The sequence below is a fragment of the Ambystoma mexicanum genome, chromosome 12 (genome assembly GCF_040938575.1).
Source record: "Ambystoma mexicanum isolate Mex_15411 chromosome 12, UKY_AmexF1_1, whole genome shotgun sequence".
NCBI lineage: Eukaryota > Metazoa > Chordata > Amphibia > Caudata > Ambystomatidae > Ambystoma > Ambystoma mexicanum.
This window is the reverse complement of record NC_090936.1, coordinates 277,000,063-278,153,495: the sequence shown is the minus strand read 5'-3', so window position 1 is coordinate 278,153,495 and position 1,153,433 is coordinate 277,000,063. Positions and strand designations below refer to the sequence as shown.

The following is a 1,153,433-nucleotide window of genomic DNA, read 5'->3' as shown; positions in this document are numbered from 1 at the left end:
GCCAGCATAAAAAGCACTCTGGCAGCGCAAGTGGCGCAAAGGTATTGCATGAAAAATGCGTTGCCGGCACGCCATTAGACGGTGAGACGATGGGTGACACAGAGCAAGGAAAATTTGTTTGTACAAAGGAAAAGGACTCTAAAGGTGCTGTGAGCATTCTGGGTGAGACCAGTTTTCTGGAACCAGGAGGTGTTAAATGTCTCTAGCTTATCTTGTCCAGCTCCTTTCCCACGGGGAAGATTAATAAGATCTTCGAAACGATCTATCTTATCCATCGGAAATTCTAACAATGAAATTACAATTATTTCCAACGGTCTGAATTCACCTTTCGCAGTTGGTGGCCCCACCAGGGAATGCGTGCTCAAGCTTTAACATCGATGAGCACCTCACTGCCTCCATGGATTGTTGCGGCACCAAACTGATGCAACTAGTGGTGGCAAACGTTGCTGAGGTACCTGAGCGCAATGAGCAGGAGCTTACTTTGCCTGAGCTTGCCATTGTTTCGGGTAATGTTGATCCAACTGACTCTGTGTCTACTTATAGTAGGTTACAAAGTTACCCTGACATATCTTCCACAACAGCAGTTATTTACACTTAATTTGAAGTCAAAGCTTGCCAACATTAACAGACATGTTTCTTTCCAATGAGCAAGCTCTCAGTGAGCAACTTAGTGAATGCAAGAATACTAATGCTCAGAAAAATTGGGAAATTTCTGCTGTTCTTGGAAGCCAGTGGCGAAAAAGCAAAAAAGCAAAAGACGGAAAAATTAACTTGGGAACCATGGGGAAAGGGATGAGTTCACAAACAAAGTTGATCCCTAATGACCTTGGCTTTTACGAGATTTTGCATCATGGGGTGCATAGAAAGAAGAGAACAAAAAGAGATCTACGGCTAATCCAAAAGATAAGTGACATACAGCAGGTTTGCGAAATGAATATTCCTTAACACCTCCAAGTTACATTAGATCATATCTTCTCGAATACTCTTATGCAAAATATGAATAACCAGAATCGTCCATACTCTCTCTGTGTTTCTGATGCACTACCCAATGATTGTGTAGGCTTGGAAGGGTTAGAAAGTCTTTTTTGTCTGAAAGATCGCACTATCAAGAACGCTGAGGACTGACTACCACCTGTTAATCTTCTGATGGAGCCTGTGATCCTGCGTTATCAGCCTAACACTCCAAGGGTTGGGGCTAATAATTGCACTAAACCTGATGCACACCAGTATATTCCACCAGTAAGATTGGCTGTCCTCAGCAAAGTGTAATTGCTCTCAAGAAAGCCCTAATAATTCAGAGCCTTTTTTGCTATAGCCCTGAAAGTGTCTTAAATCACTCAGCCACATTGTTTTTTCCTTAAAATGTTACCATTATGCACCATTACCTCGTCTGACATTGATATTGTTGAACTTCTCGGGGGTTGACGCTATGCTTGTTCTAGTATCTATTTTCTCTCTGATGACATGTATTTTGTACTCACTTATGAAGCGGATTTTGTGTGTTTTGGTTATGATTGTTATCTTGAATAAGTAGTAGGAACACGTGCTTGACCAATGGCACACCTGGGTCCAAACTTCAATCCTGTCCCTAAAAATAACCAATTCTCAACAGAAAATGCAATGTCTGAGGTGGGGGGTGAAAGGGAAAGGGAGATGCCAAAAATGGGTAGCCGTGCCAATGAAAAGATCACTACTAATAGTTTGGGCACTAAATATGTACAAGTTAAGGATCCCATGGAAGACCTTGAAATATCGGACCAACGCAGCTGGGGTGGCTATCGTCTTTTCTCCCGGTTAATCTACAGTCCCTAACAAGTTTGTTTTCCATCATCTGTCAATACTTGGGGGACTTCTCATCTATTTACCCAGCATGGTTTGTTCTCTATGATGGACAAGTTTAATCCTATAGTATTACAAGAAACCTGGTTAACTGAAGACCTAATGCTTAAAGCAAGATGGACGATACAAAACGTGGCTAACACGGGCCCTACAGCCGTCCGAAAGAGGTCTTATTAATCAGCTCTAAACTTGCCTTAAATTCGAATCTTCGGAACTGGTATTGGCTGTCACATCTGAGTGTGAATTTGTTGATGCTATTTGTGACGCTGTTATAATTATTAATATATATGATGCCCTTCCGTAAAGTCAACACCTCACTTATGGCGTAAGTCAAACCGTTATTGGAAAGTTATTACTCAAGTCATTTTGTTTTGTTAATGGGTGAGTTTAATGCTAAATTACCATTTGATCCTCCATTATATGATGATATTCGCCCTTCTTGTCTAAAACAACACATATATGATGTATGGGGTCCTGCTTGGGTGAAGTTATTAGGTACTTTTGGTTTGATTTTGTTCAATGTAGGTGCCATGGTGAAAGCCCTGGAAGCTATACAAGGGTTTGCACAAATAGTGCTGCTACTATAGATTGCTTTTCCTATTCCCTGTTTAAACTTGTTTCTGACCTGATTATCTGGTAGAGAGAAGTAAGCAACCATTATCCCTTGCTGGCCTCTCTATCTTTACGTCTCGGAAGCAGGAGTTCGACAACTTGGGTTGTCTAAACACAAACTCAGGCTTAAATAAACTAAGCTAAAACACATCAAATTTAAACAAAGCAAATACTTATTTACCCCAAATGGCTGTATTATTAAATAGTTGCCGGAGTTGGCGATTGTTTAATGGATTGGCTGAACTTAGTGAGGGTGATTGTCATAGTCTCCAACCCTGAGCTCTAGATATTGGTGCTGTTGGAAATGTTAGCGAGTTATGACTCTCATGTTACTTCTTGTCAAACACACCCTTGAAAGCAGCTATATTCTAATAGCTCAACAAAGCCTAATTGGTAAATGGATTCATAAGTATGAGTTTGATAGGAATATAAGGGGTGTCCAGTCAACTGGTCGACAACAAACTGGTCGACTGCAATTTGGTCGACACCATTTGGTCGAATGCCAAATGGTCGAATTTTTTTTATTTTTTATATATATGTGTTTTGTGGGTTTTCGTGTAGGGAAAAAAAAGAAAAAAGAAAAAAAAGGGGGTTGGGGGGGGACCCCCCCAAAAAAACCCCAAAAATGGGTAAAAAAAAAAAAAAAAAAAAAATTCGACCATTTGGCATTCGACCAAATGGTGTCGACCAAATTGTCTGTCGACCAAATGTTTTCGACCATTTGACTGGTAACCAATATAAGGCATGCCAATCACTCACTCAGGTGGGTATTATGCACTCTCGATACCCTATTGCCTTTTCAATTAGATCTTTGCACAGAATTCAAAGCACAGAAATTGTCTTATCATAAATGGCTGAGGTCTTATCATAAAAATAACACTTTGGACCAATGGCGGGTCCTAATAAAGATCATTCACAGCCATGATTCGAAGGGCTTCTGGAAGCTGGGCACATTGCTTACCGCCTCGCAGGCACATGTGGGTGGAGCAACGCGAAGCGAATGGGAAAAATTCATAGGTGACCCTATTGATAGAGTAAGCATTGTTTTAATGGATGCTCAAGCTACTCAGGACAGATGGCATTATAGTAGCAGGATTGCTAATATTGATGAGATTATAAAATCTTTAAAACATTCACAGGCTTCTGGCCCGGGTGGAGTCTGCAACGTATATTACATTTTGTGTTCCAGACTACAAGTACGAGCAGCACTTTACTGTGCCCTTGGCAAAAAAGCATAACTGTTCCCATGTACAAAAAAGGGCCCGGGTGATCCAAGAAATTATCGCATTCTTGCAATGTTAGATATTCCATCCAAGATCTTTGCTTGCATATTATTGAATGAATTAAATGACTGGATTACTGAAAACCACATAGTTCCTGTTAATCAAACAAGCTTTCGTAGGGGCATGAGCATTACAGCCAATCTTTTGAAACTTACCACTATAGTGGAATTTACCTGTAGCATATTCAACCTCAACATTTATGCATCCTTTATTGACTTCAGCTCAGTGTTCGATACTGTAATATGTGAAGTTCTCTGGATATGATCAAATTGCTGCATAGTGATACATGCAGGTCAGGTTTTCTTATCATGGTGATACCACCACTGCCTATCTACCTTTGTGGGATTGAAACATGGATGTATATTGGCCCCCACCCTTTTAAACCTGTATCATGCAGACTCTTCTCAAGAGCTAGCAGCAGAAAACATGTTTGCCCCATGACTTGGAACAAGGTGAATTCAGTGACATGGTTATGCCAGTGATTTGTTGCTTATGGATTATAATGGAAGGGGCTCCAACACCAATTGAATAGTCTTGATGGGTTAGCCAAGAAACGTGGCTTAATAATTGACTCTAATAAATCCAGAATTATGATCATAGGAGCATAGGTGAGCAAAATTTAGAGATGTGTTCTTCTTACGAGTATTTGAGGATTACCATTGATAATATGTTATCCTGGAAACCTCAAATGAACAAGATCGAGATGAAGGTAGGGCAGCAAATGGGTGTAATTGAAGGGGCCCCTGAGGGACCCTCGAATGTGGAAACAAGGCACAATCACCACACAGGAACTGATACGCCAGACACGAGGTTGTATTCCCAAAATCTAGGGTTTATTGCAAAGTAAATAGTCGCAGTTGGTCAAATGGTCCCACGTCCCGCGACGTGTGTCTAACAGACCTCGGGGCACGCAAGAGAGCGAGAATCGTACATCAGTTACATATATACAAAATGAGCATTTTACAATCAGTAATGACACATTCGATGCCGCCCCTAATTCATTCCCTTTGAATTGGAGGCGATGATTGACCATAGTGACGAATATGACACCTTAGACCATTATATTTAGCAACAGTGTATAATCTCGGACCTACAGACACAAGTCTTTATTTTAAAGAACACAACGCTTCTGTTTTCGTGGACAAGCTGTGCGTAGGGGTATAGCACATTCCAGGCCTTGCTATCTCCTGGTTTCTATTCACGCTCTAGAGGTCAGCTTACTCTCTGGGGACTCACAGTGCTCAAGAAGGGGGGCCGCAAAGAAGAACATAATTTAAACCTTTTAATATTAGCTTTGTACATTGCTATTCTTCTAGGGAGACACGCTGGCATCTGTCTACTGATCAGAATGCCTTGCTCTTTGCCTCCAAGGATACGTGAGGGAGGGAACCGGGCATTTCTGTCTGGTTTACGGTGTTATGTTTCAACATGCCTTTTAAAAATCTTGGACAATTGAAGCAGAGTAATATCTCAGCAAAGCAGTTTTACATGAGGCAAAGAGGCAGCGTTAGAGAAAACGAAGAGAAAACAAAATGGCGATTTTGGTCATCTTAAAATGGCTCCACTCTAGTTAAGCTAATGACTATATAATGACTAATAACTATATATTCTTAACACTGAAAATGAGGCAGTTGGTCTTCAGCCAACCAAGTATCCTATATTGCCTTCCGTTCGAGGGGCATCTAATTTTTCTAGACTGACAAACCCTCCTCTTGGCCGTATGCCAAACGCCTCATCCATGCATTCCATCTTCCTTCGACCAAGTGTCTGAATCTAATTCTGATTCTGATTCTGAATCCTGCACACTCGTCGTCTCCCCATCATTATCATCAATATCGATTGCCATGAATTCTTTGATTGTTTTGGATTCATCACCACTGTGTGTGTTTGCTTTAGTAGTGTTTTTTTTTCTCCATCATCTGTACACAATTTTCACTAATCTCTGTGCATACTATAGGGAGACAATGTATGCAACAACAACATGTCATTAATGTTCCTAGAATTGCTACTAAGATTGCAAATAGCTTCCATCCCCAGGATCGTAGCACCTCCCAAAACCAGGAGCTTATGTTCAATCCCCATCCTCCCTCAGGGGGGTGAAGATCAGAGCTCAAAACATGTAAGTTTCTTATCGCCTCAAAAATCATGGGGGAGGAGTCGCTTACAAATACGCAACATGCTGATCCCAAGATTTTGCAAACACCGCCGCGATCAACTAAGCTTATATCAAGGGCCATTCTATTTTGCAGTGACATTAATCTAATTCATTTTTCTTCAATGGTCATATTATATAATATGTCGGTTGTTCCATTTATTGTCTCCTCTAATATTCTGGACAGTCGTCTTATATTATAAGAGTTTATTGCTTGGCCCCAAAATGGTATAAATGATTTTGCTATGTCCTCTACAATCAACCCGTCTTCAATATTCCGGCGAGGTTGTGACCTGGTCAATTTGGCTATGTCTGCTGTTTTTGAAAGGAACACCCCAGGGAACAGGAAACCTAAATAACATGTACCTGGCCAGTTTCTAGGTAACCAAGGATATGCTTTTTCTCCACATATAAAGTACACAGGGTCTCCCACATATATTGGCTCTACTGTCATGATCTCTGCTTCCAAAAGGTCAGGGTTTTCCCAACTCCCTTGGAAGCAGATCCATAACCCAGGTTCCGAGTGCCAACCAGTCCCAATTGGGACCTTTTGGACCCAGTCCTGGCGCCAGTGGCACCAGGCTCAAAAATATGCCCAGTCCCAGCGCTGGAAGCGCCGGGCTCATAATGCTTTGGTGGATTTACCTGCAGCAGACCATGCTGCTTACTTGCCTGCCAGTTGAGCCTCTGATCCTCTTCTGTTTGGAACTACTTTTCCTGTTGGGTGGGGCAGGAGCCACTCCCTAGATTCAGAACACTGGAACTCTTCTGGAAAGCAGGAACTCTTTTCTTACCTAGGCGTGGCTGTGGAAGGAGACACCTAAGCACTACAGGAGGCTATTTAAACCACACCCGATGGATGAATCTTGCTTTGCGTTATTCTGCATCCTCTGCAGCAGAACGCTCATCGTGTCTTCTGCATCTGATCCTGGGCCTAAGGAAAAAGGCTTACCATCCTGAATCCAGTCTTCAGCAACACCTATAAAGACAAGAAAGAACAGGTTAGCATTACGGTCTTCAGTGACAGCTCTTCACTTACCTGGTCCATCGGCTGTCACCAACGCCTCGCGCGGCATTCCGGCATCTGAAAGACAAAGGCTTACCTACTCTTCGTGCGCTCCGGAGGTCTTCACACTGCATTCCGGCATCTGAAAGACAAAAGCTTACCAACTCTTCGCACACTCCGGAGGCCTTCGGCGCTGCATCCCGCATCTGAAAGACAAAACAAGGTGCGTTTAAAGACATTGGGGAACTTTAATACTCACATGCCATTACTCCTTTCCACATCTAACCCAGTGGGTATTCCGGCACCCTGCAGCCGCTCCGAACTTGTACCTGCAAAATAAAAAGACAGTTAGAGCGCATCGTGAAGCAGGCAACAAGCGCTTACTTACGTGCTTCCAGGCGCTTCTATTCATCACACGGCCTCCATCTTCAACTCACTTCAGCCCGTCATCCGCCATCGCCGGAACCCTGCAAAACAAGAGACATCATTACTAAAGACTTTAAAGATATTAGAATTACTCGAAACTTACCGTTCGTGCAGTAAACGACGGACAGCAGTCCTCTGAAGTCAAGAGGCCTGCTCCCCTTATCCAGTGAAGAAACTGGTTACAGCACCCTGCCCCGAGGCAGATGGAGAGCACAGCGTTCACTTACCTAAGGTGAGAGCGTTAACCTTTGGGGTTCTACAGGAGAAGAGAAAGGGAAGAAGAGAGAGACATTCAATAACCCAGTTCCTTAATCCCATATTTTCTATCTGCAGACATCTTACCCTTCGAGTCAGACATACAGTGCACAGAGGTCCAGCCCAAAGAGCCAGCCGTGTGTTACACATCACCTTTGAAGATACGGTATACGCCCAGTCAAGACCGGCGCCTCTACGGGAATCAGGTGAGCGTTACATCTACTTCTTTATCAAGGAATGCTATGTTCTTGCATCTAGTGAATGTCCCCACCTGAAAAAAACCTTTTTTCCTTAAACAAAAGGGGACAGAATGTGGATTATAATTTACTGTATAGGAAGGGGGTTCCACATCCTTATTTCCTTCTGTGTTCATATGAAACGTGATCACAGATGATTTATAAGGCACAGACAATCTATCCTGTGGCATTATCGCTGGTGTAATCAATTGTGCTTTATGGAATATGGAACAACCCATGGGTTTCATAATCACTTTCTCAAACTCATTCATGTTCGCCTTGTCTAACTGACCAGTTTCACCCTCGTTCCATTTCCCATAATACAAGGCACTCAGAGAGGCATATCATGCAGAGGTCAATTGCAGGGGCTGCACACACCATCTGATTCCCTTACCACCATGCTGTGGCAAGTGGGCACACACCCAACAATTGTTTTTTCTTAGTATTGAGTGTGTCATGTTCATTATTAATAGTAATGTGTTGTTCCCATACCCTCCCCTATGTCTCTCTTCCATTGCGACAAGGTATAGGAAATCACATGAACTGGGCTTTCCTTCTTGGAAATGTTCATAACAGGCAAAAGTACTTCTAGTGGGTGCATTTCCTCCAAGTACCATAATACTGATATGGTCAATATTGGGGCCAGTATACTCATTATACACATTATTATTGTTAAACCCAACATACAATTCTTCGGACTATTCCCTTTTTGTAACCTTCTACGTGTTGGATTTAACTCATTATCAGCATTGGTGCAGGAGGGGGCGAAAGGTGATTCCGGCATCTTTTCTCACTGTTCTTCTTCTTCCACTGTGTTCGTCGTGAATATCTCCTGTCGATGCACTCGTTGGAATGTCAGAAAGTTCGATAAATGTCTACAGTCTTTCTATGCCAGTTTTTATTAGCCTGGATTGCTCACTCGTTTGGCAAGATTTCCGTGCATCTGCACATCGCTATAAAGTTTCAGAACAGGTGCCTTTGTACCATGTGCGCCCCGCTTGTCCGCTCGTGTTCAGGACACATGGATTTAGCACTGAGGAGCTGCGTTTGTTGGGCTGTCTGATTCGCACAACCCTCACGCCACTCTCCCGAGGCCTCCGGTTCCTACTTCATCCAAGAATAGGAAACAGAGGCAACAAAATCAAAAAAAGATGAAGGGCTTGCTCTCTCCTTTTTTCCAATTCGCAGGTTATACCGATTTGCTCCCGGTATCGTGTGATCGACAAATAGTGCGGGTGCACTTCCGGACTCAAGCTTGGAGTCAGACCCAATCCAAAAACTAATTTATTTGTTTTATCACAACTGTACAACAATAAGGGGCATCTGTTTTCCTTATGACCAACTAGCAAAAAACACAGTTTATCATTAACACAACTGTTTTTTCAACTTTATACTTTCATTTGTTCAGATTTCATTTGTTATCCAAAAGTGACGAAGAACAAATTTATGTTAATGTTTCCCATTAAGTGTTCTCACTCTGTTAATGAATCTATACCAAATAATTTGTATTTACCATTCATATTACTGATTTCATATGTTTTTACATGTTAGACCTCACCATGTATGTTATTTTTTATTTTGTTTTTCTCGACATAAAACTTTTACTTCGCACTTTCAAGAATGTTTATGTCTCATTTGTGAAGGAATGACTTTGACTTCTAACCGCATGTAATATGTACAAATGACACTAGCTATTTAGGGTTTGGACCACATAAATAATTTTAATTCATTTATACCTTATATAGGCCAACCCTTTGATGCACCAGGACCTTGTTTTGTTGTAACATCAAGCTTGGAGTCAGCCTGGGACGCAATGACAGATGATGATGGGCGCCCAGGCGACGATGCAGGCTGTGGTGCAACAGAGGATGGTGGGCGCCACATAGGTATACGCTTGGTGTCGGCCAGCAGTGATGCAGAATCTGATGGACAACGTTGGGGCATTCTTTGCCCTTCCTCATTAATGGCAGTCTCATCAGGCTTTGTTTCAGGATCAGGCAGTTTCTGTGGCAAAGAACTGGCAATTGTTTCTTTCGTTTCTGGAACCGCTGTTTCTTTCTGTTCGTCGTCGTGATCAGTCAAAGTGTCAAGTGACGGCGGGACTTTCTTGGCATGCGTGGCATATATCCACGCCTTTCTCCCATCCACTCGTATTGCCTTCTGCATAGTCAGAAGGATCTGGTAGGGCCTACGCCACCTGGGTGCTAATGATGTTTTTCGCTCAAAGTTTTTTATTACCACCTAGTTTCCTGGCTCCAATGCGTGTCCTGGGCTGGTGTATCTTATGGGCAACGCCTCCCGCACCTGCTGGTGAATCAAACACAATTTTTGCATTAACAGATTACAATAAACGCTGAGTACAGGGTGTGCCACTTCCCTCAACCTTTTCGGCTGAGGTGCACACCAAACATTTGCCGGTCTTCCCATGATGATTTCATATGGGGAGAGCCCAGTTCTCGCCTGCACAGATGTTCGCATACACAGTAGCGCTATTGGCAATGCATCCACCCAACTTAGCTTGCTGCCTGCACAGATCATACTTATTTTGGATTTCAAGATGCCGTTGTGACGTACAATAAGTCCTGCACTCATGGGGTGTCTGGAGCAATGGAATCGCTTATCGATTTGGAGGCCTGCACAAATCTGCAGTATTACTGCACCTACAAAATCCAGACCATTGTCCGACTATATGACACGGGGCAGACCAAAGCGGGAAAAATACTCCTTCAACATTACTTTTGCCATACTTATGGCAGTGCAGTCTTTTAATGGATACGCTTCCACCCACTTGCTAAGTGCACATACAACCACTAGAACATACTTCAAGTTTTGGCATCTCTCCATTTTTATGAAATCAAAATGGATCACCTCAAATGGCATAGAGGGAGGGCCAAAACTGCCTGTTGGAGTCACTGTTCCCTTCCCCACATTGTGTTGTAGGCATGTGATACAATTCTGTACCAGCCTCTCGGCATTCTTTTTTATGAGTGGATTTTCTCAAACTGTGGCTAGATGTTGAATTATTTTCTTTGCACAAATATGAGTGGGGCTGTGAGCCATTGTGACCATTGCATTTACATAGGCATTTGGCAACATCCAATTCCCGCTCTTCTTGTCCAGCCAACAACCCTCCAGATCTAATTCTGCAGAGCCGTCAGCCCACCCTTGGATTTCATCAACAGTGACTTCCGCCTGCATCTCTTTGACAGTGACAGTTCCATCCTCTATCATACAGGGCACTTCCTCCGACTGTACTGTTAACATTTTTTTATGCAAATCAGTGGAGGTTTGTTTCCCAATTCTGTCTGCAAATGCGTTCCCCTCTCCCACCTTGCATGTCACCTTTTTATGCGCTTCACATTTCACTATTGCCAACTGCTTTGGACACGTAAGTGCAGACAGCAATCGTACAATCAAAGGGCCATGTTGGATTCTAGCCCCGTGTGATGTTAAAATCCCTCTATCGGCCCACAGTCGGCCAAAGTTATGAACCCCTCCAAAGGCGTATTGGCTGTCAGTATATATATTTACGCTCAGGTTTTCAGAAATTTCACAGGCTCTCATTAAATCAATTATCTCCGCTGCTTATGCGGAGTTGTAAGGAATTCTTTTACTCTCTACAATGCTCTTTAAAGTGGTGATGGCAGTTGAAGTGCCGTCAGGTAATTTAAAGCAGGAACCGTCACAAAATAGTTCTCCATCTGGTTCTTTTAGTGGGGTATCACTTAAATCAATTCTCCCTTTTGTTTCTTCCTCAGTAACCATTAAGCAATCATGAGGGGGTGATTCATTTCCAACAACTTTTTCCCCAGGCATTGGCATTAATTCTGCTGGATTCAAAGCGCTACACCTCATAATTTGGATGTGGGGTGCAAACAACACAATTTCATATCTAGTCAATCTAGCAGAGGTGAGGTTTTGCATCTACGTTCTATTGAGAAGGACTTCTATGGCAAGTGGCACCATTAAAATTAAGGTGTGCCCCAATACCATCCCTTCTGTTTGTTCACTGACGCAGCAGCCGCTGCAACAGCTCGCAAACATCATGGTAGTGCGCACGCTACAGGGTCCAGCGCGGGAGAAAAATAACTGCACGGCCTATTTCTTCCACCTTGTTCCTGTGTTAAAACAGATAACGTGCAGCCTTCACTCGCATGCACAAGAAACCTAAACACGTTTTCATAATTTGGCGTGCCCAGTACTGGAGCAGAACATAGTACAGTTTTGAGCAAATCAAATGCTTTCTGACATTCTTCATCCCACTGTAAAGGCATCACAACATCCTTTTTTGTCAACTCCACCATTGGTTTTACAATTAAATCAAAATTCACAATCCACTGATGGCAATAAGAAGCCATGCCTATTATAGCTCTGACTCCTTTCTGTGTCTTTGGAATAGGCATACCAGAAATGCTCTCTATTCTCTCCAGCGTTAGTCTTCTCCCTTCTTTTGAAAGTAGGTAACCCAAATAAGCTACTTCTTTCTGGCAGTACTGGAATTTCTTTAAGCTTGCTTTATGGCCATGTGCAGCTAGATGAGTCAATAACAGGAAAATACTTTTTTTTGCAAATCTCTTCAGTGTCAGCAGTGATTAATAGGTCGTCAATATACTGTAGCAATACACAGCCCGCCGGTAGTTCTAGCATATCTAGCTGTTCTTTTAATGCTCTACTGTATATATTCAGACTTTCTGTGTAGCCTTGTGGAATGCATGTGAATGTGAATGATCGTCCTCCTAACGTGAAGGCGAACAGATATCTGCTCTCCTTGTGTACTGGAATACTGAAAAAAGCATTCTTCAAATCAATAACACTAAAATATTCTGCAGATGCAGGAATCATTGTCAAAATCATGGTGACATCTGGGACCAATGGAAATTGAGGATCTACTACCTTGTTTAGTGCACTTCAGATCAATTTTGAAACGGTACGGTACTTCATTACCTCCTTTCTTATACACTGGAAGAATGGGGCTGTTACATGTACTGCCTGTAATCTCTTCAATCACTCCAAATTTCACCAAGTCAGAAACAATACTTTTCAATCCTTTCTCTCCCTCTGCTGAAATTTTATACTACGGAATACGCGGTAGTTTTACCCCTTCTTTTAAAACAATTTTCACTGGCTCTATTTTCAGACATCCCACATCATTGTCATTCATAGCCCAAATGCAAGTTGGCACCTCACTCAATTCCCCTGTTAATGATTTAGACACACATTCAGATATTGGCACATTCGGTGGAGAAATAGTCAAGAACACCCCATCTGGTGTACAGTGGATAACTGCGCTTAGTTTTTTCAATAGCTTCAATCCCAGGAGATTTTCCCCACAATTCTCTGTTAAAAGAAATGGACAATGTTCAGTAAAAGGGCCTATTGTTACTGCTACTGGTGTGGACTCGGGATTTATTACTGGGGTACCTGTGAACCCTACTGAAATAGGTATATCTGGAACTAAGTGATGGTCTATTGAGCACTTTTGAGCCCCCGTATCTACGAGGAATCTATGCTCTTCATTCCCGACTTTCATTTCTACGTAGGGTCATTTCTGATTCACGGGAATAGATACTTGTTCCGACCCCTGTCTTGGGCTGTCCTATTGGGGTAACAAAACATCATCTGAATTGTAGTCACTGCTATTATTGTAGTATGCACCCGTTTGAGTATCAAAAATGTTCCCGCCTCTTCCTCTATTTCCACATTGCATACCCTGATGATTTTGATTCTGGGTAAAAATAGTTTGATTCAGAGACTGGTCTTGATTCTGTGCTCCATTCCCTTGACTATTCTGGTGCTGCTGCATATGGTTTCTGTTGTGGCCATTTGTTCCTGGGTGCCCTCGGTGCTGTCTTCTCTGACCGTACCCACCTCTATTTTGTAAGTGTGGACATTGCGCTCGCCAGTGTCCTTCCTCTCTGCAATACGCACATTGATTTAATCCCAAGGGCCCTCCATGCATGTTCAAATTACTCCTGCCATGTGCATTTCCCCTTCCACTGTTGTGTCCTGATACTTGCTGGAGTAACACTCTTGTTTTCAAATTTGTTCTTTCCTTCGCTTCCTTCTCTTTCTCTGTATTCACTCGATTTTCATAATATTGGGCCATGTGTAATACTTCTCCTAACGTTTTCGCTTGCCATGCACTTTCTGATGTCATTATTAAGTTTTGAATCAGGAGTATTAATCCTCTCACATATTTATCAACAAACAACCTTTTCCCGCTTCCGTGCTTACATCCTGCCCACTGAAGTCTGTAAATACTTCCTCAAATCTATTAAAATAATCTGTAGCCAACTCGTCCTTACCTTGAACGCACACAGTCAATTTGTCCCATTGAATTCTTTTCTCTGGGACAAATTCTTTCAATTTTTGTACTGTTCGTGCCGGCAACGCCATCATATTAGGCCCCGGTTTCGGGACTACTTCTTTATTTCAACCCTCCTGCATTAGATTTGCCCAAGTGGCGCCGTAGGCCGTCTCATCATCTACCTTCCTTATTCGTTTCCATATGTCCGCTGGCAGGATTACTGGGAATATTAGATCTATATCACTCATAGTGAACACTGATGATTGCAATAAAGACTCTACTTCTTTATAGAAGCCCGCTGAGTTTTTTCGTATATCAGGGATCGTTTGTTTTATGTTATTCCCTTCCTGTCTAGGGGCGTGCACATATTGGGCTGTGTAATGTGCTGGAGTTACCTGAGCTGGAGTGGTGCCTACCGCAGGAATCTCTATCTTTGGTACAAAGGTAGGGGGCACTTCCCTCATAGGAAATACCGCGCTCACTGTTCCTCCCCCTTCTCTCATATGCAATAATATTCCAAGATCGAGGGATAAGGCTGTTTCTCCCGTCCCTCGTTGCAATGCCCTTTTATATACTGCCATTGTCTCGGGGGGGCTGGCTTTCTTCTCACTTATATCTCTGTCTATCAGATATTCAACCATTATCTGTAGTGCTTTCCTTTTCATCTGCAACGAATATTCATCAAATATTCCATGTATTTCCATTGCGGGAATACTAGGATCTGAAATCCATTTTAACGCTTCTCGTATACATATTTTTAGCCTAGCACCAGTCTGCCCTGGTGGCGGCAAGAATCGCTGCTGTCTAGTGGGTACTGCTTTTTTTCTACCCGTCTTAATATCCTTCCTCCTATACCCCGGTGTGGCAAGTATTTCAGAATATTCTTCATCGAGTTAATTCTTAAGTTAAAAAAGTCGGTCCACATGCTCTTTTATTTCTACATCTCTCTCTCTACAACGGGCTATTGCATTCAAATCCAACAATCGTTGTGGCGGTATCCTCCCAAATAACTTTTTCCATTGTGCCGACAGATATTCCCCCATGCATTCCAACAATACCTGTCTTTCATTGCTCCTCCTGAAATCATACATCGACGCTAATGTGGCCGCCTCATTATTCTCATCTATATACATTTCCGCCTGCTCTTGTAGCTCTCGCTTTCTCTCCTTGCTGATCGTACTGCGGGTCACTCTCACACATTCACTTTGTTCCAGTTCGCTTATTGGGGGAGCAGTCGGCACAGAGACACCCTCTTGAGCAGAAGGTCCGGAGGGGGCAGTGAGAGCGGGAGATGTCTGTTGGCACTGTGGTAATTGCAAAACACTTGGGGCGGGCTGACTAGTGGGCAGCGCGGTTACTGATGCAGTCTGTGGCTGTGCTGGGGTTGGGAGGGGCTGAGCGGCAGCTACTGACGTAGTCTTTTTAGTTTCTACTCTCGGGCCTTGTTTTGTTTCAGTTAATATTTTATTTATCAACTCGTCTGATGAATGCAATTCTCGTTGTGGATATATTTTTTCAATATTCAACTGGTCACGTCTATTTGCCTTCCTCAAACTATTACTCCACTCCTCCTCCTCCTCTGCTTTCTCCGCTTTTGACTTATGCCTGCGTGCATGTTTCTCTCTACTTCTAAATCAGAGCATTGCTTCCCTTCTACAGTCCCTAAGGATATCAAGTGCCGCAGGGCGTGTTTTCTTACTTAGCAAAACCTCTTCCAGTTTATCTATTCAGTCCATCTCAAAACTCCCATTCCTCAGCCACTGAAGATCTTCCTGCTTTCTGGTTTGCTTATGCCAAATTTCACAAAACATTATCGCTCCCACACCATACTTCACATATCATAAGCCGGCGTTCCCCCCAGAGGTGCGACCTGGCCAGTTTCCAAAAAGATTGTCCGCCGCAGCGCAAAAACCCCGCTAGGGTGGACAATACTCCAGGCATGTTTTAACCTTACCCTTGACTAATGAAACTTACTCTGGGTGTTCGATTTTGCAAATTCAACTCTCAACCAATATCAGGATTACTTACGAATCGGGGCACGACTCACCTTATTAGTCAATTTGTCTTTCCAAGACACAATTCGTCCGTATACTGACGCAAACAATGACGTTGTGTCTGCGTATCTTGGCTCTGCCTCGTTTCGGGACCCTCACCTCCTTGTTCACTGGCCGGGCACGTCGATCAGGGATCAGCTGTGTGCAGATCTGCAGAAAGGAGTCTCATTGCTTACACAGGGGCACCCCGAACACCTCTTGATCCCGGCTCGATCGCTCCCGTCCTCGTTGTTCTTACCACCTTCCTTATTTTGCAATGGACACGATGGAACAAGTTGGGGAGGGTGCCTATTCGGGCGCCGGCTGGAAGGGGCCCCTGAGGGACCCTCGAATGTGGAAACAAGGCACAATCACCCCACATGAACTGATACACCAGACACGAGGTTGTATTCCCAAAATCTAGGGTTTATTGCAAAGAAAATAGTCCCAGTTGGCCAAATGGTCCCACGTCCCGCGACGTGTGTCTAACAGACCTCGGGGGACGCAAGAGAGCGAGAATCGTACATCAGTTACATATATACAAAATGAGCATTTTACAATCAGTAATGACGCATTCAATGCCGCCCCTAATTCATTCCCTTTGAATTGGAGGCGATGATTGACCATAGTGACGAATATGACACCTTAGACCATTATATTTAGCAACAGTTTATAATCTCGGACCTACAGACATAAGTCTTTATTTCTGTTTTTGTGGACAAGCTGTGCGTAGGGGGATGGCACATTCCAGGCCTTGCTATCTCCTGGTTTCTATTCACGCTCTAGAGGTCAGCTTACTCTCTGGGGCCTCACAGTGCTCAAGAAGGGGGGCCGCAAAGAAGAACATAATTTAAACCTTTTAATATTAGTTTTGTACATTGCTATTCTTCTAGGGAGACTCGCAGGCATCCGTGTACTGATTAGAATGCCTTGCTCCTCGCCTCCAAGGATACGTGAGGGAGGGAACCGGGCATTTCTGTCTGGCTTATGGCGTTATGTTTCAACATGCCTTTTAACAACCTTGGACCATTGAAGCAGAATAATATCTCAGCAAAGCAGTTTTACATGAGGCAAAGAGGCAGCGTTAGAGATAGCGAAGAGAAAACAAAATGCCGATTTTGGTCATCTTAAAATGGCTCCACTCTAGTTAAGCTAATGACTATATAATGACTAATAACTATATATTCTTAACACTGAAAATGAGGCGGTTGGTCTTCGGCCAACCAAGTATCCTACGTTGCCTTCCGTTCGAGGGGCATCTAATTTTTCTAGACTGACATAATCAAGTAACTTGCCTATCACCATGGGGGCTAGTCCTTGGACTCTATTATCAAAGTATATCAAGGCAAGACCCCTCCCCTCATATTGTATGGAGCAGAAATCTGGGGACTCAAATATACTAAGTTGCTTAGGAAGCTGGAAGGGCAGTGTCTGAAAATGCTTACAAAAAACCCAGCCTGTCTCACTGGAGAATATCTTTACCTGGAGCTGGAAAATTTTAATATTAATTGTAAGCTAAATAAAGTGTTGACTAATTAATAATGGACATTGGTTAATAGTCCAGCTACCTCCTTGTTTCACATTATCCATGAAACTATTAATCACATAAGAAATCTTGTCTTATGTCTTAGGTAGCTACAGCAAAATCTTGGTGTTGCTAGAGCTGGTTTAGATGTGGTTTGTTATGTCCTTGCCATGTTTCAAAACTATCTTTATAAGAGAATTAGGGAATGTTGATCGTGAACAACTTATCATCCTTGAGCTGTGAATACAATCTACTAATTGGGTTAAACGTCCTCTTTGCCTGCCGCAATATCCTCTCATTTCAATACTACAGGAATATTTATGTTTTAATTGTAATCTAGTTCCCACCTTGGAGGCTCATGGTAGCAGATTGGATTGAGCAAAAAAGGATAAATCATGTAGATTGTGTGGAAACGTTCTAGTTACAAATTCAAAACATCACATGATTGAATGTGAAAGTCTAACTGCTGTACGTAGACGGGTTCAATTAGCTTGTGGCAGAACTGTGCCTGCTGTTTGCCGTTATGATGGTTTTGGGAAAGATTTTTTGAGGATCATGATATTGTGGTTATCTATCATATGATAAAGATGTGGGACTTGATAACATCTATCTTGTCCATTCTGTCTAATGAATTATGAAAATATGGCTATGGAACTAGATAGTAATTATATCAATTGTGTGCTCTTTGTCTTGCTTGAGGTCTTCTGTATTTGTTTTAGAATTTTGTAATTGGATGTTCTTATTTAGAATTGTTTTATGGTTGTATAAATTGCCATTTATTTAAATGTACTATACTAAATACATTTTTTTTTAATTAATCTTGCAGCAGTATTTATAAGGGCTCTACTGTCAATCGCCACTTCCTGGTGGGGAAATATTGCATCACTGTGAAAGTTCTTTCATAACGTCATTCATTTTGTAGAAGCTAACAAAACTGTATGGGACAGAATTGTTTATATTGCTTTTAAGATATGTTATTTTTATGCTATTTGGTAGGGAACCAGTAGGCCCTTGAAAATGAGGTAGCACTTTTATGGATGGATGGGGATGCAGATCTTACTCTCGCACCAATAATCAGACCGACTCAGAAAGTTGGCAAAGGAAGACTGTTTTAATTGCAATTATCTAAAACAGAGAGTACAACAAGCATCATCGGACACCGCACAATCATAAGTCTCAATGATTCATATGAAAAAATACATATTTATAGCAAAAACTTGTCATCATCGACATCGTACTATGTGGCAAAATAAGGAAACCTACTAGGGGATGTGATGGGTTTAAGGGGAACATCGAAGTATACTTTCTATGGGGGACTGGACTGTGATTGGGTCTCTAAGGTCACGTGGACAGCTATGCCCACCCCTAGTGCAAGTCATCTTCCATGTCATACTAATACACAACATTTCATTGGCTTTCAAACTATAGGCTCTTTGCTACTTGGGCCTCTACAATTGGTTGGCATGCTTGTACCCTTCTGGAATATTCCACTTGCTAGCAGCATGCAAGCTAGTACCCCAGGTCCTGGAGGGTTGACTTGGTCATGCCTCCCCACCCAACTAGCCCAACATCCATCATCACTCCTACTTTCTGCAATTCAATTAGTGCTTTGAACTCAGCCTTGCATAGGATCACTGTGCCTGAGAATAAAATGGAGTGTGAGCATGGCCTTATCTTCTGGTCTCGGTGTAGCCTGCCCAAAGTCTATTTTCATCTGACCATGTGACAGGAGACCACATTTAAGCTCCTTTGTTGTATTTATACTATTAAATGAATAAAACCTGGCACTTCTAGTGTTTTTCCATGGTTCCTAGTGATACCATCGACAGCCACACCATCGACAACCATACCATTGACACAAAAAGCATCGGGAAAAAAACATTGAATGCATTTTTATTCTTTTTCTTTTTTATGGGGAGGTTCCCCCAACCCACCTTTTGTAACCTTAAAAAAACATTTTTACTAAACTAAACCCTTTACCATTTAAAAAAATGCATTTGATTGTTTTTTTATTCATTTTTTTCAATGGTATGCTGTGTCGATGTTTTGGATTCGATGGAATGACTGGATACCTTTTTCCATTACACCTCAACAGGAGCCCGTCTTGCTTCTCACGTTCATTGTATCACCTCAAATAGATAACCAGTTTCTTGGCTGCCCTAACTCTTGACACTGGGTGGGACAAGCCTTCTCGAATCTTCCTTCACCATCACCTGTTTTCTTCATTTTCTTCAAATACGCCACACTTTCAACCTTTCCATTCATGGGGTCCAAGTTTGCTAAAATGCATTGTGGAACATCCAGATTCTATACACACACATATATATATATATATATATATATATATATATATATATATATATATATATATATATATATATATATATATATATATATATATATATGTATATATATATATATATATATATATATATATATATATATATATATATATATATATATATATATATATTGGCGGCACCGCCTGCAATCTATTCACTACGTATAGCCAGCCTTATGATAACTTACTCTGCTTGCGTTACTGCATCTGTACAATTATAAAACGGCTTCGCATTTTCTTCAGTGCTCTCTGCACGTGCAATCTTCATTTTGCTCATGAAATGTTGCTCAATTCTTTACTTCGCCATCAGGTTCTATAAGGTCTATTGACCTTCTTCATTGGCATCACTTCTGCGTGAGTCATTTCTGCTTCATGTGATTTCACCAGTCTTCTCTTTCACTCATCTTCACACTTCTTCCGGAATTTCCTTCAGAAGACTGTTGTTTCTTCAGGGGTACATCATATAGGGTTTTCTCAATGGATACCTTGTTTCAAGGACTCTTTGCGGTATAGGTACCATTATTGACTTTGTGCATGTCGCAATTTCCAGCTGCCAACATGTAGGCAAAATGGGGGAGGGACTTCCGGTAGAGGCACTTTGCTCCTCCTCTACACTCCCCCCTCTGGTTGGTTCATTGACCACTCTCCCACCAGTCTTCACATCTAGACATCCTCATCTGAAAAAGTGCTTCTTTGGACTCCATATCTTCATTACTCCTTTTAGAGATCCTGCTGACATGCTCATCAATACTCCAGGTCATGAGACTACACTGTCCATTCGGGCTGCAGTAGATCCAGCTTCCCACAAACTTCTTGTGGTTTCTTGGATACAGGAACTTCAATCCCTCAGGTGCATGAATGCTGGCTTCTATATACGTTTTGATTTCTTCATCTGTCAGCTCTTTGGGACCAAACCCTGACTCGACATTGATCATGATCTTCATTCCTGTTGCTTTCTCTGCTGTCTTCTTGCACTCTGTGGTTATTATTCTGATCACACAGAATCCAAACATGATCATCACCAACAAGGCTCACAGGAACTTGAAGATATGAAGATATTTGCCATCCATTGTGGAACCGATGAGCAGATTGAGGCAAACCAGCGTTCATCTACAATATCTTCTACTTTATCTTCCATCTTGACATGTAAGTTCACTAGCATCGTTTTGGCCTCTGTCAAGGACCCATTTTCTTCATTGTGAGAAAGTATGAACGTGCAACATGATTCTCCGTTTTTGGCACAAACGCCTCCATCCATAGCTGTCATCATGTCCAGGACATATCTATTCTGAAGTCATCAGTCTTATGGCTCTCATTTCTTCCTTGATAGCATTGAATCCCTTTATAGTAGTGTTGATCGTCTGCAGGAGCTCACATCTGGTAATCTGTAACCATTTCACATTCACCATTGTTTGGATCCCTGTCATGAAGATTGTCGTGAATACTGCAGCAGTCTGACTGAACAACTTGTGTTTATACAGAATATAATTAAAGCTTCTATAGATTTAGCTGAAAAGTAGTTCTCCCTCTTAGTTTTATTGAGGAATTCAACTGATCACCTCTTTCTCAGATGAGCATAAGCTTTCGGAAACTCTCCAGTGTTCAGGTCACTCTTCGGAATCACCAATGCTGGAACATGGACAAGTAATATAGAGCACAGCCCTCCCCAGTCCTTGGGCAGCTTCTTGTATACTCTGGTTCCAAAGGCACAGTAGTGTTCCATTATCACTACTTGTCCATTCTTCATTCCTGGTACATCAAAGATTTGACCGCATTGCTGATTCTCTCCAACTTTTCTTGTGCCATTTTTTCTGAAGCATAGCTCTGCACTAGCCAGAGGCACTATCTGCAACGTGCCTCTTTTGTCCTCAACCCATGTCAGCAATTTAGCAAGCTTCGACCAGAGTGGTATGCATCCCTTTTCCAGACATTCTATAACTGGTTTGTGATGTCCTGTCACTGCCACCACTCTGCATACAACTATGCCTTCTTCCCATCCATCTGGACAAAGTACTGTTCCCCAGATTTGCATCTGGCCTCTCTACTTGCATCTTAGTATTTCTTCATCAGTCTTACCTTGACAATTGAGCTTTTTATTTATTTCCCATCTGATTCCTGCTCCCTTCATCCCATGCTTTTTGTATCTTATCACATGATCTATGGTGTGTGCTCTTGCTCTTGTCTTCAAATATTGCACATAATCATCTTTTGCTGGAGCTGACCATTCAGTCACCCATACCAATGATGCTGTTTGACCCTGGAACTGACCTCTTGTATGGCAGAGTACAAGGTGAGTCGGACAATGAGCTGTCTGGACTTCTATTTTTTATAGCTCTGAATATTCTGGATTTCCTCATAGCATAAGGAAGGAAAGCACAAACTTAGCAACTCTCCTCAGAGGTTCCTTTTCCCACCTCTTTCATGTGCTGATATCACATGTTATTCCCCAACTGTGCTGCACTGTCTAGCTAATTATTTAACTCACAATAATCTTCCCTTGTGTCTCACTCTTGCAAGGTGAATTTGCGCATAATGATCAAGGAGTATATCAAACATGGGCCTTCTTACAGGGTGAATCATAGGAACACTTGTCAGAGAAATGAGTGTCATTACATGTGTCACTGGTGTAGGGATAATCACATATGGCCTTGGTCTCTTTGCAAAAGTTTATTCTGCATAAGTCACTGGAGTGGGAAGAATCAAGGGGACTACTACCTTTTTGGGACCAATGAAGTAGAGAGTATGGATCAGCTAAATCAGAAAAACAATAATGAATGGTGAACACACACATACTGTGCACCAATACATGAGTCCCCACCACTTTCGATTCTCCACATGTCACTGAGGTTGCTCATTTTCTGGAACTGCATTATTCTCAATAGTCCACATGGTGCCTGTGTACTACTTTTAAGGAAGGAAAAAACATTTTAATCAGGCAACCTTGTTAGATGCTCAAGAAGCTGCAGGATCTGTTCAATTATCAACAAAAGTAACCTTCCAATCGCAGGGCTATTTTTAGGATCTTGCAGGAACACACAAATATTAGTACTACGCCAAACAAGAGCAGGATAGGCTTGGAGTATGTATATAAAGACAGTGAGAAGTCATCTATGGACATCGACATCTGATAGAACCATGAGGTTTAACCACAGAGTAACTCAGTGAGGAATGAATCGGGAAACTGCTCCCTTTTTCCAGTCATCGAACTCAAAGTCTAGATCTGGCATTTTTAGCACATCAACACTTTCTAAAGTCCAATTCAAAGATTCTTGCAGCTCTAGAATGTTTGCTTTTGCACTTATGCTAAAATATCTGTAAAGAGTGTCCAGGGTGAGCCAGAGTCCAAATGCACACTTGGATTTATTTAATCCGCAATCTTAGCATCCTTCTTCCTCATCATCAGTCGAGTCTTCAAATACTGAACTACTTCTTCTTGTCTTGCTTCTGAAACAGGTGGTGGTGCATCGGTCTCACCAGCATACAGCTTCACGTCATCCAGGTGTATCCAGGTGCACCTTTCTTGGACTTTTACTCCTGAAGGGGTAATGTTCTCGACAATAAATGGTCCACTAAAGCGGGGCTTGTGCCACTTCCTTGTTAAGTTACGCAATAGGACTGGGTCGCCAATAAATAATTTAGGTACAGATAGTAATTCTTTAGGTCCTTTGCTGAATGGTCTTCATCTGTGTCCTGAGAGCGACACCCCTTGCGCTTGAGTTGATCTGAAATTACAGAGATACTAGCAGTCAAATACGTACGTAACTCATTTCCTTACAATTCTGCAGTTGTCTGGGCATCACTTCTGTTCCTCGATGGAGGAGACAAGGGCGTTCTCATTCATCTCCCTGTCACTAACTCATGGGGTATGAGGTGGTGGTCCGATCTGGGCTGATTAATTAATGAACATAATGCAAGGGGCATGCAATACAGTCATCCCTTCTTAAATGTCAATTTTTACTTGGCAATTCTCTCTTTGGGAAGATCGCTGAGTCTGTCACATGACTCGTTTGCTTGCGGGTGATAAGCAGAAGAAAACATATGTTTTATGCTAAGCAACTAGCTAATCTGTTCAAATACTTCATTTACAAAATGGGGCCCATTGTCGGATCTCAGCACCTCACATACTCCCCATCTAGGAAAGACTTCTCAAACTAAAAACCTTGCAGCGCAAGTGGCATCAGGGTGTGTACATGGACCTGCTTCAATCCATTTTGAAAAGGGGCACATCACCACTATCATATACCTGTATCCACTACATACTTGCAGCATATCAACATAGTCAATATGTAAATGCTGAAAAGGACCATTCAGTCAAGGAATCACTCTTCTGATTGTTTGCAGTGTGTGCCTATTGGTAAACGTTTGACATACGATGCAATTTACTACATAAATGTGACATGTTCTAACAGGTTCACTACAAATCAGTTATCCACAATAGCTGCTGCAAGGGTTTCCCGCTACCCTTAATAAAGCTACAGGCATCAATGGCTTTCCAGTGCTGTCCTGTCACCATAATGCTTCAGAGGGGGATAAGGAATGCCCCCTTTGTTTCCACAATTCTTGCTCTTCTGGTGGAGCACTGCCTTGAACCTCCATCAACTGTGTTCTTGACAAATGATTAAACCCTTAATTTACAATCATAATTGTGACTACTTTCTCTTTTACATTCGGAGTGTAAAAACTTGAAACATCCGGTGAATATGCAACCCTTTTGGCCTTGTCTGTGGCTTCGTTCCTGCGTGAGATAAAATCAGTTCTCTTAGTATGTGCTGCTCATTTAACTATCGCAATGGCTACTGGGAGTTGTAGTGCCTTAATAAGCCTATCCAATAATGCTGCGTGTTGCACTGGAGTGCTGTCCCCTCTGAGGTAGCCTCTCCTTTTCCAACGTGGTAGCCCTGCACGCACGATTAATGTCACATAGGCAGAGTCACTGTACACCATCACTTCCTGCCCTGCTTGTTTCTCAAGCGTGACAATAAGCACCACTAATTCTGCTGCTTGCGCCGAAAAGTGAGATGGTAGTTTTGCACTTGCTACCACTTCAAATTCCCGATTAGCTCTGTGCCTTACCACAGCTGAACCTGAATACCTTTCCCCATCAGTTTGACCCATCTTTGAAGACCCATCAATAAAGAGAACATCCCCCCTCTGCTAGCTCATTCTCCTTTACTCTTGGGATATCATCATAGAACCCTTTGTGGTTAGAGCAATCATGCACATGCTCACCCACAACCTCATATGCGGAAGCCCTCTGAGATGTCAATGCACCCTTAGGATTTTCCAAAACGGCAAACAATGCATGCTCAACAAATACCATCATAGTACAGACCATCACAATGCTGGTAGACTTCTCAATGGTGAACGCAGCTGCTGCCAGCGATTGTTTGCAAGGAAAAGTGTCCTCTCATAACTAGATCTAAAATCCCACTGTAATATGCCAGAGGTTTGTACCCAAGTGTAGTCCTGTGTGTAAGCACCGCTGTCATAACTGTCCCATTCGTGTGCGAAAATAAAAAGAACTCCTCAGAATAGTTAGGAATTCCTAAAACTGGAGGTGTAGAAATTGCTTTCTTCAATTCTTTAAACCCTCCCTCCATTTCCTCAGTCCATTCTATTTTTTCCTTGCTCACTTGTGCTTTCTTCAGAGCCTGCAAAAGGGGTCTTATATACGAACTATAACAAAATACCCATGCTCTAACATAGTTGCACAATCCCAAAAACTGCTGCATCTGTTTTATCGTGCGCGGTTTTGCTGTTTTCATAATTGCCTCAGCTCTTTCAGGTGTAACTTTCTTCCCCTCATGTGAGATTAACTGACCTATGTACAACACCTCTTCTTGACAATATTGCAATTTCTCCTTACCCACTTTATATCCCTTATCTGCTAGAATAATCATTAGCTGAATTGAATCTTGCCTGCATTCATCTTCTGCCGTGCTACATCTACGTACTGCTGCACAACACTTTGCAAATCAATATTGCTTAAGGCTATCTGCAGGACCCTATTAAAGATCGATGGAGATTTACAGTCCCTTTGGGGCAAACGAGTGCTCTTGAGCTTAGTTTGATGAAACATAAATGATGTAATGTCTTGAGAGTCCTTATGCAATGGGATTGAGAAAAAACTAATTTTTCAAGTCAATCACCGTGAAATATCATGCCTCTGTGGGGACATTACATAGTATAATTACCAGATTCGGGACTAAAAGAAACTCTGCTTCTACAATCTGGTTAATTGGTCTCATGTCCTGAATTAGTCTCCACAACCTCCCTTTTGATTTTTTCACAGGGTACACCGCAGTGTTACACAGTGACTCTGATGTCACTAAAATACCCTGTTCTATTAGTACTGAAATAGTCCTAAAAATACCCTCATCTGCCTCTTGAGACATGGGGTACTGCCTTGCTCGAGGTAACATTGCTCCTGGCTTCAGCTTAATCTTAACCTCCCCTACCCCCTTCAATAGGCCTACGGCATAGGGGCCTGTAGTCCATTAAGAGGTTGGCACTTTTTCCAAAACCTCGTAAAAAAGTGCTGGGTGCTAACGTACTATCACCATTCGCTGTGGGACCTCTCTTTTCTATATTCTGATCCAATATGTAATACTCATCTTGAATATTACTTCATCATCTGACGGATCATCTCTAAACATATCCTCGTCTGTGACGTCAGTCAATGTATACCCTTCCCAACGGCAATCACTGCTCTCCATGGTTCGCCCTCATCATCGATTCCTTCTCCTTCGAACATGGCCAATTCCCCTTGCACTATAGCTGCAATTAACCACAGGGGAATAGTCTGTCCCCCCTCTTCATCCACTGGTATCTGTGGCGTAAACAAAAAATCATCAGGTATTCTCATAATCTTTCCCACTAGGCCGGGTAGCCATAGCAACAAAATGCGTACCCCATAAAGAAAGACTTCTGGCTCTAATGGCATTCCTCGCAGAGCCATTTGCACTGTAAACACCAATATAAATTTGCCCTCATTTAGATAATGTATCCCTGGAGTGGAACACACTGTGCATTCCTCAGTGAAAGAAATTGTCATGTTTAGCTTGGTCATTAAATCCCGGCCCAGAATATTAACCGGTGTCTGCCTTGAGTACAGTAATGGAACAGACAGGTCACATTCTCCTATAGAGACTGGTAATTCATCAGTAAAAGGAAATCTACTTGTAGCTCCAGGGAAACCTTGCGCATTCATCCCGTACCTGTAAAAGGACTTCCTCCCACCATAGTCACTCCCCTTACTCTGGGTGTCAATAACTGTCCCGTGTTTGCATTCTGCAGTATCTGCATGGCTGTTTGCTGTGACTGCCCTTGTGGTGTATTCAATGGTGCTTGTTGCATTTGTGGCTCTTGTGCTTGATATACTTTCTGATGTTGGGTAAACTCACCCATATTCTGTGAGCTATATGCTGGAGGATAAGCTGTCCCCTCTCTTGGGAATTGCCCATTCTGTACATACACTTGGCTTCCACATGTTCGTGCAATGTGCCCTAGCATTCCAAATGTCCAACATACAGGAGGACCTCTTCTGACTAGCCTCCCTTGGTTCAATCCTCCTTGCACATTTTGATTATCATTCTGCATATTCTGAAACCCGCCTTGGTTATTTTGAAAACCACCCTGATTATTCTGAAAACCACCCCTTCCTCTGTAGCCCATTCCTCAGCCTCTCAACATAAGCCCATTCCCTCCTTTGTCCATCTGGCGTGGATTATTTGCCTGCGAAGCACCTGCTGATTGCTGCATTCCCAGCCTCTCTCCGCTTGTCAGTACCGTTCCTTGTATGGCGTACTTTGACAACTTCCTCTGAACTAAATGGGCTTCCTCAAGTTTTCTAGCATCTTCCTTCTTATTTTTGTCTTGTAACAGCTGACAATGACTTGCTATAGTCAACTGTATCTCTCCGCATGGCTTCGCTTCCATTGCCACAAATTTCTTGAGCTGTCTCTGTACCTACCTGTTCTGGCAATCCCTGACACAAAATGTGGTAAAATACTGGAACTGATTTCCCCAATGGCTCCCTCTTTTCCAAAGTCCACCGTTCCTGAATACTTTGAATGTAAGAAAGCGGATCTTCATCATCTTTCATCTTATGTGCCATAATTGCACCCATATCTGACGTATCAGGATACTGTACCTTGAGTGCCCTTCAGACGTCTGCTCTACAATTATTAAATGTAGCTGTGTCATGACCTGTGTTCTGTGCCGTGACACTTAAATAACCTGCTCTCGTTCAAATGTCATCAGCCCTTTCACCAAAAATGGTTGCTAAGAGGTCCTTAATGTACCTGATTGCTAAAGTATTTCCTCCTATCATCTTCTCTAGCTCATAAATCCATTTCCTCACCCAGCCGTTAAACTGGGGAGTTTGCACCTTAAATTATCCTTATCCATTTGTGTCCAGGCAATATACTGCGGTCTGGCCCCTCCTTTCTCTAATAAAGGGAATTGCGTGAACCCAAATCCGCAATCTGCTCCCATCGTCTGTAACAATGGTTCCTGATTGCCTTCTTCATGGCAATGACCTTAGCCTGGTGATGTCCCTCCCTCCTCACTATGCAATCGTCCTTTCGGTCGTGCTGGGTACACCATGGGATCTGATGTCAAGTCCTTAGGCTGCTCTATATCAGACCATCTCACTTCCTTGTCTGTCTGCAGACATCCCTCGGGACCGTATGCACTTTCGCCCTCCTCCCCATGGAAGTTTTCTCTCTCTTTGTCTGACATATCTAATCCCCAACTAGTATGACTCTCGTTTCTTTCATCCCCATTTGAGGTCAGCCTGTCTAAGGACAAGGATCTATGCTCGAGACTGAACAGACTTCCTTCTTCGCTTTGTGATTGGGCGACTATTGATTGATCTCCTTTTCCCCTGCTTCCCGATTCACCTCTTGCCCTCATATCTTGATAGGCATTATCGCTCCTATCTCCAATGCTCCCTATATTGAAGTTCTCATCGAATGTAACTTTAGATAGCTCTGATGTTGCTCCCTGCGATGGGAGGAACTCCTCTAGAGTTATCCTAAATGGTCCTTCTATTACTCCCTGTGATGGGAGGAACTTCTCTATATGACTCCATGATATTACTGGACTCTGCTCTTTTCTCTTCCTTTCTTTCATTTGCTCTATGCTCTTCTTCTATCCTTCATCTTTGCATTCTTTTATCCTTTAATTTCCATGCTTTCTCCTCTTTTTCTTCTTTTCCTGCCTATCTCGTTCTTTAATTGTTCTCTGCCTGTTGTCATACTTCCTTTGCTACTCTGCCCTTTCTTCCTTCTTTTGCTGTATTTCCTGATGTATCTGTTCTCGCCTCTGTCTATTCTTTCTCTTATCTTCATCCTCCTTCAGTTGTTCCTCTCATTCCCTGTCTTTTCTATGCTGTGTGTCTTGATCTTCCCTTTGCCTAACTTCCTCAATGCTTTTCCCATCGAGCTTGAGCAATATCTATCCAGCCATCCATTCATTTTGTACAAGCGTTACCTCGTCAGATTTATCCTTTTCTCCTTTCCATCTCTTAATCTCTCGTTCTATATCTATGGTCACATTTGGACGTTCACTTCTCTTTGTCCTGTAAGACCTTAAAGATCTCCTCTTTTATCAAATTTTTCTCTGGACTGTCGTCACTGCTATAAGCAGGTGGTTCATGTATCGGATTACTATATCCTGTTGCTGCTTTCAATTCCCTTAACGGATATAATTCTGCATCTCCTGTACTATCGCCATTTACTTTGGGTGAGGAGTTGAGGGGCAGAGGGGCAGAAGGCTCAGCACCTTCCTCCCTACATTGATTAAGCATTCAGTCCTCAGGAGGCGAGTCTTCCTGTTCCTCCTGGTACATCTTCCAGAGCTCTAAAATAGCTAACCTCTTTTCCAATTTTTTCCCGGAGTGCGCAGCATGCAGGTATGTGGTCATGTGTTGAAAAACCGCCTTTGACAGCGATCCCCCTTGTGGCTATGGCATGAACATCTTGTCTGCTGTTCCATTTACCCATTACGCACTATACTGTTTGAGCTTTGGTGCGTGTTTTGGCAGTGTCTTGCACAGTTGTATCAGTGGAGTAACATCCCCCATTATGACAAGTCTCAATTGACTGTCGATACTTACCATTTATTTACAAAGAATATGTTTAGGAAAAATAACAAATATGACCGCGCACCACCCTCGCCACTCAAAGCCTCTACTTCCCAATTATCTCAACCACTCTGTTCAGCCGGCACCAACAATGACTAAAAGATAGATAACAATGTTTTATCTCTTCTTTAACTTCACAATTTTACTTTTGTTGCTTTTCAACACCTTTTTTTAAGTACAAAATACACAAACAGACAAACTAGTCGACATTACAGATATCTCATCATGATACGCATTTTCTCTTAGCCCCTAAAATACCCTGATTGAAGTTTGAGTCATTCCCTCTCATAAACCTGTTTATGTGCCGCCTAAGTACCCACTTGGGTTTTGAAAGGACTCCTTCTATAGCTCCTTGATCTAGGAAACTGGGCTTTACAGAACGCTCCTTGTTCAAACACTTCTCATCATATACTAAACAAACCCCATGTTAATTTTCTACATTGCCACAATCCCCATTCCCTTATTTTACCAGTCCCCTCAATCTACTCACCATTTGCTTTTCAGCTCAAGACCTTTGGGATCGCCCCCTCCTCCAAACGGCCAGCGGAAACCTCACGATCCTCTGGCTAAATGGTGGAGGGTGTCCGATTTTTCCAAAAACGCTAAAAACCTACTAACTGACGGACCTGAACTATCCTCTTTCTGCTATCAAGTGAACCCGTAGGCCCTTTAAGATGAGATATCGCTATCTGGGATGGCTGGGGATGCAGATCTTACTCTTGCGCCAATAATCAGACCGACTCAGGAAGTTGGCAAAACAACAACTGTTTTAATTGCAATTGTCTAAAACAGGGAGTACAACGGGCATCAACCGACACCGCACAATCATAAGTCTCAATGATTCATATGAAAAAGCAAATTTTTTTAACAAAAAACTTGTCATCATTGAAAACCTACTAGGGGATGTGATAGGCTTGAGGGGAACATCTAAGTATACTTTCTACGGGGGACTGGACTGTGATTGGGTCTCTAAGGTCGGGTGGACAGCTATGCCCACCCCTAGTGCAAGCCATCTTCCATGTCATAATAATATACAACGTTTCATTGGCTTTCAAACTATAGGGCTCTTTGCTACATGGCCCTCTACAATTGGTTGCCACTCTTGTACCCTTCTGGAATATTCCACTTGCTAGCAGCATGCAAGCTGGTACCCCAGGTGCTGGAGGGTTTGCTTGGTCATGCCTCCCCACCCAATTAGCCCAACATCCATCATCACTCCTACTGTCTGCCATTCAATTAGTCCTTTGAACTCGGCCTTGCAAAGGATCACTCTGCCTGAGATTAAAAGGGAGTGTGAGCATGGCCTTATCTTCTGGTCTCAGTGTAGCTTGCCCAAAGTCTATTTTCATCTGACCATGTGACAGGAGACCACGTTTTGAGCTAGTTCTTGCATTTAATACTATTACATTAATAAAACCTGACACTTCTAGTGTTTTTCCATTACACCTCAACAGGAGCCCGTCTTGCTTCTCACGTTCATTGTATCGCCTCGAATAGATAACCAGTTTCTTGGCTGCCCCAACCCTTGGCACTGAGCCAGACAAGCCTTCTTGACTCTTCCTTCACCGTCAGCTGTTTTCTTCAACTGCGCCACACTTTCAACCCTTGTATTCATGGGGTCCAAATTTGCTAAAATGCGTTGTTGAACATCCAGAGTCTGTACTCACATATATGTATATATGTATATATATATATATATATATATATATATATATATATATATATACAAATATATATATATATATATATTGGCGACACCGCCTGCAGTCTATTCACTACGTATAGCCAGCCTTATGATTACTTAGTCTACTTACGTTACTGCATCTGTACAATTATAAAACAGCTTTGCATTTTCTTCAGTGCTCTCCGCACGCGCAATCTTCATTTTGCTCATGAAATGTTGCTCAATTCTTTACTTCGCCATCAGGTTCTATAAGGTCTATTGACCTTCTTCATTGGCATCACTTCTGGGTGCGTCATTTCTGCTTCATGTGATTTCAGCAGTGTTCTCTTTCACTCATCTTCACACTTCTTCCGGAATTTCCTTCAGAAGACTGTTGTTTCTTTGCGGGTACATCATATAGGTACATCATATAGGGTTTTCTCAATGGATACCTTGTCTGAAGGGCTCTTTGTGGAATAGGTACCATTATTAGCTTTGTGCATGTCGCAATTTCCAGGTGCCAACATATAGGCAAAATGGGCGTGGGACCTCTGGTAGAGGCACTTGGCTCTTCCTCTACAGTATATTGAAGTTATTTAAACCTTTGTCCTGCATTGTTGTCATGAAATGTACCCTTTATTTATCTATTGCTGCAGGTATTAATATGGTCACAGAATATAACATCAAAGTTCCAAATTGATAACAACAAGCTGCTTCATTATGTGGGATGTGCCTTTCAAGTGCTAATTTAAATCCTAATAAAACTGTATTTTCATAAGCCCCCCCCCTTGGAATTGTTGGATACACCTGAGAATATGAAAGTTTATTTGGGTGCTTTAGCTCCATGATATTGTTTCAATTCAAATTGTTTTTCCGTGTGTGACAACTTAATGCAACATGTTCACTCTGTGTGTTTATCTTGTATGTGACAACATTGAGCTGTATCATATCACATGAATTATTGTCACTGAATATCTGCATAAAGCTATTGGGAGACATTTTTGCTAGGGGACTTATCTCTTTGTATGATAGATCTTCCTTTGCAAACTTGCGGTGTGCAACTTTGTGGAGACAATTGCAGTGTCATCAACCTACCCCTTAGCATGGACGTCATTTAGGGGTTGCCAGGGGTTTAAATTTGAAGTTGAGGCTCATGGGCTGTGGTCAGCAGCATGTGGCTCTTTGTTTCTGGAGTGGCTCATTTTCTGATAGCTATATCCGGTAAAATAAGGTAAGATAGCTCAGTGGGTTGGTTTGAGCGCTGGCTGCTGCAATATGTGTGTGATATGCAGGTTGCCGGTTCGACTCCCAGCAAGGTCAACTCAGCCATGTATATTTGTTCTAAATGAAGCGCTTAAGCGTAAGTGCTATATAATAAAACATCATTATGGTTTGGCCTTGGACATCTGCTTGCATTCACAGTGATTTGGTAATATGGGTCTTTACACACTGATATTAACGATACATATGGTGATCCATTCTTGTATGAAATGCATATCACTTTACAGTGATATCTTAACCATATTTATCGTAGTGTACTTAGAAACAATGCTTTGTGATGCCACTTCCTGTTTTGTCGAGGGGTGAAAGGTCGTGTTTCATCACTTTCCGTGATGTCACTCTGTTGTGGCGTCAAATTACATCACTTCCTGTGATGTCATCAGAGGTCAAGGGTTGTGTGATGTCACTACCGTTACCCCTGGCATTTTGTGAAATGACTTCCCTGCCCCTTAGCATCTTTTTGAATCACTTTTATTAATAGACTCATCATAGTTCTTCTCAGTATGTTGTACTGAACAAGCTTTTTCAGAGTAGAATGAATTGTGTCAACCAACACGACTGCCCATTGACTGTAATCTCTCTGCTCATATTTTCTGACAGGATAGCTTATGGGTCTGTTCAATACTTCTCGCCATGTCTATGGCTGACTCTAGTGATGCATCTTTTGATAACAGCCTCTCTTGTATCTTCACATTATTCGTGCATCGGACCAATTGGTCCCTTATCAGAGAGTCTGCAAGCGGTCCAAACTCACAAGTATGACTAAGCGACCTCAGTGCTGCAATAAAATTCTCCACAGGTTCTTGTGTACCTTGTACCCTCTGGAAGAATTTATGCCTCTCAAACGTTATGTTCTTCTTAGCCTCAAAATGTACTTCCAACTTCTTCTCTGCCATAGTGTATTGATCCATCTCTCCTTGGCCGAGCTGCTGAATGTCAGGCAGTCCATCATAGACACTCCTCCCCTCAGTTCCTAAATTATGGAGCAAAATTGCTTCTTTCCTTGCACTTGCAAATTTATCACCCCCTATGTCAATCAGGTAAGTATCAAACAGCTTTTTCCATCTGTCCCATCTTATTGGCGGGGTACCTGGTTCTGACAGGAACGGCGGTGGCGGTGACATACTTGCTGCAGCCATCTTTTTTTTTTTTCTTTTTTTTCTGGATGAAGTTACTCCCTAATGCTGCTCACTCTCACAGACTGGAGCTTCTTATTTTATCCTCTATATTTGCCAATCTCTAGCTGGCTCTTCCATCCACACCCTCCTTTCACAATGTCTCTGCTTCTTTGTATGCTGTAGTTACAGTTCAATATTCTTTCCAACTGCTTGAATCCAAGTTGTCCACTAGATGGCACTGTTCTATCTTCCAGGTTGTCAGGGACAACTTCTTTTTCTTGAATGTCCCCCTCTTGTTGATTTTCCAGCCCAGCCCAGTCCCCACTCCCCCTCTGCTCCTCACCTTAACATCCAAGGAGAGTTGGGGTGGGCGGCACCAATCCAGGACAGCTGTACAGGCTCAACTCTGTTTAGTGAGCCGAGGCAGGGATAGTGAAGTGCGCCACACTACTCGCCCGCCACGGAGACTGTCCTCCTGCAGCACCTCGCTGTCAACAGCTGCGGAGACAGTCCCCCTGCGGCCCCACACCTCTCCGTAATGCGCGACCGTTCTTCTCCGACTGCTCGCCTCAACCCGCCGGCTCCGTGGCTCTGTGGCGAGCTCCGTTTCCTCGTCGCCAAATGTAGGAAGCACGCTGACTCGTTATAGTAATGTACAAGTCCACTTTATTACAGAGCTCCCCAGAGCCACGTCCACCGCACATTCAAACCTTAACCGTCTCCCTTCCGGTCGCGTGGCTCTCGCTCACCAGCCTACCAGAAAGCGCACGGGACCATCAAGAGACGCAACATTCCAATCACATAGGTCTCTACAATGATGTTTAGGAAAAAAAAACAGCCATCTAATTCAAACAATAGGGCTTTCTGTGAGTGTGCAAAAGTGACCTGGTCGATTTCTTGATCAAGCACGTCATTCGCTGGTCAGAGTGATTGAAACACAAATAAGTCTGCATCAAACAGGCTGCTTTGCATCTGACAGACATAATGAAGAGGCAGCAAGCACGTCGACTTTCCTCAATGTCAAATCTACAATACCAAACATTGGCTAAGTCAATTGTCTTGGCTTTCCATATCTATAAGCTGACACTTTTTCTTTTATCATGTGGGACTTAGTAAGTCTCTGACGAGGCTATCATTATTTTGTTGGCTTTGACACTGCTTTTTTGTTTTGACTCTGTTGGCAATGACACTGGCAGTATTACTATGTTGCAGACGGCGCCCTACAATAAAATGTGGGCGAATAATATCACTCAGTCAGATATGAATTCTCAGCCGAGCCCTACTGCTACCTTGGCACTATTTTGTATTATTTAACGGGGGTCAATCATGTCTAAATCCCTTTCTCTATTATGTAGAATACACTCAATGTGAGGCTGATGCAAAACCATATCAGGTTGCATCAGTCACCTCAGAGTTTCATGATATCACACAGAACTCAGTTTATGGCTCTTTCCTCTATGAACTGACTGGACTCCTCGGTAGCTTGCTACAGCCTGAGGCTTTACATTTAATTGTAGTTTTCCCTATTTGTATACCCATAAAGCAATGATAAATGTTTGTCCTGGTCGCGCTCTGAAAGACTTGTGTATGAGCGCGATACAAATAAAATATCATACCATATCATATCAATCCATGACCTTAATTTCCTTATTACAGACTATTTTGGTTGTCAGCTCTAGCCTTATATAAGTTATTACAGGGGGATTCTGCATCATCAGTGGTAGCTTGTTTGACACCCGAGTTCCGTATCCCACAGTCTACTGTGGACAGTGATTGATTAAAGATTTCACATTTGTTTTACAGTGTTGAGCTAGAAACACATTATTCATAGAGTCGTCACTTTTTGATGGCAGGACCAAGACTCTTTTGCATATGGCCGGTCCTGTAATGCACAGACGGGTCTAAAATATGATGCTATTCACTGATGCTTAGAACAATTACCGTGTTAATGATTGATTTAAGCCTTGAGTCACACATTATAATTTACCACACACTCTTTTTGCAGAATCGTACTTCCTATCTTATAACCTTACAAGTGAAAATACAGGATAGATGTTTTGAATCTAATTTGTAAGGCCAGCATTAGGCTGATGCACCTTGTGCAAAGGCCTGCATGTAAGCTCCAGGTAACTTGCATGATGTTGGCAAAGCATTCTATCCTTCTGCGTATGATGTAAGCATCACCATTAACTTGGCTCTTGCCCTCTTGTTTGGGGTTGACGAGTCTCAAACAGAGATACGAGCAATCTAAAGCTTAAGTTGTTAGGGAGAATAAAAAGGCAAATAGAGCATGTCTCAAATTTAAAATGGAGAGGCCAGTGGTCGAAATAAACGAAAAGAAGTGGTGGAACCATGTTCCGTGCTGGCCTGCCCCCCGTTCCCCCAAACTGCATCTCCACGCCCCCTCTCACGCTTAATCCAAACCCCCAAACAATCACACCTGCTGTTTAAGGGAATGTTCAATGCAGAACATTAAATTGCAATTTCAACTTCTTCCTACACTTTTATTTTAAAACTAAACCATCCCGGAACGGTTTCTTTTTAAAATAAAAGTATAGGAACAATACAACTTTTAAAAAGAAAAAGTAGAGGAGCACCACTCACAACCGCTCCCACCCACTTCGACCACTGGAAGAGGCCCAGAATAATGCCTTGCTTCTTTCCTGACTTGCACTAGTCATAAGCGATCATGGCAAGGGGGCACTTAAGGGATACAAGTAATTAACTGCCTCCTTAAGAGACAACACCCCAAAAATGGTATAGAGTTTCACACATAGCAAGAGAACACTTTTGAAATAACCCAAAGACTGGTTTTGAACAGTTTTGAATTGAAAGTAGGAAATGCGGAAAGCGCCAGTGTAAAATGTACGGAGAACGGTGCTTGCCGCACTGAAACAATGCGATTGACTTCAATATGCAAAGTAGAAGTATTAGTGAGATACAGAGAGGCATTACATTTGAATAGATGCTACTTAATTCCCTATAAATCATGGAACTGTGCATTTAAAAATATCAATGCCCATATTGTCAGAAATGTTATGTAGCAAGCAAATGGATACAGTCTATGTTACAGAAATATTCATGTTAAAGTGAAAAAAGTAATATGAATAATTTTATAATTTTGTAGGGTATTGCTATGTTTTTAATTGGGCACTTATGCAGTGTGATAAATCCTATGATGTCATCCCTTCTCCCTGAGGGGGCAGACCGTTTCCATGAGGTCAGGCAGGTGAGGCTGCTACCCGATAGTCCACCTGGGCGTAGTACTTAGCGGTTGGATCTCATGGGGAGGGATTCACCCTCTGGGATACAGGGAGGACATCATGGGATAACGCAGTATAATAAATCCTCACCCACCCTTCTTCACTCACATTCTTTTCCTTCCTCTGGTCATATAAGTTCCCCCCTGTATTTGTGCTATAGCAATAGTACTGTTAGTACTGGGACGAGGAAGATCAGGACTTGCTGCACTGAACTGTCCATTCAATATACTGAGACGAGGGAGAGGTTCTGTGTGATCATTTCGAATATTATAGGCCACACGCAAACATGACATTTTTTTTCCAGCAGATTTGGTGCAGCCTTTTAATATTTAAAATACATCGCTGTTCAGCACCCCCACTACCCTGAAAACCAATCTCCTGCTTAAAATCATGGGGTTTAGCCCCCAAATCCAGCTTTAATACCATACCCCTTCCCCACCATAGCTATCCTTGCCCACCCCCTTCACAGACAGTTAGACGCACACTGTCAAACACACAACACACTCAGACCGTACGGTGCATGGTTAGTACTCCAAATTTACCCATGTACTGAAGCAAAACTTTAATCTTTGATTTCATTATTTATTCATGCTAAGACTATTGGATTTTGTCATATGTAAGTTGTTCATAAATGCTTTCTTTCTCTTTTTTGAATGGTTCTAATTTTAATACAAATCACGTTTATTCACAATCATTGTTGTATGTGAGTTTCCTTGTTCAACCCTATTTTTCTTTCTGGACAATCCCATGGGTCACAAACTCAGAGATCTCACCTATTAGTACCTACAACACCGGGATTCCCAATATCATGATACAGTTGTTTCATTTACTGACAAATATTGGGGACAAACCTGGTCAGTAGCAGCTCTACCTCTCTTTGGTTTTAGTTACACGCACACTGTCAAACACACAACACACTCAGACACACACACAGACACTAACCTCCGCCGACTTCTGTCCTTTTCCAGCCATCCCCACCATGCCTGTAAGCCCCTGCGTGTACTCGTGTGCAGCAGGGGCGTGAATGTTGGATTTAGAAGGACCGCTCTGAGAGGTCTCAGAGCGGTCTTTTTAATTGTCGTGAAAATTAAATAGATCATTTCACTTTGTACTGAGGCAGAAGCACTGGACCACAAATAACTCACAGGATCATTTCATTGAGCAATCTAGCTTTTGTGTTCCATGGAGCTTAAAAAGGGAAGAAGGACTAACAGCATTGTCAGTCCCTCCCCGTAAGCACTGCGAGCAAAGCAAGCACCACACAGATGGAACAGCTGAACCTGGAACAACTGATTAGGACGTGGCAGAAGGAGAGACGCTGTCCCTACCTGCTTGGAGGAAGACTGAAGGCTGGAAGAGGCTGAGGGTCCCACGCGAAAGAGTGCTGAGGAAGACAATCTGTACATTCAGCTCAGCTCCCAGGAAGTTAAGTAAGCCGCGTATGTTAATGTGCAATCAGGAAACAATGCAACAGGACTGTCAGAAGACGCAAGGAGGCCTGAGACCAAGGTGAGAGACTGCACCCATACAGAACGTACAGGAACGGCCCGGGGACCTCTAGGGCACTCAAGAAACCAGTGTGAAGCGATCTGGGACCAGAGAAGCCAATGTAAAGGGCTCTTGAACCTGAGAAAGAGAAACACGGATACAGGGGTCTGGGATCCAGGAAGCCAATACAAAGGGGTCTGGGAGCCGAGAAAGAGAAATACAGAAACAGGGCTCTGGGACCCCAGAAGCCAGTGTGAAGGGGTCGAGGAGCTAAGAAAGAGAATCCCATATGAAGGGATCTGGGACCCAAGGATAATAAAGCGTTACAACAGGGTCAAGAACCCTCTGCAGGAGAGACAGTATTCCTGGCAGGGGAGTGTACCAGGGATACTGTGAAGAACCAGACAAGTATATGTGGAAAGATAGTATTCCTGGCAGGGGAGTGTACCAGCGATACTGTGAATAATCAGTCAAGAATACCCAGGGGTCAAGGACCCAATCATGCATGAGGACAAGGTTCTTCAACAAGCCCTCTTCTTCATTGCAGTACCTGGTAAGGTTGACTACCAGGCCTTTCCAAGTGAGTCACTGGAGAGGCTCATCAGGGGCATAATAAAGGCCAGATGAAGGGTGATATGCCCTCTATTTTGTGGAACTGTAAATACAAGCCCAAGAAAGGCCAGGGGAAGGGAGACATTTCCGCTAGATGTGAACTGTGTTCTTCCAGAAGAAGGGAGTCATTTTTCTGGACTCAGAAGAGACTGATCCAGTTTAGTTCATTTATAAGTGTAAGGGGTAGAAGTAGGATTTGAACACAGGACGGTGGACTTTTTAGTTATGGAAATTTTGACAGTTCCTTAGTTTTTGTTGAGGCAGGGAAACACATCTTAGAGTTAGGAATAGCTAGGTTTCCTTCTTTCTCTTGGCATGAATAAAAGTGTTTGCCCGAAAGCATGCCACCTGTGTGTCAGTCTCCTCCTTCCACACCTTTACAGCAGTTTCCCTAATATACTATAAGAGAATCTAGATGACCCATAACTTTATATAAAATCCTTCTATAATGTGACAATGCATTTTATGTGAATAAGGTGAAACCGACAAATGAAAACAGTGTATTGTTCCAACAACTGTCGGACTATTGTACGAAGTTAATAGCACTGTGCTGTACTTTAAATTTGAAAAAATACTGTTAGATGTAGATATCAATCATTTTTCAATGCAGCTGTGGCAATGTTATATTCTTTGTGCATATTCAAGTTAACAGAACGACAGGTTTTAACTTTCCACAACCCCTGTTTGTGCAATTAAACCTTGCTGTTTTCTGACATTCTCTCGCTGTGAGGGAAGGCCGAATCACATCAGAAAAAAACATTAAATTCCCAGAAGATAAGGCCCTGTGAACAAGCCTTTGAGTTAATGTACAGCCCTCGCTGTTGTGAGTCCATCAAAGTAGAAGATATTTCTATATATATATAAGCTAAATTAACAGAAGAAGTGGAAATCTGGTGTGCTCCCAGATAACCATTAGGTATGTTCTCCTACACACCTTTGATGCTTGTCTCTTCACAACCTAATGCAAAGTAGAGGCCTTTGCCAGAAGTGCCATGTTATTTATTGACGGAAAGATCTGCTGGTATCATGGGTTCCATTATCCACAGAAATAAAATTAAGGTCGGAACTCTTGTTAGGAAACCATGGGCTATTTAAATTAACATTACGCGCTATTAAAAATGGTTTGATTTTGCTCTAGTTTCGCTATGATACCATGTAGAAACAAGAGAAAAAGTGTATAGTGATCAGGAAATAATTCTCTATCTAATCAGTATAAATTTGAAACTTCTGTGGTTACTACAAATTTATACAATTACTAATAATGATAATTTCATGAAAATTAACCCCACAAATGAATGTTACATATTCAGATGTCCGTCTAGACAGGAGGATTATAGAAGTATGTGTTCCATGCATGTGGCATCTTGCGATGAGCAGTTATAAAATAAAAACAGCTTTATAATTCAATATTACTCCAAGCAAGTCTCCCCTCACCTTTTTCATAGTAAGACTTGAACATCTAAAGGAGATTTAGGGCTGTGTTAAGGTGGCAGGTTTCATTGATCAATGAAACAATGGAAGAACTTAACCAGTCAAAAACTATGATATAATCATAGCAAAGCATGGGAATATGAGTGTTGATAAAAGCTGGAACACAAAGGGAATAGGAAGCTCACTCAGGAATCAAAGCTGCAGGAAAGAAGAACCCTTGTCCCGCTGAATGAGCACAATATGCATACTAGCGGAAGAATTGGGCGATATCCATAAGGGAATAGGGACTAATTTAACCTGAGCTAGACCAGTTTTCTTGACTAATGGAGAAAGGAACCAGGAGAGTCCTGGCTGGGAATTCCCTGGGCACAGCTGCAAGTCAAAGTGAGCATAAAAATCCCCCAATTATTATTAGATAGGACCCCTGGAATTATTGCCCTGATCAGTCTATGGAGTGCAAGGAAATTGGACGGTGGTTTCACTAGGGAACGCTCTTTCAAAATTGAATACCTTACTATTATAGTGGATAAACAAACTGTGCTTTTCACTGTCTTTAAGGGTAAGTGAAATATTTGACTCCATGTAGACGATATAGAATTATCTGCCCACAGAGCCCTTTTGGTTGACAAATCATTATTAACAGAATGGGAATAGGATATTGTAGTTTGCTAGTGTGACATTGGTCCAGTTTGTCCTGTGTAAAATAGGGAACGCTTGTTTATTTATAGTACTTATAAAGCATCTTGGTGCTGAGTGATACTGGGGGTTGGGGGGAGCCACCATGTGAGAGGAATCAGAATAAGAATGTTTTCAACTCTGCCTCAAGGACAGATAGTCCTTGTTTTTTTTTTTTTGCAATGACAAGGGGAACAAATACCACAATTTATCTGCCTCTTTAGAAAAGGTACAACCGCCTCGGCGAATTAAATAACCACAAGAGACAACCACCAGGTAGGCGTGGGTAAAGCGCAAGGCCCGGGTCGGGATGTAAGGATGAAATGTTTGCTGGTGGTAGATAAATGGACTTTAAAAAAATCCACTTGGCAACTGGAAGCCAATGCAAACAGCAGAAAATGGGGGTAGCATGGGTATAGCGGGGGTCAGAATGGGTATTGCTGGGGTCAGAATGGTTGCCCTGGCTGCAGAGTTCTGAAGAACCTGTAGCCGGTGAATTAGGTAAGAAGGCTGACCTAGGTAGAGTGCATTACAATACTCAAAGGCAGATAAAACCGAAGAGACAACCACAGGAGCTCTAAATTGAGGAAGCAAGAAAGGAGGAACCTTTCTGGGGATTTTGCCCTAACCCGAGGTTCCGGAGACAGAGTGGCAGTGATCTTGACACCAAGGTCCTATACCACTGAAACAAGTAGGGTAGGAAAGGGACCAACGGAAAGGGGGCCAGAACTGAGGGGTCCTCAAAGCAGCCACTGCAGGAGGACCTACGACCAGCACCTCCGTTTTGTCCCTGGTCATCATCAGCCAGTTACTCCTCATCCATTCCCCCACGGCTGACAGACAAGCTCTGAATCTGGACGCAGTGTTGAGTGAGGAAAGGTCCAGACGCACAGTGATTTGAGTATCATCAGCATATAGCTTCCCTGAACTGACAGTGTAGCATTTTGTAAGTGATAGTTACATTGTAGCCAATGCATTTTCACAGATGTTGTCATTATTGGGCTGTGTATTGAAGCTGCCCCACACGATAGCCTTCTAAAGAGTTGCTTTTGTGATCTCTGAAAGAGATAGATACTTAAAAAGAATTTGGAAGTGAGTGGAGCGTATTTGACTAATTTCCACTCCCATACAGAATGCTGTTCATTTACATTTCATTCACCACTCATTGTGAACTTGCACAGTGTGATCCAGTTTGTGAAGTGAAAGAGGAGGGTTTACTCACCCCTGTACGGGAATACATAAGACCATTTTCCTATATTGGGGGTGAACCAAGATCCAGTGTGTTCTAATTTGATAGCACTGTTTTTCTAAACCAAACCTGTAAAAGTAGATGAAACCTACATTTTTTAAATTGCATGAAGACGGTAGAAACCTACAAGCCCACACTCACTCTTAGGGTGAGGAGGGGGTGAAGAAGTGAAGTAAATACATATACCGAAATGTAATTTTTCAACGCAGCTTTTCTCTGGTACCAATACTTGTGTTTGCTATTGGAGAAAATCAGATGTCATTTGGCTTGCTAATCATTGACTGAAGTTGGTTATGTGTAAATGTTAATCATAAGATTGCAACCTGTTGCTTGCAAGCGCCTAAGAAACAATAATGTTTTGTAACCCACAATGAGTTTAAGCAGAATTTGTTTATTCTTAAGTGAAAAAAATGCAAGTACATTTCGGATTTGACCCTTTTTCTCATTGTGACTTAATGAACCCTTGGTACATCCTTGTGTCTTGTTTTTGTCCTTTATAAGTGTCCTCTTATGATCTTTTGATGTCATATGATCCTTTTTTGATCTTGTGTTGTCCTGTATAATCCAGATTGATCTGGTCCTCTCTTTTTTTGTGTCCTTTTGTCCTCTAATCCTTGTGTCCTTTGTTTCTGTAATTGTCTACACGTGTTTCAGTAATTGGATGTGGGTCTTTAGGAGAAATACATCTTTTGATTTTTCATTTGATATGTGTAAGGTCTGGTATTTATCAACAGTAAGATGACTGGGTTTAAATAGAAATTCACCCACCTGGATCACGAGCAGAAGTTTGGAAGCATGGAGAATCCACCTGGTCACCATGTTCTTACCCTACCCCGCAATATCAGGAAGGAACAGGATTTCCAGGGAAACCCCCTGGGGCAGAGAACCCTGTTGTCGGTTCTTGCTTGTTTGTCCCCTTCAGACTGGAGGCTCTGATGAAGGACTGCTAGGTTGGAACTATGGTTGGATCTCCAGTAGTGTTGATTGGATTGTGCTTGTCTACTGGATCTGTAGATATAATGTGTCGGGTTAGTTGTAGCACTATGTCTAAGGTCAGGTGTTAGCTGATACGAATCACGCTTACCATTCGCGCGCGATTCAAAGAATGTGTAGGAGAAGAGAAAAGAATGTGGGCACCTCCGTGATAACACTGGAGGCTTCGTATCAGTACTATCGTATGAAGAGGAAAGTATACGTTACATCAGGTAGTAGCATAGTGTACCCAAGCCAGAATTAGTGATTAGGAAAGCAGATTGATTCCCTACCCTAAGAGTGTGCAGACTTGCAGGTATGTGGAATGCTACACCAGTTGCCATGGTAACCGCGTAGTGGTTACCGATCTATGCTGCATGTACAAAGGCAAAGGGTTTTAGGCAGCATACAACAAAAGAATTAAATGAAAGTTCAGAAGCCGCACTGGATAAATGATACCGCTTGTAACGTACCTTCACATGAAACGTATTTGCCAAGAGAGAGAGAGAGTGACTTGGTGTGATCGTAAGGTGCTAGGTTGCAGCGAAGAGCGGAGTGACTCACTGAAAGGAAAGCGAGAGAGGGATAGATTAGATCAGAAAAAGATCACAGAGTAGAATGTTTCTCTGGGGATTGCTAGGACCCAAACTTACGTAGTGTAGCTAGGAGGAGAGTAGCAACACAACGTTGCTTGTCTTCCAGTGTCTGATATCTCCTTTTTGACAACAGAGGCAGAGTCAGCAATTGCAAAGTGATGTGAGAGACTGGAACACAGCACATTCTCAGGAGTGCCATCTTGGGTGAGCCATAGCTAACCAATCCAATCCTTTTCCAACGGTGCCCCAGGGACCATCTGCGCCCACAGGACATGACAGTATATCCCCTCCAATGGGCGGCAGTGCCAGGCTTTCCCGGGTGGAGCGAGTGGAAATGATTGACCAACCTGGGCGCATGGACAGCCAAGGCAGGTTCCCAAGTGCGATCAGTGAGAGAGTTCCCCTTATAATCCACTAGATACTGCAAGACACCCCGCCGATAACGGGAATCACAAATGCCGGAGACTTCAAATTCAGGACCCAAGGGTATAGTCACCAGGGGGCTTGGCCACAGACCACGGTTGAAGCGGTCTGGAACATCCTTCATAAATTGAGACACGTGGAAAACTGGATGAATCCTCGCCCACGAAGGTGGAAAACCCAAGTGGAGCCAACACAGTGAAAGGGCCAAAGTAGCGAGGAGAGAACTTGGAGGGGATGAGATGCCGTGGAAGAAAAGAGGATGCCAGCCACACTTTATCCCTGACTGAGATGCAGTCCGGTGACGGTCTGCAAATTCATTGACCCATTAATGGGCTTCAAGCAACACAGACCTAGCAGACTCATGGCCTCGTTGAATGTTTCAAAGCAATCCATCTATGTCAGGGAAAGCAGTAGCCGAAGGCGTCACCGTCAGAAAACAGTGAGGTCGAAATCCAAATGTGCGGAAAAAAGGACTAGCCCCCAGGGAGGCATGCAAAGCATTATTGTAGGCAAACTCTCCCAAGGACAGGAGATCCGCCCAGTTATCCTGTGCTCCAGAGATATACCACCTAAGGTATCCTTCCAGAGTTTGGTTCCGATGCTCCTTCTGACCATTCATTTTAGGGTGAAATCCAGAGCTCAGAGCGCGATAAATATGTAGAATGGCACATACTTGTTTCCAATATCCAGAGGTATACTGTGAGCATCAGTCCCAGATGATAGTGTTGCAGGAACACCAGGTAAGTGCACAAAAGGAGCCACCTTGGGACGGTGGTAAATCCATAATAAAATCAGTGGAGATTATTTGCAATCGTCTACATGGGATGGCCATCCTAGTCCGACTTCCCAAAGGGGGAGAATGCCAGCTCTTGGATTGGAGACATACAGTACAGGATGCCACATAGTCCTGCACATCTGATAACAATGTGGGCCACCAAAAATACCTCTGGATGTTCTCTGCAGTATTACGGGTACCCCTGTGTCCGGAAGTGACGGAATCATGGCACATGAGTAAAACTTCCTTCTGGAGGGAGACCGTAGGAAGAAATACCTTTTGGTTTCTGAAGAGGCATCCATTCTCCTTGATAAGACTGAATTGGGAAAGAATAAGAGGGCACTCAGACTGGAGATTCTCAGATTCTCTCTTGATCTGCTGAAGGAAGTCTGAGATCACATTAATGAACAGCGCCTTCGGGAATAGGGGTTCAGAATGAAAATGCGAAAACAAAACATGCTCTTTCCGGGATAAGGCGTCTGCACGAAAGTGAACCCTACCAGGTATGAAAGTGAAGAGAATGTTGTATGCTGAAAAGAAGTGGGCCCAACAAGCCTGTCTGCTGTTCCTCGTCTGGACATATTGTTAAGCTCGTTGGTTATGATGGTCGGTCCGCACCTCTATGGGATGTTGGGCTCCCAGCAGCAGATGTTTCCATTCCTAGAAAGAGCATGTATAGCCAACAGCTCCTTTTCCAGAACCGTGTAGTTTATTTCTGAGGGGGAAAGTGTTTTCGAGAGATACGCTACTGGGCATTCCACTCCTTGATCCTTTTCATGTAGAAGAACTGCCCCTAGGGCTTGATTGGAAGCCTCAGATTCAAGAATACATTTTTTGTTCTATCTGAAAGATAAAAGAATATTGAGGCTTAATACCAGATAATAGAAATACGCGAGTCATGAGTACTAAGGTACAAGTACACTTTATTTTAGCAGAACAGCTGTCTGGCTCTCAACACCCCGAAATGTGTGCAAGCAGACACAGTGAGATGAGAGAGTACTGGACATTTCAAAAACATGAGTATTTATACATTTTTCTCACAATCCCTGACACATCGTCCAGCCCCTCTTTGTGTACCACATTTACCTAGGGTACATAGCCTTTCCACATAACTAATACATGTTAAAACATTCTTGAATAGCTGGTTGTTTTCTGTTAAACACTTCATATGTTTTTCAAACATTGGACACAAAAAGGTAACAGTCCTTATGTCTTTTACTTATATGTGTCTACCAATTGTTCTTAAGTTTAAAGTCAGTTTAGTTTCAAGGAGCGAAAACAAAGATTTCTGCAAAAGCTCATGTTCACCTATTTATCATACTGTTTCGCTATTTGAATGGGGAAGACACTGTTGGTACAGATGGCACCTACATTACTGATTAGCACGGCTCTTGTTTAATGCCAGGGTTTCCATAGTGCAGGACAAACAATCCACCTTAGCAGCTTCAGCATGTTTATCTATGTTGACACCGTACAAAGTTCATTTTGCTCTGCTGGAGCCGAAAACACAAATTCTAACATGGGACAGAAAGCAGGAGTTAATCAAAATGGCGGATAACTTAAAATGGCGGTACAGTCAGCCTATTTCAGGTTCATTCAAATGAGATTTACAGTGAGATGCGGATGTGCTTAGGCCAATGTTTACTATGAGATATTATTCATACAAAATATGCTTTTACAAACCCTCCTCTTGGCCTACGCCAAGAGCATTACTCAAATATTAGCATCATCCAAAAACCATTGTCTGAACATCCTGAATCGCTATGCTCAAAAACATTGATCGCCATTAACTCTTTTATAGCGATGTCCTGCATTACCAAGGCATTAGTAATCTTTCTGGGCATATGTGTCGTAGGTTCTAGTTTACCAACCGCTTGTGCACAACTTCCCCCTATCATAGAACAAATGACAGGAAGACACTATATGCAACAGCAACAAAACAGTACATTGCCAAGGATCACCATTAGAACTGCAAAGATTTTTCAGCCCCAAGATCGTAACAAGTCCCAGAACCATGTGCCAATATCCCAGTTTCCCTCTGGAACGTGTACTTCAGTACTTAAGGTGTGCAATTTCTTAATTGCCTTAAATATGGTGGGGGAGGAATCGGGTACAAAAGCACAACACGCAGATCCCACCATTTTGCACACCCTACCACGCTCAGCTAGAATGATGTCTAGCACCATCCTATTTTGAACAGCCACTAATCTAATAGCCTTTTGCTCCAGTGTCATGTTTTATAGGATGTCAGTGGTTTCATTGATGGTTTTCTCTAAAACCCTTGCCAATTTTCTAATATCTTGGGAGTTTATTAGCTGTCCCCAAAATGGCAAAAAGGATTTAGCAATGTCACCCAGAATCTTTGAGGGAGTGTCACCATCCTTGTCCTGCCCTGGACGAGTTCTATAAACTTTAGCAGTGGTGGCAACATATACGCCTCGTAATAGTATACCTAAATAACAAGTACCCTCCCACTCTCTTGGCAACCAAGGATATGCCTCATTACCACAAACAAAGTAAACGGGATCTCCTACATATAGAGGTCTATTTTCACTAGTTAGCACAGTAACATTCGTACACCCCTCAAATGTACCCATTGGTTGGGAACCCTCTCTCCGTATGCAAAATGGAACAGAATTTGGACTACGGTTAACAGTATAGGAAGGAGGCATGACATCCCTATTACCTATGGGAGCCATTTTAAAGGTAATAATTGATTGGAAAGGTCTGGAAAGTCTATCAGAAGGCCTAATAGAAGCAACATTTAGCTTGCTCCTACTCGCAAACAGAGAACATCCTAAATGTGCTAAAACTCATTTTTCAAACTCATTGAGATTAGTCCCATCAAAATTCCCAGTGACACTATCGTTCCATCGGCCAAAGAATAATGCCCTAAGCACAGCATAACATGCAGTAGTTAGAGGGATAGGATGTATATACCAACCCAATCCCTTTTCCCCATGTTGTGGCAGATGTGAACATATCCAACAATTAGTCTTATTCAGATTGGCATGGGTTGCGTTCATGATCATCAAGAGGGTGCTGTTATGATAACCCCCTCTATGTTGGAGGTCTTGAGGACAAAGAGTGTGCAAATGCACATAATGTAGAGACACAGTGGAGACACTTGCAATTGACAATAAAACATCAAATGGATGTACACTCTCCAGATACCAAAACCCGAATGTCAATGTAATTACAAAACAAGCTGTTATTGTGATCAGTATCCATTTGGTCCTCGGGGACCATGACCCTAGATGGGCAGACTCATTATCAGCAAAATGATCACGATCCTTTTCAGTACGAATGGCCTCTAAAATAGGCATAGTTTCTCAGCATCTGTTAAGAAGCCTCACTGTTAGGCTCTTTTAGTTCATCCGTGGGTGGCACCTGACCATGTGGCCTATCTTGTTTGAAGGTAACTTTGCTGGCCCCTGCCTCTTATTGTATGCAGAAGAGGAATGACGAGGGACTGGCTGAACGGTGGTTTCTTGTGGGTTTCCTGTGGGCACAGAATCCTAGCTGTACTTTCCTATTCTATTACATTAATGTAATGTCAGCAGGCCCTAAATCTATATCCTTTTCCATGATCGCAGATTCTACCTTACAACTCCAGCTATTGAATGATTGGTAAACAAAGCGTCGTCGTTTCCTGAAGAAGATGAAGAAGCAAAAACAAGAATGATCGACGGTGAAGACAAAAATGAAGAAGCATCAATCTCCCCAGGCCCCACAGGCTCAGGAAGGACTTTCGAAGAAGAAGCAACAATCTCCCCAGGCCCCACAGGCTCAGGAAGGACTTTCATGACACCCTTGGTGTCGATCAAAGCAGGCTTGTTGTGAGCATCGGGTTAATTAATTCCCTTCTTCTCCTCTTCGTCATGGGGCAGAGGAAAAGGAATCCTCTTCAGAAAGTGTTTCTTTCTGGTCACTCGTACTGCAGTTTGCGTAGTCAAAAGGATATGGTGTGGTCCTTTCCAACGAGGTACAAGGAAGGTGCCCCTCTCGAAATTCTTTACCAGGATCTTCTGACCAGGTCGGAGTCGATGAACTGGACCCTCGTATTTTACAGAGAGGCTGCCCGGTGGTGAATCAAACGCAAGTTTTGAGTCAACTGATCACAATAGTTAGACAAAAGTGAGTACTCAATATCTTTCAACTGCTTGGGCCTAGGTGCATTCCATACATTGGCTGGTCTACCCATGAAAATTTCATAGGGGGAGAGCCCTGTCTTTGATTTTGCGGTCTTCCACATTGATAGTAAGGCTATTGGCAAAGTGTCAGGCCATTTCAGATTGCTATGCACACTGTGCACACACACCTTGGCAATTTTGTTCTTTAGAATTCTGTTATAGTGTTCCACAGGCAGGCACTCTGAGTATGTCTGGCCGAGTGGAACCGTTCATCAATCTGTAATCCTGCACATACTTGTAGGATGACATCAGCAATAAAATGTGGACCGCTATCGGACCAAATTACTCTCGGCAAGCCAAACCCAGGAAAATATTCCTTAAGCATGGTCTTTGCCGTTGACATTGATTTGGCATATTTCAGTGGGAAAGCCTCAACCCATTTGCTAAAGGCACAGATCACAACTAGGACATATTTATAGTTTTGGCAATGTTCCATCTCAATAAAGTCAAAATGGATCACCGCAAAAGGCATGGAGGGGGGACCAAAACTGCCCTTCAGCTTTGGTGTTCCCTTCCCAATATTATGTTGTAAGCATATCATGCAACTCGGGACCAAACGTTCAGCAGTTTTCTGGATATTAGTGTTATACCAGACAGGATCTAACTGTTGGTCAATCTTTTTGGCACATATGTGTGTTGGGCCATGAGCCATGATGACCATAGCATTGACATAGGCATTGGGTAGCATCCATCTTTGCTTCTCATTATCTACCCAACAACCCTCATCATCTAGACCCGCTGGACCCTCAGCCCACTGTTTCATTTCGTCTGGGGTAGCTTCAGCCTGAATTTCTTTTATACAGCTAATCCCTTCATCCATCATGCAAGTATCATCTTGTTGGATCGAGCACGTACATTTTTTAGTGCAAATGAATAGCAGTCTGTTTGGCTTTTCTGTCAGCAAAAGCGGTCCCTTTTTCTACATCGTCCATTACTTTCTGGTGTGCAGAAAACTTCATTATTGCTAGTTGTGTAGGAAGCGCAAGTGCTGACAGCAACCGGACTATCAGAGTGCCATGTTGAATTTTTGTTCCATGTGAGGTCAAGAATACTCTCTCAGCCCACAGTCGACCAAAATTATGAACCACCCCAAATGCGTACTGACTATCTGTATAAATATTTACACTAAGCCCTTCAGAAATTTCTCAAGCTCTGGTAAGCGCAATAATCTCTGTGGCCTGCACAGAATTATGTGGAATTTGTTTAGTCTCCACAATAGTTCTTAACTTGGTGATTGCATAAGCAGCGGTGGATGTACCATCCGGAAGTTTAAAACAGGAGTCATCACAGAATAGCTCCCCTTGCAGATTCTTTAAGGGTGTATCAATTAAATCAATTCTGCCCTTAGTTTCTTGTTCTGTCATACAGAGGCAATCATGTGACATTTCATCACTGCAATCCTTCTCTTGTGGAGAAGGCAATAATTCAGCCGGATTCAATGAACAACATCTCTTAATTTGGATATGCGGTGCAAATAACCTCATTAAACAAGTCAACTCGACCGCTTCTGCCACTGCCTATACAGGAAAACTAATTAGAGCCTGTAGACCATTTCTTTCCTCTAACAGTTGCCTCACGCTAGCCAGAGCTCTTATACAATCTAAGTTAGACTACTGCAATAGCCTCTACTTAGGTGCCAACCAAGTGATAATTAGTAAACTCCAAGTCCTTCAAAATAATGCGCTACGGGCAGCGCTAAACATTCCCAGGCATGAGCACATCTCTGCCACTAGAACTACATGCAAATGGCTCACCATCCAACATAAAATCAATCTAAAAACCCTCTGCCTTACTTACAAAGCGCTCAACCATCTAGCCCCCCCACCTTACTAACACATTCACTATGAAATCTTCCATCAGAACCACAAGATCTTTTAATACCTTATGTTTTACAGTACCTAGATTTACCTCTAAAAGAGCCGGAGGCTCGGGCTTCACTGTCCTCGCCTCCCAACTCTGGAACACCCTGCCTCTGAATATTAAGTCTTCCAAATCCTTCCAGTCGTTCAGGAAACTTGCCATTGGGTGGCTTCTAACAAAAAGTCAACCTTTAAGTTAGACCAAGCTATAAACTGTACATATTGCACATGTCTCATTTTGTCATTATTGGTTGCTATCACCTCTATTGTCTGTATATTCTGTATATATCTGCTGCTCTACTTTTACTGCTTATTACCATGTACTGTGCCTTGTAACTTGTACTAAGCGCCCTTATACTCCCGGGTCCGGAGCGCTATAGAAATAAAATAAACAAACAAACAAATAGAATCAGCTCGTATCTTGTTAATCGGGCTAATGTGAGATGTTGGGTCTGCGTTCTGTTTAATAGAACGTCTACGGAGTGGGGTACCATCACGGTTAAAGAATGTCCTAAAACCATACCCTCACTTTGTTTTACGGATGCAGAAGCAGCAGCTACATCTCCCAAACATCTTGGCAAAGCGCATGCAACTGGGTCAAACGTGGCGGAAAAATAGCTGAATGGTCTATTCTCGCCCCCATGTTCCTGTGTCAAAACAGCCAAAGCACATCCATCATGTTCATTCACATACAAAACAAAGCCTTTTCGTAATTTGGTGTGCCCAAAGCTGGTGCTGAACACAGCGCAGCCTTAAGCAGGTCAAAAGCATTCTGGCAATGACAATCCTTGTTCCACGGTAAAGGCAAACAAATGTCCTTCTTTGTCAGTGCCAACATAGGTTTTATCAACAAAGCAAAATTTGGGATCCACTGTCTACAATATGAGTCCACGCATATTAAAGCTCTGACCTCTTTCTGTGTATTTGGAACAGACATATCAGAGATGCTTTGTATCCATTCAGGTGTCAGTCTCCTTCCCTCCTTTGATAGGAGATAGCCCAAATAGGCGACCTCCTGTCGACTATACTGAAACTTCTTCAATGAAGCCTTATTTATTTATTTGCATTTGTATAGCGCACATGCAGCCCAAAGGCATTGTGGCGCTGTTACATGAAAGTGTAGCAAACATTTTGCTTTAGGATGGTTACATGTGACCGTGGGGTCTCTTAGTTGCAGGTACATAAGTCAATCATACATACACAGATTCAGGCGGACATAAGATATCATTCAGTTGGTATTCATATGAAGAGTTTGGTTTTGATTGCTTTGCGGAAGGCTTGGTGAGACTCAATTGTTCTTAGGTGGGGTGGAAGAGCGTTCCATTGTGTGGCGGCTATCGTGTGAAAGCTTGATCCACCTGCGCCTATACCCATGCTCTGTTAAATGAATAAGCAGAAATACAGTGCCCTCTTTGCAAGCAAATTCAGAATCAGCAGCTAGATGTAGATCATCAACATATTGTAGCAATGTGCAAGTGGAAGGTAACTCAAGCATATGAAGCTGTTCTTTCAACGCTCTACTATAGATGCTTGGACTCTCAGTGTACCCTTGCGGCACACAAGTGAATGTGAACGAGCGTCCCCCTAGGGTGAATGCGATCAAATATCTGCTATCAACATGCACAGGGATACTAAAGAAAGCGTTTTTGAAATCCACAACACTAAAATGTGTTGTTGTGGCTGAAATCATAGTCAGAATTGTGGTAATAGTCAGGCACAATCGGAAACTGTGGAGCAACAACCTTATTAATTAAGTGGAAATCAATAATAATAAAACGAAAAGGAATCGCATTATCCCCTTTCTTGTAAACTGGTAAAATGAGACTATTACACACATTCCGTGCAATTTCCTCAATTACACCTCGGTGTATGAAATCAGAAATAACACTCTTCAAAGCCTGTTCACCTTCAATCGAAATCTTATACTGCAGAATACGCTGCAATTTAACTCCTGGTTTCAACACAATTTTAACAGGTTCCATTTGTAAAATTCCAACATTATTATCATTAACTGCCCATAAACAGGTCTGAACCTTATTCAATTTAATTGGTAAAGGTTTAGACAAAAATTGTGGAACGGAAGTTTGTTGGGGTGAAATGGTTAAGTACATCTGGAGAACAGTAAATCACAGCATTCAATTCCTTTAATAAATTCAATCCCAACAAATTCACCACAATTTGTCGTCAATAGAAATGGACAAGAATCAGTGAATGGTCCCAGTGAAATTGGTACCGGCAGAGAAACAGCACAAGAGAACCCTACAGAAATGTTGTTCTGCCCTGACAGTGGAATATCTGGAACTTGTGAATGATCAATAGAACACTTTTTTGCTCCTGTATCTATTGAAAAGAGATCATCCCTATTCCCCACCTTCATTTCAACGTAGGGCCCTTTCTGATCGACAGCAATAGGTATCGGTTCCAGACCATGCTTTGGGCTGTCCTAACGAACAGTATATCGTCAGATCCAAAATCCTCAGAAAAATAGACATTCGAAGGATTATCAAAAATACTCCCACTAGTGACACTCTGTTGCTGATTATCTTGTGATGGTGTCTGTTGATTCTGGGCAGACTGACTTCCACCATGACCCCCTATCCCGGGACGGCCTCTGGATCGTTTACCCATGGCACCATATGTGCTGTTTGATCTCTGCTGAAGGATCAGACATTGTGCTCGCCAATGACCCTCCTGTCTCCAATAGGTACACTGGTTCATAGTACAGGACCCAATTGTGCGCCAACCTGCGATGTATAAATGGACCTCTGAACTGTGTATTCCCACCTCTGGCTCCTCTAGCTATTTGCTGCAATAACACTCTAGTTGTCATGTGTCCCTTCTTCTTTTCCACCTTCTCCTTCTCTGTATTAACCCGATTTTAATAGTACTGAGCTATGTGTAACACTTCAGATTGTGATTTCGCTTGCCATGCACTCTCAGAAGTCATGATCTGTGACTGGATTTCAGGCAATAATTCACACACAAACTTATCAACAAACAGCCTCTTTCCTGGCTCTGTACTTAAATCTGCTCAAATCTATTAAAATACTCAGTTGCACCCTCTGACTTCAATTGCATCCAAGCCGTAAGCTTATCCCAAATGATTCTTTTTTCAGGAACCAGAGTTTTCAATTTAGTCACTATTCTATCTGGCAACATCAATATCACCTGTGGTGGTTTCTCACTGACATCCTTTTCCCCATATATTCGTACATTCCCCGCCTGATCGTCTACAGTTCTAATCTGCTTCCACAAATCAGCAGGAAAGATCACTGGAAAAATCAAATCTATATCACTCAGTGTGAAAACTGATGAATGCAAAACAGATTCAATTTCTTTATAAAATCCTGTTGGATTCTTACTAATATCTGAATTGATTGTCTAATGGTATTGACGTCCTGTCTAGAAAATGGAACATGGACAAACTGTGAGATATAATGTGCTTCAATATTAGTGGCAGGTGTTCCTGCTGCAACATTAGCTGGAATCTTTACTTTTGGACCAAATGTCGGAGGAACCTCCCTCATTAGCAATTGTAAAGTAGGCAAATCTGAACGTCTATTAAGCAACAAGGCTAAATCAAGTGGTAAAGTAGTCAAAGCAGTATCGGGTGAAAATGCTCTTTTATAAATAACCATCAAATCTGCAGGACAACATTCCTTTGTCTTCATAAATTCATCTTGTAGATACTCTACCATCACCTGTAACACTTTCCTTTGCATTGTCGGAGCATACTGACTAAATGTGTCATGCACTTCAATGGGAGAAATTGAAACATCTGAAATCTATCTAAGAGCGTCTCTTGTGCAAATGCGCATTTCTTCACTCATTGCTTTCACTGGAGGAAGAAATCGCTTCTGCACATATGAAGCTTACCGTTCATTACCATCCATTTCATATTCCTGTAATCGATCTTGGTCCCTTTTAAACTCCAATACCTTCTCTACATGCTCATATACGTTCTCCACAGTGTCCCTTGAGTGGGCAAAGACATAAAATACCTCAACCCCTGTGGGACATTCATGTCCATTAAATCACTAAATACGTTCCCATCCGTTCTATCAAAATATTCTGTTCAGGAATACCCCCTTGGTCAGGAATAGCAACTAAAACAGGTGATTCATTACCCTCTTCTATGCACTTCTTAGTCCACCTATACAATTCTCTCTTTGTTCCGTTAGATACTGTGCCACGAGTCACTATTCTTGGATCAGCTCCCGTCCCTTCAACCACTACAGGTGGAGCAGAACCACTTGGCAAAAAGTCAATAGATAGCGGAGGCAATCCCGCTGGCGGTGAAGACGGAGCTATGGGGACGACAACTGTTGGCAAGGGTGGAGGTGCAGGAGGGGGAACAAAATGGGGCGAAGAGGAACAACAATGGGAAGAGGAGAAACAACAACGGGAGGAGGCACATAAGGAGGTGGTGCAGTTGAAACAGTTCTACGTTCATTCAATAATTTATTAAGTAACTCAACTGATGTATAAAAATCCTGAGAGGGATATATCTTTTGCACATCTAGTTGAAAAGCCCTATCCATACTTCCAATGGATTCTGACTGTACCCGCTGATCATGCAACAATGCTTTCTCTACATTCGTCATGTGTCTACGTGCATGCTTTCCTCTACTTCTGAGTTGCTGGATAGCTTCCTTCCTCCATTCTCTAACTGCATCAAATACTGCATGCCCAGCCTTTTTTCTCAACAGTACACATTCTAAATGCTCTAGGCGGGCATTTCAAAACTACCATAGACTGGCCACTGAAGTTCGGAAACATGTCTGGTCTGTCTGTGTAAAATTTCATTAAATACTATAGTTCCTAGGCCATACTTACAATACATAAAATAAGCTGGTGACCCATCAGGTGGCACTTGTTGGCCTTGTTTCAAAGATTGTCTCTCTCTGCGGAATAATACCCTGAAAAAGGATGACAAGTTCCCAGGCATATCAAATCACTGTCTTTACCTAGCGTCATTTGTATTTGCAAAAACAAAATTGCAACCAATATCAGTACTTTTAAGAATCGGGGCATGACTCACCTGATTTCAAATGTCAAAGGGTTCCGATCAGATTACAAATCGTTGTTGCTAACGTTCTTGCAAAACAGGCCTCGATACGGGGCACCTTGTCCTGATGTCCTACTAAACGCTGCTCACCGTCCAGGGATTGGGCGTGCAGTACTGAGGAGGAATCGCGTCTCACTTTGCAGGGGCCCCCGTCAGTCTCCGATCCAGGTCTGGCAGCCTCGTCTTCGTCTAGCGATGTGACATCAATCCTGAGGGTCCCTATTCAGGCGCCCTCTGAAATATTAAAAGAATATCGAGGCTTAATACCACATAATAGAAATATGCCAGTCACGAGTACTAAGGTACAAGTACACTTTACTTTAGCAAAACAGCTGTCTGGCTCTCGACACCCCGCAATGTGTGCAAGCAGACACCGTGAGATGAGAGAGTGCTGGACATTTCAAAAACATGAGTATTTATAAATTTTTCTCACAATCCCGGACACATCGTCCAGCCCCTCTTTGTGTACCACATTTACCTAGGATACATAGCCTTTCCACATAACTAATGCATGTTAAAACATTCTTGAATCGCTGGTTGTTTTCTGTTAAACACTTCATATCTTTTTCAAACATTGGACACAAACCTAACAGTTGTTATTTCATTTACTTATATATGTCTACCATTTGTTCTTAAGTTTAAAGTCAGCTTAGTTTCAAGGAGCGAAAACAAAGATTTATGCAAAAGCAACATGTTCACCTATTCATCATTCTGTTTCGCTATTTGAACAGGCAAGACATTCTTGGTACAGATGGCATCTAAATTACTGATTCGCACGGCTCTTGTTTAACTCCAAGGTTTCCTTAGTGCAGGACAAACAATCCACCTAAGCAGCTTCAGCTTGTTTATCTACTTTGACAGAGTACAAAGTTCATTTTGTTCTGCTGGAGCCGAAAACACGAATTCTAACATGAGACAGAAACCAGGAGCTAATCAAAATGGCAGATAACTTAAAATGGCGTAGTAGTCAGCATATTTAATGGTTCATTCAAATGAGATTTACAGTGCGATGTGAATGTGCTTAGGCCAATGTTAACTCTCAGATGGTATTCATGCAAAATATAACAGATTGGGAGATATAAGGACAGGGGCGCGTGGTTAACCTGTCCTTCAAATTGTCAAAGGCTTGTTGAGCTGCACTGGACTAATCAAAAGGAACCCCTTTCTTGAGAAGAGTAGTCAAGGGAAGGATAACATATGAAAAACAAACTGGGAACAGACCTTCTGTAAAAATGTGCAAAACCTAAAAAGCATTGGACGTATTTGATTGAAGTCGGTGACGGCCACTCCAGCACTACAGTCATTTTTGATGGATCCTTCGCAACGCCTCCGGAGGACAGAATATACCCGAGGATGGAGACTTGACCTTGGTTGAACTCACACTTCTCGAGCTTGCAATACAAATGGCTGCATTGGAGTCAGCTTAAGACTTCCTGTACATGTCACATGTGTTCGTCTTTGGATTTAGAGAATACCAAGGTGTCATCCAAATAGACTATCACGTAATGCAATAATATATCGGCGAAAAGATGATCCATAAATCGTTGGAAGACGGCAGGGGTGTTGGATAAACCGAAGGGCATCACTCGATGTTCAATGTGTCCAAACGGATTACGGAAGGCAGTCTTCCATTCGTCGCTGGGTTTGATTCTGATCAAGTGGTAAGCGCCACGTAGATCAAACTTAGTATAAATGCAGGATCCCTTAACTGCTTCCAGAATATCTGGAATAAGTGGCATAGGCTATCGGTCAGGGATGGTAATTTTGTTAAAACTGCGAAAGTTGATACAAGGGCGTAACTCTGTGGTATTTTTTCTTCTGTATGAAGAAGAGGGATGCACCAGCAGGATAGGAGGATTCAGTGATCAGGCCATTACGAAGGTTGGTTTGGAGATACTCCTTCAATACCTCCTTCTCTTTGGCAGATAAAATGTACACTCGTCCAAACGGAATTGGCTGATCCGGAACCAGATTGATAGAATAATCATCTGTGCAATGGGGTGGTAATGCTGAATATTTTGAGGTCAAAAATACATCCCGGTGCAGGAGGTAAGGCTCAGGAATCTCCTGTATCTGGTTGAGAATTGTGATGTCTGAACTCCTAGTACTAAAGGGTGAAGGAGTGCGAAGTCCCATGGCTACATGGACGAGGCAATATGTGTCACTCAATAGTCAGATCCCAGAATTTTTTTTCCAGCGGTCCAGTTCATGTAGGGGTTGTGAACCCTAAACCAGGGGAGACCCAGGATGACTGGGTAGTGGGCCGCCTTTATGATGCCCAATACGATCTCCTCTTGGTGAGACAAGATCTTCCTCTGTATCGAAAGGGTTTTTTCGATAATAGGGCCAAAAATAAGGGGACTTCCATCTACTGATTCTATAGGAACTGATAAGGATTTTGCGGATCGAGGGATGCCATTTGTACTTGCCCATTTGTCGTCAAAAAAGTTCCCTACTGCTCCGCTGTCTATCAAAGCCGGAACATTGGTGACCTGTTTGTTATTCCAGATAAAGGAAACCAAAAGGACCACCTTGGGAAATTCTGGGGTTTCAGTACTGTGTGAGGATAGTTGTAAGTGTGGGAAACCATTAGAAGAGTCCTGAGTCATGGTTCCCCCTATGACCGGGCGTTGGCGTTTCCCTGATGCCTTGGTGGAGCAATAGGGCAGTTTTGGACTAGATGCTCTTTAGGCGTGCAATACATGCACAAGCGAAGAGACCTCCATCGTGCTCTTTCCTCGGTTGACAAGGGGCCTCGAGCAACCCCTAACTTCATGGGTTCTTCGGTGGAAGGATTCTTATTTGGTTGAGGCAAAAACTCAAGCTGCATTACTAACGCAACCATTTCCGCTAGATTCCCTGGTCGGGGCACCCGGACACCTCATCCTTGAGTTCTTCTGTGAGTTTTCTGCGGAATAAGGTGATGAGGGCATTGTCCGGCCATGCGGTATCGGCTGCCATCTGTTTAAATCACGTACTGTATGTCAGTAGGTCTTGAGACCCTTGTCAAACATCTAAGAGATGTTCTTGGGCAGAAACTGTGATTTCTTGTCTACCAAACATAGTTCTCAGACTATTGGCAAAGACAGGATAAGAATCTAGGATCGGGTTATTGTTTGTCACTAGTGGAGTAGACCAGGCAAGAGCCGCCTTTGTAAAATGAGAGATGATATGCCCTAGTTTGTCCCCATCCGTAAGGAAGAAGGCTGCATTAAAGGTGAACATTGTAGTACAAGCTTCGAAGAATTCTTTCAACTTATGTGGATTGCTATCGAATCTTCCCCGTGGTAACGGACCCGGAGGTAAATCTGAAGAACAGGGAGATCTCACCATTTGCTGTCTTAAAGCAGTATTTTCTTGCTTTAGCAGTTGTACCTCGGCGGTTAGGGACTGGACTGCGGCTACCAATTGCTGCATCTGATCCATGCTGGTATTTCATAATTGGGCGTTGCTAACTGTAAGGTCTGGTATTTTTCAACAGTAAGATGACTGGGTTCAAATAGAAATTCACCCACCTTGATCAGGAGCAGCAGTTTGGAAGAGTGGACAATCCACCTGGTCACCCTGTTCCCACCTGACCCCGAAATATCACGAAGGGACATGATTTCCAGGGAAACCCTCTGGGGCAGAAAATCCTGTTGTCGGTTCTTGCTTGTTTGTCCCCTTCTGACCGAAAGTTCTCATGAAGGACTGCTAGGTTGGAACTGCGGTTGGATCTCCAGTAGTGTTGATTGGACTGTTATTGTCTACTGGATCTGTAGATATAATGCATCTGGTTAGTGGTAGCACTATGTCTAAGGTTGTGCGTGATTCAAAGGATGCATAGGAGAAGAGAAAAGAACGTGGGCATCTCTGTGATAACACTGAAGGCTTTGTTTCAGTACTATCGTATGAAGACGAAAGTATATGTTAGATCAGGTAGTAGTATAGTGTACTCAAGCCAGAATTAGTGATTAGGAAAGCCGATTGATTTCCTACCAGTATCCGCTGTGAAGGCGTGTTCTCGAAGTGCAGCCGTTGTGGTAGAGACTGAGAGTGTGCAGACTTTCGGGTCTGTGGAACGCAAGACCGGTGCCGTGGTAACCACGTAGCGTTTACCAATCTATGCTGCACGTACAAAGGCAAAGGGTTTTAGACAGCGGACGACAAAAGAATGAAATTAAAGTTTAGAAGCCGCACTGGATAAATGATATGGATTGTAACGTAACTTTGCATGAAACGTTTGCTGAGAGAGACTCAGTGTGATCATAAGGTGCTAGGTTGCAGCGAAGAGCTGAGTGACTCGCTAAAAGGAAAGAGAGAGAGATTAGATTAGATCAGAAAAAGATCACAGAGTAAAATGTACTAAGGCTAACCAGCATGGGTCCACCAAGGGTCTGGCAATCTCAGCCACATTCCAGAAAAGCACATTTGTGCCTCCACACTCAGCCGGGGTTACATTTGGGGGAGGTGAAGGATTTCAATCCACCTCGTCCAGACCTTCGCCCCTTTCAGGAGGGATACAATCAAGATTGGCTATTGTTGGCCCCAGAGGGTGACTGCCCTTTGTTGGGAGCGAATGGTCTCAGGGAAATTGATTAACCCTGGTTGGGGGTTAGGTTCTTGCTCTACTGCCAATAATCCCTCCACCAACCTTGGATTCCTCAGATCCAGTCTAATGTAATCACCCAGCTCAGGGGCCATGTTCACTTGACCAGCCGGGATAATATCCTTTCTGACAACAGAGGTGCAACCCCTCACATGACAAATCCAATGAATGCTCTAATTTATGAGGGTGTCCTCATTTTCATATGCACCCAATCTTAGTTTGGGAACATTGCACATGAAGATTGGGTGACCATTCTGTGCTCTGGAGAGCTTTTGGGTAATTATGGATGTGTTTCTTCCCTGGGAGTCTGGTTGGTGGCATTCCGATGGTAGCTCTTTGTTCGGGGTGGGTGGGACACTGCATGCCTGTTGATGATATTGATTATGGGTTTAACCCACTGGGGGTCCCTTGTGGCTTGTACCTTTAGAGTTGGCAGAGGGACCCCTCGTTCCCTGAAACTACCACCCCATCATGATGCTGATGATCCAGGGCACCTTGGCCACCATTCGTATGTGCATATGTACTAGGGTAAGTCTGTGGATTACGTAGGTTGGACTTGCTGGAGCTGGTTCCCCTGTTCGGTGACAGTTTTTGTTAAACTAGCCACCAGTTCTCTAAGATTAACAAGCTCCACCGGTAATCCACTGAGGATGCTTTTGCAATCGCATTTTCACTCTGTGCCAGGGGGTTAAGTCGTGGGAATATATTCCTTGGTGTAACTCTACTCTTCACAGGCAATGCACTACTTAAGTTGGCTCCAATGGCATAACAGTTGCTGGCACTAAGAGAGTTTGAGGGGAAGCAGCGTCAGGGGCAAGAGTTAAGGAGATGGGAAGTTCTGTAGCCAAGCAGCCCTCGTTTGGGCTTGGGTTGGATACTTCTGCCACCTCTGAGGCACCAGTCAAGGCAACTAAAACCTGCTCATGATTCTGGTCAGTGTTATCCAATGATTTAACTGAGCTGCAAGATGGAGCAGTAATAGAGTGCACTTCAGTTATGCTACTTGCTTGGCGGCCCATACATCTCGATGGATTGGGACAGACGACTGGGAGGAAATCATTTTTCCCACCATCCTTATTAGTGGCATTGTCAACCATAAACTTATTTGTATTTATTTTATTTATATAGCGCACCAGGCCCGAGGGCAACCGGGCGCATCACTTAGTTACAGGCATAGTACAGATAAAGGAAGGATAAGACAGGCATAGTACAAATAATGCATTAAGATAGAATATGCAAAAATATACAAAATTATACAGGAAATATACAGTGCATAGGTAGTAACAGTGACGCTGTTAATGTGATGCAAGGGACACGGTTAGGAGTCACTGCACGTCTAGGGCAGAAAGCCAAGCTGAGGCATTGCGCTTGAAAGCTAGGAAGGAGGATTCAGCTCTGAGCGGGATAGGTAGCGAATTCCAAAGCTTTGCTGTGAGGACTGAGAAGCTGTGTCCGCCAGATCTCTGCAGGTTGAAGCGCGGGATAGAGATGCAGTTGGTTTCTGAGTGGCCTCGTAGTGGTGTGTAATGAGAATCTGCTGGCTAGATAGCTAGGGTCTTTGTTGGCCAGGCTTTTGTTCGTGAGCACGAGTGCTTTGAGGGAGACTCTTTGGGAGACTGAGAGCCAGTGAAGACTTCGTCTAGAGTCGGAAATGTGGAGGTTCCTGGGAATGTTAAGCGCCGCTCTAATGGCGTTGTTTTGAATGATTTGAAGTTTTTTAATGTTGCATTGGTTAGTACCTAAGTATAGGGCATTACAATAATCAATTTTGGATAGGACCAAGGTCCTGGCAAGTGTAGTGCAGTTGGCTGGTGAGAGTAAAGGGTGACATGCAGTGATAAGCTTGCAGGTGTATGCTGCTGCCGAGGATACTGCCAAGGATGATGAGCTCTGTCTTTTCATCATTAAAGCATAAATCATGCTGAGCCATCCAGGCCTGGATGACTTGATGAATGGCGTTGATGGCTAGAGAGTCGGTTTTGTGGTTGCCTGAGATGGGGATAAGTATCTGAGTGTCATCGGCGTAGTTGGTATACGTAACTCCCAGACGGTCCAAGATATCAAAAAGGGGTTTTGTAAGCACATTGTAGAGTGTCGGGGATACACATGATCCTTGAGGGACTCCACAAGTGACTGGTGAGGGTTCAGCAGTGGCAGTGTGGGAGAACACCCTCATCGATCTGTTTTCCAAGAAAGAGGTGATCCAGGATGTAGCTTTGTCCGAGAAGTGGGCAGCAGTTTTAAGGTGGCGGCAAAGGATTTGGTGATTTATTAAATTGAAGGCCGCAGAGAGATCTAAGAGAAGTAGGAGGGCCAGTTTGCCCTTATCTTTTAGGTCTTCAATATGTGTCTTAAGGTCTAGGAGGGCCGTTTCAGTGCCATAGCGCGGGGGCGGAATCCGGATTGCCTTAGTCCCGGGAGATTATTGCTTTCCAGGTAATCTTGGATTTGTAGGTATGCAGCACGATCCAGAATTTGTAAGAGGAAAGGGACCGTAGTGATCGGTCAGTAGTTAGTGGGTATGTTGGCATCCAAGGCGGGTTTTTTCAGGAGGGGGATAACCCAAGCATCCTTGAGGTTGTCAGGTACAATCCCAGTGCTAAAAGAGGAGTTTATGAGTGTGGTGACGAAAGGGGCTAGATTGTGTGCAGCCTCCTTGATAATAGTAGCAGGGCATGAGTCCCCCTGACAGTTAGAGGGTTTGGGGTTATTGATAATGTGTTTGACTCCGATGATGGAGAGGGGTGAGAAGCTGAAAGGTTTTAGGGATTCAGTATTGGAATTGGTATTAACCTGGGGGGTTAGTCTATTTTTTTTCCATTAATTTTGGTTTGGCGGGTGACGATTTTTCCAAGGAGGGCCTTTCGGATATTTGGGACAGGTGTCAGGGGGGGTTGCAGGGGATTACAATTCCTTTAATATTCTAAATAACTCCTTGGTGTTAGATTGGGCAAGTTCTATGCGTTTATTGTAAGTCTCTTTTTTGGCCAAGAGTATGGCTTCTTTGTAATTTAGGGTAGCTAAGGCAATACTAGCTTTGTTAGCTTCCGTTGGATTGCTTTTCCAACGTGCTTCAAGAGTCCTTTTTTCTTTACGTAGGGTTCTCAATTGAGGTGTGAACCAGGAATTGAGGTGGGCCCGGGGTTTATGTTTTCTTAGTTTGGAGGGCGCAATGAGATCAAGCACTTTCCGCATAGTGTGATTGTATGTGTCTACCAAGACTGTGGGGTCAGAGCAAGAGGATGCGAGATCATTGAGGGTAGGGAGGATGAGAGAGGAGAGAGGAGAGAGAGGGGAACTTAGCTAGTAGATCCTCTTTGGCTTGTTTCCTTAGGCCACTGGGTGCTTGTAGCTTGGATTTGTTTTTCGCACATGCAGCCTCGCTCTCATCCCACAGTTTTATAACACCTGCACGGTTACAATCCTCATCTTGGATTACACAGTTGGAGTTGACCTTCGGTTGGGCCGGCACATCAGCCACCCCTACTTCCAAGTCAAACCAAAACCCCTTGATTTCAAAATTAAAACATTGACTTCCTGGATGGGTTCAAAGAATTTGTAAACCCTTTTTGATCCTACCCCCTGAGAAATGCCAAGTAATGACAAAAGTTAATGGGCCAATGGGAATATATAAGTGGAAAGGTCGAAGGCCAAAGCCTGGGGTGAGGATACTCACAACACTAGTTGTAAATAAATATTCAGATTTCTAGTTAGCGGTTCTATAAACTAATAATACAGTATGCAAATTTTTGTGCAAGTTACAAATGCAAGAGAGCATAAGTGTGCAAATAATGCCGAATAGTGCAAAGGTGTGCAAATAGTGCCGAATAAAAGCAAACCAACACGTTTTTAAAATGGAATACAAGAAGATTTTGTCAATTAAAAATAAAAATTTAAAAATGCAAAAATAATTCCAACATTTTTAAAAACATTCAATGTTCAGAAGAATAAAAATGATGGCTGTCCCTGTTATAAGGGCAAAAATGGCAAATCTCACCCAAGTGTGCCCTCTGGGCTTTAGGGACTATTGGTGCCGGGATTCATGCTGTTTTCCAGGGTAAAAATCTCAGTCAACAGTTGCTTGTACCCTTACCCAGCAGCAAAATATGCGTGCAAAGAGGAGGCAACTGGTGGGCAGGGAATGCCTGACAGCTGAAGGAGCTGCCAGAGTCCAACTCTCCCTCCCGACCCACGTTTGAAACCAGCGACTTTAGACCTGGTGTATGGTGATCTGGCTGGTTGTCCCTCACCAGTCCTAGACTGGGCCTTTCGATGGCAGTGAATGGTGATCCATACCTCCGAGGCGCCATAGCCTGTCCTTAGTGCATCCAAAACTGGCAAGCTTGGGGAAGCCTGCGAGGATCGGTGCAGCTGATACAATTCGAGTCCACCTAAGGGTTAAACATTGATAATAGGCCCCTGCACCGACTCCCCTACTCCTGGGGCTGCCAAAACAGATCACTCACCGGAGAGCTACACGGACTGGTCCACCACCAACACACAGCATGCCACCAAGACTTCCCTAGCCACTCCTCCTCTCCCCCTCCCTGTGCGAATAGGCAGGGTGGGTAGGAGGGGGCGGGAAGCTCCTCCAATCTAGGTGATGTTTGGTGGAGGGTCAATAGTCAACAAGACCAGTTTGAGAGGTTCATACAGTTGCCCACAATTGCCTACAATGACACACAAAGCATAGGGGTTTGGGGCAAAAATAATTAGGGTCTTGGGAGGATAGCTCAGGGGCAACGTGCTCGACTTGGAAGCAAGACGACACGGAACAATACAGGTTCAATCCCCGGGTCCGCGCTTGGAAACCTCTGGGTACTAAGCGCCTTATAAAGAACCTATCATATGATATAATATTGTGCCCACCTTCAGAACATGCCAGTCACTTGCACGCCGCCAGGCAAGGCAAATATTGGCGGGAGCAATACAGCAAGTCATCCCCGGATCCAAGGGCAGTGCTTTAGGTCCCAAGTCAAATGAATCCAAAGTGACAGAATTGTACAACAAGCAATTAATACAGAATGCTGCTCTGATCGGAGAAGAGGCCGTTGTTATGGAGGGAAGGGCTTGGAAGTACTCACACAAGCATTAGCAGTTGACGGTGCGCGCAAATCTATGCAGACTTTGAGCAGGGCTCCAGGGGCACTTCACCCCACCTCCAGACACCGGACAGCACCAGACCGCAGCGTCCTTCACCACGGCAGGCTTACACCGCAAGGGTGGCCTGCTGGAGTATTTGTACCCTCCCCCTCCACTTCCTTTGTGCTGGAGGGGGCGGTGCCAAATGCCACTGCAATTCACAGGGCTGGGGCAGCAGACAGCACCAGACAGCGGCACCCTTCACCACAGCAGGCTTTGCAAGAAAAAGAACTAGTTATGAAACTAGTTATGGAAACTAAAATAGCATCATTATGGTGCCGGTCTAGTTACTGGTGGTGTGTGTCTTTCATCATACCAATATTTTTTATAGCAACAACAGCATTACAAGATACATGATAGCTACTACATTTCTCATTGTCACCCATCTACTGGATTACACAAAATGTACAATTGGAAGGGATGTTGGCGTTTCTCAAAGCCCCCTTATATTTGTCCCCTTCATCTCTTCTTTACTTTAATTTGTGCATTCTTTGAGACTTATCTTTCATATTATGGGTCCCCTTTGATCAATGTCCTGTTTTGCCCTGGCTTTTATAATACATAACCTGATGCAGGTAATTCCCTCTTCAAAAGGGCAATCTGCCAACCAGATATCCCTTTTCGTCAACACAATGTCAAAATCAAAGTGTACTTGCGTTGTGCTGTATCAGTAGCCTAATCCGCAGCACCTGCTCTGTTTGTGGCATAGAGCAGTTTCAGAAGATGCCCACTCAACAGCGACAGTCAAGTTTCTGTCATGCAGCAGCGGCATTTAAGATATACCCCTGTACCAAAACTACGATGATCATGAGTAACTCATGCTGGTGGCAGGTGTGAGGAATCTGAGGATGTCCTCATTTCTTCCCCCAATATATCCTCCTTCCAGGTGGCCAGGGAAAGGTTGTTGCTTTCGGATCCTGACCCTGGGGGTGGATATTCGAGGTAGGATCACCTGGGTGGAGGAGACTTGGGGAGCGGGGATAAGGCACCCGTGGGTATCCCCATTTCCCTTTTCTAATGAGTACAGTATCCACCAGGCCTTTTTAGGTTATTACAGTCCCTTCCCAATCTTTCCAGTAAATCATCACCCAGTAAACACCAGTTAGGTACTCGGATGAGGAAGAGACATACCAGAGCCATAAATCCTCTCTTTATTGACTCTTACACACACAGACATCACTTTGGTACTGCGACGAGGAAGAGGCATCAAACACTGAAGAAATACTGTTTGTTTGACAAAAAATGGTCTAGTCTTTCTAAAACCTTAATTGATGCCGGGAACTTTAAATTGGAGACGCGATGGCAAGAAGACGACTTCTTCCTCTTTGGAAGACAGCAGGGCATGGGACGAGATTAAAAGACCAGGAGCAGCTTCACCAGGTCGAGACTCAGGAGTGAGCCGGGTGAAGCTGAACCAGCGTAGTGGAATGCTGCAGAGAAGCTAGAAGCAGAGGGGATCTCCCCGGGTGTTTGCAGCTGCAGACCAGTGAGGACAGTGCTTACCGGTGCTCCAATGAAGGCAGCGGGGCAAAGTGAAGTCCTTCGGAAGGGAACCCAAGGCCGTGGAAAGATGGCTCGAAGCAGCGCAAACCGAAGGAGGTTTTCCAGCGTTGTCCCGGAGCCAACAGACACGTCACTGGAAATGGATGAGTCTGCTCAGAGGGCAGAGGGACCCCGAGGTGTGTCGATTGCACACAGGAAGCTAAGAAAACTTAAATAGATGAAAGGTCAGAGAAAAGGGCACAGAGAACTGTTAAAGAGGCACATATAAAGAAACCATTAAATTGAATGAAGAAAGGGCTGAATAAGCACTGTCTAGAGATAAATGCAATTTTCAAGAGGCAAGCATTGCCATGAGTCAAGCAAACATTGCCAAGAGTCAAGCAAGCTTTGCCAAAAGTCAAGCAGATATTATTAAGTATTACTGAGAGAAATTAATGGTTATAAAAAGGAAACCTGTATGCAAAAGTAAAGTACAATAAAACCTGGAAAAGGATGCCAGACGCTTTGGTCAAGAGAATTGAAACAGTGAATAGGTTTCCTAGCAGGAGATTGTACTAGGAAGCTTATGATGGCTTGTGCAATGGAACTGTAACAGTGAATGATTTTTCTAGCAGGAGAGTGTACTGGGAAGCTTATGTTAGTATTTGCAAGCAAAAGCTACTAAACAAGTGAATGGTGGCAAAACAGGCAGTGATAAAGCATCAAGAGGTCTTGAAAAGAGAATAGGTCAAGCATCACTGTGAAGTTGAGACCTTGGCAAGGTGCCAATGAGGCATACCCAAGCAAGACGTGTCAGTTGCGTGACCTGTAATGGATGGACTGTGTGGTCCAACAACTGCGACTAGACCGAGTGCACCCATCTAAGGAAAATCCACTTCATGATGCCTTCTGTTACGCTCACCTGGTATCTGCGGGGATGTTGGGGCACGGTTGCAGCCCTCCCTGGAACTGGCTCCCCTGGGTCAGGCTTCTTCCCCTGCTCCTGCGTTGTGGATTGCGCTGGTTGCTGATACTGCCCCAGCGAGAATACGAGAGGCCGTGAGAATGCTGTGATATGGCTGTGGTTTCCCTCAAACCCTTCTTCCCAGAATGTGGTGAGCATGCGCCTACCCATATAGTCTCACCTGTTTATTTAAGAGGGTGAGCTCTCTGACCTGCTTCTCAAGTGCAGGGGTGCCTTAGATAGGCCTAGTTTCTTCACTGGTCCATGTGCGTGGCAGTCCAGAACGGCTGTGGCTGACCCATTTCAAAGGTAAGTGTTCTTCAACAATGATCACTGTCTGTATTTTTTGCAATGGGCCTCATGGGCCAACCGGCTGATTCTGAGTCCTGCAGGCGGGAGGTGTCACTCCTGCCAGGTCTGACCTGGTGGGTTTAACACCACCCGCCTGCAGGCAGAAATGGAAACACCCGCTGCGTCATAGACGGAACCAGTGTTCCCATTATCCCCATCCCCATGGAGTCCTCTTGGACTCCATGGGAATGGGGACTTACACAATTCCGCCTGCGTAATTCCTGGGTCACCGGGGTCGTAATGCCCCGGTAATTCTGGGAATCACGGAGGCGGAATGGTAATACGAGTCTGGCGGTAACCTGCCGGTTTTTCCGGCTCAGTTACCGCTGGACTCGTAATTAGGCCCAATGTCTTTTTTCCGTGATTATTGTCCGTATCCCTTGTAATGTCTTTCCTTCTCCCCAATAGGTGATGAGAGGCCCAGAGGAGTCACAATGCTGGAAGCGACCCCTAATGGAGGCCTGAGGAGTTTACGATGTCCCAAATAGATGGTAAGTTTGGTTCTAAGGTCAAGTGCGAGGATTGTGATGCATGCGACCTTAGCGTAATGTCTTTATGTTGTTTCTAACCTTATTTGTCCTTTTCTCCTGCAGGGATGACCTGGCGAAGTCAGACGGGGAGTAGCTATCAGAAGACCTGCTGGCGGGTGATGGATGGCTGGATCTGCGAGTATGCTGGCTGAGATGAGCTCCCGAGTAAGTGTTGGAAGCCGGAAAAGGTAAGGATGCGCTCCGACTGGCGAGACTTCTGGGACCAGGTAAGATGCGCTGCACGTGAGGATTATTGCTGGAATTAGGTAAGACGTGCATCAGGCGATGGTATTGCTGGAGTCAGTTAAGATGCCCTTTAGGCGATGGTATTGCTGGAATCAGGTAAGATGCGCTTCAGGCGATGATATTGCTGGAATCAGGTAAGATGCGCTTCAGGCGATGGTATTGGTGGAATCAGGTAAGAAGCGCTTCAGGCGGCGGTGAGTGTTACGGTCCTATAAGCAGACTAACGCAAAGCGCTTGCCTGCGGGCAGGCTGAAATAGCCTGGTCCGAGCCACGCCCCTTTGCTCTGCCTTGTGGCCCCACCATGCCACTCCCAGAAGATGCTGCACGTGCAGCCCAATGTATTCCTATGGCCACGCCTGACCTGGACGCATGTGGAGGCCCTGCAAGGGAGGAAATAACACGTGCACCAGAATAAAAGTGTGCAGAGCATACTTTCTCACGAGCCTGGCGCCAAGGGCGCCAGGACTGGGTCCAATTGTACCCTTTATGTGGTGGAGCTTGTGGTCCTTGCTCTGTGGCCATGACACCTTCACACAGTACATAAAGCTATTCCTGAGTTTAGGCATGGTACATGGTACTACTTATGATCATGACCACCACATCCCAATTGATATTGCATGTGTGCCAGCTCCTGTGAGTCAGCTCTGCTGTGAAAGGTGATGTGTATTCTGGGCATCCGGGTGGAGACTGCCAAATGGCAGGTGTTAGGGGTCAGAAATGCAAGACAGATCCAAAGGTATAGTTTTGTTACAAGTTGGCATTTCATTAAATATAAAGGGTTGAGATAAATGCCTATATTTCTCTAACCTAACAAGGATGTCCCTGTCTAACAAACTAAGGCTAAATTAAAAATGACATTATGTCCAAAATGTATCTGACCCTCACACTAATATACACACCAACAAAATTATAATTATACAAGGTTGTTTGGCTGTCTTACATTTCACAAAATAACATATTGATTCAAACTCAAAGGGCCTGATTCATAGAAGTGTTTCATAATGGTTAAATCCCATAGGAAAATGTTCCATGAATCAGGCCCAAAGCCTTTGAAGAGTAATCCCTGTGACCAGGGTGTAAAGTATTGAGGCCGGGGACGTGTTGCCTTAAAGAAAAAGGTCCTTTATTTAGGTTACGGTTAGAAAGGTGCTCGGTTATGGCAAAGCGTAACAATTTGAGTTGTTCACTGAAGTTTGAACTGGATGTCTGGAGTATGGATGCCGTCTTTTCACCTTCAGCAAGGGCACCTTAGTATGCCCAGTGGAATCCTTTGTCTTACTCTCCCCAACACATGGCGTTCCTCCCAGTCTGAGGTTTCATAGAAAAAAAGAACAAAAACAAACATCAACGGCCACGTAATGAGCCAGACTCATTCCGACCACCATCCAATCAGTGGGCTTCTGGATGCTGCGGTATTTACGGTGTTCTAGCTGACTCTGTCCCTCCGCTTATGGCCATATCTTCCAGCGGGCCGCAAAACACCATCCAAGCCTAGCTCCAACCCGGAGCGACACCCGACCTGAACAGGGTCAAGGACACCCGTATTGGCGATTGGGGAAGCATACAGGACCAGGATCGACCCTCCCCACCAAACCGTGAGTATGGACTAGCCATAGCATGAGAGCCGTGTGTGTCTTCTCGACCAATGCCAGAGGGGAACAGGGAAGCTTGGCCTTTGTGGGGTAAGATGCACCATAGGAAACATAGTGGGGGGGTCGGACCTGGCGAATAGACGATGCAACCACCCACAGGGTTGATTCCCTTCCCCTGGATCAATTCAGGAATATCTCGAACAAAAACCAAGTTTAAGAAAGTTCTGCACAATGATAATGGCCTCATTACACGTTAGGTGGTAGGGGGTTAACAGGGCCGGTAGAGCTGCCGGCCCCGTTAACCCCCTACTGTTATACTAGGATCCAAACTTTCCATCCAGAAGTTGAAAGACACACAGAAATGCCCTATCTGTGGCTTGAATGGTGTCCTCAGCAGGTCTGGCTGCCTTTCTATCCGTCTTTGCGGAAAATGGAATTTACCTAAGCCTCCCCCTGAGTCCCGCCCAAGGCTCAGACCCAGGGAAAGTCCCAGGGAAACCCCGAAGGGAAAAAACCCTGTGGAGAGCTGCTGGGGTTCGTAGAATCCTGAAAGCAGTCTTCTCTGGATCAGGACTGAGGAGTAGTCTGATATGGATGATGTCTTCCTTCTTTCTAGCCGATAACGGGCCCAAGGTCTTGTGGAAAACTGAGCGAGAGAGAAAGGATAGGGCCGTGATAGTTGATGTTTCCTGTCAGGACTTCAGGAACCCCTAAGGCTCAGGGAGGCACCTGGACTAAGAAACTGGCTGCCTGGCGCCAAAACAGGCCTTTGTATGCATTTGGCCCCTTCCAAGATGGCCCCCAGCTTGAACCAGACAGTGTTATCCAACATGGCCCCTAGAGGGCCGCAATGTGTATTTCCATGGTGGTCTAGTGGATCTGGGTGGGCCCAGGGCTATATAAACCCCGCCCTGGGCCACACCCAGTGCTTAGCGTTTTCTTTGGCTCCCGGCGTGACGCTTGCCTTTCATAGCCCGTTTCGTTCTGCACGTCGGATCAAGTTTGGAACCCCTGTTCTTCACGATGAGTCTTCACGACGTGGGTCGAGACCTGCTACTTACTGGAGCGCTGCAACTTTTCTGACTTCTGCAATTCCCGATCTGCAACGCCCGCTGGATTCCATCTGTGCCGCGAAGTCAGCGTCTTCTGCATCTGAAAAGAAAGACATTAGGTGAGTGGTGGTCCAATCAAACAACCCCACCCGCCACCTGCGCATTGCCTTACCTGAACTGTATTCCAGCGAGAGTGCCCGTCTTCTTCCATGTCGACCTCTTCCATCAGCATCCCAAGCCTGGGGATAAAATAGAGAACAGAGTTAAAACAGCGCAACAAGAGGCACACAGACATAAAACCCACTGGCTAGTGGGAGGGTGCCTTTACATAACGGAATCCGGCTAGGGGGTTCACAGCTGGCCTAGGCTCCCAAATAACTAGTGGAGTAACTGGTAAACCGCCATGCCTCAGTGAAGGAACTCGAGGCGAATATACTGGGGAAAAGCTAAAACACAGCAACAGAACTGCGCAGGACTGGTACAAGTCCAGTGAGGAAACTGGGCAGAAGCATCAATATAAGCAAGGGACCAATAGTGACTTTGGTGCAATACGCCTCGTAGGCGCAACTGATCCAGATCCTGATCACTCCTGCCCCTCTAACCGCTGGGTGAGTTCACCTGCAGCGAGCAGAGCGGAGGGAGAGGTTTGGGCATCATCAGAAGGCGTTTACAGACAGGACATGAACTCGTCGACAGACCGGACCAGGCACTCCTGCAGGGCCCCAGAGGTAAGCATTACATTTCCAGACCCCTCTGACAGAAATCTATACCCCCTTTACTCCTCCCCTTACCCCTGTGATGCTGCTGCTGGACTGTTAGGTCCAAACTTGGAGAGAGAACGAAGAGAAGATCTGAATAGAAGAGAAGGAGGGATAGAGAAAAATAGGTAAATACGGATCCGGTAGGAAGAATCCGACTAACCCTTTCAGAATATGCTAAGAGTTCCTACTGGGGATTAAGATCCCTTCCTCGACCCGAAAAACACGTGACTCCAGTCACGCATGAATCCTGCTGGGATTTACCAAGGAGTGATTGTGGTTTGATCCTGCAAGAAGTAAAAGAATGAGGATTGACCTGGAAACTGAAGAATTCTAGTAAGACGCTAGGTCGGGGATGAAGTGGGAGGAGCCTGAGCTTACCGCAGCATCTGTGGACGGCTTGCAGAGAGTGACGATCGCCAAGGAATGGAGGTAAGGTTTGCTCTGCAATGATGACTGCAATTCTGAAAGGGACGGAATGGAAAGGGAAAGCGTTAGCAAAGGGGAACAAAGAATCAATGATAATCTGTATAAGGTAAATCCCTAGACGAACTCACGTAGCATAGCTGAATTCCTACGACAGTAGCAACGCATCGTGCACAGAGTCTGTTTCCCGGATATACTGTCCAAGCGGATGTAGGCGGAGTCTCTACCCGAACTTCTGTAACAGGAAACGCTAGACCTCCGCTTACGATCTTGGGAGGCACTTTTCGAAGTCTGCTCATTGTCGAGCCGCTACATGGTTTAGAACGAAAATAATTGTCACACCTACCGCCTCCTTACGAGGTCTCCTCGCGGGACCCAGTAAGGATGCCTGGTAAAATCAGGCATCCTTACCGGGTCGCGCCAGCAGACCGGGATGCAAGCAACAGGCCCGTTATCCTCCTCATTCCCATTGAGCCTTATGGGAGCTCGAATGGGAATGGGGATGTACCGGGTCCGGGTTCCCTGAATGGGGTAATACCAGGCCCTCCAAGGTCGGAATGGCCCGGTATTTCCCGATTCAATGGATCCCGGACCCGGTACCCAGAATGGGGGTAGCCATGCCGCAGATAGCGGCATGGCTACCTCCAATGTCGTAATGAGACCCAATGTCTCATTCAGTGTAATATACAAAGTCTCTTCCATTCAATATATCCTTTCACTTGACAAATTGAATGTCTCTCTTCCAGAGGCTTAATCATACATCAGAGCAAATTTTAATCTCTGCTTGGCAAAACAAAAGTATTTTCCTCCAAAACACAAATTCATAAATCAATACAAATGTTCTTTTTTCAAATGGCCAAGCAATTGTTAGCACATCATACTTCTTCTTCAAAAGAAAGACTTTAATCAGGATGACTCAATAATCACATCCTGCAATTACTTCTTCTTCAAAAGAAAGACTTTAATCAAGATGGCTCACAAGATGGCTCAATGATCACTTTCTGAAATGTAATAGTTTTTCAAGACAACATGATGGAATTACCACTTCTTCTTCCACCACAACTTTTTTACCGCAACCAGAGTACTTTACATCATCTTCTTCTTTCCTGGTATACTTGCCTGCCAGGACTAACTACAATTGGTCCCTTTCCTGGTGTACTCGCCTGCCAGGATAAAACCCCTACCTCTATAAGTGTACTCTGTGGTATTGCTTGTTACAAACCTCTACACATCAGAATAATAAATGAGGTGATTTGAACCAACAACTGCTTCTCTTAATAGTCTCCTGTCTCTTAACAGTTTGGGTTACAATTCTTCCCAAATTAATATTCCATGAAAGAATAATGGTTCTCCTGTTTTTGTTTTATCTGTAGGCAATGCAGGTTACACCTCTCTCCCCCTTGGTCTCTCATCCAAGGAGGGCTTTGCTCCTGCAGTCTTTGGTTTCTGGATATGCAACCTGTTCTCTGCTGGCAGTGCAGGTTAAAATGTTCTCCCAATTGGCAACCCCTTTTGGGGGTTTGCACCCTGTTTGCCCTTGTATCACTCTTCTGCTGAGTTGGCAGTCTGGGTTACAATTATCTCCTAATTGGTATCCCTGGTTCAGAGAGTTGCAGCCAGTTTGCCTGAAGATAAATCTTCTCCAGCTTTGGCAATGTTGGTTACAATTATCCCCTAATTGATATCCCTGTTTAGGAAAGTTGCACCTAGTTTGCCTTGATCTCTTTCTTCTATGGCTTTGGCAATGCGGGTTACAATGATCTCCTAATTGGTGTCCCTGGTTACGAGAATTGAGCCCAGTTTGCCTTCGTTCATTCGTTCGGTATTCAAAATAATTACTTTCACCTAGCGGTCTCTTTCGGAGCGCCCCGAGTCACCTGTTCAGGCCAACTCACCTGTATGCCTTTGCGTCTCCTTCTGACTCGCTGTTGTTGCTGCAGGTCTCTTCGCGGCTTATACCTTCTTCGGTTTGACTGCTGCCGCGCACATAGCCCTTCACTGGAGCTCAGGTAGCTCTGTGTGATGTCCGGTGTGACCTTGATACCTGAGCAGTTTACAGTGTGTTGGGAGCTCCTCTCCCATACGGCATGGCTTGCTTCAGCACTGCTTCCCGCTGTGAATCCTCTGCATGTCCCTGTTTCCCAAGCATCTACTGCATCTCCTACAAAGTATCATGCTGTCTCCACGACTACACCAACAGTTTCTCTCAGCCTATGCACCTGAAGCCCATTTATATTTTTAAAGTCTTGCTCAGGTGCCATCTCTCCCAACAACTAGACCTCTGATTACATCTCATCAACTCTGAGTCCCTCTTCCTCATCCCAGTACTATGGGCATTATGGAACTTGGAGTCCATAATGTTCTTGTTTGTTTTAGCATCAGTTACCTTAATCTGATTGGTTAACTGAGAGTGTTCAAACATATGGGACGTTTGTGGTTTACCCTTGGGTTACGATGTTGATATGACGCAGAATCAAAACAATGAAAACTTGTGAGATTAACTTCCTGAACTCCCAATGTACCACTTTCATGCTGGTCACAAGAACTTTCATGTTCTGTACTTTGGATAGTTCTGTGATGCTGTCAAACATGCATTGACAGCATGCCATTAGTTATTCAGGTATTAGGCGAATTTCAGCCTCAAAACAGGATGAATACCACTTCTCTCCTACTGGAGTCACCACTTCCCCCCTGACAGCGTTTTCCTCCCATGTGATACTCCATCATGTTACCACCCTAAGGGTTAGGATCAGGTAGCAGCTGCCTTCCCCACCTGGGAGGAGAATTTAGGATGGGGGTTAGTGATGGCTCCGTAGGATTCATCACATAGGACCGAGTCTCTTCTTTGATTTTTTTGTGAGGGCGGGTAACACCTTCGGCCAGAGGCAGCTGTCCTTGGCCCTGGCATCAAAGAGCACACCCATTCAAAAGGAGTAGCCTCACACCAGGGTGCTACATCTCTAAGGCCTTTTTTCTTAGTGGGAAGGGAAGGAGGTGGGATTAGAGTAGGCAGGATACCCTTATCAATGGAAGGAGACTTCCACCATCTTGTTTATCTCTGTCTCTATTTCTCTTTTCTGTCACCTCCACCTCCTCTGTAGTACAGAACTTTGGATATGACATCAGAAGGGCAAAGTCCACTCTACTCAAGAACAGGGATTTGAACACTAAGTCAGGCGAGCTTCAGTCAAATAACCTGGAGACTTTTGACTTTAAAAGAAGGTGCCTCCCACCCGTTCTTTAGATTCTCTCAGATCCTCTCTGATCCTCTCAAGACAGAATGATTCACCTGAGAAGAACTCCTTTGGGAAAGTTGTGCTTTCCAGAGCCCTCAGCCTGAGGCGAAGAAGGAGACGTCCAAGGTGGAAGGAAGGTATGCCCCCCACCCATTCCGAGGGCACATCAGGAGTGACCTTTGTGGTGGACCACAACCTGCCACACTTGTGCCTCAATCTCCTGAAGCTGGGAGAGCAGACCCTGAATGGACCCATCCTGTCCTCGAGTCCCCCTGACTGGGCTTCACAGCAGCAGGAGGTCCACACCAGCCAAAACTCTCTGTTCTACCGAACCAGTCGTCCTTTGTTTATTGCACCATGAATGAGAGGGAAGCTGCTGGTGCTGGCATTTGCACTCCTCCAAATTGAACTATTCTTTGCACTTCGAAGCAGCTTCATCTGCTAGGCCTGAATCGACCGCTCAACGCCAGGGCCAGTTCAATATCACTGGTGAGTCAAACACACTGACTCTTACCAGGGGTTACAACAATGGCTTAGCCCAGCTAGCCCTTGAACAGCCACCTCATTGACCTACACATCAATGCCCCTAAAGTCATCACTTCGACACCGGTTTCCCTCTGGCTCGAACCTCTGGGTTGTCACTCTTCGACCCATCCGAGTGGCTAAAGCCCAACTTGGTCTGGCTCAACTGTGAAGCAACCCTGGCACCACTCTGACCTGCATCATTGAGAGCAGCCCTTCTGCTGTACAGAGCAACCACATTCACCCCCACTAAGCGCCCACCAAGAACTGAATCTACTTGGGTGGCAGAGAACGGTTAGGCCACGATTGTAGCTGTTTTTAACATCAAAATATCATTTTTGTGTATAGTAATTCTCCTAACACCATTGGAGCCACATTCAGAGTCCTAGTTTCTTCTTACATATTCTCTGTTCTGCCTTCTGGGTGTGTTTTTGTACAGTATTTTCTATTTGTTCTATTACAGGTGGTTTGTTTAATTAAAGTATATATATTTTTATAGAACCTGATTGGACATTCCCTTTTTTTGTACTGTGATCCTGTGTTGTTTGAGTCACTACTGGTTCACCTTCACAGCACTCTTAAGAGCATAGCCTTCCCTAAGCCCACATTAACACTAAATGGCAGAGCAGGTATATCTCTTAACTGTCCCTCTTTTACCTTATGATTGAAGCCTGTTTAAATTGTTTGACTCTGTTAAGCATTGAGTGTGGAAGAGTTCAAGACATAGCATTCTCTGACACAATTAATGATATTGCAATATGCAGATCTAGATGGAAATATTTCGTTTAATCTTGCCAGTGTTTCAGGCACATCAGCCTTAGGCAGTAGAAAACATATAATCACTGGCTGCTTCTCATTTCATTATTTCTATGATTACTTGAATGTGTCTGCTGTTTGGGTATGAACTGAAATGCTAAATAAATGTTGATATGTGTTACATGCCTTTTTGTTTTTGCTACTGCCTGGTCATGTAATGTTTTTCCAAGGGCATGTACTTTGGACAAATCCATACAGATAATAATGGTCAGGTTGAACTATTAGAGAATCATTTGATTAAATAAATACTTGCTTAAAAAATAATGTTCCTTTATCTTCTTTCAAAATTAATATATTATTCAATAAAACAAAGTGAAAAGGTCTTCAGTATAGCATGCTATTGGGTAAACAGTGTGAGCTACATTGACCCACTGAACAGAATGTCGGCAGAACCAAGCTGCATTTGCACAGAAACAGCTAAATGGTTGTGCTGGGTCCTGTGAGCACCAGGGCCTTTAAACTGCGTTTTGCAGCAACAAAAAGAAGGCTGCACCGTCTTGCCAAGCACACATTAGGCAGGATGGAACAAGGGGACACACTGAGGGAGCGTGCCAGTGTGTTCTTACCTGTACAAAAGAAATAAAGTGAAAAAGCAGCGTTGCTTTTCTGCAAGCCCAAAATCCCCATTAAAAAAGAAACTTTTTTACCTTTATAAAAATGCTGCTATGAAGCTATTTCTATTTGTTATTCCTTAAACCACTGTGATTAATAAGGCCCTGCCATGCTCAGTATATCTCATTGTGCTTCAGCAAAACCAGGCATGATGTCTGAATGACAGGTCCTGTCAAAGCAGCTCTGAGAAAAATCAAAAGTAACTACACTTTTACCCGTATGGGAAAACACGTTTATTTTCTTCACAATGTATCAAAGATCAGTAGTTCAAAAGAAACTCCAGTTATCTGAGCCATGTCAATTTCAAGGCATCTCTGCTTCAAACAAAACTCCTGCATACAAGAAATAACTATAGCTGAAAGACAGTGTGGGAATCCAGAGGGAGATGCAAAACCGAATTTAAAAAGAAAGGCCAGCTTTTCACCACACATGTCAAAAGGGCTTTGTAAAACGCAAGGAGAAAAATGCCAGTTTAAAAAAAAGTAAACTGTTGAATGAAAGCATGCCATTATCTAGCAATGTGAAGGGGTTTGTTGCTGGGGAAAATACACACATGGGTTATTTTATACAATTGGCTTGTTCAGGATCAAATATAAGAAAGTAAAACTGTTAAACTATATTGGCTGGATTTTGCAAGTTTCAAAAGGAAAATAGGTTTCTGCTTGGGGGATGCTACCGACAGAAGGGCCTCTCTCAGCAGATACTAACACTCCAGTGATATTCATTAGGATGGATAGAATCTAGTCTAGGCTGAACACACTGACAATGGAATATCCAGGACAAGGAAGTGAGAACTTTTTAAAAAGAAGCTGAAAACATTGCTCTTCGTCTAGAGCCTTGCTAGTTGCGATAACAGATTTCATAACATAAAATAACATAAGTGGGGAGGAGGCAATAAACCTTCAACTTGCTCTGGAGGAAATGACAGTTGGTGACAGACGAAGAAAGAAAAAAATGGTGCAGTGACAGACAAAGGACTGCCATTTGCTTCCAAAGGCTATTTATGAATAAAAATGTAAGGACTTTTATCTCTGCAGCAATACTTTGTAAAAATATAAACATTTCACAGTTTAAAATGCTTTTATGGGCTTTCATTGAAGACATGGTAGAATTCACTGACCCCGTGGGGCTAGAAACAGCAAAGAATCACGGATTACAAGGAAAGTATCCATGATGCCAATGCATATTTTTATACTTACATCCTTTATGTTAATCCACACATGTGTATAAAGTTATGGAATTTTAGGCCGAATTCTTCATACTCAAAATTACCAACAAATATTAAAAGGGTGAAACAATGTCTCACAGATTGCAGAGTTGGAGTGCTATTCTCTACATAAAATATGCAACCTGTGTATATAATTTGCTAAGAGATTTCAATTGTATAAATATACCGTTTGTGGCAAAATAGGATTTTGGCTAAAGAAAACTGTGGGAGGTTTTGGACATTGTAAAACTTATATCATAAATCTGACATCATTCCCTTGAAATCCAACCAGCTTAGAGCGAGGTGGCAACTAGCACCCCTGACCAATCCAGTAGTTTAGAGGTGTGTTTAGCTAAACCTGCCGAGCCATATACTTTGGTGATGTTACTATACATTATAAATAAGAGTCCCTGACAAGACTCTACACAGACACTCTTCCTAAAGTTCCTGTGCTGCGTTGTTCCTGACCTGCTCCATCCAGATTCCAGACCCCACTGCAAAAACCAGGCATAGCTGATTCCTACTACAGCAAGATTATTGATCCAGAAAAATTCACTAAAATCCCAAATAACCAAAGGGGAAAGCTGTGGTACCTTTTGCATCCTGAAATCAGACTGGCTTGCTGCCCACTAACTGCATGCCCGCTGCAATCCTGCCATCCAGCTGACCTTTAGTATCCAGTGACCAGAATTGCCATTCCGCTGTCCTTGCCATCCGGTGACCAGAATGGCCCAGCTGTTTTCTTTTGCCAGGCGTGCAGCTGTGTGGTGACCAGAGCCTGTTGATGGTCCAAAAATCCCAAAACTAAAAGTGGACTGTGAGTATAATCCCTACCCCATAGAAACCCATAACCTGTCATGTCTTGCCTTTGTCCCTAACCCACTCGCTAAGCCATCCTATCCTTATCCTGATAACTTGTTAAAAACTGTAAGAATTATCTGTGCACTCTGACCATGACTTTCAAAAGTGCTAGCGCCATTTCTTTTCCATTTTGTCTTGTGTAATCCTAAATCATTAGTCCTATTTCGAGTGATCGGACTGGTTTCCGCCAGGGTTGGGCGCTGGGGTGACAGGGTTGAATTCACGAATCATCCTTGGACCGCACTCCAAATCAGAGGATTTCACCCATTTTTATCAAAAACCGTTTGGGTAATTTAAAACAGGAATTAAGAAAATGCAACTTTTACACGTGACATTTGGCTGCAACATGTTTTAAACTTTCCATTCATTTTCGAATTGTATGCTCTTGGTAATCCATTGCTGGCGATTATTAGTGTCTATGTATTGTTGCTTTAGTGAGAAATTGTATTTAACTCAGAGTTTTAACCGTACATTAATTATTTATGTGTCCATTTCCGAGTGTCATTTCATAACATTGCAAGGGGTTTAAAATCCGATTTCCACTCTTATTTGGTGAGGGAAGGTCAGATTTTGATTCAGTTTTCTGCCTCTTATTCCTGATTACCTGCTGTGTCTTTCTATCCATGTAGAATGTATTATTTGTGGGTTGAGGGAACATTGCAAAGGGAAATCCTAACTTGGGTGCTATCTTTCCTAAATCAAAAGTGTTCCTATTCCCTGGTGCTTTGTATATGTTCCACTAGAAGGTTAAACAAAGTGCATTGCTTACATCCTCATTGTAATTATCACCCCATTGGTGTTTTCCGCCCCATATTAAAAATTGTATGATTTATTTAATAATATTGCATTTCACCAACCATCCTGAATCATGGTCCATTGTGAACCGGGGGATTTGAAAAGTGAGTGTGATACGAGTTGTGTACCATCTCAAATTGAATCTGCATAAGATAAGGAGAAAAGCATCTCAGTTGTGCGCTACATACTAGGCCGAGACCAAGGCGCGTGTCACCTGATTGAAATCCTTTACAAATTTGGGGGCTCGTCCGGGATTAAGTGTGGTTATCACCCGTGCAGTCTAGCACAGCAAACTAACCTGCAGGGTAGTGATACTTTGTGAGATTGGAATACTGTATTACACTGTTCAAGCGCCTCCCAAAAACAAAATACTCTAAGCACCAGGCTTGTGTCTAAAAGTAAAACTAAAATCAACCCCAAAATGGACATAAAAGCAATAGAATACAGGTTACCATGACATAAATAAATTAATTAATAAAGAAAGAACATGTCCAAAATGACTGTAGTAGAAATCAATATGGCTGGAGCACCTTCTGCACAAGCTATTTGTCAGAGGTAAGTGGCCAGAACAGGATGAAAAAGTCTGGCTACAAGAAATAACACAACAGGTCACCGCCATGAACCTGCACACGTGGCAGGACGGTGGCCTATTACACCAAGCTTTGGGTGAGCTATATATGACCCTAAAAATTCAAGAGGACCAAATCAAAATTGTTGGAATCGCGACCTGCATGGATCTCCATGTGGGAGTGATGCGGGAAAGGCATGAGGAAAACACAACTCTTGCGCAGAATCAAGTTGAACTATTAAATAACATCCAAACTGATCTAAATTTAGCAGAACAAAAATTACAAAAGCCAAGAGTTGGAGGTAGAATTGGAGGTAGAATCTAGAAATTATGTCATAAAATTAAAAGAGGATTTGGCTCTCCAGCAGCGGAATAATGCAGATCATTAGAGGCATTGAAAGAGGAGTGTAAGGAAAAGGTTGACTCTCTGCAAGAGAGTCAACAGAAGTTAAATCAACAAATACATTATAATAGAGCCTGCACAGAGCAGATAGTTACCCTACAAGATCAGATAGAGAAATTGAAAGAGGAAAATAATAAATTAATTATGAAAGACCTCCACTCTCAAGCAGTATTTGACCAAGAGCACCAGAAATTCAATACCGTCAAGAAACGATGACCTAGCTGAACAGAGGGGCACCCTAAATCAGGAGAAAGATGCCCTAGGCCAGGAAATAAGCAAGTTAAAAACAGAGTTACAAGGAAGTGAGTTAGCCCTCCAGAAACTAAATGAACTCAAAACAGAGTATGGGAATATACTGAAGCAGGCCAGATAGGTAGAAGGTGCTCTGGAAGAGAACACCCAAACCAAAGAGACACAAACACAGGAGGTGAGTCTCCTGCAACAGAAGTTGTCTCATTATTTTCAAACCATACAGGAAGCACAGAGAGACAATGAGGCCCTCTGTGAAAAGAATGATGAGCTCCACAAGCAAGTGGCAGTGCAAGAGCAGGGCATAGAGGCTAGTACAGCCTTGATAGCTGAGGAAAAGACTAAGATCTTTGCTTATTATCAAGAATTGGGGGCTGAGAAGGAGAAAATAGCAGGTTTGTAGAAAGAGGGTGCTAGATTTAATCCTAACTGAAGGGACCCTGAACAGGTAGAGAGGGACAGGGCAACCCCTGATCATAGTACAAGGACCTCTGTACTAAGGGACTCAAACCCATTTAACACTTTGTGCACTGCTGACTTCATGGATGCGGTTCACATGAGCCGGAAGCCATGAGGCCATCAGAATTTAATAGGCCAAGCATGATGGAACTGACAGATCAGCACCCCCCAGAAAGTGATGGACGGGCGTCCCTATATAGATACCCAAACATTAAGGCTGATGTCGCTGACAAGGAAGTCTCCTATGAGGGGAGAGTCAGGGAATTAGATTCATAGAAATACTACTTTCCAAGGGACCAGTTGGTTAAATTTGATGAAAAACCAAATGAAATCAGGCCCAAAAAGAGCATCCTGAAGACCTCTATCCAATTAGGGCAATGGGGGATACTCTGCCAACCATGGGAGCAGGGAAGAGTCAGAAGACTACTCTCCTGAGCACCACAGGCATAGAGAAACTAGTCCCTTCCAGTCTGCAAGCCCCTCTCAAGCTCACAGAATCAGGGAGTTCCTAGATGATCATGAGGGGACCTTAGGTAGTATCACCTCTGAGTCTGAGCATGAGTAGACTCGGGGGACTAAGCCAAAGAAGGCAAACAAACTCATGAAAGTTATGACAAAATACCCCATTAGGCAGATTAAGGTCATTAGGAGTTTCATAACCCCATAGCATAAAAATGCAAAATATTCTGTTTGGAAACACTTGGAACTCTATGAGCAGATGATGGACACTTTTCATCTGAAAGACAACCAGAGCTCCATAGAGTATCTACAATGGACCTTCTCCCTGAGTTCTCCAGCTTCTTTGGCGGACTGGAGGACCAGAAGCATTCAAGATGGTCCACCTACAGGGTGGCCATCTTGAAACACTTTTCCGCCCACAGAAACCCCCAAGAGGCTCACAAAGCGGTCTACAATCTGCAGTGCAGGGAAAATCAGGCCCCATGACAATTTGTGCAGGAGCACAAATGCGCCTTTGCACAAACCACTAGGAGGTTGCGCATGGATAGCTGGGAGTTTGTAACCACCTTCTTTCATGCACTCCCCAAGTATATCATGACCCAGCTGGTGAGGGATTAACATGACAAAAGATCTCTGGACTGGGTCATAGAGCAGGCGACCCGCATTTATGAGGTCCAAAAACCTGCAGAAAATAAAAATGTGGCCAAGAACCCCAAACCAGCTAACACCCCTGCTGCTGCTAAGGTGGTGGAGGTGAAGGTTGCCCCCATTTTAGACCTAGAGATGGGGGAGCCTAAAAATGTATCTACACAAAATCAGCAAAATCAGAGACCCAGAAGGCCTTCACGCCAGTCACAAACAGGTGGCAGTCAGGGAGGTAATCCCACTAATGGGACCCCTAACTCCCCTGATTATATCAGTCCACGATACAAGGGCACCAGACCCATTTTGAGATATGTATGGACTCCCCCAGCTCCAGGGGGGGGATCCAATCAGGTAAGTACCGCCCCAGGAAACTCCCCTCCTAACTTTCCCCAGGAGGGCAGAAATCCCCAAAATGCTGGGTTAAGTTTATTTCCCCGATACTTACAAAACCCCGACCTGCAGGACAACCCTCCTTTCATTCCTCGATTTCAGGAACCCAGACAACCTAATCCGGGAGAGGGGAGGCCAAGGGTGGAGGGTTACCAAAATTCACCATATCCAGGGTACTACGGGAGAAGGGATAGTTACCCTTCCCGTGATCCACCTAGAGTTGACCAAAGACCCCCGTACCAGCCGGAACGGGTGTCCCAACTGGAGCGCCAGGTCTATAACCTTACTCAGGATCTTGATCGCATGTTGAGGGCTCAACATAGCCCTCAGATAAACATTGCAGCTCAGACCCCACAAACCAAGAGTCTGGTACCCCAGAACAATGATGGGGAGAGCACCCTGACAACTCACCGGTTCCTAGAGGAGGAGGCACAGGAAGGGGTGTGTAAAGTCCTTGGGGAAGCTTCCTTCCTCACTCATGAAAAGCCCCTGGACACCCAGGAACCGTAACAAAAATCTCCTGCCCCCGAAAATCTGCAACCCAAGGAACAGAGGGTGGGTAGGAGAAATAAACAACTCAAAAAGGCCCATTTTGTGGAGGAAGTTAGTGTCCTCCAATTTGAAGGGGAAGAATCCTTAGTGGATTCTGGGAAAAAGATCTTCTCCTTCAGGGATGGGGCAATCATCCCAAAGGAAAATGGGTCCCAAAAGATTTAAATGAAGACTGGGTGGATGTGGGGACTGAGTCAGAATCGCCCATCCTTGAACCACAGAATGAGCATCCAGGAAACCCAATAGTAACAGAGGGATTCTAAGCCTCACAAACCAATTCTGTTTACTGCCTCCAAAAAGGGGGGGAGCAGCCCAGAATCAGAAAAGGGGGAGCCCGAAACTCCCCAAATAGCAAAATGTAAACATTTTCTTTCAGGTCCCCAAACTCCAACACAGAATTATACTCAAACTACCCCTGTGTTGGAGTCAAAAATATGGAAATTGACCACCCAGCTTGCCCAAAATGCACATTACCTTTGCCCGTTGGAGGAGAAGGAGGGTAGATTTTATGCCCCGGTCCAAGTGCAAGTGCAATGTACATTTTCAGCGCTGTTGGACACTGGATCCCAAGCCACTCTTCTGTCCAAAAGGGCCTTTGAGCAGCTAATTTCAGGAAGGGGGGGAGGGAGGGATACCATATCCCTCTCACCCCTCTTCCTGGACAACTCCAGAACTTCGATGGCAATGAAATTCCTGTCAAGGGGAATGCAGATTTGGAAATAAAATGTTTGCGACATAAGGTGAAACACCTGGTCATAGTCGTGACACCAGAGGGCACACCCTGTCTGCTAGGGAATGACATCCTGTGCAGGCGGTCCCCCCTGATAGACTGTGTGAATAAGGTCCTCTGGACTCAGACTAACAGGCCAATCAAATTGAAACAGAGTGTCAACCATGATAGTTTAAATGGCACATGCCACATGGTTGAACAAAAACCTGATCGTATTGAGTTTAATTTCCAGAACAATATAATACCTGACATGAGAGTAATTGCTGAAGGGCAACAAACTGGTGATGAGAACTCCTCTCCATTCCTAAAAATAAACCTTCCTTCCAGTTTCAAGTGGCATTCCACACTGGTAGGAAATACTTTGAAATTTTATACCAATTCACAATCTGAAAATCTCAATTCCATAGCCAAAAGTGATGAGAAACCAGCTCAAAGTTTAGCTGACATTCTGAAAATTAGAGAACAGTTGTTCATCCCTATTGAGTTAAATGAGGGGAAGTAATCTGTTCTCCTTGAGTGTGTGAACAACGGTAAGAGCTTCATCAGCGAAGCCATGTTCTGAAAGCTCCCAAAAGATCCAGCCATTCCTACATTTCAATTGATCAATAAGTGGGAAATGGGCCTGGAAACTCCCAATTCGAAACATCTCCTGTCTAGCAGGTGTATGCTCAAAATCTCTATAGGAAACAAAAGCATAGTACATAATTGTAGGGTCGTGCCTGATGTCCCTGCTGCATTCTATTTAGGCAGTGACATTCTCAATCATTTTGCCATTAACTTGGACCTGATAAATTACAAAGCCTGGTCCCGACTAGGGAGTAATCCCCTGGACTTCGATGATTCAGAAAAAGCATTTCGGTCAGCCCATTTGCTGCCGTATGCAGTTGAAGTTCAAATTGGAGAGGAGGTCACCATCCCAGGACGGACACGACTATTCCCACTTGAATACAAAATTAAAAGAGGACAGAAACTAACTGCAAAATCCTGACACATATGTACACCTCAATGCCCATCTCCAACAGCAGGGGTTGGGGTTAAACCCAACACCATTGGTCAATGTAGAACACAACACCATTCCAATATTGATGGATAACAGCGACCCTAGGACTATCACTCTGGGCGCAGGCACCATTATTGGAATGGCGGTGGATGACCGACATTTTTCCATGGATCTAGGTAATGAACTGATAGGACCAATCCCCAATGAGTGTTTTGACAGTGACAATGATTTACCACCAGGCAGGATCTTCAACCGGCAAGGGGGGAATTTCCTGGTGTACTCTTCCTGCCCTTATGGTGAGAAAGAGGTGACCTGTGACATTAAGCAGGATGAGGTGATCTTCCAGGTCCACAATGACAGCCTCTCCTACCGGAAACCCTCTGTTCAGGTCAATACTCTAACCAGGGACCTCTCCACCCAGCTATAGGAGGCTGCTGAGATAGCAAAACTGGAAGTCTTTCAAGGCAAATGGTTGAAGAGCGGGTCAACATATCTGATGCCTGTGAGACTCCGGAGCAAAAGCAAAAGTTGAAGCAGGTGTTCTTCGATTTTCAAGATCTCTTTGCGGTGGAATCGTATGACTGTGGTCGCACCGCAATCCGTACAACAATTCCCACAGACCCTGGAATGACTCCAGTGTTTATGGAGCAATACCGTTTGCCTCTCGCATTCATGGAGAACCTGACCGAAATCATCAAAAACCTTGAGTCCCGTGGGATAATTCTTCCAGTCCACAGCACCTTTAATAATCCATTGCTGGGGATTTTAAAACCGAACGGCAAGTGGAGACTCTGTGATGACCTGAGGCAGCTGAATAAATGGGTCCACATGTCCTGATGGCCTTTCCCCTACATTGACCAGCGGCTGGCCCAGATCCAGGGGTCAAAGGTATACACTGCCATTGACCTGACCAATGGGTACTGGACCATGCCTGTCAGTAGGGAGGACCAATACAAGCTGGCCTTTACCTTCGGGGGGCATCAGTACACATGGACCCAGACTCCCTTCGGATACATCATCTCCGGCAACTAATTCAATATCTTCCTACATAAGGCCATGCCCGACTTGAGTGAAAGGGGTAACCCGGCCTATGTGGATGATGTCCTGCTAAAAAGCTCAACTGTGAAGGAACACATAGCGGAAAACCGTTATGTTCTGACACAGTTGAGGGTTGCCAGAGCAAAACTGTCCTTTCAAAAGGTGCAATGGTGCAGAACCCGTGTCAACTTCTTGGGGCATGAAATAACTCATGAGGGTCTCTGTCCCCAGGAGAAGAAAGTGGAAGCACTCCTAAAACTTAAAGACCCCACAACTCTGCGGGAGCTAAGAAGCCTCCTGGGACTGACTAATTACAGTAGGGAGTTCTTTGAGGATTACGCAGAGATCACAAGACCCTTGATCCATCTATTGAAGGGGGGGTCAAGTGGGAGTAGTGTCCAGAACAAGCCGAGCAGTAAAGCAACTTAAAAGAAGCCTCCCACAAGCGCCTTGTATAGCTTACCCTGTCAGAAACAAGGCGTTCTTCTTGGAGACAGGGTTCTCGAATACATGCTTGACAGCAGTATTATATCAAAAGCATGACAAGGTCAATAAAGAAACTCCTATGCAAGCAAAGACTTTATCCTCTCTGAAGGGAAAATTCAACGATTGTGAGAAGGCACTCCTGGCAACGGTGTGGGCATTGAAAAATTACCACCCATTTATCCAGGGGGAACACATCATAGTGGAGACTCCACATCAGCCTTTGCAATACCTTCAAAGGGACAGAATCATGGGCGGAAATGTGAGTAATTCCAGAATGACTTCCTGGATTCTGTCAATGCAAGGCTTTCCTGTGGAGGTCCGATATGCCAAAAAAAAGAAGAGTCCCCTCGCGCAAGGTCTGGCTGACTTGCATGATTGTGCCAGAGAAAACTGTCTTGAGGACGAAAGTCTTAAAACCCAGGACAAAATGGAGGCCTGAATTCCCTGCACAAAGTTTATGAAGAGGACAAGTGCGAGGGAATGCCCACAGTTTATGTAGATTGGTGCTCCTACCATGTTGATAAAAACGGGGAAAGGAACTGGTCGCCGGAGTTGGGTATGCCTGGGTAAATGATGCCCCGCAGCACTCCACTAGATACAAAATCGGTCTCTTCAGTAGTCAGATGGCAGAGCTGATGGCAGTCCATCAGGCCATCCTCACTAACGTCCAACACCAACTTCACAAACTGGTCATAATCACCCATTATGTCCAGAACGGATTCGTGGAGCACCTGCTTAATTGTAAAACCAGAGGCATGCTATGTACTAACAACAAACCGCTTAAACATGGAAAGCTAACCCAAAATATAGATGATCTGGTCACCTCTAGTGGGGTGTCCATCTGTTGGAAGAAGATCAAGGGTCATTTCATAATAGAGGGACCAGACAAAACTGGAAAAACCTAGCTGATCAGCTGGCCAAAACCAGAGCCATACAGGGGGATCTCCTCGAGATCGAATCCCTGTTGGCGGAAATCCAGGTCACTACTATCACTAGGTCCCAGACAAATGCCCACAATGAACTCTCAACTGCCCAGTGCAGTAAGGAGACCCCAGATGCTGATTTAATCACGGCACAAAAAGGGGATCCAATTATTGGTAAATGTTATCAACACATTGAGGACCTTGAGAACTTTCCCCTGACGGATATTGAGTACATTGAGAAAGAGGACCTCAGGGTGTTGATGAAATGTCCAAAGATTTTCCGAATCCAAGACGGTTTGTTGGTAAGGAGATTCATATCTGGCTGTGACCAGTGGGTGGTCCCTACCTCATTCCGAAGCCTGATGCTAAGTAACACCCATGATGCAGCCACAACCGCTCATCCGGGGTTTCACACTACTTTAGAAATCTTGTGAGAGGTTGCATACTGGCCACAAATGGGGCAGGACCTCAACCAATACTTGAAGGGGTGTCTTGTGTGTGCACAATTTCAGCCAACATGACTCACACACCGAGCTCCCCTCCAGAAGAGGGGGATGAGACTGCCTTGGTCATATTTACAAGTAGATTTCATCGGGCCTGTGATTCATTCCTCTAGGGGTAACAAGTACATGTTAACAGTAAAATGCTTGTTTACCAAATGGGTGGAATGTCTCCCGGTCACAATTTCCAAGGCAGAAACAGCAGCTGCCCTGATGATCAATCACATCTTCTCGAGTTTTGTCCTACCCCAAAGGATTGAGTCAGACCGAGGTAGTCACTTCACCAGCTAAGTGATGACAAAGATGTGGGAGATACTTGGGGTAAAAAGGAAACTTCACATTGCATACCGCAGTCCTCTAGTGGTGGAGTTGAGAGGTACAATAAAACCATTGTGAGCATTCTAAAAAAGTTTGTGGCAGACTCTGGGCCAAGTTGGGACATCCGATTACCGCTTGTCCTGATGGCTATCAGATCTACACCTTCTCCTGCAACCAATATGTCTCCATTTGAGCTGATGACTAGACAAAGGATAGTGTTACCTCAGCATTTGCTCTATAGAACAGAGCAGACACTGATAAACGCCTCCACAACTCATGAGTATGTTGAGAATTTAAGAAAACACCTTCAATATGCTTTTGTGTACGCTCAGCGGAATCTGGAAAGATCTGCAGAGGGTATGAGGACTCAATATGATCTAAAAACAACCAAAAAGGAATACCAAGTAGGAGACAGGATCTACTTGTACAATTGCCGAAGGAACCAGACCAAAGAGCGTAAATGTTTACCTAGCTGCGGAGGACCTTTTGAAATTGTAGATAAAATTTCACCTGTTGCCTACAGAATCTGCATCCCCAAAGGCGAATTGACAGAAGAGACATGGGTCCATATTAATCAGCTAGAGAGTGGTCACCCTGGGCACACTTTGCAGCAAATTGAGGATCCAAGAGAGAATCAAATAGAGGAGACATCTGGAGCATGAGAATAAGAAAAAGAAGAATCAGAAGGGAATGAGGGATTTATAAATATAATTATGTAATAGGTTATATTTGTCTTCACTATCCATTGTCAGTATTGAATATATGCATGTCCCACTGCTGTCAACCCATTGGAAGGCAGTTAGTGTGAAAATGAAGTAAGCAGTTCTGATTTATTTAATAGATTTTAGATTTGTACTGGTTGCACCTATTCAAAGAGCAAGGAGGACCTCCCCGGTGACTTGGAAGGGAGAAATCAAAGGAGTGTCACTCAACACCATAAAGGAAGATCCAAGAAAAATCTGGGGGTGTCGTTCCACGTTCCAGTGAGAGACAGCGAGAGGATCGGGGTGTTCTGCTCTCTGATGGAAGAAGGATTCCTGACTGATGAAGCCCACCTTGCCCTACTCTCCCTCGACAAGGATCTCAGAAGAATCAGGGGGGGAATCTTTGGGCTACATTGACCCACTAAACAAAATGTCGCCAGAACCAATCTACATTTGCGCATAAACAGCAAAATGGTTGCATTGGCTCCTGTGAGCACCATGGCCTTAAAACTGCGTTTTGCAGCAACAAAAAGAAGGCTGTACCATTTTACCAAGCATCCGTTGGACGGGATGGAACAAGGGGACACACTGAGGGAGCGTGCCAGTGTGTTCTTACCTGTACAAAAGAAATAAAGTGAAAAAGCAGCGTTGCTTTGCTGCAAGCCCAAAATCCCCATTAAAAAGGAAACTTTTTCACCTTTACAAAAATGCTGCTATGACGCTATTTCCATTTGTTCTTCCTTAAACTACTGTGATTAATAAGACCCTGCCATGCACAGTATATCTCACTGTGCTTCAGCAAAACCAGGCATGATGTCTGAATGACAGGCCCTGTCAAAGCAACTCTGAGAAAAATCAACAAGGAACTCAACTTTTACTTGCACAGGAAAACACGTTTATTTTCTTCACAATGTATCAAAGATCAGCAGTTCAAAAGAAACTCCAGCTATCTGAGCCATGTCAATTTCAAGGCATCTCTGCTTCAAACAAAACTCCTGCATACAAGAAATAACTATAGCTGCAAGACAGTGTGGGAATCCAGAGGGAGATGAAAAACTGAATTTAAAATTAAAGGCCAGCTTTTCACCACACATGTAAAATGGGCTTGGCAAAACTCAAGGAGAAAAATGGCAGTTTAAAAAAAAGTAAACTGTTGAATGAAAGCCTGCCATTATCTAGCAATGTGAAGGGGTTTGTTGCTGGGGAAAATACATACATGGGTTATTTTATTCAACTGGCTAGTTTAATTCAGGACCAAATATAAGAAAGTAACACTGTTACACTATATTGGCTGGATTTTGCAAGTTTCAAAAGGAAAATAGGTTTCTGCTTGGGGGGGATGCTACCAACAGAAGAGCCTCTCTCAGCAGATACTAACACTCCAGTGATAATCATTAGGTTGGATAGAATCTAGTCTAGGCTGAACCCACTGACAATGGAATTTCCAGGACAAGGAAGTGATAAGTTGGGAGGGGACAATAAACCTTCAATCAAGCTGAAAACCCCCACTTTGCTCTGGACGAAATGACAATTGGTGGCAGCTGAAGAAAGACAAAAATGGTCCAGTGACAGACAAATGACTGCCATTTGCTTCCAAATACTATTTATGAATAAAAATGTAAAGACTTTTATCTCTGCAGCAAGATTTTGTAAAGATGTAAACATTTCGCAGTTTAAAATGATTTTGTGGGCTTTCATTGAAGACATGGAAGAATTCACTGACCCCGTGGGGATAGAAATGGCAAAGAATCAGGGATTACAAGAAAACTATCCATGATGCCAATGCAAATTTTTATACTTACATCCCTTATGTTAAACCACACATGCGTATAAAGTTATGGAATTTTAGGCTGAATCGTTCATACTCAAAATTACCAAAAAGTATTAAAAGGGCGAAACAATGTCTAACGGATTGCATCGTTGGAGTGCTAAGCTCTTGTAACGCTCACCTGACTCCCACGGAGACGCTGACCAGGTCTGGACTGCTGCGGCCTCTTCTAAGGTGATGCGCAGAACTCGGAAGACCGACTGGACAGGACCCCCAAATCTCGCTTGTCTGACTCGCAGGAGAATCCTTCTGCAGATGGAGAAAGGGGATGGAGTCGGCCTCCCACTTCCCTCTTTCACTCTCCTCAGACCACCTCCGAAATTCCCTTTTAACTCTCACCTTAAGGTTTGAAAGGACGAGCTCTCCATCCTGCTTCTGGTGCAGGGGTGCGATTATATCCAGTTACTTCACTGGTGTTCGGATTGGTGAGGATCCAAGCTTACTTGACTTTCCTGGCAAGGTGCCGTAATATACTGTTGTAAAAGTTCAAGAGTTGGCCTCCTTTTCTATTTCCCTTTATATTCAGTAGTCCGTCTCTTATCCTTTTTATCACAGGTGCTGAGTGAAGATTTCGCGTAGAGGAAACAATTCGCCGAAGGTAAACTCAGGTGAGTTTATGATGGGTGGTTCCTTTAATGTCCTTATATTCACCCACTAATGCGTGTGTCTTTTTTCCCCATAGGGGCCGGGGTACGGTACTGCCGAAGAAGCGGCCCCGACCCGAGATGAGGAAAGATTCTCCCAACAATAATCAGGTAAGTCTTATGGCGAAAATTTGGCTTTCCTCAATATGTTCCTTTTGCTCACCTTTTCTTCTTCTCTTCCCCCTTAGGCGCAGGTATGCAGCGGATCATGCAGATGGTCGCTAAGGAGCACGGAGATGCCCCATGAGCAGGTGAGTGGAACGCGGCTCTGCAGCGAGAAACGCGATGCGCCTTTAAAATAAATGTCTTCCCTTAGGATCGCCGGCGTGATGACTCCGGACTCCGGGTAGAAGCAGGTAATGTTCTTCTGTTCACCTTTTCCCTTCTTTTCTTTCCTTTCAGGTGTTCCAGGATGGAGGCGGGCGTGGCTGGAGTCAGGATGCAGGAGCAGACACGGTGAGCGTCCAGCTGCTAGGTGCAGAACAACGCGAAGCGTGAGCTGCTGTCTGGGCGTGGCTTAAATAGCCCCCAAAGTAGTTCCAGGTACGTATTCTTCCCCGGCCACGCCTGAGTGGCAAAATAGTCCCACAGGTAAAATAGTCCCTTTCAGGCCTCAAAGAGGTCTGGATCTGGCAGCACGGTCTGCATCAGGTAAGTTCACATAAACACTCCCTTTATGAGCCTGGCGCCTATGGCGCCAGGACTGAGGTCCAAAATGAGCCTGGCGCCAAAGGCACCAGGACAGTGTCCAAAGGGCCCCTACTAGGGGTTGCTGGCCTTTTCCCCGGGAACATGATGTCTGCTTCCGGGGACGCTGGTCCTGGACTGGTTCTCCGGGAGTAGGCATCATGACAGCTCTACATAAAATATGTAACCTATGTATATAATTTTCTAAGAGATTTCAATTGTATAAATGTACCGTTTGTGGCAAAATTGGATTTTGGGTAAAATAACTGTGGGAGGTTTTGAACATTGTAAAACTTACATCATAAAGCTGACATCATTCCCTTGAAATCCAACCATCTTAGAGCGAGGCGGGAACTAGCACCCCTGACCAATCCAGTAGTTTAGAGGCATGCTTAGCTAAACCTGCCCAGCCATATACTTTGGTGATGTCACTATGCATTATAAATAAGAGTCCCTGACAAGACTCTACACAGACACTCTTCCTGAAGTTCCTGTGCTGCGTTCCTGACCTGCTCCATCCAGATTCCAGACCCCAATGTAAAACCCAAGCATAGCTGATTCCTACTCCGGCAAGATTATTGATCCAGAAAAATTCACTAAAATCCCAAATAACCAAATGGGAAAGCTGTGGTACCTTTTGCATCCTGAAATCAGACTGGCTTGCTGCCCACTAACTGCATGCCCGCTGCAATCCAGCCCTCCAGCTGACCTTTAGTATCCAGTGACCAGAATTGCCATTGCGCTGTCCTTGCCATCCGATGACCAGAACGGCCCAGCTGTTTTCTTTTGCCAGGTGCGTAGCCGTGTGGTGACCAGAACCTGTTGACGGTACAAAAATCCCAAAACTAAAAGTGGACTGTGAGTTTAATCCCTACCCCATAGAAACCCATAACTTATCTTGTCTTGCCTTTGTCCTTATCCCACTCTCTAAGCTATCCTATCCTTAACCTGATAACGTGTTAAAAACTGTTAGAATTATCTGTGCACCCTGCTTGCGACTTTCTAAAGTGCTAGCGCCATTTCTTTTCAATTTTGTCTTGTGTAATCCTAAACCATTAGTCCTATTTCGAGTGATCGGACTGGTTTACGCCCGCGTTGGGCGCTGAGGTGACAGGGTTGAATTCCCAGATCAACCTTGGATCTTACTGTGTCCATCTTTGGTGGTATACTCTGAATACTCTAGTTTAAAGTAAAACTGTTCTTGTCACAACTGATTTCCTTTCCTATTTCACGGCTTCATTTTGCTCAAAGCGCACCTTTTTATATCTTGCATAACATCCAGTTTCACAGCTAGATACCTATTTTCAACACTCGAGTGTCCCTGTGATATATATCTATCCCAGGGACATATCTAGCCCAAAAACCGCTAAGAGTATTTCACCCGTTTTTATTAAAACCTTAATTTAAAACGGGAATTAAGAAATTGCAACTTTTATACGTGTCATTTGGCTGCAACATGTTGTAAACTTTCCATTCATTTTTTAATTGTATGCTCTTGGTAATCCATTGCTGGCGATTGTTAGTGTCTATGCATTGTTGCTTTAGTGAGAAATTGTATTTACCTTAGAGTTTTAACAGCACATTAATTATTTATTTGTCCATTTCCGAGTGTCATTTCATAACATTGCAAGGGGTTTAAAATACGTTTTCCACTCTTATTTGGTGAGGGAAGGTCGGATTTTGATTCCGTTTTCTGCCTCTTATTTCTGATTACCTGCTGTGTCGTTCTGTCCATTCAAAATGTATTATTTGTGGGGAACAATGCAGTAGGAAATCCTAACTTGGGTGCTATCTTTCCTAAATCAAAAAGTGCTCCTATTCCCTGGTGTTTTGTATATGATCCACTAGAAGATTAAAACAAGTGTATTGCTTACATTCCCATTGTAATTATCACCCCATTGGTGATTGCTGCCCCATACTAAAAATTGTATGATTTATTTTGAATTTTAAAATAAATTAATAAATATTGCATTTCACCAACCAGCCTGGTTCATGGCCCATTGTGACCCGGGGTATTTGAAAAGGGGGGGGTGATACGAGTTGTGTACCATCTCAAATTGAATCTGCATGAGATAAGGAGAAAAGCATCTCAGTTGTGCGCTACATACTAGGCCGAGACCAAGGTGTGTGTCGCCTGATTGAGATCCTTAACAACAGGTCTCAGAGATGTGTGAGGTTTCTATTTTATTTACACCTAGATAATCCATTTAAAACCTATTCATTTTCCAGATTTGGAGGGGGGCATGGGTTTTGGGACGGGGGCATGGGTTTCAGAGGGGGGGGCCCAAGGCTGTCTGTGCCCCAGCCCCCAGAATGTGTTAAGATGGCACTGCAGGGGGCTCTTTACTTTGAGGTGTAAATGGCCCCCATCCTACTAATGGCAGTCCTATTTTTCCATGTTGTGTCTGTTGGCTGAAGAAAATTACTGCTTGGAACAAAAAACAGAAATGCTGAAAAAAGGCTGCTCAGGAGAGTTGCTCAGAGGGTTGCCCCTGCCATGTTAATGTTGGCTCTCAGTTTGCCAAACTGGAGGGGGCTCAACACCCCAGTTTGATGGATTTTTCAGGGGGTACCTCTAGCCTACATGGTGTCAGTGCCATGACCCATTCCTGTATATGGCCACAAAACTCCTTTTGAAATGCCGTTCCTTTGAGCATTTCAAATGAGCCAGTTCATCCATTATATCAGTCTAGATGCAATACTTAGGGCCTAATTCATGGAATTCATGGAAACCTTTTATAATGGTAAAAACCCATTGGAAAACATTCTGTGTATAAGGGCCCTAATCTATTGCTTCTCACAATAGCTGGAGAAAGCATGACTGGGTGCTCTACGTTGCACTTCACAAAACATCCAAATGAAGCAGCAGCCTATACTATGAGACCACAAAATGAGCAATTGAAATACCATTATGTACGGCAATAGAGATAGATTGCACGCAGTAGTCTACGTAATCGCAGCAGCCATGGAGTGCCTTATAAATAGACCAAATGTCAGTAGCAGTTACTCTGTCAGTCAATAGATAAGTTGTCTTTACAATTTGGGAATTGCGAACACTGAAAAGATGCATAACAAAAAGTGCCTGTATGAGTCAGTGGAACACAGGAGCAGGGCGATTGTCAGCCGAGTTATATTGGAACAGAGAAGGATGTGAAGCACTGTGGCATGAACACATCAGGGAAGAATGCTGGTGGAAATCAGAGGGCTCAGAGAGATTGCGAGAGTGCTGGACTGAGTATGCTGGTAATTATAAGAACATAGGGGCCCAGAATATTTTTTGGAGCAAGTGATGAGATGCGAGGTGCAGGCCCAATCTGCAAAGCCCCTCTGAATGTCAGCATCTTAGATGCATATATTTAGATGCCCTTTTGCACCCCTTTGTGCATTTGTGCAAATAAGGTGGCGTTTCAGTGCGCATCCCAAATCATCAAATGGGGTAAGTTCTGCAATGCGCAGAAAATAATCACATCCTTACCAGTGCAGAGGGATGCGCAAGTCGCGACAGGGTACTTTTTGACCTTGTAATGAATTTTTTCTTAAGTGCAAGAGCAGCAGCTTGAACTAGTGCCGCCAAACTTGCATTTCTATCACTCAAACAGGGATAGAAACATTTTGTATATGTTTACATTTCACTGTGAGAGTCCGTTCGTGACCCCGTCACTGTGAAATATGCTCTCATCAACCACAGGTGCTGGGAGTCTGTCATTTATTATTTTTGAGAGAATTTTCCCAATACTATTGAATGCAACGGGGCTGGGCAGCACATCTTTAGAACTCCTGTGCCACTGAGTCTCACAGAAATGCACAGGTCACTTTTGAGAATGAGGTGATCTGCTCGTTTCTCAAACAAGCTCACCCAAAAAGTTACATCCTCTGCCCAAGTTTTATTTGTGCTTGTTGACCAGAATCTGGCCCATGGTATAAATATCTCCCATTTTTAAAATATAGCGAATTATGATTTGTGACCACATGGGATATTTACCTACTTTCTTGGAGTGAACTGAATGGTTATTGTTAAAACATTATCCTTCAAAAATAATTCGCTTTTTAAGATTGTAGCTCACTAGAATGATAGTATATGTTTGTTATGTTTGTTAGAGGTTTTCTAGAGACACAAAGACATTTAGATTATAACGTGGCTTGCAAGGAGATCAGCCCGTGTGATTAAGCATTTATGACATTGGATATGAGAGATATTTAACATGGCAGCACACATTGTGAGTCAGCTCATATACATAACCATAAACCTGCAAGAGGAAAAGGAGCAACAACTTACAAAGGCTAAAGGTTTGGGTGTGTTGTTTTTCACGTGGAGACTCTTATTCCATACTGCGTTGATCACATGCCATGTACAGCATCACGTGTCTTGCAACAACCACTGGATGCAAGATATAGCCTTAAATGAGCAGGCACTTGCATAAAATGGAATGTATAGCTGTAAGCATCCAGGCACTGCCATCATCTGTCTTGCTGGCCCAGGCACTAACCCAAACCATGCTGAACGCAAATTGCGAGGGAGCCCGCCCTCTAACCTCTGATTAGTATTTGAGCATACTGTAACCAATGCAAAAGTTCAGCATAACTACCATCCAATCAGTGCCCAGAACACAGCATTAAAAGCTTCCTTTGTGCTCACAGAAGACAAAGATCATTGTTTTGAATCTGAGCATGACCCTTTCGAAGACGTAGGGAAATGAGGGAGGATATCATGAAAGACATAATGATGGGTATTCTTGGCAAAAGAAGCCATTAACATGTTTTACTTGCCTAGAAATCTGTCTCTTTTTGACATTTTACACTGACTTTTTCTAATGATAACCTCCAGTAAATATTGTAGTCATAGTAAGAACGTTTAACCTGTCTTTCTGAACAAAGAACATTATCAAAAAATACAGTAGCTATACATATTAGTTTGTGATATTAGGTTATCATTCCAAGATGGACAGTCTGGCACACCCCTATTGTACTTTTTTGAAATACCATTATGAGAAAAGGGAAAGGGATAAGTAGCACCAATTGGGGTTACTGTCTGCATTGTTTTGACGACATAAGAACGACAACAGATCTTTTTACTTGGCAAATATGTCAGTGATAAAATGTACACAGTGTTTGGTGCTTACCTCATTTTTCACAACACTCACCTAACATTAAAGTGTTTGAACGCATGAACCATATATACACATTTGGACAGCCTCAGGATTTGGGTATCAGGATAACATGGCTGTAATCTGTGGAAAGACCCTCTCTGGCCACAATAGAGTGGCATAGGAATTGCATCCCCTCCCATATAGGGTGACTCAGGCTTAGTTTGTGCCACTCCAGAAGTATGGATGTCTGTATGCATCAGGATGTATTAATACCCAATCACCAATGCACAGACATCCTGAATGTAGGACTCTACAAAGATATTAACAACTACTCAGCTCTCCTTGTTAAAGTGCACTTTGATATTTTCTTTTTGGCAAAGTTCATTGTGATATTGACACTCCATGTTTGCTGCCTGCTATTCACTTTGTGATATTTGCTGCTAGCGTAGTTCTGTATATCCCTCTGTAAAGTGACCTGTCTTATATGTTCCCTGCTAGCCTACAAACCATTTGAGTTTCTCCTCACATCATACCTCACCACTTAACACTCTGCACCAAAATGGAACAAAGAGAAGTGTAGCAGAGTAGAGATCCCACAGGCACAAAGTGATGTAACAACAAAAATAGATGCTTCATTCAGACACTAATCTACTGACCAACCCACACGACATATTCACCTTGTGTTTTGGGGTCATACATCTAGAGTTGTCTCATATTCAGTAAACACTAGGGGCATAGCTTTCTCTTGCAGGACCGTGGGGTCTGTTTTGACATATACACAATGGGATCTTTTTTGTATAAATCGCTAAAATGGCTGTACCATTCTTCTGGGGGTGGCTATTACCAGTTTGTCTTGGTCACCTTCTGTTGGCTTCATAGCAACAACATTATAAAAGGTTAACTAGTCACTCTATGCCAGTTTTGATTTTTTTGTTATAAATCTACTGTTACCAATTTGAAACCTTTAATCTTGTTTTAGACTTTTTAAAACCTTAACAAGCTTCTTTTTTTTACATTTCTGCATTTTTACTGTATCAGCTATCTAACTTCCTTACCTGGGCTCTTATGGTCTCACATTCTACAGTCCCATATGGAGTGATAGCATTTATAAGTCACTACCAAACAAATGTCAACCCACCTCCCCTTGAAATGCTTTTCAAGCCACATGACTTATGTGTATAGTAAATTCTGTATTGTAGTCATTCTGTGGTTATGTCTGGCATGCGGGCTTACATTTCCTGTCTTACTTTTCCGATCTATCTTGGATCATGAAATGACTGAGGCACAGAAACTGAATTATTATCCTGTTGCTGTGAAACCCTGTCTATATAGATCCAGCCTGGTGTGTGGGTTTTTTAGTAGCGAGGTAGCTAGACTCTTTCTGGTCCTGATATAGCAGCCACCAGAGAGAAATGTAATAAAGTCTGTTCACAGCAGGATCTGTCCTAGTCTGTAGAAAAATGGATGATAATATCTTGAGTCAAGGTAAAAATATGAATGTAGCACAACATGTAGGGGCACATTATGGAGTGTGATAGAGGCAGAAATGTCCCAGTACCATCCATAGCCAAGTGTAGAGTGACAAACTAAAATCCCCAGGGAACAGATCACAGATAAGAAAGGGAATAGTTGGCATTCACGTAATCAACAACTGACACAGATAGATGATCCAGACAGATGAGAATTGTCAATTTGTTCTTCAAAGGGACTCTTTTGTTTTGTTTTATTTCCAATTATTCATTCAAATCCCCCTCAGTTTTTATTTTTTGCTTTTATTTTTCTTATTGAGGGGATTCGTCAAGAAAGAACAAAGGAGATTTGATACAACCAGTCATCCTGATCATCAAGTCACCAAGTGAAATCAAACCTACACAAGTCAGTGACTTACAATTGAGATTCTCATTCAGACATAATTAAAATGCAATCCAACAGATGTGGTTATGCATTTGGAATACTTATTTTTAGTCATCAAAACTCAAAAGAATCACACGTCATTGAAAACATTTTCATTATTATATCAAAATAAACAAATGTATCCAAGCAGACATGAACACAGAACTGCAAGCACATGAAAACAAACAATACCCTTTTCTCTAAGACAGCCTTCATTGAAATCAAAACAAACATTCGTCATCTCTAGTCCACTACATTTTGTAAATTATAATTTGTAATAACAGCACGTCATGAACCCTTATTTTAAAAGAAATAACAAAGATTCCCCTAGTTATGCAATCACCAATCTCACCTAATGGTACTCAGAATTTGCATTATTTCTTAAAACATAGGCAAGCATTCATTTTCATGTGAACCTCTACGTAAATGTACTTACAAATGTACGTATCTTGTTTTCTTCGGCTTCAACAAGATACTAGCTGCCTCAGATATTGTCCTGAAGGCCCACCTCAAGTGCGGCAGCTAGAAGTGCATCTGCTGATATCAGCCCCAGCCTGGCTGTTTTCGCTGACTCCCCTTGGCTGTGCAATAGAAGCCACCAGCTGGATTGTAAGGCACACTTCAAATGTGAAGTACAGCGGGATGGCATCAGAAATGCAGCTTTATAGACTGCAAGACACATGTATCTCTTCCAAGCCAGGAACACGCCAGCCGTCCAAACAAGGCACAGAGAGAGAAAAAGCCAAAATGTATCCTCACTCCTCTGCACTTGACTGTGTATACCCCCTTTTACATGTATAAGGAAGGCATGGCAGACGCAGTAAGACAGACACAAGTGACTACAGTTCAAGGGGGTTTATGAAACTTCAAAAAGGGTATGATAAACACCTATATAAACCTAAATCTACAGATGGCAGCAAGCTACGACCATCAAATAACAATAACGCAGTCCTAGTGGTGTCTTGTCAAAATAAAAGGGTCTATACTAAAAAACCATTTGCCAATCCTTACCTCTAAATACAAATAGTGTGGGGAATAATGTTATGAAAAAAGAAAAAAAGTGTTCAAAATGATATGTCAAATTTTCAGGCCATTGGCCTCCCTTCCCCACGTCTTCAGCATGGGATAAGGAGGTTCACTTGAGCATAGCACAGTCTCTGGCTTCTTGAGCACGAGGTAACAGTTCACTAATCGCATCAGGGCCTTCAGAGCATAAGTCTCCTTGCTTCTCAAAGTCTCTTCACTCAAAGGGCCTGATGCAATCAAATAAACAACAAGTTATTTTCCTCTTCAGATTTTCACAATTATTCACATCGGATCCCCCTCAGCTGGGCTCAGATCCTTTTAGCATAAAGTTCTACACAGACGTCCCTCTGCCGGGCTCGAGCATGTCTTTCACTTTTCACTTTATCACACAATGTTCATAGGTTATTCTTTTTTGGATGACTCATGGTTCACCTTGGATCCCCCTCACCCGGGCTCAGATCCCTTCAACACAATTAGTGTCCCTCAGCCAGGCTCGTATTAATGTCAATTTTACATCAAGTATCTAAGACTTTCGAATGTGCACAGGGTTTGGCTTGACCCATTGCAGGACCACTTCGATTTCACAATTCTCTTTCTTTCAATGTTCGCACCTTTTCGGTTGAATACCTAACAGAGACTTTTGAATGAGCACCCACGTGATGCCGGACCACTCTGTCTACGGTATCGTACCTTAGCTTCAAAGTGCATTCACTCATCTGCTGTTTTAATAATCTTCTTCATACAATGTTGCCGTCTCCAACCTTGGTTTCCACACAGACTCGTCTGGTATCAGTCTCCCCAACTCACCAGCTGTGTTGACTTCACTGGTGCTGCTTTGTTGTAGGAGCCAAGAACAGAACTACAGTGGCAAACACCTTTCCTGCTCCGTCTTTTATTGTGTGAGGAAGTGTGATGGAAGTCAGGTGTAATTTCCAGTAATTGTCTTACCCTTCCTGACCATTGTATTGGGACATGTCAGGTATATGGATTGCTCACAATGTTTGTGTCATGCCCGTGCCGCTGGCGCACGCATTGGCAACCATCATGGACTACTTGGTACTCATTTATCCTTCTAATACTCCTTGAACAACTCCTTTTCATGGCTTGGTCTTTTATTTCCATTTGCTCAACTTTGGTTCTTTCTTATTTTATTCAATTAACTACATTTACCATAATGCACCTGGCTGCAGTCATCAATTCCTGGCTATTCTCATTCATCAATATTGGGACCACAATCCCCAGAAGCCCTAGCGGCCAGTGCTGCTTCCACCTGCTCAGGACCAGAGAGGGAGGAGGCAGATTGTCTTCAGGTGTGCTGCTACAGGTGCTGTCAATTAGCCTGCCTCACTCTAGGTGCCTACTGTTCTTGTCCTCTGGACTCCCTGCCCTGCAGCCTACCTCACTCCGGCTGCCTACAGTCCTAGTCGTCTGCTGCCCGCCTTGCAGCCTGCCTCACTCCGGCTGCCTACAATCCTTGTCCTCTGGGCTCCCTGCCCTGCAGCCTGCCTCACTCCGGCTGCCTACAGTCCTTGTCCTCTGGGCTCCCTGCCCTGCAGCCTACCTCACTCCTGCTGCCTACAGTACTAGTCCTCTGCTGCCCGCCTTTCAGCCTGCCTCACTCCGGCTGCCTACAATCCTTGTCCTCTGGGCTTCCTGCCCTGCAGCCTGCCTCACTCCGGCTGCCTACCGTCCTTGTCCTCTGGGCTCCCTGCCCTGCAATCTGCCTCACTCCGGCTGCCTACAGCCCTTGTCCTCTGGGCTCCCTACCGTGCAGCGTGCAACCTTCTGCTGTCTCCAAGCCCTTGTTTCCTGGGCTCCCTACCTTGCAGCCTGCACCTCTTCGCTGCCTACATCCCTGCTCCTCTGGTCTCCCTACCTAGCGGCCCTATTCTTTTGGGCTCTCTGTCTGTCGCCTACTACTAATCTCTCTCTGTCCTGTTCTTCTGGACTCCCTGCCTTTCAGCCTACTGCAGTCCTCCGCAGTCCAATACAGTTTGCTTGCACCTAGTGCCACTCTTGACTGCAGACCTGCTTCCTACTTTGCAGCCCTTCTGTTTTCCTGACTGCTGCTCCTTGTTCTCTTCCTTGAGTCCTCTGTACTCCACCTTAGGTTATCTACTTCAGTCTATCTGCCTTTCCTTCATTTCCTTCTGCTAGATTGCTCATTGACTTCCTTTTCACTGGATATTTCTGTTCTTGTCTTCTCATGTGTCTTAGGTAATCCCTTTGTACAGAGCTTGCCTGTTGGTTTCCGACAGGCAACCTCTGCCCCTTCCTTTGTCGCGTTTTCAGTGTTACAGACACCCACTGCTGTTGTTCCCAGCCATGAGCATACAGCGTGGGCCTCTGTTATAGCAATCTGTGCAGAAGGCTGGAGTTTCCTAAGGTTCGTGGAACACTCGTTCCCATTTCAGCATACACCCAAGAGGGAATCCAGTTTGTTTGTACCTTTGTATCTTTTGCCCCTTTTGGCTCACAGCTACTGTTTCCTACTCTTCTTTCTTGTTGAACTTCCTGCTGTGTGTGCTTATCTGCTACCTTACCTCAGCACAGCCACCCAAACCCTACTTGGATACCCTGTGCCACTCTTGACAGAGTGCCATTCCTGACAGAATGCAAGACCAAAAAGATTCTTGTTCCATAGGCAGGAAGGTCACACACAGACCAAAGATGATTTCTTTTCGGTTCAAGAAACCTCTGCAAAAATCTAAAGTTTTCTTAAGGACTGCAAACAAAAACCATAGTTTAAAAGACAGACTCGCCCTACTAAACAAAGGTTTACAAGCACAGTACTACACTCACTGGCTCGTTGACCCTTCCATGTGTAACTACTATGACATTTGAAACTATGATCCGCAGTCTCTATCTATAGAAGAGCTACAGCAAGAAAATTAATTCCTGCAGATTTTGTTAGCCCTACCAGTGGAAAACACTCATGCGGTTTCTGGCATTTCTTCTGACACTACATTCGACATTCAGCCGGTACACGAACCTTGTATTCCTTTATCCCAGGCTACCTTGTCTCAGGACCAATGTCGTAACACTGCTACAGCCAAGGATATTGCACTCATTGTGGCAGACTCTCAACCAGAGTACGCTGTTGCCAAAGTGATATGCTCAAGATCAGCTTGGCAAGCTACACAACCTCCCCTGACTGCTGTAAACACTCATTTAACTGGACAAGGCATTCAGTATCCTGAGGTTAGTGCAGCTCGTCCTGGGTACAAAAGACCAATACTGACCATCGGTTGTCTTAATGCTTCCCCAGTAACTACTAACCATGATAACTCTAAGGTCAGTCTTCCTATTGCAACACCCGAATTTTCTGCTGCACCAGATTCTGAAGCTGTAGAACAGGCAAATGGAACATACCTGTTACAAGAACAACTCTTAAGCCTTAAAAGACAAACCAAAGACCTCTATGATGAATTTGTCTATCTGCATTTTAAGAATCTAGCTAAGGGACACAATTTACCAGACCATCTGACACTATGTCCAACAACCGACATTCTGTCTTTAGAGTTTAACAGATTAAGGCCTGTACTGGTAACACAGAAGAGGATACAGACTTATACGGAGCAGTTGGAAGACCTGAACTTGGCATATACATACCAGTTAAAGCTTGACATCGCTCATTCACTTACTAGCCACAGTAACACAGGCTGTCATTCAGATAGTGAAGAATGGACTCCTCCAGTGGGCCAGATCGCTTACACGGACATTACACCAAAGATCAAGTGTAATCATCTGACTGGACAGTCCGCTGAGTCAAAGGATTGTTCCATTCTTGCCCTTGATGTCAGTCCTTTACTCCCACTTACAGCCTCTACTGAAGTGACCAGATCTGAGATGTATTCTGCTTCTATGAACATTGGCACTCCTGACCTGGAGTCAGATCCTGAAACATACCCAGCACCTGTCTGGAATCTAACTTTGCCTACTGTCAATACCCCAGATCCATGTATCAACTTGGGCACACAAGACTTTGCAGGCCAGCCTTCGGAAGGCTTACCCTTTCCTGGTCCTACATCCACCATGCTACTTGTTACAAGATCTGCTAGCCCTATCTCTGCTGCTCCCCCTGCTAGTACTCCTGAATCTGCTACTGATGCCTCATCTCAGATCACTCCTACTGCAGTCGAAGCACCCCCTTCCTCTCTGCCTGCAAGGACAGTACCTGTTCAAAGCCAGTTAAAAGTTCTCCTATTAAGGCTACAGCTCCGGTAGATCCTGTTGGTGCCTCTGCAGCACCTATACTACCAGTCACGACACCATCAGTCTCAGTTGCGTCCCTGTCGGCTGGTGCTCCTGTGACACCTATACTTCCAGCTGTTACAGCATCTGAACTTCCTACTGCCATTCCTGATCTTCCTGCAACTCATGGTGTTCCTGCAACATTTGTTACTCCTGAATTCTCTGTCGCAAATCTTCATGTTGCCATTGCTGCTTCCGACTATTTGGACGACCGTCCTAGAGCAACCAATTCAGCTGAATCTCTGGTTCAACCTTTCAGCACTGTACCATTGCCAGCCCTAGGAAAACCACTTCTTTCAAAGCAATATATGCCATGGAGTCTGCAGCACATCTCCACAGTTCCTCAGTTCATGAACTCACTGTTGGGTTTTTGGTCCCTAAGAAGTTGTCTTTTCTGAATTATACCTCAAAGGTTCGAAACATTGGTAATGTCTCCTCCCTTCAAGACTCTCACCTTGCAGCATTAAACAGTTTTTGGTGCTTCATGAGTCTCTTTCTGGTATAAGACTCACTCGTGGTGTGACAGGCCTTGGACGTGCTCTTCTTGTTGGTCAGTCTTCAGGGGGCCTGGAGAGGGGCATGGAGAGGGGCATACTGTCATGCCCGCGCCGCTGGTGCACGCATTGGCAACCATCATGGACTACTTGGTAGTCATTTATCCTCCTAATACTCCTTGAGCAACTCCTTTTCACGCCTTGGTCTTTTATTTTCATTTGCTCAACTTTGGTTCTTTCTTATTTTATTCAATTAACTACATTACCATAATGCACCTGGCTGCAGTCCTCAATTCCTGGCTATTCTCATTCATCGTTATTGGGACCACAATCCCCAGAAGCCCTAGCGGCCAGTGCTGCTTCCACCTGCTCAGGACCAGAGAGGGAGGAGGCAGATTGTCTTCAGGTGTGCTGCTACAGGTGCTGTCAATTAGCTTGCCTCAGAACAGGGCAGTGCTGTATATAAGCAGCTGCCTGCAGGAGCACAGTGTCTTGCATCTTGAGTTCTCCCCGCTCCTGTTTGCCTTGACCCTTTACTTTGTATGCTGTTCCTGTTGCTGCATTATCCTATTTTGTTCCAGTGCCCTTTCCGGGCTCCCTGCCTTGCAGCCGATCACGCTCCGCTGCCTTCTACCTACAGCCCTTGTCCTCTGGGCTTCCTGCCTTGCAGTCTATTACAGTCCTCTGCAGCCCTCTAAAGTCAGCGGCCCTGCTCCTCTGGGCTCACTCCTTGCTGCCCTGCTCCTCTGGGCTCCTTGCCCTGCAGCCTGCCTCACTCCGGCTGCCTACAGTCCTTGTCCTCTGGGCTCCCTGCCCTGCATCCTACCTCACTCCGGCTGCCTACAGTCCTAGTCCTCTGCTGCCCGCCTTGCAACCTGCCTCACTCCGGCTGCCTACAATTCTTGTCCTCTGGGCTCCCTGCCCTGCAGCCTGCCTCACTCCGGCTGCCTACAGCCCTTGTCCTCTGGGCTCCCTACCGTGCAGCTTGCAACCTTCTGCTGTCTCCAAGCCATTGTTTCCTGGGCTCCCTACCTTGCAGCCTGCACCTCTTCTCTGCCTACAGCCCTGCTCCTCTGGGCTCCCTACCTAGCGGCCCTATTCTTTTGGGCTCTCTGTCTGTCGCCTACTACTAATTTCTCTCTGTCCTGTTCTTCTGGACTCCCTGCCTTTCAGCCTACTACAGTCCTCCGCAGTCCAATACAGTTTGCCTGCACCTAGTGCCACTCTTGACTGCAGACCTGCTTCCTACTTTGCAGCCTTCTGTTTTCCTGACTGCTGCTCCTTGTTCTCTTCCTTGAGTCCTCTGTACTCCACCTTAGATTATCTATTTCAGTTTAACTGCCTTTCCTTCATTTCCTTCTGCTAGATTGCTCATTGACTTCCTTTTTGCTGGATATTTCTGTTCTTGTCTTCTCATGTGTCTTAGGTAATCCCTTTGTACAGAGCTTGCCTGTTGGTTTCCGGCAGGCAACCTCTGCCCCTTCCCTTGTCGCGTTTTCAGTGTTACAGACACCCACTGCTGTTGTTCCCAGCCATGAGCATACAGCGTGGGCCTCTGTTATAGCAATCTGTGCAGAAGGCTGGAGTTTCCTAAGGTTCGTGGAACACTCTTTCCCATTTCAGCATACACCCCAAGAGGGAATCCAGTTTGTTTGTACCTTTGTATCTTTTGCCCCTTTTGGCTCACAGCTACTGTTTCCTACTCTTCCTTATTGTTGAACTTCCTGCTGTGTGTGCTTATCTGCTACCTTACTTCAGCACAGCCACCCAAACCCTACCTGGGTACCCTGTGCCACTCTTGACAGAGTGCCATTCCTGACAGTTTGTGTCGGAAAAGGGGGGCGGTTGAGTCCCTATGTATCCTACCTAGTAGGATGGGGTAAAAATGTTACAGGGAAGGGGATACTGCGTCTCGCCATCCGGTATCCCACTTTCACTCCCCAAAGACCACTTATGCAGGTGATCCTCCCACACAAGTCCACCCCCAGGAACTGGATCCAAAAGTGATGGCCGTATCCTGGCCACCTGGATGACAGATTCCCTGTGGACTTTCAGGTTTCTCACACATGGCAAACATTGCCACATCATTTTCAGATATTCATCCACTCTGAGCTTATTTTCCTTCTGGATGCAAATGCAATTCTTACATGAAGTTCTAACCTCCCATTCCCCAGGATTCATCAGTCATGCAATACAGTGTGATACATGTTCCATTCTCAAAACAATGGGCCCTCTAGAATTGAGCAGAAGCACTATGGCCTGATTTACAAAACGTTTTTACAATGCAATTGCGCCATTGTAAAATGCTTTTGTAAATCAGGCCCTGTGTTTCAAAAATGTACATCTTCCTTTCTACAATAGACCTTTGTAGCTCAAAACAGACCCCTTTGTTAATCGCATTATCCCCACTATGTAAATGTAGTTGCAACATATACAGTCCTTAAACAAAAGGGACTCTTCAACAGTGGACATGTACAATTATTATTTTTACCTCAACAGATATTGAAATCCTGCTTTGTTCCACAGCTAATTTGGCAGTTTTATTTACAATTGACCCCCTACAGCTCCATAGGAGCACCATTCAGCAGGTTCAAAATGTGAAACTTTGATTTTCACAGTATTTAGAAAAATGCACTAAGCAAGTTAAAAAATGTTCCCAGCATAGCAAATGTGAGCAGGTGTTAGTAAATGTACTATGTTGTTAATGACATCAAATGCTTTTTCAAATATTTGTTTGTATTTACAAATCAGAGTGTTCAAAATTCTAATTGCCGCACATTCAATAAACATGTGACTACGCTCCTTTACATTACTTGTCCGTGTCACAGCACTTCCTTCATATTTTACCTTTTATCCTGAAATGATGAGCTAAGTATTACTACAAATTATCATCAGACAAATGTAGCAGAGGAATTCAAAAAGCCAGGTTAGGAGCGGGTGAAGTGATGGAGTCAGGGATACAAATGTGAGAGGAAAACATTAGATCCAACATGAAGGCCAAGGACAGCAACAGGTAACCCTTGACGTCCACATCTGCCACTTCATACCAGAGTGATAAACATGTGGCTACATCTGGTGTATGCACGTGACCACAAATCACAGCCTGCTGGAAAGTATAGTGCAGGGGATCCGGGCACACTTCTAAATGCTATGGAAGATGGCAACACTACAGAAATGAAGGGTTTTTCCAGGGGAATGTGGCTGTGCCCGCCACTGCCAAGGCCCATGGTTCACCAGGACGATCCAGGTAAGAGCAATGAAATTCAGTAACAAATTGAGTAGCATGAACATTTTAACAAGTTTACTGAAGTCCTCTGGTTCTTAGTCCTTCCAGTCAACTAGGTATTGCAACCGCCCCCTCCCCCCATTACCTCAAGAATTAAAGATATGATGGACCACCTGGACCCTTGAACAGTTCACTGAGATAGATGCGGGGAAGCCTGTTGGTGGGGGTGTGGTCTCAGCAGTGAGGCATGCCAAATTGGGTATACCTGCCAAGACCTAGACAGCGCTAGTTGAAAAGCAGCACAATTGTTTACCTTTGCTATTTCAAATGGGCCTACATAATAGGGTAATAACTTCCAACATCCTGGAATACAAAGGTACATGGTGGATAAACTGACATTATTCACAGCACAATAGTTGGGATGGAGACACCTCTGGGTATCTGCATACCTGTGCATACCTGCATGCTCTACCTTGGGGTGTCCATAAGTATTGAGCAGTCAAAGTCTGGATATTTCAAATGTGTTGCAAACAGGCAGCAGCAGCCGCTGGTACCGTTGATGGAATGAGTAGGTATATGCAACAGTCAAGGATATAGTCCATAGATAGCAAAGATCAGAGACATCCTATTAAATGTGTGTGTGAGAGGTTATTGTAGGAACATTCGATTGCATCAAACAACGAAAGCCAAGTATTCTGATTCTGAAGGCAAAACAATGTAACTACTGTTTGAGAGAATGGCACAACATTTTCACTCTGTCCATTTGTTTGGGGATGATCGCACACCTTACATGAACTTCCACAATAACCTTATATGATGGTTCAAAGACTCTGATAATTAAAGCCCGTTCATGACATAATTAATTGATCTTCTCTTCTGCTACCTTGTAAATAACTGTATATAAATAGTCATCGACCTGTTATTCTATATGTATTTTCGACTAGCCATTGCATATAATCAATATTCTAATTATGGTATGTTGTTCTGCAGGCGCTTCTGCATTGTGTATAGGCGCTATATAAATAAACTATCATATCATATCAGGCTAGCTTGAGGTTATTATAACTACAACCCTCCGCATTGACGTTGCTGTTGCTCTATATTTGAGCTCAATGGATGTACAACTATACCTTTCTTTCTTGACATACCTTGTGTGCCCCACTTGTGCATTCCCTTATGTTGTTTGTAAACCACATGCCCTGTATCATAGTGTACTGTATTATCTCTTTGTGTAACTAAGCTGTAAATTGTTTTATGCTCTGCGCCTGATACCCATGGGTCTGGTGCGCAATATAAATATTGAAAACAAACAAACAAACAAAAACGAGAGCTGTGCATCAATACCAAGAGGATCCAGTAATGCCCACCAAAAAAGAGAGTGTATATGGTGTCAGTACCTGAATCACTGGAATCCCGTTATTGGTTGTTGCAGGGTTCAGTGCAAGATGCCAAACCTATGGATTAGTACAGAGACCACACACCCGGGCCTCGTAAGGTTCACTATCAGGTATGTCAACTCTCCCCCGGTCCACAGCTGAATAGCTTCAAAATGTTCGGAAGCATGAATGGGATGCCCATTGGAATGTTCACTCTAGAGGAACGATAAAAAATAAATAGCTGTCACTAAAGGCAATAAGATATCGCTGACTCAATCTTAATATCCAGATGTCTGTAATACTCACAGAAGTCAGCAAGTACAGGGCAATCAATAGATTTCCTTGAGATAATTCACTCTTTCGTGAATCAGGATGAACCTGATTGGAACGTAAATCCGAACTGTGGTGAATGTTGTGGCTCTGAGTGTTCTTGGGAATAAATGTCTCTATGACAGGCCTTCATAGAAAAGAGTTTGGTTCAGGAAAACCCCTTAATATGTAGCATGGCATATGTAAGTAAAGCTATGATACAAAAAAGGGGGGAATACTTCTACTTAAGATTAGTAAGGAATCTCCTTACTGGCCCTTACTAAAAGATAACACTTACTTGGGTAGGACAGGGAAAGGCCTTCTTGGAGCATGATACAGCAATAACAATGTCTGAATGCATCTGTTGATAAGCGGAAGCGATTTGTTCGGCTTTCAGGTTGTCGCACTGTTTTTCCGAGCCTGATGCCGTCCCCTAAAATGCCATCTTAGGTACAGGCACTAGTCTTCAGAAGAGCACAGCTCCGGGAACAAGGTTGCTGCTCATGGAGGCTCAGTATGAGCTCTTGCCTCACTCTTGATTGGATAGGTACATTCCTAACATCTGGTCCCCTCCTAAGTCCTCCTGGGACACAGGTTTGTATGGATATGCTTCATTAAATGAACGAAGTAATGTGTGTGTAGATGACTTCTAGGTTCCCATGTCCTATCCTTTGGATCAGACCCTTCCCATTCTCGCAAATAATATAACTTCTTTCCCTGCCATCGGGAATCCATGATTTTAGAAACCACACATTCTTCTTCAACTTTAATAACACAGGAGATGGTCTGGGGTATATGTGATAGCTGATTTTGGACGTTCGATCCAATTGTAGTAAGGAGATGTGAAAGACAGGATATACTTTCATGGAGAAGGGTAGATTTAGTTTCACCATTACAGGATTGATTATTTTATTGATGGCATAGCGTCTGATGTAGCAAGGCTTACATTTCTTAGATGTTCTGGGAATCTTTATGCACTTGGTGGACAACCAGACCCTTTGTCTGACTTTGTATAAAGGTTCTGTGTGTCGATGAAGATCTGCATATTTTTTAGCTTGTGCTTGGCTTTGGAGAAGATTAGTATTGATACAATGTTGTTCTTTTTGTATGGTCCGGATCCATTTGTCTGCTGTGGGAACATTGATAGGTTTCAAAGGTTTTACTGGAAGGATCCTGGGATTCCAAGCTGTATATCCATAAAAGGGTGTAACTCCTGTAGCAGTATGGAAGGTGTTATTATATGTGAATTCTGCTAAAGGTAAGAACAAGGCCCATTCATGTTCTCTTAGGCGACAGTAACATCAGAAATACTGCTCAAGATATCGATATACCCTCACCATTTGACGGTCAGTTTGTGGCTGATATCCCATGGATAGATGCACATCTACCCCCAAAAGCTGTTGTAAAGGTCTTCCAGAATTTGGACACGAGCTGTGAAACGATAATCTAGGGAAGTCCATGGTATCAAAAGATTCTTTGTAAGAAGAGTTGCACTAACGCAGCAGCAGTGGGAACTTGCTGCATAGGTTCAAAATGTGCCATTTTGGTGACAAAATTAACTACTGTCCAGATGGTATAATTCCCTTGGGATACTGGAAGATCGGTTACAAAATCCATACTGATGGAATGCTACTGGTGAGATGGTATTAGTAGAGGTTGTAAAAGACCACCAGGTTTTTGTCGCACACCTTTTGCTCTGGTACATGTTTCACATTGTATTATGTATTCTTTGACATCTTGAACCACTCTAGACCACCAAGCGTACCGTTGTACTAGATCTACAGTTTTCCTTTGGGTTTAATGTGCAGCTAGTGAGCTATTGTGACACCATTTGATGATTTGTTCGTGCACTTTTCCATTTGGAATCCATAATTGGGATTCTCGGTACAATAATCCATTGATTTCCGAATGTTGGGCATCTTGTGAGAATCAAATCTTCTCCTCAATTCAATAGGAAGCTTTTACTGCATCAAATAATATAGATGCAGATGTACACACGTAAAGATCACATTCTCAGGGAGTACAAATGGGAGTCCAAGTTCTTCTTTTATATCTGGAAGAAAGTAACTACGAGGTAGCACATCAGCGTTAGTGTTTTGAACTCTTGATTTTTCTGTGATAGTAAAATCAAACTGTCTGAAGAAGTGTATCCATCTGGAATACCTTTGATTAGTGTGACAGGCAGTCTTAAGAAACCCTAAGTTATGGTAGTCTGTGAGTATGGTTATTGGAAATCGAGCTCCTTCCAAGTAATCTCTGCTAGTGAGGAATGTGTCCTTGATGGATAGCTTCCTAGATGGAAATGCCACAGGATGTAGTTCTATGGTGGTTTCGTTTGTTTGAGACAGGATGGCTCCTACGGCTTGTTTGGAAGCATTGATTTTGACTATAAAGGGAAGGTTGGTTTTTAGTATGACTAGAACGGGTACTGAGGAAAAGGCGTCCTTGATATTTATTAATGCAGCATAGGCTTGAGAGTCCCACACGTACTTGACTTTCTTTTTAAGGAGTTTGGTCAATGGAAACGCTAATCTTGAGCATTGTGAGATACATTTCCTGTAATAATTTGCAAACCATAAGTGCCTTTGTAGTTCTTTCACTGTTTGTGGTTTAGCCCAATTGAGAACTGCACATACTTTTTCTTGACCGATACCCACTACTTTTGGTGATAACACATGCTCTAAAAAGGTTACTGTATCTTAATGAAATGCACACTTAGTAAGTTTTATGTGTGGTCGTGGTTGCCGGAGTCTTCATAGCATTTCACATACATGCGACACATGTTACGAGTAGCTTTCTGAATCAATAAAAATGTCATCTAAGTAAATCACTACAATGTGATCAAGGATACATAATTAAGGAAATATTGAACGTCTGCTGCGGCGTTACACAGCCAAAAAGGCATAACCAAATATTCGAAGTGTCCTTCTCGGGTTCGGAAAGCAGTTTTCCATTCATCACTGCAAAGGATGCGCACTACGTTATATGCCCCTCTCTGGTCTAGTTTAGCATAGAAAGTAGCTCCTTGGACCTGGTCAATGAGGACTGGAATAAGGGGTAAGGGATACCTATTCTTGATCATGATTTCATTAATTTGTCTGTAGTCTATGCAAGCCCTTAACTCTGTACAATTGTCTTTGGTATAAAAAAGTTTGGATTGCCTGCTGGCATGGAAGAGGGTCTAATGAATCCTTTAGATTTCAGTGACATATTCCTTCAAGACTAAATTCTATTTTGGAGTCAGAGCATATGTCTTTCCATACGGTATCATAGCAGCCAGAGTCAACTCGATTTTGCAGTCACATGGTCTATGAAGGGGTAACATTTTGGCTTCTTTAGGATCAAATACACCTCAGTAATTTTGGTATACACTAGGTAGGTTTGCTAAAAGTGCTACCGCATGCAGATGGGTTTTGTAGCAGTGATTTGCAGCAGTTATTTCAATGGGCATAATCATGGACTCCAGGTGGCAATAATCTACACAATGGGAGAACTTAAACTTAACAACTCCTTGGGCCTCATTAGGACCCAGGCGTTAAGGGGTTAACGGTGCCGTAAAAGGCTGCGGCGCAGTTAACCCCTTAACGCCTTACTACGAGGTCCCTTTGTGGCTCCCGAGCTGAACGGCTGGTCTGGACCAGCCGTTAAAGTAGGGACAAGCAAAGGGACCTTGATGGCAATTACGGTACCGCAATTTGCGGTACCGTAATTGCCGCCTTCCCCATTCCCATTGAGCCCTATGGGGCAAAAATGGGAATGGGGAAGGGCCATGGAGAAAGGGGGAATTACCGCCCGCCAACCTTGGAATGGGGTGGTAATTCCCCCTTTCTCCATGGCGGACTCCGGCATGGACCATGGTGCTGATAGCACCATGTTTTAGCGCCGGAGTCCTAATGAGGGCCCTTTACTCCAGTCAAGGAAGCGTTTGTATTTAACCAAACAAGGCATTCCTATGATGATCTGAAAGTAAGGGGCATCTATTTTCTCAAAGACGATATACTCATGATGATAAACCTCACATTTGATATGCAGCATAGTTGTTTGCAGTGTATGGGCCTGAGATGAGAGTCGATGCGACTATGGAATTTCATGGGTTCTGCACTGACCTCATAATATTGGGTTAATCCTTGTTGTTGTGCAAATTAGTATCGATAACATTTTCAGTTGTCCCATAGACCAGCAGAGCTCCCGTCACTATGGTTTTTACCCAATCTTGTATCAGAGCAATCCCAATAAAAAATGTGGCTTACTACTGGCATGGGAGGCATGTGTGGATTATTGTGATTTTTAATGGGCCCTCCATTCCTCCCTGATTTAATATGGTCTCTCTTAATTTGCCAGCTTTTTGGGGCAATCACAAACAGCATGGCCTGTGAGTCTGCATTAGAAACAAATGTTTAGTTTATTTCTTCATTCTCTTTCCTCAGGACTCACTGGACTACATACTTCCCTTACTTGCATGGGTTCCAGTATAGCCCCTAGTTGTTCTGCAGAGGCTCTTGATATGATGTTTCATTTAAGTCCAAATCTTTTCTTTTCTCCTTTTCTTTCCCCTTGCATTTGTTCTATCTGTAATGCAAGGTCTATTAGCTCTTCCACAGTAGAAGGGGGTGGAATGATCTGAACTATGTTGTCTTTGATGTCTTCTTTTAGGGATGTATGTTAAAAGAACGTATCCCAAAATATCGAATTACAAAATTACAGAGCCCACTTGTCCGCATTCTGTAATTTGACCTTTTGGGATTTTGCCCATTGGTCCCCTGCACTGCCTTTAATGTATGCAGGGGACACCCCCACAGCCCATAATACTGAATTGATGGAGGCGGGGGTCACCCACGCAACCCCTGCTCCCCTGTTCGGTATTATGGGCTTCGATCTAATCTACTGTGCCGGCATTTTAGATTCAATCTTTTCATCATGTTCTTCTTTTAGTCCTCTGTAAAATATAGTAGTCAGGGCATCTTTGTCCATGCCAATTCAGCAGCTAGACATTTAAAATGAGCTATATAAGACATCACATCTTAATTCCCTTGCTTAATATACAAGAGTTTATGCCTCAAGGATCTTTGGCACATTTTTCTGTCAAACATTTTATGGAAGGCTAAAAATAAATTCCTCATAATCTTCTAAGATTGACCCACATAAGAGTCATCCGATTCAAATTCATTATGATAAAAGCAACTTTAGCATTGTCTGACGTGTAGATTTGGAGACGGTTCATAAAACGTGACAAACATTGGGTAGTGAAACGTGGAAACTCTTTTGGATTTCCCGTATATTTTCCTGGCATAGGGGGAGAAGCGATTTGTGCTCTAGCTCCTCCCTCATGGTAAGGGAGATCCCTTTCATGGGTTTTTGTTAGTTCAACTTCGGAATCATAAGAAAATTGGAAGGATGCTGGTTTTAGGGTTTTTCCAGTGGATTCTCCCAGGCCAGATCCTTCTGTGACTTGACTGGTTGTGATGCCCTCTTATAGGTATTGTACCATTTTCTGCAGCCAAAACACCGATCTTCTAAAGCAAGGGGGTTGTCTTGGCGAAATGCTGCCATATCAGCCTGCATGGCTTACGTGGCTGTGTCCATATCAATGATGGCTTTTTTCATGGCACCCTAGAGTGAATGGCGGGTCTGATCAATCTGCCAGTACCTGTATTACTGGAACCGGTTAGTGGTTGTCACAGGGTTTACTGCAAGATGCCCAACCTATGGATTAGGAAAGAGACAACATGCCCAAGCCTTTGCGAGGGGCTCTATCGGGTATATGAACTCATCCTGGTCCACAGCTGAATAGCTTCATTGCGTTTGGAAGAATGAAGGGGAAGGCCAATGCAATATTCACACTAGAAGAATGATACAAATAAATAGGTGTCGCCAAAGGCAATAATATATAGCTGACTCCTTCTTATTACCCAGATGTTTGTAATACACACAGAAGTCAGTAAGGGCAGAACAATCAATAGATTTCCTTGAGTTAATTCACTCTTTTGAAAATCAGATGAAACCCGATTGGAACGTAAATTCAAACTGGGGGGGAATGCTGTGGCCCTGAGCGTTCTAGGGAATGAATGTGTCTATGACAGGCCTTCATAGAAAAGAGTTTGGTTCAGGCTTTATCATGATAAACCAGAAGCGATTTGTCCTTCTTCCAAGTTGCCGTGCCGTATCTCTAAACCTGATGCCGTTCCAAAGATGCCAACTTAGGTACAGGCGCCAGTCTTCGGGACGAGCACGGCTCCGGGGAAAAGGTTGCGGCTGCATGGATGCTCGGTGATGACCTCTTGCTCCAATCGTGATTGAGACAGGTACATTCCTGACACATTTGAGCACCTGCTAGTGAACAGCAAGACAGGAAGCTCATGAGCTCTTAAGAAGGGTTGGCAGAATAAACATGCTAGGCACATCAAAGATTGAACAGAAGGACGTGGGACAAAGTGACAAAAAGACGTATCTTTGCAAATGAGCCTGTGACAACCCATATAGTTTGCATTATATTCCTTTATTTAGAAATTATTTCCAGATAATGTAAAACAAATACTTGAAATCAGATTAAAACAAATGGTCATAGTAATATTGCTTAAAAACAGCCTCATATCTTCTCATGTCAATTTACACAATGTTACATTAATACACGATAAAATCCAAGTATCAAAAGGAGACATCAAAAGGAGACAAAATGTACCACACACAGTCAAAATTAGCAGCAGCTAATGTAGCATCAAAAGAAATTGCCGTTTTAAACAGCACCAGTGCATCCAGGGGTGTTGTTAGGTCTGGAAAAGACCATGGGCTAAGCTAATGGCGGGACTGGCTGGACTCTGGGCTAGCTATAGTCTTTTGGTTGTAGCCCCTGAGCTTCTATCCAGGGCTACAACCAAATGACCCGGGGCTATAGCCCCTCCAGCCCCCCCTCTAGCAACGCTTCTGAGTGCATCGCTTTTATTTCAAATGTATTGGCAATCTGGGTGGACATATTAATTTATTTCTGGCCTTTATGTATAATGAGCAGATAAACATAAAGTACAATTCACATTCTGTTAAATTCATACAGAACGAACATTTATCTGAGTTATTTGTATTCCATTTTGCCTGAAAAGTTGCTAATGGTAGAATATTAAGCCCTGATTCACAGAGGGTTTTCCTATGGGATTGTGCCATTATAAAACACTTCTGTGAATCAGGGCCTTAGCCTGAAGTTTGTAAGCACTCTTTTTCTTCAGTAGGATGGCCAAGTTAGATATTTCTCCCCCCCTCACGCCTCCCCCCAACACATTCGTGAATGGTAAATAATGCATATTAGGACCCCATGCCACTTTTCGTTTAGGAGATGGTGTAGTCACTATTCTCCAACTTGTCTGATACAGTATCGTAGGAGTACCTGCAGCTAATTGCGCCTTTAGGGCAAAATCTCATCCGAGCCAGCTCTTTTAGAGCAGACTTAATGAACACAAGCCACTTATACATTGGACGCTGTGTAGTTTCGACTTCTTCCTAAAACACGTTTCTATAGAGAGTCAGATCAGACACAGCATTTAGGTGCCAAAATGGACGGGTTTTAGGCACACCTCATAGGCAAGTGGTCGAAGGCCTAGTTCAAGATACAAGCGCAAACATTTTCTTCATAAACCATTTTTCGCCTGATTGTAACTAGTTCATTGATGTATGCCCTCGTAGCTCTGCCCCCATACAAAATGATGTTACCCACTTGCACTTTGTAGAGTTCAAGTGTTGCGAGAATTGATGTGTCAGCAAAGTTTAGGCAGGGAGAAGGAACACTTACTTTAAGCCATTTGTTCCACTCAGGCTCCACTTGCCATCAACCTCAATACAAATTAGTCAAAATTAGTACCTTGCTTAATATGCTCATCATTGAACTTAAGAGAGACTTTGGTTGAATGCCTGGGTGACAAGCCTTAAAAACTGTTCTGGACATATTGACAGGCTGTGATCCTCACAAAATCTAGATAGAATATCAAGCTACTTGGTTATACCCAACAAAGATTGCAAAATCAGCACCACATCGTCCGCATAAAGCAATATGCCTATTCTGGTGCCGGCGATCAATTGGGCATCACAATTTGCTTCTTGGACCTGGAGGGTTAACTCATTAATGTACAATAAAAACATCAGCGGTACCAAAATACATCCCTGCCGTACACCCATTGCTATGCTGAAAACTTTGGTACATTCTCCCCCGGCACTATTTCTCACCCTGCTGTATTATTCATGTGGAGTAGTTGGATGATATTAAGGAGAGCAGATGGAATTGCTCACTCCTTTAGTTGCCACAGCCTTGTCCTATTTAATTCGTCAAAGGCCTTTTTAAAGTGTATAAAGACTAAATAAATGAATATTTTACTTTGGATGGCACCTTTCTGCATTAAAGTGCTCAACAAGAAACAATGTTCTATTGTGCCAGATATGTTTGTACCCTTCAACTGCTGGAAATCCCACTATAAGATCCATGGTGACCATGTATCATGGTTTGCATGGGTTAGGCATTGCTTGTAACAACCTTTCCGATTTGGGATTTACATTGAATGCAGATAGTGCAATTCTGAACATACAGTGGGCACAATAAAACACATGACCTGGGGTGTAGTATGGTGCAGATCTCTTGGAGTAAGATAGCACTATCCATACAATAGGTACTTAGATTTGATATAGATCTGGACTTTAAAACACTAATTCTAGGAGAGAATAATTCATAAGGAGACCAAACTTACCTGCAGAAGTGTTGGTTTTTAGGGCTGCATTTGCTGCCTGTTAGGCAAAGTTTGTATGCAGTGCCCTTTGGGACCACTACACACAACTAGGTCTACAGGTGTAAGCAAAACCAACCTTTGGTTGGTTAGTCTTTACTACACAGTTTTGGTAGTGTTGCTGAGCAGCCAGGCGTATCTCAAGAGGGGAATGTGAGCTGTAATGATATTACACAGAGGTCTATAATTACAAGTATTCAAACAAACTCTTACACTCAAGGTTTCTTGGTAAAAAACGTATTTATTTATTTCACAGTCAGTTATAAAACATTCTCTAGAAAAGGCAATCTATATCACACACAACTATACTTCATTCCTTCACACTATCAGGTTCTGAGGCATTTAAATGACTTTGAAGGAGGATCAAAATGGCATTCAGAGCATTTGGAGTAGGAGCAAAAAGGCATAAGTTAATAAAAAGAAGATGACAGTTACTCTCAAACAGTGCAAATAGTTTGAGTTCACCAGAGGAGTAAATTCAATGCAATAGGTTAGGCCAAAGTCAATGGGCTAAAGTCTTGTATAGGATAAAGTAGTTCTGCTAGTTTATCGAAAAAGTATTTGCCAAAGTTCTCAGAAGTAGTTCGTAAAAGAAAGATTCATGTGTTGGGTCACAAGCTGACTAGGCCTGCAAGTTGCCAAAGTTTTGAGCACTTTCACAGTGAGAGGTAAGTTCGCTCAGTCAGTTTTCACTCTACCTTACAATGAAGAAAAAGATGCAGCTGAAGACTTCTGTTCCTGGCAGTTCCTGCAGATCTCGCTGTTCCTGAGCCTCAGTCGTGGGGACAAGAGGGAGGATGTCGGGGGACTCCTGCACTGCACTGGGACTGTTTGAAAAGCTGGCAAATGGCAAATCTTCAATTCTGGCAGCTGTAGCCAAGCACACAAACTGGTGTCTTTCTTCCTAGTTATTTGGTTTCCTGCAGCACTCTGTAGAAAATACAACCAGCTCCGAGTATGGTATCAAGGTGGCTTAGTGTCGAGTTGATTGGTCCCACCAACTCAAAGGGAGAAGTTGTCCTTGCAGGGCTTCTCTGTCGAGGTGAACTTGGCGATTCGGACCTGCAGCAGGGCTTCACCCAGCAAACCAATGGTCCAGGAGTTGCAGCAGCCCTCCTCTTCAAGCTCATCTTCGGTTCTTTCGTTCCAGTGGTCGACTCTGCCTTCCAAGCCAAGAGACTAGCCTTTTATCCAGTTTCCTCCCATTCATTCCAGCCTAGCTGCCACTCACCCAGCAGGGTGGTTGTCCTTGCCAGACAGTCAGCCATCCAATCACGCCAGAGTGCATTTGGGTCTCCTAGGAGAGTAAGCACAGGGAGTTTCAGGCACCTCCCTCACTTCCTGCCCACCTTAGACACTCGGGCGCCAGAGGCAGTCGTCAGTCCTGAAGCACGCCAAAGGCATAGGAACAAAGGGACCAAACCTGGTTTGGCACACAGAGACAAACTCTAGAAGGACCTTTCCAAAAAGAAACAGCGAAAAAAAGAAGACAGGGAGCTGTTTTCACTGAGGGGGCTCAGACGCATCTTGTAAAACATGTCTACTGCGATTTAACGCTACTATTGTTCGCGGTCAGGAAAAATCATAGTAGTTCATTGTAAAACCACTGCCACCAGCCATTTCAAGAGGAAAGGGAAGCATTTGACTGCTACATGAGTTTCTAGACACAGGGGATACTAGGTAACCCCTCCAGCACTCTATTGTAAGGTAGAGTGTGCAGGGTCTGGGAATTTGGAAAGACTAGTAAAGTCAATTTCACTTTACATTCTCTGGGAAATAGTAGTTTATGCCAGAGAAGGCATTTAAACCTTGGGGCAGCCTATACGGCTTCCCTTTGCCACTGCACTGAGGGTGCTGTGTGACACAAATGAAAAGATGATGCCTATGGAGTTGTCTAAAACTCCATAGTTAAAGAACACAAGAGTAAAACACACACCAAAATACATGAAAGAGTGGGAAAAAAGGCTCACACTCTCTCCAGGTAAAGAAAATCAAGTCCTCAAAATCCAGCAAAGTTGCTGGGGGTCTCTAAGGTGAAGGGAATGAGCATATTTATGATAATTCTCCGTAACACTGCCCATGAAGTGATACTGAGCGAATTGAAAGGTGATACATATCCATCTGCTTTGGTTTGGTCTGATGAACTTCAAAGAATGTCTTTACTCAAAAGGGTCCTATTTAATCGGCAACAAGAAATGCACATTTTTTGAAGAAATTTGGGGTAGATTTCTGGATGTGAAGTAATGGAATTAACAAGCATTGTAGTTGGAGAAGGGGCGGGTGGAACATGCCTAACGTTATTCATGTACTTTTCATGTCTGCTTTTGATATACCTATTAAAAAACGTAAATGCAAAACAAAATGATGTCTTGTTGATGTTGGTGGGCTCAGATGAATAGAGATGTTAAGGCCAGTGGCTTCTGCTGCTATGTAGGTGACTGGCCTCGTTTGTGGCGTAGCCCAGGAGTAAGGCTTGTTGCTATGAATGACCCCTTGGTAAATACAGGCAGTCTTGTACGAAAGACAATCCCTTCTAAAGAATTACATTCATCCTCTGAGGCATTGAATTGGTGGCTATAGAGAAGAGGTGGACGTTTCGTACACGTGTGAGGGATGGAGTACAAATGCACACTACCTGTTGTGGTGGTAGAATAGTGTTGACGGGCATCGGTGTGCTTCTCTTTGAATCTGAAATTCGGGAGAAGGCATCTACCTTGAGTTTATAGGTGTTATGGGAATTGAAAGGTAAGAAGAACAAGTACGACTAAGCTTGTCTGGCACGTGTACATGTAATAGTACTGAGCTATTACATATTGCAGTTGTCTGCATAGCCAAGTTAACTAAGTTTTATTTGGAAAAACATTTTCTTTTATAGAATCGATACAAACCAAACAAAAGTAAAACACTAGGAAATAGTTTAAAGGCAGCTGTACATCACAATTAAAATGTACAAAATGAGGACAAAAGTGTGAAGTTGATCATCAAATTCATCCGTTGTTGTCAGTACCACGGTTTGCCCTTATTTTAAAAATGTGCACCACATTTTTTTCAACGGACCCGCAAACATGCTACAAACTGAATGGCAGGGCTGGACAGTCTAATGTGTATCATACAGAGTAATGGGAAACGAGTCCTGCTTTGAGGAATCGTGTATCTCTGGCAGCAAAGCACACAACATATAAAATCTTCTAGCGTCTAGCCCGTAGGTACATTTACCATCAACAGGTACAACTTTCCACTTACTGGTAAGAGCTTTTAATGGGAGCAGGCTAAATCTGAATTTTGTAATCAATGAGCAAGAGTATAGGTTCCTAATTCATGTTAATTAAGAGTCAGCAAAAGTTGCTGATTCTATTGGTAGATGAATGCGGACCATATGCTTCCTCAACTGGCGGTATTCTCTTGGCAGGCTTTGCAGGGCAAAATAAAGTTTCCGTAAAAGAGACTTTCAGTTTGTCCTATGATAGTAGAATCAGACAACCATGAGCCCATATCTATGTTGGTTAACTCACCCCTCATATACGTTAGTCATTTTGCTCTCATCTCCACATCACTGTTGAATGAATCAGTAAACAGCCCACGCGCCAGGTCATCTGAAGCATTTGTCGGCACGGAGCATCACAACATTAAGGGCATGCTTCTGATATAATCCAAGAGATAAAGGACTCCGAGTTCAACATGTAAAGTACAGCGGGTGCACTGAGGTACCCTTTCCACACCCAACACAGGCTAGGCATTGCTGTAACCCCAAACCTCTACACCATGTGTAACTAGCTGTACAGACTTTGACTTAGCTTATATGTCAACAGGATAGCATTAATCAGCATACTCCAGTGTTCTGAGCAATGCAGAGAAGTGCGCCATTGAACGGACTCATCCGTACCGCGTGATCTTGCATGGGATTATCCCAACCGAGGGAATAAGGAAAAGAAATTCCTAAAAACCGGTAACCGGGGACCCAAACCATTTTCTGTTTCTCATAGACTATTCTAAAGATCTGCATCTTCTTAAATCCAATTCTAACAACTAGGATTTTAATATATGTGTTGATAGATCGTTTGCATCCATAAACAAAGTATAAATATTGACTATTGATTGTAATGCTTTTTGGTTGCGGGCAAGGGGCACAGCATTATCTGTGTAGAGTAAAATGGGGGTACTGATGGCCAGAGAGAATAGGAACGCAGCTCAATTCACTCTCAAGATCATTAATATGGATATTGAATAGGAGGGGTGCTAGTATGCATCCCTCATGCACCCCTCTCTCAGACTCAAAAGGCAAGGATGGCTCTCCTACTAAATCTTATGCCTATCTCTAGGTCCTTGAAAAAGCTAAGTATGATCTGGAGCAGAACCTTGTCTGATAGTTGTGCCATAGTAGATCCCTATTTAAACAGCTGAAGGCACTAGACAGATCCATAAAAGCCAAAATCACTGGAGCCCAATAACCTGATGTGTATTTGCTAGTTTTCAGCAGCATATTTAAGACCTGTTATGTAGTGCTTACACCTCTGTGAAACCCAAACATGGATGGCAGATAGCCAATAAAAAATGTCAGACCATATCAGAATTCTAGGGTGTAATAATTTCCCATACAGTTTGGAAACTGCATTCAGCCGGGAAATAGGACGATAACAAGACGGGTTGCACCGATCACCCTTCTTGAAAATATGGACCAAGATCAAACATTTTCAGTCAGCAGGAATGAGCAAATGCCTGCCAACAGCACTGAACACACAGAAATTCAGAAACAAAGGTCAGACCTGCATACATCCAACAAGCAAAGATCGGGAGCTGAACTCTTAAGACTTGTGGCCCCCCTCAGGATGGCTATAATCTAGCATTGATTGAATTTTAATTAAGGATATGGATATCATCTGTTAAAATCATATAAGCTTGTCTAATTCCATTTCTAGAATTTTTAACCTCTTCCTCACAATACAAGGCAGATAGATAATTGGTCCAGACTTGCTCCTGAATATCACAATTCAGACCCCCTTACCGCAGTAGGGTCTGTTACACCATTCCCCACTAGTCTAATGTAAAAATGTGGGATAATTCCAGGAATGAGTGCCTGGTTCATGCTCTCACAAGCCTAATCCATAAGGTGGTGCCTCCACAACGCAATATCCTTTTCAATTTCCTGCCTGCTCAATGCAATATCAGCAGAGATTCTAGTATGCGTCTTAAAAGAATTTAGGAGCTCCTTCTTGGCAGCCCTGCAATCACAACCAAACCAATGAAGTTTGCTCAGATCACAGCCTGGACATCGGGGTATGTACTCAGTTGAAGTCAGGTATCTTACCTGAGGAAGAATGATGTCAAAACTGTGGATAGTACTGAGTGGGCCTGTTGGATGGAGAATTGCTTTTGTAATACTTTAGATCTTCTTGCTAATAGTACGCCAGCAGAGTCCTTATTGCGAATTGTCCCATTTCAGTTTACATCTGTCATTGCTAACTCTCCCTAACTGTGGTATATTACATCAGAGGTTTGATATTAGTCTCCAGCAAATATGTAACACAAGAGTTATGGTCACTCTCTTCATATTCAATTACCTACTTTTCTATCACATTAAACCACTCATCAACTCTAACCATGAGGTAAGCAATAGACCTGATTATACATTTCCCCCCCCTGTATGTTATTTACCAGGGGTGTCCAATGAGGTTTTTCCATTAAGTGATCTGAGGACCTGCTTGTAAATGTGTGTCAAAACCCATAAGTCACGTTGGCCGTATATGCAATCAATCATAGCCGGTGGCAGTATTCCACAGGCAGACCGTTTGTCTAACTCAAGGAGATCAAAATCCTGTGTATAACCTAGTTTAAAATTGAAGTCCCGTCCAATAATAACCTTGCATTTTTATATAGATTGTCCTAGAGATCATTTAGATAATGGAGTAAATCCTTCAAAGAGTGTTTTATTAGAGGAGTTCTGATTTGCATTATACAAATTAACCACAACTAAATTACTCCTCTGGTTCGGAACCAGTGCGACTGCAAGCATTGTATTTGTTAGAGTGAGCATCACCAGTGTTGTTACATTTAACTTAAAGGACACCCAGATTAAGAAGCCAACCTTGTTTCTCCCTGTTTACAGAAGGCAACTCCTTGCAGAAAAAACACAAAAACCCATCAATTTCTGGTATATATCCAGCCAAGGCTCTTCGAGCATTATAATGTCCAGACTACTAAATAAACACTGAGGTACATTGCTCACTAAATGAGCTGTGTGTCCAGCAATGTTCAGCTCCCAATTCAGATGTTTAAAGTGCTGGACATCATAGTAGGAATGTTCGAGGCGTCCTTCTGGACTTGCTGGACTTGTTTGTGTAAGACAGTCTCCCGAAAGTACTCGATATATCAAAGTGATTGGAGATGAACAAAGATTATAAACTGGGTGATTTAAGTATCAACCCTATTGAGCCAATCAAAGAGCGGGAGCGCTTGTCTTGTCTTTATTTATTGATTGCGGAGGACAGAAATATCCAGAAGGAACAGCTGTAATGTCAAATTGTTGTACACACTTGCTACTTTCCAGTGTCCTTAACATTTGGTTAACCACAGGAGGTTTTTTGAAAGATAAAATTACCCTATCACCACTGAGTTTTTTGTGTTCTCTGCCTACCCAGGCAGCTCTCCTGACCACCAGAAGCTCACTTCCACACAGCTTTCCCTTATACCATTAGTATTAAGGCAGTGCAAGTATTTATTAATTAAACTGTGCATATATTCTCTGTGTGGGTTCAATATCTAAGAAACCTGTATCAGATTATGTGTGTGATGTGAACTGGGAAGGAAAATGAAGTGTGTTGTGGGAGCCCAAAAGCCATGGACCATAATCTGCTGATATTGAATGAGCCCCTGTGGCCTGTTACAAAGGGTTATATGGTCGCGAGGCTTGTTGTTTGGTAAATCCAGAATTGAGGTCCCATGTCAGGTTAGCATTAGGTTTATCTGCCCAGTTGGGTCATTTGTATCCCTAGAAGCTGGAAGATGGTATAAGCCCCCAACCTACTACTGGGCTGGCAGAATTAGTACTCTTGGATGTCTGAACAGAATGTGCCTAGTGTGACGATTTGGTGTAGCGATAGACCCACTGAGGAATTGGAAGTTAAAGATTCAGATATCATATCAAGGCAAGTTTATTCGATTATAATTACAATAATCATGAACACAAAACACAGCAAGTCACAACTACATAGTAGGTGATATATTCTCCCCTTCTATATAATAACATTCTGAAGTGAGACAACACAGCATTACCTAAGACAATCGTATTATACCTTACAATTCAATAAATCACCATTATGTAAAATGTAATCATAAATCAGATAAATAAATACCTACTAAGACTATACGAATATATATAGTTAAAAGGTTATATATGGGAGTATTCATGTTATGGCCGACAGAGATCCTTCATAAGGCCTTTCCTGAGACACAGTGCCCCTTTAGTGTACTGATCCAATGACCATCCATGTTATAGTGTGATCTTAAAACAAGAGAAAGTAACACAGGTCTGGTCTGAAATGTGAGAACCTCTTTGTTTCAACACAGGTATTTTGGTTTTCTTACTGATTAATTTATATGCAGGACAGGAAAAGGAAAAGTGAACAAGAGATACAAGCTCTGTTGGGCAAAGAGGACAGAAGCCACTCTCAAAACCCTGACACCTTCCTGCTACAAGCAACAGTATTTAGTTTATTAAGATTACATTTATTTGGACCAAATTATTGCACTGTCTGAATCGTAGGCACCATTGCAGTTAAGGTTCCAATCTTCTTGGAGATTACTTTCTACAATGTACCTATCATAGCTAAAGCCTTTTACATTCTGGCCACGCTCTCAGGCATGTTCACTATAATTTTCTCTAGAACGTGTATAGTTTTAAACAGAGCATTATCTAGCTGCACCCTGTAAGGAAAGTGTTCACACATCAGCTCTTCCCGTCAGCCTGATCTCTGTTAGGTGGAAATAGACAGAACCGCAGGTTCTAAGAAAGGGAAACTGGAGTCTTTGAAGAAGATTGATCAAAATGTTTAGAGTGGCAAACTTTTCCTGGCTTTTGGGGGGTTTTCCACAGGCTTTATGGGCTTGGTGCATGTGGTTTTTCTGTTTTTCCTGGTCATTTTCTCCTCAGTTTGATATATGACAATTTCCCAGACCCATCGGGCAAAGAAGTCAGGTTGTGCCCTGAACAATCAGGTTACGCAGGGATGGCTCAGGAATTGACTCAGGGATTAAAGACTCCTGTGTAGAAGTTTATGTGAGATCAACCAATGTGAAATGTGTACCGCCCTCCAGATTGCCCGGCCATGTGTTCTCCAGCTGGGAAATCTCTGTTTCCAGGGCAACCACTGCTTTCTCTCCCCCTCTCCCCTGCTAATACTACTGAAAAGGGTCAGCCGCTTCTCCAAACAACGAGTTGGGGGCAGATCTCTTTCCACTGCAGGGGCCTCCCTCTGGAACAGCCTTCCTACCTCCCTGAAACTTGAGGAGAACCACCTCCGGTTCCGGAAGCACCTCAAAACCTTCCTCTTTGCCTCCGCTTTCTCTCCCCCTCTCCCCTGCTAATACTACTGAAACTGCACTGAATCTGCAACTGGGCCATTCACCGTTCTCGGCCCAGCCACTCGCCCCTGCACTGCCTCCACGGCAACCCCTGCACTACGGGACGGTGTCTGTATCCATACAGCCCCCCTTCCCAGCACTTGTCTGCACTTAGCTCGCACTTGCCACCAGCTGGCCCTTGTTATTTATCCTGTATGCTGTATGCTAATAACCCTGTACTGCACTTTCCCCTCTCCCTTTCCCCCATGCACTTTTCCCTTCCCCTCTACCCTTGCACTTGCGCGATCTGAATGACACCTGGCCTAGTAAGATCGTTGTCTGTCTCCCCTTGTTCCCCCCCTGCCTCGTCGTGCCTTGAAACACTTGTGTATAGGCGCGTTACAAATGCCTTATCATATCATATCATATAATTTCTGTAACAAGGAATTGAGGATTATAGTTTCTTATTGGCATTAGTAGGCATGCTCAATGCTGAATCCACCATGCGGTTACATAGAGATTTAATCAGTATCAGCACGAGCAGCTACAATCAAAGCCCCCACCTTTACTTACTGCTCCTCAAAGTGAACTAATCTGCTAATGGCTTGAGGGACACCCTCAATCCGACTCCCACCAAATTTGTCAAACTCAAATCCAAAGGGTGAAGCTAAGCAGAGCAATGAAGCTTGCGGGCAGCTAAATAAAATCAGATAAAATAAGGAAGTATAGACAATGAAGTTGACTCTATATGAAGGCAGTATGCAGAAAAAAAGAAATAAGCTAAATGCCCAGACAAAGTGTCAAACAACAGGCACCAAAGATGGGAAGATAACTAACTAGAAATAATTAAATATGATGAAAGACAGTCTGGCTCACATTGGCATATCAACACATAACGTATTAAAAAGACAGCAACAGGAAGGAGGTAAAGAGTGGCCAAGTTGACACATCAGCCACCAAGGAAGGGTCGGATGGTCTAGGGGCTCCAAATGGTAAACCTAGGCCTCAATTTGTGCCTTGGAATAGAGGAGCACATACTAGCATGCATAAATGCCCAAAAAGGAGCCATTAGAAGCATTGTCCTAAATCAATGCACAGTAACCCCTGCCCCCCCCCTCTCCACTCCCTAACCCAGGCTGCTCAGACAGCTTGGACTGCTCTGACTATCTTTCCTTTGTCGGGCTAGGAAGCATATTTGTAAAGTTAGTCCTTCACAGGTGAGCAGGCGAACAGAAAGATGGGAGAGCAGCCTTTCACCCAGCTCACGGACTGCTCTCACTGCCTCACTCCCGCCTCAGCCTTGCCGCTGCAGAGTGCCACCTGAAAATGATGATGTCGCTCTTCAAAGGCTGATTTGGTGCCAGCAACTCTTTCTGAGAAACTGTCATTTTGCTCTTTTTGTGTACACTTCCTAGAATAGTGCAGCTCCTTTCGCCCTTGGTAGAATATTGTATCTTCACGAGGAAGGCTTGATTAAGAGCATGAAAGCCATGAACTTTAAAGGAGACAGATACCATATTCTACCAAGGGCGAAAAACAAAGTGATAGAGATGTTCAACAACTCATCACTGTCCTCCTGTGTTGCACTATTCTAGGAAGTGTACACAAATGGAGCAAAAGGACAGTTTCTCAGAAAGAGTTGCTGGCACCAGATCAGCCTTTGAAGAGCGGCATCATCATTTGCCTCTGCAGGCTACCTTCACAGAGCATGGTTCTTAAGGAAAAGGGCTATCGGTGTGGACTAGATTGATGGGCAGTACTCAATTGTGTCCCTGTGAAGGCCACCACCCACCTTATGATCTAGTAACTGTCTTTGAGCGCGGCTGTGCGAAGGCCCTCTTCGACAATTGTTTTGCATTTTTGCTTTATTGTGCAATTCTTTTTTACCTTTCTATAAAATGTTGTTCAGCTTTTATTGATGTGAAACTTGCCACCGCCTTTTTAACATCTTTTGCTTTTTTGGTATTGTAGTGAAAGACATTTCTTAAATGTTTTTTTAATTTTTCTGTGCTTGAAGGTTGCATGCCGAATAAAAGTTGTTTGGCGATGAAAGGCTGTCTGAGCTTCCTCATTTCTCCAGAATGAAATTTGTGGTTGAGTACCTTTGGTCACTAGAGAGGCTATGGTAGGAGGCATATGAATACACCTTGAGTGCAAAGGGGTAAACCCTTTAAAGGCCTAAGCATTCAAGGGATCTGTCAGGGTCAGTCTAACATGGCTCGTATCTTGAATGCACCAATCGGAATCCCTTCAAGTCTCAAGACAAATCACAGGAATTCAATTTCTTGGACATGAAAAAGACTTGTTTCTGCTGTAGCAAAATGAGCATTCTTTCTTACATTTTTGTAATACAGTTCTCACATATTATCTATGATGTTGAAGATAACAGACCAACATATTGTCACTTTAGACAATAATATTATATAAACTACATATTCTGCAATTTAATTGATAGCAAAAGTGGTGGAATGTTGCTGTGGCATTACGTAACCCAAATGGCATCACACAGTACTCTTATAATCCCCATTTCATTCCGAAGGCTGATTTCCACTTGTCCCCTCATCTTATTGAAATAAGCTCCAAGAAGGAGGGACATGGTATAGATGATGGCAGACTGAAACTGGGCCAGAATTAAGATCAGTCGAACGGGCTATCTATTCTCATTGAGACTGGGTGTACATTAACCCTGGCCATAAGGTGCGATCCCTGGATTCAGCCTCTGCTGCTGCAAAACGAAGGCACATTCAAGTCATCTCATGCAAAGAAGGATGGTGGCAAAGTGAGGCCCTCTTCGTGCCCCTCCTTGTGCTTCAGGAGGAACTCCTGGGCCTTCCTTGATCCATCACTGGGCTTAGCGCCTCTTCCTTACCCACGCAGTGCTGGCTAATCTCCTAACTCCTCGGTACTGGCTCTCGTTCTTCAGACACCTTCAATACTGCCTCTCCTCCTGACCACCACAGTACTGGCTGTGCCACCAGCTTACGGCTCCTCCCTGTATGACCACCGTTCCCCCCTCCCCCATCACTCTCTATAGCCTCCTCATCATCACCACTAATCCCACCAACATCTTCCGCAGGGGCATCATCTGCTGAAGGAGGTAGATTGGTTGTGTGCCTCGCCCCAACAATGCTGAGCAACTGTGCCTTTTCCTCTTCAGATTCCAAGGTGGGTGATAAGATATCCAGGTACACTCAATCAAGATAACAGTACACCTCTTGCACAGACAGCACCACAACAGATTCCTTCCTGTGCACCCTCAAAATTGTTCCGAACAAAAAAGAGGTTCTCAAAAATATTAAAAAACAGATTATTTTTTTAAAAGAAAAAAAAGGGTTTCTCAACTAAAGTATCAAAGATTTCCTTAACACAAAAGAAAAAAGATTTCATCCCTAAAAAACTAGCTTTAAAAGTAAGACAAAATAAAGGTTTTCCCTAATTAAATAACAAAGTTTTCAAATTTAAATTACAACAAAAAAGGAAATGATTCCCTAACAAACAAAAAAGGGCTTCCCATTTTCCCAAACACATGCCTCGCTCACAAAGTTAGAAAACAAAAATAAAGGGTTTCCATCTAAAAGAAAAACGTTTTCATAGCACAAATAGTCCACACAGACAACAAAGAAAAAATGAATCTTGTCACACCCCTCCAAATTGTCTCTCTTCCTCCCACTCCTGGTGTGAATCGTCATTGCCTTGCCTTCCTGCAGCCAAACTAAACCCACAAAAGACACAGGGATTTGCTGCTTCTTTTTATAGGCTTTCAAACTCGTTTTCTTTCTATGAACTTACCCAAATACCCGACCCTGACGTCACTATGTAGCTCTTAGCCAGATCCTTGTGCTGTGCCTTCTGCGCCCACGGGCGTCCTGATCATATCCGAAGTCGGCTGAGAAATTTAGCTCTCACAATTCCTTGCCAGGCTCCCGGGGATTCACCCAAATCCAGTGATTGAGTCTTCAGGAATTCATGGCCCAGACGGAGACTTAACCCTCACCTTTAATTATGGAAGGCGTAGGTTTACACACCCAGAGAGGTGGTAGGGAGGGTACATAAAATCAAAGACAATCAGGGATAGAAAAGCCCAGGAACAAGCAGGGTGGCAGTCAATGGAATTCATTGTTGGCCTAACCATCTTGTTATCCACAATAGTAAATGGGGGCTGGCTTTGTGGGAAGGGTGGAGCGAGAGAGAAGAGAGAGAGAGAAAACGTTCACTTTACGGCGAAAACGCTAAGCCAGAACTTCGACTTCACCCTCAAATATGTTATATACTTTCTCTTTTCTCTGTGTGTCATTTGCAGCAAGAAACGTTGACTTCATTTGCAAACATTCAATGGTTCTCCAAACATTCCTATCCATCACTTTTCCAACACATGTTAGGATATTCCCTCCTATTTACAGCCTGCTATTCTTCTCCTTAGAATCATTTCTTCAATAGGCTGTAGGAACAGGTTCTCCAATTCCCAGAATGCAGCGGTTCTCCATTCAATCATTTTATGAATGTGCTCTCGGACCTTTTCCTCCAAATTCCAGTATGCAGCACTTCTAATTTCATGCACTTTCTCAATGGCACCAGGACCTTTCCCCCATGTAGTTTCAGAATGCAGTGTCTCTACTTTCAGTCACTGCTACAGTTCTCGAGCAGACTTTACCTTGGTGGTCTCCGCTCCATTCAGTAATTACCTTCTTAGCTCTCCTTCTTCACGCAGGCAGCCCTCCAGGGACCTCTCTCCATATGTGGATCTGCAGGCGCTTCCTTTCTTTCCCCCAGTCTGGTCTCTTAGGCACACTTCCCTCCAGGAAATCCTGTGGCAGCTCCAGGTTCCGCAGCAACAGGTGTCCTTTCTCAAGGTTTCACTCCCCTCTGCTGCCACCTAGGGCGGAGCAATTCTCGTCTTAGGTGCTGTTTACGGGTTCCACTGAATCCGCAGAGACTTTGCCATTCGGCTTGGGCTCCCTTCTGCCTCTCCACATACACCAACAGTGCAGCTCTATACCCAGTACCCTCTCTCTGTTTTCTATGGTCTTTTCTGGCCTCACCATGCCATGGGCCTCATCACTCAATAAAGGCTAGTAGAAAATGGACTATTTATTCTGTATTCTGCTCAATGTCGTGGGTGGCCCATCACCACACCCTGCTCCAATATATCTTAGTAGCAGTATAAGCAAACAGACACACACAGTAAAAAGCATAGCTACAAGGCCTGCACTTACTATGCCTTAATGATGAGCTTGTGGAGCAATAGACAAAGCAGAGCATATTTGCTTTTTTTGGAAACATGGTCATCACCCAACCAATCATGCTCATCAACCATATTCTATTGCTGTCCATGTATCGGTATAGAAGATGTGACTGTGTCCAGAGTACAAGGTGTTGGGACTATTACTAGCATATATGGTGATCAGGGCGTTCCTTGTGGTGTAAAGATATCCACATGAGACATCAATAAAGTGTAGTGGCATAGGCCCAGCTCTCCTAAAGAAATCTGAGCCTCGGGAGCATAGCTCAGCGGCAACGTGCGTGCCTTATTCCCCGGGTCCACGCTTAGAAACCTCTGGGTATTAAGTGCGTTATAAATAACCTATCACATCATATCAAATATCAGCACCAATCTCTTTCTGCAGAGGGAGTGACAAGTAGCACTGATTTGCTATGAACAACATGCCTGCCTGGGCCTTCATGAGGTTAGGGTAGTGCCAAATACATTGGCCAAATAGTTGCCTATTTGTGGTTTTGGTTCCTGGGTGACACTTCAACAAGGCAACATTATTAGTTTAGTGTTTGCACCCTTGGGATTATGATGAAATGGTCGAAAAGAAATGATCACATTATTTTTGGTCAAACTTTTTTTGAATAGTGCGGTGTGGGGCGAACCACGTCCCGCACCCCTCCGCCCCCCGCTTCCCACTACCATCACCTATTCCTTATCCCACTCCCATATATATATATTAATACAAATGTACAAAAATCTGTAACAAATTCGATAAAATAAATTCAGTCATTTCAAATTAGGTAAAGTTGCATTCAGTTATTTCTACGGATATCGTATGGTGACGCATATTGTTGTTGATGCAGATATAATTTTGCTGTTTCATTTTGACTCTTGGTGGCTGTTTAGCACCAGCTAGTACAGCTGCATACTCTGCAACAGTTCTGTCTCACAGTTTGTTATTTTAAACGACGATTTGTTGTGGCCCGCAGCTGGCTCACATTAGTCACTCAAGTGTCACCAGCGAAGCTGCATAGTGTTGGCTCATAGGTGGCACTTTAAAGCCACTATTATTTTGTACACCTATTTTTTGCAAAAGGTGAGCCAAATAGTTTGTACTGGATGTGGCATACAATAGACCAGGGATCTGCAACCTTTGGCTCTCTAGGTGTTTTGGACTACAATTTCCATGATCGATGGCCATTTTCTGTGACTGCTATGGATGATGGGAGCTTTATTGGAGAGACAGAGGTTGCAGACCCCTGCAATAGACCCTCCTTCTTCCTGCATGCCGGTTTCTTAAGCTTTTGTATTGTAATGTGGAGTCTTCCATCCTAAACACTGAATGTTCCAAGTCCATCTTGTCTTACAGCTTAGCATTTGCAATTCCTATGCTACCTGCCTTCCACAGCAGCTCCAATATGACCCTATCAGGATCCTCCTCTCTGAACCTTTCACATCTCCCTAAACGGCAAGTACATCAGCTGGTGCCTCCCCTTATATTCATTGTTTGGTGAGAAATATAAGCACCACTTACAAGGACATTGTACAAATATGAAGCAGGAAAATGGTTCACGTTAAGAATTTTGCGGCAATGAATTTGCCCCTCTCGCCAGGACCACTCGACTGAGAATGATTACAACAATGTCATCTAAAATGGTAGACATCGCCTAATTATGAGTATGCAGCTAGCGGCACCGTTTTTACCAGACCGGCATATTCCGAGGTCTGCGTGCGGGTGCCTTTCAGCCTGCCATGTCTGTCCTGGCGGGCGGAAAGGCACCTGCTTGCAGACATTGACGGATGCACGGCACTGTTGCATCCGCCCTCCCCATTCCCATTGAGTCCTATGGGACTCGAATGGGGAGTTACTTTTCTGACGCCTGGCGTTGGGGAATAACCGGGACCGCCGAGGCTGTAATGCCCCGATAATTCCCCAAAGCGAGTCGCCAGAAAAAAACACGACTATGGCGGCAACCGTGCCGTTTTTACCGTCACGGCTCCTGCCGGGGTCGTAATGAGGCCCGAACTTTTTTTAAACTTGGAAGCCTATACTGTGGTCCCTAGACTGGCGTCTCTCAACGTCCCATTCTGAACAAGATGGTTGCTGTCTAGATGCTGTGCGGGTTACATATGGCTTTTCTTAATAACTGTGTTTTCCTCTCTTTTTAAATGATTTCACTTACAAGGAAGATTGTCACTCTTTCGGCTACATTTTCAGAATAATAATCTCGCTTTATCTTCAAATTCCTGCCACTGTAGTGTTCCGGAGTTGCTGTCTTGACAGGTGCGCTATTAATGGTGACACTTTCCTTGCACGTTAAAAGGGTAGTTGTGCTAAATCTCAGGTTCAGTCACGTCATGAACCATCTCCTCTAGGAATAAATGCAATGCACAGGTTTATGTAGGTGGATTTTGTAATTACAATGAAGTATAAATGAACGTATGCATGGCGTATGTCCATAGGAAGCATGCCACTCTCTTTTTATATATGCTTCCAAAGTAAGTGGCATTACGTAATTGAAAGGAACAGGAACTCTAATTGCTGAGCGCAGTCGAAACTGTGTCTAACATTTTTTTTCAAAAGTCAAGCAAGGAAACATTAAACTATCTAGTTCAGTGCATTGCCTTAAACAAGAAAATATGCTACAACAGTTTAAGGAAGCCCAAGCAAAGCCAGTAGGTTTTGCTTTGCAAATGTAGAAAGTATTCTTTTAAAGCCCCCAAAGGACAAACAAGCGTAGCCTTTACATTTGCAAGGCCAGACCTATTGGCTTTGGCAGTGCTTACTATTGTAGATTTGCCAGTGAAGAACATTCCCATTGCTTCTGTTCGGAAAGATTTCTCTTTTGGCAACTTTTCCTTCTTATTCTGTATTCTCTGCACCCCCACACTTTTTGCTTTTGTGTTTGAACCTGTCCTGGCTTTTTAAAGGGAAGCCTTCACCCCCTGGCATTTCGCTCATTTTGCTATTGGGAAACGGATCAGTCCTCCAGACTATCAGTACAGGGAATCTGTACCCTGTTTTTTTTTTTTTTTTAACATTTTTGGTACCTTTTAACAGCGCAAAAAGCATAAGCATCTTACAATGCAGTGCAGTGGGGATAACTTTGCATCACCCTAGTCTTTACACTTGGGATTTTTGGTTACTTTTTTGGTTTAGTTTTTTTGTTTTTTGTTTTTTACTGTGCTATTGTTTTAAAAAAAGAAACCTTTCACATTTCAACATATTACAGTACAATCAAGTCAGCATTGAACAAAAAAGGAAACAAAAAGAAATACATTAAAACAAAATAATGCATACATTCTATGATTCGTAATTCAAAAGTTAATATCTCTACATATCCTAAGCGATTTCGTCTATTTCCCTGAATGTCTCCACTAAAAAAACATATAGGGCAATTATAAGTGATACACTATCACCCCACATCAAACAAGCCCAAAAGTTTCCCCCAGGTCCCTTAGTTGGGTGGGCACTACTGAACTATCAGCCTCTAGTATCTTTTAACCGAGTGCAATCTAGAACCAGATGCTTCAAGGTTTCACAAGCAGACATAGAATCACACAATCTACTTTGTGGCATAGTCCTTGCCTGTGTTTTTCAGGAGGCCACTCACTCTAATGTGGGGAGTTGATTGAGGCGCAAGCGTATATATAATGCTCGTATTTTTTTACTAGGAGACAAGTACACAGATTTGGGAAGGCCCTCCCTTTTTCTGGATAACCTGGCATATTCACTATCAGACTTAAAATGGGATAAATCATCGATTCTAAGTGATGCGGGCGCGGTTGAATTTGCCGCGGCCGGAATGTTCGCAGGAGAAAGGTGTGAACTACCAAAAGTTTGCACCTTTCTCATGCAAACACACTTACATACAACAGGGGCTGCAGAGGTGTCCCCCTCAGCCCCGCTCACTATGCCACACACCTGCAATGCTACCACCAAAGGTTCGAACATTTGGTGTTCGAACCTTTGGTGGTAGCATTTTTCAGTCGTTTTGTACGGTCTGACTTTTTTTTTGGTCTGATCGTACAAAACCAAATCATCAACTGTCATGCACCAGTCCATTGTGAATTTCTTTTTATGTAGCAGGAGGCCTTAATGGCAATTTCTCTACCGAGGAGTTAATGTCCTCCGAAACATTGGTCTTCGTTTGAGGTAGTTAACACACTCAAGAGCGACCACGCCAAACTGGTTGTGTCATTTGTACAAGTCTTCACATCGTCTGATTCTAGAAAGCCTCAATACCAGGATTTGATATTCAACACAGCAGGAAACAGACTCTCACAGTTTGCAAAAAAATCACACAATAATCAATATGAGAGTGGCAGACTGGTGGAGCAAATACGACGAAGATAGTAATAACCTTGCATGTAAACCAAGTGAGTTCAATAAAACGCTGGAGACCTGGAAAGATCTCATCAAAGTATCATCACTTTCGGAGAACAAGAATCTGCTTGAGGCAAAGCCTTATCTCTTCAATCAGGAAATAAGTCTAAAGAAACGGGATTTGAGAAAAGCCATTAGATTGTGTAAAAAAATGAAAGAATCCCACCCGCAAAAGACCAACACTATGGCCATTCGCAAAAATGGCTTTAGGGGATGGATGAGAAATAACAGGCTTTTAAAATATATTAAGACTAATCAGGATTCAATAAAAGATATCTTGAACTGTGATTCACTGTCTTTACGGTGGAAATTGAATGCCAGAGGCGAGACTCAAGCTGTGTGTCTGAAGAAGACTGGATTAAACACCTTTCCACAGTCATCTGGAAGCACTCTCCAAGTGAACAACATAAAGAGAATTGGAAAGACAGGGGGTGCCCTCTTCATTGGAATATTACTCTTGTCAGGGAGGACATATCTAATTCCATAATTAAATTGAGCAACTCTAGAGCCCGTGGCCCCGGCGGTGTTGTGAATTCTCTCCTTAAAGACAATACTCCTCCCTGGTCGGATATTTTATGTTGCCTCTTTAGTCAGGTGGTCGGTAGTGGTGAAGTTCCTTTGACCTGGCGACAAGCAATAATTATTCAGATCCACAAGAAAGGTCAGTGAGACGCACCAACTTCCTACAGACCAATTTCTCTTCTCGCTATATCTTCCAAAATATTAGCTAATTTCGTTTTAAAAGTGCTGGCCGCCTGGGCAGAAACTACAGGGAGTCTCAATCTGCTCCAGATGGGCTATAGGAAAAGGATGAGCACTACAATCTGTGGCCTTACTCTACTAGCCAAGCAGGCCCTGGAACTGATAGAACTCTATATTTAGCAGTTCTAGATCTTTCAGCCACTTTTGACAATGTAAATAGGACCCTACTATGAGCCAAACTGTCCAAATGGTGTATGCCTGATGGACTGTTAAGAATGCTGCAACTGCTGTATGAAAACAACAGTATGAATGTTAGGCTGGAATCTACAGGCGACATTTCCATGGAAATGAAGGTGAACAAAGGGGTGAGACAGGGGTGTGTTGCCGCCCCAATTTTATTAACTTATGTATGTCGGACCTCTGGCAAAATAAAGAACCAAGCAGCGGTTACCCTCCCAAAATAGGTCATGCAAGGGGGAGCTGCATTGGGTTTGCGGACAACTTAATCTTATTGGATTTTATGCCTGCGGGTCTGCCGCAAGTGCTGGAGTCTGGAACGTTCTAAATGACAATGGCCTCACTCTCAATTCAGCCAAATCTAAGACCATCATATTTACCTACAAAAGGAAGACCAAGAGCTATTCGTGGACTATTTCTGACCTAAAAGTACCTCCGTTTGATGCATTTATCTTTCTAGGCTTCCTTTTCAGCAATCAAAAAATGCATCTGCACTTGAACCTCAGAATGCATGATAAAGTAAGAAAGTGCATAGCAATGTTGAAAAGCGTGAGATCAAGATTTTGTGAATTCTCACTGGCACCGCTCCTTCAATTCTACAGGCTGAAGGTGACTCCTATCATCCAGTATGGAGTCGAACTCTGGGACTTCACAGGCAAAGGGTTTTTAGACTCTCTAGAAGGCTGTATTCTGAGAGAGGTTTTGGGCATACCCAGGTTTGTTTCCATTAGTATTTTGCACCTAGAATTGGATCTACAATTCTGGTGGTCCATGTACTAATATAAATGCAGAAGATTAGTCAATATTATCACAGATGAAGAACAAACTTCAATATCACCTCACTTTAAGAAGCCGTTTCTATACAATTTAAACAATGCAATCGTAAATTTGAGTAGTGGATGCAGGTTGTACATGGACAAAATGGACTTGACAAACATAGGTAATCTGTAAGTGTTAAAGTCCATTGTGAAGACATGAGACAGGATTTGGGACATCTGAGATTTACAGAGACTAATTAAGTATCAGACCTGGGCCCACTTTTACTCACCTCAAAAGTTTCTATCGGCAAAGTACTGATAATGGTACCTTAAATTTTGGCTAAATTGCTAACCCATAATGGAGATATTAGGACCTCAAGTAAACATTCTATCTGAGCTTCGGGATGGTCACTTATGCACCTTTCAGGTTCCAGAAATGTTACACCATCTGGTCATGGACTGTACTCACCATGTGAATGTCAGAATAGAGACTTTTGAGCCCTACATTCACTGCATGACAGCAGTGATAACAGAATAGTTCTGTACCAGGTTGATGACTGGAAGACACATCTCTCTCCTGTTGGCACTGGTCAAGTTTTTTTATAGTAATATTTACACATCTGGACAGAATACCTGCAGAGGGAAACCTGCTTCTGAAGTCATGCACCTAAAATCACAGTTTAGCTGACATTCAACTTTGCTCTTAATCTTATAGCATAACACCTTGGTATAGATGTTTTGGGGTAAATAAACATTCCTTAGCAAACTAACCTCTCCATGATAGGTGCCTCCTCCTTAGTAGGGGACTCTAGGGCAAAGATAAATGCTGGGTCGTTTGTGATATAATGTGACTGTCTAGCCCTGCATGAAATAGATTGTCTGTTCAGGTAATTTTTTGGGACTATATGGTCATGTAAGACATTTTCTATGTATTGATATTTTAAGGTTTGCAAAATATTTGTGTATACATTTCATATTGAATTTGTTGTATAAGGTGTCTTGCATCCTAAAAATGCAACAATAAAAAAATAAAAATAAAATAATGTCCTCCGAAATGTCTATGCAATTTGCTTTAAGCACATTTAGAGATAGTACGGATTGGTTTAACAGTTTGCCCAGATCCTTGTATAGAGAGTTATTAGTAGGAGAGAAAATTTGTAGGTAGTTTGCCAGTTGCCTCCATTGGGTCATCACCTGAGAGAAATCAAACCCAACTCATGTCTGATTATTCAGTTGGGTATGGAGTTGGGAAGGCCTAAAGTCTCTTTCTGTATGACCCCCTGGCTGGTGTTTAGATATGGCCCAAGATAAAGGTTTGTCAGATCTAACCCGTGCAAAATGGATGGCTCTTCTTTTGCCAGATAGTACTTAATGGCAGGAAGGAGGGAGAATTTGCAGAGACTAGACATCAGTCTTTTCATCCTGACAGATTAAAGGCATACATTGTGATCTATGGCGGATCTGACTTGCTGCCAGTGAACGAGTGTTCATAAGGTCATAGCCCAGACTTATTATTGAAGCTACCCTCTTCAAAATCTGTTCTCCCACCTTCCATATTGTTTTTGGTTTTACTTTGTAGATCTTAGATTTCGAAGGGATTGCTCCGACGTATTCCTCATCTTAGATATCTCATTCCAGCTCTGCTGGCCTCGGAAAAATTTTTCTCTAGAGGGCGCTGCGCGTCGATGTCCTCCGAGTCGATGTCCCTCGACAGCCGCCGTATCGACGTCGACGTCATCCTGCCTATAAAGGCCGCGCGCAGCGTCCGTTGTTCAGTTCCGTTTTTCCGCGCTTACTCAGTGCCTCGGAATACCGTTGCTCAGTTTTGTCAGTTTAAACCTATTTACCTCGAGTTATTCGATCCGTACTCGATGGCTTCTTCGTCGGAACTGACAACTCCTCGATCCGGCTTCAAAAAATGCCGAGATTGTGGAAAAAAGATGTCGTTGACTGACCCTCACAGAGTTTGTCTGTGGTGTTTGGGAGCTGAACACCATTGTTCGGAGTGCGAGGACTGTATGTCCATGACAGCTAAGGCCCTGAAGGAGCGTAGGGGGAAGCTGGAGAAAGGTAAGACTTTTAAAGCTTCTTCTTCATCGACGAAGTCGAGACATTCGTCTCCTCGTCACCATTCGCGCTCCAGGTCTCGGAGTGGGTCCCATCACTCCCCGAGATCAAAGCACTCGAAGAGGAGACATCGAAGATCCCCTTCTCTCTCTTCCTCTTCCTCTGTTTCGCCAAAGAGAATCCCTTTCCCCACGAAACATAGTTCCCGGGCTGAATGGGAGGAATTCCGCAAAAATATGATGAGCGTCTTCGAGAAAGCGGCCTCGACCCCCTCGAAGACTGCCGAGAGCGATGCTCTGGTCGAAAGACCCGAAGGTCAAAAACGCCGCGAGTCGCAGTACCCGGCGAAGGAAACCTCTCGAGCGCGTTTCGAACCCTCGAGTAGGAATATGACCTCCAAACCTTCTTCGAAGGTTCTGTCGACGCCGTCGACGAAGGTTCCGTCGACGCCGAGGTCGGTGTCTTCGACGCCGTTGTCGAAGGGTCCTTCGACACACGGGTCTGTCGACTCGACGCCAGCTTCGACACCGGCGTCGACGCCAAGAAAGGTCACGGTCACAACACACCCAGTGACTATCCCCAGGTCCTCGATGACGATGGCTTCGAGATTGTCGAGCAGAATGCCAATTCTGTCGAGGTCATCGAGGCCTCCGCCTTTGTTTTCGACACCACGCTCGAAGCCTTCGAAGTCGGGGTCGACGACATCGACGTTTTCGAGGCCGATTATGACAAGTTCGGCACCTTCTGCCTTGGAAATGGGATTTACACAATTTATGAGTTCAGAACAATTGAGAACTATGTCGTCAATTATGGAAGAGGGTGAATTGTCTGAACAGGAAGACACATTTGAGTTGCAGGGACCTGTAACCCCAATTAGAGAGGAATTTCCCTCTGAAGAACGCAGGTTAAAGGATCTTCATGATTCCTTACATGAGGCAAGTGGGTTAGACACTTCCCCTGAGGTGGAGTTTGCTAGGCCATACCCGGGGGAGCATGCTGAAACCCCCTATAGAGCCTTAATGGCCAGGATCACAGAGTTTATGGGGTGGTGTGCACCTTCACAATCTTTCCAACAAGATGACCTCACGGATATTCTTGACAAAGGCCCACAGGAGGATCCTGTGGTGCCTTTTCATAAAGCTCTTCAGAGGAAGATTATGACGAACTGGGAAACCCCAGATGTCGTCCCGGCAGTAAATAAAAAACTGTCTACAAAATACAGGGTATCCTCTACAGACCCGGAGGTTTTGTCAAAGCACCCATCCCCAGAAAGTCTGGTGGTACAGGCGGCATCTTCTACCAATGCCAAGACGGCTTATCCTACCGTCCCACAGGACAGGGACGATAAAAAATATGATGCTATGGCAAAGAAAGTTTTTTTGGCATGTAGCATGGCGTTAAAATATGTTAATGCTACTTGCACCCTTGCTAGATTCAGCCATACACTTTGGGAGTGTGCTTCTACAGCGGCTGACTGCATCCCGGAGGGAGAAGAAAGGGAGGCGTTCCTGAATATCATACAGGACGGTAAAGACGCTATGTGCGAATCCCTCCAGACGGACATTGATTCGGCTAACAGTATCAGCAGAGCAATGGCGGCAAGTACAACAACCAGGAGATTCGCTTGGTTGAGAAAGTCTGGTTTTGCCCCAGATGTGCAAGCCAGGCTCTTGAACATGCCATTCGATGGCTCTTCTTTGTTCGGGAAAAAGGCGGATGACAGTTTAGAGAAACTGCAAACTTCAAAAGCAGCAGCAAAATCCCTAGGCGCTGCAATCCGTCAGACACCTTTTCGTCCCACAGGAACCTCTGCGAGGGGCAAGTCCTTTCGCTTCTACTCCGCATTCGGAAGAGGTAGAGGACAACCGGCTCAAAGGGGACAAAGAAGAACTACCCGAGGTGAATGGGGTAGATATTCAAAAGCCGCAGCAACAGCAGGTGCCTGATTACCATCGGCATCTGCATCAGCCGCCCCAAAACCACTCTGAGGACTTCCCTCACAGGACACCTGTAGGAGGCAGGTTGACTCAACATCTGGCGGTATGGCAGGCTATCACGTCAGATGCTTGGGCATTGGAAACAGTTGCCCAAGGTTACTGCCTGCCTTTCCTACGTATACCTCAGAGTCATCCACCGGGGATCAGCTCTCAGAAAGCTCCAGATACGGTCCTCTTGCAGGAAATTTTGGACCTGCTAGAGAAAGGTGACATAGAACTGGTACCTGTAGCGGAGAGGAACAAGGGCTGGTACTCCCCTTATTTTCTCATTCCAAAGAAAGACGGAGGACTGAGACCCATCTTGGACTTGCGAGAATTGAACAAATTCCTCAGGAAAGACAAATTCAAGATGGTCACTCTTTCTCAGATCCTCCAGGCCCTTCAGTTCCAGGACTGGTTGGTATCTCTGGACCTTCAGGATGCTTATTTCCATGTGCCTATCCATCTCAAACACAGGAAATACTCTCACTATCAATTTTGAGTGCTGCCATTTGGGCTGACCTCCGCCCCGAGGGTCTTCACCAAGTTAATGTCGGTAGTGGCGGCAAGTCTAAGGAGGGAAGGGATTCACGTCTACCCCTACCTGGACGATTGGTTGATCAGGGCTCTCTCTTCGGAACAAGCTCAGATCCAGCTAAATCACGTGTGTCACTCCCTTCACAAACTGGACTTCTCCCTCAATTTAAAGAAGTCACAAACGATACCATCGCAGAGACTCCAGTTCATAGGAGCGATCCTGGACACTTCCCTGGGAAAAGCCTCGCCACCAGAGGTGAGGGCTCAAGATATTCTGCAGATGGTTACCAAGTTCCAAGATGCCCAACGTCTCCCAGCCTTTGACTTTTTGAGTTTGCTAGGCCTCATGGCATCCTGCATTTTCGTAGTGCCAGAGGCTCGCCTGAGAATGAGATCCCTCCATTGGGCACTGAGGACTCAGTGGTCACAATTCTCAGGGAGAATGATAGATCATCTTCAGGTTCCCGACAGGGTGGCTCGAGACCTTCAGTGGTGGGCCTGTCAGGAGAACATTCTGAAAGGAGAACATTTTTGGCAACCCTGGCCAGAGATAACAGTAGTCATGGATGCCTCAATCACGGGGTGGGGAGCCCACGCCAACGACTTGACCATCAGCGGTCGTTGGTCTCCATCGGAGTCCAGACTACATATCAACCTGTTAGAGCTGAGAGCCATCAGACTTGCGCTGAAGGCGTTCCTGCCAGCTGTACAAGGGAAAAACGTCCTGATAATGACGGACAACACAGTGGCCATGCATTACCTCAACAAAAGAGGAGGCGTAGGATCACTACCCCTGTGCAGAGAGGTGATGCAGCTCTGGTTTTGGGCAATCCAAGAAGGAATCTCTCTATCGGCAGTTCACCTGGCCGGAGAGAAGAACTTGACAGCGGACGCTCTGAGCAGGCAGAGCACAGTCTCCCACGAGTGGGAACTAGCTCAGGAAGTCCTTCAAGAGATCTTCGCCCTTTGGGGAACCCCTCAGGTGGATCTGTTTGCCACCAGCATCAACAGGAAATGCGATCTGTGCTGCTCAAGGGAATTTCCCCCGAGAGGAGCTCTGGGAGACACGTTCATAGTGGACTGGGAGTTTCTGCTTCTGTACGCGTTCCCACCGGTCCCTGTCATTCCTCAAATGATCAGGAGGTTGAGAAGATTCCGGAGAACCATGATCCTAATTGCCCCGGATTGGGCCAGGAGAACGTAGTACCCGGACCTTCTAGACTTGTCCATCTGCCCTCCAATTCGACTTCCACTCAGAGAGAACCTACTCTCACAGAAGGGAGGTCAGGTTCTCCATCCAGACATGAAAACCCTCAACCTTCACGCTTGGCTTCTGAAAGGTTGAGGTACAAGGATTGGGACCTCCCTGATGATGTTATGGAGGTGTTGCTTTCGGCAAGGAGGCCAGCAACAAAGTCTTTATACCGCTGCCGTTGGAACATAATTTGCAGCTGGTGTAGAGAACAGAATATCGACCCTTTTTCATGTGGTACACCAATGGTTTTGTCCTTCCTTCTATATTTGGCGAATTCAGGCCTTCAAGTTGGCACCATTAAGGGCTATCTCGCAGCGCTATCCATCTTTAAGCGCACTGCGGAAGAACCATCCTATTGCAAGTTACCCTTGGTAATACAGTTTCTAAAGGGGTTAACCAATGTTTATCCCCCAAGACCATTCCAAGTGCCCTATGGGATTTAAACTTAGTACTAACTTTCCTGATGGGCACACCTTTCGAACCACTCCATTCTTGTTCGTTAAGATTCCTTACCCTTAAAACTTTTTTATTAATAGCACTTACATCTGCTAGAAGGGTGAGCGAATTACAAGCTCTTTCTTGTAAACCCCCTCACACAATATTTCACAAAGACAAAGTTGTCCTGCAAGTGAAGCCTAATTTCCTCCCAAAGGTGGTTTCTGAATTCCATATCACTCAGAAGATTACCCTACCATCTTTCTATCCTCATCCGGGGAAAGAGGAAGAGAAGTTAAACAGGCTAGACCCTAGAAGGGCTTTAAGTTTTTACATCAGTAGACTAGCCAGGATAAGACAGGCAGACCAGCTGTTTGTAGGTTACACAGGTCACCAGCTGGGGTTACCAATAACTAAGCAGACCATTTCCAGAGGGATCATTCTAGCCATTCTGGAATGTTATAAACTGGCAGGAAAAGAGCCCCCTCAAAACCTTAGGGCTCATTCGACCAGAGGTATTGCAGCTTCATCGGCCCTCAAAAGAGGTGTGCCGGTTAAAGACATCTGTGCGGCCGCTACATGGTCGTCTGTCCATACTTTTACACGATTTTACAATTTGGATTCCTCCTCCAGTCAAGAGACTAGATTTGGAAGGGCTGTACTGCATTCTATTCATCAATAGAAGACAGCGTGAAGTCAGTACTCCCTCCTCCAATAATAGAATACTGCTATGGGAGCCTATCTAAGATGAGGAATACGTCGGAGGACAAAATCCCTTCGAAGAACAAGTTACTTCTTACCTTGTAACGTTCTTTCAACGGGATGTTCCTCCGACGTATTCCTCATCGACCCTCCCATCCATCCCTGCAGTTCTACTTCCCTTGTTGTTGCAGCTTACGCTCCTTCAGGGTGATTAGTCTAGTCCAGAAAGTATTATTGTGGGCTACAAAACGGAACTGAGCAACGAACGCTGCGCGCGGCCTTTATAGGCAGGATGACGTCGATACGGCGGCTGTCGAGGGACATCGACTCCCAGGACATCAACGCGCTGCGCCCTCTAGAGAAACATTTTTCCGAGGCCAGCAGAGCTGGAAGGAGATATCTAAGATGAGGAATACGCCGGAGGAACATCCCGTCGAAAGAACGTTACAAGGTAAGAAGTAACTTGTTCTTCTCTCCATTAATCCTGAGATTATTCTTGATGGAATAGGAGAAGAATGCTTTCAATTTTGTATGGAGTCCTATGGGGGTTTTATAAAAAGAAATGAAGTCATCACCAAATATTAAGCTGTTTAACTTCACATTCCCCAGATTGACTCGGAATGTGACTGCCTCTGATCAGAGGCTTTCTAAATCACTGATGTAAACATTAAAGAGGGTGGGTGCCAAAACACTGCATTGTCCTAAACCCATAAATGTCGATACTGGACCAGACACCACACCCTCTTTTGTCAGCCTGTTCCTGACAGACGTGTTCCTATGAAGACTAGCCATTAATTGTACAAGTTTCAGAGGAACGGACCTTCTCAGACGTTTGTTACACAAAAGAGATCTATTTACTCTGTTGAATGCTTAACTCATAGCAAGGGAGTTCATCTAGTTGGTACCCAGGGACCCCTTTTTCACCGATTTCAACAAGTGTCCCAAGGCGGTAGCATTATGGATAGTTTCCATTCCTGGTCTAAAGCCCACCTGGCAATGATGTAATACCCGCAGATGCGCCAGCGAACAATTGAGATCTCATTAAAGAAGAGAAGAGAATATCTTGCTGGCTGCATCGAGGTGTGCAAGAGGCCTGTAGTTATTGGGGTCATTGGCCTGACTCTTTTTGAAAATGGGTATAATGATTGATTCGTGCCAGGAAGATGGATAAACATGGTTGGCATATATGGAGGAAAATAATGCACCTAAGAGACCCACCCAAGCCTGTGGGTCACTTTTGAGTAAGACAGGAGCCAAACTGTCATGCCCAGGTGCCCTAGAGACTTTGGCCTTCTATATCGCCCATAATATATCCCTCCCCCAAGGATAAGCTACCGGTTTCCAAAAGACCTGTCAATTGCGGGTCCTTCAGGACGAGGCCTTTTGATGCATTAAACCTGGCTGAATAATAGTTGGACCAGGTGGATTCTCTAATCAGACATGTCAGTGTAGATTTAACTGGGGCCACCCTGGATTCAACAGTGTTACAGTGTGTTACCTGTTCAAGAATATTTTGATTGTCTTTAATATACATTTGAGCTTTGATTTAACAGCATTCTTGTAACTGTAATATTTACTGCTTGCCCATCAAATAGGCTTACGTCATAATATGGTTTATTTGGAGGTTTCTAAAAATGTTCTCTTAAGTTTTTGTTGCCTGTACTAGGCTATTGTTATACACATGAGTATGTATTTTGGACTGCTGAAACTATCCTTTAGCTGACAGGGTTGTTAGGGTCTGTATTGTAGTCATGTTAAAGTTGATGTTCATAAATGGGTTCCAGCTATTGCCGCCACTTAGATCTTCTGCATCAAACTTCTTTGATGAATGAGTAAATAAACACAGCTCCAACTACCATTGTGCTTTACAGTTAGTCCTCCCCTGTCAATGGAAAGTGGGACCAAAGGTTGGGAGGTCAAGTTTATTCTCACCTCCACATGTACCCCTAGAAGAAGGACTTAATGGTCCTCTAGTACCAGGAAATCACACTTGGAGTGTAAATAGTTGGTAAGATATATGTGATCAATCCAAGAAGACGATGAGCCTCTCCTCCAAGATGTCATGTCCCCTAAATCAGACACATTCACGAGTAAAGCCTGCTGAAGGCTCCATTGTTGCATAAAACGATTCCATTGTTGACATCGTGTCACCGGGCCATCAAGATACCCAACCAGAGCCATTTGTTTGCCGTTTAACCTGGCCCCCTCTCTGCATTTGGCGTTAAAATTGCCACCCACAATGACATTAAAAGGGTGGCCGTGGTTGCAGTTATTTTGTAAACAGACCCACCAGCCCCTCTTGAATGATGTTAAGTGCTGTCTTTGCACTTAACATCATGATTTCAATGATTTCAGTAGTGACTAACAATCAGTGCAGCCATTTTGGGATGTTATGATGTAAAAGCTATTGCTAGTAGGCCATTAGAACTTGTTTCAATTAACTCGTAGTTTGCTTTTAGGCCGATATCAATGGCGATTGCAAGGCCTCCAGATGGGTGACCTGTGGTACCTCAAGTGGCTGACTTTGTGAAGGTGAAAAACCTGCATTGTTCAAAGTAAGACTCGGATATGGTTTCCTGCAGAAGTATAATTTGTTTATCCAAAAGAACTCATGTCAAGTATGAAGCCTTGTCCAGGTTATTATAGCCGTAGATGTTCCAGAAAATTAATGTTGGCAGCGTTAAAGCTGCTGTGGAGCCTGTCTCGAGTTTGTGAACATCTTTAGGGCCGCCTCCAACCATGACCAATCTTGGTTTGGGCCTGTTGGAGCATCTTGAATTAAATTACTAGTTTGAGTCACTGGTTGGACACTTATATATTGTTATAAGGCGTTATTTATTGGAGCAGCCTTAGCTATAGATGTCGCTAAAAATGAACTTGCCCCTGCTGCGTTGTTAATTCTAAGGATCTTAATGTAGCTTGCTCTTCAAACACCAGTTTTGCAAACAAGTTTGACTAGAAGTGACATATTAAACAATTGCTGGTTAGATCTGAAAACTCAACGTTATCTATGTCACCAGAGCACAGCAGTCGCAAAGCCAGAATCACTTGGCATTGATCAAGAACTTTGTTTCTGTTAATGGTTATCTCCTTGTTGATGTGGGTTATGTCAGCCCATTTCATGGATTTTTAGGTGAATTTGTTAAATACCCTTGGATCTTGATTTAATGAATGGTGATTTATTGTTTGTCGCAGTGCATCAGGTGATGATTTAATTCCGTTATGACCCAATGTGGCCACCTGCACTGTTGTCCTTAGAAAATGTTCTGCATTTGTTGTTTGTGTCTTCCAAGAAGATAGGGCTATAAGCAATACTAAAGCCTCCGGTGGAGGAGCCAGAGAAGATGGTATTTTTAGCTGGTTTGTTTTTTTCACCTTCACAGGAATCGATGAATGCTCTTCTTGGTTGGTAGGTGCCACAATTGGCAAGAGCTGTAAAGCTTCAATTTCCTCAATAAATATGTTAGCGAATTCCTCTAACATCGACAGCGACCTCAAGAACTTTAATGAAGATTTTATTCTGCTGTTTTTAGTTGGATGATTCTTAGTTTTCTTCTTTTGTTGCTGTCGTTGTCTTTTGTTTTTGATCTGGTCGTCCTGGGTTTGTCCATGTGAACGAGGGAAGTTGGACTATCCATGACAGCTATAACACTGTGTTCCTCGTTCATGGTGTCAATGGACCCGTCAATTAATGGGAAGGACTGTTTGAGGTCGCACTCCTTAATTCCAGGTTTTGGAAAGTATCAGAGGCAGTCATCAAAACCAGACTTTCATTGTTTAACTCAGTGCTTTTGGGGTGTATAAGTTTAGAACTTTTCTTTTTCTTGTTCGTAATATCAATAATTAGCACTTTCTGTGTCTTATTGTCAGTATTTAAGACTTGCAGATGATTTTGCTGAACTTTCTCCTTGATGTTAAAGTAGAGCCAAAGTAACGAATCCAGCACCAAGTGGAGTGCTGAGATTGAAGCTAGACCCAGAGCATCCAGATTGGGCAGAATATTTGAATCTCATCTATTTTGAATGTTCTGCAGAGTAAAAAAATTAGTAGACTTAAATCCGTTATAGATAGACAGCCTTTGTGTTGGACTTAGATTGCTGTCAACCTTCTGTGGTTGATGTTGCTTCCATGCCACGTGTTTAGTTGGTGAACTCTCCAGTCCACTTGTATCTTTCTCATTCAGGTCACCCATGTCCCTACACATGAGTAAAAAGGATTCATCTAGAATGATAGAATCCTCAGAAACATTGTTTGTGGTGTTTAGAACATACGGAGCAATAACTGATCCAGGGTCATCCCTGTGCATATCGTCCACCTGGTAAATCGTAGCTGTAGTAGAGAAAGTGGCACAAGGTAAGTGTAAAGTCAGATTTTGATTCTCTGTCCCTTGCTGACCATCCTTGGTTAAGTCAGTAGATTTCGTAGAGTCAGTTCCACTAAGGTTAGATGGCACTGGATCCAGTTGTTTTGATGTCTTTGTGGTTGACAAAGCACACGTCTCCCCGTCTCTTGCATGTTTTGTGTCATACTTTGTGTCCGTTTAACTGCAAACATGATTTTAGATTGTTTCGTGTTTTGTGCGTGATGGGTTTTTCTTAGTAATAGATTGCCATTGGGCAGGAGTTAAACCAGCATCAACTTGCTCACCTTTGTCCATCACAGCTCTTTTTATTATAGGATCATGCAAGCTACTTAAATCCAAGCTACTTAATTGTTTGCTTCTTAAGACAGCTGCCATTGGTGAGCTTTCGAAATCGTTTAGTCGTATTATCGTATAGTCGCCTGGAATTATAGACACTCCTGAAATTCCAATGTTGATAAGGTTTCCAGTGAATATTCCAGTGGATATTATAACTAGAAAATAGAAGGATTTGATTTAAATTGTATTTTTGAATTTCGTTATGCTATGTTTGCCGTTTTGTGGCAACACAGCAGTTAAAGTAATGCATGGTTAGACTGACTCAGAATGTATTTTTCCTCAATTTCTTTTCGTTTGTTATGAATTTTTAAATGTTTTGACTTGTACTGCAAACATTTTCATAATTCTTTAGGATACCTCTCTAATTTGCTTTTGCTTTTCTTGCCTCTGACAGATAGAGCAAACCGGTCGTGTAAAGCATCTGATAGACTAAACAGAAACCACTGGGGCCGCTAATGAAATTATCAATTTAACGCGGCTAGTACAGTAATGTATGCCGACCGCGTTAGAGTTATAGAATGTTGCAAGCGGTAACCATAACCGATGAAATACAAATGCTGTACAGTCATAGTCTGTCTCTACAGTGGAAAAGTGGTAAACAATGTTACACAGTAAGTCAATGAGGTCAGGTCAATATAGCCAATAAGGTCTGCAAGGTTGATCCACAAGTGCTAAACAATTACTTGGCTCTTTGGTTTCAGCGGCAACCGTCTGCCTTCTTCTCCATCAAGGCCTGAGATTTTTCAGCAAGGAGTGAATAGGTGTGGACAGTCAAACAGATTGAACAAGTAGCCCACACCCAGACCCGTGCAGAATATAAAGACTATTTGCTGTAGCATAGGAGACACTGCCCTCTGTTTCCCTCTGTGCCTCCGAGTCGCTGGAACACTGAAATGCTTCTGCCACACTCTGCTACACTCCACTATGTGGGGAGTTTTTATAACTTAAGTCTGCCTCCAGTCGCAATGGTAAAAAACAGTTCTGCTCTGCTTCAAGTCAGTATCAGTAGTGCTTTCACTGAAACACTCCTGCCACACTCTGCCTGGTTACTTTTATATGTGCCTAAAGATAAGCTGGTGGCAGCAATTTCATTTTTACCATATATGCATTATTTTTAGTGTGCAAATTCGTGTTTACAGAGGATTGCTACCAACCATGCCTAGTGCCCTTAAATGGCTGTGCCACAAGATCTACACATATTCTTTGGCCATTATGTTGTTTGTCCTTTTCCCTGTCTTCTCAGATCAGGAAATACCATATAAGGTCATGCACTGGCCAAGGAAATATGCTGCTTTTGTGCGTTAGTGATACCTTTGTGTGTGGTTGGCCCTGAAAGGGGTGGGACTATGTGGTCCCACTCCACATTCATGGTGCCTGACAGTCTGGTTGTGTGGCATGAGTGAAACCCACAGTGGTCCCTGATTGAACCACTGCTGGCTGCCTGAATGTTACAGATCCTTACCATTGGTAGGTGTGGACTTGCTTCCAGCCAGAATTTAGGATAAGAAGAGGATTCTTGCAGCCATTTCTTGAGATCAGAATTTGGGCCAAGTATCCTGTGTAGACAAGCAGCCAACTGAAAATCTGTGGACAGCTAAAAAAGAGGACCGTCATCCTTTCCTGTGTTTCTTCCAGTGAAGCCCTGCTAGAGGATCTGATCTGTGAGGGTTATGAGCGGTGTGTCAACCCTTGGATTGGTGGGACCAACCAGACTCAATGCATTCCAGAGGATTCCATCGGAAGTGTCCCTGGACCACCCGGTGGACTGACCAGCTCTCCAGTGTGCTACCTCAGTAGAATCATCACTATTCTGTGTTATTATCTGGACCTTAGGTGGTTGCCAGCTCATGGTATAAGTCACCTTCCTGCCAAATGTTAGCCTCCTAGCTTCCAGGGATCTTGCTCTCAAACGTCTTCTTCAACCTTGACAGAAAGGGTGCCTGCTGTCGCCTGTGTTTGGGTAGCTGTATATGGAACCTACTTTCCCCATCTGGTGAAGTATCCTGATTAGGTCTGCATTGGTGCCTTCTGCATTTCTTCTTCTCAAAGGGTTTCACTCTGTTCCTGGAACCGACCTGAAGAAGTCTTCCACCTGCCGCTTCTGGGCACCTCTCACTGGAACCAACAGTGGGAAAACCTACCTCCAACAGTTCCCAGTGGACCCACCTAATCATCTGTGAAAATCGCAGTCAGGGGGATAAGTAATTGCAATGCATTCACTTCCCCCTGTTCTCCTTAGAATAAACCTCAGATTAACTTTGGTTATTCCATTCGTTTGCTTTTTGATCCTTGGATCTAAAAGCTAGTATCTGAAAGATAGGAATAATTTTACCCACCTGTAACTTTGTTGAATATCTTCTGCAACATTTCACCACAACAACAACTCTTCCTACATCAGGCTTTTTCCTAAGAAGAAGCTTTGGAACTTTTGGGTACAAAGCCCCATACAACATAGGGATTGGATTTATAAAGTAAGGGTATCATTCTTGTGCTTTGGTTTCATTCTATTGCATCACTACTTACCTTCTTTTTGTTATCTAAGTTGTTGAATGAATTTCGAAGCACATAAAGGTGACTGTATATATGTTTCATAATTGAGTGGTATTTAATTTTATCACCGGCTTCTTTCATTTCCTGTTTTCTGTTTTGGACCTAGAATAAATATAGTATTTTTGTGCTTACCTGTCTAAATTGAATTATTGTGTGCTTCACTGTTTGGACACATTGTGGACCACTGATCAAACGCACACTCTCCTGAGAATAGCCTTGACCATTCTCCACGCTTACCTTAATTGGGTTTGGCAAACCTCTCAGAGTTCCCCTGTACACTACAACTAGGGTGGCCTCCTAAAATCTGTCCACCATGCCAGATTCTAGTTATCCATTTTAACAGCTTCCACTTTAGTAGTTTTAGGGGGTGCCTTTCATGTCAATGTTAAATTTGACAGGTGGCTCGCCCCCATTTCTGGTCTTCGTCCCACCCCTATTCCTTAGGCCCACCCCTTTGATATGAATTGTATTCACATTTTATATAAATTTGATGAGAATCTCAATAGTTTTTATATCAATTTCATTGACCCCCCCTATTTTTTATATTCATTTTAGATACATTTGATAAGAACCCAGATCATTTTAATATACATTTTTATATAGTTTTGCTATACATTTGGGAGAACTATATATAGGTCTGGGGCAGTTCGGGTCCACCACATCACTGCGACTCGGCGAACGCCTTGCACGAGACTCCATGAGGAGGGTGGGCCGAGCCTGTGCAGCCACCTTAAGAGGGGGCGCAACACATGGAATGAGGCCATTACAAGGGGCGTTCCACCGTCGGACAATCGTACCACCCATACGTGCGGAAAACAAAATATTCAGTGACTTGAACGTGTAATGCTGCTTCGTGAAAAACCATACGCATATCCCAAAACACCTACGCCACACGATAGCAGGTGTGAACATCAATGCGCACTCTAACAAATGCTTAGAAATAATGCACCCACAAGAAATGCACAGATACAACCACAATGAATGCACCGTTTGTTGCAGCAATCATCCAGGTCCATCGCAGGAGGAGGAGGATGGCCAGGGCCTGAATCTTCCACCTTTTTGGGATGCCTGGTGACCAGGTCTATGGCAGGTATAGGTTCCCCACATATCATCCTAGACCTGGTCAAGGAGTGGGACGATGACCTCACATCACCCACCATGTGCTCTAAAGCACTGAGCCCCTTGCATGAGGTGCTCACTGCACTGCATTTTTTGACCACTGGGTCATTCCAGTGGACCACAGCCATAGTAGGTGGCATCTCCCAGGCCACGCAGTCTCGTTGCTTACACCAGGTGTTGTCAATCATGACACCCGGATTAATTAAATGTTTTCCATCATTCAGGCATGGATGGCCATACACGGCCTCTGCCTGAATGATGAGAAAACTGAGCTTCTCGTTGTCGGTTCACCCAATAACTTGTCGAAGCTCAGCCCTAACTACATTAGTGTCATCATCGATGGTAACACTATTCCCATTGTTAAAAGTGTGAAAACCCTCGGCTTTTACTTTGATGCCAACTCTGCCCTATCCAAACAAATTAACATGGCTGCCTCAGCCACTGCCTACACTGGTAAACTGATTAGGGCCTGCAGACATTTCCTGTCCTCTAATAGCTGCCTCACGCTGGCCAGGGCTTTCATAAAATCCAATCTGGACTATTGTAACCGTCTATACCTAGGCGCAAACCAATCCATAATTAATAAACTACAGGTACTCCAAAATAACGAACTACAAGCTGCTTTAAACATCCCCAGCCGAGAGCACATCTCTACAACCAGAATATCGTGCAAATGGCTCTCCATACAACAGAAAATCTACCTTAAAACTATCTGCCTTACATACTGTTGGGTATTTTGTGGATATTTGGGGCTTTGCTGTATTTTCTTACCGCCAAAATACCTTTAGCAATAATCAGTCTCTGTATTCATATTGGGTCACACATAACAATAATACATTGCATTATTTCAGAATTCAGACCTATTTAGATAATGTGCGCGATAATTTGCGTGGTTGGTTGGTATAGTGGTTGGTTTATTTGTGGCCCCAATATCCAACATCCCTTATTTTTTATCTAGATTGTTCTTGATCACTAGAGAGACCTCAGGCCTACATTTTAGGGATACCACATTTTCAGTGTTAGTGTTGTGTGCCACCATGGGCTATTGTGGTATTTTTGTGGTAATTTCCACTACCTTATATACGGTATGGAACTATGTCCAGAGAGTCTCTCTTCCCGTTGGCTCATGTACCTCCAACAAGCTATGCTACAAACAGTCACTCACAACTGTCCATACTGAATATAATCATGCACACATCTGTTTTAAAATGACAATTGCACTGTTTAAAAATCTACCCACGTTTAAACCTTTTCCCATGCAAAATGAAAGAGAGAAATAATACACACTAGCTATCTGTTTTCAGATATTTTTGTATTATAGAAATTTCCTTTAAACACAGTTTAACCTTTTTTTTACAGAAATAAATGAAATGGTACAACATTATTTGTGATAAAATGAACAGAGAGCTGCGAGAATATATTCAATTGGTAACATTAAATATGCTGATAAGGGACTGGGACTCTCTCGAATACACTGACTGAACAGTTTCGCACACTTTTGCACATGTCCCACACACTTCTGTAATTACCTTATCTGTTCAGGCTGAGTTTTCTCCGGCTATTCTCTTTCTGAATTTGGCTCCCTTGAAGATTAACCCCAGTGAAAACAAGCGTCTGCCGTTCTCAAACAAGCAAGAATCCTCAGCCAGGAAACAGGTCCTTCTCCCAGCTCTGCAAGATCTCGATCGATCTCCCCCTCTCCTCAAGCTTCCCCAGCAAAACTCTAATCACAGCCTCTAGCATGATACTTGTTATGATGCTGCTCCAATCAGAATCAATCATGTCAGCTCCTCCCTCACTACACAATGGCTCATTTCTACAGTAAAAATTGTAACAAACTGATTTCCTGTTCCTTCGAGCTCTTTGCTTCCTGTAGTTATGTGGACAGAGCAGCAGAGAAAAAAAAATGAATGTGCGTTTAAAAGTTCACTTTCAGAGTAGGCCTAATTCTGCAGTGGAGACACATTTTTATTAGTTGGTTATGTTAAATGAAGTTTTATTAGTCAGGTTAGTTATTAATAAGGTTAGTTATTAATTTTCAAATGTGTCTCTTGCAACATAGGTGAAAAATAGTGTGCATTTTGAATGTGCACATGTGTGCTTTTAACTGTAAAAATAGATTTGCATCTTATATGTAAAAATCGTTTTTGACTGAATAGCCTGTCTTTACTTATATGTCCATGTTACTTTGGCAACACATATAGCAATGCACCACACCCATGTGGTGCTGCTGCATAAAAAAATGCTACCTGTGCAGTAGTGCTGTACTCTGTGCTGTAACACGCCAAATATCCTTACATACCCTCCTTTTGTTTTTAGAACTTGGCTACGATCAAAGCCAATTCCTAAAAACAACTTGTTCTTTTTGTTCTTTTCAAAATATAGCAATCCAACAAAATGAATATTCATGTGCATCAATGAAACAGTTGCAATCAACACAGTATTCATCTGAGTTCATTATTTTACAAAATGTTCTACATTTGCCTTCTCAGTGGAAGTGGCATTACTCTAAGTTTCGATTTTACAAGTCAATTAAAAACAATAAAATAAAACAACTAACTAAAACAAATAATTAATATAACAAATTAAAATAAATAATTAAAATAATAAATACGTGGAACTCCATATGTCAGGACTCTTGTCTGCCTCTGATATGTCCCGACCACCGATGTTATTTGGTTCATTCGAGTACACTTTCATCTTGGCAATCTTGGATCCATAGGAGTCATCTTTTTTGGCATTCTGGTTATCTTGTCTTCACCTCCACCTGGAGGCAGGCATCTTTTGGTCTTCATCCAGGGGACTCCAGGACTCCATCGTCTCCCGTGGCCTCTGATCCCGGAACCTCTGACCAAATAATGTTAATTTTCTAAATCAAATAGAAAAGAAACAAATTAAGTACATAGCACAATACTAACTTCACCCTTTTGCCAAAAATAAAACATGCTTGGTAAAAACATTTCGTTTTTTTTTCTTCTGAAATTAAACACAAGTAAAAATAAAACAAGCATATATAAAACAGCATTCAATATTTAATACATTTTCTCTCTGCACACCAACCATGAGCTTCCATTATATATATCTTTATTTATTTACATATTTTATATTATATATTTTTACATATATTACAGTGTTTATGTGCCATTATAACAATCAACTTTTTAACTTCTCTGTCATTGCCTCCTGATTGTACCCATTTATTTTCTCTTTTTGTGTTCAAGGGACTTTATCCGTTTCTACATGCTCAAGCTGCCTGATCTCATGTCTGGGATGGCATGGTATGATTTGATTTACATGGACACACTGCTCTATTGCCGTTTCACCTTCATTTTTCAAAATTTTATAAACTACAGGAGAGACTTTGCACTGTCAGCAGCTCTTTCCAGATTTCTCTGCACAAAAGCAAATGCATGTTGCAAATGCCTCCTCAGTTCATCAATATATTCATGAACTGTGGATGCACTCACAAGTGTTTGCTCATGTGTTCTGTATAGTAGGTGTTGTGGTAACAACATTTCCCTACCTGTCAAGACCTCATGGGGGCTAACACCTGTTGCTTTGGCAGGAGTTGATCTGATTGCCATCAAAACCAACGGTAAACGTAAATCCCAGCTGGAACCTGCTTCTGCCACGAATTTCTTTAAAATATCCACAACAGACCTATTGCTCCTTTCAACTGTACCTGAAGACGCTGCCCGATATGCGATATGTAGTTTCCTTTTCACACCTAGTATTTGCCATACCTTACTCATTAGAGAACTTGTGAAATGACTTCCTCTGTCTGACTCAATTCTTTGTGGCAACCCAAACCTTGAGAACACATGGTTCACCAGCAATGTGGCTGCTGTTTGCGCACTACAATCTGGTGCAGGAATGCATTCTATCCACTTCGACATCAAACATACCACACTTAAAATATAACGGTTTCCCCTGCTCGACCTTTTTAAAGGACCTACATAGTCTATTTGCAAATCTGACCATGGGAGAGTTAGGCCCCTTTTCATCAATGGTGCTCTATGCATTGGTGAAGCAGGTTTACATTGGGCGCATACTAGACATCCTCTAGTATATAATTCCACATCTTGGGAGATATGTGGCCAGTAAGCATAATCTTTTAGTATTTCTAATGTTTTTTGTGAACCTCTATGGCCTGCAGTTATGGCATCATGTGCATGGTGCAGCATTAGCCCTCTGAATGAAAGGGGTACCACCCACTGTATTTGTCCTGTTATGGACTCTCTAATCATGAGTCCATCCTGTAATCTAATTCGTGTTTTGTTCTTTAATAGCACCCTCAACTCTTCTTTTCCCATACAATCATTTTCTGTTAATGGATTTTGTTCAGGAACTATCAAATGATTATAATAGATTCCCAAAATTCAATCATTCTTTTGTGCCTCAATCAAATCTTGGTCTGGCGTGTCATGACTCCACTGTACCACTGGTTGATCTACCTCCTTTGGTGCTTTATAACGTGTTACTGCATCAATTTGTATTTCACCCATTAAATAATCAATAGGTAGCAATTCTCCCATCACAGCCCCAATCTTAGCCAGGTGGTCTGCCTTATCATTTCCCTCCTTATCCTCCCCTGGTGTTTTTAAATGCCCACAAATTTTTCTCCAGTATATTGTTAAATTATTCTCTGACACCAATTTGTCTATGGCTTGTATCATTTTTCCATGTTTAAGTGGCTTTTTGTTGTATGTAACCATGCCTCTTGCTTTCCAACCAGGCAAATACTCCACAAAGCTATTCCCTGCATAGTCAGAATCAGTCACCAGGACAATTTCCCTGAACTTTTTATCAACTGCAGTAGCAATTGCTTTATAAATGGCTGCCAATTCCGCCACCTGACTGCTCCTAGCTCCAATCCTCATCCCTATACTGGGGACGCCTTCACATTTCAACCAGACATTTCCTATTCCTGCCACTAATTGTTTATTACTGTCATTTTCAATGTGAAAAGCGCAACCATCCACATATACAGTTGGCAAATCCTTGCATGTTTTTTCATCAAAAGCTTTGTGTGGTGATTGTTCAAATTCCTGCAAACTAGTTTCCACTTCCATTTCATTTGGTATTTGTTCAGCTGCGCAGTCATGTAAGTCAGCTAACTCTTGAGCAATTGGGTTCTTTTTATTTTGTCCATATCTCACTTCTACAGGAAAACCTTGTAATGCCAGCGTCCATGAAGTGATTCTGGACTGCGCTAGATTACCTGATCTAATTCTTTTACTCTCTAAAAATTGCAAAGGTTGATGATTTGTTTCAATAATCACCTTTTCTCCCTGAACAATGGGGCGGAAATGTTGTAGCGCCCACACAGTGGTTAATAGGGCCTTTTCACATTCATTAAATTTCATTTCAACTTGGGAAAATGCCTTACTTGCATAGGCAATGGTTTTGTGATTCAAATCGTGTTTTTGTGATAACACTGCTGACATACAATGTTCAGAAAAACCTATTTCTATAAAGAAATCCCTGTCCTTTATGGGGTAGGCTAAACATGGTGCCTTTACAAGACATTCCTTTAATTTAGCCACTGCATCAGACTGCTCTTTTTCCCATTTCCAGGGAGTATTCAGTTTAAGCAGTTTAGTCAATGGTTGAGTGATTTCTGCATAATTTTCAATGAACTTTCTGTTATAGCCCATCATCCCTAATAAACTTTTTACTCCTTTCACATTTTTAGGATCTTTTAATCTTTGTATGGCCTCTATTTTCTTCTTTTGTGGATTTAGCCCATGTTCAGTCACTTCATGCCCTAGAAAGTTCACTTTTTCTTGCACCATTGTGCTTTTTGCAAAGATATTTTGGCGCCTGCTTTCTGCAATTGGCCAAATACATGTCTTATTTCATCAAAATGGCTTTTCAGGCTTTCATTTTTTATCAGGACATCGTCCACGTAAACTATTGTTCCTCTTTCCGCTGCATCCGGCATGGCCTTTCTCAAAAATATGCCAAATTCACTCCCACTATTGATGTACCCGAACGGAGCTCTAAGCCAGGCGTATTGCGTCCTGTCAAATGTAAAGGAAAATAAATTCTGTATCTCCTCTGCCAATGGGACGCACCAATATCCAGAGGTGAGATCTAATGTGGTAAATACATGTGAACCATGTACCTGAGCTAGGCCCTGATCAATGAATGGCAGTGGCCATCTAGATACTGGTACTCTTTTATTTAACTCTCTCAAGTCTGCACATAGCCGCCATTGACCATTTGGCTTTAACACACCTAAAATAGGTGTATTGGATGTGCTATGAATGGGCCTGATGATTCCCTGCGATTCCAAATTTTTAATAATCTCTGCCAATGATTCTAAACATGCCAGCGGTAGTCTATACTGGCGTACAAACACTGGATTTCTGCTAGACCCTTCTGGTAGTGTGGCCACATGTAAATCAGTTAAACCACAATCATAAGCATCTTTTGCAAATACATCCTTAAACTCCATAAATATCTCCCTCAGATTGTCCCTATCGTCATTGCTTTCACACGCATCTGCTAAGGAGATCTGCTCTTCTACCATTTTGGAAAATTCTGGAAAATCTTCTGGTAAGGGAATCTCGGCGCTTTCCTCTAACTGTGTGGCTGTGTCTTTAAAGCTGCCACTTTTAAATATTTTGGCATATCAGCTTCCACTTCAATGGGCTGATTTTCTGTTTCATTTTCATTTAAATTAAATATTATGCAATCCTCTTGATGGCAGCACACTGTCTCATTTGAATCATAAGGATACACAGAATGAATTTTAAATATTCCTTTGGGCTGAGAGTCCAGGTGTTCTGGCAACTCACCCTTGGCATCTACCTACTTTTCAGGGATATTTCCAATCACCATGTTATTTAAATCTGCCGTATAATGTGATTTTTGTATGGCCATTCCTAATGGGGAGTTTTCCTCTAAATGAATATCCTGACAACCTTTATTATTTACCATAATTTTTACAGATCCTTTACCAATGTCTACCAATGGAATGTATTCATAATACAGGCCTTGCTGTTTTATGGATTCATTCAGGCATACAAATGCATCAGAGCCTTTCATCTGCTGTCCATTTTTGCATTTCAGTGTTATTGCAAACTGTTTTGTAAATGCAGGAATAATAGTATCTTTCCTCATTTGTAATTCGATTGCATAAGGAACCAGTTGTGCACAATGATAAGCCCTTCTTTTGTCTTCAAATTCAGGTGCCGGACCACCCAGGCGTGACCATATTTTTTGCTTAAGGAAATCTAACACCATACACATTCTGTGCACGATGTCATTGCCCATGTAAAATTCATTTTGTGCTCCACTCACTATCCATACATTATGGTAAATTGTTTTCTGCCCAATGCTAATTTTAAGCATGCATCTGCCTGCAATTCGGTTTTCAAAGTCTGGACTGTCCAACCCAGAAACATATTGGTTTTTAATCCTAAATTTCGGGATTTCTTCCCTCTCCATTATTTTTTGCAACAATTTCTCATTAATGAAACTCCTTTCATGTCCAAGCGCTAAAGTGGCTTTTATTGTTTTAAAATAATCATTTATACCAACATGAACCCATGGTTGCTCATCTTCCATGTGTATTTCTGCCAGAGTGGTAATGTGTTTTTCTGAATCTGTTTTAGGAGCAATATTCTGCTTGCATGTTTTCTCTTTTAAATAAAAACGTAATGTGTGCTCATCTATGGCAGTCTGCCAATTTTTCCTTGGGTCCAAGTATATTTGTACAGGCAGTTTTTCATTGTCGCTCTGCATTTTGTCTTGACACATTAATATAACAGTGACACTAGGTATGCAGCTATTCTGGAGATATACCTCCACAGCATCATTTGTTTTGGCAACGGTGTGACATTCATTTATATTGCTGTTTTGTGATTTTAGTTTCTTAGGCCTCAATGGTTTTTTGGTTAAGGACAACAGCACTCCATTCACCCCATCTATGAGAGGAGACAATCTTTTCAGGCAATCTGTCCCCATCAGAAATGGAATTTCACAAATAGATGTGATCAATACCTCTTGTTTCATTCTGTGCTTTCCTATTTTTATGTCAACCTCAGTTGCACCTATGATGGGCACCTCCTCCCCATTAAAGTTATGCACTGGACCTTGATTTTCCTTCATTGTGATCTTACTCTGTGGGGGTCTCCCTTAATTGATACTCTTTACCAGCTCCTTGGACATAATTGTGGCCTGTGCGCCAGTGTCAATCATAGCAAAGGTGTGGCATTTTTCTTCTACAGTGATTGGTGCATAATATCTGTCCTCAACTTCCTCTAATACACATAAGAAGTGTGAATTCTTACTGATTTCAGGGCTCACCTTTCTCAGGTCTTTTTCACTTTTGGCTAAGCACATTGGTAAATGGAAAGACATTTTTCCCTCCTTTTTACCCATTTCTGCGTGAGAGACTTTATTCATTTCTCCACGATCAGAGGTTTGTTGGAGTGTGGCCACTGTTCGCCCACCCATCTGGGTAACATTAGAGACCACATTACAACCTTCCAACTGAACATGTGTAACAACATCATTCAGCAATTTGTCATTTTTTAATTCTGTGCATTTGTGATCATTTAGTGTGATACCAGCCCTTTCAGCCTCTTCAAAAATATGTGGCTCAAAGAATTCTTCAGGTGATTGACTTGTACCCTCCTTTTGAGTATTTCCTTTTTCTGCCTGTGTTTGGTAGCATCCCCACTTACTCCCTGTTCACTGGTATTCCCCATGCATGAGTCATTTTTCTTAAATCTGTCCCTTTGTTCTTTTGGAATTCCTAATGTTTCTTTTTCATTTGTGCAAATCTTTACTGTTTTATTTAGCTCTAGGTTAAACCGTACCTCTTTTTTAGAAGTATTTGCACTTTCTGTCACAAGTTCATTTACTGGCACTTTCATTTTTAATCCATTAGGCATCTCAGAGTCGTTATGCAAAATTATATCAGAGCAATCTGTCATTTTGGCACTGCAGTTATCATGAGTACTTAGTCACTTTTCGGAAGCCCCCCGGTCATTGCTATGGCCATCAGCCCCCTCTTTGGAAGGTTGTTTTTGCGCTGTATAGAGCTTTCCTATTTGCTCAGCTAACATTTTCACTTGGGCCTCAAGGCACTGGAACCTTTCCATCTCTCTAGAATCCTCTTTCTGTGGCCTAGGTCGATATTGGTTGTTTTCCCCCTGATTGGATCTATTCTGATACCTCTCAGGTGATTGATGTCGGTTGGGATGGTTTCTGAACTTTTAATTCATTTGTAGAGGGGAGCGGGTTGCACCCATCCTTTGATTATAGTCCCCTGGTGGGGAATCATTGTACTGACGTGGATTGTAGTTCACGTTTTGTCTCATGTCCTGTCTCTCAGATTGTGGGTACTGGCCCCTATGTTGATTTCCATTATCAGTAAATCGATCCACATATCGGGGTCTATCCTGATTACCATATATCATGGTGTTGGGATCAAATCTGCTCTGTGTCCCCAATGACTGGTAGGGACCATCATTTCTTTGATCTTGATTTTGTCTCTGGTTATTGTTCATACCTGCCATATCAGGCCGATATCCTACCCGGGGTCTGTCCCCTAAATACCTAGGGCTGATGTAGCTCTCTCTATTACTAGGATCATGTGATTGGAAGATTGGTACAGGAAATGGCGATCTTTGTTGATTACCCCTTTGTTCTGGTGTCACATTATTTTACCTTGGCTTTGAGCAGACTCAAGGGACATTTTGGCTGACCTGATTTCCATTACTGTGGCTGAGGGTTCTTTAGATTTTGCTCTAGTATCTTTCATTTTATCACTTTCTCTACCCTGACAATAGAGTACCTCATATAGTTTTGTGCTTTGATGTACAATCCATTCAAGGGACTTGTCAAGGTCAAATTCACTGACCAATTGGGATATGATGTCTTTCTGTAGCCCATTGAAGGATGCAGTTTTAAACTCATTGGAATTTGGGTCAAAAGATACATCAAAGCGAGAAAATGCTCTTTTTAAGTCTTGTAAAAATTGGCGAGGGGATGTATTAGGTCCAGCAGTAATTGTGTAAGCGACTTTCTTTGCCTTCTGCAATGACCGAAAAGGAGAAAAATGACGCCTAATTTCTTTTTCAAACTCCAACCAGGTCATATTCTGCTGTTCATTTAATCCCCTTATGATGCTGGCCGTCGGGGCATCTAAAGTTAAATGAAAATATTGTCTGTACTGTTCCTTAGGTATCTGGAGTGCTTTAAAAATGTCATGCACCGCTTCTAAGTGATCCTCAATGCAGCATTCACCTCCCTTTTTAAATGGTTTGATCAGGGCTTTAATGGATTTCATTATTTTTATGGGGCTACTTGTTGCAATGCATGGAATTGCACTATTTTGTGATTCAATCCTGTTTTCAGGTGTATGAGATTGGTGCCTGCCCCCAATGGGAGTATCAAATCCCCCAAGGACGCTGCAACCAAGTTCAGTCACCGGCCCAGTCACTGGAGCACTAGCTCTTTGGGCAGAGCTAGAATTCACCTCCACTCCATTGAATGTGGTACCCTGCCGCCTCTCCTGGGACCTGGGAATTCACATTTGCTGTTCTAAGTCCTTACACTTTTTAAGGAGTCTGTTTGCTTCATTTTGCAAATAGTTGTTTTCATCACTCATCTTATTAATCACCTCCTGCATGTCGCACATTTGCATTTGGCATTCATTGAACTCTTTATTTCTCTTGTCTCTTTCTTGAATCATTTTAATCATTTCTTGTTCTGCACTCTGGAGATCACATTCTTTTTCACAATGTTCTTTTTTTAAAATCTGCATTTCTGAAACAACCTCATCTTTATCCTGTCTAATGTGTTCCACTAAGGCTTTTAAGTGTACCAATTCTTGCTCACTATCCGCAAATTGTTTCTTGCTTTTGGATAACTGAGCATCAAAGTCTCTGCATTTTAATTGCATGTCTTTTTGGCATACATCCAATTCTGCTCTTAACATTTCCTGATTTTTACTTGCCCCATCTAATTCAGTCTTTAACCTGTTAATTAGCTGGGTATCATTCTCCTGCATTCGCAGGGACTTATTCAAAATAAACCATATTTTGCCGCATAGCCGTATTAAACAGTCTTTCTCTGCACTTTCATCGGCTGCATTCAATAATCTTGTAAAGCAGACCTGAATTATGATGCCTTCTGCAAAAATATTGTCTAGTTTTTCTTTCTGCACCTCACCCTGAATGCGGTCACGCCATTCTAAGGTGCTGTTCGACGACCACGTCCCATGTGCAAACAACTTTGCCTCTAAATATTGCACTAGGTCTGAAAATGTGGTTTCCCTTTGTGACATTCTGAAATTCGTTTTTAGTGGCACACTGCTATTGTAAAATGGGTTCCCTTTAATGTGCAAATGGCAGTGTGAGACACACTTGCCACGCCCAGTAGGTACTCTATGATCACTTTCCCAGCCTGCAACGCACCATAAATATGTTGGGTATTTTGTGGATATTTGGGGCTTTGCAGTATTTTCTTACCGCCAAAATACCTTTAGCAATAATCACTCTCTGTATTCATATTGGGTCACACATAACAATAATACATTGCATTATTTCAGAATTCAGACCTATTTAGATAATGTGCGCGATAATTTGCGTGGTTGGTTGGTATAGTGGTTGGTTTCTTTGTGGCCCCAATATCCAACATCCCTTATTTTTTATCTAGATTGTTCTTGATCACTAGAGAGACCTCAGGCCCACATTTTAGGGATACCACATTTTCAGTGTTAGTGTTGTGTGCCACCATGGGCTATTGTGGTATTTTTGTGGTAATTTCCACTACCTTATATACGGTATGGAACTATATCCAGAGAGTCTCTTTTCCCGTTGGCTCATGTACCTCCAACAAGCTATGCTACAAACAGTCACTCACAACTGTCCATACTGAATAGAATCATGCACACATCTGCCTTAACATGACAATTGCACTGTTTAAAAATCTACCCACGTTTAAACATTTTCCCATGCAAAATGAAAGAGAGAAATAATACACACTAGCTATCTGTTTTCAGATATTTTTGTATTATAGAAATTTCCTTTAAACACAGTTTAACCTTTTTTTACAGAAATAAATGAAATGGTACAACATTATTTGTGATAAAATGAACAGAGAGCTGCGAGAATATATTCAATTGGTAACATTAAATATGCTGATAAGGGACTGGGACTCCCTCGAATACACTGACTGAACAGTTTCGCACACTTTTGCACAGCTCCCACACACTTCTGTAATTACCTTATCTGTTCAGCATGAGTTTTCTCCGGCTATTCTCTTTCTGAATTTGGCTCCCTTGAAGATTAACCCCAGTGAAAACAAGCGTCTGCCATTCTCAAACCGGGGTTATTGCCTGAAATTCTCAGCTTTTGCAGCAGGAATCCTCAGCCAGGAAACAGGTCCTTCTCCCAGCTCTGCAAGATCTCGATCGATCTCCCCCTCTCCTCAAGCTTCCCCAGCAAAACTCTAATCACAGCCTCTAGCATGATACTTGCTATGACGCTGCTCCAATCAGAATCAATCATGTCATCACCTCCCTCACTACACAATGGCTCATTTCTACAGTAAAAATTGTAACAAACTGATTTCCTGTTCCTTCGACCTCTTTGCTTCCTGTAGTTATGTGGACAGAGCAGCAGAGAAAAAAAAAATGAATGTGCGTTTAAAAGTTCACTTTCAGAGTAGGCCTAATTCTGCAGTGGAGACACATTTTTATTAGTGGGTTATGTTAAATGAAGTTTTATTAGTCAGGTTAGTTATTAATAAGGTTAGTTATTAATTTTCAAATGTGTCTCTTGCAACATAGGCATTTCAGGTGAAAAATAGTGTGCATTTTGAATGTGCACATGTGTGCTTTTGACTGTAAAAATAGATTTGCATCTTATATGTAAAAATCGTTTTTGACTGAATAGCCTGTCTTTACTTATATGTCCATGTTACTCCGGCAACACATATAGCAATGCACCACACCCATGTGGTGGTGCTGCATCAAAAAAAATTGCTACCTGTGCAGTAGTGCTGTACTCTGTAACACGCCAAATATCCTTAAAATACAAAGCCTTAAAACATCTAGCCCCCCCTATCTCACCAACAAATTCACCATGAAACCCGCCACCAGAATTACTAGATCCTCCAATACCTTATGCCTAACAGTGCCCAGATTCACCTTAAAAAGAGCCGGAGGATCCAGCTTCATGGTCCTTGCCTCCCAACTTTGGAACACCCTACCACTCAACATCAAATATATTGAGTCCTTTCAACCCTTCAGGAAACAGGTTATTAGATGGTTACTGGATAAATACTAGTATTATCCTTCTGCTCTCTCCCATGTCTGACGATACTGCCCACACTTAATTGTGCGTTTTTACCTGTAAACTGTATATATGGATAAATGTATAAATGTACACTGCATATTTTGTACCATGTAATCGTTTCCCGAAGTGCCCTTTTACCCCTGGGTCTGGAGCGCTATATAAATAAATAAAACAAACAAACAAACAAACACACAAACTGCATGTCCTTCTGTCCGCCGGCATGTCTATATACCAAGAACACTGGCAGAAAGGCAAGCAGTGGTTCAGGAATTTTATAGGGTGGCATACTTTCCAAAAGTGCTAGATGCTATTGATTGCACCCATGTTACTCCATGTCCACCTAGAGCAACGGAGCACATCTACCACACTCCATCAATGTTCAGGTTGTGTATGCTGACTATCCTGGTAGCACACATGATAGTCACATCTGCAGGATATCCCCGCTACACCAGGCTCTGGAAGCTGGGAAGCATGGCAGCACATGGCTCATTGGTGAGTATGAATGGCTATGTACATGCATGCATGCATGTTGCTCACAGACCAATAGACACTATCAACAAATGACAATGACAACCATTTTCACATCTACAGGGGACATTGCCTACCCTCTGAGCACATGCATGATGACGCCCATATGCACTCCCAACACACCTGCCGAGGTAAGGTACAACACTGCCCATATTGCGACTCGGGGCATAGTGGAGCACACATTCGGAGTGCTCAAGTCACGTTCCTTCTCCCTTGATCGCTCTGGTGGTGTGTTGCTATATGCACCACCAGTAGTCTGCAGGATCATTTTGCCAGCATGTGTCCTGCACAATGTTGCACCATATGTTATGTCATGTTACTTTGCATTTATATAGCGCCTTATGTACCAATGGTATGGTCTGAAGGCGCTGGTAGGGACCCGAAGTTCAAGTCATTAGAGAGAGTAGAGAGAGTCAAAGGTGCGTGTGAGCACCGGATACGTGTGCAGCTGGTGTGGCATTCGTGAAATAGCTGCTTCTTAGCGGTAGGTGTGGTGGTTGAGAGGTCAATAGTATGTGTTTGTTCTGGCAGGATTTATCCAGACCGATTGTGGCTGCGTTGGGCCTGAGGAGAACGCCTGGCTGGGGGGTGTGTAACCAGCAGTGTTTAGTTAGAGTGATCGGGGGTTTGAGGCAGATGTTGGTATGAGAACAGCTATACTGAATGGTGTCATAGTATTGCTGTGTTCTATTTGAGTGGTGATGTAAAGAGGAGAGTAAGCATGGAGATGTGAATATGGTAGTTTACTGTAGGTGCTTGAGATCGCGCCCACTCCAATAGTTCCATGAACTTCATCCGTTCCATGTACTCCCACTGTTCCGTGCATTACGACCGTTTCAAGCACTCAGACTGTTCCTTTCAAAGCTCTTTCAGACATTCCATTTCCTCCAAACCATTCCATGTATGTCACGCCATTCTGTGCACTCCAACCCATTCTATGTACTCGCATCCGTTCCATGCACTCCAACCCATTCCATGCACTCTCGTCCGTTCCATGCACTCGCATCCATTCCATGCACTCCCATCCATTCCATGCACTCCCATCCTTTTCATGCACTCCCATCCGTTCCATGCACTCCCATCCGTTCCATGTCCTACAACCATTTTATGCACTCCACCATTTTATGTACTACTCCTTTCATTTGTTCTACCCATGTTATCCTTTCTCCATGCATCATCCATACACATACGTCATCTTCACACTGCTCATTTCATTTGTTCTACCCATGTTATCCTTACTCCAAGCCTCATCCATCCACATATGTCGCCTTCACATGTTCCATTCACTTAACTAATTGCACCCATTTCACTCGTTCCAAGCACTTCATTAGTTCCGCCCACTTCGCCGGTTCCAAGCACATCACCCGTTCATTCACTTACTTCATACGTTCTACCATTTCACTCGTTCCACCCACTTAACCCATTCTACACCAGTTCATCCGTTCCATCCTCATACTTCACCCGTTCCAATCACATGCTTCCCCGTTCCATCCACATACTTCATACATTCCGTCCACACTCTTCACCCGTTCCATCCACATACTTCACCCGTTCCATCCAAATACTTCACCCTTTCCGTCCATATACTTCACCCTTTCCGTCCACATACTTCACCCATTCCATCCACATACTTCACGCATTCCATCCACATACTTCACCCGATATAGGGCATCCACTTCACCCGCTCACTCGATATTGGGCAGACTTTCTAGACTTTGGCACAGTGAACGTTATTGAGGACAATGTCAAATCCTGCTATGCCAGAGTGGTGTTGTTATAACACTTCTAGAATCAACTTTGTACCGAGAGGATATTAGGCACACTTTTAAAATCAGCCAAGGCACGCTAAAAGGCACACTTCTAAGTACAACCAGGGCACACTATCAGGCACACTTCTAAATTCAACTTTGCACAAAGAGGATAATAGGCACACTTATATATTCAGCTTTGCAGAAAGAGGATAATAGACAACCAAAACAACTTTGCAATGGGGATGATGATAGGCAACCAAATTTAAATTTGCACAGTGAGGATATTCAACTAATGGGCACACTTCTAAGGTAAACCAAGGGCACGCTATCAGGCACACTTCTAAATTCAACCAGGGCACGCCATTAGGCACCCTTCTAAAATTCAGCTTTGCACAGAAAGGATATTAGGCGCACTTCTAAATTCAACCAAGGGGACGCTAATAGGTACACTCCTAAATTCAACTTTGCACAGAGAGGATAATAGGCACACTTCTAGATTCAACTTTGCACAGAGAGGGTATTAGGCACACTTCGAAATTCAACGAGGGCACGCTATTAGGCACACTTCTAAAGTCTACCAGGGCATGTTAATAGGCACATTTCTAGAGTCCAACGGCATGTTAATAAGCACACTTCTAAATTCCACTTTGCACAGAGAAGATATTGGGCGCACTTCTAAATTCAACCAAGCCACGCTAATAGGCACATTTCTAGATTCAACTTTGCACAGAGAGGATAATAGGCACACTTCTAAAGTCAACCGGGGCACGCTATTAGGTACACTTCTAAAGACAACCAGGGCACATTAATAGGCACATTTCTAAAGTCAACCGGAAACGCTATTAGACATACTTCTAAAGTCAACCAGGGCACGTTAATAGGCACACTACTAACGTCAACCAGGGCATGTTAATAGGCACACTTCTAAATTCCACTTTGCACAGATAGGATATTGGGCGCACTTCTAAATTAAACCAAGGCACGCTATTAGGCACACTTCTAAAGTCAACCAGGGCATGTTAATAGGCATATTTCTATCCAGATGTGGTGCAAGTTAAAGTTCAGTTTCCTACACGTGTGGCACTAGCTAAATTGGCAAGTAAGTTAATATGCATCACAAGGCAACATTTACAATCCATTTATAGTGGTCACAAGTCTTCCTAAGTATGTATTGTTTAAGTCTATGGCAGCCTATGTTATGGAAGGTAAGGTAGAGTGACAGGGGCTTTCTGGAGTAGAGTAATTGCTCTACACCCCACCCCTGCCACACTCACAATTTTGTTGATGTCTGTTGGCTTCCTTGGTTTCCCCTGCTGACACCTGCAGACACATCTTGGAGCCGCCAATGTCGGAGCCGCCCTTGGCCTTGGGGCCCTTAGCCGCAGGGGCTGCCAGGCAGAGGGCTGCCTTGGTCGGTTCATTTAAGACCAGACAGTCAGTCAATTACTGGGTGGAGGGGGGTCCGGGAGGCGGGCGGAGGGAGGGGAAGGGGGAAGCAAAGGAGACGCCTACCGGTGGACATGGTGGTGGCACACCATTCACACCCACAGGAACACTGTTTGCGTATGGCTGGGCAAAGGGCATTTGGAGAGGCTGCATGTACCCAGCTTGTGCAATCTTTTTCACCTAAAATCCCACGATCCCGCAAAATCCCAGGTGCCATTCAGTGATGGGCCAATCCACTGTGCTGGCAAAACCACCCTGAGCCAGTGCCCTTGGAAGTGCAAATTTGTGTGCATCCCTTAGAATTAAAAAGACATTCCATTTTGTGTTTCCAAAAGAAGCACATTGAAGAGGGAGGACACCACTACCACGATGCCAAACCTTTAAGGAAATCACCCCTATGGCACCAAAACCATCCCATATGACTAACATACCTGTCAAATGTGTCAGCAACGATAATTCCAGAAAGAATTCAAACATCATACATGGCCTCCAAAAGTAACATGTTCAAAAAATACAAGAAGCACAATGGCATATTGATGTCCAAGAATGTGCATGATGCGCACACACATGTCCCTTTTGTGTGGTGTTGAAAAGCAGTAACAATCCACATGTGACATAATCTGGCAACATGAACAAAATAAACCCCATCCCAAAATAACAAATGACAAAGAGGTAATTGACAATTGTGACAAAGAGGGTGACACACCAGAATGGTCACATCCAGACATGCAGCAACTAATGCAGCCACTGCATAAGGATCAACATAAATGCACATTTTACCTGTCCACTGGGCATGCATTCGACAGTCAAAATTCATCCAAGGAAATAGCCATCATTCCCTGATGGAAGGATCTGCAGACAATGAAAAAATGAAAGAGGGCTGCCAACACATCCATGCATCCAAAAACTCAAGACCCATGTGCCCCCGTCAGTGACATACAACACATGTAAACAACAACTCACAAGACAACCATCAACATTTGTCGCAGCACACATGCAGCAACACCTGCACACTGCATGCAATTCAAACACGCAAACACACACACTGAGAAACAACAACAACCCCCACACTGCCTGAGCCCCTAAATGGCATGCAGAAAAGGTGCATGTCACATATCCCCATTCCAAAGCTGATGGCACATACACAATACACTCCTCAGTCAACATGCTGCATGAAAATGAGAAGACATCCGATATGCAGATAATTGAGCCCGCAAAAAAGCAGACAAACCCCTCAAAGACAAGCAATGACATGACAAGTCATGCCACCACCAGCGTAGTATTGGGATAGTGCAGTGAACACAGTCATGGGAGCCCATGTTGCAAAGCACAAGAAGGCCACTACAAAAATACTCACCTCTTGCACTCCAGCAGGATGATGCTTGAGGCACCATTTCACAGAGGCCAATGTCAGACTGGAAGGCTGGGCACAGAGGTAACTGCCATGGAAGACATAAGCAACCTGACAAAGCAATGTGATGCTGCAAGCAAGATAAATACATGCAAAATGTAGGATGCAATGGAAAAGTGCAAGGTCAATGCAGACTTCATTGTGACAGCATACAATTGGTCCAATTGTGTATTCATTTCAATGCATCTGTACCATGCACCCAGCTGCAGTCAACTTGAAGCTGCAAACACCATGGTGCAGCATGCACGGGACATGCATGTTAAAACACCAACACCACACAACGTAGTGTGCCGCTTCATAATATAGCATCCCAAAAAAGGGCATCAATGGTTCCATGGTTGTGGCTTATAACTGGGGCTGCACACCATAATTGGGGAAACCTGACCAAGAGATACCAAATGTGTCATTGAACCATTACCCCACAAATATTGCATGGGATGTCACTCAGTGCACATGTGCAAAGTGCAATGAGGCACACACTAGCACAGCAATCAACACTTGTCACAGGCCACAATCAGCTGGCCCTGTCACACATTCCCAAGCACCCAAGAAAGGCCCACACAGTTGGAACTCCCACAATTAGGAATCTGAAACCTTGGCACCACCAGTCCATAGAAACAACACCATGCCCAGACCCATGACCAGAACCACACCATGTGACACATGCACCCCATGTGACACATGCACCCATGAAGTAGTACCGGTGCCCCACAAGACAAATCAATTCCAAGCGATCACATACAGTGCAAGACTCCCAGCAAACATGACACAGGTGTCTGCAAATACACTTCACTTACCTGCACAGGGTACCCACCTGCCTTGCATACGATGCAACCCACTGGGAGACACATGCCCTAAATCCAGTGACATGCATAGTAACAACAGAAAGGACATGCACATATATGACAACACATGCATGGAGCATGAAAATATGCTGAGACCAGCCACTGCAGAAGGACCACAGGGTGCAAGAGGGTAACAGGACATAGATTGTGATCTGCCCATGAGTCCAGCGTAGCACAACCGAGAGAGAGTGACAGTGAGAGGGAAGGCCAAGTGAAAAACACAGCAATGACATGCACAATACCACACTAGGTGCAAGCATAGCTGCGTTGATCGAGGGAGGAAGATAGTGACATGAGTACCACTTAAAAAACCATTCTGTCATGCTAGCATGCAAACCACATATATAGGAGACTTCCACCTGCAGTAAACACGGGGAACAATGACGCATGCTGAACATGCAAGACAATGCTCATGTTTACCCGCTGACTTAGCCGTCATGGTGTGAATCCTGCATCACCTTCACCCAGAACTGTGCCTCCGAATGAGTAACAGGAGGGCCAGTGCCCGGCGGAGGGCATGTCGAGCATGGACGTCAAAGGGTGCAGGGTGTCTCCCCTGGGGCAGCAGTCATTACCTCATTACGGATTACTGAAACAACAAGGGACAAGACATTACAACAGGCATAGTTAAGTACCATTCACGCAGCACACATGTGTGATGATACACTGAACCCATAGTTACCTGCACATCCCATCCTGAGCACCACCATGCAAACATGCAAGTTTACCTCATTCTTCATGCCTGCATGTCCACCACTTCAAACTTCATGGCCTTGAGAGGGCAACTGCACAACTCCAGCAAAAAATTCAATTACAAAGAAATACAAATAAACCTGGAAAGGGCAACTCAAAAATAACATGCCAACATCTGGGCCTCGGGTCTACAAAAGGGGCACACACAAAACAATAAAACATTTCCATCATGGACAGGGGCCGGGGTTGGGGCATCCAGGATGGGGAGGGGCAGGGTGCATGTCCCTGGGCTCATGGACCACACGGCTATGGTGGACTGGGAGGCATGTCTCTTCTGGCACCCCCATCCTGCCTTCAATCTGCAGGTGGGAGCTGGAGGCTCACCACACAGTGGCCTGGTCCTCAGTGGCAACCGCCATGCGTGACACTGATGAATGCACCAGCAGACTGAAGGCTTGGAGGTGTAAGGATATTTGGCGTGTTACAGCACAGAGTACAGCACTACTGCACAGGTAGCAATTTTTTTATGCAGCACCACCACATGGGTGCGGTGCATTGCTATATGTGTTACCAGATTAACATGACATATAAGTAAAGCCAGGCTATTCAGTCAAAAACGATTTTAACATATAAGATGCAAATCTATTTTTACAGTTAAAAGCACACGTGCACATTCAAAAATGCACACTATTTTTCACCTGAAATGCCTATGGTGCAAGAGACACATTTGAAAATTAATAACTAACATTATTAATAACTAACCTGACTAATAAAACTGCATTTAACATAACCCACTAATAAAAATGTGTCTCCACTGCAGAAATAGGCCTACTCTGAAAGTGAACTTTTAAACGCACATTCATTTTTTTTTCTTTTTCTCTGCTGCTCTGTCCACATAACTCAGGAAGCCAAGGGCTCGAAGGTACAGGAAATCAGTTGGTTACAAATGGTTACTGTAAAAAGGAGCCATTGTGTAGAGAGGGAGGATGTGGCATGATTAATTTCTGATTGGAGCAGCGTCATAGCAAGTATCATGCTAGAGGCAGTGATGAGAGTTTTTGCTGGGGGGAGTTTGAAGAGAGGGGGAGGACAGTCGGGATTTGGAGAGCTGGGAGAAGGACCTGTTTTCCTGGTTGGAGCATTTCTGCTGAAAAAGCTGAGAGTTCCAGGCAATAACCCCGGTTTGAGAACGAAAGACGCTTGTTTTCACCGGGGTTAATCTTCAAGGGAGCCACATTCAGAAAGAGAACAGCTGAAGAAAACTCAGGCTGAACAGATAAGGTAATTACAGAAGTGTGGAGGCTGAGTGTGTGCGAGAATATTCAGTCAGTGTAGGAAAGGAGATTCCTGTGCTTTAATCACGTTAATGTTGCAAATTGAGTTCTCGTCTCTGCCATGCTCTTTTCAGTGTATCACAGACAATGCTGTTACTGTGCTATTTTATTTATTTCTGTAAAGAGTGAGATCGTGTTTAAATGCAACTTTTATAATACACAAAAATATTTGAAAGCAGACGGGTGGTGTGTTTTATATTTACCAAAGCAGTGCTGATGATGTGGGGAGATGTTTAGACAGTGCAATTGTCATTTTCAAGGTAGCTAAACATCAAATTCGGTTGCAGCCATGTGCACAATGTAATTTAGTATGAGCAGTTATAACTAAATGTGTGTGTTGTAGTTTGTCGGAGGTCTATGAGTCGACAAAAAGGGAGGCCCGGGACATAGATCACTACCGTAGATAAGACAGAGAGAAATTGCCCATGGTGGCACACTAAAAATGAAAATGTGGTGTTCCAGAAATGCAAGCCTGAGGTCTCTCTAGTGATTACACGAAAATTCTAAGCAAAAATAAGGGATTCTGGATATTGGGGCCACAAATAAAACAAGGGAATTATGCTCACCAAAATACCACCAACCACGCATACCAACCACGCATACCAACCACGCATACCAAATACGCATGTCTGGGTGATGAAATAATGCATGTCCACTGTATTATTGTTGTACATGGCCCAATCTGAATACAAGGAGTGATTGTTGCTAAGTTATTTTTCGGCGGTAAGAAAATACCGTCAGGCCCCAAATCTCCACAAAATACCCTACAGAGGTCACTATGCACAACCTGACAGGTTGCACGGAGTTCCTCTGAGATTGTCTGCCTCAATGCTAGCACCTCCTTGTCAGAACAGTCTTCTGCTGGCTCCATGTTCCTCACGGATTGCAGCCCTGTGGGCCAACAACTCATGCCTCAGGGCATCCCTGTGTGACCGACCCTCTGCAAGCAGAATACCTGCAGACACTGCAGATCTGCCCATCGGCCCCTGATGTTGGCCTCGATGCACAGCCTGTGGGAGCGGCATGTGGACCACATGACCTGCAGCTGTTGCGCCACCTTTGTTGCTGGTGGGATCATGGAAGTGGCCACCCTATCCATAACTTCAACCAAACTCTCAAAGGCAGCACCCTGTTGGAGTGCGGAATTCAACACCTGCTGCTCCCACTTGTCTGCCCAGCATGTACACATCCCCCACATGTGCCGGGCCCATGCCTGCCTGATGCAAGGAAGCATGGCCCTTGCTCTGATGCCCCTGCCTTTGCCTACAGGACTGCAACACTCCCTTGGACATCTATCCCAGGATCAGAAACCAATACATGGGGGATTGACCTTGCAGCCGTAACCACCACAGATGGGCGTGCCACCACAGAATGGCACCTGACCCCCTGCAGGCTCACAGGCTCCAACTGCTCCACCCATTGGTGCACTCACCTCTGCCAGCATTGAGGACTGCACATCCGGTTCAGGATCAGAGCCAGTTGAGGCCAAAGAGTCAGAAGTGTCGGCAGCATGGCTCAGTGGGTTCTCACGGCCTGCCACGCCACATCCTCCACTGGTGGTCTGAAGCACCACAGACTCTTCTTCATCTTCCTCCTCTGCATCTGGTGCATCCTCACCTGCACATGGACAGAAAAAGACAGTGGAGTCATGTTGCAACATGTCTGGAGTAAACATGTGTATCACATTGCTGTCATGCAACAAAATGCAGGGCATGTCGCCATAAGAAATACATCATCCACACACTATGGACAACAAGCTATCTGTGCATGTCATATGCAGACAGGCAACAAAATTCCCTGCTCAGTTCCATGCTTCCAGTGGACACATTGCCAACCAACAAGGTCATTAAGAAGCATATTATTGCCCATGGTAACGCAAACTATTGACTAATACCAGTGAAATGGGCATGGACATGTGCCTCCATGATGTGCAATTACATCACATGCCAACAGGCAGACACACATATCCACATCCAAGTCTGCATCCATCACATGCCACACCTGTGTTGTCTTGGTACAGGGACTGTACACAATGGGAACATGCTGTAAGTCTGGGAAAAAGGAAACAGTCCCAGGTGGTGTATGGTTGTAAGGATACCACCTAGGCAAGGTCTGTGAAGTGGAGAGAGTAAGTCAATGGAGTTGTAGATAGGAACAAGGCACAGGTATTCACAAGAGGGAGCGGGGCATGGACCCATGAAGTGTGGGCTGAGTGTGGGAGACTAACAGGGAGCCGACCTCGCAATGATTTGCCTCAGGAGTCATTGCCATTTGGGCAGCGGGGATGTGCACAGTCTGTACATATGCACACTCACTCAGGGCATGCCATAAGGCATGTTGGGTGTCATCTTGGATATTCTATGTGGCATGGCAGCACCTACGTACATGTTTGAAAATAGATTCAATAATCTGCATGGCATGAAGTGTAACTAGGATTTCGGACATATGCATATGTCTATCAGAAGAGAGTCACTCACATCAAGGATGCATCAAACAACTGTGCACATTGTGGTATCATGTTGCAGATGTTTGTGGGTATGCTAGTCATGAGTACTGTCACACAGACATGTTCAATCGATGTAAGACACATGGTTTGTATCCACTCTTGTGCATACTGCACAGGAGGCAGTACACCACATGACATGGTTGAGCCGGGGCAGTCATTACAATGCAGCCAGATGTGCACCACAATTATACATCTTGGTGATGCATTACTTCACGTACTCAGGATGCACAATGCTGGTCGTTCACTGGATGTGTCCTTGTAGTTTTCCAGGCATCCTATGCCTTGCACCTGCTCCAGTACAATGAATTGGCTCATAGCCTCCTCATGCTCGGTCAGCTCATCCTCATCTGGGGATCCCCCTCCAGTTAGCAGAGGCCAGGTTGGCACTCAGCTTGGACTTGCTGCAACGGGTGAGATCATTCCAGCGCTTCACTACCTGTGCAGCATTGTGCTTCGCTTCTTGAAGGCATTGAACTTATCCGTGACATGCTGACAATGAACCATACGCTAAGCAATTGTATGTGTGTTCTCCGGTGGGTGGCACATGTCATGGTGGTGAATGGTCACATAGTCCATGAGGATCTGGAGCTCATCATCATGGAATTTCTCCTTCCTCAACGTGCCAGTGTCCTGTGCCGTGTCATAGGGTTGAGCCTGTTCCTGCTGTGCAGGCTTTGCCTTCTTTCCACAAGATGTTGGTGCGAATCCTGTGTGGCTGGGACCAATTTGGGGTCCAGATGCCAGACCACAAGTGGCCTGGGGCACGGCATTACCCTGTGGGGCTGGGACAGCTGATTCAACAACACGTCCCTTACCTTTCGGGCTGGGACAGCTGCTTCCACACCACATCCTGGATTCCTTGGAGCTGGGACAGCTGCTTCCACAGCACATCCTGGAACCCTTGGGGCTGGGACAGCTGTTTGCACAGCACATCCTGGAACCCCTGGGGCTGGGACAGCTGCTTCCAGAGCACGTTCCTGACCTGGCCCCATCTGCCCTCTTTCCCTCTTGGGGCCTTTCCACTCATGTTCCAAGTGTAACAGAAATATGCAAGGCACACCAACTCATTGTCCCGGGAAATATGAGTGAGGGGGCAGTCTACGTGATGGAAGACGTAGTTCTATGGTCCAGCTAGGCTCAAATGTACCCCATGTGTAGATATTACAGTATGCGTAATGCACAGGCACCCCAATTTTTTTTTAAAATGTGTACGCGTTACCAGGATAGCTTCTCAAATAAGAAGAATCGGTGTGTGATACGCAGTGGCACCTAGCAACACTAAAATTGCATACGCGAACCCCGGAAAGCTACCAGAAAGGTATGAATTGTGGTATGCAATCCACAGGGGAAGCCAGAGTTGAAATAATTGCGGACGTGACTCACCGTTAGCCTCGCGAAAATCGAAAGTAGATGCGCATATGCGCTGAGTCAAATCCCCCACCAAAATAAGAAGTTTGTATGGATTGAACAGATTGCGTGACACCCTAAAATACGCAATACTCCACTCGTCCATCTCCTCCCTTTCACGCGCACGTTCAGAGTTGCTTCTACATGTACTTATGCAGCCCCAAATATGGTGTGCTAAACGCCTGCGCGCAGCGCGTTTCATGTGAATTTCGCGCTGAGGGCTTTTCCTCTGATTTCACGTGTCCACACTTTCTCATTTTTTACACGCAAAGTCCCTTCACTTTGTTCACCGCTGCCATCATCGCGATACAGGGAAGACCCGCGCTCCTGCCTCTGTGCCATTTTACCTGCTTCCACCTGCCCTGCGCTGCCTCCAACTTTGCCATTTGCTGCTGCCTGTACAGTGTGTGTGCCTGCTGCCCACCTGCACTGTGGTTGGTGTGCCTGCTATCCAACCATTGCCTATGCACCTGTATCCGGCCCTGTGACCACCTCAGCTACTTCGTTGGACTCCCACCGTGCCATTCCACCACCACCGCTCCACAGCCCAGCTCCAAGACCACCTTGCCGACCCACATCTGCCTCAGGGGTTGCCATGTCAGCACCATCATTCTCAAACCAGAGCAGCAACCCCATGGCAGTGAGGCAGAGGGCTGTCAACTTTAGTGGGAAGTTGACATCTTAGTGGTGAAGGCCCTGGAGCATTATGCTGCCTTCTTCAACCTTGTGATGCAACGTGGCAAGGAAGGACGTCGGCAGATCTGGGACAGGATCATGGATGCCATCAACACAGAGGGGGTGGCAGTCCACTCCTTCAAGACCATGCACAAGCGCTGGGAGGATGTGAAATCCAGGACCCACAGCAAGGCCATACGATTCATCCAAGCCGGTGCTACCGTGGAGGGGCACCGTGTGCACAGGTCCCGGATGTCAACATGCGGGTCCTGTAGACACCGAGATCTGTGAATTACGCCAACATCTGGAGTCGACTAGTGAGTAGCCATGTGGTGCATTGCTCTATTGTACATGTTTGTTGTGCATGTACCAGCATGTTGGCAGTGAACCCCTTAGGCTTGCAGCAAGTATGCTTCTGAGACGAATGTCTGCATGCATTCCTCAGACATTGCTTTCCATGTGTGCATTGAGACATCTTTTGATTTAAAAATATGCTCTTACTTGCATTGCATTGTAGTGCTTTCTTGCAGACCATGCACATGCAATGTTACTTGTGTCTACGACTTTCCAGAATGGCAAGTGTTCCAGTTGAAGTAGTGTTGCCCACGTCATGTGCATACATGATGCTCTATCACTCACGCCTGGAGGCAACATGTGCATTTGCATCTCTGGCTTTGTCACATTGAGGCATTGCAGTTCACAGAACTCAGATGGGATTGGTCATGGCACTGCTTGGGCCCTCTGAGTTGATGTGTATGCATGACATGAGTATGTGCTTGTTGCTAGGGCATGCTCACGTGTGCATGTGCAATTGATGCATGTGTGTATAGCATGCACAATAGATTGGTTGTGACAGTGGCATGTAGTTTGATGTGATTGTGTGCAGTGATGGCCAGACAGGTGTCTGCATGGATGTGGATTGCATGTCCATGTGTGTGGAGGTTTATGGTTGTTCCCTTGACAAGTCATGTTCCTGTGAATATTGGTGATGTCACGCTGACTTTGATGCAGTACACTGATGTTCCTGTTCTGTGTCTCCTTTTCCACAGTTGCATCTGATGAAGAGGGCGGAAGCAGTGCTGTGGAGCAGGGAAGCAGTGATTCCTCCACCAGGCAGAGACTGCTCATCTTTGGGGAGGGATGTGGCTGGGGCAGGACCAGTGACATTGTGCATGACTGCTGGGGGGAAGTCCAAGAAGGTGAAGGTGACTCCTCAGTAGTGTTGGGGCTAGGTGAGGCCACACAGGGGCCATTCATGGTGGAATACGCCATGGAGTCATTCAGGTTGAAGGAGGTGGAGGTGGAGGAGGTGGCCATTGCAGCCCAGCCCATGGGGTCAGGCAGGGGTGTTAAGGTGGCCCTGCTTGGAGCAGTTCGGTCCCAGGGGAATGAGGCTGTGCAGGCCACTGTGGAGGTGTCTGGGGCATCGAATGCAGCAGTGCGCAATTGCCAGACCGACACCCCCTTGCCATCCGGTGTGTCCATCTGGGATTATGTGCTGCCCCTGCTGGCCGGGTTAATGAGGCTGACAGGTGTCTTTCATGATTATGTGCAGGCTACTCGTAGACTGCATGCCCATCATCACAGTGAGATTTACCACCTTGTGTCCTTACTTGCAGCATGCATGTTCCATGGTATACTCCATGGGATGTTCACTGCTGCAGCTTCCTCCTCGTCTTCCTCCTCTGTGCACCAATCATCCTCCAGGGTGTCTTCCCGACCCAGATACCAGCAGGGCCCCCTTTGCACCAGTCCCACCCACAATGCTGCATTTGGTGGATCTCACATCCCTGCCTATGTTGGGAGTCCAAGGCACATCAGCTGATGTGGCCTCGTGCCTACCCAGGCACTGGCAGGGGTACAGGCAATGGAGGGACAGCAGGCGCCTATGAGAAGTGCAAGTGCCGTACGCCCCCCCAGGGATTGTCATCAGATCAGAGGGCATACCAATCTAGCAGACACTGGGCAGTGGGCCAGCAGGTGGCAATGAGGAGATTTTAGGCAGGGCAGACCACCCAAAGGAGGCAGGTGGAAGAGTGAGGCAGGGGGCACACGTGGACGTGAGGCACAGATTGCCTTCTGTCTTCGAGCGTTATGAAAGGCAGATTGTGGCAGAGAGGCAGTGGGAACAGGAAGTAGGAGTAGTTATGGCCAGGGCTGGGGATGCACTGCGTCGTGCAAGGAGGTGGGCTGCCATTCTGGAGGCCACTCGCAGGCAAGCGCAAGTGATAGAGACACGGATGCTGGATGACCTGCAAGCCCTCCAGGCAACAACGGAGGCCCGCCTGAGGGGAGGGCTTGTCATTGGACCCAGCCCTGGTGGAAAGGCTGACTGAGATCTGAGAGAAGGACTAGCCTGCTACCTTTGTACATAGTTATTTAGGTGTAGGTTTCCTTCCTCGTTTTTCATGTACATAGTTATTTAGGCATATGGTTTTTAATTTCATTTCATATTTTCATATTTTCCCCAAGAGTGGTTTGACCTTCATTCCCCGTTTTAATTGTACATATTTATTTTCAATACATCTTTCATTTTGTTTCATTCCAGGCTTCATGCAGTTCATTTGTGTGTCGGCAACTTTGATAGTTCTCTTTTCTGTAAGTGCATCTCTCCATTGCAAGTCATGTGTCTTGCGGCATGCATGCATATGTTTTGTTGTTGCTGTGATGGTTGCGGCTGGAAGGATTCACATGTGCCTGACATGTGGGGGTGGGTCCATCAGACGACTGGGTCTGCACTGTATGTTTTCATTTCCATTTAGCTCTGCAGCATCATTTTGTGTTTGCCATCAGTTTGGTTGGGGTGAAGGGAGGTTGGCTCACTGTGGAGGTGTTCCTTGGTCCTGTTAATGAAATTTTTGTCATTGCTGTTTTAAACACATGTCATGTAGACATACCCACCATAATGTGCTGTCGCACACTGCCTTCTCTCATGTGTTACTCCAACATGCAGTAGTGAGCCATGTTTGCTCTTTCGGATTGGCAGCACAATTCTCTGGTCTCTGTCACTCATGCACTCTCTGACTGCCCTCCCACCACCCTTGCTTGGCCCTATCATGTTATTGTTCCCTGACAGGTAATTTGCCACCCCTTCCACCCAGTCACTGATGCTCAGGCAGTGACGTGCATGGCCATTGTTTGGGGATATTTCATATTTATTTGTAGGTTTACATCTGTTGTGGGCACACATTCAGTTAGTGTGCTTTGCTGCCTTGGCAATGTGCCATGGCCAAGATGCACATGCCACTTGTCATTGCATTCACTTCTCACAGGGGTGTGGGGTGGGCTAGTTAAGGTCTTGAAGGGTGTGTCAGCAGATGCTCCAGGCCTGGATGGATCTCCAGTTCTTCCTGTTGATCGTGTTTGCAGTGGACATATTGGTGTTCCACCCAATGGTGTTGGCAGGGCACAGAGGTTCAGGTAAGCTGCAGACATGCATTGCACTGATATTGTGGGAGACTGTCAGGGGGATGGTGTCCAGACTAGAGGGGGTTGGGGATGGTGTCCAGTCTGGAGGGGGCTGCCTGGGGGGTGTCACAGGTGATGGGGCTGGGGGGTGTCCAACCTGGAGGAGTCTGCCTGGGGGGGTTTCACAGGTGAGGGGATGTGGGGGGTGATGTCCAGTCTGGAGGGGGCTGCCTGGGGGGTGTTACAGGTGAGGGGGTTTGGGGGCGTCCAGACTGAAGGAGGCTGGGGGGTGATGTCCAGTCTGGAGGGGGCTGCCTGGAGGGGGTGTCACAGGTGAAGCGGGTTGGGGTGGTGTCCAGCATGGAGGGGCATGGAGGTGTTGCCCAGTCTGGAAGGGGCTACCTGTGGAGAGGTCACAGGTGAGGGAGGCTGGGGGTCCAGTCTGGAGGGGGCTGCCTGGGTAGGGTCACAGGTGAGGGAGGCTGGGGGGATCCAGTCTGAAGGGGTCTGCCTGGGGGGGTGTCACAGGTGAGGGGGGCTGGTGGGTTGTGTCCAGGCTGGAGGGGGATGGGTGGTGGTGTCCATTCTGGATGGGGTTGCCTGGGGGATGTGTCACTTGTGAGGGGGGCTCAGGGGTGGTTTCCAGAGTGGAGGAAGCTGGGGGGTGGTGAGGGCTGGGGGGTTGGTGTCCAGACTGTCACATGTGAGGGGTGCTGCCTGGGTAGGGCCACAGGTGAGGGAGGCTGGGGGGATCCAGTCTGGAGGGGCCTGCCTGGGGGGTGTCACAGGTGAGGGGGCTGAGGTGTGGTATCCAGACTGGAGGGGCTGGGGTCCAGCCTGGAGGGGGCTGCCTGGGGGTGTCACAGGTGAGGGGATCTAGGGGGATATCCAGTCTGGAGCGGGCTGCCTCGGGGTGTCACAGGTGAGGGGACCTGAGTGGTTGTGTCCAGTCAGGAGGGGGCTGCCTGGGGGGGGGTGTCACAGGTGAGGGGGTTGGGGGGCTGGTGTCCAGACTGGAGGGGGCTGGGATGATGTCCAGTCTGGATTGGGCTGCCAGGGGGATGTCTTGTGTGGTGAGGCCTGCAATTTTGCTGGGGCACAGTCTGGCTTTGCGAGGGAGAGCCCGCATTTTCACAGGGGTGAAGCCTGGGCTTGCGAGGCGAAGGCCTGTGTTTTCACTGGGGTGCAGCCTGTGCTTGCAATGTGAGGCCCATGATTTCACTGGGGTGCAGACCGGCTTTGCAGTGGAGGGCCTGTGTTTTCATAGGGGTGCAGCCTGGGCTTGCAAGGGGGGGCCTGTGTTTTCGCTGGGGTGTATTCTGGGATTGCAAGGTGAGGCGTGCAATTTTACTGGGATGCAGTCTGGCTTTGCAAGGGAGATCCCACATTTTTTCAGGGGTGTAACCTGGGCTTGTGAGGGTGGGCCTGCATTTTTCACTGGGGTGCAGCCTTGGCTAGTGAGGTGAGCTGTGCGATTTTGCTGGGGTGCAGTCTGGCTTTGCGAGGGAGGACCTGTGTTTTTGCAGGGGTGCAGCCTGGGCTTGCGGGGGAGGGCATGCCCTCTCACAGGGGTACTGTATAGTGTTTCAGGGGTGGACACAGAGGCTTGTGCCTAATTTGGCCTTTAGCTTGCTTTTTGGTGTGCGTGGGGCGTGCTGGGGCGTTGCTCGGGTCCTTCTCAGCGTGCGGCCCTAGCACCATTTCTGCACCCGATTCCATGAATCAGGCCCTATGAATCTATGGTTTTGCAGGAGGATGTGGTTATGACATTATAGAGTGACCCTGGCCCCCTGGGACTTAAGGAAAAACAGGGGCCCGTGCATGGGAGTGAGGAGAGCCAATCTGTAGCAGAGACTATCAATATTTACCATGTTTGCTGTTCAAACCAATTTGAAAACCCAGGGGATTGTGCTAATAGCCTATATAAGGACTGTATTCCGATAATGGAGACCGATAGCGTGATAGACAATGTCATTATTTATTGTGTTTGCTGTTCAAATCAAATTGAAAACCTGAGGGATTGTGATAACAGTCTGTGTAAGGAATGTTTCTAGCTAATGGATATGGATATGGCGGCTCGCCCCTGGCTGATATCATTGCTATCCAGGGTTTGACAGTCATAGTGGCAGGAGCCTGTTGAAAACACCACTTTGATAGATGGTACTACGGGCATGAAATTGAGGAACCCGACTGGATGTTCACGAATGCTTAGAAAAACCATACACAGTAATTTGTTACGCAAAATATGTTACATACTGAGCCCTAAACGCCTTGTAGAAATTATACGGTTGATACAGCTGCTAACGCAGCTAAAGGTTGGGAAAGGGACTGAACAATGTGTGTCTAAAACATTGTGAGCAATCTAATCGGCGGATAACCCCCTTTTAAAAATGAAGCAGTTTAGACGGCGGTGGCCTCTGTGTGCCAGAAGCAGCATTGAAAAAGCAGTTTGTGAGTGGCCGGGAATGAAGTATAGCTATTTCAGTATAGAGAAAACCTACCGAGGAAGATTGTGAATTTAGATGTTTTTATATGTCTTTACGCTTACTTGCAGGAAATAAAAAAGTATCGCCTAGTGGAATGTCAAAATGTTGGCTTATCGACGCAGTGAAATGAAGTAATTGTGTGTACTACGGAATTTGTAGCCCGACTGATCGACATACAGCATCTGACAACCCTACGTGTGTTGCAAATAACAATGTGAATCAAAATTGCTGTTTTAAATGTGAATACAAATCTGCTGTTGATAAAACCTAGTTGGGTTTCTACGTTCAGCGTTTATGGGGCGAACATGTCCAGGTGTGAAACTGTCAAAAATATAGTATTATGCAGGGAGTGTTGGTAATAATGGAGGGGTTAAAGCTTGTATCGTAAACTGTGAACTGATGGTGAGAATGTGTCAAGAGGCGCTGTTGAGATGTGGCTTGTGGGGCAGGGGCCAATGCGCTGCACAGGCGGGCCCAAATTCATTTTAAACGGCAAATGACCATGACATTGATCAACCATGGAAGGTAGATATTTTGGATATGAGCCAGTTCAAGGGGGACAGTGATGATTTTCACTATATTCTAGTGTCATCAAATTCCAATCTTAATACGCTAATACGCTATGTTGAGGCTTTAAAAAACAAGACGGGTTCCGGAGTAGTGATGGCTTTTAAACTCATAGTGAACACTTTTAAAATATGACTCTTGCATTTCATCACGGCTGAAAACACCCTTCGACATGTGGAGGCATTCCCAGCATTTATAAATGTGTATACAACACGCATAATAGATCTATTACATCCACCCTTGTGGCTTTAACACCCCAAAATTCCTTGGAGGTCTAGAAAAAACTGCACAGTGAAAGACTTTTTAAGTAGGAGACACAAATGCCCCTTAAAAAGGGGGATCACGTCTGGATCTCAAAAAACAAGGTTGCCTTTACAAAGGGGTATGAGCAGAATTACAGCAACAATATCATTATCATAGATGGAGTGACTCGGTGGAAGGGTCTTTAAATATACAGACTAATAGATTATTTGGAGGAGGCTGCTCAAGATGTTTTCACCAGATGTTTTCACCAGGGAGCAGATCCAGAAAGTCAGTAACGACCAACAATGAGTCTTTAGAATAGAAAAGGTCATAAAGAGTAAAGTTCATGGAGCTATGAAGCAGTATCTAGTCAAATGGCTGGGGTGGCCTGACAAATTCAACAGTTTGTTGGACACCGGATCTTTTGAGGCCATGGGTGTATAACGGGAGCCGCATTGGAGTCTACACCTTTTTACATTATGCTACCCAGAAACGCTTCAGTTGAGATATTCCCAGGGAACAAAATATCCAACTTCACCATGAAGCTAGCCAAGCCCATACATTTTTCGAGCCAGTGGTTTGTGGTGCTCACTGAAGTTCAGTACATCCGCTTTTGGGATACCTTAGGTGAAGGGGAAGCCACATTTATCATAAAACAAACAAACCCTCCAAGGCTCTCAGCAGGCCAGTTCACAGAATGGTAGTACCCGTATATACAGGAACTTTTCAGAGTCATCAACAAAGCTTTATCAATCATACCAGAGTATGGGGATACGATGTTACAGCTAGACTTGCACCAGTGGAATGTTTTTCTGTAGGGCTCGGATGCGTCTGCCAAGTTTTCATCAATGGGGAGACTTTGTAATATACTGAGAACCAAGTAACACATTAGAAGTTAAAATGAACTGTGGGACAATACCCGCACCAATATTAACAGTTTTTATGCAGCTTACTGCTTTACAGCGATATCATGCAGTATCAAAGGGTGGGGGATAGCTACACCCTGCTACTTAGAACTGTGGAGGTTAGAGGAAAAACCAACGATATTGTGAACATTGAATAAAATAAACCTGACTACGTCCCTGTGTGTAAAAAACAGTTTGACACCGTCAACATACAGATAAGTGATGATCAAGGCCAGTTTGTATAGTTTAAATATGTAAAAATCCGTCTGCCGCTGCACTTCAGATCGCTCCGGCTGAAGCACTAGTAAAACAGTGTTAAAAGGGCTGTGGTGAAGAACTATAGAGACCACAGAGCCTATACGGAATATTACATGAACCGGGCCAGATACAGCTATCAGCTGTATTTTAGCAGGAACTCCGTATTGTATGGAGCGGGGCTCCGCAGTAATTTAAGAAGTCTCTTCGGACACGTAATGCCTTTCTACGGTGTGGCTTCCAATTAAAAAACGGCGGTCATCAATATTGCAAAAGACGTAATGGGGAGTATTTGAAGAATTCTATGGATCCCTCACTGAAACCCTGCTTAAAGTCTCCTCCAAAGTGGCCAGGTAAAGGCAGAAGCTTCCCGATCCTAACCCTGGGGGTGGCGTACTGTGGGAAGAACACATGGGAGGAGACAAGGCCCAGGTTGGTGAGGAGATTCAGTGGGATGAGGCACAGTATTTTTCTTCTAAAAGGAAGAACCCTCTTAAGGTACCAAAATAGGTAATGGCTTATTGTCATTTTAATGCCCCTAACCCTCATATTATATCCAGGGTTGGGAACCCAAATATTGTAAAGTCTGAACAAACTTTACCAAAGCAAAGATTTTTTTGGGTAACCCAAATCAAACACCCTCCTTACTCCCAATGATATTATGTAGAGGAATCTAGAAATGTTGTCTTTATTAAAATACCTTCCTCTGTAACAGCTCATTCTAGCAGTCCATATTTTAATGAGTTAAAGGGGAATAAGTCTACCCTTAACAATAAGTCAGTAAATGAAATAACTAAGTTTACTGAAGGGGACTAAATTTCCCCGAATTTCAGAAGTAATGGGGCGAGGAAGAGGGCTGAAGAGGCATGCAGTTGCAGCAGTCAGGCTATTAAGCCTAGTAGCAGTTGCATTAGTCAGGCCATTGAGCTTAACAGCCCACGCCTGAAGGAACCTGGGAGGCATAAAAGGCACCCTCAGGTGCAGGAAGAAGGAAGGAGTGGAAAGAGCTGGAATGTGGCTGGAGTGCACGCTGTAGCAGTAGAAGCAGAAAGGCACAAGGCTTGCAAACCGCGCACAAGTGGGAGAACAAGGGGGATGCCGGAACATGGAAACAGCAAATTCCACCTGCGTGCTCTGATAGAGTCATGGTCCCCCAAACTCTAAAGTGCATAGGCTGCACAGCTGAAGACGTGCAGGAGGAATGGTTTTCCCCATGTGAGCCTGATTGGTGTGGTCGCTGAGCGGCAGACATGCAGTAGAATGAGGCAAGAAGTAATTGTCAAGCTAAGGGTTTCAGGAGTAAAACGCACTCCCAAAACGTGTGGCCTGACCAGAGACATGTGTTCAGGAGAACGGTGTGGGTCCCCAGGGAGCCAGAAGCAGTAGAAGTTGTGGTGGAAGTCAGAAAGCAGTACAACCTGCAAAACAAGTGTCTAAGAACCCGGTGAGTGAAGCACAGCATTCTAACACGACTATTGCCAATAACAGTATCCAGCTCCTTATTAACTTGCGTATGGATTTATGCGAGTAGAAGTTGCTTGTTGCATCCAAAATATTGTTAACAATGGAAATGTAGCACTCACTGATACTGTGAAAGATCTATTACTCGTATGAGAAGCTACTATTACTGAAATCCATTGTTCCATTGTTAAAAGACTGTTGCTGTCTAACGGAGTGGTTGCGGGTCCCTAATTAAGGAGAGGGAACTCTGTTAAATTACTGAATACCTAACCTTGACAATACAAAAATTCTAATCTGTAAAGTGTGGCAACTACATCGTAGGATGTAGTTGTCCCGGGAGGATAGCTCAGCAGCAACGTGCTCGCCTCGGAAACAAGATGACATGAAGTAACACAGGTTCGATCCCCAGGTCCACGCTTAGAATTCTCTTGGTATTAAGCGCGTTATAAATATGCAACTAAGACATATTCAAGTAACAGCACCTCATTGCCCCCGGGCTGTGTGAGCTCTTTAAAAATGCAAATAAATAAATAAAAAAAGAGAGGTTATGCGTGCATAATTGTGATTCCCAAAGGAGGCCTGAACTCTATCCTTTGTTTTTACATGGGAATACAATTTTATATCCATTTTTAAAGCTTGAAATCTACTTTAAAGAGAGTTTGTGTGTGCTTAATTGTGTTTTCCACTGAAAGATTTAAAAGTTATACTGTATCTAGAAGTGACACACCTTTCATTCCTTAGAAGTAAAGAGTATACACTGCTGAAGAGAAGAACAGGCATTACCCAAGCAAAGAGGCACCCCATTTTAATAGTGAAACCAACATTTCTAAGAGTTAAAAAGAGCCATCCAGCTGCACTGTGAAGTTATTAACAATCAAATGGCCTAAGATACTCATGTGCCTGAAGCCAAGAGAGTGGCGCCACGACTTCTGGATAATTACTTGGACTGATAGCTGGCAGAAAGGTGCATGTAAAGTTGGGGAGGGGACACTGGCTGCTTGTAAGGAATATTCTGAAGTAGACACAACCTGTAGTGCCAAAGACTGAGGAAGCCAGAGAGAAGTCAGCCTTAAACACAATAACAGATTGTTATTGTGGCAGGCAGACAAGAGAGGCAAAGAGGCTGCCCTTTTGAAGAAAGCTATTCAAAGGAAGAGTGCATTGCCTTTCTGAAGAGGCTGCAGTGTTTTCTATCTTGTCGAAGCCTGTCTAACATTTCAAAGTACTAAAGCTGTGGTAGTAGTCTAAAGTACTGAATCTGTGGTGGTATATCTTGTCAGTAGATGCAACATTGCAGTAGTCTGGGGCAAGTGAACTACTCTGGTACAAAGGTGACTGTTCTCATGGTAAAAACAGTAGTAGTGTGGTTGTTGAAGTGGAAGAAGCAGCAGCACTATGAAGTCATCATGACAAATACACCAATATGAATACCAAAAGAAGTCCTAATCGTTGATCAAGAACTGTTTATTATTAAGAGTGTGGATATTTTGAACTGTGATAAACCTTCTAAAAGAAGTGACAAAACATTGTGACCAGTTGCACCATTGGTGCTATTAATTTTCTGAAAGTAGAAAGGGAACCTTTCATCCAGGAACCAATACTTGTTACCAGTGGAACTTTGGTTTATGAACTTTTACTTTGACTTTGAAACATCAAGAACTGATTCAAACCATGTCTTTCTTTTGTTGAACATTCTTGGAGTTGACTTTGAATCCTTGGGAAGGGACATTAACCAGGACAGGAGAAGGTCATTCAGGAACTGTAAACATTTCTTATGTCATATTGTATTGCCATATACTTTCTTTGTGTATTTGTTGCTTAGTGTGAGGGCCAGTTATCCTATATTATTAGAGGGTGTTCCCTTAGCTTTGGTTAGGCAAGGAATTCCTCTGCAAGGAAGGCATAGTGAGGCATATTTTTTAACAGATTTTCTTTAATGAAATGGCATACTTTGATAAATCAACAAGCAGTTTTCCAGCTCACATTACTGACGCCTCACAATTGTGATAACAGTAGATGCTGAGTGTTTCGCCAAACAGAAAAAGCAGGGCCAGGACAGAGCAGGCTTCATTTATAGACCACGTAGGATCGTTAAGATGAAGAGGTCAGCATCTGATCTGCGTGGCCTCCCTGAAACCCACCAAGAAAAGCAGATCGAGGACCTGACACAGACAGCCGAGTAAGAAGAAGAAGAAGCGAGTTATCCCTGAAAGGCACAAGGGCAGCACTATCTTTTAAAAAACAATGGTCTTCTTACACAGAGCCTCAGGGGAGTGTGTGAAATCGGAGCTCGATCTCTACACCATACCCACAATCAAGACAAGCATTGATAAAAAAATGTTCATAGAGGTCTCACTGCTGGTGGTTCTATCGCCACTAGCTCCCATAGAATTCTTTATATCAGGCTCAACAGACATGTATCTGGATTTGAATGATGCGCTGCTGCACCTTGGATGCTCTCATCTCAGCGGACATTCCCATTTCCAACCCTTTCACTACACCTCTGTCCTGGTCTGAACATGCTCTCCTGTCCTCTTACATGTATCTCTTAGGTTCACAGCTAAGCCTCTTCCTGCGCTGCCAGTCTCCTTCTCCGTCATTCGACTGATGAGAGTGTCAGTTGCTGATTTTGCCCCCACTTTCATTGCCCCTCCCACTCCTGCCTGGGACTCCCACACTGACTCTGCCCATGATTATCTTCACCTCTCTATCACCATCACCCTGGACATCCTTGCCCCTGTCATTAGGATCCACATGAAGCCTGCCTCCAAGTTCCAACACCTGGTACGACCCCAACCTGGCCTCTCTGAAACCCAAGCACAGAGTTGCTGAGCAGAAGTTGCAGGCTTCAGGCACATCCTCTGACAGGCTGGCCTGCCGCCTGCTCCAAAGGCAATACAAACTCTCCATCCACTCTAGGAAGAGGGCCCATATCTAAGCCTGCATCTCTGGGGTCACTAGCAACATGGGCACATTTTTTAAAATCTGAAAAGAACTCGCTAATCATACTGCAGTCTCCACTTCTCCCCTGCCATCCCTGATGCTCTGTACTTCACTGGCCTCATACTTCTTAACCAAAACTCAGGACACCCTGTCCTCACTCTCTTCTACATCCGTCCTTCCACCTCGCCCATCTCTCAGGACTCCCTTGGCCCACTCTCCCCGTCCCTCCTACTCTCTTCTTTCTCGCCCATAGCACAGAATGAGGTCTCTAGACAAGTCCTCTCTATGAAAGTCTCCTCCAAACAGGTGCTCCACTGCTTCGCCAGAACTATCAAGGACAACATAGCCTCCCTTTCATCAGCCTTGGCAGTTTCTGTTATCATTCATTTGCCACTGGCTCCTTCCCCCTACCACTCAAGAACTCCCTTGTGCATCCGCTCCTCAAAAAGCCCTTTGCTGACCCCTCCCACCTGGCTAACTACCGTCCTATCTCCATTACCCCCCTTCCTGGGCAAACTCCTGGAGAAGCTGGTCCTCGCACAACTGATCCAACACACTGAATCTGTTGGTTTTCTCCATGACCACCTGTCTGGCTTCAGATCAGCCAGAGGAATGGAAACTGCTATCCTGAATACCCGTGATGAATTACAATCTAATCTCGATTCCAGCTCTCCTTCCATTCTTATCCTTCTCGATATTTCCTCTGCCTTCAACCCGGCCAATCATGCCACCCTGACAAATCGGCTCTAAGACAACCGTGTCATCACGGGCCTAGCACTGGACTGGTTGACCTCATTCCTCCCCGACCAACCTTCCCAGGTTCAATTGGGCCCTTTTCTCTCCCGTATCACACGCTCCACCTGCGGCATCCCTCAAGTCTCTAAATCTCTCACCGTGGCTCTTCAACATCTACCTTTCCCTTTTGACCCACCTGATCTCCTCCTTCTCTCCTCACTTCCAATGATATGCAGACGACACGCATCTCTCCTTCAAGCTTACCTCCACTGCCTCCTCTTCTTCCTCTCTTATCCCTGATTGCCTGACTGCTATTCAGGCATGGAGTTCTGCCAATAATCTCTGCCTTTGTGCCAGTAATACGGAGATCCTTCTCACTGGGACCCCCGCTGCTTCCTTCCCTCTTATCCTCTGGCCGCCCCTTATTGCCCTCCCCTTCAACCTCTTGTGGGGCAAAAAACCTTGGTGTCATCATTGACTCTTCTCCATCCTTCTCTCCTCACAGACCTTGCCAAGAAGGCCCACTATCATCTGCAGCTCCCCAGAGGCTTTCTCCCTTTCCTCACCTTCCCCCAGAAACTCAATGTCTCCAGAGCTCTGGTCCTCTCTAAGCTGGACTACTGCAAAAGCCCCTTCCTCAATCTTTGTTTATCCTCCCTTCGCACCATTCAACTAATCCAGAATAGGACAGCAAGACTTATCTTTGGACTGAAGCCCAGGGACAGCATTCCTTCAGCCCTAAAATATCTCAATTGTCTCCCGGTTGATGCTAGCATCAAGTTCAAGACCTTATGCATCATCCACAAGGCTTTCTGGGGCATGGAACCTCACTACATCCAACTCCCTTGCCCTAAAAACCTCCCTGCTAGAGTCCTTGAGTCTTCTAGCTCCAACTCTCTGCTGATCAGACGCTTCTCTAAGCAGAGACTGTGGTAGATCTCTCTCCTCTGCAGGAGCCTCCCTCTGGAATGGTCCCCTGCCCCTCTCAGGCTTCAGCCAGATCCCCTTAAGTTTCCGGAAACGCCTCAAGACCCTCCCTTTCTCTTCTTGCTTCCCTCTCCCCCTCCCCTGCTAACAAACCCTGGCTGCTGCAGTGACTGGCTGCCTGGTTTCCCTCTGAGCTCTACTGGGAACCAGGCCCCCTGAGCCAGTCTACCCCCTTCCCTGCACATAGCATGTGGACCCTCAACCCCTGCACCCCAGGCAATCGCTGGCATGTGCCCCCCTGACCTCCTTTAGCATTTGCCTAGCCCTTGTAGCCCTCGTCTGCCCTGTGGCCCTTTCACTTGCACTCTCTCCTCTTGCTCTTCACTCCCCTTCCCATCCTAGGACTTCGCATTAGTGTATACTAGCATCCTGCCTCGCACTTCTTCTTAGTGCACGTGCACGATCCGAATGTCACAATGACTACTAGGACCATTTTTAAATTTGTTTCCCTTTCTCCCTTTTGTTGTGTGGCACCTTGGCACACCATTTGTTGTATTGGTGCCTTTCAAATATGTGATAAATAAAATAAATAAATAAATCACATTAATGCATCTAACCTGTAAAATAACAAAGGTGGACAAGACCGACATCATGGCTACCGCACGTGTGGCCATGATCGCATATCCCATAGCCACCATGTTCAACCAGGTGGATTTGACATTGGGCGATCGAATGATAACTCAGAGTGATAATATGAATGCCTGCAGGGCCTCTATAGAGAGCCTATTAAATTATGACCACGATACCCTGGATAGGCAGCTCTCGGTAGGCCTCTTTTACCATGACAAGGCAGGGCATTTTGACAACACCGCTCTGGATGGCGAAAAACACAGTGTTCACGAAGAACGCCATCACACCAGGACCAGTAGAGTATTCAATTTACTAGGCTGTTTACATGCTTACCATTTCTTCCAGGATAAACTATTGATCAGCAGGGTCAACCTTAAAGTGAAACTATCCAGAAACATGGACACTTTCTGCCTCATGAGCGTGGAAGCCGAGCAATACAATCTAGTCGTCATATCACTGTGTTTATTAGTTAAATGTGTGAGCGTCTCTCCGACCATTAGACTGGTTCATGCAGGGGCTTTGCAAATATCTAATGTAAAGTACCCAGTGGAGACGGTCGCCCTTAAAGTCTTCAGCATTCCTACCGGCAGCCGGGGGTACCAGTCAAGACAACCTGTTCTTGGGACAGGTCCCTAAAATAATCATGTTATGTTATGTTATTTTGCATTTATATAGCGCCTTATATACCATTGGTATGGTCTGAAGGCGCTGGTAGGTTGAACGCCCTTGGGAACCGAAGTTTAGATCAGTAGAAAGAGTAGGGAGGGTCAAAAGGTGCGTGTGAGCAACGGGTATGTGTGCAGCTGGTGGATATTTGTGTAATAGCTGCTTCTTAGCGGTAGGTGTGGTGGTTGAGAGATCAGGAGTATGTGTTCGTTCTGGCAGGATTTATCCAGACCGAGTGTGAATGCGTTAGGCCTGAGGAGAACGCCTGGCTGGTGGGTGTGTAACCAGCAGTGTTTACTTAGAATGATGTGGAGTGAGCGGCGGATGTTGCTATGAGAACAGTTATACCGAATGGTGTCATAGTATCTCTGTGTTCTAGTTGAGTGGTGATGTAAAGGAGAGAGTAAGCATGGTGGTATGATATGATGGGTTATATGCTCTTTCAAATGTTCTCTGCATTCCAAGCCATACTATATACGTCACGCAATTATATGTGCTCCAGTCCATTCCGGGCACTCCTATACTCTCCGTGCACCCCAGTCTGCTCCACACACTCCGGTCCTCTCCACGCACTCATGCATTCCAGCCCGTCACACGTGCTCCAGTCCGTCCCGAACGCTCCTGTCTGCCCCAGGCATGCGCTCTTGTCTGCCCCACGCATGCGCTCTTGTCTGCCCCACGCATGTGCACTTGTCTGCCCCACGCATGCACTCTTGTCTGCCCCACGCATGCACTCTTGTCTGCCCCACGCATGCACTCCTGTTTGCCCCATGGTCTACACATTCAGTAGCTCTACATACTCATCCATTCTACGCACTCGTCAGTACTGGATGCAATCTGTGCTCGTTCGTTCTACGTACTCGTCTATTCTACGCAACACGTCCATTCACTCTAGGCACTCGTTCGCTCCAGGCACGCGTTCATTCCGGGCACTCGTCCGCTTTATGCCCTCACACGTACTATGCATTCACTTGTTTTACGCACTCACCCCCTCTACGCACTAACCCCATTCACCTGTTTTATGCACTCACCCCCTCTACGCACTTACCCCATTCACCTGTTTTACGCAATCACCCCCTCTACGCACTCACCCCATTCACCTGTTTTACGCACTCAACCCCTCTACGCACTCAACCCCTCTACGCACTCAACCACTCTACGTACCCCTTTTTTCATAAGCACTTATTCGCTCATATGCACCCGTCTGTTCTATATATTTGCCGGCCCTACCCACTAGTCTGTTCTATGTAGTCTTCCACTCTACACATTCTTCCGCTCAGCTCATTCATCTCGCTCCGGTCGTTCATCCGTTCCCTGCACTCTGCATGCATTCCCCATTCATCAGTTGTACATGCTTATCGGTTCTACGCACTCACCCGGTCTGTGTAACTCATCCGCTCTAGGCATTTGTCCGCTTTATCCCCTTGCATGCACTACACCTTCATCTGCTCTACGCAATCACCAACCCTGCGCAATCGCCTGCTCCCCGCATTCACCCGCTCCCTAAACTCAACAGTTCCCCACGCGTATTCGCTCTCCACACTCATCCGCTCTCCACACCCTTCCGCTCTTCGCACCCATCCGCTCTCCGCACCCATCGCTCTCCGCACACATCCGCTCTATGCACTCGTGCTTTTCACGCATTCAACAGCAATATCCTGTTCCATATATTCATCTCTATACTCATCTGTTTTATACCATCATCTGCTCTGTACACTCATCCTCTCTGTACACTCACCCGCTCTATCCACTCACCCACTCTATCCACTCACCCGCTCTATACACTCATCCGCTCTATACACTCACCCTCTCTATACACTCATCCGCTCTATACACTCATCCGCTCTATACATTCAACCAGGTCTGTACATTCATCTGCTCCAGCGATCTACACACTCTCCGCACTTCCGTACTCATCCGCTATCTACACTCATGCGCTCTACATACTCATCCGCTCTACATACTCATCTGTTCTACACACGCATCCGGTTTACGCTCATCCGTTCTACACATTCATCTGTTTTATGCACTCCTGCGTTCTACTCGCTTCTCTGTATTTACGCATTCATCCACGCTACACGCTCGTAAGCTCTACAACCAGCCGCTCTACACACTCATCTGCTCAACATGTTGATCCATTCTAAACACTCATCTGATCTACATACACCTTTGATTTCCACACTCATTCGAACTATATAGTCATCTGTTCATCCACTCATGCATTCGTCCACTCAGCGCATTCATCTGTTCCACCTGCTTCATCCATTCTAACTATTTCCTCCACGCCATTCACTTCGTTCACTCCTCATGCATTATGTCCATTTCAGGAGTTTAAATCTTTTTACCGTATCCGTATGATTTACTCTTGTTAACCATTTCATTGCTTTGATCTACTTTGTTTGTTTGATTCTGTTTGTACTTCTAATTTATATTAGGGGTTGTTAGCTATCAATTTCTTGCATCAGGTAGTTTGTTGGATCGGTGTCATTGAGATGCTGTTAGTCTGTTTGGGTTAGTTTCGTACGGGTTGGTTTTAGGGGAAGAGCCAGGTTTTCAGCAGTTTGCGGAAATACGTTAAATCCTCAGTTAGGCGGATGTGGGGTGGGAGTGAGTTCCATAGTGTGGGGGACAAGGCTGAGAATGATGATCTGCCTAACCTGACTGAGTTTGTCTTTGGTATGACTAGGAGGCCGGCTGAGCTTGATCTTAGGGTGCGTGGGGGGTGATAGGGTTTTAGCTTGTCTTGAAGATATTGAGGTCCGGTTTTATGCAGTGCTCGATGGGAGAAGCATAAGGTTTTGAAAGTCACTCTTCGGGCTACTTGAAGCCAGTGCAGCATTTTAAGAGCTGGGGAGATGTGGTCTCTTGGGCCGAGCGCAAGTAGCAATTTGGCTGCCGTGTTTTGTGCTCTTTGGAGTTTATTCAGTTGGTACCCATGGACTCCGAGGTATAAGGGGTTTGCGTAGTCCAGTCTTGATAAAACGATTGATTGGACCGCGGAGAGTCTGTTGGGAAAGGAGAGGTATGGAAAAATGTGCCTAAGGGTTTTAAGGTGGTAGTGGCAGGACTATGAGACATTGTTGATTTGGCGCGAGAGTGTTAGGTCAGAGTTAAGGGGGCATCCAAGATTTTTCACTGAGTTGGAGGGGGTCGGTGAGTTGCCCATGGCGGATGGCCATGTTAGTGGGTGCGGAAGAATTTATGAGTTGCCACATACCATGATTTCCGTTTTGGAGGGGTTTAACAAGAGGTGGCTTTGGGTCATCCAGAGTTCTATGTCAAGGAGGCAGGAGGCCAGGTCAGGCCGGGAGTTGGGTTTTGAGTTCAGGAGTTTTAGAATTAGATGAGTGTCGTCGGCGTAGTTGTAACACAGGAAGTTGTGTGAACGAATTGTTTGTGGGAGGGTGATCAAGTAGAGATTGAACAGGAGAGCAGATAGGCATGCTCCTTGTGGGACTCCCGTGTCTACTGGTCGTGCTTGGGAGGTATAGGTGGAGAGTATCATTATTTGGTACCTATCTTTGAGGAATGAAGCTATCCATTTAAGAGCGGTTCCACGAATTCCTAGGGAGTGGAGGCGGTCTAGGAGGATTGAGTGGTTGATTGTGTCGAATGCGGCGGATAGGTTAAGAAGGATTAGTGTGGCGCATCCCACGGAGTCTGCTGTCATTTTGAGGTCATCCCAGATTGAGGTTAGGGTGGTTTCAGTTCACTACAGATGGCACTACACTGCATCACCCTACACTCCCAAAGACACATCATATTTGCCTCAATTCCAACACCAGCCCCTTAAACCACCGCCAAATCGTCATGGCCACTCACTGTTGCCAGAACCAACCTAAACTTTACAAATTTCCACCCCCACAACACACTTCAGGTGCGCAGTGCAGCAAATTGGACTGTCTATTCCTCTACGCATACGCACCCCTCAAGTCTTCGACTTTGCAAAAAGCACCCTTTTCAACCATCATAGATCCTGCTCCACCTATGCTCACCATGCTGGATACCACTCTTTGAGCAAAATAAGCAATTTTACATTCCAACTACTGGTCTAAAAATCCAATCCCAACACCACATCTCTTCTACCACTTAGTTCTGCATTCCAGTGGAAAGCACACCCTGCTCCCAGCCATCACCTGTTCAGCACAACTCCCAGCTTAGCTTAAACTCCAACTAGTGACAAAAAGAGCCCCCAAAACACTGCCCCCGCATGTAACCTAAATGTTGGCCCACCTCAGCTGGATTCTGTACTCTGGACCACTATATAAAAGATATGTCCGCCCATCGCTGCTGGGACTGCTCATACAATGCCATGTTATGGTTGTATCCAGTATTCGCCAAACCATTTTGTACCAAATGTTTGCCATGAAAACGAAAGGGGGGTTTGGGTGTGGCAATGTGATATTGGGGCGAGAGGGTTTTGCCACATAGAACAAATAAGGCACCTTTGCCTACCTTGAAAGTATTTTATTTGAAATGCCAAGTTTCTCAAGAAGTACTAAAAATACAATTCAAGGGTCCCTTTCATTGACTGGCAATTGACTGGTACAGAGGGGGTGGAATGATATAAAAGTTACATACCAATGGTACATAAGGCGCTATATAAATGCAAAATAACATAATGAACACACCAAAAAAAAAAAAAAAAATTAAATCACAGGAAGCGCATGGAACCTCAACAGACTGGGATTAGTGGTGGTGGATGATGCAGAATGCAACTGCCAAGTGAAACCCAGATGTTAGCTTTCCAAGGTGGCTCCTTCATGACACTGCACAAAAAGCGTCACCATGGTGCAGGCATTAGCATTTGGGTCGTTGCAAGCACGTGTAGCACACTGTCCAATACAAGGATAACCCAAGAGCCCATCGATTTAACTTAATGAATAGTTACCTGGAACGGCTGCGGCTTCTGGAGTATGAGTGCTGACGTCTATTGGGTATTGTTTAAAACAGTCTCGATCACCGGTGCATACGATCCGAATCCTTTTTGACTTCAAACACTGTAAAATGAACTATGCAGCGCTGCATAAGGACAGTGTCCTGATCCCTGCCAAAGCATACACACCTAGCTTTGGAGTTCCAAACATAATCAGGGAATACATGTATCACAAGGCTATCACGGGGAAGCACATTCATGATGTGCCGGTTTCAATCAGACGCAAAACAAGTATGCCCTCAGCTATACCCTACTGGCATGCGATATAGGTCCCAACAACGTATCAGTGGGTCATTTCAACCTCTTGAGGAGTGGGAACCTTCACACTGAGATAAAGTTTGAAAGAAACCTAACCGCTACGCACTTGCTGTCAGTGTGGAGTGTTTTCAATGGCGTTCTTGAGTTCAACTCACAGAGGAACATACTCTTTGATATTTAATGGATATTCTACAGATAAAAGAATTTCTGTGTAATCATAGACACACTCAGAAAACATTTCAAGGTGTGCATGCCAGTGATACATGCTCTAAGCGCCTATCGAGGAATCACCCAGTTAGCCTGGTGTTGAACACTGATCTGCAGGCCCGTAGTGGAACCTGTAGTGGATAGCTTTGTGGTTGACGGGGGACATACTAACAGTGTTTGACAGCTTGGCATACTTTCCGCAACACCCCATATATGCCAGAGTTTTAACGGATTATGTGAAAAGCATTGCAAAGTATTTACGTTACTCGACCGTTCCGGTTCAAGACTCCAAAGCAATTACCTGAGGCTAGCACTGTATATTCTTTATCAGTCAAATGTCGAAATGTAGATCTCTGTCGGTTGTTTTGAAAATGTATTCGAACAATTGCAAGCAAAATGATGAAATGGTGATCAGATTAGTTAACAAAAGAGTACCTAAGGTATATAGATCACGCAAAATGTTTAAAGTGTGTCAAAAATGTAGATGTGGTTTGTCTATTTAGTGGTTCATGTATCAATAAAATAACCTTTTAAAAATCAACTTGCGGCATGCGTTATTATACATTTCAAATATGGCAAATAATAAAGAACTAGGCCTATTTATGAATTGAAAAGAACATTTATTTATACAAAAATATCCAAAACAGAAAGGAAAAAGGTTATTCATGAACAAGCAATTGAATACAGGAAGTAAAAAAGTTATATGTGTAAAAGCAACTCAATGAAACAAGAAAACACATACACTGACAGCGGATGACTCAAACTAATCAGCAAGCCAGCTCTCAGACAACCAATGAGAAGGGCTGCATCTCTGACACGGCTAGCTGGTTCAGAGTTATAGGCGCCGGGGGCATCATATAATTGAGAGGGGGTGGGTAAAGATTCCTCAAAACACAGGGTATTCCACCCAGCAGCGGGCCTGGGTGAATAGGATCTGTTTATAGGGGTGATTGTTCCTGGTGTATCTAGAGGCTGTGTTGTTGTTGCGGGTAGCCGGGACGCCTATTTTAGTTGTTTCTGAAGGCAGCTTTGGGTGACGTTACCCACAGTGGATGTTGGGATATTTAATTCAGAGACCGCTGGCACAAACTCATTCAAGCCGCTGGGGGCATTTATTATAGAAGTCGGCTGTTGACTCATAATACCACGTACAAGGTTGTTTAGGTTTCAGCTCCCTACAGCCCTGCCTCTGTACATAAACCCCCCATTATCGGTTCACGTGGTGTCATGATTCCTGCCCCTCATGTCCCCAGCCCTCCAAGATGTGAGGCTGGAGCCAGGCCACGATCACCTACATGGCCCTCAAGGGCCTCTCCATCCCTCCAAAGACCCACTTGGAGTCAGACTTGGCACTTGTGGCACCAGACTCACTCACTCCCATAGGATAACATTGGGGATTTGACTTGTAGTGCATTGATGGGGACAAGATGGATGCCCCCACATATTTCGGTTCCCAGAACTGCATGTGCAGTCTAGTCTTTTGGGTGTGGTTAAGCCCAGAGGCACCTGGGATACCCAGAGACTATTTAAGCCACACCCAGGCTGAGAAACATGCTTTGCGTTTTCTTCACCTGCAGTGTGACACTCACCATGTTCGGATCGGTCTCCAGTAGGCCTGCATCTTTCTTCTGCGCTCGGCTCCTGCAAGAACAAGAACACCGTTAGGAACAGCCTTACCTTGCGGCGCTTCTGCCCATCAGTCATCGCTCCTTGTGTTCTGTGAGCATTTTCGGCGGTGTCATTCCCATCCCGGCACGCCGCTTCCTAAGGAAAAGGAAAAAGAACAGAAAAAAGGCATTAGTAAGCATTCTACAAATCTTCGCTTATTTTTAAATACTGTACGAGCTTCAAATGCTTACCTAAATCCCAGCCTCTCTGAGGGAACTCTGTCTCCAGAACTTCTCATCCATCTGCAAGAGGGAAAATTCACTCCAGGTTAGCGCGGAAACATCTAGAGGCGCCGCCTACCGCGCTTACCCACTGCATTTGTTCTTATAACCGGTATCCACGCTGAAAACGTCGCGGCGCCTAAAAGACACAGCAAAAGAACTCAGTTCAATGCAAATACGAAAGGGGTGCATCGCGCATCGCACTCTCACTCACCTTCAGCGTTACTCATCTCAGCAGCACAACGCCATCCCCAGACGCCAGCCATCATCTAAGGAAGGAAAGGAACGAAGTTAGAGAACTGTTCAAAAGACTCCTTATACTTACCTGTCAGACTCTTGCCAGTGAAGTAACTAGGCAGCAACAAACCTGCATCAATCAACATGCCCCTTATGAAGGCAGGACAGAGAGCACACTATCCAAGAAAACAAGGTGAGCTGTGGATCAAAGGGAAGGGTTGGACCCCGGGGAAGAAGGGGTTCAAGCACACAGAGACAATAGGGAGTTAAGCTCTACCAATCCTGTGTTTCAGGCTCAGTTTCCAGTTGAATAGCCTCCAGGGAAGGGTTCGAGGTCATAAGAGGTCAGAACAGGCTGAGTGACGTCCCCGTGGATACCAGGTGAGCGTTACAGAACGCAAAGCCTCACATCAAAATCCACCTGGGCGTCATGGAAATGTCAGAAACCGACCAGTTAGCCCACATGTTGGGGCAGCTACGTTCCGAAGTACATGCAGCCAGGCAGGAGACCAGCACCCTGAGGAGAGAGCTGATAGTAGCCAAAGAATGCACTGATGATTTAAGCCGGCAACCTCTCCAGTCAGAAGCAGGGCATGCACCATTGCCGGGAAGCGTTCCCTTGATGCCAGTGCCATCAGCCAATCCTGTTCAGATAACCCTTCCTGGGGCAGTTCCCTTGGCCCCGCCCGAACGATTTACGGGGATCCCAAGAGGTTTGCAATGTTCATGAACCAGTGCCACCTGCACTTCGTTTGTAGGCCAGGGGCCTTTCCGAATGACCAATCATGGGTCGCTCTTGTGCTATCCTACCTGAGTGGTAGCACCGCAGACTGGTCTGTACCCTTTGTGGCCCAAGACGATCCTTTGCTGCATGACTTCAGGGGCTTTCAGCAGGAGATGGAAAAGCTGTTCGCCCGTCGTACTCATGGGCAGGCATTAGACAATGAACTTCTGTCCCTACGCCAAGGGAATCAAGACCTATTAACATACATAGCCACGTTCAATAGACTTGTAGCTGAAGCAGAATGGCCAGTGGAGAAGAGAACCACGTTATTTCATCGGGGATTGCAGGGGGAGCTCAAGGATGTTCTCGCACAAGTAGTGAACCCGCCGAAAGACTGCTCAGAATTCATTGACCTTGTTGTTCAACTGGATCATAGGTGGCAGGACCGAAGAGCAGATCGAAGCAGACTGGACCCTCGCCCTATGTATGTGTGGGAAGGGTTGGATCCCGGGGAAGAAGGGGTTCAAGCACACAGAGACAAAAGGCAGTTAAACTCTACCAATCCTGTGTTTCAGGCCCAGTCTCCAGTCGAATAGCCTCCAGGGAAGGGTTCGAGGTCGTAAGAGGTCAGAACCGGCTGAGTGACGTCCCCGTGGATACCAGGTGAGCGTTACACGTGGCCACATCCATTTCAAGTCCCAATTTATGTAGCAATGAATTGAAAAGAAATAAAAAATATCCAAAACAGAAAGCCTTAGGTTTATAGTGTTGGCTAGGTGCATTCAGCACAACTGCCACAACTGGGCTGACCACGGCCTGAGCCTTCAGACCAGTAGATTCCTTAGGCAGCATGTATAAGGTTAATTCGTTTTTTTCTGAATCGCTGTGCTTGGTGTGATTTAAGTATGTATGCATGTATAAGGTCGCTTTATCACGTGAAGTTAAATCAGGTCTGTTTAAAAGATCCTTAATTTCTGAGTTGAGATGCATGGTGGAAACATTCAGTATATCCCAATCCGCTGGGGGCGTGGGGGCCACCAGACTTTCTAACTGGTGCTTGTCCACCAAATACATTCCGTGAGAATGCTCAATCACGGGCTATGCCTATGTAAGATCCTATGAATCCACCGGCCTGCAAGACCACTTTTCTCTTAGTCCATAGTGGTATCTGCTTATTGACTAGTTTCTTGATGACACCTTTTTTTATTTTTCAACACACTTACTTAATGGTGTGTTAGGGGGACATGTCCCTTTTAAGTGTTCTGGGCAATCTCCAAAACCAGGTTATCAGTGGCAATGGCGTGAATGGCCTTGCATTGTTGAGCGGATTCGTATACAAGCATTTTGAGATGCACAATGTTGCTCCGTATGCTTGTTGACATGGTGAAGACACACCCGGCTACTGATGCTATGTTGCGGTTAAGGGTGTTTTTTAGATGTCTTCTTAGGAGTGTGAACAGTGGGTAGCCCCAGAGGGAATATGTCGGTGCACAATCTATAATCCTCTAGAGTGGTTGTTTTTAAATATACCAACAGATATCAGTAGGGTTTATTGGTCGCATCTTTAAAAGCCTCCATGAAGAAACGTATTTTAGATGGATTCATCTGTCGAACTATCACAGCTAACTGTTGTTTATCGCAGGGATTTAAATAACTCTATGTAGCTAGCATTTAGCATTATAGACCTGTTGTGGTTACCGTTGTTGAACAGGTTCTGCATGACATAAAAAATGCATAGATGGCGGTGATGGGAATATTGAATAAAGGCTTTTTCTAGTATGGCACTCTGGCCTCCCTCGGTCATCAAATGGTCCACGATGATCATATTCATCATGCCCGGGGCTAGTAAACGATTGTCGTTGAGAATGTTCACCATAACTTCTAGAAAACAAAGATGTTGTTAAATGGTTCTATAAGAGGCTGGCAACAGCTATACAACCAAACAACATTATTGGGGATGTGGTTCATCGTGATGTTGGTGTTTTCTAAATTTTTTCTGACAAAATAACTCTTGTCGGAGCGGCAAAGTCCTGCCAGCACACACGCAAATGGATGTTGTAGCCTGGTATCCATAATGCCCATGGGCGAACTTCACGGCGGGTTTTAACTTAATGAGGACTCAGGCTTTCAGCCTTCTGGGGCAGCTAAAGAAAATGTTGCTGTGCCAGTGCTTTTTTATTCTGCATTTAAGCGCTATGTGGAAACCTATAATTAAAATGCATGGTCTCCTCGATCTTACGTAGAATTGATTAATAATTTGCTTCAACAATATGCCTTTAAAGGCTGTATAAAACCCCCATCCGTTGCGTATAATACATGACATACCTTTAAATGCTGTAATGACCAGAATATGGCGGTCCCAGACCCGGACCCCACAAAACAATGTTCTACATTTAAACAGATGTAGTGTCCACCATCACAATCTGTACTGGCATCATTCCAGGCTTGGCGCCTTGATAACAGCGGTGCCCCCAGATGCATGACCCTTGCTATCATGCATTATTTCACTTCTAGCTCACAGTTAACTGATAAAGAGTGGTGTGCGTTAGCACTAAGCACCATCTTCCACGTGTACAACACTCTGAGCTTGTCTTGCATGCAGAAAATAGTCCCAAAAAAAGTGGAATAAGCTTTTTACTGCTTTGCTCAAACCGAGCAAATAATGTAAATTGTAATGCATACTTGAAGATACAAAATAAGTCCAACAGACCACATTAGACACTAGCTAAAACATTCAGAGAACCAACTAGAATGTTATACACAGAACTTTAGACGGCATCAAAATACAGATCTAGCAGAAATCTTTAGTAATTGGAATTAAAAGAAGACAACTTTTACAGAGTGCCAAGCACCTCTTGAAATATTCAAATACAATTTTCCATCCACAGCAATACACGACATATTGCGAAGTAAGCATCAATGCAACACCCCAACACTGGGCCCTGTGATAATGTATTAGGCCTGATTCACAAAGCGTTTTAAGTGGTAATAAGCCTACCAGAGGTCACATTTATCCTTCAGAGTTTCTTCACTAAATCTGGCTGCCCAACAATTGCTCCCACGTTAAATATTTGCAGATTAAGCATATTTTACAGTAATTAGCACCATGAGAGTTAGAAGAAGCATGGAGGGAAAACGGAGTGTGGCATTATGTTGTGTGTGTCTGTGTGTGTGTGTAAACATAGGTTTGTGTGTGTGTGTGTGTTTGTGTGCTTGCGTGAATGTGTGTGTGTATGTGCAATACAGGATCTTGCTCCTTGATTTGGGGAGGATTTGGACCCTTGCAGAGATTACATTTTGCTCTAAACATGTAAATACATGCCTCCCTATAACTAATGGGAGTGCAAGGTTATAGGCTTGAAAGGCATGCATTGTGCAAAAAAAAAGGTTCACACTATCTGACGTAAGAACCCCATTTTGTAATGCTTAAATCAGACCAGTATCATACACTGTGGGTACACTGTGCCATCTGGATTATAATTCCGCTGCAAATTTGACCTCATACTTTCCAAGTTTTAATATCTACGTTTTGGATTTCAAGGCCCACAATAATACTGACAAAACACAAAAAATAGTGTAGCAAAACCACATCACATGTAAAACCATGTAGCAAAATTAAAACTGTGGTTTTAATTTTCACATCCTGAATGTTAAACTATAAGCCCCTGAATGCACGAGCATGCAAACCTGACAAACCTATTTACCCTCGGCTGTACCTTTAATGCATAAGACACGCCATAAAAGAAGTTGTGTAAGACCCCAATAGATATGGAGAATCTTTGTTGCAACCACCCCAGCTCTTTACTATTCATGTTAGCTCATCTTTTTAATCTTTGCCTGCAATGTTTGCAGTTGTTAATCCGGTCAGTAATCACAGCGATGACTTGCAATCAGCGGTCCCCAGGAGGCAGTCCTCGGCATGGTGTCTGAGTGTTGAGCCCCCACCAGGGATCCAATTAACTCCAAAGGATTTCCCCACAGGCCTGCAAACAACTTCAATGAGTCACCCAGCAGGAGACTCCAAATGCCACAGTCATCCACGGTTGTAATGGTCAGAAATGCAGCTCTATGCTCAAGGTAGAGAATCCACATGGGTCAAAGGCAGCCCCACCACTTATAAGGGGTAAAGACTGGCACCCCCACAGATATTATCGAAGGGGTCCAGATGTCTTGGTCTATGGATGGGCCACCAGGAAGCATGAGGCTTGTACAATTATCAGCAGACCCCAGGCACCCTTCTGCTTACCCTGCAAACATGCACACGTGGCAACATAGATTATAAAATAACTGGCTTTTTTACGTCACTGTATCAGAAGCTTAAAAGAGCAGGACATACCGACAGCACCCTCAGATATTATCTATGGGTTCCAGATGTCTCGGTTTGTGGCTGAGCACCCAGGAAAAGCACACCCTGAACATCCATAGGCCCCACTTGACATTGACTGACTTTTATTTTAATACAGTCCCTTCTTATCAGCAAACCCCAGGCATCCTGCTGCTGATGCAGTGAAATGCACATTATATCACAGAATATGAAATATCTGGCTTCCTGAGTCACTGTATTGCGTCAAAGGCCACACATAGCCAGCTAAAGATAGATTACATGTGTCTTTTCCTGCTCTGGTGCTTACAAAGCTGACGCTGACCATTGCAGAGCAAGGAAGGCTTTGCCCAAATTGCCCTCACTACAGTCTCCCCCGCAGTCCCATGCTTCTGAGATCTTCACCGCAAAAGCAAACACTACGTGCTTGTTAGCAACAGCTGAGATTCATCTCTGGGAGCCTTGTTTTGACCATGTCACAGGGGATCCGAGAGGGCAGACTTTTTACAAATTTTAGGACATGCCTGTTTTCAGAGGTATTCATTGTATCTGTCTGCTGAAAGGCCATAGGCCTTGAGTGGCGCTGGTCCCAGGAAAACAACATGGGGTGCATATATACCCTGGGCTTAATGTTGTGCCTTGGGGTCAATTACAGCCTGCGTTTTGGCCCGCTGTGTTTTTAAAGAGGGCAGAATGGTGATTCCCTGGAGATAAGGGACTTTTGCATAAGATCACACTGTATGTTTAAGTGCAGAAGCTGAGAAGTCGGGAACCACATTCCGCTCTGATGATTGCCTGGTCCTGACTTGGGAGGCTTTTGGGGGTAAACCGTGAGAGCACTATTCCATTTTAAAGTGAAGGTGTTGAGGCAGGGGTGGGGATGTGAACTGTGTGGGCCAGTCCTTAAGGAACAAGCATTGCCAAAGCTGACGGTTTGGGCCTTTGTGTAGGCATGTGCATGGCAAAGCCTCATGGCGCAGGCTGTATTAATTAACGTTGTTGAAGTGACTGGGTGTTCCTGCAAGGACAAGCCTTAGCAAAGCCAGCAGCTCGGGCTTTTGTATACCAATGGGAAACACACTTTGCGTATAATGCTCCCTGAAATAGGGTTATTGTAATGTATGGGCGGGCCTCACATCATTTATTTATACTAAATGTAAAATGTATGTAAAATATATATAAAAGGTATATACAATTTATATTGACATTTGTATAAATGTAAAACTAAATGTATATTCAAATGTATATTACAATGTATGTCAAATTTGTATCAAATGGATATCAACATTTGTAAAAAAAATTATGATAAAAGTAGATGAAATGTATATTCAAAATAAATGAAATGCATAAAAAATATATACAACGTATATCAAAATTACCTGGGTCAATCAAATTGATTTAAAAAATATTAGGGTTCTTAATAAATGTATATAACATGTATATAAAATGTATACGAAATTGATATCAAAAGGATGGGGAAAGGGAAAGGGGCAGGCAAAGACCAGTAATGGAGGTGGAGCCACCTGTCAAATTTAACATTGACATAAAAGGTACCACCTACAACTACTCACTTTGTATCTTTTGCGGGACCGCTAACTGGACTGTGTACACTGAAGCCTTTTTCTTGTTTTAACTTCTCTTTCCCACCATCTATAACATGTGCACCATAAATCAGTCAGGTTTCATTTGCATATCGATGAAGACCTACTGTTTGGAATAGAAACTGCTGTTTTCTCCCTGACAAAAAATATCGCAAGGGACTCAACAAAAGTGAAACACATGCAAATAGCTGCAACCACACCCAGTCACGTTTTGCAAAATGTACACTATCTTGCTACACACACTAACATATAAGTGAAAAGGCCCCCCTATAAAATAATGCAGATTCACTCACAGTAATGTATATTTACATTACTCACTCAGTCTCCTGCCCTCTCTCTCTGCATACTAATACTGTCAGGCGTATAATATCATATTAATTAATGTGCAGGTGGCCCTAAAAGGCACTCTCTGCATCACAGAGCAGCTAACTTGTATGTATTGGGAGCTTAATTGCCAAATGTTGCACTAAAAGCGCCAGCCATAGACAAATATAAGCGCAGTTCTAAAAACACGTATTAACAAAAACATCAACGTAATGACCAGCATAAAAAAACAATATTGGGCAAAATAATCTAAAGCAGAACAAAAGTGGAAAAAAGATCACCCTCTCATCCATTTGCCTTATCACAGTTCATACGCACATGACGCCCACTCTCGCAAAACATACTGGCCCTCATTAAGACCCTGGCGGAGGTCCATGGTGCAATTTGCACCATGGACCATGGCGCAGAGCTGCCAACTCCGCCATGGGGGTTGGCGGACTTACCGCCTTGGCGGGGCGGTAAGTCCCCAATCCCCATTTACCCTTGCCCATTCCCATTTTTGCCCCATAGGGTGTAATGGGAGTGGGGAAGGCGTTAATTACGCCACCGTAGAATACGGTGGCGTCATTAACGAGGGGACCCGTAGCGCCATGGATTTTTCCGCCCGGAAAATCCGGGCGTAAAAATCGCCATGGCGCTACGGAAAGTCCTAATCTGGCGGAGAGGTACGCCATGCATTACGCTGGCGTAAACCCCTCTCCGCCAGGGTCGTAATAAGGTCCACTCTCCCTTCTACCCTTACTAGTAACTGCAGAGGAAGCTGGGCTACCTAATTGCTTCCTCTATATTTCCTACGGTCACCTGACCTATAAATTAAATCTACCCCATCACACTTCCTGTTTTGTTAATGTCCCCCAGCGTGTATGTTCTTCAACCTTTACAGAATTACAGATGCTCAGATAAGAATTGATTACATTAATAAAAATAAAGACAGGGGCCCTGATACATGGATTATTTGCACCAAAAAAACAGGATTTGTGCGCCATTCTGCCCGCAAATCCCTGTTTAACAAATGGGGATTATTTGCGCAAAAAAAAACAGATTTGTGCACCATTCTGCCCGCAAATCCCTGTTTAACAAATGGGGATTTGCGGGCAGAATGGCGCAAAATCCTGTTTTTTTCAGCGCAAATAATCCATGAATCAGGGCCAAGAAGTCATGCGTAATGCAGAGCGCCTCCTTTTACAAGATATGTTAACTTGCTTTCTTTTCATCTTAGTTCTGTAGTGAGGAGCAGCCCGGCCTCCCCTATATGTTAACTTGCTTTCTTTTCATCTTAGTTCTGTAGTGAGGAGCAGCCCGCCCCCCGCTGTGGAGCACTCTTTGGGCATGTGCTTCTCCCCGTTCATGGCAAGTATCAGGATGGCAGTTTAACCACAACCATGTTGCCACCGACGTTAAACACAGTGGGCCTCATTACGACCCTGGCGGTAAGGGGTTAGCGCCATCGTTAGCTGCGCCGACCCCTTACCGCCAATCACGAGTTCCCTTTCCGCCATGGCGGATTTTACACCTGCTTCTAGCGGGTGTAAAAAACCATGGCGGAAAGGGACCTTGATGTTAATTACGCCACCGTAATTTACGGTGGCGTAATTAACGCCTTCCCCACTCCCATTATGCCCTATGGGGCAAAAATGGGAATGGGGAAGGGTAAATGGGGATTGGGGACTTACCGCCCCGCCGACCTCGGAATGGGGCGGTAAGTCCGCCAACCACCATGGCGTAAACGTAGTTTACGCCATGGTGGTAAAGTCACGGCCCAGGCGGTAACTTACCGCCTGGGTCGTAATGAGGCCCAGTGATATGTTATTGGCATGCTGGGCCAAGGTTTCTTGCTATACAGTTCACCCACAGAGGTGGGTATAATTGGGGGGCATGGAAGCATGCTGATGCTTACGGCTCACTTGCTAATGAGCCAACATGATGGGGGAATCAGGATGCTCACTAAAGTGCACATCACATAGAATAGTGCGCACACACATTCCATACGGGCTGATCTATGATCTTGTGGGAACATAGCAAGACATATTGTTAGCTTGAAGCACAGCAATTGAGCAGGCAGCAGTCCCAAAAGATTGCACTGAAAAGCACAAACACTTGAAGATAGTGTAAAGGCATAAAACCAGGCCAAAAGAGTTATGCTAAGTATTTATTGTAGGTTGGTAAGACTGGGTAGTAGAGACCCCCAACCATCTTCACAGCATACATCAACTGAATAATCTCAGATCATAACAATCTAAGGTAGAATTCCATAGATACAATTCATGACATCACTATCACAATTCTACTTAGCTCTTCATTGGCTGAGATCTTAAGACATCACCATAACACCCCCCATCCCCCTTATCCAAATGACAAAACTATTTACATTCAAAACTATATAATATGATAACGCTGGCTGGAACTCAATACGGTCCCAATGACTGGACTACTTACACACAAGACTAACATATTGTATCATGAGGCTGGCTAGACACAGCATAGTAGCCTACACCTCCTCATACATTTCACCTCCTCACCCTCGCACCTCTTGACAGATTCCACACCTGTCCACTCTCCAGTTTCACTGCACCCTCAAAAACCTGCGCAACCTTAACTGGATCCGAATATAACGGATCTCCTTTCTTTGCAATGACGGCTTTCCTTATTCTCACCATATCACCCACTTCGACTACCGTCCTTTTCCTTGGAAATTTCTCATTGACTTTCTTGACCCACTTCCTCTTACGCACATCCATTCTTCTTTTCACTTCATCCGTTTCTCTCGACCTATCCAAGCTGGAGACATCAAAGTGCCACTCCTCCTTCCTCTCATCAACTCAAATGGACTAACTCCTGTCTCCACACGTAGTGTAGAAAGCCTTTCTTCCAAGGCCCCCATTTAATTTTTGGAGGGCCTGGCGCAGACAGAAACATTTGGAGGCCCGGAATTCCAGACAAGGCCATGGCTGCTAAATAAATGTGAAGAACTCTTATGTATGCACAACTGCCCAGTCCTGGTCTCTGCCATACTCCCGCAGCCCTGGACAGACCACTACTTGATCTCGTTCACCCTAGAGGCAACCCCAGCACAAGCTAACAGCATAGCTCCAGCTGTCCAATCCCGAAATAAAAAAAACATCACCCCCGGAAATCTGATCCCGCTAATCACACCAACCTTGAATGTCATCCCGGATCACACAGATCCATTCACGATGGTGGACACCTATAATAAAATCATGCTCTCATCCCTTGACGCCATAGCCCCTTTGAAGCTAAAAAAGAGCAAGCCCCGGAAACACATCAACTCCTGGTTTTCGCCTCATCTTAAAGCCCCCACACAGGAAAAGCGATGCTGTGAAAAAATCTGGCGAGCTTCCCCCTCAGAAAATAACAAAAAAACTTGAGTAGTCTAGCCTCCCAATATAAAAAAGAAATTATACCGGCCAAACAAACGTCATATAGCATGCGAATCTCACAAGCTAAATATAACACTAGAGAGCTTTTCACAATACTTAAAGAGGTTGAATCCCCAATCCAAGTGCCCGACTCGTGTATCAAAGATAAAAACTGGTGCACGGGCAATCAAAATTCCCTAGCGAACAAAATCTCCTCCCTTAAAACTAAGATAAGCATTAAAAAAGAATCTCTGCTCCCCTCCACCAAGCAGAGTACCGTCTCCCATAAAAAGGTTCACCTGACTCAATCCTCCCCCCAGCGCACAACCCCTCCTTTAATTTCCACAAAGTATCCACCAAAGAGGTAGAAAATACCATTCTCACCCTCAAACCCTCAAATTGCCACAGGGACCTATGCCCCGCTCAACTGATTAACGATGCTGCCCGTGATCTCGCACCATTTGTTACCAAACTAATAAATGCGTCTTTCACATCAGGGACCGTACCTAATAATTTAAAACAGTCCTGGGTCCTCCCTCTGCTTAAAAAACCGAATTTAGACCCATCCACCCCAACTAACTATCGCCCTATTACCACAGTACCGATCCTTCTTAAAATCATCGACAAAATAGCATACCAACAGATCCAACACTACTTTGAGCACTTCCATCTCCTAGGCGTCCGACAATCGGGCTTCAGGCCACAGCACGGAACCGAAACCGCACTCATAGATCTCAAGGCACAGATAGACGAGCTGAGAGACCAGGGGAAGACAGCACTATTGCTTCTCCTTGATCTCTTTGATCTCTCTGTGGCCTTCGATCTGGTCGACCATGAGATCTTGTGCAACCACCTACAAAAAGCTGCCCACTTCTCTCAAGAAGCAACCAACTGGATCCAATCCTTCCTTAATAACCGTACAATGAGAGTCTTCTCATTGTCAGCAGCAGCCGACCCTACCCCTATCACTTGCGGCGTGCCTCAAGGATCTTGCGTCTCCCCTACACTTTATAACATTTTCACAAAGCCCCTTTTTGATGATCTAGACGATCTAGGTATCACCTACACTAATTACGCCGATGATACCCAGATCCTCATCCCGTTGTCGGGGGATTAGGACAAGGATTTGGCCTTTGTTAATAAAGTGTACCTCATCATCCAGGCATGGATGGCCTCACACGGTCTATGCCTGAATGATGACAAGACGGAACTCCTCATTCTAGGCTCTACACACTACCTCAACAAACTGGGCCACAAATACTCATCGTTCATAATTGACGATAACAAAATCAAGGTAGCTAAGGAGGTTAAAACCCTCAGCTTCTATCTAGATTCCACCCTTACCTTCAACAAACAAGTGAATGCAATGACCTCCGCCACTTCCTACACTTTCAAACTCATCAGGGCAGCCAAACCCTTTCTCTCCCCCACCAACTGTACCACCTTGGCCATAGCGCTGATCCTGTCTAAGTTGGACTATTGCAATGCCTTATATGTAGGCTGCAACAAATATATCTCAAACAAAATCCAAATCCTCCAAAATAATGCCCTTAGAGCAGCCCTCAGTATCCCGAAGAAAGCCCATATCTCAGATTCCAGAAGATCTGTCAATTGGCTATCCACCAAGGACAAGATATTCCTTAAATCGGTGTCTCTGATTCATAAATGCCTCCACCAAGCAGCCCCCCAATACCTCATCGCCAGATTTACTAGACCCACCCTCTCCCGCCCCTCGAGAACGGCCAATTCCAACCTTCTTCTGGTGTCCAGGTTAAAACGTACTACATCTGGAGGCAACAGCTTTCCAGTAAAAGCAGCGCAATTCTGGAACTCCCTCCCTCCTACTTGCACGGAGGACCTACCCTACCACCAGTTCAGAGCCAGGACTATCCACTGGCTCAAATCTCTCGACTCATAACGACTTTCAGATACCCAGATGCGCCACTAACATGTGGCTCCTCATTGAATGTAAATATGTTTATAGTATTGCCTTTAGTGTACATGTTCTACCCTTCCTATTGGCGTGATACGTCCGGCACTGTAACCCTAGCTGGACCTCACCCCACTGTATGTAACTAAGCTTTGCAACCCTCTTGCTGCCTTTGCGCCTGGCTACCCTTGAGTTAGGTGCGCATTACAAATAAATGAATACTAAAATACTAAATGCGTATCCAGGAACTTCACAAGAGAAACAGTGTTTAAAACACTCACACCTGTGATGCTTTCTTTGTCAATTATGATTAATTTCACAGTACAAGTGGCAAACACTCAATACAAGGTCTCCCTCGTTGCCGCCTTCCACAAGTGGCCTGAGGCGGATAAAATGATCAAATGCGATCCCCTCAGATGAACTGTATCTATCACACTCTCACCTGTGATATTTTTCTTATCCGATGCAATTGCTAGTTGCAAGCGCAGGGTCTCCCTCGTTGCCGCCTTCCACAAGTGGCCTAGGCGGATGCAGCGTTCCGACATGATCCCCACTGCCGCTCCTTTAAGCACAATCGATGCGGCGTGTAGCCCATACAGACGCTTGCCCACGCAACAGGAATCTTAGGAAGGCTGCGCCCGCTTCCATGTCACGTGGCACGACACGGGTGCTTTACTCAAGCACGGCAGCTCTCGGGTTCCGTTGGCGCTCGGGCTCTTCACCAGCTTCCTCACACGTGACACGTTATGAGGTGCGGGTGCCTTACTCGAGTACGGCAGCGCTCAAGCGCCTTTCGCGCGCGCCAACTCTTGATCTCCTTTGGCGCTTGCGCTTTCAAGCGCGGTATTCACACCCTCCTTCCCCAAAAACAGACTCTCTCCAGGCTGAGACCGTCACTCACCCTCCTTACACGCGGATTGCGTGTGGTGGCCGCCGCAGGGCAGGAAAGCAAAATGGCTTGGCTTCTCCAATCGATCTCACCAGCACACCTCCGGGGAAGAAGACACGAAGGCAGAGGGTACTCCTGCCGCTTATCACCAGGTATGCACAGATGAGTGCAAGCGATCCGGGTGATTCGGATGGCACCAGCGCAGGATGTGTGTGGTGCTCAAGGCTTGCTTCGGGGTCGGGGGTCTCAACGAACTTCTACACCAGTTGCTGCTCCACTGCAGCAGTAGCATCCCATCCTCGTCACCATTTGGAAAGGCATAAAACCAGGCCAAAAGAGTTATGCTATGTATTTATTGTAGGTTGGTAAGACTGGGTAGTAGAGACCCCCAACCATCTTCACAGCATACATCAACTGAATAATCTCAGATCATAACAATCTAAGGTAGAATTCCATAGATTCAATTCATGACATCACTATCACAATTCTACTTAGCTCTTCATTGGCTGAGATCTTAAGACATTACCATAACACATAGGAAGTGAGGCTGCTTCATGCCATGCACAGGCGGTGGAGGAGGATGCTCTTTCTCCACCTACCTCCACCTCCCTTTCCTCCTCTGCCACCAATTATAAAAATGCAAAAAAGGTAGCAGGAACACCTCTCTAGAAAAAACATGGCGCATGATAACCTGTTCTGTGTTTTTTGTTCACACTCTGAGAGTCTGCAACAATCGCTTTTTGCTCACTTTGCATTTCAGAGAGGAGGAATACCCATTTGCATATCAGTCTTTGTCCCGCCTACAATGGCTGTCCAGCACCAAAATGCCTGGCAAACCTCCTTTGAACAAAAGTGCCAACAGCAAACCCAGGCACGTGTTTCGGCCCAGTCAGGCCTCATCAGTGAGGTGGAGCTGTGTCTCTCTGACACAAGGGGTCCACATCTGGGTTCCCCCAGGTAACTTAGGGTGACTAATCTCAAGTTCCTTGCCAGAGGGGAACAGACAGTGGCCTCTGGTCCACAATATATCAAGTGGTGGCTGTGTTGCTGGGCCTGAAGATGTTCAGCCTTAATCTGGATGATACCACACCAGGGAAGCCTCAGCGATTCTTGCTTGCAGGAAGCAGTGTGTCAGTTAAATCAGCACCAACACTGCAATCAATCGGGGAGGAGAAGTGAACTGAGAGACCCTAGAACACAGCAGCCTTCTGTAGAGGGTTCAGGAGCTGAGAAGGTGGGCACACCCGGACTTCGTCTGCCAAGCAGGAGGCATATCTAATATATCACAATGCCCACCGAGCGGAATTCTGTGTACGAATAGACTACAGGTTGGATTTCCAGTTGCGTTGAGACACTCCAGTGGCATAAATAATGGTCTGAGCGATCAACACATACTGGTCGCCTTGGAGTGAGATCTGTATTCTTAGGGGGCTGGCAGATTTTCTGGCTGCCTGGTGATTCCAATGGGTGCAGGGAGGATGCCCTCAATTAAAGCTTCTATTGTTTCCTCAAGCAAATTTACAGAACAACCATGCTCCTTTTTGAGGGCCCCCAACCTGGGCAGCAAGGTGAAAATGCTTGACATGTCCCCCACAGAAAATGGAGATGGTCAGCCTAAGAGTGCAGTTACTGGTAATGTGAAGACCTTTATCTCCAGCCATGCCTCTCTGCCAGTGTTAATCTACTTTTTCAGGAACTCCGAGCAGATGTAAAGCACTGTCCACACAGACCAACAGACTAACCAAAGGAGACTGCACCAGTGTCCCTCGTCTCATTAAATAACAGAAATCCACACCAAGAAGCCACATCCCATCACGGATTTGACCAGCGTGCGCTGACATAAAAAAACCGACAGAGCTGCAGTGCTATCACATTAACCCACTGCAGAGATCTGCCAGCACTGCTACCCACAAGAGGGAGATAGACGCCGAGGCAGAGTAAATCCCCCATACGGGGGAGTGTAAAAGGACTCACAGTCATGAACGCAATCCAACTAAACCAACAGGGACATATTCAAACCCGTACCAACAGCATCAAAGAGACAGTAGCACAAACATTGAATGGTTGCCACAAGTATGGTATGCTGCAATGGACAATATGCAGAGAAGCTGCGTGGATCTAGGGGCATGAAGGCCTCGCTGTGTATTGTCCATTGCAGTACACCATGTTATCAATCACAGCTTATGTGCATGGTCGCTGCACTATAACAGGGCCACACATTTCAAGCTGTTGGGAAATTATCTGAAGGCAGAACAGAAATGTATGTAGCGTGGGTAACTCTTTACACATTCTACCTCATGAACCATCCTATTACAGAGGGTGTTGGAACATCTGGTTCAAGTAGCTTGTTAGTATTTTGAGACAAAGCCTGGGGGATCTGTGACCTTAGTGCTTCTGGATTCTTTTAGGGCAGAATCTGTTGCTGGAGCAGTGGAGTGTTGAGCAGATAACTGGGCAACCAGATTCCCCACATCTGTTGAAAGGACTGAGACTGATATTATATGGGCCATGTTGAGAATGCCTAAGAATACTTCATATATTGCTGTATGGGCAGAGCTCTGATGCAGGAAAATAAGAGATATCTTTCTGAGCATACCTGTAAGGAACTCATGATGGCAACAGTAAAGACATACACAAGTGATCACAGTTCAAGGGTATTTATTAAACTGTAAATGCAGGGTAAACAAAAGCCTAACCTAAGCTTAAATCTAAGATGGGAGCAAGCTTCGACCATCAAATGAAAAATAAGGCAGTCCATGTGGTGTCTTTTCAAAGTAAAAGGCCTATACTGAAAAAACATATTTCCAAATCCTTACATCTAATTACAGAAAGAGTGTGAGATAGGGTTTTCAATAAAGAAAGAAGTGTTCACAAATAATTGTCAAGATGTGATTGCCAGGGGTCTCTCTTACCGACGTTTTGAGCACAGGGCATGGTGGATCTCCTGAGACCAGCACACACCCGAGCTTTCCGAGCACCAGCCGACAGTTCCGTACCAGCTATCAGGTTCTTTGTTGGTTAAGTCTATTTCAACAAAAGTCTCTTGCCTTTGAGGGCCTGATGTTTTCAACAACAAACAAAAAACAAACAAACAAACAAACAAACAAACAAACAGTTCTGTTTCACATATATGTTGGGTGAGGCTTCATCCTTGGGTTCCCCTCTTATGGGTGGAGACATCAGCCTCCTTCCTTCAGGTTCACTATTGCTTTTCTTGTATTCACAAATATTAATGTCTTTTTAAACAGTTCTTCAAGCTTTTCCACTTTCTGCCGGGTTCACTCTTTTGCAACTTTTGCTAAACAGTTCACTGTGGGCATCCCTTGATCGGGTTCACTCTTGTCAACAAACTGTTCTTAGGGACTACAAGCTTCACCCCTTTTTGTCAGCCTCCCTCTTGAATGTTAGCCTTCCTCAGCCGGGTTCTCTATCGCCTGTATTTCAAAAGCAATCTTCTCTGTCACGTTAGAACAATTCTTAATGTCTTTTCAACAATTCAATGTGAAACTCTCCTCCACGGGTTCACTTTTGTCAACACAAAATATTCCTTGAGGCGTCAGGATTTGCCCCTTCTTGTCGGCATCCCTCCTTTGGGTTCACTCTTGTCACATTTTTCTCTCGCCACGCAGGATTCATTACCCTAAGCTTTTCATTACTTGTCGGTCAAAGACTTTCGACTGTACAGCCGATTTTACTAGACCTCTGTATGACCACTTTAAACTTCTCACGGCCTTTGCACGGCCTTCTGGAATTGGTAGGTTCATCAAAGAAGGGGGACCAAACCAGAGTCCCTTACCGAATAACCACGTGGTGTCGGAGTCCTTTCAGCTGGGTTTCCCCTCTCAAACTTCACAGTTCTTTGAACCTTTTTCAGTTTGCAACTTTGCGACTTTTATTCAACACAGTTCAGTTTCTTTATCGGTTTGTCGAACGGGAAAACATATTATACCATCTTAATTGTATATATTGGCCTAAGCCCAGTCGCTCTACGAAGAAATCCGTGCTTCAAGGTTCTGACCTTAGATCGATCAAACCGCCATTTTAGGTTCATCCGCCATTTTGGTTCTCACTCCAAAGTCACTGTGTGTTCTAAAATGGTGGACAGTGTTCTTCTGTCAAGTAGCATGGTCGTCTTGATCTCTGCATGCATGTTAATGCTTAAACTGCCCATAGGCCAAATGCTAGGGTCATGTACTGAGACCTTGTCCTTCGTTGACCTGTGGATAAAGGATTACCTGTACCAACGATACTAATCCACGAACATATATTAAGCACAATGTTGTGTAAATACTAAACGTGAAAACTTGTTGAACTGCAGTGTATTAAAATATGTACTAAGTCTAATGTTAGATCCGAGAAAATACTGTTGCTATTGAGATATGTTGAACATGTAAACTGAAGGTAATCCATATGCATATAGCTGGGCGAGTCAGAGGTGAACTCGGCACGAACCCTAGATTGGGAATTATTAACGTACAGAGGGGATGAACATCGTGTTACAAAACTGTATAAAAAGAGCGAATATTCTGATGTACAGCCCCACTCACTGCACACACCGAACAGGGCTGGTATTCGCTGTGTTGTACTGAGGGCCTGATAGCTATCTGTTGCTTTGTCATTTGAAACTGTTCAGTTGTAGACCAAAGATCTGTGTATCTTTTGAACCCGCGTTTGGTGTATTTCCTTTTGGGGTACTCAGCCTCGATATTTTCTTTTTGCTTTCACAGATGGCACCCAAATATGGACCCTCAAGATTGATTCCAGCTCGTTGAAGGTTGACACGGTTATCGGACCGGAATCGGACAGTGTAAAGGGGGCCCCTTTCCTGAATGAGAAGCGAAACCTCAGCAGCACTGCATGGCCCGATCCCTGGACGGTGAGCACGCGGTCCGAGTCAGCATCTTGACCAGGGTCCACATATCGAAGCGGGCAGATATGCCGAAATCACCAAACACGAGGTAAACTTTGTTAGAAAACTTTGAAATCCGAGCGGACCTTGGATTTGATCAGGTGAGTCGTGACACAATTCTTAAGTGTCCTGATAATATGTTTTGGTGTATTGCACTCGCGAGTTCAATAACTGACCAGATAGCACCAGTATTCTGATATGCCTGGGAAATTGTCTGCCTGCTTCAGGGCGTTATTCCGCAGTGACAGGCAATCTTTGGAAAATGTGGCCGACCGGCGCCAATGGAGGGGTCACCGGCATGTACTATGTACTGTAAGCACAGCATTGGTAGTATAATATATATAGTTATATAATATATGATAGTTAATGATATTTGGCACAGACAAACTAGACATGCTTCCGAACTTCAGTGGCCAATCAATGGTAGTTTTGAAATCCCTCGTATTGAGTATTTAGAATCTATATTATTAAAGAAAAAGGCTAGACCTGCAGCATTTGGCGTATTACAGAATTGGAAAAAAGAAGCTTTGCAGCAGCTTAAGAGCAGAGAAAAGCATGCGCGCCATCATAAGACGAATGCCGAAAAAGCGTTGTGATATGACCAAGATAAACAGTCTGAGTCAGCTAGGAGTATGGATAGGGCTTTCTCACTTGGTATCCACAAGATCTATCCCTCTAAAGACTTTCATGTTTCTGATGAACTTATCGATAAATTGTTGAATGAACGAAGGTCTGATGCCACTGCGCCACCTCTGTATGTTCCTCTTCCTGCTGCTTTGCCTCCTCCTGTTGCTCCTCCTATTGTTCCTCTTCCTCTAGTTGTTGGTCCTCCTTTTGTCGCTGCTCCCCTACCTGCTCCTTTGCTTTTACCTGCTGTACCTGACATTCAAAATGTGCCTACTCACCCTCTTCCGAGTGGTTCTATACCGCTTGTAGTAGAGCGGGGAGCGAGATCGAGGGTTGTCACTCACAATACTGTCACCAGAGAAAAAGCGTGAATTAACTGCGTGGGTTGAGCATTGTAAGGAGAAGGGTGATCAGGCTTATGCCTTTGCCACACTCTCTAATATAGACAATTTTCCTGAGAAAAACATTTTTTATTGAGGGATTAGGGATTCATTTATGTGTAATGTGGGACAGACTAAATGATACAGATCTTCCACAAGGATTGAGGGATCTAAATATTTTGGCGTTTTCTAGAGCCACTGCGGAGAAAGTGCAAGAGCATGTTGAGAGGGTACTTGAGTACAGAAGGGAGTTGGAAAGGTTACAGAATGAAGATGAAGATGGAAGTGCTTTTGGTACTATATTTGTACAAAAACGGTTCCTTCCTTGTCGTAAATCGACAACTGAGGAAGCACGGATTTGCACGAAAGACACGATTAGATGGATTTCAGACACATCGATAACTCCTGTTGAAGTATATGACACGTATGGTCAGTATACGCCAGATATGCAGAGGAAACGGATTCAGGTAATGGTAGAATACCTACAGGATGCGTGTGTAAAAAGAAAGATTTGTTGTCCCGCAGAGTTATTGAGTATTTACAAGAGAGCTTTTTCGTTTGACACTTCTTCGCTGCTTTAGCGCTCGATTTGGCTCTGTTGCTTAGTAAGCGTTCGGAGTTGCTTACTTCTCAGTTGCCTATGAGAGGGGTTAGTCCGACATTTGTCCCGAAAGTGGAGATTCCTGCTGATTTTGTAGCAGGTACAGTTGCTCGAGACATTCCTGCACACTATGTGTCACAGCTCGTTCACGTCCCGTTCTCGAGACAGGAAGTGAACACCATCAAACAGTTCATTTCCGACATTAGGAACAATCCGACAGGGTTCTACAAAGAAATAGAGTTTTTTTTTGCAATCATTGGTATTCACCTTAAGTGATATCGACTTGTTATTTCCTGTGCTTCTGCCTGTTGACTTGTGGAAACAGATTAGAACTATAGACGATGTAGCAGGGCTAGGAGACACATGGACTAACATAATTAGACTCGATGGAGAAAGGCCAGCTGGCGAAAGACCACCTCAGGTGATACTAACGTTACCTGATAGAATAGTTGCGAAATTGAAAACTATAATTCCCGAAAAGAGAATTATTTGGGACAAGCTTACTGCCTGTGTCCAAGGGAAGTTTGAGGGTGCTACCGAGTTCTTTAATCGGTTCAAACAGGTATTTTCAGATTTCAGCGGACAAGACTTAGGCACAGAGTCTGGGAAAAGATTATTTGTAGACACATTTGTGCGTGGATTGCTGCCTGACATCCAGTCGCAAATTATGTCTTCTGAGAGTTCTTTGGCAAGCGAAGTCTCAATCAGAAGTACTGCATATGGCTCAGTATTATGGGAATCGTGTCAATAATGAAAAGAAAGGGTCGAGAAGAGAAAAGGAGATTTAAAGACAAAAGTATTATTGCAGCAAATTGTTAGAGGCCCTAGAGGGGGTAGTTCACATTTTAAAGGTCAGTATGTTCCACAAGGTAATGCGCCCTTGGGTCCTGTAAACATTAATCAGTGTGCCTATTGTAGGCAAGAGGGTCATTGGCGTGCACAATGCCCGATCTTCCGACAGAGGTCAAATAACACATTTGGGAATATGGGCAGACGATCCAGAGGTGGCATGGGTGTAGTGGGCCCTGGTAGAGGTCAGTTTTCACAAGACTCACAGCAACCTTTTTCACAGGACAATCAGGCACCAAGTGTGGATACTAGAACATTTTTTGATCATCCTTATACAGCTTACCTCTCTGAAGAACTTTCTTTTGACGACATTCTGTTTCGCTAGGATTGCCCGAAGCAGGGTTTGGAACCAACGCCTATTCCCGTTAATCAGAAAGGTCCCTACGTTGAAATGATAGTTGGAAATAGGAAACATCTATTCTTGATAGATACAGGGGCACAGAAGTGTTCCATTGATCATTCTCGGGTTCCAAACATTCCACTGTCAGGGCAAAACAATGTTTCTGAAGGGTTTTCTGGCACACCAGTAGTTTGTCTGGTTTCTTCGCCGGTACCTATTTCTTTGGGTCCCTTTGCAGACCATTGTCCATTCCTTTTGACTTCGAATTGTGGAGAGAATTTGCTGGGGTTGAATCTGCTGAAGGAATTAAATGCGGTAATTCATTGCTCTTCTGATGGAGTGCGTTGACGTTTTCACCACAGCAATTTTCTGTCTCTCAATTCTTGAGTAGACCTTTGCCGCTGAAAATTTAGTGATTTTCTGGAGTGTTTGTGGGCAATTGATGACAATGATGTCGGTGTTTTGCAAATTGAGCCTGTTAAAATTGTCTTGAAACAAGGAGTAAAGCTGCCATGTATTCCACAGTATAAAATTTCAGTCGATGGTGAGCAGGCTCTGAAATGCATTGTCTCCGATTTTGTGCATCGAGGGGTGATTGAGGAAATTGCAGGTAGTTTGTGCAATAGTCCGATTTTACCTGTGTACAAAAAAGGCGATAATGCAATTACTTTTAGTTTCATAATTGATCTGCGTGCCATCAATAAGATCGTCGCTCCACAATTTCCAATTGTGCCTGATGTGACGACTATATTGACTATGATCCCGGCTTCAGCTACTTACTTTAGTGTTGTGGATCTAAAAAACGCTTTCTTTAGTATTCCTATACATAAGGACAGTAGATACCTGTTCGCGTTCATCTTAGGGGGACGCTCGTTCACATTCACCCGTGCACCGTAAGGTTACACGGAAAGTCCAAGCATCTACAGTAGGGCTTTGAAAGAACAGCTCGATGCCCTTGAGTTGCCCTCTACTTGTACACTGCTTCAATATGTTGATGACTTGATTTTAGCTGCTGACTCAGAGAGCGCTTGTAAGGAGGGCACTGTGATGTTGCTTATTCACCTGGCTAAACATGGACATAAAGCTCTGCTTAAAAAATGTCAATATTGTTGTCAGGAGGTCGCCTATTTAGGCTATCTCCTGTCAAAGGAGGGAAGAAGGTTGACGCCTGAACATATAAAACTAATTTCTAGCATGTCTGTCCCAAATACACAGAAAGAAGTTAGAGCCTTGATAGGAATGGCTTCTTACTGTAGGCAGTGGATCCCCAACTTTTCACTAGTGATTAAGCCGATGTTGGCTCTGACGAAGAAGGGCATTTCTTCGCCATTGCCGTGGAACATGGAGCACCAGCGTGCATTTGATTTGCTCAAGACTGCTTTGTGCTTGGCATCGGTTTTGGGCGAAATCAAATTATGAAAAGGCCTTTGTGTTGTTTGTGCATGAATGTGATGGATGTGCTTTGGCGGTATTAACGCAGGAACATGGAGGGAAGAATAGGCCGTGTGCCTACTTTTCTTCCGCCCTTGATCTTGTAGCATGCGCTTTGCCAAAATGTTTGCGTGCTGTCACTGCTGCTGCTGCGTCTGTAAAACAGAGTGATGGAATGGTCCTAGGCCATGCTTTAAACCTGATGGTACCTCACTCTGTGGATGTTCTACTGAACAGAACTGAAACGCAATACCTCACTTCCGCACGGTTGACAAGATATGAATTGATCTTGTTTGCACCACACATACAAATTAAGAGGTGTTGTGTTCTTAATCCGGCTGAACTCTTACCTTTCCCTCAAGGTACTGCTTGCAGTGACAAAGAGTCACATGATTGCCTTTACACTACCGAACAAGAGACAAAGGGTAGAATTGATCTGAAAGATACTCCTCTGAACAATCCACAAGTGGAGCTGTTTTGCGATGGCTCCTGCTTCAAACTTCTGGATGGTACATCCACAGCTGCTTATGCAATCACTACATTGAGCACGGTCGTGGAAACCAAGAGAATCACACATAACTCCACACAGGCCGCAGAGATTATAGCATTGACCCGAGCTTGTGAACTTTCGGAAGGGCTCACTGTGAATATATACACTGACAGTCAGTATGCCTTTGGGGTAGTTCACAACTTTGGGAGACTTTGTTCAGAAAGAGGGTTCTTGACTTCACAAGGTACAAAAATCCAGCATGGCTCCTTAAGAGTACGGCTACTCTCAGCGCTTGCACTCCCTACTCAGCTAGCTATCGTAAAATGCGCAGCGCATCAGAAGATTGTAGATGATGTGGGAAAAGGGAACGCTTTCGCTGATCAAATAGCCAAACAGACTCCTACTGATCTCTCTTCAGACATGTATACTTCAAGGGAGGCCACAAATGCCTGTACTATGGATGAGGGCATTGATTTCGTAAGGGCTATCCAAGCTGATGCCACATCAGAAGAGTCTAAGAAATGGGCTGAGGGCTTGGGGAAACTTGATGATGATGGGTGTTGGGTGGACAGAGTTGAAGGGAAGTGGCTACTTCCCGATGCTTACATTATGATGATGGTTATTATGGCTCATGGTCCCACACACATATGTGCTCATAAAATCACAAAAATGTTGGAAAAAGTATGGGTAAATGATAAAATCTCTAAAGTAGCTGAACGCTTTGTTCAGGAATGTATGATCTGTTTGCAGCATAATGTGGGAAAGGGCACATCAACTCCTAGGGGTAGTTTTGGTCCACCTTCTGTCCCCTTCGAGGTTATCCACTTTGATGTTATTGAGATGGAGCATTGTAATAATCTAAAGTACGTTTTAGTTGTCATCTGAGCTTTCAGCAAATGGGTCGCGGCTTTTCCTGTTAAAGACGCTAAGGCCTGACTACTGCAAAGGCTATGTTAAAAGAGTACTTCCCGAGATTCGGGCTACCAAGAGTCATCTGGTCGGACAATGGTCCACATTTTATCGCTGCTGTAATTCTGCAGATATGTGCAGGATTGCAAATCGATAAACGGTTCCATACGGCCAGACATGCTCAGAGTGCGTGATTAATGGAAAGACACAATGGCATCATCAAAAACAAGCTTGCTAAAACGTGTGCCGGCACCAAACTAAAATGGCCGGATGCCTTACTGATCGTGTTATTATCGATGCGGTCAACCCCTCAAGCTAAGACTGGGCTCTATCCCATTGAGGTGGTTATGGGGAGGCCTGCTAATATCTGGAATGTTCCGAAAAGTTGTTCTTTGCGAAATGTTGAAAATGTACTTCTTTCAGATTACTGTAGCCAGTTGACTAAGAACTTGTATTTGATTTATCACCAGGTGCAAGAGGCTTTACCCGTACGATACGAGGGTCCCGGTCACAGCATAAGACCTGGGGATTGGATCCTCGTAAAAGCCTTCGAGCGATCTTCTTGCCTCGCACCTTGTTGGCGGTGCCCCCTGCAAGTACTGCTGGTCACACAGACTGCGGTGTGGGTGGCAGGCCGGAAAAATTGGATCCATGCGATGCACACCAAGAAGATTCCACACCCAGTGCCACACGATACAGAAGAAACAGAACTCCTCACCAATGCTGCAACCGACGATCCCAAAACAGTAAACGGCATCGAAAGTGTGTTGGGGATTATCCCTGACCCTGTGAGGTCTAGGGAAACAGCTATTTCATCCCCACACTCTCTGACCATTTTGTTTCCGGAGGCGATTCCCAGTTGTGCCTCTGACCTTACTTCCGCTCATTCACCGCTTCCAGTGGGAAGTGACGACACGTTGTTCATGGATCAATCAGTATCAGGGATCACAAGGTACGATCTGCGTCCAAGGAAATAGACTTACGGCACGGTTTGGCTGTGCGCTCAGAGAAGAAAGTCATCAAGGCCTTGCCTTTCTGGCTTATTAATTGTTTGAAAAGAGGATTCTGTTGGCTAGGTTTGTGGGAAGGATTAAGAAGATGCTCGGCCTGGAGGTCGCCAGCTAAGAACACTGGTGTTTTTGTTTGAAGATTACAATGCCTGCTACCGCTACCACTCGTACAGGACTGATAAGTGAACATGTGACCAGCTGTGAAAATGGACAAACTGTTACGTGGGCCCCGAAAACGTACTGCTGTTTTGTGATAATGTTAATTGGTTTTAGAATAGTCATTGTTTTAGGCTTCTGGTATCTAGAAGAAGTGCATACGCTTGAGAATTTGTTGCCAACTAAAAATGTACCTACTGTTTCTACTCCTTTCGTGCATCTGCATACTCTATCTCCTAGAGACTCTCAGCACAGACATAATAATACACTATTACTCATCATGAATGCTACACATGCCGTCTTTAACAAATCTAATTGTTTGGTCTGTTCACATTTACCGCAGCACGGGAATAAGGAGCTAGGTTGATATATTCATCCTCTACCTTTGACATCTGCATGCTATGCTTCTCTTAGAGCACTATTCTTTGGTCGCTGGAACGATAGCATCTTAGGGAACTTTGATGGGACTAATTTAAACCAGTTTGAAAGACGTGTTTTGACTCCCTTGGGATGCTCGCTCTTCGCAAATAGGAGTAAGCCTAATGTTGCTTCTATTAGGCCTTCTGATAGACTGTCACGTCCATTTCAATCCTTGATTTCTTTTAAAATGGTTCCTATAGGCAATAAGGATGCCACACCTCCTTCCTACACTGTTAATCATAGCCTCGATTCAGTTTCTTTCTGCATACAGAGCAATGAGTGATTTTAAAGGTTGCGCCAACGTTGCGAATTTGACTACTGAAGACAGACCTTTGTATGTAGGCGAACCTGTCTACTTTGTTTGCAGTAATGCAACATTTCCATGGTTACCCAGGGATTGGCAGGGAACTTGTTATTTAGGGATCCTGTTGCCCGGGATATTCATAGCCAGTACCATAGACATTTCAAAGGCTCGTCCACGGCGGGACGAGAATGGTGACACTTCAGCACAGGTTCTGGGTGATGTAGCGAAATCCTTTGTGCCATTTTGGGGGCAAATAATGAACTCTGAAGATATCAGGAGACTAGCGAGTATGCTGGAGAGGACCATCAACCGGACCACTGACATACTCTATAATATGACTCTAGAACAGAAAGCAATAAGGTTAGTAGCACTTCAGAACCAGATGGCATAAGATGTCATCCTGGCTGAACGTGGTGGGGTATGCAGATTAGTGGAGTCTGCTTGCTGTGTTTTTGTGCCAGATTCCTCCCCAACTATCTTCAAGGCAATACAGAATCTGCATGTCTTAAATTCAGAAATGCATGTTCCCGAAGGAAACTGGGATCTTAGCTCTTGGTTCTGGAATTTCTTGTGATCTTGGGGTTGGAAGCTACTTTCGGTCTTGCTGATCATTTTAGGAGTTGTGTTGTTTCTTTGTTGTTGTATACAATGTCTTCCTGGTATATGTTTGATGCTAGGGGGATTTTGCGTACAGGCAATGGGTACATTACGACGCAAGGTATATGCCCCAGACAAGAACTCCAATGAATATGTGTTGAAAGAAATCTTAGTAACTGATTTTATGGCAATTGACATCTCCGATAGTGATTCAGGATGTATGGACGTTGAGACGTGGAGTTACTCGTAAAGTGACTAGAACTAGTTCTGCGCTTGGCTTAGGTCAAAAGGAGGGTTTGTCGAATGGGAAAACATATTATTCCCTCTTAATTGTATATATTGGCCTAAGCCCATTCGCTCTACGAAGAAATATGTGCTTCAAGGTTCTGACCTTAGATCGATCAAACCGCCATTTTAGATTCATCTGCCATTTTGATTCTCACTCCAAAGTCACCCTGTGTTCAAAGATGTTGGACAGTGTTCTTCTGTTAAGTAACATGGTCGCCTTGACCTCTGCCTGCATGTTAATGCTTAAACTGCCCGTAGGCCAAATGTTAGGGTCATGTACTGAGACCGGTCCTTCGTTGACCTGTGGATAAAGGATTACCTGTGCCAATGATACTAATCCGCGAACATATATTAAGCACAATGTTGTGTGACTACTAAACGTGATCACTTGTTGAACTGCAGTGTATTAAAATATGTACTAAGGCTTATGTCAGATCCGAGAAAATACTGTTGCTATTGTGATATGTTGAACATGTAAACTGAAGGTAATCCATATGCATATAGCTGGGCGAGTCAGAGGTGAACTCGGCACGAACCCTAGATTGGGAATTATTAACGTACAGAGGGGCTGAACATCGTGTTACAAAACTGTATAAAAAGAGTGAATATTATTTTGTACAGTCCCACTCACTGCACAGACTGAAAAGGGCTGGTATTTGCTGTGTTGTACTGAGGGCCTGATAGCTATCTGTTGCTTTGTTCTTTGAAACTGTTCAGTTGTAGAATAAAGATCTGTGTATCTTTTGAACCCGCGTCTGGTGTATTTCCTTTTGGGGTACTCAGCTTCAATATTTTCTTTTTACTTTTAAAGGTTCTCCCTTGACTCATCGGCTGTGTTGAACCGCTTGGCTTTCTTCGCGTCGGGAGTCAAGGTCGGTACCATGGTAGCAGGCGTCTCCCTCAGTCCTGTTTATCAGTGTAGGCATGCACCGTGTATCGTTGACATCTGCTGCAACACAATTGGGCTATTGTTCGCAGTCTTCTTTGGCGGTTTCACAGGCCTGGTTTGGAAAGGGCATAGTTGCTTCTCTCCTTGTTGCCCTTTCGGTTCGCACCGTCTTTCTCCTCCTCTTGAACAGCCATGCTGAGTTAGCTCTCTCGTTGTGCATTCTGCCTCGCTTGTCCTGTGCTCTTGTGCTCCATCTTCTATCCCTGTGGGGAAGGGAAATGGCCATCAGGTGTGTGTGATTCTGGTCAATTGCCTGACTTTTCCTGACCCTTGTATTGGGACGTGTCAAGTAAATGGCTCTGGTGTTAGTCCGTTGTCTTTCGTGTTGTGCAAAAGTGTTTGTGTCGGAAAAGGGGCAGAGGGCACTGTTTTGAAATATCCTACGTGGTAGGATGAGGAAAGGTGTTGAAAGAAGGGGGCTACTGCGTCTCACACGTTGGTGACCCACTCCCACTCCCCAAGGACCCCCCAACCAGGTGATCCTCCCTCAATGGTCCACCCCCAGGAACTGGATCCAATAGTGATGGCCGGGTTCTGGCCACCTGATTGACAGATCCCCGGGGAGTAGCCAGGGAGACACCTTCAGGTTTCTCACATACCTTTAGCCTTCTGTACATGGCACTGGACTAATTCTGATAATAATAATAATAATAATAATAATAATAATAATAATAATAATAGTAAAAATAATCATAATAATAATAATAATAATAATAATAATAATAATAATAATAATAATAATAATAATAATTACTTTATTAACGATTAAAGCCGTACAAATTGTGCACAATCATTCAATTCATGTGTAGATAAACACATTCTTACAATACAAACAGGCTTGTCATACTTATGAACAAGGCAATAGTAAAAAGAGATATTTACATATTATGTGCAATCACAGGTGCACTTCACAGTTTCAGCAACACGTTTTTCTTATGTTAATTGGCATGATCCAGGTTGCCTACAGTCTGCACGTAGTTATTGCGGATTCACTGTGCTACTTCTACGTTTTTCAATATTCTTCCTAGATCGTTCTCATCAGAGTTGTTGCACACAGCCCTTCTCTAGTTCTCCGAACATTATGGCTGTTAAGCTGTGGCTTTAAGTAGTGTTTCCTTGTGATGACATCCAAGGGGCATTGGAATTAAAAAGTACTTCTTCCTAGATTTCATAATGAATGCAATAGTTTGCAGGGCCCTCCTTCCACTGAGCTTTAAAGCCTGCCAAAGATAGCATGCCTATTGTTATTTTGCTAATTAGAATCTTTGTATTTTTATTACAAGGGCTACCCTAGTATTTCTTTAAGGTAGTACTATGCATGGTTTCCTGATATTGAGTTATTAACTTTTGTTGATACTGTTTGTTCACAAATCTTTTATGAACCCAGCCTCACATTTATGCTTCAATTAATTTGTATAATTAGGCCCAGAAGTTCTTGGATTGTCCCACAGTTTGGGTATTTCAATTTTCTGGGACACGTCCCTTATATACATCAGCCATGGTGTCTTCTTAGCTACCTACTGATTTAGCATATTGACTAGGCTATCTATCTATATATATATAGTCCATTTCCAATTTTACTACCACGTTGGGTGCACTAGTTGGCAATCCCAACAGTCATTTTTAGATCCTATTCTCCTGCATCACCAAGGGGACAGTATCAGCAAGAACGCAAAGTTCTGCTCCAAAAATGGCTGCTGAGACAGCCTGCATCTAATATACCTCCATCGGTTGGGAAAGATCCCTTTCCCCCTCCTAGCCAGAGTTGTGGCACTCTTCTCTACTTGGTCATACCATTTAGTTGTTTTTTGTATACAGATGCCCAAATAATCATAGGTTAGTACCTCAACTATTACTGGCTTGCCTATCACAAATGTTGGTTTACCATGCTTGGTTGAATTTTTATGGGGTACAAATCATAATTTTAGTTATATTCACCTTGACCTCCTTCTCAATGCATTCTGTGGCAAATGTATCTAATTGACGCTGAGGTCCTCTGGGAGTTTTCAATATAAGTACTACATAAGAACTGAATGCCTGCTTTTGAAACCACAGAAGACAATGGTTTCTCCCAGGGATTTCAAAAGGTTCAGTCCCCTGTCCATGTGTAATTTTGCCCATATTCTCATATACCAACAATGTGTGTCCATGTGAATATTTATTTTTATCATTGCCAATCTGGCCCACTGGTCGCTTCTCTTAAAGCGGCAAGGGATGTCAGCAAATACTGAAACAATATACGACTCACGTAGGGTTTAATAGCGGGGTTTGAAGTGTTTTTTTTTCCTTTCTCAATTGGTTGCTATAAACTTGTACGGGTCTTCATTTATTGTACATCCCTCCTGCATGTGATAGATTTCACGATGTGCAATGCCAGTTTTGGAAAAAAAATATATTGCCGTGCACGGATATTTCCTTCCAGGCAGTGGACGAAGTGTACTAAAAGAAGTCTTGGAACTATGTTCCCAGATGGCCTGTCCCCGCAACCACATTGCCACGCCCCCTCCCACACACCTTACAAGGCTCAGAAGGATAGCTCAGGGGCAACGTGCTTGCCTTGGAAGCAAGATGGCATGCAGCAATACAGGCTCGATCCCCGGGTCCTTGCTTAGAAACCACTGGGTATTAAGTGCGTTATTAATAACCAATAACGATTACAAAACCCTAAACAATTGTGCCTGCTGTTCAAGGGAATGGTTGTGCAGTGCACTGAAGTGTACGTTTGCACTTCTTCCTAGACTCATTTTAAAACAAAACCATTCCGGAATGGTTTCTTTTTACAATAAAGGTAGAGGAACAGTAAGAGTTAAGTAAAGGAAAAGTAGAGAGGCACTGCCCCCAACCACTCCCACCAGTGTTTCCATGTCCTGTTTGATCAGAAAGGGCAGGGGTGACTTATGTTTCAGTGCATTAGCGGTTCATTGTCTGTGGCATGCAGGCTGCTAGTTACATCTCATAAAATGTCCCTCTTCCTCTTCAGCTAAACACCAGGAGCCATTTGCAAGAATGAGGCTCTGCCCGTGAGTACCATACAGCAAGCATACTGGTTTCAGAGGCCAGAGCTAAGGAAAAAACTCAACTTTACCGAATGGAAAAATGTGCCGTGGCTTTTTTTCCTCATTTCAACAATGCACCAGTCTTAGTAAAGGTCTACTAGTGTGCATTATTATAAAAAAAAAACTTAATGAAATATAAACATATTACATGACATTAAACTACCCCCATTGTAGCTTCTAAAGATATTTAAAGTCATCGAGGAGTTCTGCAACCAAACAGAGGAAGGAGGCCAAAGGCCAAGGACGAGTATGCTCGTCCTTTATGTCTAGACTTGCATAATAGCCTTCCAGTTAAGGGGTTAATGAGGTCTGAAACTCTGCGGTGGCTTGCAATATCATGTTTACCTTCAGTAGAGTGTACTTTATTCCTTATAGTACATGTTAAAATTCCATCATCTTTTTTAATAGTGTGTCTCTTGCGCAAACTGAGGCACGAGATATCCTGATTGCAGCTATGTGCGATATATGTAAATATTCTCTATACTTTTGATCCAAAATGCAACTTGCACTACTTTACATACAATTATTATAAGCAGCCTATTGCAAAGTCTATTGCAGCGGCGACAGCACCTTCCTCTCCGTGCAGAACGGCCGCTATGTAAAGGGGAGAGGAACTCCGTACGGAGTCCCGCCATCCCTTTCTATGACGGCCATGTTGGTAAAGGATTTTCCTATGCATAACAGCACGCTGCACCAGCACCGTTGTAGGAAGGAAAATCCTTTTGTTTTTTAGCACCCCGGGTTGCCGCTTTGGTAACATGGGGTAGTAGTGGCTTAAACACCCTCACTGGCCCGCCGTATCGGGTGTTATCGCCACAGTTGGAATTTTCCAAACAGAGCTGTCTTTTGCACTCTGTGTTATCTGACATAAGGCATTTTGATGTCCCAATTCCATTGTAATACGTTTTGAAATGTAAGCGGTGAGGTAATTTCCTCATTGCAATCAAGTGGTGTGGTAACAACTAGATTGTAACAAGAAAGGTATTTACATGATTTGATAGAGCTATTGCAGGTGTCCCTATAGAATACGAGCAACAACAGAGATATACTCCACCAAAGGTTTCTGAGAGACGTCTCATGGATACGAAGATCAAAGCTCGAGCTGCCTATGATGTCACGTGGGACTCCGTGGTGATATTGAGCCCCTTTTTTGGCAGTGATACATCTCCAATATTATGGTGTTATCCATTAGGCATAACATGGATATAAATAAAGATAGAAACATGCAAAGATCGTTATTGCCAAGATACACATCAATTTCTGTTGGGCTGAATCAAGTATTTGTGTTGCCTTTTCACACACACTGTTCACTAGGTTGATATTTAACTGTGCATTGATTATGTTTACTACAGAGTGACCTTTCTTAGACGTTTACTCTTTTCTTCCTCATGCTCACCCCTGAACATCGACGCTTGATCCTATCCCCTCATCTCCTATTCCTTTAATACATCCTTCCTTGATACTGGCCCTAACCTCACTCATCAATCTCTTCCTCTCCACTTCTTCTTTTACCAGTCTCTTCACACATGCTGTGATTATTCCTATCCTAAAGAAGCCCTGCCTTCAGGGACGTCATTGAGGGGTCGCCAGAGGTCGCAAATGCGACCTCTGAGGTCTCCCTTGCGACCTCTGTGGTCACCCTTGCGACCTCTATGGAAAAAAAAGAAAACACGTTTTTTTTGTTTTTTTTGTAATGCATGTTCATGGGCTGTGGCCAGCACCATGTGGCTCTTTAGTTCTGGAGTGGCTGGCTATCTTGTTAAAGCCCCTTAAAAAAAAGAAGAAACAGAAGAAAAGGAGTAACACAAGTCTAACACTTTCAGCACTGACCCTAAATAAGAAAGATTAGGAATACCAAATAATGTGTCTTTCTGGAATTCCATACAATAATTGCTAGACTGACTCATTAAAGGTTCATTTCTGGCACACTTCAGGGGGTGAGTCACTGATTTAGTCTGTTCTTAAACACCTCAACTCAGCCTTTCATCCTTCTGAGGTCGATAAATGAGTACCAACACAGGTCGGGTGATATTGGGTGTATATTTTTTCTATATAATGCGCTTAAGCATAAGTGATATATAATAACACATCATTATCATTTGGTCATGGAAATCTGCTTGCATTCACAGTAATTTGGTAATCTGGGCCTATACACACTGATCTTAATGATACATATGGCGATCCATTTTTATATGAAATGTACATCACATTATAGCGATATCGTAACCATATTTTTTGTAGTGTACAATATGTGATAGCACTTCCTGTTTTGTCAAGGGGTGAAAGGTCGCGTTCCATCGCTTCCCAGGATATCACTTTGGGGTGGGGTCAAATTACATCACTTTCTGTGATGTCACCAGGGGGTCAAGGGTTGAGTGATGTCACTTCCGCATTTTGGTGAAATGACGTCCCTGCCTGCCTTTACCCTTCCTCCCCTTCTATTTTCCCACCTGATTTCGCTAGTGCCTAACTCTCCAGACTACTAGAAATAGTGTCTATTCTCAAATGCCCTTCCATCTCTACTCTCTCCTGTCTACTACATAATGTGGGTTTCCTCCTGCAAAATCTACAGAAACTGCTCTTCTCCCTGTCAACAAATAATTAATTTCAGCCCAACATAACATAACCGCTCCCTTTCTTATTCTTTTGGATCTTCTTGAAGCTTTCAATACTGTTGACCCCCGCATCCTATTTACTGCCCTCTCGTCCCTTGGCTTCACTAGTTCTTTTCTTCCTCAATGGCTCCAATCTGAACTCTCTACACACTTACTCAGTCTCTGGGCCAACCAGACCTCCTTTGCTCTCTCTCCTCTCCCTCTCCTCCATGGTGTTCCACAAGGTTCCTTTTCCGGGCCCTTGCTTTTGTCTATCTTTATTATCCCTCTTGCCTCAGTTATTAAATCTTTTAACCTTTCATGTCACTTTTGTGCAAATGATTCCCACATTTTCTTTTCTTTTTCCTCCTTTTCTAAATCTCTCCCCTTCTCTGTTTCCATCTGTATCTCTTCTGTCCAAACTTGAATGTCCTCTCATTTCCTTCATCTTTATCTAAGACAGAGGCCCTTTTTTCCCAGCACTTTCCCCCTCTCAGTCCAACCTTCCTTTCCTCCCTCCTCCCTTCCTTTCTCACCTACAGCTTGAAACTTTAGCATCAAATCCTTGTTCCCATCATATCTCCACCACTTCACAAATCGTCACCAGTATCTTTTCAACATCCATCGGATCCACCCTCTTCTGTCTTTTCATGCAGCTAAACTTCTTATCTTATCGCCCTTCTTTTCTTGCCTTGATTAATGTTCAACCCCTTTAGTCGGCCTTCCCTTCCCTCACACCTACGCTCTGTCTTCAATTCTGTGAATCACCTTATTTTTCAGGTGCCCCCCGGTACTCTCTATCCTTTTTCCTCTCTCCGTCTACCTTCTTCCCTTTGATTCTTGTCTCTTGTTTCACTTTCTTTGTATTGTCTTTAAGTCTTCTCATGGTCTTCCTTCCTTCTTCATCTCCTCTCCGATTTCATCCTAGACCCTCTACCAATCCGTTTGCTCTCAATATCTGCATCTCCTTGCCGTTTCCAAACCCCTAGTCCCTCTTTTCGCTTTCGCCCTTTCTGCTTTCTGGCCCCTAAACTATGGAATTCCCTGTCACCAGACTCATGTCCTTCTCTTTACATCTTACATTCTCGAATCAAAGCTCACTTTCTTCCTCTTAACCATCAGCGATAACATATTTCATTTACTTGCATTCTTTGTGCACCATTTTTTAATAATGTGTTGTATAACGCTTTGGCCAATGCGCCTTATAAATCCAACAAATAAAATTGAAGATTAAATGAGTTATTACGAGTTTGCTTTTATCCTGGCGATGATACCGCCATCATACCGGCAAACGGTAATAGCCTTACTGGCGCCTAGCATGAGCAGTAATAACGGCATATCAAGAGGTCAGCCACCAGCGGTAAATCCCCATTCAATGGCATCCCATAGTACTCCATTGGGGGATTTTTTCGGTACTACCGGCAACGGTAATACACTGCCGGTAATACCAGTCGCGTTTGCCAGGAGGAAAAAAGTGCTAGAAAACGTTATTACCAGCACTTTATTACCGGACAGGCAAACTTGTAATGACCCCATAGGTCTTTTACTCATAGGCCAGATGGACTGATTAGAATGTTCATCCACACCACTTTCATTAGCGGTTGAGACTTTTGTTCAGAGGCATTTAGTTTCTTGAGACCGCCCATCATTTCTGACTTCTTCTCATGGTGGAGGTAGGTGTGGGCAGTTTGCTTGTTGCTCATCTTCTTTTGGGTGGTCTCCCTAAAACCATCAAGGACCACATTGACACCCTCGCTCTGATTTTTGCAACCACTCCCTTGCCTCTGGATCCTTCCCCTCCCCTCTGAAGCACTCCTTTTTGCATCCTCTTCTCAAGAAACCCACAGCTGATCCTTCTTGTCCAGCTAACTATCCCCCAATTTCCATTACTCCCAGTTGGCCACCTCTCAGTTTAACCTTCATTCCAATTCTGTTGGCTGTCTCCATGACCACCAGTCTGGCTTCAGAGCTGCCAGAAGCAAGGAAACTGCTCTCCTAAACATCCATGAAGATCTGCTCACCAACCTTGACTCTAACATTCCCTCTGTCCTCATCCTCCTCGATCTCTCTTCTGCCTTCGACACGGTCAACCTTACCATCCTGCTCAACCGTCTCCGTGAAAACTTGGGTATCACTGATCAGGCTCTGGCCTGGCTGACCTCTTTCCTCTCAGATCGACCCTCCCAGGTCCAACTTGGGTCCTTCCTTTCATCTATCTTCCTCTCTACCTGTGGTGTTCCCCAGGGGTCTAACCTCTTGCCCTGGCTTTTCAACCAATACTTGGCAACTCTCGCCCACTGCATTGCCATTTTCTGCTCAAATTTCCAGTGCTACGCTGACGACACTCAACTCATTTTCAGGCTGCACTCTGCCACCTCCTCTCCCTCTCTCATCTCTGATTGCCTAACTGCCATTCAAGATTGGTGTGCCGCCAGTGATCTTTGTCTGAATGCCAGCAAGACGGAGATCCTCCTCATCGGCACACCTTCACCATCCTTTCCCCTCACTCTCTGGCTGGCGTCCCTCGGCCCTCCTCCTACCCCCACCTGCGAGGCTAAGAACCTCGGGGTCATCTTTGACTCCACCCTTTCCTACTCCGCCCACATCTCTGAGGTCTCTAAAAAGTCAAATTTCCGACTGCACCTCCTCAGAGGTACTCTGCCTTTCCTCTCCTTCCCCCAGAAGCTCATGGTATCTCAAGCTCTGGTTCTCTCTAGCTTGGACTATTGTAACAGCCTCTTTCTAAATCTACCTGCCTCTACTCTCCGCCCTCTGCAACTAATCCAGAACAGGACTGCGAGACTTGTCCTTGGCCTCAAGCCCTGGGATCGTATCTCTCCAGCTCGGAAATCTCTTCACTGGCTCCCAATGGATGCAAGGATTAAATTCAAAAACCCTCTGCATTGTCCACAAGGCTTTCTGGGGCCTGGCTCCAAAATACCTTCAGCTATCCCTCCGCAAATACCTCCCCTCTTGAGCTCTTCGCTCCTCTACCTCCAACTCACTCACGGTCAGTTGTTTTTCTAAGAAACGAGCTGGTTGTAGATCTCTGTCTTCGGCTGGGGCCTCCCTCTGGAACAGCCTCCCTGCCACTCTAAAACTTGAGGAGAACCATCTCCGGTTCCGGAAGCACCTCAAGACCTTCCTCTTTTCTTCTGCCTTTGCTCCCCCTTTCCCCTGCTGATCTGTTCTCTCTTGGCACTGTGCACCTGGCCACCCTCTGTCTTTTGGGCCCAGGTACCTGCTCATCCTTTCACCCTCCCGCACTGCCTCCGGGCCACCCTTTGCACTGGGGTCTGTATCTGTACCCATACAGCCCCCCCTTTTTCTTCCTGCACTTATCGGACCTACCCTGTCTGCTGCCTTAAACCTAGCACTTGCAAATTGCTGGCTGCATTACCACTGTTTGTTGCCTTTATTATTTATTTATTGTTATTTATCTGTTTCTCCTCTGCTTCGCACTTTCCACCTCTCCCCCCCCTTCCATGCACTTTTCCCCTCCCCCCTCTCCCATGCACTTGCGCGTTCTCAATGTCACTGGGCCTAGTAAGATCGCTGTTTTGTTCTCCCCTGTTCCCCTCCCTTGCCTTGTCGCGCTCTGAAACACTTGTGTACGAGCGCGATAGTAATAAAATATCAATCTATCAATCAATCAATCCCTCTCTGTGTGGTGTGTGACAGTCCTAGCTGTGAGGCGCTGGGCACTTTTAATGATGCTGGGAGCACTGGCTAATGAAGAGATGGACAGGGGCTGTTGTGAGGAGGGTCTGCATGGAAGCCTTGGCATCAGTGTTTTGTTCCGGCCATTGGCACCCTTAGTGAGAATGCAAATGTCACATCCCACAGTGGTAGCTCAAGTAATTTGCTCGGGGCCCGTGAAGTGGGGGACCGCGCTAGTATTGCCACCCGAGCACAGATTTCGTGGCGTTTGCGTAGGGTTTTGCGCGCTGATGTTCATACAGAAGCTGCCTTTAGTTGGCTACATTAATAATACGCATTCCATTGCATTGACCTTGAGGGGATTAGCACTCTGCTCTGGCGGTACATTGATGCTCAGCCTACCCTCTCCGCTTGCAGATCGCACCATCACGACCAGCACCCACGTGACCTGCTCTGTTTCTCAGTCAAGAATACCAGGCTGGCACCATGTGTAACGTGTCACTGGCATGCCTATGTCCTGGGTAGAGACTCATTTCACAGCTGCACATCCTTGTGGGCCTTTCCGTTTTGCCAACCAGTCCCTTTCCAGTGGTTCTACTGAAGCATATTGTTAAAGATGGCTCCGCTGCTGCTCTGCGCATTACTCCTCACCGCCGGTGCCTATGAGAGGGATATGAAATACTGTCAGTTTCACCAGGTCTCCCGTTTGCGCTTCTATGCACAAGCTACACATCCTTTCTCAACAATCCAGGCCTCACATGGACCTTTACATTTTGTATCTCCCTATACAGTATTATTCTAAACATAGAAGTATTTTGTGTTAATATGTCATTAACATGTATATTGTTTCCATGCAAGCTAAAAGAAGAGACTGGGGAAATTAAGAATATTATGCAGATCAGATTGTCATAATCATTTTCCTCACTAACTGTAATTACTACACCATTTCTCAACGTAGGTAACATGTTCTCATTATGAACTTGCAGTGAATTAATAAGGTTCTTTTAGCGACAGCGACAGCAAAGAAGGAAAGCAGCCACAGTGGCAATAATCACTGCAATAAGCATTGACCATATATTTGTGTCTGCCAGTTTGAAAATCTGGGTTACATGACACACGTTTCTTTCTGAACCTTGGCGGCATCCTGGCGGTAAATCTGCCGCGATAACGCCAACACAAATTGGCCCTCATTACGACCCTGGCGGAAATCGACTGACCGGAGCGCCACAGCGTAAATAGCGTTTCCGCCATTGCACGAAGGAGCAAAGTGCGGCCCATTCCGACCCATCGGGCACGAGCACCACGGCATGGCGGAAGTGCAAAGTCCGCGATGGCGGAAATGACCCCAAAACGGCCCACACCGCCGCCGTACGGCGCCCTAGGTGCAATACCGCCACCCCTCTTAGCGGTCACCGCAGTGTGCGTCTACCGGAAAGTACGGTGGCCGGAAATATACGGAAACGGAAGTTAAAACATGGGCCCGGAACGGGAAACATCCCGGCGTACACCTATAAATACACTAAAACCACACAACCACTAAAATCACTACCCTGAAACACACCCCAACCCGTCAACCACCCTAGCGAAACCAAGAAAAATGGGAAAAGTAGCGAAGAAAGCGTGCGACCGCAAGCGGCAGGTCCACTTCTCCCGTGAGGAACTCACCGTGCTAACAGAGACCCTCCAGGAGAATGCTGCCGACGTCTTCTCCACGCAAATGACCAGAACGGCACTTGCAAACAAGAAGGCCATATGGGCTCTGGTGGCACAGCGGGTAAGTGCGGTGGGGACCGCACCCCGCACCCCACAGCAATGCCGCAAGCGATGGGACGACCTGCGGATACGCGTCCGCAGCATACTCTCTGCCAACCGCAACATTGCCACAGCCACCGGGGGAGGTCCTGAATCACCCATCAAGTTGACCCCCTGGGAAGAAATCTGTGCCTCCACCATCGGAATGGAGAGCATAGAGGGAGTCGGAGGGATGGAGAAAGGAGTGCAGATATCCGAAGATTCAGGTAGGTGGGCCAGATAAAACAATGCCAAATCCACACAGTCCATCCATGTGAAGTACCATGCGTCCACATAGTGCAACAGAAACACATGTCCAGAAGAACGTCCACACACATCGGCCTGCAAGCGCACGTTAAAACCCACAATAAATACATAAATAATTAAAAACCCCTAATACACGCACTACACGTGCAGCAGGCACACCCTAACTGCAGGCTGCCAGACAACTGCACCCTCACTCCACACACAAATCAAAGCACCTCCAAGGCCCCGACCCAAATCACCCTCAGGTACCACCACAATGCATGTGATACAATGCCATTCCAATTCCCACAGACCCATCAATAACCCTCGCCCTCCTTTACTCCACCACAGGGTCCGATCCAAACGACGAGCTACAGGACACCCCTACCAGCACACCTGCAAAGAGGGCCAAGACCAACGGCCAGAGACCCTCCACCTCAGCTGCACGCATCAAGACACGGCAGCAGCACAAATCAGGTGGCAGCACAGAGGAGGGAACATCAACAGGAACCCCAGCAGCCAGCATGCCCACAACACCACCACCACAGGTCCCCCCAATGGATGCCACAGAAGGCACTGCCTCTGGTGGCAGCAGCACCATAGGTGACACCCCATTGATGGCAGCATGCTCGGACACAGAAAACGGGGATGCCGAAGTCAGATCCATCCATGACCTGTCCCAATCCCCCTGTCTGTTCCATCCCGTACAACATGAGGATACCACGCAGGGGCACCCACCAGACGACGACTGGCCATCCCCCACAAGCCCTGTGGCAAGGCAACATGAGGACAACAGCCCCTCTGTGACACCCCCGCAAATGGCCATGGCCCAGCAGAGGCAACAGTCCCTCGACCAGTTGATCGAACAACAGCAGCAACTGGCCACACTCCTCAAGGACCATGCCGATGAATGTGGGGGCACTAAGGCAGACATAGAAACATCAACTGAGACACTTAGTGCAGAAATGGAGAGAGGTACAGAGACGCTAAGGGCACAAATTGAGAGAAGCACCGAGAGCCTGAGGGGGGAACTGCATGCGACGTCCAAAGACGTATGTGCCGAACTTGCCGCAGTGCGCCGTGTGCTCACTGAGCTCTCGCAAACCCTTAGGGACATGCATGGACGTGAGCAGGCAGACACATCATCCGTTGCAAGTTCCGTCCAGGGCAGCCCCCAACGTAGATCTGGGAGGAACCTGCGCTCCACAGGCAGGGGTGCCCCTGATACCCGCAGAGGGGGCATGCAATAGCGACAGCCCACTTACAATGAGCATCTTTGGACACTGGTGTTCGGGGGGGAGGTAGGAGGGTGGAGGGGGTGTGTTGGGCTCACTTGGGTGGCGGGTCGATAGGGTGTTCAACATGATATCACATATGCCATAAAAAGTGCACGATCAACCAATGAGAAGTGTGGACATTGATCTTCGTGTACTAGGCCATCATAGGCGTACAGTCCATATTGTGCATGTCCCAGACACACGCAGTGCCACGAGTCCCGTGTCCATGTATCAGCCACCAGGCGTGAGTGCTAGAAGCATACATCAATGAGATGCTGACGAATGTCACGGGCCTCCGGTGCCTCGCAGACTCCATGAGGTGCTGCCACATCCCCACCCTCATCATGACCATCATCAGGTGCTTGCAGTTCTGCGTCAGGGGGCATGGGCACATTTCTACGTACGCACATGTTGTGGAGCATGACACATGCCATGACCATCTTTGCAACCTTCTCATGGCGGTACAGGAGTGCCCCGCCAGACCTGCTGAGGCAGCGGAAACGGGTCTTCAGTAGGCCGAATGCCTGTTCAATGACTACACGGGTACGTGAGTGGGCATGGTTGTAGTCCTCCTCATGCTGGTCCCGTGGGTTCCGGACTGGTGAGAGGAGCCATCTCTTCAGTGGATATCCAGCATCACCTGTATGTGGACGAGAAACGTATGATGTGGAATGCCATTGATACGTACGCACCCACCCCCCCCCTTCCTGGCAGGTCAATGCCAATTCACATACCCCACATCATCATGCATGTAATGAGATTCACCGAGTAGCCAGGATCTGTTCCCTGCGTGTCGCTCCATGTAGCGTGGTATTGTAGAGTTCCTCAAGACCATCGAATCATGGGTTGATCCAGGGAATCGGGCACAACAATGTGTAATGATCCTGTTGGAGTCACACACCATCTGTACATTCAGGGAATGAAATTGTTTTCGGTTGCGGTACTGGGCCTCCATGGCATGTGGGACGACCAATTCAACATGGGTGCAGTCGATGGCACCAATGCAACCCGGTATGCCGGCAAGTGCATGGAATCCCACTTTTGTGTTGGTTATTTCCGGCTCCGAGCGTGGTAGAGAGATGTAGTCGTCTGCGTGCTTCAGGAGGGCATCGAGCACTTGCAATAGTGTCCGTGAGAACAGTGGCTGAGAAATGCCATGCAACTGTCCGACTGTGTGCTGGTAGGTGCCTGTGGCCAGGAAGTGTAGTACAGACACCACCTTCAGTAGGGGTGGGATGGCGGTTGGGCTATCTATCATGCTGACAAGGTCAGCCTGTGTCATGTCCACAATGGCGGTTATGGTGTCCCGGTCCAGACGGTAGAGGGTGTGGATCTGCTCATCAGTGAGGTTGAACGGATGTGCTCGGAGGCGTGGGATTGCGGGCTGCCTGCGTGGTGGTAGTGGCTGTGCTGGCAGCCCTTGCTGGCCCTGCCTTGGCCTCCTCCTCCTCCTGCGTCTCCTCCGTGCGGCTGGTTGTAGTTGGTGTTCGTCTTCTTCTTGGAGTCGGAGCGCTTGCAGTGCTATCAGGTCCCCCAGGGCCAACATCGCGAGTCCTGCCGGTAGCATTTCGGTGTGGTTGTGGGAGGAGACTGGCTGTGCAATTTATGTGTTTTCAGGCTGTATGGCCTCCACCTGTGGTGATTGATTCCCCCTGTGCAAACTGCTCTCCCCTTTGGCCGAGCACGTCCCGCGCACAACGCTGCAATTCGGGGAATTGTATCTTGCTATTGCAATCATGTATTTGTACCCGATGGCCGTGTAAGATTGGTTGATATGTTCATTCTGCTGTGGTCCCATTGTTTCACATACTATCTGTGCAGTCGCGAACTGACTTGTGAGGGGTCAGTGGAACGTAGTACTCGAGTAACGGTGGACCCTCATGCATCACTGCACCGAGGTTCAACGGCGGGCGGGGCGTCCCATTCGTGGGTGAAGGCAGTTGCCATTTTCACACACAGCCGCACTCGATGGAATAATTAGTGATTTCAAACGGCCACAGATGCCTTTTCGACGTGATGTTGCAAATGAGGAATTCGAGGGGCGGCGCTTTCGGTTTCCAGCTAGCGGCGAGGAGATGCCCACAGGTCTGACTGCAAATGTAACGTTCTATTGTTCAATGTCCTTGAGACAGGGCCCATGGCGAGGGAGCAATGATTGATATGAATAGTTTGGGATGCGCAATAGCTACGTGGGCGATGAGGCCGTCCGTTCCCAAAAACATGTTACTTCACAACACTGGAATTACGGGCTGGGGCACTGTGGATTTAGCAGGCTGCATAACGCACGGAATCAATGGATGTTTCTAATGTTATGTGAGTAATTATTCAGGCATTTTGATCCCGGGATGAGGGAATGATGGATGGATGCATGGGCAGGTGATTTGATACAGAGTTTGCCATGTACAGGGCTTCTTGGGATCTATCCGCCTCCCCTACGCTATGTGATGCAGGGCTGCCATTGTGGGACCATCGTCCATCTGGCCTTGTTGAGCCCTCCCTGTCTCGAGGCGCCCTCAGACACTTGTGTCCATGCACGTTAACATTCCCATCTGATGGAATCTGTTTTGACAGACGCATGCACAGGTACACTCGTTTGTGATGGTGTTTGCACCTCGATATAGATGGTTATGAGTCGCAAGTGGTTTTGGGGTGGTGATGATCCTTTTGGTTGGGCTAGCATGCATATGGCTGTGGATTTCGTGTGATCATTGAAGTGAGTAGTTGGAATGTAGTTCTGATGGCCATTCTGTTCTTTTTCTTTTCTTTTGGTTGACAGGTATCTCCTCCCCTTTTGCCACTGCCATCTGTATGCCACTCCTGCAGATGGATTTTACTCCCGACACCTGCTGCTTCGTGTTAATCAGTGGAGCAGCATTATGATCTTATGGGACGATCGCCAATGGGCCACATGCCCTTACGCAGTACTTGTGGCTCGGAGCAACATTTCGGCCTTTCAGCTGGACTAGTGCCTCCCCATTGGGACGGGCCTGCGGTTCTGTGCGCTTCCATGTTGCCTTTTCGTACGTGATTGTGGCTCTGTGTACCATGGGGGAACAGGGCGACACACAGGTGGTGGCTGGTCATTTCTTGCGGAAGCAGCCCACAATGGTGATTGGTGTTTTGGAGTTCATGGCCTGATGGCTGTATGGGCTTGGTGATTTTGATGTGCATTAAATTTCTATTCGGATTTGGCCCGTGTAGCGTTTTTCTTTGCAAGTGATGTGGCATATGCCAATTTGGGGGGCGATGTATTGTGAGGAGATCTGCATCGGGTTCCGGCTTCGGGGTTTAGTTGCGTGGTACTGTACTGGCCGCGTTTGCCTACGAAGCCCAGTGAGGTCAGGGATGGGGGCTGCCAATATGACAGTTTGAATGTTGTCATGCTCAGGGGCGGGGGATTGGGTTTTGTGTAACAGATGCCGGTCAGCCAGGTGGACTGGTGGAATGATGTGATTTTCGGAATATTGCTGGTCACAGGTGCCTGTGTTTGCGTGCGTTTCTTGGTGGGGGACTGTGGTCATGTCCATTGGGATGGCTTCTGTATTCGTGCCATCTGTGCCCTGCAGCTCCCATTGGCCCCTGTTGTGTTTCTTTTGTTCGCTGGCATGCATGGGTGACTTGTACATTTCAATGGTTGCATTGTGGCTTCATTGCACCTACGGGGAGTTGTACTTTGTGGGCAGGGAGCGGTGTACAGGCACTCAGTGGGGCCGTTTACGGTTGATTCGCGATGCCGTACTTCTCGCCATGGCGGAATGGTACATTACGCCATGCCTGATGGCGTTAGGTGCATGTCCGCTAGGGTCGGAATTGGCGTACCGTTGCACCATGGTGGTGTTTGCGGTTTGGCATGGCGCGCGCGCGCGTGCTTGGTGCAGTTAGCGTTGGCGTTCACTACGGTGTCGCTAATGGCTTCGTACTTTGCGGTGACGGGTCATAGTCGCACCGAGCGCTATTCGATGGCGGTATTGCATTTCCGCCATCGTTTTTCGATTTCCGCCAGGGTCGTAATGAGGGCCATTGTGTTGCTACAACTCGGTTTGCCGCTATTTGCACTGGATCCTGAATTGCAGGGGTGAGAGGGGGCGGTAAGTCCCCATTCCATTCTGAGCGCTGTTATAGCACCGCAGTAATAGCACCGCAAATGGGTGGAAAGTGCCAAGATTTACCTCCAGTAAGAAACTTCAGGCAAATCTCCCACTTTCCACCCAAACTCAGGATTGGGTAGAGCAGTAATGCGGCAGTAGTAGCGTTACAACCTCATTTTTGCAGCTCCACCCCACCCATGATGACCCCCATAGATAGTGTGGTCTCCGATGTCCAAAGAGCAAATGTTCAATAAGCTACCCAAAAGGAGTTCCCCCCAACCCCCCCACCCTCACTTATTTTTTGCTATTGCCCACCCGCCCAAACCCTTATCTGCCCCTTCCCACCCCCCCCTAAAAAATTCGATGTGCACATCCGATGGAATGTGCACGTTTAAAAGTCTGGGGATGAAAAATCCGACGTTGAAAGGATGTCGTACCGGATCTGTGATGTTCAAGTTCCTGCAATTTCTGATGGTAGTCACCAGAGCCTGAATATGCAAGTAACAGATGTCCTGGAGTTGTAATAAGTCACTGAAAGCCAGAAACCAGATGTCCTTCCAAAGTACCTTCACCAAACGAGTATCCAGATGCAGTCTGTAAGTCCAAATGCCAAAATTGGAGAAAAACTGTGAAGACAGGTAGCTGAAGCGTCAGGTCCAAGGGATAAAGCAAGACGAGGTCAGTAAGAAGACCCACTTTCAACACTTGCTTCTCAAAGGAATTCTCCCTATTCTCCATATTCCTCAGAATGTTTCCTGAGCCCTGGTTCTCTCTAGGCTTCACTGTTACAATAGCCTCCTCCTCAATCTTCCTTCTTCCACACTGTGATCCCTTCAGCTAATCCAAAATAGAGCAGCGAGACTTATCTTAGCCCTTAAACCCGGGGACCGTATCTCTCCTGTCCTAAAAACTCTCCATTGGCTCACAGTGGCTGCACAGATCAAATTCAAAGCCCTCTGCATCATCCACGAGGCTGTCTGGGGATGGGGACCACTCTATCTGCAACTCTCTCTGACAGAATACTCTCCTTCTAGACCCCTACATTCTTCTGGCACCAACTCCCTGTGTGTAAAGCGTTTCCCAAAAACAGAGAGCAGGAGGTTTTTTGCTTTCCTCAGCTGGATCCCTCCTATGGAATAGTCCCCCCTCCCTCAGTGTCTTAAGCAGGACCGTCTTAAGTTCCAAAAGCACCTTAAGACTTTCCTCTTTTCCTCCTCCTTCCCTTCTTCCCTCCTCTGCTAATCTCACAGCTTATGTAATTGGTGCCTTGGACTCTGATGCATTGTGGGCCCCTGACCACTCACACCCAATCTTTCCAGTTTCTGTCTACCCTCAGCACTTGCCTCTGCAAACCCTGCACCGTGGAGACTCATACTTTTCCACCCAACGTGCCTCCAGGTCATATAGCACTTTTGATACCTTGCACTTCATCTGTGGCTCACCTGCAAGCACGGACACCCCAGAACCTACCCCACTGCCCTCTTCCTTGCTGCACTTGCACGTTCTGAATACTCATAAGGCATAGTAGTTGTGTCTATTCCTGCCCTCTATGTATTTATATTTGTGTATTTTGAAGGTACTTCAATCCCATGTCCCTCCCTGTTGCCCTGAGGGCACTTTGAAACAGAAAGTATTTGCTGTGTAAGCGCCTAACAAGCAAACAATAAATAAATAAATAAATAAATAAATAAATACACTTCCTGGACACCACCATTTCTATTGGAAAGAACAGCCACCTAGAAACAGTTGTATGCAGGAAATCAACATACAGGAACAAATACATTCTAGATGCTGGAAATGCCTTATGGAGGGACAGGGCCTCCTGTTCTTGTGCTACCACTTCTCTGTGTGTGTTTTCCTTATGTTTTCTGCCACTGAGGTCCGGCCTGGTCCTCTGTCAGTGCAGCCCTTCATTTTATCTTATAGTGAACAACACCCATGTGATACCCTTATGGCATTCATGGGTGGGAATACACCCATGTAAGCCTTATGTGTGTTTTTGACATCTGTGTGTTGCCCACAGAGCAGGGTATGGGCTGGTGGCAGCTACAGGCTGATTTGACAGTGGCCCTGAGTAGCCTACATTTTGGGATACCCATGTCCTGCCATAGGAATCAATGGATTCCTACACAAGGGCTGCAGCAACGAAGAACCGAAAGTCGGAAAACTGCTATATTCCTAAACCCGACATCAAAAGTGACCTATGTACCTGTCCCTGCCAGAAGTCATCGAAGGGTCCCAGGGGTCTTACTTTCATCTGCCAAGCCTTTAAGGAGCCCACAGCAATTTCCATCTTCACAGGAATTCCACAGTTGGATAAATAGTGAACCAAAAGCGAGCAAATCGAAGGGTCAAACTGCTGCGCCTCAGAAAGAACTTGGTTCCTTTTTATTCCAGTGGCTGCTTCGTCCAAAAGGGGCCCATCCTTGGAAGGAATCATTGAGTAAAGCCAAGAATCTCTGCCACTTCAAATGCCAAAGCACCAAAGGTACTGTGACGAGGAAGACCATCTTCTAGCCTTAGGAGTCGTTCCAGGGGTCCCAGATTCGTCTTGGAACCGGTTCTACTGTGGCCTCCCAAGTACATTGGGGTGGTAGAACCTTTTGAAGGCAAGTATAAGGTTATTGAAAATTTTGGACTGGGATGTAAAATACAACATAAGTTACTCCCTAACTCCCTACCTTTTCCCTTACAGGTTGCCCAGGTGGGGGGAATCCTCACTCAGAATTACTTGTCTAGTCTAAAGAAAGCATTCTGCCACTGTTCATACCTTACCAGCCTTTATTTCCTATTCTATGCTGTTAATCATAACTTAAGAATCCACCTGCCTATTCAAAACTGTCTGCAGTTAGTGCACCTATTACTGGATTTAAGTCATGTGCGGTACCACATAGAATGTATATTTTTACCATTCTTTGAATAAGTATTCCAAGTACAAATTATCTTATTATGTTATATATTATCTATATGTGTATATATTTCTGAACCCTTATTTTATATAAAGAAGCTGTGTCGTCACCTAACATAGTGCGCGGACCTTCCTTTGTAGGGGCTTTGGGGAAACACTACCTTTAAGAACCAGCCTGCATCACCTCCTGAAAGCTTAAGCCTGACTGCTCATCAATTGCTACCAAATTGAGAGCCTTGCTGGGGTGTTGTGTGCCTTTACCCTACCATATAGAGGGCAGAAGTACAGATTCCCCCACCAGTCTTTACATCTTCACAGGCCAAGCCTCCATCAAAGCCATACCAAATTATATATTATCTACAGCCAAGTCATCTGTTTCCAATCTATATGCTCCAACAGGAAGACAAGGGCAACCAACTTCACACACTTTGTAAACATTCTTGCAAAAGGGCCACTTAGCCAGACACATTGGTTGGGAATTTGATCAGGCATTGAGAATACCCGGAAATAACCTACTTCAATACAGAGATAGTGAAGCCATGGTAAGAGTACCCTTGGCCATCACGTATCATCCAGCACCAGCACAAATTAATACAATTGTTAAGAACCTTCAAATCATTTAGAACAGAGATGAAGGGCTTTGGGACATTTGCAAGGAAACCTCTTTAATCGAATACAAGCAACCAAAAAATAGAACACAGTCCCTCACCAGAAGCACATTTCTACCAGATCAAGAGCTCAAGAACAAATAAGTCAGGTAACTTCTCCATGCAATATTAGGAGATGCATTAATGGACTCTCGAGATCTGTACCCTTTGCCATCAACACTGGGCCAGGGTGCAATTCCAGTGCTAACTTGGGAGAGAGAGGGGCAAAGTGCAGTCATAGATTACATTTTTGTGTCTAGAGAACTCCTCTCGCTCATCACATTCTTTGGAATAATAAGAACAAAACACAGCGATCATAACTTACTGACTACGTCATGGTAAACGTCGAGGGTACACAGAAGCAGAATGGCAGCGCAAGTCGAAGTTTGCAATGGTGGCATCCATCTTAGACTAACTGGCAACTCTATAAAGTACTTAACAACTGAATATATAGCAGGCCAGGCACCAGGAAATGACAGGAAAGCCTGCTTACTGCCTATCATTTGAAAAAAAAAAAGAATCAAAGACCATTTCAAAACCAAGTTTCCACGTGTACGACACACTTTTGGTGGAAAAAAGGAGAGAATTGATGAGGGCAAAGAACCTTGCACTTAAGTTTAATTCCCAAGAAAACAAAGAAAAAGCTATCCTTGCCAAAAAGGTATATAAAAGTTGGTTAAAAGGAAACTGACTTAAAATGTACTAAGCAGATGCAGAGAAAATGCTTTGAGTGATCTGCAGCAGGAAATGTAAAATATTCTGGTCACTACTGAAAGTAACTAACCACTTAACCAACAACTCCTTACAGAACAACATAGGAGAAAAAACTTGGATAGACAACTTTTCAGCGCTTTTTTAAAATCCATCGAAACTCCAGGATATCCCAAGAGGAAAATCACCAACAACCTGGGACATTCCGTTTGACGTGGAATCAATATTGGGGAAGATCGCCCAGCTAAACACCTCAAGGGTGCCAGGCCCCGACGGGATTACCAACGGCGACCTCAAAGAACATCCAAATTAATCTGCCTATTTTATCCACAAGGTGTTCAAAAAATGTGCATATTCAAGAGCAATTCTGGACTCTTGGAGAATGTCAATGGTGGTCCCGATTCTCAAGAAGGGGAAAAAAGATAATCCAATGAACTATCGTCCGATTTCCTTACTGGACATAATTGGCAAGGTCTTTGGCTCACTGGCTGTGGAACATACATTTTCAATCATGGGTAAGAATGGCCAGCTGTATAGACTCTTTTCAGACAGACTTTGTAAGGGGAAGGTCATGGAAGGTAAACTTAGAATTTTCGTAGCCTTCACCAACCTTGTCCAAGCTTTTGACCAGGTCAATTATGAAATCCTATGGCAAAAACTGACTGACCGGAAATGCCCTATAAAGATACTATAGCCCATACAAGCACTCCATACTAATACATCAATGAGAGTATGGTTAAACCGCTCAGGAATTCAAACATTTAGAGGAATGAAGCAGGGCTTTCCGCTCGCTCCCAGCCTATTTAACTTATACTTGGGTGACTTTCAGCATTCTGAGAAGGGAATTATATATTTTCCTCCAACAATAGAAGGCGCTAAAGAAACACGCCTCCTATATGCAGATAACTTGATCCTGTTGGACCGGACAACAGTTGGTCTCCAGCGACAGCTAGATAACCTGGCGAAATACATCAAGGATAACAATCTAGAGATCATAAAGAAAAAACTAAAGTAATGTCTATTCAAAGATCAACAAGGAAAACTGAAAAGTTACAATGGTACTTGGAAGGCTCACAGATAGAACAAGTGAAGCAATTCATGTATCTTTGTGTAACATTGAACAACAGCACAGTGGAATCTCCGATGCAAGCTGTACTTTTCGAGAAGATCAAAAAACTGGCAACACAAACAAGGGCTGTCGACAAAGAATTTGTCTGATTCTCCATCATACCGACCCTGAAGTTTTATAAGAGAAAGGTCATCCCCTCTCTGATGTATGGAGCTGAGACAATGCCGAACATTCCAAGGTTAGAAGGTTACTTCTGGCGACGAGTTCTGGGTCTTCCTACAAAGACGCCAATGGCATCTATACATCACAAATTGAACTTGCTTTCACTTCAAGCAACGGTCGACCGAAACTGCTTGATGCTATATAGGAAGATACTCTTATCAACTAGACCAGAAATCTTCAATATAATAAACAAGGACCTTATGAGTGGAAACAACAGACTATTGACAAACTGGTCAAATAAAAACAAGTAGAAACTGGAACAGATCGGCTGCACTGAAGAGGACCTTAGACAAAATCCAACAAAAGTCAGGAAAAAAATGGAAGAATGGGACTGGATGTGTACCACCAACATTGCACCTGCAAACAAACTAACAACCAGCCTACCGATGAACTCAAAAAGGCTAAAACAGCTCCCGGAGTACATAAACAAATTTCCAAGCAGAGCATACAGAAATACTTTTTTGATGGCGCGCCTTAATTTACTTTTAACAAACGAAATTATGGCAATCAGAGGGAATTCAACTTCAAATAAATGGCGATACTGTGGGAAAATGGATAAGGTGGAAACATTGAGTCATTTACTGCTATCTTGCGTGGGTCTTAACGAAAGGAGAAATACCCACTTGGGACATCGCTTTTCTGAACTCCGAGTTTATGATGAGGACGTTTGGTGGACCCGCTTAATGAGTGGAGATAAAACATTACTATTGAGTGAAGTGGTATCATTTTTCCAAAACACCTCCCTTGGAATGAAACAAGAGAACTAAAACTAAAACATGGAGCAAAGGAGTCAAGTAAATGAGATTGAGGATGATAAAAAAGACATGAGTAAATGGACTAGGACTAGGAATTTCACAGAAGTTCTTGAAAGTGACGTTTCTGTCGTGTGTACAAATTGTAAATCAATTGAATCAAGTGAAAAAAATAAAAAAAAGAATCAGGAGATGCAAAGCCTGCTAACACATCTGCACCAAATGAGCTGTAACAACTCCACAGAACCAAACAATACAAATACAAAGAACACACAATTGGAAATCATTCAATGTGCTATACCTCAACCAATGCAAGTAGTGTCAACAAGGAGAGTATGTTCATGAAACTTGTAAGGAACTATGTTAAAGAATGCACCTGCATAGATACACCATCTTTGCCTGATGAACAGAACTACTGTTACCACCTCTCTGAGATCTGAAAAGGCCAAAAAAGCATATTACAATAAAAGAATCCTGAGCTGCTGCAGTAGCAGTAAAGAGTTCCACAGGATCATCATGGAATTTGTGAAGCCCTCCTGCACCACTGCCCCAATCACGTCTATGCAAATGCATAGCAACTCCCTCTCTTAACACCTCCACAACACACCACTGGACCGGACATCGACCCTTAATGCCAAACTTTCCAACCCAACACCCCGCCGAACACCCACTCCTCCAAATTCCAACCCCCCGTAACGTCTTCTTTCACCTCTTTCAACCCTATCTTGAGCAAGGAGTTCCTCAAACTACTTTCCAACAGCAGACCTTCTGGGTCCCCCATTGTCCCTTATCCCACCTCTCTCCTCAAAGAAATCTATGCCTCCACCTGTGCAGGAGAACGGGCGAGGTCCATACTCAATGACTCCCTCACCACTGGAAACTTCCTAGACAATCGATTAGTGACACATCTCCAACACCCAATGTTTGGTGAAACTAATCGACCTCTCTGCATACTCTCAGCTCACCCTTTCTGTGGAATCTAACAACCTCCTAGACCCTGCACAATCTGGCTCTAGACCCCGCACAATCAGGCTCACGGCCGTGCCATGGAACATACACCACACTGATCTCAATCTGGGATGACCTCAAAGTCTCAGCACACTCTGAAGGATGCGAAGCAGTTGTCCTCCTTGATATCTCTACAGCTTTTGACACCATTAAGCACTCCATCCTCCTTGACTGACTCCACTCCCCAGGAATCCAAGATTTGGCACTCAACTGGATGGCCTCTTTCCTCAGCAACAGAAAAAAAATCACTGTCCTACCCCTTTTCTCTCCACCACATACCCAGTAAACACTGGAGTGCCTCGAGGTGCCTGTCTTGCCCCTCTTCTCTTCAACCTTTACATGACCCCTTTGCCAGGGATCATCCGCTCGCACAACCACACCTGCTATAACCACGCTGACGACACCCAAATTATCCTGAGAATTCCCAAATCGAGCTCTGATCCACAACCCGACCTAGCAGCATGTCTCGGAGGTATAGACTTATGGGTGACAAGTAACCACCTCCTTCTGAACCCAGGGAAAACAGAGATCATACTGTGAATCAATACAGCTCTACTTCCGCAGCCAATCCCATGGCCCCCGTCCCTCAGCATTCTCTCAGAGGATACCTCAGGGGCAACAGGCTCATCTTGGAAGAAAAACAACATGGAGCAACACAGTTTTGATCCCCAGGACCCTGCTAAGAAACCTCTGGGTATTAAGCATGTTATATATTACCAATTATAATTATAACCCCCCCCCTTACTGATAGGAAAGATTTCCATTCATGTGTAATTTCCCCTCCAGTTGTGAACTCCCCAACTTTTTGCTGTTGTCTGACCATCTTAGCCTGACTTTTGCCAGTGGAGCCCAGCCTTCTGCTGTACTCCGCTGGGTTTTCGCTCACTTTGTTATGGGGAAACTGACATGCCCTTAAATACAGTCAATACTGTGAGATTTTGTTTCCCTTAGACGTTCACTTTGTTGCTAGTTTTTAGCAACATGTAAACAGTGCATAAAGTACTTTACAGTACAGTGAGCCAGGGTCTTCCTTTCATTTTTAAGGCCTAAGACAACCTCAAAGGTTTTTTCGATAGAAGTACAAATGTGCCTTGGACAGAGCTGGTGGTAGCTGTTATTTTTCATAGATTTTTAAACCTTTCTTGTGGTCCATATCGCCTTTTCCACGTTTGGCCCATTACAGTGCCATGGCCCCAAAATGCCCATTCAACAAAGTCCTGTGTTCTATCCTGTGGCCATCTTGTCCTTTTGCCGTCTCCAGTTCAAGCAGACCCAGGAAAACCCTTATTCGGTCATACAGATCCACGCGCAATCCAAAGCTTTGTGGGCTTCTGTATGCCTTGTGTGTGTGCCTCCAGGATGTGGGCTGGACTGTCTAGTTCCAATACAAATCCTAGGTAACAGGATGTCTGGTTTGCTGGGAATGACTGAGACCACCATGGTCCGTGATTGGTCCACGTCTGGGATGGCTGTATGTGATCAGATCTCTCATGGGGTCCTCTTCATTTTGGCGTGAAGGAGATTCTGGATAAGAGAGGGCCCCTTACAGCCATACCAGTTCAATTTCTCTTGAGTTCTCACCAAACTTAGGATAGGAGCCAAGTATCTAACTTTTCTCGGCACCTCCACCTTAACCTGTAAGCAAGCCTTTAAGTTTTCCTGGACCAACCAGTGAACTAACCAGCTTGCATGGGACCTTTGCCCTCTTTGACACTTGAGCATTTGGAGACTGTAAACTCTTGGTATAAGGCACTCTCATGCCGATTTCAGGCACCTAGCATTCCTAAATCTGGAATTAGGAGAGTACGCCTGAACCTGAGCGTACGCCATACGCTGTCAACTTGTCGGTCAGCTGTGGTGATGAACTTTGTGGGTGCCTTGCTGCTGTGCCCCCTGTGCCCTCAGTCTGGCTTCAGTGGAATTGGCCTGATCCCTTCATCAGGAGTAGAGAAATCACCACTGTTCTGCCACAGAGTCATCCGTTGAATGCATCCCCTAAAAGCCGCAGAACAGCACAACTGCAGATTCAAACCCGCAACAAAGTGGACTTGACTGCCGACGTTTGCTGCGGAGTGCGCAGAGGGTCCGTGAATACTTGCAACCCTTACCGGTGGCCCCTGGCACATCCATCCATTTTTACGCATGAGTGTACCCTGAGGACCACTCTCCTTTATCGAGGTAGCTTGTGCTACCAAGCTATTCCCAACTCTTGGATCCTGTTCTTCCCTTTTGGGGAGACACTCATTGAATAGTGGGAACTTATTCTTCACTGCCTCACCCACCTTCCTGAGCTAGCACAGCCCCTGCAAGAGACCCTATTTATGCCCAAACACACAATCGCGTGCATCCGCATTGAAAGTACTTTTGAGCATAAGGCTACACTCATCGTAGGAACTAGGCTGCCTCTTAGGGTTTGATGACTAAAGGACTGCCTAAACATTATTTGCACTATACGCTCCGTTTCTACACAGGTTGTGGACCCTTACTGTGCACTATTCCTTTAGGCTATTGGTTACTGTATATATGTTTAATAGTATAGTTGTGTTGGTTTAGTTATTGCTGATAATTGCTTTGTGTTTGATTTAAAAGGCCTTTAATAAATGTATATGTATTTTTGATATATACACCTGACTGAGAGTAGTTTGTAGTGTTGTTTACTGTGTGTGCTCATTGTGGGCTTTTGATCACTCTAACCCCTCCTGAGACCTAGTCTTGAATGCCGCCAATGCTACCTTGATTGGTCTGGCTTGTCCAGAAGGTTACCCTGTTCCAAGAAACTAGGCTGTTATGGGTCCCATCAACCACTGTTTTGTCATTATTATTGTGCTGTCTCTTTGGAAGAATGAGGACACTATTTCCGATCGTATTGATGGTGGTTTGCGAAATGTTATTTTGGTTCTCTCACATGTGGGGAAAAATCCAAATCATTTTTTTCGAATCCTCCAGTGGGTTTCCAAGATCTTCCTCATTTTTGTTGCTTGCACATGATATGTCATGATGAATCTCATTTTGTTAAATGCATCGTCCCCTGGTTTTTTGTGTTGTAAGAGATCTTCCCTTCTCTTTATTTTAGCTTTGTTAAATGCCCATTCTAGTGTCGTTTTTTGATAATCTCTTTTTTCAAACCTTCTTGCTATTGATTTTGCATGTTTCTGGAACTCTGGTTCCGTGGAGCAATTTCTAAGTGCCCTGATCATTTCACCATATGGTATGCTGCTGATGAGTTTTTTCGGATGACAGCTACGTGCATGTAATACTAATTGGTGCTTGTTGCTTTTCTATACATTGTACTTTACAGTCGTCCATTCTCCACATATATTGACACATCTAGATAGATGATTTGCATTTTGTTGTGATGTTTTGTGAACTGTAGATTCTGACAATTCTGATTAGTTTCTCCATCAAAGTCTACCTATTCTACCATACTGCCATTCCGGATTATGAATAAATCATCTATGTAATGATTCCAGGAGATTATTTTGTTGCTCTATTTCTCATATTAGTCACTGTGCAGTATTTCTTGTTCCCACAGTCCCATTGTTAAATTTGCATAATGAGGAGCAAATTATGTGCCCATGACCGTATCGCAGTTTTGCAATTTTTTTTTCCATCAAACAGGAATGCGTTATGTTCAAGGCAGAATCTCAGCATTTCTAGTAACATCTTGGAGTGGTCTCTGTAACTTGCAGATTTAGTTGATAAGTATGATTGAGTTGCCTGGATTCCTGTCTTCTGTTCTATGCTAGTGTATAGCACATCAACATCCAGAATGGTTAGTAGGAAAGCTGCTTCCTTTTGGTCTTCTGACAGCTTTACGTAAAAAGTCTGTCATATCTTGTACATACGATGGTAGGGTCTGCAGAAATGGCAAAAGAAATGTGTGAAGTCTTTTCCAAATGTGATCCTATGGCTGCCATGATCAGTCTGCATGGGCGTTTGTTGAGTCGTGTGTGTACCTTTTTGCACGAAATATATAATTGGTGTGACAGGATATTTGACTGTGGGATATTATCTGTCCTCCATTCCTGAAAACCTGCTTTGTGCCATCCTTTCAGTATTTAAACAAACTGGTCTTTATATTGTCTTGTGGGATCTTCTGTTAATTTCAAGTAGTGTGTGGTTTCAGTTAGTTGGTGCCTTGCCTCTTGTGTGTAGTCATCCAAGTCCATGCATTCGGACCCATGAGGATATGGAATCCTACAAGTCCTGTTGTCCATCGAAGATGCACCTTGACCTGCTGCCTCAACTTCTGCCTGCCTGCCTTTCATTACACCTAGCTCTGATGTGGTAGGAGCACTTAAGATAAAAAAGTGATTAATCTTTTTTGAAGAAATAAAAAGAAATTGAAAAATTTCAATTTATTTAAATGAAAAGAACGTGAATGTGCTTTTATTTATCTTGATGCCCTATATGCACGCTGATCACCACGTTGCATTGGGGCAGTGGCATTGAGGCTGGGGCCTATCTATAACACCTAGGTGCCTTCTTTTCATGGCACCATACAACAACTCAAAGATGGCTGCTGCCTTCTTCATGCAGTAGAAGGCCCATGAGTCCCTCATCTCTGCCTCCACTCCTCTCTGTAGGCTGCCATGCACTCATCTGGCTTATCAGAGAACTGGCAGGCTTTAGCTGGCCCCCTCTACAAAGGCCCACTTTCTAGGCCCGACAACTTCGTCAGTTGTTTGTTTCCTGCATTTGGAGCAACGAGGATGTGGATTTCTACCAGTTCATCGAAGCTGCACCTCGCCCTGATGCCTCAACTTCTGCCTGCCTGCCTTTTATTACACCCAGATCAGATGGGGTAGGAGCGCTTAGGATAAAAAAGCAATGTATCTTTTTTGAAAAGAAATTATAATTTCAATTTATTTAAATGCAAAGAATGTGAATGTGCTTTCATTTATCTTGATGCCCTTTATACATGTTGATCACAGCGTTGCATTGGGGAAGTGGCATTGAGGCTAGGGCATATCCATAACACCGAAGTGCCTTCTTTTCATGGCCCCACGCGGCAACTCGAAGATGGCTGCCACCTTCTTCATGCAGTAGAAGGCCCAGGAGTCCCTCATCTCTGCCGCTACTCCTCTCTGATAGGCTGTCCTGCATTCATCTGGCCTAACAGCAAACCGGCAGGCTTTAGCCACCCCCCTCTAAAAAGGCCAACTTTCTAGCCCCTGTCTGTTCCTGTCAGTGCCTGGCCGTGCTCAGGGCCCCATTCCCTGATATCCTCAGTCAACATCGTCCGAAGATCATATTTACACCTAACGCTCTGCCTGACTGCTTCTTCCTGACACGCGCTGTGAGCACAGTGGCTGCCTCAGCCTCTTTGAATCTCCTCTTCTCTGCCTTCCAAGTCTTCAACCTTGCAATTGCACATGCTCTACAGTAACCCATCTTCGGCCTTCACTCATTGTGACTCACTTACCATCTACTGTACTGTCGTGCTGCAATCCCTGTGCCTCTCAGAATCTCTATGTGCCTGAAAATCGTTTTTAGCTGTAACCCACTTCAGACATTGAAAGTGCCTATTGTGAAAATATATTCAGTTTAATGTCCTATAAGTTATGCATATTGGCCTGAGCACATTCCCATCACACCACAATTCGATTGCCACAATAACAATGGCCACGTTGCCATTTTGTTTTATCCTCCATCTTGACTGCATTAATGAATTTCTTGTCCATTCTGCATTTTTCGCTCTTAAACGCGGTAAAAAGGAATGCACATTCTGCTGAGCAGGTTGTTTGTCTTATACTGTAGAACCTTGAAGTCCTTGCAGAAGCATAGCTAATCTACAAGTTAGGTGCCCTCCTGTCTCGATCATGTTTTCTCCAGTTTGCTGTTAACTATAATAAATGTGCATCTGAAATGTGCTCCTTTAGAGCAACCCTATTCCCAAACTTTGGAGCAGACTGACCTCAGGCATAGATAAGCTGCACAGAGAATGTTACCTTGTACCGGAGAAAACAATATGCCCCATGCAGTGCTTTGCCCTGCTCCCAGACAGTAAATTGTCTGCGGGACGACAGGAAAAAAAACAAGTTTGCTCTCACGGTAATACCTTCTACTTGGAAAGGTCACAAACCATATGGTCCCTATCACATGAGGGGGCTGCACAATTGTATCATATGTTATTCCTAATTGTATATATGATCCTGTTTCTGGTGAGTCAGGGCTCCCTCCCGCCACAGTGTTTGTACGCATGCATCGTGAGGTACTGAGACCCACTCATATGACTGTAAAAAACGTTGTTCTTTGACCTTGTGACTGGCTGTTTCCATTTCTTTGTAGTAAGCCTCAATTATTGGTCTTTCAGATGGTGCCCGAACAGGGACCCTCCCACTGATGTTCCTTTGTTATTGGGCGTAGACGAGGCTGTCAGATTGAGATCAGTGGGTACAGGGAGCGCTTGCACAAGAGATGTTTTTCGTTTCAGTCTGCTACGCCTGATCCCCGGCTGATTGCAGCGCTTAGAGGCCATCACGGCGAGGGTTCTGGAATCAAGGCTTATTTTGTTTGAAGGAATCGCCAGCCACGACGATTGTCCGTTGGACTTTATTGGAAATCAGGTGAGTCTATTTCAGACAGGAAATGTCCTGATGATTTGATTGATAGTAGTATTTATGCGCACATATTTTGGCCGGGTAAGACTGTGAAAATAGTATGCCTGGTAAGTTGTCATCCTGTTGAGCAATGTTTTGTTGCCAAGGAAGACAATCTAGTAACTTGGAACATAGTCAACGCACGCCACCCGAGTGGTCAGCAGCGTATGACATGTATGTGGGGTACGGCCTAGGCGTTATTGTAGTCAATGATATCTGGCATTAACAAACCAGACATGCTCCAGACATTCAGTGGCCAGTTTTGGGAAGATTTGAGATAGCCAGAATAGAATATTTGGAAACTGTATTATTGCGTAAGAAAGCTAGACCAGCTGCATTTCACGCTATTAGAGATTGGAAGAAAGAAGCAAATAAGTGACTCAAAAGTAGAGGGAAGCATGCACGTAGACATATGACAAATGCCAAAATGGCCTTAGTACATGATTAGAAACAAGTAGAGGCCATTAGAAGCATGGATAGGGCTTTTCAATTAGATGTGCAGAAGATATACCCATCACAATATTTGCATGTATCAGATGAATTGTTGAATAAGTTACTGAATTAGCGGAGGTCTGATTCAGGAACTGATTCAACTGCAACACCACCGTATGTATCTCCTCCTGCATCTGCACCCATTTCGATTGTAGTGGTTGCTGCTGTACCAGTCATACCAACTGCACTAATATCGGTATTTCCTCCACCGCCTAGAGCGCATGATTTGTTTTTGCTTTCATTGCCGGCTACTTCTGCTCCACTTCCAGTGCATGATGTGATTGACACTGAATCGAGAATAGTGACACGTAGTACAGAACTGCAGAGAAAAAGAGGGAATTGTGTGAATGGGCTGAGACATATATGGAGGGAGGTGATGAAACAGCTGGTGTAAGTGCAATGTTAGACCATGGTGGCATTCCAGAGCAGAAGATATTGATAGAACAAATTGGGGTATATCTTGCTGAAATATGGAGTGATTTGATGGGTTCAGCAATTCCACAAGGATTGCAGGATCTGAATGTTATGTTTCGTTCAAGGGACACCGCGACAAAGGTACGCGAGCATGTTGCGAAATTGTTTCTATATAAGAGGGAACTTGATTGTTTACATATAGATGAATTAGATAGGGATAAGCAACACACATCGTACGTGCAAAAATGATGTTTGCCTCAGTTGAAACCCATTAGTGAAGAAATACGTATTTGCAAGAGAGACGTGCTTAGATGGATTTCAGATGTTTCGATTTCTCCTATTGAAGTATACACTGGCTATGCAGCGGAAGGTGTTACACGTGATGGTTGAGTATTTACAAGATGAATGTATGTAGAGAAACTTGTGTTGTGCTGTGGATATCATGGTGATTTATAAAAGGGCATTTTCACCCGACACTCCGTTAACTTCTTTGTCGCTCAATTTGTCTCTATTGCTTGATAAACGTTCAGAACGGCCTACTGTACAATTGCCTATGAGGGAGTTCGCTCCGACATTGGTCCCGAAAGGAGAGATTCCAGCTGTGGGTCGGACACCTGCCTTCACTATTCCAGTGCATTGTATTTCACATTTTGTTCACGTTCCATTTTCAAGGCAGAACGTGAATACTATTAAACAGTCTATTCCAGACATTAGGAAGAATCCTACTGGGTTCTACAAAGAGATAGAATCAGTTTTAAATTTGTCCGTTTTCATGTTAGGGGATATTGACCTATTGTTTCCTGTGATTCTACCTGCAGACTTATGGAAGCAGATTAGGACTGTGGACGATCAAGCAGGGTTGGGTGATAGTTGGGATGCCTTAGCACAAAGTGATGGGGCTAGAAAAGCAGGCGAGAAACCACCTCAGGCTAAATTGATGTTGCCATATCATATAATGACCAAACTAAAGACACTGGTACCTTAGAAAAGGATTATATGGGACAAACTGACAGCATGCATGCAAGGGAAGACCGAGGGTGAAACTGAGTTTTTCGACAGGTTTGAACAAGTATTTTCAGATTTTAGTGGGCAAGATTTGAGTACAGAGCTAGGGAAAAGATTATTTGTTGACAAATTTGTACGGGGATTGTTGCCTGACATTCAAACTCAGATCATGACATCTGAGAGTGCATGGCAAGAAAAATCACAATCCGAAGTGTTACCTATGGCCCAGTATTATGAGAACAGGGTGAATACTAAGAAAGAGAAAGTGGAGAAGAAGAAGGCTGATCTAAAGACTAGAGTCTTTTTGCAGCAGATAGCAAGAGGATTGAGGGGTGGGAATACGCAGTGAGAGGTCAGTTCGCGCCACAAATGGGAGCACAAATGGATCCTGTACACATGAACCAGTGTGTGTATTGTAGACAAGAGGGTAATTGGAGGGTACAGTGTCCATCTCTCCAACAGCGAACAAATGGTACATATGCTACGATGGGGAGGTGCTTGAGGGGTCACCTAGGTATTGCAGGTCCTGGTAGATACCAATTTGCGCATAATCAACAGATTCAACCACAAGATACAAATGTGAATAACCAGGGAGGACAGCAACAGTGTGCAAATAGTGGGAATGTTTTTGATAATCCTACTCATGCCTACTTCACTAAAGATTTTACATCTGACGACGTATTGTTTCACTAGTACAGCCCGAAGCATGTTCTGGAACCTATATCTATTCCCGTTGAACAGAAGGGGCCCTACGTTGAGATGAAGGTGGGGAATAGGGAGCATATCTTTTTAGTAGATACTGGAGCACAGAAGTGTTCCATTGACCCTCTGTGTGTTCAGGATATTCCACTGTCAGGGCAGAGTAATGTTTCCGTAGGGTTTTCTGGTACGCCAGTGGTTAGTCCTGTCTCTCGGCCGGTACCAATTATATAAGGGCCATTCACTGATTCATGTCCCTTTTTGTTGATGACAAATTGCGGCGAAAACTTGTTGGGATTAAATTTGTTGAAGAAACTGAATGCTGTGATTTATTGTTCTCCAGATGGAGTGTATTTGACGATCTCTCCCCAACAAAATTCTGCTTCGCAATTCTTGTCTATGCAATTGCCGAGTGAGTTGGGTAGGGTACCTGCACACTTGTGGGTGGAGAATGATAATGATGTTGGGATTCTTAACGTTGAACCAGTTTGGATAACTTTGAAGTCAGGTTTTACACTACCACGTAGTCCGCAGTATAAAATCTCAGTAGAGGGAGAACGTGCTTTGAAGAGTATTGTTTTGGATTTTATTCATCAAGGTATGATTGTGGAGATCTCTTGGAGTGTGTGTAGTAGTCTGATTTTGCCCATCTATAAGAAAGGAGGCAATGCTTTACCATACCGTTTTGTGATTGATTTGCGTGCAATTAAAAAGGTTGTTGCACCTCAGTTCCCGATTGTGCCCGATGTTACCACTCTTTTGACTATGATTCCAGCTACAGCCACACATTTTAGTGTTATTGATTTAAAGAATGCTTTCTTTAGCATTCCTGTACATGCTTATAGTAGATACTTGTTTGCGTATTCTTTGGGGGGACGCTCTTTCACATTTACACGTGTTCCTCAGGGTTATACAGAAAGTCCGAGCATATACAGTAGGGCATTGAAAGAACAACTTGATATGCTTGAATTGCCGTCCACTTATACATTGCTGCAGTACATTGATGATCTGCTTATTGCTGCAGATTCTGAGGACGCCTGCAAGGAGGGTACTGTGCTGCTGCTTATTCATTTGGGTACACATGGACACAAGGCTACGCTGAAGAAGTTTCAGTATTGTCGACAGGAGGTCGCCTATTTAGGCTATCTCCTGTCAAAGGAGGGTAGGCGTCTGACACCTGAATGTATACAAAGCATCTCTGACATGGCTGTTCCAAATACACAGAAGGAGGTCAGAGCTTTTAATGGCAAGGCTTCTTATTGTAGACAGTGGATTTCAAATTTTTCGCTTCTGATTAAACCTATCCTGGTACTGACAACAATGTTCCTTTGCCTTTGCCATGGGACATAGATTGCCAGAACGCTTTTGATCTGTGCAAAGCTGCGTTGTGCTCACCGCCAGTATTGGGCACAACAAATTATGAAAAGAATTTTGTTTTGTGTGTGCATGAGAGAGAAGGTTGCGCTTTGGCTGTATTGACACAGGAATGTGGGGGAAAGAGCAGACCATGCGGCTTCCATTCCTTCACATTAGACCCTGTTGCATGTGCTTTGCTGAAATGTTTAAGAGCCGTGGCTGCTGCTGCTGCATCAGTAAAACAAAGTGAAGGCATGGTTTTAGGTCACCCTTTAACCATAATGGTGCCTCACTCTGTTGATGTTCTACTAAATAGAACACAGACTCATCTTCGCAGTTCTGCACGACTAACTAGATATGAGTTGATTCTATTTGCATCGCACATCCAAATTAAGGGATGCTGTACTTTGAATCCGGCTGAAATTTTACCATCTACACAGGAGGCAGACAGGACTAATATTATGTCCCACGACGGCCTTTATGTCATGAAACAAGAGACAAAAGGCAGAATTGATTTGAATGATACACCTTTGAAGTCTCCAGACGGGGACCTATTTTGTGATGGTTCTTGTTTTACGCTACCTGATGGTACTTCCACTGCCGCCTATGTGGTCACCACATTAGACACTATTGTTGAGAGCAGAAAGATACTGCAGAATTCCGCTCAGACTGCAGAGATTGTTGCATTGACTAGAGCCTGTGAGATTTCTGAAGGGCTTAGCGTAAACATTTATACTGATAGCCAGTACGCGTTTGGTGTGCTTCACAATTTTGGACATTTATGGGCTGAGAGAGGATTCTTAAAATCACACGGCACTAAAATTCAACATGGTACTCTGATAGTACAATTGTTATCAGCACTAGCACTTCCTGCACAGCTAGCGATAATGAAATGCACGGCACACCATAGAGTGACTGATGACATAGGAAAAGGAAATACTTTTGCCGATAAAATTGTCCAACAGACTGCTATTGATCCACAGTCAAGAACTTATGTGTGAGATTCGGCTAGATGGGTTACTGACACCGATATGATGGAGAGAGGGGTCCATATTGTGAAAGAAATTCAGGTTGAAGCAACAGCAGAAGAGATTAAACAATGGAGTGAGGGTCCGGCTGGATTAGATGTTGTGGGTTGTTGTGTGGACAATGAGAAAAAAAGATGGATGCTGCCCAATGCTTATGTGACTTCTGTGGTTACTATGGCTCATGGTCCAGCACAAATATGTGCAAAGAAAATATGACAGCATTTAGATCACGTATGGCACAACGATAATATCCCGAAAATTTCTGAAAGTTTGGTTCAGAACTGCATGTTTACAACACAACATTGGGAAGGAAACGCCAACACCAAAGGGTACTTTTGAATCTCCCTCCATGCCATTTGAAGTGATTCATTTTGACTTTATCGATATGGAACGCTACCAAATTATAAGTATGTGTTAGTTGTGGTTTGTGCCTTTAGCAAAAGGGTTGAGGCTTTCCCACTAAAAGATAACACTGCTATGTCAACGGCCAAAGCCATGTTAAAGGAATATTTTCCTAGGTGTGGTCTGCTGAGAGTCATTTAGTCTGACAACGGATCGCACTTTATCGCTGATGTCATTCTGCAAATATGTGCGGGATTACAGATTGATAAACGTTTTCCCACAGCTACACATCCTCAGAGTGCCGGTTTGGTGGAATGCCACAAAGGTATTTTGAAGAATAAATTAGCCAAGGTGTGTGCACACAGTATTTTGAAATGGCCTGATGCTTTACCAATAGCTTACTTTCAAAGCGGACCTCCGCACAGTCAAAGACAGGACTTTCCCTATACGAAATTATCATGGGAAGGCCTGTAAATGTATGGAATGCACCACAACCTAAAAAGTTGGCCGAAATTGAGTATCCATTATTGTCAGACTATTGCAACCAGTTGGCTCAAAACTTGCATTTGATTCACCAACAGGTTCGAGCAGCCCTGCCAGACAAATACGAGGGTCCATGCCATCAAATTCGGCCTGGGGACTTTGTGTTGTTAAAGAACTTTGAGAGGAAGACGTGCCTTGCACCTCGCTGGAAGGAGCCTTACCAAGTGTTATTGGCCATGCAGATAGCGGTACGCATGACTGGAAAGCGACATTGGATCCACATTAGACACTATTGTTGAGAGCAGAAAGATACCGCAGAATTCCGCTCAGGCTGCAGAGATTGTTGCATTGACTAGAGCCTGTGAGATTTCTGAAGGGCTTAGCGTAAACATTTATACTGATAGCCAGTACGCGTTTGGTGTGCTTCACAATTTTGGACGATTATGGGCTGAGAGAGGATTCTTAACATCAGACAGCACTAAAATTCAACATAGTACTCTGATAGTACAATTGTTATCAGCACTAGCGCTTCCTGCACAGCTAGCGATAATGAAATGCACCGCACACCAGAGAGTGATTGATGACATAGGAAAAGGAAATACTTTTGCCGATAGAATTGTCAAACAGACTGCTACTGATCCAGAGTCAAGAACGTATGTCTGAGATTCGGCTAGATGTGTTACTGACACCGATATGATGGATGAAGGGGTCAATATTGTGAAAGAAATTCAGGCTGAAGCAACAGCAGAAGAGATCAAACAATGGAGTGAGGGTCCGGCTGGATTAGATGTTGCGGGTTGTTGTGTGGACAATGAGAAAAAAAGATGGATGCTGCCCAATGCTTATGTGACTGCTGTAGTTACTATGGCTCATGGTCCAGCACAAATATGTGCAAAGAAAATATGACAGCATTCAGATCACGTATGGCACAACAATAATGTCCCGAAAATTTCTGAAAGTTTGGTTCAGAACTGCATGTTTACAACACAACATTGTGAAGGGAACGCCAACACCAAAGGGTACTTTTGAATCTCCCTCCATGCCATTTGAAGTGATTCATTTTGACTTTATCGATATGGAACACTGCCAAAATTACAAGTATGTGTTAGTTGTGGTTTGTGTCTTTAGCAAAAGGGTTGAGGCTTTCCCACTAAAAGATAACACTGCTATGTCAACGGCCAAAGCCATGTTAAAGGAATATTTTCCTAGGTTTGGCCTGCTGAGAGTCATTTAGTCTGACAACAGATCGCACTTTATCGCTGATGTCATTCTGCAAATATGTGCGGGATAACAGATCGATAAATGTTTTACCTCAGCAAGACATCCTCAGAGTGGTGGAATGCCACAATGGTATTTTGAAGAATAAATTAGCCGAGGTGTGTGCACACAGTATTTTGAAATGGCCTGACGCTTTACCAATAGCCTTACTTTCAATGCGGACCACCGCACAGTCAAAGACAGGACTTTCCCTATACAAAATTGTCATGGGAAGGCCTGCAAATGTATCGAATGCACCACAACCTAAAAAGTTGGCAGAAATTGAGTATCCATTATTGTCAGACTATTGCAACCAGTTGACTCAAAACTTGCATTTGATTCACCAACAGGTTTGAGCAGCCCTGCCAGACAAATACGAGGGTCCATGCCATCAAATTCGGCCTGGGGAGTTTGTGTTGTTAAAGAACTTTGAGAGGAAGACGTGCCTTGCACCTCGCTGGAAGGAGCCTTACCAAGTGTTATTGGCCACGCAGATAGCGGTACGCGTGACTGGAAAGCGACATTGGATCCATGTGACGCACGTAAAATTAGTGCCAATGTCTTTGCCTCTCTAAAAATGTGAAAAGAAGGAAATTGATCATCATGTGCCTGTCCTGATTGACACCAAGAGTGATACAAAACCACTTCTTGAGTCCCTGGGGTTTGGGGAGACAGTTCTTTCTTCTTCCTCTTCATCGACTGACATTGTTTCTTCAGAGATCGACAATCCTTTGTTCATTGATCATTCTGTAACTGGAGCTTTGAGGTACAATCTTCGTCCACGAAATTGGATGTAGCTCAGGGATTAACATTACATTTTGTAATAGAATAGGAAAGTGTGGTAGGAATACTGCACCCACAAGAAACCAAGCTCCACCATTCCCTCGTCATTCCCCTACAGACAAAATAAGGGGCAGGGAGCGGCAAAGAAAACTTCAAGCAAGATTGGCCAAGTGTTCAGGTGCCACCTACGGATGAACTTATAGAGACTATCAGTGAGGCTTCTTAACGGATGCTGAAGGACTATGCCCGCATTTGGGACTGCTCATATATATGAGGACATGGCACATTTCTAGATTGGTGGGACTGTATACCAAGGGCCATGGTCCACAAGGACAAAAACGTTAATAATTCTAGTGATAACCTGCATTATGGTCTCATTGATACCTGTACTATGGTATTTGGTGTGTGCACATCCATTCGATACTCTATTGCCAACTATTAGTGCATCCACTATGTCTCCCCTACACGTGTACACACACACTCTTGGCCCACATGACCTCAGTCATAGAGTGGGCTATCGTAACAACACCCTCATGATGATAATGAATGCAACCCATGCTGTTCTGAATTAAACTAGTTGTTGGGTTTGTTCACATCTGCCTCATTAGGGGGATAAGGGGTTGGTATATTCACCCTCTCCCCCTGTCCACTGCGTGTTATGCTTCATTTATGGCACTGTTCTTTGGACGATGGAATGATAGTGCCACTGGTAACTTTGATTGAAGAAACGTTAGTGAATTCGATCGATTGGTTTTGTTGCCTCTAGGATGTTCGGTGTTTGCACACAAAAGCATGGTCAACACTGCCTCTGCTAAGCATTCTGACAAATATTCCAGACCATACCAATCAATGATCTCTTTTAAAATGACTCCAGTAGGGAATAAGAAGGTTGCTCCTCCATCGTATACCATTAATTATGACCTTGATTCTGTTCCATTCTGTTTAAGAAGGGAAGGTTCCCGACCTATGGGTTCATATGACAAATGTATGAACACAGCTGTTTTGGTGAATGAGGATAGGCCTCTGTATATAGGGGGTTCTATCTATTTTGTTTGTGAGAATGAAGGTTATCCTTGGTTACCTAAAGACTGGAAGTATACATGATATTTGGGAAAACTTTTCCCAGGGGTATATATTGAAAACTTGTCCTAGGAGAGATACAGAAGGTGACACTCCCCTTCAGGTACTGGGGGATATTGCTAACTCCATGGTTCCATTCTGGGGACAGATACTCCTCTCTCAAGATATTAGAAAATTGGCTAGAATTTAGGAGAAGACAATCAATGAAACTACTGGTATTTTGTTCAATATGACATTGGAACAAAAGGCTAGTCGATTAGTAGCCCTTCAGAATAGAATGCTTTTAGACATCATCCTGGCTGAGCGTGGTGGTATATGCAAAATGGTCGGGTCCGCGTGTTGCGTTTATGTACCTGACTCCGCCCCACCATTTTCCAAGCAATCAAACACTACACTTTCTGGGTTCAGAGGTACAAATTCCTCGAGAGGACTGGGATCTCAGTACATGGTTCAGGAGTTTACTACGAATTTGGGATTGGAAGGTATTTTCTTTTCGAGCTATTGTCCATAGTATAGTACTGTTTTGCTGCTGCTGCTGCATACAATACTTACCTTCCCTGGGTTCTATGTTAGGGTATTGTTGTGCACGTACAATGGTCAGATTGAAACCAAGCCCACACTTGCCTGTACATGTCACTAATGCACTGATCAAGCAGGACATTGCTATAAAAGAGTTTATGGCCGTCAGTGTCTATGATAGTGATGATTCGTGGTGTTCTAATGATGACAATGAATCCTGTTTGTCTGAGGATGCCATAATCATCTTAATGTCCGATGAGGTATGCACATTGGCCTAAGCACATTCGCATCACACCACGATTCGATTGCCGCAATAACAATGGCCACGTTGCCATTTTGTTTTATCCGCCATCTTGACTGCATTAATGAGTTTCTTGTCCATTTTGCATTTTTCTCTCTAAAACACAGTAAAAGACTGCTGCATGAACTTCCTGACACTTACGAGACAGGAATGCACAATCTGCTGAGCAGGTTGTTTGTCTTACACCGTAGAACCTTGAAGTCCTTGCAGAAGCATAGCTAAACTACAAGTCAGGTGCCCTCCTGTCTCGATCATGTTTTCTCCACTGTGCTTTTAACTATAATAAATGTGCATCTGAAATGTGCTCCTTTAGAGAAACCCTATTCCCAAGCTTTGGAGTAGACTGACCTCAGGCTCCAGGAGCAACATAGATAAGCTGCACAGAGAATGTTACGTTGTACCAGAGAACACAATATGCCCCCACGCAGTGCTTTGCCCTGCTGCCAGACAGTAAATTTTCTGCGGGACGACGGGGAAAAATACAAGTATGTTGTCATGGTAATACCATCCAAGTGGAAAGGTCATGAACCCTATTGTCCCTATCGCATGAGGGGGCTGGACAAGCGTATTGTATGTTATTCCTAATCGTATATATGATCCTGTTTCTAGTGACTCAGGGCTCTCCCCCGCCACTGTGTTTGTACGCATGCATCGTGGGGTGCTGAGACCCAGTCATATGACTGTAATAAATGTTGTTCTTTGACCTTGTTACTGGCTATTTCCATTTCTTTGTAGTAAGCCTCCATTTTTGGTCTTTCACTATATGCCTGCAAAATTGATTTTACCCATGCCCCCTTACAACATTGAAAGTGCCTGCTTGCCTGTAAAATCGTCTTTACTTGTGTCCCCTTCCAACATTGATAGTGCCTGTTTGCTTGCAAAATCGTTTTAGCTTTGCCCCTTCTGACATTGAACGTCTGTGATTGCCTGCAAAATCGTTTTACACTCTGCCCCCTTCGGACAGTGAATAGTGCCTGTTTGCCTGAAAAAGTGTTTCCAGCTGTCCCCCTTCTGACATGAAAGTCTGTGTTTGTCTGAAAAATCGTTTTTAGCTCTACCTGTTGGCTGCAGTAAAAGTCTGTGTTTGCATAAAAAGAGTCTTTATCTGTGCCTGTTTGCTGCATTGAAAGTCTGTGTTTGCTTGAAAAGCATGTTTTACAGTGTCCTCCACTTGCATTGAAAGTGCCTGTCTGTCACACCCTCTGCCCCTCCCTGCATTGAAAGAGCCTGTCTGTCACACCCTCTGTCCCCCACCAATTGTGTTTCCTCCCCAAACCCGACCCCCTTCATGTGCCTCAGTACATCAGCCTGGTAAGTGTCCTCTCACCATTGCAGCTAGCAATGTCACTATCTATCTTTCCTATCTTCTGTAACTGCTTCTCTATCTCCTGTTTGTCTCCTATCACCAAATCTGGCTGGAAGAAATTTAAGAAGAACGTACTGGGATCCAACCCAGGCCTTCCTATTGCAGACACCTATGTCACGGCTTCCGCCAGAGAGACTCTCACAGACATCCTCTTTGTCGTTAACTCACCCGACCTTTGGACACCCAACATGGTCGCCTTTCCCTCTCCTATCGTCTCCACTCCCATTATTTGTAGCACCCACTGGGAGGTCCTCCTTGACCTCTTCGCCATTTCCAGGGTCATCATTAATGTCTATCTGAATGCAACCATCATGGTTCAGGGTCCTTAACCCAAACTTCTGCTCTTTGACAGGCTCCTACCTTGCCTCTCAAACCTTACCTCCCCCCTGGACAGACTCCCTTGCCTGCTGTGCCTTCCTCCTCCTCTACACAGGCTCCCTTTCTTACTGCGCCTTCCTCCTCCTTTGCACAGGCTCACTTGACTGCAGTGCCTTGCTCCTCCTCTGCACAGGCACCCTTGCCCTGCCTCACTGTCCCGGCTCCCTTGTCAGCATTGGCCCCTCTGCCATCCTCCACTATCCAGCTGGCTCACTTGCCACCCTCGTGGGGTACCACCATCCCCTGCGCCCCCCCCACGGAAGACCTTCAAAGTTGGCAAGCTGCTCCATATTGCCATGCTTAACTCTTGCTCTACTGACAAACACTCATCTGAAATCTGCAATCTCCTTCAACGCATAGATATTGATGTGCTCGCCATCACAGAGACATGGTTCAAGGAAAGCTCTGTTGGGAGCTTTGAAACACTCCTCCCTAAAGATACAAGATCCTCTATGTGCCCAGGCCCAAGGGTTCTAGCGGGGGAGTTGATCTTCCCAGAATGATACCTGTGTCTATCATCCCCACTCAGGCCTACTCCTCCTTCGAATGCCTAGTCTGTAGGCTCTCAATCTCTCCTAAATCTTCTCTCCTTATGGCCACCTTCTATCGGCCACCAGGTCAGTCCACTCTCTTCCTCTCCGAATGGGGGACCTGGCCTCCTCTCTTCTCCCCTCCTCTTCTCAACTCCTCCTGCTGGGTGACTTCAACATCCATCTTGGCTCTCCTGACTCCTTAGACCTTTCTGCAACCTATGCGATTCTCTATCCCTCTCTATCTTACCTGCTGGCTCCACGCACACAGTGGGCCACACTTTGGATGCTCTCCTCTCTATGGACATCCCTGTCTCTATCCCTCTCTCTACCTCTCTCTCTTGGACTGACCACTCTCTTCTCACTTGAAGCTCTCCTCTCCCCTTGCATCAGCACACCTGGCGCGCCACTCGGTTTCAAAATCAAAAGACCCATGTAAAGAGTGACAGGGGCTGCCTTTGCCTCCACCTACTCTCCACCTCCTACTCCTGTGGCTGACTCCCACTCTGACACCGCCCTCGTTAACTTCATCTCTCTGTCTCAAATACCCTTGATACTCTTGCCCCTGTCATGAGAGTCTGACTGAAGCCTCCCAAAAAAGTGCAACTCTTGGTACAACTCTGATCTGGTTGCCCTTAAACACAAGTGTAGCGCAGCTGAGCAGAAATGGAATGCGTCAGGTGGACCCTCTAACAGACTGGCCTGCCGCCTCCTTCAAAGGCAATACAGACCATGCATCCACACCAAGAAAAGAGTCTTTATTCAAGCCTGCATCTTCGCAGCATCAAACAACACAGACTCATTTATAAAGTCTGCAAAGAACTGGCCAACCCTGCAGCAGCCTCCCATTTTATCACACCTCACCCAGGACCTTTGCTTGGCCCTGGCTGCACACTTCACTGCAGAAACCCAAGACATCCTTTCCTCTCTCCCTTCCACACCACATCATACACCAACACCTCGGGAGCCTCCCTTGGCCCCTCCACCACTTCTGCTCTCTTCTCTCACCCCCAATACACCAGATGAGGTCACCAGAAAAGTCCGGTCTATGAAGGCCTCATCCAAACAGGTTGACCCCTGCCCCTCCAAAACCATTAAGGACAACATTGACTCTCTCACTCTAGCCTTAGCTGATCTCTGCAATCTCTCTTTTGCCACTGGAGGTTTCCCTACTTCTCTTAAGCAGTCCCTTGTGCAACCTGTGCTCAAGAAAACATCTGCCGCAGTTCCGACCCCTCCATTCTGGCAAACTACCGATCCATCTCCATCACCCCTTTCCTGGGGAAACTCCTGGAGAAACTGGCTATATCTCAGCTCACACTCCACACTGAATCTGCTGGTTTCCTCGACGACCATCAATCTGGCTTCAGAGCATCCAGAGGCACGGAAACTGCTCTTCTGAACACCCGTGAAGACCTGCTCTCAAATCATGACACTAACACCCCCTCTGTCCTCATTCTTTTTGACCTCTACTCTGCCTTTGATATGGTAAACCACAACATCCTGATGTCTCTGTGACAGCATGGGAATCATAGGTCAGGCTCTGGCGTGGTTAACCTCCTTCCTTTCCGACCGCCCATCCCAGGTGGAACTTGGGCCTTTTTTCTCTACTATCACTCTCTCAACCTGCGCTGTTCCACATGGCTTCAACCTATCCCCCTGGTTCTTCAATGTCTACATGGCTGCCCTGGCACGTGTGATTGCCACTTTTATCTCTAACTTCCAGTGTTATGCGGATGACACGCAACTCTCCTTCAAGCTACCCTCCGCCACTTCCTCTACCTCGCTCATATCTGACTGTTTGTCTGCAATTCAGTCATGGTGTGCTGCAAACAACCTCTGCCTCAACGCCATTAAGACTGAGATCGTTCGCATTGGGACTCCTGCTCCCGATTTCCTACTCACACCCTGGCCAGCCTCCCTTGGCCCTGCCCCCGCACCGACCTACGGGGCAGAAACCTTGGGGTCATCTTTGACTCCACTCTATCCTTCTCCACTCACATTTCGGAGATCTCTAAAAAGTCCAACTACCAGCTGAATCTCCTCAGAGGTACTCTTCCTTTTCTCACCTTCCCCCAGCGGCTCACTGTCTCAAGAGCACTGGTTTTCTCTAGGCTGGACTATTGCAAAAGCCTCTTTCTCACCCTACCTGCCTTGCTTTGCACCCACTGCAACTCATCCCGAACAGAACCGCAAGAGTTATCCTTGGCCTCAAGTTCAGGGACTGCATCTCTTCGGCACTGAAATCCTTCCACTGGCTTCCCGTGGCTGCAAGGATCACGTTTAAGACCCTCTGTATTGTCCACAAGGCTTTCTGAGGCCTGGAACCCACCTATCTGCAACAATGCCTACCTAAATACTGTCGCTACCGATCCCTCCGCTCATCTACCACCAACCTTCTGCGGGCCAGTTCTCCAAGGAGAGATTTGGAGGGAGATATTTATTCTCAGCAGGGCCCTCCCTACGGAAAAGCCTCCCTGCCGCCCTACGTCTTGAGCCTGATCTCTTTAAGTTATGGAAACTCCTTAAGACATTCCTCTTCTCCTGTTCCTTCTCTCTCCCTCTACCCTGCTAACCTCTCTCTCTGCTCTATCCTTCTCTCCCTCCTTTTCAACACAGATTGCCGACTGGCCGCCGGGTGTAGCTCAGAGTCTTACAGGTCCCTGGCATCCTCGCTCGTCCTCTTACACTTGCCTCCGGGCCTGCACTTGCCGCATTTCTACTGCACTTGGTCAATGAGAATGCCATCTCTCAGCACTTACCCAGTTTCTGAGTAACTTGGCACACTTGATTCCCCCCACCATTCTGCACTTGCCCCCTCCACCCGTCTCCTGTACCATCTGTGCACTTACATGATCTGAACGTACCATGCCTTGAAGAACGTCTATCTATCTCCCCTGTCTCCACTCCTTGTATGGTGTTGCCTCAATGCACTTGGGAAATGTCAGAATCGTCATCAGACCTAGTTGCCGTTATCTACACTGTTAATGGTATTATATGCATTTACTCTGCCTGTGCAGACTTTTATCATTCAGAAATTCAAGGGCTCTGAATAATTGTTTTTATTTACCACTTGTTCCCTCCCTCCTTGAGCACTTTGAAACACTTGCCTTGTGTATAGGCGCTTTACAAATAAATATTACCATACAATAACATCACCACAATGTTACCTCCTTTGCCCAATGATTTTATTACAATGCTCAAATCATTACTTAGGTTGTGTAGAGTCAGATATTCTTCCATGTACCTTCTATTGTTTATCAGTTTTGGAGCCCGTTTTGCTAGTCGTTTTAAGTTGTCGACTACTAGGTCGTTAAAAAATGTCTATACTGGTGCTGTTGGGGTTATTGGGTTGAATTTGTACTGTGGTTTGAAACCACTGTTCTTTGAGAGGTATGTATTGATTCCACAGGATGTTAAATCAGTGTTGTCCCACATTTCTTCTGTGTCTATAACGTTAAGTTCTACTCTCTCAGTACTTGCTAAATCTAGTAGTGTTTTTAGTACCGGAATGTCTTTCATTAATAGCATTGTTGGTTTTTTCATTTCCTTTGCTCTTATCTGGACTTTTATTGTGGGTTGTGTGATATTTAATCAATCTCAATTTCCACACAAATATGTATAAATCAGTGCGGTTCTGTGCATAATTCAACTCTGACTTTGGGCAGTAGCTTAGGCCTTTTCACAAAAGTGCTTTTTCTTGGGCACTCAGGATTCTCTTGGATAGATTCATTATTTGTATTTCTTCTCCCATTAGTTCCGGTTTCCCTTCTTTTTATATATATTTTTAGGCATTTTTTGTTTTGCCCTTAAAGCCACGTATGACTAATCAAATTTTGAGCACACTGTTTTACACTAGAATGTGTCCCCAGTCATTACCTATATAGGGATCATATTGGTACCATTAAACAATTTTTTTATTACACAGGCAACTTCCTATTTTATGGTTTTAGTTATTTTAGATTTTTGGATTTATGGCAGATACTTTCTTTTTTAAGGATTGTATTATAGACATTGGTCCTCATTGTAAGCATTTGGTGGTCCGGGTACTATGGTACCGGTAAGCATGCCGGTACCGTAGTTCCCAGACCGCCATACTATGAGCTGTGCTCGCAGGTGCCTGTCAGCCCGCCGGGTCTGGCCTGGCGGGCAGTGCGGCACCCGTGAGCACAGCATGTCGGACGCACGTCGACGGTGCCGGTGCATCGGACGTCCCCATTCCCATTGGGAACTGCCATACTATGAGCTGTGCTCGCAGGTGCCTGTCAGCCCGCCGGGTCTGGCCTGGCGGGCAGTGCGGCACCTGCGAGCACAGTATGTCGGATGCACGGTGCCGGTGCATCCGATGTCCCCATTCCGGCAACCGGCAATGCAGGAATTACCGGGTCAGGCAACGTCGGAACTACCCGGTTATTCCTCATAGATGGGTGCCGGTAACTCTGTTTTACAGGCACAGCTACCGCCAGGGTTATAATGAGGGCCATTGTATTACTACACACCAGAGCACCCCTGATTTTTGAATCCCATTTTAAGCAGTATAAGTATTTCTATTAGTAATAGATGGGGCATTTTGAGTATTTGAGGCTGCGAGCATTGCCCCCTACTTCTTAGTGGATTGACACATGCTTCCTTTTTGTGTGGCTTTTATCATTATCTAACATTATCTAATTGTCTCCTTTGATTGAAGTACAGATGGTCTATATTGATGTTTATAAGATGTTTTAACTTTCAATTGTATTGTAGGCTTCCTGTTTAATTGATGACTGCGATAAATACTTGTTTTTTGTTAGGAATATTTTATCTTTATTTTAGTTTGTGGTGTTCTTAGTGTACCCTATTTTATCGGTTGTAAAATTGACTGAATGGAATGTAATATTTATTATTGCTTTTATGATCTTATGGTCGAAATAAAGCTTTACAGAAACCACAACATTTGTAAAAGACGCATAGGGCAATTACATAGATCAGAGAGAGAGGCAATGGAAAGAAACCATTTTTAAAGTTTAGGCACATTATTCAAAAGTAATTTGGAAAAGGAAAAGGTGCCTAATCCAATGGTTTTCCAATATATTGAGAGTGGACACAGGGAGGTGCCTTACACCCTTGTGATAATCAGCATTGAAATGATTGCAACAACTCAAAGGGCTCTAAGAAGTTTCAGTGCATGATCAAAAGGAAGAGCAGATGCACACAGTTTATTTTTATAGACTTTGTAACAATAAGATGGCAAGGTAGTATGTCAGCAGAAAGAAATAGGGAAGTGATTGAAGAAGGAGAGAAAGAGAAATAATGATGAGAAAGGGGACAGGCATGGGAAAAGCAAGCATGAGATAAAGATTGCAATGAAGGCACAGGAAAGTGCTACAATTAACCAGACAGTGAGAATATTAGTAACTAAGGACAAACCGAGGAGGGATGGGACAAGCACCACAATACAATACAGTGTAATAAGGATATTATGCAAACTCAAGCATATGCACCAAATCCACAGAAAATCGTCAATATCCAAGGGGGGACAGCATCTCCCTCACTCCACATCACAAAAGTATTGAAATATATATATATTCATTAACAGAAAACATTGTTAAAGGGACGTTATGGTTAAGTTGCGCAACTAAAAACCTATCACTTTTACTGAAAACACTAAGTTAAAGCAACACACCGGTTACAGTGCCCTACTAAAAACCTCTGAAATTGCTAGAATGTTGGCCAAGGTGACAGCAGCTTGAACCTGCAGCTCCTGGTCCCCTCCCTGAAGACATTTCAAGATTGATAATGAATTCAAAAAAGAAAATTCATGAACCAGAAAATCCTACTTCAAAGAAACAGAAACAACTGATGGAGATGGAAGATGAAAATCCTAGCAGTCAGGACATCTATAAACTTCTGAAGCAAGTGTCCCTGGATATGGTGGAAGTGAAGACCACCTTGGCAGAACTGAACTCTAAAGTGTGTCATCTGGATGGCAGAGTAGAGGAGCTAGAGAGAAAATCACATTCAATGACCTCGGAGATGGCAGGAAGCTACAGGGCCTATAACAATTTGAAGAAAGATCTTCACGATGAAAGAGACCGGAGATTGGAAATGGACTTTAAATTGAGGGAGAGAAATATCAGACTGGTTGGTGTAGAGGAGGACCCTGGTGTTGAGAATCCGATTTCAGTGGCTACTGGGATTTTTACAGATTGCTTTGGTTTGCAGTCAATTAAGGAGGACGATATAGATCATATCTATAGGATTGGTAAACAACCAGGGTCCAGACCTAGACACATAATGGTGGTTTTTGTTTTGGCCAGGAAGAAAGAAAGTCTGCTGCTTGCTGCTAGGTCTCAGGGATCTGCTAATTACAAAGGAAAATCTATTTTTGTGTTTCCGCATTACCCTAAAGAGGTCATGATGGCTAGGAAGAACTTTAAGGGTGTGAAAGACCTGGCAAAATCCCTGAAGGTAAAGTTCATTTTGAATAAATATAATTCATTGACTTTGGTGTTGCCAGATGGAGAGAGGATAACTTCTGACCCAAAGGAAGCTATGTCTTGGCTTCAGACACTTCGGGATAAATCTAGCACAATTGCTGATTGATTTTCACATTGATACATTCATAGACCTCCCCCTCGTTTTCTCGTGTGATGTGTCTTTTTTTTGTAAACATTTTTTTAAATTTTTTTTTTCATTGGATTTAATACAAGAAAATGGCGCCGGGTGTTGAATTCAGGTGCTGTTTGAATTCATCTGTGTTCGAGCCGTATTATGGATTGATGTTGCGTGGCTTCAATGAAGGAGGGAGTAAAGGACCTTCATTACTGACGCGTTTAGGTGCAGCGTTGCTCTCCACTACGCATTGCGTCACGTGTCAGTGTACAGCCGATGAAGGGTGGCGCTGCGTAAGGAGTGAGCAGTGCATCCCGGTTCACTCTCCCTCCTCCCTCGATGGTCTGGAGGTTGAAGTCGGCTGTCCTCGGCGCGATGGTCTGGAGATTGGAGTCGGCTTCTGAACTTTGAGGTATGTGATGGTGGAGGTCTGGGGTTTTGCAGGCGCAGGAGGCCATTTCCGGAAGTGAAACAGCGTGGAGCGACGGCAACGCCTGTACCTGTCAAATGGGGTAATACCCATACCACACACCTGGCCTCGCTGCTCCCTTCCCAAGACTCCTGTTTTTTTTTTTAATGTCTTCCTCTGAGATCGAGAAGTGTAATCAAACAAAACAAGGAGCTTGAGTTTGAAGTTCAAACAAAAAGATGGTACTCATTGAATAGTTGCCTGCCAAAGAACCCTAGCCAAGTCTACCATTATTTTTGCTGTTTTGGAACTCGTTTGGGCCTGAGGTGTTTCATAATGGTGCATTTCCATAGGGTGCCCTTCTCTGAGTCAGACCTTTTGTTTTGACATTGGCTATTCTGTTGTGTTACACCCCCCCCACCGTCCTAGCCAATTTACTTTCCACTCAGATGTATAACCCTTATGTGAGCCTCAGCATCTAAGGGACATGATTTAATGTGGTAGATTCTCCATATCAAAGGAGACACCATACAGGTACAGTTTAATCTACCACAGACTAACTGCTAGAGACCCTGCTTTTCACAAACCCGTGCTGAGAACAAATAAATATATATTTTTATTTTTTGAATGACTATGTTTTTGAGAGCGATCAGTGTGTGGTGGAGGCAGGGTGGAGGTGAGCAACCGTGGTGCCATCACGCGCATACTGGTTTTGATTTAATGTTAAAAACATGTTTGAAGTCAGAGTCTACACAGTTGTCTCTACCATTTTAAACGTGCTGAGAAGCGTATGCCGCTGGATGTTGGTCAAGGGAAGAATGAAGGCGAGAGGAGCACCTCTTTTCGTTTTCCCAATTGTTTTCATCATATTTTTAATAACAATGTACTATATCTGCGGATATGGGGCAAAAAGGCGGCATCTTGACTTTTTGTATTGATGTGATGTGGAGTCCTCATGATCTCATGCTGGTTTTTGGTTCTATGGTGCAGCCCCGTGTTGTAGTCACACCACACTGTTTTTGTGGTCTGATTGGATATATCCAAGACATTATTTAGATACTATGACTGGTGGCATACTATGTGCGCTGGAGCGATGGGATGGCTGTTTCACATGATTCATTTCCAATCGCCAATGCTTGTGACATTACAGCTGGATTTGCACCATGGTTGCCTGATATATATGTTATTGCATTGATATTTGCTTAATTATTTTACTATGTTGCTCTTTTTTTATTTTTTTGTTTTTCTTTCTTTTTACTTGGAGGGGGTAGGCTTTCCTCACGGATCAGTGATCTTGTGTTAGGAGGCCTGATGGGTGTATTTAGTTTCAGATTTATTTGTTGTTACATTACTTTTCACCTGTTGCTTCAATGATTGGGATGCTTTTGAAGTGGTACAAGTGACTCAGGTTATGTTGTGCTGTTAAGTTACTTGTAGCCTGTATGGGCTGTTTTAAAATTTGATGTTTTCTGGTTGGGGATATATGTATATGATTGGGAGGGGTATCGGGGGTGGCTTGGGGTGTGTCAGTTCTTGTTGACGTTGGATTCATACTTCTGCAGGTGGGGGTGGGGAAGGGTTTTTGAGTTTTACAAGTACAGAATTTTTGATTTGGTTTTTTGTTGTCTTTTTCTTTCCCTTATAATGCCATCTGGGAGGGGTGACCAATTGTCTGTTTCCTCATGGAATATAAATGGTCTAAACAATGCACTCAAGAGGCAGACGATTTTAAATTGTTTGAAGGATATGCACAGTGATGTTTATTTTCTTCAAGAGACCCATTTATTGCTGGATGAAGTTAATGTATTACGCAAAGGATGGATTGGGGAACTTTTTGTCTCATGCTATTCGTCCAGGAGTAGAGGAGTCGCTATTCTGATTCGGAAGGACTCACCAATTAAGGTTTTAAACTCTTGCTCTGATAAGGAGGGCAGGGTGATTGCACTCTTGGTGGAAATTCAGGGTGTTCAAACAATTCTTTGCAATGTTTACGCTCCCTCGGTGGATGATGGTTCATTCTTGGAAAAGTAGCTCAAATTTTACAGGATTTTGCTTGCCGGAATATTATTCTGGGGGGTGATTTTAATTTGGTTATTGATAATATCAAGGACCGTAGTGGATCCAGTGTTGCATGCAGGCGGGATCTGACATTTTGTTCTTTTAATTCACTTGTTTCTGAATTTGCCTTAGAAGACTGTTGGAGATTGCTTCATGCTGATTTGAGAGAATACACGTTTTATTCTAACTCTCATGGCTCGCATTCTCACATAGATATGTTTCTCACTGCTGGTTCTGCAACCTTGAATCTGACAAGTTGTGAGATTGGTTGTATTGCTGTCATTGATCATGCACCTGTGTTTATGAATATGGGTTTGCAGTTTGATGCTCCCGGATCTTTTTGTTGCAGAATGAACACCTCGATCCTTCAGGATGAAATGATTGTGGAAAAAATCATTTCTTAGGCTGTTCATTTTGTTGTGGAAAATAGGACAGAAGGAATTGGTGTTGGGACAGTCTGGGAGGCATTCAAATGTATGATGCGGGGCTTGATCTTGGGTTTGTCTAGTAGCAAGAGGAAATGTATAGAGAAGAAAAGTTTGGTTTTGGAACAAAATATTAAGCAGCTTTCAAAGGATTTGATAAATGACTCAGTTAATCTGGAGAAAAGAAGAAAACTGCAGAGGGAGCTGAATGAGACTTTGAAAACAAGGTCTGAAAAGGATTTGTTCAGATTGAAATGTTCTTATTTTGAATATGACAAAAAATGTGATTGCTGGCTTGCCTATGGATTAAGACAGCAACAGTCAGAAAGGTCTATCACTTCTATTAAAAGAGAGAATGGTCAGGTGACCTGTGATCCGAAATTGATTAATGAGACATTTAAGGAATATTACACAAAGCTGTATCAGAATGAGTTGGGTGCCAATGGATTAAATGAGTTGTGTTTGGAAGGATTGGAACTACCTAGAGTGAATGATTTGGAGAAAGCCATGCTGGGTGAAGCTATGACTGTGGATGAAATGAAGTCTGCGATTGGAAAATTGAACTCGGGCAAGTCTCCTGGTCCGGATGGCCTGCCTGCTGAATTTTATAAATTGTTGCCTGATTCGGCGGTGGAACTTCTGAGAGATGTGTTCCTAGAGTCCAGGGTGGGGGGTATGCTTCCTGCTTCTACTAGTCATGCCATTATATCTGTTTTTCTTAAAAAGGGTAAAGATGGTTGCTTAACTTCAAACTATCGTCCGATCAGTTTGAATAATACAGATAGTAAGATTCTAGCGAAATTATTGGCCCTGCGTTTACAGACCCTTCTTGTGAAGTTGGTACACACTGATCAGTCAGGTTTTGTTCACGACCGGAGGACATCTAGTTATATTAGGAACTTATTGTTATTGATGAAACATGCTCAGGATATGGAGGATGATGTTACAGTGTTTTCATTGGATGCGGAAAAAGCGTTTGATCGCGTTGATTGGAACTATCTTTTTTCTGTATTGCGTGCTATGAATTTGGGAGAGGAGTTTATTTCATGGATCACCTTGTAATATGCTTCTCTGACTGCCGCTGTCAGAACTAATGGGCTATTATTGTCAGACTTGTTTGTACTACAGAGGGGCACAAGACAGGGATGTCCTTTATCCCCCCTGATATTTGTTTTGGCCATGGAACCGCTGGCGATTGCCATGAGGTGTGACGTTGGGATACAGGGTCTGAATTTTCATGGTGCGTAACAGAAGTTGTGGTTATATGCGGATGATTTGTTATTGTTATTGCGGAATTTAACAGTTTCCCTTCCGGCATTACTGGATGTTTTGGATAGATTTTATGCGGTGGCTGGATTTAAGGTTAATTGGTCTAAATCTGAGGTGTTGCCGGTTTCAGGTTATTGTGACAAGAATCTGATTACTGAGATTGGGTTTCAGTGGTGTGAGAAGAAATTGAAATAGCTCGGTATATGGTTAACCCCAATGGTGGATGAGATGGTTGTGGTGAATATGAGCGAAGTGTGTAATGATTTGAAAACAAACATTTTGAGGTGGTCTTTGCTTCATTTGTCCCTGTGGGGCAAGGTGAATGCTATAAAAATGACAGCAGCTCCAAAGATTAATTACGTTCTAGGTATGCTTCCGATGAAAATTGGCCTACATTATTGGAAAAAATTGATGGCTTGTTACAGTCGTTTCTGTGGGATAATAAGCCGCCACAGCTAAAACTATGGAAACTTCAGTTGCCAGTGGAAAAAGGAGGGCTGGGGGTGCCGAATTTTAAGGCATATCATTTGGCTTTTTCAAGTCATTTTATTGTTCCCTTTCTGATGGATCAGCCTGATGCATGGGTAATTGCTGAGGCAAGTTTGTTGGGCCCGCTCCCTCCGAGGGCAATTCTCACGGCAACTAACAAGTTATGTAAGAAATCACCTTTGACTGTCTTTTTGAGAGAAACGTGGAGGCAGATACATGAACTGATGGGATCAGTTGCTTCAAAGACCATCCATGCATCCATTTGGTTGAATCCGCTGATTTCCGTCTGGAGTAAGCCTTTATTTTGGCCGGATTGGTTTCTAGGCGGAGTTCTCTGGATTGGTGATGTTTTGGTGGATGGGGAGTGGATTGGAGAGCGTGAGTTGCGAGCGAAATTTCACATTGATAATTTCAGATCTGATGACTACAGAAAATTGAAGAGGTGTATCGGTGATGTGACGGAGCAAAGACGTTCAATGGTAAATCTCTTTCTTAGAGAAAGGGATCCGGGTGGTTGTTCAATCGCTAGCAGGTTATACCATTGTTTGGTGTCTGCTTATAAGGAAAATTCTGTGTTGAGAGAGGAATGGGAGAGGAGATTGGGGTGTGAGGTTTCGCCCGAGATGTAGTTGGATATGTGTAGGAATATTAAACATTGTGCTATTGATTTGGTGGAACGATCGAGACAGATAAAGATCCTCAATAGGGTGTTTTGGAGTCCGGAAAGGATGTTTAAGAGGGGATTGATGGATTCGGATGATTGCTGGTGTTGTGGGAATGGACAGGGAAGTTTGGAACATCTACTGTGGGAATGTGTACGTGTAAAGGGATTCTGGCATGATGTTTGTTCTGCCTGTCTGCGTGTTTTGAATCTGGATGTGGATTTGGATTTGATGACCATGATTTTGGGAGGTGGGGCTTTGCTGGAGGATCTCTCTATGTCACGGAAGAAGTTTCTACTCCGTGGTGCTAGTATGGGCAAAACGCTGGTTTTGAGGGGCTGGAAATCACAGAATGCTCCAACTGTTGATGATTGGATTGAGGGACTGTCTGCCCTGGCATCCATGGAAAAATGGTTTTTAAGAGGCAAAAGAAATTGAGTGTATATGGGAAAATTTGGAATGACTTCCTGAGTTTCTACTAAATTTATTGCTAGTTATGAATATATAATGTTCTGCTGTTCTGTATATTTTTACTGTATTGTACTATTTGTTCTGACTGATTTTATCGTCTATCTACTTGTGAAACTGTATAAATAAATAAATAATAATTAAAAAAAAACCTATGAAATTCAGTACCAAAAAACATTGTTAAAGGGACGTTATGGTTAAGTTGCACTACTAAAATCCTATCCCAGTTACTGAAAAAACTATGCTAAAGGAAGGATCTGGTTACAGTGCCCTACTAAAAACCTATGAAATGCAGTGAGAAAACGTTGGTAAAGGGATGTTATGCTTCAGTTGCCCTAAGAACAACCTAGCAAATTCAGTGCAAATCTTTTGTTACAGGGGCGTTACAGTTACTTTGTACTAACAACAACGTATCCATACTATGGTTACAAGTAAAAACGAAAAACGCCAGAAATTGGCCAGTTATGGTAAGCTAAGCAACCATAACTCGCACCACCACTGTGCACTGCTAAGACTAACACCCATGACATCACAAATACCCCTTCCCTTTCCTAATAGTGCCGGTGTATGTTAGAAATTAAAGGTGTACATGTTAAGTGTTGGTGAGTGTGTGATTGGTTTTTCTTTTTGTGTTAACATTGCATGGTGAATCTGTGCCGCACATTACTGTCCGAGATAACTGCAGGTAGGCAATATGGAGGGTTCCGAGGGAGACTGCACCTGGCCGGCCTTTGTGCAATCACAATGCAGGTATCTGTAGGACTAAAGTACTGGCCGCATGGCCGCATCTTGTAATGCACTTTTAATTAGTTGTGGGAGCAGACTTCTATCCGTTGTACATCTATGCGCATGTGTCGGGCATCCTCTTTGTGCTGGTAACACTGCCCCTATTTCCAGCCCTACAGATTTATACGGTAGGCTACGCATTTCAAGTAGTCCTGGCAACTATGTGGGTTGCTGTGTAAACCTACCATTTTATGGCTGCAGCACACCTGGCTGTATGAGGCCCACTGGAAAACAAGGAACAGCAACCTCCAGTGTACGGTGGGCGTGTTAAATGTTGCATTCATTTGATTGATGTGCTGCTTGCTTTTCCATTACCCATGAAACAGACACACCTTCTTTGCACTGAGCACTGTGACGGAAAGTGTCAAGGGTTCGCCTCTGGGTCGTAGAGTTGGAGAAAACATTTAACTGCAGGTGTCACAATTTGTAGTGAGTCTGCAAATTGACAAAGCTGGTGCGGGTTGGTCACTCACATACTAGTGCATGTAAAGAAAAGTAAGCAAACAGCAGATTCTTTGGAGCACAAAGAATATCAGTGGTGGTTAGATAAGTACTGTAGCCGCATGGGTCTCGCTGAATAAGTATCTTCATGCTCCACGTAATGAAGCTGCCTTTTTCATTGTGGTAAGCATTCTTGTATTTCAGAATGTATTCATCTCCATGAATGCTAGTCGTACGGCTAAAGCCTACCATGAAGTGTTCGTACTGCATGTGACAAGAACTGAAATCGAAGCACAAGGGACCAGTGGGCACCGTATTGCCCTTCCAACAATGCAGTAGGTTAAATTCATGTACAGTATTCTCCACATCTGCTCCTGCCAAAAACAGGGACACTCCTGTAGGGCAGCTGAGCTTTAAAACATCCTTGCAGACCATATGCTGTGCTAAAGACCCTTACTTGGCAAAGGGCATTTTATTGTGCATGTACTGACACAGGCAACTCTACAGAGGGAAGCTACTTGGAAGTTCTTGGGAAGGGTCCGTCCGCAAGCATGACAATGACTGGTGCCTATTTAAGTGAGGGCCACCCAACTTTTCCCTCTCTCTGCACGTCCCCTATGTTATCCCTGTAGGTGCTGCCCCTTTCGTACTGGCACTTACCTTCCGTTCCTTCTGTGGCATGTGTTACAAGACCAAAATAAATAGAAATCAACTGGAAAAGTAAAAAAGTTAAATAAAGAAAGCTCCTTTCAGAGGTGAACAATGGAATTGCCAATGAACGGATGTAGGGCGGGGCACACCGTATATGCTTCACAGAATGTGCGCTAAATAAAGGGAGGCATGGCACTGTGGAAAACACTGTAGTGGAACCGGGTAGAAAGGGCTCGCTGTAGAAAGAGGTTTTTCTACGTGTTACAGTGCGTTTTGAAGAGTTTAAGTGTTAACACCTATTACAAAAATTCTTCCTGTACTTCCAAGAAGGGCAGCAAGGCATTTTGGATAGCGCATGCAGAAATTGGACTGGCAGGAATAGTAAGATGAACGCTATTTGTGGGAAAAACACTTTGTGCTGTGAAAAGTCATATTCCCATTTTTGAAGTACAACATTGGCACATGTCGCAAAAAGGCACAAATAGACTTCTTCACAATGTACCATACTTTCTCCATTTCCGGACCTTTTTTGAGACATACATTTCAGTTCTTTGCAACAAAAGTACTGGTCAGATTTCCACCAAACACGCAATAGCACACTTTTTGATCCAAGTCCCCGCTCCTGCAGCAGATTTGGTGAAAATCCATCCTGCCGTTCGCCCTGTACCCATGCGCAAAGTTTTTCCTCATTCAGTCTATGGAAAAAAAACATTTTGGAAACCCCTCTATAACTTTGCCCCCACTGCACGAAACCTCACCAAACTTCAGCGGACCATATACTTTTTTTGCAAAGTTTGGTGAGGATTCCTCTAGGGGGAGCGAAGTTATAAACCGCTGAAAAAGTGGTCTTCCTATGGATTTAGCAACTTAACCATAACTACACGACCCGCGGTAGTGGGTGTGTAGTTATGGTTAAGTTGCAGAACCCATATATATATGCCCAAGATCACATATGGTGCTAGGAATGCACAGAGAATAAAAATGTAATTATGAATGCAAATTACTTTACAAAGAAGGTTAATGTAATAACAAGTGATACCAGATAATGCGTGGCAAATATGTATAAGAGTACACCAGAATTAATAAGATTATAAGTACCTTTTTGCAGGAGAGCCATTAAATGTGCATGCAATTACACAAACATTTGTATTTAGAATGGGGAAGTAACAGTAATGAGAGGGGGCTCTCTCACTAGTAGCAAGACTGAAGTTATATGTATTATAGGATAGGTGAGTAGGATTTTCTTTAGAGCATTATTATATTTTTTGTAACATATTAACAGGCATAGAGAGGAGAGATTTGAGTAAATAACTAGGGGATAACATGCACTATGTTAGGGATTAATTATGAAGATATATAAGAAGTCACATTAGTATTGAAAGGCCTGGAAATACAAAGGAATGTGCCATTAGGTCTAAGAAGCATCTTTTATGGAGCATGCACCCTGATTAGTATGGTTTCCAACAATAAAGAGTAGATTATTAAGATCCCTTACAGGGTTTATTTAGATAAAGGATATTCATGGATGAAAAAAAAGGACCACTGAGTGGAAAAGGCTAGGAGTTGCACAAATGAGGGAATGAAACTGAAGAACAGTGATGGCTCTTGTTGAAGAACACAGATAGCTTAAATTGATAAACAGAGACTTGTTTAATGGAAGTTCATTTAGCAGTTATGGTTACAAGTACTGAGCATGTTTTGGATCGCTACTATGGATGATGATTGGCTTATTAGAAGGAGTGAACAGTTGTGGTATCTGGAGATATGAAAAGAGGAGGCATTATGCACGAGGTTTGGAAAAACATCGGGATAATTAGGCTAGAGTTTTGTCATGATATGTTTGTAAAGAGGGTGCGCGACATACACACGCACACACAGAACATGTATGTACCCCCCACAATAGTAGATAGTATCCTCAATGCAAGCATAACATTAATTTATAGTAACAGAAGCATGATGTCCTGCTAAAATGCAATATAAGATAACATAAAGTGCATATTATTGTTGTAATATATTTGGAGCATTTTCCAGAAAAAGGGAAGGAATTGTGGTTGTGTTATTTTGTATATAAATAAGATGTATAAAGAGTAACTGGATTTTTTGGGGATTATAAAAAAGGAAGAGAGACGGATACCTTGATTTCACAGGACCATGAGGGACAGAAAGGTTATGCGCTAGTAACTCCATATAGGAGTATTAAGGATTCCTAAAGGCAGAGCCAATTAGAAGAGTTTGTATCGAGCTCCCAGAGGGAATACTAAAAATAGATGACATACATTTACTAAGAAAAGTAAAGGAAGACATATGTGGGGGAACCAATTAAAAGTGCACATATGTATGCAGTTATAATGTGTTAGTATAAAAGTTTGTGTTGTGTCTAGACTAATAAATATAAAATAATAGTAAAAAAATCAAATTAAAACCGCTTATTAGAAGTTCCTAACCAAAGATTGATGTCAATCAGTGATGTAAAATCAAAAAGAAAATGAACAAATAAAGAAGCTTAAAATATAAATACTAAAATAACGGTATAATGAACAACATGATTTATGATAAAAGGTTTGGATAAAATATTCAAATTCTTGGATAATAAGTGGCGATGTATGATGCCTGCTCAAATTGATAAGTTGATAAGTGTGGTATATTTGATAAAATAAATAAAACATTAAAAGGTCCTGCAAGAATTGACAGTCAAGATCGACTTGTCATCATGAGAGAACTTCTGCCAGCTCACAAAACAACATATGAGAGAAAGTAGCAAGAACATTATTTTATGTACACATGTGGTTATGTAAACATGTTGATTACATTTTGCAGGTGGAAAAGTGTCATTTTTGGATCATAGGAGGAATGTCTATATGGCCTTAGTGGAGTGCAGTGGTACAATTGGAAGAAATATTATGAAAAAGATAAGTACTAGCGGATGATAACAGAGAGAGAAAATGTAGGTACCAGTGGACACAAAAAATGTGTGAATCTCCTCATTGAACATCATTAGGAGAAAGAGGGCCCAAGTGATTACAAGTGAAACGTAGTGAGCGATACAGTCGTTTAAAATTATAGCATTTTTTCCTAAGAAAAGGGTAGCAGGTGTAGGCAAAGAATAGTATAGATATTCAAGTATGGTCATATCTAGTGAAGAAAGTAAAGAAGACCTTTGGATGTAAGAAGGTGGAGAAATCAATTTTATGATTATGGATAATGTGGTGGCTATATGTCTGTTCAAGTAAAAAGAAAAGAAGAAAATGTTAAGTGATACAAATGTAGAGACAGGCAAAACATTGTATGCATATATTCCACACTTGCATGCACTTAATAGGACCCATGCTTATTCCCAGCGTAATGGATAGGTAGATTAGGTTGGAAGGGTGACAAAAATGTTAATTTGCGTCTCAACAGAAATCAGAAGAAGGACTACAAAAGTACAGAGAACAATTTCAGCATAGCAGAGAAAACTAAAAGCAGGCCTGCCACTGCACCATGCTCATAAAAGAAATAATAATTAATTTAAGTGCACCACCATTTCTACTTAAAAGAAAATGAGCTTGCATTCTACTTGGCCAGGGGTATAAAGAGATGAATTTTTGGCATGGGTGGAGTTTTGGCGGGACTCCCTCTCGCCTGTGCACCCTCTATTCGGTTGTTAACTGAGTTAGACATGCAGCCAGAGTCCTAGTTTGTCAAGGAACCAACTCCGAGGTTCCTACTGTCTAGAAGATTTGTGGGGTTTGACAAACTCTTGGACTGGAAAGGCGCTGGTTGGATTTGATAATCCAGTACTTGTTGGTAGGTAGTTTGCACAAAAAATAGATGAGTCAGGTTATTAGTGTGTCAAACATGAGGTTTTTAGGTTTATTCCTTGTTGTAGTCAGCACCAATGAAAGACATCATTGGATGTAAAGGTACTATTCATAACATGATGATAGGTTACACAGCCGACGCGCGTTTCAACCTAAGTCTTTTTCAAGGACATTTGGGTTTGAGGGTTGAGCTTTCAGGTGGGATGGGCTGGTCCTCCCAAGTAAGGGTGCCAGTGGGCTGGTTAGCCGTGCTTGGCCGGGTTCGGCAATGCTGGTGTGTGAAGTCGTGCCCACTGGCACCCATACTTGGGACGACCAGCCCATCCCACCTGGAAGCTCAACCCTCAAACCCAAATGGCCTTGAAAAAGACTTAGGTTGAAACGCGCGTCGGCTGTGTAACATATCATGTTATGAATATTACCTTTACATCCAATGATGTCTTTCATTGGTGCTGACTACAACAAGGAATAAACCTAAAAACCTCATGTTTGACACACTAATAACCTGACTCATCTATTTTTTGTGCAAACTACCTACCAGCAAGTACTGGATTATCAAATCCAACCAGCGCCTTTCCAGTCCAAGAGTTTGTCAAACCCCACAAATCTTGTATAAAGAGATGACCCCAGCATCATCATGTTAAAAAAAAAATTATAAGTGACAAGGCCTATTTTAGGGGAATACAGTTTTTAGTTAGCTTATCTTGAATTTACCTCTATTTGGTTTATGCAGGAAGCAAAGGACAATTGTATCCATGGATGCACCAAGAAGAAAGAAGAAGAGTGGCTGATGAGAAAAATCATTTTTGTAATGCTATTTTTGGATTTGTTATGTTTTCTGTTTTGTCTTTTATTTTATTTTATTATGAAGAGGGACATTTTAACCCCAGTTGTCTGAAGAATGAAAAACCATTTATAAAATGGTCTATCAAGAATAGAGGAAGACATGTTTCCTTTTTCAAATTAAAGGGGAGTTTAACGATGACGTTTGAGTTTTAGCACAGCACTAAGAAAGATGAAATGGGGTGTGAGACTATGGAAAGCTGGGGCAAGTGAGAATAGAACAACAGGTGTGTGTGCTTTTTGGTCCCACATCACAGGCACACACAGGTATAAGCATAGATAAACAAAGGTGACACTAAGGTATGCATGAAAGGGATAAAAGAAGCTGTTAAATTACATTTACAAAAACAAGGAAATGTATTAGCAAGTATTTTAGGAGATAGGAGCAACGTTTTATAGAAATAGGAGCATTGAAGTAGTAATGTTTAGATTTTAGGAGGATGTATTGATTATAAAATGCACTTATTTATCAAGAAACTCACCCATTTTTTTATAATTCAGATAAGCAGGGAGCACCTGCACTCCGAGTGACCTCAGCAACTGAGCCGACATGCAGGGAGAAAAGCCCTCATTGTCATTAAAAAGGGTTTAAGGGGTCCCAGCCAGATAACCATTTGCCATTTGATTTAAAAGAAAAAGGAAGAAGAAACAATTCTCTCTATGGATTCCACCATTCCTGTGTTTCCCAGAACATCACATGTCCCCTTGACAGACTATTTTATTAAAGAAGGTAATGCATCCTAAAGCATGGCCTGTGAACTAAGTGGCCCCTGAACTTGCTGCAAAGCAGCTTAAAGGAAAGCCGACTGGTTGTGTTCTGTGGCACTATTATTTGATTCTGCCTCTTGCCCGTGCTTGCTGTGCTTTTGAAAATCGCCATCTACACCTTTAAGACCCAGGCAGGGATGGGGACACTGTGTTGAGCAGGGGAGGAGCTCCAACCCCCCCTTTCAACTTCATATCCCCGTGAGAACGCTGAAGCGGCTGCGAAGTGGGAGACAAGTTGCAGTCTGCAGTCGTTTTGAGACACAACTGGTTGTGTTCTGTGACTATTATTTGATTCTGCCTCTTCTCTGTGTTTGCTGTGCTTTTGAAAACCACCATCTACACCTTTAGGACCCAGGCTGGGCTGGGGACGCTGTGTCGAGCAGAGGACCAGTCCCACCCCCATTTCAACTTCATATTCCTGTGGGAACTGCGAAGCAGCGCGAAGTGGGAGACAAGTGGAAGTCTGCAGTCCGCAGCCCGGCCGCTTGGCTTCGCTTGGGAACTAGTGTTTTTCTGCAATGCCATGAGTACTTTCCCCTCCTCTACATTTACGCCAGACCCAAGTAGCTCTAAGCATCCATGGTGGCCGTGGCCATTTGCATGCCTTGGGTGTGGCAGTGCCCATTTACACGGGCGGATCATCTGGCTCATGTAGAATTAATCTGCTTAGCTTCCGGAGAGCGGCTCAACTAAGCACATAGCAGCCGGAAAGCTTACAATCTACTTGATGGAGACTATGGGGGCTCCTCCCCTTTGATCTGTGTGGGCGAAAGGGAAACAGGGGGGTAAAAGAAACATAAGAAAATACAACCATTGGTCAGGAGTGAGAATGCAGTGGTTCTCAACTACACAGCTACAAAAAAAAATAGTGTATTGATTTATTTTTTATTATTTTAAGGCCAATGCCTTTCATTTTACTTTCTTTCTTTGATCTAATGAGACAGAGGCTGTAGCATCTAGAAAGAAGAATGACAGACTCCGTGACTACTGTTTTTAATGTGGCCACAAACCAGAAATTAAGTCTAGCACTGCAGGCCCCTTTTTCGGATGCGAGTGATTCCGAAATGGTGCATCTGGCTTGTCCTGATCAGGATGATGGCAGGGTAGTTAATCTAGACTACAATGAGGTGCTCCCATTAGGCCTGGAAACAAGGGAGGATTTGACATTGACATCCGAGTACAAATTGGGGCGAAAACAGTCTTAACCCGGACCCTCTACAAAGATCAGATGGCTGAGGACGAAAATCAGATGGTGGAGGATGCCACAGTCCAAGAAATATCCTCCATAGGAAAGGGTACAATATCCCTGATGGACACTGTGAAGACTCCAGTATTAGCGGTTGGGCCGCAGGTGGAGGCTTTGGAGGTAAATTTGCCCATTGAGTATTCAAGCATTGAGCCTTCTTCTGACCATGAGATTGAATTACCCCTTGCCCCGGTCTCAAATAGACCGGCTAATGAAGATCTAGCTATTAGTGTTTACAGATTTGGGAATTTAGATTTACACGATCATCAACCAAAAAAAACAAGCCCAACAGTCGTTGAAGACCTTTTGGAAGACGAGAGGGTTAGCAGTTGACAATACCCTGTCTAAACAATGCTTTTTCTACCTTAAGGCTGTGGACCCTGTTGAGGGCAGGGCAATGTTCTTTAGGGAGCAGGTCGATATGCCTGGAAATAAGCAGATCCTCCCCTACCCTCAAAGGAACGGTGGCAGGGCTAAAGATTTGTTCTGGCCTAACTCACCCATACCTAATATCTTAAATACCCAGCTGGGCAACCCCTCCATAGGTTTGATCGATGGATTTAGGGTTCCAGCTATGGACCTGGCTCATAAAAAAACAAAAAGACCAACAGATGACACAGTGCTGGGTGAACTCCCACCCCTCGAGAGAAAAAAGGCTAACCTGACTATGGATAAGGGTCAACAGTGCAGATGCTTAAAGGGCCTTGAGACCTACAGCCAAAAGCGATTACCATCTATACAAGGGGACAGGGATTATGTAATGAATACCAACCAGACCAATTCAAACACAAAGAACATGGAGGGGCTCCCCCCTTCCAATGAAGACCTTTTGTTGGACTTGGCTGCTGCTCAGGTGGAAGCTTTGACACAGAGGGACTTGGCTGCTGTACTAGTCGAAGGTGTGGCCCCGCAGAAGTCTACGATCGATGCAGGCATAATAGCGGCCCTCACGATTACTCTGGCCCAATTTATGAAACTGCACAAAAGTTTGAATGATCAGTTTAGGGACCATATTACGGTGATGGCCATTCTCCACTCAACACTTGTATTTGTGGAAGGTTTTGTAACTGGAATCCAGGGCAACTTGGACAAAAACAAAGAAGAGATCATCAATATTCTCCACAGTGTCATCAATCCTATTATCAAAGAAAAAAGGCAAAGAAGACTGGATCTGCAGAGCTAGGTCGATAGGTCCAAAAATGCTATGGATAATAGAGAACTATTGATCATCTCCCCGAATGTAGGGGCTAGTGGTAACGAGCTGCCATCACTGCAAAGGATAAGGCGAACGACTTCAGCGCAAGGCTCGAAGAAAACATCCCCCGATGAAATATGTAAGGCAACAGCACCGGTTGTAGAGCCCGGCCCTACTGAGTGTTTAGTTATGTAAAGTGATCTCCCTGGGTGGTCCCGGTTGCAAGGACATGCCAGTTATTAGAGGTTCGCCGGCAGCTTATAAGGACATCTAAAAGAAGAAGTATGAGTTCTTGGCTAAACTAACAGAAGGCCTTAAGGAAAGCAACCGTTGTATGAATTCACCGCAAAGCAAAAGAGAGGCTTTGAAACAAATAATCAAAGACAAAGGAAAGGGTCTATCGAAGCCTACGAAAGTTCCATGCCAAAGCGGGAAAAATACCAAGTTAAGAACAATCTCAAGAGGTTTTTAGATCATAAGAAATGTAATTCCTCCTAAATCTATTGCTCCCTCAATCTTAGAGGAGAGTGGAAAAACCAAGAGGTTTTTAGATCATAAGAAATGTAATTCCTCCTAAATCTATTGCTCCCTCAATCTTAGAGGAGAGTGGAAAAATTGATTTGACTTCGAAGGTGGATAAAATGCCTGGGGAGGCAAGAGAGAGGGAAAGCCCTTTGACAAAATAAATTGCCCCAGTTGAGGTTGAGTCAGATGATGAGTCCCAGCAGAATCTTCACAACCTCTCGAAATATTCTGACCAGGATGATGACGAGTCACAGTTGGTTGTTGATAAGGTGCTCTCGACTCATTGCTTTAGCAGATCTCCCCCTCGGAACGATTCAATAGATCTCTCTATCGCCAGTGCAGATGAGAGAGATGTGGAGGAGATACCTTATCTCAGATCAGTCCTAATTATGAATAAGTACACAGCGGAATTTTGCAGATGAGCCTCCAGGTTGCCCATGAGGAAGAAGGAGACCCGATGCGGGGGAGCACTGACTCTGAAGAAATTGACCAATTTAACTTCTATCAACCTACCAAGCAATATGTTCAGTTTGCTACGCATGGTAGATTTACAACACTAGAGCAGCAACAATCTGCCTGTCAGAGAACCTATGTTGAACCTAGTAAATCTGATCAGGCTGTTGCAACAAAGACTAAAATCCAACTGCAGGACCAGAAGTCCTTTAAACAACATACTCCCACCACATTGAAACAAGACAGGGAGAAAGGATTGCATGTGAGTCTGCAGGACACATTTAGACTGGCTCTTGACAGAGTCCTTGTTATTAAAGATGGCTTGACTCTAAATAGAGCCAACTTTTTAAGTTTAATTCACAGTATTCCAGCTCTAAGACAAATGTATTCCACTGAATTGCACTTGCTGGTGTTTCCGGAGGAAGTGCGTTTGGACAAAGTGATCCTGTATTTATCCTCAGAAAAGAAGAAAAATGCACTCATGGGACAGAAAAGGTGTTTGCTTTCTATGGGCTTTGTGGTTTAAGAATATGACAATATGAAGAGTCATCATCTTTAAGGTGTAACATGGATCGTAATGAGAACCGAACGGCTGGAGCTCGAACAATCAAACATTTGTCGGTGAACAAACAAGATCGCAGAAGCCCCAATTTAAAGGTAAGATCTGAATCAAAGATGGTGTCACCTTTGGGAAATTGACACATTTGCATTGTTGTTGGCAACTCCAATACAGTGGATAAGCAGGCAGAGGTTGCTGGAGTCCGACAGTGGGACTTGGAAGATGACAGTTGGGACTGGTTGGCGGGGTCCCTTACCGCAGGACGTCTGAGAGCATAGCTCCCGATGTGGATGAAGGGTAAACCGAAGGACCCCCCCCCATCAATGGGCCAACTTCTGCACCTGGAACATGAGAGGATTTGCACACCTATTTGGTGAGGGTCGCTTTAACTTTGATGATTTCTATTAGGTGTACCTACAAGAGACATGGCTTCGGTCCCCCCCCCCCCCTTCTGGATGGATTTACCATCTATTTCAATCCAGCAGTGAAAGGCCCTACTGGAAGACAGATGGCTGGTCTGTTGATAGCATTAAAAAACTGCAGGGGCTATAAAGTAATCTCCAAAAGTACTCTGTCACACTCATTCAGACCTTAACTTTAAAATTTGAAGCACAGATAAGTAGGCCTGAGAAGATAGCGCTGATATTAAACGTGTACTGGAATGAAGCTTCTCCAGTGGCAAAGTACTTTGTCGGTCAAATACTGGCTATCATCGTCTAGGCAATGGGAACCTGTCTATTCTTGAAATCATCTTGTGTGTTGACCTTAACATTCATTGTTTTGATGCAAACCTGAAACTGACTGAAGACCACACTACATCGGCTAGCCCCCAAGCTCTGAGAGGTCTTCAATGGCGGAATGTTCTTGCTAATAGGAAAATGTTCATGACCAATGGAGACATACCAGGGGATTGTCCACCAAAACTGACGTGGAAAAGGAGTCGGAAGTGAACTATTTTGGATTATATCTTCTTGTCTGATAACCTTCATGAGCATCTAGGCAACTCGGATGTAAGTCACCACAATATTGTCAAATTATCTATCAAGAAGGCGTGGAGTGGGGCCCAAGTCAAGAAATCATCAGCATCATTAATTGTGGAACCAGGTAGAAACAGGTTAAGGTTTCAGCCAGGTCTATCTGGTGTAGGCAAATCACTAGACAGAGTTTGCCCGGCTGAGGACCCCTCTCATCTAAATGTTTACGTGGCAGTGACAAACACCATCAATAAACCAAGCTTTTGCTCTCGTCATAAATATGACGCAGAAGTAGCAAAACATAAAAAGCCACTAAACAGAGCGCTGAGAGTGAACTGGTGCACAAACACGCAAGATTCAATTGAAAGTTGTAGGGTCATGACACACAAGTTTCAAAAGCTGGTTTAAAGGCTGGGCATAGTGTCCATCAAAAATACTGCAGAAATGTGGAATGTGATGACTTCCGTCTAGGGAGCCCCAGGCATCTTTAATATCTAATCCTGTACCATCTGAGGTTTGGGAACTTCACTTCAGAACCTTGTTTTAAACCTCCACTAGCCAAGTATTCTGCAAGAATGAGCCCACAAAAGGAGAGTGGACTCGAGGCAGAGGAGTGACATCCTAAACCTGATCCATAAGGCCAGTAACTCCAGGGCAGCAGGCCCAGACAGCATTTCTAACCTGATGCTGAAACAAGATCCTGAGTACTGGGCAGATAGGATGTGTCACTTGTTTGGAGTAATTAAAAAGGTCCAAGACAATTCCCGAATCCTGGAACAGTTCTATCATTGTTCCAATTTTCAAGAAAGGTGATAGGTCTAATCCAAACATCTATAGGCCTATCGCCTTGCTGGTTGCGACAGGGAAGATCTTTGGCGCACTGATTCTAGAAGCTCTAACATCTTGGATTAAAGCCACAAATCATTACAATCCCTGGCAATCGGGGTTTGTGAGGGATTTGGGGACATCCTGAATCTCTCTTTGATTAACATCCTTAAAGTTAGAGTGAAAAGAAGGAATAATCCCTAATATACTTGCATCAATTGATCTAGCCCAAGCCTTTGACACCATAGATAGCCAACTTCTATGGGCGAAGCTCAAGGCCTGGGACTGCCCGGGCAACATAAAGGAGGCACTGAGGCTGCTCCATGAAGACACTTCATTATGAGTACGTCTGGACCGGAAACGTAATTTGTCTAATACCATTCCTATATTCATTGGCCTCAAACAGGGATGTCGATTGGCGCTGGCCATATTCAATCTGTTAATCTCCGACATAAATAAGACCCTTGATCTAGTGCGATGTTTTCCACGTGACTTGCGGGTGTTGCGGTTAGCCAGCTTCTTTTTGACGATGATTTGATCCTTTTGTATCAAACCCAGGTGGGCCTTCAAAGGCATTTGGATGCATTGGACGGCTATGTTAATTCAAATGCTTAAGAATTAACGTGCAGAAGTCAAGAATTTGTGTCTTTAGTCGTAGAAAAAGAAAATACAAAGGTAAGACCAAAGCATGGCACCTTGAAGGAGAAAAGATCCTAGAAGTGACATTACTAACGTACCTGGGCATGTGCCTTAACGTCAGCGTGGCTGATGCCCAGAGGGAAGATCTGCTACGATCTAAGGCTAATAATCTAGCACCTCAGGCAAAGTTGATCAACACACGTTATTGTACATTTTCTTTGGTCCCAATAATTGAATTTTACCGGTTCAAAGTCTCACCCATCCTGACATACGGGGCAGAGGCATTGTTCACTCTGTCTGCTGCTGTATGGCTAAAACTGGAGGGCATCTTTTTTGTTCCTAGGCAACTTTTGAGGGTGGAATGGGGCTTAATCTCACTTTATGGCCAGACAGTATGGAAAACCTTGTCTTTTTACCAGAAATGTTGTATTAAGACCCACGAAGGAGGCTGGCAGCAAACAGAAAGGTGATGACTGACCCCACAGACGTCTCTTTATTGGCCTGGAGGGAAACGTGTGTTGCCATTTTGAACGAGCTGAACGAAACAGAACTAACCCTTGTAGGGAATCCAACAGAGGTGAAAAGAAAACTGTATGATTCAGATTGGATTGAGACATTGGATTATAGGCGAAACTCCAAACTATATGTATCTAACTTCCCAGACATAAGGGTTAGGGGCACGCTCCCTTCTTACCTGATCATATTTCCCTGTCGCTTCAGTCATAGTCAATTCATGCGCTTTCGCCTGAACTTAATTCCGACAAAGGCACTTTTGGAAGTGAGAAAGAAAGAAGAGCAGAGTGACTTCCAGTGCAGAATGTGCAATTGTAAAAGCGAAACCCTCCATCATTTGATCCTAACATGGCCAGGGCTGGTAGCCATGAGATCAAACTGGATCGTTGACAGATGAAGGCTGGTGGATTAAGCTGATGTTGGGCGTATGAATTACACTCTCTCTGGCTTTGTTGGCTTTCTTTTCCTAGAGGTTTAATGGGAGAAGAGGTCCCTAAAGTATTCCGGCTTCTGTGGTCTCTCAGTGCTGGCAATGGGTGAAAGCAAATTGTGAATTATGAATGGCACCTGTCCAAAATATGTTTGTCTTTGCTGCCTTTGATCTCTGTTGGTTATTCTTCAGCCTCTTTTTACACAATTGATTTTTGCATTTTTTATGTACATGCCTTTTTACTTTTTAAATATTATAAGGTTGAGTTATTTTCTTTTTTTTCCCTCCTTCTTCAGTCTTTCTTATTTTCTTTTTCTTGTTTTTCAGTCTATATTAATGGCAAAATGTTTGTATTTTAAACCAAATGCTAATACATTTTTTTTTAATGGACTAATGAAAGGTCTGTGGACTTGTGATAAAAGAAAAGAACAAATAATCAGGTGGAAGATGCACAGATGGAAGAAAAATAAGATGACGACCAGAGTATGAACTTTAAGCGGCTGGTGAATAAGACAGGGACAAAAGGAAGTGCTGTGTGGTGGGAGAAAAGAGAAAATATGTATCCATGAAACTGTTTATTGAAATTAAAAAAAAGAAGAAACAGAAGTGACAGTAAAAATATGGGCTGGTGGGTCCGCTCAAGAAATACAAATGTCATTTAACGATATGTCCTGATTCTCAAAGTGGCAGAAATCACTTGCTGTGCATGTAAAATAACATTGAATTGGGTAACAGGGGTGGGAGTAAAATGGAAGTAAACAATTACATTTTCTGGGTATACATACATATACAGAAATAATAGAAGAGGGCAGCATGTGCACACCTTTGACAAAAAAGGATACATATACAATAGATTAGCAGAATACAATATGGTTGGAGACACTATTGGTTCTTTGGAAGTGTCTTTCATGATACCTGCCATGCAGAGCATTGAGTTAAGGGGGTGTGACAGAATTAGGGATGCATAGGTACACTGCATGCGGGGGAGCGTAAACACTGCGTATGAGGTTAAGAAGTGGTTGAATATATCAACCCGAGGGGGGATTGCAGAGGAGTAGCCTCGCCCCCACTCTTGGTGAACAGACAGGTAACTATGCCATTTAGGACCGTGTCTCTCCCCCTTGTCCAATAGTGTAAATATGAGAAGAATTGTGTTTTCAGACAACTGCATTATTCATCCCCTAAGCAGAAATACTGAGAGTAAACATGGTGTGGACCAAGGATGACATACGTGTTGTCATTTCACTTATGACATCATATAGCTGCATGGGAGATAGGGTAAAATGCATTTATTATAGAATAGGACAGGCATTAGGCTGCACTGTATTTAAAAATGAAGGAGGCTATCCACATCCAATAGGCATTGGACACGGGCAATGTTCAAATATATACAGAAAGTAGTTCCCTGACAACAGAAATATGACCACAGTACACGTCCATTATTTTAAAAAATGGATTCCATAGTTTGCCTTGCAAATGAATAAAAGCCTACAAAATCTCATAAGTGTTCAATGAAATGGTGGGAAAATAGAAAATATAGTGCCATGTGCAAATTGGTCTGGACAGAAGCCAGGGTACAGTCAGATGGCAGAAATAAAATAAACAGAATATATAGTTTTCTGTGGTGTGATTCATGAAACAAAACTGGATTATAGTTAGGAAAGATAAAATACGGAAGATGACCGTTGACAGAATCTACTAGAAGTCTAAAGCAAATGTGGCACACTCAGAGTTGTTTTTCTGGTTTAAAATTGCAACACATATCGCATGGTCAGTGAAATTAGGGAAACAACCTAGTCTTGCTAATTTGCATAAGGAGTCTTGTCATCCAGAAAATGAGAAAAATAGTAAGTCATCCTAATCAAGAAGTTTTGTCCAATAGGGACACAAAGTGGTATGTTGACCTTTTAGTAAAATGACCATTACAAATATGGTAAAATGTAAGGTCCACCGGAGCATAAATTGTTGCACCATCTGTTACCAGTGTATAAAACCAATGGTGTATGTGTTACAGACTAGAGATGATCCTTTTCCAGCCGTAGAGCAATGATTAAATGAATTGACGCTCAGGCGGTTTAGTCTTTGTCTCTCTCTATGTCACACATAGAGTTCATGGATGGCTTTGTTGGTTATGGCTTAGAAAGTGCCCATCTCTTCAATGGTGTTGAGGAAATTCATTTGTATGTACCTTATTCTGAATGATCTAATTTATTGAGGATAGCAAATAATATGGAAATAGCATGGATGGTGAAAATTATTGAACCAAATAAATAGAGGCTGTAAGGTCTTTGAAGTACAGTTAAATGTGTCAATGAATATAAGTAAGAAAGGAATTTGAAAAACTGTGTAGATATTTATAAGACCATCAATACAGTGAATCAGATTGTTTCCATCCGTCTCTGGGTAAAATTAGATTAAACTACAAGGACAACTAAAACATGGTGTAAAACTATGCGACTTTAATGTGAGGGAGACAAGGTACATGATTTTGTGTTCGCTCTTTAGTGTACTGGTGAGAGGCATAGCAAGATTCACGGAGGAGGAGTGAATGTGCATTTGTGTATTCTTTGTAGTTTAGATATTTTTATTCTATGAAGATATGGATTTGAATTCTTTAATTTCCAATGGGTGTTAGAAAAATATTGTTTATATTACATTTTTCCATATGAGTATGTGGTTAATAACCTAAAAACCTTTTGAGGATTTCTCTAATAATGGAAATGTTTTAGTATTGTGCAAATGACAAACAGACTTAGAAAACAAAATGGCAGAAATTTGAATAAAAACACAATAGCTGGTTTTTGGATTGAACATGAAGTACCAAGGTTATCGATGCAATGTGCATGTGGAAAATGTCTTTGAAAATTAAAACATTTTTTGATGAAAAAAGTGTATGCATTTCTATTTCTTTTCTGACAGAATGCCTGAACCGTTTATCCTGGTGCTTAATTATAAAAGTGGTAGCAACTAGAAAATATACATCCAGCTTTCTCTCCCTAAATACCTCCCTGCTAGAGTTCTTCTGTCCTCTAGCTTCAACTCTCTGCAGGTCAGACGTTTCTCCAAGCAGTGTGTAGGAGGTAGATCCCTCGCCTGAGCAGGGTCTGGAATGGCCTCCCTGCCCCCCTAAAACTTGAGCCAGATCTTCTTGATTTCCAGAAGCATCTCTAGACTTTCATTTTCTCCTCCTCCTCCCTACCCCCTGCTAATGTCGCTCTGCCACTGAGACTTTTGCCTGGTCCCTTAAGAGTCTTATAGGGGCCAGACCCTCCTTTGACTAGTCTCCACCAGCATCCCTAACCAGCACTTGCCTTTGCGCTCCCTTCCCGGACTAGCCTAAATCTGGTCCTCCCCGGCCATTGCACTTGTTTTCCCTCTACCACTTATCCTCTGGCACTTGCCCTTCGTGACTCCCCTCCGCACTTGCTCAGCCCCGTGAGATTCCCACTCGTCTATATCACCCCCCTTCCCAGCCCCTACTTCTACCCACCCTGCACTTCTTTGTCTTTGTACTTGCACAGTAAGAATGTCACGAGGCCTACTACGACCGCTATTGTTGTTTATTTTTCGTAAGTACCCCCCCCCACCCCACTTTTGCCTTGTGGAGCCTGGAAACACAAATGTCCAATAAATAAAAAACAAATAAAAACAAAATGACGTACTAGGTTAGCTGGTTAGAACATTTGTTTTCACAAAACGTAAATGCAGGTGCAGGGTTTTTGCTTTTCAGTGTTCATATTTTGTTTTACTGGTGTTTTCCAATTATTATAAAAAGTGTAAAAATCTCTCGTTATCTTTGTTCATACATTTTGTGCAGCAAAGTAATTGTGGGCAATGTTACTTTTTCCAGCGAATACGAAACATGTTTTTATTTGTTCATGAATAATATTTTGTGAGGCAAAAATATCAGGAAAATATATAGGGACTGATTCGTGGACTTTTTGGCGTGGTGCAAAGTCACTTTGCATTGCCAACAAACACCCTGATTTACAGAACGGTGCAAAGCATATTTTTGTAGTGCAAAGTGCTGCAAAGAGTATTTTTGAAGTGCAAAGTCACTTTGCACTACAAAAATATGCTTTGCACCGCTCCATAAATTCCATGGATCAGGCCTTAGTGTGTGTCTCTAATCGCAAGAAAATACATTCTTGAGCAGCAGCTTACATTTAAAAAAATTCTAATTTGTTTACATTTAAATAAATCATGCCTTACTATTCAAGCAGATCTCTGCTCATCTTTGCCCTTTCTTTGCTTCCCATGAAAATCTTAAACTGTGAAAAAGACGTTTTGCATGTATGCACTGGACACTTGCAAGGACAAAAGACTTAAAACAGCACAGGATAACTCTGGCCATGGTTTGAGCTTGGCTAACTGGTGTTGTGTACCTCGAAATGTGGATTTTCAGGTACAGGCTTTGCAACATAGCCTTTAACTGGGTGTATATATTCTCCGAGTTATCAATTTTCAAATCGGTTAAAGATATTCTCATACTTTTCAAATTTAGTGACCGTTTTCTTTTGTGGTGCGCATGACACGGTCTTGATCTCCTACAAAAATTATTATGCTACTTGTAATCACATGGTTGTAGATGGCACACTTATAAACAATACTGCTTGCAATGTTTCGTGCATGTTAGAATTAAACGTAAGAAAATTACCTTCAACATCAAACAGTTTCCTCAGTAGCAGACATTTCCACAGTGCACATGTCACTGGGTAAACATCAGCCAGCTTCCTCGCCAGCAAAAGATTAAAATCTACAACTAGAACACCACGTTTTCCTGTGTACATCTAAGACTGCAGTGTATTTTTATTTTCATGAAAGGCTGCAAACGGTCTAGTGTGGCATTCGCTCACTCTGGTGCTGGGAATCTCCGTCTGAAGGATACTGATGGGATCCCCTTTTATTCATGCCATATAGAGTGCACAGCAAAAATAATCTAATTTCTCCCAGAGGTGAGATAGACCAGGAAGGATTCCGGATGCTGGGCTAGGTGTTAGAATCCTGTTGTTACGGAGTGGACCTCCGATACGTGTTTCCCCTTTAAGGGGATGTGTACCTTGTTACTGTGTTACCCTTTCAAGATGGGCCATGACTACGTCATGGCCCAAGATAATAAAAGAGAGCCTGCAGGCATGTGCGGGCAGGACGGCTGTGGTCACAAACTAATCTGTGTGTGTGTCCTTTATTGTGGCCTGCAGGCCCACCCTGAATATAAGGGGCCTGCAGGCCACGGCGTCATGGGGCATCCTGCACGGCCAGCCAGACGAGCCTGCCTGATTCAGCAAGGTCAGCCTTGCCACCTATTGAGGCACCGAAGCCTCCCAAGTGCTGGTGTCCCATAGCACTGCAGGATGGGGCTGGTACAATGTCCCATGGCCAGCCCCCACCCTTCCAAACTCTGAGGCCCTGGGCCTCCTGATGCTGGTGTCCCATAGCATCCGATGGGGGAGCTGGTACGATGTCCCATGGTCAGCTCCACCCCCTAACATTGGCGATGAGGAAGTCGTCTCTCTCTCTCAAGATGGAAATGGAGAGAGAGAAGACCATGGGCACACAAAGTGCAAGCAGTCTCTATGTTCCTTCAGTACAGCACCCGACCCTCACTGCAGCCCGGAAGGACCCACGCTCCACTGCACGTATTATGGTAATAGCCCGGGCCACCCTGCAGTGAGTTGCATCCTGCAGTGCCCGTCAAGAAGGAGGGAAAGTGGAGTGGCCACTGCTGCAAAGAAAGTGGCGGTTCCTGGGGGAGAAAGCGATACTTCTTTTCCCCTGCGGCACCCACCACAAGCTAAAAGGAGATGGGCTCCGGGCCCCACAGCATGAAGTGCAGCGTCGGCCGCACAGCAATGGAGGCCGCAAGTGTTTTCCCACCCCCCCCTCCAAGAACGGGAAAGAGTGCCCCGCGGCCCCGGCCGCAATTGTGAAGACACCCGCCGGCCGTGAGGTAGAGGCGGCACCCGCCACAACCAGGACAACCCCAGAAGAGGTGTGCGGCCCGCCCCCTCTCCACCCCACCGCCGAGCGGAGGAAGCTGGTCCTGCAACCACAACCAAGAGGAGTTGCCCTTCCCCAACCCGTAAGCCGCGCCAATTGTACCCAAGTGGCGTGCTCGCCATGAAGTTAAAGGAATAAGCGGACTCCGCTGATAGAAGGGGGAAGCTGCGCGACAACCACCGCACCAAAGCAGTGAGTTGCCCTTCCCCCACCTGCCGTGAAGGAGAAGCAGCGTCCGCCGCAACAAGGAAGAGCCCCGAGGAGGCATTGCTCGCCGGGAGAGAGGTGAGCTGCCTGCCCTCCACACCTCAGAGGGGAAGAAGCGTGTCCTGTGGCTGCGGTCGCAACGAAGAGTAGGTGCCCCTCCCCCACTCTACCCGAAGCGGCTACAACTGTGGCATCCGCCATGTGGAAAAGTGAGCTGCCCATCCCCCACATTCCTGCCATCACCACAGGCCAGGCCAGAAGGAAAGCGACACGAGCCACGTATAGAACGCTGCAGCTGTGCTGCGGCCATTCCGCCCGAGAAAAGAAATGCACTGCTCCGGTAGGAGCTATAAATAGAATCAAACAAAATGTGTGCTTTATGCTGGCGCTGCCCACATGTCCCCAGGACCTACCCTCAAATAATCCCAAGTCCCATCATCAAGGAACGGTAAGTGGGGAGGACTTAGCGCCGGCAAGACAGCCCTTGCTCTGAGGCCACTGGGGTGTGTGCGTCCCAGCATTCATCCCCAGGGGGCCCAGGGGGTGGGTGAAGAGCAGCCACAGAGCTCTAGTGGCTGCAGCACATCAAGAGGCACGGAAGCAGCCTTGACACCACAACCAGAGTCAACTTGCACCTCAGAGACTGGGGGCCTGCAGCACCAAGATCCTGCCAATGCGTACAAGCCCCAGGAGACATCACCCCGTGCATCCTGGGCCCATGTTGCGCCCTCTGATATAAAAGGATAAGAATGGAAAGGAAGGGTTGCAGCTCTCACGAGTGCTTGTGCGCCCTCCTGGGCATGTGTCTCCAACACCCTGCCATGGAAGCCACCCGGACTGCCTGCCCAAAAGGTTGCCCTGTCTGCCCCACAGATGGTTGTGACACCGAACCACCAAGGCTCCTGAACTGCCTGCCACCGGTGCCGCCCGCATGCCAGGCAGTCACAAAACTGAACCAACACCAAGAAGCAGCGCATCTGGCAGGCACTGGGTTGCAGCTCGGGACGAGTGCTTGTGCGCCCTCCTGTGCCATGGAAGGAAATAAACAAGGAAATGGAGCAGCCTGGATGCCAGGAGGTATGTGGATCGCTGCCCTGCCCACGTCAAGGGACTATGCCGATATGGCCCCTGGTACGGACCAGGCGCGGCTTTGCCGGCTGTGAACTGTACTGTCAACGGATCTGGACCCAGGAAGTGACTCCTGAACCGACGCTCATGAAGAACGAATTGGTCTCCTGCAGTCCCGCCTTAGCGTTAAGAGGACTCAGTAAACTGCATTGTGATGCTGTGAACCCGCATAGTATTTACATGTTTAAAGTGGTCTCAGTAAAGGACAGCAATGTGAAGCTGTGCTCCGGCATTCGGTATGAGTGTCCTCCAATAGTGGCAATTCCGTACCCGAGGTTAATAAAGGGTTCTGTAATTTGTGGTCCAACTGCCAACCATCCACCAGAGAGGGGCCCACTGCGACTGGCACCTGTGGGGGGAGGATGAGTTGACAGACGGTGACAGTTATGAAGTCAGTTATGCTTGTGGTTACACTGGTTAATCGTTATGTTGGAATCGCACATGTTTGTTCCCTATAAAAAAGGAGGGATGTTACGGAGTGGACCTCCGATATGTGTTTCCCCTTTAAGGGGGTGTGTACCTTGTTAATGTGTTACCCTTTTAAGATGGGCCATGACTACGTCATGGCCCAAGATAATAAAAGGGAGCCTGCAGGCACGTGCGGGCAGTACGGCTGTGGACACCATGACTAACTAATCTGTGTGTGTGTGTCCTTTATTGTGGCCTGCAGGCCCACCCTGAATATAAGGGGCCTGAAGGCCACAGCGTCATGGGGCATCCTGCACAGCCAGCCAGACAAGCCTGCCTGAATCAGAAAGGTCAGCCTTGCCACCTATTGAGGCACCAAAGCCTCCCAAGTGCTGGTGTCCCATAGCACAGCAGGGTGGGGCTGGTACGATGTACCATGGCCAGCCCCCACCCTTCCAACCTCCGAGGCCCTGGGCCTCCTGATGCTGGTGTCCCATAGCATCCGATGGGGGAGCTGGTACGATGTCCCATGGCCAGCTCCACGCCCTAACGCCTGTCTTGAAGATCTACCCTGATCTTCTAAATCCCTCTTACTCTCTCAGTGGACCCATGCTCATATGTTCCTACACCTCATCTCTGCCCCATTGATGTCGGCTGGCTAATCACCCTGCCAATCTGCAATACCTACTTCCCCCACCCACTTTCCTCAGACAGAGCGGTTACATCTGTTGTTGTACTATCTGGATGTGCCTGGCCCTTTGCTTCTGAAGCACGTCCCACTGCCAGCCTGCTCTTGTTCTGTTACCTCTATTCTTGATTCTCCTCTCCTTTGATCTCAGTACTTTCATCTGCTCTTTGATGCTCTCCTCCAACCTATGGACTACTCTCTATTCCTTCAAACTCTGTTCCCTCTCTGCCTCCTTTACAGTATTCTCTTCAAACCTCCTCTCACCTCCTGCAGTCTTGGCCTCCCCCACAACTACATCTCCTTCTCTTCAGTTAGCTCTCTCTGATATGTTTTCCTGAATGCACAGTTCACCCTATGCACTAATCCTTAAATAGTCTATCATCATTTTGGAGCTTGCCATCACGTGCATGCACAGCACTTGCGCTGGAGCAGGGCCGACAACTCTCCTCTACTCTACGCATGGGCTGCATCACCCACTGGAGCAGAAATATAGGTCGATCTTGAATTATTAATGCTGGATCTTTTTTGGTTTGTTTCTGACCACATGGGTCTGCACAACTGTGGGCTGCTGCAGTTTTCCTGGTATCATGTATTGGCAGATTTAAAGGGTTCAAAGATGAGTACCGTTGTGGTGAACCCCTGTGTCATGAATCGGCACTGGAGGTTGTGGAGACGTTGGCCGCCCTGCTAAGTTTTGTTACGTTTACTCCCTGTAAGTAAAACCAGCGGTCTAGTTTTTTGCCGCACGCATATATTGGCGTTCAGCCCGCTGGTCGGATCATTGCAACCCTCTTCATACTTTCGGGTAAGACGCTGCGGAGTTCGCTTGCCTTTTCTTGTAGCTTTGCTGCCGATTCTGTCCTACTGTGTTTGCCGGCATCCCTCGCTGTGCCCTGCTGTTGTCCCGCTCCCACTGTCTCTGTCTTCCCTTACCTCCCTTTCCACTCAGCTATCCCGTTGGTTTGCTGCAGCTGGCTCTGTCCAATCAGCCTTTAGCACTTTCATTCTCTTTTGCTGCTGCTCTCTCCATTTCTTATGCATTTCTACTGCTCCTGCATATTTCATCTCGACAGCTGCCTTCAATTCCACCCCCTGGCTCCTGTGCTTACCTTTGGTGTCTGCAATACCTTCCCTCTATTACAATCTCTACTACTGGATCGAGTAGGAGTGGACTGGCAATTGCTTGTCCTACTGTGGACTCTTTTCATCAGACCACGTCAGGATTAGATCTAAGGTTATCCACGTTTGAGGCGACATGAAGAACTTCAGGGTTTTTTCTGCTGTAAGGTTTTTTCCTGGGATGGGGGTTGGCTCCATAGAGTCCCCACTGCCTGGCTTGTTGCCCAATCAGTCAAAGTGACCTCCATAGGAGCTTGCCCTTATCTCTTCACAAATAAAGAGAAAAACCGCGAGCCAAGGTGGCGGAAGAAGAAGAAGAGTGAATCTCACGAAGAATCATTAGAAGACCCAGCTGAGGAGATTGAAGAGGGAATATCCTCAGATGCTGAGACACTACCCCATGCCCACAGTGTTGGGGGGATCCTCACAATAATGCTTCTCTCCCCCACACATCATCAGGGCTAAGTGAAGGTCATTGCCAAAATGGAGCACGCACCAAATGTGTGGGTCGTAAAACTTGAACAGAACAGCAAACTCTGGATGCCTGTACTTCTCTGGATTTTTATCAATGATAATTGAAATGTTTTATTTTTATTTTTAATTATGGCGTAAAACCAATGATCCAATTAATCGCCAGGCTGTAACTACAGCTCTCACTATCTACAAAAAGGTATTCTTTCTGCAAAATCTAATTCCTTTCAAAGCCACATTAATACTGCAATTAACAAGTCCAAAGAGTTCTTTGATGTTACAAAGAAACTATCTAATCCTCCATGTAAATCATCCACTCTGACTCCATCTCTTAAATTAGCAAATGAGTTTAAAAAGGTTCTTTCTGAATTCAATGCAATTCGATCGAATTTTAATGAACACATTCCTTACGCTCAAACATCTTTACCTGTCACTAATCTTGTAACTTTATTTCATACGCACACTTTTAACTTCACTCCAGTTAACGCTACGCACACTTTTAACTTCACTCCAGTTAACGCTTAGGAAACATCTACTCTAATGAAGACACTAAATTCCACGAATCATAATTACGACTATATACCTGCATGTCTGGCTAAACGCCATGCTTCTGAGTTAAGCAATTTTGTCAACCCTTTGTTAACTCTTCTTTATTCCAAGGTATGGGCCCTAACGTTTTTGACTAGACTATTAAACAAACCCTCACTGATTCATAATGTATTTCAGAACTATCACCCTATTGCTGGCTAACATTGCCTGCAGAAATTCTTGAAACGGTTGCCACCTCTCAATTCTAAAGGTTCCTGGAAGACCATTTTTTTCTCGACTTATTTAAATCAGGTTTCCGGCCTCATCATAGAATAGAGACCGCACTTATTGCTGTCTGGGACTTCATCCAGAAATCAGCTGATCTTGGCGACCTTAGCTTGTTGGTTATGCTTGACCTTTTGATGACATGCAACACGTCGATTTTAATCAAAGTCACCCAAGTGTCGGATGATTCCCTAAAATGGTTCTCCTCTTTTCTATCCGAGCAAACCCAACAGGTCAAAATGGGAGCCCACTAATGCAGCTCACTTCCTGTCCTCTGCTGTGTCCCACAAGACTCTTTATTGTCTCTGCGATTGAATATCTATATTTGACCATTTCTGAATATATTTTCTAAATTTGATTTACTTTATGACTCCTACGCTGGTGACACACAGATTTATGTATGGGTGAACAACTGTTTGAATTTAATAAATGGCTATCTTGTGCACAGATGCACAGAAATAAAAGGCTGGATGCTGTCAAATATGCTGCAACAGAATCCTTCTAAAACAGAGGTAATCCTCTTTGGTCCTAAACAACTTGTGACCGACTCATCACATCTACCTCGCTGCCCTGCTCTGTTCAATCTTCCCATCTCTTATACACACAAGGACAAACATCTTGGCTGTTTGTGGCAGTCAAATTGGATCATACTTATGTGACCCATTCTTCCCCTTATCTCGGAAAATGAATGACCAGCATTTATCAGGTCACTGCTAAATTCTAAGCTTGATTACTGTAATGCTATTCTTTTGGGCATTCCAGCAAACCTCATCTATCACCTACAAATGGCCCAAAACGCAGCTATTAGACTTCTTTTTCATCTGCCTAAATCTGCATCTATTTCTTCCTATCGCAGAACACTTCATTGGCTACCGGTGCAGCAGAGGATTGGGGTTGAATAAAGATTGGGTTGCAACACCTCTAGTGGGTGCAGTGTCATCATTAAGATAACAGAGTAGCCATCTGGTGCAAGGCACAGCGGACCTGACACTGGTGACGACTTGCAGCAGACCCCTGCTCCCATCCTGCGGCCTGTGGTTGTGACAGGGATCATAGCAAACCCAGTGAGCCACATACGTGCCACGGTGTGGGCACTCACGGTGCGGGTGCACCCACCAGTTCCTGGCAGCAAGGTGCTTTCCCTCTCTCGCTATCAAAAAGGGGACAACTGGTAGCACAGACAAGGAAGAGGTGCGGTCAGCACCATATACACTGTCTCAGTACTCTTCCCTTCCTCGTGGGAGTATGTATTCACCGGCTCAGGGCACAAGCCGTTCGCTCACGTGAGTTGAACAGAAGTCACACGCAGCCAGCAAAGTTGGTGGGAAAAGATCAAGCAAGCATAAATGAAAGCTGCTGTGATGCCGTTACACATGTTGTAGCCCCTCATTTTCATTTGGGTTGTAGGTGTGGCCAGGGACGAAGTGCCAGATCGTGGGGTTATGGAGGGTTCTGGGGGGGGGCGCGAGGGATTATGGGAAGTTCAGTTAGAGGTTAAATAATGATCGGGTTGCAACACCTCTAGTGTGTCCCGTGTTGTCATTAAGATAACGGGGTAGCCCTTCGGTGCAAGGCATGGCAGACCTAACATTGGCGAAAATGGGCAGCAGACTCGCACTCCCATCCTGTGCCCCTTGGTTTTTTGTGACAGGAGTCGCAGCAAACCCAGTGAGCTATATACGCACCATGGTGTGGGCACTCTCGGCACAGGTATACCCACCGGCCCCTGGCGGCAAGGTGCGTTCCCGCTATTAAAAAGGGGAGGACTGGTAGCACAGACAAGGAAGAGGTGCTGTCTGCACAATATACAGCACATCATTTCTCTTCCACCCCTCGTGGGAGTATTTTCTCACTTGCTCGTGGGACGAGCCATTCGTTCACATGATTGTGAGTTGATCAGAAGTCTCACGCGGCCAGCAGAGCCTGCGTGTTACATGCTGGGTGCTCCCAGCGTGCTGAGAAAGCGCAGCAAGGAAAGCTAATTGAAAAGAAAACTCAAGGGAAAGATCAAAGTGAGACTGAAACATAGCAAAAGAAGATAACAACATCACTAACAGAAGAAAACATAAAAGGAACAATGAAACACCACTGCAAACCTTTTGGCCACCCATGATCATTGCATCATGTCAGAAGGTGACATACCAGCAATGGTGCCCATGAGACCACCTGGCTCTTTCCAGCTGACTGTGAGTCTTGCACTATACACTTACCTCCAGAGTTCGATCTTCGTGACACCAGTAACCTCGGGGCCTAGGTGGGTGAAATGGCTAAGAGACTTCAAGTTGCACGTCAGAGCCTTGGGCATCACTGATGATGACAAAATTAAGACCATGCTATCACTGGCAGTAGGACCATCAATGAGAGACATAGCCGGCGAGCTGCTTGATACAGACACAGCATAGTTCAAAGACTTGCATGAAGCGTTGTCAGAGTATTTTGCCCCACACACCAATGTGGATTACGAAAGACACATATTCCAGACGACACACCAAGAAAAGGATGAGCCCCTCAACGACTTGGTCATGAGACCACACATTAAGATAAAACACTGTGAGTTTCACACATGCTCAAATGATGAAGCCATGAGCTTAGATGTCATAAAGGGTATGATCCCAAGCATTCCTCAAGAAACTGCTGCAAAACCAAAGGTCACTGAAGGAAATACTTGCATTGGCCTGCATGGAATCCGCCATTAACCAACAAATGGAGAGCATGAACAAAGTGTCCATACAACCACAACAGACAGCAGTGGAAAGTGTGAACAAGCTCGCCACATCCAATATCAAAACCACAAGACGGAATGATTGCACCTGTTTCCAGTGCGGCAATGAATACCCTCATGAAGGTACATGCCCTGCGATGGGACCAAAATGTGCAGCATGTGGGGGCAACAACCACTTTAGAGCTGTCTGCAAGAATTCACCCATGCCGAGATGGGGAAGGAGATCGACAACAGAGTGATGGAGAACCCTGAGACCCAGCGCAGAAGACATTGGCTCCTGTAATGAACCATGTAAATACAGGTCGGACGACCGGGAGAGCGCCAAATTCTACCCCCGCAGTGAAAGGTGAGTGACAGAAGGACACGGACATCAACGGTACAGAAGACACATCTAGTAAATTGAAGTATGCTCACCATCAAACAGGGACTCTGCATCATCTACCGATGATCAGAGGAAGAAGGGTTATGTGTAGGCACTCAACAAAGATGCAGCCATAGAGCACAGCCCAACACTAGTGATGCACGTCAACAACACCCCAGTAGAATTTCTCATAGAATCAGGAGCTACAATAAATATCCTAAGTGAGGAGACATACTCTAGTCTCCCACGTCATCCGCACAAATATATGGTTAAGGTTGAAGACATTGAAGATGCGCTCCTGATGCTATTTAAAGGACAGGGAAAACTTCAGAACAGCAAGATCCAACTTCACATAGACCCATGCATCAAGCCAATTGCCTAGCATGATAGGGGCATCCCAATTAATATACAGAAGTAGTTAGAGGAGGAAATCAAAAAATTGTTGGATCAGCAAGTCATCGAGCCAGCTATAGAGCCCACACCATGCGTGTCACCCATAGTGCCTGTCCCCAAAAAGATGGTGGAAGGATCCATACGAATATGTGTCGATATGAGATGGGTGAACGAAGCAATTCAAAGCGAAAGACACCAGGCTCCCAGAATTACAGATAAGATCCACCTACTTCAAGGGGCAACAGTTTTCTCAAAACTCATGAAAGGGTACCACCAACTTGAAATTGCCCTAGAATTACGATACATTACATTTGTGACACATCTCAGCCTCTTCTGTTATAAGCGGCTGAGCTTTGGAATATCATTGGCAGGTGAGATCTTCCAAGCGGAACTCCACAAGGTCACAAAGCACATCCCAAATTGTTTAAACTACTAAGATGATGTCCTGGTATTCGGGAAATCAATGGAAGAACACGATCCCGTACTTTATCGGGTATGTTCAGCGCTCAAAGCTGCAAACCTGATGCTAAATAAAACCAAGTGTGAATTCAGGCAAGACTCCCTAAGATTTTTTGGACACATCTTGTCTGAATGGGTCATGAAACTGGTCCCAGAGAAAAGGGCAGCACTAAATGACGCCATGGGACCACACAACATGTCGAAACTGTGCTCTTCTCTGGGACTGGCCAGCTATTGTTCAAGATACCTGCAAGACTATGCAACCATCACCTCCCTGCTCAGAGAGCTCACAAAATGAGACCAGCCATTTAAATGGATGACAGAATGCCAGGACGCTTTTGAGAGCATCTGCAACAACATTACACAAGCGGATGACATGGCTTGTTTCCACATGGACCGAACCACAGAAGTGGTTGTAGACACCAGCCAGGTGGGCCTGAGTGCAATACTAACACAATATGACCAGGCAGCCCCTCCCAACCGGTTCATTGCAGCATACGCCAGTCAAAGTCTCACACACATGGAACAGAAATATTCACAGGCTGAGAAGGAGAGCCTGGCTGTAGTATGGGCCTGTGAGTATTTCCACCTGTTTCTGTATGGGGAAGCATTTACAGTGGTCACAGACCATCAAGGCCTCCTGACTATTTTTGGAAACTCAAAAGCGGTGAGGCGCCCGAGGATAGCAAGGTGGGGTCTACGCCTGCAAGATTATAAGTTACCCATTGTCCACCATTGTGGGAAGGAAGCAAATCCTGCTGACTATCTGTCCCGACACCCGACAGGGCCCGCAAGGGCAGGACCGTCTTTCTCAGACGCATGTCTTAACTACGTGGTACACAACATACAACCATTCCCTGGTGACTCGGAAACTCTTCGAAAGGAGACTGAAAAAGATCCTGATTTACATATTATCACTAGCTGCCTGCAGAGAGGGAAGAATAAGTATGCAAAGTCGCTGGCAAGGAGTTAGGACACGAAGGTATAGGAAGATGTGCACAGCCTGAAACAGCTGTGTGATGAACTCACGGTAGTTCACATAATCTTGAAGGGCTGTACAGTCATAGGGCCTCATTACGAGGTGGACGGTAAGGGATTACCGGCACCGGTAAGGGCACCGGTGCCGGTAATCCCTTACTGCCCTACTATGACTTCCCTTTGCGGGTCCTTCCTTAGAGCCTGGTTTTACCTGGCGTTAAGGACGGGACCCGCAAAGGGATACCGGGGTCAATAACGGTACCGCAATTTGCGGTACCGTTATTGCCGCCTTCCCATTGAGCCCTATGGGGGCTCAAATGGGAATGGGGAATGACTCTGGTGAATGGGGAATTGCTGGTCCCGCCGACCTCAGAATGGACCAGTAATTGCTCCATCCACCAGACCAGAGTCGGAACGATTTTGGAGGCAGCCATGGTGCTAATAGTGCCATGGCTACCTCCAGCCGCGTAATGAGGCCCATAGTGCCCAGAATGCTACGGCAGCAGGGCATCAATCTTGCTCATGAAGTTCACCGAGGAGTTGTGTCCATAAAACGACTGCTAAGACAAAAGGTCTGGTTCCCCAAACTGCACGTCATGGTAGAGAATACGGTACAGAACTGTGCCACATGTCATGCTGTAACCCTGCCACCTCACCCCGACCCGTTAAACATGTCCCCGCTGCTGGAAGGAGTGTGGGAGGAACTGGCTGTGAACTTTTTTGGACCGTTACGGAATGGAACATATGTGCTTGTAATCATTGATGAACATTCCCTGTTCCTGGACACCCAGATGATCAAGTCCGCATCAGCCACCTGTGTCATACTGGTGCTAGATCGCATGTTGTCAACCTACGGTATTCCCCGGATCATCAAGTCTGACAATGGGTCCCCGTTCACAAGCCAGGATTTCGCAATCTTCTCAAAATACATGGGCTTTCAGCACAAAAGGATTACTCCATTGTGGCTTCAGGCCAACAGAATAGTAGAACGCTTCATGCAAACATCAAGAGGTCCCTCCAAGTGGCTACTGGCACTAACAGTCCATTTGAACGTGTTTTAAACCAACTGCTTAGGGAATATAGACACACAACACACAGCACCACAGGAGTGTGTCCCTCTGACCTCATGTTCAGGAGAGATATGCGAACCCGCCTGCCGGAAGGGCAGAATACACATCCTAAAAGCCCACTGGAACAGCAGGCCAGGGCCTGTGATTAGGAGGGAAAAGTTGAAGATGAAGGTCTGGAGGGATACTCCCCGTGGAGCCAAAGAAACTGACATTGAGGTAGGCGATCAAGTGGTAGTTCGCCAGCCTCAACATTGCAAGGAGATGCCCACGTTTGTTTTGGAGCTGTTGAAGATAACAGACAAGAAGGGAACAATGCTCACAGCACAAGGAGGCTCTCACCAGACAATGACGAGAAATGCATCACACTTTAAGAAATGCTCGAGTGACAGCACACACCAGTGGCATGGTATCCAAGCAGAGTGGAGTGACCTGGAATCGGAGTGTTCGTATCTAGGAGATGAGGAAGGCTTGCCAGCATGAACAATTGTCCCAGTGGGGCCGGAGAGATGCCCAATGAGGTCTTGTATAAAACTCGGCAGGCTGATTGAAGCGATGGGGTAACTGTTACATCGAGTTGTTTAAAAGAGGCGAAGAGGCATCCATGCCAAAATTCAGATGCACTTGGGAGGGAGATTTCCGTAGGAATGCATTTGGGCTACAGTTATTTTAGGCGGGGTTGGCATGTATGGGTGATGTTGTTACACATGTTGTAGCCCCTCGTTGTCGTTTGTGTTGTAGGTGTGGCCAGGGACGAAGTGGCCAGATCAGGATGTTGCGGGGGGTTAGGGAAGGTTCTGGGAGGGCGTGAGGGATTATGGGAAGTTCAGTTAGAGGTTGAACAATGATCGGGTTGCAACATCTCTAGTGTGACCAGGGTCGTTATCAAGATAACGGAATAGCCCTCCGATGTAAGGCACGACAGACCCGACAGGCGCGTGGTTAAAATTCAAAGCAGGAAAGAATAGCCCTCCCACCGCCATTTCCATTCTCAACTTTGATGTAAAGCCGAGTAATAACTAGAGGATTTTTTGAAACTCGACTAATGTTGCGTTGCTGCCATCTACTGGTAGTTGATACTTCGGCCACGTTAATGCCACCCAACAACCGTTATATATATGCTGGTCGTTTGTTAAGCGTGCAATGCAAATGGAACCTCTTCTAGTGCTGGGTGAATGCATTCTGTACAGTTGCACTTCATACCACTACATTTTTTTCAGGGCATAAAATGGACTACTCTGACTCTTGTGTACGTTATGTGGTAACATTGTCTAGAAGGTGGGCATGAGCAATACCCACTTTTCCACGCCTTCGATTGGCTCTAAAACCATTGCGTGGGTGGATTGAAACTAATCGCCGTTCAGTACAGCAAAACATGTTTTCAAAACTGCAGGAGAGTTTTTATCTCTACCTCTTGCGTGGACGTAAAGAATGGAGTAAAACTTTTGGCGCCCGATTCATTGAATTTTTTTCAAGGTGCAAACTCACTTTGCACTCCTGAAAAGTGACTTTGCGCTGCCGACACAAACTCTGATTCATGCACATGTGCAAAGGGTCTTTTTGCCGTGCAAAGTGACTTTCCACTGTTCCATGAATCGGGGTGTTTTGTTGGCAGTGCAAAGTCACTTTGCACCAGTGAAAAGTCACTTTGCACCGTGCAAAACATTCCATGAATCAGGCCCGGAGTGTGTGGCCTCCGTGGACGTCTGTTTTCCCTTTTAACCTCACGCTCGTGATGAGGGCTCTGGAATGCTGAAATCCTGGCGTCAGAGCTGTTTCCCAGGCCATCTTGTGAAAGGATCCTTTCATTTTTCCTATATGCGTCCTTTTCCATAAGTACCCGAGAGGAAGAAGCTGAGACATCACCATGTACCATGCTTCATTTCATTCCAGACTGTTACTGTAATACATATTAGGGGAGTATGGGGGAGGGGGACTGCTATGGATCTCCCCGCACATAAGTGTGTTGTAATGTGTGGAAACAAAAAAACCCGTATTTTCGGCTACGGATGATGGCGGGAGGCTAAAGACTGTATACATGTAGAATTGAGGCTGTCGCAATAAAGGCAAACGGTGTAGGACGTAATGGAATCTGTGACATGGGGGAGACATGTAATGACGCTGTAGTCACAGCACTTAGCCATATGCAAAATCTGAACTTTAAATATAAAAATAAATGCTGGGAAATGCATCGATTCCACTAACATCCAACTAAAGCATTAACCCCTGCACTAATATACACTGGGAGCGGGGGAGCTCGTTTAGAAGATACCGTTTTCTAAACACTGCGAAAGTCAGAATTACATAATGCTACAACTTCAAACCTAAGCAATGGTATTTCTACGGAGGCACAGAGGGTTACATTTGAACGAAAAGAAAAATGGATTGAGAAACTACATGGGGACTGAACAGTGCCTTGTTATCGGTTTCAGACTAATCACCCTCTCTCTGCGCTGTCTCTCTCGCTGCTCTGGCTCTCTCTCTCTCCCTCTCTCCCTCTCTCACCGCTCTTTCTCCCCCTCTCTCTTCATCTCTCCCACTCTCCCTCTTTCCCTCTTTCCCACTCTTCCTCCCTCCCTCCTCTCTCTCTCTCTCTCTCTCTCACTCTCTCTCTGCTGTCTCTCTGTTTTCACCTTTCTTCCTTATGCCCTTCCTCTCGCTCTCACCTCTTGCACCCGCATTCCATCTTCTCCAATTCTTGCCTTTGCTCACAGCCCTTTTTGTCTCATTCCTCCTTTCATCCCCTCCCTTTTTCTCTTACCCTCCCACTCTCACCCTTTCTTGTTCATGTTGCCCCTTCTCATCATTGAGGGCACACTCTCTGTACTCTCTCGCTCTCTCTGTGCTGCCTTTCTCACTGCGCTGCCTCTCTTTATTTATTTATTTATTGTGTTTCAGAACAAAACTTTACACATAATATCAGAAATATAGAAAAAAATGCAAACAATATCACGTCATATAGAATGTTCATAAAATGTCTTAAAATTATCTACAAGTCATACATAAAATCACAAGTAAATCACAAGTAAATATGCTAACAGGCATTGACCATTACTTATTTAATTAATTAGTGCGTTACCATTCGTTGCCCTTCTCGCCCACATAGTTAATTACTTCAAGCTTCACTAATATACTTCCTTCATACCTATGACACTGTATCATTTCCAATTCAGCCTCATGGCTTGATGCATCTAGCGACACCAGTACTCCATTTTCGTGCCCAGTACTTCATACTAATTGAGATGTGTTACAAGGCCACTGCCGGCTCCACCAGCGATTCATTGTCTATTAGCATGGAGGCAATCCACCCGTCTGTATAGATCAGTCTGCAGATTTTTATTTTGCGAATGACAGCATCTTCTCCAAAAATCATCCGTTGGAATGCTGCGTAGCTCAGGCACGTGCTCTACCAAGTACTATTGCTGGGCACTCGGTCAGCATATGTTTTTGTGTTTCTACGGCTAAATGATATTTACAGAGTTGGCAGGTACGTTGGTCCCTCGGAATATTCATAGATCTACCCAATATCTCCAGAACTGGTAACCTGTTTGGGCGCAGTAAAAGTAAGAACCTACAGAGGTGCTTTGAGGGACAGATAGTAAGATACCTTTGGGGTTGCCTATAGGAATACAAGCTCTCAGCAATTAAACCATAGGACCTCAGAGTAGATAAATGGGTAACATTCCTTCCCCAATCCCAAAGTTCGATTTTCCCATAAACCTCTTGGACTAGCTCGTACAAGCCCTTTCCCCAGTCAGGAGACCAACCAAGCAACTCAAATAGTTCCCGAATATATTGCTCAAAAACTTGGTCGTTCGTCACATCAGAGAGGGAATCGGATGTGACATAGGAAATGCGACTCCCACAGGTTTCAGTAAAAAGGTACAGCGCCACCCATTTCTTAAGTACCATGCATTACAGGGAGAGGAGGCCCATCTCCAGCCAAATGACCTCCATCGGGACGCACTGAGGGAGCCCCAGAATCTTCCTCCAGTATCTACCCTCCAAAGGCTTCCTAGCCCGTATACTAAAGATGGAGCCAGGCCCTGGACATGGAGACGTCTGGCTCCGTCCACTGTAAAACCCCCTGTACGGGCCACAAACCGGTGCATCAGGAGAATAAGTTGGGCTGCTCTCCTAATGCGTGCCTCTTTACACAATGTATAGCCATTTTTATCAGAGATCTCAACTCCAAGGTATTTGAACACCGAGACGTATTCAATCGCCTCACTATGGGTTCTAAGCTCAGGGCGGCAAACTTTGTTGGTGGTATATAACATCAACTAGGTCTTATTACTATTTATATGCAGGCCGTTTTCATCAGCATATTGCCATAATTTGCCCACTTTAAGCCAGCAAATGAATGCTCCAGCACAACAAGATCATCTGCGTATGCTAGGACTTGACAATGGACTTTACCCAGAAGAGGAGGAGTGCAGTTAGCAAGCAACAATTTATCAGGAATGTCAGAGAGATAGAAGCTAAAACACAGCCCTGTTTAACACCTCTACCTATTTTAACAGGCTTAGAGACCATAGCATCAGCATTCATCCTGAGGACTGACGTGGTTTGTAAGTGGAATAGCTTTACAAAATGAAGTGACCCGGGAGGATAGCTCTTCTTTTCCATTTTAGCCCAATGTAAATCCCTATCTACCAGATCTCTGCCTCTCTCTGTACTGCCTCTCTTTCTCTCTCTCTCTCTCTCTCTCTCTCTCTATGTACTATGCCTCTCTGTTGGTCTCTGTGCTGCCTATGTCTCTCTGTGCTCTGCCTCTCTCTGTATTCTACCTCTCTCTTTGCTGCCTCTCTCCACACTGCCTATCTGCGCTGCATCTCTCTGTGCTGCCTCTCTCTGCACTGCCTCTCTCTCTGCACTGCCTCTCTCTCTGCCTCTCTCTGTGCTGCCTCTCTCTCTCTGCGTTACTTTGCTCTGCCTTGCCCCTCTCTCTGTGCCACCTCTCTCTCTGTGCCGCCTCTCTCTCTCTGCTCTGCCTCTCCCTCTGCACTGTCTCTCTGTGTCTGAGCTGTCTCTCTCTCTGCCCTGCCTCTCTCTCTCTCTCTCTCTCTCTCTGTCTCTCTGTGCTGGGCCCTTCACTCTCTCTCTGCTGTCTCTCTCTCTCTCTCTCTCTCTCTCTCTCTCTCTCTCTCTCTGTTGTCCCTCCCTGCATTCTCACTATCTCTCTCTCTTGCGGTGCTGTCACTCTTATTCTCTGAGTTGTCACTCTCTCTTTTCACCTTTCCTCCTTATGTCCTTCCTCTACCTCCAACCCTGGCGCCCTTGAAAATCTCCTCTCTCACCTGTATTCTTTCTTTGGTCCTAGCCCTTTTTTCTCATCTTTGGTCTCACACCCTCTTTTTCTCTTAGCCTCCCACTCTCACCCTTTCTTGGCATGTTTCCTCCTTCTCATCATTGATGGCACCCTCTCTCATTGGCTTCTTCCTGTGCTATATTCCCATTCTCGTTATCTTAAGCACCTGCACCACTTCTTTCACGATTTCTTCCAATAATAGACCGCCCCTTCTTGTACCCTGAGGCCTATAAATGTAAAATGCAAAGGACAGCAGTACACACCAAGACTATTGGCTTTGCACCAGGGTGCAAGGAGCAGAGTGCAACATAATCTCAAAGGAGGATGCGATAAGTGGTGCAGGTGTGAAATAGAATGACAAGGGGAATAGAGCAAGGGAGGAAGGCTTCGATAATAGGCAAGAAAAAATATGAGCGAGAAAGGGTGAGACTGCGAGAGTACAAAAATATACAGAGAATATGTCAGGGAGGATGGGGAGAGAGGGTAAGGTGGGTGGGGGAATAGAGGGGATAGTGTGGGTGTTAGGGAGAATTCTCAGAAATGTGCTAATTCCTCTCTACCTTAGAGACCCCAGTAACTTTGCTGGGTTTGAAGACTTTTAATTTTTTACCTGGAGAGAGTCAGCCACTTTTTTTTCCCACTCTCTCATGTATTTTAATGTGATTTTGAATTTTGAGTTTCTTTTGGTTGTGGAGTGTGACAAACTCCATAAGCATCATCTTTTACATTGTGTCATAACAGCATCTTCAGTGCAATGGCACAGGGAAGTCTTTTAGATTTCCCCAAGGTTTAAATACCTTCTCTTGGATAAACTTCTGTTTCCAAGAGCAGTGCAGTGAAATTGACTTTACTTATACTTGTAATTTTCTAGACCCAGCGCACACTATCTTACAATAGAGTGCTGGAGGGGTTACTTAGTGTCCCCTCTGTCTAGCTTCTCATGTAACATTTGTATGTTACCCTTTCCTCGATGAATGGCTGGTGGCAGTGGTTTACTTTAACTACCCTTGTGTGCATTTACCGCAGGCTGCGTTCACAGCTGCAGTGAAGAACCCAAGGGTGCCATTTTTGCCAAAATGGCCGTCTTCTTTTTTTGCCATTTCTTTGTGGAAAGGTCCTTCTTGAGATTTACTCTGCATGCCAAACTAGATTTGGTCCCTTTGTTCATTTTGTCTTTGCCAGGATTCAGGGGTCAACCGCCTCTCTGGCTCCAGGGTGTCTGGCGGGGGCAGGACGCGAGGGAGGTGCCTGAAACTCCCTGTGCTTAGTCTCCTAGGAGACAGGAATGTATTCTTAGGTGATTGGCTGGCTAGCTGTTCGGTAAGAACAGCCACCCTGCTGGGTGACTGACAGCTAGGCTGCAATTAATGGGAGAAACCTGCATAAAAGGCAAGGCTTTTTGGCTTAGAAGGCAGAGTCGACCACTGCATGAAGGAATCCTAAAAACAACTTGACGAGGACGCCGGCTGCAACTCCTGGACCGTTGGTTTGCCCGGTGAAGCCCTGCTGCTGTGCTGAAACTCCAATTTCATTTCGACTAGAGAAGCCCTGCAACGACGACTTCTCACCTTGAGTTGGTGGAACCAATCAACTCCAAAGTAAGCCACCAGGACATCCTCTTGGAACTAGTTGAAATTCCACTGCAGTTGCTGCTGGAACCGAATAGCCAGGGAGAGGAACACCAGATAGTGTGCATTGCTTTTAAGCTGGCCAAGAGCTCCAGGAAAATCCTACAGACTCCCAGGAAGCAGGACTGACCGAGCCTGAGTGAGCCAAACAGAGTGCTGAACATCAGATCCAAGGAAAGTCCATCTCGCCAGCTAGGAACCGCGGTGTTGCTATTTGCAGTAGACGGGAGGAGCTGAAACACTGAAGTGCCACTTGTTTGAAGATTGCCGGTTATGGTCGGACCGTCACATTTCAGTGCAGGAATCCCCAGACTTGCTCCCTCTTGTCTCCACGACTGAGGCCCAGGAACAACAGGCTCTGCAGAGCTGCACAGGAACAGAAGCCATCACTTTTCTTCAACCTAAAGGTACTGTACAGTCTAAGACTTATTGTCGTGTAACCTCACTTGTCCTCGTTGGAGACCAGTCTTGGTTGCATCTGTGGCGTTGCTAACAACTTTTTTACCTCACAAGCCTAACCAGCTTGTGGCCATACTTTGATTTCTTCTTTTATACAAAGACTTCTGAAACATTGTGAAAGACTTTCTACTTACCTGCAAGAAGTGATTCAGTTCACCTTGACTTTTGCTAACTTAACATTGGATGGCTCCCTGAATGACTCTTCTCTCTTCTGCTTATGTGTTTTGTCTTCCATCCAGGAAAGGGGTAACTGACTTTGCATTGGGGGTTATTTTGAAAGTACTGACCTGCTTAATTGTGTGAATACTTGCCTTATTCTGAAACCTCTTTTCTTTGACAATGCTCTCAAATATTCTAAATGCAACAGTGCTATATTAATGTCCGCAGCACCCTAACTATTGAAGTCACCTGAGGGTGTAGGTAGTGTCTGTGTGCCATCCCAAAATGTTACTTACTGATTTAGAAAACTAAGAGTGTGTATTTTGAAGTATATATGTGTGTTGTTTTATATTGCTCCCTTCTGAAGAAGGCTTACTCTAACTGACTGTTAAATAAATTAATAATTGTTTATTTAAGAAACCTTGTGTGTAAGCGTTTATTTGAATACTAGTCAATGTGAATCTCTGTGTAACCCCCTATAGCTCACATTGACCCATCTTGAGATAAGCCTGGCTGCTCAACACGCTACCAACCTGTGTAGTACAGACTTATACCAAAGGTTGGGTTCGTATTGCCAGGAGGTCAGGGCTGTTGTAGTGCACCCAAAAGGTACTGCATACAATCTTGCCTAACACTTGTGGCAGGCGGTGAGGATATTGTAGAGTTGTTGCACTAAGAATTTTCTTTGCTTTTGTTCAACTAAAAACCGTCACAAGGCTAAGCTCCACTAGAAAGGCAATTGTAACATGCCAAATATGGATAACTTTAGTCAGGAACCCTTATCATTTGAACAGTAGAGCAACTGAAAGAAACGTGTAAAGTCAGGAGTCTCCCTGTTAAAGGAAAGAACAATGAAATAATTGCAAGATTTTTTAATCTTCAAAGTCTGGGTAGTAGGCCTGTCACACCTACTAACCCAAGAAATGTGGAAAATGATATTGAGGATGATAATGCAGAGTCCAACTTTAATCTCTTAGAAGAGTCAGAAGAGGGAGAGGAGTCTCAGAAAGAGAGACCCTCTTTGCCTCAACAGACCCTTTTGCCTCAACCTTTAGCCACTGGGACCCCAAAAGGTCCATCACTGAGTCCAGAATTTGTGTCTCTTGAAAATATTAGACCTGAGTTGGATTTCAAAAGATTACAGATCCAAGCTGAAACCAAACATCAGAACATCAAACTTATGCAGGAATGTCTTGAAATGAGGAAATCTCTTGAAAATGTTTCTATCCAAGAGTCACCTAGGTCTTCCAGTCCAAAGAGGCCTCGCAAGCCCAAAGCAACAGTGAGTATGTATTTGTATTCGTATTTGTATTTCATTATTTGTACAGCGCGCCGGGCCCAGAGGCATCTGGGCGCTTTGTTTTAGGTTGCAGGCATGTGATACAGTTAAGGTACAAGGGTATGATACATAAAGATAATAATAATTACAAAATATACAATGAGGTAAATGCGGCATGTGATACATTTTACAGTGCACACGTATAAAACAACATGCTATTGATAATTACAAAATATACAGTGTGGTAACTGAAGAGCATGAGGGATATGCATAACTGATTGTACAGGAAAGTACAGAGTATATACAGGAGCAGGTTGTCGTAGGTTTAGTGGCAAGCGGCGCAGACTGAACAGTCAGAGGGTTGACAGGAGCTGCTAGGCACGATTTGGTCTTGAATTTAAAGGAATCGAATGAGGGTTCAGATCTCAACTGGTTGGGCATGGTGTTCCAAAGTTTGGAAGCTAGTGTAGGGAAGCTGGTCCCACCCACATTTTTGTAGTTTGAAACTAGGCAAAACAAGGCAATGTATGATGTGAAACTTTATATTTTGGATTGTTGGGTGCTTTTGAATACAATTATGGGATTCAGGGTTTCACAGGGAAACAGTTGATTCCTTGGCTTTTGTCTAGGCTCCCCCAGGTTGCAACTGATGCTGTAATGAAGGTGGGGAACTTGAAAGATTGGAGTATGAAAATGTGAAGCTAGCTTTGATGGCTAGATTTGGGAAAATTCCTTCCCAGTACCTTAAGAGGTTTAGGACCCTCAAAAAGACTGATGGTACCCCTTGGGCTACCTGGGTGTGTTAATGCTTGAAAAACGTAGATGGTTGGGTTAAGGGTTACAGAGTGAAGGAATGAGACATCTATTTTTGTTGGAGTCTATTTTTGATGCCTGCTCTCCTCAGCTGAGACAGCACTTGGCTGACTCAAAAGAGATTGATCCCAAGAAGCTAGCAAAAGCTGCTGACTTGTGGGTTGCCAACAGGGCCACTTACAAGGATTCTGGGGCCACACACAAAAAGGATGAGAGGAAGCAGCATAATAAAGATGACAAATAGAATTCTAAAACCTCCCATCCAAAAGAGGGCCACAAACATAAGAATGGTAAGCCATTTGGGAAACCAGGTCAGTTCAGTGAAACCTCTGGTGCCAAATGAGAGGGAGGTCAGCAGAAACCCCCATTCCAAAAAATATTTGGTAAATGTTATGCTTGTGGGTCTGCTGACCATGTGAAGGGGGATCCCAGATGCAAGGGTAAACCTTCAGGGGCCCACACTGCCTCCTTAGCCTTTATCCCTGAGGGAGAAGTTCATATGGCAAGTGGACACTTTCATCTATTGACTGAAGACTCCATTGTAGTTTCAGCAAGTGTTATTTGAGTGTTCTTGGGTCTGTGGGAACAGCAGAATTTAGATGTGTATGACTCTATTCCAATAACACAAAATAATACTACAAGGACAGTGTACTTGTGAATGGTCAGGAAACCCCTGCCATTAGAGACACTGGGGTCAGCATCACAGTGGTGGATGAAACATTTTTCAAAGCTGTGGATGTTGCTAAGGCACCCAAAGGCCCCACTAAGCTTGCTGGAGGCACTATCCAGATGGTTCCAATACTACCAGCTCTCATCCAGTGCAATAAGATGACTGTAAGAATACCTATCAGTGTACAGAGTAAGGTGCCTGGGAGAGTCCTGCTGGGTAATGACTTAAAGACTCTTGGAGTTGTATCAAGCACCCCCAGGCCTCCCAGTAAAAGTAAGCAGGACCAGACTAAGAAGGCCAGAGAACTCACTTTAGATGACTCTCATTGGGATGTTACAGAGGAAACTATAACACCCAGTCCACAGGAAGAGCAAACTTCTACTTCCAGGAAAAAGGAGACAAAGGGGAAACCGAAGATCTCAGGAAACAAGAAAGGTAGTATTCCTGTGCACAGAACCAGGACATCTACGAGAGGACAGTCCCAGGTCACACCAATGACCCCTCCACCAGCTGAGGCTGAGTGTGAGGTTCAACCAGAAGATGGTGAATCAGCTATGTCATTCCTGGCTGATTGCACCCAGAACCTCTCCATGTCCCCTTTTCTCTCTACTCCTTGTCACATCAGTTGCAGAGTGCCACAAGGCTCCTCCTTATCTCCTATTTTGTTTAACATCTATATTTGGGCCCTTCTATGCCTCATCCGCTCCTTCGGCGTCAGATGCTACTCGTATGCAGATGACACTCAGATTCAGCTCCAATGAGACCTCGATCCAGTTGATGTGTCGTTGTGCCTGCAGGAGTGCCTGGTAGCCATCGGAGACTGGATGAACTGCAATTGGCTCAAGTTAAATGGAGATAAAACTGAGGTGATGGTGGTGGGTTAGCCGCCTGATCCTACGCCATGGGTGTCTCCCTTTTGGCCTTCATCTCTAGGTCCTCTTCTTATTCCGGTTAATGAAGTGAAAAATCTGGGGGTTGTGCTATCTGTATCTCTCTCTATGGACAAACAGGTCACTGCAGTGTGTTTGGCTGGTCATCTCCAGTTGAACATTCTGAAGATGGTGCTACTCTGGATCCCCACCCCTTTACCTCCCCAGGTAGTGGCAGCCATGGTTATGTCGCTGCTAGACTACTGTAACTCCTTGCACCTAGCTCAACCCAAGGGTTTGACCCAATGGCTGCAGTGGCTTCAGAACTTAGCCGCTCGAGTGGCAAATGGAACGCCCTTTGGTCCACACATTTCCCCCATGCTTCGGACTCTCCACTGGCTCCCTGTGGCCCAGCGGGTCGAATTTAAGGCACTTTGCATAGTGCATCGCACCCTTCACAATCAGGGCACGAATATCTTCAAGCCAAATTTTCCCGCTATTACCCTATTCGTAGTCTTCGCTCTTCCACAGCCGAGCAACTTCTTGTGCCAAGATACAAATGGTCTCGGGTTGGTGGCCGGGCCTTCTCTATTGCGGCAGCTATTCTTCGGAAATGATCTTCCGCTTGTCATAAAGAAAACTTCGATTTATCTAGACTTAGAAGGCTCGTCAAAACTATTTTAAAAATTCTAGGCTTGTTGATACTGACCTTCTCCTCTCCCAAAGCACCAAGATACTTTCGGGTCACCGTTGCGCTCTAGAAGTGATCATCACATAACATAACAACTGATGACACAGAGCTGGAAGAAGACCTTCCCCTGTTGGAGATCTGGATCCTAAAGACCACCTTGAGCTGCAAACCTTAATTGCAAAAGGTGGCCCCTGTAGGGCAGACTTCAGCAGAGGTCAAAGAGAGTGTCCTACTCATGAAGGACTTCACAAACAGGCAGCTTCTGAGCTGGAAGGGCAAGAGCCAGGGAAGCACAGGTTGTACAGGGAGGATGGCCTCCTGTACAGTGAACCTATTGAGTCTACCCCAGGAGACTACAGAACATGTGTAGTGCCTCAGGAGGTGACACTCCAATTTCTACAGTTAGCCCATGAGATTCCTTTAGCTGGTCACTTAAGTTTTAAGAAGACCAAGGAAATTATTTCTCTTTATTTCTACTGGCCCAGGATGAGGTCTGATGTAGATAAGTTCTGTAGAAACTGTCACACTTGTCAGACTTCTGGCAAGAGTGGAGCCAAGAATGTGGCACCTTTGGTGCCTCTCCCATTGGTGGGAGTCCCTTTTGAGAGTGTAGCAATCGACATTGTTGGTCCCTTAGACCTTCCCATATCTTCAGGTAACCGATTTATATTGGTTGTGGTAGACCATGCTACCAGGTATCCTGAAGCCATACCTATGAGGACTGTTACTGTTTAGGCAGTGGCTAAGGCCCTCCTTGGTATTTTTACCAGAAGGGTTTTCCTAAGGAGGTTATCTCAGACAGGGGGCCCAATTTTATGTCCCACTACATGCAAAGCATGTGGAAAAACTGTAGATTGACCTATAAGTTCTCCACAGCCTACCATCTCCAAACCAATATATTGGTGGAGAGGTTTAATAGAACTATGAAGAGCATGATAGGTGCTTTAGAAGAACCCCTTAGAAGAAAGTGGGACCTTCTACTGCCATGCCTTCTCTTTGCTTATAGAGAAGTCCGTCAGGAAGGGTTTAGTTTCAGTCCCTTTGAGCTCCTCTAAGGTCATCCGGTTAGAGGTCAATTAGCCCTAATCGAGGAGGGGTTGGAGACTGCTCCTTACCACAAGCCAGTAAGAGTCACTGACTATGGGGGTCATTCCGAGTTTGCAGGCAGCTATGGTGCTATTAGCACCATGGCTGCCTCCAAACCCAGGTCCGTTGTCTCTGAATGGGGACTTACCTGGTCATTCCAACCTTGGAGGACCCGGCAAGTCCCCATTCAGAAACCCATTCCCCATTCCCATTTGAGACTCCATAGGGCTAAATGGAAATGGGGAAGGAGCTAATAACGGGTCCGCAAATTGCAGGCCCGTTATTAGCTCCATGGTCCCTTAACGGGTCCCGCTAAGAACAGCTGGTCAGACCAGCCGTTCCTGGTGGGACCCGCTGAGGGACCTCGGAATGTGGCAGAAGGGGGTTAACGGCACCAGCATCCTTACCGGTGCTGTTAACCCCCTACCGCCATACTCGGAATGAGGCCCTATGTGTTAGGTCTCCGAAGGAGAATGACACACATGATGACAGAAGCTTCTGATAACTTGAAAGCGGGTCAGGCTCTGGTTAAACATTGGCATGACCAGAAGGCCCACATGGTGTAGTTTACTCAAAACCAGCTAGTTCTAGTTATGGTACCTACAATGCAGAGGGCCTTACAGGACAAATGGATTGGACCCTTCGAGGTTATGGGAAAACTTGGAGAGGTCAATTATTTGGCGGCAATCCTGAGGAGGCCCCCATGGCCTTTCACACCAACCGCCTAAAAGCTTATGAGCCTCATTACGACCCTGGCGCTTCCCGATTGAAGGGGGCTGGTACAGCACCGGCCCCCTTCAATCCGGGAGTGCCGATTACAAGCTTCCCATCGCGGGACCCGGATCACACACCTGGTAAAACCAGGTGTGCTTTCTGGGACCCGCGAGGGGAAGAGGGAGTCAATAATGGACCAGATGTAATCTGCCCCTTATTACCTCCCTCCCCATTCCCATTGAGCCCTATGGGGGTGGGTTCCTGCATGGAGGATTTACCGGGTCCTCCTATCTCGGAGTAACCTGGTAAGTCCCCATTGCAGGAACCCGGTAATGGAGCCCGGAACGGTGGCAACCATGGAACTATTAGTATTCTCGTAATGAGGCCCTAGATCAGATCTCTAGATCAGAACTAGGAGCTTTGCTTCTAGCCTCTGCACAGGAGGAGAAGAGTGAACCTCTACCTGACCTCCTCAGGGGGCAATCTTTAGATGGGAAGATAGGTGTTAATCTCTCTTCTGATCTGACACTGGAACAACAGGTGGAATGCAGAACTCTGTTAAATCAGTTTGCCCCTCTGTTTTCACTATCACCAGGATTGACCCCTTGAGGCCAGCATGAGATACTTACTGGTGACTTTCTATCCGTCAAAAACAGGGGTTACAGAATGTCACACCATCTAAGAACCCACGTAAATGAAGAGTTCAAGAAGATGCTTGATCTTGGGGTAATAGTGCCATCAACAAGTCCATGGGCTAGTCCAGTTGTACTTGTGCCAAGGGCAGGTTTCAAGGAGTTGAGATTCTGTGTGGACTATAGAGCTCTTAATGCAGTCACCATGACGGATGCCCATCCTTTACCTAGGACAGATGAGCTGGTGGACAAACTTGGTTCAGCCAAGTACCTCAGTACATTTGACCTAACTTCAAGCAATTGGCAAACAGCTATGACTGACCATGCCAAGGACAAAACTGTATTTTCAACCCCAGGAGGCCTCTACCAGTTTAAGTGTATGCCTTTTGGACAATGGAATGCACCTGCTGCATTCCAGAGGATGGTGAATCATGTTCTGAATGGGATGGGGGACCTCTGCATGGCATACGTGGAGTACATTGCAGTGTTCAGCCCTACTTAGAAGGAACATATTGACCATCTATGATATGTATTGCAGGCTCTTGAGCAGGCCAATCTGACCATAAAGGCAAGTAAATGTCAAATTGGTCAGAGTAAAGTGGTCTACCTTGGACATGAGGTAGGAGGACGGGAAATAAGGCCATTGCCTAGCAAAGTACAAGCTGTACAAGACTGGGCCACCCCTACTACTCAAACCCAAGTGAGAGCTTTTCTAGATCTCACATGTTACTATGGGAACTTCATTGAGAACTATGGACCATAGCTTCTTCCTTGAATGTGATCTCCTCACCCCAAATTCCCCAAGAAAATCAGGTGGAATGAGGAGTGCACTAAAGCATTTGAAGGACTTACGAAAGCCATTTGTCAAGCTACAGTGCTGAGAGCTCCGGACTACAACCAATCATTTATTGTACAAACTGATGCTTCCAATACAGGTATAGGTGCAGTTCTGAGTCAGCTGGGTGAGAAAGGCAGGGAATGCCCAATCTGCTTCATCAGTAGGAAACTGAAGGACCCTGAAACAAGGTGGGCAACCATAGAATGTGATTGTTTTGCCATTGTGTGGTCTGAAGAAGTTTAGACCTTACATGTATAGACCTACTTTTGTCTTTCAAAGAGACCACCAACCCTTGAGAAGGTTAATGCATATGAAGGGGGAAAATCCTAAATTGTTAAGATGGTTAATCAGCCTACAAGAGTTTGATTTTACCATAAACACAGGTCAGGGTGTAATCACCAAAATGCTGATGGTCTCTCCAGAAAGTATGACCAACTGGTGTAAGGAGATTCATCCAGGGGTGGATTAAATCCTCGTGTTCCTTAGTCTGGGTTGACGAGTGTTAGGGAGAATTCTCAGATATGTGGTAATTCCTTTCTACCTTAGAGACCCCCAGCAACTTTGCTGGATTTTAGGACTGTTTATTTTTAACCTGGAGAGAGTGAGACCCCTTTTTCCCACTCTCTCATGTATTTTAATGTGATTTTGAACTCTGTTTCTTTTGGTTGTGGAGTCTGACAAACTCCATAGGCATCTTCTTTTACATTGTTTCACCCATCGTCTTCAGTGCAGTGGCACTGGGAAGTCGTTTAGATTTCCCCAAGGTTTAAATACCTTCTCTTGGATAAACTACTGTTTCCAAGAGTACTGAAGTGATATTGGTCCTCATTACGAGGCCGGCGGTAAAGGGTTAATGGCACTGGTAAGGATGCCGGTGCCGTTAACCCCTTACCGCCACATTCCGAGGTCTCTTAGCGGGTCCCACTAAGGCCGGCTGGTTTTACCAGCCGCCCTTAGCGAGAGCTGCTAAGGGACCAGGGAGCTAATAACGACCCCGCTATTTGCGGGCCCGTTATTAGCTCCTTCCCCATACCCATTGGGCCCTATGGGGGCTCGAATGGGAATGGGGAATGGTTTTCAGAATGGGAACTTATCGGGTCCTCCAAGGCTGGAATGACCCGGTAAGTCCCCATTCTGAGAACCCGGACCCGGACACGACTTTGAAGGCAGCCATGGTGCTAATAGCACCATGGCTGCCTCCAAAGTAGTAATGGGGCCCATTGACTTTACTTATACTTGTAACTTTCTAGACCAAGCACACACTCTCTTACAATAGAGTGCTGGATGGGTTATTTAGTGTCCCCTTTGTCTAGCTTCACATGTAACATTTTTAAATTACCCTTTCCTCGATGAATGGTTGGTGGCAGTGGTTTACTTTTAACTACAGTTGTGTGCATTTACTGTGGGCTGCGTTGGTAGCTGCAGTAAAGCACCCAAGGGTGCCATTTTTGTAAAAATAGCCCCAGTCTTCTTTTTTCACCATTTCTTTGTGTAAAGGTCCTTCTTGAGATTTACTCTGCACGCCAAACCAGGTTTGTCCCTTTGGTCATTTTGTCTTCGGTGGGATTCACAAGTGAATCCCACCTCTAGCCTCAGGGTGTCTGATGGGGGCAGGAAGTGAGGGAGGTGCCCGAAACTCCCTGTGCTTAGTCTCCTAGGAGACAGGAATGCACTCTTAGGTGATTGGCGGGCTGGATGTCCGGCAAGGACAGCCACCCTGCTGGGTGACTGATAGCTGGGCTGGAATGAATAGGAGAAACCTGCATAAAAGGCAAGGCTTTTTGGCTTGGAAGGTTGAGTCGACCACTGGATGAAGTTTCCAAAGAAGAACTTGAAGAAGACACCTGCTGCAACTCCTGGACAGTTGGTTAGCCCGGTGAAGCCCTACTGCTGTGCCGAAACTCCAATTTTGTTACGACTAAAGAAGCCTTGCAAAGACGACTTCTCCCCTTGAGTTGGTGGGACCAATCAACTCCAAGGTAAGCTACCCGTACATCCTCTTGGAGCTGGTTGAAATTCCACTGCAGTTGTTGCTGGAACCGAATAACCAGGGAGAGGAACACCAGATCGTGTGTGTTGCTTTTACACTGTCCACGAGCTCCAGGAAGATCCTCCAGACTCCCAGGAAGCAGGCCTGCCCGAGCCTGAACCACCTCAACAGAGTGCTGGATCCCAGATGCAAGGAAAGTCCATCTCGACAACCAGGAACCGCAATGTTGCTATTTGTGGTAGACACAAGGAGCTGAAACACCAAAGTGCCACTTCTTTGAAGATTGCTGGTTGCGATTGGTGACCATCCTATTGCAGTGCAGAAGTCCCCAGACGTCCTCCCTCTTGTCCCCAGGACTGAGGCCCAGGAACTCCAGGATCTGCAAAGCTGCACAGGAACAGAAGCCATCTGCTGCACATTTCTTCAACCTAAGGGTACTGTACAGTCTAAGAGAACTTAACCTCTTATCATGTAACCTCACTTGTCCTCGTTGTAGACTAGTCTTGGTTGCATCTGTAGAGTTGCTAACAGCTTCTTTACCTCACAAGCCTAACCAGTTTATGGCCATACTTTGATTTCCTATTTCCTACAAAGACTTCTAAAACACTGTGAAATACTTTCTACTTACCTGCAAGAAGTGCTTCAGTTCACCTTGACTTTTGCTAACTTAACATTGGCTGGCCTGGCTCCCTGAATGACTCTTCTCTCTTCTGCTTATGTCTTTTGCCTTCCTTCCAGGAAAGGGTTAACTGACTTTGCATTGGGGGGTTATTTTGAAAGTACTTTCATGCTTAAGAATAATTGTGTGGATACTTGCCTTATTCTGATACCTTCTTTCTTTGACACTCCTCTCAAATATTCTAAATGCAACAGTGCTATATTAATGTCCCAAGCACTCTAACTATTGAAGTCACCTGAGGGTGTAGGTAGTGTCTGTGGGCCATCCCAAAAGGGTACGTACTGATTTAGAAAACTAAGAGTGTGTATTTTTAAGTATATGTGTGTGTTGTTTTATATTGCTCCCTTCTGAAGAAGGCTTACTCTAACTGACTGTTAAATAAATGAATAATTGTTTAATCAAGAAACCTTGTGTGTAAGAGTTAATTTGAATACTAATCACTGTGAATCTCTGTGTAACTCCCCTACAGCTCACATTGACCCCTCTAGAGATAAGCCTGGCTGCTCAACACGCTACCAACCTGTGTAGTACAGACTTATACCAAAGGTTGGGTTCCTATTGCCAGGAGCTCAGGGTTGTTGTAGTGCACCCAGAGGGTACTGCATACAATCTTGCCTAACAGTGGGTAGTGCAATTAAGCGTGTAGGTTGGGTGGGACTAGACAGAGGGTGTGTGGTGGGTTAACGAGAAAGGGGGTAGGGTTGAGTAGAGAATGAGGGGAAGGATGGGTGGTGTGATAGAGAGGGAGTTAGGGTGGGCGAGGATAGAGAGAGGGGGTAGGGTGGGTGCATGGGGGTAGACAGAGTGAGGGTAGAGAGTGAGAGAAGTGAGTGGTGGTAGGGTGGGTGGGCCTAGAGAGGGTGAGGGTATGGTGGATTGGTGTGGATAGAGAGAGTGGGTAAGGTGGGCGACGGTAGAGTGTTTGTAGGTTGGGAGGGTGTATAGAGAGTTGATAGGGTGGGTTGGTTTGGATAGAGAGAGTGAGGTTAGAGAGGGTGAGGGTAGGGGGGTTGGCTGCGGGTAGAGAAAGTTAGGTAAGGTGGGTGGTAGTAGAGAGAATGGAGGTAGGGTGGGTGGATACGCACATACCTGCATGCTTATAGTCTGTTAATTAGAAACATGTGCATTCCATATGTCAAGAATCTTTCCAATTAAAGGTGCACCACCACCCCTGACAGCAATTAATTTAGGTTTCTTGGGCTGGTGCATCATGTTATAGCCGTAATAGTCTGTATTTGTATTCTATGCATTTAATAATGGAGTAGGACTCTGCTGTTATTCGGAAATAAATAGGTGCCAAGCCATATGCATCCGAGAGACAATGGATCCCAGTAGACAAATCGATATTCTGGGCTTATCACCACTTAAGCAGAGTGCCACTACCACACATGGGAACATATCAGTTGACGTAACACCATCTAAAGATATTGGAAGATTTGGAAGAGCAGGATATCAACCTTTCATTCCATGATGTGGGGTAAGTTTACGATTGAGTTTTTCATGCAAAGTAACCTCATTAAGCACTTTTTTTTTAGCAAGGGTGCAAATGCTGCTGAACTAGCAACATTGCGCTAGAACCCCCACAGGAACATGAGCTGGTATATTAATAATAAATGAAGATTCATCTTTGTCCAGATATTGAGCAGGTTTCTGACATGACATCCTTACAATTGTATGTTCCAGGCAACACTGATATTTTATGTAGCATTTTGAGTGTTTTGCTGAGCACATGATAATTCTTTTCACCCTAAATGAGGCCCGATTCCTACTCGATTGCTGTAGTAACCTAATACTATTCTGCTTTTGTTTCAAAGAAAATAGCTGTTTGATGGTGACTGTTGCTCTGTATATATATATATATATATATATATATACATATATATATATATATCGAAAAGAAAAGAAAGGTGAAAGCTGGTTACAGCTTTCCAGGCAGCGCTCTCTTCATAAGTAAAAATAAACCAGATGCAAAGAAAGGATCCCCATCAAACGTCCTTTATTTTGCTAAACACGGTGGACAAGTATCTCAGGAGAGAACAAACAATTACGTGTTTCACCCTTCCGGGCTTCGTCAGAATGTAGACATAAAAGACAGCCTTCTCTTTTAAACATTTTACCAATGTCATTGTCCCTCTTCCCTTTTGCATTACCAGTGTACTTAAGGCCACTCCCCGTTTACACGGGTGCCATGTTTTAAAGGTTTTTTATCAACGATGTTATTCCTTTGTTTGCACATTACAGTTACATCAAAACGGTGGTCATGTTTTATTAGTAGTACTAAAGTGCTTAGTGCTTAAATAAAGTGCATAATGCATAGTACTCACAATTTAATCACAGTTCCAGAACATTTGTTTGCACTGAATTCTATTTAAATATAACTAGTTGAGCGTTTACCCCATATGGGGATCTTATTAATGTTATTAGCATACGTGATGCTTTAATAAAGTGCCTGGTGCTTGGAATTTACACACTCCACTAAATAGAATTTTTAATCCAAGTTTCACCGCGCTGTCCGCAGTCGTCCACGAAAGCAAGATGGAGGGCGCCACAGAAAATCTGACGCGCTTCACGCACCACGCCGTCCAATCAGCGAACACATCGGATGTCCGCGGACATCGCGCAAGCCGCTCGGCCAATCAGGGCACTGTCCACGGAGCGAACCAAGAAGTCCGTCCGCGAAGCGAACAGAGATATCACTAATTTTTTTGCCTTACATTTTGGTCATTTTAAAAAAAACTACTGGACGGATTCACACCAAATTTGCAAAAGCACGCTTTTGGGACCAAGCCCCCACACCTGCCGCAAATTCGGTGTAAATCCGTCCAGCGGTTTGGGCTGTAGGTGTGCGCAAAGTTTTTTCACATTATGTCTATGGGAAAAAACAAAAGTTTTGGGACCCCCCGCTATAACTTTGCCCCCCCTGGACCAAACCTCTCCAAACTTTGCAAAAAAATTCAGAGTGGGCCATATACTTTTTGGTTGGTGAGGATTCGTCCAGAGGGAGCGAAGTTATAAGCCGCCCAAAAAATGCTCTTCCTATGGAAACACCAACTTAACCATAACTACATGGACGCTACCGCGTCTCGTTGCATTGCGTAATCAACTGTCTCTGCAATCTCTTGTTCTAAGTTTTTGGTCGGATCACTGCAGAGAGTATAGTAGCCTTCTTGGTCTTCCAGTATGGTAAGTACCATTTGTTTATATTGGGTTGTTGTCATAATGACTATGCCCCCACCCTTGTCTGCGGGTTTGATTATGATGTTCTTGTTTTTTGGAGGTCTGTGAGGGCTTGTCGCTCCTTCCAGGTTAAATTGTGTTTGAATTTTGTTTTTTTGGTCTTTAGTTTTTCCAGATCCTGGAGGATGCACTTGTCGAATGTAATCAATTCTGATGGTATTTGGTTGTCCATAGGTGTAAAGGCGGATTTTGGGTGTGAGCCTGTGTCTTCCACTTCTTCCTGTGTGTCAAGCTCATGTTGTTTGAAGAAAGTGCGGAGTCTTACTTTACGTAGGAATGTTCTAGTTTCTATTTCCAGGTTGTACCAATCTGTTTGCCTGGTCGGTACAAATGTGAGCCCTTTATTCAGAAGACTTTTCTGTTCTGTAGTGAGTTCAATATTTGCCGGATTGCAGATCTCATCTTGGGATGTCAGTTCCTCGACCGCCTCCTGCGTTGCCTGGTCTGCCTCCTCTGGGGGGCGGTCCCCATTGCGGGGTCCCCATGGTTGGTTGCCAAAGGGGCCTCCTCCTAAAAAAGGGAAGCATTGTGGTGGTTGGTATGGATAGTTTGGTTCGAAAGGTGGGACTTGTTGTTTACGCTGATCATCAGATGATGACCCACTGCTGGATCCTCTCATGCTAACAGTTACTTTGCAATTTCTTTAACACAACATTCTCCTTGGTTCAGAAAACACTGGCTTTCTTTATCATCATTCTCTCTTTGTTTCAGAAAACAATACCTTTCTTTAACATTCCTGGAAGATTTACAAATTGCCTGATATACCCCCCTGCCACGTTTCTTTATACAAAATTAACTGCTTGGTGTACTCGCATCCGAGGTCTTCACTTTTGGTTTTTACTTGAATGGTATAATCCCCTGCCACAACTTCTTATGTGTTTCCATTGCCTGTTATCTTGCTTTGCCAGGACTTCTCATGTGGTTTCAGTTGCCTGGTATCTTGCTTTGTCATGGCTTCTCATGCATTTCCCAATTTCTCTATATCACCAACACTGTATGTATTGATCTTGGCTTGGTATGTATTGCTCTTGGCTTGATATATATGTTTGCAGTAAGGTCTGTTCAAGATTTTCCCCAAACTTGCATTTCATGCATTCATTGCTCATTGGGGTTGCACTTTGCCTTTTCTACATTCAAACAATCTTCTTGTAGTGTTAATAATGGTATTACATTCAAATTGCTGGTGGTTGGGTTGCTGGAATGCCCGAGGGTCCACACTGGCTTCGGGTAAACTCAGTGGTCTTATCCAGCATCTCCGGTTTGGTTCACACTTCTCTGGCGTGTCCCTTTCACCCATGTTCCAAACTGGAGTGTGCATATGTTCTTCTGGCATTCTTCATGGCTCCACGGTCACACGTTTGCTTCCCTTGAGGACTCAGAATGAAGAACGCTGCCTTCTCAAACTGCTGAGCGCCCAGGACCTCTCTTTAGCTCCCAGCATCTGCACGCCACTTCGGTCTACGGCACAGCGTCTCTCCATCTGATGTCGCAGCATTCCCTGCTCTGCCACACCGGTATGCAATCTCTGCATTTGTGAGCCTTGGGACAGGAGAACACGTCTTTTCCTGTACTGCCTCTCCCAATAGTGAGCTGTCCAATTTTTAAATGTCTCGCGCACAGGTTCTTTGGAAAAACAACTAGACTGCATGTTGTGTTTCAAGCTCTTGGTACCTTGTTCAAACTTCTTCATCCTCTTCATCTCAGTACTTGGGGAATTCTGGGCACATGGTATTTGAGCAGTTCTTCGAAGTGATTTTACATAAAGGTATTTCAGAAGTAAAAGGTGTTGGGCTTCATTCCGAGTTGGGCGCAAAGGGATACCGGACACTGTTAAGGACATCAGTGCCGGTAATCCCTTTGCGCCCTGCTACAAGGTCCCTTTGCGGGTCCCGCTAAGGCTGCCTGGTTTTACCAGGCAGCCTTAACGGGAGGCGCAAAGAGTCCAGGGAGCAAATACCGGTACCGCAAATTGCGGTACCGCTATTTGCACCTTCCCCATTCCCATTGAGCCCTATGGGGGCTCAAATGGGGAATGGTATTTTCAATGGGGATTTACCGATCCTGTAAAGGTCCGACTAGACCGGTAAGTCCCCATTGAATGAGGACAGACTCGGTACCTTTATTGGTGGCAGCCATGGCGCTTTAGCGCCATGTATACCTCCAATCTCGGAATGAGGCCCGTTGTGTTGGAGCGTTTTGTGTTTGTTTCACAATTGGGTGTTTGACCAGAAAAATCTGAAGAGGTTTCTTTGATTCTTCTACAAAGGTGAACAAGCAGTTGACCATATGCCAATAGGGTTTTGGGTATTAGAGAGTCTTCCTCATGGGAAAGGGGGAGTAACCGCGTCTCATCCAATGAAGTCATGACATCTGGCCAGTAATTGTCTCCTCCCATGTGATCCTCCCTCATAAAGTCGCCCCCAAGGCCAGGATCAGGTAGCAGCTGCGACATGGGAGGAGGTCACTGCTGTGGAATCCGTGATGAATCCATTGGATTTATCACAGTGGACTGCAACAGCCTCACACATACAGGTGCAGATTGCAATCTGCATGGATGTACGCATGTGCAGTCTGTAGCTGGTCCAATACAATGTGTTATGTTGTTACAGGTATCTTGCCTCATCCAATACCTGCAGTCCCTGAGAGGTCCACCCAGCACCCGTTTTCCAACCAAATCCTCATACCCTCTACGGGACACTGTCCCTCCATTCCCCAATAGAGAGGCTCAGTGTTATGTGGAGGTGGTGAGGGAATCCCAGCAGAACAGCCCTGCTTCCCTTCAGGTCCCAGAATGGAGAACACTGCCTACTCAACCTGCCAGGGGCCCAGGTCCTCAATTGCTGCTCTCAGCATCTCCATGGCACTTTGGTCTCCGGCACAGCGCCTCTCCTTCTGACGTGGAGGCCTTCTCTGTGCTGCCACACTGGTACATGATCGCTACCTTTTTCAGCCTTGCGGCAGGAGCCCACGTCTTCTCCTATACTGCCTCTCCCAATAGTGCGCTGGCCAAGTTGAAATTTGTCGCGCACAGGTGTTTTGGAAAAACAACTAGACTGCATGTTGTGTTTCAAGCTCTTGGTACCTGGTTCAAACTCCTTCATCCTCCTCGTCTGAGTACTTTGGGAATTCTGGTCCATAGGTGTCATTGAATACATGGTATTTGAACTGCTCTTCGCAGTGATTTTACATAAAGGTATTTCAGAAGGAAAAAGGTGTTGTGTTGGATCTTTGTGTGTTTGTGTCATAGTTGGGGTTTGACCAGAAAAATCTGAAGAAGAGGTTGCTTAGCTTCTTCTACTTGGGGGAACAAGCAGTGTGCCATATATCATTAGGGTTTTGGGTAATAACGGGCCTATCTCATGGGAAAGGGGGAGGAACCACGTCTCGTCCAATGAAGTCATGATATCTCACCGGTACTGTCTCCTCCAGTGTGATCCTCCCTCATAAAGCTGCCCCCAGGGTCAGGATCGGGTAGCGGCTACCGTTCCCTGGCCATATGGGAGGAGGTTACTGCCAGTGAATCTGTGATGACTCCATTGGGTTCATCACAGTGGACTGCATACAGGTGCAGACTGCAATCTACATTGATGTACAGATGTGCAGACTGTAGCTAGTCCAAGACAATGGGCCTCATCATGGGTCTGGCGGTAACCCTTAAATGCGGCAGTAGCACTATTACCGCCGCATTTAAGGGTCCGCCAGATCGTGGCCTTGGCGGATTTCTCCCCAGCTCAGAGCTGGTGGTAATAGTGCAAATTTTCCCCATTGGGCCCAATGGCGAATGAGGAATTCCTGAATGGGCCCAATGGGGAATGGGCACTAACCGTTCTGCCAAACCTGTGATCCAGCGCTAATAGTGCCGGGGGGTTTGGCGGTAGGGCTATTAGCGCCAGCGCTAATAGCACCGGCGTTACCGTCCAACTCGTGATGAGGTCCAATGTCCTATGTTGTTACAGTTATCTTGCCTCATCCAGTACCTGCAATCCCTGAGAGGTCCACCCAACACTATTTTTCCACCCTAGTCCTCATACACTCTGCCGGACACTGGCCCTCCATTCCTCAATGCAGAGGCACAGTGTTAGGTGGACATTGTGAGGGAATCACAGCAGAACAGCCCTGCCATCAGGTAAGGCTGTGCACTGTCAATCATGTTGGTGACATTTGCACCCCAATAGTGGCATGCAGTGGCACCCATAGGGTTTGCATGGATCATGTGATTTGGTGATGGTGACATTTGTTTAAAGATGTGAGTTGTCCCACATGTCTATGTGTGCGCATGTCCCCTTGATCATCCATGCATGTGCTTTGGGTTTCTGACTGCACTTACACAAAGGACAGCAGACTGTGATGCACTCATCCTCCTTGACCCATCAGCAGCCTTTGATTCTATCAATGATGGCATCCTCATTGACAGACTCCACTCTCTAGGCATCATGGACTATGCATTAAGATGGTTCACCTCTTAACCTGCTGACCATTCACAAATCTTCTTCCTACAACTCTTCTCCTCTCACTCACCCGCTCTGCCTCCAGCGGGGTCCTGCAGGGGGTCTCCCTAGCCAACATACTCTTCAACCTGTGCCTGAGCCACCTCACGATTATTATCCACTCACATGACCTGTCCTGCTACACCTACGCAGATGACACCCACATCCTTCCCTAAATCCAAATGACCTCAGCTACTGCCCAACGTGTCCTCACATCGGACTGCATAGATTTAAAACCACTGCCTGACAGCTAACCGCCTCCTCCTGAATCCTGCCAGGAGCAGAACCATGATTTTAGATAATACAGCACTCTTCCACAACCCACCCACTGGCTGTGATCCCGAGACACCACTCCCACTGCATCCAGCTCAGTTAAGAACATGGGATGCACCATGGATTCTGACAGAATACTCTCTCACAACAGATGCTGCTTGTAGATCCTGTCATCTAAACCTCCACACCCTTAGTTGCTCCTTCCCTTGCCTATCCTACTCTAAGCGAGTCATGGCAATGTTGGCTATCATCCTCTCCCACCTAGACTGCTCATTTATGTGGGCACCCCTGCCTATCAGCTCAGAAAGCTACAACAGATCCAGCACAGCATAGTCTGCCTCATCCTTGCACTGCCACTCAGGGAACACATGACTCCTTTACTCCGGGTGCTCCGTTGGCATCCCATTGTCAAACACATCACCTTAAGGGCCATTTGCATCACCAACTGTGCCCTCCACGAGATTTGCCTTGACTTCCTCTGACACTGACTCACAGGCTACTGTGAGAAACCTGAAGGTGTCTCCCTAGCTAGTCCCCGGGGATCTGTCATCCAGGTGGCCAGGACACAGCCATCGCTATTGGATCCAGTTCCTGGGGGTGGACCAGTGAGGGAGGATCACCTGGATGGAGGGACCTCAGGGAGTGGGACATCGACAGCTGAGACGTGGTATCCCCCTTCTTTCAACACCTTTTTCCCATCTTACCACGCAGGACATTCAAAATCACTAACCCCCGCCCCCTTTCCAACATGAACACTTTTGCATGAAACACCAGAGAACGGATTAACACCAGAGCTGTTTACCTGATATATCCCAATACAAGGGTCAGGCAAAGTCAGGCAACTGATCAGAATCACTCACACCTGATGGCCCTTCCCCTTCCCCACAGGAATAAAAGGTGGAGTGAGAGAGCACAGTATGAGCAAGGCAGATCGCACGATGATACAGATATCCAGACTCGGAAGTTCAAGAGAAGGAGAAAGGCGGAAATTATGAAGAGGATTACGAGGAGAGACACGACCTTGCCCTTTTCAACAAAACCCTGCAAACTCTCAGCTGAAGGAAACGTAAGACTGAGGACAATAGCCCAAGTGTGATGCAACAGATGTTGACGGTACACAGAGCGTATTGACGCCGATAAGCCAGAGCAAGGGAGACTCCTGCTTCTGTGATACCGGTCTTGACTTCAGTAAAGAGGAAATCCAAGCGGTTCATCACAGCGGTGAGTTGAGGGGCGAGCTGATAAGAACCGGGCTGTGTGAATGAAAGTCGTAAAGTGGCAAAGTGAGAAAAGTCTAAAGTACTTTAACATTGTGAAGTGGAGACCAGCTACAAAAGGGGATTGGTATCACATGGGTGCTGCTCTTAGAAACTCTGGTCGATCCCCATCTGAGAAAAACTACAACACCCAGAAGGCCATAGGAGAGCCATACAAGAAAAGTGAAAGTGGTCATACAGGCAAGCAAAATCCCCATACAGTCAAAGGTCTTTGATCTACGAACTATAAAAAAAGCAAGAAAAGTGAATCCCGCCACACGAGAAAGCAAGGTAAGTGAATCCCGTAAACATTGAAAGTGAATGTGAAGGTGAAGTTGGCAAATGTGAACTCAGAAGAGGAATGTTGACGAGAAGGGGACAAAGCCTAAAGTCCTAAGAAACAGTGTGTTGACAAAGGTGAACATGGCCGAGGGATGTCCACTGGAACAGTTTAAAAAGACATTAATATTTTCAAGTGAAGGAGCAGCCATAGTGAACCTAGAGCAGGGATGTTGAAGTCAAAGAGGGGTCAGTGCCCAGAAGAGAGAGTCCCAGGAGTGAAAACTCCTCACCTAAAGAAAAATCAGAAACAAACGTCAATTTGTTGAAGGAACTTGTGTTTTGTTTTTGAATACGTCAGACCCTCGAAGTCAAGAGACTTTCAAGAGAAACAAGGCTTGGCCATCGATGTTCCTCATAGCTGCAAGTGAAATTGTCGACTCATGCTGGGAAAGCTGGAGTGTGTACTGTGCTCCAAGATCCCATCTTAACCTGTTCTCAAAACATTGGGAAGGGAGATCCAAGCTAACGCATCCTGACATATTATTTGTGAACACTTTTTCTTTACTTGAAAATCATCCCACACCCTTTTTGTACTAGTTGTAAGGTTTGGCAATATCTTTCTTAGTATAGGCCCTTTTTATTTGACACTACGCCACAAGGAATGCCTTATTTTCATTTGATGGTCGACGTTTGCTCCCATCATAGATTTAGGTTTAGATTAGGTGTTTTTCCAACCTGCATGCAGTTTAATAAACACCCTTGAACTGTGATCACTTGTGTCTGTCTTTACTGTTGCCACCATGTGTACCTTACACTACTGACACAAAAGAAACCTCACATCAGGCTCTGCACTACTCCTTGTGTTTCCATCCCTCAATTCCACCCAAATTGTAGGTACCTCTTTATCCGTCATGGCTTCCATACTCTGTATCTCCCTTCCCCTCAACAGCTGCCAATTGCAGGACCAACCTTCCATCCGGATGGCACTCTTAAGTTGGCTCTTTCCTTCACCAACCCAGACAAAGATCACACCCATGCAATGTCCCAGCCCAGATTGCCCTGCTGGGGGTACCCTGCCGGCCCATGGCAATGTTGTACTGCATAACAAAAGAGTTGATGGCTGGAAGGTTTAGAATTAATCTTAACCTCTGGCATTGTCTAGGGCAACCCTCCAGACCATCGTTCTTTGCCTGCCAAGCCATTACAAAAGGGGAAATGCCATATTCAAATCAGTCTTGGTCACACACCAAAAGGGGCAGTCCAACCTGAACAGCTTGGTCAAATCTCTTCTGCATGAAAGCACGAGCATCCCCAGACAAGATTCGGCCTCGTTGAGCCTCATCAGTAAGGAGTAGCTTGGGTCTCTAGGCCCAGCAGGCACGGGACCCACATCTGGGCAGACAAGTCCCACTCGGGTAGACTAAACAAAACATAAGAGGTGATGGCTGGAAGGTTTAGAATTAATTTTAACCTCTGGCATTGTACGGGGCAACCCTCCAGACCATCGTTCTTCACCTGCCAAGCCGTTACAAAAGTGGAACAACCATATGCAAATCAGGCTTGGTCCCACCACAAAAGGGGGCAGTCCACCGCCAAATGCTTGGCCACATCCCTTCTGCACGAGACCACATGTATCCCAAGACATGTTTCGGTCTCATTGAGCCTCACCTAGTAAGGAGTCGCTTAGGTCTCAAGGCCCAGCATACCGGTCCCACTCGGGATGACTAAGCAAAACAATAGAGGTGATGGCTGGAAGGTTTAGAATTAATCATAACCTCTGGCATTGTTCTGGGTAACCCCCCTGACCATCATTCTTTGCCTTCCAAGCCATTACAAAGAGGATAGATAATTTTCAAATCATGATTGGTCCCACCCCAAAAGGGGCAATCCAGCCCGAACACCCTGGTCGCATGCCTTCTGCATTAGACCACAAGGTTACCAGTCAATTGGTCGAAACATTTGGTCGACAGGACAACTGGTCGACACCATTTGGTCGAATGCCAAATGGTCGAATTTTTTAAAAAACATTTTTTACCCTTTTTTTGTTTTTTTTTGGGGGGGTCCCCCGCCCAACCCCCTTTTTTTTCTTTTTTTTTTCCCCACACGAAAACCCACAAAACACATATATATATTTAAAAAAAAAAATTCGACCATTTGGCATTCGACCAAATGGTGTCGACCAAATTGCAGTCGACCAGTTTGCTGTCGACCAATTGACTGGACACCAGACCACAAGCATCCCCAGACAGGTTTCAGCCTTGTTGGGCCTCATCAGTGAGGAGTAGCTTGGGTCTCTACGTGCAGTAGGCACGGGACACCCCTCTGGGCATATCCATCCCACTCAGGGTGACTAAGTAAAACAAATAAGGTGATGACTGGAAGTTTTAGAATGAATCTTAATCTCTGGCATTGCTTAGGGCAATCCTGCACACCTTCACTCTTCACCTACCAAACAATTACAAAAGGGACAACACCATATCCAAATCAGGCTTGGTCCCACCCCAAAAGGGGCAGGCCAGCCCAAACAGCTTGGTCACATCCCTTCAGCAGGAGACCAGAATCATCCCGAGACATGTTTCGGCCTCTTTGCGCCTCATCGGTAAGGAGGAGCTAGGCCCAGCATACCCATACCAGTCAGGATGACTAAACAAAACAAAAGAGGTGATGGCTGAAAGGTTTAGAATAACTCTTAACCTCTGGCATTGCTCTGGGCAACCCTCCAGACCATCGTTCTTCACCTGCCAAGCCATTACAAAAGCTAAAGACCATTTGCAAATCAGGCTTGGTCACACCCCAAAAGGGGCAGTCCAGCCTGAACAGCTTGGGCAAATCCCTTCTGCATGAGAGCAGGAGCATCCCAGGACATGTTTTGGCCTTGTTGGTCCTCATCAGTGAGGAGTCGCTTGGGTCTCTAAGTCCAACAGGCACGGGCCCCACGTCTGGGCATACAAGTCCCACTCGGGTAGACTAAACAATACATAAGAGGTGATGGCTGGAAGGTTTAGAATTAATCTTAACCTCTGGCATTGCACGGGGCAACCCTCCAGACCATCCTTCTTCACCTGCCAAGCCATTACAAAAGGGGAACAACCATATGCAAATCAGGTTTGGTCCCACCTCAAAAGGGACAGTCCACCACCAAACGCTTGGCTACATCCCTTCTGCACGAAACTACAAGCATCCCCAGACATGTTTTGGTCTCTTTGAGCCTCACCCAGTAAGGAGTAGCTTGGGTCTCTAGGCCCAGCATAACTGTCCCACTCCGGATGACTAAGCTAAATAAAAAAGGTGATGGCTGGAAGGTTTAGAATTAATCGTAACCTCTGGCACTGCTCTGGGAAACCCTCCAGACCATCGTTCTTCACCTGCAAAGCCATTACAAAAGGTGACAGCCCATATGCAAATCAGGCCTGGTCTCATTCTAAAAGGGGCAGTCCAGCTCAAACCTCTTGGTCACATCCCTTTTGCACAAGACAACAAGTATCCCCAAGCAAGCTTCGGCCTCATTGGGCCTCATCAGAAAAGAGTAGCTTGTGTCTCCTGGCCCAGCATAACCATCCCACTCTGGATGACTAAGCAAAATAAAAGAAGGGATGGTTGGAAAGTTTAGAATTAATCTTAACCTCTGGCATAGCTCTGGGAAACCCTCCTGACCATCGTTCATTGCCTGTTTAGCGATTACAAAAGGGGAAAGATCATTTGCAAATCAGGCTTGGTCCCATGCTAAAAAGGGCAGTCCAGCCTGAACAGCTTGGTCACATCCCTTCTGCATGAGACCACAAACATACACAGACATGTTTCGGCCTTGTTGGGCCTCATCAGTGAGGAGCAGCTTGGGTCTCTAGGTACAGCAGGCACAGGACCCACATCTGGGCATACCCGTCCCACTCGGAGTGACTGAGCAAATTAAAAGAGGTGATGGCTGGAAGGTTTAGAATTAATCTTAACCGCTGGCATTGCTCTGGGTAATCCTCCATAATGTCATTGTTTGTCTGCCAAATCATTACTTCTCTCTGTAGCCTCTATTCCCAGTCCCTATTGCCCTCTTTACCCCTTCCCATCAGCGCCCCCATTTTTACTTTCCCTTCCCAGTCCTTCCCCTCCTTCCTTGGTCTCCCTTTCCCTACCTTGCATCCAACAGTACACCACAGGCCCCCGGGCAGCCTGACAGTGGGTGTGTCAGATGCGTATGCCTGCCATCAATGCGCCGCCTTGTGCCCACAGCCCATAAAAGACTAACCCCTGTGTCCTGAGTGCCTAATGCACTCTGGTGGCAATGTGTTTACTTCAATATCAGTGATTACTCTGTTCCTGAGTTCAGATTTTGGTGTATTCATTGGTGCTTACACTCTTTGATGTAACCTTCCTGTTGTTGCCAGAGGGGGGACCCAGTCAATCTATGCATTCAATGCACCCTCGTCATGTTGGTTGATCACCTGGTCCTTAACTGTGGCTCTGCCTGGGGGTACCCACACAGCCTTCGCCATTCTGGCGTGCCTCCCACATTCATGGTCTCAGTTTTAGGAAATGGATTCCAATCACCTTGGGACTGTGTCAAGCGTATTACCTCTTGGGTGTGCCCCCTAGCATGGGTGTGTTCCACCCTATAGGCATAGCAGAGACTTAGCATGCTGGAAGCTCACTGGTGGCCAGTTCAGAGTGGACAGGGTTGCGTGTTTTTCGCCCCAGTGCGGGCCTCTTAGCCATACTGTTCAGCCTTTGTCACAGAGCACATATGTGCAACTGTTCAGAATGAAAATTCTGTGGGGTGAAAACCCCCTTGTCACCACACTGGTGGTGTGTGGCATGACCCATCCCACTTTAAGTTGTGCCTTAGACCAGTCTCTGCCATTCCACCACCAACCCCTTGCAGACTGGCCTGCTGGCGCACGTGCAGTTGACCTGTCCACCCCCCCAAATGGTGGGGCTTTGCATCTCTTATGCTTCTGTCCCACTAAAGTCCCTGAGGGCATGCAGTTAAGCAAGCCACCCCCATGACTACACTCAGGCAAGTGCAGTTACTGTGAGGGTTCAGCCAGTGGCATATGCGTGTCTGAATGAGTGGGCCATACACATATTTGCACACATGGCTAGTAGGTGACAGTACAAATGGCTCATTGAGTTAGTGATATACCCTATGATGGCTGGCCCTGTTACCTTGATTTCTGTGGTGGATGTACAGCTAATACATGCCAGCAGATGCTGACCTCCTGGGGTGCGTACATTAAACAGACCTAGAACAATATGGCATATCATGGTTGCGTCAGTGACTGTAGCTACACTTGGTCAGTTTGCACATCCCCATGACGGCAAACATACATAGTGATGTATGGCCAGTCAACTTCCTGTGCTTACCATGGTGCTCAATGGCACAGGTGAATCATGTTTCAGTTCAAGTGAGTGAGCCTGACAAAAAGCCACCATGCTGCCATCCCTGGATGTGGTATCCAGGGACGGCAGCTGGCTTGCCAATTGGCCACTCCCAATTTGGGGAGGTAGTGACTTGAATCAATGTCACAGGACTCTTTTGATTACCTGTGAATTAAATGTGGTCAGTTCACATTCTTTGATGGGGAATCATTGGGGGGCAAGGTTGGTGGCAGCAGCCATGGTGAGTCAACGTCCACATGCGTATGTTACAGTTGCTGCACTTGTAATTGGCCCTATTTAGATCATGTGATTGGGCTGATGTTCTTGCACTAGGCACACATATGCCTGTCCCAGCCCTGGCCATTGTCAGCATGTGAAGGCCATCATGCTGCCACAGAGGACAGCAAGCAGACATAGAGGGCAGTGCACCAGGACAATCAGTCAATGCAACAGCATCTGCCACAGCTTATACCTGCAAACTAATTAACACTTGCAGACCCTTCCTGTCAACAGGAAGCTGCATGTCCTTGGCAAGGGAACTTATATTATTGAAATTAGATTATTGTAATGCCCTTTATCTTTGAAAAAACAAACAAAACCTAAAAAAGTTACAAATACTTCAAAATAACACGCTAATAACTGCGCTTAATATCCCGAGAACCCATCACATTTCAGCGACAAGACGTAATGCCCATTGGCTATAAGTCAAAAACAGAATTGCATCTAAAACCTAGCACCCACTCACAAATGTCTCTCTAACGCAGCTCCCAAATATCTAACCTGCAAATTCACAAGAAAATTGTCTATCAGACCTACTAGGCCGACACAATTACACTGCCTTAAGGTTCCCAGATTTAAGCTAGCAAAAGCAGGGGGTAGTAGCTTCCCTGTCCTGGCGGTGAAATCATGGAACTCCTTGCCGGTAGCCTTAAGAGCTGAACCGTCCTACGACTGTTTCAGGAGAAACGTCAAAGCTTGGCTCCTCTCTCAGGAGGCACTTTAAATGTCTCTTTCCCCTAGCTAGTTGTATGTATCTGTAAAGCATTTGTATATATCTGTAAAGCCTTTCATCTTCTTCTGTGCTGTATCTTATTCTGTCTGTCATGCAATTAAATGTGTAACCAGATGTAATGCGCCCAGATATCTCAGGGTTAGGTGTGCTATATAAATAAGTAAATGAATAAATAAATAAACACATTTGTTGTGTTGTCCACAGTAGTCTTGTTGGACTCCCAGGTGTGGATGCTGAAAAGGGCATGGGTCCATCTCACCATGTGGGCAGGACGGCTAATGCTGCCTCCCCCAGTCTTTCCTGCACCATCTGAATGGAAGAAAGTTGTCTGTGACTCTTGTTGGTGGATTAGTGAGTTCCTGCATCACTGAAGAATGCAGCTTGCTGCAATTTGGATGTGTGATTAGTAGGACACATTGATCATCATCACTTCAATCTCAACTTGCAGCTCTGGGTTCCCCATGAGGCTATACTTGTCTGAGGGTCACTTTCATGGCAATTGCCAAGGGACCCCCCTGTCTCCCTAAGCTCAGACCTGATCAGCACCCTCATTGGATCCATGGACCTGGTGTTGTTACTTATTTCCGGGGGCCTCCTGGCCTCCCAGTTTCACACATCGTGGGGTCAGGTGAGCCACACCCACAGCATGCACCTGGTGGTGGTGGTGGTGGTGGGCTGAACCCCCAATCCACTTTCCCCTACCTAAGGGAAGCTGGCTGTGCCACATGGTGCTCCACAGCTACGAGTATGGGACTGGTGTGGGGTGCATACCTCACAACCACGCCCATCAGGGAAGCAACCCCCAGGTGGTGTTTGTTGCAGATTAGGACACCACACACTTGACATCCATCCAACACAGGGCAAATTACCTCGGTTGTGGTGCACCGCAACTTGCTCCTAGTTGGCTGAGAAAGGCCCCCAATGCAGGTGGCTATCCACTCTGATGAAGGGTGTTACTGGACCCTGGCTCCAGCTTTAACATGTCCACGTGACCAAGGGTGATTGACCACCAGCATGCACTCCCTTGGCAACCATCCTAGCATCTTTCATAGGTCACCTCGGCAGAGACAGGGGAAAGAGGCCCAGATCCTAGTGTGGCTTTCAACTGGGGCGGACTGTCCTCAGTGTACCACAACCACATAGCACCACCAGGTGGGGAGGCCCACAAAGGGTGTCAGGAGTCTGCAGTAATATCAGTTGCCCACCCTATTCATCTTGTGAAACAGACCAATATGTACAATTCGGTGAGCCAAACCAAAGCCTGTAGCAGTGTGTAGTTGAGGGCCAGCGTACACCATCTGACATGTGATCCCATTGCACCATGCATGCCACCTGCACCTCTCATCCCCTCTTGGGGAGGTGTTGCATGAGTGTGTGTGACAGGACCCGAGACATGGAGCACTATGCCTCGCCAGGGTGATGGCAGAGGGTACTGTGGTGGTGGTAGTCCATAGCAGTCCTGACTTGATAATTGTTTGTTCGATGTGGGTATGTGGCCAGATGAATATTCAGACCATCTGGTGTCATATCCCCTCTGATGCTTCACTCAGGATAGCTTGCACTCTGATACTCCTTTATAAAGTGGTAAGGCAAATGGTTACAATTGTTGCATGGTACTCAGTGGTGGCACAAGCTAGTGGTGTTGTGGGCTGGGATGCTGTCATACTGTGGGGTGTTTTTCAGTGTGTTGGCCTGAGGTGAGCAGGTCCAGCTGCATGGGTACGAATTGAGACATGGAGATGGAAGGCTGGTGAGTCATTGCTTGCAGTTGTTACATGTCACTCAAGGGGACACAGGGTACAGTATCATTGGGTGCAGGGATCTATTACCTGCTCTGACCTTGTGTTTTCCTTTCTTCTTAGAAATTCTGCTAGGGGCATCAGTGGCTGCTATGCAAGGACACAGGGCTGTGGATGCCTGCACACCACACCTCGGCTGTTTAGACTGGTTTTGGCACCTACAGAGACGTGCAATGCTACATGACTGAGGAGAGCTGGAGCAGACACTCAAGGGAAAAGGCTGAGGTGAGATGGGCAGCTTCCTTGAACTGCACTTGCACATTTCTCCATTTGTATGACTATTTATATGTAGATGTGTTTTAGGAGCTGTATTGTTGGCAGGGAACGTAGTAGCCTCTCCACCTGTTTATTAGGGTGAAACACACCTAGGGTGGCCAGAGCAATCCTCACAAGTGTTTTCTCCTACTTGCATTACATACTGTGCCTTTCTACATGTGTTCTCCTGTGTGTTGTTGGGTGTCTGAGTGCACAATTGTTGGTGGTGAGCATGCAATTGAGGTAACAGATTTCATTGATTGTGTGGTATGCTTTTGTGTGAGCAACATGGATAAAGTTGTTTCCACTTGCTATGACTATGTCAGTGGTTTGTGCACTTGATTTGATGGGTATGGACACACACATTTTGCCTTTCCCAGACACACATTCTCGGGGTGTTGTTATGGGCAAGGTGGCTTAGCTCCAATTAATTATTGAAGGGCATCAGGGATGTGACTTAACTTTGTGTGCTCCAGAGGGGCTGTTATTCAGGAGACGTAGGTTTGCACAACCTGATTGTGTGCATCCTGTCCCTGTGGCCTTATGTCTGCCAAGGTGGGTGAGCAGCTCCTGTGACTGAAGGCAATGCCCCCCCTGCAACTCTACAGGTATTCTATGGAGTGTGACAACATTGGGTAGGACACAAGATGCCACAATGATCTTGCATACTACTGGTAGGGCATATAGCAATACACCACCAGAGTGGTCAAGGCAATGGAAGCATGACTTGAGCACCCCGAATATGCGCTCCACTATGCCACTAGTGGCTATGTGTGCTACATTATACCTTACCTCAGCTGGTGTGTCAGGATTTCTGAATGGCGTAAACTGGAATGGTGGGCGTGGGTAGGCACTGTCCCCTGAAAATGTGGAAATGGTTGTTGTTAGCATTGATTGTCCTGGGATGTTATGCTGAGTGTCATGTGAATGCTTGCATGTTCATAATAGTTGATACGGTGAGAAACCTGAAGGTGTCTCACCAGCTATTCCCCGGGGATCTGTCATCCAGCTGGCCAGGACACGGCCATTGCTATTGGACCAGTGCGGGAGGATCACCAGGATGGGGGGGGGGGTCTTTGGGGAGTGGAAGTGGGACACCGAAGGGTGAGACGCGGTATCCCCTTCCTTATGACATATTTTCCCCATCTGGCCCAGTAGGATATTTAGAAACTCTTCACCCCATTTTCCAACACACACACGTTCTCACACTGTGAGTGACAGCAAACTAAAACCATAGCCGTTTACTTGAAATGTCCCAAAACAAGGGTCAGACAGAGTCAGGCAATTGCCAACAACTACATACACCTGACGGCCATTTCTCTTCCTCACATGGCTGAAAGGCGGAGCACACGAGCACTCTCGGAGCAAGGCCAAGCGCACGAGGAAGCAGCTATTCCAGAATGTCAGTTCAAAAGGAGGAGAAAGGCGGTGAGACCTGAAAGAACATCAAGGAGGAGCTGCCCTTGCCCTTTTCAACCCAGACCCATGAAGCCTATGACAAAGGAAACATAAGACCGGGAATCGTAGCTGATGAATGGTGTGATGGATGTCAGAGGTACATGGAACCCTCCCGTGCTGATTGCGAGGGCGGGGGAGATACGGTTGCCATTGTGTTACCATCCTTGACTCCAGTGGCAAAAGAAATGCCAACGAGTTCAGCACAGCCGGTGAGTCGGAAGAACCTGATAGTGGATCGGACTGTGGTAGGCTCATGGTTGCAGTGGCAACTTTAAGAAGATTAATAGACAGAAGTCTTTTTGTGAAAGAACTTGGTACGAGAGGTAGAGTGGTCTGGCACCAGGTGGGCTCTAATTCGAAGGGCTCTAGCTGGTACCCCTCTCCTGAACAAAGAGAATATGGAATTACAAAAGTATTTAAACTACAAGTACCAAGAGGCCATGGGGAAGGCCGCAGTGAGGTGTCAAGGTGATCATACAAGGGTCAAGTCAAACCCCTTGTACAATCGAAAGACCTTGACACGTTGCAGAAGTTTTGATAATTGTGAAATTGTGAACCCGACTGAGGGAATTGTGAAACAGCGGTTTTCGCCCGGCTGAGGCGAGCACAATGTGAACTGTGATTTTGTGAAACCTGCACTTGCCGCAGACTAACAGAGTCTCTGTTTAAATTGGCAAGTGCTTTGGGAGGCTGACTATGAAAGAAGGATCAGAGCCCGCCTGAGGGTGATATTAGGGTGAAGAGTAATCACCCGATGTGAAGGTTAGCAGAAGGGACTTTTTTTTTTTGGCATATCAGACCCTCTGAAGCAAGAGACTTTACATGAGAAGAGACTTGGGGAAAGAAGGCCCTGGTATAGAGAAAAGGAACTGTAAACTTGTGCCAGAGAAGCCCAGGAGTGGGCTGTGGTCAAGAGTTCCGCCTTGTTCTGTGCTAAAAACATGGGGAAGGGAGACCCTGGCCATAACATCCTGACTTATCATTTTGTGTACACTTCTTTATTTTCTTGTGAACATTATCCCACACTATTTTGTAGCATAGCGGTAAGGATTGGAAATAGGTTTTTTAGTATAGGCCCTTTTTTTTAGTAGACTCCACTAGGACTGTATTATTGTTTGATGGTCGTAGCTTGCTCCCATCTTAGATTTAAGTTTAGATTAGGTGTTTATCTCACCCACATAACAGCTTTATAAACACCCTTGAACTGTGATCACTTGTGTCTTACTTTTATACTATGCCTTCCTTACAATACTCACGGATGAACCAGGTGTTGCCAAAGGTTCCCGATGCCAGGGTCTGGTATAGTGGTGAAATGCTGTAAATTAAGCTATCATGTGTGCTACTGGTAAACTTGCATTCACATGCATGATGACTCACTTTACATCGCAGATGACCTATGCATTGATTGAATGCCAATGCTTCCAGTTTCAGCACATGTGCTCACTCGCTCGGGGGGTGGGGGGATCTAGCGCAACATGCGTGAAATCAATGGCTCCCAGTACTTAAGGGAAATCTGGCATAAAACTCCTGGCACACATTCTGCCTTGCCTGTGGTGTGCGTGGCATGTATATGTGCCTAGGCACATGTGATGTAATGCAGCGCAATACCTGGTGTTGGCACCGGGATTGCTTGGCCTGCAATATGCCCCCAACAAAGGCTTAGGTGTGCTGGAATGAGCCTGTTGTCATGACTGTGCCACTGGAGCCATAATCCTTCCCGGATAATGCCTATTCATATTTTTGTCTTTACTTTCCATTTGCAAGACTTTGGTACTTCCTTATTTAACTTCACAAACTATGTATCCCATAATGCACCTTGTGGCAGTTCTCATTCCCTTGCTATTCCTATGCAGCAGTCTTAGAACTACAATCCCCAGAAGCTTTAACGATCAGTGCTGCTTTTACTTTACCAGGACCAGCGAGGGAGGAGGCCAATTACCTTCTGGTCTGCTGCTCCATGTGCTGCTAATGAGCTTGCTTCAGCGCATGGTGGATAAGTATTTTAACAGCTGTCTGCAAGAACACAGGTCTCTTGCATTGAGTTTATTCCCAGCCCTTTGTTGATCCTCGAAATTCTGCTGTTTCCTGTTGCTGCCAAAACCTGTTCCTGCTCCTGTTCCAGTGCTGTGTGCTCTCTGCCTGGCAGCGCAGCTACTCTGCCTACACTCCCCTTGCCATCTGCCCTGCACCTGTGTGCTTCCTGCACTACAGCCGTGCTCCCCTGCTTGCAGTCTCCTGTTCCCTGTCTGCAGTCCCATGCTCCCTAGTACCAATTCTCTGGTTCCATGCCTGCAGTTCCTTGCTCTGTGCTCATAGTCTGTGTTCACCAACTTAGCTTCCGATATTCCAGTCCTGCGCTTCCTTGTTCTGACTGCAGTTCTGCCCTTGTTATCCTAGCTCAGAGTTACTGTCCATTGTATTCCTGTTACATGCTACAGTCCAGTCCTTGTTATCCTAGATCAGAGTTTCAGTCCTGAGCTTTCCTTGTTCCTGGTCTACAGTTCATTCCTGGTTTCTAGTTTGCAGTTCCAGTCTCCTGCAGCATTGCACTTCGTTTCTACTTGCTTTTACCTCTTTTATTCCTGGTCTCTGTCCTGAACCTTGCTTACTTTGACTGCCTATGCTTCCCTAGATGTTTCTGTAACCATTCTTATCCTCACTCGTGCTTCTGTTATTTCTTTGTTCAGAGTTTGGCTGCTGCGTTCTCCAGCAGGCAATCTATGCCCCTTCCTTTGTCTTGTTTTACTTGTAGTTTATAGTGAATTTAATGTAAAAGTGTGGTGCGTTCTGCTCCCTCAGAGGGCATCCGCTGTATGTTCCGTCTTGTCTCGTGTAAATTCACTCCTTGTTTGTGCCTTAGAGTCCAGACACAGAAGCCACTCTTGCTGCAGCTCTTCCATGGGCTTGCAGGGTGCGGTGCCTGTAAAAGTAACTTAGACAGAGGCATTGAGCTCCCTTATATCTGTGGATAGTCTCTAGTTCAACCTGTGTATACACCCCTAGTGGTATTTCTCATTGTTTGTCCAGTGCATGATTCCCATCCCTTCTCGTTCAACGTTAAGGTCTGCCCTTTCTTCCTGTTCCGCTGTTCAGAATTACCTTGACTATTCTTCCTTCTTGTTTACCTGCCTGCTGCATGCGTTTGCCTGCCCCCTTACATCAGCACAGCAACCCCAAACCTACCTGGGTGTCCTGTGCAACTTCTGACACCTGTAGCCAACCACTGTAGGGCTGTCAGCACTTTCTTCAGGTGTGTGAGTGCATGGGAGCAGATGGTGGGTGATGCAGTGTGCAAAACCTTCTGTGACTCAGGCTCTTAATACTCTGCCTTCAACAATGTGATCAAGGATTCACCCATGTCATTAATACAAGATATATCTCTCACACCAGTCTAGCTTTTCCTTCTACTATTTCTAACTCTGAGGGGCAGAAATGCAAGGCAGACAAGTAGAAAGAGTTTTCTCACAAGTATTCATCTTTAATGAAATAATAAGGGTGACAAAAATTCCTCACTTTCCCTAACCTAACAAGGATTTCCCTACCTATTAAACTAAGACTAAAGGAAAACACTGTAAAAAGGTTTCTGTCTCTCACATTTACACACATAACAAAACATACAGGTATTAGATGGCTAATCAAAACTAAAAAAGTATCCCGGGAGGATAGCTCAGTGGAAACCTGCTTACCTTGGAAGCAAGACGCCACAAAGCAACACAGGTTCGATCCCCGGGTTGTATTTAAGCGTGTTATAAATATGCAACTAAGATAACAACAAAAAAGAATTCTGTAACAGATCCTTGATGCCCCCGGGCTGTGTGAGAGCTTTAAAAATGCAAATAAATAAATAAAATTATAATTATTTGCAAATACAGCTTTATAACCAAGCTTCCTTGTAATCTGGGTCAGTCGCCCCTTCCCCAGGAATAAAGCAGAATTCTTAGATCAAAGTTCCAGTCAAAAAAGTTATTTTCAATAGCCAAAGTCTGTTTGAAAGCCTAACACAAAGTTATCTTCATTTCACAAGCTTTCCAATTGGCACTTCAATCAAATGTAACAAAAAGTTCTCTTCCAAGGTGACTGTTCAAAGTTGTCACAATGTTCTCCTGTAACAAAACCAAAAAGAATTGTATCTTCCCATTCTTTTATTGTTCAATATCTTTCTCTTCATATACAACACGATTTTGTCAGGATGAGTTTTTTATCACAGTTCAAATAGCCACATTCTAGTGGCCTTGCCACTTTCCACCACAACCTTCATCCACAATGTAGTGCGTCAATGTCCTCTTCCTGGTTCACTTACCTGCCAAGAATAACCACTAAAAGTCCCTTTCCTGGTGTACTCGTCATCAGGATAACACTCCTACTACTACTATCAGTACTTCAACAACATTGAGATGTATAGTTTCAAATGGACATAACAATAATTAATGCTATTTGTTCCTCTGACTTGTTTGCCACATGTATTCATTTCCTCTCTCCCTTGATAATGAATAGAAGAGGGTTTATTTCCTGCCGCCTTTGGGTTTCTTCTGTTAGACCATTTAACTGCTGATAACATATCTGATTTGGTTGTCTTTCTCTAACAAAACATGTTTCACTTGTATTTCTTATTGCCTTCCTTTGGCTAAGGCAATACTGGTTTTCTTGCTGAAGTATTGCTTTCTCTTTACAATTAATATAATCTTTCGGTGTCACATTTCTCTTAATGTAAAAATGATTCCGAAAGTACTTTAATTAATTAGTTTGGCATTCGAAATGTCTATTCCCATACAGCGGTCTGTCACAGAGCACTGCGGGGTCACCTCATACAGGCAAACTCACTGGTTTTCTTCTATGCTTTCTTCTGATCCACTGCTGGTTGTGTTTCTGCTTCCTGCATTGGGATTTAAATGCCTGACCGCTCCAGTCACACCTCCAGTGCTCACGCACCACCAAAGCGCTGCACAGAAATGGGAGATCTCCTCTCTCCTGCAGTACAGTCAGCATCGACACCGCTCCCGCTGCACGATCTCTGCACCATAATGCCACAACTTTTAAGATTCTCTCAGGGCCGCAATGCTCCGGAAAAGAAGCAGCTGTCCCAGTGTCTTCCCTCTGCATCTGCTGTTCACATGGCTGATGAGTTCTGATGGCCTGCACCTCACAGGGCCTTTGGTAGTCAAATGGCCTGCTCAAGTGTGGGTCATTAGAGCCATTAGACGGTGCATCAGAGTTCCGAACCTCTGAGCTCCTCTTCCTTGTCCCAATACTTAAATCATTATGGGACTTGAATGACCTGAGTTATTTTCTCCTTTTTCAATTTATTCTATTTAAAGGTTTTATTAAAAGTACCTATAAGAGATACATTTAAAGGAACTACTGTTTGGTTCTTTGTTCTATATCTTATATCCAAAGGTGATCCATAACCATCAGAAATTATGGTAATGTTTCTTTGCTTGTTATACACATCATTCATATGCTGACCAAAAGGTTTTTCATCACTAACATTTTGGGTATCTTTGGAAAGGGGAGCCTTACTCTGAAACCCAGCCATTAGGCATTCTGGCATCATGGATATCTCACCCTCCAAAGGAGATGAGTACCACGTCTGTACTAGAAGAACCCTCCTATTCCCCTGGTACCCTTCTCCCAGGTGATCCACCCAGCTATTACCACCCTCAGGGTCAGGATCAGGGATCGACTGCCATCCCCTTCCCACCTCGGAGGTAGGGATTCCACTAGGACTCTGCAGGATTCATCACATAACATAAAACTACTGATACAAAGCCTGTGAGCTGACACCTGGAACTAGAATCTGGTGTAATAAAAATGTCGTAAGCAAGTGTGCCTTCAGCCACTTTCTTTATAAGCAGTATGTGTGTCCTTTACTGAAGTCCTGTTAAAATTGGTGAAGACAATATTTTTGGCTTGTTTGTAGGTATTCAATAGGCATTTCCCATATCTACCCAAAACTGTTGCTTTTTCAAACATGGAGACTGCTAACTTTCCCTGATGAGGAACATTTCAATTTCCATATGGACAGCTCTTAACTTAACAGGAGGATAAGTGCATAAGTGCCACGTTTTGGCCTCCTGGAGTATAAAATAACCAAGATGATAGTCATTGTAATGTATTAAGTAAATCCTGTTTTGTTCTTCTTTGCCATGACTCGGTTCTACAACCTCAACAAGTTAGGGAACCTGCTGCCAATTCTTGCACTTTTGAGCGAGGAAAACCATTACTGGTGGTGCTATTTACTTTTGCATACATGGGGCTCATTAGAGTGACTGACAGCCTCCAAGAAAGTAAGACTTTATTCGATTTTTCGTATGCTGCATATGCAGTTTTTTGTTTTCTGGGGCAAATCCTGGTCAACATGTTTTCACAGAAACAAACTTGTCGCCCGCAGATTAGAAAGTGGGTTTCATTGCTTAAGTGGAAGGACTGGATTGATCGCAGCCGGTCCACAGGCTTCACAGGCCCACCACCAATCCTGTTAGGTAGTCCACAGAAAGAGAAGGTTCGATTGATAAGTGTCACAGAATGTTACAATATATGTCAAACTAAATTGTTTTCGACTTGGGATTTTCTATGACAGGTCTAGTTCTTAGACAATTTCAATCCTAGTATTTCATATTCTGTATCACAACGCATGGGTTCTGATCCACTTTTTGGGTTATAGGAACACTTAGATTTGGAGGGGAGGAGAGAGAAGGGGTGGACACAGTACTTGAGGGTGTGGTGGTTGCCCCCATTTTTTAAATCAATCGGAAATGAAAAACACCTTTTTTTATTAAAAAAAAACAAATACATGTAGTTGCATAGAATTTGTTGTTTAAGAAAATATGTAAATCAATAATTCAAGTAAGTTTTGCTTTCATCATTTACAATATCTTTAATGTTATGGTTTTCTTTATTTTCAATGTAAAATGTGTTATTTCTACCTCTTCATTATTACAAACTCATACTTAGACATGGTTATTATTCCTGGGGATGTTATAATATGGAACCCAAAGTTAGTACAGACAAAAATAAAATATCGCTCAATAAATCAACACAATTTATGTTGGTGCAATTGAGCCATAAAATGAATACATCAATAAAATAGTTAATCTCTACATATATAATAATACAACCTAAAACCACTTTAACAACATGAGAGGTTGATTACAGGGTATATCTTCATAATTACTTAAAATACAATATTGTGCAAGATCCAAGATCCATGCACATCAGTAGTTTGAGGCAGGACGCCCACTGGCTCCCGGTTCGGGACAGAATCACCCTCCTCACGCTTGTCATCACCCACAAGTGTCTCTCAAACACAGCCTCCAAATACCTAGCAGATAAATTCAACATACGCCAGCCCTCCAGACCAATTAGGAGTATCTACTCGCACTGTTTAGCCGTGCTAAGATTCCTACTAAAAAGAGCAGTGGGAGCAAGCTTCCCAGTTCTAGCTGCCAAACAGTGGAATGCCCTTTACCTAAGCCTCAGAACGGAACCTGCATTCTGGACCATCAGAGCTAAAGTAAAGAGTTGGCTCTTCGGGAAACTCCAGCAGGACTGATTCTACCACACAACACCCCTGCCTGACACTGAATCTCTGCACTTATGCTGTATCCTGTCTTTGTTTATTCCGCCTTTAAAAACTGCCTATATTTCCTGTAAAATTGCCTCTTTTTCCTGTAAAATTATATGTATCTCGTGTAAAATTACTGTATTACTGCTGACCTTCGTGTCAAAATTCTGTAACCTCTGTATAAGCTTTAAGCGCCCAGTTACTTGAGGGTTCGGTCCACGGTACAAATAAAGTAAACTAAACTAAACTAAACAAAACATAAAATCAATAACAGTGAGTCAATAAAAATCTATTTGATTTAGACCAAGCTTTACCACTAAAATCAGACACAGCACTGATCATGTCCATAGTGAATGTATGTCTACACAGGGCTTCCACGGCAGTTAAGGTCTAAGGCCATGGTTGTTTAAGAAAGGCCTTAAATGTCTACTGCGAATGGAGCCACCGGTTGGGGCCGGGGCAAGGATGAAGAAGGTGTTGCAAAGCCTCAGGCACACTTACACAGAAGGGACAATGATCAGAAATAACCCTACCGCAATCTGGTTAGAAAGGTTGCATGTGGTAGTATGCTCAGCCTCATTTGGAAATAGCGAGATCTTCAAAACGGGCTGTCGATGAGTATCAGACATTTCTCCATTCCATGCTCTGGCTCTGATGTTAAAGACGCCAGACAGGTAGAAAGAGCCAGCCAATTGGTAATCATTTTAATTAAAGTCCACTCTGTGCATGCATCTATAGCAGGTTGTTTATGATCTGATGTTATACTAGGCAGAATGAGCCGCAGATCCTGGAGATTCGAAGTATAGAGGGTGTTCTTAATATAGCTGAGCCAATTTAATGAAGTTATACTATTGCAACCCAACAAGTCCTCTAGAGCTTCTCCATATTTGAGCAGGTAATTACTTCACGATAATCTTACCCAATAAAGCAAAGGTTTCAAAGCTTTCTTGCATTCAATTTCGGTAAAACCAAGCTCCAGGTACAATTGTATTTGGGTGCGCCCACTTCTCCTTCCCTTATCTCCCTCCTTTTGCTTCTTCCTTTATTTTTCTTTTTGAAGAACTTGTGGGGCTTATTTGCAAAGTTGCTCACGCAGGCGACTCCTTCCAATCCCTGTTGTTTACCACGTGTTGAAAAAGTAGGTTCACTGATTCATGTTTGGATGTCGCTGGTCACTGGATTTGGACGGATATTAAGCCCAGACCGTCCAAAAACATCAGAAAAACCACAAAAGATTCCAGGACTCAGCGCCAATGGTAAAGGTTGTTTAATAGCATGAACTGTATCAGTCATAGCTATATATACAGAAAGAAGCCCTCTAATTGATAACGCGTTTCGGCTCCCACAAGCCTTTGTCAAATCAGGGCTAATGTAATTCTGAAAAAATCCGTATGACTGTTGTCCCATATACAGTAATAGGGACAAATCCCAAAGACAGAAACTTCTATTCCTCCGGTTTCACTTGCGTCGGCTGCTGCCTTTACCATTGGCGCTGAGTCCTAGAATCTTTTGTGGTTTTCCTTTATTTTTCTGCCTATTTTTGGTGAATCCTTATTCGCAAGTTAATTCGGAGTGTTTATTTGTAAATCTACATTGATTGTTCAGAATTTCATGTTGTCATGTACCATTTGATGAGTCTCTTGTGACTTGCTTTTGATGTGCAAAATAAAACATTTTAACTGGTAAAAATATATTTTCAGTAATGGCCAATTTGTTGCTTTACAATGGCCCCAGATTTCTTCCCCGAACACGGACCCGGCAACCACCTGAGTTTACTAAACCTCCAGTGCAGTGGTGAGAACATTGTTCCCAAATGATTTAGAGAAACCCAATAGTCCCTTACCCACTTTGTCCAATGTCAAATTTGCTTTGGGTATTTGATCCCTTCACTTGCCATTCCAACTTATCCTAACACCCAGATAATCAAAAAATAAAACCTCCTCTATTTTGTCTTCATTAACCTGTAAACATAATTTTGTGCGGGACTTCGTGTTTTCCCCACATTGCATTAGCTTCGTTTTGTTACAGTTTATTGTTAGACCTTTAGTTGTCCATAATCCTTAAATTCTGATAGATCACTTGTGGTGCGCAATATCAGAACAATTTTTCCCACAAACAGTAAGACGCATATCTTTTCGCCCCGCAGAGTTGGTGCAACTGATCCCAGAGTGGTAGATAATATGATTGGGTGGGCCAATCCATGCATGACATCGCGATTTTTGGCCGTATGTTCTTGAACCCTGCCCTCAGCCAGTGTGCAATGTCCATACACAGGTATCTTGATTGATGGACAATCTACACACAATGGCCAAATAAAAAAGATGGCATAAGCCTGTTTTTCTCAAAAGGAAATGCTTCCAGAAAGGCCTATTTTTTTTGTGTGCTCAGTAGAAAGGACCTACTGGGATTCTAACCCATTGATCGTAAGGTCAAACACATAGCCCCCACATATCAACCTTCTTCCATCTAAGGTTGATAAAAGGGGTACTGTTGGAGTGGGTAAAAAAAAAAACAACTTCTGATATCTGTGCCAAGACACCTAACTGGGAACGTGCACTTTATGGATAAACCTGTTATGCGTTGTGACTGCGTATGTGAGGTTCAGAAATGAAAACTGCAATTAAACATGCTCCCGCTTAGCTTACTCGATTTAAAAATCTTCAGAGACTTCCGAACCTGGCAGCGGGAATCCTTTTCAAACTGCCAAGGAGAGCTTGTGTTACCTTAGTCCCACACCAACTGTTACGCTCACCTGGTCTCTGCAGGGACGTAGGGGCATGGTTGCAGCCCTCGCTGGAAATGAATCCCCCTTGTCAGGCTTCTTCCCCTGCTCATATGCTGTGGGCTGCGACAATCGTTGACAATGCTCCTGCATGGATATGAGAGATCGTGAGAATGCTGCTATGTGACTGCTGTCTCTCTCGAACCCTTCTTCCCAAAATGTGGGGAGCATGCGCTGACCCATATAGTCTCACCTGTTGGTTAATGATGACACGCTCTCTGTCCTGCTTCTCACTGCAGGGGCGCTTCTTGATGGACCGAGTTCCTTCACTGGCCCATTGTGCGTGGCAGCCCAGACCAGCTATGGCTTAACCACTCCTGAAGGTAAGTGTCTTACAGCTTTAAAATATTGTGATGTTGATTCCTGATTATTGTCTGTATCTTTTAATGATGTTTTTCCTCCGCTCCTCCCAAAAGATGAAATGCGGCCCATCGGTAGTTGCGGAGCATGGAGCGAGGCCAAATGGGAAGAGAAGGCAGTCCGCGATGCTCCGACAGAAGGTGAGTGTTGGTTTAAGGTTAAGCACAAGGATTTGTCAAAGCACAACCTTGAACGTAATGTCTTAGCGAATTCTGACCTTGTCTTTATCTTTTTCTTTTTCAGGCACTGTCTTCCGATGGATTACTCGTAGTGTCACAATGTCAGCCTGGAGCGCTGCTTTCTGGAGGTCTGGAGATGGATGATGAATGCCAGAGTCAGCCATGATGTCTGCCGAAAACAGATTCCAAGGTAAGTGCCGTGGCTGGTAGCTGGAAACAAGGTATGACGCGCTCAGTCTGGTAGCTGGAAACAATGTAAGGTGCGCTCAGGCTGGTAACTGGAAACAAGGTAAGATGCGCTTAGGCAGCGGTGAGCGTTACGCTGCCATCAGGAGAATAACACGAAGCGCTTGCATGCAGGCTGGGCGGGCTTATATAGTCTAGCCCTGGCCACGCCCATTAATCTTGGCTCACCGGCCCCACCCTGCCACTCCTAAAGGATGCTGCATGTGCAATCCAACCCTCTCAATAAGCCATGCCCGAACAAATGCACGTGGACGTCCCTGCAGGGAAAACAAGTACCTTGCACCAAATAAAAGTGTGCCAGTGCACACTTATTCATGAGCCTGGCACCAAAGGCACCAGGACTGAGTCCAGCCGGGCCCTCTATGCTGTATTGGCCCCAAGGGACAATACAAGGTTGTGTTACTCCTTGCTCTCGTCCCCTGATGGTGCGGGGTGTGTGGTTCCGGGCCAATGGCCATGACAGCACTCCCCCTCAAGGCCCCTCTCACCAGTGTTCTTTTTCCTGGTCCTGGCTTGATGGGGTTGTGGCGATGGAATTGTCTGATCAGTCGTGAAGCGTGGACAAATTCACTGGGTTCCAATGTACGGTCTTGAGGTCCATAACCCTTCCAGTCTATAAGGTAGTACAATTAAGATCACACTATTTTGGAATCCAGAATAGCCTTGACCTCATATTCCGGTTCTCCTTCTATGATGTTGGGCTTGGGTGGTGCTTCAATCCAAGTACCTGGTTTCATTGGTTTCAGAAGTGAAACATAGAATACCGGATGGATTCACATATTAGGTGGTAATTCCAGTTTCATGGCAGCAGGGTTTATACCGGCTTTGATGGGATAAGGTACCAGGTACCTGGGACGGAAGGCTTGTGGTCCTTTCAAGGGAATGTTTTTGGATGCTAACCAAACCTTGTCTCCGACCTGATAATGTGGGGCCTCACTTCGGTGTTGGTCTGCAAACTCTTTCTGCTTTTCTTTAGCTCTGGTCAGATGTTCGGCTGCTTCTTTAAGAATCTGAGTGATAGTTTTATGTAAGGTTGTCACTGCTGGAATTTCCAATTTGTCAAGTGAATCAAAAGTGGACGTTTGAGGATGTCGACCATGCACCATGAAGAATGGTGTCTGTCCGGTGGTAGTGTGGATGGAATTGTTGCAGGCAAATTCGGTCAACCAAAGTATGTCTTTACAGGATTCCTCAGTTTGTTGCAATATACACCTCAGATATTGCTCCAAAGTCTGGTTGGTCCATTCGGTTTGGCCATCGATTTGAGGATGATGACTATTTGATAACCGGAAATCAATTTTGGCTATTTTGCAGCACCTCCTCTAGAGTGCCTAAACAAACTGGGTTCCATAATCTGATATTAGTACTGATGGGAATCCGTGTAATCTGACAATCTGTTCCAAAACATGGTGGCGAGGGAGGAAGCAGTGGGGAGTCCTTTTAATGGGATAAAATGGGCCATTTTGGAGAATAAATCCACAACAACTAAGATGGTGTTATATCCATTGCAGGGAGGAAGATCTGTGATAAAGGGCATTAACAACATATGCCACGGTGCTGGTGGTATCGACAATGGATGCAGTAACCCGGCTGGATTTAACTTCTGAGATTTGTGTTGTGTGAAGACACTACAGGTTTCAATGAATTGGGCAATCTCTTTTCTCCAGGTTGGCTACCAATAGCTTTTTTGTATTTTAGCTTGAGTCTTGGCAATCTGTGGATGTTCTTTGTGGGATGTTCTGACCCACTAGTCTATGCCCAGCAACATCACTGTGTGCTGCTTTCATCAAAAACAACAGAATGGCCGCTGTAAAGCCTTATGCATGCTAAAAATCTGTGAGAAGTGCGCCGGAAAACCTGAAAAATAGGCTGCCAAATCTATTTTTGCCTATGTCAGTGGTAAAACAGGAGACCACACTGCCAAAACTTATCGTTGGGCTGCCCACAGAGTGGAATAGAACTGCTTGAAAAGGCAGTGCTACATCCCAAGGAAAACCCAGAAGTTCCTAAAATCTGTTTTTCCTTGGCTATTAAATTTGCAATATAATGATTCTCAAACAGCAGAGAAGATCCAACATCCTTGTGGGGTGTTCACCATCACTTTATTTGAGGAATCCCCATAAGCACAATGTCAGGAGAAACACCTTTCATCATAAAAAAATCCACATTCAAATGGTGCTTGCTTTGAAAAATATGTCATATAGGGGCACAGTACAGCCACTCGCCTGCGTCCTAGCTGTCATTACTTATACTGTCAGTTTAAAACTTGTGTCTCAAAATCAAATTGTAGAAAAGAAGAGACTTGCCATCAAAATCAATATGGGTTGCTACAATTCAATTTCTATGTTTTAAAAAGACTGGAATGAAGAGATTTGTGTGTATATTTGTAGAAAATGTAAATTGTATTTTAGAAAAGCCCATTTTTAAGAAGTGTTTACAGGTGAACTAAGGTCAGCCACACTGGACTTCAAAGACATTCCACAGCTGCTCCCAAACAAATGAATCTTTCTCCTGCTCTCTGCTCAGGAACTGGCATTGAGTTGTTAATGGAAGTGGGAGGAGATTTGGGCCTGTTGCTTTGAGTGGAGACAAAAGACTTCCTTGACTGAAAGGAAATGCAAATTCGGGCATCAACAGAAATCAACTGCTAAGGAAGAGAGGCTCAGGTAGCTCTTGGCCCAGCCAAACCTTGGAGGCGGAGCTAGACTGATATATGTATCTGAAACTCCAGGGAAATATCTTTTTGGGAAAAGACTCAAAGAAAGCTGTGAACAATTTGGAAAAATTTGTATTTTATAGGTTGTTAATATAAAAATTCTGCTCACAAATTGAAACTTCTCTGAACCCTGTGCGATATTCAGAGACCAAACTATCAAAATGTTGATATTGTAGCAATTGTGATCATGCTAGGAATATGAACGTTTACAGGATTATGCCCAGATGTCATGCGCATGTATGTGGAAAAATGTGTACAGATCTGACACTGGGTAACCAACCAAAAGTGCGAAAAACTGTCAGTTTGGAATCGAAGCTCTCAAGAAGATGGGACTCGGACGGATACATGCTTTATTAAATATGTGATGTGAATATGTATTATTAGCAAGTTGGTGATATTGTAGATATGCTTTCTATGAAAACTAGGTTTTCTGTGTAGAAACAAAGGGGAGGTTTTTCCCTGGATTGTAAATTGCAGCATCACTATGACACTAGGTTTCCTTCTCAAATCAGCAGAGGGTGAAGACTCTGACCAATCGGATTCCTAGAGGGTGGGCTTAGTATAAACAGCCTACCCACCCCTTTGGGAAACAGATAAATAGGGACTGTTTAGGACCTAGAGACACACACAGATTCACCCATCAACTGATTTACTGGCGAAGCGCTCTAGAGGAGAACCCAGATCCAAGACTCCAGAACTCTGAAAGCAGAAGGCCCAATTCCAAAGCTGAACCCTTCTCAGCTGCCCTTTAAAATCTTGCAACCTGATTTTACCCCCAGACTTCCAAGGGGCACATCACAAATTGAACAGCCTGGCTGCGCTGTTTTCTGCTTCTTGTCAAGAACTCTTGCTAGAACCCAGAGATCCAAACCAGTAGAGCAGAGCTGAAACCAGATAGCTGTAAACTCCAGAACCAACCCGTCAGATCCAGTCCAGAGTGCTGTGCAGAGATCAGAGTGCCGTGCTGAGTGCAGAACCGGGTGCCTGAATCCTGTCTGGTGGGCTAGTCGAATTCCAGTCCAAAACCTTTGACCGGATCCTGATGGGCCTATTCTAAAACCATAGTTGTGAGTATCTATAGCATAGAATTGCTTATAGCCAATCTCTTATCCTTAAGTAATCCTATCCAACCCATTCCAACATATCCAGAACTGCATTGTAGAATCTCTTTTGTTTTTCTTGAATCTTTCCCTCATCCATATAGTCCTTTGCTAATTGTAGTGATAAATGAATCTTTGCGCTAATATATTACTGAAGAAAGACAAGTGTCTTGGCGGGCAAAAGTCAGAGCTGAGGCGCCCTGTTCTGGTGGCTGTACCATTGGGTATCTTGCATCTTCATAGCCTCTTTAGTGCCAAGAAAATTATTGTTTGTAATATTCAAAATCGCATCTTTCATTTGAAAACCTTGACTCTTCTAAGAAAAATCGACCTCTACTAAAACCTTCATTACTTCTGAACCGTACATGCTAGAAACAAAATTTAAGTGTAGTTTTTCTGTAACCACGTTTTTCGCGCGGCTGAAAAGTTTGCCGCAAATCTGCATTTGGCTCAATTTCATCACATGTAAAATAGCTATTTCTTGCATTCAACCTCTGAACTCAGTTCCAACCCGCTAGTTATTCAAACATCATTGCTAGTGTTTTTCTGAAGCTATCCAAAGCGGCTCCCACTAATTTTAAATCCACTTTAGAGAATTAAATCAATTTTTAGCATTTTTCCCCTTCATTTAAAACCACATTCAAAAGCATTTGACCTGTTTTGAAATCATTCCTGTTTCTCTCTAAGATGGCTGGGGGGAATTGGGATTGAAACTGCATTTGAGAGTGTTTATTCCTGAAACCTGTTTTCTCTCCTTCCATCTCTATATTGCATATTAGAGGGGATTGAGTAGTATCAGGGGGAAAGAGTGATTAGATTGCATTTGATTGAACACACAAAAGTATTATTTCTGTGCTGCATTAAGTTCCTAGCATTGTATTTGATTGAACCCACACAAAGTGTTATTCTATGCTACATTATTCTTCTCATCCATACTCCTACTGATTAAAGAGATTGTTGATTGTAATATCACCCAACGCTGATCATTGTATAAATATTAATAGTGTGATATCTAGATATTGTTCAAATTCATAAAAGTGTGATATATATCTTGTTCAAATCCATAAAATAAATCTTTTAACTTTGAAAAACAACCTGATTCTTGGTTCAGTGAGACTGGGGGGATTCAAAGAGAGGGGTGTGATATAAGGGTACATCATTCAGAAATAAAAGAACTTTAGACATAAAAATATATAATTAAGGTTTCCAGCGGAGCATCACACACTAGGCATTGACTTAGGTGGAGTGCTGGGTTGAAACCGCTTACAGATTCCACTAGTGAATCATGATAGTTTGCTATTATTTGTTCTTGTAGTTCTTGTCCTGAATGTACAGTCTCCCTTGAAAGTATGGTAGATCATTTTCAATGGTGTATTGGTCTCCTCTAGATGGCCACTCCTATTGTGTTGCTTGTTTCATCTGAGATTGGAGATCGGTTTTCAAGTCATCCAGACAGGTGGTTACAGCGATTTGGTTCTGGATTCGTTCTTCAGGAATGATGGCCATGGGCTCAGATGTGGTAAAAGGTTCTTTGTTCTCACTCATGCGTGACAGAGCGTTTGCCTTCCCATGGCGTACTCCGGGTCTGTAGGTGATGATAAAATTGCATTCCGCAAAGAAGAAAGTCCAACAAAGTTGGCGTGAGGATTGGGCCTTGGCCGTCTTCAAGTATTGCAGATTGCTGTGATCCATGATGACAGTGACTGTATGTCTAGCCCCCAGAAGATAGTGTCTCCATGTTTTGAAGGCTCCCTTAATCGCTAGCAGTTCTTTGTCTGTGATCGCATAGTTCAAATCTAGTGCAGAAAATTTACGGGACCAGAATGCTATGGGATGTAATTGTTCTGTGTCGGGGTCCCTTTGTGATAATACCACCCCCCATGGCTACGTTGGAGGCATCTGTTTCAACGACATATGGCAGATCCGGTCGAGAGTGTCGAAGAACTGGTGCTGTGGTGAACGCAAGTTTCAGCTCCTGGAAGGCGTTCTCTGCTTCTGGAGACCAAAGGAATTTCTTGTTTTTTCACAGCAGGGAGGTAATTGGATGAACTATCTGCAAAAACCTAGGAATAAACCGACAATAAAAATTGGTGAATCCGAGCACACTTTGTACTCCTTTTGTGGATGTCGTTGATGGCCATTGAAGGATAGCTTTCACCTTGCGTGTGTCCATGTGTACTCCTTGTGGTGTGAGCATAAAGCCCAATAATTCAAATTCTGTTACATTTAAGAAACACTTTTCTGACTTGGCAAACAGCCGATGCTGTCAAAGATTTTCCAATACTACTCTTACATGATCGACGTGGTCTTCCTTGGAAGCCGAGTAAATGAGAATGTCATCTATGTAGACAAGTGCACAAACGTCCAATAATTCATGAAGCACATCCTTCATAAAAAATTGGAACGCCGCTGGGGCATTACATAACCCAAAAGGTATAACCTGGTATTCAAAAAGACCATACTTGTTACGGAATGCCGTCTTCCACTCGTCCCCCTTTTTAACTCTTACAAGGTGGTAGGCTCCTCGTAGATCCAGTTCTTGTAAATTTGAGCATTCTTTACCTGATCCAGAAGCTCCGGAATAAGTGGCAGTGGGTATCTGTTTTTTACTGTGATCTGGTTAAGCGCTCTATAGTCAATACAAGTTCTTGAGTTGCCCTCTTTTTTAGGTACAAAAAAGAGAGCCGAGGAGGCAGGGGACTTAGACGTGCGGATAAAGGAATTAGCTAGATACTGATCCAGGTAAGATTTTAGATGCTGGTTTTCCTGCTTCGTTAGGGCGTAAATTTGACTGCAGGGAATTTGAGCTCTGGGCACCAGATCGATTTGGCAATCGTAAGGCCTGTGTGGAGGCAGGGTGTTCACTTGCTCTGTCTGAAAAATATGCTGGTAATCCAGATATTCAGGTGGTAAGGAACCAGTGAGTCCCAGAATGGTTTTCGTCTTGGGTTTGAGGTTGCCTACATTTTTGTTGTAGCAGGCGATAGCACACTCTTGAGGAAAGGTCAGAATTCATTTTTGCCAGTCGATCCTAGGGTTGTGGCTTTCCAGCCAAGGCATTCCTTATATCATCTGGAACTGAGGAGCACCGATGCGATCAAAGGAGATGTCTTCTTGATGACCATCGTGACGCATAAACATGACTTTTTTGGTATGCAGCGTCACTGGCCCAGATGATAACTGAGAACCATCCACTGCTGTGATGTTTCCGATTTCAGCTTTTGTTGGAGAGGAAGGCCTATTTGTGCAGCTAGATCTTGATCAATATAATTTCCCACAGCTCCGCTATCAATATATGCCTCCAAGGTATGTATTTTTGACGGTTGTTTGTGGTTAACCAAAAGTACCAGGATGATCAGATGTGAGGTCTGTACGGATTCCTTCTTTTCGCTCGACAAGTGGACCCCTATGCTTGTCGGGCGTTGGAGTTTCCTGAATCTTGTTCCTTTTCCTCGTTGCCATTGTCCATTGCTCCAAATAATCTCTTCAGTGGTTTCACCAGACATTCTCGGAGGAAGTGTCCTGCTCTCCCGCAGTATAACCAGAGCTGTTGTTGCCTCCTTTTCTCCCTTTCAGCCTTGGTGATAGGACTCCGTAATCCACCGATTTATATTGGTTCAGTTTGTTCATGGGTTTTGGTTTGATTGTCCCGAGGTCGCATATAGACCAACCAATTCTGCAATCTGTGATCGAGCTGCGCAGTCAAGTTGATGTATTCTGTCACATCCCTCAGGGGGATTGACCACTTGGGCTAGAACATCCTTAAGTTACCCACGCAACCCTCGATAAAAGAGGGTAGTTCTCTTTTCTTCTGGCCAGTTTATCTGTGCTACGAGATGATTGAAGGTTGCGATGTAGGTCAACAGGTCTTGGTTTCCCTGTCTGAGTGACAATAATTTGTTGTCCAAAGCTTGTCCTTGAGTATGCCTTGCAAACAATTTTTCCATCTCCCGCTGAAATTCCCCAAAGTCTCGTAGTAGCAGATCATCCTGGTTTGCTAATGGTATCGACCAGTCTGCTGCGCTGCCTCCTAAATATGAGAGTACAAAGGCGACTCCGGCTTGATCGTTAGGAAAAGCCCCAGGCCTGCACACAAAATGGAGGTGACATTGGTTCATGAGTATAGCGTATTTGTTAGGGTCAACAGTAAAGCGTTCGGGCGGGGCCAGTGGCACTGCACCTGGAAGAACCACTTGAACTGGTGATGATGGCTGCAGCATGGGAGGTTGGGCCAGCCCAGGTAGTGGGACCTGACCAGCGTGGTTCTGAAGCATTTGTCTTGCCAAGTCGTCCGTTCGTTCTCGGGGTACAATAAGTACTGGTTTCCTGTCTGGAGAATATGGACTTCAGCCCGTAGTTCCCCCAGTAGCTGGGCCAACTGGTCTGTTTCCGAAGTTTCCATAAGGCCCAGGCAGAGATTCGTGGGGACTTCGCGTTCGGTTACACTCACCTGATCTCTGCGGGGACGTAGGGGCACGGTTTCAGCCCTCCCTGGAAGTGGATCCCCCTTGTCAGGGTTCTTCCCCTGCTCATATGCTGTGGGCTGTGTTAGGGATAATTTTCATTCTATGGCTAATTTCCCTCACCTAGTGAGTCCCCCAGCAGCTTTGCTGGATTTCTGGAGTTTATTTTTTCCACTTGGTAAGAGTGTGAGCCTTTTTCCCACTCTTACAGGTGTGCAGTGGCACAGGGTTGTCTTTTAGACTTCACACTGACTCAATTTTTCTGGGGCTGACTACTGTCCTCCAGAAACATGTAAAGTTGCCATTAACTTTATGTAGTCATTTAAAACTACAGACCCAGTCCACCCCATCTTACATGGACTACTGGAAAGGGTTAATTACTATCCCTTTTTGTCTGTTCCTCTCTGAGCTTTGTTTTGCTCTTTTAACATTTAGACTTGGCTGGTGGCAGTGGTCTCTACCTTAACTTTTCTGCCGCAATTATATTATATAAACAGGGTACTGTTCCAGGCTATTATATTAGCCTTGAACATAAACCCGCTTGACCAAGTACTCTTTCTTTTGGCTCCGGTCAGGTTAATTCGCCATTTTATTTGTTAAAGTCCTTCTTGTGTTTTACTTTGTGCGGCAAACCAGGTTAGCCTTCTTTGTTCACCGTCTTTTGACTGGCTTCTGCGAAGAAGCCCTCCTCTTGGCGCCTGGGTGTCTAGGTGGGCTGAATGTGAGGGAGGGGTGTAGTCACCCCCTGCACAGGGTATCCTTGGAAACCCAAGTCGCACTTTGTGTCCATTGGTTGGAGTGGTTGTCTGGGCTGGATAACCCTCCTGCTGTGTGATTGACAGCCAGGCTGTGTGAATGGGGGATTTTCGCATAAAAGGCAGGAATCTTGGGTTGGAAGTCAAAGTCGCCACTGGAACTGCAAGGAACCGAAGAGAAGCGGAGAAGAAGACGGCTGCTGCAACCCCGAGTCCTGGTGAAGCCCTGCTGCAGTCCTGAGCTATCTACCCTTCAACGTACAGAGAAGATCCAGCCCGGGGTCTTCTTCCCTTGTGCCTGGTGGGGTCAACCTGCTCATCTTCCAGAGCCAGAGGATCCTCTTCGTGGTCAAAATAGCTGTACACTGCTGTAGTGGTCCAGATAGCCACCTGAAGAGCCTCTCCTGTTTTAAAGGAGCTCACCGTTTATTCACCGCCGCTGCTGCTGGCCTCATCCCTGGGTAGTGCAGATCACTCCAGATGTCCTCCTTCTTGTCCCCACAACTGAAGCGCCAGGAACCGTGAGTCTGCAGGAAACTACCAGGAACAAATGCCGTGGCACCAGCTTCTTCAAAGAATAAGGTACTGTGTCCGACTTCGAGGAACTAGGGTGAACCCCTTTTCTCCTCACAAAAGGCTTGCCCTTTTCTTCCTTCCCTCTTATAACTTTTGCCTCCTCTTCTGACAATATCCAAGCCCTCCTGGCAACCTTGAATCGTGAACTGTCTGACTGTGTGATCCTCGACAACAGGAACCCTGTTCTGCTTGACACTGTCGCAGGCCTATTGACTTTTATATTCTTGTTAGAAAGTGTTCTCTGATCCTGTCTGCCTTGACAAAAGCATTGCCTATGATTTTTATCTATCCCCAACTCTCTTGTGTTAACTCAGGTGCTAAGTGTGGTTTAACTCTGGTAACATTTCTTCCCATGGGTACGCATATCTTTAGTAAGACCGAACTGTCATTACTGTCAAAAGGTGATCGCATATGTATTCCTGGTAACGTCTTTGTTTCATAACACCAGTCTGTCAAATCCTAAGGTACTTACCTTGAGTTGTTCTGCACAAGGGGAATTGGTTGGATGTAGTGTATGAGAAGTGTGGTTTGATTTAATAGAAGTGAAGTGTTTTACAAACAGATGGTTTAAAATAAATGTACTTTTACTTTTTAACCAAAAACCTTGAGTCAGTGTTTGCTTGGGTCATTATATTTGTAGTGCTTTCTGTAATCTCTACTACTGCTCATTTGCTCTTGAGGTAAGTCTGGCTGCTCCGCTACTGCTACCACTTTAACAGTGTAGTACAGACTTATACCAAAGGTGAACTTGTATTACCACTTGTAATCTTAATTGTGTGTAGTGGTCCCTAAGGGCACTGCATAGGATTCTGCCTAACCCTGGTGTACAGCGGTGAGGATTTTTAAGTATAGTGATTACACTTAGAGTGCTGCTATTACCTTGGGTCAACTAACCACAAGGCTAAACACCACTAATTATGTGAACTGAAAAATCATGTCAAGTATGGAAAACTACATTGAAGAGAGTCTCTTAAACTACACTGCTGAGGTTTTGAGAACATGTGTAGAGACAAGAACCTCTCTGCTAAAGGAAAGACATCTGAACTGGTTGCTAAGTTGATGAGAAAACAAAGTCTGGAGAGTGGGTCAGAAGGGCCTACCCCTCTAGCAAATATGGATAATGATGTTTCTGATTCTGAGAGTGTTGGACTAGAAGAAGTAGATGAGTCCTTGTTAGGAAACCCTACAACTCCCTTACCGGCTCAGAAAGCACAACCTCTGTATTAAGGGATCCTACACTTATTCCTGAGTTTATTGCACTTGAGAAAATGAGACGAATTAGAAGTGAAACGTACTGATGCACAAACTGCCATGAAACATCAAGAATTAAGGCTCTGGGAAATAGAGATGGCTCATGCTTTAGAGATGAAGAAATTGTCTTTGGAAAATGCTTCTCTACCAGAATCTACTAGGTCTTCCAGCCCTAAGAGACACTGTATGCCAAAAGAAATGATTGATATGTATGAGACTAAACTTGATGATATGGATTGGTTAGCAATATTTGAATACAATCACGGGATTCAGGGTATCTCAGGGAATCAGTTGATTCCTTGGCTTTTCTCCGGGCTTCCCCCTGTTGCAAGTGATGCGGTAATGGAGTTGGGGGAGGAGGATAAGCAGGATCATGAGTGTGTGAAGCTAGCTTTGATAGCTAGATTTGGGAAGACCCCTTCCAAGTACCTTAAGAGGTTTAGGACCCTCAAAAAGCATGATGGTACCCCTTGGGCAACCTGGGTGTGTGAATGTTTGAAGAACTTAGATGGTTGGGTTAAGGGTTTCAAAGTGAACACTTATGAAGGTTTGAGGAATCTTGTGATGTTGGAGTCCATCTATGATGCCTGCTCTCCTGAGCTTAGACAGCACTTGGCTGATTCAAAGGAGATACATCCTAAGAAGTTAGCTAAGGCTGCTGACTTGTGGGTTGCCAACAGGGCTACTCACAAGGATTCTGGGACAAGTCAGAAGAAGTATGAGGGAAAGCAGTCAAAGAAAGACACCAAAGAGCATTTCAATAATTCCAATCCAAAAGAGGGCCCCAAACATAACCAGGGTAAGCCACAAGGGAAACCAAATCAGGCTAGTGTACCATCTGGTCCCAAACCAGATGGAGGTCAGAACAAACCCCCATTCATTAAAGCATTTGGAAAATGTTTTGCTTGTGGGTCTACTGACCATGTGAAAGGGGATCCCAGATGTAAGGGTAAACCTTCAGGGATCCACACTGCATCCTTAGCCTTCTCCCAGGTGAATGAAGTACCTATAGCGAGTGGAAACTTTCAGTTACTAGCTGATGAGCCCATGAGAGTCTCAGCTAGTGTTTCTTTAGTGTCCTTGGGTCTTTGGGAACAACAGAACTTAGATTTGTATAGCTCAATCCCAGATAATACTAAAGAGTATTATAAAGATAGTGCTCTTGTGAATGGTCAGGAGACCCCTGCCATAAGAGACACTGGAGCCAGAATAACTGTGGTTGATGAATGTTTTTTCAAGGTAGAGGATGTTGCTAAGGCACCCAAACACCTAACCAAGTTAGCTGGAGGCCCTGTGCAAATGGTTCCCCATTTACCAGCTCTCAGCCAGTGCAATGACATGACTGTCAGAATACCTGTAAGTGTGCAAAGTGACGTACCTGGGAGAGTACTGTTGGGTAATGACCTTAAAACTCTTGGGGCCTCATTACGAGAATGGAGGTAATGAAAAAAGGAAGGCGGAATGGTAATAGCGGCATCGTTAACAGATCCTGGGCATTCCGACCCGACAACCTGCCAATACCGGCACCGCCAGTACCGTGCCCCCTCATACCGGCATGGGCGCGTACACGCGCCCCTTCGGGGAGTAAATACTGGCATGCCGGTAATAGGAGGACATCACAACCCACGCGGGCATGCAAATGCCGGCATCCCATAGCCGGTAATCAGGGACTGCACGATGGCGGCCATACAGGCATCGTGGACCACCCGTAAACAGCAATCAGCAATCAAGCCACAGGTGCACACAATCACCAAAGGTGCACTCAATGGAGTCTGGCCAAGTATAAAAGGAGTACACCCACACACCACACCCCTTCCTACACCAAAATGCTACCACTAGCTGTTGCAATCATGGTGCTGGAGGACATGCCTATACTGCTAAACTATAGCAACAACAGCAACTACAACAACAACTACAGCAGCAACAACAGGCAACACAGAGCAGACACAGGAGGAGAAGGAGGGTGAGACAGGCCCAGCAATTACCACCAGTGCAGCCAGTAGTACCTCGTAGGCAGCCACCAATCCCTCGCATCAGACCCAGCCCATTCAATCTAATCCCTGACCAGATCCACACCCTGTACCGGTTGGACCGGGACACCATCACCACCATAGTGGACATGATAGGCAACGACATTGCCAGCCTCACAGAAATACGCACTGCCATCCCCCCGCTACTAAAGGTGGTGTCTGTGCTCCAGTTCCTGGCCACAGGCACCTACCAGCACACAGTGGGCCAGCTGCATAGCATTTCACAACCACAACTTTCATGCATGCTGACCCAAGTACTGGATGCCCTCCTAAAGCACGCTAGCACCCACATATCCCTACCACGGACTGCCCAGGAGATTGCCGACACCAAAGTAGGCTTCCATGCACTGGCAGGCATGCCCAATTGTGTTGGTGCCCTGGACTGCACCCATGTAGAATTGGTAGTCCCCCATGCCGTATAGGCGGTGTACCGCAATCGCAAGCAATACCACTCCATCAATGTGCAGAAGGTATGTGACTCCAGCAAGATCATCACATATTGCTCCGCCCGATTTCTCGGATCAACACATGATGCCATGGTGCTGCATAACTCCATGCTAGCCCGTCACATGGAGTGACATGCTGGACCACGTGCCTGGCTGCTTGGTGAGTTGCCTGACTGGCCCATGGCAGTGCATAGGGGGAGTGATGTGTTGGGATGCATACTCCACCTGGGTGGGAATGGGGGGGTGCATACTCCACCTGGGTGGGAATGGGGGGGATGCATACTCCACCTGGGTGAGAATGGGGGGATAGATACTCTACCTGGGTGGGAATGGACGGTGAGTGGAGAATGCACGCAGAGCTAATGACTCTTGACCTGAAACACCAACCCCAACATGACACATCATTGGCACACATCTGACCATTAACGTATATAAATGACCACATGTAAAATGCACAACCAGCCCACCATGTGTATGTCAAGCAATGCATGACTAAACAGGATCGCAACTGTGCCAGTGTGGCTAGTGTGACCATGCACAGTGTAGTATACATGGCAAAAATGGGAGGTGAAACATTGTCGTACAACCACAGTACATCCGCCTCAGCATGCATTATTTCACCCTGCATCACCTATTCAATGACATACAGACTACCACACCTCATAGCAGTTAATAATGAATCTAGATAATATTTGTGCATACGTACAGGGACATGTGCATGTCCACACCAAATAGCTGCGGGCATGACTATGAATCCTGAAGGTGGCAGCTCAGAGTGACACACACCTATTTGTATTTGCCTGCAGGTGATGGAGGATATCCCTTGAATCTGTGGCTATTTACCCCTGTGCAGAACCCGCGGAACAGCCATGAAGAGGAGTACAATCGGGTTCACAACCGTACCCGTGTTGTGATTGAGCAGACCTTTGGCCTGTTGAAGGCGCGGTTCCGCTGCCTAAGCAGGTCTGGTGGAGCACTCCTTTATAGGCCTGAGAAGGTGGCAAATATCACCATGGCCTGTGTCATGCTGCACACCATGTGCGTCCAGAGAAATGTATCACTGCCACCTGACATTGACGTGCATGCACTGGGTGAGGAGGATGAGGATGGAGACGGAGGTGAAGCAGCACCCCTGCCAGTACGTGATGCACGGGATGGCCATGCAGTACACCAATCACTGATTCACGAATACTTCTGAACCACATGGACTTTGGTAGACATATCTCTTTTACACACTCGGGCCCATGTGGACATGCACACAGGGAATGTTGGGAGTTGGGCATTGAACACCGTCATACATTAAATGGATACACACGAAATGAACAATGTCCAGATATTGAATGTTTTTTCACACAACGGGTGTATTGATTCAAACTGCAAAAATGTGACAACCCCCCCAAACCCTCAGTGAACTCCCAAACCCCCCCAGTAAACTCCCAAAAACCCCCAGTGAACTCCCAAACTCTCCCACCTGGTGTCCTCACCATCCGCTATGTATTGGCGCAGGAAGTCCAACATCGACTCCTGTCTGGCCTCCACCCTCGCCAGCCATACCTCAAGGCTGTTGGTGGGTGCAGCAGTGGTCGAGGGTGCTGTCACGGGGCCTGAATTATCAGTGCTGTCCTTGTGGATGGGGCTCAGGTTGGAATCGTGCAGGCAGGGATCGGCACTGCTGTAGGTGGGTGAGGGCTGGGTTTGGGGCGGGGGGTGGAAACGGGGCTTGAGGAATGTGGATATCCCACATGCGTGACTCCTTCCTGGTCCACATACTCTGCCACATCATCTTCGGTGGTGGCCAGTGGTTGTAGGGCCTCGCCTTCCACTGGTGTAGGTGTGGGGAGCTGGGTGTCCACAGTGTCAGGCGCACTGGGTGTAGGTGTGGCCAGCTGGGTGTCCACAGTGTCAGGCACACTGGGTGTATCTGTGGGCTGCGAGACTGCCCAAGAGGTGGTGGTGTCGGTTGCCCTTTTCTGTGGACGGGACGTGGATGCCCTTGTGGTGGTATCCTGGCTGGCATCTTCTCCATTGGTGCCCGGGGGGGTAGAAGAGATGCAGGGCATCATTGATGGTGTTACATGCCGGATGCATTCTATGGTGCTGTGGAGTATCTCGTTAATCATGCATTCATGTCTTACAGGTGTGTCACACAGGGTAGTATGAGGGGGAATTTTGGCATTTACTGCATGGCAGGTGGCATGCTGTTGTATTGGGCTTTGTGTGATGTATTACATGGGCAATGTCTGTGTGTGTTGGCTGTATGTTGGTAATGGGATTGGCATTCAGCATGCATTTCAGTGTGGCAGGGTTTGCCCCTCCACCTGGAAAAGAAGATGTTCATGTGTGTGTTGGGACATGCATTGCCTTGCCTAGACTCTCTTCCACATAACTTGTGCTACGTCATGGTTTCCCCTACAGAGATCTGCAGGGTCACTCACCTCCATCTGCTGATGTTGCCGCACCCGTCTCCATCTCGCCAAATCCCTCGATGGACTCCAGATTGATGAAGGTGCTTGCCGTCTCCTCCCAGGTGGTCAGTTTGGCAGGAGAGTGGGGACCCCCGCCTGTAGCCATGGCCCCCCTCCTGTTGCTTGCAAGGATATTGTGGACCCTGAGGCGCAGGTCATCCCACCTCTTCTTGCAATACCTCACTGTCCGCGGGGTGGTTCCAACAGCAGAGACCTTGCATGCTACCTCCTGCCAGATCTCCTTCTTGCGCTGCTGCAGCTCATGCTTCAGGTTCTGGTCTTTTATCACATCAGCATGTGCGGCAAGGGTGTCTGCAAGCATGTTCAATTCTGCATCAGAAAAGCATTTTTTCCGCAGACGGGGGTAGTCTTCCGGGTTGCCTTCAACATGGTGTATGTATTGCCACTGGTCTCTCCTGTAAACAACTGTTGGTTTGGAAGGATTGCAATGGATTGTTTTTTTTAAAGATGGCCGCCAGCTCATTTCGCGTTCCGACGCGATGACGTTATTTCCGGATCCGAGATTTACGAGCCCGGTATTAGCATGTTGTTATTACCGGGTCGGTATTAAGGGGTTCCTCCAAGGTGGAGGCGGTATTGGCATGTCCCGTGAGGGCGCTGTCAGGGGGTTGGAGGGCCTTTAGCGGCATGCTGATATGGCCATTACCGGCATGGGGGTTCACGTGTGCTTGCGCACTCGTAATCACCCGCTATTAGCGGCGTCATACGAGCACGGACCCGCTCTTACCTCCATGCTGGTAATGACCCCGTTTTTACCGCGCTACTCATAATGAGGCCCCTGGAGTTGTGTCTAGTACCCCCAGGCCTCCCAGCAAAAGGAAGCAGGAGCTCGCAAGGTCTGCCAGGGAGAGAACCTTGAGAGGCTTTCCTGGGGACTTGATAGAAGAAGCTTTCACCCCAAGTCCACAGGACTTACTTACTGCTATTGCAGGACAGAAAGAGACAAAGGGGAAACCCAAGTATGCCAGCAAGAAACCAGCAAGCACCCCTGTGCCCAGAAGGACATCTCAAAGACTGTCCAAAGTCACACCTGTGACTCCTCCACCAGTTGAGGCTGAGTGTGAGGTTCAACCCTGTATGGTTCAACTAGATACTGCAGAATCAGATCTAGAAGAAGATCCTACTCTGGTTTGAGATCTTGACCCTGTTGAACATCCTGAGCTGCAGTCTTTACTGGCAGAAGGTGGACCCAACAAGGCAGACTTCAGCAGAGGACAAAGGGAGTGTCCTACTCTTGAAGGCCTTCGCCTACAGGCAGCTTCTCAGCTCAATAGGACAGAGCCTGGAAAGTATAGGTTGCACTGGGAAGATGGCCTCTTCTACAGAGAACTGAGTCAACCCCTGGAGACTGCAAAAGGCTTGTAGTACCTCTAGTGAACCAACTCCAGTTCCTACAGTTAGCCCACGAGATACCTTTGGCTGGTCACTTAAGTTTTAAGAAGACCAAGGAAAGGCTCTCTCTCTACTTCTACTGGCCTAGGATGGGTTCAGAAGTAGACAAATTCTGTAGGAGCTGTCACACTTGCCAAACCTCTGGCAAGAGTGGAGCAAAGAATGTGGCACTCTTGGTGCCTCTCCCAGTGGTGGGAGCTCCTTTTGAGAGGGTAGGGATTGACATTGTTGGTCCTCTTGATCCCCCACATCTTCAGGTAACAGGTTTATCCTGGTTGTAGTAGACCATGCTACTAGGTTTTCTGAAGCAATACCTATGAGAACTGTTATGGCTCAGGCTATGGCTAAGGCCCTACTTGGTATTTTTACCAGAGTAGGTTTCCCTAAGGAGGTGATATCTCACAGGGGATCCAATTTTATGTCCCACTACATGCAAGCCATGTGGAAAACCTGTGGAGTCACCTACAAGTTCTCTACTGCCTACCATCCGCAAACCAATGGATTGGTGGAGAGGTTTAACAGAACTATGAAGAGCATGACAGGTGCTTTAGAAGAACCCCTTAAAAGAAAGTGGGACCTTCTACTGCCATGCCTTCTCTTTGCATATAGAGAAGTCCCTCAGGAGGGAGTAGGTTACAGTCCCTTTGAACTTCTCTATGGCCATCCAGTCAGAGGTCCATTGGCCCTGATTAAGGAAAGGTTGGAGAGTGCTCCTTCCCCCAAGCCAGTCAGAGTGACTGACTATGTGATAGGTCTCCAGAGGAGAATGTCACACATGATGGCAGAGGCAAGTGATAACTTGAAAGCTGGTGGTCAAGCTCTGGTCAAGCATTGGCATGACAAGAAGGCTAACATGGTTGAGTTTACTCATGACCAGCTTGTTCTTATTATGGTACCTACAAGGCAGAGGGCCTTACATGACAAGTGTATAGGACCCTTCAAGGTTGTGGGTAAACTTGGAGAGTTAAACTATCTGGTGGTCTTAGGCAATCCTAAGGAGGCTCCTAGAGTCTTTCACACCAACCGTTTGAAGGCTTATGTCTCTAGACCTGAAATGGGAGCTTTGCTTCTAGCTTCAGCTCAGGAGGAGGAGGAGGAGGAGAGTGAACCTCTGCCTGACCTCCTCAGAGGCTTAACCTTTAGACGAGCAAGTGGAAGGAGTTAATTTCTCTTCCAGTCTAACATCTGACTAGCAGAATGAGTGCAAATTACTGTTAAATCAGTTTGCCTCCCTGTTCTCACTTTCACTAGGCTTGACCCCTTAGGGCCAGCATGATATCCTCACTGGTGATCTTGACCCTGTTGAACATCCTGAGCTGCAGTCTTTAATGGCAGAAGGTGGACCCAACAGGGCAGACTTCAGCAGAGGACAAGGGGAGTGTCCTGCTCTTGAAGGCCTTCACCTACAGGCAGCTTCTCAGCTCAATGGGACAGAGCCTGGAAAGTATAGGTTGCAGTGAGAAGATGGCCTCTTCTACAGTGAACCGACTGAGTCAACACCTGGAGACTGCAAAAGGCTTGTAGTACCTCTAGTGAACCAACTCCAGTTCCTACAGTTAGCCCACAAGATACCTTTGGCTGGTCACTTAAGTTTGAAGAAGACCAAGGAAAGGCTCTCTCTCTACTTCTACTGGCCTAAGATGGGTTCAGAAGTAGACAAATTCTGTAGGAGCTGTCACACTTGCCAAACCTCTGGCAAGAGTGGAGCCAAGAATGTGGCACCCTTGTTGCCTCTCCCAGTGGTGGGAGTTCCTTTTGAGAGGGTAGGGATTAACATTGTTGGTCCTCTTGATCCTCCCACATCTTCAGGTAACAGGTTTATCCTGGTTATAGTAGACCATGCTACTAGGTATCCCAAAGCAATACCTATGAGAACTGTTATGGCTCAGGCTGTGGCTAAGGCCCTACTTGGTATTTTTACCAGAGTAGGTTTTCCTAAGGTGGTGATATCTGACAGGGGATCCTATTTTATGCCCCACTACATGCAAGCCATGTGGAAAATCTATGGAGTCACCTACAAGTTCTCTACTGCCTACCATCCCCAAACCAATGGATTGGTGGAGAGGTTAAACAGAACTATGAAGAGCATGATAGGTGCTTTAGAAGAACCCCTTAAAAGAAAGTGGGACCTTCTACTGCCATGCCTTCTCTTTGCATATAGAGAGGTCCATCAGGAGGGAGTAGGTTACAGTCCCTTTGAACTTCTCTATGGCCATCCAGTCAGAGGTCCACTGGCCCTGATTAAGGAGGGGTTGGAGAGTGCTCCTTCCCCCAAGCCAGTCAGAGTGACTGACTATGTGATAGGTCTTCAGAGGAGAATGTCACACATGATGGCAGAGGCAAGTGATAACTTGAAAGCCGGTCAAGCTCTGTTCAAGCTTGACCAGAAGGCTAACATGGTTGAGTTTACTCAAGACCAGCTTGTTCTTGTTATGGTACCTACAAGACACAGGGGCTTACAGGACAAGTGGATAGGACCCTTCAAAGTTGTGGGTAAATTTGGAGAGGTAAACTATCTGGTGGACTTAGGCAATCCTAAGGAGGCTCCTAGAGTCTATCACACCAACCGTTTGAAGGCTTATGTCTCCAGCCCTTTAGATGAGCAAGTGGAACGAGTTAATCTCTCTTCCAGTCTACCATCTGACCAGCAGGATGAGTGCAAATTACTGTTAAATCAGTTTGCCTCCCTGTTCTCACTTTCACCAGGCTTGATCCCTTGGGGCCAACATGATATCCTCACTGGTGACCGTTGGCCTGTGAAAATCAGGGGGTACAGAATGTCAGACAATGTGAGAACCCATATAAGGAATGAGGTCAACAAGATGCTTGATCTCAGGGTTATAGAACCCTCTACTAGTCCATGGTCTAGCCCAGTTGTGCTTGTACCAAAGGCAGGATCCAAGGAGCTGAGATTCTGCGTGGACTATAGAGCTCAAAATGCAGTCACCAAGACTGATGCCCATCCTTTGCCTAGGACAAATGAGCTGGTGGACAAACTTGTTGCAGCCAAGTACCTCTGCAAATTTGACCTAATGTCAGGCTATTGGCAAATAGCCTTGCCAGACCATGCCAAGGAGAAAACTGCATTCTCGGCCCCAGCAGGCCTCTACCAATTTAAGGTAATGCCTTTTGGATTAACGAATGCACCTGCTACATTTCAGAGGATGGTCAACCAAGTTCTGAATGGGATGGAGGACCTCTGCATGGCATACTTGGATGACAGTTCAGTGTTCAGCCCTACATGGAAAGAACATATTGATCACCGAGGATATGTTTTGCATGCTCTTGAACAGGCCCATCTGACCATAAAGGCAAGTAAATGTCAAATCGGTCAGAGCACAGTGGTCTACCTTGGACATGAGGTAGGAGGAGGTGAAATAAGGCCATTGCCTGGCAAAGTACAAGCTGTACAAAACTGGGCCACCCCTACTACTCAAACTCAAGTGAGAGCCTTCTTAGGTTTCACTTGGTATTACAGGAACTTCATAGAAAACTATGGGACCATAGCTTCTCCCTTGAATGCCATCTCCTCTCCCAAATTTCCTAAAAAGGACAGGTGGAATGAGGAGTGCAATCAAGCCTTTGAAGGCCTCAAGAAAGCCCTTTGTCAAGCTCCAGTCCTAAGAGCTCCTGACGACCACCAACCCTTCATTGTACAAACTGATTCTTCTAATGTAGGTATAGGTGCTGTCCTTAGTCAGCAGGATGAGAAAGGTAGGGAACCTCCCATTTGTTTCATCAGCAGGAAGTTAAAGGATCCTGAGACAAGGTGGGCAACAATAGAATGTGAATGTTTTGCTATTGTGTCATCACTGAAGAGGTTTACACCATACTTGTATGGATATACCTTCATTATTCAGACTTACCACCAACCCTTGAAATGGCTGCTGCAAATGAAAGGGGAAAACACCAAACTACTCAGATGGTCAATCTGACTGCAAGGGTTTGATTTTAGCATTGAGCACAGAACAGGAAGTCACCACCAAAACGCTGATGGTCTCTCTAGGATGTTTATAACCGACTAGAGGTATGAGATCCATCCAGGAGTGGATTAAATCCTCATGTCCCTTAGTTTGGGTCGGGGGGCGAGTGTTAGGGAGAATTCTCATTCTATGACTAATTTCGCTCATTTTGTGAGTCCCCCAGCAGCTTTGCGCTGTCCAGTCAAATGGTTGAAAACATTTGATCGAATGACCATTTGATCGACAGTCAAATGGTCGGAAAAAAAAGGTCGAATTTTTTTATTTATTTATTTATATATATTTTTTTGTTTGGGTTGGTAAAAAATGTTTCTAATAAAGAAAACGGGGGTTAGGTGGAACCCCCCTATAAAAAAAATAAAATAAAAAAAAACAAAAAAACGAACCTTTTTTTCGACCATTTGACTGTCCATCAAAAGGCATTTGTTCCTTTTGTTTTCGACCAGATGACCTGCAACCCAGCTTTGCTGGATTTCTGGAGTTTATTTTCTCCACTTGGTAAGAGTGTCAGCCTTTTTCCCACTCTTAAATGTGTTTTGCCATGTGTATTTCTACTGTTTGTGTGATCTTGGGCTCTGGAGCACACCACTCCATGAGTCCCACTTTTTGTGTGTGTTAGACAGCACCTTCAGTGCAGTGATATAGGGTTGTCTTTTAGACTTCCCACTGACTCCATTTTTCTGGGGCTGACTACTGTCCCCCAGAAACATGTAAAGTTGCCATTAACTTTATGTAGTCATTTAAAACTACAGACGGAGTCCACCCCATCTTACATGGACTACTGGAAAGGGTTCATTACTATCCCTTTTTGTCTGTGCCTCTCTGAGCTTTGTTTTGCTCTTTTAAGATTTAGACTTGGCCTCGTGGCAGGGGTCTCTACCCTAACTTTTGTACCGCGATTATATCATATAAGTGTGGTACTGTTCCAGGCTATTATAATAGCCTCAAACATAAACCCGCTTGACAAAATACTCTTTCTTTTGGCTCTGGTCGGGTTTATTCGCCATTTCTTTTTGTTAAAGTCCTTCTTGTGTTTTACTTTGCGCGGCAAACCAGGTTTGCCTTCTTTGTTCACCGTCCTTTGGCGGGCTACTGTGAAGAAGCCCTCCTCTTGGCGCCTGGGTGTCTAGGTGGGCTGAATGTGAGGGAGGGGTGTAGTCACCCCCTGCACAGGGTATCCTGGGAAACCCAAGTCGCACTTTGTGTCCATTGGCTGGAGGGGTTGTCCGGGCTGGATAACTCCCCTGCTGTGTGATTGACAGCCAGGCTGTGTGAATGGGGGATTTTCGCATAAAAGGCAGTGCTCTTGGGTTGGAAGTCAGTCGGCACTGGAACTGCAAGGAACCGAAGAGAAGCGGAGAAGAAGACAGCTGCTGCAACCCCGAGTCCCGGTGAATTCCTGCTGCAGTCCTGAGATATCTACCCTTCAACGACCAGAGAAGATCCAGTCCGGAGTCTTCTTCCCTTGAGCCTGGTGGGGTCAACCAGCTCATCTTTCAGAGCCAGAGGATCCTCTTCGTGGTCGAAATCGCTGCACACTGCTGCAGTGGTCCGTATAGCCATCTGAAGAGCCTCTCCTTTTTTAAAGGAGCGCACCTTTTACTCACCGTCACTGCTGCTGGCCTCATCCCTGGGTAGTGCAGATCATTCCAGACGTCCTCCTTCTTGTCCCCACGACTTAAGCGCCAGGAACCGTGAGTCTGCAGGAAACTACCAGGAACAACTGCCGTGGCACCAGCTTCTTTTAAGAATAAGGTACTGTATCCTACTTCGAGGAACTACAGTGAACCCCTTTTCTCCTCACAAAAGGCTTGCCCCTTTTCTTCCTTCCCTCTTATAACTTTTGCCTCCTCTTCTGACAATATCCAAGTACTCCTGGCAACCTTGAATCATGAACTGTCTGACTGTGTGATCCTCAACAACAGGAACCCTGTTCCACTTGACACTGGCACAGGCCTATTGACTTTTATCTTCTTGTTAGATAGTGTTCTCTGATCCTGTCTGCCTTGACAAAAGTATTGCCTATGATGTTTATCCCCAACTCTGTTGTGTTAACTCAAGTGCTAGGTGTGGTTTAACTCCGGTAACATTTCTTCTTGCGGGTACGCGTATCTTTAGTAAGAGCGAACTGTCATTACTGTCAAAAAGTGATCGCATATGTATTCCCGGTAAAGTCTTTGTTTCATAACACCGGTATGTGAAATCCTAAGATACTTACCTTGAGTTGTTCTGCACAAGGGAAATGGTTGGGTGTAGTGTATTTGAAGTGTGGTTTGATTTAATAGAAGTGAAGTGTTTTACAAACAGATGGTTTAAAATAAATGTACTTTTACTTTTTAACTAAAAACCTTGAGTCAGTGTTTGCTTGGGTCACCATTCTGCTTCTCACTGTAGGGGCACTTCTTGATGGACCGAGTTCCTTCACTGGCCCATTGTGCGTGGAAGCCCAGACTAGCTGTGGCTTAACCACTCCTGAAGGTAAGTGTCTTATGGCTTTAAAATATTGTGATGTTGATTTCTGATTGTTGTCCGTATCTTTCAATGATGTCTTTCCTCCGCTTCTCCCAAAAGATAAAATGTGGCCCAGCGGTAGTTGCAGTGCATGGAGCCAGGCCAAATGGAAAGAGAAGGGAGTCTGCGATGCTCCGACAGAAGGTGAGCGCAAGGATTTGTCAAAGCACGACCTTGAACGTAATGTTTTAGCGAATTCTAGCCTTGTCTTTATCTTTTTCTCTTTCTGACACCGTCTTCCGATGGATTGCTCGTAGTGTCACGATTTCGGCCTGGAGCGCTGCTTTCTGGAGGTCTGGAGATGGATGATGAATGCCAGAGTCAACAATGATGTTTGCCAAAAACAGATTCCAAGGTAAGTGCCGCGGCTGGTAGCTGGAAACAAGGTAAGATGTGCTCAGGCTGATAGCTGGAAACAAGGTAACTTGCGCTCAGGCTGGTAGCTGGAAAGAAGGTAAGATGCGCTTAGGCGGCGGTGAACGTTACACTGCCATCAGTAGAATAACACAAATCCTGGCCACACCCATTAGTCTTGGTTCAATGGCCCCACCCTGCCACTCCTAAAGGATGCTGCACGTGCAATCCAACCCTCTCAATAAGCCACGACCGAACAAATTCATGTGGAGGCCCCTGCAGCGAAAATAAGTACCTAGCACCAAATAAAAGTGTGCCAGGGCACACTTATTCATGAGCCTGGCACCAAAGGCGCCAGGACTGAGTCCAGCTGGGCCCTCTATGCTGTATTGTCCCCAATGGACAATAAAAGGTTTTGTTACTCCTTGCTCTCATCCCCTGATCGTGCAGAGTCTGTGGTTCCGGGCCAATGGCCATGACACCAACTTCACCGGCCACCAGCCGGAGTCGAGAAAAGGATTGCGGGCGAATCAATTTTCTGCATGCACGGGGCTTTCTTTCCCACAGAACCATGTATCCTAAGGCACAGGTTCTTTCAAACCTATCAGAAATCTGCACTCACCTTCCTCTCATTTCTTCTGCCCCCCTTTGATCTGATTGTTTAGACCAGGAGGCCACTTCCTCTCCTTTCAGAACACACACCTAGGAAACAATCTCCCTGTCATTGAAAGAACAGAGGAGACACATTTATTTCATGCATTTATGCATTCATGTTGATGCTCTGTAAAAGAACAGGTCGGGTCACCTTAACAACAACGGTTACATCTGGCTGTTACCTGTTACCCTAGCTCATAGAGCGCGCCCCAGGCATGCACGCACACAGACTCTCTCATTCTCTTGCTTTAAGGGAATGTTATAGAATCACAAACCCGAATCTCAAATTACATTCAAACTTCAGAGCTCAGTTGCAGTTGAACAAGATGCCTGACCTGCGACATCTTGGCTGAATTCCCAGGGAGGCACACAGTTACCCGGAAATCACTTTTAAAGCGATTCTTGTCAGGCGGACTCTCCACTTTTGACAGCAGGGTTTTTTGTCCAAGCTAGTTTTCTCAAAGACATTTAGAAAAACCTATCGTTCATACATCATTATTCCACTTAGAATTCGCCAATTCACAAGTGAAACGTGCTACAATTATGTGAGATGAATGTTTATTAGGAACTTGTTGGAATAACATTTTGCCTATATCATCACATCAATTTACTTCAAAATCCAATTTTTAATAAAAGTCCACCCTTCTTTATGAAAAGATATGCATTTTTGATACACAATAGAGCACCATATTTAGTCATGACATTATTGATTGTTTGGAAAGGTAACTGGAGCACTGACGAATCATATGTTTCGAACAGTCCTATCTTGGAGATTAAACACATCTGTTTTCGTTTGTATGTGTCTTGCTTAGTCTTCAGGCACGCCCTTGAGTTCCTGCATCTCATCCAGGTTTGCAAGTTCCTTTGTGAGCCCTTTGGTTGCCGAGGGCTTCTCTTCATTTGTGTTAGCCGTTTTCCAATCACGACGGGACTGTTTCTTTAAAATATATAGAATAAACAAGCAGGGGATATAAGAAACTGCCCGTAAGAGTGCCGACAAGCCGAGGTAGATGTTTCTGCGGAAAGAACATAACATGGTTACAAGAGAAACATCATCCATGTCAATCATGCTGTGCAGACGCTGGTGGTGCATGAAATGGCAGCATTCACCACTGACCCTTGATGCTGCCACTCAGAATATCCTAGTACCAAGCATTGAGCAAAGAAAAAGCTCTGTGGCTTGGTTTCAGCTTTTCTCATTTGGCTTTTCGTGTTCACTGGGTTTATGGCTAGCAGGAGAGCAGAAGCATACCAGTTTCTCGGACACCAATGAAAAAGTGGCAATTCATTCCTTTTGTGACAGACCATTTGAATAGTACCCACGAAGGAGTTTATTCAGCTACAATGGACAAAACTACTAGTCGCATAGTGAAGTAACTCAGCAAACTGGCCCACATTGGCCAAAAAAGTGGCTGACATTGACCCAAAAAAACTTGCCCACACTAGCATTTTGTATTTTGTTTATAGGCCAGTCCGAGCCTGAGCAGAAGTGTTAGAAACTGACTTTGATGGGTGATAAACCTGTCTTTTAATTACTTTTCCACAGATTTCAGTCAGTGCTCAGCAACAGAAAAGTTGAATTTGTTAGCAGTCCATAAGAAGGGAATATATTAAAAAATAAAGTGTGAAACCTGTTAACTCTCTATTACTACACGGTGGGTGGCAGGGGGGTGGCCTCTCAGGCAATCAGGAGGCTCAAAACCGGGGCTTCACCACTACCCCTGATCTGAGCCTCCTCGAAAGCAGGAGGCCTCCATCTCCCCCTTTGGAAATCAGGTAAGTGCGAACCCCCCATGACCCTTTCCCCTACTTCCTCTACCCCCAACCCCAATTTCCATATCACCCACCCGCCCCACCCCCTCCCCACTTACCTTACGCTTTTTTGTCCTTCGCCAGTGCCGGGAACATTCAGTGTTCCTGGAGCAGCTCCATCCCAGCAATAAACGCCATGGAAAGGGAGAAAAAACTACATGTAGTTCCGTTGTCCCGGATCCATGGCAGTCACCTTGCATTGTAGCTTTTTTCAAGTTGAGAAACAGCAAACACCCCGTTTCTCAACTTGAAAAAAAAAAAACTATTAGCATCCTGGTAGAACGTTCCGGGATACTAATAGCAACAAACGAATGCCCCGGGGATAACGTCAAAGCCCTCGCTTCGGTCGGGCTTGTAACTTCCCTGGGTCCTTACTTGACCCGGTAAAGCCCCTAACAGTGTGGTTTATTGCTTAAATATGGAATACTACTAACATGTAATCTATTGTATTGATGAATATGCAATCAAAATAAATAAAGCTAATATCTGTCATGTTTAAGGTTTGCACATTCAAAAGGCTCCCAGGCAAGTAATGCCATAAATATGTAGTGTTCTACATGTTAAGAATGTGTTTTCCTTAGTAACCCTTCACTTCGATGCCTTATGAAATATGACAAATCAAATAAAACAAGTGTTCTTTAGGCAATAATAACGTACTTCCCCTGTGGGCACGTCAGGAGATGTCTATCACACAACACGATTAAATGATGTCATCTAGTAGAGCCATTCTACAGCTTGCCATGAAAGAATTGATTTGGCAGCAGTTACTCGCAGAAGAAAGGTTCTCAAACCAAAGAAAAAAAAACATGAAGACAGCACATTCTTTCAATTTCAAGATAATGTGCAGGATATTTGATGGACTTTTACTGGATCCAGTTGCTGGCATATGGAGTTTCATAGATCTGCTGAATTGCTATGAAGCCTGCACTGCCCAGCTACCGATGAATCCTCCTGAGCCACCCTTTCCCAGAGCCCACCACTGTGATAGAGCGGCATAGTGCTTGGTGAACTGATCAAGCCAATGGCATCACAGCTGTTACCGAGCACTGTAGAACCGGCTCTAAAACAGTGCAATGCTTTGGAGTCATATATAGGTGTTGTTCTAAGAGCCTGTTCCAGACAATCTAGGTCAGGGGTCTGCAACCTTTGGCTTTCCAGATTTTTTTTAATTTAACTCCCATCAGCCCTAGCCAGCACAGTGAATGATGACGGATTATGGAAGTTGTAGTACAAAACATCTGAGGAGCTGCAGGTTGCAAACCCCTGATCTAGCACCAAGGCTTTGCCATCTGCACTAGCAACTGGTTGAATCCCATTTCAGTTTCATGAACCAAAGGAAGTTTTCCGGAGGGACTGTTTTTGTGTTGTGTTCCCTTTTTCTAATAAATGCCCAATTTTTGCATTCCTCCTACATTGAAATTCCTTGCATGTATTCAGTTTGTCTATATTCAGCTTATCTCTTGCAGGAATGATTGCTAATATATTTATATATAAACCTGCTTAAACAATTCCTTTGTTCAGTATTGTACTGTGAGCGCTTGGACACTGGATTTACTGCCCTGCGTCCCTGGAGAGTACAGTCTGCCTTCCGCCATTGCTATTTAAGGCATAGGATGCATGGTACCCATTTTTGTCTGCTTAACCTCTTTGGTTGGGACACTTCTGACTACAGTGCCATACAAGTTTGCTAATTGCACATAGAAGACTTTGGGCCTCATGATGAGTATGGCAGTGCAGTCAAGATTTTGGTAAACTCCAGCATTATGGCTCAACCATACTGGTGGTTTGGAGGCAAAGTTGAGGATCTGCCTCCAGCATTTTGCTGGAGGTAGATCCTTCCTTTTATTCCCCAAATTCTCTGGATTTACATTAAGTGCGCAGAATTTATGTTCACATTAAATCCAATAAAACTCCCTCAGAGTCGTATGGACTTAAAAAATGCTGATTTACACTGCCATACCACCAATCGTAATTCCTTTTTAATGCCAGGGAATCAAGTGGCGGCAAGAGTAAATTAATTTGGCAGTAATTCCACAGAGTCCAGAATCCCTGACCCCCAATGCATTTGAACCTGATGCATATCCATTTGATGAATTTAGACAAACCACAGTTGACAACACGAGTAAAGCATGGGCCAATGGTTTGAATGAACTCGATGTAATTATGCTAAATGGAAGATGTACATATTTGTTTCTGGGTAAATACTCTCGAATTTCAGCTAAATCATTATTGACTGCATTTTTATTTCCTCTAATTTACTTTTGGGTGATGTCGATCTCTGTGTTGTACATCGTTATGAAAGTGATCACTATCCCTTACTAGTCTCAATGAACATTGACACAATGAGGGTATAGTTGGACGATGGACATCACGTGGAAATAAGCTCAGCTGCAAATCGTATCACCCAGAATGCCGTCAATTTAGAGAATGTCACCTTACGCATCTCTCAAAATCCTATTCTCAATTTAGTGTGTTTTGATTATGATCTGGCGAGTCCTTTGAGGCTTGAGGCTGATCTGCAGTTGGTTGGGTGGAATATCCTGAAATAGCGGCAGGTATTGCCAAATGTATTCCTAGACCTACCACAGGACCTCTTAGATCTAGCCTTACTAATAAACAGTTTGATAGGAAGGAATGGAACGTTAAAATAGACTCACACAGAGATCGGAGGCATATTGCATACATGGTAGTGACAAGGCAGATATTGCTACAATATCACATGCTCGTAAGCAAGTTTATCAGAGATGTCTCAAACAATATCAGAAATCACTACAGCACGAGAGACGGAGTACCCTAACCTCCCCTATATTAAATTGTAGTAATAAAAACTTTTTGAAGTTGGTGCGAGGTAGCAAGGCTAAGTTTTTGCAATTGTCAACGTGAATGCGGCCAATTGGAACACTTATTTGAGTACCAGTAATGGCAATCTTCCCTCTGAAAAGGTTAATGTTAATCTCTCAGTGGTCACTTGGAATATAATCTCATGGCACAAGATATTAGCAATATCACTGCCTCCTTGAAATTATATAGGGACCCAGGCCCAGGTGGCCTCACAAATGCTTTATTGCGAATGAATCTGGTAAGGTGGGGTTGCATATTGAATAGGTTATTCCGTGATATTTCCATTAGCAATGTACTCCTCTCTACCTGGCAACAGAATATCATAGTGCGAGTTCACATGTAGATCCCAAGGTGGGATCCAAGGGATCCAAAAAATGATTGCGATTAGCGATGTTAGATGGTCCCACAAACACTGTAGCCATGGTGCTTCTGCAGAACTGTCTTTATGGGCTACTGTTAATAGGTTAATAAGTTACTCCTAAAGTTTCAGACAGGGTTCCTTAAAGGCGCTGGCACTTTGACCAATTTGTCGATGTTCTACACTACTCTTGGATTGTACGCAAATGTTGTGTTTATACTGTATTGATTTTTCTGCAGCAATCGACACCGTTTCAAGACACCGTGTTATTAACAGGCCCGTTATTAGCTCCCTCCCCATTCCCATTGAGCCCTATGGGTGCTCAAATGGGAATGGGGATGGGTTTTTTGAATGAAGAATTACTGGGTCCTCCAAGGTTGGAATGGCCCGGAAATTCCTCATTCAAGGAACCCGGGCCTGGAACCCGGTATGGAGGCAGCCATTCCCTTAATAAGGGCATGGCTGCCTCCATACCTGTAATGAGGCCCATGGTACTGGTCAACCTTGCTACAAAGACCTCTGCTGCTGATTATGTTTCACACTATTTGTCAAACACAGGTAGTAACAAATACCTGGGGTCGAACCCTACAACCCTATTACAGCTGTATACCTATGGCTAGGCTCAGGAGGACAGCTCAGGGCAACATGCTTGCCTTGGAAGCAAGACGACATGGAGCAACGCGGGCCCCACTTATAAACCTCTGGGTATTAAGTGCGTTATAAATAACCAATTACAATGTATAAAATTGAATCTACGGAATGCTCTCTCTCTCATGCTTAGGACATGTATTCATCCATTTTGAGTTGTAGACTTTGGGTCTGATTCCCAGAGTGTTTTTCAGTGGGGTTTTGCCATTATAAAACGCTTCTGTGAATAAGGCCTTTTGTGGAGAAATGCAATTTGAAAGCATAAAACATTTACTGCTTGATTGTGAAGCCTTAGGACGAAACAAACGATACTTTGGTATAACATAACCTCATTGAGTGTGGATTCCGAAATCTCATGACAATCTTATATGAATTGTGATGATATTTGCTGTATATGCCACTCAACCAAATTTTGGGCTATGGTAACTGAAATTCTAATAATTTGCTGCTAGTTTTTGTGTTCTAACCAATTGAGAATTGTGTCGGCATATTGTTTTTTTATTTGTTTATTTACTGAGTGGTGATGTTTGGCTTTTAGTAATTTGTATAATTGGAACTTGTTCATGTAGATAAAGACTAACGGCTGCATTGTACGTTAAAATGAATAAAAGAAATTCCACAGATATACCGCTGGGTGACCACCAAACTCATAATGAGGCCCTTTGTCCAGCCTTTAAACTTTGTTTGGCCAGCTAGGCCTTTGTCACAATAGTGCACATATTCACAAACTAAAAGGTAAAAGCACATTGAGAAGAGGACACTCGTGTGACTCACAACGTTTACACAGATTGCATACATAGCTACACAGGCATTTGAAAGCTTGCAAATAGATAAGTAATCTCCATTACCAGGGCGTTAGAGGCTGCACATAGTATATGATGGCAGCATCTTCACGTGTGGGCTAAGCCTGACTTTATGGGGACTGAGCCATGCTCATGATGGCATTATTTGGGTGCTCGAGGCTGCATTTGACGTATGACATTGAAAACCTGTTGGCTTTGCAAATTCTTGCCTGTCTTATATTTGCCTCTCTGATTCAAAATAGCTCTCAACATTGCTTTATTTATCAAGGAGTCTGCCTATTGTATTAATACAAGTGTGGAGCCTGCACAGACTGCACTGTGTGGCTTTTATGTTGCACGCATGACACAGACGTATTGGAATGGAGTTTCAAAGGGTCATTATCTGATTTTTTAAGTCAGAGAATCCAAGCTTGCACTGATTGCCGGAGTAAGTACTGAGAACCCACCGCCAATGAGTGGCAGATATTTTGTGCTTCAACTTGGCGGGGAGGAAATGTCTGAAGGACACTTTGAAGAGACCGGCATAGGTTTCGTGCATATGGACTGACAGTCAGTGACTGCACCAAACCCCAGAGTGGGCCTTGACTTTTCCAAAGATCAGAGCAGGTGCTGGTTGTGTGCAGGCAGCATTTCCGCCATCACAAAGACACTCCCTCTGCCTATTTCAGCGCACTGGACCGCAAGCACTCTGGCATGGGCCTTAAATTTGGACCTTTTGCCTGAACCTGCTGGTCAAGCGTGCCATACCTAACCGCGGTTGCTATGCTACAGGCTGCCTATCTGTTTCATATATTGGTGTAGTAGTCACAAGGTGTGGTGTGACCGTTAAGTAACATCTCCAAGTGTGAACATTTAAAATGTGCTGTTTCAGTCAGCATTGGGAAACCCTGGAGATACGCAAATGTAAACACTATATACTTCTTTACTTGCATTAGTAGCACTCAAACCACCATCTATTATTGCCTCACTTCTTTCAAAGCTTCTCTGTTGGCGCTATATCTGTTCAGATGTCATTATAGTCACAATGATGAACTTCTTGGTACAAGCCAGCATTTCATTCTCTTTGTTTATTTATTTATTAAGGTTCCTTGAATCAAGTCTCTGAAAACAACTTCAGGTATTCACTTTGCAATAGGCGTGAAGCATTTGTAACACTGACATATTTATTTACCTGAAGGCATCCGAGTCATAAATCCGACATGCTCCTGGCGCACCACAGCTTGTGGTGCCCCATTTTAGACACGTGCTATCTATCACCGCTCCATAGAAAATGGGTGATGGAATTCCTCCTGTAACCAAGGAACATTATGTTGTCTTGTTATTATTTTATTAAGTCAATTTCTTACATGTGGTCCGGTTTCGTAAACAAACATAGCAAATTCAATCTTGTCATCCGAAAGAGTGGCATTGACACTCAAGCATATATTTAACATCAACATTGGAAGTCAAAATATTACCCCAGACATATTTACATATGTTGTATGTACATGTCCGCACAATGAATGACTTTTTAATGAATAATTCATAACCCCATCCATTGAATGTACAAGGTGCCATAAAATTACATAAGATGCAGACTTGGGGGGAAAAATAAGAGTTTAATTAACCCTGATCTTTACAAAGAAGGATGTGAAAAGACGGGATGCGCCGATTTCTTTTTTAAACAGGTGCAGAGAATATTAGCTGGAAATTCCACAAAGACAGCAAAGCCCTTTGAGCAACAGTACACTCGTCAGGTCGCGGCTTGAGCAACGGTACACTCATCAGGTCGCGGCTTGAGCAACGGTACACTCTCCAGGTCGCGGCTTGAGTAACGGTACACTCATCAGGTCACGGCTTGAGCAACGGTACACTCGCCAGGTCGCGGCTTCAGCAACGGTACACTCGTCAGGTCACGGCTTGACTAACGGTTTGCTCGTCAGGTCCGGACTCAAAACTGTCGAACCGGTATTGTTAAAATAGGTGAGGAGTGGCTACCGGCCGATTTTTGGTGGCAAACATTGTGCTTTTAGGAGATGTTGAGGTGGATCAGCTATGTCGAGAACAAACAACAGTGGTTCATGAATGTAGCCGTCTTTTAACACTCCTTCAGTTGCTATTGTTGGGGGACACTGCCTGTTACCTTCTCGGCACACTCAAACTCAATTCGTACACAGTTTTGGCTGACTTATATTTGATAGCCCTGGAAAAATCCACCAACAGGCAGTATAACTTTCTACAGTCACATTTACACGGTTGTTGACTTTTCACAACAACAGAGCTGTGTCTAGTAGAGCACACCTTCCAAAAACACAGTATTGATACAGGCGCCAGGGACAACACATCTGCCCACCCTTGTAGTTAAATTAAAAGCATCCTTATCTTTACCAGAGCCTAATCTGACATGTCATTGGGTGAATAAGTATGCACTTACCAGGGGTTGTGATGAAGCCCTCTGCCTGGCTCTATGGACCACCTAGGGTGTGACTCTTTGGGCTAGGTGCCCCCCAAACCACCAGAGAATGATGGGCTCAGAGAGGCATTAGGGGGATCCCCTGGCATCCACCCTTAGTCCCTGTTGCATAAACTCTTCCCCATAAAAAGTTAGCTTCTTTCACCTGACATAAATAACATTTTCAAGATTCCATGTGGTGGGTTGTAACATTAAAAGAACAGCCACTACAAACTCCCAACGAGGTGCTATGGAGACCTGTTCTTGGTACAATTTTACAAGTTCACAGTTTACCATTGAAGCCTCTCTTCCTCTAACCAAACCACTGTACCTCCTTCTCCCACTATCCCTTCTGTTTTCATTTCTAGCTTTGCCCCTGTCTCCAACATTGATGTACTACTCTTGTTAGCCAAAGCTCATCCCACTGCTACTCCTATCAATCCAATTCCATCTGCTCTTATTCCTGAAGGTTTACCCTCTTCTTATACCGTATATTGTGTCTTTCTTTAACACTGGTCTTTCTATCCCTGTCTTTCCTATGACCTTTAAACACACAAATATTATTCCTATTTTGAAAAAACCCACAGCTATTCCTCTCATTGTTTCTAATTTCCGTCCTATCTCTCTTCTACCTTATCTATCTAAACTAGTTTTTTCTGTTTCTTGGGCCGGTAAGACCTCTACGTCTTCCCCCCTTGATCACGGAGTACCCCAAGTGTCAGGTTTAGGTCCCTTCCCTTCTCATTGTATACCTCACAACTCGCTTCTATTATCTCCTCTTTTGGTCTTTCTAATCACTTCTATGCTGATGATACACAACTTTGTCTATCTTTTTCTTCCTTCACTTCTGAAATACACCACACCCTCAAATCTTGGATGGCATCTCACTTTCTCACCCTTACCACAGGGAAGACAGAGGTCATATTCTTCTGTGCTACTACTCTTCTTCCTCATCCTCCACCCCATTCCTATCTTTTCCTGCCTCTAATATCCTTACTTCTTCTACTTCTCATAATCTTGGCCTCTATTTTGATTCAAATCTTTCCTTTGCCCACCACATTTCTGTCATTTCTCGCTCCTGTCGCTTCCATCTTCATAATATTCATAAAGTTCGTACTTTCCTCATTTTCCAAGCTTCTAAACTTCTTATTTCCTCACTAATCTTTTCTCGACTTTTCTATTTTTCCACCACTCTGTTTGGTCTTCCAAGCTCTCGCCTTGTCCCTCTAAGATCAATATACAATTCTTCTATTCTTCAACTTTGTCTTCTTTCTTACCAAGACTCTCTTTCCTCTTCACTTGCCTCGCTTGGTTGGTTACCCTTTCACTCCCACATTAAATTTCATTTTCATTGTCTAGCCTTCAAATCCCTTTATGGACTCGCACCTGATTACCTTGCTGCACTTTTATCTTTCTACACTCCGTCTCGCTCTATCTGGTCTTCCAGACTTAACGTTCCCCCTCCTCCATGTGCCCAGTCCCGTTTCTGATCTTTCCACCTTCTTGCTCCCCTTCAATGGAATGCTCTTCCACTTTCTCTCTGCTCTATCACTGTTTACTCTCTTTTTGTGTCTCCTTGAAAACCCACCTTCTTCAATATCCCTGAATGTTTGCTACCAGGATTGATTGTTTACTGCTTGCCACTTTTTGTACCGTACTTTGCTTTTAAAGTGTACAGTGCTTTGGTTTAATGCGCTTTATAAAATAAAAATAAAATACAAATACAAATACCAACCGCAGGTTTAACTATGTGTGATACAATATTACAAGTTGGCGGCTTCCAACCCGCAAATCCTATCACTTGTCATACAAAGTTACAAATTAATTGTTGCCTGACAGAGTGTTCCATTGCTGAAGACAATTAAAGGCTATGGAAAGCTTACAACTTAGAGTGCCTATAGTTCATACGCTGAAGTAACCGTATTCGCAAGTCACGGCTGGAACTCCCCGACACGCCCCATGCAAAGCAAAAACAACCAGAACAGCTACCTTTACATGCTTCGCGGGCATAAATACTTGCACAGTTCAAACAGTGAGTGGGGTCCCCCCGCGAGCAGGCCTGCATCTTAGGAACCCTGTGCATGGTCCCCGGTAACTGTATCCAGCACCACGACAACATGCATGTTAAAAATCTTAACTCGGTTGAAATCTCATAAAATCTGCGTTCAAACCCCTGTAAACTGTTCCTGCACCCCGCTACACTGCGTACATGCCCACCTAAGTTGGATCAGTACCCGGTTGCATACATGCACCGCAAAATCCAACATGCAAACCCACCCTGTGCTGTGATTCCTATGCGCAAGTGTACTTACGCCTGCGTTCAGGTGGCGGATAGCATGAAGGACTTGCATGGCATTTCCACGCCGAGAGGTAGCATGATCAAATCCATTAATAAATCTCGTGCCGCGCAATTGTGGGCATGCGAGGCACTGCCTGCAGGCCGTCCCTCGGAACCCCCACTTTCTTAGCAAGTTCTTCCTCATTTTTCATGCTCCGCCCCCTTCACAGCCCTCTGCGCAAGCCATGGACACGCTATGCGTGGAGATTCGCACAAGGCCCTCCATGGCTCGCAGAGACGTGCCAAGCCTGCACAAAATCCATACAAGTCAGTAAAAATACAGCACATTAGATTCCATGAATCGACAAAAGCAGATTTGCATGCAGTTTGACGCACACGTACCCTATTTTCCACGCAAATAGTTCCATTAATCGAGCCCTAAGAGAGTTTTTAGGGGTTCAGAACCACCTGGAAACCTGCAAAGCCATTGGGGGGTGAGAAAGTATTACACCCAGTGTGGGAGACTTGACATTGGATTAATCATTGTTCTGTTGATTTTACTGCTATGTTTGAGCTTTGTGTAAGCTATCTCTGCGAACTACACTTTTTATGTCCATTCTTTTGCACATCCCTGGTGGGCCTCTTGACTGTTCCACGACCCTTTTCGTGGAATGTAATAATACTATTTCCTTCCCAGGATGTCGGTATGCACTGCATACTACAAACTCTCATGAACAAGGGACAGACAGCTATTGAGACACCAAGGTCCAAAGCACTTGCATATTTTAGTCCATTAACCGCAAGTATTACTTTGCAGCAGCATTATTAATAATCGGTTCGTCCAACGAATTTGGGGGCCTTGGCAGCAGGATATCAAAAACAATCTCACTTGACTGGGTTCTATGCAATGTGTAAATGTATGTGACCAGCCAGAGTCCTTTGCAGAAGGAGTGAGAGCCAATTTTATACTTCACAGGCAGCCTGCTATAATTCTCTAGATTTGCTTACAATCGTGTTAGGGTATTTTTTTGTTTTTACGAAGACATGTTGTAGCAATAATTAAACACTTAGAGATATGCATACTATGACCTTGGGAATCCAGCAAGTGGGTGCCTAACAGCAGAAGGTAATATATGCTCCTCTGTGTCTTCTTGCTTCAAAGGCGAGCACCTTGCCCCTGAGCTATCCTCACAAGCCTGGAAGTTGTTGGTTGTTCGGATGAGATCAGAGGAGGTAGAGTTGGACCAAAGGACCAGGTGGCAGAAGGATGATGCAAAATAGTGTGGAGGATTAAATAGGCTTTTTTAAAAGGCAAGAGAAAATGGTAATGGAAGTGAACGTGCATGTGTATGTGTGGAGTGGTACGACAAAATTAGGAGTGAATGATAAGGTGTGGGGGAGGTGGCAGGAGGGTGGATGGGAAAAGAGGTGGGATGAGAGTAACGCTGAGGAGAAGGGAGAGTAGTGGTGTGGTGAGGGGAGAATAGTGGTGTGGAGAAGGGAGAGTAATGGTATGGAAAAGAGAGAGCAGTGCTGTTCAAAGGTGAGAGTAGTTGTATAGAAAGGGAAGCATAATAGTAGTGTGGAAATGGGTGAGTAATAGTGGTGTGAAGAAGAGAGAGTGTTAGTAGTGACTAAGATCGGAGGGTGAAGGTAAGTAGTAAAAAGAGAGAAAGAGAGGGAACCATCATCCGGACAGCAGAGAGAGTGTGAAGAAGAGAGAAACGAGATGCTGTCTGGAGTAGATGGAACCACAGGGCATAGAAAGAACAGCAAGGGTAAAGCCCAGGGTGTCCAAAAGGCACACATCATTCCTGTGAGATAATCCATATGTTATGAACTCCATAGTTCGTCTCTGAGGATATTCAGTTAGAAGGAGCTTTAGCCTTTAGGCCATTATAAACAGTCGGATAACTCTTTAGATAGGAGAGGTTACCAATCTCTTGAGCCAGCTTGGGGTTTAAAGGATTCCTGTGTTAGGGTGGGATCACCTTTTCGTAGGTTAGAGAGAGAAGAATGGCCATTAGGCCCACTACTGAACAAATAAAAACCCATGTACTTTCTCTGCGAGTTGTTGCATTTTTAAGGCCATCTGTAACAATTCATATGATATAACGTAATGTAAGATATAAGAGGAATTGTATTGACAAAAAAAGGAAAGTGCCTGATGCAAAGAGATCTTCCATTTAAGCAGCCACGTATTTGAAAAACATTCATAGTTGTACACATTTTTTAATAGTTTGCAAGGAGAAGATCGAAATTATTATACGTTACATAGATTGACTTAAATCTGTTGATAAGGCCTTTATTAAATTGTCATTACCAGTAAGAATTACACAAAGCATATTGTTTTCCCTTTTACTTTTGTTTTAGATAATCTCTAGTTAAACCTAAAATGCATTTATCCAGGGGCTCTGCTCTCATACAAGGGGGGGTCATTATGAGGTTGGAGGTAATGAAAAAACGATGCCGGTAAAGGATTACCGGCATCACATACCGCTCCGGGCTATTCCGACCTAAGACCCCGGTATTAGAGGCACCGTTAAGTACGGTGCCTCTAATAGTGGCAAGGGCGCGGGCACGCCCCTAATGGGAGGACATCACAAGTCAGGCAGATATGCAAATACCGGCATCAAGAAGGCACTAATAGGGGATAATACCGGCATCGTGAACCAACCGTAAAATGCTATGTGCAGTGTTACCAACTGCCACAGGTGCACACAATCAGCACAGGTGGAGGCAATGGAGTCTGGGCCATCACAAAAGGAGCACACCGCACACCACAGCCCTTCCACACCAAAATGATTCCACTAGTAATAGCAATACTGGGGATGGAGGACATGCTTGCATTGCTAAACCAGGAACAACAACAACAGCAACAGCAGGCACCACAGAGGAGACGCAGGAGGAGAAGGAGGGTGAGACAGGCCCAGCATGCCCCACCAGTCGAGCCAGTGGTACCACACCGGCAGCCCCCAATCCCTCGCATCAGAGCCAGTCCATTCAACCTAACCCCTGAGCATATCCACACCCTGTACCGTCTGGACCGGGACACCATCACCACCATCGTGGACATGATACACAACGACATTGTCAGCCTCATTGAAATACGCACCGCCATCCCCCCTCTACTGAAGGTAGTGTCGGTGCTCCACTTCCTTGCCACAGGCACCTTCGAGCACACAGTGGGGCACATGCATGGCATATCACAACCCCTATTTTCTGACATTCTGAACCAAGTGCTAGATGCCCTGCTCAATCACACAAGGGACTTCATATCCCTACCACGGACTCCCCAGGAGATTTCTGATACAAAAGTTGGCTTCCATGCACTGGCAGGCATGCCAAATTGTATAGGTGCCCTCAACTGCACCCATGTGGAGTTGGTGGTCCCGCATTCCATGGAGGTGGTGTACCGCAACCGCAAGCAATACCACTCCATCAATGTGGAGATGGTATGTGACGCCAGCAAGATCATCACACATTGTTGTGCCCGATATCCCGGATCAACTCATGACTCAATGGTCCTGCGGAACTCCACACAACCACGCTACATGGAGCGACATGCAGGACGATGTGCCTGGCTGCTTGGTAAGTTGAATGACAGTCAGTGAAATGGGTGGAGAGATGCACACACCACCATGGTATCATTGTTGATGTGACAGCACGATGTGCACATCACTAAACACTGTGCCCCAAAGCATCCCAAACAGAACATGACAACTAAATCCCATAGGAATTATGTAAGGTGGATACCTATCACAACATGCCAAACAGTAAACCACCCACATCCCACAACACGTGCGCCACTCATCAGCGGACCTCACCCTCGGTAAAACCATCCAGCAACATGCAGTGAATATGCACTATGTTTCTGTCTCCAGCAAATCACCACACAGGATAAGCATCCATGGGAGTGCATTGAACAAAACCACCAAGGGAATCCACTGTCTGTCACAGGGCCGCCACAACCACAGGAGTGCAGTATGTCACCATGGGAAAAATCAGCGCTGAATGGCTAATATTGCAGAGCCTACTGTCAACGCTGTCAGTCAGAAAATCTTACAGAACACAACACATCACAAATTTGACACAAACACAGCTGTATGCGTCCACAATACATGAGCAACATCAAGGCAGTGCATACCGTGAATCATCTTGGAGATGTAACCCACACCATAAGTCCATGGCACAGGACACATTGAGGGCATCACAATGGCATGCATACAACCAGGGACATGTGCATGTGAGCAACAATAATCTGCAGGCATGTGTTACTAGTACAGCTGTCCATCATGAATCGACTGACATATACCTTTTATTGCCTCCCATGCAGGTGATAGTGGCTATCCCTTGAAGCCGTGGCTCCTCATCCCTGTCCGAAATCCACAAAACAGGCACGAGGAGGACTACAATCGTTCCCATACCCGTACCCGTGTGGTCATTGAGCAGACCTTTGGCCTGTAGAAGGCACGGTTTCGCTGCCTTAGCCTGTCCGGTGGGGCACTCCTCTACAGGCATGAGAAGGTGGCCAAGATCATCATGGCATGTGTTATGCTGCACAACATGTGTATCCGACAGAACGTGCCCCTGCCCCCTGACATTGAACTGCTACCACCGGGTGATGATAAAGGGGATGAAGTAGATGTGGCTGCACATCATCGCGGTGCTGATGCACAGGAGGGATGTGCTGTGCGTCAGTCAGTGATTGCACAATATTTCTAACACACATGGATGCAGAGGCTGATATGATAGTTGGACAGAGGGCATTGGGTGTGGGAGTACATGTATACTATGCACTGTATATGAATAAATGACACATGCACAATGAGGATTGTCCACTCAAGTTATTTTTTTCACACAACGGGTGTATTTAACTGTCCAATAAAGTTGAAAGTGCACTAACCCTACACCACACATACCCCTCCTCCTACCCCACAACTCCCCACACACCCTCACCACCCTCCCGTCTCCCCATAACTCCCCCACACACCCTCACCCCCCACCCCTCCCCACACAACTCCCCCACCCATGGTGTCCAAGCAATTGTCTATTGCCTTCATCACGATGGCCAGTCTATGCCCTGCCACTCCCTGCACCTGATGACGGCATGTACGGGCGGCACAGAGTGCGCGCCGACCTGCGTAGTGGGCTGGTTTGCATGGAGCTTGAGGAAGATGGGGTGGTCGCCTGCTCCATTCGGGGGGCCAGACGCTCAGCTTCCATTGAATCTGCAATGCAGCTGAGGACCTGACGCAGGGCAGACACCTCCTCTCACAATCTACCGGTGCTATACACGATGATCTTCCTCAGGGAGGCGGTGTTCTCGCGCCACTCCTGCCTTGCTTGGGCACTGTCTGTGACAAACTGTCTCACCAGGCCAGTTAGCTCCTCCTGCCGCTGCGAAGCGTGCCATGCCTGCTGCACCCCCGCCGGTACACCAGTGGAGGTGGAGGACGCTTGTGTGTCATGCTCAATTGCAATTGGGTCCTCTATGGGACTCATGCTCCTTTAGATGTACTCCCCCCCCCAGACTGCTCCGGGGTGATGCTGTGGTCGGAGTCTACCGATGTGAGCTGGGGGAATGGTGCCGGACTTGGTGTGGCAGGCAGGTCGGAGGAGTCGTCCTCCATGGGCACACACACCTGTCCCTGCATGTCGTCAATTTTCAGGGGTGCTGTAGCTGCCGCCTCCCAGACAGAGCTGTTCTCTGCAGAGAGTGCCCCTTCAACTGTGTCCTGTGCCGGTGTCACAGGAGTTGTGGGTACAGTGTTGATGGGCCTTGGTGGCATCAGTGCCATGGCATCCTGAGGTGGTTTGTTCTTCAGTGCCTGCAGTGGCTTGTGTGGAGTTTTGGAGGTGGAAGGCCTGTTGCCTTCATCTCTGGCCCTCTTCTGGGGTGTAGTCGGCTGTTGGGGTGAGTCCCGGGCCTCGCTGTCAGGATCTGAGCCTGTGGGGGCGAAGAGAGGGACGGCATGAGTGATGGTTGTGCTTATCTGCACAATAGAGTGGAATGGGCAGTGCAGTTTGGATGATCACGTTGCTTGCTATATAGATGGGTAATGCAGGCATCCGTCGGGGTCACTCATGTTGTGGCGGATGTATGCTATGTGACATGCATATCTGTTGTGGCCTGCATGCAGTGTCACTTATGCCATTAACATCTTAGTGTGGTGTGTGTCAGGTATGGCATTGCCTTGCTGCAGGCATCTGCGTGTGCCTGTGCTGCGGACGACAACTAGGCTGGGAATGTGTGTGTATTGGGGCATGGCTTGCCTCTTTAGACAGACATATTAGTGGACTATCATCAGACTTTGCATTACAGTGTTTTCTTAGGACACTCACCTCCTTCCACCGATGAGGTGGCACCATACTCCATGTCACCCACACCTTCGATGGCCTTTATGCCGATCGTGCTGGCACATAACTCCTCCCACCGGGTCAGCTTTATCAGTAAGCTTGCTCCTCCGCCAGTTGCCATGGCCTGGCTCCTGTTTGCGGACAGGATGTTCCTGACTCGCAGGCGCAGGTCATCCCACCTATTCCATACATCCTTAGTTGTGCGGGGGTGTTGCCAACCGCGCTGTCTCTTTGTGCAACTAGTGTCCAGATCTCCTTCTTCTTGATGACTGCCTCCCTCTTGAGGCTCTAAGCAAATACAACATCATCATTTTCAGCCAGGGTCTCTGCCAGCATGGTGAGCTCTTCTTCATTAAAGCGCTCCTTACGCTGGCGGGAGGCGCCTTTTTTCAATGCCTTGGGCATTATATAGTTGTTGTGGTTTGATTTAGGTACACAGCAATATACTCCAGGTCCTGGGTGCTGAGGATGGCAATGGATTGTGTTTTTAAAGATGGGCGCCATGCTCTTTCCCCGTTCCTGTGCGATGACGCTACTTCCGGTTCCGCTTATTTACAATTACTGTTATTAGAGTTCACCGCTGATGGCGGTGACCGTTAATGCCGTCTTAATTTATGCCGGTAGTGCTGTCTGCGCTTTACATGATACCGCTAAGGGACATTTTTAGGACTTTAAAGGCATGGCCGTAATGTCATTATCGGCACGGCACAAAGCTTGTGCACGTGAACTCGTAATAGCCCTCTGTTTATGTTTATGTTTATTATTTGATAATGCGCTCCAAACCCAGGGGTAGCCGGGCGCAGCAGGTACAAGATCACTTAAGCTTAGGTTACATACAGAGGACACAAATAGCTGATGCAATACAAGTCATGTTACCATATTTAAGTACTTATATATAAAAAAACACAAGATAGTGGTACCTCACAACCCACAAAGTGCAGTGAGATGGTCTGCAGTCCAGATTTCAGAAGTATCAAGACAGTTGTATGCGGTGATCCAGGGCCTAGTGCAAGGGTTCAGTTTGTTAGTTGTCGTTGGTCCAGATCCAACTTTTCACCTTACATCTAAATCTGGAGTAGGGTAGATTAGCTCTCAATGCAATAGGAAACGCATTCCAAGCTTGGGCAGCTCTAACAGGGAAGCTAGCTCCACCCGCTTTTGTTCGCCTAAACCTAAGAGTTTCTAGTAGGAAATGGTTAGAGGCTCTGGTGTGGTGACTGGAGGATTTTCTGGTCAGTCTGGCCGAGATATAAGGAGGTGCAGTATTGTTCAGTCCTTTATGGGTGAGAGATAGCGTCTTGAGAAGAATTCTGCACTGATTTTTATCCAATGATGGTCTTTCCTGATCTTAGATATGTGCGCTCTGCGGGGTATGTCCAAGGCTGCTCTAAGAGCATTATTTTGCAATATTTGCATTTTGTTTATGACAGTTTTATTGGCGCCCGCGTAGTGGGCGTTACAGTAGTCCAACTTAGACATTACTAATGTGTTAGCTAGTGTGATGCATTTGGTTTTGGAGAGGTAGGGTCTGCAGGTCCTGATTAATTTACAGGTGTACGCTGTAGAGGAAGCCAAGGTGGTAACTTGTTTTTTGAGAGATAAGGTGGAGTCGAGGTAGAAACCTAGTGTTTTTACCTCAGTTGCCACCTTAATTATATTGCCATCTATGTTGAAGGCGAGATAGTTGGGACTGAGTTTTTTAAGGTTAGAGTCGGAACCCACGATCAGTATCTCTGTTTTGTCGTCATTTAGGCAGAGGCCGTGGGAGGCCATCCATGCCTGAATGAGGAGGTAAATCTTGTTTACTGTAGCTGTGTCTTCGGCAAAGTTGCCAGATAGTGGTATGAGGATCTGCGTATCATCCGCGTAATTAGTATAAGTTACCCCCAGTCTGTCAAGTTAGTCTAAGAGTGGCTTAGTGAAGATATTGTACATTGTGGGGGAGACACATGAACCTTGTGGGACACCACAGGTGATATGTATTCGGTCCGCTGAAGCTAAGGGGGAGAACACTCTCATCGTACAGTTGGCTAGGAAGGATTGTACCCAGGCTATAGCTTCACTTGAGAAATGGGCGGCAGACGCTAGATGGTTCATAACACTGTGTGATCCACCAGGTCAAAAGCCGCCGATAGGTCAAGGAGGAGGAGCATAGCTGTTTTACCTTTATCCTTCAACTCGTCGATTTGTGTCTTGAGGTCAATTAAGGCTGTTTCAGTACCATGTAGTAGTCTGAATCCAGATTGTCTCGATCCTAGTAGTCAGTTTAACTCCAGATAGTTTGGAATCTGGAGGTAGGCTACTCTGTCGATGATTTTGAGGAGAAATGGGACCGTGGTAATAGGCCTATAATTAGTGGGGATGGCTGGGTCAAGGTTCTGTTTTTTGAGGAGAGGCAATCCCCAAGATTCTTTAAGGTTTGTGGGTACAGTACTAGAATTAAAGGAGGCGTTGATTAATTTAGAGATGAAGGGTGCTAAATCTCTAGCTGCGTCCTTAATAACTTGTGCAGGGCAGCTGTCGCCTTGGCAGTTCGATGGTTTCAGGGAGAATATAACCTTTTCAGTTTCCAGAATGGATATGTTGGTAAACCTGAATGTTTTGCAATTACTTTGTGTAGTTGTACTTTGTGTATCTGTCAGGAGGGTGGTCTGTGTTACAGTAGAGCTCATGGAGGCTTTTTTCTTTGCAATTTTGGATTGTGGGGTTGTGATTATATTTGCTAAGGCATTTTGGATGCTAGTGCACCATAGTTTGTCCTTAGGGACATTGTCTATGGGAGCAATTGGGTTTTCCATTTCTCGGAGAATGAAGACGAATTCTTTGGAATTGGAGTTAGCTTTACTGATTCTCTCATTAAAAGTGTCTTTTTTAGTTTGGATGATTTCCTTCTTGTATTTTTGGGAAAAGTTGGCAAGTAAGGTTTTATTCTCAGCTGAAGGTGTGTACCTCCCGATAGCTTGGAGTTTGCGTTTTTGGATACGTAGTTCTTTAAGGTGAGGGGTGAACCATGAGTTGAGATGAGACTCTCGTTTACTTTTACGAAGTTTGATATGGGCTATCATGTCCAAAGCTTTGGTCATAGAATTGTTGAATGTCTCAACTAGCATGTTTGGGTCAGAGTTAGTAATGCTGACGGTGAGGGCTGGAAGGAGTAGTGGTAGTAGTCTTTCAGCAGTGATATCTTTTTTACATGTCATAGGCATAGGAGATACTATTTCAGTGGTATTTAGTTTAGGAGGCTCTATGGTGGCTGAGAAGCATATGAGGTGGTGGTCAGTCCAGGTTTGTGGTAAAATATTAGAAATGGTAGTGTTGCAGTTACGGTTGGCTATCCAGTCTAAAGCACGTCCTTTTATATGTGTGGGGGCTAAGGCTTTTTGGGTAAGACCATGATCGACTAAGATTGATTGGATAGAATGGGCCTGTTTATCCTCAACATCATTAAAGTCACCTAGTAATAGGAGCTGGGTGGAATCTTTGATGTTATTAGTGAGGAGGCTGGATAAGTCTTCCTCAAAGTTACCTAGTGGGCCTGGTGGTCTGTACACTAGAAGAACGGTTAGTGTGCTATTATTAGAGATGAGTATTTTAGCAGAGCAAAGTTCGCACAATGTAATTGCTGGCGGTGGGGTGAGTCTTACAGCTAGCTTTGTTTTGGCAATGCTGGCCAGGCCGCCTCCTCTGGAGTTAGGCCGATCAACTCTTAGTATATTGTAGTTGTCTGGTATGGCAATCATGAGTGCGGGACCTGCGGCATCATGGAGCCATGCTTCAGTGACAGCAAGAAGATCTAAGTTAGCCATAGCGAGGATGTCAGCAATTTCCGTGTTGTGTGCTTTGAGGGACCTTGCATTGATAAGGGCTCCTGATAAGGTGGGATTTGTAGTTGTGTCTTGGAAGAGTCTAGGACTGGGGTGGTTTGGTTTCTTCTGTTTGTAGTGCAAGCTGATTTGTAATTTAGGACACTTTACAGCCGCTAAGTCAAGAGGGTTGGGGTTAGTGGCAGTTGGAGTGGATATAAGGCCTGATATACTAGTTCTTTTGTTTTTGAGGTCGTAGAGTCGAGGCAACCTTGCTCTAAGTCATGAGTTTCTCTCTTGCAAGTTGCAAGGTGTAGAGTTGGTGAGGGCCATTATTATGGTGATAGTTTGAATGATCAAGGCTAGGGACCAGGGTGTGTATAAAAGGCAAGTCTTAGTAGTGCGCATGTTGGGCGGAAATAGCACCTAGGTTTGACAAACCCAGTAGGGACTAAAATTCAAATATGCTACCGCAGTGGCACCTTGATTTGACAATCCTATTCAGGACTAGAATGCATACAGGCACTAATTCAAATGCATAAACAAGGACATCTAGAATCAGATTTAGCAGTGAGAGCCAGAAAGGCGCTAATTCAAATGCATGAACAAGGACATCTAGAATCAGATTTAGCAGTGAGAGTCAGAAAGGCGCTAATTCAAATGCATAAACAAGGACACCTAGAATCAGATTTAGCAGTGAGAGCCAGAAAGGCACTAATTAAAATGCATAAACAAGGACACCTAGATGCAGATTTAGCAGTGAGAGCCAGAAAGGCGCTAATTCAAATGCATAAACAAGGACACCTAGATGCAGATTTAGTAGTGAGAGCCAGACAGGCGCTAATTCATATGCATGGCAGTAGTACCAGAGTGTAAAGATATAGTTAGTAAGAGAATAGTAGGCTAAAGGACAGTAGTGAAGCAGTCAATTATACATTTTGGCTAGCCCAAGTGAGCATTTGACTCATTCAAAACTAGAAAAGATGATCTGGTTGATACACCATATAGGCTGTAATTATTTGTCAAATATAAAGTGCATACATGATGCAATGTGAGAGCCCAACAAGGTCAGACAACTGTGAAGCCAGGGAGCAGTGCACAAGTGCAAGAGTCCAACACACGGGCAGCAGAAAAGTGTCTTTTAAATAGTTCCATGCAGCAATGTGAACAACAATCTGACGGAATAAACAGCACAACAAAGGTTGCAATGAAGGTTTGACCATAAGCACTGGTGAGCTGCTGACCCTAATATATGAGCATGCATGAACAAAATGTTACAGGTGGGTCCCAGGTGGAGCAGGGGTCCTGGCACTCGGCACTTTCCGGCTCCTGACAGGCTCTCGACAGGGGGAAGCCTTGGGAGGTGTGCCTTAGGTGGTGGGCCGGTTTAGACGCCTGCCGGCTTGCTATTGGGCAATAAGCAGTACCTCCAGGCCAATCAGGGTTAGGAGCTGGCCAAGGAGTGTTTCCTCTTGTGGAAACTGCAAGAAAGATTATGGGTGGCCATTTTCAAGTGGTTAAGGCCTCGTGGTCTCCAATGGCTGCAAAACAGTTTCAAGATAATGCAGGCAAACGCTGTGGGGACGAGTGGCAAAAACCAGAAGCTGGTTAAGGTGGCGAACTATGGAAGGGCTCCGGAGTATTTAAAATATTTTTTTTATTTTGTTTTTTTTTGGGGTTTTTTCAGTCGGAGCTGCGGGCTTCAGGGAGCGGCAGCGTGAGGCAGATTGCCTACCTTTGGGAGGGGGCACGCATCCTGGTGGGGCACTGCTGCTGCAGTGGAAGAGGGGAGCTCCAGCTCCGGCTGTGTTAGGGCAGCAGATGAACCTCCAGGCTCTCGACAGGGGTAAGCCTTGGGAGGTTTGCCTTAGGTGGTGGGCCGTCTTAGACGCCTGCCGGCTTGCTATTGGACAATAAGCAGTACCTCCAGGCAAATCAGGGTTAGGAGCTGGACAAGGAGTGTTTCCTCTTGTGGAAACTGCAAGAAAGATTACGAGCGGCCATTTTCATGTGGTTAAGGCCTCGTGGTCTCCAATGCCTGCAAAACAGTTTCAAGATAATTCAGGCAAACGCTGTGGGGACGAGTGGCAAAAACCACAAGCTGGTTAAGGTGGCGAATTATGGAAGGGCTCCGGAGTATTTAAAAAAAAAAAAAGATATATATATTTTTTTCAGTCGGAGCCGCGGGCTTCAGGGAGCGGCAGCGTGAGGCAGATTGCCTACCTTTGGGTGGGGGCACGCATCCTGGTTGGGCACTGCTCCTGCAGTCGAAATGGCGACCTCCAGCTCCGGCTGTGTTAGGGCAGCAGATGAACCTCCAGGCTCTCGACAGGGGGAAGCCTTGGGAGGTGTGCCTTAGGTGGTGGGCCGGCTTAGACACCTATTAGCGGGCTCTTGACTATACGGACACAGTATTTGCTCCATGCCGTTAAGGACGGTTACTTACCTCCAAACTCGGAATGAGGCCCAAGGTATGCAAAGTTCAGCTTTCTGCAGAACACACCTAAGTGAAAATGTGAAAAGCCCAAGAATGGAGATGAATTGGCAAACATGGGTGCACGAAAGGCCTTGTTTTTAAATACCAAGAAAATTTAGCTTAATTCAAGCCAGACATTGGAATTAGCTCAAATCTGTTGCCCTTTAGATTTGATGGGGGAAGTATGGTCTGAGTTCAGGATGCATGGCCAGCTAGTATGGTCACCTCAGAGGAACAGATGAACCTTGATCTTACAGAGCAATATTGCCTCATACTCTTGTGTCTGCTTCAGGAAAAGCATCCTATAAAATATAACCTTTGTTTCCAGATTATCTGTTCAGAACATATTTTATGTTAAATATTAAAATTCCAACAAAACGTTGAAGGCATAGCTTTAAGAATCAAATGCATTTAAAATGACAAAATAATAAAACACATTACTGGCCCTAACATTTACACCCTTTGCTGGATTCAAAAACCAAGATTTGGGTTCAGAAAAGAAAACTAAACACACAAACATGTATTAAAATGTACACAATTCTGAGAATTAAATTACTCTGTAATGCCTGCGGCTACAGAAACCTGAGGGGTGTTTCTGAATTCAGAATTGTTTTGTGATTCTGAATATATAGACCTCACCAAAGGCATTGGTCCTTAAAATAAATTATAAGGGAAAGACATACTGCAGTCCAATTTGATCAGAATTCCAAAGTGGGGGCTAACCCACAGTCAAAAACATCCCCTTGTGATATGGCAAAATACATTTGGCCAATCCAAGCAAAGAGGAGGTTTCTTGTGGGTCTACGGGATGGTAACCTATCACTGGCTCCATGCAATCCACAATTACCATCTGAAATGATGCTCTATGTGTGGAGTTCATTGAGTATTTAAAGTTAAACACATAGGCCTTCTTTACAAGTTTGGTGGTGTCCCGCTGTTAAATCCAGCGGGATATCACCAAACAGTAATAATGTTCTCTCCACTTGGTCTGATGGTATTACCGGCAGATTACAATTAGTGGGAAGGCGCGTTAATCCCCATTCCATGGCGTACATGGGGGGGGGATTGTCGGTATTACCGGCACTGGTAATATCAGTTCCGGTAATATGGCTGTAGGTAAATCGGGTTGGGGTTAGAAGCCTGTGACGGAAATGTTGGAGGGAGAAGATATCAAAGGTTATCTTTGTGAAAATAACCCTTTGGTCTTTTCTCCCCTGAACATTTCTGACTTGGCCCCCACCCCCACCCACACCCCCACTCCCTTTTTACCTTGCAGTGGCACACTTCACTCTGTCCTGCCGAATCACTGTGTCCCTGAAGCCCCCGCAGCCCTTAGCGCCGAATGGGGGATTTGGTTGAACTTTTCGCCCGTTCGGAATTTTTGAATGGCCAAAATTCAGCAAATCTCCCATGCAGACTTTTTTTCTGGCTTTTTGGACGTTTCCGGTAAATCAGGCCCCCACCGGCAAATTCAGAGTATGCCAGTGCGGAAACGTGCCAGTAAATGGAATTACCAGCATGTTAGCTCTGAAGGGGCATACATGTAATGAGGCCCATAGTATTCTAGGAAAGCCTTTGGAAAGGCAGTATAGGACAAGAGCCTGTCTGTCAGGAGAAGAGTTGTTTGGGGTTCCACATTGATGCAGTTGTTAGAAATCCTCCATATGAAGGCCTTTTCCAGAGGGAGGTGTATGCAGCAACCCTTTTCAAAACAAAGCCAGATTGCATAAGAAGGAAATGGTTGTAGATGGACAGACCAAACGAAAAAGCTTTCCTCACAGATTTGTATGAATCTGTTTATGTTCCCAACTGTTCCAGGCCTTTACAGGACAAACCGAATGTGAGTACAATTACCCCAGTGTACTTAGATACATGTCTCAAGAATTATGTAAATCTCAGCTAGCAATTAAAAGTGTTTTGGGTGAACCCTGTTTATAAGATGTCACTAAATTGGGACTTGTTCTGTAAATTAATTTATGTGGAAGAAAAGTTAAAAATATAGTTCCCTAAAATCTATAATTGAGAAGGGCATATTAGTCTGAAAGTAACCAATTATTAATTAATTCAGAGTTTGCATAGGAGCACATTATATCTGGGTTTATTAGCATGGTATACAACGTGACTCACAGATTTTCAGAGTTTGATAAACTTCTTGATCTGTGAAAACCATAGTTTACATAAAGGGAAAATCCAAAATAGAGTGTTCTACCTGTCAGAATTTGCTCCCTTATCGCTCGTTCCCACCATTTGGCATGATGCTTTGCGGTGCATAACCTCCATTCTAAACCTTGTGACACATGATTTTGGTGATTCAGGCGCTCTAGATCATTATTTTCAATGTTACTTTCCTTCTGTATCCACTTTGGGTTCTTGCAAGAATGCCTTGTACACTGCTACATCTCCACCATAACAGGATATCGTTTGATGGAATATAAGGAACATTTCTGACTGGCAAGCTTTGCCAAATGTAACACCCTGTAGGGGACAGAGAATGAAAAAAAAGGAAAAAAGTTCCATGGCGCGAGAAGCCCAGCCGGGATCATTACAATTGAAAAGAACAGAAATGAAAGTAAAGGACCCCCACACGAAGAGTCCTTTGCTCTAAAATGAAAATAACATGTTACCCCAGGCACGGGTGGAACTCTGGTTTATCTTGAATCTCATCCCTCGGATAGGAGGGTTTAGCACTACTCTGCTCTTTGCCTCCCCCTGCATCTGCCCAGCCACTTATGATGGTTCTCCTCTGACAGGGAGGGGTGCGCCTGAAATCACTGCCACGTCCACGGGTCCATTCTTATCACTGCCACGGGCCCAGACTGATGCGATGTAATTGAAAAACAAGTGCTTGCGCCCTGGCAGACACACACGGACTACCTGGGCCGCTGATGGCAGACACAGACTGGGTTCAGTGAAGCTTTCAGGCCCCCACCACTGTATTCAGCACAGGGCAGCTCCTGCCATAGGCAACCAGGCCAAATAGTGCTGCACAGAAATTAAAAAAATGCAGTGGAAATCTCCCACTAGAAGTGTAATGGCATCACATATTATACATTCAAGTGAATGGCAGTCCAGGGATACAATTTGACATCATTTTGTATTTGTCAGAAACTCAAAATGTTAGAACTGTCAAGATCTTTTGTGCAGGCCCATCCCATTTTGTTTAAAGAGAACTAACCCATAACGCAAAAAGCATTCTATTATATTACTAAAATAAGGAAATTACTTTTTGTCTGTCCTTGATGTAAAAGAAAATGATTATAGAATATGTACAAATGCCACAATTTCAATATTTTAGTTGTACCACAATGCTTTTCCAAAAATTAAATATATGATCTTACCAAGAGCTCTTGATGTTAGTAAGTGAATACCTAACCCAAGGGATTTTTCTTCAGGTTTCAAACTCCTATGGAAGAAAAACATCAAGTAAATAAACTACTATTTCTTTCTTTTATCTCAAATTCACAGATAGGGCAGACATGGGTGAAAGTAAATATGCTGGAAGTGCTGGGTATGAATTGGGGTGTATTAAATTTGATTAAAAAAGCAATATGTGTGTTCTGGCCTAGTATGATATCTGCCTATGTATGCAGTCTGTGGGCCGGATATCCTGTGACACCAACAAAAGTGGTTGCACAGGAAAAGCTGCCCACGGAAGACCACCAAAAAGGAAGCAGACAGTGCAGCAGGGGCAACCAGGTCCACCTGAGTAGGTGGCTGCAGGAGGGGCGAGGAGGTAAGTTGGTCGGGGGGAGCGGTAGGACGAGTATGACAAGAAAGGGTTGGGGGATGAAAAATGGGTAACAAATGTTAATGTTAATGTTAATGTAAAGGATATTTGTACAGCACACTATCACCACCAGAGTAGTCCCCTGCAATGAATGAGGGTTTCGGTTGGTTAGGGGTACTCTTGGACAAGGAGACAAAGGTTCTGTCAGGGCGATGGAGTGGGTGTGGGTGCAATGTATGGAGTGTTCAGGGGTGAAAACCCTGAGGAGGAAAGAGATTCTATAGACATTGGTGGCCAATTTGAGGCCACATGGAGATAGCAAAAATAGCAGTGTCTTTTTTCAGAGCAACCACAAATGGCCAACAGATACACATAAAACCATCTGCCTAGTTTATTATTAGCAGAATATAACTGAATGGCAGGAAAAGCATAGGATAATATCGTACGGAACAAGGTGACTCTTTATTGCTTTGCATTCCTAGTCCAGGGAGTTTGGTTGACAACTACAGTGGCTCCTTTGCCTCCAATGAGGAGCCTGGTTCCAGTGCAAGGCCTTTGTCCATAGCAGTTCACCCTCACTGCTCCCTGGGGATGGTTAAGGGACAGAGTTGACTTGGATGCCTTCCTTCGTTAGCTCTAAAGCAGATAACTCTGTAATGGAATGCACTCCCAACAGATGTTCAAAAGTGTATTCTTCTTTTTATTTAGTATGGTTTTACGAAAAAGGATATAGTACGAATTCTAACTGCCTTTTCTGTCCAATAAGAGGTATCCTCTCTCCTTCATGAAGTAATGTTAGTGTGTTCAAATAATAGGATTTCCTGAGAACCGATGCCAAATGGTGGTACGACTGGCAAAACATCAGTCTTTTTAAGGGGATTCACAAATAGGCTAACATGCACATATCAATTTTCCTGTACAACATGACAAAAAGTGCCTCAACCTTTAGGTTTTGTACATCACCGTTTAGGAGGATTGTTATATGACCATTTTCAATTGATCGGATGAAATTGTTGTACAAAATCCATATAAAAAACATTCAAAGCCTAATGAAATTGGATTTGTTAATTGACCTTTTCGAGATGCATGTGCAGTACAAGTGATGTGGGAGCTCTCTATGCGCTGCCTAAGGAGACTCGTAAAATCATCTGTTTCCTTATGTCCACATACATTGTAACAACCACAACTGGGTAATGCATTCCCAGTGATCCATTCGTACACTAGAATTATATTCATGGGTTCAACCTTAACCATCCCAACCCATGTCCCCCAAACACATGAAGCATTGACCAGATAGGTACCAATTCACCATATAATTCAAACGAGGATGGCAGACGAATTGCTAATTTCAGTATGCATTTTTTGTTTACATATACATATATATATATTTTTCTACAATAATATATGGCGTTATACCTTATTAAGACCATGTATCCAGGCATAGCTCCAAAAGAATAGATGAGGCAGCAAATGAGTGATATTATCAAATAATAAAGGAGCATTGTGTCACAGGTTTCCTCTCTCTGACACTGGCCTGGAGATGCTGATGCATTAATATAAGGAAGGCCTGAAGCTTCAACACAGCTACAGTTGGTAAGTTCCTAACGGAATAGATCAAAGATAACAGAATATATCAAACATAATGTTTAACATTCCATTGTAACAGTCAAACATTATTTTAAACATTTTATACATTATCTTTTATTGGAATAGCATATATTTACTAAATGCGTAGGTAGAAAGGCAACAGAGAGACGTGGCTTGATTCCAGCAATCACATCTCTGTGAACAAGAAGCAGAAACAAAATTTAAGAGCAGTTGGATGGACCTAATGTATGATTGAACAACTACAGTAAGAAGGATGGATAAAGAAATGAAAGGTATTGTGGTAAAGAGAGATTTCAATGACAAGAAACCCAGGCAGGTTACAATACAAGTAGAAGAAATAGCAGTACACCTTTCATGGTTTTTATATAGAGCCTTAATCTCAATTATAACATATGATTCAATTTGATTTTACAGGTTGGTGTACAGCAAATGTACAAACTAACTGTGTCCATTAACCCTAACATAAAATATACAAGTGTAATAGAATAGCATAACAGACAGTTAATATCAGAGTGACATTTCATTATTACCTTAAGACAGTGGAAGAGTAAGTCAAAAAGTGTTCCTGTTTTTGTCAGCAGTTCATAAAATAATATCTACGATTGACTACTGTAACCTCAAGACTTGATACAGCTGAGACCCTTAGTCTTAGTATATATTGGGCGATCGCTAAAATGATTGATACTATTGTGCAGAGACACCTTTGAACCTATCAACATCATTCAAAGCAATTGGCCACATCGTGTTGACCGAATGCCTTTCAACATTTGCTGGAGTTTATTGGACTACCTTTCTTGGTCTAATTCATCCCGTCCATCCTTTCTACCAGTTGAGGGAAGTAATACAATTACCTGTGGCGTCCCACAATGATCAGCACTTTTACTGAACGTCTTCATCATGTAAAGGGTACTGCTCGCTCACATACTACACGAATGCCGTCTTCTGTCATACGGATGCACACAATACACAGATATCCCTCTGGCTGAGAGATGAACCAGTGGCACATCAGCTTATTGCAAGCTACTTATTTCAAATCCAAGTGGCTCTACCCCATTGATAAAAAACAGAGATCACATTCACATGCTCTTTTGGACCCAATCACTAACTTTCACTAGCCAATTCAAAGGGCGCCTGCCAATATAATATACTGGTACTACAAATATGAACATGGATTACTCTAGTCAACACTCACCTCTCATTCACAGCTCTTGAAAATGCAGTTACTAAAATGATGTTCTAACATCAACAATTACAAATCGTCCATAGAGTGCTCACATCCTTAATGGACAACTGCAATAGTATCTAGTCTGGGCTACTGACACGGGCATTATTAGAACTTCAGAGGGTGCAGAACCACACCAAAAAGCTCATGCTTGACCAAGCTATAACATCATTCATTTGGCTGGCCCATAATAAAGGAACAGGTTCCATCTCTCAGTGCCTTTTATTGTAGAACACCCACATAGATTGAAAATTAACTACTGCTTTACCAACCAACCAGAAACCTTCTATCCACTTTTTCATTAAGCAAAATATTATGAGGTGCAAAGCCACTGACATACAGGGCTATTAATGTTCTGTAGAGCCTTAAATGCACATCTCTTTTGCACCACTTATGGCCAAGACTAAGTGCCCTTGCAAGCTCACATCTTCAGATTTTCATACAGACCACACATGCTCATCTGAGTAGTTAGACACCTTATATTAATCCATTGTCACAAATCAGAGTGGGATCAAGCACACACACACTATTGATGCATTGTGTTTTCTCAATACTACATACATAGTATAAAGCTTTTCTGTTTAACACATAAACACTGGAGGTCTTGTCTGTACCTTCTTATAACTAAATGAAAAATATATAGGTGGAAACAAATGTTCTCCTGGTGTTCTGACCCATCAGAAAAATAAAACATTATAAACACAGCATAGCTTCTCGATGGCTTCACTATAGGAAGAGTCTCTATGCAATGAAAGTTCTCTGGCTGAAACAATTTTTAACTCTAGGGTTCCTTCCCTCAGATAACTTACTGACTCACAGTAGGTGGGGGTTTAAGAGACTGCACACTTCTTTCTTGTTTCTTGGTTTCTAGGTTACCTCTCAGCTTCTTCCCATTCTGGTTTTATACCTCTGCACAGAGCCTGCATGGGGTCTCAAGACTTACAATGGGCCTGGGCAATATATACCTAAACACTATGCATTAGGCAGGTCATTGTCGAGTCAGAAGCGGCTGTGACTGTCATTGCTTTCGTGACGCTCTGAAGTGTGGCTTGACTCGTTGTCTTCTGTGCCTTCAGTGTTCCTGTGTGGTGCTTTCCTCTAACGTGAACGAGGGCGGACGGAAACAAGGAACGCAAAACGAACACAGACTGTGGGCAGTGGTAGCTGAAGGGAGCGTGGGCAGGATTGGATTGGCAGCATGCTAGCATGGAGCTTAGAGCCTGAGGCTGCTTGATGCTTGGTGACACCTTTGGGAAAGCTCTGAAAATCCGAAATCCGAAAATCCAGATCACGCTGTCGTGAGGTTACGGGTGGAAAAAAAAGCTTGGAGATGAGCTGTGAGGGCTCTGTAGCTCGGTAGCTCTTGCTGTGGCGTTGCTGTTGCTCTTATCCTCATACCGCCTTACCCTCTTACCCTTTTACCCTATTTACCTTTGCTCTTGCACAATAGTACGCTCTAGTGCTAGTGTTGTGTTCGTGTGGTCTTGTGGTGTGTGTTTGGATCAAGCGGGACTGAAATATTTCCCAACTCTCTTACACCTTTTTACCCTTACTAACCCTGAGGAAAGAGTGTTAAGAGTGTGCAAAGCGAAAACAATGTGAATTTGCACCAGTACCCACCCAAAGTTGAGTCACTAGTTTGAGTGGCCTATAGCTTGGTGTGTAGCCCTGTCGGCCCTGCTTGCTCTGCTGGAGTAAAGGTGGAGTAAAGGTGGGTTCAGCAGGATGGAGTGTGGCGGCCCGGGGGAAAATGCCAAGCTCATCCAATCTCCTGGGCACACGGACCCGACTGCAGTCAAGGTTGGGAGGCAGTGGCTACAATGCCAATGAGGCTAATAAGGTTAATGAGGCTAAAAACCAGACGGAGGACATTTTAAATGACACGTCGTATATTGAGATGGAAACAGATAAAGTGGATGACTTGCAGATTGAGGTTGTAAGTGGGAAAAATGCAATACAGAAGTCACCAAAAATAGATGGAATAATAGGGAGAAGCCAGGATACACCGCAGCTGGTAGATATTACTGGAAGGGCAGCTGAGGATCTCAGATCATCTGAAGCAGTGAAAAGTGCAGATTTGGCAGCCCATTTGATAAAAGAACTCGCTGATCTTAGGAATAAAATAGCACATTAAAAACGCTTGAGTCTTAATAGCGTGATGGAACGGGTACGTATTCTGGACGAATCCCTAAAGCAAGCTGATTTGAGAGCAGAATTGGATGTGGAAGAAACCAATATCCACAGACTGAGGGAAAGAAAACTGAATGGCAGTGGGGAAATAAAGGAGGCTCCCCAGCAAGGAGAAGAAAAGAAAGAGACTAAGGAGTGCTTGTCAGGGAAAAGCTTGTCTCAGACCCCAGTAAAAGTATCAGAAACTGTATTTGTATTTGTATTTTATTTATTTGTATAGCACACCAGGCCCAGGGGCAACCGGGCACATCACTTAGTTACAACAGAATTTACAGGTATAATAATAGCAATGAGAGGACAAGCAGATTATATATACATGTACAAATTAAGCAGAGAACCCAGAGCTAACTGTCCTGGGCGGCCAGCCAGGTTTTAGTAAGGTGTTTGAATCTCAGGAATGAGGGTTCTGCTCTAAGCTCATTAGGAAGCGTGTTCCAGAGTTTAGCTGCCAAGATAGGGAAGCTAATTCCACCTGATCTTTGGAGATTGAAACGTGGAACCTCAAGGCAGTTTAAATGAGCCATTCTGCGGGGTCTAATGGAGTTGTGGTGGGCAAATCGGTTGGCCAGGTAGCAGGGAGCTTGGTTATGAAGGCATTTGTGGGTAAGAGCCAGGGTTTTCAGGGAGATACGGTGTGGGACTGAGAGCCAGCGAATGTTGCGTCTGGTGCCGGATATGTGTTGGCGCCTGGGAATGATGAGGGCAGCTCTAATCGCATTGTTTTGGACAATTTGCAACTTGTTTAGGTTCCAGCAATTGGTGCCTAGGTACAGTGCATTGCAGTAATCAATCTTGGATAATACAAGAGTTCTAGCCAGGGTGACACAATTGGTTGCAGAGAGGAAAGGGCGACAGGCTGTAATAAGCTTGCAGGTATATGCTGCTGCGGAAGAGACTGAGTTAGTTTGTCTGGTCAGGGATACGTTCGAGTCAATGTAGATCCCTAGGGTTTTTGTGTGCTTGGCGGTTGGGATAATATTCCCATCGATGATGAAGGACTTGAACGCAGGGTCGAGTTTGGTAAGCTTTTGTGGCGAACCAAGAATAAGGAGCTCAGTCTTTTCATCATTAAGACAGAGTCTGTGTTGAGCCATCCACGCCTGGATGACCTGGTAGATGACATTGATAGCGAGGGTGTCAGCCGTGTAGTCACCTGAGATAGGGATTAATTTCTGGGTGTCGTTGGCGTAAGTGACACCCAGATAGTCCAAGATATCGAAGAGAGGTTTGGTGAACACGTTATACAATGTGGGTGAAACACAAGATCCTTGTGGCACTCCACAGGAGACAGGTGCAGGTGGGGCGGCTGCTAGTGGAGAGAACACGCGCATAGATCTATTGTCTAAAAAGGAGCTAATCCAGGTTGTAGCTTTATCGGAGAAGTGTGCAGCTGATTTAATGTGGTGGCAGAGGATTTCATGATTGACGAGATCAAAGGCTGCCGAAAGGTCCAAGAGGAGTAAGAGAGCAAGTTTGCCTTTGTCTTTTAGATCTTCAATCTGTGTTTTTAAATCTATGAGGGCAGTTTCAGTGCCGTGACGTGGCCGGAACCCAGATTGCCTAAGTCCCAAGAGTTTGTTAGATTCAAGGTAATCTTGAATTGGAAAACTGAGTTGGATGAGGCGTTCTTACAGGAAATGGGACAGATTGGTAGTCCGGTGGGCTATCAAGAAGGTGAGTCATCCTTGGAGCAAAACAATACTTTATCATCACAAGGCTCCTCTACACCATGATCAAGAGTGTCCCATCAATGCTGTGAATGTGTACGGCAAAATCATAAGAGAAATCCTCCTTTGGGATCTGAGGATTGGGGCTGTCTCCAACAACTAATAATGGCCTCCCTAACAACTTCCCTTTTGCCATTTACTAAGCTCTATGAGGCTATAATAACTAATCTACAGGACCAATCTACTGTGATTATGGGAGTCTCAAATAAACTGCAGACCCGGGAGTCTTTTGCAATTAAGATGGAGGAGGGAATGGACAAAGAGGCTGACACATCAAATAACTTGCAAAACCGCCCTTGCGATCTAGCACGGAGGGAGACTACAGAAAGGTCTTCTATGGTGGAGGCTTTGTTGCTAGATGGTGAGTGGATGCGGGCTCAGATTAAGATGATGCAGAGGCAAAAAACTATGGACAATGTGTTCCAAACAATTAATATGGAGGGTTTGGATCAAAAAGCTTTGATATAGGCGGCATCCCATAAAGAAGGTTTGCCAAAGAGGGCAGAGGATCGAAATGTTTTCTCCATGTTTAATACCTCAAAGGAAATTGATAAAACCAGGCAATCTATGGTGACTACTATATATAAAAACCTAGGCAAAGCATGGAAAAAACTAAGAATATGCCATCAAATATGAAGAGGAAGTCCAACGGCTGAAGAGCATTTTTAAGAAACGTGCGCTCTCCTTCACCTAATGATAATAGACGGGAGCCAAAGAGAGCAAGGAAGGAACTGGTGAGCAAGGAAGGAACTGGTGAGTGTGGAAGATGATCAGGTGGAAAAAGCTAAGAAGTGGGGTGAAGAGGATGTGGATGATGAAATCATCAATTTAACAGGCGATGACCTTGATGACCTCATAGAAATAATTGAAAGAGAAGAGGATGAGGAAAGACGGGAAGACATTAGTAATTCTGAGTAATTCTGAGTGGGCAAAAATTGAAAACCAACTAGAAGAAATGTTAAAACCACTTCAAAAGAATAATATGAAATCTAAGGAAAATCAGAAATGTTTGTCGCCTTTGAAAGAGAAACCCCCCTTTAGAACAATGGAGGGTCTACATGCATATAGGCCAGAAGAGTTCTGCAGGGGACAGCATTGCCACTCGTCAGTAGCACTTTGTGGGAACCTGTCCAATTTTCACCCAGGCAGTACTTTCTTGTGAATTTCCTTATCAACAATCAGTATCCAGGTTCAAACGTGTGGCAAGGTGTGGTCAGACCTCTTGCCGAAAATTTCTGGACATGCTAATAAATACAGCAAATAGTTTTAATTAAATATATTACAATAATTAAACACTTGATCAACTGCTCTATGCCCCTATTCAAATGTACTGATGAAGTCTCCGGAACATATTGGCCTGTCAGTGAGTATTTCATATGTACTTAATCCTGTTATTCAATGGGCTGTCCCCCTCAAGCTCATTAAGTTCAGTGGTAGTGCCTCAAGCCACTTGAAACCTGTTTCCGCACATATCATGGCTATCTGATTGCCAACACTGCCGATTGTGAGTAGTGAGGGCAATGAAGCATCTGCTGGATATTTATTATTTTACAAAGGTCCTGTATCAACTTTCTTATGCAATGATTACCTCTATTGATATTGATACTCATTGGTATATATATATATAGGGATAAAACTGCATCTCAGTGCTTTCAAGGCTGACTGTGTGTCTGCCCTACAGGCGAGTTAAGTTCTGACCCTTTTACAGAAGATTTTTACTATAACGAGGACATACTCCATGCATACCTCTTTCAATATCTTCAATAAAGTCTCAGTGGAGTTGTGCACATAGGGTCCATACAGCAGGGTTTTCTCTTTGCTGTACGTTTTCTGTCTTTTCTAAATTTCGATGATGACATATTAAGCACTGGTGGATTAATGTGTCCTTAATTAGTGAAAAAACGAGTGCATACCATTATCTCTTCATTCTCGTTGTGGTTCCCCCCTTTTGACACACATGCTGGATTCATGGGAAATATACTTGTAGATCCTTGCAAAGTACCTGATGGCCTTCAGCCGATCGCCAGAGCTTATCGCTGTGAACGGAATATCCTACCTTGCTCCATTTTAATTTTCTGCAGCTTGTGCTTGTTCATGTAACTTTGACATTTGCTCAAGTATTATGTTGTTTGTTTCTGACTGCACTTGCCTCTGTGTCATTATCTGTTCTACTAAAGTGTCCAGGGAAATGGCAGTTATTTGGTCAGACAGCACATTCACTTTGCTGATAACATCTTGTGGGTGGAAGACCCTTTCATTCTGAGAGTGCATGTACATGTTCTGCATTTTTGATTGGGCTCCCTGCTGCAGTTAAATAAACCATTTCTTTCCACAATCTATCTTAGTCATGCCCCATCACAAAGGCATAGCAAGAATCTGTATAAATATTACTTTGTTCGTCTGCTGCTATGGTGCATTTTCCCTGTAACACAACTAAGGTTGCTGCCTAAAATGTATTCACTCCCTCTAGTTTTTTACTTTCTATTACTTCAAAGTTGGTACATGCTTTCAATCTTCACACAGCTCCCATCTATGTACAATTCTTCTTCTGGATTTTGTAATGGAGTTTCCTGCAAATCAGGCTATGGTTTAATGGGTACACTTGTAGTTAAAATACAGTTGTGTTCTTCTCCATCCTTGTGGCAGGGTAGTAAAGATGCAAGATTTAACACAGAACAACTTGTAAGTGTTGTGATTGTCGATTTCTGCAATATTAGCTCAAATTTGATCAGGTGTGATGTAGATAGTTGTTGCGTTTTGTTTTAAGAACTAGGGCTGACTCATTATGAGGCACTTCCACTCCAAGGATTGATCAGAGCACTATATTTCCTGAACTCTCTATGGCGGGTGCATCTGTCACCATTGTGGATCTAGTGCTGTACTATAATATGTTATAGGGCAGTGTTTATCTCTTGGCTTGTGCTTTAGCACCGCTTGTGCATAGCCTGCCTTCTCCATTCTCATTGCAATACAATAGAGATAGCAGTTATTTGAGCACAGGAAAGCATACGGTTCTCAGGCAGCAAAAGCCACCTTCATGGCACAGTATGTTGCATGCACCTGGGTGTACTTGGGACTCAGATAGTGGCTTACCTCATGCTTGTCTACTTTATGAGCACTAATGCACTTAGCAGCAAATCATCTTTTGCTCCTTGCAAATTCCCTTAGAACGGCTATGGCTACTGTGTCACTGCTCAATAATGGCTGTGGATTTGCTCTGGCCAAAGGTCATGTATGTCCACAGACCTAAAGTAAAATGCTATTAACTTGAACACATGGGTGCTCTGATAATGTCAGTTGGGACCTGAGCTGGTATGCCGAGGATGGCAGGTGGGTTTCCTCCTGATTACATTTAACCAGTAACTGGAACTTGTGACACATGAACAATACAGCTACCACTTTCTTACCTGATGGCTGCACTTGTCTTCCTGTTGCACCTCACCTGGGAGCACGCAGTATATAGTACAAATATTGGTATCTTGCCATTGCCAGCCTATCAAATTGCCAGCTGATGTTTCCCAAATGACACAGGCCGAAAACAATGTACACCCTTTTTATATGGTGGCAAGAAAGATTAAATTTGTGGCACCATTTTTGGGGGCTGGTGAAGGTGTGCATTTGGAAGCTGGTGTGAAATAAAGTCTGGCTCGTACTCTACCGTACTCTACCATAGGTCGATTCTAGTAATGATCTGCATTAGAAAATTCTACGCATTATGGCATTGGTTACTTGTGTGGTAAAAACTCAATTTAGCCAAGTCATAGTATAGTTCTAGGACTTAGTGCTTTGCAGATTCACATTATATCGAGCAATCCTTTGATAGCAAGTCGTTTTCCCTCCCTTGGATAATTTAACTTAAGGAAACTGAGTGGGCTCACTGTTCCCTTTTAAGGTAATAGTCTTTCTTCTATGTGTACACAAAAGACATACTTGATATGATATGATATGATATGGCATTTATAACGCACCTATACACAAGTGTTTCGTAAATTAACGATATTGTAAGGACACATCATACGATAGTCTTTCTATTCTGTTTATAGTGGGAGTTATAGTGTGAAGGGTTGAACAAATGGTTCACTCTACTGCAGAAGCCTGTAGTGTTTTAACACAATGGGCCTCATTACACGGATGGCGGTAAGGATTTACCGGTACCGGTAAAATACCGGTACCGGTAAATCCTTACCGCCTTACTACGAGGTCCCTTTGCGGGTTGGGGGATTTAACGCCTGCTTTTTGCAGGCGTTAAAATCCAACCCGCTAAGGGACCTCGGAGCTAATTACGGCACCGCAAAATTGCGGTGCCGTAATTAGCGCCTTCCCCATTCCCATAGAGCACTATGGGGCAGAAATGGGAATGGGGAAGGGCAATGGTGGAAGGGGGATTTACCGCCCCTCCAACCTTGGAATGGGGCGGTAAATCCCCTTTCCGCCAAGGCGGTGCCGGTATTTTACCGGCATGAGCCATGGCGCTAATAGGCCCAATGTATGAAACAGGTTGCCCTCCTCTGCCAGACCTGTGATTTCCTGCATGTCACAGTTTATCCACTGAGAGAGCCTCAAAGATTCACAGGTTACATTTTGGGAGCATCACTCAGACTTGGGGCATAATTCACATTCCTGCATGAATGCGATCCCGTCAGATATCCATGTGTCGAATGATCTTCTTTCACATGCTTGAAGCAATGAATCGTGTAGTAAATACAGTTGCACACACATTTAACAACTGTATGAGTCGATAGATGGTGCCAGTGCACAAATGCCAATTCTGCAATATATGCATGGGCCTCATTATACGTTTGCTGTTATCTACCAGGATACCAGCAAATGGTAACACCGCTATTGGCACTTAGTCCGGCAGTATTACTGCTGGATTACGCATGCCGGTAAGGGTTGTAAATCCCCATCTCATGAGTCCCATGGGATTCCATCGGAGGATTTGCCAGTATTACCGGCACTGGTAATACCAGTACCTGTAATACTGGCTATTTTTGACAGCAGTTTGGCAGAATTACCTCCAGCTATTAGCTGGAGTTAAGTCCTCCATTCCACCGGCAACTTCTACTTTGCTGGTGCGGAAATGTGCTGGAATACGGTCATAGGTGCATGTTAATTATGCACTGGCAAAGTTAAAATGAGCACCAGGGTCTTTAATACTACCATTATTACTAGTAATAATCATAATTTTTGTGCTTTTTTAGTGCTTCACACCGGACGCCTTTCTCTTCTAATTAGTGTATTACAAGCTTATGTCATTACCCAGTTTGATGATACACAATGTATTGACCTCGAAAAAAATGAAAGACAAACTTGCGAAGTGGGGGATGGCCCCATGTCAGAGGTGAGCACATATCTTGAGAGCTATCCACATGGCCATCTGCCTGTTTTGTGCATTTTAGACGTGCATAACAACACATTTTATTTTCACAAATTCACATAATTGAGAAACCTATTTCATGAAGTGTAAATGTTATGTACTCATGCTATGCATTTTGCCTACATGTGTAATCCTAAGTGGCAGTAGTTCTCAGAGATATTCAAGAATGTTGTGAAAGGCACATTTTTCTTACCTCTAGTGATGACATTATTTTGTGATCATTCTACACTCATTTCCACACTATTATTGTCGTAGTGGAAATCATTTAATTTGTGGTAGTATAACGAGTTAACATATAACATAGGCATTGTGTATATCATAACCCACCACTCAGAAACAGATGTCTGGCACTCAATAACATATATTTCCCTTACAGATAATAACAATACATTTTGCCTACTCAAATCAGTATGATTATAAAATAAACTCTCATAATGTTTACTTTACGTGCTAACAGTACAAATGCAGCCGGGTTGGTGGAAGCAAATCACTTATTTAACATGGAAAATTATCATTTTTATAATGAAACAGAAAATCACGTCAAATGTAGTAAGACCTTACTAAATGTTTTCCAGTGGTGATTGATGAGTCACAGCCAGCAAGGCAGGCAGAAACATACGTCACTCCATCGGCGCCACAAACGGGGTCCCATATGTTGGTGGGGCAACTACAGTCAACGTTGCACTCAGAGTATAATGTGTCCAGATAAGATACCGGTTGATTGCTAAAAGTCATGGACAGCTTTAAATCATTATCCAGTCAATTCCAAACACAGAAATATGTCAAAGCAAACATTTCTTACTGCTGTATAAAAGTATTTTGTAACATGTAAACACCAGAAGCACATTGCTATGTGGATATGCAAATCAAGGACAATCACATTGCTTTATGGGTGAGCTATGTGCGGTGATATGTTTAGCATGCACTGGGCCTCATTACAAGTAGGGCACAAAGGGATACCGGGGACCGGTAATGACACCGGTGCCGGTAATCCCTTTGCGCCCTAATACGAGTTCCGTTTGCGGGTCCTTCCTTAACGCCTGCTTTTAGGGACACCGGGGCCAATAACGGTACCGCAATTTGCGGTACCGTTATTGCCGCCTTCCCATTGAGCCCTATGGGGGCTCAAATGGGAATGGAGAATGGCCCTGGTGAATGGGGAATTACCGGTCCCGCCAACCTCGGAATGGACCGGTAATTACTCCATTCACCAGGCCGGAGTTGGAACTATTTTGGAGGCAGCCATGCTGCAAATAGCGACGTGGTTACCTGCAAACTCGGAATGAGGGCCACTGTCTTGATGTAGCCCATGCTATGAATATAGCAGACAGACTATTCTCTGCTATGCAAAAGCATGTCGTTAGCATTGGAGGTTCACATGCATTTGTTCAGGCATAGTCGAAGAAATAGTTTTTCACCTATTTCTAAAGGGACTTGCACTCTGTAGGGATTTAGATAATGCAACAGAACACAATGCTAGTCTGCAGTAACCAACTAGAGCCTTCCAATTTTTTTTAAAAAAGAAATTTGAATCATTTAAAAAAAAAATAACTTTATTTATGAGAGCGGGTAGGGCACAGGGCCCAAAACACATAATGAATAGAAGGAAAGCATAACCACAAGTCCAAGGAGCAACTACATTAACCAAAAGTAATGTATAAAGCAAAACAGCATGCAGCAACTCGGCTATTAATCTGCAGCGAGGGCTTAATTATTGTTGTAATCCCCCTGTAGGATTACCAGAGTCAGTAATCGTTAAATACCTCCTGAGCGGGCCCCAAATGTCCTTACTCTGGCTCCCAGATATCAGTTAGTACATAGTTCTCCTCTCAGTCATTAACCGTGAACAATGAACGTAGCCATTCGGCAAAACTAGGGCAAGTCTCGACTTTCAGTACTTCAATATGCTTCTTTTGGCAACTACACTAGGCACATTAAATAGACAACGAGAAGTTTCCAAGCATTTTCCTAATGTCTCCCAGAAGGTCAAGGGGATGGTGGAATATGCAACATAGTCTTGAGTATCCCCACAACACCACTCCAAAATTCTACAACTGGCACTAGTACTGAAGGAAAACCTAGCAAGTCTAGCTGGCGTGTAATGTAGATAACTTAACACTTAAAATTGTATCAGCCCGAAGCCAGCATTGAATGAAACAGATTTAGTCAGTCGACAACATTGTCACCATTGTTCATCCCCCATTTCAATACCCAAATCCCTTTCCCATAGCGCTGTCATTCCGTTATTTGAGCGTATGTGTGATTCTATTATGCAATATAATGTAGACACCACATGTCGGGTCACACCTGCTAACACTATTGTACTGATGCATTTGTGCGTCTCTAGTTCCACAGGGAAGGAAGGCCATCTTCGTCTAAATGCAGCCTGCATACGATAATATTGCACCATTCGTAGGGGGGCACCCCCCCAATCGTCGAGAGAAATACTCTAAAGACACAAATCTCCCCTCTAGGAACATATCCCAGTTGCCCAGCTCCATCCCAAGCTTTTTTTAAGTTCTTTGTCGAACGTGGGGGCAAAGCTCAAAAAGTCAGAGAGCTGGACCGCCTTATGATAAGGGATTGTAATCTGTAGTTTCTGAAAGATCCTCGACCAAGCATTGACCATGGTCCTAACATGGTCGTAAGTGCAAGAGTCTACATATCTGTCACAAAACAGTACTGACTGAAGGTCAGTGGGGGATGCTCCTTATCGCTCCAGCAGTAAATGTACCACTTCCGTGTCTGTGGTGTACTAGCATTTACCGCAGTGGGCCTGGGTCGCCAGGTAATGAAGTCCAAACTCAGGAGTCTCAAGGCCACCACGTTCATATGAGCTGACCATCTTATCTCAACTTATCCTGGTAGGCCCACCCCCCAGACAATTCTAGTAACCAGCATTCTCATTTTTGTGAAAAAAGCACTACCGGCTCAAAGAGAACATTGCAAAAATAAAAAAGTAATTTGGGGAGGACCACCAATTTGAGGCGGGAGACCCGCCCAAATAAGGACATTGGGAGACCAGCCCACAGCACCAACTTTCCCGTAAACTGTGGGGGGCACCGTTCATGATTTTCCATGTACACTGCTTGATGGTCTCTCGAGACCATGACCCCCAGCTACCTAAATTTCGGCGGGCCCAGGGAAACCCCCTAAGGTCTGCAGGTCGCTCAGTGGTCAGTGTTAAAGGGAAACGTTCGGACTTATTGTCATTTATCTTGTACACAGGGTATTGCGTGAATCTATGTACATCTTGCATAATGGGGTTCACATTTCGATCTGGGTTTCGGACTAACAAGAACAAGTCATCAGCATACAGCAAGATGACCTGGGGAGGCCCTGATATTCTTATCCCTGTATGCCGATCAACATCCTGTATCAGCGTCGCCAATGGCTCAATGGCAAATAGCAGGAGGGGAAGTGGCAACCCTGTCTAGTACCACGCCATGCGAAAGGGGCAGAAAGGGTACTGTTGGTGCGGACTTTAGCAAGTGGCTTGGAATATAACAGCAGGACACACTGCAAAAAATATGGTCCTACCCCAAAACGATGGAGAACCTGAAAGACATAGCGCCAGGAGACAGAATCAGAGGCTTTTTCTGCATCTAGTGACGCTGCAACCTCGATCTGTGGGGATAAAGCCAGACTGGTGTAGGTGTACCAGTTGTGGCATACATGTAAGTAGGCGGTAGCCAGAACTTTAGCAAAGACTATAGCGTCAGTGTTAATTAACAAGGGCCTATATGAGGACATGTCATGTAGGAGTCTGCAGGGCTTCAGGAAAATGGATATAACTGCTTCACGCATGGATCGGGGGAGCTTGCCCCTCACAAGAGATTCCTCCCACACTTTCAGTAACCTCAGGACCAATTCCAAAAGGAAGGTTTTGTAGAGCTCCATCCCTAAGACAGCAGCACTTTAACACCGGAAAGAGCCTTCACAGCTTCAATTATTTCTTCTGTCGTTATGGGCTTCTCCAACATCAAGGGAGCCTCCTCTGGCAACACTGGCAAGCGGATGCCGGCCAGGTATTGGGCGTTCTTGCCTTCAGACACAGTGTTACAATTATCATATAGAGTTGCATAAAAGTCAGAGAAAGCATCTTTACTGTTCGCTTCGTGTACTGGCATCTGTCCATTCCCCCCTGCACACTCCCTATGGGGCACCTAAAACTGTCCCCCCTTGCCAATCTTGCAAACCACCTATTGGATTTATCCCCCTCCCCATACCTCCTGGCTCTCACGGGAGCAGCAATATGCAGTAATTCGCGATCAGCAAGGGTATGAAACTTCATCAACAATTCCCAAGTCTTCCCCAACGTGATCCCGCACTGTGTTCCCCCATATGTATTTTCCAATGTCCTAGTCTGTTTTCAACCTCGTGTAATTCACGCCTGATAGTCCTAACTGACCTCAATGATGTTGACAGAAGCTTCACTCCCTCATCCAAACCTAAAAGGTCTTCCCTAACATGGAATGCAGCTGAACTGAACCCTCATTTAGGGCAACGAATGCAGCAATATCTCTGTGTAGTGTTTCAGTAGGTTATGTATCTTGCAACAAAGTTGGAGCCTTTCTCGAGCGAGGGTGTGGTCTTGGGATATCCTCAAATGGTACTGGCAATAGGAGTGGTCGAATAATGGATGGGGTACATAGTTCATGTCTTAACCATCAGCATCAAACCGGGGGAAAGCAACCACAAGTCTATATGCGACTTGAAATCGTGTACTGAAGAGTAATACGTATATTCCCTGTCCTGATGGTGCACATGCTGCCATTTATCCTCCAGCAGCAGATAGAGCATCATCTGGTGTATAGTCTACACAGCCTTAGTTAGAATCCTGGGACCATCTGATGTTTAATCCAGCGGGAATCCAAGATTGTGTTGAAACTCCCGCCCCAATAGTATCATTGCGCCTTCATTGTAAATCAGTTAATGGGACACCTGTTGATAGTCTTCGGGGTCATCTAGATTCGGTCCATAAGTATTAACAAGGACAATCAACTGCTCCGCTTATGTTCCCCAGACTATAACATATAGGCCCAGAGGGTCAGCCATGCTTCTTGCCACCTTGAATCCCAAAGAGTGGTGTATTAACGTTAGGACCTCTCTGGATTGTGAGGAGTAATCAGTATAGTACCACAAGGGGCCCCATCTACCGCAAATTCTTCATTAACGCTCCCCAACGCATGAGTTTCCTGTGACATCATTATTTTAGGACCATGCCGTTCAAAATATGAGAGAACCTTACAGGCTTTAACCAGGTAATTGATTCCCTCCATGCTCCATGTGATGAGTGACAGCGGGAGCCCATGCCCACCAGTCGTGCTATGAGCAATTTCCAAATGTTGAAATAAAAGTCCCCATGATCCACCATATAGCCCCGCATCCCACTGACCACAACATGACCGTCACACTTTTAAATGTTTAACCCTGGCCCCCAACCCAACCATCCCCACCCTCACCATCCACCCGAACTTAATAGTGTTACCCCAAATTACTCTGTTTGTGCTATCTCTGTGAGTGCACTGCAAACACCAGCCAAAACTGTAGATCGTAAAATGTTAAGCAAAGCATCCAATGCGGCACAGCTGAGGGCCAGTGCCAGAACAATACTTGTTGTAATACTCAGCAATGCGTCCAATGCAGCACACCAGTAGACCAGATTAGATACTGTATATATGTCAATCGCCTGATGCAGCCTGTGACTCGGCCGAGGCCCGGTCCTTCCGACCGGAGCTAGGACCGCAATCCACTAGAACTGGTATGGACCTCTCGATGTATCCTGTTGTTTCCTCCAAGTCTTCCAAAAAGTGTGCTCTGCCCCCATGCTGAATTCTTAGCTTGGCCGTATACATCATGGCTTATTGGACGGGTCTGTCACACAGCAGGCGCTTCATGTGGGCAAAAGATCTCTTTGCTGCTTGAACTCCAGCCGAGAAATCAGGGTAGATATGAATCCGCGCTGAATCGTATTGAAGGGCTCACATTTCACTCACCAGCCTAAGGACTTGATCACGATAGTTTAGTGATCTGGCAATGATTGTGCGTGGGGGTCCCCGGCTTTGGGGCCAGAGCCAGTGAGGGATGCACCCTCTCAACCAGGAACTGTGCCAAAAAAACTGCACCTTATCCATGATGGACTGCGGGATGTTTTCCACAAATATCTCTAGTGGACCCCAAACTGCCTTCTCAGGGACCCCCCAATAATCAGATGTTGTTTCAGAGGGAGCGAGACTCCAGATCCTCACACTTTGAGTGCACCGCCTTGAGCTCCTTCCTGAATGCCTGTAGGTCCTGGTTTATGCAACTCCACCGTATCTTCCTAATCCCCAACCCCCGTTTCAGCAGCAGTGATGCATTGGTTTTAAGAGATTGAAGAGTGGACACTATGTCATCGAGCTTAGTGTTAACAGACTCAAAGCCCACCTGCATTTCCGTCAAGTAGGGGTTCATATTGGATTTTTCTGGGGGGCCTTTGCAAGTGTCATCCATTGGAGCACCGCCTGGCACAATCTCCCTATGGGGAGTGCTTGTATAAGAATCCAAATGGCACTTTTTCCCTTTACCACTACCGCACCTCAACAGGTCAGGGGGCCAATGAAAAATCAGGATGAGCCATGGAGAATTGGGAGCAGGTAATTGCCTTTGCAGTACTAACCTTCAGTGTGCAGAACCTTCACCAATAAAATGGGGTTCAGATTTCAGTCCAGTAGCAATTCTCTCCAGGCCCAAAAACAAAGCCAATTCACAAAATATGTGATCAGTATAGGTGTAGCACCAGCCTAGTTCCTGCTATAACAATCAGTACCAGCAGAGAATGCAAGCAGACCACGAGGGCAGCACTCTCAAATACTCCCTGCGGTCTGTGTCATGCCAGAATCTAACGTGAGCAAAGTGCTCGGAGGTTCCCTTCATAGATGAGTGCTGCTGCGGAATGCAGCTGCGGGCCACATGGGCACTGCCAGTTCGGTCGCTGCAGTGGACCTTTAATGCGACTCCCAGCCGCATGCCTCTCCACACCAAATGCAATATGGTGGCCGCGCTCTCCTCACACGTGCCGCAGCAAATGCATGCCGGGCTTCAGTTCCTGCACCAGCTGATGCAAGGTCAGATGGAGCGAGCGAGCACCGCACGCAGCACGGCTCCTCCAACAGCAGTCCCCACCTTCATGCTGCTCCCGCTCATTGCTGCTGGGTTGTCACAGCGGGCCAGAGTGGGCTCGTACCGGCAAAATCTTCCAGCAGGGATTGCGGCCGAACCCAGGAGAATCTCATCACGAAAGTTGACAATATTGCTGCCCACTGCATGCCGAGCCAAACGGGTAAGCCACAGCTTTCCACCATGCCACTATTTTAGGATTTATGCTGAAACGATTAGATGAGACGCTGAGCTGTCTTCTTAGGCAGCTGTACTTGCTGCAGCTCAGCAGCACCCCCTTGAACCCAATTTTAGACAATGCATCCAACAGGTCTGCGATTCTGAATAAGGCAAATCAACCAGAACAAATTTGCCAACGATACGTCCTGGGCCTGGCTTAGCAAAGGATGCTCGCAATCACCCTACTCACATTAGACATAGATATAGCACTGTAATCTGGAACAAGGACCCCATGTAAACTTCTGATTATAGTGTCTGGAGGGTTCTCATTAATTGATGAAGCCGATGAGCAACATGTAATATAAAAACCTGGCGATGGAATAAAAGATTGATGTAGCATACAGCTGCAAACAAAGTACCAACATACTTGTTTTTCTCTCTTTTACTGATAGAATGTATTTCCATGACCTGAAAAGTTCCATACCCTGATGCTTAAACTTTATTTGGCCATCATGTTATTGTTTTGTCACTGCCTTGCCTTGCTGTTGCAGCACGTGTTTAATGGTATTCACTACCCTTTTTAAGGCAAGCCTTAATGAGAGTGTGATACATTCTAGCAAAAAGTACCAGTGATAACTGGGACAAAGTGGAGTAGGGTCTGAAGACCAGTGGTGCACAAAAAGGCAACACAATGACAACATTCCACAACTTGGGGATTCGTGCTTAATTGAAGTTATATGTTGTTGCATTCTTTAGTTTAGGCTGTTAGGGGACGCTGGTAGGCCTAAACTACTGCATTGGAGTACAGATAGGGAGAAATGGCACCGGACGAGGGACACAAAGCGTGTAAGTCTTGTTTGGTTATTTTCCCAACCATTGATTATTATGTATAAAAAGAAAAAAAACAGTGCACAGCCGAAATTAAATGTCGCTATTATGGACATTACTATAACAGTGAATGGTCGTTTTTTACTTCTCATTTGTCAGGGGAGTTAGAGACTACTTTTTTCAGACTTGAGGTACGATTGCCCCATTATAATATCATATTAACAGCATTTTCTTAATAATTTTACTTTTTATAATTAGGTTACTGTATTTTTTCACCAGCCTGATACAGTACATCCCCATTTGATAAGTGAACCTAATTTAGATATGTCACATTTAATTTTGTTTCACTATTTTTTACCTACACCACAGCTTGGTTTGAATTTATTGAAAGAGGGGCTCTACATTTCCTCTTTCACTTTGTAAATACATCCATTTTCTCCAGTCAGCATAGAGTTTCTTGATATCTCTAATATGTGTTCTACTTTGCACCTTAACCAATGACTTCACTGTCATTACACAAGGATAGTTATTATGTGGTTGTTTAAACATGCTACTTTGTTGAGTTGTGAACAACGAATTCAATTAATGTTTTCCTAACGAATCAATTAGTATGTGGTCATTTAAATATTCTATTTAACTAATTTGATTTTCGGAAATTAATTTGAATTGAAAGTTAATTATAATATATTATGTTGTGTCTATAGTATTGATCCTGAAGAAGGGGGTCACTCTAAAACACGCCGAGCAGCTGTTTCTTAATTAAAAGAAGCTTCAAACAACTTTTGCATTGTCCTTGATGAATCTATTAACTAACCCCCACAACATAATGTTCCCAAAACATTAATTTTTCTCAACATTGTTAATTGGAAAATCTATCTATATTTATGTAAACATTTGGCTGTCTTTTCAGCATTCAGTTGTGCAGGAGACTGGGGTGTCCTATCTTTTGGACATAAGTTCTGTGTCATGGCAATGCTAATCCCTATGGCCAGTGCCACCCAGTTAATACCCCTTCCTGGCCAAAACACCACCTCATCGGAACTCTTTGAGCTCACCTTAATCAAGCCTTGCCATCAAGCGTTGTACTAGGAGTGCCTGCCAATGTTTTTTCAAAACAGCCTTCTGAGAGTTAATGACTTAATTAGAGTTGTAAACCCACTACATGTGTAATAAAAATGTCTTAACAGGTTTCGCATGCCTACACAGAAGCCCAAACTGTTGGCATTGCCAATGCTTGTTTTCTTTCCCCTTTACTACATTAGCGGAAAACGAGTATTAATCAATCAAAACGCACTATATTCGGCTGTTAAGCCATGAAAGTTACAACAACAAAAATGACCATAAAATACAACATAAAACGGTTACATTTCGTCCAGTGCCATTTTGCCTTTTGGAGACAAGAAATATTAAAAGAACATATCCTAAAATGTTAGATAATCATTAATAAGTAAGCAGGGCCGAGATAAAAACAAACTTTCAAGTATTTAAAAGGCTGATTGGATGTGGTGATGGTATACATACAGTTATACGCGCACCAAAATCCTAGAGCTAAATGTAGCGAATGTGGGCGTGTTGTCTGCACAGACCAGAGTAAGGTGGTTATATAAAACTTGAGCTTATGCTATATATGGGCTATTACACATTATTTATGGGAAATATTTTTCAGATGCCTTCCCCTCCTCAGCCATGCCCTTTAGTGCACCATGATCAGATCATCTGTTCTTTGACTCTAGGCCAATGCCTCTCCTGTGGATTAGGAGCAGCTCTTAATGTCGGGCGAAGGTATTGAATTTTGAGATCCTTATATCCGGGGCAAGTTAGCAGGAAATGGGATGGAGATTCCGCTTGTGTTGCACAGATGTTGTCTCAAATGACCCAGGCATATTTCTTGGATAGCTGGCCAGCTTCAAGGTGCCAATCCAAAAATCAATGTGAAAACTACAAGCATAACCTGGCCTAATTAGGTCCAAGTACTCTTCGTACCAAAGGCAAGCTTTGTCCTCGGATATAATTGTCCGGTGCTGAGTTTGCAACGAGCTTCCTCCATGGAGCATCTTGTTGCCTCCATGCTGGCACTTCGAACCAGCTCTTTGGATTCTCTTGTCATGTAGTTTGTGAGTACCATAGGTTACCCAGATTATAATCCATCAATCTAGATTGTATGTGCTGCAGCTACGGGAGGGAGCTTGAGATAGTGTCTCCCTATATAAGTGAACGGAGGATAGCCCAGGGGCAACTGCTGGTCTTGGAAGCAAGACCACTCAGAGCAACAGAGGTTCGAATCCCGGTTCCGCGTTTAGAAACTGACCTCAGGGATGGTATATTAGGCGCATTATAAAAAAACAATTACATACATAAATATACTTTACCAGGCTCAGGAAAGTCCACATTCTTACCCAACAAAATAGGGGTTTCAAACTTATGGCACATTCGATAGGACAGGGATCACATTCCATATGTAAACCAGCATTGGGTGCGCCTTGCATGGACAAATTTGTTCTCGACAGTGGCAAGCAAACAGGACTTGGTGTGTCCCCAGATTTCGGCTTCCTACAGGGACGCATGATGGCAAGGGAACGGTCGATCAGGAGTGCAGGTCTCATTGCTCCTCCAATGTGGTTTGGGTACAATCTCCTGATCCCTGCACACTTTCATTGGCTTAGACTAATAAGCCCAACAATTTGTCATAGATATTCAATATGTCTTTGTGTAACAATCTATGAATCATATTTGGTTAATCTTGATCATAAGTAATAGTCATACAAGTTATACAATGATTTTCATTTTTAAAATACATTGTTCTTTTTTATATGGCCCAACGCGTTTCGAGAAGATTTCTCTTCTTCAGGGGCAATTGTGTACATTCACAAAATGTCTAGGAAAAAATTAAAGATGTATCATTATTAAAGTATTAATGCACAACTGCAAAGTCATATTCACCATTATTCAGAACACGCCACTTCCCCAATACATTGGTTGTGTCCGAGTTCTACAATATTTACATAGTAAACAAGCTCTGTTCAAGGCATAATTCATATATCTGATCAATTATCTGTGGTTGATTGTGATTCACAGAGTAGGAATACATCTGTTGAAATAGATGTCTAGGCTAGTTAGAGTCACTCTAAGAAACAGTACTAAAGGAATCTGATGAGCTAGGTACTGACCTTGGTAATTCATACATTTCATGACTACATAAACTTCTGTTTCTGTTGATGTGTAGGATCACTCAGTTTCTTTGTTCTATTCCTGAGGGGTATCAAATACCCTACCTAAGGGAGAGAGTATATATGTTGTGATGCCAATACAGTCTTTTTAATCTAGAAAGTAGCTTCTGTCTAAGTATATCAAATCAAAGAAATAATGGTCTTACCCAAACTGGGCAGCTGAAGATAATCAGTGTGGATAGTTCTGAAAAACCTGCGAGTAACTTCTTAGAGAGATTGACTCCAGTATTCAAAATAATTCCAACTTGGCGCTTAATCTACCTGCAAGTAAATTATTAGTTGTATGTTAGTAATCTAAATGCACTAGCTTAGAATGTTGCACTAAGATTAAAAAGACTGTATCGGCATCACAACATATATACTCTCTCCCTTAGGTAGGGTGTTTGATACCCCTCAGGAATAGACGGGAATTCCTTCACAAGGAACTTTTCTTTTGTTCTGTAGATTTACAACTCATATGCAAGTGTTGACAGTTTTCTCCCCTGCTCCTGAAGTCGGTTTTAAATACTAGTACTACTCAATACTAAGAATGGTATCATTTAAATGGTTGCCCTGGTGAATTTGGGAGTGCACAGTGAATTATCTGGTTTATTAAAATCTCCTGATCCCACAGCTATATTTACCCAGTATTGCAGTTTCTTTTGGTATTTTATGCAACCAAAGGCCGTTATCAGAAATCCTGGTGCTGAGGTAGTCGTAGGTAGAGACCTGTTCTAAGACAAGTATCTTGGACAGATGGTTCAGCTGTTGCTCAACACAATGGCCTTACAAAATACCTTCATGAAAACGGATGCACTGAGACCATGCTCGGACTGGCCTATAGAGCAACAGGTCAATGCCCGAGCCAACAATGCAAAATGTCGGTGTGGGCAAGTTTTTTGGGTCAACATGAGCCACTTTTTTGGCCAAAGTGGGCCAGTTTGATAAGTTACTTCTTCTGGTTCAGGCCTGGATTTCACCACCTTCTCTCCCTGTACAGGCCCTAACGACATTGCTGTCTTTCTGCTAAAAGCTGCAGATGTAACCGGAACATCCCTGACACTTTTCAACTAAGCCAATGGATGGCACATGTCCGTGTTTTCACAGATGGGTTTAGAAGAGCCTTATTACTACCCTTTCTTCAGTTCTCTTTTCTGCCCTTCTTGGCCACATCTCTACTCCACTGATCCAGCAACTCTGTGATGCTATACCACATGCTTGCTCATTCTCCGACAGTGGGCTTAACACCCTCTATTCAGGGCTTCACCCCTAACCCCTGCCTTGGGCAACACATGCTCTCTTGCTCTTTCCTGTGTGTTCTAGCTATCACCTCCTGATGCCTACCTTCCACCACCTTTTACTGTCTGTCTTCCTCCTGTCACCTCCTGATGCCTACCTTCCACCACCCTTTACTGTCTGCCTTCCTCCTGTCACCTCCTGATGCCTACCTTCCACCACCCTTTACTGTCTGTCTTCCTCCTGTCACCTCCTGATGCCTACCTTCCACCACCCTTTACTGTCTGTCTTCCTCCTGTCACCTCCTGATGCCTACCTTCCACCACCCTTTACTGTCTGTCTTCCTCCTGTCACCTCCTGATGCCTACCTTCCACCACCTTTTACTGTCTGTCTTACTCCTGTCTCCTCCTGATGCCTACCTTTCACAAGCTTGTGAATTCTTTCTCCACTCACTTCCTGATGCCACCCTCCTGCCACCTCCTGATGTCTCCTTCGTTCCCTCTCCTGACATCTGCCTCTTTATACCTGATGATGTCTCCCTCCTGCCACCTCTTGATGTCTCCTCCCTAACTCCTCCTGATATTTCTTCTCCCCCTTTGACACTAGACTCCCCCACTCCTGCCTGTCTCCCCAACCTCTTTCTATAGACTCCTTCTTGAAATGCCAACTCACACCAATCTCGTGACACCACTTACTTCTACTGCCAGCACCTCCCCTTCTTGGAACATCCTGTTTAAACGTTGGTGACGCCTCCACTGGGGTCTGTCCAGGTGGAAGTGTCAGCAGTTGTCTATTATTGTTGTTGCTGATGAGTGACTGGTTACTGTGTAGTTGCCTTTTCACCCTCGTGTGTTGTGGGGGTCCCTATGTGAGATTCATACTGAGGCTGCACCATGGCTTTAAAATGCCAGTTCACCATTGTGGATTATTTGCTTGTGTAAGTTTGTGCATGTATCCAGGGGCACATGGCACTCAGGGAGTCCACATCTATGGACTTCATTAGAGCGACCCACGTTGAGCACAGTAAGTGTCTCAGGGCTGTTATCATAACTCTGTTGAGGGCAGGTCTCTTGCTGAGCCTGCCTTGGGGGGCGGGGGGGGTTATATTTCAAACATGAGGGTGGCCAGTCTCAAGTTGATTGACGCTGAAGACAGCAGAGTGAGTTTAAACTAGCTTTATTTCAGTGACAGCTCCAGTTTCATCTTTTGAAGTACTTTAATAACAGGAAACACTCGCCAGCCGCCAGAGTCACGTCAGCTCAGCCCATAACAGACACACTTCAAATAACACTCACTCATGCCACCCATGCTGCCTTACAGCATTATCTGAGCTGGCAGGCGCTCATCATTCACCGACACTCTATCTCTCATTCACTATAGTCATCAAGCAAGGTAAATAGGACACAACAAGGAGAGCTTGACTTTTCCCGCATAAGAAGATGGGACAAAAACGATTAAAGGCCCAGGAACATGTTTAACCAGCATGTAACTGTACCCTCTACAGTGACATTGGCGATAGGAGGGGTCCTGAAGGACGCATCATCCAATACCGAAGGGGAGGCTCCTTCACCACTTATTCACCCACTATATGTTCCCAGATTAAGACAGGGAACACCATCACACTTCTGACACTCACAAATCACCCATTAAATCCTGAAGGTAACATGGCGTTGCGTCCAGAACCACTGATGTTGTGTAGAAGTGACTCGGGTTGGCTTCAGGGGTGAAAGAAAAAACATAGGGAAGAGGGTAGGAGACAAACCAGGGTTCCAGTTCTGTTGCATAGATTGAATAAAGAGGGTTTTGTGCAACAGCTTTTTGTGCATTTCTTATTTGAAAGACACACGACACTGGTGACAAGTGGAGTTCTGTCTTGTACCTGCTGTCACCATCCAAGGCCAGTGCTTGCCCCACGGCATGTGTTACTGCATAGATGGCTTCAGCTGCCACACCTGATTCACTCCTGCCAACTTTTGATAGTGACCTGGGGGCAAATCGGCCCTTCACCAGATATATGGATACTATGAGAGGCTCCTCCTCTTCCTCTGTGAGGCAGTGTTTCTTGTTACCTGGTGTCGTGTCTCACCCTGAGACCAATTACATGTGCCTTGTTACAATTCTGCTATGACACATTGGTCCCAGTGGTTTTTTGTTCCACACTTAAATGGTGAATTGATTCTTCAGGCACCCAAGTCATACCCATCATAGATCACTGTTCTTCACTTGACACATCTTTAAAAGGCCGTGTAGGAGTGATTATTGAGGTACGTGGGAGAACAGAGCACTGTTTCGATGTAATACACTCCATCTGTAATGTCCACATTACCTGCTACCTGCCTGTCACCATGTTCTCTGAAGAAGTATCATCCTTCAGTTCAACCAAGCCATCCTCTTTCTAATGCTCATGGCCCAACTATGGATGCACTATTCTGACAGATGCCCCGCCATTTTGTGACTGCTGATTTAAGTAATATGCGTCTTTGATGTGTTGTGGTTGCAATTGGTCTCAAGGACGACAAGCACATGATAGGCTTGTTAATGCATTAAGTACGTTTGTCCAGTTTTTTGCGACATTGTGATTAGCTACTAATATCTTTGTAGATATGAAAGCAAGTTTCTTCAGCCTCCTTCTGTTTGATACCGACTCGATGTCAGCTTGCAACTGCACCACCATGTCTGCCACATCTTCGAACTGTTAGGAACCCGTACACCAGCATACCTGGCGGATAAGCTCCACGTATCTGGTGGCACACGCTCCTCGCGCAGCAAAATAACCGACTGTCTTGAATCACGCACTGACCCGCTGGAACTCAATCCTGCTGTTGGCTTTGCATACCCCAACAATTCTGCAATTTCATAAATCTCTCAAAACATGCCGATGCACAGACCTCAACTCACAGTGGTGCGCTATTGTTAAAAGATGCCAGCCCAAATGCTGGCTACCCGCACTCTGCACAGCGCTCTGCTAGTCTTGTGCTGGGTCCTGTAGGGATATATGGCATTGATTCATTATAATTTCAAAAGAAGCCAACAAAATGGGTGCAAATGCAGATGGCAGTGTTTTCAATGGAAGCAGCCAACAAAATGGGTGCAGATGACAGTCATTTTAAAATGCAAGTGGGAGCAGCAGATTAGGGATACAGGTCAGCATTTTTAGTGGGATTAGTCTGAATGCAAAAAAGAGATGGGCAATTATATGAAGCAGGTGAAATGCCACATGCAGTCATTAAAGTTGTGAATTAGGCCTGCAATGGCAAAGCAGAGTGTTTGCAAAATGACAGTGGGTTCAATGTGTATTATACACAGAATTCCCATCTGTGTGAAGTTGCACTGGAAGGAATAACCAATAATAACTAATTAACTTCCTTATTAATAGTACCCAATAACTAATTAGCTATCCTGATTAACATTAAAATGCAATTTCAATAAACACGCATGGAAATCCTGTGATCTTCCTCTCTCTTTCACTTCATGGAAAGAGATGCACAATAAAAGAAATGAATGAATGAATTGTCTTTTATGCATTCCAAAGCTTCTTTGGTTTGTGCAGGAAATAAGTAGATACATACATGCTCTTGTGTGTGATTAGACAGTGGAATCAGGAGTCTAGGAGGTGTTCAGATATGTCAAGGGGGAGGCAGCTCTACTCTTGATTGACAGGCAAATTGATTAAATAGTGGGCTGAACCGAAAGGCTGGGTCTTCAGTTCTTTCCTGCGCTACTGCGGGGTGCTGAGGTTTTTGATGCCGGCTGGAGAGGGGCCGCAGTCCTATCTGCTTGGAAGCCCAAGGCCATCTCTCTGGAGTGCCAGGGATCGTGTGGCTTGGGAAGGCTTCAGCGCAGGCAGGAGCAAGGAGGGGTCATGTAGATAAGACACACCTACTTCAAGTCCTTATGTAAGTATTTGTGAAATTGAGGAGAGCTTTGAGTGACTGCCAATTATCTCTGTGACTGTTTAGACAAGAATAGGACATTAGTTTCAACTAGGTCATTGTGGTTTATTTTGCACACAGGGAACTAAAAAAAAAAGAAAAAGATTTTGCAATGCATTTATATTTAGTCTCTTAGAGAACCACAGCTGCCATGGTCTGTTGGCAAGGGATCATAACTATGTTATCATGAAATGTAATGTTTTGTTTCTTGTTTTATATATTGATGTATTTCAAAAATAATAATTGCAATAGCAGAAGCAAAGTTGGTGTCTATTGTTTTCTTTTTCCTCTCACATGTCTGATGGTCACTATTTCAGTGGGGGAAAGTAACCAGAAGGCGCTATAGTGTCTACAACAACATGGTAAAGTATTTACCGCCAGAGGTAAAAATAAGAGAACATATATGTACAAGCTAGAAAGCTGGTGTGTTGTATGAGTGTGTTCCACCATGCATGCTGAGGTGGGACAGAGCCCTCCAAGGGCATACGCTGGTGACGTAGATAAGTCATTGGGAATTCATATGTGATTTTTGACAAGCTGTGTTCTATTCTAATATTGCTAAGCCTAAGTACTTGCATCCAGTCAACCCAACGTATATTATAGATACAAAGGGTGAAGGTTGGTCTTATCATATGGGGCAGGGTTCTGAATTTGCTTGCTACTAATTTTACCACATAACAAAATAGTGGCAAAATACACCAAATTACCACAATACTAAATTACCACCAAAATAAGGTAATAGCCCCAAAGAGAAAACCTCTTACAGTCCGCACTTTAAACAATCGAATACATAAATAAATACAACACATTGAGGATGTACCAGATCCTTATAAGGGTCAGCCTCAACCTTTTTGGTTGTGAGGCGTGCGAGGAATTGTCACCTGCAAAGGGTGTAGAAACACTGACTTTCTTTTGATTTTTATTAAATAATAACATGATGCAGTTAATTCCATCCCTGAAAGGGAAACCTGCTGTTCAGATTCCTCGTTCATAAGTTCCATGCCATAATAATAATGTATATTTGTGCTCTGCTACATAATTATCCTGATTCGTAGCACCTGCTCTACCAGTGGCACAGCGCAGGTCCAGAGGTCACAGGTCACAGAGGTCAAAGGTACCCTCGTAACAGCGGCAGTGACAGCAAAGTCTCTGCCGGACTGGCACTGTAAACGGCAAATATAAGCCAGACCTTACTCAGCTAAATAAAATATAAAACAAAAAAAAAAGCCAGGCCTGAGTTTATGGTGGCCAGCATCTCTCATAGGTATCTCCGACACATTAAATTGATATCATGCATGTGAAAGCTTTGTGGGCCCAGTTCAGCTGTGGAAGAGTTATGTATAGTAATTCCAGACAAGACTCCCATGCCACCGGCAGGATTATAGCCGTGGGGGATTGCCTCGCTTTGTTAATTTGTAAGGGCAGGAAGCACTTTTTCCCCAGAGACAGGCACTCCACAGGAAGCTGAACAGGAATTTAAAGGTACACATATTCACCAAGGGCTAGGGCTCATCCCAGGGTGCTGCATTTCTAAAGGACTTTGATTCCATTGAGAAGGAAAGGGGACAGGCTTAGTGTATCTAGAGAGTGAACTGTACAGTTTTGGCAGGCTGCTGCCATCTAGATTCTCCCTGCCTCGCTTTCCTGTCACCACATCTTCCTGTAGCACAAATAACTTTGGGTGTGATGTCAGAGGGGCAAAGTCCATTCATTTCAAGAGCAAGGATTGGACCCCTAAATCAGTCTAGCTTTAGTCCAAACACCTGTGGACCTTTGCCTTTAAAAAAAATGGGTCTCACACCACTTCTTTGAATCACCGTTTTGGAATCTAATTCTGAAGGAAGATTTCATTGAACCCTGCTGGGAGAGCAGTCCTTTCCAGAGTCCTCCAGTTGTCAGGTGAAGGTAGGTGTTCCCTCTGTCCTATAGCCATCCCCAGGTACCATTGAGGCTGGCCTTTGTTGCTGGATCAAGACAGCCTCTCTGCCAGCCACCCTGTTGCCTGGGACGTCACCATATTGCAGGACACCTGAAGGTATGTGCCAGCCTCCCTGTGTTTGGGAGCCAGAGAAAGGTCTAACCTTAGCCCTTGTGACCCTGGGGTGAGACTCAAAGCACCTCGAAGCCAGAACAGTTGAGATTCCCATTGTCGATGATGACCAGCTGAGAGCTGTGACTCGAGCACGTTCAACACTAAGCCAACTATCAAGACCCTACGACGCTGCCTTTGGTGTTCATTACTCTTTGAACCACTTTTTGCCTGTTCGACTCCATTTACCGCCACACTGCTTCAGCTGGAGTGCGTCCTTGTCTCGGTTTGAACCAACAAAGTACTGTTGCCTTGCATTGATCGAGTCTATCAGCCTCATCAAGAGTTTGGCGGTATCCTGGTGAAATATCCGCTGCGCGCAATTTGCCGTGCACATGCACATGGAGTTGCATTAACGCAAATAGCGCCCGGCGGAAATATTGGCTGGGAACCCTAAAATCCAGCGCACATTGTGCCACCATCGTGCAAGCGCGCTATTAGCGTTGTTGGAAATGCGTGAACTCCGGAACGGGAAATAATGCGGTGGCCATTTTGGATATCACAATCTGCCAAAAATCACAGCCCCTGCAAGCCATCCACCACTGCTAACTGTGCAAAATGTCCCAGGAGCGCACCAGGGGCAAGTCTGCCTTGGAAAGGGTCAGGAAATCCAAGTTCTCTGACCAAGAACTGACAGTACTCGGGGAGGAAGTAATGGCCCACCAAAATTTGCTGTAAGGGCCACTGTGGCACATGACCAGTGCAAAGCGTATCACACAGATCTGGCGAGCAATCATCCAGAAGGTGACTGCGGTGGGTCCTGTGCCCAGGGATGGGGAGGACTACCGAAAGCGGGTCAACAACTTCACATCCTTCGGCTCTTGGCACAGCACAGGAGTGAGAGCATGGGGACTGGACGAGGGACATCACCACCGGAGCTCACACTGCAGGAGGAGTAGATGACAACCCTCATAGACATGGGGACAATTGAGGGAGTTGGAGGAGCGGAGGCAGGCACCGGCAGCCAGGAGGGTGCAGGTAAGAAGCCATTCCCCCTTACATAAAAGCATTATTGTTTGTGAACGGCCCTCCGGGATTGCCACTGCTTGCAATGCGTGTGGTACAATGCAGCCACCTATGATTGGTTCCTCTGACCACTGTACCGTAGCGCCCTCAGGTATACAGAGTAGGCAGAAGTTCCACCAATGTATCCTTCTAAGCTCCAAGAGACATATATCCATGACCAGGCCACAGCAACATGATGTGTGTGTGCATGTGAAGACCACCCCTCACGTACAAGGCCATGGGATCATTCACATCAGGCATCTGAAGTTGCTACACCAACATGTCTAAGCATTGTCCCTCCCCTGTAGCACGTACAAGCAATCCCAACGTATGAAAGGAAAGACGAAGATGTAAAGATAAGGCATGATACGAAATGTCCACAAGCCGTCTTGTAAGGAATGATATGCATGACACCAATTTAACTGATACCAGATCCTTTTCCTCCTACAGGCACTCAGCAAACATCACAAGCCAATGTTGCCAGTGAAGTTGCAGGCCCATCCACATGCACGCCAAGACGTGCATCGCCAAGCAACACCACCCAGAGAAAGGAGCGGCCTGAGAAACCCCAGCGAAGATTGCACCCCAGCTCACCCCACTGCAGCCCAGCCAGACCGGTTCAACTTCCACAGTATACCAGGGTTTCACATCCACCCATGCCCGAAACCACCAGGGGATTGCAGGATGTGGAGGTTGCAGCCAGTGGCAGTTCACAGATGGCGGCCACACATTGACAGATGGAGACCATGGTGCACCAGTCTTCTCACCTTGCCAAAGTGTTCATCAGGACATGCCCACATCCCGAGGTACCCCAGAGCAAGTGGCTGTCGACATACACCCCCCCGTACCTGCACATTGACAACGTGCCCACATACCATTGCCAGATGTCAACACGCCCTCATATGGGACACCTGAAGGTAGCCCCTCACCCCGCTGTAGCCCCACCAGCCTGACCTCCAGGTTCACCAACAGCACCCCTACCACCCTGCATAGACTACCACCCTGCATAGACCTGGCATGCCAATGGACGTAACACCAGACAGACCCATGGTCACATGAGCTGCCATGATGGGACGGCTGGGCGTTATCGAAGAGTGCCATAGGAAAACTGAGGCCATGGCAGGTGAGCACAGCCACCACATAAAGGCAATTAGTCGTGCTATCCGGGGGCCAGCCAAGACCATGGCGCGGGTCAAGGCTCGCACACGCAGAGTGTTGGAGGGGTGTACTGCGCCCCTCACTTGATTTGCCCAGAGAGTATGTGAGCTCTGCGAGATTCAATCTGCCCATGCAGAGCAGGTGTGGGAGTCAATCTCAGCAGCTAGATTTGGTGGGTTCATTACCATCAACCGCCACGACACCCACCGAGTGATCCCTGCAGGGTTCACCCAGGCAAAATTCCTTGTGGCATCCCCCTCGTCACTCACAAGAGGGAGCAGTATGTGGAAAGCATAGTCGTCCATCATAGGAGGACATTGCACTGTTGGGCTGAGGCCCATTTACATGAACACACATGCACTGTTTTGTGGTGTTACACGGGGAAGGGGGATGTGTGCTAGGGTGTTGTAAGGGGGAAGGGGGGAAGTGTGCTAGGGTCTTGCAAGGAGGAGGGGGGATGTGTGCTAGGGTGTTGTAAAGGGAGAGGGGGTATGTGTGCTAGGGTGTTGTAAGGGGGGGTGGATGTGTGCTAGGGTGTTGTAAGGGGGGATGTGTGTAGGGTGTTGTAAGGGGGAGTGGGGATGTGTGCTAGGGTGTATTAAGGGGGATGTGTGCTAGGGTGTTGTAATGAGGGATGGGGGGATTTGTGCTAGTGTACAAACAATAAATCATGTTCATTATGCATACAAAGCATGGACATTCATGATTGTGTTAAAGTGCTGTGCATTTTATAAGTGATATTTGTCCCCATGCACCACATACAAAATAATTGCCCATCAACGCATGTCTGGCCAACCCCCCTCCCTCACCTCATCCCTGTGTGCAAATGCCCCTGCTACTGGCACATGCTCATCGTCACTCCCATCCCCAGGTGGTTGGCCATCAGCATCGTGGGGGCAGTGGCACATGCCTGAGACAGCAGAAGTTATGCAGCATGGCACAGGGGAGTACGAGTTTGCCTACTTTCTCTGGTGCATACATCAATGCCCCTACCGTATACTCTAGGCACCGAAAATGAGCCTTCAGCAATCAAAATGACATTTACACACAGGTGCGTGTACGCCCATGGGCAATGTTATATGCCACCTCAGCTGTAGGCTGTGGATTACTCACAGGGGTCATGAGCCATGTTTACTGCGGGTATCCAGACTCACCTGCAGGGGAGAAAACGCGTAAAATGGTCCTAGTTAGGCTCATTGGATATAGAAGGCTCAGTCATTATTGACATGAGCACCAAAGTAATGTATGTGTGCAAAAGGTACATGCTACCTCAGTGCAATGTTGTCATACCTCCATCACCTTCTGGGACATGCATGGGCTGAGGTATACATGCAGCAGTATATCAATTGATATGTCTATGGTTATGTGTGTCTCAGTCATGCAAAACAGGTACGTTCAATTTGAGATTACTACTTTCATTATGGTGTGTGCTCTGCAAAGGGCAGCATTTCATTTATGATGTACTTACTGCATGCACCAACCCTGTGCCAAATCGCTACAGTGTTCCGTCCATTACTTCTGGATGTGGCTACCCTTATATCTGCCTGTTCACGTGATATGTTGTTAGGTGATGTGTTGTGCCAATGGATATGGTTGGTGTTGCATTCCCTACTTGCCACAATTACGTACATCTGGGCAGGCATGTGAATGGCCATTCATGGGTCACTATCTCAGGGATGTCAGGGTGATATCAACTACTTGTGTACAGTGGTCTTGTGGATGTGCCTACATTACGACTCAATTGCCATTACTGTGTGTAGGCCAGGGTGGGATATCTCTTGGGTGTCAGGGTGAGGAGCAGCACTGCGACACACACAAGATGTATTGTGGTAGTTGTGTTTCCATATGTAACTGTGTTTTCACAGGTGTGTGGCATTCAGTGTTATGCTGTGTGGAACGTGGGCAAGTGTTGCCATGAGATGCACATGCATGGAAATGGTGCAGTGCTGGCTGTGTCTCATGGTGGCATGCAGGGATTCCTGTGTGCATGCCCCCACCCACGTTCAGGTGGACATTGGCATGCATTTCATTCTGGCAACTTACTCACCCAACATCCATGTGTTTTGACCTCAGCCCCTCTCCATGTAGGCTGGCCGGGTAGTGTTGCGCAGTACCATGGAGTCGTGGGTGGATCCTGGGTTGCGGGGGGAGCAGTGGCTGAAAGTTAGGTCGGGGTTACAGGTCATCTGCACGTTTAGGGAATGGTAACTCTTACTCTTATGGTTCCTGTAGGCTGCCTCATGTTCCTGGGGTGATACTAGTGCAACGTGTTTGCAGTCTAGGGCAGCAATGACATTTCGGACTTGGACAATGGCATGGAACCGTGCCTTGAGCTGGTTGACCTGTGCCTGTGTGGCTGGCAATACAATGTGCTCATTGACATGGAACAGAGTTGCATCCAGCACCTGTCCCAGCACAGCACTGAAGGTGGACTGGGCCATACCATCTATCATGGCAACCGTTTCTTTGAAGCTGCCAGTCCCGAGGTACTGTAAAATGGACACAACCTTCACAAGTGGGGGAACTTATGGCTATATGGCTCCCTATGTCAGCCTGGATTGTGTCCAGCAACTGGGTGATGGTTGCCTTGTCCAGCCTGCACTCGGTCACAAAATGCCCATCAGTCACGGCCCAGGGTGCTGGTCTGACTCTGGGCATGGCTGGCCGCCTTGCTGGTGCTGGTCTCCTCCTCCTTCTCCTCATCCCCACCACCCCCTGTGCTCCTAGGGCCCTGTGCTGTTTGGCAGGCCTCTGTAGCTCCAGGCTCAGCAAGTACATGTCCACATCAAGGCTCCCGGCTTCTAATGGTGCAGTGGTGTTGGGGAGGGTGTTTTGTGCATCGGTGGGTCTTTTCTAGGCCTCTTGTGTGCATTTTTTCACCTGGGCCCTTGTTGCAGTCTCATGTGTTCTTTTACCTCCAGTATTTGGCCAGGGGTCTTTCTGGCAGTATTACCGCCGGTTTTCCGGTGCTAAGAGGGCCAACGCTGTACTTGTGATGGCTCTGTAATAGTGCAGTTGTTTGCAGGCGTTGTTACAGCCGGCAGTATTACAGCCGGCTGCATTACTGTTGGCTGTAATAGCGCTGCCAGGATTTGCAGGCGTGATCCGACAGAGAGGTATTGGCAGCGCTAATACCATTTCATCCGGATTTAAGGTTTACCGCCCAACTCGTGATGATGTTCTAAACCTGTTTGGGATGCATGTGGTCTCGTGCAGAAGGGATGTGACCAAGCAATTCGGGGTGGACTGCCACTTTTGGGGTGGGATCAAGTCTGATTTGCATATGGTCTTTCCCCTTTTGTAATGGGTGAAGAATGATGGTCTGCCCAGACGTTGGTCCCGTGCCTGCTGTACCTAGAGACCCAAGCTACTCCTGACTGATGAGGCCCAATGAGGCCAAAACATGTTTAGGGATGCTTTTGGTCTCCTGCAGATGGGCTGTGATGAAGCAGTTCAGGCTAGAAAGCCTCTTTTGGGGTGGGCCAAGCCTGTTTTGCATATGGTCTTTCCTCTTTTGTAATGGCTTGGCAGGTGAAGAACGATGGTCTGGGGTTAAGATTAATTCGAAACCTTTCACCCATCACCTCTTGTTTTGCTATTGTCGCACCAGCCTTGTTATCACTGTGCCCGTAAGTCGATCGACTCAACCCTTGTGTCTCCCGAACAGCGACCTCAACCTTCCTATAGAATTTATCCACCAAGCTCACTACCGTCCAACTTCGACAATCAACTGAACTTGGTAACCATCCGATCCGAACAGCGTGGGTGGACGATTTGAGACCACAGTCACCTTCTGTTCGATCCCTACTTAACGACAGCTTACCACTGGACCAACTTGCCTGCCACATTTTTTAACTGTAAAGAACCCACAATTGCCACTGAAAAGCCGGTTTCGATGCCGTTGAACCACCAAGACCTTTGCAAAGGTATTATTGGCTGGAATCTGCCCTTCCCCCATGTCCATATTTGGGCCCTCGAGACTGGATAGGTCAATCGAACCCATTTTGCAACCTCAAGAACAAATCCTTTGAACATTGTTCTCTTAATTGCTTGTTCTCGCTCTGTATCATTACCCAGAGTGTTGCATCTATTCTGTTTTTGCATGTTCTGTGTTCTCTCTACTGGGTTGCGATGATTTTACAGTGTTTTCTAGTGAGTTATTATTGTACATGGTGTGTTTGATTAAAGTATATATTTTAATAGAAACTTGATTGGACATTCCTTTATTTAGGACTGTTATGCTTTGCTATTTGCAGGTGTGGGCTAGGAAAGGTGGCAAGGCTGCAATTGCCCCTATCAGGCTGGCTGGGCTGTGGCTCCCTGGGCTAGAGCTGCAAAATGTAAATAAATAATTGAAAAAGACAGCATCTTTCAGAATATAGCCATCCTCATAGGAGCAGAGTGCTAGAAGGTTTGCTCAACTTCTTTGTAGATGGGGTGAGGCACTCGTCTTGCTTTCATTAATGCTGCTAATGTGCCTGGGTGGCCCCCACACATGAGCTACCACAGTGAGTGAAAATGATAAAAGCCTAGGATGCAGGTGCAGACTCATACTACCAGCAGTAATGTACGCAATTACATGACAGGTTCTGTAAACCTCAAATTTAATGTTAGCCCCTCTGCGCCCAATACACTATTACGCTGTTACAATCAAGATTCCTATTTGCCAAGGAAGTGAAGGTCCATATCTGATTACAGGTTGTCCTCAGTTTCCTTCTGTAAGAATTCCTTCCCTTTGATCTGTTGAATGTCTTGATCACTAGACTGATCACAACATTGTCAATCACAGCATCCTCCTCTCTCTCTCCTCATCGATAGCATCGGATTCCACAACACTATCCTTTATTGGTTTACCTCCTATCTCTTTGACAGACACCGGGCCATCCAGATCAACATGCTGCATTCTAACTCACTCACAATCTCCTGCAGAGTCCCCCAAGGATTATCCAATCACCAATCCCTCTTAACCTTCTACACACCTTCCTAAAAGATCCCTACAAAATTATCGACCAAAATACGGACTGCACTCAGTTATCCATGATAGTAAAAAGCCGAAAGGACCTCAGTCATCTCTATGATTACCTAGCCATCACCCAGACATGGTTGTCAACTGACTACCTCAAACTTAACCATTCCCACACCAAATTGATCTTCATTGTCCCCCCAATAAACAACATTTTCAACAATGTCTCAATGATATGCGCATAAAAGGATCTGATCAGCAGATCACAGATTTAGCGAAATCATCTGGCTTCCCCATCAACAGCAGCCTGGTCTTCCAGTAACACATTGCCAAGAAGCCCCAAATGGTAAATGGTAATGCTCCAGGCCAGTTGTAAGCCTGAGCAAAACAAGGGCTTTAACGTTAGCCAAGGGTATTACTTGCCCCGGTAATGTCCTCGGCGGGAGGGGTCTATTGCTGTTAGTATCTTGGCACATTGTATCATGATACTAGTAGCTTTTTTTGTTATTGAGTAACAACGTGTTTTCCATTTCTCAAATGTAAAAAAACCTCCATAACAAGATGGCCGCCATGGATCAGGGGGAAGGGAACTACACATAGGGCCTCATTACAAGGTCAGCGGTAACACGCTGGTTTGACTGGCGGTTTGCCGCTGAACCCACAAATCTGGTTCCACTGCCTGGCTTCCCGGTGCCACTGGGGCATTACAAGTCACGGAGGAGTGGAAAGTTAGACGGCAGATCTTTTAAGTCCCCATTTCCATGGAGTCCCATAGGGCTCCATGGGAATGGGGCCTCTGAAGCACTGGCACCGTCGCTGCCACAATCACAGGAGCCAAACAAAAACATAAATACACAGGCACACTCCACCTTTCTTGAAAAAACAAACATATATAATAGGTTCCTTTTGTTACCTCTTCATCACCAGATCTCAGGCAGGCACTCCTCATAGTTCTCTATGCTTCAATGAATTTAAATATTCATCCATCTTTCCAAGAAGTGTAAATTGGGAGCTGTGGAAGATCAGACATAGGAGACAGACAGGAAGACATGATTCAAGGGTCTTTATTAACAGAAATGAAACCTCAACTATACTGATATCTATGATGATGGATCCCTAAAACTAAGAAAATAACAAAACTGGTGCTCATCAGGATGACTTACATAAACTCTGTCCTCGGTCAAAATGTCTATTCTAACTTGTGCTTGCCCCACCATTAAAACTAAACAATACAACATGGCCTAAATTAGTTGCGAATCTCTATTCTTTGGCTTCGGGTGGCTGGTTTCTGACTCCCACCCACATTTGTTGTTAGTTCTCAGTCTCACTCGGGCCTTGGGCCTTGATGCTTTGCAAGGAGGGACTCTTTGAACTCATGGAAAAGGTTACTCAGAACCCCTGTGAAAATTATTTTAAAAGTTCAAAGCGTTCTTCTCCACCTCATAGCAATTGTTGCTTTGGACTCCGTTGTCCTAGAAAAAAACACAATAGGCTTCTGGGTTATCAGTGGCAAAGTCACTGATGTTTTTTTCTTCATAGCTTGGCTTCAGCTATCTGGCCTTTTAGGCCGTCTGTTGCTTGTTTTGTGTTCACCCCCTTCTCGGAAGTTCTTACTGACAACCCCCAGTCTGCCCATTGGCCTTCCCGGCCCTTCTGTTTCCAGGTTTACTTTCACCGCTTTTTGGGATATGTTCAGCTTTTACCCCTGAAGGTTTTTTTTGGTTTGGGTTCTCCCTCTCTTGGGATGCTATCGACTTCAGCCCTCTTTGGGTGGCTTAACTCGGTTTCCCCTTCTCTAGCAATATTCTTGCTTTCAGTCCTTGACGGCGTTATCTGGTACATTTTGTTTTCCCCTTCTCTAGGGATATCCATGCTCTGAGCCCTTTGTAGCTTTCCTAATTTGACTTCCCATTCTCTAGGGATATTCTTGTGTTCAGCACTTTGTGCCTCTGCCCTCCATCTGTTACTTCTTTCCAACCATGTATCTGTAATTCAGTGCCGGTGTGTGTCAGGGGAGGTGGCAATTTCCAGCTCTGAAGGTCCTCAGTTCCACCTTTCTTGTGGTCGAGTCTCCTTCCGCAGTTATTGCTGTCACCCCGGAACAGGACTCTGACATTGGGGTTATTCGGCACCGGTTTTGCTTCTGCGGCAGCATCTGCTGTTCATGTCGGGGAGACAGTCCCAGCTCTCTGCTTGCTTCGTGGACTCAGCAGCATTCTGCATGTTCTACACCCACCATACTTTGCATATGGTCCTGCCTCCTGGGTCTAGCAAAGGAGGCAGCTACTCTTTGACGCTCCAGCAAAGACAGTTGGCTTTTCACTGCTGGCTCACTCATTTTCTCTTCTCCCTGTTGACAAGCCTTTTCCGTTCCTTTCTGGATGGAGAACAGGGATTCCATTGTTTCTCGTCTACACGTGTGCGTGTCAACAACCAAGCAAAATCTGTTAAAAGTGCCCTGCACATCATACCATTGGTCAATTGCCATATTTCCTATAAAGGGTGGTGCATAGAAGGCTCACCTCTTTGGTCTCAATGGGGGTAGCTCCCCCTTGGGGAGAAGGGATGAGTTCTCTAGACTTTGAAACAGAGAACAATGAAAGCCCGGTCCCTTCAGCATTTTTCGCTCCCCATTGTCCAAGTGGAGACCCCATAGCCAATTACAAGCACAACCCTGACCACAACTTCCTGTAGTGTAAGGCAGTGGCTGACTGGCAAATCAAGGTGGTTTTCTGTCTACGTGTGAGCCAAGGCAATGGAAGGGGGTGAGTGACAAGGAATTGGTGACTGTGGGCAAGGGAAAGGGAAGGGGTGAAGCCATGGCAAGGGAAGGGGAAGGAGTTAAGGGTTAAAGGAGGAGCAAAAGGGAAACCGAGGTCTGAAAGTTAATTGCAAGGAAGGGGGTGAAGGGGCATCCGGGATGGGGTCCAAGGGGACAATACCAGAGAGTGATGGGTAAGGAAAGTAGAGTACATGAGACAGAGGCACAAATCTGGGAATGTAGGTCAGTAGGTTGATTGACTGTTGCTGGGAACTGACCTGACCTGCATCCCACAGCACCAAATTGTGGTACTGGCTCAGCCCTTTTCTTTTCTCTGACAAAATAATGCATACTTGCTTTATGAACACATGTTTCAATTAAGACTTCTCTTATAATTTTTCAGGTTGATTTATCATGTGACTGTGCTTTGAAAGCAGACTGTATAGACAAACAGCCTCATTACCAGTTTGGCAATATTCCAGCGGTAGTTCCACAGGTGGAATTGCTATTACTGCTGATGGGTGGTGCACACCCCCACCTAACCATGATTCAGCGAACATAACGCCACACATCATGGCCATAACACTAATTCTGCCAGCGGAATTACTGCCAAAAAACAACTCCAATGGTAACTCCACTCAAAATTGGCAGAATTACCGTTTCTGCGGTACAGATGGCATTAATTCCAGCGGCAACCATCTTTAAAAACTCAATCCATTCAAAATCTAGCACCTCTCTGAGGGTGAAACACTGTGCAACATGTCTGCAGAAAAGGGAAAGGGCAGAGTCCCAGAAATGTGCCTAAGAAAGCCTGAATTCACAGAGGCAATGTCGACAGAACTGGCGGAGGGGGTTGTGGCTTACTCCGAGGAGCTATATGGTGGCCACAGCAAGACCACAAACCAGAGGAAGGCAGCCTTCTGGAGTTCAGTGTAGCACTGTATATAGGTACATTGAAGATATTTGAAAATGACCTGAAGGCCAGGGTATGGTCACTGCTGGTGCAACACCACTGGGAGACAGCAGATACAGGTGGAAGCACTGTTGACGCCGCAACGCTCCACCCTTGGGAGGAGAAAGTGAACACAATTATAAATATGGAAGGCCTGGAGGGCGTTGATGGAGCTGAGGTTGGTGGTAGAATATCAGCAGACCATTGTAACTAAAAGTTCCACCTACTGATCAAAATATACCCCACTCACTATGGGAACACATATACTGTAGCACATCCACAATGTGTTCTACGGCTTGCCTAAGATACACAAGGACAGTGCTAATCCACCTGTCAGACCAATAGTAGCTAGTACAGACAGTGTATTCAACCCACTTGCCATCTACGTGGACCGTCTACTACAACAATTAATTCAGAGAATACTTACTTATCTCAAGGACGCCACAGACTTCTTGAACTGCCTGAAGGACATTACAGCCCTGAGCTCTGAATGTATCTTGTTCAGTATGGATGCCTGTTGCCTGTATATATATATTCCCCACATGGAAGGTATTGATGCAGTGAGTTAGCTACTGTAAAATCACCCAGAATCACCAGTTTGTCCTCGAAGTGTTGAAGTTGATACTATAAAACAACTATTTTCGTTTTCAAGGTAAATACTACACCCAAGCATCAGGAACACCGATGGGATCAGCGATGGGGGCTGTGTATGCTAACGTTTTTATGTACAAATTTGCACATCATAATGTACTGGACAATCCAACATGGTCGTCTAAAATTCTGATATGGAAGCGCTTCATAGATGACATCTTTGGGGTTTGGTGTGGCTCCAAGGAAGAACTAGAGCTGACTTCAGTCTACCGCAACACTACACATCACAAAATCAAATTCACAATGGAAATCGGAGACCCATCGCCACATTTTTTGGATGTCAGTCTTGAAATCAGAGATGGTAGAATTGCCACAACTGTATAACACAAACCCACCAATGCCAACAATCTCCTGCACTACACCAGCTTTCATCCAAGACCTATGCTGAAAAGTTTACCCTACAGTCAGATGCTGAGACTGAAGAGGATCATTTCTGATCCAACTGGCCTTGATTTAGAATGTTTGTTGCTAGTAGACAGATTTGAGACATGGGGATACCCAGGGGATGTACTAGAAAAAGCTAGAACAAGAACAAATGACATAACCAAAGAACAATTACTGATACCAAAGAAGAAGAATAGGGACACCCCACTCCTATACATCTGGATATTGTCACAGCAAAGTTTTCAAATTAGCAGGGCTATTAGAAAACAGTGGGGAATCCTACATAATGACCCCACCTTGCTCAAATTATTCCGTATAGCACCTATGATAGCATTCAAAAGAGGACGAAACCTACGAGATAGATTGGTGAGGGCTGAAAGACTGGCGAGAGAAAAACAACTCCTGTTGAAGACAAAGAAAAAAGGTAAATTTTCCTGTTCAAACTGCACACACTTCAATATTGTGATTGAAGGAGACACTATATCTCATCGTCAAACAGGGAGGAAGATTAAGATAAGAGACTTTGCCACCTGCCTGTCCTCGGGAGTCATCTACATTATCAAATGCCCATGCAGGAAACTTTATATAGGCCAAACTATTAGACCTGTCAAAGATAGGTGGTCTGAACATAAATCAACCATAAGGTGCAAAAGCACCAAATCACTTGTGGCCAGACATTTTACAGAACATCAGCATACCATTGCCCAGATCAAATTCCAAATCATTGAAGTTGTCAAACGTCCACAGAGGGACGGAGACTACCAGATCCTACTGTCCCGAAGAGAGAAGTATTGGATCCATATTTTGGACACTCTACAACCTAAGGGACTCAATGACGAATTCTCCTTAAACTGCTTTATATAGGGTTGTTAGTGACTCGACTGGATATGTACAAATGGTGCAACCCAGTGGTCACCCATCATTCACATAACACATGAGATGTGGAAAGCTTTACCTGAACCTGAATATATAAACACAAGTTAACACCTTTGGAATAAAGTTAGCTATAAGTTGAATGAGGATCAAGAACAATTTCTCTTTGAACAGAGACATGAGTGCTAATCCAACAATATGTTTACTTTACTCATATGTAATTAGACACCAGAGCTTGCCTCTGCACTCAGAACTAACCACAGTATATAGAATAGTAGACACTGGATGTTAATAATAGCCATGTTATTACTCAATTCACCTGTTTGACAAATCTGACCCAGTGAACCTTGAAGGCCTGTCTCAGTTGGTAACCCAATACCCGGGAGACATACAAACATTCCCTTATTAGGACAATGTGTTGTAGACAGAATGCCCCATATATTGGAAGCTCCTCCTGTCCATTTACAACCGGCATGTGAGTTTATTCTTTGGATATTGTAGGCATTACTATTTAATACCCGAGAAAATGATACAAGCCGATATTACGGTGGCTTAAAATACATCCCCATAACTGGAGTTTACCACAGAGACGACCGCTCAGGGCTCACTGAGTCAACATAAGACAAAGTTTTAATTTGATTGATGGATTTCCCTGCTTCATCGCAGTTCACTACTATGGCGACTAATGTGTAAATGCAGTAACAACACATGATGAGTGGCTAGAGAACAGATAAATGTAGATGTGAGAATCCGGCAATTACATATGGATCTCCCTGTAATAGCATGACTCGTGACTTTATTGACATACCTCCCCTACTGTGCGAGTTCTATTGCACACATAACGATCATCAGTGCAGCATCACTAACTTAGTTCCAAAACCAAGCCAGATATAAGCCTGTCACTACAGTTCCGTTATTTAGATCATTTGTCTCTAATCTAACCAGATGAGTTGTAACATCTGCGCGGGATACTTTCATATTTATTTATCCACGCTGCAGTACACTCCAAGATGGACGCCCCATTCTGCACAGATGGGTAAGGTCAGTTTTTTCTTTCTATACTGAAGGTATTTTCCAGAACTGACACAAGATGGTTCTACACTCTATAGTGTTCGCCTGGTTACGGACGGGCATGTGCATCGGAACTGCTGGAATGAGCACTTACTCCGCTCTCCAGTCATAGCGCATAACCTTCGCTGGTTCTTTGCGATCAAACTTTTTATTGTTCTATTGAAACCAGATTCCCCGATCCTGACCGAATACATGCCTCTAATATAGGAGACAAGGTTTGGTCATGTAATTCTGGATTGACATCACATTGAATCGCTGGGTAGCGCACACCAAGCTGTTTTGAACAGCATTGTATGCGCGTGTGACTAAAAGGGTGAGCAACACTCTATATAGATATGTCCTATCAATTAATTAATAACCACTGGATCTTGCTTACTACAGACTGACCAAATATTCATAATTCCCCGCAGCGCTACGGATTCGCTGCATGAGTTTATACCATATGGAGTGGCCTTACACGTGTGGTTTAAGGAATACCCTGTAGATGCAGATGCATGGAAAACGCTGTTCCGAGCGTTGAGTGGTCTACAGACCAGCTTTATATCTCTTATAGTTTTCTTCAGTTGTATTACCCAGACACATATAGGGATAGACCCCTCCACACACATTGAGAACATTGTCCCATATACAATGCCTTGTATACTATGAGTCTTTTTCCCCGATATAGTTTGACTTAACAGGATGGAAGTGGTTTGAATGACTGTCATATACACAATGCTTCGTATCTGATGATTCCTCTTTTAAGATTCAATGGTTAACAGTGTGTATTTAGTTGCACCTAGCTGCAGATTGTACCGAATTTATCTACAAGTGCAATGCATTATAGATCCCCGTGTAAACGCACTGTGTTCCTTTACATTTGGTCCTCCTCATGTTATTATGCACCCTATTATTTTTAGACCATTTGTGGCCTGCTAAGGTTAGAGCCAGTTATCTACTCATTTTACTCGTATTTCTTTTTCCATACACGTATGTATATGTCTATTGATTGATGACAACTCTCTCTACATAAGAACTATCTGTTAGTTTTCCATATTCTGGATACGCTTGTTCTGTATCTAATGATTTGACAGTTTAGACATGTGTGACAACACACTGATTTTGTTTTTTTCTTTGTGTCATATTCTCCCAACAATCTAATTAGGCTTTTGAAGAAGAGGAATACCCTCAAAACACGTTGGCTGATCATATTGGACTATTTGATACATTCTGCTTGCATATTCCCCACCATTAAATTGCCTACTTTGGCATCAAATGTGCACAAGTGTAGGTGTTGAGGATGAGACGCTACACGGCTTGACTTTCCTTTCATGAACGCAACGTTTTGTCTGAGGAACTCCTAAGGACAAGATGAAGTTCAAGCTTTCCCGTGTGGCGAAACGCTAAACTACGGACTTCTATAACCAAAATCCTATGCGAGCAAATGCCCCGCCCACAACCTCTCAGAAAGCAACATAACCCCTAGTGCACATGCATCTGCGTGCGCATTAAGTGTGTACAAGTGTACGTGTTGAGGTGACACGCTACACGGCTGGACTTTCCCTTCCTGAACGCATTGTTTTGTCTGCTGAACAAGAGGAAGTTCAAGCTTGCCAGTGCAGCGAAACGTTAAACAACGGACTTCTATAACCAAAGTAATTATTTGGACTTAGTCACCTAGAGCGTTTCCTTTTTTTTTTTTCTTCTCTTTGCATATGTGGGCTGGCTCTATTAGGTGGGCTGACCAGAGTATGTGGGCTGGCTCTAATTCAACTGTCTGACTCTCGTCACTACACTCACTTCATACGTCCTCAACACGTCCTAATTGTCATTTTTTTTTCTTAGATCCTATGCGAGCGAATGCCCCGCCCACAACCTCCCAAAAACCAATATAACCCCTAGTGTACGTGCATTGGGTGTGTACAAGTGTAGGTGTTGAGGTGTTTGGGTGTGTCGATGTGTGACTAGAGAAGTTACTCTCAAACCACTACTTATATATGGTATTCTATGGCTTTTCATGCATGTGTTGGTAATGAATATTTATTGTTAGATTTTTACTGCATATTTCAGTTTAATGGCAAGTGGGCTAAGAAGTGGGAAGGGCGTAGCCATAGAAGTTATGTCTAATGTAGCCTCTAGCTCTAGTCCCATGAATAAAGCGCACAATGATGACGTATCTGATGATAAGGAAGTAACTTTCCCAGCTGTTCAAGACAACAGTATGCCTGTATTCAATGAAATGTTACTCTCATCGGGTATTCACGTTGATATGGACCAGAGTATTGCATCTAGCCCGTCTTTTGACCATATTGGGGGTCAGAATGATAATAATGAGTCTATTTTGATCAGCACTACTAATTCCGACTCCATTTTAAATGGTGATTTCGGACTCAATCACATGGAGGAATTAAACAAGCGTGTTTGACAATCAATAGGTCTGCTGACCCCGTTGGTTCCTAGGAATAGTATTAATGCTATTTCTTCACAGGTCGATGCGACATTTACATGTAAGTATACCGACAAAGAGGAAGATGTGAATGTTGACATTTCTGGGTCCGTCTCTCCATTACCACATGCAAATGAAGTATGTAAAGAGCACTTTGGGGGGAATGGGGATAATATATGGCATATTAGCAATAGAAATCATACGTCTACTCCGGACAATCAGGATCTATATACTTTCCCTGTAATAATTAGGATACTAGACCTACTCGATAAAGGCTATGACATCACTCACTTAGAGCTACGTGACATCAAACATTCCATCATAGAAATCAGAACTAAATTGTTTAAATTGGAAGGTTTTACAATTGCTAGTGAATCATGTATGAAGTCTGGCTCTGTGCACCATGAACTAAAATCTATAATCCGGTATGAGCAGGCTGCACAGTGTAATGGCGACTTTAGTGACAACCCTTGTGGTGACGATAATGTAATTAATTTAAATACGAATGGCATTCTTATCGGTCTTATGAATGAGATAAGGTTAACTAATGTAGCAGTGCAGCATCTCAGTAATGATTTTATTACTGCTAAAGAATAAATCTCAACCAATTCAAACGCCATAATAGGTGAGCCACTTGATAGCCCCACTGTGTTGACTAATATTATTGAGAGGGATGCGCAAATGGAATCATCCGTTGAATTATTGTCTGACAAACCAGTGTTCTTGTCACGCTGATATCGTAAGCAACAGCAAAGATCTAAAAAACGTTTGGAAAAGAAGAGGCATTCCGCCAATGAAAAAAATAAAAAAATGAAAATTACTACTTCAGAACTACAAAATGTCAATTCTGTTGAACCCCATTCTAGTATATGTGTGGAAGATGACGACAACATAGACCTAAAGCAATTATCCAAAGAGAGTTAATTACATCTGAACCCTAATGTGAATAAAGCAAAAAATAGCGTTGCTACCTCTGATAAACAACCTCCTGTAGATAAAGATTTAGGTATGGTAAATTGTAAAGAGTTGCCTTTGAAGGATAGTGTTGAAATAACAGATTCCAAAATCTATATTAAATATATATTAATGAATGGTGATGCAAAATCTCAAAGAACTCTTGTAACCTATTTCCCTAGTGATGGTAGAAAATGCACTACTAACTCCACCCAGTCTTATATGACTAACGTTCCAAGTGGGAGCGATAATAAGTCAATTTTTCAACCAGGTATTGTTCCAAATCAAATAGAACATAAAGTGTTATACTCAGATATGTGTGCCAAAACTATAAAGATGTAAGTTGTGTAAATATTCCCTCTAATGACTTTGATGTGGTCTGAATTGGGGTTGGAAAATTCCAGGACATAAGTTTACCTTTGCAATCTGTTATAAACAAGGACAAATCTAATGATATGGGTTCCACCATGCAGAGTGTGAGTAATATATCGACCTCACTCATTGCAAATGACAATATACATTCTATTAGTTATGTTTTGGCTGATTTGGAGAAAGCTATGAAAAATGGTAATCTGTCATTAGAAGCTGTTTACAAACTGGTAAATCTTACACCAAGTAACTTGGATGCTGAAACCCTACAATTGTCTAATAGCGCGGGTAGTAGCCGTTTGGGATTGACAATTAATGGTACTAATATGGTTTTGAATTTAGCGCAAGTGATGTCTACTACTAGTGTTCACAAACAAACTGAAAAGACTTCTGATATGTTATCTCATTCGAATAATGATAACAACCATGATGCAAAAGGTGTTAATATGATGGGATTTGAGGGGAGAGCGGAAATAGTGGGAAAATCTAGAATGAATCGTACCTACCTTCATTGAGAATACTCACCTCGAATGACTTCGATAAGATTTCCCTTGCATCACATAATAACTACCGAATGACTTGTCATTTATATTCTGAGCAAGTTTTAAAACTTATATGGTCATTCAGGCAAGAATTATCCGAATTGGGATTCACCTTGCATACATTTAGAAATGTGAATATGGCGGAGGAATTTTTGTAATATTAAGCAGTGAAACAGAGGGCCGAGACGTGCCCAGGTGCAACTATAACCAGTGAACCACAAGATGAAAAATCATGCATCTCACAATTCCTTTCTATATCAAGAAGCAATAATGAGATGTCCTGGATTGAACCCTTTTTAAAAACTGTCTTTGCTTCAAAATCAGGATAATCTAATTCATAAACTTGTTCCTTATTCATGGAATTCCTGTGGTTATCGTAACATATTATGTTGGTTGTCCTCATTTACTTCTAATTCCTTACCAGATATTTTATTTATCCAAGAAACCATGAAACAGGATGGCTTAGATCTCCCAGATTATTGCACATTCTGCTCATATGCTGGACAAGGTATTGAAGGTCGTCCGTTTGGGGGCCTTACTATTGGAATTAAGAATTCCATTGATTATGTTGCTAAAATGGTCCATTTGTCCGATCACTTACTAGCTGTATTACTAACTTTAAATTCCAGTGATACTAAACCCTTATTGCTGATATGTTTATACTGGAATCCGCTTAAATATAATATTTCTGTAGTATTGGACGATATGGACATGTGCTTGGAAAACATTTATGTAAACTACTGTGATGTAGAAGTTATTATTGGAGGAGACTTTAATTCAATGTGTCACATAGGTTTTATTGATAGCAAGTACCCTCGCAACAAGGTGGTAAAAGGTCCTTGTAGCAGAAGTAAATTGTGGAATTTCTACTGTAAAGACTGGGATATGTCATTTGTAAATTATGAGGTAAATTCACTAGAATTCACTTGGAGACGTGGTGTATCGTGCTCTTTGATTGATTATTTCTGTGTTTCCAACTCTTTGTTATCCTTTATTGAACCAGTTACTATAGATCAAATTGATTATAGTGACCATGCGCCAATCCATATGTGTCTATCTGTTATGTGTAATACTTTAAAAATGGATGAGTTCTTATCAGTGCTTGAGACAAAACGGGATGTGTGTTCTCTTAGATGGAACTCCAGTTTATGTAAACACCTCACTGAAAGCGTTTCCTATGACTTAGCCTGTAAAGGCTATAATACCCTTAAGACATTTAGTCCCCCCCCATATGGACCAAATCATATCAACTTCGTTGCCAATGTTTTAGCATATTTTATGAAAGTTCAGAAACCTCATGTTTGTACAGGCAAGCATCTTTTCAATTATGAAATTAAAAAGCTGAAACAACAAAAAAATAAAGATACTCGTATTCTATACAATGCAAAAGTGTTGTCATCACAAAGGTTGTATCTTAAAAAAATAATTTTACAATGATGCACTTTAAAGTAAAAGGTATCCACCTATCTGGGTATTCCAGAATTAACTGCATTATGATTAGATCTATCTGCAGCCATAACACAAGAGATATCTGGTCTATTATTAAAAATGGTCAAACTGGGAGTGAACCTGTAGCAGCTAGTACCATCCAAGCAGAAACCGGAGATCGTTTATTAGCTCAAAATACCAATTACCTGCGAGATTTTCATATATTGGTTATAGGTGTCCGTCTAATGCATCTGAAAATCGATTTATTTGGTCTATCGCTGATATAGAATGGGCCATAAACAAACTCTCTAATTCTCATGCTCCCGGTCCTGATCAGATTCCTTTGTGTGTATATAAAGCAGATAGACGCTTTTGGGCAGGAATTTTAAAATTTTTATTTGATTCTATACAGAACTCAAGGACTCTTCCAGAGACATGGCTGACTTCGATTCTTATTCCAATTTTTAAGAAAGGCGGCCCTCCAAAACCGGAAAATTATAGACCTATTTCTCTAACAGAAGCTGCGGCCAAAATATTTTCCATTCTTGTTATTGCCGACCTCGAGGTATTCCTTGGTAAAAAACAAATCTATTCCAAATATTAAATTGGGATTCAGAAAATTCATGTCACCTACTCTTAACGCTACAATAATGGCTCACATACTATCCAGCACAAAGGCCAATTAACTCAGTACTATATATTTAGCATCTATAGACATGACCTCTGCTTTTGACACAGTGGTTCGAAATCTATTATGGACTAAAATGGTTCATTTGGGAATTCCAGACCATCTAATATAATGGATTGAGAAATTCCACTCTAACACATCCTATAGAATCAGAATTACAAAAGGGGGAGCAGTTACTGAACCTATCAATTCTTATTTGGGCCTCAAACAAGGATGACATTTTGCAGCAATATTATTTGATATTTATCTCTGTGATATGGATGAGATCTGGAAAAATACAAATATGTTTGCTGCAAGGCTGTGTTCATTAAGGCTTCAATGGATCGCATTCGCGGACGACATTATTTTGTTTGATCCCACTCCAACTGGCTTACAAATGAAATTGCAGTTGTTTTCGAAGTTTGCTTATAATGACAATCTAATGCCAAATTTAGCCAAAACGAATATTATGATATTTGATGCAGGGAAGAAGCCTAGAAAGTATGTGTGGAATATAGACGGCGAGATAATATCCCAAGTCCATGAATTGATATACTTTGGATATCATCTTAGTAATGTCTCCTCTATTAAATCTTGGATTGAGTTTATAAATGTAAAAGTTAGACCTTTGACTAGTCAGATGAAAATCATTTATTCCAAATATTGCACATTTTCTGTGTTACCCTTATTAGATTTTATGACTTTAAAGGTTGAACCTGTGATTTTATATTAACGTGATATTTGCATAATTAACTTGAATACTCAGCTTGATGTGACACAAGGGTGCCTGTTAAAATCTGCACTTAAATTAGCTCTCTCCATTCCGAACTGTAGCACATCCACAATGTGCCTCATCGATCCTGTGGCCGCAGCAATCACTGATGGAACAGGCAATGATCATGTACATTTCAGGCATGCAGTTGACAGTTGCCAGCATATGGCCCAAGTCGCCATTTGCTCAGGTCCCCCTGTACATGAAAAACAAACAGCAAACCCCAGATCATACCATAGCTAAAAGGCAAATGTGCATGTAGGGCAGGATGCGACTTTCGGTCACCACATGTGTAATAGCAACAAACAGGACCAAATGAATGACAAGCAGTATATGATGAGTCAAAATGCAGCTAATACATTACACAGTTACACATAAGTGGATTGACAGTATCTCATATCTCTCCTTCTAGGCACTTAAGGCAGGCAAGCAGGAGAAGAGGGCCCCTTCTTTAAACCACACCTCAAAGGATGCAAGGCAGGGATCTGCTCCTCGGAGGACAACATCAGAGTCAGCCAAAGCCACTACCTTGCCGTCGGGTGACATGGTACCCTCCACCGAATCTGTGTCCACCACAACCACCATCCCCCAGACATGAGTGACACACACAGGCACACCACAGGAACAGCCACGACTAGTACTGGCTAGCAAGAAGCTGTTGCTATCATCTCATCTGTGCCCACTACAATCATCACTTCGGTGCTGCCTGCACCTGGCATTTGCAACATCATAGGTGCTGCCGTCACTCCCCTTCCCCCTTGTCCCCAACCCCAAAACATATGCTCCCATATAAAGTAGTTGGCTCCATTGTGGCACCCTGAGGAGGAGTCCGACAGTGGGACCGATGGGGATGAGACTCCTGTGCATGTTTCAGGCCCATCAAGGAGGGAGAAGAGCAAGTCTGCAACCTCAGGTCACCCTACACATGATTTGGGTTAGGCTAAAAGGTTTAGAGGGCCAGCAGCAACAGTTGGATTGAGTTGCCAAGGAGCAACTAGCCCATTCACAGGACAGGAGGGACACCATCCAGGGTGCATCGAGGCGGATGGCTATATAAATTGAGAGGCAGAGCAGGTGCATTTGTGAAGGCAGAGCTGTTCTCACCCTGGTTGGGCAGAGGGTGCTTGAGTCAATGTCAGCCAGTAACGAGATTGTCATGAGGGCCATCACCCTCACCCTGGCCTGCTGCACATCAGGGGGATAGTTGCAGCTCTATTTCAGCCACGTCCATCACCAGCAATCCAGTATGGAGATAATAATAATAATAATAATAATAATAATAATAATAATAATAATAATAATAATAGATCTCAGAGATTATTGGCATGCTCCCCACCGTCTTCTTGTGGACCAGCAAGTGCAAGCACAAGTGATACTGGACATGAGATACTGTTTGTGGATGGTGTTGGTGGGAGATCATGAGTGCTGGGGAAGGGGCGGTTATTGGGAGGGTGTTCTGAGGAGGGTGCGTTGGGTAGGGGGAGGTTGTGATGGGGAGGAGGAGGTGGGTGGGGAGAGTGTCTTGGGGAGGGGAGATGGGTGGGTGTGTTGGGAATGTATTTTTTTTACAATTAAGTATTAAAAAGTAGTTAACTTGAACAATGCTAGGACATTCCTCATTGTGTAAATGTGATGTAAAAAACGTGGCTATTTACCAATGTGAGCAGCATGTGATTATTGATGTGTTCATGAACGTTTGGGAAATGGCTCTTGCTGTATCATATCAGACAACCATCCCTTTCCACCTCCTGCTCACTGTGTGGCAGCACTGCACCTGCAGGTGGGAACTCGTTGGCTTCTGGGGGTGGCAAGTCCAGGTACCAGGGGGCCATTTTGCCTGAGGAAGATGTTGTGCATGGCACAGGAAAGTTATATTCACCCTACCTTCTCTTGCCTGTAAATCAAGGACTCTCCTGTCCGGTATAAACATCGAAAAACAACCCTTCAGCAGACCAAAGGCCCACCCTATGCACAGCCTAGTCCTCACGTGTGCCTCACTGTAGGCGTCCTCCTCTGGTGTACATGGATTGTGAACAGGTTTCCTTAGCCATGGTAGCTGGGACTCTCCAGAGTCACCTTCAAGGGCAAAGGTCACGAATGTCAGTCACGGTGCATCGTGGATGTGCTTCCTTTTCTGCTGGCATGTAGATGGACACTCCTTGCATGCATTTGTCTAGTATTGCCATACAATATGATTTACCATTGCACTTATTGCATATAGAGTTGTTTTCTATGAGGGAATTTATTTGTATTTATTTATTTATAGTCCTTTACTATGGGGGAACATATGCATTGTTGTCTTACATTATGCACACAGCTCACGGCCGGCCCTCGTCACTTTCACAGGCTGTGATAGGCATGGCAGAATGCATGTTGCCTGTGTTGGGCCTGTGCATTGCTATCATACAGGTGCCCTGATAGGAGACTAGTTGTACTTGTGGCGTCTGTGTTCTTCCAATTATGGCTACAAATAAATGGTTCACAAAGTACATGGAAGTACTTACTGCCAGTGTTGCATTTTCTTTGTGCAGTGTTGAACTTTGCCATTCCATGTATAGGGATATATCCTACTGCATTGTGGTTCCTGTGGTTCTGTGTGTGTTTGTTTTGCCCTCCTGTTGGGGCAATATGCATTGGTGACTTACTGCTGCATTGTCAGGCATGTCCTAGTCCTTTGTGTTGTTGGCTGTTATGTGCAGGATGAGAGGTGTGGAGGCAGACAATTCCTAGTCCCAACCCTGTGGATGGTCTACTGTAGGAGGATCACCTGGAAGGAGACAGAACCCAGGGTGTTGAGGCGATTGCATTGGATGAGACATAGTATTTTTTCCTCTTCCCACGGTACCGAAAGAGGTAATATTGTATTGTCATTTTAATATCCCTAACTCTCATGTTAGATCTAGAGTTATGGACCTTAATGTTGGGAAAGGTGAGCAAACTTTACCAAAAGAAATATCCTTTTGGTTAACCCAAAATAAGCACCTTCCTCAAACACAAGGGTGCAATATACAGTAATATGGAAATATTGTCTTCAATAAAATATCTTCCTCTGTAAATGCTAAATTTCATAGCCCCTCTCTTTATAACTTTAAGGGAATTAAATCTACCCTTAAACGTCATTTAGATATGGCAAATGCTAACTTTGATAAAAGAGAAATACACGTCCCAGAATTCCAAAGGGATTAAGACGAGGAAGAAGACTGAAGAGGCATGCAGGTTCAGTAGTCAGGCAATTAAGCCTAACAGCCAGTGCAGTAGTCAGGCAATTAAGCCTAGCAGCAATTTCAGTAGTCAGGCAATTGAGCCCAACAGCCCACACCTGAAGGGACCAGGGAGGCATAAAAGGCCCCCTCCAGTAGAGAAAGAAGGAAGGAGTGGAAGGAGCTGGATCATTAGCTGGAGGCAGGATGCAGCAGTGGAAGCAGAAGGAAGGCACCAGGCTGGCAAACTAAACAACATTGGGAGAGCAAGAGGGACGTCGGAAGGTGGAGACAGCAGATTTCACCTCTGTGTTCTGAGAGAGTCCTGTCCTTCCAAATTATCATTATAATTGGTGTTTCATCGTGCATAATACCAACAAGGAGTTTCTAAGCTTAGGATGGGGATTCAAACCTTTGTTGCGCTGCGTTGTCTTGTTCCAAAACAAATACGTTGTCCCTGAGCTATCCTTCCTTCCGTAGCCGCTTGTGTAAGATTTCTAAGTGAGAAGAAGTGGATCAATGTATTAAAAGTCTTTGGAACAATGGAATTGTAACACACGCGTATAGAGTGAAGAGCATCTTACTCGCGTAGGAAGCTAACGCTTTTAAAACCCATTGCTCCACTAAGAATAGACTATTACTGTTCAGAGAGTGGTTGCTTGTCCCTAATTAAGGAAAGGGAACGCAGCGAAGACCATTGCAGAACATTTAACTGTGATGATATCGAATTTACATTCTTTACTGTGGGAAAATTATATTAACGAAAGGTTGCGTGTGCCTTATTGTGATTCCCCAATGAGGTCTGAATCCTACCATTTGATTCTACACGAATACAATTATATTCATCTAAGCTTGAAAACTACATCAAAGAGTGGTTGCGTGTGCCTAAAATGTTTCTACCGAAAGACTGTACCTTAAACCTTGCATAACAGCACCATTCCTTTCATTTACAAGAAGTTAAAAGACTATAAATTATTTAAAAGGACAAAGCATTGTCCCAAGCCAAGAGGCACCCAATACTATTTACTAAGCTGAACCTTTTCCAGAGTTTAGAGCAATCCAGCTGCATTGTGAAGTTACTAAGAAACAAAAGGCTTAATATACAAGTGCGCACATATTACCTGAAGCTGAAACAGTGGCACCAAGGCTTCTAGGTGATTTATTGGGATGATAGCTGGGAGAAAGGTGAAGGTAAAGCTCGGAAAGCAGAACTGAATGCTTGTACCAACTATTTTGAAGCAGACTTAATCTGTAAGGCCCAAGACTACCGAAGTCAGAGAGAATAGGTTCTTCAAGGCAAACCCAGTTTACTAGTGTGGCAGTTAAGACAAGAAAGGAAAAGGGGCTGCCCCTGCAAAGAAAGTTATTCAAAGGAAGAGTGCCTTGCCTTCCTGAGGAGGTTGAAGTACTTTAACAATCCATCTTGTTGAAGTCTGTCTAAAAATCAAAGAAGGTGTGGCAGTAGTCCTAGTATTGAAACTAAAGAGGTATATGTGGTTGTCACTAGATGCTATTTTGCAGTTGTCAAAACCAAGGTGAAATGCTGTAGGACAAAGGTGACTGTTCTCATAGTGAAGTATGGACAAGTATAATAGTAGAAGTGGAAGTATCAGTACTAAGAAGTCATCCTGGCAACTGTACTCTTTTGTCTGTTGAAATCATAATTCAAGAAGTCCTCACTTTTCACCAAGAACTGTGTAACATTAAGAGTTTGGCTATTGTATTTTTCTTTGAATTGTGGCAAATCTTCATGTGGGATTGACAAACGTATCGTGGCCAGGATTACGATTGTGGCTATTGCCTTAGAACTTAGAAGTGGATAACTTTACCCAAGGAAGATTTGTTCTCAGTGTAAACGTTTGCTGATGAAATGCTGCTTTGATTTAAAAAATCATCAAGAACTGAGACATTTTCTTTCTATGGTTGAACACTTTCATGGAGAGACTATAAATCCTGGGAAAGGGAAATCTCGCAGGATATTAGAAGGTCACTTAGGAAATGTAACTAATGGTCTTGTCATGTTGAATTGCCATACATTTTCTTTATGTGTTTATTGTTTAATGTGAGGGCCGGTTATCCTGTGTTAGGGTGTGTTTCCTTAACTTTAAGTCTAGGCAGGGAATTCCTTAGCAGAGTAGGGACAGTGAGGCATTTAGATACATTTTCTTTAAAAATGAAAATGGCATATTTTGAAAGATCCACAAGCAGTTGTATGCCTCAAATTACCGACCACTCACAGAGGGCAGGTCCTTCATTTACAGTGCCTTCACAGGGCATGCATTGTTCAGTTGTGGCTCACCTTGCATTGCGTCTCCTCCTCCTCCTCTCTGTGCCCTCTGCCGATGTTCCAGCCTCTGCAGCTCAATGCAGAGCAAGAGCAGCTGTATGTCCCAGTTTGCAACAAATAGTGGCAGCATGGTGTTGAGAAATGTGTTTGGACAAGGTGTGGGCCTTATTTACACCTCCTGAGTGGATTGGGAGCACCCGTGACTTGATGCCCATCACCTTTTCGGTGGAGGTAATTACCCTCTGTTTTTGGCAGAATTATCACAGATGTTTGGCCGTATTTCAGCAATATTTCCACTTGTAATACAGTGGAAACACAATTTTTGTGTCTGGGAGAAATTCAGCAGCCAAATTAGCCAGTTGTAAAAGTGATGGTAATTCAGTTACCTTCACTCTATCCATTTACAGTCGAAATCGTAATGAGGCCCAAAGACTATAATATATAGTGACCTTTTAGTATATTTATAATCTCAGTCTGTACCATTGTGTGTACTTTCAGATGTTTTCGCGCCTCATAATAGAGACAATTAAGAGGCTTCCTCTTGTAGATACATTGTTTTTTTAAAGCCAGATTTATTGAACAGTATACTAGTTTAACCCTTGAATAACAACTTCTCAGGAAGCATTTTGTTGGTTCGAATATACTGAAGATGAAAAAGGAGAAGATGACGTCTCCTCTGCTTTCTAAATTGGAAAATGTTAACTAGGAAGACAGGGTTCAACTTCCAACTTTCAACCTTCATACATTTTGCAATCCTGGGCAAATCACTTTTCACCAATGTGCCTTATGTTCCTTAACTATCTTTAGGGAAAGTCTCACTCATATGGGTTTATGATCTATAGTGGTAATTCATAAATAATTATAATTTTAACCATTTCTATAATGCGTAATGGTGGGGAGTCAGGTTGCCATGGGAGGGCCTTATTTTGTGGGGGTGGGTAGACTGGATACCAATATGGGTTTTGTGTTGTGGGTTGGGGGAGCAGGAATCCGGGAATGGGTCTTTTGTCATGACAGCTCATGTTTGGGACCTAGAGCACAGTCATGCCCTCCTGTTCAGCAATGGCTCATCCCTATCAATGAATTCTCTAGCTTCACCACCTCTTTACATTGATCCAAAATTAAATCCCAGCTTTCCCATTTTACCAATTGCATTATCCTGTGATATAATTTTACTATGTTTGATTTGTGGGAGAGTCTCCTGGGGTTTGGGCCTTCAGGAAACCACAAATATAACTGAAATATATGTTGCATAAAAGGAAAGTAACGTCAATAATGTCTATTATATATACTTGAGACTGTTTGGTCGTGGTAGAGGTTGGTATTGAGTTTGCTCTTTCTGGAATTTGGTTGGGACTGCTGCATTATGGACCTGGGCCAGAAGGTGATGCTTGCCCCTCAGGCCTAAAGTTGCCAGTCCTCCCCTGAATGTTTGGGTTGCTAATGAACCACATTCACACGCCTCTTTAGAGTTTAGCCTTCCCTCTGCCCATGTTACCACAAAAGGCAAAGAAGGTGTATCTCTTGGCTGTGCCTGCTTTACCTTTATGATTGTGATGGCTCTTGGTTTGTAGAAGTGTGAGGGCTGAGCGGGCTCCTTAGCCTCTACTCATCCTTGTACTCCTGCGGGGCAGAAGACAATTTATCATCACTGTTGCACTTAAAGGTTCTTCAATGACAGGGTGATTTCAGAAGACATTTATCAGATAATGATTATAATCCGGAAGGACCTGAGCAAGCCAATAAAGAAGTGACATGTTTTGAAATGAGTGAATCATAGAGAGTGATTAAGAGACCCAGAAGATGGGCTGAAGAGATGAAGTGACTGCATGCATTTTTCTAAAGTCTAGGGGATGTGTTTTGTCCTTAGCCACTCCATGTCATTTAGTGGAAGTAGCCCAGGATCGGATCTTCAGGGAAGACAGGAGATTGAATGAAAATCCTGGTCTACTGCTTAGGTTGAATACAAATGGTTCTTAGCAGCAGTGTTCCGTCCATGTCTTATTTCTAAAGACACATAACATGTGGACTGGGCATTTTTGAAAAGGCCACTTAGGAAACAGATCAAGAATATAGAGCTGTCATACAACTACAGCCCCCTCTTTGTTTAAGGCCAAATTACCATACAACCATATCTATTAAACTTGAAGTAAATGACACTTGAAATTACATCCTCAGGACAAGGAGCTATAATTGTGAATGTGTCAATGTTTCTATCAAATTTAAGACATTCTCTACATATTACAGGGCCCTAAAGAACTCTACCGTGAGGGGTCCCAAGGCACAAATGGTTTAGAGGGCACCACCTTATACAAGCAGGCAAAGGTGCATATCAAGGTGTTGCGACACTGTTGCAGTGTTTCCATGTGGGTTGTACCCGTGCAACCAGAGGAAGTACTCCATGGGACGCACTTTTCTTAGTTTAACCTGTGTCTCAGGGAGAGTCAAGAAAGCCAAACAGTACTACCGGAAATGGTAGCCCGTCAGGAACAATTAAAAAACCCAAATCTCAAGCTCCCGACCCACACAAAGGCGATAAAGCTACAAAAGAACCAGGGACATGATACTTGCAAGGAAAGGGTGGAGGTTTGTGACAAGCCCTGTTTCAAGACCTTGTCAGGGAAGGGAGGGTGCCCAACCCTCACAATCCCCCTAGGTGCCTGAGTGCGGGTATCCCCCTCCCTGCCCCTCCTTACCTGGTATGCTGGTGGCATCACCAAGTTGGTGCCCCCACAATCGGAAGGGCCATCACAGAATTCTGGGGACAGCCATATGCCGGAGGAGCCCATGGGGAACCGACAATACCAAGGTATTGGCGGGAGACCAACAAGGCTGGACCACACAAGCCGGCCTGGCGTATCAGCAGTCAGGAGGATGCCGGCATAGCGCGCATAATGGAGCGGTGCAGCTGCTGCTGGAGACCTGCAAACCTACACCCCATGATGCAGAGGGAGAAGGTCTACGGGAAGCTGACATGCCGAGAGGCCAACTTGTGAGGAACACACCTCCAGCTGGAAGTGCCACTAAATCACCATGGATGTTTTTATTAAAAACAGAAGGTATTTTTGAAGACCGTGTGAATCAAAATTACCCACTAGCTCACCAGGGATCTTTATTAACTACGAGAGGCCTCTATTGAGACTCTACTGACAATTCCACAAGCCTATCATGGATTGCAGCATTAGCAGGAAGCCATACTGGAAAGGGCACACAGTTCCCTACCAATTATCCCAGACGATGTACAAGAAGCAGGGCAAGCTGCATGTAGAAGACAGGGGTGGGGCAAACAAGCATTTAATAAACCCTCCCCATAAGCTCTCCCCCTGGCACACCCCTGAAAGGAAGTTAAGCTATTGGATAAGGTAAGTGGCAAATCCTGGGAGGGGATTGGGTATTTGAAGGGAAACCTGGTGAGTGTAGAGTGTGGGGTAGTTGGGTCAGGACTCAATGTGGATTCTCTTTCATACTCCAAAATGCCTCAAAACTTTGCCAGGTGATTTGCACAGTGTTTTTAAATCTTCACCTGGTCCTTTAGGGGGCTATAACAGTAGATACCATGTAGCCAGGACTCAAGCACCATTATGGTTCCATGCCTCCCACAATATATGGACAACAGCTGAGCCTCTGGCACCTTCACAGTGCAGAGCTAGTCCAGGCATATGTAGAGCTATTTATGTGTGGTACCGTCCCGATATGAGCAAACCCAGGGCCTGGTCACCTTACCTGTGAGCATTTTCTTGCAGATCGAGCACAAGCTGTACTGGCCGCAGCTGAGTGGAAGTGAATGAAGCATGCAATGCCAGAGGGAGTTCTCATATTAGCGCTCTACTCCACTTAGTGTAAACCACAATATTGAAATCCAAATGGGAGGACGTGGAAGATATCAGTGGCAACAGGGCAGCCAATTAAGTGAAGCTGGTGAATCCCAATGCCCAGTCGCCTAAAACACAGACCGTATAATATCACATAATGGTGTAATGTATTGAAGGAACAGCTGCACACAGCGTCTACACTTTACACGGTCAATGTGATTCTCGCTAAAATATGATCTGTGCAGTCCCTGTTTATATAGAAACAAATGTTAAAGTCACAAAACAAGCAGTTAAAAAGACTTGTTGACCCAAAATAAATTTCAAGAAAAACAAAGTGACAAGGGGGAAGGATTAAGGGAGGAGTCTGAGTCTATTTAAAAGTGCTGGGATTCCTTGCAGAGTGTGGGTGTTTGGAAATAGAAATGGTGCAGTTTTGGAAAGTGCTGGAGGTAGAAGTAAGAGGAGGCTGAACTGGAGCAGGAGGAAAAAGCCTGGATAAAAGTGAGACTTAGAGTGTAGGAGTTATAGGGCAGGGGAGGATGTTGGAAGCAGTGAGGGTCAAGGTGGAGGTGCAGAGAAAAGGGTGGAGAAGATTAATGAGGAGACGGAGAAAGAATAGATGGTGACAGTCAAGAAGGAGTGGGAGAATAAGGAGGTGATGAAGATTGTGGAGGTGGCCTAATGTAAAGTAGAGGTAAAGACCAAGAACGTAGTGAAAAGCAAGGAGGAGGTGGAGAGTAAGAGCATGGAGAAGAGAAATGGGGGAACGTAAAAATAACTGAAGCTGCTTGCGGAAGTGTGCTAAAAGGAACAGAGAATCAAGAACCATAGAGATGCTCAGAGATAATAATGAGAGGCAAAGGAGAGCCTAATCTGCAGATTGGAAATACCTCAATAGAGGAAAGGTGATACGTTTTAAGGATGAGCTTGGAGACAGAGAACAGAAAGAGAAGAAGCAAGACCACCAAGGAGAGTCTGAAAGAATTGAGTTGAGGGAGCAGGCATGATATCAACATTAAAGGAAGGAGTTAAGGAGGGGTGGAGGGATGACTATATGGTGGAGGACCTAGGCGGGGCAAGATGAACTGAGAGAAGTACAGAAGAGGGATGAGAATGAGAAGGTCCATCTCCTTAGGTATGATATTGTCCTAAATCATCGAAGAGATAGATGATGATGTGGTATTGGAGATCAGTGTGAGGAGTCCACGGGAGGAAGAAGGAGTGGATAGTCTGAATCAGCCTGTGGACAAACACAAGTGACTAGTATCTTGGTGGAAGCTCTGGGGCTCAGATTGATGTTATCCATTTTCAACTATTGCCAGATAGGTCTACTATGCTGGCACACATGGCGCCTTGAGGCCCAGAGAAAGGTGTTTCCAAAGAGTGCATGGTGATAAGCAGAGGGCAAAACCAATGCAACCATGAGCCAAGAAAGAAGCACAGGGCTCTCAAGTGCACAGCACTGGGCTAAAAAGTGAAAATGTCTGCTGCGAAGGGACCTCCAGGTTAAGGAGTAAAGACCAAGAAATTTTGTTTGATAGGATTACATGCCCAGAGACATTTGTAGTTAAATGAGAAGGCAAAGATAGCTGCCCATTAAATTATAATAGACCTGTTAGAGACAGTTCACCTTTGCTATCCCTGTTAGCGGCATAAGGAAGGTTCTTAGGGTTTTGCATTGTGGGTTGGAATACCTTTTTAGTCTTAGCATTATGCTTTTCCTGACTAAATCTTGATTTAATTCATCATTACCGTGTTTGTCTGATGTTGATCCTGCTCGTCTTTGTGAAACTACCTTGAATGAAACCAACATCTGACATGTGTTGTCAGAATGTGGAGAAGATCACCCAAGAAATGATACGGTGGTGGGAATGGAATTATATTCAGCGCTGTTGCTGAGTGCGCCATATTTTTGTGGCTGGAAAAATCATGGTTGCCCTATTTCAGTTCTTGACACTTCATTCACACATTTTGGGAAATTGTTATCCCTTATAATTTCTGATTGGGCTGTTTGTAATATTTTGGCACCCACAAAGGCTGCTTTTAGAGAACTGGTAGGCATGCAAGAACAAGCTGTCAACCTCTTTCTTTTAACCATTAAATAGCCAGGTCTGTGGCTCAGTGCACATATGCATCCACTGCAAGGGCTTGTGTTTGACCTCATGGTCAAAGGTTAAAATCCTGGCTGATCTACTCAGCTCTTCAACCTACAAAGGTTGATAAAACGAGTACCATTAAGTTGGGTAACAATATATATCTGTTATTTGACAATAGCACCAAGATGCCCCTGTGGGAGTGAACATGCACTCTTCAAATACACTTGTCAAGTTAAGATCACTATGCTGGTTACTCAATTTATCTGGCATTAATGGAGCTAACCTAGAACTTTAGCATGGTCAGTAGGATGAAGTTGTAAAACATCATAAAAGATTTCAGTGTTTCTTCCAATTTGCTAGAAAATGGCAAGGTATTACACAGTGGCTCTGATTTAAGTGCTTGTGTTGGGCTAAGAGGTGAGTGCTCTCAGAAATTACTAATACATAGAGATGTAGATCAGGGGTGATGGCGTTCTTCCTATTTAATACCTTTATCAAGGGTGTGTGATGGCATCCTTACTTTTTAATACCGTTAGCAACTCACTACAAAATGAGTTGGTGAAGATTGCTTTGCATGATCCATCAGTCAGTATGTAGGATGACATTAGTTGCTCTGGCAACATAGTTCTTATACTGCCTTATAATCCCTTCTTAAATGTTATGAATCTGCTTGCAATCTCCCATTTAGCAGCAAAAAATATTATGGTGGTATGGGTGAAGAGGAAATTATATCACAGATCTTATCCCACAAGAAGGACCCGTTAGAACGGGTGAAACGTGTATAACTATTTGATGGTCTAATTCACTAAAACGTTCCGAATTGTTTGTTCATTCAAACATTCAAAACATCTCTGTCATGAAACAGCCCTCAGTGATATTTTTCAGTTCATGAGTTTCCCAAACAAATAGTCCGTATCAATTATACTCTGTACCTAACAGGTGAAACCTGTGCCCTCTGCATTTTGTGGCTCTGAGGTGTGGCGCTTTGAGTGTCAGAGTATTATACAACTAGTCAAAGATACTTTTTTGAAGCACATTCTACCTCTTCTTGTTTCCTCTGCTAGTTTTGCCACACATTTAGAACTTGAGAAATATTAACTGTCAGATAAGCTCCATTGTAGGCCTATATTATGTTGGCATCTTTATGGAGGAATCATAAGGCCAAATTTAGTAGGAACTTTTAAAATTGATGTATGTCAGACACGTTATGCCTCGAATGTTCTGTGGCTTAATTATGTTAACGTTTCAATACGTTTGGTCAATTCTATAGATTGGGGTTTAAATCTAGTGCCATTTACCAAGTTGCAAAGGGAACAAGTTACAATGTTACTCATGAAGAAGTTCAAAGAGTATTAGGTAGAGTTGGAATGTTTAATGAAACTGAATGGGTCACCCTCGAATCTCCATTTGGATGTATAGAACCTTGTTTAACATGGTTCTTGGACGCCCCTTAGCAAGAAGGTGGCTCAGTTCTTTTGGATTTAACCTTTGGACATGTGAAATGATGTCCACTCAATGCGGTTATGAGGTTTATGTAGATTTATTTAAGTGTATTTGAATAAGCCCACCGGCTCTATCAACAGCACAAGAACAACTGCATAGCAAAACATTCTTCCTTAGCACCTTACCTCCAAAAATCTAGTTCCATGTTCCATTCTTCCCCCAGGTGGTTGAACATGTGAATCATGGTATAAGTAAATGGAGGAAAGAATACTACAACATGCCAATCTCTATGGTCATGTTCAGGGGAGGAAATGTGTGTGTGTTATTCATGACCTAAGCTAGAAGAAACTGCCATGCACTTCCTCTTTCTATGTTGTAAATATCAACATATTCATTGGCGCATGATTTTCCATTTCTTAAATCTTGGAAACTGACCATGAGGTAACTGGGACCGTATAGAATATTATTGGCAGAAGCATTGAGAACGAACGCAGTTTTCTTAGTTAGCTATTCAATGTTTCTTCAGTTTGTTATGCATCCACGTGCTACCTTTTTTATTTTGTTATATGTCTGCTATGCTTACATGGCCTTATCTAAAATCATTTTGAATTGAATTGAACTGAATTAGATAAATGGCCCATTCCTTTCTGGCAGCATTTGCATGCTGTCATTAAACATTGCAACTAAATACGAATATGCTTATAGAGGCTAAACAAAACATAGAGAAAATGAAGGTCAGTTGGTTCCTTTGAAAGGAATCCAAACCTTTGCAAGTACTCTGATTTTCACCAGGAGATTCCATGACTCGGATTGGCCTGCAAAACAGATCCCCACCCACTTAAAATGCTCAGGGACTATTTTTGGGCTGCTGGCGAGTCCTGCTGCATCTATCAGGATCACTGAATCCCATTTTTGGAATTCAGTTTGGGATGCAAGCAAGGCTCGACAGGGGGTTGATTAGCCATTTGCGAACAGCTGCCACATTAGGGCAAGGCAGTACCATTATATGCAAGGTATTGACATTGTTAGGCACGATCTAACTTTTAAAAAGTAGCTTTTTGGAAGATGTTCAAGAGGTTAAACTGCTTTGAAAACCTGTCCTCAAAACAGCATGAACAAAGTTTTATTACTCAAACCTTGAGGGAAGTTGGAGGCCGTTGTACAGAATCAGGATGGTTTGAAGTGCTAATATGGAAGCTGACAGCACATTACAGGACTAAGTACATGGGTAACAATGCAGACCTCTTGCCGATATCTGTGTGAAACCCCTACTCAACAGATTGCAATGAAGTCATAGAGGACTAAGTGTTTTAAACGTCTGAAGTGCAAGAAATAAGCACAATGATCTGAGCAATAACTCTTGTTGTTAAACCAAAAAACAATTCCACTAAGTGGCACAGCTCTTAAAAACCTCCATCTATTTAAAAAATAAAACACTACAATTATCGGTACATACATTATGGCTCAGCCTGCGATTAAGTTCTCTGTGACATGAAATAGCAAAGTGCATGAAAAATACAGATTTAATTACAAAATGTCTTTTGCTTGATATACATTGTGTACTTTACAGAATGTGACTGTCAGCAAAACACGTCTCAGCGATGCATTCAATTAAACAAGGCTATACAATTCAAAAGACAGCTTCAACAGTCACCCCTTTCATTACAAATAAGGGTAGTGTGCATTTTGTATTCAACTACACATCTATGATTCAAACACACAACAACTTGTGTGTTTGAATCATGATGAAATGAGGGCTTTTGAGACTGTATGCCATTTTCTCAGGAGAACATGTATTTAAAAAATAATACATTTCAATGATCATTCATCTTCCCCGAAGTTATTGTTTTCATGCATGACAGATGCATGAATTTTATCTTTATGAAATACATTGAGGCAGATGTCTGCCCATGACAGTCTTGGGCATCTCTGGTCCGGTGTTTTGTTCTCAGCTATCTGTTGTGTCTAGGTGTGATTCCACATAGGGACTGTGGGGGTTAAAAGGTAGTTGCTGCACACATCCTTAGGTGCCCGTGCAAGTTGAACACGTCTCTGTGAATTTAGAGCCAGGTCCTTGGACTCGTCTGACCCACCATCACTTCACATTTGCGCAATGTGAAAGAAGCTGACGGGCAGACATTGGCCACAGGCACCATTAGACATCACACCCAAAACATGGCAGTCCTACGAACTGTATAATCATTTTATTATTCTTGCATGTCCGTGAGGAAATGTCGACTCGTGGATAATGACAGAGAGACTGAAACTGAACCCAACCAAGAACCAAGTTTATTATTTGTGGCACATAAACCTCAAACCCCAGTCCATTCCCATCACCTGAAAAAACATGCATATAGTCAACTGCAATGGACACAAAACTCAGATCTTTGATGGACTGCGTCCTCACATTTATACCAAAGATAAAGGCCGTGCTAAAAAAAGATGCTTCTTTCACGTTTGTATAATTTGAACCCCTTGGTATTGCTGACCTTGCTTCCCCCAGGGACCAGAATCCATCACAAGGCATTTAAAAGTCAACAAGCCAACCGGAATGATCTGAACATGCAATGGGGCCTTAATAACCATGGCACGTTTCCATCACAAATGCCACAGAGAACTGTGCTTCCCCTCAACCGTGCTCTGAAACATTCTCTATAGACAAATGTAAAGATAGGAAAACCACCCAAGCTTCAGAAAATCCCAGAAAACTGCCTGACACCAGCCCAGCGCTTGTAAAAACTGGACCCAATAGTCCAGAGAAACAAACTCTCAAAGCATGATAAAACAGAGATGGGATCTCTGTTCACACTCATCGACATCCCACATGCGCCCGCACAACACCTCTGTGATTGGTTTAAGGAAATAATTCTCATTCGGGTCGGTCTCCGCACCTCTCATTGAATGGAACCAGAATGTTAAAAACTCTACAACATAATGGAAAATAATGGGACCAGGAGGATCTCTTTATCCTACATAGCAAGAGCTCAGCAAAACGTCCACTGCAGCTCATCTGCAGGCTGGAACTGAAAAGATAAACTCCAGCCTCAAAACTCCTGTGATGGGAGACCTTGTCCAACCCAATCCCCTCTACTGCCCCATTAACCTTCTTTCCTATGACCCTACACCACTCACACAATCAACCCTCACAGGCGGCACAGATCTGCCTTAAAAAATCCATGGTAACAGAGCACCATCACTGCTCACATGTATAGTTCTATCATACACAACCTAATGCCATCGACATACCTGGTATCACAGTGCGGATTTGAATTTTATTGAACTTGCGTCCTTTCCTCTGGATGAAGCATGCACTTAAGTGCCACAGTGCCTCATAACGAGTTGGGCGTGTCAGTCTAGAAATACGGATACCTCTAATTTGAGACCGCAAACGCATTTTGGTGGCCGTGGACCAACCGTCTCATGCACGATACGACAGAATATAGGTTTTCGAGTTTGCCAATGAACAGCCATTTTGATGTAACAAGAATCGCCATTTTGTTTTCTAACCATTGCTCATTGCTTTCTGTTCCTATTGCTTCGCAGTATATTTTCCGCTTAGACTGCTCGACTGTGGAACATTGTTGTCCGAATGTGAAAAGGACAAGGCCACAGGGCCGTGAGGATAACAAGAGTTCGCTGAAACACAAACGTAGGCAGCGCCAGGAAGAATGCCCGGCTCCCTCCTTAATGTAGCCTTGAAGCAGAGCTGCAGGGCATTTAATCATTTCAGAGCTGCCAGCCATTCTCGTTATATGGTAGAATATGTTAGAATAATACCGCTAAAGGCTTGAATTATGCTTTTCTAACGCCCCCCTTTGCTGAGCCCGCTAAGAGCATGTCGGCTCCCAGGACGCGAATAGCACCTGATAGATAGCAAGGTCCGGAATGCAACTCCCCCCGTATGTAGTTCGCTTCCAAGAACAGAAGCGCCGTGTTCTATTCAATAACCGAAAGATGCCTACGCACTCACAATTTGCAAATTGTTACTAGAATAGATGTTTGAAGGTGTCATAGTGGTCGGAGATGTCCATCATCACACCAAGTTCAAAGAAACCCAATAAAGAGGGGTGTTAAACATGTCATAGCTGATTGTTTGATATGCATTTTGTATATATGTAACTGATGTACGTAATTCACTCTCTTGCGTCCCTCGAGGTCTAGAGATACACGTCGCGGGGCGTGAGACCGAGTTGGCCAACTGAGACTTTTGCTTTGCAATAAAACCCTAGCTTTGGGAATACAACCACGTGTCTGGCGTCTCTATCGTGTGTGGTGACCCGCCTTGTTTCCATAGATGTCAGGGTCCCCTAGGGGCCCCTTTCAAGATGGCGCCCCAATAGGGACCCTCCCCCACTTGTTCCTTCGCGTAACGTTGTAATTGAGAAAGGCAGAGAACGGCGAGGACGGGACGATCAAGCCGGGATCAAGAGGTGTTCGGGGCGCCCTGAAAAAGTGATGAGAGACTCCTTTGCAGATCTGCACACATCTGATCCCTGATCGACGTGCCTGGCTAGAGAACAAGGAGGCGAGGGTCCCGAAACGAGGCGGAAGCCAAGAAACGCAGATACAACGTCCTTTGGTGCGTCAGTAGACAGACGACTTGATTTATCAGGTGAGTCATTCCCCGATTCAAAGTATTCTGATATTGGTTGAGAGTTGACTTTGCAAAATCAAACTCCCTAGGTAAGGTTGATTAACCACGGGGAAGGTTAAAACATGCTTGGGGTATTGTCCATTTAGCAGGGTTTTTCCGCTGTGGTAAACAATCTTTGGAAAATGGCCAAATTGTACCACCTGGGGGAACGCCAGCGTATGAGATGTATGTGAAGTATGGAGTGGGTGCAATAATATTCTGTGAGACTTGGCATAGGCAAACCAGAAAGCAACAAGACCATCAGTGGCCGATTAATGGTAGTTTTGAGATGGCAAGGATAGATAACTTGGAAAGGGTGTTGATAAGAAAGAAAGCGCGTCCTGCAGCATTTGAGACTATTAAAGACTGGAGAAAGGAAGCAACGGTCCAATTTAAAAGCAGAGCAAAGCATGCGCGCAGGCATAAATCAAAAGGTGAGGTAGCGGAAGAAAAAGAATAGGAGGAGTGGACTGAGAGTCTAAGAAGGGCAGGCAGGCGTGACCAGTTGAATATAGAAAAGATATACCCACAACGAGAATTACACATGGCAGATGAATTGATAGAAAATATATTGACCCATACGAAACAAGGCCCAAGATCAGAAGTAAGACCAGATACGTCAGTAGCTATTGCCCAGACCCCGCCCGTAGCCCAAGCTCCCCCTCCGGTAGCTCAAGCCCTCCCACAGCCACAGACCGCGCACGTAACACTTCCTACTAGCCAACCAGGCCCACAACAGGCAGTCGCTGTTCCCATTGTCCCATCCGCACCTCCCGCCTTAGACACAGACTCGGTACCGTCCGTTCCTCTCGGGGTTGAAGTTGAAACCATGGGGGCAAGAGGCGGGACTGACAAACGGGAGTGCACGAGGGTAACCCGCTGCGCAAACAGCAAAGAAAGGAAGGTGGAATTGCAGCAACAGGCAGAGATGTATATAGACGGGAATGATGTTACGGCAACATTGGCTTCGATATATGACTTTCGTAGAAGCAACGAAAGACAGGTAGTGTTGGAATGCATGGGTGAATATTTGGTGGAGAGATGGAAACAGCTAAATGGGAAATTACCACCGCAGCGATTGTTAGATTTGAATGCATTAGCACGCTGTAGGGAGAGGGATGAAGAAGTGAGAGAAAATGTGTATAGACTTTTTGAGCTTAAAGATGAATTAGATAATGACTATGCCGAAATGTTTACTACACCTGGGTACAGGAGTAGGGAAGTCGGGAGACCTGAGAAGGAGAAAAAGGGGTCGCATAATAAACGGCAGCAGTTACCATCGCCGGGGCAGAAGGAGATGGTGAACGAATTATCGTTGCTAAAACAGGTGGGAGCAGACTTGAAGGAATGCCTAATTAGAACACAGGTATTAATGCAGCAAGTAGTAGGACATAATAGAGGGCGAGGGAACACATAAGGAAGGAGTAGTTCGAATATGCATGGGAGAACAGTTGGGCCGAATCAGTATGCCTATTGTAAAGAGATAGGACATTTGCGAGCGCAATGCCCGCATCTACAGAATAGAAATGGGTCTAGTCAGAGGAGACAGCATAGAGGACACCCAGGAGCGAATGGACCAAATAGGAATAGTATGCAGCAGCATCATAATAATGGAGATAATCAAAACCAAGGCCAAAACCAAAATGCCCCAAACCAGAGTCAGGGACAGCAAAATCAACAATATGGAAATCAGAGTGGGGGAAATAGAGGGAAGAGTGGAAATGTTTTCGATACACAGCCAAACACGTATTACAGTAATAGTAATGATTACATATCGGACAATGTGTTATTTCCCCAATAGGACAGCCCAGGACAGGGGTCGGAACCAATGTCTATTCCCGTGAATCAGAGAGGACGGTACGTAGAAATGGAAGTCGGGAATGAGGAGCACCGCTTTCTTGTAGATACAGGAGCACAGAAGTGTTCAATAGACCATCACTTGGTTCCGAATATACCACTGTCAGGGCAAAAGAATATTTCCGTAGGGTTCGCAGGTACACCAGTCATAAACCCAGTGTCCAAACCAGTCCCAGTTACCATAGGACCATTTACCGAACATTGTCCTTTCCTACTAACAGAAAATTGTGGAGAAAATTTGTTGGGATTAAATTTGTTGAAAAAACTAGGTCTGTTATACATTGCACGGCAGGCGTAGTGTTTCTTACGATATGGCCGCACGATGCCCCTGTGTCAGAATTCATGTCTGAAGCATTACCAGGGGAACTAAGTAAAGTACCAACCTGTATATGGGCAATGCATGACAACGTTGTGGGATGTTTAAAGATAGAGCCAGTAAAGATTATTTTAAAAGAAGGTGTTACCCTACCGCAAATACCCCAATACAAAATTTCGGTTGAAGGTGAGAAAGAATTGAAGAGTATTGTTACAGATTTGGTGAAATTAGGGGTAATAGAGGAAATCACAGGTAGTACATGCAACAGCCCGATTCTTCCGGTTTATAAAAAAAGAGGTAATGAGGTACCATACCATTTCATAATTGATCTACGCGCATTGAATAAGGTAGTACATCCGCAATTTCCCCTAGTGCCAGACGTCACTACAATATTGACAATGATACCTGTTTCAGCAGAATATTTTAGTGTAATAGATTTGAAAAACACATTCTTTAGTATTCCAGTGGACAAGGACAGTAGATATTTGTTCGCGTTCACATTAGGAGGACGATCATTTACATTTACGCGGATTCCGCAAGGTTATACGGAAAGTCCAAGTATTTACAGTAGAGCATTAAAAGAACAGCTAGACATGCTGGAATTACCCGTGGGTTGTGTACTTTTGCAATACATAGACAATTTATTGCTAGCTGCAGACACAGAGGAGATTTGTAAAGAAAGCACTGTATTACTACTGTCACACCTAGCGGCACATGGCCATAAAGCTAGTTTGAAGAAATTTCAGTATAATCGAAAGGAGGTGGCTAATTTGGGCTACCTACTTTCGAAAGGAGGGAGAAGACTAACGCCAGAACACATAGAAAGTATTTCTTGTATGCCTATTCCAAAGACACAAAAAGGAGTCAGAGCCATAATAGGCATGGCTTCATATTGCCGACAATGGATTGGTAATTTTGCGTTCATTGTGAAACCATTAGTGAATTTGACTAGAAAAGATGCGGTTATGCCTATGCATCGGGATGAGGAATGTCAGAGAGCATTTGATGGATTGAAAACTGCATTATGCTCGGCTCCAGTTTTGGGTACGCCGAACTATAAGAACATTTTTAGACTATTTGTGTGTGAAAGTGAAGGATGTGCATTGGCGGTTTTGACACAGGAACAAGGTGGAAGAAATAAGCCGTGCGGCTATTTTTCTTCTGCGCTGGACCCTGTAGCACACGCACTACCACAATGTTTGCGATCTGTCGCGGCGGCTGCTGCGTCAGTGAAACAAACGGTAGGGATGGTATTGGGGCACACTTTAATTTTGATGGTGCCACATGCCATAGACGTTCTATTAAATAGGACACAGACGCAACACCTCACCTCTGCTAGATTGACAAGATATGAGATTATCTTGTTCGCGCCCCATATTCAAATTATGAGGTGTAGCGCTTTGAATCCTGCAGAATGAATGCCACAAACCATAAAAGAAATTGGGAAGAATGAATCACCCCCCCCACGATTGCTTAATGGTCATTGAGGAAGAAACCAAGGGGAGAGTTGATTTAAGTGATATTCCACAGAAAGAGCCGGATGGAGAGTTATTTTGTGACGGCTCATGTTTTAAGTTACCAGATGACACGACAACTGCCGCATACGCTATCACTACCCTAGAGAGTGTTGTAGGAAGTAAAAGAATCCCCTTTAATTCAGCGTAAGCCGCGGAAATAATAGCAGTAACCAGAGCCTGCGAGATTTCTGAAAATTTGAATGTGAAAATATATACTGATAGTCAGGACACGTTTGGAGTGGTTCATAACTTTGGTCGACTCTGGGCTGAGAGAGGGTTTCTGACATCACATGGTGCCAGAATTCAACATGGCCCTTTGATTGTACGATTGCTGTCTGCACTCACGTTTCCAAAGCGCCGAGCAATAGTGAAATGCGAGGCACATAAAAAAGTAACATGCAAAATAGGAGAGGGAAACGCGTTTGCAGACAGAATTGCGATACAAACTGCCACTGATTTGAATACCAAGATGATGACGGTTCAGACAGAGGAAGTACCCTGTATGATAGAAGATGGAGTTGCGACTGTCAAAGAAATGCAGGCCGAGGCTACGGCCGATGAAATACAGGGATGGGCAGAGGGATCTTCTGAGTTGGATTTGGAGGGTTGTTGGGTGGACAAGGGAACTAGAAACTGGATGTTGCCAAATTCATATGTGACTGCAATGGTCACAATGGCCCACAGCCCTACGCACATCTGTGCCAAGAAAATGATACAGCACCTTTCTACAGTATGGCAGAATGTAAACATAAAAAAGAATGCAGAGAGTTTGGTGCAGAACTGTATCACGTGTTTACAACACAATGTAGGAAAGGGAACAGTGACACCAACAGGCAGTTTTGGCCCGCCCTCCATGGCGTTTGAGGTAGTTCATTTTGATTTCATAGAGATGGAGAGGTGCCAAAACTTAAAATACGTCTTGGTGGTAATCTGTGCATTCAGTAAGTGGGTGGAGGCATATCCTTTAAAAGATTGCACAGCAATGACTACGGCAAAAGTAATGTTGAAGGAATATTTTTCCAGATTTGGTTTGCCCTGTGTCCTATGGTCCGATAATGCACCACATTTTGTGGGTGCAGTGGTATTACAGATATGTGCTGGTCTCCAGATTGATAAGAGATTCCATAGTTCAAGGCATCCGAGTTCTGCCGGTCTTGTGGAGAGGCACAACAGGATTCTTAAATCAAAGATTAGCAAGATTTGTGCGGGAAGCAAGTTGAGTTGGGTGGATGCATTACCAAGAGCACTATTATGCATGCGTACGTCTGTACAGGCTAAAACTGGGCTCTCCTCATACGAGATCGTAATGGGGAGGCCGGCAAATGTTTGGTGCGCACCTCAGCCAAAACGACTCAGTGAGATAGAACATCCTGTGCTTAGTACTTATTGTGGCCGTTTAATGCAGAAATTGTGTTTGATTCATCAGCAGGTGCAGGAGGCATTACCAGCACGGTATGCCGGTCCGGGGCACACGCTGGAGCCAGGAGACTGGGTGCTGCTAAAAAACTTTGAAAGAAAGTCATCATTAGCACCCAGGTGGCGCGGGCCCCATCAAGTACTTTTGGCGACGCAGACAGCAATACGGGTGGATGGAAGTAAGTCGTGGATCCATGCCACCCATGCAAAAAAGATTCCAACTCCACGGAAAGTCCTGCCTGACACTGCTGACCGGAAAGAGACAGCGGTCCCAGAAACGAAAGAAACTGTCGCCAGTGAGCAGCCACCTAATCTGCCAAAACAAGAAGTGAAACTCGAAACAAAGCCTGAGACGATTGCCAAAAAGGGGGAAGAGCAAACAGTGCCCCAACGTTGCCCAGCAGAATCGACATCACTGCTGACCGACGTGAAATCTGCCTTGCAGATACGAGCAAAACCAAATCGTGTACCCCTTTGGCGCCCACCAGCACTTGCCAGCACGTCAAAAAATGGATTTGCATCATTGGCGCGGCGCACACCAGCACCTGCACTAGCGCCACAGGCTGACTTCAAGCCTGAATCTGAAAGTGCACCGGCACTGTTCACAGATCATACGATACCAGGAGCAAGGCAATACAACCTGCGGCCGCGGAAGGCAAAGTGATCCGCATTCTTTTTTTGTTTGGTGTTTATGTCAACCTCTGGTTCAGCTCATGGACGGAGAAGGAACCAGGGGTGTAGAGGAGAGAAGCGTGAGAATTGTGCAAGTCGGACAATTCAAGACTCGCGGCTCTTTGGTGCGATCATAAAAAGTACATGTTTCCGGAACCAGAGGGGACAAGCTGGGCGCACATGATACTGAGGCGATAACTGATCAAAGGTCCTGTGAGCAGTATAAGAAGGGACAAGTGATCTCGCCTAAAAACGAATAATCGAATCCAGGCTAAAAAGGACAGGCAAAACTGAATTGTGAGAATTCCATTGAACTTATAGACATCAGAGCAAGCGCGACGAAGAGAGATATCCACAACGAACTGTGATAAGGAAGAAGAAGGACGACGAGAAACATGCCGGGACCGGTTCCAGCCTCCTCCTGCACTACAACCGCTGAGAATGAGTCAGTTATAAAGACTATAAGTTTAAGAAAAACGCATGGTAAAACAAATTGTATGCTGACACTAACGATAATAATATGCTTTATGAGCGTGGTAGCACCAATATCGACAGACCTAATATTATGGTGGGTAGAAACAATACACCCATTAGAAATGTTTTTACCAATAATTAATATATCCACTACTGAAAGCCCGGTTCAGGTGATCACTTATACCCTACCCCATATGGAAGAAAAACACAGGGAAGGTTTTGGAAATAACACCTTACTACTGATAATGAACATGACACATGCAATCCTGAAGAAAACAAACTGCTGGGTATGTGCCCATTTACCACAGCATGCCGGAAAAGGAATAGGGTGGTATGTGCAGCCATTACCATTAAGTTCTGCATGTAGTGCATCTTTAGGTGCAATGTTCTATGGGAAATGGAATGAGAGTAATACGGGTCAATCAGACAGAACCAACATGAATGAGTTTGAGGAGATAATAATGAAGACTGTGGGTTGTTCCATTTTCCATAAAGCACAAGTAATAGCCTCTGAGCCCACGAGGAAAAGTACACGGAAGATAACACGACAAAATAGGCGAGATAGATTGTCCCCGCCAGAAAAAACATCTGTAATGACGTTTCGTGTAAGAACAAAAGGGGACAAAGATGCAATTCCCCCATCTTACACGGTGAATTATAGCCCAAGAACTGTCCCTTTTTGTCTAAAAAAGAAAGGCTCTTTTTCAGTCGGAACATATACTGGTTGTATGAATACAGTGGTACTAAAATGGGAAATAGAACCAGTATACGTAGGTGATCCAGTTTATTTTATATGTGGAGAGAAAGCACACCCTTGGTTGCCCAGAAACTGGGGAGGTACATGTTACCTAGGGCTACTGTTCCCAGGAATATTCCTCTTAGAAACAGCAGCCATGGCCAGATTATCCAGAACTAGAGTCAAGAGGACTGACGAAGGTGTTTTAATAGCAACTGATGTAGCAAAATCATTCATTCCATTCTTAGGACAGATAGTGAACTCCTATAATATAAGGCAACTGTCCAGAATCCTAAAGAATACAATAAACACAACAACAGATATATTATGTAACATGACGTTGGAAGAAAGAGGAATAAGGTTAATGACGCTGCAAAATAGAATGGCTCTCGATGTAATCCTGGTTGATCGTGGGGGAATTTGCAAAATAGTGGGATCAGCATGTTGCGCTTATGTCGATGACTATTCCCCACGATCTTTGAAGCAATAAAGAAAATGCACGTTCTAAGCTCTGAACTCCCCACGGGAAAAAGGAGCTAGGGAATAGGATCTTGGTTTTGGGGAATACTACGATCTTGGGGATGGAAGTTAATCTCAATATTAGTAGTGGTGTTCGGAATATTCCTAACGTGCTGTTGTTGTATACATTGTTTAGCCATAGTTTGCGCAGAGGTAACTGAGGGATGTACAGAAGGATGCATGCATATGATAACAAAGAAAAAACAATCTCATGATCGAACTAGTCCAGACCCAAATGAGATGAGAGTAGTGAAAGAGTTGATGGCAATAGATATTGATGAAGACAATGATGTCCACGATAGCATGCGAGACTCAGACATCAGACATAAGTACTTCAGATTCATCATCACTAGAGGAGGTTTCAATAAATAGATGAGACGTTTGGCATACGGCCAAAGGAGGGTTTGTCAGTCTAGAAATACGGATACCTCTAATTTGAGACCGCAAACGCATTTTGGTGGCCGTGGACCAACCGTCTCATGCACGATACGACAGAATATAGGTTTTCGAGTTTGCCAATGAACGGCCATTTTGATGTAACAAGAATCGCCATTTTGTTTTCTAACCATTGCTCATTGCTTTCTGTTCCTATTGCTTTGCAGTATATTTTCCGCTTACACTGCTCGACTGTGGAACATTGTTGTCCGTATATGAAAAGGACAAGGCCACAGGGCCGTGAGGATAACAAGAGTTCGCTGAAACACAAACGTAGGCAGCGCCAGGAAGAATGCCCGGCTCCCTCCTTTATGTAGCCTTGAAGCAGAGCTGCAGGGCATTTAATCATTTCACAGCTGCCAGCCAGTCTCGTTATATGGTAGAAAATGTTAGAATAATACAGCTAAAGGCTTGAATTATGCTTTTCTAACGGCCCCCCTTTGCTGAGCCCGCTAAGAGCATGTCGGCTCCCAGGACGCAAATAGCACCTGATAGATAGCAAGGTCCGGAATGCAACTCCCCCCCATATGTAGTTCGCTTCCAAGAACAGAAGCGCTGTGTTCTATTCAATAACCGAAAGATGCCTACGCTCTCACAAATTGCAAATTGTTACTAGAATAGATGTTTGAAGGTGTCATAGTGGTCTGAGATGTCCATCATCACACCAAGTTCAAAGAAACCCAATAAAGAAGGGTGTTAAACATGTCATAGCTGATTGTTTGATATGCATTTTGTATATATGTAACTGATGTACGTAATTCACTCTCTTGCGTCCCTCGAGGTCTAGAGATACACGTCGCGGGGCGTGAGACCGAGTTGGCCAACTGAGACTTTTGCTTTGCAATAAAACCCTAGCTTTGGGAATACAACCTTGTGTCTGGCGTCTCTATCGTGTGTGGTGACCCGCCTTGTTTCCATAGACGTCAGGGTCCACTAGGGGCCCCTTTCAGGCGGTAGTCCTTAAATGCAGCGGTAACGATTTTACATCTGCAGTTAAGGGCTGGCCTTTTCAGGAGTTGGGCACTAAATTGGCTGTTTTACCTCCAGATTTTCTCTGGAGGTGAAAATCCCATTTAGTGCCCTCTATTACCGCCGGCAATATTAGCGTGCAGTTGTAGTGCTGACAATTCCCCAACAGACCCAATGGGGAATGGGGATTTACCGTTAACACACAACCCATGATCTAGGGTTAATACTGTCGGACTGGTGGGTGCTAACGCTACTACAGTTGGCCGGTATTGCAGCCAGGATACCGCCCAACTCACCATGAGGCCCACAGTCCCAAACCACAGAGAATTATTCTGGCACCCGGGAGTTGGGTACTTTTGCCTACAAGCATCAACACCTCTGGGTTCTCATCTGTATCCCCCCTCTTTTCTTCTGCAGCCAAGTGCAAAGAGGTCATCAAATTGGCAGAGGTGTATTAAACAATAACACTTTATATTACATCATATTCAGGACTAAAACAAATTGTGACTTTATTCATTTTCAGAACATAGCCATTTGTATAGTGAACATTTCAATTCTCTTGGCAGTGGTCGACTGTGAACTAATGGGTTCAACAAAGAATGTTTTCAGAAAGCTTTTGAAAAATGTCCAACTGTATTGTTGTGCAAAAAATCTATTATAAACCTGCTAAAGCAACAATAAAGGTACTGAACCAATATTGCCCTCCACGGAGTAGATTAACTAATAGCAACATAGCAGTAAGTTGTCACTTTCTTTTTCTAAGCCTATCTATAATATTGCTTCCTCTCTGCTCAATCACGTCACTAAGACTGTAGATATTTTTCCCCCTGATAATGAATACACATAGAATCAGTGCCTCATAAAACATAAGGTGCTCACAGGAACTATTAACCCAGTATACAGTGACTACTAACATGAAACAAAATATAGAAACCTTTCAACTCCATTGATAAAAAAGATGACAATGGTGAGAATATAAACCGAGAGTTCTAAAAGAGAAGAAAACAATTGTCACAGCTACGTTACACTGTGCCCCAAATTACAAGGCCTGCGGCATCGGCCATATACTTATGGTTAAGTTGCTAAACCCATACGAAGAGCACTTTTTGGGCAGCTTATAACTTTGCTCCCCTGGACGAATCCTCACCAAACTTTGCAAAAAACGTCTATGGCCCACTCTGTATTGCAAAGTTTGGTGAGGTTTGGTCAAGGGGGGCAAAGTTATAGGGGGTCCCAAAATTTCTTTTTTTCCCCTAGACATAGTGGGAAAAAACTTTGCTCGCGCCTACAGACCAAACCCTGGCCGGATTTTCACCAGATTTGCGGCAGGAGCGGTGGCTTGGTCCGGAAAGCATGCTTTTGTTATCTTGGTGTAAATCCGTCCAGTATTTTTTTTTTAAATGACCAAAATATAAGGCAAAAAAATGTGTGATATCTATGTCCAGTCTGTGGACTCACTTCCCTGTTTGGTCCGTGGACTGGCCGCTGACTGGGACAGAAAATGTGTAGACTTTAGCGTGGTCCGCGGACATCGGGATGCGGTCACCGATTGGGTGGTGAGAGAACGTGAAATGCGTCAGTTTCCGTGAAATGCCCACCATGTTGGATTTGCAGACTTTTTTGGGGTCCGCGGACAGCGTTGCAAAATCATATAAAAGAAAAGCAACATTGCACTTGTCAAACTCAACAAACAATCTCTGGGGAGGTGTGGGTGATGAGGATGGGATGGGATATGGCCATAAGAAACCAAAAAACAGGTTGTTTCACCCCTGACAGTCTGCGAACACTCCAGATGTCCTGGGGCAGTCCTGTGGTGTGCGCAGAGACTTCAGATGTCCTAGGACATCTGTACCTATTTCTGCATTACAGGGTTGGTGAAAAGCAGTTTTTAGATGGCTTATGACTTTAGCACCATTTTATTCTAGACCTATTCCTGAATGGTTTTTGTGGGATTCTGTCAAGAGGGGCAAAATTAGAGGGGGGCGCCAAAATATTGTAAAGCCATATAAATGTGGTGTCATTTGACAAATCTGCACAACATTTGGCAAAACTATTTTGGATCTAGTTATAAATGGTTTTCTAAAGTTTGACAGGATTTTCTGAAGAGGGGGCGAAATTAGAGGTGGTCTCAACATTTTTAGATGGCTTATAACTTTGTTGCTATTTGATGAATGTGGACAAAAGTTTTGAGAAAGGTTATGGACCCAACCTTCAATGTTTGTGTAAAGACTGAATGGATTTTGTCAAGTGGGGCTAAGTTATATGACATGTAAATACAGTTGAACACTGGAGAAATGGAGGCAAACAAGGAGTTCCTAATTATCTTGCTGGAATTTATTTCCAAGAACTCATAATTCAAATACAATAAACAACACTACCTACATATCCCGGAACATCTATGGGTGCCACTATGGCACCCACATATGCGAACACCTTCATATACAAATTAGAGATGGACCATATTTTAAACCACCCCACATGGAAATCACATTTACAAATCTTGATACTATACATCGATGATGTTTTTCGCATATGGACCGACAGCGAAGAAGGCTTGCAGAACTTTTTCAGGTATCTTAACACTATTGATGAAAGGATACAATTTACCCATGAGTACTCAAGGGAGAGCTTACATTTTCTGGATGTAGAAATTAAACCAGCAGAAGACGGGTACAAGACAAATATCTACAGCAAACCAACTGACCTTAATAATTTACTCCATATAATAAGCTTCCATCAACCAAGCCTCATAAGAAACCTTCCATACAGCCAAATGTTACGGGTCAAGCGAATAATTAGCGATCCTTCTACACAGCTGAATTAAAGAAGATGGGGGAGAAATTCACAAAAAGAGGATATAGAGGAGATTATGGAAGCAAAAACACAAGTAGAAGAGACTAAGAGGGACGACCTACTGAGCAAACCCAGAAAGGTAAAAACAGAACCACCACTCGTATTTGTATCAAGGTATTCTACGCAGAGCAGTCAAATTAAGTCAATTATCAAGAAACATTGGCAGGTGCTATCCTGCGACCAGAAAATTGAACACTTATTCAAAGATTTACCAACATTTGCATACCAGTGAAGCAAAAACTTCAGAGACTGCTTAGTACAAACACGCCCAGCACAAAAGAAACTGGAGACTAAACGCAAAGGAACATTCCCATGTCTACAATGCAGCAACTGTAGCTATGTACAGAAAGGACAGAGTATAAACCACCCACACACTGGTGAAAAAGTGGCATTAAAGGATTATGCGACATGTGAACCATCTAACATAATTTATGCAATCAAATGCCCATGTGGTTTGTACTACGTGGGTCAATCCAAAAGGAAAGCTAAACTACGCTGGAATGAGCACCGCTCATGTATACGCACCAAGCACACTAACTCATCAGTGGCCAAACATTGAATCGAAAAAGGACACAATTTGGCATAGATACGTTTTTTGATACTGGAGGTTATCCATAGGAATGAGCCGCATGAGAACTTACAGCGAAGATTAGACCGAAGAGAATGCTTTTGGATAGATCGATTGGGAACTCTTGCATCTAAAGGACTGAATGAAGAGATAAATTGGGCCGGTTAACTCTAAAAGCTCCATAAACTAGAAATATTCTGTATTTTCTGTGTATATATACTAACCTGTAAGCGATATATATGATTTCAGAGGCATTGCAAATTTTGGGTTATACCAAGATCAGCACCATTGCTACGCTACACCATTCTAAGGGTATAGTAATGAACACATCTATTTTGCATTTACAACATGATGTAATTATAATGTTCAAAATGATTTTTTATTGCAATCTGAGCAACATCTCTTTCCAGTGGATACATGTATTAGATGCCGACATTATGGAATGTGAATTGTCCCATAGGCTTGAGAAGAAATATACCTATTTATACTCAACACAAGAGTGAAACATTTAGTTCAGGTTCTTTCTTCTTTTTTCTGTAATTGTGACATTGTTTAATGCACAAATAAGTGTACTTGCTTCCTAATTAGATTAACATCTATTGCCATTTACCCAATTAAGGGTCATACTAAGGTTCCATCATACAGTTAAGCTAGTTCAGCTTACTGTTCATCCACAGTACATCACTATTCACGTAGTATATTTTAGTCCTACTACCGTTTTGCACTATACATACCATCTTAGTAGCATTTATGTGTAACATCTGTAACCCAATTAAGTGAGCTACGTGGGGCTCACTTTAGATGTGAGTTCCACGAAACATAGCAATGGGAGTATAGACTTGTACTGACTAAGGACAGTTGCACTTAGGTATCTTGAATCACTGTTGTAAAGAGTTCCCGATCATGCTTACATGATCCAGAGCTAAGTATCTGATAATATACAAAATGTAAGTAATAACACCTCTAACCTCGAAGGCGCTAATAATACAGCCTCCTATGTTGATCCTCAGTCCAGTTCCCCTGTCACCATGGGGATGCGGGGCATGAGGCACCGGCACGTCAGCACGCCTGCCAAAGCTCTGTGATGCCTTGCCTTGATCACCAGGGCAACAACAGAAAACAAGGAATTAGCCGACACGGTATCCGCGTGAACCGTAAGGCTCCATTAGTCTCCACACAACCGTGTGACATGGTAAGCAATACGCACATACTCACAACCTTTTATGTAAGTAGGAATAATATTTTAGGACTTACATGAACACTCACTCCCATTTTTTCAACATAGATTCCACAAGGAGTTTAAGGACTCCAACAGAACACCTGCGCACAAGGTAAAATTCTACCAGATTGCGAAAGCCACTAAAGTGTAATTTTCAGCGCAACCCTCTACACCAGTATATCTTTTATGGACTTTTTTCCTTTCCGTTAGATGTTAGACTGTTGACAATCAGGTATAGTTCACATTTTTTCATTTCATATAATTAACAAAATACATTGGGTAAATACAGGAATGTTTAAGCTTAAATAGGCATGAGACCTGGCAAAATGTTTATTTTTCTTGTTCCCTTTCTCCGCATTGTATCTATACTTTCATTGTGCCCATTGATATACATGGTATATATTTTTTTACTTCTATTTTTGATCAAATATTACATATTAACGGACTGTCATGAAAATATACTACAACTGTTGTCTGATTTTAATAGGTTACTGATTAAAGAGTGGTTTAGGCCCTGAGGAAGGAGCTAGACTCTGAAATGCATAGGCACAACAACCACAACCTCACGCAGTCTATTAAGGTGGTTCTAAGTATGTATGGGTTTACTCGCAACGCACACGAGTAAACGCAAGGAATAATACTGTATATACACCTAAAAATAAAATAAAACAAATTGTGAATGAACAATCTACAAGAGGGTTGAAGAATTATTATTGAAAGTAAAGAGGATGTACTACAACTAACATTTGAAAGTAAATAAGTTCAGTTTCTTCACCAACAGTGAGAGCATCAGTCTTGGCTGGGTTGCTTACCCAGCTTTTTTCTTTCTAACTAGGCGGTTTCAGGTCCTGGTGTCACAGGGACCTTTAAACAGACTGGTTGCTCCACAAAAAGTTAGTGCAATTTGACCTAAGAAAAAAACACATTATTAATTGCAGTAGTGCCCACCTTTCTCCGACTTCATGTTCATACATTTTGACACTTTTGAAAATATAAAACTTGGGCGGATTTCAAGCAAACTCGTGAGGAGCATTGGCAAGGACATTAAATCATGGTTTTGCAAATGTGCCTGTGTTTTATTTTTTGACAAGTGTCATAATGTTGGTACAAAAAATTGTCATATACCTTTGGTGACTGAGGTATAGCCTATGGCCGTGGACAGTAGCTAGATTGTCTGGGTCATGGAATAAGGGCATGACATGGACAATCTGGCTACTGGCCATGACCACGAGGGACGTAAAATTTTGTTAAAGGGGCCATGATCACCCGGGTCCGGCTGTGTGGTAAAGTTATTTGAAAGTAGGATAGGTTTCAAAGGGAAAAAAATGTGCTCATGGTAATATGGTCATAGGGTTCTGCAGGCTGCCATAGAAAGGGAAGAGGGGCTCTGTACGGAGCCCCGCCTTCTCTTTCCATGATGGCCATCTTGGAAAATCCTTTCTTCCTACTGTAGGAAGAGTAATGTATATTTTAGCACCCCGGCTTCCCGCTTTGGAACCAGGGTTGCTAATGGCCTTTATCCCCATGGGGCTGCAATGGAAGATAATGGTCTGGAGTCCTCGTTATTTATTCATTTATTTATTTATAACACGCTAAAGCCTGCAGACATCAGGGCACACACAGACACACTTCGCTTGGCCCGATAACTTGGGCTGCCGGGCTGTTATCCCCTGTTGCGGATGAAAAATGGTGTTAAAGTGGCCATGTCCACCTGGGACAGGCTATGTGGTAAAGTTATTCGAAAGTAGGATAGGTTTGAAAGAGAAAAGAAATGTGCTCGTGGTAATATGGTCATAGGGTTCTACAGGCTGCCATAGAAAGGGAAGAGGGGCTCTGTACGGAGCCCCACCTTCTCTTTCCATGGTGGTCATCTTGGAAAATCCTTTCTTCCTACTGTAGGAAGAGTAATCCTTTTTTTAGCACCCCAGCTTCCCGCTTTGGGAACCAGGGTTGCTAATGGCCTTTATCCCGCATTGCAGGGGCTGCAATAGAAGATAATGGTCTGGAGTCCTCGTTATTTATTCATTTATTTATTTATAACATGCTAAAGCCCACAGACATCAGGGCACACACAGGTCACACTTCGCCTGGCCCGATAACTTGGGCTGCCGGGCTGTTATCCCCTGTTGCGGATGAAAAATGGTGTTAAAGTGGCCATGTCCACCTGGGACCGGCTATGTGGTAAAGTTATTCGAAAGTAGGATAGGTTTGAAAGAGAAAAGAAATGTGCTCGTGGTAATATGGTCATAGGGTTCTGCAGGCTGCCATCAAAAGGGAAGAGAGGCTCTGTACGGAGCACCCCCTTCTCTATCCATGGTGGCAATCTTGGAAAAGGATTGTCCTTCCTACAGCGGGACGTCTGAAGCGTCCCGTTGTAGGAAGGAAAATCCTTCCTTCCCACAGCGGGATGCTGCAGGCCTCCCGCTGTAGGAAAAATTTATTTTAGCACCCCGGGTTCCCGCTTTGTGCATTTCACTTTGGTATCTTAAGCCTTTGGTACACTCCCGACAGTGATAAAGAACTGACACACCCATGATTCTCTCTGGGTGCTAGAGGAAGGTACGTCCTCTACCTCATCTTCTTGGTCCTCTTCATCGTCTTTGGAAGTACTGCGCTTTTTCTGTTCTGTTCAGCTGGTGTTGGCTCTTGGGGAGGAGGGAGGGCAATATCTGATGCCATCTTTAAGAGAAATAGCAGTTTTACTAATAGTCTTCAAGTATGTGCTTTGCACTAGATTGTTAATGGCTAATGAGTAAGTATAGGTGTAGGAGCTGTGCAAGGGTACATTTTGAGCTTGAAAGTTCCTAGATCAGCCGAAAAATGCAGTTCCAAAGAGTCTTCCCAGCATGCACCTGATTCCGAAGTGTGGACGCCTTCGCAGACACGTCATCATGCTGCGTGTGAGCTCATGGTCATGTGGCACTGTTCGGAAGGTCTGTGATGACATCAGATGTTTGCGGACGTCGACAGATGCAAAAACAGTGGAGAAAGTTGCAAAAAGTGTATAAAAGAGTTAGAAAGGATGATAGAAGGTGGGAAATGGCAGAGTTCTGAGGTGAAACATTGTAAATTGGACAGAAGTGTTGCTATAATGAGGTAAGTATGATATTAATAAGTTGTAAGAAAATAGCATGCACTGATAAAAACCTATGAAATTCAATGAAAAATCTTTGTTAAAGGGACGTTATGGTTAAGTTGCAGTAATAAAAACCTATGAAATTCAATGAAAAAACTTTGGTAAAGGGATTTACGGTTACAAGTAAAACCGAAAAACCTCAGAAATTTGCAAGTTATGGTAAGCTAAGCAACCATAACTGGCGCCACCAACGTGCTGTGCTAAAACTAACACCCAGGACATCAAAGATGACATCACAAATATCAAGACTTTGGGAGGTACAGCTGCTGATCCATGCCCAGGCTCATGCCCAGGGAAGGGGACATTGACCTATATCAGCTGGCTAGCCAGGTCAGTACTGTGGGTTGTTGGAGTAGGTTGTGGTTGGTTGTCAAGGGACTTGGGAGAGTGCTACAACGATGGTGAAAGATTGGAGGTTGGTGTAGATGAAAGGAAGAGAAGGAGCTGGGGATGGCCAGGGTTTGGAAGAAGAGTAAGTAACAACAAAGGTAGGTAGTAGTGACAGCTTGAAGGAACAGTTGACATCAGAAGAAGGTGGTGGTAAGAATTTGGAAGAGTAATAGGCTATTTCAGAAGGAAGTGGTAGTGGGAGTTTGGTGGAATAGGAGCTAACAACAGAAAATGCTAGTGAGAGCTGAACAAAGTAATAACAGGTGAAGCAGGTGAAACCGTGACTATGATCAGAAAGGTTTAGAAGGCCTGGCTTGGCAAAAGCTAATTGAAAGGTGGGAGGGGGCATGAGATCTACGCAGGGAGTTAGAGCAGTGAGAACAATATATGTCATAAGGTTTCCACATGCTACCTGGTATACAGAAGAGGGGCCAGTGAGTTAGTGGGCGAGGGCAGGAGACCCCATCTCGAATTCCAACCTCTCGAGAAACTCAGCTCTTACCTGAACTTAGGTACGGCTGTCTGAAGTACACTTTCAAATGGTGATTTTGTTGTTTTGTGTAAATTGAAAACAAAATACTGAAACTAGAAACACTTTATCTTGTTATTTATGTATCCCTGTTGGTATCTGTGTCAGGGTTTTGTGGGTAGCCTCCAGAATTATTTGCTTTGTGAAGAAAGTGTGAAATTGGGCTAATACATTTCTGGGGTTTTGTCTGTGTTCCCTTTCCAGCAACAAGTCACCAAAAAATTGACCACATGCCTCATAACTGTTTGTTATTGTAGGGCATGCCAATGCCCTATCTGGAACACTTCCAAAATCAATATCATGTGTTTCTACCAAACAGAGCACCCAGAAACCTCACCTCGCTCATCTCATACGGACACCACACTCACCTGATCCCGAGCCCTTGGAATTCACATCCAAAGCCATGCATGCTTCTTAACTTAATGCATATTACATCTTTGGAAGAGGATGTAAAATGATGTACCAGGCTCTTGTGGGGTACATTATAAGGCCCAGAGAAGAATCCCCCTACCATCAAAAACCAAATTTAAATAGGACCACAATGACGGCTGTGGTCTAATTGGTGCATATGTGGCAAGCTTCAAATACCGCCACCCAAAGAAAGGCTGCATTTGCCTTATTTCATTTCAATCATAAGAAAAGTCACCTGCATTCAGAACAGCTACATTTTACTGTTCTGTCGTGTGAAAACTAAAAGCTGCACCCAGCAGTCAAGACGGCATTACAATTTGTTATTTTTCCATTTTAAACATTCTAAAGTTATGCGGTCCACGGAAACACAGCCATCCTCATGTATTTAATCTAATTGCATAGAAGTAAGAAAATACATCTCCAGAAGGGCGTTATGTTAATGAAAAAATAGTTGAAGAGCAAAGAATTCTGTTTTGACACAAAGACGGATTTTGTTTTCCTTTGAAATAAATCATTGTACTCAAATCGCAATGAAGGAAAGAGGTACCGCGGCTCCCTATCTTTTCCTGTGTCAAGTTCAAAGAAATTCTTTACAGCATCCTGCCGTGTCAATGAACTCATAGTGCATGCAAAAGCACTACCAAAGATTAATGGGAAAACAGTCCTATGATTTATATTTATATTATAACACTTTTGTAACTAGAAAGAAAGAAACTGGCACACGTGTGAATTTGCTTTAGGAAATAAGGAAAACTGTTGTTTAAAGGTGAATGTCAAATAACAGCTGTGGCTCGCACAGAAAGATTATTGTATATGTGGGTGGAGGGGCTGCAAAGCCATGTACATTATGCTCTTTTCCTCCAACAATAATTCAATCAGCCTGGCTGAGGCCCATAAATTCCAGTCAAACTAGTTTGGCAGGAAGGCTTGCCTCCCACTTTTCGCACCTACCCGTGAACTGATGCTGCAAGGGCATGTGCTGGGATTGGCAGTGTGATAATTACTGGTTCTGCTAGACTGGCAGGCAGGACTGCCCAAAAAAGACAAAGTAAGGGAATGAAGCCTAGTGTTGACGTGGAGGTGCGATTTCCTTCAGCACCCATTTCCCAAGATGTCCTTTGTACAAGCTGATCCAGGAGGAAGACAATTTGGCTGTGGGGGTTTGCAGGACCGCCCACACTGTGACTAATCCAGCCCATTGACTTTAAAAACAGTTGTACATTAAGACATTTTCCCCAGCACCCTAAATAAGCAATAATTCGGTATTATGCTAGTATTTCATGGGATTTTTGGACAAGCATAAAGAGACCAAGGGCATGTTTCTGGCACTTTCTAAACTGTAATGGCAGGAAAAATGCATTTCTGGGTGAATTATAAATTGCACAGACATGAAACCTGGTGAAAAGATGAGAAATATTAGTGGACATGTGTGTAGCTATTTGCAGAATGTTGAATACTACGCTGTTCAAGAAAATTACAAAATTGTGCCCAAGGGCGATGCAACATCCCACAGAGTTGGTGATCAGACTCTCCATTTCCCTGTGGCATACAGAATCTGCATATCTATTTTTCATGATGGTGACTAGTATAGATTTGAAGTTTTGCTCCATAACTCAATTTGGTGAAAAGTAGCTTTGGGGAAACAAAGAAACTCATAAATGCACACACATAAAATGATGCCATTTCCCCTGAACCAATCAGCTTAGGGAAAGGAGGGGACACTGGGAGACTGTCCTATCCCAGCAGAGGGGTAAGTCCAGAGTACTTCCCCCAGGTTGTAAACCGATGATGTCATTCGGGGTAATTAAGGGGGAGACAGGGAAACACAAGGGATATTCAGACTCAAAAACCAGATCGAGAGGCCGCTGATTCAATCCAGGCAGAACCACCCATTCAGATCCAGATATACACAAGCATACAGGGAGAAAGGAGGAAGGGCAGCTGGTCCCATCTAGGAGAGCCTAGTGACCAAACCTTGCCCGGCTGACCCCATCCAGGAGAGCCAAGCTGTCCCAGTAACCAGATCTCTTGACCCTGCTGTCCCAGTGACCAGATGTCTTGGCCCTGCTGTCTAGAGACCTTGATGGCTGTTCAAAGTCCCAAACTCAAGCTTGCCTTGTAATTATGACATCACCCAGTACCCAAAAACTGCATATCCCTCTCTTTTCACTTTGCATCCCATAGAAAATTCCATTGAAAGTCCCATATTGCATACCCCTCTCTTTTGAATCCTGCATCTCTTAGAAAATCCTATTGAAAATCTCTAATTGCTAGTATCATCTGTTCACCTTTTCCATAGAAGAATATGTGTTAGTCTATGTCCGTTAGCCATTCCTTTGTTAATTCTTTCAGTTATCTGTGTAAGTCCCTAGTATCATTTGAAGTAAATCAATAAAAAAATCCCCATCGAAAATTCACATTCATTTTTGTTGCCCTTCGAAAGTAACAATTCCGTCAAGTGTTTTTACTAATCATAGCCATTAAAATATAGTCTCAACAGAAATAGTGTAGTGCAACAAAACCAAATTTACCTGTGCATTGTGCTTTTCTAGAAATTCCGATTTGCATTTCCCATAGAAAAAGCCACACTATCATCCCAGTAAGAGTTATCCCTTTGCCTCAGAATCCTATCTGTTATTTGCTTGTGCCTCCGATCCTAAAAAACAATTTCCCATGTTGACAGTTCAGTTCTTCTCTGGGGCTGCCTGTCATCGCAAGCTGTGTGTAGAAAAGAATTGCCATTCTGCACCATGTGTTTTTTTTGCATTCTGTCTTTTTCCCAAAATCGATTTTCTTACCCATGTTCACATTGCCTTGGTGCCCTGCTTAGTAGTCGGTAAGCTTCCTTATCATTTAAGTTTAGCCACACAAATATCTGTCCTAGCTATCCCACGGCAATTGTAAAGTGATGCAAAAATAATAAGTAAAATCTGAGTATGCCATTTTGCTCGTAAAAAAAGGTTTTCAATTTTGTTTCAGGCCTCCCATCTTGGGGTGGTGGGCTGGATTCCCATTTCGATTTTTCCCTCTTCCTACTGACTCCTTGCTACTAATACCATCCACAAAAAATTGAATTAGTAGGGTGTTGGGGGAGGTGTTGTAGGCGGAGTGCATAACCTTTGTGCGATCTGTTATTCTAAGAAAAGTGATTTTGCTTCTGTTTTCTATTAAAGGTTTTATGTAGATTATGTTAGGAATATTGAATTAACTGTGTTGCAAGATTGTTGCATTTGTATTGCCACAACAGTGGTGGCTGCTTCCCTATTATTTGATTTTGCTCTGATTTTTCCTTGAATTCTAAAATTAATAAATATCTCATTGTTACACACCGGCCTGGTTCATAGTGCATTGTGACATGGGGTATTTGTTAAGGTGGGTGTGAGACACAATGGTGGCCTTCTCAATAAAGAACCCAAGGTTAAAATAAAAATCAAAAGGTGTTTTTATTGTGCCCCACATTCATTGTAAGTGGAAGAAGTCCCTGGCTGGTGTGTGCTGTGTCATAAAACCGTTACACAGTGTGGGCTTGTGTTATGTTCTGTCCACGGTGTATATTTCCAGCATCACGATGACTCGACTCACACTTTAGTGTTTATATGAGTTTGTTTATAACGGAGAGTTCCCCTCCAGCATCACGGCTCCGGTGTCGTTATCTCTGCCCAGCTCTAGAACAGAGCTCGGCACACACACGTCACCTAGAACCCGAGCCAGTGAAGATTCTCATATAGTAACATCGTCACACAGGTTACATATCATAACATCTCCCCCCATTTATATTTAAACAAAGTGTGACCATACCTTCCTTTAAAATAAAACAACAGAACTTTAAAAGAAAATATTCAAAACGTATAGTTAAACCACCAAAAAGGATACATGTCGTTGTTGCTTCCCAAGCATAACTGATGAACCCTTTAAAATAAAGAGTATTAATAATACATGAAGTCCTTCTTGAGATATATGGCACTCTATTCCTGGGTTTCACCATAAAAGTATTGTCCTTCATCTCATCTGCAACATTGGTATGCTTGCTTGTTGACTTTTCTTCTGTTTTATTGACATCTCTCCACTCCACTCTTTTGGCAATGTCAAGAGTTCGCTCCACTTTCTCATCTGTCTTGATCACATCATCACATGACCACCGATTTCCATCCTCTAATACTACAGATTTACTGGAGCAACCCACTACCCTCTGCGGAGAGCGATATTTAGATTCTCCTTTTACAACTCTTCTGGGCTCTTTCACTCTAACCCAGACACCTTCCTTTATAGTGCTTTCCTTCACATGTTTCTGTCTGTCATAATATTTCTTATACTTTGCTTGTTTATCTTTTACTCTCTTTACAACAGCTTCCATGTCAACAACCCTATTGTTCCTTTCTGTTAACCAAGCTGGTCTCAGTCTGTTGGTAGCAACTCTTCCTCTCATCATTGTAAATGGTTCTACCTCTGTTGTGGAATGTGGCGTAACTTATATGTAATCAATGCCTCCTTAAGGGTCTCTCTCCAAGAAATGTTGTTTGCTACTGCTAATTGGATGGTGTCTTTGATAAATCGATTCATTCTCTCAACCAATCCATTTCCCATAGGATGAAATAAAGCAGTGGTTCTGTGTCTAATGGCTCTTTCTTTGAGGAATTATTGTACATCATTTGACATGAATTGTGCCCCATTATCTGATATCAACTCCTGAGGCTCTCCTTCCCTGTCAAATATTTCCTCCAGAAATTTCTTGACTTTTATTGCAGACATAGACTCCTCCACAATACCACATTCAATCCACTTAGAAGTATAGTCAACCAGTACTATGATGTAAATTTTGTGAGGCTCCAATATTTCAAATGGCCCCGAAATATCAATGGCTAACTTTGTCCACACAGATCCTGGTATCTCTATGGGTTGCAAAGGCGTGGCTCTGACAATCTTCCCTTTGTCACTCACTGCACATGCAGAGCACTCTTTCACCATGTTTTCGAACTCATTCCACATCTTCGGCCACCAATAAACCTCTCTTACTCTTCTTTTAGTGAGATTTCTCCCTATATGTCCTTCATGTGCTATTTGCATGATCTTCTCTCTTAAACCCATGGGCGGCACAATACGATCACCCCGATATATGCAGACTTCATTGCAAGACATTTCCTCTTTCTTGCCTTCCCATGACAACATCCCTTCATGAACATTCTTCCAGTCACTCTTTATTGCCAATATAAGTTGTTCTTGTTCCTAATCTGCTTTGACAGCTTCCATCCAATCTTCCGTAGTGAAACCAGGATGTATTTGTGCAATGACGCTGTCCATTTCTATTTCTTCTCTATTGTTACCCTCATCACCTGAGGAACATGGTAATCGAGACAAGCAATCTGCGACTACATTACTTTTACCTGGAGTATACTTGATAGAAAGATTGTACTGCATTATAACAAGAATCCATCTTCTAATGCGAGGAGATGTTAAATGCGGATTCCTTGGATTTAAAATATGGATCAATGGTTTGTGATCAGTTCTAACTTCAATGGGGATACCCCATATTAATCCTTTAAAATGTTCCAAAATCCACATCACAGCCAAGGCCTCTTTCTCTATTGTAGAATATTTTTTTTCAGCATCCCTCAGTGTTCTAGAAGCAAAAGCTATTGGAACAACTCTCTCATTTTGAACCTGTTCAAGTACACCTCCCAAACCTGAATTGCTTGCATCGACAGATATAACTGTTTTAGCACTACAATCAAACATTTTCAAAACTGGGGCATTTTTAATTAGCTCCTTGATTGTTTCTAATTCATTTTTACATTCTGTTGACCATCCAAACTTCACATTTTTTTTCATAAGATTTCTCATGTGTGTCGTTTTGTCAGTATAATGATCAATGAACTTCGCATAATATTCAGTTAAGCCCAACAAGCTCCTCAATTGATCTTTATTAGATGGTTCAGGAAGTTTCAATATAGTATTCACTAGAGCTTCCTTGGGCTTAATTCCATCAGCATCAATACAATGACCCAAATAAGTTACCTCACTCTTTTTCACTTTGCATTTTTCAATTTTCAAAGTAAGACCTTTTTGTTGTAATATCTGAAGAACCCCAAGGAGGTTGGCATCATGATCCTCTTCCGTCATAGCTGATATCAAAATGTCATCTTGGAAATAGTACACTCCAGGTAACCCCTCAAATAAATGTTGCATTAGTCTCTGAAAGACAGCAGCTGCCGACGCTAGGCCAAACGGCATCCTTTTAAAACGAAAGGCCCCCAACGGTGTTATAAATGATGTGAGATGTCTGGAGTTTTCCTCTAATTCAATCTGATGATATGCTGATGATAAATCAAGTGTGGTAAAATATTTGGCCGGCTCCATAGTGGTGAGCATTTCTCCTATATTTGGCAGGGGATGGCGATCTATCCATATGTTGTTATTCAAATCTCTTAAGTCAACACACATTCTAATAGCCCCCTCCTGTTTCCTTACTATAACAATGGGGGACAACCACTCAGAGCTTTCTATCGGTTCGATGATATCTTGAGAACACAACTTTTCCAATTCTTTCTTCAAAGGATCACGTGTTCCAACCGGTATATTTCTCAACTTATGCACAACAGGTCTTGCTCCTCTTTTCAGGACAATGCCATGTTTGAAGCCCTTAAGCATTCCAATCCTATCGTTAAATATTTCAGGAAATCTCTGAACCAAGCTATCAGGAGAATCACAACATTTATCCATGACACTTAAAATAGGCTTGATTTCTCCTGGATGAATTCTAATCTTTAGAGCTGCTTGTTCCCACCAACCAACTATGGCAAAACCCTTGAGCGCCACATATAACTTGCAGTAAGTTTGTCTCCCTTCAAAGGACAATTGTACCCAAACATAACCAACAATGTCAATAGGGGATTTGCCATACCCTGTCGCTTTGACTCTTGTCATATGTAGATCCTCCATATTCTTATCTAAAACTCCTTCAAACGTGTCTTTGTCTACTATAGTATATGGAGATCCAGTATCAGCCATAATCTGTATGGTCACTCCATCAACATTCATTGGTACCCATGGACCCATTGCCTTTCCACTGGATGAAAGAGCCAAAATGTGTACCTCATCTTCAATCTCATTGGAAATTACCACTACTCCATCTGGCTGATGGGTCTCTTTTATAGCTCTCACTCCTGATACAGATTTCTTACTGTTAAATCTATGTCCTCTATAAGTATTTCCACGCATGAAATATCTTCCTCTTCCTCTGATACTTCTGCACATCTTGCCATAGTGCCCAACTTGACCACACTTGAAGCATTCAGCGTTAACTGCTGGACAGTCTTTGTCTGGATTGACATGTTTAAACCATCCACACTTGTCACAATTAGCTTGAGATCTTGAAAAGGTATCTCTGTTTTGCCATGAACTTGTTCCCATATCAGATCTCACTATTTTTTTTACCATAGCAATCAACGACTCCTCATCTTTATTCAGACTTTCGTTCTGGACAGTTTGAATAGCACTCTTATCAAGTACCTCTTGTTTATATTGTACTTCTCGCATGCACTTATCTCCCAGTTCAATGGATCTTGCAATTTCCAGTGTCTGTTCTAAAGTTGGATTTTTCGCTTGCCAGAGTCTCTGTTGTATCTTGGGGTCAGCCACATGTAAAACTATTTGATCTCTCAGGTACTCATTGGCTATTCCAGAAAAATCACATGTAGCAATGAGACCCCTCAATGCCGCCACATACACATCAATCGACTCATTTTTGAGTTGTTTCCTGGTAAAGAATCTATATCTTTCCAGGACAACATTCGTCTTATTTCCAAAGTGTTTGCTCAGTTTTGTTAACGCTATATCATACTTCCTGGAACTGGTCGTAGCATCACCTGAACTACCACCAGAATCGGCATCCCCCGGCAATGTTCTGAAAATTCTCAATGCTTCTGTCCCTATACAGCTCAGCAATGTAGCTTCTTTCAAATCATTACTGAACTTTGCACCACCTATAGCTCTCATGTAGACTTGAAAATTGTCTAACCATTGTTCCCAGGACAAAACAGGATTTCCAGGATGAGCCAAAAACTTTTCTGGAGCTGGTATACTCTGCATTTTTATGCTCTAAGTGTGCTGGTATCTGTACTGTATATTTCCCTTACAAAGTCTATTGCCGTTAAATGGTCACTTTAAGTGTGTTACAGTGTTGTTCCACGTAGATTGACTCCTTTAAATATTTGATTTATAGGGCTGTGTTATAGTCCACACTGTTATTGACTTGTGGTTAGTAACCACTTTACTACATGTCCAGCAGTAGGATGTAATTCACTAATTGCCACGTTTCACTGTAACCTCTTTGTGGATTTTTATCTTGCACTTCCTGTATAATGATAAGTCAATCTCTCGTCATTCATCCGAAAAATAGCCGTTCCGTACTATCGGCCGTTTGTTTACACCCAAACAAAGATGGTGGCACGTAAAGCACGTTTTTTAGGTGCTTTACTCTAATAACGTGACACACGTCATCACGTTTCACTTCATGGCTCCTTCAAGATCTTCCGCATCGCCTCGCGCAAGATTCAAAACACGCATCGTATTTTCAGCATGCCTTTCTATCCTCCATAGTTTACGAGGTATCCTTTGTTATTATTTGTACTGCCATGCACACGACAAGTTCCGGTACCTTAAATTTATTTCCACGATGTTTGGATATGTTGTTCCGTATATTCTTCTTCCTCCGGGAACTCTCCGCACTAGGGAACAACAGTGGTATCCTCGTCGCCACTTGTTATGTTCTGTCCACGGTGTATATTTCCAGCATCACGATGACTCGACTCACACTTTAGTATTTATATGAGTTTATTTATAACGGAGAGTTCCCCTCCAGCATCACGGCTCTGATGTCGTTATCTCTGCCCAGCTCTAGAACAGAGCTCGGCAGACACACGTCACCTAGAACCCGAGCCAGTGAAGATTCTCATATAGTAACATCGTCACACAGGTTACATATCATAACAGCTTGTGCCATGATTAAGGTAAATGTTTCCACCCGTGACAGTCTAACACCGCAGGCTAACCCAGAAAAGGTAGTGATACTTTTGGTTGTTAGAAAACTGTGTTACAGTGTAAAAGTGCCATCCCAAAACGTATACCCTAGGTATCAGGCCTGTGTGTAAAAATAAAGTCAAGTTAACCTTAAACTGTGCAAGAGCAGGGTACAGATTTGTCCTTGCATAAATATTAACTAAAGGAAGAACACTTTTCATAATGCGCGCTGTGGAGATTAACGTGGCTAGGCAGCACTTCTGTCCAAACTATTCATTAGAGGGCAATGGGCAGAGCAGGAGCAGGAATCCTCGCTATCCAGCATGATTCAACAGGTTACCTCAACAAGCACAGATGTGCGGCAGGACAGTGGCCAGTTACATCAAGCCTTGACTGAGTTTTGCATGACTCAGACTATCAAAGAGGAGCAGCTTAAAATGGTCCGACTCACTGCCTACATATACCTCCACGTGGTGGTTAGGGAAGAAAAATACCAAGAAAGTATAACCTTTGCACAAAACCAGTCAGACCTCTTAAATCAAACCCAGAGTGAATTAAAGCAGGTAAAGGAAAAAATGCAAGAGAGCCAAAATCTGAGTCAGAGTTGAGAAATCTCATCCAACAGTAAAAAGAGAAGTTGGCAGTACGGCAACTAACTAATTCAGAACAGGAGGTCCAAGAAGCTACATTAAAAGACGAATGCCAGGAAAAGGTTGATTCCCTGAAAGAGTCAACACAAATGAAAGCAACAAATAACACATAATAGAGTCTGCTTAGAGGACACAGATGCTCTAAAAAAACAGATTGAGAAACTGGAGAAGTAGAATGAAAAGTTAATCATTGAAGTAGGTCATTCCCAAACAGAATTTGACCAAGAATGCCAGAAGTTAGGCACCATAAAGTAACAGAGGGATGACCTGGCTGAACAGAGGGGCACCCTGAATCAGGAAAAAGATGCCCTATACTAGGAAGTGTGCAAATTAAAAACAGACCGACAGAAAAGAGAGTCCGACCTCCAGGAACTGACCGAACTGAAAGTAGAATATGAAAATTTAATAGGGCATATGAGACAAGTAAAAGGTGATCTGGAAGAGGCCACCCAAGCCAAAAATGTCCAGAAACAGGAGATGCATCTCTTGCAATAAAAATGGTCTGAGTATACCCTGTCAATGCAAGAGGCACTGAAAAGAAATGAGGCCCTTTGGGATGAGAACAGGGGGCTCCACAGCCAGGTAGCAGCACAAGTGAAGGCAATAGAGATCAGTCATGCCCTGATAGCAGAGCAAACGTCTCAGGCCTTTGCCTACTATCAAGAGGTAGGGGCTGCAAAGGAAAAACTTGTGAAGTTAGAAAAAGAGTGTGCTAGGTTGAATTAAAACTTGAGGGACTCCGAACAAGTAGAGAGGGACAGGGCCACCCATGATCACAGTGTGATGCGCCCTGTGCCAAGGGCCTCAAACCCATTTAGCACCTGGTATGCACAAGGCACTGCTCACTTCATGTCCACAAGTTCACATGAGCCAGAAACCATGAGGCAGCCGGACTTAAATAGGCCTAGAATGATTGAGCTGACAGGTCAGAGTCCAACCGAGACTGAAGGACGGGCGTCCCTGTTCAGGTTAAAAAATGTCATGGCTGATGGATCTGACCAGGAAAGCTCCCATGAGGATCAAATTAGGGAACTAGACTTGCAGAAACATCAGCTACAAAGGAACCACTTGGTTCTCTTTGCAGAGAAAAAAGGAGTCTGAATTGATGCCCCAAAAGTGTATTTTGAAAACCTCCACCCAATCAGGGAGGTGGGGGAGTTCCCCACCAACCCTGGAAGCAGGGAGGAGTCAGAAGACTACTCTCCTGTGTGAAAGAGGGAGTCTAAGGGGAGTGACCCAGAGAGCCCAAAGTACAACTGTGGATATGAGACTCGGACCCATCAGAATTAGGGAGCGCCTAGGGGATACGAATGGGACCTCAAATATCAGCAGCTTTGAGTCTGAGGACGATTGGAATCAGGTGCAGTGACAAAAGAAGACAACAAATGAAAGAGGACTCTGGTGAAAGACCCCATTAAACAGATTAAAGCTATTAGAAGTTTTATGACCTTGTACCATAAGAATGCCAAATATTCTGTCTGGGAGCATCTGGAGCTGTATGAACAGATGATGACATCTTTTGAAATTAAAAATTATCAAAATTGTATAGAATTCGCAAAATGAACGGTCTCTCCAGAGTACTCCAGATTCTTTCCTGGGCTGGAAGACCAGAACCATTCAAGGGGGTTTCATCTACAAGGCAGCCATCTTGAAGCACTTCTCCACGCAAAGAAACCTACAGGAGGCCCGCAAGGTGGCCTACAAGCACTCCCAAAATACATCATGACACAGTTGGTAAGGGATGACAGGACCCTGGACTGGGTAATATGGCCAGCTACCCAGATCTACGAGGTCCAAAAACCCATAGAAAACAAAAATCCAACCAAAAACCCCAAACCAACCACCACCCCCACTGCTGCCAAGATGTCGGAGGTGAAGGTTGCCCCCATTTTGAATCTAGAGATGGGTGGGCCTAAAAATACACCTACCCAAAACCAACCAAATCAGAGGCAGAGAAGACCCTCTTACCAATCACAAACAGGCGGTAGTTAGGTAGGGTACCCCACAAATGTGCCCCCTAACTCAGCCAATTACATCAGCCCTCAGTATAAGGGCAACAGACCCATCTTGGGGTACATGTGGACTCACCCGGCCCAAGGGGTATCCAATTAGGTGAGTACGGCCCCAGGAAACTTCCCTCCTAACTTTCCTCAGGAGGGCAGAAATCTCCCAAATTCTGGTTTAAATTTCTTCACCAGGTACCTTCCAAAGCCCAACATCCAGTACAACCCTCCTTAATCTCCCTGCTCTCAGGAGTCTAGACCACCAAATCCAGGAGAGGGGAGGCAAAGGGTGGAGGGGTACCAGGAAAACCCCAAGAACCCAGGATACTCCGGGAGAAGGGATAGTTACCCTTCCCAAGACCAACCCAGAGGTGATTCAAGACCCCCGTACCACCCGGAGCAAGTGTCCCAACTGGAGTGCTAAGTCAAAAACCTAACTCAAGATCTGAGTCGCGTGTTGAGGGCTCAGCAGAACTCTCAGATGAACATGGCGGCTCCGAATAACTCAAACCAACGGTCTGGCACTACGGAACAATGACGGGGAGAGAACCCTGATAACCAACCAGTTCCCGGGGAGGAGGCACAGGAGTAAGGGGGATACAAAGCCCTAGAGGAAGCTTCCTTCCCCACCTGTGAAATGCCCCTAGACACCCCGGAACTGGAACTTAAATCTCCTGCCCCCAAAAAACTGCAACCCAGGGAACAGAGGGTGGGTAGGAGAAACAAAGAGATCAAAAAGACCCATTTTGTGGAGGAAGTCAGGGTCCTCCAGTTTGAAGGGTAAGAATTCTTTCAGGATTCTGGGAATAAAGTCTTGCATTTCAAGGACGGGGGAACTCCTCCCAAAGAAAAATGGGTCCAAAAGACCAAAACCCAGACTGGGTAGGTGTGGTGAATGATTCAGAATCGCCCATCTCTGAACCCCAGAGATGTCATTCAGAGAGCATAACGATAAATGAGGGATCCTACCCGCAAACCGGTTCTAGTGACTGTCTCCAGGTAAAGGGGGACAGCACAGAGCTAAGGGAAAAAGGGGATTCTGAAATCCTGCCTATTTCAGGATGCCAAATTTTCTTTACATATTCCCAAACTCTGACACAGAAAACTGTCCAAAACCCCACAGTGTCGGAGTCCAAAGTAAAGAAACTAACCGCCCGCTTGCCCAAAATGCCCATTTCCTTTGCCCCTTGGAGGAGAGAGAAGGTAGGTTCTGTGCCCCCGTCTGGGTGCAGGGGCAATGTGCATTTTTGGCATTGGTGGACCCCGGATCCCAAGCCACTCTTCTGTCCAAAATGGCCTTTGAGCAGCTAAATTCAGGAAGGGGGGAGAGACACCAGATTCCTCTCACCCCTCTTCCTAGACCACTCCAGAACTTTGACGGGAATGAAATTCCTGTTGAGGTGACTGCGGATCTGGAAATTTAAATTGGGTGACACAAGGTAAACACCTGGTCCTAGTTGTGACTCCAGAGGGGATTCTATGTCTATTAGGGAATGACCTCCTTTGGAGGTTTTCTCTCCTAATAGACTGTGTGAACAAAGTACTCTGGACTCAGGCTAACAGGCCAATAAAATTAAAACAAAGCATCAACTATGTCAGTTTAAATGGCACATGCCACATGGTTGAACAACGATCTGACCAAACTGAGTTCCATTTTCAAAGCAATCAAATACCTGACATTAGTTTAATTGCTGTAGGACAATGCACTGGTGATGAGAACTCCTATCCATTCCTGAAAATCAACCTTCCTTCCAGTTTCAAGTGGCATTCCACACTGGAAGGAAATATCTTGAAATTGTATACTGATTCCCAATTCAAAAATGCATGTCCCATGATAGAAAGTGATGAAAAACCAGCTCAAAGCTTGGCTAATATTCAGAAAATGGGTGAACATCTATTGCTCCCTATTTAGTTAAATGAGGGGAGGGAGACTGTTCTCACCAGAGTGTGCCTGAATAATGGAAAAAGCTTAATCAGTGAAGCGGTGTTCAGGAAACTCCCAAAAGATCCAGCCATTTCCACCTTTAAATTGGTTGATAAGTGGGAAATGGGCCTGGGAACTCCCATTACCAGACATCTACTGCCTAGCAGCTGTATGCTAAAAATGTCCATAGGTTATAAAAGCATAGAGCATAATTGTTGGGTCATGTGAGATGTCCCATCTGCATTCTATTTAGGCAGTGACATTCTCAATCGATACTCGGTACGCAGTTAATTTGGACCTCATAAATTACAAGGCATTGCCCCGACTAGGGGGCAACCCTGTAGGCTTTGGTGATTCTGAAAAGGGTTTTTGGGCAACTCAATTGCTACCGTATGTAGTTGAAATTCAAATTGGAGAGGAGGTTACCATCCCAGGACAGACCTGACAATTCCCATTTTACCTACAAATTAAGAGAGGACAGAAACTCCAAAACCCGGATGCTTATGTACACCTCAATTCCCATCTCCAACATTAGTGGTTGGGGTTGAACCCGACACCATTAGTGGACACTGCACCATTCCAATATTGGTGGGCAACAGCGACACTAGGGGCCTCATTACAACTAGTGCGGAATGGGTTTAACAGTGTCGGTAATGGTGCCGGCGCCGTTAAACCCACTCCGCATTATTACGCGGTCCCCTCGTGGGACCCGCTCTGGACATCTGGTTTTTCCAGACATCCATAGTGGGTCCCGTGAAATACCAGGGAGCTAACAACGGGCCTGTTACTAACGGGCCCGTTGTTAGCTCCCTCCCCATTCCCTTTGAGCCCTATGGAAGTCGGAATGGCCCGGTATTTCCCCATTCAGGGAACCCGGGCACGATTTTGGAGACAGCCACAGTTCTAATAGCACCATGGCTGCCTCCAAAGTCATAATGAGGCCCTAGGAGTATCACTCTGTACGCAGACACCTTTATTGGAATGGTGGTTGATGACTAGCATTTTTCCATGGACTTAGGAAATGAAATCATTGGACCAATCCCCAATGACTGCTATGACTGTGACGATGACATACCGCCAGAAAAGATCTTCACCGGGCAAGGGGGGAATTTCTTGGTGTACTCTTCCTGCCCTTACGGGGGGGGGAGGTGACCTGTGACATCAGGGAGGATGAGGTTATATTCCAGGTTCACAATGACTGACTCTCCTACCTGAAACCCTGTGTCCAGGTCAACACCCTCACCAAAGATCTTTCCACACAGCTGGAGGAGACCACTGAGATCGCCATGCCCGAGATCTTCCCAGGCTTCAGACAGATGGTTGAAGAACGGGTCAACCTTGCTGATGCCTGTGAGACCAAGGAACAAAAGGAAAAGTTGAAACAGGTGTTTTTAGATTTTCAAGATATCTTTGCTGTGGACTTGTACAACTGTGGTCGTACTGAGATACAGTCTACCACAATTTCTGGGATGACTCCCGTATTCATGAGGCAATATTGATTGCCTCTCGCGTCTATGGAGTCCCTTACAGAAATCATAAAAAACCTAGAGTCCCGTGGAATTATTCGTCCAGCCCACGGTACCTTTAATAATCCGGTACTGGGGATTTTAAAACCAAATGGCCAATGGAGACTTTGCGCAGACCTTTTGGAGTTGAACAAATGGGTCCACATGTCCCGATGGCCTCTTCCCTAGGACTGGCCCAGACCCAGTGGTCAAAGGTGTACACCGCCATTGACCTGACCAATGGATACTGGACTGTACCCGTCAGTAGGAAGAACCAGTACAAGCTGGCCTTAACCTTCGGGAGGCAGCAGTACACATGGACCCGAACTCCCTTCAAATACATAAACTCTGGCATTGAATTCAACACCTTTTTTTTATATAAGGCCATGCCCGATTTGGGTGCAAGGGGCAACCTGGCCTATGTGGATGATGTTCTGATTAAAAGCTCAACAGTGGAGGAACACATAGCAGAAATCCGCTATGTTCTAACCCAGTTGAGTGTTGCTGGAGCAAAATTGTCCTTCCAGAAGGCACAGTGGTGTAGGACCCGTGTAAACTTCTTGGGGTGTGAAATCACCCCTGAGGGTCTCTGTCCGCAGGTGAAGAAAGTTGAAGCACTACTAAAACTAAAAGACCCCACAACTCTGTGTGAACTAAGGAGCCTTCTTGGACTGACTAATTACAGTAGGAAGTTCATTGAGGATTACGCAGAGGTCCCAAGACTTCTGGTCCGTTTGTTAAAGGGGGGGTCAAGTGGGAGTGGCATCCAGAACAAGCCGAGGTAACTCGAAAGAAGCCTCTGGAAAGCACCTTGTCTAGCTTACCCTGTCAAAAACAAGGAGTTCTTCTTGGAGACAGGGTTCTCGAATACATGCTTGACAGCAGTATTATAACAAAAGCATGACAAGGTCAATAAAGTCATCTCCTACGCAAGCAAGACTATATCCTCTGTAGTGGAAAAATTCAACGATTGTGAGAATGCTCTATTGGCAACCGTGTGGGCATTGAAAAATGACCACCTGTTCATCCGGGGGGAGCACATCATCGTGGAGACTCCACACCAGCCATTGCAATACCTCCAAAGTGACAGAATCTGGGCAGGAAATGTATGTAATTCCAGAATTACTTCCTGGATTCTGTCCATGCAAGGCTTTCCTGTGGAGGTCAGCTATGGCCAAAACAAGAAGAGTCCCCTCGCGTAAGGTTTGGCTGACTTGCATGATTGTGCCCGAGAAAACTGTCTCAAGGACGAAAGTCTCAAAACCCAAGACAACATGAAGGCGTACCTGAATTCAGGCACAAGGTCTATGAAGAAGACACGTGCAAGGGGATGCCCACAGTTTATGTGGACGGGTGCTCCTTCCATATTGACAACAACAGGGGAAAGGGACTGGTAGCTGGCATTGGGAATACCTGGGCGGATGATGCCCCGGAGCCCTCCGCTGTGTACAAGATGGGTCCCCACAGTAGTCAGTTGGCGGAGTTGATGGCAGTTCATCAGGCCATCCTCACTGCAGTGCAACACCGACTCTACGAACTAGTCATAATCACTGATTCAGATTATGTCTGGAACGGGATCATGGAGCACCTGATTAATTGGAAAAAAAGAGGCATGCTGTGTGCAAATAATAAACCACTCAAGCATGGCAAATTAATACAAAACATTGATGATCTGGTCACCTCTAATGGGATGACCATCTATTGGAAAATGATTAAGGGTCATTCCAGAATAGAAGGACCAGACAAAACTGGAAATGACCTGGCTGATCAGTTTGCAAAACCCGGAGCCATCCAGGGGTATCTCCTTGAGATCACATCCCTGTTGGGGGAAATCCAAGTCACTGCTGTCACCATGTCCCAAACACTGGCCGACAATGAACTCTCAACTGCCCAGTGGAGTAAGGAGACCCCAGATGCTGATTTAATCACAGCACAAAAAGGGGTTCCGATTATTGGAAAATTTTACCAATACATTGAGGACCCCGTGAACTTTCCTCTGATGGAAACCTATTACATTGGAAAAGAGGATCACCGTGTGTTGATGAAGTTTCACAAAATGTTCAGAATCCAAGACGGTTTGTTGGTAAGGAGGTCCATCCCTGGATGTGACCAGTGGGTGGTACCTACCTCATTCCGAAACCTGATGCTAAGTCATGCCCAGGACACGGCCACAGCCGGTCATCAGGAGTTTCACACTACCTTAGAAATATTGCGGGAGATCGCATACTGGCCACACATGGGGCAGAGCCTCGACCAATATTTGAAAGGGTGTCTTTTGTGTGCACAACTTCAGCCAAGTTCACTTACATACCGAGCTGTCCTCCAGAAGAGGGTGATGACACTTCCCTCGTCTGATTTAGAAGTAGATTTTATTAGGCCTGTGATTCGCTCCTCTAGGGGAACAAGTGCATGTTAACAGTAACATGCTTGTTTACCAAATGGGTCGAATGTCTACCGGCCTCAAATTGCAAGGCAGAAACAGCAGCTGCCCCGATGATCAACCACATCTTTTCGCGTTTCAGCCTTCCCCAATGGATTGAGTCAGACCGAGGAAGTCACTTCACCAGCAAAGTGATGACAAAGATGTGGGAGATACCTGGGTTAAAAAGGAAACTTCAAATTGCATACCCTGTCCTCCAGTGGAGGAGTTGAGAGGTACAATAATACCATTGTGAGCATTCTTAAGATGTTTGTGGCAGACTCTGGGCCAAGTTGGGACATCCGGTTACCGCTTTTCCTGATGGCCCTCAGATCTACACCATCTTCTGCGACTAAAATGTCTCCATTTGAGCTATTGACTGGACGAAGAATGGTGCTACCTCAGAATCTGCTCTATAGAACACAAGAGCAGTCACTGATTAACCCCTTCACAACACATGAATATGTTGAGAATCTAAGAAAACACCTTCAGCATGTTTTTGCGTATGCTCAGCGGAATCTGAAGAAATCGGCGGAGGGGATGAAAACCCACTACAATTTAACAACAACTAAAAAAGAACACCAAGTAGGAGACAGGGTCTACTTGTACAATTTTCAGAGGATCCAGACTAAGGAGAGTCAATTCCTCCCCTCCTGGCACAGTCCCTTTGAAATTGTAGACAAAATTTCACCTGTCGCCTACAGGATCTGCATCCCCAAAGGAGAGCTGTCAGAAGAGAAATGGGTCCACATCAATCAGTTAAAAAGTTGTCACCCCAGACACACTTTGCAGCTGATTGATGAGCCAAAATAAAATCAAACAAAGGAACCATCGGAAGAATGAAAGAAAGGAAAAGAAAAAGCAGAGAGAATAATTTAGATGCATAGGTATATCGGTATAACAGGGAGTATTTTTCTTCAGTGTTATTGTAAAAATGAAAAAAAGATGTTTTAAAAGTCAAGTGCTGTCCTTGTCCTGTTGGGTAATTTGCTGGATGTTATTGTCAAATTGTGAGGAAGAGATAAGAAAATTGTGAACTGTAATCATGGTACCCCAGTTGTAAATTGTGTCTACTATCATTGAAAAACCCTAAAACTTTTTTTTATCTATCTTCTATTAGATAATGAACTCAATTACCTCCTAGCCTGGTGAGGACCTCCCCGGGGACCTGGAAAGGGAAGGAAGGAGAGAGGGTGCTGCTCCATACCCTCCAACCGAAAGACAGAAGGAAATCCTGAAGTGCCGCTCCCTCATGAAGGAGAGTTTTGCCAAATGAACCCCACTCTGCCCTACTCTCCCTCAACACAAAGTCACGGCAGAGCAGGAGGGGGATCTGTGGGGTACATTTTAAGGCCCAGAGCAGAATCCCCCTACCATCAAAAAAAGCATTTAAATAAGACCACAACGACGGCTGTGCTTTGGTCCAATTGGTACTTATGTGGGGAGCTTCAAACACTGCCACCCAAAGAATGGCTGCATTTGCGTTATTTCATTTCAATCATAAGAAATGTGACCTGCATTCAGAACGGCTACATTTTGCTGTTCTGCCATGTGAAAACTACAAGCTGCGCCCTGCAGTTAGGACGACATTACAATTTGTTCTTTTTTCCATTTTAAACTCTCTAAAGATATGTGCTCCATGGAAACACAGCCATCCTCGTGTATTTCATCTGTTTGCCTAGAAGTAAGGCAATACATCTCCATAACAGAATTATGTAAATGACAAAATACTTGAAGAGCAAAGAATTCTCTTTTCACACAAGCACAGCTTTTTTTTCCTTTGAAATAAATCATTGTACTCAAATCGCACCAAAGGAAAGAGGTAGCACGGCTCCCTCTCTTTTCCTATGTCAATTTCAAAGAAATTCTTTACAGCACCCTGGCATGTCCATGAACTCACAGTACATGCAAATGCACTACCAAAGATTAATGGGAAAACAGTCCTGTGATTTATAGAACCTCATTTGTAACTAGAAAGAAAAAAGATGGCACACGTGTGAATTTGCTTTTGGAAAATATGCAAAACTGTTGTTTAAACGTGAATGTCAAATGACATCTGTGGCTCGCACATAACGATTATTGTATATGTGGGTGGAGGGGCTGCAAAGCCATGTACATTATGTTCTTTTCCCGCCACAAGACTTCAATCAGCCTGACTGAGGCCCAGGAATTCCAGTCAAACCAGTGCGGCAGGAAGGCTTTCCTCCCACTTTTCGCATCTACCAGTAAACTGATGCTGCAAGGGCATGTGCTGGGACTGGCAGGGTGATAATGACTGGTTCTGCTAGACTTGTAGGCAGGACTGCCTGAAAAGACAAAGGAAGACAGTGAAGCCCAGTGTTGATGCAGAGGTGCAATTTCCTTCAGCACCCATTTCCCAAGATATCCTTTGTACAAGCTGATCCAGGACGAAGGCAATTTGCCTGTGGGGGTTGCAGGACCACCCACACAGTGACTAATCCAGCCCATTGATTTTACATTAAGACATTTTTCCAGTACCCTAAAAAAGCAATAATCACCCTAAATAAGCACAAATTACACAATTTCCACCTCTCAAATATGCACTGCTTAATGTATGTTCCCTCCCTGCACATTCTTTAGAGATAAATTACCTATTATCCACCCACAATCTCGATCTACTAAGCATCATGGAAAGTTGGCTCAATGATGCCTCCTACCCAACTATCTGACTTGCCCTACCTCCAGGCTACGCCATCCTTAGACAAGACAGACCTGATAAAATTGGAGGTGGAGTTGCCCTTATTTACAAAGACTCTCTCTCCATTAGGCTATCAGACTCTAGCATGTGGGATCTTTTCGTGTTGTAAAGCGCGACTTCCATAGGTTTTGGCGCGCCCAGGGGTTTTGCGGCCATTTTGATGATTCTGGCACCATCAGCACACAGTGATGCCACAGGGTAGAGCATAAGTGGGTAATACATCCCACAGGTGGAAATGCTGACATGCTATCAGTTAAAATAACGTTCTCACCCAACAACTCAATTAATATTCATATCCTGTACAGACCCCCCCGCAGATTTCCAAGACCACCTCTCCCACCGACTCAGTAACAACATCAAAAAATCTTCGAAAACTCTATTATTAGGAGACCTAAACCTAGGCTACAATGATCCCAAAGATGAATCTGCCTCAGCTCTAGCTAAAGAATTATCAGACCTAGGCTTCTCCCAACGAGTACACTCGCCTACCCACTCCAAAGGCTGTACCCTTGATTGGGTCATGGATCACAACTGTGCATCCAACATTACCTCAAACATCACCTATCCATGGACAGACCACACCTGCATTGAATTCAACATCCCCACGACCCCAAGCTCCAAAGCTCTCACTCACACGCCACCAGCCATAACAAGAAGCTCAAAAATACTCACCGCAGACAACCTCCGACCATACCTGAACAACCCATGTCTAGCCCCCCCATTCTCTCAGGATACTAAAGTGTTAGCGGACATCTTTAACAACCCACTTACCAATGCTATAAACTTAATAGCCCCTCTCAAAAGCAAGAAAGAAAAAAAATCCTACCACCCCAATTCGTGGTTCTCGGATGAACTCCAAACTCTCTGCTCACAAAAGAGTCAGGCACAAAAAAACTGGAAAGCGGACCCAAATGTCTTAAACAAGAACCTCTTCAAACAGATAGCTCTGCAATAAAAAAAAACGCTATTATCACAGCAAAAGCTAACTCTTTTTACGACATGATCACCATGGCCAATTCGCAAGTCAAAGAGATATTTACAATCTTTAATGAAATGGTCACACCACCGGCTAGCACGGATGAAATAATCAAAGACAAAGTCTGGTGCACAAGCATCCAGTCTGCAATGCTCAGCAAAATAGAGCTCCTCCAAAAAAGCCCTCCCCAACCAAAAGAATAACCCACTCAAACAAGCTACGCATAGCGATCCCCATCACGCCCAATTCGTCTTTAGAGACAATACCGAATCTGAGATCCTTGATCTCATCAAACACCTCAAACCATCACTTTGCAAAGGAGACATAAGCCCTGCTAAAATATCAAGGAATGTGCCAAGGACCTAGCCCCTCTGGTTACTGCATTCATTAATGCCTCATTCAGAACATGCCCCATACCTGATAGTCTCAAAGAAGCATGGGTACGCCCCCTTCTAAAAAAAAAACACTTTAGACCCAGCACAGCCCAATGACTACAGGCCTATAACGATCGTCCCGTTCCTCCAGAAAATCTTGGACAATGCAGCTCACAACCAAATCCAACTATACATAGAATCCAACTCCATATTGGGTAAAAGACAATCTGGCTTCCATGTAGGGCATGGAACAGAATCCGCCTTACTAGACCTAAAAAATCAAATCTCCTAGATCATTGACAAAGGTAAACCTGCCCTGCTCCTCCTTCTCAATCTTTTGGCAGCATTTGATCTGGTTGATCATAAAACCCTAACCACCCATCTCACACAGGCAACCCACTTCTCTACACAAGCATCATCTTCGATTACTTCCTTCCTGGAAGGCAGAGCCATGAAGGTGTTCTCCAACATAGCAAATGCCGACCCCACAACCATACATTGCGGAGTACCCCAAGGCTCATGTACAGCCCCCACCCTCTACAACCTCTTCACTAAACCCCTCTCCGACCTACTTGACTCTATGGGTATAGCATATAATAATTATGCTGACGATACTCAAGTACTCCTGCCACTATCAAGCTCCTACCACCAAGACGCCACTGCCTTACATGATATCTATGCTACTTTCGAAGCATGGATGGCTGTGAGTGGCTTGCGTCTTAACGGGGACAAGACTGAAATCCTTATCCTCTGGCAGAAACCCACAATAGCTAAGCTAAGTCCCCAATATGACAACTTTAACATAGATAATTCCACCATCCCGGTATTCTCCTCAGTCAAGACACCAGGTGTCCACATCGATGCAAACCTATCCACGAACAAACAAGTTAGCGCCATAGCCTCTGCGTCAGCATATAGCACCAAAATTATCAATGCCATTAAACCCTACCTATCCACACCTAACTGCCTTGCAATAGCCAGAGCAACCATAGGCGCCAAACTCGATTATTGCAAGGCTCTCTTGGCTGGCACATCTTTCAAAAACCTACACAGACTACAAACTACACAAAACAATGCGCTATGAGCTGCTTTGAGCGTGCTCAGAAGAGACCATGGGCCTCATTACACGGTAGGCGGAGGACCATGCCGGTTAAATACGGGCACCGCCTTGGTGGAAAGGGGAATTACCACCCTATTCCAAGGTTGGCAGGCGGTAATTCCCCCGTCCCCCATTGCCCTTCCCCATTCCCATTTTTGCCCCATAGGGCTCTATTGGAATGGGGAAGGCGCTAATTAAGGTGTTGCAAATTGCGGTACCGTAATTAGCACCCTGGTCCCTTTGCGGGTTGGTTTTTAACGCCTGCTAAACAGCAGGCGTTAAAATACCTACCCGCAAAGGGACCTCGTAGTAAGGCGGTAAGGGTTAACGGTCACCGGTACCATTACCGGTAACCGTTAACCCTTACCGCCTTCCGTGTAATGAGGCCCATATATCTCAAGCCAGACAAGCAGTGCGATTGGGTCCAGGTCAAAACTACATTACTCTCAAAATCCTCACTATCACACATAGATGCATCAACAGCACAGCTCCCACATACCTATCAGAAGCTATATCAAGAACTACTTTGACGCGCCCTACCAGAACTCAGTATACCAACCAGTTACACATCCCGCACATACGGAGAGCTAAAGCCGGAGGGCTAGGCTTCTCATACATTGCACCTAAACTATGGAACTCACTCCTTGCCCTCCTTAGAGCTGAATCATCCATCCATGTTTTCCGTAAAAATCTCAAGACCACTCTCCTGAGCTAACTCCATAAGCACCCCCACTTCTTCATAATGTATATTGTAATATAATTGTAATATAAACATAATGTAACCTATGTACATATATATTATCCCTAATCATTGCACATGACAAATGTACAAGTATGTTATACAAATATGCTCACGCTTTGTACGAATGTCACGTGATAATTTTGCAACTAAGTATGTTTTCTGTAACAAGTGCCACGATTCTTCTGGGCTGCTGCATGCTATACAAATATGAATAAAATAAACAAATAAATAAATAATTCGGTATTATGCCTGTATTTCATGGGATTTTTGGACAAGCATAAAGGGGCCAAGGGCATGTTTCTGGCACTTGGTAAACTGGAATGGCAGGAAAAATGCATTTCAGGGTGAATTATAAATGGCACAGACATAAAACTTGGTGAAAAGATGCAAAATATTAGTTGACATGTGTGTAGCTATTTGCAGAATTTTAAATATTACGCTGTTTATGAAAATGACGAAATTATGCCGAAGAGCAATGCAACATCACAGAGAGTTGGCTTTCGGACTGTCCAATTCCCTGTGACATATGGAATCTGCATATCTATTTTTCATGATGGTGACTATTATAGATTTGAGGTTTTGCTCCTTATCTCATTTTGGTAAAAAGTAGCTTTGGGGAAACATAGAAACTAATAAAAGCACACACATAAAATGTTGTCATTTCCCCTGAACCAATCAGCTTAGGGAAAGGAGGGGACACTGGCAGACTGTCGTATCCTAGCAGAGGGGAAAGTCCTGAGTACTTCCCCCAGGTTTTAATTCTGGCTATTTAATGGGGAGACAGGGAAACACAAGGGATAGTCAGACTCAAAAACCAGATCCAGAGGCATCTGATTCCATCTGGGCAGAACCACCCATCCAGATCCAGCCATACACAAGCATCCAGGGCGAAAGGAGGAAAGGCATCTGAGCCCATCTAGGAGAGCCCAGTGACCGGACCTTGCCCAGCTGAACCCATCCAGGAGAGCCAAGCTGTCCGAGTGACCAGATCTCTTGACCTAGCTGTTTCAGTAACCAGATCTCTTGGCCCCGCTGTCCAGAGACCTTGCTGGCTGTCCAAAGTCCAAAATTCAAGCTTACCTTGTAAATATCACATTGCCCAGTACTCAAAAACTGCATATCCCGCTTGTTTCACTTTGCACCCCATATTCCAGTGAAAGTCCCATGTTGCAGACCCCTCTCTTTTGAATCCCGCATCTCTTAGACAAACCTATTGAAAATCCCGAATTGACAAGCATAACGGACAAGCATAAAGAGACCAAGGCATATTTCTGGCACTTGGTAAAGTGGAATGGCAGGAAAAATGCATTTCAGGGTGAATTATAAATGGCACAGACATGAAACTTGGTGAAAATATGAAAAATATTAGTTGACATGTGTGTAGCTATTTGCAGAATTTTAAATATTACGCGGTTTTTGAAAATGACGAAATTATGCCGAAGAGTGATGCAACATCACACAGAGTTAGCTTTCAGACTGTCCAATTCCCTGTGACATATGGAATCTGCATATCTATTTTTCATGATGGTGACTATTATAGATTTGAAGTTTTGCTCCATTACTCATTTTGGTAAAAAGTAGCTTTGGGGAAACAAAGAAATTCATAAATGCACACACATACAATGTTGTTATTTCCCCTGACCCAATCAGCTTAGGGAAATGAGGGGACACTGGGAGACTGTCCTATCCCAGCAGAGGGGTAAATCCTGAGTACTTCCCACTAGTTTGTAATTCTGGCTATTTGATGGGGAGACAGGCAAAAACAAGGGATAATCAAACTCAAAAACCAGATCCAGAGGCAGCTGATTCCATCTAGGCAGAACCACCCTTCCAGATCCAGCCATACACAAGAATTCAGGGTGAAAGGAGGAAAGGCATCTGAACCCATCTAGGAGAGCCCAGTGACCAGACCTTGCCCAGCTGACCCCATCCAGGAGAGCCAAGCTGTCCGAGTGACCAGATCTCTTGACCTCGCTGTTTCAGTGACCAGATCCCTTGGCCCCGCTGTCCAGAGACATCGCTGGCTGTCCAAAGTCCCAAACTCAAGCTTACCTTGTAAATATCACATTGCCCAGTACACAAAAACTGCATATCCAACTTGTTTCACTTTGTATCCCATTGAAAATTCCAGTGAAAGTCCCATGTTGCATACCCCTCTCTTTTGAATCCTGCATCTCTTAGACAAACCTATTGAAAATTCCGAATTGACAAGCATAAAGAGACCAAGGGCATGTTTCTGGCACTTGGTAAACTGGAATGGCAGGAAAAATGCATTTTGGGGAGGAATTACAATTGGCACAGGCATGAAACCTGGTGAAAAGATGCAAAATATTAGTTGACATGTGTGTAGCTATTTGCGGAATTTTAAATATTACGCTGTTTATGAAAATGACGAAATTATGCCAAAGAGCGATGCAACATCACCCAGAGTTGGCTTTTGGACTGTCCAATTCCCTGTGACATATGGAATCTGCATATCTATTTTTCATGATGGTGACTATTATAGATTTGAAGTTTTGCTCCATAACACATTTTGGTAAAAAGTAGCTTTGGGGAAACAAGGAAACTCATAAATGCACACACATAAAATGTTGTCATTTCCCCTGACCAATCAGCTTAGGGAAAGGAGGGGACACAGGTAGAGTGTCCTATCCCAGCAGAGGGGTAAGTCCTGAGTACTTCCCCCCAGGTTGTAATTCTGGCTATTTAATGGGGAGACAGGGAAACACAAGGGATAGTCAGACTCAAAAACCGGATCCAGGGGCAGCTGATTCCATCAAGGCAGAACCACCCATCCAGATCCAGACATACACAAGCATCCAGGGCAAAAGGAGGAAAGGCATCTGAGTCCGTCTAGGAGAGCCCAGTGACCGGACCTTGCCCAGCTGACCCCATCCAGGAGAGCCAAGCTGTCTGAGTGACCAGATCTCTTGACCTCGCTGTTTCAGTGACCAGATCCCTTGGCCCCACTGTCCAGAGACCTCGCTGGCTGTCCAAAGTCCCAAACTCAAGCTTACCTTGTAAATATCACATTGCCCAGTACTCAAAAACTGCATATCACGCTTGTTTCACTTTGCACCCCATATTCCAGTGAAAGTCCCATGTTGCAGACCCCTCTCTTTTGAATCCTGGATCTCTTAGATCAACCTATTGAAAATCCCGAATTGCTATCAATTATCTATTCACCTTTTTTCCGTGTTAGTCTATGTCCATTAGCACATTCCTTTTCTAATTCTTTCAGTTATCTGTGTAGCTCTCTAGTATCATTTGAAGTAAATCAATTAATTTCATTATTGTTGCCCTTTGAAAGTAGCAATTTTATCTAGTGTGTTTACCAATCATAGCCATTAAATATATAGTCTCAACAGAAATGGTCTAGTGCAACAAAACCAAATTTGCCTGTGCATGGTGCTTTTCTAGAAATTCCGATTAGTATTTTCCATTAAAAAACAAAAAAAAAACATTATAATCCTAGTAAGAGTAATACCTTTCCCTCAGAATCCTATCTGTTATGTGCCTGTGTTTCTGGTCTTAAAAAATAATTTTCAATTTTGACAGTTTAGCCCTTTTCTTGGTCTGCCTGTTATCACAAGTTCTGTGTAGAAAAGAATTGCCATTCTGCCACGTGTGTTTTTTTTGCATTCTGTCTCTTTTTCCCAAAATCAATTTTCTTAACTGTGTTCACATTGCTTTGGTGCCCTGCTCAGTAGTCTGTAAGCTTCCTTATCATTTAAGTGCAGTCACATGCATTTCTGTCCTAGCTATCCCACTGTAATTGTAAACTGATGCACAAATAATAAGTAAGATCTGATCCTAAATAAGGTTTTCAATTTTGTTTCTGGCCTCCTATCTTGGGGTGGTGGGCTGGATTCCCATTTCGATTTTTCCCTCTTCCTACTGACTCCTTGCCACTACTTCCATCCACAAAGAATTTAGTTAGTAGGTGTTTGGGGGAAGTGTTGAAGGGAGAGTGCATCACCTGTGTGCCATCTGTTATTTTAAGAAAAGTGATTTTGCTTCTGTTTTCTATTAAAAGTTTATGCAGATTTGGTAGGAAGATTGAATTAACTGCATTGTAAGATTGTTGCATTTGTATTGCCAAACCAGCGGTGGCTGCTGCCCTGTTATTTGATTTTTCTCTGATTTTTCTTTGAATCCTAAAATGAATAAATATTTCATTGTTACAAACCAGCCTGGTTCATAGTCCACTGTGACACATGGTATTTGTTAAGGTGGGTGTGTGACGGGTTGGTGGCCTTCTCAATAAAGAACCCAAGGTACAAATAAAAATCAAAAGGCATTTTTATTGTGCGCCACATTCTTTGTCAGTGGAAGAAGTCCCTGGCTGGAGTGTGCCGTGTCATAAAACTGTTCCACTCTGTTGGTTGTTTGGTTTAGCTACATGGCATTCCCTTTCAAAATACTCTAAATCCACAAGATGTATGTTTACAAATTACCCAAATTATCAGTAGTCAACCCAGGGAAAAAACCTATTTTGAATGATCTCACAAAGCTACTTCCAGAAAATAATGCAATTGACAGATGCACTGCTAAAGTCGTCCTGGATAAACGCATCCCTCTAGGAGATTTAGAGAATGGATTTCAGTGTTCATTGTCCAAATGGGTTATCTTCCCCAGAATGTCTGTAACGTATTGGTTGTGTCTGGGATACATGGCGCAGGAAATACAGACGCTTAGTAGATGGAAATATGTGCCCCATCCCTTTGAAACTGTAAAGGGGGTTAAATACAGAAGACTCATTATGCCTACTACTCACCCAAGATCTTTGAGTCTAAATCTGAGGCAGATTTAGCAACAGGAACATTGTTACACACACATGCAGAATTATTTTCACATGATTCTCTTTCTACAGCGGTTATCCATTCTTAGCGAAACAAAACACCCTGTTCATCCATGTTTCTATAACCCCCCACCAAATCACCCCCACACCTTTTAACTCCTTACCCCCACACCCTATATTTAGCATTCAGTATCTTTTTTAGTAAAATTGCATTCGTTATATCCTAAATGATAGAATCACTGCATACCCTAGAATTAATATTAACCTCCGGCATTGCTCCGGGAAACTTTCCAGACAATCGTCCTTCACCTGCCAAGCCATTACAGAAGGGGAAAGCCCATATTCAAATCAGGCTTGGTTCAACCCCAAAAGGGGCAGTCAAGCCTGAACTGCACGAAACAACAAACAACCCCAGTCATATGGTGGCCTCATTCTTGGCAATCATGCAACAATTTGGCAGAACATTTGCAATAAAAAATCTCTGAGCTAGAGCCACACAATACCAGGCACTAAGTGCAGTATTTTAAGTTAGCCTGATGGTATATATTTAAGGTAATGAGACTTTTAAGTTGTAACTCAATTAAAGCTCTATCTATAGAACAATTTATATATTTCTGCACAAAGGTGAAGCCAACAGGGACATCCTTATACCACAGCCCTGCCAATGTCAGAAACTTTACCTTCAATTGTAACCGAAGCTGAAGTGGTGATTTTGCTGAACACAATAGACATATAACATTACAACATTTTAATCTTATTTTCAATCAACACTGGTTAAAACTCATCATCATTCATGAAGTTATTCAAACAAAATGTAATCTCTATTTATCCTTCGTGTTTCGAAATTGGTACCATGCTGTGACTCAATGGGACTCAGGAAGGTGATGGAGGCATTGCATGGGTGTCTGGGCTCGTGGAGAGAGGGCAAGAAGCAAGGAATAGGGGAAAGAGAAATAGTGCTCAGGGTCATGGGCCGGAAGGAAGGGGTGCTCAGTCCTTGCAGTTCAGAGAAGGTGGAGTAGAGAATTATGAATGCGGAGAAGGACACAGAGTCCTGGTCTGGAGGCTGCAGAGATAAGAAGTGGGAAGGGGATTGATAACTATACATGTGGATATGGAGTGGATAGCGCACACATACATAATATAAGGAGGGGCTTAAGGTGTAGGGCACAGTGACATATGAAGGCCAGTGGACGGGGGTTGGCCATGAGTTGTGACGCAGGTGGAAAGGGAGACACAGTGTAGTGTGGTACAAAGTAGCAACCCCCTCTTTCGGTCTGGAAATGATCTGCCATGATTGTGAATTCGTTCTTTCTGGGGGAGGCTGCTAGTTATCCCTATTTAAGGTGATTTAGTTTTACATTTATTTCAATATTTGAAGCAATATTCCACTTATTTATTTTAATTTAATTGTATTGGTCATTTGTATGGCGCCTATACAGAAGTGTTTCCAGTCGCCATTAGCGACTTGGTGCTATTATTAATAAAGGCAATGAGTTTCAGGAGTTGAAATAATATATAATATGCACTTATAATAACCGGATCCACTGCAGGAGCAGCCGAACTCTGATTATCACTATGTGTTCTACATAAGCAAAAAGACCCGAAAAGGCTGTCAATGACAACGTTTCAGAATCACAAAGAACGAAGTGACTTATATCTTGTGTAAGTTCAAGTGACGCAGACTCAAGCTAGGTTTATATTGGGTGATTGGTCCTGAGAATCCATGTGGTCTTGAGGGTGAGTGGTGGAGGGGGTGCACATGAGTGGATGCGTCTTGGAGTGGACATAACCTAATGTAATAAGGTGCACTCAGGAATGTTCTGCACAGACAGAATGCAGACTGTGAGGGCATTGGCAGGACAGCAATTGGTCCTGGCAAAGGAGAAAAGGACACACCACGTCTGGGTAACTGCATACATATTGTTTCCCTGTCAAAACAAGCTGTAAAGGATGCCTGCAGTTGTGGTTAAGCTTAAGTGCAAGGACAGTCTACATCTTTGTGTGCCAAGTATGGACCCTGCTAGAAGCACCAGAGGTTCCAGCGTTTGGTAATAGTCTTAATGTATGGAATAATTGTCTCTGGCTTGCTGCCTTGGGGGAATGGCCACACGGCATCAGAAAGCACAAGTGAAATACACGCGAGCCGTTCCTCCTTGTGAGAACGACTTGACACCAGAGTCAATATTGTGTCGAGCCTTTCTTTAGTCCTTAAGTCTATCTAATCATCCTCGGCTGTGTCCTTTCTCTACTTTCTTTTCTTCACCACCATGCTACCATCACCGAAAAACGTAACCAACAGAACATACCTGGCCCGCCTCCAACATCCTACTGCAGCATGTATACAGGTTGCAGCATATCCCACCTATGTTTGCAGCACTCCACTGACCGCCTTAAGTGAGATAGGTTAAGTGTGTGACAACCTCAGCTGTACTCAAATATCTGGCAGGCATTGGCCTGCATAACCTTATTGCCTGATGTATAGATTACAAGCCCAGTTTAGGAGGTACTAGAGTGTTTTCTGCAGCACTTTTAATTATTATGAATATATGATTGTTAGAGAGGGAGTATTTTAGCATGCTATGTTCTCTATTGTATTACACTGATGAATAAACTGTGATTTATGATGTATTATGAGTTTTCAGTACAGCAAATACTGATTTAATAATAGGTTAGTTATCCTGGCTCTCCCTAAGGCAACTGGTCTTCTGCTCCTTCCCGTCCCTCCCTTGTCTCCCATTCCCTCTTCATTTTGTACATGTTCCTTCTCAAGAAACTTTTTGGGGGCCTCAAGCTCTTTTTCATTTCCTATGCTGAGGACATCCACGTCTGTTCTGAATCAGTAGACAATCCGTATACGTCTCCTCTTTGAGAGAATACAGTGACGAGCCAACAAGAACAGTCGTGTGTAAAAACTGACAAGAAGGAGCCACGGCCTGCTATTTCCCAACCTTGTGACCTTTCCTTCACCAATTGTTAACCTTGACCAAAGCTGAGGGCTCCTATGAAATGAGGCAAAAAAGCCTTTAAGACTCTCGGCCCCCTAGTATACTGGCTGTTAGGTGTGACTCTCCCACGTGTATTGCCCCTTTAAGATGGGCCATGACTGCGTCATGACCCAAGTTATTAAAGGGAGCCCCTGCAGACACGTGAACCCGAATGGCTGCAGACTCCAGAAGAGGAGCTTCTGAGTCTGTGGCCCTCATTACAACACCGTCGGTAAACCATGGCGCTATTAGCACCATGGTTGGTGCCGGTGTTGTAACGGGTCCGCCATGGTTGAATGGGGAATTACCACCCCATTTCAAGGTTGGCGGGGTGGTAATTCCCCATTGAACCATGGCCCTTCCCCATTCCTATTTTGCCCCATAGGGCTCTATGGGAATGGGGAAGGCGCTAAGTACAGTACCGCAAATTGCGGTACCGTACTTAGCACCAAGGTCCCTTTGCGGGTCCCTACTTTAATGGCTGGTGTAGACCAGCCATTAAGGTTGGGTCCCGCAAAGGGACCCCGTAGTAAGGCGCTAAGTGTTTAACGGCGCCGCAGCCTTTTACGGCACCGTTAAACACTTAGCGCCAGGGTCGTAATGAGGCCCAGTGTCTCATTTCATGATGTAGGCTATAGGCCTACATGTGGAGGCCCAGGCCTGCAGGCCCTGATGCCGTGGGACCCTCGTGCCAGGACGGTGGCAGAGGTCTGCATGGTCGGGGGCCTGGCAGGCTGTGCCCCCGCCCCCGATGGTGCTGATATCCCATAGCACCAGGGGGGGCCTGCCGGATGTCCATGGCAGGCAACCCCCAACACTGGCCATCTGTGTTTTTTCAAGTTTGTGTATAAGCACACGGAATGCACGTGGCGCTCCGCTTACTTTTTGTCAGATGACACCCATTTGGAAGCCTGTCACCTTAACTATCATGAATAGAAAAATGCCCTATTTTACAAATCGAATTTCAGGGACTGTAAATCAGCCAAAATAACTGTTCTCAGTCGTTAGTGAGCTATCGTCTCCTAGTTTAGTTTCTGCTTCAGTTCCTTCTTCTCAGGAACTCTGTGATTTCCTCTCTGATGTATTTATTCAACGGGTGTAACAGTTATTTCCACCTTGACTACTGTGATCTGCTCTGGTACTGACTTTTTTTTTTTTGCCCAGCCACTTAGGACCAGGTCCTGGCAGTAGTAGCTTGCCTACGTTCCAGTTCTCCTCTCGATCCTATTCCATTGAAAGTTCTAAAGAACAATTGTGTGGATTTTGTCCCAATGCCTATAACGGATTTAAGCCATTTTCTCACTCATGGACTAATTCCTTCAGTTCTCAAGCATGCTCACGTAACGCCTCTTTTGGAGAAGCCTACGTTAGACCCTGCTCTTCCAGCACATTTTTGACCCATTTCCCTTCTCATGCTTCTTTTGAAAGTCCTGGAAGCTATACTCATTCTTCAGTTATGGATTTTTTAGAGGATGCATCTACCTTGGACCCTTTTTAATTGGGCTTTCACACATCTATTGGTACTGAATCTGTGCTAGTGTCGGTTATTGATGACCTTGCCGTGATGTTGGACCATAATGGGGTTGGGTTTTTGATTCTGCTGGATTTATCCACTGATTTGCTCCCATCAACCACCTTATACTCTGCTGCGGTCTTGATGAGGTTGGAGTTTCCGGCACGGTACTTCAATCGTTAAAGCCTTTCTTGTCGGAGCGTTCTCATGCACTCTTACTTCACTCTTTTAGGTCTGTTCTTTCTGATCTCACTTGTGGGGTCCCTCAAGGGTCTGCAATCTCTCCTCTACTTTTCAATGTCCATGTTTGTCCATTAGCTAGCCTCATTCATTCTCACGGGTGCCCTTTTTAGTCTTATGCAGACGACACCAGCGGACTTTGCGAGTTTAGCAGAATCTGAATGGAGCTATCCAACGTTTGAGGGGTTGTTTGGCGGATATCCAAGAATGGATGAACAATAACTGACTGAAACTGAATGGAGACAAGACAGAAAGTCTGGTGATTGGACCACCAACAGCATGGTCACTCTGTTCCCCTGGGTTTTGGTTGCACTCTTGGGGCACTCTGCCGACCCCAGTGGACTTTGTAGAACATCTGGGAATTAAAATCACTGCCTCCCTCCCGTCTAAGCTTCACATTAGTGCTAGATGTAGTGCAGGCAATTTTAAATGTAAAGCACTTGAAACGGTCATGTCTAACATTCCTGATGCTCTTTAAACCAGTAGTCGTTTCCTCTGTGGTGGGGATTATTGACTACTGTAATGCGATTTGCTGGCTCAGCCTAAGTACTATGTTAATAGGATAAATGCTGTGCAAAACTTAGCTGCTCAGTTGTTGGCCGGTTACCTAAGTTTTGCCATGTCCAACCGGTATTGCATAGACTCCTCTGACTCCCATTTCTGTGCCCGATCATGTTTAAAGCTCTCTGTTTGACACATCGAGCTCATCATCGACAGGGCGCCTCTTATCTTTGTGAAAAGAGTACCCCTTACAGGTCTATAATGAATCTTCATTCTTCAAATCTTCATCTTCTTTGCGTTCCTCTGTATGGGAAGGCATCTGTACGGAACAAAGCTTTCGCGGTTGCGGCTTCTACTCTTTATCCTTCCTTTATCCTTGAGGTCAATCAAAAATCATTCCAAGTTTCAGAAAGCCTTAAAGCCTTTATACTAAATAACTTGTATTGGTTGGTTTCTGGCCTAAATGTTCCCTTTTTTTTCTTTTTGCTGGCACTCAGTCTCAATTCTGAGCGCCTGGATACCCATGGGTCACGGTGCACTTTACAAGTATGCAAAAACATAACATAACATAACATATATTTCGCTGTTAACCATAACACGCAATGACACAGCTTGCAATAACAAATACAGTCTTTTTCCACACAGACAACACCAACCAATCCTTACATAGATTGTGTGGGACATTTATATCACCAAAGTTGACCCCCTCTGCAACATGTACATTCAGAAAGTTACTGCTGATTATAATATAAGCTGCAGAAGACAGTGTGGTGCTTTATGATTTAAAATATCTTGCAGGTACTCACAAAACCCTTTACTTGCTCCAGGTGCCTGCTTTCTCCTCTCTTGTTGATCCTTTCATAAACTGTTCTCTGTCCTTCCACTGGTGCCACTCTTTTACATACATGACATTTGCTTGTTTTTCTCATGTCTTTGGCTCTGACTGTAGTTTTCCCTTAACCAGGTCCCTTCCTTTGTCCTTGTATGACAGTAGCTCCGGGCTTTCTCATAGCCTCTGTCATATCAGCGCTTCTTGTGTTTGAGACTGAACAGCAAAACGGTTTATCACTCCCACTCTGCTTCTCAGCTTTGTTTTTGCAGCCATATTGCCATGGTTTTGTTTCTTTCTTTTTGACACTGGTTTACACTTCTGCACTCTGAATTGTAAGCATTCAGCACACACTAGTGTAAATGAGCCTTTCCGCTGTTGGAATCCTTATAGCTCGCTGAGCTATGAACAGTTCACTTGGACGGTTGCCAGTTGCTTCCAATTAGTGCCTCCTCCCACACTAACATTTTATTTTCATTAGGGTATTTATTAAGTTTTGACATAGCATTTGGACACAATAGAGCACTTAAGAAGTCATAGAGGGAAGTATGTGGCAAGGGAAGAATATCGCAAGGAATTCAAGTGAGCAGGGAGATAACAATAGTGGGGGGGGGCAATGTGGCAGCACGGGTTCTACAAGAAACCAGGGGAGGAAATGGGGGGAGCAGATCACCCACTCTCTAGTTAGGTCGTGTGTGGACCCACGCGTTCTGGAGGTGACATACCTTGAAGAGCAGGGTCTTGAGCTCCTAATTACACTAGAAACACAGTTTAGAGTGGGATGGCACAGTTCTAAGGTACCTGAGGCTTGGAATACTGTAATGGAGTTCCAATGATGTACACTGGATTAACCTGCAGCTAGTAGTCTGCACATTTCTTAAACCCACTTTTCCTTGTGTTGTTGGTTTTTATAAACCTTTAGTCAGCGTGAGCCATCAGGTACAAAATAGAAACCTTCAGAAATCACATCGAAGTTACAAATTAAAATCCATAATACACAAGAAACACATTCAGCTTCAGACGAGCTAAAACCATATGTCACCATGTGTTAAATAATAACAAGTTAAGATCATAGAGTGCAAACACAGGGGGCAAGTAAAGTTCAACTTTTAACAGTTATCAGCTTGTTCCTCTTGTACCCTGCCTGATGGATGTACACAGAGACCAAGAATACAACATTCAGATGTTCAGCTGATTTACCACAAGTGTAAACAGTGGTATCAAATACCTCCTCCTGAGGTCCTTAAGGCCTGCACGTAGGAGAAAAAGTGAACGGAGCTCTCATTCTCAGAATCACACGTTAGGCATCTTTTGCTCTGGGTCTTGTCCCTGGTGGCAGTTCCAGACCTCAGTGGCAGGGTGCCCAAGCGTAGTCTAATATATAATGATTGGGTATATTGGGGAGGTAAAACATCAAGGTATTCCTCGTATCTTGACAGCGGCTTACATCTCAAGTATTCTGGCCCACTCTCCAGTGCGGAGCACATTATTGTTTCTCCTATACCTAAAGTAAGCTGATTTGGCTATTTACTCAGCAGCCATGGGGATACCTAGGGGATTTTACTAATCCATATTTAGGCCAAATATGAGAAGCCATTTCTTCACATGTAACAGCAACAGAAATGTGTGGCTGCCCCCGAAGGAGATCATGTAAGAAAGTGCATCCCGATTTTTGGCCAGACCAGGAGTGCCCCATACTCTCAAACAATAATACACTGCCCTCATTTCTGCTTCATCCCCAATTTAACTAATATCACACTCCATCCGCAAGGCTGCGGTGGGAGTGCTTTGGGGAAAGAGTAGGACACTCTTGAGAAACTTGCTCTCAATCACTGTAAGCGGGGCAGAACTCATGTAACCCCAAATCTCAGACCCAATGAGGGCCAAAGCCTTTGCCTGAGCATGGTAAACTGCCAGAGCTGGTTTGACTACCCTTCCCCATGACTGAAACAGTACCTCTTCAGGGACACGCTGGTTTTCTCCAAAGTGATCTTAACCTTAAGATGTTGGGCAGTCTCTCTGGGATCTGGTGAGAAGCGCATGCCCAGGTAATCATACCACTGTACCTGCTCCAGGACAATGCCTCCCACCATAACATTCAAGGGTCTATCACTATTTTTCATTGGACTGAATATCATTGACTTCGTCTTACTAGTGTTAATCTCCAGCCAAAGCTGATTACATTTGCTTGTGAAGCAGGTCATGGCCTGTTGCAACCCCATCGGGGAAAGGTAGGACAGTAACTCTACGTCATCTCCAAAAAATAGTGTGGGTACCTTGTCGCTTCCCAGCCTTGGTAGATCTGACTTGGCCATAAAGAGTACATTAATTATTGAGTCTATATATATAGAAAATAGCAGGGGGCTAAAACACATCCACGGTGCACCCCCCTGGTGACTCCCAACATTTTAGTCACATCCCCTTCCGCACTTTAGCAGACAACAGCAGTGTTATTGGAATACAAAAGCTGAAAGCTGAATTGTGGTTAAAAGAGCTTCAGGGATGTTTTTAGCCCACAATGCCTCCCACGGTAGCCCTCTAGGAACACTATACTATTGAATGCTGTCTTCAGGTCCACAGACACTGCGTACAGCCTAGTATTTGTTAATAGCAGATGTTTCCAGATAATTAGCTTGAACCTGAAGATCTGGTCCACTGTGATTATTCCTGCCTGGAAAGCTGCTTGTAGGTGGTTTAGGGGGAGTTTTACCAGTCGTGTCAAGGAGGGAGATAGGGCGATCATTCAAAGGTACAGCCCTATCCCCCTTCTTGAAGACTGGAGCAATCACAGCACTAGTCCTAGTTTCCAGTATCTTACTTGTGGCCAAGATGACATTAGCAACTTTCATCAGCACCGGGTCCCAGATTGTATGTTAACTCTTAAAAAGGTCAATGGGGATATTGCCAGGGCCGGAGCCTTGCCAGCTGACTGTGATGTGAGTGCCTCATCTACCTCCTTCAAGGAGAGCACCAAATGTGTGTTCCTCCGATTCATGCTAATAAGGGGGAGTTCAGGCTCTTCCTGCCCATGCCCAAATGGAGCCCGGTAGAGAGTATCAAAGTGCTGGTGCCACATGTCAGGCGTAAAACAAGCCTGCATAGTCGCATCTTCCTTCAGATCTCTATCGGTGACCGACATCCAAATTCGCCTGCCTCAACAAACACCAACATTAGGGCCCATTTCTCTTTCATAGATGCCTGTTTCTTACCTCTTAGAAGGATTTTGTATTTGCTTCTCAGTTCACAGAGGTACACCCTATTTAAGTGTTCATTGCTGTCCAGGTAAGCAAACAATGTGTGTTTGCAATTTCTGCAAACTATGTCAAACCATGGTTCTCCTCTCTTTTCACCCCCGGGAGAAGAAGATCTAGTGGTGGTAAAAAACGGCTGAATATTTTCAATCAGTTTCCCAAATTCACACAGGATGTTACAATCCCTTCAATCCCCAGAGCATAGCTGCTCGATGTCCCCCACTATAGAGCTATACATGTTGCTGTTTGCCCTTCTGGATCAGCGTAGCCCACTTCACAGAGCAGCAAGCATGGCCTGTCATTACAATATCAATAGTGGGAGTAAAGTCCCTGGTTTTGTCTTTGCCACTCCTCTTAAGGGTCAGAACTAGTGGCCTATGAACACTGCCATGGCGTTCAACCACTTGGAACCCTACAACCTATTGCCAGTCCCACGCAAGAACCAAGATGTGGTCAAATATTGAATTCCCATTAGAGCCGTAATAAGTATCTTTCGCATGCTGGTCAGATAAAAACTGACCATTGCATGCCCTTAAGCCAGGATTATATAGTGTTCGAACAGACTCTAAAGTAGTTCTATACGTTCTTGCTGGTGCGCAGGCATCTAATTGAGAGATGCCCCATGCAGCATCCTGGTCTTCCCACAGACCCTCTAATTCCTTAATGGGCTCCCGTTGTATACTGAAGTCTCCCATAACAACTATCTCGAAGCAAAACCTTCCTTTTCCCAACTACATACACATTCATCCAATTTTGCTGAGGCGTGGTATAAGGTCTTTCCTTCTGCCTGTTATAAAGAGTGTAAAGAGTACACAATAACACGTGCTTATCCCCTAGCACACTGATAACCAGTTGCTGTAGGTCGGGTGAACCTGTGGTCCGTGTGTCTACTCAGAGGTTTTCACCCCACCTTTGTACAATGGCCCGTTTTATCCAAAGAATGAGGAATTGAGAAGTTTAAATAGTTTTCAATTGTCTCCTTTGTGCATTTTAACTTATTAGGTGTCTCGAATATTGCAATGTGTATTGTGCTTCATGAAAAAACAAGTTAGTCAACAAATAACCTGAACTGATGCATAACATAACATGAGGCAAGTAAAACAATGTACAAGTTGAGGGTTAAATTACATGATGCCTCACCCTTCATAGTTGATAGTTATGCCAGCAACTTTGGAGTTTTCACAGATCAGTGCAAAGGCGAGAAAGAAAATAATGTATTCAACCAAAGAGGTCCAAAATGCAATATTTGCTGCTTGGAACGTTGATATTTTGAATTTTTTCATCATCAAACCTCCTAAAAAGTACCCAATGCAGATAACGGGTAAGCTGTAAACCGCTAAGAGAAAGAAAAAAAAAACATCAGATGTATGCAGCACAGTTGGTTTTCTACAAAAGTCACACACATGCATTTTTCTGATACACTAATAGTAAATTATAGACAAATCATAATGGATTTGTTGTAAAAGAAGTAAAGGAGAAATGAAAAGGCAAGAAAACAATTAACGCAGATTGTCAGTGGTTGGGATTCTTATCTTAGTCAAAGTTTCTCTTGTTATCGCTTTCCGTCTTTTAATCATATTTACTTATGACCCTTGACACCAGGTCCCAGAATGTAAAGTTTTTTTTCCAGTCTCTTTATCATATTGCATTGAAGCCAGGAAGCAATCGTGAGGCTTGAGGCATACATAGGTAACAGTGGAGACTTCAGCAATTTAACTGTGAAAAGATAGTTGTGGTATCATATTGCATAGTACACCTTTACAGGTACATTGGCATCATTACATGGTTGTGCCACCACATGGAGGCTGCAAAACACAATTTTAGACTGTGCGAGGAATATGCAAAATAGGCCCTTCTTTCCAATTCTGAGTTTTTAAATGTTTCACTTCAATATGTTTATAAAGTAAATGAGTACAGTTAAGAAATTACTAGGGCCACATTGAAACTGCCTCTCCCTAACTCTTAGAGCATTTTATATTCAAAGGTCACATGTGGATAAGGGCTGTTTTCTTAAAATGCAACTATCAGCTAGAAATATGCACAGTTTTCAATGAACCTGGTAGTGTGTTTCCTGCTTCAGGCAGTTTTATGATTCTTTATATAAGGCCGTCAATCGAGGCCTGCATTCTCTCCATACTATTCATTCACCCAATAGAGTTTACACTGAAAAGGCGTTTGTTTTTTTATGCACTGAGAATAAACTGACCTTTCCAATAATTTCACTCTGCACTATCTGATGAAGATGTCTATGGGACTGTTACAGATGGTCTCACAAACTCCCAGACGGCAAGGTGTGGTTCAATGGTTTTTATTGAACACAAGATACCATATTCAGACTAGTAACAAATTGTTCTTTGGTTGGGGCACACTATTTGGTTTCCCTCTCTCATCTTTGTGTGGGCTTCCAAATCCCTAGCCCAGTTATCCCTAAACCTTAGAAGGTTTACTAGCGATTGGTGATTCCTGCTGCCTAACAATGTACATACCAATTTCATGAAAAGGCATGTATGAGGAATTGCCATCTGGCGAGGTTGCAAAGCCCTGGCTTTTTTTAATTTTTATTAAAAAATAGAATGATCTCTGAAAGGCAACCAGAGTCCCCTTTTCCTTCAACTCCATGCCAATAGCATAATATACTTGTGCCCAGCCACTTCAGTAGGCTGATCCGCCGCACCTGCTCTACTTGTGGAACAGAGCAGTTTCAGAGGTCACAAGAGTGCCCACTTGACAGCTCTTGGCTGGAGGTAAATCAGTGAACCCTCACCGGCAAACTTGTAGTTTGTCGGTCTGGGAAAATCGCTGGTCACGGATCTACCGGCAATTTTACAGGACCCGTAAACTTAGAATGACCCCTTATGTCAGCAATTACCCAGTAATAAACCTAATGATATGTCATTAGGTTTATTACTGGGTAATTGCTGACATAAGGGGGAGGAAGTCACTTTAACCTTAAGTTAATGAATGGGCCACCAGATGGTTGGCATGATTCTAAACAGGGATGTCAGCTGGGCTTTAAAAGATATTAATATCAATATTAATATGTTATATATTCATATGTTAGATCCTAGGTATAAAGGCCTTGCTCTTCACCCAGGCCACACCGCTTTTGTGGCCCAGAGCTTGTTCCTCACTGCATTTCTGACAGGGCACAGGAAGTTTGACTCTGCTGACAGACTAATACCTCGCCCAGGCCCTGGTTTACCTTGGCAGGAGATGTACTGAACACTTGCCACACCAATCCTGCCGCCAGGCGGGTTGACGCTCCTCAGGCCACCTCCTTTGGCTGAAGATGTGGGCTGGAGCAGCCATGTCTTATCATGTCCTGGGAGACGAGCTGCTAATTGGGCCTTTCTGCTACTCTTTCTCTACTCCAACTGTCTTTTTTTCTGTTTGTGTGTGTGGGGGTGTTGGTGTGTGCATGTGTGTGTGCGTGGTCATCCTTCCTCACACAGGTATTTATCTTAGGAAAGGGCTGTATCCCCAATTAAGCTGGCCCTCCTTGGGGCAAAGTTTACAGCTCTGTATCAGAGCTTTAAGTTGATTAATTGGTGGGTAAATGTGTCTTAAAATAGAACCACACATTGTATTTATAACTGCCACAGACTTGATGTTAATTATGTACATAATGAAAAAGAAATTCAGACAATCTATGTGCGTTGAAAGCAATTGTCCTGTAAACAATATCTAATATTGATATTGTTGCATTGATAATGAATTTGTGTAATGTTTATGTATTATATAACCGTGTTAAGTGTGTTTTGTATCAATTTGTATTTATTTTGAAAACAGAGTGTAGGGTAGAGGAGGTGGGGTGGCAATCATTGCCAAAAACAGTCTCAAACTTTTCAAAGTGACATTAGGACTCAGTGGGTGCGAAACATTGCATCTTAAACTAGTGTTTTTACCCAACAACTGCTTAAACCTAATAGCAATTTACAGACCACCTGCGTTGGTTTCAGAGTTCTCGTCGGAACTCTGCTCTTACTTAAACACCCTGAGTACTGCTAATGCATCCACAGTTGTTACGGGCGACATGAATTTTTGGCGAGGCAATAGGAAGGATAAGGGTGCCATTGCCTTGGAAAAAGCTCTGAATAACTTGGATTTTACCATTCTTAACAAGGAACCTACTACTCCGCAGGGCAACCAGTTAGACTGGTTGTGCGGTCACAACATATCATTACTAAACTGCAGAACATCCCCTTGCATTTGGAGTGATCACCACATGATATCAGCTAACTTAAAACTACCACACTATGTATATATACCAAACCCCCACATCAAAGTAGCCAAGAGATATTTTAAAAATTTGAATGTGCTACTCCTTAAAGCCTGCACAGATAAAATAGCGGGTTCTTTTCAGGATCAGGATTCCTGCATTATCCTCCTGGATAAATATAATAAGCATCTCACTGAATTAGTGGAGGCAGAAGCTCCGCTTACCTCGAAATTAATTAGGAAAAATAACAACAGCCAAAAATGGTTTACTCCAGAGCTTCATTCTTTGAAGAGGGAAAAACGGACCTTAGAAAGGAAATGGATTTCAGACAAAGCCGCGGAGAGCAAAATTATCTGGAAAAAAAAGGACAAGGAATATAGAGATAAGATTAAATCAGCAAAGGCTGACTTTTTCAATTGTGAAATTGAGCTTGCAGAAAACAAGACAAGCAAGCTTTTTGATATTCTGAAGAATATTGAAAAGCCTGACTCTCTCACCCCTCCATTTACGCCATCTGAGGAGGATTGTAATATGGTTTTAAATGACCTTCCAAGCAAAAACAGAAAAAGCAAGACAGAATATTATCAAAGCTAGATCCTCTGCTAATCTAGACACCTGCCCTTTAGTAACAGATAATTCTGCCAGAGAGCAGTCTTTTAAATTTAGCACCATCTCAGAGTCAGAGATGTCAGAGGTACTGAATAACATGAAGCCAACCACTTGTGCAGAAAATATCCTGCCTCCAAACATCATTCTACAACATAAAGACATCTTCGCTCCTATTCTACAGAGAATAGTGAACTCATCTTTTCAAGAGGGCATAGTGCCTAGAGATCTTAAGAAAGTTACTATTACCCCTCTAGTTAAAAAAGCAGGTCTGGATCCCAAAGACCTTGGGAATCTCTGTCCAATAACTAATTCGAACTTTGTTCTTAAGTTATTGTACAAGGTAGCTACACAACAACTGCAGCAGTTTGTTGAGAATGAGGAGATCCTGCATCAAGAACAATCTGGATTTAGAGCAGCCCATAGTACGGAAACTGCCATGCTGGACCTGCAGAACCCGATGCTCAGCTTAATGGATTAAAGCAAGTTGGGAGTACTTATGCTTTTGGATCTAAGTGCCGCATTCGATCTGGTGGATCATCGCCTTCTTATCAAGGCGCTTAGAGAGAATGTGGGTTGCTCGGAAGGAGCCATTGATTGGCTCTTGTCTTTCCTCTCGGATCGCCAAGCAAGAGTACATTGGGGCAGTAGTTTTTCTGAACCGTATGACATCTTATTCGGAGTTGTGGTTTAACATATACATGCGCACATTGTGCAGTCTACTGGTGAATGCGGGGGTGTCGTTTACTAATTACACAGGTGACACCCAACTCATTCTGGAACTGGGTGGCAGCCACTATGATTCAGACAGTGAAATAATAGCCAGGGTTTATAAGATAATCGATGATTGGATGCAGACAAACTGGATGTGTCTGAACGACTCTAAAACCGAGCTGATGCTGTTTGGATCAAGTCATCAGCTAGCGAACTTGGGGGCTGAGTATAAATCGTTTAAAATCAAGAATGCCACTATCCAGGTGGTCCAGAAAGTGAAGACCCTGGGAATAATGGTCAACTCACAGATGGATTCTCATGCCCAGACTAGCTACCTACAAAAAAATACGGCATATTACTTAAGGCTCATGAAAGCCATTAGGCCGTTTCTTAATGAGGATAATATGGCCACCGTAGCCAAGGCCATTATACTATCGAGGCTTGACTATGGCAATGCCCTGTTATTAGGGGCCTCCTCTAAGGATGTTTCTAGTTGTCAGGTGCTTCAGAACAACGCGGTTAGGCTGGTAAAAAATCTGAAGAAAAGAGATCATGTTACTGCAGAGAGAATAGCCTTGCTTTGGCTCAGAGTGAAGGAGCGTATTAAATTCAAAGCTCTCTGCCTGGTGCATAAATGCCTGTACGGCTCTGCTCCTGAGTATCTGAAAAAGGGCTTAGTGCTTCATACCCCCAGTAGGAATCTTCGTTCAAAGGGTAAATGTCTGTTGATCGTCCCCAAGTTTAAATTGAAATCTAGGCTAGGCAGTTCCTTTTTGGTGCAGGCCCCCAGCTTGTGGAACAGTGTTCCAGAAACACTCAGAACTGTTACCAACCTTACTGTTTTTAGGAAAGGGTTGAAGACTCATCTTTTCAGATGATGAACTGGGATACGGGGGATTTTGACCACCTCATGGCTTAGCGCAGACGTTCCTATTGTATTGTTTTGTTTTTCGTTGTTTGCCTAAGCGCCCTAATGCCCACGGGCTATCGGCGCTATACAAAAAAATAAATACATACATACATACATACAAAAACGCAATAAACAAAATGCATCTGATAGGCTTGTCTTCCTGCTGAGAAGCACACTCTGGTGGCTGAATTACTACTCTAATTTCAAAGAGGAACTGATAAGATAATTCAACATAAACCAATTGGTAAGTATTAGTAGGTGTAAGTAAGAGATGACTTTTCAAGTTAATTGAATGTATTTTTAATTGTATCTATAACTATAAACTAACAGAAACACAATTGCACTTCGCCCTAGGCGAGAAAGTGAGTTTAGTGCAAATATAATTGAAGAAAATCTCGCCATGCCAATTTGAATAAACAATTATAAAAATACCATACGTTCTATTTTTAGAGTGAACAACTAACTTTTCTCTTTTAGATTAAACCACACATTTCGTTTTATTGGGTGGCGTTAAGGTAAAGGCTTGTGGGTAGATGAACGAAACAAGCTAAACATAGGGTCTATGCTGCTTTTTATGTATTTATTTATGTACAGGAGGAACAATGCTCTTTTCATCAGAAAAGAATGTACAATAGATAAGAAATCAGATTTTACAGGAAACAGTGAGCTTCTTACAATGGGGTGCGGTTGAGGGACATTCTGACCAGGTTGTGGAGTGGAGTAAATGGAACAGTCACTGGGGACAATACATACGAGGACCTACATGGATTAAGGACAACACACATTGTACACTTTTAAGTGCAGGCATTCAGGCATTGAACTTGTCAAATGTTCAATATTGCATTAGTGCATTCAGGTCCCTGTCCTGAGTGCACATGAAGGATCCTCAGCTCGCTTGATGGAAAGGGACAAGCAGACCATACCCCTAAATGCCAACTACTTCGGTTGCTAGAAAATAGAACATGTGCTAATGATGGCTTTGAGAGACTCACAGAGACATTATTTAAGACCTTAGGATGGTCACCTGATTATACAAGAAAGACTCCCTATGGTACATTTAGGAGTATATTTATAAGGAAAATTCAAACCTTGGACTGGGCCTGCAACTACGAACATCTTAAAAAACGTCATTCTTACAAATATGTAAATGGAGTGCCTCATCAGTACTTGCAGACCCAATCATATTTAAGAAAGTGCCCAAACCAAGCGGTGAGATCTTTCCGGTTGAGATTGCGCACCAACCAGTTACCACTACTGGCATTCATTGGTGCCTGATTAAAACTTCCAAGAAATGAAAGGTACTGCAGAATCTGTAAGAAGCCGAATATGCTAGAGACCCCTAGATGCTGTGTCTTGAGATCTGAATATATGACAATTTTGGGCCATCTTGTACATGAATATGACGCGATTAAAAGTGATACATTTTGGATATATTGTTTGAGTTCAGTGTGCCAGCTGTGACTCCGTGACTCTGTGCACTCACATATGGATGTGAGTAAGCATATGGGTACTATTATAATTTTACTTTACATTTGTGGGGCTATAATCCTAATTTGGAATCTGTAATCTGTAATTTGTAAACTGTAATCTGTCATTTGTAATCTGTAATTGTACCTGTACCTGTATTGTGCATTCACATTTGTATTTGCATTTTATATTTTGTTATTATACATTACACCATATGTACGTGAAAGAATTTTAACCTGTTAATGTGTTGTGCTTGTCTGAACTATATACAAATAAATACATAACAATAACAAAGCAAACAATGTTGACCAAAATAGTTTTAAAATAGTAAAGCACCACAGGTTGGAAGGTTTTTTATGATTATTACATTCATTTTCATACATATATAATTTTAATTAAAATGTGTTCAATGGATTCCTTTTTTACAACTAAATCAAAATTATGCTAAAAACCGGTGCACTTTTATAAGATACTTTTATCAAAACGTACCATTTTAAGATTGTATGTGATATACCGACAGAAAACTGCAAACAACTACAGGCTGCGGGGGAATTTGCTTAGTCCTTTTCTCTGTTTCGATAGATGCTGCAGCCAAATTCCTGTCACAAGTCTACTGTGGTGGCCGCTATGTGGCTGGGTTTGCAGAATTCTGTATATGTAGGTCCGAGAATGCAGATTCCTGCATCTGCTTTCTATTGCCAATGCGTGGTTCTGCAGGAAGCTGGTCACATAGACTCTCCCTTCCGTCACACATCCTACATACGACTCTCTCTAGCACCACTCTCCTTGCCCCCACTCTCTTTAGCCCATCCACCCTACCCACTCTCTCTAGCACCACCCTCCTACCATCAATCTCTCTACCCCAACCACCTTTCCCCATTCTCTCTATCCCCACCCACCCAGCCTACACCCACTCTCTCTACCCCCACCCACTCAACCCCCACTCCCTCTCACCCACCACACTCTCTCTACCCCCACCCTACCACCACTCGTTCTACCTCCACCCACCCTACCCTTCTCTCTCCACCCCTTCCAGCCCACTCCCACTCCCTCTACCTCCACTATTTTACCCCGCCCCATTCCATGTGCTGGTTGGGTTTTGTTTGAGCTACTTTTGGCTAGTCGTCTAGTGGCTGCTTTGTTCTTCGTGTTTTTTTGCCCATAACAAACTATCATCACCCACCCACTCCCACTCCTAACCCACCTAGTCACACACTGATACAACACTGTCTTTGACCCAACTCGGATTGCTTTGCCATATGTAGGCATTTTTCCCATCATAAAGGAAGTTCGGAGTAAGAATATGGCACTGGTTGACCTAAGCCCCGAGAAGCCAAGTTGTTCTTAAGGATTGTTTAATGGGAGGGAGTGTGGGGGTTAAATGGGTAGTTTCATTGACTTCAGTTGAGGTTATCAGCGGGGTGCAATGGTCCACGGTGGGTCACGTGCTCAAATGCGGGTGAGATGAGAAGTATACACTTATGAACTGAGTGGATGTGTGTATGGTGTGCACGGTATTCGGAAGGGGCGGGTGGTTTGTATCTCAGCATACTTTCTGGGCACACGCTTTTGAGTACCATGTACACATTTCAAATTCGGCAGGGGGGAGGGGGCGCACCATGCACAGGATGTCAAGCAAACTTGTGATTTGTGACTAATTGAAAAGTTCGTGTATTTGCGGATTTTCCCTGCGCACGTAATGAATATGATGGGAACAGACGGCCAATGCCTAGCCATCAGGATGTCCAAGAAAAAGCAACGTCGCTTTCCCCCCTCCTTGGAGATTTCTAGAACACTGAAGGCTTCAGATATTCTAGTGACTAATTTAGAAAGCCGAGTAAATGGGCATTAAGCATGTAGTGGATTACTGTATGGCACATTCGGAAAGTACAAGTTAATAGAAATATTTTAAAATGGGCCTTTTTTTCGAGCCAAACTTGCGTTTTGGCTAGCGATTCCCATGAATGCAAAGGCTGGATGGTCAGTCCTGTGGCCCCTGCAGCCCTGGGGCTGGCAACACGCATCCCGGGGAAAGCTGACACTGTTGGGTGTGAAGGCTGTCTGGCTGGCAGCCTGCCAGAGGCACTCTGCTACTGTAATCCTTTGCCTTGGAATCGCACCCTGCGGAGTTCTTAGCTGGCCCATCTGTAGCTAATCTCCATATAGCATCTATAGGACTGGCGTGTGGCGGTCTCCTCGTTTAGGCGTCGTGGTGTTGTGTAAAGCGCTTCTATGCAGGGCAGCCAGCCGACCATGTCTAAAGGGTCGCCGGGTGGATGGAAAGTGCCTTCTATCGTCCTGGGAGGATAGCTCAGCGGCAACGTGCTCGCCTTGGAAACGAAACGACGCAAAGCAACACAGGGTCGATCCCCGGGTCCGTGCTTAGAAAGCTCTGTGTATTAATCGAGTTATAAATACGCAACTAAGAGAAACATGTTCCTGTAACAGCGCCTCATACCCGCGGGCTGTGTGAGCGCTTTAAAAATGCAAATAAATAAATAAAAATAAAATAAATAAAACACTGGTACCCAACCATTTGCCTCTCCCTATCCCGCCACTCTATACCTACCAACCCAATCCCCTCCCCTCCCTCACTATTCCAACCCCCCCTGACCTGCTCTTTCTATTCCCACCCACCCTCCTACCCCAACTCTCTCTACACCACTACCCCCACTCACCCACCCTAATCCTACCCACCCAATCACCACTCACCCACCCCACTCTCTCTTGCCACCCAACCCCCAGTCTCTACTCCCTCCAACCCTATTCCACTCTTTCTACCATGTCCCATTCTTTCTACCAACCCCCACTCTTTGTACGCTCACCCACCCAACCCTGACTCTCTCTGCTCCACCCTACCCTCACCATGTCTATCCCCATCAACTCACCCCACCTCCTCTCTCTACCCGATCCAGCCACCATACACCCTCTCCCTCTATCTGCACTCACCATACCTCCTCTTCTACTGCCACTCATTTATATTGATATTGATATTTTATTTCTATCGTGCTCATAAACAAGTGTTTCAGAACACAACAAGGCAAGGGAGGGGAACAGGGGAGAACAATACAATGATCTTACTAGGCCGAGTGACATTTAGAACGTGCAAGACGCATGGGAGAGGGGAAGGGGAAAAGTACATGGAAGGGAGAGAAGTGGAAAGTGTGAAATAAAGGAGAAACAGATAAATAATAATAAACAAATAAATAAATAAATAAATAATAAAGGCAACAAACAGTGGTAGTGCATCCAGCAATTGGCAAGTGTTAGGTTTAAGGCAGCAGACAGGGTAGGTCTGATAAGTGAAAGAAGAAAAAGGGGGGGGGTTGTATGGATATGGATAAAGACCCCAGTGCAAGGGGTGGCCCGGAGGCAGTGCGGGAGGGTGGCAGTGTGAGTGCGTACCTGGGCCCGGAGGACAGAGGGTGGCCAGGTGCACAGTGTCAAGAGAGAACAGATCAGCAGGGGAGTGGGGGAGCGAAGAAAAGAGGAAGGTCTTGAGGTGCTTCCGTAACCGGAGATGGTTCTCCTCAAGTTTAGAGTGGCAGGGAGGCTGTTCCAGAGGGAGGCCCCAGCCGAAGACAGAGCTCTACCCCCAGCTCATTTCTTTGAAAAACGATTGACCCTGAGGGAGTTAGAGTTAGAGGAGCGAAGAGCTCGAGAGGGGAGGTATTTGCAGAGTTATAGCTGAAGGTATTTTGGACAGAGGCCCAAGAAAGCCTTGTGGACAATGCAGAGGGTTTTGAATTTAATCCTTGCATCCACTGGGAGCCAATGGAGAGATTTCAGAGCTGGAGAGATACGATCTTAGGAGTTGAGGCCAAGGTCAAGTCTCGCAGTCCTGTTCAGGATTAGTTGCAGAGGGCGGAGAGTAGAGGCAGGTAGATTTAGAAAGAGGCTGTTACAATAGTCCAACCTAGAGAGAACCAGAGATTGGGAGACTATGAGCTTCTGGGGGAAGGAGAGGAAAGAAAGAGTGCCTCTGAGGAGGTGCAGGAGGAAGTTTGAATTTTTAGAGACATCAGAGATATGGGCGGAGAAGGAAAGTGTGGAGTCAAAGATGACCCCGAAGTTCTTAGCCTCACAGGTGGGGGGTACGAGGAGGGCCAATGGGGGCTGGCCAGAGAGTGGGGGGAAAGGATCCTACACCCTCTTTCTCTATTCAACCATACTACCTCTCTCTTTACCCCACCACCCACCCTACCTCATCCCACCTTCTCTTACCCCCTGTCACTATTCCCTTTCTTTCTTCCTTTCACACTCTCGCTTTATTTCTTACCCCATCAATCGTATCCTTTCTCGCACATATTTTCTCTTGCTCGTCATCAATGGTACTCTTAATCAAGGGATTCCCCTTATCATTCCATTGCACACCTGCACCCCTTATCACATCCTCCTTTCGAACTTTGCACTCGCCACTTTCCACCCGGGTTCCTCAAAACATGAAATGCAAAGAACAGCAGTAAGCACCAAAACTATTGGCTTTGCCAAAGCTTGTTAGCCTTCTATGGGGAACGGAAGATGGAAGGAGCTGCTGCAACTGCTGACAGTGTTGCTGTCTTGGACAGCAGAAAGGGAGCAGTGCACTGATATGGGACTGCTGTGTGTAGTGAAATATAAAGACCTGCTGTGCCAATAACAGCCACTGTCAAGTAAAAGTGGCAACTTTTTTCCCATTTGACTGTTATATAATGTGTGCAAAGAAAAGCATCATGTCCTGGCATTAGTTTGGACTGGTGACCCTTGCAGTGCATCTTTGAAAGGTTTTGTAAAGACACCAGTCTCGTTAAGCAATGTGAACTTGCAATGTTGTGTCTGCATCCCTGATAATTAATAATAATTTCGCATTTATATAGTGCTACGAGCCCTCAGGTATCTGAGCGCTGCTTATGTGTGTGGTGCTCATTTATCGACCTCGGAAGGATGAAAGGCTGAGCTTGGCCCTGCCAGGATTAAACCTGTGTTAGCAGGCTCTGCACGGATGCCAAAGCGAGCGCTCTACTCGCTGTGCCACTTGACCTGCATTTTAACTTTTGAAACAAAGTATGTGATGTGCAGGCCTTGGTTTCCATGTTTTGGGCTGCACACAGACACTCAGAACCTTCTGACTATAGCCAGTGGTTTCAAAAAGACACTACTGCTGATAGTGCATAGCCTAAATTGGATACCCAATTGTAACTTCTGATGGCAGGTTTACCCTTTGTAGAAAATACTGGTGTATCTTTTGGAATAAGGCATCTTTGGAGTTCGTCCCCTCAAAACATAGTTGATAAGCGTCTTTGCAGAAAAACGCATGTTTTACCTGCTGTGAATGTCTTTAATCTGCTTTCTTAAGGTGTCAAACGCATCTCAAAGAAAGCAATGATTTCTTTGAAGATCAGGGTAAGAGGAAAATGATTTCAACAGCAGGCGATCCCTTTTTTGAGTTTGAAGCACTCCCCATTCTCTGTTATAAGGGGGCTGCAGAAGAGGGGAGCTGCAGAAGAGGGGAGTCTCTACCCAACGTATCCGCCCAAAGGGTGGATGAAGCAGAATCCCCTTAGGTTGTTAAACACTTTGAGATGAAGTATTCTAATTTCCCATTGAGATAATCAGCCCTTTTAATATCAAAAGTGGTCTGCATATCCCTGCAGCACCTTCCTCCGCCTGGGACAAACCCCGAAGTAATGGTAAAGCCTAGACGTGGATGTTCATCAGAGTCAACACAATGGTGTATTCAAACCAAAGGCAGAATCCCCACCACCCAACACGATCAGGCAGGGACACCACTCCTGGTTAGCCACAAAACCAGGCAGTTACGGAACACTGTAGATTGATGAACACAATTACAGGAAGTTCCACGTTTGCGACGAGGGTATGGTGCATACTGTAAACCATAGACCAATTAAAGCCAATACAGTTTGTTTGTTTCCTATCCAATACAAAGAGAGTAATACTAATGATATAATAGCGGAATTAGATAACCAGAAGCCATGGTGTACAAGGTGTAGGCACTCTTCTCATTGCTGTATAAATCCTCCAACAAATTTGTCAAACTTCTTACCAGTACATTCCTGTGAAACTCTCTCAAGTTTGGATGGACACTCCAACATTGCAAGGGAATGTGATCTTAATTTGGGATATGTAAACATTGCTCAAAATATTCTCTTTGAATACAATTCATTTGGCTGGACCTAGAGTCACTTGTCCGATTGGGGCTGCTGGATATTCCGTAGAAACATTTTTATTGGCTTTGGATGGCCAGGAAATGAAGGAAAGGCATGACTGAGCCTGCACTACCGCAGACCTTTGGGTCAACCGGATCTCCAACAACTTTTGTATACGTTTATGTGCTACTACTGGCTTCAGCAGCACTCCCATGACCCCACATCTGGTTTTCTCTGCCCGGATTTGCTTTCCCCCCTGCCCCTGCCATCTCCAGCCCAGCTATCTGCCTTCATGCCCCCAAATCCCATGCCCACTCTGTGGCACTTACCTGACTCCCTCCCTCTCTGGCGCATCTCTGTCTCATTACTGTTACCGCCACTTGGTCAAGCAGCATTGCCACTCCGCTGGCTCCCCCTCCCTGCCAGGATAATATTCAAAACTTCATGTATCACCTTCAAAGTAGTCTGAAAAGGAGCACCAGCATACTTGGCTGCTAAACTCCACACCTCTGGAGACTCTTGCACCTCACACAGCAAAGGTATGAAAAGGTTGGAGCCGAAGCTAGCCTGCAAAGATGAGACTTGCAAGCAGTCCCTGTCTTGCCACATGCCAACCATCTGCAATGCAATCCTGGTAGAGGTTTGAAATGCCCCTACCCTCCTCCAGGTCTGCAAAATACTGAAAATGTGGCTCTTTCAACAATACTTGCCCGAGAAATACACATTTCTCTCTCCCTCCACCAAAGGTACTGCATTACTGTATAAAATGCAAAACCCACTTCTGGCACAATGCTTTTATAAATAGCTCTGCTGCTCTTGAGCTAGGTTCGTGCAATAAGCAATAACATACAATAAATAAAATAAACACACTCTTTTATTTTGTCAAGCATGGATAAGAAACATGGACACACACTATTCCAGAATGACCATGCCTGATTCCATAAACGTTTGCTACTGAGTCATGCAGTGGAGTGGGTAAATGAGATTGTGACAGAGACAGCTGTACTGGATCTATGTAAGAAGAACTAACCTAGCATTGATGTGTTTAGCAATAAGTCTCAATAACCCACCCCCTGCCTGCTCTACTATGCTATGGCCTATCTTGTCCTATCTTGCCTAGTCCGTGCAAGCTGATAACTGGCGCATCTCAACTTAACATTCTATCTGTGGTTTAGACCATGTCGGGAACTTAGTTCTGTAGAGATGGAAGTCTGCACTGCATTAGCTTCATCCAGCATTTCCTCCTGTGACTCTCATAACAAAATTGCATTCTGAAACCCTTATTAGTTTAAATGAGGTTCTTTGATGACCTCATGGGCCCCCATTGGTGAGCTTACAATAAGGTGTGTTGTTACAAAGCTAATGGATCCCCACTCATTGGTTAATTAAATGACCAAGTGTCACTAGATAATTTGATTTTCTTTATACATCTCTCTATATATGTATAAAAGTGTACATTTGTGAGTTTGTGGCTTCACATATGTACCCTATATAAATCCACACCACTTCACCAATCTGCACCAAATGTTGCACAGTCAGCTGTTAGGACCCTCTGGACAAAACTGCCTACATGGCATCTGGACACCCCACCTCTTGCCCTGGATTTCAGCATACCATTGAAAATGTGTGGGTTTGTGGCTTCATCTATGTTCCCTATACAAATCCACACCGTTTTACTAAACCGCACCACATTTTGCACAGTCACCTGTTAGGACTCATCCGGAGATTACTGGCTACATGACATCTGGACACCCCACCCTTTTCCCTTGATAACAGCAAAAGTGAAAATGTGGGTGTGGGTTTGTGGTTTTGCATATGTTCCCTATTCAATTTCATACCGTTTCAACAATCTGCACCAACTTTTGCACAGTCACCTGTCAGGACTCTCCAGACATTACTGGTTAAATGCCATCTGGACACCCCACCCATTTCCCCGGATTTCAGCAAATGTCTGTGATGAATGAATGGAGCTTGGAGTGTTTGATGAATTGCATTGGTTTTGGACCTGTCTGTTTTGGATGAAGTGATGACTGTCACAGTTGTCAGTATTTCACCGTTGTGTGTGGTGGACTTGTTCTCGCCTGGTGATTGGATTTTCCTGCCCTTCCACAACAGCAGGGCAGTGTTTGTCTTTGTAGCCTGTTCTGCCACTGCAGACAGGATATCAAATATTCCATGACACCTGAGCATAATTTCTCAATATGGAAGGAAATTGAGATTGTAATGGAGGAGGGCTGTTAAGGTGTCTGTGGATGAAGCCAATTGGAAATGGAATAGTGGATTTACCCAGGGGAAACTGGCACCACAGTGGAGAGGTTTTTGTAAGTTCCTGGGTCTGATTGTGTCTGAAGAACCTAACGGTGCTAACCTCCCCCACAACACCTGATTGTGATTGGCCAAAGTGCAGTTGCTAACACAGAGTATTCTCTTCTGGGTTATTGTACTTTTGTATGATTCCTGTGGTTGGGTTCTGCAATCCTCCATGAACCTCAGTGTGAATTGACAGTGAATGCTATTGTTCTAGTTTTAGGCCACATTATTATATCAGGATCTACGCTTGGGGACCATAACAAAGAGAACGAACATCTTGTTGAGATCACCTATGGAAATATTTTAATATTAAGAAATGATTTAGTACTTGAATTAGGGGAGCAGAACACAAAAGGTAACAATTAACCTATGCAGTGGTCCTTTTTGCACTAAGTCACGATGAGGCTCATAGGCTCACCTAGAGTTGGAACGCGACTGCTGCTCAGTAGAGTCCTGATTCCCTTTGGGAAGGCCAGGCTTGTACCTCATCAACAGGATGAAAAGGTTGCATTAAGATCCAACATATTGGTCTGTGCTATTACATCATAATGTAGTAAAGTAACAAGTACAACAATTGCAAATGTCTGAAAAATACCGCAATTAGCTGAATCTACAGCCGAAGGTTCACATCCTGATTTCGTTATTAATACCAAACACTGAGAAATACAGGATCACTATGAATAATTATGTGACCAATTGGTACAAACTGGACTTGTTACCTCAAATCTCCAAAGAGGAAGAACATATGAAATATGTGGACTTATAGTGGTCTGAAGGCGTTATGGATTTGGTCTACAATTATTTTGGAAAAGATTAGAACATAATGCTATATTCTATACCAAATGTATGGTTAGGATATTACGGTATAATTATCACTGAACCATAACTGTTTTCTTTTTTCGAGAATGTAAATAAATATGTGATGAATGTGGATGAAGTATGATTTACGGGCAAGTATGTCCGTATACTGTGGCGAGGCCCGCCACAAAGAACCACTCTGGAGGCTTCCGTCTGACCACGTTCCAAGGGTGTTCATATAAAATATTTAATTTAATTTATTATTAATGTGTTACAGCTTATTATAAGCTTTTCACATAACATAAGAAATTACATTCAACAAAAAGAAGACAGTTGATCATAAAAGTAGATACTGACATATTAAATGCATAAAAAGGAAAAAAAAAAAAATAATAGCATAAAAAGCAGATTTAGGAAAGAGAGAAAGAGAAAATAAAAAGAATTAAGAATAAAAAGTGAGATAAGTTACATTCAGAGTTCGAAGTTAAAAGGATGTACAGATGTATTCATAGTCCACCAGTAGATGAATATTAATGCCTTTATATATTGAAGACTACAAGTCCAAATAGATATTGCTAATGAGGAAATCATAAAGAGTTTTTTCCTAATAAAAAAAAAAACTGCAAATAGATCGGCTGATGGTTCCTCTTGAAATTGTTAGGGCCCGACAGTGCTTCTAGGATATTTGGCATTATAGCTGTCCCTCTCGACTTCCTCCATCTTTCCCTCCCCCGTAGCCCAGGCACCCATAACTGGGTAAGTGCTACGGATCAGTGACACTTGTCTGTCTGGTTCTTCATTTGGCTGCATGTGGTTCACTCTCCTATCCCTTCTTAGTGTTCTATGCAAGTTAGGGATGGTGCCTTCTTCTGTACGGTTCCATCTGCTCGACACGCATGCATGGTCTCACCTGGGCCTCTTCTACTCTGGTATCCCAAGATTTTCTTCTCCTCACAATGCTACAATGTCTCTGGTATAAGGCTCTGCCTTCCTACCTCAACCATTTGATTTTACCTAGTTTCCTACTCACATCCTCCATCCTCTATCGCTATTATTACTATCTCCTAACTACCACCCTATTTTCTCCACTGTTGCCTCCCTTCTCTATCACTAGTGCTTCACCTCCTTGCCACCAATACCTTTTCACTGCTACGTCTACCACTTCTCCAACTACTTTTACTCCACTACAAGTGGGAATTCACTGCTACCACTTTCCCTACAAAACTACCACTTCACCTACCTCTGTGCTGCTACTACGACTTCCCCTCTTAACTATTCTCATTTTAACACTCTACTGCCACCCCTACCACTAACTCGCTCACTTCTATTATTACTGAATTCTCCTCTCCACTCACTATTACTCACTACGGTTGCTAGTACCACTCCCTCTCACTACCATGACTACCTCTCGCTCCCACTACTGCTCCACTACTCACACTACCATTACCACTACCTCCACTTACAACTACCAGTGCCTCCTCTCTACTTCTGCTCTACCCCTACTCCACTCACTCCTCACACTCATGCACAACCACTTCACAGACCCCCTCTCTCATCAACCTCTACTCTACTTCTACGCTCTCCACCTCTGGTCGCTCAGACATCCTTCTTCACCTCACGTACTCACCCAACTAACTCACAACTTTCTATCCTTCTAAATAGTCCTATCCCTCCCAAGGTTGATCAACTTACCTGTCTCCAAGGGTGTGTCAGTGGAAGGGCTTGGAAGGATTCATAAGAACTTGTAAGTCCCCCGCCATTTTCACTGTTCCATGTTAACTCTCCAAAGAAATTACTTCAAAGTGATCACCTCAAAATTGTACTTCATATTTTTTTTTTGGGGTGTCTCTCATACCCTCCCATCCCCTTTACTACCACCCCCGCCCCAAACCCCCTCTCCACACCCTTTATACCCCTTAGTCCACAACGACATATATACAATTAAGTAATTCCAACTAACCACTTCAAAACACATTACTTCAAAGTAATATTTATTGTTGAAACAACTGGAGACCCTTTTCAAACGCAGCAATGCTGCGTTTCTTGAATGGACAAGACACTGTCCCATAGGGAACTGTTGTTCCCTTTTGTTGTGACCTATCTGTGGACCTTTTATTATTGGGAACATCCCTGGTGGGCTAGTGGGATTGGCAGGGCATACCTGGAGGCCATCCTTTATTCCTTAATATCCAGGGTGGTTTAGTGTCTTTTTTTCTGAAGCGCGGCCTCCTACACCCTCTGTCTGCTGGACCTCCGTGTTGCTCCAGGCTGCTGCTTTGGCTTCACCAGTCGTGCCACGGCTCCTCCTCTCCTGCAACCTGTGTCGTTAATGTGTGGCATCCTATTAGTGTGCTGCCTTTCGCTGTGGCTTGTGCAGCCGCCTTGCTGCGGGCCTCGGCAATGGCTCCTATGGGAACGCCCACTTCCGGGCTGGTGTTGGTTCTGCCTGCTGCTCCACAGCATCTCTCTGTGGTGACTGAGCCACCATCCCCAGTCCAGGCAAGGAGGAATCTGAAGAAGGTCCCACACTCAGGCACCTTCAAAGAGCCAGAGGTCGGGCTGCCCCCTCCCTCCCCTGACAGGGCCCTACAGGAGGCCCTATCTCAATACAGAGATTTGCATTGATTTGCGAAATAGTTATTTTACATGTTGTATTCATTTGTTTATTTTATGTGTATTGTGACAATAAAAGAAACCTGAGTGTTTCTATTGATGTGACTAGTTATTGACGTAGACGATAACATCTAGTGGGTAAGCTATGAGAATGCGACAATAATATTATTTAACCCTGCAGAACAATTGTTGTATGGTGTTTCCTCATGATGGTCTAGTACTCCAACATTTGACTTATGAGTGTAGTTTGTTAGTGTGACTTCTTCCTTCAAGGATGTCTGTTTCTGCAGCTGTCCAAAATACCTGTCATTTGTCAGCATGTGTCTGTTTGTGCAAGTTGATTGAGATGTACAACTTGCCATAAAAACCTAGGTGTACTTTGTTACTCTCTTCTCCCCCTACCATGTCTAAGACACTTTCTTTAAATTGTCCTCTACCCTGAAGGGCTTTCCATCTCCTTTGCCTCCCTGCACCCGTGAGAGATTGTCTCCCCTTTGTTGGTCCTTTCCACTCCAAAGCTATTCAACCTTCATTTAATCTATCTGTTCTCCGCTGAAGAGCTATTCTACCACCACCTGCACTGTTTTGCACTCTGATCATCAACAGGTTTGCCACTTGCTTTGATCACTCACTTCTCTCACTGTGTCTCTCACCTTGAAAGTTACCTTGAAATGCAGATTCCTTTTATACTCCCACAGACCGTTCTCTCGAGTCTATGAATGACAGGTCACTGCCTGGCCTTGCTGCACATCCAATGAATGTATCATTGAACTAATTGCTGGGAAAGATTTAATAGTTTTAGCATTGGTTTCCTTTAGTGAGACTTTACTTCCCTGGTATAGTCTACCAAAGATCTCATGTCTTTACTTATTCTGCATCTTAACATTGTGAAGGTGGTGCCGGACGTCCTTAGGGGTAGCTTAAGGTTAGTGATGAGATGAAGGAGTGGCAGGAGGGAATACTATTGGGTAGAAAAGTAATGACTGGAGAAGAAATAAAGGTATGGAGAACGTGACATAGTGAACGTATGGTGAAGTTAATGCGGCCATAGTAAGGACATACATCTCAATCAAAAGGCTTTACTCTACTCATTTTGTAGCAGTAAGATAGGTCTCCTTTGGCAAAACGACCAATAATATATCCATTAAAAGAGTTGTCTGCCAGAAATGTGTGCAACATTATTTTTGTTGTGCATAACTGGTTTGGTGGGCTATGTATCCTTTTTTGACAATGACGCAAACTGGGCTAAAAATGTATATATATTTTGCTGTTTGCCTATGATATTGTTTTGGTGTCAAGATAAAAGATAGAAATTAAGAAACTTTTGGAAAATTTCAACTGATTCTGTATAGAAAAGGGACCTCAAATCCACTAAAATAAGACACAACTCATGATCTTTTCCACCACGTATTGCCTGACATGTAGAAAATTACACTTAATTATAGAAGGACATCACAATGCGGAAAAATAAGTTTCTGACTATCGAAGGATAGGATTTCCCAAATATGGGACCTACAAAAACGGTTGATAAAGTGTTTTCCCCGCAGAGGATATATACTGCTATAGTGTACAATGTCGCTGGTAATAACTATTTGCCCCATTGTAGAAGTTTATAAGCTTAAGCAATACAAGCATCTGCTTAAGGTGCAGAAATATGGTCACAAATTGGGGTACAGAAACTGGTGGCTTGTGAAATGTCTTTATGAAAAAGATATTGAATTTTCCCATGAGTACGTCTACTACTCCTCTACTCATGGAATTATGGACCGACTAGATTCCATTATTAATAGCAGAACTGCACTCTATTGGGCTAGGGTGCGGAGTAACCCAACATTGCATAAATATAGAGAAGCACTACTTGATTTAATGAATTAAGCATGTGCATCACCACTTACGTGGAAAAGAACATGTGAAAAAGCTGCTATATTCCTTAGATCTAATTGACTAGTGGATATACCCCAATCGCTTAGAACAAGAATGCTATTTTAAAATGCATTTGGAGTCTCAGATATACCAGTGCTAGAGGAACTCCTTTGGCTGGGAATGCTGCCTAGCTAAAACAAAGTTGATCTGTGGGGATACTTCGATGCAGTGTGACCCCTTTCTGCCTTTTCCTTATTTCTCATATTAGCATCCTTTACCAAAACTGGTCCCCAGACGCCTCACATGTTTGCATCTGGTGTCCAGGAGTAGTTGTGACACTGTACCACACAATGTTTTGTTTTTATGTTCCTTGTATGATAATTTACAAGGATATGTTTTAAAACCGGTGCCAAGGAAGCTGGGAGTGAGAACTTTGAAGGATGTCAAATTTGTTTGTAGATTGACCATTTCTTCTTCTGTAACATTTACTGTCATAATTTAAGTTAAGTTAAGGCTTTTATCGCAGATTCAAATACTTTAACAAATCGAGTTGATGATTTTCTTTTTAAATGTGTGATTTTCTTTACTTGGGAGTGTGTACAAATTCCTACATTCTTGCTTTTAATCTGTGATAATGTATTAATGCATTGTATGTGTTTGTGTGCATAATACTAGTTAGTAAAATGAAAGCTAATGATGATAATGACAATAGGCACAGTTATTAATGAGGCCACACGGGACAACAAAACAATTGTGTAGCTCAATGTGTTATGTGCCAGCGAAACAAACAGACTTATCCATTTTGCTAGTAATTTGAATGCAGTAACAAGGTGATTTGAAGTTAGTTCATGTTAGCTTGTATGGCATTTGTTTTTGAAAGTCTTTGTCCCTATGACATGACAATTGCTACGCCCACCATTCAACAAATTGCATATGCATATGGTATGAATAATATGCAACGGTAAATATTAACTCGAATTGCTTGCTAAAAACTTACCAATCAAAAATATGGCTTCAGATGCTGATTTCCCATACAGTTGTTCCACATATTTTGGCATGAAGGACATCATGCCAGCATAAGCATTGAACTGCATGATAGACACAAGGAGAAATAGCACGTAAACTGGGTTAAGAAAAAGACTTCGGAGGAATGGTAAAAAATCTGAAATTAAAGAAAGGATTATTAAAGTACTTTAGAAATGTTCATACTATCAAATCCACATCTGAAGACAGGAAAAGTTTCTTAAGAGGTATTGCTTTCTAGAATGTTTCCGCTTAACATGCACATTATTTATATGGGTATTCAGTCATACAAATGCAGAATATTCAGACATTCTCGTTAGAAGTATGGATACAATTTAGAAACATGTATCTTTAGCAAATAATGGTGTCGTGCAAAACTCTTTCATATCAGTGTAGTTTTAAGCAGTATCTTAATCTAAGTATCAGCACCTATGATATAGTGGATCCAAACATCCTTCTGTAACATCTATACCAAACATTTCATGTTCCTTAGCAAGGCTAGCACTGAAATGGAGGAAATGCTTCCTTAAAGATAGGCTGTTGGCATCTGCCAGAAATTGGCTAATCTTCACTCGGTCTTCTCGATATATGCATGAGACCATGCACATTAACCTTTGAGAGTTTATGCATTTCAATTCAACTATATTCTGACAACACACAAACCCTGATCTATTTGGAAAATAACAAGGAAATCCAGCTCTATATTACTGACTATGTTACAAAGATACAAGACTGGATCATTGACACCAGTATATCCTTACACAGTGCCAAAACAGAAATCCTTCTATTCAGAACCACACAGCCAGATATCACTAATTCCCCTTGGCCTGGCATGTGGACAGTTCATATTTTCCTTTGGAAAACTAAGAAATATTCATGTTCTCATTGATGCCGATCTATGGTTTTTAATCCCTTATTTTTAAATCAATCGCAAAATATACCAACTACCAGCTCTTATGTATCTTTTTGAGTTCCTTCACAAGAAGGAAGTAGTCAGGTGTGAGAAACTCATGGTGACCAAATGTAAGACAGACACAAGTGTTCACAGTTCAAGGGTGTTTATTGAACAATGAAAATGGCATACAGGTTGAAAAACACCTAATCTAAACCTACATCTAAGATGGGGGCAGGCGTCGACTATCAAAATGAAAATAAGGCAGTCCTAGAGATGTCAAGTCAAATAAAAAGGCCTACATTAAGAAAACCTATTGCCAATCCCTTACACTAAATGTAAAGGGTGTTGGGTTTAGTTTTAAGAAAGAAAGATAAAAGATTTTTTAAATAATAAGTCAGGATGCAGTGGCTTGGAGCATAGTATGATCTCAGGCTTCACCAGAACAAGACGGCAGTTCCAATGCTAGATTGTCTCGGGCTTCACTAGCACGAGACGACAGCTCCAATGGTAGTTCTCAAGACAACGTTGGCTGAGTCTTGTTTCCTTAGAATGTCTCTTGCCTTTGGGCCGGAGTGTTCAAAACAATAAAACAAAAGTTCCTTTAAAAACGAAAGTTTGTGTTCAAAACTCAATATGGGTGATGGATTCCCCCCTCCCTTGATCCCCCTCTTCTGGGCTGACCCTTCCTTAATAGTATTTCTCTTTTGTATTCCACAATTTCTGATAGTGTGACGGCTTCACTACTGGGTCCCCCTCTTCTGGGGCTGACACTTGCTCAATAGTTTATTTGGATGATAGCTTAACTCCTTGGATTTCCGCCTTCAGACTCGGAACACTTTCGACTGACTGCTTTTCAGTGACAACTTTACTTCCAACTCTCTCACGTGCCAGGCTCGTGTCAGGCTCCCTCGTGTCCCTCTCGACTGTCAGTGCTTCAGTTTAGCTTCACCCTGGATCTCCCTCATCCAGGCTCAGACCCTTCTCAGTGCTTTCTACTTATTTCAAATTTAATGTCTTTGTCAAAACAGTTCAGCAGGCTTCCCTTTCCTGGGCTCACTTTACCATTCTGTTTCTCAGGACTTTTACACTTTGTCCCTCTTCTTTGGCATCTCTTCTCCGGGTTCACTATTGCCTTCTTAGTATTTTCAAATTGGTTCAAATCTTTACGGTAATTCTCTTTCTTTCATTCACCAAGTGGGATTCACTTCCCTTACTTTAGCCAATTTGTGGATCAAAGTCTTTCCAATGTAGGGGGCTTTTGCTCACCCCACACGTATGAACATTTTGCTTCCGTTAGTAGCCTTCCTATGGCCTTCTGCTTTCTGTAGTTTCTAAATATGGGGGTCGACCAGAGTCTCTTGAATTGACACCCTTGTGGTGTCGGTTTGCCTCTGTATCTGGTCTCCCCTTTCACTCTGTCAACAGTTCAATTTAAGCTCACTTTTATCAGTTCAAACTTGCCACTTTACAATTCTCTCTCAACACAGTCCGGTGCTTATCGGTTCTCCCCTCGACTCGCCGGCTGTATGGTTAATCGCTTGGCTTCTCCTTCTGGCGTCAAGGCCTGCACCATTGCCTTGAGAGCTTTCCCCACTCCTGCCTATCGACATAGGCTTGCCCCGTGTACCTTTGACAACTGGTACAGGTCAGGGATGCCACTGTTCACAGTCTTTCCTCGACTAACGTTCCTCGTGCCTGGCATGAAAAAGGCAAGGGCATTTCTCTCCTCGCCACCCTCTCGACTTCCGCTGCCTTTCTCCTTTGTATAAACTGCTACCTGGTAGCCATTGTGTTGTGCTGTCCGCTGTACTCACCTTCACCTTGATCGTATTACTTCCTCCTGCTGCACCTTTTATCCCAGTGGGGAAAGGGAAGAATCGTCAAGTGTGTGTGATTTGAGTCAATTGCCTGACTTCACCTAACATTCAGGTTGGGACATGTCAGGTATACAGTTTTAACATTATCAGTGTGTAAAACAGTATCCATGTCAGAATGTTTTACAGGATATGATTGGGAAACCGTGTTATTGTAAAAAGGAGGTTGAGTGGTAAAATGAGAAGAACAGCAAAGGTAGGGTGTGAGAGATTTAAAGAAATAACCGGGATGGAGGACTGAACATAGGGGATCATGGCAATTGTGGGAACGGTAGTGTTTCTTTTCCGAAAATGGGAAGCACAGGGAATACTGACTAGAGGGACGTGGAAAAGAGTGACCAGGGGTATACAGATAGGGAACAGGGAAACAGGGATTCTGAAGGGGATAGTTCTTGGATGTAACGGGATGTTGGTCGGAGGGATCATTGGAGATCAAGGAGAGATTGAATAGAAGGAAGCAGGCGTATGTATAACAATCTATTAAGGTTTGATGGAATTCGTCCTTCTCTCCTTCTCTCTGGCTTGTGCCATACCACGTGTCACATGGGGTATTTCCCTGTACATAACCCAGGGTTGCCCCATCCAGGTGATTCCCATCCCCCCTGGTCCACCCTCAGGAAATGGATCCAACAGCGATGGCCGTGTCCTGGCCACCTGAATAAGGTAATTCCAAGGTCTTTTTGGGAGAACACACTCAGGTTTCTCACACAGGACACTGGCTACCTATACAGGATTTCTGAAAAGCATGGTCGTTGGTATAGTTAATACATTACTCCAACAACTTCAGCTCTTACAAAACAAATCAGCAGGAGTGATAGTTAAGCTGAAAGAGCAAGACCGCATTACACACACACACACACACCCACACACAGACACACACACACACACACACTATTAGTGAGGCGGTAAGGGGTTAACAGTGCTGGTAAAGGTGCCAGAACCATCAACCCCTTACCGCCTCATTACGAGTCTGCTCGCGGGAACCCGCTAAGCACACGAGCAGACCAGGGTGCTAACAACGGCCCCGATATTAACGGACCCGTTGTTAGCACCCTCTCCATTCCCATTGAGCCCTATGGGGGCTCGAACGGGAATGGGGATGTTTTCAGGGTCTGGGTTCCCTGAATGGGGAATTACCAGGCCCTCCAAGGTCAGAATGGTCCGGTAATTCCTCATTCAAGGAACCCGGACCCGGTATCTAGTAAGGGGGTAGCAATGCCGCTAATAGCGGCAAGGTTTTTTCATTACTCAAAGTTTGAATTACTTTCTGTACTTGCTGCTATTCTAGCGGTGAACTGTTCCATGAGTAGGGGGCATTCGGAATGTTGGGTTCAGGGACAATGGGCGGTTGGTCCCCGAGGATGCCCTGATTAGACAGGCCAGCATCAGTAGGTCCAGTGGAGGAAGATGGTTTAAAAAGGTGGTTGGAGGAAGAATATAATAGAGAGGAAAAGAACAGCAATGTTGCTTTATCACCTGGGAGTCAGAACCTCAAGTGGTCCTTGAGGGCCACCTGGGTCCAAAAAGAAGAGGGAGGCACAGAGGACTTTCTCAGTGGGCCATTGTATAGAGATGAGAGCAAAGAGACATTGGCAGCCGCTGCCATGAATAAAGCATGGGCAGCTGTGTCATCATGGCAACCTAAGTGAGGATTGCCTTTATCCCTGCCCTCCCCATGAAGGTTGAGCAGGGAGGAGCATAGGCCTAGAGTCGGCGGGATTGGAGGAGGTGTGAAACACACAAGTTCTATCACTGTGACCAGGTTACATTGCCGGTGTGGTTCACCTGCCTAGCATTGAGGTAAATGATGTTCATGACATTTGGGGGCGCAGACAGGGACAGCCCACCCACATAAACACTGCAAAGAGGCGCAACGAGGTGAGCAAAGACCGATCATCCCTGGAGAGCATATGTCCCCTGGATGACACTCTAGAGCATGAGTCATGGCTGCTAGGAAGTGAACAGTCATTACAGTTGCCAACCACCAGGCTCATAGGTCCAAACCATATTGAAGAAGTGGCATGCACGAGGACAATACCCATAGACATCACTGTGCCCACATGGCCTAAAATATGCTGAGTGAAGGCCCCACTGGATTGGAACTTTGGGATCCCAAAGTAAGACCATTGAACAAGGCTGGTTACAGCAACCTCCAGTAGCAGTTTATGTTGGGCATAATACACTTATGTTGATTTGACCCACCTCTATGGGAGAGCTACGAAAAGTTGGAGATTTTACTCTCCTCCATGATAGGATCACAAAACGGTAGAGACTATTCACCTATGTCTGTGGTTGAATTGGAAATAGTGGAATCCTCTCTATTCATTAGTAGAACCACAAACAAATGGTAATGTGATTCTCTGGTTTGTGAGCTCTCTTAAATGATACTGTTGGATCTGATTTTGGGAGTGCTACTACAATTGATGAGTCACCCCTGCTATTACCACCATAGTTCATGGTGCTTGTCCCCCATAGGGCTCAATGGGAATGGGGAGGATGCTAACAATGGTCTCATTAATGACGCGACCATTGTTAGCATCCTGTTCTGCTAGTGGGTGCCGCTCTGCACATCTGGTCTGACCAGGCGTACAAGGCGGCCCCGCGAGCAGAACTCGTAATGAGGCAGTGAGGCAACAACGGCGTCATTAGCACTACCGGCACCGTTGTTGCCTTACCACCAGTGTCGTAATGAGGCCCAATGTATCTGATTGCCTTTCAAAATATTAGTACAGTTTGGACAATTAGGAATTAAATTCTTCCTTTACCTGGGTCTACAAATATGCTTGTGTGGACTTATTGCTGCTCAACCTTAAGCAAAACGTGCTTTTTATTGGTACTGCGCTGGTGTACAGATGCAGTGACAAAATTATGTAAATAATTGATACTGGATTGGGCATGTACCATTTAGCTTTTATTTCATGATATGCTGGGCCTCATTACAAGGCTGCCATTCCAGAAATAAGGGTACCGGTAGACTACAACTCTTGGGCTTCTGTGCCCAACAGTTCTGACCTGCGCGGAGCAACGGCTCCAGAAAGCAGAGTTATCACAGAAGCACCGGCACCATTAGCAACGGTGCCGGTGCTTGTTAGTCCCCAATACCGTGGAGTCCTATGGGACGCCAAGGGAATGGGGATTAACATTTTCCAGTGCCTGACTTCCCGAACCCAGGGACTTATAATGTCACAGTGGCACCGGGAGGTCAGGCGCCGGAAACGGTGTTACAGGGTTAGCGGCAACCCACCAGTGGCACCGATGGGTTACCTCCAACCTTGGTAAGAGGCCTACTGTGTTGGGTGGAGACAGAAAAATCCTGTCAACCGGAGGCTGTATCCAACAGTGCCCATAGATGGTAATGCATGACAATTAACAATGGGATATTATTGCTCAGTGGCAACGGCCCGTCTTGGAATCAAGACGATACAGAGCAACACAGATTTGAATCCTGGGTCACGCTTAGAAACCAAGTAAGTTATAAAAAAACATTATAATTATAATAACCTGAGAGGTAATTGTGAATGCGTTGATGAATTAGATGATTTTGTTTGCTTGTTGCCTCATTTATTAATTTATTGAAGATATAAGTGGTGGTGATTGGGCCATTGAAGTTTTGAAACAATAACATTCGTGCACCAATTGTTTAGCAGTTTATATGGGAACTGTGTGGCTAATGCCCTAGAGCATTTTAGCACTTTACGTGCTGTGAGTTTATGGTCAAGGAACCACTAACGCAATTGGGCTTTTTAAGCATTTTTTACGATGATGCAAAACCATTCAGTGGTTAAATGAAGAATATTATCGAAGCACCAAATGTGCAGCAGGTGCACAAAAAAAGATTGATATTTATCATTTAATGGCAAGGTTTGTTTATTATTATAATTCATTTGTATTTTTAATTAATGTGTTTATGAAACGAAGTATGTATTATTTTCACGCTCGAGTTTATGTAAGTATTCTGAGCCAGGGCCATCTTAAGCACTTTTGGGGCCCTGGGCACGGACATCTTTGGGGCCCCCCTCCACCAAACCAAAGGAATTAAGTGATCAAGCATATCTGGCCTGCCCCCCCCAACCCCCCGACCCGCCGCGGATATGCTTCCTCACAGCATTAAAACTAAGGATGTTTACGCCCTTTAAGTCCCCTTACTCTCTTCATTCTTGCACTAATCAGAATGATAAACAAGTAACATTTGAAGATCAATATTATCAGACTACGAAGAGCTTACTTCTGGTCTAGCATAGATTCAGGAGACATTTTATTAATAGAATCCAAGATGGTATGCAGACTGGAGTATTAATGCAGGACTATATGTAAAAGCTACATGTAACCCAGAATAGACAGAGAACTCACATGTGCGGCCTCACAGAATACAGAAATGCTCAAGCATGGACAGAGGAGAACAATTGGTAGGAAGGAGAAAGCTACACATACCATAGCATGGATGGTGGATGTTGATTAGAAGCTACCAGGAAGGTGTCTGTATCCAGACAGACAGATTATAAATGGGACATGGTTTTCAAATAGTGTTGCCACCAGAGATCAAAAGAATAAAGTGCTTGTGGTGTGCAATATGTCAATGCTCACTATTATAGTGGAAGCAATACTATCGCCAGTGAAACCATGAGTGAGGCTGTTTCGAAGATCATACCCTGACAAGGAAATCTTTTAGAAGGGCTGACAATTAAGGTTTAGGGACTGGCAATTTCGAGATGCTAGGCTATACAAGATTAAATTAGATGCCCAGCATTACACGCACTTGTTAAGGGGTGCATCTCGGAGATGTGCCAACTCTGCAATTTCTGCATTTGAACACTTTCATTACCAGTTCTTACCATGAACTAAAATAATCTCATTTGATAAAACTGACTTGGAAAATACACCAATCACAGAAACACAGAATGATTCTAGTTTCATTCTCTCCATCATCAAGAGAAGTATATAAGTATCAGCATACCAATCAGTGTGATTTAACAGATTTAATCTGGATTGGTCTTTTGTGTTTTAAAGCTTTACCTAGTTCCAAAACACTAGCTTGTGAAATTGTCATTAATAAACTTGCAGAAAAACGTTTAACTTTTAGAAAAATGCAAAGCGTTGTTTGTGTCAAACCAGCAGACTTTAAAATATGCTTGCCCGAATTCTTCACCATCTGGTCCGCTCCCTTCTGTCTACCACCCCTTACACTAAAATGGCCAACATAAGAAGAAAGATCAAGTAATGGGCTAAACGATGCCACCAGCATGCAAGGAGGCAAACTTCACAGAAGACAAAACAGTAATGTAAGAGATATTAGATGATTTGACCAGAATCACTGTATTGTCTGCTGGCAAAGCCAGGATACCAGCATGAATGCTTTGGTTCCAAATTTGGATACTTATTCATCTCTCGGACTAACAGTTTATGATCATCATTGGAAGTGATTGCCTAGGTTTTACAACACCCCATCTGAACAGACCAATTTCTAGATCTTCACCATAAGGATGACATGTTCGTTTTTATAGAAACCCCTATCTGGTGCAGGTGCATCTGTTGTGTTGCAAGACCAAGTACATACACAGGCAGGTTTATAACCTTTAGACATAGGAAAGGCTCAGCCAGCCGTACAGGAATGTGCTATTCTAATCTTGCATAGGAACACATATCTCTGCAATTAGTGCTTAACACACTGAGCTAACACCTGAACCATTGTGGCACTCAATTTAACAAAATGCATTTCAAATGTGGCTATTGCACATGATGAACATAATTGCCATAGGAAGGAAAGAATGCTACAGGAGGTGTGCCGCAAGGAACACACAAACCATATATACCACAGTGAAAACAGAAAGCATTACATGATGAATTGATTGAGGTAACACCAAACAGACAGGCAATAGGTTTAGAGCCTCTGCGCCATGCCATACAATATCCTGATGTGTGCTATTGAACTCTGGTGAACAAAGGAATCTAATTTCTTTAGACCAGGCAGCTTTGTGGGGCTCCCTCCAAGGTGGGGCCCTGTGCAAGTGCCCCTGTTGTCCTCCCATAAAAACGTCTCTGCGTAAAAAAAGTCATTAGATCGTACAATGTACTTCCTGTTTACATTATTCCACAACTTACACACAAGTTAGGGAGTAATTAGCCCAGGTTTGTGTGCCTTGCAATGCACTGTTTCTTTTGCAGTTACTTATGTTTCTGTGTGACCTTTGTCTTTTGTGTTGCTTTTCTTTCCATGTCATGCCTTCATTTGTTTTTCCAGGGAGATGTTGTGCAAGTTGGTATGTAGGATTTTAGTTCCCGATGTTCCTCAGGTTGCCCTATGTGTTGTGCAGATGTGGGCCTTTCACCATGTGTGACAGGATACAGGGTTGTAGAGTAATCGCTTAGCTGCGGAACAGAGGCAAAATAGTTCCAATTATAGATGAGCAATTGAATGCTTCAAAGTAGAGTGTGTTGTTTGAGTGCACAGCATATTGGCATATTCCAGTGGTCCCTTACTGAATGTGTGTGTGGGGGAGAGGGCACGCCACAACCCATGTCTGCCAAGTTAAACTTTCTACCTGTCACTAATCAGTCAAGATTTTTATAACCACACCCCACCACATCTCTTTCACCAGCTTGAATTTAACTGTAAGGAGGAACATTTCCAAGCACAACCCCACAACCTATGTAATTATACACCCCAAGATAAACTCTGTTAATTTTTGCAAACTTTTTAAAATGTTTGGGTTTTCTTAATGTTCTAGTAAAAACAAGTCTGAGATAGTTTTTGACAGTTTTTCTGGTGATACTTATATCTTTTCTGGTGATACTTATATCTTAGACTTACTTTTACATTCTTTACTGGCTTCATGAGGATTTCTGTTTTGTTATCTTGCTGAAGTTATGATTAATTAAAGTCTTTTGTACCACTTGCTAAGGCTCTTTGCAGACAATGCATTTCTCTCAAAATAACCCACTGTCAAAGATCAAACTCAGAGCATGATTTCCTAGATCCAGGTGTACTCACCAGAGAAATTCAGCGATATACAGAGTAGCATTTTGGTTGTGTATGTAGGATAACCACCTATATTGCTTATGGCTAGACTTGTGGTGTCCTCAATGATCCACCCCATCCCTTTTTCCATTCCTCAACGTGTCTTTTCCTACTGCATTTCCCCCTTCCCTGATCTTCCCCCACCTTCTCGCCCCTTTTTCCATTGGAATAGATGTTATAATGGCAATTGTAGCTTCTTGTCTCCTATGAGGGTTGTGGGAAGAGATGGACAAAAGGGTGGCATGTTCATAGGCAAAAAATGTATTTTCGACCAAAAATGGGGGATTGGAGGAAAACCTAACTGACCCTACATCTACAAGGGGTTTCCCTGCCTTAACAAAACTAGCTAATGAAAAGTGTCAGTGTCAAAATGTCCCAAAGTAAAGTTCGCCAACCTGAGTCCAAACCCTAACCTATCCCTCACAAACTAAACTCAGTAAAATGTGCCAAGGGAAATGTCTCATGACTATCATCCTGTAGCCCAGCTTTGCAGTTCAAAACAAAAGTTCCAAAAGGCGTAGAAAGCAAAAGTAAGGTTCTACATGAATCAAGGGATTGTTTCCCTTTCCCCAGAGTCTTTTCCAACTTTATCAAGAATATTAGAAAAGTAAATGAAAGTTCCACAAGACCCAATGGGTTGATTCCCTTTCCCCAGAGTCTTTCCAGCTTCATCTAAAATGGTAGAAAAGTCATTTAAATGTTCTACAAGACTCCAGGGGTTAATTCCCCTTCCCCAAAATTGATCCAACCTTCTTGGTAGGCCTGACTCCCAGGTCCTGCAACACAGAAAAATGGTCTTGACACCTTTCCCAATCGTTCTCGGATTCCAGACCACTTTGTAAGCAGACCCATCTCCATGGTACTGCACTGAAGAACAGCTTGGCTCTCTCTCCCAGGCACTGTTAAGGATCTTCTTTTCAATTGTCACGGGGTCCCATGCCCCATTCCCAGTACCCTTCCTCTTGGCCCACTCTCCTGTCAAGTGGGGTACTCAGCGTTCTTGCTTTCATAGCTCAATTTCACCCCTCGCCTTGGTTTATCCTTCTGCCAAGGTCTCTGAGTGTTAGTTGTGTTCGCAAACTTAGGATTTCCCTTTATTACAGTTCAGGGTACCTCTCCCCAACATTGGCCCTAGATCCCCTTCACTTGGTTTCTCTCACAGTGTTCCTTGCCAACCCACAGCCTCAGTTTACTCCCCTGCCAAGGCTTGCAAGTACCACGTCTGTGTATAAAATTTGCATTATCTTCAATTCCTTTTTGGGGTGCACTTCACCAATTTGGGTCCCAGACCCCTTTTACATGGCTAACTTCACAGTCTCTTTATGCACCAGCCTTGGTTAACTCTCCCGCCAAGGTCTGTGAGCCCTATTTGTAAGTGTAAAGTTTGTATCCCTTCTTTTTTCTGTTTGGGGTGCACTTTCCTAGCATGGTTCCTAGACCTCCTTCACTTGGTTACTCTGCCAGTTCTCTTTGGAGTAGTCTTGCACCACCTCTGTTCTTGTTTGGTCTCTCTCTCTCTGGCCCCGCTCAGATGAGGAAGATGTCTCTGCACTTCCTCCCAATCACAGCCTCTGGGGTCTGCATGTCTCTTCCTGGCCCCCCTCTGCATACCTTTGCTCTTGGTCCATGAGGGTTTCGGTCCAATGAAGCAGTCTCCTCTTTCCCTTGGTCCCTTGCACACTGGTGGTTCTCAAGGGTTACCCACATTTCTGGGAGGCACACTGGTCTTGGTTCCATCAGTGAGGGAGACTCCAGCTCCCACCAGTTCCCCACAGGCTGCTGGGGATCGAGGGTTTCCCCTCTCTCTGGATAGCATAGTAGTTCCCAGCTTCCTCTTTTGCAACACTGGATTCCTGCTCCTTGCTCCTCCAGGGAGGGTTATATGTGATATTTCTGCATTTTAAAGGCCACACTCTCTCACTGGTTTTCCTAATAATTGTGGGGCTTAACCCCGGAACCCTGCATTTCCTCACCAAACACCCCCTTTCCAGCCCAACACACACACTCCCCAAACACACACACAAACACAACAAACACACTCTCACACACACAACACATTAAACACACTTACCTCACTTGATGCATCTTTCCTCTCCTGCTCACGCTTGTCAGCCCCTTTGCCTACTCGTGTGCGGTATGCGGTCACAGAGCGGTCATTCTAAATTGATATTTTTTTTCGGATTTTTCAAAAACTACTTCTTCACTTGATAGGGCTTCTCAACACCGCCTGGTTTCCCTACGCTATTTGTACTGTAGATGGACCAATAGGAAACCAGCAACCACTAGACTGTTCCGTGTGGTTCTCACAGGTGATCCTTGTCACGGTACTGATATTTGGACTCCCTTGTGAGTCATTTGGGATCTTCTTTGTCACAGTACTGGGAAAAGGATCTTCATTTAGGTAACTCCCATTCTTCTTCATCCCTGTACTTTCTTGGATAATGGTAGTGTGATTACAACCTATGAGTATATTAATGAAGGGGTTGTTCTTAGGGTTGCAGGAAGGGTGTTGAAGGTCAGGTGATGAGCAAGGATACCATGTTCTCTGGTGAGGACAATCCAATAAGCAGCTTCCTCTCCCATGTGATCCTCCCCTGGTGTGCCACCCACAGGGGGAGTATTTTTCTGTGGACACACCTCCCTGGCCCCATGAAAAAGGTCTCCATTTAGGGAAAAAGGGACAAGATTCTCAGATTCATAACACTCCACATATGACATTGCACTGAGACAGTTGTCCATGAAGTACCATGATTTTTGTGTTTTCTTTCTAAAGTTAAAATAATAGTTGTATGGACTGTCTTATTCTTAAGGACAAAGGCTTTTGATTAGCAGGTGTCATAATCAAGTACACATATGGCCCCTGTAGTAGTATATAGTGCTTTAAAGTGTCTGAATTGTATAGCGCATCACTGAATGTTATAATTATTTATTTTATTTTATTATTTTATGATTGACTTCAAGTATTGATTAAAAAAACATTGGACTATGGACACTTCAGTTGGGAAGAAATATGTACAATTTTTTCAAAGAACTGATGGACTCATTTCAGATGAATTTTGATTTTATGGTAGTTAAACAGTGATTTATTGTGAGCAATGTGAATATTGGTTTTGTTGAATTGCTATGATGAAAAAAAAGTGTGCAAGTTGGGTTTCCTCCAATTGTGGCTTGGAACACTGCCAAATTGTCAGAAAAGGAGGGATAATGTAGTAGTATACAGCACTTTATAGTGTCTTGAAGTGTATAGCGCCTCACTGAATGTGATAGTATTTTGTTGACAGCAATAATGTGGCATACACATATAGCCAGTCTATGTCGCCAGCATAACATGTGAGTATGTGGCTGGAGACAGGCTGCAGGTTTAAAAGTGCATCAGAATTTTTTTTCTCTTCTTTGAAATACCTCATACATAGGAGACTATATTATTCATCTAACTAACTGACTTAATTAACAATTACTAATTACTAGAGCTAACTTATTAACATTATAATGTAATCTCTATGTGCAAATGGGGTGAAAATACATATTCTGAAATTTGTTTTTCAAATGTGCACTGAATTTTTCTCCATTATTGTTCTGTGTTCGCAGTAAGCAGAGAGCCTGCACACCAGAAAATGATATTAGTTACAGTTGCTCATTGGGTGACTGGCCTATTGTGTTAAAGGAAGGGTGATGCAGTCTTTCAACTTGATTGGTGCAAAGTATCTGCAGTTGTATTACGTAGGAAAAGGGGAAGGTGCAGAGGTTTGCTGGGGAAAGACTTACAGAGGCAGAGGAGTATGAGAATGACTGGGTTTCCAGACAGGCGAGCCTGGTTTCACTTAGCGCCGGCTTGAGAACTCTAAGTTTTCGCCACACATGCCAAACATTCGAGATAACAGAGAACACCCTTACTGACTGGGCTTGCTCTTCTGAATGGAGGTCGTCTGGGGGAGAAAACTACAAATCTTTGATAAGCAGCCAAGTTGAAGTGAGGAGGTCGCTGTGTACTTTCGTGCGAATGAGCAATAGCAATCTAGAAATGTAATGTAGGCAGAGTAGCCAAAAGAAATCCCTTGCATTTAATTTGTCATATGATAATGATGCAAAGTGAATTTTGCTCTGTCTCTGTATTGTTTCTGTTCTTGTTTTTATTACAGATAACAATGCGATGTACATGGTAATATGTTTATTTTGAATTGCAATTGTTTATAATACAAACAGTATAAAAGCAGATTGTGTAGAGAGTTTTTGTTTTTCTCTCTTCTGGGGGCATTTGGAATAGCATTTGTGATACGGGGAAGATTCTTTTTTTTAGGTAGTACATTTGCTATTTTTCCTATGTAGATAAAATAACAGACAGAATAAGTTGTCTTGAAATAAGGCTTAGCGGTGATAAATAGCTGTATGTGTGTGTTCCCCAGTGCATATTGTCTGGGGGAAATCTGATACAATGTATAGATCACTGGGGGTCTATGAACCAGTAATGAGGCCTATGGAGGCATAGTTCACTGGTGTAGATAAATCAGTGATAACAGCTACAGGTTATAGGTGGCACTCTATGTGAAAGTGTGGGGTCTCTGAATGTAGGTCCAAGGCCCTCTATAGATCACTAAGAGTATTGTAATAGTAAGGAAAGTTTTGTGTATGATGGGGATATAATGTAGGGAAGGAAAATCATGCTCACCACTAAGTAATTTACCACCAGAAAATACCGCCAATAGTGTATATTACTAAATTCTCCAGTATAGTGTAACAAAATATGGTCACTGGAATGAGGCAAGGCCAAACCCAATCTAGATGTGAGGATAAGTTATAACCAAATTACCACTCTTCTTTTGGCGGTAAGAAAATACCACCAGACCCCAAATCTACACCAAATATCCTACATATATGGTGCGTTGCAGGCCGGGAAAGTGATTATAGAGCACCTTCTGAGCCTGGCAAGTGTGTCTCACACTACCATCCGTGCATTAGAGGGAACCCATTTCACAATAGCAGTGTGACACTAAAAGTGAATTTCAGAATGTCTCAAATGGAAGCCACATTCTCAGAGCTAGTGCAATATCTGGAGGCAAAATTATATTCACATGGGACATGGTCATCAAATAATTGCACAGAATGGCATGACCGCATTTATGGTGAAGTACAGAAAGAACCATTAGACAGCATTTTTGCAGAAGGCAACATAATTCAGGTTTGCTTTTTGAGACTATTAAATGCAGCTGATAAACATGCAGAGAATGATTGTTTGATACGGCTATGTGCCAAGGCATGGTTTATCCTGAATAGATCCCTGCGAATGCAAGAAATTTTACTAAGCTGATTAACAGGTTAAAAGCTGATCTGGATGGGGCAAGTAAAAAAGAGGAAATGTTAAGAGCAGAATTGGAGGTATGTCAAAAAGACATGCAGTTAAAATGTAGGGATCTTGATACTCAATTGTCTAAAAGCAAGACACAGTTTGAGGATAGTGAACAAGAATTGGTACATTTGAAAGCGTTGGTAGAAGATATTAGACAAGACAAAGATGAGGTTGTTTTGGAAATGCAGATTTTGCAAAAAGAACATTGTTTAAAAGAAAGTGATCTCCAAAATACTGAACAGGAAATGGTTAAAATGTTTCAAGAAAGAGACAAGAGAAACAAAGAATTCAATAAATACCAAATGCATATGTGTGAAATGCAGGAGGTAATTAATAAAATGAGTGACGAAAACAACTATTTGCAAAAAGAGGCAGATAGGCTCCTTAAGAAGTGTAAGGATTTGGAACAGCAAATGTGCATTTCCAGGTCCCAGGATAGGCGGCAGGGCACCACATTCAATGGAGTTGAGGTGAATCTTATTTCTACCTAAAGAGCTAGTGCTCCAGTGATTGGGCCGGTGACTGAACTTGGTTGCAGCACCCTTGGGGGATTTGATACATCCATTGGGGGCCGCCACCAATCTCATACACCTGGAACCAGGGTTGAGTCACCAAGTAGTGCAATTCCGTGTATAGCAACGAGTAGCCCCATAAAGATAATGAAATCTATCAAAGCTTTGATCAAACCATTTAAAAAAAGGAGGGGAGTGCTGCATAGAGGACCACTTAGAAGCAGTGCATGATATATTTAAAGCCCTCCAGATACCTAAGCAGCAATACAGGCAATATTTTCACTTAACTCTGGATGCCCCCACAGCCAGTATCATCAGGGGATTAAATGAACAGCAGAATATGACATGGGCAGAGTTTGAAAAAGAGATTAGACGTCATTTTTCTCCTTTCCAATCATTACAAGAGGCGAAAACGGTTGCTTACACAATTACTGCTGGGCCTAACACGTCACCTTGCCAATTTTTGCAAGACTTGAAAAGAGCTTTTTTTCGTTTTGATGTATCTTTTGACCCCAATTCCAATGAGTTTAAAACTGCCTACTTCTATGGGCTACAGAAAGACATCATATCACAGTTGGTCCATGAATTTGACCGTGACAAATCACTTGAATGGATTGTACCCCAAAGCACAAAACTATATGAGGTACTCTATTGTCAGGGTAGAGAAAATGATAAAATGAAAGACACTAGACTAAAATCGAAAGAACCCTCAGCAACAGTGATGGAAATCAGGTCAGCCAAAATGTCCCTTGATTCTGCTCAAAGTCCAGGTAAAAATAATTTGACACCTGAACAAAGGGGTAATCAACAGAGATCGTCACTTCCTGCACCAATGTTTCAATCACATGACCCTAATAGTAGAGAGAATTACATTAGCCGTTGGTACTTAGGAGATAGGCCCCAGGCAGGATATCGGCCTGGTGTGTCAGGTATGAATAATAATCAGTGACAAAGTCAGGATCAAAGAAATAATGGTCCCTACCAGACATTGGGGACACAGAGCAGATTTGATCCCAACACCATGATATATGGTAATCAGGATAGACCCCAATATGTGGATAGATTTACTGATAATGGGAAACAACATAGGGATCAGTACCCACAACATGAAAGACAGGACATGAGGCAGAATATGAATTACGCTCTACGTCAATAAAATGATTCACCACCAACAGGGGACTACAACCAAAGGATGGGTGCACCCCGCTCCCCTCCACATTTGAATCAAGAGTTCAGACGCAATCCAAATAGAAATCATTTTCCTGAGAGGTATCAGAATAGATTCAATCAGGGGGAAAACAACCAATATTGATCTAGGCCACAGAGAGAGGATTCTAGAGAAATGGAAAGATTCCAGTGTCTCGAGGCCCAAGTGAAAATGTTGGCTGAGCAAATAGGAAAGCTCTGTACAGCACAAAACAGTCATCAAAGGAGGGGGCAGAAGGTCATAGCACTGAGCGGGCGGTTTCTGATAAGTTACTAAGTATTTATGATACCTGAAGTGCCAAGAAAACAGATTGCTCTGATGTGATTTTGCCTAATGACTCTGAGATGTCTAATGATTTAAACATGAAAGTACCAGCAAATGAACATGTGACAGAAAGTGCACATACTTATAAAAAAGAAGTTCGGTTTAACATAGAGCTAAATCAAACATTGGAGATTTGTACAAATGAAAAAGGAAAACATGAAATTCCAAAGAATAAAGAGACAAATTTAAGAAAAATGACTCATGCATGGGGAATACCAGTGAACAGGGAGTAAGTGTGGATGCTATAACTCATTTCCTGGGCAATCAAAACAATAACCAAAAACAGGCAGGAAAAAGAAATACTCAAAAGGCGGGTAAAGGTCAATCACCCGAAGAATTCTTTGAGCCACATATTTTTGAAGAAGTTTAAAGGACTGGTACCAAACCAAGTAACTACAAATGCACAGAGTTAGACAATGACAAATTGCCAAGTGATGTTGTTACACATGCTCAGTTGGAGGATTGTAATGTGACCTCTGATGATACCTGGATGGATGGGCGAACAGTGGCCACACTCCAAAAAACCTCTGAACATGGGGAAATGAATAGAGTCTCTCACACAGAAATGGACAGAAAGGAGGGAAAAATATCTTTCCATTTACCAATTTGCTTATCCAAAAATGAAAGAGGCATGAGAAAGGTGAGTCCAGAAATCAGTAAGAATTCACACTTTTTATGTGTGGTAGAGGAAGTCGAAGACAGGTATTATGCTCCCATCACTGTGGAAGAGAAATGCAGTACATTTGCAACGATTGACACTGGAGTACAGGCCACAATTATGTCCAAAGAATTGGTAAAAAGTATTAATGAAGGGAGATCTCCACAGAATCAGATCACAGTGAGGCAAAATGAAGGTCCCGTGCATAATTTAAACAGAGAGAAGGTGCCTATTGTAGGTGTTAATGAGGTTGACATAAAGATAGGAAAACACAGAATGAAACAGAAGGTATTGATCACATCTATTTTTTAAATTCCATTTCTGATGAGGACAGATTGTCTGAAAAGATTATCTCCTCTTATAGATGGGGTGAACGGGGTACTGTGGTCCTTAACAAAAAAAACATTGAGACCTAAGAAAATAAAATCAAAAAACGGCAATATAAAAGAATGCCACACCGTTGCCAAAATGAATGATGCAGTGGAGGTATACCTCCAGAATAGCTGTATACCTAGAGTCACTGTTATCTTGATGTGTCAAGATAAAATGCAAAGTAAAAATGAGAAACAATCTGTACAAATTTATTTAGACCCCATTACTACTGTTGCTGAAATACACATGGAAGATGAGCAATCATGGGTTTACATTGGTATAAATGATTATTCTAAATTAATAAAAGCCACCTTAGCGCTTGAACAGGAAAGAAGCTTTATTAATGAGAAATTACTGCAAAATATAATGGAGAGGGAGGAGATCCCAAAATTTAGAATTAAAAACCTATATGTCTCTGGTTTGGACAGTCCAGACTTTGAAAACCGAATTGCAGGCAGATGCACGCTGAAGATTAGTATTGGACAGAATTGGCTCAAAAGTGTTTACTACATTAGATCTCACATCTGGATATTGGTCTGTGCCATTGGCAGAGGAGATTCAGAATTTATTTTCCTTTTCATTTGATAAGACCCAATACGCATGGGTTAGAACTCCATTCGGGTACGTCAATAGTGGAAGTGAATTCGGGATATTTTTGAGAAAGGCTATGCCTGATGCAGCGGAAAGAGGAACCATAGTTTATTTGGATGATGTCCTGATAAAAAATGAAAGTTTAAAAAGCCATTTTGATGAAATCAGACATGTTCTTGGCCAATTGCAAAAGGCAGGTGCCAAAGTATCTTTACAAAAAGCACAATGGTGCAAGAAAAAAAGTGAAATTTCTAGGCCATGAAGTGACTGAATATGGACTAAACCCACAAAAGAAGAAGGTAGAGGCCATACAAAAACTAAAAGACCCTAGAAGTGTGAAAGGTTTGAAAAGTTTATTAGGAATGACGGGATATAACAGAAAGTTTATTGAAAATTATGCTGAAATTACTCAACCATTGACTAAACTATTGAAACTGAATTCACCCTGGAAATGGGAAAAAGAGCAATCTGAGGCAGTGGCTAAATTAAAGGAATGCCTTATAAAGGCACCATGTTTAGCATACCCCATAAAGAATAGGGATTTATTTATAGAAATAGGTTTCTCTGAACATTGTATGTCAGCAGTGTTATCAAAAAAACATGATTTGAATCACAAAACCATTGCTTATGTAAGTAAGGCATTTTCCCAAGTTGAAATTAAATTCAGTGAATGTGAAAAGGCCCTTTTGACCACTGTGTGGGCGCTACAGCATTTCCGCCCCATTGTTCAGGGAGAAAAGGTAATAATTGAGACACTTCATCAACCTTTGAAGTTTTTAGAGAGTAAAAGAATTAGGTCAGGCAACCTAGCACAGTCCAGAATTACTTCATGGACACTGACATTGCAAGGCTTTCCTGTAAAAGTGAGATATGGCAAAAATAAAAAGAGCCCAGTTACTCAATGTTTGGCAGATCTACATGACTGTTCAGCTGAACATGTATAAAATGAAGCAGAAGTGGAATCTAGTTTACAGGAGTTTGGACAATCACCACACAAAGCTTTTGATGAAAAGACATGCAAGGATTTGCCAACTGTATATGTTGACGGTTGTGCTTTTCACATTGAAAATGACAGTAATAAACAATTGGTGTCAGGAATAGGAAATGTCTGGTTGAAATGTGAAGGCATTCCCAGTATAGGGATGAGAATTGAGGCTAGGAGCAGTCAAGTAGCGGAATTGGCAGCCATTTATAAAGCAATTACTACTGAGGTTGATAATAAATTTAGTGAAATTGTCCTAGTGACTTATTCTGATCATGCACGAAATACCTTTGTGGAATATTTGCCTGGCTGGAAAGCAAGAGGCATGATTACATACAATAAAAAGCCCCTTAAACATGGAAAAATGATACAAGCCATAGACAAATTGGTGTCAGAGAATGATTTGACAATATACTGGAGCAGAATTCGTGGACATTTAAAAACTCAAGGAGAGGATAAGGAGGGAAATGATAAGGCAGATCATTTAGCTAAAATTGGGGCTGTGATCGGAGAGTTGCTACCTATTGAACATTTACTTGGTGAAATACAAATTGATGCAGTTACACGTTCTAAAGCGCCAAAAGAGGTAGATCAACCAGTAGTGCAATGGAGTTATGATACACCAGATCAAGATCTGATTAAGCACAAAAAGATGATCCAATTTTGGGAATCTATTATAATCATTTGATAGACCCTGAACAAACCCCTTTAACATAAAATGATTGTGTAGGAAAATAAGAGCTCAGGGTGCTATTAAAGAATAAAAAAAAATAATCCGACTACAGGATGGACTCATGATTAGAGAGTCCATAACAGGACAAATAGAGTGGGTGGTACCCCTTTCATTCAGAGGGTTAAAGCTACACCATGCACATGATGCAATAACTGCAGGACACAGAGGTTCACACAAGACATTAGAGATACTGAAAGATTATGCTTACTAGCCACATGTGTCCCAAGATGTCTAGTATGTGCCCAATTTAAACCTGCTTCACCAATGCATAGAGCCCCATTAATGAAAAGAGGCTTAACTCTTCCATGGTCAGATTTGCAAATAGACTATGTAGGGCCCGTAAAAAGGTCGAGCAGGGGGAACCGTTATATTTTGAGTGTGGTTTGTTTAATGTCAAAATGGATAGAGTGTCTTCCTGAACCTGATTGTAGTGCGCAAACAGCAGCTACATTACTGGTAAATCATATATTTTCAAGATTTGGGTTACCACAATGAATAGAATCAGACAGAGGAAGGCATTTCACAAGCGCTTAATGAGTAAGGTGTGGCAAATACTGGGAGTGAAAAGAAAGCTGCATATTGCATACAGACCCGCCTCTTCTGTGGTATTGAACGTTGTAATAGGTCTGTTGTGGATATATTAAAGAAGTTTGTAGCAGAGGCAGGTTCCAGTTGGGATTTACATTTACCGTTGGTTTTGATGGCAAGCAGATCAACTCCTGCCAAAGCCACAGGTGTCAGCCCTCATGAAGTATTGTCAGGTAGGAAGATGATGTTGCCAGAACATCGGCTGTACAGAACAGATGAACAGACACTTGTAAGCGCATTTACAGTTCATGAATATATGGAAGAACTGAGGAAGCATTTAAACATGCATTTGCTTTTGTGCAGAGGAACTTGGAAAGAGCCGGTGACAGTGCAAAATCATATTATGATAAAAAGACATCTGTGAAAGAGTATAGTGTAGGGGATCAGGTGTATACATTTTATTTTGGAAATTCTACAAATTCTAAATTTCTGGGGGCATGGCAGGGGCCATTTCAAATCATAGATAAGGTGTTTCCAGTGGTTTATAAAATATTTAAAACAGAGGATGAAACAGATACAGAGCAATGTGTTAATGTTAACCAAATTAAGCCCTGGCATCCCAAACATGAAGGAGGCTTGCATTGCGAGTAGAAACAGATCAAGTGCCCTAAATACATGAAAGAAAACACATGGATCTATGTATAGGGCCCAATATCAGAGAAATAAAAACAAAGGTGATTGTTGTAATGGAATAGATGTAAATAAAAATACTATATGTGATGATCATTAAAAGGGGGCTAAAGCTAATGAAATTATTTTTTACAAAGTTGAAATATGTTAAATGATCAATGATGCTTTGTGTATGTTTGTTTTCTCTCTAGCATGTGCTTAATTTCAGAAAGCAAAAGAAAAATGGCAAAATATTTTTGAATATATAGATATTTTATTTTTGGTAAAAGGGTGAAATTAGTATTGTGCTATGTACTTAATCTGTTTCTTTTCTATTTGATTTAGAACATTAACCTGTCTTTTGAGGTCGGAGGTCACAGGACCAGAGGACACAGGAGATAATGGAGTCCTGGAGTCCGCGGGATGAAGATCAAGTGATGCCTGCCTCCGGATGGAGGTGAAGACAAAGTAACCGGGATGCCAAAAGAGATGACTCCTATGAAAAAACATCCAAGAGTGCCAGGATGAAAGAATTCACCATTGAACGATTGAATTGAAGAGATGATGTGATGTTGCTGGTCGGGATGTATCAGAGATGGGCATAATTGAATAAACAATATTGAACTGAATCGGCAGCGTTGTGGGTGCATTAATTCGAACGCATCCTGGAAGTATGGAGTTCCACATCTTTATTATTTTATTTAATTATTTTAATGTGTTATGTTAATTCTTTGTTTTAATTATTTATTTTATTTTATTATTTTATGATTGACTTCAAGTATTGATAAAAAAAAACATTGGACTATGGACACTTCAGTTGGGAAGAAATATGTACAATTTTTTCAAAGAACTGATGGACTCATTTGAGATGAATTTTGATTTTATGGTGGTTAAACAGTGATTTATTGTGAGCAATGTGAATATTGGTTTTGTTGAATTGCTATGATGAAAAAAAAAGTGTGCAAGTTGGGTTTCCTCCAATTGTGGCTTGGAACACTGCCAAATTGTCAGAAAAGGAGGGATAATGTAGTAGTATATAGCGCTTTATAGTGTCTTGAAGTGCAAAACGCCTCACTGAATGTGATAGCATTTTGTTGCCAGCAATAATGTGGCATACACATATAGCCAGTCTTTGTTGCCAGCATAACATGTGAGTATGTGGATGGAGACAGGCTGCAGGTTTAAAAGTGCACCAGATTTTTTTTTTCTCTTCTTTGAGATACCTCATACATAGGAGACTCATTATTCATCTAACTAACTGAACTGACTTAATTAACAATTACTAATTACTAGAGCTAACTTATTAACATTATAATGTAATCTCTATGTGCACATGGGGTGAAAAAACATATTCTGAAATTTGGTTTTTCAAATGTTCACTGAATTCTTCTCCATTATTGTTCTGTGTTCGCACTAAGCAGAGAGCCTGCGTAACAGACAATGATATTAGTTACAGTTGCTCATTGGGTGACAGGTCTATTGTGTTAAAGGAAGGGTGATGCGGTCTTTCAATTTGATTGGTGCAAAGTATCTGCAGTTGTATTACGTAGGAAAAGGGGAAGGTGCAGAAGTTTGCTGGGGAAAGACTGACAGAGGCAGAGGAGTTGGAGAATGACTGGGCTTTCAGACCGACGTGCCTGGTTTCACTTAGCGCTGGCTTGAGAACTCTATGTTTTTGCCACACACTCCAAACATTCGAGATAACAGAGAACACACTTGCTGACTGGGCTTGCTCTTCTGAATGGAGGTCATCTGGGGGAGAAAACTACAAATCTTTGGTAAGCAGCCAAGTTGAAGTGAGGAGGTCGCTGTGTACTTTTGTGCGAATGAGCAATAGCAATCTAGAAATGTCTGGTAGACAGAGTATCAAAAGAAATCCCATGTATTTAATTTGTCATATGATAATGTTGCTAAGTGATTTTTGCTCTGCCTCTGTATTGTTTCTTTTCTTGTTTTTATTACAGATAACAATGCGATGTACATGGTAAGATGTTTATTTTAAATTGCAATTGTTTATAATACAAACAGTATAAAAGCAGATTGTGTAGAGGGTTTTTGTTTTTCTCTCTTCATGGGGCATTTGGAATAGCATTTGTGACACGGGGAAGATTTTTTTTTTATGTAGTGCATTTGTCATTTTTCCTATGTAGATAAAATAACAGACAGAATAAGTTGTCTTAAAATAAGACTTAGCGGTGATAAACAGCTGTATGCATGTGTTCCCCAGTGCATGTTGTCTGGGGGAAATCTGATACATTGTATAGATTACTGGGGGTGTATGAACCAGTAATGAGGCCTATGGACGTATAGTTCACTGCTGTAAATAAATCAGTGATAACAGGCACAGGTTATAGGTGGCACTCTATGTGAAAGTGTGGTGTCTCTGAATGTAGGTCCAAGGTCCTCTATAGATCACTAAGAGTATTGTAATAGTAAGGAAAGTTTTGTGTATGATGGGGCTATAAAGTAGGGAAGGAAAATCAGGCTCACCACTAAGTAATTTACCACCAGAAAATACTTCCAACAGTGCATATTACTAAATTCTCCAATATAGTGTAACAAAATATGGTCACTGGAGTGAGGTAAGGCCAAACCCAATCTAGATGCAAGGATACGTTATCACCAAATTACCACTCTTCTTTTGGCGGTAAGAAAATACTGCCAGACTCCAAATCTACACAAAATATTCTACACCCCCTTGAAGTCCATCCCAATTCTAGCAAATGGAAGTACAATAATGGGCAAGTTTTGGAAAGGGGCTACCCCACTTTAGCTCTATAGGTCTTCTGACACATTTGAAATAACTCACAGCTTCTCTTAAACTGCTGAAAGATCACTTGCCAAAATAACCAATGCATGCCATGCTATTGGGTTTTAGCTACTGGGGTGATGTCTCACCATGTGAACTGTTGACAAAACCATCTGTGCTACCAGAAATATAGACTACCAACATGATGAGTTTTAAGTGTTTATTTACAATTGTGTTTGCAAACATACGGTACTAGGATACTTGGCAAATTAGATTCTGAGAGTGTCAGGATGATAAGTACTGCACTACCGTATAACATGGTAAGCCCAGTTCTGACACCCTCCTGTTGTAAAGTGTGCTGCTGCTCTTAAACTAGGTTTGCGCTATAAGCAATAAAATAAAAGTAAAAAGATTGAATAATGCTTCCTCAAGTCTCTCCCTAAGGTGATGATTTGGGCCAAGGGGTTCCCTAACTAAACATACAAAATGATAGTGCGCCCCCTATAGTGCCAAAGGGAGTTCCTCACTGCAATGCTTTCAAAAGTTCAAGAAAATCCCAAACTGTGAGGTCCTAAATTCGGAAGCTCAAACTGAAGTTAATTTAGTGTCCAAGCGGAGTTTTTTTACACCAGTCATTCAGGGAGGTTGTCTCATCTCCTCGCGGTCTACTCCAATTACATGGTTCCCAGGCTGACAGGTGTGTTGGGGTCTGCTAGACCTGCAAGGCCTTTTTTCATGTCTTTGCAATGTTTTCCTTGCTGTGAGGTTTCACCAACCGAGGTGGGTTTCATTGGAAATGGGGGTTTCTGCTCCCAGCTGCCCACTTCTTTCTTCTATACTGCCTCACATAACTTCCATGCTTTCCCTTCCTCTTTCTCCCTTCCTCTTCCTTCTTTCCTTTCATGCAATACTAGACTCTCCCCTGGGACACTGCTGTCCTCAGGAATCTGCCTATTTCTTGTCTCCTTCCCTCTTTTGGAAAGATGAAATGGCATTATCCCTCTGTCAAGTTTACTCCACACTTTTTCCACAACTGTTCACACTTTCCTGGTCCAGGACTTACTTGGAATTCACACCAGATTCCTCCTGGACCTCGGCTCCGTTTATCTCCAAGTGATCTCTCTCTCTTCTCGTACTACTAAACATCTCCCTCTGACTGATCTCTCTCTCTCTCGAGACCTCTTTCCTTTCTGATGCCTCCTTTGATTCCCCGGTGTCTTCCTCTGTTGCCTGTCCACTACGTTCTCTATCCGGTGTAAACTTTATTACGTCATGCATTCTTCCACTTGCCTCACTTCACTCTCCAAGGTGGCACCTCTCTCTCTTCACAAACAGGTTCTTCCTTTCTTTCATTATAAGCAATCTCTTCTGCTACTTCCCCAAAAATACAGGCTCACCTATGGTTTTCACATACCCAGATTCTCTGTTTCCAAGTAAACTCTTGAGATATATATATCTAAACAAAACACCAAGAAATGTATGGTGGGTTTAAAGAGGTTTGGAAAAAAAGCCTTTCACCTGAAATGTGAAAGTAGGCCCAAAAAAGCACCACAGACTGCATTCCGATAGCTCTCCGGATACAATGTCCAGTCCACAATATGACTGTCGATTCAAAACAATGCAGTCAGAGCCACTTATTTGAGAAACGTTATTCCATTATCAGGCAGAAACTAAAAGAAGCAGCGGAATAACGTATTTCACAGCCTCCTTGCTGCTTGATCACATACAAAGTGTGATGCAAAAAAGACACTCATTACGTTGTAAAGCATCTCTGTGCTTCTAGCTAAGCGCTTAGTCATTTGTCTTCCATGCTCTTTTTGCTCTTTGATCTGTTTTCCATGCTACACACCCAACATGACATAACATAGGTCATCTTTAAATGGTAGACACACAGCAAATTACAATGCTTGTGATGGCAAGAAAGAGAATACGGTCTACAATCGAATGCAAAGTGCCATAAACATATTGAGAAATAGCAATTGTACGTGATCACATTCAATATTCTGATTCTTGCAATGTTTGGCATTGAAATAAAGTGCTGGTGCATTAGAATATATTCCAGAATAAATAAATCATGCCTTGCAATGGAAGGCACAGTTCCATAACCATATTTGCAAATGACAATTGTGCTTAATTATAGAAATACAATATTCAACTTCCTATTCAACGACAAGACAGAGCTCCTCAACCTAGGTACACAGCAAAGACCAAACAAGTTGAACCCTATGTTCAGATCCTTTAACATCGATGGAATTCTAATAAAAGTCTCCAAAGATACCAAAACGCTTGGAATCTACCTCGATTCCACCCTCTCCCTTCACAGACAAACAAATGTAGTTGCGGCGGCCGCCGCCTATACCTGCAAGCGATCACAGCATGTCGCCCTTTTCTTTCCACTCACAACTGTACTACCCTTGCTAGGACCCTGGTCATGTCCAAGCTGGACTACTGCAATGCAGTGTACCAGGGCACTAATCAGGGTAACCTAGACAAGCTCCAGATCATACAAAATAACGCCATCAGGGCAGCCCTCAACATCCTCAGATCGGCACACATTTCTGATACCAGGAAGAACCTTCATTGGTTGTCAGTCACCCAAAGGATCTCACTAAAATCGCTTGCCCTAACCTACAAATGCATGAATAACCTGGCCCCCACTTATCTCTCCTCACGATTCACGCTGTACACCCCAGTTCGCTCACTTAGATCTATCCTGAACCATAGCCTGCTGATACCTAGATACAAGCTCCAAACAGCTGGTGGATCCAGCTTCCCAGTACTGGCAGCCAAATTGTGGAACGCTGTCCCCCTGACTATCAGAAACCTCCCCTCCCTCAACCTACTCAAACACAGAGCCAAATGTTGGCTAGTCACCTCCAATGCCCAAGCTACACTCTGAAAACGTGATGCGACAACCCATTTATGGATGTACTATTCGACAACCCATGTATCGTTGTACTACTTACCTATGCCTCCTATTTCTATGCATATCCAATGATTGATATATAATCACTGTATGTAACTTATGTAACCATTGCTTTTAAGATATGCGCCAGGTAGCCTCCGGGCCTGGTTTGCGCTATAGAAATAAAATAAATACAAATACAAATTCCTGTCATTTTGCACATTGTAATTAAGTGCTAGTGCATTAAAGTGCTTTCTAAAACGTGATATAAATACAGATATACCTACTTACTAAGCAGTGTAATGCCATTGTGGGCCCGGCATTTCTGGGACTAAATATCCCACCAGTCAACACAAAAGCGGTTTGAGCCTTTGGTAAGTAGGGCTGCAAGGGGCACCTTTGCCGTTAATGGCTACAAAACATGATCCCAAAATGTTTCAGAAAATGACATATAATATTAAAATACATGGCATTTTAAAATAGGAACACCCTACAAGCATGGTAAGTGCAAAGTATCCAATTCAGTACAATACCAATGACAAACATATTGATCAACATAAATATGAGATAAGATAAAGTGCCAGTGCATTTGAGAAGTGACCTGTGCTATTATTAACAGTACCCTTATTGAGACGCTAAACAATATGTGATAGTTACAAATGCCAATAAAAACATTTCAAAATAAATTAACAGTACCCAAACTGATATTACTAAAATGAAATTATGGCAGACAAATTCATCCACTGCCACACAAAATCATGCATATATAACTACATCTCAACAGTTCACAACCTATAAATTAAGTAAGGCTAAAAAAAGGCTCAATTCAATGAGTGTTGTGTTGAACCACAATTTCCAATATGAAGCAAAGAGAAAGGAGTGATGTTCATATAAACCTCTAAAACAGAGAAAATGCAAAGAGTGCAAAAAATAAATAATGTATCACCAAATAATAAACCAACAATTTGATGCATTAAAGGACACAACACTATAACCAGAACGAACGACAATAAAATCTATCACAAACTAAATTAATTCCTCTCTCTCAGAACATATATGCATGATAATGTGGTATAATTCTTGACAGCCAGAACACAGGAGATAAGCATACATGTTGTTGTTCATATAGTTTTAGGTTCCCACAAAAGTATAAAGTTCCTCATCTACATTATGGCCCATGGTATTTTTTGTTTCAAATGCAGTATGCATTTAGTTTCCCACTGGCGTCGTAGCTCACAATCACCTACCCTGGGGATTTTCTGATGGTATGTTTGCCAAAGAAACAGAAGCTGTGCAACTGCCCTCCGTGCATGTGCTGAAAATGTTTGGCCATAGGATATGACTACTTGGCATTTTTGATGGCTCGGATATGATGTATGAGGCACAATTTTAATTTTCCATTTGTGCTGCCGATATAACACTTGTTGCACTGACAAAGAAAAATATAGACAAAAAATTCAGAATTGCTTGTGATTCTGGAATTAAAATGAACTGGGTCACCAAGAATGGAATGTATGTAACTGGAACAGTTTTTAGCATATTTTCATGCTTTGCATCTAGAGTATTTGAGGAAGCCGGGATTGGTATTACTCAGCCAGTTCTCTCCGGGGCCCAGTCTGTCAGTACGCATATAACTGGACAAAAAATAGACCTTCAATGAGGCAGATTTACTGAAAGGGATGTTAACTCTTTAGCCAAGAATGGATGCTAAATTGTTGTCAAGCTTGGAAATGTGCCAGTGGTGATGCAGAATCTGTCTTAAAGCTTTCAAATAGGTGTCGTGGGTCAAGAGCAAATATAATTCAATCTCAATTGCTGATTCATTTATGACTGTGGTGGAGATCAATGGAGAGTCTCAATTTGTATTGGGAGATTTAAGATATGCACGTTCAATGACTTTCTTAGGATATTGTTGATGTTTGAAGCTCATTGATGTAACTTTACTTCCCTGATCAAACAAATCTCAGTAAGCTTTTGGTCCCGATCTACAGAGGGATGGGATGGAAATTTTTGATAACAGGTCCGATCATTTAGATGTCGATTGACTTCTGATACGTATTCATGATTACAATGTTTTTGCCCTTATCAGATGGTTTGATAATGCAATCTAATGTGCCCTGGAGTTCGTATAAAATGTGATTTTCCTTTTTGGACACATTTTCCTTTCTATTGCTGTTTTCAGTTTTCTTATTTTCTGTAAATCATTGATGACCAGATCTTGGAGGGCTTCAATGTGCCCTCCACCCCCAAGATGGACCAATGTATTGAATCTGGATTTACATTTCAATGTACTTTTTTGGGCCAACTATGTTGAGGTCCTCCCAATTTATAGACTGAACAGTATCACCAATTTGTGAATCTGACTACAGACGTATTAAGTCTGCTAAGGTTTCCATGTCCTTAATGGTGTATGGGAGGATAGGTCCATGAGACCCCCCTCCCCAACATACCCCACCTACGTGAGGTTCGTGGCTCATCAGGGGCCCCCCTGTTACCGGTGCCCAGATGATGGGGCGGCTGCTGATCGACACACAGGGCAAATCGAGTTGCACCATAACAGACTATGGACTCCATTTTGGGAGCGTCAGGACTCCAATTTAGAAAATAGCGACCTAAACCCCAACGAGACAGCTTGCCTGCGAATGCTGCAGCTTGGCCCCCACTCACTGTGCACAGGGAGCCATGCCCTCCCCCGGTGCCTCCACTCCATGGTAGATCCACTGAAGGCCCGTTCTCACGAGCAACCAGACACGAACAGTATCAGAAGAAACACTGTATGATTTCCCTTCCGCAGTACATCACTGTCCCCGAAGTGACCTGACTCGCGGTTCAAGTCTGGAAAATAACAAAAAACCATCCTAATTGAACAGGCCTCGACCCCGCATCTAACCCCTAACATGTAAAATATATGTTGTCAATACCCTCCTCGTGTGAACCCCTGTCGATGTTCCCCAAATGAAGTGTCAACCACACACCAAAGTCTAACGATTCATAGGGTTGCTATGTTAATTATAAAACACTTGTGTTGGGGAAGGGATACAAGTTCATAGTATTGGTAAAGTAAGAATGACCTCAGCCCGGGTAAGATGTGTCTAGAAGACTCAATGAAAGGGCTTGATACAGCCCACCTAGTGCTAACTAACGAATGCTGCTAAGTACAAAGGTAGGCGGAAAAAGCATTACCGAGAACATGTGTGTGTCGTGCAGTGGGACACGTTTAAATGCATGAACAAGAATGTAAATGTACTTTCACCTTTGAACGTGTTGCTTTTATGCTCCTGAGTACACCACCAAACCTAATGCTACCTCATGTGTTATCCAACTGCTACCGTGTGTGATTGCTAAAATATAGTCATACGATGTTCAGTGATGTATGAAACACTGCCAAAGTTTCATAGTTGTATATGAAATAGTTAATGAATGTATAGACATTAGAAATGTGTAATCACTCTAATATTACTAACTTAATTAACCGTCTCCTTGTTCTGTATAGTGTGCAGCCCACGCACAGAAAATTGCTCACACACATACACACACACACACACAAGGCCATCTCCCCTTTCTCCCGCCAAGGTCCGCCAGGACTAGCTGGTGCATGGGCAGCACAGTCTGACCTCCCCTCATTCCGTTGGACCCACTTCAAGTATTCACCTCCCCCATATCCGAGGCCGCCATGGTCGGCCAAATGAAGTATTTACAACCTGGTCCTAAACACCACCGCCTCAAGGGGACAAAGGTGCACCTTCATTGATCCAGTAGTAATCCAGCTCACCCCAAGTTAATGGGCCTTGGAGAGCAGATATGCAACCCTGTACTAACATATCATGAAGTAATTCTTCACTACATCTAACAAGACCAGAATGACAGGACAGTTCACCTCATGCTTTTAGACCAGACACCCAAGTTCTCGACACCCGGTCAACAGGTCAGAAGTAACAGTGCCCTGATATATTGGTAAAGCTTCACATTGCATGTGTTTCTCCAGTACCCTATTATCCCTTAGAGTAACATATTGCAGGATTTGCAGGGCAACTGGAATCGTCTAAACGGATGAGTGTTTGTGTGTGTGGCCACAAGGGCAGAATGTTAGGGCAACCATCTATCAACGACAGAGACTGCGCCTGGCCTGGCAGCCCCACCCCGATGAGCCCAGCTGACCCATCCGTCCCACGTTGGCACCACGCTGATGTCCACCAATCCTGGAGCTGCTAGTTAGTCGACGGCACCCAATCCCTAAGACTATGTGCCCCCTATAGTGTGTAGGACTCATGACATCGTTTTATAATAAATAAGACTGTCTTTGCTATTGTCAGACAGAACTCTCTCGGAGCTTGCAGAGTCCTTTTACTTTTACCCACACTTGGTCTTGGTCTCATTCCCTTCTGGGGTGTGTCCTTTACTGCCTCTCTTTGTGGGGAGGATAATGCCTTTTGGGGATGCTTGCTTTCAGTGGTGACTCCGAAAGCGTGATTACATTTTTAATTTTTTTCTCTTTTCATCGTCCCCTCTGGCACGAGAAATTCTGGGTGGCACTGGAGACGCACGGTGTGCCCGCTCAAGAGAGCCGCCCGCCTACGGCAACTGGTACGCTTAGACGTGGGCACGGAATACGACAAAAAAAAACCTTTAGTACCGCTCGCCGGAGCCGGAGGGCGGCCATTGAGTGTGAGGCAGCACAGCCTGGACGGACCCAGTCCGGAGAATCTCGAATCAAGACGGGCATGTGAGTATTAAGTGCGAGTGATTATAAAAGGAGAAGGGGAAGGGATCCAGATTACACGAGGTCATTTAGGGGTACTTTCACCCATTAATGCTACTTGTATTTACTTTACTTTCTCTGCCATTAGGACACAAAAAGGTGAAATAAGAGAAGATAAGGACGGGGACCTAGCTCTACAAGGGGGTAGAAGGCGGCGCTGCATAGTGCTGGGAGTAAGTGAAAAGTGGAGAATAAAATAAAGGTGTCTGAAAATTGGTAGACACAGTGTATACGTGAGCAAGTGCTTTTGTAAATGGTCATGAATTGTTTAAGATAAGGGTCGCACACACACACATACACACCTATAATCCACAGTGTTAGACACAAAATAGTACAGAAAGATAAACACAGAGAGTAAAATATGGGGGCGGAGACACCCCTGGCCCACATTTGTAAAAATCTACCTGGTTATGCAGAACGTATAAAAAAGTACCGCGATCAGTGGGTAACAGAATTAAAAGGAGAAGGATTACCCTAGGTATGTCGAGAAGGCAGATCATTCGATAAAAGTGTCCTGGAGATGGTAGCCACATGTATATTCATGAAATATAAGGGGAAGCAGTTTCAAAATAGAAGACAAATATTAGATTTGTGGAGGCTATTCGAAGAAGTGCCCCCACTAAAAAAGAAAGAATTAGTACCGAACCTGCCCTCCACCGTTGACACTCCCCTAACAGTACATGAAAATGAAAGGGAGGATACAGGAAAAGAGGGATCAATAGAGGTAACACGATTGCACCCCCTCCTAAACAAACCAGTGCTAGCAGAAGGATATAGTGATCCCACATATGTGCCCACTGCAACCCCCATGATCACCCCACAACCAACTGCACCACCACCATATGAGTGCCCCAGACAGCATGGACAGGTAAGCAGCCCAGCAGTAGATATTGAGAAGTTAACAGAGGATCTAGATTCTAGGCTCTCAATGGCAAGAGATGAGTTATCTAGAATAAGAAATATATGTGAGCAGAGTGGAACAAGTGTTGCTAGAACTGAGCAAACACCTAGAGCACAGGCACTCGACAGGTCATCTGAAGAAGGATGGAAGAAAGGGGAAATACTCTTCAGGATTCAGGAAGAGCCAACTCGAATAATAGAACTGGGGCCACAGGAGATGGAAGAAAACACAGGCGAAGAGGGAATGGCTACTGAGGGAATGGGAGAACTGTGGTGCGACATTGAGGATGAAGAACAGGAAAGTGGGAGGTTGGGTGTGGCGATGGGAGGAAGATCAGGTAGAGGAGAGGAAACACCTCTGGGAAGGACAATGGAAGAGGAATGGACAGGAAGGTTAAGGAATAGGATGGGGAGAATGGCACCGTTGGGAAAGAAAGCATTGAAGGTTAGTACTGGCAGAATGACAAAGAGCAAACTAAAACTCCCATTGATACATAGGGGAGGTGGGAGACCCAATTACATACCCTGGGCCCAAATGGATAAAGCCAATTTGTTAAAATCATTGCCCCTGCTATCGGGGTGGGCAAGTGTGTGGATATATGCATTTGAGAAACATACCGCGGGAGTGCCATTGGCAGTAGAGGATGTTAAAAGCTTGCTAGTATCGGCAGTAGGTGATGAGGCAAATAGAGTGTGGGCAAAAGCTGGTTTGCCGGGAGTAACATTGGATTGGAATCGCCATGATGGAGCATCCTTTAACACAGTGCGCGCAAGGGTATTGGATGCACTAAGGGAAACCTTTCCAGACGCACCAGATTTACAGTAAGTAATGCAGTGCACAATGAATGATGGGGAGGATGCTATGGAGTACATTTTTCGGGTGAAGGAGATGTGGAGAGCCGAAAAGGGCACGCCCTGGTATCAGTCAACATCCCTATTTTACTTTATAATAAAGAGAGGGCTCCCAAAAGAAGTACAGAAAGCACTTGACAAAATAGTAGGGATCGAAGCAAAAGGGTGGCCAGAAATACAAAGCATTATAGTGCACCACTGCAAAAGAATAAAAGAAAGGGAGAAAGAAGTTGCCCAAAAAAGGTTGGCGGATGAGGCTAAGTTAGTTCAAATTAAACTGATGAAGGTCGCTGCAGCTGTAGCAGCACTCCCCCAAAACAGGGAGGGGGAAGTGGAGGAAGGGCTTGTAGCAATACAAGGGAGGATGGCAGCAGATTGGACAGGCAATAGGCAGCCACAGTGGAATGGACACGAGCAATACAGAGGTCCGCAGTGGCTAGCATGGGCCCCCAGCGGAGGACGAGGTGGGTACAGGGGCCGCAGAGGGGGTGTCAAGGATACGGGAAATGGCGGGTATGGATGAAAAGGTCCTAAGGGGGGGGGGCAAGGGAACTGTTGGAATTGTGGGAGGTGGGGTCATTTCTCACGAGAATGCAGAAGCAGACCAAATAATGTATATCAAGACGATCAACCATGTGGTCATCCTCACCCGGTGAGCCCCTATGGATTACCCATGGGAGGGGCACAAGGGTAGCCTGAGCAGGGGTATGTAGAGCAGCAAAGAGAACCTCCTCACAATACACAACAGCATCCACAAAGCCGCGATCATATGCAATACACACAAGGTAACCCCTTCGCCACAACTGCTAACGTGCACCTGCCCCCATGACGTGGGATTATTGCATGGAGTCACCCCAGTTAAACTCAAACCTGGAGCTATTTTGCTTCTGTCCCGAGAAGCAGAAGAAGGTATAAAAGAGACAATAGGGCGCATTGCTGATGCAAGGAATAATAGTACCTTCAAATTTGCCATGTAACACTTGCATTTACCCAATCAAAAAAGCAAAAGGAGGGGCATGGAGGATTATCCAAGACCTACGCCCCCTTAATGACGTCATTCAAAAAGAGTTCCCTTTGGTCCCTAATCCTGCATCCATACTGTGCAGCATCCCCAAGAATGCATCACACTTCACAGTAGTTGATTTGAAAAACGCCTTCTTCTCCATCCCATTGGCAGAAGAGTGCAGGTATTTAACAGCATTTACACTGGGAGGAAAGAGATACGAACATTGCAGGTTACCCCAGGGGTATGTGAGAGCCCCAGCATATTCAACCGCATACTCAATGAAGATCTAGGGAGCAAGACAGCAGAGAGCACAATTATTCAATACGTAGATGATTTACTCATCTGCGCAAAGAATGAGGAAGAATGTAGAAAAGACTCTATTGCTCTTGTGCCATTGCTGGCTCTCAAAGGCTACAAAGTCGACAGAGGAAAACTAAAGTACTGGCAACGAGAAGTGTTGTACCTGGGACAGCTAATCTCACAAGATGGCAAGAAGATAATACTAGACAGGGTAGCTGCCATTACAGCAGTAAGACAACCCAACACAGTGAAAGATATGCAAACATTCTTAGGAATGTGTAACTACTGCCGAGCATGGATATTAGATTACGCAGCATACACAAGACCGTTATTACAGGCACTCAAAGAGGCCCAATGAGAGAACACAGAAATTCAATGGTCAGCAGAAATGGGTGACGCATTTACCTCCCTCAAGGAATTGATCTCGAGCGTGCCAGTGCTCGTGAACACTGATTGCGAACGCGAGTTTTACCTGTTCTCCCACTGCACTGGGATCCTCATGACAGCAGTACTGACACAAAAAACATCCCTGGGGCACAAGCCTCTTGCTTACTACAGTGGCACATTAGACGCAGTAATTCAAGGACATTTCGCTTGCAAGCAATCTCTCGCAGCCGCAGCGTTCGCCATTGAGAAAAGTGCAACAATAGTGATGGGCTGCTCCGTGACACTGTTTGTGGAACACTCCCTATTCGCTATATTAGAAAGATCAAAGAGCACACTGACCACTCAAAGAGCAATAAGAAATAATCTTGTCCAGTGCAAACATGCACATCGTCCGATGTAAAACAGTAAATCCAGCAAGATTCGTTACAGAACCATGCACATTAGAAGACATGCAGGAACACGACTGTACCACTTACAAGGGGGGGGGAGGGCAGGCCCAGTGGTAAGCGAAAATGCCCTAAACGAAGGAGAAGTTTACTTCATATATGGGTCAGCATCAATAAACCCAGAGCGGAGGAAAAACATGTGCGGGTGACAGTTGTGAGATTGGAAGAAGGTGTGTACGAAGTGATAGTACAACATCGCCTGCCATCCCATTACTCAGCCCAAGCAGCAGAGTTTATAGCACTCATTGAAGCATTACGTGCAGCGAAAGGGTGCACAGTCACTATTTGCACACACTCAATTTTCATGACCACTACAGTACACGGCGGGTTGGCAAGGTGTGGACGGATAGGGTTCCACAGAGCAAATGGGTCACCAGTACAACATGCAGAGCTCCTGAAAGAACTTACTGAGGCATTGAAAAAAACCATGGTAGCCATAGTGAAGTGCAAGGCCCATACGTCCAATACAGAGGTTATCTCTTTGGGAAATGCAGCAATGGACGCTGCAGCCAAGGAAGCCTCCTACTTAGTGAAAGAACTAACAGGTGAGTACCTAATGAAGCACAATGTAGGGGAAGAGCACCCAGACGGATACAACACCATGCCCGTGTCACAAATACTGGAGTTACAAGAAGGGGCAAGTGAGGAAGAAAAAGGACTATGGGAAAAGAGAGGTTGTAGCCAATCAGCAACAGATCTTTTGTGGCATCAGAATAACACTGGGAAGGTGGTAATGCCACTCAAACTCTTAGAAATAGCATTCCAGCAACTACACTTCCCAGCCCATAATGCTAAGCAACACATAGCAACAGAGATTCAAGAGGACTGGTTTGTACCAGGCCTCCAAGAGCATATATCAAAACTAGCAATGGAATGCACAACATGTCAAATATACAATTCAGGAATGACGCCAAGGACACTGCGAGGAACAATACCCAAACCAGTGGGGCCCTTCAGAGAACTGCATATTGATTATGCAGATATGGGAGAAAGGTGTAATGGTGCACGATACATGATAGTGGTCGTTTGTCCTTTCTCTAGATGGGTTGAAGCAGGGCCATGTGCACGACCTGATGCCAAATGCGCTGCAAATTTCTTAGTGAGGGAAGTATTCCCGCGCTGGGGAATTTGCGACGTGATTCGCTCAGATAATGGCACACATTTTGTTAATTAACTTTTTAAAGAAGTAACAGCTCTATTAGGATTCAAGCATGAGCTATGCTTGATTTATCACCGGCAAAGCAATGGCGTGGTTGAGAAGATCAACGGCCTTCTGAAGGGTAGGCTGTCAAAATTGTGCTTTTCCCTCAAATAGAACTGGGTGCATTGTCTGCCTCTGGCCTTGTTCGAGCTGAGAAATCAGCCTAGCAAGGACCACCACTTGTCACAGCACGAGATCGTGACGGGAAGACGCATGCACACAGCACACTCCCCACTCCGCAGACATTCAGATGCGCACAAAAGTACCACGATACTAGGAGAAGAATTTAATGACTATCTGACAAAACTCACCAGAGCAGCCCGCATGATATCAAGGCAGCTTGCACCACCATTTACTCGAGAAGAAGGGAATGAGGCAGTAACATTTGTTGAGGAAAGCCCACAAGGGCAGTTATTACCAGGAGATATGATTTTTGTACGAAGTTTCGTACGAAGGTGGAATGCCCCAAGATTTCATGGCCCTTATGAAGTGATAATTTTCACTCCGACTGCGGTGAAGGTAAAAGGCTTGAGATATTGGATACATTTGACCGACATACGTAAAGCATATGATAGTGTCAGAGAGGAACGAGAAGAAGAAGCACAGACAACAGTAGAGATCTCACAGTAAAGAGGAAAGCAAGACGATCAATATTAAACAGGGGTACAGAATAAAAGAATAATAACAAGAAAATGTACGTTGACGAAAATTGTTTCTGTGCCAAATGAAAAATAAAAATGAAAATGTAAATAAGGATGAATTGCAATTATAAAATCTCTCTCTCTATTTCTCTATCTCTCATGCCCTCCCCTCCTTTACCTCTCTTTTTCTATATAATAAAATGAAGATCTCAACTGTTTAAGTATGCTTAATGCACTTTTATTTTTAACATATAGGAGTAACCGTGGCAACGAACGGGCAGCCTGCAACGAATAACATTGGGGCAGTTAGAAATGTAAATAATGAATTTAACTTACGTAGACATTCGTATGAATGTGGCCTGTTTGTGTGTGCTGTTTCTTTCTTTGCAGTGATGTTTGGACTCATTACTTATTGGTTAATTTAATTCATCTCTATCGAGATGAATGAGGGGGTAGGGAATGGTACCAACATGGGAAATGGAACCAAGGTGGTCAAAGAGGGCAATTATTTAATATGGAACGGATTCCAGCTTGTGTGGGGCTATGGTACAGTCCCGCCCAACGCACAGCCCTCAAATAACATCAATAGCAGCCCGAGTATAAATCCAACTCCACTCTCAAATGTCTCAGAATATAATGTTTACAGTCTAAATGATCGTAACCCTTCTGTCATATCCTGGTTATATGATACTACTGCCACACTGCCCTCACCAGAAGTTACCCCAACAGCGGAAACTAGACCACCTATAGGCAGAAAGGAAGAGAATGAAGAAACGGCAGAGAGGTTTCTGTCACTATGCGATGAATGGGAAAAGGGGGGCCAATGTCCTATATAGCCCGAGAAGCAAAGAGCTACCTTAGAAGTAGTAGGAGGAAGGGGGAGGTGGGAAGGAGAAAATATGACGAATATTCTGGCCTGGGTCTAGACACAATAGAAGATCCCAGACATCCACACCAGTCAAACAGATGGTATGCAGACATGAGTTCCACCGCAAAACCAGAGTTGTTATGTCTGTTCCCTGATCCCCCACGCCTCCGGTACACCTAAAGTTCTGTTGCCTAAAGAATTGCCTCTTGCAGATGCCCAGTGTCTTCTTCATCTCACTTTGTGCAGAATTAAGAACACCTTTCAGGCACATGAATTATCTTTTGAAATACTGCAAAATGAGAAAACGTGTTACTCAAGAGCCAAAGGAGTGATATGTTTGAAAGAACCTTTTTTCGTGATTAAAGGGACATTGTTTTTGGACAATAAATGGAAAGATGAAGAAATATCATGCAAAGCTGAAACGCTGCGAGGACTGGCGGCTGAAAAACTACAGTGGATTGAAAAAACATGCATACCAGTTTGGAAGGAGCACATCATGAAACTGACCTGGGTGACCGCCATAGAAAAGCCGTTCAAAATGCAGAAAGAAATATCATATGATCTGTCTTTCCAGGGCAAAGGGAAAAACTCAATGGGTGTAAATAAGAACTGTAATTGGACACTCACTATCCCAGAAATTAAGAAACGAACAGCGGCACTTATGGACACTTACTGGGTCTGCGGCAAACAGGCGTATTTGCACCTCCCGCAATCCTGGAGGGGCACATGCTCCTTGGAAACGTTGCATTCAGCATTGATGGTGATTCCGGAGAGCAATATCTATAGGGGAAAAAGAGTGCCAGACGCCCACCATGAGCAAAACACCCAGCCAACAGAAGAGCCGCAACCGTATGCCCTGCCCCCGGAAATATGTTATCAAGGTGGTGAAGATCATCCAATTGCATATCCAAAGCCTCCTCAGACTTATTGGCACAGATTCCAGACAAATATCGATTGTTCAATTCTGCAGAAACATTCTTCGCCTCACTCGTTCCAAGCATCCAGGCGCGGGCAAACGCAAAATGGCTCCAAATCACATGCTGGGAGCTGAATGGTGCCTTTATATTATGATGGAGACATAGTAGATAGGTTATACCACACCACAATAAAGGAGCCCCAAGAACGGGAGTGGTATACAGACGTGTGGGTGGACTTGGAAGGAAATGAGGGATGTATATACATGACCTGCACACCAGATGAATATGCTAGGAGGGGGGAGACCCTGAGGTTCGGTGTGTAGAGCCTGGATGCCAATAAAAGTACACCGGCAAGGGATGAGGCTGTTGCAAATAAAATAGAGCGCCAGAGGTTGGGCGAGTTACAGTATTCATTACTTAAGTAACGAAAGGGGGGAAATGTATGGGAGGATAGGTCCATGAGACCCCCTCCCCGACATACCACACCTACGTGAGGTTCGTGGCTCATCAGGGGCCCCTCTGTTACCGGTGCCCAGATGACGAGGTGGCTGCTGATCGACACACAGAGCCAATTGAGGTGCACCATAACAGACTATGGACTCCATTTTGGGAGCGTCAGGACTCCATTTTAGATAATAGCGACCTTAACCCCAACGAGACATCCTGCCTACGAATGCTGCAACTTGGCCCCCACTCACTGTGCACAGGGAGCCATGCCCTCCCCCGGTGCCTCCACTCCATGGTAGATCCGATGAAGGCCCGTTCTCACAAGCAACCAAACACGAATAAGTATCAGAAGAAACACTGTATGATTTACCTTCCACAGTACATCACTGTCCCCGAAGTGACCTGACTCGTGGTTCAAGTCTGGAAAATCACAAAAAAACATCCTAATAGAACAGGCCTCGACCCTGCATCTAACCCCTAACATGTAAAATATATGGTGTCAATACCCTCCTCGTGTGAACCCCTGTCGATGTTCCCCAAATGAAGTGTGAACCACACACCAAAGTCTAACGATTCATAGGGTTGCTATGTTAATTATAAACACCCGTGTTGGGGAAGGGATAAAATTTCATAGTATTGGTAAAATAAGAATGACCTCAGCCCGTGTAAGATACCATGTGCCTAGAAGACTCAATGAAAGGGCTTGATACAGCCCACCTAGTGCTAACTAACGAATGCTGCTAAGTACAAAGGAAGGCGGAAAAAGCATTACCGAGAATATGTGTGTCGTGCAGTGGGACACGTTTAAATGCATGAACAAGAATGTAAATGTACTTTCACCTTTGAACGTATTGCTTTTATGCTCCTGAGGACACCACCAAACCTAATGCTACCTCATGTGTTATCCAACTGCTACCGTGTGTGATTGCTAAAATATAGTCATCCGATGTTCAGTGATGTATGAAACACTGCCAAACTTTCATAGTCGTATATGAAATAGTACATGAATGTATAGACATTAGAAATGTGTAATCACTCTAATATTACTAACTTTATTAACTGTCTCCTCGTTCTGTATAGTGTGCAGCCCATGCACAGAAAATTGCTCACACACACACACAAGGCCATCTCCCCCTCCTCCTGCCAAGGTCCGCCAGGACTAGCTGGTGCGCGGGCAGCACCGCCTCACCTCCCCTCATTCCGTTGGACCCGCTTCAAGTGTCGGGGGGAAATTCTGCCGGGGTCGGCCGGGCCGTCCGCAGACCTCCGGGCAGGGAGGCCCCAACACCTCCCGTATATCCCAGATGAGATAGAGTATGAGGCACACACAAGGAGCAAGGCGACTCTGCTGTTTATTTATACAAAACGGCAGGGATGGGTCAAGGAGCGTACGCGTCCGTCCTGACACACACATAATCGTGGGGCTCGCAGGCCCTTTTTACTGCATTATGACGCGCTACTTGCGTCACTTCAGAAAGTTAACAAAAAACCTATTGCCACACTTAATTGGTTGCTCGAGTGGTAGGGTTAGTATAGTACACATATAGAGAATGATATTAGTGGACAAGGTGTAGTCAGGTGGTATATCTGGGTTGTCCCTACAATTAGATACATAAGAATTGTTACATGAAGACTCCTGAGGATTGGCTAATGTTACTGACGTCTGAGATAAGAGCCCCATGTTCTGATTGGTGCATCCGTGAGCTCCCCAGCCTGGGACCACCGTTGTTCCCAGCTCTCGGTGTACCTGTGTTTGCGACAATGTTTCAATATGGGTACGTGCAGACAATGTGAGGATTTATTCATAGGTGGAAGACTGGCCGTTCCCACTGTAGCAGATGTCCATTGAGCCTTTCAAGTGTACCGGCCTGTGTCTCGTAGTGAGAGACCCAGACGCCTTTTCTCTCCTGGGTTTTGGCATCTCGTCAGGTTCGGCTTGGTCACGTGGGGAGGGACCGTGAAAGAGGCAGAATTCTGCACAATTAATATTGCTTTTTCTACTGCGTGTCTGGTTTAATTTGTCGACGTGCCTTTATCGTTGAGGCGCGGAGTGCGAGGTTGCAACATCGTGCCTTTGATGATTTGTTCTCGGATGTGGGCTTGCAACATTGCGACCTTGGCTGGTTGCTCCATCGGGTTCTTTCTGCAGGATCAGCAACCTGACTCTTGCTTTGTTAATGTCCACGGGAGCTCTTGTTTGAGGCCTACTCGGGCCTGGTGCTTAAGTAGTCTGTTTGGTGCATAGGTGCTTTAGATTATAGTAGCATATATTTCCATGACCAGTATCGTGTTTCCATTATACCTCTCATGGTGGTAACGGGTTTCAAGAGAAGCGTGAGCAAGCGTTATAGATGAGTTCATGATGCATCTTGCGTTTCTGCATTCTGAAAGCCTATGTAAAAATAATAAAGATGCACGTCCGTGAATATGCCTGTCGCCTACGTCAGAGCACTGAGTATGTTCTTCGTGTAGATTGGTGTGGAAATGTTAAGTGTGTATATTTGTACAGATGTGCTTCCCGTTGTCTAGGTCGTCATGGCATCTCTAACGACATGTGGTTTTTAGTCTAGCTGATCCGAGCCGCAGGTGTCGGCATGGCTAGTGCGGGCTGCTGGGCAGGCAGGTGGACACATCCGTATGTTCCTGTACCAGGGTACCTGGTCGTCTGGTAAATGGACAAACTCTTCTCGCGGCGGGTGTCTGGGCCGTGACCCTCTAGGCCAAGCGCGAGAGGTAAAGGACGGGAGCCTGGTCTTCCATTCTCCCACTTCAGTCCCCCCTCTGGTCGACCTGTCGACCACAAACATATCCTTCTCGTTATCTCCTCTTACCCTCCATATCTTAGTTATCCCTCCGAGATGTCCATAATGGTTTACATGATCTTCAAATGACCAATACATGTATTCACATGTTCCTCCAGGAGTACAGTATACCCATCTTCCTATGTAGCTCCTGGGGTTCCTTGGGTTCTCAATCTTCACTGATAGTGGGTCTAGATGATTGGTGATGATTTGGGTGCGCAACTTCTCCCTTTCTTGTATTATCACACCTGTATGCTGGCCGTCATCTGCTGGCATTAAGGGGTGCATTCCCACCATTTCCAGCAACTCGTCAGTCGTGCGTGCCTTCCGGGCCTTCCAGAACCTAATTATGATCAGGGTAGCTCCAGCCAAAATAGCACATCCCACTATTATTTTCAGTCCATCTGACAGCCAAGATGGCATCCATGACCATAATAGTGAAAACCAGCTCTTATCCTTGTTTACACCGTTACTTTCGTCCATCATTTTGGAGTGCATCTGGGCCAATTGTGAAACTGCTTCTGTCAGTGTACCATTGTCAGCATCGTTGGCAGGTATGAACGTGCAGCAAGATTGTCCTATTTTTGCACAAACTCCTCCTTCCATTGCTGTGAGAAGGTCCAATACATATCTGTTCTGGAGTGCTACCATCCTTACAGCTCGCAGCTCCTCTTTAATTGCGTTGAACCCATTTACTGTTGAATTGATGGTCATCATTAGTTCCCACCTGGTTATTTGGAGCCATTTTGCGTTTGCGTATGCCTGCAGTCCCGGATGTATTATTGAGGAGAAGAACATTGCTGCTCTGCTGAATAGTCTGTGTTCTGGCGGTATTGATGTTAGTTCCGTTTCCGACCTTCCCCACAGGTAATTTCCTGTCAATGGCTCTCCTTGTCTTTTTCTCCTATTTAGGACAGTATCATTGCTGTTGGTCCTGTTTCCTTGCTCCTTCTGAAGTGGTGCAGATCTCTTTCTTCTCTTATCCCCTTCATCCATTTTAGGAAATTTCGCCACATTGACATGCTTCTTAGGTACCACTAGTGATGGTACATTGACGTGTACCATTGTGCACACACCATTCCACAGGGGAGGCAGTGTATGATATGCCTTTTCTCCACAGGCCCAATAATGGTCCATTATTACTGCTGTTCCCGCTCCCCCCTCAGGTAACTCCATCACGCTTGCACAATTGGTGTTATATCCTACGTCCACCTCTCCTTTATGCTGGTAGCATACTTTGGGCGCAGTCAATGGTAGTATAGTTATCGGGTCTTCATCTTCTTCTACCCACGTGAGCATTGGTACATACTTGATCCACGTCGTCCAACATCGATGATTGTGTGTCTCGATAGTTGAGATAGTTTCTTTTGTTACCATGTTGCTGCCAATCACTCCTATCTCCCAGCTGTTGCCCAGGTACACCTTTCCTGTTATCGTCAGTAGCGGCCTCTCCCAGCATCCTTGTTTACCCGGAACTTCAGTGGCGTACCAATCACATGGTAGATACTGCAGTGTTACCTTCTTTGTTTCTCCTTTTGCAGGGCCACTTGTTATGTACCTGAATGCTTCAGCATGTAGACTGGTCTTGTGATAACTCAGATAGGTCTTGAGGAAGTTGTTTTCATATGGGTATGAGTCTCGTGTTTTCCATGTCATGTGCACTACTGTTCCTTGAAATCTTCCTTTCGTTTGGAACAGGGCCAAATATATTATGCACTGTGCTGTTTTTTCATCGATTTCTGTGGCAACAAATGTTCGTGAGGCGCTCATGGCGTATGGTATTAATGAGCAAACGTAACAGCTATCCTCAGTTGTCTGCTTACCAATGCGGGTCATGTGCTGGTACCATATGTTGTTTGTGACGTGTGCTGAATCTTGTACATAATTATCAATACCTTTATTGTCTGAGTATGTGCTGCGTTTAACTCTATTTTGCTTGGGTGCAAAATTACTATTACCACCTGACGTAACACCTGTTGCAGCAGGGGACGGGGGTATATTAGGTTTGGGTGCAGCAATAAAATCGATAGCATAGCTGTACTGCCAGACAGAGGCAGCCAAGAACCCGGTGATCATAAAAATCCCTATTATTTTTATTACATATGCTAATTTCACCGGCATTTTGCTCTTACCTTGCTGCAGTCCTGGCAGCTTATTCTTGCGACGTTACAGTTGCCCGCCTGAAAATTCTCAAAAGTGCTCGTTATTAAATGTTAGTTTTGTTTCCTTTAAGCTCTCCCTATCAAGTAGTCATTCAGTGCCCAGGCGAAGAGCTGCTCCCACGCTACTCTAAGTGATGGGTCTCTTAGGACCGGCAAGTATGGGCGGAGGTGGGGCATGTAATATTCTATGGCCAGGAGGAAGGCTGTGTAGTAGACACGTACCCTTCTCCTTTTTAAGTATGTTGGCCTCTTTATTTCGTATACAAATTGGTGTGACAATTCTTCTGGGTAGTTATCGTCTGGCAGCACCATCTACACCTGCACACTGAACTTGTTAATTAGCTTTTCTTAACAATACAATATTACGCAGTTCCTGTATGTGCGAGAGAAAAAGAGAACATTCACGTGTTTACATGTGTATTAGTGCAAGCAATGTCCTTCAATTTTAGTTACAACTGTACTTAGCAGTCAATGGGGGGGGGGGTTTGTGCTCAGATGGCGGAAGTATTTTTACTCTTTGAGCGAGTGATCATGGGGTGGGCAGTATGGGGGTCACCCCCTTCTTCGTCAGTTATTGTCTCCGAGGGAACAATTGGGTCGTTGTCTGTGGTGGAACTTTCTTCCGCTGTCGGCGATGTTGTTGCTGTTCTTCCAATGGACCTGTCGTTGGCGCTGGGGCGGGTCTGCAGTTTGTAGATCTTTACGTCATGTAGGTGGTTCCAGGCACGCTTATCCTTTAGTTTTACTGCTCTTGTTGATACGTCCTCTACCAGATGGGGGCCAGTGAACCTCTTCTCATTCCACTTTCTATTGAAATTGCGAAGTAGTACGTGGTCACCTTTGGCAAGTTTGCACGAGTTCTCCTTTCCCAATTCCGTACTTTCGTCTTTTTCTTGATTGCTGGTAGACCCGCCCCGTGTGCGCTCGAGCTGTTGAGACACAAACACGACACTAGTAATCAAAGAAGACACATATTGATACATTTCATCTCCTAACACATTCGCTGAACTTTCGTTGTCGGTGAATGCCCTTGACGTTGGTGTTAGGGGAAGGCGCATTTGACGTCCAGTAACCACTTCGTGAGGGGTGAGGTGGTGGTCGGACCCTGGCCTGTTTCTAAGTTCAAACAATGCTAACGGAAGGCAATACAACCAACTTTTCTTTGTTGTTTGTTGTATTTTAGCAATTGCCTCCTTCAATAGGCCATTCAGGCGTTCACATACACCATTAGCCTGTGGGTGGTATGCACATGCAAATTTGTGTTTAATGTTCAGCAGGGATGTGATATGCTGGAACATTTCATTTGCGAAATGGGGGCCGTTGTCTGATCTTAACACCTCGCACACTCCCCACCTTGGGAAGACCTCCCTTACTATGAATTTGGCTGCTCTAAACGCATCAGGGTGTGAACAGGGCCCTGCTTCAATCCACCTAGAAAATGGGCATACTACTACAATCATATACCTATTGCCTTGACAGATGTTGATCATATCAACATAGTCAATGTGAAGGTGCCGAAAAGGTCCTTCTGGCCGGGGTATGGTACCTCTTATCACTTTTAGGGTATGACCGGCCGTAAACTGTTGACATGTGAGGCAATTGCTGATAAAATTTGACACATGGGAGGTTAACTCGGGACAAAACCAATCTTCTCTAATTCGTGCTGCAATTATTTCCTTGCCTGTATGGGCAGGGTGATGTAATTGGCTCAAGGCGGTATTTAACAGTGCCAACGGTATTACAACTTTCCCAGTGCCACCCTGGCGCCATAGTGCGTCGGTTGGTGACATTGTGCATCCTCTTTTCACCCATACTTCTTTTTCGGCCATTGGTGCGGCCGCTTGTAGCTCCATAATCTGTGTGGCTGGGAGATGGGTGTACCCTTCTCTTATTAACATCTCCCTCGCTATTCCCCTCCCTCTCCCTCTCTGTGAGTCTGTGGGGTTCCATATCTCACCAAAATATGCAGCATATTTCGCATGTGCGTCTGCTGCTGCATTTCCTTTTGATACGTAGTCTTCTCCATTGGTGTGTGCGGTGCATTTTACTAGGGCTAGTTCTTGGGGGTCGTTTATTACTTCAATTAGTTCAGCCAACAAGAGGGCATGTTGTACTGGAGTGCCATCAGCTCTCCTAAACCCTCTTCTTCTCCATTTTGATAGCCCTGAGTGGACAGTGGATGTAACATATGCACTGTCGGAATATATAGTTACTCTTTTATTAAAACTTTCCTTTAATGCCAATATTAGTGCAACGAGTTCCGCGGCTTGAGCAGAGTAATGCTGTGGTAATTGTACACACTTCATAGCCACACACACCGGCGCCTCCATCATTTTTACTACTGCTGCCCCAGTCCTTCGTATCCCATCTCCTTGATCAATAGTTGATGACCCATCAATAAACAAAAGCTCACCTCCCTCTAGTGCGTTTTCTTCAACTTTCCTAGTACATGAGTATATTTCAGTTACTTGGGTGCAATCGTGGGCATAATCTCCCTCTTCAATTACTTCTGCTAGGAACCTTGCAGGGTTAACCGTGCTACATCTAACAATTGCTAGTTCAGCTTTAGACAAAATAATCTCATAACCTGATGCTCTCTGTGTCGTTAATGTGGACTTAGGTTTATTCAATATCGCAAATAGTGCATGTTCCACAAATAGTGTAGTTGGACACCCCATAGTTATTGCTGATGCTTTTTCTACTGCAAAAGCAGCTGCTGCAAGACCTTGTTCACAAGAGAAGTGGCCTAACATTATAGGGTCTAAGTGACCGCTGTAAAATGCTACTGGTTTATAGCCCATGCTAGTTTTTTGGGCCAATACTGCTTTCATCACTGCTGAGTCGCAATGTGAAAATATAAAGAAGCGCCGCTCATAGTCTGGGGATGCAAGTACTGGAGCAGTTGATATCGCGTCTTTTAATTCGTCAAATGCCTCCCTCATTTCCATAGTCCATCCCAACTTTTTCTCCCCTTTATTTGCTTCCTTCAAACCCTCAAGCAGGGGTCCTATGTATGAGCTGTAATCAAATACCCATGCTCTACAGTAGTTGCACAGCCCCAGAAATTGCTGCAGTTCTCTCACAGTCTGTGGCACGGGAGTGCTTGAGATGGCCTGTGCTCTTTGTGGTGCAATCCTTCTTCCATGTTGGGATATCAGTTGGCCAATGTAAAGTACCTGTTCCTGACAGTATTGTATCTTTTCCATGTCTACCTTGTACCCCTTTTCTGCCAGTATCGTCAACATTTTTAAGGAGTCCTCTCTACATTTACTTTCGTTTGTACTGCAAACTATTATGTCATCCACATACTGTAACACTGTGCTGTCCACCTCAACGTTACCCAAATCCATCTGTATTACTGTATTGAAAATTGAGGGTGATTCACAATACCCCTGTGGTAATCTGGTATGTTTCCACTTTGTATTTCGGTAAGTGAAGCTTGTCAAATCTTGTGAGTCTGGGTGTAATGGTATTGAGAAAAAAGCATTTTTAAGGTCAATCACTGTAAATCGTGATGCTTCTGCTGGAATGCCACACAATATTGTGGCCGGGTTTGCTGTTACTGGATACTCTGCTTCTACTATGTTGTTCAAGGGTCTGAGGTCCTGTATGAAGCGCCAAGACCCCCCTTTAGCCTTGCGCACCGGGTACACAGCTGTGTTACATGGTGATTCTGAGGGGACCAATATGCCATTGTTTATAAGGGCCGTTATGGTTTCATATATGCCCTCATCTGCCTCTTTTGACAATGGGTACTGTTTCACTCTTGGTAGTATGGCACCTTTTTTCAATTTTATCCTTACACCCCCTATGCTTTTTATGCATCCCACGTCATAAGGGCTAATAGTCCATAATGATTTGGGCACCTTTGACATATCCTCCTTAAAAAATGGGACTGGGGTGCCTGCGGGTGCCTCAAGTGCCATTGCAATTTTCTGTGCTACTTGTTTGTGAGCCACTCTTAGCCATATTTCTACACTCATCATGAACACCATTTCATTTTCTTCCTTTTCTTCTGAGAACAGCTCTTCATCTGACACCTGGGTCAGCCTACATCCTTCTGCTAGTGCTATCACCGCCCTCCATGCTCTCCCTTCTTTATCTTGTGCGTGCACAGCAACATAATCAGCTGTTGCAATAATGCTCTCAATGTCCACTACAAACACCTTCCCTTCCAGTTCATTAACTGGTGTTTCTGGTCGGAATAGATAGGCTGCTGGTCTCCTCCATATTTTCCCTTCTATCCCTGGCATCCATGCAAATGCCATGTCTGTGCCATATTGGAATATCTCGCCATCTACTGGCTCTGCCCTAATCGCTGTCTGTCCACAGTATTCTTGCAAAATCTGTCGTGCTGCGAGCATGTTAATCCCTGGAGTAGAGCAAATTATGCCATCCTCTGTAAAGGAGATCGTCATGTTCAACCTGTTCATTATGTCCCTCCCCAGTATATTTACTGGTGAGGCACTATAATACAAAAGTGGAACTGACAGATCATAATCTCCAATAGATAAGGGAACATTATCAGTAAATGGAACCAACCCTTTAGCCCCAGAAAATCCTTGGGTGTTCATGGCTTCGCCTGACATCTTAAATTTACCTTCCCTTATGCAAGACCGGGTTGCCCCGGTGTCAACAAGAAATGATAATTTTTTGTCACCTATCGTTACCTCTATGCGTGGTTCCTCCGCACTATTAGGTGTTACTGACAGGATGGGACACACCAAGGCCGTCTGTGGGCTGGCCTATTGGGGGTACAATGATTGGCCATTCCCTGTGTAAGGGTTGTGTCCCAACACCGTCACCCCACCCAATTGCGTTCGTTCATTTTGGGGTGGTGGTTGTATTAACGCTACTTGTTGTTGTGGCGGTGGCAGGTACTGTGTTATTTGTTGTTGTGGGTCACTCCCTTTTTGTGACGTCTGCTGTTGTTGTATGCCCTGCTGTTCTTGTAATGTCCTAGGTTGTGCTTGTTCATTCCATGCTGGTGTTCCTGGCCTGACCCTACATGTACGTGACATGTGTCCTAATAGTCCGCAGCTCCAACACACGGGTGGTTCCCTGTTTTGCCATGGGAAGCTCCCTGTGTTGTCCTGGTATACGGGTTGCCCTGTGGGGTAGTGATTTCTGGGTCCCCCAGCCTGTTGTTGGGTATTATATCCATATCCTCTCCCTCTCATAAACCCTCCTCTCCCTCTGTTATAACTATAATACCCAGTTCCTTGCATTGGGTACCCTCCTCCCATGTTTGGTGCGTGTAATTGCAGAGGCGGCACTTGCTGTATTACACCTTGTGGAGGCGCTATTTGTGCGGGATCTTGTGCAGCCACTACTTGCGTTGTGCTTTGGGCCATTGGTGTGGGCGTAGTTATTAGTGCCCCTTCCATTGTGTATTTAGTAAGTTTTTTCTGTACTAATTTGGCCTCCTCTGTTTTCCTGTCCTCCTCCTTTTGTTTCATTTTTCCTTGCCATGTCCTGCAGTGGTGTACTATAGTCAGTTGTATTTCTGGCCATGGTTTTGCCTCCATCCCCACTACTTTCTTTAGTTGTTTTTGAACTCCTTCTGGGAGCCCTTGTACTAGTATATGATAAAATATGGCTGGTGTTTTGTCCCATTGTTCTCTAGTTTCCATGCGCCACTTCTCTTGAACATCCTGGATATAATCAACAGGATCCTCATTTTCACCCATCTTACGGGAAGTAATGGCTCCTATGTCTGATGTGTCTGGGTACTGCACTCTCAGTGCCTGCCATAGCGCATGTCTGCAGTTTGCAAATGGTGCCCCATCATGCGATGTGTTCGTTATTGTTACCCCATGGAATCCCGCTCTTTTCCAAATGTCATCCGCTCTATCCCCTAATATTGATATTAACAGGCCCTTAACATCTCCTACTGCTAGTTTCTGTCCTGCGGTGTGTTTTTCCATTTCATATATCCACTTACCCGCACCTCCACTTAGTGATGGGAGCCTACATTTTATATTTTCCTTATCCGTATGTTTCCAAGGTACATACTGTGGTCTAACCCCTCCTCTCTCCAGCAGTGGCATTAAATTCTGTCTTGCGTCACCCTTTACGCTCCATAATGTTGAGTCTTCACACCCCTCCTCTTCCCCCATTTCTTTTACTACTTCAAATTCTTCCTTACTACCTCTGCTCCTACCTCCCTCTTCTTCCTTTCCCCTTTTTTCATCATTTCCTGTGTTCAATATGGGTATGTTTATTTGTCTGTCTTGCCTGCGACTAGGGAGGTCCCTAAGCCGACATGCATAAGGTGTAAGTTCATTCATGAATGGCGCGAGCTTTATTCTGTGCAGAGAGCGCGCGGTAGTTGAACATGTAGGGCGTGACGTGGGAGGGCGCGATGGTGATGTGGGTGGCGTGGTTTCATTGGTTTGTGTTTCCCCTATTCTTTTCACTTCCTCCTTACTTCTCTCCAGCTCCTCCCATCTTCTACTCACCCAGGGCGAATCTATGTTTGTTCTAGTGAGGTATAGTTTATCTAAGCTTTCCCTTTCACTCTTCCTTCCATCCTTCTCCACTCCTCCTTCCTCCTCACTGCAAAAATCATTCATAAATGGCACCCCCCACTCTGCCTTTTTTCCTTTTATTGTTACTGTTTTTAAGTTTATTAGGTCTCTTTCTCCCTTTCCGTTGTTACCAACTGTTCCCCTTAGTGCTGATGTTGTTGCTACCTCTCTACTTTTATATACATCTCCCCATCTTTCACTCTCCCAACCCCTCTCTTCTCTTCCTCCTTCACTCCCCTCCTCCATTTCCCTACTATTTTCCTCCCTTTTCCTTTTCAATTCCTCCATTACTTCGTTGCTCATCTGTTCCAATATCCTTTCATCCTCTTTCTTCCTTTCCCATTTCACCCTTTCTCTTTCTACTATACTCTCTATTACCTTCCCCTCTTCATATTTCTTAGTTGCCTCTGATATTATCCTCCTCCTCCATATTTCCATTTCTTTTTCCTTTTCTTCTTCTTCCTTCTTCTTCTCTCTCAGCACTACTCTTGATACCCTATCTGCTGCTCCTTTTACCCTTTCAGCTTCTTTCTTTTGCTCCTCACTTCGTTCCCTTAATTTTTCCAATTCATCCTTACCTTCTTTCCTTTTCCTCACTCTCTCTCTTTCCTCCCGCTCAAGTTGTTTGATCAGTTCATTCTGCTCATCGCTTAGTTCTGCTAATCTTTCCTCCAAAATCTCTTCCTTCTGCCGTAGTAGCTCCTCTCCCCTCATTTCACTCTCTCTGGCACTATCCTCGTTTGTTCTCCTTACCGCCTCCCTTTCTTCTCCAGTTAGTGAGCCTCGTAATTTCAACAATATCTGTGCAGCTATCCACTCATCGTTTCCTATCTCTACAGTCTGCTCTTCTCTAATCCTCCTGTCCCCCATTGGTATCTTCCCATGAGCCACATATGGTGGAGGGCTGTATGCCGGGTTTGAGTATCCTTCAGCCGCCCTTAACTGTCCTGCTATTTCTCCTAATTCTCTTAAAGGGTACAACCCTCCTCCCTCTGTTCTCACTCCCGGTTTTATGGGTATCCCATTGCTCGGTTCCTTTTTTATGTCGTCTGATTTATCAATCTTTTCTCCTCCCTGTCTTTCGTTCCCCTCATTCTTTGTGCTTTCGCACTCCTTTTCCCCACCCGTTCCTTCTTTCTTAATCTCCTTTTCTTCCGGTGTTTCCCCCATAGTGAACATTCCATTTGGTCCTGGTCGAGACCCCTGGAACATCCTCCATAAGTTAAACACCTCCACATGGTTTGCCAACTTCTTCCCCTTGTATGTATTGTGCAGATGGTTCAGTAGTGAATGTTGGGCATATGGATCGAAACTACCATTAGGCGGCCATGGTGTTAACATTTTGTTATCTGTCCCCTGGGTCCACTCTATGCTGTACTTAATTAACTTCTCCCTATGTGGTGGCAGTGTGGTGCATATGTGCTGTAGTGGGGTAGTGAGGGTGTTCCCCCACCCTCCCGACCCTCTCCCGTATGACATAATTTCACTCCCCTTGTTACCCTTCCCCTTACTAGCAGTTTACAATATACACCCTTGTATTGCTTACCTCGCCCCGCAAGTGTGGGGACTTACGACAATCCCTTGACAAATTATGCAATAATAATAAATATGATGTTATATTATATTCCTTCCCCTACGGCCCCCTGCGGCCGAAGCGCACGCAGCCCCCTGCGGCTGCGTACCCCTTACGATGATCTTATACAGTCGTCCTGTTTCTCCGTTCTCCTCCCCCTTTTACACTTGCCGTGGCCGGCGTTCTCCGTGCGCAGCCACGCCCCTTTCCCCTTCTTTCGATCCACTGGTTTATAGTTTATCTCCGTACCAGCTCCTTTATCATGCTTCTCTTCCCCACCACTCTCAAACCCAAAATTCCTTGTGCTCGCGGTATCCTATTAAATCCCTACTGGTGACGTCACCGATTTCTTCGAGCTACTGGTATATTCTTGTTATGTTCTTTAAGTTCAAAATACACTTGCAATCTACCCCGCTAACCCTACAGCTGTCTTCCTGTCTCTCCTGGAACAAGGTAATCTCATCAATAATATAACCGGACTGCGCACGCTGCGTCGCCTCGCGTGTGATACGCCCCTCAACAGGAGGGCTTAACCAGCCAATTATCTTCCGTTTTGGGCAACTATGTAACTAGCTACCGCCCACAGGGAAACGTCATCTACCTATCGAGTTTCTTGCTCGAACAATAGGGAACCTCATCTACTCATTGATCAATAATGTCAAGTCGTAGGAAACCACACACACCCACCCTCACACTTAGTCGCAATTTAAACCATCAGTGTCTTACGAGCGGCTGCACGTGATGTTTTCGTGCCCCGCCCCCCTCTTTCGCGTAACGTTAGCTCACTGCCACGAGCGGCTGCACGTGATGTTTTCGTGCCCCGCCCCCCTCTTTCGCGTAACGTTAGCTGACTGCCACGAGCGGCTGCACGTGATGTTTTCGTGCCCCGCCCCCCTCTTTCGCGTAACGTTAGCTGACTGTTACGAGCGGCTGCACGTGATGTTTTCGTGCCCCGCCCCCCTCTTTCGCGCAACGTCAGCCGACTGTTCTCGCACTCGCCTCGCTACCATTCATTCCATTGACAACCCTCAGTTAAACCTTCGCCGCACATCTCTACAATACCTCCCCCCTCCCTTATTTACTTCCTCCCCCTCCCTCACAATTTCGGATTGCTTGTTGTGCGTGTCATGCTCACCAAGTTCTCTCGATGCAGGGCCGCTCGACTGCGTGCACCCTCCAACCGGCTCGCCACCTCCCCTCGTCTGGACCACGTCTGGACACTCGCCGACCGCGGGCGGGATACTTCTCAACCGGCTCCCGAGGGCCAATATCCGGATTGCGCTGTCCGGTCTTCTCGCGGCTCCGCGATGGTCCTGTAGTCCTCAGAAGGGGGCAACGGCAGAGGGGGCCGCGCCGCCGGGCCTCCTCGCAACGGGAGTGCCTGGAAAAACTAAAAATAAAAGTTGATCTTAAACAGATCTCAGCAGTGCCTTCAACTTGTCGGGGGGAAATTCTGCCGGGGTCGGCCGGGCCGTCCGCAGACCTCCGGGCAGGGAGGCCCCAACACCTCCCGTATATCCCAGATGAGATAGAGTATGAGGCACACACAAGGAGCAAGGCGACTCTGCTGTTTATTTATACAAAACGGCAGGGATGGGTCAAGGAGCGTACGCGTCCGTCCTGACACACACATAATCGTGGGGCTCGCAGGCCCTTTTTACTGCATTATGACGCGCTACTTGCGTCACTTCAGAAAGTTAACAAAAAACCTATTGCCACTCTTAATTGGTTGCTCGAGTGGTAGGGTTAGTATAGTACACATATAGAGAATGATATTAGTGGACAAGGTGTAGTCAGGTGGTATATCTGGGTTGTCCCTACAATTAGATACATAAGAATTGTTACATGAAGACTCCTGAGGATTGGCTAATGTTACTGACGTCTGAGATAAGAGCCCCATGTTCTGATTGGTGCATCCGTGAGCTCCCCAGCCTGGGACCACCGTTGTTCCCAGCTCTCGGTGTACCTGTGTTTGCAACAATGTTTCAATATGGGTACGTGCAGACAATGTGAGGATTTATTCATAGGTGGAAGACTGGCCGTTCCCACTGTAGCAGATGTCCATTGAGCCTTTCAAGTGTACCGGCCTGTGTCTCGTAGTGAGAGACCCAGACGCCTTTTCTCTCCTGGGTTTTGGCATCTCGTCAGGTTCGGCTTGGTCACGTGGGGAGGGACCGTGAAAGAGGCAGAATTCTGCACAATTAATATTGCTTTTTCTACTGCGTGTCTGGTTTAATTTGTCGACGTGCCTTTATCGTTGAGGCGCGGAGTGCGAGGTTGCAACATCGTGCCTTTGATGATTTGTTCTTGGATGTGGGCTTGCAACATTGCGACCTTGGCTGGTTGCTCCATCGGGTTCTTTCTGCAGGATCAGCAACCTGACTCTTGCTTTGTTAATGTCCACGGGAGCTCTTGTTTGAGGCCTACTCGGGCCTGGTGCTTAAGTAGTCTGTTTGGTGCATAGGTGCTTTAGATTATAGTAGCATATATTTCCATGACCAGTATCGTGTTTCCATTATACCTCTCATGGTGGTAACGGGTTTCAAGAGAAGCGTGAGCAAGCGTTATAGATGAGTTCATGATGCATCTTGCGTTTCTGCATTCTGAAAGCCTATGTAAAAATAATAAAGATGCACGTCCGTGAATATGCCTGTCGCCTACGTCAGAGCACTGAGTATGTTCTTCGTGTAGATTGGTGTGGAAATGTTAAGTGTGTATATTTGTACAGATGTGCTTCCCGTTGTCTAGGTCGTCATGGCATCTCTAACGACATGTGGTTTTTAGTCTAGCTGATCCGAGCCGCAGGTGTCGGCATGGCTAGTGCGGGCTGCTGGGCAGGCAGGTGGACACATCCGTATGTTCCTGTACCAGGGTACCTGGTCGTCTGGTAAATGGACAAACTCTTCTCGCGGCGGGTGTCTGGGCCGTGACCCTCTAGGCCAAGCGCGAGAGGTGAAGGACGGGAGCCTGGTCTTCCATTCTCCCACTTCACAAGTATTCACCTCCCCCATATTCGAGGCCGCCATGTTCAGCCAAATGAAGTATTTACAACCTGGTCCTAAACCCCACCGCCTCAAAGGGCCAAAGGTGCACCTTCATTGATCCAGTAGTATTCCGGCTCACCCCAAGCTATGATATGCAACCCTGTACTAACATATAATAAAGTAATTCTTCACTACATCTAACAAGACCAGAATGACAGGGGAGTTCACCTCATGCTCTTAGACCAGACACCCAAGTTTACGACACCCGGTCAACAGGTCAGAAGTAACTGATGTATTGGTAAAGCTTCACATTGCATGTGTTTCTCCAGTATCCTATTATCCCTTAGAGTAACATATGGCAGGATTTGCAGGACAACTGGAATCGTCTAAACAGATGAGTGTTTGTGTGTGTGGCCACAAGGGCAGAATATTAGGGCAACCATCTATCAACCACACTGACCGCGCCTGGCCTGGCAGCCCCACCCCGACGAGCCCAGCTGACCCATCCGCCCCACGTTGGCACCACGTTGATGTCCACCAATCCTGGAGCTGCTCATCACTGCTGCGCCTATAGTTAGTCGACGCCACCCAATCCCCAAGACTATGTGTCCCCTATAGTGTGTAGGACTCATGACATGGTTTTGTAATAAATAAGACTGCCTTTGCTATTGTCAGACAGAGCGCTCTCAGAGCTTGCAGAGTCCTTTGCATGCCCTATTTGACTAGATAAAAAGCCTTTTACTTTTACCCGCACTTGGTCTTGGTCTCATTCCCTTCTGGGGTGTGTCCTTTACTGCCTCTCTTTGTGGGGAGTATAATGCCTTTTGGGGACGCTTGCTTTCAATGGCTAGATGAGTTGTACGACTCAATGGTATTACTCAATGTTGTTTAGGGGGGGTTGATCTTGAAGAATTTCTTTGGATACATTTCTTGCATATATTTGTCAAAAACAATTCTTGTCTGGGCATAATAATACTGTGCAGTTGGACAGAAGTTGAGACCCAAACCCAGAACCTTTTGTTGTTCGGGGTTAATGCATGGGAAACTAGATTAGCAATATTAATTTTGTGTCTCTCTTTTACTGCTTCTCAGTCCTCTTCCCAGAGCTCATTGATCTCTCTTCCATATTCGCTGCTGTATTTTTGTCCCCTCTGCCCTCTCCATGTTTTCTTCTTTCTACAGTGGTTTGACTTCTGCCTTGGCCTCTTCCTCTGCTTTTTTTGTTGGCTTTGCCATCTAGGCACAGCAGTCTCATTTGATGTAAACAATCAATTTAACAGGTGACTCTTCATTTTCACTGCTAGTGGCTTCTGATTCAGAGGTGGTGGCAGTCTCACTTGAATGAGGATGGGATTCTTCAGCTTCTGTGGGGATGTTTGCTGCTGTAGTTTTCCTGAGAGAATCAAAGCGACGTGCAAATGTATAAACTTTTCCTGTTTCATAATCTTCTTTATCTCTCAGAAACGTCCTTTGTTTTCCCTGTTTAATTTAGTCTAGCCAAGAGAGATCTGTGGCTCTAGCTGAGGACATGGGAAAATGAAACACAGGAAACATCCATTTACAGGTCCAAAAACATGCAAATGCCATCAGGCTAGAGGTGGGGGGGGGTGGAACCAAGAGAAATTTGGGAGTTGGAGGGGTGTAGGGACTAAGTTTGCAACAAAAATCTTTCTGTAGCCTCGGCTATAGCCTTGAATAGCCGATATCTGAAAGAAAACTGCTTCACAGAAACTGTGTTGTGGGGGGAAAGGGACAGGGCAGGGGAGGTGAGGAGGCCATCTAGAGAGTGGGGGGAGCGGACAGAGATGAGGGGGCTTTTGGTGGGGCTCTGGGGGGAAGGAACACATTTTTCCCAGCCGCTTTGCCTATATTCACGGCTATATTCGAGGCTAGAAAGGACTACCGATTACCACGGATACAAGTAGTTTTGTGCCTGCAGCTATACATTTTGGGGTGTCAGTGTTTTATTTCTTTTTAAAGTTATTTTTATAGGTACAGTGACGTTGGGGATGAAAAATCACTGTCCATGGCCAAAGTGTTAGATTTGTGGATAATTTTTCATGTGGTCTTAAATATGACAAGTCTTATGATGGAGTGCAGTTGATAAATGCTAACTTGGTTTTGATATTGGCAAATGTTTATTTTGTTTATTTGCGGTAACTCATGGATTCTGCCATGTTAGAAGGAAAGTTAATTTCAATTGATAAGGTTCCAGTGAGCATTTCCTCTCTTTAGAAGTGGTTTGGGAATGGTTACAGTATGCCAGGTATTATTGAAGAAATGTTTACTGACATGAGGCCAGGGCATTATTGATGAGGTTTGCTAGGGTTGCCGCCCTATAATATATATATATATATATATCCTTCTCAATCTTCTCCCATACAATCAATCTCAATCACTCTATCCCTCCCAAAGCTTGTAGCCATTCCACATTACATTCTAGTTGACAAATAGTACCGCTTGTTTGCCTCACCAAGCCAGCACTTCTCTAGTGAACTTTCAAATTGACCCTCCTTTGCCCAGGTTTTCCAGTGCCTGCTGTTCTCCACTTGCAGGCTCTCCCCGGGGTTTCTGGTTTGCTGCCAATTCATCTGACTTGGTGTCTTCAAGGATCCGCCTTCCTCCAGGTGCTGCCCAGGACTGATTGCCAGCTGCCAAGTCCTCTGAATGGGGGTCTCCAAAGACATGCCTTACTACAGGTTCTTCCCAGGATATTTTGAGAATGTCTATGTATATGCTGAGTATTTTGAGAAAGAATGTAGAGTATTGGACAAAAGGTTTCTGGAACGAGGTTATGCAGCAAGTACATTGGGGCAGGCTCGAAGAGAAAGCCTTAATATGAACAGACAGGACCTTCTTAAACTTAAAAGCAAATGTACGCAAGACTGTGTTGTGGTTCGGATGATTACACATTATAGTGCTGAACGATTGCATGTGATATCAGGAAAGCCATTCAGGAGAAAATAGACAGGTCAGAGGACTATGTGTGAAGTATGGTGAAGATTCACCATTGGAATTGAGCAAGGATGGAGGACCTCGGTAGGAGATCAAAACACGTGTTGGCAAGAAACCAGTAAAGAATATATGCCAAAATTGGAACTTGTTTGAATTTACTTAAACTCATATGGAACAAAGACACTACCCTTAGGGTGTGGCGCAACTGGTCTGGAGCTTGCTTTTAGTTGTCTTCCAGGGAACGCTCTATTCCTTCAAGCCTTTTCGATTGCGGTCTCCAAGTAGTTTCTTCCCCTAGCACTGACAATCCCTGACTAGCCTGGTTTAGTTTTAAATAGTTTTTGCTCCTCCCCTTTTCAGGCTGATAACCTGCACCTGTGGCTTTAGGTTGCGGTTTCTCCTGATTGGGTCATATGCTCCTGCTTAGGTAGTGTAGGAGGGGGCTTCCCTAAAGATATGCAAGGCCTATCATCAATTTCAAGGTTTTCATACTAGATTCTACTTTCATCTCCCTCTCCTAAACTGCCTGCTTCGCTGTGTGCTTTGGTAAGCCCACCATGTCGTTTTCTCACATAAAAGCTCTGCTGTAAGTTTGTGTATGTGATTGTTAATTTTGTGACCCCTTCCGATTGTTTAGAACTCAAAAATAGAAACATTTCACCTCCCATGAAAATTGCCCGAGTAGGAATACAATGCTTGATACATTTAAACATTGCTTATACTTGTTTCCTTTCTCTTGGCAGAGGGATAAACTGAAACAATGTACACACCCTGGTTTTAACATTGATGTTCCTCTGCATAGCTGCTGGGGAATCACAGAGTAAGACATCAATATTGGTGTTCCTGTTATGCTTCACCTTCACTGGTTTAAAGAGAATCTCTCTATGCCCAAAGACTTGATTTGCATACAGAGAGCTTTAATTATCTTACACCTTTGAGGCTCAATGTACAAAGCCTTGCCTGGGATCCAGGCACTCCCCATCGAGGACATCTAGTGTTGCAATTTGACAGGCACTCACCATCGGAAGGGATGCCTCATTATACTACCCTCTGATATCCATCGTTAGGTATAAGGTGCCAGTTACACCAAGTAATGTGTGGTTCCTTTCCTTTTTACATTTTTCTTTGCTGTGCAGAGCAACTCATTCTTTTAAAGGATGAACTGTCATTGTGCTCTGCCCCTTCTTGCAGCATGAAAATGTGCTATAGGGAAGAGTGATTTTGCTGGGCAGCAGTGAACTCTGTGACACAGAGTGATCTACATCGGATGTGGGCTGTACCAAAGGACCATGAGTTGAGGTGAACCCTGTTCCATCCCTTTTGGTCTGGGTTATTTTCCCTGAGGTGGCGTATAATTGCATCACATGTACCTTGTGCAATGGGCTCTTCCTGATGTATGGGAAGAGATCTGGCAGATGATTGATCAGGAGTACCACTTAGACACTGTGTCGACCCTTGTATATCACCCTGGCCACCACATCAATGCCATTATTTGCTGTCAACCTGGGCTTGGGTGCCATTCTGCCAGAAGACCCTCCCAGGAGCTAATTTTACACGTATGTGAAAATTATGGTTCCCGTCCGCATCACTGCAAATGTCATATTCTGCTGCTCGAAATGTGTCCCGCTACATAAATTTGCCATATTCTGATATCTGTACCTCCTTCAGTGGAGGGGTGGACTTGTGAGGGGAGAACTGTGGTGGCTGTGAAGCTCTTGGCTGGGAATGAGGCCTTCTATTATTCCCACATGTGTCTCTATTTGTGATGCCAGTTGCCACGCAGCTTTTCACTGGGACCATAAAATGGCTGATAACTATCTTGGAGTCAAGTGGTCTCTCCTCTACACTCCCTGATTTCAGAATGGCACTGCAGAGGTGCATCACTGCAAGGGTCTCTTTCATGGTAGTCTGCTATCGTTGTGGAAAGTCCAAGAGCTCCCAAGTGGAGCTGTCTCAGCTCGTGGATCCCCTGACTCTGGGTCCTCAAGTGGAAGAAGTGCAGCATCATAGGTTCTTCTGGCTTTCCCCCTCTCTCAGTGCACATTGTGGCTTTAACCCATGGTTGGGTCTTTTGGAGCTAGGGGGGCCATAACACATGACGCTAGTTATAGGGGATCTCCAATGTACCATCCTAGGGCTAATCTTCCACTGCAGTTGTGGGACCCTGGATCCCAGGGTCTCTGCACCTTGCCCGTGCCATATTATTCACAGGTTGGCTGTTAAAGCTGTGTCCAAATTTCATTACAACATGATTACTCTGGGAGATTAGCTTCCTCTGCTTGAGAAAATGATCTTGCCAGTTGTCATTTTCTGATAAAACAACACCCACTTAAGGAAAAGCTGTGAATCTTTCCACTGCCTTAAACCACAAAGTCATCATCTTGCTGCATTATTTAGGGCAAGTGACATATACTTTGATTTCCCAACATTACCCTCCCGTGTTTAAAAAGAAATAACACCATTTGCCATGTATTATAACAAAAACCTCTAAGTCGAAAGCACCCATGACCATTCAATCTCACTTGTATACCATATTAGCTGTTGGCCTATGGAATTTTCTCAATAGTCTCTTAAATGGTATTGTAATCCCTTTGATTAATGCTACTTGTAAAAATAGGCCTTCGACAGAGTTGACAGGCAAAAACTGTGGAACAAATTGAAGAAGTGGAACTGCCCCAATGAAATTCTCGAACCGATTATTGCCCTTCACTCCAACACCAGTGTGTCAGTTCGATTGAACCACCAAGGGTTACTCTCTAACCACATACCATCTCATCGCTGAGTTAAACAAGGGTATCCATTGGCTTCAAAACTCTTCATCTCTTTCCTTGGTGATTTCAAAGACTCGCAAGAGTCGATCAGATCATTTCCACCGAAAATCGGAAATACAAGGGTCATCAGACTTTTATACGCCGGCGACCTAATCATCTTGGATCACACACAGGTGGGCCTTCAACGCCAACTCGACACCCTAGCCCACTACAAAAGGAGAATAATCTTGAGATCAATAAATCGAAAACAAAAATACTGATTCTCCAGAAGCAGGGGAACAAAAAGAAAGAGACCCTAAAATGGTACCTTGATCAGTCCAAAATCGAAATCGTGTCAACATTCAAATACATGGGAGTTGAAATTGACAGCTCGAAGAGAGGTGTGAGCATGCAGAAAACCCTGTGGACAAAGACCAAAAACCTAACTGCTCAACTGCGGGCAGTCGACAGAAAATACGGCAAATATAGCGTACTGTGGCCATCCAGTACTACAAGTCTAAAGTAATTCCATCACTAACGTATGGCATGGATGCAACCCCTGCAATCCCATCCACTCTATGGACTAAATTGGAAGGCTTCATTTGGAGAGCAGTTTTAGGCCTACCTAAATCCACAGCCACTGCAGCAATAAGACGTGAACTAGGTCTACTCTCCCTAGAGGCAGTGGTAGCCCAGAATACCATCCAACTCTTCAGAAAAATCCAGAACCCAGAGAGCCTAGAAATATACCACATGATTGCAGTGGAAATCGCTAAAGGGACCAACAAATTTCTAAACGACTGGGCCAATACTCAAAAGCTCACACTGCAAGAAATATCGTGCTCTGAAGAAGAACTAATACAAAATCCATTAAGATTAAAAGCAAAAATTGAATGGCTCGACTGGATAAAAACCAACGAGAAAGCAGTCTCGAATAAACTTCTAGCCCACCTATCACCAGTCTTCAACAAACTCAAAGAGCCAATGGGATACTGCACAAAATACCCCTGTAAACGGCTAATGAAAACCCTACTGAAAGCTCGCTTAAACCTCCTACCGACCCAAGAAATCTTGGCAATTCGTACAGCGTCCGAAGAAAAATCATGTAGGCTTTGTAAAGATCCACAATCTACAGAATCAATCAGGCACCTCTTGATGGTTTGCCCGACAGTAGACCAAGAAAGAAAAGCTTTCCTCGGCCCCCTGTTTATAACCTCTTACGTCGTTGACGAAAACATTTGGTGGAATCGTCTTATTACAGGAGCCCAAACTAGATGGCTAATAGCAGCGACCAAACTTCTAACCATCGCCTTGGAGACGGCCTTCCAAAACCTACAGGAGTAGCTACCAGAAATAGCCATCTCAACCAAAAGACGAGGATGATACCAGGACTATTCCTCTGCCTGAAGTCTTTTCTTTCTTTTGCAAAATCCTGTCCTTCTTGGTCTACGTCGAGAAAGTTTAGAATGCATAGTAAAAACACTAAACACTCCTCTTCAATTAACAAAACGTCTTTGTAAAAATCTAAACAGATTAAATGCAAATAAATTAAAAAAAAAAAGAAAAATAGGATTTAAAAATCAGTATCTAATAATAACTTTCCTAACAGAATGTCTCTAGTAATCTTTTGTTATCTAGGCTATTCATTTTTGATTCGGGCACCATCAAAGCTGACCTCTGTTTTGGAAAAAATGGAAACTATATTGCCTTTGAGATTACTATGGTAATATCCAAGGGTCCATAAGCATGTTATCTGAGATTAGTTCCAGCACAGTTTATCGATCCCTTATTGGGTTTCAGGTCATGTTCTTGCAATCTCTACCTTGATTCTGATTTAAAAAAGTAAAACAAATCTTCCCTCTTCCGATTTTCAGGCATACAGTTCACCCACAATAACTTCCAATCCCTGAAAATATAATCGTTTGTAATTTTCCAGATATCCTCGTTGCCAACATGTATTGTACATTTGTCAACCACAATGCATTTCATTTCTTCTCTACTGGGCCCTTGTTAAAATATTATTTTCAATGTACCTGATTGTTCTGATGTTTGGTATCATTTTTGTATTAGTATTAAATAGAGGGGGGAATGAAACCTTTGACAAAGACTGTCTTCATTTTGATGTTCAAAAGTACAATCCTAACATTCACCATATCATGATTCAATGAATGGCTGTTCTTTTAACAAATTTAAATGTGCAATATAGACAGCAAGAACACCTTTGTTAATCCCAAAAATATTTAAGGTGGGTTATGATATGCATAATATATTTTATGTGGATCAATCTTTTTCATCCATGCACTGTACACTTATAGCTTCTCATCACAACTATACTGAAATATTAATAAAAGGAAAAGCAACACTCACCTTTTGCTATTCCTTTCTCATTCTGTTGGGCTATATTGTCATCTTGTCTTGTAAGCATATCATTATGTAACACCTCAGGTTCATCTTCTTCTCCCTCCTTTGGAAGAGTTTTAGGAAGGAAGCAAAAGGGAACTGCAGCCAGAAGATTCACTGCTCCAAGGATTAAATAACCAAGCCACCAAGCACCAACCCAACGGGCATCAGTAAGTGCCAGTGTCACGTCGGCTAAAGAGAAAGAAAATGAGATCTTGTACATTCACATTGACATCGAATTTTCAGTGAAAATTATGTTTTGCCACTTTCATTCACTGTCACTGTCTTCTTGACTAGTGCCATTCGCTATTTGTGATCCGGGTTGCAGAATGTATTGATTGCCCCAACTGCTGGTGGGCAATACAACGCACACGCAAAGTTAGCAGAAGAGTCATGGTCCCTATGGGAATAATTAGTTCAAATCGTATTGAAAGAAATCAATCAAAACTCCCTCTATTCAGGTGTTGACTGTCACTACATTATTGTGACCAACAAGAAGAGAGGTGTGTGCCCAAATTCATTATGAAACTTTTTCCTGTTCTGTAGACCAGGGCCTCTACTGGCCATGACTGTTAGAAGCCATTTCCCCACAAAGACGGCATTCAGTAACAGAAAGGAGTGGGTGACAAAAATGTTGCCATCCTGAGAGAATGAAGATGCCAGAACAACAACAACCAAAAACATGAAGACACTTTAACTTCTCCTCCACAATTAATCTATCTGAAAGAATCCTCTTAAGTATATTAAAATTGTATGAAACATGCATGTTATTCATTACCTAACCTAGAGACATACTGGGGCTCAGTACAATACCTGCTGTAGCCATGCTGGTATAACAGGCACGGCTGCTGCTGGTATCACTTTTTTTCCAGCGCCCGCGAATGGGCAATTACCGGGTCATTACGGCCCGCTGGACCCGGTAATTGCCCATTTGCGGGCGCCAGAAAAAAATGCTCCCCAATCCCATTTCAGAATGGTGCCGGTGCATCTGGCATGCTCTGCTCGCGGGTGCCGGCGGGAAGGCAACCACGAGCAGAACTCATAGTTTGCTGGTCCGGTAACAACGAAGCAACAAGCTGGCTGGTACCGTTGTTACCGGACCTGCAAACTTATAATGAGGCCCATTGTAATTGTTATATTATCAAATGCATCATGTTCATGAGAATTGTCATTCTATATTTGTGAAAATCTATATATATATATATATTTGTGAAAGCGTGTTTGTATGCTTGGGGTTAGCTCCAGCCCGATAATAGTTTGTCTGCTGAAATTGTGGCCCAAGTTGGGTATACTAGTCAGGAGTGTACTGGTTATAGTGACATGTGACCAACCTCACCTATTCGCCCTGCACAGGTCGAGGTCCAGCCCTGTGCAATCAGTATAGGCGATTTCGGGTGATTGACGATTTTGCGATTGTTGGCTCCAACCCCACAACAGTTAGTGAGCTGAAGTTTAGGCCTGACGTCGGCACACCAGTCTTGGGTGTACTAAAAATAGTCACATCTGATGAATCCCACCCATTCACTCTGCACAGGGAAGGATTTGGCCCTGTGCTATCAGTATAGGCTATAGAAGACCCACACGTGCATGTGAGCTACATACCTTTTGAACCCCAGGTGGTACGGCTCGTATATTACTAACCAGAAAATAGTGTATAAGAAACCACACCTTGGCTTTCCTGAAACGTATCCAATCGAAGTAAAGAACATAAAATAAATAGCTAAAATGCCTGTAAATTAAACCAGATTCAAATTGATAATAGTAACAATCACTTTATATCTGTAACTACGATGTGTGCAAATAAAAAAAAAAACCTTGGATAGACCTGGGGAGCTTCCCGAAAAGTGACTAAACAATGTTTCTTCCTCTGAAATCCAGGGTGACCCAACCATAGTCACATCTTATTGGGGTTTTCAGATTACATTGTCCACATTTTAGGACTTTTCAAGCCCTGAGGGGCCATTCAGCCCTCCGTTCAGGCAGTGCAGAATGTTGTTTTTACAAAAGGTTCTCCCTGCCTCATCCCCGAGCTTCTCTTATGGTTCACCTGAACTTCATAGCATAATAGAAGAAAACTCTGTTGCTATACATACAAAAGTCTTCTTGCTATATCTTCTCCTAGTTGGGATTGTACTGTTCCCATCCCTTTTGTTCAACTCGCTTTTGTTCTTTCTTAACACGTTGTATTTCCTTCTTATATTTATGGGTGATCCCTCATTTTTTCTCAGGTGCCCTTTCCATCAATACATAGCCTTTCTATATTGATTTTTCTTTTCTATATACTAACCATTTCAAGGGAAGTCTTTATTCTTTTTCTGGCAGATATTTCTGAATAGACCAGGTAAATCCATGTGATTACATTAACATTCCTTCCTCCCTCTCACACTTGCTACATATCTTTAAATTTCTGTGTGCTGTTGGTCCCGGATTGAATGAGAATCATGAGTATGTGTGGTAATTTCCATAAACTGCACCACTGATGAGAAGAGGAGGCAGTAACGCAGTGTTTCTCTGTTGTGCAATAAATAAGAATACAAACGCTGAGGCAAGAACCGTGTGAACACCATCTACTTAGCAGATTAGAACTAATGGGCTCGAAGCCTCAGCTGGCATTGACTTAATGACAATGCAAACCCCAGAACCTTTGCCTGCCTGTCCACAATGCATCTTCCCCCTGAGCAGGGCTGGGTCTCATTGCTGTGAATGTTTTAGGACCCGAAGTTTACTTTTGTCAATGTTCTACTGATGTACTTTGCATTTTTTCTTTTCCTGTGATTTATGTGTGCATTCATGTTTGTGCCGTCATTGTGTATTCTCAGAGCACTCCAGTGTTCAGATTCATTTTGTGGATGACTTAGACATATAGGGGGTAATTCATAGAATCCAGCGCACAAGTGGCGCACGCGGCTGGCGCAGAGTGTGCGCGTGCAAATCCCTGCGCCAGCCGCGTGCACTAAAATCCAATTCCGCGCACAGCGTATTCATGGATTCCAGCCACCAAAACCAGCCGTGGCGCACAGTGGCGCAGCGACCCTGCAGCAGCGCCAGTTACGCTCCCAAGAACGCCTCTCGCGCAGGGAAAAGCCATCAATATACCCAATTCAGCGCAAAGGGCTGCGCTAACCCTGTACCAGCACAGCAAGCGGGCTACGTGTATCACTGGGGTGCGCGGGAAGTACCTCACGCGATTCCATCAGGGTACGTGTATTTCGGGGTGCGCGTGAAGTTCCACACGCGATATCAGCAGGGTACGTGTATTTCAGGGTGCATGGGAAGTTACACACGCGATTTCCGCAGGGTACGTGTATTTCAGGGGTGCGCGTGAAGTTCCACACGCGATATCAGCAGGGTACGTGTATTTCAGGGTGCAGGGGAAGTTACACACGTGATTACAGCAGGGTACGTGTATTCCAGGGGTGCGCGGGAAGTTCCACACGCGATTCCATCAGGGTACGTGTATTTCAGGGGTGCGCGGGAATTTCCACACGCGATTGGGCCCGTGCGAGCAGGGTACGCGTATCTCAGGGGTGCGCGGGAAGTTCCACACGTGATTCCATCAGGGTACGTGAATTACAGGGTGCGGGGGAAGTCTCACACGCAAAATCAGCAGGGTACGTGTATACCAGGGGTGCGCGGGAAGTTCCACACGCGATTCAATCAGGGTACGTGTATTTCGGGGTGCGCGTGAAGTTCCACACGCGATATCAGCAGAGTACGTGTATTTCAGGGTGCAGGGGAAGTCTCACACGCGATTACAGCAGGGTACGTGTATTCCAGGAGTGCGTGGGAAGTTCTGCACGCGATATCAGCAGGGTACGTGTATTTCAGGGTGCAGGGGAAGTTACACACGCGATTACAGCAGGGTACGTGTAACGCTCACCTGATTCTCGCAGAGGCGCCGGTCTTGACTGGGCGACTACCGTATCTTCAAAGGTGATGTGTAGCACCCGGTTGGCTCTTTGGGCTGGACCTCTGTGCACTGTATGCCTGACGTGTAGAGTAAGATGTCTGCAGATAGAAAATATGGGGTTAATGAACTGGGGTTATTGGGGTGTCCCTATCTCTTTCCTCTTCTCCTCTCCTGTAGACCCACAAAGGTTAACGCTCTCACCTTAGGTAAGTGAATGCCGAGCTCTCCATCTGCCTCGGGGCAGGGTGCTGTAACCAGTTTCTTCACTGGATAGGTAGCGCAGGCCTTTTGACTTCAGAGGACTGCTGTCCGTCGTTTACTGCACGAACGGTAAGTTTCGAGTCATTCAAATGTCTTTAAAGTCTTTAGTAATGATGTCTCTTGTTTTGCAGGGTTCCGGCGATGGCGGAGGACGGGCTGAAGTGAGTTCAAGATGGAGCCCGTGTGATGAATAGAAGCGCCTGGAAGCACGTAAGTAAGCGCTTGTTGCCTGCTTCACTATGCGCTCTAACTGTCTTTTTATTTTGCAGGTACGAGTTCGGAGCGGCTGCAGGGTGCCGGAATACCCACTGGATTAGATGTGGAAAGGAGTAATGGCACGTGAGTATTAAAGTTCCCCAATGTCTTTAAACGCACCTTGTTTTGTCTTTCAGATGCGGGATGCAGCGCCGAAGGCCTCCGGAGCGTGCGAAGAGTTGGTAAACTTTTGTCTTTCAGATGCCGGAATGCAGTGTGAAGACCTCCGGAGCGCACGAAGAGTAGGTAAGCCTTTGCCTTTCAGATGCCGGAATGCTAACCTGTTCTTTCTTGTCTTTATAGGTGTTGCTGAAGACTGGATTCAGGATGGTAAGCCTTTGCCTTTCAGATGCCGGAATGCTAACCTGTTCTTTCTTGTCTTTATAGGTGTTGCTGAAGACTGGATTCAGGATGGTAAGCCTTTTTCCTTAGGCCCAGGACCGGATGCAGAAGACACGATGAGCGTTCTGCTGCAGAGGTTGCAGAATAACGCAAAGCAAGATTCATCCACCGGGTGTGGTTTAAATAGCCTCCTGTAGTGCTTAGGTGTCTCCTTCCACAGCCACGCCTAAGTAAGAAAAGAGTTCCTGGTAAGAAAAGAGTTCCTGCCTTCCAGAAGAGTTCCAGTGTTCTGAATCTAGGGAGTGGCTCCAGCCCCACCCAACAGGAAAAGTAGTTCCAAACAGAAGAGGATCAGAGGCTCAACTGGCAGGCAAGTAAGCAGCATGGTCTGCTGAAGGTAAGTCCACCCAAGCATTATGAGCCCGGCGCTTCCAGCGCTGGGACTGGGCATATTTATGAGCCTGGTGCCACTGGCGCCAGGACTGGGTCCAAAAGGTCCCAATTGGGACTGGTTGGCACTCAGAACCTTGGTTATGGATCTGCTTCCAAGGGAGTTGGGAAAACCCTGACCTTTTGGAAGCAGAGATCATGACAGTACCCCCCCTCAAGGCCCCTCCCAAACCGGGCTTCTCCGGGGGTTTTGGCTTGTCAGGAAATGTTCGGTGAAATCTTTTGATTAGGCGAGGAGCGTGGACATATTCAGCAGGTTCCCAGGATCTCTCTTGGGGGCCGTAGCCTTTCCAGTCAATTAGGTAGAATAGTTTAGATTTGGAGATCTTGGAGTCCAGAATGCTTTTGACTTCAAACTCGAGTTCTCCATCCACTAGGATAGGTTTTGGAGATTTGGTTAGTCGGGTTTGAGGTTGCACGGGTTTTAATAGAGAGACGTGGAAGACCGGATGTATCTTCATGTGCGGGGGCAAGTCCAACTTGACCGCTACTGGGTTTACTATGGTAGTGATGGAATAGGGACCAAGGTATCTTGGGTTGAATGTGCGTGGCCCTTTTAGAGATAGATATTTGGTGGATAACCAGACTTGATCCCCTACTTGATAGTGAGGGGCTTCCTTCCGATGTTGATCTGCTCCTTTCTTGTATTGTTCTTTAGCCCTTTGAAGGTGAGAAACAGCTTCCTTAAAGGCTTGGGTGATTGTAGAATGCAGGTAGTCTACTGCTGGTGTTTCAAGATCTTGGAGGGGATCCAACTCCGAGGTTCGAGGGTGACTGCCGTACAAAAGAAAAAACGGGGTTTTCCCAGTTCCCGAATGGACAGAGTTATTGTAGGCATACTCGGCTATCCAAAGGATATCTTTCCAAGTTTTTTCAGTTTGTTGCAGCATGCACCGTAAATACTGTTCCAGAGTTTGATTGGTCCTCTCGGTTTGTCCGTCGGTCTGAGGGTGGTGACTGGTCGATAGTCTCACATCAATTTGAGCCGACCGACAGCAACTTCGCCAAAAATGAGAAATAAATTGACTACCTCGATCCGAAATTAGAACCGAAGGAAAACCGTGCAGTCGGACGATGTTTTCGAGAAATTCTCGGGCCAGAGTTGCTGCTGTTGGCATGCCTTTGAGCGGAATGAAATGCGCCATCTTGGAGAATAAGTCCACGATTACTAGAATCGTATTGTATCCGGAGCATGGAGGTAGATCGGTGATGAAGTCCATAGAAAGCGTATGCCAAGGGCGAGGTGGGATGTCAATAGGGCGTAAGAGGCCTGCTGGTCTTTCCTTTTGACTCTTGTTTTGGGCGCATACTCCACAGGACATTATAAAGTCTCTGATATCTTTTTTCCAAGACGGCCACCAGAAGTAGCGCTTGATCTTTTCTGAGGTCTTGGCTATACCGGGATGACCTTCCATTAAAGAGTCGTGATAACAAGAGATTACTTTTTTCTGTAAATCTGTGCTGGGTAGGTATAATCGTTCTTGGAAATACAATAAGTTGTCCTTTACTGCAAAGTCCTTTCCCTGCAGATGCCAATTCTGTATGTCTGCTGGAGTTACAAGTTGCCTGGCTTTATCCTTAACTTCCTCTATGGATTCTGTGGCGATTACACCCAGAATTCTTTGTTCGGGAATGATTGGTACAGGTTTAGGGTTGACCAAGTGTTCTTCCACTCCCATCCGAGAAAGGGCATCGGCTTTACCGTTCTTTGTACCAGGTCGATAGGTAATTATGAAGTCAAACTCGGCAAAGAATAATGCCCAACGGAGTTGTCTAGAGGATTGGGCTTTTGCGGTCTTCAAATATTGCAGGTTTCGGTGATCCGTAATCACAGTAACGGTGTGTCGGGCCCCCAGCAGATAATGCCGCCAAGCCTTAAAGGCAGACTTGATAGCCAGAAGTTCCTTGTCAGTAATCGTGTAATTGATTTCAGGAGGCGAGAATTTGCGGGACCAAAATGCCACGGGATGCAACTGATTGGTTACCGGGTCCTTTTGTGATAGAACTGCCCCCATGGCAAGGCTTGAAGCATCAGTTTCCACGATGTAGGGGAGTTCGGGGCGAGGGTGTTTTAAGATTGGTGCAGAGATAAATTTAGTCTTCAAATCCTGGAAAGCTTGTTCCGCCTCGGTAGACCATTCAAAACGTTTGTTTTTCTTTAACAAGGCAGTGATGGGCTGGACTATTCGAGAGAATTCGGGGATAAACCTGCGGTAAAAGTTAGCGAAGCCTAACATGCTTTGCACACCTTTTACGGAGGATGGTGATGGCCATTTGAGAACTGCATCGACCTTCTTTGAATCCATACGCACTCTGCCAGGTGATAATATGAATCCCAAGAATTCAACTTCAGTCACGTTGAAAACACATTTTTCCAACTTAGCGAAAAGTTTGTGTTGACGCAATCTTTCGAGGACCATTTTCACGTGTTTCCGATGTTCAGATTCCGATGAAGAATAAACGAGGATGTCGTCAATGTAAACAACAACACATACATCTATGAGCTCTCTGAGGACATCGTTCATAAAATATTGAAAGGCGGCCGGGGCATTGCAAAGTCCGAAGGGCATGACCTGATATTCAAATAGCCCATACTTGGTGCGGAAGGCCGTCTTCCATTCATCGCCCTCTTTTACTCGTACCAAGTGGTAAGCTCCTCTAAGATCCAGCTTTGTATATATGCATGCTTTTCTGACTTGGTCCAGGAGTTCAGGGATCAAAGGTAACGGATATCTATTCTTAACGGTGATCTGGTTCAGGGAGCGATAATCGATACAAGTTCTAAGGTCTCCTTCCTTTTTTGGAACGAAGAACAAAGCTGAAGAAGCAGGGGACTTGGAAGGACGAATAAACCCATTTGCCAGGTATTGATCCAGGTATTGTCGAAGGTGAAGGTTCTCAGGCTCAGTGAGGGCATAAATTCTACTACAAGGAGGAGTAGATCCAGGTATAGGTCTATCTGGCAGTCATAAGACCTATGAGGAGGTAGAGAGTTAGCCTGATCCTTCCGGAAAACATCTTGGTATTCTAGGTATTCGGGAGGTAACTGGGGAGTCTCTGAAGAAATTGCGGCCAGTGCAACACCAGGTGGAGGGTGACAAGTAGAGACACATTCTGGAAACTGGACCGTTCTTGCTCGCCAATCGATCAGAGGATTGTGTTTCTCTAACCAAGGTATTCCTAGAATAATCTGAAACTGAGGGGCCTTGATCACATCGAACACGATCTTCTCATGGTGTCCATCTTGACTTACTAGCGTCACCTCTTGAGTGGTATGCGTTACTGGCCCGGAGGCTATCTCCGTAACATCCACCGTAGTAATGACGTCCTTTACAGCCTTGGGACAAAGAGTTAGATTCATCCTCAAAACCATTTCATGATCCACATAATTGCCGATGGCACCGCTGTCGACGTAAGCTTCAATTGCATGTAATCGATCTGGATTATCAGGACTAATGAGGACCATAGGTATCACGAAATGCGAGGTCACGGAACTGGTTTTCACACTCGGCAAGAGGACCTCTATTCTTGTCGGGCGAGGTCGTTTCCCTGCTCAGAGTTTGTAACTTTGGTAACTGCAGCTCCTACTGCCTTCTTGGCAGGTTTCACCGGACAGTCTCGAAGAAAGTGCCCTGAGTTTCCGCAATATAGGCATAATTGCAACTGTTTCCTCCTTTCCCGCTCCCTTTGTGTTAGAGGACCTTTCAGACCCCCTATTTGCATGGGTTCCCCGGAGTCTACTCCTTTGGAAGGAGTTGGCGGTTTGGAAAATACTCGAGCATCAAACTTGGAACGATCGGCCTTCCTGTTCTGCAGCCCGTGATCTATTTGAACGACCAAGTCTATATAATCCGAACAGTCTTGTGGGGGATTCACTACTTGGGCTAAAACGTCTTTGAGCTCTCCACGTAGACCTCTATAAAACAGCGTAATCCTTTTGTCCTCAGGCCATTGAGTTTCCACTATTAGTCTATTGAAAGATGCAATATAAGCCAAAAGGTCTTGATTACCCTGTCGCAACGAAAGAAGCTCATTGTCCAAGGCCTGCCCCTGTGAATGTCTTGCGAACAGTTTTTCCATACTAAGCTGAAAGGCTTGAAAATCATGGAGAACCGGATCATCTTGATTAACTAGAGGGATCGACCAGTCTGCCGCATTGCCACTAAGTTACGAAAGTACAAAAGCTACTTTTGCTTGATCAGTTGGAAAGGCTGCTGGCCGGCATAAGAAGTGCAACCGGCACTGATTGATAAATACTGCAAACCTCTTTGGGTCACCAGAAAATCGTTCGGGCGGAGCCAGAGGTACATTCCCAGGTAGGTTGATCTGCACTGGATTCATAGAGGATGTTGAAGGAAGATTTGCCCCTGATGCGGGTAACGGGGTCTGTCCGGCTTGTGACTGTAGCACTTGTCTAGCAAGATTGTCTGTTCTCTCCTTGGAAATAATTAGTTCCCTTCTTAGAGCATTCGTTTCCTGACGAGCTGCATGCACTTCTGCCCTTAGTTCCCCAAGTAACCGGGCTAGGGGGTCAGTATCCGAGGTTTCCATAGCGCCTGGGCGAGAGTTTTGCGGTAGGCTTTGCGTTCTGTAACGCTCACCTGATTCTCGCAGAGGCGCCGGTCTTGACTGGGCGACTACCGTATCTTCAAAGGTGATGTGTAGCACCCGGTTGGCTCTTTGGGCTGGACCTCTGTGCACTGTATGCCTGACGTGTAGAGTAAGATGTCTGCAGATAGAAAATATGGGGTTAATGAACTGGGGTTATTGGGGTGTCCCTATCTCTTTCCTCTTCTCCTCTCCTGTAGACCCCCAAAGGTTAACGCTCTCACCTTAGGTAAGTGAATGCCGAGCTCTCCATCTGCCTCGGGGCAGGGTGCTGTAACCAGTTTCTTCACTGGATAGGTAGCGCAGGCCTCTTGACTTCAGAGGACTGCTGTCCGTCGTTTACTGCACGAACGGTAAGTTTCGAGTCATTCAAATGTCTTTAAAGTCTTTAGTAATGATGTCTCTTGTTTTGCAGGGTTCCGGCGATGGCGGATGACGGGCTGAAGTGAGTTCAAGATGGAGCCCGTGTGATGAATAGAAGCGCCTGGAAGCACGTAAGTAAGCGCTTGTTGCCTGCTTCACTATGCGCTCTAACTGTCTTTTTATTTTGCAGGTACGAGTTCGGAGCGGCTGCAGGGTGCCGGAATACCCACTGGATTAGATGTGGAAAGGAGTAATGGCACGTGAGTATTAAAGTTCCCCAATGTCTTTAAACGCACCTTGTTTTGTCTTTCAGATGCGGGATGCAGCGCCGAAGGCCTCCAGAGCGTGCGAAGAGTTGGTAAACTTTTGTCTTTCAGATGCCGGAATGCAGTGTGAAGACCTCCGGAGCGCACGAAGAGTAGGTAAGCCTTTGCCTTTCAGATGCCGGAATGCTAACCTGTTCTTTCTTGTCTTTATAGGTGTTGCTGAAGACTGGATTCAGGATGGTAAGCCTTTGCCTTTCAGATGCCGGAATGCTAACCTGTTCTTTCTTGTCTTTATAGGTGTTGCTGAAGACTGGATTCAGGATGGTAAGCCTTTTTCCTTAGGCCCAGGACCGGATGCAGAAGACACGATGAGCGTTCTGCTGCAGAGGTTGCAGAATAACGCAAAGCAAGATTCATCCACCGGGTGTGGTTTAAATAGCCTCCTGTAGTGCTTAGGTGTCTCCTTCCACAGCCACGCCTAAGTAAGAAAAGAGTTCCTGGTAAGAAAAGAGTTCCTGCCTTCCAGAAGAGTTCCAGTGTTCTGAATCTAGGGAGTGGCTCCAGCCCCACCCAACAGGAAAAGTAGTTCCAAACAGAAGAGGATCAGAGGCTCAACTGGCAGGCAAGTAAGCAGCATGGTCTGCTGAAGGTAAGTCCACCCAAGCATTATGAGCCCGGCGCTTCCAGCGCTGGGACTGGGCATATTTATGAGCCTGGTGCCACTGGCGCCAGGACTGGGTCCAAAAGGTCCCAATTGGGACTGGTTGGCACTCGGAACCTTGGTTATGGATCTGCTTCCAAGGGAGTTGGGAAAACCCTGACCTTTTGGAAGCAGAGATCATGACAGTACGTGTATTCCAGGGGTGCGCGGGAAGTTCCACACGCGATTCCATCAGGGTACGTGTATTTCAGGGGTGCGCGGGAATTTCCACACGCGATTGGACCCGTGCGAGCAGGGTACGCCTATCTCAGGGGTGCACGGGAAGTTCCACACGCGATTCCATCAGGGTACGTGTATTACGGGGTGCTGGGGAAGTCTCACACGCGAAATCAGCAGGGTACCTGTATACCAGGGGTGCGCGGGAAGTTCCGCACGCGATTCCATCAGGGTACGTGTATTTCGGGGTGCGCGTGAAGTTCCACACGCGATATCAGCAGGGTACGTGTATTTCAGGGTGCAGGGGAAGTCTCACACGCGATTACAGCAGGGTACGTGTATTCCAGAGGTGCGTGGGAAGTTCCACACGCGATATCAGCAGGGTACGTGTATTTCAGGGTGCAGGGGAAGTTACACACGCGATTACAGCAGGGTACGTGTATTCCAGGGGTGCGCAGGAAGTTCAACACGCAATTCCATCAGGGTACGTTTATTTCAGGGGTGCGCAGGAATTTCCACACGCGATTGGGCCCGTGCGAGCAGGGTACGCGTATCTCAGGGGTGCGCGGGAAGTTCCACACGCGATTCCATCAGTGTACGTGTATTACGGGGTGCGGGGGAAGTCTCACACGCAAAATCAGCAGGGTACGTGTATACCAGGGGTGCGCGGGAAGTTCCACACGCGATTCCATCAGGGTACGTGTATTTCAGAGTGCGCGTGAAGTTCCACACGCGATATCAGCAGGGTACGTGTATTTCAGGGTGCAGGGGAAGTTACACACGCGATTACAGCAGGGTACGTGTATTCCAGGGGTGCGTGGGAAGTTCCACACGCGATTCCATCAGGGTACGTGTATTTCAGGGGTGCGTGGGAATTTCCACAGGCGATTGGGCCCGTGCGAGCAGGGTACGCGTATTTCAGGGGTGCGCGGGGAGCACCACACGTGAATTGCACGTGTGGGTCCTCCCAGGTGTTCCCTCTACACCCTCCACGGCCCCTGCAGGTGGCTCACACCACATGGGCCTACCCTGCACATGTCCTGCAGGCACCCCATCCACCATGGCCATGCCCCCCAGCCAACCCACATGTCAACTTGCACTACTGCCCACCAACGCTTGTCCCCCTGCACCCCCGGCCACCAGGGGCACCCTCCACAGGCCCCCACCCATGTCTCCCAGCACCCCCCCCAGCAGTGCAGGGGCAGCCTCCACCAGGCCCCCACCCATGTCTCCCACCACCCCCACCCCCAGCCACCAGGGGCAGCCTCCACCAGGCCCCCCACCCATGTCTCCCAGCACCCCCAGCCCCCAGCCACCAGGGGCACCCTCCACAGGCCCCCACCCATGTCTCCCAGCACCCCCACCCCCCAGCAGTGCAGGGGCACCCACCACCAGGCCCCCACCCATGTCTCCCACCACCCCCACCCCCAGCACTGTGGGGCACCCTCCACCAGGCCAGGCCCCCACTCATGTCTCCCATCACCCCCACGCCCCAGCCACCAGGGGCAGCCTCCACCAGGCCCCCACCCATGTCTGCCAGCACCCCCACCCCCCAGCACTGTGGGGCACCTGCCAGCAGGCCCCCACCCATGTCCCTAGCACCCCCACTGCCCAGCCACCAGGGGCAGCCTCCACCAGGCCCCCACCCATGTCTCCCAGCACCCCCACCCCCCAGCACTGTGGGGCACCTGCCAGCAGGCCCCCACCCATATCTCCCATCACCCCCACCCCCCAGCCACCAGGGGCAGCCTCCACCAGGCCCCCACCCATGTCTCCCAGCACCCCCACCCCCCAGCACTGTGGGGCACCTGCCAGCAGGCCCCCACCCATGTCTCCCAGCACCCCACCCCCCAGCACTGTGGGGCACCTGTCAGCAGGCCCCCACCCATGTCTCCCAGCACCCCCACCCCCCAGCACTGTGGGGCACCTGCCAGCAGGCCCCCACCCATGTCTCCCAGCACCCCCACCCCCCAGCACTGTGGGGCACCTGCCAGCAGGCCCCCACCCATGTCTCCCAGCACCCCCACCCCCCAGCACTGTGGGGCACCTGCCAGCAGGCCCCCACCCATGTCTCCCAGCACCCCCACCCCCCAGCACTGTGGGGCACCTGCCAGCAGGCCCCCACCCATGTCTCCCAGCACCCCCACCCCCCAGCACTGTGGGGCACCTGCCAGCAGGCCCCCACCCATGTCCAACTCATGTTCCCCACCCCCCCACCCCACAGCACTGTGGGGCACCTGCCAGCAGGCCCCCACCCATGTCCAACTCATGTTCCCCACCCTCCCCCCCACCCCCCAGCACTGTGGGGCACCTGCCACCAGGCCCCCATCCATGTCTCCTACCACCCCCACCCCCCCAGTCACCAGGGGCAGCCTCCACCAGGCCCCCACTCATGTCCCCCTGCACCCAGGTCCTCACAATCCCCAATCATGTGCGTTATGGTCAGCCTCCACAGCCAAAAGGCCCTACCAAGTAACCCATTCACCCACATGGAAATGGAAATTACATGTTACACCCCCAATGTTCATAAAGCAAATGAACCCATGTCCGTCACACACAATGGTTGCAAATGAATGGGAAAACACCCAACATGACATGCATGAAACCAATGAGATGATACCACACAGTGAAGTATGAAAACAAAATTGTATTAAAAAAAATTGAATGCAAATGAAATGAAACAAACTACAATGGCAATGAAAAAAAGATAAGCTGCATGTCCGTCCAAAAAAAATCAAAACTACAAATCCAAATAAAAAAAAAAGTTGTTCAAAGTCACATTAAAAATAAAATCAATCCGAGAGATAAAAATAAATGCAAAGACCATTGCTCCATGGAGAATAAATCAAAAATAAAAAAATAAAACAATCCAATGAAGAACTATGTACAAAACATCCAAGGGTCCACGAGCCCAACTGAACAAAGGAAACCTACAAAAAACCCTAACTAAAATGCAACTATATACAAAAAGTGGAGCTGTGTCCGTCGACTCCAAATCATAAGAAGAAACAAATGAAAACTAAAACTAAAGAACTATATACAAAGGCGGCGGGCAAGTCCAGCGGCTCACTCCGTGGTGTTCCGGGCCAGGGGCGCCCTCCACAGGCCCCCACCCATGTCTCCCAGCACCCCCCCCTCAGCAGTGCAGGGGCACCCACCACCAGGCTCCAGCCATGTCTCCCACCACTCCCACCCCCAGCCACCAGGGGCAGCCTCCACCAGGCCCCCACCCATGTCTCCCACCACCCCCACCCCCAGCCACCAGGGGCAGCCTCCACCAGGCCTCCCACCCATGTCTCCCAGCACCCCCACCCCCCAGCCACCAGGGGCACCCTCCACAGGCCCCCACCCATGTCTCCCAGCACCCCCACCCCCCAGCAGTGCAGGGGCACCCACCACCAGGCCCCCACCCATGTCTCCCACCACCCCCACCCCCAGCACTGTGGGGCACCCTCCACCAGGCCAGGCCCCCACTCATGTCTCCCATCACCCCCACCCCCCAGCCACCAGGGGCAGCCTCCACCAGGCCCCCACCTATGTCTCCCAGCACCCCCACCCCCCAGCACTGTGGGGCACCTGCCAGCAGGCCCCCACCCATGTCTCCCATCACCCCCACCCCCCAGCCACCAGGGGCAGCCTCCACCAGGCCCCCACCCATGTCTCCCAGCACCCCCACCCCCCAGCACTGTGGGGCACCTGCCAGCAGGCCCCCACCCATGTCTCCCAGCACCCCCACCCCCCAGCACTGTGGGGCACCTGCCAGCAGGCCCCCACCCATGTCTCCCAGCACCCCCACCCCCCAGCACTGTGGGGCACCTGCCAGCAGGCCCCCACCCATGTCCAACTCATGTTCCCCACCCCACAGCACTGTGGGGCACCTGCCAGCAGGCCCCCACCCATGTCCAACTCATGTTCCCCACCCTCCCCCTCACCCCCAAGTACTGTGGGGCACCTGCCACCAGGCCCCCACCCATGTCTCCCACCACCCCCACCCCCCCAGTCACCAGGGGCAGCCTCCACCAGGCCCCCACTCATGTCCCCCTGCACCCAGGTCCTCACAATCCCCAATCATGTGCGTTATGGTCAGCCTCCACAGCCAAAAGGCCCTACCAAGTAACCCATTCACCCACATGGAAATGGAAATTACATGTTACACCCCCAATGTTCATAAAGCAAATGAACCCATGTCCGTCACACACAATGGTTGCAAATGAATGGGAAAACACCCAACATGACATGCATGAAACCAATGAGATGATACCACACAGTGAAGTATGAAAACAAAATTGTATTAAAAAAAATAGAATGCAAATGAAATGAAACAAACTACAATGGCAATGAAAAAAAGATAAGATGCATGTCCGTCCAAAAAAATCAAAACTACAAATCCAAATCCAAATAAAAGTTGTTCAAAGTCACATTAAAAATAAAATCAATCCGAGAGATAAAAATAAATGCAAAGACCATTGCTCCATGGAGAATAAATCAAAAATAAAAAAATAAAACAATCCAATGAAGAACTATGTACAAAACATCCAAGGGTCCACGAGCCCAACTGAACAAAGGAAACCTACAAAAAACCCTAACTAAAATGCAACTATATACAAAAAGTGGAGCTGTGTCCGTCGACTCCAAATCATAAGAAGAAACAAATGAAACCTAAAACTAAAGAACTATATACAAAGGCGGCGGGCAAGTCCAGCGGCTCACTCCGTGGTGTTCCGGGCCAGGGCATCATCAAACTCCTCGTCTATGTCCCGGAGGCGGTCCTGTTCCATGGCCCCGAGGGTCCGCAGGGACGATGCCATCTGCTCCTCCAACCCCCTGCGGATTGCCTCGAGGCACTCGTCCCGCCTCAGGGCCCTCCGCATGGAGTTCTCCGCCCTGACCATTGTGAGCCGCGCCTCTTCCACCCGCCGCCGCTCCGCACCTATATGCTGGCCCAACCGCTGCCACACGGAAGACACTTCCCGTCCTGGGTCCTCCTGCCCTCCGGCCGATGCCTGCCCCTCCGATGTTGATGGCCCCGAGCCATGATGCCTCCCACGTTGACTCCGCTGCTGCCTCCGACGCCACTGCCTCTGCCAGCACAACGGCATCCAGGCTGATGGAATCCACCGACACCGTCGTGCACGTGCCCTGCCTGATGATGCCGGCACATCCTCCATCTGCTGGGGTACAGTTGCTGTGGCGTCCACCCCTGCTGGACCTCTGACTCCCGACTGTGGCAGGGATGGGATCCCCACCGAGCTGGCTGCATTGGTCAGGGCAGGTCCACAGGGGGCCCTGGTGGCATCTGGGCCGGAAGACAGCAAGGAGAACGACTGGCGTATAGTCTCCACAGAGGAGGAGAGGGCCGCCAGATTGGCCGACACATGCAGGAAACCCCCGAACATGGACGATCCCAATTGGGCCACGTCGGCACGGTGCTCTTCGTGATGACGTGCGTGCTCCTCCTGGGAAGCACGCACGGCATCACGAATCACAGCCGTGCGCATCGCGACCCCAATCAGGACCTTCTCCATACGGCCAGGGGTCCCCTCGTCCGCAGGTGGAGGGGAGTCAGATGACATGGACATCCCCTCTACCTGCGGACGGGCCTGGGATGGGGCATCCCTGCTGGTGCATGGTGGTGCACCCACAGGGTCAGGGACAGCGACATGCACAGGCCCCTCCACGGTGACCTGTGCTGCCTCCTGCCCCTGCCCCTGGACTGCACCACTTGCACCAGCAGGGATGCCCCCACCAGGCCCCATGTGCGCCTCAGTGGCGGCCTCCTCCTCCTCTGTGGAAACCACCAAGCTGGATGGCTCCTCACCGTCTTCCGCCGTAGCAGGCCCCTGTGGGGGCTCACCCACCCCTTCCGCTGCAGCCGTGGGGACATCCCCGCCGCCTTGCTCCACAGCGCCGTCTCCGCCCTCTTCTTCACTAGCCGCTGCGTAGAGGGAGACATAGAACACAAGCATCAGGGTACTGTACAATGGTCCCCTAGACAGGAAGCAATAGCAGATGAGCGCCACTGTCAAAGTACACTTCCATCATGTCCCTCCACAACACATGTGTCAGTCCAGGCAAAACACACACAGTGACAGTCATGGTGCATGCCATGGACATTTCCATACATGTCCAATGGACTCTCGAAACATACAATGTAATGGAACTCACATGCATCATGGGTCATGCCTATCACATGCACACACTTCACCTCAGTCACATCCATCTGGCCCCGTACACCCCAATCACAGTGGATACAAGGATGACTAGGCTGCATCAGTGAATCTGTACATTGTCACAGACATGTGTCATGCATCCATGGCATCCACAAGTCACAGACACGCAGGTCAGGCACACAGACATGGACACCATATATGTACCTGGCATCAGCACCCATCCCTCACCCCCACCCATGTCCAGGAACAGAGACTGCCATGCTCTCATGTGTACAATCTGCATAGGGCTCCCCATGTCGCATTTAAACACATGCAACAACCGTGCGGTTCACACATTACTGGTCGCACATGCATTACCATGATGTCCCTGCACACATACATGCGTACATGGCCTATGTCACACATACAGGCAAGTATCAGACAACCAGCACACTGCAACATGCCCTGTCTCACACAGCAATGCTTGGCCACTTACCGCTCAACTCCAGACGGGTCTCCCTCTCAAGGACCTGGGCGTGGAGCGCTGGGTGTACACGTTCCAGGACCCCCATCTGGATGGAACTCATGCGGCCCCGGCCCCCCTCCACGAGGCGCCGGGCCTTCATGAGGGTCCTGGACCTCATGTCTTCCCAGCGCTTCTTGACCTTCTGGATGGTGCGGGTTGCCACCCCCTCCGCGTTGATGGCAACCACACAGTCGGCCCAGATCCTCTCCCGTCCTTCCTTGTTGGCGCGGGACGATCCGAAGAGGGCATCATACTGCCCCAGGACTTGCTCCACAGGACACCAACTTCGGTGGCAGAGAAGCTGGTGCCCCTCTGCCCCTCTGGCCGGGGGTTGTGAGTGATTTGGCACGTGAAAATCCTGCATGTCAGCGTGAAAATCGAGGAAAGGCCCTTAGCGCGTAAGCGCGTCAGCACGCGTACGCGATTTCATTGGACCAAAGGCCCTTACAGCGTAAGCGCGTCTGTGACGTTTTGCGCACGGGCGTTGCCCTGGCAGGGCTTGGAGATCCTGCGTGCCTTTACACTGTTCTGTACGTGCTTTTCGTGCGGTGCGTGTGTTTTCCATCCGTTGGGGTTCACACGCTATTACTTCACAGCGGGTGTTGGCTATGCGTTCTTCTACACGCAAGGCAGACGGTGAGTGGTACCCTGCTCCCCCAGGCCCGATCGCGTGAAAAACTTCACGCGAACCCCTGATATACACGTAGCCTGCTCCCCCAGGCCCGATCGCGTGAGAAACTTCACGTGAACCCCTGAAATACACGTAACCCGCTCCCCCAGGCCCGATCGCGTGAAAAAGTTCACGTGAACCCCTGAAATACACGTAGCCCGCTCCCCCAGGCCCGATCGCGCGAAAAAGTTCACGCGAACCCCTGAAATACACGTAGCCCGCTCCCACAGGCCCGATCGCGTGAAAAAGTTCACGCGAACCCCTGATGTACACGTAGCCCGCTCCCCCAGGCCCGATCGCGTGAAAAAGTTCACGCGAACCCCTGAAATACACGTAGCCCGCTCCCCCAGGCCCGATCGCGTGAAAAAGTTCACGTGAACCCCTGAAATACACGTAGCCCGCTCCCCCAGGCCCGATCGCGCGAAAAAGTTCACGCGAACCCCTGAAATACACGTAGCCCGCTCGCACAGGCCCAATTGCTGTATGTTGCCACTTTTCTAATGCGCAGGGACGCTACCGCCTGCCTCCGTGTGGTGGACGTGTTTCGGCTTGTGCGTGTCTTTGGCTGTGCGTGGCCATGCCCTATTCGATTCCATGAATACGTGTGGTTCGGGTGCGTGTGGGCGTTCCGTCTGCTTCCCTGCACTACATCCCCAGTTACGCCCTTATTTTCGCGCGTTGTTCCCCATTCCGCGCCTTACGCCCCGTGTCCTGCCCACTTTCTGGTGCATGCGCCGAGGTTGTGCGCTTTCACTGTGCGCGTCGCGCACGCCTTTCGGGATGTTGCAGTGACTTGTGCGCCATGCACGGGTTTGGCGCACATCCCGGGGTGTACACGCGCAGGGACTTCCATGAATCGGCCCCTTATTGTCAGTAGAACATATGTTAAAAGAAATGCTTTTTGTCGTTTTATATTCATAGATTGGGCCCGATTCATGGAACTTATAGCAGTGGTGCAAAGTGACTTTGTACTGCCAACAAACACCCTGATTCACCGAGTGTATTTCTGCAGTGCAAAGTGACTTGGCACTGGCGCAAGAGTGGTGCAAAGTCACTTTGTTCTACTAAAATACACTTTGCACGTTCTGTGCATCAGGGTGTTTGTTGGTCACTGTGCGCCACACTAAACGTTCCATGAGTCCGGCCCATGGTGTGGCTAGGTCCATCAGCAGGTAGTCGCGTAGAAATGAATGATGGAAACATGTCTTTTCTAACATGGTTATAGTTTACGTTTATTTGACCTGCGCACTATTTGTTCACTAACTTTTTCTACTATTAAAAATTATATTTGTGCCTAGCCCTTTTTGTTAAAAACATCTTTGAGAGATATGTTTTCTAACAAGGGGTTTCCCTTTGACAGACAAACCACTGATGAGAAGAATCTGTAAAATCATGAAGAAAACACACTCCCTTGCATCTAATTAATATGGTAAGCAAATAAAAATCACTTATAGACTTAAACATGTTTTGTTATATTAGAGGTTAGTGATTATGTCTCGATGTATTCAGGAGCCATATTACTGGTATAAATAATTACGAAGTACAAGATGCTGCTGGTCCTCCCACCCCTGAAGGGATCCATTCATCCTCCCTGCACTCAAGATTATAAGGAAGTCTGAAAAGTAAAAAAAAGTGTATGTACTTGGATATGATTATCAGTTCTTCCTTAAGTGCTGGTCACTGAATGTGATTTATTTGGATTCCATGCTGAGTAAGAATATGCCTTGTGCATAATGACAGTAATACAACTACACCTCAATTTGTTGTCAGTAACCGAATATTTAGAGTGGAACTCACATTAAACAGCTCCAGTGGAATAATTCGGTCCTGAGAAAAATGTTGCCATGAATCAGCCAAAGTACACCAGCTATGTAAGATGAGCAGCGACCACTTGACCATCAGGGACATAATGACCCTTCAATATAAAACAAGTGTATGCCCTCCTTTAGCACACCAGATGAAATATTTTGTTTACTAACCATTTTCTGCTATTAATGCACATTTAGTTGTATATATGTCCTTGCCTTTCATGTAAGATCACAACAGTTAGGATGGTTTACACTGAATACACTTGATGCATTGTATAATTATCCATCCAATGCACTAGATACAATTACTTCCAATAATACATAGTAAAATAGTAGACTGTGCATTTGCATTAGATAATTTACAACAAATGCGATTCTGCATTAATTCCTGAAGAATAAAGTGATTTGTCCATTTGCCCATTTTCATATCACGTAAGACATGTTTATGTTATTGCTTTACAGCACACAATCATGACAACTCTTATAGGAACCTTATGTCAGAGGACTAGTATTTGCTCTCTGATTGTTAGGGAATCCATTGTACTGAGTTACCCTCTACTGCATGAGCAAAGCAGAGGTAGGCCTCCCAACTATATCTACTTTGAAGAGCAGTACATTGCATTTTGCTATGTCTGTAAAAATGAAGGCAGACATTGGATTGGGACTAAGTCACGGAATTGAGTAGGCCTATCGGAAAGTGTAACGTCTGCTGTAGTGTATTATTATTATTATTATTATTATTGTTAGGCTGTTTATTGAGTGGAACCTAGCTTCGGGAGTCAACTGAGTGTTTTGCAATCATAGGGGGAAGAATACGGTTAGGCAGCAGAGAAACAAGGGAGTGGGGATCTAATAACAGAGGAGGGAGCGCAATAGTCAGCAATGGATCTACAAGTAACCACGGGAGGAAACAGTGAGGATCAGATCACCCAGTCTCAGGTAAGGTGGGGAGTGGACTGTGCATGGACCTAGGTGTTAGGAAGGAGCCATTCCTTGAAGAGGAGGGTCTTGTTCTCTTTCCTGAAATGTAGAAGTGAGGGGTGAGTCACATGATGCTGCAGAGGGGGTTCCAGAGTCTTGGAGCGTGCACAGAGAAGGCCTATCTTCTGGAGCTTTCCTTCCTGCACTGGCAGAGTTCAAGTCTGCAGATGTCTTTGCTTCTGGTGGATCGTAGGCCTACAGGGCAGCTGTTGGATTCAAGAGGAAGGCTCCTCTAAGGCTTCATTTGCAGGGACTTGCTCAATGATGATCCTTGAGGAGACCTATGTTTTGATCTTGTATCATGCAGGCAGGGGTGTGACTCTCTGGAAACTGCCCTACCTGAAAAGTATCTACCCAGGCCAGGTGACCTCTGGAGTGGAAATCCGAAATAACAGGGACAAATGACCTTCCCAAAGGTGTGGAACAAAAAACCCAGTCTTTTGCCAGGAGAAGGAGCACAGTATTTCCCAATAGTCAAAAGGAATGAGGGGAACAGAATTCTCAATAGTTCTTCAGAGAGGAGTACAAAGGAACCTCCAAAACATGAACACAAGAAGGGTTTCAAAGAAAAAACTAAGTACCAATCCAAGAAGGCTGACACAAGGAAACAAGGAGCTCCAAAACAGGAAGGAAAAAATAAGACTGGGAGGGAATAATAACGAGAATAAGGCACAAGGAAAAATAACAAGAAGACAGGAGAAACAGGAGGAACAAGGGCTAAGGAAATGTAGTATTTACTCACTGAGCGCTGACCTGAGTAACTAGATTACTGAACCTTGAGTGGCGAGGTGCAGAGCCGGTCGGCATTGTTTATGCCATGAATGACGGAAAAAGGTGCAGCTAAAAAAGACTGAAGCGCACAAATGCTTCCGGGCCTAGGCAGCGCCATGTTGAAAGAAAAGAGGGCACTGGTCAGACGTGGCTTCATTCGCCATTGTGACCACTGCCTACAGCGCATGACAGTAGCTTAAGGACTTCAGGGTAACAGCCTTGTAGAAGATGCAGCAGGATTTGAAAATGATAATGTAGTACTTTTACTTTGTCTACTTATAAAGATAATCAGAACAGTGGGAATTAGAGAAAGTAAAAAGCGTTGATATAGAGTGTTCTTTTGTCTTAATGTTTCTGTTGCCTGCAGGGGCCAGCAGTCTGTCGGGGTGCTATGATTAAACAAATCACATTAAAAAAATGTGGGCCCAAATAAATAGAGGGTGCCACTATGTATTGATATCCCAAGTCAAAACCACTACTATTGTTTTGATGGCTTCTGAAATCTCATATTGGCAGATTTTTAGACTGATTTCACAGGAAAAGAGGGTTATATGACTAGCATAACTACTGAAGGGCAACGCAACAGCTGCTTTCGGGGAGAGGGGCTGGCCTGTACTTGTCCAGACAGTAGTGTTTTATATCTGACATGCTGGATAATGGCACTCGACTTTGACATTAATGGGGGTAAAATGACTGCATATGCTGCTCTTGTGTGATGTATAATTTGCTCTCTGCTCGGGTGAATGTTCAGGGACAAGCCACCCTTCTTGACATGGTGTCTCTGCAAACAACGTCTACTTACATTATGTGCTGGTTCAAACCTTTTGTACATTTCTTACCCTTTAAATTGCAAAATACCCAATCTATGTATGTTAAAATGTTTCTAAATACAGAAATCTATGTAATCTAAAGCAAGGAGCTCTTCTAAATCTTGTATGTCTCCTGTGTGACAGGGTCAAGGTCATGCCCCTGTCAAGAGGGAATGAGACACCCTCTCAAACTGGGGAAGGATGCCAACCAGAGTCTTTGCCAGAGCCATTCCTGCCCCAGGCCTGGGGTAAGGTAAGAGAGTTGGGAGGACACCAGTCTCTTTCCCCTTCACATGTGTCTGGTTTCAATTTAAGAGTGCAACTTCGATCACCCCATGAACACCCATACACGATGCTGCCCCCATTTCTCTCTTACCTTAAAGAATGTTGCATTCCAGAAGTCCTTGGTGGAGTTTACAGCCCAGGAACTGATTACCCACTGCAGACTGGAAACATGGACACGTTTGTTACACGGGGAACAACATTTAATATGGAAAATGATTGAACTGCACCACCACTGCAAGATGCGGGTGATCCTGTGTTTAAAAGGGGCTGTGGCTAACAGGGAACTTTATGGTTTTCCATCTCTGGAACCGGTATTAGGTCAAAATACCTTTTTATAACAATCGATTCGAAAAAAGAAAAGAAACAGAGCAGTCTTTCTAAATTAATTTGTCACGCTCCTGCGGCACACAAGTGCGTCCAGGGGCTGGCAGGCTCTGTGAGCTCCAGCTGAGTCGTCGCGGGAGTGAGTGGTGAGTTTTGGTCTGTATGTGTGTGTGTTCATGTATGTGTCTCTGTGAGTATGTGTGGGAGGTTGCGTGTGCTGTGGTGGGAACAAATGGAGGGTCGGGGGGGGGGGGTTTAAACCCCCCAATTAACAAGAGAATCAGCGGGAGATGGTGAAGGTGGGAAAGGAGGGGGCCAGTATGTGATATTGCTGCATTTTAAAGCCAACACAAAAGTGGCCAAATAAATCGGTATTTTTTGTGTGCAGGCTTTAAAATGTGGAAATATGACATATAACCCTGTAACCTGGCCACTGGGGGAGCACAAGGCAGAGATTGGCCAGGTAACCAGCTAAAAGCAGAAGATAGTGCAACCAGGGTTGGGAGGACAAAAAAGGGACAGGAAGAACAAGGAAGTGTGGGTTGTTAGGGGCAGGTCAAGACAGTTGGAGGTGGACCCCAATAACAGAAGGAGGAAGTACAGTGGAGTGGAGCCTGGCAGAGACTTGCAAGGTGATGAATTGGTTGGTGAGAGACAATGGCACTTGGGTAGCACTGAGAGAGTGTTTAAGGTGAGTGAGTGCCATTAAGTGGAAGTGTAGCGGGGGACGTGGTGGTGAGTGAGAAAGGTGATGAGTGAGAGTGAGGAGTAGGGGAGTATGAGTGGAGAGTAGTGCACAGTAGTGAAGACTGGCAGAGAATAAGGGGAGAGAAGTGAAGAGCATGGAGAGTGGTAGGTGTGCCGAGTAAATGCAGGGTCCAGCACAGCCATGCCTCATGGTACGGGTTCTGCAATAGGCATACCGGTACAAACGAGTATGCTCAGAATTCACATATACATGCAGATCAGCTCATGCTGTGGTGGGCTTCATTAGGTAATGCATTGGATTTTGGGCATCGATCCTGGAGGGCCGTATTTCCAAAGATGACATTTATGTGCCCTTCCAGCTCACTGCCACAGGCTATGAAATGCTTGGACTTGTGATGACTTGGTTAGAGTATTGTAGTTTGACCAAGAGGTACGCGAAATGTAATGATTTTGTAGGCGAGTTATTTGAGGCACCAGATCCCACCGGACAGGTTAGTGTGTAACAAAGGTGCATTGGATGGTGCCCTAAAACCTCCAAATAACGTGAAACAGGACTGGCAGTTGTTTGAACAAAATTTGTGAGGAGTTTCGCTGATAGGAAAAAAAAAATGCTGTTTAATTTGTAGATTGAGTCAGTGAAAGTAGTGTGGTGCAAGGATGATGAGATGGTATAACGCTGTCACATCGACAGTCTTTTTCTCAATGGGTTTTTTTAACGAAATATTTTCTTTGAAAAAACAAATCGAAAAATATATAGGGTAGTGGGTAAGGGTATATAAGGGGTAGGGCACAGGAAATCATGTTAAATAAATAGAGGTGTAACGGGTTGGTGGGGGGGGGGGCGACCAAAATCAAAATAACATTTTCTCGATGAGTTTTTTCGAAAACATTTTTTTAATTAAAAACCCATTGAAAAAGACTGTTGTTGTAATAGCATAGAACCGATGAGATGGCATTTGAAAGAGTAAAGTCCTCTATGTTCAGTGCACTGAATATGAAAGCATATGGCATAACTTAGCTTAATGTAGCCACTGAAGATGGCAGTGAATAGGGAATGGAGGCAATGTTGCCCAAAATGAAGGTGATAAGGAGTTTATTATTACAATTGCAGCAAGGGGATGTCTCCCTTGAGAACATAACTAATGTCTAAAGGAGGAAGAGGCCTTTGGATGTAGTTGGGCTGTGTGAATGTTCAAGAGCTATGTGTGAGCATTACATTTCAGCTGTCCTTGACCACACACCATTTACATCAATATTCAGAAAGTGCTGCCAAGGTAATGGACTTATATTACAATAGAAATAATAACATCGCGCCTTGAAACACTCGTGTATAGGCGCGTTATAAATGCCATATCATATCATATCATCAAGAGCACCCTGTATTCCTAACTTTCAGGTGGTAAGCTTGAGTGGGAGGGATCTACAAATAAATCCCTTTCTGTTTGAATGACAAGTAAAATAGGATGTTTGTTCCACACTCCACTCAGCATTGTCATTTCCTGTCAGGCCTTAAGTGGCACATTTGGCACCTCCTGGATGGAGGAAAACCATAGGGCCTGCATCTTTCCAGCAGTGGGAGGCGACTATTCCTTCTAGAAATCTCTCAATAGTGAACGGTGAATATTCAGAGCTTGACCCTGTACACGTTGTGGTGCGATTCTGAATACCTTATAGTATGAAAATATGTGGGGGACCTAAAGTTCTGGTGGGTTTCTGGAGCCTGCTCAGTGTCTAGGGTACAGAACAAGGTTTTAAATTATACTCTCTGATATGACCCCCACAGTCATACTCTGCAGCCATTTCATCCTCCCGTTTTCCTCGCAACTGCAGCTGCATATAGAACACAGTCTGCTAGTGTTAAAACATCTTTTCTATTTCTAGCTTCCAAGGCTTGAACAGGAATGCAGAGTCTCTTGGGAGCCTTGAAGACAATAATCTCCAAACCAAAAAGAAAACGCCACACCGGTTGGTTATTGACAACACAATGAAACATTGTCCCCCAGGCAAGAGTGCTACAGGACATACCCTATGTACTAATGACAGGAGGCAGGAGCTGTTATAAGGAAGGACAAGGGAAAGGGAGTAGAAGTAAAGAGACAAGCGATGGAAATAATAAACGCGCAACAAAAGTACAATCTTCACTTTGATTCCAGACCCACTATCCTAAACAAAAAGTTCTGCCGGATAACTTAGAAAGAACTAGATGTAACCTGAATATACTCGAAAAACCTAAAAGTAGCAAACTTAGATAAGAGCTCAAAAATAGGTTCCCCATAATGGGAAGCAGTGTAGACCGTTGAAAGAACGTTTTTCTCACTGTGCTCAGCCCCTTCTATTGGGATTTAATCATTTATTCTTCTGTGGCTGCAATGCGGGACACAACCAGTGGTTAGGGAAAGAACCTCACTGTGTGGTTACGTTCTGCATACTGCTACAGTTTGTGAGGAAAGGACCTTGGTCACTTTGTCGTCATTCAGGATGTTGTGGTGCGGTTCCAATGTGACCGCAAGGCGCTCTGCCTCTCTTCTGTTATGGCAGCCGGAAAGCCCTTAGAAAGGACCCTACACATCGGGAAGGATTGTATGCCTTCAGGGGACTACGGTGTGAATTTCTAACAGCTTATAACATACACAAAATACTATTTTTAGTGTTGACTGTTTCTCAAGTGAGGCAAGCCCTGGTGGCGCTAACATAGGAAAAAAAGATTGTGCTGTAGGCTAGAAAGTATCCCCCAGAGCAGGTCACACATATATGCCACATACTGAAATGGGTTGGATCCTCAGAATAAATGTTTATTTGAGGCTACCATAAAAGAGACATTGGTGGTGGGAATATTATTATTGAATAGTGATAAAAAAAAGGTAAATCTTGTTTATTCGTGACCACTTTTATTTTTTATACTGTATTAATAGCTATCTATACCTGCCAAACACAGATCTAATACTCTCTCTGTCTGTCGCTCTGTTTCTCCCTTTTCTGTTGATGCACTCTGCTCTGTGTACTTTCTCTCTCTGTCTTACTCTTCGCCTCTGTTTCTTTCTATGCAAGTGAAATTTGTATAGGGAGGTAGGCGTTTTCTAGAGCGTCTTCTGTTATTGTGGAAAAACTGGTGACTGGTGGGACTGTGATTTTACTTTTATAAAAGCAACTATTAAAAAACAAAAATGGAAGAGATTTACACAAAGTAGTATTGTGATCACTTCTAGAATACATTCTAGTCACAATAAGAATGATACACTCTTCTTACTGAGCAAAGTACACTATCAAAACCTAGAATAATCATATTAATTATTTTCGAAATAGAAGATTATCATTGACAGTAATGTACTGTGACAAGGTCATTATCTCAACATTGTTAAGAGGGGATAATAACCCCTTTGAGCCTGGGGTGGGAGGTCTACCAGGGAGGAATCCAGAGCCAGCCCTACCATGTAGGGGAACAGTGGCAGATGAGAGTGCCCCATTCCCTGCCCTCCCCAAGTGCCAGTGTATACAAATGCAGTACCAATTTGCATCACCTCAGGACTCTTAATGAATGTGCTGGCCAATCTCTCTCTTTCTTTTCCAGAAAGGTCAGAGAAACCACAATCACCAAAAGAGATCATCTGCAGGAGAGCAGCCCATCATCAGCCCACACAAAAGAGGTGGAGCTCTAACACGCCTCCCCTGAACCTCATACGATTTGTGTACAACACCACAGAGAGAAAGAGAGCAAACAAGTAAAGAGCTATAGCCCCTAGTCTGCTGTTTCAGATGCGGCTCACTGTACCCCAGCCTCAGAAAACACAATAGTGAAAGCGCTGCGCCCTACCTAGACCATGAGCGAGCGACAACTATTGTTAAGAACTGAACATACCTGAAGGGGAACCGAGCCATGGTCAACCAACACAAACTACGACACTTTGCAGCGTGATCCCATTTGTTGCAGAATGGTAGCCCCGTGCTACTTAAAAAGGGGTGTCTTTGAGATTGTATTTTAGTCCTTTATGAAGGATTGTCAATTGAGCATCATTAGGTCAGTTTATTTGTGCTGCTAGACCATGAAAATGTGCAACATAATTAAATACATCTCTATCCCTTGTCTTATTTACAGGAGTTTGTTCCTGATATATTGGATTGCATAATGACAGTCAAACATAGTTTGGAAAGTATCTAGAAAGCCCGAATAATTGTTTATAATAGGGCTATCCCCATCTGCATTGGGAGGGCAAGGCCATATATTCTAGACTGGACAATATAAAAGATACTTTAGCTTGGGCAGATACATACAACTGCAGTCAATTGAGATGATCATGATCAGTTATCTAGAAACTTGACAGAAGGGGTAATTATGCTTTATCTACTGGCCAGGGATTAGGGACACCTGTTTAGGGCGGGTAATGTTATATCAAGACGAGAGGGACGGCCGTAGTGCCCTGGTTCAGCTTTAATAAAAAAAACTTTGAATCATCTCTGGGATTTGGAGTTTTCTCTGAGCCAGCTGGGAAAGTGCACTCCTAGTGTACTCTTTTAAAATATACACACAGGTTAGGGAAAGAGGACACATAGCATCCGTGAGCTTCCAGCCTGCTTTACCTAAAATCAAAGAGCATCTTCGGGGGACATAGAAATGATTACAGATCTATATTTGTTAAATATGTCTGTGATAAAAAAAGGATGTCTGCTTGAATAAGTGCAACATATACACTCAGCATTGTGCTAATTTAACAGTAACATGTATGTAACATGGATGCATGTATACTGATTCAGACAGCCTCAGCATGTGGATATGAGTATAACTTGGTTGCAACATCAGTTACTCCACTGGGTCACAGAATGGCAACGCTCATGCACCCTAAAACAAGTATATTCATGTACATAGCAAAACAAGTGGGCATACAATTAAACTCATTGGTGCTTTGTGTTTGCAATGTGCTCACACTTATAATAGTGACTTGCTCACTTCAAAGTTTAAATAGAGAAATAAACATGTACACCTATTATAAAGTAACCTGGGCATTTTAACTAACTTAAAGCTGTTGAATACAGGGTGTATCACACTTGAGGCACAGGCTTGCACTTTGCATCCTTTCCTTTCCTTTGTGCTGGTGACTTGCAGTAGAGATGACAGACACCGCTGGTTTTGCTCTTTAGTCGCTGGTAATTATAGTGCTACTAGACCATGATCTCCTTGAGGCCAGCTGGTCACTTAAGCTGAGTGAGTCATGTTGCAGAAGCTTAAGGTGTTGCCTGGGATCGATTCTGGCAATTATAGTCCTACTGGACCATGATCTCCTTGAGGCCTCCTGGTCACTGAAGTTGAGTGAGTCATGTTACAGAAGCCTAAGGTGTTGCCTGGGATCGATTCTGGTAATTATAGTCCTACTGGACCATGATCTCCTTGAGGCCTGCTGGTCACTGAAGGAGAGTGAGTCATGTTACAGAAGCCTAAGGTGTTGCCTGGTATCGATTCTGGTAATTATAGTACTACTGGACCATGATCTCCTTCAGGCCTGCTGGTCACTGAAGCTGAGTGAGTCATGTTACAGAAGCCTAAGGTGCTGCCTGAGATCGATTCCGGGAATTATAGTGGTACTGGACCATGATTCCTTGAGGCCTGCTGGTCACTGAAGCTGAGTGAGTCATGTTACAGAAGCCTAAGGTGCTGCCTGGGATCGATTCTGGTAATTATAGTGGTACTGGGCCATGATCTCCTTGATGCCTGCTGGTCACTGAAGCTGAGTGAGTCATGTTACAGAAGCCTGAGGTGCTGCCTGGGATCGATTCTGGTAATTATAGTGGTACTGGGCCATGATCTCCTTGATGCCTGCTGGTCACTGAAGCTGAGTGAGTCATGTTACAGAAGCCTAAGGTGTTGCCTGGGATTGATTCAGGGAGTGCCCACACAGTGATGAAAGTTGGGTGTTGCGCCAACGCTTCACCATCAATGGTCTCTTCATTCAATATTTATTATAAATTCAAATCTACAAATGAACACTCAAGCTATATTACTAGCAGTCTTGAACATAGCTGGAATACTTTACATTTCTGCATGATGCTCTGCTGCTTCATTGTAGGCATATATTTATATACATGTTCTAACCTTTATATTTCTCTGCATGGCGTTGCTTATATCATTGGGCTTATTTTGGAAAACTTTGCTATGTTTTTCTTGTTACCATAGCTTTGCTCTGAGGGGCCATTTTGTGTGGTTGTCCTTAATTCTTTATTTGTTTTACAAGCAACAACATTCATTTTACTTATGGTTGACAATGGCTTCAAAAAAGTGCTTCTACCCAGGATCCAATTCATTTTACTGCTAGCGCTATTAAAATACCAACGAGTGACTTTCCACCTCCAAAACAGGTCATGCATCTGATCCTGCAATTCAGATTTGTTTGACTTCTCCCTCCTTCCATGCACTTTTCCCCTCCCCCTCTCCCATGCACTTACGCGTTCTCAATGTCACTGGGCCTAGTAAGATCGCTGTTTTGTTCTCCCCTGTTCCCTCCCTTGCCTTGTCGGGCTCTGAAACACGTGTGTACGAGCACGATAGAAATAAATAACAATCAATCAATCACAAGGACACTACAGCCCTTTATGGAAATTGGGAACATTAAACTATAACAGTTGGATGACAGATGGCTTCTTTTGATTCTAGAACTGAAGAGGTGGGAAGAAGAGTGACCAATACGGAAGGCTGTCCTGTCAGGCGTGTCCAGCGTGAAGCACGTCTTTCTGAAACGCGAAAGTGTCCCGAGAAATCGAGGTAGACGTAATACCTTGCCCCTTATTGGCCTGCCGGAAGAAGCTAAAGAAGGTAATGTAATCCTCTTTCTAAGCCAAATGCTACCTAAACTTTTAGCTTTTCCAGAAACAGCATCTTTAGAAATTGAACTCAGCACAGAAAAAGTCACAACAAAGAACTTTGATTGCAAGAAGGAGAATCTAAAGAACTCCTTTGGAATGACCATAGAATGATTATTGCCCAAGGTGTGTCAAAATGGACTACCATGCAAAGGAAATCATTTTTTTTTCTTTTCATCCAGCCCTCAAGCAGCTTAATGTGAGATTTGGCCATGTACATTGTTGCACCGTAACAGTCACATATAGCGGTAACACCTCTGTGTTTGAAGATTCCACAGATCTTAAACTGTACAATCGTTCATGCATAACGGAGGAGATTGATATTTTACTTCCATTAAATTCCCAGTTGCTGTCTACGTCTGATGGGAGAATGTGATTATTTGCGCATGTTCTGATCATATCTACTTTGTTTACTATACTCTATTTTTTTACTTGCAGGCTGCTCGAACCACACTTTTTTATTTTGTATGCTGGCAATGCGGGATGATACCAGTGGCTGACCCTTTATTTGTATTCTAACTCCCTACTCTGTTTTTTGTTTGCTAATATGGGACCCTGTTTCTTGCAGCGGTTCTCCCCCTCTTGCATTTTACTATGCTGAATTTTTGCCTTTTTTAAAATATTGTAATCAAGTGTGTTGGTCGGAGTTAATCTGATGTTTGTCTTCCCTCTCTTTCCCTATATATTCTTCCCTTTGTTTTTTTTATTTTGCAGTTGGTATTGCTCTGAGTTGCTCTATTTTGCATTTTTGTCAGCAACATTGCATTACTGATACTAGCTGTGATACATATAGCTTTCATTTTTTGAAGCTGGTTTAGTATGAGAAATATTCGTTTTTTAACCCCTTTTTGGTTCAGTGCTGCTAAGGTGTATTTCTTGGAATGTAAAGCTATTAATGAATCCTGTTAAAAGACAGAAAGTAGTATCCCTTTTAAATACATCTAAACCCGTTACTGCATTGTTGCAGGAAACCCATCTGTCTCTGCAGGTAGCTGCTAAACTGAAATAAATGATGTGTTGGTGAAGTCTTCTCAATTGAGGCTGCTGATAAACACAATAGGGTCCCTATCTTGATTAATAATTCCATTAAATATAAGGTCTTTCATAGTGAGTGAGATGATGAAGGTAGATGGGTTCTGATTAAATTGGGATTAATATAATTCCCAATGCAAACCTTTATGGCCCCTCATATCCTGATCCCACCTCCTGGTTGAAGTTAAAACAGATTTTGTTACAATGTGAGCATCCTAATTTTGTTATGTGAACATTTTAAAATTGTTAGGAGACTTTGTTAGGAGACATTTTTAAACAGACAATCTAAATTTATGTTTAAGGAAATTTAAATCACATAAAGAATTAATTCATTGTATATTGGAGGTTGGTCTGCTGGATTCACAGCAAATAGATCATCCTTCTGAAATGGATTGCACTTGCCATTCACCTCTGCACAACACTATCTTCATGGTAAAGTCACCAGTAATTAATGCACAGATAGAAAATATTACTCTATCAAACCATGGACCAGCTGTTACCATTTTAGATAGTTTGGAGAAATCAAACCCTCCACCAACGAAAGTTTAACAATACTCAGCTTTTTGATACTTAATTTAATAAATCTGTTAATATCTTTCATATAAGATTGTTCATACTTGATAAAGACTGTGATACTTTGCTGTTAAATAACTGGGACTGTTTTAAGCAAGCATTAAGAGATCATATTATTTTGTATGTTTCCAAGAAAAAACAGAAGCTACAATAATGACAGATTATTTGTTGCATAAGTTTAAGAGGTTGTATAAATCTTATAATACCAATCATATTGAGGATACTTTTAAACAGGTAACACAACGTATGGGAGAGTTAAAATAAATTGTTACGGAATAAAATTCTGGAACTTTCCTAAACTATAAAGCTTAAATGTAAGAAAAACCCAGCAAGTCTAGCATAGCTCTAGCTTCATATCTGAAATTAATAAAAGAATGTTCTAGAATCCTATTTATTAAGAATGATGTTTGTACTCATGTTTTATTAGGAAACAGATGTTAATCATTTATTTTAGTAAATTACATATGTTTTCCTGTATATCATTTGACCTTACTTCTTTGGATAGATCTATTCATTTTGATGAAATGAATAAGACAATTAGGGATATTAAAAGAAGCAAGGCATGGGCTCCTGATGTTTTTTTAATCACATTCTATCATTCATTTTCCCCATGTTCCAGCTCCTAATTTGTTTAAATTGTTTTCCCATTTCTCAGAAGCATTAGGGTCTAACAGTGCAGGCGCCTCAGTGATATTTCTCTAAGTGAAAACAACACTTCCAAAAGCATTTATTATGCATAACCAATATTTCTTTGGTATCCAAAAGAACTAGATAACATATAAAGTTTACAAAATGCAAATAGCTGCTCATTCTCTTGAGTTCAGTGATCATTTTAGGGATATGATAGACAGTCCCACGCTAAGACAACTCTTCTCTTGTGATGTTTAGTGGCCACAAACAGTACCTAGCTGTGTGCACTCTTTAGACCCAGAAATGCCTGATGAACTAGAATTCAATCAAAGATCAAGTCTCCTTCCTAATCTTCCAAGAGATAATAAAAACATGACTTCAGGATTTAATCAGATTCATTATTCAACAGTTTTCAAAATTGTTCTGATATTATTTTTTAATGTTTCCGCAAACATTTTCACTTAAGCTCAGTGTGGTTGTGGAATTGTCAAATATCCCAAAAATAAATGAAATTGTGCTGACTTTGGTTAAAGCTATGTGCCCCCACCCACTCCCCCACACCCAAATCATGCATGGGAACAAAGATGCTTCGGACAAGATTACATGCACAAAATCACAGCAAAGGTTTCATTGAATGCAAAAGACCAACAAGTGTGGGGAACAGCATTAATACTTGAAAATCCTACATTGGTAATTTGGTCATATATGTCTTGCATTTCAACAAGCATGTTTCTTGAGATATACCCATAAAAATAAATTATCATTGACAAAATCCAATTTTATATGGCACTTCAAACCCATGACCAGGCTCTGAGAAACAGATGATTGGTGAGATGAATTTTCCTAAAGCACTTCCCCCAATTTCAGAATTTACTTATTCAGGGACTGTAGGACAAGACTGAATATCTCCACATTTTAAAAATGGGGAGGCACAGAGAGGGGAAGATGGTACAAGAGAGAAAGAATGGGGGTTCCTAATAGAACCATAACTACTCACCAGTTGTTACATTTTTCGAACCAATATGTTTTAAATACTTTAATTACCAAGATCAATGGATCCAATGTCAACATAGACTTGCGCACAGAATGATGCCAAAAAAGAACCGATCAGCGGCCCAATGATTTCTACAGTATGTGCACAGCCTGAAACATAAAAAAAGAGATCCTTTATCAAAAGCACATTGATGCATAATTGTCAAGAATCATATATGTGTACGTGTGTGACTCTGGTGCCTTTTATCAGAATAACAATAGAAGTATCAAGATGGTATCACACACAAGGTTTCAGGACTACAAAGACCCCTTCATCAGATAAAGCAGATGGATTACCATTCCTCCTTAGCTTCATTTTTTCATGGAGATGTTCTTTCACATTTCAAAATAAGATTAATCTGAGGACATCTTATGTGAAGTGTTCAACGGTGCAAAATGTGAAGCAAATACATTTTTCACCAATATTAGAGTAGAATAGGCCCTTTTCAACTAAGTCACTCATACCATAGCACCAACCAGTAGCCATCACTGCAAGTTTACCGCTAGTTCAAAGCCGCATGAGCAATGCATTGTGGGTATGTAAATTAGTTTAAGCACTAACTACGCTCGAGAAACATGTCTTTGTCTTATACGGCAGTGTTTTTTTTGTTTTTACATAGGTTTTTCAACCCAACGCAGACAGCTCTCAATGATGCAGAATGCTGCATACACATTTCATACTTATGAGGAATCATCAGTGCATTACAGTATGATGCCCTTGTGGTTGGGCATTAGAGTATGTCTGCAAATAACAACATTATGGTGGGTTTTTACAAGGGTTCATCAAAGCTTGAAAAGAACGTAGGCTGAAAGAGCTACATATACAATGCCACTGCCCGATAAGACAAAGGCAAAGACTATTCCCTTGAACAAAAAGCTTGATTTTTACAATAGGTGTGAACATTAAAAAGCTGGTGAGTAGGGTTCGGGATTATGTACTGGCCTCAGTGGTAAGGTAAGTGACAAGAGAATATCATATCTTGATTTCATCTTCAAACAATACAAGGGAGGTGAAGAGGGGCTGTTTGAATGACAAAACTAATCCTAAACTCGTAACAAGAGAGAGCAGCCAGGTTTAACTCAAGAGAGGGGAACTAGGATGACACAACATTTCAATTAATCCTCATTACTATGGTGTAAGGGTGCAGAAGAATGCGACTGACCAGCAGGTGTCATGGTGGTTGGAAAATACTTTTATTGAATTCGAAAACATAGTTGGCCTAACTCTAAGAGGGGTTTGCCTGCCTCAAACTAAAGACTAAAGGATCTGGCAGAATGTCCGTAAACTGAAAAAGTCATCATCCTGAGGGAAAACCTTACTTCTGTCTTTTACACTACACCTAAAGAGTTTTAATCAAAAGTACATTTCTTTCATGAGGAGAATGACTCCCTTCTCCTGGTGTCTTAAAAAAATCTTGTCAGTATTCCAATCGATATCAGTGGGAATGACTCCTTTCCCCTCGCCTTGGTTTACGCATGGACACAGAAGTGGCCAAAAGGAATGATTCCCTTTCCCTGGCTTCTCTGGTATTGTTCAAGCTGCATCCAGTGGGAATGACTCCCTTCCCCTGGATGTTAGTATCAACAAAGTTCCAAATGTGCCCTAGTGAATAATTCCCTTCCCCTAGGTATTAGTTTCAAGAAAGTTTAGTTGAGATCAGGGGGAATGGCTCCCTTCCCCTGTCTTTATAGGTAACTTTCACAACAACCTCAGGCTCTCCTTAGCACATCAGTGGTCTTTGCTCCTCTCTCCAATTATCACCTTGTACATTTGTGGGTCCCAGACCTTGTTCGCTCCTTCTTTCTTGTCAAGCGCACTTGTATCACTCTCCTTCCAAATACTGCCACAAGCAGGATGACTTGTATGGTGATATACTTGACTTTGGTTTGGGTCCCAGACCCTAGTTTCTATTCTTCTTTTATTAGGTCCACTTGGTTCACTCCCCTGCCAAGTACTGCCATGAGGAAGATGACTCAGATTAACATAGGCTTTACCTCGGTTCGGGTCCCAGACCCTTGGTTCTCTTCTCTTCTCACTAGGCCCACTTGGTTGACTATCTTCCCGAGTACTGCCAAAAGGAAGATGCTTTGTATCATTATAGATTTCACCTTAGTTCAGATCCCAGACCCTTGTTTCCCTTTCCTTCTCACTTGGCCCACTTGGTTGACTCTCTTCCCAAGTACTGCCACAAGGAAGATGCTTCCTATCACTAGGGATTTCACCTTGGTTCGGGTCCCAGATGCATGCTTTTCTTCCCTTCTCACTAGGCCCCCTTGGTAGAGTTTCTTCCCAAGTACTGCCACGAGGAAGATGCTTTGTATCATTATTTCCATGCAGTTTTTCTTTCTCCCACACTGCCCCTACCAGTCCTGTGACACGATTGTTACCTTAGGTGGCTCCGGGACTCTTATCCAGTTCTTCTTGGGTGCTTGCGTCTTCTCGCTGGTCTGTGCGAGTGTCTCTGGCTTCTGCTGCTCTCGCTCCACATACCTTCACCTGATCACTTTACAGACGGTGTAGGCACCATTACTGGACCACACGGTACACAACCCAGAGGTCGTGCCACCTTCGTCCAGGCTCCAGTCACATCCTTGACCATCTATACAACACCAGCACAAGGACTCCTGTCGTTGGAGCGGACTGCTCTCGGCTTTCCCACCACGTTCTCTGCGTCTTCTTTGAACTTCCCACGCTAGACTGCAATTCGTGCTGGTATGCGGCTCCTTTCTTGAAATACTTTGTCAGTTTTTATGTGTTTCTCAGGATGACTCCCTGTGGAAGTCTATACTGTTCTATATCTTCTCTGTTCCATTCTTCATGGCTCCTGGTGTCCACCTCATCTCAGTACTAGCCTTGCTGGTTATCATCCTGCTTTGGGTGATTTTTCTCATGCCAGTACTGGAGTTAGTCATACTATCAGTATTGTTAGCAATCTTCTTCGTCTCAGTAAAAGTAACTGGTATAATGTTACAATAACAAAGAGAAGTGTTATCTGATGGCGTGGGGTTGATGGACCGGTGGTAACAGGCTTGTAGGTAGTGGGTGAGCATAGTTACTGGGCAGAGTTCAGAATAGGGATTCCAGAGAGGGCAGAGTGCTGGCTGATCCTCTAACAACGATGCATTAGAAGTGTAACAAAGCACTGAAAGGCAAAACTAAACAAAACAGCCTGGCCTCTCATGATGGTTTCTCACTGTAAAACCCTCACTCTTTTTTTCTCCTCTTTTTCTCTCCTTTTCTATATGCCTATGTCTCTCTCTCTCTCCCTCTCTCTCTCTCTCTCTCTATGTATCGTCCCCGTCTTTCTCTCTTGTTCAATCTAGACAATGGATATATTGTGCACTGTGTGCAAGAAGGGTTTGGTAAGTAGTAGCATATGAGGGGAGCGGACGTCTTGAGAATCCCCCACATTACCATATGTAGTGATCTAAGGATGATAGAAGGTATGAACATTCGGTTCAGCGAAAAGGATTTCTGAAATATGAAAAACCAGGTGTGCCCCCATCCCTTTCCAGACGGCAGGCTGAGTGCTATCTCAAACCTCATTCTAACTTGCTCAGGTGCTGTGCACAGTGGTATCCGCTTAATGCCTGTCAACGTAATACATGTCTTTTGTCAGGCAATCATGGCAGGGACCGGAGTACCTGGTTGCTTCTAACAGACATCTACTATGTGTCTTCAAGAGGCCTCAAGCCCCTCTGCTACAGCGCATACTGATAAACCTTTTCTTCCCATAAATAACTTATTTACTCCATGGACAAAAACAGCCTTGAAACAACCTTAACAAAGAAAGGATTTTGCTTGCCCTCTGCTTCTTCATTTAAAATAGGTATTTCTCTTTTTTCCAACTTTTATATTTAATATGTCATCATCAAGCAACTCTTTGTCCATCTGTCATCTCCCTGACCAGGCTAATTATGTTGCTGCTGATGTAATGATAGTGACAAATGTTCTGAAATGTACCTAGTTAGTATATTCCATTCTGTATTTTCTTTTTGGGTTTCTGGAAAAAGCACATGGGGCCTCATTACGAGTATGGAGGCAGCCATGCCGTTAGTAAGGGCCTGGCTGCCTCCATACCGGGTTCCTGTACCGGGTTCCTCCAATGAAGACTTACCGGGCTATTCCAACCATGGAGGACCCGGTAAGTCCTCATTAGAAAAACCCATCCCCATTCCCATTTGAGCACCCATAGGGCTCAATGGGAATGGGGAGGGAGCTAATAACGGGCCCGTTAATAACGGGCCCGTTATTAGCTCCCTGGTCCCCTCGTGGGACCCGCTAAGGACGCCTGGTTTTACCAGGCATCCTTAGCGGGTCCCGCAAGGGAACCTCGTAATAGGGCATCCCGTAATGAAGGGTGCCGGTCCCGTACCGGCACCCTTCATTACGGGAGCGCCATGGCCGTAATGAGGCCCATAGTCTTAAGGATTGGTGATGTTTCAATGCTCAGAAGAGTATTCCTTTCCACCTTTGTGATTTTCTCTACAAATCCCAAACAAGCTGAAATTCTATATCGTAGGTCTCAGGGAGTGTTTTATGTTTAAAAAACTTTACAGATAACCCTTCTTGAGGTTTTATCCATTTATGGATTCACCACAAGGTTTAAGTGTATTTCAATCTGCAACGAGATGGCTGCCAGGACTCCTGTAGCTTTGTTCATTCGGGGTGTGTGCTGATATTAGGGTTCTATGCTGAAGAAAGAGAGCATATGAGAAGTTTGCTTTGATCCTTAAATCCATAATCCATCATCATTTACTGTATCCTATTGATGTTGTAATTTGTCCCGTACTTTTGCTGGTGAGTAAATTTGATTTGCCACTGACAGGGTCGGTTTGGGTTGGGAATAAATCCCCCTTAACCACAGAAAATCTTGCAGACATGTGGCCTCTTTTCGGATGGTTTGCTTTAAGCATTCTATGTCCGCTTCTTGCTGTTGGATCCAAAACAACAATTGTCCTCATCTTTCCCTAGTTCTGAGACCACTCAGGTTTCAAGACACAACTTTGTTTTTTTCTTATGCTACTTCCTTCCTGTTTCTAACCACCTTCTCTGGCTTTTTCCCTTTTTTGTTGTACTCCTTTTTTTCCTATTTCCCATTTCTCTCCTTTTTCCACTTTCCTTACCTTTCTTTCTTTTAATTTGTTCCATCCTTTTTCATGGACCTTAAATTAATTTTGCTCCACCAGTCAACTTCTCCCCCTTAATTTTTCTTCACTTCCATTCCTTCCTTTATTTTCTCTTTGTGTTCCCTTTTCTGTCTTTTTACTCCTATTTGTATTCCAACGTCTTTTCCCTTTTCACTTTCTTCCCATTTTCTTTCGTAATTTTTTCTCCAAATATCTTTTTATTGTGGTTTTAACATGCAAAACATTACAGGAGGAGATCCCTCCACATCAGGGGCCCATACTTATTATATAACACAATCATTGAATCACATCACATTTTCATTGTTGGGCCCCTATGTAGTCCTCTATCAGATGGGGAAAATGTCTATGTAAATAAACTAGATTTAGGTGCTAAAGGCTTTCTCAGTCCTCCCAATAACACAGGCATTCTCTTGGATTTTGACACAAATTAAAATACAGCCATACTGTATGTATTCCCACTGTACTACATCATCCAAACACAGGTATATTAGTAGTTTGCAAGAACCCTCAACCTATCTTTCATCCATATGGGAAAGTACATTATCGTAGTCTCAAAGATCCACTGTGAAGTAAGGGGTCTGAGACAGTAGATTATAAAGTTCCTTGAGAAAAAAAAAAACTTTGTCTGGACCCATAATGGACAAGTCCCCTAGACCTAAATTTCCTCATTCCTTATCGTCATTAGGCATTGTTTTCACAGGCATTCTCTTGAACAGCTCTTCAGCCCCCTCAGCATCCCAGACAATGTATTCTCTATCATTCCAGAAAACCCTGAGATTGGCAGGTCTAAACTATCCCACCCTCACACCTCATTCTAAACAAGATTTCTTAATGGCATTGGGTCTTTTTCTTTTTTTTCAGTCGCTGGTGCCAGAACAGGAAAGAGAAGAATCCTGTGATCTTGGAACTCAAGAGACTTTTTTGCTGCTGAGGCCTTCAGGATCCTCTCCCTATCTCGAGCATCACTGAGCTTGACAATGAGTGTTGGACCCGCAGACGATTCTGAGGATTTGATGAGGGTAGACGACTTAATTCAATAACATGTGTCAACAAATATAGAGCCCTACTCTAACTCCAAGTCCAGCAAGTCTGAGAGCCAACTGTATATAAAACTAATTGGGTCATCCCTTTCCACTCTAGACGGGAGACCATTAATCCATAGTTGCTGAGCCCGAACTCCATTTAAATGTTGCCTCCATGTCTCGCACTATTTGCTTTACCAGCGGAAACAATTGGGCACACTGTTGGTCCAGTTTATTTGTTCTCTGTTCAAGCATGGAGGTTATCGTCTCCAGCTCGGGCACTTTCTAGCTCATTTTATCAAATGTATTCTCAACCCGCGACATTGATGTCTCAATCTGTCCCAACACAGCCATCACCGGGTCCTAGGAGGAAGGCATCTCCTGGATGTGTTGCCTAATACGCGGTGCAAAATAATCAGTGTCATTACCCTTAATTCTTTTCTTTGACTTCCCTGATCCCATTTTGCCTTTCTTATCCTTAAAGTAACTCTCTTCTTCATTCCTCTTCAATAAAGTTGGACAGCTCCTAATGTCTTTGTAACATCTTTTCATTCAAGGTCTCTGCATCAGCAACAGAAATACAAAGGTGTTTTCATCCCACCACAATCATTTTCAATCTTTTATGGTCTTGGAAATACACCTCCTGCAAAACATGTTTCTCAGGTTTGTGATGAATCCAATGGAGTAATCACGGAATCCCCTGTGAAAACTTCCTGCCATGTGGTCGGGGGATGGCAGCCGCTACCTGATCCTGACCCTGGGAGCGGTTATATGAGAGAGGATCAAATGGGAGGAGTCAACTACCAGGGAGATATTATTGCTTCATTGGAGGATTCACAATGTTTCACCTCTTTCACATGAGAAAGACCCTCTGGACCCCAAACACCTTAATGGTCCTTAGTTTTAGTTTTTAGGTAGGGGAGTTCCTCTTTAGAAATAAGTCTAGAGAGCTGTTTTTCCAACCCCTTTTTGTTTAATAAAAATGTATTAATTAAGAACTTAAAACCCTTGTGTCCATCTCTCATTTCTGACCCCTCTCAAATTCCACCTGTTTGCAGACTGTCCACTAACAATGAAGATGGCAACCAGTGAGGCATTGTCCACCATTGTTGGAATATTCGGTCTCATCACAGACACAAATTTTTCCTCAAGAAAAGAAAATGGCAATGTACTTTAGCACTTGATTTGTGGGGATGACAAATCCGTGGATCAGTTGGGCGCTGGTTGGATGTGTTATTCCATAGGGTCGCAGTTGTGCGAGTTGATTATATTAATGATCAAGTTAAGTGTTTGTCATTACAAGGGTTATTTATTTCTTGGTTAGTTGGCACCAAAGAGAACATCATTGTAGTAATGAATGACAATTTTTTGACATGGTGAATAGCAACACAGCCGACGCGCGTTTCAACCTAAGTCTTTTTCAAGGCCAATTGAGTTAGGGGGTGAGCTCCGGAGAGTTATGGACTGATCCTCCCAGGTATGTGCGCCAGAGGGGCTGGGTAGCCAATCAGTGCCGGAATCGGCTAGTGATCCTATGTTCGAGTTCTCGAGAAGCGTGTGAGCTTGAATGTCTCCTTTCGCCATTTATTTCCTGAAGTGGCATTTGTTGTGCTTGTTGTATTTCTGCTTGGAAGCCCAGTGCTGGACTGGCCCACCGGGACTTTCCCCGCTAGGCCTCGGGGTATAGGGCCTCTTTTATTGCTTTGGGTGAACATCCAGTTAAAATCATAATTATTTTTCACAACACTTTTTTTTTGTTGGGAGGATTGGCTCGAACCCCCAAACTTTGAGGTACAAGTCACAACACTTACTGACTGTGCCACAGAGACTGGCTTGGAAACGATTGCACAGTAAGCCTTGTAATATCAATGAGAGCAAATGCTTGTTTTGAATGAGCAGGCCAAGATTCACAGACAAAAGTGCACAAATGAGATCATATGCGGTTTATAGAAAGGAGAAGTGCTCGAAATATATGATTGGGTGGTGGTTGTGAGGGCGTGTTGGGGGAGGGGTGGTAATTGGTGGGCTGAGATGCCTTCCTTTATGTTGCTGGTCGTCTCGGTTTTTCGTTTTGCAAATCTGGTCACCCTATCATGGCTAGACGAGACGATGAAGGAGGACACCGCCAAGTAAGTGTCTAATATTCTGACAGTGGCAAAAGGGCTTGTGTTGAATTGACTTTTTCAGAAGGATTATTTGCACTACACAAATTAATTGACATGATCTCAAATGACGGTACCCACACTCTGGAGAAACGTGCTGTGTGTGTGCACGCATGTTTGGGGTTTATAGAGCACGAAATTAACAGAGCACAGTCGTGCAAATGATGAGAACCCAGGGAGAGCAGTGGCAGGGCAGTGGACATGGAGGGAAGCACAGTTAATGCACGTGCGGAAACATGAACACAGGTTCATTTTATACACAGTATTAATTGCATGCAGGGGGTCACCAGCGCTAGAACATAGATGCTACTGGGTCCCCTGCATGCAATTTTAAACCTTTACAAAACTTAGTCTAAAAGTGAAGAGCAAAAACAGGTGAGATCGCCTCTACTCCTGGTTTTATTGCTCCTTTTTGTGAATGATGATAGCATGCGCAAGGCAGTTACAATGGAGCTAGATGGAGACGGAGTGCGAGGTATCCAATCATTTTACGCCCACGTAATGCAACCTGCACTTTGTAGTCAGAAGAGCAAAGCGCGGCAGAAACGGAACTCCCGTTCCGGGTCACTTCTTCACTTCCGAGTGAATGAGCATGCGCAGAGCGATGAGGGAAGCCCTGCTTTTGCACTCCACTGCACTGAATAATGACCCCTAAAGTTTCCTATAATCATTTCAATTGCCAATGCCAGTAGTAGATGCTCTTCCAAATACCTGTTGGTTTTCTCTAAAGCAATTCCTAGATTCGTGGGGTTATATGTAGAGCGCACACATCCTAACTTTGCACACTTGGGGAGGGGGTTATTGAAAAAAGGCAACTGCACCAAAGGCCGCGACTGTGGCATAGCCACCACACAATATTCAATGTGGGTGGCGAATTGGGGGTATTTACAGCACAGCGCTGCGTGGAGAGAGCGGGCAGGCTCTACACCCCATCCCGGCCCTGCGCTGTGAATGCGTCAACATGGCACAGGCATTTACTGATGTGCGTTTGCGCCCGCCAGTAAATCAGGACCTGCTAGTTGTCCTGGTTATAAATGACCTGCTGTGTCCCAGTGAGAGTGGGGCGACCTAATAAAGAAAGGTGCAACGTTACTACGGAGACGTGTAAGGAGTTTCCACAGTTCACTTTCACACCCCTAGAAAAGTGATGCGGGATATTGCACCGACAACATGGATACTGTGCATTTTCCAGTGGGCAAGTATTCCACTTCCATGCGAATACTCGCTCACATAATTCACATCTCTTGCATCGGTGTTTAATCCTTCATGGCAAGTAGTCTCTAGCACTCGGTTCTTAATAAAAGATGTTTGTTCTTAGAAGAGTTCATGTCTCAGCCGCTGACCTGCAAGCTCTGAGGTCCATTACTATTAAGATATCTCATTGTATGGAGGTGCCTGACTTAGATGTGTACATAACATTCAATCACTGTGAAATAGCTTTATGTATAACCACTATTGCTGCAGAGGTGTGTGTATATCCAGGTTCGAAGTGCTAATCCCTGTCGGATACCTCAGTGGGTTAATGTAAATGCTGCACAGTTATGTGCATGTAAGAAGCTAACCCTGCAGGTTCCTTCCAATTCCAGTAAGGGAGCTTCAATGGTTGGCACACCTGAATGTCTGCTTGTGGAATAATCCAAATGATATATACCAACCACTATTGCCCTCTGCCCCCTCAACGCCTCCGGGTTTAATGTGCACTTTATAAATGAAATGAAATAAATAAATACATTGTCTGCAATGACCTGCCTGCATTCCAATGTCCTGTAAGATTATGTACAAGACATTGTATCAGTGCATTCTGTGCATTTAACAAATTAGTTTGTGGTCCAGTACCGCTAATGCCACCCCCATCTATGCATCTCATCAGCTAATTAGGGGTCAGAGCAGGAGGCCGATCTGACCCGGCAGCAGCAGCCAATCTGATACTGCTTCTTTGGAAAGTCAGGGCTACAATAGAAGTTTGGTGGTATTTCGATGGTAAATGTTCCAAAAACAGAATTCATGTTACCGCCACTTTGTGTAAATACCCATTGTTTTCAGTCTATAAAAATGGGGATTATCCGTGTAATGACCACTGATGGTAATTCCACCAGCAGTAATTCCGGTGGTTTTTAGCAGTATGAAGAAAGGCGTATCAGACTGATCACACAGACCCCTGAGTGCAGCAAGTTGCTGGAGGGTGTCACACAGACCCCGGAATGCAGACAGGCCCGCAGTGCAGCAAGGTGCTGATCACAGCTCCTGCTGTGCATTGATCATGGAGGGTGGGGCGTATCTGACTGATCACACAGGTACCTGAGTGCAGCAAGGTGCTGATCACAGCTCCTGCTGTGCATTGATCATGGAGGGTGGGACGTATCAGACTGATCACACAGACCCCTGAATGCAGCAAGGTGCTGATCACAGCTCCTGCTGTGCATTGATCCTGCAGGGTGGGGCGTATCTGACCTGAGTGCAGCAAGGTGCTGATCACAGCTCCTGCTGTGCATTGATCATGGAGGGTGGGGCGTATCAGACTGATCACACAGACCCCTGAATGCAGCAAGGTGCTGATCACAGCTCCTGCTGTGCATTGATCCTGCAGGGTGGGGTGTATCTGACCTGAGTGCAGCAAGGTGCTGATCACAGCTCCTGCTGTGCATTGATCATGGAGGGTGGGGCGTATCAGACTGATCACACAGACCCCTGAATGCAGCAAGGTGCTGATCACAGCTCCTGCTGTGCATTGATCATGCAGGGTGGGGCGTATCTGACTGATCTCTGCTGTGCATTGATCATGGAGGGACCGTATGGCAGAGGCAAAAAGGCAACCATGGGCTTGATTAGTGCAAATAAGAAAGGGGAGGAGAGAAAGAGAAGGATGTGGAAGAAAAAGGAGAGCAGAGGCAACACACCCACAGGTAGAGGCGGACCAGGAGCAGGGGACTGCTGGGAGATAGAGTAGTGCATGCTGAGACAAAGGAGCCGGTAGGAAAAGAGAACAATCTACTGTAGTGACATACGCGGGCCTGTCCTGTCCAGCAATGCTCACAAACATACTACCAGGTCAATATGGCGCAGGGCCCTCCAAAATTTAAACATCAGCTGATCCGGCCAGCCTTGCCAAAACTCACACCAATCCACCCAAGCCAGCCTGGCATTCCTGAGGCAGAGTGTGTCAGGGGGCAGCCACATGGGCCAACAGAGCTCTAGGAAGTCAGCCACCTAGCATGCATGGATTTTTGGAGGAGCACAGGCAGAGTCTGGGGACTCATTGGGTGTGTGATGACAGCATTAGAACCTGAGTACCAGGCTCAGTCCCCAGTCCCTCACTTGAAGAGCCACCTGTGTCCCCACAAAACAACAACACGGGAGCAGCCAACACTAAATCAATTGCAATCAACCTAATATCCCACAACCGCATACCGAAGCCTCTCCGGGTAAATGCTAATATGCTCATTTATTTGCTATTAGTGGGCTTTTAGTGTGTATGAGCGTTTCACCAGTGTAGCATAGTTATTGACATCTAACCAGCACTATCTATTTTAAAGCCTGCAACACATTTTCCTAGCAGCATGAGTGCCAGCATGTTTCCATTCGATTTGGGAGATGCTAGTCCAGACCTGTTTTTTTCATTGCATTCTATGAGTAATTGTCTTAGAATTCCAATCATGAATCCAGAACTATAAATCTGAGAATGCCAACATAAAACCAGGACTGGATTAACATCTTCAGAATGCATTAGGGCATGTCAGCATCTATGTAGTTTTCATATTACATCACTACCCATCTGCAATAAGAACATGTCATAAGTACCCTACTGCAATATTATTTTACAGTTCAGCTGTGTTGGCCAAATGCATGTTGGCCTGCCAAAGCCAGTCAAAAGTGTTGAAAGCAGGTCCCTGAGCAGAATACCAGCTGCCACTGTTCAGATTCCTTCATTCTGAACTGCCTACCCCTCACAATTCAATATCGTTAGCTAAGAATAAGATATATTTATACATGGAAGGATGTTTATTTAATATGTAGCGTGCTGTGAGCACAGAAGACAATATTCAGTTGCAATGTTACTAGACATCTTAAAATAAAGCTACTTGCAAAACTAACATAGTTAAACACTTTAAGAATTGGTTTCCAATACAGAACAAGCTAAATATTGGTGTGCTTATTTCTACAGGACGCTCTCTGCATGTATTCTGCATATTTGCCATTCGTGTGGCAAAGAGCATATGTTTTTACAGGAGTTGGGAGATGTTGTGCCATGCTTAAGGAATACATACTCTATCATCTGCTGCAGATTCTGCTGTGCCTGTTCATTGTGAGGGAAAGATGTGCGATTGCAGCCTATGATGGCTTGTTCTTTGCTTGAGCGAAACGTGCAGTGTCTGCTATGGCCCATACTGTGCCTCCTTTATGTGAGGCAAGCTTGCCCTGAGGATGGCCATGTTGATTTGCCCAATATGAGGAAATTGTGAAATGTTGTAGCCCATGCTGTATCTATAAAAGAGAACCTTCTGCTGCTGTGTATGCTGATATGTTCTGTGTTTGATGGAAGCATGCTTGGCTGTTGACCATGCTGTACCAGTTCAATGTGAGTGAATCTTGCACTGCTGCTGCTTATGCTGACCTGTTCTGTCTTTGTGTTTTCGTGGGGGGATACGTCCAATCCCCTCATAGAAGGGTTGGGCTCACGCGCTGTGCTCGCTCCTTCGGCGAAAAATATAGGGCCACTTTGAAAACTTTTTCCAGGGCCACTTTTGGTTCCCAGTCCAGCCCTGTGGAAGCCCCATTCTTTCAGTCGAGGCAGCAACATGTTAGCTAGATCTTCAAAATCTAGCTACCCCTGCACTGGGTTCTTCTAGTTTCTCTAGAAATCAAAGTGCCTATTTTCAGGGTAATTTCACGTTGCTCTCAACTTCTCGTTTTCCCTCCATTCCTCATGTGCTGTCGTATGGTTCCCACTGGAACCTTCTACTTTCATCTCAACTCTCAAACTCTGTTTCTCTTTGAGTAATTCCTTGATTCCATTTAGGGCTTTCCCGATCTCTCACTTTATTATTTTCAGCTTTTAATGATTTTACAAAGGTCTATGCTATTTATCAAATGGGACCTGGTCATCAGTAGCTATAGGTGGCCAAGTGTGGGTTCTGTTTTTTCCCCTTCTTGTATCGTATTCTGAAATGTATTTTCTCGCACTGGAGTCTCGACTACCTCTTCAACTATCCCTGGTCATCGGCTTCTTTAACTGAGTTGAGGGGGCCAGCAATACTTAGTTTGATTTGGGGGATTTGTGTGGTTCATTTGAATTGGATGGTTTTGACTAGCCTTCTTGAACGGGTTGATAGCTTGACTGAATTTGCCTGGTGGACATTCTTGGATTCAACTCAGTTGCATTCCACTTTATATTAAGCTGAGCCTCATGCTAGAGTAGTGGGAATCAATGAGCTATGGGAGTGTGCGCGTGACATCACAGATGCACTCCTCTCAGCCAGACCTGGTAGTGGCCAGAGTGCGGATGGGGAAACACATTCCACTGACACACATGAAGAGAGGATGTTTCCCAGGGCTTACAGGGTTGGTGGAAATGACCTAAATTGATGTGGGATAGCTTAGTGGAAACCTTCTTTCACTGCTAGACTACAATATCGTCCCTGTTATCGCCGACCTGATGCAATGAGAACAAACTTCACTTTATTTTGCAACATTCATACTTTTTCAGCCAAAAGATGAAATGCAATTGTTTATCAAAATAAAATGTTTCTCCTGGAGGTTTTGCTTACTGCAGATTTGAAGTCCTTTCTCTTTCATCACTTCTCTTATCTTTTTCAATCTTCGTTAAAACATATTACTTTTAGCTTTCTTTAAAACTGCATATTAGCTTAATATGCTTTCTAATAATTGTGTATACATTTTCTTGGAATCAGCAGGTTGCCCCTGTCTGATTAGGAGATTGAGGAAGAAAGGGTGCACAATTTAGCCCACATGTGGGGGCGGGGGCAGGTTCCAGGTGCCACCTCTTCGTAGTTATACTGATGACGTCTGCATACAACATAGCGAGGTGTGCGCTAAATATACCACAGGAGAAAAAGCAGTACAGGCAATACAATTCTTTTCGGTTGTTATTTAATGAGGAGAAGTGGTGCTGATTATTTTTTATTAAAACGTGTATAATACACTGTCATTCTTTTTGATTGTTCGCTCCAGCCTATCTTGCAGTGTTGAGTTGTGTATAATTTAACAACTAACGCATTCAATACTCCTCAGCTGAACAGTTTAACTCTTTGGGTGATATTAAAGAAACGTTGCATAGGTCCATGGGCAATTAGCACTAGCAGTAGGACTAGGGCCAACATTGTGGTGGTGAAAAAATGCATTCAAACAGTATGTATTTTTTTTAACTAGGGCAATTTGGGTCCTAGTGCTAATTACACTTGCACTGGTGCAATGTTTCTGTGAAACTGAGCTATGTTTCACAATCTCTCCTTCTGTAGGTGTCTGTTATACACACCAAGCTACCTGCACGTCTTAAAGAAGTTCACATGAACATTTTAAATCGATACTTCTGAGGAGTATTTAGAGTTTGTTTGGTTTCATCCGTGAAGCACTTTTACATAAAATATGTAACACTCTATGTATTGTGTACATGTCGTACAAATCGCAGGTAAATGTACATTTTTGATTTGTTGAATGGACCTATCCACACAAAGGAGATTGTTTGAGTATTTTTAGAGTAATAAATATATATACGCATGGAACGATGGCAATAAGTACATCCTCATTTACCCTTGTGATGTATGATATGATATGGCATTTATAACGCCCCTGTAGCCAAGTGTTTAATATACATTTAATTGTGCTTCCTCTTCTAAAAACTACTTTTTTACGGTTGAATACTTAATTAGCCTTTGATCAACATGCACCGATGGTGGCGGGAACACAAGCACATGAAATCAGCATGAAAGAAACTATATATATCATAGTTTAAAAACACAGCTGATGTTTACATGACTTGCACATGAATATTTACCAATATAAAAAGGAGAATTTTCCGCTTTGGCAAAATCGTCCAGGTATGAGAGGCCCAGGGGAGCAATAGGCGTCTCGCCGATTCCACGAAGGACGTTTCCCATGAGCACATACACCCACATCAATGACTCCGCTTCTTGTTCACACTCTGTGCATGAATCACAAAATGAGGAAAAACATTAGCATTGGCATTTTCAATCTGAATGGCAAGTGAATAGAAGAATTTCAAAATGTGTACCTGTACACAAACACAGAAAGCACATACGCAGTTTAACAAACCAACATTGCTGCCATTACAAAGTCCTTTCATTGGTTTTTGACAGTAGATACAGGTGTAAGGGGGAATCCTTTGAAATTAAGGGTGCCACTTTTAAATATCACATAGAGAAAACAAACTTTTCATGTTAACCTGTTATCATTGGATCCATGGACATTACTAGACTAGATGCTTGCTCTGCACGATATTTATATTTAATAAACAGAGATTTGAATTTGCAAATTGACAAGCCAGTCTTCTGAAAGTTATAACACTGCAGTATGTCTTTACAATTCACTGCATTGACAACAGTAAAAAATGCCAGTCTAGCCAATTAATTACACATACCAAGATTGCTTTATCAAGATGCCCAGAATAAAGTCATGTAACGGTAAAACAATGCCTTCTCGATGCCCATAAACAAGTGCTGCACCTGCCAAACACCTCTCACGCACACATGTACATACATACACACACACTAAAAATTCATACCCATTCACCATGGACGGCATCAGGGCATTTCAATATTTTCAAATAAAAGAGGCTTTGAGTCTTAGGGGTGGCCCCCAGCACCTACCCCCATGTTTTCAATCAGCACTCAGCGGTCTTGTAACACAGCATTAAATTAATTTCTCTCTATTTTAGTTCTGGTGCTTAAAATGTGCACTTTGCAGCACTCGCATTACAAACTGTGTTTTCTCTTCCACGGGATGCACCGAAGTGTTATCACCTCTTTGCCTTCTAATCCTGGTTCTTCCAAATCAACCACTTGCTGTCAAAGAAGGGTTTAGAGCTTTTCAGTGGGCATTTAGCTGGCTGGCCGCATCGAGATAATTGGCGGCTATTAACCTTATCTTTGTCACCATTGTAATGTATGCACCCCATGGGTGCCTCAGACTGTTTTTGCTCTAAGCACGGGGCCCCCAACCATCATGTTGAAAATGGGCCCTGACACATCTTCATTTCTGCCTGCCACCCACCTAGTGACACGACAACATAACATTCACAAAACTAATTCCACCCAGAACAAACAAACCATGCATTATTTATCATTCATTCAGACACAAAAGTCAACACACATATGCTTGTACACACTCACCTACTCACACACACATGTACCCAGCACCTCCATTGCAATACCGTGTGTGCCCACAACATCCATATGTACATTACATACAGACCATGCTTTATCCGCCCCTGGCCTGACTTCCGAAATGTTTAGCTACGTTGACTTGACCTGGCTAAACTACAATGCCATTGCAGGACAGGACCTGACAGTGCTTTGGGGGAGGGGTTCACTTTTTACAAAGGCCAGGCAATTAGTAATAATTTAGTGCATTGTATTGTTGGCACCTGAATTTCTATGCATACATTTTTAGGCAATTGAAATCATGATGAATGAATTGGTACTTGTATGTCAGGGACAGCAGGCAGCTCAGTCTCAAAGTTCTTAAGTAAGTGTGTGTTTCTGACAAAGAGAGTCAACAGCTTTTAACATTTAAGCTGACAACAATAGTCTCATTAGAATATGCAGATTCACCCACAATGTTTACCCCTCTCCCGGCGACTCACACAGTTTTTAAATGTTAGCCCCTCATTACAGAGTTAGCCCACAGCTGGGGCCAGCCCTAGGATTTGCGAGGCCCTGGGCAGCAAATGATGTGTGGGTCCCCTCGTGGAAAATGATGTAAAAAAATGGCATTAATAGCCATAGGGATCAGATAAACTGACGCACAATATCTGAATTTTAACTATTAATATTACGGTTGTAGCAATATGAGGAGTGAGGCTTATTTTGGAGTAGCCAACCGAGTGAGCTGAATCATTTGTAGAGATGGGGACCTCAAAATAAAATACTGTGTCGAGGAAGAGCAGAGTAAAGAGTAATGAAGATCACCGGTAAGTAATCCAAACGTACCTAATGTGACTGAATGTTCAGTGGATGTAAGGGCAGGGATTGGTCCCGGGCCAGACAGAGCAAAGTTCTTTGGCTGCAGGATAGTGCAATCGTAAAAAAGCCTATTGACCTGAAAGGTACTAAGGCACTAGGAGTAAGCAATTCTGCAGGTCTTCAAATGTCATCAATAGGTGTTAAGTCAATAAAAAAAAGTGTGGGGGGACATTAACATACGCACAGGAACTGAACGTATCCTACAGTGAAATACACACATTTAATTCAACTGGCCTTTCCTAATGGAAGAAAAATCAAAATAGAAATTAACAGCTAGAGGAGATTTTCCTAGTGCAGTTCTGGCAAAGTGTAAAAGGTGTGCACCTTTTAACCCAACAATCTATAATAAAATATTCTATGTCAAGCAAAATACCAATACAAGATGTGCGCTTTGGGGACACTTTTATGTGGTTTTGTGGGTTCAAATCCTGGCGGGCGAAAACTTGAGAAAACAACATTTTTTGCATGCTGGCCTCAAAAACACCCAAGGATGATGGAGTCAGCACTGTGAAAAAAGTGAGCGGACGCAGTCAACCCACATGTAATCTCAATTTGTAGCCTGAAAATCAACACAGGACCAGGAGAACATCTTCAGTCTAGCAACCTCTCTTCCCACATCCATGGACCTGGTAAATCATCACAACAAATGTGCCCTCTGATCCTTTCCCCTCCTCACCATGACGTTTGGCTTTCAGAAATAATCTGTTTTATAAATCAGACCTGAAAAGTACACACATCATAATTAAAGTACTCCAGCAATATAGGAATCCTTATTGAAATATGTCAAACAATAAGAGTACAAATACGTTATTTTCACCCCTTCTTTCATCCCCTCTTGAAGACTACAAACACCAGAATGCAATTCCGCGAAATTATAAAAAATGGCTTGTAGGCTGTCTTTTAAGACTTAATCATAACAAAAGATAATGTGAAATGGTAACTTTTTGCATCTTTTGACAAAGGCCACCATTCTCCCGACCCCCAAAAAATGTATTTAACAAACTAAATGCGAACATATGAATACTATCAATGAATACTATGAATTCCACCCAGTCCAGCACCCTGGCAGTGCCTGCTGACTTTGAGTCAGGCCACCAGCCAGGGTGAGGACCTGAGCCGCGCGGGGTATCCCTGCTTTATGTAATGGACAGCCAGGCTCGCGCTGTCGAATTACTTAATTGATGCAGCGGCTGAAATGTGGCCCCCGCGGCCCTGCTCTGCCCCAGCCAAAAGATGGCGGGACAATTTGGCATGGCACAAAAGTTGGGGGGGACTTGTCCCCCCGATCCCCGCTATAATTACGCCCATGATAGGTGCCACTTCATTTAGTTATGATTCTCCTTTTTTGGCGTGGGGTTAAGGGGGGGGAATACATATCCTGAATATAGATGAGTTCATTGGAATAACGTGGTACACAAACTTTGCTTCAAGAAAATAGATCAAACTTCTTTGATTAAAAAGAAAGATGCATTACGATCCACTGAATTGAAATAATTTGACTGACATAGAAAATCATAAGTAAAGAGTAGATTTATGTTTGAACAGGGCGACTGCTATGTTCCAGACCACCCTTGCATAATTATAATTGTTCTTTTATAACGCGCTTAATACCAAAGTCTGGTTTCTAAGTGCGAGACTGGGATTCAAACCTGTGTTGCTATGCCTTTGTCTCGCTTCCAAGAAAAGCGCGTTGCTCCTGAGCTCCCTGCGTATAGCCCCTGGCTTACTCCTCTGACCCCCTGTTGTCGTATTCACTTTCGCTAAACTTTAATGAACTCCCTACCTAACTAAACTTACTAGGTTGCTTGTCAGTCATCAGTGAGAATCCAAAACCAAAAATGCTGTCCACTGTCCCAGGTCTCAAACCTTCTCTTTCCTTTGATTGATCCTTCTCCTTCTTTTAATGTCTTCTTTGCTGATTGTCCAACTTTTAATCTGGACTAGATCTAACTTGAGAGCTTGAGTATTGATTCTCAATATCTTTTGTTATTCGTCCTATTCTACTGGGATGTGTATGAACCTTCCATGAATAATTCAATTATTTCAATTCAATTGGATGAGCATGAGTGTTACAGTAAGGATTCTCTATATTTTTATTTTTACTGGGACAACTATGAGTGTTCCAGCAAAGATTCTCAATATCTTTATTTCCACTTGGGCGAGTATGAGTTTTCAGTAACAAGTCTTACTTTCTTCTGACACTCTCAGTAGTTTATCTCCACTGGGACGAGCATGAGTATTCCAAAAATGATTATAGGTCTCCCTCCTGGGTCTCACACTTGCCAGGTTACCTAGAGTTTGCAGGAATAATGACACTGTGGCTCGCAAGCATTGGGAACCTTCTCTTGTCCGGTTCACTTTTCTTGTCTCACATGTCGCTGCAAACGGTTCCTCTGTTCATTCTGTTTTGGCATCCTTCTTTGTGGTTTCACCATAGGGGGAATCAGTGTTGTGACCAGGCCTCCTGGTCCACCGCCTTCTGTTAGCAGCCTCGCCAGCAACCGGGTCAGTCGCTGGACACCTTGGGTCCTCTTTGGTTCCAGCGTGTTCTGTGTTGCTTCATGTTAGGCGTTAGGTTCCACAGCTACACGCCTTTCAATGATTGAATGCTGTGAGCCCTGTCATTCCTCCGCGTAGCTCAGACAGTTGATTTGACCTTCCCGGCTTCTCACTCTGGTGTCTCCACCTTTTATGTTTATGCCGTTGTTAAAGAACATCCTTGGAGGAGTGCCAAAGTCCTTTCTCTCTGTCGAGCTCCTATCCTGTATTCCTCCATTGCGTTTCTTCGTCCCAGTACCACATGGGATTGTTATTTCAGGTATTATCAATGTATTTGATTGACAATAGCAGACTTTGATTCTGCATCCTTTTCTTCAAAAGGGGTCATTGAAGGATTGTTAAAACCATAGGGATTAGGGAGTTCCTTCCCAGAACGGAGTCCTTGTCCCCAGAGAGGGAATCTGTCCCGGTGGGGTTCCACTTGCCTCTAACCCTAGGGAGGGTATTGCATAGCAGGCTCAAGTACCTAGCATCAAAGGGAAAGGCTCTCCCCTGGGGAGAAGTGGCAGAATCCCATGATTTGTCACAATACCCTCCTTCTCTGCACTATCACTGTAGGGTTATGATTCCCCCTCTCTAAACCTTACTCAGAACTACTCTCTCACCATTAGCGCCCTGGAAGGGGGCGTTGGCCAGTCAGGATCATCGGAATGTGGGCTGTATTGTCTGGTACAAGCCTGCGTTCTGAGCAGCCTGAGTGCTGCTACCCAGTCCCCCCTTCCGTTCCCCGCTCCATCTTTCCTCTCCTGTCCCTCTTCACCTCTCGCCTCCATTGTAATTTCCTACGTGGTTGCTAAGAGTGATGTGTAGCCCAAGAACCAAGCTGAGTTTTCCCAAGTCGCTTTTCAATGTGGTGCTGTCACAGACTTGGGAAACACACAGCAGCACCGGGGCACAGCAAGGTAAGTTTCTTTTTTAACTACATGTGTACTAATGGAGATACAAAACTCAGTGGCATGCCGATCCCATCACTAACAACACCGTTAAAAAATGTTAAGGGACCCTCTCTTCACTCAGTTCCTTAACTTCGGTGGTGGGCCATTACTGACAGGGTCGGCCCACCACCTCGGATCATATTGCCTCATTGTTATTCCCATCTTTCAGCCTCCGGAATGGCCTTAGAACCCATGCCGCCCTGAGTCACCTAACAAAGCTAATGGTTCTATCTGTTTACCCACATCAGTCAGTGGGTGACTGGCACTGGTTGAGGTCATGGTCAGTAGTCACTTTGCTTGGGGTATAACCTTCTGCTATGTCACAGGCTTTGCAAAAACCTAATAAGTCATTGTGCTGGCCTGTGGCCAAATACCCTCAGCTCAGCTGAGCCACCCATGGTTCCCATTGGATCTTCCACTTAACACCCAATGTTGGTCTTTGGGTTACGGGCCATGGCCTGTGACCATTCTGCCTAGGGTATGGCCTTCTGCCATGCCCCAGACTCCAACAAAGCACTCAAAATGTGACATCTTTTCTAGCCATTACATGTCTATGGGCCAATGACCATGGCCTGTGTCTTTTTTATCCCTAGACACAGTGGCTACTTCAGGTGGAGCATGCCCAAAGGTCATGCCATGGGCAAAGTGGCCAAGCACAGTTACCACTCTACCCTCTTTGTGATTCCTTTGTCCACTGGCCAAGGAATGTGGACACTTTGCCAGAGCATGGCCATGAGGGACAAAAGAGCGTCTGTATTGCTAAACCATCTTTGAAGCAATCCTGCACTTATACTCTAGCATTTTGTTCATAGCATTAATCCAGTTCAAAGTTCACATTCGTTTGTCACTGATACTTATTTCAAAATGGCGTTGGCTGTTCCCAATTCTAAATGAAGTGTTGTACTTTCTAGTGGATGCACGCACAATCCGCATGCAGTTTGCATACCTGAAACACAGCACATTTATCTCTGTGGGTAAGAAAAACCTAATGTGCAGATCTAGTTTAAAGTTTACATATTTTTGTAACTTCAGTTATGAAAGTTAATATCGAATATTTCCAGAACATATTTGAAGATGGCACATGTTGTTTGCCTTTGGCACACCTCAAATATAGAGGTTCAATTAATGTGGTTTTTAGTAAACTGCAGTGTGTTCCAAACAGATTTTGCACACACAATGATGTGGACTTTAATGAAATTAAGTCTGGGGCCTTCTCCTTTCATAAATTAAATATATACAATCCCCTAAAATTAAGTGTAGTTAGCATTTTCTTAGCACTAGTTTTCTTGTAGTGACTGATTAGAGGCAGACACCTACAGGTGCAGATGCAGAACTGCAGATTTTCTATTGTTGGTAAGAACATACCACATATTTGTTTAACTGTGCACCTTGGTGCCCTTTTTTACACTGGGCTTAGTTGTATTAATTTCAATCTCTATTGCTTCATTTGTAGTTTCACCTTGGTCCTTATGAAGAGATAATACTCTCATAAATTAGCAAATCTCATTGCGGAAACCACTTGGAGCCCCAATTGAGATAGCTTCCTTCTTCCTTGAAAATCTTTATTGATTAGCCCCGTATTATGCATAGGGTTTGGACCGAGGTATACCTTTGGTCATTTCCAGTGGTGAACATAACTTTTATTAAAATAATGCATAAGGTTTTGAAAATATAGTCCTGATGAAGGTGTAGCCATTAAATAACTGATGATGTTAAGAGCCAGCACGTGTTGTTAAGTTGAAGAGAAATTGCAAACCATCTCAAACCATCAAATTGCAAAGGAGACAGCTTTCCTGCCAAACTAGTCAAGACCTGTGCTCCTACCGTAGCACATATCATCACCAAATTCATAAACACATCCTTCAGTACTAACTCCATCCCATCAGACATCAAATAAGCCTGGGTCACGCCCCTACTGAAAAAACCCACACTGGACCCCACTATTCCCACTAATTACAGACTCATTACCACAGTCCCTTTCCTCCTAAAAATAATTGACAAAATTGCATACACTCAAGTACAAACACCTATTAGGCGATAGACAATCTGGCTTTCGACACAAACACAGTCAGAGACAGCACTGCTTGACCTAAAAAATCCGATGGACGCTATCAGAGACTCAGGGAACCTATGTATCCTACTATTACTCGACTTGTCTGCTGCGTTCGATCTAGTGAAGCATGACAATTTATGCCTAGCATTATCGAAAAACGTTAAATTCTCAAATGATGCAACCACATGAATCAAATAATTCTTATCAGAACGTACCTCCAGGGTAGTTATTGACGTGGAGGCAGCGGATGCTATAACTTTCCCTATAGGCATACCACAAGGATCGAGCCTTTCCCCCACTCTCTACAATGCTTATACAAAACTTCTTTTCGCAGCATTAGATGCCATGGGAGTAATGTATACTAATTTTACGGGTGATACACAGATACTCATCTCAATCACTGGCAATAAAGATTTGGACTCTATTTGCATAAACAAAATCTACTCGCTCATCCAGAACTGGATGGCAACAAACAGTCTCTGCCTCAATGGTGAAAAGACAGAGATCCTCATTGCAGGTTCCCCAGTCCGATTGAAAAAGTTACATTAGGATTATACCCCTATTGAGATAGATGGCACTTCCATTCCCATCTCCAACTAAGTCAAAACCCTAGGGGTATACTTAGACTCAAGCCTCACCATGAGCAAACATATTAACTCACTCACCTCATCCACAGCCTACACAGCCAAATTCATTGCCCTTAGTTGACAATGTCTTACTCCACAGAACGGTATCACATTAGCAAGAGCCCTTATTTTGTCTAAGTTAGACTATTGCAACATACTCTTGCTAGGTACCACAAAGGAAAATCTAGCCAAATTGCAATTACTGCAAAAGAAAGCATTAGGAGCAGCACTTGGAATTAAAAAAAAGGGGATCATATATCACAGACTAGGAGAGAGGTACACTGGTTACCTATTCAATACTTCACAAAACACCACCACACATAAATGCATCACTCAAAACGCCCCTACCAATCTGAATCAATGTCTCACTCGAAAAATGTCAACCAGATGTCTCGAATCTAATTCTAGCACTCACTTACTCATCCCCTGTTTTAAGAACTCAAGAACAGGAGGGTCCAGCTTCGCTGTAGCAGCTCCCAGAATATGGAACTCACTCCACCGAACATAATTAACCAGCCATCCCCCACTCTCTTTAAGAAACTTCTAAAAACCTGGTTATTCAACAAATTCTAACCTGAATGTCTCAGAAGCTCTATTTAGAACTATATGTTTTGCTGATTAACTATAAGTGTACACTGTTGTCAACCGAGTATTCTCTGTAACCATCATGCCATTGTCCTTTATCACCTGAAATCTTTTGCCCTGTAACGAGAAAGCATTATTGTAATCTTGTAACCTACGCCGTGATACCCCCGGGTTTGGGCGTATAATAAAATCTAATAAATAAATAATATGTTGTTATATCAGACTTCAGAGCAATTTTATCTCTGCATTGAAATATAACTCAATTGTCTGTTTCTTTTAGACTTTTGTACAAATGTGTTTTTCACTGTGTATTTCGGTCTATGTGTCACTAGTTTTATAAGAGGGAATTACATTTTTCTCAGTCCATCTTGTGTTTGAAATTACTGAGATTGCATGCCTTTAAGTACATTCTCTTTGTAAACCATTAGCATTTCCTGACCAACAGCCTGAGGTGCAATTTTTGCTATCCTATCTTGCGGGTCAGACTGCTTATAGGGCCATTGCCCATGTTACTGAAGGTGATGTACTGCTATAAGACTTCCAGGTCTTCCAAGAGGAAATGCAGACATTCTTTGATTGAAGGGGCTTTGCTCAGGTTCTGAAAAAGAGCTGTTGAGTTTATGAAAGGGTAATCAGGACATGTTAGCTTACCTCTCTGATTTCAATAGTGACCAAACAGAGAAAAAGGCCATAATTTGCTATAGGGTGCTTAGAGATGACCTGAAGGAACGTATCCCAAGCAGTGGATGTACCCCTTACATTTAACAAAGTGAATGACTTGGTTGTTAAGCTGGACCACAGACTTGCAGAAAGTAGTGGTCATGACAAAATACTATCTAAGATAAAGGTAGTAGCGGTGAAAAAGGATAGAGACAGGGCTTCAGAACCCATTACTTGCACTCAAGGGAAATGCCCTGGGCCGATGCAGAGAGGTACCTAAACAAAGAGGAGAGGTACCTAAACAAAGAGGAGAAAGGGTAGGAATCAAAAGCCTTGCTTTTATTATATAAAGCTGGGAATGTTCTTACGGAATGCCCAACAGGCAAGGAGTTTTGTCACAAAACACTATCAGAAATTCTGTAGAAATCACTAATACCTTAGAGTGTACTATCCATCACATTCACTAGTGGAGAACGTGTTACAAGTAGGTTAAAAGGATACACTTGATGTAGGTTAGTTCACAGGTAGTTTATTCATACACTTCAGGTTAACAGGCTTCATCAGGCAACATCAAAGGAGCTAGGAAGATATTGTGTAGAGCCTACTGGTTCCCAGAGCCCATGCAACATCTTTATGGATCAGAACTCCAACCGCACCACATTCCACTCAGACAGACAAGGTGCCACGCTGACATTCAACACTGACAGCACCACTCACCAGACCATACATACAGGGACCAGGGTCAGATATAACACACCTCCTTCCGTTTACCCTGTAAAATACAGAAAAATCAGTACCATTCACCCAACGCTCACGCCACCTCTAAGACTGAATGTTTTCACACCCTGAGACAGAGGCACCCAACCAGGCGTAACTAGCTCGCTACAGAAGGCAGCACCACAACCTATGTACAGCAAACCATCCAAAAAAATCATGACTCCCCCCGTCCATTCCTGACACAAATAGACATCTATGCTGCCACCCTAGAGAACTAACCTGCCCCTCCATGGTCTATCCAAACAGCTTCCTACACCACCAAAAACAAAGAAAGCACCTTCCATCCGCCTCTGCCACTGATGGACCTCCAGACTGCCACTCCGGAGCACTACCTTGCCCCTCACTGGGCTGGCACGATGGCCCTTATATGCCATCAAAATACTAAACTAACTTGAGGAGACAATTATTGTCTCTGATTCACTCACCTGCCAACAAACTCAAGAATACCACAATCACTCTCACACACACACACACAACTGGACTCAGCTGGATGGTAGCATCCACGCTGCAGTCTACCACCACACAGCGCACAGACTACTTACAACCCAATCTTAATGTGCTGGCCAGGCCTCATTAAGACCCACCAACAATAATAGCAGGTACCAAACCAATCTCCCATGGGCACATGTGAAGAGTCAAGGGAGACCAAATTGCGCACACACACCCCTGTGAAGGGGGTCGCACAGTCAGCCTTAATATCCAATGAAAGAATTCTATGAAACAACATGCAACTTGATTCTCCAAACTTCCCCAAAAATTCTCAAGTCTCCTCAAAATCCATAACTCACATTCGTGGCAGGAGGGCGTCCCCAACCAAACCACGACGACTCACAAGCTGGCATGTGGAAAGCGTCCTTCCCATATCTAGTCGTGCTACTGCCAATCATTGTCAAATAACTAAGACAGATAAACGTAAACACTGAGTCCTCCTTTGTTGTCAGTATGCAGCTGGAATCTCAACCAAACTTCCACAGTGCAGATGACCAACTACCACACACCCAAAAACGCACCAGAAATCCAAATTCCACCGAGACTAGACATCTTCACTACTTTGTGTGCAACTCCACACCTTCAGCAACACACCACGTGTAACTGCAAACAATGCTATAAACTAGCACACATACTTCAACACATGCACTCTGCATTTATCTCAATCACTTCCACTAAAAATGAATGTTGTTTTGCACCACGAAAACACTCATCAACATTGTCTTATCATCCACACCACATTGAGGCTTAAACAATTTTACACAGCGTCATGGCAATAATTAGCATTTCTCTCATGACAATAATTAGAAGTCCCCACAGGTCACTTCGCCTGCAAATTCCTCAGAAGGTTAACACTAGCCCCACCAACATGTCCTCAACAGGGACGGTAACAGACTTCAACTCACTACTTCTAATCATTTGTCCAATGCTGCCTCCTTGGAGCTGCTGAGCAAAAAGATTCCTGAATTTCCTCAAAAAAGTAAGCACTACAGGATTAATTACGATTGTGGGTTACACTGGAGCCACCCATATGTGGTACTAACGCAGACTTAATCCACCCCAATTCGCTCCACTGTCTGCCAACATAATGTACGTGTAAAGCTCCCCTCTGCACTTATCACATGTACGTTTACTTAAACATTGCAGAATATTAAATACTATCACCATCTCATTTGAGCGTGTTTCCACAAAACATTACACACTTCAAAAACCCATGTATAATTCAATTTGTGTTCCACATGAGACAACTTCGCAGCGCAGCGCTTTCCAAACAGTGGACCCAGCTGGGTCAGCACCATTCATGCCCAAATACAAAAATCGCTGAACTAGCGCCCAGTCAATGCTACGCTCCAAAATTGTCTTTTCCCATTCATCTCTTATTCAGTAATGTTCCTCCAAGCTGTGCTGTGGAACAAACTTTCTGTCGCTTCTCCGTCATTCAATTCACGATGGAAAAAATATATGATGGTGTGAAGTCGTCATGTTCCCCCACACACAAAGGTCCTTTTCTATTGCTTTGATGCTTCATTTCCTCATACTGCGCAACGCTGTGTCATAATTCGCTCACCAGAGAAAAAACACTGAGTGGAATGTTCCATGAAGCCGCCAACTCCCACAGCAGTGGGAATGACGTCACCATTGTGAATGGGGTTGCAGGGGAGGGCAGACCTCTCCGGCTCCAACCACTGCAAAAGCCAATGTGGCGTCACTGGGCCCCCTCCGACCCCATCAAGCACTGTGATCCAGTGTCCAGAAGTCACACACACCCACGGGGCATTAGGTCCTCACCAACCAGAGGTAAGTGCGTGAAAATGGCACCAGGAGGAGGCATGTCGCAATGGATAGGAGAGGCTTGGGGAGAGTCAGTTGCATACTCCAAACCACTTGCCATCCTGCATGTTCCAGGCATTGGGAGTCCTGAATCCCACAACTTTGCTGCCTGATGGCACAGGCAGTCTGGGGCACCTTTTCCCCCGTCGAAGCCGTACAGCACCCCTTTTCTTAGGTGCAGGACCATGACCTCTGGGGCAGACCTGTGCCTCCATCTTCACACTCAGCGCTTCTTGAAGGGAACCAGCTGGGGGGCCAACAGTCCCACGTACATGGAGGCCCACTCTGCAGGATCACACTCCTTCTGCAGGACCACTCTCCTATCAAGTTGTCAAAATGATCTTTTCCCATTCTTCTCTTTAGCTAGTTCTCTGTCCTCTCACTCCCTCCACATCACATCGCCCTGGTTGGTGGGACTCATCTCACGGGGGCAGTGGGTCTCCTCTTCCTCTCTGCAGTCATCAGCTCCATGACGGCCGCCCCCGCAGCAGTCACGTCCATTTCTCACTCTGCGTTTACACCAGTGCCTGATTTCTCTTCATGTTTCATACATGGGTCCACATCTGAGACCAGTCCTCGTGGCCAGTGTTACAAGGTAGGTTAAAAGGATGCACTTTATGTAGATTACTTCACAGGCAGTTTATTCGTACACTTCGGGTTAACAGGCTTCATCAGGTAACATCAAAGGAGCTAGGAAGATATTGTGGGGAGCCCACTGGCTCCCACCACCCAGGCTGCATCTCTATCAACTGCCTGGATCAGAACTCCAACCGCACCACATTCCACTCAGACATACAAGGTTCCACGCTGACATTCAACACTGACATCACCAGTCATCAGACCATAAATTCAGGGACCAGAATCAGACAGTACACAACCCAAGTTTCAGGAACTATCATCTGAAAGTATTAAAGGACATGATTGACTTTGGAAAAACCAGAAATGCCATTGACTCAAAGTGCACCTTTTTCCAGCAGTGCCAATTTATGTCAGGAATTAGATGTCCAGAACAATTACCCCAAGGACAGAAACAGTGGTATTGAATGCCAAGGGGGAAACCAGGGATCCATATGGTTTGATATCAATGACACCCCCAGCACTGTATAATATTAGGTATTCCATGGCTTGTGCAGTATAACCCAAGAATCGATTGGGAATTTAGGACAATTAAGCTGACCTTGCTATAATGAATTTCTTCTTGTAAGACAAGGAACAATCCACAACACTACCATAGCAGTCAAGTTCAATTTATTCAGGGATCTAAAATGACACACCAGGTCCGGCCATGACCACTGCATTACCATAGCAATGCTCAGCCTTTGTGGGGGGTTTCAATGAGAACTCGGTGTTACTTTTCCACCTCACAGCAGCCTTGACTGTCAGATAGACTTTCAGTACTTTGGGGCAGCAGAAAATATGCCACGACTGAAAAGGAAAATGAATACCTGAAGACTTATCTTGATGGCTATCTGGCTAGAGGTGTTATTCTGAATTATATATCCCCTCTCTCCTCATCCTCACCTCTAATCTTTGTCTCCTGAGAGACCAGGTTATCGGAGAACATGCATTGACTAAAGCACACTAAACGAAGTGAAAGTGAAAAATCAATATCCTTTGAGGATATCCAAAGATGGGCCTTTCACCAGGTACTCACACAGTGCCGGAGAGGAGTGAAAGACCATCTTTAGAACAGATTTCAGACTGTCCGAGTAGCAGGTGATGCATTTTGGAATATGTAATGCCCGGAAAATTTTAGGATTTCCTAAACGAGGTCTGCAGGCACTATCTGCATCTATTTTCAGTCATCTATATAGACGGTATTCTGATATTCTCAGGGACACCCAAAGAACATGAACCCTTATGGTCCTTTTAATAGAGGTAACACATCGTACGCTGGATGGGATGCAGAATAACTGTTACACCAAATAATACAACCAATTCAGGAAGTTGGCAAAATGTCCCGTCAGACTGTTTTATTTTCAATTGTCTAAAACAGGGAGTTACAACGGACATCAACGGACGTCACAGAGCTCACTCAACATATTTAATAAAAAACACTTATTTTTTTTTTGAAACTTCAGTCTAGCAATCACAACTAAACAGTTGGTCAAGCACGACGTTTGTTACAAAAGAACCTTCACATCTGAACAACATAAGCAAAATAAATAGGTCAAGTGTCACATATCGGGTGACATCCACATTATTCACAATAACCATTAATGGTAAAAGGTTACAAGAACCAAAGAAGCACAGAAAAGCTAGTTAAACAGCTAAACAGGTGCATGGACAAATGTCCTTCGATTTGACTCACTGTCAGAAGGTACTTAATTGTGGTTGGCTTAAGGGGAACATCAAAGTATACCTTCTACATTGGGTGGGATTGTGATTGGGTCTCTACAGTCAGGTGGGCAACTTATGCCCACCCCTAGTGCAAGTCATCTTCAACGGTAATTAGATACACGGTACATCATTGGCTCTCAAACTATAAGGCTCTTCATTATATGTCCTTCTACAATTGGTTCACATGTTTGTACCCTTCTAGAACATTTGAATCACTCGCTGCAAGTAAGCTGGTACCCCAGGTGTCAGTGGGAGGACTTGACCGTTTCTCCCCGCCCAATTAACCCCATATCTCTCATCGCTCATGCTGTCTGCCATTCAAATTGTCTTTGAACTCGGCCTTGTAGTTGCTTCTTGCTCCAGGGAATAAAAGGGAGTATCAGCACTTCTTATTGCAGTCCTATTCCCATCCTTGCTCACATGACAGTAGCCCATGAATTGGTCCATGGTATAGCATTTAATTGTCTTGAATTAATAAACTTGGCACTCATGATGTTCTCTCATTGCAACATAACAAGTGATGCCTCTGCTTCTTACATTCTCTGTTCTTCAAGGACTGATAACCAGTTTTGGCTGCTTCAGCCTTTGACACCGGGCCAGACAACCTTCTTGGTCTTGCTTCGAGCTCCAGCTAATTCTCTGCTGCGGCACACGCATAGCTATCCATCCTTCTTTCGCCATGGGTTTGAGTTTACTAAAATTGTGAGATTGAATGTCCAGAATATGTATATATAGTGGCGGCACCGCCTGCAGTCTATTTCACTACGTATAGCCAGTCTTATGATTACTTAGTCTACTTGCATTACAGCATCTGCACAGTTATAAAATGGCCTGCATTTTCTCCAGTGCTCTTCACATGTGCAATCATCAATCCGCAAATAAAATTTCACTTGATTCCTTACTTTGTCATCATATTCTACAAGGTCTATGCATCTTCTTCTTCGACCATCATTCTTAGTGCATCACGCTCACTTCTTGGGATGTCACCAACTCCTTATTTCTCTCATTTTCATATTCCTTAGGGGACTCCTTCAGTTCTCCGGGGATACATCAGATAAGGTTTTCTTAGTGGATATCTTGTCTCAAAGACTCTGCTCGGAATGGTCACAGTTACTGGTTTTATGCATGTCACAACTTCTGGTTCCCAACATATAGGTAGCATAGGGGCAGGACTTCCTGTAGAGGTATTTAGCTCCTCCTCTACACTCCCCCCTCTGGTTGATCCATCAACCACACCTTCACTGGTCTCCACATTCAGACATCCTCTTCTGAATAAGTGCTTCTTGGGTGTCCAGATCTTTACTACTCGCTTCAGGGATCATGCTGATTTCATGTGTTCATCAACTTTCCAGGTCATGTAGCTACACAGGCCATTCGGATTGCAGTACACCCATCGGTCTGCGTACTTCTTGTGATTCCTTGGATACCACGTTGATCCTTCAGGTGCTACGATGCTGGTCTCTATGCACTTTCTGATTTCTTCATCTGTCAATTCCTTGGGTCCAAAGCCTCATTCAACACCGATCATGATCTTCATTCCTACAGCCTTCTTTGCTGTCTTCTTGCACTGTGTAAGTATTATTCTAATCACACAGAATCCATACATGATCATCACCAATACTGCTCCAAGAATTTTGAAGATGTTTGCCATCCATTGTGGAACCCATGAGAAGATGGACACAAACCAACTGTCACCTGGAATGTCTTCTGTTTCACCGTCCATCTTGCTGTGCAAGTTCGTCAGCAACGTTATGGCCTCTGTCAAGGTCCCATTCTCATCATCATGAGAAGGCATGAATGTGCAACATGGTTATGCGATTTTGGCACAAATGCCTCCATCCGTTGCTGTGATCATATCAAGGTCATATCTGTTCTTGAGAGTCATCAGACGTCTGGCTCTTAATTCTTCTCTGATAACATTGAATCCCTCTATGCTAGTATTGATCATCTTCAGGAGATCCCACTGAGCGATTTTCAACCACTTCACATTCGCCATCGTCTGGATCCCTGACATAAAGATAGTCGTGAAGATTGAAGCAGTTTTGCTGAACAACCTATGCTAATATGGAATAGCATCAAAGGCTTCAATCGATTTTGCAGATTAATTCTCCCTTTTTGTTCAATTGAGGAATTGAGAAATCCTCAAATGGGCATCTGCTTTAGGAAATTCACCAGTGTTCAGGTCACTTTAAGGGATCACTGATGCTGGAACGTGAATGGGCACTATGGAACACATCCCTCCCCACTCCCTGGGCAGCTTCATGTAGGCTCTAAATCCACAAGCCCAATAGTGGTCCATCAGAACTACTGTTCCATCCTTCATGCCTGGTACATCAAGCATTCGGCCATACTGGTGATTCTCTCCAACCTTTCTTGTACCATTATTTCTGAAACTCAAAGCTGCACTTGCTAGTGGTACTATCTGTATTGGTCCTCCTTTATCGCCAACCCATGTCAACAACTTTGCAATCTTTGGTAATTGATTCTTGCATTCCTTCTCCACAGTATCTATAACCGGCTCAAAGTATCCAGTTATTGCCACTGCTTTGCACCCAATCAAGCCTTCAGCCCATCCTTCTGGAGTCGGCACTGTTCCTTTGATTTGCAATTGGCCTCTTTCCCAACATCTCTGTATCTCTTCTTTATTCTTGCCTTGACAATTTAGCATCTTGTTTTCTTACATCTGTATTCTTGCTATGCTCATTCCAGGCTGTTCATATCTGATCACGAAGTGCCTTGTTTCTGGCTTCCCTCTCGTCATCAGATCTTGCACATAGTTATCTTCTCTTTGAGATGTCTTCACAGTTGCTCATATCATGGATGCTGTTCTTCCCTTGAAGATTCCTCTTGTCTGGCAGAGTGCGAGATGCATCAGGCAATGAGCTCTTTGCACTGGTACTTATGTAGCTATGAATATCTTAGAGGTTCCCATGACATAAGGTATGAGTGCGCAGACATGGCAACTCTCCTGAGATCTCCTCTCTACCACCTTTTTCATGTGTTGATACCACATGTTGTTACCCAAGTGTGCTGTACTGTCTATATAGGTGTGTATCCCATTATAATCTTCCTCTGTACTTCTCTTGTGCTTCCCTCTCAAAATGTTAGCAACCCTTGGAAATAATTCTAAAGCAGCTCTGCTATGGGAAGATAACACAAAGGACTTTGACTCCTTGTTAAGGGGTAAATCAACATTAGTTCCTGCAGTGGGGTAAATCAATGGGACATCTGCCTCTTTTGGATCAAAGTAATAAAAAAGATGAATCATAAGAAACAAAAGGACACAAAGAATAACTGTGCATATGTATATCGCAAACCAACATAATAATCCTATGACATTCCAGAATTTCTTGAGTTTGATAATTCTCTGAAATCGTACCATTCGCGGCATTCCTCATGTTTGCAGTACTCAATAAAAGGAAGGAAAAACACTTTTTAATCAGGCAATTACGATAGGTCTGCTAATTGTAGGATTTCTTCTACTTTTGCTACAAGTGGTCTTCTAATCACAGGGCCATTCATAGGATCATGTAAGAAAGTATGAATGTCCACATCTCTTCTGACAAGGGCAGGGTAAGTTCAAAGAATAAACACAAAGACAGCAAGTAGAAGTCTATGGGCATCTCTGTTGTTCAGGACCATATGGCTAGTTAAATAAATGCTCAGTGAAAAACCAATCGGGATACTGCTCATGCTTCCAGTTATCAAATCCAAACTCAAAATCCAGTTCAGGCATATTTGTGATTCATCAACAACTTTCTAAAGTTAATTTCCAAAGATTGCTGTGGCTCAGGCAAAGAATCACACTGTTGCTATAATATCTATAAAGAGTGTCCAAGCCACAGTCCAAATCCGATCTGCATTTATTTATCAGTAACTGTATCGTCCTTCTTCTATATCATCGATCGAGTCTGAACATGCTGAAGTTCTTCTTCTTGCCTTGCTTCTGAATCTATGATGGGGGTTCTGCGGCCTCGCCGGTGTAGAGCTTCACATCGTTCAGGTGGACCAGGCTCGTCTGCCTTGGACATTTACTGCTGAAAGAGTAACATTCTCAACGACAAAAGGACCAACAAACCTCGGCTTGTGCCACTTCCTAGTGAAGTTTCTAATCAGCACAGTGTCGCCGGGAAACAGTCTTGAAGCTGATAAAAATTCAGAAAATCCAGTTGCTGAATGGTCTTCATCTGTGTTCTGAGACCGATCCCCCTGACACTTGAGTTGAACTGAAATGACACAGATACTAACGGTCATACATGTCAAATACACACATAGCTAATTTCCTAACAGTCCTACAGTATTCTGGGCATCACTTCTACTCCTCACTGGAGGAGTCAAAGGTGTTCTCATTCACCTTCCTATCTCCTATCGCTAGTTCATGGGGTGTGAGGTGGTGGTCCAAGCCAGGCTGATTCCATAGGGCGTTCAGAGCTTAGAGCAGACAATATAGTCATCACTTCTGCAGAGTTAACTTAAGCTTGGCAATTCTCTCGTTAAGGATGCCGTTGAGCCTCTCATGTATCCCACGTATCCCATTCGCTTGCGGGTGACAAGCAGAAAAAAACTTATGTTCAATATTTAATAACAGACTTATCTTTTCAAATACTTCATTGACAAAATGTGGCCCATTATCGGATCTCAGCACGTCACAAACAGCCCATCTTGGGAAGACTTCACATATTAAAAATGTCACTGCACAAGTGGTAAAACAGGCAGCTACACCGGGCCAACAGGTAAACCCGCATAATAGAAAGAGGATCCACAATCAGTCAACCCGAGTCACCCGCAGCAAAGGCCGCAGCCAAGGCCAGACAGTACCACTGGCCGAATGAACCATCACAACCGAGGACAACTGGAGGAGATAGGACCCCGCACAGAGAGCTTAGTGATGAACCTCTCACAATACATTTTATCCCCAGAAGAAGGGGTTCTACTTGAAAAGGGACTCTCATTTGTACCCTCGGCGGAGCATGATCAATTCCAAACCTGGATAGAAATAGCTCAGCTAATCAGAAAAATCAGACTCAAACAATATTTTGGGTAAGCCAGATGTACAGGAGAGAAGAGTGCCACCACTCTGAGCGGTAAATCCACATTCTACCCTCCACCCAATGCCATCTCACCTGAGTCTATCACTTTCGAAAAAGCACTCCTGAAGAGACTCGAAGAACTAGAATCTGAGACAATTCCGGGATACAAGAACTTCTCTAAGAAAAACAGACAGGCACTCCAATCATTAGTCAGCAATGAAGCAATTACCATCAAGCCTGCTGACAAAGGGGGAGCAACTGTGAGAATGGATACCACGGCATACCACCAGATGGTCATGGAGCTCCTACAAGATCATTCCAGTTATAGACAACTTGGCACGGACCCCACTGAATCCATCAGACAGTTAATAGTACCGATTCTAGAAGAAGCCAGCGCTGATGAATTAATCAGTAATAAGGAATATGAGTTCTTCAACCCAAAGACCCCAAAGAAGCCGGCTTTTTACGCACTCCCTAAAGTCCATAAAGGGAGGAACCCTCCTCCTGGCAGACCTATAGTGTCGGGAATAGGCTCAATTCTGGAACCACTGTCACAGTTCGTAGATTTCTTCCTTAAACCAGAAGTTGTGAAGATGCGATCCTATCTCAAAGATACCACAGCAGTCCTAGAACTCATCAAGGACCGTTCATTCAATTCCACCCAGAACATCCTGGTGACATTAGATATCGAGTCACTCTATACCAAGATCCCCCAAATGGCTATACTCAGAGTCATCGAGAAGATACTACGAGAAAGAGATCCACCCATGCAAACGCCAGTCACCCTGGTAATGCAACTGGCTGAAATTGCTTTGACCAAGAACTTCTTTATCTATGACAATACTTTCTATGAACAAGTGTCCGGGGCGGCAATGGGAGCTACGTTTGCCCCGAGTCTCGCCAACCTGTACGTTGCCCACTTTGAAGAAGAGAAGATCTATAGTCCAGACAACCCATGGCTACCTAAAATGGAATTGTGGTCAAGATACATTGACAACGTGCTACTAATCTTTAGAGGCGATGAACCTGACCTCGTATTGTTTATGGAGTGGCTGAACTGTCAGAATCCTTTTCTGAAGTTTTCAGAAACCCACAGCACCAAGTCTGTCAACTTTTTAGATCTCACTCTTGATATACAGAATGAAACAATTGTCAGTACAGTTTTCAACAAACCGACAGATAGAAACTCACTGCTCACCTATGAGAGCTTCCACCCCACAGGCCTGAGAAGAAATCTTCCTTTCGGACAATTCCTCAGATATCGGAGAAACTGTACCACATTGCCAAACATATAGTCAAACAGGCACGAAAACGAGCCAGGAACATCCCACGAGAAGTCACTTAGGAACACAAACAGAATAAATCCCACGATAAGATTACAGCAGTACTGAGCTTCTCTCCATTGACCAACAGGATTAAGAAAGAGGTTCTGAAGCTATGGCCGATCCTGAGTGTCGGCTCTCACAGCCTAGATACCCCGAGGTTTGCTTTGAAAAGAAGGAAGAACCTACGAGATTCTCTTGTGTACTCTTACAAAGAGACAGAACCCCAACTTAACACACTGTGGGGACACAATCAAGCAACAGGCCACACCCCATGTGGCACATGCAATGCATGCTCAAGTACCAAGAGAACCACCTCTATCGATATAGGGTGGCATTTTCCGTGGATTCAAAAAACTCTAACTAACTGCAATAGTTGTAACGTGATTTACATCATCACCTGCCCTTGCAATAAGCGCTATGTAGGCATGACAACACGTCCGATTAAAACACGCCTTGCGGAACACAGATCTTGCATACGCACCAAGAAGATCACAGCACCCATGGTGGAACATTTACTGGCACAGAAATACACTCCTACAGACTTCACATGGACAATAATTGAGAAAATGGCCACCCCCACGAGAGGAGGGAATATACACAACCTGCTCTTCAGACGTGAACAACTTTGGATTTTTCGTCTCCAGACAGACAAATCTGGGCTCAACGAAGCAACCAGCTGGCAATCGCTGGCTACTCTGTAATCTATACCTATCACTTGCCAATGTGTATTTCTTGCAGAGTATTGGCTCTATTTGGTACATGTGGGTCATTGTATGCAATGCTGTAATTATGTATTTTCCATAACCACTACAACTTCACCTATAGTATCTGGCTGTTTTGGTAGAATAGCACCATTCCAGGTGTACAATATGCACCCCCAGCACCTCTGATTTATGTGAGACATTTGTGGCTTGGACAGTGTAGTCCTCTGATTCGCTGCCGCGGGGCCTGACTCCGTGATGGCCGCCGCCTCCTCCTAGTGGGACGGCCATGCTGGAGTCAGGCTCACATGACCACGCGACTCGCAGCACCATGGCAACATAAGCAGAATGGTAGCGCGGGCCGCGGTGAAGAAACCTCTCGTGCGCGGCTCGTAGGACCACCAGAGATGTTCGCTCCAGGTAAGCGGCCTCTTGGAGACTCTCTCCGCGGCCAGCCACTCCCCCGCTAGTAGGGGTCGAGAGGCAGGCACGCGGACCTGCATGTGTACACAGGGTGTTTTTGTTGTGTACTTGCTGAATTTGAAGCTGCAACGCATAGCGCGTGCAGCTTGACAGTGTAACTCACGCAATTTGGTTAAAAATGGATAGTTACACAAAGAGTATTGTCACTTTCCTATCCTAGATGCATGAGTGCATCACACTTGACAGTAATAATTGTTATTTGGCCCCCAGGTTCTGGGCCATCTCACCCCCCGTGGAGAGCATCCATACCACACGGAGAGGGTAAACCTTTGCCTTACTAATAATACAATGCAGTGTTTTGGAACAGACCTACAGTTGAGGTTTTTAAATTGGATATTTATCCCTGCTCCATCTCTCACCCCTCCCTCCTGTCATCCCTACAGGGAGAGGTACAGAAGTTAAGCAGACACCGCTGCTGCAACTAAATAACAGCGGGCATATACCTTGATGCCTTGCCTAGCCCTGATGAATGTGGCTCATCCACCTTGTTCCACAGAAACCAGTTGGCTATAGAACGACTAGATCTAGTGCACAGTGCTATCCGACAGGACCACATCGTTATGAAAAAGGATCTCTAGACTAAGCACCTAGGGGTCCTTTCTGTTTTAGGTGAATAATCTCCAGAGAAAAATCCACTGATGAAATCTCTTCCTTGTTTTTAGACAAAACCTGCACCTGCCAACACAGAGAAAACCCATTAAAATTAACTAAACCTTCATCTGGATGGCAGCAAGCACATGCAAAAACCAAAGTGGTTGGCATACGTTGCAATTTACTACATAAAATGCAACGTGTTCTAACACATTTGGTACAAACCATTCTTCTGCAATTGTTACAGCAAGACTTTCCCTAGTTACATGCGCAGGGTAGTGTAGCTGTTGAAGCGTTACCTTTAACAATGCTACTGGCATCACTGGCTTTCCAGTGCTGTCCAGTCACCATAATGCTTCTGTGGGGGATAAAGAACACCCCCTTCATTTCTTTAATTCCTGCTCTTCCTGTGGTGCAGTGCCTTGAATCTCCATTACTGGGATCTTGATAAATGATCAAATCCTTCTGTCACTACCATAATCGTGACCACTTTTTCCTTTATATCTGGAGTATCAAAATTTGAATAGGGAACCCTCTTGGCCTCTGCTTCTGAGGTTTCATTCCCACAAGAGATACAGTCAGTTGGCTTAGTATGTGCTGCACATTTAACTATTGCTATGGCTACTGGGAGTGGTTATACCTTAATACTCCTGTCCAATAAAGATGTGTGCTGCGCTGGAGTGCTAACTTTTCAGTGGTAGCCCCTCCTTTTCCAATGTGCTAGCCCTGCGTGAATGGTTGATTTCACATAGAAAGAGTCACTGTACACTGTCACTTCCAGCCGTGCAAGATTATCAAGCCCTAGAGTAAGTGCTACCAATTCTTCTGCTTGCGCTGAAAAGTGAGACAGTAGTCTTGCACTTGCTACAATCTCAAACTCGCCATTTTCTCTATGCCTCACTACAGCTTCGCCAGAATGCCTTTCTCTACGTGTTTGATCAATTTTTGAAGAACTATTAATAAAGAGAAACTTCCCCCTGCTAACGCATTTTCTTTGTAATGCGGTATATCATCATAAAACTCGACATAATTAGCGCAGTCATGCACATGCTCACCTTCAGCTATTGACTCAGCTTCAAATATGGATTCACTATTTTACATCTGACAATTTTAATCGCTGGTTTTGAGTTCATTACTTCATACTCAGAAGCTCTCTGAGATGTCAATGTGCCTTTGGGTTTCTCTAATATGGCAAATAAAGCATTTTCTACAAAACCAGTCATAGGACAGCCCATTGCAATACTTGCAGATTTCTCAATTGTGAACGGGGCGGCTGCCAATGATTGTTCACACTGAAAGAATCCTTTCATAACTGGGTCTAATATCCCACTATAATATGCTAGAGGTTTGTACCTTTATGTAGTCCTCTGTGTAAGTACTGCAGTCCCGACTGTCCCATTTGTGTGTGAAAACAAGAAAAACTCCTCAGCGTAATTGGGAATCCCTAAAACAGGAGCCGTACAAATTGCCTTCTTCAATTCTTCAAACCCTTCCTCCATTTCCTTGGTCCATTCTATTTTCTCTTTGTTCACCTGTGCTTTCTTTAAGCCTGCAAAAGGGGTGTTGTGTACAAACTATAGTCAAACATCCATGCTCTCACATAATTACATAGTGCCCAAAACTGTTGCGTCTGCTTCACCATGTGCGGTTTTACAGTTATCATGATCGCCTCAGCCCTTTCAGGTGTCACTTTCCTTCCCTCATCTGAGATCAACTGGCCTATGTATAACACTTCTTCCTGGCAATACTATAACTTCTCTTTATCTACTTTGTATCCCTTGTCTGCTAGGATAATCATCAACTGAATTGAGTCTTGTTTGCACTCATCTTCTGTCGTACTACAAATCAAAATGGCATCTACGTACTGTATCACAGTGCTTTTCAAATAAATATTGCTTAAGTCCCTCTGTAGGACTCTGTTAAAGTTTGATGGAGACTCACAATTCCTTTGGGGCAGCCTTGTATGGTTCAGACGAGGCTGGCAAAATGTAAATGAAGTCAAGTCTTATGAGTCTTTGTCCAACGGGATTGAGAAAAACAAAATTTTTAAGTAAATCACAGTGAAATATCGAGCTTCCACCAGTATACTGCATAGTATTGTTGCTGGATTAGGAACTAAAGAGAACTCTGCATCTACAATCTGGTTAATCGGTCTCATGTCTTGTATGAATCTCCACAACCCATCCTTTGATTTCTTCACAGGGTATACTGCAGTATTACACAAGGATTCTGACGGTACCAGAATACCTTGTCCCATCAGTGCTGACATAGTCTTAAAAAATTCCCTCATCTGCCTCTCGAGACATTGGGTACTGTCTTGCTTGAGGTAAAATTGCTCCTGGTTTCAACTTTATCTTGACCTCCCCTATTCCCTTCAATAGGCCTATGTCATAAGGGCCTGTAGCCCATGAAGTGCTTGCACTTTTCTCAAGCCTTCATCAAAAAATGATGGACGCTGCCGTTCTATCACCATTTGCGGTGGGATCTCCCATTTCTCTATTCTGATCCAACATGTAATGCTCATGAAGAACACCACTTCATCATCTGTTGGGTCCTCCCTAAACATGCCATCATCAGTGAAGTCAGTCAATCTACACCCTTCCCCAATGGCAATCACTGTTCTCCATGGTCTACCCTCATTGTCTGTTCCTCTGAGCATTACCATTTCCCCTCATACTATGGCTGCATCTACTCTAGAGGGATTATCTGTCCCCCCTCTTCATCCATTGCTATCTGTGGCCTAAACAAGAATGTGTCAGGTATCCTTATAGTTCTTCCCACTACACCAGGTAGCCATGTCAACAGAATGCTCACCCCATAAAGGAAAACCTCTGGCTCCATCGGTATGCCTCGCAGAGCCACTTGCCCTGTGAATGCCAATATACATTCACCCACATTCATATAATGTATTCCAGAAGTGGAACACACTATGCCTTCATCAGTGAAAGAAATCGTCATGTTAAGCTTTGTCATTAAGTCTCTTCCCAAAAACTGGTGTCTGCCATGAATAAAACAATGTAACAGACATGTCACATTCTCCTATAAAGACTGTAAATTCATTAGTAAAAGGAACTCGACTCATAGCTCCAGAGAACCATTGAACATTCATGGCAATTACCGATATCACATATTTTCCCTCTCGTATACATGAGCGTGTAGCTCCATCGTCTACTAGAAACTAAGAAGATTTGCCTCCTATTGACATATTGTCCCTTGGTTCCTCTTGGGGGTCTGGTGTCACTGATAGTACTGAACACATCAAGTTACCCTGTGAGCTGTCCTATTGTGGATAAATACATACCCCTGTACCCGTGAAAGGAGGTCCTCCTACTACAGTAACAGCTTCTATTCTAGGTGTCAATAATTGTCCTGTGTTTGCACTCTGCTACATCTGCATAGGGGCGTGCTGTGACTGCCCTTGCGATGGATTCAATGGTGGCTGCTGTGGTTGCTGTGCCTGTTGAATTTGCAGAGCTTGTGCTTGATACACTGTTTGATCCCAGGCAAACCATTCCCTAGCTTGTGAGCTATATGCTGGAGGATAACCTGTCCCCATCCTGAGAAATGGCCATTCTGTACATACCATTGACAATGTTCCCTGTCATCCCACATTTCTATCATATAGGAGGAGCCCATCTGACTAGTCCCCCTTGGTTGAACCCTCCTTGCGCATTCTGATTCTCATTCAGCACATTCTGAAACCTGCCTTGATTATTCTGGAGTCCACCGGTGGCACTGTAACCCATACTGTTACCTCATGGCACACACCCTTAACCTCCTTTGTCTATCGGGCACTGGTTATTCGCCTGCGATGTACCCACTGCTTGCTGCATTCCCAATTATTTTCCACTTCTCAATACCGCCCCTTCTATGGCACATTTTGACAATTTCTTCTGAAATAGCTTGGCTTCCTCAAGTTGTCTAGCCTCCTCTTTCTTCTTAATTTTCTCCTGTAACAGCCGACAGTGATGCACAATTTTCAACTGTATTTCAGCCAATGGCTCCACATCCATTCCCACTAATTTCTTGAGTTACCTCTGTACCTGCTCGGGCTATCCTTGACATAAAATGTGGTAAGATACTGCCACTGTTTTTCCCCTGGCTCACAAGTTTCAAGAGTCCAGTGCTCTTGAATGTCCTGAATATAAGCAAGAGGATACTCGTCTTCTTTCATTTTACATGTCATACTTGCACCCATATCTGACGTATCAGGACACTGTACTCTGAGAGCCCTCCACACATCTGCTCTGGAATTATTAAAATGCACTCCATCATGCGCTGTGTTTTGTGCTGTCACACTCGAATAGCCTGCTCTCTTCCAAATGTCATCAGGTCTTTCCCCAAGAATGGCTGCTGAGAGACCCTTAATGTCCCCATTTGCCAAGGTATTTCCTCCTGTCATTTTTTCTAATTCATAAATTCATAAATCCATATTCCTGCATCCGCCATTAAACTGGGGAGCTTACACCTTAAATTATCCTTAAATTACACCTTAAATTATCCTTATCCATTTGCAGCCATGGAATATACTGTGGGCTCGTTATTCCTTTTTCCAATGAGGGACACTGCGTAAATCCTCTCCAATGGGCTCCCATTGACTGCCAATCCATAGTTGGGGCAATGGTTCCTGATCGTCTCCTTCCTGGCAATGATTCTCCCTTATCGCTATCCATTCGTCCTTTGCGACGGTCCGGATATGCTATAGGATCTGGCGTCCTATTCTTAGGTTGTTCTGGATCGGACCATCTTACTTCCTTGTCAGCTTGCAGACTTTCCTCGGCGGCACATGCACCTCCTCCCTCTTCCCCACAGAAGGCTTCTCTCTCTTCGTCTGACATATCTAGACCACAACTAGTGTGTCTCTCGTCCCCTTCACCCTTATCTAAGGTTATTCTGCTTAAGGTTAAGGCTCTATGCTCGAGACTGAATGGGTTTTCTCTTCACCTTGTAACTGAAATACTAGGGATTGATCTCCCTTCCCTCAGCTTTGTGATTTACTTCATTCCCTTAACTCTTGATAAGCCGTATCGAGCCTGTCTCCAATGCTTCCTATGTTGACATTCTCTTCTAAGCCTACTCTAGATGCCCCTGACGCTGCTCCCTGTGACTGGAGGAACTCCTCTTTACTGCCCCATTGTATCGCCAGACGTGGTTCCATCAACTACTTTTGAATGAGGTTGATCTCATGCTCTTGCTCTCTCCTCTTACGCTCTAATTATTCATCTAATTCTCTTTGCTTCCTTGCTTCCCATCTAACTCTTTCCTATTCATGTCTTATTTCCTCTCTCCTTACCCCTGCTCTCCTTTCGTCCTCTTCCTTTCATCTCTGTATTCGTTGGTCCCTTTATTTCTGCACTTCCTCCACTTCTCTTTTCCTTTCTTGCCTATCCCATTCTTCTAATGCTCTGTTATCATACCTGCTTTGCTGCTCTGCCCTTTCTTCTTTCTTTTTTCTCCTCCTGATACATTTGTTCTCGCCACTGTCTGCTCTTTCTTTTGAATTTATCTTCCTTCAATCTTTTCTCTCATTGCCTGTCCTTTCTATGTTGTTCGTCCTTATCTTCCTTTTGCCTTACTTCCTTGTGCTTTCCCCATCTAGCTTGAGTAATATCTGTCTTCCCATACATTCATTCTGTACGAGTGTTACTTCGTCAGCTTTATCCTTTTCTCCTTTCCACCTCTTGATTTCTCGTTGTATCTCTGTCAATATATTTGTTCATTCACCTTTCCCCTCTCTGTCTTGCATGATCTTAAAGGTCTCCTCTTTTTTCTTACTCTCCTCTGGACTATCGTCACTGCTAAAAGCGGGAGGTTCATATATTGGATTACTGTACCCCGTCATCGCTTTCAGTTCCCTTAAGGGGTAAAACACTTCATCTTCCATACTAGCACCTTTCACTTCAGGTGAGGTAAGGGGAGCAAAAAGCTCAACACCTCCCTCCTCACACTGATTAAGCATCCACTCCTCAGGTGGTGGATCCTCTCTCTCTTCCTGCTACATCTTCCAAAGCTCTAAAAAAGCAACCCTTTTCTCTAATTTCTTTCCCGTGTATGCAGTGTGCAAGTATGTTGTCTTGTGTTGCAGTACCGCTTTTGACAGTGATTCCCCTTGTGGTCATGCCATGAACATCTTATCTCCTGTGCCTTTCACCATTCCACACCGTACTGTTTGAGCTTGGGCACATGCTTTGGTAATGTCTTACATAAATGCATTAGAGGAGTATTACCTCAATTGACTGTCAATACTTACCAGGCTTTGCAAAATACCTTCACAAAAACAACAAATATGAGCACGCTCCAACAATCGCAGCTCAAAACCTCTATATCTCACTGATCACAATCTACCTCTGGGTTGGTACCAACGGATTCCCTTGATAAATAATATAACCTCTTGGCTTTTTCTCACTCTGTTTACACATATGTCGCTCTTTTCGACACTTTGATTTCAACACAAATACACAAACAGACAGACTAGTCGACTCTTCACATTAATCCTCAGTGATCACTCCTAATTTCTGCCCCTACTAATACCCTGATTACAGGACATACATTGTTATTTTATAGGTACCTGCCCTGTACGTAGCCTATTTTACTTCGACTGAAGTACATAACAATTTCTTCTAAAACCCCTTGGGTAAGGAATCTCGGGCACTCTCGTTACACAAAAGAAATCTCCTCTTTACTTTCCTGTTACTTTGCCCATTACTTTCTAAATTACCACAATCCCATCCTCTCAGTTTTCCATTCCCCTCAATCTACTCACAATTCGCGTGTTCAGCTCGACACCTTCAGTGTCGAATCCTTCTCCACTCGACCACTTCGCCTTCCATCCACAAAGCACCTGTGAAAACCAGGTAGGGATTTCATCAAAGAGGGACCCTGCCCACTGTCTCGATTTTTCTTGCAAGAATTCTATATCAGCCGTTTTCCACAGGAAACCCTGCGATCTTCCAGCTAGATGGCCTAGGACGTTCAATTATCTGAAACTCTAGAGTCTACAGGTCGCTGTGTCTGACTTCCAAACCATCTGACATGTTACCAAGTGAACCCTTATTGTCCTTTTAATTGAGGTAACACATCGTACGATGGATGATATGCAGATTAACTCTTACACCAAATAATATGACCGACTCAGGAAGTTGGCAAAATGTCCCGTCAGGCTGTTTTATTTTCAGTTGTCTAAAACAGAGAGTCACAATGGACATCAACGGACGTTGCACAGCTTGTTCAACTTATTTCATAGAAAAGAACACTTATATAGCAAAAACACATCATTTGTGATGTCATACTATGTGGCAAACAAGAAAAACCTATGTGGGATTGTGGTTGGCTTATGGAGAACATCTAAGTATACCTTCTATACTGGGATGGATTGTGATTGGGTCTCTACAGTCAGGTGGACAACTTATGCCCACCCCTAGTGCAAGTCATCTTCAACGGTTATTAGTTACACAGCACATTATTGTCTCTCAAACTATAAGGGTCTTCTTTATATGGCCTTCTAAAGTTGGTTGACATACTTGTACCCTAATAGAACATTTGATTCACTAGCAGCAAGTAAGCTGGTATCCCAGGTGCAGTGGGTAAACTTGACCGTGTCTCTGCACACAATTAGCCCCATATCTCTCATCGATCATGCCGTCTACCATTCAAATTGTCTTTGAACTCTGCCTTGTAGTTCCTTCTTGCTCCTGGGAATAAAAGGGAGTACAGACACTTCTTATCGCAGTTCTGGTCTGTGTACCCCAACACTTATTTCCATCCTTGCTCACATGACAGTAGAACTTGAATTGGTCCATTATATAGAATTTAATTGTCTTGAATTAATAAACTTGGCACTCATGATGTTCTCTCTTTGCAACCTAACAACGGATGCCTCGGCTTCTCACATTCCCTGTTCTTCAAGGAATGATAACCAGTTTTGGCTGATTCAGCCTTTGACGCAGGGCCAGACAACCTTCTTGGTCTTGCTTCGAGCTCCAGCTAATTCTCTGCTATGACACACGCATAGCTATACATCCTTCTTTCTCTGCGGGTTTGAGCTTACTAAAATTGTGACACTGAATATCCAGAATATGTATATATAGTGGCGGCACTGCCTGCAGTCTATTTCACTACACATAGCCAGCCTTATGATCACTTAGTCTATGTGCATTACAGCATCTGTACAATTATAAAATGGCTTGCATTTTCTGCAGTGTTCTTCACGCGGGCAATCTACAGTCCGCAAATAAAAGTCCACTCGATTCCTTACTTCGTCATCAGATTCTATAAGGTCTATGCATCTTCTTCTTCAACTATCCTTCTTAGTGTGTCACGCTCACTTCTTGTGATGTCACCACTCCTTATCTCCCTCATTTTCAAATTCCTTCGGGGATACATCAGATACGGTTTTCATAGTGGTGGATATCTTGTCTTGAAGACTCTCCTTGGAATGGTCACAGTTACTTGTGTTGTGCCCGTCGCAACCTCTGGTTCCCAACACCCCAGCTCAAACAAATCAGACAAAAGAAACGCCTCAGCGAAAAAACCTGGAGATCTGACCCATCAGACACCAACAAAAACAACCTAAAGAATCTAGCCACCCTCTACAAAAAAGAAATCATCTTAGCGAAACAAACCTCTTACAACACCCGTATCACTCAAGCTAAATCCAACACAAAAGAACTATTCGCCATCCTGAAGGAAGTCGAATCCCCCACCCAAGTCCCCGATTCTTGCCTCAAGGATAAGAACTGGTGCACAGGTATCCAAAATGCCCTTGCCAACAAGATAACTATGCTTCAGGCGAAGATCAATAACTAAAAAGTGTCCATAACTGCCCCAAACGCTGTTAACCTAGACCCTGCTATTAACCCATTGCCAACTCCGAAACCGTTAGACAACACCCCCTTCCACTTTTGCAAAGTATCCACTAAAGAAGTTGAGAAAGTCATCCTCACCCTCAAACCTTCCAATTGCCAGGGCGACCCATGCCCAGCCCAAATCATAAAAGACGCCGCCCGTGATCTCTCTCCTTTCATTACTAAACTTATAAATGCCTCTTTCACATCAGGCACCATACCTAGCAACCTGAAAAATTCCTGGGTCCTCCCCCTCCTCAAAAAGCAAACCCTGGACCCCTCTATCCCTACTAACTATCGCCCTATAACCACTGTGCCATTCCTATTGAAAATACTAGATAAAGTTGCCTACCAACAAATTCAACACCACCTGGAACTAAACAACCTCCTAGGAGTCCGACAGTCTGGCTTCAGACCACAACACAGTACTGAGACTGCACTCCTAGACCTCAAGGCACAAATAGACACACTTAGAGATAACGGCACGACCTCACTCCTACTACTCCTTGACCATTCTGCCGCCTTCGACCTGGTAGACCATACAATACTATACAATCACCTGGTCTCGGCAGCCCGCTTCTCTCAGGAAGCAGTTGCATGGATCCAGTCATTCCTAGACAACAGGACAATGCGAGTATTCTCTCCCCTAGCAGCTGCAGACCCTGAACCCATCAGTTGCGGCATACCCCAAGGATCGTGCGTATCGCCCACTCTATAATATTTTCACAAAGCTCCTTTTCGATGATCTAGACGGTCTTGGTATCACCTACACCAACTATGCAGACGATACACAGATCCTCATCCCGTTGACGCGAGATTATGACAAGGATTTGGCCTTTGTGAACAGAGTCTACCTCATCATCCAGGCATGGATGGCCGCTCACGGTCTATGCCTGAATGATGACAAAACTGAACTCCTCATTCTAGGCACCTCCTCCAACATCAAAAAATTGGGCACCAAATATGACTCCTTCATAATTGATAACAACACCATCACTGTAGCCAAAGTAGTTAAAACCCTCGGTTTTTACATAGATTCCACGCTCTCTTTTGACAAACAAGTGAATGCCATGGCCTCAGCTACCTCTTATACATGTAAACTAATCAGAGCAGCTAAGCCCTTCCTTTCACCCAATAACGGCGTCATCTTAGCAAGAGCATTAATCCTATTGAAACTAGATTATTGCAACGCCCTTTACATAGGCAGCAACAAATACATCACCTCTGAAATTCAAACATTGCAAAATAATGCCCTGAGAGCTGCACTAAACTTCCCTAAAAATGGCCACATATCAGACCTTAGGAGATCCACTAACTGGCTCTCTACTAAAGACAAAATCCTCCTTAAAACAGCGTCCATCACTCATAAATGCCTTAACCATGCAGCCCCGCAATACCTAATAGACAGATTCACCACACAAACAGCCACCCGTCCCCACCGAAAAGCCAACTCGAACCTCTTACTAGTACCCAGATTTAAACTCACTAAATCTGGCGGGAGTAGCTTCACTGTTAAAGCAGCACAACTGCGGAACTCCCTCTCAACCGATCTAAGAGAAGACCTCCCCTACCAGAAATTCAGATCTAACCTGATCCAATGGATTAAAGATCATGATGTCTAACATCTCGCTACCGTCACTTAAGATCTCATGTATTCTCTGTATATTTAACTGTTTTTTATATCTGCCACATCTGCATATTGTAAATTTGCTGTACATACTCTTAAGTTCTTTTGTCTCTATCCGTCTACAGCACTGTAACCATAGCTGTACCCCTTGTTCATATGCAATATGTAACCTAAGTTGAACAATCCTCTTTCTGCCTTCGCGCCCGAATACCCTTGGGTCTGGTGCGCAATATAAATCAATAAACAAACAAACAAACAAACAAACATATAGGTAGCATAGGTGTGGGACTTCCTGTAGAGGTATTTAGCTCCTCCTCTACAAACTTGTTCAACATTTCATACATGTGTTAAAGGCCTGGAAGACACACAATCAATTTGCCAAACTGGACATTGTACTTTCCATGCCTCTAAGGTGGAGTTTTTAGTGTTTCATTTGCACTCTCAGGTATTTGAGTGGACCCCAAAAAGGAAGCCTCCATTATACAAGTGCTGAGTCCCAAAAACATGAAAGATATACAATGCTTCCTTAGGTTTGCCAAAGGGGAGAAGCCTTTAATAAAGCTCCTGTAACTCGATCACTCACCTATTGCACTGTCTCTGATAGAGAGCTGCTGACTATTGTGACAGGGTCTGAGTGGATGGGGACCCTGTTAAGACGGGATGGGCACCCCTCACAACCTGGAGCATGAGGCCTAACAGGGAGTTTGTCAGAGCACGTCCTGCCGCAGAGGTGGGGTGAGGGAGTTGCGAGGGAACCAGTCAGTGGCCCTTCTACTTGTGCCTGGCTGCAAATGTCAAGTACCACTTGTTATCACCCTATACCTGCCATGTCCTGTTCTGGCCAATGTTCTCTTTTCTGTTGTTCAGGACTCCATCACCCAGGCAGAAGTGTGTGCAGTGCCAGAGGGAATGAGCAACCCAACAGCAAGAGTGCTGGCAGTGAACAGCAGAACCGCAGAGCAATCTGTGCTTCAAGGGAGGATAGCTCAAGGGCAATGTGCTCGCCTTGGAAACAAGATGACACAGAGCAACATAGGTTTGATCCCCTGGTCCGCACTTACAAACCTCTGGGTATTAAGGGCGTTATAAATAACCTATCATATCATATCAAATCACCAATCAGGAAACTCCACTCGGCACATCTAAGAACTTAGAAAAAGACTATGTTTATCGTGGGCCACCAGTGAAGAACTCCTTCAAAACAGCACTTGAAGTTCATATGCATCAGGACTTTAAGAGAAACAATGTTTGTCATGGGTGGCCATTAGAAAACTCTGCCGGTCCCACGTTTGAAGAGTGGACAGGGCTTCAAGTCATTTTGAATCCTCTCTCATGAGGTCAAGGGAGAACCAAGAGATCATGTGGAAGTAGAGCAGTGCAACAGAGCATTGAGAAAGATCATAGAGAATGTGTGCAATATGAGGTATTGGATGAAGAGAGAAAGTGGTACTTGGGTATGAGTGAGAGTGTATGGTGGGAATGGGAGTGAATGAGATTTAGAGTAAGGTAGGATGATTGAGGAAGGGAAGAGGAAGAGTGAAGGAAAGTGACTGTGAGAGAAGGATTGGGTGTAGTGTAGTATTAGTGGGCAATAGAGGAGAGTAGTGAGAGTGGATAGTACTGTAGAGTAGAGTAGAGTAGAGTAGAGTAGAGTAGAGTAGAGAGTAGTGGGGAGTAGTGGCAGTGGAGAGGGGAGAGTAGTAGGGGAGAAAGTAATAAAGTGGCAAGTAGTAGAGAGGAGATTAGTGGAAGTGGCTAGGGAGAATAATAGAGTGTAGAGTAGTGGGGGTGGAGAGTAGTAGTGAGCAAAGAAAGAGTAGTAGGAGACGAAATAACTTTGGAGTAACAGCAAGAGACAGACAGAGTGGGAGAGAGAGAGAAAGAGGGAAGTCCGAAGAAGTGAAGGAAGGAGAGTAGAAGCGAGGAAACAAACAAGAGATCATCAGGGCAAGGAGTATGAGTGCCTGCACAGAAGATCAAGAGAGATCTGTGTGCTTAAAAGGCACCTTATATTGAGATCTGTTATTCTTTTGGGACCCCAGCTAAGATCCTCCTTGAAATTCTCAGAGGGATACAGAGAGATAAGCTGATTACCTTTAGGCCATCTGTGAGAACCCAGATAGTAGGGGATACCAATCCTTAGTGAACACCTTGGTGTTTAGGCACACTGGGTTAGGGATGGAAAAGCCCACTGGAGATGAGCGAGAGAAAGAAACCCATTAGTGAGACACTATTTGAAATTGTTAATAAACACCCTTGAACCATCTTTGAGAGTTGATATGTTCTTGATGTCATTTGCAACACTTGTAAGTGTGCAGAACTACGAGTCTGACATTGTTGTAGCATGCTTTTTGACAACGACTTGTATTTATATATACAAGTAAAGGAAAGGAAAAGCTATCTTGCCCTATTTCTAATAGGGGTGCCCTACCTCAACAAAAAGACTAAGGAATCAAGATGTCCAATAAAGTAAAATGTCCCCCGTCCTGTGTCTGAAACTATTTCCGTCCCTTACACTCTAGACTAACTAAGGAAAAACCGGGTATCTTCTTGATCCAGAAGGATGCTTCTGTTGTTCTGAATGCAAACTTAAATGTTTAGTTCTTGATTAGGAAACAAAGCAAGTTGTTGTTTAACTTAAACGTTCTTGATGTTAGATGCTCTTCCAAATTTATGCAAAACACTGTACAAGGATTAATGGGTAATTGCCTTCCCTCCGTTTTTCTTTCACAATCTGTCTTATTTCACAAAAAACACAGCTCCCAATTATCAGGGTGGAGTCTCTTTCCCTCTTCCTTCTCCAGTTCACAAATTTAACATCAAGTCTTGTTAACTATCCTGCCAGACTGTAGATCTTAGTTACAAAGTTGAGTGTGCAAGCACCTCTACTGAGAACGAACATGTGTCCAATACCCAGTTGTATGGAATTTCTTCCACTCAGAAGGCAACCACGTTTAGCTCACTGCACCCTTCACAGAGGAGAAATATCCATTTGCATATTGGTCTTTGTCCCATTTACAAGGGCAGTCCAGCACCGAAATTCTAGGCAAATCTCATCTGAACAAGAGTACCTTGGGGTTTCTTATGGTAAAAATCCCACAGACATCATTCTTCTCCTAAATTTCCTGGCCGTAACCCAGTCCTACATGTCAACTGCCTAGCTCAAACTTAACCCACACAAGACCAAAAGTGTTCTCTTTGGTCCCCCTACTAAAGAACAATTTGGCCAACAATGACTCAATAATATGCGGTTAGAAGGATGTTATCCACAACTCTTGGATTCAGCAAAATCCTTAGGCTTCACAATAGACAGCAGCCTGTCCTTTCAGAAACACGTAGCAATAAAGGCCAAATGGGTGTGTGGCCAGGATCCATGCAGTGAGGATGATGAGAGCACATGCTCCTGGTTGGAATCCTTAGTATGATCCTTTGAAAGGTGTTTGTGACCCTAATTTTGCCATTGATTCTTCCCTGTTAGGTGCAACAGTGGGCTGTGCAAATTTGGAGAGTATCTCGCTTGATGAGCAGAAATCGATTTTCAAGCCAGATACACATGAATGCAAGATGGCGGACGGTGCCGCTGGAGTGAGTGGCCTGCTAAGAGGAGATCAGGAACGGAGATGATAAGGCAGTGGAGGCAATCCCACCGTTGAGGAGGGTGGCGCCTGCCCTCCCCCTTTCCTGACCCAATTGCTGTACGGAGAACCTGGACGTGTTGTGGAGCAGCGATGAGGCACAGGTGTGAGAGCAGTGAAACGTTTGCATGGGTAATTGCAGTCACCATTGGATTTGCCCTACCGGGACAGATACAGGTAGCACTGAGGCCTGAGGCTCGAGCATCGGACGACAAACTGAATGCAAGGTGAGGTGCGGTGGTGACCACACATGGTGCCGAGTCACATACTACAAGAGCGGTGTGATCACTGCATGAGGATTAACAGCAGGGCCCCCGCAGGAACCTGGAGGGATGACTGATTTTATGCTGACATTTATGTATGGTGACTCTGGTCGTATATAGGGCCCTAGGTGATGACCCACTCTGGGTGCTGTAGCATAAGGCCATCCACCATCATGCCTTCACTGAGCACCGGGCAGAAGGAGATTTTCTGAGAACGATTCTGCAATTAATGAGTATATCGAGTTTATCACACTGTGGGAGTGGAATCTCTGCACCTATGCCACACCCATGTACTGTAGTTGCGTCCTTTGATTATGAGAGAGAGATGTGAGTCCGGTAGGTGACCACTCGCAGACCTTGTAGTTTGTGGCTGCCTAGAGGATAGATTAAGATATATACTGGTCGACGTGTGTGGAGACCTGGTATCATTGGGCTCCTGAGGTACATGTATCCCACGGTTCATCTCGTGAGCAGAAGTGTGACTGGAGGAATCTCTCTGAGCCTACAGGGTAACTTACGACAGCGCCATCTTCTCACCCTAATACTTAGTAGCAAATATCCATGCCGGTTCAAAAGCCTAAAGGTGGACAGAAGAGATCCATAATGGATTCCTTGGGGGTTAAAGGTGGACTGAAAGACCCTGCCTCGAGGACCAAGGACACCCACACTGCCGATCTGAAGACCCAGGGTCTGGAACTGGAAGACAAGATCCTGACTGTGATTGTGGCCCAACGTGGAGCGCTTGAGAGCAAAATAGATGAGGTTAAAATTGACATTATCTTACTACGCCAAGATGTTCGCATGGTGTCTGAACGTGTGGCTACCACTGAAATGAGCTTTGCTGAAAATGTACCAGCGACAGGGTCCCTGGAGGCTATGGTACGTGAGTTGAAGTCTTGGAACTCGCCCCTGGAATGGCATGTGGAAGACGCCAAAGCTCAAACCAGGCACAATAGCATCCACATACTGGGTCTTACTGAGGCAGAAGGCCCAGTCCTGACAATGTATATTGAAAACATGCTCCTACAGGAGATTGGCTCAGGGAAACTATCCCAGGACTTCACCATTGAAAGGGCACACCGATCTCTGCAAAGCAAACCACTGCCAGGAGCCACCCGTGAACCCATTGCAGCGTGTTTTCTTAACTTCAGAGATAGGGAAGTGATCCTTCAATATTCTATGCCGTGGAAATTCGCTGTATACCCGGATTATACACAGATAGTACGGAAGAAGCAGAACATGTTTGTACAAATGAAAGAGAGACTTTGACATATAGGCCTCAAATATATGTTAATATACCCCACCAAAGTAAAGGTGCTGTACAAAGGGAAGTCTCTCTTTTTTTATACCCCGGAGGATGCAAATAGCTATATGAACCATAACAGAATGGTGATGCAGAAACGTTGAACTATCATCCTTGAGTATGAAGCATGATGGACCACCGCTCCGACTACACCCCGCTTAGCATTCTCAAGATTGATACCCGAAGTACTGCACTGAACTTTATGGCTGGAACACTGTTTGACAACCCCGCAGATTTGGACAGTAAGGATGGATACCTGTGATGCTAGTACTCTATCACCTGCAGACACTGTGGACTACCATCTCCTTCGGGTTACAGGCTGGCTTGAATGGTATTGCACTATTGAGTCGTTTTGTTGTTGTGATGTTTATGACATGTTATTTTTCTGGTTTGTTTGGTTTTCTTCAGGGCATTAAGGTAATATGCAAAATACGAGCTAATTGATCTTGGTGGTGTGGGGGTGGAGGGAGTGTCCATTGTATCTGCTGTTTACCCTGTGTGGGTACATGTGGCAGCTCTGCTGAGACAAACACACTTGATGGAGGTGGTGAGGGGTATGCGGGAGTGACATGGCAACTATCAGGGTGTTGACATGGAAAGTTAGGGGAATGAACACATACATGCGCAAAAATAGAATTGGTTCTCACCTGCCACAAAGGGAAAAATCAATTGTGCTTTTACAGGAAACCCACCCGCTGCCTGAAGAGCAGAGTAAGACTGTAGCTATATGGCATGGTGTAGAGTATGACTCTACCTATACAAGATATGCAAGAGGGGTCCTTGTTTAGATCACTGTTTCAGTCCCCTTCCAGCTGATCAAAGTCGAATCGGATGATGAGGGCAGACTGTTCGTCGTGCATGGATATATTGAACACAGAGAGGTGTATATTATTACCTATTATTTCCCTAATCATGCAACATCTAATTTCTTTCACTCACTGTATGCTGTCAACCTTGCGTGGTGCCCTATGGGTTTGGGGTGGCGATTTAAATTTTACATTGGACCTGTAAAGGATAGATCAGACTCAAAAGGGCAGAAGCTGTCTGTGGCCTCTGTGGCCCTTAATACCATTCTTAGGAATCTAGACTTTGTAGATGTCTGGAGGATGGTTAACGGTGACAGTAGATGCTTTTTGTACTATTCAGCCCATCATACTGTCTGTACTAGGATTGATTATGTGTTTACAGGGAGGGAACATTTGCATGAGTTCACTGAAGCAACCTACATCAGTAGATCGATTTTGGACCATTCCCCGCTGCTTGTTTATTGGTCTTGGGCCCGGTTCCATCACCGATAATGACATGGCGCACGCATGCCCACAGAGGCTCTCACTGATGACCTTTTTAGAAACCACATGGAAGAAACTATAGCCGAATTTTTGTCAGGTGGGAAAAGGTGTGGTAAACCCTCAAGATGGTGATTCATGGGGAGACGATTGCAAAGGCAGGAAGTATTCAAAAGGCTTTGGTGAAGGAGCTGGAGGCATTGGAAAGTAAGATTCAGGGGTTAGAAGGAGTTGGGATGTCTGAAATTGCTAGGGAAGTGGAACTATTCAGTTTTAGATTACAGTGTACCACGGGATGGCAACGACTGCTGGAATTTGAACATAGAATATATGTAGCTAAAATACATGGAGAAGGAGACAAGTCTGGAAGGCTGTTATCATGGCTCTGTAAAAATGAGTGACCATGACATATTATTACACCAATTAAAGATTAATGTGGGGTTAGCTAGCGATCTCAGACAGAAATCCATTAAACCTCTAGTAGATTTTATGAAGATCTGTACAGTGACAGAAGGCTGATTGACATGGATGAGCTGGAATCCACACTTTCCTAGATAGTAATGCCACAGCTTGCTGAGGATCAGGCTGCATCCTTAGATGGGCCACTAACTTTAGTAGAGCTCCAGCCAGAAGGTGATCTCATCTCCGAAGACCTGGAAACGACGGGCGGTGACAGCCTTCTGCTGGAATTCTACAAAGAATATGGAACTAACATAGGACCAATGGCAGGTTATGTTTGGGTTTGCACAGGTAAGAGACAACATTGTCTAAGTAAAGAGAGACAATGGGAAGATATGGGTATTTACACCTGCAGGATATTTACAAAGATGCTGTGTTTGGGCAATTCACAGATATGTTGAAAGATCATCGCTACATAAATGCCAACTCTTCAAATATATGAGGATTACCAACCTAGAGAAAAAGAATCGGTCCTAGTGGAACAGGGAGCCTGAACTTGACAAATTGCTGTCACTGCTGTACAAGCTGGAGGAAGGATGGAGACTAGTGCCGCGACTGTATGAGGGTTTGCTGTCTGCAGAGTGCACTGTAGTATTACAAATTAAATTAGCATGGGAATCAGACATAGGCCGTATATTGTATGACAAACAAGGGGATAATGTGGTATTGTTTGTTAAATTGGTTTCTACAAACACTACACACAGATTACTACAGCCGAATGTCCTTTATAGATCCTGTTTGACCCCTGCTAAACCTGCTAAAGTTAAGCCTAATTGCCCATGGTGCAGCAGTGAACCCTCAGTGAACCTGTGGATATCATGAAACTGATTTGGAATGTCCGAAGATCCAGGAATTTTTGGCAATTAATTAAGCTGGTGCTTGAGACTGCTGCTATGTGTAGATATCACTGGACCCCGATTGAATGCTTATTAGGCACATATCCCCGACCTGATAACGTTAAACATGTGGTGTAGTTGATGGATTTGGCATGTTTACTTGCAAAAAGGAGAATTGTCATGACATGGAAGTGGAAGGAGGACCCGAAATATCTATTGTGAAAGGCAGATTTGAAGCAATGGTGTACAGTGGAGTGTATATTGATTTTAGACTCTGAGCAAAGAAAAAGAATAAAGAAAAATATGTTTAATTTGCAAAGCACTTAACATACGATCTAAATATTTAAGATGTGTGTTTTTTATTAGTAGTGATTATGAAAGAACAATGACAGGGCCAGTTCTTTACCTATCCCCTCACCTTAGATAAGCGGCTCACCAGCGCTACCTAGGTATAGCCACACACAAGGGCTAAGTTAGATTTGTTGGAGGGCAGGTTAGTTTAGAGTTACAGGACTGGTAAGATTTAAGCACATCAAAGTGGTAACCTGATGGTTTATTTTGTGATATAACAGTAGGGAAACTGGCAGGTACAAGACCCCAAAATGTTTACAAAAGTGTGTTTTTGACCAATGCTCGTCTGCCAGTAGGAAACGCTGCAAAAGGGTACACTCTCCACTGTGTGACCTCTGCAGCTGTAAACTCGAGCCTGGGAGACCCTCTCAGGATCGGCATTTCAATTACACAACACTGTGGTCCCAGCACCTCTGCTCTCGTCTGCCTTCTGCTTCTGCTGCCACATGGAGTTGGAAAACCTTCTGCTACTGCTCTCTCCTAATGCCTGCACCTGGGGGGGCTTTTATGCCTCCTAATCCTCCTCAGGTGTCAGTAACTTTCCTTAATTGACTGCAAATTTCAGTCCTGTGCATCTGCAGTCCTCTTACACGTCCCAGTACTCTGGGAATTATGTGACTTGAAGTCCCTGACATAGAATTCAGACCTTTTTAAAGTTTCTACTTTACAATAGGCTATTAGAAGGTTGGGGTCTTGGGGATAGTTATACAAGTGGGTTGCCCACTCCCCCTGACCTGCCCCCTCCCAATGTGATCCTCCCGCAGCACACCACCCCCAGGGTCAAAATTAAAAAGTGTCTGCCTTTCCCTGGCCACATGAGAAGGGTGCCAGGTCTCCTTGGTCAATAATTTCTGATATATCACAATCCCCACAAATTAAAGGTAAATGGGTAGCATCAACCCACATATATATAATAGAAATGTACACCACGATTAAAACAGCATACATAGCAAAAATACACTTCAACAATGGAGGTAGTAGCTGGGACAATACATCTATCAAATGGTGTATGGCTAAAGCGTAGTATTGTTCCCTGATATACATAAGGCAATTTTGCCTGACTTTGAGGTTTTGTTTATTTATTCATGTATTAAACATTTAAATGACACCTACACAGCAGAAGTGTTTCCAGGTGCCACAAGACTAAGGAGGAAGGGAACATAGGAAGATAAAAACAACGATAAACGGTCCTACTAAGCCATGTGACATTAGGATCGTGCAAGTGCAGAAAACAGGAAGTGCAGGAGGAGGTGGAGGGTGTTAGGAAAGATTTCTTAATTGTGGGTAATTTTCCTTCCATGTGGCAACCCCTAAACTTTTTGCTGTTCTTTTCACCATGATCTAGACTTTGCCAGAGAAGTGCATCCTTCTGCCGCACTCCTCTGGGCTTTCGCTCCATTCTTACGGGGAATGACATGCCCTTAAAACAGTCAGTACCGGGAAACGTTGTTTTCGTAGTTTCTTTATCATGTTGCAGCTTTCGCGCAACATGGCACAAGAGGGCACTGTAAACTAAGTTACTGCTTTCTTGGGTCTCTAGTCTTCTACAGGCCCTAGATACTCTCTTTGGATTGTAAATGAACGGTGCAAGTGAATCATGGACGGGATTGGTGGCAGCAATCGTTTCTTGTGTTTTTTTAGCTCCTTTTGGCGTTTAAGCGTGTTTTAGACGCTTAGCCCGAAATGGTGGCCTGGCTTCCAAAATGGCCAGACCACGAAGCTCTTTGTCCTGTCCGCTGACCATCTTGCCCCCTTCACCTCCCCCAGGTGGAGCCGACCCGGGGCCTTCCTTATTTGGGCATGTACTTTCCCGCGAAACACAGATGCTTTTGCGGGCTTCTACAGGCCTTGTGTGTGCCTCCAGGATGGGGGCTGGGATGTCTGGTCCCAATACACATCCTGGGCGCCAGAGAGTCTAGGGTGGTGTAAATGCCTGGGACCCCCTTGGTCCGTGATAGGTCCACATATGGTGTGAGTGTTTTATGAGCGGATCTCCCATTGGGTCCCCTCCGTTTTGGCGCGAAGGGAACCATGGAAAAGAGGGGGCTGGAAACACCACTACCAGGTCGATCTCCTGAGTTCTCACGAACAAAGGAATACAGGAGCCAAGTATCCTGCAACCACGAGGCTGAACCGAGGAATCGCTGGTGACCCACGGGAAGGACTGCCCCTCTGCACTGCTGTTGCTTTGTGAAACCCTTTCTACCTCGGATCGAACGAGAAGGCCTGTACTGGTACTTCGACCCTTGGAATAGTGGGAACAACTATTCTCGGCATCTTCACCATCTCCTGCACGTAAGCCTTCGGAAGTGTCTCTGGGCCATCCAGCAACTGACCAGCCTACCCAGGAGTCTTGCTCTGTAACCGCCGTCAGGTTGTGCTGTATTAGGAGTCCTTGTCACTCTCACACGATTCGTACACTTGGCATTCCCAGGTCTGAAGTGAGTAGTGTACATTTGGCTGAAATACACACGGCCGCTCCGTTGCCCTGCTGTGGTAACAAACTGTGCGGGTTCACTGCGGTTGGGACATCCTCAACTCAACTTCTGCTGCTGCGGAATCTACACGACGCCGAGACATCCCCTGCTCGTATCTGAACCTGCCAGCACTGAAACTGACGCGGAGAAGCCTGGGTCTGCCTGCATCGGGGACCGTTGAGTAGCATCGCTAGGAACTGGTCGCCCTCCTGCAGTAGCCCATCGCTTTTCCCTGATGTGTCTAACAGCACGCCTTTCCGTACTCGCACTCTGCTTCTGCCCACAGTGGAGGCTGCGCTTGAGTCGCAGAGCTCTGTTCATCTTCATTTGTTCATCGAACTGAACTGCCTGATTCCCTCCAAGAGACGCCCCTTTTGCCTGTTGGCACCAGCGTGTGCAGGTACTTTGAGCACAAGGCTCCACTCTTCGTAGGGCTTGAACTTCCTGTTAGTTAGGTGCCTATGAAGGTGGACTGAGTCTAATTATTATTCGCACTGCCTGTTTTCCTCCCCATCTAGGTGGTCTACACATTTCGTGTGTCTAACTCATTAGACTCGTTTGTATTTGTATATATATTGTATTGGATTGGTATGTGTTGGTTTACGTGAGTTTTATTGTGATTTCTCGCTACGGTCAATGTTACAAAGGCCTTGTAATAAATGCGTATATATATATTTAATATAACACTTGCTTGGAGTAATTTGCAAGTGTCCTTGCTTTGTGTGCTCATTGCGGGCTTTCAGTCACCCTCACCCCTCTTCAGACCTAGTCTTGACCGGCGCGATCGCTACCCTGATTGGTCTGGCTTGTCCAGAGGTTACCCTGTTCCAAGAAACTAGGCTGGCCTTCTGAACCTCTGCCCCTCCAGGACAGAGTTCAGAAATCCATCTTAACAGAGGGTGACAGAGCAAGGGGAAGGTAAAGGGAGGGGCAGGGAGATGCAGGTGGGAAGGGGCGCAAGTGGCTGGTTAAGTGCTAGGGGAAGCCATGGGGGGCGCAAGTGCTAGCTGAGGCCTGGAGGGCAAGTGCTATGGGGGAAGAGGAAGGGTCAGGTAGTGCGGGGAGGTGGGGGGGTTGACCCGACTCAGTAGGCTGATCAGGGAAGGGAGCCCGAAGGCAAGTGGAGGGTGCTGAGGCAGACTGGTTGAGGTGGGGTCTGGCCGCTGTATGACTCAGAAGGGACCAGGCAGCCAGTCGTATCAGTGGAGGCGCCTTAGAAAGGAAGGTGAGAGAGAAGGAGGAAGAGAAGAGGAAGGTCTTGAGAAGCTTCTTAAGGAGATCCGACTCAAGTCTTAGAGGGCCAGGGAGGGTGTTCCAGAGGGAGGAGAAAGAGATCTGCCCCCCACTCTCTGCTTGTAAAAGCGACTCACCCGCAGAGAGTTAGTGCTGGAGGACCGAAGTACTGTAGTAGGGTGGTATTTAGTGAAAGTTTAATGTAGTGCAGTCCCAGGACCCAGAAAGCCTTGTGGATGATGCAGAGGGTCTTAAATTTGATCCTTACATTCACTTGGAGCCAGTGGAGAGCTAATTCGGCTGGAGAGATGTGGTCCCTGGGCTTGAGTCCAAGGATAAGTATTGCAGTCCTATTCTGGATTAGTTGAAGGTGGCGAAGGGAGGAAAAGGGCAGATTAAGGGAGAGGCTGTTACAATAGTCCAGTCTGGAGAGGACTAGAGCTCTAAAGTCATTAAGTTTCTGGGGGAAGGTGAGGAAAGGGAGAATGCCTGTGAGGAGGTGAAGCTGAAAGTGAGTCTTCTTGGCAAGGTCAGCAATATGAGGTGAGAAAGAGAGAGAGAGGAGTCAAAGATGACACCCATGTCTTTTGCCTCACAAGAGGGTGAGGGGAGGTAGCCCAAGGAGTGGGGGCAGAGAGTAAGGGGAACAAAGGGGGGCAGAACCAATGAGACAAATCTCAGTCTTAATGGCATTGATACAAAGATCATTAGCAGCACACCATGCCTAAATAGCAAACAGACAATCAGGAATGAGAGAGAAAGAAGATGAGGTGTGGGAGGGAAGCTTAGAAGAGAGCTGAGTGTCATCTGCATTACAGTGGAAGTGAGGAGAGAAGGTGGAGAACAGGTGGGCAAGAGGAGCAAGGTAAATGTGAAGAAGCCACAGCGATAGGATAGAACCCTGAAGGACGCAACAGGTAGAGAGTGGGGTAGAGGAGAGAAAGGCTGATTTGAAAGGAAAGAGGTCAGCCGAGCCAGCCCCCAGTCTGTGATACCCAGGGTATCATGGAGTCAGTTGAGGATGGCATGATTCACTGTGTCGAAAGCAGAGGACAGATGAAGGAGCATGAGAGCAGAGGGAGAGTTGGTATTGGGGTTTGAGAGCAAGTGTTCATGGCTGTTCAGGAGAGTCATTTCGGTGCCTTTGGCTGCTCTGAAGCCAGCCAGCCTGGTGGTTGTGAAGACAGCCAACAGATTCAGTGTGACAGATTAGTTGGGAGATGACCAACTTCTCCAACAGTTTGCCCAAGAAGGGGGTTGTGGAGATAGGGCAGTAGTTTGCCGGGCAGGAAGGGTTTGCAGACAGCTTTTTAGGAGGTGATGGGAAGGTGATATTGGCAAAAGAGTGATTGCAGAACAATATTGTCCTTGATAGTTCTTGATGAGCAGAAAAGCACCTGTCTGTAGAGCAAACAGTCTTGGTCACCTCATCGGTTCTAAGGGAGAGAAGGAGGAGGGAGGGGAGTGAGGGAGAGTGAGGACAGGCTGTCCTGAGGTTTTGTTGAGAATTGCGAACCAAAGCCATGCAGTGGGCCTGGGAAGGAAGAGGAGAAGTAGAGACTGCAGTAGGAATGGCGAGTTCCTTACCGATTTTAAAAAGTTCAGCCGCGAAATTGGTGGCTCCAGAGATGCGGGTTTGGACAAGGGTCCGCTTCTTAGATGGTATGGAAAGTCTTTAATGCCTTTGGAGAAGGGGGCAGGCCAGTTTGTCAGAGAATGTGTGATAAGCTAGCCATTTCCGTTCTGCAACTCACTTGCAGAGTCCCTGTGAGTGGCAAGCTCTGTGCTGCGTTTAACGCATCAGTGAGTACTTTTCTGATCTACACTGTCCGGGGCCAGAAATTAAAACACAAATTCAACAAATCTAATTTCACATGTTTGATCCGGAGTGTAGTCTGGGGAAGAAATATTTCACCCAGATGGTCAGGAGGTCAAGGTCCACAGGTGGATCCATTACCGCCGAAGTGAATTGGGCCAGATGGTTATGATATGCCTTGCTTGAGAGAACAAAGATGATACACAGGATTGACCTTGGGACTGGCATCAGACCTAAGAATGTAAAATTCTTCTGGTACCTGGTAACCTGGGAGGAGAAGGACCATAGCCCCTAGTTTGGGAGTAATATTCATAGCAATTTTCAATTTCAAATGCTAGTATAGAAAAGATAAGACAGGAATGAGAAGCCTGAGGGAGGCCCATGTCCAAGGCAGATGAAATCTGCACTGGGTTCAAGTTTGTGTCTGACACCTGCTGACACTTTACTGGTTCTAAGCTACGTAAAGTCTGTGAAAGCGCCAGATAGCTTTTGCCAATGAGAACTAAACCGGTCAAATTCTCTGGTTCCAGGAAATCTAAACTCTTTAACTAAAATTCCACCTTGACATCCTGCCATTTAATGTGATTACAGGCAAATTGGCTAAGCATTAGCCTCATGAATGACTTTGTGAATGTGGCCAAGGGCATGAATCTGTGTCACTCTGTCTTGTGTAAAGATCAAAGCATTATTTTGTGGATAACACCTAGACCCCTTCTCATTGTGACAAGAATAACACAATTGCAAGGGCACTTGTGTAGGCATTTTTACTGCAAGCACATTCTTTTTTTCTGCTGTAGCCATTTTAATTTTTATTACATGGGAGTCTCTGAACATTCTCCAGCGTGGAGTCCCCACGCAGGAGAGCTGGACTCCAGTCTCCCTTTAACTTCTAGTGCGGTATTGACTATATGCCTGGTGTATATCCTGCCTGTCTCATGTGTTTATGTACTGTAGCATTTTGTTGTTAGTCTGTACTGTCATTTATTTGTGCATTATAATGACCTTTGCACTGAACAAGTAAACATGACTTGACTCTACACGACATTCTAAAAACAAACACATTTAACTATTTAAATAAATGGTAATTTAATGACTTCAAAACATACACCGGCAATCACACCTTATAGTCAATAAACGCAAAACATACACCGACAGATATTAACATAACTAACCACGAACAATAGGTATTCTTCCAACCGTTTTCAAACCACATTTCGTAACAACTAACACCACACGCCACGTATTCACTAGCAAAGCACAAGCACACAGGCAACATGAGGACACAAACTAAAAATGAAACACTATTGGTAGATTAACAGCAATTCAAAATGAGAGGTTAAGTAACAGTTTCAGAAATGTTAGCTTTAATTAAAGTTTTTATTTGATTTGTTGGTGTTAATAATACTTTAATCCTACACGTTGGCATTCCCAGAGTTAATAGATTTACCCTTGTATGGATATCGGGTACCACTTATATATATAATTGTTGCTGTTTGGCTGTGTCTATGCTCGTGGTGGAAGGGACATTTCTTGCTAAAGCTAAAGCAGAAACATGTTATCCCTTTGCCGCAGACTGATTTGAATGGTTGTTGATATCGGGAGCAGTGTGTGCTGATTGATGGCTCTTAATAATGTTTAAACTGCGTTTTATGACATAAATCCTTTTCGGAGCAATGGGTGTAGGGAGAGGCGAAGCTACTCTGCCAATGGAGCAGTTTCAATTTAGGGAATATTTGTGCTTCTGAGCACGCAGCTGGGTACTTAACTTCATACATAGTCACGTGGCTGACAACACTCTTTGGAAACTATTATAAATAGCCCATACACAATATGGGAAACAAGTTGAATACCGAACTCTCTCTACAGCCTTTGATAAAGACGTCAGCAGCCCTTAGTCTACCTATCATTGAATCACACTTTTCTGTTCCTACTTTTTGGACATTTTTAAAATATTAATTGGAAAGATTAACACCAAATTTGCAAAAGCAAAGTTTTGGAACCAGGCCACAAATCCTTGCGTTATTTTGGTGATAGTCCATTGAGCAGTTTGGACTGTAGGCACAACACATTTATTTTTTCAAGTCTTTTTAATATGAGCCCATCATGATTTCAAAAATGAGCGGGCTCAGCTAAAACTTGGTGGCGCTTGATGAAAATGCACCAAACGTTCCCAAAGGAATGGTCAGGTTTGTATTTATTTGCAAAGTTTCCTGACTCTTCGTTGTCCTACGAGGAGTGAATCTTAAACAGCTTGCATGTGATAGGGCTGGTAGGTTGGCAGGTGCAGACCTACCTTTAAGATAAAACCAACTTAGCATTGACAATTTACTAAGTTCTAATGCTAATAACCTTTGACTCACTGAACGGATCCGGGAAGAAATTATCCGCAAAAAATGTCTGGTGCGGGCACTCCAAAATGGAAGTTAGGAGACAAATTATTAAATGGTTTAAAGCATAGACAAACATCTGTTTTTGGCCTACTCCCATTCATGTTCCTATAAATAAAAAGGTGTTTCCATTGAAAAGGCACACTACGAAAATCGCTGCATTGATTGATATCAAATAAGAAACAAGTTGCGCAAAAAGTATCACATATATTTATTTTTTTGATTTGGTGTAAACCGTGTAGTTTTTTTTAATTAAAATTGGACAGAGAATGGGGTCCCTCGGTCTAAAAAAAACCTTTTAATATCTACCATGGGCCATTTCAGCACTGAAGCTTTTTAAAAATAAAAATCTGCAATGTTTCTTTCTTTTACTCCATGTGAGTGATCCAGTGATAATCCTGCACGAATACAAAAAAAAAATGCACAAAAAGACATTTGGAGGAAAGAATTGCCTCACAGGAAATAGTGGAGGAAAGAGGATAATTTGGGAATGTCTGGAGGGAATTACACAACAGGGAGAAGGTGGGAAGACCTAAAAAGGAGGAGGGTTGAACATGCAGAGTGGGTGTGTGGATGAGTACGATTTGTTCATTTTTATCCATTTGCGTAACCACAGTAATTGGAAAGCAATCTATTTCCATTGGAACAATTCCCGTGGCGATGTGGCCTCACATTGTTGATCATGGTTATGTTTCTGTTTCAAAATTCTGAAGGACAGGAAAAGTGACTAAGGAGTCTTTTAGACTAATAGTTGCCATGGTCGATGGGACCTGGTTTCTTACTAGTGAGGGGGATATGGGTCACAGCCCTAGACTGTGGCAAGTGGGACCTGGTTATTTACTAGTGAGCTGGGGGGATCGGCCTTCGCCTTTCAACCCATTTGTAATGTGGGCAGTGGACACAATGCCAGTGGGAACTGGTTGTTTACTAGTCAGGAGGGTAAGACCAATGGGACAAGGTATTTTATACTAATTGTTGCAGAGTGAGAATTGTTGCTCTCATCTACAGAAAAGAATGCCTTACAGAATTGGATCAAAGTTTTGCGAGGAGTGGGCATTTGGGCCAACTTTAATCCTTTTGCTTGGCTTGGTGAAAACCTTGAAACATTATCTTTAAAAACCATAGGTAATTTTTATCTATGTATATGTAGATTTAACAACCACAATATGCATATATTTGAATTGAAAAGCATCGATTTGATTGGTTGAAAAGAAAATATTTAAATGTCATTGATTAACCATGAATTTATGATGTCAGAATGGGAGAGTGTTTTGATTGGCTGATCTATAACTGAAAACTGTTATCAGCCATCTTTAACCTGTGCGTCTTATGTAGGAAATGCGGATCCAGTACAAACAAGTGCAATGAAAGAATTTTGGAAAGGGTCACATAAGAATTCTTTCAGGCATGTGATGATGATAAAGTGGATGATTACATTTCCCAGAGGGACCGAATATTGCATTTCTTATCTAAAAAAAAAAAAAGGGTTTTATCAGCTAAGGGATAAGTGGTTCTTTAGCGGATCTGCAGATTGTGCATTTTGGAAAATAAATCAGAGTTGTGAGGTAGTATGGCTCCTCTAGTGTAGGTTAGAGGGCAGCAGGAGGAGAATATGATGAGCTGTTGTGCAGTGTGGCATCGAGGTTGCCATGCATGTTATATCCACGTTTGCGGATCTCTTTCTGTGTTCTCACTGATCCTGTGCAAAGAGTGCCTCGTAAAAACATAAAACACGGCTATATAGAACACCATTGAGGCCCCTGAACGGTTGAAAGTGGCCTTGTTTTGGTAAGAAAACAATTATTTTTAGTCACACGATCAACAGACCTGCAGTAGATCCATGGATCAGAAGCAGTTGAAACAAATCAGATTTGGAGTGTACAGGCGTTGTTTAGGGTAAGCTAAAGGACAGAGTGGGGAGGAAATGCTGAATTATTGTGTAAGGTGTATTTCTTTTAATATTTTTTTTTTAATCTGTTCACTTGGTATCTTTGGATCTATTTCTGAGCAAAACAAAAGAGGTGATGGCTGGAAGGTTTAGAATACATCTTAACCTCTGGTATTGCTCAGGGCAACCCTCCAGACCATTGTTCTTTGCCTGCGAAGCCATTAGAAAAGGGGAAAACCAATGTGCAAATCAGGCTTGGTCCCACCCCCAAAGGGGTGTAGACCAGCCAGAACTGCTAGGTCACACCCCTTCTGCACGAGCCCACAAGCATCCCCAGACATGTTTCAGCATTGATTGGGGTCATCAGTGAGGCGTAGCTTGGGTCTCTAGGCTCAGCAGGCACGGACCCACATCTGGGCATACCCGTCCCACTCGGGGTGACAATAGCAAAACAAAAGTGGTGATGACTGGAAGGTTTAGAATAAATCTTAACCTCTGAACCACAGAACCAATGCAGGAATGCACACTCAAAATAGGTTAGACAAGCAACATAAAGGATCCTTTCAAGGCCTTTGATGATAGGGTGGATGGTGGCATGGTGGAAAAGTATGGCAAATTGACTTGTTTGAGTGCAACAGAGATTTCTGGTCACGAGAACAACAGACCCTTGGTCAATCTGTAATACTGGGCATTACTATCATGTAACTAAGTATACTGTAATGCACAATGTATATAATTTAATCCGTTTAAACATAACATGTTGGAATGTGGAACCATAGAATATGGCTTACGGCCCTGCTTTGTTGGCAGACATGGGGCCTCATTACGACCCTGGCGTTGGACCATGGTGCTAATAGCACCATGGTCCATGCTGGTAACTTACCGACTCCGCCATGGCGTAATGGGGAATTACCGCCCCATTCCGAGGTTGGCGGGGCGGTAATTCCCCATGCCGCCATGGCCCTTCCCCATTCCCATTTTTGCCCCATAGGGCTCAATGGGAATGGGGAAGGTGGCACCGTACTTAGCACCAAGGTCCCTTTGCGGGTTGGTTTTTAACGCCTGCAAAAAGCAGGCGTTAAAGTCTCCAACCCGCAAAGGGACCTCGTAATCAGGCGCTAAGGGATTACCAGTACGGGTACCCTTACCGGTATCGGTAATCCCTTAGCGCCAGGGTCGTAATGAGGCCCATGGCCTTTAATTTCCTCAGCCCGAGCCTAGGTAGGCCCGAGCAAAGTGAGGGCCTGAGTGAGGGCTGGCGGCTGTTAAAGGTCATGTCCGCCTCTCACAGTGGGGGTGAAAGCCATTCGCACCCTAGGGTTTAATAGGAGTGCAAATGGCTTATTTCCTTTCCTCAGAGATTGGTGAGCAAACAACACCAATATCCTGAGGAAAAAAAAAACAAAAAAAGAAACAAAGATGAACGCCGCATAGAGAAAAGGAACTAATTGCCTTTTCCATTTCTATGGCGGTGGCTTGGGAAGGAGGAGTGCCGAGACCGGAGCACAAAGCTCTCTTCCAGCAGGTATATGGGGAAGGAGGGAGGGAGTGGGGAAGAGATTTGGATTGTTTTGGGGGGTGGAGAGGTGGGATGGCAATGGAGAGAGGCTGCTTGTTACCGCCCCACATAAAAACAAAATTGTGCCACACGGGGAAGAGCCTCGGGTGGCTGGAACAGCGGCATGAGAATGTGTATTCTCGGCTGCTGTTCCAGCTACTTGATTGTCTACTCTCACATCCCTTGATGTGAATGAAGCTAGTGGAATGGGTTGATTTGGAGGGACAGTTGAAGAAGGATGAGCAGCAGAATGGAACATCTGGGGGTCTTAATACCCATGTACTGAGTGTTTCAAGAATAAAGCTGTCGCCTGGTAAAACGTACCTGCTTATCAACATTGCAGTGACTCCAATAATGTGCAGCGCAGCTCTGATATTAGAACCAGCTACCTGGATTGCAGGCTGGAGCAAAATACTCCCAGAATTTCGGGTGTTTGACAGCTGTGTATGTGCTGTGGTGGCAGTGGTGCACAGAGTGTGCTGGGTGTAAGGTACTTTCACACAAATCCCTCCAGTTGCGGATTGCGAAGCAGATGCCCACAAGAGCAGAATAACCCCAAACATTGGTCCACCAGGGCAACACAGCAAAAGCACGAAAGCAGTGCATGCCTGAGAGCGCGGCCTGCCGGTGAAAGCCGCATGGGTTCGTACAGGAGCAAGTCGAGCAATGCTCGAGTAAAGCACCTGTGGATGTGGCTCGCGTACATACGGACCATATCGGAGGAGGGCACCCTCCCCTTTTGGGTGTGTACTATTTTGAGAAGGTTTGCTGTGACAACCTCAGCGTTTCAGTAAGAGTCAGCGTGGAGTGCTTTTCATGGAGAGGAGCACAACATCACGATTTGTTCTAGCACTTGGCTGATTTTATTTTTGTTTCTAGGATTTGGTCGGAGCCAACAGGGTGTTGTGGTGCACTGGCTGGATGGACATTACGTTCTGGAATATTGAACCTTGAATGTTGAATCTACTAATTGTGTGAGAAGGAACAAAGGAGGAGAGTTTGTGTTTTGCCTTACATCCTGTCCCCTTCCTTTGCTGCTTCTCATGTCTAAAAACCACCATGAGGAACGTGCCCCCTCCCTGTCTTCCCATTCTAGGTGAACCACCAGTCAAATGGGAGACATGGAAAGATGATTTCCAAGACTATTTTCTGGCAATAAATGGACCTTCTTATAGCCTGGAAAGACAATGAGCTCTCCTTATGCACAGCTTGGGATTCGAAGGCCGAAGGATCCTAAAGAGCCTGTCTGAACTGGGACATGTTGGGACTGGGGTGAAAGGGGAAGAATCTGGTGGAGGTGAGTCTTTAAATGTGTGTGAGGCCATTCTCCAAAAGATGGATTTACATCTTGAAAAAAAGGCGAGGATAATTCTCGCGAGGTACTACTTTGGTATCCAGGAACAAGGGAAAGGGGAATCGATTGAAGATTTAATTACAGGACTCAGAGATCTAGCAAATAGGTGCAGAATTGGTCTGGCGTGTAACAAACACCATTGGGACCAGTTCATGTTAAAGGTGTCAGAAAGCAAGATCCGACAGACTCCAGTTTAGATGACGTACTTGATATTGCAAAAACATTGAACATATGATGTTGTGCGTCAGAGAGGTAGCTAAAAAGGATTTGCAGGGTTTAGACTAAATATGTGCTGCTGTTGGAGAGCATGAAGAGATAAAGAGATTGTGGAAGGGGTGAGTTGGTCTGACAGTCAGGTGGGGTTCGGACCAAAATGGGGTGAAAAGCCACACACTTTGGTGATAGTGAATGTGGTGGGAGTCCCACTACTAGTGCACTCTGTGACGGATTACACCACAATTGATAGCAGTGTGTGTCAACTAGCAGATTAAAAGTGCTTAAACTTAAGTCTTCTGGCAGGACAGCAAATGGCAATGGAGGAGCACACATTGAGATACTGGGCACGTCGCAGGCTCAACTAGAGCAGAAGGGGAGGGCAGCTGTTTTAGATGTGTATGTATTTTAGAAAGGGGGAAACGTGTTGGGCTGGAACGAAGACAGTGAAATGGGGATTATGATAGATCCCAGCTTTCCGGGATTCATGGCAGTTGTGAACAAGCAGGAGCTGGGAGGCCAAAGGAGCGATTTTGTGGTGTGTTTAATGAAACTCTGGAATGTTTGAAGGGTTTTCATCCTTGCATAGACTTAAGAGAGGGTGCTGCACCGTGGTAGCCAAGGTTGTGGGTGTTGGAGTGTTATGGGTTGATTCGGAGAGAGAGTTAAAGACTGAGAGAGAGTGGCTGACCAGTTGATGGACCATCTGGGGTGGTGGAGGGGTCTTCATACCCATGTACCAAGTGCTTCAAGAATAAAGCCGTTCGGGGTGTGGCCAGCGAGTGCGCGATGAAGACGTGAATCTTCGGCGCTCCTGTGGCCGCCTGAAACATCCTGCAAAATCCTGCCATATGGATCGTGTAAAAGCAAAATAAAGATAACTCCGGCAGCCGAACCTCGGGGCAATACACGGCGGAGAACAGAGCTAAGTTTGCAAAGGAAAAAACACAAGATATCGGCGTTGGAAGTTTCACCCGGGAACTTCCCGAGCCCGAACAAGATGGCCACCGCCAAGACCTGCGTGACAGGGATCAGCGAATGCAGCCCACGAGTCCCGACAGCTGAACGCAGCAGCCGCGCCTAGCATCTCGGGGTGATCCGAGGGTGCGCCGGCACCGAACCCTGTCATCTGTCCCCCGTACGGCCGGGGCGGGGAAGACCATAGTGGGCGAGCCCCCGGCCTGCGACATTGGCTGGTTCTGCTGCCGGAGCCGCGTGGTGCGGTCAGGGGACGGGGTGAGGACAACTCGGACCGCCCCCGGAGACGGAGAGCGGATCCCCCCAGAGGGGGAACCCGATGTCAGGTTTCGTGGGATTTGGTTGAATGTGGTAGAATGAGGATATGATTAACATAAAGTATGGTTTGGGCCTTAACTTTCTGTGCAGAGTGTGGAGAGCTTCCCAAGTCAAAATGGAGACTTCCAAAAGGATCAGTGATTGGTCAGAAGTAACAGAAAGGCATTGTTGGAACATTCTAAACCGCCTTTCATTGTCAGAAGCCCAGCTGGAAGGTCCTATGTTTGAAGCTCTTAAGATTTAGAAAACTTTAGTTAGGCCCTTGTGCCTAAAATTAGTTATTTTGGTTCTGGAAAGTGTTGGAGATTTAAGAAGAAACTTAGAAAACGTTCCGGTGAAAGAAAGAAGCAAGCTAAGTGAATTCATTATCTTTTATGGATCTTTGTGATTTTCAAGCAGGAGTTAAATATTAATACCATTAATTAACTTGTTCCTGTTTTTATTAGTTTTTGTTAAAATAGTAGTTCATTTCGTTCTTTCATGAATCTATTTTTGAACTTCTGGAACTGTATTTAAATTTACTGAACTGCGTCACATTTTTTGCAACTGGCTAGTTGGAGTGTGGAAGTCTGTTTATCATTTTAGCGTCGTGTGTTTTTTCGGCCGTATAAAATATTGAGTATTGTACCCTTTTTCGGTAACAGTGCTTTTATTAGCGTCGGACTAGCGTTAGAAATCTTACACTGTCTGCGCAAGTGACAGTGTGGTAGCCACGCGTCTCTGAAGCGTTATGTTTAATTTACTAACATTCTAACCTGGCGCGTGATCATCACTGGGCTGCCTCTTCAAGGATTAGTGTCCGGAACTGAGGACTTTCTCCTTCCTGTTTGAACACTTCATATTAAGAAGAGTGGAATACTATTCATTTACGCATGCGCCCATGCCAGTTTCATTTTTGAACTCATTTCCTTGTTTTTGTGCGCTTCCATTTTAGAAGGAGTAAACAATATCTTCACGCATGCGCATATTCTGGTTAAAAGAACGCTTCTTTTATGAGCGATCATCTTTGCCAGCAAAAGATCCAATTAATGAACACTTTTATATATTCAGGAAACAAACAATTTTAACTTGAATAGCCAGAGTGTCATTTTTGGAATTGGTATTGAAGCAGCTAGAAATCATCAATACAAACTACATGTATAATATTTCCAGCGGGTTGTTTGGGTAAATGACATTGGAACTGCTTGAAGATTAACTCATTAAACTGAGAGAGATTAGCAGCTTTTTCACAACCGAATTGAAGAAATTAGTAAGAGCATCTGAGACTCTATTTTTCTGTTTTCTTCATTTGAATTCACACACACGTCCTCTAAGTTATTCACAGAGGATAATCAGGTATGGTGGCGTGTTTATTTACTTAATATTATAACGAGAAGTCAGAGCCAAGGAATTCAAAGGTTAGTGACTAAAGTGAATTTGTTGTTATTTTCACCAACAGGTTGACAGATAAAGAAGCTGAGCAAAACCTGAAGTTTATTATTTTGTCCCATTTTCCCCCTTTCCCTTGGGGGTGCTCTCAACTGAACTGTTTGATACCAGTTAAGAGGTTAGCATCCAAAGGGGACTGCGGGGGTTCAGCAGCTTCCGGGGACAACATCAGATTTGAGAAAGCCTGACAGTATGAAAGGCCAGAAAAAATAGTCCTCCTAAGCTGTCATGAACCCCGAGTTCTCAATGGAAGCGTTAAGTGTTTTAGTGAGGGAATTACAGGAAGAATTAAAGGTGGCATATCAAGAGAATAAAAAATTAGGACAACGAGTAGATGAGTTAAGTGAAAAGATGGCACAGACGCAGGGAATTGGGAGAGAAGAATTTCCCCCGGAATTGGTAAGGGTTGGTGAGGAGAGAGGTGTGGGTAGAGGTGATGGGGCAGAGGGAGGTTTTAGGGCATTAGTTATGCCAGTACCTTTGGCAGCTCCAGAGCGTTACTACGGAGATTCAAGTAAATTTCAGACATTTGTAACCCAATGTGAGTTGCACTTTCTTAGTAGGCCCGAACTATTTCCTTCTGATGCTTCCAAAGTTACTTTTATGATGTCTTATTTATCTGGAGAGGCTTCTACTTGGGCAGGTTTATTGGTCAGGCAGAAGAGTTTATCTTTAAAAAATGTTTCTCTTTTTATGGAAGAATTTAAGAAAATGTTTGATAAAAGACAAATGTCCTTAGAAATTGATGGTGAATTATTAGATTTGCGTCAAGGAAACAGAGACTTGGTTACATATATCACACAGTTTAGGTCTTTGGTTTTAGAATCCCAGTGGCCAGCAGAGAAGAGGTCTTCTCTTTTTTATAGAGGCCTCAAGGAGGAGTTGAAGGATGCCTTGTCCAGTGTAGTCCAACGCCCTTCTTCTTGTGAGGAATTGATTGATTTAGTAGTTCAGTTGGACTATCGTATAAGTGAAAGGAAAGCAGAAAGGCGTCGTTGTACTCAGGGGGAGGTGAGGTCAGTCATTAGAGGAGAGCGTTCAAAGCTTGAGGTGGGTAGTAAAGAAGTGAAACCAAGGGTGAATGATCAACAAATTAGAATAAAAGGTCCTTTATCAAAAGAGGAAAAAACTAGGAGGCGTGAGAATAATTTGTGTTTATATTGTGGTAGGGGCGGTCATTTTTTAGGAAATTGTCCCTTTACACCCAAAAAATTTTCATCAGCCGGAGGAAAAGCACAGCAGGTTGCAAATACAGTTCAGTCAGCGGTTCCACACATAACTGTAAATGTATCCTTGTATTTGAAGGAGGAAAAGAAAGGGTATGGACCGGTAGTGATTGATTCAGGAGCCACCGGGAACTTTATGGATTGGGGAGTAGCTAAGGCATTGGGAATACCACTAGTGAGGAAGGAAGTTGTGGAACAGGTTCGGGCTGTAGATGGAACTTCTCTTTCATCAGGTCCTATAACTCATGAAACTGGTGTCTTGGTTATGGAATTACTTGGAGGTCATAGAGAAGAAATCTCATTTGATTTAATTGATACACCAATTTTGAAAATAATTTTAGGCATGCCATGGCTAACCTTGCATAATCCTCACATTGATTGGAGTAGACGAGTGGTAGAATTACAGTCTAGTTTCTGTTTAGAAAATTGCCTTTTGAAAGGTAATCCTGGGAGGGAAGAAACACAAGGTTTAGTTTCCTCTTTTCTGACTGATGCAGGTATTACAGGACATAATATAGGAGCGGTGTTAGGACATCTTCCGGAGTGTTATCAAGGGTACAAGGAGGTGTTTGATGAAAAGGAGGCAGGAGAATTACCTCCACATAGGAGTTTTGACTGTAAAATTGATTTGGAGCCCGGGGCGGTTTTACCAAGTAGTCGAGTGTATGCATTAACTGAAAAGGAGAATGATTATCTTAAAGAGTACCTTGCAGAAAATTTGGCTAAAGGTTTTATTCGTCATTCTCAATCTCCAGCCGCATCTCCATTATTTTTTGTACCAAAGCCAGATGGGTCTCTCAGAACATGCATTGATTATAGAGCTGTGAATAGAATTACAATCAAAAACAAGTATCCTCTCCCTCTAATTTCGGAAATCTTGAATCAGGTCCAGGGAGCCACAATTTTTTCCAAACTAGATTTACGTGGTGCCTATCATCTGGTGAGAGTCCAGGAGGGTGATGAGTGGAAGACGGCATTCAAAACCCGATTTGGGCTTTATGAGTACTTGGTGATGCCTTTTGGTTTATGCAATGCTCCAGCTGCCTTTCAATTCTTTATGGATGAAATTTTAAGAGATTTTTTAGATATATTCGTAGTAGTATATATTGATGATATTTTGATTTATTCTCAGGATTTAGAGTCTCATAAAATTCATGTGGGAAAGGTTCTACAAAGACTCAAAGAGAATCATTTGTTTGCTAAATTAGAAAAATCTCAGTTTCATACTAATTCAGTGGAATTTTTAGGATACATTGTTTCTCCCAAGGGATTGGAAATGAATCCGAACAAAGTTCAAGCCATCACGGATTGGCCAACACCAACGAAAGTAAAAGAAATTCAAAGCTTTTTAGGTTTTGCGAATTTTTATAGAAGATTTATTGAAGGATTTTCTCAATTGATTACTCCCATAACAAAACTTTTAAAGAAAGGTGCCAAATTTGTGTGGTCGACAGAGGCAGAGGAGGCATTTCAAGAATTAAAGAAAAGGTTCAGTTCGGCCCCTATTTTAATGCATCCAGATCCATCTCAGCCTTTTTATGTAGAAGCGGATGCATCGAATCTTGCCATGGGGGCTGTTCTTTCTCAGAGACATCGAGAGACCGGACAACTTCATCCAGTGGCTTACTATTCTAAAAAATTCTCTATGGCAGAACAAAATTATACGATCTCAGATCGAGAATTATTGGCAATCAAGTTTGCTTTTGAAGAGTGGAGGCATTTTTTAAAAGGAGCAAGACATACAGTGACTGTGTTAACAGACCATAGAAATTTGCTTTTTCTGAAATCAGCCAAGACTCTCACACCAAGGCAGTTAAGATGGTCATTGTTCTTTGCTGATTACGATTTTGTAGTGACATTTAAGCCAGGTAGGCTTAATGGAAAGGCTGATGCTTTATCACGTCAATTTCCTGGAAGTGAGATGGAATCAGAAAAGGAGATGATATCCATTATCGATCCATGCTGTTTTATTTCTGCCGGAATACAGAAAATTGAGGATGTTGAGGAAGAAGTTCGAAAGTCCATGTCAATTGCACAAATGGAGGAATGGGTCCGAAAGGATCCGGTTCGAAAAATTGAGAAAGGATTGCCGTTCTTTGAAAATAAACTTTACTTACCTATTTTGGAATTGAGAGAGAGAGTAATAAGAGACTGTCATGAATCTATGCTGTCCGGACACCCAGGTTTTAGAAAGACGCTAGAATTGGTCAGGAGGAGCTTCTGGTGGGAAAAAATGCGTCAGGACATCTTAAATTTTGTAAAAACTTGTGCTATTTGCGCTCAAATGAAGAGTCAAACCGGAAAACCAGTCGGGTTGTTGGAGCCGTTGCCTATTCCACCTCGTCCTTGGCATACAATTTCCCTGGACTTCATTACAGATCTTCCTTGTGACAAGGGTTGTACATCTATTCTAGTTGTGGTGGACCTCTTGTCAAAAGAGGCTCACTTTGTTCCAATGGAGGGAGAGGTTACTGCAGACAATTTGGCCAAAGTCTTTTTGCGAGAAATAGTTAGACTGCATGGTCTGCCTAATCAAATTATCTCAGATAGAGGTCCTCAATTTATTTCTAGATTTTGGAGGGTTTTTTGTAAGGATTTGGGTGTGGAAGTCAGTTTATCATCAGGTTATCATCCCGAGACCAATGGACAAGTAGAAAGAGTAAATCAAGAACTGGAGAAGTATTTGAGGTGTTATCTACAGGCAGGGGAAGAGTGGGTGGATTTGATTTGGCTTGCCGAATTTGCTTATAATAATTGTGCTAAAGATTCAACTAACATGTCTCCATTTTATCTTGGAAGAGGTTTTCACCCACGGTTTTTAAGTTTTGAAATTACTGAAGAGTCAGAAAATCCTGGAGTTGAGGTTCGATTAAAAACTATGAGAAAAAATTTGGAAAGAGCAAAAAGGGTACTTTTCGATAGTAAACAGAAGTACAAAAGATTTGCAGATCAAAAAAGGAGGTTGGGTCCTAAATATAAGGTTGGTGACTTGGTTTGGCTTTCGACGAGACATTTGAGAATTAAGGGCAAAAACAAATTTACTCCACGTTTTGTAGGTCCATTTAAAGTAGAAAAGATAATCAATCCAGTGTCAGTACGGTTAAAACTACCTACTTCCTTGAAAATACATCCAACTTTTCACATTAGTCTATTAAAACCTGTGATTCCGGGGACTAGAGTTGTACATCCACCTTCACCAGTTCAGTTAGAGAATTCATCCGAAGAGTTTGTGGTGAAAAGAAATGTAGATTCCAGGAGGTTAAGAGGGAAACTACAATATTTAATAGACTGGGAAGGTTTCGGACCTGAGGAACGTACATGGGAAGATGAGGTGAATGTGCATGCACCACAATTAGTCTCAAAATTTCATAGAAAGTATCCTTCTAAAGTTGGCCCTGGGACAGGGCATTAAGGGGGGGGTACTGTCAGGTTTCGTGGGATTTGGTTGAATGTGGTAGAATGAGGATATGATTAACATAAAGTATGGTTTGGGCCTTAACTTTCTGTGCAGAGTGTGGAGAGCTTCCCAAGTCAAAATGGAGACTTCCAAAAGGATCAGTGATTGGTCAGAAGTAACAGAAAGGCATTGTTGGAACATTCTAAACCGCCTTTCATTGTCAGAAGCCCAGCTGGAAGGTCCTATGTTTGAAGCTCTTAAGATTTAGAAAACTTTAGTTAGGCCCTTGTGCCTAAAATTAGTTATTTTGGTTCTGGAAAGTGTTGGAGATTTAAGAAGAAACTTAGAAAACGTTCCGGTGAAAGAAAGAAGCAAGCTAAGTGAATTCATTATCTTTTATGGATCTTTGTGATTTTCAAGCAGGAGTTAAATATTAATACCATTAATTAACTTGTTCCTGTTTTTATTAGTTTTTGTTAAAATAGTAGTTCATTTCGTTCTTTCATGAATCTATTTTTGAACTTCTAGAACTGTATTTAAATTTACTGAACTGCGTCACATTTTTTGCAACTGGCTAGTTGGAGTGTGGAGGTCTGTTTATCATTTTAGCGTCGTGTGTTTTTTCGGCCGTATAAAATATTGAGTATTGTACCCTTTTTCGGTAACAGTGCTTTTATTAGCGTCGGACTAGCGTTAGAAATCTTACACTGTCTGCGCAAGTGACAGTGTGGTAGCCATGCGTCTCTGAAGCGTTATGTTTAATTTACTAACATTCTAACCTGGCGCGTGATCATCACTGGGCTGCCTCTTCAAGGATTAGTGTCCGGAACTGAGGACTTTCTCCTTCCTGTTTGAACACTTCATATTAAGAAGAGTGGAATACTATTCATTTACGCATGCGCCCATGCCAGTTTCATTTTTGAACTCATTTCCTTGTTTTTGTGCGCTTCCATTTTAGAAGGAGTAAACAATATCTTCACGCATGCGCATATTCTGGTTAAAAGAACGCTTCTTTTATGAGCGATCATCTTTGCCAGCAAAAGATCCAATTAATGAACACTTTTATATATTCAGGAAACAAACAATTTTAACTTGAATAGCCAGAGTGTCATTTTTGGAATTGGTATTGAAGCAGCTAGAAATCATCAATACAAACTACATGTATAATATTTCCAGCGGGTTGTTTGGGTAAATGACATTGGAACTGCTTGAAGATTAACTCATTAAACTGAGAGAGATTAGCAGCTTTTTCACAACCGAATTGAAGAAATTAGTAAGAGCATCTGAGACTCTATTTTTCTGTTTTCTTCATTTGAATTCACACACACGTCCTCTAAGTTATTCACAGAGGATAATCAGGTATGGTGGCGTGTTTATTTACTTAATATTATAACGAGAAGTCAGAGCCAAGGAATTCAAAGGTTAGTGACTAAAGTGAATTTGTTGTTATTTTCACCAACAGGTTGACAGATAAAGAAGCTGAGCAAAACCTGAAGTTTATTATTTTGTCCCATTTTCCCCCTTTCCCTTGGGGGTGCTCTCAACTGAACTGTTTGATACCAGTTAAGAGGTTAGCATCCAAAGGGGACTGCGGGGGTTCAGCAGCTTCCGGGGACAACATCAGATTTGAGAAAGCCTGACACCCGACACAGGTGGCGACAGCTCGGAATCCAACCTTCCACCCCCCTGGACCCTGGAACTAAAGCAAACGGCCATGGTAAGCCGCCACGCTTGACCTGCCAACCCGAATCCGGTGTGCCCATAGGGAGTGCCCCTGGGGGAAACAGTAACTTACGCCCGTACACGCAATACGGGCAGAAGCATACCGACATCTCCAGTGCGCAAAAGAAGCCAATCCTGTCGAACGGGGCCTCCTCCACTGGCACTGACAGATATACGGGGCCCTACACAAAGCAACACCATGGGCAAAGAAAAGAGCAGAAAGACCTCGACACAAAGCACCATGGACCAATACGCCACAAGCACATCCACTGTACAGGGCACTGAGGACCATGGGGTGAGACACCCTCCGCCAGACGCGACCATCTCGCTTAAGGATGTGATGGCCGCCATCGCCAGCTCGCGCTCCTTGGTCGAGCAAAAAATGGACGCCATCTCTACCGAGGTCTCATTCCTACGCCATGACCTCCAAAAACTGTCCTCCCGAACTGGGGAGGCGGAACAACGTATCTCCGGTGTGGAGGATGGCCTCGGTGGGGTACACCAACAACTGGCGCAAGCATTAACCAGATTGAAAACCCTGGAGGCCCGAGGGGATGAGGGTGAAGGCAGGTCCCGCCGCAACAATATTCACATCCTGGGACTGCCGGAACACGAAGAGGGACCTAGCATGGAGCTTTTTCTGGAGGAATGGTTGGCAGACCTGTATGCGCCAAAGACTCTCTCGAACTTTTTCTCGGTGGAACGTGCACACCGCATACCCGCAGGCCGCTCGACCCTGGGTGCACCCCCAAGGATAATCATCGCAAGGCTGCTCAATTATCGAGACAGGGACGCCATCTTACAAATGGCCCGAACCAAAGGGACAATGACATATAACAAAGCTAGAATTGCCTTCTATCCAGATTATATCCGCGAGGTCCAGAAAGCCAGACAATCCTTCGAGCACCTTAAAAGGAAACTCCACTCTATGAACGTGAGATATGGGCTGCTATTCCCGGCCCAGTTAAAAATCCAGCATGAAGGTAAAACCGTCCACTTCACCGATCCTCAGGAAGCCTGGAAATGGGCCGAGACCCACATCGTAGGGGACTGGACTGCACCCGTTCAAAACCTCAGAGGTAGACCAAGACCCCGAACACGGGGAGAGAGACCCGCCCAACGACCCATACCAGAGATCCCAGCGGACCCGGATGAAGACCGCGACAAGGTTCCTGGAACAGTCATGTTTGCCAGAGAGGGGAACTCACGGTAACATCAGTACCCTCAACGATCGATCCCTTTCTTGGCAACCATTTGCAATGCAACGCTCCTCCCGGGACGACACCAGTGATGGGATGCTGTCGCTCCCACACAATTGATCATAGAGCCATGCGCTGCCATCGCTAACACACCATGCCATCGGCCCACACCACGCCCCTGATCCGATTTACCAGACCCGCAAGCGAGTAGTAAGTTGGTGGGAAGGTGACCACAGTTCACATTAAGTTAATCTGGCGACACTGTTTTGAGCACCAGTAGAGTTTGGGCCACAGATACTTCATATTGGGGAGGAGCATGGGGAGGGGGGAAGGGATACAGTTCTACGTTAGATACTTTCCGGGAAATCACACTATATCCACATTGATCAAGATGCCACCGAACACACCATGTCCGATGCCAACGCCTCCACCTCACACATACGCCACATCTCCACGGCCAAACGCACCATGCACCCATCTGGCACAACCTTCCAGATCTCTAGACAGCAATGACCACACAGCGCCAAGATGACCCCACTTATGGAAACGCACTAGCCCCAACGACACCCAACGAACGCCACAGGTCACTCAAAATCATTACTTGGAACGTAAACGGCATGGGCTCAAGTATCAAACGCCGATTAGTCACGCAATTCCTTAACAGATGCTCTCCCGACATAGCCCTCCTAACCGAGACCCACTTAGTGGGTACAACCTGCCAGTTCTTTCGCAGAACTAATTACCGACTAGCATACCATGCAGGGTACACCATGGGCTCCTGGGGCGCCCTGATCCTTTTACATAAGTCGACCCCCGTTTGATCTATCTGCTGTGCTACAGGACCCCTCGGGCCATTTTGTGATGATCCGGGGCGTGCTGAGGGGAGAGACAGTGGCCATTCTAGCGATATATTCCCCGCCAGGGTTGAGGCAGGGTCTCCTGAGGGAGGTGACGGCCCTGATGGCACAACAGCAAGCAGAGGTGTGGATTGTGGGGAGGAGGATTTTAACGATGTTATGTGCAATACACTTGACCGGACCCACATCCGCAGCCGGAACCCAGACCGTCCCACGCGGCTGGCGACCTTCACATCAGTGCTTGGTCTGAGTGACGTGTGGCGAGAACTCCACCCTACAGACCAAAGATTTTCCTTCCACTCGGGGGTCCATGCATCCTTATCCAGGTTGGATTACCTATTCCTCCCGTCCCCAGAAGCATATAGGGTTATATCGGCAGATTTCCTTCCCTGGGGCATATCAGACCACTCTCCCCTGGAGGTGACGCTCCGTACGGATCGTCCCTTGCTGCCCAAAACATGGCGGCTAAATGGCTACTACATGGGCCTCACCGAGTTCGTGGAGCACATCACGGACAAATCCAATGAATTCTTTGAGATCAATACAGGCTCGGTAGTAGACCCTGTGATATTATGGGAGGCACATAAGACAGTGCTTAGGGGGGAAATGACAGCCTGGATCTGTAACCAAAAGAGAGAACATCACAGGAAGGTGACAGAGGCAGAGGAGGAAATAAAGAAATGGGAAACCAGATATATATCTAACGCTTCCCCGGAAATGCACCACTCCCTCCTGAAGGCTAGAGCATCACTCCATAACAGGGCGCTTGATAACGCACGGCAGGCGCATTGGGAATCAAAGACTAGAATTTATGAGCAAGGGGACAAAGCCGGCAAACTATTGGCATGGCTGGAAAGACGGGAGGAGGGGCACAGACATGTCAGACAGATCACCGACGGACCGAACGGGCCGGCCCAAACAGATCCAGAAATAGTGGAGGCCTTGGCCAAATTCTATAGTACGCTTTACGCCGCCCCAACGGTCCCCACAGACGCTTCCCTCCTGGATGAGATTGTGCTTCCGCAATTATCGGAATTGCAGAAAACTCACTTAGACAGGGGATTAGATGAAACCGAAATAGCAGAAGCCATGACCCAGCTGCAATCTGGGAAGACACCTGGCCCAAACGGCTTCCCAGCCGAGACCTGGAAGAAATTGGGCAGCAATAAGATGGCCGCCCCCTCTGGGACCTGTTCCTCACCGCTAAAGAACAGGGCACCCTCCCACCGGATCTACGAACGGCCAACATAGTGGTCATTCCCAAAAAAGACAAACCCCCCGATCAGTGCACATCGTATAGACCGATATCGCTTCTCAACAGCAAAACTAAAATCCTTGCCAAATTACTGGCCAACAGGCTCCAAGGGGTAATATCCTCACTGGTCCATTAAGATCAATGCGGCTTCATGCCGCAAAGATCGACCAAAATGAACCTACGCCGATTACACCTGCTTTTGGAAGAGGCCCCAACCCTTAACACTCCACTCGCACTCCTCGCAATTGATTTCGAGAAAGCGTTCGATTCGGTGGTGTGGGCTAGCCTCTGGGCAACAATGAGGCGCATGGGCATCGGAGAAATGTTCCTTAGCTGGATTCAACTCCTATACGAAACCCCACTAGCTACAGTAAGGGTGAACGTCTGGACCTCCGGGACCTTCCCGCTGGGCAGAGGCACCCGGCAGGGCTGTCCTCTGTCTCCCCTCCTCTTCACCCTAGCAATCGAGCCACTGGCCCGATGGCTCCGACAGATCGCCACGTGGTCCGGATTCCGTTGGCCAAATGGACGGGAGAATAAGCTTTCCCTTTATGCGGACGACCTATTACTCTACCTGAGTAACCCAGACCAAGCTTGCCCAATCATAACCCAAATGTTAAAGACCTATGGAGACTTCAGTGGCCTTAGAGTAAACTGGGGGAAATCAGTTCTCTTCCCAGTAAAAGGGGATGATCTGGCAATCCCCCGGGACTCCCCATACTGAATAGAAAGAGAAGGCTTCCGCTATCTGGGCATATGGGTTTCCGGGGCTCTCTCAGACTATGGGCCTCATTACACAGAAGGCGGTGATCCAGGGTGCTATTAGCACCCTGGACCATGCCGGTAAATTACCGGCACCGCCTTGGCGGAAAGGGGATTTACCGCCCCATTCCAAGGTTGGTGGGGCGGTAAATCCCCCTTCCGCCATTGCCCTTCCCCATTCCCATTTCTGCCCCATAGGGCTCTATGGGAATGGGGAAGGCGCTAATTACGGCACCGCAATTTTGCGGTGCCGTAATTAGCTCCGAGGTCCCTTAGCGGGTTGGTTTTTAACGCCTGCAAAAAGCAGGCGTTAAAGCACCAACCCGCTAAGGGACCTCGTAGTAAGGCGGTAATGGTTAGCGGTCACCGTTACCATTAACGGTGGCCGTTACCCATTACCGCCTTCCGTGTAATGAGGCCCTATGTGCGTCACAACCTGCACCCACTGACGCCCGCTTCGCGGGGCATGTACAACATTGGATGCACCTCCCCCTCACACTCATGGGAAGGGCGTCCCTCTTCAAAATGATGGAACTTCCACGGTTTCTCTATGTACTGCAGAACGCCCCACTGGCCATACCAAACTCGGAATTTTTCTGGGTGGAACGCCTCCTCAGGGAATTGATATGGAAGGGGGGGCAACCTTGAATTGTGCTGACCACGCTGCAGCAATCAATCTGGGAGGGGGGTATTGGAGTCCCACACCTGAAGTCCTACTACTGGGCCAGTCAACTAAACATAGTCAATGACCTCCTCCATGGGGACCGTGACCTACCACACATCAGAGCAGAACTACCCTTCAGGCAAGATACTCCACCACTCGCAATGATGTATCAACGCCTATCCAGACCCCCTGCACAGACAATGTCCTCTCACATCGCGATCGTCTGGAGGCAGGCACACAAGCACATAGGCTGGGGGAATAAGATTACCATGGCACAACCACTATGGAATAACCACATGCTGACGCAAGTGTGGAAGCTGCTCGCCTGGACCAGGTGGGTGAGGGCTGGAATAACCACGATAGGAAATATCTTAACAAAGGGCTGAATACTTTCATTTTAAATGCTCCAGCAGGAATATGGTATTTCGGCAGTAGAACACTACCACTACACACAATGATCACACACACTTAGTGGCCACAGGCAAGCACTTGCTGACGCCCCAGACTACGCGCCCCTGGAACGCAACTTACTTCCACAACACATCCCCACCAAGGTAACCACCACCCTATATAAAGCTATTAATGCATTCGCCACCCCAAAGCTGACCAGCCTGAAAGCCAGATGGGAGCTGGATGTCGGGGATATTGAGCCTGAGGACTGGATCCAGGTTCTCATGCATCCACGTGAAATCTCTATAGACTCCAGAATAAGACTGGTACAGCTAAAGATACTACACAGGGTATACTACCCCCGAGTGGCCCTTTTTGGTTGGGGAAGGGGCAACGGATCCAAACTGTTTGAAATGCTGGGGGGAAGAGGGCACCTTCATCCATCTCTTTTGGGACGGCCCTAAAATCAAGACATTCTGGACAGAATGCTTACAAATTTTGGCAAGAGCACTGGGTCGCACGATAGAACTGCGACCCGCAATAATGTTACTGGGGTCCCAGATGAGAAAATCTCAAACAAATGGGAGGGCATTCTTCTCTCCACAGCAATGGGCCTAATAAAACTTGACATTGCACAGAAATGGGGAGCCCCGGAGTGCCCGACAGCGCCTCAGTGGTCCAACGAAATGGACATCTGCGCGGCGAAAGAACTCAGAATTTATACAGCATGGGAATGCCCGGCAAGGGCCACTAAAATCTGGGGAAAGTGGGAAGAACGTGTGACCTGAGATCGGTCTCAGGGGTGGGAGAGCGGGAAGCGCAGGAGCACAACATGGACATGGCAAAGAACATATTACTGGACAGGTGATGTACAGAGTGGCAAGAGACGAACAGATTGACGATCGACCCGGCAAAGGGAGACGAAGGGTGGGGGGAAACAGTTGGTATGTTGTATGAATGTTCAAAAACCTTCAATAAAATATGTTATTAAAAAAAAGAATAAAGCCGTTCCCTGGAAAAACGTGCCTGTGTGTGGTCAACTTCTTATCAGGATCTGAGTATGGTGTGAATTGAACTAGCATCTGCCAATCCCATTTGTATGGCTCATGGGGCTGTTCACTTTATGGGATGGTAAGAAACATGGAGGCTGCCAGCGGCAGGTCAAAGTCTTGCTCTAGTCATGTAGCCTGTAAACTGTAAACCCCCATTTCATATCCTGTTTAGTCTTCGTGGACAGTGCACCTTTGGGAAGGAAAATGCTGTATGTTTTGTTTTATTTTCCTGTAGAGATTGTTAGTTCAGTAGAATAAATTAATTTTCAATGTTAGTGAGTGTGTTTATGTTAAAGACATTTGCAGAGCTTGCCATGTTTTACTGTGTGAAGGAAATGTTGTATTAGGTTGCACAGTGATTTAGCAGTACATGAAAAGTGTGAATAGAGTTTTACTGTGCACCTGTCTCTCAACTGGGAATCATTTTAATTCTTCGTAAGATAATTTAACATTTAAAGCACGAGGAGACAAATATGCACATACAAGCTGGAGGAATCCATTATGAAGCGCTATTTAAAATATGAAGTATTGCTCTTGTTACTTTAGTAACAGTCAACCTGATAATAACACTTAGTATTGCAGTGCATACACGTGGAAGAAGCTGGCTTTATACAAACATAATGTTTTTTTATAATACTAATTCAATTTGTGAATTGTTCCAAAGCAACTTGTTTTCTTTTCTGAATTGCTTAAGCACTTGGCACATAAAAGTTGTCTCTGCATCAGGGCCATTGTTCCCCAACGATTACCTCTGTGTCTACTGCACACACTCAAGACTCTGTGGATGCTAATAGCAGTGTTTTTGGAAATGTACATTTTATCTTTACCTACTATACTTTCATACAGGTGGGGTTCATTTAAAATCGCTTCGTTCAAGCATTAGTAGCCCACCACACCAATTAGCAAAGTCAATTGGAATGATTGCAAATATCTATATCTATGTTTGCATTAATGATGTTATAACCCTATCATATAAACACATTTTAAGTTGTTTCCACATGTGGGATCAGAAATCGAGGATTAAGCTAATAGGAATACTCAGTGGTTGAAGGCATCTGCTTTAAAATAGGCCTGGGCAAGTTAGTTATGGAGTAGTTTAAGCCACCTGAATTTTGGGTATTTTGAGGCCCTAATAACGTTTTGGGAAATTCATCTGAGAATGTGTTTAACTCAGGGATCAACAACAAAGGCCCTGCTAGGCAGGACAGGGTCCTGCACCCCCGCACAGGGCCCAACACCATGTGACAACTGCGCTGCTGGAACCAGGTAGGCTCCTGCGGGACAATGGGGCATGTTAGATGTATTTCTATTTCTACCTATCTTCTGCTTGAAATGTTGACAATCCTTGAGGGTTGTGGGGGACAGGGAACCATGTGGTGCAGCGAGTGGAAGGTGAAGGGCACATATGGATGTTTTGCATATTGATCAAACAAATAGCTCTGCACTTAAGTTCTCATTATCATGCTTTGAACTCCTCTGTATTTCATGCTGGATAAATACATTTATTTGCATTAAACATAGAAACAGTCGAACCGCAGTAGAGTGCCAATTCAGATGTGGAATGGCATGCTTTAATTAGATTCTAGTGGCAGTCAGTGTAGCATACACTGATCAAGAAACTCTCTCTCTCTCTCTCTCTCTCTCTCTCTCTCTCTCTCTCTCTCTTTCTCTCTCTTTCTCCCAGAGGCGTTGCTAGGGGGGGGTGGGCTAAGGGGGCTATAGCCCCTGGGTTTTTGGTTGTAGCCCCGGATAGAATCTCAGGAGCTACAGCCAAAAGGCTAGCTAGCCCCCAGTCCCAACAGTTCTGACGTCAGCGTAGGCCCAGGTCTTTTCCAGACCTAGCAACACCCCTGCTTTCTCCTCTAATTCCCTTTCTCTCCTTGTGCTCTCTTTCTCACAATCTATCTCACTCTGTCTCTGTGTTTCTTTTGGCAGGAGTTGCATTGCCTGGTGCACATTTGCTGTAGCCCCTCAGCCTTTGCTGGCAACAGCGTGGCCAGAGAAATTGCTCAGATAACTTGATGTCAGGAAGGGTGGGTAACGCTGTGTTTTTTATGGTTAAAAGTAGAACGAGAGCAGCATCAATGGAGTCACCTCACGAGGTGGGGACTTTCTCTTATTTGAAAGGATACATTGTCATTGCATGCCTCCTGAAGGAAAGTCAATATACGCTTTGAGAGAACATTGTCTCAAAGCAGAGAGCTCGGGTGACACAAATAGGCTCCATGACAGTGCTGGCATCCCGACATGCACTATAAGGGACAAGGAGATCAGCTGGCTATACAAAATCTAATTACTTTGCATGCAAACAATCTAAACTGGCTCTTTATAAACTTTTATAATGCTTATTTTTATTGAGTTTCAATACATATATATCTATATATATGTGTCTTTTATTTCATACACTTTATTACAAACCATTAAAATACAGAAAGGAAAAAACAAAATAACAAATCAATTTTTATCATCATCACCCATAATAACATTGTAATACAAGGCCTTCAAATACATCTCTACTGGTCATGTATGTTATTCTTCACATCAGCTAATCTTTTTATCATGACCTCTACAATAAAGAGTGTCAGACCAATTGTTAACCTTCTATCAGATTCATCAAATATGACTTGCCACCAATCCTGTGCGCTTAGTGATTGTCTCTGGATGAAGAACCCTCCCAAATTCTTTGTTCTTTGCATGCAAAGAGCCATGCAAGAGAGAGTCAGGTGTTTTAATGTTTCCTCTTGATGGTTGCAAAGCCTACATGTAGATTTAATGCCAACATCCTTTGACCATATACTTAGTCTGTCATTAGTGTCAAGCAGATTGAGTTGAAATTTCATACAGGGATCTGCAATATCGGTCCGGGAATTTAACAAGATCATTTTGAATAACGTTAAATGCCCTTGCATCGCTTGGAACATTCTGCATTATCCTATGTTTCCGCCGCTCATCACCTGTCACAGACCAATCCTGATCCCATTGTTTTTTTTGGGCCAGGTTGGGATTGGTCTGAAGCGTAAGAAGGTCAACATTCAGATCTTTAAGTATTTCTTTAGCTCGGTCTACCCACAATGTCAGTATGCAGTGTTTGTCTCCTTTGCCTGGATCATATAGGACCTTATATTGAGGAGGAGTAATCTCCATTGTCATTTTTCAGTAAAGTGCAAGCATGTTCCAGCAAATGCGTGCATTCATAGATATTACATTTAGTTCAAAACGAATGCAGGCAGTTGGTGTTCCCTTAGGAAGCCATAAAACTTTTTACCAAAAGATGTTTTATATAGTGGCCCATAGTGTGTATGAACAGCCTAGAGCACGCTCAGATCAATAAATTAATGCCGGAACGGCTTTTTGATTGTAAAAATCAATCACTGTTTTTAAGGAAAATTTGCCATATTTCCTAATTAGCACTGAAGCTTGAATCGCCAGTTGTCTGCACTTACTTTTAGCATTTTCTACCCGAGGAGCGTCGTTCAGGGTTACACTAATCGTCATGCCCAGATATCTAGTATGCACTGCAATCTTGAGGGTCTCTTTTCCCAAGTGCCAGTGAAATTTTTTATTTGAACATACTGTGTTTTTCCTTGGGTCTTGCACGTAAGAATTTCAGATTTGGTCATGTTGACACACAAGCCGTTTTTTGGTGACATAATCTTCAAGAGCATGTTGAACCCCTATTGAAGTTGAATCCAGTAGACCAGATCGTCAGCATAAAAGATCCAACTTATATGGGAGTGGATTTTTGGCGGAAATGATGGAACAATTTGGATCGTATCACCAATGTTTGACAAGAAAAGGTTGAAAATAATTGAAGCTAGAGGGCACCCCTGTTTAACACCACAAAACGTTCTTATGGGCGAAGACAGAGTTCCCACACGATCCAGTCTGATCCTGACCTCTGTATAAGTGTGCAATTCTTTAATGGCCAGATGCAAGCTAGGCGGAAACACTTCAATTTTTCCATTTTGGCCCACAAGATTTCACAGTCAATGCTGTCGAAGGCGTGGGAGAGATCTTTAAAGGCCAGATACACCCTTCTGTTTGCTCTTATTGCTTCCATTTTCATGAGATTTATTATCGGGAGGTTTAGGTCACACCCCACGTGCTTGACAAAGCCTGATGGATCAACATGCTGACTGGAAATAGTCCACCTCAAAAGCTGTTGTTGGAGATGGGTTGCATATATGTTTCCCAATACGTCAAACAATGCAATGGGATGATGGTCCATAGGGTTTGCTCTGTTGCCTTTTTTAAAAATAGGCACGATAATCGCGCTCTTCCAAGATGATGGAGTTGCACACTGTGATGTAATTTTCTTAAACAGAGACACACAGAATTCGGCCCATTTCTCAGCATTCAGCTTCAACGTAAAGTTTGTCAAACCATCTTGCTGAGGGGCTCTTGATGCACTTATTTTTTTAATGATATTCAGAGTGTCTTCATTACCAATTTCAAGGTCCCATTGATTTAATTTTGGGAAGTCCGGCTCTTTACTATTTCCTTTTTTACTGTACAACTGGCTATAATAAGAGGTCTAGTAACTTTCTGTCACCATGTTCTGCTGGATTGCTGATTGATGACCATTTTCTTCATTTATAAGCCTCCAGAAATCACTTGAGTTTTTATTTGACATTTTGGATAACATTTTCTCCGCATCTTGCTGTTGAATTGCGACTTTGTAAAAAATGCACCAGTTCTTGTATTTCTGCTATATAGATCACTTTTCGGCAGAAGAACATGTTTTATTTGATTTACAGCATTGTCTGATTTCAAAACACATTTGTCGTTTTCTTCTTGAAATCTGAAGATAAAAAGAGTGCTTCAGTTTGAATCCACAGTTCGCAATCCCCTTTTATTTTTTAGACAAACTGTTTTAGTAGATATTGATACTCCAGTTTCTCATTTTCCACACAATATGCATTGTTATCGTATTTACCTCACTGTCTTTGAGTCGCTGTCAAATACTACTGGCTTCTAATACCACGTTATGATTTCACATCTGAGGGAGATCTTTTTCAGAATCAATAAGGTATAGTTTCATCAAATCGTGGTCACTCTCTGTTTGAGGCACGACTTCTAAGAAAATTGCACGTTTAAACATATTCTCAGACACGAAGAAGTAGTCCAAAATAGATTTCTGGCAGATTCTCCTCCACGTATAATGTGCGGGAACGTCAGCTGTTACATATCCATTTAACATTTCCATGTTTCTTAGTTCCATTTCAGAGTACCATTGAGTTGCCATGCGTGCATTATTGTGCTCTTACCATGTACACTCTTGTTTAGATTTTATACACTTTATATTTAAATCACCACACAGAATTATGTTATGCGAAGATTCATCCTCATTAATCTTATCGATTATTTCAGAGACCTGATCCATAAAAATAAAGGTTCCAGCAGATTTGTGTTGCCAATATACATTGATAACGTGTACATGGCCAATTTCAGGCATACTTTTCTCTTTTGACTTGATGACAGTTACTTGTATGTACATGGAGATGTTCCTGGAGTCAATGATTCTGTAACCAGAACCTTTCCGCACAAGAGTCAGGAGGCCTGCTATTGGTCTGCCTCTTTGCTTCTTACTAGCCTGATTAATGGAAATTTCAAAATCGTCAAACATTGGACATGCCTCAAGCCAAGCCTCTTGTAGGCAAGCTTGGTCTAGGTCATCCATCCAAGAGGACTGAAAAAGATGAGAAAAACCTCTGGTGTTCCAAGATCCAATGGCAATTATCGACTGTTCTTCCAGATCTTGATATTAACTTTGATTTTGCCAAGCTAGTGTTGCAGCAAGCCAATTCCAGTTATAAGATTCCTGCAAATGATTTTGCCACTGAAGCTTACTCAATGTTTCATTAGTCGTTATATTGCCGCAGGCAATGATTATTTGAATCCGTTCGCCAGCTTGCATCTCTTGCAAAGGATTTACAGCGTCTTTCAGAGTACAATCAAATTTTCTAGATGAACTAGCTGTGCTATCAATAGTCCCACTCTTCTGATTCAATTGATTTCCTTTCTCTGTGTTATGTGCAATTGAGCAACCAGCTACCTTTACAGTATTGAGTTTGTCTACACTTCTATTGACGTAATCAGCTTCCACTTCATAGAGGTCAAAACCCAATGATAACAACACAAGCGCTGCCTCTAGCAAGATGTTAATTATTATGCTGGAGTCAATGTGCAGTCTCACTCTGTCATGTTGGAACTCTTTTAGAAACTCCACAGTTTTCATGTCATTGGACTCAATTGTTCTAAGCATCGGTACATGGTGCAACAATCGCAGTACATTATGTCTATTCAGAATGAGACCATCCTTAATTGAAAGAATGCGTTCTAACACCAAGCAAAAAGTTGATTTAAGTTTTTTGGTAAGATTTTGCTGAGAAGGCTTTGCCAATTTGCTCTACTGCCAACAGTCATTCTCCACGTCTATATGTCGACTATGCGATCCTGGAACATGGCCTTGTGTCCAATGGTAGACACTGGGCATTTGACATTTTAACTAAGAGTCTTTGCAGTATCAATTGAACTTGTTCGTTTTAATCCCAAGCACTCAGTGTGTGACTGGTTCCTCAGCTGAGCATCAGCAAGTTGTTTCCATTTTTGTCCCAACTGAGTAAATATGGGACTCAAGGGTTAGCGACCTCATCTTGATTAGACACCTTCGGCAATAACAATGTACATGTTTGCCTTGAGATAGTCAACCTTGGCACATTCTAATTATCAATAGCATCTTTAGTTGTCATATTTGTGCCGCTCTGTTCTAAGCTGACGACAAATGGCAATTTAACAGGCACCTCTTCGTCATCTTCATATGTAGACAGTTTAAGTAAGTCAATCACATTTTCTTCGTCACTGTGAAGTTGCACCTCTGGGTTCTCTATTGCATGTGTTACATCCATCTTTACAGTTTTGATATTGCATAGAAATGTCCTTGAGCTGTTAGTGAGTCGAGTTTTCCATTTGGTTATATTTTTTGCCTTTTTAGTCTGGGAGCTTTAACTGCAGATATCTTAGCGGTTTGCATATTCTTGAGATTGAAAATTACAAACAGGCCATCCTTATTTCCATTGGCCTGTTCCCAAGATCAGGGTTGCCAATTTGACCTTCCGCTGCAGCTGAAGTGGATGGTTTTTGATGCATAACTTCCACATAACTCACCTTATTTCCACAATCGATACAAATAGTTCGCAAGACCAAATCATGATTACTGGATGAATTCTCGACTGCAGCGGAACTAAAGGATTTTAATTGTTCACCGCCAATACAATTTTCACTTTGTTTAGATACCAATGACGCATTTTCAAGTACGGGATCTCCCAGTGTTTCATCCACATAGATTATTTCAGCTTCATTCAGTGCTTGGACAACTTGCCCCATAGGGATGACTGTGTTAGATTCCCAGTCTCCAGTTCTTTCTTCAATGTCACCATTTCTATTCGTATATATATTTTAGTCATTATATATGGGATAAATTGCCCCCTATCTTTTTAAGGGTATTGCTAGTCACCAAGGATATTTGTGTCCAAATAGGGGAAGAAGGCAGAAAGCCAGATTTCTTTATAAGGTCAGGGAACTCCAAAATGGGAAAATTACAAATGGCACCAATGAGTGTCCCTGGCTGCATTGTATAAAATATGTTGTGATGTTGAGACCATTTTTGAAAGATAATAATGAGAACAGATCCTTACATTTGATAAATATTTCTGTATACAATGGATGTATTCCTTAATAAATAAGTACACAATGATCACTGGGGTTTGGGCTTATTTAATTATCCCCAAAACTCACCATTACATTTAAGTGTGTGTAACAATGAACCATATATACTGATTTGAACAGGCTCAGATTTTGAAAGTGAGGATAAAATGGCTGAGAGAACTGACAATGGTATCTGAGGACCTTGCTTGCTGAATTCTAGAAGAGGAGGGCACGTGAGGGGATTTTGGGTTTCAGGACAAGGATTTCTGTACACATGCATAATCCCCAATTCACAACACCCGTTCATCAATACAATAGTCCGGGGATGATTACCTTTATTATATTCTCTGCGTAATCGATTAGCAAAAGATTTCGTATGTCAAAAGTTGATGCAGAAGGAAAAAAACAAGTATCATCCAAAAGTGGTAATTTTGATATATATGTATTTTTTAACTTTTATTTATTAGCAAAAGCTTACAACACACATGTTTAGACATTCCTGACAGATCACATATACAGACCAGTTATACATGTATAGTTAGTAGTCGCAGGGCACGTTATAGCTATACAGTATTACCATTCATTTACACATCTTGAGCTTAGGTAATGGTCAAGGTAGACACAGTTCAGGTGATCAAGGAATGTTGTCAGAATGGTTGGATAGGTAGGCGAGTTCAGGCCATACATTTTCCGGGAGTGAGTGTGGGGGTAGTGAGTTTACATATTCTTCTTCGCATGTTTGGGTCTAGGTAAGCGCATTCAGCTACATTGCAAACGTCAGAGAGAGGATTGCTTCCAGTGTTGGAGGATACATTTGTTGGCCACCATACAGCTCACATTCAAAAAGGTTAACATTTTCTTATCTCTGATATCTTCCAATATCCCAAACAGGATCCCAGCTGAGTTCGGGCCAATAGTTGTAAACACAATCTCAGAAAATGCTTGTAAAATCTCTTTCCAAAAATGTTGAAGTTTGGTGCAAGTCAGAAACATATGTGTATGGTCGGCCTCAGCATTGTAGCACTCAGGCAAGTGTGAGGCGGGTGTCGGGAGAACCTGCTGAGTTTGTGAGGGGTGTAGTATAACCTATTCAAGAGTTTGTACTGCATACAACGGAACCGAAAGTTGAGGAAGACCTTGCGTGTATGGGAACACATACGTCTCCACACGGAGTCCAATATTTCGAGGTCTAGTTAATTCGCTCAAGCATCACACACTTTCAGAGGTTGGTCCGGGAGTTTCTCTAGTAGTATCTTACATATACGGAGGAGAGTATCCCGTGGGCCCCACTAGGGTTGACAATGTAGTGTATTTCTGGTGTATCAGGGGACTCATCTTGGTAACAGGGCAACATAGTGTGAAAGGAGGCACAGAGTCTATAGTATTGTTGCACTTTCTGTGCCGATCCTGTGTGCTCGGCCCGTCATGATTGGGGTGTGATGAACTTCCCCTCTGGATATAAATCGGTGAGCACCTTATATACCAGTCCCTGCCAAAGTTGTGTCAATGCTGAATCATGTTTGGGTTCGAGGCCAGGCAATCCCCAGATCAGGAGCCATTTATAGTAGGGGCACGACTCGTTAGTGGTTGCAGCACTCGATCCCATGCCAGAAATGTAGCGGCTGTGGGGTCCAGTAGGGAGTCATCTTTGTAGGTCCGATGTAGAATCAGCGTTTTTTGAGATTTACATCACTCGCTGCCAATTGTTCCAGTTTAACATGAGATGGGTTCCCAGAGTCAGCATACCAGTAGATGGCATATTGGGCCTGTGCTGCAATCCAATATAGTTTGAGGTTGGGGGCAGTGAAGCCGCCTCTCTCGTAGGGGAGGGTCACATGGGTCCACTTTTTATATACTGCCCCGGCGTGCCAGAGGAATTGTGCGCAGATGCCATGTAGCTTATCAAAGTATTTTTCCCCAGGTCAGACAGCGATACTTGCAAAGATATATAGTAGCTTCGGGACTAGGATCATCTTCACTAGTTACAACCTACCTGCCATGGCGATAGGGAGAGGCCACCATTTAGCAATTTTAGTTTCAACGTATTGTTCTGCGGTGAGATAATTATCGGTTAATAGAGTAGGTCTAGTCCTGGAAATATGGACCCATAGATATCTAATTCCATCGCGTGACCAGTGGAGGGGATATTCACATGTGGGTTGTTTGGTTGCATGGTGAGTGGGAAGATTTTAGATTTACTGTAATTCATTGTAAATCCAGAGAAGGTGCCCATTCGGATCACATCTCTCCGTATAGGGTCTAGATTCGTGGACGGGTCTCTAATGTATAAAAGTACATCGTCCGCATACAACGATATTATCTCAGGGTGGTTTTTCATCTGTATTACCTTTTGGACATGTCTAGCTCTAACATAGTTTGCCATATATTCTTTGACCAATGCGAAAAGGATGGGGGAGAATGGACATCCCTGCTGGGTGACTCTGCCCAATTTAAAGGGGGTGGGTCTCTGGGAGTTAACTAATACCCTTGCTGCAGGGCATGCATATAACAATTTGATGTACTTAATTGTTTCTGCCCCAATACCCATCTTTTCTAGCACCACCCACATGTACTGCCACAAGACCATGTCGAAAGCTTTCTGGACGTCAAGGGTGACAGCCACTGCTTCCGCCTTTTGGTCGATTCTGGACATTACGCTAAAGAGTCTTCCAATGTTAAGAGACATTGACCTTCCAGGGACAAATCCTCCTTGGTCATAGTGTATAAGGTGAGGCATGAGTAGGAGGAACCTATTTGCTAATGTCTTTGCAAAGATTTTAGTATCTATATTCATGGGTGATAAGGGTCTATATGATCTGCACCGATTTACCAGGCTTCAGGAGGATAGTAATGATAGCTTTGCATAGGGAAGAAGGGAGGGTGGACTCACAAAGTGATTCGTTCCAGACCTCCAGTAGCCGGGGGTCTAGGAGCGCTACATGCTCTTGGTAGAATTCAGGAGTGAGGCCATCCGGTCCCGGGGCCTTGCGTTTTGGGAGCCCAGTTATAGCTTCTACTATTTCGTCCAAGGTGATCGGTCTTTCAAGGCCATCTCTAGTTTGGGGACTAATGGAGGTCATAGGGATCTGATCGAGTAAAGCATGAATAGAGTGTACATCATGTGGTTGGCTTGACGTAGACAGGGTGCTATAAAATTTGAAGAAAACATCAAGAAAATGATAATCCACCCATTGTAGAGTGCCATGTTCATCGGCTATACATTCCACTTGTGTTTGACCCCCCTCCATCTTGGTCAACTTAGCTAGAGTCCTACCTGGTCTCTCCCCCTCACCATATTTTCTCGCCACCTGAGGGCATGAGAAGTAGGGAATTTCCCTAAGGGCATGTGACTCAAAGATCTCAAAATCAGCGCGTATCTGTACATGTTGCGCAGTCGCGCATTGCTGCTCCAGCTCACTTTCAGGGCGATGGAGATCATTCCTGATCACTCTTAGTATGCCTGCTTCCCTGGATATAGACATGCCCTGTATGTACACATCTTACCCCTACGGTCGTGTTGTGTGGGCTGTTGCACTCAAAAAAAATGTCGATGTCAGATTGGATCTCTGCTTTGAACACAGTATCCAATAGTGCCTCTGATTTAAAGCACCAGGTGGTCTGAGTAGGCGGTGTCGAACCCAAGACTATTGACAATGTCACTGCGGAGTGGTCTCACAGCGTGCGGGCTAGTATTTTGTGTTCTCAACTTTGCCAATCAGGGTACCGGATGTTAGAAACATATCAATTTGTGATGAACTATCATGTACTGATGAGTAATACGTGAATTGTTTTTCATGAGTGTGCAATACTCTCCAGGCATCCTGTAGGCCAAGTGTCGTCATGTATAAGGTTAGTCTATGGGCTTCCCGCGATAGGGGCCTAGAAACATCAAGTACCAGATTCATGTCCCCTCCCCAAATGATCTGCATTTCTATGTACCCTTTGAGGATGGAGGCCACTTCATCAAAGAACTCGGGGGTATCAACCTTAGGGCAATTTGTATTCACCAATAAGTACTCCCCACCTGCAATTATGCAATGCACAATTGTATATCTGCCTTCGGGGTCTATGTAATTCTTTTTCAGTGTAAATCTGATCGATTTATGAATTAGCATCAATCCCCCCCTTGCATGTGTTGAGATGGTAGTGTTTTATCGATTAGGTCCCCAGGATGGTGCCAGGCCCGCCGCTATGTCTTTTTTGGCGTGTGTCTCCTGCAGGAGGAGTATCTTAACCCCATGTCCCTGAGCATATGCATTAATTCTGCTCGCCTCAGTGAAGTTGTTCACTCCCCTTATATTCCATGACATTAACTTGGTTGCCATCTCACCACTCAGTGGACATCCCAAATGTTCCACCCTTGAACCCCGGATATTGCGTCTGTTACATTCATCCGTTCAGTGTCAAACGTGTGTGTTGCCATGCTGCCTCTGCAATTTTTGTTTTTACTCACCCCAAATTGAAAACCCGCCTCCCTCACTGCCCTCCCCAACCAAGCAGTTTATGCATCCCACCGCCCAATTCCGCCATCGGTCAGCCTAACCCAACTTGGCTCACATTCTCAGGTCCAATAAGGACCTGAGATTAACTGAACCGTCAATTTAACCATTGCAATGGCAGAGGGGGTACTTTGTCTGCCGCACAACCTCCAGAATCGGATCTAGAGTCATACATCCATGTTTGTAGCTTGTGTGTGGCGGCTAAAGTATTTGTGTGTCACTATCATGTTAGCAAGGAAAATAGAAATCTTTAATGGAGCAGTGTGAGCCAGGTGTCTTTAGTCAGCGTGGATGTCTTCCATTTGGTCGTCGGCAAAATTGTGCAGGGGTATTTGTGCTTTGATGAATTTCACTGCCTCCTCAAGGACGGTGAAGAAGTAGAGTTTGCCCCTAAAGGTAAGTTTGCGGCATGCCGGGAACAGCATTGCATATTGAATATTCCTTTCCCTGAGCATCTTTTTCACTACTAGGAATTGGCACTGCTCCTGTTGTACTCTGGTGGAGAAGTCGGGGAAGATTCAGAGAGCCCAGCTGAGTTCCTTTTTTCTCCCGGGCAAGTCGAAGTAGGTGATCCCTATCACGGAAGCTTAGTATCTTTGCGATAATGGGCCTGGGGAAATCTCCAGGTTTGGGGGGCGGGGCTAGCACACGGTGGGCATGCTCGACAGGAAAGAAGGAGGAGAGATCAGGGTTCCCCAAAAGGTGTTAAAGTAGATTTTCGGTGGCCGGTTCCATTTTACCTGTAAGTGCGTCCTCGGGTAACCCAACTATCTGGATATTATTCCTTCATGAGTGGGATTCGAGATCATTGCATTTGCTTTAAACAAACTTCAGATCTTGAGTAAGGACGGCTACCGTGTCTTGAAGTTTTTGCAGCCCGTCTTCATTGGCTCCTAGTCAAGTCTCAGCCTCAGTGATTCTGGTGCTGTTGTGGGCCATTTGGGATCGAAGTGATGCCATATTGGTGTTGATATCATCTAATTTTTCATGTATGGCTGCAATGTTCTTGGCCATTGCCTCCATCATGCTGGTGAGATCAGGGGCAGGCGCAGAGATAGGTATGAATTGTCGCACTAGCCCAGTGTTGGCTGGTCCTGATCGGGTCTAGGCATTGATTTTGCAAATGTGTCCATGGCTCCGGTTTTCTTTCCCCCTCTGACACCTTTGGTCATGGTGTGCGGATAGGTTTCTGTCCCGATCTCCTGCCCATGGTCTGGCGCTGGATATCTTACCATAGGTGATGGCTATTGACCAGCATAAGGGGTAAACAGGTGCGCCAGGTGGGGTACCATGAAGCATGGCAGGCAATAGGCTAGTTGAGAGGTTCCTGGGGGTAGTCCGGGTGTTTCTCGAGAGATTCAGGGATCCTAAGGTGTAATGTGGCCCGATCAGAGACCAATGGGCACTGCAGCAGGTTGCTGCGGAGCTGCAGTATGGATCTCCAGTCAGTTCCGGGTGATAGAAGAGCATGGGGAGTGTTAGGAAAGATTTCATAATTGTAGGTAATGTTCCTTCCATGTGGCAACCCCTAAACTTTTTGCTATTGTTTTTCACCTTGTTCTCGACTTTGCCAGAGAAGTGCAGCCTTCTGCCGCACTCCTCTGGGCTTTCGCTCCATTCTTACGGGGAAACTGACATGCCCTTAAGACAGTCAGTACCGGGAAACGCTGTTTTCGTAGTTTCTTTTATCATGTTGCGGCTTTCGTGCAACATGACACAAGAGGGCACTGTAAGCTAAGTTACTGCTCTCTTGGGTCTCTAGCCTTCTACAGGCCCTAGATACTCTTTTTGGATTGTAACTGATCGGTGCAAGTGATTCACGGACGGGAATGGTGGCAGCGATCGTTTCTTGTGTTTTGAGCTCCTTTTGGCGTTTTAAGCGCGTTTCTCGCGCTTAGCCCAAAATGGTGGCCTGGCTCCCAAAATGGCCAGACCACGAGGCTCCTTTGTCCTGTCCGCTGACCATCTTGCTCCCTTCACCTTCCCCAGGTCGAGCCGACCCGGGGCCTTCCTTATTTGGGCATGTACTTTCCCGCGAAACACAGATGCTTTCGCGGGCTTCTACATGCCTGGTGTGTGCCTCCAGGATCTGGGCTGGGATGTCTGGTCCCAATACACATTCTGGGTGCCAGAGAGTCTAGGGTGGTGTGAATGCCTGGGACCACCGTGGTCCGTGATAGGTCCACGTATGGTGTGAGTGTTGCCGAGCGGATCTCCCATTGGGTCCCCTCCATTTTGGCGCAAAGGGAACCGTGGATAAGAGGGGACTGGAAACACCACTACCATGTCGATCTCCTGAGTTCTCACGAACGAAGGAATACAGGAGCCAAGTATCCTGCAACCAAGAGGCTGAACCGAGGAATCGCTGGTGACCCGCTGAAGGACTGCTCCTCTGCACTGCTGTCGCCTTGTGAAACCCTTTTCACCTTTGATCGAAACAGAAGGCCTGTACTGGTACTTCGACCCTTGGAATAGCGGGAACAGCTATTCTCGGCATCTTCACCATCTCCTGCTCGTAAGCCTTCAGAAGCGTCTCTGGGCCATCCAGCAGACTGACCAGCCTACAGAGGAGTCTTGCTCTGTAACCGCCGCAAGGTTGTGTAGTATTTCGAGTCCTTGTCACTCTCACATGATTCATATACTTGGCGTTCCCAGGTCTGAAGTGAGTAGTGTACATTTGGCTCGGATACACACGGCCGCTCCGTTGCCCTGCTGAGGTAACAATCTGTGCGGGTCCACTTTGTTTGGGACGTCTTCTACTCAACTCTGCTGCTGCAGACTCAACACGACGACGAGACGTCCCCTGCTCTCCTGAAGCTGCCAGCGACTGAAACTGACGCGGAGAAGCCTCAGTCTGCTTGCATCGAGGACCGGTGAGTAGCATAGCTAGGAACTGGTCGCCCTCCTGCAGGAGCCCATAGCTTTTCCCCGCTGTCTCAAAACAGCACGCCTTTCCGTACTCGCGCTCTGCTTCTGCCCACAGTGGAGGCTGCGCTTGAGTCGCTGAACACTGTTCTTCTTCATTTGTGCACTAAACTGAACTGCCTGATTTCCCTCGAAGAGACTCCCCTTTTGCCCGTTGGCACCAGCGTGTGCAGGTACTTTTGAGCACAAGGCTCCACTCTTCGTAGGGCTCGGACTTCCTTTTAGTTAGGTGTCTCTGAAGGCGGACTGGGTCTAAGCATTATTTTGCACTGCCTGTTTTTCTTCCCTTTTAGGTGGACTACACATTTCGTGCAATTAACGCTTGAGACTTGTTTGTATTTGTATATATATTGTATTGGTATGGTATGTGTTGGTTTACTAGAGTTGTATTGTGATTTCTCGCTACGGTCATTGTTTTAAAGGCCTTGGAATAAATGTGTATATATTTTTAATATAACACTTGTTTGGAGTAGTTTGTAAGTGTCCTTGCTTTGTGTGCTCATTGCGGGCTTTCAGTCACCCTCACCCCTCTTGAGACCTAGTCTTGACCGCCGCAATCGCTACCCTGATTGGTCTGGCTTGTCCAGAGGTTACCCTGTTCCAAGTAATTAGGTTGGCCTTCTGAACTTCTGCGCCGCCAGGACAGAGTTCAGAAATCCGTCTTAACAGGGAGGGTTCCGGGTCAGTCACACCCCACCAATACCCCTGTGGATGTGATCACACTCCTCTGTGCATGTAGCAGCAGTGAGGACTCTGGGGGATGGTCAGGAAGGGCACTCAGCCAAGTTTAGTGGGCCCCGGGAGTCTGCAGGATTGATCAGAGGTCTTAGTTAATGCAGGGGAGGCCCGGTCAGGACAGCCGGAAGCACAGGGGGAATTATAGGGCCGCAAAAGTCAGTGCTAGCAGTTCCCCCAGGATCTATCAGAGGGGGGCTCTGGTTGGAGACCCCGTTTATCCAGCACTTACTTGATTAGTTGAATCAGGGGGCAGGTGCAAGTCCAGTGTTGAAAGTGCTGTAATGGTATTGCTGTCCCCCACCTGCAGCAGACAAGGGTTAATGATCTTCAGTATCAGCTCCTGTCATCAGCAGCATCCAAATGCACCGCACATTCAGGGAATATATTTACATGGGGCCACGAGAGCCCACAGGCCTCCAGTACAACCAGCCAACGCATCACAGTGAGGTGATAAAGCCTGGGGCTTGGCGCCCACTCCAGGCACAAGTTCGTTACCATCCCTGAAAAGCAGTTTCAGTGGCGTGAGTCCCCCTATTCAGCCATGGAGGAGAGTGTTGTCGGTTTTTCGGCTGTGCTCAGGGGATTCACGCAGGAGGTGGTGATTGAACTTGGGAGCTGGTATGGTGTTGTGGGCCGGCTTCCGGCGGCACCCCTGAGCGGGACTGCCACGTACACGGCTCCAGGTGTTCCTGTGAGGCAGGGCTGACGATGAATCGGCAGCATCTGTCATGCAGTGCCAAACCTGGCACTGATCAGGAGCAGGCTGGAGGAGTCCCTCCGATGAGGGGGCCGCGTCAACTGGTGGCAGGATCAGGCACCTTGCCGGCACCGGGGAAGCAGAGCCGCTCGCTAGTGTTCCAGCCCGCTCCCTATCTTTCAGTCTCTGGAAGGAGTCCGCACTATGATGCGCCAGCCGGGAGAAGGGGCTGGTGGGTGCCGCTCTCCAGGTCATGACCCGGAATCACACAGTGTGAGTGGGTGGATCGCCTCCGTGTAGCTATGTACCGGTGGTTGTCCGAAGTTTACGGAGAAGTCGGGAAGCGCCACTTAGGTGCACGGGCCCAGCACGGCTGCTTGCCATCTCCTTGTTCGCCGGCGATCAGATCTCAGTACAGGGGCACCCAATTCTGCCAGTATTTGAGCCGGCGGGGCCCAATACTCTCAGCATAGAGTATCTGTAATTTGAAAGTTGGATGCTTAACAAAACCGCAGTTTCAACAGGTTTCTTTCCGGTGCTGTGCGGAGCTAGCAAGCTAGGTGGCCATTTCCTGGCTGCTCAACAGCACCCCCCTACTTTTGATATTTTAGGCTGTTTGGTATTTATTTCTATTTTTAAAGTGTATTTAAGTTTACAAAGAAATGTTTCACACAAGTCTAAAAATAAAATTTAAAAACTATTATTTCTCAAATACATTTAACATTGGTCAATGGACGCAGAAACATAGTAATTTTATTCAAAAGACCTTGGGGGTCATTATGGTTTTGGTAGTGTCCTGCTTGTAAATCCAGCGGAATGCCACCCAAACAGAATTAGCATTCACGCCGGCTGATATCCTGGTATATCCGGGATATTACAGGTGGCAGGATTGCCGGTAATCCCTCAATGCATGACTCCATGGGAGGAATTACCTGAATTAATGGTATTACCGGTGCCGTTAATTCCAGCAGTTTTTTGCTGGCGGGGGCCTGATTTACCTCCATCTCTTGGCTGGAGGTACATCAGGTAACCCCCTGTGAAAACCTGTAGTTTGGCGGGGAAGTAAAAGTGCCTGTAACAGATTTACTGGCATTTTTATCACCACCTTTACCACTGCGCCAATACTGTAATGACCCCTTTTGTTCTTACATAGTATTACATTAAATGATGTTAGTAAATTTGTTTATCAAGTTAGTAAAAAAAGGCCTAAATAATTACACATATGAAGTGCCTGAATATATACCAAAAAGTCAGAATATCATCCTTTTTTTAGTGTGATTAGTTTAATAGAGTTTAAAAATCTAATTGGAGATATTGCCTTAGGGAGACCAGTAACTGCTACTAGTCGTTGCCATGCTAGTGAAAGGGAGGGTGCCTGTCTTGGTTCTGGGAAAGGGCAGGTGACCATGACAGTTCCAGCACAAAATGACTGAATATTGATAGTAGACAACTACCAGCATTGCATTATGTAATTTCCGGTGTATCAACCAAATCTCTGACATCACAGGGTGGGATCGAATCCCCAACCTTTTCCCCCATCTAGGAAAGTTGAATCTGGTGTTTTGCATTTTTGTAACTGTGGCACTGTTACTGGGTCTCTTTAGGATTCCACCCACGTTAGATCCCCCCGCAAGGCGTGCCGTTCACTGTTGTGTGTGACTTGCTCTCCCATGGTGTCTTCCTTTGTTGTGACCCTGCCCCCCACAACCCCTCACTGCGCATCCTGAGTTATGTGCCACAGGGCTGTGCGTCTCTCTTCCCTCAGACCTGTTTCCTCCCTCCTACCCCCTTTGCACTCTCTATGGTCCTCGCTGTTTCTCCCATCTTCGCTACCTGCTAATCTATCTCCTACACTATCCCTCTCACTAAGTCTGGTAGGAAGAAGTTCAGAAGGGGCATCCTGGTCTCCAACCCAGGGCCTCCCTGTCGCTGCTACCTACACCAGCGCTTCCTCCAGACAGACCCCTACTGACATCCTCTTTTTTGTCTCCTCTCCAGGCCTATCGACCCCCCCCCATATGGTCCCTGTCTTCTCTCCTTTTTCTTCCTCTTCCATTAATGATGGCACTCAGTGGGAGGTCTTCCTGGCCCCCTTACACTCCTCCAAGGACATCATTAGGGCTTACCTGAATGGCACCGACTTGGTTCAGGGCCCTCAGCCCAAACTCCTCCTTTTCGATAGACGTTTCCGAAAATTTTATCAACTTCCTTCCTTCTCCTGGTACGCCTACCTACACCCTTCTGGCTCCGCCACCACTTCCATCTTCCGCTACCTCCCTAGCATCCTCCTCATCTTCTCTGGCTACTCTGCCACCTTCTTCCTCCACCACCTCTCTGGCACCCTCTCCATCCTCTCTGTTTACTCTTCCACCTCCTTCTTCCTCCTCTGCCCAATCTCAGGCCCCTCTACCACCTTCGCATGGCATACCTCTTGCCTGTAGCCCTTCACGGAAGTCTTTCAAATGTGCCAATCTGCTCCACGTCGCTACTCTCAACTCTCGCTCTGACATCTGCCGACTCCTTGAAGAACTTGATCTGGATATCCTCGGTCTCACCGAGACATGTTTCACAGCCAGCTCTGTCACAAGTTTTGACACTCTCCTCCCCGATGGTTACAAGATGCTTTCGAACCCAGAACCAACCGTTCAAGAGATGGAGTGGCTCTGATCTTTCCGGAGTGGATCCCTGCTTCAGTCATTACTACGCAGGCCTTCTCCTCCTTTGAATGTCTGGTCTGCAGGCTCTCTATTTCTCCTGGCCTCTCTCTTACTGTGTCCACCATTTACAGAACCAATTTACACAACAAAAGGAGGTAAAGGGATATATAAACCACAAGAATACCCTTTAGACTAAAGGGATCAACCCTTAATACTTTGCAACACAAAGCTTGTGGTTATACTTGATACCTTGCTGGGAAGATGTCTATTCCAGTGCTCTAATTATTAGCAGCATTAGCAAGAACCTTTACTGACAAACCATTGTCTTTATACAAAAATATACATATTTTATTTTCAATTACATACAAACACTAAAAACACCACTTGGTGTATTGTAGTGTCTAACAAATCTTCTAAAATCAAACAAAAGAAGAAACATAATCACTGCGATATATGCAAGACTTTACCCCCTCAACAATTGAACATGTTAGTTCAGATGATTATGCAAAAAAGTGTTTTGTGCTGTGCTAATGTTCACACAAGGCCATACCTCAATCTACACTTCTCACTCAAACTCTTACTTCATTTGCTCCATTTTTCATTCACTTTGATAAATTCACTTAACAATCACGCATCATGCCCGACATGTTTCTTTCCGATCTTAATGTCTTGTGTTGAATACACCGAAATTCTTCAGGGGCTAGCATACGAGGTTAGTAAAGCATGCACAATTCAAAAAATTACACAAAAAAGAAAGAAAACCAAAAAAACATTGGTTTCTACTACACAACAATCTTTTGCAATGTCCTTCTTGAAGTTATAATGACTTTCTTAGTCCATGGGTTATCATTACCCTTCGGTCTTAATACCCGGAAGAAGAAGATCTCCTCCGTTTTGGTGTCGTGTACAGTGATTGTATCGTGTCATCAAGTCCTCAGGGTTGTATGTAGGAGTTTGATTGGAGAAAGAGCCGTCTCACCATTAACAACAGAGATGTCTCTGCACTAAATGCAGTAGCTAAGCGAGTCCATGTGCTTTGATCACGTCTTAGTTCATTCTCCTCGTGAAAAGCTTTGTAGGCAGAAGATGACTCTGTGCCATCTCACTTACTGCAGCTCCACGGATTCCAGCACAAGCCGGCCAAAAAAGGTCCTCATGTGCCGTGTAGTCGTCTGCGAGGCGTGTTAAGTCCTGTAGCGCTCCCGTGTCCGCCCACTATGTTTTGCCTGGAATCTCTCCGACACCAACTGCTTCCACCATTTACAGGCCATGAACAGGTTGCTCTCTTTCTCTCTGAGTGGGCCAACCTCTCCTCCTCTCTCCTTGCCTCTACCTCTCAACTACTCCCCCTTGAAGACCTCAGCATCCATCTGGATGCTTCTAACCCCTCCTTAGGGCTCTTTCGCAATCGCTGTGACTCCCTCTCTTTCTATTCTACCCTCTGTCCCGACACACTGCGCCGGGCACACTCTGGATATTCTCATCTCCTCTGACATCCCCCTCTCAAACCCTCTCAGCACGCCTCTCTCTTGGATCAATCACTTTCTTCTCTCTTCCTACCTGATGTTCTCTGTCGCCCAGGTGAAGCCGACCCCAGCACTGCCACCCACCTTCTCGGCCATCCGGCCCATGAAGCATGTGTCAGTGGTGGCTTTCGCTGTTACTTTCTCACCTCCTCCTATGCCTGCGGCTGACTCACACTCTGACACAGCCCTCTCTAACGTGCATCTCTTTATCACTAACACTATTGATGTCCGTGCCCCTGTCATGAGGATCCGTTTGAAGCCCACCTCCAAGTGCTGCTCTTGTTATGACTCCAACCTCGTCACCCTTAAACGCAAGTGCAGGGTGTCCGAGAGGACGTGGAGGGCAACAGGCGCATCCTCTGACAAACTGTCCTGTCACCTGCTCCAAAGGCAATACAGACTCTCTGTCCTGTCTATCCTGTCCAAGAAGAGAGCCTACATCCAAGCCTGCGTCTCTGCAGACTCTAACAACGTGGCCAAACTCTTCCAAATCTGAAAGGAGCTGGCCAATGCTGCTGCCGTCTCCACCTCTCCTGTTCCCTGCTAGGCTCTCTGCACAGCACTGGATGCTCACTTCACCACTACCGCTCAGGACATCCTGTCCTCTATCTCCCCCTTCTCTCCCTCTACCTCTCTCAGCCCCTCTCCAGGCCACCTCTCCCTCTCCTCCTTTCTCCTCTTTCCCCATGTTCACTCGTAACAAGGTTTCTAGACAACTCCGATCTATTAAAGTATCATCCAAGCAGGTGCTCCTGTGCTGCTCCAGAACCATCAAGGACCACATCGACACCCTTGCTCAGTCTTGACAGTCTTGACCGATTTCTGCAGTCACTCTTTTGGCACGGGAACCTTCTCCACCCCCTAAAGCACTCCTTTGTGCACCCCCTACTGAAGAAGCCTTCTGTAGATCCTTCCTCTCTGGCAAACTACCACCCATCTCTATCACTCCTTTCCTGGGCAAACTCCTGGTAAAACTGGCCCTCTCCCGGCTTTCTTTCCATACCAACTCTGTTGGTTGTCTCCATGACCATCACTCTGGCTTTAGAGGAGCCAGAAGCACCAAAACTGCTCCCCTGAACACGGTGAAGACCTGCTCTCAAATCTCGACTCTAGCCTTCCTTCTGTCCTCATCCTCCTTGATCTTTCCTCTGCTTTCGACACGGTCAAACACGCCATCCTGATCAATCATCTCTGTGACAACCTGGGCATCACGGATCAGGACTTAGTCTGGTTGGTCTCCTCCCTCTTCAATCGACCCTCCCAGGTCCAACTGAGCTCGTTTTTCTCCACCACCTCTCTCTCCATGGGTGGTGTTCCCCAAGGGCTCTAACGGCTCACCCTGGTGGCCCTTCTGTCTTGCACATCTGGCCCATCTCATCTCTACCTTCTCTGCTAACTTTCAGTGTTATGTAGATGACACTCAGCTCTCCTTCAGGCTCTCCTCAGCCTCCTCTCCTCTCTTGGTCATTCCTGATTGTCTATCCGCGAATCAGGAATGGTGTGCTTCTAACAATCTCTCCCTCAATGCCAATACGACTGAGATTCTTCTCATTGGGGCCCCTGCTCCCGCTTTTCCTTTTTCACTCGGGCCGCCCTCCTTGGGCCCTCGACCTGCGCCTTCCTGTGAGGCAAACAACCTTGGTGTCATCTTCAACTCCATCCTCTCCTTTTATCCTCACATCATGGATGTCTCTAAGAATTCCCACTACCAACTGCACCTCCTCAGAAGTATTCTTCCTTTTCTCACTTACCCCAGAAGCTCACTATCTCCAGAGACCTGGTTCTCTCTAGGCTGGACTACAGTAACAGCCTCTTTCTAAATCCGCCTGCCTCTACTTTTCACCCTCTGCAACTAATCTGGAACAGGACTGCAAGACTTGTCCTAGGCCTCAAGCCCAGGGGTTGTATCTCTCCAGCCCTGAAATCTCTACACTGGTTCCCGGTGGCTACAAGACCCTCTGCATTGTCCACAAGGCTTTCTGGGGCCAGGGACCATACTACATCCAACTCTCTCTTCGTAAGCACTTTCGTTCTTTAGCCCTCAGCTCATCCACCTCCAACTCTCTGAGGGTCAGACGCTTCTCCAGGCTGAGAGTGGGGGTAGATCTCTCTCCCCGGCTGGTGCCTCCCTCTGGAACAGCCTCCCTGCCTCTCTCAATCTCTCAAACTTGAGCAGGACCACCTCAGATTCGGAAGCAACCCAAGACCTTTCTTTTCGCTTGTGCTTTCACTCTCTCTCCCCTGCTGATGTTCTTGTATGCTGCACTAACTGGTTACCTGGCCTCCCTCCAAACCTTATGGGGATCAGGCTCCTTCACAACCAGTACTCCCATGCACTGTCTCTGGGCCTACCACGCACTAGGGACTGTATATGCAACCCTACAGTCCCCTGCCTCCTTGCACTTACTTAGAACCGACCATCCCGGTGGCACTTACTTGAGCTTTGCTATTGCACTCTCCCTTTCCCTCCCCCTGGCACTTCCCCTTGCACTTGCACGATCTGAATGACACAAGCCTTAGTAAGACTGTTTGTTTTTGTTCCCCTTTGTTTTCCCCTTCCTTGTCTTGTTGCGACTAGAAACACGTGTGTTCAGGCACGTTATAAATGACTTATCATATCATATCGTATCAGAAGGACTGTTTATTCACCCAGCCTATGTTGTCAACAAATTTTTCAAAGGTTTGACAATTCAAATTCTGAAGAGTGGGACATTCAATAGCCAAGTGCAAAAGAGATTCTGGGACATCTGGTACCTTACGAAATCTACAGATGTTTGAGATGTTATTCCTTATATAGTTAATTTCACACGTAGGCAACACTTTCATTCTAAACCTGATCAATTGTAGTTGTCAATCAAGTTCGATATGTTTGTCAAATATTTAGGAATAATGCCATGGCTCCTAGTGTCCCAGAAAATATGTTTGTACTATTCATAGATATTCCCTCCCTTGTGTCAGATCAGTCCTTGATAAAATGCCTACTTTTCACCTCTTAGAAATTGTCAATTAAGAGTCTTATAGACAATGCATTCGAGCTTAAAATGTTATCAGCTTTTGATTTAAAAGTGTCCATAGGTGATTTTGCTTTAATGTCTAATGAGAATACACCGTCTTTGCAAAAGGAATTCCTGAGTGGAGTTCAGAAATGTCTATAGCATTGTAATGCTTCCCACTGGAACCAGCCTTTCAGTGACATCCGCCCCAGTTCATGCTGTTTACTATTGATAATTTACCATATTCTCATTTTGCAAGATTAATTGTATGTGCAATAGGCTGATCAAATAGGAGGCATGGAATAGAGCATTTGCCGTAAAAAGGGGTACGTTTGTAAGTGGTGTCCTTAAAAGCAAAATCTATGCAGTGACTTGGTGCATGCCTACCTTGGAGTTTGCATTGCATGAAGGGGTGAATTTCAAGCTTGAAAGATAGCGGCTCTTATGCACAGAGCGTTTTCCAATGGGGGTTTTCCATTATAAAACGCTTCTGTGAATTAGGCCCTAACCTCTACGGTGGTTAAGACATTTTGACAAAATGTAAACTTGTTAAATGGAGGACATACCTGCTGACATTATCTCCGGTTCATTGGACAGACTTACATTGGCCAAGCAGAGGGACATGCTCGAAGATGTGTTCGTTGATGAAAAAGCTCCTCTTTCATATCGATACCTGAAACAGACCACAATTAACATGCATTCAGTGTGTTTCTTGTGTAAGATAGCGTTTTCCAGGCATATAGACCTGTCCACCACGTGATGTCTAAGAACATGATTAGGACAAACAATATAGCTGTGGATTTTCGGAAAGCAAAAGCAGGCTCTCATCCGACTTTCTTGAATGTATATGGCGTATAGTCTAGGGTTGATCCAAAATAAGTTTACATAGCATAGAGAGGAATTAGCAACAACATTCTGATTGATTGCAGACAAACGCTAAACATCTGACAATTTGAGTACAAAGCATAAAGACGTATTAGCAACACCATTCTGATTTCAGACAAACTCTAAACCACTTGAAATTTGACTACAAAGCATAGAGAGGTGTTAGCAACAGCATTCTGATTGCAGACAAACTCTAAACATCTCACAATTTGAGTACTCTAATCCCATTCCTCACCATCCTGGAACATTTAAGAACGTTTTATGATAAGTTGGAGATAGGCTTCGTAGTAGTTGCATTATTAGGAAATTTTCTGTATAAACAGTTTATTTATTTGGATTTGTCAAGCGCCCAGCGGCCCGGGGGCATTGTGGCGCTGTTACAGAATATTCAGCTTAGTACATGTTATCCACATTGGTTACTAAGTAAGATGAAGGTACATTTAAACATTGACGACGGGTGTTCTGTGGTTACAGAGGAACAGTGTTGGAGGCAGCTCAGAGTAATAAACGGTTTAGTTGAACAACTTTGTTTTGAGGGTTTTTCTGAATGTAAGGAGGGATTCTTTGCTTCTTAGACTGGGCGGTAGCGAGTTCCATGCTTTGGGGGCTAGAACCTCAAAGCTGGTTACGTCAGCTTTCGCTCTGTTGAAAGCTGGGACTGAGAGTTGGGGTGAGTATTTGTTGCGTTTTGGTCTGTGAGTTGGCGCTTGGTGTATTCTCTCTAGTAGGTACGCTGGTGTAGTTTGGGCATGGTATCTGTGTGTGATTGTGAGGGCTTTGAATGTTATGCGCTCTTTGACTGGGAGCCAGTGGGCATCTATTCTTGCCTGGGTGATGTGCTCTCTCCTGGGGATGCTGAGTGCCACTCTAAGAGCATTGTTTTGTGCCGTTTGCAATTGGTTGATGTTGTTTACAGACGTGCCAAGGAGTAGGATATTGCAGTAGTCTAGTTTCACACCTATTGTGGCTCTGGCAATGTTGAGGCGGTTCTTTGCTGATAGGTAAGGTTTCACAGCATTCATGATTTTAGAGGTGAGAGCAGCTGCTGATGAGATAGCGCTGACTTGCCTGTCCATAGATAGGGTGGAGTCCAGGTAGACGCCCAAGCTTTTCACTGCAGCTGAAGTTGTAATGACTGTGTCTTCAATGATGAAGAGCTACATGTGTTGTCTAGTCTTTTTAGGGCTTCTTGGGGCCTACCAGTAGTATTTCAGTTTTTTCCCCGTTTAGACATAAGCCATTGGCCACCATCCAAGCCTGGATGTGGGCATATATATCTTGGAGGGTTTTGAGGTCTTGCTCATAGTTGCCTGTTAGGGGAATGAGAATTTGTGTGTCATCGGCATAGTTAGTGAAGGCTATGCCAAATTCTTCTAAGTCGCTGAATAGGGGGAGGGAATAGGTTATAGAGCGTGGGAGATGTGCATGAGCCTTGTGGGACACCACAGTCGATGGGTGATGGCAGGGAAGATGCTTGGTCCGAGAAGACACTCATAGCTCGACCATCCATTAAGGAGGTGATCCATGCGGTGGCTTCTTTAGAGAAGTGAACTGTGTCAGTAAGATGTTTACAGAGGATCTTGTGGTCAACCAAGTCAAAGGCCGCCAAGAGGTCTAAGAGTAGGAGGAATGAAGTCTTGCCTTTGTCCATGGCTTCAAGTAGTTGGTTCTTGAGGTCGAGTAAGGCTGACTCTGTGCCATGGCGGGGGCGGAATCCTGATTGCCTTTTTCCAAGGATGTTGTGTGTTTCTAGGTAGGACTGAATCTGTAAATATGCAGCCTTATCCAGAATTCTCAGCAGAAAAGGCACTGTGGTGATAGGGTGGTAGTTGTTTGGAGAGTCCGGGTCAAGGGGTGTTTTTTTTTAGTAGGGGCCAAACCCAGGCTTCCTTGAGGGTGAGTGGGACAGTGCTGGTGGTGAAGGATGCATTGATGAAGGTGGTGACAAAAGGGGCCAGTGCTAAGGTGCAATCTTTGATTAGGTTGGCTGGGCAGATGTCGCCTTTGCATAGTGATGGTTTGATGTGCTTCATGATTTGGAGAACTTCAGGAATTGTTACTTCTCTGAAAGTGAAGGGTTTGGGTAGTGGATTTGTGCTATGTTTAGCGTTTTCATCTGGGTTGTTAGTACATAGCTTTGGTGGGGAGCTAGATTTGGGCAGTTTGTCAAATTGAGTTTTGATTTTGTTTTTGAGTGTTTTGACTTTATCTAACCTGGTTTATTGGATGTTGATGCACCATGTGGCATTTTACTCAGTAGGTTGTGCAGAAGTGGTGGGGATAGTAAGCTCATTGCAGATGGTAAATAACTCTTTAGATTGTGAGTTAGCTTTCTCAATTCTGGCGTTGTATGTAGCTGCTTTGGCTGTAGAGATGGCCTTTTTATATTGTTTGTCGACAGTAAGGTAAGTGTCCCTTGTGATAGGGGAGGGATTAACCTGCAAGGCGGTTAGAGCTACTCTTTTAGCAGTACGTGCATCCTTGAGTTTTTGTGTGAACCAGGAGTTAGTATTTTTTTTGCTTAAATATTTTCCAGTGGAGCTACAACTTCTACTATAGCTTTTAGTGTGGTGTTGTAAATCTCGACTAGTATTGTCGGGCCATTAGAGGTAGAGTGAGCAAGTGCTGATGTTTCCAGGAGAGGGAGTAATCTATCTGCGGTGAACAGTTTTTTTGATCTTGCCATTGTGGCTGGTGCAGGTGGGTATGGGTTCCCTCCTGTTGTTTTTGCTGGTATGAAGAAGTGCAGTAAGTGGTGGTTGGTCCAAGGTCAAGGGGTGTTAGAGCTGATGTCGGCCACACAGTTGTGGTCGACGATCCATTTATTTTTATTTTATTTTATCTTTTACATTTATATAGCGCACAGACAGCCCAGGGGCATTGTGGCGCTGTTACTTGCAGCAAGCTTAGTTACATTATGCATAAGTTACAACATTGGAGCGCAGAGAGGTAATACAAGTTATACATAAAATGAACATAGTTAAAATATCCATGGACGTCATGAAAGGGGTATGGTGATCAGGCGAATAAGGTGGTTTTCAAGACTTTGTGGCAGGCGGTGAGTGATGGTTCAGCTCGCAGGGCAGTGGGGAGGGCATTCCAGTGCAGGGCAGCTAGGTAAGGGAAGCTGGCACCACCTGCTCTTGCTCTTTTTACCATGGGTACGGTGAATAGGTTGGCATAGGGGGTCCTAGTTGGTCTTGAGGATGAGGCAGGGTGGGTCCTTTGTGATAGGTATGCTGGTGCGGCGAGGTGAATGCATTTGTGGGTGAGGGTCAGGGCTTTGAAGATGATCCTCTCTTTTATGGGGAGCCAGTGGGAGGCTCTTCTGGCAGTAGAGATGTGTTCTCTTTTGGAAATGCCTTGTGCTGCACATAAGGCATTGTTCTGAATAAATTGCAGTTTCTCAAGATTTTTTGTGGAGGTCCCTAGGAAGAGAACGTTGAAGTAGTCCAACCGTGATCCAGTGATAGCTCTTGCTATATTTGTGCAAAGTGTAGGATACAACCTTTGGTGTGGGCAGGTTAATTCACTTGTTGTGTGAAACCTAGATCTATGAGGGCTTTGGCAAGGGCTTTGATTTTTTTATCTTTCGGGTCTTTGAAGCCCAGGTTGAGGTCACCTAAGAGTATGACTTCAGAGTCAGCTTTCAAGTTGTTGCATAGGATGTGGGTAATGTTAGATTGGAAGTCGAGAGTTGGGCCTGGAGGGCGGTACACAATGTGTATTGTTATGGTGTCATTTGGCGAGAGAGATCATTTATCTGATAGTGAGTTAAAGTTGACAGCCTCATTGGTCTTTAGCTGTCTAGCGTTGAGGGTTTCTTTGATGATTAGGGCGAACCCTCCTCCTTTACTAGATGTTCTGTCGTGGCGCAGGATGATGTACCCTGGTGGTAGGGTCTGACAAACGGCTTGTCCGGAGGCTTTGTGTAGCCAGGTCTCGGTTATGGCTAGTATGTCTAGGTCTAGATCAGTGATGAGATCATGGATCTCTATTGCATGTGCTGGTAGGGAACGAGCGTTGATGAGTGCACACTGGAACTGTGTTTACTGGTTGTCCTTAGGTTTAGTTATGTCAGGGGAGCTGTGAGGAGTTGGTTGGAAAGTTCAAAACCTTTCTTCAAACCATGCTTTCAAAAGAAACAAAGGGTTGCTTACAGGACTCAGTGCCTGCAGCTGATGTGGTAGTTTGTATCAGATCCAAAGCAAAAACATGTTGCTTCGAGATGGTAAAAAATAGCAATTCTGAGAAAACACTTACCTCAAAGATCTCCGGCCCTTTGACAGATACACAACTGCCCCGGATGTGTAACATTTCAATATTACATTTCCAAATGTTAGTCATTCCAGCAACATCACAATGCAGAATGTCTGCATCATGTATGCTTGCAATGTAACTGCCTCTGTCCAGCTCGATCAGCATTATTTCAGTGGTAGGTGTCTGTGAAATGCTCTCCTCTTTGCAATATATGGCACTCCTGCAGGGCACCTCAGAGGAATTCACGGCTGCATCATGCGTCCCTGACACTCACTCTGCCCCACAACCAGCAATCTATCTTAAAATGAAATGCCTACCATGAACTCTCCTTACTGTGACATTGCCACTTCTATGGTGCTTATGTAAGCAAGCAACCTAAGAAGGATATAAGACTATATCATGCACACTTGACATGTGACTGTATCTTTCGTAGCCCTACACACCTTTCTTTGGTTTAATCCTGCTATGACATCTTTTTATCGTTCTAGATCAAAAGACCTTTTTAAAGAAATTAAAACAAAAAAAGATCGATTTAGAAAGACCGCTCTGTGACCACACAGAGCGGTCTTTCTAAATCAATCTGTCAGCCCCTTTGACACACACGAGTGCACGTGGGGGCTGACAGGCTCGCCAGGACCCGGAATAGATGCCTTGGGAGTGTAAGGTAAGTGTATGTCTGTGTAAGCATATGGCCTTTTAAAAAGGTAGCAACCGTGCAGTAGATGGGTTGCAGAATAAATCTTACACCAAAAAATCAAACCAACTCAGGAAGATTTGCAAAGTTCATTTGACTGTTTTATTATCAATTGTCTAAAACGGAGTTACAACGAATGTCATACAGCAATTGCTTTCCACATAGCTCGTACATTTCAGAAAAAATAATCCTTTTATAACAAAAACTCATCATTCGTGATGTAATACTATGTGGCAAACTATGAAAAACCTATGCGGGGTTGCGGGTGGCTTAATGGGAACATCTAAGTATACTTTCTATAAGGGATCAGGTTGTGATTGGGTCCCTACAGTCATGCCCACCCCTAGTGTAGAGAAGCAGCTAAGTAGCCCCACCTCAACGACTTCACGCATATTACCTATAGATTGGGAACCAGAGTGTGAGACATGTGCAGTACCAGTGAAAATACTGATACCAAGAAGAATCCTGGAAGTAAGGTTCCCATTGTGCAAGCCACACCTACATAAGAGACAGTACGGTGGCCATTTGAATGAAATCCCGGAACAAACAGGACGGCTGAATGGCGAAGACGAATGGTGACGTCACACAGTGTCGAGCTGACATATATAGAAGAGATGCAGAGACTAGAAAATACAGATATTCTATAAGACATCAAGAAAGTATCGCAGATAAGTGACATTTTGGGATCAACATGAAGAAACTGATGTTACGAAATGGATGAAGATATCAAGTCATTTTACACGTGTACACATGCAAAGAAACACACGCAGATGAAGTATTCTTGAGGCTAGCTTATAGTGAATAGATTGTGGCATGCGCCAACATGTACATATATAATGGAGTGAGTAAAGAATGGATGTTTCCACTACATACTATATCAGAGCTGGGCTAAAGATGGAAGACCTCTTTTCCAGTGTGGCGCAGCTAGAAAACAAATGAATCGAAAGCGAATCTCAGAAAGGCTAGGCTGGATGAGCCAAGAAGCCAAGGACATATCAGGCCGAAGTGAACTGACATTGAATACAAATCGTGTGAAAGAACCAAACTCCTGTTCAGGAGGCTCGGACAAAAACAACGAAGACGTCAGAGGTCTATTAGAAAATAGTATTTTAATACACTAGAAGCTCGATTTTGGGGTCTTCAGTCATGTGGAGGGAAGAAGTTGGATGAGCATGATGGTCATACCTATGCTTGAGGGCAGAGCATGCCTTCTCTCCCCTGAATTTTCCAGAGCAAGGGAACACTCCCAAGGACAAGTTCCAAGCCCTAATTGACAGCAGACCACTGAGGTGATGATGGATGATTATGCTAATTGGTGGGAGGCTAAGGTTAAGACTAGGTCACCAGCACCTGGAAGCTCAGCCTACATGCTGCTAGCGTAGGTGGACAAGTACTGACAGAGATTAAAAGCCAACCAATGGTGGGTTACCACATGATTAAGGGTCCTATAGTTGTATAGCCAATGGGACGTTGTATATTTAGTGACGTTCATAGTGACCTGTTTGAGGGGAGGACTTAGTTGCCCCACTTGTTGTTAAGAAACAAATCACTTTTTTTCACATACTTAGATGAGTATGGATCGTATACTTAGATGATCTCTTATACCATATCACTCTCTTCAATAGGTTTTTGTAGTTTGCGATGTAGGATGACGTTAGTAATAGGTAGTTTGACGTCACCTATGATGATTTTCTGTTATAAAAGCAAGCTTTTTTTAAAGTGCATTGAGACTCCTTATGCTGAGACGTCCGTTGATGTCCGTTGTACTCCCTATTTTAGTTAATTTATATTAAAACAGTTAGCCTTTTGCCAACTACCTTAGTCGTTTAGATTATTGATGTTTGAATAATTTCTGCATCCCCATCCATATCAAGGGTATTGCTAGCTCATTAGAAAGGGCTGGAAGGTCCAGTTCATGTGGTAGCAGCGATTTGACGGTTAGATATCCGTCGAGATAAGTTAGCTTTGGGGTCCCGGAAATATTGCAAAAACTCTGCCATTCGGCTGAAAGGACGTGAAGCTCCCTGTAGAAAGCAGTTTAGTGTATCACAAAGTCTTGCAAGCCAGGTTAGACTGGTCCCTTGTTTTCAGTCAGAAACCCCTCCCGGCATCTACAGGAAGCTGAACAAACGGAAGGTTGAAGAGGCTACTGAGGAGGCGTACAATCCCGAGAGTCAGAAGTTGAAAATTCAAATGGTGAGTAAAAACTGAGTGAGGTGGCAAAAGTGTGAATGGGCAATGGGTAAAAAGAGTGACATGGGAAAACAAGTAATGGAGGGAGGTTGTGATAAAGTTACTTGAGAAATGATGAGTGTTGAGTATTGAGTAAAATTGACTTGAAGAGAGGCCAAGCAGTTAAGAGGTATCCTGAGGAGAGGCAACGATAAAAAGTACGCCCTAGTTTACCTGCGTTTTAAAGATAGAACAGAAAGAATCGCACATAGAGCCCTATTTACGGGTGACGTAGACAAAGAACTTGTTTAAAGACAGTTTAAAGAGGTTGATTCACATCCCAGACCAGGGTATTTTTACAGGGTAATACAGTCTTCGAGAGTAGACTGAGAGATATATTTGTCGTGTCCGTTGATTTCCATTGTACTCCCTAATTTAGATAACTGATATTAAAACAGTTATCCTTTTGCCAACTACCTTAGTCGTTTAGATTATTGATGTTTGAATAATTTCTGCATCCCCATCCATCTCAAGGGTATTGCTACCTCATCTTAAAGGGCTGGAAGTCCAGTTCACGTGGTAGCAGAGATATAATGGTTAGATATCCGTCAAGATAATTTAGGTTTGGGGTCCTGGAAATATCGCACGACCACTGCCATTCGGCTAAAAGGACGTGAAGCTCCCTGTAGGTAGCGGTTTAGTGTAACACAAACTCTTGCAAGCCATGTTAGACGTGTCCCTTTGTTTTCAGTCAGAAACCCCTCCTGACATCTACAGGAAGCTTAACAGATGGAAGGTTGAAGAGGCTACTGAGGAGGCGTACAATCCTGAGAGTCAGAAGTTGAAAATTCAAATGGTGAGTAAAAACTGAGTGAGGTGGCAAAAGTGTGAATGGGCAGTGAGTAAAGAGAGTTACATGGGAAAACGAGGAACGGAGGGAGGTTGGGATAAAATAACTTGAGAAATGATGAGTGTTGAGTATTGAGTAAAATTGACTTGAGGAGAGGCCAAGCAATTAAGAGGTATCGTGCGGAGAGACCACGATAATGAGTGCGCACTAGTTTACCTGCGTTTTAAAGAACAGAACAGAAGGAATCACACCTACAGCCCTTTTTATGGGTGGCGTAGACTAAGAACTTGTTTAAAGACAGTTTAAGGAGGTTGATTCACATCCCAGATCGGGGTATTTTTAGAGGGTAAGACAATCTTCGAGAGTAGACTGAGAGATATATGTGTCTGGTCGAGTACATCCATTTGTCTGTTTGTTTTATGTGACTGTATATGGTGAAAAAACAATAGAGATTTTGATAGACGTGAAAAATAGAACACGAGAATTGTGAATTCATTATTTATTTGTTGGTATTGAATTGAAGGTGTTTAGTGAAAACATAGATTAAAGTAAAAATTGTGATATAGAGGGTTTGGAGCCTGCGATGATTGGTGCACGCTCATATGTTTTGTTTTTGAAGTCTGCAAACTGTAAATGTGAGTACTGACAGTCAAAGAGTGACATGTCAACATGGAGGATATTACTCTGCTTATGCATCTCTGCAAGCAGCTACCCAAACACGCACCCAAACTCAGACAGTACAATGAAGAATGGTTTAAGGGCACAACAGGCAAAATGTTCATGCCATGGCCAGAAAGGGGATCACTATTGAAGGTAGTTCTGCAGCATATGACATATTTGCATGCTAGTTTTTCTACAGGGGTAACCCCCACGTTCTGGTGATATTCCCTCCTACTAAGTGAGGATAAATAATATGTATTTAAACAAAAGGAAGGAACATATAACAAACTACATCAACACAGTATATAACCTCAGACAGCAATTTCTTGTAGCAACCACGAAACAAATATGGGCTGCATTATGTGTTCTCAATAATCATCAAAAAGCAGTGTTACGAAAAAATATCATTTTTAATATATTAATCTCTCTTCAGCACAAGAAATACACACATTTGTTTAAAAAACATATACACATAACATAGTCATATACATTTTAAAATCATGCCACCTCACAGTGTACAGAATTAAATGCCCTAGGGCTGGTTCACACAATCGGGAATGAGAAAAATTGAGTTGCCATTGTTGTGTTGTGCTAATGAAATTTTTGGCATTTAATTCTGTACACTGTGAGGTGGCATGATTTTAAGATGTATACGACTGATGTAGTTTGTTATATGTTCCTTCCTTTTGTTTAAAGACATATTTGCATGCTGCATATACAGGAAAAAAGTTAGACAAGCGACTAGCGAGCTTAGAGCTCTAGAAGATGTATCAGGAGGAGAGAGAAGACCCGCCTCCTGTAGATTAGATACTTAATATATGCAAAGAGGGGGCTGAGGAGTCTTCCACTCCACTTGCCGCGCCTGAAGCAGACGGCGATTGTAAAAAAGATGATGGGCTATACCCATTAAGGGAGCTCAAGGCAGCAACGTGGTACAGTAACCCAGCATATGAGTCACCTGCGCAGAGCAGCGATGAAAGCCCAGAGAAAGTTCCCGAGCAAGCTATAATCTCTAAGGTCCCGAGAGACACAATAAAGAGAATAGTGAATGACCAAGTACATCTCTAGATATAGGGCAAGCAATAAAGAGAGGGAAAGGAGAGAAAGATAAGACTGATGAGTTAGCGCTTATACAGAACTAATGGATGGGTGGTCAGATTTTGCTCAAACTCGATGGTAAGAGCATCGAGGACATAAGGCAAAGGGAAGATCAAGTGAACAGGACAAAAAGGGCAGAGACAGAGAGGAAAGATTGAAAGATGATGGGATGAAAATAAAGGATAGACAGAAACTGGAACCGTTGTATCAAGAGGAGCAATTGAGAAAGCAGGAAAGAGCAGAAGAGCAGAGAAAATATGATAACAGACAGAGGGCAATCAAAGAGCAAGAAAGATTAGAAAGGTAAAGAAGGGAGGAGGAGGAACAGAAATTAAGGGATAAAAGAATACAAAGACGAAAAGAGAAAGAGATATGAAGGGCAAATGAAAGAAGAGATTTGAAGAGAAAATAGGAAGACAGATTAAAAGAGGAAGCAAGGAAGAGAAGAGAATTTGATGATGAATTAGAACGAAATAGAAGTCAGAGAGCATGCAACATTGATCGTATGGAAAAGGAAGTAATGGATCCTACTCCAGTAGTGGCATGGGAGGATTTGGAAGAGTTCTTCCGAGCACATGACCCCATAGCAGGTCCATCCAGAGGAAATCTGGAGGATGAGTTTAACTCTAGAAGCATTGGGCACGCAATCGATATAGCTATCATGATATGAAAACTAAGAAAGTACTACAGGGGAAGGGTAAAAATGATCGACTCTAGAGTATGCAGCTGTACGACAAAGAGGGAGCTTCATGTAGTTTTGAACGAAAGGAGCTGACTTTGGATAGACTGACTCTAAACAGAGATGATGAAGCGAGAAGTAACACAAGCCGGGCGGCAGGATATGAAAGAGAAACTTTCCATGGGGAAAAGAGAGATGATGCATGTGGCCCTGAAGGGTGTTTTTCAATGGATAAGGAAGTAAGATGGTCAGATTAAGACTTCCCTAAATCTCGGGCATCAGAATCATTGATGCGGCTAAATCGACCTAGAGAGTAGTCTCATGGTCAGAAGGGGGGACTCGCCACCATATCTGAGCAGGCTAAGGTCGCTGCCAGGTGGAAGGTGGTGCAGAGCCATTTTCCCTGCTATGGATAGACAGATGATGGGTGAAGAATGCGAGTTTGGGATTTTTCAGTTTCCTTTGTTAGAAAAGGGAGGGGCAAGGCCACAATGTATACCTTGGTCGCAGATGGATAAAGATAATTTAAATTTTAACTCTGGAAAAATGTATACATGAGTTAGAAAAAATGACAGGAGGAAACACGTTAGCTATAGGGAACATTAAGGTTCTCTTGATTGACATCCTTGGGGAGAGTGCTGATGATGTTTGGTCAAGAGCAGGGTATGCCAGTGTTACTACAAGAAACACTGCTCATGACAGAGCACCGTTCAATAACTGTAGGGCTGAGGTCTGGAAAGCGCTTAGACTACTGTATCCGGACAGGTCAAATATGGGAGCTATAATTGCAAGAAAGATGCAGGAAGGGGATGATCCTCTTGTTTACATTCATAATTTCCAAGAGCAGTGGAGCTTGGAGACATGGGGGGCTTGGAAGAATCTATACCTGTATTTTATCATATATTATGCCAAGGGCTGTCAGAGTCAGTACAGAAGCAGCTCAAGAAATGGGTGGGCATGGAGGCGAAAGCAGTGCTCATAAATACAGCTGACCATCACGCATTATTGCAGGCTTTTACAAGAGAAGAATCGAAAGAAAGATGATGTTAGGAAAGGAGAAAAGGCAAAGTTAGTGCCGAAAAAACTATCCAAGTAGGCCATTGAAGGGGCAATGTTGGTTAGTGGAGATGGGTCAGGTTCACAACACATAACAAACATGCCGCAAGTGAATAACCAAAGACAGTTTGACCAAAATAATAGTGGATTTGCACCAGATGGAAGGAGTGGCTTTTGAGGTAGAGGCTTCCAGAATAATCAGGGAAACTTCCAGAATAATCAAGGTGGGTTTCAAAACAGGCAGAATGATAGTCAAGGCATGCAGCGGTATCGGAACACCTCCTTCTATATGTGGGACATGTGGCATGACAGGGCACTTATCTCGCACATGTAGAAGTCAACAAGTTGTACAGAATGGGCAATTCTCAAGAGGGGGAGCTGCAAACCCGCCTGCGTATTCGCAGAAGAATGGAGATGGGTTTGCTCAGAATCAAACAGTGAAGCAAACACAAGCACAGAGAGTGCAGCAAGACTTTCAAATGCAGCAAGCACCAATGAATCTGCCACAAGGGCAGTCACAACAGTCACCCATGCAGATACAGCAAAGCACAAATATGGGACAATGAATGTCTCCTAGGTGTTACTGTCAATGGAGGGAATCCTTTCACAGGTACAGGGATGAGACTATATCCACAATAGGACAGCTCACTGGGAGACCTGATGTGTTTAGTACTATCAATAATGCCTAATCCTCAAGAGGAACCAAGGCTTGACGTTAATATAGGAGGCAAATCTTTTTTCGTTTTTAGGAGACACTGGTGCAACATGTCATGCATACGAGAGGGGACATTTTTGATGTCTGGAAATGCCAAGAGTTCACAGGAGCAGAGTTCCTTTTACTGACCATTGCTAATCTCTATAGGAGAGTGTGACATGTCTGTGCTATTATTGTATTCGATGCAGACACCTGTCAATATATTAGGTCGAGATTTAATGACCAAGTTGAACATGGCGATTTCATTTACTGATGAAGGCATAGTATGCTCAACACCAGGAATGTATTAGTTAAACGTAAGTGCGTTTGTTATGGCTTTTTCAGGAAAGTTGGCCATACAAGGAGTGCCATTAGAACTAGAGGTTTTTCACTATGGAGTACGCATTCTGTTGACATGACTACCAGGCTTAGTGGGCACAACTGTGGGAATACTTGATGAATTTTTATTCAGGCCATAGATACCTATGTTTGAAGAGGAAGGACAAGTCTTTCCTTTAGAGTTACGAGCAGCTATAGTGCGAGGAGAATTAGCTATGCTTGATGGAGTTGATTATGGAGCACAGTGATTGTCATTGGGGAAGGTTACAGGTCTGGGTGCTACCAAAAAATACAATAAATAAAATAAATTAAAATAAATACTGAGCGAATTCCGAACTCAGAATGAGAAAATGTTCTCGAACATGGGATGAGGGTCTGACTGGTCAGATGACTTCTTTGCATAGAAACAAAGCTTTGTCAAAAAATTAAGATTACGAGATTGGCAAGGGAATTATGAACATCTGGCGGCCTTGAAGTCATATCAGGAGTACTCATGATTGGGTAATTCTTTTATAAAAATGCAACACTATATGGAGATATGCCCTGCCCCAGAGCTAAGGAGATTTGTGTTACTAGTGAGGCTAGGCAGCCTTCCAAGATTTTCTGTAAGAGGTCCACAAAGGAGGTTACCAGCTGAGAAAAGTGTTTGTAGGATGTGTGAATGTGTTACCATTATAGAGACTAATAGAGACTAATAGACACACAAGAGGCTGGGGCTACCAATGTGTATCATCTGCGGAGGTCTGACCATGACTACGTAAATATAAAGTCTAACGAGTTTTGGGTGTATTACTTAAATACTGACAGCTTTGCAATTAAGGTAGTGATTTCTGCATGTGGTAATCAGAATAATGCCACGCTACGTGGCAATAGTGAAAAACCTATCAAGGGTTGGGACACATCTAGATATACAATCATATAGGAGCTATGTTTGTTATTGGGTGTCCGATATTAGGTGGACGACTCATGATTATCTCTTCAAACATGGTATTTTAAGAAAAATCAGTTACACAGCTTTTCATTGATTTCTCAAGTTATAAGGTCCTTCGTTATACAGACTTATACAATTGGTTTGGCACACTTGTGCCATGCCTGGAACATTCGGTTCAATTAGCAGCATGTAAGACAAGACCCAGGTGCAAGTAGATAGAAAATGAAGCTGCCCTACCAACCAATGAGCCCAACATCTCTCATCACCCATGCCTTCTGCCATTAAATTCTCTTTGTCCTTGGCCTTGCAGAGTATTCTTGTGCTCAGAATCCAACAGGAGTGAGGGCACTCGCTATCGTGTCTGGAACTCCAAGTTCAAGCCCTATTTCCATCCTCGACTGACGTGACAAGAGACTACAATTCTGTTAATTCTGCAAGCTTTTAAATGTTTTAAATTAATTAAGGCTGGGCATCCCTTGTGTTCTTGCTTGCACCTTAAGGTGAGAGGATTCATCCTCCGCACATATGCTCTTCTTCAGTGTAGATAGCTGACCTCGGCTTCTCAGTTCTTGACTTCCAGCCAGACAGCCTCACAACGCAGCTTCAACAACCTGCTATTCCACTGCGACACAGCCTTCCATTTTCTCTACATGGTTCTTTGGCTTACTTATTTCATGATACCAATGTCCAGTTTCTGTACAATGGCAGCTCTGCCTGCATTTTATTCACTACTTGTAGCTAGCCTATACGATGACTCGATCTATCTTATGTTTCAGCGTATGTACACACATTCAACTTCTGATTTCTGCAGCATTTTCTAACCTGTAATCTTCTTCTTTTACACTTTTAAGGTTCACTTGATTCTTTACTTCGTCATTTCTCCTCTAGCATCCATAAATTGTCTAAATTCAGTAATTCAGGACTTTGTGCACACTTTCTTATGATGTCATCAATTCATTTTCTTAGCTCTTTCTCATATTCCTTCAGGGAGTTCCTCCTGCAGGCTGTCATCAACTCAAGGGTACATTCGATATGGTCATCTTAATGTATACCGTCTTCCACATACTTGCTATGCTATTGGTACGATAGCTGGTGTTAGACAGGGCACGGTCTCATGACTCCAATTCAGGGGAGGTAGGGGAGTAGGATCTCCTGCAAATATGTACATCTGCTCCTCTACATATGCATTTGGAAAGCTCTTAAAAGGGGTTTAAGCCCCTCCCAACGTCTCCATGCTGGCTTGCAGCATAATGTTCAGAGCGGCATACAAGGGTGACTATGATCTTTTGGGTCCCTGGTTTTCTGCACAAAGATGTATGGTCCACAGGGAAACTAACTTTGCTTCTCTTTTACTCTCTGGTAGTCAAGGGGGTCATGTTGTACCCACAGCTTTCCCCTGCGCCTTTCTATCATTGGATCTCGCTGGTGTGGTGGTAACTAGGGAACCTTGAACATTTTCTGTATCTTGATTAGGTGATTTATGTTCCTTTTGTTCCTTGGTTCTTTTTAGGTCGGTTGTGCTTGAACAGCTCGGATCTGCAAAAAAAAGAGCAACACTGGCAAGCATTTTGGTCAAGAGGCATGGTTGGAGATAAGAGTCTGAATGCAAGAATTCTGCCACAATGGGGGAGGGAGGGCAGGAACTGAGGCCCTCTCTGCTGGCACGTCTACCTCAGGGATTGAAATGGCTCTGGATGTCTCCTAGGTAGGCCTCCCACCCCAGACTCTGTGCAGGTGCAGTCACCTCATGACAAGGCCTGGTTACTGACAGCATGCTAGCTGAAAGGTGGTGTCCCGGTGCCGCTGGAAACGGCGATTCCAGGGATCTCCCATTTCAATAATGCTTTTTTCATCATTACATAGTAATTAGTAGCAGCAACATAACCCCAGACCATAAGGGGTGGAAACAAGCAGACTGCTGATGAATGTTGTGGTTCACAGAATTGAAAGGAAATTCTTTACATGCCAATCGGCCTGTTTACTGTGGATAATTCAGAGTTGGTTTGAAGTGGGGTGCTCCGGTTTACCTACTCAGAAAATTCCAGTGTATTTCGGGAACACCTCTCTTGCGCATGTGCATCAGCACACAATTGGTTATTGGAGGACACGTTTATAGGAACTGGTTTTAGGTATGCAAAACAGAGGGGGGTCTGGGAAACTCTCTACCAGCACAGAGAGGCACAGCTTCACCTCACTGATGAGGCCCAACAAGGCTGAAACACGTGTATGGGGTTGCTGTTGGTACTCTTGTTCAGAGAGTAATTGCCATAGCATTTTGGTGCTGGACTGCCTATGTGGGCGGGACAAAGACTGATATGCAAATGGATATTTCCAATCTGTGAAAGGTACAGTGAGCAAAAAGCGTGTGCTGCAAACTCTCATCTCAGAACATGTTATCATGCCATGTTCATTCTGGAGAGGAGCACCTGCTACCCTTTTTTGAAATATTTGCAAGGAACTTGGGGTTGGTCACCCTGAGTTACCTGGGGGAAACCAGACGTGGACTCCCTGCTCACTGTGCTCAGAGAGGCACAGCTTCACCTCACTGGTGAGGCCCAACGAGGCTGAAACACGTGTATGGAGTTGCTGTTGGTACTCTTGTTCAGAGAGGAATTGCCATAGCATTTTGGTGCTGGACTGCCCATGTGGGCGGGACACAGACTGATATGCAAATGGATATTTCCAATCTGTGAAAGGTACAGTGAACAAAAAGCGTGTGCTGCAAACTCTCATCTCAGAACATGTTATCATGCCATGTTCATTCTGGAGAGGAGCACCTGCTACCCTTTTTTGAAATATTTGCAAGGAACTTGGGGTTGGTCACCCTGAGTTACCTGGGGGAAACCAGACGTGGACTCCCTGCTCACTGTGCTCAGAGAGGCACAGCTTCACCTCACTGGTGAGGCCCAACGAGGCTGAAACACGTGTATGGAGTTGCTGTTGGTACTCTTGTTCAGAGAGGAATTGCCATAGCATTTTGGTGCTGGACTGCCTATGTGGACGGGACAAAGACTGATATGCAAATAGATATTTCCCATCTGTGAAAGGTACAGTGAGCAAAAAGTGTGTGCTGCAAACTCTTATCTCAGAACAGGTTAACATGCCCTGTTCATTCTGGAGAGGAGCGCTTGCTACCCTTTTTTGAAATAGTTTTAGGTATGGTTGTTAAAAAAAGAATTTAGAGTGAATTATGGTTGTTGACCTAGTCAAAGACCGGGAGGGTCGAAACACGTGTGTGGGCTGGGTTCTTTGTGGGCTGGATTCTATAGGTAATATTTGTTTGAACTTGGTTGGGTGTCTCAGGACACCATTTGTCTAACATACGGGATTCATCCAACTCATGATTTGATTAAATAATAGATCATGGAAATACTCTAATCAAAAATAGTTTATATTCAGATTATTACCTAGCGCAGTGTGTCCGGGTACACCCTTCTTCATTTGTTCCCGTAGGCCGACTGGGCAACAGCCTCTCCACTTTCTCTGGACACCCGTAGCAGGGTCTTTGTAGATATTAGTACAGTTTACTAATGCTGGCGATGGGGTTCATACTTTCTTTGCCCATATCGAATATCCGCTGGTCACTGACCTTGTCACACAATGCTATGGAGTGTATCAGGAGTGTTAGCATACTACCTCACTATTCTTGTCAGAAGGAATTTTGGCTCAAAAGCTGAAAGTTTATATTTATAATAAAATTGTTTGACATTGTATACTTGTTACACATTCAATGCACAGAAAATGACAATTTGGATACTTGATGTAGGTGGATTTCCTTTTTCCTTTTTTTTATTGTGATAATTTGACAAAAAGTAATCTATGTTTGCTATGTTAAAGTTCATTTGGAAGTTATTTCTCTTCAGGGTTTGGCATTCTACATATTCTTATCTTTTCCTGTAAATGGTAACCATGTTTATCATTTATCAAATGCAGGGATTTTTTCGACTGTTGCAAAATCATAAGTCAATCAATAACAGTGAAAATGCAAAAGTAGTCATCTTTCCATAAAGATAAACCACTGTCATTTCTCTACACTAAGACCTCGTAGTGGGTTCTATTAAAATCTTTCAAATCTGAGAAATGTATCAAAAAATAGCCTTCCCCCACTGCTATATTCCCAGGCACAAGCAACATTTGCGGAAATATATACCTGTCAGAGTGGACTGTGTGGATCTCCCATGAAAACATAAAAGAGCTCTTGCTTCTCAAAGGAAAAAGGAATGCATTTTATATTAAATATAGCGTGGAATATAGCGTGGAGTAGCCAAATAATAATTGTACCGTACCTTTCAACAGGATCTTTCCACCTCCATTAGTTTCTCATTTCCTCTGTTCACAATCTTCTCCAAATTCCTTGTAGTCTCTCTGCAAGTCTTCCTTAGACCTACACTGGGGTCCTTGACTCATTTGCCCCAATGGACGGTCGCTAATTCATTTGTTCTTACAGTTCTGCTGACTCCTTAATTGAAGGTTCAGACATTGGATCCTAGATGAAGGGGCAATGCGCTAGATCAATCGCAGCACTTCAGGCTTGGGTATTAGTAGATCACCCTTCTTTCCCAGTTACACACGAATCTGAAGCAATGGCATGGCGTGCTTCCTATTCTTTTTTAGCTTTTCAATGAATTTGTTTCTCCACTTTTCTACTCTGCCACACATTTGGAATACCTTGTAAATGTTAATTCTAATCATCACTAATTTGTAACAAGTGTCTGTCAGTCGGTCTATCTCAGATCACTGTCTAGTAGTTCCATCCCACCTTCAGTCTTTTCCTATACTTGACATGAATGTTGGACTCACTGTTCCAGTATTCCCCTGAATGCATTACTCCCAAACCTCCTGGACCTGGATTGTACCTTGGGTTTTACAGTGCACTTCACATTTCAATGTTTATTAATACACAGTGTCTTGACTTGACACGTCATGAAGAATATATGGGCCTCTGTCCCAAAGTTCCACACAGAGAGAAAGAAAACTACTCCCTAAGCGAGCCTTGAGGCCACAGGTGGTTGTTGTTTTGCAGGATCAGACGCCGCCGAGGACCCCAGAGCTGTGGAATGAATTCAGGTATTAGCACAAACAAGCACAGTACTGCCAACAATGTAACTGTTATTGAAAAGGGCTTACCCAAGGGTGGGTGATTGACAGATGCCAGGAACTCTGAGGCTGTGGTGCAGGGAAGCGTCAGCAATCCTTAAAGCCAGGCGCCAGAACTCAGCGCTGGCTACACAGCTGATGATTCTTGGATGTATTCGTAACACTGTGGTACTCGTGCTTAAGGCACCGTAGCAGTTCAAGGAACCTTGAAGACCGTAGAACACTTGACAAAGCAGAGAAGGGTAATCCAAACAATCGGTTAGATGTTAGCCAAAAATCCAAAAGTCCGTAAATCCAAGCAGAAACCAAAACCACAAATCCAAGGAGCATGAATAACCAGTCCGTAATCCGTAGGCTTGAGGTCTGTTTCCAAATGAATCCAAAACGTGAATCGAAAAAACGCCAAACAGTGTCGTGAAACAGCTGTGAAGCGGCGAGTGGTTCAAAGTGCGCCGCTTTTATCTCTGGCGACTCCTGATCACGTGAGCGGAGCTCAAGGCACGTGACCGGGAAGTCGGCCCAGAACCAGGAAGTGGTTGCTGCCGACTGTTCCTGCTCCAGCCCGCTCGCAATCTCCATGGCAGTTGCCACTGGAAATAATATAGCCCTCTGACAGAGCCTTGGAGCTGGTGACGCTTCCCTCGCACCACAGGTAGCGTGACCATGTGAAGGGCTGTCTGTGACTTGGGGAGTCTAGCTGTGTTATGTGTCAGGGAGTCCCCGGTGGTTTGAGTTTTATATAAAGCGGTGTGCCTGACCTTCCTTCTGCGCATGACACACAGCATGAACCATACTTTCTTGTTCAGTAAGTGTTAGGCTTAATAAACTGGAATAAACTTTGCTTTCCAGCATGCTCCATACCCTCACAATCCATGTTTCACTCTAAACAGACCACATTTCCCACCAGGCGTAATGTTGGTGCTCTCTTGATGATGGTTTGTTTATACACATACGTTTTTTCCCATTTTCCAAGCACGCATTACTTGGCTCTCTCTTAATGAGCGTTCGTTTTTGACTAGAGATTTCATGTTCCTCCATGAATCAATCAACCCTTTACTAAATATTCGGACTGTGTGTTACAACATACATAAATTCTCTTTCAATATGTATCTGATGTGGTCTCAGCATGTGGGTTTTAGCTCACAGCAAGCATTACATTTTTTTGGTATTTTTACTTGGTATTTTGGACTGAATGTATTAGCATAAATAAATATTTCTTTCAATATGCGTTACTCCCATCCCTTTGAAGTGGATGACCTGGATATAGTTTTTTGTTCCTAATAATTCCAACTGTTATCTGCTCTGTTTGGGCTCTATCTGATTGCTCGTCTGATCCTGCACAGTTATTGCCCTTGTGTCTTCTAGCAGGTTCCTTAGTCCTGGACGTGCACCTTTTAACTCCACTTTGCCACCATGGCATCTTCGCCACTGATACCACCTGCCACCATTTTCTTCTTTTCTCTATCTGTGAGACACTCTCACCCTACAAGTCTCTTCTCGGGTCCATGTTTTATACCAGTTTTTCAACTCCTCTCGCCCTCTACAGTACTGATTTGTTAGTCTGTTCGTCAGCTTCACCCTCTCTTACTCAGTCATCATTCCTTTCAATATGCAGCTTTTATCTGTACCAGTGTCTTCCTCTGTGTGTCCAAAGCCAGCTCCATTGGCTGAAGATCTACGTCTCAAGACCCTGCTTTTTGTGGAACTTAAACTAATGGCTACCCTCCTTCGCCTGCCCAGCATGCCTCTGCTTTACCTCCAGAAGCTCACTCTTATTCCTTGCTCTCTATTTGTTTTGAAAGCAGTGGCTCTGCAGACCTTCATACAAGAGACTCTAATTTACTGACATCACCTAAATATGTTTTCCTAATAGGAGTCTGCTGTGATTTTAATAAAATGGATAGAGTGTGGATTCCTTTTAGATGGTCGAATGAATAAATGGCCAATGCATTGATGATCAAAGGAGTGAACAAGTTGGTATCAAGCTTAAAACTAAAATTGTTCACTCAACACTGATATTGGCCATCCTCCATAGAGTCAAGTCAATGATTTTGAGTTCTAGTCATGAGGATTGACTCATGAAACCATAACCCCCCTCTTTTCCCAGTTCAATTGCTATGAATTCTGCCACTACCAAACCGTGAGTGAGGAAATGCTGTTATTTAATAACTAGTCAGAAACCACTGGCCTCCAGCCAAATAGCACCTGACTAGGGTATAAGCGACACAAAAATAAATTGATAACCAAAGTTCCTTTAGGTGCAATTAATTATGAATAATGCTTGCAGCCCACACCATTGTATTCCTCTTCCATTCTTCCAAACCTACCAAAACGGATAGATACCAGTTCTAATCCAAGGGAATTCACCAAAGAGTATACTTGTACAGAGGCTCTTTACAAAGCCCAACACAGTCTTTGTAAATTATACACAAGTTCTTCACCACCAAAACCTCGCTTTTTTCAATGTTCCATTAAAATTAATGAATCATACGTACGTAAATATAATCAAAAGTGGAGTCCACTGATCGAGTATCTTAATGCCTCCTCAGCAGTGTCCTTTTAATTTTTTGCCTCAGTTTGTTTTGTCTGTTCTTCCTTTGCCTCTTGTGTCTTGTATTGTCCTGTCTGTTTTGTTCTTCTTTTGTGTTTTTGTAGTCCTTTCGGATATATATATTTCATATATTGCCGCAATAAATTCTTATGTTAGAGTTTTGCAAGGAAGTTTTAGTGCATTTCTACATTTATTGTAACCTTGACAAACTATGTTGTGCCTTTTAATTGTTAACTCAACTTAATTTGTATCTTGGACTATTGGTTAGCAAGCATTATAATGGTTAATTGTTGATGATTATATCCTGTATTTATCCATTACAAAGCCTAATAAAAATTACTAAACAAAAAAAAATGAATCATTTCAGGTCTCAAGGATACATTCTGAAAATATACAATTATATCTGAATGAGCATGGTCCTTGATATATATGCATCAACATACAAAGCACTGATGGAAAGTAACATTTTAGAAGAGATATTCTCAATCCTTCAACACAGCTTTCAAAATATGTGATCTGCATCTGTGCATCTGTGCTTCCTCATTATACCCCATTGCATTCTCAAAGTAATTTGTTCTCCAAGACTTTTTGTTTAATACCTAGAGAAACATGTTGAGCAAGTGAGGGAGCTAGTAGAGCAAAATCTCATGGAGCAAAAAATCAATGATCATCCTTGAGGAAGAGTCACCAGAAATATCACCCCGTCTAAATGTACAGCAAATCTTTGAGTGCCTAGTTAAATATTGTTTTATTTTCCTATTTTCATGTAAATTGTTCCACCACATGGGATACACAACTGTGAATCTTCTGTTATGCAGGTACTCCTCTAGATGTGAACTACCAGTAATTCCTGATTGGCTGATTGCTCATGACACCCTAGCCAGTAAGGGAACACTTTTTTTCACCTCAGTGATTTATTGGGTATTTTCCATGCAGAACTTTCAAAGTCAGACAACATATTTCAAATTCCAACATAATGGCCACTGGGCACCTAGGCCTCTAACATATCAGTCACCAGATGTGCCCCTACCCACAATGTGGACATATTGCAACCTTCAAAGCAGCTTTTTGGAAAGGACTTCGAACAAGTCATTACAAAAGTCTAGCAAAAAGTAAGTGATACACCCCAGTACCATTCACCTCTTATATTTTTGGATTCATTAATTAATCAGTTATAAAGCACTCAATACCGGACACCCGTCTCTAAGCACAGACCGGGTTTCAAACCTGCTTTGCTCTGTGTTGTCTTGCAAATGCTTTGCACCTGAGCTATCCTCACGGCCCATGATGTAGGCAGGTTTAAACTTAGCTTGACTTTGGATCATTCAAACAAAATAACCTGTCTAAATGGAGCTGAGCTGTACTCAGCTGTCCAAAATATGTGCATTTATTTATCTGGATTAATTGGTGATTTAGTAAAAACGTCCACACTGAATGCATATGGGTATCAGGACAATCTTGGGGTACAGTGAGCTGGGAAAAGGATTGATTGTGAGCTGTGTGTTAAAAATTGTACGTTTTGGAAGCCGTTTTGACATAGGTTCTCTAAAACATAAAAACTGTGAACATATTTTGCTTTAGAAATCCTGAGCTATGCATGGATTCAGCTACCCACTTGTATTTACAGAACAAGTTTAGCATTTTATATAGCTAAGAACAGCTGCGAGAGAGTAAGTTGATGTCCTGGCCGAAGTACAGATTTAGCCAGGCAGGGTCAAAGAACTTTGTAAGACTACACTAACTGTAAAATGCATAACTGCTCTCTGTGTGAATGGGGAAGGGTAGACAATGACAGATAATGAGAGGGCAGGGGGTTCACATGGCACATTGTACGACCATGTGGAGTTGGCTGCAGCTATAATAAAAACCTGTGTCTCTGAGAATAAGACAGAATTCTGTTCCGGAGTTTCATTTTGCCTTAAAGTTATTTTCTGAACACAGGCGGGAATACAAATACGTATTTCCCAGAGTACAAAGCTTAACAATGATGCAAGTGTGAAGTATAAATGAACACAAACATGGCTGTAGTTGTGGGTGGTAGTAGTGATAAGGGGTCAATATTGACCAGACATGTTTCACAGGGGTTGAGGTTCTGCAGGGTAAATATACAGTTTAGACAGTCTGCAGCATAATTTCACAAGTAAGTAAGAGTTGCATGAGGTGAGGTGAGTACAAGGATATGGAAGATCTTGTTAAGTTTTTCTGATACCCTATCATATAGTTTTGTATTGTTCCTGTCGATCATTCACTAAAGAGCTGCATATAATCAGGCACTTGACTACCATTGCTACAATGATTTCCATCATTATGCTCATATAGATGTTGAACATGATTGGCATGAGAGAGGATAGCTGGGGCCCAAGCAACTATGCAAAGCTGACATGAATGCAAATAAGCCAAGAACAAATACCTTAGTTCTCGCCTTAAGAAATGGGGCATATAATTGCAGCACCCCAGTGTCTGTCTCTGCTATATTTGATAGGTGATCTAGCAGGGTTTAATGAAATCTGTGCAGCGATCTAGCATAAGGAAGAGACAGTGGTTCCAAGTGTCATCAATGGTGAAGATAGTGTCCCCGACATCCACCAGAGCTACTTCAGCACAGTGATTGCGTCTAACATCTGATTTCTTCATATGGAGCCACAGACTTGTCCTTGCATGTTTCACGTGTCCTTGAAACTGAGGTCTTTCAAAATAATACTGTCGTTAAAAAAACACTAACGTCTACAGAATTATTGCCAGTAATATTTGAATAGCGTAGTCTGTCTTTTTAAATGAGAGCTGGATCAGAGTTGCAACTTTTATTAGGGTTTTACCGTCCTACTCTTAAAAATAGTTAGTACTTACTCATGTCTTAAAAAGACATACAAAATATTTACTAGGCAAGAAGCTTGTGTGTCAGTCAGCACATTGTTGAATATCCCACCCATAATCCGTATAATTGGGTGAATAAGCAGGTTTGGGTCATTTAAAAAAGTGAAGTATTGTAGTATGCGGAGGATCTTCAAGTCTTGTCTGAAAAATATATTTTTATACTGAGTCGAAGCTTATTAGACATTGGGCCTCATTACGAGTTTGGGCGGCGGGTTGCAGCTGAACTCGTAACACTGTTTCTGCCGCCTGATTTCCCGGTGCCACGGGCACATTACAAGTCCCGGCCGCCCGGGATGTCTGGAGGCGGAGAGTGTAAGTCCCCATTCCCATGGAGTCCTATAGGACTCCATGGGAATGGGGACACAGAAGCACTGGCCCCATTGCTAATGATGCCGGTGCTACTGTGACAACTCTGCCTACCGGGGCCATCATGCAAACGGCCCAGGAAGGCAGAGTTGGAGTGTGGTGGTCCGGAAAGGGTGCCGGCCCCCTTATTTCCAGACCGCCACACTTGTAATGAGGCCCATTGAGGCATGGATGAAATAAGTTTGCCTACAATTCAATAATGCAAAAAGTGAATGTATTTGGTTTTGGGATGAAAAAACTTTGAAAATGTTCTCCTCCTGTTTTCATTCTTCATTTGGAATCTAATTTGGCTGTGAATTCTCTAGGATTCTTTTTCTTTGAAAGCTCACATCAATAAGAAAGTACAATTAGTTAACTATGAATTGCCTCTTCTTCGTAAGATGAAACAATTACAGCCTCATAGCTCTTTCTGTTCCCTCGTTCAGTCTTTGGTCCTATCACACATAGATGTGGGGAATGCACTGCTGACTGGGATTCAAGGCTCCACTCTAATGACCCTGCAATAGCTTTTCAAACTGCTGCTACATAGACCGAAGGTGCTAGGAAATTTGATCTTGTTACACCGTCCTGAAGTCCTTACACTGGCTTTCATTACACTCTCGGATACTTTTTAAACTGGGTTGCCTAACTTTTAAAACACTTTGGTTAGGCAACCCTTCTCATTTATCAAGCAAACTCTCTATTTTAGTCAGAAAGTAAAACTCTCGAAATAGAAGTACACTGGTTTTAGTAAGGAAGGAAGGGAAGGTAAGGAAAGCTCAAACCAAAAAACAGACATTTTCCATTGCTGCTCCAACTTTTTTAAATACTTTAGAGAGCTGTATTAATATAAGATAATATAACAGAATCCTTACTTCGCTTTATAAAATGACTGAAAGATGTTTTTTTTTAGGAATTGATTCTTTTTATGCAGATTTTATGATGCTTGACTTGATTCCCTGAATACCTTCTAAGTTATATTCTTATCAAAATGTATATGTGGTCTGTATATCATTCCTTCTCGAGCTCTCCGCTCATCTGCCTCCAACTCCCTCAGAGTCAGTCGCTTCTCTAAGCAACGAGTTGGTGGTAGATCTTTTTCTTCGGCCGGAGCCTCCCTCTGGAATAGCACTGCTGCCTCCCTTAAACTTGAGGAGGACCATCTCTGGTTCTGGAAGCACCTCGAAACCTTTCTCTTTGCTTCTGCTTTTTCTCCTCCTCTCCTCTGCTGACCTCCTGGGTGTTACCGGAACTCCACCGGCTACCTGGACACCCTCTGATCTCGGACCCTGTCACACACCTGCACTGCCCACCTGGCAACCCCCGCACTTGGGGGCGGTTTCTGTAGCCCTACAGTCCCCCTACCAGCCCTTAACACCTGATGTCTGCACTTACCCATGCACTGTCACATGATGGCTGTTACTTGTTGTTTTACCTATTCCCATGTACTGCACTGTCACTGCCCCCTCCCACGCATTTGCGCGATCTGAATGACACCTGGCATAGTAGGATCGCTGTCTGTCCTCCCTTTGTTCCCCTCCCTGGCCCCGTCGCGCCTTGAAACACTTGTGTATAGGCATTATAAATGCCATATCATATCATATGACAAAGTTTGCACTATATAAATAAATAAATAAAATAAATTAAATAAAAAATACAGCCAATATTTACAATGGATTGCTGAAACATTAGTGTTTTGGACATTTAGTGGTTCAATGTATTCAAAGTCATCAAACTTAAGGACTCTTAGTTGTGGAATAGAGTGCAATCTGATCAATAATTTAGTTTGTTTAAGCCAATCATGATCGTTATTTTGGTAGAGGTTCTTGATTATGCAAATACGGTTGCTGCTTATTGCTGGCTTCTGCCCTTCATTCTTACATACTGATTTCTGTAGTGCCCAAAGATGAGGGATTTGCCTCACAGTGTTCGGTGTAGATGAAATGTTTTCTACTATCTGTTCAGTTTGTGAGATACAAGGTTCAAGGGGCACTTCCTCTGCATCAGGTAGTTTTTTTTCTTTCTCAGGGGTAAGCCAGCTATTAAGGCGACCCTCTCTTTCCGAGTTTCTCTTTTCTCGCCCAAGCTGCTTTTTTCCTAGTTTTTTTCGTACTTTCAATCTGTGGAGCGGACTCTAGGAGTGGTGAAGGCACACTGCATGGACTTTTCCTCGTAGTTGACATTCTAGCTTATGTAGTAGCAGAGTAGGTTCTTTAATCATCCGTATGGCTTCTGTCAGATTATTCTCTGTTTCCTCAATGGCATCTTTCTCTATAGTGTTCAAAGTTGCCAAGTTAATTGTGTTTTCTAGAATACAACGACACATTTTTAGCAACATTTTTAATGCAAACTGCAGGGAGGCCATTGCAGATTGACAGACTGATTCATGGAATTAATGTGCGCTGGAAATTCCCGCGCAAGCGTGCGAAAGCGTGCGAATCGCAGCGCAAGTGCGAAAATCGCAGCGAAACCCGCGCACAGCGATTCATGGAAGTCTGTGCACTTGTCAATCCCTGGATGTGCGCTAAAATCCTGCGTGGCGCATGCTGGTGCACACGTCTCCAAACAGCGTACGCTACACGCACAGCGAAAGCGAACATAGCGCAGCGCACACAACTAAAGAAGGCAGAACAGGGGGCGTAACACACGGAATGGGGAACAACGCGTGAAAATGTGGCCGTCACGGGGGAAGTACAGGAGCCAAATGCGCGGAACGCCCACACGCGCTTTCACAACACGTATTGATGGAATTGAACGGGGCCAATGCGTGCGCCAAAAAAGATGCGCTAATCCGGAAACACGTACGCCAGTAGGAAGCAGGCGTACGTGGACCCACGCAGCATAAAAGTGTGCGCCAACAACAAACAAGCTCAGACGCCAAGATGAATATACCGTTCCTCGCAGCAGTGGTCGTGGGATACCGCAGGAGGAGGTGGAGGATAGTCAGGCCCAGAATTTTTACACCCAGAACCAGCCTTTTTGGGATGCCTGATGACCAGGTGTATGGGAGGTACAGGTTTCCACCTAACATAATACTCGACCTGGTGCGTGAGTGGGAGGATGACCTCACATCACCCACTCTCTGCTCTCAAGCACTGAGCCCCTTGGAAAAGGTGCTCAATGTATTGCACTTCTTGGCCACTGGTTCATTCCAGCGGACAAGTGCCATAGTGGGGGGGGGTCTCACAGGCCACGCAGTCACGCTGCCTGCACCGGGTGTTGGCCATCATGACTGCACGCCCACCAGTCTGCAGGCACATATACCTGCCCAGAACACCTTCAGAAAGGCAGGCTGTCGTCCAGGATTATTTACGGGGTGGCACACTTCCCCAAAGTGCTAGGTGCCATTGACTGCACCCATGTGGCTCTACGTCCTCCCAGAGCAATTGAGCACATCTACAGAAACAGCAAGCACTGGCATTCAATCAACATGCAGGTAGTATGTGATGCCAAGGGAATCATCACCTCAGTATATGCCAACTATCCAGGGTCCACCCATGATAGTTTCATTTACAGAATGTCAACCCTAAACCGGGACCTAGAAGCTGGGCGGCATGGTGATACATGGCTGCTTGGTGAGTATAAATGCCCCTGCACATGCATGCATGTCAGATACTGAGTAATGTCACAGCCCCACTAATGATACCCATCATCACCTCCCCAGGGGACAGTGCCTACCCACTGAGCACTTACATGATGACGCCAATTCGGAACCCCACCACACCACCCAAGGTAAGATACAACACAGCCCATATTGCAACCTGGGGCATAGTGGAGCGCACATTCGGAGTGCTCAAGTCACGCTTTCGCTCCCTTGACCTCTCTGGTGGGCAGCTGCTATATGCGCCCCCAGTAGTGTGCAGGATCATAGTGGCAGTATGTGTCCTGCACAACGTTGCAACATGCCGGGGCCTGCCCGTGGACATGGTGGTGCCCCCACATCCCCAAAAACAAGCATGGCTGCTGCGCATTGGAGAGGAAAGGGCACGTGGTGAGGCAGCCCGTAGGCAGCTGGTGGCTAATTACTTCGCCTAAAATCACACCCCTGTGGAGTGCACACAGGCCTGGCACATACCAGCTGACAATCAATGATGATGATATAAGGGACATTCAACTGTCACAACCATACCAGCCTGAGATTGGTCACCTGAAATTGTTACATTGTGTGCATCCCTACCTGCTGAAAGACAACCAATGCTGTGTCACAAAAAAAACACACATTTATGCTGCATGAATGACTACCCCCTTGGAAAATACAACATGAAAATAGCGCCATGTCACCGAACCCCTCCCCAGCTCTGCCACCCAACACACCATGGCATGTCATGCAATGTGAAAGCAAACAAAGCAAATGCACAAGACCTGACACAAGTGTCACAAAGTGCACTGTCTGAAATGGAAAATGCCCACAGACAATATGCTCCTAGTAATCAATAACCAACAGCACACATGAACAAATACTTACCACCAACACAATACAGCAACACACCATGAAACATTTCAAAAACATGACAGTACTAAGTCAAAGTAGTGGTAGTCTTACAACCTGAATAAGCCAGCACATCGACCCCTTCCAACTGTAGAGTGTTGCTGCCACGCAAATGTGTCAGTGTACTGCATACAACATGAACTCCATCTGCAAAGGAGACGGCCTTGTGAAGACATGAGGAAGGAACCTGCAAATTAGGAGGAAGACATGGATGCACAAGCACATATCAATACACCATGCAGTGTCCAATACAACAACAATACCCACTAGGGATGTACACACAGTATTGACTACAGACTGCCCACACAGCTCATGGGAGCCCAATGTCACTGTGTAAGTCACTGTCACTTGGTCACACCCTTTGCAAGCCCATGGAAACGGGAAGCAGGAGGGGTGTGTGTGTCACGAACCCAAGCATCTAACCCAAATTCAGGACAAGCCTGCATGTGCCCAGCCGGAATACAGTGGATGCCCATGGGAGCCACACAAGGCAACACACTGTAAAAAAAAAAAAATCAAAAATGGCCATGTGGGGGCCGGGGGGTGGGGGCACCCAGGAGCTTCGAGGACAGTGTGCACACCAACAACCACCTGCGTGGATGTTGCGGAAAAAAAAATACCTCCATGGGCTCATGGCCTGCACGGCTATGCCATTGTGGGAGAACTGCTGTCGGTCTCTTCACCCTCTGCTGCTGCATCAGGAGGTGGTGGCACTATGGGAGGCAGCCCACACAAAGCCCTGCTATGGTCCTCCATGACAGCAAGCATGTGGGTCTGGAAGGTCTGATTCTGGAGGATTAAAGTGCAGAGATCCCCATGCAGCACGTCACGGGTTGCCTGCACTTCTGCAAGCATGGCCTTGCGGGATGCCCGTATCTCCTCACGTGTTGCCTGCAGCTCAGCTGAGAGCGAACGTGTGAGCTGCTCCAGCTACTGTTCTACCCTAACATTTTGGGAAGCCTCAAGTTCAAGCAGACTCTGCCTGAGGTTATGGAGTTCCACCCTCAGGGCTTCCCTGTGGCCCTGTGACTCTATTGATATGGATTCGCGCAGAGTCTCCAGTGCCGCCCGTCGGTCCCTGTTGGACACCAACATGTCTTCCCTGTGTGATTGGCAAATGGAGTCTGTTGCCTGCTGTTGTTGCACCATCTGCCTTTCAGGGGGGATAATGGAAGTGGCCACCCTCTCCATTGCCTGAGCCATCATTTCTACTGATGCTGCCTGTTGGGTTGCCATACTGTACATGGAGTTTTCCCATACAGTATTGCCTGGTGGCGCACGGCCACTGCGTCGGCGGGCCCCACACCTTTTGGGGCAAGGCGATCTGCACCTTGCTGTGCTGGCACTGCCTGAGGCTGCAGGACTGCATTCCCCCTCTGATCTGCTGGACCAGGAACAGGATCAGATGCTGTGGAGTGTGACTCTGCATCCGTAACCGCCAAAGGCGGACCTACCAACACTGACATCCCCATTGAGAGTTCTACCCCTGGTCCAGATGGGTTGGACAGAACAGAATTCCTGCCAGAAGCACTGACCTGCGACAGCACATAAGTCTCATCATCCGACTCAGCACCTGAATAGAGGTCTGGGCAGCTGCACCCAGAGGCACCCCTCGACAGTATGGTCTGCAGTACCAAAGTGTTTTCACCCACCACCACACCACGTCCCCCACTGGAGCCTGGTCGTAGCTGAGAATCCTCCTGGGTCTGCACCATCTCCTGAACCTCATCAGCATCAAGTGCGTCATCACCTGCAAAAACATGAAACACAAGAAATGGAAACAGGCATGAGCACCATAGCACACACATAGGCCAGACAAGACAGAGATCCTGTACATGGTTAACACATTTCCCACATGACTATAACCCTGGCATGCATGCACTGTCAATGATTCTGAAGGGGAGTCAAAAAGGCAGACAATGAGGACACCAAGATGGAAAAGCAACACATTCGCAGCATGTCGTGTAGCACTGGCATCACACATCAGCCTGTGAGTGGCATGTCCAATACACATACACGACACATGCCAGCACACAGATGTCATATCGCATAGCCATGGTAAATTAGACAGATACAGCAACATGTCAGTGAATGAGTACTGTCACACATCCATGTCACATGGACATGATGAGAAGATTAATGCAGAATAGTGTTGCAAAATATGAATGTTCCGCACACTGCAACACATCCAGTGCACATTTAGACAGTGATTGTAGGCAGATGTACACATCAATGGTTGGTCACATGACAGGAAACAACTATCATGTTCCACATGCAAACAGGCCCTAAAAATAAATTTCTGCAGGCCAATACTCCCTCGCCCTGAATGGTTTAAACATTCACATAACAAGGTAACTAAAGTGGCACAATGTGGGGTGTAAACAATGACAGAAGCATGTCACATATGTGGCATTAGGGATGAAAAAAACATATGAAAAATGGGATAATCTAAACAATCAGCCAGAAAGAAAACAGAAAAAATTCAGAACAATGTTGTTGCAAGATGATAGTTCAAGTGCAACAGCAGTAATGTGGGGCTAATTGGCTACTGTGGGCAGAAGGGATACTGGCATACCCAAATCAAAGGCACATGAATGGATTGGAGGAAGCACATGGGTGACCCATTACACTCAAGAGTACACACCCTCACCTGGCACTCAATCAGAACCCGTCACCCAAACAACATACACATGGATTACACACACATGCATGGGCACTCACCGGACAATGCCTCGCAATCAGGTAGCTCTCCCACGCCTTGGATCTGTTCCTCTGTGATGAAGGTCCCAGCAACAGACTCATGTTCAGTGAGTTTGTTGTCCTCTGGTGGAGACCCACCGCCAGTCACCCAGAGTAGCGGCATGATTTGAGGCCAGCTTATTCTTTGCTCTGCGTTTCAGGTCATTCCACCGCTTGTAGCAATCATCAGCTGTGCGCCTCACAAATCCAAGGGCACTTATGCGGTCCACGATGGTCTGCCAGTGTGTCCTATGTTGACCAGGTGTGGTCTTGCACCCTGCAGTCACCACCATTTCGCGGCTATGTGCCGACACATAGGTCACAAGTGCATCAAGTTCTGGGTCATTAAAGCTAGGCTTCCTTGATGTGCCAGACTGTGTAGCCGTGTCTGGGGTCTCAGCCTGTATGGGATTCGCTCATTGGGTTGATGCATGTGAAAATGTGGGTTTACGCAATCAATGCCAACCAGTGTGTGTGTGTGACGGACATGTGTTGATGTACATAGTTGACTATTGGTTTGTGTCTTGAGATAGGCATGTCAGTGTGGGGTGGATTGGGAAATCATTGCGTCTCAAGAATGGGGTGGCGTGCTGTGGTATTTTGGTGTAGAGTGGGACATGATTGTGCATCTGTATTTCATGTAGGGGGGACATGAGTGGGGGCTTGCTGGCAGGTGTCCCTGACTGCTGGGGGTGGGGGTGCTGGGGAACATGAGTGGGGGCCTGCTGGCAGGTGCCCCTGACTGCTGGGGCGTGGGGGTTCTGGGGGACATGAATGGGGCCTGCTGGCAGGTGCCCCTGACTGCTGGGGGGTGGGGGTACTGGGGGACATGAGTGGGACATGCAGGCCCCGACTCATGTCCCCCAGCACCTCCATCCACCCAGCATTGAGGGGCACCTGCCAGCAGGCCCCGACTCATGTCCCCCAGCACCCCCATCCACCCAGCAGTGAGGGGCACCTGCCAGCAGGCCCGACTCATGTCCCCCAGCACCCCCATCCACCCAGCATTGAGGGGCACCTGCCAGCAGGCCCCGACTCATGTTCTTCAGCACCCCCATCCACCCAGCATTGAGGGGCACCTGTCAGCAGGCCCCGACTCATGTCCCCCTGCAACACGAAAGGAAGCTGCACAATCATGGGCCTCATGTGCACCAAAATACCACAGCACGCCACCCCAGTCTTGACATGCAATGATTTCAACAATCCACCCCACACCGACATGTCTAGCTCAGGACACAAATCAAAAGTCAACCATGTACATCAACATATGTCCATCAAACACACACTTGGTTTGCCATAGATTGTGTAAAACCACATTTTGACATGCATGAACCCAATGAGCGAATCCCAGCCATGGAATTAAAATATCAAAATGTATTATTAACAAAATCATTGTAATGAAATGAAAGGCAAAAAAATAATACAAACATGAAATGAAATGCATGTCCAAAAATATAAAAAATGAAATGTAGATGCAATCCAAATAAATCCAAAGAAAAATGGTCCAAATTCTCTGTCCACCAAAAGAAATCCAAAGGAAACGTAAAAATCTAATTCCATTGCCCCATGGTGAAATCCAAAGAAAATGTACACATAAATCCGGAGTCCAACTATGTACTAGCAATTTTGAAAGGGTCCATGAGCCCAACAAAAGAACTGAAACCTATCTAAGAAACTACCTAAGAAATAACTATATACAAAAGTGTGGGGCATAGTCCAATCACCCCAAAAGAAATGAAAAGAAAAATTAAACCTAACACTAAAAACTATTTACAATGGTGGCAAGCTAGTCCGACGGCTCACTTTCCGATGTCCCGGGCCAGGGCATCATCGAACTCCTGGTCAATGCGGTCCTCTTCCATAGCCCCGCGGGTTTGCAGGGACGATGCCATTTTGGACTCCAACTCCCTGCGAATAGCCTTGAGGCACTCCGCCCGCCTCAGTGCCCTCCGCATAGAGTTCTCCGCCCTGAACATTGTGAGCTGTGCCTCTTCCGCCCGCCGCCGCTCTGCATCTATATGCTGGCCCAACCGCAGCCACACGGAATACACACCCATTCCAGGTCCTCCTGCCCTCTGGCGGATGCCTGCCCCTCTGATGTTGATGGCCCCGAGCCATCATTGCTCCCACCTAGAGCCTGCTGCTGCTGCTGCTGTCCATGTGCCCTGTCCGATGATGCCTGCACATCCTCCATCTGCTGGTCTCCAGTTGTCGGGGTGTCCACCCCTGCTGGACCGCCGACTCCCGACTGTGGCAGGGATGAATCTCCACCAAGCTGGCTGTGTTGGTTGGGCGAGGTCCACAGGGGGCCCTGGTGGAATATGGGCCGGAAGACGGCAGGGAGAACGACTGGCGCATAGTCTCCACAGAGGGGGAGAGGTCTGCCAGAGTGCGCGACACATGTAGGAACCAACCGACCAGGGCCCCTCCCAACAGTGCCACGGCGCGACACTGCTCTTCGTGATGGCGTGCGTACTCCCCCCAGGAAGCACGCACGTCATCACGAATGACACACGTGCGCAACGCGACACCAATCAAGACGGAGCCCATACGGTCATGGGACTCCTTGTCCGCAGGTAGTGGAGAGGCAGATGACGTGGGCCTCCCCCTACCTGCGGATGGGCCTGGGACGGGGCATCCCTGCTGGTGCATGGTGGTGCAGTCACAGGGTCAGGGACAGTGACATGCACAGGCCCTCCGTGGTGACCTGTGCTGCCTCCTGACCCTGGCCCTGGACTGCACCACTTGCACCAGTGGTACTACCCCCACCAGGCCCCATGTGCGGCTCAGTAGCAGGCTCCTCCTCCTCTGTGGAGACCACCAACCTGGATGTCTCTGCACCGTCTTCCTCCATTGCAAGCCCATGTGGGTGCTCACCCGGCCCTTCCGCTACAGCCGTAGTGGCAGACGCGGCACCAGTCCCCTCTCTCCCGGATGATGGCTATTCCTGGGAGGGTGGCTGGGCCTTGCGTCGCCGCCCGGTGGATGCATCCCCGCCGCTTGGCTCCACAGCGCCATCTCCGCCCTCTTCTTCACTGGACGCTGCGTAGAGGGAGACATAGAACACAAGCATCAGGGTACTGTACAATAGTCCCCTAGACAGGAAGCAATAATACATTAGTGGCACTGTCAACGTCACTTCCATCCTGTCCCTCCACAACACATGGGTGAATGCACACAACACACATGCAGAAACAGGCATGGCGCATGCAATCAACATCAGCATCCATTTACAATGGCCTCTGTTAACCAAAATGTTGCCTTCAAACTCACATGCATCATGGCTCATACTAACCCCATGCACACACATCACCGGAGGGGCATCATCATGGCTTGTATACCACAGACACAGTGGATACAACAGTGACCAGACTGCATGAGTGAATCTACACATCATCACGGACATGTGTCATGCATCCATGGCGTTTCAAAGTGACACACGCTTCTCAGACACACAGACATGCACACCATACATGTACATGAGAGCAGCACCCATCCCTCACCCCCCTCCATGTCCAAGAACATAGACTGGCATACATTCATGTGTGCATTCCGCATACAGCTCCCCATGTTGCATTGGAGCACATGCACCATCCATGTGGTTCACACATTACTGGTCTCACATGCATGACCATGATGTCCCTGCACACACACATCCATACATGGCCTATGTCACACATACAGGCAGGTATCAGACTACCAGCACACTGCAACATGCCCTGTATCACACAGCAATGCATGGCCACTTACCGCTCGACTCCAGATGAGCCTGCATCCTGAGGATCTGGTGGCGACGCACTGGGCAAATGCGCTCCAGGGCCCTCATCTGCTGGTTGGTAAACTGGCCCCGGCGTCTCACTGCATCCTCTGCCCCTAAGAGGCGCCGGGCCTTCCTGAGGGTCCTGGACTTGTAGTCCTCCCAGCGCTTCAGGGCGTGTTTCAGGTCTCGGGGTCCCACCCCCTCCGCGTAGATGGCACCCACGATGTCCGTCCAGATCCTCCTCCGTCCTTACTTGTAGGCGCACGATGGTGTGAAGAGGGCATCATAATGCCCCAGGACACGCTCCACCAGGACACCAACTTCCTTCTCACTGAAGCTGGTGGCCCTCTGCCTCTCTGGCTGGGGATCGCCAGTGGTCTCGGATGGTGTTTGGCCCGACATGGTGACCCCCGAGGCAGGCGTGGGTGGGCAATCTGGTCCCTGGGCTGGGCTGTGGAGCGATGGTATCCCAGTCGGGAGTCTTTTTTTCCAGCAGGGGTGGACACAGCAACTGGACCCCTGCAGATGGCTGACGTGCAGGCACCAAATAGCAGGGCATGTGGGCAGCAGGCAGCAGCAGATGGCAGGTGGGAGCGTGCTCGGGGCTCTTGGAGGCAGGAAAAAGGCCTTTTGGGCAGGAGCGTGGTCTTCCGTGTGTTTTCGTGTGGCCAGCTTGATACAGAGTGATTTGGCACGTGAAAAAAGTGCATGTCAGCGTGAAATCTGAGGAAAAGAGATTAGCGCGTAAGCGCATCTGTGACGTTACGCACGCAGGCTTTTCCCTCGTGATGTGTGCATAGTGTTTCAGCGCATTAAATAACTGCATGTCCGCATGTGAATGCGTGTAATCCGAATAAAGGGCCTATGCACGTAAGTGACAAGATGCGATGCGCGCAGGAATTTCCCTCAGCATGGGTTAAAGGTGAGCGAGGCCAGCAGTTCGCTGTAGGTGCCTTTCGTTGAGACCAACGTGTGTGTTTCTATTTCGTGTTGTTTTGCGCGCCATCACAACTTCACAGCGGATCAAGGACGTATCTCTTCTTTTGGTGGGGGTATTGGCTATGCATGTTTTTCATCATCGCGCTAGTCTGACGGTGAGTCCCGCACGCTATTTTTCCCACTGCGGGTGCCCCTGTGTATCGCGTACCCGTTTCCGAGGTCATAGTAGCCTGGGTGTCCCACGCGTATGCGTTTTTCGTGTTCCTGGGTGCCACCGCGTACTGCGGGAGGTTAATTCCACGCATGTAGGCTGCAGGGGTTGCCTGCACAGTTTTACTGCAGTTTTGGGGTACCTGAGCATTGCGTGACCCATCACTACATCACCGGGGTCACATACAGCCTTGCAGGGGTGTTGTGAACATCTTGCATCCCACCCCCTTCACCCCAATTTCCCAGGGCAATTGTGGTGTACACCTCCCATCTGTGCCGGCACTACTCCATCTGTGCCATGGTTGGGAGGCCCCCAAAGGAGAGGAGCACCTCAGCTAGGCTTACTCCTTGTGGCAGACGTGGTCAGGGACGTGGCCGGGGTGACCAGGGATTAGGGGGACTCCAGGGTGTCCAGGGGGCTGCAGAGGGGGAAGAGGCAGGGGTGCGCCACTTGTACATGATGTTGTGCCATGTGTCAGTGCAGTCATGCCACCACCCCCTGTGGTTCAGGGAGATGCAGCTTCTGCATCTGGCAATGGTGCCCATATGACCCGGCAGTCCGTTTCATCGACTGCCACGGGCCCAAGGGTAGTGGTAGCTGCAGGTGCAGCTGTGGACACCACCACCCAGGCTCAGGGTCTGCCAGAGCAGGCTGCGTTGGCAGTTGAAGAGTCCTTGGAAGATTTCCAACAGGACAGGAGGCAAACCATAGGTGCACGCAGGGCTGCCCTGACCGAGATACGTGTCCCTGGGGCAGTAATGTCTTCTGCTGCCCCGACCAGCCGGGTGTTGGCAAGTGCAGGGGCAGATGCAGCCAACAACACCCTGGTTGTGAGTCTGCCAACCAGAACAGTCGCGGTCAATGACCCTGCCACAGCGGATGTTGCTGCACAGGGTCCATTAGAGGGCACCCAGCTGCCACTGACGCAAGTCAGGCCTTTGGTCGTCCCTCCACCTGCCACTCCCTTGGCTCAATCCACCAGTGCCACTGGCCATACTCATCAGGGCGGCATTTGCCAGCCAGGGTCTGCGCCACAATCCAAGAGGAGGAAGGTTGCACCTGTGGCACAGACTGGGACCCCACACACAGCCACGACCTCCTGCATGTCGAGGAAGAAGCCTTTCTGCAACCAGGAACTGTACTTCCTCATGGACTACGTGCGGGACCACAGCTGTGATATGCTAGTGGGACCTAATTGTCAGACTACGGTTGCCCACCGTGATACCCACTAGAAGCAAGTTGCAGAACATCTGAGTGCATTCGGCCATGAGGTGCACACGGCGCAAGAGTGCAAAAAGCGTTGGAATGGCCTCAAACGCAGCGCTAAGGCTAAGCGTGCCTCAAATTACAACTTGACTCTGGTGACTGGCAGTGGGCCTGCACCTGAGGAGGAAGACTTCACTCTGCACAAGTCACTCGTTGCGGAGTTCATACCACCTGAATCGGTCGAAGGAGTGGGACAGATGCCGGACTTTGATGCCCAGTCCAGTGAGTGTTGCTGTGTGTTTGTTGAGGACATGTGTGTTTTACTTGTATGATGTGTTGTGCAAGACTGCCACTACATGTCATGTGTACATGGTTCGGATGTGCGAGTAATGCAATTCTTCACTGATGCATGGCTGCGCTGTAGGATGGTGGACATGCGGACGGGGACTGTCCGCATCACCACTATTGCACCCTACTCACATGCTGGTCACCAGGATGCCCCTCCGGTCCATGTTCCAGCTCACTGGCCCTTCTGCATGTAGCCTGGGGTGACCTTGCTCTCAGCCCTGGGACTATGTCATAGCATGACTGACGTGCATGTGTCCTCTGCCTGCATGCAAGTACTCCATGTAGGCATGCTCCCTTGCCCCTCCACCCCCCCTCTGCACCCCAATTTCACCTTTGCACTGGTCTGCTTCAATTTTGCCGTTGAGTACTTGCCTGTTCATGCGTCCTGTGTACATGCTAACTTCCACCAGCCAATCTGCCGGACATATGCTGTGGGGTACATCCTTTGTACTTGATGCAGGGTGTCTCACTTGGACTGTGCAGAGGTCCGATGCCCTGCAGGGACATGAGTGCCCATTCATGCTCCATGTGGATTCCATGCATGCCCCTATGTGTCCTTGACTGGATGATCATTGTAGTACGTGTCCAGGGTGACCTACATTGTATGGCATTTCATCAGCCTTCCCATGGCCACTGTGGCTCAGTCCTGCGTCGCACACATGTTTAGGGTGTGACAGTCTGTGTGGGTCACAGGCCTCAGCCTGTTTCATGGCCAATGACTCTGTCCAACTGGTGTAGTGTCTTCGTCACACGTGGGTGTACTCATCATGTGTCCTGCTTACTGTCCGATCATCATCTGCTGTGTAGTCACTTGACTCACATGATGCAATTGATGCTAGTCAACACTGCCTATCAATACACAGGTCTATGGTCATCCTTTTGATACCATGCAAGGCATCCCTGCATTTGCACTTGGGGGGAGGGGTGGTTTGCTTGTAGCCATGCTACCTATTGCATGCACATTGCACGTGATGGCTGAAGTTGACCTTGCAATGCCTTCACATTTTCTGATACACATCATGAAGTACTTGTACATGTGGATAGTGAGTAACGTACAAATGTGCTGCACTGCATCGACCCACTTCAGAGCGATATAACACCCTTCTACATGCCTAATCACAGAAGCAATGTCAAGTTGACCCAGCATGCATGGCAGGTTCTCTTTTGTGTGTGACATGTCTGCTTCATGTGTTTGGTGTCTGTGTGATGTCTATGTGTGTGTGTGTTGTGTGCTTCTAACATGTGTAGTGAGCTTTTTTCTCTCTACTTTTCAGATGATGACGTAACGGAGCCAGAGGATGGTGTTATCATGCCAGGCACAGGGTTGTTATCACTACAGCAACCCGGCACAAGTGGGGGTCGTGGGGTGGTAGGCCATGAAAACCCACATGTGCTACAGTCCATTTTTCTTTGGCTGGCAATGAGTCCAGCCCTGATGACCACTCTGATGTCCATGTCGAGTTGGATGTGCATCAGGTCCATATGTCAGGGGTGAGTGATTCTGATGTGGGCACTCCTCTGTCCCTGACACCTGCACTGAGGGGTCGGACAGTCTTGGAACCTCCGCCTGTGGTGGATCGGTACACAGGGTCACCCTCCACACCAGTCACTGATGTGCCTGGGCCATCACGTCGACGGGGGCATGTAGTCGTGCAGCTGCGGGCAGTGCCAACACAACGAGGACACCCGGTCCTTGGTTCCCACAGGTGTCAAGCCCAGCAACGCGGTCGCCGCACGCGACCGCTATATACTGAGTGGGAGCAAGACATGACTGGCAATTCTGAACGCCAGGGGGCAGCAATGGAGAACACCGCTGTGAGCATGGAGCGTGTGGCCCAATCTGTGCTCCCCCCTGCTAGGCAGGTGCTTCTCCAGCAGCTGGCAGCACGGTCCACGGCCCGCTCGCTCAGGCTGGGCATGGGGGCCTCAGACAGGGCACGCCAGGCTGAAATGTTGTCTCTGCGTGAAACAATTGCTGCTCACGCAGAGGCACACATGAAGGCCCTGAGGGAAGAGTATAATTGCCTGAGATCTACTCTGGGTGTCCTTCTGATGTCCCAGAGGGAGCTGTCAGAGGAGAGGTTTGCGCAGCTTGAGCGTACCATCTCGGCTGAGCTACATGCTTGCCGGGAGGTGCATCAGTTTTCCAGCCAGGCCTTGCAGGAGGAACTCCTTGTTACACGTGTTACCTTGCAAGAGGAAGCACGCGTATCACGTGAGGTTCTGCATGCAGACCTACGTGTCATCGCTGCACAGAACCAGGCTCACCCGTTGTTAGGGAGAATTCTCTGTTTAGGCTGAATTTCCTAACCTAGTGAGTCCCCCAGCAGCTTTGCTGGATTGTTGGGGTTTATTTTTTTCTCCCGCCAAGAGTGAGACTCTTTTACCCTCACTCTTGGACATGATTTGAGTGTGTTTCTTTGAATCTAGATGTGTCAAATGGGCTATGGGGTCTTTTACTCCATAGGGTTTCATGTGTTTTTGTGATGTGTGTTACAGAGCACCCTCCGTGCAGTAACACAGGGGTGTCATAGTGACCCCCCAGTATAGACTCCATACCCTGGGACTGACTACTGTCTCCCAGGGCATGTAAAGTCACCATTGACTTTGCTAGTCTTAAATTCGGAACAGAACCAGTACAAACAATCATATTGTGGACATACTGGCTGGGGCAATTCGATCGAGTTTTGGCTGGTGGCAGTGGATACTACTTTTTATATTCAACCGCGAATATTTTCCTATGGGATTTCCCATTGTTTTAGGCTACTATCTTTATTTAATTATTTAAGGTAGCCTCGAACATACCGCCGGTTTATTAAATTAATATTAATTCTCCGGTTGGTATTTTTTGCCAAAACTTGATTCTAAAACGGCGGTTGTGTTCTCTTCTGTGACTTCAATCCAAGTCGAGCCCTTTGTTCCACTTTTTGGCGGGCTTCTCCACAGAAGCCCTCCAAAGTGGTGCCACTATGTCTGGGGTACTTAGGCGGGGTGGAGGGGAATTTAGGCACCCTGGACTGAGTTGCCGAGGCAACTCAAGTCGCACTCCGTCCTGATTGGCCCAAGTGGTGAGCCGGCCGGCTCACCACTTAGCATGTGTGAGTGACAGCTAGGCTGAGTGAATGGGGGTTTGCTGCATAAAAGCAGGGCTTTGGGGACTGGAACTTCAGAAGTCGCCACAGGACCTAAGAATCCGACGAGGGAGAAGCTGAGCCGACCTGCCACGACACCACGACCGGTGGAGCCCTGCTAGACCGTCTCACCACTTTTCCCAACGACAGAGGAGATCTCCCGCCGGAGAGTCTTCTTCCTTTAACTGGTGGGGATAACCAGTTTCACCATCTTTTCGCTTTCCCGACGTATCTCGTGGCCGCCTTGCCCGTGCTAAGCACTCCGGCAACCGGGATACCACGTTTTACCATGACCGCGAGATAAAGGTACCACCTTTTACCGGAAAACTCCCCGGCTGGTTTCTGCCCTGGTAGTGCAACGACCTGCATCTTTCCTCCACGTCGGGATCTTCTCTTCCCCTGGACGACGCCGCAACTTGCAACTACTACCAGGAACAACTGCCATCGCTGGAGGATCCTTCCCACTTAAGGTACCGTGTCCTGCCCGGCTTCCCTTGCAACCGACTGTACGGGGTAGATTTAGCCCCCGGCTTTCGAACCTGGGTTAGCCTGGGACACCCTGGCTAAACTTTTCTAAAGCCTCTCTAAACTCTTTTCTGAACCCTCTGCAAGACTTTCTACGCCTAGTGTAACTGTGTGATCTTGGGCGCATTTGTGCTCTGCTCTCTCTAAGAGTGGGCCCAGCCGTTGGACTTTGGCTCACCAGTGACTTTTTGCTCTCTGCCTTGCTAATAGTGTTCCTGAATCGTAGAGTGGTGTAATCCTGCATATTCTGTCTTTTTCCCTCCCTTTTCCACAACCTTAGTAGAGTGCAATCTAGTTAAGCGCTCACCTCTGTATGAAAATAAGTGGTGTTTACTGTGATTTTCTAATAAGGGGAAAAGGGGTGTATATATCATAATAGCAAGTGTGTTTAGAATATTTTACAATAAGAGTGCTGGAGTGTTTCACTGTGTGTTTATAAATAAATAATTATATACTTTGATACCAAAGCTCTGGTCAGTGTTTGCTTATATTATTGTATCTAAGTGCCTATTGAGTATACTTTGCATACTGCCTAACTCTCTTGAGGGAAGTCTGACTGCTCAGCCACAGCTACCAGGTAAACCTGGGTGGTACAGACTGCTACCATGTGGGTTTACTGCCAACACATGTAGTCTTAAATCTTTTGCAGTGGTCCCTAAGGGAACTGCACAGGTTTCTGCCTAACACTGGTGTACAGCGGTGGGATTTGTATTGAGTATACACTTTAAAGTGCTTGAGGATACCTTAGTACAACTAACCACAAAGCTTAGCACTGAAAAAGTAATCTTTCTAACATGTCAACTATGGAAACTTATAGTCAAGAGTCCCTTGCTACAAAAACTGCTGATTGTTTAAGAGTATTGTGTAAGCATAAGAACCTCCTGACTAAAGGCAAGAAAATGGAGTTAATAGTAAGGTTGTTAGCTAACCAAAATCTGGATGATGGGCCTGAGGAACCTACCATGCCAGAAAATGTAGATAGCAGTATAGAAATTGATATTGATCCAAATGTTGATAATCTTGAGGAAGAGTCAGACGAGGAGGGTGAGGCTGCTGTGACTGTCCCCCCTAGGCCTCTGCCTGCCCTACCTGCTGTACCTACTGGGTCTTTACCAAGTCCCACACTAAGTCCTCAACATCTCGAATTAGAGAAAATGAAACTTGAACTAGAGTTCAAGAGAATGAATACTCTGGCTGAACAGAGACATCAGGAAATGAATCAACAACTAAGGCTAAGGGAAATGGAGCTCAAGCATGAGCTAGAAATGAAGAAATTGTCTGTCGAAAAATGCTTCTCTCTCTGGCTCCTCTAGAAGTTCCAGTCCTAAAAGACCCCAGATGCCTAAGGAATTGGTTGGTATGTATGAGCCTAAGTTGGATGTGTTGGATTGGTTGTCTCTGTTTGAATATAATCATGGGCTCCAGAACATCACAGGAAATGACTTACTCACCTGGTTGTTCTCTAGGCTTCCCCCTGTTGCAACTGATGTGGTAATGGAGTTGGGGGAGGAGGATAGGAAAGAGTATGAATGTGTGAAACTAGTTTTGATAGCTAGGTTTGGGAAGACCCCTTCCCAGTATCCTAAGAGCTTTAGAACCCTCAAAAAGCATGATGGTACCCCTTGGGCTGCCTGGGTGAGTGAAGGGTTGAAAAACCTAGAGGGATGGATTAAGGGTTACAAAGTGAACACTTATGAAGGTATGAAGAATCTTATTATGTTGGAGTCAATTTATGATGCCTGCTCCCCTAAGCTCAGACAGCACTTGGCTGATTCAAAGGAATTAGATTCCCGAAAACTAGCTAAGGCTGCTGACTTGTGGGTTGCCAACAGGGCCACTCACAAGGATGCTGGGGTAACTCAGAAAAAGGATGAGGGGAAACAGCCTAAAAAGGACTCCAAAGAGAATTCTAATACTGCAAATTCCAAAGAGGGCCCCAAACAAAACCAGAAGGGTAAGCCACCAGGGAAACCACAGCAGAATAGTGTCTCCTCTGGTGCTAAACCAGAGGGAGGTCAGAACACCGCTCCATTCCAGAAGGCATTTGGTAAATGCTTTGTTTGTGGCTCTACTGACCATGTGAAAGGAGATCCCAGATGCAAGGGTAAACCTTCAGGGATCCAACATGCCTCCTTAGCCTTCGCTCCAGACGAGGAAGTCCCAATGGCAAGTGGAAACTTTCTACTGTTGGCTGATGAACCCATTGGAGTCTCAGCCAGTGTTTCTTTAGTCTCTCTGGGGTTGTGGGAACAACAGAATTTAGATGTGTATAATTCTATCCCAGATAATACTAAAGAATATTATAAAGACAGTGTCCAGGTAAATGGTCAGGATACTCCTGCCATTAGAGACAGTGGGGCCAGCATAACTGTGGTGGATGAATCTTTTTTCAAGGCAGAGGATGTTGCTAAGGCACCCAAATGCCTCACCAAGTTAGCTGGAGGGCCGGTGCAGATGTGTCCCCAGTTACCAGTTCTCATCCAGTGTAATGACATGGCTGTAAAAATACCTGTCAGTGTACAATGTGAAGTGCCAGGTAGGGTTCTGTTGGGTAATGACCTGAAAGCTCTTGGAGTTGTGTCCCATACCCCCAGACCACCCAGTAAGCGGTTACAGGAGCTCACAAAACCTGCCAGAGAGAAAACCCTGAGAGGGTTATCTCAGGAGATGATGAAAGAGATCACTCCTTTGCCACTGGAGCAACTCACTGCAGTAACTACCAGATCAGGAGCAAAGGGGCAACCCAAGACTCCTAGGAAAAAGTCAGCAGCAAGCACTCCAGTGCTTCCAACGGTTACACCTGTAACTCCCCCTCCAGCTGAGGCTGAGAGGGAGGTACAACCCTCTACGGTGGAACTAGACTCTGAAGAAGAGCTAGTGGGAGGCCCAGAACTTATTGGAGATCTAGACCCTGAGGACCATCCTGAGCTGCAGTCTTTACAGGCAGAAGGTGGGCCCAGCAGGGCAGCTTTCCGTAAGGGACAAAGAGAATGTCCAACTCTGGAGGGTCTCCATCAACAGGCAGCTGCTCAGGCTGATGGGCAAGAGCCTGGGAAGTATAGGTTGCACTGGGAAGATGGCCTCTTCTACAGTGAACCAACTGAGTCTGAACCTGGAGACTACAAACGCCTTGTAGTACCTCAAGAAAACAGACAACAGTTTTTGCACTTAGCCCACGAGATTCCTTTGGCTGGTCACTTGAGTTTCAAGAAGACCAAGGAAAGGCTCTCACTCTACTTCTACTGGCCAAAAATGGGGGCCGAAGTAGATAAGTTTTGCAAGAGCTGCCATACCTGCCAAACTTCTGGTAAGGTTGGCGCCAAGAATGTGGCACCATTAGTGCCTCTCCCAGTTGTGGGAGTCCCATTTGAGAGGGTAGGGATTGACATTGTTGGTCCCCTTGATCCCCCTACATCCTCAGGCAACAGGTTTATCCTTGTTGTAGTAGACCATGCTACTAGATATCCTGAGGCAATACCTGTGAGAACTGTTTCAGCCCCGGTGGTGGCTAAGGCCCTCCTTGGTATTTTTACCAGGGTTGGGTTTCCTAAGGAAGTAATTTCTGACAGGGGATCAAACTTTATGTCCCACTACATGAAAGCCATGTGGAAAACCTGTGGAGTTACTTACAAGTTCTCAACCGCCTACCACCCCCAAACCAATGGGCTGGTAGAAAGATTTAACAGAACCATAAAGAGCATGATAGGTGCTTTTGAAGAACCCCTGAAAAGAAAGTGGGACCTTCTATTGCCATGCCTTCTCTTTGCTTATAGAGAAGTCCCTCAGGAGGGAGTAGGTTACTCTCCCTTTGAACTTCTCTATGGCCATCCGGTCAGGGGTCCATTGGCCCTGATTGAGGAGGGGTTGGAAGGCGCTCCCCCCCTCAAGCCAGTCAGAGTGACTGACTATGTGATAGGTCTCCGAAGGAGAATGTCACACATGATGGCAGAAGCTAGTGATAACCTGAAAGCTGGACAAGCTTTGGTCAAGCATTGGCATGATCAAAAGGCTAACATGGTTGAGTTCACTCAAGACCAGCTAGTTCTCGTTATGCTCCCCACAAGGCAGAGGGCCTTGCAGGACAAATGGATGGGACCCTTCAAAGTTGTGGGAAAACTTGGATAGCTCAACTATCTGGTGGATCTGGGCAGACCCAGGGAAGCTCCTAGAGTCTTCCACACCAACCGACTGAAGGCGTACATCTCCAGACCTGAAGTAGGAGCCTTGCTTCTAGCTTCAGCAGCAGAGGAAGAAGAGAGTGAGTCTCTCCCTGATCTCCTCAGAGGTGTACCTTTGGATGAAAAAATTGAAGGAGTCAATCTCTCTTCAGATCTGACACCTGAGCAACAAGAGGAGTGCAAATCTATGTTAAATCAGTTTGCCTCCCTGTTCTCACTCTCACCAGGCTTGGCCCCTTGGGGACAGCATGAGATACTCACTGGTGACTGTCTGCCAGTCAAAAGCAGAGGATACCGAATGTCAGAAAATGTGAGAACCCATATCAAGGGGGAGGTCAAGAAGATGCTTGATATCGGGGTAATAGAACCCTCTACTAGTCCATGGTCTAGCCCAGTTATGTTAGTACCAAAGGCAGGATCCAAAGACTTGAGATTATGTGTGGACTATAGAGCTTTTAATGCAGTCACCAAGACTGATGCCCACCCTTTACCAAGGACAGATGGGTTGGTGGATAAACTTGGTGCCGCCAAGTACCTCAGCACATTTGAACTTACGTCAGGCTATTGGCAAATAGCCTTGACAGACCATGCCAAGGAGAAAACTGCATTTTCCACCCCAGTTGGCGTGTACCAGTTTAAGGTCATGCCTTTTGGATTAGAAAATGCACCTGCTACATTCCAAAGGATGGTAAACCAAGTTCTAGCTGGGATGGAGGACTTCTGCATGGCATACTTGGATGACATTGCAGTCTTCAGCCACTCCTGGGAGGATCATGTGAACCACCTAGGACATGTTTTGCAGGCTCTTGGACAGCCCAATTTGACTATCAAGGCAAGTAAATGCCAGATAGGTCAAAGTAAGGTGGTCTACCTTGGACATGAGGTAGGAGGTGGAGAAATAAGGCCTTTGCTCAGCAAGATTGAAGCTGTGCAAAATTGGACAACACCTACTACTCAAACCCAAGTGAGAGCCTTCCTAGGCCTCACTGGGTACTACAGGAATTTCATTGAGAACTATGGGACCATAGCTTCTCCACTGAATGTAATCTCCTCTCCAAAATTCCCTAAAAAGGTCAAATGGAATGAGGAATGCAATCAGGCCTTTGAAAAACTGAAGAAAGCTCTTTGCCAAGCTCCAGTATTGAGAGCTCCTGACTACCACCAAACTTTCATTGTACAAACTGATGCTTCCAATGTAGGTATAGGCGCAGTCCTCAGCCAACTGGATGAGAAGGGTAGGGAGCACCCCATTTGCTTCATCAGCCGTAAACTGAAGGATCCTGAGACAAGGTGGGCAACAATAGAAAGAGAATGCTTTGCTATTGTGTGGGCACTGAAGAAGTTTAGGCCATACTTGTATGGTTCTACTTTTGTCATTCAGACTGACCACCAACCCTTGAGATGGTTAATGCAAATGAAGGGAGAAAATCCAAAACTATTGAGATGGTCCATCTGCCTGCAAGGGTTTGATTTCACCATTGAGCACAGGTCAGGGTGTCACCATCAAAATGCTGATGGACTCTCTAGGATGTATGTCATCGACTAGAGGTATGAGGTTCATCCAGGAGTGGATTAAATCCTCCTGTCCCTTAGTCTGGGGGGGGCGAGCGTTAGGGAGAATTCTCTGTTTAGGCTGAATTTCCTAACCTAGTGAGTCCCCCAGCAGCTTTGTTGGATTTTTGGGGTTTATTTTTTTCTCCTGCCAAGAGTAAGACTCTTTTACCCTCACACTTGGACATGATTTGAGTATGTTTCTTTGAATCTAGATGTGTCTAATGGGCTATGGGGTCTTTTACTCCATAGGGTTTCATGTGTTTTTGTGATGTGTGTTACACAGCACCCTCCGGGCAGTAACACAGGGGTGTCATATTGACCCGCCAGTATAGACTCCATACCCTGGGACTCACTACTGTCTCCCAGGGCATGTAAAGTCACCATTGACTTTACTAGTCTTAAATTCTGAACAGAACCAGTACAAACCATCATATTGTGGACGTACTGGCTGGGGCAATTCGATTGTCCCAGGGTCTGTTAGTCGAGGGGGCACGTCTCCGTCCCCCCTGATCGAGTTTTGGCTGGTGGCAGTGGATACTACTTTTTATATTCAACCGCAAATATTTTCCTATGGGATTTCCCATTATTTTAGGCTACTATCTTTATTTAATTATTTAAGGTAGCCTTGAACATACCGCTGGTTTATTTAATTAATATTAATTCTCCGGTTGGTATTTTTTGCCAAAACTTGATTCTAAAATGGCGGTTGTGTTCTCTTCTGTGTCTCCAACCCAAGTCGAGCCCTTTGTTCCACTTTTTGGCGGGCTTCTCCACAGAAGCCCTCCAAAGTGGTGCCACTATGTCTGGGGTACTTAGGCGGGGTGGAGGGGAATTTAGGCACCCTGGACTGAGTTGCAGAGGCAACTCAAGTCGCACTCTGTCCTGATTGGCCCAAGTGGTGAGCCACGTCGAGATCTTCTCTTCCCCTGGATGACGCCGCAACTTGCAACCACTACCAGGAACAACTGCCACCGCTGGAGGATCCTTCCCACTTAAGGTACCGTGTCCTGCCCGGCTTCCCTTGCAACCGACTGTACGGGGTAGATTTAGCCCCTGGCTTTCGAACCTGGGTTAGCCTGGGACACCCTGGCTAAACTTTTCTAAAGCCTCTCTAAACTCTTTTCTGAACCCTCTGCAAGACTTTCTAAGCCTAGTGTAACTGTGTGATCTTGGGCGCATTTGTGCTCTGCTCTCTCTAAGAGTGGGCCCAGCCATTGGACTTTGGCTCACCAGTGACTTTTGCTCTCTGCCTTGCTAATGGTGTTCCTGAATCGTAGAGTGGTGTAATCCTGCATATTCTGTCTTTTTCCCTCCCTTTTCCACAATCTTAGTAGAGTGCAATCTAGTTAAGCGCTCACCTCTGTATGAAAATAAGTGGTGTTTACTGTGATTTTCTAATAAGGGGAAAAGGGGTGTATATATCATAATAGTAAGTGTGTTTAGAATATTTTACAATAAGGGTGCTGGAGTGTTTCACTGCGTGTTTATAAATAAATAATTATATACTTTGATACCAAAGCTCTGGTCAGTGTTTGCTTATATTATTGTATCTAAGTGCCTATTGAGTATACTTTGCATACTGCCTAACTCTCTTGAGGGAAGTCTGACTGCTCAGCCACAGCTACCAGGTAAACCTGGGTGGTACAGACTGCTACCAAGTGGGTTTACTGCCAACACCTGTAGTCTTAAATCTTTTGCAGTGGTCCCTAAGGGAACTGCACAGGTTTCTGCCTAACACCCATCCGGCAGACTTGCTGCCGACGAGGGGCAAGCTGTGGCTAGGCATGGTCAGGCTCCTGTGACACGTCCTCCTTTCTAGGAAGAGCCAGACTCAGACGACAAGGTATCTCCCACATAGGTCGGGCTGTGATTGCGTTGAGCCCATGGAGGCATTTTTTTTCCTCAACATCATCGCATGTGGGTGTTGAGCAGCACCCTGTACCTCCCCCCTCCTGGGTGCCTCGCCCCGATGGTTTGTATGTGGCCATTTTTGATTTTTCTTTTAATTTAGTTAGTTATGTTTGATAGTTAGTTTAATTAGGTAATGTAGGTTTTTGATAGTTAGTGTAATTAGTTAATATAGTTTAAAATTGCTTGTCTGTTGTGCTTTCATGTGATGGTGTGGTGTTTTGTGGATTTTGAAATCATCCACTGTCTGTTCCAGCTGGTCCCTTCAAGCTTGTCTCATGTATGTGTTTGCAGCTTGGGGTCCTGACTCACATATGCCACTCCTGCTTCCCTTATCCATGGGCTCGCAAGGATGGTTCGGTGTAACAGCCTATTACACAAGGGCTTTGGACTGTCATATCTGTGGCATGTCTGCTGCTGTACTACTTGTGATGACACCCCTAGTGGGGATGATAGGGGTTATTTTTACCACAGTTCTTCCTATGCTAGTTGGGTGGTTTCATGATTCATGTGTTCATTAATTGCTATACATTGTGTGGTGTGTTTCTTATCTTTGCTGTACATGTGCTTCATGAAATTCATGCTGTAGACAGTGGCTGACACACTTTGGCTGGGAAAGTTGCACTGATGGAGTGATTTCAGATGTACGTCTCTGGCATGGTCCACTCATGACATGCCTGAGGAGACACACACAGGGAAATTTCATGCATTAATCATGTGTTTTCTGCCCTTTCTGCAGGGGGATGAGCCTCCAGACCACCTTTCCCAGAAGACATGGCCCATTGGATGTCTGGAAGCTGGCCACGTTCGGTGGTGCAGACATGCACATGTGTGCACAGGCAGAGCCACAGGGATTGCGCTCATACATCATACAGAAGCTGACATGTTTCAAGGAACTCCAGGCAAGGTGAGCAGCACAAGGGGGCCACACCGCAGCCAACCGTCCACCAGGACAGTTGCACATGCATGCTAAGTAGCACCACTGACGGTGAGCTTAGACAGATATTGGTGTTGAAGCGCACAGTACAGCTAAAATGCGTTGGTGGAGTAATAGGTAGTTGATGGGAAAATTGTCAGGGGCACATGCAGGGGCAGTGGCACATATCCTCCGGTCCAACATGGTCCATTGAGGCAGTTGTATTAACCATGTAGCGTTCCAAGACAGGGAAAGAAGCAGCTCACAGGGACAGACAGCGAGGGACAGACTTGTGTGCAGTGCATTTCATTTACAGGTTTGAATTGCCACATGCACTACCTACTTTATTTAGGTTCTGCTGGAACACGACTTGTACTGAAGTCGTACCTTGCTAAATGCATCTGGATGCTTACCCAGGGAACATTGGATGTTGTGTGAATCTTGACACATGGGACTTACATTTGCCACGCACCCACCGGCGCATTACTTACTGCATTGACTTTGTATGAACCGGTGGTTAGTCATAATCTCGAATTTACAAATCTCGAAAATCTCGAAAATAAAAATCTCGAATTTTTTTGACCGAAAAATGTTTCACTATGATCTCGAAATCTTTTTAACTTTTTTTATATTCATATTTCAGGTAAATACATTACATTTAATGAAACAAACACATTATATTTTATGAAACAAACAACTTAATATTTTCTTAAGTGTTTCTGTTTTATTTGTGTTTTAACTTGTATTTTTGTTATATTTTTCAACAACTTTTTTAAATTAATAAATTAATAAAATGCAATTTATTTAATGCTAAATATATATATATCTGTCCATTTAACTTGAGTAATATTTTCAGTTTTCTAACTTGTAATATATCAATTTTTCACAAGATGGTGCTATTTCATCAATAATAACTAGTAGTATACATTTAATCTGTGTTGTTGTTTACATATGTAAATGCACGTTACGTTGGCCTACGTATGCGTAAGCACCATTTTTAAAGTTCATTCTGTATCCGGTTCTGCAGCGGTCGCGTCTCCGTCATTTTGCTTGTGGATTTTATGGACTTTTCTTTTTTTTTTCCATGGATTGCTTTTTTCCAGCGGATTTTCTTGGGTTCGATGGATTTGTATTTTCCCTGCCTTTGGATCATGGAGCATCGTGTTATTTTTCGCAATGGGATTTTTTTTTGGAGTTGCACTTTCTTTTCTGACTTCATTTGGATTTTTCTTGTTTTTTTTTATGGAGCAGCTTGGTTTTTTTTTGCGTATGTGTTTTTCCTGGATGTGCACTTTATTTCCCTCGTGGATTTGGATTCTTTGCATATTTTTTTCTTGTTGTCGATGCCAATGTTTTTTGGATGGTTTTTTGGGTTTGTTTCCATGGATTTCTGTTCCAGTTTCCGTATTTTGGACCACCAGGATGTCCTTTTTGGATTCATTTTTGCCATGGCACACTGGATTGGATATGTTCCCAAAACGTAAGTGATTTTTTAACATTTTAAGTTAAATGCAACCGAGTCTAAAAAGGTTTCCTTATTTTGTGGGTCAAAATTTTGTATTAACTGTACCAGTTTTCCCTCATAGTCCCTGTATTTTTTTCTTGGTTGTGCTTGGTTAGCTAATGAAACTGTTTGTGCTATTTTAAATTGCTGGTGTTGTTCTTCATTTTGTAAGTCTTTTAAAAAATGCCATAATGTGGGGTTATGGATGTTGAAGTTTTTATTCAACCTGCTGTGCCATCCCTCCAGGGCGTTATTTGTTCTTGGTGTATTTTCTAATGTTGCCTGATAACAATTCCATAAATTCACTGTGTATTTTGGCCTTCTTCGTGTGCCATTTCTGGTTAATTGTCCAATCCAGGTATTTTCAAAGTAGTCCAATAAATCACTATTTTCCTCTTCATGATTTTTGTAATAGGCACTGTCAATTAAATGTTCATAAAAATCAATAACATAATCTATCTGTACAAATGCTAATGCAAAAAGTTTCTTTATGTTAAACTGGTAGCAACTGTCCTCTGTGTATTTTGTGCTTAGTCCTAATTTTTGCAATTTGCGCCATATGCTCTGCGTGAAATGAAAAAAACATCCTTGAATTCGTGTATCTTTGTGTACTGATGAAAATCCTTTGATTTGTGCTGATTCGTAATCCATGATTATTGTTGTAGGGTTTGATTCAGGCGTAGTTTGCTTAATTTTATTAAACACGATTCTGTATGATTCTTCAGTTTTTTTTGGCATTAATATATACACAAGTGGAATGATTTTATCGTTTATTGTGCCATGTATTGTGTAAAACTGGAGGAATGGTTGCGGGCACACTTTGAAAGTTGCGTCACTTTGCCATTTGTCACTTTGAGTTAGATGGTGAAAATGACTAGTAGTGGAGAATATTAATATTTTCTCATTGTTCAAATCAAGTGTTGCATGGTGAAAAATGTCTCAGTTTTTTGTTATTTTAAAAACATCCGGGATTGTAATGTCTTGAAATAACACTGGTGCGGGTGGCAGATTTTCCTTTTGATTTCTTGTTCTGTTTATTGTACGTTGCATCAACTTCTCAGCTGGTAACTCTGCCGTTATATGTCTTGGTAATTGGTCACAAACTTTTGCCAATACCGATCCACTTGATACGCCGTGACTTTCTTCGGCTTTTCTTTTTAGCTCTGATAGTGTTTTCTTTATAATAATATTTGTTTGGTCAGGCAGATGGTTATGATCATTTTTACTTTTCTCATTCGTTCCCTCTGTAATAGCTCGAGCGCTGCATTTATTTTTTTTGTATTCAGTGCATTTCCAGTAAACTCAGTCATTTTCCTCATACTCCTTATGGAAAAAGTATCCATTTAAAATCAACTGCTTTCCTCCCTTTTGATTTGTCACAAATTCCATTTTGTTTTCCACTTCGTATTCTAAAACAAAAGAAAGAAATGTTTCCTGTCATATATTTCTATGTCGTATGATTATTTACTGTCTGTTTACATGTTTGTTCTATAAATAGTACCTGTTGTCTTGTGAAGTAAATCCAAGCGATTTCCTGCAGTACCGTGTCAAGTGACCTCCTGTCAGGTAATGACGGTTTGCCACAACCGTTATTGCTATCTTGGTACCTAAACAAGGTTCTTTACTCTTGGTTTTCACCTATGAGTTTAACCCTTTCTAAACTCTTGTGTTGATTACGTGGGGTGAGAGTAGGGTGGGGGGGTGGGGGCCATTGGCCAGGGGGTGGTAGAGGGGGGGTAGTTGGGGGGGAACCCCCCATTATAGTAAATGATACTCTCATTTTTTCTTTATTTCTACTTATTCATATTTGTAATTTTTTTTTTTTTCGATATTTACATTTTCGAGATATTGACCCTTTTAATTCTATGTATACGTTTTCGATATTTTCATTTTCGGTAATTTTTTTGGGAGATTTTTGTAGTTCGATATTTTTTTTCTCGATATTTTGACTATAAACCGTATGAACCATCACGGGAGGAATCTTATGTATGGGTACGAAGCACCACACCAGATAGTTTGTAGAGTATCTTGTTACTTTGGGGCATGCATGGTGGTGTGTGTGTGTGTGTGTTATGGGCACGCACAGATTAGTGACTCTGGCTTTCTTTGCAGCATTGAACTGCTCATGTTACCGGACCTGAGAGTGCGCAGGCAGGAGGCCAGCACTCACCCCAGAGATAAGTTTCTCTTTGACTTCAATTTGAGTAAGTTGGTACTATGTGCATGATGTACACGTTTGGTCTGATTGTGTATGTGTTAATGTGATTATTATGTTTTTGTACATTAGCTACTTTCCCTTGTCAATCCTACTCCCCTCTCCTGCCCCTCATTCCAGTTATCCAGTATACCAATGCCTGTCCCGACTGCATATCCCTGACCCTCCTTCCCCACCAGGGTCTCAGAGGCCTGTGTGAGTTTGACCTTGCAGGCACCCAGACCACGGTGGGGGTGGTTGGTTCGTGCCACTCCTGCACCTGTACATGGCAGCTGTGACAGTACACATCAGTCGTGGTGCATTATTCAATATTATGTACCACACATGGTACACATCCTGTTGTGACATTGTTTTACTGTGCTACCTTGTTTGTTCCATCATTGTGCTGGTACTTGGGCTTTGTGACGTACTGCTACTTCAAGTCATCTACTGGAGGCTCTTCTGGTTTGTTTTGCTGCCTGCATGTTTTTTGCTTCGCTTCTGTGTTCCCCTGCTTTGAGTTCTCTTTGATTTGGTGTTTTTGCAAGTCAAGGTGGCCTCTGAGGGTGCTGGACACTTTTTACATGCAAGGTGGAATACGGAGACAAAGGGGAAGGGTGATCCTGTGGCCAGGTGAACTTCAAGGATGAAGGCTACATACCCCATGCACAGTTGTTCAGTGGGTCATGGTGATATGTGAGGGAGGGGGGTATTTTGTTGTTGGACAGTTGCCTTGCCCCACAGTGTGATGGGCACCCTGACATTGTAATTGTTGTACCCTACGTACATGATGTATTCAGCTGATCAATGGCTGTTCATGTGTTGTGTTTACCTTTCAGGTGTGTGGGTACAGTTGTGGTTTGACATGCTGGGTTGTACACCTGGGCAATGTTCACATGTGATGAGGACACTGATGGTCACTTGATTGCACATGCATGTATTGAGTAAATGTCCCTACTGACACACACACTTGCACTATGATCCACAACATGTCGAACCACACTTCCATGTCGACATGTGCACACAGTTAGCCTTCTGGGAACCACTGTGTCCCTGCAGTACATGATCTATGACCATTTGTGGATCCTGTCCATGCGTGATTTGTTTTTTTATTTAGTTTGTCATTTTTATGTGATGCTCAGGGTGTACATCACACACAATGACTGGCCACTATGTTGTGTGCTGAGCAGTGTGTTGCAGGAGATGGACACAGCACACATACTATGCAGTGTTTATTTTGCCATGCACAATGTGCATGTGAACAGGCATTCATTGTTATGTTCAAGCTACAACTGTTGTTAGGCATTTGGGTATGACTTGCTTTGTGTGGGAGGTTGTTGGTCAGTCATTTCATCTGATTCCATGTCAGACATCATTGTCTGACGCCACTTTGCATTTTGCACATGTCAATGTGTACATTATTGTTATTGTGTTGGTGTTTTGCTATTGCTTGCCATGTCATGTTGTGGTTGTGGTGGCTTTGTGTGACATACCAGTGATTTTCATGGCCTGTTTTGCAAGTCTGTGTGATACACACCTTGCATGTGTACCTTTTGGTCACACAGTATTGGTTAGGTTTGAGTAGCTAGGGATGCACACAATGTGGCACTCCCATGGCAACATTCTCAGGGTGGTAAGGTTGTGACAGTTGACTGTCTCTTTGCCATCATCGATTGTCATCTGGTATGTGCCAGGCCTGTGTGCACTCCTCAGGGGTGGGAGTTTAGGTGAAAAATGTGGCCACAAGCTGGGTCCGGTTGCCTCGCCACTTGCCCTATCCCCTCCCATGGGCAGCACCTGTGCCTGTGGTTGGGGATGTGGGGGCACCACCATGTCCACCGGTAGTGTTGCAACATTGTGCAGGACACATGCTGCCACAATGATCCTGCACACTACTGGGGGTGCATAGAGTAGCTGGCCACCAGAGCGGTCAAGGGAGCGGAAGCGTGACTTGAGCACTCCGAATGTGCGCTCCACTATGGCTCTGGTTGCAATATGGGCAGCGTTGTATCTTACCTAGGGTTTTGTGGTGGGTTCCGGATTGGCGTCATCATTAGGTCGCTCAGAGGGTAGGCACTGTCCCCTGGAGAGGTGATAATGGTTGTGATTATTGGGGTTTGTGTATTTTTCTGTGTGTGACATACATGCATGTGCACGGTCATTTGTACTCACCTAGGAGCCATGTGTCGCCATACTGCCCAGCTTCTAGGGCCCGGCTCAGGGCGGACATTCTGTATATGAAACTGTCATGGGTGGAGCCAGGGTAGTTTGCATAGACAGAGGTGATGATTCCCTTGGCATCGCATACCACCTGCACGTTGATGGAATGCCAGTGCTTGCGGTTTCGGTAGATATGCTCAGTGGCCCTAGCTGGACGTAGAGCCAGATGGGTGCAATCCATGGCACCGAGCACTTTGGGGAAGTGTGCCACCCTGTAAAAAGTCCTGGACGATGGCCTGCCTGCCCGCAGACTGGGGGGCGCGCAGTCATGATTGCCAACACCTGATGTAGGCAGTGTGACTTTGTGGCCTGTGAGACCCCCCCACTATGGCAGTAGTCTGCTGAAATGAGCCAGTGGCCAAAAAATGCAGGACATTGAGCACCTTCTCCAAGGGGCTCAATGCTTGAGAGCAGAGGGTGGGTGATGTAAGGTCATCTTCCCACTCCCTGACCAGGTCTAGGATGATACGAGGTGGAAACCTATACCTGCCGTAGACCTGGTCGTCAGGCATCCCAAAAAGGCTTGTCTGGGGGAAAAAATGCGGGCCCTGGCTATTCTCCTCCTCCTACGGTGTCCCACGATCAGTGCTGCGACAAATGGGGCATTCATCGTAGCGGTATGTAAGTTTTTGTTGTTTGTGCGCGCTTTTATACTGTGCGCGGGGATGCTTAAGCCTGCCTTCCTGTGGCGGACGTGTTGACGCCTGTGCACGTCTTTTAACGTGCGCTTGTTTCTCGTATTCAAATCCATGAATACGAGTTGTTCGCGTGCGTGTGGGCGTTCCGTGTATTTCCCTGCAGTACATCCCCAGTTATGCCTTCTTTTTCACGCGTTGTTCCCCATTCCGTGCATTACGACCTGTGTCCTGCTCCCTTTTTGGTATGTGCGTGGACGTTGTGCGCTTTCCATGTGTGCGTCGCGCACGGCGTTCGGGATGTTGCAATGACGTGTGCGCCCGTGTGCGTCACGCACGGGTTTGGCGCACATCTCGATAAAAACACACGCAGGGACTTCCATGAATCGCACGTGTGCGCGTGCGCTTCCTTTTTCACGCTTGTGCCTGCTTGCGCCAGCTTGCGCCACTTTTTTCAGCACACATTTGTTCCATGAATCGGCCCCATAATTAATAGTCGGCATGTTTTCCAAACTTGTCCCTTATTTTATGTGCATTCTTGATACAAACAAATATGTCATTTTGGAAACACAATGGAACACTCCGTAAAGATGCTTCACTTTTATCAGTCCACAAATGCATAAAGCATTGTACATCAAATGTAATAAATACAGTTATATTCTGAGGGACCTGTGAATAAAAGTATTACGGGCAGAATGGGGTGATAGCCAATGGGAAAACATTGTGTCTTTTCCTCAGTAAAATAAACGTTTCCCTTCATTAAATGCAAGAACATATTTTACGTAGCGAATGCTGGACCCATGAAGTAAATATCTACATGTCATTCATTGAATAGGAATAATGCTCACTGTAATTTCTCTTTTGTGAAGGAACCTCTGTCACCCAGGTCCTCGTCCCGTAGGTGGTCTAGGTTCTAATGTTTGTGAATCCAGAAATCGTGGGAGTTTAATTTAAGTTTGGAAATGGCCATGAGCAAAATACTTGGAATCCCGTATGTTTTGATTCTGGTATTCATTTGTTGCTAGCAAACGTCAGGCAACTGATGGCCAAAAAATGTCCAAAGTCGCCCGGAAGGATAGATGGAGATCCACAACTGATGAATGACTGAAAGGCGTTCGGGGACGGTCTGCTTTTGATTTGGGGGCAGGGACGTTTTCAGAAGAAGCGCTTTGCCTGATAAACCGGATTTTATTTTTAAATCCTTTTTTAATATGTAAAGATAGTATTATCTGTTATTTTAAGATATTGAGATTGTGTTATTTGTGAGTGCTACCTTTATATTTGCATCTTCTGTCGTTGTGTGTATTATTATTCTCTTATAGTACATATATTTTCATTTTAAATGTTAATTAGGTTAATTAATTAAATAAATATAATGCCACATAACCAGCTGGTCAGATTCTTAACTATATTAGACACTGCGGGTCAGCAACAAAATCCTAGATATATGGAAATTGGCATCAACAAACTCCTCCCCCATGGAAGCACTAGTTCATATCTAATTCCCATTCCATCCTTCTGACTTCCTTCCCACTCTGTAGAGGAGACAAATCAGTTTGAGTTCCTCTTTAACTGTATCTGTTATGGGGGCATGATTGGCCATTGGCTATTTGCAGCAAGAGATCCATTGGATAAGTCATATTTTAGTTCTTTATTTTGATATTATTCACCTATTATTATCAGAGGCGTAAACAGGGTGTTGGGCCAACTACATTATCTTCAGGCCCCATCTGTTAGACAATCCTGGCTACGCCTATCATTATTATATCTATAAGATACTATAGCAAATGAATTAATAACACGCATAATTGAAAATAGTTCCACATCAGTTGTGTCGGTCTGCAAACATAATGACTAATTAAAAGAAGAGAAATAGAACAACACGAATTAAAAGGAACACTCTTGGCCTGACCTTGTACACAGGGCATACGTAAGTATCACACATTAATATAGGCATTCTGATGTTTGGAGAAATCAAAATGAAGAGGCATAAATACATTCACAACCCAGTTTAAAGGTTGCTCACAGTTATTTACATACCTTCCCATAAGCAGATGAGGCAGTGCTGTCAAACAGCATCCCAGGCACATGACTATGCAGCCAACAGCAATTATTCTTGGCCTGTGAAGCTTTGCTCCGAAGTAGCTCACAAATGCTATCACCAGTAAATTTCCTGAGAATCAGTGATGAGTGGGTGAGGAAGAGTGAGAGAGAGAAAGAGTGGGAGTGTGAGAGAGAGTACAAGAGTGAGAGATAGAGAGCAAGAGAGAGAGGGAAAAAGAGAGAGGGGCTGTTATCTTGAGGAAAAATCGCCATGGTCAGACATACACAATTATGCATCCATTACTGTTGTACTGTGATGTCAAATATGTATTTATATATGTATGTACTCATTTCTTTATTTGGTGTCTTAGCACAGGACTGCCCTTATCAGTATCATACTACGACACGTAGGACCAATACAATAGGATAGCATGATACAGTGGACGAATTAGCTGCCAGTGCAGGGAAACACATCCATAATCAAAGGTTGTACAAACTCAATTATACAGTGTCGAGGACTAGTCATTGAAACCATTGGTGATCCAAAGTGGTGGCATGGGGCTACACATGAGATGAGTGGTGTCCCAATGTGTGGTCTCAGAAACAAAATGTATAGTGTCATGAAGCCAAATAGGAGCAATATTAGGGAGACATGAAAATATATGTTTAAACAGAGGTTTCTTCATTTATTTACAGATTGGGGGAAACACAAAACATATACAATGTAAAGCATTGACAATCAGAGGCAGGCTTCTTTTTCAACTTGGGTCGCACCGGCTAACAGAACCACTGCGGCGAAGAGCGAAGGACGCTCTGTTGTGAGTAAGGGGGTCAAGGACTTACCCTGACGTACACCAACGCTCCATAGAGCTGTGCATGCCCCCTTGATTGTCGGGAATTACTTTCTCAGTGGTGATCGTGCACCATTCTGGTCGGCAAACACCAGCGTCATACATCGAGATATTGACCGAAGACTCAATGTGAGCTTTGTTGATGTAGTCTACCAGTTCTCTTTTCCATCTACATTCCTTCTGACCACGCTGGACCATAGTGCCCTTGAAGAATTTCTGGTGAACAAGATTTGTACAGAAAGAAACATGTCGGGTCTGGGATTGTACTGTTACTTGTAAACAGTTTTAATTGACACTAGTTGGAGCTGGAATAGACCGCACAATCAGCGGTGGCCCAGCTATGACAAACTCATGGTTCATATTGATAATGGACAAGAAACTGTATTGTTGTATTTCAGCATGATTGTTTTTTATGTTATAATTGAGTGAATTGATGAATTGTTTGAGTATGAATGTAGTATGGTCAGTGTGTGGTTTGGGATGGTTTTAGATGGAAATGATGTATCGCACTAGTCCAATTATGAATTTGATGATTTGTCTAACTAATGAATGTATTGATATACATATTTGCGACTGTTTTTTATAATGATGAGATCAGTCTTTTATAATGACTTTTTCTAATAAATATGTTTAATCATGATTAAGTGTCCACTGGGTTGGATTGAATTTGTTTCATCTCAGCATACAGTTTTTTGAGAGACACGTCACCTGACAGGTGTTGTCTAAGTCGTTAAGTTAGTGTGATCATGTAGATCGGTAGACTGCATCTGAACTCACCACATAAAAACACCAGTGCTCTGACCTTTGATGTTTAAATAAATATTTTGGTTCTATCCAGGCCAGGTCACAGTACCCAGATATGCCTGGTATCCCCTGTTACTCCTGTTGGTTTATATTATTTATTATTCTTTTTCAACTTAACAGTTTGTTTTTCTGTTCTGTCTCCTTGGGTATATAGATTCAGCTCCCTGTCACTCATAGACCTGGAAGTTTTAAGAGACCCCAGCATATCATTCTTGTCTCCTTGATCAATGATTTGTGATTATATGCATTTCATCTTTTGTTCTAGAAGATCCCTGCTCCTGGGTCCTTGGGCCCCGCACTAGGCTTGTATAAGGGTAGAAGCTACAGGTAACTGATCTTCCCCTAGAGGTTGGTAATCACTGGTTTCCTACAGAATAGCTTCTGCTATCTTGTTACCTCTTTGTCTCAGGCCCCTGTTGATGACTTTCAAAGCCCTATATTTACTCTTCTCCTTCTTGACAGGTAAACAACAGTCATGTCTAAGGGGACCACTCTTGCACTCTGTCGTCTTGCTTCCACATATATGTTCCACTGTCAACTCCTCTTAATGTCTTAACAAGTACACACATCGTTTCATGATCACATTGCAATGATCAAAGAATTTCTTACATTTGCAGTGGCTAATGATGTTTAATGGCACATTTTACAAACAAGAAGTGGGGATTGCTTTGTGTGCAAGTTTTGCACATGAACTTGCAAACAAATGTATGCATCACTTTGAACAAACGTATGCCCTGGTTAACCATCTGTATCAGCTTCATATACACCTTTGGCGCTGTTATATTGATGATGTTCTTTTGATTTGGAAAGACAATTTTTGTGAATTATCTGACTTTGTCTCATGCTTGAATCTGAATAACTGGGGCCTTTCCTTTACTTACATATCAAGTAGCTCCAGCATTGACTTTCTGGACCTGAAAATTAATATCACTCCTACAGGGTACTCGCTCATATCTTTCGGAAGGCCACTGCTGCCAACTCAATATTGCATGCCTGAAGCTGCCACCGGCAAACAGTGATTTCCAATATCCCAAAAGGGGAATTTATACAGGCCAAACAGAATTGCAGTTGAATGGAAGACTACAATCTGGAGTGTGACAATATTCACACCAGGTTTCTGGGCAGGGGCTACACACCTTCAGCACTTAGCCGAGCAGAAAGCCAAGTTAATACGATGGAGAGAGGCATGAATGATATAAGTCACCCTTAATGTATAACTTGTTATAACAAGGAAAGCCACAAAGTCTTTAGCATTCTTAAAAAAAACCACTGGCATTTACTTTGTCTTGACAAAGATTTAAATGTGTATCTAAACACCACCAGCCACATTACTTATAGCAAAGCACCTACACTTAAAAACATTTTCAGTCTGTCCTTTATGAGGGGGGAAATGCCCCATGCTAGAGAGTGGTTCTCCTTAAGCAGAAAAGGTGGCTCTTATAAGTGTGGTACCTGTACCATATGTCCTTTTGTCTTTCAAACTGATGCTGTGAAATATGGAATCTTGAGGACACACAAGATCCATCAGTTCATCAATTTTAATACTAAATTTGTAATCTGCTAATTCAAGTGCGTTTGTGACTTATGATGTATTGGGAGCATGATTTGCCCTTTAAAGATTAGAATCCGCAAACACCTGAGCACTTTCGCTAGATAAGACTCCAAGTATCCACATGCAACTCATTGGCATTCTCACCATCAACTGGACAATGTTAAAGATCTTCGGTTTGTTGGACTGATGCAAGTTACTTTGTCAAAAAGAGGAGGAAATCATAGGCTCAAACATAGACAATTAGAATCACGTCTTATATGTAAATATAGGACTGTTCATCATGGACTTAATACAGATCATGAGGTCTCTGTTTTTTGTGAACTTCTAATGGTATCTAGTATTTCTGAGCCATAGTTTTAATGTGTTATGCACCACTCACTGAGATTATTAGGATGTGTGTGCTCCCGACTCCCATTTATTGATCACCACGGCTAATATCAACAGGTGCATTTTCATCAGTATTGTTCCATGCCTGACCTATGGATTAAATATCTGTTCCATGTTTTGACATCAGCAGAATGTTTCTTATTTACCTCACAAGTGTGGTTCATTATTTGTGAAGTCAGGAACTGTGGTTTGTTCTTTTCTGTACCACACCCATTTGACTATTATGATACTGTGTGTTTTAAATAGGTCTGTTCGTATTTGTTGCTTGTTTCTGTATGTACTGTTCCTTATGGTTAACTAATATCTTGTGTTCGAGAGAGTACTTCATGTATTATTTGGGTCAAATGTAGCATTTGAAGTTGCTCCTTGTTAGGCAACAACTGAGCCATTGCTAATTTTTTTCATGTGTTTCTCCACTATACAGGGGCCCTTCAGCACTGCGTGCCCTTTCTTTGCTTTATAGACGTATGATATGGCCCGCCCCAACCTAGATGTTTATCCTTTCCACGTCAGCTGAATAAAAGACTAGTCATCCCCTTTCATGTGCTTTGTTAGAAGAATTATTGTATTACTTCAGTTCACCTGACTGGGCCTGCCCTTGGATGTGTTAAATGTATTATACTCAATAGGATCATTCAATTAATTGGTTTGTGACCCTGGCTTTTACATAAACTTAGCAATTTACCATATCACCTACCACGGTCTTACATGGTTTACTTTGTGTGTAGGTTGCTATCTGTTGGTTAACTAGCTCCACTCTAAGATAGGGCTCCACGTTATGTAATTATCGACTTCCGGCTTAGCGTGCTGGTTGTGCTTATAATACCAGGACATGTCGGCAGACACTGAGGGGTGGTTGAGAAACACCTAAACGCAGTTCCATACCAGGAAGTGCAGAATGGATATGTCATTGCATGTTATATTTCTTAATCTTCATATGTAAAGTGTGCAACACTAGTGTCGACCATCATTCGTGCTGTATGTGGGTGCTTGCATATTGTTATGCTCCTCCATGCAAACAAAATGAATTACCCTGAATCACTGAATCTTAGTTCTAATAGCAAGTTTCGTATCACAGTTTATACTGCAAAGCCGGGTTTTTATGATCTTAGTAAAAGGTATCTGTTTCTTAAATCCTGGTTGGTCTGGGTCTAACCTTAACGACTGGGTAACACTTTTGGGTTGGTTTCAATGTAAACATATGTTACTAAAGGACCTATCTTCTTGTTTGCAGTGTTCTACTCTCATCGACCATAAGTGTGGTTTGTTAAATCCGCTCCAGGTATGCTACCACTACGTTATCTAGGGGGAGGCCGCTTACTTGATAAACTTTTTTGACTAATTTCTGTCATATTTGAGTGTGTGGCATATTTGAATGTATTCAGGTCTCCCCGACCCTTCTCTGGGTCTTTTCGTGGGACCGTTACACATTTTCGCACATTGTCAAGTGGTCCATCATACATTTTTGTTTTTTCTTTGAGCGCATCAACTTTCGTTATGTATAAAGAGATTGGCCAATTAGAGTGATCTAAGTAGGTTTCCAGTAGAGATGTCACTTTGGGTGTAGAAGCGTTTGCCTGGATGCATGATTGAACTTGCCCACCCCAATGCACGGCTCGTCTGTCACCTCACATATGGTTAATTTGCAGTGCTGTTGAATTGATTTTGGTCAGTAACCTGTATCTATTTGTTCATGTTGTGTCCCTTTTTCTCCTTCCCTAACCATGTCTCTTTCCCTTGTGATTATGAATTTGTGCCGGGACTTTTTGATTTATACTGCCTTTTCTGTATAGCTTGGTTTTGTTTTTAGCTTTGTTGGATCAATGGTGTCTCTCACCATTAATACCTTTTCTCCCACAAAATGACTATTTTGATTTGTTGCACATCTATTGTCACTTGCACACCCTATTATTGTCAGGCTAATTTGTGTTGCTTTTGTTTTGATTTTACTTTTGTCAATTTGTGCAATTATTTTGAATATCTATATGTATTTGTGTTTGTTTTTCTGATATCGTAATTCTTATACAGCTTGGACAAAGACAGTGAGGTTGAAACACGTGTCGGCTTGTTTCATTGATTTAATTGTGCTTTTGACTTACTTGGTTTTGTGCAGTGGATTTGTGTACTTGTTAAAATTGTTTGCTTTGAAGAACTTGATGGTCCTTATTTACACGACCCCTTGCAGCAAACTCTCACCCCTTATTTAGGTTACTCTTATCTGTAAATCAAAGACAAGCGTAGCTCGTTTATGTCAGTTTGCCCCTTTTTTTAGTCCTCTTAATGTCCTAGCCACATCCCTTGGTCTGTCCATACACATGTCCCTTGGGAATGGGGACAGCTGTGAGCGGTTATCATGCTTGCTATAGAGTTAGAGCACCGCTCTGTCAGAATTAAATCATCTATGCGGATTTCAATCGCCATCTTGAATCTCACGCATGTGTGCGGAATGCCACTGAGCAGGCTGCCTTCCCACACTCACTTGCTGACTGCCACATGCTCTCCATTTGGCTTCTGAAAAAAGGGGAACTATATTGTAAAGACCTACAAGCGCACTGCCTACAATTCTGCAGTGTGTATTCCTGAAAGGGAAAAGGGGGTTGAGGGGCCACCACACATTACAATCCGCGCCCTATGCCTGTGCCAATGTGGCGCCCCCCATGTATCACCTCTTGGCCTAGGATTGCATGGAGGTTGGTGGCAGCCAGTCACTATGACCCCCTGCACCCACAACCCCAATCACAGCCACGGGCTTTTTCTTAGGCGTCTAGTGGCTCACTGAGACCTCATTCTTGTGGTACTAAAGGACACCTAGCACAATTTGATGAAAACATTGGATATAACAAGCTCAGCATTTGCCTTTATAATAAAAAAGCCCATCTCATGATGGCAACAATCAGAGGTACACACAAGGAAACAAGAGGACACAATCTAGGTTCAACCCATGTTGATCCCATGAGGATAGAAGACTAAAAATGCAGATGAGTTTTTGATAGTGCTTGAAAGACTCCTTAGGGAATTCCTGGTGCTGTACAGATGGGCTAAGATATTGCTATGAATGCAGTGAGACTGATTCAAGAAATATCACTTTTCATATGCATTTCGAAGTACAGATGGCAAAGTTTTATTCAGGAGGAATGTCTTTTAAAGGTTTGAGTTTGATCTGGGGCAGGTTTATAGAAAGGGAAAAGTGGACCTTCCGGTGAGACTCCATTTTCAACCTGTACCATTCTGATTAGACTGTTTCGTTTGTCTATATTCAAAGTCGAGGGTACACACGGGTGAACGGAGTCCACCCACTTTTTTTAGAGAAAAAGATGAGAAACATTGAAAGTCTTCCTTGAATTTATGAATCGGGGATCGAACCACAGTAGTCAGGTTTGCAGGCCTGATACTTCACCACTGCACTACCTCGTGAAAAATAAAGATGAAATGTAACATTTTGGTACTGCATGTTCCAGGGAAAACATTTGTATTGGTTCTTGGAGTTTAAAACATGCACACCTTTTAACGTTTTTAAAGACACTATTAGAAGAAAATATCCTCTCTTGGTTTTGTGTGTGTGTTGATTTTATGGAAGGCAAATTCCCTTCGTCCTGCGCAATTTGGGTGGTTATGCAAAACCAATTTAATGAAATGTGCATATTTCACCTTGATATGGCAATTTCTGGCGACGTCACATCCCATTGCGTTTGTTGATGAGTCCCCCCACTTTTATTTTTAGGATTTGACACTGGCTCATCAGAAATCTTTAAGCATAGAAGTTGTGCATTTTGTATCTGGTAAGCCACATTAATTTCGTATTCTTGCTTGATTCTATATTTCATTTTTCTGTCACTAAAGGGCAGTAGAGAGCATGTTTTTTTATCTTCATGTACATGTTAAAAGTAGACTCTGATAGGAAATTATATGAAGACTGAAAGCAGACAGACTTCCAGATTTTTCTTTTAAATGTCCTCTATGTCCAGGCAATAAGGACAAACAATCTACATTTAGTACCTACCTACACGACTTGAACGTGGGATTTTCAGGGGTTAGTTAGAAAAATTGTTGCAAAGTTGTTCAGAGTGTTTTCATTGTCCCCTAGCAAATATGCGTATTTTCCAGTAAGCTAAATCAGTGAGTATAGTGCTTCAGAGATCTGTGCATGATCGGCAGTCACAGGTTCGAATCCCAATGCTGGAGGAATCTAGAGAATACATATGTTTTCTTATTTGAACTCAGGTTTCATTCTGTCCAGTATTCGGTCTCACCTTTATATTTTGTTGGATGATTTTTCCAAAACAATCCAAATATGTTCTGGCCAGTTTGGTTTTGGGAGCTGCGTTGCTTAATGATTCTAATTTGCTATGTTGGATTGTTTGCACGGCTCTGACTGGCTTTCCAGATTGCACCATTCGTTTTCTTGACACGTTTGTTTTGAAAAAGAATGCACACTGTACAACACAAAACACTACATTTGATTAATTTAGGATGTAGGGGCTAGATACACTTTAACAGAGAGGAGAGGACAGATGCATGTCTGACAGATGGATTGTCACCTTCACATGCCTTTAAGATGCTTCTAGAGCAATAGAGCCATTGCTGGTATTAAGTGGTTGCCGTATTGTACCCTTAAGGCGTGTTCAAGACGATACTGTCATGTCTGCAGTTGGGTGAGGTGCCCTTCTAAAGGGACACTGATTTTATCTTGGAAAATACTTAATGATTCAGTACTTCCTAAGGAGGCCACCAAAGGGAACCACCCGGGGAAGAAAACTCTTGGAGGAGAACTAGACCAAGGCAACAGGCAGGCTGTAAAGGACCACAATGAAGCCACCAGGATCAGCAGGACCACGATGAAGAAACTGAAAGGAGACCGGAATAGGCTGGACAAGGACAGACAAGTCAGGAACGGATTAGGGAAGAAGGGCAAAGATCCAGAGGAAGACAGGGATTATAGAGCATCTGCACAAGGAGGTTACTTGAGCATAGTGATGCAAAGTCTAGCTGTTGAAGGCTGTTACATATTTTGTTCTAGGCATCCTTCCTAGATCCCCATGTCACTACAGCGGCTGCGTTCCTATGTAGCAGCCATCTTGGTGCTGGTGTGGGATGAATGTGGTGTTCCTCAGACCCTATACTGATTGAGGCAAGTCCCTCTGCGCATGTGTCGGTGTATTCATAAGGACCATTGTCTAAATGGCGATGTTCAGAGATTACACTGGGGTTCAGTGAAAATGGTAAATGAAGGAGATGTGGTGGTGGGTGAAGATATTACAGGAGCCGAGGGCCAGATGAGGCAGCGAACTAAAAATAATAGAAGATTGATTTTCCTGTGAATGAGGTGTAATGAGTGTCTGAACATGCCAGAATGTATGTAAGAAAGACTATTAAAGATCATGAACTATAGACCGGCAGTGAATGAAGGGAAAGAACATTGATGTGGGTTACGCCATACAGAGCCCCTCTTCCCTTTCCATGTGTTAGGCAGAATCCTATGCAGTGCCCTTAGGGACCACTGCACAGAGTTAAGACTACAAGTGGTAATACAAGTTTACCTTTGGTACAAGCCTGTACTACACAGAGGGAGTGGTAGCAGTGACTGAGCAGACAGACTTATCTCAAGAGCAAATGAGCAGTAGTAGAGATTACACAAAGGACTACAATTACTGTGACTTAAGCAAACACTGACTCAAGGTTTCTGGTAAAAAAATATAAGTACATTTATTTTTAAACCATCTGTTCACAAAACACTTCACTTCTAGAAAAATAAAACTACACTTCAAATACACTACACATAGCCAATTCCCCTTGTGCAGAAGAACTCAAGGTAAGTACCTTAGGATTTGACAGACCGTTGTTATGAAACAAAGACGTTACCGGGAATACATATGCGATCACTTTTTGACAGTAATGACAGTTCGGTCTTACTAAAGATACGCTATCAGCGGGAAGAAATGTTACCGGAGTTAAAACACACTTAGCACCTGAGTTAACACAAGAGAGGTGGGGATAAAAATCCTAGGCAATACTTTTTTCAAGGCAGACAGAATCAGAGAACACTTTCTAACAAGAAGATAAAAGTCAATAGGCCTGCGCCAGTGTCAAGTGGAACAGGATTCCTGTTGTCGAGGATCACACAGTCAGACAGTTTACGATTCAAGGTTGCCAGGAGTACTTGGATATTGTTGGAAGAGGAGGCAAAAGTTATAAGAGGGAAGGAAGAAAAGGGCAAGCCTTTAGTGAGGAAAAAGGGGTTCACCCTAGTTCCTCGAAGTCGGACACAGTACCTTATTCTTTGAAGAAGCTGGTGCCACGGCAGTTGCTTCTGGTAGTTTCCTGCAGACTCACGGTTTCTGGAGCTTCAGTAGTGGGACAAGAAGGAGGACATCTGAAGGGATCTGCACTACCCAGGGATGAAGCCATCAGCAGCAACAGTGAATAAAAGGTGTGCTCCTTTAAAACAGGAGAGGCTCTTCAGATGGCTATCCGGACAACTACAGCAGTGTGCAGCGATTTTGACCATGAAGAGGTTCCTCTAGCTGTGGAAAATGAGCTGGTTGACTCCACCAAGCTGAAGGGAAGACGACCCCGGACTGGATCTCCTCTGGTCGTTGAAGGGTAGATAGCTCAGGACTGCAGCAGGGCTTCACCGGGACTCAGGGTTGCAGCAGCCATCTTCTTCTCCACTTCTCTTCGGTTCCTTGCAGTTCCAGTGGCGACTCTGACTTCCAGCCCAAGAGTCCTGCCTTATATGCGAAAATCCCCCATTCACAAAGCCTGGCTGTCAATCACTCAGCAGGGGGGGTGTCCGGCCCGGACAACCACCTCAGCCAATCATCACAAAGTGCGACTTGGGTCTCCATGGAGACCCTGTGCAGGGGATGACTATACCCCACCCTCACATTCAGCCCACCTAGACAACCAGGCGCCAAGAGGAGGGCTTCTCTGTAGAAGCCCGCCAAAAGACGGTGACCAAAGAAGGCAAATCTGGTTTGCCGTGCAAAGTAAGACACAAGAAGGACTTTAACAAAAAGAAATGGTGACTAAATCCGACCGGAGCTGAAATTAAAAGTATTTGGGCAAGCAGGTTTAAGTTCGAGGCTACCACAATAGCCTGGAACAATACCACATTTATGTAGCAGAATCGCGGTAGAAACGTTAGGGTAGATACTACTGCCACCAGCCAAGTCTAATTATTAAAAGAGCAAAACAAAGCTCAGATAGGCACAGACAAAAAGGGTATGAATTAACCCTTTCCAATACTCCATGTAAAATGGGGTGTACTGGGTCTGTAGTTTAAAAGTGACTACATAAAGTTAATGGCAACTTTACAGGTTTCTGGGGGACAGTAGTCATCCCCAGAAAAATTGAGTCAGTGGGAAGTCTAAAAGACAACACTGTGTCACTGCACTGAAGGTGCTGTGTAGCACACACACAAAGTGGGGCTCATAGAGTGGTGTGCTCCAGAGCCCAAGATCACACAAACAGTAGAAATACACATGTAAGAGTGGGAAAAAGGCTCACACTCTTACCAGGTGGAAAAAATAAACCCAGAAATCCAGCAAAGCTGCTGAGGGACTCACTAGTTGAGGGAAATTAGACATAAATGAGAATTCTCCCTAACACCATGGCGGCCATCTTAAGACAGTATTTTGAGTCATTGAACGTGATGGGCGGGGTGCCCCGTTCAATGTCTGAAAATACAGTTTTTTAGCACTCCAGCTTACCTTTTTGGTAGTCTGGGTTTCTAATGGCTTAAGCCCCCATTCCAAGGGCTGGAACAGGGGATAATGGCCCGGAACCCTTGCTAATGGCCCTTGCTTTGCTCGGGAGTTAACTTGGGCTGCCGGTCTGTTACCCCCTGTTCCAGCCCTTGGAGTGGGGGTTTAACGCCACAATATTGATGATATCCTATTGTATTAGCAGTAACACCACCAGTACCAACACTTTATATAGACACTCTGCATTAATCTGAGATTGGCAATATACTTCCATGAACCTTAATCTATGCATACAAACATGTGTGATCCTGAGGATTCACATACAAACATTGACAATGTTGTTATTACCAATTTCAAAACTTCCATCAATGAGTCCAGCAAGGGAAGCAGGGATGTTAAATCTTCTCTCCAGTTGTGTGATCATGTTTTTGGAGTAAACGCCAGACATTGCTTTTGTTAAGTAGGCATAGGATAGAGCCAGAAGGAAAACCTGGAAACAAACAAACAATTGAGCATTTTAATTTTAAGAAACTGGAGCTAATGATCATTTAATGGCATTTGTTTTTAATTCTAATTCTATCAATTGATTATTCTCATGAAATATGTATCAATTAACTGCAATGATTTGGTTATTAATTGTTTTGGAAATTATATCCATTGTTATTGTATTATTTATTAGTGTCTGTACGTTTATGGTTTTAGCCTAGATAAAGATTTTACAATAAGGAAAAACAATTACATTAGGTTTAGATGACAGCAGGATGTGCTTACATCCCTTTACACTAGACCTTTATATTTTGGCTACATATCTTGAATCAGTGAATCAGTGGAAGATGTGTTCGATTGTATACAGTGATCAGAAAGACATTAGGTTAGAGAATACTTCAGAGGTTAATAAAACCTGCTGTTGCATGCGTGTAAATTGTGAAGTTTGACGTGTGGTGTAGATGAGGGTATTGAACTGCATTTTTACAAATAAAAGGGATGCAGATTATCTATATTTATGAAAAGTGAAAATGTGTGGGTGGCTGGGTGTGTGGCAAAGCGTTGTTCCTTATACAATTCCATACCGTTTCACCAATCTGCACTAAAGTTTGCATAGTTACCTGTTAGTACCCTCCGGACATTACTGGCCACATGACATGTGGACACCACACCCCCCTATCCCTGGATTTCAGCACGTCAAAATCTGTTTGTGGGTTTGTGGCTTGGCAAAGCGTTGTTCCTTATACAATTCCACACTGTTTCACCAATCTGCAGCACATTTAGCATGGTTACCTATTCAGACCCTCTGGACATTACAGCCTACGTGGCATCCCATCCCTTTCCCCAGATTTCAGCACCTTCACATATGAGACGGCTACCTGAAATCAGCAAAACCTTAATGTGGCCGAAGAGGGACCGGTCCTCAACCCTAAAATGTACGGCTTCTGTGACATTGGCACCACAATAAACCACAACGTACTACACCATGACAAGGTGAGGCAACAGCTGAAAAGAGAGCACAGTATCTCCCACTGTGCAGCAGCACACCAGCTTTTGCCTACTCCCAACTTCTGCTCTGGGGTATATCAGCCAGCCACATTCGCCCATTCTCATGTGCAGTTTACGTCAGAGTGCAAAGCACATCAAGTGGTAGGCTAATCGGAACAGCGACCTACAGGATCATTGATTTCAACAATAGATTAGAGTGTTGTCATGTCTGTCCTCGGAACCGTTCAAAGAACGGGTACTTTTTGCTGGTTTTACATAATATGGAAATACATTTTGCACATGTTCATTTCAGGGATGGCATTTGTTCATCCAGTTTCCTAAAGCAAGCACCCATCTGAAAATCTCACAAGGTCCTCAAAAGGCTTTGCAAATAAGTGGGGAAACAGCAGTTGCTCCTACGCTGCAAAAAGTTACAGGATGCTGAGCCACTTAAGAAGTGTTCCTACGATTTAACCGGGAATCCTCGTGTTGGATTTGTTATCTTATTTCTACTTCAAATTGTAAAGGTCTGTGCAGAGTAACAACAGAACTTTTGTTCTCCTTTCAGTGGTAAGGATGGGGATTTGAGCTACAAGACTTTACTCAGTGAAGGCACTTCACCCTGTGGCACGTAAAACAATAATTGGCTAAACTATCATGAGAGTGACAGCCTACACTAGCCCAATGCTTCAGAAGCCAAAATCAGTTCTATATAGAATATTGGTCAATGAACGCTTATTAATAAAACACTGTAATTACAACTCAATATTGATGATTATTAGATAGCAGTAGTTAATGGTCAGATGAGGCTCTGATCAGTAACCACGTGATCGTCTCCTAAACAGCTCTATTGAGCTGCATCTATTATTTATTTAGACAACCACACACAGGGCCTGTTTGCTCAGAAGCCACAACAGCACAGCAGGAAAACAATAATGCACCGTTCCTTCTGTTCCTAGGAACCACTGACACGCCTATCTCTGTCCTGTTTGACAAGAGATTAAAAAAAGATGCAGCAATATAAACGCCAACACAATTCCATTGCATCCGTTGCTCAGCCAAGATATTCAAAAGTCTGGTTGAAAATCTCCAGTATTTTTTACATAACTAGGGTTGAGATACAGGTCTCCCACCCACAAGGCTGTATCCTCCGGGACGCACAGGATTCCAGCCAATCAGAGCTGGATATCATTATTCAAACTTTTTCTTTTGTACCGGTCTTTTGATTTTAATATTAGTTTTCAATCCACCATGCGAGCCATACATTGACACACACGTCTCAAATCCAATCAAGGTGAGTCTGTGGAAGACAAACCAACTGTACTGAACAATATACGGTCAGATCCAAATCTTCATGCACTTTGAAGGAAACAAATCCAAGTACCAGTGATGCTGGTTTTTAGAGCCACAAGTATACCCTCACAGATGAGTTGTGTGATTCAGAAGTGTCAAAAAACAACAGCTGTAAGGAATGGTGCCACTATGACACGCAGAACAAGACTTTGGGTTGCATAGTCACATTATCATTTAGATTTACTAATAAGTAAGGGGCCTCATTACAAGTTTGGCATTGGGGGAGAAAAGCGTGTGGTAACGATTTATTGTTGTTTTTAATTGTTATTGATTATTTGTAAAGTGCTTATACACAAGTGAAGTGCTTCAAAGCACTTCAAGTCAGGAAGGGAACAAGGGAAACACAATCGTCATTCTTAGGCCTTGAAGATCATCAATGATCCAACAACAATAACTAGCATACTAGGCCAGTGGGGAAAGAAGGTGGGGGGACATACAGAAAAAAATTAACTACCGTTCTAGGCCTGGCGACATTTCAGATTGATTGGAGGTTGGTCATCTAATGCGCCTATATTTCAGGTACAACCAAGCTGGGGAGGGGAGACAGGGGGAGGACAGGACAAACAAACTTGCTAGACCTAGTGCATTCAAGAACGTGCAAGTGCGCAGAAAGGAAGTGCGCGGGGGGCAAGAGCACCTAGGGGCCTGAATGTGGCCTAGGGGCCTGGGTTGTGTGCAGAGTGGTTGCCCCTCTCAAGGAACATATTCTGAGTGCAGTAGTGCCAAGCAGAGTGCAGAGGCCCATAGGCAAGTGCAGGACTGGCGGGGAGCCTGGGACTTGTAAGGCTCTGGAGGTGGACCAGGCAACCAGTGAGCTAACTGAACAAGTTGGGCAAGAGAAAGAATGAGGGAAGCAGGAGAGAAGAGAAAGGAGGTTAGCAGGGGAGAGGGAGAGAGAAAGAGGAAGAGAAGAGAAAGGTCTTGAGGAGTTTCCAGAATTTAAGGAGGTCTGGCTCAAGACAGAGAGGGGCAGGGAGAGTGTTCCAGAGAGTGGCACTTGCAGAGGATCAGGATCTACCTCCGAATCTCTGTTTGGAAAAGCAGCTCACCCGCAGAGAGTTGGAGGAGACACAGCGGAGGGCTTTAACAGGAGAGTTTTTAGGAATATAGCTTTGTAAATAGTAAGGGCCCCAGACCCAGAAAGGCTTTTGGACTATGCAGAGGGCCTTGAACTTGATCCTTGCAGCCACAGGGAGCCAGTGGAGGGATATCAGTGCCAGAGAGATGCAGGCCCTGGGTTTGCGGCCAAGGATAAGTCTTGCAATTCTATTCTGGATAAGATGAAGAGGTCAGACGGTGGAAGTAGGAAGATTGAGAAAGAGACTGTTGCAGTAGTCCAGTCTGGAGAGAACCAGGGCTCTGGAGATGGTGAACCTCTGGGGGAAGGTGAGAAAGGGTAGAATACCTCTGAGGAGGTGCAGCTGGTGTGGGACTTTTTGGACATGTCCGAGATGTGAGAAGAGAAGAAGAGAGTAGAGTCGAAGATGACCCCCAGATGTTTTGCCTCATTGGTGGATGAGGGCACTGGGACAAGGGAGGCTGGCCAGAGTGAAATTGGGAAAGCGGGAGCAGGGGCCCGAATGAGGACAATCTCTGTCTCACTGGCATTAAGGCAGAGATCATTAGCAGTGCACCAGGACTGAATTTGGGCAGTCAGGAATGAGCGAGGCGGAGGAAGAGGCCCAGGGTAGCCTGAACGAGAGCTGTGAATCTGCTGCATAACACTGAAAGTTGGAGGTGAAGGCAGAGATCTTGTTAGCCAAAGGGGCCATGCAGACAGTGAAAAACCAGGGGGATATATTAGATCCCTGGGACACGACAAGTAGAGAGAGTGAGAGCGGAGAGAAAGGACCCAGGTTCCACCTGGAAAGGACAATAGTTTAGTTTAGTTTAGTTTATTATTTGATAATGCGCTCCAAAACCCAGGGGTAGCCGGGCGCAGCAGTTACAAGAATACTTAGGCTTAAGGTTGCGTACATACAAAAGGATACATACAGAATATGCATTGTATGAGTTATTAACATATATACAAAACCAATATACAAATATACAAGAAATACAGGAATGTGAATCCTTCTCATAGGTCTGGTATCGGGGGAGACAAAGGTAGTTATGCTCAATGATAGGGCCAGGTTCAGTGGGTTAGTTGTCGTTACTCCAGAGCCAAATTTTCACCTTACTCCTGAAACTAGAGTAGGGTAGATTAGCTCTCAATGCCATGGGGAGTGAATTCCAAGCGCAGGCCGCTCTAACAGGAAAGCTAGCTCCGCCTGCTTTAGTTAGTCTAAATCTGGGGGTTTCAAGTAGGGAGTGGATAGAGGCTCTGGTATGGTGAGTAGAAGATTTACTAGTCAGTCTAGCCGAGATGTAGGGGGGGCGCAGTGTTGTTCAGTCCTTTATGTGTGAGAGATAGTGTTTTAAGGAGAACTCTGTCATTGATTTTTAGCCAGTGGTTGTCTTTCCTAATATTAGATATATGTGCTCTGCGGGGTATGTCAAGGGCTGCTCTAAGAGCATTATTCTGCAATATTTGCAATTTGTTAGTGACAGTTTTATTGGCGCCCGCATAAAGGGCATTACAGTAATCCTGTTTGGACATTGCTAGGGCATTGGCTAGTGTGATACAATTGGTTGTGGACAGGTAAGGTCTGCAGGCCCTGATTAATTTGCAAGTGTAGGCTGTGGAGGAAGCCAAAGCGTTAACTTGTTTTTTGAAAGATAAAGTGGAATCAAGGTAGAAGCCTAGTGTTTTTACCTCCGTTGCCACTTTGATTATATTACCGTCTATATTGAAGGCACTGTAGTTAGGGCTCAGTTTTTTAAGGTTGGAGTCGGTACCCAGTATCAGTATCTCTGTTTTATCGTCATTCAGGCAGAGGCCATGTGAGGCCATCCATGCCTGAATGATGAGGTACATTTTATTTACTAGAGCTGTGTCTTCAACAAAGTTGCCAGATAGTGGTATGAGGATTTGCGTATCGTCCGCGTAGTTGGTGTAAGTTACCCCAATCTGTCAAGTTTGTCAAAGAGTGGCTTAGTAAATATATTGTACATTGTGGGGGAGACACATGAACCTTGTGGGACGCCACAGGTGATATGTATTGGGTCCGCTGAGGCTAATGGGGAGAACACTCTTATCGTACGGTTAGCTAGGAAGGATTGTACCCATGCTATAGCTTCACTTGAGAAATGGGCGGCAAATGCTAGATGGTTGCATAACACTGCGTGGTCCACTAGGTCTAAGGCCGCCGATAAGTCAAGGAGGAGGAGCATAGCTGTTTTACCTTTATCCTTCAACTCGTCGATTTGTGTCTTAAGGTCGATTAGGGCCGTTTCAGTACCATGTAGTGGTCTGAAGCCAGATTGGCGAGATCCTAGTAGTTCGTTTGTCTCCAGGTAGTTTTGGATCTGGAGGTAAGCTACTCTGTTAATGATTTTAAGGAGAAATGGGACCGTAGTAATGGGCCTATAATTAGTTGGGATGGCTGGGTCAAGGGTCTGTTTTTTCAGGAGAGGCAGCACCCAGGATTCTTTAAGGCTAGTGGGTACAGTGCTAGATCTGAATGAGGAATTTATTAATTTAGAGATAAAAGGCGCTAGGTCTCTGGCTGCATCCTTAATGACTTGTGCTGGGCAGCTGTCACCTTGGCAGTTGGATGGTTTCAAGGATAATATCACCTTTTCGGTTTCCAGTATAGATATGTTAGAGAAACTGAATGGTTTGCAGTTGTTTTGAGTGACTATTCTAGTTATATCTGCCATGTGGGAGGTATGGGTTCCAGTGTCATTTAGGGATGCTTTCTTCTTAGCAATTTTCGTTTGAAGAGTTGTGATTTTATTAGCTAGAGCATTTTGGATGCTAGTGCACCATTGTTTGTCCTTGGGGGCATTATCTGTGGGTATGATTGGGTTTTCCATTTCTCAGAGGATGGAGAAGAGTTCTTTGGAGTTAGAGTTAGCTTTGCTAATTCTCTCATTGAATGTATTCTTTTTGGTTTGGATTATTTCCTTCTTATATTTTTTGGCCAAATTGTCAAGTGAGGTTTTATTCTCAACTGAGGGTGTATGCCTCCAGATAGCTTGGAGTTTGCATTTTTGGATCCATAATTCCTTGAGGTAGGGGGTGAACCAGGTGTTAAGATGAGATTCTCGTTTGCTTTTGCGCAGTTTGATAGGGGCAATAGTATCCAGGGCCTTTGACATAGTGTTGTTGAATGTCTAAACTAGCATGTTAGGGTCAGAATTGATGGCGCTAGCGGAGAGGGCAGGTAGGAGGAGAGGAAGTAGTTTATCAGCTGTGATTTCTTTTTTGCTTCTAGTAGGCATAGGCGGAGCTGAAGTAAGCTTGTCTAGTTTGGGAGGCTCTATGGTAGATGAGAAACAAATAAGGTGGTGGTCAGTCTACGTTTGTGGTAAAATGTTGGATATGGTCATGGCGCAGTTTCGGTTAGCTATCCAATCTAGTGTCCGTCCTTTTGTGTGTGTAGGGGCTAAAACTTGTTGGGTAAGGCCATGATCGATTAGGATTGATTGGATGGAGTGGGCCTGTTTGTCTATGTCGTCATTAAATCCCAGGTTAAAGTCACCTAGTAACAGGAGCTGAGTGGAATCTTTGATGATATTCGAGAGGAGGCTAGATAGGTCTTCCTCAAAGTTACCTAATGGGCCTGGTGGTCTATACACCAGAAGGACAGTTAATGTACTGTTATTAGAGATAGGTATTTTATCAGAAAGAAGTTCACAGGGTGTGATGGCTGGGTGTGGGGTGCGCCTTACAGCTAGTTTCGTTTTGGCAATAATCGCCACGCCACCTCCCCTAGAGTTGGGTCGATCGACTCTTAGTATATCGTAGCCGTCTGGTATGGCAATCATAAGTGCAGGGCCCGCAGCATCATGGAGCCAGGTCCAGTAAGGGCTAGTAGCTCTAAATTGTCCGTCAATAAGAGAGAAAGGATGCTAGTCACGCCAGGGCCTGGTCTGTGATGTCCAGGGTATCAAGGAGACAGGAGATCAGGATGTTGTGGTTTACAGTATCGAAAGCAGAGGAGTGGTCAAGAAGAATGAGGACAGAGGGAGAGTTAGAGTCAAGGTTTGAGAGCAGATCTTCACAGGTGTTCAGTAGAGCAGTTTCTGTGCCTCTGGATGCTCTAAACCCGACTGATGGTCATGGAGACAACCAACAGATTCAGTGTGGAGGATAAGCTAATAGATAGCCAAATTCTCCGGGAGTTTGCCCAGGAAGGGAGTGATAGAGATTGGGCCGAGAGCTTGCTGGAATAGCATGGTCGGCAGAGGGTTTTTTGAGCAGAGGGGGCACAAGAGAATGCTGGAAAGAAATGGAGAAAACTCCAGTGGTGAAGGAGAGGTTGCAGAACTACAAGTTTAACCTTAAAGTGGAAGATTTTCCTCCAGCACCATGCTGGAAGTAAATCCAACACATTAAGGACACATATTGGAAGAATTAATGTGGCAGAATAATCGCCGGCTGTAATTCCAAAGAAATCCAATAATGGGGATTAACACTGCACTGCCACTAGCTGTAACCAAGTGGCTGTAATGTTAAGTGAGTTTGGTGGAAATTCTGCAGATGTACCGCCAAACTACCAACAAACTCATAACCAGGCCTAAAGTATTTTTTCAAAAAATAAGTGCTCGATATAGCACCCCACTTGATTGTGTGGTATAGATAGGAAGTAAAAACATATTACTCTCTTTTGGGGTGAAATATGCTTATACTGGCTGCCTTTTAAGGACATAATCTGGTTTAAGCTGAAATGCTTAATACAGTAAGCTTGTATACAGAAACAACCAACACACATAGGTGTGGTAAGTACCACAAACAGAATTAAGGTGGTGTCACCTGTGCACACATGCAGGTTTGTCTCATTCTAGTGCACCACATCCAGCACTGAAAGACCCATTTCAAGGTAGTCTTCCAATATGGTGTAGGGCTGGAACAAACTGGTCCCTGGGCATAATCTTTAAAGGCCAACCTCTCTGTACAGTGGATTGAGGCAGAATAGCACAAAGTGAAAATCATAGGGCCTCATTCTGAGTTTGGAGGTAGCCATGGCACTATTTGCGCCATGACTGCCTCCAAACCCGGGTCTGTGTCCGGTCTGGGTGAATGGGGACTTACCGGGACATTCCGACCTGTGCGGACCCGGTAAGTCCCCATTCAACCAACCATTCCCCATTCCTATTTGAGCCCCCACAGGGCTCAATGGGAATGGAGAAAGCGCTAATTACGGGCCCGTAAATTACGGGCCCGTTATTAGCGCCCTGGTCCCTTAGCGGGACCCACAAAGGACGTGTGGTCAGACCACACGGCCTTTACGGGTCCCGCTAAGGGACCTCTGAATTGGGCAGTAAGGGTTTAACGGCACCAGTCTCCTTACCGGGCACCATTAATCCTTACCGCGCAACTCGGAATGAGGGCCATACTTTCAGAGAGAATCTTTGCTATTAGACATAAAGCTGGGCTTAGCTGGAAATGTATCAAATATCAAGAAGTGTAGACAGGAGCAAAAGCAAAATGAGTGCCGCTTTCACACCTTTCACCTCATGAATAGAGAACGATTTTGGAAGTGCAACAATGTAGGAAAAATAGGTGTGGTAATGTGAGACGCAAGGGCACTTAGGGTTTCTGCCATTTAGGATGGCATTGTCTTGCTTCCTGTTCCTTGCACTGCCCTCACAGGTTGCCATCCTAATTATACAAAGGTAAAGTAAATGAGTGAGTTTCTAAAAACCCAGAAATTATAAATCTCCACCTTTGGGTTAATTTATAAGAAGTAGGATGAACATGGAAAACCTGTTTGCAATTGTCCCCTAGCACCTTGGCAAGGATCTGCAGGCAAGATCTAGATTAGAGTTTTGCATTGATTAGTTTTTGTGCTCTGCTTGTGCATGTAGCCGATCAGCTGAACAAGTGCTTTTGGAGTGATTTGTAATATAAAGTTCTAAAACATTTGGTATAGTTAAGTGTGGTGGCCACTGCAGTAAGAGAAGGAAGGGCACAGAAAATACAAATACAGGAACTTGTTTAAAATAAAGTCTGGGAAGATTGTAGATTCATTGTTAGTACCTGGCAGAGGTCAGGGGGGTGGCAGCCTCTCAACCAATGAGAAGACTCGGAACGGGGCATTACCACATGGTAATCCCGCTGCTCTGAGCCTCCTCAGGGCTGGAGGCGGCCATCTTCCCCCACCGGGGAACAAGGTAAGTGATCCTCCCTTCCCCTTCAGAGAATTCCCTTCCATTCACTCCCGGCCCCACCCTCTACTGACCTTTTTTTAAAATCCTTTTTGGGAGTAGACGCAATGGGAACACTTCTGTCCCTTGCACGTCCTTTCCCGATCTGCGACACGCTGTCATGGAAAGAAAGAAGGAACTACATGCAGTCTGTTACGTGTGATGAGAGATACTGGGCTAATTGAGTGGTGAGGTAGTTTCATGTCCTATTTCCCAGCACATTGGTCTGGGCTTATGTTTTGCTAAATGAACTGAATGTTCCAGACATGACACAAACATGCCAGCCAATTGTATTAGTCTGTATAACGAAGGAACTTTTAGCTTGTAAGACCAAAGAGAAACTGTGTGTATAATGTTTCTGAAATGACATGTTTTAAGAGGGTGGCATATGTTGTCCACCTGATAAAGGACAGCCAATAAAAAACTTAGCTCCTATGCAATTGTACATCTAGATGTTTCCTTAACCAATCCCGACCCTTGATAGGATTTTCATTATTGCCACATAGTATGACATCACTCTGACGCATAATGAGTATAATTGTATTTTTTGTGGAGATCATTGAGAGAATGAGCGTACGTCCGTTGATGTTCATTGTAATCTCCCTGTTTTAGATAATTGTTAATAAAACAGTAACTTGCCATCTTCTTGAGTTTGTCCGGTTATTTGGACTCAGAAATATTCTGCTGTAATTCCATCCAATATATATGCACGTACCAAAGGACCATAAGCTCAATAAGTAGGCGAAAAGGTTGTGGAATGAGTGAATTGAGAAGGTGGATCAGAAGGAGAGAGGGGAAAAGGGAGAGAGAACCGTTGGATGGAGGGAAATGGGTAGGAGTAGGGTGATGAGGAAAGAGCAGAGGGTCAAGACGGGAAAGATGAGAGAAGAGTAGGGAGAGAAAGGAGAGAACAAAATGAGAGGGGGAGTGGTAAATGGGGAAAATGGGTGGGGACATGGAAAAAGAGGGAGAGGACTAATGAGAGGGAGACAGAGAATAGGGTAAGAAGGGCGGCAGGGAAGATGGGTGTGGGAGTTAATGAAAGGGGACAGGAATTTAAAGGGGGAATGGGCTGAGTGGAGGTGCAAGTGGAAGGGTAGGAAGAGTGGACAGAGGGAGGGAGAGAGGGAAACTGCAGGGGATGGATGTAGAAGAAGAGGGAGAGAGTGAATACGGGAAGCGAAGTTCAGAGGATCAGAAGGTGGAATGGGTGAGTGTGGAAAGAGTATAAGACGGGATGTTCTGGTGGGAGGGAGGAGAGGAAGAGGAATTGAGGGATGGGAGAATTGGAGATGGAGGAGAGGGTGGTAAAAGGGAATGCAAGGGAAGAAAGAGGAGGAAAGGAGGAATTGGGGGAATTGAAATCAGTGAAGTGGAGTGGATCAAGATATGGGGCTAGGAGTATGGTGGTGACAGAAAGGGGGGAAGGTAGGAGGGGAGAGAGTAGAGGGGGAAGTGAGAAGAAAGAAGAGGAGTTGGAGATGTATGTATGGGAAAAATAGAACAGTTTATTAAAGAGAGGAACATAGTGGGGGAAAAGGAGGGGGAGAAGGGTGGCATCGGGGAGTAGGGCCCGTAGAAAGGGAATGAAAGGGAGAGCTAGAAGCGTGAGTGGAGAGGGGTTTAGCTCATGGATGTGGAGCCTGATGAGAGCAACAAGAAGGATGGGGTTTGCTATGGGTAAGCAGAGTGAGGGGGAGTAAGGAGGATAGGGTAAAGCAGATTATGGAGTGGGGAGTGAAAGGTTGATGGGGAGAACAGGGATGACGTAAATGGGGGAATGGGTGAAAAAGAAAGAAAGGAGGAGGGATGGGGATGGCTGTAAAATGGTGAGGTGAGGAGAGATTTGATAGCATAAGGGATAGGTTGGTGGGCAGGGAAGAGAGGTTAAGTGAGAGTACATTGGGGTAGGATAGAGGGGTCAGGGAGACATGAGTAGGATGAAGAGAGAGAGAGCACTTAGGAGAGCTTTTAGAAGGTATGGAGGGAGGGTGATTGGGAGAGGGAAGCAAGTAGAAATAGTAGGGTAAGGAGATGAAAGTGAGAGGGGAGAGAGACGGCGGGTGAAGAAATGGGTGGATTGGAAAGGCGGCTAGGGACGACAGAGTGAGAGGGGAGAGGGGGCAGGGGACGAGAGGTAGGTAGGAGAGAGATGATGATGAATGTAATGGTAAACAGAACATGGGAAAAGGATTGAAACAGGCAGAGGGAAGTGAGAATTAGAGGGAGAAGATGGAGGAGGGGGTTAGGGGTGGGGAAGTGGAGCTGGAGGTATGGAATTAAAGGAATTAAAGGAATATAGAAAAAAGAGAAGGGAGAGTAAGGGGAATACGATGGTGAATAACGTGATGGGGACGGGAAAATAAACATCTGGGGAAACATTTTGAGGGTATTGAGAGAGAGAAGATAGGGTGCATAAGGAGTGGGAGTTAGAGGATGGGTAAGGGGAGATGGCAAATAGAGAGGACAGAGGCATATAAAGGCATAGCAAGAGGGGCCGGGGAATGGGAAGATGGGGCTATGAGCAAGTGGGTGAGAGAGGAATGGTGAGAGGGGAGGGTATAGCGGAGATGATGACAAGGAAGAATGATTCCATGGTGCCCGTGGGAGTAAATGGGCTGAGGGGAGCGTGAAAGGGGTGAAGGGAGATGTGAAAGAGGGTGGGGAGTGCATGTGGGTGGGATATGAGGAGGAATGGAATATGGTGAGGGCGAGAGGCTTGGGGAAGTTGTTGAGAAGATGGAGTGAGGGATAAATGGATTTTTGGGGCATTGAGGAGGTAGGTGAAAGAATGGGATATATTCAGAGGGGAGTGAGGTGAGGGTGGTTTGCGGTAAGAAGTCCAAGGTGTGGAAAAATGTATTAGAGGAGTTTAGAATGTGTGTGTGCATTTTGGCCAATGCAAATGTGGGTAGGGATCCTTACTAGCTACCCATATTCAGCTGACATGTGGATGGGTGCTTTGAGGTTGTCTGGAGAGTATGCGAGTGCAGGAGACTCCTTATGTGTTTGGATAATCTTAATTTTTTGTCATGATTGATAGCTGCATTCTAATGGTAGAGGTGTTGTGCGATGTGTCATAAAATGATGTATGAGTCTAGTAATTTCATGGTGGGTTAATTGCGGCCCCAGTCTTCCAGAAAGGTGGTCAACTAGCCTGAAGACGGCATGAGTTTGTCACAATGAAGGGGAGAATACCCAGGTCTTGATGACCCAGAAAGCAAGGTGATCCTCTGTGCATCAGATGATAAGGGGAATTGAGTTCCAAATTGAGGGGGCTGGGCCAGAGAAGGTCTCTGTATTCTAGTGGATTTGAAGGGAGGCATCACAACGAGGACTCCAGTGTCTGAACAAAGGTTTTCTGTTGAGTTAATACTGGGTGAGCCTCTGTTGAAGGTATTCTGGGCCTGTCTTGTGGAGAGCATGGTGGGTGATGCGCATGGCTGTGAAAGTGGTCTATCTCCCGAAAGGGAGCCAGTGGAGGACACAACGAGTGGGAGTGATGTGCTTTCTAGAGCCAAGAACAAGGAGGAGCTTAGCTGCTGGAGTTCTGGACCTGTTGGATATTTCGGAGTTGATAGCAGTGGTGTATTGGTGTATTCTAGGTGGGAGGGTACAATGGCAAAGATTGCAGTGACACTGTGGGGGGAGGTAGGGGAAGATACGTCTGAGAATGCTAAGGTATAGGTAGCAAGATTTTGACACAGTGTTAATGTGGTGCAAGAGTGTCAGGTCAGTGTCCATGGTGCATCCCAGGTTTTTTACTGTGATGAAGGACGTGGGGTGGTGGGTCTAGGGAGGATAGCCAGGAGATGGGTGGGGGGAGAGAGCTGTCTTCCCACTGATCAATATTTCTGTTTTTTCTATCGGTTGAGGAGGAGGTGGTTGGCCGTCATCCAATGGTCGATGCCTGTGAGGGGGTGGAGGCAGACTTTGGATCCTAAAGATGATTTGGGTTTTATCATGATAGCTGTACAGGTTAGGTTATGAGAGTGAATAAGGGCAGGGAGGGGGCTCATGTAGAGCTTGAAGAGGAGGGGAGATAGGAAGGTGCCCTTTGGGACCCTGTTGGTGACAGTGCGGGGGCTGTAGTGAAGGAAGGGAGGAGGATAATTTGTGATCTGTTGACGAGGAATGAGGAAATCCACCTTAGTGATGTGTCCATTATGCCTAGTGAGTGGAGTCTGTCAGTGAGGATGCTGTAGTTGATGGTGTGGAAGGCTGCAGAGAAGTTGAGGGGTACAAGTGCAGCCAAGCCTTCTGCATCTGCAGTGCTTTTAAGGTCATCCCAGATTGAGACTAGGGGCGATTAAGTTCCACAGAGGGGTCTGAATCTGCACTGGGCAGGGTCGAGGAGGTGACTGGATTCAGTATAGAGGCAGAGCTGGGAGTAGGCTGTTCAGTAAGTAAGTTTGGCTACAAAGCGGTTGTTAGAAATGGGTCTGTAGTTGGCAGGAAGGAGGGGATGAAGGGAGTGTTTTATGAGACATATTTTCATGTGTGATGGCTTGAATTCTGCTGGGTATGCCAGAGCTGTTTCTAATCAGAAGTTACAGCCAATAGCTCACACAATCACTTACACATGACTGTACTGTATAAGGCTGATGGGTGATGTAGTCCAAAAAACCTAGGCATGTTCAAGGTGAGGAAGAGGAAGGTTGGGCAAAGGAGATACAGAGACCTGCTGAAAGGGAGAGGGAGTCAAGTGGAGCAGAGGATAGGGTCAGAAATAAGGGGGTGATAGGAGGGGTGATAGGAAGGCGAACCAAAATAAGGAAGGAGTTCCAAGGATGACCTTAGGGAAGCCAAGAGAGGGATGGGTGATGGGGAGGGGGACAAGACAAAGGTTTTTTTCAGAGGACGTCAGGGAGCAGTGAGAGGGGATGTGAAGGGAGTGAATGGAAGGTTTGGGAGGGGAACCGGGTAAGGGGAAACATTGGCAGAGGAATGTGGGTCAAGGGGTATAAACAGGAAGGGGCGAAACGAGAGTGTGTAATGGGAGGGTAGGGAATGTGGATGAGAGAGGGGAAAGGGAAGTCATGGGATCTATCAAAAAAACACAGGAGAGATTGAGGGAAGAGAGTTTGGGACAGGACAGGGTGCAAGTGGTGGAATCAGAAGAGTGCAGTAGGGAGCGAGAATGGGCAGGAAAGCTGGTGGGGATTTGAAAGGTTGTGAAGGGGATACAGGGAATGAAAAGGGGAGTGAATAAAGAAGAGATAGAGATGGCAGGGAGTAGAGGTGTAAGTGGAGGGGAAGGGGATAACATAGAGGCAGTTGGTGATGGGGAGAAATTAAAGTGGTTAGGAAGGTGTAGTATGAGTGGAGGAAAGGAGGACAAAGGCAGAGTATACAAAGGTGAGACATGTAAGGGAATAGAGGTAAGGGGAACAAGTTAGAATAAGGCAAGGTGATAGAGGGGAAGTGTAGAAGGGGTGAAGCAGAGATGGGAGAGGGCAAAGGGGGTGATGGTGAGAGGGTGTTGAGAGGATACAGGGGAGAGAAGGGGGAAGGCTGAAAGAGGAGTGGAGGAATGCCAGCAGTGAGGCAGTAAATAGGGAGGAGAGAAGGGAAAGTGACAACGTGGAAATAGTAAAAGAACAGAGAGGGAGAGAAATGTGGATAAGTTGCAGATGGAGTGTAGGCCAGGGGGGTATTAGTGTGCGGCAGAGAGGACAGGGGAGATTACCATTAGGATAGAGTGTGTGTTTGAAGGGGCAAGGAGTGAGATGGGGCTCTGTCTCCTCACGCTCACTCCTTGTCACTGAAGGTTTGCGGAGGGGAGGGTGATGGGAATAAGGAAGAAGATATAAGGGTGATTTCAGGCCTTGGGGTATAAAATGGACAGTTGGGTGATTGGGAAGGGAAAGCAGCAGACACGTGGTACGAGGTGATGAGGGTGGGGTGAGAGATATGAGGAGGAATCTGGAAAGGGAGGTTGGAGAGGGAGAGGGGGAAATGGGTAAAGGGAAGGTGTGGGGGGCACAAATGAGGAGGGGGAGAGGTGAGTGGGAAGAGGGTCGATAGGGAAGGGGCGTGAAGGGGAGAGAGGCATAGGATAGAAGGACATAGGAGGAATTGGACATGGGGGTTAGAGGACAGGACATGGGTTAAGAGGTGGAAACCAGGAGAGAGATATAGGGAGGCAGAGGGTAGACAGAAAGTGGGAGGTGGATTGTCAGATGGGGGAAGGGGATATAGATAGGGAAAAGAGAGGCAGAGAATAAAGAAGGAGAGGTAGGTGGCAAGTGAAGGGCACGTAGAATGGGAAAAGGGGAGAGTGATCCAGTGGCCAGATGGGACAAAGGTTGGATGTAAGAGAGGGGTTATATTGAGGATTAGTTGGGGAGAGGGAGAGGAGCAAAATGGGTTGAATTGGAGAGAAGAGAGAGTTGCGATATGAGTGTGTGGTAGGGAGAGGGGAAACATGCAGGAGAAGAGTAAGGGGAATGTTATGGAGGTATGAGGGTGAGAGGGAGTGGCAAGGGGGATATGGTAAGGAAAGTTGGGAAAATGGTGGCTATAAGAGAGGAAGGACTGAGGGGGAGGAGGAGACATGGAAAGAGAGTTTAAAGTGGGAGGGTGAGAGTTGAAAGGGGTAATGCGTTCACAGGGGGCAATTGAAAGGGGCAGTGGTGAGGGAGCGAGGGATGGGAAGGGCTACACGGAGATGGGGAAGGGAACATCTGAGGGGAATTGGGTTGCAGGGGCAGGAAAAGGGAAAGCAGATTCAAGGAGGGGAGGCTATGGTGAGCGTGGTGTGAGAACATACATAGATGGAAGGTGGAAAGAGGAGGGTAAGAGAGGGCACATGGGGAGACAAGGGAGGAGCAGAACATGAAAAGAAGGAGACTGGTGAGAGAAAGGGAGATGGAGTATGAGGGGAGGGAGGAGCTGCAAGAGCGAGGGATCTTGTTGCAGATGGATGAGATGGGTTGGGGGGAGGAGGGGCATAGATAGGGGAGTAGACAGGAAGTTGAGGAGAGAAACGAAGACAGAGTTGAGAAGGGAAGACATTTGGTTGCTACACAGAGTATTCTGCGCTTCTCCCAAAATGATTGTCAAAATTAAAAAATAAATGTAACCACTCTTAATTGTGTTTATGATGTTCCATTTTATAGAAGTACTAAGCAAACACGTGTTTTGACCACTGGTCATTCTCAAGGCTTCATAAATGCGCTGTTATTTGATAAATTCAACAATGATAAGTTTCTATCAATTATTCATCCAATACATGTTACACAACCATCACAAAGGTTATGAACATAAAAACACATATTTGTTTGCATAGAATACCGTTTAATTTGTCATGAGGTATTCAACACACCAGATAAACATAGTCAGAATAAAGTTATTTTCCCCAATATTTGACTTCATCACAATTAGGAAAAGTTCAAATAAGGTATTAGGAAAAGAAAAATATTGTTAGAGAGAGAAAAGAAAGAGAGAGAAGATGACATATATATAAAAAAACATCATCGCTCCATTGCACATAACAATATCATTATCTAGTCTTAATCACTGTATATCCCATCACCACTGTCTCTTGGCAATACATACAATGGTTCAATCAAGATGAACAGAGCTGTGCAACCACACCACCATATGGAATAGTAAGGTGCGTGCTTGTGTCACCAATTGTAATCATATCTTCCCAATAGGTGATATAGTGAGTAAACATATAATCTGTTAAACTCACCCTGAGTCTCTTCATCAAAAATTGTAGCCTTGTGTTCTAATAGTTTGTGGCTCTAATGACCTATATGGAAATGGAGATTCATTTGCAGTGTGCAATTATATAAACCAAGGGTTAAGCGATGGCCCTATGTTGGTCCGAATTGTCTTTAATTAATTCTCACCCCTTAAAGTTGGGCTGCTTCCATGTCTTCCCTATATATGTAACTCCTTGTGGTATTAAGCTAAAGGTATAGTGCTGGTGATTCGCGCTTTGCCCAGAATTATATGTACGTGTATAAATGTTCTCTCTCTATTATCACACAGTGATCTCCAATGTCCATTCAGTTGTGCTTGCAAATATTATATTTTCTAATTTTCAGTCGACACGTGTTTCAACACTAGGTCCTTCTCAAAGCTGTATATTGTCATCAGTTATCAAAAAAAATTATAACACATGATTTCAGAAAAAGTAATTAGCAGAAAACCTAAAATAAAAAATAATAAAGGTAATGTTACATGCCAATGACGGCAGGCGGTTGGCATATAGAAGAAAACATGCATTGACATTGTATCATTTAAAAACCACAGTGAATACTGATATTCATTCCATCATTAACATTGGATGGAATGGTTTGATCTTGTTGCTGAGTCCTATTATCATCATCACATTATACTTGATGTTTTCTGTTACTCTGCTTTGAATACCATTGCGTGTGGCACCCTATAGCCCGTGCCAGGTAGTGGATCTGTGGAGAAAGACCCCAAATTTGGGAGGGAGTTCGTGTGGCAACCTGATCACTAATCATTGCACGAATAATTCAAGTTAAGTGGCATGCACTATGGGATGCCACCCATTCGCTGCAACCTGGTGCTACCGTCACATAGGCTGTGTATAGTGAGTCTTACCAATTGGTCCTGACTGCGCGACCTGACGGTATGATAGAATGTTCAAGGTTAGAAATAGCAAGATATTCCTTATTGTGTTGTAGGGGTCGTCTTGTACAATGAGTATGAGCATAGGGTCCCTGACCCATGCATTTATTTTGCTGGTGCACTAGGGTCCACTATAAGCTTAAAATCTCATTTTAAATTCGTTTGCGTATTATTCTTCTAATGCATGCTGTGGGTCGAATAGATTTTAAATGGCTCAGTATTATTGACCTTTCTTGTCTGATGAATCCCACTGAATCTTACTGTGAGAGGTTAAGGTAATACCTCTAAGTGCAGGAGACGCAGCTAGCCAATGGAATAAACAGAACGGCCATAGCGCACCAATAAACGGTTATTATACCCTACGCAACTTAAACCCTTGTGGTATTGGGCTGAGGATATAATGTGTTGTCTGCTGTTGCTTGTCATCTGCAACAAACATTAACATAAGTAACATTCATTTAGCTGAGCTCCTGCGTATAACTAGTCCATGTGGGCTCATACATTTTGTCTGCTACTTACTCAGTAGTATGGAGCTCAATCCACCCTTCCTTGAATCCTGCTGAGGATGTCCTGTGATGATTTACCCCGATTTGGCGTTCCTCATGTCTATCGTAGCCGCCTGCCATTTTGTTTGTTATTAAAAAAATGACGGGCAGTTAGGTCACACACAACATGCTCGTTATGCCACAGCCGCCATTACCATTTATCAACAAATACCGCGGGCGAGGTAGTAGGCTTGTTTTATTGGGAATATCGTAAAATTTTAAAAGGAGTCATACAATATGTTTTATTCTCCATGAAGCTGATAGCATGGAAATAGATTCCATTGAATGTCATAATCATGTAGTATAAGAAATAATTCCGTTTTGGTGACGTAATAAATATCTAGATTCATGGTCTATTCCCTACAGTCTATACTACATATTATATGCCTCTTCTGATAAATTCAATATAAAGTCTAATTAGCAGTGTATACATTAAATACATTTGAATCAAAATGAGTCCATATTGCGATGCCCTTTGGGTAATTCGACTAATCATTGTTTTACCACATAAATTAGTGGGGTAATTGGCAACATCTTCATTTTTAATTAATATATATTTATATATATATATATATATATTCTTTTTTGTTTACTTTTCTTCTTTCTGTTTGTTGTGTTTGTTAGTTTTGTGTGTCTGTTTGTTGGGATGGGTTTTTATTTATAATTCATGGATTAGTTGAATTGTAGTTCTCTGGGTGCCTTTCACCTAGCATGAATTCTGTATTATTGGAGAGTATTGCATTGAAATTACTCTGTTGTTTATTACTTGTTGTTGAAAATGTAAATAAAATATAAAAAGTCTACCCTAATGAGGAAAGCCAGGAATACTACTTGAACTTGACAAAGTTGTACCAGTTATTTTAGTTATTTTAATCTTTATATATTATGGTATGAATTGTAATATTATGTCTGTTCTCGGGGAGTTCTTTTTTATGACTTGATACAATATCATAAAAGTACATTTATGCAACATGTCGTTTATCATCATAAATTAATAGTAAAGTCTTTACATGTGTATTTGACAAGTTATTCTATTGTTAAAATATCATCTGCAGTAGATAGTACATAATAAATAATTGCATATCTATACAATTGGATTACATGTCTTTATCAGTATCAGTCCAATAGGCTAGCACTTCAGAAAAGTAAACCTAAGCTCAGACCTTATAAAATTACATCATAAGTGTGCATTCTGTTGTGGTATTCCATATGTCAGAGGTCAACAAACTTTGGGTCACCAGAGATTTTTGATGACAACTCCCATCATCACCAGCCACCATCATTAATAGTGAGGGATCATGGGGGGTGAAGCCCAAAACATTAGGTGAACCACAGGTTGGAGGCCCCTGATGTGTATATGAGCCTCTCTCTGCCCTGTTAACTTTATTCTCAAGTACAGCAGAATTTACTCCCCATGGTCCATGCTCTACCCAAGTAGTGCCATACCAAAAGCAACAGTATAATTCTCAGTGGGCCGATCTTAATAAAGTGCATCATGCTGGATTTGAATACCAAAGATCTCAACATGGATCTCATCTAGCTGGCCTTTGATCTTTTGTCCAAAGGAGTACACAATCTCCATGATCTTCTCTGCCATTTGAATGATACAGGGACATCTTTAATGCATGTTCTAGACATTTAGGTACGATATTTTTAAAGACTGAATGGACACACACTTAAGATGTGTGGGTTGCATCCAGGGACGTCATTTCACCAAAATGTCAGAGGTAGTGGAAGTGACATTGGATGACCCTTGACCTCTGATGACATCAAAGGAAGTGAAGTCATTTGCCCCAACCCCCAAGTGACATCACAGGACGTGATGGCACACGACTTTCATATGTGTCTAACACCATTGTTTGCAGGTGCTCCCATTTCAACCATTTATGAGAACTGAACACAGGCAGGTGTGATTTGTCCACAATCCCACATTTGGGTAATGTAATTTTACAGATTCGACGTGCGACCTATATGTAAAACATACATAATGCAGTACTTGTAACTGAGTAACCAAAATATTTAAGGCAGGCTACAGGTAGTGTAGGAAACATATATAGATCAATGGACACAGAAGTACTAATTTTCTGTGGCCCTGATGTGTTTAAACAAGCCAAAAAAGTACTGACATGGGGAGGCATGCACCAAAAGTGCACAAACACATTTCCCAACGTATTGTCATGCCAGTCCCTTCAATGTATGCCAGTATAAAACACATTTTCATGCCGGCTTTGCCCATACATTTCCATGCTGGATCCATCAACATGCTAGAATTCTCATATAAGATGTTGCTTTGCGATGTTTTCTATAGTATCATTACTGACACTAGGCACAAAGCTAGCTCTGCCAATAAATGCCAAAACTCTCACGTTGATTTGGCCATTAAAAGTGACATGTCATCAGATTCCAAGATGGCCGCTGATCCCTGAGCAGCACGGCACCCGTGCTCCTTGAGCCGCATGAGCCTGACAGTGTAAAAGCAACAAATAGCAGCAAATTTGGCCCTCCCTGGCGATCATTGACATCGGAGAGCAGTGCCGGACTGAAGGATCCACGGAATGCATACAACGGTGGAGGCCACGGAAATAAACATACCCATTGGCGTTCTGGGCCCTCCCGGCGCTCCGGCCCCATCGAAACTGAAGTAACGGCCCTGTGGCGAAGAGATTGAGCTCCGCTGTAGCTCTCTATTGAAGGAGCTGACGAGGTGGGCAGATCTGGCATAGAACTGCCGCCCAACCAACACCTGGAATGCCCCCGGCTCCACTCGCCACCTTGGAGGGCCGGTTTGGTGACTCCCCATGGACCGTGCTAGCCGCATAGCTTCGCCCACCATTCTTCCGAGGGAGCAACAGCCCGCAAACCGCTGTTGGCTGACAGGCAGAGGCGGGAAGATCACCTGTACCAGTGTGTGCCCCAGGCGACACAGCCGCTGCACATCTGGAGAACCCGCGGCTGGGAAACGGTGTTGGAGCGGTCCCCTTTCGGAAATTGAGAGTCGGCCCCTGCTACGGTCCCCTGCACCACAGACGGGCGGCATAGCCTCAACCCCCCCCAGGCCACCGCAGCACTCAGGCACTACGCAACACCTGCAACTCAGTTGTCCTACGCTGGGAGTCTGGTACTTATCCAGCAGCTGCCTGAACTCCGACCTTACCCAAATCAGGCGAACCCGGTGAGGAACCGGGAAGGGCTCTCTCTCTGACTGACGGGAGCAGACGGCGCACTCCCCAAGGACTCCCGTGACCGCAACCCACATAGGAGTGCCCAACATAACTGGGCCGCTTGAGGGGCCACCCACAACCTGAGACTGCTACAGGACTCTATTGAAGCGGAACCCAAGCCCAACCAGACCTCGACTGACAGCACCGGCCTGCCGGCGCCGGGTGGACCCCAGTGGTGGGGAGGACCCAGCAGACCAATGGAGCAGCTTCAACCAACCTCGGCCCACCCTGGCCATCCACACCACTCTGGAGCCTGTGCAAGTTATTTGAAAGGGCACCGAATAAAAACCTATCGGTCCCTGGGAGGAAAGTCAAGCCGTTCCATATAGGGCGAACTAAAGTGCCCCACACAATTGCCCAGTCCACTCAAATGCCACCACCCCTCCTGAGACAAAAGTAGCTCAAAATTGAAACTGACCCCGGTAACACAAAAGGAGAGGACAACACTGTAACGGATCAGCACTAAGCTTCAACAACGAAGCGGTCCCGTACCCTGCACTGGGGGGCGGCCCTATTCCTGCGTTGAGCTCGCATCCAACAACATTTAGAATGCTCGTTAACACCCAATTCCCTGCAATGTCAAGAAACAGAGGGAAAGACCCTCCACCCGCCCTAAAAAATGGCAAAAAAGGCCAAGAAGGTTCCCTCACTCAAATATGGGCCAGAGATCCCGACCCGGAGGGAGATCAACCAACGGATGACTGGTCCTCCGAGCAAGGAACAGACCTCCAACAGGGAGAGCAGGATGGACCGGTTACACACTCGGCCTCCAAGCAATTTATGGGGGAGCTGGTGGACGAGATCACGGCGGCCACCAAAGACAGATGGACACTTTGAGGGAGGACTTGGCTGAGGGAATAAGGGAAATAAAAAGAGATATAAATAAAATAGAGGAGCAGGTGGACACCAATTAGAGGGCCATACAGGAACTAACGGAGGACTCGAGGAAAGCCAAAAATATCCTGGAGACATTGGCAGTGGCCACCCAAAGCCTGGTACTACAGGCAAAATATTTAGAAAATAGATCCAGGAGAATCAACATACACGTCAAATACCTGCCAGAGGCCATACAGGACCAGGACCTGTCACAAACTCTCACCACTATCTTCGCAGACCTCCTGGATTTGCAGTCAGCTGCAGACCTCCATCTCGATAGGATCCACAGGGTGGGTCCCCCCCGTTCCAAACCAGGAGCCAGGCCAAGAGATGTCCTGATGGCTTTCCATAGCTTCACAACAAAAGAAAAAATTCTGGAGAAAGCCAGAAAGGCAGGGCACATCACTTATAATGGTACGGAAATATTTCTATACCAGGACCTGGCACAAATAACCCTGATTAAAAGGAGGCGAATGAGTCCGGTCCTGACGCACTTACGAGCGCAGCAGGTCTGATATAGATGGACCCATCCATTCAGTCTGAGCTTTACCTGGCAGGGTAGACAACACAGGATCACATCCTACGACCAAGGGATGGAGTTGCTGGGCTTGGAGGAAGAACCCTTGGCGGGCCCCTCTGGCCCAGCTGACCACTGTAACACTCACAAACCATGGGAATGATCAACGGTGGGGCCTAAACGATCAAAAAGAGAGGACCCCCAGCCTACACACCGGAATGACCCAAAGAATATGCTGCCAGACCGTCAAAACCGTTCACCTGAAGGTGCTAGCAGAACCTCAGTCCCGGAGAGACAGCTGAGACCTTAACGTGATAAGATAAGATAAGTGTACTGATTTCAGAAAAAATTGGCATTTGTGAAGTATTCATCGCGGTGAGGGGGGGGTGCGCAATCTTGGAGTGGGAAAGGGTGATCCCGCGTCGGGTGAACCTGGGTCTGTCCTAGAGCTCAGATCTCATCTCTACGGAACGAGGGGGGCTGATAGTCAGCTGAGCTCACCCAGGGGTTATGGGGGCGGGGAAGGGTCGGGGGGAGGGAGAACGGGAATTATCCAGGCATTAGAAATGATTAAGGTGGCCTCCAGCACAGGCATAATCACGGAACCACTGAGGTGGGGGGAAGGAAATCCAGGGCTCTGCACACACTGGGGCATCTAAAGACGCAGTTAATAACCTGACATGGATCAGTTGAATATTCTATCCTTAAACGTCAATTGGTCAAATTCATTTGTGAAAAGGAAAAAAGTAGAGAGGTTCATACGGAAGGAACTTCCGCACATTGTGACGCTACAAGCAACCCACATCCACACTCGAGACCAACAAAGGATAAAGGTCTGGGGATATTCTAGATTAATTCAGGCCACACAACCCACCAAAAAAGGCCGGGTAGCGATCACTGTGAGGGATGACCTGGATCTGGCAATTAGGGCAACACAAAAAGACGACCAGGGAAGGCACCTAGCACTCGTGCTCGAGGGGATTGGGGAGACGTATACAGTTGCGACCATCTACGCGCCAAATGTATGCCAAGACGCCTTCATACAAAAGGCCCTCACCCATTTGGAAAAGTTACCCAGAGGCCGCATAATACTAATGGGGGATTTCAATATGGCTTGGAACCCATCTATAGACAGAAGCCTGACCTCGTGGGGACATGCGGGTGGGCCCTCAGGGGAGCTCAAGAGGAAAACACACGAGGTGGCCCTAGTAGATGCATGGAGAGAGATTCTGGGTAACACGAGAGGATACACATTCTATTCACATGCACAAAGGTCACACTCACGAATAGACTACATATGGGTATCCAACTCACTGCTAGGCGTCTTCACGTTATGAGCCATCGCGCACTCAGACCACACCCCAATGACCCTGAAAATACTCAGACTACGTGGCCCACCCGTGCTATGGAAATGGCGATACCAGACCCCACTGTTGAAGGACCCAATACTAACCCGGGAAATAGAAGGGAAGCTAGAAGAGTTTGCGCGTAACAACAAATGGGAAGACACATTTCCACAAATATAGTGGGATGTTCTTAAAGCCATGCTAAGAGGAAAGATGACTGCGATAAAAGCTAGAAGGGAAAGAGAGCTAAAATTGGAGGAACGACAGTTAGAGATAAAACTTAAAGACATAATGGCACAGATGGTCTCAAAACACACAGCTGCCATCAAAAAAGACTATCGATCAGTAAGAGGGCCTGTCCCAAAATTTCTACATCAAAGCCAATAAATCTGACTGGCTCCTAGCTAGAATGTTAAGAAAGGAGGAAAGGGATAAAACCATCTTAAAAATTAAAGGGGAGGGAGGCCAGATGCATACCAACTACAAGGACATAGAAAGGGAGTTCTGCCAGTTCTACACCCCCTTATACGCCTCTGATAACTCAGAGCCAGCAGACCAGGAGGCCTACCTGGACAAGATAAACCTCGTAACTATCTCGGAAGAGAAGAGGGAGCAGTTGGAAGGGGAAATAACAATAGACAGGTCAGAAGGGCAATTAACTCTATGCCTCCAAACAAATCCCCAGGCCCGACGGCTACATTACAGAATTCTATTACATTACATTAAAAAAACCTTAATCCCCCACCTTACCAAGCTATTCAATCAGGTCGGACCCACCTAAACTCTACCCAAATCAATGGAGGTGGCGAAGGTCGTACTTATACACAAGAAGGGAAAAGAACCGGTAGAATGCGGGTCCTATCGCCCGATTGCATTAATAAACGTAGATGCCAAGATACACACCAAAATCTTGGCCTCTAGGCTAGAAACGATTATGACCAGACTAGTGCAACCCAATCAGGTTGGCTTCATCAGAGGCAGGCAGACAGTGGACAATGTGAGAAGAATAGCCCATCTGATAGAGAAGAGAAAATGGAGATCCCTGCTCTCCTGCTGGAAATAGATGCCAAAAAAGCCTTCAATCGGGTGGAGTGGGGCTTTCTTTTTGCTACAATGACTAGGATGGGATTCGGACCTAAATTCATGGATAGGGTCAAGGCCAGCTATCAAAACCCAAGACTACGACTTGTAATCAACGGTCAGATCTTGGGGCTGGTCATAGTGGAGGCACAAAACAAGGATGCCTGCTCTCCCCTCTCCTATACGCTTTGCATCGGGAACCATTTCTGATGGTGATAAGGGAGGCAGATAACATAAAGGGAATACCATTTGGGGGGCACAACCATAAAGTGGCCACTTTTGCGGATGACATGCTCATTACACTGACCCACCCTGCCACCTCTCTCTCAGAGGTAGGTAGGGAGTTTGACTGATTCGGCAGGTGGCCGGATTAAAAGTGAACACCAACAAATCTGAGATACTCAGCCTGAACTTGGAGCCCACCACTGAGCAACACGTAAGGGGGACCTATGAATACAGGTGGGCACCCAAAACAGTGAAATACTTAGGGGTTCAACTGACAAAAACGGTGGGGGAATTGTACCATGCAAATTACCCCCACCCCTTGGAGAAACTTAAATCGCAACTGGTCGATTGGGGCCCGCTGACCATTATGTGGCTAGGACGCATCAATGTCTTAAAGATGGCGGTCCTGCCGCGACTGCTTTACCACTTTGCTGCCCTTCCGATAACTGTCCCACTCACTTTCTTTCTTTAGAGCCCTCCAAAAAATCATGAACTGCTTCATCTAGAACCAAAAGCACTCGAGATTAGCCACAAGCATAATGAGAACACCAACTTCCCGAGGGGGAATGGGAGAGTCGGACTTTAGGGTATACTACATTGCCGCACAAACTAGAATCATCAGGGACTGGCAAAGGGATGACAGGGACAAGATCTAGTGGCCAATGGATGGGGCGGTGGTAGCAGGGCACTTAGAGGGTATGCTGTGGAAACCGAGATTGGACAGAACTCCCCAAATGTACAGCAGTGAGATTATTTCGACGTTAGGAGAAGCATGGGACAACGAAGTACAAAGATTGTGCATTACAACCCTCCCTCTCCCTACACTCATTGATTTGAGAACCTGCAATTTACCGGGCACAGGTATGGCTATGTACAGTTGAGGCATTGGCTTCCACATCCGGAGATGAAGCAAGCTGGCACCCGAGCTCTCACCCCCTTTGAAAAATACTTACACACACACACGGTAGACAGGGGACTGGTGGCCGCAAGTTATAAACACATTAAGGAGGGGAAAACACAGCCAAACAGAACATACATGCAGAAATGGGAAGCAGACACAGGCAGAAAAATTGGGGATCTAGAGTGGCAATATTTATGGGCGCAGATACCAAAGCTAACCAGATCCCTCCACATCAGAGATACTTGGCTAAAGCTGATGTTTCAGTGGCATCTAACCCCGGCCAGATTAAATAGAATGTTCCCACATGTGTTGCGAAATGCTGGAGAGAGTGCGGGGAAGTCAGCACCTGGGCCCACATATGGTGGGACGCCCCAAAATTGACCAGTACTGGGGAAATATACGGCATGCCACAGCCCAGGTCCTGGGGATCACTGAGGGGAGGAATAGAGGGCTGGATATGATATGCCTGAACCGGGTGTTTGCAGGCATCCCAGCAAAGTCAAGCCACAAAGTACATGTCATTAAGATTATATTGGCAGCTATGGTGCTAGCGCGCAGGTGGAAATCGGAGGATCCCCCCCAAGAACATGAGTGGATCACAAAGATTTGGTCGCTGGTTGCCATGGAATGGCTCATATACTCAATACAAGGCGAGCATAAGAAGTTCAATACAGAGTGGGCTAGCCTCCTGAAGTACCTGAAGGAGGGAGCTCGTAGAGCATGGTGCCCCAGATCTATGATATTGTTAGGAATTATAGACCCTCAACAGGAGTCCGACCCATAATGGGGTAAAGGAGAGGGAGAAAATGTTGCACCTCGCAAGGACACATGGATGCTAAACCTCTGCATCAGTGACTGGAAAACCTGAGAGGATGATGAGCCCGAGGATCATTTCTGGGGGGGATGGCAAGGAGTGGGGGGGATGGGTAAGGGGGATTACAAATGTTGAATGTTGCATCTTTAAAAAATAAAAAGTGACATGTCATAATAAGAAAACATGTCCAGACTGGTTCCAATGTAAACCAGTCTAGACCCAAAAGAACACGTATCATCCTTGCTTCATCATAGATGCTGAGTTAATAAAAAGCCATGCTACAGTGAGATATATACAAGCCGTTAAAAAACATCAATCTAGTGAAGTAATACTAATCATGCTTGCTTTATCAAAGATGCAGATTAATAAATGTCATGCCACAGTAAGCAATGGTTAGACTGGCTGTACCAAAATGTCAGTCTAGCCAGGTAATGACACACATTAACTTGGCTTTGCCCGAACATACCAATAAAACATGCAAAGTCAATAATGGATGGGTCAAAAAAAACACACACATACATTCTCTCAGGTACAATCACACTGGAACCCACCCACCCAGAACATTAACACACACACTCACATTCCTACTCACTCACCCACCATTCACTCACCCATAAACATCTCACGTCCATGTGCACTGCATTCTCCACACAGGAACGCCCACACCCACCCACCCAGAACATTCAAACACACACTAACAAATTCCTACTCATTCACCCAACACTTACTGACCCATACACCTTCTCCAATGTCCATTCGCATTGCATTCTTCTCACAACACATACCCACCCAGAACATTGAGATACACTATCACATTCATACTCCCTCATACACCATCTCTTTCATCCACACTCACTGCATTCTCCAAACAAGCACACACCCACCCAGAAACTTCAAACACACACACTATCACATTTATTTTCATTCACCCACCACTCACAGACTCATAACATACATCTGATACGTACTTCACACATGCAAAATACACATCGCATTAAAAAAAAACCTTCTTCCCTGTTTTTCCAGCTTCGGTCCATCACAACAAGGCCACCCTCAGCTCCTCCGTGCTAATCACAAACAGGAACCAGGAAGCTGGGAGAGTTTCCTGGTTCCTGTAAAAAAGCCGCAAGGAAACCGGAGGAGAAGGGGTTGGTCACATGCCACGGTCAGCTCCAAACCTTACTGAGCGCTTGCTACTTGAGCTGCAAGCCTTGGCCGAGCCTTCACCGCGATGAGTTAACCCCATACTGCCAGGCCCAATATCTTTCCACAACTTGCTTAAAGCCTTGCTGGCTGCAGTATTGCAGCCCACAGATCTTAACTCTACACCAATTTAACCTTTAAAATAACAGTGTAGGCAGTAATCTTAATCTTTACATTTCCATCTTGCATTGAAAGCAGCCGAGGCAATATCCCTAAGAGTGCATATTCAGGTAGAACACATTCATCACAAAGTACGCAGTGGTATTAAAGTGGTATTAAAGTACCTTTTGAAAGTACAATGGACCTCATTACAAGTTTACTGGTCCGGTAGTAATGTGCCGGTAAGCTACCGGCACCGTTGCTACCGGACCAGCAAACTACGAGTTCTGCTCGGGGTGCCTTTCCGCCCGCCAGGTCTGACCTGGTGGGCGGATCGGCACCCGCGAGCAGAGCAAGTCAGATACACCGCCATCATTCACCTATGGGACTCAAATGGGAATGGGGAAGAATATTTTCCGGCGCCCGGGCATGGGCGATGACCGGGTCCGCCGGGGTTGGAATACCCCGGGAATTGCCCATTTGCAGGTGACGGAAACCACCGCCGAACTTGTTATGAGGCCTAATATGTTTGACAATTAGATATTGATGTGCTAAATTATCCACCTGATTGTTGCTTAATTCTTTTTTCAGTGCTTATTCATGGTATGAACTGTGGGTTCTGTACTGATCCTGGAATCTGCGGTGGGTGGCACTTCCCAAATAGAGGGAATATGAAGGTTGGTGGCCATCACTTTGATATGTTTGTTGAACCATGCCAAGGAAGACGCTCCATGCTCATCAAGCACATCCCGTGGTTCTTCCTTGTATCTAACAAGGTACAGCAATCTCCATAATTTAAGCCAATAATAAAAGGGTTGTGCTTGATCGTGTAAGCTATGCCTAATTGGCTTGGTTCCAATTTCAGGAGTACCTTTGGGAGGGTGAGCGTGTGCTCCTAAAGATTGTATTCTATTGAATCATCAAAGTGTCAGTATTAACAACTCGCCCGAGTTCTGCACCATCCATGGTAAATAAATGTTTAAAGTCTGGGACCTATATTTTTCCTTGCTGGTCCTTGTGCAGTAACCACCATGACTGAACTGCACCCCCTCCCCGACGTGATGAAATCAGAGCACGTTCTCCCATATCTGCACCCCAATTGCCATCCTAACTTAGATACACTCCAATGGAGTCTAATGTTTCTGCCTATTCTCGTTTTTTTACATTCAAATTATATTTAACTTTAGCTTTTTCTGAGAAGGGAAGATCATACATTTTCTTTTTGACACATTCATTTGCAGGCTGTTTTCTTTACAGGTCTTGTTAAACACAGTAAGTTGCCTTTGAAGGCCACTAGGAGTATTTGATATAAGGATCTCGTCACAAGCGAATAGAAGATTAGCTAACTTCTCTATGCTGAGGATGGGTGTTTCTGCCTTCAAAGCCATTACAACTTCTGCTTTCGTATTCATATAAATTGAGCACAGCTAGCGGGTAAAGGCTGCAGCCATCTCTCACACCCCTGTTCATAGGCAGAACACTTGTAGTCTCCTTCATCCTGCACAAATCTTACATTCAAATAGTTTCCATAGTTAGATTCTTGATTGTGGCCAATAATAAGTAGGCTGCTGATATGTATACAAGATGGCCTTAAAAATTCACAGAAATTGGGAAACAGTTGAAGTTTTTTTTTTCTTCGTAAACAAGTTGAGATATGCAGATGGTTCAGTTGTGATATAAGCAAATTGTTCAATCTATCGGGTGTTGCATATATTGTTGCATATATTGCACCATTCTAGAAAAGGGGTGCTGTACTAATGGGAGTTATCTCTCGTCTCTCGTGGACTTTCCTTTCCTTTCCCAGCCCATGCAACCCCAAACCCCAGGTTTCCAAACTAGCAATCAGTAAGACCGATTATCTATTGCTAGATTTGATGATGGCCTAAAGGCCAAAGCCATGACTCACTGGCCCTCTCCGACGTTGAACGAATCAACAGTTTCTTTCTGCCAATTGTAGGCACCTTGTTCCTTTCTCACATTCAACCCGCTGCCCTCTCCCATTTGCCATGCTCTTACTACTCCTCTCTCCTGCATTAATCCAATGTCCCCTCTCCTCCCACTCTCTGGATCTCCTTACCTTCTGTCCCACTCTCCCGTCCTTCGATGTTCCAAAATCTGCTACCTCCTCTTAGTTCATCTCCACACCCCTCCTTGCTCCTCTGCTCTCAGCCCCTCTTCACTCCTTCACCCCTCCTAGCTCTTCTATTCGTATCACCTCCTCACTCTTTCACCACTCATTGCTCCTCTAACCCCACCCTGTCTCTCCCACTCACACCTTTCCCCTTCTATTCTCATCACTATCTCCTCCCCTCTCACAGCCACTATCCTCTCACTCACTTCTCTGACTACCTCCCAACCCTACTGCTCTAACCCCTTCAACTCCCACAAACATTCTCCTGTTCAGAGCTATACACACATACACACACCTGTACACATGCGCACATGCACGTTTACGCACAAACACACATACACTACACACACAGACACACAGTGTGGGCCACACTTGTCTGTATCATCAATGAGCCTGTTTACTCATTGATTCTTTGTGTTAAAAAACATAAAAACATATCATGTAACCCTTCCTCACATGCAATTGGTTAATATATTGATAGGCTTGATTAATGTTATTAAATAATCTACATTGTATCTGAACATTCTGGGTCTTGAAGAAGGCAGGAGTGTTGACAATCAAATGCCCTCATTGTCGAAACTACAGTTGACTGCCCATTGTGAAGAATCCTATGTTTCTCTCACTGAAACCATGCCTAAAATCTCCTCCCAGTTGTCCAGGGGAAGGAAGATGCTTCCTGATCCCAACCCTGGAAGTGGTGTACTGAGGGAGGATGACCTGAGAACAGACAGGGCCCATGGTGGTGAGGAATTCCGTGGGATGAGTCACAGTATTTTTCCTCTGACAGGAAGATTCTAACAACTGTACCAAAAGAGGTCATGGCTTTTTGTCATTTGAATGTCTCTAAACCTCATATTAACTCTAAGTTTGTGAAACCGAAGGTTATAAAAACAGAACAAACTGCACCAAAAGAAATACCCTTATTCCCAAGGGTACAATGTAAAGTATTATGGAAATGTTGTCTTCTATAAACCATTGTCTTCTGTAATAACTAATTTTCACAGCTCCTCTGTTCATAGTCTTAAGGGACTAAAATCTACCCTCATAAATAATGTAGAAGTTCAGAAAACTAACTTTGCTGAGACAAAATACAAGTCCCAGAATCCTAGAGGTACTGAGACGAGGAAGAGGCCTAAATAGGCATGCAAATGTAGCAGTCAGGCAATTAACCCTAGTAGCCATTTCAGTAGTCAGGCAATGGAGACTAATAGACCACACCTGAAGCCTATTACTAAGTATAGGAGGCATAAAAGACCCCCTGAGTAGAGAAGTAGAAGGTTCTCGAATGGGAGCTTGAAGGCTGGCTGTAGTAGTAGTGGTAGTAGTAGTAGTAGTAGTAGTAGAGGAGAAATCGCAGATGTTAATTCACAAGGAAGTGGGAGTGCAGAAGGGACGCCGGAACGTGGAGACAGCAGATTTCACCTGCACGTTCGAAGAGAGTTCTTTTCTCCCAAACCTGAAGGACAGTGACATTGCAGTGGAAGACACTCAGGAGGCTGAGTTTTCCCCATCTGAGCCTTTTTGCAGTGATTGCAGAACTCTAAGTCTGCTGGAGACTAAGGAGAGAAGCAGAAGTCAGGCTGAGGGTCTAATGAGAAAATGAAACTCCAATTCAAGTGGCTGGACCGGAGGCTCCCGTGCTGGAGAAGGGTGTGGGTTCCCCGTGAGCCAGAAATAGCAGAAGTGGTTGAGGAATTTGGAAAAGCAGTGCAACCGGCAAAAGCAGTGTCCTTGTAGTGTCCAGTGTCCTTGTAGCCAGCAAGTAAAACACAGCAAGTAAAACCAGCTCCTAAGTGACTTGCATCTTGTTTAGAGAGTGAAAGCTGTTTGTTATACTTGAAGTATCATTCACAATGGAATTGTGGCACTCAAGTGAAAGACATGTTACTCACATGAGAGCTGTAGTCCTTAAACTCCATTGTTGAAGTCTTTAAACACGGTTTCTGACTAATGGAGTGGTTGCATGTCCTCAAATAAGAAGAAGGAATATTTTCTATAACATTCACGAAAAACGAATACTGACAATATACATGTTACAAGTAACCAAGTGTAAAAACTACATCAAGGGAAGGTTGTGTGTGCCCAATTGTTTCCCAAAGGAAGTTAGAGTTTGTCCTTTAACTTTACATGGAAACACAATTATTACTTCAACTTTAAACTTCAAAATCTATGAAAGGTTGAGATCTGCCCAATTGTGTTTAAGCTTGAAAGTTTGAATTCTATACTATATACAGAAGTGACATTCTTACTATTTCAAAGAAGTAAAGAGATGAAATTAGCCAAGAGAAGAGCACATATTGCCCAAGCCAAGAGGCACCCCCTTTGCATATTGACGTTCACCTTGGAAAGAGTTAAAGAGCCATGTAACTCCACTGTGAAGTTGTCAACAGTCTAGTGTCCTAAGATAAAAGTGTGGCATTATCACCTGAAGCTGAAAGAGTGGCACTACAGTTTGTGGGTAATTACTTGGGCTGATCACTTGTTAAACGGAAATCATATAGTGCCTCCTTTTGACTTCGCCGCTATTTTAGAATCGTCAGCCATTTTGATTTCTGTTCATACATTCTCTGTTCCAAAATGGTGGACTGTGTTTTCAACCTGCAACCAAGCTCCCGATCTTTGAGTTCTGTTAATGGTTAGACTATCCAAGGGCCGACTGTTTCGACTAGATAATGAGGCCTTGCACTATATGTGAACTGTTGTCCTAGCATTGTCTGCGCTAACAAGCCTCATCCGCGAATACACATCTGTAACAATGAAGTGCAAACGCCAAGCGTGGACACAGGCCGAACTACATTGTGAAGGGATATAGACTAAGGCTTACTGTGTGATCCGAGAATATACATCGCCATTGTAACTTGATGGAAAAACAAACTCATGTAATCCTTCTGCATATTATTGTATAAGCTGTATGTGAACTAGGCACAAACTCTAGACCACGAATTATTAACATGTAGAGGGGTTGGACAATATTTCTGAAAACTGCATAAAAGTATGAATGTTTAGATGTCCAGCACTCTCTCTCCTCTCTTTGACGGGCTGGTACTCATTGCGGGGTGTTGAGAGCCAGATAGCTATCTGTATCTATGTTTCTTTGTAACTGCGCAGAATAAAAGATCTGTGAATCTTTATAGCCCGTGTTTGATGTATTTCCGTTGTGGTACTTAGCCTCGATATTCTGTTGAGAGCCAGATAGTTATCTGTATCTATGTTTCTTTGTAACTGTGCAGAATAAAAGATCTGTGAATCTTTATAGCCCGTGTTTGGTGTATTTCCTTTGTGGTACTCAGCCTCCATTTTTCTCTTGTTTTTACACACTGGCAGAAAAGGTGTAAGCACATTTGGGGAAGAGGGAACTAAGTGATTGTGAAGAATATTCTGAAGTAAAGTGGCAGAAGACAGGAGAGGAAAAGAGGTTGCTCCTTTTTAGAAAGTCATCAAAAGGAAGAGTGCTTTGCCCACCTGTAAAAGTTGAAGCAAATCCTGTTGAAATCTGTATAATAATTCAAAGTACTGAGCTGTAGTGTTAACATTTAATCTTTGGTGGTATAAAAATTGTTGACAGTAGGAGTCACATTGAAGTGGTATGAAGTAATAACATGCTCTGGGACAAAGGTGGCTGTTCTCATAATACCAACATTAGACGTGTGATCGTCGAAGTTGAAGCCGCAGCACAGAGAAAACATCATCCTGACAAATATACCAACATACAGTTGTATCAAAAATTGAACTGAATAAGTCCATACAGTTGTAATTAAAGCTGAACTGAAGAAGTATTCATATGTTGACATTTGAGAAATATTACATCTTCTGTTGAAACCTTTACAAGTTGTTTGAAGGAGGAACAATGTATCCTAACCAGGAAAAGCATTGGTGCTATTTCTTTTCTGGGAGGTGGAAGAGGATCTCACATCCAGAAACACAGATTTGCTACCAGCTGATTTTTGTTTCATGAACTTTTTCTTTAACTTAGAAGTATCAAGAACTTGTTCAAGACTGGGTTTTTCCTTTGAAGAACATTTTGGTTTGGTGTTGAAACCTGGGGAAGGGATCTTACCCAGGATAAGAAAAGGTAATTTAGATATTAGGGTAATGTTGTTTATTTCATGGGTTTCATTTGTGTGAGGGTCAATTTAACCATACTAGATATTATTCCCTTAGCTTCTATACCAGGCAGGGAATTCCTCTGTAGAGTAGGGCAAGCAAGGCTTAATTTTATTTGTTTACTTTAATAAAATGTAATATTTGGACAAATCTACAAGCAGTTGTCCACCTCGCATTACTGACCCCTCACATATGGTTTTCAGGAGTGGGATCGGAATCAGCTGATACAAACTGTGGATCCACAATGTATTTGGCAGACTCTAATCAAACTAAAGCCGAGTCAGAAAGGGGTTGGTCTGAGCATATTCCTCCTGCTCGCACCACCTGTACTTCTCCAACACAACCTGGTTCTGATACCCCATTTACAAGGGAGGAAAGGAGCTTTGATTCCTTCTCCATAAAAAGAACTAGGGGGTTAAGAGAAGTCCCTTTTAATCATTGGGCCCCTTATGATGAATGTTGGTATACCTGAGAGTAAGGAGAATAACATCACATCTCCCAGTATATGGTCCAGACCTACACCTTTTATAACGGAAGACAGATTTAAAACAGTTAGATTATCTACAAGTGGGCTGGAACCCCTAGAAAGAAAGTGTGAACACCTTCTCTATCCCCATTCTTGGATGTTTTTTTTTTTACACCTAACCAACCAAGACATTCTTCCCACTAGGAAATAAGCAGAGGGTAACACTGATATCCTCTTCTTTCACCAGTTTTATCAAATACCCAGTAGGGACAAATCATCATTTCCCTAGAGTTTATTGTGGAAGTTCTATCAGGGATGGCTGTTTATCTTATGCCCATAAGTGAAGATAGAGAAAAGGGAATGTTAAGGGTGCTATCATTGTTGTTTGGTGAGAAATAAATAAAAATCACCCTTTTGAATTTGTCATATAAATTAGCACAAGTTGAGAGAGGCCCGCTGGTTGGACTTTTGGTATACAAAACCCCATGTAACTCTATGTTCCAGTGCTATTAGACAAGGAGATGCAGATTATGCAATTTGAGATGGGGGCAGGCAGAATTTGCTTTGTCTGACTCACAGTGGGTAACAGAGGAAATATCTAAATCCAGTTGAACACAGAATGAGTCGAGCTTAATACAGGAAGAAGCACAACTTCAGAAATGTCTATAATGTCAGAGATTCCTCTTCCTAAGAAAACAGGAAATTGTAATACAACTGAGCCTTTGGTTGTTCCAGTTGATGATTTAGAGAGTGATACAACATTGGAACAGCTAATAGAGGTATCTTTAGTGAAGGCTCCATATAAATAAAATCACAACATTTATGCCTTATTGCTACCTGTGGAAAACCTTGAAACTTTAGAGATAGAGACCTATGATGTCCTGCAGTCCATAAATGTTCAGACCTTCTTATTGGGTGATGTTTCCACCCTGTCTGAGCAAGATTTATTATCAAGATCAGCAAATTCCTTGACAGATGGGAAATCCGCCGGCGGTAAGAGCGCAAATTTTCCCCATTGAGCCCAATGGGGAATGGGGCATTCCCGAATGGGCTCAATGGGGAATGGGGAATTACGTTATCGCCGAAGTCGTGATCTGGCGCTATTAGCGCCGGGGAATTCGGCGGTAGGGCTAATACCGCCGGCGGTAATACTGCCGGCATTACCGCCAAAGTCGTGATCAGGCCCTAGGTAGGGAATTCCTCAGTAGAGTAAGGCAATCAAGGCTTAATTGTCATTTGTTTACTTTAGTAAAATGTAATATTCGGAAAAATGTATAAGCAGTGGTCTGCCTTGCATTACTGACCCTTCACACCATGTAATAGATACATGTTACTACATTTTCTGTCTGTGTCATTGTATCATTTATTTTCCACTTTGCAACAATGATCTGAATAAACCCTGTGGTAGAAACATGATGTCCACTTATGGTATTGTATGGTTTCTCCACAATCCATTGCCAAATCCATAGACTCCAAATGAACTATAATCTATACTTCAAAATCCACATCTCCATAAAACTAAAACATTCGGGTGTAAATGCCTACAATAATTCAAAACTTGCATGCTAAAGTCCAACTTCCAGGATGCAGTTTAGGTATGTGTCCTCTCATATATGCTGATATCAGTGTCAGAATTATGTTTTTATCCTGACAAAGCGGTACTTCATGGAATGCCTCAAGTTGTTCAGGTACAATGAAACCTCAATTATATTAATCACTTCCTGCTTCATCTACACTGCCCATCACAGAAGCCAGCAGGTTGATTAATTCATTTGGTAAATGTAAAGATGCCATGTGGTGATCTCTGCAATCTATTAATGACCACTGCCATTAAAAAGACTTGCAGTAATAGATCTAACCATGTCAATTAAACATTATCACTTTCTTGAGTTCCATGCACCCCCTGGAGTCCTGGACAGGAGTGAAGTCATAACTATGCCTAAACAGGAACACACAATAGCGGCTTATTCGGTCTATTCCAGGTGGATGTCCAGATGATTTGTCCTGCAGAGTCAATGGTAACAGATCATGGGGGTCATTGCTAAATTATGTGGAGAGCCACACGTTACAGCGCCCTGGTTTATGGCCACAGATAATGAAATGACCAGTCCCTCTTTTTTTCAAATCAGACGGGATGCAACCATTGCTCAATTCCTATTGATACCATGATCCTCTTTTGCAAACAGTAATATCCTATACAGTTGCATCTCTGAAATGCTACTGTATGAACCTTCGATTTCTGGGTACCCTTTTTACTGCTTTCATACACAACTCACCTTCAGTCGTATGCTGTTTCTCAACGCTGGGTACCTTATATAGAAATCCCCAACATAACATTGCATGCACCAGGAGCAGAAGCAATTTCCCTTTAAATAGCACAGCATAGGGTGTGGCCTACAGGACATCATTTTTCAATTGTTGTTTGCCTCTTGACAGAAATACCCCCATAGGGAAAACTATGGCGAAGATCATGGGGACAACATCTTAGAAGCAGCTCAACATATCAGTAAAGCATGGTTAAAGGTGTCAGAAGTAAGAGGGGAAGACAGGTAGCCAGCATCATGTTCAAACAAACTGCTGAAACAAAACTGAAAGCATCTCATAGCAGACGTCATATTTGCTCTTATTGTAGATGTAGAAGACCTACAAGGACTATGCAAGCCCATCACCACTAAAATCAAATAAGGCAACTACACTTCCCAGAAGGCTTGGAGGACCACAACACAAGCTCCAGCAATACACCCAGGACACACCCAAGCAAACATGTTTGCACGCGCAGTGAGTTCACAGCGGCGCTCGCGCTACAAATTGCAAGCACAACAGGCATGTTTCTCTGGCGTTCCTGAAGGCAGACCACAGTGCGGTCTAGCCCATGTCTGATTCCTCCCTGGCCCAGCGCAGACCTCAGATAATGAAGGCTGCAGAATCCGCTCCGCTCACAGCCATACAGACTTGCATGGATCGCAGCGATTTGTAAACGCATTCCAGTTTAAGGTCTCCCTGAGCACGCCATGGCTGCCTCCAAAACCGTGTCTGGGTCCGGGTTCCCTGAATGGGGGAAATACCGGGCCATTCTGAGTATGGAGGGCCCGGTATTTCCCCATTCAGGGAACCCGGACCTGGACCTTCCCCATTCGAGCCCCCATAGGGCGGAATGGGGAGGGAGCTAACAACGGGCCCATTACAAGAGGGCCCGTTGTTAGCTCCTTGGTCCCCTCGCGGGACCCGCTATGTACGTCTGGATAAACCAGACATCCAGAGCGGGTCCCGCGAGGGGGACCTCGTAATAGTGCGGAATGCGTTTAACGGCGCCGGCACCATTACCGGCGCCGTTAAACGCATTCCGCACAACTTGTAATGAGGCCCCATAGATTCAAAATGCCAACAAATCTATAGATCTTGATGCAGGATTCTGAAACGGACACAATTTTGTTTAAATGCTTTCTGGTGCTCCAATTCCTTATACCTCTTAAGCCACACTATTGTTTTCCCATTTCGTTGATGTTCTCTTGTGTTTTTTTCTGATCGTTTAAAACCCTGATTATTTATTTATTTATTTGTTTATTTATTTATTTATCTTTACATCCAATGTTCTAGTGTGTTTAAATCAGTGCCATCTTCTAAGTGCTCAAGATATGTGTGGGTCAGAATTAGGCTAAAATGGAAGCATAACGTTGACACACTGGGCCTTATTCCGAGTATGGCAGTAGGGAGTTAACAACACCAGTAAGGATGCCGGTGCCGTTAACCCCCTACCGCCACATTTCGAGGTCTCTTAGCGGGTCCCACCAGGAACGGCTGTTCTAACCAGCCGTTCTTAGCGGGACCCGTTAAGCTCCTTCCCCATTCCCATTGAGCCCTATGGGGGCTCCAATGGGAATGGGGAATGGTTTTCTAAATGGGGACTTACTGGGTCCTCCAAGGTTGGAATGACCCGGTAAGCCCCCATTCAGAGAACCCAGACTCAGGTTTGGAGGCAGCCATGGTGCTAATTGCACCACGGCTGCCTCCAAACTCGGAATGAGCCCCACCGTCTTATTTGGTACTTAGGGAAGATAATTAACGGGATATAATCTGTTTACCTTAAGTTTGGAAATGCCACAGCTTTTCTTTTTTGGAGCAGGATTTTGTATGTCTTTCATCTTGATTTTTTAAATGCTGTTGCTATACTGCTCTTTCGATTTTGCCACTCTGTAAGAAGAAGAGAAAATCATATCTTTTTTTTTCCTTTTATGCTTAACTTATATTTCACAAACAAATAAAGAAGTTGCAATCATAACAAGAATTAACATCTATATAGTAAGGATATTTAAGTTAGAATCATATTTCAGCTACCTACAAACCCTCCCAAAAAGTTACAACCTCTTATCTATCTATTCAGTTTCTTGAAACACCAGAAACAGGAGTGATTAAGACATCTAGACATCTTCTCTTGTCTTTACTCCTCCAATTAAAGACAGGGGCATCACAGAAGATTGGAAAGGAGGGGTGTATTGCTTTGCGACACTTGCCTAAAAAGCAGTCATAAACATATGTCATACCATGAAAAATGTTAGAAAAGCAGCTTTGAAAGTATAGTACACTACCCCGAGCAATAGAACCTGGAAACAACAGCCACAGCGTAACTGCTTCTGCAAGAGCACACCGCCACTTACACCACTGTTTCTATTGTCTTCTTCGCTATAAGCTCCTAAAATAAAATAAAAACAATGTTATGTATAACCTTGGCTCACAATTAGAAGAAGAAATGCAATTATTAGCACATACAAAGTTCCAAATCCCTTATGTTTGCTTATGGATCAATGCTCTGCATAAATAAAGGTGTGGTCTCTATGTTAAAGTGAGCCAATACTGCCATCAGATTCCTCTGAACTAAATGGGCCTGCATCGTGATGAAGACACATTGCACTCACCAGATAAGGTGGGCCAAGAGATTCTGGGGGCATGTTGGCATGTTATAAGCTCAAAACCTCAACAGAGACTTCAGGATAAATTAAGAACCTATGGGTTAATCCTGAACTGGTACACACTCAACACACCAATAAGCCCAAAGGGCCACGCAAATACTGTACAGAATATGTCTTTATTCAATGCAAGGCCCAAATCTAAATTTCTGATTAAATCTGTTTTAAAATTCAACATGTATAACACCCTAAGCACACATCTGAATACATAGGCAATGTCCCTAACACATGAATGTGGACTACTGTTAAAAAATAGATACTACACGCAGTGCCCTCTAGCCCCACACTCACCTCATTCATACCCGCCTAAAATACAAGTTTATGAAAAATATTCTCAATGCTACAATTCATATTGGTTTAGTCCACAGTTTTCACAAGACCTACACACATCTAGATGGTTAATATTCAGTGTCTTGTGTCAACACATTAATTCATGCTTGCCCAACATGTTTCGTTTAACGTGAAACCACTGTCCAGTCACATGAACTTTTTAAAGGGTCTTTAGGACATTGACATCTTACATTGTACCTCTAGGTCAATTTCCTAGTATGGCCTAACGGCTGTGAGTATCAACCAGTTCTCCTCAAATGCTAATTATCTTTAATGACAGCATTAATACACGTTGTCCAAAGTCCTATCATTCTAGGATGGTCAATTCCTCCAATATTCCAAGGGGATTCAATCATTCCTCTTGATCCAATCTCTAATGAATGAATCTATGCAGATTGCAGATTTTCAGTACACATTTGTGTGCTTCAACACATTAGAACACATTAGAACACATTAGAACAGACACATTAGAACAGACACATTAATTACACCTGCTTCCTTTTGTGTATTTAATTATTCTCAGCCTATCCAAAATGGCTGCCCATGGCTTCCCCTTGGAAGATTCGAGGAATTGACCATCCAAGAGTGATACGATATTGAAAAACGTATATGAATGCTGTCATTAAGGATCATTAGCATTTGAGGGCAACGGGTTGATACTCTCAGCCTTTAGGTCATAGTAGGACATTGATGTGGATGTACGTAGGGTGTTATATATGTTGAATATTAAAATAGATTTAATCAGAATTTTAGATTTGGGCCTTGCTTTGAAAAAAAATAACATTTTTTTGTACTTTATTTGATTGGTCCGTGGGTTCATTGGTTTGTTGGGCATGAGCAGCAGGGCAAAAACTGCACTAGTCAAAAAAGATGCATTTTGGATGCATGTTTGCACCAGGGCAACGTTTGCCTTAGTGCTAATAAGGAATGGTATTAGCTCTAGGGTAAGCCTTTCCCTGGTAAAAAAAAAATGCAGGGCAAATATATCTTTTTTGCACAAGGGCAATTTTTGCCGTGGTGCTTATAACATGCAACATTGCACCTGTCATGGTGTATGGTTTTCTAATATGCCCCAGTGTTTTGAGAAATACAGCAAACTTAGCCCCAATGCTAATACCGTGCAACCTTGCACTTGAACCAGTGCAAAGTTTCTGCAATCTCGCCCCTGGTAGGAGAGTCCTATCTCCATAATTCCACTATCCACGAAAAACCCACCCCATCACTTTCACAGGAACCCCTCCTTCTGGTGCTTGAGGAAAGAGAGTGATAGAGTCAGAACAATTCCAGGCAGTTCTTTCCAGGACATCCGGCAGTCCCAACGGGTGGCAGGAAAAGCCCTCTCCAAACATTTGAAAGATCATTTAGGGAGAAAAGCCATCACTTTAAATGGACTCATCTGCCACTATCCCAAGAGAACAAAAGCAAGGTACTCTAAAAACTCGTCTGGGGTGAAAGAAAGGTATCCAATCCTCTCTTCTTGCACAAACAATACCACTCTCTCACTGGGCATGAAACCCACCTCCATAAAGCAGCTGAGTTCGCGTAAACAACAGATTTAGTGCCAGGAGGATAGGTCAGGGGCAACGTGTTTGTCTTGGAAGCAAGACAACGCATAGCAACACAGGTTTGAATCCCTAGCTAGCGCTTAGAAACTGGTCCCTGGTAAACACGTTATAAAAGAACAATAATCATTTTCCCTTAAATCCTGTTCAAACACCAACTTTAAATTCCTAAGAAATGCGTAAAGCAGGATTGCCACATGGATTCGACATTCACAAGGTGGTAACCCCTTTAGTTGAATAGAAGGCACTAAATGAAGGAGAGATGTGAACCCCTTCATCACCCAACACACACTTCTAGACTGCATGAAATGAATTCCGAATGGCCATCGGACTTTATATCACACTCCAATTGTGATTCCCAAACAATTCACTGCAAGGAACCACCTGACCAATCAAGATAAATGAACAGGTGCCTGCTTCAGTAAGTATTATAGAAGCTCTGTTTCTGTTCTGGAGTGCAAACATGTCTTGCAGAGCTCTGCCAGAGGTACCCATGCAAGCCAAGAGGAGCTAGACGGCCCAGTATCTTGAGTGAGATTGTTGAGGTCTTGGCATCATACCGTACACATGGTGGGAAGAGCAACTTATCCCCTGTAGAGAAGGAAGCGTGAGGGGAAGGATGTCTCTGTATCAAAAAGAACTCAAGCATGAGATGGTGAAGAGAAAAAAGATATGAGAGAGGCTGGAGTTGGAGGAAGAAAATATCAAAGAAAAACAAGAGAAAGAGAAGACAGATCAGAAGAGGTTGGAGGTGGATGAGAGACACATCAAGGAGTAGGAGAGATGCAGAGAAGGGGAAACATTTACATCGGAGGTGAGTGACGACAGACACAGTGAGAGGGGGATGAGAGAGAGAGAGGGAGGGGGAACGAGAGAGGGAGGGGGAGGAGGAGGATATTGTGTCACCATACCAATGGCATCTTGAGGTAGAATAACAGAGAGGCTGAAGATCATCACACACCCCGATGTTGTTAGGAAATGACCTATGCACCCGCGACTTATTAGGGGTTGTGGCCCTTGTGAGAGGTCAATGGAGAGAGAGAGAGATAGAGGCAATATGAGTTTGTCTTGCTGGAGGCTAGGTCTGTACCCAGAGGGAAGACGCAAGAGCCCTGGGAACTTGTGCGAGGAAGAAAAGCAGACGAAAGAGGAAAGGACTTTATATTTGGGACACAGTTTCATCTTTAAGTTGGCAGGGGGGAGACCTGTCGTGATGTCCTGATGCTGTAGTCAAAGTGAAGATCTACACAATTCCCAAACCTTAGTCTGTCGTTGGCTACTGAGAAACCTGAGCCTCTGCTGAGTGCCTGCAAGATTGGAGCCTTTGGTGGGCTCTTGCCTGAACTGATGCTGTCTATATGGGCACCCCAACGTGCACCCCATTAGTGGCTGGGGTGTGTCACAATAATGAATGAAGCCTGAAAATATACCCATTACAGACAGGAGGAAAACTGTCATCAGGAAGTTGCGCTACACATTGGGAACTGTGAGTGACTTTGTGTAATTAACACAGGGTGATACAACACAGACCCAGCCATTCATAATGTTGATATAATTGTATTCTTTTTTTAGATCATTGTGGGTATTTTTGTAATATCTCTGACTAGGACCCACATAAGAAACAGGTGCATATCTCTCCTATGTTAATTAAGTTGGAAATAAAATGAAACACTTAGAGACGTAACATGTCATCACTATCCCTAGAATGTCTTATATGGGTAAAATGATATTTTAACTCTGAAACAGGTGTCCTTGTCTAATCCATACTTATTTCCACTCGTAAATAAAAGAGATGTGCTTACCTTAAAGTTCCTCTTAATATTAGTAACCCTTCCTGTGCTACTGATATGCTGCTACCAATGACCCAAGCATTTCTCTGGAGGGAGTTGTGTTTGTATATTGAAAGCAGGGAGAAGGATCTTATGTATGTTTCAGATTTTGGAATATGTATATTTCGTTGTTAGTAGTTAGCTGAATTTAGCATGCAAAAATGGTTGGTGAGCCAGCTATCTGTATGCTTGTTTCTGACCATGTGCCACCAAGCTTCTGCCACCAGCGTGCCTGATCTGATAGTAGGGGAGACTTCAACATACGGCTGTAGTAAAATCAATGTATGCACTAGTGGTGATACCACTCGATCCTGCGCTAAGATAAAGTGGACCTGTGTCCCTACACAAAACACTGTAAAATGTTGGTATCTGAAGTCCCTTTACCTCTTCCCCTGTCCCCTTCCTCTCCTCTTCCTGCAAGGCAAACATTCAAAAGCTGTGTGCACTGTGAGAGGAGGGCTGCATCTGGGCTTGATGGGCCTGGGGCAGTATTTCAACAAGGGGTTCGCTATCAATAACAAAGATAAATGGGAAATGTGTGCTCTGACCATTGTCAACAAGAGGTACACATGACGGCTGGCTACAAAGGGAAGGAGTGCATACATCTTCATGCCATGTGAAACACAGCTGGGGCTATGATCGTTTCAGTCTCACTGTGTTCCTTTAGATTGATTTTGGTTAGCATTACTGTGCATGCTGGTAATTGTAGGATATGAATCAGAATGGTGAAAACAAAGCTACATCTGTCATCGTTTTTCGATAATGGTGTGTGTAGAAAAAAGAATATGTGTGAGTCGCAGCTTGCAAGAAAAAAAGGTATATCTAGCAGCACGTGTGGCTGTTTATTGTAAAACTCTGAATCATTTGTTTTATTTAAAGATACTGGGCCTCATTACGAGGCTGGTGGTAGCCGTGCCTGTAGTACAGGCACGGCTGCTGCCCGTATCAATTATTTTTTTTCTGATACCCGCGAATGGGCAATTACCGGGTCATGCCGAGTTTGGCAGACCTGGTAATTGCCCATTTGCAGGTGCCGGTAATGAGGGACTCCCCACCCCCATTCAGCCCTGCAGGGCTGAATGGGAATGGGACGTCAGATGCACCGGCACCATTCAGAGTGGTGCCGGTGCATCCGACGTGCTGGGCTCGCGGGTGCCGCTCTGGCCGCCAGGTCAGACCTGGCGGGCTGACAGGCGCCCACTAGCACAGCTCGTAGTATGGCGCTCCGGGAACTACAGTACCGGCATGCTTACCAGTACCGTAGTTCCCGGACCTCCATGCTTGTAATGAGGCCCAACGTGTTCACTTTTTAAGGTAGTAGTATTACAATTGTATTTAAGGTTAAGAATTTACCATGATATGGAGGAGCCCATCCCTATTCGTGTCGCAATACACGAGTTCAAGCACTTGCAGCAATTTTACATTTAAGTAAATGTGGAAAACTCTAGCTGCACTGCATTCTGGCACTTGCCCGCTTACATTTAAAAAACTAAACAGGAATATACAATGACGTGTTATTAATGAAAGGACTTATAAAACATGATTTGACAGTTCTTTTTCAGTCTATCTTTTACAAAACAAGAGTATGAATGAACCAATTAGGGAAGAAAAGTGCACAGTGGCTTGTATGTACATATTTTGATATCTATAGGATTAATATAGCTTGAACCTAGTTACTAAGTGACAGAGCACGGTGCAAAACAGGGTGGTGAATACAGGGAGAGAACATTGGGGAGATGGGATGGAAACACAATTAATAGGTTGATCCCCTTTGGCTATATACGCAAATTGGGAGATCTGTAGAGTTCTGTGGGGAACCTGTATGCCTATGTTCAAATTCTGGCAAACGAGTTTCAGCCTTTCTATAATGGGTTGAAATGGTGCTGTTTATGAGCAATGTTATTGCTAACAAATTTGGCAAAACACCATACAATTTACAAATAATTGTCGAACACATGGACAATTCCAATAGATACCTTGTCACCAACAGTACATCAGATATGCCAGCCCACCCTGCACTGCCACCATAAAACACATGTTGATGCCATTGCAAACAATATGTCGTCATTGTCATTTTAAAACATATTTGAGATGCTGTAGCCCTCAATATGTCTGAGAGAGCTGTACATGCAAGCCAGGCATGGGCCATTGCCATACACCAGTATGGCCTGCATGATGATTCCTGCAGGGAGGGGCAACAATCTGTGAGATGTTCTCTGTGATACTGCCTTTTTCACAAAGGGCAGATGGGTGTTAGGTCACAATCCGTTATGAATAAATCGCCCCTCATACAAACCATACTCTTTGCTAAGAAATGTCTCAAACATGTAATATAACTATTCATATATTGTCTGGTTGGGTTGTTATATGATTCATTTACGTTTTAAGTCATAGCTATCAACAGAATGTTATTTTAGCCCTGTGATTTACACTTTTGTTCCCCACATGTTACTTTTTTCAATCTTGCCAATTTTTTTGACATAAACATTTTCAAGGTCAGTCAGCAAAGTAGAGTTTGGCTTGCTTTTCCTTGTCTTAATTCTGTGACCTGCTATGTGAGCAATTTGTATGAATTTGGGATATGCTAAATTGGCAGTGGATTTTATTTTTTGACAAAGCAGAGCATTGTATATGCTAAAAATGTTTTAACCATATAATACATTGATTGAAATACTCCTCAGATTGTTTTTGCACATTCAGCCCCAAAAGAAATAAATAAACTACTCTTGTTCAAATCGCGGATGTAGACAAACCATCCATTACAAGGCAAAAGATGTTCCATTTCCGTCCACAGTGGGAAACCATTTCTTTTTCTTCTAGTATTTAAAGAAAATGTGCATCTTAGATGTACAGTGCCCAAGTTACAGTCGGAAAAAAGAGTAGCATTGTGAGGCATTTTGCAATAATACACAAATCATCAGCATTACTTTCCTAAAGGAAGCTGCCCAAGATCCTAAAAAGTAGTTCAACTAAACACTGCAATGCAAATGCTCTTACAGAGGCATCCTTCAAAGTTGCCAAATATTTACTGAAAAACAAATGTATTTTTACAGATGGTGCAATTGTGAAGGGCACAGTGACTCCCGTGGATGACTATGTTATAAGAGATTTTAAAAACTGTCCTGAATTTATGTCTGTCATGTCAGGTGTGCAGATCTGTGCAAACATAATGGCAAAGATGGTAACTGCACTACGAGCCAATGTGATTGCCCATGTCTGCAAATCAGCCCTTTTCACACATGAACTTCCTGAAATCAAAACTCTGACAGTGTTGTTGATGTTTCCAGCTACACACCAGATTACTCAGCACTGATTGATAGCATTCAGTATCAGCCTTCACATTGAATTTCCCAATTGGTTTCCTTCATTCTGATATGCTTGCCAATGTTTTAGGCGACCGCTACTAATAACAATTAAGGAAAGATGTTTTTGAAGTTACTAATACCATGGTAAATGCATATGGTGTTCGTTTTTTTTACATAAAGAGCAAATAAACCGCCACAAAAAATCTTGGTTCAAATTCTCATTCTTATGGACATCACCAAGCCAATAGCTCTCTCCAGTAGCTTCTGCCTATTGCCTATTAAGTCGTTCTTGCAAATGTAAAGGTTGGAGACCCATGCTCTAAATTGTTAACACTGTTGTGGCAGCAGGTTCAGGCTCTAAAGTAAGATGATGTGTTTACAAGAGCAATCTCTGGGGCCTATATTCTGATTTGGGAGTTTGTAGAACAGATACCACACCATTAGTCATCTTTGCTATAGATGTATGAGACTAATATATGTTTTAAAAAGATGGATTGTGGCATAGCTCATTCTGTGTTTTTCCTGTGGTAAACAAATGCACGAAATTGTGGGAAATGTGACCACAATAATCGTGACTCTGACGAGTAGGTACGTAACTTTAAGGTTGATGCAGTTATCACCCAGCTTCTATTCCTTCTCACAGTTGTGTGTTAAGTGCCAATTAACAAATCTTAGGCAGATTGGATATATGGTGTTGTAGAAAAAGATCATGCATAAAGAAGGAGAGAGGGCACAACCAACAATTGTAGAGCAAGAAATACAATTGCAGTAATATAAGGTACTAAATGTATAAAGAATCCTGCAGATACCCGATAGGTACTATCGGGTAAGAAACACTAAAGAAGACCAAGCAGTTGGTAAAGGTACTTTGTGCTCACAAACAGAGTTAATGCAAAACCCAGCTATTTAAACCAACAACAGCCAAATTGTTAGTAGAATTCCAGGCGCACAACTCAATGGCGGTGAACCTAATTCTTTTAGGAGTCCAATCAAAATACTGAATAATCTCCAATGGAGGAAGACAGATAACCAAGGTCAATGCATTTTGGATGGTATATCCATCATCAGGGCAAATCTACCGCTGCTCACATAATCCACAGTCAATATCTTCAGGTCATGTGCGGGACCATAATAATGAGCAGAGGTGTTTCTCATGAAAACACCACATGCGCTAGCAGGGGCAAGTATGATACAACCAAGACTGTAGAAAAAGATGCTAGCAAAAAGGTTCAAGTTGAAATGTGGATACTTTATGAAGTACCTTGCCAGATTGGTGCCGTGACTTGTATTTGCCAATATAAGCTAACGGCAGCAAGCACAACTTGCATTTAAATACAATACAGAGAGGATGAATGATTGCTGTAGTCAAATAATACATACATACATACATACAATGGTGACATTCATATTTGCCCATATAGATGAATAGCTTTATTTTGTTGTGGATATTAATAATGAAATCATTTGGCTATTTATAATGTCCCCTCAACACCATTAAACAATAGATATTTTAATTAAATCTAAGGTAATTATAATGTTGCCTACTCTAGCGCACTCATCATTAGTCATGCCTTCCACCCAATGTTTATTAGAAAGCATATTTATGTTTCACCATGATACACCTCTAAGGAGGGAATAGGCCTGTGTATTATATTGGAAATCGACTATTCCAAACAAGATAGAAAATAACATTATTGATGAAAGCCTAAAATACCAAACTGCAACAGCAACTATTAATACACACATTCACAATCATCACTCTTTACAATAACCCTGTCAGAAGAACTGCTGATTTATATATTTTAATTATAACGCATTGAAAAATTGAAAAACGTATCTCATATATATAACCAACTCATATAACAATACAAAACCGAATAAACCATCGAGGTATATAAAACAACCATGCATTTCCATTATAATAGCTACACAAACACACATTGAATAAAGGTTTATTTAGATGCAAATAAAGACACCAGAAAGATAACAAATGACCACAAACCACCTTCAATGTACAAATATGTAAATTTGGGTTTCGATCCCTAAACCTAATTTTAGATGTTCACTGGATGAGAAGGGCATCAAGACATTTCAATTTAGATGTAAATTAAAATGTTAATTATTACACTATTTCTACAATTACTTATATTGGACTCCACACCTAATTTTCTATATTCAAACTCCCCTAAATCCAAATAAACTGCTCTTAGTACCTCACATTTCTTCTAATTGCAATCCCCATTAGGTAGATAACAGTTTACAATTGTCATTAACTTCAATGGTTTCAAAATAAAGCCTATTCATTAAACTTATTTTTTTTGTTTGAAGACACGATTTGCATTTTTCTAAATTGAATAATTCTCATAGAGAGAATTAAAGATTTCCATTGGACACTATTCTCCTATTCCTCTAAAAGTCATATTTTCCTAAATGTCCACTAGTTTACAGAAGTTCCCCTACAGGGGGTATTTTTTGGTTTTATCAGGTTATATGGTTATACAATACCCTTTAACACTAAAGGAGAAAAACATGCTACATTTCCACAAAAAACCTATACAATATCCAAATTTCATCATGATAAAACAGAGAATTTTAAGAATTGAACACAATATTATAAAAGAAGTGTATACTAATATGTTCCCTTAAGTGCATTGTCTGTATCGTTTGTCTCCAACTTCAGAGAATGCAAAAAAAAATGGTTATAGCTAACACAGTTGAGGCTGTCCAACCAGCCAATAACAATGCCACATGTTCTCCTTATCACCCTTTTCAAATACATTTTAAAATCTTTCAAAATAGATTGATCTCTTGCCTTGCACAGCCATACAAGATGTCACAAGATGTTTCACAGTATCAATTTGGTTTTCCTCTTTACAGAAATGACAGATGGCAAGTACTGGCTGCAATAGTCTATATTTTAGCAAGACTTCCCTATTCAATACCAGATTCCACCTAAATCACAAGAAGCAACACATTGTTCTATCTGGGTACATGCCAGGATATGTAGCAAGAGTACCAGCTTTTTGTGCTCACTAGACAGATTGTTCAAAGATTCATAGGCGTGCATTCCCTCCAGGGTAGGAATCCAATCTGTATGTATGTATGTATGTATTTAATTTTTGTATAGCGCCGGTAGCCCAAGGGCATCAGGGCGCTTGTACATAAAACACTGGTACTGCAAGACGGACAACAAGTATGAGACGGACGATGAGTACAAATAGCTATTGCGTAACGAGGTCCCTGAGAGAAATCCTACGCCCAAGTTCTCATCTAGTCTAACCTATACAGTGTCTGTTTCACTTTCCCTGGATTAGAAACCAAGTCGCAATCCAATAAAGCCATTTCACTAAGCAGACTGACACAGAATTTGGAAAACTCTTTAACATATTGTTCCCTTTTCATATACGATATGTTCCATAGATCCAAGTATAACATTTGAATGCCATATACACATTTGGGGACAATCTTCCCCTCATAAAACCTCAGTGTTGGGATTATTGTGAATTTGCCATACTTTGCGTCAGTTCTGCACAAATGATTTGAAAGTGCAATTGTACGGGTCTCTAACCATTCCATAATGTGATTTGTATGCAATTCCGCAGTAATTGGGAAACCCAGATAGACAAAGCTATCAACTTGCTCAATCATATCGGTTCCAACATGCCATTTAAAATTAAGGGTTTTAATCCTGGCTGTATTTGTTTGTTTTATTTGCTTATATAGCAAAGTGAACCCAAAGGTAACTGGGCACTTTTGCTTGGTGTACAACGAGGTTACAACAGTAGAATGACATACAGTAATAGATACAGCTATGTAAGGAATATATACATTAGATGAGGATATATACAATGTATACAAGGTTCATAACGTAGCTTAGGACAATCTTGCAGTATGGCCTTAGGAGGCCATCTGGTGAAACATAACTAAGCTATGGGCATGGTCGGTAGTGTAGGGTATTTTGTGGAGATTTGGGGCCTGACGGTATTTTATTACCGCCGAAAAATAACTTAGCAATAATCACTCCTCGTATTCAGATTGGGCCCTGTACAACAATAATACAGTGGACATGCATTATTTCAGCACCCAGACATGCATATTTGGTGTGCGTGGTTGGTATGTGTATTTGGTGGTATTTTGGTGAGCGTTATTCCCTTGTTTTATTGGTGGCCCCAATGTCCAGAATCCCTTATCTTTGCTTAGATTTTTCGTGTAATCACTAGAGAGACCTCAGGCCTACATTTCAGGAATACCACATTTTCAGTGTTAGTGTTAGTGTTAGTGTGCCACCATGGGCAATCTCACTGACTTATTTACGACAGAGAGCTATATGTGGTAATTTCCACTACCTTATATACGGTAGGGAATTATGTCCAGAGAGTCTCTCTTCCCGTTGGCTCATGTACCTCCAACAAGCTATGCTACAATCACTCACAACTGTTCATACTGAATCTGATCATGCAAAATGACAATTGCACTGTTTAAAAATCTCCCCTCATCAGCACTGTATTGGTAAATAGAAGACACACCACCCGTCTGCTTTCAAATATTTTTCTGTATTATAAAAGTTGCATTTAAACACGATCTCACTCTTTACAGAAATAACTAAAACAGCACAGTAACAGCTTTGTCTATGACACATTGCAAAGAGAGTGGCGGAGAACAAAACTCAAATTGCAACATTAGCATTTGATTAAGGCATGCACAGGAATCCTACACTGACTGCATATTCTCGTACACACTAAGCTCCCACACTTATGTAATTACCTTATCTGTTCAGTGAAGTTTTCTTTAGCTGTTCTCTTTCTGAGTGTGGCTCCCTTGAAGATTAACCCCAGTAAAAAGGATCGCCTTTCCTTCTCAAACCGGGGTCATTGCCTGGAATTCTCAGCTTTTGCAGATAGGAATGCTCCAACCAGGAAAAGGTCTTCCTCCCAGCTCTGCCAAATCTTGACTGCCTTTCTTCTTCCTCAAACTCCCCCCAGCAAAAACCTGATCACTCCCTCTAGCATGATACTTGCTATGACGCTGCTCCAATCAGAATTAATCACGCCATCTCCTCCTTCTCTACACAATGGCTCATTTTTATAGTAATACTTTGTAACCAACTGATTTCCTGTTCTTTCGAGCCCATTTGCTTCCTGTAGTTATATGGACAGGGCAGCAGAGAGAACAGAAAAAAAAAATGGATGTGCGTTTAAAAGTTCACTTTCAGAATAGGCCTAATTCTGCAGTGGAGACACATTTTTATTAGTGGATTATGTTTCATTAGTCAGGTTAGTTATCAGTAAGGTTAGTTGTTATTTTCAAATGTGTCTCTCGCACCATAGGCATTTCAGGTGAAAAATAGTGTGCATTTTTAAATGAGCACGTGTGCTTTTAACTGTAAGAATAGATTTGCATCTTATATGTTAAAATCGTTTTTGACTGAATAGCCTGTCTTTTCTTGTTAATCTGGTAACACATATAGCAATGCACCAAACCCTTGTGGTGGTGCTGCAAAAAAAAAATTGCTACCTGTGTAGTAGTGCTGTACTCTGTGCTGTAACACGCCAAATATCCTTACAGTAGGGCAGCTTTGTCTAAAATCATGATAGTACATGGCGGTGGTTAATTTGGTTGAGAAAACAGCCATGTTTTGACCTTGTTCCGGAATGACAGGAACACTGAATCTGTCCTTAATGCAGGTGGTAACTTGTTTTAGGACTTGGCTGCAAGCATCGCAAAGCTAGCTATTCCTGCTTTGCTAAGTTTGAATTTAGGTATGATGAGACAGTGGGCATAATTGGGTCTGGTAGGTCTGGTGGATTCCTTTCTAGATAATTTGTCAGTCATGTACTTGGGGCTGAGTTGTTTAGGCACTTGTGAGTAATCATAAGCTTTCGAAAGGTAATCCTTTCTTGCATCGGGAGCCATTTGGTGTTACGTTGGATTTGTGAGATTTCATTGGAGCGAGGAATATTTAAGGCAGTTCTGAGTGCATTGTTTTGCAATACTTGTAACTTGTGAAGTTTTCTCTGGCTGGTGCCAAGGCAGAGAGTATTGCAATAGTCCAGATTGGACAGTACAAGGGCTCTTGCAATGGTGATACAACTACTTGTAGACAGGAATGGTATACAGGCGTTTATCAGTTTAGATGTATAGGCCGAGGTGGCCGAGGAGTACGAGGTGGCGTTAATTTGTCTTTGTAGAGATAGGGCGGAATCCAAATAGAAACCTAATTGAGTGCCCGGAAACACTTCATAAAAGAGGCCTGTCTGACAATGCTGATTGCTGGGGATGTGTTCAAGAAGTTGGGTCACTGGAACACATGCTATGGAGCTGTGTGAGGGTGAGAGAATTTTGGATCAAGGTTTGTGATGTATGTGACAGGATTACTGGTGGTGGGTCTGTACTGGATTTTAAAACGGTAGTCCTTGGAGATGATTCTGGGATGGCCGATGTCAGCTCTGGACTTAAAAAGTGGTCATTTAGGGCTTTCATTGTGGCCAAGAGACTGATTCTCCGTGGGTGGAAAGGACGGGTACCTCCTTCTTTTGAGGATTGGATTCAAGAGATGCAAGGTCTGTCGAGGACCGAAAAGCTGATATATAAACTGAAATGTAAAATGTCTTCCTATGAGAAGATTTGGAACTTGTTTAATGATTTCTATTAGATATTTACTCTGTTTGTTGTTTTCTGGCATTTTCTTGTGTAGATTTAAAGGTTATGTTTCTGTATTCATGTATATATTATAAATAAATAAATAAATTTAAAAAAAAAAAAAAAAAAACAAACAAATAGAAACTTAATGTTTTGGCTTCCTTGTCTACTTTGATGTTGCTGCCATCGATATTGGAAGATGAATATTGGGGACCTAACTTGTTAAGTCTTAACTTAGAGCCAATGAGTAGAAGCTCAGTTTTATCGTTGTTAATGCATAACCTTGGTTTTATTTGGGTTTACCATAAGACTATGGGACTTAGCAAAGACCTAGCTGCGAACGGTCAAATAAAAGGAAATCATCTGCGTAGGCTAACCACTTCACTTTCATATTATCAATTTTTGGGTTGGAGAACACAGCTGGTATAAGGAATCGCCAATATCGGACATATAGACTTTAAACAAGCAGGGTGCCCAATGGCAACCCCGCCTAACTCCTCTAAATGTCCCAATCTTACATGACAGGGTTCTATGCTTGTCCATCTAATTTGCACATTAGACTCAGCATAAAATCCAATGATTAGGCGCAATAACCCATCAGGGATCCCCGTTTCTTTGATTTGGCCCACAGTATGGTGGTTTGGTCGAGCATATCAAATGTGGCCAAGAGATCTATGGTTGTCAAGTACACAGAATCATACTTTTTATACCATGCTTCTCACATAATGCACTTTAAAATGAATCCATTAAGGGAGGTCCCTAGATGTTTCCGAAAACTCATCTGCTATTTTTGAATCCTACCTGATTTGTTTTGCCATTCCTATATATGTATAAGAGCAAACATTTTAAAAGCTGGAGAACTTGGGATCTAACATGTGACCATATTAATACTAAGACAACTCTCCATGAAACCTTACATGCACCTTATTGCTTTTGTATTTTAATTATGCAATACCTAGTCAAATGCAGTTTATGCAATTTTTGCCCAACTTGCCAGGATCAGACATAAACTTGGACACTCTTCTGTGCCTATTGTGGTGTTCACTTTAATAAATGCTGCTAACATCTTGCCCAATGCACTTTATGTAATTTTTGCACAACCCGCCAGGACTGGACACTTTTCTGCTCTCACACTCAGATGATGTTGCTAACAAATGAACTAATGCACCTAGCAACTTTTTGCATATCTTATCAGGTCCAAATACAATGCTAGGAGGTGTTATTGCTGCTTTGACCACCTTGGACGGACTCTTCCATTTTGTACTGTACATTGTGAAGAATAGTTTCAACAGTTTTAATTGTTTTAGAATGTTGCTCATTTTCTATTCACCCTCTGCAAATATGACACAATTAAATGTGTAATATGTTGTATCCATCACTGAATTATGTCCTTCCTCATTTTGTTCCTATTCCCCTTTTTAATCTGATTGTGATGCTGTGTTTTTGGCTAAATGACAAAATGTCGAATAAAAAGCCATATGATGATGTTGTGCCATTCCTCTAGATGCACCAACAGCAAGGCCGCAAAGACCTTGCTGTCGGCATCATTGATGGCTATAGGTCCATAATTCAACAGATCTTGCAGGGAGCCTTTTTTATTTATTGGCGGGTTAAAGGTGATTGACCAGGATTTAGGGAATTTGTCTGAAGTTGCCATGTATTCGAAGAGAATAGAGAAGATGTCCGCCCAGACCCCTGGATTCCCCTTAAACAATAGAATAGATAAGTGATTTGCCCCTGGGCCCTGAGAGATTCTAATTTTCATAATTATCTCCTTGATCTGATCACGATCTATATGAAGATTGCAATGTTTAATGAACAGAGGCATTACCGTAGACTCACTAACGCCTTGTCCCTCTGGATGCGCAAGGATGGTTTTATAGTGTGCCACCCAAACTTGTTCAGATACAGGATTCAGCTGGTTTACCGGCTGTGCATTCTCAAGATCGTTCATTAATTTCCAGAATGCCTGAGTATATTTATTATGCAGAACTAGCAGCATGTGTTCGGCATCCCGATGGCTCCTTAAGGCCTGATTTCCCCTAAGCCAATTTGCATGGCTTTGATTCACTTTTTTAATGCGAATATGCATTTCAGTCGGCATCAATTCCCTAGGCCTAGAAATGGCTCTGGTCTGTGCTCTCATATCCTTTTTTTCTTCACTTCTACATCAGGGTGAAACAGATTTGCATGTTTCTTTGCCTGGTCCTGCACTCGCGTTTTACCAGTTGAAAAGCTGCATTGTATTAGATCATCTATGAATCCGTCATAACTATCCACAGATAATGCATTGTACTGCCATTCGGAAGAGGTAAGGTTTTAAGTGGATTCCATGACACTCTAATTCCAGCTGCATTCTTTCCAAGGCCACTGAAATGCATACAGAATCTATGCACTTCGCCCCTCCAATTTTGAAATCGGCAGTCAAACTACAATGATCACTAAAGTCAGATGGATTTATATGAAGAGACTTACTTTTCTCAAAGAGACTTCTACTTACAAACATATTGTCTAATGTTGAGTCATGAGAACCAGTGAACTTACTCAGGATGTCACCTCTACAGTACCATTTAACATAGTGAGGTCCATCCCTCTTAGGTTTTTTGGCCATACTTGTCCGTAAAACTCTTTTCCCGACCTCTTCAGGGGTAATCCCAGCTCTATGTCTGGACGCAAACACAAAGCATTTATATATTTGTCCACCAGCACATCTCTCTAACCAATCATATGCACTTCTCAGAATGTGATCAATAAACACATTCAGATTGCTAAAGCCAATCTGCTAATAGACATTAAAGGTCAAAATGTCTAGGGTTTTCTCTATAGCAAATCTGATATGGGTGGCCAAAATACCAAAGCTAACATTTAATCATTCAACAACAGACAAACGTCTACGTGATTTCACCAAGGTTAGTAGACCAGCAGAAGGACAGCCTTGATTAGCTTTTTTGGATTGCTGAAAATTAAAGATAACGCTGTCCATTACCAGCACTTTCATGAGCCATATTTCCTGATGCTATAATGTGGGCCTTTACAAATTGGCCTACTATCGGATTGGTTAACAATTAAATATGGCCACGAGTATTCCAGGAAAGGAATGTTAGCGAACTAAGACTAATGCTAGGACAAGTAAGGAACCCTGTCCTGGTTACCAATGCATAATGCACTGGTTATCCACAACCAGTCCCTTATCTGTTCTAAAGCATTCAAGTTGTTCTTAGAAACTTAAATCATGAGATTTTACCCCTGCCAGGATCATAGGAAATTACTATCTCATTAGGCACGGGCATGCCATGAGTCCCATCGTTCATTCTACCCCGGAAATAACCCCTATCGACATAGGGTGTTAAGTCGAAGCTGAAAGCATGACTTCATTCATGACAATATGAAATATCAACTTAGATCAAAAATATATCACAGCCCTGTCAGTTCTGAAATGCTCTATGAAATCAATTCTGTCTATGTCTCCAGAAGTGATTGCCTTTAAATTCAGAATCGCATCGAGGAGATGCACCTTATTGGATCAATTCAGCAGCACATGCTTGTTTTCAGACAATACATTTTCTATTAAAACTTTACAAATCTGGTTTTGAGTATTGACTGTTCAATAGGCGTCCTCAGACCCCATGTTTCGGATCCCATCAGGGCCCACAGGGAGGTGTAGGTCAGGGTATACAGGCTGAGAGTCCCTTTCCTTAGATCCCTTTAGGACACTATAGACCTTATGGGGCTGCTCCGAGATATCACCTCTCCCAATTGACAGACTCTACTAGCAATATCGGTGGTGTGACTGTGGATGGTGTTTCCCGGAGAGTCAGGGAGAGTCAGGGAAAGTCAGGGAGAGTCAGAGAGAATCCCAATCGAATGAAGCGTGGTTCCCTCACTCAATTTAAAGGGGACAAAAAAAAGGATTTTTACACGAGATTGGAGGGACTATGACCTTTTTAGTGACATCGACCACCTGGCTAACATTGACTGTTGGATGATTCAAACAAGGACCCGTAATCATTGGGCCAGAATCTGTATGTGCTAAATGAGATACTAGTGTTGTTACAGTAATAGACAAAGAAGCCTTGTGTACGACAGCACAGTCAGACTCATTCACGACAGGTTCAACAGCCTTAGTACCCTCTTCACCAACACAACGAACCCTGACAACATCCTTCCCCAGGGCCACTTTAACAATTGGCTGTTTCAAAAGAGAATTTACAAACTTCCTTATAGCTTCTTTGTTAAAGTTGCTCAATGACGTGTTTTTAGTTTTCTTAAGCTGTTTACCCACCCTTTCCCCCAATCTCTTACGGTGTTTTTCCCAGTACAGAGTCTTATGTTACTGACCACGAGAACATCCTCACTCTGATCCCCAGTAGCCTGCATGGGGTTTTATGGGGACAGTATGGCATTTTGGAATGTGAGAGTATGAACCATAACATGATCAATGGTCACAGTGGAATTTGCACGGAAGAAGGCTAGAGGGAGCTGACTCTCTGAAGGTCCACTTCCATGACCGGGCACACTTTTACAGGGACACCTTCCTGTAGTGTAGTGCCTTTGAAGATTATGGGCACACCCATGACACCAGGCCTCTTATTTTGTACAGCTGGTGTCCCACAGATACAGTCATCTTTGTTGGTCTCCATACTTTTTGCTGAAGATGCTATGCACTGTTGCTGCTTAAAATACGGTAATATGTGCCTTGTTTTTTATTTATTTGTTGTTTCGATCAGTAAAAACCTGACCTTTCAACATATTCATTACAAAATTTAAAATGAATTCATAAAAGAAACATTTAATCATTCAGTTTCTACAATTATACAGACTTTCAAACATTTTTGTTCAGAGTGATCACATGTTAATCATTATTCACTCTCAATGTTATTCAACTTTACATACATGATAGGTATATAAGTACATATGCACATTTCCAATTCTTAGCCATCATTAACTTCATATGACCCAATTTCTAATGAGTTTAAATAGTTCACAAGTGCATACCTTGACCGTTTTGAGTGTCCTCCATGCAATGTTAACCATAGTTGGTCATGCGTGATAACCGCAGTCTCATTAAACAGATGTCTGAAGTAAAATATCCTCGCTGTTAGCAGACCAACACACTCTATTACCAGGTGTTTCAATGTTTCAACCTCTTGATTACAAAAACGACACACCTGTGCAGATATCTTCTTCCATCTATATAATATCTCTTTTGTGAGCCATATGTTCAATCCAAAACGCAAAAAATCTGCCCGATGTTTGTGATTAGGAGACTGCTTTAAATATTTCTCCAAGAGTCCCTGTACTTTTAAGGCAAACATCTCGTGTCTTAATCCAGTCTGATCTCCAAAATTTGAATGTAGCTTTGTTTGGATTTTCGATAAGTAAAATTTCAGAGAAATCTGCTCCTTGTAAAAAATGTTTAGCACAATCGTGCCAGGTTTTCACAAAATTATCATTTGATAGCAGTAGATATCGAGATATGATGGTGAGTAACCCATTAGCACTATCTTTCATAATACATTTTCTATATAGTTGGCAAACTTTCCATTTGTATACTACATAAAGTGATATTAAACCTAATTAATGTCTGATAATCGGCATAGATTCAAAGTTTGGCAGCATGAGTGATTTTTTCCAATAACTACTTTCATATTTGGACCAGTAGACATAGGACTTGCTTTTTAGCTGTTTTGTGAGCTCAAGTTTAGAACCTGGATTCAAACTATGTACAATAGATAGCTTTTTTATATTTCTCCTTAATTGACTTTTCCTGAATTTAGCCTCAAGGTCAAAGGCATGAAGGTGAGATTGAATACCACGTTTAGGGTGTACTCTTTGTGTTGGAAATATCTGCATAGCATGTGCATAGCATCCACTATCACATTCACTGTCAACAGAGTATAGTTCAGATAAAACATCTCTATACTGGCATAATTTCGACTGGGGCCATTTTATATGATTGCCAGCATTATTAACCTGTAAATTAGACATGTTAATATTATAAGCTTGTTTTTCGTTTTTCGGCCAATCGCATGTCAAATGGAGTAGACTATGATCACTCAGGATGGTTGACTTGACAGAGAACATGGTTATGTTATTCAAAAAGTGAGCATTTACGAAGATATAACCCAGGGTTGCATGATTACCAGCATTGTGCCAAGTGGTTTTGGCAGGCACATCTCCCTGTAGTGAGCCATTGACCATAACAAAATTTCGATCAGCCATTATAGACAACCAATGACATTTATCAAGCATGGACCTGAGATTTTTAGAAGATAATAAATGTAAATGTAGGTCCCCCATTATAAATGTGTTGATGATAGTGTTGTCTAATAATAGTTGATCAAGAATCAGGGCCAGAGTCTCAAAAAAGACCTTAGAGGACAGATGTCATTTCCCCCAATATATGTTCACTATAGCACAAAAACTCTGACCATGCTGGATCTTAACATATTGGAAACAGGGTGAGGGAGATCCATGCCAAATAACTTCAAGATTCTTGTCCTTCTTAAAGGCCATTAACAAGCCAGCCATGGGATGCCCCTTAGACTGCACAATGGCGGGTACCACAAAGATGTTATATTGATCCCATGTTGGTGTTGTACGAAGCCATGTCTCCTGGAGCACTAGTATGTCAAACTGAAGGAGCTCCTTGCTCTTGTTATTAATCAGATGTCTGTGACGTCTTGTGTTCCAGGAGAGTAGGCTAACAGAAAACCATCGTCTGGGATTGTTATGATATCACATTACAATTGTCAGCTGCCCAGGCATTTTGTGTGCGCCCTACCGCCGATATCCCAGATGTTACATTGTCGCCATATGTTCTAATTTTTGGGCGATCGATATTGATTTGGTTCGTGTCATGGAAGGTCAGATCCTGTGTTAGAATAAAGCCCAGATTGTAGAAAGCTGTACGCGCTAGCCACAAGGTGTTTAAAACAACCCTTGATTGTATAAACAATCGTGCTTCTGTTAGATCTATATCATTAACAAATTCCACTAAACTGATATACGCAGATGTTATGTCTTCAAGTGCTGTAATTTCTGCACAAATATTCAAAAAGCTAGCACAATTAAGGACATATGTGGCAAAAGGATAGCAACGACATTTAATGAGTAGGCGATGATGATGTTTGTATTGGCCTTTACCAATGTGCCTAGACATCCCAGGATCATGCTCAGTCTGTTGGTTCCTGGGCGGCCTACAATCAATTGAGGGGCCCATAATCCCGTGCTCAGCAGACTCATGTGGTGCCGTTATTTGTAACATTTTAGGACCTTTCAACAGAAGCTCAATATTGGGCATTTCTTTATGAATAACTTGCTTATGTTGATCAGGATTGCTACGTATGCCTTGATTAGCTAACCTGATGGTTTGTGTGAGGGCTTCATTTTCTCTGGTATATTTTTCAAAAGAGACTCGTATTTCTTCACGTAGATCTTGCAACATGCTATCAGTATTATTTGCATGTCTAGTTTCCACTTCTACATGAGTACCATGCACTTTATTGGCTTGACACTCAGTAATAGGAGCTGAGTAGCACTGCACGAGAGCCTCATTTGCCTTAGAGTGTTTTTCAAAAGACGCTTGTACATCTTCGCGTAAGTTCTGTATGATGTCAACAGTTGAGCATGATGCATTTCCATGAGTGACTAAAGTTTTAGACGTAGCTACTGCAGAACTCATAGCTTGGACTGCATCAGCGGCTGAAAGATATGGGAGGGCCGCTGTATCTGCAGCTATAACTTGAGTGGACATAACCATATTAGAACCCAGCACATCATCTCCCTTTGGTTTTTTGGACGAAGGTACCGCGATAGGTTGTCAAGTGGTTTATATTTTAGGGCTTCTTTTCTCTATAGCTGATTTTCAAGGTGTAGGTTCAATTTCCTTTTTTTCTTGGCCGAGATCACTAATTTCGCGGCTTTTTTAACTTTCAACGCAGAATTTCTGTTAACAGTTGATTGCTGAGTTATAAGGTCAGTAACCTGCTCAGTAGACGGAATAGGAGCTGCCACCTGGTCTTTTAAGTTGGTAAACATGGGTGCAAATGATATTCCTTGTGTTTTCGGTGTTACCCCGATTGGGTCAACAAGGACTGGTTGAACACTTATGCCTTGGATATTAAGTGAAGGAGTTTGCACTTTAGGGGTTATTTCCATCAAGTTACCGGGTACTAATTGAGTCCTAGATTCTCGGACGGCACCTGCTGCAAGGTTGGAATTTTTTGCTAAGTTTGCCAACAAGTCTCCCATCATGTTCGATTTTTGAGGTGTACTCGTTTGGGTAGATTGATTTATGAACTTCAGTAAAAGTGGATGAGATATTGGAATTTGCGCTTGCTGTTCTTTTTTAAGTAGTGAATAAATAAAATGTACTTCTTTTGCCTGACATGATATTTTTTCTTCTAAAGATTCATATAGTTTTGCTAAGGACAATAGTGTTGTATTCATTGCACTCAACGTGTTATTTAATGCCGAAGCCTCAAGAAAAGAGAACCTATTGTCTTTATATGGCATCTGACTATCACGTATAAAGTACGGATGATTGTTGTCAGGTTCATTAAATCTAGTGCGTCTGGGTGTTGGGGCTACAAATGATAGATTTGAAATGCTAGATGGAGATTTCTCGAAAAATACTGGAGATTTATATAGTTCTGGATTCAATTTTTTCACTGGGGGAATAGAAACTTGAGTTTGTACATTTTCAACGCAAGATGTATGCATATGTGAGTTGTCAGCGAATTGTATCAGATCACCCGTATTGGGGCATATATACATGACCTCAGGTGTTTCGAAATCATGTGGACTAGACGCATTCATAGAGGCTAAGGTATCGTCACTAAATTCACCCACGGCTGTTATTTTTCCATATTCAGTTCGTAATAAATGCTGAGCAGCAACGGAACACAAAGGTACAGCCGAGGGCGATTTGGCCGCTAGCGGTTCTGCTTGAACATCGGTACTGATACTTACTTGGGAAATACCTATTTCTCCTGTTGTATAAGCTAATGCAATCGTTGCAACCGCTACTTCTCTTCCTGCCTGTTGTAATTGCACATTTGTAGAGCATGCTTTTGAATCAGACACTACTTCCTTAGAGAGCATATTTAAAGAAATTGGTACTTCAGTTAGAGTCAAAGCATTAGAACAAATAGCCTCAGAAGTTTGGACCAAAGACATATTAGATATTGGTAGCTTATTGGTCTCACTTTGTGGGGGGACAGAGGTAGTTGTTTCCGACCCCACAACGTCTAATGTACAGAAAGTGCGAATATCTATATTTAAGGAATTTGCTTGCTTTTTGTCTTTATTGGCCTTAAGTCTTTTGACAATTAAATCTTTTTTAGTTATGGGGGGACCAGTTTATATGTGTTTACCACATACTTTGGCATGCCCGTTTTCAGTGAATTTATTAACCAGGACATAATCAACACAAGATGAAATAATGAATAATAATATCAAGAAAAATAGAATAGTAGATCCACAAAATCAAATCATCTTAATTCACACTCACACCAGCTCTCCCGCTATCCAATTAGACAGCGAGACAGCAATACACTTAACAATATACATTACGCAATCGCCTATGGGAAATAATTATAAAAGAAGTAGCAAACGTTTGGTAGGAAGATAAATTCGACAGACTACACAGAAAAAGCAAATAAAACACATAAATCATTAAAAAAAAAAAAAAAAGGGAGGGGGCATGTTAAAAAAACATCCACTAGATATCAAATAGCCACCGAGTTACTTCGCCTTCGCCTACCCAATGAGGCCAATCCCCCAAAAAAAACAGCACTTGTAGGCAAAGTTCATAGGCAATCCACCAGCCTAGAGGTGGAGTGATATAAATTACAATAAAAGCTCAATTTATGAGCTTGCTCTCAGTTATTATCTTAGCAGATGTGTCTAACGATACTGTGTCCCCAAATGGAGCACTCTCGGCTGCCAGTACTTACATAAGTCAAATCACCTCATAACTGTTTTCAAAGTGAGCGCCTCCAGCGCCAAACAGCCGCACAACAGCCAGTGTCCTTTGCCCCGACGGGCTTAACGCCGCGAGGGTGACTCACAGCTGATTAAAAATGTCCGGATATGTCACGTGATACGTCACGTGTTGAAGCGTGGCTCCGCCTCCTCCAGGAAGCAGAAGGGGGCACAACAAGAGCTATCTGCAGCTCGCAATGCTGTGAAAGGTAAAGTAAACGTTCTATGTTAAAACGAATTTCCAGAGTATAGCAATCACCCCGCTCAGCCGCCTCACGGCTGATTAAAAATGTCCGGATATGTCACGTGATCCGTCACGTGTTGCAGTGTGGCTCCTCCTCCTCCAGGAAGCAGAAGGGGGCACAACAAGAGCTATCTGCAGCTCGCAATGCTGTGAAAGGTAAAGTAAACGTTCTATGTTAAAACGAATTTCCAGAGTATAGCAATCACCCCGCTCAGCCGCCTCACGGCTGATTAAAAATGTCCGGATATGTCACGTGATCCGTCACGTGTTGCAGTGTGGCTCCGCCTCCTCCAGGAAGCAGAAGGGGGCACAGCAAGAGCTATCTGCAGCTCGCAATGCTGTGAAAGGTAAAGTAAACGTTCTATGTTAAAACAAAGTTCCAGAGTATAGCAATCATAATATGTGCCTTGATGTTTTCAAACTTGAAAAGAAGAGATTCAAGCCTGACAGAATGAGACTTGGTTATAGCCTTGACCCCTTCATAAAGAGAGACCAATACACAGAGAACTTGGTTAATTTCCGTTAAGATGTATAGTTTAAAATATCTTTGTGCAAGTTCTTAGCTTAATCCTAATTGAATTGCTGCTGGAAATCTCGCTCCGATAGCCTCTTCGCATGCATGTTGTTTCTTTGCTTCCCAACAAGCAAACAAGCAAAGTCTGTGCTATCTACACAGGGAAATGAATGTACCAATAATGAAATGGTAGACCACACAAATAATGTTAATCACACTAATATGTGCCCTCCTAATTATACATGGATAGAGGTCATTGGCAGTACTTTTGCTATTAACAGTAAGGGCACAAAGATTAAAAGTCACGATAACTTGAAAATAGCCCTTGTACGGGAACGCTTTCCACTTGTGGCTTTTGGGAATCGTCATCAACCTCCAGAAGATGCTCCCTAGCAACAGCATTACGGGCCTAAGGAACTCTGTGCAGTTCCTTGGTTGGCATGGCAGTGAACGTTTACCACTCAAGTTTCCAATAAACTTTAACTGTATATAAAAAAAAAGAAAATAGCCCTTCTAAACAGTCATTCCTTGGTCAAACATGCGACAGGGGTCGCTGACATGATCATGCCGCAGGATTTAGATATTGCTTGCCTAACAGAAAGGTGGTTAACAGAAATGACTAATCATTCAGCAGTACTAGCTATTCCACCTGGCTACAGCATACTAAGAACAGACCGCAGGGAGGGGAGAGGCGGAGTTCTGCTCTCATCCTCAAAGACTCTCTCAAGGCTCATAGACTCACTCTCTCACCACTAGAGAGTTGATAATATACACTTATTAAGCTAAGTGTTAATCCTGATATAAACATTGTTTTCTTAGTCATATATCTCCACCTACCAGTACTCCACTATTTGAGGAACAGTTGCTTACTTTGTTAGGGGATTTTGTTAAAACCAATACTTACACCATCATTTTAGGTGATTTTAACCTTTGGGCCTACAACAGCAAAGACTGTGAGGTTTCCTCCCTTTTATCCACTCTTGAAGCAACAAGTCTTATCCAAATCATCAAAACCCCCACTCACAAAGAAGGTAACATTCTTGATTGGGTCTTTATACAAAATCTTGTAACCTCTTCTCTTACCATTAATGCCAGTCCATGAGCAGACCATTTTTTTTATCGCTTTCTCTCTACTGTTACCACCCGATGTAAGAAAGCTAACTCCAATCCTAGGCTGGTCTCTAAGGTCAGAAATCTCCATAAAGTAACATCTAAGGCTTTCAATAATCTGGCTGGTGCCATACTATCTAATTTGGTTCCCATATGGAGTAACTTTACTTAAAATGGTGGGGGGGGGGAATGGACACCACAAGAGTCCCTTGCCGACCCGCTCTGTTATAACTTGCATAAAACTGGTGCTGTATCTTTAGAATTTAATTCTAAAGACAAGCCAGTCTTCGGAAAGTTATAACACCACAGTCTGTCTTTTCAATTCACTGCATTGACAACAGTAAAAAATGCCAGTCTAGCCAATTAATAACACATACCATGCGTGCTTTATCAAGATGCCCAGAATAAAGTCATGTCACAGTAAAAAAGGGTAAGACTGGCTGCCCCAAAATCCCAGTCTGAGTCTAGCCAAGTAATATTTGATAGTTGCCTTCCCGATGCCCATAAATAAGTGCTGCACCTGCCAAGCACCTCTCGCGCACACATGTACATACATACATACACACACCCAAAAAATTCATACCCATTTACCATAGACAGCAACAGGGCATTTCAGCATTTTCAAATAAAAGAGGCCTCAAGCCTTAGGGGTGGCCCCCAGCACCTGCCCCCATGTTGCCATTCAGCACTCAGCGGTCTTCTCACACAGCATTATATTCATTTCTCTCTATTTTAGTTCTGGGGCTTAAAAGGTGTACTTTGCAGCACCCGCATTACAAACTGCGTTTTCTCTTCCCACGGAATACACCGAAGTGTTATCACCTCTTTGCCCTCTAACACTGGTTCTTCCACATTAGCCACTTGCTGTCAAAGAAGGGTTTAGAGCTCTTCAGTGGGCATTTAGCTGGCTGGCCGCATCAAGATAATTGACAGCCATTAACCTTATCTTTGTCACCATTGTAATATATGCACCCCACGGGTGCCTCAGACTGTTTTTGCTCTAAGCAGGGGGCCCCAACCATCATGTTGAAAATGGACCTCACACATCTTCATTCCTGCCTGCCACCCACCTAGTGACACAACAACATAACATTCACAAAATTCACTCCACCTAGAACAAACAAACCATGCATTATATATTATTCATTCAGACACAAAAGTCAACACACATATGCTTGTACACACTCACCTACTCACACACGCACATGCATCCAGCACTTCCATTGCAATACAGTGTGTGCCCACAAGATTCAAATGTACATTACATACACAATAACACATGCAAACAGTGGCGCACAGTCATTGAGCAGACCATGCTTTATCCCCCCACCCCCCATGGCCCTGACAACTAAAATGTTGGGCTACGTTGACTTGATCTGGCTGAACTACAATGCTATAGTAGGACAGGACCTGACAAACAGTGGTTGTGGGTAGGGGTGCACTTTTAACAAAGGCCATGCAATTAGTAATAATTTCATTGTTAGCACATGAATTTTATGCATACATTTTTAGGCAATCGAAATCGTGATGAGTGACTTGGTACTTGCATTTCAGGGGAGTGAGCCGGAGATGGGGGACTGCAGGCAGCTCAAAGTTTATTTATTTATTTATTTATTTATTTATTTACATTTATAAAGCACACAACAGCCCGGAGGTATCATGGCACTGTTACAGACAATAAGAACTCGTTACTGGTTACAAAAAAAGCTTAATTACAAGGTTGTCAAGCAGGATGGTCACATAGGTTTAAACAGGAGGTGAAGAATAGTAACACAGGTTGAACAACAGGTACATGAGTATGCAGAGGAAAGGGGTGGAAGAGGAGAGGGAGGGGGAATGTGTTAGTTAAAGAGTTTGGTTTTGAGGCCTTTGCAGAAAGCAGTGAAGGAGGTCTCTGCCCTTAGAGCTAATGGTAGGGTGTTGTAGAGTTTGGGAGCAATGTGTGGGAAACCGATCCCGCCTGCTTTAGCTCTTTTGATAGGTGGAATGCATAGTTGGTTGGCATAGTAGCTTCTTTTAGGATGCACAAAGGACTATCTGGTGATAGTTTCTGACAGGTAGGGGTGGGCTGAGAGGCTTAGACATTTATGCGTGAGGCTGAGGGTCTTCAATGTGATTCTCTCTTTTATGGGGAGCCAGTGGGCGGACCGTCTGGCCTGCGTGATGTGGTCTCTTTTAGGGATAATAAGAGCTGTTCTGAGAGCATTTCCTGGACTATTTGGAGCCTATTTCGATTTTTGGCCAAGGTGCCTGCTATGAGAGCATTGCAATGTGGCTCAGATAGTGGCTCGAGCGATAGAAAGGTGGTTTTGGTTGGATAGGAACGGTTTAATAGCAGTTATGAGTTTAGTGATTTGGGCGGACGCAGAGGCAATTGCGCTGACCTGACGAGTCATGGACAGGGAAGAGTCTAGGTAGACACCAAGGGTCTTCACCGAAGGGGAGACAGGGATGGTGGTGTTGTCGATGGTGAAGTTGCAGTATTTTTGGTTGAGTTTGGACAGGGTTTCTTTAGGGCATGGGAGGATGATCCCTGTCTTGTCTCCTTTGAGGCATAGTCCATTGGTAGCCATCCAGGTTTGAATGGCAGTGTAAATTTGGAGGAGGGCTGCTAAGTCTTGCTCCTAGGACCCGGTGAGAGGGAGGAGGACTTGCGTATCGTCGGCATAGTTAGTGTATGCTATGCCGAGGGAATCCAGTTTGTCAAAGAGTGGTTTTGTAAACAAGTTGTAAAGTGTAGTGCTGTACAGGAGCCCTGGGGAACTCCACACTGGATGGTGGTGGGTGTGGCGTTAGCCTGATCCGAGAAGACCTGCATGGCTCTGCCTTCTAAGAATGAAGTTATCCAGGAGGAGTCTTGTTTGGAGAAGTGAGCTGCGTTGGTGAGATGGGAGGTAAGAATGTTATGATCCATGAGATCAAACGCTGCAGATATATCTAGCAGCAGCAGTAGAGCTGGTTTGCCCGTGTCTATTATCTTGGTTATTTGATTTTTCAGGTCTAGGAGGGCAGTTTTAGTACCATGGCCTTTGTGGAAACCTAATTGCCTTTTGTCTAGGAAGGCGTTGAACTCTTGAAGTGTTGGATCTGGTTGTGGGCTGCTTTATCTTGGATCTTGAGAAGGAAGAGGATGGTAGCAATAGGGCGGTAGTTGTTTGGGGAGGTGGGGTCAAGAGACTTTTTTTTTGGAGGGGGCGGACCCATGCTTCCTTGAGTTTGGATGAGACCATAGCTGCGGTGAAGGAGGCATTGATGAATGCAGTAATGATGGGAGCTAGGGATTCAGCACAATCTTTGATGAGGTTAGGGGGGGCAGGTGTCACCTTTACACATGGATGGTTTGAGATGCTGGAGTATATTTATGACTTTCGGTTCTGAGACATCTCTAAAGGAGAAGAGAGGGGTGGAAGTTCTGCAAGGGGAAGTGCTGGGCCTTGCATGACAGGCAGGTTTGGGAAGTGTCTTATATTGTGATTGGATTTTATCTTGGAGAAGTTTAATTTTGTTTAGCATTGGTGCCTGTATGCTGGAGCACCAGGCTTCATCTTTGATGATCTCATCTGGGCTGGTGGAGGGAGTGATGAAGTCTTTACAGATAGCGAACATTTCCTTAGATTTGGAGCTTGCATTGGTGATATAATGGTTGAAGGAGTTAGACTTGGCTTTGAAAATGGCTTTTTTGTATTGCATAGAAAGCCTTTTGAATTCTTCCAGTGTGGTGTCACTAGGCTGTGCCTGCCATTTGGATAGGGAAGGTGTTTGTTGGTCCGAAGGGCTAGTAAATCTTCTGTGACCCACAAGTTGGTGTGCATGGATTTTGTTCCCTTTTTAGCTTTGATAGGGCTATGGCTTCAATGGCTCTAGTAAGGGTGTGGGAGTAGATGTCAGTGAGCGAGCTGGGATCGCTTGTGAAGGGAGGTTTAAGTTCTGGGACATTCAGGTAGGGGAGAAGGTTGCACCTAATGGAAAGTGTATCCTTAGATATGAGGGCTACACCTCCACCTTTTGTGAGCTGACGGTCCTGTCACAGGATAGAGTAGCCTTGCAAGGGAGATGGCAGGGCCAGAAGCCTTGTGGAGCCAGGATTCGGTAACAGCAAATATATCTTGGTTGTGTGTAGTAATGAGGTCGTTGTTCTCAAGGGCAGGGGCGTGGAGGGAGCGGGCGTTAATAAGAGCAAATTTAAGAAGCAGGGCGGGTGTGTGTTTTTTAGGGGTAGTGGTAGGGTGTGGGGCACAGTTGTGGTGTGGTTGAGTGGTGGCTGAGGAGGGGCTTGAGATGCGAGGTGTGGTGGTGGGAGGAGAGAGTGTGCATGTGGGATAGGTGAGGGGACACATGAGGGGAAGGCGGTGTATAGGAGCTTGCTGGTTGTGAGGGCGCTTAGCCATTGGGTGTTGCGGTGGTATGCATGTGATGGTTGAGCGTGAACCAAGTTTGTAGTTTCTGATGGCTGTGGAGATGGGCAGGCTGGGAAACAGAGTGGGCATGGTGCGTACTCTAAGCCTTGATAATCTATGTTCTAGGTTGGTTTGGGAGGTGGCCATGGTGTTGCTTGTGAGAGTAGTGTTGACTGAGCAAGCGTGCTGATGGGGAGTGTGCGTCGGGAGGTGTATGATGGAGGTGGGCATTATGGCTGGATCTGTGTGCCAAAAGGTGGTTAGTGTAAGGGTTAGAGCAGTGATGAGGTGAGGATAGAATGTGATGTTGTGAATGTGCTGGTAGTTGAGAGTGTGACGTGGTGGGGATGGTGTGACAGGATGCATTGGTAGGCAGGTGAGGGGGCAATAATGCTGTGTGGTGGTTGGAGTGTGGGAGTGGGGCAGATCGGATTCAACAAGTGAGGTTACATTCAGTCATGACAGAATATGCTGCAGTCAATCTTAACGGCAATTTAGATTCACAGATGGGCGGCAATCAAAATTAACAGTATTGGCAGCAATTTAGTTTTCACTGGAGTCGGCGGCAACAGTTTTTAACAAAAGTGGATTGCAATTTGATTTCAACATGGGCGGCAAGCAAACTTCGCAAGCGACAATTGAAATCACAATGGGTGGCAGTCAAACAAAAACAGCATTTGCAGGAATTAGATGTAATGGGTGGCAATCAATTTATAGCAAAAGTGGGCAGCAATTTCAGTTCGGCATGGGCAGCAATCAGCTTAATCAAGTGTGCGACAGTCGATTTCGATGTGTTAGACAGCAATTAGAATTTTGGCACGATAGATGGCATTCCAAGATGGCTGGTAGTGCGGTCATGGCTTAGTCTGGGCATGATTTGTATTGTGCAGACAGTTGACAGTGGCAACACAATAAACAGCCTAGTTTTGGCACTGAGGACTGCATTGGGGATCAACAGCCATTTTTAGATCAGGCGGTGGCGTTGAGCAGATCAAAGTACACTCAAATGTGGTCAGGGCTCTTATCGCTGATGTTGCAGAGAACATGAAACAAGGAGGAGGGTGACTTCTAGCATCAGGGTGTTCACCTCTTTGAAGATTGGACCTCTGTAAAGAGATGTACACGTCTGGGTCAGGCAGTGCTGGGATCAGCTGCTCCTGCAGCGCGTGTGTGACGTCAGATGATCTGGTGGGAAAAGGGCTCCTGCCCTCTCCGTTTTCGGGGTGGAAGTTCTCAAGTAAGTGTGTGTTTCTCACACACAGAGTCAACAGCTTTTATCCTTAAAGTTGACTAGAATAGTCTCATTAGAATAGGCACATGCACCCACAAAATTTACCCTCTCCCGGCAACTCCCGCAGTCTCTAAAAGTTAGCCCTTCATTACAGAGTTAGCCCGCAGCCAGGGGCAGCCCTAGGATTTGCGAGGCGCTGGCCGGTAAATGGGTCCTCAAATAGAAAATCGTGTAAAAGAAATTGTCATTAATATCTGTAGTGATCAGATAAACTGACGCTCAATATCTGAATTTTAACTGTTAATATTACGGTTGTAGCAATATCAGGAGTGTGGCTTATTTTGGAGTAGCTGACCGAGTGAGCTGAATCATTTGTAGAGATGGGGACCTCAAAAGAAAATACTGTGTCGAGGAAGAGCAAGGCAAACAGTAATGAAGATCACTGGTAAGTAATCCAAATATACCTAAGGTGACTGCACGTTCCAAGGATGTAAGGGCAGGGATTGGTCCTGGGCCAGACAGGGCAAAGTGCTTTTGCTGCAATCGTAACAAAGCCCATTTACCCGAAAGAAAGGTACTAAGGCAGTCAGAGTAAGCAATTCCGCAGGTCTTCAAATGTCATCAACAGGTGTCAAGTACAGAAAAAAAGTGGGGGTTCATTAACATATGCACAGAGACTGAATGTATCCTACAGTGAAATACGCACATTTAATTCAACTGGCCTTTCCTAATGGAAGAAAATTAAAAATAAAAATGAACATTATCTTTTACAAAATGAATCATCAATACCCGGAGAAAAAAACAGCTAGAGGAGATTGTTCTAGAACACTGCTGGCAAAGTGTAAAAGGTGTGCGCCTTTTAACCCAAAAATCTATATTGAAATATTCTATGCAAAGCAAAATACCAATACAAGATGTGTGCTTTGGGGACACTTTCATGTGGTTTTGTGGCTTCAAATACTGGTGGGCGAAAACTTGAGAAAACAACCTTATTTGCATGTTGGCCTCAAAAATAGCCAAGGGGGATGAAGTCGACACTGTGAAAAAAGTGAGCGGATGCAGACAACCCATATTTAATCTCAACTTGTACCCTGAAAATCAACACAGGACCAGGAGAACATCTTCAGTCCAGCAACCTCTCTTCCCACAACCATGGACCTGGTAAATCATCACAACAAATGTGCTCTCTGATCCTTTCCCCTCCTCACCATGACGTTTGGCTTTCCGCAATACTCTGTTTTATAAATCAGACCTGAAAAGTACACACATCATAATTAAAGTACTCCAGCAATATAGGAATCCTTATTGAAATATGTCAAACAATAAGAGTACAAATGTGTTATTTTCACTGCATCTTGAAGACTACAAATATCAGAATGCAATTCCACAAAATTATAAAGAATGGCTTGTAGGCTGTCTTTTAGGATTTAATCATAGCAAAAGATAATGTGAAACTTTTTGCATCTTTTGACAAAGGCACCCCCCCCCAAAAAAAACTATATATTTAACACACTAATTGCGAACATAAGAATACTATCAAAGAATGCTATGCATTCCACCGAGTCCAGCACCCTGGCAGTGACTGCTGACTTTGAGTCAGGCCACCAGCCAGGTTGAGGTACTGAGTCATGCGGGGTGTCCCTGCAGCCCAATTTATGTAATAGACAGCAAGGCTTGTGCTGTCCAATTACTTAATTGATGCAGCAGCTGCAATGTGGCCCCCGGCCCTGCTCTGCCCCAGCCAAAGATGGGGGGACAATTTGGCATGCCACAAAAGTTTGGGGGGCTTGTCCCTCCGTCTCCCCCCATAATTACGCCCATGCATGTGGGATACCAATGTCTTCATTAGCCAGTTCCAGAATATCACCACCTCTGTGATTGACACCTTAGCACCTATGACAAACAAGAAAGTAAAGACTGAAACCTTAGGTAAAACCTGGTTCTCATCTGACATTATTGAAAGTAGGAAAATGAAGAGGCAAAGCAAAAGGCTTTGGAAGAGACAACATTGTACGGCTAATCTGGAAGTCTATCAAACTGCAACAGCTAGATATACAAATGATATTCTTAAATCTTTGAAAGACAGCTTTGAAAACAGAATAAATAAGGCAAAATCTGATCAAAATGAACTCTTCAGCATTCTAAGAGAACTCGAGTGAAAGAAAGTTACACATTGTGTTGGTCATAAAAGGGATATATGTGTGCCATGCTTCATAGCAGCTTCTCCAATAAGATAAAGTCACACCTATCTACCATTGAGGCAGGTTAACAGAACTCACCCAGCCACTCTTCAAAAATCTGAAATAATAACAATGCCCCGACAAATCACCCACTCATACCTTCGGAATTTAGACTACAAGCGGTCACTGAGGCTAGATTGATAGAAATTGTAACAGGTTTTAAATCTTATGTTTGCATGAGAGATACTATGAAATGCTTAGCACCCCTATCATGAGATAGTGAATTCTACTTTCATTACATCTATCGTACCACCCTGCTTAAAATAAGTATGTATAACACCTATTTTTCAAAAGGAGATAGCTGATCCAGAGGACAGAGTTAGTTACCGCCCTATCCCGAAAAGTCCAATTTTTACTGAAGATTTTAGATAGGGCAGCCTACCTGCAGCTTCAAGAACATATTGACTCAGACAATGTGCTGAGTGTACGAAAGTCGGGTTTCCATTCCTAACATGGAACGGAAACCGCAGTGCTTGATCTGCGAGCCAATCTTGCAAAGATCGTAGCCAATGGTCAGATATCTTTACTGATGCTCCTCGACCTCTCTGCGGCCTTTAATCTTATAGATCACAAATTGCTGCCCGAGAGGTTGGGAAAATGGTGAATTGTGCTGACACCAAGACCTCTTGGATGGCATCCTTCCTTGGTCCACAAAATGCCCCAGTGGCCTCGGATGGTATTCAGGCATCTCCAGATCCATTAACATGTTGTGTTTCCCAAGGGCGCATGCCTCTCCCCCACATTGTTCAATGTATACACTCGCCCACTTTTCGACCTCCTGGACAGCATCAGCATTGGTTATACCAATTATACCGACAATACCTAGGTGGTCCTAGAGTTGACTGGAGACTATGAGGAGGATACAGCAACAATAAACAAGGTAAATGGCATAATTCAGAAATGGATGATGACTAACTATTTAGCCCTGAACAAAAACAAGACATAACTTAGGATCGTGGGTCATAACCAGAGAATACAAAACTTGGAAGACAGGTATAGCCAATTTGAATTCTCTAACTGTACCATTTAAGTCAGCTCATGGGTGAAGACTCTGGGAGTATATTTGCACACAGGAGGTCTCCACATGACAGAGCATGTCTTACAAGCTAAAGCTGGATGAGCATATACTACAAAACTAATTATGCCAATCAAACCTTAGCTGTCCCTCAAAAATATCTCACCAGTTGCAACAGCATTGATAAATTCAAGACTCGACATTGCAACAGTCCGTTAGTGGTTACTTCCAAAGCAACATAAAACTACTACAAACAGCGCAGAATGGAGCTATTAGAGCTGTGTGTGGGCTTGCCAAAACAGACCATGTGACACAGGCAAGAACATTCATGAACTGGTTGCCTGTACAGCACTGCATCACCCATGAAGTCCCCTCACTTACGCATAAATTTGTTAATGGTAACAACCCTACCTACCTGCAGCAGCGGCTGAAAAAGACTTTGAATACACGCCTCCTTCGGTCCAATGACTTGGTAAACAAAATGTACCTTGCTCTAATCTTAAAAGATTTGGTGGCACCTGCTTTGACACCTGCACACCAAGCCTGTGGAATTCTCTCCAGCTTAAATTAAGAAACATTCCTAATCTTACTACATTTAAAAAAAGCCACAAAAACATACCTTTTTAATTCAAAGGACTAGATAAATATACACATGTTGACCATATTGCTGGACCAAGGCATCCACTTACTGTACCTTCTACTGTCTTCTTAGATCATACATAGACCAAAAAGAAGTGGCAAATGTAGGGAGAGTGGATAACAAATTGCAGCTGCCCAAGATGAACTGTATTCTTTAAATAAATGGCATCTACTTGCAGGTCATGTGATGTCTTGGACATTGGCTGTAATTAAGTAAAGACATACAGTTCAGGTAATTAAATAGCTGACCATTGAATACAATCACAAAAAGCAAGATGGCCAATTGGCCACTAGAAAACACTCAAATATGCTTGTATTTGATATTTGGTGCTTGGAAACTGTAGCGAAAACACATGGAAAGTACATCAGACTTTCTATTCAACTACAGATGTGTTACTCGCATCCATAGAACAACAAGTTATTCTCGCCAAAATGTAAAATCTTTACATTATGTTGCTAAGTGAGGTTGCAGAAAACCCTTTTAGGATATTTGCCCACAATGAAATTGTAGCCATCCTCGTTCAATCGCTGAATAATAATTTTCTGCACGATCACAATGAACATTAATACTTCTGTCTTGTGCATAAACATGTACATATCAAGCCCCAGGGAGCCTTACTCATAAGGACACCACGTTTGGGGGAGTGTATTGATTTTATTACATTACAACACTCACCATAAATGCTGCAATATTGCTTACAAGATTGACAAAGCGTTTTACCATAGTGTGCAAATGCAGAGCAGGTAGGCATACAAGCCAATGCAGTATTGTTGGTTCCCAAGCCAAAATTATCATAGATCAAAAACTAATTTCACAACAGAAGTCACAATTCAAATGTAATAGGAAAACAGTTCTCACATCAATAGCAATAAAACGTGTATCACGTTATGCCACTTGATACACTCATTAAGACTCCTTACACAATTCTGTGCAAGAAATATGATTTCTTGTTCCTTTATGAACAGGGCCATCCAATTCGGCTGTTGATCTCTGGTCATGAAATGTATTTGTTTTTTTTAATAAAAAAAAACATTTCTTTGCATTTACAATATCTTAGAGAAAGTGAATACAGTCATTTACACTAATTCAGCGAACCCTCCCACATAAATACATATATGGGGTAGATTTCTGGATATGTACTAGCTAGTACATATCCAGAAATCTACCAAAGATTTTCTCAAAAAAGATCTTTTTCTTTTTCCGTCGATAAATCAATCTTTCAATGTCAGCCGATTTTAACATTTCGTCCACCCACACATCTACATCAGGACCCTTTTGGTCATGAAATCATGAAATCTGTTATAGCGCTGTCCATCTCAGACTGTATATTGATGGCCTTATTTTAATATATTGCTGTACCAATGGCTAGTTGGGCATTTTATTTTTAAATTAAACTTTTGTGTTCAGTACTTCCTATTTTTCTTTTTCTTTCATTATTTCATACATTTCGTTTTTGAGAAGGGTGCCAAACAAGCTTTTAAACCATACTTGAGTTGCAATAAGTATACAAAGCCAGTCTCTAAGGGAAACCTAAACCTATAACTACTTCCTGATTTTTGAGGGTCTGTTTCCAGTATGTACATTGGCAACATGGAACATGGTCTATTACTCTCAGCAGGCCCCGTAAATATGATAAAGTCTTTGAGTTTCACTTCATTTTTTATAATCTGGTCTTCTACACAGGGGACATCTCCCTTGTTCCAAAATCTTCCAATTTCCTGTAATAATTGTTACACTTGATTAGAAATCTTATATGTGCTCACACACAGCATTTCTATGTGAATCTTTGTCTTTGTGTACATATTCTAGCACGGCTTCTCTAGTGTTGTTGTAAGTCTGCTTCACAGACCGCTTCAGTATATGGACTGAATACCCTCTGTCAATAAGCTTATTACTGTAAGGATATTTGGCGTGTTACAGCACAGAGTACAGCACTACTGCACAGGTAGCAATTTTTTTTGATGCAGCACCACCACATGGGTGTGGTGCATTGCTATATGTGTTGCCAGATTAACATGGACATATAAGTAAAGACAGGCTATTCAGTCAAAAACGATTTTAACATATAAGATGCAAATCTATTTTTACAGTTAAAAGCACACGTGCACATTCAAAAATGCACACTATTTTTCACCTGAAATGCCTATGGTGCAAGAGACACATTTGAAAATTAATAACTAACCTTATTAATAACTAACCTGACTAATAAAACTGCATTTAACATAACCCACTAATAAAAATGTGTCTCCACTGCAGAATTAGGCCTACTCTGAAAGTGAACTTTTAAACGCACATTCATTTTTTTTTCTTTTTCTCTGCTGCTCTGTCCACATAACTACAGGAAGCAAAGGGCTCGAAGGAACAGGAAATCAGTTGGTTACAAATGGTTACTGTAGAAATGAGCCATTGTGTAGTGAGGGAGGAGATGGCATGATTGATTCTGATTGGAGCAGCGTCATAGCAAGTATCATGCTAGAGGCAGTGATTAGAGTTTTGCTGGGGGAGCTTGAGGAGAGGGGGAGAACAGTCGAGATTTGGCAGAGCTGGGAGAAGGACCTGTTTCCTGGCTGAAGCATTCCTGCTGCAAAAGCTGAGAATTCCAGGCAATAACCCCGGTTTGAGAACGAAAGACGCTTGTTTTCACTGGGGTTAATCTTCAAGGGAGCCAAATCCAGAAAGAGAACAGCTGGAGAAAACTCATGCTGAACAGATAAGGTAATTACAGAAGTGTGGGGGCTGAGTGTGTACGAGAATATTCAGTCAGTGTAGGAAAGGAGATTCCTGTGCTTTACTCACATGTTTAATGTTGCAAATTGAGTTCTTGTCTCCGCCACTCTCTTTTCAGTGTATCACAGACAATGCTGTTACTGTGCTATTTTATTTATTTCTGTAAAGAGTGAGATCGTGTTTAAATGCAACTTTTATAATACACAAAAATATTTGAAAGCAGACGGGTGGTGTGTTTTATATTTACCAATACAGTGCTGATGATGTGGGGAGATGTTTAGACAGTGCAATTGTCATTTTCAAGGTAGCTAAACATCAAATTTGGCTGCAGCCGTGTGCACAATATAATTCAGTATGAGCAATTATAACTAACTGTGTGTGTTGTAGTTTGTCGGAGGTCTATGAGTCGGCAAAAAGGGAGGCCCGGGACATAGTTCACTACCGTATATAAGATAGTGAAAATACCACATGATAGCTCGCGGCCGTAGATAAGACAGAGAGAAATTGCCCATGGTGGCACACTAAAAATGAAAATGTGGTGTTCCTGAAATGCAAGCTTGAGGTCTCTCTAGTGATTACACGAACAATCTAAACAAAAATAAGGGGTTCTGGATATTGGGGCCACAAATAAAACAAGGGAATTATGCTCACCAAAATACCACCAACCACGCATACCAACCACGCATACCAAATACGCATGTCTGTGTGCTGAAATAATGCATGTCCACTGTATTATTGTTGTACATGGCTCAATCTGAATACAAGGAGTGATTGTTGCTAAGTTATTTTTCGGCGGTAAGAAAATACCGTCAGGCCCCAAATCTCCACAAAATACCCTACATATTTATGGTGCGTTGCAGGCCGGGAAAGTGATCATAGAGTACCTACTGGGCGTGGCAAGCGTGTCTCACACTGCCATTTGCACATTAAAGGGAACCCATTTTATAATAGCAGTGTGCCACTAAAAACGAATTTCAGAATGTCACAAAGGGAAACCACATTCTCAGAGCTAGTGCAATATTTAGAGGCAAAGTTGTTTGCACATGGGACTCGTCGAATAGCACGTTAGAATGGCGTGAACGCATTCAGGGTGAGGTGCAGAAAGAAAAACTAGACAATATTTTTGCAGAAGGCAGCATAATTCAGGTCTGCCTTACAAGATTATTGAATGCAGCCGATAAAAGTGCAGAGAAAGACTGTTTAATACGGCTATGCGGCAAAATATGGTTTATTTTGAATAAGTCCCTGCGAATGCAGGAGAATGATACTCAGCTAATTAACAGGTTAAAGACTGAATTAGATGGGTCAAGTACAAATCAGGAAATGTTAAGAGCAGAATTGGATGTATGCCAAAAAGACATGCAATTAAAATGCAGAGACTTTGATGCTCAGTTATCCAAAAGCAAGAAACAATTTGAGGATAGTGAGCAAGAATTGGTACACTTAAAAGCCTTAGTGGACCACATTAGACAGGATAAAGATGAGGTTGTTTTAGAAATGCAGATTTTACAAAAAGAACATTGTGAAAAAGAATGTGATCTCCAGAGTGCAGAACAAGAAATGATTAAAATGATTCAAGAAAGAGACAAGAGAAATAAAGAGTTCAATGAATGCTAAATGCAAATGTGCGACATGCAGGAGGTGATTAATAAGATGAGTGATGAAAACAACTATTTGCAAAATGAAGCAAACAGACTCCTTAAAAAGTGTAAGGACTTAGAACAGCAAATGTGCATTCCCAGGTCCCAGGAGAGGCGGCTGGGTACCACATTCAATGGAGTGGAGGTGAATTCTAGCTCTGCCCGAAGAGCTAGTGCTCCAGTGACTGGGCCGGTGACTGAACTTGGTTGCAGCACCCTTGGGGGATTTGATACTCCCATTGGGGGCAGCCACCAATCTCATACACCTGAAAACAGGATTGAATCACAAAATAGTGCAATTCCATGCGTTGCAACAAGTAGCCCCATAAAAATAATGAAATCCATTAAAGCCCTGATCAAACCATTTAAAAAGGGAGGTGAATGCTGCATTGAGGATCACTTAGAAGCGGTGCATGACATTTTTAAAGCACTCCAGATACCTAAGGAACAGTACAGACAATATTTTCATTTAACTTTAGATGCCCCGACGGCCAGCATCATAAGGGGATTAAATGAACAGCAGAATATGACCTGGTTGGAGTTTGAAAAAGAAATTAGGCGTCATTTTTCTCCTTTTCAGTCATTGCAGGAGGCAAAGAAAGTCGCTTACACAATTACTGCTGGACCTAATACATCCCCTCGCCAATTTTTACAAGACTTAAAAAGAGCATTTTCTCACTTTGATGTATCTTTTGACTCAAATTCCAATGAGTTTAAAACTGCATACTTCTATGGGCTACAGAAAGACATCATATCCCAATTGGTCCGTGAATTTGACCGTGACAAGTCCCTTGAATGGATTGTACATCAAAGCACAAAACTATATGAGGTACTCTATTGTCAGGGTAGAGAAAGTGATAAAATGAAAGATACTAGACCTAAATCTAAAGAACCCTCAGCCACAGTAATGGAAATCAGGTCAGCCAAAATGTCCCTTGAGTCTGCTCAAAGCCAAGGTAAAAATAATGTGACACCTGAACAAAGGGGTAATCAACAAAGATCGCCATTTCCTGTACCAATGTTCCAATCACATGATCCTAGTAATAGAGAGAGCTACATCAGCCCTAGGTATTCAGGGGACAGACCCCGGTTAGGATATCGGCCTGATATGGCAGGTATGAACAATAACCAGAGACAAAATCAAGATCAAAGAAATGATGGTCCCTACCAGTCATTGGGGACACAGAGCAGATTTGATCCCAACAACATGATATATGGTAATCAAGATAGGCCCCGATATGTGGATCGATTTACTGATAATGGAAATCAACCTAGGGGCCAGTACCCACAATCTGAGAGACAGGACATGAGGCAAAACGTGAACTACAATCCACGTCAATACAATGATTCCCCACCAGGGGACTATAATCAAAGGATGGATGCAACCCGCTTCCCTCCACAAATGAATCAAGAGTTCCGAAACCATCCCAACCGACATCAATCACCTGAGAGGTATCAGAATAGATCCAATCAGGGGGAAAACAACCAATATCGACCTAGGCCACAGAAAGAGGATCCTAGAGAGATGGAAAGGTTCCAGTGCCTTGAGGCCCAAGTGAAAATGTTAGCTGAGCAAATAGGAAAGCTCTGTACAGCGCAAAAACAACCTTCCAAAGAGGGGGCTGATGGCCATAGCAATGACCGGGGGGCTTCCGAAAAGTGACTAAGTACTTATGATAACTGCAGTGCCAAAATGACAGATTGCTCTGATATAATTTTGCATAACGACTCTGAGATGCCTAATGGATTAAATGTGAAAGTGCCAGTAAATGAACTTGTGACAGAAAGTGCAAATACTTCTAAAAAAGAGGTACGGTTTAACCTAGAGCTAAATAAAACAGTAAAGATTTGTACAAATGAAAAAGAAACATTAGGAATTCCAAAAGAACAAAGGGACAGATTTAAGAAAAATGACTCATGCATGGGGAATACCAGTGGACAGGGAGTAAGTGGGGATGCTATAGCTCCTTCCCTGGGCAAGCAAAACAATGACCAAACACAGACAGAAAAAGGAAATACTCACAAGGAGGGTACAAGTCAATCACCTGAAGAATTCTTTGAGCCACATATTTTTGAAGAGGCTGAAAGGGCTGGTATCACACTAAATGATCACAAATGCACAGAATTAAAAAATGACAAATTGCTGAATGATGTTGTTACACATGTTCAGTTGGAAGGTTGTAATGTGGTCTCTGTTGTTACCAAGATGGATGGGCGAACAGTGGCCACACTCCAAAAAACCTCTGATCATGGAGAAATAAATAAAGTCTCTCGCGCAGAAATGGGTAAAAAGGAGGGAAAAATGTCTTTCCATTTACCAATGTGTTTAGCCAAAAGTGAAAAAGACCTGAGAAAGGTGAGCCCTGAAATCAGTAAGAATTCAAATTTCTTATGTGTATTAGAGGAAGTTGAGGACAGATATTATGCACCCATCACTGTAGAAGAAAAATGCCACACCTTTGCTATGATTGACACTGGCGCACAGGCCACAATTATGTCCAAGGAGCTGGTAAAGAGTATCAATGAAGGGAAACCCCCACAGAGTCAGATCACAGTGAAGGAAAATCAAGGCCCAGTGCATAACTTTAATGGGGAGGAGGTGCCCATCATAGGTGTAACTGAGGTTGACATAAAAATAGGAATACACAGAATGAAACAAGAGGTATTGATCACATCTATTTGTGAAATTCCATTTCTGATGGGGACAGATTGCCTGAAAAGATTGTCTCCTCTCATAGATGGGGTGAATGGAGTGCTGTGGTCCTTAACCAAAAAACCATTGAGGCCTAAGAAACTAAAATCACAAAACAGCAATATAAATGAATGTCACACCGTTGCCAAAACAAATGATGCTGTGGAGGTATATCTCCAGAATAGCTGCATACCTAGTGTCACTGTTATATTAATGTGTCAAGACAAAATGCAGAGCGACAATGAAAAACTACCTGTACAAATATACTTGGACCCAAGGAAAAATTGGCAGACTGCCATAGATGAGCACACAATACATTTTTATTTAAAAGAGAAAACATGCAAACAGAATATTGCTCCTAAAACAGATTCAGAAAAACACATTACCACTCTGGCAGAAATACACTTGGAAGATGAGCAACCATGGGTTCATGTTGGTATAAATGACTATTTTAAAACAATAAAAGCCACTTTAGCGCTTGGACATGAAAGGAGTTTCATTAATGAGAAATTGTTGCAAAAAATAATGGAGAGGGAAGAAATCCCGAGATTTAGGATTAAAAAACAATATGTTTCTGGGTTGGACAGTCCAGACTTTGAAAACCGAATTGCAGGCAGATGCATGCTTAAAATTAGCATTGGGCAGAAAACAATTTACCATAATGTATGGATAGTGAGTGGAGCACAAAATGAATTTTACATGGGCAATGACATCATGCACAGAATGTGTATGGTGTTAGATTTCCTTAATCAAAAAATATGGTCACGCCTAGGTGGTCCGGCACCTGAATTTGAAGACAAAAGAAGGGCTTATCATTGTGCACAACTGGTTCCTTATGCAATCGAATTACAAATGAGGAAAGATACTATTATTCCTGCATTTACAAAACAGTTTGCAATAACACTGAAATGCAAAAATGGACAGCAGATGAAAGGCTCTGATGCATTTGTATGCCTGAATGAATCCATAAAACAGCAAGGCCTGGATTATGAATACATTCCATTGGTAGATATTGGTGAAGGATCTGTAAAAATGATGGTAAATAATAAAGGTTGTCAGGATATTCATTTAGAGGAAAACTCCCCATTAGGAATGGCCATACAAAAATCACATTATACGGCAGATTTAAATAACATGGTGATTGGAAATATTCCTGAAAAGTATGTAGATGCCAAGGGTGAGTTGCCAGAACACCTGGACTCTCAGCCCAAAGGAATATTTAAAATTCATTCTGTGTATCCTTATGATTCAAATGAGACAGTGTGCTGCCATCAAGAGGATTGCATAATATTTAATTTAAATGAAAATGAAACAGAAAATCAGCCCATTGAAGTGGAAGCTGATATGCCAAAATATTTAAAAGTGGCAGCTTTACAAAAAGACACAGCCACACAGTTAGAGGAAAGCGCCGAGATTCCCTTACCAGAAGATTTTCCAGAATTTTCCAAAATGGTAGAAGAGCAGATCTCCTTAGCGGATGCGTGTGAAAGCAATGAGGATAGGGACAATCTGAGGGAGATATTACCATTGAATCCTGAGATTTTGGTTGAAAAACACTTGAACAATACCGGAATTAAGATTGAACAGACTAGAGAGTGGCTGGAAATAAGAAAAGAGGACACTAAGCAGTCAATAAGAGATATATTAATGCAATTGGAAAAAAACATTTGTGAATTCAGCAGACATTAAGAAGAGGAGAGGAAAGAGAGGTGCGGTGATGCTCGCGATATCATTGGTAATGTCTATAATTGGAGCCATAATAGGTACCACAATATCAACAGCCAATTCTATTTCGGTAGGAACACTGAGTACTAAAGCGCAACAACTGAGTATTGACCTAGAAATAATACAAAAAACATTAGATGGAATTAGAGGGGGACTGGATGAACAAGTAAGATTCATAAATGAAACTGCAATCATTCTAAATGAACAAGCGGATGTAATGCAACGGGCGACTAAAATAATACTTAAGCATGACAGAACTTTAAATGAAATATTGAACATAATGAGTCCTGTTGATAGACTATTAACGAATTATATGAGAGAAGTTCAAACTGCAGTTTCACAATTGATTCAAGGACATATCCCCTTGTATTTTGTTTCGCAGGATATTATTCCTCAAATGATAGAAAGATTGACCAGGAGGGAAATTGATATAATACAGGTAAAAATTGCATTCGAAATGGGTAATGCAATGCCGTTATATGTGGACTTGGAAAGACTAGAGATCGGATTTTTGCTATGCATCCCATATGTAGCCCCTGAACTTATTTATCAAACGAAGTGGGTACACAACGTGGGATTTTGGCAAGAGGACAAATTTATTAAGATTAAGACTCCAGAAGTGGTGGTATTTCAGTCATGGGAGCCTGAAGTTTATTTAATACCAAACCTGGAAACATGTGTAAAATTTAAAGAACAAAATTATATGTGTCCAGGTAAACCGTTTGTTCCTGATGCCACAGATGCTATTTGTGGTTTAAAATCTGACCAAGTATATCAAAGGGATGTGAAGTGATTATTAGCAATATGGGGAGTGAAGAAATGGCACAGGCTAAGATGGTCAGAGGTAAATGGTTGGTCAGCACCTGTTTAAAGAACATGACGGTAGTACATTTAAACCATGGAACATACGTGGTTAAACAGATGAAATATAATGTTTTTTATTTACAGGTTCCAAAGGATACAATTGTGTCAATTGGGGGGTTAACATTGTTTCATGTAACAAATGATGTTTGGGAAAGCCAAGTGGAAAATATCGATTTTTTTCAAAGGGATACTTTTCCAATAGATCCGGATGTGGAATATTTATTGAATCACAAAGAAAGACATGTTATAAAAATGAATTTGAGAAAAAACAATATTACAATTAGTAATCTGGGGATAATAGAAGTGGAAAGATTTAATTGGGGAACCTGGGGGGAACGCTCAATAGTGGGTTTGGCTGTCCTGGTGCTAATCATGGGTGGATGGTTGATTGTGCTATCAGTAAAAATGAAAATGTTACTGATTTTACTAGCTACGTCAGGAAGAGAAAGATATCCCAATACACATGCATTTTAAAAGAAAAAAAAGAACAAGTTGTTTTTAGGAATTGGCTTGGATCGTAGCCAAGTTCTAAAAACAAAAGGAGGGTATGTAAGGATATTTGGCGTGTTACAGCACAGAGTACAGCACTACTGCACAGGTAGCAATTTGTTTTTGATGCAGCACCACCACATGGGTGTGGTGCATTGCTATATGTGTTGCCAGATTAACATGGACATATAAGTAAAGACAGGCTATTCAGTCAAAAACGATTTTAACATATAAGATGCAAATCTATTTTTACAGTTAAAAGCACACATGCACATTCAAAAATGCACACTATTTTTCACCTGAAATGCCTATGGTGCAAGAGACACATTTGAAAATTAATAACTAACCTTATTAATAACTAACCTGACTAATAAAACTGCATTTAACATAACCCACTAATAAAAATGTGTCTCCACTGTAGAATTAGGCCTACTCTGAAAGTTAACTTTTAAACGCACATTCATTTCTTTTTCTTTTTCTCTGCTGCTCTGTCCACATAACTACAGGAAGCAAAGGGCTCGAAGGAACAGGAAATCAGTTGGTTACAAATGGTTACTGTAGAAATGAGCCATTGTGTAGTGAGGGAGGAGATGGCATGATTGATTCTGATTGGAGCAGCGTCATAGCAAGTATCATGCTAGAGGCAGTGATTAGAGTTTTGCTGGGGGAGCTTGAGGAGAGGAGGAGAACAGTCGAGATTTGGCAGAGCTGGGAGAAGGACCTGTTTCCTGGCTGAAGCATTCCTGCTGCAAAAGCTGAGAATTCTAGGCAATAACCCCGGTTTGAGAACGAAAGACGCTTGTTTTCACTGGGGTTAATCTTCAAGGGAGCCAAATCCAGAAAGAGAACAGCTGGAGAAAACTCATGCTGAACAGATAAGGTAATTACAGAAGTGTGGGGGCTGAGTGTGTATGAGAATATTCAGTCAGTGTAGGAAAGGAGATTCCTGTGCTTTACTCACATGTTTAATGTTGCAAATTGAGTTCTTGTCTCCGCCACTCTCTTTTCAGTGTATCACAGACAATGCTGTTACTGTGCTATTTTATTTATTTCTGTAAAGAGTGAGATCGTGTTTAAATGCAACTTTTATAATACACAAAAATATTTGAAAGCAGACGGGTGGTGTGTTTTATATTTACCAATACAGTGCTGATGATGTGGGGAGATGTTTAGACAGTGCAATTGTCATTTTCAAGGTAGCTAAACATCAAATTTGGCTGCAGCCGTGTGCACAATATAATTCAGTATGAGCAATTATAACTAACTGTGTGTGTTGTAGTTTGTCGGAGCTCTATGAGTCGGCAAAAAGGGAGGCCCGGGACATAGTTCACTACCGTATATAAGATAGTGAAAATACCACATGATAGCTCGCTGCCGTAGATAAGACAGAGAGAAATTGCCCATGGTGGCACACTAAAAATGAAAATTTGGTGTTCCTGAAATGCAAGCCTGAGGTCTCTCTAGTGATTACACGAAAAATCTAAACAAAAATAAGGGGTTCTGGATATTGGGGCCACAAATAAAACAAGGGAATTATGCTCACCAAAATACCACCAACCACGCATACCAACCACGCATACCAAATACGCATGTCTGTGTGCTGAAATAATGCATGTCCACTGTATTATTGTTGTACATGGCTCAATCTGAATACAAGGAGTGATTGTTGCTAAGTTATTTTTCGGCGGTAAGAAAATACCGTCAGGCCCCAAATCTCCACAAAATACCCTACATTACCTAAGACATTTCCCTCACCCTAGACGGCGTGTTTCACTGAGCTGTTTCTCTTCATGCATAAAAGCTGAATGCAAGTTATGCCGTATATGTTTATGATGGAAACTATTATAGTGCAAAAGGGAAAAAACGTGTGTGGGTTTATGATAAGGTTTCACAAACAATCTATTCTGTATGACAACAATATAAATGGTGTTGCCCAGAAAGTTTCACTGTGAATCACTTATGGTAGGGGGGATCTTTGGATATATATCATATCCTTTGTGCCTCTGAATGAAGTCTGCTACATCTTCTTTTATCGCTGCCTAAATAAATAAAACATGGTCCACATAACCATTTGATGATAACATTCTAGCTTTGAAAGGGTTCACGTAGAATATTTCTGATTTCTTCCAGTCTTTCCACATAAGAAAAATGTGCCATACTCTGGGCTACCCTGGCACCCCCGGTCGTGCCTTGTATTTTCATATAGAAGGTATCCAGGAACAGCAAAAAGAACATCTCGGTAAAGGCCATTTTAACACACCACAACACAAAAGAATTGGGTATACCATTACAGTTTTGAATACAGCAAGTCCTCTGGCATGGATAGCGAGGTTGCGTGTGGCATCAGTGTATAATGAAACACAACATGAAGGACTACAAAGAGCTGATTCTTTGGATCAAAGTATACTCTATTAATCTAATTGATTCTTTATTGTACAACTATATAGATCAAACAAATGACCCCAAATATACATCAGCACATTTAGATAAGGATTCCAAAGTTGATGCCTGGAACTATTGAGTGGCCTGGTGGTATTTTTCTTCTATTTTGTATAGTTTGCTTTCAATTTTATGTGTTATAATAAAACAGTGCAAATTAGCAGTTTTTCTAAAGGGGCTACTGTATAGATAGCCTAATGTGTATTTCAGTATTATTATTATTATTATTATTATTATTATTATTATTATTATTATCATCAGGATATTTCTTGGAAGCCTACCTAGCATCAGGAAGCAATAAAGCGCTTTACAACAATAGGGTGAAGAACATGGTGAGGTAAGCAGAGAAACAAGGGATCGAACAGCAGGGAAAGGGGAGGGTGGGCAATTTGTCAGCAATGGATCTACCAGCAACTCAGGGAGGAAACAGTGGGGATCAGATCACCCAGTCTCAGGTAGGGTGTGGAATGAAGGGCGTGAGGCCATAGGTGTTAGGAAACAGCTATTTCTTTAAGAGAATGGTCGTGAACTACTTTCTGAACTGTAGAAGAGGGCGAGTCTGATGTTGACAAAGAGGAGTTTGCAGAGTCTTGTGCCATAGACAGTGATGGCCTATCTTTTGGTTCTTTCCTTCCTGCATTGTCTGAGTTAAAGTCTGCACATGTCCTTACTTGGTGGATCATAGGCCCCCAGAGATGTTGAGTTTCTAAGTGAGGCAGGTTGGGGACTTCATGGTGACACCCTTTTAGATGATGCAGCAGGATTTGAAGATGATACACAGTTGTAGAAGGAGCCAGTTCAGTTCAATGAGGGTCTGGATGATGTAGAATTTGCAGAGTCCTTGACGAATCGTGCTGCAGCATGCAGGACACATTTGAGGGGTGCCAGAGCTGTTGCAATAAGGCCTTCCAATGGGGTGTCGCCGCCATCCAGGTGGGAGAGGACCAAGGCTTGGCCAGCAGACCTGAAGTTGCTTTCTGAGATGAAGGGCTACATTTTCTGCAGGGGAGAAAGTTGGTGCCAGGATGTTTGTTTCTTCCTTGCTTTGTCCTGTTTGAAGGAGAGGTGTCTGTTGATGTTGAACGAAGGGACTAAGCAAGTGGCCAGCTAGGGTGTGAAGCCCTCAAGGTGCAGAGCAGAGACCGAGGTCTGGATGTCCGGGTGTATTAAATAATATTCTGACAATCATGATATTTTGTTTTGGCTCTGTATCTTATATTTCTTTACAGGGCACAGTTGCCCAAGATAGTTCATAAACCATTGTCTAGTAAACAACTATACAACAAAATATTTTCTACGGGTCAAAAAATTGACAGGGTCTATAAACAAATCACTACAAACACAGAATCTACTTTGCTGCTCAGAGAGAGAAATGACACAGGGATCTAGCTCAGTCCAAGCATGAACACCAATGGAAGATTATTCCAACTACCATTAGGAAATGCCAGCAGGAGCTTAACATTGATGGATGATACACAGATCATTGTTTAAACTATGATGGACTCCTGTGGGTCCCATGCCTGCTGGGCCTAGAGACCCAAGCTACACTTCACTGATGCCCAATGAGGCTGAAATATGTCTTTGCTTGCTTGTAGCCTCATGCGGAACGGATGGAATCAAGCAGTTTGGGATGGATCTCCCTTTGGGGGTGGGGGGGGTGCCAAGCCTGATTTGCATATGTTATTTCCTATTTCCACAATGACTTGGCAGGGTGAAGAACAATGATGTTGAGGGTTGCCCATAGTAAATCCAGAGCTTAAGATTCATTCTTAACCTTCCAGCCACAAAATCTTTTCTTTTGGTTAAGTCACCCCAAGTGGGACAGGTGTGTCCAGACATGGGTCCCGAATCTTCTGGGTTTAGAGACCCAAGCTACACCTCACTGATGATGCCCAATGAAGCCAAAGCATGTCTGGGATTGCTTGTGGTCTCATGCAGAAGGAATGTGACCAAGCAGTTTGCATTGGACTCCACATTTGGGGTGGGATGAAGCCTGACTTGCATATGGTATTTCCCATTTCAGTAATGACTTTGCAGGCTGGAGAAGGTTAAAATGAATTCAAAACCTTCTAGTCATCACCATTTTTTTTACTCTGCTTAAGAAACATAAATTGGCCTTTCTGAGATAAGCAGTTGCTGGAAATGTGGTATTTAAATAGAAAGCATGGTGGAATGTAACATCATTCTGGATGGAAATGTTTTTTTTTAGAATTGGTATGATACCTGAGAAGACATTTAACCTTGTATCTGTCTAGCTTAATCTTGGCGCAACTTACATGCACAACTTTGAGGATAACTTTGATATATTATGGTTTATTACCTCTCCAAAAAGGAGATATGATACATATCAATTGACACTTGGATAAGAAAAAATAGCAAATCTGGAAAGTCTTCAGATACGCATAAACACGCATGCCATAAATTGCATAACTGGTGTGAAGGCATCATGCAGCAAGACACAGACAACAGATTCACAGTCCAAAAAAAAGTCTTTATTAACTCAAATGTCAGGATGGAGTAAAGCCTAACTTGCCCTATACTAAGGTGGTATTTCCCTACCTAAATAAGCTGAGGTTAGTCTGTATCAGTACTTTCAACTTAAAAGTCTGTCTGTGTCCAAAACCTATACTTGCCCTCACAACTAAAGCTAAACAAGATGTATGGATGCCAGCAACCAAGGTAACAGTGTTCAAACTAAATTTCTGAGCTTCTTCCAGCTCCAGGTGTGTCCTTAGCTCCCTTACCCAAGTTCAAACAGTTCCACAAGATGGTCTCTGGCTTTTCCTTACTCAAGTTCAACACAGTTACACAAGGCTTCAAATTCACAGTTAAATCCACTTGTTTGGTTTGCCTTTTATTTCCATCGCTTGCACAACTCTTAGACCGATCAGCCTCAGTCTCTTGACTCCTCTTGGTTCACTCCAAGGAAGGGTTCCTTGGTCTAGGCACAGTTGTGGGACCACACGGTCCACACATCACAGGTGGTACAACCGATAACCCTTGGCACTTTACAGCAGTTCATACTTTCTCATAGGTCTTCCTGACAACAAAGTCTTCTTTTCTGCATCTGTGTTATAAATCCATGTATTCTTCTGATGCACTTTATTGGCTTCTTGCCTTTATCAACATGTGAATCTCACACACTTTCCTTTGTAGTATTTCTTCTAGTTACCCCCTTTCTTTCACACTTTACAATAGTGTTTTACTTTGTTTAGTTCACAAATGTGCTTCACGTTCTGTTTCACCAACATTCTGAAATCCATTCTATAATTCAGCAATAAAACGTATTCATGCTTGTCACCTTGTTTGGTATTCAATAGTTCATCTTTGGTCTTCCGACCCAGTCATTCTTATTCAAAATGTATTTCATGCTTAACAAATTGTTCGCTATTCAATAGTTAACTTTTTCGGTCTCCAGACCCATTCATCTTGTATTCGTTTTGTTCGACCTTTGCCGTCACCCACACAATGCCACTGGAGCACCCAACCTGAGTGAACCTTCCCCATCACTCACCAGAATGTGGCCGCTCCTCCGGGTGCACAGGTCTCGTTCGCGGGTTCTCTCTCGCTCCTCCTTTACTGCAGAGGGACTCCAGCAAGCAGTGCTTGCTCTCTCTGATCTTTCCTGCAGCGGTCGGTGGGTTCTCAGTGTTCCCCACTCCCAATGGGGAACACACAGCAATGGGCTTAGCTCAGCTCTAGACCCTCTCCTGGCTCACAGTGACCTTGGCATCTTCCTGCCTTTCCTTCTTTCTGCATCCTTTTCACCGGCCCATAGGCCGCTCTGCCTTGGATGGCTGCGCTCTCTGGCCCAGCTGCTCTCCCTCTCTGCTGTCTCTGCCACCCTTCCCATTTAACAGGTTGCAGGTGTGAACACTCAGTTTCTCTTGCGTGACCCTAATAATTGGGACATGCCTGAACCTCACAATACTTTCAGGCATCTTCCTCATCTCAGTACTACAGTGGTTAAATGAGCTGTTTGTGTTCACTACTCTTAGTCTCTTCTTCCTCGTCCCAGTGCTCTCTCTCGTCTACAAAGCACCAAACCCTCAGGCATTCCAACTCCTTAGCTTAGTATATATAGAAGATTTTCACCCTAATATCCAAGTTCATGATAATACTACAAATGAGGATCTAAAGGCTGAAAGCCTTCTCTATCTTCACTCCTTCAGGGACGCCCTAACTGTCCCTACTCTATCCAGCATTTAGGGGTCTAATATTAGAATGGGAGTGTGGCTTACAGACATTTGGCCCGACTCAATCTACTTTCTATCACAGTATTGTACTCCTCTCCCTCTCACTTGCTAGTGTTCTGTTCTAACTACTCTATTGCTTCTAACTCCACCCTCCTTCTCTCCATTTACTCCTTCTCTATCCCTCCAATGATCCTCAATCTCTCTAAGCCTCGCCTCCATCCTTTAATGTAACTGCTACCTTCCTAATAATTCTCTTCCAGCAACATATACTTTGTAATCCGAGGTATCTCTCTTCACTGGCTCTCTGTCTCAGATGGTGGGACATGGGCTGTCATGAACCCTGAAGGGTTGCTCTCACTCAGTCGGGTCCATGTCTCTAGCATCCTAACCCAGACAGGAGGTATGCTCTTTCTCTGCTGCTTCTTGCATTCGCTCAGATCATGTAGAAACATAGAATGTGGTGATCATCTTTTTTAGACGGCATGGTGTGAGATGTATGTATTTATTTATTTATTTTCCAATTTATCTAGCGTGCCGAACCCGGGGGATAAAGGGGTACTGCATATAAACAGGCTGGCACAAGGGTGGGGAACCAGAATTAGGGCCCTCTCAACTGCCGCTGCCCATGGAATTCTCCCTGATAGGCTTCCCACCTCAGACTAACAGGCGTGCCAATCACCTCTTGGCAAGGCTAGGGTACTGGTCTTGTCTCAAACCTCCATCGTTTCTTCTGACTCATCCACTGCTTCCTGTCCACGAGCTGAATGATGTATTGAGTGAGGAAGTCTGCATTTGCTTGTTTGGTTCCAACCCCCAATGTTCCACTTTGAATGATAATGGCTGCAAGACCACAAACCATCTCAGGATGTGAGGTTTCATATTTTTATTCCTGGGCATCCAGGCTAACAAAGCGTTGTCTGCCACTAGTTTCAACTTTCAGCCAGTCAGATAATATTGCAAGCCTTAACCAGCTCACTTGATGGTTAGGCATTTCAATTCAATGATTGGGTCATTCTTCTCTTTAGGTAATAGATTGTGGCTGATATACATGATTGGCTTATCCTCCCATCTTCTACTTGCAAGTCCAGTAGCCGAAGTGTCAGTCAGAAGGATGAACTCCTCAGAAAAGTCTGGCATGGTTAATATGGGGTTGCATAAAAATCCCTTGTACTGGTTGAAGGCGTCTTGAGCCCTGCAGTCCCACTGGATGATGTTAGGATGATTCTTCCCGAGTCTGTTAATTAGGAGACCTGCCTTCTCTGGCAAGTTTGGTATGATTATGATTGGTCACTTATAACGTGCTTAATACCCAGAGGTTTCTAAGCGTTGACCCAGGGATCGAACCTGTGTTGATCCACGTTGTCTGGCTTCCTATGCGAGCACGTTGCCCTGAGCTATCCTCCCTATCGTATAAAGTGGCGATGGTAAACGACTGTTTAGAGGAACATGTGTAGGTTCTATTTTTATCTTTTGGGGTATGTTATGAATCCAGCGAATGTGTCTCCTCCCCCCAAGGAAGAGCCCCCCCCTTTAGGGAGTTTGGAGGTAAAGTGAGTGTGCTATGCATAACACCACCTAGGTGACAAGTGGAGAAGGATCCCACTCTGGTTGACCTCCCCTAGAGGATCTTACATCCCTACAAAGGGATGTAAGTTCTCCTCCCTACTCCCAAGACCCTGATGTCTTTGAAGGATACAAGGGAGTTGGCCTTTATGAAGGCTTGAAACATTCGGTAAGATGGGGTGGTGTGTTTTCTGACTGTCTGTGTGTGCAATATTCATTGGACAAGAGAGAGCAGTGGTGAGTCCCACCCCCTAACTGAGGGAAAGATAAAAAGGACTGAAACCAGGAGAAAGGGACAGCCAATGGAGCTGGAGGGGTGCAGACCCGCCTCCTGCTTGGAGTGTCAGGAAATGGAGATTGTCTGCCTAGCACCACAGACATGACTGCACTGGAGCCTGCAGAATGCCTACGGCCCTGCTGAAGCTGAACTGGAAGTACCAGGCTTAGAGGAGCCACACAGAACACACACCACCCCACAACCAACGTAACAAGAGACAGGATTCAGAGTCTTGCAGAAGCACACGGGGTAAGGGGAGAGCTCTGCCCGACGCTCAGGGTCCGGAAGTAGTTGAATAAGTTGAGATCCATTAACCGGTTTCACCTAGTCTCCTAAGGAGCACCGACAAGACACAAGAGGAATGTGATTGTTGCAGGGAAATGGGAGAGAGGAGGAGAGACCCTAAGGTGGGGTGAGACGTACTGGACTGCAAGGCGGGATGGAAGAAAAGAAGCCCCAAGGTGGGGTGAAAGAGAGACGACACCAAGGCAGGGTTAAAGTTATGAAATCCCAAGGCAGGTGAGAAAGAATCAACCCCAAAGCAAGTTGAAAGAAGTGAACCCCCAAGGTGAGGTGCAATCGAGATGACCCCAAGATTGGGTGGAAGATGTGAAAACCCAAGACGGGGTCATTGCGAGATGACCCCTAGGTCAGTGAAAGGTGGGAAACCCCAGGGTGGGATGAGAGAGAAAAGAGCACAAGGCGGGTGAAAAAAGTGAACCGCTGTCAGAGTGCTTGCCCCCAGACATCAGGAGCAGACCATCCTGCCCCAGATATCGGCATCTATGGGGGCCTTTAAGGCCCCAAAAAGTTGCCTAAAGACTTGGCGCCAAGCTCATCATGCTCTTTCAAGTAAGGCAGGTTGCAGGGGAAGAGGAATCACATTCAGCCCAGTCTGAGGCATGCTGGAGGGACTACTTTATCTGGGACTACTTGTGTAGGGTGTGGTTGGAGGAACTACTTCACTTGGGACTACTTGTATGAGGCTATATAAACCACACCCTAAGAACAGAAGACGCTTCACATTATTCTGCACTCCTGCAGCGTAACGCTCACCGTGTCTGCTAGCTTCAGTCAACCCGGTCTTCAGCCACGCCCGTCCTGGTCTTCACAAACCATTGCCTGTGGAGAAAGAAAGGAAGAGAGAGAGAGAAAACAAGAACAAGACAGCAGTTAAGTGCTTACCTGACGCTCCATCTTCAGTCGTTCTGGAGTCGGCGCATCTGCCGAACAGTAAGAAACATCAGGTTAGCCGTGCAGAGTAAAAGGCCACATTAAAGACATTTCAATGCTACGCAGTGCTAATACTCACCCGAAGGCTGCTCACTCTTGCAATCCATCGAGACACCATCACGTCATCGCCACTCCGGAGCTACCGCACCTGCCGAACAGAAAAGACACATCAGGTTAGCCGCGCAGAGGAAAACGGCCTCATTAAATAAATTTCAACATTACGCATCGCTAATACTCACCCGAAGGCTACACACTCTTGCGGTCCCTCGAGACACCATCACGCGATCGCCGCTCCAGAGTCACCACACCTAGAGAACAGAAAAGGATCAGCAGGTTAGTCAGGCAGAGGGGACAAATACCGTATTTTAGACATTGTCACTTCGCGCTAGAGTTGAAACTCACCTCTGGAATTCTGCTCATCATTTATGGAGAGGCGACACTCTTCATCGGGTGCATCGAAAAACTGCAAAGAAACAAGTACAGTAGTGAGCATTTGGGCAACTTGAACTCTAAGCAACCATACCAAGAATTATTGGCATAAGGACTTACCTACAGAGTCACAGTTGTTCAGTACTCTGCAGTAACCCGCAGGATCACTGAAGTAACTAGATCCTTTGAACAGCAACGCACCCCTGCATACAGTCGCAGGATGGAGAGTCTGCCATTCATAACTCTAAGGTGAGACATAGTAGAGGGATGCACAAGCTGGTCACGGGAGCTGGAAGCCAGTCCTCCTCCTTATGGTTATTTAATATTTCATTTCAACATTTCAGACAAATCTTCATTTGTGACGGAAGGGTAAAACAGAGAGGGCACATGCAGTCATTCACCACTCTGCTTCGTGTGATGCTGGTGGAGACTGTCGCCGCCCAGCTTCGTTCGGCACCCCTGTGGAGACCAGGTGAGCGTAACAACCCCTAGGTCAGGGTGAGAAGAGTGAGGCCCCAACCCGGGGTTAGAGAAACTAAAACACAAGGTGGGGGGAAAAGCCCAAGGCGAAAGCACCATGATTTTACCTAAAAGAAAACACCATGAGTACTCTCCCAAAAGAGGGAAACTTGGACCAAGCAGTCCCTAAGCCAAGAAAAGAGGACAAGAGACATTTTCTAGACTGTGAAGGTGTTAGAGAGAGAGAGAGAGAGAGAGAGAGAGAGAGAGAGAGAGAGAGACATTTCAACCTTCTTGCTTAGACTATTCACCAGGGGCCAGGAGGCTCACTGAGAAAGATGCACCATTGTGGGGGTCAGAATCAAGTCAACATTAATTCTCTAGGGTCAAGGGCCTATGTGTGCTTTTGTTGGATTTATGTATTTTTTTGTGAGTGGTAAGGACAGAACTCAGGTTAGTATTGGATAACGGACAGAAGACTTTCTTATTTTGTAACAACATCCGGACATACACTCTTTGTATAGTATTCTTTATAGAGTACAGCTCAGAACCTTAGAGCTTGGGACAGCATAGGTTGTGAGTGCTAATAAAAGAAAGCCAACTAAAATGCAACCTTGTCTATCTCCTGAATCTGATCTACCACCGGTTGCACTTGTTTTTTCCGCACTCAGAATTCCAAGTATTTTATGCCGGACTAGGGCAGGGACATTTGACCGGGTTAATGGTAAAGTAGGCTTTCCTCAGTTGGTCATAGATGGCTTTTAGATGTTGTAGATATTCCTTCCAAAGAGAACTGTAGGTAAAAATATCATCCAGGTAAGGCCCTGCAAAAGCTATGGTTCATCAACCTCTGGAAGGTTGCAGGACCTTCGTGGAGGCTGATGGGTAAGTCTGTGAATTAAAACAGACCCTCAGGTATAGAAAAGGTTATTTTAGGTTTGGCCCCTTTGTCCAAAAGCACATGCCAGTAATCCTTTTCAAATCCAGGGTGAAAATGAACATTGCTGGTCCTATTCTCTCCACCAGCTCGTCTTTTCTTGGCATTGGATCTGGAGATCTCAATGCGATGTCTAAATTAAATTCAGAGTCATCAGGTGTTATCATGTATTAGGGCAAGAATGACCAGAGAAAGCACCTCACTGTATGACCTTTCGATGTCCTCTAGTTTAAGCATTCTTCTAGTTCTTTGTTGATTATTTGTTTCCTGGCTTCAGGTAATCTATTAGGGTTGAGACATGTCACCCTTCTGGGATTGGAGTGCATCGTGTTGTCCATTCTCGGCACTATTCCAGGATTCAGGGAGAATATGTTAGTGTAAACTTCAATCCACTGAATTAACTCTTGATGTTCCATTGAGGATAGCCCCACTGGCATTGTTACTCCTCAGACTTCAATGAGTAAAAATATGTCCCTAGGGTTGTTAGCATATAACAGGAGAACAGGCTGCTGTTCTTTTATGCAGCTCCTGAACTTGTTTACTTGATAACACTGGGAAGGCCATCGTTGGTCAGTTTGCAGTACTCTGTAGGTTGGGGAACACATTCTATTAAGGTATAGGGTCTGTGACACCTTGCTAGTAGTTTGGCCTGCATCATGGGCAGTAAGACCATTACCAGGCCTCCAAATTGATGAGTAGATATCCTGGGTTCCATATTGAATTCTTTTTCTTGTCGTCTCTGGGATTCTTGTAGATGGTTTCACATCAGCTGATGGACCTTCTCCATGTTTTCTCAGCCTTAATTATCATGGGATGGTCACTGGTTTGTCGGCTGTCCGGTTCTTCACATTCTTCCCTCAGAATATCCAGTACATCTTGTGAACAGAGCCCAGGGGTTTAGGTCATCCACATTCTGCCCATCTTCAAAAATCAGCTCCCTATGGATATGCTTCAAGGTTTGAGTAAAATGCTCTATTAGCCCATCTATTTTAGGATGGAAAATGGATGTCCGGAGGGTTTTGACAGTCATCAACACCTTCATCTCACTCATTAGTCTTGATATGAAACTGCACCCCTTGTCCAAAGAATTTCTACTGGAAGACCCTTTTGTGAGGAAGGGTATAAGAACCTTCAAATTAGCCTTAGTGGTGTTTCTTCTCATAGGGAAAGCCTCTGGATATCGGATGGCATAGGAAATGGTCTCCAAGATGTATCAATTTCCTGGTTTATATGGCTCCAAGGTTTTTCCTATAATTGATAAAGGCTGGAGTGGTACATCATCATGAGAGGACTTCTTACAGATTGAGCAGCATGTACAGAGCTGTTTGGTCTCAGCATATTTTCACGTATTAGACATTTGGGAACAAGAAATAAGTCAAGACCAGGTGCTTAGAGTTTAAGATTTTTTATTAAGAACGGAATGCAGGGGTGGACCGACAAATTTAAATAATATCTTCCCTAAAAAAAAAAATAACAAAACATAAGATGGTCTTTCTACACACATGTCTCTTACGAATTGCTTTTCCAGTCTCAGGGTGTGTGATCTTGCTTTCAAGTCGCAGCCATCACTGTTACAAACTAACATAGGGGTTACCTCGCTCTTCCCTAATGCTGCAGCTGCAGGATGTATCAAATCATTCCTCTGCTCCTTTGAACTTTGGTGCAGTCTTTTTTGGTCTCCCCTACCCAAATACGTATCTAATCCTTGTTCTGCAGGACCGTCAGGTTCTTGTCCAGATTTCATTGATGTCAGCCAGGGGAAAGGCAGAAGGGCCAATGCCTACTCGGCTTCCTTCCTGACTCTGTTCTCTCCTCCACTCCACTACTGATTTTACTTCCTCCATCCATTCTCCTTTTCCAACTACTGCCTTCCACTCCACTCCTGGTTTTACTTTCTTCCTCCTTCCCCTTTATCTCTCCCCTTTAGCTCTTACAATGTTCTTGCCTTCTATAGAGATCACCTCTTCCTCTCTCATTCTGCCACTTCTCCAGCTCCCCTCTGCATCACTCTCTAGTCTCCAAAGTCCATGCAGTATCTCTCCTCTCTGGCAGTCACCCCTCTACAGATGTCTCCAAGGATCCACCTGCTCCTATCAGCCACAACACTGGACTGGGCTACCCGGCGTATAAAGTGCCATTCCCCCTCTTGATTAGAACTAGGGCTGATGGTCTACAAATATGAGCCTTAAGGGTGTGAGGTTAGGGATTGGCTAAGCTCTCTCACTTCCTGATGGTTAGAATGAGACTGAAGGGGATGGGCCAAACCTATAAGAGCTCTGGTGGCCATTTTAAAACTCTGCATGCCTGAGAGTATGGATAATCTGCTTTTCTGGGAGATATATTGCTGTGATGCTGTTGATAAGGCAAGTCTCTTAGGGGGATTTAGGGGGATTTAGGGATCTTCAGCTTTCCCTCAGGGTATTTCTGTCCTTGAAATTTCCCTTGACCATTTCAAGTTGTCTGGTTAGGAGAGAAGTACATTGTGGGAAATTGTGTCTATTTGAGGCTAGTTTGCCTCTAAAATTTTGTTGTTTGGGCCCTGGCACATGTTTCCTGACGTCTTCCTTGGCTTAAGTGACCTGACTGAGTATTTGGCCCGGTTTACCCTCTCCCCAGCCCCTAACTCCACTTCTTCGATCTGGCCCAGGCTTTGTTTCATTTTCTGAGCAGCATTATGGGAAATGTATTTTTCTCTAACTGGATCGGATAGATACCCAGCTCCATTCATTTCCTGGCTTGTGGTCACCAGACAAAGCTACAGGGAGAGAACTTGATCACAATAGCACCCTGGCCAGTAAAATTGTCTGAGTAAAATCTGCTGTGTGTTTCCTAGCCCAAGATGCCCCACCTTCAGACTGGAGGGGACTAGCTTCAATACAGCCTCGCAGAACTACTTTGGCATAAACTACTGCTGTTTTCTCTTGGATTAACATTGAATCAACACACATGCCCTGTCCTGTCTAAGAAATGTGGGGTTTCAGGGTTCGGCTCCTGGGTTCTAACACCAGTTTTTTTTTATCCTGTTCTAGGAGCAGATCTGTTCTTTGAGCCTCTGAAAATGTGAAAGAAGCCGAATCTCAGGGGGCCGGTGGATTGGATTTTTTCTTTGTGCCCATCTGTCATGTCAAGGAACGCGCTGTGGCTCTTTCAGTGTGTTCTAGCATCTCACTTCCTCTGTATCTTGGACCCTTATTTTCTCACATATGAGTTGGCTATGGGTTGCCTCTATTTCAATATGAAGAATGTATTCCAGAGGTCTAATAAGATTACCTTTACCTCTCCTCAGCAATCTCGATTAATAATTCTTGCTCTACTTCCATGCTCTACTTATGGGCCAACCCCTATTTGGGAACCACTCTTCCATTGGTTCCCTCTGGTTCTCTATTCATAAAGTGGTCCAAACCATGGCTTCACCTCTGGGAGGGATGGTTACTTCTTCTTCCGCATATAGATCACACCCTGCTTCTCCCGGCTTAACTCCTGTGAGGACTTGAGCCGTGTTTGATAATATCACGTTCTTAGCATCTTGGATTGCAGTGGGTGACCTCTGCATCAAGGTCTATATGATTCCACAATTACACCGTTTGTCACAGATGGCTCAAAGAATACTTTTTTTTAAGTTTTCTTTTAAGACTCCAATGGACCCAGTAGCCTTTTCTCTCTTTTTCACTGATAAAGCACACATCCTCCTTAACCCAGGTGTCCCAACTCCCCAGCGATTCCATCCTACAGTCTAAGTTCTTAATAATACGATGAGTAAAGATCTAAAGAATGCCCACTCTGTCTGCACCCCCTCTGGGACTACCTAACTTTCCTTACTCTATCCAGAGGTTAGATGTCTAATCGGGGAATGGAACTGTGCCTTACAGACACTAAGTGCACCTGGGTCTCCTTTCTATCATGCACTTGTACTCCTCTCTATCAGTTACTTGTGTTCTCTTCTCACTATCTTCTCCTCCTGGCTCCCCCCTCCTTCCACTCCCTGTGTTTTTCTCCTCTATACCTCTGATGTCTCCCACTCTCTCTAAGCCTCGCCTTCCCATTCGATGTTACTAAGTTCCTGATACTCATACTCCCTTCATGACACTACAACTCCTTTTTCTAGACTACACTCCCTACTCTACACTACAACTCCCTCCTGAACACGACAACATTCCGCTCCACATTTCAGCTCCCTCCTCCACACTACAACTATCACTTCACCCTCCTCTCTACTCAAACACCCTTCTTTTATTCCCAGAAGCACTTCACATACTCTCTATATCATTTTCTCCCAGACACACGTGTTACCCTCTCATGCAGTAAAAACTCAGTACCACTTGCACTCACTACCCAATTCCTAACCCACTCCAGGAACCACCTCCACACTCTGCTTTTTCTTACTTCCTCCTGGTAGTCTCTTGGTCTGCCATTCCTTCCTCCTCTGACCTCATCTGAACAACCCACACCATCCTGCTTCCTGTTGCCCTCTTTCTGCTCCCCTTGCACCTGCCATTGGATCACTTGCCCTGACCAAGCTGGCTCGGCCTTCCCCACTGAGAGGGTTTGTATTCTCTCCCAATGTTGGCCCTTTACTTAGAAGTGACACTCAGGCCGTTCATTTCCCTCCCCTCCAACTGAACACATTCACCTGTTATAACCAAACATTTACAGTTAAAATCTCCCCCAAAACAATGAGCACCCCACCACCATCTTGTTCCCAGTCGTAGAGGGCATTTTCAAATTCACGTATGAAGCTCTCAAGTACCTCAGTGAGGGGGTTATAATAGATACTTATGGGAAGTGTCTGAACCTTTGTGCCATTGATGATATCTAATACCTTTGTCATCTGCAGGCCTTCAGCCTTTACTTTGAGAGAAAATAGGGCCCTCTGGGTCCTGGTTTTGGCCGCCAACGATAGCCCACCCGTTGGATGCCCTCTGTCCCCCTTCTATGCTAGGGGGCTGTGGGAAATATACCGATCAGAAGTTGGGGATTCTCTTAACCAAGTTTGTTGTAGGAAAATGAATTCGGCTCCTCTGAAAATGTAATTCAAATCTGCATTCAAAAATGAAACATGTTGTCTGGAGTTCCAGGAACCAATTATGTGGTCAGATGTATTAGAAGCCAGGTCGCAGTCTTGTGGAGAATGGGAGCGAGCTGGAGACCCATTCCCAATTTGAAGAGGCACTGTCTCGATCGACCTGCCTCTGTTGATGTTCTTCGAAAAAGCACTTGACGGGTAATTTAATTTCTCCCACACTTTATCTTGACCCCATTGCCCCCTGCCTTTGGGGTAATACGTCTCAAAACCGCTCATTAGGAAATCTTCCTGGCAGTCGCTGACTAATAGTTCAATCAGTCTAGAATGAGAGTGTACAGAACATTTTCTCAAATGATGTCCATTAAACAGGTGGACAAATGTTATGTCCTCAGATGAAATGGCCTTTAAAGCAAGAATTGAGGCCAGTAGAACTAATATCCTACAGTGATTAAGTGGCACATTCCTCTCTTCCTCAAAGACTGATTCAAAGATTATAGGGGGTGTGCTGAGCCTCTGGTGATTCAGATCCAGCCAGGTTTCGACTCTTGGCTTTTGTCGACTAGTGCCCAAGCTTCCGACATGTCGGAGGTGGAATTCTCTTGAGCTGCAGTTTTCTCTACATCAATGTGAGCCTGGACTTTGGGCTTTGACCCCACTTGCTTATATTTCACAGCATGTGAGACAGACAGGATCATGCACTGCTGTGACAGCTGGTGCACACCTACCCCCATCTGCTCCATACCAGTCCGTGGATTAAACTGCAGGATCTTAGCTGAGATCTTAGAGGGCTTTATAGGCTGTGAACTGATCCCCAATTGGGTGATCATCTAGTTCAGTCTCTAAACTTCCTTCCTTGAAAGTATCCTCCTCTTGTTCTTTCATACCATATTGATGGGAAAGAAGCCGCAAGTTTCTCAGGAATTTACGTGAGCCCCTATTCAACACTTTTGGGGCATTTTTTATGCTCTTGGATTTCATCAAAATGGTCTCTGTGGAGACTTTGTTGGTGGCTGACTTAATTGAAGATATCTCCCCTAGAACCAAGGACCATTTCTCAGGAGATCACCTTCTTCCATGTTCATTGTATTTGTAATGGGGTCTGTTCTCCCACCCTGAGTAGGTGGGACGTGATCCTGGGTTCCAGTCTCCTCTCTTGATGGGTTACACGTGCACCGTCTGTAAATACTTTCTCAATAAGTTTCATTGCGTTGGTGTTAGCTTTGACTTCGAGGGATATGGTGTCACAGAGTCTGATTAAAGAATTTAATACAATATTCAATGTTGCGAGCAAGCTCATGCCCACTTCTGAATGGTTGTGGAGGCTGGACTCATCCCCCTTGAATGGCAAAGCAGAGCGCTCATTTGTCAGGAAAGACAATTCCTCTACTGAATTTGCACACTGTAGATTGTCCGGAATGACTGCTGGCTAAATTGTTAAGACCTCATACACACTTTTGGCTGCTCTGATTTCATTTTCTAGGCTTGCACAGACTTCTTTAATGGGGATACTAGCCTCCAACTCTACCTGCGCAAGTACCACCCCGAGATTTCAAGTTCTTGCTCATTGACACCCAATTCTGGCGTTGTCATAATGACCTGGGATGTTTGCTCGAGAGCTAAAATCTGGCTGTATAATTTAGGTGGTCTCTGTGGAAATAATTCTGTAATTTTTTCTTGGAAGTTATTATGCTCCTTAGAGTCGAAGGTGATCTGTGCTGGATCCAAATCTCTGGCTGGAAAGTGATGGTCAGAGCTTCTTAGATGGTAACGTTTTAGTTTACTTTTCCAATTTCCTTTCATGCTCAAGGGCAATTGCTCTTTGCCCTCCAAACCCTTGAAAGTCTAGGATAGCAGGTAGATTAGGTCACAGAAAGAGCTCTTTAAATGGACAGTGTTTACCCCGACTAGATTGCAAGAGCAACTATTGAAATACTGAGGAGCGTGGGAGCAAACAGAGGGAGGCATATGTCACTCACTGTTTCACTACAGGTTTGGGCTAACTAGTTTATAAGCGCAGCCCTCAAAGTTCTAAAAGCGCAGGAGCAAACAAAGGAAGGCAGATGTCACTCACCACTTCAATACACCAGTGGCTTCAAGTACAAGCCATTTTCTACCTCTAGTGTCACTCCACGGGCTTCAAGTGCAGGCCCTTTGCTGCTACATGTGTCACTCCACGTCGCTGGCAAGCATGCCGCGCCTCTCGCCAAACATCAGAGCATTAGCACAGAGATGAAATGAGCCAAACAGGTTCCGGATCTCGTTCTGAACAAAGGTCCAGCGAGTTCTAGGCGTGACCCTCGCGAGAAAGCATCCATCTCACATGCACAAAACAGAAGATACTGGATGCGAGGAAAGGACCTTGCACGTTTTCCCCAACAAACATCAAACCACAACATGAAGCTCAGTGTCTCAAGCCTGTGGCCACTTCCGACATAACTGTCTGCTCTCTGAGCAAAAGTTCTTCATCATGTGTTTCCTCAGGTCCACAGAACCCTGCACACCAAAATTGCTTCTCGATATCAGGAAATAGGAAACTAAGTTGAATGAAAGACTCTGAGTGCAAAGTTGGAGTCAAGGTTGAGAAACCACTTGTGCAATAATGTTGTGGAGCTATATTTGAGAAACATCTTGTTTGGCTGAATATTGAACTACTGAAGGAGAGCTGTAAATTCCTAGTTGTGTTACCTGTATTGGGTGGATTGTGTGATCCAACAACTGTGCATAGCCCAGCGAACTACTACCCGTTGAATAAAGAACTGTTGAAAGCAAATTCAAGGCTCCTGGTTGCGTGACCTGTAGTGGGTGGGTCGTATGGTCTAACAACTGCACCAAGACCAGTTAACCCCTCTATGCTAACAAGGAAGTTTGCTGTTGTGTAAAAAAGAAAACAATAATTGATGCATACCAGACTTGGGGAAGGGAGCCTTGGGTTGTAAAGAATTGTGGAAATACAGTTTAAAGACAAAGCTTCAAGATACTTTTTTTGTGTCATCTTTTGATATTGAACTTGGGGAAGGGAACCCTACACTGTGCTGCCCTGCAACTATATTGAACTTGGGGAAGGGCATCCTGACCTTTACGAAATTGTGGATCTTTATTACTTCAAGTCTAAAAGAAGGTACATTGAACATTCTAATGAACTTAGTGACATTTAGGAAAAGAAGCTGAAGAGTAAGTTGGAGCTGGAATTACGCATTGGTTTGTCTTAATTGTGAGGGAAAGTATAGGTTTTGGACACAGACTTTTCAATTGAACTTACTGACACAGACTTTCCTTAGTTTCTTTCGGTAGGGAAATCCAACCTTATCATAGGGCAAGTTAGGCCTTACTCCGTCCTGACATTTTCTTTAATAAAAGCCTTTTGTTATACATTGAATATGTTGTCTGTGTCTCCTTTCACGATGCCAATCTTACAGCCCACGGAGCTAGTGACGGTGGTCTGGGTGATCCCAGCTCCCACCCCTGACCGTGTGACCCTGGTCGTAGCAGGGTGCCCCCTGCCTTTGGTGGCCACAGTATCTCTCTTTGCTGAGTTCCCTCAGCAACTGTGTGCCTGGCCTATGTGCCCATGAGCCAGACACAACATTGGCAACAGAGGTCAAGCTGACACCAGTCTGCAGAGCGATGACATTTGTATGCTCTGTGATTGGAGCTCTGCATACACAGAAATAAAAAGAAAAAATGAAGTTGCTCTGCTGTCCATGCTCGTTCTTGGATGCCGGAAGTGGTGCTGCACCATGGTTGTTCCCGCGCTGTTGGCGGTGATGTTTTCCTGCTCCATGTTTGTAGCCTTGCATAAAGGATTTAAATATAAGCAAGTCACTTGGCCATCCGTGCTCATTGATATACGCTAGTGGAAGGGCCTGCCTGCTCTCTGCCATGCCAGCCACTGCCTCAAGGGAGGATACCCAACAAGCAGCGGGATGGAGACCGCCCAGACCATCTGTGGCTCATCTAGCGTCACCAGAAGGAAGAGGCCCCACGTGGGAGAAAGATGAGACGAGTATGTGTTCTTCCTATTTTGTGCCCAGGAAGGTGATCTGGCCCACCACCAGCAAGCTTGGAAGGACTGGAGCAAGATTTCACAGAGTGAGGAGTTTGATCCAGGTATTTAGGATCACCAGCTGACGAGATTACCGTTTGCCTCCTATAACGGAATGGGTGCACAGATTGCAATGCATCGAAGGTTGTAATGTTGATTTGCATGTTTGATGTTTACAGGTGTTGTTGTTTTTCTTTTTAGGGAAAAGTAGGAGTCTAGTGTTGCCCTTTTAAGAATGTGTGCCATGATGTCCACACACAAAGTACGCTTGGGCGCGGCACCAACTCTCATGTGATCCCTGTCAGCCCCAAAATCAGTCTGAACCCACTTGAGAAACACTGAGGAACCTGCAGGACAACTCTTCTTATCTGCAGCAATGCTGGGGTCAACTATCTTGTGCCATCGGTATTGGCGCTGCTCCAATGGCCCAACTTCCTCATAATGTTTCAGTCCAATGGCAACGTTGTTTACAGGACTCCATATGCACAATAAACCAGCATGATTGTTCTATGAGGGGCACCTCAGATGTTATGTAGTGTGAGCATTGGTGCTAGATCCATAACTATCATGGGAACACCAAGGATTGATCCAGAGTGAAGCTACAGTGAAAACCACCTGCTAAACGGAATTTCAGTCACCGAATAAGGGGAACAGAGCTGGGTGAATGCCTGGAACATGTTCCGAGAGCTGGTGGTACTCTGAGAATGGGAGATAGAGAAATCAGCCTGACACAAGGATTAGTGGAACGTATTTCGGTCCAGAATTGCACCACACCAGTCTTTCCCCTTCGGATCAGTATCAAATCCCTTGACTCACACCCAGTAGAAGTGCTGCATTTCCCCCATTCTCCGATGACTTTAAATAAGTGAGATATGTGACCCAACCTCTGTAACAATCACAGGCCAACATCTGGACTGGTAGTAGTCTCCATCCTGCTCTCTTAACATGCCAGATCACTCCCTAATTTATATTGGCACTTACCATTTGCAAATCGAGTTAGATCAGACTGTGCTCTCCTCAGCTTCTGGCTAATTAGTGACACCCCCCTCAAGACAGAGGTAAGGTCCTCCACTCCATCGAGGGACAGAGTCTGCTGTTTCTTCATACAACAGAAGCAGATTTAAGAGAACTGTAAGATTTCTGCCACTTTTTTCACCTTCTCCGAGTTGCCTACAATGCCTGGAGTGGCAGAGAGCAAGATCCCACAGTCTGATTGGCTGATGCCCCCAGCAAATACCGAGGCCCGGGGAGCCATGAGGTGAAGCCGGGCCCAGCATTTAAGACCCGTGTTTAAGGCCCCCTGTCTTTTCCCTGTCCTTGCCTGAGGATTGCCAGCAAATGTCCGCCGTGCGGTTGTCTGCCTTCAGCTTCCTGCGTACAGTCTGAAGTGACGTTTCTATCACGTCAGGTAAGAGGTGTGCACTATCAGACCCATTCCCTACTCTATCCTTTACACATTGATACAGCTTGCATGCTTTCCACACTACCCTCTTGCGAGAACCTGCACCCTCTACTCTTTGCGCTCCCCCGAGAGAGACTCTTGCGCTCTGTCTGCCGTGGTATGCGTTCCATAGTATTCTAATACTCTGCTTTCGCATTGTGCCCGTTTGGAACTTCGCTGAAACTATTGAAGCACAAAACATTGCTCACCGCTCCACAAACATTGGCCTATGCGCCGACACGGAACTTACTTCGTTTTTCTTGACAATGTTCAGTTCATTATTGCTGGTCCTACGTATGCCATTAGCAAGCCGAATACAGCCTTTCAATTTCCGTTGTAATCATATGGCCTTTACAGAACACTGGATTAACTGTCCTGCACCAATCCATTCAACCAACTCTGCACCTCGTTAGGTACTCTATTTATAACCACTGCTGCAATTATCCCTCTGTAATGTCAGCCGTATTATCATTGTTATGGCCTGAATGCCTGTTGCAATATTAGTTTGCTAACTTCGGATCTTTCCCCTTAGGCCCAACTGGACTTACTTCCTTAACAAATCACACGTTTACTGCGTTATATTGTCTAGATATAACAGTATATTGTCGCTGCTTACATGTAACTCTCTACCGTCATAGTGCCAACTTAACCGTCACAACTTATCTTCATGTGATGACCTTTGCCACGCTCCATGCTCCTACGCTTGCCTCACATGTTCTTCTAATGTTAGATTGCACCTTCCTAAGAAAGTATTATACCGCCACCAGCGTTATTTTTTACCGTTACCAATGTCTTATTTGCATACCTGTCTCAACACTCCGCAACAAGAGGTGAGCTTTCCTTATATGTATTTAGCGCACCTACTATGTCTCTCATATGTACTCCAATGTAGTTCCCTGCGACAAAAGGTGAGCTTTCTCAAGTTTGAAGATAATGTACATAATATGCCATTCATATGTACTCTGCTGTAGTTCCCGCAACAAGAGGTGAGCTTTCCTAACTATGTATTTAACACACCTACTGTGTCTCTCATATGTACTCTGATGTAATTCCCCGCAACAAGAGGCAAGCTTTCCCAATTATGTTTTTGGCACCATACAGGTCCATTGTATGCATGGTCTGTAAATATTGTAATTTGATTGCTTCCTGCACTTACTGTAACCATATTCTTAAATTAAAGTGCATAGATGCCTCTGGTCTTTGTGCGCTATATAAATAAACAAATCAAAATCAATTCAATCAAATAAAGAGTGAAAGATAACTACATTGCTACCTTCCAACTTAGAATTTGCCACAGAATGGTCATGATAGAGTGCAAAACATTTAATGGACAAGAAGATAAGAAATGGATAGGTATCATTTTAAACTTACTGGCTTCTAGGCATTCCAGCGCCTTGAGGTTCACTATGCACGGCTGTTAGAGAAGCGAAAAAAGTACCCAAAAAAGGTTTAACACAAACTCACTACAAGCACTTACAATGCATGCCACCCTATAGGACCTGAGCCAAACCCTTCTTGTCCTATTTATAGGTGCCAAAGAGCAAGCCACCCTGCTCCCACCTTGAGATGGGCAGCCAACTTTAAATTTACTGGTGCATGCATTCTGAGTGAATCCTTCCTGTGGTTGATTTTCTACGGTGCATTACTCACCTCTGAATGTGGCACTGCAGGCACTTTCCCTCATCTCTCATGCAATACATTACCTGGGGGAATATACTAATGAAATCTCCTAGAATGCGTGACTAAAGTGTGTGGTAAGGCAATTGGATGGAGACTGGGGGAGTTCTGCGGTAAACTTCATATAGCACCTCCAAGGATCAAATCCCAGAGCTGGTGGTGGAACCTTGTCCCCAGAGTTCTAGAGTGCCATAATTTGGTCTTCCCAGAGATGACTCTGTCACACAACGTAGGCAAGGCATTTTACATATATTCTTTATTTTCTTACAATTAAAAGAGATGGTGCATTACCCTGCAGAGGGTCTTCCTGGATCACTTAGTGGAAATCATCTATGGTGGGAGCTGACTCACTCGCAAACAGAACTACACCACTACCTATGACCATACCAATTGTAGCAAAAGCAATCTCACAACAAGGCGGAAATATGTTTGGGGATGCTTGTGGTCTCGTGCAGAAGGGATGTGACCAAACAGTATGAGCTGGACTGCCCCTTTTGGGTGGGGACCAAGCCTGATTTGCATATGGTCTTTCCCCTTTTGTAATGGTTTGACAGGTGAAGAACTATGGCCCAGAGCAATGCCAGAGGACAGGATTATTTTCAAACCTTCCAGCCATCACCAATTTTGTTTTGCGTAAATAGAGTGGGACTTGTATGCCCGGACGTGGGTCCTGTACCTGCTGGGCCTAGAGACCCAAGCTACTCCTCACTGATGAGGCCCAACAAGGGCTAAACATGTTTGGGGATGCATTTTGTCTTGTGCAGAAGGGATGTGACCAAGCAGTTTGGACTGGACTGCCCCTTTTGGTGTGGGACCAAGCCTAATTTGCTTATGGTCTTTCCCCTTTTGTAATGGCTTGACAGGCAAAGAACAATGGTGTGGAAGGTTGCCCAGAGCAATCCTATAGGTCAGGATTAATTCCAAACCTTCTTGCCATCACCTCTTTTGTTTTGTGTAAGTCACCCCGAGTGGGACGGGTATACCAAGACGCCTGCTGGGCCTATATATCCAAGCTACTCCTCACTGATGAGGCCAAAACATGTTTGGGGATGCTTTTGGTCTCGTGCAGAAGGGGTGTGACCAAGCAGTTCGGGCTGGACTGCCCCTTTTGGGGTGGGACCAAGCCTGATTTGCATATGGTCTTTCTCCTTTTGTAATGGCTTGACAGGCAAAGAACAATATTAATAATAATAATAATAATAATAATAATTTGCATTTATATAGCGCTACGAACACTCGGGCATATGAGCGATGCTTATTTTATTATTACCCACGTTATGTGGTGCTCATTTATCAACCTCAGAAGAATGAAAGGCTGAGTTTGGCCTTGCCAGGAATCGATCCTGTGTCGGCAGGCTCTGCATGGACATGAAAGCGAGCACTCTACCCGCTGTGCTATCTGACCACATGACAATGGTATGGAGGGTTGCCCAGAGGAATACCAGGGGTCCCGATTCATTCCAAACCTTCCAGCCATCACCCCTTTTGTTTTGCGTAAGTCACCCCGAGTGGGACAGACATAGGTGCAGTGCCTGCTGGGCCTAGAGACCTAAGCTACTCCGCAATGATGATGCCCAACAAGGCCAAAACATGTTTGGGGTTGCTTGTGGTCTCATGCAGAAGGGATGTGACGAAGCAGTTTGGGCAGGACTGCCCCTTTTGGGGTGGTAACAAGCTTGATTTGCGTATGGTCTTTCCCCTTTGATAATGGCATGGCATGAAAAGAAGAATGGCGTGGAGGGTTGCCCAGAGCAATGCCAGAGGTCAGGATCAATTCCAAACCTTCCAGCCATCAGCTCTTTTTTTGCATAAGTCACCCCGATTGGGACGGGTATGCCCAGACGTGGGTCCGGTGCCTGCTGGGCCTATAGTCCCAAGCTACTCCTCACTGATGAGGCCCAAAAAGTCCAAAACATGTTTGGGGATGCTATTGGTCTTGTGCAGAAGGGATGTGACCAAGCAGTTTGGGCTGGACTACCCCTTTTGGGGTGGGACCAAGCCTGATTTGCATATGGTTTTTCCCCTTTTGTAATGGCTTGACATGAGAAGAACGTTGATGTGAGGGGTTGCTGAGAGCAATGCCAGAGGTTAGGATAAATTCCATACCTTGCAGACATCACCTCATGTTTTGCGTATGGCACCCAGAGTGGGACTTGTATGCCCAGGCGTGGGTCCTGTGCCTGCTGGGCCTAGAGTCCCAAGCTACTCCTCACTGATGAGGCCCAAAAGGGCCAAAACATGTTTGGGGATGCTTGTGGTCGCGTGCAGAAGGGATGTGATAAAGCAACTCAGGCTGACTGGCTCTTTTGGGGTGAGACCAAGCCTGCTTTGCACATGGTCTTTCCCCTTTTGTAATGGGTTTGCAGGCAAAGAATGATGGTGTGGAGGGTTTCCCAAAGCAATGCCAGAGGACAGGATTAATTCCAAACCTTCCAGACATCACCTCCTTTGTTTTACATTGATGAAGAAGCCAATGTCATGACCATAAAAAGATACGAAACAAGATTCTATGTAATGCTCCTTTTCAAAAACAGGCTGAAACCAATCATGTGAACCCTCCTTTACTAAAGCAAAAAAAACAATGGGAGGTTGCAAGTCACTATTGCCAGTTATTCCCCCTCTCAGTGCATTCCCTTCCTGTCATAACACAGATCACAATACACACCAAATAGTCCTACATCAAAGACTACAGGAACAAGCCAAAGACCACACTCCATTATCCCAATATCAGATATTCAGTAATATAAAACACATTATAACTGTAGCTCCAAGTCACCCTCTATCACAAGTAACAGGACTCTGAACCCCTTTGCATTGAGACATTTATACCTAAAACCAAACTCACCTGCTCAGTAAAAATCAGGCTTCACATCAGAGTAAAAAAGATACATATCCTATTTGTCTTTGTAAATTCCAGATTGGCTGTTAAGAATACTACAAACATCTGTCAGAGATGGCACAGAAGAAACACAACAAATTGTTTATTTTCTACTACCTGGATGAACAGAGTCAAAAGAGAGATGATAAGGTAACAGTGGGTAGAATGAGATATAAACCAACTCCCAGGTCCTAAATTCAATTGTTAAGTTAAATTACAAGATCCTTTGGTGTCCACACTGAGGAAACTTATGTGTGTCCCATCACACTTCTTTACCTTTACATTTGTTGTTACATTGCCTTTGTTAGGTGTTCCCCAATGCTGTGTCACCTCCTAGGATGTGATGGCCTTGAAACCGCTACCAGGGCAAGGTCTGTTGCATGACTGTTCTTGAAAGAGGGTTCCTGGGTGTTTTACCTGTATTCCCAAATTGATTGTTTACAAACGATTGTATGGTAAATCTGGCCGAATTCAATTAGTTTGGTTAATCACTACCAAACATGGTTAGCAGGGGTTGTGGTGGGTGTCCCTCGCTCCCCATGTTTGGTAGTGATGGCTTTTGGGGGTAGCAGGGTTGTCCCCTGCTTCTGGAGGTTTGGAGGTGGGGGACGGGAAGAAAAAGAAAGGAAAAGCGAACCCTGCAGAGTTGGATCCGACCCGGTTAGGAGGGACAGATCCGATGCCGCAGGGTTAGAAGATGAGCATCGGCAAAAAATAAGTAAGAGGTAGGTGGGGGGGGGTGTATAGAAGTGGAGGGGGTTTAGTTTGGGACAGATTTAGCCATGGCAAAATTGCCTTCACCATGGCACAACTGTTCATGGCTGAATTGACCGTGGTCTATTCGGCCACAAACAATTGTGCCACGGCCAAACCGTATACATCCAGTGCTTCAGGTGAAAATGTGTTTATATGAAGCATGACTGCACACATGCCCAACACCACAACAGATTCCCCATTCAATTATCACCCACCCTACATAACTTCCCCAAGAATCCACCCTCAAAACACCTTCCCTAAAAACTCACCCTAAAAACACCCTCCCCAAGAACCCACCCTCAAAACACCCTCTGCAAAAACCCACCTGGAAAACACACTCCCCAAAAACCCAACCTCAAAACATCCTTCCGAAATACCCACCCTGGCAGGGTCTGACAGTCATTTCCTGCCCCTCTTGGCCCTGGGGGCCTTCTCCCGCTCCTTGGCAGTGAGGTGGTGCAATGAGCGCTGCCTTCGGGTGCTGGGTATGGAAACGCCTGTGGAGGTCACAGAGGTGGATAGCTCAGACCCCTTCACCCGGATGTTCTGCAGGGTCACATGGATGGCCTAGTTGAGAGACTTAGCAGAGGCTGAGAATGCCTCTGTGTGCTCACACACCCTCTGTCTCAGTGTCACCATAGCTGCGTTGGCACGGCCGAGAGACCTGGATGTCCTGCAGCTGGTCTCCTGCATGCATGCATCAGGTGCATTTCCTTGAGCTGCTGGCATTCAATGATGGGCCGTTCCAAATGCCACTCTTCAATGGCACGCAGTATGTGTCCATTCACCTCAGACTGGGCAGATGCAGAGGTGGAGGGCTATGTGCGGGGCTGTAGCATGCCGATGGGTAGGACGTGTCATCTTCTTCCACATCAGTGGTGGTCACATGGGCCATGCCACAATAGTCAGTGGCTGCAGTGCTGTGGTGGTCTTGTGGGCACAGGAGGGATGGCAACACTGACTCCCAGAACTGGAGCCTGGTCAGGCCTAGCAAAGGTGGCTCTTGGGGCTGGTATGTCGTCATGCTGGCCGGTGGTGGGGCCACTGACCACTGGTGTGGGGACAGTGGCAGTCACAGACAACACTGGTATGCTAATTGCATTGATGGGAGGTGATGGCGGTGGGCCTGCTGTAGCTGATGGTAGAGGGGCTGCTGCTGCTGATGATGATGAGGGAGGGGCTGCTGCAGCTGATGGTGAAGAGGCTGGTGGTGGCTGTGAAGTACTGCCCTGTCCCGCTGCCTGGGCCTGCTGACAAGGGGTGTGGATTTCGCAGGTCTGGCTGCAGCGGCTGTCCCTGATGTCGAGGGACCAGCCCTGTTGCTGTCCGTGGACTGTGTGCCTGTTAGGAATGGATGGGCATGCTGTTAGTCGTCTGGGGGTCATGTCTGCAGGCTTGCATTATACTCATGCAACATACTGTGTGTCCTGCGCTTTTCATGTGGTTTCTTTGGTGTGTTGGCTCTGATGTGTTTTCCAACACGTAGGTGGTAGGAGTGCATTTTGCCCATTGGCCGCCAAGGTACACTGTTGTGTGTGCGGTGGACCAACAATTCATGTCATGGATTCCCTTGGCACACATGGGCACTTATCATTTATCCATGTGTGGGGCTGTACATTTTGTCTATGGTGCTTGTGCATGGCTACATCTTCCTGCATCCCCTGGCATGTGTGTGTGATCTGAAATTTGTTGGGCCACTTCCCCTGCACATTAAGTGGTTCTCTGCTTGGGAATGCATGCATTTGGACACAACATTTGCATTTACATGGGGTTTGTTGTACTTAACACCATCACCTTTGATCCCTGCTCCAGCCTCTGCCGTCCTGACTCATTCAATGCCCTCCATGTGTAAGATGGTGCTACACATCTCCTCCCAGGGCATGTAGTTCCGGCAGTGATGCTAACTCTGGTGCTGTTAATTCTGGTAGTTTCGGTACCGGTATCGGTATTACTGGCCCAAATCTGCTGGTAATACCGGTGGATGGCTTCTGATGCTGGTAAAACCTTTGTGCCAGTATTACCGTTTCAAGTGAGGGTGGGTTCTCACGCCAGGCAACTCGTGATACAATGGTAATTCCGGCATTCACCCCGCCAGTAACGGGAATACCGGCACACCAGTTTTTCCGCTGTTTTACTGGTGAACTTGTAACGAGCCCCATAAACCTCACATTACTAGCCCTTACTGAAACATGGTTTACAGGCAAATTCACAGCTTCACTGCATGAGCTACAATATACTACACAGAAACAGGAGCATTTGAACAGGGAGCGGCTTCACCCCATGTTCCATAACAATAGATCTTAAACAGCACTGTCCTCCAGTTCCTACCGGTTGCTTGAGCACCTTCAGCTAAAACATTTATCGACACAAATTCCGATATTAGTAGTGTATTGGCCCCAGGCTACTCCTCTACATTCATTAAGGAATGGATATGCTTACTGCTAGACCTTCAAATCTCCACATGAAAATGATTGATACTCGTAGACTTTAACCTGTGGGTAGAGAACCTAACTGGCAAACATGCTCAATGCATCATCCATTAACTGCTAAACCCTTGATTCATCCAACTTGACCAAAGTGTCCAACGAGTCTGTGGAAAGATGAACAAGGTTGGCGGCAAACTACACAATTAGCCAATATTCTAAATGTAGTAAAAAAGTGGCAGTAACGGAATTCCCACCACCTTAAACACACCACCATATTGCTAGTTTTGAAGGAAAGTGGAGGAACATTCATAATGAAGTCCCTTGCGACATCTCAACAAAGGAAGTCTAAACTGCAGCCCAATCTGTACAGAGAGTACCTACTCCCCTGCCTTATGGATATACCATAATACTGTGCCAGTTCTAACACAAATGCCATTGGACTGAGCACATCAGCTGTAGAAGAAGACCTATCAGGAGAGCTATGCTGACACGTTAATTCTTCCAATACGACATCACCATACTTTTGCTGATACTGATATCCTATTGCTCAATATTAATAACGTAATCACCAGAATGCTTTTGGTGTAACTGGTCCAAAAGAGACCCAAAACTTTCAGGCAGAACTGAAGGCAAGGGTCCTGAGGCTGGAAAGGAATGAGAAGATATCTCAGTCCGAGTAGGCTAAAGCAGCTTGACTTATCCATACAAGTGGTTTCCAGAAGGCATACTTGCAACAAAAAAGAGGATATTACCATGGTCAAATAACAGAGGCAAGAAACAGAGCAATTCTGGTTTTAAAATATATACAGAGCTACAAAAACAGTAGGAGTTAAAAACAGTATACCACCTTCCCTGGAAGAGAACATCTCTGACTTGTTCATGAACACAATCAAGAATACAAAAAGCACAACCCATTCCCAAAAATAATCCTCCGACACCCTTGCTGGCATGAAGGCATGAAGGCAACATCCAGTGTCACCATCTGTAACATGATTGGTGTTGACAAAGTGATAAATAGGAGTGAAAATACTGAATGCTGCTTCCACTGATAGTCTTTTGCTTGGCTAGTCTGACCAAAGAACACGTTGTCACACTAGCCCGATTGCTGAATGCCGTCTAGATTGCATTTCAAACTGCAGGCTCCAAACCAGATACTCTGAAGAAAGCAGTCAGTATCATTAGCCCTGTGCTAACGAAACCCAACGCAGATAACAATGCTCTGTCCAACTTTCTTCAGTTTTCAAGCCTCCTCTCTGAGGCAAAAATCTCAAACAGTGACGTCTCAACTCAAACATTACGAGGAGAATAACTACTTTTTCATGATTATCAATAAAGCTTTTGAACTAGCAAAGACACCAAAAGGACCCTCATAGCCTCATACATATGAGGGAGGACATTATAAGAAAACTAGTTGCCAAAAAGGTGGTTGCCCATCCTGTTGGATTTATTGGCTGCCTATGATACAGTGGATGGTATTTTGCTTTCTTACCTTCTTCACTACCTGGTAATTTCTTCCACTGCACAAGAATGAACTACTCACCCTTCGCAGACACAAACACGCCCTGGGACACCTCTGGATAGCTCACAAAGATACCTTTCTCTCCTCCGCTAAGACCTTGAAAGCAGCCATCATTGCAACCAAACCAACATCTATAATACAAGAATTAGGCCAACTCCAACACCAGGGAATTCATCAAAATATATAATGAACATAAATCCTCTGTGCCTCCCATCACCAGCTTTCCAAAAGACAAAGTCTGGTGCACTCTCTTCCAATCAGTGTTGACCAATAAAACCTGCAATCTTAGAGACAAAACTATCCTAAAAGAATCCATGCTCTCTGCCAAAGACGCAACTCGCTTCACCAAGCACAGTCCTCCAAGATCACCTTGCCCCTTTCTACTTCTCCCCATCACATCTTCCGACATCCTTGCCATCATCCAGCAACTCAAACCATCAGAGACCTCTGCCCCTCCCACATCATTAAAATGTGCATGGATCCCCTTGCACAAATCATCGCCAAATTCATGAATGCCTTGTTTGCCTCCTTCTCTGTCACAAAAGCCATCAAAGAAGCCTGGGTTACACCCTACCTAGAAATCCCTCCCTAGACCCCATCCTCCCCAGAATTAGTATTGCTAATAATGGGGATATATCACTCTTGGGCTTTGCCCATCAGCCAAAAGGCCATATAGTACTTTTGACTCACTCAGAAGTCTTAAGGACATATAGCACCTCTGAAACATCTCAGCAACCTTTCTAATGCTCTCTGACTGGTCCCTGACATCTGAAGTCCCAGGGGGCACAGCAGGTTCTCTAACTTGATCTTGATTCTGTTATTGGGTATCGGATCATTATGGTCCCGTGTTGCTGGCCTTCCTCTGGCACCTGCATCTTTCTGGGTGCTTTCCGTCCTTCCCCTTTTGTTCTCACTCCTCCAGCAGCTCCTTTTTTTCCTCCACCACTGCATTTCCAACGCCTGCTCCTCCTCTTATTATTGCCTCCAATCTCTCCAATTCCCTTCTCCTTGTTCTCTCTTCCTCCTCATAAGCCTCCATCCAGCAGTCCTCTAGCTCAAATAACACCAGCTCACAAAAATGTTTTCCTATACCTCACCAATCTAGTGGAGAGTGGAGACTGTCTGCCTTTTAGACTGTGGTTAATATTATAATTGTTGTTAGAAAGGCTCTAATTGGTGGGTATGTTCTTTCCTGGTGTCACCTTGCTCCTTGTCCCCATTACCCTCTTGTGTAAAACATTCCCCGCCTCAACACCAGGTGAGGGGAGTATTCTATTGTTTCAGTTTGTGCGCCCACCATGTTAATATCAGGAAGGAATGTCATGGCTGCTTTCTCTCCCAGTGATCAGCATAGAAAGGTCATGCAGGATTGGGTCTCTCATAAGCGCTTGTGTGTTTACCTGAATACTGCAGATCACAAGCAAAGATTCAGCGTGAATGCCCAATCCCTGTCTCTGCTATGTTTGGCTTTAGAGTCTAGTTCATGAACCATGGTTGCCTTTTTATGTTGGGTGCACGCTGCGTCAGGCCTCAAAGACCTTAAGCAGCAAATGTTTCTGACCCTCCCTAGCTGCATGGGTTTGTTTAGCTGAGGTTTCGCTGTAATGGAGTCTCTGCTGGCTATCTGTAGAAGACTCTTGTGCTGTAGGTCTATCTGGACTGCATTGGTGAGCAGGGGGACTCCAAAAGGTCTCCCATTTAAGCTTTCAGGTCTTACAGTACTTTGTATGGGCCTCCAAGACCCAGGATTGCCACCTGCTAAGGGTATAGAAGCCCTTGCTTTTTGATTTTTATTAATAATAAAGTGATGTGGGTAATCCAATTTAGGTGTGGTTTTCTAAACAAATCCTCCTCTCAGAAAGCTAAATTAAAAAATCACAGTGAGCACATGTGCCGCCCAGCTGTACAGTCACCTGATCTGCAGCTCCTGCTCTTCAGTGGCACAGAAAATGTTCAAAGGTCGCAAGTTCCCTATTTGAAAACTGCTCTGACACCAAAGTCAGACAAAGGTTGTATTTACTTCTACACCAATGATCCCAAACCATAAACATTGTGCAGACTAAATGGTGGCAGGGTAATCTCTAAGAATAAGCCATACCTGTGTTCTGATATGTGACTGATAGTACAAACAATTATAAAAATATGTCATATTTATATCATACTCATGTCAACTCTGTGGGCTCAAACCAGCTACGGAAAGGCTATGTTGATTTGTAGCCAGACTGCCTGCCTCTGTTGCACCCAGCAGGACAATAGGCACGAAAGCTTCCTCTCTTGGATGCTTTGGGCGGTTGGGTAACACGTCTCCCGGGGCTACTGGGAACCATGCTCCGAAGGGGCACATTCATACAAAGGGCGTTTAAACTGCAGGCTAGGGAAGGAGACAGTCAAAAAGAGCAGAAGGGACTGGAAGAAAGGTTGCTCCATCTTGGATTTCCACTGGCTTCTCTTTCATTCCTGTCTCCTCCACTTTCAGGCCACTTTGGCTATGATGCAAGAAGGCAAACATCACTTGTCATCTTAACAGGCAGTAGACCCTTGATTCAGGCTTGCTTTTACCCAATCCCTTGTGACCTTTTACGCTAATAAGGAAGGGGTCTCCCAGTCCTTCTTTGATTCCATTTAGGACCTTCAAGATGGGAAGAATGTGTTTGGACAGTGTTGGGAGAGTTGCTCTTTCCAAAGCCCTCCAGTTGTGAGATGAAGGTAAGTGCTCCAAGGCAGATGCAAGCTTTGTCCCCTAACTATCTCCAGGCAACATTGGGTGTGACTGCTGTTGGACCAATACCTGCACTTTGTGCCCAGCCTCCTCAGTGGAAGTGAAGGGCTTCTATGTGTGCCAGCTGGTCTCCCTGTAGTGAAAAGAAAATGAATAATCACCTTGCCCTTGAGCCCCTGGGTTGGGGCTCACAGCACCAGAGAACTCCAAACAACTGGATTCCTATTTCTGCCACTTCAAATCATCCCTGAGCCACAGTTCACCATGTTTGAATGCCATTAAACTATTCAGGACCAATGTTGCTGCCTTTGGCACTCTCTCGAACCTTGAACTGCTATGCTTCTGCACTGAACCAGTGCACAGTGGCATTGCACCAGCAGAGGGCATCAACTGCCCATCTCAGAAATGAAGCTCACCAGTGTAGCAGTTTCTGAAATGCTGTGTGTCCAAACAGCACCTAGAACAGCCAGTATTTCTGCATCAAACTGACCCGGTCCTCGACTTGAACTGCTGGAAACATTGTTTTGCCCAGTGGTAGTCATTGCATTGAAATGGCTCAACTGTTGACCCTAACCTGTTGGATACTTTGAACCACAAACTCTGACAATGCATCAAACCCAACTAGACACTGAATTGTCGATTGGATTACCACGACTCGCATTATTTGAACCCACTCCGACCCACATGCACAGCATTGAGAAATCCAGTTCAATGCTGTAAACCCTCCAAGAAGAGACTAAGGTACTTTTGTGAAGTCCAGTCCTATGGTCGACTTTTGACGACCCTAGAGACTGATAAAGTACGCTTTTGCACCTTTTTCTCAAAAGACATAGTGCGTCATTATAAATTTGCCAGTCTGGAATTAACGTGCCGGTAAATCCGTTTACCGCCTTGTTTCCGAACTGGCAATCTGTAGGAAAACTACAAGTTTGCTGTTGGGGGTAGCCTGATTTACCTTTAGCCAAGAGCCGCCGGTAAGTCAGACACCTCCCCCGGCAGAAAACAGCCAGTATTACCAGTGCCGGTAATACCGGCAATTCCTCATGGAGTTGTACGGGCTCCATGGAATGGGGATTAACCTACTGTTGCGGGCACCTGTAATCTGCCTGTAATTCCAGCAGATCAGGCGCCGGCAACAGTATTAACATTTGCTGGTATCCTTGCAGCATTACCGTCAGGATACCAGCAAACCTGAGGGCCATATCCTTTTAAAAGTGACATTGTTGCAATTGCTTTCTCTTCACCCCTGCTACATTACCCAGAGTGTTTTTATCTCCAAGCATCACATTTTCTGTTTTCTTCCCCCAGAGATGGGTTTTTGCTTGCATTTTTATAGTCTGCTATCTGGCATATTGGTATGTTTAATATAAGTCTATATTGTTATAAAACCTTGATTGGACATTTCTTTATTTTGACCTCTTGCACAATTAATGTTAGGATTTCAATTAATTAATTAATTAATACATATTTTAATGAATGTTTTATGGTTTCTACTGTAATCACATTCATACCCCTCTTAAGAATATAGCCTGCCCTCGGCCCACGTTACCACAAAAGGCAAAGCCAGTATATCTCTTGACAATTTTGTTTAACCTTCCCCGCCACTGCCTGCATGGCAGGGTATAAAACACCAACAATTGAACACCACCAGCTGGGCAGGATGTCAGCTAGTACACCATTGAGGGATCTCTCCAACGTCAACCTCCGACTAGTGGTAAAGTGGTATGTTAGTGATACTACCATGAGGGTCCCAATTTAATATGTAATAGGGCCCTAACATATTCGTTCTTGCTATCCCAAATAACAGAGGGCCACTTGCTCGTTACAAACCATCTCCAACTATAGCATCTGGCGAGCATGAACGTTCAGATCTTAAATATCCCCGGATATTAAGGTGTATCAACCAAGAGGCCATTTTGAACTATACTCTTTTTGTTGCAATCTGCTGTGAAGCCTGAATGAACACTGCCTAGTCTGACTTTGGTGTATGCGACTGTTATAAGAAGGGACACGATTTTCAGGGTAATTAATGGAATCAGGCGCAGATGTAGTGCACGCAGCTGGAGCAGAGAGAGTGTGTGCCAGCGTGCGCCAGCCACGTGCGCCAAACAGCATTTAGGCGCACCGTGTATTCAAAAGCCATTTGCAGCCGTGGTGCAGCGAACATCCAGCAGCACCAGTTATGCCCCCATGAACGCCCCTTGCGCCAGAAAAAGCCATAAAAATACCCAATATGGCACAAAGGGCCGCACTAACCCTGGACCAGCTTACAGCCCCCCTACATCGTAAATTGTGTGAAAAACTATGCCTACCCCGTTCACGCCAGCCAAAACGCATGAAAATCTCTCTGTGCACCCCCTTGAATACGCGTACCCCGCTCGTGGCAGCCAAAACGCATGATAATCTACTCGCGCACCCCCTTGAATATGCATACCCCGCTCGTGCCTTCAAAATCACATGAAAAACGCCTACCGTGACCCCGCGAATACGGGTACCATGCACGGGCAGCCAAATCGCCGGAAAATCTCCTTGCGCACCCCCTCTAATAAGCGTACCCCACCTGCGCTAGGCAAATCGCGTGGAAAAAGTCCCCCCTGTTATGTGGGCTGCCTGCGGAGCATGGTCACGGGTGATGGATTGCGTGCGGGGCATGGTCAGGGATGATGGGCTGCCTGCAGGGCATGATCAGGGTTGATGGGGTGTGGGCTGCCTGCGGGGCATGGTCAGGGGTGTTGGGTGGTCCCCTGTCTTGTGGGCTGCCTGCGGGGCATGGTAGGGGTGCCCCGCAGGCAAGCCACAACACAGGGGACTCCCCTACACCCCTGACCATTCCCATGCAGGCAGCCCATCACCCCTGACCTTGCCCCACAGGCAGCCCACATGGCACCTCCAAGCCCTGACTCATGGCCCCCACCAGTGATGGTCACCTGCCAGCAGGCCCGACCCATGATGGGCACCTACCAGCAGGCCCCAACTCATGTCCCCCCCACCAGTGATGGGCACCTGTCAGCAGACCCCAACTCATGTCCCCCCACCTGTGATGGGCAACTGCCAGCAAGCCCTGACCCGTGACGGGCACCTGCCAGCAGGCCCCGACTCATGTCCCCCACCAGTGACGGGCAGCTGCCAGCAGGCCCTGACTCATGTCCCCCCCACCAGTGACGGGCACCTGCCAGCAGGCCCTGACTCATGCCCCCCCACCAGTGATGGGCACCTGCCAGCAGGCCCCGACTCATGTCCACCCAACCAACACATTGTCACAACATAAATGCATGTAGAAAATGTCCACCCAAATGCCACCCCACGCTGCCCCCCCACAGTGAAACTCCACACCCATCCATTGTCCCCACTTCCCAGTACTGGCCCCATGGCATGTCATTCACAGAAGCACAGATGCATGCACCCAAAGACATGCCCAACATTGCCACACAGCAGCAACACATGACTGAGACAAGGACAACTGACACATGCACCAAACTAATGAGAGCAGACAACACAAATATGTGAACTGATGAAAATGTATTAAAAAATGAAATCAACCAAACGAAAAGCAACCATGCCAAGGAAAAATAAATGAATGTGAACATAACTGAAATGCAAAATCCATAAAAAGTGAGATCCCAAAAAAAGCAAATCCCCAAAGTGGTGCATGTCCAGAAACAAAAAATCTGAATCCAAAAGGTAAAAGATAAGAAATAAAAAAACATTCCATCATGAGTGTGAAAAACATAAAAGAAAAAAATCTGCTGTTCCAGTACTATTGACAATGAAAGTTCTTAGGGTCCATGATCCCAAAACCAAATGAAACCTAGTAAAAACCATACACAAATACAACTATGTACAAAAAGTGGAGCAATGTCCATTGACTCCAAAATAAAAATAAAACAAAAGGAAACCTAAGCCTAATAAACTATATACAATGGCGGCAGGCTAGTCCTATGGCTTACCGTTCTTCCCAAAAGTCTTGGCCAGGGCATCATTGAACTCCGAGTCTATGGCCCGAAGGTAGGATTGCGCTCTCTCTTTGACGTCTCGCAGGGATGCCGCCATACTCTCCTTCAGCTCCCTGCGAGTCTCCACGAGGAACTCTGCCTGCCTCAAGGCTCGCCGCATGGAGTTCTCTGCCCTGACCATGGTGAGCCATGTCCTCTCTGCCCACCACCGCTCTGCACCTATCTGCTGGCACAACTGCTGCCACATGGAAGACACACTTTGTCCAGGGTCCTCCTGCCCTTTGGCCAATGCCTGCCCGTGATGTAGTCAGCCCCGAGTCATGATGCATGCCACGTCGAGCCTGCTGCCGCCTTGATGGCATCTGCTTGTGCCACCACGACTGCCTCCGGGAAGATGGCAACACCCGGGGCCGTTGTGCACGTGCCCTGCTTGATGGTGCCTGCACAACCTCTGTTGCCAGGGGTCCAGTTGCTTGGGTGACCACCTCTGCTGGACCTCCGACTCCCGACTGTGGCAGGATGGTTTCTCTACCAGCCTGGCTGTGGTGGCTTGGGCAGGTCCACAGGGGGCCTTGGTGGCATGTGGGCTGGAAGACGGCATGGAGTACAACTGGCGCATAGTGTCTAAAGAGGAGGAGAGGGTCCCAACAGTGCCCAGGACATGGTGGAAATCCCCGACAATGAACCCTCCTAACCGGTTCATGTTCGCACACAACTGTTCGTGATGACGTGCGTAGTCCCTCCAGGAAGCACGCACATCATCACGAAATGCGTGTGTGCATAACGCGATGCTGATTAGGACGGGCTCAACCCTGTTGCAGATCGCCACGTCCGCAGGTAGAGGAGTGTCAGTTGACCTGGAACTCCCCCCTACCTGCGGACGGGCCTGGGACGGGGCATCCCTGCCAGTGCATGGTGATGCAGTCTCAGTATCAGGGACAGGATTAGGCACAGGCCCCTCCACTTGCACGAGTGAAACACCCCCACCAGGCCCCATGTGTGGGTCTGATGCGGCTTCCTCCTCACCCACCACCAACCTGGATGTGTCCGCACCGTGTTCTGCTGTGGGCGGCCCCTGTGGGGGCTTATCTGCCCGTACCGCTTCCGAGGAGCCCACTTCCAACCTCTGCCTCTTGGGCATCCCTTTAGCAGGCACTGCCATGGACGAGGCACCAGTCCCCTCGTTCCCAGAAGATGACATGTCCTAGGAGGGTGACCAGGCCATGTGTCCCCGGCTGGTGGAGGCATCCTGGCCGCTCTGATCCACAGCCCCGTCTCCGCCCTCTTCCTCAGTCGCTGCTGTAGATAGGGAGAGATTTAACACAAGCATCGGGGTACTGAACAATAGTCTGCTAGACACAAAGCAATTGCACATGAGTGGCACTGTCAAACATCACTTCAATCATCACCCTCCACAACACAGTGCTCAGTGCAAGCAACACACATGCAGAAACAGGCATGGCACATGCAACAGACATTTGCATCCATGTCCAAGGCACTGTTGGAACATCCGATGGTGGGGTGAACGTCAAATGCATCATGGGACATGCTGATCACACGCACACACACCACCGGACAGTCATGCATCTGGCCATCTCTACATCCCGACACAGTGGATTCATGGACAACTAGACTGCATCAGTGAATTCACGCATCGTGATGGTCATGTGTCAGGCATCCATGGCGTTTCCCAGTCACACCCACACTACTCAGACACACGCACGTGTACACCATGCATGAACATGACGGTGGCATCAGCATCCATGTCTCACACCCCAAACTACCCCGTTCACGCCAGCCAAAACGCATGAACATCTCCCTGCGCACCCCCTTGAATACGCGTCCCCCGCTCGTGGCAGTCAAAACACATGATAATCTACTCGCGCACCTCCTTGAATATGCATACCCCGCTCGCGCCTTCAAAATCACGTGAAAAACGCCTACCGTAACCCCGCGAATACGGGTACCATGCACGGGCAGCCAAATAGCCGGAAAATCTCCTTGCGCACCCCCTCTAATAAGCGTACCCCACCTGCGCCAGGCAAATCGCGTGGAAAAAGTCCCCCTTTTATGTGGGCTGCCTGCGGAGCATGGTCACGGGTGATGGATTGCGTGCGAGCCATGGTCAGGGATGATGGGCTGCCTGCAGGGCATGATCAGAGTTGATGGGGTGTGGGCTGCCTGCGGGGCATGGTCAGGGGTGTTGGGTGGTCCCCTGTCTTGTGGGCTGCCTGCGGGGCATGGTAGGGGTGCCCCGCAGGCAGCCCACAACACAGGGGACTCCCCTACACCCCTGACCATGCCCATGCAGGCAGCCCATCACCCCTGACCTTGCCCCACAGGCAGCCCACATGGCACCTACAAGCCCTGACGCATGGCCCCCACGAGTGATGGGCACCTGCCAGCAGACCCCAACTCATGTCCCCCCACCTGTGATGGGCAACTGTCAGCAAGCCCTGACCCGTGACGGGCACCTGCCAGCAGGCCCCGACTCATGTCCCTCCACCAGTGACGGGCAGCTGCCAGCAGGCCCTGACTCATGTCCCCCCCACCAGTGACGGGCACCTGCCAGCAGGCCCTGACTCATGTCCCCCCACCAGTGATGGGCACCTGCCAGCAGGCCCCGACTCATGTCCACCCAACCAACACATTGTCAGAACATACATGCATGCAGAAAATGTCCACCCAAATGCCAACCCACGCTGCCCCCCCCACAGTGAAACTCCACACCCATCCATTGTCCCCACTTCCCAGTACAGGCCCCATGGCATGTCATTCACAGAAGCACAGATGCATGCACCCAAAGACATGCCCAACATTGCCACACAGCAGCAACACATGACTGAGAAACGACAACTGACACATGCACCAAACTAATGAGAGCAGACAAAACAAATATGTGAACTGATGAAAATGTATTAAAAAATGAAATCAACCAAACGAAAAGCAACCATCCCAAGGAAAAATAAATGAATGTGAACATAACTGAAATGCAAAATCCATAAAAAGTGAGATCCCAAAAAAAGCAAATCCCCAAAGTGGTCCATGTCCAGAAACAAAAAATCTGAATCCAAAGGGTAAAAAATACGAAATAAAAAAACATTCCATCATGGGTGTGAAAAACATAAAAGAAAAAAATCTGCTGTTCCAGTACTATTGACAATGAAAGTTCTTAGGGTCCATGATCCCAAAACCAAATGAAACCTAGTAAAAACCATACACAAATACAACTATGTACAAAAGTGGAGCAATGTCCATCGACTCCAAAATAAAAATAAAACAAAAGGAAACCTAAGCCTAATAAACTATATACAATGGCTGCAGGCTAGTCCTATGGCTCACCGTTCTTCCCAAAAGTCTTGGCCAGGGCATCATTGGATTCCGAGTCTATGGCCCGAAGGCGGGACTGCGCTCTATCTTTGACGTCTCTCAGGGATGCCGCCATACTCTCCTTTAGCTCCCTGCGAGTCTCCACGAGGAACTCTGCCTGCCTCAAGGCTCGCCGCATGGAGTTCTCTGCCCTGACCATGGTGAGCCATGCCCTCTCTGCCCACCGCCGCTCTGCACCTATCTGCTGGCCCAACTGCTGCCACATGGAAGACACACTTTGTCCAGGGTCCTCCTGCCCTTTGGCCAATGCCTGCCCCGTGATGTAGTCAGCCCCGAATCATGACGCATGCCACGTCGTGCCTGCTGCCGCCTTGATGACATCTGCTTGTGCCACCACGACTGCCTCCGGGAAGATGGCAACACCCGGGGCCGTTGTGCACGTGCCCTGCTTGATGGTGCCTGCACAACCTCTGTTGCCAGGGGTCCAGTTGCTTGGGTGACCACCTCTGCTGGACCTCCGACTCCCGACTGTGGCAGGATGGTTTCTCTACCAGCCTGGCTGTGGTGGCTTGGGCAGGCCCACAGGGGGCCTTGGTGGCATATGGGCCGGAAGACGGCATGGAGTACGACTGTGTCATGAATGTCAGGCTGATCTCTTGATTCGTCGGAACCAAAATCGTCTTTATGCAGAACCCACTCCTCCTCACCTGATTCCTCAGTAGACTCCTCGCGTCTTCGCCCCTTTTTTCTTGTGGATTTCTTTTTTGAGAAGAGATATGGTCTTCCGCGGTTAGAAGCCACCCTGTTCCCCCTCGTAAACCAGGGAAGCAAGGGACCCCCTTTCCGCAGAAGCCGTAGGAGAGGAAAAAAGCGTTAGCTAAAAAAAACCTCTCTCTTATATTTCGATCTTGATGAGGAGCCAGGTAACCCAGACAAGCTGTTTCTCCAGATAACCGAAGGAGAGGAAGTTCCGGGTTGGAGAGTATAGCAGAGACCGCAGGGTGTCGCGTCAAATGTCTAGTTGGAAGGGTAAAAGGAAAGGAAACAGGTAAGCACGGAGGAAGGAAAGTACAAATAGAAATGCAGGACTGAGGCACTGGGGAAAGAAAGTAGGACCAGAAGAGAGGGAAACGGGAGAGGATGCAAAGAGCAGAAAGACGAAGGAAAAAGCGACGAAACCAAGGGAGGAAAGGGCACCAGAAGGAGAAAAGCTACAAAGGAAGGTAGAAAGGGACGATAACCGGCAAAAACACCGGTCAGGAAGCAGGCAAGGAACTGGAGAGAGAGCGCTAGCGAAACGGAGCGTGAAAGCTTCAGTTGCAAAGCGCCGGGCAATACAAAGAGGCGTGGTTAAGAGTGAAACCAGGAAGAGGCCGGAAAAAGACTAGAGCGTAGCAACAGGAAATGGGGGAAAAAATTGGAACGATCAATGGCGGCGGAGTTGCCATTGGTTTCTCAGACTCCAAGGGAACCTCTTTGCAAACGGCATGACAGTATGCCCCCTTCCATGGGACACCCCCCCTGGCTTGCCGGGGTGAAGTCTGTGAAATAACCGCACCAGACGAGGTGAATGGATATGGGAAATAGGTTCCCAAGAATCATCCGAATGTGGGTAGCCCTTCCAATGAATGAGATATTCCAGTCTGCCTCCCTTGTATCTGGAGTCCTGGATGGCTGCCACTTCATATTCGTCAGGTGGTAAGTCTATGGGTTTCTGGCCTTTTGGTATTCTTCGTTTGTAGGGGTCTTCCCGATATTCTTTCAAAAGAGAGGAATGAAAGACCGGATGAATACGTTTCATGTAGTTGGGCAACAGAAGTCGATAGGCCACTGGGTTTATCCTTTCCGAGATGGCATAAGGACCCAGATAGCGCGGTGTTAGTTTGGAAGAATGCAACCAGCGCGGAAGGTACTTTGTAGATAACCAAACTTGGGTCCCTTTTTGCCAATGGGGAGAAGGAAGACGCTGTGGATTGCTGGAAGAGCTATAGCGGATCTTGCTGGCTCGCAGACTAGTATAAGCAGCCTTATGTGCCTCAGAAATACTGGCAAGCAAGGCATCCACGGAAGGTATATCCCCAGGAGGAAAGGGCCTGATTGGCAAGAAACGGGGATGAAAGCCATAGGTACAAAAAAAAGGACTTAGTTTGGTGGCACTATGGGCGGAGTTGTTGTAAGCAAACTCGGCTGTAGGCAAAAGACCCACCCAATCATCTTGCTGAGAATCAGTAAAACAACGAAGATACTGCTCTAACAGAGCGTTTAACCGTTCTGTCTGACCATTAGTTTGCGGATGGAACCCTGAGGACATAGCTCTTTCAATACCAAGTCTCTTACAGAGCTCTTTCCAAAAGCGGGAGGTATACTGGGTACCTCTATCAGATATAATCTTGTCTGGAATTCCATGTAACCGGAATATTTCCTTGGAAAAGATAGAAGCCATTTCGGCTGCTGTTGGTAGTCCTGCCAAGGGAGTAAAATGTGCCATCTTAGAAAAACAGTCCACGGTTACCATGATGCAGGAGCAACCATCCGAAGGAGGTAAGTCGACTATGAAATCGGTGGAAATTACTCTCCATGGACTCCTAGGTGGTTCTTCTAGTTGTAGATATCCAACCGGTTTCTGAGTGCTGTACTTAGATCTGGAGCAGATGGGACAGGTCGATACGTACTTATCTACTAACTTTCCCATTCCTGACCACCAGAAATGACGTCTGAGTAAATCCAGAGTGTTCTTAATTCCTCGATGTCCAGCTACTTGGTCATCGTGACACCATTTTAAAACCTGTAGACGGGAGGTGGAGTCTGGGAGAAAAAGACGTCCTTTGCAAAGATATACGCCATCCTGGAGGAGGAGATCCTCTGAAGCCCTTACCAAAGGGGGTTTGTCCAGGTTGGCAGTGGCCATGCGTACCCCTTCTAGAAAGGCATTAACCGTACATATCACCCTTTTCTGGGGCAACATGAGGTTTAGATGTCGATCAGGCAAAAATTCGGAAGAGGGTTTTCTGGATAATGCATCGGCAAGCACATTTTGGGTTCCGGGTAAGTAAGTAAGCACGAAGTCATATTGGGAAAAAAAATGGGCCCATCGGGCTTGTCGTGAATTTATACACTCCATATTTTGTATGACCTTTAGATTTTTATGGTCCGTGCGCAGTTCGAAGGGGAAAGCAGCCCCTTGTAAGAGATGTCGCCACTCTTCACATGCCACCTTCATTGCGAGTAGCTCCTTCTCTATCACGGAATAGTTCCGTTGGCTAGGGGTTAGGGTCTTTGACACATAGGCTACCGGAAATTCAACGCCATCATGTTCTTGTAGCAATGCTGCTCCTAAAGCTGCGGACGAGGCGTCAGTTTCTATTATAAATGGAAGGTCTTGATCAGGTTGACGTAGAACTGGGGCCGAACAAAAAGCAGTTTTAAGTTGGTGAAAGGCGTCCTCTGCTTCATCGGACCAAAGAAAGGGGAAAGTAGACTTCTTCAACAAACAGGTAATGGGCAATACCTTATTGGAGAAATCAGAAATGAATTTGCGATAAAAATTTGCTAGTCCGAGGAATCTTTGGATTTCCTTAACAGAAGTCGGACTTGGCCACTGTAAGACGGCTTCTACCTTCCGAGGGTCCATCTGAATCCCCTCGGCAGACAAAATAAACCCAAGATAAGGAACCTTAGCTACCTGGAAAACACACTTGTCTGGATTAGCCTTTAAATGGGCTTCCTTAAGTCTTTGGACGACTTGATGAAGATGTTGTGCATGTAATTCAGGGGATTTGGAAAACACTAGAATGTCGTCCAAGTAGATGATGGTACAGTTATACAACAAGTCAGAAAAGGTGCGGTCCATAAATCGCTGGAAAACCGATGGGGCGTTGACCAGACCGAATGGCATCACCCTATACTCAAAGTGGCCGAAGGGGGTCCTAAAAGCAGTCTTCCATTCATCACCGGATCGAATACGTAGCAAATGGTAGGCTCTTCGAAGGTCGATCTTGGAGAACACAGTGGCCCCTTGTACGGCTTCTAATATATCCTTAATCAACGGCATCGGGTACCGATCTCTAATGGTGATTCTGTTCAGACCTCGGTAGTCGATGCAAGGTCTTAGTTCCACAGAATCTTTTTTGGGCACAAAAAACAAAGATGCCCCAGCAGGAGAACGTGAGGGTTGAATGAGACCGTTTTGGAGATTGGAGTCAAGGTATTTCTTGAGGACTTCTTTTTCCTTCAGAGAAAGGGAGAACATTCGCCCAAACGGAACTAGGGCCTCTGGGACCAGGTCAATGGCGCAGTCCTCTGGTCTATGTGGAGGTAATTCTTGGACTTCTTGGTCTTGGAAAACTTCACTATACTTAGCCAGGTCGATGGGAATGGTATGTATTCCCAAGGTATCAGTTGTTGGACAGAATTCAGATATGACTTGGACGGTGGCATAGTTGGTCTCCGGAAGACACTTCTTCAAACAATAATCAGAAGAAAAAGACATCTGATTGGTTCTCCAGTTTATGGTAGGATTCTGTTTGCGTAGCCATGATACCCCTAGTATGACCGGGAAATGGGCAGCTCTTATTAGGTCAAACTGGATAGTCTCTGTATGCTGAAGCAACTTCATCATCATGGGCGGAGTGGTATGAGTAATCAGACCAAAACTTAAGGGCTTGCCATCAACTCCTTCCACCTTCTGGTCTTCATCTTTCTCTAGTCGTTCTATGCCGGATTGGTTAGCCCACATGATGTCCATGAAACATCCTGCTGCTCCGCAGTCCAGTAAAGCTAGGACTTCATAAGATCTTTGATGAAGGGTGAGCTGAACTGCCAGAACCATAAGACGGGTGTCTTCTGTGGATGAGATGGATGTTATCGACATTGAGATGTAGGGACCAGGAAATCCCCCTCGGTAACTTGTCCCCACTAGTTCCGAGGTGGGGCGTTTCCCGACCGTCGTGGAGGTACTTCTGGACAGTCACGTAACAGGTGTTGGTTAGAACCACAATACAGGCACAAATTATTGTCCTTTCTTCTCCTTCGTTCATCAGACGAAAGGGGCCCCCGGGTAGTACCTATCTGCATGGGTTCATCCTTGGTTTGATGGGTGGAGGAGGTAGTGGGTAGACAAGGCTCGGAGAGTATAGGCGTGAATCGACCTCTTCGTTTTTCTGTACGCCTTTCGGAAAGGCGGAAATCCAATTGGAGAACGGTAGACCACAATTCCGACAAGGTTGCAGGTCTGGGCATGCGTGCCAATTCATCTTTTAGTTCTTCTCTGAGACCACGACGGAAAACGGTATATTGAGCCGCCTCTTGCCACCCGGTTTCGGCGGCAACCCTCTTAAAACGGGAAATGTAGGATAGTAAATCCGAGCTACCCTGACGGATGTCAAGCAACTGCTCACTGGCTATCAAGGCTGTTTCTTGTCTCTCAAAGGCTTCTTTGAATTGTGCCGTAAAACCACTATAGTCTTGCAGCAGTGGGCTAGCACTGGTTACTAATGGGGTGGCCCATGCCAGTGCGTTTCCAGTAAGGTTGGAAATGAGAAACCCTATGCGGGCATTATCGGAGGCATATGTCTGGGGTCTGAAAGTAAAATGTATTATAGTATTATACATGCCTCCATGAACTCTTTGAATTTCTGTGGAGAACCGTCATATTTACCCGTTGCCAGGGGCATAGGGGGTAATTCTGCACGAGCTCTTTCTTGGTTATCAATACGTTGCTTTAGGGCCGTATTCTCTACCTTGACGGTTTGCAGTTCCTGTGTGAGGTTATGTACCGCAGCAAGCAACTCCTGTATCTGTTCAGCCGTAGCCATTTTAGGATCATTTAGGCTTTGCAATCTGTCATGAATGTCAGGCTGATCTCTTGATTCGTCGGAACCAAAATCGTCTTTATGCAGAACCCACTCCTCCTCACCTGATTCTTCAGTAGACTCCTCGCGTCTTCGCCCCTTTTTTCTTGTGGATTTCTTTTTTGAGAAGAGATATGGTCTTCCGCGGTTAGAAGCCACCCTGTTCCCCCTCGTAAACCAGGGAAGCAAGGGACCCCCTTTCCGCAGAAGCCGTAGGAGAGGAAAAAAGCGTTAGCTAAAAAAAACCTCTCTCTTATATTTCGATCTTGATGAGGAGCCAGGTAACCCAGACAAGCTGTTTCTCCAGATAACCGAAGGAGAGGAAGTTCCGGGTTGGAGAGGATAGCAGAGACCGCAGGGTGTCGCGTCAAATGTCTAGTCGGAAGGGTAAAAGGAAAGGAAACTGGTAAGCACGGAGGAAGGAAAGTACAAATAGAAATGGAGGACTGAGGCACCGGGGAAAGAAAGTAGGACCAGAAGAGAGGGAAACGGGAGAGGATGCAAAGAGCAGAAAGACGAAGGAAAAAGCGACGAAACCAAGGGAGGAAAGGGCACCAGAAGGAGAAAAGCTACAAAGGAAGGTAGAAAGGGACGATAACCGGCAAAAACACCGGTCACGAAGCAGGCAAGGAACTGGAGAGAGAGCGCTAGCGAAACGGAGCATGAAAGCTTCAGTTGCAAAGCGCCGTGCAAAACAAAGAGGCGTGGTTAAGAGTGAAACCAGGAAGAGGCCGGAAAAAGACTAGAGCGTAGCAACAGGAAATGGGGGAAAAAATTGGAACGATCAATGGCGGCGGAGTTGCCATTGGTTTCTCAGACTCCAAGGGAACCTCTTTGCAAACGGCATGACAGACTGGCGCATAGTGTCTAAAGAGGAGGAGAGGGTCCCAAGAGTGCCCAGCACATGGTGGAAACCCCTGACAATGAACCCTCCTAACCGGTTCATGTTCGCACACAACTGTTCGTGATGACGTGTGTAGTCCCCCCAAGAAGCACGCACATCATCACGAATTGCGCGTGTGCATAACGCGATGCTGATTAGGACGGGCTCAACCCTGTCGCAGATCGCCACGTCCGCAGGTAGAGGAGTGTCAGTTGACCTGGAACTCCCCCCTACCTGCGGACGGGCCTGGGACGGTGCATCCCTCCCAGTGCATGGTGATGCAGTCTCAGTATCAGGGAGAGGATTAGGCACAGGCCCCTCCACTTGCACGAGTGAAACACCCCCACCAGGCCCCATGTGTGGGTCTGATGTGGCCTCCTCCTCACCAACCACCAACCTGGATGTGTCCGCACCGTGTTCTGCTGTGGACGGCCCCTGTGGGGGCTTATCTGCCTGTACCGCTTCCGAGGAGCCCACTTCCAACCTCTGCCTCTTGGGCATCCCTTCAGCAGGCACGGCCATGGACGAGGCACCAGTCCCCTCGTTCCCACGTTCCCAGAAGATGACATGTCCTAGGATGGTGACCTGGCCATGCGTCCCCGGCTGGTGGAGGCATCCTAGCCGCTCTGCTCGACAGCGCCGTCTCCGCTCTCTTCCTCAGTCGCTGCTGTAGATAGGGAGAGATTTAACACAAGCATCGGGGTACTGAACAATAGTCTGCTAGACACAAAGCAATTGCACATGAGTGGCACTGTCAAACATCACTTCCATCATCACCCTCCACAACACAGTGCTCAGTGCAAGCAACACACATGCAGAAACAGGCATGGCACATGCAACAGACATTTGCATCCATGTCCAAGGCACCGTTGGAACATCCGATGGGGGGGTGAACGTCAAATGCATCATGGGGCATGCTGATCACACGCACACACACACACCACCGGACAGTCATGCATCTGGCCATCTCTACATCCCATCACAGTGGATTCATGGGCAACTAGACTGCATCAGTGAATTCACGCATCGTGATGGTCATGTGTCAGGCATCCATGGTGTTTCCCAGTCACACCCACACTACACAGACACACGCACGTGTACACCATGCATGAACATGACGGTGACATCAGCATCCATGTCTCACACCCCAAACATGGCCAAGTCCAGACACAGGCATGCAAACATGTCTATGTCGTCACATGCTGGTGCACATCTGTCACACCGCTTACCTGGGGTTCAGGGTCATTTACGGCGTGCCCCATCCTGGCAGATTTATCTGTGCTTTTGTTTAGGGAGTCCTGGGATTTCCATGTCCCCGGGAGCTTCCGGGTTTCTTGTCCGCGCTGGGGTGCTCATGCGCGGGCGGCCGTGTCTCGCCATCCGCGCATTCGCAGAGCACAGGGCGCTTGGGCTCAGACGGACATGCGTTCCGAGCCTCCTTTTGGGTATTCCAACACCTGGAAACTGCACGGCTTGTGTTCCAAGGCTCCCAGGTGTTGGTTGCCCTTTATAAGGAGCTGGGCCATTTGAACAAACCACGTCTCAATGCAGTTTGTTCCGGATCGTGTCCACGCCTGAACTCTTCGAGCTCCAGGTTCTTTCTCCAGGCCTGATTCCTGTTTTTTCCCTGTTTCCTGTTTCCTTCCCCTGGCGATGCTGTCCTGGACCTTCTGTCTCCTTGTTCCTTGCTCCTTGGCAACTGGCTGTACAGTTATTTTGGTCCCTGTTGTCCTGGGGTGGTTCCCCTTTTTAGTTCCTTTTGTGGGTAGGTCTTGCTCCTCTGTTCCTGGGCTACCCTTGCCTTGCCTTTTCTAGCCTGCCTCCTTTCCTGCCTTGGTATGCTGCCCTTTTGGACTCATCAGCTCTCATTTCCACATCATTGCCTGTGGTTCCAGCATCATCTGGATCCAGCTGTCTACAGAGGGACTTCAATTCTCGTCTGGAAATGCTTCCCCTGTCAGTGCTTGCACTGTCCTGATGCCACGCAAATCAGGGGAAAGCGCAACCGTGGGGTTGGGAGCCGGTTCACCTCCAACCCGGTTCTCACTCGGGTGGGAGTCGGACTGGTTCCCTGCGTCATTTAACCTCCACAGGATCTTCGACAGTCTGGCATCTTCTCCCAGACCATCAACCGGACAAACAGGTACTCAGCGCCCTCGAGACGCTTTTCTTTAAAAAAATCATGCATTGCAACACAGACACCATTGACATGGAATAGACTTCAGTGGACTCACATGCAGCACTGTCATGGCCCTGCACGCAGACATACATACATGGGGCATGGTAGAAATGATTCTAAGGTGCACACTCCTGCTACACCTCAATATGCAGTACGCTGGACAAGTACACATGGACACTTACCACTCAACTTCAGACCGGTCTGCAACTGGAGGACCTAGTAGTGAAGCCCTGGGCATGTGCGCTCCAGGAGCCGCATCTGGATGTTGGTCAACTGGTCCCGGCCTTGCTGTGGGTCCTGGACCTGAAGTCCTCCGCTCTCTTCCTCAGTCGCTGCTGTAGATAGGAAGAGATTTAACACAAGCATCAGGGTACTGAACAATAGTCTGCTAGACACAAAGCAATTGCACATGAGTGGCACTGTCAAACATCACTTCCATCATCACCCTCCACAACACAGTGCTCAGTGCAAGCAACACACATTCAGAAATAGGCATGGCACATGCAACAGACATTTGCATCCATGTCCAAGGCACCGTTGGAACATCCGATGGGGGGGTGAACGTCACATGCATCATGGGACATGCTGATCACACGCACACACACACCACCGGACAGTCATGCATCTGGCCATCTCTACATCCCGACACAGTGGATTCATGGGCAACTAGACTGCATCAGTGAATTCACGCATCGTGATGGTCATGTGTCAGGCATCCATGGTGTTTCCCAGTCACACCCACACTACTCAGACACACGCATGTGTACACCATGCATGAACATGACGGTGACATCAGCATCCATGTCTCACACCCCAAACATGGCCAAGTCCAGACACAGGCATGCAAACATGTCTATGTCGTCACATGCTGGTGCACATCTGTCACACCGCTTACCTGGGGTTCAGGGTCATTTACGGCCTGCCCCATCCTGGCGGATTTATCTGTGCTTTCGTTTGGGGAGTCCTGGGATTTCCATGTCCCCGGGAGCTTCCGGGTTTCCTGTCCGCGCTGGGCTGCGCATGCGCGTGCGGCCGTGTCTCGCCCTCCGCGCATGCGCAGAGCACAGGGCGCTTGGGCTCAGACGGACATGCGGTCCGAGCCTCCTTTTGGGTATTCCAACACCTGGAAACTGCACGGCTTGTGTTCCAAGGCTCCCAGGTGTTGGTTGCCCTTTATAAGGAGCTGGGCCATTTGAACAAACCACGTCTCAATGCAGTTTGTTCCGGATTGTGTCCACGCCTGAATTCTTCGAGTTCCAGGTTCTTTCTCCAGGCCTGATTCCTGATTTTTCCCTGTTTCCTGTTTCCTTCCCCTGGCGATGCTGTCCTGGACCTTCTGTCTCCTTGTTCCTTGCTCCTTGGCAACTGGCTGTACAGTTATTTTGGTCCCTGTTGTCCTGGGGTGGTTCCCCTTTTTAGTTCCTTTTGTGGGTAGGTCTTGCTCCTCTGTTCCTGGGCTACCCTTGCCTTGCCTTTTCTAGCCTGCCTCCTTTCCTGCCTTGGTACGCTGCCCTTTTGGACTCATCAGTTCTCATTTCCACATCATTGCCTGTGGTTCCAGCATCATCTGGATCCAGCTGTCTACAGAGGGACTTCAATTCTCGTCTGGAAATGCTTCCCCTGTCAGTGCTTGCACTGTCCTGATGCCACGCAAATCAGGGGAAAGCGCAACCGTGGGGTTGGGAGCCGGTTCACCTCCAACCCGGTTCTCACTCGGGTGGAAGTCGGACTGGTTCCCTGCGTCATTTAACCTCCACAGGATCTTCGACAGTCTGGCATCTTCTCCCAGACCATCAACCGGACAAACAGGTACTCAGCGCCCTCAAGACGCTTTTCTTTAAAAAAATCATACATTGCAACACAGACACCATTGACATGGAATAGACTTCAGTGGACTCACATGCAGCACTGTCATGGCCCTGCACACAGACATACATACATGGGGCATGGTAGAAATGATTCCAAGGTGCACACTCCTGCTACACCTCAACATGCAGTACGCTGGACAAGTACACATGGACACTTACCACTCAACTTCAGACCGGTCTGCAACTGGAGGACCTAGTAGTGAAGCTCTGGGCATGTGCGCTCCAGGAGCCGCATCTGGATGTTGGTCAACTGGTCCCGGTCTTGCTGTGGGTCCTGGACCTGAAGTCCTCCGCTCTCTTCCTCAGTCGCTGCTGTAGATAGGAAGAGATTTAACACAAGCATCAGGGTACTGAACAATAGTCTGCTAGACACAAAGCAATTGCACATGAGTGGCACTGTCAAACATCACTTCCATCATCACCCTCCACAACACAGTGCTCAGTGCAAGCAACACACATGCAGAAACAGGCATGGCACATGCAACAGACATTTGCATCCATGTCCAAGGCACCGTTGGAACATCCGATGGGGGGTGAACGTCACATGCATCATGGGACATGCTGATCACACGCACACACACACCACCGGACAGTCATGCATCTGGCCATCTCTACATCCCGACACAGTGGATTCATGGGCAACTAGACTGCATCAGTGAATTCACGCATCGTGATGGTCATGTGTCAGGCATCCATGGTGTTTCCCAGTCACACCCACACTACTCAGACACACGCACGTGTACACCATGCATGAACATGACGGTGACATCAGCATCCATGTCTCACACCCCAAACATGGCCAAGTCCAGACACAGGCATGCAAACATGTCTATGTCGTCACATGCTGGTGCACATCTGTCACACCGCTTACCTGGGGTTCAGGGTCATTTACGGCGTGCCCCATCCTGGCGGATTTATCTGTGCTTTCGTTTGGGGAGTCCTGGGATTTCCATGTCCCCGGTAACTTCCGGGTTTCCTGTCCGCGCTGGGCTGCGCATGCGCGTGCGGCCGTGTCTCGCCCTCCGCGCATGCGCAGAGCACAGGGCGCTTGGGCTCAGACGGAAATGCGGTCCGAGCCTCCTTTTGGGTATTCCAACACCTGGAAACTGCACGGCTTGTGTTCCAAGGCTCCCAGGTGTTGGTTGCCCTTTATAAGGAGGTGGGCCATTTGAACAAACCACGTCTCAATGCAGTTTGTTCCGGATTGTGTCCACGCCTGAACTCTTCGAGCTCCAGGTTCTTTCTCCAGGCCTGATTCCTGTTTTTTCCCTGTTTCCTGTTTCCTTCCCCTGGCGATGCTGTCCTGGACCTTCTGTCTCCTTGTTCCTTGCTCCTTGGCAACTGGCTGTACAGTTCTTTTGGTCCCTGTTGTCCTGGGGTGGTTCCCCTTTTTAGTTCCTTTTGTGGGTAGGTCTTGCTCCTCTGTTCCTGGGCTACCCTTGCCTTGCCTTTTCTAGCCTGCCTCCTTTCCTGCCTTGGTACGCTGCCCTTTTGGACTCATCAGCTCTCATTTCCACATCATTGCCTGTGGTTCCAGCATCATCTGGATCCAGCTGTCTACAGAGGGACTTCAATTCTCATCTGGAAATGCTTCCCCTGTCAGTGCTTGCACTGTCTTGATGCCAGGCAAATCAGGGGAAAACGCAACCGTGGGGTTGGGAGCCGGTTCACCTCCAACCCGGTTCTCACTCGGGTGGGAGTCGGACTGGTTCCCTGCGTCATTTAACCTCCACAGGACCTTCCGACAGTCTGGCATCTTCTCCCAGACCATCAACCGGACGAACAGGTACTCAGCGCCCTCGGGACGCTTTTCTTTAAAAAAAATCATGCATTGCAACACAGACACCATTGACGTGGTATAGACTTCAGTGGACTCACATGCAGCACTGTCATGGCCCTGCACACAGACATACATACATGGGGCATGGTAGAAATGATTCCAAGGTGCACACTCCTGCTACACCTCAACATGCAGTACGCTGGACAAGTACACATGGACACTTACCACTCAACTTCAGACCGGTCTGCAACTGGAGGACCTAGTAGTGAAGCTCTGGGCATGTGCGCTCCAGGAGCCGCATCTGGATGTTGGTCAACTGGTCCCGGCCTTGCTGTGGGTCCTGGACCTGAAGTCCTCCCAGCGCTTCAGGACGCATTGGTAGTCGCAGGATGCCACCCCCTCTGTGTTGATGGCATACACGATGTACGACCAGATCCTCCTCCGTCCTTCCTTGTTGAGGCGCGATGTTGTGAGAAAAGAGGGGATCATAATGCCCCAGGACTTGCTACACCAGGATGGCAACTTCATTTGCAGTGAAGCTGACAGCCCACTGCCTGTCTCCCAGGGGGTTACCACTGGCTCTGGATGGTGTCTGGTCCGACATGGCAACCCCAGAGGCAGGTGTGGGTGGGCAACTGGGTCCTGGGGCTGGGCTGTGGAGTGATGGTACACCAGTCGGGAGTCTTCTGGGTCAGCAAAGGTGGTCTCAGGAACAGGATCCCTGGCAATGGCTGCTGTGTAGGCACCAAATAGCAGGGCATGTTGGCAGCAGGCAGGCATGCAGCAGCAGATGGCTCGTAGGAGGCTGCTCGGGGCTCTGGGGGGGCAGGTAAATGGCCTTCTGGGCAGGAGCGCGGTCTTCCGTGTGTTGTTGGGTGGCCAGCTTGATGCAGAGTGAGTCCGCACGTGAAAAAACAGCACGTGAGCGTGTAATTCGAGGAAAGGCCCTTAGCGCCTAAGCACGTAACTGACATGACGCTCGTAGGCATTGCTTTCCACACGGGTTAAAGGTCCGCGTAGGACGCCATTTTGCTGTATGTGCTTATTGTGGAGAGCAAGCGTGTGATTCTTCTTCTTCTTGTGGGTTCACACGCGATTACTTAACAACGGTTGCAGTGCGTACATCTTGTTTACAGTGCCAGAGCTACTTCTAGTTTTGGCGGGGGAGTTGCCAACACGTACACATGCATGTTTTTTTCGTACTTTTTCCAGGCAGACAGGGAGTTGTGCACGTATTATTCCCACTGTGGTTGCTGTTAGGCAGAACCCTTTGGGAACACTACAGGTAATTAGGACTACAAGTGTAAGCACAATTTCATCTTTGGTACAATCCTGTACTACACAGTAAAGTGTTAGGGACGACTGAGCAGCCAGAGTTATCTCAAGAGTTTAAGTGAGCAGTAGAACAAGTTACACAAAGGATCAACCAATACTGTGATTCAAGTAAACACTTACTCAAGGTTTCTTAGTAAAAGAATATACATTTATTTACTCAATCATTTATAAAACATTACACTAGCATAAGCAGCTCAATATCACACACTAATACACCACAAAAATCCAACCGATAAGTAACTGAACAAGTTTAGCTCATAAATGAAGTAGGAGCAAAATGGCACTTTTGATACTTAATAAAGGAGGGAAAGGACAAGGTCATAAGAATAGACAGCCCAAATAAATTCATAGGCAGGGCAAAGGGGTTCAATTAAATACAACCAGCAATTCTTCTCAACAGGCCTGGGCCAAAGTCAATGGTTCAGAGTCTTTTGTATAGGATAGCACAGTTTTGGTATACAACGGTTAAGTCTTTGCCACAGATTTTTAAAGAATTTGGCTAGGTGAAAAGTTTGCCGAATGTTTAGGGAAGGAAAAGCCTTTGTAGTTGAGGAAAGTTTCACGCACTTTCTCGATGGCCGAAAAGATTTCCGCACCGGGTTTGCACAGTACCTTTTAAAATGAAGAAGGCTGTAGCTGAGGCAGTTGTCCTGGCAGTTCGAGTAGATCTCGCTGTTCCTGAGCTTCAGTCGTGGGGACAAGAAGGAGGACGTTGGGAGGTTCCTGCACTGGCCAGGGAAGAGGCCAAAATCTGTAGCAAGACGTCGGTTTAAGGTGTGTGTGCCTTAAAGTCCACAAGCTGGTTTCCTTCCCTTTGGCTATCCGGTTTCAACAGCACTCTGATGAAAATTTGACCAGAATAGGACGGTGTGCAGGTGGCTTGCGAGTTGGTTGTTCCCACCAAACTCAAGGGAAGAAGTTAACCTTTAAGGGCTTTGCTTTCATCGGAGTTTCAGGCAATTCGGACCTGCAGCAGGGCTTCACTGGTCGTCCAGGAGTTGCAGCAGTCCCCTTCCTTCCTCTCCTCTTCGGTTCTTTCGTTCCAGTGGTCAACTCTGCTTTCCAAGTCCCAGAGACCTGCTTTTAAACAGTTTTCCCCCATTCATTCAGCCTGGCTGCCGCTCACCCAGCAGGGTGGCTGTCCTTGCCAGACAGTCAGCCAGCCAATCACACCAGAGTGCATTCGGGTCTCCTAGGAGACTAAGCACAGGGAGTTTCAGGCACCTCCCTCGCATCCTGTCCACCCCAGACACTCTGGCATCAGAGGATTGCTTCAGCACAGAATCCTGCCAAAGGGCACGAACAAAGGGACCAAACCTGGTTTGAAGCGCAAAGTTACACACAAGGACTTTTCCTAAAAGAAATGGCCAAAAAAGATGACCAGAGTCTGTTTTTACAGATAGGTCTGGGGCGCCATATTGAAAAACATGGCTACCCTTGATTTTTAGCTACTGTTGTTAGCGGACGTAAAAAATCACGGTAGTTGATCTAAACCGCTGCCAACAGCAATTTAAAATAGGAAAAGGTAACATTTTACTGTTAGATGAGTGTTTGGACTCATGGGAGGCTAAGCAACCCCTCCAGTACTCTATAGCAAGATAGGGTGTGCTGCGTCAGTAAATTTAAAGAGACTAGTAAAGTCAATTTAACTTTACATGCCCTGAGAGACAGTAATCATTCTCAGGGAAGGTATTTAAACCTTTGGAGAGTCTGAAAAGACACCCCTGTGCCACTGCACTGAAGGTGCTGTGTGACACACAGAGAAAGATGATGCCAAAGGAGTTGTTTAAAAACTCCATAACCAAAGAACACAAAAGTAAAACACATCCAAAATACATGAAAGAGTGGGAAAAAAAGGCCCACACTCTTTCCAGGTAAAAAATCAAATTCCAGAAATCCATCAAAGTTGCTGGGGGTCTCAAAAGGTAAGGGAAATTAGCACATATTGATATGATATGATATGATATGATATGGCATTTTTAACGCGCCTATACACAAGGGTTTCAAGTGTTTCAAGGCGCGACGAGGCAGGGAGGGGGGAACAGGGGAAGACAGACAACGATCCTACTAGGCCAGGTGTCATTCAGATCGCGCAAGTGCAGGGGTAGGGGGAAGGGAGAAAGTGCAAGGGGAGGGGGGAAGTGCAGTACAAGGTAAGTAGAATAAAATAAATAGGGACAGCTGGTGGCAAGTGCAAGGTAAGTGCAGACAAGTGCTGGGAACGGGGGCTGTAGGGATACAGAGACAGTCCCGCAGTGCAGGGGTTGCCAGGGAGGCAGTGCAAGTGGAGAGTGGTTGGGCCCAGGACTGAGGTCGGCGAGAGTGGCCCAGTTGCAGATTCGGTGCAGATTCAGCGAAGAATTAGCAGGGGAGAGGGAGAGAGAAAGCAGAAGAAAAGAGGAAGGTTTTGAGGTGCTTCCGGAACCGTAGATGGTTCTCCTCAAGTTTCAGGGAGGCAGGAAGGCTGTTCCAGAGGGAGGCCCCTGCCGCGGAGAGAGATCTACCCCCAGCTCGTTGCTTCGAGAAGCGGCTGACCCTGAGGGAGTTGGAGACGGATGAGCGAAGGGCTCGGGAAGGAAGATATTTAGGAAGAGAGAGTTGAAGGTATTTAGGCCCCAGGCCCCAGAAGGCCTTGTGGACAATGCAGAGGGTTTTGAACTTTATCCTCGCAGCCACTGGGAGCCAGTGTAGAGACTTCAGTCCTGGAGAGATACGGTCCCTGGGCTTGAGGCCAAGGACAAGTCTCGCAGTTCTATTCTGGATGAGTTGCAGAGGGCGGAGAGTGGAGGCAGGCAGATTAAGATAGAGGCTGTTACAGTAGTCCAGCTTTGAGAGAACCAGGGCTCGTGAGACAGTGAGCTTCTGGGGGAAGGAGAGGAAGGGAAGAATACCTCTGAGGAGGTGCAGCTGGTAGTGTGACTTCTTAGAGACGTCAGATATATGAGGAGAGAAGGAGAGTGTGGAGTCGAAGATAACCCCGAGATTTTTTGCCGTGCAGGTAGGAGCAGGAAGAGGGCCAAGAGAGGCCGGCCAGAGAGCTGCAGGGAAGGAGGGAGTGGGTGTGCCGATGAGTAGAATCTCAGTCTTACTGGCATTAAGGCAGAGGTCATTGGCGGCACACCATTCCTGGATAGCAGACAGACAGTCAGAGATGAGGGAAGGAGAGGAGGAGGCCGAGGGTAGCCTGAAAATGAGCTGGGTATCGTCCGCATAGCACTGAAAGTTGGGGCAGAGAGCGGCGATGCGGTGGGCAAGGAGTGCCAGGTACTGGTTGAACAGCCAGGGGGAGAGATTTGATCCCTGGGGGACACCTCAGGTGGAGAAAAAGATGTCAGAGAGGAAGGACCCCAGTGAGAATTCTCCCTAACACCCCCCCCCAGACTAAGGGACAGGAGGATGTAATCCACTCCTGGATGAATCTCCTTACTCCAGTCATTCAAACTTCCTGGAGAGACCATCAGCATTTTGGTGGTGACACCCTGACCTGTGTTCAATGGTAAAATCAAACCATTCCAGGCTGATGGACCATCTTAGTAGTTTGGGTTTTCCTCTTTCATTTGCATCAACCATCTCAAGGGCTGGTGGTCAGTTTGAATCACAAAAGTAGATCCATACAAGTATGGTCTAAACTTCTTCAATGACTACACAATAGCAAAGCATTCACGTTCAATGGTTGCCCACCTTGTTTCTGGTTCCTTCAGCTTCCTGCTGATGAAGCAAATGGGCTGCTCCCTACCTTTCTCATCTAGTTGACTAAGGACTGGACCTATACCTGTGTTTGAAGCATCTGTCTGCACAATGAAAGTTTGGTTATAGGCAGGAGCTCTTATGACTGGAGCTTGATAAAGGGCTTTCTTTAGTCCTTCAAATGCTTGAGTGCACTCTTCATTCCAACTGACATTTTTAGGGTATTTGGGAGAGGAGATCACATTCAAGGGAGAAGCTATGGACCCATAGCTCTATATGAAGTTCCTATAGTAACCAGTGAGGCCTAGGAAGGCTCTCACTTGGGTTTGAGTAGTAGTGTTATGCTCACCTGGTCTCTGCGGAGGTGTTGGGGTACGGTTGCAGCCCTCCCGGGGGTGAGGTCGCTCAGGTCAGACTTCGCCCTCTGTGCTTATGTGGTGACTGGTAGTAATAGGTGATGATGCTCAGGACTGCTCCTGCGTGGAGAATACGGGGGCGTGAGTATGCCAGCTTGTGCTCCTGATCCCCTTCCAGACACCTTCTCCCAAACCGTGGTACCCGTGGGATACGCTGTCCGTGGAAAACTCACCTGTTGATTAGTTATGGTGAGCACTTCTGGCAGGGGCGCTTGTATGATCTGCACCGAGTTCCTTCACTGGTCCCTTGCACGTGGTAGTCCAGTCCTGCTGCGACTAAGCTACTATACTTCAGATAAGTGTTTCTGTTTGCCTTTGTCTTTCCTCGTCTGTTTTTGTTGTATTGTAAAGTTTGTTGTCTTGTATTGCTGTCCGTTCCACTTTTGATGTTTGCTCTTTTGCTTTCTACCCTTGCAGGTGATGTTGCCGGCCCAGCAGAAGCTGCGGAGCTCAAGGCGGCAGCCGGAGGGAATGAGGAACGAAGCTGCAGCGGTACAGTAGCTGGTAAGTTGGTAACTAGTAGGTTAATAGACCCTATTACACATAAATGCACCACACTTCAAGTTCAGTGGTTCCTGAATTGCGGTTTTATTAGCACACACAATTCTAGAATAATTCTGCCAAATTGTCCTATATGGTAACACGTATTTCGGCATCTAACCAGTGCCTTTCTCATACCAGGGCTATGCAATATCAAAAACAAATTTTAGATCAATACTGGATATCAAACATAATCTAGAAAACCCAAATTATATTGTCAGATACAGCAACATGATATATTGGATAAATGTGACCTCTTGCTAGCTAGACCCAATTTCAAACATCCAAAACTTAAAAGAATAATTCTGATTCAGCTTGGCTTGCTAACATTAAGGCTTGCCCGCTGAAACTTGCATCCTGTAATCTGCTGTGTCCAGTGACCAGAAGGACCCATCCAAATCCTGTCTGGGTGCAGTCCAAGATTGACCAGAACCACGCCGCTGATACAATCCCTCCAGTTGTGCCCTGCTGCCGGTAGACCTGACCCAATCCAATGACCAGAGCGGACGGTCCAAGTTAATTACAAGGGACTGTAAGTATAAATAGGAAGAACAGTGACCCATAGTATATCTGCATTGTATCATCCCAATCTCAACCCATCCCATCTTTAAATTCAGAACCCTAGTATTGTTAGAATCCTTCTTGTGCTGGTTTTTCTCATCTGTGTTACAAAACCATAACTCCTTAGTGATTTTTTTTTTTATTTTTTTTATTTAACATTTATAAAGCGCTCACACAGCCCACAGGCATCGAGGCGCTGTTACAGGAATTGTTTGTTTTTCTTAGTTGTGTAATTGTGTTGTTTTTTTTGTCTTAGTTACGTATTTATAACGCGCTTAAACACCCAGAGGTTTCTAAGCGCGGACCCGGGGATCGAACCTGTTGTTGCTTCGTGTCGTCTTGCTTCCAATGTAACTAAAGTAACTAAAGTAAATCCCAGAAAGAAATTGAGTATCCACCACGTGAATGGTTGCACTGGCCACGTAACTGTGAAGATTCATGTGTGGCCGCCTCTTTTTCATAGTCATTAATATAGTATAATAAAACCTATCTGTCATTTTTAAAACCAAACTTCTCCTTCATTTCGCACCTATTTTGCAAAAACGCCTCTTATTAAAACCCCTATAACTTCTTCAATTTTAAAGATAGAAACACAATTTCAACTCTCACTGATACCTAAGATCCTTTGCTACATCCACAACTGAAAACTGCATTGCGGAACAGTGTATTTGAACCGTTTTTCCCAATATCGCATAGTAAAAGTTTGCCATGAATTTGCAGTTTTCAAAAGTTTACACGTGTCTTTTTTCCCATTTCAAAGTGCTTCTTCCATCCCATCCTGATCTAAAGTATGTATTGTTGTTTATATTATACCTCATGTGTGTTAGGACCTGCTTAGAGTTGTTTTCTTCAGAATTTCTATCAATTTAGGCATTTGTGCACCCGTTTGCATTGTTCCACCAAGCCATTTCACCTGTCAGTTTAAAAGTGTCATTTTTCAAAAACGTTTTTCTCTCTTATTTGGGGAGGGAAGATCGCATTTAAACTTGAGACATTGTCTATCATTTCTGAATACCTGCTGATTACTTACATCTGTGTAGGATTGCTCATTTGCATTTAAAAAAAACTTTGCAGGCGGAGCTATTAACCTAAACGCTATCTGTTCACAAACCAAAACTGTTCTTTTTCCTGTGTTTTCTATTCTGCATCATTATCAGTGAATTCAATTGCTTGACTTATATTCTGAATTGTACTGTCACCGTTAGGTGATTGCTGTCCCATATATATATATAATAATAATATTTACCTTTACAAACTAGCCTGATTCCTGGTTCAGTGTGACCTTGGGGTATTTTGAGATGGGTGTGATATGAGTGGTATATCATTCAGAATATTGAACTTACAGACACAAATAAAATGAGGGTTTCATTGCGCACTACATGCGAGACTTGGGTGTGTGCCTGATTGAAATCCTTAACAGCTTGGGGGCTCGTGCCGCGATTCTGAATTTGAAATACCACCTGTGACAGTCTAACACAGCATACTAGCCTGCAGGGTACAGGCACCTTGCTGGGTTGGGGTACTGTGCTACACTGTACAAGCACCTCTCAAAAGAAACACTCCAAAAATTGGGCCCATTTGCAAAAGTAAATTAACCCTGAAATAAGTCAGAAGGAAATTTATATTTTTACAATGGCGATCCCAGCAGAGATTAATATTGCTAGGGAACACTTTCTGCACAAACTGTTTGTCAGGGGTGAGTGGCCTGAACAGGATGAACAGGTATGGCTACAGGAAATAAAAGAACAAGTCACTGCCATAGACCTAGACAAATGGCAGGACAAGCGTCCATTACACCAAGCGCTTCGCGAACTGTATATGGCCCCAGAAATAAAAGAGGAGCAGTACAAAATTGCCACAATAGCGCCTACCTGTACCTCCACATAGGAATAATACAAGAAAACCACGCAGAAAATATAGTTCTGGCAAAGAAGCAAGGGGAAAAACACTGCTGAAAACCCAAACTAATATGGACTCTGCAGAGCAAAGTCTCCAGAAGAACCAAGAATCAGAAACAGAAGCTAGGCAGTATATTACCCAATTAAAGTATAATCTGGCTCTCTTACAGCAAAAGAATGCAGAGCAAGATACCAAATTACAGACACTGCAAGATGAGTATCAGGAAAGGGTTGACTCTTTAAAACAGAATCAGCAGAAACTGGCACAACAATTACATTTTAATAGAGCCTGTGCAGAGCAGGTAGTCACTTTACAAAATCAGCTAGAGATCTTGAAAGAGAAAAACAATAAATTAATTCTTACGGATTTAGAATCTCAAGCAGAATTTGATGAGGAGCGCCAGAAATCTAGTGCATTTAAAACACAGAGGGACGACCTAGCTGCATAGAGGGGCACTCTAAATCAGGAGAGGGACGCCAACCAGGATGCCTTAGGCCAGGAAGTCAGCCAATTAAAAACTAAATTAGAGGATAGAAAGCTGGCCCTTCAGGAGCTTAGTGAAGTTAAAACCGAATATGAAAGGCTCCTACGGCACACCCGGCGGGTGGAGAATGCTCTGGAAAAGAACACTCAGACCAACCATGACAAAACTCAGGAGGGTAGTCTCCTGCAGCAAAAATTGGCCCAGTATTTCCAATCCAGGCAGGAAGCACAGAGAGACTATGAGGCTCTCTGTGAAAAGAATGATAGGCTCCACAAACAGATAGCCATGCAAGAGCAAATCATTGAGACCAGTAAGGCCTTAATAGAGGAGCAAAAGAGTCAGATTTTGGCATGTCACCAGGGAATAGGGCTGAAAGAGATGAGGTAGGAAGGGACAGAGAAACCCCTTAGCATAACATCAGGACCCCTGTCATCAGGGACTTTAACCCCTTCAGTACCATGGACTCTGCCACCCTCATGTCCACTGGCTCATATGAACCAAGGGCCACGGGGATGGTAGACTTCAGCAGTATGGGAAACATGGGACTGACAGATCAGCGCCTCCCAGGAATGGATGGGCGGTCATCTCTGTACAGATTCCCAAATGTTAGGGCTAGCCTCTCTGATCAGGAAGACTCCAGTGAGGGGAGAATCAGGAAATTGGATTCTCAAAAATACCGCCTACCAAAGGATCAGTCTGTAAAATTTGGTGGGGAACTCCATGAAACTAGGCTCACAAAGAGTATCTTAAAGACCTCTTCCCAGTTAGGGCAGTGGGGGGTGGGGCGTACTCATACAATCCTGGGAGCAAGGGAAAGTCGGAAGACTCTTCTGAGCGCCACAGGCCTCAAGAAACTAGGCACCCACATTCTGCAAGCCATTCCCAAGCTCGCAGAATCAGGGAGAGCCTAGAGGATCAGATAGCCACCTCCTGTAGCAGTGCCTCTGAGTCAGAGGATGAGTGGACACGGGTGACTAAGACTAAAAAGGCCAACAAAATTAAGAGGGCCCTACTGAAAAATCCCCTGAAACAGATCAAGGCCATTAGGAGCATCATAAATCCTTATCATAAAAATGCCAAGTATTCAGTTTGGGAGCACCTCAAGTTATACGAGCAAATGATGGATACTTTACATTTGAATGATAGCCAGAATTGCATTCAATATGTCAAATTGACATTTTCCCATGAATACTCCAGCTTCTTTGCGGGGCTGGAGGATCAGAACCACTCAAGATGGTCCACCTATAGGGCGGCCATCTTAAAACATTTTTCTGTACATCGGAACCCCCAAGAGGCCCGGAAGGTGGCCTACAATCTGCAATGTGGGGAAGACCAGGCCCCACAAGAATTTGTGCAAGAATTAAAACGTGCTCTTGCGCAGACCACCAGGAGGGTGCGCACAGAGAGTAGGGAATTCATTAATACCTTCTTTCATGCACTCCCCAAATACATCATGACCCAGCTGGTGAGGGACTTTCACGAGAAGAGATCACTAGACTGGGTCATTGAACAGGCGACTCACATTTATTAAGTGCAGAAGCCGGTCGAGAATAAAAATACAAATAAAACCCCCAAACCAGCCAACACCCCTGCTGCTGCTAAGGTGGCGGAGGTGAACGTTGCACCCATTTTAGATCTGGAGATGGGGGGAGCCTATGAATATTCCTGTGCAAAATCTTTCTAACCAAAGAACCAAAAGGCCCTCGGGCCAATCCCAAACAGGTAGTCAGGGAGGTAATCCCACAAATGGGACCCCTAACTCCCCTGATAATATTAGCCCCCCTTACAAGGGCAACAGACCCTTCCTGGGCTATGTGTGGACTCCCCCAGCCCAAGGTGGAGGGGGGATCAAACCAGGTAGCTGCCTACCCAGGAAACTTCCCTCCTATCTTTCCCCAGGAGGGCAGTAATCCTCCAAATGCCGGGTTGAGCTTCTTTCCCCGGTACCCGCCAAACTTCAACCCCCAAAACAACCCTTCTTTCTTTCCCCACTTTCCTGAGCACAGACAGCCCAATCCGGAGAGGGAAAACCAAGGGTGGACGGTTACCAGAACTATCCCAACCAAGGGTATTATGGGAGAAGGGACAGTTACCCTTCCCGTCATCCACCTAGGATGGACCAGAGACCCCCGTACCAGCCAGAGCGGGTGTCCCAACTGGAGCGCCAGGTCCAGAACTTGTCACAGGAGCTGGGTCGCATGTTGAGGGCTCAGCAGAACCCTCAGATGAGCATGCCGGCTCAGAACTCCACCAATCAAGGGTCTGGTACTCCAGAGCAATGACGGGGAGAGAACCCGACAACCCACTGGTTCCAAGGGAGGAGGCACAGTGGGAAGAGGGGTGTAAAGCCTTAGAGCAAGCTTCTTTCCCCACTTGTGAAAAGCCCCTGGAAACCCTGGAACCGGAATCAGAATCTCCTGCCCCCGAAAGTCTGCAACCTAAGGAACAGAGGCTGGGTAGGAGAAATAAAGGGCCTAAAAAGACCCATTTTGAGGAGGACGTTTGAGTCTTCCAATTTGAATTAAAGGGGTCTTCAGAGGACTCTGGGAAAAGGATCTTCTCCTTCAGGGATGGGGGACCTCCTCCCAAGGAAAAATGGGTCCCGAGAGATCCTAATCAAGAATGGGTAAATATGGGGAATGAGTTAAAACCGCCCATCTTTGAACCCCAGAATGATTGCTTGGAAAATCGCCTTGCCCAAATCAATTCTGGTGACTGCCTCCAAAAAGGGGGGGGGCCCAGAATCAGAACAAGGGGAGCCCAAAACTCCCAAAATATTCAACTGCCACATTTTTCTTACAGATCCCCACGTTCCCACACAGAATTCTGCCCAAACTACCCCTCTGTCAGAATCAAGAGTAAAGAAATTAACCCACCAATTGTCCCAAAATGCACATTATCTTTGCCCCTTGAGGAAAAGGAGGGAAGATTTCATGTCCCATTCCAAATACAGGGGCAATGTACATTTTTGGCACTGGTGGACACTGGATCCCAAGCCACCTTTCTGTCAAAAAGTCCCTTTGATCAGCTGAATTCAGGAACAGGGGAGAGATAACAAATCCCTCTCACCCCTCTTCCTGGACAACTTCAGAACTTCGATGGGAATGAAATTCCTGTCGAGGGGACTGCGGATTTAGAAATTAAAATTGCGGGACACAAGGTGAAACACCCGGTCATAGTTGTGACTCCAGAGGGCACACCATGTTAACTGGGGAATGACATCCTGCGTAGATTGTCTCCCCTGATAGATTGTGTAAACAAGGTCCTCTGAACCCAGACTAACCGACCAATAAAATTAAAACATAGGGTCAACCATGTTCGTTTAAATGGCACATGCCACAAGGTTGAACAAAAAACTTGACCAAATTGAATTCCACTTTCAAAACAACAAAAACCCTGACGTGACAGTAATTGCAGTAGGACAACAAACTGCTGATGGGAAGTCCTCTCTATTTCTGAAAATCAACCTCCCTTCCAGTCTAAAGTGGCATTCGACACTGGAAGGAAATACTCTGAAATTCTATACCAATTCACAATCAGAAAATCCCACTTCTATAGTCCAAAATGATGAGAAACCAGCTCAAAGCTTGGCTGATATCCAGAAAATTGGAGAAAAGTTGGGGGGAAGGACTCTGTTCTCACCCGAGTGTGCGTGAACAACGGTAAGAGCGTCATCAGCAAAGCTATGTTCCGAAAACTCTCAAAAGATCCAGCCATTCCCACCTTTAAATTGATAGACAAATGGGAAATGGACCTGGAAACACCCAATTCCAAACATCTCCTGCCTGGCAGGTGTATGCTCAAAATTTCCATAGGCAACAAGAGCATAGTCCATAATTGTTGGGTCGTGCGAGATGTCCCTGCTTCATTCTATTTAGGCAGTGACATTCTCAATCGCTTTGCCATTAGTTTGGACCTAATAAACTTCAAAGCCTGGTCCCGATTAGCAGGTAATCCCATGGACGTTGATGATCCAGAGAAAGCATTTCGGTCAGCTCAATTGCTGCCATATGCAGTTGAAGTTCAGATTGGAGAGGAAGTCACCATCCCAGAACGAACCCGACAATTCCCACTTGAAGTAAAAATTAAAAGAGAACAGAAACTGCAAAATCCTGATGCATATCCTCACCTCAATGTCCATTTCCAACAGCAAGGGTTAGGGTTAAACCCAACACCATTAGTCAATACAGAACACAACACCATTCCAATAGTGGTGGATAACAGACCCTAGGAGTATTACTCTGGGCGCAGGCACCATTATTGGAAAGGCGGTTGATGACCGACATTTTGCCATAGATTTAGGTAATGAACTGATAGGACCAATCCCCATTGACTGTTTTGACAGTGATAGCGTCAATGACACAATACCAGACAGGATCTTCACCCGGCATGGGGGGAATATCCTGGTGTACTCTTCCTGCCCTTTATGGTAAGGAAGAGGTGACCTGTGACTTCAGGAGGGATGAGGTGATCTTTCAAATCCACCCGGACTGCCTTCCCCACCTGAGGCCATCAGTCCAAGTTAGTACTTTAACCAGGGACTTCTCCACCCAGCTGGCGGAGGCAGCGGAGATAGCCAAACCAGAAGTCTTTCTGGGCTTCAGGCAGATGGTTGAAGAGAGAGTCAACCTAGCTGATGGCTGTGAGACTCTGGAGCAAAAGCAAAAATTGAAACAAGTTATATTAGATTTTTAGGATCTCTTTGTGGTGGATTCATATGACTGTGGTCGCACCGAAATCCATTCAACAACAATTCCCACGGACCCTGGCATAACTCCAGTATTTGTGAAACATTACCATTTGTCTCTCGCATCAATGGAGTCCCTTACATAAATAATTAAGAACCTTGAGTCCCGTGGGATAATTCGTCCAGTCCACAGCACATTCAATAATCCGGTGCTGGGGATTTTGAAACCAAACGGCCAGTGGAGACTCTGTGCTGACCTAAGGGAGCTAAACAAACGGGTCCATATGACCCAATGGCCTCTTCCCTACATTGACCAAGAGCTGGCCCAGATCCAGGGGTCAAAGGTATACACTGCCATTGACCTGAACAATGGGTACTGGACTGTACCTGTCAGTAGAGAGGACAAATACAAGCTGGCCTTTACCTTCGGCGGCCGGAGGTACACTTGGATCTGGACTCCCTTCGGATACATCAACTTTGGCAATGAATTTAATATCTTCTTGCACAAGGCCATGCCCGACTTGGGTGCAAGGGGTAACCTGGCCTATGTAGATGATGTCCTAAACAAAAGCTCAACTGTGGAGGAACACATAGCGGAGATCCATTATGTTCTGACACAGTTGAGGGCTGCCGGAGCAAAACTATCTTTCCAAAAGGGACAGTGGTGCAGGACCCGTGTCAACTTATTGGGGGATGAGATAACTCCTGGGCGTCTCTGTCCCCAGGAAAAGAAAGTAGAAGCACTCCAGAAATTAAAAGACCCCACAACTGTGCGGGAGCTAAGGAGCCCCCTTGGACTGTCTATTTACAGCAGAAAGTTAATTGAGGATTACGCAGAGATCACAAGACCCCTGATCCATCTGTTGAAGGGGGGGTCAAGTGGTAGTGGGGTCCAGAACAAGCCGAGGCAGTAAGACAACTCAAAAGAAGCCTCTCACAAGCACCTTGCCTACACTACCCTGTCAAAAACAAGGAGTTCTTCTTGGAGACAGGGTTCTCAAATGCATGCTTGACTGCAGTATTATACCAAAAGCATGACAAGGTCAACAAAGTCAGCTCCTATGCGAGTAAGACTTTATCCTCTGTGGAAGAAAAATTCAACGATTGAGAGAAGGCACTCCTGGCAACAGTGTGGGCATTGAACAATTACTGCCCGTTCATCCAGGGGGAACACATCATAGTGGAGACTCCACACCAGCCTCTGCAATATCTTCAAAGTAACAGAATCCGGGCCAGAAATGTGAGTAATTCCCGAAATTACTTCCTGGATCCTGTCAATGCAAGGCTTTCCTGTGGAGGTCAGATATGGCCAAAACAAGAAGAGTCCCCTCGTGCAAGGTCTGGCTGACTTGCATGATTGTGCCAGAGAAAACTGTCTCAAGGACGAAAGTCTTAATATCAAGGACAACATGGAGGCATACCTTAATTCCCCACACAAAGTCTATGAAGAATACAAGTGTGAGGGAATGCCCACTGTCTATGTGGATGGGTGCTCCTACCATGTTGAAAACAACGGGGAAAAGGAACTTGTGGCCGGCGTGGGGAATGCATGGGTGAATGATGCCCCAGAACCCTCCGCTGAGTACAAAGTTGGTCCCCATAGTAGTCAAGTGGCAGAGCTGATGGCTGTGCATCAAGCCATCCTCACTGCTGTACAACACCAACTCCACAAACTGGTCATAATCACTGATTCAGATTATGTCCGGAACAGGTTAGTGGAGCACCTGGTTAATTGGAAAACCAGAGGCATGCTATTTGCTAACAATAAACCATTACCATTGATGCTCTGATCTCTTCTGACCTTCCCCTCTATGTCCCACTCTCCACTCCTCTCTCCTGGAGTGATCACTTTCGAAAATCCTCCCACCTCACCCTCCCTACCCCACAGGCAAAGCCACCCTCATCATTGCCACCCACCTTCTCGGTCATCCGACCCATGAAGCGCATGTCAGTTGCGGCTTTCGCTGCCACCTTCTCGCCTCCCCCTCCCCCTTCGGCTGACTCCCATCCTGACACAGCCCTCTCCTTGCTCCACTCTGCTATATCTGATACTCTTGATATCCTTGCCTCTGTCATGAAAATCCACCTGAAGCCCAAAGCCAAATGTAACTCCTGGTATGATTCAGATCTCGTCACCCTAAAACGCAAGTGCAGGGTGGCAGAGAGGAAATGGCGTGCTTCATGTTCATCCTCTGACAAACTGGCCTGCCGCCTGCTCCAAAGGCAATACTGTCTCTCTGTTCTCACCAAGAAGAGAGCCCTTATCCAAGCCCGCATCTCTGCGGCATCTAACAACTCGGCTGAACTCTTTAAAATCTGCAAGGAGCTTGCCAACCCTGCTGCAGTCTCTACCTCTCCTGTCCCCTCCCAGGCCCTCTGCACTGCACTGGCCTCCCACTTCATCTCTAAAAGTCAGGACATCCTGTCCTCACTCTCCTCCTATCACCTCCCCCCCTCTCTTCCCTGCTCTTCCTCTGGCCCTTCTGCAGCCACCCCTCCTCCCTCCTTCCCTGCCTTTCCCCTTTTTTCTGCTGACGAGGTTTCCAGACAATTCCGATCTATGAAAGTCTCGTCTAAACAGATTCACCCCTGTTCCTCCAAAACTATCAAGGACCACATCGACTCCCTGGCTCCTGCCCTGGCTGACTTTTGCAACCACTCCTTCGCCTCTGGAGTCTTCCCATCCCCCCTCAAGCACTCCCTTGTGCACCCTCTCCTTAAGAAACCCTCTGCCGACCCCTCCTGTCCGGCTAACTATCGCCCAATCTCCATCACTCCCTTCCTGGGCAAGCTCCTGGAGAAACTGGCCATCTCCCAGCTTAACCTCCATGCTGAAGCTGTTGATAGTCTCCATGACCATCAATCTGGCTTCAGAGCGGCCAGAAGCATGGAAACTGCTCTCCTGAACATCCGTGAGGACCTGCTCTTGAACCTCGACTCCAACACTCCGTGTGTTCTCATTCTGCTCGATCTCTCTTCTGCCTTTGACACTGTCAACCATGCCATCCTGCTCAACCGTCTCCGTGATAACCTGGGTATCACTGGTCAGGCTCTGGCGTGGCTGCCCTCTTTCCTTTCCAATCGACCCTCCCAGGTCCAACTTGGGTCCTTCCTCTCTGACATCTTTTTCTCCACCTGTGGCGTTCCCCAGGGATCTAATCTCTCTCCCTGGCTGTTCAACCAGTATCTGGCACTCCTTGCCCACCGCATCGCCGCCCTCTGCCCCAACTTTCAGTGCTATGCGGACGATACCCAGCTCATTATCAGGCTACCCTCGGCCTCCTCCTCTCCCTCCCTCATCTCTGACTGTCTGTCTGCTATCCAGGAACGGTGTGCTGCCAATGACCTCTACCTTAATGATAGTAAGACTGAGATCCTACTCATCGGCACACCCACTCCCTCCTTCCCTGCAGCTCTCTGGCCGGCCTCTCTTGGCCCTCTTCCTGCTCCTACCTGCAAGGCAAAAAACCTCGGGGTCATCTTCGACTCCACACTCTCCTTCTCTCCTCATATATCTGACGTCTCTAAGAAGTCACATTACCAGCTGCACCTCCTCAGAGGTATTCTTCCCTTCCTCTCCTTCCCCGAGAAGCTCACTGTCTCCCGAGCCCTGGTTCTCTCGAAGCTGGACTACTGTAACAGCCTCTATCTTAATCTGCCTGCCTCCACTCTCCGCCCTCTGCAACTCATCCAGAACAGAACTGCGAGACTTGTCCTTGGCCTCAAGCCCAGGGACCGTATCTCTCCAGGACTGAAATCTCTACACTGGCTCCCAGTGGGGGTGAGGATTAAGTTCAAAACCCTCTGTATTGTCCACAAGGCCTTCTGGGGCCTGGGGCCTAAATACCTTTAACTCTCTCTTCCTAAATATCTTCCTTCCCGAGCCCTTCGCTCATCCGTCTCCAACTCCCTCAGGGTCAGCCGCTTCTCGAAGCAACGAGCCGGGGGTAGATCTCTCTCCGCGGCAGGGGCCTCCCTCTGGAACAGCCTTCCTGCCTCCCTGAAACTTGAGGAGAACCATCTCCGGTTCCGGAAGCACCTCAAAACCTTCCTCTTCACTTCTGCTTTCTCTCTCCCTCTCCCCTGCTAAATTCTTCACCTAAACTGCATTGATTCTGCAACCTGGCCACTCTCACCGACCTCGGTCCTGGGCCCAGTCACTCTTCACTTGCACTGCCTCCCTGGCAACCCCTGCACTGCGGGACTGTCTCTGTATCCCTACAGCCCCCCCCAGCACTTATCTGCACTTACCTTGCACTTGCCACCAGCTGGCACTATTGATTTATTATTTTATTTCTATTCTACTTATTTGTACTGCACTCCCCCCCTCCCCCTTCCCTTCTGCACTTTTCCCTTCCCCCTACCCCTGCACTTGCGCGGTCTGAATGACACCTGGCCTAGTAGGATCGTTGTCTGTCTTCCCCTTGTTCCCCCTCCCTGCCTCGTCGCGCCTTGAAACATTTGTGTATAGGCGCGTTACAAATGCCATATCATATCATATCATATCATTAAAACATGGAAAACTAATACAGAAAATTGATGATCTGGTCATCTCTAGTGGGATGACCATCAACTGGAAAAAGATCAAGGGTCATTCTAAAGTAGAGGGACTAGACAAAACTGGAAATGACTTAGCTGATCAGCTGGCCAAAACTGGAGCCATCCAAGGGGATCTACTCTTCAGAGTCCCCGTTGGGGGAAATCCAAGTCACTGCTATCACTAGGTCCCAGACCAATGCTCACAATGAACTCTCAACTGCCCAGTGGAGTAAGGAGAACCCAGATGCTGATTTGATTACAGCTCAAAAAGGGGATCCAATAATTGGTAAGTTTTATTAACACATTGAGGACCCTGAGAACTTTCCCCTGACGGATACCGATTGCATTGGGAAAGAGGACCTCAGAGTGTTGGTGAAATGTCCAAAACATTTCTGAATCCAAGACGGTTTGTTGGTGAGGAGATCCATATCTCTCCATGACCAGTGGGTGGTCCCTACCTCATTCCGAAGCCTGATACTAAGTCACGCCCATGATGCAGCGACAGCCAGTCATCGGGGGTTTCATACGACATAAGAAATCTTGTGAGAGTGTAAAAGCAAGAGGAAATATCGAGGCTGAGTACCACGAAAGGAAATACACCAAACACGGGCTTATAAAGATTCACAGATTTTTAATACTGCGCAGTTTACAAAGAACAAAATCAGATAGCTATCTGGCCCTCATTACATCACAATGAATACCAGCCCTTCAGTGTGAGGAGTGAGAGGTACTGGATATCTGGACATTCGTACATTTATACAATTTCAGTGATAATGTCCAGCCCCTCTGCAAGTTAATAATCAGTGTTCTAGAGTTTGTGCCGAGTTCACTCAAGGCTTATACAACAATATGCGCACGGATTACATTTGGTTTACATTCAAACAAGTTACAATGGCAAAGTGTATTCCAGGATTTAGCAGTAAGCCTTTAGCACATATCCCTTCACAATGCAGTTCAGCCAGTGTCCATGCTCGACATTTGCTTTGTATTGTCTTCGATGTATGTTCGTGGATGAGGTTTATTGGTGCAGACAATCCTAAGACCACATGTCTCATTACCTAGTGTAAACATTCGTCCCGCAGACAGTCCAAACATTAACTTGGGTACAAAGATCGGGAAGGATTGGTTACAAGTTGGAAACACAGTCCACCATTTTAGAACACAGAATTACATATGAATAGAAATCAAAATGGCGGATGATCCCAAAATGGCGGCAAAGTCAATCTAAAATCGGAACTTTGCAACTCAGTTTTCTTCGCAGAGCGACTAGGCTTAGGCCAATATACAAGAGAAAGGAAGCACAATATGATTTCCCATTTAAAAAGAGGTTGCATACTGGCCACACATAGGGCAGGACCTCGACCAATACTTGAAGGGGTGTCTTGTGTGTGCACAATTTCAGCCAACATCACTCACACACCGTGCTCCCCTCCAAAAGAGGGGGAGGACACTGCCTTGGTCAGATTTGCAAGTCAATTTCATCGGGCCCGTGATTTGCACATCTAGGGGGAGCAAGTATATGTTGACAGTAACATGCTTGTTTACTAAATGGGTGGAATGTCTCCCGGCCCCAAATTGCAAGGAAGAAACAAGCAGCTCTACTGATGATCAATCACATCTTCTCACGTTTTGGACTACCCCAAAGGATTGAGTCAGACCGAGGTAGTCACTTAACCAGTGAAGCTATGACAAAGATGTGGGAGATACTTGGGGTAAAAAGGAATCTACACATTGCCTACCGGCAATCCACTAGTGGTGGAGATGAGAGGTAAAATAGAACTCATATGAGCATATTTAAAAAATGTGTGGCAGACTCTGGGTCAAGTTAGGACATTCGATTACCCCTTGTCCTGATGGCCATCAGATCTACCTCTTCTTCTGAAACAAAAATGTCTCTATTTGAGCTGATGACTGGGCGAAGGATGGTGCTACCCCAGCATCTGCTCTACAGAACCCAAAAGCAGACCTTGATAAATGCCTCCACAACTCATGAGTATGTTGAGAATCTGAGAAAACACCTTCAACATGCTTTTGCGTATGCTCAGTGGAATCTAGAAAGAACTGCAGACAGTATGAAGACCCACTGTGACCTTAAGACAACTAAAAGGGAATATCAAGTAGGAGAAAGGGTCTACTTGTACAATTTCCAAAGGAACCAAGCCAAAGAGCGCAAATTTGCCCCAAGTTGGCGGGTCCTTGTGAAATTGTGGACAGAATCTCACCAGTCGCCTACAGAATCTGCATCCCCAAAGGAAATTTGACAGAAGGGGAAGACAAGTGGATCCACATAAACCAGCTAAAGAGCTGTCATCCCAGGCATACTTTGCGGCAAATCGAAGAACCTACCGGAAACCCAGAGGGGGAAAATTAGGAGAACTAAAAAGAATTATTAAATGTTCATTGAGTACATACGAGGAGAGAGTGTTAAGACCATTATTAAATATAGGCGGGGAAGTTGTAAGTTATTATTAAATGCATGCATCCACCCCAGTACACCCCTTGGTTAACAGTAGTGGGGACATTTACATAACCTTTCTATGTTCTGTTTGCTAGTACTGGAATTAAATCCACCCATTCACCACAGAGGATCTCCTCAAGAACTGGGAGGAAAAACCCAAGAGATCTGGAGTGTTGCTCCACACAGAACCAGCGAGGAGAGTGTGTCGCATCAATCGCTGACGGGAGAAGCAACTGGATTTCTTTACCTGGACAGAAGAAAAAATTCCCACATGCCCGACTCCCCCACGACTGGACATCACGCTGAAGTTAGGGGGGGTGTGGGGGATATTTCAACCCATACCACTGTGCCACACTACATCCCTTGGCCAATGGGGGAAAGAATCAGCCAAAAATGGAGGTACTAACCCCTGTGCGCGCCAAATCTGCAAAACTGCGCATGGTTCATGAACCACAAAAGAGCTGCACACCCTGCCACACACAGGCAAAGTTGATGTCAAAGCAAGAACTCCCTGCGAGATAATGCCAGAGGGTGTTGTTACCTGTCACATGAATCAAGGGCACAAAAGTGGGCTAAAATGTTCTTAAATACAGCTTCCTAATCAATGGCAACCTTCAAAGTGCTTTTTTGGCGCTAAATTCAGTCATTTCCCCAGTAAGCTATTGAAATGAAAAGTTGCTGAAATCACAGATTCTACAGGTGGCTCAGAGAAAGCCGGGCCTCCCTGCCTGACAGCTACTTAAGGAAGTTAGCTGTCAAACCCAGTTTAAAGGTGTTCTTTTTCTAGAAGAAATTGCAAAATCCGCCTATTTAAAAGCATGTTTGTGAAGGGCTAATTCTTTTAAAATGTACAAATCCCTTCTAAACTATGCTTATATTTTATATGTGTGAAATGAAAAGCCTTTAATTTAAAGGAACCCAGTCTGGAGCTAATCAACTATTTAATTCTGATCTGACAGCCCAGCCTGGGAAAGACTGACACTTCAGTTTGACAACCCCTTGCTACAGGAAGGCTTAAGTGATGCTAATGGTTCCCGCACAATGACAACAAGGAGCACAATGAGACCACATCATACATTCGTCTTGTGGCTGAGCCAAGAACAAAGGACAGGCTCTGCAGGGGAGGGACTGGATGCTTCCCTCTACACCCCACCCTGATCAAAGGGATCTGACAGCTGTTGTTTATTGAAAAGAGAAAAAAAACTCTGAACTTCTTGTATTTGTGATTAAGTTTGAATCTATTTAACTGTGCAACCTGGAGGAGTGTAAATCTAAAAATTGGTAGATGTTAACCTAATTTTAGGCCAATGCTTTTAAGACATTGATGAAATCTGCACCACTTAAGGACCAAAGTTACGAAAAAATCCTTATGGTAGCAGAACTATTAATGTTGCAAGCCTGAGATTGTATGTACATGATCCACTGATAAGCGCCCAGAGGTGTACCAAATTAGAAATTATTAATCCAAACTGTTGTGATTAAAATTGATGAAATCCCATAGAATGAGAAAGACAGCTCTCACCGAGATGGAAATTGGACGCCAGGATAAACCATAAAAAATGTAATGCATGTGTCTGATTTTAGTAGTGGGCATAATTGTAGAAATGAGTATTTATGGGGAAGCTAAATTGTGGTCAAAATGAATGTGGGAGTTCCTAAATCCCATCGTAAAGATGACAGCTCTGTTCTGACTGCCAACCAAAACAAAGCATGTGCCTGCAGCCACTCACCACCGTGGGGTGTGTTCTTAAATTCTGCCCACTCCATAAACTTGGGGATGGCATTTGATGGTATAAATATAGGAACTTCACAACACATAAGACACACTGCTTCCAGAACACAATCCAGATTTCCACGCAGCACCTTGTTCCAGAAGTCTTCATCTTGTAGCTGACTCCAGACTTCTTTGAAGATCCATATTTCTTTGCAGAATCCAGACTTTAGCATTGCTGAACTCTTGCTAGCTAGACCCAATTTCAAACATCCAACACTTAAAAGAATAATTCTGATTCAGCTTGGCTTGCTACCATTAAGGCTTGCCCACTGAAACATGCATCCTGTAATCTGCTGTGTCCAGTGACCAGAAGGGCCCATCCAAATCCAGTCTGAGGTGCAGTCCAAGATTGACCAGAACCGCGCCGCTGATCCAATCCCTCCAGTGGTGCCCTGCTGCCGGTAGACCTGACCCAATCCAATGACCAGAGCGGACGGTCCAAGTTAATTACAAGGGACTCTAAGTATAAATAGGAAGAACAGTAACCCATACTATATCTGCATTGTATCATCCCAATCTCAACCCATCCCATCTTTAAATTCAGAACCCTAGTATTGTTAGAATCCTTCTTGCGCTGATTTTTCTCATCTGTGTTACAAAACCATAACTCCTTAGTGAGTTTGAGTAACTAAAGTAAATCCCAGAAAGAAATTGAGTATCCACCGCATGAATGGTTGCGCTGGCCACGTAACTGTGAAGATTCATGTGTGGCCGCCTCTTTTTCATAGTCATTAATATAGTATAATAAAATCTGTCATTTTTAGCACCACTTCTGCTTCATTTCGTGCCTATTTTGCAAAAACGCCTCTTACTAAAACCTCTATAACTTCTTCAATTTTAAAGTTAGAAACAAAATGTCAACTCTCACTGATACCTAGGGCCCTTAGCTACATCCACAACTAAATTGTGGAACAGTGTATTTGACCCGTTTTTCTCCAATATTTCATAGTAAAAGTTTGCCGCGAATTTGCAGTTTTCAAAAGTTTACACATGTCTTTTTCCCATTTCAAAGTGCTTCTTCCATCCATCCTGATCTATAGTGTGTATTTATGTTTATATTATACCTCATGTGTGTTAGGACCTGTTTAGAGTTGCTTTCTTCAGAATTTATATCCATTTAAGCATTTTTGCACCTGTTTGCATTGTTTCACCAAGCCATTTCACCTGTCAGTTTAAAAGTGTCATTTTTCAAAAACGGTTTTCTCTCTTATTTGGGGAGGGAAGATCGCATGTAAACTTGAGACATTGGCCCTCATTAGGACCCTGGCGTTAACCAATGGTGCTATTAGCGCCATGGTGAATGCTGGTAACTTACCGACTCCGCCATGGTAAAATGGGGAATTACCAACCCATTCCAAGGTTGGCGTGGTGGTAATTCCCCATTTACCATTGGCCCTTCCCCATTCCCATTTTTGCCCCATAGGGTTCAAAGGGAATGGGGAAGGTGGTAATTACGGTACCGCAAAATGCTTCAAGGTCCCTTTGCGGGTCCCTACCTTAACGGCTGGTATAAACCAGCCGTTAAGGTCGGGACCCGCAAACGGATCTCGTAATCAGGCATTAAGGGATTACGCGTACCGGTACCCTTAATCCCTTAACGCCAGGGTCCTAATGAGGGCCATTGTCTTTCATTCCTGAATACCTGCTGATTACTTACTTCTATGTAGGATTGCTCATTTGTATTTAAAAAAACTTTGCAGAGGAAACTATTAACCTAAACGCTATCTGTTCACAAACACAAACTGTTCTTTTTCCTGTGTTTTCTATTCTGCCATCATTATCAGTGAATTCAATTGCTTAACTTATATTCTGAATTGCATTGTCACCGTTAGGTGATTGCTGTCCCGGTAGTGGCCGTGTAGTTATGATTAAGTTGCTGTTTCCATAGGAAGAGCACTTTTTGGGTGGCTTATAACTTCGCTCTCCCTGGACGAATCCTCACCAAACTTTGCAAAATAAAGTATATGGCCCACTCTGAATTTTTTAGCAAAGTTTGGTGAGGTTTCGTCCAGGGGGGGCAAAGTTATAAGGGGGTCCCAAAATTTCTTTTTTTCCCACAGACTGAATGGGTAAAAACTTTGCTCACGCCTACAGCCCAAACCACTGGATAGATTTTCACCAAATTTGTGATAGGAGCAACGGCTTGGTCCCGAAAGCGTGCTTTTGTAAATTTGGTGAAAATCCGTCGAGTAGTTTTTTAAAAAATGACCAAAAAAGGAGGTCACTAAAATTTGTGATATCTATGTCCAGTCAGCGGACACACTTCCCTGTTCAGTCCACGGACAGTGACCTGATTGGCTAATCGGCTTGCGTCATGTCCGCGGACATGCGACGTGTTCACTGATTGGATGGTGAGGAGCGTGAAGTGCGTCAGATTTTTGGAAACGCCCACCATCTTGGATTCGCGGACAGCAGCCGATGTCCGCGGACATCGCGGTAAAAACATATGAAAAACCACAGCATTCCACTTGTCAATCTTATCAAATAATCTCTGGGGAGGTGAAGGGTGATGAGGATGGGATGGGATATGGCTCAGGAAGCAAAAGAAATTGGTGTTTTTTGCTGCGAAAGTCTGCAAACAGTTCGGATGTTCGCGAACAGTCCTGTGAAAGTTTGCGGACACCTTAGCATTACAGGGTTGGTGAAACGCAGTTCTTGGATGGCTCATAACTTTGGCGCCATTTAATAGAACTGCATGAAATTCTGCATGTATATTCTGGGCTGATTCTGAGTGGGTATGCAAAGATTGGTGTGAGTCTGTCATGAGGGGGCAAAATTAGAGGGGGGGTCCCAAAATAATGTAAAGCCTTATAAATGAGGTGCCATTTGACGAATTTACACTTCATTTGGCTAACTGATAATAGATCAAGATATACATGTTTTTGTGAAGATTGGTGGGATTCTGTTGAGAGGGAGCAAAATTAGAGTGGGGGTTCCAAAATATTGTAAAGGCTTATAAATGTGGTGCCATTTGATGAATCTACACAAAAGTTTGCAAAAAGATTATAGATCTAGATTTAAATGTTTTCGTAAAGTCTGAATGGATTTTGTCAAGTGGGGGCTAGGTTATATGACGATTGTATGTGCATACATTTGACACTTTTGAAAAAATAAAACATGGGTGGATTTCCAGCAAACTTGCGTAAGGAGCATTGGCAAGGACCTACAAGCATGGTTTAGCAAATGTGCCAGTGTTTTATTATTTGACAAGTGCCATAATGTAGCTACAAAAAATAGCGGTATACCTTTAGTGGCTGAGGGGTAGCCTGTGGCCATGGGCAGTGGCCAGATTGTCCGGGTCATGGAATAAGGTCATGATCCGGACAATCTGGCTACTGGCCATGATCACAAGAGACAACACATGGGATTAAAGTGGCCATGTCCACCTAGGTCTGGCTTTGTGGTAAAGTTATTTGAAATTAGGATAGATTTGAAAGGGAAGAAAAATGTGCTCGTGGCAATATGGTCATAGGGTTCTCTTTTTGCCTTCTACATACTGCTATGGAAAGTGAAGAGGGGCCCTGTATGGAACCCTCACCTTCCCTTTCCATGGTGGCCATCCTGGAAAAGGATTTTCCTTCCTACACTGGGACGCCGCGGGACTCCCGGTGTTGGAAGGAAAATCCTATTTTTTAGCACCCCGGGTTCCCGCTTTGGGAACCTAGGGTGCTAATGGCCTTCATCCCACATTTCAGGGGCTGGAATGGGGGGATAATGGTCCAGAGACCTCGTTATCCACCCTCGCTTCGCTTGGGCTGATAACTTGGGCTGCTGGACTGGTATCCACTGTTCCAGTCCCTGGAACAGAGGATGAACGCCACAATATTCCAATTAGCATAACACAAAATGCAAATGGGAATGTTGGAAAATGTTATTTAGTCTATTTACTTTACTGAGAAATATAAAGTAGATGGAGTCTATACATTTTTTTTTTAGTTTTATTTTTTAACTGTGAAAGGTGGTTCCCAATGGAATTTGTCGTTTGTTGTTTTTGGATGTATTTTTTTGGCAGGAGAACTGAGAACGAAAGGTGGAGAGGGAAATAAGGGAAGAGCAACCAAAAACTAATGTGGAGGGTAGGTGACAAGGGAAAATGTTGCGCGTGTGTTATCTCTAAGTTAAGGAGCACTGTTTCTCATGCTCCTTGATTACAGGAGTGGTGGCGGCTCCTGGGGAGGAGGGATGGCATTACCTGATGCCATTTTAAGATAAATAGCAGTTTTGCTAAAAGTATGTTCTGTGTACTAGATTGTTAATGGATAATGAGTAGGAACAGGTGTTGGAGCTGTGCAAGGGAAATTTTGAAGTTGGAAGTTCCTAGATTAGTAGAAAATGCAGTTCCGAAATGTCCGCCAAGCAGAGATCTTATGGTGAAGTGCAGACGGGTTGTCAGACACGTCATCATGCCGCGGGCCAGCGCATAGTCATGTGGCACTGTCCGGAAGGTCCGTTATGAAGTCAGATGTTCGTAGACGTCTACGGATACAAAACTAGTTGAAATAGTTGCAAGAAATGTATAGAAGTGTTAAAAATTTGTCCAGATGGTGTGAAATGGCAGAGTTTTAAGGTGAACATTTGGAAATTGGACACAAATATTGCTATATTGGGTAAGTATGATATTAGTAAGTTGTAGGAAAATAGCATGCACTGGTAAAAACCTATGTAATTCAATGAAAATAAATTGTTAAAGTGGCGTTATGTTTAAGTTGCACTAACAAAAACCTTTGAAATTCACAGAAAAACTTTGTTAAAGGGACGTTATTGTTAAGTTGGACTAATAAAAACCTATGAAATTCAAAGAAAAAACTTTGTTAATGGGACGTTATGGTTAAGTTGCACTAATAAAAACCTATGAAATTCAATGACAAAACTTTGTTAAAGGGACGTTATGGTTAAGTTGGACTAATAAAAACCTATGAAATTCAAAGAAAAAATGTTGTTAAACGGACGTTAACGTTCCAAGTAAAATCTAAAAAAACCCTGAAATTCACCAGTTATGGTAAGCTAAGCAACCATAACTCGTGCCACCACTGTGCACTGCTAAGACTAACATCCAGGACAAACTAGCCTGATTCCTGGTTCAGTGTGACCTGGGGGGTATTTTGAGATGGGTGTGATATGAGTGGTATAGCATTCAGAATATTGAACTTATAGACACAAATAAAATAAGGGGTTCATTGTGCACTACATGCTAGGCGAGACTTGGGTGTGTGCCTGATTGAAATCCTTAACACTACGAAGGCTTGGCCTTCCCTAAACATTCGTCAAACTTTTCACCTAGCCAAATCCTTTAAAAATCTGTGGCAAAGCCTTAACTGTTATATAGTAGAACTGTGCTATCCTATACAAAAGACTCTGAACCATTGACTTTGGCCCAGGCCTATTGAGAAGAATTGCGGGTTGTATTTAAATGAAACCCTTTGCCCTGCCTATGAATTTATTTGGGCTGTCTATTCTTATAACCTTGTCTTTTCCCTCCTTTATTAAGTATCTGAAGTGCCAATTTGATCCCACTTCATTTTTGAGCTAAAACTACCAAGAAAATGGCCGCCACCATGGAAAGGGAAAACAGAGTCCGTTTTCCCTTTCCATGGCGGCCATTGGGAGTGTACGCGCTGGGAACACAAGTGTTCCCAGTGCATCCACTCCCGAAAAAGAATTTAAAAAAAAGGTAAGTGGGGTTGGGAGGGCTAGAGAGGGAAAAAAAAAACAAAAAACATACCTGCGTCCCTGGCGGGGGACGAGGGAAGCTCACAGCCGTGTGGAGGCGCAGAGCGGGGATGGCCCCGCTCCGAGTCTCCACATGGCCGGAGGCTTCCCTCGTCCCCCGTTGGGGATGCAGTAACAAGAAGGTAAGTTGGGGGGGGCGGTGGGAGGGAAGGGAATAAAAAAAAAGACTTACCCGAGTCCCCGGCGGGGGGCGAAGGCAGCCTCTCAGCCCCAGGGAGGCTCGGAGCGTGGATGGCCCCGTTTCGAGCCTCCTCATTGGCTGAGGGGCTGCCACGCCTCTCGCCGGGAACAGAGTAGCCGGCACACACGGCGTAACTGGGAATACCGTGTGGTATGGCTCGCAAATGAGCCAATCACCACACAGTATTCCCTTTGCATCGCGCGTGCCGGGTACTAATGTGTGATATTGAACTGCTTATGCTAGAGTTATGTTTTCTAACAGACTGAGTAAATAAATGGATATTCTTTACCAGGAAACCTTGAGTAAGTGTATATTTGAATCACTGTATTTGTTGGTCCTTTGTGTAACTTGTTCTACTGCTCACTTAAACTCTTGAGATAAGTCTGGCTGCTCAGCCATTGCTACCACGTTACTGTGTAGTACAGGCTTGTACCGAAGGTGAGATTGTGCTTACACTTGTAGTCCTAATTGCATGTAGTGTTCCCAAAGGGTACTGCATGTAATTCTGCCTAACACTGTTGTACAGCGGTGAGGATAAAGTATACTTGTTACTTTTACTTTTGTTCAAATAATCCTCCCAAGGCAAAGCAACACTAGTAAAGCAATTGTTTTATCATGACTGATATGTAAAGCTACATACAAGAGACCCTAGTGACTTTAACTGTTGATCAGTTGAGAGATATGTGTAAAGCTAGGAGTCTCACTGTAAAAGGTAAAAAGTTTAAATTGATAGAAAAGTTGTTAGAATACCAACGTCTGAGGAGTGGGTCTGAAATCCCGACACCTGCAGCAAATGTGGAAATTGTTCATGAGGATGATAATATGTCAGAGCCCAGCTCTAATATTGTGGATGAGTGAGATGAGGCAGAAGAGTCTCGGAATGTAGGCCCTGTCTTACCTCTCCCTGCTCATAGGCCTCAACCTTTGACCACAGGGACCCCATCAGGTCCAAACCTATGTCCTGAATTTGTCTCACTTGAGAAGATGAGACTGGAGTTAGAAATTAAAAGAATCCAAGACTGAAACAAAGCATCAAGAGCTTAGGCTCAGAGAAATGGAAGTGAATCATGCCCTTGAAATGAAAAAGTTGTCTCGTGAAACTTGTTCTCTCCCAGAGTCCTATAGGTCTTCCAGTCCTAAGACGCCCTGCATGCCCAAAGATGCAGTAAGTATGTATGAGGTTAAGCTTGATATTTTGGATTGGTTGGCTGCTTTTGAATATAACCATGGGATTCAAGACATTACACTGAATCAGTTGATTCCTTGGTTTTTTTCTAGGTTACCCCCTGTTGCAACTGATGTGGTAATGGAGTTGGGGGATATAGACAGAAAGAAGTATGAAACAGTGAAGCTAGCTGTAATAGCTATATTTGGGAAGACCCCTTCTGAGTATCTTAAGAGTTTTAGAACCCTCAAAAAGCATGATGGTACCCCTTGGGCTACCTGGGTGACTGAATGTTTGAAAAATTTAGATGTATGGGATAAGGGTTAGAGAGTGAACACTTATGAAGGTATAAGGAATTTGTTTATTTTGGAGTCTATTTATGATGCCTGCTCTCCTGAGCTGAGACAGCACGAAGGAAATTGATCCAAAGAAGTTAGCAAGGGCTGCTGACTTATGGGTTGCCAACAGGGCTGCTCACAAGGATTCTGTGGTAACTAAGAAGAAGGATGAGGGAAAGCAGCACAAGAAAGATACCAAAGAGAATTCAAATACCTCCAATCCAAAAGAGGGCCACAAACATAACAAGGGTAAGCCAAAGGGAAAACCAAATCAGGCTAGTGTAACTTCTGGGGACAAACAAGAAGGAGGTCAGAACAAACCCCTCTTCATAAAAATATTTGGTAAATGTTATGCTTGTGGGTCAACTGACCATGTGAAAGTGGATCCCAGGTGTACGGGTAAACCTTTAGGGGTCCACACTGTCTCCTTAGCCTTCTCCCCAGTGGATGAAGTACCAATGGCAAGTGGAAACTTTCACTTACTGGCTGAGGAACCCATGAAAGTCTTAGCCAGCGTTTCTTTAGTATTTCTGGGTCTGTGGGAACAACAGAAATTAGATGGGTCTAACTCTATTCCAGACAATACTAAAGAATATTACAAAGACAGTGTTCTTGTGAATGGTCAGGAGACCCCTGCCATTAGAGACACTGGGACCAGCAGAACTTTAGTTGATTCATCTTTTTTCAAGGTGGAGGATGTTGCTAAGGCACCCAAAATCTTAACTAAGCTTGCTGGAGGCCCTGTCCAAATGCTTCCATGGTTACAAGCTCTCATCCAGTGTAATGATTTGACTGTCAAGATACCTGTAAGTGTGCAGAGTGAAGTACCTGGGAGAGTCCCGTTGGGGAATGACTTAAAAACTCTTGGAGTTGTATCAAGCCCCCCCAGGCCTCCCAGCAAAAGGAAACACGAGCAGACTAGGAAGGCCAGCGAGAGTACCTTAAGATGCTCTCCAGAGGAGATTATAGAGGAAACTATAACACCTAATCCATAGGACTTACTGACTGCAATTTCTAAGAAGAAATAGGAAAAGGGACAACCTAAAACCTCTAGAAAGAAACCAGCCAGCACTCCTGTGCTACCAACAAGGACATCCCCGAGAGGACTCTCCAAGATCACACCTGTGATCCCTCCACCAGCTGAGGCTAAGTGTGTGGAACAACCTTGTGTGGTTGAATCAGCTGCTGAGGAATCAGAGCTGGAAGAGGACCTTGCTCCTGTTGCAGATCTGGATCCTGCAGACCATCCTGAGCTGCAGTCTCTACTGGCAGAAGGTGGACCCTGTAGGGCATACTTCAGCAGAGGTCAAAGAGAGTGTCCTACTCTTGAAGGTCTTCACCAACAGGCAGCTTCCCAGCTGGATGGGCAAGAGCCAGGGAAGCATAGGTTGCACTGGGAAGATGGCCTCTTCTACAATGAACCGACTGAGTCTATTCCAGGGGACTACAGAAGCCTTGTTCTGTCTCTTGAAAGCAGACTCCAGTTCCTACAGTTAGCCCATGAGATACCTTTGGCTCATCACTTAAGCTTTAAGAAGACCAAGGAAAGGCTCTCTTTATATTTCTACTGGCCTAAATTGGGGTCTGATGTAGATAAGTTCTGTAGGAGCAGTCACACTTGCCAAACCTCTGGCAAGAGTGGAGCCAAGAATGTGTATCCCTTGGTACCTCTCCCAGTGGTAGGAGTTCCTTTTGAAAGGGTGGGAATCGACATTGTTGGTCCCTTAGACCCTCCCACATCTTCAGGAAACAGGTTTATCCTGGTTGTCGTAGACCATGCTACTAGGTGTCCTGAAGCTATACCTATGAGGGCTGTTACAGTTCAGGCTGTTGCTAATGCCCTACTTGGTATTTTTACCAGGGTAGGTTTTCCTAGGGGAGTTATCTCTGACAGGGCGTCCAATTTTATGTCCCACTACATGCACGCCATGTGGAAAAACTGTGGAGTAACTTACAAGTTCTCAACTGCCAACCATCCTCAGACAAATGGATTGGTAGAGCGGTTCAATCGTACAATGAAGAGCATGATAGGTGCTTTAGAGGAACCCCTTAGAAGAAAGTGGGACCTTCTACTGCCATGCCTTCTCTTTGCATATAGAGAAGTCCCTCAGGAGAGAGTTGGATTTAGTCCCTTTGAACTTCTTTATGGCCATCCATTTAGAGGCCCTTTGGCCCTAATTAAGGAGGGGTTGGAGAGTGCTCCTTCCGCCAAGCCAGTGAGAGTCACTGACTATGTGATAGGTCTCCGAAGGAGAATGTCACACATTATGGCAGAAGCATCAGATAACTTAAAAGCTGGTCAGGCTCTGGTCAAACATTGGCATGACCAGAAGGCCAACATGGTTGAGTTTACTCAAGACCAGCACATTTTTGTTATGGTAACTGCAAGGCAGTGGTCCTTACAGGACAAGTGGATAGGACCCTTCAAGGTTGTGGGGGAAAACTTGGAGAGGTCAATGTAAAGACTGGAGGGGGTGTCTGTACTCCTGCTCTCTATATGGCAGAGAGGCACAGAGGACCCCAGCCAAGATTCTCTATAAGGTAGCGCTGGTTGAGCAATCAAGGCCTAGCTTCTCAAGAGGTGATGCAGGCTGGTTCTTAAGTACAGTGTAGTCCCCAAGCCCCCAAACAGGAATGTCCACACACTGTATTAGTTAAAACCCAGTCTTTATATAATTAAGGTTCAAGGTTATATACACAATCACAATAACTCACTTTGTGCTCAGTAAATCTACAATGGCAAATATATACAGTTCTAAGTGGTACCACAATTATTATTAGATTTCATTAAAGTGCATCAACTGTACTATGGTTAAATGTCACACAAATCACCTAACAATGGTTGCCAACCATAGAAATAGGAGGAAAGCAGTTGGTTAGAATAATTGGCAGAATACTGGCCCCGTTACTTAGACACAGTTCTTTGTGGAGATCCCCCCACCTGGGCAACCTGTAAAGTAAATATGTATCACAAGCCCAGTCCATATATTGTTCTATAAGTCTTATTTCCTTCTATAATGTTTCTACCACCCCAATGTACCTGGAATAGCAGAGTTCGATGTTGGGTCGTCGACGGATCCTTCTTGAGCGGCTCCCTTTAAAGCAGGAGCCACGGCTCATCGAGATCCCTTTAGGAAAGTGAACTTGGTGTTGAGGCGGCAGCTTCGGTCCCAGCGGTGCTCGTCGATGGTGATTCGAAGACGTCCTGCAAGGAAGAGGCGTGTGGGGCACCTTGATGTCGATAGTTCAGGACCGCAAAGAGTTTGTGAAGAACTGTGGCCCAGCAAGGGTGTCTAGTCATTCGGCGTCTCTACGGTCGTTGGGTGGCGGGAAACCGACCGGCGGATGCTCCTCAGCGTGTCGACGGCCTGGCCTTCTCCGGTGGGATAAAGCGGGCGGCGGTACGGACGAGCACTTCCGTGAATCAAAAGTCTTAGGCAAAGGAGCATGCGGCTCCGGTCGTTGGCGGCACGGCATCAAGCGGTCCCCTCTTCTGGGCAACACGGCTTTGACGGGCCTCCAGCGGTTACAGCAGACTTGCGAACCCTGGTCAACGACGGTGGATGGAATTTCCTGTGCTGATCTTCATTCTCCTCGGCGGTCCCAGTCTCTGGTCGTCAGCCTTTCGAGGGTCTGACTTCCAGGGTGCTTCGGCGAAGGTTATCGGTGCTCAATGGTCCCTCTGAGAATGGGAAGAGGGTGCCTAACCAGGCCTTCTCTTGGATCAGTCTCGAGAGCTTTCGGCTTTCGGATTTCGGCGAAGGGAGATAGCAGTCAATCTTCTTCTTCAGGCTCGGCTTCGAGATTAAGCGTCAGTTTCAACTTCAGCTTGTGAACAATTTCCAGTGGTGAGAGGTCCCCAGATATACTATTCTGTCTCTCATCCACACTGCTGGGTCACACTCAGCAGCCAATCATACAGAAGGGCATTCATGCGGTCAGTCAGCCAATCAGGCATTCAGTGCATTCAGGCCATTCTCCTCCCTCTCAGACACTCACAACAAGGAATGTGTTTTGGGACAAGTATCCAGCCATTCAGCACAACACACTGCATTCATACCATTTCAGGGATGGCTGTCTCAGTCATTGTGTCAAACACCAGAAACCAGACATCCACAACAAGAAGTGCGTATTGGTCACACACTCCATTCACCCAGGTCCCACCCACAGGGCGTACCCACAACATACAGTCACTGGGAAGGCTCCAGCCAGTCTGGTCTGGACTTCACAACAACACCATATATGGAACTTCCACCCAACAGCCAGTCAGGGGGAAGGGACAAAGTCAGGGCTTCCCGGGACTTTGGGAAGACAAGGGGACAGGCAATAGAGAGCAAGAGGCCACAGGGGCCATCTTGTTTCCTATCAGGAATCAACTGATTCCAATGGCAGGTATCCCAAAATGGATGATACTCAGAGGACCTGTCAAATTCAGCATGGAGCTGCCGCCAGCCCATACCCTGATCTGTGGGCCACAACCAGGTGCCCAAAAAGATACACTAGGGGCAGAGAGTTGTACCCCCACCCATGGGTGCCATAAGGGTATCCCATGGGTCTGTACACCAAACCAAAAGAGAGAGCTGCACGGCAGGAGTCCCACATGACCTCCTGCATGGAAAAAACAATAGAACACACAATAAAATGCAGTAAAGGACAAGGATACGGATGCCCTGTCCCTCCGATGCATTTCCAGCATCATAGTGCCCCCCCCCCCCGATTGAGGTTAGGGTGCCTAATCTCCCACGAGATAGACACCCTCATCCAGACGGTCAACATACCTTCTGGAAAGGCCATCTGCATTATCGTGACTCTTCCCTGGTCTATGCTCTATGGGGAAGTCTAGCCCTTGCAGGCTAATGGACCACCTGAGCAGCTTCGGGTTTTCACCCTTCATTTGCATAAGCCACTTCAGGGGCTTATGATCTGTTTGGACCTTGAAGGTAGATCCTGTAAGGTAGGGCCTAAAACTCCTAAGGCTCCAAACTATACTGAAACACTCCTTTTCAACAGTAGCCCACCTAAGATATCTACCCTTGAGTTGTCTACTGATGAATATGATCGGGTGTTCCCTCCCTTTGTCATCTAACTGGGACAAGACAGCTCCAATCCCAGTGTCTCTGGCATCCGCCTGGACGATAAAGGGTTTGATGTAGTCAGCCGCACACAACACAGGTGCCCTACACAGACTTTCTTTCAACCCATCAAAGGCTGTCTGACAGTCTTCAGTCCAATTTACCTTCCTAGGCTGTTTGAGCGAAGTCAGAGCTGTCAGAGGTGCAGCTATGGTTCCATAGTCTGCCATGAAATTGCAATAATACCCAGTGAGGCCCAAAAATGCTCTCACCTGGGTTTGAGTAGTGGGAGTCTCCCAGTCATGTACATCCTGTACTTTACTGGGGAGAGGTTGGATTTGACCCCCTCCTACCTCTTGACCAAGATATGTGACTTTCCCCTGAGCTATCTGGCACTTGTTGGCCTTGATAGTGAGGTTAGCCCTTTTCAAGTCCTGCAACACCTTATCTAGATGTGTCAAATGCTCTTCCCAGGTGGAACGCTAGACGGCAATGTCGTCTAAGTAGGCCACACAAAAGGCCTCCAGCCCACTGAGCGCATGATTGACCAATCTCTGGAAGGTGGCAGGGGCATTCTTCAACCCAAAAGGCATGACCCTAAACTGGTAGAGTTCCTCAGGTGTTGAGAATGCCGTTTTTTCCTTGGCATGGTCCGTCAGAGCTATTTGCCAATAGCCTGAGGTAAGGTCAAAGGTGCTCACAAATTTTGCAGCACCTATGGTGTCCACGAGCTCATGAGCCCTGGGCAATGGGTGCGCGTCAGTTTTGGTGATGGCATTGACTCCTCTGTAGTCCACACAGAACCTCCAATCCTTGGTACCTGCCTGAGAACTTGCCTTGGGGACAAGGACCACTGGACTGGACCAGGGACTGGTTGAGGGTTCAATAACACCTAGATCCAACATCTTGGCGACCTCAGCCTGGATGTGGTTCTTAACTGTATCTGACATAAAGAAGCACCTGCTTTTGACAGGCACTCTGTCACCAGTGTCAATTTCATGCCTACACCACGGTGTAAGGCCTGGTGTCAGTGAAAACAGAGAGGCATACTGCCGGAGCTAAGCCCTGCAGGCCCTCTGCTGCTGTCTTGTCAGATCTGGAGAGAGATGCACTCCCTCCACTGAGCCATCCTGAGGGTTGATATGCAGCAAATCAGGAAGGGGCACACTCTCATCCTCTTCTTGCCCTGAAGCTAGCAAGAGACATGAGACTTCTGCTCGCCTGTGGAAAGGCTTGAGCCTGTTAACATGGAGTACCCGAGGGGCTACCCCAGGCACTCCCATGTCAGCCAGATAATTGACTTTGCCCATCTTGGAGATGATCCTGAAGGGTCCAGTCCACTTGTCTTCCAAAGCTCTAGGCTTGGTAGGCTCCATCACAAGGATTTCCTGTCCCGGAGTCGAATCCACTTGCGAGGATTTAGGGTCATGCCAGTATTTATTCAGTTCCTGGCTGGCCTTGGAATTCGCTGTCGCCTGACCCATCATCTGTGTCATCCTCCTTCTGAGGCCTAACACACAGTCCCCCACTTGCTTGGCGGAACCTGTAGGTGTGGCTTCTAAACCTTCTCTGATCAAGGCAAGGGGCCCCCTCAGGGGATGTCCAAAGAGTAAGTCAAAGGGGCTGAAACCAACCCCCTCTTGAGGTACCTCTCTGTAAGCTAACAGCAGGCATGGCAGGAGGAGATCCCATTTCCTCATTAGGGGCTCTTCTAAAGTGCCTAGCATGCCCTTGAGAGTTTCATTAAATCTCTCAACCAGACTATTGGTCTATGGGTGGTAAGAGGTGGAGAACTTGTAGGTTACCCCACACTCTTTCCACATGTTTTCATGTAACTAGACATGAAGTTGGATCCGCTGTCAGAGACAACCTCCTTAGGGAACCCAACACGGGTGAAAATGCCCAGGAGAGCCCTGGCAACCACCTTGGCAGTTACAGTCCAAAGGGGTATAGCCTCAGGGTACCTGGTGGTATGATCAACCAAGACCAGGATGAACTGATGTCCACCTGAAGTGGGTGGGTCAAGGGGACTTACAATGTCGATACCCACCCTCTCAAATGGTGTGCCAACCACTGGCAATGGTTGCAGTGGGGCAATGACACTGCCTCCTGTCTTGCGAGACAACTGACAAGGATAAAAAGCAGTAAAGGACAAGGATATGGAGGCCCTGTCCCACCGATGCATTTCCAGCATCACAGTCAACTATCTGGTGGATTTAGGCAATCCTCAGGAGGCTCCCAGAGTCTTTCACACCAACCGTTTAAAGGCTTATGTCTCAAGACCAGAAGTAGGAGCTTTCCTTCTAGCTTCAGCCCAAGAGGAGGAGGAGAGTGAACCTCTACCTGACCTACTCAGAGGCCAGCCTTTAGATGAGAAAATAGAAGGAGTTAATCTCTCTTCCAACTTGACACCTGAGCAACAGGAGGAGTGCAAGTTTCTGTTAAATCAGTTTTCCTCCCTGTTTTCACTATCACCAGGCTTGAACCTTGGGGCCAGCATGATATTCAAACTGGTGACTGTTTACCTGTTGAAAACAGAGGTTACAGGATGTCAGATCATGTAAGATCCCACTTAAAGGAGGAGGTCAACCAGATGCTTGATCTCGGGGTAATAGAACCCTCTACCAGTCCATGGTCTAGTCCAGTTGTTCTAGTACCAAAGGCAGAATCCAAGGAGTTAAGATTCTGTGTGGACTATAGAGCTCTTAATGCAGTCACCAAGACTGATGCCCACCCTTTACCAAGGACATATGAACTGGCGGATAAACCTGGTTCAGCCAAGTACCTCAGTACAATTGATCTCACTTCAGGCTATTGGCAAATAGCACTGACAGACCATGCCAAGGAAAAAACTGCATTCTCAACCCCAGCAGGCCTCTACCAGTTTAAGGTAATGCCTTTTGGACTAAAGAATGCACCTGCTACATTCCAAAGGATGGCTAATCAAGTTTTGAATGGGATGGAGGACTTCTGCATGGCATACTTGGATGACATTGCAGTGTTCAGCCCTACCTGGAAACAACATGTTGACCACTTAGGATATGTTTTGCAGGCTCTTGAGCAGGCCAATCTGACCATAATGGCTAGCAAATGTCAAATTGGTCAGAGTAAAGTGGTCTACCTTCGACATGAGGTAGGAGGAGGTGAAATCAGGCCATTGCCTAGCAAAGTAGAAGCTGTACAAAACTGGGCCACCCCTACTACTCAAACCCAAGTAAGAGCCTTCCTAGGCCTCTCTGGGTACTATAGGAACTTCAAAGAGAACTATGGGACCATAGCTTCTCCCTTGAATGTGATCTCCTCTCCCAAATTCCATAAAAAGGTCATGTGGAATGAGGAGTGCACTCAAGCATTTGAAGGCCTGAAGTAAGCCCTTTGTCAAGCTCCAGTCCTAAGAGCTCCTGCCTCTAACCAAACCTTCATTGTGCAGATAGATGCTTCAAATAAAGGTATAGGTGCAGTCCTTAGTGAACTGGATGGGAAAAGTAGGGAGCACCCCATTTGCTTCATCAGCAGGAAGCTGAAGGAACCAGAAACAAGGTGGGCAACCATTGAGCACGAGTGCTTTGCTATTGTGTGGTCACTGAAGAAGTTAAGGTCATACTTGTGTGTATCTACTTTTGTGATTCAGACTGACCACCAACCCTTGAGATGGTTGATGCAAATGATAGGGGAAAACCCAAAACTGCTGAGATGGTCAATCAGCCTGCAAGAGTTTGATTTTATCATTGAACACAGGTCAGGGTGTCCTCACCAAAATGCTTATGGTCTCTCGAGGATGTTTGACCGACTGGAGTAAGGAGATTCATCCACAAATGTATTAAATCATCCTGTCCCTTACTCTGGGGGGTACGAGTGTTAGGGAGAATTCTCAAAATGTGCGAATTTCCCTTACCTTCTGCGACCCCCAGCAACTTTGCTGGATTTCTAGGATTTTATTTTTTACCTGGGAAAAGTGTGAACCTTTTTTTGCCACTCTTCCATGTATTTTGTTTGTGTTTTACTTTTGTGTTCTTTGGTTTTGGAGTTTTAAAACAACTCTGGTGGCATCATCTTTTTCTGTGTGTCATACAGCACCTTCAGTGCAGTGGCACAGGGGTGTCTATCAGACTCCCCAAGGTTTAAATACATTCTCTGGGACTGACTACCGTCTCCCAGAGCATGTAAAGTTAAATTGGCTTTACTAGTCTTTTTACATTTACTGACCCAGCAAGGAAGCAGAGTTTCAATAATGTGGAACTGGACGCACTTGTGCGCTGCGTGTTGGAACACAGCCGTGACATGCTGGTGACGGCAGGGTGCAAAACTATGCCTACTCAGCTTAGGGTCCACTGGTAGTGCATCGTGGACCACATTAGTTCCTTGGGATTTGTGAAGCGCACAGCTGATGATTGCTTGAAGCGTTGGAATGACCTCAAACGCCGAGCTAAAAACAAGATGGCTTCTAATTACGCCTCTACTTTGCTGACTGGCAGTGGGTCACCACCAGAGGAGGATGAACTCACATAACATGAGGCAATCGCTGGAGAGTTCATCGCAGAGGATTAGATCCAAGGCGTGGGAGACATCCCAGATCTTGAGATAATGTCCGGTGAGTGTCCATGCGTGTGTGTCCATACCATGTGTATGTTGCTTGGGTGATGTGTTGTGATCGAGTGCCAGGTCAGGCTATGTAGTCATATCTGCCATATGTGACTCATGTAGTGCCTCCAAGCCATCCCCCGCCCTTGGGTTTGGGGTTCACTGTATCCCTACTAACCACTGCAAACACTTTGCACATGATGACTGTACTAGCCCTTAAACTGCCATCATGACACGACATTGTAATTACGGTTTTTGTCTCTTTATTGACCGCTGAGGACCTACACATGTACTGCACCCACTCACTTCTGAGCCCTGTTTCAACCTTCAACATTCCAATTGACTTGTGTCATGTCAAATTGACCTACCATTGATGTATCCATGTGCCTCCCATCACTGTATTTCAACACACTGGCATTGTTGCAGGGTGTGACACATGTGTGTTTTGTCACACTCTTTTGCATGTTCTGTTTGATGAAATGCATTTTACATGTATGGGAGACAGTAGTGATTAATTCCCCTCTGGGTGTCCTTGTCAGTTCTGCCATGGCTATGCTACGTGCCATCTGTGTGCTGGCATCTGTCATGTTTGTGGATGGTCCATGCCACTCACAGGCTTATGTGTGATGCAGGCGCTATGAACCATGCAGCACATGTGTTGCTTTTCCATTTTAGACTAATAAGTGTCTGCTTTCAGGGTCCCCTTCCACTTCATTGCCACTGCATGCATGGCTGAGTTTGTGTCACGTGTGACATGTCTTATTAATGTATTGGATGTCAACATTGTGATGCCTATTTGTGTGGGCTATGCTGTCCACGTGTGTGTTCATGACTTCTTTTTCATTTTGTGCTGGTGATGATGCACTGGAAGCTGTGGAGGAGGAGGAGATGGTGCATGGGCAGGAGTACTCAGAGTTCTACCCAAGCACCAGTGGAGGACGTGGGGTGGTGCCGCACGAGAATCCATTGCTCCTACAGACCATCATGTCCACGGGTGTCTCTGAGTACACCTGGCTCAGGTGCTGAATCTGACATTGACACATATGCCCCGTCGCAGTTGAGTGTTTCTGGCAGGGATGCTGTTCTGTCCAATGCACCTGCACTGGAGGTAGACCCCTCAATGGCCCATTCAGTGTTGGAATGTCCGCCTGTGGCGGTTACGGATGCAGGGTCACACTCTACACTATTTGCTCCTGTTCCTGGGCCAGCAGATCAAAGGAGGAATGCAGTCCTGCAGCCACAGGCAGCGCCAGCACAGCAAGGTGCATGTCTCCTTGGGCTTGACAGGTGTTGTGTCCGGCAGCGTGGGCTGTGTGCCACCGGGCAATACTGTGTGGGAGAACTCCATTTTTGCAATTGTACAACAACAGCGGGCATCACGTGATCATGTGAGATGATGGCTCAGGCAGTGGAAAGGGTGGCCACTTCCATTCTCCCCCCGAAAGGCAGGTGGAGCTCCAGCAGCAGGCAACGCGGTCCATGTTCCGCTCACACAGGCAGGACATGTTGGCCGCCAGCAGGGACAGACGGGCTGAACTGGGGGCTCTGCGCACAGCCATATCTGCAGAGGTACAGGCCCACAGGGATGCCCTGAGGGAAGATAACAGCTCCCTCAGAGCTAGTCTGGGTGCACTTGAGATGGCCCAGAGTAGACAGTCAGAACAGCATCTGGAGCAGCTAAAACACAACATCTCAGCTGAGCTCCAGGCAACCCATGAGGAGATCCGTGCATCATGTGACGCCTTGCAGGCAGAACTCTGTGCTACATGTGACGTGCTGCATGGGGACCTCTGGACCATCATCCTGCAGAACCAAACCGTTCAAACCGGCATTCTTGCTGCCATGGAGGAGCATGCCTCTGGCTTCCCTCATCTCTTTCCGTAAAGCTATGAAAACCATCCTCTTCACATAAGGCCCATTCTATCAGACTTTAACACTAACCTCTGATCCATTGCACAAGCTATACTGATAGAATTATGTACTGATCTGTAGCTCTGTACTGATTTGTAATGGGTCCTACTACTGGTACCACTTCTGTAAACCTGTAACTAAGCTCTTGCAAGTAACAGCGCCTCAATGCCCTTGGGCTGTTGGCGTGCTATATAAATGTAATAAATAAATAAATAAATAAATGTGCGTGGTCTGCCTTCCGTACCATGCACACCTTTTCATATTGCGCCAAAGGGTGACAACAGCAACGGCAGTTCTCCCACTATCGACTAGCCGTGCAGGTCATGATCCCATGGAGGGAGTTTCATTTTCTCAACATCCACGCATGTGGGTGTTGAGGTGCACCCTGCAACTCCTCCCTGCAACTCCTCCCTCCTGGGTGGTCCCCCCCCCCCTGGTTGATCATGGCCATTTTTTATTTTTGTTTTTTATTTTTATTTATTTTCTCTTTTTTCTGTCTATTGTGCCTTCATGTAACAGTGTGATGCTTTGTGTGGCATCCAAAGGCATCCACGGGGTTTTCCAGCTGGGCCCATACAGGCTTGTCTTTTGTTTGTGTTTGAGGCTTGGGGGTCCAGACACATATGCCACTCCTGCTTCCCCTTTCCATGGGCTTGCAAGTAGGGCACCTTGTGACAGTAACTTACACAGAGGCATCCATCAGTTGTGTGGCCAGTCTGTAGTCCAAACTGTGTATACACCCCAAGTGGGGATTCATGATGGTTTCTCCACTGCATGGTTCATATGTATATTGTATTTAATATTGCTCATTATGCATATTTGCATGTTGCTTCTTCATGTGTTACCTTGCCCCTAGTGGGGATTCATGATGGTTTCTCCACTGCATGGTTGATATGTATATTGTATTTAATATTGCTCATTATGCATATTTACATGTTCCTTCTTCATGTGTTTGTATTTGTATTTGTATTTATTTATTTATATTGCACACCTAACCCTAAAGGGGTAGCAAGGCGCAGAGGCAACAAGAGGATTGCAAAGCTTGTTACCTTGCCTGCCTCCATTGCAGATGCAGTTCATGCTGTATGCAGTACCCTGCCACATTTACCTACCAGCAACACACTGAAGATGGGAGGGGTCCATGTGGTGTCTTTGTCAGATTGTGAAACTGGGCTATTGTGATTGATCACTGTCTGACGTTGCCACTGTTGGGTCCTGTATTCATGATTAGTCATGCTGGTAAGTATATGTTCATGTGTGCAGTTTCATTTTCATATGTGAGAGGGAATTGTCTGTGGCCTGTTTCCATTTGTGACGGTGCACTTTGTGACAGTTGTGTCATGGGTTGTGCATTTCTTTGGTTGCTTTCTCATTGCATCCCATGCCATGGTGTGTCGGGCAGGTGACATGGGGTTTGGGAGGGGTTAGGTGACATGCCAGTATTTGGGTGTTCTGTTTTGCAAGGGGGTAGTCCATTATGAAGCATGAATGTGTGGCTTTTCGTCACACGGCATTGGGTTTCTTTAAGTAGCTAGGGATGCACACAATGTAGCCCTTCCAGGGACACATTCTCAGGGTGGTAAGGTTGTGACAGTTGACTGTCCCTTTCTCATCATCGATTTTCACCTGGTATGTGCCAGGCCTGTGTGCACTCCGCAGGGGTGGGATTTTAGGTGAACAATGTAGCAACAAGCTGGCTATGGGCTGCCTCGCCACGTGCCCTTTCCCCTTCCATGTGCAGTGGCCGTGCATGTGGTTGGGGATGTGGGGGCACCACCATGTCCACTGGCACGCCCAGCCGGGTTGCAACATTGTGCAGGACACATGCTGCCACAAGGATCCTGCACACTACTGGGGGCGCATATAGCAGCTGGCCACCAGAACGGTCAAGGGAGTTTGACTTGAGCACTCCGAATGTGTGCTCCACTATGCCCCGGGTTGCAATATAGGCCGCGTTGTATCTTACCATGGGTGGTGTGGTAGGTTCCGTATTGGCGTCATCATGTAGGTGCTCAGAGGGTAGGCACTGTCCCCTGGGGAGGTGATCATTGTTGTGATTAGTTGGGTTTGCCATTTCTCTGTGTGTGACATGCATGCATGTGCACAGGTATTTGTACTCACCAATGAGCCATGGTTGCCATGTCTCCCAGCATCCAGGTCCCGGTTTCGGGGTGACATTCTGAATATGAAACTATCATGGGTGGACCCTGGATAGTTTGCATAGACAGAGGTGATTATTCCCTTGGCATCGCATACCACCTGCACGTGTATGGAATGCCAGTGCTTGCGGTTGCGATAGATGTGCTCAGTGGCCCTAGGTGGACGTAGAGCCACATGGGTGCAATCAATGGCACCAAGCACTTTGGGGAAGTGTGCCCCGTAAAAGTCCTGGAACACAGCCTGCCTTTGTACTAGTGTTCTGGGCATGTATATGTGCCTGCGGACTGAGGGGCATGCAGTCATGATTGCCAACACCTGGTGTAGGCAGCGTGACTGCATGGGCTGTGAGATGCCCCCAACTATGGCAGTTGTCCGCTGAAATCACCCAGTGGCCAAAAAATGCAGTACATTGAGCACCTTTTCTAAGGGGCTCAGTGCTTGGAAGCACAGGGTGGGTGATGTGAGGTCACTATCCCACTCAGCAACCAGGTCTAGGATGATATGGGGTGGAAACCTGTACCTGCCATAGACCTGGTCATCAGGCATCCCAAAAAGGCTATTCCTGGGTAAAAGAATGCGGGGCCTGGCAATCCTCCTCCTCCTGCCTTGTCCCACGACCACTGCTGCGAGGAACGGTACATTCATCGTAGCAGTATGAGCTTGTTTGTTGTTTGCGTGCACTTTTATGCTGCATGGGTGTGCTTACGCCAGCTTTCGCTTGGAGTACGTGTTTCCGGTTTAGCGCGTCTTTTGCGGCGCGCGGGTTTCCCCTGTTAGATTCCATGAATACCTGTTGTTAGCGCGCATGTGGGCGTTGTGAGGTTTACGCAGCGGTACTTCCCCCGTAACGCCCACATTTTTGCGTGTTGTTCCCCATTCCGTGTGATCCGCCCCCTTTTTAGGTGTGTGCGCTGGGTGGTGTGCGACTTCATTGGGCGTCTCGCGTCCAGCCTTCGGGATGTCACAATGACGTGTGCGCCACACACGGATTTGGCGCAGGTCCCAGGTAAGCCACACACGTATCACCTTCCATGAATCGCCAAACGGGTGCTTGTGCGGGTTTCACATGTGTGCGCTGCAATTTTCACACTTGTGCCCCCGTTTTCGCACATTAATTCCATGAATTACCCCCATAATGTAGTCAGACAGAGTTTAGCAAAATCTTTGTCTGATCTGCAAACATGATGAATCTTTGGATCTATGTTCTGTCTTTGAGATGATTTGATGCACTATTTTATACAGATGACAATGTTTTTATAGACACAATATCTCAACTACAACACAACTGCAACTCGTATGAATTTTGACCCTATTTGTAACATTTAATTAAATTCAAGGAAACAATGCAGTTTCTTGTAGCTGCTAGCTGGCCCTGCGTCACGCCATTCTCTGCAATTCAGTCCTGTTGTCTAGTCTATATCACTCTTCAGGCTGGTAATCATAGGCTAACACTGATTACAAGTAAAGCTAGACCTCAAATCCCAACTTCCAGTCATGTTAGTCAAAATAACACGACTGGCTGACTTTGAAGATTATTACACGAGGCCAACTGTCACATTGACACAGTTGTTCCGGGTTAGATGGAGGCAGGAGACTGGGTGGGAAGTGATGTGGGTGGGCGGGGGTTAGCAGTTCCTGTCGAGAGTTTAATAAAGACGGACATATTGTAAGAAGCTGTGTGTCTGTCCATTAATGTTGCGCAGCCGCACGCGTGAAAGGGACATGACCCCAGGCCATCACAATGACGACGAAGAGGATGCACTGACTATGCATACACCCGAGGTGAGAGAGCGGACACTGGGAGGAGCGAAGGCCGCCTTCTGCGAGATACGCACAAGGAGGAATAGAGTTGGATCGATACACAGTGTTAAGGCACCCACGCAGCAGAATGTGCTACAAAACATCGAGAACAGCAAGGACTCCGGAGCTGAGGCAGTGATCTGCCACACGCACACGGCCAATTGAGGTGGTACAGCAGATGGTGGTCATGACTGATAGGCGGCCATCTTTATTTTCCACCTCATTGTGGACACAGAGAGGTTTTCATGCCAAAACATGGTGCTTGTGCCTGCTAGGCGTCCGTAGAAGCCCAGAACTGCTGAGAGAGCAAGGCAGATCAGGAGCGGGGGTTGATAGCAGACGAAGATGGAGGACAGGATGCCCAAGCCCAGGGACCACAAATACAGGATCAGACTCTATACAGATTACCATACTCCCTGACTGCTCAGATGTCAGATGCCTTCGACTTCACAGATACAAGCAATAAGGGGCCGTGATGGGCCCTGTGTATAAGGGACTTTGAACTGTACATGGGGGCCACGAGGCCCATTGAGGATGACAGACAAAAATGTATGCTCAAACTGGCGGTAGGTTCTGCAACATGTGATATCATCGATGTGATGCCAGCAGACTCTATTGATTCCATACAGGATTTGAAAGAGGCTCTATCTGCGTATTTCACACCACACACTAACCTGTTTCATCGCACCAAACAGGTAAAGGGTGAAACAATGGATGCGTACGTTATGAGACTGAGAATTAAGATGAAACACTGTGACTTTGCAAACTATTCAAATACGGAGGCCCTGAGATCTCAGATCATCGCAGGATGCGAATCACAGACGTTCAGGCGGAAAATGTTACAGAAATCCTGCCCTCTGGAAGAAATACTAATGCTGGCACGTGCTGAAAGAACAGTTGGCTCGCAGGTGGAATGTTTCAACACCACCCCGCCTGTTGATACAGTCCATCGACTCCAACAGGAGAGGAGACCAGAGGAACCATTTTGCTACAAATGTGGTCTCTGAGCTGAGGTCATTTCTAGGCTTCGCTAGCTGCTGCGCAAGATATATTAAAGACTTTGCTATGGTCAGTGAACCCCTGAGAGTGCTGACTAAGCAGAATGCAGTATTCAATTTGTTAGAGACGTGCCAAAGAGCTTTTGAGATGATTCGAGAGGGAGCCGCCAGAGCTGAGAACATGTCCTACTACGATCCGGGAAGGAATACAGAGTTGATGGTTGACGCAAGTCCCATGGGACTAGGTGCCATCCTGGCCCAGGTGGATCCCAAAGACCCGGTGCAGACCCACATTGTCACCTATGCAAGTAGGAGCTTATCCATAACCGAGCAGGCATATTCCCAGGCGGAAAAAGAAAGTTTGGCAGTGGTCTGGGCCTGTGAACACTTTCACCTCTTTCTGTACGGCAAGCCATTTTGAGTGGTGACAGACCATCAGGCGCTTCTATTCTTATATGGCAACACACAAGCTAAAATGCCCCCCCGCCCCTGCATCGCGAGATGGGGGCTCTGGCTGCAGGACTACTGATTTGAAATAGTACTCTGGCCAGGGAATGAAGAAAACCCTGCTGACTTCTTTTCCAGACATCCTAGAACCGGGTGCACCCATGAACCATCAGTGGTGTACGGGTATCTCCAGTACTTGATTCAACAAGCCATAGCAGAAGGAATCGACCCGGCGCAACTGGCCCAGGAAGTGAAAGCAGACCAAGCATGTCAATTTGTATGTGAAGGATTCACATCGAGCCAATGGAGGAGGGCCAAGGAAAGAGGGCGTGCAGCAGTGGATAATGTACAGCTGGAAGTGGAGTGCTTGCTGCAAGTGAAAGACGAGCTGGCCCTCTTACTGAAGGGCCACAAGGTGGTAATTCCAACGTCCTTGAAAAGAAAGGTAGTTGAACTCGCCCATGAGGGCCACAGAGGAGTCATCTCCACAAAGCGCATGCTGCACCAAAAAGGGTGGTTTCCCCATCTAGACACCATGATGGAGGACCTCCTGAACAGTGCCCTCCTCGTGCCGAACAGACACCCAGAACTGTTGAAAATGTCCGAACTACTGGATGGCATATGGGAGGCTGTGGCTGCCGACTTCTTTGGCCCTATCGAAGGGGGAAGTATGTGTTGGCTGACATGGACGAGTGCTCCCGATGTCCCGAGGCCCAAATTGTATCATCGACAGCAGCCCACCACGTAATACCAGTGCTGGACCGCATCTTCATGGCTTACGGTGTCCCTCGGACAGTGAAGACAGACAACGGGCCCCCATTCAGTGGCACAGCTTCGTAAAGTTCAGCGAATACGTGGGGTTTCACCATCACAAAGTCACTCCATTGTGGCCCCAGGTGAATGGCAAGATTGAAGAGGAAACTGCAGGCAGCTCGGCTCAACGGACAACCTTCTAAAAAAGTATTGCATCAATTGCAGAGGGACTGCCGAAGCACACCCCACAGCACCATTGGGAAATCCCTTGCTGAGGTAATGTTGGGGAGGGACATCCGGACAAGGCTACCCCAGGTCACTCTGCCGGAAGATCGACCACCCATGGATGCAGAAGTAAATGAACAAGATGTGGCTGCAAAAGAGCGCATGAAAGATTATTCCAATGGGTGCCGGAGGGTGCGGGAGCCTCACTTAGAGGTAGGGGACATTGTTGCGGTAAGTCAGCCTCAAACACATAAGCACACAGCTGTCTTTCATGAGGAACCCCTGATTGTCATGGAAAAAAAGGCTCCATGATCACATCTCAAGGAGACAAGGGCTCAACCACCCGAAACTCTTCTCATTTCAAGAAACTTCCCCTGTTGGGATCTCAACGGATAAGTGGAAGAGTGAGAATACCCACTGACTACGTCTCTGATGATCCTTATGAAGGGGATCAGGAGGACTCAGCAGCGTCGGGACCAGAGGAGCACTGTGAACACCTGGGTGCTAATGACTTCACTGAACGATTCAGCTCTCGACCCCAGAGGGGCAGGAATAAGCCTTGTGCCTCATTGAGGAGATGGGCTAGTGACTAAGGTACCTCGTTGAGTGACTCTTTAAATTTGGGGAAGATGTCACGTTGACACAGTTGTTCCTGGTTAGAGGGAGGCAGAAGGCTGGGTGGGAAGTGACGTGGGTGGGCGGGGTGTTAGCAGTTCCTGTCGAGAGTTTAATAAAGAAGGACATATTGCACAAATCTCTGGGTCTGTCCATTAATGTTGCACAGCCACGTGCGCGAAAGGAACACAACCCCAGCCCATCACACCAAGTGGCCCCATATAATAATGATAACTACACTTCATAACATATGACCACGAATTCTATATTTACACCTGTACTTGTAATACTGTTACTTGTTTAATTTACCCTATTTACGAAGGGGGACACCGGGATTAATACCACTGAGGTTGGAGAGTACCACTTGGCCAGTTTTGCATGATTTCTATTACTGATTGTTGCACTTTGCTCAAGCACAAGTCACTTTTTGAAGCACAGGTCACTTTCTGATGCTTTTATAATGTATTTATATTAAATAATGAATAAAGAGAATTTTTTGAATCATTGATGACGTGTCCCAATGTGAAGGTTCAATATTCCTTTACAAATAGGTGTCCCATTTGTGTTGATGTTTTGACGAGTTTGATTACATCATAAGAAAACCTATTTAATAGTTTCCATAGAGAGACAGAGGCGTGACCCTTGTGGACTCCCGTGCTACCCTTAATTAATTATTGTTTTCATTTTTTATTAGGGGTAGCAAGTGGTCTGTGGCTCTTTGTTTCTGCAGTGGCTGGCTTTCTTGTTCAATCCTCTTAAAAAAGAGGGGGTTCCACAAATGTAACACTTTGAGCAGTGACCTTAAATAAGAAAGAATAGGAAAAACAAATCATTTGTCTTTCTGGAATTCTATACAATAATTACTAGACTCATTAAAGGTTTATTTCAGGCACAGTTAAGTGGGTGAGTCACTGATCTAGTCTATTCTTAAACACCTCACATTCACAATGCAGACAAAACAACTCCAAAAAATATTTAGAGTAGAATAAGTATCCATTTTGGACTATGTATTTTGCTTTTCCCAAGTTGTAGTTATAGCATGTTTTTTCTGCTTCTGTCTCTATTACGATCATCACAAGACATTCCATCTCGGTGTCCTTTGTCACTTGACAAAATCCTTGTGCTTAAACGCCTGTGTACATTGTCGAAATGTTTGAAGATAGCACATAAAGTGCGCCTTGATTTCATTGTGCCACAATTAATGCTTTGTTGTAATGTGTCTATCTTTCCAATCTCCATGGCATGCTGTTCAGGGTGGTTGTTTGAATGTATGATGTAACGAGTGCTCAGGTTACAGGATGCCGTGTGTGCATGCTGCTTTCTAAATTCTTTAATACACAGGTATGGACCCTCCCAATGGTATGTATTTTGCCAACCTCTGAAGCTTGAAAAGTAGATCCATGCAGGCTTGACATGTGGCCAAATTTGCAGGAGATCTGCAGATGAACTGGCCTTCTGTTAAATCTCAGTTACCAGTTTAATGGTATCCGCTACAGAGTGTTATTTGCTTTCTGACTTTGAGTAAATTCAGACATGTAACCTTTTACTATAGCTGGTAAGATAGCTCAGCGGGTTGAGCGCTCGGTAATGTGAGCATGATCTGCAAGTTCGGATCCCCGCAGGGCCAACTCAGCCTTTCATCCTTCTGAGATTGATAAATGAGTACCGACATAGGTTGGATGATATTGTGTGTATATGTGTTCTACATAAAGGGCTTAAGCGTAAGTGGTATATAATAACACATCATTATCATTTGGCCTTAGATGTCTGCTTGAATTGACAATAACTTGGTAATATGGCCCATACACACTGATAATAATGATACATATGGTGACCCATTCTTGTATGAAATGTATATCAGATAACAGTGATATCATAACCATATTTTTCGTAGAGTACTTAAGAACAATGCCATGTGATGCCACTTCCTGTTTTGTCAAGGGATGACAGGTCATGTTACGTCTCTTCCCATGATGTCACTTTGGGGTGTGGCCAAATTACATCACGTTGTGTGGTGTCACGTCCGCTATACCTGGCATTTTGGTGATATGACGTCCCTGGGACTGAGCATATGGGTAAATATATGTTTACAACATATCTTTACGTTGTAAATGGAAGCAGGATATGTGAAATTCGTCAACCAAATAGCTGACAGCTCTAGCTTCTTTGTAGAGGTGTATCTTATTACTCTGTTAGCATCAGTAAAATTATAGACAACGACACATCATATTGCATGATTCAAAGTATCTTTCAAATTAATTAGTCCACGACCAAGCAAACCCGAAGGCAAAACATACTGCATGAATTAACCAATTAATTAAAAATGCTGTGTAAAGTTTAGAAATGGTAAAAAAAATGATACAACAGCTATATAAGAAAAAGTGTTCAGGCGCACACCCCAAGAAGAGAAATATTTGTTATTCCCCCCCCCAAAAAATGTTTTACACAATCTTACGGCCCGATTCATGGAATATCTGCGTGCAAAATAGGGACTTTGCATGCAAAATCCTGTTTGTCAATTCATGGAATTGCCTACACAGCACTTTTTGGTACTTTGCGGGGACTTAGCACAGACTCGGAACGTCGCTGCGAGCGGCGAGTGTCTTTTGCGAGACACCACACAGAACATGGGCGTGGCTTGCACAGAGGGCAGGGTAGAGGGTGGAATACGGAAAATGAGGAAAAACAAGGTAAAATGTGAGCGTTACGGGGGACAGCCCGCAGGCAGTCCATCGCACACCCACTATTGCCTGGAAAGATACGTATTCATGAATCCGACCGCACAACCTCTTGTCGGGGAAATGGCCATGCAAAGCCCTCACTCTATCCGCCACCCAAAGGCAGGCGTACAGACACTTGTGCATAGGATTCACTGTGTAGGAGTAAGATTGGGGGTCAAATTTAGGGGAGCGTGTACGCAGCTTTTGTTCCGATCTGACTTAGGGGTGCGCGTACGCAGTCTAGCAGGGTGCTGGAACGGTTTACAGGGGTTCACACTCAGATTTTCAGAGTTTTACCTGAGTTACGATAAATCGTATGCATGTTGTCAGGGTGCTGGTAACAGTTGCGGGGGACCCTGCGCAGGGTCTCTGAGATGCAGGCCTGCTTGTGGGGGACCCCACGCACTGTTTGGAGGGTGTGTGTAGCCCCGCCTCGGGGAGCACGCAAAGGTAGCTGTTCTGGCTGTTTTTACGTGGGCGCATGTCGGGGGTGTTCCGGACGCTACTTGCGTATATGGTTACTTTGCATAGACAATTGTATGAATACGCAGAGCATGCATTTTTCATTTTTCGTGCAGGCTCACACAGTTCTTCACAACGGACCTTTGCAGGCTAATTGCACTTTTCAATGAATCAGGCCTTTTATGGGCAAAGGGGAGGTAGCTCTCCCCTGACACATAAGTATTAACAAATACAAAACGAAATGGTTTCCAAGACTTTGGATACCTCCTGTCACTTGCACACTTACAAGCTGGCAATATGTCAGTTTAAACAGCTAAAATAAACACAAAGCATAACACATTACATTTTTTACGGTTGATTACAATGAAAAGAACAATCTTCCAAAAGATATGACTCATCCAATCTTGTTGAATTTCCAAAGGCTTATTGATCAAAATAAAGCATTTTTTCTGAACGTGTCTCAGGAAATCTATTAAATTTACACAATTGAATCCGTTATGAAGTCTTTTACGTTCACTCTTTAAACGGGTGTATTGCCAGCATTTAGGTGTGCTGGGGACAAAGTCTTGTGTGCCATTTCTTTTTTCTTTTTTTATCTAAAGTATAGCCAGACTCCAATGAGTGCATAGCTGCCAAGCGGTGAATTCATATGTGAGCCAAGAGAGCTTTAACTTTAGGCCTATATTTACAATGAGAGAGACAATACCACAAGTCCCAGATTGCAAAGGGCAATTGTCTCTAGCATAACACGATGTCCTCAGGCTACTTATGCGTCTCTTTATATTTCATCAGCAATTTGACCACGGAACGCCACATCAAGGGGAAAGCAAATAACCTGTCACTTCACCTAGCAACACACAGGCACATATGGCGTGCAAGTAACATAATGTGGTGGACAGGCCGCTGTCACAACATTGCATTCAAATAATGATCAGATTCAGACGTATTATGCACACGACAGCAATTGCATATATGTTTGCAAAAAAGTGAAATGCATATGTCCGGGTCAGCTTTTCCCCTTATTGAATGTACTCACCATGCTCACCGCTCCAGACCAAGGAAGGAACCTCTGTCTTTAGTAGCGGTTTCTGTCACCATCCCCACCTCTCACGCCATAGTTCCACTGCTTGGCAGCTTTTTTTCATTGGGCAAGCAAGCGAGGTCGGGCCTCTAGTTTGATTTTATAACATTCTTTAAATTCCCGGGGCTTAATACCTCAGGCGTCAGATTAACACGCACAAGTACAACGAGTGCAGAAAATAGTTATACTGTAGATTCGCTGACGAAATAAATACGCCGAGAACTGCTTACAAAGGAAACTTCCAGCCGAGGTTGTGTGAGGACTGAGAGCCTGCACTTTAAACCCCTAGTTAACGGAGTACCCGCTGGTCGGTCCCTTGGGGTTAAAGCCAAATGCACATTGGACAGTAACTATGAACGAGAGGCCATTGTTTTAAAATAACAGATTTGGTTGGAAGGCCCATGGCATGCTGTGGGCAAAGCCTATTTGAACGCAATCGACAGTGATACAATGTCGCAGGTGAACATGGGAGATAAAACAGCAAAATAATATTAGGATTTTAATTAATACACTGTATTGGTTCCTAGTTATTCCCATCGACATCCATAGCATCGACAGACCAAGCCATCTTAAAAAAGTGCATCGAAAAAAAGTGCATCGAATGCATTTTTTAATGTACTTTTTTTAATGGGGGTCCCCCCCCCAACTCTTTTTTTACCCTTTAAAACCCATTAAAATTAAAATAAACCTTTTACCTTCCAAAAAAATGCATTCGATGCATTTTTTTCGATGCTATTTTTTAGATGCATTGGTCTGTCCATGCTATGGATTCGGTGACAATGACAGAACGGTTTGAAGTCACACTATGTTCACATATTTACACTACAAAAATCCCCAAAATATATAACATAACCATTAATTAAAACCAAATTACCTATATTCGCAAATCTGGTGTTTACAATTATTTTATAAATTATAGAAAAAAAAACGCTAAGCTACTGAATAAAATACATTTCTTTGAGGGATTACTATCAGGACCAAAATGCAATACATACAAATAACGCAATTTAGGTTAAGGAGCAAGTATGCCTACATTCTTGATAGCAATGATCACTGGACCAAAGGATCCATTCTCTTTTAGACCAATGGAATTGCTGGATGTGGACAGCCGCATTACCATCAAGTGGGTACTAAGTTAAGTAGATGATTTGGTTGAGGAAAACACGTTAGCACCCACTCCCCATACAAGCTACATTCCAGCAGGCCTTCTCAACGAGCGATCAAGCATTTGCACTCATTAGAACAATAGGGAAATATGTCAAATTCAAAGCTGAGGGGAAAACACCTGCTTTATAGATCCAAAACAGGATTTCTATCTGATCAACCAACCTAAATTGGGTCTCCCCGAGGGATTCTAGTGGGTAATAGGAATACTCAGACGAAACAACTGGAAAAGTAAAGTGTGAGGCAAGGGGTCACTGATGTCATGATGTTGTGTCCATTGTAACATCTCTCCAATAGAGATTTGATATCATTAATCACCAACCCCTCCCCCTGGAAATTGCTAGTGAAGTCCTTGCGGCTCGCCTGCTTGCTGATGATACAGTCATTTTAGACAGACTGGCAAGGAGAATGAAGGGCTCTAAGGAATATCTCCAAAAAGACAATATAGACAGAAACCTGGGATAAAACAAATTGCTACCGTCAGAAGGTGGGCTAGATGAAGTAAAGATTGGAACCTCATCGAGACATGTTCGCGATGGAGCCAAGTTATAAATATCTTGGAAACAACTTCTAGACAATTACCCCGGCTACCACACATCCAGTAAATGAGTTATTTACGAAGGCAGGTGCAAGCATCAGCCCCCTTCTCAAAAATACATGGGGAGAAAATGCTCATAAGCACAATGAGGGAGTATAATGCAATATTATATAGGGCAGAAGTGTGGGAAGAAATTCACTCCTGCCGCAGAGGCCCATCCAAAATCTGTAAATGCCCACCCAGTACCCCTGTGTGGGCATTTAGCAATGTTAAGGGCCAACTGCATTAGCTTCAGGCCCCACTTGTCAGACAATCCTGGCTACACCTCTAACTCCTGGCCCGGAATATGATGGAAGTGGGCTTACTAAGATCTCTTATGGCCATCCTATCATGGATCCCCAGAGCAGCGCTGTCATGGGAACTAGTAACTCTGTGTCAAATTGATTTCTTCCCTTCACAAGTACAAGGATGAGCAGAGGCTAAAGTGCCCACTCAGCCGTCACACAGTTACAAACTAAGAGGCAACCCAATCATACAGGTAATACAGTCAGAGTTAAGAGATAAACTCCTTTACCTTTTTTGGTGATGTGGGCCAAGGGAAGGCTATACTCTCATGAAGAGTATGAATGTGAAACAGTAGCAATCCAAACCAGTGAAGTATAACAGTCCAAATAAATGAATGTCCAATCAAGGTCCTATACAAATATAAATACTTTAATTGAACACCATATGCAATAATAACTAAATAGAACATACTACAAAAACCAACCCCTCCTTTCTTTTAGAAAGAACACAGTATATGATAGATAGCAAGATACATCACTCTGGTAATGAGACAGGGAGAGAAAAGACAATAAAAAAACACAATGTCCGAAATGAATATGTTTATGAGTTGCAAAAGGGATTTAAGTGTCCGTGCCAGTCTCAAGGGTCTAAATCGGACCTAGGGGGCAGTTATCAGTCAATAATACCTTTTCAGTGTCTTGGTGGTTGACATGGCGAACCAGGCACTTCAGTGCTGTTCCATGGTTCGATTCAGTCCGAAATGCGGCAGTCGCTGTAGTTCGGTGGCAAGCAGGTATTGAGGCGGATCAAATGGAAGGATGCAGTGGTTCAAAGCATTACTCAATAGATGCTGATGCCCAGGTTCGGTTCGGTGGTCGAGGTTTGATGGTAGTCGAGCTGGTGATGTGATTTGCAGGCAAGTCAGTTTGATACAGTAGCTCGAAGGAGGCAGTTTGGGGAGAATACCATGGTTGGTTCGATCATGACTGGTGTGGCGATGAAGAGAAGTTTTTCGAACAGCAGTTAGAGTGATGCAAGTGCAGCAATCCTTCTTTGTTAGAGCTAAATCAATGACACGGTTCAGCTATCATTTTGCGGTGGCAAACTGGTTCGGATTGGCAGAATTACAGTCAAAAGTTGATGAGTGTCAAGGCATCTGCAGAGGTTCCTGTAAGCTTAAAATTGTTTTGAACAAGCTTGAAACATGGCTTGCTGCAGTTCGAAAGCGAAGGTTCAGGAATCCTGGCTGTATTGGCTTACAGGAGCTGTGAGTCCCACTGAAGAGTTTTAGGGGGAAGAGTAGTCCTTTTCTTGGGCTCCCAAACATGGGGAGGCTGTCACACACCTCCAGGGGTCCTTCAGCATGGTGAGGTCCTGGGCAGCAGTGTGGCTGGCAGAGGTGTTGGTCTTACTCCAGCAGTAGGGCACCCTGAATGTGCCCTGCGGATGGTTACGGGACAGAGCATGCCTCTACCTTGGACTGCCTGTATTTACCTCACAACTGGAGGACTTTGGGAAGAACTGCTCTCCCATTAGGTTCCAACAAAATCTTCTTGAATGTTTGAAGTCCAGGCATGATTCATAGAAATAGTTGGAGAACCCTTCTTGTAAAGGTAAATGTCCACAAGAAATTTGTAAAAAAGAAAGCTTGCTTTGAGGGTCCAATTCATGTCCTTGGAACAAGGGGATTTTTTCTTCTCATATCACACCCAAAGTGCTTTGTGCTACAGAAAATGGTGGGGACAGGAAAGAAGAGAGGTAAAGAGAGAAAATAAGATGGTGGAACCTTCCTCCAGCTGGTCTGAGATCCCTCTGTCTACACTAACACTGTCCCCTTCCCTTCTGAATAGAATTAAAGGCACTTTTGGTATGCAGCACCCTGGTTGCAAGGCGACTTCTTTTGTGAATGTGTGTGTCCTTTGATTCCTGTTCCCAGAACAGCTTTCTGTGGAGTGACTGTCTCTGTGGTGAGGGTGTTATCTGCCCTCACAAAGGGAAAAGAGAGGCAACCCCCAGGGCTACAGTCTTGCTGGTAGCAGCAAAGACAGCCTGGCTGGGGGAACACAAACAACCCTTCCACAGCTGAACTGGGCTCATTGGGGTTGCACATTTGTGATATCAATTTGATGTGGCTTGGATAATTATGAGAGATGCAAGACACTATACTTCAAATTGAGGTATGGCTTATCCTTACAGTTTAACGTGACCCTGGGATAGCATACTCATAGTTATGTTGTTTTTGGAACACAGGTGAATATCTTAAATGCGGCCCTTGCACTGAAGAGAACTGGCTGTCGCTGCAGCTAATAAGAGGGCACCTGTGACCCCTAGACCTTCTCTGTGCCAATGGACAGCATGCATTGCATATCAGGATACTAACCCAGCAGGGCACATGTGTACACTATGCTTTTGGTATGATGCTGTGGAAATGGGGATCTGATTAGCAAGATTGCTCTTTCTGAAATGGAACTACCTGCATCATTACATTAATTAATGCAAATAAAAATGCCATGGCTTCTACAACCTTGCTATATAGCAATTTCTCACCCCTCGTCGTCGGATAAGGCGGTGCCTGCTCGTGTAACTGCTTAAATAAATCACCTGAACCTGAAGTGTCCCAAACAGGAAGGATGATGAGGAAGTTGCTAAAGTTGGTGTCAAAGGAAGCAACTTCATGTGTAATACATTTAATGGCATTCCAACAATCAAAAGACCTTTCTCGCCTGCTACCACTTGATTCAAATAGAAACCATAAAGAAGAACAGAAGGAATTACAAACACATTTCAGAAGATAAAATAAGAGATAATTCAGAAGTGGTTATAAAACCCTCAAACTATCCTATATAAAAGACATAAAATATATGAGTACAGCAATAATCACCGGGCCCACAGACTTCATGGGCCAGGAAATGCCCAGTCCATACATTATAGGCATGATCAAAGTGAGCTCCTTTACACCGAGCCCAGGTGTTGTTACCAGCAAGTGAAGCCTGTGGGTCCAGTGATTATTCTATTAGTTCTGTTAGGCAAGATTGTATACAGTACCCTGTGGGAGACTGCACCAGCCTTGTCTTCTTGGCAATAGTTAACCCAAATTTTGGTATAAGCATGTACTACACAAGTTGGTAGAGTGACTGAGCAGCCAGGCTTATCTCAAGGGGGGTCAATGTGAGCTGTAGGATTATTACACAGAGATCTACAGTGACAAGTATCCAAATAAACACTTACACTCAAGGTTTCTTGATTAAACAATTATTTATAAATTTAACAGTCAGTTGAATAAGCCTTCTTTAGAAGGGAGGAAAATATGTAACACAATAATATACTTCAAAACTACCCACTCTCAGTTTCAATAAATCAGTAGATACCCATTTGGGATGGCACACAGATACTTCCTACACCCTGAGGTGACTTAAATAACTAGGACACTGTGGACATTGATATATCACTGGTACAATACTGAGATTAGTGTCAAAAGGAAAAGAGGAGGGAATTAAACAATGGTTAACAAATATTCTTAAGCAGGTATGTACTTTTTTTAACCCTCCAATGCAAAGCAAATTAACCCTTTCCTGGGGTAAGGTAAAGCACAAGGTCAGAGGTAAAAAGGGTCTTTCAGAGAGCCACGACAGCCAATGTTAGTTGAACAACAGTCTAGGTGATCTGAAGCACTTCTTGCAGGTATGTAAAAAGTCCTGCACAATGTTTAGAACTTTCTTGTATAAAATGAAATCGCTGTAGGGCCACACAACAAGAGGCAAGTCCCCTTAGTTTCACAGTACATTTGGTTTGAAGAAATTGGTTCCAGCTGGCTTCTGTTCCTGTGTAGGTCTGCAGATCCTGTTGTTCCTGGGCCTCAGTCATGGGGATAAGAGGGAGGACGTCAGGGGACTCCTGCACTACGAATTGAAGGTCAGTGGCAGCATTGGGCAAACTTCAGATCAGCAGCACTTCGAGGTTTCAGCTCCTTGCGGCTCTCACAAACAGCACCACTGCGGTTCTCGGATACCTTTATGGACTTTCCCCGCATCTGGGGCCCAACAATCTATTAAGGTGGCTCAGGCTTGGTCAGTTCTACTTCATGGGAGTCCAGAGGATGTTCCTGGAGCTTGGGTTTGACTTAAAAACAAGACATCTGATTCTGGTGTTCCTCTCCCTGGCAATCGGTTCCTGCAGCAGCACTAAAAGTACAGCCAGCTCTGAGAGGATGTCCAGATGAGTCGGCTTTGGGCTTGGTTGGTCTCACTAACACAAGGGGAGAAGTCGTCCGTTGCAGGGCTTCTCTAGTCGGGGCAAATTCAGAGCTTCAGCAATGCAGAAGGGCTTCACCGGGCAAACCAATGGTCCAAGAGTTGCAGCAAGTGTCTTTTCCAAGTTTTTCTTCGGATTCCTTCGTCCAGTGGTCGACTCTGCCTTCCAAGCCAAAAGCCTCACCTTTTATCCAGGTTTCTCAGATTAATTTGCAGCCTAGCTGTCAATCACACAGCAGGGTGGCTGTCCTCCAAGGACAGCCAGCCAGCCGATCACCTTTGGGTGCATTCCTGTAACCGAGGAGATTAAGCACAGGGACTTTCTGGAACCTCCCTCACTTCCTGCTCCTGCCAGACACGCTGGAGCCAGAGAATCCTGCCAAAGACAAAAAAGAACAAAGGGACCAAACCTGGTTTGGCGCGCAGAGTAAATCTCAAGAAGGACCTTTCCAACAACAAATAGTGAAAAAAGAAGAAGACCAGGGCCATTTTGACAAAATGGGCAAGCATGGTGCTTTACTGGAGCTGCAATTGCAGCCCACGGTAAAAACACACAATTGTAGGAAAAAAATAAACCACTGCCACCAGCCATTCATTTTAGAAAGTGTAACATAAAAATGTTACATGATAAACTAGACAAAGGGGATACTAAGTAACCCCTCCAGCACCCTATTGTAAGATAGTGTGTGCTGGGTCTAGAAAGTTACAAAAAGTAAGTAAAGTCAATTTCATTTTACTGCTCTTGTAAATAGTAGTTTCACCAAGAGAAGGTTATTAGACCTTTGGGAAAACTGGAAGACTTCCCTGTGTCGCTGCACAGAAGGTGCTGTGTGACACAATGTACAAAGATGATGCCTATGCCAGACTCCAAAGTCAAAAGAAACATAGCGTTCAAATCAATGAAAAATACATGAGCGAGTGGGTAAAAGGTCTCACTCTCTTTAGGTTAGAAATTAGAAGTCCAAAAGTGCTCGGTGTCTCTACGGTAGAAGGGAATTAGTACATTTCTGAGAATTCTCTCTAAGAAGTTCCATGGGATTAAAAACCAGGGTACTTATAGCCATGTATGTGTTTGCAAGAATGGTTTGTGTACTCACTGTGACCCATTCTTGCAAACACATACTCATCCAACCTAGCTTCCATAGAACTGAAAGGCAGGGTCCCATGGGGAGCCCCCTTCCGTTTCAATGGCATTACGGGAACATCTGAGGAGCAGTGCAGCAGCTCTACAAAACCCACAGGAAAGAGGGAGGGGAGCGGGTAGGAGGTGGGTAGTGAAGGGGGCTGTAGTGCCATCGGGAGCAGGTGGGAAGATCGAGGAGTGGTTGTGAGCAGCACACAGCTTGCTCCAAACAGTAAGGGACCTTATTGGCTGCTGCGCTGGCCCAGGTGCTAATAGGAAGTCAAAATCTCAAAGCTGAGGTTTCAGTTCATCAACACTCACCTAAACCAATTAGTAACCTACGACAGTTTCTACAGAGTACTGGCTGCTGTTATAAATCTAAATAGCATAACTGGGCCTATACGCGGTGGACACCCTTATACATTTTCTAATTGTGCGCAGGCATTAAATGAAGCAGTTAGAATACCGGCTAAAGTCTCTACTAAAATGTAGTTTGTCAGATTATTTATATCTATAGATCAACAACCTTTTCAAATCAGCTTAAAACCCCACCCCGAAGAAAATCAGCAACATCAACTTTTATACTTTCAGCTTCAGTGGGCCTCATTCCGAGTAGGGTGGTAAGGGATAGCGGGCACCGCTAAGGAGACCGTTGCCAGTAATCCCTTACTGCACTACTACCAGGTCCCTTAGCGGGTCCCTCCAGTAACGCCTAGTCTGACCAGGCGTTATGGACCGGACCCGCAAAGGGACCAGGGTGCAAATAATGGGCTTGACATGCGCAAGCCCATTATCTACGCCCTCCCTATTCCCATTGAGCCCTATGGGGGCTCAAATGGGAATGGTATTTTCAATGGGGACTTACCGGCCCCGCAAAGGTCGGACTACGCCGGGAAGGCCCCATTGAACTAGACTGATGCCGGACCCGTTATTGGTGGCAGTCATGGTGCAAATAGCGCCATCACTACCACCATTTTCGGGATGAGGCCCAATGTCTGTTTTTGGACAATCCTCAGTTTGATGATTTGATGCGTTACAATTTCGCCGTCAGACTTTGAGTCAAGGAAGAACTTGCTTTGCTATAGAATTGTATCTCATTAAATAAAATGAAATAAAAATAACGGGCAGGTGATACCCCACTTAAATTACAAAACGACTGCAGCCCTACCCGAGTCTAAACCACATCTAAGTATTCATTTTTCTATATATGTAGGCCTACGATTTGACATTAAAGTTTTTCACAAAGATTAAATCAGGCTACAGCAGAGAATGATGCTTACTTTAAACTCACATCCACATCCACCATGAAGTCAAAAGGTGAAGCAGTTCACAGAAAACAGTCTAAAACTGAAAATTGTACTGTAGTTATAGTTCATATAACAGTTGTATCAGGCTGACTTCAGTCTAAAATGTACCAGAAGAACTCTCAGTGAAACTGGGCAAGGAAGAATTAGATATCATCTTGGAGCGGATTAACACCAACCTTGATCAGTACAAGAAAGAACTTGAGTTAAAAAAGGTATGCAAATTCTGTAGGGACACCTACGACTATTTGAATGAAGAAGTATCCTCGTGGATGTAGAAATATAAAAAACAAGGATTATCAAAAAACACACCACAGGTAGTAGTGCTTCAGACATTTCAATATCAGATAGAGAAGGAAGTGACACAGAAACATCACAACCCGAGAACAACACTGTGGTAGGAACATCAGCACAAACAGGCACCTCCTTGCAGACAGAAACAGGCTCTACGAGTAATTTTTTTAGAGCAAGAAAATAAGCACAAGGCGGGAAAGAGGAAACCCCTCCAAATCCATGGATGCAAACCAGGTTCCATCACAGGAGAACCTAGTAGCTAACATTTCGAACAGAATATTAAGCCCCAAACAGACACAAATACTACAGAACGGCCTTAACTTTGTCCCTACTAAATTTGAATCTAAGGAGAACATTTTCAGATTTACAGGTAAAATGAGGCTTAAGGCATTTTCTGCTGAAATATCTAGCATGGAGAATGAAGAACCTTACATTGAATTTAACCGAAGAGTACATTTATGCCACCTACTCCTGCCCCAACAGTACCATCAATATTTTTCACAGATCAGTGCTGGATGATATTATCAAAATCAAATATGGGAAGCCTAAACACAGGAATCTGAACAGGGGGATCTCTCCTTAATCAAATACTTATAAACTGATGAAAACCACCCTGCTGACAAAGGGTATGCATTTGTTACTCAAGATACTATCAATTATGACTTTGAGTGCCTTAGAAAGTTGGATGGAACAGGCAGGAACGGATCTCTAAATAAAGACTGAGACGATTAAAGAGATAAAAGAATCATTAATTTGTCTTTTACAACAGGCAGAAGATAACAAGGGGATACAATACAAGACTAGAAGTTGTTGCATACCAAGGTTCTCAAAACACCTACATTTTATCTTTTACAAACAAAACACAAGGCTAGGGCGAAACGACCAGGCAGACTGATTGTATCTGCACTCAATAGCATTTGACAGCTTTTGGGGAAGTATGTGACTACTTCCTACAACCTTTAATACAGGTACAACAACCTACATAAAATATACCACACATTTATTTGAACCGATTGAAGAGCATACATGTAGACGAATCACACATTCTATTCACTATAGATGTTCTGAGTCTGTATACCTCTATCCCCCTCTCTCTTGACCTTGAGGCAGTTGAGTGGCTTTTGTTACAAGGAGAAATAGGTGCATCCAAATAATTTATCATGATATTGCTCATGTTACCAGCTGAAAGCTCTTACTTTCAGTAGAAAGAACAATTTTCTCTACAGATTTCAAACACTGCATAGGGGGATACTATGGCACCAGTGTATGCAAACACATTTATGTTTAAGTTTGAGACTGATCACAAACTTACATATCCTCTATGACACAAGTGCATCCTGTTCTGTTGAGTATGGAGTGGACCCATTGATAAGTTGAGGAGCTTTTTTGTAAATATCTTGGTAACAGTGACCCGCGCATTCAGTTTACCACGAATATAGGGAATCTCGGGATACTTTTCCTGGATGTTCATGTGAACCCTAATGAATGAAGTTTACCACTAACATCTTTGCGAAAGCTACTGACTGTAACAATCAGTTGCATAGAATGAGTTTCCATCCACCATCAACTATCAGAGTTAAACATCTAGTTAGTGATTTATTTATTTATGTATTTATATAGCACACAAAACCCAGGGGTCCCTATGTGATAATACAGAAAGTACTAGGTCACTAGATGAGGTCTTAAGGGAATTTCAGAACCGGAGATATGAGAAAGTAGAACTTGAAATAGCTGGGAACAGGGCAGACAACACAAGAGAAACACCCTTGGCCAGTACTCCTGTAAAAAGATCCACTGGCTCTGGTGTATGTTTCAAAATACTCTGTTCAGAGCAATACATGTAAGAGCTTAATTGTGAAACACTGGGGTATTTAACAGGATAGCAACTCAAACATCTCTTTAAGGACAGTAGGGCAGTCCAGTGTTTGCTTAACAACCTAGTAACACAACCTGAGGATTGTACTAGTACAGACTGATAGACAGCAACCTCTGAGGCATGAGGGACCACACAGAACGGGGAAGTTTCCCTGTCTCAGTTGTGCAAATTGTAATAGTGTACCAAAGGAGAACACAGTGGTTCACCTGCGTACAGGAAAGACATTGTTTATAAAACACTTTGCAACATGTGACTCTAAACGTGTCGTATATAACATTAGTACCCGGCGAGAGACAAGTAGAATGCAACAAGCATTCTGATTGGCTTTCGCGGGGTCCTTACCCAGCCGAGAATCCTTCGATTCTCAGGCCAGGATTCCAGCCGCCTTGTCCTCGGCGGGGGCGTGGCAGCCCCTCAGCAAATGAGGAGGCTCGAAACGGGGCCATCCCCACTCCGAGCTTCCCCACGGCTGAGAGGCTGCCTCCACCCCCGCCGTGGACTCGGGTAAGCTTTTCCTTTTTTTTTTTTCTTCCTTCCCTCGCTCCCTCCTCCCTACCCCAATTACCTTTTTGCTCCTGCGTCCCCGCTGCGGAACAATAGCAGGCTCCAGCAGTGTGGAGATGCGGAGCGGGCCATTCCCGCTCCACGCCTCCGCACGGCTGGAGGCTTCCATCGTCCCCCAGCTGGGACGCAGGTACATTTTTTTTTCTTCCCCTCCCTCCCTTCCACCCTCCCAACCCCACTTCCCTTCTGCTTCTTTTTTTTCGGGAGCGGGCACGCTGGGGACACTTGTGTTCCCAGCACATCCACTCCCGATGGCTGCCATGGAAAGGGAAAACGGACTCCGTTTCCCTTTCCATGGCAGGCATTTTCTTGGTCGTTTCTTTTTTTTTTCTGTCCCAAAATGCTGCTGCGTTTTTAGACAGGCCCGTTTTTAGCATGCTGGGCCGCTCGCGGGAGCTGCTAAGGACGTTTGGTAAAACCAGGCGTCCTGAGCGGGTCCCGCGAGCGGCCCTCTTAATAGGGTGGTAAGGGGTTAACAGCTCCGGCACCTTTACTGGCGCCATTAACCCCTTACTGCCCTCCTCGTAATGAGGCCCATAGTGTTCATCTGAAGTGAGAGGGCACCATTTTCTCTCTGAAATGCACAGGATTGAGAGTAGGTTGTGATCAATAGCATGGAATGGTTGAGAATTGAATGACATAGAATATATTGACAGTAGCCAGCAACTGACAAACATGTACATAGTGATTGAATGAACAGTCCTAAGTAACAGGTGATATCATGTGATTGATTGCCCTTTTCACAAGGAAACTTAATGTTGAGCCATGACAGTATGGTTAGAATATTAAGTTACATGGGACCTCATTCTGAGTTTGGAGGTAGCCATGGCGCTATTTGCGCCATGGCTGCCTCCAAACCCAGGTCCGTGTCCGTTCTGGGTGAATGAGGACTTACCGGGACATTCCGACCTGTGCGGACCCGGTAAATCCCCATTCACCCAACCATTCCCAATTCTCATTGAGCCCCCATAGGGCTCAATGGGAATGGGGAAGGTGCTAATTACGGGCCTGCTAATAGCAGGCCCGTAATTAGCGCTCTGGTCCCTTAGCGGGACCCGTAAAGAACGTGTGGTCCGACCACACATCTTTTGCGGTTCCCGCTAAGGGACCTCAGAATTGGGCGGTAAGGTAATTCCGGCACCGGTCTCCTTACCGGTGCCCGGTATCCCTTACCGCCCAACTCGGAATGAGGCCCAGGGTCATTATGCTACACCACTGAGCACTTACATGCACATGATGCAGAACGGCGAAATTGCAGCTATTTAGTTACAGTAACTGGAAATTATTGAACTATAGATCAGCTGAGGAATATGTTTGATCTTAAGGAGTACGCACTTGTATGTTACAGAGTGCTGCTATACTACAGCTGTCTGCTTTCTAATAACAGTTAAACAGTTAAAGTAACTACTACTAATTCCCATTATAACATCTCCAATATGCCAAGCTGTTGCTCCACTTGATCTAATTATCTTTTCATAAATGTACAGACACAGATGAAGCAATGACGTTTCTGCACATGACATCACACCGTCGCACACGGTTGACGTCAACACGGTCACACTTTGCTTTTGATACATATGATTTAATTGAACTGGATGCACCACTGAGAATCATGCAAACTACTTTGGAGGGAGCTGTTGTTCGGGGCTATAGACTCACTTGTAAGTACGGTTGCAGCTCGCTTAATTTGTGGTAGCTCATGCTATTGCCAAACATGTTAAGTTGTGTTACCTTATTAACAGACTCGTTGTGCTCTCTTTTAGGAGCCCGTTCAGAGCAAGGTACGATGTTTAATTATGCTGAGGTGTATGTGTGTGCTTCACTGAGGTGTTGGAGTTGTTTATACAGTTTCACAGATAATACTATCTATGTGGAGGTCACAGCGCATGGGGTGATGCCCACTTCCGGTGGTTGGTTTCCGTTTTTATACAAGTTTCTGGTATAGATGTTTAGGTCTGTGTAACATTGCAGGTTGTTTCTAATTCTGATAGGATAGTGCATGGTCCACTTTCTTCTATGGAGTGGCTCAGTCATCCTGGTTCTATGAGTTTATATATCATTGCCTTATGTGTTCTATATCTGTCTTGGGCATTTGAAACGGTATATCCTTGATTGGCTTTTTCAACTGTCTCTTTAACAGATTGCTACAGGTGCATGTTTATAATAGGAAGACAACTGGTAATGTTGTACCTTGATTGTTTCACCTTACTTGCTGAAACACATGGAATTAGAAGGCCTTTTATGTTTACATAGTTTCTCTTCTTCTTGTTTTTTTTCTTTTGTTCATGTTATCACAGAATGTGTCCCTGATGAAGCAGTTGGATTAGTTCGAAATGCATTGGACACCTATGTGCCTAGTTTTTGTCTCCTTATTTCACCATCATTAAACTATCATTATTGACCAACAAATTGAATGTACATACATTTTTGCATAAGTACTGAAAGTGATAGATCACCAATAGATGAACAAGTGATATTAAATATATGCATTCTTTGCAAAGGACCACTCAGCACTAGAGGGTTATTTCCCCTAGTGTCACGCTCACCTGGTCTCTACTGAGGTGTTGGGGCATGGTTGCAGCCCTCCCGGGGGTGAGGTCGCTCGGGTCCGACTTCGCCCCCTTTGCGCTTATGTGGTGACTGGTGGTAATAGGTGATGCTGCTCGGGACTGCTCCTGCGTGGAGAATAGGGGGCGTGAGTATGCCAGCTTGTGCTCCTGATCCCCTTCCAGACCCCTTCTCCCGTGGGATGCGCTGTCCCTGCAAAGCTCACCTGTTTATTAGTTTTTTGCGAGCACTCCATGCTGCTGCTTCTGGCAGGGGTGTTTGTATGATCTGGACTGAGTTCCTTCACTGGTCACTTGCACGTGGTAGTCCAGTCCTTCTGCGCTTAAGCCACTATACTTTAGGTAAGTGTTCCTGTTTGCCTTTGTCTTGCCTCGTCTGTTTTTGTTGTATTGTAAATTTCCTTGTCTTGTATTGTTGTCTGTTCCACTTTTGATGTTTGCTCTTTTGCTTTCTTCCCTTGGAGGTGATGCTGCCAACCCAGCAGAAGCTGCGGTGCTCCAGGCGGCAGCCGGAGGGATTGAGGAACGAAGCTGCAGTGGTACAGTAGTTAAATTGTTAATTAGGGGGCACCCAGGGTTCAAATGCGGTGCGGCCCTCGGACAGATGTTCTTACTTTGTCTTTCTTCTTCTTCACAGGGTCTGAGTTCGTGGATGCGGATTGCGGTGCTGCAGTGTTGGGATCAAGGTCACTGGATGTCAGTAGAAGAGTCTTCAGATGAAGCGATGAGGCACCAGTTTCCTGGATGTGAGTATGCAGGAGAACGCCTGGTTTCAAAGGTAAATAAACTGGTACAAGTGGCGGTGAGTGTCACGTTGCATGCGAGTGCACAGTAACGCGAAGCACCGGCCTTAAGGATGGAGTAGCTTGTAGCTTATATAGCTGAGCTTCTGAAGCCACGCCCTCCAGGTTCAGCCTGTCTGCCACACCCTGCCACACCCGATGAGTCAGCACATAAAGACCAGGCCTAGGGAGCCAAACCCGATGAGTCAGCACATGAGAATGTTCTTTGGAATAAAGGCGTTCAGCTCCTGGAAAGTTCTTGTAAAATAAAAGCACTCCTGCACTGATATAAAGTAAAAACACTCCTGCACTGAAATAAAGTGTTCCTGCTCACATCTCTATATGAGCCTGTCCCCAAAAACGCCAGGACTGAGTCCAGCCAGGGCCCCTGTGTTTATGGGTCCCAAAAGGATATAAGTGAGTCAAGTGACCCATTGCCCCCATCACTAGATGGTGTGTTTTTTGTGTTCTGGGGCCTGTGGCCATGACAGCACTCGCCCTCAAGGTCCCTCTCATGGGTGGTTTCACCCCTGGTCCTGGTTTAGTGGGGTTATTGCGATGGAACTGCCTGATTAATCATGGAGTGTGGACATGTTCACTGGGTTCCTAGGTCCGACCTTGGGATCCATAACCTTTCCAGTCTATAAGGTAGTATAACTTGGACCAGACCGTCTTAGAGTCTAGAATCCTTTTAACTTCGTATTCTGGTTCTCCTTCAACTGTTTCGGGATCCGGTGGAGTATCGATCCACGTACCTAGTCTCAATGGTTTTAGAAAGAGACATGAAACACCGGGTTGATCCGCATTTGGTCCTGTAATTCTAATTTCATGGCCGCAAAGTTGATCACAGCCTTGATAGTGTAGGGTCCCAGATATCTGTGATGGAACGCCCATGGTCCTTTCAGGGGGATGTTTTTGGATGCTAACCCTTGTCTCTGACTTGGTAGTTGGGAGCTTCCCTTCGGTGTTGATGCGCAAACTACTGCTGTTTCTCTTTGGTTCTGGCAAGATGCTCTGCTGCTTCCTTAAAAAGCTGGGTGATGGTTTTGTGTAAGGTCGTTACAGCAAGCATTTCTAATGATTCGAGTGGGTCGAAAATGGATGTCGGTGGATGTCGACCATACACTATGTAGAATGGGCTTTGTCCCATACTAGTGTGAATGGAGTTGTTATATGCGCATTCTGCTAACCAAAGTATGTCCTTCCAGGTATCCTCGGTTTGTTGCAGTATACACTGTATGTATTGCTCGAGGGTCTGGTTAGTCCGCTCAGTCTGGCTGTTAGTTTGGGGGTGATGGCTTGTAGATAACCGGAGGTCGATTTTGGCAATTTTACTACACCTTTTCCGGAATGCAGAGACAAACTAGTTCCTCGGTCTGATGTCAATATTGATGGGAAACCGTGTAGCCGGACGATCTGTTCCAAAAACACTGTAGCCAGAGTAGAAGCAGTTGGGAGACCTTTCAGGGGAATAAAGTGTGCCATTTTATAAAACAGATCTACGACGACTAAGATGGTATTGTATCCGTTACAGGAGGGAAGGTCTGTAATAAAATCCATTGATAGCGTATGCCAAGGTGCTGGGGGTACTTCTAAAGGATGTAGCAGACCTGCAGGACTTTGTTTTTGGGACTTATGTTGTGCACAGGTGCCACAAGTTGCAATGAATTGGACAATGTCCTTTCGCCAAGTTGGCCACCAGTAATTTTTTTTTATTTTAGCTTGGGTTTTGGCTATTCCCGGATGCACTTCTACTAATGAATCGTGATAGTTTGCGATGATTTGATTCTGTACAATCGTCCTTGGTAGTATGGTAGGTTATCCACGATCGTTTACCGGTCTCCCTTCCCTAGCCATTCCTGTTGCACTGGTGGACTCATCAAGTGTTGCAGGTCAAATTTTAAGTTGTCTAGCGTGGTGGTTGTGGCAATCACACCTTGAATTCATCCTTCAGGGATGATAGCCACAGGGTCTGGTGTAGTGAATGCCTCTTCTCCCTCACTCATGCAAGACAAGTCGTCCACTTTTCCGTTGCATACTCCAGGTCTATAGGTGATGACGAAGTCGTATTCCACAAAGAGGAGAGCCCAGTAGAGTAGGCATGATGATTGCGCTTTAGATGTCTTGAGATATTGTAGATTGCAATGATTCGTGACAATGGTGACTGTATGTCTAGCTCCAAGAAGATAATGTCTCCAGGCTTTGAACGCTGCCTTAATTGCTAGCAGTTCTTTATCAGTGATTGCATAATTCAATTCAGGGACCGAAAAAATGCAAGACCAAAATGCCATGGGATGCAACTGACTTGTTTCGGGGTCTCGTTGTGACGGGACTGCTCCCATTGCTATGTTGTAAGCATCAGTTTCGACCACATATGGTAGTTCTGGTCGAGGATGCCGTAGAATTAGTGCTGTGGTAAATGCTTGTTTTAGCTGATGGAAGGCTTTCTCTGCCTCTGCGGACCAATTAAATTGTTTATTTTTCCGTAGTAAAGAGGTGATTGGGTGGACAATCTGGGAGAACCTGGGAATGAATCAGTGATAAAAGTTGTTGAACCCGAGTACACTCTGTACTCCCTTTATGGATGTCGGTGAGGGCCAGTTAAGGATAGCGTCTACCTTGCGCATGTTCATGCGTACGCCCCGTGGTGTGAGAATAAAGCTGAGGAATTCTACCTCTGTCACATGAAAGAAGCATTTCTCCAATTTGGCATACAGTCGGAGTTCCCGCAATTTCTCCAAAACTGCCCGGACATGGTTGACGTAGTCCTCCTTGGTGGTAGAATAGATAAGAATGTCATCAATATTGACACGAGCGCAGATGTCCAACAGTTCATGGAGCACGTCATTCTTGAAAAATTGGAACGCCGCCGGGGCATTACACAGTCCAAAGGGCATAACCTGATATTCATAAAGGCCATATTTCGTGCAAAAGGCCGTCTTCCACTCATCTCCATTTTTGACTCTTACTAGATGGTAGGCCCCTCATAAGTCTAGTTTTCTATATATCTGAACGTTTTTGACTTGATCCAAGAGCTCAGGGATAGGCAGTAACATGTGCCGTTTTTTACTGTGATCTGGTTAAGTGCTCTGTAGTCAATGCAATTTCTCAGGTCTGCCTCCTTTTTAGGCACAAAAAAGAGGGGCGAGGATGCAGGGGACTTGGACATACAAATGAAGCCATTTGCCAGATACTGATTGAGGTAGGTTTTTAGATGCTGGTTTTCCTGTTCTGTTAGGGCGTAAATCTGGCTGTAGGGAACTTGAGCTCCAGGTACCAGATCAATTTGGCAGTCATATGGTCTGTGTGGAGGTAGGGTGTTTGCTTGCTCTTTTTGAAAGACATCTTGGTAATCCAGGTATTCAGGTGGTAGTTAACTGTTGAGGCCCAGTATGGTTTCTTTCTTAGTAGAACCTGGATTGGTAAGACCTTTTAATGAAAATTCCTTGCTATAACAAGTGTCGGCACAGCCTTGGGGAAAGGTCAAAGCTCATTTACGCCAGTCAATCCTGGGATTGTGGGTCGCTAGCCAGGGCATTCCCAATATCATCTGGAACTGGGGAGCGCCGATGAGATAGAAGGTGATGTCATCTTGGTGACTGTCCTGACACAGAAGCGTGACATTCTCGGTGTAATAGATAACTGGGCCGGATGATAGCTGAGATCCATCAACTGCCGTGACATTTTTGGAAACCTGCTTCTGTCAGAGAGGAAGCCCTATCTAGGTTGCCAGATCTTGGTCCATGTAATTTCCACAGTCCCACTGTCAATGTATGCCTCCAAGTCATGAATTTTTCGACGGTTGCTTGTGGTTTACCAGGAGCACAGGGATGAATAGATGTGAGGTCTGTATAGGTTCCTTTTCACTGCTCGACAAGTGGACCCCTATGCTTGCCGGGCGTTGGAGTTTCCCGAGTCCCGTTCTTCTTCTTCAACCTTGTCAGTTGCTCCAACTGCTTTCCTGGGTGGTTTCACCAGGCATTCTCGGAGATAGTGACCTGCCTTACCACAGTACAAACAAAGCTGTTGCTGTCTCCCTTTCTCCCTTTCTGCCTTGGTGAGTGGGCTCCGCAAGCCTCCGATTTGCATTGGCTCGGACTGATCGTGTGATTTGGTTTGATTCTCCCAGGGTCGCACGTAGACCGACCGCACCTCGGCCTTGGCCCAATCCATCTTCTGATTCTGAAATCTGTGATCGAGCTGCACTGTCAGGTCGATGCATTCAGCACATCTTTCCGGGGGATTTACTACTTGTGCTAATACGTCCTAAAGTTCCGCTCACAAGCCTCAGTAAAAGAGTGTAGTTCTTTTCTCCCCTGGCCAGTTACTTTGTGCTACCAGATGATTGAAGGAAGTGATATATGTTAGTAAGTCTTGGTTACCCTGCCGTAGTGATAACAGTTAATTGTCCAGAGGCGCCCTTGAGTATGCCGTGCACATAGTTTCTCCATTTCACGCTGGAAACCTCCAAAGTCTTGAAGCAAAGGATCATCCTGGTTTCGCAAGGGTATTGACCAGTCCGTTGCTCTACCTCCCAAATATGAGAGTACAAATGCCACTCTTGCTTGATCATTGGAGAATGCCCCAGGTCTGCACAAGAAATGTAGGCAACATTGATTAATAAAGATGGCATACTTATTCGGATCACCTGTGAAGCGTTCTGATGGGCCAGGGGAACCCCCCCTGGAAGAACCACCTGTACTGGCATGGGCTGTGGAGGCGCGGCAGGAGGGGCATACCCCGGCAGTGGGACCTGGCCTGCCTGTGCCAGGAGCATTTGCCTTGCTAGTTCATCTGTCTGCTCCCGGTTCACAAAGAGATCCCTCCTTTGGGCATTGGTTTCCTGTCTTGAGGCATGAACTTCAGCACGTAACTCTCCCAGTAATCGGGCCAACTGCTCAGTTTCAGAAGTTTCCATAAGGCCCAGGCAGAGATTCGAAGACGCTTTGTGTTCTGTTATGCTCACCTGTTCTCTGCGGAGGCGTTGGGGCATGGTTGCAGCCCTGCGGGGGGTGAGGTCGCTCGGGTCTGACTTTGCCCTCTCCGCTTATGTGGTGACTGGTGGTAATAGGTGATGCTGCTCGGGACTGCTCCTGTGTGGAGAATAGGGGGTGTGAGTTTGCCAGCATGTGCACCTGATCCCCTTCCAGACCCCTTCTCCCAAACCGTGGTGCCCGTGGGATGCGCTGCCCCCGGAAAGCTCACCACTTGATTAGTTTTGGCAAGCACTCCGTCCTGCTGCTTCTGGCAGGGGCGCTTGTATAATCTGGACCGAGTTCCTTCACTGGTCCCTTGCACGTGGTAGTCTACTCCTGCTGCGACTAAGCCACAATACTTCAGGTAAGTGTTCCTGTTTGCCTTTGTCTTTCCTCGTCTGTTTTTGTTGTATTGTAAAGTTTGTTGTCTTGTATTGCTGTCCGTTCCACTTTTGATGTTTGCTCTTTTGCTTTCTTCCCTTGCAGGTGATGTTGCCGGCCTGGCGGAGCTTGAGGCGGCAGCCGGAGGGAATGAGGAACGAAGCTGCAGTGGTACAGTATATGGTAAATTGTTAACTAGGTGGCGCACGGGGTTCAAATGCGGCACAACCCTTGGACGGGTGTTCTAAGTTTGTCTTTCTTCTTCTTCACAGGGTCTGAGTTTGTGGATGCGGAGTGCAGTGCTGCGGCGTCGAGATCAAGATCACTGGTTGTCAGGAGATGAGTCTGCAGATGAAGCGATGAAGCACCGGTTTCCTGGAGGTGAGTATGCAGGAGAACGCCTGGTTTCAAAGGTAAGTAAACTGGTCCAAGCGGCTGTGAGCGTCACATTGCACGCGAGTGCACAGTAACACGTAGCACTGGCCTTAAGGATGGAGCAGTTTACATAGCTCAGCTTCTGAAGCCACGTCCACCAGGTTCAGCCTGCTTGCCACAACCGATGAGTCAGCACATGAAGACCAAGCCTAGGGAGCCCCACCCGATGAGTCAGCACATGAGGATGTTCTCTGGAATAAAGGCTTTCAGCTCCTGGAAAGTTCTTGTAAAATAAAAGCACTCCTACACTGAAATAAAGTGTTCCTGCTCACATCTCTATATGAGCCTTGCGCCAAAGGCACCAGGACTGAGTCCAGCCAGGGCCCCTGTGTTTATGGGTCCCAAAGGGACATAAGTGAGTCAAGTGACCCATTGCCCCATCACTAGATGGTGTGGTTTTGTGTTCTGGGGCCTCTTGCCATGACGCCTAGTCACTTAGATGTGTTTTTTTAATTGAATTGTATTGGTATTTTCAGTAATGTAGAACAAACATCAAACCATTCATTGAAGGCAGTCAACAACTTTGCAGAGGGAGGGCATACGCATAATTTCCAGTGGAATAGATGGTATATCACAATATTGCACCCTTGTAGAACCAGGCATTTAATCTTTGTAGTGTCACTCACATAAGACAGATTTCAGAGGTCAATAACAGCAATTGTGGCCAACCTAAGAAGCAGTTCAGAGCTGGTAGAGGTTAGGGCTTGATTCTAGATCTTTAAAAAAGGCTTCCAGATCCAGCTAACATGTTCTTAGTCACTAATCGTTTAGGACATTCTTTGGAGGCCAGCTAGGTCTTAGGACATTCTCTGGAGGCCAGCTAGATCTGACATTACCATTAGCCATGATACCATGTGCAATCGGGATTCTACTTTACAGTGCCTCATTGATGCCTTCTTTGCCACCACTGGACCTTTTTTTTTTTTTACCCAGGGTTTCTTTTGACTGTTCCAACTATTGATGCTTGAACGGTCATTTAGTATTATCATATCTGACGTAAGGTTCAGCTGTCTGTTCACAGAAATCGAGAGTCGTTCTTTAATTTCTCTCCATCGGTCTCTGGCTTCTGTGCTATTTACTTGCATATGGGCCAGGGGGGTCGGTCTAGGTTCGCCACTCATACAGCACATATGACATGTACTCATTAGGCTCTGCTTTGCAAGCTTGTTTAGGAAAACATTTCTGAATGTCTTGCCCCAGAGCCTTTGATACCTCAGCCACCTTAGCAATGGCATCTCCAGATGGTGTCAGCAGAGTATTTCTTCTCAGAAGTTCAATGTCATTTATCTGAATTGCCTCTAATTTCTGTTCTAATTGACGTTGCAAGGAAAGGCTCGACCCTATTTCCCAATACAGAAGGCTGTAGTGTTCTGTCATTGATCCACAGCTCTACATGTTCTTTCCCTCAATGACTAACCCCACACTGTATATCCCCTTGCCAGGGCACATATTCATGTTAATGCATGTGCAGTTCACCATAATTGTTGCGTTGTTCCAGATGGGTAATTGTTGCCGGAGATCAGTCTGAATGGCAATGTCACACTGTTTGCCTCAATATAATGTTTGTCTTTCTCATTGACAGAAGTGGTGGCAGGTAACCTTTATGTATGCTTTCAAATAAGTACTGTAGCAACGGGACTTCATTTATTGGCTCCCTTTTTTTTATACACACCCATTGTTCGATCTCAGAGCTGGTGTTTCCAAATGTCGTCACAAGTATTCAGTGGAGACGCTTGACGGTATGCTCTTCGGCACTGGAAACCAAGTCTACCTTTGCATTTCAAAGCTCTCTGCCTCTAATCTGAGATTGCAGAGGTTGTCTGACGGTGCCTGATAAACATCTTCATCATTGCCCCTTTGAATGCATTGCTTAGCATGTACAGAACCCATAGCGTGCCATTCACCCAGAAAACCAGACTAAGCTTCACCCATCTGTTGATGTTCAGTTTTATCTCCCCCCCCCCAGGTATCTCTGCAGTACACTTGTACCAGATGTAGGTATAATCATCTTTGATCACAACTTCTTCATCCTTTAACAGACATGTGTAGAATGCCACTATCATCACTGTTCTTGAATGGTTAGTATACTCAATCAGTGTTGGGCAGAGCCCTGAGCCACCTCCTACTTTTGGCATGCTACTTTCCTGCCAGCATCATGGCGCACAGCATAGGTAGAAGCCTGCTGTGGGAAACCGATACTGTGAATGGACAAGCTCCTCTCCCTGTCTGTCTCCAATGGGATAATGGTGTTGAGGCCCTGGGTTTTCTGCCATGCCAAATGTTTACAGCCCAATGCCCATGTTAATTCCCCTGAGCTTTCCTTCACAACCTTTACACGGGGCTACGGGATGTAAACACCTGATGCGGTTCATCGCCAGGGTCTGTAACCCTTCATTGTCTACATTAGGGGGCCTAAACATGCATGCCTACTTCCGCTCAGACTTCATGGCCCTCTATGTACGCTGGGGTCATGTCTCAAGCAAGACAACAGAAGTATAAACACGTTGTTACTTATTTAAATGGCAAAGCAAAACAAATAACATAAATATTTCGTTAGACTAGTTTAAGTGGTTCTAAAAATAACCAGAGAGTAGAGGTGTGGAACAATAAAATGTAAGGGAATTAAAAACTGCAACAATCCTTTTTTTGGGGGAGTCATTTTTATTTTTTATTTTGGTTGGGAGAACTCAAAAACGACTCAGCACATTGCTTTTGCTCATAATAAAAAAGGAAAAGCCACTTGCACTGCTGATGGGGACCCGGTGTAGTATGCCCTTCTGCTGCATAAAGGTCCTACTACCCGCCGCCATCAGGGTCTTGTGCACATGCCTGCACTGCAAAATTCCATTGAGGGTTTAACCATCACTGAAGTTGTATTTGAGCTGTTCTGCATGGTTTCGCTCATTGGCGTACTGTAGCTGCCTCCTCAATCCAATACCATAGGTACCTTTCCACCACCTTCTCCTCCACACAATGCTTTCTCAGGAGATGCTGCAGGATGGATGCTATGCCCAAACTATGCATTGCCTGTAGCCTTTTACAGTAATGAACCGCCTTCCTGCAAACAATACATTGTGGGCACATCATCTCTGCAGTGGCTTGGTGTTCGACACCCAGAAATATTGACAACAATCATACCTATCCCTTGTTGACGGGGTCTAGAACTTCTGCAAGCACTTGACTTGATCCCAACACTACATCTGGCACCTCTACCTCTGCCGCATCCAAGACATGCCATCTCTCCAAGATCTCCTCAGAGCTGGTGTCAGTCACTTGCTCCTCCATCTTCACCTCCTTCAAGTGGCCTAACACTCCACCTCCTTCTGCCATCCTTCCAACATCCAACCGTGCAATTACAAAAGCACTTCTGAGCAGTTAAAAGATCTGTAAGAGAGCTTAAAAAATGCGAATAAGAAATTGGATTTACAGGCTAACCAAGATGAAGGTATACCAGTGCATCCCAAAAAGCCGCTTAGGAGCACCAGATAAAGTACTGAGCACAGCACTCATAACCACTATGTTTCTGAATGAGAGAGTGTGACTGTCAGATTGAAACAAAAAAAATACAGAAAAAGCTAATCAAATCTTTTTTTCATTTTCCAATACACGCCTGATTATTGTTTCTATAGTAAACTGATTCATACACTTTCTATTCCTTTGAAATCCTTGGAAAAGAATTGTGTGAATCAAAAGAATCCTAACATGCATTAACTATCACTCTCCCACAATGCTGCATCCCAAATCCTCAAATAATCTAATTGTTCACTTTGAAAGTAATATCCCTTTTCCGGATGATATTTTTGAAGGACAAGCCCTAAAATTATGGGTCAAAATGTGGGCCACCAAACATGACTCCTCCTTGAACACCTTCATCAGAGAAATGTGGTCAAACCAGTTGCCAGATAAAATGTAATGGTTTAAAAACAGAAAACAATACTATCAAATAGTGGTAATTAGGCTTGGTTTGTCAGCCCCCGTCACATTGGCCATCAATCTAAATCAAGTATACAGTAAGCTCAATGGGATACTGGGCAACGTATCTTAGCAAAGAGTTCAGTTCGTAACTATTTAGACATTTTTCGACAACCATATCATTTGTGTCTATCGTGACCTCATACCATTGACTGATTAAAGAACAATAATTACTACACCCAGTATGAATTTACTTCCTCAGAATCATGTGACACACAGGTGTTCAGTGATGGGAATGGAGGATAGAGTAGTGTTTCATTGTGGGTTAGAATATCATGAAACGAGAGCACATTTCCTTTTCTCTGCCCTTGGTTTATATCATTAAGAAGAATGTGGCTTGTGCCATTATTAAGGACCAAACATACAGAACACAATTGTTATCTTTGTCCTTTGAGGAGTCTCCACATACACCACCAGTTTTTACAAATGGAAACCTCCACATCACCAACTCTACCCATCACCTGTGGAGTCCTACAAGGATCCATCCTCTCTCCTGTGATCTTTAATCTTTACCTGGAACCACTTGGAACCCTCCTCGTGGCAGACAACATCCACATCCACCAATACACAGATAACACACATCTCTGCCTCACGATATCCTCCATCAAAGACATCCATGGGATCCTGGCCTGCCTCTCATTGATACAGTTTTGGATATCCAGTGCTTACCTGAAGCACAACACCTCCAAGACTGAATGCCTACTGACCAGAAAAGCTGAACACCTGGCATCCAGACTAGGCTCTCTGCTATAAACCTCTAGGGCTCCAGATCCCAGCTGGCCATCTCCAACAAATCCCTTGGGCTCGACATCAACAGACATCTCTACTTCAAGCAGCACATACACACAGCTTGGTACTGACTTTCACTCCTGCAGAAAAACAAGCCCTTCATACCAGAAAACAACTTCAGATCTGCTGTCCAAGCCTAGGGCCCCTCCCACCTGGATGGTGGCAATGCCCTTTTGGAAGGCCTTCTGGCGATTACCTTCCTGCATGCTGCAGCAGGACTCATCAAAGGACTCTGCAAATTCGACCACATCACCCCAACCCTCATCAAACTGCTTTGGCTCTGCTGCAAGCCTGCATCATCTTCACATCCTTCTGCACCATCTACAAGGCTGTCAACCTGAAGTCCCCAGGCTACCTCACTGAGAAACTCAGCATCTCTGTAGCCCTATGAGTCACCAGGAATATGGACATGTGCATACTTGAATTATGCTGGTGCAAAAAGGAAAGAACCAGAAGACGGGCCTTCTGTGTCTATACACCTACACTCTGGAACATCCTCCCTGTCAACATCAAACGTGCCACGTGGTTCTACAGTTCAGGAAGGAGCTCGGGACCCTCCTCTTCAAGGAATGGCTCCTCTTGAACACGAACATCTACATGAACTTCACTTCTCACCCGACCCGAGACTGGGTGATCTGATCCCAACCATTTTCTCCCTTGGGTGCTTGCAGATCTCTTGCTGACAAATCGCCCACCTTCCCCTTCCCATGTTGTTGGCTCCCCACTCCATTGTTTCTCTGCTCCCTTCACCATGTTCTTCCCCCTATGATTGTAAAGCACTCTGTTGCTTCTCAAAGCTAAGTCCACGCTCAATAAATACTCTTATAATAATAATAATAATAATAATAATAATAATAATAATAATAATAATAATAATAATACATAAGTTAGCTGTGTTTGTCAAAAAATTTCTGAAAATAAGATCTAAACTAATCCAGATGCTGTAACACATTTACTCCATGCTTTTCATCCACTTGTATCCAAATCCTTTCAATTAAGGTCCCTCGTATAAGATAGTGACTGATGCACTGATACTGTGCTTTTAACATTTTGGTATACCAAAACACATGTTATTGTTATGAAATAATTGTATGTACATCTTTGATTATTTTATTTATAACGTTTTTACATTTTTATGTGCTGTGGAATGTAAGGGCCTGATTCATGGAATTGTTTGCACTGTTTAGAGTGACGTTGAACTGCTGAAAAGTGACTTTGCAATGCCGACACAAACCCTCATTCATGGAACTGTGCAAAGTGTATTTTTGCTGTGCAAAGTCTGTGCACAGTCATTTTGTAATGCACAAATTACTAAGCACTGTCTTTGCATGGACTTTGCAGTGCATAGTCACTAAGAACCAAGAACCGTGTAAAAAATCCCATTAATCTGGCCATTAATGTTAAAAAGGCTGTATGAAACAATACATTGAACAGTAACATTCTACAATACATTTGTAGACCAGCAAATTGCTTAGACAATTACATTCAGTTGCATTCACGAGCATGTCAAGTCTATTCAAGCTTCTAGAGCTGTGCACTTTCTAGCTTAAGTATTACAGAAACCTATTTCTGCCTTACATTGGTGAAACATAATTGCACCCATATCTATCCAGCGCCTGGTGCAGATTTTCTTTTATTTAGAAACCATACTGTACACGTTTTACTGCTACATGTTTCTTACCCACAGATTGCTTTCTATATTGACTTAATGTGTATGGGCTGCCCCAACTACCATCCAACACATTTTTGATGATATTGCTTTGCCTACTTATATTTTAAACCATGTTTTTGTAACACTCCTAAATACTTGCAAATATTTCTCACAAACACAGGAACCGTTTTATTTTGAAAAATACTTTTAAGGCCCCCACCAAACACCAGGGGCCATATTCACAAAAGGTTTTGCGTGGCACTAAGGGGAAAAAGTACACTTTGTGCTGCGCAAAACTTAAGTTGCTGAATCATTAATCGGACTTTGCGCTGGTCCCTACCTACTTTACGCTGTGCTGAGCACTTTGCGTGACACAACCCGCAAAGTGTGGAAAGGGCCAGTACAAAGAAATAAATAGGGGACGGCACATGCATAGTCCCCATTCTTTATGCAAAACGAGGAAGAACCTGGAAGAACGTGGGCATATTGAGGGACGCACCATGAAAACAGAAAACACCCCCCTATCAAACCCCTAAAAACCCTATTCATGGAATTCATCACACAATTGTCCGGAATCCAAGGTAGAAGCCACATCATGTAACCTTACTGCCACATGATATACGTTGCAACGTACAAAGTGCAACAAACGCCCAAGTATAAAAGTGCACTGCAACTTCATTCAAAATAGTACTTCCACAATGTTGGACCCTGTTTTATTGGCCCTGAACCTACATCATGGAAGAAGGAGGAAGAGGATGATGATGAAGGCCAGCACATTTCACCCTTGAACATCATTATTTGCATTGCCAGATGAGGAAGCGAATGCAAGATACAGATTCCCTCCCCATGTCATCCATGACCTGGTCAGGGTGTGGGAGAATGACCTTGCATCACTCACCATTTGCTCTCATGCACTGACACCCTTGGAGAAGGTGCTAACAACCCTACATTTCCTGGCAAAGGGATCATTCCAGCAGACCTCAGCCATTTTTGGTGGCATGTCACAGCCCACGCAATCCTGGTGCCTACTCCCGGTATTGCGCTGCATAATCATATGTGTGCATAGGAACATATTCATGCCATGCACACTGAAGGCAAGGCAGAGCGTGTGCCAGGAGTTCTATGCCATTGCAGTTGTCACAGGTCTTGGGAGCCATTAACTGTACCCATGTAGCGCTACAGCCCTCCAGAGAGATCAAGCACATCTACTGCAACATGAAACATTGGCACTCCATAAATGTGCAGATCATCTGTGATGCAAAGGGACACATTATGCATGTGAATGCAAATTACCCAGGATCTGCACATGTTAGCTACATCCTATGTCATACCCCCATATACCAGGCCCTTGCATCAGGAACCTTTGTAAACACTTGGCTGGTGGGTGAGAATCAACTATCATGCACATACAAGCAGTCACATGACAAACAGAGAAACAAGCAATGACAATCAAGGCTAACAAAAAACATTTCCACCTTTGCATTTTTCCTACTTACTTTCACCATTCCGGCTCTCACGCTTCAGGATTCCAGCCACCACAAGTGAGGTAAGTTACAGCGCAATACACATAGCCTCTAGGGGCATAGTGGATTGCACATTCAGCGTGCTTAAATCCCGGTCCCACTCCCATGACCACTCTGGCCTGGTGGTATATTGCTATATACACCACCTGCAGTATGTAAGCTCATTGTGGCATGTTGTGTCCTGCACAATATTACTACACACCATGGCATAACAGTGGAGCTGCAGGTGGGACGCCACCCTCAGCCACAGGTACCACCCATTTGTGTTGTACGCCAGAGGACACAGGGACAGGACACACAGATTCCGGTGATACAAAGATACTTCACCTGAACTGCTGCCCTTGTGGAGCGCACAGAGAGTAGCCACATCCCTGACGCCCTTCAATGATAAAATGGAGCCAATCCATGTAGGCCATAACAACACTCTGAGAATGTGTGCCTCGGAGAGGCAAACTGTGTGTGCCCTCTAACACAAACAAGACAATGTCACCCCTTCCACAACATCAAGTACACAAACCACCTACAGTCATAGCAAGTGGAAACAACAGTATAATCGTCACTAAGACAATATCACACAAAACAATCAATACATCCTGTTACTAGTTCTCCCCACCAATACTTGTGCACTCAGAAACCCAATAAGATACAGGAGACATGAAGTAGAAAGGCACAGTGTATACTGCAAGCAGGAACCAATGCATGGGTGGACTGCTCTGCCTACCGTAGGTGTGTCCCTAATGTACAGGTGGGGTGGCTACTCCATTCTCTGCCAATAAGACAGCTCATAAAACATATCTCTGTATAAGGAGTGATACAGAGAGAGAAAAGTGCAAGTTGTGTTTAAGAATAATGTCCTCCTCATGTGGCAGCATTTGCCCTTGAGAGCCTGCTCCAGCCATCGTCAATAACGTAACCATGAGCTTCTCTGTAGGGGCCGACACCAACCCAGACTGCCTGAGGTGTGGTGTGCAAGCATCCCACAGCACTGTGACCTTGCTCAGCAGTAACTGTCTCCCTTTGCAGAATGCCTCAGAAGAAAGGAAAACACCAGGTTAGAGCAGGTACTACACCCAATTACATCATATGCTGTGCTCCCCTGAGTGCCAAGCAACAAGTACAAGAAATAACTCACCTGGCTCCCATCTTCATCATGTCTTCCTCTGCACCAATGCAACTGGACCTGCTCACCTCAGACCAACTCACTTTACAATTCCCCATACTGTGACTACATACTTGCCACCACCTCACCATACTGTGTGCTCAGGTGAGTGCCATGCAACAAGTGCAATAAATGACTCACCTAGCTCCCATCTTCATGAGGGCTTGCAAAACTACTGTGTCAGCTTGCATAGACATGCAGTGCATTAATTAAAAATAACTGGACAGCCTTGTGGGGTCCCATATGGAACAAGGTAACTATGGTCTATCCAGTGGCACCAAAGGGTGGGGTTGCACCCCTGGCTGTCCGGGACCCTGCCTTTGAGCTTTGCCCTCCAGAGAGCACTGAGGAACACTGCTGAGTAATGTGGCTGTCGCACTGTATCAGAGACTGGTGCACAATGGCTGGGTCAGCACCCACTGACACCTGGGCTCTGGCTGGGACACCTTCAAGCCTTGCCCTCCGGAGAGGCCTTAGGCCTCTAACCACCTGATCCAGCCCCCATGGCAATTCAATGGGACACCCCCTGGACTCTGGCTCCTGTTGCAGGGCCAGTGTCTCTTTAAGAGAGAGACAGAGTCACATGGGCCTGACCACGTGACTCGTGACGTAAGGGGGAGGGAGGAGGAAGAAGGAAAGTTCAGATCTTTTCATTATGCTTAATAAAGAAGACGTTAACATTTCACTTGGCGTGTCCCTCATTATTGCATTCAGTCTTTGAGGCCTAACAACTGGTGACGAGGATACTCCTGGACTGCCAAGTTTTTCCTCCTTCACACAAGCGATCCCACTCCAGTGCATCCTGCCAGCCGATCTCGGCCAGCTGTGACGTGCGCCTGATCCCGGGTCCCGCCTTCCTCCTCCTCCTTCTCCCGCAGGCTTGTAGTGTCCACGCGTGCCGGCGGGGACTGCTGCTACACGCTGCCCACCTCCTCCTCATCGAAAGAAGTACCTGATCCTGGGCCCCGCATTCCACCTCCTCCTTCCCCTGCACCTTCTCCTCATCTGCAGTATACCGCGCGGCAACCCATCGGTGGTTTTGACACGCAGCCAAACTCCCAGCTGAGAGTGTGCACACGGGGTGCATGCCACAAAAAGACTGCGCGGCAGCCCGCCAGCAGTCGCATCGGAGGCCTGCAACTACGCTGCAGTCAGCATAAAGAAAAGAAAAAAAAAGAGGAAACAAAAGAAACTCAGGTGGGTGGTGCGCCTTTCCCCCACTGTTGCTCTACAACGGAAACCAAAGGGATAACACTAATGAAGACCCCACAAGAGTGTGCAACAGCCCTACAGCATACTACCCTACCCTGACCACCTCATGTGACACAAGCCAGAGAAAGCTACAAAGCATCATACCGCCTACAGAAGTGACAACAGACGTCCTCAGGACCAGGGCGACCACCACCACCATGAGCTATCCACCAGTGCAACAAGCCCCAACTCCTCCGGCCCCCACCGGGAACACGGCTGCCACTGCCTGGAGCATGACACCCCCTTCTCCATGACACCACAGGTCAACAAAGGTCCGAGGTGGGTGGAATGGCTAGAAGACTTCAATACCTTTATTGCAGCTGCAGGCAAAGAGAACTCGACGAGATTACACAGCATGTTCTTCAATCTAGCAGGGAATGAAGTCAAAATACTTATTAAGACTATCCCAACTGCCGAACAAACTGACTTTCCAGCGCTAATCGCAGCTCTGAACAACAGGCTGGATATTGAGCCCAACAGGGATTACGAAAGGTACATGTTTAACCAATGTACCCAAAGAATTGATGAAACAGTCGATTAATTCATCACTCGCCTACGAATAAAAGGTGCACACTGTCAATTCCATGTCTTCTTGCTAGACGAGGCCATCCGCCTACGAGTTATTGAGGGATGCGTATCTCAAACCCTAAAAAGGCAACTCCTCAAGAAGCCACTCACCATTGAAGAGGTCAGTGAGATGGCCAGAATCCTAGAAATGGTCGACAAGCAGCTAACGCAGATAGCGGGCAGCACCTCAGCTAAACAGGACAAGAATGAAACGATAGCGGCAATACAACCAAGCAACACAAGAATAACAGAGAGACCTTCCAACACCAGCTACATGGCTACTCCAAGAACACGACGACAGTGTTACCGTTGTGGGATGGCTTTTCCCCATGCAGGGACCTGTCCCGCACTCTCCCAAAGATGTGGAAACTGCGGCAGGGATGGCCATTTCCAGTCAGTCTGCACAGAAGACAGACCTTTTCCAACTCTACGAATGCCTATGACCCCACAATACAAGACATTCAACAGAAACCCACAAGCACAGTCCTATCAAATGCGCCCATATCAGCGAAACCCAAGAAGATACGTCAGAGTGGTCGAAGACATCTACCAGGATGCTGAGATACATGACAACGAGACACATGACCAGGTCTCACGCATAAGAGACAAATATGACGGACACCCATCACACCAGAACTACTACGGCATAGAGCAGCAAGGATTCGACTACGAAGTTGACCAATATGACCAATATTCTCAAGACGAATCTGTCAATCTCATTATGGATGAAAGAGAAGCACGAGAAGCACTCAAGATACCAGTGGAAATAGGTGTTAAACATTTCTGCTTCCTAGTCGAATCAGGAGCCACCGTAAACATAATGGGTGAAAAGGAGTTTCACCAGATCCCTGAGAAACCAGCTTTAACACCATCAGCCCCCACGATATTCCAGTGGGGTGCAGCTGTCCCCCTATTAGCCATTGGCTTGTTTGAAAGTCGACTCATCCATGGTGATCACTCCACGACGACCATCATCCATGTCATTCGAAGTCCGACCAAAGGCTATCGGACTGCCTCCTGCCTAGGACTCATAGACATACATGTCCGAGAAGGTGACACAATCCGCTCAACAGCACCAGCACCCGACACAAGAGACCACATATACAGCATTCAGAACTGGCCTACGCAAGTAGGTGCCATGACAAAGGAGACCATAATGAGCAAATTTCCACTCATATGTAAGGGTCTAGGAAAGATGAAGGGCATGCCCGTGAAACAACATATTGATCCAGCAGTCCGACCCGTTCCACAACATCCAAGAAGAGTTGGATTTCATCTGTAAGCAGCGGTGTCGGCTGAACTCAGACAACTACTGGAAAATGGAATCATTGAATCGGCATCAGGCCCGACCCCAGGGGTCTTGCCATTAGTGATTGTGCCAAAAGAAGGAGGGCGACTCAGACTCTGCGTAGACATGCGAATGGCCAACACCACCATCCAGAGAGAGCGACACCCAGGCCCAAGAATCGAGGACATGATAGTCCAACTCAATAAATCAATCCTCTACTCCAAACTTGACCACAATCAAGGGTACCACCAGATGGTACTCCACCCGGAATCGAGAGGCATCACCACCTTCGCCACCCACAATGGTCTCTTATGCTACAAACGCTTACATTTTGGCATATCATCAGCTGCAGAAATCTTTCATATGGCCATCAGGCAAATCATTCAACTAATAACAGGAGCACTGAACTACAGTGACGATATTCTCATGTATGGACGATCGAAGGAGGAGCATGATGCAGCCCTTCGGGCCACCTGCAAAGCCATCCAAGAGGCAGGTCTCACCCTCAACGTCAACAAGTGCTGGTCCAGCAAGTCCAAATTAAAAATGTTTGGGCCCATTTTCTCCGTGGACGGCATGACCCCTGACCCTGACATAGTCTCCAGAAAATCTTCAACCTGAAGGAGCTTAGCCAAGTCGCGTAAGTCAGATCATTTTTTGGCATGGCAGGGGGAGGGAGGAGCAAGAAGGAAAGTTTGGTTCCTTCCTGTATGTTTAATAAAGAAGACGTTAACATTTCACTCGGCGTGTCCCTCATTATTGCATGCGGCCTTTGAGGCCTACCAGCTAACACCTGGGCCTTCATCTGCTGGGCTTCCTTTGCCTTTATCTTTACAGCAAGGCATGTTGGTCCCCACCTGTTCTGAGGACCCAGTTTCAGTGTGAAGTAGCCCGTCCATCTACTGTGACATACGTCCGTCCCACATGGAGACACTTCCCACGAACTATCGTTGATTCTACCCACAGACAAGTGTACAAGACAGCGTGCCAGCTAAGACTCAGGCTATCTTTTCTGGCCTCTGCCGCCATATGGCAAGTTGGGCCCAGACGAAGTACCATATGGCCCGGGACAGTCCTCCCTGACCACATGGCTTTGCTGCAATGAGGATGTACCTGCCTTAAGGCCTCCGTCCAGGTTCTGGGCTTAAGCTGCCATTCGCAACCAAGGGCCAGCCTCTCTTACCTGGCTCCCACGGCTGGATCCTGACACTCTGCTGCTGGCTGGGCTAAGGCCATCTGGTCTGCTACGCTCACCTAAAAGGAGAAAAGCACTAACCGCCCAGACCACGTCCCTGCAGGTGCACCGAGGGTGTGTGGAAGTCTCCCATGAACACTGCAGATCAGGAGGAGGAGGAAGGATAGAGACTCTTGCAACACCGGCATTGTGGCATTGTGGCAGCGCCTTTGAAAAAACTGTGCCTCAGTGGATGACTCCCAATAGAGCACAGCATTGTAGCTGCTCTGCCAATTACAATCCCCTGGCCCAGAATCAGGTATTCTGCAAATTATTATGCACCACATTCCCCCCAAACATCTGGTGCATTACGGGTGTAAGAGGCTTGCCCTTTATGTCCACACGCAAATCCTAAGACAAGCAGCTCTATGCATCGGCACACAAGCTGGCTATCTTAGGCCAACCGAGGCTATGCAGTGCTGTGTTGCTATCACAGTTTAGGGGGGATACTGACATAGAGGCATCCAGTCATCCCACAGATGGCAGCTTCTCCTCATTGGCTTCTCAGCCATATAAAGTCTGAGAATAGGTTGAGATTGTTTTGGCCCGAAGACCTCTAATCATTTACCTCACCAGATTTAATTGGGGTATCCGAGCATCAGCTATCCTGAGTCAAACATCAGAGGAAACAGACACTGGATGGTTCGATTGGGCATCTGTACTTATACCCAGTTTGGACAAACGATTTGCATGTCAGGACCGTTATGGACCTCCAAAACAGTACCCTCTGACTTCACCTTGACCTATCACGTGCTCATGCAACACCTCCCCAAGAAAGTGGACAAGAGGTGCTGGTGGTGTGCACAGAGCAATTCGATCCCACCAAAGCTGTTGTATGGCTGTCCTCACCTCCATAGTGCCAAAGGCTTTGATTTGGCTCTCCAAAGTGTATACGTTGGTCTGTGTAACAAGATGGGTTGGGTGGGTAACCAGCCTCACTGCAGACCCATGGTGCCCTTTGTTGGCCTCCTCTCCTGGACAGTCCACCCTAGTTGACAGTTGTACAGGGAGGAGGGGGGCTCTGTCCCCTGTCTCTGCACTGTGACACCCGAAAGATGCTGAGATGGTTGCCATAGGAGGGCGCACCAGTGGTCAAATTCCCTCAGCCAAATGGACACATAGAAACTGTAGTACATAGAAACTGTAGCCCGGGGTCAGTGACACCCTTCACTAGAGTGGAGAGCCACATGCCCCCTGGGGCATTTCCAGTCACCTGTAGCCAGTCGTGGTGCACCACTATGGAGGTAATGAATCCTGTGTAGGCTGGATGTGTCGGGGTGGCAGTCATGCAAAGGGATGCTCTGTTTCGTGTGAACAACATGCCCACTGTGTAAAATCCCTACCTGTTTACCGCTTGATGGTATCAGGACCTCTTTAACTCACTCTTCAATGTACTCCTCAACTTTCACTTAGGGTACTTGTTGGCTCTCATTCACCCCACCATACTTATCCTTGGATGGAGTCAACCACCCGCTTTGTGCTGCATTCCCAAGTACCGACACAGAGAAGACCTCATCCTGTGTACTGACGGATGCTACCAGCCTAACACCATCCATGTGGTGTGCCCTGAACAGAAAGACTCATGCCTCCTAAGTGATGCTGGGGAGTCTTATGTATGCCACATTTCCTGCACCCACCGCTGGATGTGGCTCCAACGCTGGACAATTCCTCTACACGCACCATTACTGACAGAATCCTGGTTAGTTACTTCACCTTCAAATAGTGAGATGCTTACATTCAGCAGTTTGCCACATATGATCTGTGGCCATATTGGGGTAGCCAAAGCTCGGGTGGCTGGGGTTTGGCCCAGGGCTGTTGCGGGGTTGCTCCAACATTGAGCCTCCATGATTGTCAAGTGTGCAGTGTCTCGATCTGCTCCAAAGCCCACCTCTGGAGTGGTTGCCTGATGGACGTGGTTGCAAGATCAGAACAAATTACCTGTCCCATGCTGGCAGCTGTGCAACACCACAGGCAGCCACATGTGGCACAGCCAGCTGCCCTTGGGTAGAGGAAGGTGTTGGGGTGTTCAGCCCACCAGGTGCATGGTGTGCACCTGGCTTGCCTGATACCACGAGGGGTGAAACAAGGAGCCCAAGAGGCTCCAGAAACAAGTAACTGGACCAGGCCCATGGATCCAATGACAGTGCTGATCAGAGCCTGGCCTTGGGTGGACAAGGGGAACAGGGTCACTGTGACAGCCCCAATTTAGCCCTGCTGAAGGCCCTGGGGCAATTGACACTGAAGTAACCTTCAGACAGGCATAGCCTCAGGAGGAACACGGGACTGCAAGGTGAGATCGAAGAATCAATGATCAATGTTTCCTATAAATCACATTAAGAAATCGCAGCTAGCTTCAGTGAAGCATACGCATAGTGAAACACTGACAAGAGTCAGACGTCGGCCTGAATCTGCCGGTCCAGGAGAGGCTGGGGGCAGGCAGCACCACCCATCCTGCCCACATGGCAAGACAGACGCATGCCCTTTTAAGCATCCCCACCTGGGAGTCCAAAAAGACCACTGTGGAACATTACAAATGGGTACCAGGTGAACAGCCCATTAAGTATGCCTGATGTTCTCTTTGGCAGCATAACAGGCCTTCACATAGTGACGGCGGCCGGGGCTGGGACAGGCATTCGCATGCCGCGTGCCAGACCACCAGCTCGATCACAAGATCCAACTGTGAGCAAATAAGTACAGCAATTATAACATACGCATTTGGAGCTGGAATTACTATGGCTGCTGGCCCTAGACTTGCCCTCCAATGAATCCTCGTAAAAGGATGTGAAGTGTACACATTCCAATCAAAGGGCCTCTGTCCTGTTATGTAATTTAAGTCACTACCTCCAAGAATTGGGAGTGGGTAATTCGCATTCCTGCTGACTTCCTTGGATGTGGTAGCTGTTTCTCAGGCTCTCTCCCTGTATTTGAATCCTGATTCATCCTTACCTGTGATCACCATGGTAGGCACAGGAAGTACCATCATAAGTCGACGAGGCAGACATCACAATGCATGGTTGCAATCAGGGGGAGGTGCAAACTGAACAAGAGTAGCTACAATCACCAAAGTGGCTGTGCTAGGCCACATTGGCCTAGGTCTGATTAATGCACGCATCCCATGAGGTCAGTGTTTGTGGGCATGTATTTTCTGTACATTCTCCTCAGTAATGGTTCATCTCGGAAAGAAAATCCAGAGGATACAATTTGAAAAATACCATATTGAGGATTTTATTATACCTAATACATGTAATCTGGTGTGAGTTTAATAACAATTTAATCCGCACTCAGGCAATTATTTATTTAACATAGCAGGAATAAATTTAAAAACATCAAAATTTCATAAAATTCACACTATTAAGTGCATTCATCCACTTCGATACCACATACATCAATCCACTCATACAAACCACCAATGAATACAAGGTAAAAACATATGACAGTTCATCAACAATCCAATTATTATACAAAAGGTTTCTTGTGCAAAACAAGTTGCATAGCCACAGTCGATTTTAAAAAAGTGGTCAACAGTAGGGATAGGCCAAAGTTAGAAGGTCTTCAGAGTTGGCCTTATCCAAGGTTTTTCTCTACCGGTTTCGAAGTATTAACGTTGTTGGGGTTACATCTTCATCAGGCGATAACAATTGGGTTTCTATGAACAAAGCAAGCATAAAGCCATGAATTCCCGATAAAAATAAGTGAAGAGAAAATGAGAAGAGAAAGAAAAAGAAAGGAAGTGTGGATGTATTACTTGGCAGTGTTCAGGTGTAGAATAGAAAAATCATCTACTCTTGTCTTGCTTGTGCCCCCAAACTTATATATCTATGGGGTAAACCAAGGGTATCATGCAGGGAGTGCAACCATGAAAAATCAGTGTCCCTGGGCAAGACGAAAGAGAAGCACAGCTGTATACAGATCCATTGTGAATGAAGTAGATCACCAACCATGCGTGAAGTCCAAATTGTGAAGTCTTTGGTAACTCTTGAGGCACTTCTTGAGAAACTACAGACTAACCTGGGTACAACTGGAATCAATCCATTGTATGTATGGTACTGGAACCACTGTCATGGAGATTGGCAGAGTCCAGGTAGGAGATCCTGCATGATAGATGGGTCGGCTTGGAGCTCCAATCTAAATATTTTAAGCAGTAAATAATATTATCAGCTGCCATGCCAAATGGCCAAGGTGAATGGTACAAGGGAAGCTGTAAAGATGGCCATATGAGAGGGGCAAATAGTTAATTCTCTTACCCAGAGTAGCGAGTAAGGAAGGGGTGCGAGTAGAAATAATTGTGCACCTCAGCAGGATGTTATTAGCAATGCCCGTGGTTCAGGAAGAATGGGCCCTGAATCTTACAAGTCTGAAACAACAAGAGCAAAAAGAGAAAGACTAATGAATAGTTATACTCCGTCATGGAGGCAATATAAAACAAGGGAGAGAACCATTAGGTCAATATCATGTCAATAGCCCATATAACCAGTCCTAATGGTATTAGTGATAGCAATTTCCAAATGTACCGGCCCAGAGATGTGTGTGATCTGGGTTTACCCAAAAAGGACAACAAGTATTCAGCTGAAAAAAATTATTTCAGCTGAAAAAATATCACAGCATTGAAGCACTGGTGTGCCCTTGAAGTTACTTACCCTGAGCGGACACTAACGCAATGGCAGCCGCTATAAAGTTGAAAGCAGGAATCCACGGTGGAAATGGAGCACTCGGGTTTCCTCGGACTCACTCTGGGGGCCGTAATCGCGCATCTAAACAACGGAGTTGTTAGTGCGACTAAATACGTGGTATCTACTCACGTGATCCTACTTCAAAAACATTAGTGGCGGTAGCGTAAACCATTCATCCACGTGATTGTTTGAGCAGTTGACTAGCACATTCCCCTACGTTACGGGGGGACGTGCTGCCAAGCGTTTCTGCCGTCACTCTCGTTTCTATGGAAACGATCGTGAGTGAAAGAATATAGCACAAAGGAATCGCTGGTCCGCTACCATGCACCGTTACCATTAGCGCGCACAGCCTGTAAGTCTATATCAATGATAAAAGTGAATAGCATATGGTGTCTGGGCACGTCAGAAAAATATTTTTTGACATATTGTGATGGACCCAGGCATATAAATATGCCGGTGTGTGCGATGCATTTATTGACAAGTGCCAAGGGTTATTAACCCTATAATGAAATTACTAATGCATTACACTAATGTTATTAACCCTATAATAAGCTTACTAATATATTCCACTAATGTGTATGGCAGATAGATGGAATTAGATTACCAATTATTGATGGGAACAGACTATGTTGCCTCCTGACATATATTCGGGCTGGGCAACCATAAATAACGTTGTGCATGGAGCGGGTTATGTTGAGGACCGCCATGATTAAGCCTGCATGTCTCAAGAACATGGGGGGCATCAAATGTTGATTATCACCTGACTAATGGGATAAATGTAGAAGGGCAATTGCTAGGCCCAGTGTGTAAATTCCATGTATCCCATAGCCTGGGCAGATCAGTACCTGGAATGATGATGTACAACAGGAGTATAGCAATAAAAGATGTTATGCCCCTGAATGCCAGGGTTACAGGGTATTAAGGCCCTGGGTCAGTGTCTTTAAATTGAAAATCCATAGTTCTTCTTTACTCGCTAGGTTTTTCAGAAGCTGTGTAGGATTGGGGCCTGTAAGGATATTTGGCATGTTACAGCACAGAGTACAGCACTACTGCACAGGTAGCTTTTTTTTTGATGCAGCACCACCACATGGGTGTGGTGCATTGCTGGTGCATTGCTATATGTGTTGCCAGAGTAACATGGACATATAAGTAAAGGCAGGCTATTCAGTCAAAAACGATTTTTACATATAAGATGCAAATCCATTTTACAGTTAAAAGCACACATCTGCACATTCAAAATGCACACTATTTTTCACCTGAAATGCCTATGTTGCAAGAGACACATTTGAAAATTAATAACTAACCTTATTAATAACTAACCTGACTAATAAAACTTCATTTAACATAACCCACTAATAAAAATGTGTCTCCACTGCAGAATTAGGCCTACTCTGAAAGTGAACTTTTAAACGCACATTCATTTTTTTTTCTCTGCTGCTCTGTCCACATAACTACAGGAAGCAAAGAGCTCGAAGGAACAGGAAATCCGTTTGTTACATTTGCCACTGTAGAAATGAGCCATTGTATAGTGAGGGAGGAGATGACATGATTGATTGTGATTGGAGCAGCGTCATAGCAAGTATCATGCTAGAGGCTGTGATTAGAACTTTGCTGGAGAAGCTTGAGGGGAGCGGGAGAACAATCGAGATCTTGGAGAAGGATCTGTTTCCTGGCTGAGGCATTCCTGCTGCAAAAGCTGAGAGTTCCAGGCAATAACCCCGGTTTGAGAACGGCAGACGCTTGTTCTCACTGGGGTTGATTTTCAAGGGAGCCAAATTCAGAAAGAGAATAGCCGAAGAAAACTCGTGCTGAACAGATAAGGTAATTATAGAAGCGAGTGGGAACTGTGCGAAAGTGTGCGAAACTGTTCAGTCAGTGTATTCGAGGGAGTCTCAGTCTATTATCAGCATATTTAATGTTACCAATTGAATATATTCTCGCAGCTCTCTGTCCATTTTATCACAAATAATGTTGTACCATTTCATTTATTTCTGTAAAAAAGGTTAAACTGTGTTTAAAAGAAATTTCTATAATACAAAAATATTTGAAAACAGATAGCTAGTGTGTATTATTTCTCTCCTTCATTTTGCATGGGAAAAGGTTTAAACGTGGGTAGATTTTTAAACAGTGCAATTCTCATTTTAAAACAGATGTGTGCATGATTCTATTCAGTATGGACAGTTTTGAGTGACTGTTTGTAGCATAGCCTGTTGGAGGTACATGAGCCAACGGGAAGAGAGACTCTCCGGACATAGGTACCTACCGTATATAAGGTAGTGGAAATTACCACAAAAATACCATAATAGCCCATGGTGGCACACAACACTAACACTGAAAATGTGGTATCCCTAAAATGTAGGCCTGAGGTTTCTCTAGTGATCAAGAACAATCTAGATAAAAAACAAGGGATGTTGGATATTGGGGCCACAAATAAACCAACCACTATACCAACCAACCACGCAAACTACCGCGCACATCATCTAAATAGGTCTGAATTCTGAAATAATGCAATGTATTACTGTCATGTGTGACCCAATATGAATACAGAGAGTGATTATTGCTAAAGGTATTTTGGTGGTAAGAAAATACCGCAAAGCCCCAAATATCCACAAAATACCCAACATATTTATGGTGCATTGGCCGGGAAAGTGATCATAGAGTACCTACTGGGCGTGGCAAGCGTGTTTCACACTGCCATTTGCACATTAAAGGGAACCCATTTTATAATAGCAGTGTGCCACTAAAAATGAATTTCAGAATGTCACAAAGGGAAACCACATTTTCAGACTTAGTGCAATTTTTAGAGGCAAAGTTGTTTGCACATGGGACGTGGTTGTCGAACAGCACCTTAGAATGGCGTGACCGCATTCAGGGTGAGGTGCAGAAAGAAAAACTAGACAATATTTTTGCAGAAGGCAGCATAATTCAGGTCTGCCTTACAAGATTATTGAATGCAGCCGATAAAAGTGCAGAGAAAGACTGTTTATTACGGCTATGCGGCAAAATATGGTTTATTTTGAATAAGTCCCTTTCGAATACAGGAAAATGATACCCAGCTAATTAACAGGTTAAAGACTGAATTAGATGGGGCAAGTAAAAATTAGGAAATGTTAAGAGCAGAATTGGATGTATGCCAAAAAGACATGCAATTAAAATGCAGAGACGTTGATGCTCAGTTATCCAAAAGCAAGAAACAATTTGAGGATAGTGAGCAAGAATTGGTAAACTTAAAAGCCTTAGTGGACCACATTAGACAGGATAAAGATGAGGTTGTTTTAGAAATGCAGATTTTACAAAAAGAACATTGTGAAAAAGAATGTGATCTACAGAGTGCAGAACAAGAAATGATTAAAATGACTCAAGAAAGAGATAAGAGAAATAAAGAGTTCAATGAATGCCAAATGCAAATGTGCGACATGCAGGAGGTGTTTAATAAGATGAGTGATGAAAACAACTATTTGCAAAATGAAGCAAGCAGACTCCTTAAAAAGTGTAAGGACTTGGAACAGCAAATGTGCATTCCCAGGTCCCAGGAGAGGCGACAGGGTACCACATTCAATGGAGTGCAGGTGAATTCTAGTTCTGCCCAAAGAGCTAGTGCTCCAGTGACTGGGCCGGTGACTGAACTTGGTTGCAGCGCCCTCGGGGATTCGATACTCCCATTGGGGGCAGCCACCAATCTCATACACCTGAAAACAGGATTGAATCACAAAATAGTGCAATTCCATGCATTGCAACAAGTAGCCCCATAAAAATAATGAAATCCATTAAAGCCCTGATCAAACCATTTAAAAAGGGAGGTGAATGCTGCATTGAGGATCACTTAGAAGCGGTGCATGACATTTTTAAAGCACTCCAGATACCTAAGGAACAGTACAGACAATATTTTCATTTAACTTTAGATGCCCCGACGGCCAGCATCATAAGGGGATTAAATGAACAGCAGAATATGACCTGGGTGGAGTTTGAAAAAGAAATTAGGCGTCATTTTTCTCCTTTTCAGTCATTGCAGGAGGCAAAGAAAGTCGCTTACACAATCACTGCTGGACCTAATACATCCCCTCGCCAATTTTTACAAGACTTAAAAAGAGCATTTTCTCGCTTTGATGTATCTTTTGACCCAAATTCCAATGAGTTTAAAACTGCATACTTCTATGGGCTACAGAAAGATATCATATCCTAATTGGTCTGTGAATTTGACCGTGACAAGTCCCTTGAATGGATTGTACATCAAAGCACAAAACTATATGAGGTACTCTATTGTCAGGGTAGAGAAAGTGATAAAATGAAAGATACTAGACCTAAATCTAAAGAACCCTCAGCCACAGTAATGGAAATCAGGTCAGCCAAAATGTCCCTTCAGTCTGCTCAAAGCCAAGGTAAAAATAATGTGACACCTGAACAAAGGGGTAATCAACAAAGATCGCCATTTCCTGTACCAATGTTCCAATCACATGATCCTATTAATAGGGAGAGCTACATCAGCACTAGGTATTTGGTGGACAGACCCCGGGTAGGATATCGGCCTGATATGGCAGGTATGAACAATAACCAGAGACAAAATCAAGATCAAAGAAATGATGGTCCCTACCAGTCATTGGGGACACAGACCAGATTTGATCCCAGCACATGATATATGGTAATCAGGATAGACCCCGATATGTGGATCGATTTACTGATAATGGAAATCAACATAGGGGCGAGTACCCACAATCTGAGAGACAGGACATGAGGCAAAACATGAACTACAATCCACGTCAGTACAATGATTCCCCACCAGGGGACTATAATCAAAGGATGGGTGCACCCCGCTCCCCTCCACAAATGAATCAAGAGTTCAGAAACCATCCCAACCGACATCAATCACCTGAGAGGTATCAGAATAGATCCAATCAGGGGGAAAACAACCAATATCGACCTAGGCCACAGAAAGAGGATTCTAGAGAGATGGAAAGGTTCCAGTGCCTTGAGGCCCAAGTGAAAATGTTAGCTGAGCAAATAGGAAAGCTCTATACAGCGCAAAAACAACCTTCCAAAGAGGGGGCTGATGGCCATAGCAATGACCGGGGGGCTTCCGAAAAGTGACTAAGTACTCATGATTACTGCAGTGCCAAAATGACAGATTGCTCTGATATAATTTTGCATAACGACTCTGAGATGCCTAATGAATTAAAAATGAAAGTGCCAGTAAATGAACATGTGACAGAAAGTGCAAATACTTCTAAAAAAGAGGTACGGTTTAACCTAGAGCTAAATAAAACAGTAAAGATTTGCACAAATGAAAAAGAAACGTTAGGAATCCCAAAAGAACAAAGGAACAGATTTAAGAAAAATGACTCATGCATGGGGAATACCAGTGAACAGGGAGTAAGTGGGGATGCTATAGCTCCTTCCCTGGGCAAGCAAAACAATGACCAAACACAGGCAGAAAAAGGAAATACTCAAAAGGAGGGTACAAGTCAATCACCTGAAGAATTCTTTGAGCCACATATTTTTGAAGAGGCTGAAAGGGCTGGTATCACACTAAATGATCACAAATGCACAGAATTAAAAAATGACAAATTGCTGAATGATGTTGTTACACATGTTCAGTTGGAAGGTTGTAGTGTGGTCTCTGATGTTACCCAGATGGATGGGCGAACAGTGGCCACACTCCAAAAAACCTCTGATCATGGAGAAATGAATAAAGTCTCTCGCGCAGAAATGGGTAAAAAGGAGGGAAAAATGTCTTTCCATTTACCAATGTGCTTAGCCAAAAGTGAAAAAGGCCTGAGAAAGGTGAGCCCTGAAATTAGTAAGAATTCACACTTCTTATGTGTATTAGAGGAAGTTGAGGACAGATATTATGCACCCATCACTGTAGAAGAAAAATACCACACCTTTGCTATGATTGACACTGGCGCACAGGCCACAATTATGTCCAAGGAGCTGGTAAAGAGTATCAATGAAGGGAGATCCCCACAGAGTCAGATCACAGTGAAGGAAAATCAAGGTCCAGTGCATAACTTTAATGGGGAGGAGGTGCCCATCATAGGTGTAACTGAGGTTGACATAAAAATAGGAAAGCACAGAATGAAACAAGAGGTATTGATCACATCTATTTGTGAAATTCCATTTCTGATGGGGACAGATTGCTTGAAAAGATTGTCTCCTCTCATAGATGGGGTGAATGGAGTGCTGTGGTCCTTAACCAAAAAACCATTGAGGCCTAAGAAACTAAAATCACAAAATAGCAACATAAATGAATGTGACACCGTTGCCAAAACAAATGATGCTGTGGAGGTATATCTCCAGAATAGTTGCATACCTAGTGTCACTGTTATATTAATGTGTCAAGACAAAATGCAGAGCGACAATGAAAAATTACCTGTACAAATATACTTGGACCCAAGGAAAAATTGGCAGACTGCCAAAGATGAGCACACATTACGTTTTTATTTAAAAGAGAAAACATGTAAACAGAATATTGCTCCTAAAACAGATTCAGAAAAACACATTACCACTCTGGCAGAAATACACATGGAAGATGAGCAACCATGGGATCATGTTGGTATAAATGACTATTTTAAAACTATAAAAGCCACTTTAGCTCTTGGACATGAAAGGAGTTTCATTAATGAGAAATTATTGCAAAAAATAATGGAGAGGGAAGAAATCCCGAAATTTAGGATTAAAAACCAATATGTTTCTGGGTTGGACAGTCCAGACTTTGAAAACCGAATTGCAGGCAGATGCATGCTTAAAACTAGCATTGGGCAGAAAACAATTTACCATAATGTATGGATAGTGAGTGGAGCACAAAATGAATTTTACATGGGCAATGACATCATGCACAGAATGTGTATGGTGTTAGATTTCCTTAATCAAAAAATATGGTCACGCCTAGGTGGTCCGGCACCTGAATTTGAAGACAAAAGAAGGGCTTATCATTGTGCACAACTGGTTCCTTATGCAATCGAATTACAAATGAGGAAAGATACGATTATTCCTGCATTTACAAAACAGTTTGCAATAACACTGAAATGCAAAAATGGACAGCAGATGAAAGACTCTGATGCATTTGTATGCCTGAATGAATCCATAAAACAGCAAGGCCTGGATTATGAATACATTCCATTGGTAGATATTGGTGAAGGATCTGTAAAAATTATGGTAAATAATAAAAGTTGTCAGGATATTCATTTAGAGGAAAACTCTGCATTAGGAATGGCCATACAAAAATCACATTATACGGCAGATTTAAATAACATGGTGATTGGAAATATCCCTGAAAAGGATGTAGATGCCAAGGGTGAGTTGCCAGAACACCTGGACTCTCAGCCCAAAGGAATATTTAAAATTCATTCTGTGTATCCTTATGATTCAAATGAGACAGTGTGCTGCCATCAAGAGGATTGCATAATATTTAATTTAAATGAAAATGAAACAGAAAATCAGCCCATTGAAGTGGAAGATGATATGCCAAAATATTTAAAAGTGGCAGCTTTACAAAAAGACACAGCCACACAGAGGAAAGCGCCGAGATTCCCTTACGAGAAGATTTTCCAGAATTTTCCAAAATGGTAGAAGAGCAGATCTCCTTAGCAGATGCGTGTGACAGCAATGAGGATAGGGACAATCTGAGGGAGATATTTATGGAGTTTAAGGATGTATTTACAAAAGATGCTTATGATTGTGGTTTAACTGATTTACATGTGGCCACACTACCAGAGGGTGTAGCAGAAGTCCAGTGTTTGTACGCCAGTATAGACTACCGCTGGCATGTTTAGAATCATTGGCAGAGATTATTAAAAATTTGGAATCGCGGGGAATCATCAGGCCCATTCATAGCACATCAATACACCTATTTTAGGTGTGTTAAAGCCAAATGGTCAGTGGCGGCTATGTGCAGACTTGAGAGAGTTAAATAAAAGAGTACCAGTATCTAGATGGCCACTGCCATTCATTGATCAGGGCCCAGCTCAGGTACATGGTTCAAAAGTATTTACCACATTAGATCTCACCTCTGGATATTGGTGCGTGCCATTGGCAGAGGAGATACAGAATTTATTTTCCTTTACATTTGACAGAACTCAGTACGCCTGGCTTAGAGCTCCGTTCGGGTACATCAATAGTGGGAGTGAATTTGGCATATTTTTGAGAAAGGCCATGCCGGATGCAGCGGAAAGAGGAACAATAGTTTACATGGACGATGTCCTGATAAAAAATGAAAGCCTGAAAAGACATTTTGATGAAATAAGACATGTGCTTGGCCAATTGCAGAAAGCAGGCGCCAAAGTATCTTTGCAAAAAGCACAATGGTGTAAGAAAAAAGTGAACTTTCTAGGGCAGGAAGTGACTGAACATGGGTAAATCCGCAAAAGAAGAAAATAGAGGCCATACAAAGATTAAAAGATCCTAAAAATGTGAAAGGAGTAAAAAGTTTATTAGGGATGACAGGCTATAACAGAAAGTTCATTGAAAATTATGCAGAAATCACTCAACCATTGACTAAACTGCTTAAACTGAATACTCCCTGGAAATGGGAAAAAGAGTAGTCTGATGCAGTGGCTAAATTAAAGGAATGTCTTGTAAAGGCACCATGTTTAGCATATCCCATAAAGGACAGGGATTTCTTTATAGAAATAGGTTTTTCTGAACATTGTATGTCAGCAGTGTTATCCCAAAAGCACGATTTGAATCACAAAACCATTGCCTATGCAAGTAAGGCATTTTCCCAAGTTGAAATGAAATTTAATGAATGTGAAAAGGCCCTATTAACCACTGTGTGGGCGCTACAACATTTCCGCCCCATTGTTCAGGGAGAAAAGGTGATTATTGAAACAAATCATCAACCTTTGCAATTTTTAGAGAGTAAAAGAATTAGATCAGGTAATCTAGCGCAGTCCAGAATCACTTCATGGACGCTGGCATTACAAGATTTTCCTGTAGAAGTGAGACATGGACAAAATAAAAAGAACCCAATTGCTCAAGGGTTAGCTCACTTACATGACTGTGCAGCTGAACAAATACCAAATGAAATGGAAGTGGAAACTAGTTTACAGGAATTTGAACAATAACCACACAAAGCTTTTGATGAAAAAACATGCAAGGATTTGCCAACTGTATATGTGTATGGTTGTGCTTTTCACATTGAAAATGACAGTAATAAACAATTAGTGGCAGGAATAGGAAATGTCTGGTTGAAATGTGAAGGCGTCCCCAGTATAGGGATGAGGATTGGAGCTAGGAGCAGCCAGCTGGCGGAATTGGCAGCCATTTATAAAGCAATTGCTACTGCAGTTGATAAAAAGTTCAGTGAAATTGTCCTGGTGACTGATTCTGACTATACACGGAATAGCTTTGTGGAGTATTTGCCTGGTTGGAAAGCAAGAGGCATGGTTACATACAACAAAAAGCCACTTAAACATGGACAAATTATACAAGCCATACACAAATTGGTGTCAGAGAATAATTTAACAATATACTGGAGAAAAATGTGTGGGCATTTAAAAACACCAGGAGAGGATAAGGAGGGAAATTATAAGGCAGACCACCTGGCTAAGATTGGGGCTGTGATGGGAGAATTGCTACCTATTGATTATTTAATGGGTGAAATACAAATTGATGCAGTAACACGTTCTAAAGCACCAAAGGAGGTAGATCAAACAGTGGTACAGTGGAGTCATGACACGCCAGACCAAGATTTGATTGAGGCACAAAAGAATGATCGAATTTTGGGAATCTATTATAATCATTTGATAGATCCTGAACAAAACCCTTTAACATAAAATGATTGTATGGGAAGAGAAGAGTTGAGGGTGCTATTAAAGAACAAAACACGAATTAGATTACAGGATGGACTCATGATTAAAGAGTCCATAACAGGACGAATACAGTGGGTGGTACCCCTTTCATTCAGAGGGCTAATGCTACACCATGCACATGATGCCATAACTGCAGGCCATAGAGGTTCACAAAAACATTAGAAATACTAAAAGATTATGCTTACTGGGCACATATGTCCCAAGATGTGGAATTATATACTAGAGGATGTCTAGTATGCGCCCAATTTAAACCTACTTCACCAATGCATAGAGCCCCATTAATGAAAAGAGGCCTAACTCTTCCATGGTCAGATTTGCAGATAGACTATGTAGGGCCTTTTAAAAGGTCGAGCAGAGGATACCGTTATATTTTAAGTGTGGTATGATTGATGTCAAAGTGGATTGAATGCATTCCTGCACCAGATTGTAGTGCGCAAACAGCAGCCACATTGCTGGTGAACCATGTGTTCTCAAGGTTTGGGTTGCCACAAAGAATTGAGTCAGACAGAGGAAGTCATTTCACAAGTACTCTAATGAGTAAGGTATGGCAAATACTGTGTGTGAAAAGAAAACTACATATTGCATATCGGGCGGCCTCTTCAGGTGGAGTTGAACGAAGCAATAGGTCTGTTGTGGATATTTTAAAGAAATTCGTGGCAGAAGCAGGTTCCAGCTGGGATTTACGTTTACCGTTGGTTTTGATGGCAATCAGATCAACTCCTGCCAAAGCAACAGGTGTTAGCCCCCATGAGGTCTTGACAGGTAGGAAAATGGTGTTACCACAACACCTACTATACAGAACACATGAGCAAACACTTGTGAGTGCATCCACAGTTCATGAATATATTGATGAACTGAGGAGGCATTTGCAACATGCATTTGCTTTTGTGCAGAGAAATCTGGAAAGAGCTGCTGACAGTGCAAAGTCTTATTATGATAAAAAGACATCAGTAAAGGAATACAGTGTAGGGGATCAGGTGTACAAGTTTCATTTTGGAAAAAGTAAACAGAAACATTCTAAATTTCTAGCAGCCTGGCACGGGCCATTTCGAATTATAGATAAGGTCTCTCCTGTGGTTTATAAAATTTTGAAAAATGAAGGTGAAACGGCGATGGAGCAGTTTGTCCATGTAAATCAGATCAAACCATGCCATCCCAGACACGAGATCAAGCAGCTTGAGCATGTAGAAACAGATAAAGTCCCTTGAACACAAAAAGAGAAAATAAATGGGTACAATCAGGAGGTAGTGACAGAGAAGTTAAAAAGTGGATTGTTATAATGGCACATAAACACTGTAATATATGTAAATATATATAATATAAAATAAGTAAATAAATAAATAAATAAACATTTATAAAATGGAAGCTCATGGTTGGTGTGCAGATAGAAAATGTATTAAATATTGAATGCTGTTTTATATATGCTTGTTTTCTTTTTAACTTGTTTTTAATTTCAGAAGAAAAAAATAAAAATAAAAAAAATTAAAAAAAACGAAATGTTTTTACCAAGCATGTTTTATTTTTGGAAAAAGGGTGAAGTTAGTATTGTGCAATATACTTAATCTGTTTCTTTTCTATTTTGGTTTAGAAAATTAACTATTTATACCGGAGGTCACGGGAGACAATGGAGTTCTGGAGTCCCATGGATGAAGACCAAAAGATGCCTGCCTCCGGCTGGAGGTGAAGAAAAGATAACCAGAATGCCAAAAAAGATGACTCCTATGGATCCAAGATTGCCAAGATGAAAGTGTACTCGGATGAACCAAATGATGTGACATCGCTGGTCGGGACATATCAGAGGCAGACAAGAGTCCTGACATATGGAGTTCCATGTATTTATTATTTTAATTATTTATTTTAATCTGTTATGTTAATTATTTGTTTTAGTTAGTTGTTTTATCTTATTGTTTTTAATTGACTTATGTAATCGAAACTTTGAATTAATGCCACTTCCATTGGGAAGGCAAATGTAGAACATTTTGTAAACTAATGAACTCAGATGAATACTGTGTTGATACCTTCAACTTTTTCATTGATGCACATGAATATTCATTTTGTTGGATTGCTACATTGTGAAAAGAAGAAAAAGAACAAGTTGTTTTTAGGAATTGGCTTAGATCGTAGCCAAGTTCTAAAAACAAAAGGAGGGTAATAAATATGTTGGGTATTTTGTGGATATTTGGGGCTTTGCGGTATTTTCTTATTGCCAAAATACCTTTAGCAATAATCACTCTCTGTATTCATATTGGGTCACACATGACAGTAATACATTGCATTATTTCAGAATTCAGACCTATTTAGATGATGTGCGCGGTAGTTTGCATGGTTGGTTGGTATAGTGGTTGGTTTATTTGTGGCCCCAATATCCAACATCCCTTGTTTTTTATCTAGATTGTTCTTGATCACTAGAGAGACCTCAGGCCTACATTTTAGGGATACCACATTTTCAGTGTTAGTGTTGTGTGCCACCATGGGCTATTATGGTATTTTTGTGGTAATTTCCACTACCTTATATACCATAGGGAACTATGTCCAGAGAGTCTCTCTTCCCGTTGGCTCATGTACCTCCAACAGGCTATGCTACAAACAGTCACTCACAACTGTCCATACTGAATAGAATCATGCACACATCTGTTTTAAAATGACAATTGCACTGATTAAAAATCTACCCACGTTTAAACCTTTTCCCATGCAAAATGAAGGAGAGAAATAATACACACTAGCTATCTGTTTTCAAATATGTTTGTATTATAGAAATTTCTTTTAAACACAGTTTAACCTTTTTTACAGAAATAAATGAAATGGTACAAAATTATTTGTGATAAAATGGACAGAGAGCTGTGTGAATATATTCAATTGGTAACATTAAATATGCTGGTAATAGACTGAGACTCCCTCGAATACACTGACTGAACAGTTTCGCACACTTTCGCACAGCTCCCACTCGCTTCTATAATTACCTTATCTGTTCAGCATGAGTTTTCTTCGGCTATTCTCTTTCTGAATTTGGCTCCCTTGAAAATCAACCCCAGTGAGAACAAGCGTCTGCCGTTCTCAAACCGGGGTTATTGCCTGGAACTCTCAGCTTTTGCAGCAGGAATGCCTCAGCCAGGAAACAGATCCTTCTCCCAGCTCTGCAAGATCTCGATTGTTCTCCCCCTCCCCTCAAGTTTCTCCAGCAAAGTTCTAATCACAGCCTCTAGCATGATACTTGCAATGACGCTGCTCCAATCAGAATCAATCATGTCATCTCCTCCCTCACTACACAATGGCTCATTTCTACAGTGGCAATTGTAACAAACTGATTTCCTGTTCCTTCGAGCTCTTTGCTTCCTGTAGTTATGTTGACAGAGCAGCAGAGAAAAAAAAATGAATGTGCGTTTAAAAGTTCACTTTCAGAGTAGGCCTAATTCTGCAGTGGAGACACATTTTTATTAGTGGGTTATGTTAAATGAAGTTTTATTAGTTAGGTTAGTTATTAATAAGGTTAGTTATTAATTTTAAATGTGTCTCTTGCAACATAGGCATTTCAGGTGAAAAATAGTGTGCATTTTGAATGTGCAGATGTGTGCTTTTAACTGTAAAAAGGATTTGCATCTTATATGTAAAAATCGTTTTTGACTGAATAGCCTGTCTTTACTTATATGTCCATGTTACTCTGGCAACACATATAGCAATGCACCACACCCATGTGGTGGTGCTGCATCAAAAAAAATGCTACCTGTGCAGTAGTGCTGTACTCTGAAATGTAACACGCCAAATATCCTTACAGGCCAGAAACCTTTTCTACACAGAACCACTCCATTTGTACCACTTTTTATCTTTGAGCGATGCTCATTAATGCGAGTGCTCACTTCCAGGGTAGTTTTTCCTATATACATCTTTTGACAAGGGCACATAATTGCATAAATTGCATTTTTACTTTTGCAAGTCGTAAAAGTACAAAGGTCCCAATTTTTGTTTTGCATGAAAAAGGAAATGGTTTTTTTAGAGAATTTACAAGCCACGCAACTGGTACATGGATAATGTCCCATGACAGGATTTTGATTGAGGTCCCGAACCATAGGAGGCGTGGAGCAACTTCTACTGGCACGGGTAATTTGTTGTTTCAGGTTCTTACTCTTTTTAAATGCAAAAAGAGGTTTAGACAGAGTGGTTCCTGAAGCATTTAAAATGCGCCAGTTCTTGAGTATAATGCCCTTAATGCCTTCACTGGTTTGGCAGAAAGTTGACACGCAGACTAGTTCTTTTTTCTCTGTCTTGGTTTTAGGTAACAATAGTGCCTCTCTATTTGTATAGCGTGCTCTCTTTCTGGATTGTTTTATAAGCTTTCTTGGATAACCACGTTCCAAGAGTCTGTTTTCCAAAATGAGTGCATGTTTTGTGAAGTTGTTAATATCTGTACAAATTGCGGCAAAGCCACAGGAACATGCCATATGGTAAATTGCGCAAGAGGCTAGCTGGATGTTGACTCTCATATTTTAATGTGGTGTTTCTTTCCGTAGCCTTTCTGTGCAATTCAGTATGGAGACACCCCTCTTCCGAAAAGATCAATAAATCCAAGAAAGCAATCCTGGAGGTACTCAAAAGTGAAGTGGATGTCAACATCTACTTTATTCAACCATTCCAGAAATAGTAACAGTGTTTCCAAGGGTCCATTCCAGATCATAAATATATTGTCGATATAATGACGATATATCTTGATCTGTGCTCTGTAAGGGTTGGAGCAATGCAGGATTTTTTCTTCCTCCAATAGGGCCATAAAGATTATAGCCAAATTTGGAGCAAAGGTACATCCCATAGCCGTACCTTTGCTTTGTAGGAAGAAATCTTCCTTAAATTTAAAGAAACTGTTAGTCAGAACCAATTGAGCTGCTTTATTCAGAAATTCTCTTGGTACAGTGTGTGGAGGCAAGCATACGCCTCTCTAGGATTGTTCTTAATCTGTGAATAGCTCTGTCTTGAGGTATATTGGTGGATAAAGCCTCAATGTCTAAGGAGACCAGTATTTGTGTGGATGAGTCAAAAGGTCTTAATTCGACAAGGTTAATTACATCACGGGAGTTCTCAGTAAACCAAGAAACAGATGCTGACATCAAAGGGAACATCACTAAATTAATGAGCCGTTTGCAGTGTCACTGTACTGGCCATGTGTACAAAGTTATGTATGGCTCAATCTGTGAGACAATCATATGCCACTGGTAGAATCTACCAGGTAGCTGCTCTTAGTGGAGCGTGACAATGGGGGGAGCCACTGGTGTTGTGACAAGGGGAGTTGGCACCCCACCGAATGGTCATTCTGAACCGCTGTACAAATTTGCTCGGTGGAGAAGGGTGTACATCATGGCAGAAAAGACACACACTGGGGCTAACACCACCCAACCCCAACCATTCTGATGTGACCACCAGTGAGCTGCCAGGATTCAACATTTGCTCTGCTTGGAGGGGGAGCCGCACACATAAATAGGCCCACCTGAGGGGACATAGCGTTTACAGGAACCCAAGTCAGGTCGAAGCAATTGCTTCAAACAGCAGCCTGTGGACATGGAAGGCAGGCCAACATTGTGAAGGCCATGTGGGAGACCCCAGGCAGAGCCACAGTTTTGGACCAGTGAAAAACAGACACGGCGAGGGTGTGCTCTCTGTGCAGACAGACCTTGTCCCCTCTCTGCCAATAACAGCCAATTTACACCAAAGAGCAGCGGTCAAGTCCTACAAATTAAAGTGGAGACACTCATCAACAAACACAATGGGATGTGATGTTGCCAGAAATTAGCATATTCAGGTGAAATATGCACATTTCATTAAATTGGCTTTGCATTACCACCCAAATTGTACAGGATAAATGGCATTTACCTTTCATAAAATCAACACACACACACACACGAACAAAATCAAGCAGGATATTTGTTTCTAATATGTTTTTGAAACCGTTGAAAGGTGTGCATGTTTTAAACTCCAAGAACCAATCAAAAAAATTTCCCTGGGACTTGCAGTAGGGAAATGGTATATTTCACCTGTAGTTGTTCATTTTTTGTCAGGTTATATAGTTCAGTGGTTGAAGTGTTTTGCCTGCAAACCTGACAACTGCGGTTTGATCCCTGAGGTCGTCTTTAATTCAAAGAGGACATCCAATGTTTCTCTTTTAGCTCATGTGGACTGAGTCCACCTTCTGAATAAAGTGGGTGGACTCCATCCCTCCATGTGTATCCTCGACTTGAGACCTGCCAAAGAGTGGGAACACCAAATAATACACCAAAATCAGAGCTCAGGAACAGATTCATTACTGTCAGAGAAGTAAACTCATTGCCGGAGGAGTGCGTTGGGTACACTGGACAAAGGGGTTTGTCTGCCCTTGGCTGCGGGAACAAGGTGGTGCATTGATGGCAGACATACAAGTTAGGCACACCGACTTCCATGGGACCCGGGGGCCTGCAGGGTACCCTTGGATGCTGCAGAGGGAAAGGGAAATTGAGGGAGATGGGGAAGGTTTTGAAAGTGAAGGTTCAAGTGAGTAGGCTGCTGGGTAGGAGGGAAGAGGGCGAGAGGGACTGGGGAGCGAGGAGAGACAGGAATAAATGAGCAGCCATGGGGCAGAGTGGGAGTGGGGAGTGAGGAAGGGAAAAGTCGGTGGGGAGATGAGGGGAGAGAAGGGGGCTAGTAGAGAGTGAGGGCTGAGAGATGGTGGGGAAGAGAGAAATAATGAGACAAAAGGAGTGATAGAGAAGGAAGCAGAGGCCAGGATGTCTACTGATGGAAAATTCAAGCAGCTTGGGGGAGGAGGAAAAAAGGGGGAGAGGGTGAAGAGCAAACAGGGAAAAGAAGGTCACCTTGTAAAGGGGCAGCCTCAACTTCACTGCGCCCCACCCACATGGTCACACAAGGGCAGGCAACACAGAAAGAGACCCATGTCCTCGCTCACCATGCTTATAAGACTGTGTTTACCCCACTCCCGAGCCTGCCCCCCCACACATGGCCTGATGGACACAATAGTTCAGGGACAGGCCCTCTTTCCACAGATTTCTCTTCCCCACGCCAGAGCCTGGCCCAACCCACCCCCCATGCCAGACACAATAGTTCCCAGGGTCCAAAGAGGAAGGTGGCAGGAAGGGTGCAGACATCACAGATGGGTAAACATAGGCATGGATAGGTCCTCTCTCCCAGATGTCACTTCCCCATCATTAAGAGCCCACACCTAGGATGGCCTGTCCCAAGGAAGGGGACGGGAATCATAGGGTGTAGGGCAAACACATGCCGGGACAACAGATGCTGTGGGGAGGGGAAAAAGGTATGCCCCTACAATATACAGTCACATACAGTGCAGTCACATACAGTGCAAGAAGAGAAATACATTTGAGAAATAAGTCATGCAATACAGTGAAGATGCAAAAAACAAAAAACCAACAGTAAACAACAAGGGACAAATCTGAAAAACACAAGTAAAGGCTGTCAGGGGACCACACGTGGAGTCTGTCATTTCCACAAATCGAGACTGGCCAAGCAGTCCACTCCTAGATGGCCCAAGTTAAAGAAATCTGTCCTGTGGAGTACAGGGACACATATGGGCAGGTAGCCCTGCCGTCCGTGTGCAAGTCAGCTGAGGTACACCTTCTGGTCAGGCACCCCGCTGGCTGGAAAAAAGCATGACTCTCGGGGAAAAGTCCCACAAGATTTCATGTTCTACAACACTGACATGAGCCAGCAGCTGCCCCCAGCATGCCAAGCTGTGTTGGGACATTTCATGGGGCATGGGCTTTGTCCGTCTTGCGGAAGGGAAGAGCCAGGTTTGAGGGACTTCCAGAAGGAAAGGTGGACCTCTACGTGGAAGATGCTGAGTGGGAGGGAGTTCTAGAGTGTGGGAGCTTGGATGGAGAAGGAGGATCCTCCTAATCCAGTGAAATTGAAGGATGGGATCACAAGGAAGAGTGCAGAGCCTTATCTAAGGTCTCTATTGGGTTGTTAGCCTGTGGGTATGTGTTGGAGGACGTTAGGGCCTCTTTTGAGGAAGGCACAGTGGGTGATGCACATAACCTTGAAGGTGGCCCGTCGACCGATAGGAAGTCAGTGAAGCACCTGGAGGGCAGGAGTGATGTATTCTTTTTTTTTTATTAATATCGTGTGTTTTGGTTTACAAATAAAATAAACTTTTCACACTTACAAACATTTAGATAAATATAGATCTAAAAATTAAACTTTTGTACCAAAAAAAGAAAAAAAAAAGAAAAAAAGAATGTATCTATAATCCTTTAATCCTTGAACTGAAATGGCCAAATTTAAGACCTTTTTTTTACACACAGCCTTGTATAGAATTTAGTAACTCATCGATATTATGCAAACATAGATCCATATTATACAAAATTATTGGTTTGATCTTTAGCAGATACAATTGAATTGCAGGATTTAATGAAAATTTGCAGTATTTTTAATAGATTATTTTTAATTGTGAAATCAATAGTCTCACTTTAGCTATCAAAAAGACACGCCAGTATTTTTTTGAAAAATCGTTGGTAATATCAAAACCCAGATATTTCAACAGTGATGTGTTCTCTGGTGGCGAGGGCAAGGAGGAGTCTAGCTGTGGAGTTTTGGATCTGTTGAAGCTTTCTGAGCTGATAGGCGGAAGCACCCATACAAAGGGAATTGCTGTAGTCAAGGCAGGAGAGGATGATAGCCAAAATTGCAGTGACTTTGTGAGTGTAGGCAAGGCAGGGAAATATCCATCTAAAGATGTGGAGGCGTAGATGGCAGGATATAGAGCCAGAGTTGATGTAGTTGAGTGAGTGCCAGGTCAGAATCCATGGTGCATCGCAGGTTCCTAACTGAGCTGGATGCTGAGAGTGTGGGGCTCAGGAAGGATGGCCAAGTTGTGGGTTGGGGAGAGAGTCCCATTTTACTGCAGATCAGAGTTTCAGTTTTACCAGGATTAAGGAGGTGGTGGTTAGCCATCATGCAATGGCTGATTTCAGTGAGGCCGGAGGAGAGGTCAGGATGGGGAAAAGGTGGGGTATTGGTGATCTTGCCAATGATCTGGGTGTCATCCGCAAAATTGTAGCATGTTAGGTCCTGTGAACAGATACGGGCGGGGAGGGGCTCAGGTAAAGGTTGAAGCATAAGGGGAATAGGGAAGCCCTGTTGGACCTCGTTGGAGAAATGGTGGGGGGGAGGAGAAGGGTGGGAAGAGGGTGTTTTGTGAACTATTATCACAGAAAGAGGAGATCCATCTTAATGCAGAGTTCCTGATGCCTAGAGAGTAGCGTCTGTCCGTGAGGAGGTTGTGGTTGATAGTGTTAAAGGCTGACGATAGGTCAATGAGTATAAGTGCAGCACAGTCTTCTGAGTCTGCAATTCTTTGTGGATGTGCAACCAGAAACCCAGAGCGCATGCATGGCTGATCAAGGAGACATGCACACACACAGACATGTAGACCAACTCACATCTTCAGCGACAGTGACCATCACCCAAACATCATCAAATCACATCATCCAAGCAAACCCTATGTGTACCACTGCATTCCACTAATGGGGTGCAAACATTAACAGCCATGAACATGATTGACAGTACACAACCTTACCTATTGGCACAGCTGTTCTGCTGTGACTCCCTCACCAGCTCCACCTAACACTGTTCCCTTGCAATGGCCAATTAAGTTGACCCTAGACAACGACAAAAAAAAGAAGACGCCATCTTGAACTAAGTTACGAATCAAAGAAAGACTACGGTAGAGGAGGTCTCAAGCACGACCCACACTCCAGCTGTCCATTTTGATGTACCAGGAACGTTCACACCAAAATATGTAACGTATGATGAGCAAATAAACCAGCAGGGAGCCGCAGCTGGGCTCTGTCCAGTACCTGTCAGAAGAACAGCACCTGTTGAAGTACGGCCACCTAAGAAAATCTGGACAGTGAGGTACCCAATGAGAAAACCATATCGACAAATGAAACAGAACGAAGATTGCCAGAACGCAATCCCTGAAGAAGCTAAAAAGATACTGAAGTAAGACGAATGGTGATTGCACAAGAACCCAGACTGACTCACATATATAAGATATGACGACCTACGAATGATAAAAAGAGACGAAACACCATGGATAAATGACATCAGGAGTCTAAAGTGAAATAACAATGTCAAATGTCAGAATCTCATGCCATGAGTACAATGAAGATATTCAGTTAGTTTAAAGGTGTACATATGCATGGAACCGCAAAAGCAAAGAATCATGAGGCTTGCTTATGCTTAGTAGTAAAATAGATTGCGGCAAGCGCCACCTATGCATATCTACCTCAAAAGGAGCACTTTATAGAAGTATACTTCCACTATGCACAAGAGCAGAATGAACCAAAGGTTACTAAAGGTCTCAAGAGGAGAACTCAGCAGCAAACCAAACCGAGAATTAAAGACAGAAAGAAACTCAGACAAGGGCAAATCATGCCAAGAAGTCAAGGTTGTATCGGCTGAAATAGACTAGTGAATATAATTTATGAAAGAAGAACAGAGTATCCTGTTCAGAAAGGTGAAGATAAGCCACAGGAGGCAGATGGCTGGCTGGCAGAATTAAATCAAATACTCAAATTGCATGAAGAATAAGACAATTTCACAGTGTTGGACTCACTTGACCAGCCAAGTGAGACGGGATGAAACTTTCACACCTACTCTTGGCCTTGTACCATACAAAGATATCTTAATTTTTAGAGACCAAGAAGCAGTCTTGATGCCTACCACAAAGAAATAATTGACACATGACCACTGAGGTTATCAGTTATTGTAGCAATAATTGGAGGAAAGCTGGGGGTGCAAACAAACCCCCTGCACATTGCCAGCTATTCTGCACACTGCTAAGCAAGAGGAAAAGTATGATTGGGGTTGTTGACAAATAAACAGGTGTAGATAAAACAACAGTTGAGGTAAATCTCGTTTTCTGGGTGAGAATGATCAAAAGAGAGGTGCCCCAGAGAATGATGCTGGCACAAAACCGTCCTGAATATTTTGATGACGATAGGGCCCAGGTGCCTATCTCAGTGTGCACTGCAGGCCCCTATGACGTAGGCTTGTTAAAAGGAGTAGGAGAAGTGAGGATTAAATTGAAACCAGGAGCAATTTTCCAAAAGCATGACAATATCCCATGTCTAGGGAAGCAGATGAGGGATTTTCAAGACAATTTCTGCCTTGATGGAACAGGCCATCTTAGTGATGTCTGAGTCGTCATGCAAAACTGCGGTGTACCCTATCAAAAAATCAAAGGGAGGGTCTTGGAATTTAATCCAGGCCCTTAGGCCAATAAATGATATTGTAGAAGCCGAGTTCCCTCTAGTCCCTAACCCGTCCACAAACCTATCTAATATACCAGTTGAGGCATAATATTTCACGGTGATTGACTTGAAAAATACATTTTTCTTAATCACATTGCACAAAGACTCACAAGATTTGATGTAATTTACGTTCAGACAGATGTGTCTGAAAAGCACAAGGTTACCCCAGGGATACTGTGAGTCTCCTTCGATTTTCAACAGAGTCCTGCAGATGGACTTAAGCAATATTGCATTAGAGAGTGTTGTCGTGCAATATGTGGACAACAGCTTAATTTGCAGCACAGCAGAGGAGGCGTGCAGACACGATTCTATTCAGCTATTGATTATATTGGCTGAGAAGGGATATAAAGTTGACATAGAGAAGTGACAATATTGTCAACAAGAAGTGCTCTACATAGGCCAGCTGATCTCACATGAGGGGAAAAGGGTTACCCCTGAAAGGGCTGAGGCCATATTGAACACAGCCAAGCCACACACGATAAAACAGATGCAGAGTTTTCTAGGCCTTTGCAATTATGTCAGGGCATGGGTCTTTGACTACAACTCGTATACCAAGCCGTTGTTACAAGCCCTAAAGAAAGCACAGGTGACAAAAGAAAAGATTGAATGGACTGAGACCATGGAAGAACGGTTTGTTGTACTCAGGAAAGCCATTTGCACAGCACCAGTTTTAGGAATTCCCAATTATGCAGAGGAATTCTACCTATTTTCACACACAAATGACAATGTCATGACAGCAGTACTCACACAGAGAACCACGTTGAAGTACAAGCCACTTGTATTCTACAGTTGGAATTTGGACCCAGTGATGAGAGGTCACTTACCTTGCGGACAAAGTTTAGCTGCCGCAGCGTTCCCCATAGATAAGTCTACAACCATTGTGATGGGATGCTGAATTATGCTGTTCGTCAAGCATGCATTATTTGCCATTCTAGAGAAACCGAAAGGCACATTGACATCTCATAGAGCTTCTGCTTATGAAGTGATCATATCAAATCCATCGATTAAGATAATTCGATGTAAGATAGTGAACCCAGCTATGTTTATAGCAGAGCCAGTCACTGACGGATAGCCAATCCATGACTGTGTGAACTATGAAGAATTCTATGATGAGATTACCAGAGTGAAAGAGAGTGCATTGGCAGAAGGAGAAAATGTCTTTGTTGACGGTTCAAAATGATGGGCAGAGATATACAGGTACTGCTGTGGTAAAGCACACAGCAAATGAAGAATTTTGAGTACTCTTTAGTGCACGATTACCATCACATTATTCAGCGCAAGCGGCAGAATTATTGGCGTTGATACTCGTTATTGAGAATCACGCAGACCAGGAAGTGACGGTGTACAGTGACTCTAGCTATGTGACATCGACAGTGCACGCAGGCCTAGCACACTGGAAAAGGAGGGGATACCTTCGAGAGGATGGCACGCCAGTGTAGCACGCTGCCTTATTGGACAGGCTCATTAAGGCACTACAGCTACCAGTGGGCATAGCAGTCGTGAAATTCACTGCCCACATGAAAGGAACAGATTTGATCCCACAAGGAAATCGAGTAGCAGACACGGAAGCCAATGGCATGGCGACCAAGGACGAAATAATAATGAATGTGGAAATAACTGATGTGCATGAGAAGATGATTGTTGCACGAAGCAAACCAGAAGGTTATAGTAACATGAGGCAAACCCAGTTAATGGAACTCTAAGGGGAGGCACCACATGAGGAGAAACATCTCTGGAGGTGGCAAGGGTGTTCTTTAAACCCCTCCAAAAGCTTGTGGGGACAAGACAGCACTGGTAAACCGGAGATGCCTACAGCCCTGTTAAAAATAGCATTGGAACAATTGTATTATTCAGCGCACATGACAAAAGAGAATCTAGCAGCAACGATCGCTGAAGACTGGTTTATACCGAACTTAGCAGAGCACATTGCATTTTTTATGGTGAATTGTATAATCTGCCAAAGGTTCACGCCTGGGCATACGCTAAGAGTAATTAGAGGAGTCACCCCAAGGCCCAATGGACCTTTTCAGCACTTGCATGCCGATTATGTCGATATGATTCAAATATGTAATGGGTACAGGTATCTAATTGTTGTGGTGTGTCCATTCTCTAGATGGATAGAAGCAGGTCTATGTTCACACTCAGACTCTACCTGTGCGGCTACATTTCTGGTGAGGGAGGTATTTCCCAGGTGGGGAGTATGCAAGGTCCTGAGGTCAGATAATGGACCTCACTTTGTTAATGCAGCCTTTGAACAGATTAGCTTGCTGCTTGGTATAAAGCACAAGTTCTCATTGGCGTATCATCCGCAAGGTAATGGGAAATGTGAGAAGCTCAACAGCTTCTTAAAGGAAAGTATAGCCAAGTTCAAGCTTACTCTAAAGAAGGCATGGCTACACTGCCTTCCACTGGCACTGCATGCACTCAGAAACCAGCCTGGTTCTGACCATCAACTGATGCCGCACGAAATAGCAGCAGGCAGAAGGATGCACACTCCACTGACTCCCCGAGATAGAGCTAGATGTGTTGCTCAGCCAACAGGGGAAATTTTAGGATCAGAAATGCAAAATTACTTGAATTGCATGACATCTTGTCTTACTGTAATTACAGGACAGCTGCAGCGACAACAAAAAGGGTGCAAGGCGGCACAGAACACAGAAGGAGATACTACAACAGACCTAATTCAAAGTTTACATTTACCACCAATTTTACCTAGGGACACGGTCTTGGTGAGGAACCACACGAGAAAAAATTGGGACAAGCCAAGATTCAACTGACCCTTTAAAGTGGAAGACTTCACTCCCTCTGCAGTCAAGCTACAAGGAAGAAAAGCTTGGCTATTCCTGGGTGATATCAAGCCATACAACGGAGAAGGCCCCCTGTCCGCACCCCAACGCGTAGAGACTACAGATGACGGTGAAGAACCGCAGCATGTGCAGACGAGATCCATGACGAGGAAGAAGGACGCATGACCAGCAAAGCAAAGACAAAGAACTTTTGTGCAAAGTTGTGGCTTCAATTTCGACATTTCCTCTGAACAAAAAAGGGGATAATGACATAAATACGGACACTCTGTGCATCGTAGTTGCAGGGTAAACAAGAAAACTGCACGTAAAAGCCCCAACATAGGTTATTGACTTTGAACTTTGGACTGAGGCACACTGAAGCCTTGATAAGAAAAGGATATGCCAAATTTTGATCCAGGACACACACATTGGAAGAAAATACAGTATCCAGACTCATGTGAAATAGGAGCATTATTTGGACTCACTTATGGTGTTCCACAGCAGTGCCATCACTAAAGTCATTCTAATTTACTTTGAGTTAGTACTGAAATCATAGCCGTCGTTAGTGGGAAGATTCACTAACATCACTGAATTTCTCTGAGACCATGAAAAAGAAAAGACAATAAGGAGGCTGCTCATTGTGATTGCCGAGCAGTTCCTCCTGCTTCTGGAATACAGGGAGGACAAGATAAATGTCCCAAGCAGAGGAAGCAGCAAATAGCCTTGTCAGTGTGCTATTCTTTCACTTAATTGAAGACTGCAAAGATCTTGTTGGGAGAGACACTGACGTCTTGTCATTTCTTCGAGATCCAGCAAACACAGAGAGTTTGAGTAGAATCCTGAACGGAATCATAATTCAGGTTGCTCTTCACGCTCATTGAAATCACAGAAGCTGCTCATCATAATTGCCAAGCAGTTCCTTTCACAACAAGGACAAGACAAATGTCCCAGTCACCAGAAGATGGCAGACTAGCAAGCAACGTCTTCTTTAGCCTGATTGAGGAGTTTCCATAGCTTGTGGGGAGGCCTGCCAGTGTTGACGTCCTCACTTTCATCAGAGATCCAGCAAACTCTACACGGATGAGCATGCTCCTGCATGGTATTGTGATGCAAGTTGAACTTTCTAATCATCAGAATTTCCGGACAAGACTGTAAACTTTCTGCCGAGGGACAGATCGACAAAGTGTTGCCAGAAAGCTTTACTCCTGTGTATGCTAACAAGAACACACCATGTCTTCTGGAGTGAGACAGATAAGAGTCATTGACTGGGAGCTTGTTTATTTTGAACATGCAAACTTAGAGACTTGCTGAACTTATCACCTGATTTGACATTTTCGGATACAGCAAGGAGAACTGTGTCCAAAGATAAGAGACACACCATTGTCCAGGCAAAAGAGGACAATTGTTCCATTACCTGCAACCGACAAGCAGAGATAGCAGAATCCAGAGATATTATTTCCTAGAATGTATTAAAAGTTAGTCTTCTTTCCTTAGAAGATTAAGATGCATTGTATTCATCGTGTTTTACTGTCACTGACGATTCAAACTGCATTTTCTATTGGTGCACAAAGTGTTCCGATTCCAGTGCACCCACCTAATGATGTACGCAAGACACCCACAAAGGCACCCAGACCCTTTATAGTAATTCCAGTCCCTAGAAGGTCTGATAAAGGAGTAAGTGAACTTGAAATGGATGTGATAAGCAATGACACAAATACACATGTAGTGACAAGCAAGTTGAAAAGTCGGAGACAGGGTCAGCAGAGTAAGAATGAGAAAAGGTTACTGACAACCACACACATGCAAACGGTGAGTGCACATACACCAGGTCTTGTGTCAATAGCTACAGAACCACAATCCAAGGAATGGGAGAAGGTTGGACAACCAACGATGAGAAGCTCTACAACAAGGAAAGTGAAAAGACAAATGGATAAAACTGAAATTTTAAAGAGAAGAAAGGAGTTGGAGAATAAAACAACAGAGACAGCATTGATAAGCACCCCTGATCCATCACTGAAAGAGGCAAGTGCAAGCCCAGCACAAATCTCACAAGCAGAGATGTTAGCAGAATCAATATGGCCGTTCATAACCAGAGCCAGGAAAATACAAGAGGACAAGGAAAGAATTGCCAGACTTTCTTCTTCTCAACTGGTACAGATGAAGATGCCTGAACCATGGATAAAAGTACCTGATAATCCTCCAGTGAGAAGAAGTTACATGGATGCTATTAAGGATGTGATGATAGCAAACTACATGAGAACCATGAGAATCAAGAGAAGCACACAAGAAGATGATAATAAACTAAATAACTACCTGGACAGCACAGCACACTTGGGAAATAACATCTGGTACCAACATATGAAAGAAGTTGGACGATGTGACTCAAAGGAGGAATGCTTTGTTTGCACACTCCTACCTTACAGCATGGGGAAGTCAAAGATCTTTGTAGCTGTTGAAATAGATGTGCAGACGACACACTGTCTATCGCATGTAGCAATGTGTAAGACCAGAGGCCAGTTCATGGGAACTGATGCTTCACTGAAATGGGCAACTGAAGCAAATGATCCAAATGAAGATGATTATATCCAGGACATAAAGACAAGAAACAATGGAAAAACAAAGCACATTGTGATCAGATACGAGCAGCCTGGAGATAAAGGAGCAGAGATCAGGAGAGAGGCAAATAAAAACCTAAACATTCAAGGAAACACTCCAGAAGAAGCTCAGAAGTGGAAGAATATAGGCCAAATGCAAATTTGCTTGTTATGGAGAATTCTCCAGAATGGCTAATTTCCCTTACCTACTGAGTCCCTCAACAGCTTTGCTGGATTTCTAGGATTTCTTTCTTTCACCTGGTAAGAGTGTGAGCCTTTTTTCCCCACTCTTACATTTGTTTTGCTGTGTGTGTTTAACATTTTTGTGTTCAAAGAGTGTGGAACCTCACCTACTCCATTGGCATCATCTTTTTACTGTGTGTTACACAGCACCTTCAGTGCAGTGACACAGGGTTGTCTTTTAGACTTCCCAACTCAGACACCATTTTCTGGGACTGACTACTGTCTCCCAAAACATGTAAAGTTGCCTTTTACTTTATTAGTCTTTTAAAATCCACAGACCCAGCACACACCATCTTACATAGAGTACTGGCAAGGGTTAAAACTTATCCCTTTTTGTCTGTTTCTCTTGGAGCACTGTTTCACTCCCTTTTCATCAAGACTTGGCTGGTAGCAGTGGTATCTACCCTATTTTTCCTGCCGCGGTTATCTTAAATAACCGTGGTATTGTTTTAGGCTATCTTGGTAGCCACAAACTTAAACCTGCTAGGCCATATACGATTTTATACGGTTCCGGCTGGGTTTATCTGCCATTTCGTTTTGAAAATGTCTTTCTCGTGTTTTTCTTTTAGCGCCAAACCAGGTTTGATTCCTTTGTTCAGCGTCTTTTCGTGGGCTTCTACGCAGAAGCCCTCCTTAGGCGCCTGAAAGTATGGGTAGGCAGGATGTGAGGGAGGGGTTTTCGGACCCCTGCCATGGGTTCCCTTAGTAACCCAAGTTACACTCCTGTTTGATTGGCTAGGTGACTGTCACATTGGGACAGCCACTCTGCTGTGTGATTGCCAGCCAGGCTGTGTGAATGGGGTGTAAACTGCATAAAAGGCAGGTCTCTGGGTCTGGAAAGGCAGAGTCGACACTTGAACGAAATAACCGACAAGGAGCTGACAGAAGAGGACCCCTACAATGACTGAACCGCTCGGTGAAGCCCTGCTGCAGGTCTGAATCTTCAGACTCCAATGACAGAGAAGATCCTCCAGGAATCTTCTTCCCCTGAGCTGGTGGGATCAACCAGTTTGCACAAACTGCAAGCCAGGACTCCCTCCTTTGTTCGAATTTGCTGTACAGAGCTACAGTGGGCTGGATAGCCAGGAAGGTTGGACCCGGCTTGGCTTTTAAGGACACAACTTTTATTTGTTTATTTGCTCTGCTGCTGCTTTCTTCCCTGGGCAGTGCAGGACCCTCCAGTGTTCCTACTTCGTGTCAGTTCCACAGTCGCTTCATGAACCGTGAGCCTGCAGGACCTGCCAGCAACGTCCACCTCAGCTACAGCTTCTTCTCCATTTAAAGGTACTGTGCAAATCCGGTTGTTCGTTTCGTTCAGCTCCGGTGAAGGTGTGTGAAACCTTTCGCCAATATGAGGGCTTGTCCTTCTCTACTCTTTAAACTAACTTTTCTACTGACCAACTTCGTCCGGAACTCTTGGCAAAGACTTAATCGCAAACTACACTGAACTGTGTGATCTTGAGCAAAAGACTTTTGTCCTATTGACTTTGGCCCTAAGCCTTTTTGATTTGATTCCATCACTGTAGTTCCCCTTTCTAGATTGCCCTGCTTACTTATTGGTGCTGCTCAATTCATAACTAACTTTGTCTTTCCCTCCCCTTTTTAAATTATTGGAGTGCCATTTTACTCACACTTCAGTTTGAGCTTAACTTGTCCAGAATCTATTGACAGTGGTGTGGTGTATTAAGAGTGTAATTTTTCAACTGCTTTACTTTAGTGAGATTTTATACAACTGATGTGTAAATAAATGTATAGTCTTTTACTCAGAAACCTTGAGTCAGTGTTTGTTTGAATCATAGTAATTGCTGTCCTTTGTGTAACTATTGATACTGCTCACTTGCTCTTGAGATAGGCCTGGCTGTTCAGCCATCGCTACCACTTTTACTGTGTAGTACAGGCTTGTACCAAAGGTGAATTTGTACTGTCACTTGTGGTCTTAATTGTGTGTGGTGTTCCCAAAGGGTACTGCACATAATTCTGCCTAACACTGGTGTACAGCGGTGAGGATAAAGTATAGTAATTAGACTTAGAGTGCTGCTATTATCTTGCATCAACGAACCACAAGGCTAACTTCACTAAAAATCAATATTAATCATGTCTGACATAGAAAGCTACAGTCAGGAGACCCTCCTTAGTTACATTGTGGACTATTTAAAAATTCTGTGTAGAGAAAGGAATCTCTCTGCCAAAGGCAAAAAGTCTGAATTGATTGAAAAGATGTTAAATAACCAAAATCTGGGGAGTGGGTCTGAAATGCCTGACTCTCCAGCAAATGTGGAAAATAATGAGGATGATAATGTTTCTATTATTGATGAGTTGGAGGAAGTAGATGTGTCTCCAAATGTAGGTCTCACTGCTCCCTTATCTGCTCAGCAACCTCAACCTTTGTCCACTGGGACCCCATCAGGTCCTACACTCAGTCCTGAATTCATTGCTCTAGAAAAGATGAGGCTTGAATTGGAATTCAAACATTTAAATGCTCAAACTGAACACAAACTCCAAGAACTTAAGCTCAGAGAAATGGAGTTGCATCATGAACTAGAAATGAAAAGGTTATCTCTTGAAAATTCCAGTCCTAAGTGACCCCGTATGCCTAAAGAAATTGGTGGAATGTATGAGGTTAAGCTTGATATTTGGATTGGTTGGCAGTGTTTGAATATAATAATAGGATTCAAGGTGTTACAGGGAATCAGTTGCTTCCCTGCCTCTTCTCTAGGCTAGCCACTGGTGTATCTGATGTTTTGATGGAATTGGGGGAAGTGGATAGGATGGATTATGAGTGTGTGATGCTAGCTTTAATTGCTAGATTTGGGAATACCCCCTTCCCAGTACCTTAAGAGGTTTAGGACCCTCAAAAATTATGATGGTACCCCTTGGGCTACCTGGGTATGTGAATGTTTGAAAAACCTAGATGGTTGGGTTAAGGATTACAGAGTGAACACTTATGAAGGTATGAGAAATCATGTTATGTTGGAGTCAATTTATGATGCCTGCTCTACTGAGCTCAGACAGTACCTGGCTGATTCTAAATAGATAGAGCCCAATAAGTTAGCTAAGGCTGCTGACTTGTGGGTTGGCAACAGGGCTACTCACAAGGATTCTGGAGCAACTTAGAAGAAGGATGAGGAAAAGCAGCCAAAGAAAGATAACAAGCAGAACTATAATACCTCCAAACCAAAAGAGGGCCACAAACCACAACATAAGGGTAAACCACAAGGGAAACCGAATCAGGCTAGTGCACCATCTGGACCCAAACCAGATGGAGGTCAGAACAAACCCCCATTCATCAAGACATTTGGGAAATGCTATGTTTGTGGGTCAACTGATCATGTGAAAGGGGATCCCAGATGTAAGGGTAAACCTTCAGGGGTCCACACTGTCTCCTTAGCCTTCTCCCCAGAGGAAGAAGTTCATATGGCAAGTGGAAACGTTCACCTACTGACTGCTGGGCCCATGAGAGTCTCGGCTAGTGTTTCTTTAGTCTCCCTGGGCTTGTGGGAACAACAGAATTTAGATGTCTATAATTCCATCCCAGATAATACTAAAGAGTATTATAAAGATAGTGTTGTTGTGAATGGCCAGGAGACTCCTGCCATCAGAGACACTGGAGCCAGCATAACTGTGGTGGATGAATCATTTTTCAAGGTGGAGGATGTTGCTAAGGCACCCAAACACCTTACCAAGTTAGCTGGAGGCCCTGTGCAAATGCTTCCCCAGTTACCAGCTCTCATCCAGTGCAATGACATGACTGTAAAAATACCTGTTAGTGTGCAGAGTGAAGTGCCACCTGGGAGAGTCCTGTTGGGTAATGATCTGAAAACTCTTGGAGTTGTGTCTAGCACCCCCAGGCCTCCTGGTAAGAGGAGACAGGAGCTCACCAGACCTGCAAGGGAGAGAACCTTAAGAGCTCTCCAGAGGAGTTGATAGAGGAAACTATCACTGCCACTCCACAGGAGTTGCTCACTGCTATTTCTAGCAAGAAGGAGGCAAAGGGGAAACCCAAGACCTCAAGGAAAAAGTCAGACAGCACCTCTGTGCTACCAACAATGATATCCCCAAGATCGTCCAAGATCACACCTGTGATCCCTCCACCTGCTGAGGCTGAGTGTGAGATGCAACCTTGTGTGGTTGATCAAGTTTCTGAAGAGTCAGATCTGGAAGAAGACACTGTTTTAGTTGAAGATCTTGACCCTGTTGACCATCCGGAGCTGCAGTCTTTACTGGCAGAAGGTGGACCCAACAGGGCAGACTTCAGCAGAGGACAAACAGAGTGTCCTACTCTTGAGGGACTTCGACAATAGGCTGCTAACCAACTTGATTGGCAAGAAGTTGGAAACCATAGGTTAAGCTGGGAAGATGGCCTCCTTTACAGTGAACCGACTGAGTCTATCCCTGGGGACTGCAAAAGAAGTGTAGTGCCCCTTGCCAACAGACTCCAGTTCCTACAGTTGGCCCAGGAGATACGTTTGGCTGGTCATTTGAGTTTCAAAAAGACAAGGAAAGGCTCTCCTTATACTTCTACTGGCCTAAGATGGGTTCAGAAGTTGACAAATTCTGTAGGAGCTGTCACACTCGCCAAATGTCTGGCAAGAGTGGAGTCAAGAATGTGGCACTCCTGGTGCCTCTCCCAGTGGTGGAAGTTCCTTTTGAGAGGGTGTACATCGACATTGTTGGTCCCCTTGACCCTCCCACATCTTTGTGAACAGGTTTATCCTGGTTGTACTAGGCCATGCTACAAGATACCCAGAAGCCATACCTATGAGAACTGATATGGCTCAGGCTGTGGCTAAGGCTCTTCTTGGTATTTTTACCAGAGAAGGGTTTCCTAAGGTAGGGATATCTGACAGGGGATCCAATTCTATGTCCCACTACATGGAAGCCATGTGGAAAAAACTGTGGTGTCACTTACAAGTTCTCTACAGCCTACCATCCACAGACAAATACACTGGTAGAGAGGTTTAATCATACTATGAAGAGCATGACAGGTGCTTTAGAGGAACCCCTTAAAAGAAAGTGGGACCTTCTACTGACATGCCTTCTCTTTGCTTATAGAGAAGCCCCTCAGGAGGGAGTTAGATACAGTCCCTTTGAACTTCTCTATGGCCATCCAGTATAAAGGACCAGAGGGGGGGTCTGTACTTCTGCTCACTATATGGCAGAGGAGAGGCACAGAGGACCCCAGCCAAGATTCTCTATTATTGGTACATGGTCGAGCAATCAAGGCCTAGCTTCTCAGGAGGTGATGCAGGCTGGTTCTTAAGTACAGTGTAGACCCCAGGCCCCCACAAAGGAATGCCCACACTGTATTACTTAAAACACAGTCTTTATATAATTAATATTTAAGGATATGTGCACTATCACAATAACTCACTTTGTGCTCAGAGAATCAACAATGGTAAATATATACAGTTCAAAAGTGGTACCACAATTATTATTAGATCTCATTAAAGTGCATCAACTATTCTGTCAAATGTCACACAGATCAATAAAAAGCAAACCAGCAATAGGCATAGGAAGGAAAGCAAGATGGTTGAAACAATAGGCAGATTTCTGGCCCCTGCCAACTAGACACATTTCTGTGTGGAGAACCCCCCACCTGGGCAACCTGTAAAATAATGATATACCACTAGCCCTGTCCATATATTGCCCTATAAGTCTTATTTCCTTCTATAATGTTTCTACCCCCCAATGTACCTGGTGGAGCAGAGTTCTTCGAAGAGGCGTTGATGGATCCTTCTTGAGGGACTCCCTTTAAAGCAGGAGCCACGGATCGTCGAGAGGCGTCGAAGAAGGTGAACTTGGCATCGATGGCGTTGATGAAAAGTTTAAGGGTGCCGAGGCCACAACGTCATTCCAGGCGGTGCTCGTCTGCGACATCCTGCGAGGATGATGTGTGCGCGGCACCTCTGCATTTGATAGTTCTGGACCGCAAAGAGTTTCAGAAGAAGGGCGTTGAGTCATTGAAGTCTTTGTGGTCTTGGGTGGTGGGAAACCCACCGGCAGATTCTCCTCCGTGCGTCAGCGTCTTCTACTTTCTCCAACGGGATATAGGGTTGTCGATGCAGACAAGGGAGTCCTTCGATTCAACAGTCTTTGGCAAAGGAGCTGGCAGCTCCGGTCGTCGGCAGCACGGCGTCAAATGGTCCCCTCTTCTGGGCAACACAGCTTCAACGGGCCTCCAGCGGTTACGGCGATACTCCCAACCCTGGTCAACGGCAATGGACTTTGACGGCGTCGATGTCCGGGTGCTTCACTTCGTTCTCCTCGGCAATCCCTGTCTCCGGTCAGCAGCCTTTCGAGGGTCTGACTTCCAGGGAACTTCGGCAAAGGTTAGCGGTGCTCGATGGTCCCTCGAACATGGGAAGAGGGCGCCTAACCAGGTCCTCTCTCGGATCAGTCCTCGACGAACTCGACAGCTATCGGATCGGGTCAGAGCAAATGCAGCAGCAGTTCTTCTTCCAGCTGGGCATCGAGGATCAGCAGTTCCAGTTACTCTTCAAGTGTAGACACAGCTTCTGAACAATTTCTAGTGGTGAGAGGTCCCCAGATATACTATTCTGCCTCTCATCCACACTGCTAGTCACACTCAGCAGCCAATCGTACAAAAGGGCATTCATGCAGTTAATCAGCCAATCAGGCATACAGTGCATTCAGAAACGGAACTCTGTGTCACCACACGGTAGCCCAATATGCACTCCTATGGGAAAATCTCCCTGGTAACACTCACAGGTCTATCTACCCTACTGTCCCTAGGAAGGAATGCAGACAGGAGTATAGCCTTAAACTTTATAAAACTGTTTTAAGAAGCCAATGTTTTGTACCAGCACTTAATCTGTATAGCTCTCGAGAAAAGTGGTAAGAGAGCCGATGCTCAAACGTGCATACAAATTCAAATGAGGGTATGCGTATGCATTAGATAGATTTGCAGAAGAGTATAACAAGTGAAGTACAATAATGAGTTCAAGTGCTACCCAGCACTAATCAACAACATCTGTATAACACACTTTCTAATTTTTCTTCAAACAATAACAAAGACGATTGCTTCTTGCGAGTTTTCAAAACAGGATAAGAGGGCTTCTCAAAAAAATTCACAGTGGCTAGTGTTTTCAACATTCACACTAGAACTGTTTCTAAGTAAAACCTCAAAGTCCATTAGGACTATTCCAAATAGCTCACTTGAATTCAAACACTTGCCAATGCGTTTCGAATTACTACAGAATCCATCTTCAGGGCTATAGTTGCTATTTGTTCCAGTTCTTCCAAATATATCACAATTTTCAAATTGACTAAGTGACACTTTATGCACCCTTACTTCCCTCACGGGTCAGTATGTCAGGAACTGCTCACTGCGCGGAGCCGAGTAAGGTGTGCCACTTGTACGTGAGATTATTCGAGACTCTCTGAGAGGGCTTAGGGGCCTGATGTTATTTGACAATGAGGTTTCCCTGTTTTTAATTCACATCCACATCCTTACATTGCCATAGGGTACCGGGTATCCACACGTCCGACACCCTTTACGGCTGGACCCAGTAGTGCACTGAGGCCCTGAGTGTTTGACTCGATTACCTGACATCTACTATTGATGGACTACAAGGTTAGTGATCCCCTTAATACTATTAGGGGTCTCTTGTGGTAGTAAAATGGTAAACATTTAGTGATCATGTTCTTTTATAGACCTGAATTGTGATATATTTGGAAGATCTGGAACAAATAGCAACTATAGCCCTGAAGATGGATTCTGTAGTAATTCGAAACGTGTTGGTAACTGTTTGAATTCAAGTGTGTTATTTGGAATAGTCCTAATGGACTTTGAGGTTTTACTTAAAACAGTTCTAGTGTGAATGTTGTAAACACTAGCCACTTTGAATTTCTTTGAGAAGCCCTCTTATCCTGTTTTGAAAACTCGCAAGAAGCAATCGTCTTTGTTATTGTTTGAAGAAAAATTAGAAAGTGTGTTATACAGATGTTGTTGATTAGTATTGAGTAGCACTTGAACTCATTATTGTACTTCACTTGTTATACTCTTCTGCATCATTAAAAAATCTATCTGATGCATATGCATACCCTCATTTGAATTTGTATGTACGTTTGAGCATCAGCTCTTTTACCACTTTTCTTTAAAATTGCAAATTTACCATGTAAACATGCCTGCTCTCTTCTCGAGAGCTATACAGATTAAGTGCTGGTACAAAACATTGGCTTCTTAAAACAGTTTTATAAAGTTTAAGGCTATACTCCCATCTGCATTCCTTCCTAGGGACTGTAGGGTAGATAGACCTGTGAGTGTAACCAGGGAGATTTTCCCATAGCAGTGCATATGGGGCTACCGTGTGGTGACACACGGTTCTGTTTCTTTAGTCTCTCTTCAGCCCCGAGTGGCCTCGTGGCATTTGCCCCTTTGCACCTGATGTTTATGTAAATTGAGTACCTATGTCGACATTGAATTAGTTATTGTTTATTTAATTATTGATGTGTTAATGCCTCCCGCCCCCCTTCTTTTAAACAGTGCATTCAGGCCATACTCCTCCCTCTCAGACACTCACAACAAGGAATCTGTAATGGTACAAGTACCCAGCCATTCAACACTACACACTGCATTCATACCAGTTTTGGGTACGGCTGTCTCAGTCTTTGTCACTCATACCGGAAACCAGACAGCCACAACAAGAAGTGCATATTGGTCACACACTCCATTCACCCAGGTCCCACCCACAGGGTGCACCCACAACATACAGTCACTGGGAAGGCCCCAGCCAGTCAGGCCTGGACTTCACAACAACACCATATTTGGAAAGTCCACCCAACAGCCAGTAAGGGGGAAGGGACAGAGTCAGGGCTTCCCAGGACTTTGGGAAAACAAGGTAACAGGCAACAGAAAGCAAGAGGCTACAGGGGCCATCTTGTTTCCTATGAGGAATCAACTGATTCCAATGGCAGGGCCAGGGTATGCCGTAATGGAGGATACTCAGAGCACCTGTCAAATTCAGCATGGTGCTGCCACCAGCCCATACCCTGCTCTGTGGGCCACACACAGGTGCCCAAAAACATACAATAGGGGCACAGGGTTGCAACCCCACCAATGGGTGCTATAAGGGTATCCCATGGGTCTGTACACCAAACCAAAAACAGGAAGAGCTGCACTGCCAGGAGTCCCACATAGACTCTTGGGCAGAAAACGATACAGAACATAAGTGAAAAAGGACTACAGGACAAGGAAAGGGAGGCCCTGTCCCTCCAATGCATCTCCAGCATCACATCCAGTCAGAGGTCCATTGGCCCTGATTAAGGAGGGGTTGGAGCGTGCTCCTTCCCCCAAGCCAGTCAGAGTGACTGACTATGTGATAGGTCTCTAGAGGAGAATGTCCCACATGATGGCAGAAGCTAGTGATAACTTAAAAGCAGGTCAGGGTCTGGTCAAACAGTGGCATGACCAGAAGGCCAGCATGGTTGAGTTTACTCAAGACCAGCTTGTATTAGTTATGGCAAGCAGACCCAATGGACTTAAACAGGAACATTTTCCAACAGATAGCTCTCCAATACAAAAAAGCAATTATCACAGCTAAAGCTAACTCTTTTAATGACAGGATTCACAAGTCAAAGAGGTATTCTCAAACTTCCAAGAAATAGTTACACCTCTGGTTAGCACAGACTTGATAATCAAAGACAAAATCTGGTGCACAGGCATCCAATCTGCAATGTTCAACAAAATGGATCTCCTCCAAAAAGAATTCATAACCATTGCAAAGCCCTCCCTAACAAAAATAACAACCGGCTCACACAAGCCAAACCGAGAGACCCCCACCACGCTCAATTCAGCTTTAGAGACACTACCAAATCTGAGGTCCATCATCTCATCAAACACCTCAAACCATCACTTTGTAAAGGAGACATATGCCCCCCTAAAATAATTAAGGAATGTGCCAAGGAACTAGCACCACTGGTGACTGCATTCATTAATGCATCATTCAGAACAGGCTCTGTACCTGACAGTCCCAAAGAAGCGTGGGTATGCCCCCTTCTAAAAAATACAACTTGAGACCTAGCTCAGCCGATCAACTACAGGCCTATAACGACAGTCCCGTTCCTTCTGAAAATCTTGGACAAGGCAGCTCACAACCAGATCCAACTATACATAGAATCCAACTCCATATTTTGAAAAAGACAATCTGGGTTCCGCGTATGACATGGAACAGAATCCGCCTTACTAGACCTAAAAAATCAAATCTCACAGATCATTGACAAAAGTAAACCTGCCCTGCTCCTCCTTCTGGATCTCTCGGCAGCATTTGATCTGGTCGACCATAAAACTCTAACCACCCATCTCACCCAGGCAGCCCACTTTTCCACACAAGCAGCTTCATGGATGATGTCCTTCCTGGAAGGCAGAGCCATGAAGGTATTCTCTAACATAGCAAATGCTGACCCCACAACTATACACTGCAGAGTCCTCTAAGGCTCATAAACAGCCCCCACCCTCTATAACCTCTTAACTAAACTCCTCTTCGACCTACTTGACTCCATGGGTATAGCATATACTAACTATGCTGATGATATTCAAGTACTCCTACCACTATCGGGCTCCTACCACCAATACGCCACTGCCTTACATTATATCTATGCCACTATCCAAGCATGGATGGCTGTTAATGGCTTGTGCCTTGACGGGGACAAGACTGAAATCCTTATCCTTGGGCAGAAAGCCACATTAGCTAAACTAAGTCCCCAATACGACAACTTTAACATTGATAATTCTACCATCACGGTTTCTTCCTCAGTCAAGACACTAGGTGTCCACATAGATGCTAACCTATCTATGAACAAACAAGTTAGCGCCATAGCCTCTGCGGCAGCAGATAGCACCAAACTTATCAATGCCATTAAACCCTACCTATCTGCACCCAACTGCCTTGCAATAGCCAGAGCAGCTATAGGCGCCAAACTAGATTATTGCAATGCACTTATGGCTGACACATCTTCCAAAAACATACACAGACTACAAATTATACAAAACAACACCCTACAAGATGCTCTGAACATTCCGAGGAGAGACCACATGTCCCAAGCCAGACAAGCAGTGCGGTGGCTCCAGGTCAAAGACCGCATTACACTAAAAGTCCTCACTATTACGCATAGATGCCTCAACAACACAGCTCGCACATACCTATCAGAAGCTATTTCAAGAACCACCTCAACACGCCCTAGCAGAACTCAGTACACCAACCAGTTACACATCCCCCATATACAGAGAGCTAAAGCCGGAGGGCTAGGCTTCTCATACATTGCACCCAAACTATGGAACTCACTCCCTGCCCTCCTCAGAGCTGAACCGTCCATTCATGCTTTCCGTAAAAATCTAAAGACCACTTTCCAGAACTAACTCAGTAAGCAACGCACATCTTCCTAATGTATATTGTATTATAAATGTAATTTATACACTATATAACTATGTACGTATCTCTCATATCCAACATTCACATGACAAATGTACAAATATGTATCCAAATATGCTCTTGCTATACACTAATGTTAATGACACGTGATAACTCTGCAACTAAGTTTGTTTCTGTAACAAGTGCCACAATGTCTTTGGGCTGCTGCACACTATACAAAAACGAATACAAAAAAAATACAAAAATGGTGCCAACAAGGCAGAGGGCCTTGCAGGACAAATGGATAGGACCCTTCAAGGTTGTGGGTAAATTTGGAGAGTGAACTATTTGGTGGATTTAGGCAGACCTAAGAAGGCTCCTGGAGTCTTTCACACCAACCGTTTTGTAGGCATATGTCTCGAGACCAGAAGTTGGAGCTTTGCTTCTAGCTTCAGCTCAAGAGGAAGAGGAGAGTGAACCTCTACCTGACCTCCTCAGAGGCCAACCTTTGGATGAGAAAATAGAAGGAGTGAATCTCTCTTCTCAAGTGACATCTGAACAACAGGAGGAGTGCAAAGTTCTGTTGAATCAGTTTGCCTCCCTGTTTTCACTTTCACCAGGCTTGACCCCTTGGGGCCAGCATGATATTCTCACTGGTGACTGTTTACCTGTGAAAAGCAGAGGTTACCGAACGTCAGATCATGTGAGATACCACATCAAAGGAGAGGTCAACAAGATGCTTTGATCTCGGGGTTATGGTCTAGTCCAGTTGTTCTAGTACCATAGGCAGGATCCAAGGAGTTGAGATTCTGTGTGGACTATAGAGCTCTAAATGCAGCCACTAAGACTGATGCCCATCCTTTGCCAAGGACAGATGAACTAGTGGATAGACTTTGTTCAGCCAAGTACCTCAGTACATTTGATCTGACGTCAGTCTATCGGCAAATAGCCCTGACAGATCATGCCAAGGAGAAAACTGCATTCTCAATCCCAGCAGGCCTCTACCAGTTTAAAGTTATGCCTTTTGGCAGGATCCAAGGAGTTGAGATTCTGTGTGGATTATAGAGCTCTAAATGCAGTCACTAAGACTGATGCCCATCCTTTGCCAAGGACAGATGAACTAGTGGATAGACTTTGTTCAGCCAAGTACCTCAGTACATTTGATCTGACGTCAGGCGATCGGCAAATAGCCCTGACAGATCATGCCAAGGAGAAAACTGCATTCTCAATCCCAGCAGGCCTCTACCAGTTTAAAGTTATGATATGATATGATATGATATGGTATTTGTAACGCGCCTATACACGAGTGTTTCAATGTTATGCCTTTTGGACTAAAGAATGCACCTGCTACATTCCAAAGGATGGTCAATCAAGTTCTGAATGGGATGGAGGACATCTGCATGGCATACTTGGATGACATTGCAGTGTTCAGCGATACATGAGAAGAACATATTGATCACTTAGGATATGTTTTGCAGGCTCTTGAGCAGGCCCATCTGACCATAAAGGCAAGCAAATGTCAAATTGGTCAGAGTAAAGTGGTCTACCTTGGTCATGAGGTAGGAGGAGGAGAGATAAGGCCATTGCCTAGCAAAGTACAAGCTGTACAAAACGGGGCCACCCCTACTGCCACCCCTACTACTCACACCCAAGTGAGAACTTTCCTAGGTTTCACTGGGTGCTACAGAAATTTCATAGAGAATGATGGGACCATAGCTTCTAACTTGAATGTGATCTCCTCTCCAAAATTCCCTAAAAAGGTTAGATGGAATGAGGAGTGCACTCAAGCCTTTGAAGACCTCAAGAAAGCCCTTTGTCAAGCTCCAGTCCTAAGAGCTCCTGATTATCACCAACCTTTCACTGTGCAGACAGATGCCTCCAATACAGGTATAGGTGCAGTCCTTAGCCAGCTGGATGAGAAAGGTAGGGATCACCCCATTTGGTTCAGCAGTAGGAAACTGAAGGAACCAGAAACAAGGTGGGCAACCATAGAGCGTGAATGTTTTTCCATTGTGTGGTCTCTGAAGAAGTTTAGACCATACTTGTATGGCTCTACTTTTGTGATTCAAACAGCCTACCAACCCTTGAGATGGTTAATGCAAATGAAAGGGGAAAACCCAAAACTTCTGAGATGGTCAATCTGCCTGCAACGGTTTGATTTCACCATTGAGCTCAGAGCAGGATGTCATCACCAAAATGCTGATGGTCTCTCTAGGATCTTTTTAACTGACTAGAGGTAGAGATTCATCCAGGAGTGGATTAAATCCTCCTGCCCCTTAGTCTGGGGGGGAGTGTTAGGGAGAATTCTCTAGAATGGCTAACTTCCCTTACCTACTGAGTCCCACAGCAGCTTTGCTGGATTTCTAGGATTTTTTTTTTCACCTGGGAAGACTGTGAGCCTTTTTTTTACCAGTCTTACATGTGTTCTGCTGTGTGTGTTTAACATTTTCGTGTTCATAGACTGTGGAGCCTCACCTACTCCATAGGCATCATCTTTTTACTGTGTGTTACACAGCACCTTCAGTGCAGTGACACAGGGTTGTCTTTTAGACTTCCCAACTCAGACTCCATTTTCTGGGGCTGCTACTGTCTCCCAGAACATGTAAAGTTGCCATTGACTTTATTAGTCTTTTAAAATCCACAGACCCAGTACAAACCATCTTATATGTAGTACAGGAAAGGGTAATACTTATCCCTTTTTGTCTGTTTCTCTTGGAGCACTGTTTCTCTCCCTTTTCATCAAGACTTGGCTTGTGGCAGTGGTAACTACCCAATTGTTCCTACCACAGTTATCTTAAATACCCTTGGTATTGTTTTAGGCTATCTTGGTACCCTCAAACCAAAACCCGCTCGACCATATACGTTTTTATAGCGTTCCGGGTGGGTTTTTTGCCATTTCCTTTTGAAAATGTCTTTCCCGTGTTTTTCTCTGCGTGCCAAACCAGGTTTGATTCCTTTGTTCAGCGTCTTTTCGCGGGCTTCTATGCAGAAGACCTCCTTAGGCGCCTGAAAGTCTGCATAGGCAAGATGTGAGGGAGGGGTTTTCAGACCCCTGCCATGGATTCCCTTGGTAACCCAAGTTGCACTCCTGTTTGATTGGCTAAGTGACTGTACCGCCGGGACAGCCGCCCTGCTGTGTGATTGACAGCCAGGCTGTGTGAATAGGGAAAACTGCATAGAAAGCAGGTCTCTGGGTCTGGAAAGGCAGAGTCGCCACTAGAATGAAAGAACTGATGAGGAGCTGACAGAAAAGGACCCCTACAACGACTGAACTGCCCGGTGAAGCCCAGCTGCAGGTCCGAATCTTAAGACTCCAACGACAGAGAAGATCCTCCAGGGATCTTCTTCTCCTGTGCTGGTGGGACCAACCAGTTCGCCCAGACTGCAAGCCAGGACTCTCTCCTCTGGTCGAATTCACTGTACAGAGCTAGAGTGGACCGGATAGCCAGTATGTCGGACCCTGCTTGGGTTTTAAGGAGCGCACCTTTAATTTGTTGCTTTGCTCTGCTGCTGGTTTCTTCCCTGGGCAGTGCAGGACCCTCCAGTCTTCCTACTTCATGTCAGTCCGACAGTCACTTCAGGAACCGTGAGCCTGAAGGCCCTGCCAGGAACATCCGCCTCAGCTACAGCTTCTTCTCCATGTAAAGGTATTGTGCAAATCTGGTTGTTTGTTTCGTTCAGCTGCGGTCAAGGTGTGTGAAACCTTTCGCCAATTCGAGGGCTTGTCCTTCTCTACCCTTTAAACTAACTTTTCTACCGACCAACTTCGTCCGGAACTGGGCTGTATTCCCGGCTGTAATACCACCAACTGTAATAGCCCTAGCACCGACCGGCCCGGTGGTATTACCACCGGATCACGGGTTAGGCCTTAACAGTAAATTCCTGTACCTGATTGGGTCCTTTGGATTCAATAGGGAATTTTCGGTGCTAATACTGCGGGCTAATACAGCCAGCTGTAATACCGCCGAAAACAGGGATTTTCACCTCCAGAAAAAAGCTGGAGGTAAAACAGCCGATTTAGCGCCCAACTCGTGATAGGGCCAGCCCTTAAATGCGGCGGTAATACAGTTACCACCGCATTTAAGGGCTACAGCCCAACTCGTGATGAGGCCCTTAACCGCGAACTACCCTGAACTGCGTGATCTTGAGCAAAATGCTTTTGTTCTATTGACTTTGGCCCTAAGCCTTTTTGATTTGATTGCATCACTGTAGTTCCTCTTTCTAGATTGCCCTGCGTACTTACCTGTTGGTGCTGCTCAATTTATTACTAACTATGGGCCTCATCACGTGTTGGGCTGTATTCCCGGCTGTAATACCGCCGACTGTAATAGCCCTAGCGCCGACTGGTCGGGTGGTATTACCACCGGATCAGGGGTTGGGCCTTAAGGGTAAATCCCCATTGAAATTGAAAAAATTTCGAAAAAAAAGGAGAAAAAAAATAGAAAAAAACAGGCAAAACAAGCGAAGGCTAGCCTTACTACATATCGTAAATTCATGAGAACTCTTGATATACGTGAGGCTTGGCTAGATAAGAAAGATAACAATAACATCAACAAGGTGGTGGCCGATAATAATGTAGTAGAACCAATTTCACCCGTATTATCAGTTAAATTGGCAGCCCTACCATTGGTCACCACACAAAGCCCAGATAAATCAGAATATACAGAAGGCACCTCTATGCTGTCAGCGGTACTTAAAAATAAAGTTACCTCTGACAGGATTGATAGTAATCTTCGTGCCTTAGAAAGGGGGGTTCAAGACATAAGAATCCGGATGCCTTATCTAGACCAAATACTCCCACAATCATGGATTGTACCCCCACCGCTTGTTCCATATTCCCAGTAGCACAAGCTAAAGAAATTATAGTCGCTCACCAAACTGACAATAAAAGTGGTGGGGTCACTTTACGTGGCAATCCTAAAGAGGGCATGCAGGAGTACAAGTCTCTTGCCCTCAATGTAAAAGACAAAATTCTTGAGTCTCCCCAAATAAAAAATTTCGAAACCACTATACCAAAAATGGACAAAACTGTGAATCAGACTACAGGCACTATTGATCACCCTAATTTATCTAGGGAAGTAGTCAGTAGCATTGTTGAAGATATTCCGAATCACAAACTAAGTGAAGCAAAAAAACTCTTCCCAAGCTTAGTGGGCCCCTCTGCGGGTAAACATGATAATCCTACCATGGAAAGTGGTCTAAGCAGAAATACCTGGTTGCCTGATGCAGTACTAAGCCAAAACGCAGGTATAGGGTCGATTCAAGGCAGACAGGAACGTTATCAACTTCAAGAATCTGACCACATGGCCAATAGTAACAAGAGAAATGAGACCCATAACCTAAGGCGTCCTATGTATCCAAATGAACCAAGTCTGGTGCTTTACTACGTCTTTGATGATGGGGGACCCTGGTCCCTAAATAGGCAGTACATTTTAAGTTTATTTAATGACATTGATGAACTACGCCTAATAACCTCTTCAGACATTCAACTTGTAGACTTTATCCACGAAGAGAGATATGACTATGTTAGACTAATAATAAATTCTTCATTGGTCCGAACACTTATATTAAAAGAAGCGGGTGCTCTTCAAAAAAGAGGATTTGATGTGATGGAATTTCAGGAGTCACATAATATTGACGGAAATTTGGGCTCAAATGAAGGTTATATGAGACATCCCTCTAATCAAGGTATTTATTCATAAGAGGTTAGGTGCTCTACCGGTAAAGAAGGTGACAAGCCGGTAATGATGGAAGTTAAATCCCAACTCTCTGTTATGCAAGAATGGAGATGGCTAGCCCTATCTCTCAGGGAATCCATAGATAAGCTGAAATCAATGAAGGATCCACTTTAGCGAAGATACAGCATTTAACCTTGCATCATGGAATACCAGGGGATGTTCACATTTGACTGCTAATGCAAAAATTGTTGAAATGTTAAAATGTTATGACTTTGTCTTGTTGCAAGAGACCTGGGCTACAGGCAATTTATTATGGGATGGCTATGGTACAATTAATATGAAGGCATCTAAGGGTCCTCATGGCCGTCCTAGTGGTGGCCTTGTATTGGGTTATCGATCAGAGACTAATCTAAAGATGGTTTCTGAACAGCAGGTTATGGATTGTGCAATTGTTGGTACTTTTAGATTAGCCACAGAAAAGGGCAATGTTTTCATAATGTTGTTAAATGTATACTGGAACACCGCCACTCATACAAACACAGAGCTTTTAAAGCTATTTGCAATGCTTAATCAAATATTACATGATTGGTTGGACTCAAACATGGGTGGTGCTTTGCTGCTCGCAGGAGATCTGAATGCAGATTGCAGCATGGAATATGATGATGCAACCTGGATTCTAGCATCCACAGATTTGGAGGCTCTGGGGGCCCGCAATAAAGTGTACAGAGGTAGTATGTGGGTGGTTTTCATGCATAGTTGGGGAATGCAGCCTCTGTTTAATATCACTCCAACTTGGCAAGCACGGGGCCTTAGTTCCATATTGGACTACATCTTTGTAAGCAATAACTCTCAAGATTACTCCTGTTCACTAAAGGTGACTATTATGCTGGAAAGTGACCATGCATGGCTATCTACAGGTTTACCCTGGAGGAAGGAAAATATAGATGTAGTGCAAAATATGGGGAACATCATAGTTAATGTTGCTGGTACTAAGGTAAAATGGACCCCTGAAAATATAACCAAGCTAAATACCTTGATGTTACATGACTACTTATCTTCGTCAATTGAGTGGAAACTTGCAACTTACTCAGGAGATTGTTTCAAAACATATGTAGCACATATGCTGGCAAAAGGCAATATCATAAAATCAACTTCGCAAATATTCAATAACAAATGTCTACACGTATTTGATATTGAAGTACAAAATAGGAAGGCTTTGTTAAGAAAAGAACTGCGTATAGTAAAAAAGGAAACATCAAATCAGATAGAACTGATCTATAAAACAAAACAGATCAAGCAGAAATATAAAAACTGGTTACTGTCTCACAGGGCAAATATGGCACAAAAGGATGGGGAAGCGATGATTAATGCTCTAGATTATGGCAACCCTAGGAATATATGGTCTATAATCAATGGAACTGAAGTGTCACAGCAACAACTGACAACAAATCCAATTGCTGGGCAAATATGGGTAGACCACTTTGAGAAGTTGTACCAACAATCAGACACCCAATTCTTAACCCAACACATTAATGACCAGTTGTGGTCGCTGAACATATCATTAAATAACATCTCCAGGCATATAAACAAAGTTAAGTCTACATGCACCCCCGGTCCTAACAATCTTTCCTATATAACATTGAAAAACAATGTAACATTATGGGCAGGGGTTATTGAACTGTATGTTTAGTTCCATTATATATGAGAGGAAAATCCCTAATTCTTGGAAGTTGTCATACGTAATATTGATACACAAAAAGGGTAACCGCCTAAGTCCCCTGAATTACCGGCCAATCATGCTAACAGATGTAGAATCTAAGATCTTTGCAGCAATTGTTTTGGATGAGTTGAACCTATGGATAAAAAATAAGAACATATTAGATATAAAACAAATAGGTTTCAGAGAAGGGATGGGCACAGATATGGGCGGATCAGTTGTAGCAAATTTGTTGAGTATGGCTAGAATAAAAGACAAGCCGCCATTATATTTAGCATCCATGGATTTATCCATGGCCTTCGATATGGTCGACAGGAAAACCCTATGGACAACCTTACTTGATCTTGGTATAGAAAAAAACCTGCTAGATGTTATAATAGCTCTTTATTCGAACACTGTGCTTAGAGTGAGACTTAATAATAGTGGCCTATTATCTGATCAAATTTCTACTCATAATGGTCTAAAACAAGGCTGCAGATTGGCAGCAACACTGTTCAATCTTTATGTCTCAAAAGCAGGGAGCTTTCTAGATGACAGTGGTTTAGTCTCACCTAAATTGGGCAAAATAAGATTGAATTGGATCGCTTATGCGGATGACTTTTTGTTGTTTGATGGGACTAAGGTGGGTTTGCAAAGGATGATTGTAGCATTTGAGAAATTCATCCTGAATAGAAAGCTACTGATAAACCCTAATAAAACAATAATATTTTACACAGGTGTGAAAAATATAAAAGAAGATTCTTTTTCGATTATATGTGGTGGTCTAAAATTAAAAAACAAATCAATGCTAAAATACCTGGGTTATATATATACATCTCCTTATTCGTTAGGTTTTATAAAAAGTCATCTCGGTATAAAAGCCTCTGCTATTGCCAATCAGATATCAGTTGTGGAGAGAAGATATGGCAGGTTCACAATGATGCCTTGTATTCTGTTTTACCGGTCAAAAGCTATTCCACGATTGACATACGGTCTTGAGTTTTACTCTGAAGAATTGGTATCTTATCTGAAAATAGTTGAAGCACAAGTATGGCGAAGGGTTTTAAGGTATCTACCGAAATGTTTGCCTATGGAACTCCTACGCTATGAGTTAGGTTTGTCCTCTCTAAAGTGTACAGTACATTGGAAAAAAATTATCTCTATTACGTAAGTGCATGATGTCTGAGGATAACACACTTTATTATTTCTTGGGAGTTGACATGCTTGGGGTTTTCATTTGTGAGTTAAAAAGAGATTGTGTGAAAATTCTAAGCGATTTAGGCCTCACATTAGAAAATCTAAAAAGGAATCCTCTTAAAGTGAAAGAATTATTAAAAGCCTCAGACTGGTTGGAGAACAATGTGGTAATCTTAAACTCCTCGTTATATTCACAAGCTATATCATTCTGGAAATGGAAACCTTATCCTGAGAAATACCTAGAAAAATATCCATCCAGAGCATATAGAAACCAATTCATGAGATTTCGTTTTAACGTCTTAAGCACTCATGAAATTCAGAATATAAGGTGCAGGAATGTGGCGAAGAAATCCTGCAGACACTGTGTTGGTACCAGGGTTAATGAATCATTAATGCATTTGTTGTTGGTTTGTCCTGCTTTACTGAAACAAAGAATGGAATACTTTGCAATGTTTGTCCATGACACATCGAATGTAAATAGATGCAACTTGTGGTTCGAAATGCTTCATGGTAACTCGACGGTTTTAAAAATACGTATTAATGAATTTTTGAGAATTATCTGTGAATTAACATGAATTTGATAAAGACTGCCTAAGCGTTTAAATACTCAGGAAGCTTTTAAGAAACAATGAGTTGAAGTCTCAGATTATTAATAATGTCTCAGTTATCTGGTACAATTATTATGTATATTGAGAAGTACTAGGCTCTAAGTGTTTTAATAAGAATTGTCTGTTTTTAGCTGTTTTATATGAATTGCTGGTCTGGAATTGTATTAGACAAATGTGTTTTAAAAAGTGTAGTGTATTGTAATCTTTTTGTAAATTTTTCTATTACTCGATTGTATTATGAAAAGAATTCATTTTGTAAAGGTTTGTATAAACCAAAAACAATAAAGATAATAATAATAATAAAAATCCCCATTCCTGAATGGGTCCATTGGATCCAATGGGAATTTTTGGTGCTAATACTGCGGGTTTATACAGCCGGCTGTAATACAGCCAAAAACAGGGATTTTTACCTCCAGAAAAAAGCTGGGGGTAAAACAGCCGATTTAGCGCCCAACTCGTGACAGGGCCAGCCCTTAAATGTGGCGGTAATACCCTTACCACCGCATTTAAGGGCTACAGCCCAACTCGTGATGAGGCTGTCTTTCCCTCCCTTATTAAATTATTGGAGTGCCATTTTGCTCACACTTCAGTTTGAGCTTATCTTGTCCAGAATCTATTGGGTGTTGTGTGGTGTATTAAGAGTGTGATTTTTCAACTGCTTTACTTTAATGAGATGTTATACAACTGATGTGTAAATAAATGTATATTCTTTTACTCAGAAACCTTGAGTCAGTGTTTGTTTGAAACATAGTAATTGCTGTCCTTTGTGTAACTATTGATACTGCTGACTTGCTCCTGAGATAAGTCTGGCTGCTCAGCCATTGCTACCACTTTTACTGTGTAGTACAGACTTGTACCAAAGGTGAATTTGTACTGTCACTTAATTGTGTGTGGTGTTCCCAAAGGGTACTGCAAAGGGAACTGCATATAATTCTTCCTAACAGTGCTTTCACCAGATGGATGAGAGAAAGGACTCATGATCTGCAAAGCATGGATGGTCTTCGATCACTACGAGCCTACCATTAACATAGTGCGAAATGGATGCAAGCCATTATGGCCAAAACTTGCTAAACTATTGAAATGGGTCGTGGACGGAGGAGGACCCTTGCAGGTAGTGCCATTGGAGAGCCCAAAATTCTGCTTCAGGAATAATGGCACAAGGAAAATGGGGGAGAATCAGAACTGTGGACAAGTTTTTGATGCTCCAGGAATGGTACATGGTACTGCAGTGATCATGGATCAATATTGGGCATGTGGATCCAAAGTATATATCGGGCTGCCGAGAAACTTGGGAGGTATATGCACGTTAGTGAATGTCCATGTTCCAGCGTTGGTGATTCAAAAAATTGATCTGAATATTGACGGTTTCCCGAAAGCATATGCTCACCTGAGGAAGAAGAGATCTGTGGAACTTATGAGCCTAATGAAGAGAGAGAATTACTTTTCTGCCAAATCCATAGAACTTTCGATGCTATCCCGTATGAACATAGACTGTTCAGTCAGACTTCTTCAGTGTTCACCTAAATGTTTACGCCAAGAGTTCAAGTTAGAACAAATACTAAATGGTTGCAGATAACCAGATGGGAGTTGCTGCAGACCATCAACATGACCATAAAAGGATTCAATTCAATCAAGGAAGAGTTGAGGGTGATCCGACTAATGACTCTCCAGAAAAGATACATCCTTGACATGATCACAACTATGGATGGTGGTGTTTGTGCAAAAATCGGAGAATATTGTTGCACATATATACCATCTCACGACGAAGAAAATTGAAATTTAACAGAGGCCATAAGTATGCTGACAAAACTACAGAATCAAATGATTGATCAAACTGACGAAGTGGACAACAGTTGGTTTAATGGGTTCCACAATGGATGGCAGATGCATTCAAATTCCTAGGAGCCCTGCTATTGATGATATTGCTGGGATTCTGTGTTATCAAGATAATAATCTCTCAGTGCCAGAAAACTGTGAAAAAGGACATAGGGATGAAGATCATGATAGATGTCAAACCAGGATGGAAATCCAAGGACTTGACTGATGAGAAATAAGAGACTTTGTGAAGACCAGCATTTATGCAACAGAAGGAACAAAGTTTCGATATCCAAGCACACATAGAAATGATGTGGCAACATGGATCTATTGCAGTACAAGTGGACAATGCCAACTAATGACCTGGAACAAAGATGAGCACGTGAGAACAGCAGGAAACTTGAAGGGAGTCATAAACACATGGACCCCAAAAATATATTTCTTCCAACATCTATGTGTAGATCCAGAGGATGAAGTAAAGGTAGATACAAAAGAAAAAGTGAAAGTGGTCGAAGAATCGCCCAGAAGGGCGGAGTGCAGAGGAGGTCCCAAGCACGACCCCCACTCTATCCGTCCATTTTGAAGTACCAGGAATGTTCACGCTGAAATATGTTACGTATGATGAGCAAATAAACCAGCAGAGAGCCGCAGCTGGGCTCTGTCCAGTACCTATCAGAAGAACAGCACCTATTAAAGTACCGCCACCTAAGCAAACCTTGACAGTGAAGTAGCCATTGAGAAAACCATATCGACAAATGAAACAGAACGAAGATTGTCAGAACGCATTCCTTGAAGAGCTAAAAAGATACTGAAGGAAGACGGATGTTGACGTTACAAGATCCTGGACTGACTCAAATATAGAAGATATAACGACCTGCGAATGATGAAGAGAGAAGAAACACCATGGATAAGTGACATCATGAGGCTAAAGTGAAATAACGATGTCAAATGTCAGAATCTTATGCCATGTGCACGATGAAGATATTCAGTTAGTTTAAACATGTACATATGCATGGAACTGCAAGAAGCAAAGAATCATGAGGCTTGCTTATGCTTAATAGTAAAAGAGATTGCGTCAAGCGCCACCTATACATATCTAGCTCAAAAGGAGCACTTTATATAAGTATACTTCCACTATGCACAAGAGCAGAATCAACCAAAGGTTACTAAAGGTCTTAAGAGGAGAGCTCAGCAGCAAACCAAACCGAGGTTTAACGACAGAAAGAAACTCAAACGAGGGATAATCATGCCAAGAAGCCAAGGTTGTAGCGGCTGAACAATTTATGAAAGAAGAACAGAGTATCCTGTTCAGAAAGGTCAAGATAAGCCTCATGAGCAAGATGGCTGGCAGAATGAAATCAAATACTCAATTGCATGAAGACTAAGACGGTTTCACAGTGTCGGACTCACGTGACCAGCCAAGTGAGACGGGATGAAACTTTCACACCTACGCATGGCCTTGTGCCATGCACAGATATCTTAATTTTTCCAGACCAAAAAGCAGTCTCGAGGACAACCACAAAGAAATACTTGACACATGACCACTGAGATGATGATTGATTGTAGCAATAATTGGAGGAAAGCTAGGGGTGCAGACAAACTCCCTGCACCTGGCCAGCTATTCTGCATGCTGCTAAGCAAGTGGAAAAGTATGAGTGGGGTTGTTGCCAACCCAATCCTAGTGGACCAAGTAATCAAGGGTCCTATAGTGAGTAGAACCAATGAGACGTCATACTTTTAGTGACTTTTACAGTAGCCATTTTGAAGGAAGGGCTAAGATGCCCCACCTGACACTGTTTATCCAATCCCCTCACTCTGTTACCATATACAGATATAGCACCTATATTAAAGTTACCTTCATAGAACCAATAGAATTGCATGCAACATTTTAAGCATTACACGTCAGTGATGACACGTTTTTAGTATAAAGTGTTTTTTATGAGGTTCATTGGAGTTGTTGAAGTGAGAAGGAAGATCGAGCGATTGCTGATGTTCATGAACTCCCAACCTTTGCCAAACCGTTGAGTTGTCATTATTGATTTGATGCAAGAGTATTAATCTGCATCCCCATCTATCTCACGGGTGCTGCTGCCTCATCTTAAAGTTCTATTGGGAAACCCCTAGCTCTATGGGCCGGTTGAAGTCCTAGTGCACACTACCCTGGACAAGGACAAAGAAATGGAAGAAGAGACAATCTTAAAATGTGGTACAAATCATACGAAGTACACCCTGGATGGAGACAAAAAAATTGAAAAAAGTCAATCTTGGATGGGGTAAAAATATAAAAGAAAATATCCACCTTGGAGGGGGCGGGTCCACAAATGTAAAAAAGAAATAATAATAAGAAAAAACATACCTCGTCCACAGGCTCATGGACACCAGGGCAAAGGTATAAGAAGTGGCGTGGTTTAACTGTCACTGCCATCCTGCGATGAATCCTGGGATGTGCACTCTGACCATGCATTGCCAAAGCCTCATCTTCATTGACTGCAGCCACTCGTGAGACTGATGCATGTACGGGGGCCCCAATTGCGACAAGGTCCTGATGATATTTGTCATGAGTGGCCACAGAGTAATTATGCATGCTCACTTGTGACGTCTGCAACTGCAGAGAGAGAGTTTGTCTCAGTATGGCCATCTCTTGCCGGGGGAAGTACCTTGTGGTAAGCATCTCATCATGCAGACACTGCTTCAAGGACTCAGTGTCTTGATGGTGGGATGTCCTAGATGCCAACAACTCGAGCTGCAGGCTTTTTTCTGGTCTGCCACCCGTGACACCAATTCACCAAAATGCCTAGTTTAGCATAAGTGGCATCACACACCTGATGACATTACACAAAGTTATGTCATATGACCTTTTACCAGGATGGCATCAGTGTTTCCTTCAGCTTGGTGACATGACCTGAAATGGTTTGCATGCTTAAAAAAAAGTACATACATGTAAACATTTTAAAATACCAAATAGGTACTAAAGCAGGCAAGAAAAATGTAGATACCAACCACATTTTAACATTGGTTCTGACTTTGGGCCTCATCACGAGTTCGGCGGTAACCCTTAAATCTGGCAGTCGCGCTATTACCGCCGGATGTAAGGGTCTGCCAAATCAGGGCTTCGGCGGATTTCTCCCCAGCTCTGAGCTGGGGGGAAATCCGTAGAAAATTTGCGCTATTACTGCCGGCGGGAAATCCGCCGGCGGTAAGAGCGTGAAAATTCCCCATTGAGCCCAATGGGGAATGGGGCATTCCCGAATGGGCTCAGTGGGGAATGGGGAATTCCATTACCGCCAAACCCGTGATCCGGCGCTAATAGCACCGGGGGTTTGGTGGTAGGGCTAATACCGCTGGCGGTAATACCGCCGGCGTACTGCCCAACTCGTGATGAGGCCCTTTATATGCCATGGATTGAGTCATGATATGATAGGGTTAGACCCAATAGAATCAACATATACAGGGGCACTGACATGGGTATGCCACTTCAGCATTGTATGGTCAGTTAATTCCATATTATGCCAGTTATAGCTTCATGCCAGTTATTGTCATTATATGATATGGGGAGTCCCTGCATTGCCAGTTGCTGCAACATTACAGTATCCAAAAATACAATCGATGCAAGTCACCAACATGCACAGGATGCTTTGATTCATAATAATGATTTGTTATCTATATAGCACTTTCGTCAAAGCACTATACATAGCAAATGTTTAAATACAATTATCATGCCAACCAAAATTGGTACTCATTCATCATCCTCAGAAGACTGAAAGGCAGAGTTGAGCTTGCCGGGATTCAAACCTACAACCTGCAAATCACACATAGATTGCAGCACTGAGTGTTCAACCCACTGAGCTATTTTACCGCTTTGCTATTAGAAATGCAATGCCACTATACGTAAACATGTGAAAACTGACTGCACAATGCAGGCTAGACAGGTAAAAACATGTTTCATGTTTGCTGTAGCCTTGATGATGCACAGTAAAAAATACCTTGCCACAGTAAGACATACCTAGATGGGTTGCTCCAAAATGCCATCTAACCACATATTAACAATTATCATGCTTACTTTATCATAGATGCCCAGAAAAATACACCATGCCATTGTAAAGAAATGCTAGACTGGCTACACCCAAATGCCAGTCTAGCCAGGTAAATACTCATACCATGCTTACTTTATTACAGATGGCCAGTAAAAATGTCATACCACAGTAAGAAACGACTAGTCTTGCAGTACCAAAATGCCAGTCTAGCCACTAATACATATCATGCCTGATTTATCTTTGATGACCTTTATGTATTAGCACACCCCTCTCCTGCCCACCCTTCCCACTCTCCTCCTCCAACCCACAAAATCAATTCCTCAGCCAAGTACTACCTCAACGTTCCTCTTCCTCATCCCAGTACTTATGGAAGAGTGGGAGTAGGAGTAATACAGATTAATGGTTAATAATCCAGGTTTTACACAAGCACACACATGCACACACCACTTGCTCATTTACACATGCACTCATTCACCATTCACTCACACAAGCAAGCCCATCCACCCAAACATCATGCACTCATTCACAAACATTACATGATATACAGACACACGTAAATTAAATATTGCACTCAAACTCACACAAATGCATACACTTTTACATAAAAATAAAATAAAATGGGCCTCATTATAAGTCAGCCATTCCGGAAAGAACGGTGGTGGTAAATCTGCCACCACCATTCTTTCCAGACCGGCTGATCTCGAGTTCTGCAGGCAGTAGGTGTTGCTCCCGCCAGGTCTGACCTGACGGGTGTAACACCACCTGCCTGCAGGCGGACATGGAAACACACGGCACCATTACAGCATGGTGCCGGTGTTTCCACTTCCCCATTCCCATGGAGTCCTATGGGACTCCATGGGAATGGGGATATACCGAATTCTGCCTCTGGAATTACCGGGTCACTGGGGTTGTAATGCCCCGGTGATTCCGGGAACCACGGAGGCGGAATGGTAATACGAGTCCGGCGGTGACCTGCCGGTTTTTCCAGCTCGATTACCGCCAGACTTGTAATGAGGCCCAATGTCTTTGTCACTCTGACTGACTTCCAAAAGAAATTATTTCCGTTATGGAAAACCGAAACAGACATAATTTGACAAATGATGTACCTGGATACCACTTCTTTATGAAGGGATTCCTTCAAAGATGACAGCTCTGCCTGAAGGCATTTTATTTGAGACCAACATCTCGGCGTGTAGTGTTTCCATCAAGGTGTCCATCAACTGCTGCTGGTGGTCCCGGGAAGCCAAATGCTCCTCAGTCTGTGCAGCCGTTGTGGAGATGACATGTTTGTCCAGGTGATGGAGGTCCCTGGCGATCTCCTGCAGGACCTCACCATGTTGGGTAGTTGCTTCCAGCATCTGCTGCCCCACTTAGAATGTCCGGCAGGCACATGTCCACCTCATGTGCAGGGTTTACCAAGCCGGGATCCGAAGCCCAGGCCCATCGCAGTGAGTGCAACATGATTGGCTGGCGGTCTAGAAACCTCTGTTTGAGACCAGTCTCTGCTGCTGGGTCCATGTTGGGCAAAGGCAATCCTGCAGGTGATGAACCCACTATTGACACAGGGCCTCCTACTTCTGAGCCCAGGGTCTCCTGGCTCTCCTCCTCTGACTCAGTTGCTTCAAGTAACTCTTGGAGCTCGATGGAATCCAGACTACCAATTGGCAGACCCTCCGTGTCCCTCAGTATGTCCCCAAATCCGATCCGGCAGCTTCATCTGAAGAGTCTGCAGTCCTGCTGATGATGTCAAGTGAGATGAATGACATGGTCAAGGGTGTTTAAATATTCCAATTATAATCATGTATAATACGGGTTTTTGTATGTTTTTAAATGTTTTGGATATATATATTGGTGGGAATAAATGACACATTTTCTACTCCATTTATATTGGACAGACTCATTACTGGAGGAGGGGTTTGACTGATGGACGCAACTAGTGCATTGACACTCCAAATGTACATACATCTGTTGGCCAGCCACTGTTACTCTTGTCTGTAAAACAGCCTCATGCATCTTTGCACCAGAATTGTTGCTCATCCATGTCCATCGGCAGTAAGGGCTAGTGAATGGATGACTGTGACTTCATCCACACATTGGTGTTATTCCCTGCGAGTCATGATTTGCATTCACAATGCTGTCTGCACGCATGACACAGTGGATGTTTCCAATGAGATGTGTCTTGCCTTCTATTGCCAGACATAGGTGTATTGGCACAGCAGTGAAATCCTGTATACATTGATGTGTGCTGTGAGATCAACGTGAACCGCACACAGACAGCAAACAACCACATCCCTGAATGCAGAACATGTGATGGAAGTGTACACAGTGGCATTTCTGCAGTACCCATGGTTGGCTGAGGAGGAGCCCCATCCAACATTAACACAACATTTGAGAGCATATCATGCGGAAATGGAAGCACATATTAAATGCACACATGGCACTCTCCTAATGTGGCTGCATAGCTGTGCATGCCTCCCACTCCAACCACCTGCTCACTGCTGATAGGTCCACTGGTGACGTCTTCAAATGGAGTCAACTACCTGTCCTGTAGTGAGCCACCTCCAGTGGCCTAGGCCCAGGCCAGGTTCCCACTGAGTGTCCCCTTGGTCTGTTGTATGAGGTCCCTCGTCCTCTTGTGGACCTGTGCTGCAGTGTGCCTCTCCATGCCACAGGCATTGATCAGGTCTGTGCCGTCCTGCCACTTCATCTTTCGCTGAGTCAGAGTAAGGGTACTGCCAGCCAAAGAGTACAGCTCCACATAGTGTTGCTCAGCATAATCTGTGAGGATTTGCAACTCCTCATCGGTGAAGTGCTTCTTCCCCAGTGGCCCCTTCTCCGTCACCAGTACCTATTCATGGGGTGGGGCCCCTAATGGACCTTGGTGATGCAGGGGCACCTGTAGGATATCCACTCTCCTGCCCTCATCCTCATCCTCTCTCTCTCTCTCTCTGTGGAGCCTTAACACTCATGGTCCATTAGTCAATCCGCAATTCATCCCCTGCAAAACTAGGCTACGTGATGCACTACAAGAAAGAAGGTTCTGCGATGCTCCACAAGGCACCCCAGCGAGAAAATGTAGATGCGCTTGGCCCAAAGTAAAAAATAGGCTTGCAGGGCATCCCAAACAAAAAAATAAGAGGTGTGATGCCCAACGTAAGTGTTGCAATTCGTAAGTCCTCCATCTCTGTACCGTTCTCACACACAACAGGTGATATGTGTCGTGTCCCCTAAATGTCTCTGTCACATTGGGTGCATGCTGTGTGCAGTGTGCAGCGCTTAAATTATGCACTTGGGTTCCTTCTTTCTTATCTCCACACTCCTGCCTCCTTTGAGTACATGAGTGTAGTATTGGCTTTCATAATGTGTTTATATGCAAGCCATGAAATGATAGCTGTGTAGAACCCAATGTCACCCGAGGGTGCCAGGTGTGACAGTTAGACAGGATGTGAGATTAACCTTGAAATATGTATCCACCATAGCTCCCACTTCCCTTCCTCTCCAATCTCTGTAACTTAATAAACCGTACTTCATTGTGTACTCACTGGCTTCAAGAGTTCTTTCTTCTTCCTGCATATATATATATATATATATATATATATATATATATATATATATATATATATATATATATATATATATATATATATATATATATATATATATATGTAGATAGATATATATATATATATATATATATAATTAAAACCGAAAAACCCCTGAAATTCTCCAGTTATGGTAAACTAAGCCCCCATACCTGCCATCACCACTGTGCACTGCTAACAGTAACACCCAGAACATGAAAGATGGCATCACAAAATGTATTGATGACATCACTGACGACATCACATGTTTAGCCCCTTTGTTTTCATTCCCTGCCACATATATATACCCAAAGATGCAGGGGGTATGTGAAAATGTACTATTGTCTTACACAAACAAGCTGCAACATGGAAGAAGGACATAAAGACATTATAAGTAGTAATAAGTAAATATGGAAACCTAAAGGTGTGAAATTAAAATTACACATTGAATAACCATGTAGAATGAAACGGATGGTACCATAAATAAAAAAGGATGCCTCCATCGTAAGCACTTCACAGAAACTCTGCAGCCTGGACCGACAGTGGACGGACGCAGTAGGGCGAAGGGAAATTACATAAAAATAGTGAGTGAAGGTCATTTTTTTGTATGTGTGTGTAATTATTTTAGTATGTGGTGTAGAAATAATAATTTCTTTCTGTTGTTTTGACACAGAAATGGCAAATACTTTGGAGTGGCTGGAGGACAATTTTCTGCATGAGGAAATGTCTGAAGACAGCGACAATAATGGTACACACTGCTCAGCATAGGCAAAATACTGATCAATATTTTATAGGCATTTAATATATGTATATTATTTTTGTACAGACCAGGAAAGAAAAGAAGAAAGGCCAACAAACAAGACAGAAGAAGACAGGATAAAAAGGATTGAGCAGAAAATGGATGTACTGAATGACAATTTTAAAAGTTTAAGGGAGTTGGTGAGGACTGTGTGAGAGGAAAAGTATGTTACCATTGTCCCAACTGTACCTGCCCCGCTTCTCCATTCTCTAATGAACCATCCCCAAACCTTCAAGAAGAAAATAGACGTTTTGACGAAATATCCATCCCTTCTTCCCCTCAGAAATCTGCTCCTCATAACCAGCCGTGTTGAATCCTAATTCCCCTATATTTGTGTCAGTATCTGCTTCCCCCGCTATTTCTTTGGATTGAAATGTGTGTGTGTGTGTGTGTGTGTGTTTGGAATGTTTTTGTATAGTAGTTGTAGTTATAGAGTTTTGAGGAAATTGTTTTTTTTAAAAAGACTTAAAATGTTCGCGAACAGCACGCATGTTCGACCTATCCGCAAGGAATGGAATGTGTGTGTTGTAAAGGCAGTACACCTACCCTTACGAATGTCAAGTAAGATGGAGTTAATGATTGACCGCAGCATCTGTGCAAGTTGTGCGCACATAAATAGAAAGGGGCATCCTAAGGACATTCTACCTCGCCGTGCCGCTTACAAACAAGATTAAACATGTTCGTAGAACACACCAGGTGTCCGGGATGGTTGTAAATGAGCAAAATGGGAGTGTGTTAAAGACAGTGTACATGTCCGTATCGTCCGCAGCCAAAATGGTGGCATCCGTAGAACAGGCGCGGTGGCCGGCAAGTTCTAAGTCAAACAAAAAGGAGTTGTCCTAAGGACACTGGATCTGTCCGTACAGTGAGCATATCATGTATGCACATGCGCAGTACAACCGTAAGCATAGCGAACATCGCGCCTGTCCCTACTTGTCCGTCTCACTTGTGTCGCACTTTGAATTAGTTTGAGAACCCGAACACTGCCCGTAGGACATTTGTGCGCACGCGTACATTTGTCACTCTGCATTTGCTGTCCAGCGGACTCCCATTTCTGTCACGGATGTGTTCAGGATGTTATCATGTGACCGCACCCACGCTGAGCGTGTGGACTAATTTGCGCAGTTTGTGTGCTTCTGCAGTAGTACAAAAGAACGTGTACACAAGGCAAAATGTTGTAGAGTGTAAAAATATAATTTCACATATCCCAGACAATAGCTTACCTGAGGACGTGTGTAAAATTTTCGTACCGTTTGCAGGGATGAAGATGGTCACGAGGCACATCCCTCCACCCCTATAAATGGCCACACCCCCGAGCGCATCTTCATTGTCCTTCTAGCTATAGCAGATTGAGGTGTATTGCCTTTACTGCTGTAGTGACCAAAGGGAAAGTAATTGACATGGCTTCCATGGCTGCTGTTGGTTCATTGATTGATTGATTGAATGATTGTTTATTTGCATAGCGCCTTTACACAATGGCACTATAGAACAGAGTCTTAACTTGTATTTGCTGGTGGCTAACTCTGTGTTTTGTCGGGGCGAGGCAGTTTATCTAGCTTTTATGGACCTAAGCACTGTCTTTGATAAAGTAGATAGAGCTAAGCTCTGGGCAGTGCTTGGGTCCTTAGGGTGCCCAGGGGAAATTTTACAGGCTCTGGTTGACCTCCATATGGATAACGAGGCCTTTGTACGCAGTGGCTCTGGGGGGCACTGCACGGCTTGCTTTCAGGTGGGGTGTGGTGTGAGGCAGGGTTGTGTACTGGCCCCCATTTCCTTCTGCCTCTACATTAATGGGCTCTCACAGGACCTGATTGGTGTATTGGCTGATTTTCTAGTTTTGGGAGGAAGGGGGTTCCCAGTATTGGCCTATGCTGACGACACTGTCCTTCTTGCAAGAACTCCTAGGGCCCTACAGGTATTGATCAATGCCTATACAACGTTCATGGACAATTTGGGCCTAAAAATAAATTCTAAGAAATCTGCAGTAATGGCGTGCGTGGGTAGAAAGCGTCCTGTGCCCATGAAACCCATGCTATGTGCACGAGAAATCATCCCCAGAGTTAAGACCTTTGACTACCTTGGAATATGTTTTTCGGAGGCCTTAAATGGCAAAGACCATGTGGCCAAACAATCTGTCAAGATGAGTCAACAGATAGGTGGAATCTTTCGGTTTATGTCGAAGTGTAGGGGCCGGCCTTTGGATGTGATCCTTAAGATTTATGGTACCCAAACTGCGGCTTCCACTCTGTACGGTGCAGCTATCTGGGGCTTCCAGAATGTGGCAGAAATCCACAGTAAGGAGAGCAAATTCTTTAAAAACCTGCTCGGGCTCCCGTCCAGTGCATCTGGAATAGCCGTCCACAGGGAGTTGGGTGTGGAGTTTTGGGAAGATCAGTGGGCGCTGGCCCCTCTTTTATTCTGGGTCAGGCTGTGGGCTAATGAGCATGCTTCCTTGTGTCATACCATTATACGCACTATGCTGGGCAAATGAGGCTGGAAAAAAATCCCCTGGCTAGCGTATGTCTTTTCATCTCTGGGTGAAGCCAACTTAGGTGCCCTTTTTCCGCCTGATACTCTCTTTTCTAAGAGTGAGGGGACTGTTTACAAAGCTATGTTGGGTGAAATCATAGTAAGAAAAAGAATTTTGCTTGAGTTTGGCCATAGAAATGGCGAATTTCACTCAAGCATTAGCTGCCTAACTGGAATCCAACCTTACCTGCTTTGAAGCACGTTAAAAAAGGACAGGTGGTTGATCACGAGGGCACGTTTGATTGCCTTCGGCTGCAAGGTAACACTCATAAGTGGAAGGGTTTTCCCGACACAGCGGGCTGCCCGGTTTGTGGTCACTGTAGAGAGGATCTCTCTCATTTGCTATTCTTCTGTACAGGGTATGTTGGTATACGTAAAGCGACCCTGATTCCTGCCCTTAAGAAGACGATGATCCGCACACATAGGGCTGCTCTTGTGTTTCTTTTGAGTGCCGAAACAGTTTACATCGCATGGGCTCTTTTGACATTCTTGAAAAGAGCGATGTATTTCAGAAATAGCATTCTGAAACTGCAAGGTGGTGAAGGTCTGTAATAAAGCATAATAGCACCCGTAATGGGTTAAAGGTTTTTGTACTGCTTTTTGTATGACCCCTCACTAAACTATCTTTTAATGTAGCCCATGATGAGGTAACCATTTGACTGCTAATTGTACTTGTATGCTGCCTTTGGAAATGTTTATCGATTCTATTTTTATGGAAATGTAATTTTAAGAATTTGTAATTTGGATTTGTGCAATAATGTGTTTATTTATTGTTTAATGGTTGTTTTTATACATCCGAATAAACTTGTCTGACTTGACTTGAATGTGTTTCAAAGCGCTTCAAGGAGGGAGGGAAACAAGGGAAAATACAATACATTCTTACAAGTCCTTGAAGCAAATCAGAATGTGAGAAATAACTATCATATCATAACTGATAGTACAAGTGCATGGAACAAATAATGGAGAGGTGAGGGAGGAAAAAAGGAGACAATACAAGCAGTAACATTACTATGCCTGACGGCAATTGTTGCAGTGCAAAAATGACAGAAGGAAGGGGAGTAGGGGAGGAAGTGGGGATGGTAGGGATTGGGAGGGGAGAGGAACAAACGGGTGACTATCTTAAGGGTCAATAAACAATCAAGTTAGTGCTAGGGGAAGGGAAGGAGAAAAACACGAAGGAGGAGGGGGAAACAGACAAGCTCTTTATCAGAGGTCAAGGACAGTGATAAGAGTAAGTGCTTGTAAAATAGAAGGAAAAAAAGGGGGTAGGAAGGGAGGATGGAAGCATAAAGCAGGCGCTACACTTAATATGCCTGACGGCAATTGGGGTAGTGCCAGAGAATAGACAGAGGGGGGAGGGAGGGGAAGGAAGGGTGGGGTGAGGCGGGAGAGGGAGACAAGAGGAGGCAAAGGCAAGGATGAGAGAGCAGGAGGAAGAAAAGGGAAGGGAGAGGAAAGGAAGATGAGCCAGAGGGAAATCAGAAGTATACAGGGGGGCACCAATATGAACATGTGGCGGGGGGACCAGCAACAATGGATGCAGGGGCAAAATGGGGGGACCACATGAAAGGACGCAAGAGGCAGTGGGGGGGCAAACACAGATGGACGTAAGGGCAAGGAGCCAACAAAACAATGAGGAATGGGCAGGAGGGCACAGATACAGGACTATATCTTGACTGCAAGTGGGTAGGGGGACACAGAGCGACAACACAGGGCATAGGAGGTGGGGATACAGAGAGAAGCAAATGGGGATTCTGAGGTGGGTGGGGGTACAGAGAGAAACATGGGGATTCTGAGGAGGGTGGTGGGTACAGGGAGACAGCACAGGGCATCATCGGAGGGTGGGGGGAACACAAGAACAACACGGGGCATGAGCGGGGGTTGGGGGAACAAGAGAACGACACGGGCCATGAGCGGGGAGGGGGTAACACAAGAATAACACGGGGCATGAGCAGGGGAGGGGGGAACACGAGAACAACATGGGGCATGAGCGGGGGGTGGGGGGAACAAGAGCACAACACAGGGCATGAGCGGGGGGCTCACCACAGAACCGTCACCGAATAGGAAACGAACAGGAGCCTTAGAATCGAGCCTTGGAGGTGGGCCAGCATTCGCCTGCCGGCTCGTCCAATTGGTGCAAATGTAGGACAGCTGCACCTATCATAGGCTGGCAGGCAGGGAGGCACTTCGAGCCACGAGGAAGGGGTCAGCCATGTTGGAAAGGCCTTCAATAACACAGGGCTCATTGAGCAAATGCAAAAAATGAACAACACACGATGGAAAGCAGTGAGGGGCACAACGTAGCAGCAGGCTACATAATCCATCAAAGTCATTGGATGTTCCAGATGAAATATGGAGCTCAATTTCTCCCAGCATAGCGTTCAGTACATTATAAGCCACAATGGGCTTACCTTCCATAGAGAGTCAGGGAATGGAATCACAAGGCCTCCTGGCCACACGATGTGAAGGGGAAGGGTCCTCCAGGGTCGAAGAAAGGCAGAAGAAGAATTAGCCTGTGCACCACCCCCAAACCCACAACCACCTCCCCAAGGGCCTGCAGAGACGGGTGAGGATGTAGAGAGCGAGGAAGAAGAGGAGGAAGAGAATGAAGTGGAGGAACTCCGCACTAGGAGCACTCGCCGGGAGTCGTGGGTGTGGCGGTTGTTTTCCGTTTATGGGAACGTACCAAAAGCACGTACGTACCTGGTGAGGTGTAACCAGTGCGAGGTGGTGCTGAGTCGCAGGAGACCTGGTGCGTACAGCTTTGGTACGACAACCATAAAGCAACACCTCACTTCGTTCCACACTGCAGACATTCACAAGGTGGTGTCATGTGAAGAGCATAGTCGATTGAGTTCCTCCACAGCATCCTCCAAGTCCGATCCTCCCACCACAAGAGACACTCCTGTGGTGGAGCGCCTCCCTCCAGCTGCCTCACAAGCCATTCACAATACTGTTGACCCTTACCTTTCAAAGGTGACAATAGTGTGTATGTATTGTGACGTAGTACTCTGCAGGGGGGAGAATTTTCAAAGTGCTTTTGAGGCTATGGTCACGGAGCACCAGAAGATGTGCTCCTTACCTAAGTGAAGCTCACCCTATATCTTTCTCTGTCCACTTGCCCTTTCTTATCCCTGTGGCTGGTGTCCCTTCCTTACCCTCCTTTGGCCTCCTCTCCTAGTGTGTCGTGTGCTGAGAACCAATAAACATGAAAACAACAAAAATTACAGAAAAGGCTCTTTTCAGAGCCGCCTTTCTCAGTTTAACAATAGAACTATGAGGTGACTGTTGTAGACCCCCCGAAGTTGTGGAAAAGTTTGGGGACAGTCATAGGGAAAAAAAAGAAGGTGCAAACACAATTAAGTGTACGCTGGGAATAAGTGGTGGCTCTGAAAAGAGCCTTTCGGTGGTGTGTTGTGTGGGTCAAAAACTGTGGATTGGAGAAAACGGATTGTCACATAGGTTATTGTGAATACAAAAGAGGGGGCAATGCATTTTGTACATTGCGAAGAAAAATCTGATTGCCAGCATATGTGAGATGGACTCCATCTCTGCGGAAAATGAAAGAGCTGCGAAACAAAATGTTTTCATTGTGGAATGAGGACATGCCAACATCTCTTAAGAAGGCACAAACAGCCTTATTCACATTGCGTCTCGCTTTCTCCATTTGTGGACCAAAAGCAGAAGAACGCAGCCATATTTGTCTTTGTGCAAAAAGGGAAAAAAGCATTTGACAATTTGTAAACATGTCCATGAGCTTCGCAAGTCCTTCCTTCATTGCAAATTGCAAAGAAATTCCAGAGACATGGCCTAAACTGTTTCCCCCGCAATGAATGATAAGTATATCTGGAGGACGCTCTGTCAGTAAAGTAACACAGAGAGGTACCAAGTCCAGCCACATCATGCCACGCACTTCCACATGAGGAAATCCGAGATCTGCAGATAAACTGCAGCTTTCTGCATGCACCTTCAACCAATGTATCCATGAGTCTCCCAAAATCCAGATAATCTGTTTGCGAGCACGCAAAGCCATGGCTGTGTGGTCTCCTGTCAGGGAGAAGACGGTCTTACTAAATCTCGCCGTTCAGAACACAACCACGGAACTTTATTGACCAATCCCTAGGTCCGCTCATTTTCATTTGCATGTGTCCCCACCCCAAAATTTCTGTTGGTGATATGCACTGGCTGCAAACTACCACCATGTCCGCTGACATGTATAGGATCAGAGCGTGACGACGGTACATTAAAGTATTATTCCACTTTTTCCCCTTTAAGGTGGGCTCTAAAATGAGCCGTTTTTAAAAAATGTTGGCCAGATACCTTACAGACATCTGTTATTTTGTTGTTTTTTTGTATTTTTTGTCCTTACTTTACTCCTACAACCATTACAAAACATTCTCTAAAGCAAGCCTTACGTTCCAAAAGAACATCGCATTTCCCAAAGAAGATAGGGCAACACCATCTGCTTCAAAATAATCTGCATTACTTGGAACAATGACTTCGTGTCTGCAGAAAAACATACCAGCGGGTAACATAAATGCACGCATGCCGCGATTAATGATACACCTCCAAATACTTTGATCTGGACAGAAAAAAGAATTGTTGTCCCATTTGTACTCTAAGGAATAAACCAGAAAAAATTACTTTCGCAGTTGGAAAAATGCTCATGAATGCTTCAACCAACTGTCCCAAATCTGCCAACAAAGTACGTGCAGTCACGTAGGCCAAATGGCAAGCACCGTAGTGCAAAATTACTAAATGAGAAGATGTCATCGTACGTATGTGTCTGCAAACTTGCAGAATTGCCGCAACACTGGCATCAGTGTCAGCGTTCCGCACCACCTCCACTCCTCTCACATTGAAATGGTGTGCCACATGCCTACTCTCTGCATAATGTTGTAAGCCATGGACAAAAATGTATCCAAGCACCAAAACCCTCACCCTCTCCACCTCTGCCATCTTCAGTGTACACACCGTCTTTGGACGCAAAAGAGTAAGGTGAACATCTGAATGGCTGATGCCTACAGTCCCCTTTCCATGCAGGATTTGCTGTAGAAACCTGTATGTGGCACACCCTACCCGCGGACAAGCGTTGCCTAAGTGCGGCACGCAACACTTACCCAGTCCTTTCACCCTTTCCACAGCGGTAGCAAATCGAGTCCCTCATTGGACACAACTAAGCAGTCACACAACCATCCACCAATCACATTGAAAATCGCTAAATGTAACTCCGACATCAACATTGCGCACTTCAAAATGACTGTCGATAATTCTGAATGGAAGTCGCATATCATTGCGAAGCACCTACTTCAGAAGCTACTGTGCAAGTGTTGCGAATTTCTACGTACAGCTCCATGCATGCGCACATGCATGAGTATAGAGTACAGGTATTTATATTTCAATCAGAGAACATGTGCAAACTTTATGATTTAATGTAAAACAAATAAATGCTGCTAAATGTGCATAGGCAATACATACCAACGCTCCCCTTTTAAGTGCAAGATGTCCGATTTATCATTGACAAACCGGACAACTTCTTACTGTCTTCCGCATAACCTATGCAAACATTGCAAGGATGCCTATTTAGGGCAAAACTCGATTTTGTATTAGAAAATGTCAGAGTTGTATACTTTGTACGAACTACAGTAATGCTACTTACAATGTAATCGTATGACAAAAGTAAGCACTCCTGATTGCTGTGGTGACATCTCCCTCTGAGGGTCTTCCGATTTTTCAGCATTGTGCTTTTAAATTGCAAGTAGATTTTTTTTTCCCATCTACTACTATGCCGTAACGCTTCCAAACCTCTCTCCTATTGATAATACACCTTGTAAAAAACAAGGCATTTTTATAACATTAAGAATGTTAGCAATTTTGAAGGACTTGCAAGTAACATATTGCAAATACCATGCAAAGCTTGCACAGAGTGAAGTGAAATGCGCTGGGTTCAAATATGAAAGGAGAATGCTCTGACAAATGATGCACAATTAATGTGTGCAGTACCAGTACTGCTGTAAACACACAAAGTAATTAATTTTGTTTTTTTGAATCGCAGTGAAGACTACTCTCCTGAGAATCAACAGCATCTACACTGGAGACGACATATCCGAAGAAACCTGGTCATTTTGCAAAAATAAGGAAGTACAGTACTACCTTTATATTGTAACTACTCCTCAAAGAGGCTCTATGGGTTATTTGTTTAATTTGGGCACCAAAACAAACATTGATGTTTGAACCATTCTACCTACAAATATCCATTTATTGAACAAAGAATAACAGGCAGAATGGCTCACAAATCCCTCTGTGTTTGGAACTCAAATAACGTACGTAATCCTTAGAAGGTTAGATTTAGAAAAGTAGTTGCTGTTGCAAGTTTATGGCATTTCGTTTATTAATAATGCTTCTCGTCACCACTAGCCCACTTTGTAGTCTCATCTGAAGCACATTGTACTAGTATACAAACAGTAAAATGGCCTTACCAAATCACTGCAAGAGTCCAATGCACAATTCACACACCATAACAAAGAGCTTCCCCATCAGACTCATACACACATGCACACAGCACACATACATTATACAACAGACTGAAGTATGCCTTCTTTTTTTCAACAGAGAATAAAGAATGCCTACCAAAAAGCAACTCCGTAGAAAGGAACGCAAAAGTAGAGCAAATTAAAATAAAAGTGCCCAATCTAAGCATCCATCTGTTGTACAGTTTGTAGAGAATGTTGGAAGAAACTAGCTAATGCAGTCGGTTAGCAAAACAAAAGAAGCTTCAACTACCAAAACTTTACGTCCTCCATAAAAATGTGTCACAAAACACACAAATGTTGGTAAAAAATCGGCTACCAGTACAGCTAGCAATGCTCCTACTAATCCTGATAGTGTAACAAGAGACCATACTAAAAAAAGTATTTTATCAAAAATGTTTCATCACAGAGTCCTTCAGAATCTACTAAGAAGAGGAACAAAATCATCCTCACCCCTTAAAACCTACCATAGAAAGTTAATCCTACAAGCTCTTGTGGACAGTGCAATCCTTCTGAAAAGAAAGTTGTTTATATTAGTGTTAAATAGGATGAAAGCACTAACAAAACTAAGTACCAAACTACAAAAGAAACTCATCAATAAACGGAATGTGAACAAAAATAATTTTCTTAATGTTTGTGGTGGTGAATGGAGTCACACAACAACCACAGAACCATATTTTAATGAAGAGGCATACAAACAAAATCAAACAAACACAATTGCCATCCATAGCAGTGGAGGAGGGTTTGAGAACATCAATACTACCATCATGGAACAAGAAACACTGCTTACAAAAGTATCCTCTGTAAACTCAGAATTACCTCTCGATTCAGCAGAACTACACCGTCCAGTATACAAATGGCTGTGCATATCAATGTGTGCCATTCCAAACAAAGCTTTCAAATCTTTACGTCAGTTCCTCAATCAGTATGTAAAAGGTAAAGACAAAAGTAAAATGAAAGTGCTGCAAAATATGGATTTTTGTCCAGTGCACAAATACACAGGACTACAAGGACATTCATTAGCCTGCATTTCTGGGCCTATTTGCAAAAGCACCTTCCATGATATCAAAAGGATATCAATACATCAATCAAGTGAGAAATCTAGTGTATAAAATATACTATGCAAAAAATCCAGCTTCAGAATTAGGCAATTTAAATAACACTCTTCTGCATGGTACACCCAAATACTTACAAGAAGAAATTGAACGTACTCAGAGAAAGTATTTTGGAAGAGGTGAAAGCCACTTACAAAATGCTATAGTTTTAGAACATTGTAGCAACAATTCTGCACATAGCAACCTTCCATTACTCACATACAGAAAACAAATAGTAACATTTAAAAGGACATCGGCTGAAGTACCAAACCATGTGTGTGTGTGTGTTGCCGCAGAACCTTTTACAAAAGGAACACAAAAAATGTAGACATAGCATACAAAATAGAAGACAATGAAGACTCTAAATGGTTTGAATTAGCTCTCTACCTTTTAGCAGAAAACAAATATGAACTAACTGAACGCCTAATATGTAGCAGTTACTGTGCTACACAATTAGACAACAACCACACTCCTTCCCGTGCTATTACAAATAATTTGGAATTGTTCCCACTACCAAAAATCCTGCAACAACTCAATTTGTATGAGAGCATAATAATTCAAACAGTTCACCTGTTTCAAGCAATTATATGCCTTCATCCAAAAACAACAAAATTACCTTCCTCTGAATTGGTGAAAGGCATTCGTGGCAAAGCAGTTTATTTGCCATTAGATCTAACGGAAAAAGTACACACTCTAGCAGTGCAACGTACAATAGAGCATTCTGTAATAGTCTTGGTAAATGGTGTACCAACAAAGGACAAGAAAATTTGGGAACAACTGGTGGACTTACATAAAATTAGACAAGCATTGCAATATCTAAAAGAAAATAACAAGTACTACAAGGAAATAAATATTGATGAAAGCTTAAGGGAAACAACTGAAATAATTGAAGAGCCATCAGAAACTGGACAATTCAAACTTCTGGATCCTGCTACAGTATCCAATCTTTTGGACCATTACACAGTTCATCCATTGCATTCCAATGAAAGCATAGCTGATGCACTAGAAACTTACCAAATGCAACAAACCAAAGGGTCACAAATGACTACATGGTAAAAAAGTATAGAAGCACGTGCTTTTCCACTGCTATTTCCTACTGGCAAAGGTGGAAGCTACGATGACAGACCCACTCAAATTGGAGTATCAGAATACCGCTCTTTACGAATGTATTCGCAAGATCCCAGATTTAGACAAAATGTGGAATACATATTCCACCTACTCTATGAAAGTGAATTAGCAACACTATGTTACGGAGTTGCACACATTTTGAAATCTGGAACCCACTTTCAAAATATGTCAGCTACGCAGTTAATACAAAAAGTACTGCAAAAAGATGAGCTTTTCAAGCAAATTTAACAAATGTGTTTGCAAACATGCGTGGTACAAAGGAATACTGGTTCTGACGGCACAGAGACGTGCGTTGTATGATCTGAAACCTTGGACCACCGACTTGGTTTGTTACGCTAAGTTGTGCATAATATGCATGGGAAGATTTACATGAGTTCCTACGCATCGCAAACAGCAACAAAAACAACATAGATTTATTAACACCTGGAGAACCTTGCTCTCTAGATCCAGTTAATGTGTCTAGATATTTCCATCATCGTTTCATTGCCATGCTACACTTTATTTGCAATAAAACTGTGCCTCCCCTTGGAGAAGTGCAACACTTCTTTTGGAGAAAAGAATATCAAGCGAGAGGAGCACCACATACTCACATGCTGTTATGGATCAAAAGGTGCACTGAAATTTGGTCATGACAGTGATAACACTGTTTTGCAGTTTATCCAAAAATATGTCACTTGTGAAATCCCTTCATAACAGACACAAAGTGAACTGCATGGGCAGATTTTACAATTTCAAAGACACAAATGTGGCAAATATTGTTGCTGCAAATACTAAAACAAAGGTAAATACCATACCAAATGTCGCTTTGGTTTCCCTAGACCAGTTACAGAAACAGGTGAAGTAAACAACTTCATGTCTTCAGTTCGACATAGTGTTAAAGGTAAATCACTTAAGAACACGTATTACATAAAAAGAAGATAAGAATCAAAATATATCAATGATTACAATGCAAGCATTGCCCTATTATGGAATGCAAACATAGATGTGCAGTACATTGCAGACAATTCAACTGCTGTTGAACAATATGTTACAGCCTACTTAACAAAAGCAGAAAAAACAGAGCTTCAAGACCTCTGGGATGACCTAGCATCAGACAAAACATTATCACAGAAATTGTACAGCCTAAGCATAAAAATGCTCTCTCATAGAGAATGTGGCACCTATGAAGCAGCAGATCGTTTAACCGGTACTGCTTTGTATGGTAAATCAGACAACATAGTATGGCTAAGTCTTGGTCTTGAAAAATTTAGAAAAAGAGTGCTGAAATCATATGAGGACATAGAAACAATTGCCAGAAATGATCCCAACAGCCAAGACATTCTAAAAATCAATTTACTGGACACATACTATCCGAACAGGAGTAGCACTTTGGAAAGCATGTGTCTATACCACATAGCTCAAAACTTTGCATACAAAAATAATGTAAAACCCAATGAAGGTAAACGTAGATATAGAGTGACCGATTGTGAAGGGAGCTTAGTGAAACTTACCAAAAGAAGCTTAATTAATCATATAAAATTGGCATTAAAAACTCCTCAACAGAAAGAACTATATTACATGTCTCTGTTACAACTTTTCTAAACGTGGAGAAAAGAGGAAGACATACTAGAAAACTATGACTGCTATGAAGATGCTTTCAAAGTAAATGAAAGCGCTATCACCGATGTGAACTTTACGCAGTACAAAACAATGTTACACAATGAGCAGCAACAGGAAGAAGAACTTCAGGCCCAACTAGATAAGGACTCTTCCGACAGTAGTCAACCTTCTGTAATAGGAAGTCAAGAACCACTAGGACAACCACTAATAGCAAATGAGGCTGAAGTAGCTATGACAGAAGTAGAAAACACAATGTATCAGTATCAAGAAGATACAGAACACTTAAATGTACAACACGCAAAACTTAACAAAGATCAGCGCACCATTTTTGAAGACATAACTAAACAAATTGTACATGGTGTACAACACGAAAATAACGAATGTACCTGCCAAGATTACAAACCTATACTGCTGTACGTGAGTGATGAAGCTGTATCAGGGAAAACATTTGTAACCAAAATCATCAGCAAGTTCCTTCAACAATTGACAAACAACAAACTGTCAGAGTTGTAATGGCCCCCACAGGTTTAGCTGCCTACAACCTAGGCAGTGTCACTTTACACCGATTACTACTGCTTCCAGTAGAGCATCAAAATAAATTAGACTATTACAAACTTTCTGCAGAAGCTGCAATGGAATTACACAGAGTATTAAGACAAATATAAATGCTACTAATAGATGAAGTGAGCATGGTCTCCAACCTAATGTTGGCTTTGATTCACCTCAGATTGCAAGAAGTACTTAAAAGTAACAACGAAGAAGTCTTTGCAGGGAAACACATTATTATTTTCGGACATCTTCTACAATTGACACCAGTGAAAGGTGAACCTATTTTTAAAACCTTAGGCCACAAACTCTGCCGGAGAACTGTTGGTAGCATAGGTAATGTCAACCTTTAGCAACATTTCCAATACAGAGAATTAACTGAGAACATGCGACAATCTGCAGATCTCACCTATGCCAACATCTTAAAAAGTATTAGAGTTGGTGTACTATCGCAAGAAGCACAAATTGTATTGAGAAATCGGCACATTCATGCACTTTATGGCGATAATGCATGTGCAACTTATGTTATGGAACAAATAGGGCACAAAAATGTCAATTGTATGGCCTTAATGCCAACTCTTACAAGCTGTTTCAAATTCAATGAAACAATGTTAAATAAAGAAATGCAACCAATAATGGAAATTATCGCCACAGACAAACGAGACGTACATGGTATGACAGTACCCATGTGTGAGCAGCCACAACAAGACTAAATAGTTTAGAAAATTCAATCTCCAACCCAGCTGGGTTGGAAAAAATATTAAAATTATCCTTAAATTGTAGAGTAATGCTTAAACGTAAACTTGACTTAGAGCACGGGCTAGTTAATAGAGCACTAGGTACAGTTGTTGGCTTTCAATCATACCCACATGACAGCAACATTCAGTTTGTCAATATTCGCTTTGATAAAGTTTCAGAAGTGAAAAGGATAGGGCGCTCAATTGCTCGATTCCTTCTCTTCAAAGACATATATGTATGTAGAGAGCAATTTTCTCTAACTCTTGCATATGCAGTTACCATTCATAAATCCCAAGGTCATACCCTAGACAAAGCATTGATAGATATAGGAAACACAGGGCCTCATTACGAGTTTGGCTGTAACCGTGCCGGAAATTCCGGCAGGTTACCGCCGGACTCGTATTACCATTCCGCCACTGTGATTGCCGGAATCACCGGGGCATTACAACCCCGGTGACCCAGTAATTCCGGAGGCAGAAATCAATAAATCCCCATTCCCATTGAGTCCGACTCCATGTGGATGGGGACCATGGAAACACCGGCTCCGTCTAAGACAGAGCCAGTGTTTCCATCTCCGCCTGCTGCGGGAGGTATTAAACCCACCAGGTCAGACCTGGTGGGAGTGACACCTTCCGCCTGCAGTACTCTTAATCAGCCGGTCCGGAAAGAATGGTGGTGGCGGATTTACCACCACAGTTCTTTCCGGCCCGGCAGGGTCGTAATGAGGCCCACAGTCTTTAAGGAAGGCATGAGCTATGTAGCATTATCACGCTTAAGTACACTTGACGGTCTATTGCTAATGAACTTTGATGCAAGTAAAGTGAAAGCTGATATTCCTTGCATTCTAGAATACAATAGACTGTGTTCACTGTACACCCCTCATCTTAAACAATATCCTGTTCCAGATAAAGTAAAACGTGGTAAAAGAAAATAAAATGAAACAGAAATGCAACAGAATCCAACAGCAAATTCTTCAAAGAAAAGAAAAGAAGCTAAAGTTTCAGCAATTACCACAAACAAAGAAGAACCTATTAGGGAATGTAAACCAGGGTTGTCGGCAAAGAAGGAACAGAAATTCCAAAAAATGCACTCAGATACAGAACTGGCTGGTGCATTCAAATTTGCAAATGAAAGTGGGGTAAGTTGCTATGCAAATGTAGCAATGAATATTCTATTTCTATTGCCACCAATTGTTAACATTATTTACGTGCACAGTACAGACCAATTGTGTTTGCAAATATTAGTGCTTCATAGAAATGCAACAAGCAATCCTGACAACACATACAGTGTTCATGGAATACGGCAAGAATTGGACGACTGTGCTGGAATGGTAAGATTCACTCTGAAATCACAAGAAGATCCATAAGAATTTATAATGTACTTACTATTAGTATTGGAAAACAAAAGCATACCAGTAAATGAAATCTTCCAGGAGGAGATGTTACAGGAACAAATCCCAAATGAGTGATTTGTGTATGTTTCCATACCAAATTGTGAAAGCCTTCCATTTCAGCAACTTGTACAGAATGCAAACCATGGCAGATTATGTACTATTTGCAATTCAGACAATCGCTCCACCTTACTGATACAATCACACAGTGCCTACATAATACTTATGCTTCTACATTATAATGCAGATGGTACCAAAAACAACTGCAAACTGACTGGATTCACACACGGCCAAGTGTAATTTGGAAAGAAAACCTTTACACCAATAGGTATAATCTACCATGCAGGAACTACAACCAATGCAGATCACTACACTGCATATATTAAAAAGAAATGTGGATGGTTCGAATGTAATGATAGCACCATTACTCTAAAGCATAGTTCGACCGCTTATCTTACAAATGCGTATTTAATCTTCTTAAAGCCAAAATGTAATAAATAATGTGTACATCAAGATTGCCAAAAAAAAATATGTGAAAGACTACAAACAGTTAGAATACGCCATAGGTATCTAACTGCCCAAGAGGATATAACAATGACACAAATAAATGGATATCACAGATTTGTAGGAACAAATGCACAGTTAGAATATGCCTACAGGTGTCTAACTGTTGTTAAAAATCGGCAGGAAGGCACCAAACATAACATTAATCAGAAAGATGAAGGAAACACTCAAAGGAAACAAGGAAGTAGTTACTACCATAGCAAAAGAAGGTTTTTTTTAATCCGACAAGGATTTTTTTCCCTAGACCCAAGGATTAGAAAAGCAAACACAGAAACTGAGCACAATGCACAGTACACTGGTTTGTAAACTAAATATGAGGGTAACAAAAAAAAGGTAAACTGTCTATTATGCAATGTAGTAAGTTTTCATAAAATGCAAAGACTAACATACCTTTTTCTTTTATCACAGAAATTAAAAAAGGGACACTTCCGCCAAGTATGAAAAACATTTAAAAATATACGTGGATTCTGAACAGAGTAAGGGGTAAGTAGTAAGTATATTGGCAGTCATTTTCTGCACATGCGAATCTACACGTCTAATCTATGGTAGTAATATGCTGCAGTGGCTGGAGGCTGGCCCTTGCATCTTCAGTGTCTAATCTACGACCTACGCCTTACGACCAAAGTATATAGATTATACTTCCTAGCCACAATAATTGCTGCATAGCGAAACCATGGTCCTTGTAAATTAGCTACTTATAAATTTACTGTTGGGACCATCGTCTGCAGCCATTCAGCCAAGACATTACGGCGTGCACACAACTAGCACATTACACCACTCCCATATTCACTTATAACTCCACTGCTTATGACTTCAGTCTTGGGTGCATGGCCTTTGATGCAGTCAAGACTGTGGGTCCTGGCCAGAAACACCACAGCATATCGGAACCATTGTGCCTTCTCATTTCACTATATACAAAGTACAAAGTTAGTTTTGGGAGCATGGCCTTCCCCACAACTATCTTAATGACGTTGCATAATGCAAGTGTACCAATAGATGTGATATGTTGCAGTACTTTGTAGCCACGCTAGGCCCTCCCCACAACTATCTTAATTACGTTGCATAGTACAAGTGTACCAATAGCTGTGATATGTTGCAGTACTTTGTAGCCACATGCTACGCCCTCCCCACAACTTTCTTAATGGCATTGCATAGTACAAGTGTACCAATATCTGTGATATGTTGCAGTACTTTGTAGCCACAGGCTACAGATGTGTGTTTGAGGCCATAGAATTATCAATTTATGGGTATACAGTACATAAAATGCACAATTGCTTACAACTGCAGTTCTTATTACTTTGTTCAAATACTCTGTATCCTTGCCACTACTACCTACTACCACACCATATGACATCCATTGCGGCATATAAGTACACTACATACAAATGTGCTTTTGGGGAAATGGCCTTTGGCCATAAACCCATGATTGCAGCCCCTCCCCACAGCTGCCTGATTGATGCACTACCACAACATATCACAAACATTGTGCCTTGTAAGTACACTACATACAACTGTTCTGTTTGGTGAATAGCCTGCGGCCATGCACTCATGACTGCAGACCCTCCCCACAGCCACCGGACTGATGTTGAATACTAGGGGTGTCTCTGTAGCTCTGAAATGCTTCACTTTTTGTGGGCAGTGCCTAAAATCTTAGGTGTATGTCCATACATTTCAATATATGGTTGTGAAGCGGCTTACAACTGCGGTGCTTACAAGTTTCCTTTTGGGTGCATGCTTGGGTGTATGGTATACAGCCTGCAACCATGCACCCAAAAGTACACATCTTCCTCAAAACCACCACACTAGATAAAACCCATGTGGGCTTGTAAGTGAAGAGGTTATATCTTTGTTGTTGGGTGCATGGCCTTTGGCCATGCACTCAAGACTGCACACACTCCCCGCAACCAGGCAATCGATATGCATTACTATGGGTGTATCCATGGGTGTGACATGCTGCGGTGGTTGTGGCCAATGCCTACAGTCTTGGAAGTAAGGCCTTCGGCCTTCGGCCGACGGCCATGCATCCAAGACTCTAGGCCCTAGCCACAACCACCCCAGCATGTCACACCCATGGCGGCGTACTAATGAATATAATAATACCCATAGGAAAAAGTATTGCAATTATGGCATGTTGTCAATTTCAATGTTCACTACCACTACATGTCTCCTTACAACAGTAACAATTTTCCTGTGCACTGCATGGACTCAAATGCTACCGTTATTACACCCCTCATTTTCTGTGCGTACAAGGTGGCCATAGAAAATACATCATGAAAAGGTTCTAACTTTGTTATTGGGTGCATGGCCTTCGGTCATGCACCCAAGAGTGCACGGTCTCCCCACAACCACCTCAGTGATGTGTGGTAGTGTTTTTTTTTCTATAAGTGTGGTATCCTTCACTGCTTCTGGCCAGAGGCTTCACTCCTAGATGTATTTCCATAGATATTACATGGGATGGATGTGCAGTGGCTTGCATGTCCAGTGCGTACAACTTTGTTGTTGGGTGCATGGCCTTCGTTCATGCACCCAAGACTGCACACACTCCCCACAACTTAGCAATCGATACGCAATACTATGGGCCTCATTATGACTCTGGCGGAAGACCATGGTGCTATTAGCACCATGGTCCATGCCGGTAAGTTACCGACTCCGCCATGGAGAAAGGGGGAATTACCACCCCATTAAAAGGCTGGCGGGGCGGTAATTCCCCCTTCCTCCATGGCCCTTC

The 1,153,433-nt window shown here is 44.5% G+C and overlaps 1 protein-coding gene across 4 annotated transcripts; it reads right to left on the bottom strand.

Annotated features, from left to right (window-relative positions):
* Positions 1 to 392,435: 392,435 nt before the first annotated feature.
* On the bottom strand, positions 392,436 to 1,038,673 carry LOC138513507 (solute carrier organic anion transporter family member 1A2-like). Of its 4 annotated transcripts, none has more exons than XM_069628423.1 (16): positions 1,038,385 to 1,038,673; positions 886,352 to 886,500; positions 885,893 to 886,001; positions 845,941 to 846,082; positions 834,293 to 834,425; positions 775,177 to 775,283; positions 680,902 to 681,048; positions 665,567 to 665,665; positions 631,046 to 631,270; positions 566,816 to 566,980; positions 545,313 to 545,508; positions 432,111 to 432,273; positions 420,842 to 421,026; positions 419,037 to 419,101; positions 399,522 to 399,639; positions 392,436 to 392,904 (listed from the first exon to the last, which is right to left on the bottom strand). In XM_069628423.1, the coding sequence occupies exons 3-16, from the start codon at positions 885,950 to 885,952 to the stop codon at positions 392,697 to 392,699; spliced, it is 2,013 nt and encodes a 670-aa protein (XP_069484524.1). In that variant the 5' UTR covers positions 885,953 to 886,001; positions 886,352 to 886,500; positions 1,038,385 to 1,038,673; the 3' UTR covers positions 392,436 to 392,696. The 4 variants fall into 4 exon arrangements, with proteins under 4 accessions (XP_069484524.1, XP_069484523.1, XP_069484525.1 ...); XM_069628422.1 differs by having other exon boundaries at positions 886,397 to 886,500; XM_069628424.1 differs by having other exon boundaries at positions 886,466 to 886,500.
* Between the last annotated feature and the right edge of the window lie 114,760 nt (positions 1,038,674 to 1,153,433).

Bases quoted from the DNA above. Each gene is read 5' to 3' on its own strand.
- LOC138513507 (XM_069628423.1), bottom strand. From the start codon at position 885,952: ATGAAAGACATACAAAATCCTGCTCCAAAAAAGAAAAGCTGTGGCATT. The intron at 665,666-680,901 runs GTAAATATTCAT...TTTATGTTTCAG, and splicing joins AAATTCTCCTTTTTATATTG to GCTGTGCACATACTGTAGAA. The intron at 399,640-419,036 runs GTAAGATCATAT...CCTTGGTTACAG, and splicing joins ACTAACATCAAGAGCTCTTG to GAGGAATTCCATCACCCATT.